Raw genomic sequence first — 1,153,433 nt, 5'->3', positions numbered from 1 at the left:
AGATAACTGTTTTAAAACATGTCATGTTGTGCAGTTTTAGTAGCATTAGAAGCCAGTCATTGCTTATGTGTTGATTAAATGAGTCAGGCATTGACACTAAAGTGCAGTCGTGAAATATGTAGATTGTGTGTATTTCGTTTACCACTTCCAGTGAATGAGTTTTGGTAAAGTCCTAGGGATAGTGGTGCTTGTCTAGAATCACACTGTGAGTCTGTGTGCATTTGGGAACCACTGTGAGAGAAGCGTTTGGTAACATTGTGTATTTGCTGACAGATAACTGTTTTAAAACCTGTCATGTTGTCAAGTTTTAGTAGCATTGGAAGCCAGTCTTTGCTTATGTGTTGATTAAATGAGTCAGGCATTGACACTAAGGTGCAGTCGTGAAATATGTAGATTGTGTGCAGTTCTCTTACCTCTTCCACTGTAGTGATTGAGTTTTGGTAAACTCCTAGGGATAGTGGTGCTTGTCTAGAATCACACTGTGAGTCTGTGTACATTTGGGAACCACTGTGAGAGAAGCGTTTGGTAACATCGTGTATTTGCTGACAGATAACTGTTTTAAAACATGTCATGTTGTCAAGTTTTAGTAGCATTAGAAGACAGTTATGGGTTATGCTTCCATTAAATGAGTTAGGTATTGACAGTAAAGTGTAGTCGTGAAATATGTAGATTGTGTGCATTGTTTATTTGCTGACAGATAGCTGTTTTAAAACCTGTCATGTTGTCAAGTTTTAGTAGCATTAGAAGCCAGTCTTTGCTTATGTGTTGATTAAATGAGTCAGGCATTGACACTAAAGTGCAGTCGTGAAATATGTAGATTGTGTGCAGTTCTCTTACCTCTTCCACTGTAGTGATTGAGTTTTGGTAAACTCCTAGGGATAGTGGTGCTTGTCTAGAATCACACTGTGAGTCTGTGTACATTTGGGAACCACTGTGAGAGAAGCGTTTGGTAACATCGTGTATTTGCTGACAGATAACTGTTTTAAAACATGTCATGTTGTCAAATTTTAGTAGCATTAGAAGACAGTTATGGGTTATGCTTCCATTAAACGAGTTAGGTATTGACAGTAAAGTGCAGTCGTGAAATATGTAGATTGTGTGCAGTTCCCTTGCGACTTCCAGTGTAGTGAATGAGTTTTGGTAAACTCCTAGGGATAATGGGGCTTGTCTAGAATCACACTGTGAGTCTGTGTACATTTGAGAACCACTGTGAGAGAAGCGTTCGGTAACATCGTGTATTTGCTGACAGATAACTGTTTTAAAACATGTCATGTTCTCAAGTTTTAGTAGCATTAGAAGCCAGTCTTTACTTATGTGTTGATTAAATGAGTCAGGCATTGACACTAAGGTGCAGTCGTGAAATATGTAGATTGTGTGCAGTTCCCTTACCACTTCCAGTGTAGTGAATGAGTTTTGGTAAACTCCTAGGGATAGTGGTGCTGGTCTAGAATCACACTGTGAGTCTGTGTACATTTGGGAACCACTGTGAGAGAAGCGTTTGGTAACATTGTGTATTTGCTGACAGATAACTGTTTTAAAACATGTCATGTTGTCAAGTTTTAGTAGCATTAGAAGACAGTTATGTGTTATGCTTCCAATAAATGAGTTAGGTATTGACAGTAAAGTGTAGTCGTGAAATATGTAGATTGTGTGCAGTTCCCTTACCACTTCCAGTGTAGTGAATGAGTTTTGGTAAACTCCTAGGGATAATGGTGCTTGTCTAGAATCACACTGTGAGTCTGTGTACATTTGGGAACCACTGTGAGAGAAGCGTTTGGTAACATCGTGTATTTGCTGACAGATAACTGTTTTAAAACATGTCATGTTCTCAAGTTTTAGTAGCATTAGAAGCCAGTCTTTACTTATGTGTTGATTAAATGAGTCAGGCATTGACACTAAAGTGCAGTCGTGAAATATGTGGATTGTGTGCAGTTCCCTTACCACTTCCAGTGTAGTGAATGAGTTTTGGTAAACTCCTAGGGATAGTGGTGCTTGTCTAGAATCACACTGTGAGTCTGTGTACATTTGGGAACCACTGTGAGAGAAGCGTTCGGTAACATCGTGTATTTGCTGACAGATAACTGTTTTAAAACATGTTGTGTTGTCAAGTTTTAGTAGCATTAGAAGACAGTCTTTACTTATGTGTTGATTAAATGAGTCAGGCATTGACACTAAAGTGCAGTCGTGAAATATGTGGATTGTGTGCAGTTCCCTTATCTCTTCCACTGTAGTGAATTAGTTTTGGTAAACTCCTAGGGATAGTGGTGCTTGTCTAGAATCACACTGTGAGTCTGTGTACATTTGGGAACCACTGTGAGAGAAGCGTTCGGTAATATCGTGTATTTGCTGACAGATAACTGTTTTAAAACATGTCATGTTCTCAAGTTTTAGTCGCATTAGAAGCCAGTCTTTGCTTATGCGTCGATTAAATGAGTCAGGCATTGACACTAAAGTGCAGTCGTGAAATATGTAGATTGTGTGCAGTTCCCTTATCTCTTCCACTGTAGTGAATGAGTTTTGGTAAACTCTTAAGGATAGTGGTGCTTGTCTAGAATCACATTGTGAGTCTGTGTACATTTGGGAACCACTGTGAGAGAAGCGTTTGGTAACATTGTGTATTTGCTGACAGATAACTGTTTTAAAACATGTCATGTTGTCAAGTTTTAGTAGCATTTGAAGACAGTTATGGGTTATGCTTCCATTAAATGAGTTAGGTATTGACAGTAAAGTGTAGTCGTGAAATATGTAGATTGTGTGCAGTTCCCTTACCACTTCCAGTGTAGTGAATGAGTTTTGGTAAACTCCTAGGGATAATGGTGCATGTCTAGAATCACACTGTGAGTCTGTGTACATTTGGGAACCACTGTGAGAGAAGCGTTTGGTAACATCGTGTATTTGCTGACAGATAACTGTTTTAAAACATTTCATGTTCTCAAGTTTTAGTAGCATTAGAAGACAGTTATGGCTTATGCTTCCATTAAATGAGTTAGGTATTGACAGTAAAGTGTAGTCGTGAAATATGTAGATTGTGTGCAGTTCCCTTACCACTTCCAGTGTAGTGAATGAGTTTTGGTAAACTCCTAGGGATAGTGGTGCTTGTCTAGAATCACACTGTGAGTCTGTGTACATTTGGGAACCACTGTGAGAGAAGCGTTCGGTAACATCGTGTATTTGCTGACAGATAACTGTTTTAAAACATCTCATGTTCTCAAGTTTTAGTAGCATTAGAAGCCAGTCTTTACTTATGTGTTGATTAAATGAGTCAGGCATTGACACTAAAGTGCAGTCGTGAAATATGTGGATTGTGTGCAGTTCCCTTATCTCTTCCACTGTAGTGAATGAGTTTTGGTAAACTCCTAGGGATAGTGGTGCTTGTCTAGAATCACACTGTGAGTCTGTGTACATTTAGGAACCACTGTGAGAGAAGCGTTCGGTAACATCGTGTAGTTGCTGACAGATAACTGTTTTAAACCATGTCATGTTCTCAAGTTTTAGTCGCATTAGAAGCCAGTCTTTGCTTATGCGTCGATTAAATGAGTCAGGCATTGACACTAAACTGCAGTTGTGAAATATGTAGATTGTGTGCAGTTCCCTTATCTCTTCCACTGTAGTGAATGAGTTTTGGTAAACTCTTAAGGATAGTGGTGCTTGTCTAGAATCACACTGTGAGTCTGTGTACATTTGGAAACCACTGTGAGAGAAGCGTTTGGTAACATCGTGTATTTGCTGACAGATAACTGTTTTAAAACATGTCATGTTGTCAAGTTTTAGTAGCATTAGAAGACAGTTATGGCTTATGCTTCCATTAAATGAGTTAGGTATTGACATTAAAGTGTAGTCGTGAAATATGTAGATTGTGTGCAGTTCCCTTACCACTTCCAGTGTAGTGAATGAGTTTTGGTAAACTCCTAGGGATAATGGTGCTTGTCTAGAATCACACTGTGAGTCTGTGTACATTTGGGAACCACTGTGAGAGAAGCGTTCGGTAACATTGTGTATTTGCTGACAGATAACTGTTTTAAAACATGTCATGTTCTCAAGTTTTAGTAGCATTAGAAGCCAGTCTTTACTTATGTGTTGATTAAATGAGTCAGGCATTGACACTAAAGTGCAGTCGTGAAATATGTGGATTGTGTGCAGTTCCCTTATCTCTTCCACTGTAGTGAATGAGTTTTGGTAAACTCCTAGGGATAGTGGTGCTTGTCTAGAATCACACTGTGAGTCTGTGCACATTTGGGAACCACTGTGAGAGAAGCGTTTGGTAACATTGTGTATTTGCTGACAGATAACTGTTTTAAAACATGTCATGTTGTGAAGTTTTAGTAGCATTAGAAGACAGTTATGGCTTATGCTTTCATTAAAGGAGTCAGGTATTGACAGTAAAGTGTAGTCGTGAAATATGTAGATTGTGTGCAGTTCTCTTACCACTTCCAGTGTAGTGAATGAGTTTTGGTAAACTCCTAGGGATAGTGGTGCTTGTCTAGAATCACACTGTGAGTCTGTGTGCATTTGGGAACCACTGTGAGAGAAGCGTTTGGTTAGATCGTGTATTTGCTGACAGATAACTGTTATAAAACCTGTCATGTTTTCAACTTTTAGTAGCATTAGAAGCCAGTCTTTGCTTATGTGTTGATAAAATGAGTCATGATTTGACACTAAAGTGCAGTACCATGTAGTATTGTCTTCACTGCACCAGAGCTGAAAATTTAAAATTTTTACCCAGGCACTGTCCTAGAAGTAGTCTGATGATTTAGTCAGTTTTTAAGTACTTATGTTGTGAACCAACCATTACCAAATAGATTGCTTCAAATGTCTATGCAGTATGCATGTAGTTCTCTAATCACCTATTCAGTTGTTTTCACACCTTCAATTCCCTAGTCAGTATCCATACACTTCTAGGAAACACCCTGTCAGTCCCTTTGCAGTCTTCTAGTGACCCATTCAGCACCATGTAGTAATCCATTCACTGTGTCAAAACGCAAACATTTATAAATCCACTAAGACACTCTGTTTACAGTACTGTAATGATTCAGTCACTGTCTAAGTATTCATGCACTGAGCCAGGCCTTAGCACATGGACTGCTTCAAACCCCTATGCACTATGCATGTAGTTTTCTAACCACCTACAGACTTGTCTTTTACACTTTCAATTCCCTAGTCAGTATCCATATAGTCCAGCAAACATCCTGTCACTCCCTTTGCACTCTTCTAGTGACCCAGTCAGTACCAAGTACTAATCCATTCCCTGTGCGAAAACCCAACCACTTATAAATTCATCCAGGCAGTCTCCTTTCTGTAGTCTAAGCATTCAGTCAGTACCAAAGTACTCATGCAGTGAGCCGGGCCTTAGCACATGGACTGTTTTAAATGTGTATGCAGTATGCATTCAGTTCTCTAATCAGCTACACAGTTGTCTTTTGCACCTTCAATTCCCCAGTTAGTATTCATATACTTCTAGCAAACACCCTGGTACTCACCCAGTGTGTCTCCTTTTAGTAGTGTAATCATTCAGTCACTTAGCATGTAGTCTTTTAGTGAGGTAGGCTTTAGGGCATGAACTGCTTCAAAGTAATATGCACTATGTATGTAGTGTGTTAATCATTGTCACACTTGTGGTTCAGGGCTATAGTTTCTTAGTCTGTTTTTATATAAAATGTGTTTGTACAGTAATGGAATACTTTAAATTTGAAAGTTATTAATATACATTTATTTGTGATTCTTTTTTACAGATACTGTTTTTCAATGTTAAAATTGAGAAATTATGCCAGAAAAAAAAGAAAAAGAAAAGAACAGAGACAGGAGGATTATTTGAAGAAACATCAACCACAAGTATTGAATGAACAAGATAATGTGGCTAAAAGGAAAAAAAATTCTGGTAAGATCACAAAGCAATTTATTAAAAATGTTTGTAGGAGCAAACAGAATGTAGAGAATGCTGCAACTTCAGAAAAAATGTTAAGTAAGAAAAAAAATCAAAATAAGAGGAAAAGTAGAAAAGCAAATGTTCACTCAAAGGAGATAAAGTATGGTAAAAGAAGACAAAATCAGTATAAGGAATTACGCAAAAAAATATTTTACAAGAGAGTAGTGCATAATTTGCTGAAAGATGTGAAGAAATATAAAAAGAGAGCTTTATTTTATAAAAAGAAGAAGCATATTGAAAGCATTGTGGAAAAGGCTTTTGAAGTAAAAAGGAAAACTGTTTAATTTACTGTTAAACAGAATTCGATCACTAGATAAACTAATATTTGTAATGAAGGCCAAAAGTAGGAGGAAAAGAGTTATTAATAAATAAAAATGTTTGTGATGTTTTTTTGGGAGAATGGAAACACAGTTCTAGTTCAGAGCCTTTTTTTAATTAAGAGAGTTATTCACTAAGTGAAAAATTATTGTATGCAGTTGACACCAGTGGTAGAGGTTAGTGATGGTTGTCCAATGGAGAAAGAGAAAATGATTGAAAGAAATGCAGAAGAAGTGATAGCTGATGAAGTTTTAGGGAGACGTGCTAAAAACCCTGTGTACACTTGGGATTGCAGTAGTGTTTGTAGTGTACGACAGGAATCTATTGAAAAATTATGTCGTTTTTTACGAGTCTATACTAAAAAAAGTGTAAAACAAAAGATTAAGCTGTTGCAAGGACTAGACCCTTGCAGAGTGAGAAAACATACTTGTTTGCAAGGTCATTCTCTGGCTTGTCTTTCTAGGAAAGTTTGTGAAAGTGTTTTTCACCATTTCAGAATGCTGGCAGTTCATCATACTCAAATGCGGAAGTTAGTGAGAAGGTTGTATTATGCAAAAGGTCCAGCACAAAAGTTAAGTGAGTTGAACAGTGCTCTTTTACGTGGGTCAGTTTCAGATGTGAAGCAGGTTTGTGAGGATATTGAGTTTTGTTACTTTGGGCCTCAGCAAGAGAGTGAAGAAACTAACACATTAGTAGAAAAAATGTTGAAGACAATGTAGAACCTGTAATTACAGAAAAATTTGAGGATGAAATCACAAAGTTTAAGGTAATTTCAGGTGAAAGACCAAATGTTTCTTGTATTTGTTGTCGGCGAAATCACTATAAAAATCAGACTAGGGGTGTCAATCTGTATTTACAAAGTGAAATAGAAGATAATGATAAGTGGATGGAATTTGCAACTTATTTGTTCGTAGAGGATTGTTTTGATTTGGGATGTGAGCAGCGTATTTGCAAATATTGTTTTAATAAATTAGATGAGAATAAAATGCCTGCTAGAGCTGTTCATAATAATCTAGAGTTGGTTACTATTCCTCAAGAGCTGATTGATTTAAATGCGTATGAGTCTATTCTGATACAATGTGTTCACCCGTTTCAGGCTATTGTTCGTATGGAGCCCAAAACAAGTAAATTACCTCCATCAGAGTTGCAAAGAGGATTGAAAGGAAGAGTTGTGTATTTACCATTAGATTTAAGGAAAAATGTTGAAACTATTGGTGTAGATCATGCAGAAAATGAGCCACTAGTCATTCTAGTTAATGGTGTTCCTACTAAGAATAAGAAAATCTTGTAAGAGTTAGTGGATGTTATAAAAGTGCAAAAGGCATCATTGTATCTGATAAAAAATAATGAGTACTATAGAAATGTGTTTGTTGGAGAAGAAGAAATAGATTTAGCAGAAGATAGTGAAACATTAAGTGGACAAATTGAAAAAGTGGACATGTCCAGATGTGAAGAGATCTATGAACATTACAGTGTACATCCACTTCATTCCAAAGAGGTGATGGGGAATACAACTGAGTTGTTTCAAATGAAAAAAGCAACAGGAAGTCCCATGAGTGTATGGGAAGAGAGCTTGGAAGCTCGTTGTTTCCCGCAGTTGTTTCCAACAGGAAAAGGTGGACGATATGATGAACGTCCTGTGCAGATTCCTGCATCTGAATATCGGACAACAAGATTATATGCAGAAGATGCAAGATTTCGACAAACTGTTTTGTCTTTCATTGAAGATTATGCTACATGTGCTCTTCCAAATAGCAGAGAAGAGAAAAACTTAAAACAACAAGTCTTACGATTTCAAAGCCACAGGTGTGGAAAATACTGTCGACGAAAGTACAAGTCAAAGGATAAGTTCTATACCAAATGTCGTTTTGGATTTCCACGTCCTGTATTAGCCAAAGGAAGAGTGAACAGTTTTATGTCAGCTGTACGACATACCATCACAAGAAAGTCTCCGAAAAACACCTACAACTTAAGAAGAAGCGAAGAATCGAAATACATAAATGACTACAATCCAGTTATTTTATCCATGTGGAACGCTAACATGGATATTCAGTATGTTGCGGACAATTCCATTGCTGTTGCTCGATATGTAACGTCTTACATTACTAAATCAGAAAAGTCTGAATTGAAAGAAATGTGGGAAGAGATTTCTCACGAGAAGAGTCTAAGTAAGAAATTATACAGTTTCAGTTTGAAGATGTTATCGCATCGTGAAATTTGAGCATATGAATGTTCACATCGGTTATCATCTGCAAGTCTATATTCCAAAAGTAGAAGAATCATTTGGATGAGTCTAGGTCTTGCAGGAATGTGAAACCGGGTACTGAAATCTGTTCAAGAAATGTAATATTTAGCAGAAAATGACCCTGAAAGTACAGATATTTTGAAAACCAATATGTTGGACACATACTATCCAAAGAGAAGTTATCATCTTGAGAACATGTGTCTCTATGAAGTGCTGCAAAACTACACTTTTAAACGGAATATTACAGAGAACATCAACGATGGAAAATATGGAGGGATTGGTTCTGAAGGATGTCTGGTGAAACAAAGGAAAGGAAATTTAATTAATCACAGAAAACTGAGTTGCGACACTGCTGACAAAAAGGGAATTTTACTATTTAGCCCTTTTGCAAATGTTCAAACCATGGCGTTCTGATCTGGAATTACTTGGAGATTTTCCCAGCTATGAAGATTCATTTAATGCTTGTAAAGATAACATACAATGCAGTGCTTTCGCAAATTATGTGAAAATGTTGAATGATGAAATTGATCAAGAAGCTACAATTGCAGCTGAGATTGCTAGAGACAGTTCTCAAGAAAGTCAAAGTTCTGCTGCACTGAGTTAAGATCCACTAGGACAACCAATTGTTGAAAATGAAGCAGCGATTGCAATGAATGAGGTGGAAACAACAATGTATCAAGCACAAGAAGATGCAATACAGTTAGGAAACTTGGAAGAGCAACTAAATGTTGAACAGAAACAAATATATCAGCAAGTGAAAGAGCAGATTGACCATGGATTACTTCATGAAAAGAGAGTGTGCTCATGTACATAATTTCAACCTATCCGAATGTATGTGAGTGGTCAAGCTGGAACAAGAAAGAGTTTCTTAATTAAAGTAATTACAAGTTATCTGCAAAAAACAACTGAGTCGCATTTGTCTTGTGTTGTCACTGCTCCAACTGGGTTGGCAGCACATAACATGGAATTACTTTACATCGTTTACTAATGCTGTCAGTAGAGCATGAGAACAAATTGGAATACCACAAGCTATCTGGAGAAGCTTGTTGTGAAGTTTCAAGAGTGCTGAAGAAAATGAAACTTCTCATTATTGATGAGGTGAGCATGGTTTCAAACTTGATGCTTGCCTTTGTGCATTTAATAATGCAGAAAATTCTTAAAACAGAGTATGACGTGTTATTTGGAGGAAAACACGTCATCGTTTTTGGAGATCTACTGCAACTGACACCGGTAAAAGGACAACCGGTATTTAAAACACTTGCCCATGAAGATACCAGAAAGTTTCTTGGCAGTGTTGGTAATGTGAACATTTGGAGTAATTTTGAATACAAAGAACTAGCAACAAATATGCGACAGGCAAATGATGCTGAATATGGAAGTATACTTCAAGATATAAGAATTGGAATTCTTTCACAAAAAGGGAAAGAAGCTTTGGAGAGTCGATTACTTTGCAATGTCTTTCCAAATGAAAATGCAGTTGCTGCAAAAGTGTACGTGGAAATTGCTAAAAATAAGTCAGTGATTTGCTTAATGCCGACACTGCGTGAGTGTTCAATATTTAACGAAGAATTATTAAAATTGGAAAATGAAGAAATTGTTAAAATGAAAGCCATCGATAACATACTACATGAATGAATCACTTTTATTTTGATGGGTAAGTTGAGATCAAAACTAGATTGTTTAGAAAAAAATTTATCTAAAACTGCTGGTTTGGAAAAGACACTGTATGTGTGCGTAAACTGTCGGGTAATTTTAAGGCGTAATTTGGATGTAGAGAAAGGTTTAGTTAATGGTGCAATGGGAAAAGTGGTGGATTTTGTGAATTATCAGAAAAAAGAAGAAATTGAATTTTAAAAAATTAAATTTGATCAGATTGATGAAGTTAAAGAAAGTGGTCGTTGTTCAGTTCGTTTTTTGCTTGTTAAAGATTTATATGTCGGTAGGAAACAATTTCCATTTTCTCTGGCATATGCAGTGACTATTCATAAATCTCAAGGATTAAGTGTAGACAGTGCATTGGTGAACATTGGATCTACTGTATTTAAAGAGGGTATGGCATATGTTGCTTTGTCGCGAGTTAGAACATTATCTGGTTTGTTTTTGATTGATTTTGATGAGACAAAGGTTACTGCAGATGCAAACTGTGTAAAAGAGTATAATAGGTTAAGAAGGGTGTATGCTCCAAATTTAGGTCAATATCCTGTATTTGAAAAGCGTATGGTTAGTCGAAAAAGAAGGTTAGAGAATATCTGTACTGAAGATGGCAAGAAGGGAAAAGAACAAGATAATGTTGCGATTGCAGGTAAAAAGAAATTGGACACTGTTGAAGAGATTGTTGGTTATCAGTTTGAAAATAGTTCTGGTGTCAACTGCTATGCTAATGTAGTGGCCAATGTTGTTTTTTATCTTGACGGTTTGCAAGAACAAATTATGCAGAATCGGGAAAAAAGATTTTGTTCTCTGTTGCATTCTGTTTATGAAAAATTGACAACAGATAGAAGTAAAATACAATCTGTTTCAGATGTTCGTAATCTTTTGGATGTGTGTTCTGGTTGTACACAATTTACACAAAATATCCAACAAGATGCTCAGGAATTTTTAATGTATATGCTTACCATTTTTGAAAATGAAGGTGTAGAAATAGAAAATATTTTTGGCCTTTCTTACAAATGGGAACATTATTGTGAAAATTGCATGTATACATGTAGCACCAATGTAGACACTGAGAGATTTCTGTATTTAACATTACCAGACTGTAAATCAGTGTCTTTCAATAAATTAGTGAAATGTGCAATTCAAAACATGGAGTGTAGCCAATGTAAATCAGAAATGTTATCCACATTATTCTTAACAAAATATGGAAAATACATAATTTTAATGATGCAACGTTGTCCAGCTGATGGAAGAAAATTGGATACTTTAATAAAGCAGTTTGTAGCAACACAAGTATCAATATCAGGAAGGACTTTTGTAGCAATTGCAATAATTTTCCATGATGGTCCTTCCACCACATCTGGACATTATACTGCCTATCTAAAATGTGACAAAGGCTGGACACTTTGTAATGATGCCCAGTTTGTTTTCAAACAACGTTTGCCTAGGGAATTACGAAATGCCTACCTAATATTTTTAAAGCCAAAGTTTTAGGAAGATAATTCAGTCTCTGAGGAATTTATTATTATAATTTAATAGGACTACCATTGGACAATTTACATAAAGAAGAAGTGCAAAAATACCATTTGGCCTCAAGGAAAGGTATATTTTTGAATTATGGACTTTTTGGTGGTCGTTTCTTCAGTGATTATTTTAATGCGGCAACATTTTCAGTTTTTAGAAGTTAAAGTTATAAAATTTTGTAATCTGTAAGCATTTCATATATGTATGATTTGTATTTTCTGGTATTTTACTGAGAATAGTATGTTGTTTTTTTTTTAACAATCTTTCTGATTGTTTTTTTTTTGCCCGCTGTTAAGTGATGAGTACCATTGAAATCACTATTTCTAGTGAAATTCAATATATTCTGAGAACAGCAAAAAAGGCAAACAAATTACTTTGTGGAAATTATGTTGTGTTGTAAAAAATGTATTATTATATGTTATAATTAGTTTTTTTTTTCTTTCACAGATCCAAATTTTAAAATAAGCAATTTTTAACAATTTTTATTTGAATGAAAAACAGCAAAAAATGAATACCATTTTTTAATCCTATTACTGTGAAGGTAAATTTAACTAAGTCTCAATATGCAGAATGAAGAGGCCTGCAAGAAGCTACAAAGTTGAAATACGTTTCTAAAAACACTCTGTCTATGTAGTTTTGAAATCTGACCATAATCAGATATCATGTGACCTGCAAAAAACGAGATTTGAGGGGTTCATAATATTTCACGTTTTTAGCTGTTGAAGGACGGCAATCATTTCAATCATTCTTCTTTGAACATCTTTGCAGACAAAACTCTGTGCTTACTTTTATCATTCGCAAGGAAATTTAAAAACGGAAATATGTCACTTTTTGGAACATAGTTATTGTGCAAGACACTCTTTTATATTTACAAAGAGAGGAAAAGGCACTCTGTGCACTTTTTATACTCCATGTAAATACAACCTCATCATTTAGACCAATTTGTGTTGAAAGGGTGTTCTATAAGGGTTGTTGTGCATGATTGCACTTAATACTCATAGAACAAGACACATGTCTAGATTTATCAGAAATCATAAATCTCGATATGTGTGTGAATGGTGCACCATTCTACAATTGGTGTAGGAAAGCACAACAAAGAGAATTGTTTTAATTTCTCCACATTTTTATATCTTCAATGCATGCTGAAATGTTCAGCATACATTGAAGGAGAAAAATGCATTTTCGCATTGTTTTTGTACAGGAAGGTGTGTCTTCCTGTAGAAAAATAAACAGCACATGACACAGATATCCTTGCACTATTGTGCAAGGGTGCCTGTGTCACCACATGGCTGCAGTTTAAACAGCCGTGCAGACAGAAGCATAGATTTGCAACATATTTATGTACATATGTTGCATCCCTGTGCTTCGGAAGTACTACAGCACACTGCAGCTAAAGAGGTTACTGTGTGATGCTGCAGCACTTCCTTATAGTTCTGCACTTATACATTCACCATACGCTACTAATGCATTCATTCAGTCAATTACGTACTACACATACATTCATGTAAACTTTCACACACTAACAAAGTAATTTAGCTCTTTTTTTAAACCAGGCAAGTTAGTTCTTACAAGAACTTTTTTTTTTCTTCTTTCTTCTTTTATATTTTTTTTGAGGGGGGTTCCGAACAATTTTGTGATTTTTTTGATTTTTCTGAAAAAAACCCCCCAAAAAAAAAAACAGGAGAAACTAAAGAATGAACTTCAGGGAACAATAAAAAAAAACTAAAAAAAACTCGCAGATATGACTTTCTTGGCGGCGGCAGATCAGATCGATCGACTGCTCGCCATAGCACAAAGTCTTATTGCACTTAGTGCAGAGCACTTTTCAAAATTGAAATTGAGGACGGATTTCCAAGGTTTGGTCTGATGGATGCACTCTTGATGTGCTCGGCTGCGATTAGGTGGATGGCGCAGGAGCAGGAGTGTTTCTCATCCGTCGGCACTCTTCTTTTGCAAGATTGTTTGGATGAAGGGTCCTCATGTGCTTAATCATACTTGCCGTGCCGCAAGAGTATTTCTTGTTAGGATCCCCTCTCGATAGGACTCTTTTGCAAATCTTGCATGTGACCAAGGTGGCATTGGTTTTATTCTGCCCCTCGGGAAAAGTAAAAAATGCCCATACCACTGAAGAGAAACGTTCTTTGCATGGTAACTCCGGCAAAAATTCATCCTCAGAGGTTTGAGGTGATGCAGGTGATGCCTGCTGCCCTGAAGCCATTTATGGTTGAAAAAAATTAGAGCTAAGTGTAAACTTAGTCTAAAAAATGTTCTTCTCTCCAAAGAGGTGGTTCTCCAAAGAAGCTCAAAGAAGAATGATTCGGATTGCTCAGAATGTTAAGGAAGATTCTCCATTTTCTCCCATCTACTGTTAGGAGAACAGTGGTCCAGGTGCTCATTCTGTCATGCCTAGACTATGCGAATGTTCTATATCTGGGAGCTCCTGTGGTCGCCATTAACAGCCTTCAAGCTATTCAGAACTGTGCAGCATGACTTCTCACCAATTCTGCCAGGTGGATCTCTGCCAAACCCTCTCTGGCATCACTCCACTGGCTGCCGGTTCCCCAAAGGATCCACTTTAAAGCCTTGTGCATTGCTCACAAGACACTTTCTAACAAGGGACCCCCAGTTGTTCGATCTCTTATTCAGCTTTACTGTCCTACTAGATCCTTGAGATCAGAAAATAAACACCTGGCCTTAGTACCAACTGTAAAACGAATGCGTAGTGGAGGACGATGTTTTGGCTACAATGCTGCAAAGCTTTGGAATGGCCTACCATTGACCATTCGATCTGAATCTAATTACATTCTGTTTCGCAAATGTTTAAAAACGTTTCTGTTCCCGTAATTCGTCCACTTGCTCTGGGAGTTGCTACAGTGCTGGGATGCTCTAGGGTAGCCATGCGCTTTATAAATGCCCCTTCAATTCAATTCAATTCAATTTCAGTAGTTAGAACAGGAAGTGTAATGAACCAATCCAATCTCTTTTTTTGCAGGTCACATGGGATCCGCGCACCATGCGCTTACGCAGCATGCACCCAGTGCGCATCTGCGAAATTGAATTAAAAATAAATATAGGATTAGATGTCAAAATATATTAGTTTTAAGACTAGTTTAGAGTTTGTCTTCAATTAATATTCACATGCAATACATAAATATGTTTTTTTAAATGTTAAATACTTCACGGGATCCGCGCACCCACCGCGTCATAGACGCAGATGACGCATCGCGGAAGCGCGTAAACTTTCACGTTACGTGCATCGAACGTGTCGCGTATAGGCTAGGAGTCGCGTACCGGTCGCATTGAAATCGCGCAGTAACCACGTACCCGCCGCATACCATGCGCGGATGCCATCGCGTAGGGATCGAGAACGGTGCGCTTAGGGTGCGCGGATCCAAAAACATTGAAAAAAATATATAAAATAAAGTTTTGCACATATAGTTAAAAAAATATTTTGAAAAATATAAAAAAATATGTTTGAAAAACCCATTAAGTTCAAATAATATTTTTAAATTTTTAAAAGAATTAATTAAAAAATACATTTAAAAATGGTGATGAAAAAGTATTTTAACAAAAATGTAATTAATGAAATGACACACTGAATTTGAAAAATATAGAAATCCAATCAAAATCATTAAACATGATATCTTCAGAGATAAGTTATAGATAGGAATTAGCATTTAAAAAACCTTTGAAATTCACTGAAAAAACCATAGGTTTCATGCACGTTATAGTTAAGAATTGGCATTTAAAAAACCTTTGAAATTCACTGAAAAACCCAAAGGTTTCAGGGGCGTTATAGTTAGGAATTGGCATTTAAAAAACCTTAGAAATTCACTAAAAAAAACATAGGTTTCAGGGGCGTTATAGTTAGCTGGACATTTCCCTCGTACAAAACCCTAGAAATTCCCCTGTTATAGTTAGTTCAGCTAACTATAACTCGCGCCCCCGCAATGCACTGCTGATGACGTCACATATTACATCACTCATGACATGGTCAGTGACATCACTGATGACATCACTGATGACATCTAAAATGACATCACTGATGACATCACTGATGACATCATCCATGTGATAAATTAGTGCATCTTCTCACACCCTAATATAACCTTTGATACACCGACTCAAAATTTCAGACTGCCATTCTCAAAACCATAGATACTCCAATACCAATAACTACATACACACTCATTGACTCTTAGGTCTACACACACCTCCACTCACTCACCTGTAGAGTCACTCATACTTACAGTCACTCAGTACAGGACTATCATATGCATTTATATACCTATATAGACACGCAGACACCACCAATCATCCATAGACATACTCACACACCTAGTCAGTCATGGAAATAATTAATCACACACCCATTTACTCACCTATGCAGTTATACACACACAAGTTCACTTACTCATAAAAATAGTACCACATTCTTACGCTCTTATACAATCACTGATACAAGCACACACTCATCCATACAGCCACTCTCACAATCACACACTCTCACATATACCCACTTATATACTCTTACACACATATATACTGCCTTTCACATATGTAGTTACTCACACATGTACCACTGAGATATACATTCAATCACTAACACACCTATACATACACTCACCCAACCATACAGTCCATCACAGATACACTCTTAAAAACATGCACCCACTGAATCACCCACTCTCACATCTAGTCACAGAGTCACACACACCCTACTCACACAAACACTCAGGCACCCATACAGATACTCAGACAACCAATCAATAACCCATATAGACACTCATATAGCTATTCAAAAAACCATGCAGCCACTTATACACCAACACACAGACACATACAGACATTCACAGTTTAGTCACTTGTCTGCAGTAAGATACATTTAATGACTCACTTATAGAGTCAGTTACGCACCTAGAAATTCATGCATTCACACACTTGTACACCCACTTATTTTTCAACAGGCCTTTCCCTATATATATTAAACATAATAAAACTGTTCAGAAACACATACTCAATGGATGATGTCATCAGTGATGTCATTTGAGATGTCATCAGTGATGTCATCAGTGATGTCACTGACCATGTCATGAGTGATGTAATATGTGACGTCATCAGCAGTGCATTGCGGGGGCGCGAGTTATAGTTAGCTGAACTAACTATAACAGGGGAATTTCTAGGGTTTTGTACGAGGGAAATGTCCAGCTAACTATAACGCCCCTGAAACCTATGTTTTTTTTAGTGAATTTCTAAGGTTTCTTAAATGCCAATTCCTAGCTATAACGCCCCTGAAACCTTTGTTTTTTTCAGTGAATATATATATATATATATATATATATATATATATATATATATATATATATATATATATATATATTATCTACTGGCGGTCGCCAGTCGATAGTTATAGTTAGGACCGTGTTTCCATAGGAAATCCGCAACATTCTATTTGGAATAACTTTTGCGTCGATTGACGAATCCTCGCGAAATTTTCAAAATAGGTGGGGCGCTCCGCTCCGCTCCTTCCCTGAAAGTCTCGGGTGAATTCGTCAAGCGGGGGCTGAGAAAAAGGGGGGGTCCCAAAACGCGTTTTCCCCATGCATTTTCCCATAGGACCTTTAGTCCGCGCTGCAGCCCGAACGGCTGAACAGAAAACCTTGAAATTTGGCAGAGAGGTAGTCCTCAGGTCAGGGATGTGCCTTTTGCAGGTCTGGTGTAAATCTGTTCAGTATTTTCTGAGAAAATAGCATTTAAAAGCATATTATCTATAGGCGCGCACCGTGCGCGTACGGTAAGCGCACCCTGCCGTGCGCGAGCGCAATTCTGATTGGTTGTTAGATCTTAGTAAACATTCGAATCGGTCGAAACCAGGAAGTGTCGGCCGCCATTTTGTCTCTCGCAGTCCGAGGGAGGTGAAAAATAAAGGTGGAGAACATGAAAAGGGGGCAGGGTGGACAGTTCCTGACCCCCTAGCCATTGTCAGGGGGTCCCCAAAGGACCCCCAAGGGCCATAAATGTTTTTAATATTTTTACGAAAAATCGCGGAGTGCGCTTACCGTGCGCGCACGGTAGAAACGGTAAACTTACGCGAACGGCGTAACGTGGGCGCACGGTACGCGCACGGTGAAAAACCTTAAAAAATAAATAAATACATAACTTAGCATTTAAAAAAACTTACAAATTCACTGAAAAAACCATAGGTTTCACACGTTATAGTTAGGAATTAGCATTTAAAAAACCTTGCAAATTCACTTAAAAAACCATAGGTTTCACACATGTTATAGTTAGCTGGACATTTCCCTCGTAAAAAACCAATGAAATTCCCCCGTTATAGTTAGTAAAGGGAACTATAACTCACGCGACCGCAATCCACTGCTGATGACGTCAGATATTACATCACTGATGACATATGTGTCTTTCTGTAAAATAAATATTTATTAAATATGTATAGCTAAAGGTTAAAGGAAAGAAAAATGGGTAAATAAGTGAATAAATACAGTGATGTAATATCTGACGTCATCAGCAGTGGATTGCGGTCGCGCGAGTTATAGTTCCCTTTACTAACTATAACGGGGGAATTTCATTGGTTTTTTACAAGGGAAATGTCCAGCTAACTATAACATGTGTGAAACCTATGGTTTTTTAAGTGAATTTGCAAGGTTTTTTAAATGCTAATTCCTAACTATAACATGTGTGAAACCTATGGTTTTTTCAGTGAATATATAGATAGATAGATAGATAGATAGATAGATAGATAGATAGATAGATAGATAGATAGATAGATAGATAGATAGATAGATAGATAGATAGATAGATAGATAGATAGATAGATAGATAGATAGATAGATATAGAACAAATTGTGTATCTACCACTTATGATTTATTACTTGTGAAAATGTTGTCTGTTTCCCAAATTAAACCAATTTACCTTTTATGCTCACATGATTGGTCATTTTGCTCTTTCTTTGGTTTTGTGTTTTTTTTTCTTCACTTGGGGTATACCTTAAGATCCTATTACCATCTCACTTCATGATAAACTGCGATTACACTTTTTACTAAGGTGTCCTTAAATAAACTTTGATTCGGCTGAATCGAAATTTGGCAATGAAATATTGAAATACTCGTTGTTGTTTGCCACTTGAGTCTGAGAAAAGATTAATTCCTCACATAATACTATGTCTGTTTTATTAGAAATCTGCAGATACAGATTTACTCTGCACAGAAGTCTATATATTTAGATTGTATCTATAAATTAGTTCCAAGTGATCACTTGTTTTCAATTGCTACAATTATACCCAAGTTCACATGGACATATTGCGTTGCTCTTGTTTCTACAAGTACCCCAAATGAAGTAAGCCATTCTTTGCATAGGTATATTTGGTTATGAGCAGGGAGAGATCCAAACATTGGTCTACCTTCCCCTTCTTGGGTTGAAAACCATATTAGACATCAGTCAGGAGACGGTGCTCATTGAACTAAGTAGTCAATCTATTTAATAGCAATCTCCCTATCATCTTGACCCTAAAATCAATCAAGGAGATTGGGCAATAGCAATGAGGTTCATCTCTACAAACCTTTTTAAAGACTGGTACAATTATATAATTGGATTTTGAAGATGAAATCCGATGTCTAACAGGCAAGATTTATATAAAGGGTTAAGAGTGGGGCCACTTCCTCAACACTGGACTTGAAAAAGTCAAGTGGAACTGCATCTGGACCAGCAGCTTTATTCTTGGGCAGGTCTATGATTGTGTCCCTATTATCCTCACAACTAAAGTTAACTGAGAGGTCAAGTTGGAAGACAGCGAGTTATCCAGCTTAATATCTAGGGAACAGTTTGAATCAGGGGCATTATATATGGAAAATGGGACAGTTCATAATTTTGCAAAATTAGTTGCAGTCCCTAATAGAACAAAAGACCATTGGGTCTTAACCGGCATCTAACTTCAGCGCAGATTTCTTTTTCTTGATGGCTTTTTTGTAATCTCAGCAGCAGGAAAGAACTCAAACTTTATCCCCAGGCTTCTCCTTTAAGGCTTTCAGAAGCTTTTTATGAGTAATGGTGTAGGGACTGTGGCCCTAGAGTTAGTGGTAGTAAGAATGAACTTTACTTTATTGCAGGATTTCCTGGCCTCCATCATCCAGGCATGCAAAAAAACTCCCGGGATCAGGCACTGAAGACTCCCAAATATAATTTTCTGGGACCAAGCTTATCCCAGTGGATTCTGCAACCCTGATCCTTGGCAGATTCCCACCTGTACAAAGTGTAAGGATTGGGTGCAGAATTGCCCGCCCAAGAAAAAGTAGCACATAAAGGGTTATGATCACTTCTGGAATCCCAGAGTACCTCGGAGTTTAAGAAAGAAGAAAGCTAAGCCAGAAGCGACAAAGACAAATTCAATTGTGGAAAACAACCTGTTAGAAATGGGGTTTCTGGTTGGCATAGGTATGTACCCTGTTCAAGCAGAAACCACCACTTTAGTCACAGTAAGCTAGGTACACACAAAAAGATAACCAGTGCTCACCCTCTGGTAGCTTGGCACAGAGCAGTCAGGCACAATGATAACATCACAAAAATGCTCCACATAAGGTTAGAAAAATAGATTATATTTTTATGAGTAAAACAAGATCGAAGCAACAAAAATCCAATTAGTAGAACAGGAGTTATACATTTTTAAAGAATAAATCAAAAACTACTGCTTACAAGCAAATAGCGCTTAGGGGTTAGTTGAGGTCGCGCTGGACTGGGATAGATCCAAAGTTCAGACTGACCACAATGGAGGGCAGTCCAGCTACAGGACTCATGCAGGTCCTGTTGAAAAAAAACCTTGGATAGAGCAAGCATCGAAGTTGAAGATGCGTCAGATCTGACTTAAAAAGGCAATGAAGGCTTCATTGACAACCCCTTCATGATGCAGGCACTGCACCATCGTCGAGCTGAGCTTTGCAGTGTTGTTGAGCAACACAGTCCAACAAAATGATGTAATAGATCAGCTCCTGCATCAGCACTGAAGGGTGATGCATTGGTTTCGATTGGCGCAAAGTCATCACTGAGTCGATTTTGATGGCTCCGTACAGTGGTAGTCACCTTTCAATGGCCTGGGATTGGATTGGCTCCACTTGGCAGGGCATAACTCACGGGCATCAGAGTCCAGATGCTGTTGCGGGGTTGAAGAAAGTCTTTGATGGCCCTGAGACTTCAAAACAGGAGGCAAGTCAGCCAGCACTTGGAGTCACTCTGGGTTCAAGGGCGATGGATCCAGTCCTTGTCATCAGCAGGGCAAAGATCAGGAGGCAGCAGGGCAGCACATCAAAGCAGAAAAGTAGTTCTTCCAGAGCAGCAGTCAAGTAGACTGGCAATGTTTGTAGCACAGCAGTCTTTATATCTGGCAGAGTTTTTCACCGGTTCAGTAGTGAGCTGTCTTCGTAAGGTCAGAGGCCCAGTAATTATGCCAAGTTGTGCCTTTGAATTGGGGGTGACTTCAAAGAAGAATTTTTGAAGTGCACACATGTCCTTTACTCCCATCCCTTGCTCCAGGCTATCAGTAGGGGGTAATCAGCTCACTGTGTGGGAAACAGGACACTGCCTATTCAGGTGTAAGTGTCAGCTCGCCCTCTCTCCTACTGCCCAGAAAGAGCTATCAGAATGCAGATGAATTCAGACAAGTTCTCTGTCACACCCACCCTTCTTATGTTTGTGGCTGTCTAGAGGGAATGCACAAAGTGTAGCTGTCACCCATCCCAGGCGTGTATTGGCGACAGGCTGCAAGGCATACAGAGTAGTAAGAGCAAAGAAATGTCCACTTCCAGTAGAGCAGCACTTTATTACCAAAAGAGGATTTAGCATTACCATTTCAAAGATAAGAAATATGATGCAGCTACTCCTTTCTAATCAGAAATTACAGCTACAAAATGCATTAGGAAATCCCAATGCTGGCCAATTAGAGGAGTAGGTCTCCCAGTAGTGAAAAACAGATTTATTTTAGCTGGTTGTCACTAGCAGGACATGTAAACTTAATAGGACATGTCCTACCTTTTACTGACACAGCAAACTGCCCTTAGTTCTACCTAGGGCCTACCTTAGGGGTGACATATGTGTAATAAAAAAAGGAGTTTAAGGTTTGGTAAGGAGTTTTAAAGTCCAAGTCAAAGTGGCAGTAAACTGCACACACAGGCCCTGCCATGGCAGGCATGAGTCACGTTTGAAAGGCTACTTGTGTGGGTGGCACAATCAGTTTTGCAAGCCCGCTCATAGCATTTAGGTTACAGGCCTGGGGTATATGGTATACCACTTTACAAGGGACTTATAAGTCAAATAAATATGAAAATTGGTTGTACCTCAATGTCATCATGTTTAGGGGAGAAGCATGTGCATTTTAGCACTGGTTAGCAGTGGTAAAGTGTTCAGAGCCCTAAGCCCAACAAATGATACATCAAAAAGAGGAGGTAAGGTGGCAAACAGTTTAGGGGAAGACCACCCTAAGGCTGACATGTCTAACACAACCTCTCCCAGAAAACGTTGGCGCGATTTAGGTACAATAGTTATCTGCACTGACTGGCTCAATGAGGGCCAAATTATAGTTACTCAGTATAGTATTAAGCAATTCACCCTCAGAAGAGAGTCTAAAAATGTGAGTAAATGGTGGTAAAGGTGACCATTTGTTGGCCTCCTGAGCAGGGCAGGTATTACATAGATGAGTAACACTACACTTCTCTTTAAGGGACAAGCATGTTTTTCCAACATACCTTTTGAAAGAGAAGTACTAGCATACCGAGACTGACTAGGATTAGCATTATAAAAATTGATAAGCAAAATACTACAGAGATTCTGAAAGGAAATAAAATCATGTTTGATGTCTCTCAAGTTTCTTGCAGGCAGATCACATTATGTTTTTTCAAAAACGAAATCCATCAAATATCATCTTTGTTTTTAGCTACCCCCACTACACTCCAACACAAAAACCTGAAAATGTCCCAGTCAAACGAATTACAGGATCCCCAGATGATGAAAGAACTATCATAAGTGCGAGGTCCTTGGAGCGGTTATTCATTGTCGCTAAGGGAACCCAGGGGTCCAAATCTGTTACTTGTTGGGATACCAGAGGTTAAATCCATATCTAGGACTTTGGAATGGGTGGATGAAGGATGCTGGTGAGGCACTATGGAATTATTGAGCATACTAATGGGCCTTTAGAAAATATCTGGGGGAAGTGATAAAACACCAGAAAAAGGTGAACGTAAGTTGGATAGGTTCAATAACAAACGGCCAGCTGTGCGGGGATTGTTGAAATTCACAATGATACAATCGCCATCCATAGGTTTTGCCGACGTGCCTAGCCAGTTGACCTTTTGCACCATATTAACGCTGTTGAACCGATTCAAATTAGTACCAAGTCGCCCTTCAAGCCAATGGATTACATTTTTTTATTTTTTTGTCAATAATCTTTTTATCCAGAATCATATGTAATACCACATACTGAGTACAGTAGAATGCACAGATCCCAGAGTCAAACCCACCGGCTAATGGAAGTCCAGTTGCACATAGCGCTAGGTACGATACAGTCCCCCTGTTATCTTCAAAGCTGAGAACTATTTTGTGTCGGGCAAACAGTCCATGAAAAAAAAGCACATAAACAACATAAAAACTAAAAAGAGATCAGGAAACCCCATCCCAACCCTCCCCCTCCCAAGCCCTGGTGGTGGTAAAGACGTACAGGAATAAAGTAAGTCGCACGGGTGTGTCAAGAAGGTGTGGCTGCCGAAACGGGGCCTAAGCTGTGAGATGAGTGGTGGGCGCTGTGGTCAATTTGTGACGAGGGAGTTAGAACTGGAAGAGATGCATGGACCTTAAGGAGGGAGGGCACACCGCCAAGGGAAGGCCCCTGGACAATAAGACACCAATGGGCCCCACTTAGTTTAAAAGTCCTTAAAGTCATCCCGGAAGATGTCCGCAAGGCGTTCCATAGAGAGAATTCTCCACAGCCGAGCATGCCATAGTGAAATCTCCAGGGCGGCCTTTGTTTTTCAAGCAAATGCTGTCATGAGTTTCGCTGCCCCCAAGCATGCCCACAAGATAGTCTTATCGGCCTTTGTTTGGTGCTCCAGTTTGGGATCCCTAAGGCCAAGTAGTATTTAGTCTATAGAAGTCGGGTCGGGGTACCCCAGTATGTCCTTAAGATGCAAGAGGATTTCTTCCCAAAAAGGCCGGATACCTGGGCAATCCTACCAGATATGACGAAAATCCCCCTACAACCCACAGCCCCGCCAGCAGAGATCTGAGGAACCAGTACAGTAGTGTCTTGTAATGTGCTTCCCGCAGAGCCACCGAGTGATTGTATTTAGTGATGTCGCCCCATAGATGTTTCCATACTTCGTCTGGGACCCCCCCAACCCAACACCTGCTCCCAAAAGGACATATAGCGCGTTTGGGGTGCATGTAGGGTATTTAGGAGTAGGGTATATAGTGAAGAGATCGCCCCCTTCATGTTTCCTGCCTTGAATACCAACCATTCCATGGCAGTGAGGTCTCTGGTAGCAGCATCTCGTATGTGTGGGAGGGTGACCCAGTGCTTGAGTTGCAGGTATTGATAATGTTCCTTATGAGGAACCTGGAATTTTCTTTTGCAGGTTTCAAATGTCCGGACATCGAAGTTATGGAATAAATCCGATAGTTTCAAACAGCCACCCTCCCGCCAGCTATCAAAGGGTCCCTCATTCATTGCCGGTGGAAAGGCCGGGTTAAAGTGGATTGGGGTGTAAGGAGAGGGAAAAGTGTTCTAGCCCTCCCGCTTCGTAACCTGGTATCACTCAAGAGACTGTCAATTGCTGTTTAGTAGGTAGAAATTGCCGGGACAGCTGTATATATTAAAGCGCGTGATTCGCTCCCGGGAATTACTACTCTGGCTGTCTACTCATCGCAGACAGCCAGAGCAGTGAGACACAGTGAGACGCGCTGTTCTCATTGTCCCTGATTCTCCAAATATTGAACTGGACCTTGAAATTAACTATAATTCCCGGGAGCGAGTCACGCGCTTTAATATACACAGCTGTCCCGGCAATTTCTACCTACTAAACAGCAATTGACAGTCTCTTGAGCGATTCGGATATGCTAAAAGCCCGGTGAATTCGTCCACCCACAGCTACTAATTGATTTCGTATGCCAACAATTCGCCTCACGGATTATTGCACCAATTCAGCTTGCTCACCATATATGTCCTGATGATGATCTCGAACAATTGAGATCGAAACGGCGTTGACCCCTTACAATATAAACTCTTCCCATTATATAAAAAGTTTTTTGAAGAGTTTTCTACAATTTTTGTCAATGCGATGCTGTAATTTTAAACCTCACTATCACTTTGCACGTCATGCTTCTTCACTTATTGTGTGAGCACCTGAATACTACTATTGTGGAAATAAATGTTTCACGTGCCCTGAAACAGGGCACATTTGTATCCTTGAAAGGAGACCTCATCATTCTTCCTCGCCGCTCCCAGAATGGCTTCCTTCATTTGAAAGGAGTGCAGTTTCACCAAAACATCTCTTGTCTGTTTGCATTTGCCTGCCTGCGCGGGCCCAACTCGATGGACTCGGTCAATTTTGATCTTTAATTGACGGAGACCAGTAGCTCCGAGAAGATCCCCATGACAAACGCCTCAAGGTCGGGCCCCTCCCCACCTTCTTCCAGGTCTCGGATATGTATGTTTTCCCTCCGGTACCTGTTCTCCAAGTCCTCCGCCTTCAGAAGCATCTGTTGCAGTTGGGACTGTAGTGCTAGCTGGGAGTCGTGTAGGCTGTGGGAGCGAGAGTCGAAGTCCTGTGTCTGTTCCTCCACCTCCAGCACCCTGGAGCCCAAAGGGTCGACATCGTGGAGGAGGGAGGCCATCTTCTCAGAGAGGTCCGCTTTCAGTTGATCCATGGAAGCATCTCTTGGCAGAGGACAATTCCGGAGCCGCCCCCCCAGCGCCTTGAGACCCTCACGAGTGAGTAGCACGCTATATAAACTCCTGATTGATTGATCCTCCCTGGTGAGAGTCATGGTCCACACCTGGTCTAACTCAGCCAAAGTGGAGTTCTTGTCTGCGGCAGTAAAGTAAGAGGACACTTTGTTTGACGTCTTCTTCGGTGGCATAGGGGCTTTGTGGCGAAGGTCACCGGAGCCTGCACCAGTTCGTATCGTGGGAATGCGCCCCGGGAAGCCACCCTGCGCAATCTCAGGACAGACGCTAGTTATGGGGAGCGAGCGGCCATTGTAAGGTCAGGCAGCTGATGTGAGGGAGCAGCATCCAAGACAGGAGTGACCAGAGGCAACGGTCTCAACCATGGAGGGGGAACAGGAGAAAGGGCGTACTGCCTACCTCTACTCCTGTGGTCAAGCGATGCAGAACCGGGAACACCCCGAGGCCAGTTCAGGGCGTCGATGCCATTTTAAAGTCAGGCATGGCGCCACGTGGAATCCTCTCCCAGCACCAGAAGTAAAAGTTACTAAAGACGTCGTTAAGGCCCCACACTGCTAGCTATTCTCGCCTCCAGCAGAAATCATTCCCCACGCTCCATGTGGTCCCCCAAGCAACAAGTGCACCTCCGGGCGCACCTCCAGGCCTCACTCACAGCACTGTGCAGCCGCGTGTCCAGCGCCAGCTCCCTCGAAGCTGTAGCGAAAGATTGGGCGGGCAGGGGCAAACCCAGGCGGCCCCCGTAAAGTCGTAGCCCTGGGGGTGATCGGCAGCAGCCAAATTGTCATCACACCAGGAACGGAGACTCTCGGCGGGCAATAGATTGCACTCGCTCCAACCCGCATCGCTCTCCACACCAAGATGGAGGACTCTCCAGCCCCACTCCTCACTGCTGCTGATGGTCCATTTCTCTGTCATGGAGCCGCCGGCAGAACCCTTCGCTGCATTCTGGATCATTTTTACCACATTCCTCGTAGCGACAGACGGAGCTCGACTCTCTGCAGTTCACAAAAATCACTTAGGGCAGCCACGGGAGTCCCGAGTTGGAGCGGCTCACGTCCGCTCAGCCATCTTGCTTGGCCTCGCCCCCTGGATTACATTATTCTTGAGCTGCGAGTAATGTCCTAGATTTTAAAGGGAGCACATTGACAAAGCACAATAACATAAGGTGTAGCAGCCATTGGCAAATCAAGATTATGATTATTGAGACTAAGACCTCCAGCTCTTACAGTAGGATTAATGGGGCTTTAACCAACATTAGCTCTTTCGGAAGACTTCTGTCATGGCAAAGGATGCTTTTAGAAGTATAAGTATCCATCCACCAACTCATCGAAGCCCAGTCTTACTAAAAGTTGATGCTTTAGATACAGGGTCAACATGACAGAGATCCCCTGAAAGAACCCAAGAGATCAGAGGGGCACTGGCCTTCAGAAGTGTAAGACCCTGCAAGGATGGGGTCGGATTGATGTTGTGCCATAAGCCCCTCCGACAGGTCAATTGGGTAAGCCGAGGAATATTATCAAGCTTGGCAAGGGCATTTTCAAGTTTGCTAAGCCTGTCATTGCAAGTGGAAAAAGAAGAAATAATTAAATTCTCCATCTTGTTAAAATGTCTAGTGAGCAATTTGTCCACAAGATTGGGTGTAGAATCTGTACACCTTGATGACCCAAGGGGTGCCATCGCCTTCTTTTTTTCCGAGAGGGCTTAGGTGCAACAGCTGGTCTTGCTGCTGGAGGTTGATTCACAGGGACTTCCACAATTCGTAAGTTGGTTGCAGCGAGCACAAAAATAGGCAATAAATGGACTCAGCCCCAATTCTTCTTCTACTGAAATGATCTCAATAGTTATGGCTCCAACCGCAGAGGTCAAATAAGTTATTATGTATGAAAAACTGCACAGGAGTTTCTCTTCACAATGCACCTGCGACAACTTGCGCTTGCCCATTTCCCAAGGCAGTAATGAAGCACTAAAGAGTGACATCAGTAATAGGCTAAGCCTACAGCAGAAAAGGATCAATGGCAGACAGCCATGGACACCAGAAACAGTAAGGTGACACAGTAAGACTTTAAAAGGGACACCCAGGCAAAGTATCAAGCAAACAAAAATTGCTAAATGGAAAGCAACACTCTTACTATTAATGTGGGAGGTCCTCAAAAAACAAATTTTAGGGGGGTGGCCCACCCCGGCCTCCTCTGGGCTCCCACAGGCATGAATGGGCCCACCCTTGGCCTGGGCATGTCCCACACTGCGGGGTCCCTCAAGCTCTTAACAGCACAAGGGAAAAGGGGCGTGTTCTGGTTCCACCTGCCCCCTCGGCCATGATCCTGGGACTTGTAGTCCCTCAGCAGAAGGCCATGTGTTACTCCCCTCGGTAGGTAGGTAGCAATGTTTATGATTACTGCAAGTGCTGCTGGATGTTAGTACAAGCTTATATTAACAACATAATTGATCAACTTATTAAAGGAGATTGCAGTCATCGTCATGTTATATTTTTTAATAATAAAACTGCTTATATTCCATTTCCATTTCAAAAACTTTATTCGACAATTAAGTCATAAAAGTGTCATACATCAGCCATTTACATCAGCATGAATTAAAAATAAAACATGATTATCAACATGATTTTTAAACTTAGACATCATAAGCTACACTATTCACCAATTTTTGATCAACAGTGCTAAAGCCTATACATCCAAATAGGTAAAAACATTTCAGGTTTAAGCAGCGACGTTTAATCCTCCGCTATAATAATCAGTCGAGGCAACAAAATAACCTTGGCTAAAAAATTTGTGTGTATGAGTAAATACATAAAGAGGGATACAGATAAATACATACGGGCATACTGGCGCCTACTCGTTGGGCAGTTTAGTATTAAGCTGTCTAAACCGTATTATCCAAGCCCACTTAATATATTTAGCCATTGCAATTGCAATTGTCGGGCTCGGATCTGTAGATAAAATTCGTAAGGCCTCCTCATGCCTTCGAGTGCCTAATAACCGACAGACGGGTAATACCCATTTTTTACGTGGGAGCACATATAAAGGACAAAAAAACACAAAATGACTCATGGATTCAATCGTATCCCGACATTTAGGACATTTGGTTTTGAAGGTGCAGATCGGGAGAGTACCTATCCTAAACTGGAAATAGAGTTTACGATCAATTGGTGCTTCGATCAAGCCCCAGAATAATTCCTGTCTAGGATAGGTCTTAATTTCTAATAATCTGGCTGTTAAATGGGAAGTGCTCCCCTTGGAAGCTGATTCCATACCGATCAATTCCCAATACTTAGCTTTCACAGCTTCTTTTGAAGGGAAGATCGCGTTCTGGGGATCATCCCATAGATTACTCCACCCCAATCTATAGAGTAGTGTCTTGATAGACCTCAGCCAGTCTATCTTACGAAAGAGATCTTTCTCCACAATTTCCTTTATACCCTGGGCGTAATGCTTAAGCTCCTCAGTTAACCAGACCCTGCGCCAATACAACAAGGGCCGCAAGTTAGCAGTGTCTTGTAGGGTTTTCAGACCAAGGTCCCAGAAAAGAGGTAACAAGGGGGTACTTTGTGGCACGCCTACAACTTTCCGAATAAACTCTCTCTCCATGGCGTTCAGGTTCTTATGGTTATTGCCATACCCCCATAGCTCAGATCCGTATAGGCATGAGCTACGAATCTTCGTGGAGTAAATCTCGAGGAGTGGACCAATTGGTTGTGTCTGCGAAGTTTTAAATCTTTTTAGAAGGAAGCCAGTCTGTTGTTGGAACTTCAGTATAGACAAATCCAACTGACTTTTCCAACACATATTCTTCTGCAACGTGACTCCCAAATAAGTAAATGCGTCGACCTGTTCTAAGGCAGATCTGTTCATGAGAATTACCCCACTAAAGGGTTTATGAGATCTACACGGGTTAGGACCGTTAAGGACCATGAACTTGGTCTTGGAGACATTTATGTCCAGACCACGCAGCAGGCAAAACTCTTCAAAGCGCCGGAGGGTAAGCTGCAGGCCACTCGGAGTTTTTGAAATCAGCAGTGTATCGTCCGCGAACATGAGGACTGGTATACAAGTACCTGCCATAGCCGGTGCATCCAAGGGGACCCGGGAGAGGAATTCGGCCACCCCATTCACGAAGAGAGAGAACAGGGTCGGTGCCAAGACACAACCCTGCCGTACTCCTCGTTCCACGGGGAAGGACTCCGTAACCTCGCCCTGCCGTCCCCATCGGACCCGAGCAAAATTATCCTCATGCAAGCGCACGACCAATGCCAACAGCTCCGGCGCCATTCCCATACCCTCCAGTACTTGCCACAGCCTGCTGCGCGGAACTAGATCAAATGCCGCCCGCAAGTCGACAAACACAGCATACAAAACCCCTTTTTCTAAGACCACTGTCCTCCAATAGAGGACAATAAACCTAAAGACCTGATCTATAGTGCTGGTTTTTGGGCGAAACCCTGCCTGGAGAGGACTTAAGACGTTATTAGCCTCCATCCAGGTCTGGATTTTGCCCAAAACCAGCCGGCCCAGAATTTTTTGCATGGTGTCTATCAGGCTGATGGGCCTGTAATTACTAGCCAGCGATTTGTCCCCTTTTTTGTATACCGGGACAATTTCGGCACCTTTCCAGGATTGAGGAATAGCCATTCCCTGAGCTATAGCGTTAGCTAGATTGGTAATGTATAGGCGCCATCTTTTTCTATTGTGTAGAAATACATCGGCCGGGATACAATCCATGCCGGGGGCACGTCCTTGAATTACCGTATCGAGCGCCATGTCAACCTCCTTAATGCTAAACACAGGGTTAATGTAAAACACCCTCCCTTGGTGGGACGTTCTAACTTCCTCAGCGCCTATTGAATATTGTGGCTTAAAGAATTCGACCCAAGAGCTCTGGGGAACATGATTATGAGGGCTATCGGTGATTACACCCCTCTTCCACTTAAAAATGTCCCAAAATTTTTTCTGGTTTTTATCAATGCAGGCTACCTTTAGGTCTTGCCACTCACTCTCATCCCATTCCTTTTTTGCTTTCCATTGGACCTTTCTATAGATGTTACGAGCTATTTTAATCTTGCTCAGATCTTTTGATTTGAGAGCAAGTCCCAGATTTCTATGAGCTTTTTCACAGGGGGCATTATACCAGTCCTCCTGTTTACATCTAGGATCTTTTTTTGCTAGGAAGGGTCTACAGAAGCAGGATTTGAGTTTAGCGAATAATTTGCCATGTATTTCCTCGGTTACAGCTAGAGGATTACATTTGGTATCAGCTGCCATCATTGATGTCAACGCCTCTTCGACGTAAGACTCAATTTTATCAATGAGGTCAGGGTGCTCTACTACTTTATGCCACTTAAGGTGGCGTTCGTCATTTGATATGGCGGCAGCTGGGCCTGACATTTCGGGAGTTCGGTTCATTCTGTCTCCCAGTCCCAAATTAAAAATAGCAACTAGTGGATTGTGGTCGCTTTCAATCCGTGGCTTAACCACCATGTCTACTAGGGTATGCCACATCCTCAGATGGACCAAGAGGTAATCTATATTGCTTGCCCTAATACAGTTATCGTACGTTTTGCTACATTTCCTATCTGATGTGGTTCTTCCATTGGCCGCCCTAAGTTGGTTGCCCAGGCAAAGCCCTTTCAGATACAGGGCCGCCTCTGTCCATTTGTTAACTGACTTTACCTCAAGCTGCGGAACTCCCCACCTAAGGTCCTCCTCCTCTGTTAGAAACATGTCTTGAGGCCCAAGTGGCTCGAAGGTCGTGTTAAAATCTCCCGCAATCAGTGGGAGCACATCATTGGGCCTGGATTCGACAAGGGCATTCAGTACTGATACCACCTCAGATTTTTTCCCGCCTGGAATGCCCCTTGCGTACACGTTGAAAATATCAATTTTAAGATTGTGCGAACAAATCAGCCTAACTCCCAAAATATCATCATTCTGGATTGAGATAGGCTAAATATTACACTCCAAGCTTTGTTTGATCCAGATAACCAGGCCTCCTACTGGCCGGCCCTTGGGCCTTTTCCCCGCTGGGATAAAGAAATTCAAATAACCCAACATTAGCACAGGCTCTAGTGACCATGTCTCCTGAAAAAGGCAGATGTCGTGCTTACTTATAAAATCTACCCATAATGGAGAAGATAGTTTAGACACCATGCCCGCCACATTCCAAGATGAGAACGAAATGTGACCGACAACATTAATTCCCCCTTCAGCACTCCTAATGTTTGATATAGGAGGAATAGATACACCTAACTGGAGAAGTGGGGTTCCCTCGTTGCTTAACATTTCCTTATGGTGCGCAACTTGAAGACCTCCTTCCCTAGCCGCAACAATATTGATAGGGGCAGGAAACACATTATCATCTCTTTTACTATCTGGACTAAGCTGCTTTCCTTGTTTTATGCCCTCCACAATCCCAAGGGTTGCATATGACTTTTTGTGATTGGGATATCCTCTTCCACCAAACAGTCAGTCACAATCCGCTAGCCCCGATAGCACATCAAATCTATTAATGGATCTAATGTCCTCAAAGGTGCATCCGTTAGTCCTACCTAGGGGCAAGGATATAGGTACGTAGAAGTAGGACAATGGCATTGTACATATTAAGGATAAAGGGTCATTCTGAGGCCAAGAACAAATATAATCCACACAGCGTCTATCCCTAAAATTAATGATGATACAGTCCCCCTTTACCAACTTGGGTCCATTACCCACCCAGTTTACTCTTCTAGCGTACAAAATTTCAGCGCGCATGTGGACCGGCAATGGACGCTTAGCATTGAGCCAAAATGTACATTTGTTTTTTAGGTCCCGATAAGATTCCCTTACTCCATTCGCCAAGGGTGGAACCCCTGTTAGAATCACCACATAAGGAGCAGCTTCAGGGGGTAGATATATGTCAATTAAACCTGATGAGCCCAGAGCTAAAGGCTGTAGAGGTGCAGGCTGCTCATCAGTTCTATCTCTACCTACCCCTAGATTATTTGATACTGCACGTGGTGGATGATGTTCAGCTCTGGCCCGGTTATCAACAGCAGGGATAGATTGGGGCTCCTGGGGAATAGGAGGTATATCTTTCACAGTACCATTTGTTAAGTTATTGGGGGTAGAATTAGACTCAATGCATTGTCCTATCCCACGAGGGCACTCCTTATTTAAACCCGATCCCTGTCTACCACCCCGAGGCTGGGCCGAGGCTAGTGAAAGTTCCATACATACAAGCCTACTTTCGATAGAGCCCAGCCTTTCATAAATTGGGTCACATAAGTTCTTTACAATACTTTCCAGTTTTTTCCAGAACAAGTTATCGTTATTTTCCGGAAATTTAGACCCCTGTAGGAGAGGTGGGTTTGCCCTCACATCAGTAATTTTAGGGCGCGGGGCTATATCCTTCCCTAGAACAGAAACAGGGGCAAGGTCTGACCTAACATTTTTCCCAACAGCGGGTTTTTGATTTCCCTTACGTTTTTTTTTCAATGTAGGGGCTAATTGTTGATGGGCAGGAACCACTTTTGGGATACTAGCTGAGCGGGTTATTATACTTGACAAAGACTTAATAATAGTAGGGGCCACATTATCAGTATTCGTGATGTCGACAGTTCCACCCTGCGTTACAATCAAAGATGGGGAGCATATCATTATTTCATCATTTTGCTCCTCCACCAGAGAAGATATTGAGCCCATGGAGTCCGACGTAACAGGCTGTCGGCACGGTGGTGAACTTATATTGTCACAAAGGATATCTAGAGATAATCTTTTTTCAGTTAGTTCTATGTCCTTAGCGAGCACTGATTGTACTCGCACCAAAAAATTATCTAATGTTCCCATTAATGCACCCCCGGTTGATTGCATGATAGGGCCGTCCCTTTTAGCAGATTTATCCATTGCTTGGTAAATGCTAGCAGTCTTTCAATTCTAATGTCCCTCAGGCTTGCTAGCTGGGGGCAGATGCTTACCCACAGTAAACAGGCGTTTACCCTTGATCAGTGGTTGTTAGGGGGGGGTCCCGTTCCGTTCTCTGATGATCTCGGACGGGCTCAGACGGGCCCGCCCTTGGCCCGGGCTTTGCCCGGCGCGCGCCCGCGCGCGTCCCGCGAAGCGGGGGCCGTGAGGAGTCTTGTAGCGTCTGGGCGGGACTACGGGAAGAGGACACAGCTTGTTCGAATTACAGGGCTGCTGGTCCTCGCAGTCCCGTATTTGCTTCTTTTCCTCACGAAGCAGTCACCAGTTGCAGGTTTAACCAACACCTCCATTAGCAGCACTCACAGGATCCTTTTTTAAAAAGATGGGCAGGTTTAAAAGCACACTGACAGCTCCAGCTCCAGCCACGAACGGCTCCCGCGAAGCAGGGGCCGTGAGGAGTCTTGTAGCGTCTGGGCGGGACTACGGGAAGAGGACACAGCTGGTTCGAATTACAGGGCTGCTGGTCCTCGCAGTCCCGTATTTGCTTCTTTTCCTCACGAAGCAGTCACCAGTTGCAGGTTTAACCAACACCTCCGTTAGCAGCACTCACAGGATCCTTTTTTAAAAAGATGGGCAGGTTTAAAAGCACACTGACAGCTCCAGCTCCAGCCACGAACGGCACCCGCGAAGCGGGGGCCGTGAGGAGTCTTGTAGCGTCTGGGCGGGACTACGGGAAGAGGACACAGCTGGTTCGAATTACAGGGCTGCTGGTCCTCGCAGTCCCGTATTTGCTTCTTTTCCTCACGAGGCAGTCACCAGTTGCAGGTTTAACCAACACCTCCGTTAGCAGCACTCACAGGATCCTTTTTTAAAAAGATGGGCAGGTTTAAAAGCACACTGACAGCTCCAGCTCCAGCCACGAACGGCGCCCGCGAAGCGGGGGCCGTGAGGAGTCTTGTAGCGTCTGGGCGGGACTACGGGAAGAGGACACAGCTGGTTCGAATTACAGGGCTGCTGGTCCTCGCAGTTCCGTATTTGCTTCTTTTCCTCACGAAGCAGTCACCAGTTGCAGGTTTAACCAACACCTCCGTTAGCAGCACTCACAGGATCCTTTTTTAAAAAGATGGGCAGGTTTAAAAGCACACTGACAGCTCCAGCTCCAGCCACGAACGGCACTTATATTCCATTTTAGCAAGTGCTCCGCTCAGTGGAGAGAAATGTGCACTTTGTGAGAGAGAGGTGAATACACAGGTTTATTCTCATGTCCAAAATATCAAACAGGCACCACCAAATCATGGTCCTCAGTTTATTACCTACCTCCCAACAAAGAAAAGGGGAGATTTGTTCATGAAAGCATTCCTACCACATCAAATGCTGCAGAAGCAATGGAAGAGGGCATCTTCAAGGGGATCGTGTAAAGTGCTTCTTTCATTCTTGCATAATGAGATGGTCTTTCAAACTCATCTCAGGGAGAAAGTGGTTGCATTTAATGTGTGTTCCCATCTGATATTCTTGTATGCCACCATGAAGGTGATTCCTCTCCAAGACAACCCCATACTGAAAAGATCACAATCGTGTCTCTGGCTGACTGAGGAACAGTCCTTAAAGCAGCATGTTGGCTGTCTTGTGGCAAGATCCACCGTCACCAAAATGAGTTGAAGTCTTTTTTAAATATATGTTCAAAATATTTGTTTTGATCGTAGGTTAGATTACACCATTGTCTGTTATCCATGAGCACAAGAAAAATAAAAACATAGAGAAAGTGCAAATATCTGGTTACATATTCACAAAATGACATACGTAAGTTATAGTGGCAGAATATTTTACTGTTTTTGAACGTCGCCGGATTCTTTCAGTTATACGTCACCAAAATAATTTGCTTCAAAACAGGATCTTTCCTTTCACTATACATTTCTGGAACGGGGCCTTCATTTCCTCGAGCGTCTGCTTGTGTCCTTGTTTCATATAGATTTCTATCAAAGGCCAATTTCGTACTAATCTAGTTTACCATTTCATCTACGAAGGGGTTTTCCTTGACGACGCCCATCATCTCAAAAAGAACAAGTGTCACTTGAAAATGGACCAGGTTGCTTCGTGTTGATCCTGGAGGCTGGCATTTGAGGTATCTGTTATGACTCTTACAATTCATACTTCTCTTGGATGTCGGCCCCCTGCCAAGATGAAAAGATGGATCCCTCAGAACTGAAACAATGCTCAGCCAGTACCAAAGCTCGGGTTCCTCCCACTTGCGTGGCTAAGGAACCGTGTGCTTTGCTTCCAGAAACTCTCAAAGCCCCTCAGGTCTCTGGCACTTATTTACCCAAATTTTAGCATTTCCACCTGAGTAGCAGCTAGTGACGTGATGATATTGCTTCCAACTCACATTTACAAACATTTTCTTTGCTAATATGCATCCTACTATAAAATCAGGAACTACAACTGTCGTACTGTTTGTCACAATGATCATATATTCAAAAACTACCAAACCAGGGCCAGCCTTTAGCATGGGCGAGCTGGGCCCCTGCCCAGGGCGCTGACCTTCAAAGGGCTGCCAGAGCAACCTTCAGCAGTCTCCCTCCACCCTTGCTCTAAAGAAAAGTGTAGCTAGAGCTATGGATTCGGTTTTTCTCCTTTCTCTTTTTCTTCTCACCTTCCACATACCCCTCCCATGTTACCAACACAAAGACAATTGAAGATGACGAGTGGGAGGGAGGCCACAAATTGGGTTTTGTGCAAGGCGGTATCTGAGCAAAGGCCAGCTCTGACTAAAGCAATAGGAAACATATGGCCACCAAAGACTATTCAGAAAAATACCTTTCAGGAGTTTCTGGAAGCATTTTTCCGGTGCTGCAGGGCTCCACATCCACCAGTGTAGTTGCTCGGTACCCATACAAAGTTATTCTCTGCCACGCATAGAAAGAGGCTACACTGTTAGTCAATATCTATCAGACCTAGTAAGACAATGGCATACCCTCCCCATCCTTTTTTGAAGCTATCTTATATAATGTAATACTCTAAATCGGCCATAGTTTAGAGTCTTACCCCCTTGCGTGGTAAATCCCACTGTTTGGTGAATCTTTCCCCGAAATTCCAACAAAGTTCCTTTGCTTTTTTATAATATTAAACAGCTATATTTATGTTGACCTGAAGTGGTCCCATCTTCCAACTATGGGTCTGCTGCGCCCCTCCCTGAAGGTTGTAATGGTGGCGAGAGTTCTGAACATCTCACTGGGCTTTTGCGCGTTATCCTTGGCCTGGCCTCTTGGCTCCTCCCATGAACCTCACCTAAGCTGCTGTCCTCACATGCTGTCTTGCTGCCTAAGACTCGTTGTGACTAATGCCAGAGGGCTGGATATCAAGGTTGCAAAGTGATATATCCACCATCTGCCATATCGTCATGTTCTAGAAGAGGGTGGAGGTCACTGGCAGAAGCAGATTGTGTGGCTGTATGCCTATCTGTGACCAAAGAGAATCCATTTAATGTGCAAGGTATCCTGGTGTAAAACGAGGTCGACAATCACAAGCCTCGTTCCATTGGTGCGATATTTTATGGTAAAGATAAGATGAGACAACTGAGTGCACTAGAGACGTGGTGCGTTTGTGCACAAAGTCAAGGGTTTGGTACCTGCCTGTGCACACATGCAGTAGGCTCATGAGCTGGGATCAACGGTAAAGAGAGGCAAGAAACATGCTGCCACAAAATGGTGCGCTTTTTTTGTATAACGTTGAATTAAGTGAGTAGTAAAGTATTATTTGGAACTGCACCGTGTTCAGCACCATGGAGAGCACATGGGCTGTGCGGAGACACTGTTTCACCAACCAATATGATGCCTGAGCTTCCATTTGGGGGGGAAAGGGCCAAGTGCATATTTCTTTACAAAATGAAAGCCTCCTTCATGTAATTGGCCACCTTTCCTACTAGGCTTTGCTCTTGATACATTTACTTTACTAGGAGAAGCTAGCTGAACATTTGAAGGCCTGCGTTCAAACAGCAACACCATGAAACATTATTGGCATCTGAGGAAATTTATTTACTAGCAGCTACCAGTTAAGTGGATACTTCCATAAATAAATTATAGGGTTGTTGTTCTGAGTATGTTACTTGTGTTAAGGATACATTTGCCTCTCCTATTTTGTATGAAGATCTCACAAGAGAATTTTGGCCCCAACGGCCTAGGCTGGCCCTTTCCAGCTGAGAGACGGCGCTGTTGAGGGCTCCAGCCTGGCTTGCAGTGTGTCCCACAGCATCAGTGTGACCAGAACCCTGCAAAGCATGGATTGGTACAATTATTTATGACTGGGATCGTAGAGGGCTAGATGAATATATGTAGAAGATGGAGAGAATGAGGCTCTGAAACTGTTCGGTAATACATCGACTTGGTAGGCTGAGAGGGAGAGAAACCACACTCTTGAAGTGAACACAGAATCTCAAGGGGCCGTCACAGGGGCGAATCAGTTTTTTCCAGTAAAGGGATCCCCTGGCTCAAAGTTAGGTAGATTCGCTGAGCATGACGACTGTTTTTCAGGGATCAAGTGAGGTGTGTAGATGGCATCTGAATCAACAATGAATATAGGAGGCAAAGAACTATAGGATCAATTTAAAGTTTAATTAAAAAAACTGTGTAAATCAAAACACAAGCATCGAAAGTGTATATCAAAAGAGTAAAAGTAATTACAAGAAACAATAGAGAAAACATATTTATGTTGAAGTCAGGGAAAATAGAAATGTCTGGAAAACGAACGTCTCTCTCTCTGAAAGTTACTCAACTCTTGATAATTGAAGGGCTTTCACCATATACCTAGAACAGCAAGATGAATAAACCTCAAATGTGCCGCAATGTCAGAGAGTGCAGAAATGCCAGTTATACAAAATAACATGTCCTGCTAGCACATTAAGGCCACTCCAATCGCCCAAATCATCCCTCTAAAGGGAATGTTATTGTAAATAAAAAAGGAATATGCCTTGCATAGAAAACCATTTGCAATGTAATTGGCCTATTCACAAACAGCCCTGTTTACTACATATAGTGGTACAATAATGGTACCGCTCACATTCTACAAAATGCTATTCATAGACCATGGCCAGAGACCACAGCATCCACCTCTTATATCACTTCTATGCAGAAGATATTTAAAGAGGGACTGTAGGAAATTGGGTTATAAGTTGAAAGGAGTGAAACCCTTCTCAAGCAGCAACCACTATTCATGTCAGGGTGAAGTTACAAGCAAACCCCAAATTAACCTGTGCCTAAGTCTCTGGTAGCTTGTCACTAAAGCAGTAAGGCTAAACTTAGAGGCAATGTGTATTTATGAAGCCCTTCCAACAGTAATAACGTGAATGCACTACACAAGAAAAACCCACAACTATTTAGAAAAATACTGTAAAATTTAAAACATTATTTGAAACCAAAACAACAAAAATGCAATCAGTTAAACAAGAGATATGCCATTTTAAAGAGTTCAGGTAAATATAGTGCCTAAAAAAGCACAAAGCACCACTCATGGTTATCTGATCTTGAAAGACCGAGTGAAAGTCACAAGATCAGGCAGTCTGGATACAGGGACCAGGTTAGTCCGGCTGAAATAGTTACCTTCAAAAGTCCAGCGCAAAGAGTTCCATTCGCGGTGGGGGGGCACAAATGGTCATTGATGTAGTGCAAAGAGAAGGCCAGGCATTGTGGACAGGCGTCCCTGTAGCACGAAGATCCTCTTGGGCATCGCAGATGTTCATTGCTGTCGATTGCATGGTGGTCACTACTGATGGTTGATGCTGGCACGTGAAGTAGATCTCATATTTCTGGTCATCCCTGGTGGTCACCGTGGCGTGTAGAGTCGTGTTCACCGGAGCTTCGCATTGGAGAGTGGCAAGATTTAAGCACATACAGGACTGTTTCCGGTCCCAAAGAGCCCAAAACTTCCGGATTTATACTTTTCCTGGAGAGCGGGCTCAACTGATGCCATGCCAAGGGCCAAGGACCTGATGGGCACTTCTTGGGGATAAGAACTTCACTCCAGGAGAGGCCAGCAGGACTCAGGCAGCTTGTCTGGAGGCATAAAAGACTAACATGAAACCCTTTGTGATTTTGCTGAGGCAGAGTCTTAGTGATGTGCAAGTGTGCTAAATGACAGTTCCGCTCCCTCATCAAGTCAGAGATGTCCAGTCTTGCCTACATCTATTCCCTTTTGTCTCACTGTATGGAAATAATACACATAGACCAACTGCCAGCTACACCTAGTCAGGTGACCCAGAATAAAGGTTGCAGGCACGAAATGGTAATTGGTTATTACAAGAGAATGCCAACTCACTAAAAGTGGAATTTTTAGAATTGGTAAAAATGGCAGTTTAATGCTGCACACACAGTCTGCAATTGCAGGCCTGAGACATGTTTAAAAGGCTACTTAAGTAGGTAGCACAATGAGTGCTGCAGGCCCACTAGTAGACATTAATTTAAAGGCACTGTATACATGTAGTAGCAACTTGCTAGGCACTTACAAGTAAATTGAATGTGACAATTGGGTGTAAGCCAATTTCACCATGTTTATGGGAGTGAGCACACGCACTTTAGTGCTAGTTAGCAGTGGTAAAGTGCACAAAGTCCAAAAATAGGTTCAGAAATTAGAAGGGTGAAGGCAAAATGTTTGAGCATGACTCTGCAGAAAGGGCCATGTCATTCATGAAGAGATAGACAGACAGACAGACACCATTGCTACTCAAAAACGACACATGAAGAGTTACTACAGTCGTAGAGGTGTTAAACAGTTTCAAATGTACTCCAACCCAGGTTGAAGTACATCATGCACCACTCTCGGCTAATCAGGGCTACTGTAACATAGTCCCTTGAAAAACAACGGGAACAGGGATATAAAGTAAAATCTCATATAAACTTATTTTACAATATTTAAATCATTTTGATATATATATTCTCTGAAAAAACAAAGGTTAAAGTGACATTCTAGTTAGGTGAAAGTGTCAGTTTACACTCACAAAGCCACTGAAGTTCACCACTTATAGTTAACTGAAGTAACTATAACTCATGCCCTTGCCATACAAAGTGTTGTAATCAATTATGTAATTTCAGATGTTATCAGTGATGTTATTAATGATGTCATAGAACATGTCAAGAATGATGTATTATTTGAGGTCATAAGCAGCACATGGGGAGGGAGCAAATTATAGTTACTACAGGTAACTGTAACTGGTGAATGTTAGACTTTTTTTTAGAATGGCTTGGGCCCATTCTATGTCTTAGGGAGGGGGCCACCTCACCCCATCCCCAAATAAGTCATTGGGCCCCAGGGGCTGGGGTCCCCAGGACCATTATATGGATCGGGGGGGGCAATGCCCTTCTCCCCAAATAAAACATATATTGGGTCCTGTGGGATGAGGTCCCCCTGGGCCACTAAAACGCTCAGGGAAGTGGGCGGCACACCCGTCCCCGAAAAAATATGTATATTTACTAAGGCCCTGGGGAATGGGGTCACCAGGGCCATTTATTAGCTCAGGAAGGGGGGCTGCACGCTCCATACCCTTTTACAATTAATGAGCCAATCCCCCCAGGCCCTAGTTCACTCTGGGGAGGGGGGGGGGGGTAATTAAAAAGAGTGGACCTGCTCTGTTTTCTTTTAAAATTTTACTACAGTACAGAAAGAATAATGTTGGGGATTTTGACCATTGGGGGATTCCTCTGGGACCACCCACCACAAAGGCTAGGGGATCTGGGTATTCCTATCCTGAACCCCTATATGTTTTTTTACCTCTGTTTCAGGGCAGGGCCACTGAGTCTAAGAGTTCCAAACTGGCTGGCAAACATCTTCGTTGTTGTGAGGCAGCTATTCAGATCTTATCCTCTGTTCTGCTGGTCCAACGATATTCCCACATCTCTAGATATCTAAACATTTTGAACATTAATTTCTCAAAAACGTCTAAACAGACTTAAACCAGATCACAACAATCACACTTTTTAGGTACAAATCTAGATTTCTACCTATTTTGGTGTAATTCTGTGCACCAATTTTGGCTGTAGCTGTGTCTAAAGTTCCTATAGGAAATTACGTGGGGAAAACTCGCTTTTGAATCCCCACACTTTTTCTCTGTCCCCACTTGATGAAACTTTCCAGGAAGGAGCTGAGGTGGATGAGCCTTTTTTGGGATAGTTTTGTGAAGATTCATCAAACGGCACCAAAGTTATTAGCAAAAACAAAAATGTATATCCTATGAAAACCTGATCCTGACTATAAATACAGAGCAGTCCCTATACACATAACCATTTATATATATATATATATATATATATATATATATATATATATAGTGTTGAACAAGATATATACTTTTACATAAATATTACATAACTGTTTTTTATATCATTTAAATATAAGCTTAATTAAAATTCAATTAAGCCTTTTAACCTCTTCTGTGCCCATGACGAGATAGTCTCGTCATGGAGCACGGTCGCGCTGTGCCCATGACGAGACTATCTCGTCATGAACCCCACCCACTAATGCAACGCCCGGCACAGGAAGGGGAAAGGGCGTGGCACTGAAGGGGTTAAAAAATAAAAATGTTAAATTAATACAACACATAGGTTGCTGTTAACAAAGGGGAACCTACATTTGAGTTAGGTTGCTGTTAACAAAGGTACACCTGCATTTAAGTTGACCCACATGTATAAGTTTACTCGTTGGCTTTGTAGTTAGTGTACTACTTATGCTATTCACCATTTAAAAGTGTAAATTTACTACTAAGTGTAGGCTTACATGCCTTCACCCAAACAAAGCCAGGAGGTGGAGGCAAGTTTCTGAGTTTAAAGTTACTTTAAAAAAAGTGTAATAAACCATACAAAATGATTAAAAATATGTGTATGTTAAATATTAATGTAGATTAGTTTTATATTTATTTTAAATGTTACAAGAATGCAGCAGCACCATTAACTTAATTGTAAATTAAATAATTAATTAAATATAATTGAATTTTTAAAAAGAATTACAAGAAAATCTAATGTAAAATGTTTATACTCACTTATTATGAATTAAAAATGAACAGAAGGTATGTATAGAATAAATTGAAATAGACACTTTTTTTAAAATAGTTATATTTATTTATGAAAAGAGTTTATTATAATATTTTTAAATAAAATAATTATTCTTAGTTATATGCATAACATTATATCATTGAGTTAAATATATATATTTTTTGTTAAAATGTCTAAATAAATTAATATATTTTAACATAATTTACCAAGGGATTCTAGTTTAAGTCTGTATCACCATTGTTTTCTATGGGGAATACAAGTGGTCAGCCATGTGTGGTACTGGACTTGGTCCTGGCCTGAGCTGTAGTGCATTTACAACTTTTGTGGGTCCATTCTGGCTGCCCTAACTTAGAAGTGCAGTTTGCGAAAAACAATGGGCTCACTCTTTTGTTGGTGGGTGCAAGTCCCTCTAAACTCCTCCCTATCTCTCCCTTACAGTAGTATATATAGTAGCAATATGTATACTATAGTACCTTTCAGCCAATCCCTTGTCCCTCCCATATTTACTACTAAAACATAAGCGTACATGTGCAGAGAACCCCACAGAAAGAGGGACAGATCTACCCACATAAAAGAAAGAGACAGAAGTGGAGGCCTCTGCATGTAGGTTACTGAATAGCATTTTTAGTCCTGCTTTATTACTACAAAGCATATTATGTAAAGTCGCTTGGGATTTTGTTTTAATTATTGGTAAAACATTATGTATGGATTAAAACAATAAAATTAACTATTTTATAAACATTTACCTTGATGGGGTATTGTGCTATAACATTTTATTTTATTAAATCTAAATAAATAACATTTTTCATCAATTTACGTTTTTTCCAACATAAAAATATATTTTATATACTTTTTTCTTAACTTCCTTATAAGGAGCTCTCTGCCACTGTGGAGGTGATCTCCTACTAAATGTGTTGCTGGTACTAACGTTACACTTGTAAATCCTGTTATAGGAGGCTTCATTCTTTGATTTCATGGTGTAGTAGTAAGAATACATGTGAATTAATATACCCTTGTGAATTTATCCTAGCAACTAGGATCCTTTTTATATTTCCTGTCACTGCGTAATGTATGTCATCTTTTGTATCATCAAAATCAAATTAACTATTGTATTGTATTGTATTGTAATTGCATTTATATAGCACTTACTACCACATAAGAGGCGTCAAAGGGCTTTTTCGGCGAGTATAGAGGATTAGTGTTGAATTAGTATAGTGAAACATGCAAGTAAATTTTAAGTGGTGGATAGGTTAGTCAGTTATTTGGATTCGGAAGGATAGCAGAAGGATAGAAGAGGGAAAAAAGAAAAGGTTTGTATGTATATAGCGCTTGTTACCCCTGATGGGGTGTTGAAGCACGCTACTCCGGAAACCCATAAAGGATTAGTGCTGAATTAGTATGGTGAAATATGAAAGTAATTTGAGTGGTGGATATTAGTCAGTTATTTGGAGTGAGAAGGGTAGCGGAGGAATAAAAGGGAAGAAAGGTTTGCATTCATGTAGCACCTGTTACCCCTGATGGGTGTTGAAGCGCTTTTCTCGCGAGTAGGACGTGACTCCGGAACCCATAAAGGATTAGTGCTAAAAATTAGTATAGTGAAGTATAAAGTAATTCGAGTGGTGGATATGTTATTCAGTTATTTGAATAGAGAAGGGTAGGTTGCGGGATAGAAGAGGGAAAGAGGTTTGTATTTATATAGCGCTTGCTACCCCTTGATGGGGTTTTGAAGTGCTTTATTGGCGAGTAGCACACTACTCTGGAACCCATAAGGATTACTGTTGAATTAGTATGGCAAAACATGAAAGTCATTTGAGTGGTGGATATGTTAGTTAGTTATTTGGATTGAGAAGGGTTGGGAAGGGGTAGAAAAGGGAAAAAGGTTTGCGTTTATATAGCGCTGGTAACCCTGATGGGGTGTTGAAATGCTTCATTGGCGAGTAGCATGCTACTCTGGAACCCATAAAGGATTAGTGGTGAATTAGTATAGTGGAATATGGAAATTGAAAAGTGAACATGTTAGTCTGTTATTTTGATTGAAAAGGATAGTGGAGTGACAAAAGAGTGAGATTTCTTTTTTTTTTTTGGGAGGTCATTGCAGTAGGAGGAGGCCCTTGGATGAGTAAAAAGGGGTTTTTGAGGGGAGGAGTCAGAGGGAAGAGTTTATAAAGGTTTGTTTTGGGGGATCGGTATAGTAAAATAGGTGTCAGATGATGCAAGGAGCGGTAGAGTAGGAGAGTCTAGAAAGGGTTATTTTGGGATCATAGTACTGGTATGGTGTTTGGAATAAATGAGAGAGTGGGTGAAGAGGATATATTGATAGATGTATAGGGTGAGAGATAGGGTAGTGCATTGGAAAGAGTAGTAGAAAGAAGTTTGTTATGAGTCAGATGGTTGGGCCAGAGGATATATTGAGAGACGTATAGGCTTAGAAATAGTGCATTTGAAATGCTAAATTAGAAGAAAGTGATAAATATATAGATCCATAAGTACATTGAAAGTATATAGATGCATAAAGGAGGTAAGTATATATAGATTAAAGATATTGATAGAGGTACAGGATGAGAAATAGGGTAGTGCATTGGATATGCTTTTTCAGGAGAAAGGTAACAGACACACAGATCCAAGTACATGGAAGGTACATAGATGCACAATGGAAGTAAGTACATGTAGACCAAAGATGATTTTTCATTTATTTATTTACTACAACATAATTATTCTACATGTTTTTACAAAGCAATACACAAAGATAGGTACATATCTATAGTGAAAGTAAATGCTTATATACAAAAGAATATGCTGTAAATTTCTGTTTGCATATGTGGGTAAGAGCCAATTCTTGAGTAGTTTTCTGAAGATAAGGTGGTTGTCGGTGAATCTTATGTTGAGGGGTAAAGAGTTCCATAGTTTGGCTGCTTGAACAGAGAAGGATGTGCCACCCATGGTTTTTTTCTTGTATCTTGGGATTTTGAGGCAAGATGCCCCTTTAGAGCGTAGGTTCCTTTGTTGAATGTGTTTGGTGAATTTCTTCCTGATGAAGAGCAGTCCCATCCCATGTATTGCTTTGCTTTGTATTGCTTGAACGTGGATCTTCTGGCAACCGGTATCCAATGCAGGGCTTTCATCAAGGCAGGTGAGATGTGGTCTCACGGTTTGATATGAAAGAGTAGTCTGGCAGCCGAGTTCTGAATCCATTGTAGTCTTTTCATGGTTTTTAAAGGTGATCCGTGGTAGAGGCTATTGGCGTAACCCAGTTTGGACAGAACAAGGGAGATGGTAGCTTGAACCTTGTGTGGAAATCCCAAATGAGGGAAAATTCGTCGCAACGTTTTTATAGTGAAAAAGTTTGATTTTGCTAGTTTGTTAACTTGGGCATTCATCGACAGCTTGGAGTCCATGATTATTCCGAGGTTTCTTACTTCCTTCGATAATTTAGGTGGTGATCCCAGTACATCAGGCCAGGCGGTGATGATATTCTAATTTTAATTTCACATTTGAGGGTTTTATTCCCAAATCTATAGAGCTCCTAAAATGTAAATATTTAACTGTCGCAATCTGTTGCAGACTTATTGTTTCCAATACATTACATATACTTCAACTAGGCTTTGCTTCAACCTCATGGTCATAACTGGATGCTTTTGTTTTCTTTCTGGGGTCTCTGCTCTTGATTTGATAGCTTTCCTCCCTATTCTCTTCGTCCTACCCAGTTGTATGTATTTTTAGTCTCACAAGGTTATGCTTGGATAAGTTGTAACTTTCCACGTCACACTTGAGGGACTTATGTTTTCTTCAGCTTGCCCCACTCCATGTGAGTGTATGTTTTCATGAGACTATCCCCAGCTAATGCCTCCTGGCTATCTAGCACTCCTGGCACCCGCGCACCCTCTATTTACTACCCGCCGCCACTCTTCCTGATACTTCCTATTCCACTCATCAAATTCCACTTCATTTATTCATTTATTCACTGTTTTTACATGAGTCAGGCAGTTGCAAAGAGCAACCAAGCTACTCAAATAATTGTTCTTGCAGTGCTGCACACTTCATGTTTTACTTTTCATTTGTTGTTCTAAAATGACCATCAGCCACAGGTGCATTGTGCCTGAGCCCCTAATTTGGAATGGATTTATGTACATGTATGTTCCAGTGCTCATCTTGAAATGGCTTTTCATTAACAGGAATTGAGGCACACTGGCAGTCATTTTGGCATTAGCTAATGCCAATGCAAACCATCGTTGATGAAGCCAATAGTGGAGTCTTTTAAAGCTGAAACCTATTGGCTTTGCCAAGTCTTGTGTTATATGTGACTTAGCTATCTATGATTGTTGGTCCAAAGATTTGTGATGCACCAAGGTTATATATTTGACATTGATTAACCATGGAAGATGTTAAACACTTTTTTTTCCAAGCTATCATACATAAATGACAAAAGAGGGATTATCCAGGTACATTGGCAATTGTTGCACTGGTATTGATTCACACCTCCTGACCAATAGCCTAGTTATAAATATTGCTATAGTTCATTAGTCCATGGCCTTATGCAACTCAGGTGGCAATCCATTCACACATAGGTTTTGCAATTTTGTAGTTTTTCCCCTGTTGCTTTCATTTTTTTATTTTTTATTTCTGAACTTATTTATCCCTGAACTCCTCTCCTGAAATTACCTTATGTGCAAACCCCATATCTCTGAAACTTATCCTCTGAAAGCTTGTGGGCACTATATAATGTTTTAATTATTCATGTCCTATTTACTGTGTTCCTAACTTGCATGACATTCCCAATCTTGCTGGTATGTCTCCTTCCCTTTTCTTAAAGAAGAAAATATATTTGCATGATTTGTCCCTTTGTGCTCGTGTTGATGTACTCATGTACTCATGTTATATCTAATTTGCTTAGCCTTTATGTTCTTCACTCTAGATTACATTCCTCTCTCTTAGCTTATCTAATTAGTTTAGTATGTGCTTCTGACAGTCTGCCAGATAGTTCCACTAAAGTTCAATACTGTTCCCCTGTTAGAAGCTTATTCTGCCATCATAGATGGAATACTTCTCCAAAGCCTTTATCTCGGAGGAGCTCCACTATATATGTAGCTTTTCCTAAGGTCAAAATACACCCTCTAATCATTTCTTCTGTCATTTATAAATAAGGTTCAATGTTAGGATGTAAAGGTGATAGGTATTTAGTGTCTCCACTCCTTACAACGGTTCTCCCCCACCATCTCCCTCTGGAGAGGTGAATGGTCTCAGATCCTATGGTATAGACATTTTAGTTAACTGACGCTGTAGTTATCTGGTGCTGCAAAAAAGAGATAACCTAGCTCTTAAAATGATCCATTAATAATTAAGTATTAGAATCCTCTCCGTCTTTCCCTGGCAATGCAACAACACATAAATTAAAGTTTGAGCTGAATTTCACATCATTTTCCCTTTCCTACCACTCTTTAGGAAAATCCAACACCACTTCATCCCTGTCACTTAGTGAAAGTAAATGCTTATATACAAAAGAATATGCTGTAAATTTCTGTTTGCATATGTGGGTAAGAGCCAATTCTTGAGTAGTTTTCTGAAGATAAGGTGGTTGTCGGTGAATCTTATGTTGAGGGGTAAAGAGTTCCATAGTTTGGCTGCTTGAACAGAGAAGGATGTGCCACCCATGGTTTTTTTCTTGTATCTTGGGATTTTGAGGCAAGATGCCCCTTTAGAGCGTAGGTTCCTTTGTTGAATGTGTTTGGTGAATTTCTTCCTGATGAAGAGCAGTCCCATCCCATGTATTGCTTTGCTTTGTATTGCTTGAACGTGGATCTTCTGGCAACCGGTATCCAATGCAGGGCTTTCATCAAGGCAGGTGAGATGTGGTCTCACGGTTTGATATGAAAGAGTAGTCTGGCAGCCGAGTTCTGAATCCATTGTAGTCTTTTCATGGTTTTTAAAGGTGATCCGTGGTAGAGGCTATTGGCGTAACCCAGTTTGGACAGAACAAGGGAGATGGTAGCTTGAACCTTGTGTGGAAATCCCAAATGAGGGAAAATTCGTCGCAACGTTTTTATAGTGAAAAAGTTTGATTTTGCTAGTTTGTTAACTTGGGCATTCATCGACAGCTTGGAGTCCATGATTATTCCGAGGTTTCTTACTTCCTTCGATAATTTAGGTGGTGATCCCAGTACATCAGGCCAGGCGGTGATGATATTCTAATTTTAATTTCACATTTGAGGGTTTTATTCCCAAATCTATAGAGCTCCTAAAATGTAAATATTTAACTGTCGCAATCTGTTGCAGACTTATTGTTTCCAATACATTACATATACTTCAACTAGGCTTTGCTTCAACCTCATGGTCATAACTGGATGCTTTTGTTTTCTTTCTGGGGTCTCTGCTCTTGATTTGATAGCTTTCCTCCCTATTCTCTTCGTCCTACCCAGTTGTATGTATTTTTAGTCTCACAAGGTTATGCTTGGATAAGTTGTAACTTTCCACGTCACACTTGAGGGACTTATGTTTTCTTCAGCTTGCCCCACTCCATGTGAGTGTATGTTTTCATGAGACTATCCCCAGCTAATGCCTCCTGGCTATCTAGCACTCCTGGCACCCGCGCACCCTCTATTTACTACCCGCCGCCACTCTTCCTGATACTTCCTATTCCACTCATCAAATTCCACTTCATTTATTCATTTATTCACTGTTTTTACATGAGTCAGGCAGTTGCAAAGAGCAACCAAGCTACTCAAATAATTGTTCTTGCAGTGCTGCACACTTCATGTTTTACTTTTCATTTGTTGTTCTAAAATGACCATCAGCCACAGGTGCATTGTGCCTGAGCCCCTAATTTGGAATGGATTTATGTACATGTATGTTCCAGTGCTCATCTTGAAATGGCTTTTCATTAACAGGAATTGAGGCACACTGGCAGTCATTTTGGCATTAGCTAATGCCAATGCAAACCATCGTTGATGAAGCCAATAGTGGAGTCTTTTAAAGCTGAAACCTATTGGCTTTGCCAAGTCTTGTGTTATATGTGACTTAGCTATCTATGATTGTTGGTCCAAAGATTTGTGATGCACCAAGGTTATATATTTGACATTGATTAACCATGGAAGATGTTAAACACTTTTTTTTCCAAGCTATCATACATAAATGACAAAAGAGGGATTATCCAGGTACATTGGCAATTGTTGCACTGGTATTGATTCACACCTCCTGACCAATAGCCTAGTTATAAATATTGCTATAGTTCATTAGTCCATGGCCTTATGCAACTCAGGTGGCAATCCATTCACACATAGGTTTTGCAATTTTGTAGTTTTTCCCCTGTTGCTTTCATTTTTTTATTTTTTATTTCTGAACTTATTTATCCCTGAACTCCTCTCCTGAAATTACCTTATGTGCAAACCCCATATCTCTGAAACTTATCCTCTGAAAGCTTGTGGGCACTATATAATGTTTTAATTATTCATGTCCTATTTACTGTGTTCCTAACTTGCATGACATTCCCAATCTTGCTGGTATGTCTCCTTCCCTTTTCTTAAAGAAGAAAATATATTTGCATGATTTGTCCCTTTGTGCTCGTGTTGATGTACTCATGTACTCATGTTATATCTAATTTGCTTAGCCTTTATGTTCTTCACTCTAGATTACATTCCTCTCTCTTAGCTTATCTAATTAGTTTAGTATGTGCTTCTGACAGTCTGCCAGATAGTTCCACTAAAGTTCAATACTGTTCCCCTGTTAGAAGCTTATTCTGCCATCATAGATGGAATACTTCTCCAAAGCCTTTATCTCGGAGGAGCTCCACTATATATGTAGCTTTTCCTAAGGTCAAAATACACCCTCTAATCATTTCTTCTGTCATTTATAAATAAGGTTCAATGTTAGGATGTAAAGGTGATAGGTATTTAGTGTCTCCACTCCTTACAACGGTTCTCCCCCACCATCTCCCTCTGGAGAGGTGAATGGTCTCAGATCCTATGGTATAGACATTTTAGTTAACTGACCCTGTAGTTATCTGGTGCTGCAAAAAAGAGATAACCTAGCTCTTAAAATGATCCATTAATAATTAAGTATTAGAATCCTCTCCGTCTTTCCCTGGCAATGCAACAACACATAAATTAAAGTTTGAGCTGAATTTCACATCATTTTCCCTTTCCTACCACTCTTTAGGAAAATCCAACACCACTTCATCCCTGTCACTTAGTGACTAGGCACTAAACAACTCTCCATTACCATCTTACAAAATGTTAAGAAACTAGGTTCCCCCTTCCCATACACAGTTTGGCCACCTATTTCACTTATCGATACAGCCACCCTACTCATTGTGTTTGCCATTACACTTTTATTAGGTCTCAACTCTTTATTTCAATCAAGTTAGACATTTTGATTTATTTGATGCTTACGGCTAACCATCTGTAGCCTGGCAAACCATTGTCCCGTATTCTGCCATTTTGTTCATGTGGCTTTAACCTTTTTCACTCTTCACCCTCCTTACTGAATTTTTGTGCTTCTGTAGTCTGTTGCAACAGCATGCTCTGTCCTCCCCTCCGCTGAATGTTTGAAGGAGATGGGAAGTCACCAGTCTACTCCTGCATTCATTTATCCATTCACATATTATCCGCTGGCTTTGTCGTGGACCATGGAGCAAGAGCAAGGCATGCAAGCTCTGCTTTTTCACTAAGATCCTAAAATAATTGAGGCACTCATTAGGACGGTTTCTACTTGAGAGCATGTCATGATTTGAATCAACTTTTTGGGCCATACGTAGACATTAGACAATACATTCTTTTCAAAATGTTTGTGCCAAAGAAATATTTGAGTAATTTCATCTACCTCTAGAGTTACTTCAATATTACTGCTTTTGGAACCTTTGGATTTTTGTACCTCCTTTGTGGCTTGAGTCTTTCCTTAGCCCCTAAATGCTCTTTTTAAAATGTTATCCCTTCTCCTTCTGTGCAGCCATTGACAATTTAGGACAACCCTGGTACCAGGTATCATGAAAGTTATGTAACAAAGACCAGCCCACTATGCCTACCAGGACCTGGGTGTATCTATAAAAACATGACAGGGGTTACGTTGGACTCTTTTTCAAGGAAAGGAAACTATCGATCAGCGATCAGCGGTACCCCGAGATAATCCATCCATCTAGTCAATGGTCATAATTATAACAATATTACTTGCATCAGGGATATCACTATGTTTGACACATTAATGCATACATTCTATAAATTGACTATTTATGCACAGACCACTTCCTATGTCATCATATGCACATTTGTGTTAGGAGGTAGGGGATATTGTTACATTTTTTTATCCATTATTTGATGTGGTGTGTCAGCAGCCATGGCTTGCTGAATGGTGATTTTCTGTTAGGCAGCGGAAAGCACTCCAAAGCCCCAGCTAACCCTCTCCTGAATTAATATTCCTAATATTTTGAATCTGATAGTTGGCAGATAATAGTGTGAAATATGGAAGTCATGGGATTTTATAATAAACATGATGTGCAGAAAATGTTATAGAAGTATAAATTAACTTCTCTGGAGGACAATGGCTTTCTTATCCTTCATAGCATTTCCACCAGAAAGAGAAAACTATGGTTGTAGCCATTTTGGCCTCTGCTATGCCACAGAGAAGAGGTGTGAATTGCACTGCATGTCTCTCTCCTTCATCTGTCTGGTACCTTGCTGAATTCTCTGGATCTTCTTGCTGTTACTGAAGAGTGTGAGTTGCTATTGCTCAAGGCCGTGTTGGAATTTGATGGTGAGGAAAATTGCCTAGAGATAGCTTTTCTCTCCATAGTATTTAGATCTTTGTTGGAATAGAAAATAGCCAGTGAGTCTTTTTTGGCATAAGGCAAATGCACTTTGGCACTCATTAGCAGTGGTAAAGTGCCCAGAGTCCTAGAGCCAACAAAAAGAAGGTCAGAAAAATAGGTGGAGGAAGGCATAAGGTTTTGGGATAACCCGGCAGAAATGTCCAGGTCCAACAGTCATGATAAGGGGGTCCGTACAGCTTCACATTTTCACCAAACCCGCTCCTACCATGTCAGCAAGACAAATTCCAGAGAAAAAAACACCAGAACAGTGGTGAACTCTACATGTGTGCTGACGTAGCTTTTGGCAGCCTTTTTCCAAACCATAAATAAGCTAGTGTGAAGACTGAATTTCAAGTCCAGTGGTGTCAGCCAACCACTGTTTAGAACCTGTATTGTAAGCTTTTAAGCCCCTCAAAGCTAAATTGTCCTGGAAGAACAGAAGTCTGCAGCCCAGAGAGCCACAATTCTGTTTTCCTTAGCTTTCAGTGCTTAGGAAGACCGTTTGGATTGGTTGTCCAGCTTTCGTGACCATACTAAAGCTATGCTAAAGTATGCTGGTTCATTAGTATCGGCCATGAAGGATTGCTATATTCAATAAAAAGAGCACTGATACTAAAGCTGAAGGACAAGCAAGAATGTTACCTTTCCACCATAGAATATTTACATTTTTGCTATCCATCATTGGATCGTGAGGTCCCAGTAACTGCCAACTGAGAAATACACCACCTCCTAAGGAAATGAGAAATTCCATACCTGCAAACATTATTCACTCTGAAGCTGAACCAGCATTATCTCCTGAAATTCTGCAAAGAGACAACCAACTAAGACATGACCTCCATGTATTGTACTGCGGCTTTCAAAAGGATATTCACCCACTTAGAGCTTTTTCTTAAGAATTCCTCCATTTGCTAAAGGTTCCCACTCAGTGTATTCAGGCCTGTGGGGGTCTGAATAAATGCTACCATCAGCTTTTACCCAACAGACCTCTTTTTCATCCCTTCCGGAGCTTACATGTGAAGGTACAATCTTACACCAGCCCTAGTGCTTGCCCAGTCCAAATTCCTAAACCCAGGTAAACTTCACCTAAGCTCATTAGATGTTACACAAGAACACCTTATCATTTTACTGAAATTTGTACTTTCTCCTATTCATTTTTATTGAGTAGTTGTTTACTTTTGTTTGCTATGGCAATGCTTGACTTTATTTCATAAATGTAGACACACATCAACCCAACAAAACTTTCCTTTCTTTTGTTGATTTAATTTATGTTTTTTAACTCTTAGATTCAAAACTGGGTTTGGCATTTTAAGTTATCACTTAACTAGTTTATTGTTTGGATTGTTGCTGCCCCCACCTTCCTTTCACACATGCCAGAAGGCTAGTATTCTTGTCTAGCCAAGCTACCAAATGTGAGAAAAAGAAAGGATACTATTAGGAGACAGATTGTCTTATCCTCAAAAATCCCTCTGAGAAAGATGCTTCATTACAGTTCACTTGAAGACAGTAGCCTCTCCTTCAACCCACCAGCGGACTCCCCACAGAAAGACCAAGGTGCAGTTGCATTTTTCCTTAAAGAGGCGGCTCTCTGTAGTGCAAAATGCTTCTAATCATGCTCAAATAGAAACCACTGTATTTGAGCAAATAATACCCAGCTTGTGTGAGAGTGATAAGTGTGCAATGTGCCCTAATAATGCAATTGAATTGTACTAAGTAGCACTAGAATTAAATCAATGTGCTTATGCCATGAAGGAGTGAATGTCCTTGCGCTACTGGCAAGCGGAGCCCTATTTCCTAATTTTTATTTTTTTTGTCTACTCTGCACAATGTCTCTGAGTGGATCTGGCCTCTTATATCCCACTGGAGCAGAACACCAGGCCTAACGACCGAGGCCAATTTGACGATTGCCCTGCCACTGACTCAAGATCCTCCTAACACATTACCTCCTCCAACATTTAACAATTGGACCGGCATACATCGGCAAATAACGTCTGCACGTCCAAATTGACAGGCAACCCCCACAAACAGAACGTGATGGAAACTCTGTATGTGTCTGGAACATAAACGGCTTAGCCTCTAAAATGCACAATCAGGAGTTAATAAAGTATCTGAAAACCTTTGACATTATCCTGCTCCAAGAGACCAGGGAAGATAAGCCCTTTGACTTGCAATGTTACACCACCTACTCATTCCCAGCCACCAAGGTATCAGCCTTTGGCCGCCGCTCAGGGGGCTTACTGTTTCTCGCCTCAATAACTGAAATTGGAGATCTTCTTCCCGTTACCATACAGCTAACACGACCAAGTGGTATTCAAGCCGCAAAAGTAACACTCACGCTTAATCACCTCAAGCAGGACATCATAATAATAAATGTCTATGTGCACCCTAAACAAAAATCAAAGGCAGCAACGGAGCTACAGAGAGTAATGGAAGAACAGTCAACAGATCTCATCATCTTGGCTGGCGACTTTATTATGCACCTCTTGGGGTTTACTCAGGATGAAGATCCAATGCAGGACCTCTCGGGCGCATGGGGCATCCCAACACAAGGTCAAGGTCTACCAAGCCTTCAAGGATCGCAAAGAACTTACTCGGGGGCCTGGAGCACTTAAATATGAGAGCTTTAAATGGCCGGTTTAAAGACGGCAATCCATCAGTAGCTACGTATCACTCAACTACTGTATCCTCACACCTAGATTTCACTTTTACGACTCTGACTCAGTTTAACATAATCACTACCTTCAAGGTCGGCAACAACAAATTTAGCGACCATCTCCCGCAAGAGTTGAGACTTCAAACAAGATCCAGCCATACACCAGAAACCAGCAACTCTATTGTGCTGGAGGTAACTAGCAACCTTAAAAGAATAAGGTGCAACTCTAACAACATAGACGAAATAGCAGCGACTGCTAAAGCTCTATACAGTCAAGAAAGCGTCAACTCAGCCCAACCAAATAAATACTCTTATAGTAAGGGCCGGAAACAAGGGAAAGTGGTAGCTACTCCATTCGTCGCATTAAGGAGCCCTGTCTCAAAAAAACTAAAGCAAGCTATAAATTGAACCCTAAAGCAACAACGCAAATCTCCAAATAATTTGAGTCTGCAAGGCACTCTCCGTGAGTTAAAGAACTCACTAAAACAGAGGAGATGGGAGAACAAAAGAGCAAAGGAAAATGACCTATGGGCAAAACTAATGTACGACGCAAACCAGAAAAACAGTGCCAAATTCTGGCAATCAGTAAACAAACTGCAACGCCTAAATCACCATGGCATAAATTCCAACATTATGGAAGCTACCTGGGCTGACTATCTTACTAAACATTTCAATGATCAAAAACCGAAAACAGTAATCTCTTCGGCTTTTTCAAGTCATGTTGCCATCAAAAATTTAACAAGGGCAGGAACAAATCAGCACCACCCACGTTATGTGGGCAGTGAACCATCCAACCCGACGCTGCTGAAGACAGCCCCCCCCCATCAAGTGCATACCTCCCATCAAGTGTAGAAGATGTGCAAAAAGAATCCCTGGTCGCAGCAATAAGTAAACAAATATCCAGAGACAGACGGGCAGGAGCACCGGGCCCAAACGGCATACCACCAATGCTATACAAACAGGATTCTGACTTTTGGAGCAACGCACTAGTCCCAGTTATAGGACATGCATTAAGAACTACAACAATTCCTTTGGTGTGGAAAGGCTCAATCACCAGTCCCATATACAAGCAAGGAGCAAGATCTGATCCAAACAACTATCGTCTGATAGCCAAGAGGCTAAATACTATACAGGGATTGTACTAAATGATTTGGTCAGCTGGTCCTCTAGAAACAGCATTATACCCACAACTCAAACAGGTTTCCGTCAAGGGCAAGGAACCATAACTAACATAATGGCCTTAATTATGCTCATGGACGCAGCGAAGCAAGGTAAATATTCCCTATACCTCTGTTTCATAGACTACTCAGCCGCCTTTGATCACGTCGACCGCACAAGGATTTGGCAAAAGCTGAAAGAATGGGGGATACCACCACCCCTCCTAGACCAACTTATACAGCTGCACACCAACACATGGATTAGAATTAAACTAGGCGCTGGGAAGCATCTCTCAAGCAGAATTACCACTACAAAGGGGTTAAAGCAAGGATGCGTTTTGGCCCCTTTGTTATTTAGCCTATTCCTGGCGGACCTGCCAGCAGAATTGGACATCTGTTCCTCACACGCCCCGAAGCTAGGTGGTACGACATTGACAAACCTACTTTACGCTGATGACTTAGTGCTGATTAGCAGAACACCAATAGGACTCCAGCACCTTCTAGATGCTACCTACAAATTCTCACAACGGAATGCTTTAAAAATAAACTTTAAAAAATCAAAAGTTATGGGCGTAAACCATCGCAAGAAGGCAAATCCTAGCTGGTACTTGGCCGGCAAACGCCTAGACCAAGTAACAAACTATAAATACCTGGGTGTGTTTTTAGATCAAAACAACTCTTTTAAGCCACAGCTGGAATCCTTACAAAGGAAGGGAGTTATGACCTACCTGGCATTAAAACCCCTGAAGAAATTGCTGCCGGACCTAACGCTTGATCCCTTTCTGAAAGTCCTGCGAGCCAAATTGCAGCCAAAAATCCCTTATGGGAGTGAATCTTTGACTGGAAGAGACGCAGCTACTCTTGACAGCATAATCGCAACCTCCTACCGAGCAAAATTCCAGCTCCCCAAATACGTCTCACCTGCCCAAATAAGGCTGGAATTTGTCCTCCAGAACCAGGTAACAGAGAGGAAGGGAGCCTTCATAAAAAGCTGGCACAAAATCAGAGCCGCTGACATTGAGTCCTTGAATAACCAGCTCTGGCTTGAGATGTCCCGCATCCTGCCAGCTAATGTGTATCTTTAAGAATCTTTGCAGACTTTAGGTCTGATAGACACCTGCAACACACCAATGGGCCACTCGGTTTTTAAAAAACTAATAACGAAGTCAACAAGACTCATATCAGCCATAGAGGACAAGAAAGCGGTATCCAAACGAGCCCATGGATGGGTTGTGCTCAATAATTATCATGTTCTCAAACCTCAACCCTATCGCAAGCTCGGTACAAAGGTTGTGACTAAGGAAAGATTCTTAAGACTTCGCTTTGGAGTTGCGTCAATCAATCTGTTTTTACCACCGTGGGAAAGAAGAGGGGGAGGTCAGCCATGCCATCTGTGTGCTAGCGACACTGAGACTCTGATTCATATCATATGTATATGTAAGAAGCTAAAGGACATACGGAAAACTCTGTTAAAACCATTGTTTAACAAGCACGGAGTAAGGCCCTGTAGGTAAGCGGTGATGCTGTGCTTTAATCCAGCTTTAGTACAGCTAAACTGTCGCCTTACAATTTCTTTTGACCAAACAGCATTGAGACAGAAAAAATCAACTGTCAACAGCTAAGATCCACCATAGAGTGCTGTAATTGCTGTACTGTACCACTTTACTGACTTAAATAGAAAGTTTTTATACAATTGACTTTTAACAGACTAGTAAAACTGTGCCAGTGGTGTTACTACCTTTAAGATTAATGTACGTCTTTTTATCTACATAACAAATGCATTTTAAACTTTGTAACTTTTTTTATTAGTGCAAAATTTCTCAATGTTATTGTCAATGTACCGTATGCAATGGTTTTAATTAATCACGTAAAATAAAATGTACTTACTTACTTACTGGGCCTTGCTCCATTGTTGTGTTTAGCTATTACAGTACAGTGCAAGACTATGCAGGACACCCAAGCCATATCACCAACGCACAATGGAGGGCAGCTAGGAGGAAGCCTATCTGACTTCAATCAGCAATCATTGACACATCGTTTTTAGCAGAATTTCTAGCACTCAGCTATGTTTCTGCTGTTATGTATTTGCTCCAGCTAGACTAAGACAATCTGGTTCTATTTGGCATCTGTAATTGCATTTCTGTGTTACATAATTAAAAACAAAGAACTATTTTTAAAGTACTGGTGTTGGGCTTGGTCTTTTCTGCAGGGTCATCCCCAAAGATTTTGCCTTCACCCTGCTGTTTACTGAAACAATGTTTGGTGATCAATGACTCTGCACACTTTACCACTGCTACCCAGTGGTAAAGTCCTTGTGCTCTCTCCTCTAAACATGGTAAAATTGGCTAATAGCCAATTGGCATATTCAATTTACTTAGAAGTCCCAAGTAAAGTGGTACTACATATACCCAGTGCCTGTAAATTGAATGGTACTTGTGGGCCTGCAGAACTGATTGTGCCACCCACTTAAGTAGCCCTTTAAGCATGTCTCAGATTTGCCATTGCACCCTGTGTGTGCATTTTAGATAGGCATTTCAGCCTGGCAAAATAAACCTTTTGCCAGGCCCAAACCTTCACTTTTAATACCTACAAGTCATTGCTGGGGTGGGCACTGAACAGCCAGAGGACAGGGTGTAGTGTATTTAAAGGTTGGATATGTACTTTTAAGTTTTACATGTCCTGGTAGTGTAAAAACTCTAAAATTCGTTTTTCTCTAGTGCAAGGCCTACCTCTATCATAGGAAAACATTACCTTTCTGCTTGAGCATTGCAGAATCCTTACATTCTTGTTGGTTGCATTTTGTTTTTCAGTTCTCCCTCCCTGGCGCTCCTACCCTAATTTCCCTTCCCCCATCTAGCCACTCTGTCCTTTCTAACGAGAGCAGGAGCTGCTGGAAGGTGGACCTCTGGGGGACTCTGTTCCTGAGGATCTCATGTTGTGACACCCAGTGAGGCCTGCCGAAGAAAAGTACCTTAAGTCCTAGTTGCGGAGTGTTGTGAGATCCTGTGATGAAAATGCATTGCGCAGCTGAGATGATCCGTCGGTTCTGAGTTGCAGCCAAGCTGCAATACGGGATCCTTCATTGTTGTCAAGGATCCCGTAGATGAGGGTTAGCGATCCGAAGTCTTGTATCGGGTACGTGTAGCGCAGTCGAGGCGATACGTCCACTCTGAAGAGCTGCAAGGCTGCGATGTGAGAACGTGTGTTTTCGATGAGAGATTTGCAATATGGGGACCTGTGTTGGGAAAGCTTTGCACAGGCAGAGGTTCTGATGTGGACTGCGAGGTCGATGTGGAGTCCTTCCGCCAGAAGAAGCCTGCAGCAGAGGCGATGCATCAGTTCTGCTTGGGGTTACGTTGTGGAGCAGAGGAGATGTGCCAGTTCTGCTGGATCCACAGATGGGCTGACAGAGTACCTTCAGGCCCACTTCCAAGGGTCCAGGACTGAGGTGGCACTGCAGGGCAGGGTAGGACTCACAAATGGCCAGGTTCTGGGTTCAAGGTTGTTGGAGGCTCCTTTCCTGATGCTCTCGTCAGGAGGCCAGCCAACTTGCCCTTGGAGTGACTTTGGGGATCTGAGTTCATCAGATGCAGGTCCAGTCCATCTCACCCAGGCAAAAGGGAAGCAGGCAGCAAGTCAGCACAGTAGAGTATCAGTCCTTCAGAGCAGCAGTTCAACAGACTGGCAGTCCTTTCAGCAGCATAGCAGTCCTTCTTCCTGGCAGACTATCCACAGGTTCAGATGTGTACTAAAGAGCTGGTGTCTGGGAAACAATATTTATACCTGGGCCTTCCTTTGAAGCAGGAGAAGTACTGGGAGTATGTAGCCCTTTGTGTGGAGGCAGGACACAGCCTATTCAAATGTAAATAGGGTTGTGCCAAGATTCGCCCTCCCATCCTGCCAGTAATAGCCCACCCAGGCACATCTAAGATTTCTATGATGTGTGGATTTCTATGAGTAATACGCTAAGCCCAGCTGCCAGATACAACCAGTCACGTGATCCAGGATCAGGCATCAGATGGTTAGGACCAGAAAATGCCAACTTTCTAAAAGTGAGAATAATGACAGCCTAATGCACTTAAGAAAGTAAAAAAGTAAACTCACTAATTTCTTTAAACCACTATAAACTAGTGATGTGTGCACCAGCAGAGGAGGGTCCGTCCACACCTCCTAATTCAAATGAACGTCAAGAAACCAAGAGTGTGAACACAATGTAAACAATACTTGAAACAATGGTATCAAAACTTAAACACTGGAAAACAGAATGTAAATGTCCATATTCAATGAGATTCCATCTGCAAGGGGAAGCAACCAAACTCCACCTTTGGCTGGTTATATTCATATTTGTTCAACAAGCGAGACATTCGACTTTCTTGCGAAAAATAAAATGTTCCTCCCAATGCATTTTGGGCTTAGAACAATAGCCCTTCGTCAGGGGAATCTGTGAACAACAATATGAATGTCAGTGCTTTCAGCGCAATGCATAGTGACATAAATTTAAATTTAAACAAACATGTATGTCAGTGCAGCTTGAAAAACCTAAAGATGACATGCTAAGATAACTGAAAACTATAAGGACAGTCAAAAAATCCAAAGGTACTCAAGTGAAGAAGAAAGTGTACATCAAAATCACATGCCAAGCTTTCCATGCCGGGCTACATGCTGACTATTAAGGTAAACGAGCAGAATTGAGATTTGAAGTGTTTGGAAAAAGACCCAAAGTGAAAAACTCCAACAGATAAAACCAAGACTCCCAAGATTCTATAGTACAACTTTGGTGAATGTGACCCGCGTGAACAGTGTAGCATGATGAAAAAAATGGTCTCCTGTAACATACTGTGCTAATTAAGTAGCGGGTACCTTATGGCAAGAAGTTCAGAAAAAAGGCTAATGACTGCAAGGACTCAGGTCTATATAAAGTTACCTAGTGTCAGAAAATGTTCCGAAAACATTCAAGGGTGAAGAAAACCACGATACCTGAAATCCCGACTTACCGGCTCAGCGCGAATATCAGCGAGCCTGTAGACGTTTCCCCCGATAATTCAAAGTGCAGCTTGAGGCTCGTAAACACCAGAAACAACCGTGCAACAGAGGCGCGCATGCGCTACATTGAACGTGCCGTGAACAACCTGGAAGTAAAGAATGAAAGACTCGGGGGAGTCAAAAGAAATAGATGAGACAGCAACAGTTTGTAAAAAAGGACTAAACCCCAGATCTCGGATTTAAAGGAATCTGAAAGGCTGCCAGAGAATGAGTGGGAAATCCGAATTAAGATAAAAATAAAATAAAATAATAAAATAAAAGACAATGTGTAAATTGCAGAGAAGTAATGCATACAGACTGGACATAGAAACTATCCATGTCTGAAAAACATAATGCACATTAAACACATTAAACAGTCATGAAGTGGATATGATACAATTCAATAACATGAAGAGGTGCAGTTCCACATGTGGAACCAAGACTCCTGTTCTTGACGTTCATTTGAATTAGGAGGTTTGGGCAGACCCTCCTCTGCTGGTGCACACATCACTAGTTTATAGTGGTGTAAAGAAATTAGTGAGTTTACTTTTTTACTTTCTTGAGTGCATTAGGCTGTCTTTATTCACACTTTATTAGTACTTTCTGCCACACACAGCCACTGTTTGCACCACCAATATGTCTTTTGAAGATATTCTAAATTTGACGGACAATAAGGCTGAAACAGAAGTCTACACATCTTCTGATGCACTCGACATCTATGGCCTCAATTCATGAGGTCAGATCATTCAGCTCAGTGCAAGGACCAGTTACTCAACAGCTACGACAGCTTGAATACCTCATGCGTCGTGAAATCAATCAAAGATTGCATGCAATGACATTAATTCAATATCATAACGCCAGTAGGATCCCCAGAGGCCTACGATTAGCCATCAAACAGATGTTGTTCAAAATGAATAAGAGATTCATGGATAAATGGTATTCCATTTTAAACAAGTGTTCACTCAATTTGATACTTTTGATTATTGAAGAGTTATCTTCAGTACTCCTGGGTTTGGAGTCTGAAATCTGGGATTTACAAGAATCCATCAGTCAACGCATGGTAACAGACATCTGGGACTCAACCCTCAAAGATCAACACCAAACTTGATGTGTATGCCAATGAGATTCATGAGCGTAAAGTACGCAAATTCAGGAGAGACACCATAGATTACATGTTGGACGAGGTATACTCTTGGGTGGAAGTATACACGCAGAAGCGCAACTTTAAGAAACCTGGAACTACCTTGTCTGAAGAGAGTCTGGCATCCAGTGGGGAAACACATGTAACTCGTCCACCTGTTCTGACAACTGTTTCCGTTCCATCTACAGAAGTTACAACTGATGTTACCACTGCTTCTAAGGTGTCCTGTCTAGATGTAAGTCCAGTGGCAAACAACCCGCCAATAGTGACGTCATCCACTGGCAACACAACAACCCGCAGAGGGCACCGATTCAGCCAAACCAACCACATCCGGCAGGAGAGGGAAGAAACAATCGTAACTAATATTTCCTCAAGCACTTTGACTAAGACACAAGAAGCAGTCCTGAATAAAGCAGTTTCGTTTGTACCTACACATCATTTAAAACCTTTTGAGACTGACATTGCTCTCTAAAAGTTTTTGAGAAAATTGCGGTTGCGCTATGTTTTTTGCCAATCTTGAACACATTCGACCTGAAGAGGTCTCGCAGATTCGCGAATTCAAACCTAAAAGCACTTTTGTGGCACGTATGACTCATAAGGTCATTGATGCATTTGAGACCCTAGTCAGATAAGACTTGAAGAAACTGTCACACATGTCGACTAAGCTTTCAAACTTATCTAAGCGGCATCAACAGGCTTTAAAGCAGCCGCGGTCGGTAGTAGGAGTAACTGCAGGGCGGTGACGTGGGGAGGGGCAGGGTGGGGGGTAGTAAACTATGGATTACGGAGGTTTACAGGTAAGTTAACATATAAATTAATAAAAACGAATTTCGTTGCGTGCACTGCATCCCCAAATGCGATGCAGTGCACGCAACAAAATTAGTTTTATTAATTTATATGTTAACTTACCTGTAAACCTCCGTAATCCATAGTTTACTACCCCCCACCCTGCCCCTCCCCCTCCCCACGTCACCGCCCTGCAGTTACTGCTACTACCGACCGTGGCTGCTTTAAAGACACTCAGAAAAAATACTAAACTTGTTTTTTCACCAGCTGATAAAGGGGGCGCTTTGGTCATCATGGACCGCAATTTTTATGAGAACAGGTCAGTGCTATGCTACTTAATGAATCTCTATATCTGCCATTACCTCAAGATCCAACTGAGGAGTTGTTAGGCATTTTAATGAATATTTTGACACATGCACAGGACATGGGCTGGATGTCAGAAAAAAATCGACAATTTCTGTACACACGCTATCCAAGACGTCCTCCTGTGTACATGCTTCCAAAAATCCATAAATGTCTGATCGTCCCTCCCCTAAGGCCCATTGTCTCCGGATGCGGGTCACTACATGAACCTCTTGGATATTACTTGGATTCATTTTTGCAAGCTATCTTACAAGGTTGCTCCACATAGTTGCAAGATACCACCCATCTCTTGCAATTGTTACAACAGGTTGAGTTACCTGCAGATTCAGAAATTTGGTTATGCACGATTGACGTTGTTGCCTTGTATACCTCAATTCAACATGCTGAAGGCATCGAAGCTGTCAAGTGGGCTCCCCTTCGACAGGATGATCTACAGGCTGACAAGATCTTTCTTCTGGAGATACTGCAGTTCTCCTTGTACCATAGTTATTTTAAATGGCAAGATACATTTTTTCTCCAATCCAACGGAACATCTATGGGTTTTCCAGGGGCCCCCAGCTACGCCAACATTTTCATGATGAAGTTCAAGTTAGATTACATCTTATCAGACTGTGGTAAATAAAATTCATTACCGGGACTTAATTTGATACGGAAACATAATAAAATAGCTCAGTAAAATGAGAGGCAGAATCCGTGGTATTAGAGGTTCGGAATGGGCTTTATTCCAATGATCGATTATAATCGGTTGCTCCAAGTTCCATCACCACGGAGGTTCAGGAAGTGAAGTACATACTTTATTGACAAGAAATGACTTTTATAGTACATACATTACAATGAAGCGAATGCAGTAGGCGTAACAATTGATAAGGAAAATGACGATTCATATGCGTAACCGAAAATGGGTGTAATAAGGAGTAAAAAGGAACATAATTGGTTATGATGTCATATATAGGTGGATCTATAAGATAATACTTGGCATAGATGCGCGCGCAGCAGCATGACGTGTGATTGACGTGCAACTAGGGGGTGAAGGGGACTTGACATTTAGCTCTACATGTGGAGACGAAAAGTCTGGGGGGTCAAGTCAACCTAATCCCAAATCATATCTAACATCCTATGTTTAAAGAACTATGTTATCCACAAAAGAAGGACTCTCGGACAGAATCTATTCTATACTGACCGTGCGTGCGTGTACAAGCGTCTAAGTGTCTACACTAAATGCGAGGGGGTAGGAATATTCCATGGTAACAGGACTATGAATTACTTGCATAAAGACAGAGAAGCCGAGCCATTGCTCGGTAGCTGGAAGAATGTTTATTTAAACTACTAGACAGGAATGCATCGGCTAAGGGGTGAAGCAGATAACTCGAAGGTGAAATACAGTTCTTGGCAGAGAATAGGCTGATGTCAGGCTTCGTGAGCCGCGCAGAGAATGAGACAAAGTTCATGGTCACAGATGCAGGCTCAGACTGGAGTTTTCAGAGGCAGAAGGCAAGAAGAGTTTGACGACAGAATCAGGGCCTACTTGCCTGGACTGTAAAATGGCATAGGTGAACCATATAAAGCCGGTGGCTTTTCATACTTAGGAATGGAATATCCGGCCTATTCATGGCGGATCTGACAGAGGACATGTTGACGGTGGACGCACATGTGTTTGCGTCTTCATAACTGGAACTGGAGGAAACATACATGTACTTGTAATATGCACATAGAACCGTTGGGGTCCAAGATAGGGGACATATCTGACCAGAAAAATCCATATTTCCACATTCCCTCCTTGTCCCCTACTTGCCCGTCAAGAGATATCAATCCTCATTAATCCATTGATCTGTTCATATAACATCATTTGTTCTTCTTTCTTCTTCCGTGACGAATAAAATCTTGGTGGTGGAATACACGATGTGGCACACAGGCCACAGATCGCTGGTCCACATTGTAGACATAGACAGCAACTGAATAGTATGAGAAGGCCAATACCTAGGAATGATAGAACTCTCCATCCCCAGGCTGATATCACACTCCAAAACCAACCGGACCAAGTCCAAGTGCCTGGGTTCTGGTGTATCTGGCTTACAATCTTATGAAGGCGAGTTATAGCTTTATATACAGATGGCGAATTTTCTGGTATGAATACGCAGCAGCTTGATCCGATGACCCTACAAGCTCCGCCCCTATCAGCCAGGATGACGTCAAGGACAAGACGATTTTGAAGCACAACAATCCGCATAGCAGACTGCTCTTCTGTTAAATTGCCTAAGGCGGAAATAGTTTCATTCACTACCGCTTCAAGGGTTCTAGTTAATCTACGTATCAGCTTACTATTAGTAACAGTACCTATATAGGGAAAGATGCCTTTATTGAAATCTGTGTATTTTTCCCATGCTGTTTCAGTGTAATCGACAATTGGGAGATCTCTCCGCTCTCTGTTGTGTACTAAATGAATATTTCTATAATAATCAGGAGGAGCTAGGAAAACAGGTGGCAAAAGGAATGCAATGTAGCAGGTACCATCCCAATCTAGAGGTAGACGCATATATGCAGTCTGACCACATATAAAGTAGGAGTGGCGATAAGCTCTAAATGAAGATTTGCCTTGATCACTGAATTCTACTGTAGTAGTGCATTTACTATGGCCCATATGTATGGAACCAACTTTTCTTACACACAATTCACCTTTCGCTGGGAACACTGACATGGTTGGTAAAACTAGTTCAACTTCGGATTCGACATTTAGAACCATGAGATTAGGAGTAAAGTTACCTAATCCATATACTTCATTTTCTAGATCAGTTCCTGTTCCTTTGGGGTGACCCTCCTTGTCAGGGTAACAGACTTTGAATAAAACCAGGTTCAGATTTCCCCATACCCACTGGTCTTGGTAAACGGCTGTATCTGAGTCTATGGAATTGATTAAACTAAACCATGCTCCACAGGAGCCATTATGTGTAAACGGATGTGGAAAGAAAGGCAGGACTCCTTCATAATTCTGATAGGGAGGGAGCCGGCCACACACCCAACAATTAGTTGCATTACTAGTCTGATGGGAATGATGTAACATACTAATGAAAGTGTTATTGCGCAGCGCAAGTCTATAAGACAATTCATGCGGGGGTAAGTCACTAAAAGAATGTTCAGCAGTAACATTGTAAACGTTTCTGGCAATAGGGTAATATATGTGCAACAATATACTTGCAGTAATTATTAAAAGACTTAAGAAAAACAAGATTAATAATGTCACTATGCAATGGCTACGCAGTGATTTACAATACGCCTGTCGTTTCATCATTTTTCGCGACTGTCCATGATTCAGGTCTAGGCGATACATGTCGGAGACAGATTCAACCGCTTCACCTAGGAGAGGACTTAAACAATCAAATCGTCCGACGGCCTAGGCCTTAATTTTAGTTTATAGAGTTCTTTACTGTCGGCCTCAGCCAGAGGTAGTTTTGAGTCAATTGGTGAGGACACACGAGGTGGGCTATTTACATCTGAAGGAAGTCCATGAAATTTCTTGATATGACTTGAATGCACCCATCCTTTCCTGCCCTCGATCTTCACGGCTGTCCTTGTGGTCAGCAGGACCAGCTGGGGTGTCTTCCACCTGGGCTCCAGCTGAGTCTTTCGGTCGAAATTTCTCACAAGCACAAGGTCCCCCGGAACTACGTCATGGGGTTTCACCTCAGTGTTGTCGGGAAAGGCTGCAGCTACCTGTGAACGACAAGATTGTAGTGCAGACATCAAGGAAGCCAAGTAATCTGTTAGCATATTACAGTCAATATCAGTTATTTTGCGTGGTATAGGCGTCCCCCACATATTTGGTGGTCTGCCGAAGATCACCTCATACGGGGATAGCCCTGTTCGAGAGTGTGCTACTATTCTCATGTAGAAGAGTGCAACTGGTAACGCTACTACCCAGTCGACACCTTTCTCTCTGCATATTTTGGACAATCTGATTTTCAGTATCTGATTATGTCTTTCTACGAGACCTGCTGCTTCGGGGTGTCGGACACAGTGAAATTTCCACTGATAACCTAACAGAAGTGAAACATGTTTCATTAATTCGGATGAGAACGGCTGGCCGTTATCTGAGTGAACAACACGTGGTAAACCGTATCGTGGGAAGAATTCTCGAACGAACTGTTTGGCAGTAGTCGGGGCAGTGTAATCTGAAACCGGGTATGCCTCCGTCCAGCGGGACAGAGCGCAGACAACTACGAGAACATATTTGAATCCTCGACATCGTTCCATCTGGATATAATCCATCTGGAGTACTTCAAAAGGGTGATTAGGAGGATGAAATCCACCTTGTTCTACGGGAACACTTTTTCCTGGGTTGAACTGGCAACAGATCATACAGGTACGGACCTTTTGTTTGGCTGCTGCTCGTAAATGTTTATTGAACCAAATGTGTTGAATGCTGTCTAGCATAGCTTTTTCTCCTAGATGTGCTGGACTATGTATAGTATTAACTATAACTTGGACCATTGAATCAGGAAGGAACCACACAGACTTTTCCTTCATCATCCATCCTTGGTCCGTTTGGATCCCTCCTAATTCAGTCCATTTCTTTATTTCGTCTGGTGTAGCATGTGTCTGTATGTCAATTACGTCAAGGGTAGGATCTTTAACTGTCATACAATGTGTCGGCATCGGGACTATTGTCTTTGTCATGTCGGATGTTTGGGTTTGAGCAGTCTGTTTAGCTGTTCTGTCGGCTAGATCATTGCCTTGAGAAATGATATCAGTGACTTTCGTATGAGCCTTACATTTCATAATTGATATTGCAGTAGGTAGATGTATTGCATCTAATAAGGCATGAATGAGGGGTCCGTGCTGAATGTGGGCACCGTGGGAAGTTAAATAACCTCTCTCTCGCCACAGCACGCCGAAGTCATGTACAACTCCGAATGCATAACGTGAATCAGTGTATATGTTGACTTTTTTATTTGTGGCTTGGATACAGGCTTGTGTCAGAGCAATAAGCTCTGCGGCTTGAGCTGACAAAGTATTTATACGATTAGTTTCAATGACTTCAGTATCTGTTGTGACTGCGTAAGCAGCCACCAACTCTCCTGTATTTGTTCTCATACATGAACCATCTACATACAATGTCAGGTCTGGGTCTGACAATGGGACATCGGTTAAGTCTTGTCTAGGTTTCGTCGTTATTGTAATAACTTCAATACAGTCATGGGCTAGTGGGTCTGTTCCGGTTACTGGCAAAAGTGTGGCAGGATTCAATGTGTTACAGCGTCTGATTTCTATGTGTGGCTGAAACAATGTAAGTTCGTACCCTGTAAGTCGCGCTATAGTCAAGTGTTGTGTTTGCGTTCTATTTACAAGAACCTCTACTGCATGTGGTACTTGAACTGTCAATGGATGTCCTAACACTATGGCATCGCTCTGTCTGATTGCTAAAGCTGTCGCTGCCACTGATTTTAGGCATGCAGGCAAAGCCTGAGCTACGGGATCTAATGTACTAGAAAAATAAGCACATGGTTTGTGTGCTCCTGCTTGTTCCTGTGTGAGTACTGACAAGGCAGTACCTTCGCGTTCTGTAACAAAGAGTGTAAACTGTTTTCTGTAACATGGCGTTGCTAAAACAGGTGCTTGACATAAAGCTTTCTTTAGGCTTTCAAAAGCTTGTGTATGTTCCTGGGTCCAAGGGAGAACAGTCGATGTGGCTGCCTCCTGTGTTGTCAACTGAATGAGTGGTTTTGCTAGAAATGCGTACTGAGGGATCCACTGCCTGCAATATGACGTGAGGCCTATGAAAGCCCGCACCTCCTTTTGTGTCTTGGGTATTGGCATGTTAGCTATTAACTGAATGCGGTCGGGTGTAAGCTGCCTTCCCTCCTTGGACAGCGAGTGTCCAAGATAAATAACTCGCTGGACACAGAATTGCAGCTTAGAAGGGGACACCTTGTGTCCCTTTTCAGCTAGAAATTGTAAAACTGTCAGTGATGCTTTCTCACATTCGGGTTCGCTTCTAGCGGTGATCAACAGATCATCGACATATTGAAGCAAAGCAGTGTTAACTGGCATGTGGATACTGTCGAGTTCTCGTTTCAGTGCTTGGCTATAGATGCTGGGGCTTTCTGTAAATCCATGAGGTGCGCGTGAGAATTTAAAGCTACGTCCATTTAAACTAAATCCGAACAAATATTGGCTTTCCGGATCTATTGGGACGCTAAAAAAGGCATTCTTGAGATCGATTACAGTAAAGAATGTCGCTTCGGAATCAATAGCTGTCAGTAATGACGAGATATCTGGGACCACAGGAAATTGTGGCACAATGCATTTGTTTAATTCGCGCAGATCAATAACCAATCGATATACTGGCGGGGCCTTTGGATCTGTTCGTTTAAGAATCGGAATTATCGGTGAATTACATATGTTGGAGTCGGTTTCTACAACTACTCCTTGGGCAATGAGCTCGTCAATGATTTGCAGTAAAGCCACTACAGCATCTGGTGGTAACTTGTATTGTCGCATTCGTGGTAGTACCACTCCTGCCTTTAATGTGACTCGATATGGTGTAATATTCATGCATCCAACATCAGTAGGGCCTTGTGCCCATAGATGTGTAGGTAAAGTCTGCAGTCGGGGATCCATGTCTCTAGACACATAATGACCTTTAAAATCACGTAAAAACAATCTTACTCCTTCCGGAGAACAACATATTATAGCTCCTAGAGCTTTCAGTGTTTTTATTCCTAACAGATTTTCTGGACATGATTTAGTAAGCAATAAATCTGTAGTTCGGGTCAAAGGTCCTATCGTAAGTGGGAGAGGCTGTGACACTTCATTAACAATAGGTTTTCCTGAAAAACCAAGGGAAATATTCTGTGAGCCTGAGAGGGGTGCCCCTGGAACTTCACTACGTTTTATGGTTGTTCGACTTGCCCCTGTATCGAGTAAAAACTTTCTGTCTTGGCCTAATAATTCACTATGTACATAAGGTCCTTCTTGATCTACAGGGATCTCGATAAGGGGTAAGTCAACTTCCCTCTCTAGGCTTGTTCATGCGTATCGTTGATAATCAGGATAGTCGTACTGTGCGGTCTGGTACAGTTGTCGTGTCGTGGTTTGTGTGGCAGCAACAGGCAGCGCTGGTGCAGCTGGCACAAACTGTATAGACTGTTGTGAAGCTGGCATGGACTGTGCATGCTGCGGAGCTCCTTGTTCATTCTGGTCCTGTCTAGGTGGCCGTGGTCTTTCTTGTGTTTTACCTATGGCGATATTATGTTTCAAAACTGGACAATCGTGTACGTAATGACCTGGCTTTTTACAATATTTGCATGTCCCTTTTACAGGTCCGGCTGAATCACCGGAATGTGTCATACCCTTTTTATGTCCTTCAGCTGGGACTGTCTGAGAAACTAACATTTTCATTTTCGTGTCTTTCATGCGTCTGTGTTCATGTTCTTGTTCCTCTCTAATTCTATTGTGATGGTACTGTAACATTTGTAACATTTGTGATGGAGTGTTACCTTGCCAGGTACTCTCGAATTTTAATACTCTATTCTTTACTTGGGGCAGAGCATTTTCTACTAATTTTGTTACAAACAGATGTGGGTATGATTCGCTACTTGCTTTTAGGCCACTATTTATACCAAAACATTTTTCAAATCGGGCATAGTAATCACTAGTGTCTTCATCTTGCTTCTGTTTACAGGCTGAAATTGTACCCCAATCTTCCTTTTTCGTAGTTAATAAACGTGGCAGTACCTGTACTAATAAACCTGGTAGTGCTTTAGTTTTATCCCCGAGTCCTGCTCCTGCAGTTCGGGCCTTTTCTTCTGCTTCTAATACTGACCATTCTATCTTTTGGTCTCCTACCTCCCACTCTTTTTCCCTGAGTTTCTCATAAATGCCAGCAGGCATCAATACCTTTAATATTGTCATAATGTCGGGATAGGTATACTCTCCCATGAGTAACATGTCTTTAATTTCTCGGTGAAAACCCGCTGGATCTTTGTCATGACTGGGTACCACTTTCTTCATTTCTAACAATTCTATTTTTGATATGGGCGTGTATACAAATACGCGTTTAAACTCATTGTCCTCGCCCTTTATTGGGTGTACTTCTCGTAGAGGATTCTGTCTATCCATGTAATACGTGGTTCTTTCCTTGATGGGCAATGAGACACGGTCTGAACATACAAAAAGAATATACTGCTTTCTTGATTCTAGAATTTCTTTAATTAATTTAGTACCTGAACCTCTCCATCTATTCATAAGCAATTCAGTCAATATGTCAGGTAAGGGACCAGGGTCCGAATGCTGACTCTGATATAGTATAATGAGTTGTTGAATCATATAAATCCCAGCTAACCGCTGTTCATCTGGGGTGAGATTCAAAAATGCGCGTGCTACTGTATCATCACTATATTTTCCGGGACTGTCCACCCAATGGACAGCTGCCCTAGCTAAATCTTGTTCATCCATAGAATCGAGGAAATGATAACCCCTTCGTTCTCGGAGTAGTTTGTCGGCGGCTTGGAACGAATGCTCGTTAGACCTGATGTTAATTATAGGTATTTGGAAATTCCTGTTATTATCTGGACATATCGGACGTATCGGGTCAATAGGACATCTATTACTATTACAAGATCTTCCTTTACCTACATAGGCTATGGTGTCTGACTGTCCTGCGGGCAGTCCTGACCCTTCCTCCTCGTTTTGTTCGAACTCGTCTACCGCTAATCTTTCTTCGTGTAGGCGTTCTATTTCTTTACGGATCTTTCGGCACATGGCTATTATACAATTTTGTTTATCATGTCTACCTTCTGATATATTCTGGCTCCATCTGGTAAGAATTTGCATTGCTTCCGGGTCTACCCCCGGTCGGTCTCTCCATTGCTCACTCCAGAGGCTCCTGTCCTTCCCCACCAGCAATACCTCGATCTTATTAGCATTCAATTGGAGGCAGTTTATGGTCATCCACTCCGCAACGGCGGCCAGGCAGCTCCTAAACTTAGAAGCATCCTGTGTGGAACCATCAGAGAGGGCCACCACCAGCTGCGTATCATCTGCATACGAGACCATGGTGAGGCCCATATTCCTGGCCACCATTGCAAGAGGCTGCACATATAGATTAAACAATTTGGGGCTCAGTGCAGAGCCCTGAGGCACCCCCTGACCGATGGAATGAGCCTGGGAAAGAAACGGGGGGGGGGGGCGACACTCGGAATGATCTTTCTGTCAGAAACGATCTGAACCATTCTAGTGCTAGGCACACAACACCGGCTTCTTCCAGAAGCTGTAGCAGAATCCTATGTGAAACCATGTCAAATGCGGCACTTAGATCAAGCAGGATCAATGCCGCCGTGTGACCAGAATCGAGGATGGTCCGCAGATGTTCTGTCACAGCCAGGAGAGCAGTCTCCGTGCTGTGACCGGAGCGGAAACCATTCTGAGAGGGATCCAAGATGTTATTGGTATTCAGGAATCTCATTAATATGTTATTGACATGAGCCTCTGCGATCTTAGCTACCCAAGGAAAGAGAGATATTAGCCGAACGTTTTCCAGTTTTGCCGGGTCAAGCGAAGGTTTTTTAAGTATAGGGGATACCCTCGCCTGTTTCCACGGCACAGGGACCACAGCTGTGGAAAAAGAAGTGTTGACAACCTGACACAGAGGGGCCAGGAAGAGAGAAAGTGAGTCCCAGAACTGGACGGGTTTTAAAGGATTGGCCGGAGAGCCGGATTTAACTTTCCTACTCAGTAGAGTAAACTCTTCCTGCGTGATACTGGGAATAGCTGCCAGAGAATGCAGTGGAGGAGATCCGCAATGAGCAACAGGAGGAGAAAACTCATGCGGAAAGGACCGATAGATGGTGTCCACTTTGTCAACAAACAAAGTTGCCAGGTCCTCACACTGTTGCTCGGATGTAATCATGGAAACAGATGAGTTTTTCCTTACTCTGAGGTCTTTGAGAATCTTAAAAATACATTAGGCTGGATTAGGACTTAGCTTTATTTCATTGGCATAATAGGCCGCTCGGACAGTACAAATGGTTCTATGACAGTTTTTAATAGCGGCCAAATAAAGTTTTTTAGCCGCAGGGTCATATTCCTTTCTCCAAGCGCGCTCCAATTTCTTACATGCTTTCCGCAATGTAGTCAGAGAGTCATTATACCATGGGTTAGAGTCCAAAGTGCGGCCTTTAAACCATTTAGCTGGAATGAGGGAATCCAACACTTCGACAATCCAATTGCAAAAAGATCTATAGCCCACATCTGCATTGTTGTGTGGTTCAGGGGGATTAGCAGCAAGAAGCGCGTGGAAATCCTCCAGCCTCAGTTTGCGCCAAGGGAGTCTAAAGACGGGTAGTGGAACAGCCTTGTCAAGGGGCTCTGGGGTAGCGAAGGACATAGATACAAAAGAATGGTCCGACCAACCTACGGGTTTAGGGGTCTGCACCGTAGCAAGAGGAATATTAGAAAAGATGGGATCTAACAGATGGCCAGCTGAATGGGTGGAGCCGGGGACCAATTGATTTAATTGGCAAGCTATGAACCACAGAAAGGACCGTTCCTAGTGGTTTAGTAACCCCATAGAATAAAAAATCGTTCAGGTATACTATGATGGTTTTTAAATTCACTCACTACTTTTTTTGTTTGGGCCCCCACTTAGTTTAGAAGTGCATCCCTGTCTCCAGGTGCATGCCCGCCCTCTATCAAACGCGGTTTTTAGAGGGCGAGGACTGGCATATGATGAAGCATGACACCTGGTGGTGTGTAATGCCAGTCCGTCAATTTTTGTGATTTGCCCCCACTAGTTTGGGCATCTCTTATATACAACTAGGAACGGTCCTTTCTGTGGTTCATAGCTTTGGTTGGAGGCTGACCGATTTCTAGTGCCCTAACACCTCTAGTTCCCTCCCCGGGCCAGACCGTGGGTGTAACTGTGGCTCTTTAATTGGCAAGCTGCCAAATCCGCAAGCAGACTGCAGATTTCAGTATATTGCACAAGATAGAAATGCAAATTGAGGTCACCCAGGATGCTGAAATTGTCTGTACCCATTGCTAGCATGCAGGTGGACATCGGGGCAGATTTAAATTTCGTAGCAGGCCCCGGAGGGCGATATACTAACAACCCTGAAATAGTCAGATGGGCGCTGAGAGTGGCCGACCGGAAGTGGCAGGCTCCGGCGGTAGAGTTTCAATTCACCCTCCACATCAATCAGCCAAAAAAGGCTGCGGTGGACCAGGGTGTTGAAACTGATGAAAAGCGTTGCAGCAGGAAAGGACACAAAGGTAAAAACACACAGTACCCCAAGATAACAAAAATATATGGTTTTAAGAGGTTTAAAATTAGCGGATGCAAGAGCAAGCAGTAAAAAATTGCAGCGCTACCAGCTAGGTGCTCAGCCGCACGACAGCTGGGATATCAATTGCGCTCCCTCGCCATGTCCTGGTTAAATACCGGTAGAGTCAGGAAGCACAACAAACTAGACCGCCACCCACCAATATGGCGTCTTAGCGAGTTAAACGGATTGAATCGGATGCCTTACGACTTCCAGCAATTATACAAGAATACAAGACTAATTTTTCCCAACGAGGTTATCCGATTGAGATTTTGGATGATGCTGAGCGACGAATGCATGATCTGAACAGGGATAACTTATTACGCAAAAGAGTTAAAGAATCAACTAAAAGATATGTTTTTGTGTCCACGTTTTCAAACTCATCTCCAGCCATCAGAAGAGTGATTCTTACATTTGGGAAATACTTCAATTGGAACCAGATTTTCAGGGTATCTTTTTTCAACCACCTATTTTTGCTTACAAAAGGTCTAAATGTATTACAACTGAGACCATTGAGCACAAGGGTATGCAGACCTGCCATAATTGCTCCCATTGCAATAATGTCCTAATTGGCACCAGTATTATCCACCCTTGGACAGGAAAACGTATAAAATTACAATTCTCAGCTGATTGCGATAGCCATCAATTTATTTATGCGATTCGCTGCCCATGCAGCTTATACTATGTGGTCAAGACAGAAAGATCCTTAAGCACCAGAATTACTGAACACAAGAGCCGAATACGCACAAAAACTTTAAGTTCGCCTCTGGCAATTCACTGGCTTGAGTGCCCTTACACCATTGCTCAACTTAGATACACCATTCTTGAGGTGGTAACTTTGCAGGCGGATAAAGACATGTCTAAGCTATTAGCCCAACGAGAAACATATTGGATATGTTTTCGCGATACCATGACTCCTAGAGGTTTAAACGACAGGACTGAATTTTCATGTTTTCTGTAAGGTATTTCCATGCATATCGCAGGCAGTATTATCATAGACTACCATTGATTTGGAGTATTGTCTTCTGAATGTTAGACTTATTTATTTTCACACATTTGTCTCTGTGGAATCACTTATTGCCTTTCACGTAGATGAACTTCACTAATGTTGATTATGTATAGCACACAACACTAGAGCATTTCATTTGAGTGTTATTAAGCAGGTAATTTATGTTGCATATGTAACATTTTTTTGCTTGCAAGTTCAAACATTGTTTGTGGGTATTCTTTACCTTCTACATGTGGAACTGTACCTCTTCATGTTATTGAATTGTATCATATCCACTTCATGTTTAATGTGCATTATGTTTTTCAGACATGTATAGTTTGTATGTCCAGTCCATATGCATTACTTTTCTGCAATTTACACATTGCTTTTTATTTTAATTTTTTAATTAAATTTTCATCTTAATTCGGATTTCCCAGTCATTCTCTGGCAGCCTTACGGGTTCCTTTAAATCCAACATCTGGGGTTTAGTATTTTTTCACAACCTGTTGATGTCTCATCTATTTCTATTGACTCCCCTGAGTCTTTCATTCTTTACTTCCGGGTTGGTCACGGCACGTTACATGTAGCTCATGCGCGCCACTGCTGCACCGTTTTTTCTGGTGTTTACGAGCTTCAGGCTGCACCTTGGATTATCAGGGGAAACGTCTACAGGCTCGCTGATATTCGCGCTGAGCTGGTAAGTCGGGATTTCAGCTATCATGGTTTTATTCACCCTTAAATGTTTTCGGAATGTTTTCTGACATTGGGTTTCTTTATATAGACCTGAGTCCTTGCGTCATTGGCCTTTTTTTCAGAACTTCTTGCCATAAGGTACACGCTACTTAATTAGTACAGTATGTTACAGGAGACCGTTTTTTTTTCGGCATGCTAAACTGTTCACGCGGGTCACATTCACAACAGTTGCACTATAGAATCTTGAGAGTCTTGGTTTTATCTGTTGGAGTTTTTCACTTTTTTCATGCACTTCAAATCTCAATTCTGCTCATTTGCTTTAATAGTCAGCTTGTAGCCCGGCATGGGAAGTTGACATGTGATTTTGATGTACATTTTCTTCTTTACTTGAGGACCTTTGGATTTTTTGACTGACCTTATAGTTTTCGTTTATCTTAGCATGTCATCGTTAGGTTTTTCGAGCTGCACTGACATACAGGTTTGTTTAAATCTAAATTTATGTAACTATGTATTGCGCTGAATGCTTTGACATACATATTGTTGTTCACGAATTCCCCTGAAGAAGGGCTCTTGTTCTAAGCCTGAAATGCATTGGGAGGAACATTTAATTTTTCACAAGAAAGTCGAATGTCTCACTTGTTGAATAAATATGAATTTGACGAGCCAAAGGTGGAGTTTGGTTGCTTCCTCTTGAAGATGGAATCTCATTTAATATGGACATTTACATTCTCTTTTCCAGTGTTTAAGTTTTGATACCATTGTTTCAAGTATTGTTTACATTGTGTTCACACTCTTCAAGTGTTTTCTGTAGTGCACACGCAGGCCAGGATTTGGTCCTTGGTTTCTTGGCATCCTCCTCACCTCCTCTGCTGGTGCACACATCACTAGTTTAAAGAAATTAGATAGTTTACTTTTTTACTTTCTTGAGTGCATTAGGCTGTCTTTATTCTCACTTTTAGAAAGTTGCCATTTTCTGGTCCTAACCATCTGACGCCTGATCCTGGATCACATGACTGGTTTTAGCTGGCAGCTGGGCTTTGTGTATTACTCATAGACAACCACACATCATAGAAAGCCTAGATGTGCCTGGATGGGCTATTACTGGCAAGATGGGAGGGCAGATCTTGGCACAACACTATTTACACTTGAATAGGCTGTGTCCTGCCTCCACACAAAGGGCTACATACCCCCAGTACTTCTCCCGCTTCAAAGGAAGGCCCAGGTATAAATATTGTTTCCCAGACACCATCTCTTTAGTACACCTCTGAACCTGTGGATAGTCTGCCAGGAAGAAGGACTGCTATGCTGCTGAAAGGACTGCCAGTCTGTTGAACCTCTGCTCTGAGAGCGGACGTATCGCCTCGACTGTGCAACACGTACCCAATACAAGAATTTGGATCACTAACCCTCATCCACGGGATCCTCGACAACAATGAAGGATCCCATATTGCAGCTTGGCTGCACCTTGGAAACGACTCATCATCTCAGCTACGCAATGCGTTTTCGTCACAGGATCTCACAACACTCCACAACCAGGACTTAAGGTACTTTTCTTCAGCAGGCCTAACTGGGTGTGACAACATGAAATCCTCAGGAACAGTATCCCCCCAGAGGCCCACCTTCCAGCAGCACCTGCTCTGGTTACAAAAGAACAGAGTGGCTAGATGGGGGGAAGCGAAATTAGGGTAGGATCGCCAGGGAGGGAGAACTGAAAAACAAAATGCAACCAACAAGAATGTATGGATTCTGCAATGGTCAAGCAGAACTTTCCTCACAGTGTGATATCACATGAAAATGCTGTGGCATATAAATCAATTGTGAATTTGTTTCTTAATATCTTTCTCTTCAGAGATATGTCATCACTCAAATATTGAATCACCCTCATAAATAAGAAAGGATGTAAAACCATAGATCGATCAAAACATTTGTTGGTTGGGTACTCAACTCAAATACATGCACTGTAATACACTGAGCAGAATTTGCACACAGAGAGAACTGTGCCACTGATCCAGCGCTACAATTAGTTGAGTAGTTGATGGTAATAATAGTGCTATCTAACTAGCTTAATAATTACAGATTTTCTGTACGATTAATAAAGTTTATCTCAAGTTCTTGTGAATAATTAATGCTCGTTGCATACAGGTTACAGATGCAAACAAAGAATCTCACAAATGGGAGAGAAAAGCAATCAACAAAGTGCAAACAGTGTCATACTCATCATCAATGTACGATATGCATATGAAGGAGTGGATAGATAAAGAGACATAAGTTTCAGCAAAATAATGTGAAACGATATACATATGGCGGAGTGGATAGATGAAGAGGCATAAGTTTCAGAGACAAAAATAGATTTCCAAATAAGTATGCAAAGTACGAGTGAAACAGATAAAACAAACCCAAGCATCAGTGAAATACCACCCCCCTGGCCAAGGAGGTAGTGGGGGTTCCCTGAAATAGGGCAAGGGAACAAAGATTTCAGGAATTTGGAAATTGGACAGGGACAGGAACAGCTAGGCCACTCTTCAAACCAACAGACAGCGATGAAATCACCCCTCTCTCCTCCGCACTCGACCTGAGCGAAGCTACGCTAAGCTTAAACCACACCCCCAAAGGCACCCCAGTTATCCCTAAAACCTACATGTCCAATCCACATTAGTTGAAACAATTCACAGGATTCGACTTTCCATTGGTCGGTTTGGGAGGTGGTGTATCACACCACCGTGATTTCATTCAAAATTTTGCATACTCATTGTTCTATATCCTTTCACATGACATAATGTTTGACTCGTTCATTCAATTTAATACTTGTTACATTTCATTATTTTCACATAAGTTTCTCAGCCATGTCCGCGGAAGAAGTCTTGGGTCCCAATGCCAGTCTCATCTTTTGGCAGGCGAACAAAGGTTCTCTGAGCTGAACAACCTTGGACTTTTGTTCTCCCTTTGCAGCGCTCAGCACTTCTGTCAGCTTTGGCAGGTCATTCCTGCTCATTTCCCAGCCCTTCATCTATCTGATCAATTTAAGAAACTGCAGGCCCATTCGGCTCACTATGACGAATAAACATAAGAATTCATTAATTACCTGGAAATGCATTTTTCACTGTTTACCACCGACCTTTGTATTATACCCTGTTAATATTTTCTTAGCAGAAGCTTAAAGCAAAAAGCAGCATTATTTATTATTTTTAAAGCAAGATGCAAGATGTGAAATGCGGCCTAGACATGCACTCATTTTGTTTCTTTCGAAGCATAATGTATAATGCAGCCTAGTTCTTTCATGCATTAGTTCACATTAGTGCACGCATGTGCAAAGCAGTTTCCCCGTGTTCATGTGTTTTGCATGTTAAATTTTCACTGCACACTGTTAGTATGTATTACGGGGGTGTTAATCCGAGCAGGTTTCTTTTTGCGAAATCCTGCTCCATCACCACTGTATCCATGAGACCTTCACAAGGAATGAATCAGCAAATAAAATAACACAACGGAATAATAGTTCATTATACAGGTAATGCAAGGCTTATCCACCCCTCCTAGGTAAATGCTTGAGAACCGTTCATGACACAGCACAACAATGCCATGCCCGTGCTATAATTTACAGTCAGCTGAGTGCACTTCGCAAATGCAGAAAATAGGTTTAGAGTCCGAAAAGCCTTCCCTGCACGCAAACACGCTGGTGATATTGTACCAGTCCGCCAACACAAAATCACTATAGTAGAAACTCATCCCACGTTTTACCATCTGTATATGCTGATGGGCCAGGCTTGTTAAAAAGATGTCATCTCACACAATAAAATGTTCCATAACCTTCTGTCTACCACGACAGCCATCTTTAGACTGATGTTTAGAACATGGAATGTAAACGATTCCCTCCATGAATGCGTTCATCCCAGCAGTTCCACCACTTGCAACCCCCTAGAACATGACATTTCCCACATAGATTGTACTTCAAATATGCAGGTTGTAGCACAGAATGGGCACAGGTACCGCAAGTCCTGACGCTGGGTACCTGTAGGCAATCGTGGTCGGCCTGATAATGGGATTTTGTCCTGGTCCGGCCCGACCAAATATCTACAGTTGGTGCTTTGTGTTTTTTGGCACTAGATTTACAGAAATGTTTAATCCTGCATATCTCTGGTTCTACTGATTAGATTTTTGTCATTTTGGTCTTTAAATTATTTATTAAAAAATACTCTATATTTCTAAATTGGTGTCACTTTATTACTGGTTGAAGTGCTGCATAAATACTGTACACATTGCCTTTAAGTTAAGCCTGACTTTCTGTGCCAAGCTACCAGAGGGTTGAGCACAAGTTAATTTGGGGTTTGCTCGTGCATCACCCTGAGAAGGATTGTGTTTGCTGCTTGAGTATGGTTTCATCCCCCTTGCCAGTAACCCAGTTTCTTGCTACTGGTATTGATTTCATTGTATTTAATTAATTGTGACACTGTGTCTGAGTTCTAAGTCTGCTATCACCTTCTTACGTATGCGTTACCTTTAAAGGACAAAGTTTGTTCTTGACTATCCCATGGGAGTGCAGAAGCAGCTGATTAAGCTGGATTCTTATCTACCTTACCATCACCAAGAATCCTCTCAGGTCGCCAGGATCTTTTTATCTGCTAAATACAGTAGAGAGGAGGAAATCAAATTTTAACGCATGATCAATTAATTGCCTTTAAACTCTAAAAGGACCACTGACTCTGAATCACAAATTTTTGGAATTTATTACAACCAAAAATAACTGCACATACAAGCACCTCAGTACGAGGTTAAGAAAGTAAATGGGCAATAATACAAAAGATATCCTGCGCAGAAGCCTCATCCGATTCAGAATAAGAATAATAATCAGCTCCAATAACATCATAAAAGCAATAATCACTCCAATCTCTACATTAGAAATCATCAGCCTAAAAAGGAAAATCAATTAGTCTATCTCTACTTTATCTCTAAGGTGGCATCCCTACTTAGCAATTTTCCCTCCCAGGCATGAGAGTAAAAGGTGTCAGAAGTGAAGACTTCCTTAGAAGTGCACTCACTTAGTTAGAGCTCACTCTAAGATGCTCCTTCTAGCTTCCCACCTAAACCTCAACTGCTCAACCCACGGGGCACTGTCCCTAATTCAAAATACCAAAAACGTAGAACACGCCCTCCGGCACACCTCTTCAGCCAGGTCTTCTCCCAGTAGTTTTCCACTGAAACTTGTCTCTCATCCGATGACGGTTTACTCGTCCTTGAGTTCCAAGCACCTTCTCCGCTGACAGTATCATCCCTACATTCCAGTATACTCCTATATTGGCTTCTCAAGCAATCCCGACTCCTAAAACAAAGAGTTAGTTCTCTAACGAGCTAAATTTCCTTGCACCTGCAACAGAAACATGGGAACGAGAAACTTTTCACTCCTCTAAGATTTTCTAACGTCCTGAAACCCAAAGCCTTGCCAAGGGAAATCATTTTCAGCCTACAATATTTGGCTAACATAAGAAGCAAACAGGCCTTTCTCTTAACGTATATGGGATCAGGCCTTTACACAATTTAAACACACATTTCTATAATCATTCTATAAGCATTGATTTCATTGCATTTCATATATGAGTAAGCAAACTACACGTGCAGACTTTAATATGATGCACGTTTAAACCTAATGCATCACGTTACACAAATCAATCATTATGCATTGGCTAAAATACATTTGCAATCGATCACAACATTGCTTTTCATAAAATATATGGTTGCATTTCTAATCATACTATTATAAGCAAATCTTAGTAATATATTTCTAAGTCACACATTGATACATTCCATTAACATAAGCGGGTGCTGACTAACGGTAACTATAATGCACCCCTACAATTTTCTGAATAACGTGGCGCTCTATCAGTTCCCCCCTTTGATGACTAGTGTCATCACACCATTTCATAATTCCCTTGGAGAAAGAACCGACCTAAACAGTACTTGTTGCCATCCTCCCCCGTCGGAGTCTCTCCATATTCTTGAGGTTCTGATATTGACTGTCCTGCAGTCTGACCATTTGCATCTCACCTGCCCTGAGAGCTCTCTCAACTCTGTTTCCTTTATACCACTTATAAGCTCTGATGAGTCCCCACAAGCAGACCACACAAACCACGACAATGATAAGTGGTTTTAACACAAAGCCTAGGAACCCTTTCCCCAGATAGGCAAACCAACAACCCACATGACCAAATCCTTTACCAATCTTTTCCCACACGCCCTCTTCTATCTCATGGTGGATCGTGATAATGTTGTCTATGTATTTCTCCAGATCCTTGCTGTTATCTGGAATATACGTACAACATTCCTGAACTTTCAATAATTTACAGACTCCGCCCTCTTTTGCTAATAATACATCTAAAGCAAGGCGGTTCTGCAAAACCATCGTCCTTATCGATAACATCTCTCCATCCACACGTAACAATGATTTTGCTGTATTCATCAACAACTCATCAACCACAGTCGCCAATCGTCTGATCTTCACATCATTCAAAACCACACCCAAACTCGGTATCATCGCTCCAAAAATTTCTCCAATCACTGCTCCTGCACTCGTAGCTCTCTTCACTCTTGAATGCTGTCCATCTTCCAAAAGCTCCAAATCTTCTGCATGGTAAATTTTCAGAAAATTAATTCCCAAATAGCATGTACCCTACCAATTCTCAGGTAACCTAACATAGGCATTCTTCCCGCACACATAATAAACAGTTGGAATCACTTGCACAGAGCCTTGCAGGAAGTTCTTAGCAGAATCTTCAATGGTGAAGACATGATCACACGTACTCTGTCCTACCGGAACCTTCTCATAGTAGGTCTGATAGCGTCTCACACACAACTTCCCTCTCTGCTCCTTGTCCAGTGCTATGGGACCATAACTCCCTTTGGCTCTTTGTAACCTTTCTTCATCAGTCCAATCTACTGGACTGTCTCCTGTATCTCGTGTTTGTGTTAGTTTTCTATATCATCTTCTACCTGATCTACAAATTTCTTCTCTACATCTGACAATGAACAGGTCAAATTATGCCGATGAGCATAAGCTGTATCCAGTTCCAAAGACGGTATGAAATACTTCCGAAGTCTGTCGTCTGACTTATAATAGTCTTACTTATTCAGATACTTGTAAGCTGGAACTTCAGGAAGCACTGTATCATAATTGGAAAAGAAATACTCAAACTGACCTCTTTCATAAAAGATACTAAGCAACAAACTACATGAAATTCCATACGTCAGTGGGAGATGGTGATATCTAATACCCTCGTCCACTGTGGCAGGTAACTGCATACACATGTAACAGTCCTTTGCATCCATCCCATCCACGTACTCATATAGCAGCCTCGCGTACGCATTAAGCTTAAAATCACCTCTATACAGATCTATATGAAACTTACGACTCTCTTCGATTAGTAAAGCCTTTTTAGCTCCTATAGTGACCTCCCTTTGGCTAGAAGTGGTAGGTGTAGGTGTCCCCTGTACCTCCACTCCTTGCTCATGTGGAACAATATATGAAACTATGAATACGATGATTATAAAGACTATCACTCCACCTACAAGTGTACCTACTACTAATTTGGACCTACGATGAGTATTTCCAGCATCCATGATCTCGCAAAGTTCTCAAAGTTCTTGGTTTCAGCAGCAAACTATTAAGAGTCTCTTTTCTCCTCCAAACGTCGCTTGCTAATCATTTCGAACAATACTTCAAGAGCTGGAAATCCCCTTGCAATTTCAGTTCCTTATTTATACAGTCCACAAAAAGACTTCCCTTGCCTTCTTTTGTCTTCTCTGCGGAAAGTCCCCAAGTTTATTCTTCTTCCACTCGGACCTAGGTTATCTTCTTTATAGACTTTTATTTACAACAAAGTTCACCTTTAGTCCAAAATAAGATCAGCTCCCGGAATCTCTAAAACATGCTGCAAAAGTTTAAGACGAAGCCACACTAATTCCTGATGTGGTGGCACATAACCAAATGTTGGAAAAACCAGCTTCTACAGAATTAGTTCACAACTTCTGCTTAGACGTGGAGGATTCGGAATAGTGAGAGTCAGTATCCCTTCAATCTCCACCCCCGGAACCAACATCAACACATCAACTTTCAAGTTGGGAAACTCGCTGACCAATGTCAAGGACTTCAGCCTCCCAGAGCTCACCACTCCTGGCATCAGTCACAACGTAGGTTCACTCCAGTGAGGCGTACCTTTGACACGGCACTCTTGATCTCCTGGATCACCTCGGGCTTGCTTTTCGTCACTCTGTTCAGATTCAGACGTTTCAGAAACTGGGGCAAGATCTCTTTCGGGTGCCAACCTCAGGTTCAGCTGCCTCTGACTCACAAGCCAAACCTCTTCTGCTCTCGTGGCACTTCTGCTCTCCCCTTGGGTACCCTGTGCTCTACTTCCTTCTTCAGCTGGATTTGACTCTACTCCACCCAAAGCAATACTTTCTCCGTCCAAGTCAAATTCAGGGCTCTGATTGACACAACCCCTTTCAGCTCGATCCATTGCACAACCAACTTTGTCAGCAATCCTCAAAGCTTGACTTGCCCTCTCAGATGGCTCTGCCACCTCAGCTGGATTTTCATTCACAAGAGGGGCTGTTTCTTCCAAGGGTGTCGGGACTCTGCGAGTATGGGAGGCATGTACCCAGTTCAGCAACCCTCCACACTTCACTGCTGTGTTCGTGACCAATATTACTTGGTTGGGCTCACGCCAACGAACATCCAAACAACTCTTCCTCACGTGTTTGCGAACAAGCACCCAATCTCCCAGACACAGGTCGTGGCACAGGTCACTTGAGGCTGGAACAGTTGCTGCTTGCACCTGGTGAGACGCAGAGCGGACTACATCAGCCAGTCCCTTGCAGTAATCGAGAATTAAATCATCAGTGATGCTAATTAGTGCTGTAGCAGGTATTGCTGGCAGTCACATTGCCCTCCCCATCAGAATCGTGTGAGGTGATAACCCCGTTCACCTATCTGGAACACTACAAAGGCTCATGAGAACCAAAGGCAGTGCATCAGGCCGTTTCAAAGATGTCGAAGTGCACAATTTTGCCATCCGTGCTTTCAAAGTTCCATTAACCTGTTCCACAATCCCAGACGCCTCTGGTCTGTAACTACAATGTAGTCTTTGATCCACATTCAATGCAGCACAGAGCAATTTCATAATTTCACTGTGGAAATGTGTCCCTCTATCCAATTCCAAAGAGGTCGGAAAACCAAACCTTGGGATGAGTTCCCTCAACAACAGCTTAGCTACAGTGAGTGTGTCACATCTACGTATTGGGTAATCCACCACCCACCTTGAGAATACACATACCACAACTAAAATGTACCTCAACCCATTACACTTTGGCATTTCGATGAAATCTAACTGCACTCTATTGAAAGGCCCTCCTGACCTCCCAATGTGACTCAAAGTTACAGCAGTTTTCTTTCCTGCATTCATCTGTTGACACGTAACACACCTCTGACACACGGCTTCAGCAGCTGCATGAAACTTCGGATTGTACCACGTCTGTCTAAACACTCACACCATTGCATCCCTGCCGAGATGTACTGCACCATGTATCAATCTTGCCATTGGGCTCAGCAGGCTTTCGGTAACAAAGCTCGACCATCACTCGAGACTCACACATCCACATCTCCTTTCTCACATCCTGATCTTATCCAGCCATCTTGTTCTTGAACGGTAACCTCATCCTGCAAGCGTTTTAGTTCCTCCTAAATGTCTTCCATGACTAACATCATGCTGAGCTCGGTTCTTTCTTGGCTTTCTCCAGTGTAATTTCCTGTAAATATGCACCCTTGTTCTGCACAAAAGTGAGCAACTTCATCAGCGTAGTTATTTCCCAAAGAAACAAAATCAGTCCCTCTACTATGAGCAGAACATTTGACAACCGCAATTTCCTTGGGACACTGCAATGCTTCCAACAATTATCTCACATTTCCCCCATCTCTGATGGGTGAACCTGAAGAGGTCATGAACCCTCTCTGTGACCATAGCTGCCCGAAATCATGAACCACACCAAACCCATACTGACTGTCAGTGTAGTTTGTAATCCGAATCTGATCAGCAACCAAACAGGCACGGGTCAAAGCAATGATTTCAGCTACCTCTGCGGAGTGTACACCTTCTAGACAAGCAGATTCAACCACTCCAGTAATGGTGCACACAGCAAACGCTGCCCTTAGTCGACCAACATTTTCCTCAAGCATGAACCATCCACAAAGAAAATATCATCAGGGTCAGAAAGTGGTTCATCAAAAATGTCTAGTCTCGGTTTGGTGCACAGTTCAGTCACATCAAGACAGTCATGGTCCTCACAATCTTCCCCATCTGCATTTGGAATAGGCATCAATGTTCCCGGATTCAAAACAGAACACCTCTTCAAAGTCACATTTTCTGGCGCAAGTATAACTTGCTCATAGCGTGTTAACCTGTTATTTGTGAGGTGCTGCGTTTTGGTCCTCGTCATCAACAGTTCAACAGAATGTGGCACATAGACTGTAAGTGGATGTCCCATGACAATGCTCTCACACCTTTCAATACTGACACCTGTTGCAGCAACGGATTTGAGACACCCGGGCAACGCAGAAGCTACTGGGTCTAAAGTAGCTGAAAAATAGGCAACTGGTCTACGGACACCTCCATGATCCTGAGTCAGAACTGACAATGCGCAACCTTCTCTCTCGCAGCAGAACAACGAGAAAGCCTTGTTGTAATCAGGCATTCATAAAGCTGGAGCGCGACACATGGCCTCTCTCAGCCTTAAAAACGACATTAGACAGTCATTGTCCCATGGTACCGGATCACTCACATCCTTGTGCGTCAGCCGCTGTAAGGGCTTAGCTTCAAAGGAGAAGTTGGGAATCCATTGGTGACAGTAGCCAACCATCCCCAAGAACATTCTGACTTCCCTCTGGGTGGTAGGCACAGGCTTGTTTATAATTGCCTCAATACGATCTGGTGGCACCTTCCTCTTGCCCTTCTCAATTCTGTGGCCCAAATACTGCACTTCACTCAGACAGTACTGCAATTTGTTTGGGGACACTTTGTGTCCATTCTCTGCCAAATGATTCAGTAAAGCAATGGTATCAATCCTGCAAGCGTCTTCTGTTTCTGACGCTATGTATTGCACCAGAACAGAGTTCTGTGGCAACACAAGACTCTCGAGATTCTTCTTCAAGATCTGATTAAAGATCGATGGGCTCTCTGGATACCCCTGAGGGATATGACACCACGTTAACACACGATTTTCCAGCCGGAAAGCAAAAAGAAATTGGCTCTCCTCATGGAGTGGAATCGAGAAGAATGCTTGACACAGATCAATCACTGTAAACCACTCAGCTTCACATGGAATCTGAAACAGGATCACAGATGGATTCGGTACCACTGGACAGCATGGACCAACTATTGTGTTGACCTTTCGCAGGTCCTGCACGATCCTGAATTTCCCACTCGGTTTCTGCAGCCCATGATAGGTGAATTACATGGGCTACCCATGATCTCCTTCAGAATTCCCTGCTTGATCAAAGACTCGATCACAGGTTTGATCCCTGCAATAGTCTCGGGTGACAAACTGTACTGGGGCGTCCTAGGAAATTCTACGTTCTGCTTGACCTGAATCTTCACTGGCTCTACACCTTTGATCAATCCAATCTCTTCTCCCGTGAAGTCCCACACCTCATGTGACACTGAATCTCTCAAATCAAGTGGAAGCTCCTCCACTCTCAGCGCTGGGTACATTTCTATGCAGAAGTGCTGATTTGCAAGTTTAAAGGTCGCATCATCATCCTTTGCCTGTACTTCAACTCCCTTTGAGGTGCAATAAATGGTAAAATTTAACTTGCACAGCAAATCTCTACCTAACAGGCAAACTGGACTCGAGTCACACATCACAAACTGGTGTCGATCTTGGAAAGTTCCTATTCTCACAGGAATTGGCTCTGTTAATGGACTGGTCATTTTCTTGTTTGCTACTCCAACAACTTGGATCGATTGTCCCGAGAGGGGTAGGTTAGGGACTACTGCTGATCTTACAGTAGAACGGGTAGCACCAGTATCAACCAAAAAGGTGGTAGGATGACCATCAACATCTGCTTCTACGAATGGTCCCCTCTGGTCTACCTCCAAGACTGCTCCAAGGGTGCAGTTTTCCTCCCCTCTCAGGCACTGTTATGCCAACGGGTCTGGGATGAATTTATCATACCCTTCGAACAAGGGCATCTGTTGATAAGTCCGAGTTCCCTGCTGAACATATTGAACCCTAGGGGGCTGCGGAACTTGTACCTGCGGACTGAACGTCCCCCCTTTTGTCGACCTTGGTCTAGTTACTGTAGGGACTGCTTCAGGTACAGGTACCTGAACTATCTCTACTTCCTGCTGCACTTGGTTAATCGGGTTCAAAGGACACTCGCGCTTCCAATGTCCGATCTGGTGACAAAGATGACACACAGTGGTCTTCTTCAATGTTGCCACATCCACTCCTGTCTTGGGATCAACTGATTGGTCTTCCCTGACCTTGAACATTCTGGTTCCCTCCGTTATTATTTCCCTGTCTCCTTCCTAGCGTTCCTCCGCTAGGTTGAATTTGAGCCGTTTGCATCTGAACAAGCATCAATTTGTCCTTCAACTTCCTGTGCTTCGAATCTACCTCATCACTGCAATATCTGGCGTACCGCAAGATCTCATCCACTGTCTTGTTCTGCCAACAGATCAGATGTTGCTGTATCATGAGACTAACTTCTGGCCTCAGTCCCAACACAAACTTTGAAACAAACTGTCCCATGTCTTTTGAATCTAAGGCATCTAATCCACTGTACTGTTTGAAAGCCTGCAAAAGGCGTTCATAGTACTCGTGCACCGTTTCCTTTGGTTCCTGGACTGTGCGATCTATCTTAACCCAATCTATATCCTGAGGCAAGATTTTCTGCTCAAACTTTTTCATAACTATGGGTGACGGACCATTTGTGACAGCGTCTCTTTCTGGTTCTGAAATCGGCCATTCAACAGCAATCTTACACGCAGACCATAAGTCCCCTAGAACCACGATGTCAAACAACGTATTCAAATCAATCCACAATACTTTTGAGATCTTGACAAAGTGATCGACCTGCTTGTATCATTCTACAGGCTTCTCCCATAGCCGAGGGAAATCATTCGTAAATGCAGCCAAATCACCCCTACTCCAAGGCACATGCACGTACCCTCCATTTTGTACCTCTCTTAAAGGGAAATTCCCAATATCCAGCATCCCTCCACCTGGAGGCGGCATTTCTCCTACAGTCCTTTTGGAACTCTTCTTCTTAGACCATCTTTCCTCCCATTTATCAAGCATGATCCATGCATACATCGCTATAATCAAATCTCTGATGTGTGTTCTCAGCCCTATGACCCTTTTCTCTTCCAGTTATTGGTCACCATACTGCAACCTATGGTTTTCCTGCAATGACTTCGTTTTGGACAAATCCACCTCATACGCCTTGGCCAACTCTGTCAGTTTCTCATGTGTAGTTCTTGCCTTGCGAGTCACATCCTTCACTACAAAAAGTAAATCATCTTGTTAATAAATGTCTTTCCTTTGAAGAGGCAAATTTCCACTTATTATCTCGTCTACTTTTGCTTTTAACCTCACTACGTCTAGCATCCTTGCCTTCATGGCACTTCTCGACAAGCTGCACCATTCCACTCGTCATACTCGCAGCTCTGATCCCTAGATCTACTCTCTACTGTCATGTTCCTAGAGACTGGTCGGTTTCCTGAATTGTCTTGCTCATCATTCCCTGCGGTTCTCTCACTCTGATTTCTCGCAGGCGGTACCCACATTCTCAGATCCGATCTTGACTCGGCCAGAGACCTTCGTCTTATCGGTCTCACATCCACCTGTCCCCTGGAGGAGTCTGCGGTGGCTGGCAATGGCGTACTCCATCCTATAGGTCTCAGAGCCTGTTCCATCTCGCTCACTGTCCCGTTTCCCTCAACGACACTCCTTGATCCAACAGCTGACTGTGCTAGACTACCAGCTTTCTCTTGATCAGGGTTGTAAACTGAAACAATGGGTCCGATGGTAACCGGTACTTTTAAGGCATCCGGTAACCTCACACCTCTAGCTGCTTTGGTACTCGCTACCGACTGAATCCCCATGTCCTCTGTTCCTGTTGAGATTTTCCCTACTATTCTCACATCTGACTGAGTCTGTATTCCACTAGTCCCTTCCGCTGGAGCCGACTTTCCTTTGTAAGAATCTTGATTAAACGGAGGCAGTCTTTCAGACAACAACCTCTCTACCAGGCTGTCATCCATATCACTATCATCCTAATCTACACTCTTTGCCTTTGCACTGTCTGTTTTCTCTAGTAGTGGGTACAATCTATCCCCCTCAATTGTTTCCACTCTCCACCTCTTTTCTAGCGCATCCCACCTCGCATCCTGGAATGCCCTGATCGACTTCTTCACTCTTTCTTGACTTCTGTCTCTTTTCCTGTCATACGCCGCTCTGATCCATGCATGTAATGCCTCAAACTGGCATGGTCTTGGCAGAGGTCATAAAGAAGACATCACCGATTTCAACTGATACAACACATCCAACCTGGAAGTACCATATTGTGGGAAAGTCAGGTCTCCCTCACCATGAGTCATTTTATGCCAATTTTCAAGCCAAATTATAGTGTGCAATCCCACATTCTTTGCCATATAATGTGCTGGAGTATCCTCAGGAGGGGCTTCTTCTCCCCCACGAGTGACCACATGTCTGTCACCTCTACACAATTCTCGGAAAACCTGAAAACATTTCATGATAAACAAAATGTTTCGATCCCGCACAATGTTTTCGTTCACTTCCTGTTGTCAATCCGCCAATGGCAGCGCGACTCACACCAACCGACCTATCGCAGCGCGACACCTTCTGACGTCACACTTCCTCCGCTCGCAGCAGTTCCCCTCCTTCACAATTCGCTTCTTACTCTTGCATTCGTCCCATTAATGCAATTATCTGTCCACGAATGACCGGACAATCACTTCACTGACTGCCTTTGAAGGTCTCTCGAAATTGTTGACCTCAAATCTCCACAATCGCCTCAACTGATAGGTTTCAATCACACAATGTTCCACATACAACAACCCACGACCAGCATCGGCTACTCACGCACTCACACATTCGCTCCCCCTATCTCAGTCTGGGTAATCGATGACGTCTCACGATACCCCCTTCAATGGTCAACAAAGTCTACCTTGGGTGTCTTCTACACCACAACTTCTCAGACTACTCGTCGTGTCTAAGAATCCCCGGGCTGCGCGTGCTCACAGCCTGATCTCACAATCACTCAACTCAGATACCAACTCCGCAAGACATCACACAATAAAATCAGCACCGCAATCTACAAACACATCACCCTATTCATACTCACTCTACCACTCCGTAGGTCTCCATCAGCTGCCGTCGTCTGCCGCTCACCATCCAATGGGTCACCATCACTCTTCTATGGGCCTCTGTAATCACTTATCTTGATCTAGATCTCCCCTCACTATCAGAGATAACCATCCTCCGCTACCAACTGATTAAGCTGGATTCTTATCTACCTTACCATCACCAAGAATCCTCTCAGGTGGCCAGGATCTTTTTATCTGCTAAATAGTGAAGAGGGGAGGAAATCAAATTTTAACATATGATCAATGAATTGCCTTTAAACTTTAAAAGGACCACTGACTCTGAAGCACGAATTTTAGGAATTTATTACAACCAAGAATAACTGCACATACAAGCACCTCAGTATGAGGTTAAGAAAGTAAATGGGTACTAATACAAAAGATATCCTGCGCAGAAGCCTCATCCGACTCAGAATAAGAAGAATAATCAGCTCTAATAACATCATAAAAGCAATAATCACTCCAATCACTACATTAGAAATCATCAGCCCAAAAAGGAAAATCAATTAGTCTATCCCTACTCTATCTCTAAGGTGGCATCCCTACTTTTCAATTTTCCCTTCCAGGCATGAGAGTAAAAGGTGTCAGAAGTGAAGACTTCCTTAGAAGTGCACTCACTTCCTGAAACCCAAAGCCTTGCCAAGGTAAATAATTTTCAGCCTACAATATTTGGCTAACATAAGAAACAAACAGGCCTTTCTCTTAACGTATATGGGATCAGGCCTTTACACAATTTAAACACACATTTCTATAATCACTCTATAAGCATTGATTTCATTGCATTTCATATATGAGTAAGCAAACTACACGTGCAGACTTTAATATGGTGCACGTTTAAACCTAAAGCATCACGTTACACAAATCAATCATTATGCATTGGCTAAAATACATTTGCAATCGATCACGACATTGCTTTTCATAAAAGTCATGGTTACATTTCTAATCATACTATTATAAGCACATTTTAGTAATACATTTCTAAGTCACACATTGATACATTCCGTGAACATAAGCGGGTGCTGACTAACGGTAACTATAATGCACCCCTACAATTTTCTGAATAACGTGGCGCTCTATCACAGCTTAGTCATTTGATACTAATGGTGTAAGACAGTACCATCCCCGGGTAATCCACAGTAACCACAGTCTGCCCCACGACCGAATTCGTACTTAATGCCGGTGGTTGGAGTTGGTGGGCACGGGACCCATTTTTGTGGACACCAACTTGTGTGTAATCACCAGACTTTGATCTACAGCAAGAGAGAGAAAGGCTGAAAGGGAGAAAGAAGGAAGATGAGAAAGATAGGACAATAGTGATAGAGGGAGGAAACAGAGAGGAAAAAGAACCAGCTGAAGTAAGAAAGAGACACAAAATAGGCGGTAAAAGTGACGGAAAATTGGGCAACTGTGGTATCTGCCAAATCCGACATTCCTCAATACAAGCAGAGGGCTCCTTAGGAAAACTTTGGGCCATTGCACTTTAGACTTTTACCATATTAACCTCTTCACTGCGGCGCAAATTCCGCCGCAGCGCTCCCGCAGTGCTGGCATTCCGATCGCGGGCGTGGTCATGACGTCTCCCGGCCGTCGTCCGCACACGCCCATCGTGACTCATGACGGCCGGGAGACGTCATGAGCACGGAAGAGGTTAAGCACTGACAGGACTCCAGAGAAGTCACCTTGCACCCCATATTCCAGAGCACTGAAGCTTCCCAGGTCCATGAGCAGCCCATCCAGTTAAGGATATGTCTTTGTATTCTGGGATACATAATCCTTTATGAGCCCATTATAAACTCAGGATTAAAGCCCCAGAATGCAAAAAATTAACTTGGCCTTGATCAGCTGCTGCTTACTCATTGACCTGGTAAACCTGAGAGCCCTGACATTCATGGTCGCTAACATTCAGGACACATCTTCACGAGCTGCCGAACGCGGCCTGGTGCTGTGTGCATGAATGCTGGTACAACGACACCGGAAGTGTGTATATTTGCCATGAAGATTCCAGGCATCTGCAAAGAGGGAGTTAAATATGGTAGCGGCAGCTTCTTTTGTTTCCTGCTCTGTGTGAAACCTAAAATGCCACTTTACGCAGACCAGGGCATCCTGTGTCTTCGTACTCGGAAGAGTAATTCGATGTCGTCGACTAAAAGTTTAGCATTCTAAGGCCTGCTGCAATGTGCGGTGATCGTCTCAGTGTACTGCGTCACCCTGTCAGCAGAGAAAGTGTTTGGCGTAGTATTATGCATAGCGTTATATTCTGTTCTCTCAAGATGCAATGGAAAGCTGCAAGCTGTGTATTAAATTCACTTCCCGCAGCCGGTGGTTTTATATTTTATTATTTATGTTTCCCCATAGGCTCAGTGGAGGAGGATCACCAGTGGATGACCCAGATTAACAGACTCCAGAAGTTGATTGACAAACTTGAAAAGAAGGTATGCCTTGCTCTAGCCCTGTTTCCCTTCAGCAAATGCTTTCTTGTCATATTATATGTTTGTACTAGAAAGCCATAGTGCTGAAGTGATACCGTCCGACTGCTTAAGTGTTGAATCTCTCTTTTGTGTTTTTCCACATATGCAATTATATGCATATTGTATAATGTGTCATACAATGTATTTATTTGCAAAAAACTGACACAAAATTGTAAAACAATTTTCTCTATAATCTCTCCAGAATGAAATGTAAATTTCTCACAAAAAATAATTGATTGAGCTCTTAGGGACACCTCCAATGATTTTGCAATGCTTAATTCACCATTATTTACATACTATTGGCCCGATTCACAAACTGCATTTTGTAGTAAGTAAAGTAGTTCTACAGTACTACTACTTACTTTAAAAATGCAATTCAGAAACCTATGAGTGTAAATGTCCACCTCTCCTTTACTTTCTATGGGGAGATTCATACGCATGAAAGTTTACTACCCTGTAGTAAATGTGGGAGGGTAACATGAGTGGCTGGAAAAAGGAGAATACTCAGTACTAAATGGGAGGGGTTTAAGGAGGGGTTTTGAGAGGAATAGACACACAACCACAAAAGAGTAAGCCCATTGCTATTAACTAACTGCACTCTTAAAATTACTAGAGCCAAAAAGGACCCAAAACAGTAGTAAATATTCTGTAGTTCAGTTCTAGAGTAAGTCCAGCACCACATATGCCCAACCACTGGTACTGTAACACCCTCACAGAGAAAATAATGGAGGTAGGGACTTATAATAAAACTCCATGGGAAATACCGTTAACTAAAATTAAAATTATTTAAAAATATAAATACATTTAACTTGATGTTAGAAAATATCAGAAAAACAAATATGTTTAGCACATATAGCCACGGAATGGACCCTTAGGGTTCACTGCACTTTCAGGCTAATAGAAAAAAGCTCTAGCCTTTCAAATGCATAAAATCAAGACTGGAAAGCCTGGGGCATGCATTCTTTGCCCCCAGAAACTTAGAGTCACTTTTTAAGTGCGTTTGGAAGCGGGAGGTTGCTGCGTCCCGTTCACCTTTATCTTTTTGTGGGGTGGGGGCGCGTCTGTGCCCCCCCTCCTATTTTCCATCATCAGGGGCCCGGGATGGGGTTCCCTGACCCCTTTGTTGTATAGACCAGCCCAGGGGGTGGGGTCGCTGGACCCTGCCGAGCTCTGGGAACGGGGTCTCATGCACGCCACCTTCGGGAGCATGAACTCATAAACTTACACCAGGCCCTGGCGCACCCCAGGGGTATAAGCAGGAATAGCAGCAGGACCCCTTGCACTCAGTTTTCTCTTTTGAGCAGGTTAAGAGAGGCAGAACTTCCAGATGACATAAATCTGGCCACGTTGGGTTGATTCTGGTAAGCTTGGAGTCCTTTTGCTCCTAGCAACCTGAAGCCTTTGCAGCAGGCCTCCTGGGTTATAAAGCTACCTGATTTGCTGGGAGCTGGTACCACACTGGCTCCCTGTGTGAGTTTTTCTCTGTTCTTTTGTCTCAGGTGCTCCTCCCCTCCTGCTGGGGTACAGAAGTCCAGATCATCCTCCAACTAGTCCTTATGGGATGGAAGAGAACCAGCCTCACTTGTTCTGGAGAGACCACCTGTTCCTGGGGGTCAACTGTAGGCAGAGTCCTTTAGTCCATAAGGGCATCAGAGGGCTTGTCCTTTGAGCTCTCCATGTTGTGCCACCATCCAGTTCAAGTGTACAACTCTTTGTCTCTCCCTTTTGCAAGAGCCTTAAGTGGAGGTGGAAAGTTTAAGATGCTAGGCACCCTTGGCCAATTCACCCCTCCACCCTGCCTCAACCTTCATGCACAGCATGCTTGAACCATCCAAAATGGCACTGGCAAGAGGTGTCTGTGAATATCTCATCTGGGCTTCTCAGCTCTCTCCCTAGCTAACATCACTGCCAGAGACTTTCCCACCAAAATCAAAGTGGAGCCCCCTCCTTTGTTGGCTCCAGAGGTCTGGGCATCCTCTTTTGTTCCGTGGGCCTGTGTTGTCCCAACTACAGTACTGTGTTACAGCTAATTAACAGATGCAGATTTTCTTCCCCACTTCTTCCTCCTCAGGGTCTGAGTGAAGCATTGTCAATTACTCCATTAAGTTGCTGGGGAGTAGAGTATTTAACTTGGCTTAGCAGGGTGACAGAAGTTCTGGAATCTGATCCTGAGCTGAGCCAGAGAAATATGCCAATTATGGATGACCTATAAGTTGCACATGTAAACTCTCGGGATTTCAATATTCAAAACTGGCATGTGTGTTTCACCCCAGTTTGATACCTTACTGGACTTTGTAGACCTAAGGGAAGCACAACTGCAATTTAGGACAGTTTTAGCTTTGTGTGTATAACTCAGTGACACTGCAGATAAACCAGTAAACCCTACTCACTTTACCTACGAGTGGCTACTAATATTAAGAGACCTACCCCAAGACAACTTATATCCTTTTAGAGAACCCTCTGTGCCAGGCTACCTGTGCGCAATTACCAGGCTGCGTGCAATTGTTGTCTTACATGCGCAGCCTGCACATGTGTACCCACACATGTGCACACTTGTAACCAGTCAAGTGCCCTTTAACCTAAATGCATCACAGCAGCCTTATCTTAAGAGGCAGACACTGGCAGTAAACACGTACATTCTATTTACCATGTGGTTACCATGGGTGAGACTCGAGTAATGAGACTCACTCACAGTAAAAAGTCCAAAAACAGACGGATAAAATGGGTGGAACCTGCTTGCAACACATAACATTGCATAAACCAAAAATCTCTCAGATACCCAGCACCATTTTAGTTAAGAAGAAGTCAGCCCGCTGCATTCAGTATTACGACAAGCCTGAATTACCCACAGGGGTACTACCGCAGAGGCACAACATATAGGCATCATTAGACTTTTTGGCAGGAGGGTAATTCTGTACAACTGCCCACACAGTAGCTTTGAAAGATAAATAGGTAGGGCTGAGGGCAGCATTTGTAATCACAGGCCAGACAGCTCATTCAGTTAAAATTTAGACTCAGCTTGACCACACATCATTGCAAATTAGCCACCGGCAGCAGTATCACGAGGAACAAGGAACACGCGTTGGGTTCTGCTGATGCCCTTGTCTTTATTTGGGGAGAGGCAGGACCTGGCTGATATGACTCCATTCGGGCCCCTGGTGTAAGTGCTGACATTACACCACTGTGTTGGTACAATTGCACATGAACCAATAATGCAGACCTGGTACCTGGAAACAAAGCTTACATTGAACTGCAACACCATAGTGGAGAAGTTTGCTGTGTCAGTCCTGCGAGACACACTCTACTTGGGCCAGGGGATTCAGTGTGTTCTACTTATGAGCCCAATGATCCAATCCTTCAGCACAAAAGGACTGTAATGGTGGTAAATCACATTGTTTCTCTATTGTGGATCTCTCTTGAGAATAGTGACATCAGTGATATATACATGGAAAAAAGGAGCAAAAGCTCCCAAGGCCAATCAGAGTTGAGTATTTTTTCATTTTGCAATCTGCAGCGGTACCAAATAACTTTAACTATTAACCCTTTTATGTCCACCTCAAGCACTTTTTTAAACACTTATTACTCGAAAACTAATGAGCAAATTTACACCAAGTCAAACAAACATGCTTTCAGAGTAAAGTTTTAACTTTGTGCCAATGGTGTAATTTCATTCAGCCAATTTCTTTATATTGAAGAGCAAACTTTCCCAAATGAATAAAAATTGGAATTCGCACTTTTGGGACTCCTCTATTTCTTGACTCCCAGTTAATGGATCAAGGCAAAACTTTACATAAAGGAGCCAAAGTGGATGAACTTTTTGGGAACGATTTGTGCAAATTCATCAAACGGTGGCAAAGTTATGAAGAGAATAACAAATGCCTTTTCAATGGAAAGTCTGGCTTAACTAGAACTACACTGGCACTGTCGCTACCAGTGTAACACACATATATATATATATATATATATATATATATATATATATATATATATATATATATATATATATATATATATATATATATATATATATATATGACGACCAAGGTTTCTTCAACGAAAGAACCAGGCACACACGTAGGCTTACTTGGACCAGCAGATTTATTTTGGACGGCATAATGCATTTCGGATAGTTCCTTCATCAGACGCCATTCCGCTAACAGGCAGTGCTGTCAGTGTCCAGTTTTAAAATGATGCCTGCATCGCTCTGATAGGCGAAGAACATCCGGTGGGCGTGGCCAGGATTCAAACACATACGGTAAGTACCATCCCCCATGTGGAAAGTGCCTTTATTCCGGTCAGTTACACCTCTGTCCTGGGCATCACTCCTGCTAATCCCATAAGCCTTCACCCAGCCGCTCTCACCTCAGCGGGAAGTCCCGACATGGAGTATCGGACCAAGGTGGCCCCAACGAGTGTTGTTTGATGTTTAGATGAAGCGGCGGTGCAGCAGTTTTCCACACGAAAAAACACCAAAGCTGCCACTTGTCCTGCTGCACTGCTATTAGGGTGGGGTGCCGAAGGTGCAAAGTAGCCACGCACCGAATATGACGACCAAGGTTTCTTCAACGAAAGAACCAGGCACACACGTAGGCTTACTTGGACCAGCAGATTTATTTTGGACGGCATAATGCATTTCGGATAGTTCCTTCATCAGACGCCATTCCGCTAACAGGCAGTGCTGTCAGTGTCCAGTTTTAAAATGATGCCTGCATCGCTCTGATAGGCGAAGAACATCCGGTGGGCATGGCCAGGATTCAAACACATACGGTAAGTACCATCCCCCATGTGGAAAGTGCCTTTATTCCGGTCAGTTACACCTCTGTCCTGGGCATCACTCCTGCTAATCCCATAAGCCTTCACCCAGCCGCTCTCACCTCAGCGGGAAGTCCCGACATGGAGTATCGGACCAAGGTGGCCCCAACGAGTGTTGTTTGATGTTTAGATGAAGCGGCGGTGCAGCAGTTTTCCACACGAAAAAACACCAAAGCTGCCACTTGTCCTGCTGCACTGCTATTAGGGTGGGGTGCCGAAGGTGCAAAGTAGCCACGCACCGAATATGACGACCAAGGTTTCTTCAACGAAAGAACCAGGCACACACGTAGGCTTACTTGGACCAGCAGATTTATTTTGGACGGCATAATGCATTTCGGATAGTTCCTTCATCAGACGCCATTCCGCTAACAGGCAGTGCTGTCAGTGTCCAGTTTTAAAATGATGCCTGCATCGCTCTGATAGGCGAAGAACATCCGGTGGGCGTGGCCAGGATTCAAACACATACGGTAAGTACCATCCCCCATGTGGAAAGTGCCTTTATTCCGGTCAGTTACACCTCTGTCCTGGGCATCACTCCTGCTAATCCCATAAGCCTTCACCCAGCCGCTCTCACCTCAGCGGGAAGTCCCGACATGGAGTATCGGACCAAGGTGGCCCCAACGAGTGTTGTTTGATGTTTAGATGAAGCGGCGGTGCAGCAGTTTTCCACACGAAAAAACACCAAAGCTGCCACTTGTCCTGCTGCACTGCTATTAGGGTGGGGTGCCGAAGGTGCAAAGTAGCCACGCACCGAATATGACGACCAAGGTTTTTTCAACGAAAGAACCAGGCACACACGTAGGCTTACTTGGACCAGCAGATTTATTTTGGACGGCATAATGCATTTCGGATAGTTCCTTCATCAGACGCCATTCCGCTAACAGGCAGTGCTGTCAGTGTCCAGTTTTAAAATGATGCCTGCATCGCTCTGATAGGCGAAGAACATCCGGTGGGCGTGGCCAGGATTCAAACACATACGGTAAGTACCATCCCCCATGTGGAAAGTGCCTTTATTCCGGTCAGTTACACCTCTGTCCTGGGCATCACTCCTGCTAATCCCATAAGCCTTCACCCAGCCGCTCTCACCTCAGCGGGAAGTCCCGACATGGAGTATCGGACCAAGGTGGCCCCAACGAGTGTTGTTTGATGTTTAGATGAAGCGGCGGTGCAGCAGTTTTCCACACGAAAAAACACCAAAGCTGCCACTTGTCCTGCTGCACTGCTATTAGGGTGGGGTGCCGAAGGTGCAAAGTAGCCACGCACCGAATATGACGACCAAGGTTTCTTCAACGAAAGAACCAGGCACACACGTAGGCTTACTTGGACCAGCAGATTTATTTTGGACGGCATAATGCATTTCGGATAGTTCCTTCATCAGACGCCATTCCGCTAACAGGCAGTGCTGTCAGTGTCCAGTTTTAAAATGATGCCTGCATCGCTCTGATAGGCGAAGAACATCCGGTGGGCGTGGCCAGGATTCAAACACATACGGTAAGTACCATCCCCCATGTGGAAAGTGCCTTTATTCCGGTCAGTTACACCTCTGTCCTGGGCATCACTCCTGCTAATCCCATAAGCCTTCACCCAGCCGCTCTCACCTCAGCGGGAAGTCCCGACATGGAGTATCGGACCAAGGTGGCCCCAACGAGTGTTGTTTGATGTTTAGATGAAGCGGCGGTGCAGCAGTTTTCCACACGAAAAAACTGCTATTAGGGTGGGGTGCCGAAGGTGCAAAGTAGCCTGTTAGCGGAATGGCGTCTGATGAAGGAACTATCCGAAATGCATTATGCCGTCCAAAATAAATCTGCTGGTCCAAGTAAGCCTACGTGTGTGCCTGGTTCTTTCGTTGAAGAAACCTTGGTCGTCATATTCGGTGCGTGGCTACTTTGCACCTTCGGCACCCCACCCTAATAGCAGTGCAGCAGGACAAGTGGCAGCTTTGGTGTTTTTTCGTGTGGAAAACTGCTGCACCGCCGCTTCATCTAAACATCAAACAACACTCGTTGGGGCCACCTTGGTCCGATACTCCATGTCGGGACTTCCCGCTGAGGTGAGAGCGGCTGGGTGAAGGCTTATGGGATTAGCAGGAGTGATGCCCAGGACAGAGGTGTAACTGACCGGAATAAAGGCACTTTCCACATGGGGGATGGTACTTACCGTATGTGTTTGAATCCTGGCCACGCCCACCGGATGTTCTTCGCCTATCAGAGCGATGCAGGCATCATTTTAAAACTGGACACTGACAGCACTGCCTGTTAGCGGAATGGCGTCTGATGAAGGAATTATCCGAAATGCATTATGCCGTCCAAAATAAATCTGCTGGTCCAAGTAAGCCTACGTGTGTGCCTGGTTCTTTCGTTGAAGAAACCTTGGTCGTCATATTCGGTGCGTGGCTACTTTGCACCTTCGGCACCCCACCCTAATAGCAGTGCAGCAGGACAAGTGGCAGCTTTGGTGTTTTTTCGTGTGGAAAACTGCTGCACCGCCGCTTCATCTAAACATCAAACAACACTCGTTGGGGCCACCTTGGTCCGATACTCCATGTCGGGACTTCCCGCTGAGGTGAGAGCGGCTGGGTGAAGGCTTATGGGATTAGCAGGAGTGATGCCCAGGACAGAGGTGTAACTGACCGGAATAAAGGCACTTTCCACATGGGGGATGGTACTTACCGTATGTGTTTGAATCCTGGCCACGCCCACCGGATGTTCTTCGCCTATCAGAGCGATGCAGGCATCATTTTAAAACTGGACACTGACAGCACTGCCTGTTAGCGGAATGGCGTCTGATGAAGGAACTATCCGAAATGCATTATGCCGTCCAAAATAAATCTGCTGGTCCAAGTAAGCCTACGTGTGTGCCTGGTTCTTTCGTTGAAGAAACCTTGGTCGTCATATTCGGTGCGTGGCTACTTTGCACCTTCGGCACCCCACCCTAATAGCAGTGCAGCAGGACAAGTGGCAGCTTTGGTGTTTTTTCGTGTGGAAAACTGCTGCACCGCCGCTTCATCTAAACATCAAACAACACTCGTTGGGGCCACCTTGGTCCGATACTCCATGTCGGGACTTCCCGCTGAGGTGAGAGCGGCTGGGTGAAGGCTTATGGGATTAGCAGGAGTGATGCCCAGGACAGAGGTGTAACTGACCGGAATAAAGGCACTTTCCACATGGGGGATGGTACTTACCGTATGTGTTTGAATCCTGGCCACGCCCACCGGATGTTCTTCGCCTATCAGAGCGATGCAGGCATCATTTTAAAACTGGACACTGACAGCACTGCCTGTTAGCGGAATGGCGTCTGATGAAGGAACTATCCGAAATGCATTATGCCGTCCAAAATAAATCTGCTGGTCCAAGTAAGCCTACGTGTGTGCCTGGTTCTTTCGTTGAAGAAACCTTGGTCGTCATATTCGGTGCGTGGCTACTTTGCACCTTCGGCACCCCACCCTAATAGCAGTGCAGCAGGACAAGTGGCAGCTTTGGTGTTTTTTCGTGTGGAAAACTGCTGCACCGCCGCTTCATCTAAACATCAAACAACACTCGTTGGGGCCACCTTGGTCCGATACTCCATGTCGGGACTTCCCGCTGAGGTGAGAGCGGCTGGGTGAAGGCTTATGGGATTAGCAGGAGTGATGCCCAGGACAGAGGTGTAACTGACCGGAATAAAGGCACTTTCCACATGGGGGATGGTACTTACCGTATGTGTTTGAATCCTGGCCACGCCCACCGGATGTTCTTCGCCTATCAGAGCGATGCAGGCATCATTTTAAAACTGGACACTGACAGCACTGCCTGTTAGCGGAATGGCGTCTGATGAAGGAACTATCCGAAATGCATTATGCCGTCCAAAATAAATCTGCTGGTCCAAGTAAGCCTACGTGTGTGCCTGGTTCTTTCGTTGAAGAAACCTTGGTCGTCATATATATATATATATATATATATATATATATATATATATATATGTATATGTATATATATATATATATATATATATATATATATATATATATATATATATATATATTCCAACGAAGACCTCCCAAAAAGAAGCCAGAGGACGCAGTGGGGAGCTTTCGGGAACACCTTTATTGACAGCTATGTATGGCATGATGCATTTCGGCGTATTGCCTTCTTCGGATGCCGCTAGCTTGACGGGAATACTCCTCCTCACCCCCTTGAAATACACAGGTCCTCCCAATGCGTGGAGGTCAGCTGACTCCTCTGATTGTTCACAGCTGCAGTTCGATGGTAGAGAACTACAGCTCCCATGGAACACTGTTCTGGTAAGTACTGAAAACGGAGCCACAATGTTATTTCCTTTAATGGAAGCTGAAAATACCTAGCAGAGGGTGGGGGTTTGCATGATGAAAAGAGAGTCCCGTAAGTCACAGTCCGGCATTCCCTCAGGTCCCCAACGTTCCAGCCCCAAAACCACTGTTAGGCCGGGCCGTGAAACTGTGATTCAGTGATCCAGCTTCCCCGTGAAGTCACGGGCTGTACCGGACAGCAGCCCCTTGCCTGGCTAGGTGTTGTGGCAGTCCTACGAAATCCGATCCCTCGGTAAACAAAATGCGACAAAGCCGCGGTGCCAACAACTCGCAGGACTCTTTGTAGAACGGGTCCTCTTTCCGTGCATGCTGGCAGGCACGTAAACATTCCAACGAAGACCTCCCAAAAAGAAGCCAGAGGACGCAGTGGGGAGCTTTCGGGAACACCTTTATTGACAGCTATGTATGGCATGATGCATTTCGGCGTATTGCCTTCTTCGGATGCCGCTAGCTTGACGGGAATACTCCTCCTCACCCCCTTGAAATACACAGGTCCTCCCAATGCGTGGAGGTCAGCTGACTCCTCTGATTGTTCACAGCTGCAGTTCGATGGTAGAGAACTACAGCTCCCATGGAACACTGTTCTGGTAAGTACTGAAAACGGAGCCACAATGTTATTTCCTTTAATGGAAGCTGAAAATACCTAGCAGAGGGTGGGGGTTTGCATGATGAAAAGAGAGTCCCGTAAGTCACAGTCCGGCATTCCCTCAGGTCCCCAACGTTCCAGCCCCAAAACCACTGTTAGGCCGGGCCGTGAAACTGTGATTCAGTGATCCAGCTTCCCCGTGAAGTCACGGGCTGTACCGGACAGCAGCCCCTTGCCTGGCTAGGTGTTGTGGCAGTCCTACGAAATCCGATCCCTCGGTAAACAAAATGCGACAAAGCCGCGGTGCCAACAACTCGCAGGACTCTTTGTAGAACGGGTCCTCTTTCCGTGCATGCTGGCAGGCACGTAAACATTCCAACGAAGACCTCCCAAAAAGAAGCCAGAGGACGCAGTGGGGAGCTTTCGGGAACACCTTTATTGACAGATATGTATGGCATGATGCATTTCGGCGTATTGCCTTCTTCGGATGCCGCTAGCTTGACGGGAATACTCCTCCTCACCCCCTTGAAATACACAGGTCCTCCCAATGCGTGGAGGTCAGCTGACTCCTCTGATTGTTCACAGCTGCAGTTCGATGGTAGAGAACTACAGCTCCCATGGAACACTGTTCTGGTAAGTACTGAAAACGGAGCCACAATGTTATTTCCTTTAATGGAAGCTGAAAATACCTAGCAGAGGGTGGGGGTTTGCATGATGAAAAGAGAGTCCCGTAAGTCACAGTCCGGCATTCCCTCAGGTCCCCAACGTTCCAGCCCCAAAACCACTGTTAGGCCGGGCCGTGAAACTGTGATTCAGTGATCCAGCTTCCCCGTGAAGTCACGGGCTGTACCGGACAGCAGCCCCTTGCCTGGCTAGGTGTTGTGGCAGTCCTACGAAATCCGATCCCTCGGTAAACAAAATGCGACAAAGCCGCGGTGCCAACAACTCGCAGGACTCTTTGTAGAACGGGTCCTCTTTCCGTGCATGCTGGCAGGCACGTAAACATTCCAACGAAGACCTCCCAAAAAGAAGCCAGAGGACGCAGTGGGGAGCTTTCGGGAACACCTTTATTGACAGCTATGTATGGCATGATGCATTTCGGCGTATTGCCTTCTTCGGATGCCGCTAGCTTGACGGGAATACTCCTCCTCACCCCCTTGAAATACACAGGTCCTCCCAATGCGTGGAGGTCAGCTGACTCCTCTGATTGTTCACAGCTGCAGTTCGATGGTAGAGAACTACAGCTCCCATGGAACACTGTTATATATATATAATCAACACAATCCTTCTGGTCAGAGGGCCAAATAGCTCGCACTCCCGTAGTGTTTTGCAATTTTTGCTTTATTTTCTTTACATCCTCATTTGCATGGCTATAGGCGACACGATCTACGCGTTTCGGTATCTACAAATACATTGTCACCGCCTCATACATATATTCAAACGGTCATTACTTAATTTCCTGTTTGGTGATACAAGCGCCCCTTTGCATTCTGGGAGATGTCGTTTTTATACATTACATAAGTTTTAAATACTCGTGATGATGCTCCTAGTGTGTTATATAACCATAAAACAAATGTACCATGTTATATTAATGCCATAAATTGCACTTCCTCTTGTATTTATACAGAGTCTTCAAAGTCCCTCTTTTATTTTTCATGTAATTACTCAATCACCTTCCTTCGTTCCCTCCACTGGGACTTCGAGTTCATTCCACCCCACATTTCTACATTATTTACATCTCTCTAGTGGGACAAGTGCATACTTTGTATACCCCGATAATTTGACATTTTTTTTATATATATTATTTTTTTATATATATTATTTTTATATCCCTCCAGTGGGACGAGGGCGTATTTGTTTGATTTGGGACTCAATCCGGTCTGTGTTCATAATTTTGACAATTTACTTTTAGTATTTTTTCAGAGCCATCACTCATTACATTATACTGAAGGGAAGTTATTTTCTTCTGACTGATTTAAACCATATGGTGTTATTGTTTGCAGGTTTAAAATGTGGCGTGATTCTTTCTGTCGCAAGAGTTTTTCTCTATTGCCACAACGTTCTTTCTTCGCGACAGTTTCAATTCCATAGAATTTCAGTTGTTTCCAGTAACTCTGATGGTACTGCTCCATATGCTTGGCCACAGCGTTTGTTCTGTCTAGATGTATAGTAGCTCTGACGTGTTCCATTATTCTTTTTTTCAACTCACACACAGTAATTCCTACATACCTTAATGGACACGGGCATTCCACTACATATACAACATATTGTGTCTTACATGTAATTAATTCTCTGATTTCCCAGATTTTATTATTAGCCATTTGCACTTCTTTTGCTTGTTTCGCAATCTGGCAAGCCTTGCAAGTATGGCATTTCAAAAATCCTTTTGTTTTCAGCCATGATTCATCTCTTCTCTTTTCTTTGAAATGACTGTGAATTAGGTGACCCTTTAAGTTTTTAGCTCGCCTGTAGGTTATCGTTGGATGTTCTCCCACTATTTTACTCACAGTACCATCTAACTGTAATATTTTCCAATTTCGTCTCAAGATTTTGACCATTTCCTACTTTCATGTGAGTAATCCGTTATCAACCTGAAAGGCTCAGGATCCACTTTTTGGTCTTTTTGCTTTGGAACCAAACATTCTTCTTGAAACGACGAACTAAATGAGTTGTGAAAAACGTCTCGCATGCACAGACAGACGTTAATATAAAATAATGTTTTCTAGTTCAAATTTCGATACAAATATGTACCAGATAGTTGACATAACATAACATCACTTTTCTACTGCAACAAAATATCTAATTTTACCAGCACCGAAACCGTGAAGGTGTGTACTGAAATGCCACACCAGTTTTGGGATTCAGTCTCACCTTTATTTCCCTTGCATGCAAAACAAAAAAACGTGTACAGTGTTCTGATGGGCCCTGTATCATCCATTGAGTGTAAAAAATGGTTGTGTTAGCATGAAATAACACTGATAAACATACCCCACAATAAACTAAGAGTAAAAATAAATATACTGAGAAGCTAATGATTGACAAGCGCATTTAGGAAACCACTGTCTAGCAATGTGATGCGAAGAAATACAAATTGATTTTTAAAAAAAAGTGCAAGCAAGATGGCAAACGTATACAATTTAACAGTCGGGCCAATAAAGCAGGAATATGCTGCCACCTACTGACCAAGCAATCTTCTGAAGTGCATGAAAAATCATTGTGAAACCGTTCATATAAAGTAATCATTATTTTGCCATCTGTTACACACTATTGGGTGTGTGTGTGTGTCAGATTTTACAGATCACTTTGAAAACGTAAAATATGTCGCACGTTTCTAGAAGTATGATTTTCAACCACTTAAGATTATTAGGTTAAAAACATTTTTTGTGAAATGGGCATATTATGTGGCATATGCAATACAACCATTATAAGGCGGCCAATGCTACATTCAGAGAATCGCATACATTCAATGGCCCTCCATGGTTTGTCGTTTATTTATTTTTTTAAAGGTAAAATTTAAGTAGTCTAATGGACGCGGACTGTGGACTCTAATTTTATTCCATTTTTAAACGGAGCTTTGGGGTCATTCATACAACGCTACTCACCACTGAAGGCAGCTTTCCTCCGTTGCTGGGACTGCGAGGGCCAGGGTGCCTTGCAACCTTCTCATCGATCGCACCTGGTGCCTCTTCCCGGCCCCTCCTCTCATCAAACCTCCCTACAAAACGCCTCGCGGCCCCCGCTTCGCGGGAGCCGCTCGCAGGCGCGGACTGTGGACTCTAATTTTATTCCATTTTTAAACGGAGCTTTGGGGTCATTCATACAACGCTACTCACCACTGAAGGCAGCTTTCCTCCGTTGCTGGGACTGCGAGGGCCAGGGTGCCTTGCAACCTTCTCATCGATCGCACCTGGTGCCTCTTCCCGGCCCCTCCTCTCATCAAACCTCCCTACAAAACGCCTCGCGGCCCCCGCTTCGCGGGAGCCGCTCGCAGGCGCGGACTGTGGACTCTAATTTTATTCCATTTTTAAACGGAGCTTTGGGGTCATTCATACAACGCTACTCACCACTGAAGGCAGCTTTCCTCCGTTGCTGGGACTGCGAGGGCCAGGGTGCCTTGCAACCTTCTCATCGATCGCACCTGGTGCCTCTTCCCGGCCCCTCCTCTCATCAAACCTCCCTACAAAACGCCTCGCGGCCCCCGCTTCGCGGGAGCCGCTCGCAGGCGCGGACTGTGGACTCTAATTTTATTCCATTTTTAAACGGAGCTTTGGGGTCATTCATACAACGCTACTCACCACTGAAGGCAGCTTTCCTCCGTTGCTGGGACTGCGAGGGCCAGGGTGCCTTGCAACCTTCTCATCGATCGCACCTGGTGCCTCTTCCCGGCCCCTCCTCTCATCAAACCTCCCTACAAACGCCTCGCGGCCCCCGCTTCGCGGGAGCCGCTCGCAGGCGCGGACTGTGGACTCTAATTTTATTCCATTTTTAAACGGAGCTTTGGGGTCATTCATACAACGCTACTCACCACTGAAGGCAGCTTTACTCCGTTGCTGGGACTGCGAGGGCCAGGGTGCCTTGCAACCTTCTCATCGATCGCACCTGGTGCCTCTTCCCGGCCCCTCCTCTTCCCGCCATATAATTCACGCCCTCTATCGCGTGAGCGGGACGCGTGCGGGGCGCAGACCGGGGCGAAGCCGGGCAAAGGGTGGGCCATCTGTGGCCGTCCGAGGACGATCGAGGACGGGACGGGCCACCCCCCTAACCCCCATTTTGTGGTAAGAGTAACATATTTGTACTGCTACAACCACTTATAATTCGTGGACATTGTACCTTTGCTAAATTGGACTGGTTGCCGTGTACCTTCCTTTACGATTCCCTTGTAGTCTACAAACATGCCATCTGACGCAGGGAAATCACGTACTTTAATTGTTAATACTTCTAAAGGCTATGTGTCTGGCACAATAGATCAATTCTTCAAACGCGTAACTACTGTCCTGGAGAAGGAAATAGCGGATACAGAAAAGCGCTTATCCCTAGATCTGCTAACTGGCAAACGCTCCTCACTGGGCACAATCGGGGAAGTACTCTCCCCGGGAGCGATAAATGAGGGTGCAGGTACCTCTAGTGCCTATTCTACTCCTGAAAAGGATGAAACAGCTATTCGGATAAATTCCCCAGGCACGGTTCTTCCTCCTGACCACACAATTAGCCTAACCATATCAGGGTTATCAGACTCGCCGAATCTGGTTATATCCCCTTCACTGACCACAGGGCCTCTTGAGAATAGACAAGTTTTAAGAAAGAGACGAGGCTCTCCCAACATGTCTTCTCTGGCTAAGAAGGAGAAGGTTAAACCTCTAGTACAAACTTCGACTCTTACTGGCTCTCCAGTGATAAACAATTCTCCTTTAAGTACCAATACTATAGGGCCATTCACTGGTCAGGACCCTGTGGCCGAACTACTCACTAAAATAGAGACCATGGTCAAGTCCCTTTTACTCCCTCTCCTCGAAAGGACTAGATTAATAAGCCTACACTTGGATGATTTGGGCAAACAAATGCAAGGGAATAACCTGGCCCTAACTGAACTTTTAAAAATTCAGACCAATAATATTACCGTTGACCCAGCTGCCTCTCTTCTTCCTCCCCTCCCAGAACAACCACCAACTTGCGGCACTTTAATAAAAATGCACACCGCATTGGGGAAAAAATCTGCGGGAAAGCCATCCAAAAAAAACGCAGATATAGGTAGAACTAATCCCCCACCAAATGGCAAAGAAACAGATAGGGAGATAAAGGTGGGTAATAGCTCTAAACCTGGAATGACAGGAGAAACTGAAGAACCAAAAAATAAAAATAATTTTTCGGCAACAAACAATACGATGAGAAGAGACATAATAGATAATGGAAATGGTGAATGGCAACCCCAGCCTCAGTACATTCCACCAAGTAGAAGAGTGGACCTACCCCCAGAATCAGCCCCATATACGATCATCATGACAGGGGTACCTGAACTGTTAGAGGGTACAAGGGAGGACCATTATGCTCTATAAAAACAAAACTATCTACTGGTTGAACCAAAATAGACCTCTTCCCGCACACATAAACGGGGAAATCCTAATGGTGAGACGCACGAGCTGGGTGGGAACAAGACCAAAAGAAAAGAAGGGGGATGTGATAATTATAAACTTTAGGGATCATAGAGCTGTTAGATGCATTGGTGACTGGTATGAAGCCAGAGGGGGGGATGCTATTTCCACACATTATGTTAATTATTTCTACCCACGAGAACTGACTTCCTACCTTAAACCCCACCCTGTAAAAGATCTTCTCCTAGACTGGAGGGAAGTAGACCATCAATTCCCCCATCAAATCGCTCGTAATCACTTGTTCTACCCTCAGTCTACTGGGAGGCTTCTGAATAATAATTACCATCTATTTCAGAGTCCTAACGCAGTTCATCGGAATAATTATCCCCAGTCATATCAGAGGTTTAACATACCTACCTCCAATCACTTCTCAGCTTTGTGTGGTCTGGAAAACGTAGATTGACTCAGCGTAGAACAGGCCCGAGTACAAAAACCTATTGAGGTACACCAAACCACCCCCAATTAAATTGTTCTCCCAAGTGAAAGCGTAGAAATACAAGAAATGGAAGTAGCAACTCCTCCCCAGTACCTAATTTAACACTGCCTGGAGGAGCTGACACTACTACCCTGGGGATTATTAGTAGCCATCAATCCATGCAGACGGGGGACGAAGGGCAAAGAGCCCCGGAGAACCCATCCGCAGTAGAGGTAGTCCGTATAAACAAAAGTCCAGATCCCAGAAAAGACGACATCATAGTACAAATTATGTCATGGAATATCGCAGGCTTACGCACTAAAAGAATGAACGGGAGCGTATTTGACTTTGTTCAAGATTATCATGTAATTTGTTTACAAGAGACATGGGCCACCAATGAACAGCATCTGATGGGCTATAAAACTTACTTCTCAGCGGCAGTTGCAGGCCTCCATGGTAGGGCCAAGGGGGGCCTGACGGTGTTCATAAAAAACACCATACCAGGGTTAAAAGTAACACCCCTTAGCCTATACCCTAACTATCAGATACTGAAACTTTCACTCCTGAAGAAGGGGACAATCATTTTAGTGAATATGTATGATAACTTGCCAGAAAGTGAGAGACCAAATCTACTTGGGGCCCTCCGTAACAAACTCTCCATCCTGACAAAAAAAATGCAAGGGTCAGATGTCCCAAGCATCGTTTGGGGTGGCGACTTTAATCATCACCCCTGCGACGCGGAAAATAGCAATATCTGTGGGGTTGTGGAAGAAACAGAAAATTACATGACCCATTTCAGTCACACTAAGGTAGGAGACCTCCTAAATGAAACGCTGTCAGAACTAGGTCTAGTGATCTTAAATAAAACTAATACCCCATCTGGGCAGCTACAGGCTACCTATCTGGGCAGGGGGTGGGAGTCGACGATTGATTACATATTGGTCTCAGCAACACTTGAAAGCAAGGCTCAGAGTTTCAGACTGATAGTCAACACCCTAAGCGATCATGCTGCCCTGGCTTTTGATTTGGCTATTGACCAGGAGCAATTTACATCATACCCGATGATGACTGCACTTGCCCAGAATAACATCTACCTTACAAAAACAAATGGCTATGCCATAGGCTGGGGAAAGATAGACCCAGTAGTTATGAGAAATAAGGTGGTTCATGCGGTATATCCCGCCATTGCGAAGTGTCTAGACATTGATACTAGTGAAGAAGAACTCTTGCATAATTTTAGTCTAATCTTGGAGAAGGTAAAGGATCTTTTAACACGTAACAAGAAAGGGAATAAGGGTGAGAAAAAAGGGTGGTTCAGTCATGATTGCACCTCGGCCCACAAATCCTTAAAAAAAGCCAGGACAAAATCCGTAAGAGATCAAGAGGAGATCCGTAGACTAAGAAGGTCCTATCGATTAGCCTGCAAAATAAGAAAACAGGAATTAAAAAAAGCTCTCTGGGATCAATTACATGAGAGCTCACAGACCAGAAACAGTGAGCAGTTCTGGAAGGTAGTGAAGACCCCCTTCCTGACAGATATTTGTGATCTGCCAACAGTAGAAGTAGCGATCGACGGCCCAACATGGGTAAACTACTTCTCTAAAGTCTTCGGCAAAATACCAGGAGTAGATTTATTAGAGGAGAGTAATCAGAGTTCACAAGGAATTTTATTCCCGATTTCCTTAAATTTCGAAATAAATGAAGTCATAAACGCTGTTAAAATGAGTAAATGTGGAAAAGCCCCTGGACCAGATGGAGTACCAGTCGACTTTTTCAAGTTCAAACTAGACCTGTGGGCCCAAATTTTAAAGAGAGTGTTTGACGCAGCAATGAAGCGTGGGTTAATTAAAACTTGGACACAATCGATTATGGTCCCCATTTTCAAGAAGGGAAATAGGGAAGAGGTGACCTGCTATAGGCCAATTTCATTACTGGACTCGCTTGGTAAAGTTTTGGGCAGAGTGGTCCTCCAGCGTCTGCAGGAGTGGGTAGATGACCGCAACATATTATCTGACATCCAGTTTGGCTTTCGAGAGTGCTTCGGAACAACCGAGCAGGCATTGAACTTAGCCCTATTAATGGGAAAATATGTATCAGCAAAACAAGGAAGATTATACATGGTCTATGTCGACCTCTCCGCGGCCTTTGACTTTGTTTCCCATTCGAAACTCTGGTCAGTTCTTACCGACATGGGTATAGACCCAGCCCTCGCACACCTTCTTCGTGCACTATATTCCAATGCTTCATCCAGGGTTCGCTTTGGAACGCAGGGCGAACTATCTGAGTCCTTTAAGGTGGAACGGGGCGTGAGGCAAGGTTGTGTCCTGGCCCCCTTTCTTTTCTCTCTTTACACTAACGGTCTCGAGGTTGAGATGCTGAGAGGGGGTCAGGACCTCCCACGAGTAAAAAATCGCCTCGTGCCTGCGCTCCTCTATGCGGATGACGCAGTAACTCTGGCACGCACCCCGCGAGAGCTGCAGAAAGCCCTAGACAGATACTCAAAGTTTATGGGTAGCCTGGACCTTAAAATAAACATTAAAAAAACTTATGTGATGGTGGCAGGAAAGGGAAAGAAAAAGGGTAGGATCATTTCCCTCGATAAAGAGAGAGTGGATTCGACTATTCAATACCCGTACCTCGGGGTTATGATAGACGAAAAACTCAATTGGAAAGCGGCCATCGAAGCTCGCAAACACCAACTTCTGCGAGCAATAATCGCCCTCATAAAATTTTCCCAAAAGCTAGGAAAGAGGCCACCAGTAGAGCTCCTCTGCATCTATCAAGCAAAGTGCCATTCCATCGCACTATATGGGGCGGGGTTGTGGGGACACAAAAACACTAACGCACTGCAGGTAGCAGAGAACACATTCATGAGATTTCTCCTGATGGCACCCAAGCGAGCATCTATTTTTTTCTTGCCATGCAGAACTTGGTATGCCTCACATTGAAGACTTGGCCAAAATCCAACCTCTTTTGCTGTGGTGCCGTATTTGGACGTCAACAAAAAACTCACTCACAAAAGAGATAGTGGCAGACTGCATGTCCTTGGAACATGCGGGGAAAATTGAGTGGTTGTTGTATGTGAAAAATCTCCTCGCAGACTTGGGGCTGAATAAATACTATGCTAACCCCGAATTAATCGCTGAGATTCCAAAGAAAGAGTTAAAAATAAGGGCTCTGAGCTATATGGAAGAATCACGGTTGAGCAAGGAGATAAGTAAAACATCTGTCCAACACTCCCTGGTAGTCATGACCACCCTGGAAATGGAACCTTATTTGACCTATGTCGAGTCACAATTCGAGCATTTCTTGTTGACACGATTTAGATTGAATGTCTTCCATAGGCTTGTAGCCTTCCCTAAATGTCATAACTGGAAAGAGGGTCTAATGGCGTGCCCTTGCGACGAGATGTCGGCACAATCAACAATGCATACTGTACTGTTTTGTAATTACTATTCCACACACCGTAAATTATGGCTAATTCCACTGCTGAGAACTCTTGGCTACAGAAGGTGTCGCCCCGCTATGCTGCACTTGCAATTCTTGAACACCACACTGATTACGAAATGTGTTAGCACGTTTTTAAAGTGTATTTTTAAACATAGAACAAATCTTGGTTGAAGTAATTTCTGTCTTTTCAAGGAGCTCTTTATATTGCGTATACTGTGTGTGATATGTTTTTCTATGTACTTTAATGGTTATTATTGTTTTTTATAACCGAATAAAGATTTTTTTAATAATAAAGTAGTCTAATTCCACTCAGTGCACATTGATTGCAGCGCTTTAAAGAAAAGAGCGTTCTCAAGCAAAGTAACCCAAAAAAACATTTTGGTTAAACAAGCTTTAAACATTCAGAGCCTTTAAATTCAGTATTAAACTTGTGACTGCCAGACTGCAGCCCTAAACTGCAGTTGAAAAAGGGCACTGGCACACTTGAATTTCCTGAGGCCTTATACCTTTTTTTTTTTGCAACATTCCTGAGTCCCCGAGTCTTGTAATGGTGGCTGCAACATTTTTCAATGGGTTGTGGTGAGTCAGGTCATTAGGTACTGTGGTACAGAAAGGCCAGACAGGAGAAAAATATCTCTCAGCCAATCAGAGAGCCCTTGTTATTTATTGTTTTCAATTTACCATACTGTTCGACTCCTGTGGCAATCCCACAAGACCAACTGTCCAGATATATCTAACTTTTTAACCCCTTCATGTCAAACCAGAGAATCTTTTTGATGCCCATCTCTCGAAATTTATTGAACAGATTCACCCCAAATAACAAAAATCAAATTTTCTGTGTAAAGTTCTAACTTTTTGTCAAATTTGGTATAATCCCTTTCTGCGTTTTTCTGAATCAGAAAGTATATTTTACTATGGTAATTAACATGGGAAATCAATGATTGCCCCCCTTCACCCTTTTCTTGGAAAGTTTCATGCATATCAATAAAACGGTGCCAACCTTATCAGTAAAACAACAGTTCCCTACCTATGGAAATTCTGACCTAAATAGAACTACACAATTGACTCTGCCAATGTGTAATTTGTTATAGCAGTGAAAATGAATAAGAACAATAACTTATTTTGAGCAACTGTACCTATGAAAGCACATTGACACATTTATTACTGCAATGCAAAGGTCAAAATCCAGCTTATTACAACTGAAGAGCAAAACTGAAACCAGAGAAAAAATATTTATTGCCTCTCAGAATATAGATTACTATTACTTCACACATGGAAGCAACTCTCCAAATAGTCACAAGACCTCTTCATTGTGACTTTAATTTACTGCACAGATTTAATCATTTGTATCCAGGTTTTCGTAAAATATATATTTTTTAAAACAAATACAGATGAAAAAATGCCAAGACATAAACCATATATCCAGATGCACAGAATATACCATGCTATTTATGAACTTTGTTGAGTGAGGTGAAGGGCGTTATGTCCCACTAGAGGTGGCTTGATCTCTCTTGGGTCAAGGTACCTTCTCATACTCCATAATGGAAATAAATAGCATTGTAAAATCTGAACATATATTGTTAGACCTGTAAGACTTTGGGTGGTCTTCCCCCAAAGATTGTATGCCTCTCCTTCTCCATTTTGCTGAACCGATTTTTATTGGCCTTAGGACTCTGGGCACTTTACCACTGCTAACCAGTGCTAAAGTGCTTGTGCTCTCTCCCTAAAACATGTTAATTGGCTTATACTCAATTGGCATATTTAATTTACGTCCCTAGTAAAGTGGTACTACATGTACCCCGGGCTTCCAAATTAAATTAAATGCTACTAGTGGGCCTGCAGCTATATATTTCTTTATTAGATTTGAATATAAGAACAGTAGCAATATCAAGCAGTATATCTTCAAGTTCCATCCATAGCATTTACAGAGATGCACTCACAGGTGTTAAAGCAATCAGAACTGAGTGTTACACTCAGTAATATATAAACATCCGTGATTGTACATATGTCATCGGACTCACAGTCTATAGAGAGGCATAAACTGAACTATATTCATTAAAACAGCGTAACCATGGCATGCTATCACTCACATCCAATGAGGGTGGGGGCGAAGGAAGGGGAGGGGGTGAGAGAAAAGGATGAATATTCGCTTGCTGGTGTGGAGATGTTGATGGGAGTCATAGGTAGGTCATTATTATTACCGGCTCTGCAGTCTGGTTTGTGTGTCTTTCCAACTATTGAAAGGGAGCAGGCTTAAGCCCAGCGTCCCGAGTAGGGCATAGCACTTCAAGTGCTCAGGGTGGCTGCCGTTGGACTTGGCCTCCACCCTCTCCAAGAACGTTTACCAATGGGGGGGTGGTCTTCACCAAACTCCCATATCTACTGTTATTCAATGCCTGCTGTTTGGCTAATATGCTGGACCTTAGTTCAGTCAGCCACTGTCGAGTTGAGGGGGTGTGGGCAGATTTCCAGCTCATGGCAATCCTGCGTTTAGCCAGAGCCAAAGCTAAGTCAATTAATTTATTAATAGGCTTACAGGATGCAGAGCGAGAGGTGATGCCCAATAAACAATCCAGTCCTCTGAGAGGAACCCCAGTATTCCATCACAGTAGGCATCTAATTGTGGGCATGTCCAGACCATGTGTGTGAAATCTGCAGCGGAGACCTGGCAGTACGGGCAGGTGTCGGGCACCCCACTGTACTTATTTGCCAGCCGCTCCGGGTGAGATAGGTATGGTGGAGATGGTTGAATTGTGTGTATTCTAGTCTAGCATTTATGGAACTAAGTTTGGGCACCTCTAAGCACTGTGACCATTGTTTATCCGTGAGTGTAGTGCCGAGTGTGAGTGAAGGGGCACCACCCTATCAATGCGCAGGGAGCTATAAAGGAACGTGACAGCCTGATGCGTCAGTAATACCAGGAAGAATAATGAGGTCCCTGGCTCATCATGTGTTGAGTTGCCAAGTCCTGTGTAATTGTTGCATGAGTGTGGCATAAATAAGGAAGGAGCTCGGTGGTATAATGTATTCAACCACCAACACACTAAGGATTTTGTCCATGAAAAGATCCCCCCATGTACTGCAGCCAGCCTCTTCCCCAGAAGTCAAATCTGGCCGCAACCATAGATCAGAGCAGTCTGGTAGCACCCATAGGGGTAGTTCCGGCGTATGCGGGGGATGGGGGCAATGTTTGGCCGTACATGTGTTCCAACATGCCTTTGCTGTATGCATAAGGATGTTCCCACACCCTTTCGGCAGCTTCTCATTTGAGCCCAGCAGCCATCTCAGCATTGGGGATGGCGCAGTCCTAACAAACCATGCCCCAGTTCAGACATATTTTGCCCTGCTAACCAGCAAGTGGGCCATTGCAGTTGTGCTGTGGCGTAATAGTATTAGTAATGTGGAGCGCCTAGGCCGCCTTTGTCTAGGGGAGCATACAACTTGGTGAGTGCTACACCTCTCCTGCCCTTGCCCCATATCAGGGCAATCAAGAGCGAGCGCAGCTCAGAGAAAAATCTACGAGGCAACAAGACGGGGCTGGTAGAGAAAAAATATAGCAGCCGAGGTAATATCAGCATCTTAGAAATAGCGATCCGGCCCAACGGTGAGAGTAGTAGGAACGTACAAAATGGGAGGGAGGACCTCACCCCGGTCAGGGCCCTGCCCATGTTGCTATCTGTCAGGTCTCTGTCTGAGTGATCAATACAAATCTATAGATATTTAATGGATGTACAAGATCAAGGAAGTGAGCTATTTGGTAGTTCTCTCTGCTGAGCCTCAGTAGGGTCGTCAGGGGGAATAAATGAGACTTTTCCCATTTCACCGGCAGCCCAGATGCTTCACCCAAACTGGTGCAGGAGCTGCATGAGTCTAGGGAGTACTGTAGCGTCATCCCTTAGATACACCAAAGCGTCATAAGCATATCGTGAGATCAAATGCCAGCTGGCGTTCGCTTGGATCTCCCATTCCGTGGCTCGCATCCTAAGTGCGCATGCAAGAGGCTCCATCGCTAGCACAAAAAAATATTGGGGACAAGGGTCAGCCCTGAAGAGTTTCATGTTCAATTTTGAAGGGAATCCGCTATAACATGTCCAATTTCCACCGGTGCAAGTGGGGCATTGTATAGTATAGCTATCCATTGGAGAAACTTGGGACATATCTCAAATCTTGTAAGGACCTCCTTTAGGTAATCGCACCCAAGGGTGTTAAAAGCCTTCTCTATGTCCAGCGATGCTACCCAGGGGCCCATGCCCAGTGACTGCACCCAATCCATCAACATAAACAAATGGCGTAGGTTGAGGAATATGTTACTGCCGGGTATAAACGTGTTCTGATGGGGATGTACTAAATGATATACTATAGGTATCAGACTATTAGCCAACACTTTTCCAAGGATCTTATAATGTAGAGTATCCCTAACTGGTTTGGGCTGGACCACAAGTACTGCCTCCTGGAGGGTGGAAGGAAGAACACCCTCTAAGTAGGCCAAGTTGAAGACCTGTAACAGTTGCGGGGCAAGGTGGGAATTAAAAACAGAATAAAACTCGATCGGCAAACCATCCAACCCTGGGTTCTTGCCCAGTGCCATCTGTTTCACCGCTTCATAAATTTCATTAACAGATAAGAGCGCTTCCAAATCTGCCCAGTGGGAGGCCAGTAACTGCTGGAGGCATATTTCGTCCTAGAAGGACGGGATAAAAGCTGGATCGGCCAGCTGCGGCATTGCATAATAGGAACAGAAGGCATTATTAATAGCATCTTGGGCATTGCGTGGAAGACCCATTTCATCGCAGATGGTTGTAAATGTGATCCTAGGAGAAGTGGAGCAAAGGAGCCAGGCCAAGAACCTGCCTGCTTTATCACCTTCCACGTGTTTCCTAATCAAGTACTCTCTGTAATCCACGTTGCCTGATGCCTTAAGTGTCATCGGGTGCTTGTCTCATTCGCACCAGCGAGGCAGCAGCTGTGTGGTTTGGGGGCAACATCCACTCAAACTGCTGGATTTCTGTTTCTAGTATGTTATGTTCACAGTGCAGGGCTAGTTTGGTGCCGTGTACCATCTTAATTACATGCCCGCAGAGGACAGTCTTAACTGCATCCCACTCTCTGTCAATGTGCAATGTCGTACCTTAATTCTCCTTAAAATATGAAGTAATGTATTCTGATACGGTGGTGCGAAATACCATGTCTCGCAAGGCATCCGAGGGAAGCCGGCATGTAGGCATACACAGGGGGCCTTGTCCCCATGTCAATTTTAGTTGTAAGGGGCAGTGATCTGATGTGGTGCGCCCCAGGTACTCGGCCCATGAGACCTTTGATAGCACCTCAGAGCTACAATAAAAGAGGTTGATTCTTGTGTTGAGGTCATGTAGACCAGAATGGAAGGAGTATTCTCTGGCAGTGGGGTGTAAGCTGTGCCAAGCATCTATTGCCTGGTATGGGAAGCAAAATACACACAATTGATGGACGGAATGCAAAACAAATCAAAACATTCACCCCCAGTCAAGAGATCAGGGTTAAAAAAAAAACAACGATGGATTCAGGCCTAGATCTCTGTACTGGGGCGAATGTATGACATTGTTCTGCATTCTGTCCATCAATTAATCTTTTTGCATTTGTCACCCCGAGTGGGGCAGATTTGCCCAGACGTGGATCCCTTGCTCTCCATGCCACTGGAGTCAAGCTATCCTGGCTAATGAGGGGTGAAATCCCCAAACTGGTCCTAGGATGCTTGTTTCTAATCCAGGGAGGACCTGGCCAGGCAGTTCAGGCTGGACTGTTCCCATTGGGGGCAGGGTCAAGACTGGTTTGCATATGGCTGGGTTCAAACTGGAATGGCATGGGGAGCAAAAAAACGGTGGATTCAGGCCCAGATCTCTGTACTGGGGTGAATGTATGACATTATTCTGCATTCTGTCCATCAATTGTTCTTTTTGAATTTGTATGGGAAGCCCAGCATTGTAGATGATGTATGACAGCTAATGATTGCACCCCTGGAATTGGTGGACGAGAATGATCTAGGGTTAGATAAGGGACCTAGTTAAAATTCCTGCTTCAGTAGCAAGGGGCCAGTGCATCATGCAGCAGTGCAGGGGTGAGGAAGCATAGGAAGAGGGCCTGATTACTATTGGGGGCACACAGCGAAGTGTAAGCCACAGAGAGTCCATCTAGTGTCCTGTCCAGGATCGCATATCTTCCATCAGGATCAGTTCTGGTGTGCAGCACCTCCTGTGGCACCCCTGGGGCCACCCAGATAAGGTGGCCTCTAGCATATCGAGATTACATGGACCCCACCAGGGTACCTCACCACCTTCGAGTTTGCGAAGGCTTTCTACGGTTCGATTTGTACCAAGGCATTCGGGAGAATTCTCCAGGAGAGACGTATGTAGACCGGTGGGACGTTCGGTTGTCCTATATTGGGGGTTGCCGTTACTTTTACCCTCATTAGTGGGTTATACATGCCACTTGAATAAAAAGGATTACAGACCTACTTGTTGTAGTATTTTGATTACTAAAGACGTAACTCGAGATATGTCATTTCTTCAAGTGTTCCTCTAAATATAGAGACATGTGTGCTACGTACATGGGCCATTAAGATTATTTTTTTGACCGAGAAGGAATAAGGTTGCCAGTCATCCTTATATAAAGATTGCGCAAGAGATTGAGAACTGAAAACACTTGGAATACTCTATATATATTTCTCTGACTTATGATCTGGAACCATAAAGAGAATATTGAGCCCTGGCGAAGTTCCATTGGAATGAAACGCGTTGGGTGAGCCCTTTTTTTAAAAGATCAAAAAAGAATAAAGGACTTAATTTTGACAAGATTGGAAGTTCTCTGATTTTTGTTTCTTGGTGCACCGTCCTTGCTCTCAAGCAGTTTGGAATCTGTGTCTACAGTGGAGCATACGTGTGGCGAGCTCTGGACGTACCGTGCACAAACCAAGGATTTATAAATTGACTTTGAAACTGAGGTGCCTAACCATGGTCAGCCACACTGTCTATTTTTAACGGGTAGCCGAAATATGTTAATATCCACACTCTTGGAGAAAGGTATTCGCAACCTTCAACCAGCATATCAGTAGTTCGCCCCTCCGCCTGTCCCATCTGTTGTGGTACTCATAGTGGCATAGGGGAGACAGGTGTGTCCCAGGTTGACATAGGCAGTCATATCATATTCTCGGCAGTCTGAGGGGTGACCACCGCCCCCCTAATCCAATGGCTCAACATTGACTCTCTACGCCACTGAGCCAGATGGAGAAGGGTTTACCATGTGCTGTTCTACCTCCCCAACCAACTGGGCCCTTTCCATGGCCGTCTGTTCCCTTGTTGGGCCCAGCACTGGGTTTCTGTTACAAAGTTTGTGTCATCGCTGTGTCTTCAACCCAGTGGAGAGGTCTGTCTATTCCGTAAGGGGGTTGAAAAGACCCTTGCGTTCGACCCACTCCCAAACCTCCTGGGGAGTTGCATAGAATGTTGTGCAATTCCCACGTACTGTCCTGAGTGTGTTGGGAAACAGTGGAATATATTTGATGTTGTGCTCTCGTAGATATCTCTTCACATCCAGGAAGGACGATCTGCAGCACTGCACCACCCTAGTGTAGTCAGGTAAAATGTGGATTTGGGAATCCTCAAGCATCCAGGGGCCTTTCACTCAAGTGACTTGGAGTATGTGATCCCTGTCTCTTTATTAAAGAGGCATTCACCGGTAGTGGTGGTTTGCCCAGGACACTGGGGGCACATTCCATCGGGAAGAAGGTTGAGTATTTGTCCTGAAGGATCATGGTCGCAAACCAATCCTCGAGGTAAAGTTGCATACTAGGTCCCTCAGCTCGCTCCAGGAGGCCCATGATTAATACATTATTGCGCCGGTACCTGCCTTCCTGATCATCGGCCCATTTCCTGAGGTAGTCATCCTCAGCTTGCAAGGCCTTAAGATGTGCATTAGTATCTGTGACTTTCGGTCTGAGGGTGGCCAGAGAGGTTTCTGCGTTCTCCACATGCTCCTTCAAAGTTTTGTGATCTTCCCTCATGAGGCACATGCCCATTTTCAGGGTGTCAATCTTTGGCTCAAGGGAGGTTTTAACATCCAGCACAGCGGACAGCATTTCTTTGAACATGCTGGAGAGGGCTGCCAATGTACTTTTGAGCATTCCTTCAGCTAGGAGTGACGTGCCCCCCATACCACTGCCCCAGACAGTAGGTTCTCCCACTGTTACCCTGTCTTGCTTCCGGCACACCATGAAGGTAGGGCTCAGCTCCGACTGTGGTTAAATTAAAGTAGTCACAAGGGCTCTCTCCTCATCATCCTTCAGGAGACACTCTTGGGTACCACGCACAGAATGCAGCGGATTATAGAGTTTGGGGAGGGGGGCAACGTTTAGGTGCCCCTTGATACTTTGGTTCCTCCAGCAGGCCCTCACTTGGTCTCTCCACATCAGGGTTGTATCATGCCACCACCAACCACCAGGTTCTCAATTCAACTGTGGGCAACAGTGGGGAGGGGGCGGCAAGCAAACCCCAAGTTGGAACACCGTTAGCTACGTGCCCCCTGTTGCTCAGGTCTCTCCACACAGATCTAGCGTGATTCAGAGGGGAGGGCCTGCCCACTTGTTCCTCGTTCATGGGGTGCCAAATCCCAGCACAGGCATTATAAAGCTGGTGACAATCAGAAGGCCCCAGGGGCCTTGGGCAGCCTATTGTGTGGCAAAGTTCTAGGCATAGAAGGAGATCCTCACTTTACTGTTTCAGCTTTTTCGGCTGCTACAGTCACTCCAAGAGCCAGTTTATATAACAATGGGGCCCACAGCTGGTTCACTCACCAAATGGCGAGCCAATTATGACATCACCGCGGCCTTCCCTGATGCCTCAGAGGCTCATAAAGTGCAGACACCTGTGTACCTAAGATTGTGGCAGTCCATAGCGTGTTCAGCTGAGAAGGAAGGCACATTCAGATGCCAACTGGGCACGCTTCGCTCCTCTTCAAGGAGATTAGCATAGCGAGCAACAAGGGCGGGTTCTGTCCTGTCTGGGGGTCCTGGGGGGATGCTCCACTTCCAAGCGTGCCAATTGAAGGCATAGTAATGACACTGCAGGCTGCGGCTGCTTGCAGTGCAGCCAATAACGGCTACTTAGATCTGTGTGATGAAATAAACAGCTCTGTCAGAGAGTTGCGTGCTGCCAAGACCAGCAGACTATGCCGCATGCAGCAGAGAGCCCCCAATCTGCTTCATGACCCTTTAGTGCAAGTTGAGGATTGCACAGCTGTAATTCGTGCAACTCACTCAGTCGCCATCTTGGCCAAGGCCCTTATTGTGCCACCCACTTAAATAGCTCTTTAAACATGTCTCAGGCTTGCCATTCCAGAGCCTTTATGTGCAGTTTAAAACTGCCATTTCGACCTGGCAAAATAAATTTATTGCCAGGCCCAAACTTTCTTTTTTAAGACATATACCTCACCCCTAGGGTAGGCCCTGGACAGCCCAGAGGGCAGGGTGCAATGTATTTTAAAAGTTGGACATGTACTTTTAAGTTTTATATGTCTTGATAGTTGAAAACTCTTAAATTCGTTTTTTATTACTGCAAGGCCTATCTCTCCTAGGGCATAACATTGGAGTAATCTTATAACATTTTATACGTGTAATTTCCAAATGGGAGGAGATAACCCTTCATGTTTGGGAATTGTAGTGCAGAGCCCTAGTTAATGGTAAATACAGGATTTTTATCACAAGTATAAAAATGCCACTTTTAGAAAGCTGGTGTTTTCTGCCCTAAGCACTTTTGTCCCTATGGCCTGACCTGGGTCACATGACTGGGTGTAACCAACAGTTAGACTTTGTGAATTCTTCCCAGGCAGTCACACATAGAGGGCCATCTGCTGGTAGGATGCGGGAAGGAGCTGAGCACAGCCACACCCACCTGAATAGCCTGTGCTCTGCCTTCACACAAAGGGCCTAACAACCCTGCATTGTCAGTATAGCTAGCTTAAATCCAAGGCAGGGGAGGCAGGAAAGTCTATGCACTTCAAAGCCACTGTCTAGAGGATTCTCCCTCCTCCTTCAAGAACCATTGCACAAGTGTATAAATGAACGACCTCAGACACCAACTCTTCAGTACATTTCGGAACCTGTGGATAGTCTGCCAGGAAGGACTGTTTCTACTTTGACTGCCAGTCTGCTGGACTGCTGCGCCAAAGGAGCTTCTGCCCTGATGTGCTGCCTGGTGCCCTCTTGCCTTGAGAAGAAGAAATGGACCTGCAACCTCATCTTGAACCCAGGACTCCAGAGTGACTCAAAGGGCTAGTCAGCTGGACTCTGTATCTGAGCCTCAGGGACATAAAAGGCTCCCCAATAGCTCCTGGACCCAGCTGCAGTGAGTTCCTGGCCCCCAAGTGGTGCCTCTCAAGTCCTGGACCCTTGTTGTGGCTCATGGGCTCTTTAAACCAAGCTTTTTGGACTCCTCATTACTGTAAATGGGCCCATTCGCCACGGAACTGTGCAGCTCGCTCCAAAATTGGGCACGAGCTGCAGCTAGCTTGTCTCCTCACACAGCAAGCATTGGTTGCCCGTGGAGGACAGTCTCCACAAAGCTCATGCCCGTCCGTCTATGATGCCCATCCTGCTCTACATGCAATGCTGACCACAGTCCATGATGCTCTGCTTGCGACCCTCTCCAAAGCGTAGGTGTAGTATGTAGTATTCGGTATCGCGCGCCGGGTAGAGTGTTAGGCGGGCGATGCCACTAGGTGATGTATTGCAAAGTGTTGGTATTCTTTTGAATGTAGCTCGGGGCATGGCGTTCGACTCACGGGCGTTCCGATGGTATCGAGTCAGTTGCCGTCTGGACGTCTATGTGAGAGGACGCTCATGCTATGGGTGGAGTGTTTTCATGGATTGAATAAACCTTCTTAATCTTACCGCGATTCCATGCTGCTTATTACATCTGGTGACGATCGGGATTTGCTCCACCCGCCGAACCACGCAGATTTTGGGGCGTCCTTCAGGAGGCTCGATATCGGAAGTTGTCGAGGACTGTTGAGATCGCTGCTATCAAGCCTGCCTTCGACAATTGCTTTGGTGAGGTAGAGGCATATGGAGGTAAAGTGTGTGAGCGCTCCTCGCGCATTGCTGAGTGGGAGTATTTGAGTCCCCACGCATGCGCATGACTGTTTGCCGGACTACCCAATCCTATACTCAAGGTGACGTCAACGCGTGATTAACGCGACGCCATCTTTGATTGGGATTAAAAGGCTTGAAACTCTACCGGTACAAGGGGTAAACCGGTCATTTACTGCCCACGTGTCGGATTCGACGACACGCACGTCATTTTAAATATTGGTTTTGAAGATTCCTACATACTTCGACGATACACACGTCATTTAATTTCCCATCCTGTGTGTGTTGGATCCAGTCTGCGACGATACACACGTCATAGCTTGTAACATTTATTTAAAATCACCGCACATTCAGTGAGGGTGCTTCTACACAGTTGGTTTACTATCATCATACATAATTTTTTTTGCGGTGTTTGTGACATTATACAGCTATACTTACGACGAGTTTGAGAACTACTTGAGAGGCATAAATGTATTTATTTATTTATTTATTTTTGCGGAAAAAAAAAAAAATGTCTGCAAGCAACCAACAAAGTAATCTCAGCTTTACTCAACCACCACCCTTCCTAAGCAAACCAGGTAGCCCACCTATTATCTGGTTGGAATGGTTTAGACTTTTCGAAAACCATCTGGTAGCTATAGACGCCGACAGTTATTCCCCTGCACGCAAATTTGCTATACTTTTTGGTTGCCTGGGTCAAGCGGCACAAAGAATTTTTCATAGTATTGTACCTATTCCTCCACCAGCCGCTCAGTCTAGGGATAACCGTTGGAATGTATATGTGGAAGCTGTTGCTAGACTTAAAAAACAATTTGAAGACGAGCTTAATATTATGCTGGAGCGACACAATTTTTATGCACGTAAACAAAAAGAAGTAAAGGTGGAGGAGTACGTCTCTGCTCTCAGGGTGTTGGCTACCACCTGTGGTTTCGGCCCACTGTCCGACGATTATATAAGAGACCAATTTGTTTTTAATTGTGTATCCCATAAAATTAGACAAAGGATTTTGAGTTGTAAAAATCCTCCTTTGTCTGAGGTTATCGAGTTAGCTCTTAGCATTGAGCGGTCAACGATTACAAGTAAGGTTATGCAAGCTGACGCCAAACTAGGTATCAACGCTATGAACTCGAACGAACCAGATCAAGAAAATTCTTTAGCGTTAGTCAATGTTAAGCCTAAGGGAACAAAATTTGTACAGAAGAAACAAAACATATTTTGTTATAGATGTGGATCTAGAAACCACATCGGTAATTTTCCGGGATGCCCAGCGGTTTCAAGACGCTGTGTGATTTGCAAAAAAGTAAGCCATTTTCAAGGGGTTTGCAGAAATGCTAAGAAACCGATTAACATCCGATATTTACAGAATGAAGTTGATGAGTGTACAAGTTCTTTGAACAATGTTATTGTAACTTTGGAATGTGGAACGTGTTGTATCAAAGGTCCTTTATATTCAGCGGAAATTGATAATGTTTCTTTACAGGTCATGGCGGATTCAGGATCACCGATAACAACTTTGAGGGACACAACTTTTTATGAATGTTGGAAGAACAAAGATCTGCTTACGTCAGATGTACACCCCAAAGCTTTCGGGGAAAAGGATATAGATATGCTGGGGTATTTCACGGGCATGGTACAATGTCTAGGTAGAGAGACCATGACAAAAATGCATGTGGCAGTGAAGGGCAAGAATCTAATCGGGTGGAAGGATTTAGCCCGAATGGGGTTGTATTTAGTTCCGGGCGATGAGAACCCAATTAAACTTGGACAGATGCCCATTTGCGACATCGAAACGATAGAGACAGATAATGACAATAAGGTACAAGACCTGCTCAGGGAGTTCAAACTTGTTTTTAGAGAGACTGTAGGGAAAGTTAAAGGGGCGGAACACCACATTAAGCTAGTTCCGGGCTCACAACCCGTTACTCATAAGGTTCGCTCGGTACCCATGAGCGTTCGTGAGGATCTTAAACTTATGTTGAAAAATTTATGTGAGCAAAATATTATAACCCCGACGGATTCTTCTCAGTGGTCAGTGGGTGGCACCCATCGTGGTCGCTCGGAAAAAATATGGCGAAATTAGGCTTTGCGCTGACTTGCGCACCCTTAATAAAAATATAGTGGTGGACTGCCACCCGCTGCCAAGAATTCACGAGTTACTTGCAAATCTAGGAGGAGCAAAGTGGTTTTCTTTGATTGACCTTAGATCTGTGTACCACCAAGTGCCATTGTCAAAGGAATCACAAGAGCTAACTACCTTTGTGACACCATTTGGGGCGTATAAATTCCTTTGTCTCCCGTTTGGGTTAGCATCAGCAGGAAGCGTGTTCCAAAAGTTAATGGATACCCTGTTCGAGGGGATTGTGGGGGTCCAGGCATACTTGGATGACATTTTAATCTATGCCAAGGCTCGTGAAGAGCATGATAAAATTTTGAGGGAGGTCCTCACCGTTCTTGAGTCCAGAGAAATGACCGTAAGGGCGGACAAGTGCAAGTTTGCGGTACAAGAATTGGAATATTTAGGGCACTTGATATCTGAGTATGGAATTAAACCCAAGTTCTCTGTGATTAGGGCAATTGAGGAAGCAAGAGCTCCAAGCGACAAGGACGCTTTGCGTTCGTTTCTGGGGTTGGCAGAATACTACGCTAGGTTTGTGCCTAATTATGCGAAGTCTGTAGAGCCTATGCGTGAATTGCTTAAAAAGTGGCGTAGTTTTAAATGGAATGATGACCTGGAATCAGCGTTCAAAAACGTTAAAAAGCTGATTGTATCTGCTCAAGCCTTGTTTGCATTTATAGACGATTGTATGTCCCTTATAACCGTAGATGCCAGTATGTCTGGGTTAGGAGCTGTGCTGAGCCAAAGAGTAAACGGACGTGAACAGACTGTGGCATTTGCTTCCCGGTCTTTGAAACAATGTGAAAGACTATACAGCACGATAGAGAGGGAAGCACTAGCGTGTGCGTGGGCCATACATAAGTTCAGAATGTATATTTGGGGACGGAAGTTCGAATTGATAACAGACCATAAGCCTTTGGTGTACATTTTTAACAATATCAATTCGTCCAGCATGTCGGCTAGGCTGATGCGTTTGGATTCCAAAGTCCAAGAATTTAATTTCTCGGTTAAACATATCCCAGGTGGGAAGAATTTTAGAGCGGACTGTTTGTCTAGACTACTAATGGAGAGGGATGATGAAGATGATGCGATGTTGGATGATGTGGAATGTGTGGTGGTGGTAGATGCAATCCAGGTGTGTGATTCGATTTTGTCAGAGAGTGCGTGGAAAGACGCATGTGACACGGACGCAACACTTAGGAAGGTGGTTGAGTATTCATCGGGTACATGGCCTGACCCTAGGAATTTAGTCGGAGATCTTAGGATTTTCGGCCAGGTGGCGAGTGAATTGTCAGTTGAAAATGGGGTTGTTCTGCGGGGTGACAAGTTTGTTCCCCCAGTCAATTTGCGTCCTATGATTATAAGTAACGCCCATTCAGGTCATTTAGGGTCCACTAAAACTACAATGAAGATTAAGCAGCATTATTGGTGGCCCGCGATAGACGCACAGGTGAAGTCTACTATTGATAATTGCCCCGAGTGCTTATTATCAGATAAGCATTGGCGAACGTTGAAAACCCCGCTCCATCCTACCGAATTCCCGGGTTCCCCTTGGGAAAAAATTGGCCTGGATTTTTCTGGACCGTACTCTGTGCTTAATCAAGATAAAAAAATTCATTTTATTGGCAGTGGATTATTTTTAAAAATGGATGTATTATAGTTTCATTGAATCTCCAGATACAGAGTCAACTTTGACGTTTTTAAGGAACATCTTTTCGATCGAGGGTGCTCCAAAGGTTATTGTCACTGACAATGGCACACATTTTGTGTCGGAAAAGATGTGTAAATTTTTGAGACAGCTTGATGTAAAACACCTTAGGGTAGCACTGTATTCCCCAACTTCCAACGGATTGGTTGAAAGGGGGAATAAAATTGTAAAAGAAGGCATTCAGACTGCCCTGGCGGCAGGTTTGGATGTGAATACATTTCTAGAGGAAAAATTGTGGAGCTATAATACCTCCCCTCACTGTACAACCGGAGTATCACCTTTTTCGTTGTTAAGAGGTAGAGAAGCCCACACATCTCTATTCCCATCTTGGTTAAAAGAGAGGTCTATTGAAAAAAGGATAGATATTAAGGATGTTGCCAAGAGGGTTTACTCTAAGCAGTTACTAATAAAGGAACATTTTGAAAAAAGGGGACACCCAACATTAGAGGATGTGGTTGTGGGGGATTGGGTTCTAATCAGGAAACCAACTAGAGTGAAAAAAAGGGAATCAAGGTTTTTAAGACCAGAAAGAGTGTGCAATGTAAGTAAGGGGGCCGCTTTTGTTGGAAATAAAGGGTGATGGAACAAAAGACAGCTCGTTAAGATTTCTGACATACAAGCCAATATCTTGTTGGAAAGACAGGATAATGTGGGTGATGAACTTCACTGGGGGCATTGGCTAAAGCTGAATGAGTCCCAGTCTGGTACACGCGCTCTGTCTGATGAGGTTCCGAGTTCTCATGACATGGGTACTGGATCCATTGGGCAGTGTTTGCGTTCTAGTGGGTATAAGAATTCAACACAGTCTTATGGGGGCATGAGCAGTGTCCACACTTCTAGTGGACGCATTTCTAGGATTCCCAGGAGACTTAAGGATTTTGTTAAGTAATATGGAAAGATTGTTATTTTAGATATGAATTGACAAGTGTTTTTTTAAGAAAAAAAAAATGAAATGAAATATTGGAAATGATATTTGTACTGTAGAGACATTGTATCTGTTGTGTTTTTATTTTTTCTTCGTTTTTGTAAAAGGGGGAAGGTGATGTAGTATGTAGTATTCGGTATCGCGCGCCAGGTAGAGTGTTAGGCGCGCGATGCCACTAGGTGATGTATTGCAAAGTGTTGGTATTCTTTTGAATGTAGCTCGGGGCATGGCGTTCGACTTACGGGCGTTCCGATGGTATCGAGTCAGTTGCCGTCTGGACGTCTATGTGAGAGGACGCTCATGCTACGGGTGGAGTGTTTTCATGGATTGAATAAACCTTCTTAATCTTACCGCGATTCCATGCTGCTTATTACAGTAGGTGAGTCTTGGAACTAAACTTGAGAAGGTAGAACTTCAGCTGGACTAATCTGGGACTATATCCAACCCATGCGCCATTGTAGGCAGCCTGAACTTTTGACTTTGACCTGGTCCAATGTGACCAGATAGCCGCTGTTGGCGTTTTCTACTTTTAGGCACTATTTTACAGTTTATTCTTGAAAAAGTCATAACTCCGGTTCTACTGGTTGGATTTTTGGAATTTGTATCTTATTTTACTTATTACATGCAGGTCTCTGTTTCTAACTTGTTGTGGGATCGTATTTGTGTGGTGTTTTCCCTGTTTCACTGCTTCAAGTGTTGCACAAACACTTTACACATTGCCTCTAAGTTAAACCTGAATGCTCTCACCAAGCTATTAGGGGGTGAGCACAGGTTAATTTCGATTTTGCTTCTGCCTTACCTTCACCAAGATTATCTCACACCCTAGTCAACCAATAACCCAAATATGTGTGTGTCTGTGTGTGTGTGTGTGTGTATATATATATATATATATATATATATATACACATATATATATTCACTGAAAAAACCATGGGTTTCACACACGTTATAGTTAGGAATTAGCATTTAAAAAACCTTAGAAATTCAGTGAAAAAACCATAGGTTTCACACACGTTATAGTTAGGAATTAGCATTTAAAAAACCTTAGAAATTCAGTGAAAAAAACATAGGTTTCACACATGTTATAGTTAGCTGGACATTTTACTCGTAAAAAAACAATGAAATTCCCCCGTTATAGTTAGTTCAGCTAACTATAACTCGCGCGCCCGCAATGCACTGCTGATGACGTCACATATTACATCACTCATGACATGGTCAGTGACATCACTCATGACATCACTGATGACATCTCAAATGACATCACTGATGACCTCACTGATGACATCATCCAGTGAATGTGTGTTTTTCTGAAAATTAAATATGTTTTATATATGTATATCTCAAGGTCGATGGAAGAATAAATGGGTATATTACTGTCTAAATGGATGATTTCTTTTTGAAAAATTGATTGTGTAACTGACTGATTAAGTGTATCATAGTGAATACATGGCTTAGTGAGTAATGTTTAAATATATAAATATCTGTATCATTTTTTCACTTTGTGTATAAGTGGCTGCATGGGTTGGTGAGTAGCTACATGGGGGTCTATATAGGTTATTAGTTGGTTTTTTGAGTATCAGTATGAGTGTCTGCATGGTTTGGTGGGGGGTATTACGTAGTGCATAGGTGCATGAATGAGTGACTCACTGTTTGTATGTGTTGAACAGAGCATGTGTGCAGGACTGCATGGGTGGATGTGTGTGTGTATGGGTGTGTTAGTGAGTGAATGACTGTCTCAATAGTGTCTTTATGAGTAACTACATATGTTTAAAACTAGTATATGTGACTATTGGTTTATATATGTGAGTATATGTGAGAGTGAGAGATTGAAAGAGTTCCTGTATGAATAAGTATGTATTTCTATAAGTGATTGTTTAAAAGACTAAGTATGTGTAAGTTTCCGTAGAAGTAAGTGTGGTGGTGTGTGTATAACTGTATATGCAAGTAAATGTATGTTTGATTCTTTATTAGCATGAGTGACTATGTGTGTGAGTAGCTCTATGGATGAGTGGCATTGTGTAACAGGATGTATAGGTGTATGAGTACATATGATAAGTGAGTACATGTATGAGTGACTGTATTGGACTGTTGGTGAATGAGTGGATGTGTATGTGGATCTTAGAATTACTGAAGAGGTTGTTGTAACTGTTATTGGTATGTCCATTCTTATGTAAATTTTAGTCTCTATTTTTGAATGTGTGTATCAAAGGTTTTATTAGGGGAAGAGGAGGTCTGCCACTCTATCACAAGGATGATGTCATCAGTGAGGTCATCAGTGATGTCATTTGAGATGTCATCAGTGATGTCATGAGTGATGTCACTGACCATGTCATGAGTGATGTAATATGTGACGTCATCAGCAGTGCATTGCGGGCGCGCGAGTTATAGTTAGCTGAACTAACTATAACGGGGGAATTTCATTGGTTTTTTACGAGTAAAATGTTCAGCTAACTATAACATGTGTGAAACCTATGGTTTTTTCACTGAATTTCTAAGGTTTTTTAAATGCTAATTCCTAACTATAACGTGTGTGAAACCTATGGTTTTTTCACTGAATTTCTAAGGTTTTTTAAATGCCAATTCCTAACTATAACATGTGTGAAACCCATGGTTTTTTCAGTGAATTTGCAAGGTTTTTTAAATGCTAATTGGTTTTTTTTCTTCTATTTTTTTAAACATATTTTTATTTTAATTTTCTTACCTTTTATAAAGACTATGGTTAAATTTTTAAAATTCTTTAATATGTTTTTTTTAATATATTTTTTAAAATAAACATGTAAAATTTATTTGCAGTACATTTTTTTTTTTTTTTTATTTTTTTTTTAGTACGCGTACCGTAAGCTTACGGTAAGCGTACGGTTTACGCAACACCCGTAATTTTTCTACGCTGCTTGCATATAGTTACGCAATTTGCGTAGCCGCGCGTACTCCGCGTGGGACGCGTGCGCGCGTACGCTACACGCGCACGTTACGCGGAAGTGTCGGGTAGTGACTGTTATGCGCATGCGCGCAAGCGCGTGTCTTTTTTACGCGCATGCGCACTTTTGCCGTAAGCGTACCGTAAGCGTACCGTAAGCGTACGGTAGGTCATGTGATCATGAAACACAACTTTTGATTGGTTGAAACTACTTTCAGTTCTAGAACTCTCCTACACCACACCCATTCCCCTCATTTCTGCTTGTGATCCCTTAGGAGAAGGAGCTGGGTTGTCTTTGTGATACGATGGCAGAACAGCAGAGCTCTTCTGAGAGTGAGGCTAGCACTAGCAGCACTACCTTGAGGCAGAGAGCGAGGAAACAAAAGCCCTCTTATGTATAGGATTATTTTACTTTTCCTGAAGGCCAGCAAAAGGTAAATGCACCTTTAGTAACTTGTAAGCTGTGTAAGCGTGTACTTTCAAGAGGTAATCCTGACAAGAAGTATTCCTTTGGGAATCATACCATGAAGAGACACCTCAAGGATGTACACAGAAGGACACATGCTCGACTTTTTGGAGGTAACTCTTCAGAAAGTCAACCAAGCACATCCACAGCAGCTCAGCCTGGACCATGAGTTTGAGTTTGAGTTTAAAAATTCTTATATAGCGCTCTTACACCAGCGGTTTCATGGCGCTGTAAACTGGCAGATCTCCTCTAGACAAGGAAGGGAGGTCGGGTAACAAGGATTAAATGAAGATTTTGCTAAAGACGTAGGCTTTAAGTTTCTTTCGAAACTGGGAGTATAGGGTTAGGGATCTGAGATCCAGGGGCAATGAGTTCCAAAGGATTGGGGCAAGAGTCGAAAATTTTGAGCCCCCCCACTTTTTCCGGCGAAACCGGGGAACTGTCAGGAGGGATTGGGAAGAAGATCGGAGCTCCCTAGTTGGCAAGTAGGGGATAATCTCCGAGGAAATGAATGCAGGGGCCGTACCCAATCGAGCCTGGTAAGTGATAGATGCAAGCTTGAATTGGATGCGTTCCCGAACTGGAAGCCAATGTAAAAGTTTCAGCAGGGGAGTGACATGTGAGGATTTAGGAAGGTTAAAGACCAGCCGAGCCGCCTGGTTTTGGATCATCTGCAACCGCCTGAGACTATATGCAGGTATACCTGCATAAAGGGCGTTGCCATAATCCAGGCGGGAGATGACCATCGCAAGGACGATCAACTTCAAGGCCTCAAAGGTGAAAAATCGAGAGACCCTGCGGATGGTACGAAGAGACAGAAAAGAGGAAGAAACCACAGAACTAACCTGGGAGTGAAGGGTAAGGTGAGAGTTGAGTTTAATACCAAGGGTTTTGACCGAAGTAGAGGGGGCCGGGGAGGGACCAAGGGAAGGGGGCCAAAAAAGTGAAGACCAGGGACTGGAACAACCACCCGTCAACACCAGCTCGGTCTTATCAGGGTTGAGTTTCAGGTGGTTGAAATCCATCCAGTCCCTGATGAAAATCATAATAGACTGGAAATTAGAGATAGAATCAGAAGAAGAGGACAGATTGAAGACAAGTTGGAGGTCATCCGCATAATTATATACGGAGACCTCCATTTGTTGTAAAGAAAAAATGAGGGGAGAAATGTAAAGATTAAACAGAAGAGGTGAAAGGGAGGAGCCTTGGGGGACCCCGCACAGAACTTTCCGAGAGTCCGCAGTAAAGTCACCCAGGCGAACTGCCTGGGTGCGGTCCCTCAGGAAGGAGGACAACCAAATCAGGGCCGTACCCCCGATCCCCGCCGCCGCGACACGGGAGAGTAAGATGGTATGGTCCACCGTGTCGAAGGCGGCAGAGAGATCGAGGAGGACCAATGCCTGGAATTGATTGGTGTCCCTCCCCTCCCTGAGGTTGTCAAGGACCGAAAGAACTACGGACTCCGTAGAGTGTGCGGGGCGAAAACCAGCCTGGCGGGCAGCCAATACCCCATTTTCTTCCACAAAGGTGCTCAGAGACCTGGTGACATGGCGCTCGAGCACCTTAGCCAAAAATGGTAGGAGAGAAATGGGGCGAAAGTTGGCTGGGATCGAGGGGTCTGCGCCAGGTTTTTTTAAGATGGGTAAGATGATAGCCGATTTCAAGGGGTTGGGAACAACCCCTTGAGAAAGTGAACTGTTCAGTAAGTGAAGGGGAGGATCGGGGCAAGAGATGTAAATGTGACGTAGTATATGAGCGGGACAGGTGTCAAGGGGAGAGCCAGATTTTACAAGGGGAATTAAGGATGTGAAGGATTCCTTAGTCAGAAGAGGGAGAGAGTTTAGTTGTCCTTGGGAAGGAGGACACTGGGGATCAACAAAAGACGGGGAAGGTGCAAGGATATTAGCTTTAATGGCAGCAATTTTGTCAATGAAAAAGCTATTCAGAGAGTGACAGAGGGCAAGGGAAGGAGAGGGCTTAAGCGTGGTACGATCTGAAAAGGCTAGGTTCTGAACAATCGAGAAAATTTCCCTAGATTGGTTCTCGGCTGTGAGGATCTTGGAGGAGAAATAGGCCGTTTTAGCGGCCAAGATGGCATTCTTATATTGAGCTAAAAGGGTGGTAAAATCGGCTCTTAAGATGGGACAATAGTTTCTCCTCCAAGCCCTCTCAGCACGGCGTACCGATAACTTGATAGTTTTCAAGTCATCGGTAAACCATAGGTTGGCATCTTTCTCTCGCTTGGACGTCAGACGTTTCAAGGGGGCAATGGACTCGCTGGCTGAGGAAAGCCATTGTTCAATGCTATTAACCTGAGCCGAAGTGGAAAGCCCGTGTAAGACGGGATAGGACGCACTTAAAAGAGCTGATAAGTTAGCCGGGTCAACTCTACTCCACGAGCGGACCCAGACATTATTAGGAAGGGGGGCCCTGACTGGAGAACTGATAGGAAGAACAAAAGAAATCAGGTGATGATCAGACCAAGTGCAAGGAGAAATAAGAAGGGAGTCGACAGGGCAGTTCAAGGACCAAATCTGGTCCAAGATATGCCCCTTGACGTGAGTTGGGGAAGATACGTGAGAAACAAAATTAAGGGATGACAGTGTGTCTGAAAACTCTCTAGAAGAAGAACACTCTGCTGGGTCGGAGGGCCAAAAATTAAAATCACCCAGTAATAACACTGAAGAGTTATTAACAGAGAGGGTGGCTAACACCTCCTGGAAATCCGAGAGAAATCGTAGGGGCGGCTGGGGAGGACGATAAATGAGAATACAGGTGAGGGGGGGGATGTAGACGTGGTTCGAATAGCGAGATACTCTGTGGTGGCAATATCGGGGAGAGAAAGTAGTTGAAATGGAAGATCGGAGCGGGCAATGACCGCAACGCCACCCCCCGTTCTGCCGGAAGAACGATCGGCACGAAGTGCATAGTAGGGGGCGGGCAATGTAGCTAGCAAGGTGGGTAGGGAGTCATCACAGAACCATGTCTCGGTTAAAAGGAGAAGATCTGGTGCATGGTGATCAAGCAACACTGAAAGTTCGTGTGAATGAGCCACCGCCGATCTGGTATTCAAATAATACGCCTTAAGGGTCTTAACTGGGGCAGTATTGACGGCTTCTGTGGAAAGGGGGACCGGGATAGGAGAAGGGAATGAACAGGAACAGTGAGAAGGAGGGGATAAATCTAGCTGGGATATCCGTGAGTGTGTGGAAGCAGATAGAACCCATGGACCCTGTAGCCAGTGAAGCTGGGAAGGAGTGTAAGAAATGATTTGGGCAGGGTATTGTGCCCCTGGCCCCGGTCGGCCGCGGACGGGCGCAGACGGGCTTAACTTAGGCGCAACTTCGGCGCGCCTTCGTCGCGCCCGCTGCGCCCGCCCGCTGCGCCGTCGGTGAGGGGAAGTGATGATATAGGGACACATGTGGGGGGAGTTTCGAGTGGGGCGTGGCAGGGGGTGGAGGAGCCAGAGTAGTGCACGCCCAGCCCAGACCCGCCCAAGGTGTACTGGCCGCCCGTCCCACTCCCCACGCGAGGCAAGGAGGGGGCGATCAGCGGAGGCGGTCTGGCTGTCGTGGAAGCAGGCGAAGGGGCAGGCAGGAAGTTGCTGGCGCTGTTTCCTGAGCGCTGGGCGCACAGGTCAGTTAAAAAAATAAAAGAAACACCGTTGCTCCCGGCGAAGCCTCGGGAGATCTGCAATCCATCATCTGCAGGGCTGACTCCTTCTTCTGCAGGTCAGGTGAGCCCTTCATCTGTGGGGGGAGCATCTCCTTTTGCTGGCCCTCTGGAAATTAACCCTCGGTTTGCGAGGGTTGATATTCGATGCGCCTCTTGTCATGATCTAATTTGTCATAGGGAGACCAGTGTTTCCCTAGTGAACAACAAAATAGATCAGCACACTTGTCGCTTTGACTAATTTTCCCAGTCTTTCTTTCCTCTGTCCCTGCATGAACACAACGGCTCTTTTAAGAGCCAACCTTATCTTTCATCTTTTTTTTACATATGTTTTTTAAAAACTTTTTTTTTTTTTTTTTTACCGTACGCGTACGGTACGCGTAATTTTTTTTTTTTTTTTTTTAAAAACACTAAAAATCAATTATCACATTACAAGATCCTTGAGAGACTACAATTATTATTATTGACTTACCATACCCACTCAAAAAAATATTTATTCATTTGTTTTAAAAAAAAAATGCTTGAAAAATGGTTCTAGTTTTCGAAATTTTTCTATATCAATCTGAAAAAAAAGAAAAAAGTATTCATATTTTTAAAACATTTTATAATACAGTACACATATTTATATATTTTTCAAAAAATATTTTTGCCTTATTTTTGCTGTTTTCAGAATATATTGCATTTCACTATAAATTGTGAAAGCAATTGCATTCATCATTTTACAGCGGGCAAAAAAAAATAACAATCTCAAAGATTGTATTAAAAAAGCCCAGAATCTCTTTTTACTTAAACTTAACATTATAGAAATGCATAATATTCTAAAAAAATATCATCTAATACCAATACTTATTTCTTTAAAATACCGTCTGATATGTTTGTTTCAGAAGTATAATCACAATATTATATCTCAAATAACTTCACAATACATCTGATTCCATTTCCTTTAGGCCAAATAGTAATTTTAAAATTTTTTTGGGAATAAATTTCCAACGGTAATCCAATAAAATTCTAAAGTTTAATTTGTCCAGATCTCACCGATTCTCTGTAACATTTTGGTTCACGAAAAATTTTTGAATAATTTATTAAGTCCACAATAGAATTGGTTACTTTTCCGCATGGCCAAATAGTAATTTTTAAAATCATTTTTGAAAAAATTTCCAATGGCACTCCAATAACATTCCAAAATTTAAATTGTACAGATGTTACCGATTATCTCTAAATTATTGGTTTTTGAAAGTTTCATTAAAAATTTAAAAAGTCCACATTACAATTGGTTATCTTTCCATTAGGCCAAATGATAATTTAAAAAATCTTTTTTTTACAAAATTCCAATGGTAATCCAGTAAAATGGTAAAATTATTTTGTCCAGATCTTGCCAAATCTCTCTAAAATTTAGGTTTCAGGAAGATTAGATAGGAATTTGCTAAATCAAAAGTCAAACGTTGTTTGAAAATCAATTGGGAATCATTACACAGTGTCCAGCCTTTTTCACATTTAAGATAAACTGTGTAATGTCCAGAAGTAACAGTAGGTCCATCATGGAAAATTATTGCAAAAGTTACAAAAGTTTTTCCTGAAATTGATAATTGCTGTCCTGTAAACTTCTTTATTAAAGTATCCAATTTTGAACCATCAGCTCTACATCGTTGCATCATTAAAATTACATACTGTCCGTATTCCTTTAAAATTAATGTTGAAAACATGTCAGATTTACACTCACCGCATTTCATGCTATGATTAGCATCTTTAACTAATTTTGCAAAAGTGACTGTTTTACTCTCTGGCAATGTCAAATAAATAAACCTTTCATTATCAACATTAGAGCCACATATATTATAACAGTTTTCACAACTATGTTCCCATTTATAAGAGAGACCAAACATATTTTCAATGGGAACCCCTTCTTCTTCCAGTACCTGAAGAAAATACATCAAAAATTCGTGTGCATCTTGCTGTTCATTTTGAGAAAACTGTGTTCGTCCTGAACATATATCTAAAAGTTTTCTAATTTCAGTAGCACTTTCTATTTGAGTTTTATCTTTACTCAGCTTTTGAAAAAGGAGACTCAGCTCAGAACAGAATCTTTTTCCCTGATTTACTATTATCTGCTCTTGCAAACTTTCCAGATAAAATGCAACATTCAGCACTACATTTGCGTAGCAGTTGACACCAGAGCTATTTTCAAAATGACATCCTACAACCTGTTCTTCATTTTCCTTTTTCTTTTTGCTTGCAATTACATCACTCCTCTTTTTTTTCCTCTTCTCTACATCTTCATTACAGATATTCTCATTTTTTCTTTTACGAGAAACTACACGTTTCTCCAACACAGGATACTGACCTAAATGAGGAGCATAGCTTCTTCTTAATCTATTATACTCCTTTACACAGTTTGTATCAGCACTAACTTTTGAATCATCAAAGTCTATCATGAATAAACCTGATAATGTTTTCACTCGTGACAAAGCAACATATGCCATACCTTCTTTGAACACAGTTGAACCAATGTTCACAAATGCACAATCTACAGTCAATCCTTGAGACTTGTGAATAGTTACAGCATATGCTAGAGAAAACGGAAACTGCTTCCTACGTACATATAAGTCTTTCACAAGCATGAAACGAACTGTACAACGACTAATATCTTTAACTTCTTCTATCTGATCAAATTTTATTTTTAAACATTCAATTCCATCTTTTTTCTGATAATTAATAAAACCCACAACTCTTCCCATAGCTCCATTAACTAAACCTTTTTCAACATCCAAATTTCTTCTTAAAAATACTCTACAGTTCATGCAAACATATAGATTTTTTTCTAATCCAGCTGTTTTGGAGATGTTCTTCTCTAGTGAGTCCAATTTATTTTTCAGTTTGCCTGTTACTGTGACAGTAATTCTTCCATCCTCAATTTTGTCCACTGCTTCCAATTTCCTGATCTCTTCCTTTTCCAATTTCAAAAGCTCCTCATTAAATATTGAGCATTCACGTAGAGTTGGCATTAAGCAGATGACACTTTTGTTTTCTGCAATATTCTTGTATATTTTCTCTGCAACTATTTCTTCCTTTGGAAATAAATTATGTAGCAGCCGACTCTGTAATGCTTTTTTGCCAACTTCTGTGAGTAGTCCAATTCTGATATCTTTCAGAATACTTCCATATTCTTCATCGCTTGCTTGCCTCATATTAGTAGTAAGTTCCTTGTACTCAAAGAAGGACCAAATATTTGTATTTCCGATGCTTCCTAATGACTTCTTCGTGTCTTCATGTGTGACAGTATTAAACACTGGTTGTCCTTTAACTGGAGTAAGTTGCAAAAGATCTCCAAAAACTATGACGTGTTTTCCACCAAATAACATGTCATAGTCTGTCTTCAAAATTTGCTGCATTCTTAAATGCACAAAGGCAAGAATTAAGTTTGATACCATGCTCACCTCATCAATAATGAGAACTTGCATCTTCTTCAATATTCTTGAAACTTCCAAGGATGCTTCTCCAGTTAGCTTGTTGTATTGTATTTTGTTCTCATGCTCCACTGGTAACATTAGCAAACGATGTAAAGTGATTCCTTTTATGTTATATGCTGCTAACCCAGTTGGAGCAGTAACCACACAAGACAAAGTAGAATCTGTTTTTTGCTGTAGGTAGCTTCTGATGACTTTTATAAGGAAACTTTTTCCAGTTCCAGCTTGTCCGCTTACATACATCCTGATTGGATGAAATGATGTGCATGAGCACTCTTTTTTTTCATGTAGAAATCCGTGATCAATTTTGTTTTTGATCTCTTCATAAATTTGTTGCTGCTCTTGATTCAGTTGTCTTTCCAAATTTTCTAAGTCTATAAATTCTTCTTGAGCTTGATTCATAGCCGTTTCCACTTCATTCATGGCTATTGATGCTTCATTTTCAACGATTGGTTGTCCTAGGGGATCTTGACTGAGTGTTCCTGAACTTTGGCTGTCCTGAGAACTGTCTCTAGCTATTTCTGCTGCAATTGTAGTTTCCTGTTCAATTTCTTCATTTAACATTTGCAGATAAGTTGAGAATGTACTGCATTGTATGCTGTCTTTGCAAGCATTAAAAGAATCTTCATAGCTTTGAAATTCTCCCAGTAGTTCATCAACTGTACGCCATGGTTTAAACAACTGTAAAAGAGCCAAGTAGTAAAATTCCTTCTTGTCAGTAGTGTCGCAACTCAGCTTCCTGTGATTTATCAAACTTCCTTTTGTTTGCTTCACCAAACATCCTTCTTCACCAACGACTTTATATTTTCCATTGTTGATGTCTTCTGCGGCTTTCCGTGAATAAATGTAGTTCTGCAGCACTTCACAGAGACACATGTTCTCCAGATGTTGACTTCTCTTGGGATAATAAGTGTCCAACATGTTTGATTTCAAAATATCTGTACTTTCTGGGTCATTCTCGGCCAAATATTCAATTTCTCCTACAGATTTCAGTACCCGATTTCTCATTGCTGCAAGGCCTAAACTTGCCCAAATTATTCTTCTTGACTTCGAGTAGAGACTTGCAGAAGATAACCTATCTGAACATTCGTAGGATCCAATTTCTCGATGCGATAACATCTTCAAACTGAAACTGTACAGCTTCTTACTGACAGTCTTCTCGTGAGAAATCTCTTCCCACATTTCCTTCAATTCTGTTTTTTCTGATTTCGTAATGTAAGACGTTACATATCGAGCAACAGCAATGGAATTGTCAGCTACATACTGTATATCCATGTTAGCGTTCCACATGGATAAAATGACTGGGTTGTAGTCATTTATATTTTTTGATTCTTCTTTTCTTTTAAGGTTGTAGGTATTCTTAGGTGATTTTCTTGTGATAGTATGTCTCACAGCTGACATAAAACTGTTAACTCTTCCATTTGAAAGAACAGGTCTAGGAAATCCAAATCGACATTTAGTGTAGTATTTTTCTTTGCTCTTGTATTTCCGTCGACAGTATTTTCCACACCGATGACTTTGGAAACGTAAAACTTGCTCCTTTAACTTTTTCTCTTCTGTGCTTTTTGGTATAGCACATGTTGCATATTCTTCAATGTAAGATAACACTGCTTCATCAGTATCTGTTCCAAACTTTGGGGCATCCTTGATCCACAACAGCATATGAATATGAGGAGCACCTCTTGCCTGGTACTCTTTTCTCCAAAAGAAATCCACTACTTCTCCAAGAGGTGGATTTTTTTTATTGCAGATGAAGGACATCATAGCCTCAAATCTATGATTGAAATATCTGCAAACATTAACCGGATCCAATGAGCACAGTTCTCCTGCTGTCTTGTATTCGATGTTTTTAATGTTTGAATTTGCCTCTCGTAGAAAATCCAGTAAATCATCCCAAGCGTACTCGGCACAGCTTAGGGTAAGGAACCATGTTGGAGTTCCTAAATTCCGTAACATGCATTTTAATTCACCATGGCGTCGGTACCAATATTCATTTGTCCCATGCTGACAAGCCATCAGATTGATCAGTTGTGTTTCCAAATGATCATCTCGGTGCTGCACTTTCTCCATAAAATCCTTAGCAGACACATTTTGTAAATGTACTCCACTTTTTAAAATGTGATTTACTGCATAAGACAGTGCAGACAAGTCACTTTCAAATAAAAGATGGAACAAATAAGGAATACTTTGTCGAAATCTGGGATCTTCAGCATATAGTCTTGTAGTCCGATACTCAGAAGCTGGAATCTGTTCTGGACGTTCATCGTATCGTCCTCCTTTTCCTTTAGGAAACAGCTGGGGAAAACATCGAGCTTCCAAGCTCTCCTCCCATACACTCACGGGAGTCCCTTTTGCTTTCTTCATCTGAAAGAGATCAATATTGTCTCCCATAACTTCTTTTGAATGAAGAGGATGTATGCTAAAATGTTCATAAATTTCTTCTTCCTTTGACTTGTCCACTTTTTCAATTTGTCCAGTTGGTGTTTCTGTGTCTTCTTGTAAATCTTCTTCTTCTTCTTCTTCTATATAAATTGATTCATACCATTTGTTATTCCTTTTCAAATACAAATTTGCTCTTTGTACTTTCCGTACATCTACCAGCTCCTGCCAAATCTTCTTATTCTTTGTAGGTACACCATTAACCAGAATAACTAATGGTTCAGTTTCCAAAGTATCCGCATCAATAGTTTCCATATTTTTTTTCAAATCCAAGGGCAAATACACCACTCTACCTTTTAAACCTCTCAGTAAATCAGAAGGAGGTAATTTACCAGTTTTGGGCTCCATACGTACTATGGTCTGGAACGGATGAACACATTGAATAAGTATAGACTCATAAGTATTTAATTCAGGAAGTTCAGCAGGAATAGCATCCAATTCTAAATTATTATGTACAGCTCTGGTCGGCATTCTATTTTCTTCTAACTTGTTGTAACAGTATTTACAAATACGCTGAACTTCACCCAATTCAAAACAATTTTCAAGAAATATATATGTGGCAAAATCCTTCCACTTATAATTATCTTCATTTTCACTCTTTCTGTACAGATCAACATACCTGGTTTGTTTTCTATAATGAGTTCTGCGGCAACAAATACAAGTAATATTTGGTCTTTCATTAGAGATTTTTTCAAATTTTGTTATGTGATCATTAAATGTCTTACTTACAAATGGTTGTACATTCTCTTCCACTTCTTCCTCATTTAGTGTGTCCTTCTCTGCACTGTTTTGTTCAGGACCAAAGTAACAAAACTGAATTTCATCAACAACCTTCTCTACATCTGATACCGTTCCTCGGAACAGAGCCCTATTCAATTCATTTAACTTTATTGCTGGACTTTTAGCAAAATACAACCGTCTCACAAACTTTCTCATTTCAGTATGATGAACAGCCAGCATCCTAAAATGATGGAAAACACTATTGCACACTTTTCTAGATAGACAAGCCAGAGAATGACCCTGCAAACCAGTATTCTCTCTCACTCTGCATGGATCCAGACTTTGAAGCACCTTAATCTTCTGTTTTATACTTTTTTTACTATATTCTCTTAGAAACTCTCGAAATTTGTCAATAGATTCCTGACGCACAGTGCAAATACTACTACAATTCCAAGTGTACACTGGGGCTTTAGGACGTCTCCCCATTGCCTCATCTGCCATCACTTGTACCTCATCTCTTGGAACCATTATCTCCTTCTCCATTATGCAACCATTTTTTACTTCGTATGAACGACCTCTGGTGTCAACTGCATGCAGCAAACTATTACTTTGAAAATAGCTTTCTTCATTAAAAAAAGGTTCACTACTTGAACTATGCATCCACTTGCCTAAAAACACTTTACAAAAGTTTGTTCTGTTCACTACTCTTTTCCTTTTGCTATGTGATTTCAGTACATTAACCATTTTGTCTAATGTACGCATCCTATTCAAAATTAATATGAATAGTTTCCTTTTTAATTCTAATGCCTTTGCTGCAATGGCTTCTATTTCTTTTTTTCTTTTATAAAACTTTGTCTTTTTCTTATATTTCTTCACATCCTTCATCAAATTAGACATAACTCTTCTCTGAAACATTTTTCTACGTATCTCTTTAAACGCTGTTTTTCTATTTATATAAATCTTTTCAGTTGCTGAAGGTATATTTGCATTAACTAAATTGTCAATTTTTTCCTCTCCTTTTTTTTTAAAAACATCCTTTCGAGTACAGACATTTTGTACATTTTTCATTCTTTTGAATATATTTTTAAGAAATTGTTTTTTGTGCTTACCAGAAGATTTTTTCTTTTTCCCAACATCAGCATCTTCTACTAACTTTGGTCCTCTAGTTGTCTTCAAATATAGGTTTTTTTTTAGCGTTTTTTGAACTCTGGATTTTGTAGGCATCTTAAATTTTGTTCACTGCTCTTCAGCAATACCTGAAAAAAACTAAAAAAAAAATTCCTTTATTTTATTTAAATATATTACTACATTTCTTTTCACAATAGTCACAAAACGAAATTTCTTTGCCAATTTGAATGCACACTTACTGCTCTTTTTTTTTGGCAAGTGAAAATCACTTTTACAGACTGACACATTATGAAACCACTTTTCAGATTTTTTAAAAAGCCCATGTCCAGACTGCTACACTCCAGCAAGGGCAACCAGCCTTAGTGATGCTGAATGTATTTGCATTACAGACTGAAACCTCAAAACCCCACTCGCTTCTAAATACTGTGCATGATTATACATGGAAAGGAGCTGGGTGTGTGCTAAGAGTCTGCTTCTGCACCAAAAAAATCGCTCCCCCTTTTTCCTACTAATGCAACTGTGAAATCACCAGAGCAAAACGCAATAAATCTCTGCCTGTAATTCCTATTTGCACACAGAGTCATGTTTTCACATTAGTCCCAAAACGAAATTTCTTTGCCAATTTGAATGCACACTTACTACTCTTTTTTTTTGGCAAGTGAAAATCACTTTTACAGACTGACACATTATGAAACCACTTTTCAGTTTTTTTAAAAAGCCCATGTCCAGACTGCTTTTTCAGACCACCACCATGTGTATCCTCGGTGACTACCTACACTCCAGCAAGGGCAACCAGCCTTAGTGATGCTGAATGTATTTGCATTACAGACTGAAACCTGAAAACCCCACTCGCTTCTAAATACTGTGCATGATTATACATGGAAAGGAGCTGGGTGTGTGCTAAGAGTCTGCTTCTTCCCCCAAAAAATCGCTCCCCCTTTTTCCTACTAATGCAACTGTCAAATCACCAGAGCAAAACGCAATAAATCTCTGCCTGTAATTCCTATTTCCACACAGAGTCATGTTTTCACATTAGTCCCAAAACGAAATTTCTTTGCCAATTTGAATGCACACTTACTGATCTTTTTTTTGGCAAGTTAAAATCACTTTTACAGACTGACACATTATGAAACCACTTTTCAGTTTTTTTAAAAAGCCCATGTCCAGACTGCTTTTTCAGACCACCACCATGTGTAACCTGGGTGGCTGCCTACATTCCAGCAAGGGCAACCAGCCTTAGTGATGCTGAATGTATTTGCATTACAGACTGAAACCTGAAAACCCCACTCGCTTGTAAATACTGTGCATGATTATACATGGCAAGCAGCTGGGTGTGTGCTAAGAGTCTGCTTCTGCACCAAAAAATCGCTCCCCCTTTTTCCTACTAATGCAACTGTGAAATCACCAGAGCAAAACGCATTAAATCTCTGCCTGTAATTCCTATTTCCACACAGAGTCATGTTTTCACATTAGTCCCAAAACGAAATTTCTTTGCCAATTTGAATGCACACTTACTGCTCTTTTTTTTTGGCAAGTTAAAATCACTTTTACAGACTGACACATTATGAAACCACTTTTCAGTTTTTTTAAAAAGCCCATGTCCAAACTGCTTTTTCAGACCACCACCATGTGTAACCTGGGTGGCTGCCTACATTCCAGCAAGGGCAACCAGCCTTAGTGATGCTGAATGTATTTGCATTACAGACTGAAACCTGAAAACCCCACTCGCTTCTAAATACTGTGCATGATTATACATGGAAAGGAGCTGGGTGTGTGCTAAGAGTCTGCTTCTTCCCCCAAAAAATCGCTCCCCCTTTTTCCTACTAATGCAACTGTGAAATCACCAGAAAAAAACGCAATAAATCTCTGCCTGTAATTCCTATTTCCACACAGAGTCATGTTTTCACATTAGTCCCAAAACGAAATTTCTTTGCCAATTTGAAAGCACACTTACTGCTCTTTTTTTTTGGCAAGTGAAAATCACTTTTACAGACTGACACATTATGAAACCACTTTTTTGATTTTTTTAAATGCACATGTCCAAACTGCTTTTTCAGACCACCACCATGTGTAACTTGGGTGGCTGCCTACATTCCAGCAAGGGCAACCAGCCTTAGTGATGCTGAATGTATTTGCATTACAGACTGAAACCTGAAAACCCCACTCGCTTGTAAATACTGTGCATGATTATACATGGCAAGCAGATGGGTGTGTGCTAAGAGTCTGCTTCTTCCCCCAAAAAATCGCTCCCCCTTTTTCCTACTAATGCAACTGTGAAATCACCAGAAAAAAACGCAATAAATCTCTGCCTGTAATTCCTATTTCCACACAGAGTCATGTTTTCACATTAGTCCCAAAACGAAATTTCTTTGCCAATTTGAAAGCACACTTACTGCTCTTTTTTTTTGGCAAGTGAAAATCACTTTTACAGACTGACACATTATGAAACCACTTTTTTGATTTTTTTAAATGCACATGTCCAAACTGCTTTTTCAGACCACCACCATGTGTAACCTGGGTGGCTGCCTACATTCCAGCAAGGGCAACCAGCCTTAGTGATGCTGAATGTATTTGCATTACAGACTAAAACCTGAAAACCCCACTCGCTTGTAAATACTGTGCATGATTATACATGGCAAGCAGATGGGTGTGTGCTAAGAGTCTGCTTCTTCCCCCAAAAAATCGCTCCCCCTTTTTCCTACTAATGCAACTGTGAAATCACCAGAAAAAAACGCAATAAATCTCTGCCTGTAATTCCTATTTCCACACAGAGTCATGTTTTCACATTAGTCCCAAAACGAAATTTCTTTGCCAATTTGAATGCACACTTACTGCTCTTTTTTTTTGGCAAGTGAAAATCACTTTTACAGACTGACACATTATGAAACCACTTTTTTGATTTTGTTAAATGCACATGTCCAAACTGCTTTTTCAGACCACCACCATGTGTAACCTGGGTGGCTGCCTACATTCCAGCAAGGGCAACCAGCCTTAGTGATGCTGAATGTATTTGCATTACAGACTAAAACCTGAAAACCCCACTCGCTTGTAAATACTGTGCATGATTATACATGGCAAGCAGATGGGTGTGTGCTAAGAGTCTGCTTCTTCCCCCCAAAAATCGCTCCCCCTTTTTCCTACTAATGCAACTGTGAAATCACCAGAAAAAAACGCAATAAATCTCTGCCTGTAATTCCTATTTCCACACAGAGTCATGTTTTCACATTAGTCCCAAAACGAAATTTCTTTGCCAATTTGAAAGCACACTTACTGCTCTTTTTTTTTGGCAAGTGAAAATCACTTTTACAGACTGACACAATATGAAACCACTTTTTTGATTTTTTTAAATGCACATGTCCAAACTGCTTTTTCAGACCACCACCATGTGTAACCTGGGTGGCTGCCTACATTCCAGCAAGGGCAACCAGCCTTAGTGATGCTGAATGTATTTGCATTACAGACTAAAACCTGAAAACCCCACTCGCTTGTAAATACTGTGCATGATTATACATGGCAAGCAGATGGGTGTGTGCTAAGAGTCTGCTTCTTCCCCCAAAAAATCGCTCCCCCTTTTTCCTACTAATGCAACTGTGAAATCACCAGAAAAAAACGCAATAAATCTCTGCCTGTAATTCCTATTTCCACACAGAGTCATGTTTTCACATTAGTCCCAAAACGAAATTTCTTTGCCAATTTGAATGCACACTTACTGCTCTTTTTTTTTGGCAAGTGAAAATCACTTTTACAGACTGACACATTATGAAACCACTTTTTTGATTTTTTTAAATGCACATGTCCAAACTGCTTTTTCAGACCACCACGATGTGTAACCTGGGTGGCTGCCTACATTCCAGCAAGGGCAACCAGCCTTAGTGATGCTGAATGTATTTGCATTACAGACTAAAACCTGAAAACCCCACTCGCTTGTAAATACTGTGCATGATTATACATGGCAAGCAGATGGGTGTGTGCTAAGAGTCTGCTTCTTCCCCCAAAAAATCGCTCCCCCTTTTTCCTACTAATGCAACTGTGAAATCACCAGAAAAAAACGCAATAAATCTCTGCCTGTAATTCCTATTTCCACACAGAGTCATGTTTTCACATTAGTCCCAAAACGAAATTTCTTTGCCAATTTGAATGCACACTTACTGCTCTTTTTTTTTGGCAAGTGAAAATCACTTTTACAGACTGACACATTATGAAACCACTTTTTTGATTTTTTTAAATGCACATGTCCAAACTGCTTTTTCAGACCACCACCATGTGTAACCTGGGTGGCTGCCTACATTCCAGCAAGGGCAACCAGCCTTAGTGATGCTGAATGTATTTGCATTACAGACTAAAACCTGAAAACCCCACTCGCTTGTAAATACTGTGCATGATTATACATGGCAAGCAGATGGGTGTGTGCTAAGAGTCTGCTTCTTCCCCCAAAAAATCGCTCCCCCTTTTTCCTACTAATGCAACTGTGAAATCACCAGAAAAAAACGCAATAAATCTCTGCCTGTAATTCCTATTTCCACACAGAGTCATGTTTTCACATTAGTCCCAAAACGAAGTTTCTTTGCCAATTTGAATGCACACTTACTGCTCTTTTTTTTTGGCAAGTGAAAATCACTTTTACAGACTGACACATTATGAAACCACTTTTTTGATTTTTTTAAATGCACATGTCCAAACTGCTTTTTCAGACCACCACCATGTGTAACCTGGGTGGCTGCCTACATTCCAGCAAGGGCAACCAGCCTTAGTGATGCTGAATGTATTTGCATTACTGAGTCCAACCTCAAACCCTTAAACTATTCTTTTTTTTTCCAGTACACCTTAATTTATCGTGAAAACATAGTCCATATTATTTTACATGTTCCTCACATTTAAATTTCTCCCAAAACAGAAAATGATAAACGCAACTTCAACAAAAAGAATTTCCATTTCTATTATTCATTTCTTAATTTACCATATACATCTCCTCTCAAACTCTAACCTCACCTTTAAAATTAGTTAGTTGTGAAAGAAATGTGGCACTCAAACAGCAGATTATCAGAGCCAGGATCTCTGTTCTGTTCACCTCTCTCCTCTCAGCAGAACCAGATAATGGCAAACTTTCCCTCTATTTTTCCACACATATACATGTAAGTTTCAAATCTCAGTGCTTCCCCCTTTTTTTCAAATGTAATCACACATTTCTATTGGTTGAAAACCAACCCTTTTCCAAAAGTGCCCTGCCCCCAACTTGACTTCTGCCTAGTACCCTTCCCCCAACATGACTTCTGCCTGCTACCATAGCAACAGCTCATGGAACACTGCTGTGTGGAGTTAGGTCAGAAGTTCGCCACACAATGTTTCAATTCCACAGAGCAAGAGTGCTTGACTTTTCAAACCTAACAGCAAATCCATAGTACTGTTCTTTGGTAACACATTTTTTTGTACCAATACAAAACATGCTTCTATTAATTTACACATACAGCCTAGTTTTTATTCTAGAATGGTATGAAACAGCCAATCAGTTCTTTTTGTTTTGAAAAAAATATGTATGCCTCCATTTCCAAACTGTCTTTCTTTTCATATTGCCATTCTACTGAAAGACACCTCCTGAGTGCATCCAGTTCTCCTTTGAAGATGTTCACAGTGTGGATTGTAGGGCACAGCTATGTCTTCTGGAGTGAAAAGTTTGCAGAGAAAACAGATATGGTGAGAGACCATGCTTTGCCAAATGTAGACATTAAATGGATTGGTCAGAGAGGGTTAAAGTGGCACCAATTGATGCCATTGGTGAAATCCTTCATGCAAATCCAACACCCTGACCTCATAATAGTGCACTGTGGTGACAATGACCTAGGCACTTTGACTGGGGTAGGTCTGGAAATGCTTATGAAGGACACCTTTGCACAACTGTTTTCACTTTTCCCTAAAACTGCCTTTGTGTTTTCCAACATATGCCAAAGGCAAAAATGGAACTGGTCCAATCATTTCTGTCCGCAGATTGACAAAGCAAGAAAGCACGTCAACAAATCTGTTTCTGCTTTCCTCCGTGACTATGGTATGGGTGCCATTTACCACAACAACTTGCGTTATGACATGCAAGACATTTATAGAGGAGATGGTGTGCACTTCAATGATGAAGGGAACAGAGTCTTCCTCTTGAACCTTAGACTCTGCATCGGTACTTACTTGTAGGTACCACTAACAAAATGACTTCATAAACACAACAGCTCTTTTTAGAGCTCCCTAATATCTAAACTCTTAAATCTGCATTTCATTTCTTTTTTAATTTATTTTTTCTTCCGTACGCTTACCGTAAGCTTACCGTACGCGTACCCCGTGATTTTTTTAAAAATCAATAAATGTTTTCTTTGTACTTTACAGTCCTTCTTTGACCCCCTCACAAATGTAAGGGGGTCTGTAACTCTCCTCATTGCCCCCTTTTCCTGTTTTCACTCTTTTTTTTCTGAGTGAAACACACAAAATGGCGGCCGCCGCTTCCTGGTTTCGGCCGATTCGAATGTTTACTAAGATCTAACAGCCAATCAGAATCTCGCTCGCGCACGCCACCGTACGCGTACGGTAAGCGTACCGTAAGCGTACCGTAAGCGGGCTCAGATATATATATTGATTTAAAGGGTATTTTCTCAGAATCTACTGAACAGATTTACACCAAACCTACAAAAGGCACTTCCTTGACCTACGGACTACCTCTCTGCCAAATTTCTAGTAATTCTGTTCAGCCGTTCGGGCTGTAGCTCGTTCTAAAGGTCCTATGGAAAAATGCATGGGAAAAACGCGTTTTGGGACCCCCCTTTTATCTCAGCCCCCGCTTGACGAATCCCCCCGAGACTTTCAGGGTAGGAGCGGAGCGTAGCGCCCCACCTATTTTGAGAAATTCGCGAGGATTCATCGACCGGCGCCAAAGTTATTCAAAATAGAATGTTGCGGATTTCCTATGGAAAAGGGGTCCTAACTATAACTACCTACTGGCGACCGCCAGTAGGTAATATATATATATATACACACATACAAACATATATACATACATACAATTGTTAATATGGGAAATCTCTAGGCAACATGTAGGTCAATCAAAAAAATGTCAGACCTAAAATTAACAATGATTGTACTAGACCCAATGTACCATTATTAATTATGAAAAAGCTCAATTTTTATTCGTACAAATGTTAAAAAGTAGGCTCAAAATTAATCGAACAACAAGTAGAAAACATACATAAAATGACTAAACCATGTAACACAATAGCAGACAAAAATGGTGAAAAAACTATATCACGATGGGATTGATGCAACTGTAAATACTTACGTATTGTTGTCGCACAATAAAGTATAAATAATCACAAAAATGAATATAACGTCACAATGTGTACAGACAATGCACATAACAAAACATGCAACGAGTCAATGAGAAATATAGGGAACAAGGAACAGCGGGGAATTGATAAAATGATACAATGTTGGTTCTTCAAAAAATCGATGCACGTTTCGGCAAACATGGCGCCCTCATCAGGAAAACCCCATTGAAGTTAAATACATAAAAATTGAAAGTACATTGAGTAAAAATATCTCTCAAGCGTTGGATTGTGTATAACGTGCACATAACATCATCCATGAATCTAAATATAACATGCAAAAGTGTGCAAGAAAGGAAATAAAATACTGGTGCTTAAAAAAAGAAGAAAAAATAATTAAATCTGAAAACTGACAGATAAGTCTCAAGATTGAGCTCTACATATCATGGGAGAGCTAAAAATTGTTTACAGGAAAGCCAGATTAAACAGAAATTAACCGTAAACTATGCAAGAGGAATCCTCTCCTGCACGTTATTGGACTGGGAGCAGTTTTTTAGTTCATGGTGCATCCTCTTCTGAGCTGGAAGCACTCAGATTAGTTTACAAGGATGAGATAGCAGAAACAAAAACGAAATGCAATATGGCTGCTCTGGCTGCACAAGAGAAAAGCCTGGCTTAGAAAAGAAAAAGGCAACCTTTATTCTTGAATAGAGGTAACTAGCCTTGAAAGAGAAAATGTGTTGTTGTGTCATGAGCAGAGCAACAAAAGATTGGATCTGAAGAGTAAGCTGGTGGCAGGGAAAAAATTATATTATCCCCCACATGCACCCATCCTTAGTGCATCGTGGGAGCCGGCACTGCTCCCGCCCAGAAGCAGCAATCTGAGTTTCCCTGGCTGCAAGAGTATGGGCAGGGAAACAAATGTATTCTCCCACCCAGCGGAAGCATTTTCAAAGCTCCCGCCGGGTGGGAGCAGGCAAGTTTCTCTGCCCACGCTCTTGCAGGTAAGGAAACAAGGTTCCATGGTTGGGAGCCCCAGAACACATGAAGAGAACCAGCCCCTGTGGATAGCGTCCCGGGGTTTAGGAGGCTTTGTGGGGTCCACATGCCCCCCTACCTTTCTTAATACCAAATTCTGCCACAGGGATTGGGGTTCCAGGGCCTTTAAAGGGTTGAGAAAGGCAGCTATGCGCTTACACCTCCTTTAAAATTAACATGGCCCCAGGGGATGGGTCCTCGGGCATGCAAAAGCTTGGGGGGGTCGCACCCCACCCTCCTTTATTGATGTATTTCCACCCAGGGGATGGGGGTGCAGGGGTCTTGAAAAGGCTTGGGGATGGAGGCTGTGTGCCCTAGCCCCTTTCATTTACATGGTGGGCCCATGGCCTTTTGTTCACGATACTGCAGGATTACCCTAAGATTGTGCCAAAAACCCATAAGAATATTGGCCCGGGGGGGGGGGGGGACCCTGTAAGGCTCCCACCCCACAAAGGCTGAGGGGACAGAGTATCCCTACCCTGCCACCTTTATATCTTTTTTTAAAACAACTTTCAGGACCGGGGACTAAGTTCCCAAAGCCCTGTAATGGCTGCCATTGCATTTTCTTTCATGTTGCAGCCACCCAATCAGAGCACTAGCTACAATGGGAGCAAGGTGGCATGAGGGGAAAAACTCACTCTGCCAATCAGAAGGCAATATTTTCTTAAGTTGAGCTGGTGGGACTCTCGCTAGAGACCCTCAATCCCAACTCTCCAGATATACAAATCTGTTTAAACCTTAGTTTCAGAAAAACTACTCAATAGATTTGCACCAAATAACAAAAAGCAAGCTTTGTGGACCATTATCTAGCTTTCCGTTCTGTTCAGCAGTTTTTTCTGTAGCGCTGTTCAAAAAAGTCTATAGAAAATCCATAGGGGTTATGTGTTCTGGGCCCCTTATTTCTTGGCCCATGCTTGAGGGATCACCCAGTAACTTTCCATGAAGAAATGAGGCAAAAAAGAGAACTGTTTTAGGAAAGCTCATGAAGGTTCATCAAAGTTATTAGTCGTTACTCACTGGTGGTGAACAGTGGGTAACTATACTTAGGTCAGCGCTTCCATAGGAAGCACATTTATTGGTTTGCTAATAACTACGGAGCCATTTGCGGAATCTTCATGAAAAGTTTCGGAGCGAGTGGGGACTGAGAAAAATGGGCAGAAAGCTAGATCTTGTTGCAGAAAGCGTGCTTTTTGTGATTTGGTTTAAATCTATTTAGTAGTTTTTAAAATGGTAAGCATGAAAAATATTTGTACATCTGGATAGTTGTGTTCAAGGGAGAAAATACAAAAATATACAGCATTCTGGCTGGCTGTCTACAACATGTAGAAAAATGTTGCAGGCAGCCATTAGAGAACTCACAGACTTAGCATCATTTCCTGAGTTTAAATTTAAAAGAAATATAAGGTTGAAGGATACCCTGCCTCCCCAGGCTTTGTGGGGGGTCCCAGACTGACCCCCACCTTGAAGGACAAAATTATTATTTTTTGTTTAAAAGCTGCAATCCCGTGGGACTCCAGCAGGATCAAAGCTTCTTTTTAAAAAAATGAAATGGCGGACTGGGCCACTGTGAATAATAAAATGGAGGGGGCCCACAAGCCCCATTCCCCAGAGCTAAAATTTAAAAAAATAAGGAGGGGTAGCACAGCCCCTTTTACTAGGCCCATTACGGCCCCAGGGGCCTGTACAATATCAAAGGGGAAGGGATGCACAATCCACCTTACCAAGCCTCACTGAAGAGGAGGGAACGCGTGGCCTCCCTCTCTGAACCTGTAGAGGCCCCAGTGACCGCATCCCCTGGGGCCAGCTCAACTGTGGTGTCCCAGGGAACGCACCCCTAGGACACTGTTCCCCTGTGCCCCCTCCCATTTTTTGACAAAACGTCATGGGGGATGAGGTCTGCTTTAGTGTGGCCAGGACCGGCGAGACCAACTGCATAATGCGCATGCCAGAAGGTAGGTTGTAGCTTGGGATTGACTGCTCACAAAGGAATGGAGGCGGGGTGTGGCAGCATGGCTCCCCTGCCCAAGCCTCTAAGAGGCCCCGGGGACCCTATCCCCCAGTGCCGCAATTTTAATGACGGTAAAGGGAGACTCGTGGCCCCCTTCCCAAGCCTGAAAAAGACCCAGGACCCACATCCTCCAGGTCTGACTCCTACATAAAAGGGGAGGGCCACATGGCCCCCTCCCTAAGCCTGAAAACCCCCAGGGACCCCATCTCCCGAGGCCAACACATTTATAAATTTATAAATTTCCCCAAGCATGAAAAGGTTCTGGGGACCTCATCCCCCAGGGCTGATTTCCACAAAATGGGGGGAGGGGGCCCCCGTCCCCAAGCCTGAAAGAGTTCCAGGGACCCTATCCCCAGGGGCCGACACATTTATAAAGCGAAGGAAGGGGTATGCCCCTCCGCCAGCCACTAAGAGGCCCCGGGCTCCCTTTCCCTGAGCGTCAATATTTAAAAGAAGAGGAGAGGGCCATGTGACCCCCGTAGTCCTGAAAAGTCCACGGGACCCCATCCCCTGGGTCCAATTTCTTCAAAAAATGGAATGGGGCCACGTGGGTCCCCTTCCTGAGCCTCAAAAGGCGCTGGGGACGCCATTCCCCGGGGTCGGTTCACAGACTGTGTTCTAGGGAGCCCACCCCAGGACAAAGTAGTTTCCCTGCCTGCACTGGGTGGAAGCAAACATGCCTTTTGTGCCTACAAGCAGGGAAGGCAAGTCTGCTCCCACTCAGCAGGAGATTGAAAAATGATCTTTCTGGGTGGCAGAGACTTTTGTTTCCCTGCCAGCGGAAGGGAAACATAGATTGCTCCCGACTGGTGGGAGCATGCAAATATACTGCTGCCGCTGCAAGCTGCCCACAGCTTGGTGCTTGGTGGGTGGCCCAGTTGTGCCCCGGGGCACTCACCTACAGATAAGTGAGGGATGCCTAGGACCACACAGCCCCCTCCTCAATATCATTAAAACGTTATGTTGTCACTGAAATAACATGTGTGGGGGAGGCCCGTATAGCCTGGCCTGCATCCCTGGGGAACTAACATAATGGGGGGCCTCAAGGACCCCTGCCCCGGGGACCACCACCTCCCCGGGGGTTTTAATTTTTAATATTGGTGGGCCTCACGGACCATTGCCCCCCCCCAAGCCTCTGAAACTACCACCTCCCTGTGACCAAGGGTTTTTCAAAGAAATGGGTAACTATAAATCGTACCCTCATACTCAGTTTTCTCATCAATAATTTTACTGCAAATGTTGCAGTGATTTTATCAGTGATGTCATAGAAGATGTCACGACTGATGTAATGTTTGGGGTAATTAGCAGTGCACGAGTTATAGTTACCTTAGGGCACAAGTTTTAGTTTCTTGAGATAAGTATAACCATAACAGCTGAATTTCTATGGTTTGGTGCGTGTAAAATCCCAACCTAACTATAAAAGTTTGAGTGCATTTCAAAGGTTTTAATTCTATTTCCTTGCAAAACATCCCTGTAACCTTTGGTTTTTGTTGTTTTTTCTTTTTGTCCTCATATCACCCTTGCTGCAATGTCAGGCGCCTTCTGTAAACACCTTCCAGCCCTTAGCATGTTGCATACAATTACTGCCCCATGCCACTCAGCCCAAACCAGACCCCTGGTTTACAGCTGTGCTTAGGTGTAATCGTAGAACCACACATTAGACTTCCTATCCGACCCTCAGATCTCCCCACTTTTGATAATCAGCACAAATTATCTTTTCCTTATCCCCTCCAGGTCTGCTAGTTATATCCATTCGGTAGTTATATCTAACTGCTTGAAGCCAGTCCCCCACCCTCGGGGGTATCGGGTCTGTCCATCATTTACAGATTTCCCTTCTAGCCAACAGCATCAGATAGAACAACAAAGCCTGCTGTGGCCATGACTGCAATTTTCTAGGAGAAATGTCCTCCCCCATTAAGACTAAGGTTGGGCTCAAGGATATATTCGTCCTGAAGATATCTCCAACAACAACCTCAACGTCCCGCAAGAATGTTTCCATCTCAGGCATATAAAAAAGATGTGTAGGTAATCCGCTTTTAATAAACCACACCTAGTGCATCTGGAGGTGGGTTCCTGAAAAAACTTTGCAATCCTTTTGGGAGTCCATGGCAGTCTGTTAATGGTGAATAAATGATTATGTTTAAGATTGCCAGGCTTGACCACTGAGTAAAGTCATTTTAAAGATCTTTCCCAAACATTTAGTGTCACAGTCCTGCGGATACCTTCTTCCCAGACTAAGTAGGGAGCCTTCAATGTTTTATCCTCATCATCCCTCCAATACCATTAGGCCCGCTCTGTAGCCTTCGGACCTCCGTCCTGCAATTCTGACTCAAACGCCCACACTCCACCTAACTCCTCCAATTAGCCGCGAACCAGGAGGACAGCCAAATATATTTAAACCTAGAAAGGGAGTTCTGCGTCTTAGCTGCTAACACTTTCCATGGGAGAATGCTCTCTGTTGTTATTAGCTCCCCCCAAACCTTTATCCCTACCCCACGCAAAGGGACGCTCAGCCCATCCTTCAGACACTCCGGGGTACCCGGGGAGTCCCAAATAGGAGAGAAGTCTGAATAATACCCCATATCCAATCTGTTCCTCACCCCTACCTAAAGGAGGAGAGCCGCCTTCAAGACCTTCAAGCGGACTGTTAGAACTGGGGTTCTCTAGTTGGCTGAGGTAGGTACCTTAATCCAAATAGGGACCCTTGCTTCTGGTCAGGGTAAGGAGGGACACACCCTTAGATAACCCCTGCTCACCCCCTGGTAGCTTGGCACGAGCAGCCAGGCTTATCTCCAAGGCAATGTGTAAAGTATTTGCAACCACACTCCCAGTGACACAGTGATAACACCACAAATGGACACCACACTGGGTTCATAAAAATAGCAGTATCTTTATAAAAAGGAATACGATGAGACCAAACGATAGAAATCCAACATATGCATATTCATAATATTTCACTTGGCCGATTACTAGACCAGAAATCACTTGTAGGTTCTTGCGGTATTAATGAGCAATTCACGATCTCTAATGCAGTCCTAATGCAATGCTATGCAGTTTGTAATGCAGTTCGTAATGTGGTAATAAGACAGTCTTAATGCAAGAATCAGGCGGTTCGTAGTGCAATAATAATGCGGTTCGTAATGCAAGAATCAGGCAGTCCATAATGCAGTTAGGCGATGCTGTAGCCGGATGGGTTACGGCCCTGCCTTCTCCTCCGTTGACGATCTTGGGCAGATTCCTCTCGGTAAACACTATCATGATTCCTTTCACCTTGCAGATTGCTTCAAGAAATCATTTAGCACGTTGCGGCTCGGCCCGGCGGCGGTGATCCTTACTCACAGCCTCAGTTTACGACGTCGGCTCGGGCCACAAACAGAAATACAGCAGCGTGGACGATGTTTCACACTGCGGGGGCAATGCGATCATGGGGCACCTCGTACACAGTACCACGGACCACATGGCAACCTCAGGCGTGCAAGAGCACCACGCACACAGCGTCGCTGAGACCCACTCTTAAATTCAAGTATCCCGTTAGCACGTTTCGGCTCAGGCCGGCCGCGGTGATCTTTCCTCACAGCCTCAGTTAAGATGACGGCTCGGGCCACAAACAGCAATACAGCAGCATGGATGATGTTTCACACTGCGGGGGCAATGCGATCACGGGACACCTCTTACACAGCACCAAGGACCACACGACAGTCTCAGGCGTGCAAAAGCACCACGCACACAGTGTCGCTGAGACACAGTTGGAAACTTTTATGTTCCTGAGTTTCCACAACAGGGGACCTGCTCTCATCGGGCCCTTGGATACATGCTACTTCAGGACACAGCACACAGCAAAGTCCTCCCAAGCAGGGGGACACAGCACACAGCAAAGTCCCTTGTCGTCAAATCAGCCAACTGCAGCCCAACCTCAGAACACACAGCAAGGGCAGTCCTTCTCTTCAGTCTCTTCAGCTGTTCTTCTTTGGCAGAGGTTCCTCTTGAGCACCAAGTAGGTTCAATCCTTTTTCAGTAGGGATTTCAGTCTTGAGTTCAGGGGTTTCAGCTCTTACATTTATACCCCTAAATGCCTTTGAAGTCTTTCTGTTCAGGGGGCTTTGACCTCGGTCCAAACCAGACCTGGGTGTCTTCCTGTCAGTGCACATCCTACTCCTTTGATAGTCAGGGTCTGGGGCCCTGACACTCAGCAGGAGGGGGAGCCATCCTCTGGGGGCAACAACACAGCCTCTTCACATCCAGGGGGCTACTCCTCCCCCCACATCAAAGCAGGCCAGCCTGTTACTCTCTCACCTACTCCTCCCTGGGGTCAGGACATTTCCCAGACTCTGTCACATCCAAACCGAGGCAGGCACTATACAACCAGGCAGAGGTACACAGGATAGTTTAAGACAAGAAACCAGTCACTTTTAAAAGCGTGGTTTCTAAGCTCACAATTCAAAAATCATCTTCACAAAAACATGTGTTATTAAATTCTGGGTTCAGGCACACTAAACTCCATCTCTCCATCATATGCCTATGGGAAGATATGCTGGAACCATGGGACACAGCATTCCCCATTCTGTCCTATGGGCAAAATGGCCTTGCAACAGTGAAAACAAATTTGGCAGTAGTTCACTGTTAGGACACAGTGCACACCTCAGTACCTGTCCCACCTTTCACATACACTGCACCCTGCTCAGGGGGGTACCTTGGGCCTACTATAGGGGTGTCTGATGTGCATAAAAAGGGAAGGCAAGGCCTGGCAAGTGAATGCACTTGTCAGGACAACAAGGCAGTTAACAAACTGCACGCAGGCACTGCAGTGGCAGGCCTGAGATCTCTTCTTAGGGCTACTTGTGTGGGTGGCACAATTAGTGCTTCAGGCCCACTAGTAGCATTTGCATTACCAGCCCTGGCACACATAGTGCACTTTACTAGGACTTTTACTAGTAAGGCAAACATACCAATTATGGACAACTACTTACCATATAACACTTTATAAAGGGAGCACTTGCACTTTGACACTGATCAGCAGTAGCAAAGTGCCCAAAGCATCTAAGCCAGTAAAAACGAAATCCATCAGAGCATCAAAAATAGAGGCTGTAGAGGCAAAAAGGCAGGGGTAACCACACCAAGAAATGCCAGGTCTAACATGGACCTTTTTAAAAAAATTATTTGCTCGAAATTTGTACAAAACTCCTTCGGAGCCACACTCCCTTACCATCTCTCCCAGCACTGCCCCCATGTTGAGGCTACGGGTTTAATCAGAAGCATCCTGCAGTTTTTTAGCTGGAAGGACATACAATAGAGCTTCAGATCAGGGTAGGCCAAGCCCCCTTTCTCTAACCTACGGCGTAGCTTTTTCAATGCAAGCCTGGCCTCCTTAGATGCCCATTTGAAGCTTCCTATTCCTGCCTGAATCCTATCCAGTACAGAGACTGAGAATGTTAGAGGAATACAATTAAACAGATACGTCAGTTTGGATAGTATCACCATTTTAACTAAATTGACTCTGCCATATATTGTGAGCGGGAGGTTCCTCCATCTAGATAGTAAACTGTCCAGCTCCTTTGCCGCCCTCTCTAAGTTGACTTTCAGGATAGCCTCTAAGGGGTTTAAAATCTTGATACCCAGATACCGGATCTCAGCTTGCACTTTCCCTTCTCTGCCTGATGTATTCCAACATATTACCTCCGACTTTGTGTTATTCACTAAATAACCTGAGAAAGTCCCAAACTCCTTCACCAGAGACTCCACCCTTGGGATAGTGTTTACAGGATCCGAGGTATAAATTATTAGGTCATCTGCATATCACGCAATTTTATAATAGAACTGCAATGCCTTAAAGGGAATGACCTGACCATCGGTACGCAGAAGCTGAGCTAGTGGCTCAATATAAATATTAAACAAGAGAGAGGGTAGCCCTGCCCAGTACCCATAGATATAGAGAAGCTCTCAGTGAGAGTTCCATTAAGAAGAATCCTAGCATTAGTCTACTCATAGAGTCCCTGTAGCATAGAAACAAAGCCTGGACTAAAACCAAGTACCTCCAAAACACCCCACAAATACGCCCAACAAACCCTGTCGAAAGCCTTGGCTGCATCCAATGTAACAACAGCCAAAGGCAACGACCGGGCTGTGGCGAGGCCTATACAACCTATCAGCTGCTCCACAAACTCCTGGCTATGCCTCCCAGACTGCAACCATTTCCTCCCTTAGAATCTTATATACTTCCGACGGGATGGCATCTGGCCCTACCTCTTTCCCATTCTTGCTCAGAAACCCACTAATTTCCTCCCGAGTTATAGGTGCCTCCATAAACTCTATCCCCTTCTCTGAGAGCACAGGGAGGCCCACGCCTCCCAGCCATTCCCTAAGTTTATATGGGTCCGGGGAAATGTCTTCCCTATATAGAGCAGAAAAGAGTGAGATAGACCAGAAAAGAGGGAGACCAGGCGTCTATGCATGTCCGCGAGTTTTTTTAACACCTTCCTGCGGGAGCTTACCACCAGCTCCTTGATCATGTTACAAGATCACTCCACTTTCGCTTTCTAAATCAGCAAGGCCCCAGCTCATTCCCCATACTCAAAGTACCTCATCAATCCAGCCTGCCACCTTTCCCTACACTTGGGGTCGATCGTTGTCTTATAGCTTAACTGTGCCTCTTCTAACTGCTTTAATAGTAATGCCCTATTGGTTACTTCATCCTGGGTCTGTAGACTGATCGCAAATAACCCAACCTCCTGCTCTAGTCTGGCCAATTCAGCCCTCTCTTCCCTGTGCTTTAAGCGTCCCTGGCAAATTATTATCCCCTGGATGAAAGCTTTCAATGTATCCCAACCGACTTCAAGGGGGCTGAGCCTTCATTATTAGTACGAGTGCCAGATTACTATCTGAAAGGATAGGTCTCTTCAAAGTCCACCTTAGATTTGGCTTATACCCAGGGGGTTGCAGTGATGAGATAATAGTGGAGTGATCCAAAATATGCCCTGGGAGATGATTAACATCACTATATGCCCCGCTAAACCCACATCGACCAAAAAATAATATAACCTAGAAAAGTGCCCATATTTTTTGCTATGGAAGGTGTATCATCTCTCCTGACCTTTTAAATAGCGCCAAGCATCCACCAATCCCAGGTCCTGCAACATATTTCTGAGCACCTGTCTCATCTTTGGTACCTGACCCCTTCCCTCAGATTTGATATATCTAGATCAAGCAGTGTTAAAATCTTCCCCCAGAACCAAAGGAACTGAACATTCTGCTAAGCTTAGCTCTAGGTCCACGATATGATGGGGGTCATCCAGGTTTGGTCCATAATACCCTGCACAAACCATACCTTCTCACCCTGGCTAGGTCCCAACTACCATTACTATTGATTTTGGAGCACATTATCTCTACCCCTGAGCCCTCCCTAATCAGGATCGCCACACCTTTACAACACTGGTCCTGATCAGTCACCACCAAACTCGTGATCCATCCATACCTGGGGAAAAGCTCTCTACTCTCTCTTGCGACTAGGTGCGTTTCTTGCAGGATGATTATATGGGCCTGACTTCCAGGTACTTCAAAACCGCTCTTTGCCTGGCTCGGGACCGTAAACCATTCATGTTCCAGGTTAAGAAACGTAAACTGCTACCACCCCCATCCATAATTCCAATGTGTTGACTCTATCCTTAAACAACCGATCCCTGAGGGGAGATAAATCTGCACTGTGACATTGAGGAAGTTTCTTTTTCTTTTTTCCCACTGCTCCCCACCTCATGCCCCTCTTCCACATCCCTCCCCAAGCCCCCCCTTTTACCCTACCCTGGGGAACCCTCCCAAAACATGAAGTCATACAATTGCCGTTTGTGCTACTCCAGGATGCCTGATGATTTTATAACCCGAGCCAACTCCCTCAACCCTTCCTGAATCTGAAAAACACTTGTACTCAGTGCTAAAGTAGTAAGGGGGCATCTCCTTTCCCTTTAATAGAGACTATCAGTGCATCCACATCCTACACTGTACAATAATTATACATTTGGTTATTCCACATTATGCAGACGGTTCCTGGGAATTTTTGTTGTACTTTTGCCCCAAACTTCCAAAAGGTCCTCCATCTTCTTGCCCAGCTCCCACTGACTCTGCTCCGTTGCCTTGCATATATCTGATCTTATTATGAGAGAAAAGCCATTAACCGTATAGGGGCCTTCCCTTAGAGCCGCACTCAGGATTACCTCCTTAACTGCATACGAAAGAAAGTTTACCAAGATCTTACTTGGCTTAGACCGTTGGAGGTTCCTCCTGAACTGAACTGATCTTGGTGTGCCCTCTGGATCTCATGAACTAGATCGATCTCTGGCTTATCCTTTAATACGGTATCTCTCAGAAGCTTGATTATAAAGGACTTCATTCCATACCCTCTCAATGTATGTCCTCACGTAGCGTTTTATTCTGTTTGCATAGCATTGAGAGCCCAGAGGTGTTTTCCTCAACGATCCACTTTATTGATCCTACCTCCTCCTCCAGTGCTTTAGTACGAGCAGCAACCCCGTCTAGCTTCTGCGCTAGCTCCAAACGTGAGACTTGAATGCTCTCCTGATTAGCCTCTGAAACCATAAACCTATTTTTCATTTCTTCTTTTAACCATAGGAGGATACCCACCAATAAATCTTTCGCCTTTTCCCTGGGGATTTCGACCCTGGTATTACTTTCTTGGTCATTGAGTAGCTGCTCCTCTCCCGGCTCTGGTTCGCCATTTGATGCCAGAGCTTCGAACCTATTGCTGGTGGGGACAGGGGCACCCCCTAAGTCAGAGGCCCCTGGAGACCTTACGTCTCCCAAGGGCCCTGCTAAGGCCCGAGCTTGCATGATGTCCACCCCCCTACTAGACTAAGCTACTTCATGCGACGCCATCTCAGTAAAGTCCAGGGAGGTATCCCTTTTTTCCTCCTCTACGCGTTGGACAAAAGTTAGGACTCTGAAAAATGATTTGAGAGGAGGAGTAATTTTAATCTGCTGGACTGGTGCTCTCCTGCACCTACCCCCTAGATTTTTGCCAGGGGACCTAGTAGAGTTATAATGTGAGGGGACATAAGTCCCTCCCCTGCCTCCCCTTCAGTCACACGTCAATTCCCTTTTTTCAGACCAGGGGCCACCAGCACAGAAGGAAGGTCATGGGGTGTACCAACGTTAACCCCCTCAATGTTTCTATTAAGTAGTGTATACCTCGAGACTTTACTGGGATATTTTAAAAACATCCTCCTTATGCTGGAGGCCTACCCCCTGCTTCCGAGCCTTCCTCTGGGCCTCCTCCTTAGGTTAGAGTCTCTTGAAGTCCCTGATATCCCCCAGGGATAGTAAACGTGGAAACCCCTCTGGGAGCATCCGTAGTGTATGCGCATTTTGAGGCAAGGCAAACCCCAGCCGGGGACTTGACTTGTGCTGACTCTACCCAACACACGCACACCAGCAGATCTGCAGCATCGGAGCCCTCTCACTGCCTTCAACCACCGGATACCGTGGGACAGCCTTGTCACCTCCTGGGGACTGACCCGGTTGTCAGATCCCCCAAGAAGCCTCATTGAGCTGGGAAACTCAGCGCCACACTCAGATCAGGATCAAGACCGAGTTGCGGGATCAGACAGCTGAGTGCCCGCAGCCATTCAACATGCAGCCACCGTGTTTCCTGTCCACATTTGCACTTCCCTATGGTTTTTGTTGAATTTTATAAACTCAGACTTTCAAGTGTTGCTGTACTTGAAGATAATTTGTGAATTTTTTTAATATTCCTTTTTTTTATTCCAATTATATATTTTACTCAATATTTCAATAGTGAATTAGATGGGTGATGTCTCCAAAAAGTATAAGACACTATTTAGAGTCAACCTAGATTATGTAAAAGCATCAGAAAGCTTCAGAAGTAACTGAATGTCACCACAACTTAGCATGTTCTAGAAATATATGATAAAGAAAAACCCTGTGTGAATAAAGGCGACGAGAACTAAAATGCCCTGGTCTAGTACTTTAAAAGGGTTGACTCACTGTGTCCACTGACACAGCCTGAATGTTAATGGGTAATGCAGAAATGGTGCATAGCTGACAAGGACTTCACAGCGTGGAGATTGCATTGCATAAATATTTTGGGTTACATTCTCCGAAATGTTCCACTCAATCAGATCAGACTACAATGGTGGAAAAATACAGCAAATAAACAGCTATCAAGATAGAAAGTAAAATGATTATCAAAGGAGGCAATGATGAGTAGAACTATATTTGCGCCTGATTTGCATAAGCCTTCCAAAGTTAAGCATATTACATTGAGTTTGTCCATGTATTTTGTGCGATTTATAGTTACCCATTTCTTTTTAAAAATCCCTTGGCCCCGGGGAGGTGGTAGTCCCGGAGGCTCGGGGGTGGTCCGTGAGGCCCACCCATATCAAAAATTAAAAGCTCCGAGGAGGTGGTGTTCCCCGGGGTAGGGGGGTCCTTGAGGCCCCCCATTACATTAGCTCCCCAGGGCTGCGGGGCAGGCCATACGGCCCTTCCCGCACATATTTAGTAAAGAGCCCCGGGGAGATGGCGGGGCCTGGGGCTGCAGGGGGGCTATGCATGCCCCCGAATGTTTGCCCCGGGAGGTGGCGGTCCCCATGGTGTGGGGGTGCTGCATGGGCACCCCTGTATATCTTTAAAACCATTACCCTGGGATTTAGTCCACCCAGGAGCTTCTTATGAAAGACGCGATGGAGCCTGCACATCTTTTTTTGAAATTTTGCTGCAACTTTAAAAAACCAAATGCCTCAAACCTCCGGTGGGGTCCCTGTGGGATACCCCCACCATATCTTGGGTATGAGGGTATTCCTACCCTGCCCCTTTTCTTTATTTTTTACTTTTTTTGTGTGGGACCCTGCTTCAAGCCGAGTCCCAAGATGTCTGCCAACACTTACTGGTTGAAGTGTTGGCAGCTAATCAAATTTCAGTAGGATACGTGAGTCCACTGCAAGGACTTGTGTCCCCAGATATCTATACATTTTAAACTTAAATATTTCTGAAACTATGTGAAAGGATTTACACCAAATCACAAAAAGCACACTTTCTGGACCAACATCTAGCTTTCTGTCAAATTCCATTCAGCAGTTTGGGCTATAGTCATATTAAAAAAATGAAAGATCCCCAAAGACATAACATGGGGAAAATGTGCTTTAGGATTTCCCCTTTTTACTCGGCCCTTGCTTGACGGTTCACTCCAAAACTTTCAACATAGCAGCTGAACCAAAAAGAGTTTTAACTATAGTAAAGGTGCTTTTTCTGGACCTTTTGGACCTTCTGGCTTATCATTTTCTGGATTTTTGTTGTCACACTAGAGACCTATACAATGTGCTCTAGTTCTGCTTATATATCTGCTTCTATTACTAAGGCACTTGAAATATACAACATGGTATAAACTATATATACATATCAGCAGAAAGTAATGTCCTATTTTTACTGTTGTTGAGGGAGGGGAAGTGTATGATGACTCACTGGAGGCTTTGACTCCCATGAGTGACAGCCCTGCACATATTCAACAGTGTTAATAAATATCCTTTTAAATGACGAAACTGTGTGTGTGTGTATGTGTGTGTGTATATATATCTAAATATCTAAATATATATATATATATATATATATATATATATATATATATATATATATATATATATATATATATATATATATATATATATATATATATATATATTGCGTGGCACTGAGTGGCTTCTTTATTTCTTGAGTAAAGCAATGCACATACTCTGCACCGAGGAGGCGTTCCGTGGGTGTTTCCACGCAACTCCCATGGTTTTTGATGCATTCCCAGATTTACCAGAACCAGCAAACCTGGGAATGCCCCAATAAAAAAATACTCCTCCCCAGGTGTGGCGTAACAAGGAGAAATATCTTAATTTCTCCTTGTTACTTTTTATTTCTGTCTGCACTGCATTCTGCAGCACGCAAAGAAACAGGAATTTGCCTCTCAGGATTGTTTTTGTGCAGGAAGTTATCCCTTCCTGCAAAAAATCAACCCTGTCTGCAACGCAGTCACTGTTGCACCATGGTGCCAGCACCAGCACAGGGACAAGGACAGGAATGCGGCGCATTTTTTAAAAATAGGATGTATTACTGCCCTTTCCCTGGAACGCCACGCAGCAAGGTGACTTGCTGGGCTGCATTGCCTTACTCTGCCAACAAATATGGCCCAGAGTAACCACCACCTGAATCGTTTGATTTAAAGTGATGAACCAGCTAATGCATTCAGGAAAGTTTTTGTTGTGAGCAATTTTCACCCTGGTTTTCTTAACACGTATAACTGAATTAGTGTGCACAGTCTATAACTTTCATCAAATTTATTGAACCCGTCTACTCTATCTCATCAACACATTTTTCATGTGTTTTCTTTGTCTCACAAGGACCTTAAATTGGAACCACCAGAAGAGGAAATTTCAGAAGGGAGTACAAAGTCTGTAAGTATGAACACTTTCAGGTTTCCCGTATTGTTTATTATATCTGTTAAAATATTCACCGATTTATCAGGTAAAGGGATGAGCTTTCTAACTAAACTTGTATTTTTGCTATGGTATGTTAGGCTCTCTTGTAGGCCGCAATAAGCACTCACACTTCCACATTACTGTTCAAGACAGTGGTCTTTTCCACATTATACAAAGATGTTATCAATTTGGAATTGCGTACAGAAGGGTTCTCTTGAACCTTCTACTCAACAGCTCATCAGAACGTTTTCTGTATGAAGAGAATCACACTGCCTTCAATTCAAAACAGGCCACACACAGAGATAGGTCTTAGGGCTGTTGCAGCTCGGCAAAAAGACAATAAATCATCCATTAAAAGAGTAGTTTAAAAATCATACAAACATCATCTGCGGGGCCCAAGCAGTTGCTCACCTGCCTACAGCCCACAGGCCTACCATAGATGAAACCTATAGTATGTCTCTTCTGTATGAGGTTTACATCTCTAACCAGAGACAGATTTGTTGCCGTACGCTTGAGCCTTACATCAGCATAGTGCAAGGGTAGCTCAGTTGTACAGTGTTCCCACATATGATATCAGTGTAACCTGAGTGACAGCGCTGCTGGTATAAGTGCTAGGCTGTAAGTTATTTGAGAACTGAGTTGAAGCTCTTCTCTCTAACTTGCAGTCCTATTTAATCACTGAATCTTGAGTGATAACTCTATTGTCAGAAGCGATCTCCTGTTCTTTCCTGTGCAATCTGAGTGATAGCACTTATGTATGTCATTCACACCTGTAACATTTGATTAGCCTGAGGGTCTAAGGTGCGCACTCATCTCTGTCACACGAGGCAGTGATCTTCTGTTTGTGGCTCATGGTGTACCATCTTTCAAGCCTCAGCGATAGCTCTCCTGTGGCTATAACTGTGTCACCAGAGAGTTGTTTTCTTATCTAAAAACTATTCTTAATTTGTAAAAGAATAAGTGCCGGAACCCAATGTTTTCTTCAAAAATCCACCACCAGCACTGTTGAAGTTCGGGGTTGCCGAATACCAATACTGTCTATCTAGACTTGATAGCATTTTATGCTTCTTTAATCTAGCACCGTTCCCCCACCACCCCTTTATCTCACTACTGCAGGTGCTTTTTCACCAATGAAGGATCAAAATCAGAGGGGCCCTGGTGGATAAGTAAAATATCGACCAGTGCCCTGGGGACAAGCATAAGGAGGACCATACAAATCAAGGTTAGAGGACCAGGAGGACCATCTCCAGCAGGACCAGGAGCAAATCTAGGACCTCAAAGCCCATGACAAGAAGTACCAAAACTGAAAACACTTGGAGGGCCAGGACCAAGAAGACCAGAAAGATTATGACCTGGAGGACTACGACCGGAGAAGCAGGAAGCATGGTCAGGCTTGGAAGCAAAAGTAGCTCTGACAAAAACAGTTCATACCCTTCTCCGCTCGCTCACTTCTTTCATCTATCAATTTTCTGCCTCTCTCCCCCCTCTTAATACTCTATCTCTCTTCCCTCCCACTCTCTTTTCCACACCTCTATCTGCTTATGACCACACTGTGACTACTTCAATAAACCCTGAGTAGCTGGAGAGAATGACATAAGTGCCAGAGGTGAGTGTAGGCCTTCAAAAAAACAATCTTTAATGATGCTAGACCTCCCGGGAAAGGTCTGATGAGATAAAAGGCTAGTCTGGCCTTGGCAGGAAGACCACCAGCAAGAGGACCAGTTTAGGAGTAGGAACAGGAGAATCAGTAGCAAAGTGACTTGAAGCCTGGTCAGGAAAAATATGTGGAGGACCTGGACCAAGAGGAGGAGGACCAGTCCGGCGTCCGATCGCACTGTAGCGCGGATGCCGTTAACTTACATGCGATAGATGGATGCCCACCTGACCACAGATGAAGATGATCCCTGCCTCCGGTTATTGCTGGACCTCTCATCTTCTTTTGACACAATAGACCTTTGAACCCTCATACGAATACTGGATTCTCAAACTGGATTCACCAGCAGTGACTTTTCCTGGGTCTTGTAATACCTTTATAATTGACACCAGTGTGTTCACATGAGCACAATCAGGTTACAAAAGATCTGTATCTCTTCTGGAGGCCTTCAGGCCTGTATACTGTTTCCTGTCATCTTCAACCTAGTCATGGAGCCGTGTGATGTTCTACTCGCATATAACAGCAACCAAGATTCACCTATATGCTGATGATACACCCCTCTGCTTGCAAGTCTCCTCTACTTCAGACATCCAATTCCTCAGACACTGCTTTTACATCCATACCTGGATGTCCAGTGCCTTCAGGAAGCTCAACCCAACCAAGACAGAATTCCTATTATTTGCCCGGAATAATAAACAAAATACAGTACAAACCTGGTCCAATTATATGAATCTTGACGGCTTGGAAGCCCAATTTTCACCGAATGCTAAGTCATATAGGTTACCATGGACACCAACCTCATTATAAAGGAACACTTTGCCAAAATAAACAAAGATGGTTTGGTACAAGCTCTCAACCCAACCAAGACAGAATTCCTATTAATTGCCCGGAATAATAAACAAAATACAGTACAAACCTGGCTCAATTATATGAATCTTGACGGCTTGGAAGCCCAATTTTCACAGAATGCTAAGTCATATAGGTTACTATGGACACCAACCTCATTATAAAGGAACACTTTGCTAAAATAAACAAAGATGGTTTGGTACAAGCTCTGTCTTCTAAAAAAAAAAAAAAAGGTCAAACCATTTCTTCAAGGATGCAATTTTAGCACTGCTGTTCAAGCCCTTGTGCTCTTAATTGTAGATACTCCATGGCCTCCCAGTCTACACACTGGCACCCCTTAGGAGCATCAAATAAGCACCAGCAAGTCTCATCCAGGGCCTGAAAAACTTTGATCACATCACCCCTATTCTGATGGAATGCCATTTGCTCCTTTGCAGATCTGCACCATCTATAAATCCAGTTGCATCATCTACAAAGTTATCACCACCAGCACCGCCATTTATCTTGCAGACAAGCTCACTATCCTTGGTGGTTCTCAGCACACCGGCAGCCAGGACATCATCAGACTGCAGACTAAGAAGTCTTAAAAAGAAAAACAAAACAATAGGTCTTTTCCATGTATGTACCCAGAACCTGGAACAACATCCCCATATACATCAGGATCGCCCAAACGCTGCTCCAATTTAGAAAGAGTTGAAGACTCATCTACTTAAAGAACACTACATCACAATGCATTAACCATCTGCAAACCTCTCCTCTTACTCTTTATCTAAATGCTTGTCTTTGACCATGTACAGCATTCCCCTTCCTTTTGGCTAGGTATGCACTATAGGAATGTCATTTAGATGCATTTATTACAGTGGCCACATCTCCTATAAATGATTCTTAGCTACCCTGTTTGACCACACTTCTTTAGAAATACCCCACACTTTTCAGTTCACTTAATGTTCTGCTAACTCCTTCAGCTGTCTTGAAAAGCAGTCTCTTTGTGTCTAATTAAGACAACATGAACAGCTTTATTATCACATTTTAATTTTTTGACAAAAATAATATATCGGCTCACTGCCATTGGCACCACCCTTTATGATCCTGCCCCACATTGGTCCTGTCATCCCAGGAACACAGCACTCACATGAAGCAGGGCAGTCATAAGTTGGAATTATGCATTATGAATTATTGATGGCCTTGCTATGGGTCCATGGCTGTGCAGAGGGCATACATGTTGTGCACAAAGGGCCCAATAGAGCAAACTTTATGAAGTCCCAAAGTAAGCGCTTGCATCTCCAGCGCTGACTTCATTAAAACCAAGAACACAATTTACAGAAAGCAATAGGTTGCTAAAGTAAAGTTCAAGACAATGTCCCTGATGATATGGGGTCATCAGGTAATCTTAATACGATCCCACCACATGAAATAACATTAAATGGCATTTGGCTTGAGAATGGCCTCACAGAACACAACATGAAATGGGATTCATGAGAAGAAATCAGAAGAAGTGATTGCATGACTTCTAGCCTAGGTGACATCATAATCTATAAAATAACATAAATAAGAGCTCTTACCACTGTGGCCAGCCTACTTCTTTCTACTAGAGTGTCATTAACTTCAGTAAAGATTCAAGAAATGCATTTATTTTGCACTACTTTTAGATGGGTGTTGGTAGTTCGCTTTCTGGTGCGGAAACTGGAATTTTTCAAGTGAAATCGTGAGCGTGCCCCTACCAAAAACAAAATAATGAATAAATCTGCAGATTGCGAGAACATCCAAAGCCTACCATTCAAATAGACAGAGTTGACAAGCATGTCACCTGTTCCCGAATATGGGGCATACATCCCATCAAAAGTCTTCAGTATCTGAATCTTTTTTTAACACTATTCAACTTTCATAAGGCAAGGTTGATAAGCTGATTGACTTTCTAAGGGGCAAAACTAGGAGGGCATTATTATGGCACCATTCCAGGAAATCTTGTGCTATTTAAAATAATGTCAGCCATTTCGAAAAGATGGCCCACTCATTCAAGAAAAAACGACCCCTGCCGCTACTCCAATTGGACTCCCACTCCATGCTGTAGATAATTACATTGGTCCTGTCATCCCAGGAACACAGCACTCTCATGAAGCAGGGCAGTCATAAGTTGGAATTATGCATTATGAATTATTGATGGCCTTGCTATGGGTCCATGGCTGTGCAGAGGGCATACATGTTGTGCACAAAGGGCCCAATAGAGCCTGCATTTGTCCAACCCACCAGGAGTATTTTTTCCTGCACAAATGGGAAAATTATCACACATGTATACAGGAAATAGCCCAATCTGGCAGCACTGTCAGGCCAGGGTTACCCACCATTGTAGGGTGTAAGAGGGTGTGAGAGGAGGAACAGCAAAGAAATAGACGAAGGCTGGAACAGCTCACAAGATTGCTACTGGATTGTCATACATGTATACAGAAATGCTCCACTTCCATCATGGTGTTATGCAGGATGTACAATGACACAACAGATCCTGTTCAGGGATGCCAGGTTTAAAATCCAAAACTAGTTCAATTATCCTTCAAAACAACCACACTTTTTGCTAAATAAAGCCCAACACAAGCCCAAATCATAATAAAGAATTATAAATAACAATTTAAAAAACAATAAATGTTTACCTGCCAATTACATGGTGGGTTGCACAACGTTTGAATTGTTTTTTTTTTTTAAATGTCTGTAGCCAAAACCTAATAAGAGGTGTTGTGGTCATAATTGTTCATGCAGAATTAGAGAAACATGTTTCCTAAATCCATTTGTTTACTCATTATCATTTTTCCCTTTCATAAACATATTCCTTTGCACGTAAATAAAATATTTGTCAACTGTCCTGAAAATAAAGATGTCAATTATGCAATACAAATAATTGGGAAGCCAAACATTTAATCTGGTAGTTCAGAAATGTTAAATAAACTATAGAAATAAGAACTGATCCAAGTATTATATATTTTATCTTTTTAATATTTTATTCAATTACATATATTATGTATGTGGTAACAGCCTAACCCCAAACTATCCAACTGAAAGATCACTTAGAGGGTCAATTACGAGGCCGTTCGGAAGGCCTCCGAATCGAATTCCGGATTTCCAAATCCGATTCAGAAGGCTTGTTTCCGACCGATTTGGAAACCATTCTGAATGAGCGATTACGATGACAGATACGGACAGCCCTTCCGAATTGATTATTCCGAATCAGATCGGCAGTTGCAATTTGACTTTGGAGGCCCGTAGCAGGCACCCCTTCACCCGGGGCCTTCCGAATCGAGCCCGCCGGTGTACCCAAGGGAACTCCCTTTCAGACCATGCACAGTGTGGCAGGCACCAAGGGGTGGCAGCCACTGGGTGCAGGATTTATTTTCCCCAGCCACCCCATTTTTCAATGGGAGCCTGTGCATCCGTTCGGAACACAGGCTCCCATTGAATTCAATGGGATTCCGTCCGAATCACATCAGGAAGATTACAGATGCATCTTAATCGGTCGCTCAGACAACCCGGATCCGAGTCGGTCAGAAAGGATTCCGAAACCGATTCGACCCCTAAGTATTAAGCAGTCAGAGAGCTAAGGAGTTCCGATCTCCTATTGATGGTCACCCCACATATCAAACTTCCAAGCAGTTGGGTAGGGTGGGGGCGAAGGCCATATTCTTTGGACTTCTTTACCCTCTAACCCAAGGAAACAGGCCTCCTTGGAGACCTTTGAAGAAATGGCTGAAATCACATTTATTCTTGCTGCTCTAGCTGAAAAGCGCCATGGGGTGATATGTGCCTTATTAATGTTATCATTCAATCATTCATCGATCCATCCATCTATGCATTCATTCATTCACTCAATTTTTGACTGAGAAAAGATTCTGAAAAGTTGGTGTAGGTGGTGGGTCACATTCTTAGGTTCTGCATTAACTTGGGGCAAGATAGAGGGATCACTGTCAAATAAGAATGCCAGGATGCGTGTAATTAACGGAGCAGGAGGAAGCCACTGGAACCTGGCCAAGTGAAATGTCAGGAGATCCATTGGGCTCAGGAATAGGTTCTTTAGGCAGAGGCAATTGAGGTCATCCAGTGTTGAATATCTTTCAATTTCAGGATTTGTAAGGCTCCTCAGAATCTTCATCTATCTTTGAGCAAATCTGTGTATTGTCTGTTTACATCTGGAAGATGATATCATGGGCTTCTATCATTTGAGCTAACTGTATCAAATAGATGTTGTATAAGATTGTTAAAAAGGCCGATTCCACAGGTAACTCAATGCTATTGATGTCAGAAAGGAAGACGCCTAGTTTTACCTGCTAAATGAAACTGCTATAGAAGGATGTAAGTCATGCTAGGGCAGGTTCACTCACATATGCATATGTATGTAAGTGATCGAGCATCACATTGAGACCAATGTTGTTGAAAGCCAACCTATCAATAATAACATATTGCCACACCTATCAAACTTCAACTTTATTAAACTAAAGAAAGTTTGTCTCCACAAAGAAGAATGAAAGATGAGAAGAAAACAACCTTTGTTGGCATTCTGCTCTAATTTGTCCTGAATATGGAGAAATAATGTTATGCTGCTTTGTAAGCAGTACTTTGGACAAGACTAGGAACTTGTTCATATTATGATTACGTTCTTTATTTTATGAGCTTTCCACAACCCTGAATGAGGCTGAAGCACTGGATCCCTCTTGTATTGCTTACAGTCATAACACATGGGTAGCCCCAGGTCATCAATCCATATACTTAGAAGGAATGGTCAAGTCCCATCTGGGATCGAGGCATGAAATACAGTAATAACAGTCATATATAGAAAAAAGTCACAATCCATCTTCACACCTCTGAATTGTTAAGCAAAAAAGGTGTGGAACAGAAACACATAACTCACATTGAGAGCAGACTGGAGTCAAAGTCCCTAATTCACATTGGACCAAACTTAGACTTAACTTAAACAACTGTACATACACATGAAGCAGCGTAATTTAGTGCCCACCCCTCTATATGCAATTTATGTACTCAATGTGTGTTTAACTGTATTAATCTGTGTGCATTTTATTAATCAATGGTAGTAAGTAGCTACATATTCACTTCATATTTAGTTGACTTAAAATACATGTATTCTCCATGAAAGAAAATGTATGCTCTCTTTCAACTGCATTCAATATAATTATTCATGCTAAATGTATTCATTTAGAACCTGTTTTGAACCTAATGTTGGCCTAACTTGAAGCTAGGCCTTAGTATTCATGTTTACTTTTTTTATAAAATGTTCTGCAAAGAGTCTCCATTTCTCTTCTCTGCAAGTGCCTTAAGATAGACTTATTGTTCACTTTGCTAAACTAAGGGGGTCTGATTTTTTTAATTAAAAATTAGCCTTGGATATGGAGGTTGAGACGGTGGGAGAAGCCATACTGTACCAGGCAGACCGGACTGATGTTACATCCAAGGTCATCTAGATGATTGCTTCTTTTTGTTGGGAACTGGGAAGCTAGGGAGTCTACCTTCGCCCCAAGAACACTGTGTTTTGATTGGTTCATTAGGTGGAAAGAAATAGGGAGAAGCCTTCTACAATCTTCTTTCATGCTGTAGTTGTGCTTTCGTCCACTGCCCAGTGTTTCAAGCTTCATGCTTGAATACTGAGACTCTTTCCTTTGAACCTGAAATCTGGTTAATCTGAAGCTGACACTTTCCTCCTAGAGATTCCCCTGACTACTTTCGATACTATATTTAGGATAGGGACGTTCCTTTAAGGAACCTGTTTGGGTGATATTTTGTTTGGTGTATGTGATGCTAGTTTGCATTTTCTTTCTTATTAACGTTTAGGCTGCATGAGTATTTAATTATGTACACTATTAAGATATGTTTCCTCCAATTCTGCTGATCGTTTCCTCCAATTCTGCTGATTGATTTGATCTGTAATCGGAATTAAATGAATAAAGCCTTTAAGATTTGAACAGCATCCTGTCTGTGGTTCTTGTGGGCTACATTGGTTTTGCTGAATTTGAAATGTATTACGGGTGCTAGCTCCTTTCTCTCCCTTCAAGGCGACAAACAAATATCCATACGACCAGTGGGAAAATGTATTTGATGATTTCACCAAGAGGTTGAGATTTAAGAAACCCCGATCTATCACACACACAGTATTATAAAACATTGAGCACCATACAGCACTGACTTGACTAACGCAGCAAAGCCCTCCCAGCACACACAGGTGAAGTTATGCATCAAATACCTGCCTACTACCCTCATGGTTGCACTGCATATGACACAAAATTATAATACCGAAACAGTGTCTGGGTCATTAATTTTAAAAACTAAAATATGGGTTCCACATTCGTCAAAATACAAGCAACTCCACAGATGTTACTTCCTGAACACAAAATAATGATACCGATATCTAGAAATTGCTTCTTTTTGATCCGAAAACAGCCTTCTTGCTTCATAGCAGGCCATTTTGCCAGAGCGCAGCAAACTAGTTTCCCTTACTAAGATAGACTGTCTGCTTCACATTGTTGCCAGTGGATACCCACAACCAGTTGGTCTAACTTGCTTTGTGTTCTGATTGACAATGGCACCTTGCTTGTGAGGTAGCAGATAATCCCAAACCTGCAGTCTAGCATCCTCATCAGAGACTCAATGGACTGCTTGTTTACTGTGCACAACTGAACTAGTGGTAGTCAATACTGCTAAGTGGCTGTCTTTCATGTTAGGCAGCAGCTGCAGGTCATACAGTTCAGTGCCTCTAATAACCTTCTTGTCCATCAGCAAGCAAAAAAGCTAGGCACACATCTGTACGCATCTCAGATTTTCTTCTCACCCAGGATAAAAGGCACATGTGTTTGTTTTAAGAGTACTGGTGAGTTCATCTTTGGTTTCCCAAAGCCATCAGGTGGTGAAGGGGCACTGGCAGGTGCTAAAATGTACTCTTAAGTTAAGCATCACTGGTCTCTGTTTAACATATAGGGCATGCCATGCTTTTTGCTAAAATATGGTGTCGAGCAAAGTGAACCATGCAGACAAAGCAAGATAGAGTCCATTTATCTTTAGATTTCTCCAGTATCAGGTATCAGCAAAAGTTCAGTCTCTTGCTTGAACAGCCACACAACTTATTATATCCACACAGAACACTAGCACATTGTTCCAGCGGTAATCCCACGGTAATCTCACTTTGGAAGATCTAGGAAATGTGACACCATTACCTCTGATTACCATTACCCTGATTGCCACTAAAGGCCAATGGATCTTTACCACCGTTTATGACCAGGGAGCTTCTACATAAACATGAGCAATTCATAAAGTGCAAATAAACATTTTAGCCAATAATGAGAGTTATGAGCAGTTTTAAAGGGATTTATTTTCCAATCAAAATGTAAGAATCTCTACTCTTCATTCAGTAGTCAGGTATAAATGAGGTTACAGAATTGATAACAGAAAAGGTTAGCACAAAGCATCATAAATTGCAAACAGTGCGTTCCATAAAAGAAATAATCCCTATTCTAAGACAATGGGGCTCAAAAGATGTCAGTCAGAACTCCTGAAAAGTTCCAGAAGCAAGAGTGAGTTAGCATAAGCCAATCAATAATTAATAATTGCAGAATCTCCCATGAAGGGAAACAAAGAATAGAGCAAATAAGCCTTGGCAAAGCCAATGAATCAAAGCAAAAATCAGAATGGAACTAAACCTACATCTAATCTGCCTACGTCTGCCTACATTCTGCTCTCCATCAAAGGTCTGCCCTCTCCTTCACTGCATCTGTAAATCACTTCTGCCCTCTCCTTCATTTCTGCATCGGAGTCTGAAACTCTTCTGCAGCTTTGCGTCTCTAAATCTCTGTCTGTCTGTCTCTCTCAAAGGGCTCTGAAAGTTTTCCTGCCTGTGTTTTGGGAGGTGTCTTGTCTCCTCTTCTTCTCTCAGCTCTCTCCCCCTCTGCTCTCTCCCCAACTCCTAACTAGGAACGCGTTTATCAAATAATAATGTTACAAAGCATGTGACGTGACTTTCTCTTCCTCCAACTGTAATCCAGCATTCTCCAAAAGGATGCCTCCACCCATCTACAGATTTCATACGTCATCTCTCAGACAGGCAAATATTCTTCCCACAGTACATTCTGCATCTTATTTAATACAATTTCATCTCCTAACCTTCCTTTTAAAAGAGATATTTTATTTCTAACTACACACATAACATGAACTGCAAAATAACCTTTTTAAACTAAGCAAGAAACATTAAACTTGGTAATGCACTTTTGAAATAAGTGATTTTCTGTTCTCACTAAAGCAAAGAATTAAATGAGGCTTTGTTCAACATTTCTAGCAACTACAGAGATAAAGCGCAGACCGAGGTCAAACATTCCTTTGCTTATCTTTAAATTCGAAAGAAACTAACAGACCAAGCTGAATCACGAACTGGTTCTGTTTTCTACATTATAAAATGTTGTGCTAATTCAAATGCAAGTTATTTTCTACTAATGCACATTTAACAGTTTTCACAAGTTAGAGTCACATTTTCACAGTGAGAACAACATCTAACTAAACACATTTAAATCAAACTATGAATTACTTGCACCATGGGTTACATAAATTGCTGAATTAAAGTGTCTGGCTGAAGTCTGTGAATTTCAAGAGCTCACGTTTTCACTCTGTGGCACAGAAATGTGAGTGTCACCTTTCAAATGCAGTTCTTTTTTTCTGAAGCAAAGGCAGGGTTTCCATTAGTAAAGAAAGCACAGGTTTAGGCTCTTTCAACATCATGAATAAATGAGCTGATTTATGGAGCACAACGGCTGCCCCAAAAAGCGCCTATGCACTAAAGACTGAATTGATATTCATTCCTAATAGATTTGGTGATTGGGGACAATGATGCCATAATTTTGTTGCTAAAAACGAAAAAAAAATCTTCTCATCCTTTTTAATCTAAAAGCGAGCAACTTGAAAAACATGGCCTTAATAGATCTAAGATTATAGTGCTGAAATCTATCTCTTAGATATTTTGACCCAATGTTTTGGTCTATTCTATATGCCAAGTCCAAAGTGTTTAACTGTATGTGCTTATGCCGAAGTAGCCAGTGCAGCAGTTCAAGGTGTTGAGAGATTGAGGACTGGCTCAGAAGTTTCAAGACTAGTCGAGCCGCAGCATTCTGTTCAAACCTAAAGGCTTGGGGAGGCCGATATAGAGGCTGTTTGCACAATCAATTCTACAAGAAACAAAACATGTAATAGTGTTTTCCGTTATTCCAAAGGCAAATGGCCAAACAATTTCTTCATTGTATGCAATGCAGAAAAATGTAGGGGCATGTTAACAAGGAACAGTGAAAATTAACTCTAAGGGTCCTTAGCGTTAATTTTTTTAACGCCCGCTATCGCTGGATAATATCACCTGGTTATCGTTAATTAACAACGCTAACCGCCTATGCGATAAAAAATCCATCGATAGCGGCATTTGGGGAGGTTATCGTTGGTAATGCAGCGATAAAACTACAAGGATAGGGATATCCTTGTTGATAGCCCATGGTGGACTTAGCCATGTAATCCACCTCCCATTGTATTACATGGCTAAATCTGAAAATTAGCAGACGTAAAAAAGCAGCGTTAACCGTGGTTAGCGCTGCTTTTTTTGTCTCTAACAGGGTTAGCGTGAAGCTTGATAATAGGAGAAATGTCGCTTAGAGACATTTCTCCTATTATTTTGCTCTGGAACGCCCACTTTTCATCTCATTAGAGATGCAAAGGGAAGCGCAGTGAAAAGGGTGCTAACATGCAATTTTGCATGTTAGCACCCTGTTGTTGATAGGGCGATATTTGTATCTCTGCTTCTTTGGCTTTTTAAGCCAAAAAAGCGGCGATAAAGCCCTTTTTAATATGCCCCTCATTCTTGTTGTACTAAGGATCTGCTGGAAATAACACAGCTTTTCGTAAATTTCACCTCCAGATTTCTGACTACTGGAGATGGAGGGGTAGGCAAACCTTGAGCCCACCAAGTCTCAGTGTTAACATAATTTACTTTCCCAAAAGCAAAATCTCAGCTTTATCTGAGTTACATTTAAAAAAACTCGGATGCATCCAGTTGATAACCTGAGATAGGTAGCTTTGAAAAGATAATTCTGAAACATCTGAAGCTCTATTCATCGATAGTATCAACTGTGTATCATCAGCATAGAAAGCCACTTTAATTCTGAAGGTTTCAATCAAAGTGGGCAAAGGAGCCATATAAACATAAAAAATCGGAGGGCTCAAGGATGAGCCCTGAGGAATGTCAAGCTGAAGCTTTTTACTTCCAGTAGAGCAATGAGGCATTGTTACAGATTGGTGTCTATCATACAAGCAAGACTGAAGCCGTTTCAACGCTTGACCACGGATACCCATCTCAGCTAATCTTTATAGAAAAGGAGGTGGGAAACGGTGTCAAAAGCTGCCAACAAATTTAAAAGAATGAGGGCAGCATTCATACATCTATCTAATGTTATCGTTATATGCCCAGAGACTTCCAGTAATGGTAATTCCATACCATACTGTGGTCTAAATTCTCACTGAGAAGGGTGTAAAAGTCCTGAGTTTTCAAGATATTCAGACAATTTTGAGTTCACCAGCATTTCCAGGATCTTAGCTAATGCAGGCAGTAAAAGTATGAGGCAAAAGTTAGATAATATGCCAGGATTGGCAGCTGGCTTTTTAAAAAAAAGTTGTTTAATTTTTGCTTGTTTCCAAAGAGGAGGAAAGATAGCTTTATCCAGAGAATTAATAAACAAAACATTGATAACTGGATTAAGAACTTCAATTTCTTTCACCAACACCCTAGGTGGACATGGGTCTATAGGAGAAATGGCTTTGAAGTCTCTAATCGCTTTCATAGTTTGCTCAAGGCTAATTTCCCCAAATCACATTACGGAAATTATATTCTACAGAGGCTACAGCTACATAGACAGACACAAGCAATGACACCGAGTACATGATATCAGACACATCTTTTCACTTTACTACTTTAAACCCTAAACGTTTATTCATATTTTCTGAGTGTATATATATTGCACTGTGTCCCTGCAGCTTTAACAGAAGGTAAGCCTTATGACCCTTGGAGTCCAAGTCCACTTCCTTGTCTTGTGTACAACAGAAAGAGCAGGTTCAGTCCTCCAGGGATCTTCCCGGGTTGCAGTCAGCAGATTCAGTCCTCTTCTAATCTTCCTCGGGCCAGGAGTGTTTTGAAGTGGGTGCCTGAAGATGCCACGTATTATTCCTGCAACAAACTAGTGTGAGGGAATTACCACAGGGGACACCCTAAAAAATAGGTTAAAGGTACTTGGGGCTAACCTACCCACTGTGGGCACTTTTAAAATGCCAAACTTAGACAATGAGGGCTGGGTATCTGTGTGTGAGGCATGCACTATGCTAATCCTAGCGTCCTCCAAGATCTAACACCGAAATCCAGTTTGCTGTAGTCCTAGTACCCACAACAACTTCTGAGACAAAAGTCTGGTAAAATAAGCAGAGTTGTCAGTAACCAAAAATGTGATACACAAGAATGTTTTGGAATCCTATCTTCGCCCTGTGACGTGCATCTCAAATGCTATATGTAAACACTGTTATGTTTCGTAGGGTACCCGACTATAGGCTTGAATATCCCCCTAACCTTTCACCTACATTTACCGTACCATTACACTACACAATGGGTTTTCGTATTGACCTTTTACCTAGTTAAATGCTGCATAAATGTTGTGTGGTTTTCCCTGAAAACTAGCCTCATTAATTATGCATAAAGATTCTCAGAATCACAGCAGGATTACCATCTTCTGCATGATAACTATGTATAAGGGTCATCCCTTCCGTCATCCTCAACCGACATGACACAGCAATGTAGAATCCCCTGAGGGTACCTTTTGGGTATCTTTGCCAGGGAAGGGAGAGGAGAAAGACTTCATTGCTGACACACTGACGCAAGATGCTGAGGTTCCTGCACGCAGACACTCCAGCTCACAGTGGTCTGACATCCTTCGTGGGTTGTCCATCTCGAGACCAAGACGGGGTCCCAGAGTCTCTCACTTCGGGTAATGGGGTTGGCTTCAGCCTAGGGGGATTCTTGGCTCTACACCTACATACATGCTAGGTGCACTTAGGTACATCTAGTTAGGGTTGCATCATAGGAGTACACATTATTATTGTCATGTATTTATATGCTTGCATATATTCATTGTTTTATCACTATGGTAGTAATCTACCATCCTTTTACTCTATTGGTGCCTATAATCATTTATATCCGTTTCTGTCTTATGGTTGTTTCAGCACACCTATTTTACACTAGAATGACGCTGGTTCAATAAATACTTATTGAAAACGTCCGCACCGTTTATTCTGTGTATTTCTCTAAGACAAAGTGAGCATGAGTGACTGAGCGAAAGGTACTGTACTGTTTCCACGATCCCTGATGGGACAGAGTTGTCATGTTTGATAGTTGCCAAGAACTATTCCCTCCTTGGTAAGAGGAGCTTATAGTTGCACTGTAAGCTAGCTGATATACAGGCTAATATACCCGATGGGGGTGTCTGGAATCAGTTCAGACACCAATCCTGCTGTGTATGTTGCCTATAAGCGCAGATCCTTTATAGGTTTATAGGAACTACACGACATGGCACCGCCAACGTTGGTTTGGTGCTTAGTTAACAGTCAAATCTGAGTAGTTCAGTCGTGCTTTCTCAGAGACCCCTACTCACATTTACCCAGAGACGTCTGAAGTGGGAAGGGAGAATCTGCCACAGCTGAGTAGGCATATCCTAAGTACTGGCTGTAGGCTTATTCAAGCTTGAAGGACAAACAGCTCCTATTGTGCATAAAACCTTATCTCAGTTTCCTTGAAACTCTTTACAACAATGGCTGACGAAGACAAACCTGCGCCAGCACAACGTGCGAATGCAGTGGAGGAAGGAGAACAAGAAGGCGAAATAAACATTTCAGAAAATGTCAGAACTGCCCTTACTTTAAAGCTGGCAGACTATGGAGTCTCAGCTATGGGTGGGACAGTAACATTAGTGATTGAGGCACACAAATCATATTGAACAGAGGTATCCTATTCATAGGTTACATTTCCCCCAGCAGATGCACTCAGAAATACATTTCACTCTTACACTGAAGATGAAATACCAGGGGAATAGTGTCCGTACGAGGACATTGAAGTTCCACTCACCTACCAGGAGCACAAACTGGTTTAAAGGGGCCCTCCCACACACAAAAGATAAAGTAAGACTCGGTCCGCTCGTTAGAGACGGAGTGACTTGGCCGGTCCTAGCGGCTTACACACTGCATCCAGACATTGATACAATGCCAGTAGCAGACTTACGTCCACTACACAAAGAAATAATAAAACTTTACAGAAAGCTGACACAGTTCGTGATGAGAACACTCACACTTCAGCCAACAAGGGCTACACAAGCAGGACAAATTCAGGGGTCTGCAACTAAAATAACTCCACAAACGCTACACGCAGTTATGGGTAAAATGCCCACTTGACTTGAGCAAATGCAGTTCTGGATAGGTCAAAATATAACACAGCTAGAGCCAGTCATTCCACACACAGGCCCTCAAGAAAAACACAGTGCTAATAATCTGCTTGCCAATTGGGATAGCTCCCCAGATACAGGATTGAACCTCTTGGGGTGCAGTTTTCGCTGCCATCTATACCAGAACTCATGGTATCTCTTAAATAGCAGTAATACCAGATATATTACAGAATGAGTATGGAGCAGAACCTGCTCTGAACTTAGAGATGAAATTGTTAGGAAATGTTGCCCACGTATCAACTATTATATTGGCAAACGAGAAAGGGGAGGCAGCAGCAGTGGCAATACACCAACGCCTGAGGGATTTCACTCCTATACAATAGGAGCATGAATTACCTAAAATTATCAAAGACACATATGCCAAATTAAGCATAGATAGTTTAGGAGCTAGAGCAACAAAACCTACACTGATGGGTGGACCTGAAAAGGATAACACAAAGCAAGCACCTGATTCTTCCAAGAAGAAATGGGATAATAAAAAACAAAGGAATTGAGAGAATAGATCACAAACAAGGAGTGGGTCTCCTCAACAGGAGCCCTCCGAAAGGAGATACAACCTTAGGAATAGTGATAAAAAATATGGCAGGTATCAGGATACTGATACACGTTCCTCTCGTACCTTTCAGGGTTCATCAAAAAACTCTGAGAGGGAAGAACAGTCAGAACATAGAAAAGAGGAACAGACAAAGTCCGGAGACACACATCGTACTTCGGACTATAATATCAAAAAAGAAGATAAACCAAATTCAAAACCTCCTTTAAAAAGAAGAAGCCCAGAATTCTGAGGACTCAAATTCTGAACGGGGAATGGGCTCTGATGATGCTAGACAGCACAGCAGAAGTAACAATAGCTCGCCAGAACCTGAAAGGAATTTCTGGTGACAGCGGAGTTGAATGAGCACATCACAGTGGAAACACCTGATACAAGGGTAAGTATCCCACATCGGTCACATGAGATAACATTTCAGATGGAGGGGGACAAACCCAGAAAAATTAAAGGTCTCTTTTGGGAGAACTTGACATTTGGCTATGACATCCTTCTGGCCGAAAAAGATTGGCCGCCTGAAATTGTTATGGAATGCCCAGAAGGAGAAACAGTAATTTTACCCGCCCTTTTCCGACCTCGTTCCAGTATACTTAAAACATTCCTACGTGCTGAAGTGGGCGGTAGCACTTGCTCCAGCATTATATTGCAACCATGTAGGGTAGGATGCTGAGTCAAATCACCATGTAATCTTAGTAAAAATACTCCAACTCCACAGAGACAGTACCCTATTAAAAAAGAAACGAATAAGCAAGTCAGGGAGATCGTAGATCAACTTGAATACCAGGGTGTAATAGATACTTGCACCTCTTCAATGAATAATCCTTTGCTTCCTGTAATGAAACCCTATAATTCGTACCGTCTAGGTTTAGACTACAGTCATCTGAACACATGTACAAAGACATTTGCAGTACAGAATGCACACAGTGCTGCATTAATAACATTGTGCAAAAAAATACAAAACAACACTAGATATCTCAAATGGATTTTTCTGCCAAAATATATTGCCTAAAAGCAGGTATTTGACAACATTCTCAGCGCTCGGTTCACAGCATCAATTCAGTAAACTACCCCAAGGGTATAAGGATAGCCCTGGGTTTTTCTCAGCTAGAGTAACAGAGTTACTTCACAATTTGGATGAAGAGACATTGTCCTATGTAGATGATATTTTTCTTACGGATGATGATTTGATATGATAATGATTGGGGACACACTAGTAAGTGTAACCATGCGCTTTACAAGCTTGCTTATTATTCTTAATTATTTAATGGATCATTTGACCAGGGTAAGCAACAGAATTTTGGGGTTTGCCACTGAGGGCTACGAATTCAACTTTAATAAATCAAAAATAGTGCACCTCAATGTCCTATATTGTGGATTTGAGTTATCAAGTGAAGGGAAAAGCTTAGCAGCTAACTTTTTAGAAAAGTGCACGCTGCTCCGACCTCCCAAAATTCTAAAAAATTTACAATCCATATTGGGTTTCCTACATTTTGGCAGAACATCCATTTTGGATTATGCAGAAAGAGTGAAACCCTTCTACGATTTAATCAGACCTGATTCTTCAATTAGACATTGGACACAGGAACACACAGATATACTTTGTTCCTTACAAACTGCCATGATAGCTTCTAAACACCTACACACGTGTAAATACCACAAATCTTGTGATCAATGTAATCGCGGGTCAATCAGGGTACACTTATCTAACCTTCACAGAAGGCGAAACAGTGCCCATAGCATACAAATCATACTTGTACACAAATGCTGAAATGCGTTTTTCTTCTACAGAAAAAATTCTGACAGCATTACAGACTGCTGTAGTGAGACAAAGAGCAGTGGCTCAGGGAAAACGAATAATTATCGTAACCCTAGTACTGGATTTAGAGGCTGTTGCAAAAGCAAGCGTTCCAAACGCAAAAGCGCTTCATCCACATTGGATACAATGGGCTCATTCTCTCACTGCAACAGATGTACACTACAAATTTGATTCTACTCTGAAAACGCAAGCATTCCTGCAATACGAACAAGAATATCCTCTCCCGAATGAAATAATGCCTCTAGATAAGTATTAATACATTATTTACACTGATGGTTCTGCTCAGCCTGCCATAGGTGGTAAACAGCAATACAGCACAGCTTGTGCGATTGTAAAAGGACGTATGCAGGACGGCAAGTTCCATCCTAGCAGTACGAAGATACAGTCTCTAAGAGACTGCATGGCATAGCTGGCAGAATTAAAAGTGCCATTACTGGCACTAATACAAACTGATTGGGATTTCCCCACACTTATAGTGTGCGATTTGTTTTACTGTGTCCAGTCTTACAATGAATATCTTCACTACTGAGTCCAGAATGGGTTTAAAGACTCAAAAGCTTGCACAATAATGCTTAAAATGCTTTGGGAACAAATGGCAGAGGTGAAAAAAGAGTTTCCGAGAGCTCAAGTGATACACAGGCTGAGTCGTCAAGGTGATGACGTTCACGTTGAAGGGAATTCATTGGCTGGTGAAGCTGCAAAAGGGGCAGTACGAACTGTTACCGTAGCTGCAAGTGCTCGTTCTAGCACAAGAATAGACGGAGACATAATGGTAACTCTCATTGCTTCACACAAAAACCGCTCAGCTCTACCAAAGAGATTTCTACTCAAGTACTCCTACAAGTTAGATGCAAACAACACTCCGTATGCTCAAATTCCAGGAGTGGGGGATAGAGTAATACCAAACATGGATCGCAGATTAGGCGTAATTCTAGCTGCACACAAGGGTTTGGGTTCTGTATACGCAGGAGTAAACGCAACAGTAAACTTAAGTGCAACATATGCCAGTAGATGAAGGGTTCCACTGTAGAATGCACAGCACAAACACCATTACTAATATCAGGCACACCTCTCGCTTGTGTCTATCTGGACCACTGCGGCCCCTTTCTAACTGATGGGGCTTACAAGTACATCTTGGTGGCAGTGGATTCATGTTCTAGATTCCTGTGGGTTTGGTCTCAGCGCTCGGCTGACGCTCAAACTGTTATAAAAGATTTGCAAGTCTTCATAGGGACATATGCAGTTGGCACATTTCTTTCTGACGATGGCCCAGCGTTTAGCTCTCGGGCTTACAAGGAAGCCATGGGAAGTTTGGGTGTTGCATTGCGGTACTCCTCTCCATACCATCCCAAGGGAAATTCGGTGGTGGAGAGGAAAAACCATGACTTGAAGCAATATTTAACAGCAAGGTTATTAGGTTCGGGTGGTAGTTGGGTAATTACCTAGAAGGGGTCTAGAGGGTACTAAATATTATGCCAAGATGTTCCCTAAGAGGTGTCACCCCTTACAAAGTCCTATTTGGTAGGAGAATGTGGGTATCTGTTTTCGATTATGAAAGCACAGTGGCGGATGAAAAACCTTTTGACATCTATAAACGTTTGGCTGTTTAAACGCACTGCCGCTGGGGAAGTCAATTCAGTCACGGCAAGACCTGTCTGGATCCCAAAAGTCGGGGATCTGGTCAGAGAAAAGATTGTGGACAAAAAGGAATTTTAAATAATTTAAACAACAAAAGAGTGTAACTTCTTCAGAAGAAAAATAGAGAAGAGCGAGCATGGGTAATCTTACTAGATTATTAAAGAAAGCCCTCACTCACCAACCTAGTTGGTGACATGCTTCATCATCGGGCCCCACCAGGAGAGGCCGAATGCCTCCCCGGTGTGCTGTGACGCCAGAGTTACTGCGGAGCTGGATTTTTTGGTGATGGGGGAAAGTGTGATAAAGTGATTTTACAAATGTCTAGATTGTGTCCAAAATAACTTTAATAAATGGCCAATCAGACACACTAAAAGCAACGTGTGGGAAAAGGAGCTAAATAAATTGTTCGGCGTGACAAGGGGACCCACGCAAACACATGCAATCCTTAAAAACATCTGTACAAATATACAAAAAAGCATCTTACGTTTGGTGTGAAAAATCTCCAAACCATGGGTCTCGGGAGGGGGGTGGTGGCGAAAATGGCACACCTTGTGGGAAGAAGGAACAAGGAACAACTGAGAGTGAGTGCTGGACGCACAATAAGTGTGTTGGTACTTATCTGAAAAAACCGAAGAGAACTCACGCCTGCCTCACCAGGCACCCGCTTGGTACCTGAGTGTGTCCCTCAAGAACCGGACCCCGTCAATGTGAGGTCCGGTTGATGCCGCGGTATATAAAGAGAGGTAGAGAAGCCGGGCAGTCTGGCGCGTCCTCGTGGAGGCCGTGGCTGCATACGTCACAGCGTGTCTGCCTGGCCAATCATGGGGCGCGTCAATGAGGAAGTGAGGATTAGTAGCGTCTGTGCAGGTTTGAAGCACTAGAACACTAAATGGCTATAGGCAGAGTGAAAGGAGAGCGGAATGAAAACTTTAATGACAGATTGCGTCAGGGCTGACAAAATGTACAACGTCTTGGAAGAGTACAAGGAGAGTGGAATGAAAACTTTGATGACGGATAGCGTCAGGGCTGACAAAATACACACCGTCTTGGCATCCTAGCAAAGAACTAAACTCTGACCTAGCAGTATTAATTAAGGGGTATGAACTTTAATGAAGGATAGCATCAGGGCTAACAAAATACAAACCGTGTTGGCAAAGAACTAGACCCCGAACTCACAGTATTCCTTACAGGGGTGTGAAAGTACCCTTCGTGAAAAAGGACATGCACCAAACAAATGGGGGCTGAAGGCACGTGTACGGTGGGCCCTGGTGTAAAATGATGCCCGAACTAAGGATTAATTAAGGTCATAAACCCACGGTCAAGGGATAGACGATTGAAATTAGGTGGCAGTCATATCCACATATATTCAACAGTAAAAGGTCGTACAAACTTCGGGAGTTACAGAAACATAGCATTTTTTCTGTTACAGGGGTGATAAAAAAGGCACCATAAATTAAGGGCTTTCGCTAGGTTTGATTATGAAAGCACAGTGGCGGATGAAAAACCTTTTGACATCAGGTTCTGAATTACGCTCTAGTGAATAGTGGTCAACATGTTTCTTGCAAAGGTCAAACTAACCGCAATTCTTCAGGACCAGAAAGTTCACACACTTATTGGTAGTGGTAGCAACTGATAACGCACTTACCACTGATACAGCACCCTAATAAGTGGTTACTTATAAAAATAAGATAATTGCGCCCTGTGGTGCAAGGCTTCAGGTTCCAACGGGAAGGCGCTGGGTACTGACACTGAATAGTGCAGTGTCGACAGTCCGCGATGTGGAATGCCTGAACTCCTACCCTTCGTCCGCGCCAGCTCAGTGTCAGTACCCAGCGCCTTCTCGTTGGAACCTGAAGCTTTGCACCACAGGGCGCAATTATCTTATTTTTATAAGTAACAACTTATTAGGGTGCTGTATCAGTGGTAAGTGCTTTATCAGTTGCTACCACTACCAATAAGTGTGTGAACTTTCTGGTCCTGAAGAATTGCGGTTAGTTTGACCTTTGCAAGAAACATGTTGACCACTATTCACTAGAGCGTAATTCAGACACCTTCACTGGAAGATTACGCACGTTATTGTTTTTAATTAAGAGTGGGACCTCCCTCATTAAAATGTGTTACTTAGGATCTCCACTACTTATTTTTAACACACTCTGTCCTACACACACTTCACCTTAGTGCCCTCACCTGCACTCACCTACCGGCAATTAAAGGAATAAAGATCTCCACTAAAAGGCGCCACTAAGGTCGCCGATCGGGGATTGCAGCGCCGCCCCGATTCGGAGCAGACCTTATGATGAAACATGACATCTGGGCCACATGCTGACGATATATGACAGCTAGTTTGCCGGATGTGTGAGGGTCTTTTTCCTTAAGGAGGAATGTCCTCCTGACTCATACATCTCCATAATCATTAATAGCCTTCTTAGGAACAGCATACCTTTGTATTTTTAGATTTGTGCCCGGGCTACGTATGCTGGACCTGTCTTAAATAGCCCTTGTTCCTTCCTGTTATGTATTGTTACTTCTATGTTCACATACTCTTTGTTTGATTTTACGTGTGGTCATACCCACATACTGCAGCTGGCAGGGGCATGTAATGAGGTACACCACATTGGAAGAGTTGCAGTTTGTGTGAACGTGTTGTGTCCATGTTTTGCCAGTTTCAAGTTGCAAAGTCTTTGTTTGAGATGTTAGGTGGCACACGCTACAATTGGAACAGGGATAATGGCCCACCACTTTAGGGAGGCCCCAAGGGTCAGTGACAGATCTCTCGTTCTCCATTGGTTGATCTCTTGGACGTGTGTGGACAAGTGTGTCTCTCAAGCTCCGTCCTTTTTTGAAAGAGAACAGTGGTTTTGTCCAGGTCCTGTTGTTACTGGTAAGTATCTTCCAGTTCTTATTGATTGACTTCTTGAGAATGTTGGACATGCTGCTATAGGTTGTAACGCAAGTGAGAGGAGTCTCTTGGGGCTCCCTGGTGATGTTTTCCAGGAGGGCTTCTCTTAGTTGGTTTCGAGCTCTTTTGTAGCTTTTATTCAAAACTTTCTCAGGGTAGCCTCGAGCTTTTAATCTAGAGGTAAGGTCTGTGGCTTGGTCACGGAAGTCTAGCAGGTTGCTACAGTTTCTCCTGACCCTCAGGTACTGGCCATATGGTAGATTTTCCCGAAGTGGTCGGGGATGGAAACTGGAGAATTCTAATAGATTCTTTTTTGCAGTGGGTTTGTAGTGTGCTCTGGTGGTGAAGTGGTTGTTGGTCATAGTGATTACCACATCCAGAAAAAACAGTTCCTGTTTGCTGCTGGTGAGTGTGAATTTGAGATTAACATCTAGGGTGTTGATCCAGTTAAGGAAATCACTCAAAAGTTCTTCTGTGTCCCTCCAGATTAGGAGGACATCATCTATATACCTCTTCCATAGTCCTATGGAAGAGGTAAAGGGGCTGTCTGTGGGCAGAATGAATTTTACTTCAAAGTCATGGACATGCAGCTCGGCCACACTAGGGGCAAAAGTGCTGCCCATTGAAGTGCCCGTGCATTGGAGAAACAGATTACCCTTGTATTCAAAAATGTTTTCTTTGAGGGCCAAGGTGGCACACTCCAGAATAAATTCCTTCGGTGTCTGATATTCCCAGTTAGTGGAGTCCAGAGCAGCCCCCAGGACCCTGATGGTGTCATCCTGGGGGATACTCGTGTACAGACTCTCGATGTCAAGGGTAACTAGTACAATTGAACCTTCCTCAAAAGTTATTTCCTGTAGCAACTGCAACAGGCTCTTCGTGTCTTTGAGATATGTCGATGTTTGTTGGACAATTGGTTTCAGAAAGTGATCACAAAAATGCGACAGTGGTTCCAATAACGAACCAATACTTGACATAATGGGTTGTCCAGGTGGGGATTTTGTTTTTATGAGTCTTCGGTAGTGTGTAGAAGTATGGTATCACACTGTCCCCTGAGGTCAAAAAGTCTGCTTCGTGTTTTGTTATGTGGCCGTTCTGCTCTGCTTCTTTTACCAAATTTGTAATTCGTGTTTTAACTTAGAAAGCCTGTACCTGTTCTGGCTGTCGAAGGAACAAAAACAGTACTTCTTCCGCCTCTTGCTGGCAAGAAAGGAAAGAGATTTGTCTCCATTGATCTGATCAAACCACACTATGTGGCCAATCCTTAATAGCAGGCCATGTGGGCTCCTGAGTAGCCACCGCTCTCCTCTCACTACCATACAGGAAGTTCCGAAAGAAAGACTTATAACATTCGAAGAGTCTACAATACGAAGTAATAGAGTTACCAACAATGAAATGGAACTCGTGCCTATTGAAACAGAACACCAAAACTCAAATGAAACACAGATATCAATTTGGCCTACAACCGACATTTACATTAATATGCCTCTATAGGATACACCTACCATTTCATCAAAACCTGCTGAGCTACCAAAGATAGATCAAACTGCATCTGGCTATTTCATGGATTTTGACACATTTTCTCTGTATCAAAAGTGAACCTGAGTCAATGCTAGCTCCAGTTTCCAGCAAAAAACAACTTCATGATTTCTATATTTTTCTGAAACAGACATACCTAGTGTCACCATGGCTATTAATACTGTTCCTACTTTTTTGGATATGTTTAGTGACTGTCTTTTCCCTGATCGTGACTGGACACTCTGTCCCAGAATGCTTTGCAGTATCAAAAGTGAACTGGGTGCTGAAACCTCAACGTCATCTCATCGTGAACAGAGAGACGTGTCCTTTGTGAACATTACAGCAGTTCCTGTTCCTGATGGAATAGTTTGGGTTACGGTTTCATATGATGTATTTTGTCCCACTGAACTTTTAAAAATACCACATGTATTCAAAATTTCTTTAAATGACATCATCACCTCAAGTACATATTCTGACGATTGGGATTTTGAGACTGTAAATAATATGTTGTCTGATTTAGAACTGTCTGTAGCATTTTCAACAAATGAAATGTTTGATGACTCGTTTGATTTTAACGCAATGTATTGTTACCAACATTATGGTCATCACTTTCTGCATAAAACAAGTGCACCACGTAATTTTACCAATATTACCAATGGGAACATTGCCCGACGCCACCAGAAGGTACTTCAAAAACGTTTGCGCAAAGGTTTGCTTATTTTTCTGGGTTTAATACATCAGATCCGCGCTCATATTATTATAAGCTTGCACCTTCATACTCTGCATCATTTATTGCCCAACTGTCTAAACAAGGTTTCGGCTTATCAAAAGATACGATAGACATTAAATCAGTCTGGGGGACTAAAAAATGGCCGGTTGAGTGAACGGAGGCACTATTTAGAGAATGCCTCATATCACAACAGATGATTTTCCTGAACAACACTGTCCAACAAACTTCCTGTCTTGGGTTAGCCAAGATTAAGGATTTGAACACATCAAGTATTTCCTCGCGTCTACACTTTTAGGGTTGGCAAAATTACACAGAAATTGGTGAGGGTACACTAGATAACATCATGCAGGTCATTTCATACAATTCAACAGGCCCCAGTTGGAAGGGATGGTTGGTTTGGCCTTGTAGACACGAATAGGTGTCAGTCAAGATTCAGGGGTACCACAGAACGGTTTAGTGTCCATAGGCCAGACTTAAGCTATGTACAATTAGAACACCCATGGGTAGTGCCATCATACAGTGTTGGGAAGTTATGTCTACATTGGCTAAGAACCTCAACACTGTCCCAGGTGAATCAACAGTTTTCCCTACTGTCAGATGACATGGATTTCAGGGATTTTCTACTAGGTCCCCAAAAGCCACGTCAGAAACTCTTCTTATACGTTGTTTATAATGCAATCTGGAAAATCTCCCAACAGGAAGCTGCAGAGAGATTGCGTGAAATTGGCAGAATTAACTTAAAAAAGGCCTAAGCAGATGTTGATAATGGTATGACCACTTTAACATCCAGGATTTATTCATTGGGCAACATTGTATATTCTGCTATAGATATACTTGAACAGGATTCGTCCATCTTACAACACGGACAATCACAGTTATGTTCTATTATATCATTAAGCTGGACGCTACAATTCTTGCGCTCTGGCTATGTGCCCTGGCGATATATCAACAGTACGTCTCAGTTCACTGCATATAATTTGACTGAAAAGCAGATAACAATGGCACAAAGGGATGCGAAATATACAATGCTGCGCATTGAAAAATTAGCCCGATTACCTTTCACCATAGCAGAGTTACGTCCACAGAATGGTTCATTCATGGCCTTATCACATTACCAGCAACAATTTTACAGTTTCAATATTACCTAGAATACCACAAGGTAGGCAGATATGAAGTAATGGATAGGGAATTCATCTATGAATCTTGGGAATTGCCGCATAGATTTAGATGCAGAAAAGGGGACACTGAAGTGTTTCAAAGTGGTACAGACTGCGAGAGTTCATTAAGTGGATCTCTCATTTGCCAGGATATGATTCATGAGACCTGTAACGGTTCTGTTGCAAACGTGTTTGGTCATTTGAAAGGTTCCCCAGCTGCTGTGATTAATCCAGCATTCAGGCTGCTCTCGAATGGGAGTTACTTAATGCTGAATTATCAAGGTTGTTGCGGGATGCTTCCAGGCATCGCATATCTTGTCACTGTAAATTCCAGGGTTACTTGTTGTATGCAAGTATTGTTTACACTGATCCACACAGTCACGGAGGCGCCATTATGGCCTTCATTGAATGCTTCCTTTATACAGTTTGATACTCTGAGCCGAATGAAAGCCATGCTTTTACAGAAAGATGTGCCCTTAACCTCAGCCCAAGAGACTTTTGATCTCCAGGTTGCATGGTCTTCTGCTGAGATACAGGCACTGATATGATCAAACTGCCCTTTCCATTTTGGAGAAATGGTACAACGTATCTTTAACATGTCTGATACAAAGGGTATAGTACACCTATCTGATACCATAGGTTCTGGACTGTTAAGCACCTCTCAGACAGTCTTCGGAGTGATTCCAGCCTTTATACACTCCGTATTTGGAAGCATTTTTAGAGGACTTCAACTAATCCTGTTACTGGTGGTGGGTATACTGATTTGAATTTTTCTGCTATGCAATGGATGTCCCAGGCACCAAGGAGATGGAAAAAACACTCTTGGAGCGCCATTACAGTGATCGCATGGTACTCCATATGGGCACACCTCGCATGCGGGAACTAAGCGAGTCTTGGTTCCAATCATTTTGACCAGTCTGGATAGGCGGTGTTTTGCCTTTTTCCGCTGCTTGGTCTGCAGATATGAATGCATGTTGGATCTCTGTCTAACTTCTATCGGTTACGGCTACGGATGCGGATGCATTGCTGGACACATTAACGGCCCACGTACTGCAGTGTCCTCAGCGTATTCCCATGTTGATGTCGGCATTCTTAGAGCCACCACGGGATGCTTCAGCTCTTGTTGGATCGGAAACCAGCTCCTCTACAGGCACACAGGATCAGGATATTTCAAAGGCTTCCCCAGCATCGGCAGTGGGAACAGAAGATCACCTATGCTTGATTGACATAATCTGTGAGGTGTTACAGGGACCATAGTCTGCGATGGCAAGCAACAGTGATGTTGTGTCTCCCGCACAAGACACATAAACATTTGGCCCTTCGTGTGCTAGGAAGAATTTGGCTTTTTTCCAAAACAACCACAATTGGAATTTTAAACAAAAAATATTTTTTCTTCCTCTTTTTCCCTTTCTATACTATGACTGAGCTCCATGGCTTTCATATGTACTCAGTGGCTCACAGTCGCGGCCCGCATGGCTCACAGGTGGGGGGGCGGCGCTGGGTCATGTGGGGTGGGGGGGACGGGGATAGGCAAGTGATCGCGAGGGAAGGGGGAGTCGTGCGGGGAGGGGAGGTTAAATAATTTAAAAAAAAAAAAAAGTACCTACACTGTTGGATCTGTTCCTGCTTTCCTACCTCCGAAAGAACAGGAAAAAGGCAGCCTCCCTACCCTCCCCTAAGCCAATCACAATGCTGCAATGGCAACGTTGTGATTGGTTGGGATACCGACCACACAGGCGTCTCTAGGGAGGCCATTTTTTCCATGTAGGCTACATGCAGCCTACATGGAGAAAAGGGAGAGTGCGCATGACTGGTTTGGTTGGCCTCAGAGGGCCGACCAAACAGTAAGGGCCTGCAGCATTGGGATAGCTACTCCTCCCCTGCCCTCGAGCAGAAAAAGCCCACCCGCCCCAACCAAAACCCTTCTGTTTTCTCACAGTGCGAGAAGCAGAAACCTAAAAGGGTATTTTTAATACCATTTTATGTTTCTGCTTCTCGCACTGTTTATATTTAGAGTTTTTATGAATTTTTAGACGTTCTTTAAACGCCTTTTTATAATATTTTCTGCTTGGTTAGATGGGCATTCCCTTTTTAGTATGTCATCCGGCTGGATGAGGAGTCGGTGTTATGTTTCATAGGGTACCCCAATATAGGCTTGAATAATCCCCTAACATTCCACCTACATTTACCGTCCCATTACACTTCACAATGGGTTTTGGTATTGACCTTTTACCTAGTTAAACGCTGCATACATGTCGTGTGGTTTTCCCCGAAAACTAGCCACAATAATTATGCATATAGATTCTCAGAATCACAGCAGGATTACCACCTTCTGCATAATAACTTTGTATATCCATCCCGTCATCCTCAACCAACATGACACAGCAAGGTAGAATTCCCTGAGGGTACTTTTTGGGTATATATACACCATATCTTTGCCAGGGAGAGGAGAAAGACTTCCATGCTACCACGAGACGCTGAGTTTCCTGCACGCAGACACTCCAGCTCGCAGTGGTCTGACATCCCTCACGGGTTGTCCATCTCGAGACCAAGACAGGGTCCAACAGTCTCTCACTTCAGCTAATGGAGTTGGCTTCAACCTAGGGAGATTCTTGACTCTACACCTACATACACTTGGGTACATCTAGTTAGGGTTGCATCGTAGGAGTACGCATTATTATTGTTATGTATTTATATGCTTGCATATATTAATTGTTTTAGCACTATGTTTGGTGCTTATAATCATTTATATCTGTTTCTGTCTTATGGTTGCTTCAGCATACCCATTTTACCCTAGTATGACGCTAGTTCAATAAATGATCATTGAAAACATCACCCCTGTTTTTTCTCTGTATTTCTCTGAGACAAAGTGAGCCCGAGTGACTGAGTGAAAGGTACTGTACTGTTTCCACAATCCCTGATGAGACAGAGTTGTCATGTTTGATAGTTGCCAAGAACTATTCCCTCCTTGGTAAGAGGAGCTTATAGTGGCAATGTGAGTTAGCTGGTATAAAGGCTAACATGCCCGGTGGGGGTGTCTGGAATCAGTTCGGACACCAATCCCGCAGTGCATATTGTCTAAACGCGCAGATCCTATATAGGATTATAGGAACTACACTAGAACCCAGCAAACCTGTCAAACATGCTGTGATACTGTAATGTCAAAAGAAGGCCCACTGTGATGTGGCCTGACTGGCTGGGGGTGGGGGGTCAAAAGATAGGTCCTGCTCAAATATCAGTTAACATTTGCCTGTGAAAAAGGATCACCCTTTGCAAGTGCACCAAGTGTCATATGAAAAACCACAGCAGACCTGTCAAGCAGGATGTGACCATTAAATGTCAAAGATTACCCTTTACCAGCTTCCATTACATATTCTGTCAGGTTCAGATGGGTCATCTCTGCCCATTGAGGTCAGTCTATGGTTTGCTCCTGGGAGCACGTTCGTACCTCATTCATGCTTATTTAAATGCTAATTACTGGCTGGCAGATGGTGGAGAGCAAAATGTAGGTTTAGCTTCCTAGAACTTTCTAACAGTTCTCTTTCTGTAATATTTAGAAAACAATCCAACATTACCCTTCAATTGGAGTTTTTAATTAATATTGAATATAGTTGATTAATTATTTTTCTAGCAAATCCCTTTCCTGAGATACAGTATTAGATGTGTAATATTGCATCCCAGTGCTTTCCTATGAAACAGCCATCCTTTCCCCAGTGAAAACAGCTTTTAGCACTTTTCACTGTAAGGACGTTTAACATTAAACTTTTACATGTCCAACTTTTAAATACCCTGGACCATGACTTATGGACAATAAGGCCTACGTAGGGGTGACAAATAAATCTATAAAATGAAGGTTTAGGCCTGGCAAGAGGTGTTATTTGGGCAGGTCGAATTTAGAGTTAAAACCTGCACAGCCAGGCTAATGGTGGTAGGCCTGAAGTCATGTTTACATTGTCACTGTAGTAGATGGTACAATGGGTGCTGTAATCTACTTGTGACATTTAACTTACAGGGCTCATATACTAGGTGCATATAGGTAAGTTAAATATGTCAATCTGGCATGTACTAACTTTACCATGTTGAAAGGAAGAGCACAAGCACTCTACCTCTGGTTAGCAGGGGTAAAGTTCTATAGCCAGTAAAAAGGCAAAAAAGCAGAATGATACTGCAGAAAGAGTACATTTCCAAGAAATATTTTTCGAAATTTTATTCTACAACTTTGTGAGATCAAGACCTACGAATATCCAAGTAAAGTGACAATGGTTACAGAAAATTAACCCTTTGGAGACTGCTCAGTTACCTTTTTATATTGCAGATATCTTGAATACTTCCAGCAAAAAACACAACAAGGCATGTTCTGAGTAAATCTCAGATTTTGTAGTAGTTGTGTAGTTAAAAGCAAAAGTTCAAATGGGACATCAAATTACATTTTTTTACTTTACCCAAAATAACTTTCCCTCAGTAGCACAAACCTGTGTGAAGTTTTAAACAAAGAAATGAACGGTCTGATTCACAAAGGTAAACTTACACTTTTGTGGAAGCTTACACTTGCTGTAGAAACTTTACTACTCTTTGGTATTCACAAACTACGTGTCTAATTTTACTATAAGTCTCTTCTTGGCCTCACAAACACTTTGTGCATTGGAAGTTGGCTGTTCATTGAGGGTTTGGCAAGCCAATAGCCCAATATTTAGCGATGCGCAGCAAGGGTTGGCTGCAGGCCATGGCCATAGGCCAGGCCTCTTTGGCCTGCTCTACGTTGCTCGGCCAAGGTATTTGTTCAGTTGTTTAAGGAATACTTTTCATATCTTATACCATATAAAAAAGCTGACATTTACTGACAAAACTATGGTTGGAGCAAGGTTTTGTTCCAGTTTCGTTATAGTACCTTAATGTATGTCTAAAAAACGACAGTTACAGTGCAGCTATGGCTAGAAATAAAACCACAAAAAATGCGGAAAGTTACGGTTAGCTCCTTAATCCATGACTTACACAGCTACCATGCAAACCATAACTTGAACACTAAGTGAAATGCTTTGAACATCATAAAATTCATACCAATTGGTAACAACACTGAAAGCACAGAGTAATTTAATGGCAACACATAATTAAACCACTAAATATCACTACTTCATAGTTGCCTCTTCCATTATGTAAAGAGTGATGTTAACTCATCTGTAAGATTATTTACAACATTTGCATCTGTCACATCAAAGATGAAGTCATGAGCACTGTATTCTGGTTTCTATTTGTCAGAACTAGGTGCCTTTTGGAATGGAACAGTCCCTTGCATAGTACTAAACATGTACCCCTGCCTGAGTGCCCCAGCTGCGGTGACACCTGGATCCTTGATAATGATTTTTGGGCAGGAGTGATCATGCGTGTGTGCTATGACCTTGACTGTCTCATGGACTGCAGTCTCCTTAGACAGGGATGGGCACCCAAAGCAATACTGTCAAGTGATGGAAGGCTACTGCCTTCCCCTGGAGTTACGTAGCATGAGCGCAGTAGTGCATTTTGCCATGTTTTTAGTGATCAGTAGAGCGAACAGGCATTTTTACCTGTGTCACAGGAGTGGTGCCCCTTGGCCTACTCTGGTAAAGTTCTGCTACTGTGTACTTAACACACCTTTGGCCTGCATTAGGCTTTGTGCACTGCTGATGTTTGTGTGCCAGTGGAGAGGTACAGTGAATCAGGCAATAGCATGCATGGTTACATGTGCGCTCTGGGACACGTGCACCTGTGGAAAGGTACAGTGCATCAGAAAAGCACACATGGTCATGTGTGGCTATATGTGGATTGTGAGCTGATTCTGCATGAAGGAGAACGTGGTGTTGCTAGGGTGCCCTGGGATATATAGATGCCCATGCGAGGGTGCAGTACATTTGAGGTTGTACACATATGTGTGTGCTTACAACGGGCACAGATCATGGAAGACACTGGGTTCCATTTTGGGAGGCCCAGGACTTGCTGGACGAGCAGGGAGCGGTGGAGCCTCCCCCCAGACCGATTTGTGGATTTCTGCATTCCTAAGAGCATTGGAGGAAGGGACAGGCTCTTCAGTCCACATCAACAGGAATTCTGTGAAAGAGTGTCACTGGTCAAAGGGGCCTGGGAAAATCTGAGGAAGCAGATGGGACTGATATGAAAATCTTTAACCCTTTTAGCGCAGCGTAGAATCTGCCGCGGTGAGGACGTTTCCGTGCGCGGGCGGGGCCGCGTCGGCCAACGGATGTGTGCAGCACTACGGAGGTTTGTGCTTGTGACGGCCGTTGGCCGACGCACGCAATGGAGGGGTTAAGAGTATGACTGGCCTTTTGGTGAACTTTTGATGCACATATCACTGAGGCTGACATCCAGGTGTGAACATCTAGTCACAGGAATTGATTATAAAAAGGGACGCTTGACACTCTAAAACTGTCAAACTGAAGCGCGACATTAGAGTATAGAAGCTCAGCATGAGCACTGCTTCTTGTGACCAGGGCTGGGGATAAGAGTCTACCAGTCTCCAATGCTGGGGGATGGGACATCACCCAGGAGAATTCAGAAGACTTTACTGTAGCCTTGAACATCAGCTTCTGCTTGGCCCAAGATCAGTGGGCCCCGTGAGTAGAAAGATATTGCCGGGAGTCAGTGAGGTCCAGTGGGGGTCTTACTAAGAGGAGGCTTGCAGCGGAGTGTGAGATTATTGCCCATCAAGAGCAGCGTGCCGATCGGGTGGACTTCATGTGTTTGCTGTGAGACCCGTATGTCTGTTTGGGACCACAGAGAGGGCTGGACCACTGTACTAATCAGGCCATCTGCTTGTGTGCATTGAGCAACCCCCATGATGCCAGGAGGCGGCCTCCACTGAAAGAAAGGGTTGCGGCTCTGGTGCTGTACAGCCATGAAGGTAGGGCCACTGCCCTTGGTAGAGCTGGGACCCAAAGAGGGCTGTCGCTTAATCGATTCTGCTAATCCAGGAGGGGATCGCATGGAATACTAAGGGCCATTGCCCTGTGTGCGATGGGAAGACCCCTTGCATGTCAAAATGGTGCTGTAATTCAGGAAGAGGGCCATCACCCCAGGAGAGCGAGCAGTCGTAATCACCTAGTAGGGTGTGATCTGCGGTATGAGAACTAAGTTTCACTGGCTGAGTCCAGGAGCATTCAAGACCCGAACCAGACAAAGAAGAAAACTTACCACCAAATCGGAGGAGCATTGTGGATGTCTCCATCACAGATTCCAGAGTTCTGCTCACTGCCGGGCCAGGAACGCACAAACAGGGACTCCGAGCCACCATCCTAGTGAGTACTGATATGACTGAAACTCTACCTTGGGGAACATCCTCTGTCTTTTTCACCCAGGCACGTAGATATTTGGACTTCTAAGACTTGAACTTACTAGCACGGCCTAACTTGGATGACGGTAAACATGAATGGGGATTAGCCATCTTCTACAGGTGGGAAGTGGGATAGGAGCTGACCTGCGTAATGCTAGCGGGCCTGCTTTAAGAACTCTGTGTATATGGTTTGCAGTGTGTTGTATAGTACTTTGTGTTGGTAGATAAATATTTATTTTTACATAAAATAAAGTATTTGACTGGACAATCATTTATTGTGGTCGCTGGGTATATTTTGAGTCTGTGCTAGCCTTACACCTACCTTCTCATTGTGAAGCCTTGGACTGCTCGACCCGCCCTACCACTGGAAGACAGATGCTGAAGGGGTTCTTGGCCCACTTGCTCAGAGTCCATTGTGGGTCTCGGGTAGGTCCAGTGACTCCTGCTTGCCCTGTGACTTCTGAATGGGGTTCTGACAGTGCCCTGTCTATTTCCACTATGGCCAGCTCAGACATCTGAGAACTGCCACCTAAATCGGATACTCCCCCGGGCAGCATGGGGCAGTATATCTCACTGCACCACACCAACGGAAGGTATGCAGGGTAGGAGTGGTAAAGGAACCTGACAACAGACAGTGGAGAATCACAGAGCTATTTCATGGAAAAAAGGGTACCATTGATGGCTCCTCCATGAAGGTCTAAAAGCAAAAACAATCACAGCAATGTAGGGTCCACCTTAATCTACGCTCGACAGATAAAGAAACTAGAAATGTAGAGCTTTGTGGAGCTGTGTTGATACCCGAAATCCCAGCCTTTTCATGGCATACCAACCTACTTCAGTCTTAAGCTCCAAAATGGTTTCCTCTTCCTGTTATTGTCTTGCATAGAAGTAAGGTGTGAACAAGTGTCACCCCCGAGAAGCTATGATGTGTACATTTCTGGTAAGGCACTATGGATCCCCAGCCGTTCTGCGCTCAAAGGTCACAGTTCCTGCTGTTTCCTGCATTCCTCAACCCTTGTATCAAATATAGAAAAATATATTATTTCCACTTATATGAAATATTTCAAACAAACGTGTGTAGGAGTATCAGCATTTAGTCCTGAATATTATGTAACCATTACTTGGTTTTCTTCATTAGCACATCATGATTGTCCAGCGGCAGCTGTCAGTGCTGGAGGAGGAGCTGGAAGAATTCAGACTTGCTCTAAAACAGTATGTGGAAACCGCCTCATCGCAACAAGGATGCTTGCAGTGAGTACAAAAGTGCTTTACAACCTACTGCCCCCTTACAGTACGCTTGTTACTAAGCATCGTGTGAATACGTGATTGCTACCAAACCAGCCGCTACATTTGGCAAATCTCTTGTTCGGCTGTTTGCAGTGATTTATAAACTTGAAAACATGCTTTAGGGTGACGTATGCATATTTGTGAGAGTGGCCAGGGACATGAGAATTATCGTCCCCTAACCACCTAAACTTGTCAGATATCTGAGTATGGCTGAGAACCTGAAAACTGGTGTTATTGTCCTAAACTAAGTCAGACATTTGTGGAAGATTGCGAAAAGTGCCATTCAGGATCTAAAATATAATATTTGTTAGTGGAGACAAATCTGTGGGCCTAATTCACTAGGGTAAGCTTACACTTGTGTGTCAGTTTACTCTTTTCCGGTATTAACAAATATAATATTTGTAGTCGTCATTATGGGTAGCTTCAAGGTATTTTTGTATACCCAATCAACACCGGAGTCAGCTATCTGGGATCCATTTGGCAGCTCCTTTTCCTCTGCACACCACAGCTCAGACATATGGTTCCACATCCTCAAAATCCAAGGCTGTGACTTCTCTCCTTGAATTCTAAATTGCCTATGTGCTGGGCTGGCAACAGACTCGCTTATTCCCTTTTTAATGGGCTGAGCCTCAGCCACACAAAGCCACAACCACCATCATAATCACAAAGTTTGGCTTTGAGAATGGGTCTCTCTTAAATAATTCTTGGCTTCAGTATTGCACTTGCATGCAGGTCAGGAAACCCCCTGGTGCACAAATGGGAACTCTTCTGGCGTCTATATGTGGTACACCACCACCTCAAGTATGACCTCAGTTGCATCTTTTCCAGTGGACTCAAGCACTCAAGTAAAAGAGAGATTTGTTCTCTCGCTGCTTGACTGTATATACCTCAACTCCTTCAATGTGCTACTTTAAATAACAAATGTAAACGTAAATAAAAAAATAAGACAAAAATATTCTAAAAATGACAACTTCAACATTAAGATAATCTACCGTAAATATTTGAAAATATATTCTGCTCTTTTTTCTGTGTCACCCAATTGCTTTGCTCTATGATAGGGTGTTAAGTCAATAACTATTAGATAAATGAATAGCCTTCAAAACAAATCATAAACAAATTGCAGTGTGGTCTAACATTTATGTAATTTCTGTTCATTATAGATGCAAACATATTTAATTTCGGTGAATATATATGCATATATTTTGTATATAATTTGATGTAGGCAGAAAAATTATGACTCACTCAATTCATTTAGCAAACTGGTAGAAGAGGATTGGTAAATAAGAAATAAGTAAAAGCTGGGGAGAGTCACTCTGCTTTCCCGAGCAGGCCACCTGCAGCCCAGGAGGGCCCCAAATCTTCAGTGGGTGGGACCCCATTGAGCTGAAGTCCAATTCATATCTGTGAGATCTGAGAGACTACGGGGCCCCTCATCACATTTTGCAAGGAGGGCTCATTGTTTTGTGTTATTCCACTGCCATTCGGAGATAGAAAGAGGCTACAAATGTAAAAATAATTTTTAATTTTATTATAACAGTAATTCTTTTGGGGTTTCCAGTTACATAACTTAGACGCCAATCGCAGCCGGCATTAATCGGGGGTGGGGGGGCAGGGGGTTGCGCGGGGATGGGGGTGGTAAATGTAATAATACGTTTAAAAAAGTACCTGTCTGCCGGCCGGTCGGGTCCCGCGTTTTCTCAGGAACAGGAAGCAGGCAGCCTCCCTCTCCTCCCCTAAGACAATCACAACGCTGCAATAGCAGCATTGTGATTGGTCGGGATGGCGGCCAGCCAGGCGCCTACGGGGAGGCCATTTTCTCCATGTGGGCTGCATTGCAGCCTGAATGAAAAAAGTGCAGAGTGTGCATGTCTGGTTTGGGCGGCCCCAGCGGGCCGACCAAACCAGTTATGCTCATTCAGGAGTTGGAACACCACTCCTACCTTGCCCAGCACTGCTTGTAGAGCAGCTCCGCCCACCCGCAACCAATCACTTCTGCTTTCTCGCAGTGCGAGAAGCAGAAACATAAATGGTAGTTTTACCATTTTATGTTTCTGCTTCTCGCACTGCAAGAAAGCAGTGGGGCGATGCTCCTCCGCCATAGTGGAGGAGCCGCCCCTGCTAGACGCTACCCTTCGCATTCTTGCTAAAATGTATTTTACTTTCCTTTACCCGAAGTCTAGAGGGAGCACACCACACCATTTGTGAAGGACCTTTACGTCTGCTGTTTGCAGGATTTAGGGCCCGAAGTATATGTCTGCGATATGTATTTTCAGAGGCAAAAGTGATTTAGTATACATACCGCCAACATGATGATCCGCCCTTCGGTCTGGCTTCAGCCGTAACAACTCTGTCACCACCATACCCAAACTTCTCCAAAGGGCTGACGGGGTAAGGGGCGTTGGAGAAATGGCTATATGTCCAATCAGGATGGGCGGACATGTAGTCACTTTTTTATGCCCATAACTGCCAAGCAAACCCTGGCAGTGAGGGACAATAAAAACCAAATAATGTTCCCCTGCCGTGGGAGATGACTCTCGTGACAAGAGCATTACTTTTGTATTTAAAAAAAATCCCATTTAGGGATTTTAAAAAAAAATAATAATAATACTATTTGGTACAGGGTTGCGTCAGTTTGGCGGCCATTAATACATTTGGCGGTCGGGACCTCCACTAGGATGATGGAGTTATTTAGTCCATCGCCCGGGTGAAAAAACGGCCCGACCTCCAAAATATAAATGAGGCCCTAAGTTCAATGTAAGCACAGAAACATGATGCAGACAAGCAGCAAAACAGACCGGAGACTGTCAATACACTATACCTCATCAGTCACCAAAAAGGGGTCTCTAACATTCAGCAGGTAGAAAAGTAAAACCATATATTATTGTATGTCTATTAAAACAATAGTGGTGGATAGCAACTCAAGACATCAACGTTTCACCTACACCTGTGTACTTTGTCAAATTGACATGTCCAAGCACCTGAAACTTTTAAATACTCACATAATTAATTACAGTCGAATACTGTCAACTATTGCTCAATTAATTAACAATAATTCAATCGGTGGTATTGGAAATTGCAGCAGTTATTTCAAAATCAGTCAATAATGAATGTGCAGTACAGTTACAAAACATAAGCATTGCTTGCAAATAGTCAAATTCATACAATACTAGAAATAAGATTCATCAAAATGTAAATTTAACTAAGTCCTGAAAATCATTCTAAATAGGAAGGAGTTTGAATCAGCAACATGTCCAACATATATACAACTTACGTACATTGCAACACATTACTAATGTGTTTATATTAAATTATCTACTGACAGTTTTATACAGCAAAGTGCTTTATCTAAGAGCAGTTCAATACAAACCTTGGAAAAATATAACAATAATACAGCATATCACGTAGTACATTGTAATATAATACAGTCAAATATATAGTACAATAGTATTTATAGTTATAAAAAAGGCTGATAGTATATGCAGGGGTCAAAATTGTAGAAAGACAGTGCTCGTGTAAAAATATATTGCAAAGAGTAGGCGTTTGTTACATAGTTGGACATAGAAGTGCAGTAGGATTTTCAATACTTTTCTAAAGTCTTATAGGAAGGAATTGTGGTAATGACTGGTGAAATAGAGTCCCACACCCTCTGTGCAATTCTCTTTGATGTGAATATTACCGGTTATCACCACTTAAGGCCTCTCATCTGTGCTCCCTGATAAGGCAACATTTCTTTCATAATGTGAACATTTTCTGTTGATTCATAATGCTTTTGATTTGCATGCACACTTGCTATATGAATACAAATGTATCTTATTCATATTTATTATTGCTCAGATTCAGCAACATTATCTGGATGCCTGTTATTGTATCTATTGATATGCACAGCCTGTTCTCCATAATATTTCTCCTTGCCTCACACAAGGATACCTGATGTCTAGCGAAGAAGGCAACAAAGAAATTTCTAATATTTTAGAGTGAAACATTGTCTAAACATTGTCTAAAAACTCAGATTTTAGTCACTTGGGTTAATTTTTGTAATCCACTGCACTCTATGCTAGTGAATTTATTGCCCATGAACCGTGAATTTTAATCTGCAAAGTGTGCTTTTACCATCGCTGAGCTCAGGAAAGATATTAGCGGATTAGCTGGCGTAGAGTTCCAGCAAATCATCAGAAATTCAAATGCAGACACATGATACACCTTAATAAAATATTAGCTATCATCCATTATTGATATTCACTTGTGTTAATATGTCTCTAATATTCCTTGTAGGTCCCTTGCATCTAGTATGGTCTATTTAAATGTAGCCAGATGAGTCACTTCCAGGTCTGAAATAGTCTGAAATAGTCTCAATACTAGCCATTAGTTTTTAATTACACCCACAAAAATGGGTTGATGAGACTCTTGCCTTGTCTGTTTTCAGATCCAGATGTAGGCATCAACTCCGTTGGAAAAGTCACAATTATCACTTGAAACACCAGGAGCTTTTTAGCTGGCTTCTGAATTTGCCATTTTTGTGCACTGGCATCAATTTTACAATTTTAATGAGAAGCAACTAAGCACTACGCCATTCGATCTCTGAAAGTTTTCTGCAGAGCGTAGTGGTTCACAGAGCCACATTTAGTAATCCAGTCTGATTGCCAGTGCACAAAAATGGCAAATTAGCCTGTGATAATTGAACAAGAGGTTCCCCAAGGTTATATTGTATGTCCTTCTCAATATCAACCACTAAATTTAACTCATAGCCAACACTCCCACATCCTATATCACTTTGAGGCAGAGGGCACCAGTTCTATTTGAAAATCTCACCCCTTACGATAGTGAATTAATTGCCAAAGTGCTTATGGATAGGAAAGCCTGGATGTCTCTTCCTCACTTAAACTGTAACCTGCTTAAACTTCCTTCTGCTATACCCATCAAACTGAATATTCACAAATCAAACATGGTTCAAATCATGGTGTTACATTCTTGGCTTCTTCTTGGACAAAAACCTTACCCTTCAAGTATGCATCAACACAATGCCAAAGAGGCACAATTTCAACTGAGTCTCACCTGTTAAGATTAAGCTTTTATCTCAGACCTGGACTTCACTTTCAAGATGGATGAATTAAATAAATACAATACAATAGACATTTAAGCGATCCAAGTCTTCAACTAGGCTACCAGCATTTATTGTTACATATTGGCTACAAGATTTAAGGTAGATAGATATAAGCTACAGAGATTTGAATATACTGAAATAACCTAAAAATTGGTTGATTTCTATCAACATGTACAGGGGCACAAGCTTGACTCACAACTATGTGTTTTACAATCATGCTCACGACTATGTGTTTTACAATAATGATTTATTCATTGAGAATGTTTTTTTAACTAAGGTAAGTATTGGCAATTACTTCTCTTGGTTTTGGTGGTGACTCTTAATTATTTCTTTAACATGTTGGGTGAAACTGACATTGTTGAAAGGGAATTTTTACTTTTCAATAGTTATTGGTGATTGGTACACCATTGTTGCCTAGCTCTCTGGTAGAGTGAATGGTGATAGTCACATCTATTAAAGCCATATAAATCATAAATTGGTGTTGGGCACAGCTATCATAACTACTTGTGTAAGAGTTGCAATTAAATAGAAATATACAAAGATACTTAATAACTCTTTGCTTTAAAGAAAGATTCAAGCCTAACAAGGATGTTTTAGTCTTTTTTGTGAGTCATTGCTATGATTGGGTTTTTCACCCAGTTGTAGTTAAGAAGTCTGAGAAATATATTTCTGGGATTTCTATTCCTCAATCTACATTTACATCAATTACTGGAAACGAATGAAGCAGAGGCCATGCAAAATATTGCTCCTCCTTCATTTTTCGTAAGTCACACAGGGAAACTACAATTAAATGGGTAAATGAAAAAGATATTCTTGAATTAGGTCTGTGTTTATGGGGCTACTGTTGGTGTGGACGGAAAAGTAGCTCTTCTGGAATGTGTTTTTGAATGTGGAAGCACAAGAATTCTGAGGAGATTTGCCTGGTTTTGAACTTGAGCTATATTTCAAGAAACTGGACAATAATTACTTGCCAAAAGTACCTTCTAAGATGGACAGATACCATTTTGCCATTGGGTTCAGGCTGAAGAAGAGTTAACTGAAGACTATATAACTACTTTGAGTAAATTGGCATTAAACTGTAAGTTTGAAGAACAAACAAAAGAATATCAGAGAAAATGATAGAACTTTGGCTGAAAGATGAGCAAACTTTAGGAGAAGTTTTGATTGTTGTAAGGAAAATTGACCATATACAATTGTGTGTGCGAGAGATAAGTAAGAAGAGTGCACATGGTAGTGTAAGTGCTGTTGCCTCTTCTTCGCAAAGTGAGAGCACAGAAACAAGTGGAAAGTTTAAAGGACTTTGTTATCAGTGTGGTGTGGTAGTCCACATGGTCAAAAACAAAGAATGTCCAGCAATTAAAGATATTTCTCAACTTTGAGGCAAAATAGGTACATTTCACAAAATGTTGTAAAAGATTTCTTATGAAGAAACAAAGAAATTAAAAGAAAAATGTTGTAAAATTGTGTTACAAGTATGTTTGTGTTGTGTGGGTAATCCAACCAAGTGTATTGTTTGAAGGTTGATGTTTGATTGTCGTTCAAAATAACAATAGATTAAGAGAAAACAATGATTTTTCAAGTCTAGATGTAAAGTATTATAAATGGATGCCCTTTCTTGTGAATATGGTGGGGGGAAAGAAACAAGATGAAGGAATATTTTCTGGTCACCATTGAGTTTAAATAAAAAGAATGATTGTTTGTAAAGTGTATGTGTCTACGAAAGGAGATAAAATCTTAAATTGGCAACATCAAAAATAATTTGGTGTTTTCCTTGATCCTAATGCCAACCCATATGTAAGTCTCCTGAATGACTGTAGAAGTGATTTGCAGCAAGTGAATTAATCACAGGTAGAGTTTGAGAAAATGTTTCCTTTGGTATTTAGAGAAAATTTGGTATGTTTATAATGTAAAGATATTGTGCCAAACTTGTAGTGTTGAAGATTAGAAAGTTGCCTATAGCGATATATGAACCAGTAGAAGATGAGTTATTGAAGTACGGTTGTATGGGTGTAATCGTCCCTGTGGAAGGCACAGAATGGTTGGCCCCCATTGTGGTGGCAAAGAAGACAAATGGGGAAATTTGCGTATGTCTGGACCTTACCGCCCTCAATAAAGTAGTGGTATTTGACAGATTTCCACTGCTAACATCACATAGATGTTGTCTTTGTAGTTGAGGGCAGGGTACTTTTTGGCCCTGGATCTGGCCTTCACTTATCATCAGATAAAGCTTCATGAAGATTCACAAGACTTAACAGCCTTTATAACACCAAGGGCAGCATACAAATTTGTATGCATGACATTTGCGTTAGGCTGCGCAGCAGTGGTTTTCCAATGTGCCATGTCACATTTGTTAAAATCCCTAATTGAAGTCAAATGTTATCAAGACAATGTTTTAGTCCATGGCAGGAAAAGAGAGCAACACAACAAAAGGGTCAGACAGGTTTTGGAAAGATTTCAAAAGTCAGGACTAACTTTATGTGCTGACAAATGTAGTTTCGCCAAAGAGGAAATCTCTTGTCTAGGACATTGCCTCTTCAATACAGGAGTGAGGCCTAAAGAAGAATTTGGTAGAAACCACTGACAAACGGAAAGAGCTGTGGTTCAAAGAAGACCTCCTGGCTTTCTTAAAATTTATTGAAATTTGATGGACGGTTCATTGATGATCACACCACAAGCATTAGATGATTATTAAAGAAAAACACAGAGTAAATTTAGGATGAGAGTTATAGAGTGGAGTTCAGTTATGTGAAAGATGAACTGGAGAGAGCACCCAATTTGCAAGCTTTTGAATAAGGCAAGAAATATACTACTACACTACAGATGGAGTTGAAATACTGTGGTTTTCACTTCCAGAGTGCTCAAGGGTGCAGAGCTCAGCTAATCTGTCATAGAAAAAGAAGGCTTTGGCAGTAGGTTGGACTCTGCATAAATAACCTTTCTCTGGGGGGGCTGACTTCACAGTTTAGACAAATCACAAACACTTTTGTGAAATTATTTGAAATAGATGGTTAAATGTGGTGTCTGCAAGAGTCAAAGTGTGTAGTGAGCCTTCAAAAGCGTACTTTTAGAGTATGTTACTTTCCTGGTGCTCAGAACCAATCTGTAGATCGTTTGTTGAGGTTGGTTCACAGTGTCGAGAAGGATGGGGAAGTTTCTGACCTCGCCGATGAGGTGGAAAAAGTATGTGTAATTAACCTTGTCAAGAAGGATCGAGAAGTTTCTGACCTCGACAATGAAATAATGGAAAATTAATGTGTAATTACACAGTAGTTATCTCTGAGGAGGACTAGAAATGCACTTCACTGATGATTCTCTCCTTGTTAATGTCATCTCATATTTGAGTTCAAGGCGACCCAAAGACAAATGTCAAGTGGAGGGGTTGAAACCTTATTGGTGTGTGCAAGATGAGATGTCTTTGCAGGATAGCTTGTTTTTATAGTTACTAGTTTGGTGGAACCTGTTGCTCTCAGGGTTAAACTTGCAGGGTTAGCACATGAAGGTTATCCAGGTGTTGTGAAAACAAAAGACAGACTCAGGCTAAAATATTGGTGGCCTAGACGAGACTTAGATGTTGAAAGTATTACAATGGGTAAAAAAGGGGAGAAACAGGAGTATCCACTGTCATTCTCAACAGGAAAGCTCCTTACACAGTTACTCACAGTCGCTCAGTTTTGGAAATCCACGACATTGCCTCCAATTATGGAATGGTGGTCTAAGGTGTGGGCAATTTATGCGAATGAAAAGTTCACCGGAGGAATCCTCCCCGAATGTTGAAGAGAGGTATGACTGAATATCTTAAAAATGGTGAGAGCTCTGGGTGCTTTAGATTTCATTGGATCCCTAGAATTTTTGTCCCACTGGATTTGGGATGTGCCAAGAAGGTAGTTCCCTAGTATTGGAAGGCATATTGCAATTGTGCGTCAAAGGTTGTTCAATACTCCTGAGCAGAATTCAGGACTCTAAAGAGTTAAGATGTGTACATTTCTGAAGCCCCAGATGGACTTTAGCAAGAGGTGCCTATAGATCTGGTAGGGCCTCTATCTGGTGAGAATACCACACCATACTTGCTGGGGTCTGTTGATTTATATTCATGCTGGAGAGAGGTTCAGGTAGTAAGTGATATTAGTTCTAGAGAAGTCATCATCCTCAAAGAGTGTTTTTTTAGAGAGAAAGTTTCCTAAATGGAATTTTGCCAGATAATGGTGTAGAATTTTGTTCAAAAGAGTTTGAAGATTTCATTAATCTATGTGGAATCCAAAATTGTAAAGGTGTTTTTATCACCTGTTGGCAAACAGTTTGGTGGAAAGGCTGAATAGGACTATTAAATATGATATCAAGTTAGCAAGGTCAAACTGTCTGGATTGGAAGAGGATCTTGCTTAGGAAACTGGTAGCCTATTGATTTTCTCATCGGACTACTGGTAAACCTACTTTCGAGTTGCTCAGAGTGAGGAAGCATACCCGTAAACTAGTTCCTGGATGGAAGGTTTGGACAAAAGTGTGAAGTGATGCTAAAAGGGAGGAAATTTGGAAATCGAAAGAATCCTTGGTGAAGAAAAATACGAAGTTGAGTTATGACCGCAGGAAGAGTGTAAGTGATGTTGCAGCAGATTTGGTGAGAGTACGTGCTCCTGTGAGTAGTGAACGTTGGTCTATTTGCACCAAGTCTTTGTGGATCGTAAAACTATTTCTTAATGCAGTGAATTTTGAAGATGGGAGAATATGGAACATGGGTATAGCAGCGTTGTGGGGTGGTAGTGAAACTTTCCAGTGCAATAAGAAGTGTAAGATCAACAGAAGTCCTTCTGGGAATTCCTCACAAGGCTCGATGAATCGATTGTTATATACAGCACATTAAGGATTTAGTGGGAGGAACATCCTGAGGAGACCTGCTTTCCTGAGGATTATGTCACCAAGTAACTCATGCTGATCTTTGAATTTATGGTTTTTCTTTTCTTTTTCATTGAGTGTTTGATTTGTCTTGAGTTTTGTTCTTTTGTTTTTCTTTTAGTTTCTGTGTTTATTGATTCAATGTTTTTTCTACTTGGATGAGATGTTATTGCTCCTTGTATAAAGAAGGTAGCTGTTTAGTGGCTTGTTGCTATACCAATTGTTGGAGCTCTGTACTACCATGGTTCCCTTCTAGAATCTTTTTCTGTCACCAAGAGGAACATTCTAGGAAGTGGTAGTTGGAGTTAGCGGCTGGGATGATGTTAAATAAACTTACCTGCATACTATTTTGTGTGCTGCTTCTGCTTATTGCCCTGTAGTGAACCGCTGTAGACTGATGAGGGTCTATATTAACACAGTCAGCCTATCTCTCAAATCTAAGATTAAAAAAAAAAGATATTATAGATCTTGAAATTAAACTGCTTTTAAAACAGAATCACATAGTAGCATGTGCCAATGATTGGCAACAACGAATCTCAATGCATTACTCTCAACATGAGTGTCAGAATTAGACTCATCATGTTGTAATTCTTTCCTATCCCTACTTCTTTCTTTTTTCATTCCTGCATTCAGTTTAAGACAGCTATTACCCTAGTTCCTTTTTGCAGATCTCAAACCGTAAGCTACCTTAGAATACTCATCAAAAGAAGTGGGATTGCTCAATGCACCAAGGGATTCACTATATGTTATAGCTTCAATATCATGTCCTGGGAGGCAGCGATCACAAAATACAGAGTTGTATGTTGTTTGTCTGAAATAAAAATAGGTAGTAATTGCATTATCAATTAGGTTAATACATATATCAAAACATTCAGTGTTATCATATAACATAATATTGGCACAATAATGTCTCAGTGATTCTGAGTCAACTTTAAATAAGTTCAGCTGCTCACACTGAAAGGAAAGATAGTCACTGTAGTGATTCCACATTGATATTTGTCTACTACAATGTTGCAAGTCTGGATCTCATGTATGAACCTTCTTCACAAAGCACATCATTAAGTTGCCACTTGAAGACACATTTTCTGAACCTATGTCCACACCAAAGGATATGATAAAGAATTAACCATTAAAAAGTAAGTGTGTTCTAATAATTAGGGCATGATCTAAAATAATGCTGATCTGTCAGAAGGAAAATGTAATTGTAAATGAGATTAACATCTGACCACAGCCATTTCAAGAGAATCCCCTAGGCTTGACTATTCAGTAAATGTCATGCATTTTCCACCCTATGACTTCATTCATATGTTACTGGTCTGATATACATAGATAAAAATGTCATCTGACTACAGTGTTTTCAGTTCTATATCTTAAGTGAAGCAAATAAACCAACCAAAGATTTCTACTCAGTCCCCTACTAAACAAGTCAAACACTCCTGGATTTCGACCCCAAGTGTTGCAGAATTGTTCCTCTTTATATCATAGTTCCTTCATCACTATCATGGTTATTTCAACAAAAAAGATGTACAATGGCAGCATTTTGAGGACCGTGTTTCAGTGGAACAAGTGTTATCAAACAAAGTGTGTTCCTTTGCTGGACTAGAATGGGCATTCCAGGACAGAAGATTTTGAACATTGTTACAAATCCTCTTAAAAGAAGCAAGAACCCTGTCCATTGTCGAAGAGGCACCGAAGCACATGCTTGCCTTGAGTAGTTCTTTATAAAAAAACTTTTGCTATTACTTTGGTCGATCTTTACCTGCGACCCTGTTTAAAAATCTTCTTTATCCTGACGTTAAGAATGGTAGAGGAGGTAATAATATTCCCACATGTTAGTCCAATGTTGACCGGGTTTTGATCACACAAAAAACTCCAAGTAACATTCAAATCTTCAACGACTTCACAAGGAGGAGTAGAAACAAAGATATAATCAATAATAGACTATGACCCCGTCCCAATAAATGTCAGCAGTTCTAGTATTGAGACATAATTAGCACCCAAATTCATTGAAATGAGTGGTTACAGTCATCTAATAAAGTGTTAAAAAAAAAATTCTGCGTGAAGCGTACAAAATGTAAAGAACAGTTTGAAGCACCCAGTAAGAGACTGTCATAACATGAGCAATTACAATTACATAGGTGAAGGTACCGTACTACTAAAACAGTGTTATTAAGAACCTGTGATTTCTTGGAGTCCAAGAAGGTTTTTAAACAAGCCAGGTGCTTGGAAAAGCTGGTAACCAATTTTTTGCTAGGATTTAAAAAAAGTTAATAACTGACAACTTAAACATATATTTGAAACATTTCAAAGTGCAAGAAATGTAGGGGGAACCTGTATATACCTCCTGAAGTTTAGTACAAGTATACAGAGTTACCATGGTTAGTAAGCCTCCCTTTGCATGTCCTGAAACTACAGGAACAGTAGGTGTAAATATTGAGATGACGCCTTCCAAAAAAGTTGGCCTCTGACCAAGTTTCCTGTAAGCACATTATGTTGAAGCCCTTGATGTAACCCAGCCAGTCTATATTATCCTTTTTAGATGCTAAGCCAGCTAGGTTCCAACTCAGAATGTATAAAACTTCACAGCAAAGGAGTACCACCCAATCCTACCTGAACGGCTAAAAACAGAGAACCAAGTGATAGTCAATCGTTATCTAGGATACTTAAATATTTGTACCTATTGAAGGTCGGGATGCTGTGTGTTAGCAGGTTGATATACTGATATACTGTTAGGACGCCAGGATTTGTTAATGGAGTACAACACCTTCAGGAATGGGTTTTATAAAAGTAATCAAGAGGCAACATCTTAATTGGGGTAGAGTCTAAACGAATTGGAAAATACAAAAAAAAATCTGGGTGGCTAAAATTTACTATGGCACAGTCTTCCTCAAAACATTTCAGTGCTTAACCTATCCAGGAAATGCACCTCACCATGTTAATGTGCTGGAATCGGAAATGGCTATTAGGCTCCAGAGCACTTTTCTTCAGTGGGGGAACATAGACAAAACATAGGGCATGATTAAAATAGCGCGTGGACCGCCACTGTCAGTCCGTCGGTGGTGGTACCCCCGCCAAGCGTAAGGGCCAATCCGACCACCACATTACGATTGCAGTCAGATCGAAAATCCGACCACCACGGTTCCGACAGGCGGATTTAATCTGACCACCAGTCGGACTGCCCGCATAGCCCAGAATGGCGCTGGTGCCTGTTAGGTACCACGAGTCATATTATGATGTCAATCCCTGGCCAGCCTTTCCATGGCGGATCACCTGCCATGTAAAGGCTGGCGAAGATGGACATTGGGGGCCATAGTGTCACATTGACATGCACTGCATGGTGCCTGTTACATAGTACAGGGATATGTAAAATATCCCTTTTTAAGATTGTGGCGGTTGCTGCAGCCAGCAGCACCCGCCATAATGGTAAAGGTGGTTAATGCCACTGCCATGGTGGCGGTCGCATCGTAATTCCTATTGTGGGACTGCCGCACAGTTAGCGGGCGGTACCAAATGGGAAACGATGGCGGGCGGACGGACTCATAATCTCCCCATAGTCACAAAAGGTGTGGCCTCATGGGGCAAGTGAAGAATTTATGGTGTAGTAAGATCAGTAATGTACATTGGATACAACCAGGATTTACTAATACAAGAGTTAGTATGAGTGGCGCAGGAATTGTGAGATGAAACAATTGCAGGGATTTGGTGAGATAAAGACACTAAGGATTTATTGCAACCAAAAGTAATAGTGTCATTTTTAAAAGCCTTTGGCAGTTGCAGGCTTATCTGTTGACTTGAGGGGCCATGGCTACCACGGAGAGCAGCGGGTTCATGCAATGTAAGTCACACTGCTGGTAAACCCCACAGAGACATATGATTAAGGGGAGCAGTGGATACAATAGGGACAGTGTGGCTTATAAAAGGATTAGAAAGTGGAGCTTAACTTTTGGTAGGGTTGATAGCACCTGCAAGTGCAGGAGCAGCTTCAACTTTAACAAAGAAAAACAAGCATTGACATAGCCAATAGGTCTCGCTTTTGGGACCTTCTAAGTATTTAGTTATGCAGCACAATATCCTTGGTGCAACCACATCAACTGTTGTGTGGCTAAACACTTATAAGGTCCCAAAGGCGAGACCTATTGGCTATGCCAATGCTTGGTGTGGTTGTGTGTGTGGTTGTGTGTGTGTGTGTGTGTGTGTGTGTGTGTGTGTGTGGTTATGTGTGTGGTTGTGTGTGTGTGTGTGTGTGTCTGTGTGGTTATGTGTGTGGTTGTGTGTGTGTTGTTTTGTGTGTGGTTGTGTGTGGTTGTGTGTGTGTGGTTGTGTGTGTGTTTGTGTGTGGTTGTGTGTGTGGGTGTGGTTGTACGTGTGTGTGTGGTTGTGTGTTTGTGGTTGTTGTGTGGATGTGTGTGGTTGTGTGTGTGTGGTTGTGTGTGTGTGGTTGTGTGTGTGTGTGGTTGTGTGTGAGGTTGTGTGTGGTTGTGTGCGTGGTTGTGTGGGTGGTTGTGTGGGTGGTTGTGTGGGTGGTTGTGTGTGTGGTTGTGTGTGTACGGTTGTGTGTGTTTGTGGTTGTGTGTGTGTGTGTGTGTGTGTGGTTGTATGTGTGGTTGTGTGCGGTTGTGGTTGTGTGTGTGGTTGTGTGTTGTGTGGTTGTGTGTGTGTGTTGTGTGTGTGTGGTTGTGTGTGTGTGTGGTTGTATGTGTGTGTGGTTGTGTGTGTTGTATGTGTGGTTGTGGTTGTGTGTGTGCTTGTGTGTGTGGTTGTGTGTGTGGTTGAGTGTGTGTGGTTGTGGTTGTTTGTGTGGTTGTGGTTGTGTGTGTGTGGTTGTGGGTGTGGTTGGGTGTGTTTGTGGTTGTGTGTGTGTGTGGTTGTGGGTGTGGTTGTGTGTGTGGTTGTGTGTGTGGTTGTTTGTGTGGTTGTGTGTGTGTGGTTGTGGTTGTGTGTGTGGTTGTGTGTGTGGTTGTGTGTGGTTGTGGTTGTGTGGTTGTGTTTGGTTGTGTGTTTGTGTGGCTGTGTGTGTGGTTGAGTGTGTGTGGTTGTGGTTGTTTGTGTGTGTGTGGTTGTGTGTGTGTGTGGTTGTGGGTGTGGTTGGGTGTGTTTGTGGTTGTATGTGTGTGCAGCTGTGGGTGTGGTTGTGGGTGTGGTTGTGTGTGTGTGGTTGTTTGTGTGGTTGTGGTTGTGTGTGGCTGTGTGTGTGTGGTTGTGTGTGTGTGGTTGTGTGTGTGGTTGTGGTTGTGTGGTTGTGTGTGTGTGTGTGTGTGGTTGTGTGTGTGTGGTTGTGTGTGTTTGTGTGTGTGGTTGTATGGTTGTACGTGTGGTTGTGTGTGTGGTTGTGTGTGTTGTATGTGTGGTTGTGGTTGTGTGTGTGTGTGTGGTTGTGAATGGGGTTGTGTGTGGGGTTGTAGATGGTTTTGTGTGTGTGTGTGGTTGTTGTGTGTGTGTGGTTGTGGGTGTGTGTGTGCGGTTGTGTGTGTGTGTGTGGTTGTGTGTGTGGTTGTATGTGTAGTTGTATGTGTGGTTGTGGTTGTGTGTGTGTGTGTGTGGTTGTGTGGTTGTATGTGTGGTTGTGCATGTGGTTGTGGTTGTGTGTGTGGTTGTGGTTGTGTGTGTGACAGTAATACAAAAAGCATCTCAAATTAAAGGAACACAAACATCGAGTTTGTGGAAAGAGAAAGCACGTTGTAAGTCAAACGGGCGCAGCAAAGCATTAACCCAACAACAAAACAAACAAGATCACTTAGCGAAGACTGAGAGCTGATAATGGATACACACAGCCCATCATCTTAAGAGTTCGATTGCAGCCAATGTGCACTCAAACCTGCCCCCTCCTTGTGAGTTGCACCCCATATTTCATGAGTTGTAACTGCTGCACCCACCATAGCACTTTGAGACCTAAAGCGCTACATAGGTCTAATCGATTAACCAGTCGCCAACATGCTGTGCTTTTTAAGAGAATGTGTCAAAAGTTTCCAGCTTCCTCATCATGTCCTCGTGAAAGCGCGCCAACGAAAGGACTCCGTGAATGGTGCAACGGACATGAAGCAGCCGCTGCGATCAGAAATAAACACTGTGAACGTTGTCCAGTTTCACAGTAACATTTCCTTAATGTTCTTTAAGTCACAAAACAGTAATACTAAAAGCATCTCAAAATAAAGGAACACAAACATCGAGTTTGTGAAAAGAGAAAGCACATTGTAAGTCAAACGGACACAGCAAAGCATTAACACAACATGTTCTTTGATGTTTGATGTTCTTTGAACAAGAACATCAAAAGGGTGCCGCGAAAGTGATCGCGGGCGAAAGTGAAAGTGATTGCGGGCGCTTAATGAGCATGACGAGGTTTGCCAGCCTCTGCTCCTAAGCGCGCGCCCGCCCGCGCACATGCACTGTAGCTATAGGCTGGCCATGGTAGCATTTTTTGAGCCCTCACAAAAAGTCTTGCCAGACCAGCGCATGTGCTGGGTCAGGCAAGACCTAAAAAGGCAGTGATATTCCCGTCAATCACTGATAACCTCCTATTTGGAGAGTCAACCAAAAACGTTCTAACTTTCTATAAGAAGCATACACTACAGACTCCATCATGGTCGATTCGTGATGTTTCTGGCCTGACACAGCTCAGTTCAATTTCATAATTCCCCTTTTAATAGGGGCATTGTTTTTATGTTTTGCTGGTGGAACAGAGTCTGCTGAATCCACTAAGTTTGACGAATGAACTTTGGCTGCGGTGGTAACTAAATCAGAGTGCCCCAGAGAAGGTAGTGTTCAGGTGTCTTTTATCAGTGATGTCATCATCATCAGTCTTGGTGCCCCTTTGGTGTGGAGATAAACCAGGTTCTTCTTCCACAGATTTAATTTAATCAATTATTGTCCATGCTGCAGACATTAAAAAGGATATACTAGTGTTCGATTTGGGGGTCTCTAGTTGGCAGAGGTAGGTACCTTTGACAAATAGGGACCCTTGCGTCTAGTCAGGGTAAGGGGGTACACTCCTAAAATAACCCCTGCTCACCCTCTTGGTAGCTTGGCACGAGCAGACAGGCTTATCTCAGAGGCAGAGTGTAAAGCATTTGTGAACACATACAGTAACCCAGTGACCTCACTACAGATGGACACCACACAAGTTGTATATTTAAAATAAGTATTCTTTATATAGACTTAACACAAGACCACAAACGACAAAAATCCAAATACTGTACTTACAATAGTAGAATTAGCTTAGATCTCTTTAGATGTTAAAATGCGACACTTTGAGTTCAATGTATCTTTGGATGCATAACGCTATACAACGAAAGTGTTGCAGGGAAGGTGATGCAGCGGTTCCTTACACGCAGGAACGGTGATGCGTTGGTTTCTTACTGCGCTTCCGTGGCGATGCGGCCCGCAACGCCGTGATGTGATGAAGATTCGGTATAATGCGACAAAGATGACGTCTTCTTCTTGATGCGACACGTTGCGTACACGCCCGACGGCCGTGCGGCGACTCAACGATTCTTCTGAGCCATGACAGGCCCTGCAACCCACTTCTCCGGTGATGCGAGACGCTTCAGCGATGCGATGCGACAGCTGCAGCAGCGACACCCTTGTTCACTGATGCGACGACAGCGGCTGAGGCGGCAACACTCTTTTCCGGTGATGTGAGACGCCTCCGCAATGTGATGCGACAGCTGCAGCAGCGACACCCTTGTTCAGTGATGCGACGACAGTGGCTGCGGCGGCGACATGCTTCTCCGGTGATGCAAGATGCTTCTGCGATGCGATACGACAGCTACAGCGGCGACACCCTTGTTCAGTGATGCCACAACAGCAGCTGCAGCGGCGACACGCTTCTTCTTCGTGAGTCGCGCTTCCAGCTCCTTGCGACACGCAGTCCCTCAGAAAGCCCAACACAACTGCAGGCACTTCCAAAGAAGTCTTGGGGAGCTGGTGGTTGAAGTCTGTTGTCCCTGAGACTTCAGCAGGAGGCAAGCTCTTTCTCAAGCCCTTGGAGATCCTTCACAAGTTGAATAAAGTATACACAAAGTTCCTTTCTCCTCTGTTTGGCAGTCAGGCAACTACTGCAGGCCAATCCCTCTAGCTTAGGGATAGTCTCTTCTCAGTCTCTCTGGTTCCTCTCCTCAGCAAATGATTCTTCTTGTTTCCCAAAAGTGATCTAGATTTCTTGGGTTTGGGTCCCAATATTTATACTCAGTTTCTCTTTGTTCTCTGAAGGCAGAGACGCCTTTGCCTAGTCCAAACCAGTTCTGGTCAATCCTGGAGCACTCTGTTTACATGACTCCTCCTTTCCTTTCACAGTGCAGGGCAGAGACATCAGACACACCACAGGAGGTGGAGCCAGCATTGTGGAGGGAAGGCACAGCCCTATTCAGGTCCCAGGTGCAACTCCTCCCACCCATCTACATGCAAATCTTTCTATTCAGCCCTGTGCTGACTCACCCTGTCTCCTGGAAACCCCCAGCCCCTGTCACTCAAACTCCAGACAAGGAATACACAACCTAGCAGAGGCAGGCTTGGATAGTTAGACAAGACAATACCTACTTTCTAAAAGTGGTATTTTCAAACACGGAATGCTAAAACCAACTTCACTGAAAGATGCATTTTATCATTCTGAGTTCCGGCATACTAAACTCGAATTTCTACCTAGTTTCCTGAGTCAGTTAGGATTATAAGACATAATAATTAAACTGCCCATTCAGGCCTAAGGGGAACAGGTAGCCTTGCAAATGTGAAAAACAAAAATGGCTGTAATTCACTATTAGGACATACCACACAAATCAGGGCATGTCCTACCTTATACTTACAATGCACCCTGCCCCTGGGCCTACCATAGGGGTGTCTGATATGAAGAAAAGGAAAGGTTTAGGGACTGGCAAGTGGGTGCACTTGCCCAGTCAGCATGGCAGTACCAGACTGCACACAGGCTCTGCAATGGCAGACCTGAGACTTTTACAGGCTGCTTCTGTGGATGGCACAACCAGTGCAGCAAGCCCACCAGCAGCATTGGGTTTACAAGCCCTGGGCACTCCTGGTGCACTGTACTAGGCTCTTACAGGTAAACCAAACTAGCCAATCCTGGAATCACTAATCCATACATTAATTTACCATAGGGAGCACTTGCACTGTGGCACTGGACAGCAGTGGCACAGTGCCCAAAGCATCTATAACCATCAAAAACACATGAGGCAACAGCAAAAAATGGAAGGGAGACCCACGCCAAGGTCCCGGGTCTAACACATGTCCCTTCCAGCTGAACTGTGGGGAGAACTACCCTACCTCCTGGGAGTTCTCATCACCAAGGCGGAAAAATCTGGACAGACCATCAGCATTAGCGTGTTCTGTATCAGGGCGGTGTTCCACCGTGAAATCCATCCCCTGTAGGGAAATGGACCACCTCAACAGCTTTGGATTCTCACCCCTCATCTGCATCAACCACCTGAGGGGCCTGTGGTCTGTCTGAACCCGGAAGTGAGTCCCAAACAGGTATGGTCTCAGCTTCTTCAGTGCCCAAACCACAGCAAATGCCTGGCGGTCAATAGCACTCGACCTCTGTTCCCGTGGAAGTAACCTCCTACTGAAGAAGGCTACAGGTTGATCTAGGCCATCCTCATTCACCTGTGACAAAACAGCCCCCACACCATGCTCTGAAGCATCTGTCTGAATGATAAATTCTCTGTAGAAGTTGGGTGCCAGGAGCACGGGCGACATGCACATGGCAGTTTTCAGGGAATCAAAAGCTTTCTGACAGGTGTCAGTCCAAATCACTTTCCTGGGCTGCTTCCTGGAAGTCATCTCTGTCAAGGGTGCAACAACGCTGCCATACCCCTTGATAAACCTCCTGTAATACTCAGTGAGTCCGAAAAAAGCCTGGGTTTTGTGTGGTTCCCAAGCCAGGATGGATTCAATCTTGGGCTATAGGGACGCCACCTGGCAGCTCCCAACCTGGTGTCCCAAGTACAACATGGAACCCTGCCCAATCTGGCACTTGCTTGCCTTGATCAAGAGGCCTGCCCTCCGCAGCGCCATCAACACTTCCCAGAGGTGGCACAGATGTTCTTCCCAACTGGCACTGAACACTGCAAAGTCATCCAGGTAGGCGGGACTGAACCCTTCCAGTCGAGCCAACGCCTGGTTGACCAACCTCTGAAAGGTGGCAGGGGCATTCTTCATCCCAAAGGGCATAACTCGGAAACTGGTAGTGCTCATCTGGTGTGGAGAATGCTGACCTCTCTCTTGCCCCATCAGTCAAGGCGATCTGCCAGTACCCAGGCATTAGATCAAACGTGCCTAGGTACTGGGCAGCCCCTAACCGATCTATGAGCCCATCAGCTCTGGGATGGGGTGCACGTCAGTCCCGGTGACTGAATTGAGCCCTCGGTAGTCCACACAGAACCGGAGTTCTGGCGTGGCACCCGGTGCGGCAGTCTTTGGGACCAAGACCACTGGGCTGACCCAAGGACTGTTAGGGCACTCAATCACCCCTAACGCAAGCATCTTGGAGACCTCCTCCTTAATGCAAGCCCTCAGCCTGTCAGTCACCCTGTAAGTTTTGTGCTTCACAGGAAGACTGTCTCCAGTGTCCACATCATGGATGCACCAATCAGTGAGACTGGGGATGAGGGAGAACAGATCAGAAAACTGTCCCAGCAACTGGCGGCAGTCATTCTGTTGCTCAGGGGTCAGGGTGGAAGAGAGGTTTACACCATCCACTGACCCATCTTGCTCTGTCACCGACAGTAGGTCAGGAAGAAGCTCAGTCTTCTCCTCCATTCCAGCATCTGTCGCTAAGAGCATGCCCACTTCGGCCCTCTCCAAGTGGGGCTTCATGCGGTTGACATGCAGGACCCGCAAGGTTTTCCTGGGAGACCACAAGTCCACCAAGTAGGTAACAGGACTTTTGCACTCCACCACCTCAAATGGTCTGGTCCACCTATCGTGAAGCGCACAGGCTCCACTGGGGCCATGACCCACACTTTCTGACCAGGCTGAAGCTCTACCGGAGTGGCATTCTGGTCGTACCACCACTTCATCTCCTCCTGGCTGGCTTCCAGATTCGCCTCAGCGAGTTGCCTGAAATGCCTAGTCTGCTTCCTGAAGGCCAGCATGTAGCTATATATATCCTGGGGAGGTTTCCTGGGAGATTGCTCCCAGCCTTCCTTGACCAGACTCAGAGGTCCTCTCACTGGGTGACCATAGAGAAGCTCAACGGGACTGAACCCTAGAGATTTCTGTGGCACCTCACGGTATGCAAACAGCAGGCATGGTAAGAGGACTTCCCACTTACGCCTCATAGGTTCCTCAAGACCCATAATCATGCCTTTTAGGGTTCGGTTGAATCCTTCAACCAACCCATTTCCTTGGGGGTGGTTAGGAGTGGTAAACTTGTAGGTTACCCCACACTCTTGCCACAGGGACTTCATATACTTGGAAATGAAGTTTGTACCTCGGTCAGACACTAGCTCTCGAGGGAATCCCACCAAGACCAGGATGAACCTGTTGCCTATGGCTGTCTTGGGGTCCAGTGGCCACACAATGTCAATACCCACCCATTCAAAGGGGGTGCTGACCACAGGGAATGGCTGGAGAGGAGCCGTTTGCATCCTTCCACTCTTTCCCCTTGCCTGGCAAGTCTGATATGTCTTGCAATGAGTGTCTGAACTCTTGCGCATTTGGGGCCAATAAAAGTGGGTGACAAGCCTCTCAAAGGTCTTGTCCTGCCCCAAATGTCCTGCCAATGGCACATCATGAGCCAGCCCTAGTAGGAAGGCACTGAAGCGCTGGGGTACCACCAGCACACGGGCTGACCGAGGCTCAGCAACCTTAGGCTCACTAAACAGGAGACCATTCTCCCAGTAGATCCAATGTGATCCAGACTGATCATCTGCTGCCTGGCTTGCAGCCTGCTGCCGCAAACCCACAAGAGAAGGGCATTCCTTCTGCTCCTTGCAGAACTCTTCCCTGGAGGGTCCTCCTTCTTGCTGCCAATGGGTCAGCTCAGGCAGGTCCCCTAGTTCAGCTACCTGTTCCCCGGTAGGCTCCAGGGCATCCCCCTCAGGGTCTACCTCCTCCTGGGCCGTGGGAACTTCGGGGGCCGGTTTCCCGCACTCCCTGCCTCTTCTCTTTAAGGCAGGCACCTCGGCCTCCCTCTCAGGCTCCAGGTCCTCTTGAGAACCCTTACTGGCTGCCATGGACCGTGTGGTGACACACGCCCAGTCAGGCAGACCCAACATCTCCAAATGAGCACTTCGCTCCACCTTTGCCCAAGGGGAGCTCTCCAAATCATTCCCTAACAAACAGTCAACATGCATGGCTGGTCTCAGAGCTACTTGAAGAGTACCAGAGACCCCCCCACTCAAAGGGAACCTGAGCCACCTTGCAGTGGCTCTCTGTGTTGTCAGCGGCAACAACTGGGTAAAATGCATTAGGGACAACCAGTTCTTGAGATACCAGGTGACACTTGACAGCTGTCACACTGGCTCCTGTGTCTCTAAGAGCCTCCACTCTATGGCCATTGATGGTCACCCACTGCCTATACTTTTTAGTGTTATCAGGCAGTTGGGTCCTGGGGACCACCTCACAGTCTCTTAAAGAGAAAAAGGACATCTCTGTGGGGCCTCCACCCACCTTGGACACCCATCTCCTCCCCCAGGGCTACCCTCGCCATCTGCCGGGGTGGAGCACCAGTGGGTGCTGTCTTTCCAAACTCTGGGCACTGGGGATCATTAGACATGTGGCCCATATACCCACACTTGTAGCACCTCAGGGGTCCCCTATGAACAGGGTTACCTGTCGGAGCCCCATGCTTTTTCTCAGGGGGAGGCTGGGAACCTTTCCCTCGGGAATTACTTTGGGGCCCTCTGTGGTACTCCCACTGTTTACCCTTGTCCCCCCCACTCTTTCGCTGGAGACCCTGCCCACTCTTGGCTGAGTCTCCCACGTGACCCTTGTGGACCCGGGTGCTCACCCAGCGGTCCGCCTCCTCAGCAAGCTTCCTAGGGTTAGTCAGCCTTCCATCAAACAGGTGCTGGCATAGCTCTGGAAAACAATGACTTGACAAGTGCTCCCATGCAATTAAGCCAAAGAGCCCCTCAAAATCATTCACTTTGCTACCCTTCACCAAACCATCCAACACTCTGCAAAAGAAAGTTACATATTCTACCCATTTGCTTGACTCCACCTTCTTGCAATTTCTAAACCTCTATCTATACAATTCAGGAGTCAACCCATACCGGGACATCAATGCATCTTTCATGTGGCTATAAGAATTATGGACTTCAGAAGGCAAGTCTAACAGTGTGTCCCGCCCCTCACTAAGGAACAGCCCCACAACCCTGCTCCCCAATCCTTCTCAGGGACACGGTGGGAGGACATGGCTACCTCATGGGCCTTGAACCACTGCCCAATATCATCATTCTTATAAAACTCTTTCACCACATCTTTAGGAATATACACTCTAGCTTCCACAGGTATTGATGGTGTGCTGCCACCAAAGGGAGTAATCTCTAAGCTCCTGGCTTTCAATTCCAACTCCCTCAAACTTTTCTCATGATCCAACTGCATTCTCTTTTCCTCTATGGCCAATTTCCTATTCTCTAACTCCAGTTGCCCACTCAACTTGAGCTTGGCCAACTCCATTTCAGGCATCCTACATCCCTCCCTGTCCTCCAACTCTTCTGGGGACATGCCTTTGGCAGAAACCCTGCTACCTTCTGGGGAAGTTGCTCTCCTCCCCCCTGGACCCAATGGCCCATCCAGCTGCCCCTCTGCATCCTCAACCCCTTCCTCATTCTCAGGGGTACTCCTTGCTGCGACCCAGGCCCTCAGCGCCTTTTGGAACTCATCCTTCTTGGAGAGACCGGTCACTGCAACTTTAAATTTCTTGCAGAAGTGCTTCAGCTGCCTCACATTGTAGCATTCCAGTTTCTCCTCTTCCCAATAAAAATCAACAGATGCTATGGATGCTGCTTTCTCCATAGTGGTTAAACTTGGCAGTTCTTTGCAAAAATAGAAAATCCCAGGAAAAACAATCTACCAAAAGTATGTGGTCGAGTTTTGGTCTGCACTCACTAGTAGTGTTCACCAATCACTGTATATAAGTCACAAATGCAAGTCCAGAATCGCACCGCTGCCACCAATGTTCGATTTGGGGGTCTCTAGTTGGCAGAGGTAGGTCCCTTTGACAAATAGGGACCCTTGCGTCTAGTCAGGGTAAGGGGGTACACTCCCTAAATAACCCCTGCTCACCCCCTTGGTAACTTGGCACGAGCAGACAGGCTTATCTCAGAGGCAGTTTGTAAAGCATTTGTGAACACATACAGTAACCCAGTGACAACACTACAGATGGACACCAAACAAGTTATATATTAAAAATAAATATTCTTTATATAGACTTAACACAAGACCACAAACGACAAAAATCCACAATACTGTACTTAAAATGGTAGAATTAGCTTAGTTCTCTTTAGATGTTAAAATGCGACACTTTGAGTTTAATGTACCTTTGGATGCGTAACGCTATACAACAAAAGTGTTGCAGGGAAGGTGATGCGTCGGTTCCTTACACGCAGGAACAGTGATGCGTCGGTTTCTTACTGCGCTTTCGTGGCGATGAGGCCCGCAACGCTGTGATGCGATGAAGATCCGGTAAAATGCGACAAAGATGGTGTCTTCTTCTTGATGCGACACGATGCGGGCATGCCCGACGGCTGTGCGGCGACTCAACGATTCTTCTGAGCTGCGACAGGCCCTGCGACACGCTTCTCGGGTAATGCAAGACGCTCCGGCGATGCGACAGCTGCAGCAGCGACACCCTGGTTCAGTGATGTGACGACAGTGGCTACGGCGGCAACACGCTTCTCCGGTGATGGAAGACGCTTCTGCGATGCGACAGCTACAGCGGCGACACCCTTGTTCAGTGTTGCGAAGACAGCGTCTGTGGCGGCGACACGCTTCTTCTTCGTGAGTCGCGCTTCCAGCTCCTTGCGACACACATTCCCTCAGAAAGCCCAACACAACTGCAGGCACTTCCAAAGAACTCTTGGGGAGCTTTGGTTGAAGTCTGTTGTCCCTGAGTCATCAGCAGGAGGCAAGCTCTTTCTCAAGCCCTTGGAGATCCTTCACAAGTTGAATAAAGTACACACAAAGTTCCTTTCTCCACCTTCCCCCAGGACAAATGGACTGGGACCTTTCCACTCTTGGAGAAAAAAAGGGGAAAACACCTATCTGGTGGACTTAGGTAGCCTCATGGGGTGATAAATGTCAACAGACTAAAACTCCACCGTGACAGGGCTGCCATGACTGTGCTCATGGTGACAGATGGGACGCACGTTGGAAACAAGAGCCTGACCGCAGAGGCTGTTTTAGCGTATCCTTTTGCTTTTAACTTCACTGTTACGTTTTTAAAATTGCACAAATAGCATTGCTTGCACTACTCCGCCTACCTGTACACCTTTGACACCTGTATTTCACCGCATGCTCCCCGGTCCACCATGGGATTTCCCGATTGTTGTGGAGGGAGCTGTGGTTAGTTTTCATTTCCAGGCTAGAGGCGAGAGGAGGCGGGGATCCGCTGTTAGCAGATCAGCTGACAGATAGTATAAATTACAATGGCCGATGCTTCGCGCAGCGGGCGTGCTGAAGGCACACCAAAGCCAAGCCCGTCTGAGCCCGGCCGGGACCAGGGGCCACAACCCCTGCTACTTTTCTCAGGGACTTAAGGACCTACTCCCAAAAACTACTACATGATCTGCGACCTAAGCCTAAACCGAAATGTAAGTCTCTCATACCAGGAAGTTCTACTTTTAACTGTCACTGATGTAGTTTCTCCTTCACCACACCACCAAGTAGGGAACATATTGATACTATCATTACCCCCAGGAACCTTAACAAACAGATGCCCTCCTCTGCTAAAAATAAGGTAGCTCGCTTAAAGGAATTGCCCTTTTTTAGTGTAAATTGTAGGTCACTTCCCAAACACAAGGAAGATATCTATGACTTCCTACTGAATACACAACCTGATGTCATTTTCCTTACGGAAACATGGCTAAATGAGAGCTCGGGACCAGACATTGGATAAAATTGAAGGGGGTATTGCACTAATTTTTAAAAATGCTTACACTTGTAAATGGGACGACCTACTCTTTAAAGGCTGTGAAGCCAGTTTTTTAAAACTTTTGCTTACTTCTCAATTCACTTTCTCCGGGACCCTAATCTATCAACCTCCGGGACCGGCAGGTTCATGGGCATCGACGCTCCCTGAACTTATTGCCCCTCTGTTTTTGGAAGCAACTAATTTCACTATCTTAGGAGATCTAAATATTCATTTTAATGATCCCACATGCACTAACAGCACCACTTTGATTGCTGATTTGGCAGCCATGAATGTTCTTCTTTGTAACTCAGGTCCCACCCATTAGGCAGGATATCTATTAGACCCCATTGTTTCCAATTTAGCTAATATCTCATGCCAGGCAGCCTCCCCTATACTCTGGTCAGATAATTTTGTGGTTGGTTTTAAGGTGAAACTGGAGATGTGGTGTAATAACACCTTTACTTCTTCTATTAAAGCGGGGTTTAGAAATTGGAAGAATCTAGATGTAGATCTATTTAATCAACAGCTTAAGAATAATATTCCGCACATCACTTCAACCAATATAGCAGATGCTGGCACTATTCAAACCTGGCTGACGACATCTATTGATGCATGCCTTCCTACGTCTAACAAAAAAATGAACAATCATCGCCCTCCTGCCCCTTGGTTTTCTGAAAAACTAAAAGGAATAAAAACCAAATGTAAAGCCTTGGAGAGAAGGTGGAGGAAAGACTATGCGCCTGAATCAAGATGAACTTATAAATTGGCAAAAAAAGATTATCATGCTCTGTGTAACGCTGCTCGTGCTGAGCACGTAAACAACATCATTTTATTGGCACATAACAGTCCTAAAGTCCTCTTTAAAGTAGTGAAAGAGCTGTCAGGCGCAACTTAACAACCAGCGCCACCTGGATTAAATGAAGAGCAATGTGAAGATCTGGCAGAGTTTTTTATTGATAAAATAGAAAAAATGTATGCAGAATTCAATACAACGACAACTAATGTGGAGTTGCAATTAAAGATCAATGTCTCTACATCAGGCTGTACCACTCTTCCAATGATACAGGACACTATTGCAAGACCTGGCAAGATGCTTGAAAACTGGCTGCCTCTGGATACTCCATCTTTCAGCCGCATCCTAACTAGCCTTAAATCTGGCTCCAAGGACCCTCTCCCCATTCCCATTCTTCAAAAATTGGAATTACCACTACTCAATGTTATTATGGAACTGCTTAATGCTTCCCTACGTGACGCAATAGTACCAGCGGCATGGAAACATGCCATGGTTTTCCCCCTGCTAAAAAAAGTGAATGCTGATCCGGCGGAACCATCCAACTTCCACCCGATCTCATTACTCCCAGCAATTTCTAAAATCTTAGAAAAACATATCAATCAACAGCTGACGCAGTTTGTGGACTCCCAAAAAATCCTACACACATCTCAATCAGGATTTAGAGCTGGCTTCTCTACTGAATCCACGCTCTTGGGAGTCACAGACACTCTTCGCCAACGTCTTGATATGGGAGAAACTGTGGCACTCATACTGCTTGACTTGAGTGCTGCTTTCGACACTGTGTCACACACTGCTCTTCTACAAGTTTTACATTTTCTGGGCATTGTCAGATCAGCACTCAAGTGGCTGTCGAGCTTTTTGTCTGGCAGGACTTTTCAGGTTTTTTCTCCGACCGCAAGCTCTAAGGCCCATGCTTCCCTGTATGGAGTGCCACAGGGATCTATCCTAAGCCCATTACTTTTTAATATCTATGTTAGCCCCCTGGCCACAATAACTGAAGAGGCTGGGCTAACCATATATTCATATGCAGATGACACCCAGCTTATCTTCTCCTTGTCTGCCAAGGAGGCATCCAATGTGTCCTCTCTCCAGGTAGGGCTACAAAAGATAGCTAGCTGGATGCATACCAACAGGTTGAAATTAAACGGGGGGAAAACTGAAGTTCTAATCCTCGGCGGAAACAAAGCTCTCTGGGGTCCCAAACATTGGCCGCCTCAAATGGGTGATCTCCCCCAACCGTCACAATCGGTCCGTAATCTAGGCATAATCATAGATGACCAACTATCTATGAGGCAGCAAGCGGTTAAGGTCGCCTCAACTTGTTTTACAATCCTAAGATGGCTCAAAAATATACTTTGGATGCTGCCAAATTCTACGCAAAAAACAGTTATCCAGGCCTTGATCATGTCCAGACTAGACTATGGCAACGTCCTGTATTTAGGAGCCAATAAGGAGGTGATTTGGAAGCTGCAAGTAGTCCAAAATTCTGCGGCCAGACTACTGTGCCAGTTACCTAGAAAGGCCTCTATCTCAGGTTCCCTCCGCGACCTTCATTGGCTTAGGATGGAAAATCGCACTAAATGTAAAGCCCTATGCTATATGCATAAGATTAAATCAGGTGCAGCGCCACAGTATCTCAGTGCCTTGGTACACCCTTACCTCCCTACGCGTCTTCTTCGATCCTCTACTCAGGCAAAGTTTCAAGTCCCCAGAATCAAACAAGTACGTGTGGGAGGTCGGTCTTTTGCTTGCTTAGCTCCTTCACTGTGTAATTCACTCCCCTTACAGCTCCGGCATGAAACTATTTATTACAAATTCCGCAAAGACCTAAAAACGTGGTTATTTAACCAATAGGCTTTCTCTTTCTTCTTGCGTGGGTCCGATGGCGCCGGGAAACCTCTGGGTAGCTGTGTGTCTTATAAATGTAATAATAATGGGGTAAAGGAAAAAGAGAGTGAATGGCTCAGTGGATGGAGTAGTGCTTTCCTCCACTTTACTTTAACAGACCAACAGCAAAATGACTGTTAGACTTGTTGAGGCAGTTTCCGCTGGTCTGCTTTCCTTGACCCGAGGTCGACAACTTGGTGTGTCCATCATGTAGACACAGGTGATAGCGTGCCTGTCAAAAGTAAGATTTGCATCCTGTCAGACCAGGTCTAAGCCAGTATTAAGGCTGAGGTTGCCAAAATGCTAGTGATTGGGATGATTGAGTCCTGTAACAGTCCTTGGACCACCCCAGTGGTGCTAAGTACATATGGCTTAACTTCAGGATACTGGCAGATTGCTTTCACCCAATGAGCCAAGGACAGGTTTGCATTTTCAACGCCACAGGGCCACTATTAGTTCAAAGTGATGCCCTTTAGCTTAAGGAATGCACCTGTCACCTTCCAAAGATTGGTGAATGAGTCTCGGCAGGTCTGGAAGCCTTCAGTGCAGCACATCTTGATGACATTGCTATATTTAGTTCCACCTGGGAGGAGCACATGGTCCACCTGAAGGGAGTGCATAATGCCCTGTAGCAGGCAGAGCTTACCATTAAGGCTAGTAAGTGTCAAATAGGGTAAGGCTCTGTGGTGTACTTGGGCCACCAAATAGGTGGAGTCCATGTAAAAACTCTTCAACTCAAGATCCAGACCATCCTGGCTTCAGCAGAGGCCCAAACTACTCAGACCTAGGTCAGAGATTTTGTTGGCCAGACAGGGTACTACAGAACATTTGTGAAGAGGTATGGTACCATTGAGATTGGGGAAGATGTGGCACAGATGAATGGAAAGGGCCAGGATAAGGTTGCCTTCTTCAGTATGTGACTCCTCCCCAGAGAGCAGCGTTAGAGTGCCACTGAGGAAGCCTTGACATTAAGTCCCCAAGGTCAATAAGTATCAATGAGTGATATTATAATGTGTGCTTCTATTTCAAAGGTTTGGGACATTAAGACTGTTAAGATAATGATGTCTGATTTACAGGCATGTGCTACTTTGAATTATGAAGATCCTTATTTGAACTCATCAAATTACAAAGAAATGTATTGCTATGACTATTATGCACACTATTTCTTACACAGGACTAGCTATCCTAGAGAAATTGACGATCACACAGTTGGAAAATTGTGTGGCTCTGCCTCAGGAGAGCCATCCTAATTTCTTAAAGAAATTCCCTTACTTTCAGAGTGCTGATAGATTACACCCCTCATCCTTCTATTTTACGCCGAAGCAACAGCAGCTTCCAAAAAGCTAACAACTACCAACAAGCTGATTTACTCCACTGAGTTTAGTCAAAACATGGCTATTCAAGGATATGAGTATTGGAAAGCAAGTTTTGATGTGAAAATCATTTGGGAACCAAATTCCGGCAGCTTAAAGGCAAAGAAGCCTTATTTTGAGCCTTTATAATACAGAAAGAAATTATCTTTCTAAACAAAAATATCCAGCAGACTACTTGTCTGGGATTTTTAACAATGAAAGACTTAATGAAACTTTCTATTCCAACAGTCAATCTGACCATGTTCAGTAATTGGCAATTTTAACTGTGTATGTCTGAATCAGACATTAGTGATATAATACATAATAGAACCTATAGTTCCACACAATTTCCTGGTAAATGTTTGGCCTTATGGCCCTATGATTCTGATACCTGCATGCAGGGTTTCTTCCAACACTCCGGACCTAAAATGAATTGTCCTGATCCATGGTACAATACACAGACACCTGTAGCAGTTACCACATATAGTGGAGGCAAACTATGCCAACGATGGCTAGAACACTCTAGTCTTACAGCTGAGAAAGAACACTTTTCCTCCATTAATGAAAATATGGACTTTTCTGATTTTATTCTAGGACCACAACCTAAAAGAAGTAAACGATTCCTGGCCCCAGGAATTTATGCCATTTATAATGATGCAGACAGATCAAGAAACCATGCAAACAGTTTTTAAAGTTATCGACAAAGAAATGCACTCACCTAGAAGAGTGTACCCATTAAATCACATTTTATCCTCAGCCCTAGGCCTCCTGAAAGGAGATCTAAATTATGACAACATGGGCAGGCTCAGTTAAGAGCAAACATACAGATAAATTGGGAAATACAAACACTGAGATCAGGTTTTGTGCCTTGGCAACTTCTCAACAGAATAGCCCTCTTTAAACCATAAAGTTTAACGTTAAAGCAAAAAAAATGGCTAAAAAAGACTCTACATACACCCTATTAAGTATAGAACAAGTTGAAGATGCAGCATCTACCGTAAGTGATAAACCATCTATTACCTGGTTAATACATGCTAATAATACTTTGCAAATTACAACATTTCATTTTCGTGACTGTCAAAAATATAAATCTATTGGTTGGCATGAATCAATTCACAATCCACAATTGTTTCATTCATGGGAATTTCCCTTTTTACACATCTGTTTAAATCAAAATGAAGACAACCCTGTATAAATCAGCACAGCAAATTGTCGAGATCATCTTGGACAATCTCTTATGTGACACTATATTCTTGCACAGAATGTTTAGCGCTTTCATCTCAGGATTAAATTGTGTTTTATCTGTTTCCCCCATTGCATTCATTCCCACACATCATGAATTCCTGAATACTACTTCTCATTTATTTTGAGCAAATCTTACTTGCTATGGGCTGGAACCCAGCCAACCGTACATGATACATGGTTCAGAAACGGTACAGTGTTGTGGAAGGAGCTTGTATCCTCTGCCTAGAAATATAATTAGGAAAATCCCTTGGCTGAGTAGAAGCATGAAATCAATGCCTTTTGGCAATTTGATCAAACTGTTGTCTGTTCTGTCAGCGGTTGAAGTTTATAATCCGCAGACAGCCAGAAATGCTTCACAAATTCAGAGGCTGTTACACACAACAGACCCAACGCATTTGGCAGATATCAAACAAACGATATTTAATTTGTCTGTAACAACTGGTGTTGTGCATCTTTTTAGGAACATTGGATTTGGTCTTGTGGCTGGGTTTAAAGCAGTATTTGGACTGATTCCATCTTTTTTACATTCTCTGTTCTCCAACGTCTTTTGAGGATTTCCGATCATCATACGGCTCTTTGGCTGTGGTTTGCTCATCTTTCTCCTTTTCCAACAAGGAAATCAACAACATGGACTGCAGGTATCCAGCTGAGCAAAGCTTTCCGAGTGACTCTAGCATGCTATATGGGACATGTTGGCTATTTGATCTCATTAAGCACCGGATGCTCACCTTTCACAAAATAGATGCTTCATAAGTAAAACCTGTGAACTGGTGCATAAACTGTCTGACTGAAGTCATCTTGAACCTACATCTGGAACAGCCCCCAGTGGCTTACCATGATATGGAAACAATTTCCAACCTCTACATGAGATCCAGAAACAATGCAGAACACTGCATCTGTCCCTTCTACAGGATGCTACCTATGACAGAGCAATATTACTGGTGGTATTTTTTACCAGCTCTTGATGAGTAGCTTGCCACGCTGTTATCTTTCTAGCCCCCTGGAAAGGAGTCGCAATTAATATTGAGTGCCCACAACTAGCAACCAATTGCTGGTCCCTCAAAGACACTGAACATTGACTATGGACATGGTTTGTATTTTTTTTGTAAAGATCTTTAGGTCGCCAACACATATATAACATTGTACATAGTTTACAATATATTATATCATTTATTTGAAACAATGCAAGGCTTCAAAATATTTGTGCTTTGCTGTTTTAGTTATTAAATGTATCACTTTCAGTAATTTTACATATATAATGAATTAATTGGCTGGGGTTTAATGTTTTGATTATCTGTTGATATTGAATGTTTTTAGTTTTTCAATTTGAGAGCATGGCTTTTTATATACATTATATAAATCCATAATGGCTAAATAAGCTCCTAGGAAGTATTATTCAGATCATGCTGACATAAAATCCCTAAGGTCTGACTCCATTTTATGTAGGCCCGACTCCATCAGGATTAGAGGAGGTCGCCATCTTTCCTCTCTCGCACAATGGTAGTCACCATCTTTCCCGATTAATGCAGACTCATTGTCATATATGCCATTCAATCATTCAATTTTCTAATTTCTAATTACTGTGAAAGTGTCAAGCCACTCGAATAATGACACAAGTACAACCATCAATGCAACATTTGTGTGGGTTAAATATCTTCTTTCCATCATGCCAAGTATAATTAAGAACACATACAGACATATAACCAAAATAGTGTAGTCTGAATTGACATCCTTTTCCCTTATATGTCCATAAGGAAATGTCTAGGACACATACCTTGATGCACATAATCTATGTCAGACGTTCTTAACCTTGTCAGAAATTCCAGCTTCTGATATGTTTTAGTATGTAAGGGTTACCACATGTCAGGAGAGGTTCTTTGCCCAGACTATCACCTGAGATTCTGCCAGAGACGGTCTCACACACTGCTAGCACACTTCACAGATGCTACATCTCACCTGAAGCTTATAAACGTTGTTAGAAATGGGGGTCTCTGGTTGGCAGTGGATGGCCACTGTCCAAGCAGGGACCCTTCTTCCTAAGTCAGAGTGAAGGGCTGCACCCCTTTGACAACCCCTGCTCCACCCTGTGGTAACGTAGCACAAGCAGTTAGGCTAATCTCAGAGGCAGTGTGTTAAGCGTTTATGACCATACACGGTAATACAGTGAGGAACACTACAAAGGGACACAACACAGGTAGGTATCAAAAAATAGTTATCTTTATATAGAGGCTTATCACAAGACCAAATAATGAGAAAGCCACAATATTGTGCAAAAATAATTCTCTCTGGATGCTGTAAAAGTAGTTCAAATGGGGAATGCAAAGTTCAGTTCAGGGCAATGGTCTCTGCGACCCTTTTACTCACAGTTCCGGGATGTTGTTGTCAATAATCCACAAAAATGCCGTTACGGCGGGATAGCGATGTTTTTCCTCACGCTCTTGGTCGCGGCCGCTCGCTAACGGGCGTTAGCGACAATTTTGAGGCCCGCAAACGTGCCGGGCGATGATCAGGCTAGTGAGCCTTCAGCGGCAGCAACGCGATGAATTTCTTGACGCTTCGTGACTGCGGTGGCTCGCTAACAGTCCTTAGCGACAATTTCGAGGCCCGCAAGCGTGCGGGGCGATGATCAGGCCAGCGAGCCCTCAGCGGCAGCAGTGCGATGATTTTCCTGACGCTCTGTGGCTGTGGCGGCTTGCTAACAGGCTTTAGCGATAATTTTGAGGCCCGCAAACGTGCGGGCGATGATCAGGCCAGCGAGTCCTCGGTGGCAGCAGTGCGAGGATTTTGTTGACGCCCCTCGGCTGCGGCGGCTTGCTAACAGGCCTTAGCGACAAAGATGAAGTCTACTGGTCCTGAGACTTCAGTCAGGAGGCTAGTTCTCTCTCTAGCCCTTGGGTGATTGCAGGTTCAATATTAAAAAGTTCTCTCACAGCTCCTTTTCCCTCTTATTTCCAGTCCAATGAAAACTACTGCAGACCAATCCAGGGAACAGCACACAACACCAGGACAGTCCTCTCCTGCAGCTTCCTTCAGTTCCACGGACAGAGGTTGGTCTTGAGATCCAGGGGCAATACAATTTGTAGGGGTTTCAGCACAGATATTTATACCCCAAAAGTCTTTGTTCTCAGAAGCTACAAGTAACTGAACCCAGCCAGAACCAGTTCTGCCCAGCCCTGGAGCACTTTTTTTACCAGGCTGCATCCTTCCTTTCAGAAAGAGGGGGTCTGCCATCAGACGCCCAGTGGGAGGTGGAGCCAGCATTCACCTTGCCAGGCACAGCCCTATTCAGGTCCAGGAGCTACCCCTCCCCACACTCCAATGCAGATCTCTCTATTCAACCCAGGTCTGACTCAGCCTGCCATTTCCCTCCAAAACCAGACAGCCAATACACATATCAGCAGAGCACACTGGAAGGCTTAGGCAAGAAAATACCTACTTTCTAAAAGTGGTATTTTCAAACACAGAATATAAAAATAAACTTCACTAAAATATGTATTTTAATATTCTGAGCTCAGGCATACTGAATTCGTTTTTCTACCATATTCTATGGGTCAGTTAGGACTATAGAATGTAATAGCCAAACCTCCCATTCTGGCCTATGTAGAACAGGTAGCCTTACATTAGTGAAAAACGAAATTGGGTGTAATTCACTACCAGGACATGCTAAACACATCAGAGCATGTCCTACCTTACACGTAAAATGCACCCTACCATAGGGGTGGCTTACATGATGCCAAGGGAAGGTTCAGGGGCTGGGAAGTAGGAGCACTTCACAGCCAAGATGGCAGTTCTAGACTGCACACAGACACTGCAGTGGCAGGTCTGAGACACACTTTACAAACTGCTTCTGTGGGTGGCGCAAACCAGCGCTGCAGTCCCACCAGCAGCATTTGGTTTACCAGCCCTGGGCACACACGGGCCACATTACTAGGGACTAAGAGGTAGACCAAATAAGCCAATCAGGGATACATCAATTCATATGTCATCTTTACACAGGGAGCATCCGCGCTGTGGCACTGAATGGCAGTGGCACAGCGCCCAGTGCATCTATCACCAGAAAAACAGAGGAGACACAGCGAAAAAATGGAAGGGAGACTCACGCCAATGGTGCCAGGGCTAACAAACGTTGAGTCCCTGACCGAGACTGCTGAGGACTGAGTGGTGAGTGTGTTTGCCCATTTCGGGAAACACGGTCTTCTCGCCTCTGCTGTTACAGCAGCTTGAGCTGTCAACAAGGTATGCAGTGCATCTCTTCTCCCTAAGAAACTCTAGACTGCAAGTTTCTCTGCCTTTCATGCTCTCTGAATAAAGCGCATAGAAGTAGATATTAAGGTGTCAGGTTCTATATGACATTTTTAATTACATTTTAATAATGCTGGAAATGTTCGTTCTATTCTTGTTATTTATAACATGCTTTTTGTTGTTTTCATAATATTCTGTGTAGTAGTTTTAGATCTACTGATAAAGAGACTGCTCTTCTAGTAAAAATACTTTTAGATTCAAAGTGTTCATTCTTCTTAGTATGCTGGATGTGATACTGTAAATAGCGAACTAAGGTTTGTTGCTGTTTCCACTATGCCTCTGATCCCTTTATGGTATTGTTAGTAACCCAGAAACAATAATTCTATATTAATTACACATTGAATAGTGTTTTGTGGGCTACAAAAATCTATCTTTTGCATTCATAGCTTGTACATTGAACTAAGTTTACCTCTGTCACCCGTGAATGAAAAAGCACACCTTGTAGAGTTACGCCAAAGTCGTAATTTAAGCAACAGCCTTTGCTGTGGTTTGGTCCCTGAAGAGGTTGAGACCCTATCTGTTTGGGATTAACTTCAGAGTTCCAACTGTCCACAGGCCCCTCAGGTGGCTTATGCAGATGAGAGGAGAGAACCCCAAACTGTTGAGGTTGTCCATTTTCATACAGGGTATGGACTTTATAGTGGCACACAGACCTGGGAGTGGCCATGGCAGTGCAGATGGCTTTTCCAGGTTCTTCCACTTTGATTATGAGAAATGCCAGGGTGTAGGTTAGTTGCTTATACACTTTCAACTGAAGGAGGGGCATGTAAAGAAGTGCCTCTTTTTGCATGATCACCCCTTAGTTTTTGGACTGATGCTGCTGGTTTTTCTACTCTGAAGATGCACTGAGTCCTGCAAACCAGGCCTCAGTGCCAGTGCTCTGACTTTTATAAAAAGGTATATGTCTAACTGGCTCAACCACAATTGGCATAAGATAACTTACTCATAGGTCCTTATAATATGGCTCTAGGGGTACCCAGGGCCTGTAAGTTACGTGTCTCTCGTGAACTGCAGTACTTAGTGTGCCACCATGAGTGTGTCAAAGCAAATCATGTCTACCACCTGGGACTACTAGACACGGTATTTCAAGGCATTAAATGAATCATTACATTAAACCTGACTTGTTGCTCAAGTCAAATGTAATGTAACTTTTATACAAATGACAACTTTAGAAAGTTGCCACTTTGTTGCCCAAAGGTTTAAGTAGCTTTATACAGCTGCACATAAGCTCTTGCCATGAGACAGCCTCTTGTCCTCCTGGGCAACGGTGAGAACAACTCTTGGGAAGAGGACAAAGGATATGCTGACAGTAGAGGTGTGTCCTCAGCTGCAGGATTGGGATGATTGGTTGTGAGCCAGAGAGAAGAGCTTCAAAGGGGAAGCCACCTTTGAAGGACAAATGGTAGTCACACATGAGAAAGGCTCTTTTGTTTTGATATGCAGCATCCCACCAGGATCGTCCCTGCACCCTCCTCTTTTCAAAATTTACATGACATCACTTGCTGACATCATCCGATCACAAGACATCACTGTCATCTCCTTTGCCCAACTCATCCTCTCCTGGACGGACAAGACAAACACCAACAGAAGCAACTTCACCAACTGGATGACCATGGCAGCACACTGGATGCAAACCAACTGCCTTAAGCTCAACTCCGATAGAAGTAATGGTCTTCAGCAACAGGACTTCCCCATGGAATTCTACCTGGTAGCTGTCAGAGCTAGAACCAACAGCCACACCCATAGACCACGCAAGAAATCAAAGGATCATCCATGATGACAAACTTAAGATAACGGCTCAAGTCAATGCAGTGTGCACCTCCTGCTTCCACATCCTGTGTAAGCTGCAAAAGATCTTCAAGTGGTGCCTAAGAACACCAGACAGACCGCCACACAAGCACTCATTACCAGCAGGCTTGACTACGGCACCACACTCTATGCTGGAATCTCCAAAAAACTCCTACACAGATGCCAAGCCATCCAGAATGCAGCTGAAATACTTATACTTGACCTCCCATGCTGCACCCACATCACACTGCACCTCAGGAAGCTGCAGTGGCTCTCCATTCAAAAGCGCAGCAAATTCAAACTTCTCGTGCACACACATCAAGCCCTCCACAACACAGGAACAGAATACCTACAAGAGCAGCTGTCTGAAAAAGTAACACTGACTGAAGTGCCAGACGAGTGAGAACATGAATATAAATACTTGAAAACAGTGATGCAGGAGTAGAATCAACCAGTGAATACAGACAACCTTATAGGAGGGGGAGTGCTCAACATGGCTTTGCCAAAAAAGGAATTGTAAAATAAAATATAGAGATGGCTGGAAAAGAAAGTGAAAGCAATGAATGACGAGGACAGTTGTCGGTCGTGAGGAAGAAGAGATTAAATGAAACAGGAAGATAATAATGATCAGAAGGGCCAGTCGATGGAGCTGGCCTGGAATCTTCTTTTGAAGATAAAAACTTTAAGATTCTGTTTGAAAGTTACCAGAGTTTAAGACTCTTAGTACACATCCTGAGTGTGAATGAGCCATTGTATGTTCTTCTTTTGAATGCCGGGATTCCACAAGAAGAATTTTAACTGGTTATTGAACTCCCTGTGATTTTGAGCTATCTATGATTAGTGGATTTCTGTCAAGAATATCGACAGACAGCGTGTGTCTGTCCATGACTGCCCTGGAATTTAGCTGAGAGAAGGAGAAATTAGGAGAAACTCTGTTTTTGATGCCTTAAGTTTCAAACTCCGGTTCTTCATCTAATCTTGAACCATGAGGAGAGTTTTGGCAATGCATTGGAGATCACCATGTAAGGAGGTCTTGAGGTACAGTGGAGTATTTTGAACACAAATGTAGTAAAAGATAAGTGAGATCCAGTAGCGGCTCCTCCGCTATGGTGGAGGAGCGTCGCCCCACTGCTTTTAAGCAGTGTAAAGTAAAGGAAACATAAAATGATAATTCTGACTTATTATCATTTTATGTTTCTGTGCTTCTTTGCGGGTGGGGCTGCTCTGCCCTCGGAGCAGGGCAGGGGAGGAGTGTTTTGCCCACTCTTTAGTGCACATGACTGTTTGGATGGCCCTAAAAACAGTCATGCACACTTTCCCTCTTCTCCGTGCAGGCTGCATTACAGCCTGAGTGGAGAACATGCCCAGCCCCGCATTCCCTAGCTGAGCGTCGAACCAGGAGGACGGTCAGACAAATCACAACACTACATTGCAGAGTTGTGAGTGGTCAGGGGAGCCTGCGTGCTAACCAATCACAATGCTATATTGAAGTGTTGCGATTGGTCAGGGGAGCCTAGCTGTGCTTCCTGTTCCTCGAGTGAAGACAAGGAGAGCAGGAGCAGAAATGCGTGACCCGGCAGCAAAGCATTTTTTTTTACATTGCGCACAACCCCCCACACCCTGCACCCCCCGTGCCCACCGCACCACTCGCGAGCCAAGCTGGCTGCCAATGCTGAACATGACATCGAAAGGCTCTAGGCAAATGTTAAAGATGGTACATGTTAGGATGGAACTGTGTGATACTCCTTAATGCAAGCTAATGGGACTAGAAAATGAATTCCTAATTTTGACCTCCTTAGTCAAGTATAATGCAAACTAGTTTATGGCAATGCCTTTCATGCCCATACACTTTTTGAGGATATTAATACTGGAAGGATTGACTGTGTCGAAAGCAGTAGATAATCAATGACAGTGGATAGACAGGAGTCATGAATCGAAAGTGTATAAACACAGAAGAGGTTAAAAGTTCAAGGTTTTACATATATTCATTTTTGTATCAGATACACAGAATTAAGAAGGCAGGTAGAGATGTTCTGCGTCCTTTCTTTGACTTTCCATGAGGTCACCTAGACAATGGAGGTAATGTTTAAACCTGGTTAGATGATGTTCATAGAACATCATGCACAATCCCAATATGAAGGTGGATGACTGTGGTCAGTCCTCGCCATCTAATTGACCAGCTGTGACTAGTCAAATACATTTCAGGTTTGTGACTGTGCTAGAGGAGATAAAAGAGCTCTCAGGAAATTGCCAAGCGCTCCTCCTCACGCTGTCTAGCAGCCTCTTTTCGCGCCTGTCCCTTCCGATGATTTTTAGCTCTTAGGTTTGAGGCTGGTATGTCAGAATCACTCTCCAGTAGCTCTTGTCTTCCTGCAACCTCCTTCACAGCCCTCTGCAATTTCGGAGCCATGCTGCGTCTGTCACGCCTGAGGTCGCTTCTGCTCTGTGGGCGATAATCTGAGACACAGTTGGCCACCAGCTTTATCAGCACCGTCAACTTGCTTCGCGTAGTTTGCTTCTCACCCAATCTCTTAATCAGCCATGATGTAAGGATATTTGGCTCCCAAAGCATCTCTTCAATATCGTATCCTCTTTCGCTCAATTCACTCAGTTCACTCTCCCTTAATCACCAGCTTTCCAATCGAGAATCCATCGCATCAGTGTAGCTCAAACAGAAATCATCAGGAGCAGGTCCAGGGGCTGCCGCTTCCTACGGGCAGTCGGCGGCCATCTTGCCTCCTCTTAATTGATTTGTTATCTACGGTGCTCTCAGAGAGCCTCTATCGTCTATTTCATTTTCTGAATCTCATAATCCACTGATATGACAGCAGCAGTTGATAACACAACTGATTACCCACTGTTGTGATGTCATAAAGGCCTTCCAGGCCAGGCTGACAGGCCTCCCTGAGAGCTTGGCACAGCAGCTCTACTCGTCTGATTTGACTGAAAGCAGAAAGCACAGCTGCAGGAGGGGTAAAGAAGGCAGGGAAGGTGGTGGGGCTTGCTCAATCAATCAATCAATCAGGGGTTGGTAAAGCGCACTACTCACCCGTGAGGGTCTCAAGGCGCTGAGGGGTGGGGGGGGGTAGGGCAGCTCAGGTCAGTTGAAAAGCCAAGTCTTGAGTGCACTCCTGAGAGCCAGCAGGGTTGGTGTACATCGTATTTCCAACGGGAGAGAGTTCCTGGCCGTGACTGCGGTGTAGGAGAAGGCCCTGCCTCCGGATTTGCTACGGCGGATGCGGGGGAATTCTGCCAGGGCGAGGTCGGCCGAGCGAAGGTTCCTCACTGGTGAGTGGAAACTCAATCTGTCGTTGAGGTACTTGGGCCCGATGTTGTTGAGTGATTTGTAGGCGTGTGTGAGTAGTTTGTAAGTGACTCTCTTCTCGACGGGGAGCCAGTGGAGTCTGCACAGATGCGGGGTCATGTGCTCGTGGCGTGGTGTTCCTAAGATGAGCCTTGCAGCAGCGTTCTGGATGGTTTGGAGTTTGCATAGCAGGGATTTGTTGATTCCTGCGTAGAGGGTGTTTCCGTAGTCGAGCCTGCTAGTGATGAGGGCATGGGTGACCGTCTTTCTGCAGTTGGGGGGAATCCATTTAAAAGTCTTACGAAGGATCAGGAGGCAATTGAAACTGGTGGAGGAGACGGCGTTGATTTGGCGATTCATGGAGAGGGAGGAGTCCAGGATTATGCCAAGGTTTCTTGCATGGTCCGTAGGGGTGGGGGAGGGACCGAGGGCTGATGGCCACCATGCGTTGCTCCAGGCAGAGGGGCGGGTGCCGAAGATGAGGACTTCGGTTTTGTCAGCATTGAGTTTGAGGCAGCTGTCCTTCATCCACGATGTGACATCCTTCATTCCCTCCTGGAAACTGAGTCTAGTGTCTTGTGAGATCCTGGTGAAGGAGAGGATGAGTTGAGTGTCGTCGGCGTAAGATATGATGTTAAGTCCGTGTTTCCTCAAGGATGGCAGATATGTTTCTTTACCTTTGGGACAGGGATGCATAACAGAGGCCATGTTATGTAAGGTTCCCCTGTTACTCCTCTGCCACTACGTAGCAGTTGAAAGTAGGAGCAGATGATTTTGGGGGCATACATAGCATAAAATAATATTTGGACAAAAAGCGAATTACAGGGATGTTTTTCATCTCCAGGTTCTGAGTGACATTATAGACAACTCAAGCTTCACACTCTTTGTCTATTTCATGCCACTGTTACCCATATATAGCTCTGTATATTTATTCCATCCTCCAGGTAGTCAATGTGTACAAAATATTGAACTGGAAAGAAAACACAAGCTTACTTAGTAAGCCAATAAACTCTCTCAAGGTTATATATGACTGACTCAAAACGAGCAATTAGAAGGGTTAAAAAGACTTTTATATACGATTCTTAAGCATGGGCCTAAATTTTACAAAATGAATCTTGAAAAATTCAGAAATTGACATTTGTAAACTCTGTAGATTTCTTACTTCCAGAGGATTCACACTAAAGAGGATTATATACAAATCATAGATTTTCATGCAGATTCCCAGTTCCCGGATCTTAATAGTGTCAACATATGCATTTGCACCTGTAACAGTTTTTTTTTTTTTATGCTCTACTTAGAACATAAATATGCATCAAGGTACCAATCTTCCATCCCTACAGCTGCCGAAACTATATGAGTAATTCTCACACATGATTTTGGACAGGCTGGGAGCTCCCGTCATGCTCCACACTTAGGAGGTCACTTCCGGTAGAGACCGCAGTGTAGCGTCCATATGGTACCAGGAGTGGTGTTTTTGCTGGCTTTTAACCGGCGAAAAGTTCAGGACTCCGTGAAGCTCGGAAGAATTCGGGGGAGCTGGAGCATTATCACCCAACAGACGGTGACCGCAGATGAAGCTGCTGCAAGGAAAGGAGAGGCATGGTGGAAAGAAACAGCACCGCAAAGGAAAGCGCGGTGTTGGGTAGAGAGCCGCGGTGCTGTACCCAAAGCGTTTCGATTGCCGACAGATGGAGTAAGCGGGAATACGGACAGTAGGAGGAGAAAAGAAAAAAGAGAAACTCAGTAAGGAGCGCATTACGTAACCGTCGAGTGGGGTGTGGGCTTGGGTGGTGGCGGATGCAGCACCCCCAGCCTGCCCATGCCTCATAAACCTTCATATTGCTGATGCGATGACCCCACCTTTTTGTAGTCAAATCTAATCTCCCCTCTTTCCATTTTCATTTCGTTTCATTTCTTTTTACTCTTCACACCCTTTTTTTTTTTTTTTTTTGGGGAGTATTACTATACCGCAAAGAATGACACTATGTTAGGCGTTCTGTGTTTCTAATAGCTGCACCTCGATCGTTTTGCCTGCTTTGTTCCCTTTCCCCCCTTCGCCCCTTCTCTTCCTTCAAAAAAGTTAAATATTCCTGTGCCACAATTTCCGAATAGAACACCCTAGTCTGTCCGTTAATGATAACTTTAAGACGTGATGGGAACATCAAATACGCTTCACACCCAATGTTCTGAAACGGTGTAATAAGTTGCCTCATTTGCCATCTTCTCTCAACTGTTTTGTGGCAAAAATCTGGGCGAGCAAAGAAGGAGATATCTTTATATATTCGTTTCTTCATTGGTTTGGCTTTCATGATTATCTCTTCCCTCAGCAGGTAGCTCCCCACGTAAACTAATATGGCTCTCGATTTGGCTCCTGAATTGTTCTTCCTCTGAACCGGCGGGAATCTATGTGCGCGCTGTACCTCCTTGTCCCAATCCCAGTTATCCATCTCCGGGAATGCACCTTTCAACAACTCCACCACAAAAGCCCGCATATCTCCTTCTTCCCTCCCTTCCTCCACACCAAGAATTCTTATAATATTGCGCCTCTGCCTATTCTCAAGATCTTCTAGCTTCCAGAGGACATCCAATGCTGTTTTCTCCTGATTTTGTCTAAACTCTTGCAGCATCACCACCTCCTCCTCCACTTTGCAAGTTCTCTCTTCAACCTCATCAGGTCTATTAGCTACTTCTTCATATAGCTTGTCAACCTTACAAAGCGAAGACTGGATTTTTTTATTCGCATGTTTTGCCCTTTTGCTCTCCAGACGAGCCTCTCCCTGAATCTGTTTCAGAGTTGTAAGTAACAGCTCAAACTTATCTGTATGCCCCTCCATTTGTCCAGCAGTTTGCCCTCCGGCTTTTTCCTGGATTGGGTGTAGTTGGTTCCCGCCTGAGGCCCCCTCCAACATCGGCTGTGAAGTGGCTGACGCCTCCCACACTAACCTCTTTGCGATACCTCCTTGTGGCAGATATCCCGACTTTTTTGCTCTCCTTCGTGGCCCACCCCTTGATCTATTGGGAATTGCCTTTAACTTCGACTTCGCTGCTTGAGTCTTCCCTGAAGCAGAATTTTTCCCACCATTGCCTCTGACATCTCCGAGGCCTCTGATTCTAGCTCCTCTGAACAGCTCTCCACTGAAAAGTCTGTAGATGAATCAGAACTAGAACCTGTATCCTCTAGTCCCCCATCCTTTTCATCAACACCTGTGTAGAAGCACTCGTCGCTAGGTGAGCCCGTAGATCTCAGCTGAGTATCTCTGATACCTTTCTTTACTGCATGTGTGTCTCTCATAAACTTGCTCCTTGCAGCTAATGCGCAATCATTTGTTGACTGTGTCTGGTTAATCACGCAATCTCCGTTAGTTAAATTATCATGAAATGTAGAACTACTCACAGCTTGAACCTCTCCTTGTGCAGCGGCCATAGCGCCACTACTCCCACCGTTTTTACCGTTTTTACCGTTTTTGCCGTCATCCTCTTTCCTTCGCTTCTCATGAGAATTAAGCAGTGTGTCTTGATTCTTAGGAGTTGCCCCATTCTCTTCATAGCCAGACTGGTTAATATTTATGACGGGTGCTCCATCCTTCCAGCCCTCTGTCTCCGTCTCCGTCTCCGCCTCCTCTTTCCTTCCTTCATTTGCATCTATTTGCCTGAGGCCACCCTCCAACAAATTTATTTCCACCTCCAAGGTCTTCATTGCAACTAATAGATTGACCTCGCCAGGCGATTCTCCTGCTCCCCTGACATCCGCTGCAGCTGTTGGTATCAGTGCCGGTGTTTGGGTCTCCACCCAATCTGACAGCGCGCTGACAGCTCGCGCGTCGATCACATTGCCCCCGCCTACTCCTCCTATGAGAGGAGTGTTATTGACCAGCTCTGTAACTTCTGTCAGTAATGGAGCAGATGCTGACACCAGCATACCATCCACCACTGCAGGCACTGCTGGGGCCTCCAGTTGAGCCGCCGTTACCGCCGACATCTCTCCTGGAACATCCCCTTCTGGAAATACTTTGACAGGAGCAGTTACTGAAGTTAACTCCGGGTGAACCAAGGTAAAAGACTCATACAGTGTTGATTGTCGAAAGGAGCTATCTTTCTGCCTCTGCCTCTCGCCACTCGTGACACTGTTAGCTGCTCCTTTCCCAGGCACCGCCTTCCTTCTGTGCTCGACCTCACGATCCTGTCTTCGCCTCTCGCTAGCAGCCAAGCGCTCCTCCTCACGCTGTCTAGCAGCCTCTTTTCGCGCCTGTCCCTTCCGATGATTTTTAGCTCTTAGGTTTGAGGCTGGTATGTCAGAATCACTCTCCAGTAGCTCTTGTCTTCCTGCAACCTCCTTCACAGCCCTCTGCAATTTCGGAGCCATGCTGCGTCTGTCACGCCTGAGGTCGCTTCTGCTCTGTGGGCGATAATCTGAGACACAGTTGGCCACCAGCTTTATCAGCACCGTCAACTTGCTTCGCGTAGTTTGCTTCTCACCCAATCTCTTAATCAGCCATGATGTAAGGATATTTGGCTCCCAAAGCATCTCTTCAATATCGTATCCTCTTTTGCTCAATTCACTCAGTTCACTCTCCCTTAATCACCAGCTTTCCAATCGAGAATCCATCGCATCAGTGTAGCTCAAACAGAAATCATCAGGAGCAGGTCCAGGGGCTGCCGCTTCCTACGGGCAGTCGGCGGCCATCTTGCCTCCTCTTAATTGATTTGTTATCTATGGTGCTCTCAGAGAGCCTCTATCGTCTATTTCATTTTCTGAATCTCATAATCCACTGATATGACAGCAGCAGTTGATAACACAACTGATTACCCACTGTTGTGATGTCATAAAGGCCTTCCAGGCCAGGCTGACAGGCCTCCCTGAGAGCTTGGCACAGCAGCTCTACTCGTCTGATTTGACTGAAAGCAGAAAGCACAGCTGCAGGAGGGGTAAAGAAGGCAGGGAAGGTGGTGGGGCTTGCTCAATCAATCAATCAATCAGGGGTTGGTAAAGCGCACTACTCACCCGTGAGGGTCTCAAGGCGCTGAGGGGTGGGGGGGGGTAGGGCAGCTCAAGTCAGTTGAAAAGCCAAGTCTTGAGTGCACTCCTGAGAGCCAGCAGGGTTGGTGTACATCGTATTTCCAACGGGAGAGAGTTCCTGGCCGTGACCGCGGTGTAGGAGAAGGCCCTGCCTCCGGATTTGCTACGGCGGATGCGGGGGAATTCTGCCAGGGCGAGGTCGGCCGAGCGAAGGTTCCTCACTGGTGAGTGGAAACTCAATCTGTCGTTGAGGTACTTGGGCCCGATGTTGTTGAGTGATTTGTAGGCATGTGTGAGTAGTTTGTAAGTGACTCTCTTCTCGACGGGGAGCCAGTGGAGTCTGCGCAGATGCGGGGTCATGTGCTCGTGGCGTGGTGTTCCTAAGATGAGCCTTGCAGCAGCGTTCTGGATGGTTTGGAGTTTGCATAGCAGGGATTTGTTGATTCCTGCGTAGAGGGTGTTTCCGTAGTCGAGCCTGCTAGTGATGAGGGCGTGGGTGACCGTCTTTCTGCAGTTGGGGGGAATCCATTTAAAAGTCTTACGAAGGATCAGGAGGCAATTGAAACTGGTGGAGGAGACGGCGTTGATTTGGCGATTCATGGAGAGGGAGGAGTGTCCAGGATTATGCCAAGGTTTCTTGCGTGGTCCGTAGGGGTGGGGGAGGGACCGAGGGCTGATGGCCACCATGCGTTGCTCCAGGCAGAGGGGCGGGTGCCGAAGATGAGGACTTCGGTTTTGTCAGCATTGAGTTTGAGGCAGCTGTCCTTCATCCACGATGTGACATCCTTCATTCCCTCCTGGAAACTGAGTCTAGTGTCTTGTGAGAGCCTGGTGAAGGAGAGGATGAGTTGAGTGTCGTCGGCGTAAGATATGATGTTAAGTCCGTGTTTCCTCAAGGATGGCAGATATGTTTCTTTACCTTTGGGACAGGGATGCATAACAGAGGCCATGTTATGTAAGGTTCCCCTGTTACTCCTCTGCCACTACGTAGCAGTTGAAAGTAGGAGCAGATGATTTTGGGGGCATACATAGCATAAAATAATATTTGGACAAAAAGCGAATTACAGGGATGTTTTTCATCTCCAGGTTCTGAGTGACATTATAGACAACTCAAGCTTCACACTCTTTGTCTATTTCATGCCACTGTTACCCATATATAGCTCTGTATATTTATTCCATCCTCCAAGTAGTCAATGTGTACAAAATATTGAACTGGAAAGAAAACACAAGCTTACTTAGTAAGCCAATAAACTCTCTCAAGGTTATATATGACTGACTCAAAACGAGCAATTAGAAGGGTTAAAAAGACTTTTATATACGATTCTTAAGCATGGGCCTAAATTTTAAAAAATGAATCTTGAAAAATTCAGAAATTGACATTTGTAAACTCTGTAGATTTCTTACTTCCAGAGGATTCACACTAAAGAGGATTATATACAAATCATAGATTTTCATGCAGATTCCTAGTTCCCGGATCTTAATAGTGTCAACATATGCATTTGCACCTGTAACAGTTTTTTTTTTTATGCTCTACTTAGAACATAAATATGCATCAAGGTACCAATCTTCCATCCCTACAGCTGCCAAAACTATATGAGTAATTCTCACACATGATTTTGGACAGGCTGGGAGCTCCCGTCATGCTCCTCACTTAGGAGGTCACTTCCGGTAGAGACCGCAGTGTAGCGTCCATATGGTACCAGGAGTGGTGTTTTCGCTGGCTTTTAACCGGCGAAAAGTTCAGGACTCCGTGAAGCTCGGAAGAATTCGGGGGAGCTGGAGCATTATCACCCAACAGACGGTGACCGCAGATGAAGCTGCTGCAAGGAAAGGAGAGGCATGGTGGAAAGAAACAGCACCGCAAAGGAAAGCGCGGTGTTGGGTAGAGAGCCGCGGTGCTGTACCCAAAGCGTTTCGATTGCCGACAGATGGAGTAAGCGGGAATACGGACAGTAGGAGGAGAAAAGAAAAAAGAGAAACTCAGTAAGGAGCGCATTACGTAACCGTCGAGTGGGGTGTGGGCTTGGGTGGTGGCGGATGCAGCCCTCCTAGGTGGGGTGCGGCTTCCAGCCGCCTGGCCCCCTCCCTCTACAATACATCGCAGCACTACGTTTTGCACAGAACCTGTGGTAATAAAGGGAAAGAGTTAGTGAAAGACCGTACTTCTTTGTAGGGGAACTACATTCCACGCTGGGCATCATGAAGTGGCATACTGTGCCTGATGTGGGGAAAACGAGTACCTAGCGAAGGTCTCCAAAATCGCTAAAGTGGCAAAACAACAGAAAAATCAGGATGGACATAACGGCACTACAGTAATGGAAGAAGAAAGGGGTGTAAGCAGCCCGAGTGCCAATATGAGTGCAATACAATGGGGCACTCCGGAATCTGAGAGAAGTTTTTATTCAGGGGAGACAAGTAGAATTCCAGATACAAATCAACTGGTGCTTTCCCCTAAAACTCTCCCAGAACAGAGTGTCACCCCTTCTAAAGATTCAACACCGATACAAGATAGCGCATTTGGTAGCTCACAGCAAGTAGTGCCAACAGTATTAACAAGTATGTAGCCCAAAGAGAAACCACTGTACCCACTGTTTGGGTCTAAAGCAGTGAAAGCTGTAGTGGAAGATTTTTTTTATATCACCAGTTTCAATGAGATTGAACTCAGGACCAATGGAATTTGCGCCATCGGCCCCCCTGGTGCCAGAGAGAGATCAAATATTATAGATGCCACAAATGATGAATTTCCTAAAAGAAATGTTAGCATCCCAAACTGCATCCAGCGATGCAAACCCTCAATTGCAAGAAAGTGTGCAGAATGAGTCAAGGGGGGCTAGGTGGAAGCCTCTGCTAGTAAAACCCATTTGGGATACATTCTTCATGCAATTCTAGAAGAAATGAAAGAGATGACAAATGCACAAGAAAGAGCCCATAGAGAGCTTAAGAGTCAGCTGGGTACCATCAATGACAATATTTTGCACAAAAATCAGAGGCTCACGAAAGCAGAACAGCGTTTATCAGATCTTGAAGATGCCCAGAAAAATGTTGAGTCATTTCAAGTAAAGCATCGACAGGAGATGTCTGAAATCCAGATAAAGCTTGACGACTTCGAAAATCGCTCTAGCTGTTTAAATCTACGCTTTTTCGGCATACCGGAAGGTCAGGAAGTGGGACAAGATCCAATAAAATGTATTTCTGATTTAATTCAGAACTACGACCTGCCTGGCGATGCCCATAGCAAGCACTGTTTTTCGATCATGAGAGCCCATCGGTCCCGTTTCATCAACAGGCTAATACAAAATACCCTTGTACATTGCTGGTAAATTTTGGAGACTACCGGGTAAAAGAGTCAATTCTAGCAGCAGCTATCAAGCAAAAGGGATTTCAGACGCCAGATAAGTTTAGATTCAATATTTTTTCTGACATGTCAGCCATGGCAGCAAGGCACCAACACAAATTCAATAGATTCTGGAACTTTTCAAGAAGCAGGGAGTACAGGCGGCCATGGTGCAGCAATCAAAATTGAAAGTCCTTGTCAAGGGCTATTTCCATATCTTGAATTCGATCCAGCAGGCAAATTAACTTTTGCAGCAGTTAAATCATGATAAGTCATTTCTGTGATGTTATATAATGGATATATAGGGAAAGAGGGTGTCATAATCAAACATTTTCTCTTATACTTAAAATCGCGATTAGGTCTTTGGTGGGTTTTTCTTTTTTTTCTTTTTTTTCTTTTCTCTTAGATTTTGCAGCGGTCAATACCAGAGAGTAGGCCACTAGTGCCATACCAAGGCAAACAAAATAAAATGAGTAAGAGGGGGTTAAGGTGGGCAATTACCGCCCCCCCCCAATCTCTGGGAAGGGCAGTCAACCAAGGGGTCACTGGGTTTCCTGAGGGTAGGTGTGCAGGCTGAAAAGGGAGCACTCGCACAAAAAGAAAAAAGAGCAAAAATATGATGATCAGGAAAAAGTGTATGCATTGTGTACCAGCAGATACAATGGGGATCTAACTGATAATGTACAGGATGTGCTTGAAATAAGTTTGCAATTTTGGGGCAGAGCTGAGGTAATTTCCTTAGTGATGGGAGTTCTAGAGAGTCCTGAAACGAGCTGATATGATTCCTTCTCTTGAGATGTTGAAGGCCCCGATTCTTTCGTGCAATGTTAATGGTATTGTTAATTTTTTGTGAAGAGACATTGAGTGGGAAGTTCGAGAAGTGATTTGTGATCCACAAGGAAGATGGCTTTGGGTAAAAGCAGCGGTCAATGGGAGGGGTTTACATTTTATTATTATGGCCCTATCAGCAATTATATTGTCTCTCTCTCTCAGATCCACAAGATTGCCTTGGGGGCAGTAGACCCATTGATATATGGAGGGGATTTTAATTGTATTCAAGATCTTGTCAAGGACGCATTCAATAAGGCTAAAACACTGTTAAAACCTAAAACTAAAAAAATGATACTGGCTTTAAAATCTAGTTTTCAGCTGGTTGATCCTTGGAAAGAAGACCACCCAGATTTCGAACCATACAATTGTTTTTCGCAGCGATTTAAAACTGCCTCTAGTTTAGATTTTCATGCAGCCTCCAAGACATTAAGTAGTGGCCAGACGGGTACTTGGGTCAATGCTTTCACCGACCACTCTCTGGTCTACATAGTGATAGATCTAAGGCTCAACTACTAGGGATAGGTGGCATCTAGATAGATTCTTACTGTCAAATCCAGAGTGGGTAGCAGAGATGAGGGGGTTTATCTCCAAGTTTTTTTGTCATTGTTTGCATTATGGGCGACCTTTAAGGCAACACTAAGACGGAAGATCATTATTTTTAAAGCAAACTAAACAAGAGAACGTACTGAGATGAGACTGCAGGCAGTGATAGATAATGCCACAAAATCAAGGGAAGGAAATACTGAAATAGAGTCTGGTCCTGGGCAACTTGCTACAGCAAAACACCTACCAGCAACAACTGTATGAAGAGAATCAGCAAATAGGCAAGTTCCTAGCCTGGTCTACTAGAATTAAGAAAGAAAAAGCTGTGATAAAATCAGTAGAGAATCCTATTACTGGAAGAATAGTAACAGAGCCGAAGAAGTTGCTCAAGTGTTTTTCCAACGTTGTAGCGGGATCTATCAAACTAAATACGCTGCTACAATGGCTAGTATAGCACAGTACTAGGCTTCCATTCAACTCCCCCAATTGCCGAATTATCTATTCCAGGCTTTGCTGTAGACTATCACGCCTAATGAAATTTATGAGGCACAAAAAACAAAATGTAACCTCTTTGTCATGTGCACAGGGCCCTACATAATTCTGGGCCTGTGATCCTTGTGCCAAAATTGAGTTTTATATACCCTGAAGAAATCTGAGATCATGAACTTATCCTTGGCCAAAACTATACGGATCAAAAGAGTTCGAGCAGGAGGCTGGTCTTCCATCTTGCAACAGCCCACTGGAATCTGCTACCCCTGGATCTTCGGTGCACAGATGACTACCTTAGGTTCAGAAAGAAGCTTAAAACTTGGCTACTTTCTCAATAATCTGCTCTCTTCCTTTAGTCTCTCTCCCAGTGATTCAGCAATACAATTTGTGGCATCCATAGCACCATGATATCCCCTCGGAGATGACTGTTTGCGCTTTATAAATACTGTGAATTAAATGAAAATAAATAAATAGGTATGTATAGCGCCACAAAGCACAACTCGCGGTCATATGATCGTGCTAGACCAAGGGAAAGTCACAAGTTCAGGCCATCCCCAATAAAGCGTGTGCTAGATTCAGGGACCAGGTTAGTCTTGCTAAAAAAGTTACCTTCTCAAACTCTGGCGCAAACAGTCCAGTTTGCATTAGAGGAGGCTGCGTGGAGCATAAAGAGCATCATGGATGGTCCTCGCTGTAGTGCAAAGAGCAGATCCGGTCAGGCGTCATGACCAGTCGTTGCTGGAGCGTCACGTTGACGGTCACCCAGGGGGATTCTGTGCAGACCTCGCATTTCCAGTTATTGCTAGTGGCCGCTGTAGCATGAAGAGTCCGGTTCATTGGAATTTCTTGTTGGAGTTTGTCACGGGCAGAAGAGTCTTGTGCGAATGGGCCCATTCTTGGTCACAAAGAGCCCAAAACTTGGATTTCTCCTTTTTGTAGAGAGAAGTACAATCCTATGCCAGTCAAGGGTCCAGGTGCTCTGGATGCACCTATTGGGGATCAGGGACACACTTTAGCCGAAGCCAGCAGGGTTCAGTAAGGTTGTTGCAGGTCCAGTCAGCTGGGCTGATGCACAACAGATCTCTGGAACTTGTTAAGTCCCTGTAGCTCACACAGGAGATCAGCCAGCTAGCTTTTGGAGTTCCTCTAGAGGTTCTGGGTTCAAGGAGTTGGTCCAGGCTTCCTTCTTCAGACAGCAGAACAGTCTTTCTTCTGAGTCTTGCACAGGTCTAAAAGTGATCTGATGAGTACTTCAGGAGGTCCAACATTTATACATGGTGGCAGCCTTTGAAGTGGGACGGGACTCCCTATACTCCCCCCATATCTGGTTCTGGAAAGTTGTTCCTTTTCACTGCCAAGGCTCCATGTAGTCTGGGGTTACAAACGACTGGTGTCAGATTCTTTTGTGTATGTGCTGGAAGCAGCCCTTTGAAAGGAAAGTTGTGCAAGGACCAGCTCTGCCCCAACCTTCCAGGCAGGATCACCTATCATACCAACATTTTTCCCATTTTGTCTCACTGTCTGGGAGGAATATACAAAGGCCAGCTGCGAAACTATTCACAGTCATGTAAACCAGGCAGCAGGCACCAAATGGTAAGGACAAGAAAATGCAAACTTGGCATTTTCAGAATTCTGACTTAACCTCTTCATCGCTGCGCGGATTCCCGCGCAGTGCTGAAAGAGCTGAGCGCGGGCGGGGCCATGACGGAACGGTTCCGTCATAAGCACAGCCCAACCGGCGTGCATGACGGAACCGTTCCGTCATCGGCATCGAAGAGGTTAAAATCCAACGTTACCATTAGAAGGGATTTTAAATTACAATTCATTTGAGTACAAACATCATTTTCCTATTTGCTCCCAAACTTAAAGTTATCACTTATTAAGTGTAATAAGGTGACTCAATATTATCATATGAGTGAGATAGGCCTTGCAATAGTGAAAAACGACTTCAGGAGTTTTTCACCACCAGTACACGTAAAACTTAAACCTGCATGTCCTACTTTTCAAATATAATGCACCCTGCCCTATGAGCCCTTAGAGCCTCTTTGGGTGAAGTATTAGTAATACAAAGGAATGGTTAGGCCAGGCAAAAGATTTATTTTGCCAGGTCTAAATGGCAGCTTACAACTGCACTACAAGCTGCACTGGCAGGCTTCAGATAAGCATTAAGGTGCTACTTTAGTGGGTGGAACAATAGGTGCTAAACCCAGCGTAGCATTTACGTTAAAAGCTCTGGATACATGGTGTACTATTTACGAGGGACCTACAAGTAAATTAAAGTTGCCAGTTAGGTGTAGGCCACTTCTATAATGTTTTTGGGAGAGAGCACAATCACTTGAGCACTGTCTAGCAGAGGTAAAATGCACAGAGTCCTAAATCCCACAAAAACGAATTCAGCAAAACAGGAGGTTTGAAGGCAAAAGGTTCGGGGGACTACCCAAGAGTTTCAGATTGAACAGTGGGATATGTTTTTTTTATGTAGCCTGACATAAATTCTTCAATTGAACTCTCATGCTGCCAACCTGCCAGCAACTTTACAGCAGTTATAACTAAAAGGCACTGAATATTTGCAAACGTATTCAACCTTGGTGACTAATTTCTATTTCCGTTTCCAGTGTTGCTGTACAGAAGCTTTCGAGTGAATCCCGCTTCATTGTGTATGAGTTCTGGGAGAGCACCCATATTTGGAGAAAGTAAGTAGAGTCACTGTGTTGTATGATGCTGAGAAATGTTGAGAACATTTGTATTTATTGTGAACAGAGGGAATTCAATTGTACAATCGCCTGACAAACTCTGGTAATACACAACTTTATTATCTCATGTATTTAGGGCAATCCCTTGCAAGGGATTGTTCTCCAGCTATAAGAGATAAAAGTATTTCCTTGTGCATTTGAAGGTAAATTTTTGTATCTTCAGTGCTAAATTTTGATTTACCTTGGCTTTTTTTAAATCCAATCTCTACCTTAAAAATGTAACATTATACGTGAGACACATTTTTCTTCTGTTGCAATGGGAGACGAGATAGTTTACCTTGTCGTCAAGGCCATTCCAAAGGATGATAGCCTTGGATTATGAGAGGGCAAATGTCGCTTTTGCCCCTACAAAACCACTCCTTAATTCCTCCATGGTTTGTCACTTCTAAGGATCTGCTTCTTTCATACTTCAATCGACAGCTGTTTGCTTTAGAAACTATTTTAAATTGCAACAAGGTTTCTTGTTTTTTTTTCATTTGTTCTTTTCCCTCCTTGCTTCCACAACATGATTTATTTTTGTCTCAGTTTCACTGTAGGTATTTCTTGTGTGTGTCATATCTTAGCAGGTGGTCTCCATGATAGAAATGACATTTAAAACGCGTGCTCCTCCAAAATGTATACAATAACCTTTGGTGGAAATATTTCTGTATATGTGTGTATCCCTCTAATTACCTCATTTCTTCACATTTTTCCTCACTTCATCAGACAGTATCACCACCACATCTCCATTGTGTATGCTATTATAACCTAGTTGGCTATATTATTACCCAGTTCTTTGTTCTTTAGAATGTCTATTAATTATTGGTCTTGATCACAGTATAAGACCATTGTAAAACACAATCCGACTCTCTGATCATTGCTCTGCCCATAAATGCTCAAATTATATTGAGATATAAATTAATTGGATCTGTAAGCTCGAAACTTTCCAGCAAAAACAACCATGCTGCATCAGCTCCTGGCTACCAGTTGAAGTGAAGTTTCGTATTGTGGCATATCTTTACTACTTTATGCCCACTAGACACCGCCCTAATCCTCTTTTCTGCACAGATCACACCTGTCCTTGAACAGTGCCATCGTTTTGCAATTTCTGTATTTTAATTCATCAATCCAGAATTAGTCATCACAACCAGACACACACTTTACATAAACTATGTGTCAGAATGGAGGATGGCATGTATTCGGCTGCACATTGTCTTTGATGAGCTTGAACACTGTACTCCCCGTTCTACTGCTGCTAGGCCATTAAATGTGCAGTGGTATTAAACAGGAGAAAACATGCTGCTCTCATGCTGATCACTAGACTGCAAGTGAGAGGCATTGAGGGAAGTAAAGAGCTGTGGGTACAAGGGGGGGGCACTAAGCATGGACAGATTTCAACATTAAGTTCAGTTCAGCACTGGGTACTCTGAACACTATACAATCTTAGATTATTTCCTCCGTTCGACATTTTGTAGGGCGCACTGGTAAATGTAATCTCTTCCATTTTTCATAGTTTTCTTTCATGAAAATATTTTGTTGTTAACCTTATATTCCTGCTTTAATTTGTCTACCACCTAAAGCTGCGATTTGAGGCAAGTTCCATGTGAATTTTTTCTGAGTTCATCTTGTATTTGGTTTTTATTTAAAATCATAATTTAAAAAGCAAAATATAAAGTTTGATTACTGAAACTACAATGGGCAAAGCCTAAAGGTGTGGCTTTAATGTGTTAGTGCATAGAAACTAACTGCTTTGTACATGCTATGTTTGCATGCTTTACCACATTTAAGGCAGTCCCATTGGTTACACAAAAGTTTGTTTCATGTTTCAAGATTAGCATGGGGACAGCCGTACGCTGGTCTAGCAGTTTAGGTTCGAAGGCCCTTACACATGCACATGAGAGAAAGAATCCAAGAAATGCACATATATGTAGCGAGAGAGGCTGGCTGGATGGATTTGGCAGCCTGCAGAGTTATTATAGTTATTAGAGTGATTATCTACAGAGTAAACATGTCGGGGCCCTTGGAAAAATAATGCTGCGTGAAAGATTCCTGACAAAAATACGAATGGTACAGCATTTAATAATAAGAATCCGGTAATGTCTGGGGAACAACAGGTAGCATGTTCAGCATGTAATTGTTTGTGTATGCTGCCAACATCTTAATCACATGGAACCTGCCCCAAAGTGAGAGGTCAGGTTCAACCATCTACCATCTCAAAGGATCCAAGTTGTATGCAGCCAGTCATTCCTCACCCCTCTTTAGCATTATGTACAGATACATATGAGATTATTCTGTTTCCATTTAAAGTTGGTGTTTTAAATCTGGTAAGGGACGAGACCCCACAGTTTATTTTGTACCATGAGAATAGTGACATAGTGAGCGATAAAGGATCCATAGTGCGGCAATATTACTAAGCTGTCATTAGCAAAAAGGAAGGCTTTTGATGGCCAAGGACTTTCTCTATCTTCAGCCTGTAATGACCACTGCACAGCAGCAGACCGGTCCAAAGCCAGAAGGAAGAGGACCAGTGAAAAAGCCCATCCCTCTCTTGTTTCTTTCATGATTCAGAAGTAACCACCAAAATTACTCAGCATTGTCGGTTGAGCTTACTGATCAAAGCTTGATCCAGGCTAGCCCTCTATACACTGCAAAATTCAATATCTGCAGCCTCTGGTGTAATCTTCGAACGAATTGGGCCATTAGACCCTCAGGTATCTGATAAATGTGTATTCTGGGAGCTTAAATCAATTCAAACAAGTTAAATTACAATGAAACCCATTTGGCACCCCATGAACGACAAAGTGGATGGTTTTACAAACTATGAAAGTTCATTAAGAGAATAGCCAAAGTCACAGGCTTTATTCATTAAGTGAGTCATTTTTCAGATTAAGTATACAATGTGGTACACTTAATCAAACCAAAAACTTATGGTTAGGTAATATATAGCATAATCATTTAAAGAGTACAAAATGCAAAGCAGAGAAATCAACAGTTCCATAAAGGAACTCCCCTAAACTAAATAAGACATCCAAGAATGTAAGGGGAAATCCTAGGCAGGAGATGTCAGTCTAAAGTGAACCCAATAAAGATTAAGGACAAAAGGAGAACAAAAGGCCCAGGGGGCATGGCCTGGACAGCAATGGCAGTGGAGGCGCATTGCTGAGCTCCGTGGCCGCAAGTCTTGTAGGCACAAGTATCCTGCGATATCCGCCCATGGTAAGAGGTGAGCACAGCCAGTTGGCCACCGGGAGGGTCGGTGGAGAGTGCGGCTCCCAGAAGAGGCCAGCTGAGTTGTGTTTGCAGCCTGCTGCAGGTTAAACGGCCAGGCCGCGGCCCTTCTCTGGCACATGCGGCCGGAGAGTGGACCCGATGATGGGAGACATTAGTCAGGTCGGGAGAAATTAAATAAGACTGGGCCCGTGAGGTGGCCAGGGGATCTCGGCGGCAGAAGACCGAGGGTAGAGGCTCCCACCTATATGAGTACAAAGCTGGCGGAGAAGGCCCCAGGAACTGACCTGGAGTGGCTGACAGGAAGCAGGACATTGGCACATGCCCTGAGCCTGCTTGGGAGCAGTAAGAAGAGGTTCCACAGAGAGGCAAGAGCCTCCCCACCATGGCCCTGAAGGAATAAGATTGAGAGATTGGAGGAGAGCTACCACAGTGCACAAGGTTCTCCCCCTGGCAGAAGCACACCATACAAGTACTCCCCTGGACTGAGGGGCCCCCGCTGCCTTGGGGAGTAAACTCAGCCCCTATTGGATTTGGGACTGGGGGATGGGTAAAGCCTCCAGTACAGCCAGATGGTCAAAAAGACCAGTGACCAGAGTCCCCACAGACACTATTCCCAGCATGCAGGACCCTGAAAGGCCCAGAGGTCATGGTGCGCAGGCGAGCATGGCAAAATAGCCCAGGTCAGTGGGATCCACAGCATTCCTCTGCCGGCCAACGGGCAGCAAAATGGGGGGGGGGCACCTTTGGAAGCCCACACGGAATGGATCTGGTGACAATTAAGGAAATACAATGGGCCTTTGAGCACAAAATAGAGGCAGTGGCCCTGCAGGTGGGCATTCTGCATGTGGGCCATAAAAAACTAACAGGAAATGTGGCAGAGACGGAGAGGAACATGGCACTAACCACGCTGATGATGAAAGACTGAGCTACACCACCAGCAGGCTGAGATAAAGACTCTAACACTGCAGCTTGATGATGCAGAGGGCTGCTACCGATTTACCAGTGTACGCCTGATTGAAGTCCCCGAGAAGGCGGAGGTCCCCAGTGCGGAACTATTTGTAGAACAGTGTCTGCTCTCAAAAAGGTTTTGGGAGGAAAGGTTCCACTCTCTACATGGTGGAGCATGCCCATAGAGTATCCGGGAGGCCACTGGTGCTGGGGCCCTGGACACACCCTGTAATAGTCAGAATGCTCAACTACAGGGACCATGATCGTATCCTGCAAGAGGTGTGGTAACATGGACCCTGGGTATTTGAGGGTAGTTCGGTAAATATTTATCTCCTGTGAGGGTCTCAAGGAGCTGGAGTTGCTAACTGCTTCTTGGTGACCTGTTCATGTGAACAGCCATGTATTGAGTCCTTTTCTGAATTGCTGGAGCAATGAGGTGGGCCTGAGGTGCAGGGGAAGGTTGTTCCAAGCTTTGGCTCTTAGGTAAGAGAAGGATCATCATCTGCAGTTGCTTCGGCAGATTCAGGGGAGGCGGATCGCAGGTGTCTGGTCGGTTGATGGAAGGTCATGTATTTGTTGATGTAAACTGGTCTTTTGATGTGTAGTGCTTTGTCTGCGTGGGTCAACATCTTAAACTGGCATCTCTTCGGGATCAGCAGCCAGTATAGCTTCTTGAGGTGGGGTGTGATGTGCGTTCATTTGGGGAGGTTGAGGATGAGTCTGGCCGTGGAGTTTTGTATTGTCTGTAGTCTCTTCAGGAGGCGTACAGTGATTCATCTGTAGGGTGTGTTCCTGTAGTCCAGCCTGCTGGTGACGAAGGCCTGTGTGATAGTCCTCCGGTGTTGACTGGGAGCCACCTGAAGATCTTGTGAAGCATGTGTAGGGTGTGGAAACAGGCAGATGTGACGATGTTTGACTGTTTCTTCATAGATAGCTTGCTGTCAAAAATTATGCAGAAGTTGTGGGCTTTGTCTGTCGGGGCAGAGGTTGGAATGAGTTCAGCAGGCCACCATGCGTAGGTCCATGTTCCCAAGGATGAGGACTTCCGTCTAGTTAGTGTTGAACCTGAGACAGTTGTACTTCATCCAGTCGGCGACGTTCTTCATGCATCTGTGGAATTGTGTTCTGGTGGTGGAGAAGTCTTCTGACAGCAAGGGGATGAGCTGGGTGTTGTTGGTGTGGAAAATGATTTTGATTTTGTGTGATCTGACGATGCTGGCCAGGGGGTTCATGTATGTGTTAAAGAGGGTGGGGCTTTGGGACGATCCTTGGGGAATGCTTAAATGATCTTCTTGGGTTCCGAAGTGAATTGTGGGAGTCTGATTCTCTAGGTTCTATCAGTGAGGTATGAGGCAATCCATTTGAGGGCGTCTCCCTGAATTCCAATGTGATGGAGTCTGTTGATAAAGATGTGATGGGAGACGGTGTCGCCGGCGGCTGACTGGTCCAGAAGGATGAGGGCTGCCATTTTGCTGTGGCCCATGAGGGTCCAGATCTCATTGGTGGCTGCAACCAGAGCTGACTTGGAATCTGGATTGAGAGGGGTCCAGGAGGTTGTTGTGTTCCAGGTGTTCGGTGGGTTGCTGCTTGATTGCCTTCTCGAGAACCCTTCACTGTCAAGGGGAGCAGGGAGATGCGACGGTAGTTCTTTGGTTCTGCTGGGTCGGAGGATAGTTTGTTGAGGAGGGGCCTCACTTCAGTGTGTTTCCAGTCCTCAGGGAAGTTGTTGGAAGTGTTCAGGACTTTCTTGGGCTCATCGCTAATAGTCTTGCTCAAGAGGTTGAAGATGTGGTGGGGACAGGGGTCTGTGGGTGGTCCCGGGTGAATTGAGTTTATGATGGAGATAGTGGCTTAAGTTGTGAGAGAATCCCAATGGGTGAACAGGTGTTCAGGGTTTGTGTTTGTGGGTTTTAGCAGGTTGATACTGTCAGCGGTGATGGGTTGGAGTTTGAAGTTTTCATATATGGCTGAGATTTCGTTGCGGAAGAAGTCTGCCAGGGTGTCAGACAGTTTCTTGTGAGGGGGTGATGTCAATTCCCGGCAACTGCGGTTTGTGCTGACTTCGATGCTGTCTGCTAGGGCATTCTATTTAGTTTCTTTCAGGAGTCAATGGTACTGTTTGAGTGCTGTCTTGACGGTGGTAATGTCTCCTGTCTCTTTACTGGTGCACCACTTTCTTTGTAGTTGCCAGCAGTTGCCATTGGTGGATTTCAGCTCCGTGGTGAACCAGGTGGATCTTCCAGCAGGTCTTTTGGATTTGGCTGGCTTGGCAGGGGCAATTGTGTCGCCATACTCAGTGATCAACTGGAATAAGTTCTTCATAGCCTGTTCTGGGTTGGATGTTGTGTCTAGGAGGTGAGAGTTGGAAGCCTTGTTCCACTGGTCTTATGATATTTCTTTTACAGTGTCTGCATGTGAAGCTGGGGGTATGGTGCCAGTGTTGGTAGGTCCTGAGATGTTGAAGTGGATGCTGCAGAGGTTAGTCTAGGTGAACTATGAGACATGGCCATACTTGACTCTGGACATGAAAATGAGGTTGAGCGGGTGTCATGCGATATGGGTAGGGCCGATGTTGCTCATGCATCCAAGGAGGTCGGTTGTATTGGTGTTGCTGGGCTGGGGTAGTCTAGGTGGAAGTTAAGATCCACTAGACAGATGTAGTGCTCAGAGCCGATGGATATCAGGGCGATGAGGTTAGGGATGGCATTGCAGAAGCTGGGGCATGGTCTTGGTCGTCTGTAGGTGAAGGTGCATCTGATGGTGTTTTTTCCGTCTGTGTGGAGTTGGAGGTTGAGATGCTGCGATAGTCATGCAGTGGATAGTGTCATTGTAGATGATGGCAATTCCACCTCCGTGCTTGTTGGTTCAGTCCTGGTGTATTATCTTGTAGCCTTCAGTGGTGGGGCTGTCTGGTGAAGAGGCGGGGTTCAACCAGGTCTCTGTGAAGAAGAGAAAGTCCAGCCTCAGGGATGAGATCGTGTCCTAGATCTCCATGGCTTGCGTTGAGAGGGAGTCTCTGAAGTTGTGCTATAGCGATTTCAGTCAGCGTGGTGGATGCAGCCGTCTCCAGTGTTGTTGGTTGATGCAGTGTTGTAGGAGAAGAGACAGTGGCAGCAGGCAAAAGGTACTACCGTTGTGAGTGGAGCAGAGAGGCAGTAGTTGAGGTTGTGGCATTGAAGGCTGTGTGCTCAGCGCCATTGTTTCTGCGGGTGGTGGGAGCGGCACAAAGGCGGGAAAAGAAGCAAGCTGTGAAGCTCCTAAACACTGCGTACAACAATGGAAAAAGCAGCAGTACACAAATAAAGCTGATAAAAGGACAAACCAGTAGTGAACAAATGGCTTATACAGGCAGGAGATAGAGACTAAGTTACAGGCAATACAGTGAGTAAACTAATAATAGCAGCAAAGCAACTAACTTTCTGGCTGCAAGTGAGCGGAGGCAAAAGCAGGCTTAAGTACACTGCGAAATACAGTAGTGCTGTTAGGCAGTTTCGGGAAGAACTGCTGGCAGTGAGAGGGGAGTGGTCCAAAAATTTACCGACAAAACTGAGGGTATCCACGCAGGAGAAGTCCTACATCTTCATTGAAACGGCATAGGTCTAGGTCTGGCTGGAATTGAAGGGCTATCCCACGCCATGCCAAAAGAAAGATCTGTCAACTCAGGGCTGGCATGCTCGGAGGGTAACCCGCTGTGCAAGGAAGAGGGTCCATGTAATCCCCACAAAGACCAGCGGATTACGGAGGGGGTGCAAGTTGTGTCAGTAGTGCAGAAAGGCAGCTCATGGGCATGTGAAAACAGATGGGCTGCCTTCAGAGAGATCGGCTGAGAACACAAAGGCCTTGAGGTCAGAGCAGGAGGATATCCCTTTGCCAGTGGTTTCACCAATGAGAAGCTAATGGCCTGGTGTTACCACTATGTCGAATAGGGACTGAACCCCTGTGGATCTGCCACTGGCTCACCGCAGAGGCCTCCTGGCAAACCAGGCATTCAATGGAGGGTCTGCTGGACTGCAACCCCCCTCAACACTGTGGCAAATGATCATAGTAGCTGTTGGGTGATGGGTGAAAGAATTTTGGGTGGACCACAGGCATCTCAGTCATTGAGGTGGTGGGTAGTTGGAAACTCATCGCACAAGGTGATAGGGAGAGTGGTAAGTCGAGGGAGGAGTTGGAAGTGGCGCAAAGTGGGAGCAGTCAAAACACATCCTGTGGGTGACCCAGGCAGTCAACCCTAATTGGAATTACAGATGCCTATGTTGCTTGAATATGCATTTACCTTAAAAAAAAGAAAAGACAAGAGGCATTAGGCAAAACAGGAACAAGTTTGTTTAATTAAATGCAGCGGCTGGGAGAGTATCAACAGAGGCGTGCTGAATACAGTTTCAGAGTACATAGGTTTTGGCCACACATATACACATTTTGTGGGTAATTTAAAACATTTTGACATTCTTTAAAAAGCCTCATATTGATAAAAAACAATTACAACCATCTGATAAGGAGGTCACAGATGGCTCTCGACCTCGAGGAGAGCTAGTGTGTGCATGTCCAGATGTCCGGTGTGGTGAGCGCGTGATCACTCCGTGTGGTGTACAGGTCATGCCCTGATTGGCTGAGTGTTCCTACCTATGAGTGGCATCTAACTTTGTGGTGTTTTGGAAACGGGCACCTTTGGCCGAACGTGTTTTATTGGGGACAATCTCCTTGGTCCTGTTTGTGGTGAGACTACCTATCTGTGGGATCGATAAGGGTTTACCTAGGTGCGCATTTGGATTTGGGCTAAATGTAACCCCACCTGTGACCTGTCAATCCGTAGGCTTGGATTTGGGTCGCAGGTCCTGTCTGACTATGTACCTCTGACTTGGAGTTGATGGTGAGGTCATCTCAGATGAATCCAACAGCAATGACACAAGCTAATGAGTGCTTGCCTGTGTAACAAGGGGGTCATTGAGATCATATTTACTGATATTCTCATAATTATACATACAGTTGTTACATCGTACATCAACATTGAATTCATGGAGATTGACGTTGTTATGTGTGCCCAAGTTATGGTGTACATCGACAATGGATTTACTGGTATTGACATCACTGTGTGTGCATATGTTACAGCATACATTGGTATTGTATTTACTGGTATTGACATCATTGTCAGTGCATGGATTACAGCATACAGCAATATTGCATTTGTTGGTACGCTCGCTGCTATGCGTGCATACATCAGCGTGTACATTGCAATTGTATTTATTGATCTCAACACTCCACCCCCTTGTTGAATTTTCAGCTACATCATTTTCCTCATACATCATGGCAGCCATATTATTTGAAATGGTGTGTGTTGCTGTCTTCTATCCCTTCCCTAGCTATTGCATAGTACCTAGTTTGCAGACTGAGTTTTTACAGCAGGAAACCTCCACCTGAAGGAAACCACACAGTAATAGTACAACCATGACAACAGGAAGCAGCGATGTGCACCGCCTGGTCACCCATCGGGGGAGCCAGGCAAAGAGACTATGAAACCAGTCCTGTTCAGAGACACACCCCTGCTCCTTCATGTTCGTTTGTAGACAATGCAATGCTTGGATGGCAAGAGCGAGAGTTCCATTATCAAGAAAATTCCCAGGAAAAAAAGTATAAGCGCAATCATCGATCTTGCCACACACCCCTCCCTTCATCACTGTCATCAAGTTCTACACACACCGATGTTGCATCACCAAGAGGTGTACAGCTTTAGGTTCTTCCCTAATAGCATTAAGGCTGACCTCGGTGCCATTAATGGTTTTAACAATTTTCCATCTGGTAATTTGTAACCAACAGGCATTTGCTTTTGTTTGAATGGTGAAGACAGCAATGGACCCCCCTGCATTGATTTGAGTGTCCGTGAACAGTCTTCTGGAATGTCCTTGTACTGACCCCAGCCAAAATAATCAGCAGTTCTTCGTCAAGCCTGATGCAACAGAGTTCTTCTGTAGCAGATGTTGGAGCAACTCAGACAGATCTTATCCAGGGATGACCAGGGTCAGGGTGTGTATGGTTACGAGGGTGCAGTGGCCCCGCCATCCAGGAAAGAGTTGGGCATAGGCTAAGTCTCTACAATGCCAGTAACAATCCATAAGTGTGCAGGTGCCATATTGCAGGTCCGGTATGTGCAACACCACTTCACAGTTGACATTGGTCCCGAGCGGTATAGTCCTTTTGCCTTTGAAACACAAAAAATACTGTGTACGTTTGTAAAATTAGGGGTTGCCCCTTCCCTTCCAACCATCTGTACCTATTTATCTCAGTATCCATGATTTCCTGGCAAGGGGTGTCTGTGCTGGAGTTCACCCGTGCCCATAGGACTCATTTCCCCTAGCTTAATCGAGGTGGATGGCCCTTCACTGGAATTTTATATGGGGATCCATGTGTCATTAAGAATGGCGGCCCCAAATACATTAAGGGCCATCTGAGAACCACAGACAGAAGTGGGGTGGACTTGTTTACACACTGGTGCATTGGTTTGGCTAACTCTAAGAAACTCTTTTTTCCAAAGTCTCAGGGACAAACAGTGTCCTCCCCTGCACTGCCCCGTCTGCGCATCCTGTCTACCTCTGTTTGGATATCGCTAGGTTCAGTAAAACGGTACAGTGCAATGGGATTTGCCTCATATCAGGAGATGCTTATTACTGCTTTATGTGGTTCTACTCTACTGCAATGTATCTTTATCCTAATCCTACAGAGATACAGGTGGGTGAGACATTTGGCTTTCTCAGGGGCCATCTCTTGGGGTAAGTAAAGTCTCTCAGTGAGCATATGTAACATGACCTGTTCATGGCTTGAATGCATACGGTGGCCATGTGTTGTGTAGGAGCATGCTGTGCAGGTCTCTGCACATGCGTTGCAAGAATGTCAAAGCAGGTTTCTTGGGAATAGGCATATTTCAGGGATTGAATGGCTCGTGAGCACCATGGCTAAGAAGAGTGTGTACAAAATTACAGGAGTACATCACTTAAAAAACATTAGCAGGCTGGAGGATGGTCTTCGGGGGAGTTGTCTTGTCTTGGTGAATGGCAAAAAAGAGAGTTCATTATCAAAAAACGGCTATCAAGTCAATTTGCATTCTGTGCTCTTGAGCGAATGGCTTGTGGAAGTCCTCTTGAAGGCTGTGATCGGTTTCTTTTGGAGGCTTTGGCTGAAGAGGTAGCAACTGCTGTAATAGTGGTGCATATGTGGTTAGATCACCGACCTGTAGGATAAGAGCTGTGGATTGTGTGTTAGATTGGAAAAAAACACATCGCTAGACAGTTTTTAGAACCATTCCTGGCTTTCTTTATGCACATACATTCTATGGCTTTACTGAAGTGTGAATCTACCTAGCAGGGTACTGAAGAATGATGGTAGCACTGTTAGGGAACGTTAAGTTTCAAGTTTGTTTTAGTTTTATTTATACTTTTGCTCCCCCTCTGCTTAATACAGTGGGGACAGTAGTTTCCTCTGTGGGATTCTCCATAAAAAGGTGTGTTGTTTCAATTGGTGTGGGGGCGTCCTTTTGACCTTCATGGCTGCTCGATATTTTGAGAAGTAGAAGAGTCTTAACTATTTAGTGGTCTATCTGTTGACACTTAAACGTTTCTTTTGTCTCTGCACGTGGTGCGCAGTGAGATTCTCCCAAAATTGGGTTGGGTTATGCGTTCTTTCTGGAAGGTTTGAGAATTGTGGGCTGTTTCTAGGCTGCCTTGTGCAGGTTCTGGTGGGGGCTTAGCTGTGGTATGAGCGTTGCTGCTTTTAACAAAGAATACTGGAGGTGGTCGGAGGTTTGCTCATGGACCCCCATAGGTCCCGGGCGAAAAATAACTGGAATCAGGTTTGTTTGCTGTGTTTTTCTGACAAGTAAGTTTTATCAAAACTGGACGGACCCAAAAGGTGTTGGTACGATCACTGACAAGCAGTGCTTGGGAACCCACCAGGTGAGTAAAAGGCCCCTCACACACCAACCTAGTTGGTGTCATGCTTCATCATAGGGGCCCCAACCGGGTGGCCGAGCGCCTCCCGGTTGTGCTGCGACGCCTGACTACAGCGGAGCTGGTGTGGTGTAATAGTGTGATGTGGTGGAAGTTTAAAAATACCTCTGAGAATCCTTGCCGAGGGAAGTTTATTAATGGCGGCTCAGGATATATTAAAATTAAGATTATGTGATGCAACTACGAAAGAGTTTAATTTCTAATAGTTGACTATGTGGTTGGTCTACATGTTTCAGCCCACGTCAGGGTGTAAGGGGCTTTCTTCAGGACCAGGAAGTGCAGTGAGTGGCAAAGTGGAGCCACGTGAATAGTGAAAAAATTAAAAAGGTAATTTACCTACACACTCACTAAGGTGTGTGGAAATGGTATCGGCTCAGTGGCAGACACCGCAGCGAAAAAAGACCTGTGGGAAAAAAGAACACAACACACAGACACATATAGCAAATGATGCTAAGAATCGCAACAATTATAAAATGCAATCTTTTACTGGCTGTGAGGAAATCAATACTTGCAGACGGTCGTACCTGTGGCAACATACACTCTGTGACATGCTGCTAATGTCTGATGCTGATCGATGTTAAGTGATAGAACGGGCGTGATACGCCCTGTGTAAACTATCAGTGAGGCCAGCAAAGAGCGTGTGGGCTGTCCTCGTGGGGTGCCTGGTTGGTGCAGCAGGCAACTAATAGAGGTGATTCCGTGTAGCCACTGACTGGAATGGTCGGGCTCGATCGCAAAAAGTACCCAGTGAACGCTAGTGCGATTAGCATGCCGGATGGCTGTACGTGTCCCTAACTGAGTGCTGGGTACTATGGCGGGGGGGTGTGCCCCTGGGTGGCGCGCTATAATAGAGAATAAAGGGATAAAAGAAATTACACTATGGCTGATTTTGATCGCTGATCAGGAAAGGGAGGAGTGCGCTCCTCGGAACACAGATTCTGTGAAAGGACGAGAAAATATCAGGCATGAGCACCGGGAAGTAAATGGCCGGAAAATCCAGCAAATAGAAGCGCGCGTCACCTTACTTGGTCAGGAAGCAGCACCCGCTTGGCACCTACTGTGGTCTCCCGGATCCTGGATGGTATGGAGTCCAAGTTTGTGGAGGAATATAAGGAGACTGAGGCCATTGGGTACGTGCTGAAGGACCAGTGATCGCGGGTGGGGCAGAGCAGTCTGCGCATGTGCCGGGAAGACATGCTGGTTACACGCGAATGCGTGATGGAGGTGACTGAGGCACGCATGCGTGCATGATGCTGCTCGGGCGCGCGTGCGCAGAAGGACCGGGATTGCTGTATAGGAATGTAACGAGCTCATAGGGAGCTGGTTAAGGTGCTGGGGCGAAGGTGTTGACAGCGGACTGGTATCGGCAGTGTCTGTGATATCTATGAGCGAAAAAGCAGCCACTTCGGAGAATATAATGTTATAGATGGTGTCAGGCAGGGATACATGTGCTTAGACTCAGTGGGTCTGGCCAGAGAAAGGGGGCACGCAATTAGGGTCTCCTCAGACTGTTCCAGGAGATATTGTCGTTTAAGCCAATGGTATGGCTAGAAAGACGATATATCCATCTTTGTTCCTGTTCCAAAAGGCGGCTCTGAATGTTAGGTAGGTTGTTATCTAGGGCCTCCAGAACGACCCATCTCATGTCGTTAGTGGTATGGCCTTTCTCTAAAAAATAGTTCGTCATTTTCGTGATGTTTTTCTTGCAGCGTATTGTGCTGCGATGTTCGCAAATTCTGGTTTTCACCTTGCGGGTGGTCATGCCAATATAGATGAGGTTACATGGGCACGTTATTCGTTACACAACATTATCAGTGTTACAGTTCGTGTGTTTGCGAAGTTCCCATGTTTTACCGGGTTCGAGATTCAGGCATTTGGTCGTCTCAGTGATGTGGCAGACACTGCAGTTGCCACATGGGAAGTGTCCTTTGATGTTAGGAAGACCCCAGGCGTTGAGGACCGTGTTGATGGGTCTGGGAAGGTATGGCGGTCTTGTGGATACGACAGTGTCTTTAATGGTGCGGGCTCTTTTGTTAGATAAGAGGGGAGGTTCCCAGTTGAGTTTGCCCGTGTTGAGTATTCTCCAGTTCCTTTTGATGATTTGGGCAACCTTATGCGTCACTGTGTTATAGGTAGTCACACCCGCGATCACTGGTCCTTCAGCACGTACCCAATGGCACGTACCCAATGGCCTCAGTCTCCTTATATTCCTCCACAAACTTGGACTCCATACCATCCAGGATCCGGGATACCACAGTAGGTGCCAAGCGGGTGCTGCTTCCTGACCAAGTAAGGTGACGCGCGCTTCTATTTGCTGGATTTTCCGGCCATTTACTTCCCGGTGCTCATGCCTGATATTTTCTCGTCCTTTCACAGAATCTGTGTTCCGAGTAGCGCACTCCTCCCTTTCCTGATCAGCGATCAAAATCAGCCATAGTGTAATTTCTTTTATCCCTTTATTCTCTATTATAGCGCGCCACCCAGGGGCACACCCCCCCGCCATAGTACCCAGCACTCAGTTAGGGACACGTACAGCCATCCGGCATGCTAATCGCACTAGCGTTCACTGGGTACTTTTTGCGATCGAGCCCGACCATTCCAGTCAGTGGCTACACGGAATCACCTCTATTAGTTGCCTGCTGCACCAACCAGGCACCCCACGAGGACAGCCCACACGCTCTTTGCTGGCCTCACTGATAGTTTACACAGGGCGTATCACGCCCGTTCTATCACTTGACATCGATCAGCATCAGACATTAGCAGCATGTCACAGAGTGTATTTTGACACAGGTACGACCGTCTGCAAGTATTGATTTCCTCACAGCCAGTAAAAGATTGCATTTTATAATTGTTGCGATTCTTAGCATCATTTGCTATATGTGTCTGTGTGTTGTGTTCTTTTTTCCCACAGGTCTTTTTTCGCTGCGGTGTCTGCCACTGAGCCGATACCGTTTCCACACACCTTAGTGAGTGTGTAGGTAAATTACCTTTTTAATTTTTTCACTATTCATGTGGCTCCACTTTGCCACTCACTGCACTTCCTGGTCCTGAAGAAAGCCCCTTACACCCTGACGTGGGCTGAAACATGTAGACCAACCACATAGTCAACTATTAGAAATTAAACTCTTTCGTAGTTGCATCACATAATCTTAATTTTAATATATCCTGAGCCGCCATTAATAAACTTCCCTCGGCAAGGATTCTCAGAGGTATTTTTAAACTTCCACCACATCACACTATTACACCACACCAGCTCCGCTGTAGTCAGGCGTCGCAGCACAACCGGGAGGCGCTCGGCCACCCGGTTGGGGCCCCTATGATGAAGCATGACACCAACTAGGTTGGTGTGTGAGGGGCCTTTTACTCACCTGGTGGGTTCCCAAGCACTGCTTGTCAGTGATCGTACCAACACCTTTTGGGTCCATCCAGTTTTGATAAAACTTATTTATACTACAGGGGATATGGACGCACCCCTACCTCCCTAGCTCTCTCATTGTTCTCTTCATTTTTCTGACAAGTGTCAGGTGTGCCGAGGACACTCGTCGTGCTCTTCCCCATGAAGGTGGTGTTAATCGACTCAATGGATTTTCTACTACAGATTGAGGTTTTGTGATTGCATTTCTTTGGAGTTTTGAGGACACCACCAAAGCATTTGCCTCGTTTTGGAACTAAAGGAGGGCCTCCATTTGGTGGTAAACCCTGAAGTTGGTGAGACATATGTAGCTTTCCCAAAGTTGGACTTGGGTTAGCGGTCTTGGGTGCCTGCTTTTATGCACCAACTGGGGGCCGCCCTGCTTCATAGTCAGACTGTCCTCCCCCGGGCGCGGTAAGCTAGCCCTGTCCTGGGGGTCCAACAGTGGCCTAGAACCCCATGGGAACCTGGATGATCAATTCCGGCCTGGTCTACCGATCGACTCAGCATTCGGTGGCCTGCACAACTGTTGGGGATGAAGGTAAGAGAATGCATCTGGTGTGACTGGGAGACATCCTGTGGGGGTGATCTTGTGCTACTGTGTGTTTGCATTTTGTGATTGTGTAAAGGTATTGCCTCCCCAAACCGGTACCCATCCCTGCCATTGCTGTGGCCCTGGCCCTTGCTGGGCTGGGCGCTGTCTGTGGTGTCTTTTGCCATGCGGTCAGCCAACCATCTGGTCCCTGCTGTGGCTGAGCATCGGTTGCCTGATTTCCCTGGGGCTGATTGGAAGCTGCAGTGAAGTTGCTCTGGGCTTGATTTTGAGGATGGCTATTCTTTGTGAGCGGTCCTGGGATTATACCTTTTTGTTTGTGGTATGCTTTTAGGCAACAATAGTTGGTCCTGTGGTTTTTCCGGTAGAAATAGAGACATTCTCTGGGACCTGGGGGCTGCTGGCCTTGTTGTCCTCTGGTGCAGGCAGGCACCATTTGCAAGCTAGTGGTCGCCGAGGTCTTTTGGAGGGTGATCTCACCTGCAGCTTGGTCACCCCGAGGGGACCACTATGTGGGGAGTGCAGTTTGTAGCCTGCCTGCTTTGGGCCCTGGAACTCCTTGGGGTGTAGCCTTGCGATTTGGGTGTGCCATACTTCTTCCAGGGGTCACTTGCTGGGATGCCGCATTTGATAGCAGGTAGGGGTCCTTCAATGGGGGGGACACAATACTCAATATGGGCCACCTTGTCTGTGACACTACCCCACTTGGGGAAGGGTCGGGTGGTGCCAGAGGCCAATCTGGGCAACCCTGGGAGCATGCGCGGTCTGGTTACTACTCCCATTGTCCTAAGTGCCTTGGGCCGGCTCCACACCTAGTCTCGTGGGACTCAGTGGACATGTGTATGTTGTGGCTCTGCGTTTCCTGATCCTTTTGCACTTTGCATGCTGGCCTGTTGGCCACTCCCACCAAGAGGTGGCGTGCGCGGCCTGGCTACTGCCGAGCTAACCCGATAGCTCTAAGAGGCTTCCTGTATAACCCAGGACTGTCTCCTTAAAGGGAGCTCAACTATATTCCCCTATTCCCAACTTGAGTGGCTCTGTGAGGGAGACCTCTACCATAGAACCTGGGATTACCTGTATTTTGACAGTAGTGTTTGATATGGGGCATGTTTCTTCCTGCAACCATTACCTTGCCACCCCTGTATCCACTAGAAAGTGGTATTCTGTTTCGCCTATTAGCATTGTGACTACAGGGCCCTCCTCAGGGCAGCCCGGGCCTGACAATGGGGCTAGAACGGTTTTGAGTGCCTGGGTGGTCTCTAGCATGTACCCTCTTCTTTCCCCCCAGGTTGGCGGGTCCCACTCTGCACTTTCGCTCTCGCTATTGGACCCCGAGGAGCTAGAGCCTGTTTCCCAGATCCTAGCTCTGGGGTCGTGTGGGCTGCAAGTGGGGGTCATCCTGCCATTGTCCCATAATTCAAGTAGGGCTTCTCGTTTAGCCCTCTTCTGACCTGTTTATCAGCTGTGTTTTTGTGCATTCTATGTTGTTGGTATCGAATGTTCCCCCTTCAGGCCAGGGGAATAAGTATGCTTTGGTATGGGCTGCCACTAGCGGCAATGTTTTCCTAATGTCAGGGCCTGCGTGGGTAACCTAGCTTTCATATGGTTGAGTGCTGTCTCCATGATGGGTAAGGGAACTTGTTTTAAAGAATATACAAGCTTTTGATTGTCTCTAGATTTTAAATGATTACAAATTCAACCCTCATTGTGGGGGTTAAACTGTGTACACAGGGTTGTACCAGAAATAATCTACTAGTTACAAGCTCAAAAAAACTGAAGCATCAAAAGACGTTTAACAATTTTAAATGATAAATGCAATGAAATAATAACAACCTGTAACAAAAGTGTAATGGTTAGCTAAGAACAATAAGAGTTGACTTTTAGCAGTAAAATAGCAAATATGGAATTATGATTTATGTTAAAAATAGTTTTTACTTCATGAAATGCATAAACATACTGACATGACAACATTTAAACATGAAGAACAATTAGCAAAATGTGGCAGCACCACAACATCAATAATGCATAAAATGGAAAAATCTAAAAGAGGCTCAGAGAGAAAAGATTTGACAGAATAAATGGCTACTTTGTTCCAAAAGCCTTAGTCCTTTCCCAGCGCTTACACCCAGAGGAGAGGGGTGCTCTGCCGTGTAACACACGGAGCTAAGGGAGCTCAATAGTCAGTCAATATCTGCTCACCGGACAAAAATAGCAATAATTTGTGCGTTGAAAAAAGGGACAGCTGACGACTATCTGCCCTCTGTGTCCCGACACAAGGTATACCTTATTCACCAAGGTCCGAATTTTTCCCTCACGTCCACATTACACTCAATGTCACACCCAGGGGTTGTGCGTACCGACTGCCTGAGGCCCAGCGGTCCAAGCTAAAAAGTCCACCCTTCACTTCTTTCAAGGACTGTCAGTGTTAAGAAACTGACAGTCCCTAAGATAACGACCTTAATCTAAAAAATAAGATTCAGGTGGTGACCCTATATAACCCACCAAGGGCAGGGGGTCTACCTGTTGTGAATCGCTCAACAGTTCAAGCATAATAAATAAGTGACCCTATATAACACACCCAGTGCCAGGGGTTTACCGGTTGTGTCACGCTCAACGGTTCAAGCGGAAAAAAAACTGTTGCTATCTTCGCATTCTCTTGTGTGCTGACTAGGGGAAAAGCAAAAGTGATCTACGCGATTGTCCTAGTTTGTCATACTCCACATACTGGGACTATGGATAAGATGTTTCTTACTGTGTGACGGCTGTCTCCGAACGGACCTCCACCCCATGAATTCAGCAAAACTTCTAATCAATTATGGCGTCTTCTTAACGATCTCGCTGCGCAGTTGTGAATACGTTCGTGCAGGGGTCCTTCCTTCAACAGCAGTCGGGCTCAATAAAACAATCTCTCCTATGTGGATTGCAAAAATGTTGCTCAAATATGTATTTACCTTAAATAAATGAAAAGACGAGGCCTTTGGAAAAACAGGAACAAGTTGGTTTAATTAAATGCAGCGGCTGGGAGAGTATCGACAGAGGTGCATCTGAAGATTGTCTTGGAGTATAGAAGTTTTGGCAGCACATTTCTACATTTTGTGGGTACAATAAAACACTTTGGCATTCTTTGAAAAGTATCATATTCAGAGTCATAAACAACAAGTACAACCATCTGATAAGGGGGGCACAGAGGGCTCACATTCCTGGTGGAGAGCCAGCGTGGGCCAGTGTTTGCGTGTGCAGATGTCCTATGTAGTGAGTGCGTGATTACCCCGTGCGGTGTACATGTCAAGTCATGAATCGCTGAGTGTTCCTACCTACATGTGGCATCTAACTTTGTGGTATTTTGGGAACGTGTGTATTGGCCAAATGTGTTTTATTGGGACCAAGCTCCTCGGTCCTGTTTGAGGTATGACTACCTATCTGTGGGATCGATCAGGTTTTTCCAGGGTGCGTGTTTATCTTTGGGTTAAGTGACCTGTCAATTGGTAGGCTCGGGTTTGGGTCACAGCATCTGTCTAACCAAGTATCTCTGACTAGGAATTGATAGCGATGTCATCTCAGATGAATCCGACAGCAATGATACAAGTTTGTGAGTGCGTGCATGTGTAGCATGGTGGTCACTGATATCATATTTACTGGTATTCTCATTATTATATGTACAGTTGTTTATTTATTTCGACATTTATAGAGTGCACTGTCACCCATCAGGCATCCTGGCGCTAACATATGTGTCCAGCTGGGCTCATGCTACGGGGGTCTCATTGGGGGTTGTTACATCGTACATCAAAATTGCATTCAGTGAGATTGATGTCATTATGCAATGCATAAGTTACGGTGTACATCGACATTTGATTTAATTTGGTAATGTATTTACTGGTATTGGCATCATTGTGCACTCATAGATTACAGCGTTCATCAATATTGCATTTATTGGTACTGCCACTTCCATGCGTGTATACATAAGGATGTACAGTGCTATTGTTTTTATCGATCTCAACACTTATGCCAGAAATTGCATAAGACCTGAAATGTCACTGACCATTATATCCTGAATAGTGAACGGACTAGGTAATAAAGTAAAGAGAGGAATAGTTCTGAAATGTATCATTCGCAAGACCAGTGATCTCATTCTCTCGCAGGAGACCCACTCGATGGGAAATAAGTGTGGTTTCTTTTGGAGGGGCAAATACTCAGTGCTTGTATACAAAGGCTTCTCTAGAGGGTCCCAGGGATCATGTATACTAGCCCGTAAATCCCAGGCATTCCAGGTGTCCAAAACATGGGTGGTCACTCAGGGCTGGTGGGGGATGGTAAGAAGTACATGGCAAGGGGCAGAATTGTGTACCTGCTCCCGGGTCTACAGTCGGTGGAACTGGAGGCCAAAAGGGAATGGATAATGATGGTGCCGGACACGCCACTTGTTATGGGGGGGACTTCAACCTGGCCCAGCAGGGCGACCTTGTTAGGGTGACCGGGGGGTTGGGCCCCCCAGGACTGACACTAGGTTACACACGTTTCTGACTGACCTGGGTCTGTTGGACCCTTGCAGGGCAATCCAACAGGGAGAGCGACATTACTATATCCCAATCTAGACTTGATTGCTTCTTGGTCCCGGCTGCCCTTCTGCATAGATGCCACACCCCATACAAACTACTGAGGGGGTTATCAGCCCACTCCCAACTCTCAATGTAGTTGGTGCTACCCACCTCCTACATTGCCCTGGCTTTGGAGACTGGACCCCTGGGTGTTACCAGACTGGAAGATGAGACAATTCACCCAGGAAGCCACAAGAGCTTATTTCCTTGAGAACAGGCGCCCAGTAATGTCTGAGGTGACAATTTGGGAGGCATTTAAGTCGGTGGTGAGGGGCCAGATGATAGCCCATGTGGCTGGGATGAAAAAGGAACTGGAACAGAAGGGAAGTGACATTGAGGACTGGCTACTAGCCAGGGAGGCACAATATGTGGCATATCCCAACACAACCCTGGTTTTCCGAATAGTGACTCTGAGCATAGAAAACCAACGAGTAATGCTCCAAGGGGCCAGAACTCCTTAAAGGACCAAACAATATAGATTATACAAGGTGGTCAATAAAACTGTGAAACTGCTGGCCTGGCTGGCAAGGAGAAAGGATGGCAAGAGATGGGTACAGAGAATACGCATGCCAGATGGACGTGAAGTGGCCACAGAGGCCAAGATCGCACATGCATTTGCAAATTATCTGCAAGGAACAAAGATATGAAAAGTTTTTTGAGGGGCATACCTAGAACAACACCGGGGGAGAAGCGCTAAACCTCTAGAAAGTGAGATACAGGAAGGAGAGATATCGGAGGCACTAACCCTACTAATGAGTGGGAAAATGCCAGGCCCAAATGGGTCCCCCCACCCGAATTTTTCAAATGCATAAAGGGCCAGGTAGTGGAGCCTATCAAAGCCATACTCTGAGTTCAGGCAACAGGGGGAGCTGCTGAGAGACTTCCGGCAGGCACTGATAGTCCTAACCCATAAACAAGGAAAACCGCCAGAGTTGTGCTCCTTGTAACTGATGCAGGTTACCCACAACTCCATTGCTTTGGATCATTCGGGTTTCATGCCACACAGGTCCACCAGGCACAATCTTAGGAGATGGTTTGGATGCCTGCGCAGGGAAAGCAATCTGAGAGAGCTGGCAGCCCTCCTGGTGCTGGATGCTGAAAAAGCATTTCACACAGTAGAGTGGCAGTACCCGAGCACACTACTGGAGTGGATGGGCTTCGGGCCCTCTTTCTGAGCATGGGTCAGACTCCTATACACATGCTCCACAGTTCGAGTTGCGGTGAATGGAACAATGTCAGAGGTATTCCCCCTAGAAAGGGTACCAGAAAAGTGTGCCCGCTGTTCCCCCTTATCTTTGGATTAGCAATGGAGCCAGTAGCCAGCTGGATCTGGAAGGAAGCCTTCATCCAGGGACTTAGTTGGGATCACGAATGGGAGGATACAGTTTCGTTATATGCAGACAATGTCCTGCTGTACCCTAGCACAGCCCGAGTATTCCATAGACAGGATATTAAAGATCTTCACATTGCTCGGCAGATACTCTAGTCTCCGCATTAACTGGGCCAAGTCTTCCTTGTACCCGTTCATGTTGTCGAAGCCCAGGCCTATTTGGCATAGTCCCACCCTAAGAGAGGAGAGGGGATTCCAGTACTTGGAATCTACATTACTAGGGACCACCATCAGTTCTTTGAGCAAAAAACAAGGCCGGTTCCTGGAGGAATACAGGAGGGATGTCGGTCATTGGCTCCAGCAGACCCTCCCGCTGATGGCCAGGCTGCCCTCCAAATAATGATATATGTGCCAAAGTTCTTATATACACTGCAGAACTCCCTTAAGTTCCTGAGAGGTTTTTCCATTGCAGGAATCTGAGACCCGACTGCTGCTGTGGGAAGGGGGTACCCCTCAAATAGCGATAGGGAAACTAACAAGAAAACTCAGGGATGGAGGCCTGGCACTGCTAAAACTACACCTCTATTACTGGGCGGCCAAATGGGTACTGCCTAATGACTGGTCATACGTGGACCAAAAGGAACACTCACTCCTGACAGACAGGAGGGCAGTGACCAACAGGAGTTTGTCAGGTGGATGTATGAGTGGATGAGACTAAAGGGTCTACCGACTCCGATGGCATTGGTGATCAGGGCTTGGAAAGGGGCCTACAAGCTGATGGGATGGCAGGGGATACTGACACCAGACACTTCACTGAGGGAACTGCAATTGTGTATCTCCTTCAGATGGTGGAAGGACACAGAAAGTGTGATTTGTTGGGGATCTCCAAACTGGTAGACATATGGATGGGCCAGGGAAAGGTGCATTTGAATTACTCAAGATGCAGTACGAGTTCACAGGGAGCCAATACGTGAAATATGTCCAAATTAGGCAGGATGAGATAACGGATGAAACTCCACAGGCATGATATCTCAGTGATCTACAATTCACTACTGGCCAACAGCACTCCCCTGTTGACGTTGCGAGAGAAATGGGAGGGGGACCTGGGCAAATTGGAGGATAATGACTGTATCGAGATACCCTGCAGGGTTAAGGCTCATCCATCTTAAGATTCAACGCAGCGCATATTTCACCATAGCAGTTTGCCATGTGCAAGATGGCAACAGACGATTGCCTGAACTGGTGCACACAAAAGGGTACACTCATGCAAGCATTGTGGGGCTGCAATCTGATCTGTCTATTTTGGTATGGGGTCCAGCAAAGGGGTGTCCCAACCCTTGGAGGGTCCACTGGATCTGAACCCCCGGGTGGTGCTGCTTGGTATCTGAGGGGACTAAACATTTGATAGGTTTTCACTCTTGTTCTGAAAAGTTGCACTAATGGTAGCGAGACAAGATATACAGAAATAGGGGTGCACAGTAGGGCCAATGCGAGGCCAATACCGGTTGGTGCATGAAAGTGGAAGAACAGATATATGTAGTGCAGGGATGCCCCGGCAAATTTGCCAAAGTTTGGGCCCCATGGAGGGAACTGGAACAGAATCGGTCATGGGATGGATAGGCGGCAGAGTGGTGAGAAGAAGGATTTATGAGGCATACGGGGATGTGAGATGAATGGGCCTAGCACCAACAAACTATACCACCCAACAAAGTTCGAGAGATTTAAGCAGACTGGTAATGAATGTGCCACCAGTTTGGTGTGGGAGAGGGAGGGGGTTTTTGGATTGACCCTGGTTCGTATTGCATTAGAACTAAATAAACATATTTTTAAAAAGAAAAAGGAGAGCAAAAGCATTCATGAGTTAAGGAAAGGTCTTCTCTTGGCAAAGTAAGGACAGGACAACTATTCTGAAACACACAATTTAATACGTTTGGTTTCATCAAGCAATTTTCCCACCAAGTCCCCGGAGATGGGACTAATCAGGTTGTAATCACAACTAACTGTCAATTAATGTTATCTGCTCTGACTTTACCTAAAGGCAAACAATGAGCTCCTCTTCTACCCAAGTATCTTGTTCCTGTAATGAGAAGGAAAGCATTAAAGCATCTCTATGAGGATGACTTAATGTTGAGTCCTGCTTTTGTGATATGATAATTAAACCAGGGGTCTTATCCGTTATGGGAGAGTTTAATTTGTCTCTGTTCTTTGCAGGGATTTTAAGTGCCTGAGCCAGTTCACCCTATTTTGTGCCAGTGGGTGGACTTGTCAGCAGAATTATTCCTGAGAGTATATTGCTGGTTAGGAGAATTATTGGACAAGCGCTATCTCTCGCAAGAGCAGCGTCGCCAACAGGCACTCCTTAAATGAATTTCAATGAAAATTTCCGTGCATTCTTCATAAGGTTATATTTTATTTTTAATTCAGTTCAGTACTATTTTTATCATCGTATGATTGGCTTGTACAATGTTTCATTCATTTCTGCCCAATGCATTTCGGACTTAACCCTTCGTCAGGGGACTTAATATCTGAAAACAAACAATAAAAATTCATAAGGATACAGGATAAACGATTGTAATTCATGTTCATAAATAGGTGGTAACCTTGGTGACAGCTTTACATGCTGAAACACTTTAAACCTCCTATGAGCTCAGGTGAAAGATCTATAAAGGTGAAACCTCATGTTGACCAGTTTACTGAGTGTCATAAATGTATTCCTGGTGCTCACTACAAAGTATACCACTACAGAGTGGATTGATAGCGTGTATCGGTGATAGAACACATGAATATCAGTGCGTATGGCCAGTGTTTATACTAATGATCATTCCGTTCCGTTTGTGTACGGAGTGCAGAAATAGTGATTAAATGGTGAGGGTGAATAGCCCAGTAGGTACACGAGATGCGCTTTTGGAATGCCGCACAGACGAAGAAATAAAGTAACTCACTGGTTCATTTTACGTTCCATTCGTGTGAACGAGTGTCTGTGAATGAAAAAGAGCGATAAAAGTGAAATGGGGATACGTGTCCATTTCAACCGATGATGTACGCGGTGAACATAAATTAAACCCAACTTACGATTAAGCCGGTCGAATTGTTGAAACCTGAAAATGAGCGTAACATCAAAATCTATAAATTTACTGTGTGCCCAAATAAAAAAATTATTTTAAGCAGCTCTTGTGCTTATGCTCACCGTTATAGAATTCGTACGCTGGTGTCCTTTCGGCTGTTCGGAATCAAAATAGATCAAGCAGTGTGTAGTTTAAAAAGACGGAAGTGCGAGTCATGTGGTCATGACTGACAGTATAAAAAGACTATAGAAGTCAACGATAATACACTATAAGTGAACAGATGATATATAAATTATAAAATCAACAAAATTAGTCTTTTTAATATCTGGTTTTGAAATTCTGCAGATTTAATCTTTATGATAGATATTTAGGACAATGGTCCCTCACGACTAAATGAATCGCGATGTAGAGATCGAGGATGTCAATAAAGTTAAACAAAAAAGAAACTACAAGACTCATATGAATTACCCGAGTGTGGATTGGTGCTTGTAAACAAAAACATGAATGATAAATAGAAAATAGCTCCAATGGATAAAATGGGACCTGATAAACACGGGTAGAATGAGGGTAGAAACGTGGTGTATGTTTCCATGTTATCATGTGAAGTGCTGGTAGCCTTTTGCAATAAAGACAAATGCGACTACATCTATGCTGGTAATCAAAGTCGATGTTGTGTATAATGACTATTTGATACAGATGACATATCATCGTGTTATGGCTCTCCTTAATATTGCACATTTTGTTGATAAACTGAACTCATGGTGCTATGATGTATTACACAGTGTCACACAAAGCATTTTATAAACAATATCCAATGTGTCATATGACTGGAGTAATTTAGTGCATTCCTGTTGTCATAGATTAACATTCTTTTATTTAAAAAACAATCAAGGTTAAGTTTAAACAATCGATGTGGACTTTACACAAAAATCGAAAGTTCATACTAATTATATATGTCCAACGTGTTGTAATAAATTCAGATCGTTCAATTCTCCATGCACGCTGGTGTGCATGCATGTTTGCCGTTTTCATAACGAAACCTATAAGAAACAACTGAGTTCCAAACGTTCATTTAACCCTTTAGGATGTAGTGTGTTTAGATAGTTTATCCAAAATGTCTCTCTTCTCAATAAGTGTTGAGAATTGTCCCTGCCTGGGAGGAGTGGGACATTTTCCAATATGTAGAAGCAAAGTTGACCGGGGTTATGGTTGTGTAAATTGAAGTGGGTTGCCACTGTGGATTTTGTGTTCTTTAAACGTATATTGCTCTTATGTTCTATGAGACATGTTTTAATTTTCCTTTGTGTTTTTCCCACATATGCTTGTCGGCATGGACATTTCAATAAATATATAAGATTGCTGCTGTCACAGGTACCCGTTACCTTCAATTTGATGGGAGTTCCCTTTGTTGGGTGCAATATTTGATTTCCCTTGATTATGGCGTTGCAATTGCCGCGATTGTGACATGGTAATGTTCCTCGATGTTTCGTTGTAGTAATTTCTTGTTTATCTTGTAATAATTCCTTGTACTTTCTTGTACGTGCGTAAGCAAATCTTGGTTGCTGGGAAAAAATCCCTTGAAAATCATCTTCAGTTGTTAATAGTGGCCCGTGTTTCAATATGACTTTTTTGATTTTGTAGCTTCTTGTAGACAATTTAGAGACAAGTACCTGTCTTTGTTCTTCATTTTTTTGTTTGTGTGCTAGTAATTTTTTGCGTTCCAAAATTTTAACTCGATCTTTAGCAATATTTAAGATATCATCTGGGTAGCCTCTTTGTTTAATTTTTTTTATTGTTGTGGTTGTGTGTTCTGAATAAAATTGTTCTGTAGATGTTATTCTTCGGATGCGTAACAACTGAGAGAATGGTAGGTGCTTCTTCAATGAAGGCTGATGGAAACTGGTATAGTGCAATAAATTGTTCCGGTCAGTAGATTTAGTGGGTACTCTGGTGGTTATTGTTCCGTTGTTATTCATCACTAGTATGTCCAAGAAGGATATTTCATGCTTATGAATAGTGGATGTGAAGCTGATGGTTAGGAGACCCATCTTGGAGAGCAGGGATGGAGGGCTTGATATTTCAATGACTGTCAAGGAAATGTTCAACTTTATTCAGGTCATAGCATTCCCATCCATTTTTATAATCATACTATGGGCTCGAAAATGCCAAATTTTATGTCCCATCCCAAAGCTTGGGGTGAACAACAAGAAATGTGATTATTTTTAGGGTTAGTTTCATAGGAATAGTGTGCAGAGATGCTTATACTGTGGCCTTCAAATGTTAGTGGACTCTTCTGTGTTGTCTACCCTGCTGGTGCCTTAGGAGGCATGCAGAAAGTGGCCTATATGTTGTGCGTTTATTGCAATCCCGCATTCTAAAACTCTCTGAAGATCAACTGGCAGAGGGAATTTGATGCCCAGCATGCAGGCAGAACATCTGTTTGGAAGTGTAGCATGTTAAAATGTGAGTTTGCATGAATTCCATAGAAGTTAATATTGTGCTTTCCCAAGCAGTCTTCCAGTTAAATGGAATGTCAATGGGGGTGTCAATTATCATGGCCCTAATCAGGGATTGTGTTTCACAGTCCTCCAAGTCATCATTTCTCTTTATGGGTTACCTTAGAAGCTGTTGATAGGAGGCTATGTAGGCATGTAAAAACTACAAAACTTTGTAAACTGTCTGCCAGTAGTTTTTTTATTAAACATACTGAAGAGTGCTTGGGACTAGGTTGCGGAAAGGAGGGTTTAGAGACAAATCAGCTGGCCCTCCTGGGATGAAATGCAGCAGTGGACCCCTTCCTCCTTAAGAGCCACTGGATGTTGTGCGCAACCACAGATGCCACCAACAAACAGAAAGATTGCCACCATCCGAGCGACCTTGTAGAAGCTCATCTACAGCTGAATATGATGTCAAAAATGGCTCAGACCATAAACACACCTCACAACAGGCAGACATCATTGACAAATGATTTGCTACTCTAGTTCCAAAGTATTGCAAAACCTACTAACACCTTCTTTTCTCCTTTTTTCTGTTCCAATGGCTTGAAAAATTCATCTCTACAAATACTCCTGCTTACACAATCCTTGCTATGTTGAGTGGCATCCGACAGTGGGTGCTTTGACCAGGACCAGACAGATGTCCAAAATATGACTGTTCTCTAGCCTGTGGGGTTGATGGGAAGGAAAAATCCTCTGCATGGTCAACGGGCTGCTAGCCCTGCCCGAGTGCCCAACAGGACTGATTTATGGATCCCTAATGCTGATTTTTGTTGTCATAAGTAAACACAGATCATGCGTGTAGGTCATGACTTATGCCTGTCTCATGCATTGCAGTCTTGTTGGACTGGGAGGGGCGCCCAAAGCGTTACCCCATAGTGGTAGAAGGTCACTGCCTTCACAAGCAGCTAAGCAGCATGAAGGAGTAGTGGCAGCATACCGTGTAGTGGTCAGTCGGACGGAACAGGTTATTTTTAAACTGTATCACTGGAGTGAGGCCTGCTGGCTTATTCATCTTTTAAAGCTCTGCTGCTGTATGCTTAACTCACCATTCACCTACATCAGTTAGCTGTTAAGTGCTGTGCAGCACTGGCTTTATGTGTGCCTGGGAAGGGTACAGTACAGGGATAGAGCAGTGCATTTTAAATACATGTACTGAGTGTATGTGTAACTGCAAGGAGCGGCCACCGTGGTAAAAACTGACATGTGGTAGGGCAGAAGCCTTGCATGGCAGTGGTGCGGCAAGCTCATATACCAGGAAAGGCTGCCAGGAATAGTTGTGCTATGTGGGTCAGACAGGCCCATGAACTGTGAGCAGCTGTAACCCATAGATCACCAGGAGCAACGAGAACTGTAACTGATTCAACCCTGAGGACTGAGCGAGGGTGCCATTGGAGCATCTCCACCTGACTGGGATCGAGAGCATTGCCACCTCACTGAGATCGAGATCAGGAGCATCGGCATTCCCCCCTCTTGAGAACGTGGAAACTTACCCTGCAGGAGGAGCGCGGAAACACCTCTAATAGCTGCTGAAGCATGACAGCGTAGGATAAGGAGATAGCCTGCCGTTACATTCACATGCCGCTGCTACTTTGACCACGGTGTTTTCTGGACATTCCTGGGCTACTAATCCTGCAACATCGGACTCTGCCTGTCCCCTGGGAGCTTGTGTTGAGTGGCCTTCTTACAGGCGGGACTGCGAGGACCAGCCTGCATAGCGACAACATCACCGCTGCAGCTGGGGCCTCTTCCCGCCCGCTCCTCCTCCTCTTTATCTGCTTCCTATTTCATACCCCCTGTGCACACGCGCTAGCGGGACGCGCGTGGGACCCAGCACGGGGCAAACAGCGGGCGTTTGAGGCCGTTCGAGAACGGGCGAGTTAGGGCTTGGGCCCACATCCCTTGCCTAAAGTCCCTACCTTATTCTTGGAGCTGTGTTTGAGACCATGACGACCCGAGAAACGAGGAGCAAAAGCGCATTGGCAACCGGGAGGACAACAGGTACTTTGGACGCGTACTTTGCCAAAGCGGGGTCCCTTCTCATTGATGAGATCACTATCCTTGAAAGGCGTATCTCGCAAGAAATCGATTGGGTTAGGAGATCTTCTTTGGGACCCCTTGCTCATGCCATTACTCCTGAACAGACGCCTAATTGTACACCATTAGTCTCAGGGGGGATAAATGGCATGCCTGTTTCACCTGACCCAAATTGCTCTGTTACTCCCTCTACTGATTGTGATATCTCTGCCACTGTAGAGCTCAGCATATTACCCCTTCCACCATGTAAGGTCCCCTTACCCCAAACTAATGCTGAAGGGGGTGTCTCTAATATGAATATAATTACTGACAGGGAGCCCATGCAGCTACCACAGGGAGAGAAGGAGGGAGCTACTCTGAAAAGGAAAAAAAGGGCTTATACGACAGGGGGTAGAAAACCTAAGGTTTCCAAGCCTAATTCTAGGGGTGAGGGAAACCAACCGGGTTTAGCTAACAAAGGGCTAAATTTCTCTCTTAAAACAAGGGCTTTGCCCCACCAGACTTCGGCAAAAATTCTCCCTAGTCAACATATTTCAGCAGGGGTGGGGGATTTCACTCTCCCAGGTCTTCGCACTCTACTGAGGGAAATGCTTACCCCCCTGGAAGACCGCTTGGCTAATATGGAAATATGTTTACTGGACTTGCGAAAGGGACTTTTAGACTTAGTAGTAGGCCAAAGAGCAAGTCCGCATGGAGCTCATGGGACTATTGCTGGGACTTCTCACACACCTACTAATCCAGTTACTTTATCCCCTGCACTCCCAACAGCTATTTCCTTAGAAAACATCATTCCAGTCCCATTGTCAAAACCTGCCCCTGTATCTCCTTCTAGGCAACTACCCCGATAGTAACAGTCAGGAGGTCGAATTTAGCTGCCCCGGCCCTTACATCAGGCCAGGAGAAACCAACAAATGATGCAGTAAACTGCTCATTCCGGCAAGCTAGCCCCCACAACTGGCGAAAAATAGTCAATCTGCCCCCGGAGGCGGCAGTCTATACTGTGGTCTTGAAGGGGGTACCTGTGCTCCGTGGTAATGTGGCGGAACCCTATGACTCCTTACGTAATAAGGTTATTAGCTGGCTAAACATCCATAGGCCTTTACCACCTAATCTCAGAGGAGAAATCCTTATGGTCAGAAGGGTTCCATGGGTTGGATATACCGTTAAGAAAAGAATGGGGGACTGTATAATTGTAAGTTTTAAGAATCCGTATGTTGTGTCTTACATCTGTAACTGGTTTGGGAGTACAGGAGCCACATCCATTGAATTGGTCCATCTGTCACATTTTTATCCCAACACATGTGACTCGATCGTGAGTAGGGACGACGGTTGGACTAGGGTGGGATCTGTCGACGATGGGTCTAGATTCAGGCCCACTCGCAATGTTTTTACTAACTACGGCAACTATACACACCCTAATAGATATAGTTGTCTCGACCAGGTCGATTGACCTTATAAGGGACAGGGGATCGTGAGAGGTGAGACAGATATCATCGCTCGAGAATTTGATGCCCCCCGATGGGAGAATCTAACATCTACCAGCTCCCATGGTCAAGTAACCAATTTACTTCAGAGTCCACTGGGTAATAATAATAATAATTTAACTTTGATAGTCCCGCCTGCTTCCATCGTTGCCCCTACTGTTCCATCTATTTTGGAAATACCATTGCAAGTGCCCATAGCTCCAACATTGGACACTGTACTGGAGAAAACTGGGGGATTAGGATTAGAACCTCCAGTTGAAACCTTAAAGGTTCTTTCTTGGAATGTGGCGGGCATTGCTAATAAATTATATACAAATGATTGGGACTCCCTAGTAGGCAATAGTGATATCTGCCTTTTTCAAGAGACCTGGGCGAGGGAACCGCTGTGCAGAGCAGGATATGCAGTGTTTGATATTAATGCAATTTGGACTGGTAAAGGGAGGCAATCTGGTGGTTTGGCGGTTTGGGTAGCTAGTCACATTGGGTGTAACGCCGAGAGTGTACCAACGCTCTCGCAGGACATACAGTGTGTCCTACTCAAGTGGCCTAATGCTTTAAATCTGGCAATTATTAATGTGTATTCCCGCCCAGTTAGTGTGGCCATGGAATCCCCTACACTAGACGATCTTTCGTTCTTTTTGGGTCATCTTCCAAATGACTACAAGATAGTGATGGGTGGTGATCTCAATTGCCACTTTGAACCCTTGGAAGGTCTAAAGAAAGGTGCCCTTACGGCTGAAGATGACTTCTGGGGTGTCCCGCCATGTCAATCTCCCCATGTTAAATCTTGGTCCCCTCTCGCTGTACAAATCATGTCCTTAACACTAAATTTTTCTCTAGGGGCCTGCAACGGCCGTACCACCTCTGATATCCCTTCATCTTGCACCTTTAATAGGAAGGACCATGAATTGGTTGGATAATATTTTTGTAGATACCGGCCTTTGGTCTAAGGTCCAGGACTTCAGAGTAATTGCAAGAACGGACAGTGATCACAACGCACTTCTACTGGATATGGTGCATCCCATACGTGCTGGTGGATCACTCTCCGCCGAGCCCAGTGAGGACCTCGGGAATCTGGTTCTCAGCTCTAATAGATGCAGGGTCAAATGGGGGAAACTGGCAAACGCAGAAGAGACTACAAGTAAAATTTATCAGCTAGTACTCCCCAAGCTAAAAGAATTGGACGTACTAATTACTCAGTCACAAAAGAATAGACTCCTTGGCAACAGAAACTTCACTCAACAAGCCACTTACATTCGTTGGATGAGAATGGACAACAGGAAAATGGTCAAAAGGGAGACAAAGATTTATAAATGATACAAATTTATTAAAAATTCATTGATAATCATAAATATCAAACAATACACATTGTCATGTAGCTAATTATGAGGCAATGACAGTGTCATATGATGCAATACACAAGTAATTATCAGATGTTCATAAACAAATGTCACTTTTAAAAAAAATACATTTACAAATGCAATGAGATAAACAACACAAAATGTAAAATTGGGAACAGAAAAAGAAAGAACATAAAAGTCCTATTGAAACAAAGAAAACCACCAAAAATGAACATAGGTTTCGTGTGGTTTCCTTTTTTAAGGGCATCTTAAAAAAGGAAACCACACGAAACCTATGTTCATTTTTGTGACATATATAAACGGAAGTGAGATTGAGTAGGGTCACAATTGATGAAGCTTTGATTTGGTGGTTTTCTTGTGTATTGCATCATATGACACTGTCATTGCCTCATAATTAGCTACATGACAATGTGTATTGTTTGATATTTATGATTATCGATGAATTTTTAATAAATTTGTATCATTTATAATTCGTTTTCTGGTGCCCCTCTCCTTGGCTTAGGGGTCCCTCTCTCCTCCTTTTCATACGTACTAATTACTTAGTGGGAGCTTTAGGCAAAGTTTTCTATCCAGTGGTACCTCTGCGAAAGAAAAAGACTCGAACCCCAACCTGGTACAACTCTTCTTGCAAAAAGATTAAGTCAGAACTAATAAATACAATAAAAGTAGGTTCTGACAAGGGCAAGGTTATTGAGCTCAGGCGGAACTATAGGAAAGCTATGGCATTAGCACGATCGGAATGGGATTGGAATAGATGGCAGGACCTCACACTAGCATTAGAAGCGAGGGACCCGAGAAAATTCTGGTCCTTGGTAAATACCGGCGCAGGAGAACCAAAAGCTGCGGTGGAGCCAAACATTGCAGCTTCTGTCTGGGAGGCCCACTTTGTCAAATTGTATCAAGAAAAATTTGGATTTGCCAATGATGCAGCCTCCACTGTTTTATCTATTCCTGTAGCTGGACTGGAATTTACCCTTGGTGAGGTGGTCAGTGCAATAGAGGGTCTGGCGAGGGGGAAGGCCCCAGGTCTCGATAGATTGCCTGGTGATCTCTTCCGCCTCCATCCAGAGATCTGGGGCCCTTACCTCCTCATGCTCTTTAATTCCATTGCGGGAGGCATGGAGATCCCCTGTACTTGGCTGGGGGCAGAGATAGTACCTATTTTTAAAAAGGGCTCTCCTCTTCTCCTGGCCAACTACAGGCCGACCAGCCTCATAGATGTTCCCCAAAAAATCTATTCTCGCCTCCTCCTGAACCACCTTTCAGATTGGATGGAGGAAAATGAAATCCTTAGCCCCCTTCAGGCTGGCTTCAGGAAAAACACGTCCACCATGGACCAGATCTTCCGTCTCGTTCTCCTCTACTGGAAAACCGTGAGTATCGAGAGGGGGAGGCTGTACATGGTGTTCGTGGACCTGAGGTCAGCCTTTGACCTGGTTCCCCGTAAGAAATTATGGGAGGTCCTAAAGGAGCTGGGCGTTCCGATCCATCTATTAAATGCCATAATTAGGCTTCACGATAACAACTTTGCTCAGGTCAGGTGTGGGAGGGATGGAGCATTGTCATCAAGGTTCCCAGTCCTTAGAGGGGTAAGACAGGGTTGCGTTTTGGCGCCAACCCTGTTTTGCCTCTATGTCAATAATGTCATATTCCATCTTGACACTATTGGGGACAATGACGCTCCATCCTTGGCAGGCAGGAGGGTACCAGCCATTATGTTTGCGAACGATACCCTCCTGCTTTCAAAATCCCCGATGGGGATCCAACGGATTTTAGATGGATTTGGTCTTTCCTGTAGTCAATATGGTCTAGAGATCAACACAGAGAAGACCAAGTTCATGATATTCAATCCATCATCCAAAACTAGACCTAATCCATCATTGAGTTCTGTAAGATTGGAGAGGGTAAAAACTTTCCAGTACTTGGGGGTAACTCTCCAAGAGAATTTATCATGGGAACCCCAAATAGCAAGAAGTCGGCTAAAGCTGTCCCAATTATCTGGGGCAATTTTGAAGGTTGTAAACACTTCCACTTACAAACCCATTAGTTTGGCAGTGGAAGTGTATAAAACCCAAGCTAAAGCGGCCGCATCTTATGGTGGAGAGCTACGGGGGTATAAAGCAGGGGTAGAAATTGTTAACGTAGAAAATAATTTCCTCAGGCGTCTCCTTGCTCTTCCTCGTGGCACACCCCTTTTCCCCCTAAGATTAGATATGGGTTTACCCTCTATAAGAGAGGACCTGGAATTAATGCCTTTAAGATTTTGGCACAGGCTTTGGTCCACTGGCGAGCTTGTACACTACAGGCAAGAGCTCACCCATGTAATGAATTTGAACCAGTGTGACAAAATCCCGTGGTTGGCCTTTATAAAGAAAGTCTTGTGTGGATACACAAGGAGAAAAGTCTTGCTTCCTTGGTCTCTGCACCCAACAAAGGTATTTTAACTGATCGAATTTTGGATTCCAAGGATTCATATCAGTTTGAAGGGTTTATGGACATTATCTTCCCCATTATATCAAGAAAATTGTTCATTCAATGGAGGTTAGGGACTTTGCCTATCAAAACTTTTACCTACAAATGGACAAAGAGGGATGATAAAATTTGTCCAGGGTGTTGTATCCATGATGAGGAGGAAATTCACCTTCTGTTCTTTTGCCCAGCTTACAATAGACCAAGGAAATACTGGTTAGCTCCACTTTGCAGAAATCTGGGTATAAGGAGCCACTTGCACTCGTATAGAATATTGAAAACGAGTACCGACCCCCACATAGTCTTTGCAATTGCTAAATTCTTTTTTTTTTTTTTTTTTTTTTTTTTTTTGTAAAAACCTTTATTGACATTTCAAACAAAAGACAAGTATGGGCCTACAACCCCCGGGGCTGGCCGCTAAGCAGTCAGAGTAACAGAAGCACATTTTAATCACAGGCAGCACCTCGGGGAGCAGATTCTCCATGCTAGCATACTCTTGGCCACTAAACAGCCCAAATAGGGACCAGGATACAAAAGGTTTTCATTTTATAATAAGGGATAGAAGGATCAGGTGCCAAACAATTTCCCAACAGCAAAAAATGGCAGGCAGAATAGTAAACGCCAACAATAAACAGCAATCTATCCAGGCAATGGCGCTAAAACCGGAGGTTCAGGATGCGGAGGAATATCACGGCCATTTGCGCCTGCAGTCCCCTGCCCGAAGACCCAGAAATCACCACGGAAATTGAGGCACACATAAAAAGCAGTGATTGGCAGCAAAGGAGATCTACCGTGCTGACCCCAGAAAAGAAGACAAAGAAGAATAAGAGAAGAAAAAGGAGGCCATAGAAACAAAGTAAAAACTAAAGAATCCCCTCCCCCCACCCCCCCACCCTGCACCTCTGCAGATGAGTACGCCCCCCCCCCCCCCAGCAGTGTGCCTGTCGCCCCGGAACCAGACCCGAAATATAGAAGAAACAGAGAAAATGGAGTAAGAAAGGAAACCCCACCAGACGGGGTAGTAAAGAGAGTATTAATAAACTGGAGGAGGGCCTTCAAAACATGCCCCCGGCTTCTCCCTCCCGCACAATATGTTCCTCCCCAAAGCAAACAGTAAACAAATACAAAATCGATCATGTCAAAGAAAAATGGGGAGCATTATGCACCTACTACACTATTAGTTATGTCGTGAGAGCACGCAACCCCTGTGCCCGCCCGCCTGTTAGATGACAACCTCTGAAGGATCAGCCTTATCCTTGGCCACTCTTTGCGAATCCACCCATGCATACCCATCGACCCAGTGCCATGTCCAATGTTACGAGGAAGAGGAGCGTCCAAAAAAGACCAGGAAGCGACACACACATGTAGGATGAACGTCTCTGGACACCAACACAGTCGACATTATGGAGGACCATCTTTCCCAGTACTGCCCCAGGATCTGTACTGCACACAAGGTTCAGGAAGGCGGAATCAGCCAGGGCAGGCGACTGTTGCTGGAATATTGCCTGGGTCACCGGAGGTTGCGCGTGGGACAAAGCCACCACCCCCCGCTCAAATCCAAAACCTCCGGAACAGACCGGACCCACAGCCAACCGATCACACGTTGGCACATTGTCCGAAGTTTCCAGCTTTCCCCTATTCACAGGGGCGGCCACGACACTGTCCTCCTGTGTAGAGTGTGACAAGTCCCTGTGTGCCTGGGGACAGGCAGACCGCAACTGTTCCGACGCTGAAGCAACACTATCAAGCTTTCTCCCCAATACCGAGGCGCCGTGAACCAGGGTGGAATGAAGGGCACCGAGAGCTTCGAGAAGGTCACCGTACCCCAGCCCAGCTCTCGGCGCCCGCTCCGCTACGCTCCTCTTAGGCACACACTCCCAATCTTGCGGAGACCCAGTGCACAGGATGATAGACTCCATCCTAGCAAGATGGCCGCCGGGTAGGTTCATCCCAGATTGGGACCGGGACTCAGGCACAGGCGCATCAAGTTCCATGTCACTGGAAACAGGGTTCCGGGGGCAGACAAAAATATATACACAGTGTGTGGCCACAGGTAACAGTCATCCCCACCACGGACCAGCGCCCGCGAGAATCCGGGAGCAGCCCGCGGAAATAGGGACGCGTTACGGGCAGCGTCCGGGCAGCTCACCGGCAAAGGCTCAGGCAATTACCGGAGAATCCTGGAATTGCCACCCCGGGCATGCACTCGTTCCGCTACGCTCAATGGTAGGAATGACCACAGCGAAATTCAGGCCAATATTCGCACCGCTCCGGTACTCCGACTCCACCCAGTCACCAATGGCCGCTGTTGTTCAACTGCCGCCTGGCCTTGTTGTCCACCCGAGGTCCCGGTTCCAGGGTTGCACAGGCCGCAAACTTCAAATGGACATTTCTCCGGCGGTACCGCCGCCAGAAACTTCAGAAGCACACAATCGGATGCCGCTCTCAGCCACCAACACGGGCATATAGCGTAGGCTAAGGATCTCATGCAGGATATCTGTGCGGGATGTGGAGGTTCACGGAGCCGGGAGCCTACGCTGCCGTCCCGATCGCCATCTTGGCTCCTCCCCAATTGCTAAATTCTTAATGGCTATGTGGCGGATAAGGACCAAATTATTAAAAGATTGATTAATGCTGTAATGAACTGTAACTGTCCTACGTGATTAGAAATGCCATGTATATTGATTTTACGGGTTTTATGGAATGATTTTAATATGTAGTCAATGTTTTATGTTGATATTGTACCATTGCATCTTTTATGGCCAAATTGGCCGAAATAAAGAAATAATCAATCATTCACATGTTGCCAGCTTATCATGAGCAGGCCTGGAGTTGTTGAGAGTGCCTGTGGGTGGGAACTCTTGGTGACTAGTTCCTTTGAACACACTCTCTTGCTGACTAATTCCTTTGAACACACTCTCTGGATAATTCTTGGTGTCTGTGTCCCATCAGCCCTAGTAGACAGCATCCTCAGTGCCCTTACTGACATCCTTAGCAAGACTGTGGAAGAGAAGAGTTTTATCAGAGATGATTTTATCACTACATGAGTCCGTAATGGAATACATGGAGCCCCAGACCATGCAGGGCATACAGCAGTAACACTCTTTCTGAGTGTGCCACTTCGGAGGGGCTAAAGGATGCATGTGTTGCAATCCAAGAGAAAAGGCTTATACCTTTTACTCAGAATTCCACAAGTCCCTCTCTTGCCTAGACCACTTCTTCTGCCACACCACAGATATAAGAGGAGTGGTGGGGCTTAGATTCTTCACGGGGAACCTTAGCTCAGACCACTCACTGCTTAGGTTTCAGCTCTGTTGAATAAGAGGAAGGCAACACACTGTGGAACATGAACCCCCTAGTAGTTGACAATCTCCTCAGCATTGCCCTGTGAAGAGATAGATGCTTACTCCCAATTCCATGACGGATCAGTACCCTCAACCACAGTGCTGTGGGAAGTCTTCAGTGTGATCATGCATGGGAGATCAATTACCTTTTTACATAAAAAGACACAGGAATAGGAGAAGCCCATTATGTCCCAAGAGGCAGAAATCCTTCAACTGGTGTGAAAGTTTGCAGCTACTCATGATTAGCCCACATTCAAACTACTTGAAGCAGCCATGATCCAACTAAGACAGTTGTCCTTGGATTCATCTAGGGTTAGCTAGATCGCTTCACAACACTGCATTTTCCAGCCAGGCAATCATATGAGAAAGCGTGGGTGCACTTCAGCGTAGTATAATCATAAAAGGAGCTAACTGCCTGTTCGCTATGCTTATAATCGGATAGCCTGATACCATCAATTTGTCTTCCTCTAATGCATACTCAATAGGAAGGAAGAGGGGGTGGAGTTGGCATAATTTTTGAATCTTCACTGTCTTGCTCTATTCTCCCTGCTCAGGATATTGTGGCGGCTGAAAGCCTCAGTTTTGTGATCACTATCTCAGATCATCAATCTATTGCGGGCATTTTGGTTTATAGGCCCCCAGGTCAGGGTGGCAAGTTTACTGAGTCACTCACTCAAGCCATTTCCCCCATTTCAGTTAAATACAGACAATGCCTTCTGTTAGGAGATTTTAATTTCCATATGGATGATCCCTCCAACTCCGAGGCGCTTCGGCTGGTGGAATCCTTAGCGATCTTCGGATTATCTCCTCATAATCATCTTCCCACCCATGAAAAGGGCCACACGTTAGATTCATTATTTTCCAGCATAAGTATGGAAATTGATGCTCCTCAACCACTGGTATGGTCGGATCACTTTCTCCTAAGTTTTAAAATCCCTAGGTCCGTACCTCAGGCTCAACCTAGGGATAAGCTCTGCTCTGGTACCTTCAGACCCTTAAATCAGGTTACGTCTGATAGCCTGGAGAGAGCTCTGGGTAAGCACCCGATTCTCTTTAGTGGAAACCCAGAAATGTATGCCCCTGGTCTAGAACAATGGCTTGAAGAACAGGTCACAGTGTTGGCGCCCTCCTGAACGCGTAAAGCCACAAGTGACTGCGCCTCTGTGCCGTGGTTTATAGAGACCCCCAGGAAAAGCAGGAGTGCCTGCAAACGTTTAGCGAGAGTCTGGCGAACCAAGACTCTAAAGATAAAGCCATCTATAAGCAAGCTTTGAAAACTTATTTTAACGATGTGCAGGCTGAAAAGAAAAACTTCTTTACCTCAAAAATAAAAGGGGTCACTAATAGAAGCAAAGAAATATTTAAAATTGTTAAAGATTTCTCATCCCCCAGTGCTGTAAGCAAGGCTATCACTCCCACCTCTAGCTGGGTGCATCAGATGGCCGGTTTCTTCCACGACAAAATCCACCTGATTCAACAGTCATTTGCCCTTACGGGCATAGTCGAAACTGATGAGTCATGGAGTGCCCTGCCCTTGGGGGCTAGTTACGCACTTACCCAATTTACCCCTATTTCCCTAGGAAAATCTCTGGACATCATGTCAACTCTGAAATTGGGCTCTCCTTCTGACCCCTGCCCTGCTAGTATTCTGAAAAAGATTGCAGAACCTTTAAACTCTGCAGTCAATTCAGTTCTTAACCTGTCACTTGGACAGGAAATTGTACCCAGTGGCTGGAAAAGGGCAAAAATCATCCCCCTCCTGAAAAAACCTACAGCGGACCCTGCGGTCGCAGCCAACTATAGGCCCATCTCCCTGCTACCCTTCTTTTCTAAGGTCCTGGAGAAGTACGCTAACTCCGTGTTAACAGACTACATAGAAGGAAACCATGTGCTTCATGACAGCCAGTCTGGCTTTAGAACCACTCTAAGCACAGAAACAGCCCTATTTGAAGTTTCAAAAACCAATAAAGCTCAGATGGACAATGGGGGCAGTGCTGTATTAATACTGCTGGATCTATCCGCAGCCTTTGACACTGTGTCCCATGACCGGCTCTTGCGCACGTTAGCAGAGTGTGGTGTCGGGGGCACGGTGTACAATTGGTTTGCTTCCTTCCTTACGGAGCGGCAGCAGGAAATCTGGTCTCCGCCATTTACAGCTATCATTACTTCAATGCAAGAGGGGGTCCCGCAGGGTTCTAGTTTGAGTCCCACACTTTTTAATATTTATATGGCCCCTCTTGCTCGTGTGGCAGAACTGCATGGAGCAAAGATTATTTCCTACGCCGACGATACTCAACTCCTGTTTACTTGTGACAAAGGTGTGAGCTTTCGTGGAAGGGAGATAAATAATTGTTTAACTGAGGTTTTTTCCTGGATGCGACTTAACCAGCATAAGTGTGATCCAGAAAAATCCGAAATCATGAAGGCCCAAATCCAAGCGGTCGCTGGTACCTGCTTCGGCTTAATAAGAATGGTAAAAAACTTTCTTCCCCTCCTCCCGGTGGAATCCCGTAAAATCGTAGTGCAAGCCTTAATTACATCTAGGTTGGATTACGTAAAAATCTTGTATCTGGGGCTGCCAGAGTATTTGCTCAACCGGCTGCAAGTTGTACAGAACGCTGCAGCCAGAGCTATCCTTATGGTAAACCCCAGAACACGCATGTCACCTCACCTAAAGGCGCTGCACTGGCTCCCGGTGAGAAAGAGGGTCCAGTTTAAGGCCCTAGTGCTCGCTTATCGGGCCTTCCATGATACGGGTGCGGTGTACCTGAGGAATAGGATCCAACGTCACCAGCCTCAACGGGTCCTTAGATCCTCTAAACAATCCCTCATGGTGATTCCCAAAATAACGAGATCTCGGATCGGAGGAAGGTCATTTCAGGTACTAGTTGCCGGTCTGTGGAATGAATTACCCCTATAACTTAGACTGGCGCAGGACCTGCTGTCTTTTAGGAAACAACTTAAAACATGGATGTTCCAACAATAAAACCTGGTTTTGGGGAATGCCTTTTTCTGCTTTCAGTTTTTTTGAGATTAGCGCCGGGACACTCTTCTTGAGTATCCGCGCGCTTTATAAATACCCTATTTCATTTCAATGATTTTTTTAAGATTATACAATGACTGGTCTGCAACTATGTAGAGTTGTTTATAAAGCTCAATAACAATTTTGTTATGTTTAATATAGGTACCCATATATAGGCCTGGGTAATATCATACACCGTCACCTACATTTTCTCCCTTACACTACACAGTAACGAGCATTTAGGATTGAACCTTTACCTAGTTCTGGCTGCAGAAGGAGGGTTTTCCTAAACAATAGAGTCCTATAACTTCATCAATAGACTCACACAGTATGAATGAATATTCATAAGATTTCTTGGAAACCAGGCAGGGGCTACACCACCTATCCCACCATATCTACGTACAATGTTTATCCCAGACATCATTCTCAAATCCAACAATGGCTAGTACATGAGAAAAGGAAACCCTAGATACTTTTTGTATAAATACAGCACCTCTTGCTAGGGTTTGTAGAGAGAATCGAGACTTCCAGGCTGACACCCTGACCGGAGACGCTGAGGCTCCTGCATCCAGATGCTCCAGCTGACAGTGGCCTAAACATTCTTCGCGGGGTGTCCAACTCGAGACCAGGACGGGCTCCTACATTCTCACATTTAAAGTAATGGGATTCGACTAGATCCTAGAGGGATTCTTGGCTTTACACCTACTCACATGCTAGGTACACTTAGGTACATCTAGATAGGCATCGTAAGAGCACACACACTTTTATCCTGCATTTTATATTCATCTATTTATTCATGCTTATTGCAAGATGGTAGAACTGTACTATCCTTTTATATTCACTGTACTGCTAATCATATTTCTCTGCTACTGTCTAATGGTTGTTGCAGCTTATATGTTCTACACAAGAATAACAACTGTTCAATAATTCCTTATTGTAACGAGAGACTGTTTATTCTGTGTATCTCTGAGACAAGCTAAGTGAGCACGAGTGACTGAGCGAAAAGTAGTACATTGTTTCCATGATCCTGAGGGATCAGGGTTGTCATGTTCTAAGGTTGCCAGAAACTATTTTCTCCCCGATAAGAGGAGACACTAGTGGCACTGTGAGCTAGCTAATGTAAACAGGCTAACATTTCTCAAAGGGGTGTTCAGAATCAGTCTGCCACAAAACCCACAGTTTATGTTATCCGAACGCGCAGGTCCTGTATGGGTAATATAGGAACTACACGACATGACTCTGCCAACGTTGTTTGGGTACTCATTTAACAGTAGAATCTGAGTAGTTCAGTCATGCTATTCTAAGAGACCCCTACTCACAAAAACCAGAGACGTCTGGAGTGGGTAGGAGACAAACTCTGCCACAGCTGAGTAGGCTAAAAAAACTATTTATTAGCTGTTGGTTATTCAAGCTTGAAGGACATTTTGTTCCTAAAGTTGTGCAAAAACCTTATCATAATTTCCTTGGAAAGTTATTTTGTGTTCTGTACACAATGACTACCCAGGTCTTAGACCCACTACAGCAAGCACTCCCCCTCTCAGACGAGGAAGGAGATGTAAACGCAATTCAAATTGCACCTAAATTCAGATGTACTATCACCCTGAAACTATTAGAATATGGTTTAAAACCTAGGAATGGCTTAGTAGCTTTCGTAATTGAGGTACACAAATCAAACAAAACAGAGGTATTTTATTTGTGGGTTACATTCCCAGCAGCAGATGCAAGAACAAAGACATTTCACTACTATACAGACGGAGATGCACCAGTGGATATGGTCCGTGCGAGGACATAGAGGTTCTACTTACGTACCAGGAACACTTATACTGGTTTAAAGGCACCCTACCCCACGTAAGAAACAAAGTGAGATTAGGCCCACTCAGAGGAGACAGGGCAACATGGCCAATATTAGCAGCCTACACACCACATCCTGACATTGAAACAATGCCACAGGCAGACTTACTCTTACAACACAAGGATTTAACTAAAATCTACAGAAACTTGACGCAATTCATCATAAGGACTTTCACAGTCCAACCAACAACAGTTGCAACAAATGGAACTCAATCTTCGGGTACAGCAACTAAAATCACACCACAAACATTACACGCGGTAATTGGCAAAATGCCCATAAAACGTGAACAAATGCCATTCTGGGTAGCTCAGAAAATAACTCCACTTGAGGTAGTATTTCCGAATACTACCCTGTATGAAAAACACAGAATGCTAACAATCGGCTTGCCCATGGGGATAACACCACAAATAGAGGATTGCACCTCTTGGGGTACAGTCTTTGCTGCCATATATACCAGATCACATGGTATTCCTTCATTAGCAGTGATACCAGATGTATTAAGACAAATACAGAACGAGTACGGAGCAAAGCCTGCTCTAAACTTAAGGATGAAGTTACTAAATAACTATGACTTGGTATCAGCCATTATGCAAGCTAATATTAAAGGGGAAGCAGCTTCAGTGACAATCCGCCAACGCCTAAGGGAATACAGCCCGTTGGATCAACAACACAAACTGCCCAAAATAATTGAAACTGCATATGCAGAACTAGGCAGAGACAGTTTGGGTGGAAAAGCTTTAAAACCACAACTGATGGGCAGTCCTGAAAAGGACACTTCCAAGCAGACACCTACTTCTTCTAAAAAGAAGTGGGATAATAAAAAACAAAATACCAGAGAAAGAGATCCAAATCCCGAGGTAGATCTCCTCCACAGGAGCCATCTGAAAAGAGGTATAATCTCAGGAATAGGGATAATATTTGGAAATCTGACAGGTATCAGGAGACTGATACACGTTCCTCTCATTTTTTTCAGGGTTCGACGAAAAACTCAGGGAGAGAAGGACGGTCAGAACACAAAGAGGAGCGTACAAAGTCCACAGACAAGCAACACGCTCAAGATTACACTTCTAAAAAAGAAGAAAAGCCAAAATCAAAACTTCAGTTTAAGAAGAAGAAAGCTGCAGGCCTGAAGATCAGAAATGCCCAGAATTCTGAGGTAGCAGCTTCTGAGCGGAGAATGGGCTCTGACGATGCTAGACAGTGCGGCAGAAGTAACAATATCTCGCCAGAACCTGATGGAAACACCAGATACAAGGGTGAGCGTCCCACATAAGTTACATGAGATAACACTCCAAATCTAGGGGGACAAGCCCAGGAAAATTAAAGGTCTTTTTTGGAAAAACCTATCATCTGGTTATGACATCCTATTAGCCGAACAAGATTGGCCGCCAGCATTCGTTATGGAGTGCCCTAGGGAAGAAACTGTAATTTTTCCAGCATTCTCAGACCTCGTTCCCATACATCTTAAACATGCATATGCACAGGAGTGGGCGGTTGCCCTAGCTCCAGCATTGTACAAAAATTATGCCGGATGGGATGAGGATTCAACCCACCACGTGATCCAGTTAAAAGTTTCACCAAATGCTCAGAGGCAATACCCAATAAAGCAAGAAGCTAAAAAACAGATCAGGGAGATCTTAGATCAACTTGAATATCAAGGGGTAATTGAAACATGTACCTCACCAATGAACAATCCTTTGTTTCCTGTAATGAAACCTGACACTTCATATAGTCTAGTTTTAGATTACAGACATTTAAACACTTGCACAAAGACATTCGCTGTCCAAAATGCACACGGTGCCACATTAATGAATAACACTGTGTGGAAGAAATACAAAACCACACTTGATATCTCAAATGGATCTTTCTGCCAAAATATAGTGCCTGAGAGCAATTACTTGACCTCATTCTCAGTGTTGGGGTCCCAGCGACAGCACTCCTGGAGCACAAATACCGTGAGCGCATGGTACAACATCTGAGCACACCTCGCCTAAGGGAACTGAGAATGGACCTCATCTTCCATACTGAAAGACCCGACAACTGGATCATCATCCTCAACACACATCTTCACATCTCCAAAACTACCATCACATTCCATAGCCGCAAATTGACGACCTCTCTCCCGAACCACCAGACGCTGAGCGGTAATATCTTCATACCCATCTACTCGAATGGCACAGTCCTGATACAGGCTAATAACGATAACCTCAAGGTTTTCGACTCCCTCTTCCTCTCACTAAAAATGGCACCCTTGCACACTACGCGACCCGGCCTGACCCCTCTCCTCCTCCCAGTGAGCCTTCCACAGCAGCCAGACCCCTCTCACGTCCACTTCGAGATCCCTCCCTCCCGACACACCTACCGCAACTCTGCACCTCCGAATAATGATCCCATCCCCCGTGTCAGATGACCCTCCCTCCCTTGCCCCCTCTCTCATCCCAATCTGCCATCCAGGAACGAGTATTACCCCCAAGCTCAGTTTCTCTACAGCTCCACACGCCCTCAGGCCACACAAGGCCTAACCCTCGTCATGAGCCAGTACTCCTCCTGCCCATGATCCCTCCCAGAGACAAACCAAGCAGCTTCTCCCCCAATAGCCACCATGACTGGGACCCCCCCGGGCAATGCTGCCCCAGACACCCTCCCTACCACCTTGGATAACACAACGTAGCGCCTCAACCTCCTGGAAACAAAGCTTGAAATCCTGATCCGAGGCCTGAACGAGACTCTATCCAACCTGGTCACGATCCGAAAGCCCACCCAGCCCCCCACCACACCGCCAAATCTCACCCAACCCTGGCGTGCCAAGGTACCATCCCCAGTGGGCCCCCTATCCCCCCAGGTCCCAGCCTTCGACCAACAGATTGGGTACTGAGAATCGCTCCGAGAGACCCAGAAGAACAAAAGCCCCACTTTCCTCTCGGGAAGCAGCATACCTAGCCTCAACCTATGACTCTCCCTCTAATTCCTCCCCCAAATCTATGATCCAAGTAATTACGGGAGTCGGAAGAGAACACCTTCCACCGAGAGACCCTAGACCCCCAGCTCACCTAACTTTTCTACCTAGAGCCCCATCTTCTAAGAATCTGAGCAAAGAAGAGTCCTCCATTAACTGCATGCTCCTAAACTGCAGATCGGCCTCTAAACATGCAACCGAACTAGCAGAAGCCATCCTCTCCCATGATATAGACATAGCATTCATCACGGAGACCTGGCTCAATAACCTCTCTTACCCCAGCATGGACATGCTGGTTCCTCCTGGATTCACAATAATCAACAAAGACAGGCAAGTGCAAAGGGGAGGGGGCATAGCAATCATTCACAAGAATAACATCTCCATTACGGAATTTGCCTCCTGCCTGTATAGCTCCTTTGAATGTCTCTCAGTCAACATCAAGACTTGCAATAACAGGCCATCACTTTGCCATCTCCTGTACCACCCCCCAGGCAACTCCTCCGAATTCGGGGAACACCTTTCTGACTTGATTGCCCATTGCGCACTCGGAAACTCAAACAATATAATTCACGGCGACCTCAATCTAAGATGGAACGAAACAAAAAACCTGCTTATTCAAACCCTAAACAGCCTCCTACTAGAAAACAATCTGACCCAATATTGCTCAGAAGAAACACACCACAGAGGAGCAACCCTCGATGCAATTATTGTCAAAAGCTATGCAATCACCATCGACCACATCCTTCCCGTAGACTGGTCCGACCATCACATCATCTTTTTCCACATCAACCAAGCTGTCCTAACTCAACACCCCAAGCAGGACCCCCCCAAATGTGTCAGGAACACAGCTCAGATCCCTCGAGCTGATCTAGAAGAAAGAATAAGCTCGCTCCTCCCCAACATCACTGATCACCTCTCAACTATCGAACTCACCTCTCTCTACAACTCTAATATGACGCTCACCCTGGATCACTTAGCCCCTCTGAAACTAAAAAAATCCAGGAACATTCCATCTAGATCATGGTTCACCACTGACATCAATGAGGAAAGAAGACATCTAAGAGCCTCAGAAAGAATCTGGAGGAACAATGCCACCGCCCTCAATCGCGATCAACTCCAAGCAGCCCGCAGGAATTTACAAAAAGCACATTAAGAACAAAAAGACATCTTTCTTCTGCTCTGCGCTAGACACCACCAAAAAACGACCCAACGAGCTCTTCAATATCATCAGGAAACAAACCTCTAAGCCAGTGACATCCTCAACTCAGGCATCCAAAGAACGATGTGACAACTTTGCCATCTTTTTCAACGACAAAATCGCCAAGATCGATCTCTCACTTGGCTCAAATCTCATCCCCTCCACCGTGATCTAGGTGTCTGAAACAAATGATAGCGCCTCCTTGAACCCCCCAAAACACTGGTCTTCCTTCATTCCCATTCAGGAAGCAGAGATAGTCAAACTAATCTCCGACGCTAAACCCTCATCCCATGCGCTGGATCAGTTACCCCCTCAACTGACCAAGGACCTGAAGCTCGTCCTAGCCCCGCGATGGGGCAAGATCATTAACAGCTCACTGAGCTCAGGAGTCATACCAGATTGCCTCAAAGTTGGTCAAGTCACGCCACTGATGAAAAAGCCAGGGCTAGACACTGAGGATCTGAATAACTGTAGACCTGTATCGAACTTACCTCTTCTGTCCAAAATCCTGGAAAGATGTGTACTTCCTCAGATTACCCAACACTTGGACAACATCAATCTGCTAGATCCACATCAATCGGGCTTCAGAAAAGGCTGCAGCACTGAAACCGCAATCCTCAATGTTATAGACGATCTACACAAGTCACTTGACTCGGACCAATGCTGCCTTCTCATCCTCCTAGACATATCGGCTGCATTCGATACAGTCGATCACAAACTGCTCATCAAGGTTCTACAAGAAAGGGCTAGTCTTGAAGAGACGGTCCTCCACTGGTTCTCTTGCTTTCTCCACAACCGCTCACAAAGAATAAAAATTAAAAACTTTGAGTCCGACCTCCACCCCTTCAACAGGGGTGTTCCACAAGGGTCAGTGCTCTCCCCTTAGCTTTTCAATATTTACATTGAACCCCTTACCACTCTACTCAGGAAATCTAACATCCCTTTCCAATTATATGCGGATGAGACACAGCTATATCTGGAAACCACCTCCATTGACGACATCCAGAGACTCAGCACCACGTTCAGAGAGGTCGAACATTGGCTCTCAAGCAATCACCTGAAACTCAATCAAGAGAAAACGGAAATACTCCTCATCTCCAACAAAGACGAAAACCCCCAAATTGCAGAATGGCTCAACGCTATTGACGCCCTCAATGGTAACCTCACCCTGGCGGATTTGGTAAAATCTCTAGGTATCACCCTAGACCCGAAATTGGACATGAAAAAATACATTAGAAGATCCTCTTAAAGGGCCTTTCTCAACTTGAAATTACTGTACAAAATAAAACCCTTCCTCCCGCCCAAGGACCTTCAACAAGCCACCCAAGCACTGGTGCTCTCCTGAATTGATTATGGGATTGCAGCCCTGACTGGGACAGCAAAATCGCACCTCGCCCCCCTAAAAACAACCTTTAATGCAGCAGCCAGAATGGTCACCGGAACTAAGAAATTCAAACACATCTCTCCTGCACTCAGAGAACTTAAATGGTTCGCAATTGAGTTGTGAGCCAGCTTCAGAACAGCCTGCCTCACGCACAAAGCCCTGCACAAGGGCAAACCGGAATACCTGGCCGCCAAACTCAAAAGGGCCGGCCAGTCCAGGAACCTCAGGAGTTCCAACACTCTGCTACTCATCCCGCTGATAACTCGCAAGCAAAAAACCACGGCCAAATAGTTTGCTGGAAACGCCCCCAAAATCTGGAACTCCATCCCCCCTACATCAGAACGATCCCCTCATTTACAAAATTCAAAAACCTGCTCAAAGTCCTCTTCCTCGACTGCTCTCGAGCGAACCGATAGGAGCCAAGAAAGTACCTTATCCGGCACTCCATCTAACTTTAATTATGTGACCGGTGACACTGACTCGGATCAAGAAAACTTTTTGGACACTCGTCCTGTTTGAACAAGGAAACTTTTTGGATGCTTGTCTTGTTTGACCTGCACCCTCCATGCCCCTCTGCTCATTCGCTTCTTTGTTCGATCTATACCCGGCTCGAACCCTTATGTTCTACTATACTCTCTGTACTTTGCACATAATTTTACTTGCTGTGAAGCGCTCTGATACCCTCGGGTCCAGCTAGCGCTATATAAAACTCCTAAAATAAAAGAAAATAAATAAAAATAAATAAAATAAAATAACTGAGTGCATCTTGGATCCTATCGTTTAGACCAGTCTGGGTGGACTGCATCTTACCTGTTCTCTGATGCCTCTTTTGCGGTGAAGAATGCGTGTTGGATCTCTGTCCAACACTTGCATCCGACACGCCTGCGGACTTGGATACCCGGCTGGAACCCCTGATGGCCCACGCTCTGCAATGTCCCCAGCGTATTCCCGTCTTGATGGCTGCATTCCTCGAGAACCCCCAGGTGCCTTTTACAACTGGGTTGAGCATCAGCTCCACCACTAGCACTCAGGTATTGACTAGAGCACCAGCTGCCTCTACACCAGCTGTTGCCAGCTCTGAATATCATCTGTGCTCCATTGATATACTTTGCGAGGTGTTACAAGGACCGTCCCCTGCAGCGAGCGACAGCGATGTTGCGTCTCGCAGCCAGGACACTTAATCTATAATTGGCTCATCGTGTGCTGGGAAATAATTCAGCATTTTCCCCTTTTGCTTCACGAGTCGTCTAAATTTGAAACATTTTCTCAAATTGACACTTTCACTGAGAAAGCATGGCCTTCTATCTCTTATAGTGGTTCGACTTAAATAAACAAACTCGATTAGGACTTTGGTTTAGAGTGACTTTTCCAATTTTGAACTTTCTAAATGTTTTTTTACTTTTTTTTCTCCCTAATTAGACCGTTTTTAAATGAGGTTTTACCGAGAGACAATGTTTTTATGAAAATTACGGACATTTTTATGTGCTAGTGACACGACTGGTTAACCAGCATTTTTTATCATTGTTGACTGTTCTGAAGAGGAGTGGGTGTTATGTTTCACATAGGTACCCTAATATAGGCCAGGGTAATATCATACACAGTCACCTACATTATCTCCCTTACACTACACAGTAACAAGCTTTTAGGATTGAACCTTAACCTAGTTCTAGTCCTGGGTGCAGAAGGGGGGTTTTCCTAAACAATAGAGTCCTATAACTTCATCAATAGACTCACACAGTTCTTGGAAACCAGGCAGGGGATACACCACCTACCCCACCATACCTACGTACAAGGTTCATCCCATACATCATCCTCAAATCCAACAATGGCTAATACACGAGACAAGGGACAAAGAAACCCTAGATACGTTTTGTATAATACAGCACCTCTTGCTAGGGTTGCTAGAGGGAACTGAGACTTCCAGGCCGACACCTTGACCAGAGACGCCGAGGCGCCTGCATGCAGACGCTCCAGCTGACAGTGGTCTAAACATCCCTCGCGGGGTGTCTAACTCGAGACCAGGATGGGCTCCTACATCCTCACACTTCAGGTAATGGGGTTCGACTAAATCCTAGAGGGATTCTTGGCTTTACACCTACTCACATGCTAGGTACACTTAGGTACATCTAGATAGGCATCATAGGAGTACGCACACTTTTATCCTGCATTTTAAATTCATCTATTTATTCATGCTTATTGCAAGATGGTAGAACTATACTATCCTTTTATATTCACTGTACTGCTAATCATATATCTCTGCTACTGTCTAATGGTTGTTGCAGCTCATATATTCTACACAAGAATAACAACTGTTCAATAAATCCTTATTGAAACGCCCAGACTGTTTATTCTGTGTGTTTCTGAGACAAACTAAGTGAGCACGAGTGACTGAGCGAAAAGTAGTACATTGTTTCCACAATCCTGAGGGTTCAGGGTTGTCATGTTCTAAGGTTGCCAGAAACTGTTCTCTCCCCAATAAGAGAAGACACTAGTGGCACTGTGAGCTTGCTTATGCAAACAGGCTAACATTTCTTGGTGGGGGTGTTCAGAATCAGTCTGCCACAAAACCCACAGTTTATGTTATCCGAACGCACAGGTCCTGTATGGGTAATATAGGAACTACACGACAATTTATTTGATTAAAAGAAGAGTGACATGCTTCAATTTTGACCAGTGACGTTAACTACCCAGTAAGTGTCACTGGAGACCAGTGACCTCTTCCGCCATTCAGTCACAATGCACACTCACTACATAGAAGTCAGAATGAGTCTTAACAAATGTGTGTAGGGTACAACATAGTGTACTCGGAATGGACGCCGTAAGACTAGGTGGGCAACTGAAAATTAGCAACTTAAATGAAGTGGGGAAAGGGATGAAGGATATGGGAGATGGTCTCGCAAAAGTGTACTTTGCTGATTTTACTGATAGTCAAAAATAAAGTTACCAGTAGATGTAAAATGGTTCACGACATCTTTTACTGAGGCACATCACAGCAAATGTGGAATTGCAGCTCCAAAGAATTCACTTGTGTCCAGAATACAGAAATAGCTACACAATTCTGTATTAATGGTACCCAACCAGGCAAGGCTGAAAGCCATTTACCCAGGATCACAGACAAGCTGTTGTACATGTTGTCTCCCAATTTTAGATGTTTTGGGGAAGGAACGCTTTAAAGATGTTAGTCGTTTATAACATCAAGGATCTGTTCAACAAAAGCAATTTTGGCACAAAAATGAAGGTTTTAAAAATCTGAACAGTCACTCAAACATAAAGAGGACATAAAAATTCTAATTCTGTGACACAAGAAAAGATGTATAATGTGTATTAATATTCCAAGTTGAATTAAGGCAAGACACTGGTCCTTCCAGTTGAGCTAAAGATAGTAAAAGTGAAATGGACATCGTCTCATCCAATTGAGTTATATGCCATGAAATAAATCAAAAAGGAAATTGATCATTATAATTATTCAGCGTAACCTTAATAAATCTTTGTTCGGCATAGCTGGCATTAAAGCACACAAAATATCAAAATATACAATAAATAAAACAGTTAAAACAAAAAATAAAATAGATACATATGAATTACATAAAATTCGTTCAATAATAGTACAATAAACAAACATAGATCAGCCATGTAACTAAGGTGAGCCCCCTTTGCAATGTTTACTACTCTCATAACATCTAATTCATAATTCTAAAAGCAGAAGCTGTCATACAGCAACATCCTTCAGAAGGCTAACCTTTTGTTGCCTTAGGCTTCATATGTTCTACAAAAAAGTTGAAAAGCAAATACAATAGGTTGGCTGGTCTCACTTCTCACGATAATGATTGCTGATCTACCCCCCCTAATCCCCAGGTTGTGGCCCACATTGAGCTGAAGGGAAATAAGCAGAGTTCTACCAGGGAGATTGGTGAGGAGTCACAAAAAGCAGTTTTCAAATATCTCCAGACTATTTACATTCACATGGAGCCAGAGTTTCCTGCCATAGAAGGTTGGCCCGAAGGCTTGCAGATTATAAATTTTAAAGGCTGGGTATATAGGACGAAATGTAGAACCCCAATGAGACCTCTCAACACCTCCTGTATATTGCTCGAATTTAAGCCTACACTTCTGGATGTGGGGGGACCAGTCAAACTGCTCTATAAGCCAGTGGCGACTGTTCCCAAAGTGTAACTAGGTAGGGCGGCAAAGGTGGGTGGGAGTGGGTAGAGACATAAATACATCAAACAAAATATATTTATAAAAAAAAAAAAACTTACCTGATGCTACGTCTGCTACGTCTCCCTTCTCTTTTGATCCTCATCTGGTGCCCACTGCGCAGCCTTCCAGATGCCAATCCCAGTGCTGCTCTCATGGGATTGGTGTGAGTGGCCTGCTTTGCCACTCATACAGTGCCTGGGAGCCTGTGGCTTTTCCCCACCTGGCTGTACAACACAGCCTGGCGGAGAAATGCTAAGTGCACATGATAGTCTGGCCAGCCTAAGACTGCCAGCCAAATCGTCATGCGTACTTAGTAAGGAGTACAACACCTCCTCCTGAAGCTCAGGAGGATGGCCCAGCCCCCACCCATCCAGCAACGTGGCTACCCAGCAGAGGCAATGGTGAAAAAGAAAATGATAATGAAATTATTTTATTATCATTTTCTTTTTTATTGTTGCCTCTGCTGGTAGAAGCAGTGGGGCGACACTCCTCCGCCATAGTGGAGGAGCCACCCCTGCTGTAAGCGTGACCCCAGGTACTAGAATATGTGGATTCTCTCCAGGGGTACACCACTTCGGGTTGGGGCGAGCCAACGGACAGGGATTAATGATTTACATTATTAGGAAACTAGAAAGTGAACAGCTCTAAATGTGTAAATGACAAACCCCTCTCTACGGAAGACTGTTAGTACAGATATGTATGTATTGGTATTCATATAGCGCAGTACGTTACATGGGGATTACACAAATACATCAAATACATTCCATTTCACAATTTTAGGTACCAAGATTTGAAATTGGGTCTCCAGGGAACAAAGTCAGAGGCTCCAGCCACTATACCACGTATTTTTTTTTCTGTTCAATATAGTTTATTAAGTTTTGCAACTAGAGATTTATAGTGGTGGAAGAAAGAAATATACAGAGAGAGAGCCGGGTTACATTGAGGGGGAGAGGAAAAGGCTGTGAATAAGTTGATTCATTTTACAATTATGCAATTGATGTAGATAATTTCTTTGTGTGTGATTAAATACAGATGGAATTAGGCATAAATATTACATTGAACTTGTGATATCTGAGCAGCAAGGCTACATACCACGTATGTTTTAACAGTTGCCAGAATAGGCAACATTCTGAGGAAGGCAAAAGATGACACAGTAGACACAAAAATAAAATGGCCGTAATGCATCATGAGATTTCCATTGAAATGGGTTGAGATATTATATAAATATTGTTTTGTATTAACAGTTGTCATAATAAAGCCCTGTTGCAGCTACTTTTACTTGTATTCATTAGTGTTGTGTTCTTATAGCAGAAGAGGATACATTTGCTTAACAATCATGGGTGTGAGGGGTTGTAGGAGACCCCAACAAGCTCCTTTTCTGCAGTATTGTTCTATATAATGAAAAGGAGAAAGCATGCATCTCTGCCGCAACCTCTTCCAATTGTGAAGGGTCTAGTATGATCTTGGTTGGGACCATGCCAACCAGCTGGCCGCAAACAATGATGCACCATTAGAGCAGGGTCACCAGTACTTCCTCAACTCCAATCCCACTGAGGATATAAAACGATTTCGACCTGTCCGTGAAATCGACAGGTCCATGAATGTGAGATGAATACACCCCTGTATATATATTCTGATTAGTAAATAAAGACAGAGGAACTCCACTTTAATGCCCAACCTCTTACCTAAGCCTAAGTGTACTCTTGACAAAGCTCTACTGCTATTTACCCATGCCTGCAGTCTACTTAAGAATATTTTACCAATTATTAACAGAAGAATCCAAGAAACTCTTAAACAAGTGAAATTACTCAGAATCACAGATTGCATTCAGGACATTAGTCCAGGGTGGGTCTCAGAGGGATAGATCAGGACTGTATACAGCAACCTGGGCCCCATCTGGGCCACGGCTAATTTTTGAAGGACATTCTTCAATTCACTTTCATAGGTTGCAAAATAAATTTGGACATATTGCTTGCCCTCAAGAGATTTGGGGCTACTTGTGCCTTTCTGCACCTTGTCAACATACACATTTTTAATGTTTGTTTGTCGTTTTCTTTAGGAATGACAGCATCCATGGAATACTACTTCCTCTCACTGCTACAATCTTCCGGAATGGTCTACAGTCCCTTGCCATGCAGACTTAGACTAGTTCATTCTAGAGTTACCTTCTCCAGCCTGATTCTACTGCCTAGTTGTTCTTCATGATACCAGCTCTTTTTCCCAGTCCAACCTCTTGTGTCCTTGGATTAGCTTTAAATGAGTGCAATAGTTCCTTCCTACAATTTGCATCTTGCATTTCCTTCTTACAAACGTTAACCCACATTTTGCTCTGAGTAAATTAGCAATTTAATTACTCAACCTTTGGTTTCAGACACATTTTCCATGTCTGTTAAGTCATGGCCTAAACAATTGAATGTGGATAGGATTAGACTTGACTATAAGGTCGGTGTACTTCTTTGGGTCCATCCTTATCCAACAAAGCTTTCTGCCATTGTTGGTAACTGCAAATCAAGAACTAGTTACAGGGTCTGACGTACACCTCATAGAAGACAGAAATCCATCACTATCGGGTATGGTTCCTTTCTTTAACTTCATACAGCTTACTCCTCTAAAAAGTAAAACCGGATAATAAATAATGTCTCAATTGGGGTACATGCTCGAAATTTAGGCACTTTGAAAAGTGGTACTCCCCCCACACAGTGGCGGACAATAATGTGGTTGTGCAGAGTGGTGGGCACAAATGTGCACACTTACTCACACCCATCCATTTAGAACCAAACACACATAATGATACCCACCCACCCACATGCACACACATTTACACACATCCAATCACAAGCACATATACCCATTCACAACTACATAAACAACCACACACTATTCACAGCATGCATGCATAAAAACAGATACATACACACATGCACCCAACATTCAACAAACACTTACCAGGTTATAGCAGTGAAATCGGGTGGAGCTATAGAAAAGCCTCAGAGGTTCCTGGTGGCTTCAGAAAAGGAAGGGACTGACGGAAGATTCCACCATATCCTCACATTGGTTGACCTTGTTATGGGTCAACCAATGATAGGAGGGCCTTCCCTAGCTCATCACAGAGTGGGAAGGAGTCAGTGAGAGTTTCTGACCCCACCGCACTCTGTGACAAGGCCTAACTGATAGCCGGTCTGCCCTGGGCATTTCAGGGCTTAAAACTGAAATGCCCAGGTATGAGTCTATTGGCAATGCTCCCCCTCATCATAAAGGGAAGACTCTCACAAGACTTTGCCAAGTTTCCAGGACTGTGAAACATTCCGCCAAGCATAGCTTGGCTTAGGCTACCAGGCATGCACGCATTTGCACATTTGAAGTGCAGCCCTCACATGATGAGTGTCTGTCAGACTGACCTTTTCACAGGCTGACAGACACTTATGTTTAAAAAGGGGAGGGTGCGGCCGAATCTTGAATGTGTGCATGCCTTCCTGAAGACCCTCTTGCCATGCTCTTGGGAGCCCAATCAATGGTGTTGGTTATACCTATTTGTCACATCGTAACATTCTCTTATCCCAGTTTTGTTTTGCTACCTTTCTATTACTAAACCACAAGTGAAAATCTGATGACAAATTTCCCAAGGCAAAAAAAAAAGTCTTAGAAATATAACATTGTCTTGGCCCCCTTCTTTAACTTTGTGGTGAATGTTTCCAATATCGTTAGGGGCCTTTGCTGTCTTAAAAAGTTTATGATAGTAGATTAATCAAACTACTACACTAGCAATAATGGAAACCAAACTCCTACTAGGTGATCGTTATTTACCAATTATGATGTTCCAGATGTTTCTCAATTAAATATTAGTATGTTATAGGCAATGATTTGCAAATGTCACAGGTATACTGTGGTAATCCTGTAGTCTGTTTTGCCTACATGCATTACATAATGCGGACTTATTACTTGGATGCACTGATAGCAAACCTCAATAAAAAGTTTTTTTTTTTTTTACAAGACAATTTAGAGGTGAGGCTCTTCTCCAATGTCATTAAGTAATGCCTGGATGGTATACAGAGTAAATTGTATTACAATTGATTGTACTTCAAACTTCTTCTGAAGAACTATACCTAAGCAATAAATCTCCTTCAGCTTACCTAAAACTACAAAGCCCATATCCATCTTGATCAACTGTTATTATATCATTTCTCAGTCTGCTTTACTGACTTCCTGCAAGTCAAAATATTTGGGAAGATTAATTAAAGTTTATAAAGTAATGTGCAAAAGCCCAATAAAGAGAGTTATTCATTCATCTAGAGCAGTGGCTCTTAAACTGTTGTCCTGGGACCCCAAGGGGTCCATGACGCCTTAAAAAATTAAATACTATTAACAGATTATTTTTTAAGTTTAGAAGTACATTTTATTTGGTGAATATGCAAACACAATAGAAGACAAGGGATTATCAATAAGCATATAATGATAATGTTAAAGTATAAAAAAAATTAAATGGGGAAAAGAGAGAGAAAGAATGAAAAAAAGGAGGGATGGGAAGGGGAAAGAAAAATAGCAAGCAAAACTGAATGACTGTATAATAATATAATTAAATTAATAAGTATAGAAACTGGCAGATATAGTACAATTATAGAATAACAAATATGAATAAGTTCAAAGAGGTTTAGGTACTTCTTTAATGCGAGGATTATGTGAACATGTCCTTTTGGCAGAATTTTTTAAAGTTTGTTATGAGCAACCAGAGACGAACTCATTTAATAGCGAGAGTAACTGAATGGACATATTCTCTATCTAATATGTGATTTTAACAGACTCCAATCCACCTTGCCTGAAAAGGTACAGAAGAAGCATCCGTCTATGACTTGGTAATTTGTTGAAAGGCAACAGCAAGAAGTAAGTCAATTATACGAAAATCGCTAAGGGATGCCATCGAGATGTAGATGAAAGTAATATTGATTGCAATTCTTTCAGATTCAAGGTGACAGTCTCTTGAATAGAAGCATTTAACCATAGCACAAGATATTCGATGTTTTCTGAATTCCAGTGGAAAGAAGAAGATCTAAAATCTCCATGAAAACAATTTATTTAGGGGAAAAATTTCACATTTATCAGCATTTAATTTATAGAGTGAGACAAAAGCAAATGTATCTACCTCTGTTAAAAAGGCTAGCAAAGAAGTCTGCGGTTGTGAAATAAAGAGTAAAATGTCATACACATAAACTGAGAGTTTTAATTGTTTGTCACCATAGGAAAAACCTTTAATGTGTGAGCTCATCCGAATTCTTATCAAAAAGTGTTCTAGGGCAAGAACAAACAATAGGGGAGATAAGGGGCAACCTTGTCTGACTCCCCTGTAAAGGGAAAATGATGGGGATATAAGTCCATTAGCTAAAGTAGAGAATCAAGGAGAAAAATGTAGCAAAGAAACAATTTTAAATTTAGAACCAAAACTAAACCAAGAAAGCATGGAAAAAAAGACCAACTAACTCGATTAAGAGCCTTCTCACCATCTAAAGAAATAGCCGCCAAATAATATTTATATGCCTTAGACTTCCTTTGATTTGGGAAAAAGGGGGTGGTGATGGACAGAGTTTCTGAATGATGCAGAATACTCTTACCAAGTCAAGAGATCATGGTTTTAATCCATCGCCGTTTTTTAGCTCACTGCACCATCCCAGCTCAGAACCTGGCTACATGCAAATTAGTCTGTACCTGTCCCAGTGCATGATGGGAACAGGGCAAACCAAACTACCAAGCCAATTCTTATACTGGGAAGGAAACAAGCTTCCGGGGACCGGTTTCTGGCATCACAGCCTTCGTCGGCCCAGCTTGCCTGAATCCTGATGGTGCAATGAGCAAGGGACTCACGTCTGAGCATACCCTCCCACACTGAGTGTGGATAAAATCGATTTGGGAAAAAGGGGGTGGTGATGGACAGAGTTTCTGAATGATGCAGAATACTCTTACCAAGTCAAGAGATCATGGTTTTAATCCATCGCCGTTTTTTAGCTCACTGCACCATCCCAGCTCAGAACCTGGCTACATGCAAATTAGTCTGTACCTGTCCCAGTGCATGATGGGAACAGGGCAAACCAAACTACCAAGCCAATTCTTATACTGGGAAGGAAACAAGCTTCCGGGGACCAGTTTCTGGCATCACAGCCTTCGTCGGCCCAGCTTGCCTGAATCCTGATGGTGCAATGAGCAAGGGACTCACGTCTGAGCATACCCTCCCACACTGAGTGTGGATAAAATCGATTTGGGAAAAAGGGGGTGGTGATGGACAGAGTTTCTGAATGATGCAGAATACTCTTACCAAGTCAAGAGATCATGGTTTTAATCCATCGCCGTTTTTTAGCTCACTGCACCATCCCAGCTCAGAACCTGGCTACATGCAAATTAGTCTGTACCTGTCCCAGTGCATGATGGGAACAGGGCAAACCAAACTACCAAGCCAATTCTTATACTGGGAAGGAAACAAGCTTCCGGGGACCGGTTTCTGGCATCACAGCCTTCGTCGGCCCAGCTTGCCTGAATCCTGATGGTGCAATGAGCAAGGGACTCACGTCTGAGCATACCCTCCCACACTGAGTGTGGATAAAATCGATTTGGGAAAAAGGGGGTGGTGATGGACAGAGTTTCTGAATGATGCAGAATACTCTTACCAAGTCAAGAGATCATGGTTTTAATCCATCGCCGTTTTTTAGCTCACTGCACCATCCCAGCTCAGAACCTGGCTACATGCAAATTAGTCTGTACCTGTCCCAGTGCATGATGGGAACAGGGCAAACCAAACTACCAAGCCAATTCTTATACTGGGAAGGAAACAAGCTTCCGGGGACCGGTTTCTGGCATCACAGCCTTCGTCGGCCCAGCTTGCCTGAATCCTGATGGTGCAATGAGCAAGGGACTCACGTCTGAGCATACCCTCCCACACTGAGTGTGGATAAAATCGATTTGGGAAAAAGGGGGTGGTGATGGACAGAGTTTCTGAATGATGCAGAATACTCTTACCAAGTCAAGAGATCATGGTTTTAATCCATCGCCGTTTTTTAGCTCACTGCACCATCCCAGCTCAGAACCTGGCTACATGCAAATTAGTCTGTACCTGTCCCAGTGCATGATGGGAACAGGGCAAACCAAACTACCAAGCCAATTCTTATACTGGGAAGGAAACAAGCTTCCGGGGACCGGTTTCTGGCATCACAGCCTTCGTCGGCCCAGCTTGCCTGAATCCTGATGGTGCAATGAGCAAGGGACTCACGTCTGAGCATACCCTCCCACACTGAGTGTGGATAAAATCGATTTGGGAAAAAGGGGGTGGTGATGGACAGAGTTTCTGAATGATGCAGAATACTCTTACCAAGTCAAGAGATCATGGTTTTAATCCATCGCCGTTTTTTAGCTCACTGCACCATCCCAGCTCAGAACCTGGCTACATGCAAATTAGTCTGTACCTGTCCCAGTGCATGATGGGAACAGGGCAAACCAAACTACCAAGCCAATTCTTATACTGGGAAGGAAACAAGCTTCCGGGGACCGGTTTCTGGCATCACAGCCTTCGTCGGCCCAGCTTGCCTGAATCCTGATGGTGCAATGAGCAAGGGACTCACGTCTGAGCATACCCTCCCACACTGAGTGTGGATAAAATCGATTTGGGAAAAAGGGGGTGGTGATGGACAGAGTTTCTGAATGATGCAGAATACTCTTACCAAGTCAAGAGATCATGGTTTTAATCCATCGCCGTTTTTTAGCTCACTGCACCATCCCAGCTCAGAACCTGGCTACATGCAAATTAGTCTGTACCTGTCCCAGTGCATGATGGGAACAGGGCAAACCAAACTACCAAGCCAATTCTTATACTGGGAAGGAAACAAGCTTCCGGGGACCGGTTTCTGGCATCACAGCCTTCGTCGGCCCAGCTTGCCTGAATCCTGATGGTGCAATGAGCAAGGGACTCACGTCTGAGCATACCCTCCCACACTGAGTGTGGATAAAATCGATTTGGGAAAAAGGGGGTGGTGATGGACAGAGTTTCTGAATGATGCAGAATACTCTTACCAAGTCAAGAGATCATGGTTTTAATCCATCGCCGTTTTTTAGCTCACTGCACCATCCCAGCTCAGAACCTGGCTACATGCAAATTAGTCTGTACCTGTCCCAGTGCATGATGGGAACAGGGCAAACCAAACTACCAAGCCAATTCTTATACTGGGAAGGAAACAAGCTTCCGGGGACCGGTTTCTGGCATCACAGCCTTCGTCGGCCCAGCTTGCCTGAATCCTGATGGTGCAATGAGCAAGGGACTCACGTCTGAGCATACCCTCCCACACTGAGTGTGGATAAAATCGATTTGGGAAAAAGGGGGTGGTGATGGACAGAGTTTCTGAATGATGCAGAATACTCTTACCAAGTCAAGAGATCATGGTTTTAATCCATCGCCGTTTTTTAGCTCACTGCACCATCCCAGCTCAGAACCTGGCTACATGCAAATTAGTCTGTACCTGTCCCAGTGCATGATGGGAACAGGGCAAACCAAACTACCAAGCCAATTCTTATACTGGGAAGGAAACAAGCTTCCAGGGACCGGTTTCTGGCATCACAGCCTTCGTCGGCCCAGCTTGCCTGAATCCTGATGGTGCAATGAGCAAGGGACTCACGTCTGAGCATACCCTCCCACACTGAGTGTGGATAAAATCGATTTGGGAAAAAGGGGGTGGTGATGGACAGAGTTTCTGAATGATGCAGAATACTCTTACCAAGTCAAGAGATCATGGTTTTAATCCATCGCCGTTTTTTAGCTCACTGCACCATCCCAGCTCAGAACCTGGCTACATGCAAATTAGTCTGTACCTGTCCCAGTGCATGATGGGAACAGGGCAAACCAAACTACCAAGCCAATTCTTATACTGGGAAGGAAACAAGCTTCCGGGGACCGGTTTCTGGCATCACAGCCTTCGTCGGCCCAGCTTGCCTGAATCCTGATGGTGCAATGAGCAAGGGACTCACGTCTGAGCATACCCTCCCACACTGAGTGTGGATAAAATCGATTTGGGAAAAAGGGGGTGGTGATGGACAGAGTTTCTGAATGATGCAGAATACTCTTACCAAGTCAAGAGATCATGGTTTTAATCCATCGCCGTTTTTTAGCTCACTGCACCATCCCAGCTCAGAACCTGGCTACATGCAAATTAGTCTGTACCTGTCCCAGTGCATGATGGGAACAGGGCAAACCAAACTACCAAGCCAATTCTTATACTGGGAAGGAAACAAGCTTCCGGGGACCGGTTTCTGGCATCACAGCCTTCGTCGGCCCAGCTTGCCTGAATCCTGATGGTGCAATGAGCAAGGGACTCACGTCTGAGCATACCCTCCCACACTGAGTGTGGATAAAATCGATTTGGGAAAAAGGGGGTGGTGATGGACAGAGTTTCTGAATGATGCAGAATACTCTTACCAAGTCAAGAGATCATGGTTTTAATCCATCGCCGTTTTTTAGCTCACTGCACCATCCCAGCTCAGAACCTGGCTACATGCAAATTAGTCTGTACCTGTCCCAGTGCATGATGGGAACAGGGCAAACCAAACTACCAAGCCAATTCTTATACTGGGAAGGAAACAAGCTTCCGGGGACCGGTTTCTGGCATCACAGCCTTCGTCGGCCCAGCTTGCCTGAATCCTGATGGTGCAATGAGCAAGGGACTCACGTCTGAGCATACCCTCCCACACTGAGTGTGGATAAAATCGATTTGGGAAAAAGGGGGTGGTGATGGACAGAGTTTCTGAATGATGCAGAATACTCTTACCAAGTCAAGAGATCATGGTTTTAATCCATCGCCGTTTTTTAGCTCACTGCACCATCCCAGCTCAGAACCTGGCTACATGCAAATTAGTCTGTACCTGTCCCAGCGCATGATGGGAACAGGGCAAACCAAACTACCAAGCCAATTCTTATACTGGGAAGGAAACAAGCTTCCGGGGACCGGACTTCCTTTGGACATTAAAAAAAAATCTAGTATTATCAGATATATGTCTACATTTAACGAAACCACATTGTTCCTTGCCAATTAAATGAGGTGATAAAGTATCTAAACTAGGGCAAATATCTTATAATCTAAATTGATTAAAGAAATAGGCCTATAGTTTGCGCACAATGTATGGTCTTTGTTTTCTTTAGGAAGAAGACCTATTAAAGCATCTTGAAAAGACCTACCAGGTTCCTGGGAAGATATAAAGTAAAAAAACAATAGATGTAGTTTAGGAATAGGATTTTGGGAGAAAGAGCATAAAACTCTACAGTGAAACCATCAGGCCTTGGAGCTTTCCCTCTTTTAATAGAGGTAAGAATATTGTGATCTGAATATCAGAATCACAATCCACATTAAGAGAAGAGAGAGGAAGGATAGAGGACAAATACTGAAGAATATCTTTTCAATGAGAGTGAGATTTGGGAGTAAAAAAGTCTGACAGAAATGAGTACGTTCTGAGAGTATATCTTCATGTTTATGAACAATGCGATTAGTAGAAGTTATCAATATTGGTACATTCTTTTTTAATCTTAAGGTAATTAGCGAGAAGTTTCCCTACCTTATTTTGATCGCCATTATATTAAGCAAATACAAATTAGCAATTTCTGTGTAAAGTTTATTAAAAGCATATTTACCCTTGTCTTAGTTCCTCAAGACACGATTTAGAATTTGTAGAATAAAAATAATGTTCTAATTGTTTAATACGCAAGTTAAGTTTTGCATATTGTTGAAAGAAGATTATTTTTTTTGAGCTATGAAAGAAATCATGAAATCTCTAGAGGCAGCTTTTAAAGTGTACCAAATAATCTGAGGAGCACAACCAGGAATTTCATTTTCTAGAGAAAATGTGTTAGCAAATCTTTGAAACCTTGAGTGAAATTGGGAAAAGAAGAGAGTTATTGAATCTCCATCTGCTAATTCCCTAAATGGGTGGAAGTAGATCTAAATTTAGTATGACAGGAACGTGGTCTGAAATTAATATGGAGCCTATATCAAACTGAGACACATGTTGTGCAAGTGATTTAGAAATAGACAAATAATCAATTTTCGATTGAGAAGAATGTACAGGAGAGAAAAAAGTATACACTTGAAGGTTAGGGTTACATAATCTCCAGTCATCAGCAAGGGACCTTTGATGCATAGTAGATGTAAATTGAGACTGTACATGTGAAGGAATGAATTTAGTTTTAGAACGTATATCAATAATTGGATCAAGAACCATGGTACAGTCTGCACCAACTAATGAATAATCTTCATTAGAAGTCATTAAATTAGACAAAATCTGGAGCCAGAATGACATATCAGGATTAGTGGGGGCACATAAATTAAAAATAGTAATTGGTATTTTATTAACTAATAAGGAAGCAGAAACACATATGCTCGCTGCATCGGCATCTTGACCTATAATTTGTAAATCCAAATGTTTGTGACATAGAATAACTACACTGTCGCGTTTCCATAAACCTGGAGAAGTGAAAATATGTCCAACCCAGTGACGTTTGAGTCTAGATATTTCCTTCTGTGTTACATGAATTTCTTGCAATAAGACAGTCACCTGTTAGACCAGAAACATGTGACAAAACCCTTTGGCGCTTCATACGTGATCCTAAGCCTTTAACATTCCAAGATATGATTCTTAAAGCCTTCTTTACTACAAATAACAAGTTCCAAGCTTTAAACAAATAACAGAATTCACCAATATGCATTAAAATCATACATGTAATAAGATTTAGCAAAAACAATATATCAATAGAAATAGATAGTATATGAGAGAAAACGTATATTCATGAAGCAATAAGAAACGCTTAGTAAATAGAGAAAAAGAAAAAGAAGGAAGAGAGAAAGAAAGATGAGAAATACATAAGTGTGAACATTCCAGGAAAAAAGCCATATGAAGAGAATAAAAGTTGAGAGAGAAGATAGAAAAGATAGAGACAGAAATCATGTGAAAAAATGAACAAATGGACATACTAAAAACATATCGAGAAATTGAGGGTAGTGAAGACACATAGGAAGGACAACACAACCAACCAGGAACTACAGGACGAACCATGAAGACTGCACCTAGCATGAGAAAAAGAAAACATGTTTTACAAAAACACAATAACACATTATTAAAACATGACCAGAAAAGGAAGATATACTTAAATAAAATGTTAACAAAATATTCAAGTAGTAGATAATTGGGCAACTTATATTTCTTCTTCTTAACAATTATCCAAGAACTGCTTTAATGGATCAGAATCCTTATAGTTTATGGTTTTGTTTTTATAAGTCAACTTAAAGAGGCAAGGATGGAATAGGCCATATCTGGCATTCAGACTCCAAAGTGCGGGTCTCATGTCCAAAAACATCTTCCTCCTATCCGCCGTTGCCTTAGCATAGTCCTGAGAAATGAAAAGAGAAGGTGCTTGCCATGAGATTTTGCCTTTACATTTTAATGCCTGAAAAACTTTTAGTAGATCAGTATATTTTAAAAAATAAAGAATTACACCTCTTGGTTTGTTTGATCAAGATACAGTTCGTTGGTTATGACCATGACAATGTGCTCTTTGAATATTTAATGCTGGATGTTCAGGAAAACCAAGAATTTTAGTAAGAAAAGATTGAACAAAGGAGAGAGGGTTAGAGCCTTCGAGTTCCTCTGCCAGACCATAAATACGCAAATTATTGCATCTGTTGCGATTTTCAAGGTTTTCAACTTGTTTTTTGAGATGCGAAATGTCCACTTGGATAGAAGGAACCTAATTCACAACAGTTTGAAAAGAGTCCACTCAGTGCTTTATTTGGGTAACTTTGTGTTCCATATTTGACCATTTGTCATCAAGATTTTGAAGACGCACATTTGTTTCTTCCATATATAGATTAAGCGCTCGTATCTCCCCAAGAATTAATTCAATAGTTCTTAGTGATGGAGATATAGTGGTTGAAGGTGGATCTTTTTTAACTCGTTTACCTGGCGAAAGCTTACAGGAGGAGGTGGGCAACTTACATACTCAGAAGTAGGAAGTGGAGTATTAGATGGTGTTACTCCTAATGGAAGAGATGACGCACCTTGCTCTGACTCCTCCATATTGTCTTGAAGAATACTAAAAAGATTGTAGTCCACCAACGTTGGAGAAGCAGGAGAACTATTAACAAGGCCTTGTTTCCCTTATAAACAAAGTAGCACAAGCAACAAATTCCGTGAATTAAGGAAGTATAATTTGAAGAAGGATTAGACAATAAGGCAACACCTCAAAAAACAAGGGAAAAACTGTTTGAGAGGAAACCTGAATAACTGGATAATCTTGCACTAGTCAAGTTCTAAAATATCCAATGAAAAAATCATTCCCCCTAAAAATGAGTAAAAATTCCACATGGAAAACAAAAAAGAGACTTGAAATGACAGCAATAGGAGACTAAAAGTAAAAATATGCAGTCACCAGTTGAGCTTCATTGACCAAAATAGCAGTGTGCAGCTTGTTAAAACAAGAATATGCTGTATCTAAATATTTTCTCATAAATAATCATTGCTTAATAGATTTGGCAATGAGCATTCTTAGCAGCATAATAAAACACACAAAACACTATAAGAAGTGTCACATCAGTTGCTGTTTGTAGCGGAGAGAAATTTGTGAGGCGGCAGAGCGGTGAATTCAAAATGGTAGCCACGAGTCCCGTGAGGGAAATGCGCCTGAAAATGAAATAAGAAAAACTTCGGTATACGTTCACCAAGTGCACACTTGTTCAATATTTGACCAGGAGCCCTTCATGACATCAAAGGTTCCATTTCAGGCAGTGCAAGAATGACGTTGCTATCCGGAGGAATCTCGGCTTCCTGGTCTGCCACGGAGCTTTCCACAAAGGCAGCCATCTTCATTGGCGTCCCACCACGCTCCCCCCCCATTAACAGATTATTAAAGTGTGTATAAATAATGAAGCAAAATTACAATTTTAAAATGAGGAACCTGCTGAGATACTAACTCTATCCACTAAGAGCTGGGCTTGGCGGAAACTCACCTGTCTCTTGGGAACAGGTCCCTTATACTTTTGCAGGGATTCTGCCCAAAAACAGAACTATGCGTAGGATAATGGGACCTTAGTGTGCAGGGACTGATTCATCCTACCATCTTAGTGCCCATGAGCCCAGGACTGACAAGCTATAGTGTCTCACTTGCCCTCCTACTCACTCACAGAGTAACAAGTGATTAGACACCCCAGAACACAACACTCCCGAATCTCTCAGGCTCGTGGTTGCAAGACACACCCTTTCACTTGCACTCTCGTACCTGTCAACAATAAGATCTAACAGAGACACAAAAACAGTTTAAAATATTTCTTTTAACTAATGTGCTCTAAAATGCAGTATACGTGCCACAACAAGAAGGAAAATGCATAATACTAATACAGTCAGGATAGCAGCTAGTTCAAATATCATAAAGGGAGATGTCATCATAAAAAGACAATAGAGCCTAAACTCCTTCCCTGTACTAAGAAGCAATATTATTATATATTAGAAGATCTCTGGGTTTTGTATGCAGACCCCATACCTCAGACTATAGATGACAGTTCTACATCATAGGTGCTGTCTCGCTCTTTTCGCTGGAAAGGTCCCTTTCTAAGTGTGTGCTCCCTATGCATGTATTCCCATAATACCAAAATACGAGTTCCAAACAACTGCTGCATTGGCATGTTTTGTCTAGGTGCTAGGGCCTGACCAGAACAGAATAACAAGGGACATTGTTGTTCGACCTTGCACACCGTGTTCAGACTAAATCCCAGAAACAGGCAGAAAGCAAACGCAGCAGACAGTTCTTATGTGAAAAGAACCGAGAAAGTCTTTGGAAAAATAAAGTAATGTAGTAACGTGCGGAAAGAAAAACATTATTAATATATATAAGTAAATATCGCTACACGTGTATACTTCGACAAATACATGCCCAGTGGCAGATTCCTAGAGGGTTGACCTGAAAAACAAGTTAATATGTAAAAACATATACAGTTTGTCATTTCGATATCAGCAGAGTGGCCATGTTAATCAATGCAAATTGACATGTGTCCTATAATATAACCGACTAGTTACTCTGTTCTATCCCCATTGTATATTATCATGTCATTGTCATGCTGCTAAGCTCCATAAATTATTCTTACAAGATAAGGGAGAGGGGAAAAAATGTATCCAATAAAGAGGTAGAAAATAAAAAAAACTAATAATAATTAAAAGGGCCTATTGTATCGACTTTCATTCCCTGTCAATAATATAAAGCGTAATGCTGCAAGATATATTTTCATACATAGAAAGCCATCTTGGGTATTCCACATAAACACTACCCTAAGTCAACGTGGAGCTCCTCATCATGGTTGAGGCCACCAGGGTGTCTGATGTGAAGTCGGATGATATATTCGGACTCCATTCGCCTCCATTTACGCTCTCTGTCTTCCCCTCTTGCATGCACTAGGATCCTGTCAATTACAAAAAATTAGATTTTTGAACAGATATCAGTTACAGTTCCATGTGCTTGTTCACAGTGTTTCGCTATTGTGTAGGTGAGATCTTTATTCCTGATTGCTTGCAAATGTTCCAAGACCTTCTTTTTTACTGGGAAGGTAGTACTTCCCACATAGCGTAGGCCACAAATAAATACCAATACATACACCACATGATCACTGTTACAATTGATGAACTTGTGAATTTTAGCTGTTTTTCTCGTGGGTAGACTTTACCTCTTCATAGCACTCGCCCCACCAAGGGCCACATGACTGTGGAACAAGATATCTCGTAAAGAGTTACACTTACGATAGGTAATGTGTGGGCTGGGGCTAACTAGTCTACCAATGGTCACATCGGCTCTGACAAGATGCTAGTGTTTCCATATGGTTTGATGTATGGCCTTCGATGCACTGTTATAGGTGGTAATCAATCTCACTTCCTGCTTGTTCCCATCCCTACATATGGGTGTCAATAGGCTGTTCCTGTCTCCCTTAGATGCTTTGTCCATGGCCACCCTAATAGTCCTCCCTGTATACCCTTGAGACTTAAACCTGCCTACCATCTTCCTCTCTCGTCAATGTAGGCATCTGCAGAACTGCAGTTTCTATTGGCCTTCAAAATCTCTCTATATGGGATACTTCTTTTGAGGTTCTGAGGATGGTGGCTCCGGGCATGCAGGATGCTGTTGCCAGCAGTTGCTTTTCTAAATAGCCTGGTATGAATTGTGTCCTCCTGTACCTCTACCAACACATCTAGGAACTCAATGGTATTATGGCGTATCTTGCTTGTGAATCTCAAGTTCAGATTATTGTCAGCTAAACCTGTGAGGAATGCCTCCAATAAATCCTGTGGACCGTCCCATATCAGCAAAATATCATCAATGTAACGTGTCCACAGGATCAGATGATTCACAAAGGCTTCGTTTTCCTCGTTCCAAATATGTTCTGACTCCCACCACCCCATGAACATAAGGGCATAGCTGGGAGCTAAGCAACTTCCCATCGTGGCCCCCATCAACTATTTGTACCATTGCTCTTCAAATAAGAAATGGTTATCCTCCAAGCAAAATTGTAACATTTCAAGCAGAAACATAGTTTTATCATACATGGCTAGAGGCCTGTCCCTAAAAAAGTATTTACATGCCTCTAGCCCCAGCTCATGTTCAATGAAAGTATATAATGAAACAACATCAACAGTAGCAAAAAAATAGGACTCCTTCCAAGGAATTTCCTGGATTTGGGATATAAAATCCATGCTGTCCTTGCAGTAAAATGGGAGATTAACCACATGTGGGCACAAAAAATAGTCAGGGTAAAGGGAACTGTTTTCAAGTAGGCTGTTGTTGGAAGTGATTATTGGTCTGCCAGGTGGGTCCATTGGATGTTTGTGGACCTTTGGCAGCATGTAAAAGACTGGGTTGACTGTTTTTTTCACAAGCAGGAATTGTAGTTTGTTCGTACTAAGGAGATCCTTTTGATGCCAGTTGTTGAGGAGATCATGGTAACACAGAATGGTTTTACTGTATTGGATCATGTTAGATCTCAGATAGTTCCCTGAGTACTCTGTTGTTTTGCCTCTGTCCTGTATTTGTTTATGTCCCAAAGAACCAAGTTGCCTCCTTTATCGGAGGGCTTTATTACAAAGGAATCTGCCTTCTTCAGTGACTCAAGCCCAGCTTTCTGCCCCTCTGTTAGGTTCTCTGCAAAATGGTTCTTTCCTTCCGTCCATATCTCCATTAGGTCGCGTAATACCATCTCATGATAAGTATCAATACTGTCATGCAGTGTGAAGGGGTTAAACCTCGACTTAGGTTTAAAATCATTCCTGCTCCTTTTGTCAGTGATAATGCCCATGTTACTGAGTAGTTCCCGATCAGTTTCCCAGACCTTCACGCTAAGTTCTATTTCTCTGAGTGAAGCCAGTGACTCAATGTCTCCCATCGAGAGGACATCTGCCACTGGGTCAGTCAATCAATAAATCAATCAGTCATTTGTAAAGCGCACTACAAACCCGCGAGGGTCTCAAGGCGCTGGGGGGGCGCTACTGATCGAACAGCCAGATCTTGAGTGTTCTCCTGAAGGTCAGCAGGTCTTGGGTCTGTCGTAGGCTCAGTGGGAGGGTGTTCCATGTTTTGGCGACGAGGTGGGAGAAGGATCTCCCGCCGGTGGTAGATCTTCAGATGCGCGGGACAGTGGATACTGAATATCAGAATCACAATCCACATTAAGAGAAGAGAGAGGAAGGATAGAGGACAAATACTGAAGAATATCTTTTCAATGAGAGTGAGATTTGGGAGTAAAAAAGTCTGACAGAAATGAGTACGTTCTGAGAGTATATCTTCATGTTTATGAACAATGCGATTAGTAGAAGTTATCAATATTGGTACATTCTTTTTTAATCTTAAGGTAATTAGCGAGAAGTTTCCCTACCTTATTTTGATCGCCATTATATTAAGCAAATACAAATTAGCAATTTCTGTGTAAAGTTTATTAAAAGCATATTTACCCTTGTCTTAGTTCCTCAAGACACGATTTAGAATTTGTAGAATAAAAATAATGTTCTAATTGTTTAATACGCAAGTTAAGTTTTGCATATTGTTGAAAGAAGATTATTTTTTTTGAGCTATGAAAGAAATCATGAAATCTCTAGAGGCAGCTTTTAAAGTGTACCAAATAATCTGAGAAGCACAACCAGGAATTTCATTTTCTAGAGAAAATGTGTTAGCAAATCTTTGAAACCTTGAGTGAAATTGGGAAAAGAAGAGAGTTATTGAATCTCCATCTGCTAATTCCCTAAATGGGTGGAAGTAGATCTAAATTTAGTATGACAGGAACGTGGTCTGAAATTAATATGGAGCCTATATCAAACTGAGACACATGTTGTGCAAGTGATTTAGAAATAGACAAATAATCAATTTTCGATTGAGAAGAATGTACAGGAGAGAAAAAAGTATACACTTGAAGGTTAGGGTTACATAATCTCCAGTCATCAGCAAGGGACCTTTGATGCATAGTAGATGTAAATTGAGACTGTACATGTGAAGGAATGAATTTAGTTTTAGAACGTATATCAATAATTGGATCAAGAACCATGGTACAGTCTGCACCAACTAATGAATAATCTTCATTAGAAGTCATTAAATTAGACAAAATCTGGAGCCAGAATGACATATCAGGATTAGTGGGGGCACATAAATTAAAAATAGTAATTGGTATTTTATAAACTAATAAGGAAGCAGAAACACATATGCTCGCTGCATCGGCATCTTGACCTATAATTTGTAAATCCAAATGTTTGTGACATAGAATAACTACACTGTCGCGTTTCCATAAACCTGGAGAAGTGAAAATATGTCCAACCCAGTGACGTTTGAGTCTAGATATTTCCTTCTGTGTTACATGAATTTCTTGCAATAAGACAGTCACCTGTTAGACCAGAAACATGTGACAAAACCCTTTGGCGCTTCATACGTGATCCTAAGCCTTTAACATTCCAAGATATGATTCTTAAAGCCTTCTTTACTACAAATAACAAGTTCCAAGCTTTAAACAAATAACAGAATTCACCAATATGCATTAAAATCATACATGTAATAAGATTTAGCAAAAACAATATATCAATAGAAATAGATAGTATATGAGAGAAAACGTATATTCATGAAGCAATAAGAAACGCTTAGTAAATAGAGAAAAAGAAAAAGAAGGAAGAGAGAAAGAAAGATGAGAAATACATAAGTGTGAACATTCCAGGAAAAAAGCCATATGAAGAGAATAAAAGTTGAGAGAGAAGATAGAAAAGATAGAGACAGAAATCATGTGAAAAAATGAACAAATGGACATACTAAAAACATATCGAGAAATTGAGGGTAGTGAAGACACATAGGAAGGACAACACAACCAACCAGGAACTACAGGACGAACCATGAAGACTGCACCTAGCATGAGAAAAAGAAAACATGTTTTACAAAAACACAATAACACATTATTAAAACATGACCAGAAAAGGAAGATATACTTAAATAAAATGTTAACAAAATATTCAAGTAGTAGATAATTGGGCAACTTATATTTCTTCTTCTTAACAATTATCCAAGAACTGCTTTAATGGATCAGAATCCTTATAGTTTATGGTTTTGTTTTTATAAGTCAACTTAAAGAGGCAAGGATGGAATAGGCCATATCTGGCATTCAGACTCCAAAGTGCGGGTCTCATGTCCAAAAACATCTTCCTCCTATCCGCCGTTGCCTTAGCATAGTCCTGAGAAATGAAAAGAGAAGGTGCTTGCCATGAGATTTTGCCTTTACATTTTAATGCCTGAAAAACTTTTAGTAGATCAGTATATTTTAAAAAATAAAGAATTACACCTCTTGGTTTGTTTGATCAAGATACAGTTCGTTGGTTATGACCATGACAATGTGCTCTTTGAATATTTAATGCTGGATGTTCAGGAAAACCAAGAATTTTAGTAAGAAAAGATTGAACAAAGGAGAGAGGGTTAGAGCCTTCGAGTTCCTCTGCCAGACCATAAATACGCAAATTATTGCATCTGTTGCGATTTTCAAGGTTTTCAACTTGTTTTTTGAGATGCGAAATGTCCACTTGGATAGAAGGAACCTAATTCACAACAGTTTGAAAAGAGTCCACTCAGTGCTTTATTTGGGTAACTTTGTGTTCCATATTTGACCATTTGTCATCAAGATTTTGAAGACGCACATTCGTTTCTTCCATATATAGATTAAGCGCTCGTATCTCCCCAAGAATTAATTCAATAGTTCTTAGTGATGGAGATATAGTGGTTGAAGGTGGATCTTTTTTAACTCGTTTACCTGGCGAAAGCTTACAGGAGGAGGTGGGCAACTTACATACTCAGAAGTAGGAAGTGGAGTATTAGATGGTGTTACTCCTAATGGAAGAGATGACGCACCTTGCTCTGACTCCTCCATATTGTCTTGAAGAATACTAAAAAGATTGTAGTCCACCAACGTTGGAGAAGCAGGAGAACTATTAACAAGGCCTTGTTTCCCTTATAAACAAAGTAGCACAAGCAACAAATTCCGTGAATTAAGGAAGTATAATTTGAAGAAGGATTAGACAATAAGGCAACACCTCAAAAAACAAGGGAAAAACTGTTTGAGAGGAAACCTGAATAACTGGATAATCTTGCACTAGTCAAGTTCTAAAATATCCAATGAAAAAATCATTCCCCCTAAAAATGAGTAAAAATTCCACATGGAAAACAAAAAAGAGACTTGAAATGACAGCAATAGGAGATTAAAAGTAAAAAATTGCAGTCACCAGTTGAGCTTCATTGACCAAAATAGCAGTGTGCAGCTTGTTAAAACAAGAATATGCTGTATCTAAATATTTTCTCATAAATAATCATTGCTTAATAGATTTGGCAATGAGCATTCTTAGCAGCATAATAAAACACACAAAACACTATAAGAAGTGTCACATCAGTTGCTGTTTGTAGCGGAGAGAAATTTGTGAGGCGGCAGAGCGGTGAATTCAAAATGGTAGCCACGAGTCCCGTGAGGGAAATGCGCCTGAAAATGAAATAAGAAAAACTTCGGTATACGTTCACCAAGTGCACACTTGTTCAATATTTGACCAGGAGCCCTTCATGACATCAAAGGTTCCATTTCAGGTAGTGCAAGAATGACGTTGCTATCCGGAGGAATCTCGGCTTCCTGGTCTGCCACGGAGCTTTCCACAAAGGCAGCCATCTTCATTGGCGTCCCACCACGCTCCCCCCCCATTAACAGATTATTAAAGTGTGTATAAATAATGAAGCAAAATTACAATTTTAAAATGAGGAACCTGCTGATATACTAACTCTATCCACTAAGAGCTGGGCTTGGCGGAAACTCACCTGTCTCTTGGGAACAGGTCCCTTATACTTTTGCAGGGATTCTGCCCAAAAACAGAACTATGCGTAGGATAATGGGACCTTAGTGTGCAGGGACTGATTCATCCTACCATCTTAGTGCCCATGAGCCCAGGACTGACAAGCTATAGTGTCTCACTTGCCCTCCTACTCACTCACAGAGTAACAAGTGATTAGACACCCCAGAACACAACACTCCCGAATCTCTCAGGCTCGTGGTTGCAAGACACACCCTTTCACTTGCACTCTCGTACCTGTCAATAATAAGATCTAACAGAGACACAAAAACAGTTTAAAATATTTCTTTTAACTAATGTGCTCTAAAATGCAGTATACGTGCCACAACAAGAAGGAAAATGCATAATACTAATACAGTCAGGATAGCAGCTAGTTCAAATATCATAAAGGGAGATGTCATCATAAAAAGACAATAGAGCCTAAACTCCTTCCCTGTACTAAGAAGCAATATTATTATATATTAGAAGATCTCTGGGTTTTGTATGCAGACCCCATACCTCAGACTATAGATGACAGTTCTACATCATAGGTGCTGTCTCGCTCTTTTCGCTGGAAAGGTCCCTTTCTAAGTGTGTGCTCCCTATGCATGTATTCCCATAATACCAAAATACGAGTTCCAAACAACTGCTGCATTGGCATGTTTTGTCTAGGTGCTAGGGCCTGACCAGAACAGAATAACAAGGGACATTGTTGTTCGACCTTGCACACCGTGTTCAGACTAAATCCCAGAAACAGGCAGAAAGCAAACGCAGCAGACAGTTCTTATGTGAAAAGAACCGAGAAAGTCTTTGGAAAAATAAAGTAATGTAGTAACGTGCGGAAAGAAAAACATTATTAATATATATAAGTAAATATCGCTACACGTGTATACTTCGACAAATACATGCCCAGTGGCAGATTCCTAGAGGGTTGACCTGAAAAACAAGTTAATATGTAAAAACATATACAGTTTGTCATTTCGATATCAGCAGAGTGGCCATGTTAATCAATGCAAATTGACATGTGTCCTATAATATAACCGACTAGTTACTCTGTTCTATCCCCATTGTATATTATCATGTCATTGTCATGCTGCTAAGCTCCATAAATTATTCTTACAAGATAAGGGAGAGGGGAAAAAATGTATCCAATAAAGAGGTAGAAAATAAAAAAAACTAATAATAATTAAAAGGGCCTATTGTATCGACTTTCATTCCCTGTCAATAATATAAAGCGTAATGCTGCAAGATATATTTTCATACATAGAAAGCCATCTTGGGTATTCCACATAAACACTACCCTAAGTCAACGTGGAGCTCCTCATCATGGTTGAGGCCACCAGGGTGTCTGATGTGAAGTCGGATGATATATTCGGACTCCATTCGCCTCCATTTACGCTCTCTGTCTTCCCCTCTTGCATGCACTAGGATCCTGTCAATTACAAAAAATTAGATTTTTGAACAGATATCAGTTACAGTTCCATGTGCTTGTTCACAGTGTTTCGCTATTGTGTAGGTGAGATCTTTATTCCTGATTGCTTGCAAATGTTCCAAGACCTTCTTTTTTACTGGGAAGGTAGTACTTCCCACATAGCGTAGGCCACAAATAAATACCAATACATACACCACATGATCACTGTTACAATTGATGAACTTGTGAATTTTAGCTGTTTTTCTCGTGGGTAGACTTTACCTCTTCATAGCACTCGCCCCACCAAGGGCCACATGACTGTGGAACAAGATATCTCGTAAAGAGTTACACTTACGATAGGTAATGTGTGGGCTGGGGCTAACTAGTCTACCAATGGTCACATCGGCTCTGACAAGATGCTAGTGTTTCCATATGGTTTGATGTATGGCCTTCGATGCACTGTTATAGGTGGTAATCAATCTCACTTCCTGCTTGTTCCCATCCCTACATATGGGTGTCAATAGGCTGTTCCTGTCTCCCTTAGATGCTTTGTCCATGGCCACCCTAATAGTCCTCCCTGTATACCCTTGAGACTTAAACCTGCCTACCATCTTCCTCTCTCGTCAATGTAGGCATCTGCAGAACTGCAGTTTCTATTGGCCTTCAAAATCTCTCTATATGGGATACTTCTTTTGAGGTTCTGAGGATGGTGGCTCCGGGCATGCAGGATGCTGTTGCCAGCAGTTGCTTTTCTAAATAGCCTGGTATGAATTGTGTCCTCCTGTACCTCTACCAACACATCTAGGAACTCAATGGTATTATGGCGTATCTTGCTTGTGAATCTCAAGTTCAGATTATTGTCAGCTAAACCTGTGAGGAATGCCTCCAATAAATCCTGTGGACCGTCCCATATCAGCAAAATATCATCAATGTAACGTGTCCACAGGATCAGATGATTCACAAAGGCTTCGTTTTCCTCGTTCCAAATATGTTCTGACTCCCACCACCCCATGAACATAAGGGCATAGCTGGGAGCTAAGCAACTTCCCATCGTGGCCCCCATCAACTATTTGTACCATTGCTCTTCAAATAAGAAATGGTTATCCTCCAAGCAAAATTGTAACATTTCAAGCAGAAACATAGTTTTATCATACATGGCTAGAGGCCTGTCCCTAAAAAAGTATTTACATGCCTCTAGCCCCAGCTCATGTTCAATGAAAGTATATAATGAAACAACATCAACAGTAGCAAAAAAATAGGACTCCTTCCAAGGAATTTCCTGGATTTGGGATATAAAATCCATGCTGTCCTTGCAGTAAAATGGGAGATTAACCACATGTGGGCACAAAAAATAGTCAGGGTAAAGGGAACTGTTTTCAAGTAGGCTGTTGTTGGAAGTGATTATTGGTCTGCCAGGTGGGTCCATTGGATGTTTGTGGACCTTTGGCAGCATGTAAAAGACTGGGTTGACTGTTTTTTTCACAAGCAGGAATTGTAGTTTGTTCGTACTAAGGAGATCCTTTTGATGCCAGTTGTTGAGGAGATCATGGTAACACAGAATGGTTTTACTGTATTGGATCATGTTAGATCTCAGATAGTTCCCTGAGTACTCTGTTGTTTTGCCTCTGTCCTGTATTTGTTTATGTCCCAAAGAACCAAGTTGCCTCCTTTATCGGAGGGCTTTATTACAAAGGAATCTGCCTTCTTCAGTGACTCAAGCCCAGCTTTCTGCCCCTCTGTTAGGTTCTCTGCAAAATGGTTCTTTCCTTCCGTCCATATCTCCATTAGGTCGCGTAATACCATCTCATGATAAGTATCAATACTGTCATGCAGTGTGAAGGGGTTAAACCTCGACTTAGGTTTAAAATCATTCCTGCTCCTTTTGTCAGTGATAATGCCCATGTTACTGAGTAGTTCCCGATCAGTTTCCCAGACCTTCACGCTAAGTTCTATTTCTCTGAGTGAAGCCAGTGACTCAATGTCTCCCATCGAGAGGACATCTGCCACTGGGTCAGTCAATCAATAAATCAATCAGTCATTTGTAAAGCGCACTACAAACCCGCGAGGGTCTCAAGGCGCTGGGGGGGCGCTACTGATCGAACAGCCAGATCTTGAGTGTTCTCCTGAAGGTCAGCAGGTCTTGGGTCTGTCGTAGGCTCAGTGGGAGGGTGTTCCATGTTTTGGCGACGAGGTGGGAGAAGGATCTCCCGCCGGTGGTAGATCTTCAGATGCGCGGGACAGTGGATACTGTGAGGTCGGTGGAGCGTAGCTGGCGGTTGGGGATGTAGAAGGAGAGTCGTCTGTTGAGGTAGGCAGGGCTGGTCTTGTGGAGTGCCTTGTGTGCATGGATGAGGAGCTTGAAGGATATCCTCTTGTTGACGAGGAGCCAGTGCAGGTTACTCAGGTGGGGGTTGATGTGGTCGTGGCGTGGTACGTCGAGGATCAGTCCGTGCCGAGGCGTTTTGGATGCGTTGTAATCGTTTGATGAGCTTGGTCGGGGCTCCCTCGTAGAGGGCATTTCCGTAGTCTGCTACTGACAAGGGCCTGGGTGACTGTCTTTCTTGTATCTGTCGGGATCCATCTGTAGATCTTGCGGAGCATGCGGAGGATGTTGAAGCAGGAGGAGGAGACGGCGTTGACTTGCTTGGTCATTGAGAGCGTTGAGTCGAGGATGATTCCGAGGTTGCGTGCGTGGTCTGTGGGTGTCGGAGTGTCCTGAGCTGAGCCCTCATCACCTCACCCTTGAATGTTTCTATAGTTTTTAAGGGCATGGATTCTAGGTAACTTCAGTTTCCTGATGAACAGAACAATATCAATGTGGGTGCGTGAGTATTCAAAATTGGCAATGGGGAAAAAGATAACCCTAATTTCAAAACTGGGCGTTCTTCAGGGGTAATGTTATGGGAGGATAGATTTACTATGGTAAATTTGTTGCTCTCACCATTCATTTGTTGCCCTTGCTTTGCTGTGTTCCTCTCCCATGCGGCTTCTCGCTGCCTTTCACCTGTACCACTTCTCCTTATTTTTCTGTTCCGCTGTTTCCTCCTTTTCCTCTTCCTCTCGGAGGTTTCTTTTTTAGGGCCTGGTTCTGCCGTAAAAACAGTATTCTTCAAGTGTGGTAAAGGTACATTGTCCCCCGTCAAGGTGCCCTGCCACTCCTCCAGACCTGAGCAGGCGTCCGACCTCGACTCCGATGTCGCAGTTCCCTGTTGCCGCAGTGATTCAGATTGTCTGAAATCTCTCTTCGCCACCTGATATTTCTTTCCAAACATGAGGATGCGTCCCATCACATAGTCTGTCTTGTCCCAGATAAATTTCAATTTTTTTTTGTATTTGATGCTCTCTTCATACCTGGTCAGTCGTCCTTCCATCTCGTTTATGAAGTTTCCAATTTCATCCTGAGAGGTGTGTTTCTCAAGTTCTTCCTTAAGTGCCTTGATGTCCGCCCCTGCTTGCTCCAGTTCAATTGCTGCATATTTGGATAACAGTCCAAGCATTTGTTTACAAGTTGACGCCATTAATAATGACCATTCCTCAAGGAGCTTCGGGCTTGGATTCTGGTAGGACGGGGTAATTAAAATACGCAACCCCCTTGGGACCCTACCTACATCGATGTAGTTATCCAGGGAGATCACCTCCCAACTATGATTTATCTCTTTCTTATATAATTTCGCCAAGCGAAATAAATCCTGTTTTAGGGATCTAGTCCCTCCAGAGTCATCTTGGGCTCCCCTGTTGGCTGTTTTGTTGGCATCGTTGCTCGTTTCATTAAATAAAGTTCTAGCTACATCCAGCCTCTTGCGGATGGCTTCACACATGTTTGCAGTCTCGCTGTTTTTGTGTGCATGAGAATGAAATAGTCTGCATTCAAATTCTCTGTGTACAATCCTCCTGCCATTCTCCTTTCAAAACACTCGCCTGTGTCTCATGAAGATGGCAGCACCCCTGCCGTTCCGTGAATTTTAAAGAAACTCCTCACCGGTCGCTTCAAATGTTGGCCACAGGCACAGTGCTCACCGTTCAGCCACACCGGAGCCATCCCGTGTTCTCCGTCTTGCTGTCCGTTTCTTGCGAGACAGCCTCCTCCTTCACTCGGGAAAAATGTTAACACGGCGACGGGAGTCGGGAAAGGAATTCTCAGTGCAAACGGTTCCTGTAATTTCATCTGACATAATCCACCATCCAGGGTTGGTGCTGTCTCGGCGGGCGCAGAACCCGCATATTATATCCCAATGTCCTCGCACTGCTGTGCAAAGAAAAGCTGCACTCCAGGATTTTTAAAGAGAAAATCTATTAATGACTGACGTGTTTCAACCTGAACGGTCTTTCTGAAAGTCACTTTCGACCCAGAAGTGCTCCATTTTCTACCAACAATTCATTCCATTGATAATAGACATAGGAAACAGACTTGACAAAACATGACATAATCCCAACAGACTAGTCACAGTGTTGAAGTTGGAATCATGATTTTGTTTTATTGAAAACACAACGGTGTTTGTTAATAAGAATGCTATATATATATATATATATATATATATATATATATATATATATATTATCTACTGGCGGTCGCCAGTAGATAGTTATAGTTAGGACCGTGTTTCCATAGGAAATCTCAAAATTTGCCGAGCGCAATTCTGATTGGTTGGTAGATCTTAGTAAACATTCGAATCGGTCGAAACCAGGAAGTGTCGGCCGCCATTTTGTCTCTCGCACTCTGAGGGGATGAAAAACTAATGTGGAGAACGTGAAAAGGGGGCAGCGTGGACACTTCCCGACCCCCTAGCAGTGGTCAGGGGGTCCCAGAAGGACCCCCAAGGCCAAAAAAAAAAATTATTTTTGTTTCGAAAAATCGCCGAGTGCGCGCACCCAGCGCGCACCATCCAAACAGAAAAAAATCTGCGAAGTTCGCGCAGCGTGCGTGCACTCCGCGATTTTGTTGAAAAAAAAAAGCACGGCACGAACTGCGTAAAGTGGGCACGCGGTGTGCGAAGCGCACCACGTTCCTACTGTGCGCGCACGGCCTGAACTGCGCGAAGTGCACCGTGCGCGCGCCGTGAAAAAGTTTTGTTTAAAAAAATATATTAATAAACACATAACTTAGCATTTAAAAAAACGTACAAATTCACTGAAAAAACCATAGGTTTCACACACGTTAAAGTTAGCTGGGCATTTCCTTCGAAAAAAACCAATGAAATTCCCCCGTTATAGTTAGTGCAGGCAACTATAACTCACGCGACCACAATCCGCTGCTGATGACGTCAGATATTACATCACTGATGACATATGTGTCTTTCTGAAAAAAAAAATTGTAATATATGTATAGCTAAAGATGAATGGAAGAAGACATGGGTAAATAAGTGTCTAAATACAGTGATGTAATATCTGACGTCATCAGCAGCGGATTGCGGTCGCGTGTGTTATAGTTGCCTGCACTAACTATAACGGGGGAATTTCATTGGTTTTTTTCGAAGGAAATGCCCAGCTAACTATAACATGTGTGAAACCTATGGTTTTTTAAGTGAATTTGCTATATATATATATATATATATATATATATATATATATATATATATGTTGCAAAGTCATCCTGTGCCCTGGGCACCCCCCAACTTTTTGCTGACTGATAGTGGTGGTAACTGATTTTGACTGACCCTGGGCTCTGCCTAACCAGGCCCAGTGCTAAGCTGAAAGAGACACATTAGCATACAGTTAAAACACCCACATACACTAGGGTACACAATGGTATGGTGGGGTACCCCTGTGATTGGCATGACCTACCCTATAGGCCCCTAGTATATAATAGGGCAGGGGATTGAAACTACCTAGAAGTCCCCAGTAGCCTGGGGCATGGCAGTTTAGAGGCAAGCAGCCCTTTTCTGCACTTGCATGTGTGCACTGCTGAAGCCTGAGGTCAGTTTAAAATCAGTCCTGGGTGCCAGGACTGCTTTTAAAAAGTAAATTGTGCCCAAACTCGACTTTGGTGTTTGGGACACTTAAAACTGGATAACCTACAATGTTTTGGCATGTTAGGGACCCCTAGGGTCTCCCCTAGGTATCCCAGGGGTGGCGGTCAGTTATTTATAAGGTACACCCTTATAAAATGTGGTTTTACATGCCTGGGTAAAGTGAAATTTCACATTTCACTCCCCACATTGTGGTACAGTGCTACTCAAATTTGACTTTGATGCTAGGAGCACTGTAAAGGGAAATCTGCAATCTTTCTACAGATTCAGAACCCCTAAAGTCTCCCCTAGTTGCACATGGGGTGGGGTTCCTATAGATATAAGGCAAGTACTTATAAAATACGTGTTTGTAAGTCCTGGTGCTTGAAAAATGGCTCAAGTAATTTTTTCCGATTGCAAATCCCTTGTTACATAGGTTATCATGGTAGGAAGTTATTGAATAATAACTATTGATAGGAGAGGACTAGCCATACCATTCAAAGACTTCCCAGAATGGGATTAATAAATCCAACAATATCATTTTGTTGAATTTCTCCTAAAGTGTACATACAAGAAGTTATAAGACGTTCTTGTTTATAAGTCCAAATTCAGCCTTCCAGTGGTCTGCCCTGATTGGTCAGAGTTAAGTAGATTAGCCAGGCTGCCTTGAAGAGGTGCTAAAGAGCCCCTGGGGTTAACCAGCTCTGCTGAGAGGGCAGTGTGCTGTTCCATAGGAATGCCAGGCCAGGGGGAGGAGTCGTAAACCATGGGCTTCATAGGCAGAGGGATGGCCCCAGTGTCAGTTTCCACTTTACACTTTTGACCGCCACCAGACCCAGGATTAGAGTCTATGGAAATAAGCCATCCTAATGGGGTGTTTAGCCAGCTCTTACCTCCTTGCTGGAAAATCAGCCATTATGGATTTGGAAGATTTCATGCACTCTGGGACAAAATAATGCCACACTCTACAGGATGTGGTCATATTTATGAGGAGTTAGCCTGCTCCCATTGGTCAGAAGTGACCTCCTGCTTGACCCAGAGAACTTGGAATAAGTATCTCAGAGGGGCAGAGCCCTCCAGATCTGCTGCTTGAAACTTACTGAAGCAAGGAGTGACCTGCTGAGAAGATTTTTCTGTGCAAAGAATTCTAAGGCCTGACCTCTGAAGACTGCACCATCTGAAACTGCAACCCTGTGGATTACCTTGCTGGAAAAGAAGTAAAGAGTGGACTCCCTGAAAGCTACAGGTGAAAAGAGCTCAACTGGAACATTACCAACTAATTCCACAACCTGGAGAACCACCAGTGGATTTGTAAGGGTTTTGTACCAGTGGATTGCAGTAACTGAAGTCCTCAACTTTCAAGGACCATCTTGGAGCTTCCAGACCCTTGGAGCGAGTTTGAGACACTTTGGGACCCTATGAGGACCTTCAGGAAGAAGTTCAGGAAGTTAGGAGAACTTTGGAGAAACTTTGAAAAAAAAGCTCCATAGTGGGACCGACTCATCCTGGCCAGCCAGGCCGCCTGCCTTCAACCGCGAGCCGGCCAAGCCATCCAGGTTCGTCCCGCTAAAAGCTCCATCGCATCAATTTACAGAGATTGACCGGGACTAGAGAAAATCTGAAGCCGGCGAACTCTCACCGGATCCGGCTACATGAGGAGCATCGAGAGACCCCGTGAGAAAAAGCTCCAGAAAAGTTTCTAACTCCGCTTGTAGAAAAGGTGATCGGGAGCAACCATGAGAGCCAAGCCGTCTGCCTTCCATAGCGTGTCGGCCTGGATACCTGGGCTGTCCTGCTGAAGCAATCTTGAAATATTTTCTAAATCCGCTCCAAGGAAGTTGACCGGGACCTCGTCACAAGTCAAGCCGGCGAACCCTCACCGGACTGTCTGGGAGCTTCGAGGGGCCTCGCGAGAAAAAGCTCCAGAAAAGTTTCTAAATGTGAAGGTAGAAACTGAGATCGGGACCTGCCGCAAGCTGTAGTCGCCAAGGGCTCCATCGCGGTCGGCCTGAAACTTTGACTTTGACCCGGTCTATCACGAGCAGGTATCACAATATGGTGCTATAATCTTCTAGGTGCCCAGGAGTGGACGCCTCACAGGGAAAGCCAGGATGGGTTCCACAGCGGTATTCGTACAAGCACCTTGAGACCCTTGCGGGTGAGTAGTGCGCTATTCAAGTATCAATTTACATTAAAACTTTGAAAATTAATATCTCCGGATCCCTACATTGGATTTTTGTCGTTTTGGTGTTATTTTAAAGATAAAAATATTTCCTATTTTCATAAATTGCTGTTGGATTTTTATTATGTGTTGGGTCTTAATTATTTACTGAAATGGTGTTTTTAAATGCTTTACATACCTGTCTTTGAAATTAAGCCTGTCTGCTCGCAGCTACGTTACCAAGGGTTGTGCATAGGAATCATTTTTTAAGACCTATGCTGAGTCCTATCATGTGTTAGTGGCCTTATTGCCAGTGGCAGACTTACATTTGCCCCTACCAATAACCCACTTTCCAACAATATATATATATTTCTGTGGTTTTTGCACAGACTCAAACAGGACGTTGTCATATCAGAGTGTAATCATTTATTAAATAAACAAATGCATGGAGGAAAAATCAATGCATTTCAACAACCAATGGTCTTGCTCATGGTTAGTTTGTAGTCCATCAACACTGCTTTTTAACATAGTGATTGCGTCACGTCACATGATCACATGTATAATCCTTTATCTGTCACAATGTATAATGGGATTTGTAGTCCTATCCCCTTGTTTGTGCCGCTGTGTCAAATGTTACGGCAATAAAATGTGTTATCCCACGTTATGTTCATCAGAATTGTTGAGTCATTCCTTTAAAATTCTCAAACCAGCAGTGATTGACATGCTAGGTGAAGGTTTAAGGCAAATTAAACCTAAATCCAAATTCTTCCCAACCTCCCTATAGGTAATAAAATGTACATTTCCCACAAAATGGTCATTAATGATTTAGAGAAACAGAAAATTAATTGGAAACACAGAGACAATCTCACTAAGGAGGAAAGAATGACTAAGAAAATTACAAGAGAATACAACCATCTAAATAAACCAACAGATAAATGTGGGCACATAGTAATATTGAATAAGATCCAACTTATGAACAAAGCAATGAGACGATTAAATGACACCGAATACTGCAAAAGATTACAAGAGGATCAGCTAAGAGAATGTGAGTAACACCAGTGGTGGTCAAAACACTTTGGTTTTTCTGCTGTGCATTTGTTTATTTAATATATGATTACACCCCGTGTTGGAAATGGCCCTTTTTGCAGGGTTATACCTAAACATATTGCTTATTCCTCCTTTGTTTTTCCTGACCTGTGGTTGTTGGCTATAGGACTCTGGGCACTTTAGCACTGCTGATCAGTGCTAAAGTGCATATGCTCTCTGTGTAAATTATTATTGTGATTAGTTATCCATAATTGGGATATTTGTTTTACCAGTAAGGCCCTAGTAAAGTGCACTGAGTGTGCCAGGGCTGGTAATTCAAATTCTATTAGTGGACTTGCAGCATTGATTGTGCCACCCACATGAGTAGCGCTGAAAAGAGGTCTCAGGCCTGCCACTGCAGTGCCTGTGAGCAGTTTGTTAACTGCCATGTTGACCTGACCAGTGTACCCACTTGCCAGGCCTTACCTTTCTCTTTTCGTACACATAGAACACTCCTATGGTAGGCCCAAGGTATCCCCCTGGGCAGGGTGCAGTTTATGTGAAAGGTAGGGCATGTACTAGTGTGTGTAACATGTCCTGATAGTGAAATACTGCTAATTTCGTTTTTCACTATTTAAAGGCTATCTTGCCCATAGGACGGAATGGGGAATGCTGTGTAGCATATTAACCAGCATATCTTCCCATAGGAATGAGATAGAAACTTAGAGTCTGGTATCCCTGAACTCAGAATGTAATAACACATCCTTTAGGAAGAATGGTTTTTTAATTCTGTGTTTGAAAATAGCACTTTTAGAAAGTGGATATTTTCTTGTTCAACCTTTCTGTGTGCCTCTGCCTGTTTGTGGGTTGACTGTCTGGCTTGAAAGTGACAGGGGCTGGGGTGGCTCCAGAAGTCTGGGTGAGTCAGCACTAGGCTGAATAGGCCGATCTGCATTTGGAGTGGTGGGAGGAGTAGCACCTGGGCCTGAATAGGGCTGTGACTGCCTTCCACAATGCTGGCTCCACCCCCTGTGGTGTGTCTGATGACCCTGGCCCACACTAACAAATGAAGAAGTTGTGCACTGGCAGAGTGCACCCAGAACTGTTTTGGACTGGGTCCAGGACCTCTTACACCTAGAGAACAAAGACTTTTGGGGTATAAATATGAGAGATGAATCCCCTGAACTTTAGATCATCCTGAAATTCAAGAGGAACCTTTGCCGAGGAGAAGAGCTGGAGAAACAGAAGAGAAGGACTGCCCTTGCTGTGTGTTCTGGGGCTAACCTGCAGTTGCTATTCTGCCAAGGAAAGGAGAAGGACTTTGCTGTTTGCTGTGCCCCCTGCTTGAAGAAGATCTCCAAGGGCCCGAGGAGAGCTGGCCTCCTGTTTTGAAGTCCGAGGAACAAAAGGACTTCACCCCCAGCTCCCCCTGAACTCTGCTGTGTGAGTTCTGACCTGCCTAGAGGGCTTGATCCAGTTGTGGGGCCTCTGGAGGTGGTTTTCTGCTGCTTTGGAAGCTGGAAGAAGAAGAACTGAAAAACCGGACGCATCTCTCTTCTTGCGACACGTTTCACCGGCACACCTCGACGGCGCGAGAAGATTTCCATCGCATCGCCGTGCCACTGCAAAGATCGTCGCAGCGCCTCTCGCCGCTGCAAGAACCGACGCATCGAGGGGTTGCAGCTGAAGAGGAATGATGCCGCGCAACGCCACATCGATCACTGTCGCATCCCGAAGATCCACGCATCGTACCTGTGCGAGATGCTTTCCTGACGCATCACTCTCGAACCGGAACCAGCACTAAGACTCGATGCAACCCATCAACTGCGTGCAGTGGGGCTGTCGCATCGCCTCCTCAGGGTCTTAGGAGTGTCGCATCTCTTTGTTTTCCAACGCTGCAGCTGTTTGGCTTGGGAACTTTTGCCGCATCTACAGGTACTTTGGTGAAAAGTCACGCATCCATAGATTTATATGGTACAAGTTCTTTAAAGCTTTTTAAGGTCATATTTTTAAATTGTGTATGTTGGATTTTTGTCATTTTGGTCTTGTGTAGTTTAGATAAAGATACTTTATTTTTCTAAACTGGTGTGGAGTCTATTTGTGGTGTTTTCACTGTGTTACTGTGGGTGTTGGTACAAATACTTTACACATTGCCTTTGGAATAAGCCTGTCTGCTCGTGTCAAGCTACCGAGGGGTAGAGCTGGGGTTATCTAAAGTGTGTGCCAACCAGTGGATTTCCAAGGTAATTTTGGCAACGCTAAAGAGAAATGGAGACGAGAGAGGTCACACTCTCTCTGAAGATTCCGCGTTTTAAGCATATTTTACAGCGTGGCAGCTAAATGCACTGTGCAATGAATATTTGAACAGTATGCACCCTGAAATTATGGCATTAATCATCGTGACAGTTGTGGTAAATAATTTAATTACCGGGACTTAATTTGATACAGAAACATAATAGAAATAGCTCAGTAAATAAGAGGCAGAATCCGTGGTATTAGAGGTTCGGAATGGGCTTTATTCCAATGGACGATTCGAATCGGTTGCTCCAAGTTCCATCACCACGAAGGTTCAGGAAGTGAAGTACATACATTATTGATAATTAATCACTTTTATACAATAGGCATTACAGTGAAGCAAATGCAAGAGGCGTAACAATTGATAGTGTAGATAAGACATACATACGTAGCAAAAGTAGGTGTAACTGGGTGTGACTAAAGAACGTCATTAGGTGTGATGTCATAATAGGGTGGTTCCAGGAAAGAATTTCGCAATGTCAGCAGAAATACTTGGCAGAAATGCGCGCGCAGCAGCATGACGTGTGATTGACGTGCAACTAGGGGGTGAAGGGGACTTGACATTTAGCTCTACATGTGGCGACAGAAGTCTGGAGGGTCAAGTCAACCTAATCCCAAATCATATCTAACATCCTATGTTTAAAGAACTATGTTATCCAAAAGAGAGGTCTCTTAGAGTAGAATCTTATTCTATACTGACTATACTGACTGTTAGTGCGTGTACAAGCGTCTAAGTGTCTACACTAGATGCGAGGGCAGAAATCTTCCATAATAATAAGGCTATGAATTACTTGCATAAAGACAGAGAAGCCGGGCCTTTGCTCGGTAGCTGGAAGAATGTTTACTTAAACTACTAGACAGGAATGCATTGGGCAGGGAGCGGAGCAGATAATTTCGAAGGTGAAATACAGTTTCTTGGCAGGCAACAGGCTGATGTCAGGCATCGTGAGCCGCGTAGGGAATGAGACAAAGTTCATGGTCACAGATGCAGGCTCAGACTGGAGCTTCAGAGGCAGAAGGCAAGAAAAGCTTGATGACAGAATCAGGGCCTACTTGCCTGGACTGTAAAATGGCATAAGTGAACCATATAAAGCCGGTGGCCTTTCATACTTAGGAATGGAATATCCAGCCTATTCATGGCGGATCTGAAAGAGGACATGTTGACGGTGGACGCACATGTGTTTGCGTCTTCATAACTGGAACTGGAGGGAACATACATGTACTTGTGATTCATACATGAAACCGTTGGGGTCCAAGATAGGGGACATAACTGATCATAAAAATCCATATTTCCACATTCCCTCCTTGTCCCCTACTTGCCCGTCAAGAGATATCAATCTTCATCAATCCATTGATCTGTTCATATAGCATCATTTGTTCTTCTTTTTTCTTCTGGGATGAATGAAATCTTGGTGCTGGAATACACGATGTGGCACACAGACCACAGATCGCTGGTCCACATTGTAGGCATAGACAGCAACTGAATAGTATGAGAAAGCCAATACCTAGGAAGGATAGGACCTTCCATCCAAAGGTAGATAATACACTCCAAAACCAACCGGACCAAGTCCAGGTGCCTGGATTCTGGTGTATCTGGCTTACAATCTTATGAAGGCGGGTTATGGCTTTATATACAGATGGCGAATTTTCTGGTATGAAAATGCAACAACTTGATCCGATGACCCTACAAGCTCCGCCCCTATCGGCCAGGATGACGTCAAGGACAAGACGATTTTGAAGCACAACAATCCGCATAGCAGACTGTTCTTCTGTTAAATTGCCTAAGGCGGAAATAGTTTCATTCACTACTGCTTCAAGGGTTCTAGTTAATCTACGTATCAGCTTACTATTAGTAACGGTACCTATATAGGGAAAGAGACCTTTATTGAAATCTGTGTATTTTTCCCATGCTGTTTCAGTGTAATCGACAATTGGGAGATCTCTCCTTTCTCTATTGTGTACTAAATGAGTATTTCTGTGATAATCAGGAGGAGCTAGGAAAACAGGTGGCAAAAGAAATCCGATGTAGCAGGTACCATCCCAATCTAGAGGCAAACGTACATATGCCGTCTGACCACATATAAAATAGGAATGGCGGGAAGCTCTAAATGTAGACTTGCCTTGATCACTAAATTCTATTACAGTGGTGCATCTACTATGGCCCATATGTATGGAACCATTCTTTCTTACACATAATTCACCTTTTACTGGAAATATTGACATAGCGGGCAAAATTGGAGTAGCTTCGGATTCGACATTTAGGATCATAAGATTAAGCGTAAAATTACCTAATCCATACACTTCATTTTCTAGATCAGTTCCTGTTCTCTTGGGAAGTCCCTCCTTGTTAGGGTAGCAGACTTTAAGTAAAACTAAGTTCAAATTTCCCCATACCCAGTTATCTTGATAAACTGCAGAATTCGAATCTAGGGAATTAATTAAACTAAACCATGCTCCACAGGAGCCGTTGTGTGTGAACGGGTATGGAAAGAGAGGTAGAATTCCTTTATAATTCTGATAGGGAGGGAGTCGGCCACATATCCAACAATTTGTAGCATTGCTAACCTGATGGGAATGATGTAACATACTAATAAACGTATTATTGCGCAGCGCAAATCTATAAGACAACTCAAGCGGAGGTAATTCACTGAAAGAATGTTCAGCAGTAATATTATAAACAAGTCTAGAAATAGGATAATATATGTGCAACAATATACTTGCAGTAATTATTAAAAGACTTAAGAAAAACAAAATTAATAACGTCACTGTGCAATGACTACGCAGTGATTTACAGTACGCATGTCGTTTCAACATTTTTCGGGGTTGTTCTCTATTCAGGTCTAAGGGATACATGTCAGAGACAATTCAACCGCTTCACCTTGGAGAGGACTTAAACAATCAAATTGCTTGACTGATTAGACCTGAGTTTTAGTTTATATAGTTCGTGATTACTCGTTTCAGCCAAAGGAAGTTTTGAGTCAATGGGTGAAGACACACGAGGTGTGGTATTTACATCCGATGGTAGTCCATGAAATTTCTTGATATGACTTGAATGTATCCAGCCTTTTCTGCCTTCGATTTTCACGGCTGTCCTTGTGGTGAGCAAGACCAGTTGCGGCGACCTACACCTAGGATCCAGCTGAGTCTTTCGATCAAAGTTCCTCACCAAGACCAGATCCCCCGAAACTATGTCATGGGGTTTCACCTCAGTGTTGTCAGGAAAAGCTGCAGCTACCTGTGAACGACAAGATTGTAGTGCAGACATCAAGGAAGCCAAATAATCTGTCAGCATATTACAGTTAATATCAGTTATTTTACGTGGTATAGGCGTCCCCCACATATTTGGTGGTCTGCCAAAGATCACCTCATACGGGGATAGCCCTGTTCGAGAGTGTGCTACCATTCTCATGTAAAAGAGTGCAACTGGTAACGCTACTACCCAGTCGACACCTTTCTCTCTGCATATTTTGCACAATCTGATTTTCAGGATCTGATTATGTCTTTCTACGAGACCTGCTGCCTCGGGGTGTCGGACACAGTGAAACTTCCACTGATAACCTAACAAAAGTGAAACGTGTTTCATTCATTCGGATGAGAACGGCTGGCCGTTATCTGAGTAGACAACACGTGGTAAACCGTACCGTGGGAAGAATTCTCGAACTAACTGTTTGGCAGTAGTCGGGGCAGTGTAATCTGAAACCGGGTATGCCTCTGTCCAACGGGAAAGAGCACAGACAACTACGAGAACATATTTGAATCCTCGACATCGTTCCATCTGGATATAATCCATCTGGAGGACTTCAAAAGGGTGATCAGGAGGCTGAAATCCACCCTGTTCTACGGGAACGCTTTTTCCTGGGTTAAACTGACAACAGATCATACAGGTACGGACTTTTTGTTTAGCTGCTGCTCGTAAATGTTTGTTGAACCAAATGTGTTGAATGCTGTCTAGCATAGCTTTTTCTCCTAGATGTGCTGGACTATGTATAGTGTTAATAATGACTTGGACCATTGAATCAGGAAGGAACCATACAGATTTTTCCTTCGTCATCCATCCTTGGTCCGTTTGAATCCCTCCTAATTCAGTCCATTTTTTTATTTCGTCTGATGTAGCATGTGTCTGTATGTCAATTACGTCAAGAGCGGGATCTTTAATCGTCATACAATGTGTTGGCGTCGGGACTATTGTCTTTGTCATGTCGAATGTTTGAGTTTGAGCAGTCTGTTTAGCTGTTCTGTCAGCTAGATCATTGCCTTGAGAAATGATATCAGTAACTTTCGTATGAGCTTTACATTTCATAATTGATATTGCAGTGGGTAGATGTATTGCATCTAATAAGGCATGAATGAGGGGTCCGTGCTGAATGTGGGCACCGTGAGAAGTTAAATAACCTCTCTCTCGCCACAGCACGCCGAAGTCATGTACAACTCCGAATGCATAACGTGAATCAGTGTATATGTTGACTCTTTTATTTGTGGCTTGAATACAGGCTTGTGTCAGAGCGACGAGCTCTGCGGCTTGAGCTGACAAGGTATTTATGCAATTTGTTTCAATGATTTCAGTGTCTGTTGTGACTGCGTAAGCGGCCACTAACTCTCCTGTACTTGTTCTCATACATGAACCATCTACATACAACGTCAGGTCTGGGTCTGACAATGGGACATCTGTCAAGTCTTGTCTGGGTTTCGTCGTGATTGTAATAACGTCAATACAGTCATGAGCTAGTGGGTCTGTTCCAATTACGGGTAAAAGTGTGGCAGGATTCAATGTGTTACAACGTCTGATTTCTATATGTGGCTGGAACAATGTTAATTCATACCCTGTAAGTCGCGCTATAGTTAAGTGTTGTGTTTGCGTTTGTGAGAAGTTGGCCTGGTATATGATGCTCACTAGTTAAAGTGATCACCTTGTACCATGCCAAGCAACCCTTATGGTGTGGTTGTAAGTCAACCTTTTCGGACTAGCTGCCCTAGTGGTAGCGTAGGCTAAGCAGTCTTTGAGGCTAAACTCGTGAAACGTGTTAAGCCAGCTGTTTTACCAAATGCAACCCCCTTTTATACCAATGAAAGGACACCACACAGATATATATTCAAAATATATATGTATTTATTTCTCAAAGTAACCCCTAGTCTCTTTATGAGCACAGGAGCACAAATCGTCAAACAAGATTATCACAGAATACACAGAAGTTGCACGTTATATGGATAGGCCCTGGTGGCCACTCAAACCATATACTAAAATAGTGGTATAAGTACCACGAACAGAAAAGGGAAAAGGCCTAGGGCCTCTAGAATCGCTGGGCCTACAAGGAGCTAACGTCAGTTAGTGACCAGGAGGTCCACGGGTGGCGTGTGCAGAGCAAATAGTCACACGCGTGCTCCCATAGGTTTCAATGGGTGCGTAAAAAGTACAAAGTTACTGCAAAAGGAATCTTCCGGATGACCTAGGAACTTAAGATTTGGAACACAGGCACTAGAGATGTAATACTACACTTGGGCACAGGTGTGCCAGCTTTACCTCACCCACAGGAAGCGGGTGCATAGGCCTCGAAGTGCGTCGGGTTTCTTCTATCTGTTCCGTGGGGCCTGTAGACAAAAGTGCTGCAGGCGGTCGGTCGGGAAGAGATGCAGTGGATCCAAGAGTGGATCGGAGATGTTGAAGACCTGTAAGCAGAGGGGACAGTGTTCTAAGTCACTAGCCAGTGACCAGCGTGGCACCAGGTGGGTACCAGGCAATGTCGGGTGCAAACAGGAAGGAAGGTGTAGCTTGACTCTGCAGCCACGTGGTCCCTGAAGGTCGACGACGTCCAGGAGTCGAGTCACGAGCTGTCCCACGCAGGCTCTCGCTGTCGGCGGTGTCGGCGACTTGATCGAAGCGAACAAGCCTTGGCAAAAGCAATTGTTGTAGGCAAGGAGTTTAAGCTGATGGTTCTGACCAGCAAGGTCAGAGGAACTGCTCCTTTGGAGGGGAGCAAGGGCCAGTCTGGAGCAACCAGACCAGCGGTGTTTGTCGTAGATTTCGTCGCCAAGATGGCCACTAGCCAGCGGGCCAGCAACCGGTTAGGCGCGTCGAGTGGCAAAATGCAGAAGGGCCCCACGCAGATCGTGGAGATGCTGGAGGGCTCACCTTTGGTGCAGATGCTGCTCGAGGGTTGGGCTTCTCAGGACCCAAAGCACAACTTGGAGGGAGCCTCGGTTGTTGCACTGGTCAGCTTGTCGTGGTCGTTTCAAGATGGCTGGCTCCACGTGTCTCGGTGCCTCCACGGGTCTCCTCTTTGCAGGGACTGTGGATCGGGCGGTGAGAGGTCTGGAGGTCCAGTTCTTGTCAGTCTCTGGGCTCGGGCTCCGGCGGGAGGCGGCGGCAAAGCAGACGTTGATTCGCTGGATGGTGCTTGCGTTAGCAAGGTGGTCACTCCCTGACCACAGGGGAGATTGGCTTCAGTCCTCTGTGCGGCAGAGCGTCGAAGTTCCCGTCTTCTTCTTAGTTTCAAGTTGATTCCAGGATGTCTGAAGTCTTAGGACACAGCTCCTACCTTTATTCGGATTCTAGGGGCCGGACTACCTGCTAGGTCCCTCCCTAGGGGTGGGACCAGGAAGGGGGGTGGTTACACCCCCAATCCTTTGTCCAGCTCGCCCCAGGCCCGGGACTGGTGTGCCCCAGGACCGGTTTGAACTGGCATATGCCCCGAGGCTCCTTGTGAGCCACAGGCATGTCTGGTTTCTTTCAAGCCCTACCTGACCAATACACAAAATCCTGTCTGGGGTGGTGCTCGCACCTCCCCTGGCAGGAAACCCTTTGTCCACACCTCCCAAGCTGGAAGGACTCCCAGCAGCAGGAGGGCAGACTTGTGTCTGTGGTGGCAGCATCCATTTTGTGGAGCTGAGGCTATGTCTGATTTTACCCGGGTTTCAGGCACTGTACATGTCGTGTCCCTCTAGAAGGGTGGAATGCTAACCCCGTCGCCAGAATTGGCGAGGGGTTAGTATTCCAATTCGTATGACACCTTACTCGACATGTTTTGATAAAGCCAAACCAAAGATAGCATTTAACCGCGAGGTTCATAATGCACTTAAGAGTATATGGTATGACGATATCTGGAAACAGTAGAAGGAAGTTGTTCCGACCACTGCAGACAGGCTCAGCTCATGCCAGAGCACCATCTCACATGGAACCAAGCACTCTGCCTTCAGGATTGTTAAGGCCTGCTATAGGAGTGACTTATAGGTTACCAGGTGTCCCATTTAAGGTTAGGTGTAGGTATACTACACCTAAGTAAGAGGTGATTACACCAACTTACCCCAGCTGAGTGATCAGCCAGTTGTGTCAAATCGTTAGGCCAAGCCTGGGGTGGCATAATACATGCTGCAGCCCTTGGCAGGCCTTGGGTACACCAATGCCCTGGGTACCTAGTGTACACTGGTACAGGGGCTGACAGGGTGATCCACTTCCAATTGGTTATGCACCTAGGGTGCATAGTTTTAATTTAGTAGAGAGAACAGCAGGCTGGGGGTCTGATTGGCAGGCCCACAGCCTCAATATGTCGAAAACCAGTGAAGCAAAAAGCAAAAATTTGGGGTGACCATAGGATAGCAGACCCTACTCTCCTACACAACCCCCCCCCAAACGCTGGGACATTAAACTAGCCTTGACCAGTCTCGTCTTCATGTCCTAAGTGGAAGTACCTGGAGAGACCATCTGCATTCCCATGGTCAGTACCTGGCCGGTGCTCCACTGTAAAGTCCATCCCCTGTAGGGAAATGGACCACCTAAGCAGTTTGGGGTTTTCACCCTTCATCTGATTTAGCCACAAGAGGGGCTTATGGTCGGTCTGAATCTTGAAGTGAGTGCCAAACAAGTATGGCCTCAGCTTCTTCAGGGCCCACACCACAGCAAAGGCCTCCCTCTCAATAGCTGACCAATTCTTCTCTCTGGGGGTCAACCTTCTGCTAATAAAAGCAATGGGTTGGTCTTGACCATCTACATTAAGTTGTGACAGCACAGCTCCCACACCCAACTCAGAAGCATCTGTTTGGACAATAAACTCTTTGGAGTAGTCAGGACTTTTCAGGATAGGTGCAGAGCACATGGCCTCCTTCAGGTCATCAAATGCCTTTTGACAGCTTACTGTCCACTGAACCTTTTTGGGCATCTTCTTGGATGTCAGATCATTAAGAGGAGTCACAATGGACCCATAGTTCTTAACAAACTTCCTGTAGTACCCAGTCAAGCCCAAGAAAGCTCGAACTTGAGTCTGGGTGGTTGGAGGGGACCAGTCCTTGATGGATTGTATCTTACTCTCCAGTGGTTGAACTTGGCCTCCACCTACAAGGTGGCCCAAATATACAACCTTACTCTGCCCTATCTGGCACTTAGTAGCCTTGATAGTGAGGCCTGCCCTCTGCAGGGCCTCAAGAGCCTTCTTCAGGTGGATCAGGTGATCCTCCCAGGTGGAGCTAAAGACAGCAATGTCATCAAGATATGCTGCACAAAAGTCATCCAACCCAGTAAGGACTTGGTTCACCAGCCTTTGGAAGGTGGCAGGTGCATTCTTCAGACCAAAGGGCATCACCACAAACTGATAATGCCCACCTGGGGTTGAGAATGCTGTTTTGGCCTTAGACTCCTCAGCTAATCTGATTTGCCAATAGCCAGCTGTTAAGTCAAATGTGCTCAAAAACTTTGCAGAAGCTAGTTTGTCTATGAGCTCATCTGCCCTTGGAATAGGGTGTGCATCTGTCCTGGTGACAGCATTGAGTCCTCTGTAATCCACACAGAACCTCATCTCTCTCTTGCCATCTTTGGTGTGAGGTTTGGGGACCAGAACCACTGGGCTAGCCCAGGGGCTCTCTGAGGGTTCAATGACACCTAATTCCAGCATTTTATGTACCTCAGCCTTTATACAGTCCCTGACGTGGTCAGGTTGTCTGTAAAGTTTGTTCTTTACAGGCAGACTGTCACCAGTGTCCACAACATGGGTACACCAGTCAGTTTGACTAGGTATCAAGGAAAACATATGTGAAAATGATTGTAGAACCTGTCTACATTCAGTCTGCTGATGGGCAGTGAGGTTGCCTCCAAGGGTCACTCCTTCAACTGAGCCATCTTCAGGGTTCTGAGACAACAGGTCTGGGAGAGGGTCACTCTCTTCCTCCTGTCCCTCATCTGTAGCCATGAGCAAGCCCATGTCTGCCCTGTCAACATATGCTTTAAGCCTGTTAACATGGAGTACCCTGTGGGGACTCCTGGGAGTTCCTAGGTCGACCAAGTAGGTGACCTCTCCCTTCTTTTCCAGGATTGTATGGGGTCCAGACCATTTGTCTTGGAGTGCTGCTGGGGCCACTGGCTCCAACACCCATACCTTCTGTCCTGGCTGAAACTCAACCAAGACAGCCTTTTGGTCATGCCAAGCTTTCTGTAAGGCCTGGCTTGCCTCAAGGTTTTTGGATGCCTTCTCCATATACTCAGCCATCCTGGAGCGGAGACCAAGTACATAGTCCACTATGTCTAGCTTAGGCTTTTTGAGAGGTAACTCCCAGCCTTCCTTCACCAAACACAGTGGGCCTCTCACAGGGTGCCCAAACAACAATTCAAAGGGGCTGTAGCCAACTCCTTTTTGTGGGACCTCTCTGTAAGCAAACAGAAGGCAGGGTAGAAGGATGTCCCATCTTCGCCTGAGCTTTTCAGGTAATCCTTTGATCATACCCTTTAGGGTCTTGTTGAATCTCTCAACAAGCCCATTGCATTGTGGGTGATAAGGGGTGGTGAACTTGTAGTTGACACCACATTCCTTCCACATAGCTGTTAAGTATCCTGACATAAAGTTGGTACCTCTGTCAGATACTACCCCCTTAGGAAACCCCACTCTGGAGAATACTCCCAGCAGGGCCCTGGCCACAACAGGTGCTGTAGTGGTCCTAAGGGGAATTGCCTCTGGATACCTGGTGGCATGATCCACTACCACCAGTATAAATCTGTGTCCAGATGCAGTGGGAGGATCCATGGGACCCACTATGTCTATTCCCACTCTTTCAAAGGGGACCCCCACCACAGGTAGTGGTATTAGGGGGGCCTTTGTTGTGCCACCTGATTTGCCACTGGCTTGGCAGGTAACACAGGAGCGACAAAACTCCTTTGTGTCTTCATTCATGTGAGGCCAGTGAAAGTGAGGGACAAGTCTGTCCCAGGTCTTATTCTGGCCTAGGTGTCCTGCTAAAGGAATGTCATGGGCCAAGGTAAAAAGGAAGCCCCTAAATTGCAGAGGTATGACCAACCTCCTGGTAGCACCAGGCTTGGGGTCTCTAGCCTCTGAATAAAGGAGCCCTTCATCCCAATACACTTTATGGGTACCTTGAGCATTCCCAGCAGCCTCAGCAGCAGCCAGCTGTCTGAGGGGTTCAAGAGAGGGACAGGATAACTGAGCCTGCCTCAAGTCAGCCCTTGAAGGTCCCCCTGTCCCCAGAAACTCAACCTGATCAGGTTCAAGCTCTTCAGGGACAGTTCCTTCAGGGTCCTCTAGATCAGCTTCCTGGGAAGGCTGATCATCACTCTGAGGCAGGGGGGAAGGCACAGCCTTGACCCTCCTGTTCTTCTTCTTGGTAGGTGCTTGGTCCATTGTTCCAGGATCCAAGACCTGAGGTTCAGTGAGGCACTTTTTGGCCTGTGACCTGGTCACAGCAAGGACATGTGATGATATACCTAACATCTCTGCATGAGTCCTGTACTCCACTTCTGACCATAGAGAACTCTCTAGGTCATTGCCCAACAAACATTCTACTGGGAGGTCTGCACTAACCACAACCCTTTTGAGGCCAGTTACCCCTCCCCATGAGAAGTTAACAACTGCCACACTATGTGAAGTAGTGGCATTGCTGGCATTGGTCACCAGGTAGTTCTCACCTGGTATGTACTGTCCAGGGTCCACAAAGCCTGGTGTCACCATAGTGACACTGGCACATGTGTCCCTGTAAGCTTGAGCCACTTTGTCATTAATTAAAGGAGTCTGTCTGTACTTGCCCAGGTTACTGGGGCTCACAGTCAGGGACAAATCAATGTCCCCATCACAGATCAAGACTGCCTGTGTCAGGGTTCTGTCTAAGTCAGAATCTCCTTCAGTTCCCATAGTGATTCCCACTACACCCTTTGTCTGGGGACCAACACTGCTAACAGTAGTACTGGGAGCAGGTGCCTTAGGGGCAACAGTGTTGGGGGCTCCACCCTTTTTGCAATCACTAGTCCAGTGAGTTGTATTTTTACAATGATTGCACCAGGGTTTCTTTTGACCTTCTTTCTTCTTTTTGGACTGTTGTTGGGACCCACCCTCCTTAGCAGTAGTTTGGGGCCCTGTTGAAGACTTCTGGTCTTTAGATTTCTGATCTCCACCCTTTTGGTCTGTTTTCTTCTGATCACCCCCTTGGCCCTGGTTCTGGTTCTTTTGCTTAACCCTGGTTCTGACCCATTTGTCTGCCTTCTTTCCCAATTCTTGGGGAGAGGTCAGATCAGAGTCAACCAAGTGTTGATGCAGTTGCTGGTTTTGACAGTTATTTAAAATCTGTTCTCTCATCATCAAATTATACAATCCTGTAAAATCAGATACCTTACTTCCCAGCAACCAACCCTCCAAAGCCTTAGTGGCACATTCAATGTATTCAGACCAGTCCTGAGTCTGTGTCTTTTGGGTGTCTCTGAACATTAACCTGTACTGCTCAGTGGTTAAGCCTAACCCATCAACTAGAACACTCTTCAGGACTCTGTAGTTTCTGACATCCTCTTCTCTAACAGTGAGGAGTCTGTCTCTGCCTCTTCCCTCAAAGGAGAGCCAGAGGATTGCTGCCCACTGATCTTCAGGAACCTGCTGTACTTTGCAGGCTCTCTCAAGAGCAGTTATCCACTTGTGGATGTCATCCCCACTTTTGTAGGGGGGCACAACCTTAGACAGGTTTCTATTGTCGAAAACCCTATCTTTGTCCTTAGGGACAATGCTGCCACCAGTGGGTATAGACCCACTCTCTTTATGCTGTCTAGCCTTGCTAAGTTTCTCTTCCATCAGGGCTACTTCTAGCTCCTGCTTCCTGATCCTCAGCTGGGCCTCTTGCATCTTGGCCTCATGTTCCCTCCTCTGAGGGGTGGTCATCCTTCTCCTGGAGTGACCTTGAGAGCCTCTAGAGCCATGGGAAGCATTGGAGTCACCTGAGCGATTCCTTTGCCTTCCCAGCCCTGTGTTAAGTCCACTGGGGAGATCCAGTGGGTTGAACCCACTGTCAGTCCCCAATAGCCTTGGTTTAGCTGGGCCAAGTATAACACTTGGCACTGGGCTAGTTCTCCCTTCATCCTCACCACTATCTGAATCCCCCTCACTCTCTTCCTCTGTGGTAGGCATCCCATCTAAGGGGTGACTATTGGAAAGGGGTACTTCAGTGGCATCTTCAGAAGGGGGGCCTCCTGTTCCTGTCCCTAAGGGGGCTAACTGGGAAGCTTTCTTGAGTGCTCTCTGATTCTCATCATTCTGTAAGAGCTCTCTGAGCTCAGCAGAGTTTGGGTTCTTGGGCTGTTTAAGGCCTCTAAGAGTTGCCAAATGCCTGAGCTCATTCTGATTAAGGGTAGCAAAGCTGGTTGGTGCCCTCTGGGGGTCACTCTCAACAGAGATGGGTACAGTGGACCCCTCTGCCCCGGCCATTGCTCTTAAGTGTGGGTGGATGTGTTGCAATCTACCTACACTTGGGTTTACCTACTAAACCTATCTAGTAGTTGTAGTCAGGGTGTGCTACTCCCTTTTCTCTACAACAACTAAGTTCAGTAGAACTTAAGTATATCTAATCTTGTTTTATATGTACCTACAGGTACCTATGTGATCTTTCAATTGGTAACCAAGAGATTACAATGGTAAAACACAGCAAGCTCAAATCCAACCGCTGCTCACCAATGTGAGAAGTTGGCCTGGTATATGATGCTCACTAGTTAAAGTGATCACCTTGTACCATGCCAAGCAACCCTTATGGTGTGGTTGTAAGTCAACCTTTTCGGACTAGCTGCCCTAGTGGTAGCGTAGGCTAAGCAGTCTTTGAGGCTAAACTCGTGAAACGTGTTAAGCCAGCTGTTTTACCAAATGCAACCCCCTTTTATACCAATGAAAGGACACCACACAGATATATATTCAAAATATATATGTATTTATTTCTCAAAGTAACCCCTAGTCTCTTTATGAGCACAGGAGCACAAATCGTCAAACAAGATTATCACAGAATACACAGAAGTTGCACGTTATATGGATAGGCCCTGGTGGCCACTCAAACCATATACTAAAATAGTGGTATAAGTACCACGAACAGAAAAGGGAAAAGGCCTAGGGCCTCTAGAATCGCTGGGCCTACAAGGAGCTAACGTCAGTTAGTGACCAGGAGGTCCACGGGTGGCGTGTGCAGAGCAAATAGTCACACGCGTGCTCCCATAGGTTTCAATGGGTGCGTAAAAAGTACAAAGTTACTGCAAAAGGAATCTTCCGGATGACCTAGGAACTTAAGATTTGGAACACAGGCACTAGAGATGTAATACTACACTTGGGCACAGGTGTGCCAGCTTTACCTCACCCACAGGAAGCGGGTGCATAGGCCTCGAAGTGCGTCGGGTTTCTTCTATCTGTTCCGTGGGGCCTGTAGACAAAAGTGCTGCAGGCGGTCGGTCGGGAAGAGATGCAGTGGATCCAAGAGTGGATCGGAGATGTTGAAGACCTGTAAGCAGAGGGGACAGTGTTCTCAGTCACTAGCCAGTGACCAGCGTGGCACCAGGTGGGTACCAGGCAATGTCGGGTGCAAACAGGAAGGAAGGTGTAGCTTGACTCTGCAGCCACGTGGTCCCTGAAGGTCGACGACGTCCAGGAGTCGAGTCACGAGCTGTCCCACGCAGGCTCTCGCTGTCGGCGGTGTCGGCGACTTGATCGAAGCGAACAAGCCTTGGCAAAAGCAATTGTTGTAGGCAAGGAGTTTAAGCTGATGGTTCTGACCAGCAAGGTCAGAGGAACTGCTCCTTTGGAGGGGAGCAAGGGCCAGTCTGGAGCAACCAGACCAGCGGTGTTTGTCGTAGATTTCGTCGCCAAGATGGCCACTAGCCAGCGGGCCAGCAACCGGTTAGGCGCGTCGAGTGGCAAAATGCAGAAGGGCCCCACGCAGATCGTGGAGATGCTGGAGGGCTCACCTTTGGTGCAGATGCTGCTCGAGGGTTGGGCTTCTCAGGACCCAAAGCACAACTTGGAGGGAGCCTCGGTTGTTGCACTGGTCAGCTTGTCGTGGTCGTTTCAAGATGGCTGGCTCCACGTGTCTCGGTGCCTCCACGGGTCTCCTCTTTGCAGGGACTGTGGATCGGGCGGTGAGAGGTCTGGAGGTCCAGTTTTTGTCAGTCTCTGGGCTCGGGCTCCGGCGGGAGGCGGCGGCAAAGCAGACGTTGATTCGCTGGATGGTGCTTGCGTTAGCAAGGTGGTCACTCCCTGACCACAGGGGAGATTGGCTTCAGTCCTCTGTGCGGCAGAGCGTCGAAGTTCCCGTCTTCTTCTTAGTTTCAAGTTGATTCCAGGATGTCTGAAGGCTTAGGACACAGCTCCTACCTTTATTCGGATTCTAGGGGCCGGACTACCTGCTAGGTCCCTCCCTAGGGGTGGGACCAGGAAGGGGGGTGGTTACACCCCCAATCCTTTGTCCAGCTCGCCCCAGGCCCGGGACTGGTGTGCCCCAGGACCGGTTTGAACTGGCATATGCCCCGAGGCTCCTTGTGAGCCACAGGCATGTCTGGTTTCTTTCAAGCCCTACCTGACCAATACACAAAATCCTGTCTGGGGTGGTGCTCGCACCTCCCCTGGCAGGAAACCCTTTGTCCACACCTCCCAAGCTGGAAGGACTCCCAGCAGCAGGAGGGCAGACTTGTGTCTGTGGTGGCAGCATCCATTTTGTGGAGCTGAGGCTATGTCTGATTTTACCCGGGTTTCAGGCACTGTACATGTCGTGTCCCTCTAGAAGGGTGGAATGCTAGAATTGGCGAGGGGTTAGTATTCCAATTCGTATGACACCTTACTCGACATGTTTTGATAAAGCCAAACCAAAGATAGCATTTAACCGCGAGGTTCATAATGCACTTAAGAGTATATGGTATGACGATATCTGGAAACAGTAGAAGGAAGTTGTTCCGACCACTGCAGACAGGCTCAGCTCATGCCAGAGCACCATCTCACATGGAACCAAGCACTCTGCCTTCAGGATTGTTAAGGCCTGCTATAGGAGTGACTTATAGGTTACCAGGTGTCCCATTTAAGGTTAGGTGTAGGTATACTACACCTAAGTAAGAGGTGATTACACCAACTTACCCCAGCTGAGTGATCAGCCAGTTGTGTCAAATCGTTAGGCCAAGCCTGGGGTGGCATAATACATGCTGCAGCCCTTGGCAGGCCTTGGGTACACCAATGCCCTGGGTACCTAGTGTACACTGGTACAGGGGCTGACAGGGTGATCCACTTCCAATTGGTTATGCACCTAGGGTGCATAGTTTTAATTTAGTAGAGAGAACAGCAGGCTGGGGGTCTGATTGGCAGGCCCACAGCCTCAATATGTCGAAAACCAGTGAAGCAAAAAGCAAAAATTTGGGGTGACCATAGGATAGCAGACCCTACTCTCCTACAGCGTTCGATTCACGAGAACCTCTACTGCATGTGGTACTTGAACTGTCAATGGATGTCCAAACACTATGGCATCGCTTGGTCTGATTGCTAAAGCTGTTGCTGCCACTGATTTTAGGCATGCAGACAAAGCCTGAGCTACGGGATCTAATGTACTAGAAAAATAAGCACATGGTTTGTGGGATCCTGCCTGTTCCTGTGTGAGTACTGACAAGGCAGTACCTTCGCGTTCTGTAACAAAAAGTGTAAACTGTTTATTGTAACATGGTGTTGCTAAAACCGGTGCTTGACATAAAGCTTTCTTTAAGCTTTCAAAAGCTTGTGTATGTTCCTGAGTCCAAGGGAGAACAGTCGATGTGGCTGCCTCCTGTGTTGTCAATTGGATGAGTGGTTTTGCTAGAAATGCATACTGAGGGATCCACTGCCTACAATATGAAGTGAGGCCTATGAAAGCCCGCACCTCCTTTTGTGTCTTGGGTATTGGCATGTTAGCTATTAACTGAATGCGGTCGGGTGTAAGCTGCCTTCCCTCCTTGGACAGCGAGTGTCCAAGATAAACAACTCGCTGGACACAGAATTGCAGCTTAGAAGGGGACACCTTGTGCCCCTTTTCGGCTAGAAATTGTAAAACTGTCAGTGATGCTTTCTCACATTCAGGTTCGCTTCTAGCGGTGATCAGCAGATCATCGACATATTGAAGCAGGGCAGTGTTTACTGGCATGTGGATACTGTCGAGTTCTCGTTTCAGTGCTTGGCTATAGATGCTGGGGCTTTCTGTAAATCCTTGAGGTGCGCGTGAGAATTTAAAGCTACGTCCATTTAAACTAAATCCGAACAAGTATTGGCTTTCCGGATCTATAGGGACGCTGAAAAAGGCATTCTTGAGATCAATTACAGTAAAGAATGTTGCTTCAGAATCAATAGCTGTCAGTAATGACGAGATATCTGGGACCACAGGGAATTGTGGCACAATGCATTTGTTCAATTCGCGCAGATCAATAACCAATCGATATACTGGCGGGGCCTTTGGATCTGTTCGTTTAAGAATCGGAATTATCGGGGAATTACATACATTGGAGTCTGTTTCCACAACCACTCCTTGGACAATGAGCTCGTCAATGATTTGCAGTAAAGCCACTACAGCATCTGGTGGTAACTTGTATTGTCGCATTCGTGGTAGTACCACTCCTGCCTTTAGTGTAACTCGATATGGTGTAATATTCATGCAACCAACTTCAGTAGGGCCTTGTGCCCATAGATGTGTAGGTAAAGTCTGCAGTCGGGGATCCATGTCTCTAGACACATAGTGACCTTTGAAATCACATAAAAACAATCTTACTCCTTCCGGAGAACAACATATTATAGCTCCTAGAGCTTTCAGTGTTTTTATACCTAACAAGTTTTCTGGACATGATTTAGTAAGCAATAAATCTGTAGTTCTGGTCAAGGGTCCTATCGTAAGTGGAAGAGGCTGTGATACTTCATTAACAATAGGTTTTCCTGAAAAACCAAGGGAAATATTCTGTGAGCCTGAGAGGGGTGCCCCTGGAACTTCACTACGTTTTATGGTTGTTCGACTTGCCCCTGTATCGAGTAAAAATTTTCTATCTTGGCCTAATAATTCACTATGTACATAAGGTCCTTCTTGGTCTACGGGGACCTCGATAAGGGGTAAGTCAACTTCCCTCTCTAGGCTGCTTCATGTGTATCGTTGATAATCAGGATAGTCGTACTGTGCGGTCTGGTACAGCTGTCGTGTCGTGGTTTGTGTGGCAGCAACAGGCAGCGCTGGTGCAGCTGGCACAAACTGTACAGACTGTGGTGGAGCTGGCATGGACTGTGCATGCTGCGGGGCTCCTTGTTCATTCTGATCCTGTCTAGGTGGCCGTGGTCTTTCTTTTGTAATACCTGTGGCGATATTACGCTTCAGGACTGGGCAATCGTGTATATAATGACCTGGTTGTTTACAATAGTTGCATGTCCCTTTTACAGGTCCTGCTGAATCACCGGAATGTGTCGTACCCTTTTTATGTCCTTCAGCTGGAACTGTCTGGGAGACTAGCATTTTCATTTTCGTGTCTTTCATGCGTCTTTGTTCATGTTCTTGTTCCTCTCTAATTCTATTGTGATGATACTGTAACATTTGTAACATTTGTGATGGGGTGTTACCTTGCCAGGTACTCTCGAATTTTAATACTCTATTCTTCACTTGGGGTAAGGAATTTTCAACTAATTTTGTCACAAACAGATGTGGGTATGATTCGCTACTTGCTTTTATGCCACTATTTATGCCAAAACATTTTTCAAATCGGGCATAAAAATCACTAGTGTCTTCATCTTGCTTTTGTTTACAGGCTGAGATTGCACCCCAGTCTTCCTTTTTCGTAGTTAATAAACGTGGCAGTACCTGTACTAGTAAACCTGGTAGTGCTTTAGTTTTATCCCCAAGCCCCGAACCTGGACCTCGGGCCTTTTCTTCATTTTCTAATGCTGTCCAGTCTATCTTTTGGTCTCCCACCTCCCACTCTTTTTCCTTGAGTTTTTCATAAATGCCAGCAGGCATTAATACCTTTAATATTGTCATAATGTCGGGATAGGTATACTCTCCCATGAGTAACATGTCTTTAATTTCTCGGTGGAAACCCGCTGGGTCTTTGTCATGACTGGGTACCACTTTCTTCATCTCTAACAATTCTATTTTCGATATGGGCGTATATACAAATACACGTTTAAACTGATTGTCCTCGCCCTTTATTGGGTGTACTTCTCGTAAGGGATTCTGTCTGTCCATGTAATACGTCGTTCTTTCCTTGATGGGCAGTGAGACATGCTCTGGGCATACAAAAAGAATGTACTGCTTTCTTGATTCTAGTATTTCTTTAATTAGCTTAGTACCTGAACCTCTCCATCTATTCGTGAGTAATTCAGTCAATATATCAGGTAAGGGACCAGGATCTGAATGTTGGCTTTTATATAGTATAAGAAGTTGTTGAATCATATAAATCCCAGCTAAACGCTGTTCATCTGGGGTGAGATTCAAAAATGTGTGTGCTACTGTATCATCATCATACTTTCCGGGACTGTCAACCCAATGAACGGCTGACCTGGCTAATTCTTGTTCATCCATAGAATCGAGAAAATGATAACCCCTTCGTTCTCGGAGTAATTTGTCAGCGGCTTGGAACGAATGCTCGGGGGACCTTATATTTATTATAGGTGTTTGGAAATTCCTGTTATTATCTGGACATATCGGACGTATCGGGTCAATAAAACATCTAGTACTATTACAAGATCTTCCTCTACCTACATAGGCTATGGTTTCTGACTGTCCTGTGGACAGTCCTGATCCTTCCTCCTCCTCGTTTTGTTCGAACTGGTCTACCGCTAATCTCTCTTCGTGTAGGCGTTCTATTTCTTTACGGATCTTTCGGCACATGGCTATTATACAATTTTGCTTATCATGTCTCCCTTCTGATATATTCTGGCTCCATCTGGTAAGAGTTTGCATTGCTTCCGGGTCTACCCCCGGTCGGTCTTGATTTCTGATCACACAATTTATGAGGAAACGTAACAGTTCCCCCTGTATCTCCACTTTCTGGTATTCCATAGCTCTGTTAATACATTCAGAATCTCGCCCTGTTTGGACAAAATGGTATATATTATCTAGATGCACAGTCATTCCTGGTATCTTCCCTAAATACACCGCGGCTCGTCTGATACGTAATGATGCCATGATCATTTCGTCCTCTTTGCCAGGCACAGGGTCATATCTACAATCTATAAGAAGTTCCTTAAGCGTGCGGGCATTTATGAGTTTGGGGGTACGTGGATGTGCTGATTCTTGAAAGGTAAGTTTATTTACTCTGGGTGGCGTAGAAAAAATGTTGGTAGCACCTCCCGTAGCCCCGTCTGGGGTATCGGGCGTGAAAGGATTCGTTGAACGCGATACAGCAACTATAGGTGTGGACACAGCTATAGAAGTAGCTGTAGGAACAGATGTAGAAACAGATGTGCTTGCCGGAACTTGTGTCAGGATTTGTCGCTGTAGAGATACAGATACAGGATCTTGGCGTTGAACCTCCCCGGCCGACGGTCTATGTGGGGCGGGGTTAGCATACTCGGGAGCTGCGTCATCTAAATATGAGGAAAGAAAAACATCTTCTGCGGTTCTAGGATGCCCCTTAGGATGTACTTTTATTGGAAACAATGGGGGTGGCAAGTCTTTTGGTATTTCCGGAGTAGCCTTAGGTAATCCCTCGGCCAGGAGGGGATACATACCATTCATAAGGGCATTTCTTTGTCTGTCTACTTGTTCTGATTTCACTCGTGTACCTTCTTCAATTAATAGATTTTCTCGGACTTTATTTGAATTCTCTTTATTTTTCTCTTCCTGTCGGAGTGCTTTTTCTGCACGTCTATGAGATTCTTTACGCCATAACTCAACGGCGTCTTTCTGTGACTGTCTGACTTTCCTTTTCCATAACTCTTCTTCTACTTTCATGATGCACTCTGCATCCCAGGTCCCAGCTGCGGGCCACCTCCGACTTTCTGGTAATTCCTTGGTGTAGTCTACCCATAAATCAAGAAATAATATAGCGTCTAAGCCGTGTTTATGATACATGAAGTACCCTGGAGTGTCCCTAGGAGGAATAGGAACAGCTTCTTCGAGTACCCCTTTTCTAGTTGTGATCTGTCTTAATTTCGAAAAGAGCGGCATATTGAGAACTGATCTGATACTTGATCTTGAACAAACTTAATACAAATAAACACAATAATGAACAGTCATTCATACCACAATATGCAGAACGTATTTAAAACATTTAACATTTAACATTTAACTGAGCAACACTGATGATGACGATCTAAGGAAACTGAATCACTAAACATAATACTCGACATTTAACTGATTTATTCTGAATTTATATACTTGATATACTAGATATACTGCTAAACAGTACAGATACACTGCTGAAACAGTGCAGACCGGATTTGTGTACCCAAACCCGTCTTGACCGGCACAACCTATGTGCACGTCAGAACGCCTCCCCAGTAATGGTACTCACCGGGTAGCTCGGAACGGAAAGCCTCGGAACGGAACTGAACTGAACTGGACCGGACTGGACTCGACTCGAAAACTTCGGTGCTTCGGGACATCGGAAACTTGGTGGGCCTCTGTATACCTCGGATCTTGCTCTCTCAGCTAGGCTCTGGTCGGGATACTTCGCACTTCTCACCGCCTCGTCTGGGTGTTGATCGCAGCCTCAGTCGCCCCCGCTTGACCGGAGGGAGATACAGGAAATCCTGCTGGTACGCGTTGTTGTCCGTCCAGCTGTGGCAGGAGACCGGGCCTGCAACGCACCGCCGGCGCGTGAGATGAGAAAGTGTCCCTATTCGGGCGCCATTTATGTGGTAAATAATTTAATTACCGGGACTTAATTTGATACAGAAACATAATAGAAATAGCTCAGTAAATAAGAGGCAGAATCCGTGGTATTAGAGGTTCGGAATGGGCTTTATTCCAATGGACGATTCGAATCGGTTGCTCCAAGTTCCATCACCACGAAGGTTCAGGAAGTGAAGTACATACATTATTGATAATTAATCACTTTTATACAATAGGCATTACAGTGAAGCAAATGCAAGAGGCGTAACAATTGATAGTGTAGATAAGACATACATACGTAGCAAAAGTAGGTGTAACTGGGTGTGACTAAAGAACGTCATTAGGTGTGATGTCATAATAGGGTGGTTCCAGGAAAGAATTTCGCAATGTCAGCAGAAATACTTGGCAGAAATGCGCGCGCAGCAGCATGACGTGTGATTGACGTGCAACTAGGGGGTGAAGGGGACTTGACATTTAGCTCTACATGTGGCGACAGAAGTCTGGAGGGTCAAGTCAACCTAATCCCAAATCATATCTAACATCCTATGTTTAAAGAACTATGTTATCCAAAAGAGAGGTCTCTTAGAGTAGAATCTTATTCTATACTGACTATACTGACTGTTAGTGCGTGTACAAGCGTCTAAGTGTCTACACTAGATGCGAGGGCAGAAATCTTCCATAATAATAAGGCTATGAATTACTTGCATAAAGACAGAGAAGCCGGGCCTTTGCTCGGTAGCTGGAAGAATGTTTACTTAAACTACTAGACAGGAATGCATTGGGCAGGGAGCGGAGCAGATAATTTCGAAGGTGAAATACAGTTTCTTGGCAGGCAACAGGCTGATGTCAGGCATCGTGAGCCGCGTAGGGAATGAGACAAAGTTCATGGTCACAGATGCAGGCTCAGACTGGAGCTTCAGAGGCAGAAGGCAAGAAAAGCTTGATGACAGAATCAGGGCCTACTTGCCTGGACTGTAAAATGGCATAAGTGAACCATATAAAGCCGGTGGCCTTTCATACTTAGGAATGGAATATCCAGCCTATTCATGGCGGATCTGAAAGAGGACATGTTGACGGTGGACGCACATGTGTTTGCGTCTTCATAACTGGAACTGGAGGGAACATACATGTACTTGTGATTCATACATGAAACCGTTGGGGTCCAAGATAGGGGACATAACTGATCATAAAAATCCATATTTCCACATTCCCTCCTTGTCCCCTACTTGCCCGTCAAGAGATATCAATCTTCATCAATCCATTGATCTGTTCATATAGCATCATTTGTTCTTCTTTTTTCTTCTGGGATGAATGAAATCTTGGTGCTGGAATACACGATGTGGCACACAGACCACAGATCGCTGGTCCACATTGTAGGCATAGACAGCAACTGAATAGTATGAGAAAGCCAATACCTAGGAAGGATAGGACCTTCCATCCAAAGGTAGATAATACACTCCAAAACCAACCGGACCAAGTCCAGGTGCCTGGATTCTGGTGTATCTGGCTTACAATCTTATGAAGGCGGGTTATGGCTTTATATACAGATGGCGAATTTTCTGGTATGAAAATGCAACAACTTGATCCGATGACCCTACAAGCTCCGCCCCTATCGGCCAGGATGACGTCAAGGACAAGACGATTTTGAAGCACAACAATCCGCATAGCAGACTGTTCTTCTGTTAAATTGCCTAAGGCGGAAATAGTTTCATTCACTACTGCTTCAAGGGTTCTAGTTAATCTACGTATCAGCTTACTATTAGTAACGGTACCTATATAGGGAAAGAGACCTTTATTGAAATCTGTGTATTTTTCCCATGCTGTTTCAGTGTAATCGACAATTGGGAGATCTCTCCTTTCTCTATTGTGTACTAAATGAGTATTTCTGTGATAATCAGGAGGAGCTAGGAAAACAGGTGGCAAAAGAAATCTGATGTAGCAGGTACCATCCCAATCTAGAGGCAAACGTACATATGCCGTCTGACCACATATAAAATAGGAATGGTGGGAAGCTCTAAATGTAGACTTGCCTTGATCACTAAATTCTATTACAGTGGTGCATCTACTATGGCCCATATGTATGGAACCATTCTTTCTTACACATAATTCACCTTTTACTGGAAATATTGACATAGCGGGCAAAATTGGAGTAGCTTCGGATTCGACATTTAGGATCATAAGATTAAGCGTAAAATTACCTAATCCATACACTTCATTTTCTAGATCAGTTCCTGTTCTCTTGGGAAGTCCCTCCTTGTTAGGGTAGCAGACTTTAAGTAAAACTAAGTTCAAATTTCCCCATACCCAGTTATCTTGATAAACTGCAGAATTCGAATCTAGGGAATTAATTAAACTAAACCATGCTCCACAGGAGCCGTTGTGTGTGAACGGGTATGGAAAGAGAGGTAGAATTCCTTTATAATTCTGATAGGGAGGGAGTCGGCCACATATCCAACAATTTGTAGCATTGCTAACCTGATGGGAATGATGTAACATACTAATAAACGTATTATTGCGCAGCGCAAATCTATAAGACAACTCAAGCGGAGGTAATTCACTGAAAGAATGTTCAGCAGTAATATTATAAACATGTCTAGAAATAGGATAATATATGTGCAACAATATACTTGCAGTAATTATTAAAAGACTTAAGAAAAACAAAATTAATAACGTCACTGTGCAATGACTACGCAGTGATTTACAGTACGCATGTCGTTTCAACATTTTTCGGGGTTGTTCTCTATTCAGGTCTAAGGGATACATGTCAGAGACAATTCAACCGCTTCACCTTGGAGAGGACTTAAACAATCAAATTGCTTGACTGATTAGACCTGAGTTTTAGTTTATATAGTTCGTGATTACTCGTTTCAACCAAAGGAAGTTTTGAGTCAATGGGTGAAGACACACGAGGTGTGGTATTTACATCCGATGGTAGTCCATGAAATTTCTTGATATGACTTGAATGTATCCAGCCTTTTCTGCCTTCGATTTTCACGGCTGTCCTTGTGGTGAGCAAGACCAGTTGCGGCGACCTCCACCTAGGATCCAGCTGAGTCTTTCGGTCAAAGTTCCTCACCAAGACCAGATCCCCCGGAACTATGTCATGGGGTTTCACCTCAGTGTTGTCAGGAAAAGCTGCAGCTACCTGTGAACGACAAGATTGTAGTGCAGACATCAAGGAAGCCAAATAATCTGTCAGCATATTACAGTTAATATCAGTTATTTTACGTGGTATAGGCGTCCCCCACATATTTGGTGGTCTGCCAAAGATCACCTCATACGGGGATAGCCCTGTTCGAGAGTGTGCTACCATTCTCATGTAAAAGAGTGCAACTGGTAACGCTACTACCCAGTCGACACCTTTCTCTCTGCATATTTTGCACAATCTGATTTTCAGGATCTGATTATGTCTTTCTACGAGACCTGCTGCCTCGGGGTGTCGGACACAGTGAAACTTCCACTGATAACCTAACAAAAGTGAAACGTGTTTCATTAATTCGGATGAGAACGGCTGGCCGTTATCTGAGTAGACAACACGTGGTAAACCGTACCGTGGGAAGAATTCTCGAACTAACTGTTTGGCAGTAGTCGGGGCAGTGTAATCTGAAACCGGGTATGCCTCTGTCCAACGGGAAAGAGCACAGACAACTACGAGAACATATTTGAATCCTCGACATCGTTCCATCTGGATATAATCCATCTGGAGGACTTCAAAAGGGTGATCAGGAGGCTGAAATCCACCCTGTTCTACGGGAACGCTTTTTCCTGGGTTAAACTGACAACAGATCATACAGGTACGGACTTTTTGTTTAGCTGCTGCTCGTAAATGTTTGTTGAACCAAATGTGTTGAATGCTGTCTAGCATAGCTTTTTCTCCTAGATGTGCTGGACTATGTATAGTGTTAATAATGACTTGGACCATTGAATCAGGAAGGAACCATACAGATTTTTCCTTCGTCATCCATCCTTGGTCCGTTTGAATCCCTCCTAATTCAGTCCATTTTTTTATTTCGTCTGATGTAGCATGTGTCTGTATGTCAATTACGTCAAGAGCGGGATCTTTAATCGTCATACAATGTGTTGGCGTCGGGACTATTGTCTTTGTCATGTCGAATGTTTGAGTTTGAGCAGTCTGTTTAGCTGTTCTGTCAGCTAGATCATTGCCTTGAGAAATGATATCAGTAACTTTCGTATGAGCTTTACATTTCATAATTGATATTGCAGTGGGTAGATGTATTGCATCTAATAAGGCATGAATGAGGGGTCCGTGCTGAATGTGGGCACCGTGAGAAGTTAAATAACCTCTCTCTCGCCACAGCACGCCGAAGTCATGTACAACTCCGAATGCATAACGTGAATCAGTGTATATGTTGACTCTTTTATTTGTGGCTTGAATACAGGCTTGTGTCAGAGCGACGAGCTCTGCGGCTTGAGCTGACAAGGTATTTATGCAATTTGTTTCAATGATTTCAGTGTCTGTTGTGACTGCGTAAGCGGCCACTAACTCTCCTGTACTTGTTCTCATACATGAACCATCTACATACAACGTCAGGTCTGGGTCTGACAATGGGACATCTGTCAAGTCTTGTCTGGGTTTCGTCGTGATTGTAATAACGTCAATACAGTCATGAGCTAGTGGGTCTGTTCCAATTACGGGTAAAAGTGTGGCAGGATTCAATGTGTTACAACGTCTGATTTCTATATGTGGCTGGAACAATGTTAATTCATACCCTGTAAGTCGCGCTATAGTTAAGTGTTGTGTTTGCGTTCGATTCACGAGAACCTCTACTGCATGTGGTACTTGAACTGTCAATGGATGTCCAAACACTATGGCATCGCTTGGTCTGATTGCTAAAGCTGTTGCTGCCACTGATTTTAGGCATGCAGACAAAGCCTGAGCTACGGGATCTAATGTACTAGAAAAATAAGCACATGGTTTGTGGGATCCTGCCTGTTCCTGTGTGAGTACTGACAAGGCAGTACCTTCGCGTTCTGTAACAAAAAGTGTAAACTGTTTATTGTAACATGGTGTTGCTAAAACCGGTGCTTGACATAAAGCTTTCTTTAAGCTTTCAAAAGCTTGTGTATGTTCCTGAGTCCAAGGGAGAACAGTCGATGTGGCTGCCTCCTGTGTTGTCAATTGGATGAGTGGTTTTGCTAGAAATGCATACTGAGGGATCCACTGCCTACAATATGAAGTGAGGCCTATGAAAGCCCGCACCTCCTTTTGTGTCTTGGGTATTGGCATGTTAGCTATTAACTGAATGCGGTCGGGTGTAAGCTGCCTTCCCTCCTTGGACAGCGAGTGTCCAAGATAAACAACTCGCTGGACACAGAATTGCAGCTTAGAAGGGGACACCTTGTGCCCCTTTTCGGCTAGAAATTGTAAAACTGTCAGTGATGCTTTCTCACATTCAGGTTCGCTTCTAGCGGTGATCAGCAGATCATCGACATATTGAAGCAGGGCAGTGTTTACTGGCATGTGGATACTGTCGAGTTCTCGTTTCAGTGCATGGCTATAGATGCTGGGGCTTTCTGTAAATCCTTGAGGTGCGCGTGAGAATTTAAAGCTACGTCCATTTAAACTAAATCCGAACAAGTATTGGCTTTCCGGATCTATAGGGACGCTGAAAAAGGCATTCTTGAGATCAATTACAGTAAAGAATGTTGCTTCAGAATCAATAGCTGTCAGTAATGACGAGATATCTGGGACCACAGGGAATTGTGGCACAATGCATTTGTTCAATTCGCGCAGATCAATAACCAATCGATATACTGGCGGGGCCTTTGGATCTGTTCGTTTAAGAATCGGAATTATCGGGGAATTACATACATTGGAGTCTGTTTCCACAACCACTCCTTGGACAATGAGCTCGTCAATGATTTGCAGTAAAGCCACTACAGCATCTGGTGGTAACTTGTATTGTCGCATTCGTGGTAGTACCACTCCTGCCTTTAGTGTAACTCGATATGGTGTAATATTCATGCAACCAACTTCAGTAGGGCCTTGTGCCCATAGATGTGTAGGTAAAGTCTGCAGTCGGGGATCCATGTCTCTAGACACATAGTGACCTTTGAAATCACATAAAAACAATCTTACTCCTTCCGGAGAACAACATATTATAGCTCCTAGAGCTTTCAGTGTTTTTATACCTAACAAGTTTTCTGGACATGATTTAGTAAGCAATAAATCTGTAGTTCTGGTCAAGGGTCCTATCGTAAGTGGAAGAGGCTGTGATACTTCATTAACAATAGGTTTTCCTGAAAAACCAAGGGAAATATTCTGTGAGCCTGAGAGGGGTGCCCCTGGAACTTCACTACGTTTTATGGTTGTTCGACTTGCCCCTGTATCGAGTAAAAATTTTCTATCTTGGCCTAATAATTCACTATGTACATAAGGTCCTTCTTGGTCTACGGGGACCTCGATAAGGGGTAAGTCAACTTCCCTCTCTAGGCTGCTTCATGCGTATCGTTGATAATCAGGATAGTCGTACTGTGCGGTCTGGTACAGCTGTCGTGTCGTGGTTTGTGTGGCAGCAACAGGCAGCGCTGGTGCAGCTGGCACAAACTGTACAGACTGTGGTGGAGCTGGCATGGACTGTGCATGCTGCGGGGCTCCTTGTTCATTCTGATCCTGTCTAGGTGGCCGTGGTCTTTCTTTTGTAATACCTGTGGCGATATTACGCTTCAGGACTGGGCAATCGTGTATATAATGACCTGGTTGTTTACAATAGTTGCATGTCCCTTTTACAGGTCCTGCTGAATCACCGGAATGTGTCGTACCCTTTTTATGTCCTTCAGCTGGAACTGTCTGGGAGACTAGCATTTTCATTTTCGTGTCTTTCATGCGTCTTTGTTCATGTTCTTGTTCCTCTCTAATTCTATTGTGATGATACTGTAACATTTGTAACATTTGTGATGGGGTGTTACCTTGCCAGGTACTCTCGAATTTTAATACTCTATTCTTCACTTGGGGTAAGGAATTTTCAACTAATTTTGTCACAAACAGATGTGGGTATGATTCGCTACTTGCTTTTATGCCACTATTTATGCCAAAACATTTTTCAAATCGGGCATAAAAATCACTAGTGTCTTCATCTTGCTTTTGTTTACAGGCTGAGATTGCACCCCAGTCTTCCTTTTTCGTAGTTAATAAACGTGGCAGTGCCTGTACTAGTAAACCTGGTAGTGCTTTAGTTTTATCCCCAAGCCCCGAACCTGGACCTCGGGCCTTTTCTTCATTTTCTAATGCTGTCCAGTCTATCTTTTGGTCTCCCACCTCCCACTCTTTTTCCTTGAGTTTTTCATAAATGCCAGCAGGCATTAATACCTTTAATATTGTCATAATGTCGGGATAGGTATACTCTCCCATGAGTAACATGTCTTTAATTTCTCGGTGGAAACCCGCTGGGTCTTTGTCATGACTGGGTACCACTTTCTTCATCTCTAACAATTCTATTTTCGATATGGGCGTATATACAAATACACGTTTAAACTGATTGTCCTCGCCCTTTATTGGGTGTACTTCTCGTAAGGGATTCTGTCTGTCCATGTAATACGTCGTTCTTTCCTTGATGGGCAGTGAGACATGCTCTGGGCATACAAAAAGAATGTACTGCTTTCTTGATTCTAGTATTTCTTTAATTAGCTTAGTACCTGAACCTCTCCATCTATTCGTGAGTAATTCAGTCAATATATCAGGTAAGGGACCAGGATCTGAATGTTGGCTTTTATATAGTATAAGAAGTTGTTGAATCATATAAATCCCAGCTAAACGCTGTTCATCTGGGGTGAGATTCAAAAATGTGTGTGCTACTGTATCATCATCATACTTTCCGGGACTGTCAACCCAATGAACGGCTGACCTGGCTAATTCTTGTTCATCCATAGAATCGAGAAAATGATAACCCCTTCGTTCTCGGAGTAATTTGTCAGCGGCTTGGAACGAATGCTCGGGGGACCTTATATTTATTATAGGTGTTTGGAAATTCCTGTTATTATCTGGACATATCGGACGTATCGGGTCAATAAAACATCTAGTACTATTACAAGATCTTCCTCTACCTACATAGGCTATGGTTTCTGACTGTCCTGTGGACAGTCCTGATCCTTCCTCCTCCTCGTTTTGTTCGAACTGGTCTACCGCTAATCTCTCTTCGTGTAGGCGTTCTATTTCTTTACGGATCTTTCGGCACATGGCTATTATACAATTTTGCTTATCATGTCTCCCTTCTGATATATTCTGGCTCCATCTGGTAAGAGTTTGCATTGCTTCCGGGTCTACCCCCGGTCGGTCTTGATTTCTGATCACACAATTTATGAGGAAACGTAACAGTTCCCCCTGTATCTCCACTTTCTGGTATTCCATAGCTCTGTTAATACATTCAGAATCTCGCCCTGTTTGGACAAAATGGTATATATTATCTAGATGCACAGTCATTCCTGGTATCTTCCCTAAATACACCGCGGCTCGTCTGATACGTAATGATGCCATGATCATTTCGTCCTCTTTGCCAGGCACAGGGTCATATCTACAATCTATAAGAAGTTCCTTAAGCGTGCGGGCATTTATGAGTTTGGGGGTACGTGGATGTGCTGATTCTTGAAAGGTAAGTTTATTTACTCTGGGTGGCGTAGAAAAAATGTTGGTAGCACCTCCCGTAGCCCCGTCTGGGGTATCGGGCGTGAAAGGATTTGTTGAACGCGATACAGCAACTATAGGTGTGGACACAGCTATAGAAGTAGCTGTAGGAACAGATGTAGAAACAGATGTGCTTGCCGGAACTTGTGTCAGGATTTGTCGCTGTAGAGATACAGATACAGGATCTTGGCGTTGAACCTCCCCGGCCGACGGTCTATGTGGGGCGGGGTTAGCATACTCGGGAGCTGCGTCATCTAAATATGAGGAAAGAAAAACATCTTCTGCGGTTCTAGGATGCCCCTTAGGATGTACTTTTATTGGAAACAATGGGGGTGGCAAGTCTTTTGGTATTTCCGGAGTAGCCTTAGGTAATCCCTCGGCCAGGAGGGGATACATACCATTCATAAGGGCATTTCTTTGTCTGTCTACTTGTTCTGATTTCACTCGTGTACCTTCTTCAATTAATAGATTTTCTCGGACTTTATTTGAATTCTCTTTATTTTTCTCTTCCTGTCGGAGTGCTTTTTCTGCACGTCTATGAGATTCTTTACGCCATAACTCAACGGCGTCTTTCTGTGACTGTCTGACTTTCCTTTTCCATAACTCTTCTTCTACTTTCATGATGCACTCTGCATCCCAGGTCCCAGCTGCGGGCCACCTCCGACTTTCTGGTAATTCCTTGGTGTAGTCTACCCATAAATCAAGAAATAATATAGCGTCTAAGCCGTGTTTATGATACATGAAGTACCCTGGAGTGTCCCTAGGAGGAATAGGAACAGCTTCTTCGAGTACCCCTTTTCTAGTTGTGATCTGTTTTAATTTCGAAAAGAGCGGCATATTGAGAACTGATCTGATACTTGATCTTGAACAAACTTAATACAAATAAACACAATAATGAACAGTCATTCATACCACAATATGCAGAACGTATTTAAAACATTTAACATTTAACATTTAACTGAGCAACACTGATGATGACGATCTAAGGAAACTGAATCACTAAACATAATACTGGACATTTAACTGATTTATTCTGAATTTATATACTTGATATACTAGATATACTGCTAAACAGTACAGATACACTGCTGAAACAGTGCAGACCGGATTTGTGTACCCAAACCCGTCTTGACCGGCACAACCTATGTGCACGTCAGAACGCCTCCCCAGTAATGGTACTCACCGGGTAGCTCGGAACGGAAAGCCTCGGAACGGAACTGAACTGAACTGGACCGGACTGGACTCGACTCGAAAACTTCGGTGCTTCGGGACATCGGAAACTTGGTGGGCCTCTGTATACCTCGGATCTTGCTCTCTCAGCTAGGCTCTGGTCGGGATACTTCGCACTTCTCACCGCCTCGTCTGGGTGTTGATCGCAGCCTCAGTCGCCCCCGCTTGACCGAAGGGAGATACAGGAAATCCTGCTGGTACGCGTTGTTGTCCGTCCAGCTGTGGCAGGAGACCGGGCCTGCAACGCACCGCCGGCGCGTGAGATGAGAAAGTGTCCCTATTCGGGCGCCATTTATGTGGTAAATAATTTAATTACCGGGACTTAATTTGATACAGAAACATAATAGAAATAGCTCAGTAAATAAGAGGCAGAATCCGTGGTATTAGAGGTTCGGAATGGGCTTTATTCCAATGGACGATTCGAATCGGTTGCTCCAAGTTCCATCACCACGAAGGTTCAGGAAGTGAAGTACATACATTATTGATAATTAATCACTTTTATACAATAGGCATTACAGTGAAGCAAATGCAAGAGGCGTAACAATTGATAGTGTAGATAAGACATACATACGTAGCAAAAGTAGGTGTAACTGGGTGTGACTAAAGAACGTCATCAGGTGTGATGTCATAATAGGGTGGTTCCAGGAAAGAATTTCGCAATGTCAGCAGAAATACTTGGCAGAAATGCGCGCGCAGCAGCATGACGTGTGATTGACGTGCAACTAGGGGGTGAAGGGGACTTGACATTTAGCTCTACATGTGGCGACAGAAGTCTGGAGGGTCAAGTCAACCTAATCCCAAATCATATCTAACATCCTATGTTTAAAGAACTATGTTATCCAAAAGAGAGGTCTCTTAGAGTAGAATCTTATTCTATACTGACTATACTGACTGTTAGTGCGTGTACAAGCGTCTAAGTGTCTACACTAGATGCGAGGGCAGAAATCTTCCATAATAATAAGGCTATGAATTACTTGCATAAAGACAGAGAAGCCGGGCCTTTGCTCGGTAGCTGGAAGAATGTTTACTTAAACTACTAGACAGGAATGCATTGGGCAGGGAGCGGAGCAGATAATTTCGAAGGTGAAATACAGTTTCTTGGCAGGCAACAGGCTGATGTCAGGCATCGTGAGCCGCGTAGGGAATGAGACAAAGTTCATGGTCACAGATGCAGGCTCAGACTGGAGCTTCAGAGGCAGAAGGCAAGAAAAGCTTGATGACAGAATCAGGGCCTACTTGCCTGGACTGTAAAATGGCATAAGTGAACCATATCAAGCCGGTGGCCTTTCATACTTAGGAATGGAATATCCAGCCTATTCATGGCGGATCTGAAAGAGGACATGTTGACGGTGGACGCACATGTGTTTGCGTCTTCATAACTGGAACTGGAGGGAACATACATGTACTTGTGATTCATACATGAAACCGTTGGGGTCCAAGATAGGGGACATAACTGATCATAAAAATCCATATTTCCACACAGTGATGTTTGAAATAACGCTATTAAGCATAAACTGAAGACTGCACCATGTCACGTTTTGAAATCATCACTTTGGTGCAGCCTGGGGCCTGTAGGACTTTGCGACAGGCCATGTGACCACTGGGATATAAATCACACTCACCTGTGAACAAGGCAACTAGCTGAAACATGTAAGGACAAATGAGTGTTTGGCTGCTGCTACTCTTGATGAATAAAGGTCAGCTTAAATGGAAGATAGAGTTGGTCCCTGATTGTTGGTATTTATATATATATATATATATATATATATATATATATATATATATATATATTCAATCAACAATGGTATCCCAGGATTGAGTTGCACTCGACACAGATGGAAAGGTTACCAGCCTATAATATATTATATATATCTAAATATATATGTCGGTATGTTGAGAGAGATATTGATATAGATATATCGATATATTGAGAGAGATATTGATATAGATGTATATATATATGTAGATATATCGAGAGGGATATTGATATATATATTTAACAGAAAGCAATACAGTTGCTTTTTTGGGCATTACCTTTCTGCCTTTTGATAGGAGGTGGTAAACATCATTGTATCAGAGTATAACAAGTGCTTTGTGCTTTCTTTATGTGGGGTGTAGTATATTTGGCCTCCATGAAGAACTGAAGCAGACCAAAGTATATAGTTATGCATTTATTGAGCCTACTTATTTGGGATTTATTTTGTTTCGTTTTATATTTTGCCTATTTGTTCACTTTCTAACTCCTCCCTCAGTAGGGTGGTAAGGAGGGTAACATGTCAATCTAGAAGATCTTCTGGATGCAAACCCATTGTCACAGGTAAGTAACTTGTTTCTTTTGCAACATGAATCTCTTCTAGATTCACATGCTGTGGGTAAATTATGTAGAAGTATTTACCCCTTTGCGGTGAAGGCAGTGAAGTTTGAAGAGTGACAAATCCATTTACCTACTAGAAGTTTGATTATGTGTATACTACATAATTTATAAAACTTGATGAGCAATGACGAGTTGTTGCACCACTGACCTTAAAGACAATGGGGCAGATTTACAACCCCGTACGGCACATTTGCACCGCCGTTGCGTCACTTTTGTGACGCAGCGGTGGCGCAAAGCCAGCGCCATGCTGCGGGGTATTTACAACGTGACGCATCTAGGGAGATGCGTCACGTTGTAAAGCCCTGCGCCGCATGTGGGTGTTCAAGCACGGGGGGGCGTTCCGGCGCAGGAACGCCTCCTAAAAGTGGCTGAGTGAAATCTACAAGATTTCACTCAGTCACCTTTACGGTCATGCTGCGTCAAAACCCTGCGCCTGCATGAAGCAGGCGTAAGGATTGACGCAGCATGTTGGGAATAGGGGCACCCCGAGCCTTGCTGGAGCTGCGGCGCGCTTGCGACGCGGATCCAGCAATGCGCCGCCTTTCCGCCAGGGGATGTGACACGCATCTGCCCATCCGTGCGCCACGGTGTGCCGCATTGTAACTGCGGCGCATCAGTGGGGGCGCACTAGTGGGCAGATGCGTCGCAACTCTTCTGGCGCATCCCTGCTGATTAGCAGAGATGCGCCAGAAGTAGTAAATCTGCCCCAGTGTCTGTTGATGTACTTAATTAGAATGAAACAAACATTTTATACTTAGTTCCACTTCTGTGCTCTCAATATGCTTCAACTGTAATTGTAGGATGTTGATTTCATTATTACAAACCACTAGTTGTGTGACTGTTTTTGCATCTAAGAGTTAAATGGCATTGTCCACCTACATGACTCACAGTTGCATGCTTTATTGTCTTGTGTGTGAGTGTCCTGACAACCGTGCATTTTGCTGGGTTTTTATTTGATAAAAACTTCAGCAGAGGTCGATCTCCCATTATGGAAGTCTACTGTAAATTCAGTTTTGTGATTGTTGTTCAGGTGGTCAACCTGCATTGGGTGCAAACTCTCACTCTGTATAATTGTAAGGAGGTATTTTTATAGGTGGCATCTAGCAGTTTATTGTCTTGCCTTCTAAAACAAATTAGAAGTGGGCTGATTTTTTGAGTGATTTTGTATGATGTGTCCCTCTGTTTGGGCCTTGTTTGGAGGTTGTGATGTGGTCCCTTCAACATGAACTCAATCGTCTAATGAAGCAGAGTCGTGGACTGTTTTTACACAAACTCGATGGTCCTCAGAAGTCGACCTGCAGAGGCCTCTTATAGCTGACTTCTGTGTGGCCGCTTTTAACCACATTGATCCTCTATGGAAGTTGATTCGTGGACTTGTTTCATGCACACCTGATCATCTTTTGAAGTAAAGTGATGGCCCATTGTTGTGCACTTACTGTTGTAGTGTGAATCAGGAGATCTTGCATTTTGGCTTCACCAAAAATGTCACCCTTTTTATCTTTCTGGTCCACAGTTCTGTTGCCTTGGTGTGTGATACTGTTGTGGAGTATACCATAGCCCATAACGCCTTTTGTTGTGAGCTGTTTTCATCGTATTTTCCTGAGATTGCAAAGTTGGCCTTTATAAGGTGTGTAGTAGGGGAAACACTGGTAACCATTCACTCATTTATTATCACATCTTTGTTCTGATGAAGGGTAATAACGGGCATTATGATGTATATCTGAACCTGTGATTGCCTTTGCTATAAATAGCTTAGCCTTCAGCATTCAGGTGTACTACCCCCAAACACCTCTGTGCTTTGCTTTGTCTGGAAGGTACTCTCAACCCCTGTTGGGTATCAGCAGAAGTCAGAATAACATAATGTTAGTAGCTTGTTTTCATACCTGGATAATTTGTTCATAGCTTACGCCTTTGTGAGAGGACAAAGAGTGTTCTAATGTTCATGCCTTTTGTGAACACAGCGTAAACAGGCTTTGTGGATAGGGATTCTATAGGTACGGTCGGGTAATCAGATCTCTAGTGAAATTTTCTGAGGATGTGTTGAAAGAAGAGAACCTTGCCCGTAATTTGTTGTCTTAAAATTGTAAGTTGTTAATATATGATTTTCTAATTAACTGTCCCTGAAAACAGTCATTAAGAAGGCAAAAGTGACATTTAGCATATGTGTCAATATATGTTCCATAGTATGTCTGTGATGATACTCGATGTGGAAACAGAACTGCTTCATCACAATGTAGAGATGCATTGTATGCGGATCCAGCTTATTTATTTATTGTGAAGGCACTCTTAGCAATTCTTACCCACGGTTACCCTGTGCAACCCTTTCTTCTTGTGATTTTGCCTTTAAATATAATTTGTAAAGACATAGTGATGTGAGTAAGTTAAATGAGCATGCCTTGTACAATATGCACATTCTATAGGTTTACAGTTAAAGAATTCTGGTGAGCAAAAGATATGATTTATATGACATACTCTTAAAGTTCGCGCCAATCCAATTGCTAGTGGAGGTTTTATGAAGTGTTTGACATTATAGTCCCCCGAGGAAAAATATATATCTACATATATATCAGTGCATGCTGAATGCCTAATTAAATGTTTTTAACCATTTTTATCACATTGCATTTTCTTCATTTATTTTCTATTTTGGAACTTGAAATAGCTATAGTAATGCAGGATTGCCAAACCACTATTGCCCTTAGCCTTATTTAAAGGTGTGCAGACCCTCTTACCTCATGCCACCTGTTTTGAGTTAAAGCATTGTGAAGGGCTAGTGTTAGTTTCAGCAGTAAGCACAGTGGTGTTATTATTCTAAAAATGCAGGTAGAAGACTTGTCTGTGTGGCTCCTTACCAGTTAAATCTTGGTTTATACGAGTATAGGCACAGATGAATGTGTTCTGCATCCCATAGTTCTGTAGTAGGGGATCTCTGTGTATAGTCATAATCTATGAATAGTCCCGCCCATGTGCGGGGTCCCGGAGCAATCAAAATATCTCTTAAGCTGTCCTGCATTTGCAAACCTGCAAAGACACTTAAAAGACAGACAAAATAATACAGCCTAATAACAATATGGCTGCACTGGCCAGCACTTCATCTGAAGTGAACACAAAAGCCAAAATAAAGTTTAAATATCATTTTTATTCACATCTGACATGTTCCTTTATTGTATCACACTCCCTTCACCAAAATCCCTTTAAACAATAGAGAGGAAGGGGTGGACAGACAAGCCCTATAGGCTGTCATTATGTGTCTGCTAAAAAGGATACCGTGCCTTTAAGGAACTCTCCAGAGACCCCCGGTATCCCAGGATGCGCAGCCAAAGCAAGTTACTTTCAGTTCTTTTTTCCGGCTCCTGCTAGCAGGACCCGGGAGCATTGAGCTCTACCCTTTTGGGTGGATGTTTTGGACTAAAATTGGTTTTTTGAAGATAAAAGTTTGTTCAGTCGACGTCTAGAGCCTTTCTCTGCTGCATCCTGTAGTTTGGGGCAGTTTGACCCACTCTATTTTACTTAAAATGGCTTTATTCGATAAATGCCCTGAGTGTGGAAGGAAAATGGCCAAGACGGACCCACATGATGTCTGTATTCTCTGCTTATCATCTTCACATGTCTCTGCTACATGTGACATCTGCAAGACCTTCTCCAAGAGGACCCTGAGGAACAGAGAGAAGATTCGCCTTCAGGGACAGGAGAAGCAGAGAGCAGGTGGGACTTCTGGGCATAGAGGATCTCCTTCCCCATCCTCTGCCCATGCTTCAGCCACTGGAGGGACCTCCGGGCAGAAAAAGGAGCAGAAACGGCGCCTACCGGCCGGCAGATCCCGTTCGACGTCGAGGGCGACGAAGCCGACGGCGAGAGGTACAGCCGTCGATCCAGGGCTCTGGATCTCGGCGTCCTCGACGTTCAACGTCGAGAGAGGGGCCGGCGAGACCTAGGACTAGGTCGCCGTCGAAGACTTCACAGTCGACGTCGACACACCATCGACGTCGTACTGCGCCCCGCAGGCAGCGCCGCTCGTCCGGCGAAGGACGTCGAGACGAAGGAGATCGCTGTCGAGGCGAAGGAGATCGCCGTCGAGGCGACATCGCTCACCGTCGACGTCGAGAGGCTCGCCGTCGAGACGAAGGCGCTCGACGTCGAGGAAAGACAGGGACGCCGTTCGACGTCGAGGAGACGCCGTTCGACGTCGAGGGGACGCCGTTCGACGTCGAGGGGACGCTGTTCGACATCGAGGGGACGCCGTTTGCGTTCAACGGCGAGGAGAAGCCGTACGAGGTCGACGCACAGTTCGACATCGAGGACAAGATCACCTGGTAACACTTCTTCAGTGATTACGATATCCAGTCGTGGATCTAGGAGAGGAGGACGCTCTCCCTCATTCACTTCAGCCTCTTCACGGGGTAGACCCGCAAAGAAGAGAAGGGTGGACGGAAGTCCGGACAGAGCTAGTCCTGGTTCTCCTGCAAGGGGTGATGGGCGGAGAGAGTCTCCAATGGACCCCCTGCCACTGCCTCTACCGCGGCCGCAACCTCAGCCTCAGCCGCGGCCTCAGAAGCCTCCTACGCCTCCTCCTCCTCCTCCTCCTCCTCCTCCTCCTCCACCTGACCCCCGGCTCCCAGTGGGGCCTCCTAAGCAGCCTACGCCACCTCCGCTACCACCGCCTCCGGTGCCACAGCTCCCGCCTTCTCCTCGGCTACCAGTGGCTCCTAAGACCCCACGCAGACTGAGATCGCGCTCTAGATCTCGCCGGAGGTCACGGAGCAGACACAGATCGTCCACTCACACAAGGCATGGACGACGGAGGTATAGATCTCAATCCAGAGGCACGAGGTATTCGGACTCTTCTGGCACTGGACGGCTTTCCCCCACGTTATCGGAAACACCACATACTAGAATCTCGCCAGTGGATGATATTGCCACTTTCCAAGATGTACTGATGAGAGGGGCGGCAAAATTGGGAATCTCAGTGACAGTACCGGTTCCCCCTACCTCTGTGATATTCGAGACATTACACAAGGCGCATCTATCACGCCCCCTCCTCCCTTTGGTTCCAGGTCTGGAGGAACCAGCCATGGAGGTCTTCTTAACACCGGCCGTGGTGAAGTCTGCTCCCTCAAGGTTGCAGAAGAAGTACAGGGCCCCTGATTCGGACCCGGCGTTCCTCAGGGTGGACCCTCCCCCGGACTCTGTCATTGTGGTTGCGGCTAGGAAACAACATTCCACGTCGCCCTCTTCAACAGCTCCTCCAGATAAGGAGAGTCGCAAGATGGACTCCTTGGGGAGGAGGATGTGCTCCACGTCGGCCACGACTATGAAGGCTGCTAGCGCCTCCGCTCTGCTGGGTCGCTATGACCGTTCATTATGGGACTCCCTGCAACAGTTTGCTGACTCCCTGCCTAGGGATAAACGGGAAGACTTCCAGGAGGTATTGAATGAGGGCATGATGGTCTCCAACCAAATCATCAGTGCGGCGGGGGATGTGTCATTGCTGGCGGCCTATGGGTACTGTCATGGAGTACACATGAGGAGACATTCCTGGCTGAGACTTACCTCTTTAAAGCCTGAAGCGCAGCAAAAGATTGCTTTCTCTGGCACGACGTTGTTCGGGTCTCATGCGGATGACGAGATGGCCCGCATGAAGGCCGAAGCAGAAACCCTGAAGGCCGTGGGGTTGGAAAAACCCAAGGAACAGAAGAGATCATTCCGTTCCTATGGCAGGCGTTATTCTAAACAACGCGGCCAAGGGCGTCAGTCTGGTCAACAACAACAACACCAGCAACAGCAACAGTTCCCGAGGCAGTCCTTTCAAAAGCGCCAGAGGGGCAGAGGACAGCATCACTCCTCGTCGGGGAACAAAGGCCCGGCCGGGTCGAAGCCCTGAAAGGTCACTTTCCCCTCATCCGTTACCCGCTCCGGTGGGGGGAAGTATTCAATACTACCTGGCAGAGTGGAGAACAATAACTCAGGACAAGTGGGTGCTGAATATTGTTTGCAATGGGTACAGTCTTCGTTTCACCAGCCCGCCTCCACAGGTCCCACCAGTGCGCTCTCCCTACATGGTGCGAGAGCTCCAGTGGGAGGCGGACATTCTGTTAAAGAAGAAGGCGATAGAGACTGTTCCTTTGAGGCAAAAAGGAAAAGGTCTTTACTCAAGGTTCTTTCTCGTCAGAAAAAAGGACAAGAACGAGTTCAGGCCTATTCTAGATCTGCGTCATGCAAACAAGTGGATCCGCAGAGAAAAGTTCCGTATGTTGTCCCTGCATCAGATTTACCCTCAGTTGCATCGAGGAGACTGGCTGTGCGCCATAGATCTGCAGGACGCTTACTTTCATGTGCCGATCGCGCAAAAGCATCGCAAGTTCCTGAGGTTTCTGGTAGGCAACAACCATTACCAGTATACGGTACTCCCGTTTGGTCTGAAGTCTGCACCAAGGACGTTCTCCAAGTGCATGGCAGTGGTGGCAGCACACTTGCAGAAGAACAAAGTGTTTGTGTATCCCTACCTGGACAATTGGCTGATCAAAGCTTCCACGTACCAGGAAGCCCAGTGTCATTTCAACAGGACAGCTGCCTTGCTTCATCGCCTGGGACTGCACATCAACATGACGAAGTCAGTGCCGATCCCTGTGCAGTGTCTCCAGTACTTGGGGACCTCAGTCAATACTTTGAACGCAAGCGTGTGTCCTTCGGAGGAGAGACGCTTATCTATCCGTTGGAAGGCCCTGCACCTCCTCTCAGCCCCCTCTACTGCAGTGAGGACGGTGGCCTCTTTACTGGGGTCGATGGCTTCATGCATCTTTCTCACCCCCAATGCACGTCTGCATATGAGGCCTCTGCAGGAATGTCTGGAGGATCATTGGGACCAGAGGCGAGGGCTTTGGGAGGACAAGATTCGTCTGTCCCAACACGCTCTACAGTCTCTGAAATGGTGGTGCTCCTCAGAGAATGTCTGCAAGGGGACTCCCTTTCACAAGGATATTCCGGTCCAGACCATTGTGACCGATGCGTCTCTCCAGGGCTGGGGAGCGCATTCGGGCCCTCTTCAGATTCAGGGGATATGGTCACAGACGGAGATGACTTACCACATCAACTTTTTGGAACTCAGAGCAGTACACTTGGCCCTGAAGGCGTTCCATCCCTCCTTCAAGACAAACTCCCTGCTAGTTCAGACGGACAATACTACTACCATGTATTACCTCAACAAGCAGGGGGGCTCCCGTTCACGCACGCTGTCTCGGGAGGCACAGACGATCTGGAATTGGCTGGTGGCCAGGAACCTAACGATCACGGCAACCCATCTGCCGGGAGTGCAGAATGCCCAAGCCGATGCGCTCAGCAGGCTCGTTCAAGAAAATCACGAGTGGGTGCTAAACGACGACGTGCTAAGAGACGTCTTCGCAGAGTGGGGCACTCCGGATATCGATCTGTTCGCTACGGCAGAAAACAGCAAATGCCGCGACTTCGCGTCCAGGTACTACCAACCAGGGACACTGGGGAATGCACTATGGATCAGCTGGTCGAACAGCTTTCTCTACGCCTTTCCGCCCATTCCCCTGATTCCGGCGGTGCTGATCAAGCTGTCGCAATCCAGGGCCAGGATGATCCTGATTGCTCCGGAGTGGCCGAGGCAATGGTGGTTCACCGACCTTCTTCACCGGTCTGTTCTGCCACACCGGCGCCTGCCGTGTCGGCCGGACCTTCTCACGAAATACGGAGGACAGATGGTTCACCCCAATCTCTCGTCCTTGAGTTTGGCAGCATGGCTCCTGAGCTAGTACAGTATGGACACTTGAACCTACCTCAGGACTCTATGGAGATCTTGAAAGAGGCGAAGAGACCGTCTACGAGGACTTCTTACGCCTATAAGTGGAAGAGATTCTGCTTATGGTGCACGGCACAGGACATTGACCCTACATCCTGTAAAGAAGATGTTATTCTGCCTTATCTGCTGAAGTTAGCTCAATCTGGGCTTAACTTTCAGTCTATTAAGGTTCATCTTGCAGCTTTGACTGCGTATAGAAAGGGCCCTTCCCAAACCTCATTTTTTCAAATCCCTGTGATTAAAGATTTTTTGGAGGGTTTGCGTAAGGTGTTTCCCCCTGTTAGACGACCTTCTCCACCATGGGAATTGAACGTGGTGTTGTCCAGATTGATGAGGGAACCTTTTGAGCCTATTCATAAGGCTTCTCTGCAGCATTTGTCCTGGAAGGCTGCCTTCCTTGTGGCCATTTCATCGGCCAGGAGGGTAAGTGAGATTCAGGCTCTGTGCTGTCAAGAGCCGTATACTGTATTCCATGCTTCTAAAGTGGTAATGCATACTCATCCTAAGTTTTTACCTAAAGTGATATCTGATTTCCATGTAAATCAAATGATAACTTTGCCTACATTTTTTCAGCATCCCTCCTCTCCGGCGGAGAGGTCTCTGCATTCACTAGATGTGCGTAGAGTGTTGAAATTCTATCTAGATAAGACAAAAGACATCCGCAGGTCGGATCAACTGTTTGTAAATTATGGTTCGGTAAGAACTGGTCTAGCTACCTCGAAACAGTCCATCTCCAGATGGATTGTGTCCTGTATTCAGCTCTGTTATCAGAAAGCTAATAAGATGTTAGGGGGTAAGCCTACAGCGCATTCGACTAGGGGCAAAGCAGCGACTACAGCTTTGCTTCGGAATGTTCCAATCGCTGACATTTGTAAGGCTGCCACCTGGAAGTCGGTCCATACGTTTACAAAGCATTACTGCCTGGACTCTGATGCTAGGGCAGATGCGCAGGTTGGACAGGCTTCGCTGAGGAATTTGTTTGCACAGTAATTTGTTGGTGTTCGGTTTTTACTCCACCGCTGGTTATTGGTTGGGATGGGCTTGCCATTCTATTCATAGATTATGACAATACACAGAGATCCCCTACTACAGAAGGAGTAGTTTCTTACCTGTAACTCCAGTTCTGTAGTAGGGGTATCTCTGTTATAGTCATAAGCGACCCTCCCTCCTCCCCGGTGGAGTAAACCGACGGTATCAGGCCTGTTGTTATACACCTTCAAAAAGAACTGAAAGTAACTTGCTTTGGCTGTGCATCCTGGGATACCGGGGGTCTCTGGAGAGTTCCTTAAAGGCACGGTATCCTTTTTAGCAGACACATAATGACAGCCTATAGGGCTTGTCTGTCCACCCCTTCCTCTCTATTGTTTAAAGGGATTTTGGTGAAGGGAGTGTGATACAATAAAGGAACATGTCAGATGTGAATAAAAATGACATTTAAACTTTATTTTGGCTTTTGTGTTCACTTCAGATGAAGTGCTGGCCAGTGCAGCCATATTGTTATTAGACTGTATTATTTTGTCTGTCTCTTAAGTGTCTTTGCAGGTTTGCAAATGCAGGACAGCTTAAGAGATATTTTGATTGCTCCGGGGTCCCCGCACATGGGCGGGACTATTCATAGATTATGACTATAACAGAGATACCCCTACTACAGAACTGGAGTTACAGGTAAGAAACTACTCCTTACTGAGTTTACCAAAAAGCAGTTTGCACTGAAAGTGCAAAGCAAAAGAAACACAAGTCCTTTATTTAACTTTGCTGCTTACTTGAAGTGTCTCTTGCCTTATTTGTGTTAGAACAAGAAACTGAAAATACACATGTAAAAATGCATATTTATGTCTGTGTATATAAAAACGTTATCTACATATATCTACATCCATTTACACATGGAAGTACACACATAAATAGATCGGTGAAATCTAGTGCACCACTGCTTGTTTTGTCTCTGTATACAAATAGACCAAGCCTATTCTTCCATTGTTTGTCAGTAGTTGCTGGTTGCTTGTATGTTTGGCATCTACACAATTATCGAAGACAGTAGCAGACTTTTAAAAGGAAAACATGAGGCCCATGGAACTGCTCCAGAGTTCCTGCTTTGGCATACAAGTGTCCTTTTAGATAAGGCAGGCTCAGGCCCTGACATATGATTTATGACACTATGAAACCCCTTTGATTCACTTGGCATGCAGCAACAGAGACGAGACAGAGATCCTTGTTGACACACTAGATGAAAGAGGCCAACGAACTGAAAGCAGAAGTGGAACAAAAAGTCACCTACCATCAATTGGAGCACCCACTGGAAAAAGAAGCTATGAACACTGAGGAATGCTCAAGGGATGAAGGGCTTGGTTTTGATCATAAAAACGACGAGGCACCAGGATAAGATGGAATAACTAACCAGGCAATCAAGATCCCCCAAATACAGCAATAGAATATTTTGCTGACATTTTCAACCTGTGTATTCAGCTTCAATACTTCCCTAAAGCCTGGAAAAAAGCAAGAGTCGTGTTTCCTAAGGCTGGGAAATCACTAAGAGATCCTGAAAACTACTGTCCCACAGGTCTGCTATCGGGCTTATCAAAGCTTTTTCAAAAAGGCAATTTCTGCCAGTCACAATGAACTCAACACAATTATTTGATACACAATGACATATGCTTCACAGGTTTGGAGCAGTTGCCAGGAGAAGTATTGGAAATCTCTGCAAAAATTATACAACAAAGTCCTTCGACAGGAGCGGGTTCTGCTTGCTTCAAAAGAACAGCAAACCTCCACAAATATTTAACTGTTGAGATGTTGAACTGCCATCTTCGCAAACTTAACCAGATCAGAAGGAACACCCTCTGATCAAAAGACTTGCAGACATTTGTGCAAACCCTTTTGACCACTATCTGTGGCCCATTACAGGACTGAAAACCAGTTCACATGAACAATATGTCACAGTTGAACAAGAAAATAAAATTGCGATATAAAAATATGGAGAAATGAGGCTCTAGCCTCTGTATCCAAAAACACCACTGTTAGATGGAATCTGACAACCATCGCAGAATAGATGGGCTTCCAACAGTCTTGTTTGAAATTAACCAATTGTGGCAGCACACACTGATGCCAGTCAACATAATTAAGGTGCTAGAAAAGTCGAAGTTACTTAACTTCAATTATTGTCCCACTAAAGAATAATGGAAATAAAAAAAATTACTTTTCGACAATAAAGTCAGTTAAGCTCTAAAATGCCATTAATCAGCACCTTACAGAAACAGCAACCATGGACAACTCTGGGCCCATAAACACCTAAACATGCACAAATTGCAATTGCAAATAAGCTATAAATCTTACCTTCGTTCTGATTATCGTTTTTTGTGTTAAAGCATCGCCCCTGCAGCTCGACCAGATTTTTTTCTATGCAAACATTCTACCAATACTCCATTTGTAAAAGGCAGAAACAGGTATGAATTGTTGCTTGAGGGCAGTAGAGAGCATTGTCCACACATATAATACTGCCCATTAAAAAACTATTTATGACAGGCTGAAAGGGGCTCAGCATCGTGAGCACTCAAAATTGGGATGTTTCCCTAAGGCAACATTTATTTCTACCACTCATGTTTTTGTTGTTAGTTCCTGGGGTTCTGCTTCTCTTTGTCTCCTGCTACAACACAGCAAGCTCCTCCGAGCTTCATGGCAGAAAAAATTATCTGACCGTTTGGCCACACAAAGGGGGGTTTAAAAGCCTACCCTCGAGAAATCTGATTTCACTTTATTCACCCATCTTGAAGAGAGAGATAACAAGGTTAAAACACGTAGATTTTCCAGCTCCAACCACTATGGTGAAATATGCACAGCATGTGAATATAGAAGAGATTCCTGCTGCTAAACTATAAGGAGTAGTTTCTTTTCTGTAACTCCAGTTCTGTAGTAGGGGTATCTCTGTTATAGTCATAATCTAGTGAATAGTCCCGCCCATGTGCGTGGACCCCGGAGCAATAAAAAAATAATCTCTAAAAGGTGACAAATCATGCAGACCTGCATACACCTTTAAGAGAGAATTTAATTTAAAGACAGATAATGCAGCCTATACCCACAGGCTACACTGTCCAGTACTTCAACTAGAATTCCACCAACATCCACAAACAGCCCTGCCTGTCTAGTTTTTCTCCACAAAGGAAAAAACCCTGCCTCTACCAGCAAAAGCCTCTGGAATGATAGAGAGGAAGGAGAGGACAGACAAGCCCCATAGGCTGCCATTATGTGGCTTGGAACAGGATACAGTGCCTTTAAGAAAACTTTCCAGTTTTCCAGAACTTTCCCCAGTATCCCAGAATGCCCAGCAGGTCCCATTTACTTTCAGTTCTTTTTGAAGGCGTAGCACGCCAGACCTGTAGCATTCTACATATGAATAAGTATCTCTCCACCGGGGAGGAGGGCGGGCGGTTATGACTATAACAGAGATACCCCTACTACAGAACTGGAGTTACAGAAAAGAAACTACTCCTTCTGTAGTAGTTGATCTCTGTGTATAGTCATAATCTAGTGAATAGAATGGCAAGCCCATCCCCACAAAACAAAAGCGGTGGAGAACACACAAGACACTACCACTACTGTGCGAACAAATTTCGCAGCGAAGCCTGCCCAACCTGAGCATCTGCCCTGGCATCCGTGTCCAGACAGTAATGCGCAGCAAAGGTATGGACCGACTTCCAAGTGGCTGCCTTACAGATTTCCGCAATCGGAACATTACGCAGCAAAGCCGTCGTGGCAGCTTTGCCCCTGGTGGAATGAGCCTTAGGTTTACCCCCTAAGGTCTTATTAGCCTTTTGATAACACAATTGTATGCAGGACACAATCCACCGAGAAATGGACTGCTTAGAGGTCGCAAGACCCGTCCTGACTGAGCCATAGTTAACAAACAATTGGTCAGACCTACGAATATCCTTGGTCTTATCCAGATAAAATTTCAACACCCTCCGAACATCCAGGGAATGGAGAGACCTTTCCGCTGGCGAAGAGGGATTCTGAAAGAACGTAGGTAAAGTTATGGTCTGGTTGACATGAAAATCAGAGATAACCTTAGGAAGAAATTTAGGGTGAGTACGCATCACAACCTTAGCAGCATGAAATACAGTATAAGGTTCTTGACAACATAATGCCTGAAGTTCACTCACCCTGCGGGCCGATGTAATGGCCACCAGGAACGCCGCCTTCCAGGATAGGTGCTGCAATGAAGCCTTGTGAATGGGTTCAAAAGGCTCCTTCATCAGTCTGGACAGCACCACATTCAAGTCCCAGGAAGGCGAGGGAAGTCTGACGGGAGGAAACACTTTCTTCAAGCCTTCCAAGAAATCCTTGACCACAGGGATCTGAAAGAAGGAAGTCTGTGAAGGGCATTTCCTGTAAGCAGTCAAAGCAGCCAGATGAACCTTAATGGAATGGAAATTAAGGCCAGACTGCGCCAGATGTAAAAGGTATGGAAGGATGACATCTTCCTTACATGTCGTCGGATCAAAGTTCTTGGACTTACACCAGATACAGAACCTCTTCCACTTGTAAGCATAGGATGTTCTAGTGGAAGGTCGCTTAGACTCCTTCAGAATATCCATACAATCGTCTGGTAGATTCAGATGGCCATATTGCACTATTTCAGGAGCCATGCCGCCAAACTCAAAGACGAGAGGTTGGGGTGCACCATCCGCCCCCCGAACTTCGTGAGAAGGTCCGGCCTGCACGGCAACCGCATGTGAGGAAGGAGAGACCGGTGAAGAAGGTCCGTGAACCACCACTGCCTGGGCCACTCCGGGGCGATCAGGATCATCCGCGCCCTGGACTGGGACAACTTGATGAGCACCGCCGGAATCAGGGGAATGGGTGGAAAAGCGTACAGAAAGCTGTTCGACCAATCGATCCATAGCGCATTCCCCAGCGTCCCCCACTGGTAGTACCTGGATGCGAAGTCTCGGCATTTGCTGTTTTCGGCGGTGGCGAACAGATCTACGTCTGGAGTCCCCCACCTTGCGAAGACTTCTCCTAGTACTTCGTCGTTTATGACCCATTCGTGGTTTTCCTGAATCAGCCTGCTCAAGGCGTCCGCCTGAGCATTCTGCACTCCTGGCAGATGCGTGGCCGTAATCGTCAGTCCTCTGGCCAGCAGCCAGCGCCAGATCGCCTGCGCCTCCTGCGACAGAGTGCGCGATCTCGACCCCCCCTGCTTGTTGAGATAATACATCGTGGTTGTATTGTCCGTCTGTATCAGCAGCGAGTTGGTCTGGAAGGACGGAAGGAAGGCCTTCAGTGCCAGGAAGACAGATCTGAGTTCCAGGAAATTGATGTGGTACGTCGATTCCAAAGCAGACCACTTCCCCTGAATCTGCAAGTCCCCGGAATGCGCTCCCCAGCCCTGGAGAGACGCATCCGTCACGACACTCGTCATGGGAATGTCCTTGTGGAAGGGAACCCCCTTGAGGAGGTTTTCCGCCGAACACCACCACTTCAGAGACTGAAGAGCATGCAGCGACAGGCGTATCTTGTCGTCCCAAGAGCCTGTCCTCTGATCCCACTGATCCTCCAAACACTCCTGCAGTGGTCTCATGTGTAGCCGAGCGTGAGGCGTGAGGAAGATACAGGAGGCCATCGATCCCAGTAGAGACGACACCTTCCGCACTGTTGTCGATGGAGCAGTCCTGAGGTCCTGAGCCTTCCGAAGGAGTGATAACCGTCTCTCCTCCGAAGGAGACACGCTTGCTGACCGCGTATCGATGGAGGCACCCAGGTACTGTATGCACTGGACCGGAGTCGTGACCGACTTGGACATGTTGACGTGTAACCCCAGCTTGCGCAAGAGCTCGCACGTCCATTGGAAGTGTTCTTGCGCTTCCGCGAAGGATGATGCCTTGATCAGCCAATCGTCCAGATACGGGTAGACAAACACCTTGTTCCTCCGCAGGTGTGCCGCCACCACCGCCATGCACTTCGAAAAAGTCCTGGGCGCAGATTTTAGCCCGAATGGCAGTACTGTGTATTGATAGTGATTGGCGCCGACTTGGAATCGCAGGAACTTCCTGTGCTTCCTCGCTATGGGCACATGGAAGTACGCATCCTGTAGATCTATGGCACAGAGCCAGTCTCCCCGTTGCAGCTGAGGGTAAATCTGGTGCAACGAAAGCATGCAGAACTTCTCTCTGCGAATCCATTTGTTTGCCTGCCTCAAATCCAGAATGGGCCTGAACTCGTTCTTGTCCTTCTTGCGAACGAGGAAGAACCGAGAGTACAGACCTCTTCCCCTTTGAGACAGAGGTACCTCTTCTACCACCTTTTTTCTCAACAAGATGTCTGCCTCCGCCTGGAGCTCTCTCAGTTGGAATCGAGAGCTGACCGGCGGAATCGCTGGAGGCGGGCTGATAAACCGAAGACTGTATCCATTGCAAACAATATTCAGCACCCACTTGTCCTGAGTAATTTTTCTCCACTCTGCCGGAAACAATTGAATGCTTCCCCTCACTGGAGTGGGTAACGGTTGAGGGGGAAGTAACCGCTCAGGGCCGAGACCCGGCCGGGCCCTTGGTTGTGGTAGTAGCCTGCTGGCCTCCTCTACCCCTCTGGCGTTTTCTGGAAGGGCTTGCTGCTGTTGTGGCTGCTGCTGTCCCGAGCCCTGCCCTCGTCCTCTGCCCGACGACCCGAACCTCCTTTGGAACGGGCGCTTCTTTTTCTCGGCCTTCTCCAACCCGACGGCCGTCAGGGTTTACGCCTCAGCCTTCATGCGGGCCATCTCATCGTCCGCATGCTTCCCGAACAGGGTTTCCCCCGAGAAGGGCAGGTTGGCCACTCTTTGCTGCGCCTCTGGCTTGAGGGACGTCAGGCGCAACCACGAATGGCGCCGCTGGTGGACGCCGTGACAGTAGGCGTGGGCGGCCAATAAAGCTACGTCCGCCGCTGCGCTGATCGTTTGATTCGACACCAGCATGCCTTCGCGCACCGTCTCCAAGAAGTCCTCCTTCTTGTCCCGTGGCAGGAGGTCTGCATATTGTTGCAGGGACTCCCACAGGGCCCGGTCGTAACGGCCCAACAAAGCCCCTGCACTCGCCGCCTTCATGGTGGTGGCGGCGGTGCCACACACCTTCCTGCCCGCAGAATCCAGCCAGCGGCTTTCTTTGTCGGCTGGAACCGTGGAGGCCGGGGCGGTCGCATGTTGTTTTCTTGCCGCCGTCACGATCACCGAATCCGGCTTCGGGTCCACTCTCAGAAATGACGGATCCGACTCCGGGGCCCTGTACTTTTTCATGAGCCTGGAAGGAGCGGCCTTCGTCGTCGCGGGAGTAAGGAACAGCTCCAAGGCGGGTTCCACCAGTCCTGGTACCAAAGGCAGTAGGGGGCGAGACAGGTGTTTTTTATGAAGCGTCTCGAATATCACGGACGTCGTGGGTGTTGGAACCGTCACCGTGATACCCAACTTTGCAGCCCCTCACAACAGCACCTCTTGGAAAGACACCAAGTCGTCCACCGGAGACACCCTCGTCCCCGGGGAGTCTGATAGCGTCGGGGAAAGGTCTCTGTCCGAGGAGCGCGTGCGCGACCTGGACCTATACCTCCTACGGCGTCGTCTTGAGTCCGACGAGGCCCGTCCACGGCTCCGTGATCTTCTCCTCCTGTGAGAGCGGGAGCGCGACCTCTTCGGCTTCGGCCTGTCCGCCGGTCTCGCTGGTCCAGGCGACCGTGGGCGTCGTGGTTTCGGGGTCCCCTGCGGCGGAGTCGGGTACCGTGGAAGGGAAACCGACCGCGGAGGAACCGGCGGCGGCCCCACAGGGGTGCGTGGCAGTGACAGAGGCTGGGGCGGCGGAGGCAGCGCCCGCGGCCGAGGTGGCGGTGGTGGAGGTGGCGGCGGTGGAGGTGTTTGTGGAGGTGGTGGTGGAGGTGGAGGTGGAGGTGGTGGTGGTGGCGGTGGAGGCGGCGTCGGTGGGAGAGGAGGAGGCGACGGAGGCATCCGAGGCGGCGTATACACCACCGAGTACACCGATCCCGGTGACTCTCTCTTCCTCGACGTCGATCTTCTCCTCGACGTCGATCTTCTCCTCGACGTCGATCGTCGCCTCGACGCCGACCTGCGCCTCGACGGCGACCTGTGCCTCGACGGCGACCTGTGCCTCGATGGCGACCTGTGCCTCGACGGCGCCCTGTGCCTCGACGCCGATCTTCTCCTCGGCGTCGATCTTCGCCTCGACGGCGACCTGTGCCTCGACGGCGACCTTCGCCTCGACGGCGACCTTCGCCTCGACGGCGACCTTCGCCTCGACGGCGACCTCAAACGTCTCGACGTCGATCTCCTTCTCCTCTTCATCGACGGCGAGCTGCGATCCCTCGACGGCGAATGCCGACGCCGGGTCCCATCTCGACGACGACCGCTGGACGGGGCCGACGACGGCGTCGTCGCCGATGACGCCGATGTAGTCGACGGTGGCCTATTCAAGTCCCTCGACGGCGATCGTCGACGCCGCTTCTCCCCAGAGCCCTGGGGGGACGGCGAACAGACGGTGGTCATCCTCCTCGACGTCGCCGTCGACGCCCTCGACGTCGACGGGGAGTGGGAGCGCTTACTGGTCTTCCTGCCCCTGGGGAGCCCCCCAGAGGCCTCAGTATGGGCCAAATCAGCCCCTCCAGACCCACCTGGTGCCTTCAGTCTTCGTTCCTCCAGAACTTGAAGCCTGATCTTCATTCTGTCCCTCAGGGTCCTGGCAGAGAACGAGTGGCAGATGGTACAGCTTTCAGGCACGTGGGACTGGGGAAGGCAACCTATGCACACCTCGTGTGGATCAGTTTTAGCCTTCTTACGACCACATTCCGGGAACTTGTCGAACAAGCCAGGCATGTTGACAGTACCAGCTACTAAACACAAGAAAAAGTGACAAAAATTGCCAAAATCTCAATTAAACCCTTGAAAAGGGGAGAGCTCAATGCTCCAGGGTCCTGCTAGCAGGAGCCGGAAAAAAGAACTGAAAGTAAATGGGACCTGCTGGGCATTCTGGGATACTGGGGAAAGTTCTGGAAAACTGGAAAGTTTTCATAAAGGCACAGTATCCTGTTCCAAGCCACATAATGGCAGCCTATGGGGCTTGTCTGTCCTCTCCTTCCTCTCTATCATTCCAGAGGCTTTTGCTGGTAGAGGCAGGGTTTTTTCCTTTGTGGAGAAAAACTAGACAGGCAGGGCTGTTTGTGGATGTTGGTGGAATTCTAGTTGAAGTACTGGACAGTGTAGCCTGTGGGTATAGGCTGCATTATCTGTCTTTAAATTAAATTCTCTCTTAAAGGTGTATGCAGGTCTGCATGATTTGTCACCTTTTAGAGATTATTTTTTTATTGCTCCGGGGTCCACGCACATGGGCGGGACTATTCACTAGATTATGACTATACACAGAGATCCCCTACTACAGAATTGCCTATATGCACTTACCTTTTGATATTTTGTCCCTCAATATTGTCTCCTCAATATTCTTATATCACAATATTGTTGATCTTGATATTCAGTAGTAGAACCAAAGGAGTTAATCTTCCTCCTCTATATTAAGGTCTCTCATTGACATTAGCTCAACTACTGAGATGTTCGGATTGCAGCAAATGGCAAGCCCAAGTGCATAAAGCGGTCTATTTACAAAGGCTTTTTTCAGCATGTAAAGTAGTACTTTTGTAGTACTTTTTTACGAACTCCTACATGCCTTTGTGGATAGCCCCAAAAAGTCTAAAATGGGAATACAATGGCAATACTGTAGGAATATTCACATACAATTAGGTCAAATAGAAAGGACTATATGCTCTTTGCACTTAGTAACACAGAGTTGGACATTTCAAGGCAAATTTACGAAGGCATGTAAGAGTTAGTAGAAGAGGACTTCAGTAGTACTACTTCCTGTACTCATAAATGCTTTTGTGAATCAGCCCCAAATTTGGGAATTTTCCCCAGTACTTGGGTGTATCTGGATACAGCTAACAACATATGGCTGCTAGTTTCACTGTAATACATCACTTTGAATCCAAGGTGGTCCCTGAATTGAAGGAGAGTCTTGATGAAATACCTCTACCCATGATATGGTGACCTTACACAAAGGAAAGCATTAAAGTCTGAAAGTAGCAGGAGTAAGCATCGAGAGCAATGTTGATTCATCTGTGGGGATGAACTACAGGAGTCAGCAGTACACCAGATGCAAGTGAAAATTGTTTTGATAAGACTATTATGGAATAAAAAAGGGGTGCAAATTGTTTTAGAAAGGCTACAGCAATCATTGTCTTAGCCAATCAACTGGCAACATTGGTGTTACAAAAAAGAAATATCTGTTGCACATTGTGCCTGTTGGTCTTGGCCCTTTTTGCAGGGTCAACCCCAAACCTTTTGCTTTCACTCCTCCATTTGTTTTGCTAAATTAGTTTTTGTTGTCCTTAGTACTCTGTACACTTAATGTGCACTTTACCACTGCTAGCCAGTACTAAAGTGCTTGTCCTCTATCCTTAAAATTTGGTTGAATCGGCTTATACCCAATTGGCATATTTAATTTACTTGTAAGTCTCTAGTAAGGTGGCATTACATGTGCCCAGTGCCTGTAAATTAAATGCTACTAGTGGGCCTGCAGCACTGAAAGTGCCACCCTTTAAACATGTCTTGCGTCTGCCATTCCACAGCCTGTGTGTGCATTTTAAACTGCCATTTCAACCTGGGAAAGTAAACCTTTTGCCAAGCCCAAACCTTCCGTTTTACTACATATAAGTCACACCTAAAGTAGGCCCTGGATAGCCCAGAGAGCAGGGTGCAATGTATTTAAAAAGCAGGACATGTAGTTTTAAGTTTTACATGTCCGGGTAGTGAAAAACTCTTACATTTGTTTTTCACTACTGCAAGTCCAATCTCTCCCATACAGTAACATTGGAGTTGCTTTATTATATCTTAGAAGTGTAACTTCCAGTTGGAAGGGATAGCCAGTTTAATGCTGGTGTCTCTCAAATCACAAGTCGGAAATTGTAATTCTAAAAATGCCACTTTTAGAAACTTGCATTTTCCTGCCTTAGCCATTTAGTGCCTGTCCCTGGGTCACATTGACTGGGTGTAGCTGACAGTTGAGCTTTGTGTATTCCTTCTAGACAGCAACACATACAATAGGGAGCTTAGGTGTGCTTGGTTGGGTCATCACTGGCAGGATGGGAGGGAAGAGCTGAGCACAGCCCCACTAACACCTGAATAGGCTACGTCCTGCCCCCACACAAAGGGCTGCATACCCACTGTAGTTATTCTGGAGCTAGGACAGGGAAGGCAGGATTACTCGAGACTTCAAAGGGAAATCTCTAGAAGTTTTTTCCCCCACTTCAATGGCACAATTCAGTATACTTCTAGACCTGTGGATACTCAGCCAGGAAGGACTGCTGTGCTGCTGAACAACTGCCACTCTTCTGGACTGCCCTCTGCTGGACTTCTGCTTTGCTGTGCTGGCATGCTGCCTGCTACCTACTTGCCTGGGTGCAAAGGAAAATACCTGCATCTCTTAAGCCCAGAACCCAAAGTGACTCCAAGGGCTAGTTTTCTAGCCTCCTGATCTGAAGCCTCAGGGATATAATAGGCTTCCAACAACCTTGCATCTGCCTCTGGACTATGCCATCGGTGAGTTTACCCAGCCAAGTGGTGCACCCCCAGTCCTGGACCATTAGAAGAGGGCTTAAGGTGCTTTACCAGCCTCTGTGGATCCAGCGGAACCAATGCATCTCCTCTGCTGCGCGGCGCATCCCGGAGCAGAACCGACACATCTCCGCTACTACGTGGATTTAACCATTCGCAAGGACCTGCATCACCACCAAAACCCGTTCAGAACCGCCATTGCAAGACGCATCCTCTGCACTGGCCCTTGCATCTCTCATCAACTGCAGCCTTGATGACGACACTGGACTCCGTATCATCGCTCTTCGAAACAGGCACATCAGACGATTGCGCACCCCATCCATGCCACTGGATTCAGCATTGCAAGTCACGTCAATGGGATCCTCGACGACGGCAAAGACATTAGCAGCCTTGCCGCATCTCGGAACCGATGCATCACTACGGCTGCTTGATGCATCTTCGACACGGGTCCACAAAACGCTCCGCAAACCCTGATTGAAAGTACCTTGTTCAGCAGACCTGACTGGGTCCCTGTAGCGGACCCTCACTCCATTTCGGTCAGCATGAACTTGTCATTTTATCCCGGGCTTGCTCGACCAGATATTCAGTTGGTGCTTTAAACCTTTTGGTGCTTTTTTCCTTAAAAAGTTTTACATTTAATTTCTCCTGTTCTACTGATTGGATTTTTGTCCTTTTGGTCTTGTTTTATTTATTAAATTAAGATCTATTTTCTAACCAGGTGTGGTATTCTTTTTATGTGGTGTTTACACTATCTTACTGCTTGTTTGTTGCACAAATACTTTATACATAGCCTCAGAGTTGAGCCTGACTTCTGTGTGCCAAGTTACCACGGGATTAAGCACAAATTGTTTTGGGGTTGGTTGTGCCTTACCTTGACAAGGATTGTGGTTTCTGCATGACCTGGGCTCACCCTCCAGTCAACCCAAAAAGTTTTTGTGATTTATTTTTTTAATTCTAGCCGTAAGTAACATGTTTTTGTTGTTGAAAAAGGCAATAAAAGTAAGTCAGATAGGGTGCAAATACCAAATAATTGAAACCTTTAATTTGCATGCATTCTGCTTCAAGCTTAAGGGTATTTGTAGCTATGTTTAACATAATGCCAAGGTGGTGTTTTGTCTACATCCACAGTTCTTAAAAATTAACTTAGTAATTTGTCCACACAGCCATCTTCAGACTAATTACAGCAAGACATTCCAGAGGAGTAATGTTGACTTTCTAGAAACTCCAGAATTAATAACAACGATGATTGTCCCTGGTATGTATTCGTCAAATCTGTTTTACTCTTGAAATGCTTCCAAATTGTTTCTGTTTTTGTTTCTGTTTTTATCTTGGACAGTATTACTGATTATCAGAGATTTCTTTACAGCTAGTATGGTGGCAAAGGATGGCGTGTTCAAATTAATGTTAATCATGTAATTTCTCTGGCCAGTATTCTATGCTAGTGGTTCTGCTCAGTGCCATCACATATAGAGGCTAAACATGTTAAAATCAAAGGGATATTCCAGCCCAAAACGTTTAGGTCATGTCCACTCTAAATGAGAGCACAAGAAATTCTGGACATATTTGGGCTTTGTTGGCCTCATCAATGAGGGTCCTTTGAGTCAGCACTACCTAAAAATCCACTGGAGCCTACATCTGGCCATACCCATTATCACCAGTCAACTCTTGAAACTCTTTCAGAGTTTTGTGAAATTAAACATACAGTATATTGAACCCAATCTTTACCACTCATATTTTTCCAGTTTCTGACTCCTTTCAAAACTTACTTTCAGAGATATAGACAAAGCTTCAGCCATGCAATTCCAGACCCACATCGATCATTCTATCAATGATTCTCTTTAGCTAGGCTTTCAATGTACGAGGCACTAAATTGGTCCTGCTATACCAAATAAATGACACGAAGACTTCAGTCAGCAGTGTCAATGCTCTCATTCAATTGATTCAACAGTAGTGAACATCAAGACCACCCATTCGATGCCTATGGGCAAATGAATTACAGGCCTGAGGAAGCTACTGACAAGATGTGCTATAAACATGTTAAAATCAAAGGGATATTCCAGGCCAAATTCTAACTCAGGACAAATTCTAACTCAGGACCCTATTAATTCCTGAAACTACAGAAAGTCTCTATTAAGCACTCAAGGAAAAAGGAGTTGAAGGGCCAGATGTACGACAAAGTAATTTGCGACTCGCAAATTGCATCGCAATAGGGACTCGCAAATTGCGACTCGCAAATTGGTATCTACTACAGTGTCTGTGACACGCATTGCGATTCCCAATGGGTTCGCAAAATGCGAGCCTCATTGATATTAATGAGGCACTCGCAATTTGCTATCCCATTGGGAATGGCTGGCCCTCCCAGGGATGGTGGCCTGCTGGGCTCAGCAGACCTCCTTGTCTGGGACTGCTTTTCAATAAAGCTGTTTTTTTTAATGCAGCCCCTTTTTCTTAAAGGAAAAAGGGACGCATTAAAAAAAAATGAAATGTTTTCGTTTAATATTTGAAGGGCAGGTAGTGGTCCCTAGGACCACTGCCTGACCCTAAAAAATATTTTCCCCAGCATTTGCAACTTTGGTGATTGCATTACCACCCTCTTGAAGAGGGCAGTAAATTGCGAGTGTTTTGCGGTCGCAAAACATTCTTACATGGCTTGTGAGTCGCTATTAGGAAGGGAATGCTCCTTCCTAATTGTGACTCGCTAAATAGGCTTTGTACATGGCCCTGTAGGTTTTTGCATGTGCAAACGGTCGCAAACCCGTTTGAGCATGAAAAAAACGGGCCTTAAATCTGGCCCAAAACCTTTAAAGCCCATCCTTCAAGAAATCCAAAAGTGTCACAAAAACAGACGGGAAGATAATACTTCTTACTCCTGGACACAAAATTAGAGAAATATTTTTCATAACTGGTGATTGCAGAGGGAGGTCTGGAGTCCTAAATAGAGAGAGCTACTTGTATATAGCGGCAATTCTCTGTAACCCCACCCTTTCAACCTCAAGTTGGTGAGGCGAAGACAGTTGAGGGTGTAAAGAAAAAGAACATTAGGCCTCAGAGTAATAAAGTAATATGAAAGTCGCCAGGGGGGTTTACCGCTATTGACAATGTGGCCAAAATGGTGCAATCAAGGTCAATCTCACTGCATCCCGATTTATCTTTTCCGACACTCTTGAGAGCAGAGGTATGGGAGGGAAGGCATACAGAAGCCCCTGAGAACCTGGGAAGAACAGGGCAGCCTACCCGCATGCCTGTGCACTTTCCAATCCCATGTAAAATATAGGAAGAAGGGCATTGTTAAGGATCAGATAGATCCAATCATGGAAGAGCCCACCTCTTTTATAGACAAAGCGAATGCTTCTTTGATACAATATAAGCTGTTGACAAAGGAAAATTAATGTTAAACTGGTGTGCTATGGCATTCTCAATTAAGTCAAACGTATAGTGCGCTCAGCTTTACCACAGGGCGCCCCGATGCTAGAAACAAACTTGAGGCACAAATCAAGCAGAACCTTAGTATTAAATAGTCTTAATTTGTGACTTGAACTGATTATCATTATCTCATCCTAGAAGGTAGGATGTTCTAAATGCTCTCTCAAAGGTTTAAATACACCTTTCCAACCCTTTTGTGGTGGACACTAGGGCAGCTTTCCCTCATAACTGAGGAGCGAACACTAGAAGGCCCTTAAAGATGGGTATCAGTTCCCTCCAGTTTGAGGAATGACAATATTTTGTGACTGGCCACAGACCCTGTAGTGGTAGACCCTACACTGTGGTTCACCACCTAAAGTGACTATTATCCATTGTGCGTGCCATTGGAACCAGAGATACTAGAGGAACCTCCTTTTGAGGGTATTTGCTAAACAACCATCACTTTAGGCTGTTATTACTTATTGAAACACTGTCATTAGTGCCTCGTAATAAACAGACTCTAAATTCTAATAAGATAGAAGATGGTGTAGCATCAAATGGTGGCGAGCCCAAGTATCCACCATAGCTATGACTTCCATGTATCCCTGGACTTTCAGCCCCTCTCAGACGGGAGAAGCTCCAGATGACAAGAGGTCCTTTAGAATGTCTAGTGGTGCATCCCTCTTCCTTATGTTAAGAACTTAGGGGCATATTTACAAGCTCCTTGCGCCACTTTTGAGTCACTTTTCCCATGTTAAAAGTGACGCAAAAGTGGAGTAAGGGGCTTGTAAATATGCCCCACAGTCTCCAAGTATGTTCTGAATATACTTCTTTTAAAATGTCTCTCCTGTGCTGGGATTAAACAAGATTTATCCACATTTAGTAGGAAATCTAGATCCTTCATTTGACTACATACATCTTTGCCCGGCACCTCAGAAAAAGGGAGGAGAAATTAGCCAATCATCTAAATACATAAAGATTTTAATCCTTTTCAACTGGAGCAAAGGCACAACAGGCACTAATACCGTTGTGAAGACCCTGGGAGCTGAAGATAAACTAAAAGCCAGTACATGGAACTAGTGCTGGTTGGATCCCACTGCAAATCATAGGAAGCATTGACTGTGATGTATGGACGTATGCATACAGAAGGCCCATTGTCACCAAGAAGGTCCCCGGGGATATCAGAGGAATCACCACCTGAAGCACAATCACCTTGAATGTCTCATGCATGTCTAAGTGATTTATTGAACTGAAGGTCCCCAGGGTATGGATCATGGAAACGTACAGAGTTTACTCATTGACCCCACTTATTCTAAATTACTGCAGTGATGGCCCCTTTTGTTAGGAGAAAGGTAATTCCAGTCAAGAGAGCCTGTCTGTGTTCAGTCACCATGGGTAGAGGAGTAAGCGGTAACTAATATCGCTAATATCGAATATCCAACTATCTGGAACTAATGCCATTCAAGACTTTGAGAAGAGCAGAATAAGTCTGCCCAGTAAATTTCTGCTGAGTAGGGTTTGGTCATGCTTTAGGACGTTGCTGGTGAGGCTAGAGAGATAAGTCTTTATTAGTAAGCGCACCTCCGGCTACGAAAGAAATGTACAACTTCTTGTAAATCTTGCATAGTGAACCTTGGCAAAAAAAAGATCTTCAATGGACTAATAATATCCATTATAGTAGATTTACCTCTACTGTCTTTTGAACTGGCTCATTTAGTTCAGAGCCAAAGAACTTGGGACCAAGAAATGGCAAATGCTTAATAACAGCAAGTTGACCTTCCTCTAATTTACAAAGTTTCAGCCACAAATGACATCTAACAGCCAAAATAGCAACAGTGGCAGTGGAGGAGGCACAAAGTAGATGACATTAGGCTTCTGATATAAAACATTAGGAGCGCCAAGCAAAGCAGTAGGATCATCTCCTTTCTGGACACACTAGAAGAGAGACTGGAAACCGTTATTTGGCAGCCATGTAGCAGAGGCTACATAAGTACGAGCCTGAATTTCAAAGTTCAAGGTAGCAAAACAAAACTTTACACCTTCAACTTTCTTTATCCACAAGATTTGGTAATCATGCATATTCTGATGCAAGAAACAATATGAAAGCCATGCTAGGCGTTGTCGTTAGGTACTTGTGGAAACACATCCTGAAACCTTTAACTAGTATTGCCCTGGTAAATAAACAAAAAACATGGAAACCCCTCATTAGTTTTTTTATTTTCATAGCATTATATTCCAAATTAAACAATAGATGGGCAAATAATTTGACATAAGACAGGTCCAAGCAGGAGATCCTTAATTGTAAATCCAAATCCTCTGGTGGCCATGCTCTCCCTCTGCGTTAGGTATGGAAGTTGGAGCAATCAGTCCTTTCTTTAATATGATTTTTAATCTATCCTTCGATTCTGCCATGGTGCCACATTCCTGGAAACAGTATAAGGAGATCCCTCTCCTCCAAAAAATCTGCAGCCGACCCCACTATTTCGGCTATCAGTAGGCCAATCCCTTCTGCCTACAGCGTCCAAAATGTTTATTTAATAATTCACATCTTTCTGACTATTTTGAAAAGGTTGGCCGTTTACATCCCAGCCAGTCTGGTTTTAGACCCCCGACAAAGCACGGAGACTGTCCTTTTGGAAGTGTCGGAGTCAATCAAATGTGCTCTTGATCAAAGTAGGGATGCTGCCCTTATATTATTAGACCTTTCTGCGGCATTAGATATGCACTCCCAAACTATACTAGTGGAAATGATGGCAGACATTGACAGAAGAGTGTTGTGCTGGATCTAATCTTTTATGGAGGATACAGATCACTACCTTTTCCCTTGGAAGTAAGCCTTTAAATTATGAGGTATTGCACTGCTCCTTGTTAAGCCCAACTTTATTTAACATCTATATGGCTCCTTTGGCACCCGTTGTCGAGGCATTCAGCATTAAGGTCATCTCATATGTAGATGATATGCAGCTGAACCTCGAAGTTGATAAAGATAAGATGGCCTCAAGCCTGCATGAAAAATCCTTAGAGTGGATAAGAGGAAGCAATCTCAAATGTAACTCAGACAAGACTGAAATTCTTCTCTTTGGTTCCACTTTAGAGATTTTTTTTTTTTTTTTTTTTTTTTTTTTTGAAACCGTTTATTACAAAATTCAAAAAATATACAGAGATGGGCCTACAACCTTCAGGCCGGCCGCTAGCAAGCAAGAGAAGCATTGGATACAAACAATAGCGCCCATGCTGCGGCGAAGGGAAATGCACAGGAGGTAAAAGCGGTGGTAGCCACACCATCCGAGCACACATAACGGTTTCATTTTAATATAAATAACAACACAAAAACAAATCCACAAGGCAACCCACAATCGGAAACAGCAGCATGTGCTCCCCTAGCGGGGGGGACCCTACCAATCCATAGGAGTAGCAAGGGGGGAAAAAGGGCAAGACTGGGATTAGGTGGACTCAGTGCCCGGGACCGGGGAGATAGACTGGCTAAGGGGATGGGGCCGGTGACGGATCGGGCGATAACGGCGGGGTACAGATTCCCCCGCGGTAGGCGTTCCAGGGGCCCCATACGTTCACCCACGTCCCAGGCTTACCTCTCGCAACATACACCACTTTTTCCCGAAACATGCACCAATCCATGTTGTCCTTCCATGCCGAGACAGTCGGGGACCTCTGGGAACCCCACAGTTGAGCTATGTCGCGTTTGGCCACCATATATCCCAGAGTCACCCACCGCGTCTGTGGTACCGAATAATCGGTTGGCTCCCACACGTTCAACAGTCATCTCCTCGCTTCGGGCAGCAGCGACACACGCGTAACCACCCGCAGGACCTCATGCACACCACGCCAGAATCGCTCCACCTTCGGGCATTCCCACAGAATATGGAAAAAGGTCCCCAAAGAACCACACCCACGCTTACACAGCCCGTCCACAGCATATCCCATACGCAGTAGCCTTGGCCCTGTGACATAGACCCTATGGAGTACCTTGAGCTGGACGAAGCGAAGGCGGGCCGGTATGGCCACCTCTTTCGGGGAGGCCACCGCCGATACCCAGTCCTCGTCATCCAGCTCCAATCCATCGGCCACCCATGCCTCACGAAGGTTAGTCAGCAGTCCCGGGCGGTCATTGATAAGTTTTTTATAGATCAATGAAATCGTGCTGTCCGGTACATGTCCATCTACCACTCTATCCTCCAGAGGGGAATACTCCGGGATGGAGGCAACGTCCGGGAATACGGAGCATAGCGCATGATGGATCTGCATATACCGAAAGTACTCCCTGTCCTGCAACTGGAATTCTGTCCGTAGCATCTCGAACGTTTTGAATCCCCCCCTCGTCCAGAGATCACCCACCCTGCTGATGCCTATCATGTCCCACTTTTCAAAGCCCTTCGAGGTCCACTGGGAGCCCAACTGCTCAGATGCGTATAGTGGCGACGCCCGGGTCAGACGACCTTTCCACCCCAGAGCCACATTAGCCGCGTGCCACACTCGTACCATGACACGAGTGGGGCCCGTCAAACGTGCGTCAAGCGAGCCGGAGTACAGCGCTCGGTTATAATCACCACCCGGCAGTAAAATCTTATCCATTTCAAAAGCCGGGTTTAGAGCGGGCCCGTACAGGCCGTGATTAATCGCAGCCAGCTGGGAGGCCCAATAATACCGTTTGATATCCGGGAGGGCGATCCCCCCGTCATACCACGGGAGCGTCAGCTTCGCCAAGGCGATACGCGGTCTACCCTCCCAGAGCAGGCGGCGCTGCAAACTCTCCACCTCGCGAAAGTAGCGCGCCGGGACGACGTCCATTGTGTTCTGCAGAGCGTACAGGAAACGTGGCAGCGACATCATCTTAAACAATGCCGCCCGGCCGAGCGGTGAGAGCGGCAAGCGCCTCCAACGCGCAACATCCTCCTTCAGGCGCTGGAGGGGGGGGAGCAAGTTCTGACTATATCGGGCCTCCGCGTCCAGGGTAATGAAGACACCTAGGTACCGAAATCCCTGCGGGGCGATCTGGATAGGACAGCCCCGCGGAAGGATAGGGTCCTCCCCAGAGAGAACATAGACGCACGATTTAGCCCAGTTGATGATAAGGCCGGAGTTAAGGCCAAATGAATGCAATACATCAACCAGCACTATCAGTGATTTACGTGGGGAAGCCAGGTACAGGAGGATATCGTCAGCATATAGAGATACGCGGTCCTCATACTCGGGGGTCCAGCGGAGACCACGAATAGAAGGTTCCCACTGCAGCCACTCCGCCAGGGGCTCCAAAGCGAGCGCGAAAAGGAGCGGTGATAACGGGCAGCCCTGCCGCGTGCCCCTGCCCAGCTCGAACGAGGCCGACACTCTACCGTTGACCACGACCTGCGCCAGCGGACCCGAGTACAACAATTTTACCCAACTGATGAATCCTGGGCCAAACCCAAACTTCGCGAGCGTCGCCCAAATATAGGGCCATTCAAGCGTGTCAAACGCCATAGTGGCGTCCAAGGACGCCAAGATGGCCGGCTCTCGTATGAACGGGACACGTGCAAGCACCCCATGCAAACGCCGCAGGTTAAGCGCTGTATTGCGATGAGGGATGAAGCCGGACTGATCCTGGTAAATCAAGTCACACACTACGCCGACCAGCCGATTGGCCAACACCTTGGCGAGGATTTTGGGCTCTGCATTCAATAACGAAATAGGCCGATAGGATGTGACCCGGTCCCGTGGCCTCCCCTCCGTATGGATAACCACGATAGTAGCTAGACGCTGGTCTAGCGGGAGGGAACCCGCCGAGTGGGCCGCGAGGAACATAGCGCGGAGATGTGGCGCCAGCGTATCCGGTCGCAACTTATACAACTCGATGGGAAGACCATTAGGGCCCATGGCCTTGCCGGAAGCGACCGATCGTATGGCGAGGGCAATTTCTTCGGAAGTTGGAGCAGTGTCCAACGACACTCTGTCCTCCTCCGAAAGGGAAGGCAGCGCGATATCCCTGAGCAGGGCGTGGGAATCCTCTTCAGAGCGGGAGGACACCGGGGAATACACCCCACGGAAATAGTCTGCAAAGCAGGCGACAATTTCTTCTGGTTCAGTGACACAGACACCATTCTGTTTCTCAATCAACGGGACAACTCGACTCGCTCTCTCCTTTTTGTCCAACCATGCAATCAATTTACCAGCCTTATCACCCACATCATACAATCTCCCCTGTTGCTCTCTACTGAGGCCCCTGGCCGCCTCCGTGACGAGGGCCTTATAAGCCGATTGCTTGAGTCGAAGAACATGTAATTTGTCATCCGTCACCCCATATTCTAGATCACCCTCCAACTCGGTTATCTCCGCTTCAATACGAGTCACCTCCTCCCGCTCGCGCCTCCGGGAATGGGAAATAAGGGACAAGGCCTCTCCCCTGAGTACCGTCTTGAACGCCTCCCACAATGAGATCGCTGATGACACAGACCCCACATTCTCGTCAAAGTAACGCTTAAGGGATTTAACCAGCTCTGCGCGAATGGTGGGGTCACGCAGGTACCAGGGATTAATCGGGACCACCCTACCCTCTCCCCTCGAAAGAATATCAAAGTGCAACAAGAGTGGAGAGTGGTCCGAAATACCCCGTGCCAAATGGCGCACCTCCCCTATCCTCCCAACGTGTGCCGCCGGAACCAGGACATAATCTAGCCGTGAGAGACTACCATGAGCCCCGGAATGGAAGGTGTACTGCAGCTGCGTGGGATGTTTCAAACGCCAACAATCCACCAGCCCCAAGGTATCCAAGAGGCCAGACAACCAGGCCTGGGCACGGGGGAGATCCCTAGGGGGGTGACGATCCACAGTTCCGGAAACCACAGCATTAAAGTCCCCCCCCACCACTAGAAACCCCTCCGGAAGGCCAAGGAGAAGGCGCCCCAGATCCGCAAAGGTGGTCGTCTGCAGCCCCGGCGGGACATAGACAGACACAAAAACGACCACTCTGCCCTCCATTCTACCCACCAAAACCGTGTAACGTCCCCTGTCGTCATGGTGCACCTCATCAATCTCCAACGGGAGCGAGTTCTTAACCATAATGCCCACACCCCTTGAACCAGACGTGAAGCCCGAATGGGCCACAAGGCGGTAGCCCCGTCTATTCATGGCACAAAAGGAGTTGCCAATGAGGTGTGTCTCCTGCAGAAAAACTATATCGGGCGAGATTCGCTTCAAGAACTGCAGGACCACACCTCGTTTTATCCTGTCCCCCAATCCATTAACATTCCAGGACAACAAGCTCAGTCCCCTACCCCCCATCATAAACAGAAGCCATCACACGTCCCCCAGAGAGCACTTTAGAAATAATACAACGATGTTTTTGCCTTGTGGTAGAAACGAACAACACCCCACCCCAACCCACCCACCTCAACAAAACTCCCCCCTCCCTGCACCCCTGCATGATCCCAGACAGCCCCCCCAACTTGCAGTGTGCCTGTCGCCCCTATATAGTGAAACTAACTAGACCCCCTAGAGGAGGAAAGAGCACCCCTTCTAGACCCCACACAACCTCCAAAAGAGGGGAAAGAACAAAGACAGAAGCTTTGGTCGAAAGTGGCATCATAATCGTCCAGAGTGAGGTCCAATATCCACCCCTCAGTCCCGATCCAGTGGGCCGTCTCCTCCCGCCGCCCCCCCCCACCGTCCCGAGCACTACCCCCAGACAGAGTGTCCAGCCAGTCCCCGGCCGCCTCGGGACGATCAAAAAAGTGCGTGCGACCATCCACCTCTACCCGCAGCTTGGCCGGGAAGAGCATGGCGTATTTTAAGTTCATGTCCCGGAGCCGGCGCTTAACACCCAGGAAACTCAGTCTCTGTTTCTGGACAGCTTGAGTGAAATCGGGATAAAAGTTCACCTCCATATTTTCCAGCTTCATCGGCCCTTGTAGTCTGGAGGCTTGCAAGATCGCGTCCCTGTCCCGAAAGTTAAAAATCCGGGCAATGAGAGGCCGCGGAGGGGCTCCGACCTTCGGCCTTCCCCCGGGAACTCTGTGGGCCCTCTCCACTGCAAAGAATTTACTCAGTCCCCTAGGCTGGAGATGGGTAACGATCAGGTCCTCCACAAAAAGATCCGCCGCCGCTTCCTCCCGTCCCTCGGGTACTCCGATGATGCGGATGTTATTCCTCCGGGCCCGACTCTCGGAATCCTCGAGGCGCCGATCCATAAGCACACTCGCCTGACGAAGTCGGCGCACCTCCGTTTGGAGGGCCGCCACCTCAGTCGTGAGGCCCGACGCGGTGTGGGCCAAAGAATCGACCCGGTCGTTGGTTTTGGAGAGATCAGCCCTCACCAGGTTGACATCCACTAGGATCGCGTCGATTTTGTGGGCTAAGGTGTCAAACTGCTGGCCCACCGAGGCCTTCATCTCAGCAATGGCGCCCATGACGTCTTGCAGAGTCAACTCTGTGGCCAAATCCGGGGCATCCGGAGGGCACTCAGAGGACTTGTGCGGTCCACTGGGAGATCCCTTCGGGAGGGTGTAGCGGTCCATGATGTTGGCCTGATGTGCGGTGCCACGCCGGGTCGACTTGGCCTTCGACCGATCGCCATCTTGTTTCGTGGCCATCGTCGCGGGTCTCACCCCCTCACCAGCCACGCAGTAAAGGGCAAGCAATCAAGGCCACGGAGTCCGGGGGGGTCACCCCAGGACGGCAGAGCGGGCCAAAGCAGGCAGGCAGGCTGGGTCACCCAGCGAGGCCACCCCAACACCAAGAGCGCCGCAATCCCACTTGCAAAGACGGCAAGGGGGCGCGAAAGTGAAAGTGAAAGTGCGGGGTACGTGACTCGCCAGGCCCAGCCCGCCGATGTTGTTCACTTTGCCACCGGGTCGCCCCCAAACGCGAGTCCGGGGTCAGGAGCGAAGGAGGCCGCAAACTTCAATCGGTGCTCACTCCGGCACCCGAGGTCCGATTCGAGAACGGGAAACGGGTACCACCTCGGCTCAGGCTCACCGACACAGTCCCCTCAACCGATGCAGGATGAAGACAGGATAAACGTAGGAGGTCGCGGAGGTCCTCGGGAGCCTCGCACCTACGCGGCCATCTTGGTTGCGCGCTAGGCTCCTCCACTTTAGAGATTTGGTTAGACAACTACTGGTCTAGTAGGATACCTCCTGTAGCATCACGCTACAAAGAACCACGGACACTTATGGTGGTTTAACAGGAGCTTTATTCATCAGCCTCTTGTCTCTGCCTTGTCCCTACACTAACTGCCTCTTCCTATAGTGACTCCTCCTCTTCCCCTCACTCTACTCGCTCCGCCCCCCAACTACTAGACTGCTGACTTCGTTACATCTCCCCTTTTCTTGATAAAACAAACAAACAACAGTGCTTCAGTCTATCTCTACAATGAGTCTCTTTGGTGGCTGGGTATCGCGACGCGGCCGTAACGACGTGTCCCCAGTGGACACGCTCGGCACGGACTCACTCTGCTGACCTCTGCCCCCTGTATCACTAGGATCAGGTTCTTCAGGTGCGGGAGTGTCAGTCGGGTCCACCCCAGGTCCTTTCATGTCTCGCGGACACCTCTTAAAGTGGGATATGTTCCTGGTAATTCTGCAGTGTTCAGATTCCGCCGTCAGCATCGTGCCCTTCTGCTGGGTAATTAATAATGGCTCGTCACGGAATCGGGAATCAGTCTTTCTCTGCTGCTCCTGCCTAACGAAGACATGATCCCCTTCGTGCAAGGATGGAGACCTCGCCCTCCTTTTGGCATCGGCATGCGATTGCAGTCTGTCCTTGTTATGCTTGTCAGTCACAGCTATTTCCTGGTGCATGTACTTTGGTGATACCGCTTGCAGAGCACCTTCCTCTGTCGGGCTACGATTTCTCACTGGCCGCCCTAGCATGAGGGTCGCAGGGCATTGTCCGGTGGTTGAGTGGGGAGTTGTCCTGTAGGCTCTTAGGACCTCATTCAGAGCTGCCTGCAGTTCTCTCTTCTCAGCAGTGGCTTGCTGAAATGTCTTTTTAATCGTAGCCATAAATCTCTCAATGGTGCCATTCGCTTGTGGCCAGAGTGGTGTGACCTTTCTGTGCTCAAAGTCCATGTGTTTCGCAAAAGCACTGAATTCGTGTCCATTGAATGGGGGCTCATTGTCTGTTTTGACTTCCTTGGGAACACCCCATGTTGCAAATGTCTCATATAGCACTTTGAGAGTGCAGGAGGCGCTTGTGGACGATATTATTTGAGCGATGGGAAATCGTGAATATTCGTCGATTATGGCAACTACATACTTTCCAGACTGCAGCGGTCCATAGAAGTCCATGGCAACTTCTTGCCACACTCCACTGGGTAGGGTGGTCATTTGTAATGGTGCCGGTGGATTGCTTTTGCTGGTTGACTGACAGAGATACTCCTCAGCAATCAATGGTCTGGATTCTGACGACGGTAGAGGGTGGCAGGGCATGTAGTCAGCCGGGTTCTCCGCCTTCCCCGGTTTGGGAGGTAATTTGGGAAACTTGCTGACACAGTTCTTATTGTCGTTTACAGTGAATAAGACTTCCACCAGAAGAAGACGCTCCGCAGTGGGGAGGCTAAGTAGGCAGTCGGCGTCAGGCCCCTTGATGACATGTATGACCGCCGGTACAGTGATGTCGTCATGGGTGAGAGTTGTGTGGAATTTACCCAGACAGGGGAGCGGTTTTTTGGACATCCACGTAAAGACACGGACTGGTGCAAAAGTTAGCTGGGGGTTTCGGGACCATTTCCTCGTGTTCCGTAACTGAAATATAGTTCAGCGAGGCTCCGCTATCCCATATAAATTTGGTGTCGTGATTCCCCAGTCTAATATCTAGACATGGATACTTTTTTAGTTGATCAGGGTCCGCAATCAGGTTCAATTGTTCCACAGTGTAGGTCGAGTCTTTGGAGGAAGATGATCTCGAGTCCCGAGATGGGGATCTGCGTCCCCAACGTGACCTGCGTGATTCCCGGCTGGAATGTGATGAACCTGGGGACCACCTGGGCTCTCCTTGAACAGCTCTAATGTGATGTTTCCTTGTATCAGAGCGGGACGATCTCGTTGTCCCACCTCGCCTTTCTTTGGATCGCCCACATTTCCTGCATCGCTGACCCATAGCCGGACAGGTGTCTGTATGGGGATAGTCATAACCACACCGATAACATCGGCCAGTCCTTTCCGGCTTTTGGTCCCTTCGCCCTGTTTCTCTTCTCCTGTACTCCGGGCGTCGTTGGTGAGACGACGGTCTCTGTCTCCATTTATTCTCCCGCGAATACTTCCTTCTGCTACGAGGTCGGTCTTGAACACGGTGCGCTTGCTCATACCTGACGTTGTGGCCTGTTTCAATGGTGGCAGCGTGTTCCTCCGCTTGGTCATATATGTGGGTCATTTCTTCAATCTCTTCTAATTCGTGGGGTTTCCTCAGTAGCCGTCTCCTGAGAGCTTCTGAGTGACAGCCAACTATGATTTGTGATTTGATAGCGGCGTCAGGCGAGAAGGTTTCGAACTCACAGTGTCTCGACAGCCGTCGTAACCGGGTGATAAATGCACTCATTGCCTCCTCTTTTCCTTGACGCGCTTGGTGAAACTCGTGGCGCTCATAGTCCACGTTTCTTTTATGCAGAAACTTTTTGTTTAGTGCCTCACGCACCTTGTCATATGTTCCACTATCTGCAGGTGAGAAATCCTTGATGATTTTACTTATTTCCCGGCCTGCTAGGTTGCGAAGGGCAATTAACTTCTCTTTGTCTTCCATCACTCTGGATCCCTCGATGTAATCTTCGAAGTCTTCTAACCATTCTTGCCACTTGGGGCCCATACTCCCTCCTGTGGTCACGGTTAGAGGTTCCGGAGCTCGCAGGTGTGATCCTCCCGCAACAAGGAGCTTCCGCTGTGGTGAAGTCGCCATTGTGTCGTTGTCTTCTTTCCACTCCTTCGTTGGTGCTTGTTTCATTATGGATTCTCGCCAATGCTTGTTTATTTGCTCTCGTCAATGCTTGTTTATTTGCTCTTGTCAACGCTTGTTTAGTTGCTCTTGCCAATGCTTGTTTACTTGTTCTCGCCAATGCTTGTTTATTTGCTCTCGTCAATGCTTGTTTATGTGCTCTTGTCAACGCTTGTTTATTTGCTCTTGCCAATGCTCGTTTACTTACTCTCGTCAATGCTCGTTTACTTACTCTCGTCAATGCTTGTTTATTTGCACTTGGCAATGCTTGTTTGTTTGCACTCCACAATGCTTGTTTATCTCTTCTTGCCAATGCTTGTTTGTTTGCACCTATCAGTGCTTGTTTACTTGTACTTGACAATGCTTGTTTTACATCCCTTCGCCAATGCTTGTTTATTTGCACTTGACAAGGCTTGCTTATTTTCTGGGTGCCTGACTTCAAAATGGCCGCTCTGCAACACTCAAGGGGACTGTCTCGAAGGCTGCCTGACTCCAAGATGGCCGCCGTCCCTGCACACACACGAGGCTCTCTCTCCTGGCTCATTCAGTCCTTTCCATGCTGGACTCACCGGCGGGCAGCTTCAAGGGTGGCACTCTTCAGGCTCTGCTCATTTTCGACGGTGACAGCTATCAGGTGAGGTCGGGGTGGGCTCCCGCCTTATTCTGCAGCTTCCCGCTTTTCCCTCGCGACAGCGTGCCAAAGCTCACGCATCGGGCAAGAGATCAGCCGGCATCGACGGGCGTTCAGCTCGTATTTCAACGCGCTCAACGGCGCTCGCTGGCAGGCTTTCGGAGACAGCGTCTCCAACATAGAGGCACTCCTCTCTTCGCTCTGGGGCACAAGGCAGGGTCGGGCTGGGCTCCCGACTTCTGTACTCACTGGTGGCATTCAACTCTCACGCATCCAGCGTGAATCGCGCTTCGGAGCGATCGGTCACTTCAGGCAGGTCCACACCTGTTCCTGTGGCTGCTCCCGGCTCTTCAACAATCTCTGGGGCTCCTTGGACAGTGGGGCTTGCTCATCCCACCCTCGTCGCCAGTTGTAGCATCGCGCTACAAAGAACCACGGACACTTATGGTGGTTTAACAGGAGCTTTATTCATCAGCCTCTTGTCTCTGCCTTGTCCCTACACTAACTGCCTCTACCTATATAGACTCCTCCTCTTCCCCTCACTCTACTCGCTCCGCCCCCCCAACTACTAGACTGCTGACTTCATTACACCTCCTTCAGCGTCACCAGCTATGGTTGCTAGGAATTTGGAAGTAAAATCTGACAACCAAGTCTCTTTCTGACCCCAAATCATTGCAGTGGTCAACACCTGCTTTGCCTTGCTTAAAGTGATGAAGAAATTTCTCCACCTGCTTCCGTCAGAGATGTGCAAAATAATGGTTCGCGCTCTGATCATCATATGAAAATGCTCCTTACCGGATTCTCTTGGTGTACAGAGATAAGTGTCTTCAAACAATTCAAAACACGGCAGCAAGCTAATTCTAAAAATACCCCACTCAGCTCCTATCTCTGAGCATCTTAAATTGTTGCACCTACTGCTTGTCCATAAGAGGCTCCCTTCAAGGTATTTATACTAGTCCACAGACCATTACAACTAGAAGCCCCAAATATCTGTCCAATCAGATGGCTCATTTTACAAATACTAGACTACTGCCCTCCTCAAAGGATTTTCAGGCTTTTACGCCCAGGTTTAAGTTTGCGAAGAGAGGCGGACATTCCTTTTATTTGTGCCAACTCAGACCTGTAAAATTCTCCCAGTATACCTGCATCCTACTAAAAATGAGATGCAGTTCTAAAACCATCTCAAGACTTGGCTATTTACTTCCAGCTAACTCTTGTTGAGTTTCTGTTATTCCATGGTCTTTTTAGCTATGAGAAGCTCGTCGGAGCAGCTGTATGTGTTACAAATAACAGTATTCATTCATAGGCGATACATTTTGCGTATAAAAGTCATCAACTATCTCCTCCATAGGCATCTAGAAACCCAGCTATTCACGTGTGTGCAGGTACTTCAGACAGATGTGCCTCTTGTACATATTCACCTTTGGGTAGTAGGTCAGGCTCCTCATCTGGATCCTCCTCCATTCTAAGGCCTCAATTATGCGTCCTGAATTATTAGGGTGTTATTTATTGCACACCCGATAAATAATAATAACCTGTGGATCTTTATTTATTAGATGCGATAAATAACACCAGTGCTGTTTCACCTTGAAAAACATGTTTTACATGCAGAATTTGGTGCCTATTGCACCTTAATCTATGTATTTGTATTAACCAGGCCCTTTTCAACTGCACACACATTTTTGGCAGGTTTGACATCCTGAAATTTAACAGGGGGAAAATTTGACTGTCTATAAAATCTGAAAAACTCATAATTCTGGCACCTGTGCAAACAATGGTTTGTATGAGTGTCGCAATTTAATGAGGCACTAATGATCAAAGCATAGTTGGTTTTGTGGTGGTTCAGGAGAATTCAGAACCACTGTCACAGATGTATCAATGTCTTGCAACTCCAACCTTGATAGTGTGAGGTACTCCCTTTCTCAGAAATTAGGGATTGTGTGCAAATTAGTGGCTCTTGAATGCACCCCTTTGCCCCTCCATAGTGCAACACAAGTCATGCTCAAGCAGGTTTTCTTTAATTATATCACTGCCTAGCGGCCAGACATGGTGCTCCTGCAAGACACTGCTATTTCAGAACCAGCCACCAGGTGGAATACCTCTCAATAATGGGCAGTCAACTAGAGAGAGGGAGACTAGCTACAATGGAGACTTCCAACAGCTCCGGGCCCACAGTACCAGCCTGCCAATCTACATAGGCAGGACAAACTCAGAAAAGCACCACATTCAAACCAACCTCCTCAGTACCGTCTGATAAGCTTCACATTTCAATAAACTAAAACAACCACTTACCACCAGGGTCTAGAGGCAGGGATCTCTATAGACAACAAGCACTGGCTCCAAGGAGAGAACGAAAAAACACAACATGTAGGGGGTAGGTTGATATGGGGGCAAAGTGGGGCTTAATGAAAAGGAAAGAACAATTCTCAATCTCTTGATCAGATTAACTTTCCTCCTAATAATTGTATATAAGGTTTACTATCACGGAGGGGATGCTCACCTGATATATGTACAGACTGGAATGAGGAAAATGGTCAAAGGGAGTGATCCGAAAGATGTGCAATGTTCCAGTGTGGTGGTGATGTGGCATCCTTTCAGGAGTGAACGTTCAGACAGTAGTTCTGATGCAGGTATTAAAGTTTGCATTTAGGATTTAGCACCCGGTAAAAGAGTCACTACTCGATAACGCTGGCATCCGGGTCAACCTTTTGTCCTGACAGACAGCTAGATATTATGGTGTGAAGGTGGAAAGGACAGATGCAGGGAAATTGCATAATCATTAGAGGGTAGCGTGTTGCTTTTAGTAGAGAAACCGTATGAACGCGGAATATTCCGAATGAATGAAATGTGATTAGTGGGACTATTAGATATTTATATGAAAAGAGGACATAGGATTTGGAAATTCAGCCCATGATCTTTGGTGCCAGTAGTAATAAGTAAATGCCTGATAATTCATCACCGTATTAGTTAGAGCTATTTATTATAAGCCCTGAAGAAGTGGCTTAGTATGCCGCGAAACGTGTTGGCTGAAGTTTGCTATGGCTGGGTCTATCTAGTGATGTAGTCCATGAATTGCGTTTTAACAGATCATTGTTTTTTCAGTGTGCCTTCATATGTTAATTGTATACGGCTACAAAAAGATTCTAATAGGATTAAGAATAAAAGCAAATTCAACTACACAAGTAATCTATTGAGTGTTTATGTTATTGAGCACCCGACAAACATTAATATTGATCTTGAATATATGGGCCCCATTGAACAACTGGCCTTTGTATGTGGCAGCTTGCACATGGCCATCTCATCTTATTGCCTAAATATACTGGTTTATATTATATATGTGATTATGAAGTTATAATTCATACTGGAAGTATCCTATGAAATAAGTGTAATATTAACAGGGAAACCCTCACTGCCCTATGAGTTAAAAAAATAATCAAACCAGATGTCTGGCTCTGGCTGAGTTTCAGGAAACTGTACCAATGTTTCTTTAGGCCTAGACACCCGGGTGGTCAGAACACCATATCCCGTGCTCGGTCCCTACATGAGGGAGTGTGGCTATTAATGTGACAGCCATCTGATCTTTGGTTTCCTCGTTACCATTGCAGAGATAATAGCTTCCACTCTGCAGTTGTATGGAATATCCATGCATAACTGAGCAATTGGGTCGTGCACAATGCAGACAGAAAGTAATATACGTTCGGCCCACCTTGTTGCCTAGAACTATCATGGACATCAGAAAAATCTACAGTGTTTAGGGGCAGGGATGACTGAGTCCCTTGGATCTCTCAGCAGAGGAGAAGGGAGATATATCCACCTTGTCATCGACATCCAGTCAGTCACTGGGCAGTGGGTCAAGTAGAGAAGTACAGATCTGACACGAGCAGGGCTCGGGATGAAACCACCGACCAGGGCATTGGATGCGCTAGTTAGAAATAAAAACCATGGCAAGGAGGGGCAGACGCAGGGGCGGCTTCTCCGGTATGGCGGAGTAGTGTCACTCCCCGTTGCTGAAGCCAGCAGAGGCAAACAACAAAAATAAAAGGGTAACAAAATAATGTTATTATCATTTTATTATTTGTCCTGTACGCTGCAAGCCAAGCCAAGGGAAGGACGGGGCCATCTATACTGATGCTGCAGCTGCAGCACCAGATAGGAGGGGGGAGTGGTGGGCAATGCTAAGTCACATGACGGTTTGGCCAGCTGTCAGGGGCAGGCCAAACTGTCAAGCACACTTAGCCTTTCTCCAACCCCAGCTGTGTTGCACAGCAGGTTGGCGAACCGAGAAAGGCTCCCAATCCCTGTCTGAAAGCTGAACCGGTCTCCTAGGAATCATCTATGACAGCAAACTGATGTCCAAAGTGGGGTGGATCAGCAGAGCCTTCTTGGATTTACCTAACTGGGGGTGACAGCCTATGTACCTTGTGGTATTATCCAGGAGAAGGGAGTTTGCTCCTTCCACATGCAAGTAGAGAAGAAGAAGGCAAAATAAGAAAAAAGTTATGAAACTCATACATTATCCTTATGTAGGCCTCAAGGCTTTGTGTTAATAAGAAATCTCTGCATGCAGAAGCGTGGCTTTCCACATGTGGAGGTTTGCCACGTTTAAGTAAATCTGTCAAATTAGATGTAGATTCACAGGACGTGTATACTTATACATGCCTTTGTTATTTTCCCCCAAAACATCTATAATGGGAATATTTGGAGAATATTCAGATACAATTAGTGAAAATAGAAAAGACTGCACCATCCCATCTTTGCACTTCTACTCTTTCTTTTTACCACTTGGGAAGTAAACATTTTATACCAATATTCAAAGGCATTTTGAGTAGGTGAAGTAGTACAACTACTAGTGCTACTTCAATTGCGAATTGGCACCCAAATGTGTATTTGTATTTGATCTGCACTTGTGCATCAGCAATTTGAAGGGAAATTTGTTTAAAGCCAGTGGTTACTGTACGACTACATCTATAACGATTGACGGCCGATGAGTAAGATAGTTTGCAGTAATGCAAAACGCCTTAAAATGGCATCCGTCACTATAAAGCACTTTTAGACAATAATTAACTAGGTCTAAACTAAAAAAAACTTACAATAAACGAAACAATGCTAACTAACAATCAGTCATACCATCGATGGATAATAGTGTGTCTTATTTGTGTGGGATGAGTTTCTCAGTGAAATTAATTGAAAAGATGTTTTTGAAAATGAATAATCCAGTGATTAGTCCTATTCTATTTTTCAGCATCATGGTGGGTCTTGAACAACAACTAGATGAACAACTTCTATTGGACTCTTTCATAGTGGAATACTGTACTTAACATATTTGTGTGGAAAAATATTTGTATAACTATTGTTGGTGCCACTGTTAGTAACATAGAATGTATCTTGTTAGGTTCTGAATCTTTTTGTTGTATCAATTTACTGTGTCTTATAAAGCTTCATACGACCTATTAAAAAGGTGTTCTTTGTTCAATAGCCTATATATTTCTTATGTATCCCAGAATACCTTGCACTACATATGTTTACTGGACGATTTGTCAATAGCTGTATTTTTCAGTGTATGGTATTACTACAATAAAGGTTTCCATTCATCTTTGTTGTGTTTTCCCCTTATTGCATGCAAGAATGTTTAGGATTTGTCTTGTCTGAATGGATCATGCTTTTGTTTTAAATTTCTTTTAAAAGGATGGTATTGAAAAGGGGAACTAGAAAGAGCAGTATCAGTTTACGACTCTTGCTGGTTCTTACGATGGAGCCATTGTGAAAGCCAACAAAATTTTAGTTATGGGGTGATGTACATAAGTGCCATTCTACGCCTATTGGCCTGTTGTAGTGAAAAGATCACTGTTGGCTTTCAGTACCTGATGTATCGGATTCTAAAGTTTAGCGCTGCATAAGGGCTCAGAGCCATTAAAGATAAGACAAGTAAGAAAGTGGATTGTTAAAACTATGAGGCAGCCGCTTCCTCAAGGCTGTTAATAGAATTTATGAAGAACATAAATCACTATCCAAGTAAAACAAACAGACATATGACACAAATATCGTACATACCTATTGTACCTCAAATATTAAACACATTTTAGACATAGTTAAAATGTAATCAATCAATATAACTCAGTAGTACATATTATAGCAATATGAACAATTTGTTAAAAAACACTACCTATCAAATCAATTTGCACCTTCACATTTGTCAATATCATGAATGTACACTGTGGTTCCATACAGAGTTATCCTCATAACATCGATCTGTACAGATTCAATAAATATAGAGTAGTATAGCAGTCACTCTCCCACGGTATTTTCCTAGAAGTACTCTCATTGTAAGTAGTTAATTATTGTTAATCAGGTAATCTCGAACTCAAAGGAAAATAAATTCTAGCAGTGGCTATTAGTTATAACTGCAAGATGGTACTCATCTTTGAAAGACATGTTAAGCTTAATTTGCTTTTTGAACTAATATCTGTTTAATGTTCGTATGGTGTTCCCATTTTTTTCCTTATACTTTTCCAACTGTCTGAAGTTTAACAACAACAACAACCTTCTTAGTTTGGATTTTTTTATATATAGATATGGTGTCTGTAGATAGAAAATATATATTTTAAGAGATATATCTCAAAAAAGAGCATCCAATACTGACATTCCAATTACAATATACTGTATTTTGCATATTAAGATCATGCTGTCATTTATTAACCCTCCTACAGCTAACTATCTAATTTTGACTAGACAGAATATCATCTGTATGTAAACTTAAGATGAATCTACCGATTAATCCATTAATAAAAATCAGCACACCTGTTATGCAGATGCACTTGAAATCTCTGTTTTACCAAATGTGTGACTGCTGAGTTAATTATTTTCAACTGATTCACCTATAAGTATACTCTGACTTTCACTATTCAGGAAATCAGTAGTCTCAAATGACATAAGTGATGACATCATTCAAGCTTCGTTTGTACACAAATTATACTGTAGAAACTAGTATGGCATTAGAGTCCTGAAAGTAAGTACAAAATAGCTCAGACCAATATAATGTATCATTAACACCATCACAGATAAAACTTCCTTAGATGTAGCAAGTATGTGTTATGTGCAACATTGACCCTATACCAAACACTTTACGGGTGGCCTAGTTTATATTAACAATCAAATACAGATATATAGAAAACCCTAATTTCTAACAGTGTTCAATATGTATACAATTGTTCAGAGAAAGCAAAGTTCCTCAAGATACTCAACGTCTGTGAAAAAACGTAATGCCCTACTACGGACAGCTTTTATCTGTATCAAACCCCTCACTGTCACTGAAATGACATTGAGAAATCAATTTAATATGAGTAGAAAAATGGGTACTGTAAACAGTGTTTACTCTATGGAGAGAGTTTACTCTGGACTACACTGTTTGCAAACAGTGAACCTCTCATGAGAAATACCCCACAGAGTATCTAAAAATATCTAATAAGAACATTGTACACTCTATGCGACACTTCTAAAACACACAAAAAAAATATTTGCTTACAATAACCAAGGTCTGAAGGTGCTAAAGATCATATTACCTGCAGTCTTCATACTGTGGTGAAAAATGTATAGGTAGCCCATCTTCCAAAGCAAAAGACACAAAATACATAGGTTAGTACCTGGTGCACATAGTCTTCTATGTTATGTAGAAATTGTCATGCTGAGGCAATTTGGTGTAATAACTCAAGGCTGCTTGAAATACTTAGGGGCATATTTACAAGACCCTATTGACACAGGAATGTCACTTTTAACAACGTTCCTTGAAGTACTGGGTATTTTAGACCCAGCGGTGCAGGGGCACACACCCTATGACTTCTGGGTTCACCCTGTTCCGGACCTACAGAAACACAGAGTCTTCTGCGTGAAGTCAAAGATTCGTTTATTGGCTGCAGACCAATGACAGGTATCCTAGAAGTACAACAGCGTGTATGTTCTCAGGAGACTGCTGAAAATCATAGGAACGGACTTCTCCTTAAGTACAAAATATCATGCTCCAGGCACACATTCCTTGGTTTACGATATGGCCATATAAAGGTATACATTACAAACGAAAAAGCAGAGTCATGATGACCATCCCACATTCCAGTTCGGCCAGCCCACAATGATTTACACAGTAAGGTTCAGATCCCATGTTTGATGTAAATAGACCCCTCAATAAACATGAGCATCTCCTGCTTTGGGAAACAAGTCATAAAACAGGAACAAGCAGGTGTGGAAGAGATTAGCCGGGGGATTGTGTAGAATGAAAGGGTTTTATGACGGGTCAAGCCCTGATGCTAATCACAGGTGGAAGGAGGAAGGGGAGCTCGAGAGACCGGTTTGACCCGGGGCAGCAGAGCCAGCTGCCCAGGTCACAGAGAAGTCAGAGGGAAAGCCCATGTACTGTGAGGCTCGTATTTACTCCATTATAGCCTATGTGAGGGCAATGACAAGATGGCCACTGCTTCCAAAATGGAACCCGCGTAGTGGAGCAGAATAACGTGTACACAGTGCATTCATAGCTAGAACGATATATAAAGCACTCGTACATGCCGCATTTACCATTTGCGGTTCGCTAATACCAAGATAGACAGGGGTAGGGCCCTGTCCCCTACGCGGTCCCGAATATTAAAGTACGACAGACCCTCCTTTTGCCCTTACATAGGCAATCACTATACTCATCTTAATCCGAGTCTAGGTCAATGTTCACGAAGTCATGGAGATGTTGCTGTAGCATCATCCTATTACTTAGCTCGTCCCTCGATACAGGTTTCCTTACACATAAGGTAGTACAGAGACCACATATCACGGGAGCACACTGTATACACAGGCAGAACAGGAAAAGAATGGCTAAGATCATTCCAATGACCATCAGAACTTTCCATCCCCAGGCAGATATCAATTCCCAGAACCACCCCACCAGTGACCAATCTCCCTTATCCACGTGTATGGATTCAGATATTTTATGGAGTTTGGAGATGGCTTGATACACTGTTGGAGCATTATCTGGTATGAAAATGCAGCAACTGGATTGGATGACCTTGCATACCCCACCGCGGTCTGCAAGAATAACGTCTAGAACCATGCGGTTCTGCAGAGTCATAAGGCGATCCGCTTGGAGCTCAGCTGTCAGATTACTAAGGGCACCAGCCGTTACATTGACAGTGGATTCAACCACACGTGTCAGCTGTCTCAGGTTCCTACTATTGACCATAGGTCCCCAAAACGGCAGGAAACCCAAGAAGAAGTCTCCTGCTTCCTGACCGGCAGTATCCTCCTTACTAATCACACCTCTCACAACTCTGGTCTTGTGATAGTCAGAGGCAGCAGTAAATGTCGGCGGTAGCAAGTTCGCAATATAACATGTGCCCGAGAAATCAGGGGGCAGCCATGTATATGCTCGGTCATGACAGATGAAATATGTGCCCTTAGCAGCCAAAAACGCAGGGGAAAACTGTGACGGGAAGGTGTACGTTTCAGTACAGTCACTTCTTCCCAGTTGAGCTCTAGGATTCTGACCATTACCCTGTAAGCAGAACCGACCCATGTGGGGTACGACCCAGATTGGAGATGAGATTTTTCGCTGTCTTTCACCCAGACTAATACTATACCCCGTCGCGTTCCATCCTACATAAGGTCTCAACTCTTCTTTGGGAATAGATGAGTATGCATTTATATCCCTACTCATATCGGCAACTCCTTTCATCAAAGCCTTATTATTGGTGATAGGTCTGATGGAACGCGGTTGGCGAGGGGAGTATGTATCTAGAGCATAGAGAAACATGGTTTGGAATGCCCATGACGATCCATTGTAACTGTACGGCAGCACCAGGTAGGGAATACCTTTGTTAATGGTATGTGGCATTAACCCACATACCCAGCAATTGGTCGTATTCATTACCCGTTGGTGCTGGTGCAAGAGCTGGATAAACGAGTTATTTACAAACTCTGATCGTCTGGTCTGTTCGTGCTCAGGCAAAGGGTGGAAAGAGTGAGAGGAGGCAGTAGAAAGAGATATAGGCTGTTCAGTGGGTGCAATGGGCTTTTGAGCGGAGAAAAACACAAATCCTACAATAAACATTATGATACTACAAAGTGTAAAGAGGCACAAAAAGACAAAACATTTACTTTTCATAATTTCACACATCCTTGCGTTAGAGTTCATTTCCTCAATCGGTCTCTCCATCTTAAAAAACTCCATCCTCTACTCGGGCCGCTCGCGGCGGATGAGTGTCTTCTGCTAAGGGGCACGCCTGTCAGTCCAGGGAAACGCCCTAGACCAACCAGAACCGTCGACCTAGCGTCTTCGGCCTGTACCCCAAAGTCTTGGCACCGCGACCCTGCGGCAGAACCCGGATGGTGGTTCAAAAAACAAAAATCAAGAAAGTCCTTCAGATGGGAGAGCAAAAATGTCAAAAGGAAAATAGTGAGGAAATCTTTATTTGTCCATTGGCCTAGGTCTCAAATTATAGCGGAGACGGCCAGGTGCTGTTTGGTCTTGAAACAAAAGTTCAGGCTCAGTGGTGTCCAGTCGACTTGATGGTGGCACAGCTTCCTGCAGAATATTGTCACTCTCTTGGTCTGAAACTGTGCCTCTTAAGCGTGCGTCACTGAATGGTACAGAACGAGGTACAGTGTCTGTCTCTGAGTCGGCGATACCCTCCTTGACCCACTGGTCATATGGCAGAGGCAAGGGGACTACTTTGCAGTGGGTACCATGAATCCAGTGCTTTCACTCGCACTGCTGATCTTGTCGAAAGAAGAACAAGATGAGGGCCGATCCAGCGAGGCTCGTCGTTGCTCTTGCGCTGGAAATTTCGGACTAGCACCCACGTACCAGGGTTGATAGGGTGTCCAGGAGGTTCAGAGGCTTGGGGAAGAGTATCATGTACCTGTTGGTGCAAAACACGCAGTTTAACAGTCAAATCATACAGGTAATCGAGCAGTACTGGATGTTCTATTTCACTAAATTTCGCCGGTCTTGGCACGCCCCATACATTAGCCGGGCGGCCAAAGACGACCTCATAAGGACTAAGTCCCACTCGTGAGTGTATGGTCATTCTGGTGGACAGGAGTGCTAGGGGCAGAGCGTCAGGCCATTTAAGACCGGTGCTCGCCTGGATTTTAGCCAGCTTGAGCTTTAAGGCTCCATTGTAGCGTTCTACTAATCCAGCTGATTGGGGGTGATTTGCAGCATGGAACTTCTGCTTTATCCCTAGCCCTTCACATACATTCTTCATCACTTTACCCACAAACTCACTTCCGTTATCACACCACACCATTCTTGGCATCCCAAACCTAGGGAAAAACTCCTTCACAAGGGCTTTGGCTGTGGATAGGGCAGTGTTATCTTTCAGAGGATAAGCCTCTATCCATTTTGAGAAAGCACAAACAACCACCAGTACATATTTCAGGTTGTTGCATCTTTCCATGTGAATAAAGTCCAGCTGCAAAACTTCAAATGGACATGATGGGGGTGCAAAGTGACCAGCCGGAGTTGGGGTTCCCCTACCAGGGTTGTACTTCAAGCATACTATGCAATTCTTGACCACATTATCTGAACACTTGGGAATCCCAGCATTCTTCCATACTGGGGCCAACAACTTGCATATACCTTTCGTACTGATATGTGCCATTCCATGTGCCATAGTAACCACTGGAAGCACATATGCATCAGGCAACAACCATCGCCTATGTTCTGTCAGATCAATCCAACAACCATTCTCATCCAACTTACCCATACTTTCTCTCCACTTGCTTAACTCTTCCTGTGTGGCTTCAGCTTGAAGCGACTTCACACTCTCTATTGTGTTCTCACACATTCCCACATCATTAACCCATCTTGCGGGACCTGCAACATACATTCTAGTCTTCACATTCTGTGCTGTTTCTTTCGCGGTCTCATCAGCAAACGCATTCCCACGTCCAACATCATCTGTGACTTTCCTGTGCGCACTGCATTTCATGATCGCAACTTGCAACGGTAGGGTCAGTGATTCAAGGAGATCATTCACCAACTTGCCATTCTGAATTTTAGCTCCATGTGACGTCAGGAACCCACGCTCTTTCCACAAACGCCCAAAATTATGAGCCACGCCAAAGGCGTACTGGCTATCTGTGTATATGTTCACTCTCATTCCTTCAGACAACACACATGCTCTCGTGAGGGCGATTAATTCTGCTGCTTGGGCCGAATTATGTGGCACACGTGCAGTTTCCACGACCGTGTGCAAAGTCGTGATAGCATATGCAGCAGTCGTGTCACCATTAGGGAGCTTAAAACATGACCCATCTACCCATAAAGTGCCATCACACTCAGTCAGGGGAGTATCTTTTAGATCTACTCTTCCTTTCGTCTCTTCTTCTGTTCTGAACAGACAGTCATGTTGCTCAATCTCATCTGAGTCTGCTGGAATTGGCAACAATGTGGCTGGATTCAGCGTATTGCATCTTTTTATGTGTATGTGATTAGCTAACAGTGTAAGCTCGTAGCCCGATAATCGTGCACTAGTCAAGTGTTGTGTCTTAGTTCTATTTAATAATGTGTCTACAGCGTGTGGAACCATAACAATCAATGTGTTGTCCATTACCAAACCAGCAGATTGTCGGATAGACATCGCTGCAGCAGCTGTCGCTCTCAGACAGCTTGGCAATGCCCTCGCTACAGGGTCCAAGGTTGATGAAAAATATGCGCATGGGCGCGGTCTGTCGCCAAAAGGCTGTGTTAACACTGACAACGCACATCCATCTTTCTCGTGAACATACAATGTAAAAGGTTTGCTGTAGTCAGGAGTACCCAACACAGGTGCTGAACATAATGCATTACGCAATTCCACAAAACTTTTCTGGCACTCTTCAGACCATGGGATAGGATTCGGTGTGTCTTTGCATGTTAAGGCTAACAAAGGTTTTGCCAACAAAGAAAAACTAGGGATCCAATGCCTACAGTATGAAGTGATGCCCAAGAAAGCACGTACTTCTCTCTGTGTCCTTGGCACACTCAACTGTGCAATGGCTTGAATTCTTTCTGGGGTCAGTTTCCTTCCCTCCTTCGATAAGAGATGACCTAAGTAGGTCACTTCTTGTCGACAATATTGCAGCTTAGAGAGAGACACTTTGTGATGGAAAGCGGATAAATGGCGCAACAGTAATAATGTGGCTTCTTTGCAGATCTTCTCAGTATCCGCAGCGATCAGTAAATCGTCCACGTACTGAATCAGGATAGCGCCACTAGGTAAAACAAGTGCATCAAGCTGCGCTTTCAAAGCTTGACTGTATATGGATGGACTCTCACAGTAGCCCTGGGGAGCGCGTTTGAAGCGGAAGCTTCGGCCTCCCAGACTAAAACCAAAAATATCTCTGCTCTCTTCTGCAATTGGGATACTAAAGAAAGCATTCTTTAAATCGATCACTGAAAACCATGCCGCAGAGGCTGGGATCATCGTTAACAAGGCAGTTATATCGGGGACAACCGGAAACTGTGGCACAACAATCTTATTAACCTCTCTAAGATCAATCACAAACCTGTAAACAGGTGGCTGTGAGGGATCCGTTCGTTTTAAGACAGGTAAAATTGGACTATTGCAAACGTTGCCTCTTGTCTCTTCAATCACACCCTTATCAATCAAGTCGCTGACAATGTCTAACAATGCTTTCTGCCCTTCATTAGAGATCTTGTACTGGGGAATACGTGGCAGTCTGACATTAGCCTTTAAAGTCACCACATATGGCGGTATCTCCAAGAGGCCCACATCATTGGGACCAGTAGCCCAAAGGGCATCCGGAAGGGACGACAATTCAGGTGGCATCGTGTTTTTAGACAAATACATTGGGGAAACCACTTTCTTGCCTAATGTAAGTTGTACTCCTGAAGGAGAACAATACAGTGTAGCGTGCAATCTTTTCAACAAATCTAATCCCAGCAAATTCTCACCACAACCTGTTGTCAGGATCAGGGGTGCTTTCAGCTCGCAAGGTCCAACAGAAAGTGACATGGGACTGGAAATCGGGTTCCTAACCGGGGCGCCAGAAAAACCTACTGAAACATTTATATCGCCAGACAAAGGTGCGCCAGGGAGTTTTGAATGCATGATTGAACTCTTTGCAGCACCAGTGTCTAGCAGAAAAGGCTCCGTTACATTTGCTGTAGTCACCTCAACATACGGTCCACTCTGATCCACTGGCACTGAAACAACTCCCTCTCTCTGTCTATGGCTGTCCTAGTAATCATTATTTTCTGCATCACCTTCCTCTGCATAATAATCATTATTATAATACTGGGCCGTATTACTAATCACGTTAGCTTGTTGATCAAAGCTATTGATGGTATTTTGAGGCGGCAGAGGACGCGCGTTCTGGGGAACGCTTCCACGCCCTCTGCCTCTAGGAGCTTGCTGACCACCCCTTCCTCTTGCGCCATACGCATTACCGTTCCGCTGCATTAATTTAGGGCAACTGTATTTAAAATGACCTTCCTCTTTACAGTATGAACATTGGTTGGGACCTACAGGGACACGTGGTTGGTAATACCCATTCATTTGCTGATTGTTCTGAAACTGTTGGGGTTGGTGATAGACACCTTGGGGTTGCCTATAATTATTCTGACCTCCACGTGGCGGATAGGCCTGCTGTAAAAGGACCTTTGTCTTGAGTTCTTTCGTTTTCTTTTCTGTTCTATCTTTCTCGTCCTTATCTCTGTTTTCATAATACTGTGCAGTAGCCAGTATTTGCGCTGAAGAAGAAACAGCCCAAGAACTTTCTGAATCTTTTAACTTTTTACACAGGTCAGGAAGTAAATTCTGCACGAACTTATCCACAAATAACCGTTGGCCACCCTCAGTACTCATATCTTGCCCACTGTGATCAATAAACGTTTCTTCAAACCTAGTAAAGAAGTCTGACACTGTCTCATCTTTCTTCTGCTTGCATGCAGATAACTTGTCCCAATTTACGCGCATCGCAGGCATTATTGTCTTCATATACGTGATGATTCTACCAGGCAATTCAGCTACTAAAGGTTCTGGTTTCGCACCACCAGTTTGTCTAGCATCAGCAGCAACAATGTTAGCCCATGTATCCCCTAGTTCTGCATTGTGATCTACATTACGAATTGACCCCCATAGGGGCTGTGGAACAACATTACCAAACAACATGTCTATGTCGGCCAGATTCATGATGCATGACCCTGCCGTCTGTGACAACTCTTTATAATAACCTGCTGGGTTTTTACGGGGATCAGGCAAGGACTGCTTAAGCGCTAACACCTCAGAGCGCTTCCATGGAACATGCACCCAAACACGCTGGAAATGCGCTGCCACAGCGGGGTTACCACCGGCAGCTGCAACCGCTTCCTTCCATACCGGGGGAACTTCTCTCATAGGGTATTGTCGCGCTTTTGCCTTTTTTCCCACAAGGACCTCTTGTTCAAACAATGACTGTTGGCAATCGTCATTCCTAAAGGACAATACAACCGCAACTGCTTTATCAACTTCGCGGTCCACAATTATACCAGTTCCAAAATCGAACCTCACTCTACACAATTCCTGCGGGTTCGGATTTTTACCACTATCCTCCAATTCTTCACAGAGAATTTCGCACATTTTCTCAAACACATATCTCTGTTTCGGGGCATCCCATTGATGGAAAATGTTGACAACTGATTCCACATCATACAGTGAAGGAAAAACAATCCATCTACGCGCCATGTTATCTATTACCTTTTTCTCATCGGGGTTAGGCAATTGGCTGCGCAACTGTTTACGCTGTAAACCAGGAGTCGCACCAGATGACTCAAAGAGAGGAGACATTAATGTAGTAACCACATTAGCTAAGCGCTGTCGCGCTGAAGGAGAAGCTGAGGCGAGAACAGGGGGAAAAACAGAGGGAAGAAAAGAGGATGTAGAGACAGGTACTGGAGTGGTGGAAGGAAGAGTGCTAAGGGAGGCAGTTACTGGATTAGGCAAAGTCGCAGGAAGTGCGGGGGCAGTTGGAAGCACAACTGGCGGCGCTTGAGAGGGCTGCGCTACATGAATAGGAACTGGCTGCAAAGCAACTGGCGGTTGCGGCAAGGCTTGCAGTATATGCACTGGAGGCGGCATATTTACAAGCTGGGGAGGCGCCGTGGCAGTTTGAGCATACGGGGGTGGCGAACTCAACAAATGTGACATCAGGGGATCTTTCTCCTTTTCTTCTGACTCATTCTGCTTAGAATATGGCAAAGCTGGGTAACATTTGTCAATCCCTAACTTATGCTGCCTGTGCAATTGCTCACTCATTTGCTCCTCTTCATTGTCGTTAAATTGTACAGCTGCTTGCATTACTGTCATACCTTTCTCTCTCTTATTCTTTTTCGCTAACTTAATTTCCTTTTGTTTGGCTTCCTTTCGCCTTAAGCGGAAAGAGTCAAACATCGCCGGCCGGGCTTTCTTCTTAAACAATTTAATTTCCAAATTATCTAAAATATCGGTATCAAAACTACCATTTTGGGGCCATTTTAAAACACCATCTTTCCTGGTGTAGTGGATCCACACTTCGTTATATGCAATGGGGCCTACGCCATGTTTTACATAGAGCTCATAAGTTGGAGTTCCAACCGGAGGAACCGGACATGATTCCTCTAGCTGGAAATCCTTTCCACAACCCAAACAGAATAATCTACCAAATAGTCCAGAACCAGGCATCTTTGCTCACTAGTCTAGATCCAAACGTCAAAGGATTATCGAATACGATATTCTCGTGAATACACGAGTCCTCTGGTTTTGGCGTTTGCAAACTCCAAAGTACCAATTCAAATGATCCCGAAGGATACCAAAACAAATGGGAGACGCTCCACTTATACTTAACTGAATATTGCTGATCGATGGCGTCACCAGAAGACTCTCTCGATTGTTTTGCTCTCTCAAAACTCGTCAAGGGTCCAAAACAGGTCGATTAATCAGGGCAGCAGTCCTTCGTAGCCGTCGGGACGCGGAGAACCTCGCAGAAAAGACTTTCGGACCACGTCGACATGCAGGGGTCGATGAAGTGGCGGCCTTCCTCCGGAATTTCCACACGAAGCTCCTCACGAACCTCTGGCTTGGACTGGTACCGCTGAAATCGTCCCGAGTTGGGCGCCAAACTGAAGTACTGGGTATTTTAGACCCAGCGGTGCAGGGGCACACACCCTATGACTTCTGGGTTCACCCTGTTCCGGACCTACAGAAACACAGAGTCTTCTGCGTGAAGTAAAAGATTTGTTTATTGGCTGCAGACCAATGACAGGTATCCTAGAAGTACAACAGCGTGTATGTTCTCAGGAGACTGCTGAAAATCATAGGAACGGACTTCTCCTTAAGTACAAAATATCATGCTCCAGGCACACATTCCTTGGTTTACGATATGGCCATATAAAGGTATACATTACAAACGAAAAAGCAGAGTCATGATGACCATCCCACATTCCAGTTCGGCCAGCCCACAATGATTTACACAGTAAGGTTCAGATCCCATGTTTGATGTAAATAGACCCCTCAATAAACATGAGCATCTCCTGCTTTGGGAAACAAGTCATAAAACAGGAACAAGCAGGTGTGGAAGAGATTAGCCGGGGGATTGTATAGAATGAAAGGGTTTTATGACGGGTCAAGCCCTGATGCTAATCACAGGTGGAAGGAGGAAGGGGAGCTCGAGAGACCGGTTTGACCCGGGGCAGCAGAGCCAGCTGCCCAGGTCACAGAGAAGTCAGAGGGAAAGCCCATGTACTGTGAGGCTCGTATTTACTCCATTATAGCCTATGTGAGGGCAAGGACAAGATGGCCACTGCTTCCAAAATGGAACCCGCGTAGTGGAGCAGAATAACGTGTACACAGTGCATTCATAGCTAGAACGATATATAAAGCACTCGTACATGCCGCATTTACCATTTGCGGTTCGCTAATACCAAGATAGACAGGGGTAGGGCCCTGTCCCCTACGCGGTCCCGAATATTAAAGTACGACATCCTGTGGCGATAGAGGCTTCGCCTTATTTACAAGGTGGCAATAAGCCACTTAATGTGGCTTAACACCACCTTGTAAATAAGACACCCTTCTACGCTATACTTAGCGTGAAATGGGTGGGCAACGGGTGTTGCGGTGCGTATTCTGCATTGCGGATTGTTTTTTATTGTTCCCCCTATGTACAAGTGTGGCGTAAATAGGAGGCAGTACTAAAATTAAGACCAGATAAAACCTGGTTTTAACATGGCAAACCGAGGTGAAATGCCTAATTTCTCCTTGTTTTTGCTGTTTCTGTGTGTGCTACATTGTGCATACAGCCCCCCACCCGAGCCTTTATAAGCCCCAGGACCCCATTCCCTGGGGCCAAATACAATAAAACAGGGGAGAGGCCATGTGGCTTCACTCCCCTAGCCTTACTATGCTGCAGGGACCCCATTACCCAGCCAAAATAAAATAAAAACAATTCCCTGAGCCATATTATGCTCTGGGGACTCCATTCTCCTGGCCCAAATATAATAAAAAAGGGGAGGGGGCCTGCATTCCCCTCCCAGAGCCTTCTCAGGCCCCAGGGACCCCATCCCCCTGGCCAACCCAAATTTAAAAAATGGAAGAGGGGAGCGATTGGCCCCTCCTGTGTTTTCTCAGGCTCCATGGACCAATGTACTTAGAAAGCACCCCGGGGCCAGAGGTGGCTGCCCTGGTGCCATCCCGGGGCAGCCACATACCATTTGTTGGGGGCCACGGCGAAGCCCACGGCGAAGCCCACGGCCCCTGTGGACACAGCCGACTCCCCACATGGTGCAGGAGCTGGCATTACTCCCGCCCGGAGTGAGCAGCTACTTATGGTGATTGCTCCATCTAGACAGGAGCAATGTGTGTTCTGTTTCCCTGCCCGCATCAGTGTGGGCAGGGGAACAGAACACAAGCCTGCTCCCAGCCAGCGGTAGCATTTTTAAAGCTCCTGCCAGCTGGCAGCAGAATTAGTGTTTGTTCCCATTTGGCAGGAGCTTTGAAAATGCTCCAGCCAGACAGGGAGAAAAACATGTTTCCCTACCAACAGTACTGCGAGTAGGAAAACTACTGTGTCCAAGGGGTGGGCTCCCTGGCACAAAGTAAGTGAGCCGCTCCTGGGAGATGAGGCTTCACTCCATTTCGTTTAAAGAGATGCCTCTGGGGATGGGGTACCGAGGACCTTTTAAAGGTTTGAGGAGGGAGGTTGCGCAGTCCCCCTCCCCTTTATTTTTGAATACAGCCCCAGGAGGAAGGGGTCTAAGGGGCACCTTAGGCACAGGGAGGGGGGCTACGTGCCCTCTCTCCTCAATTTATACATTGGGCCCAAGGGGTGGTGTCCCTGGGACTGAAGATGGGATTCGAGGGGGGCTACACATGCCCTACCCTTAAATATACAAAAGCCAGTGGATGGAGTCCCCAAGGCCCAAAATGGGTTAGGGTCCTACTTATGTCCCCCTCTCCATATACTTAAAATACAATGGTGGCTGCCTTTTTGGCTATTGCTGAGATCCAGCAGTAATCCCACAGGATCGCAGGAAATAAAAACAATGTATTCATTTATTTTGGACTTGTGGGGGGGGGGGGGGGCTTCTGGGTCCCTCCAATCCCGTCCCTTATATTATTCTTTCTTTTTTTTTTTTACTTCAGGACAGGGAACTAAGTCCCCGAGACTTGTAATGGCTGGCAGCAACATTTTTCTCATGTTGCTGGGCATCAGACTGTTCCTCCCCCAGGAGTCTGTCTCCCATGGAAGCAAGATGGCCAAGCAAACAAAAAGCTCCTGGAGCCAATCAGAATGCTCTATTTTTAAATTGGCTCTCCCGCAAGAGTCTTGTGGGCCTCTCGCAGACTGAACCGTCCAGATACACAAATATGTTTGTACCTTAATTTTTCAAAAAATACTGAACGGATTTATACCAATTCACATAAAGCACAATCTAAGGACCGAGATCTTGCTTCCTGCCAAATTTGGTGTAATTCTGTTCAGCAGTTTTTTGCGGTAGTACTTAAAGAAATCAATGCAAAATGCAATGGGATTTCGCATTTAGCGAACCTCCTTTTATCTTGGTCCCTTCTTGACAGATCACTCGGAAACCTTCGGCACAAAAAAGGAAATTTTTGGAACGCTTTGTGGAGATTCATCAAACGGTGCCAACGTTATTAGCAACACAAAAACACATTTCCTATACAAAAGCTGGCCTAACTATAACTACCCAGTGGTGACTGCCACTGGGTAATATATGGGATAGGTAGTACCCTTGCAGAAGCCCACCTACAATCTCTCACCATGCCTTCTACTTGCTCCTAAATCACAACAACCTAGAGATATGGGCCCAGATTTAGTAACACTTTGGGCTACTGCAAAGTGATGCAAAGCAACACATTGGTATTTTCCAGCGCAATATGTATTTTGTGCAGGAAAGACTTTGTTGTCTTGTGGATCAGAAACTGCCTGAATATTGAGAGGCAGTCCTAGTTTAGAGGGCCTAGAGAGTGGAAAGATCAGAATTGGGAGGGAGCTCATGGTGGTTTAAGTGTAGTTGTGAGGTTAGGTTGGTGGATTGTTGAATCTGATTGGGTTATTGTAAGAAATAGGGTTATTGGTTGAGGGTGGAACCGTTCTTAAGCAACCAACACAAAAGTCACTAAATTAACCTGTGCTTAACCCTCTGGTAGCTTGGCACAAAAAGCAGCCAGGCTTACCTAAGAGGAAATGTGTAAAGTACCTTTGCAGCACACAAACAGTACTTTAAAAAAACCCCAACACAAGAAAAATCCCAACCCAATTTAGAAACATAGAGTAATTTATACATGAGGTAGATTGGGTCCGGTCTTGGCTTATCTTCGGACTTATGAATTTTTGAAGGAAAGTTCTGAGAAGGTCGAGTTCAGCAGCGCAGAGCAGCCGACTGTGACTGAGGAGGCGTCGTTGGGGAGCCACTGGTTGGAGTAGAGGTTACGATTTTTAACTTCCGACTTAGTCACTTTTTTAGAAGCTTCAAATCTCCAGTGGGACCAAGTAACAGGCTGTAGCTGACGAGAGATACACAAGACCAGATACCTTTGACACACTGTCCAGCTGAACAGAATTTTCTGCTGCAGAAAAGAACACAGCCGGAGCTACTGCAAAGTCAGGCCAGCGAGTGATGCACCTTGGGTGGATTGGCTGGCAAGTAGGTCCAGGTCTTCTGTCAGTTCTCTGGCCAATTTTTGTTGAAAACTTTTCCAAGTCCCAGATTTTAGGGTTCAGGAAGAGCAGCACGTCTAACACCACTTCCAGGGGTCCAGGACCTGGCGAGGGGCACACATGGGAGTGAGGGGGTTACAACTTACTCTAGCAGAAGTCAGTGCAGGGTTCAAGGTCTCCCGAGCTTGGTCTGTCCCTGTAGCTCACACAGGAGGCCAGCAAACTAGCCCTTGGAGTCACTTCTGGTGGTCCTGTGTTCATGGAGATGGACAGTTCTCCTTCAAGTAGAAAGTCAGGTCATTATGCAGTAGGGTAGTCCTCTGGTAGCAGCATGGTAGTCCTCTGGGGGTCAAGGCTGTCCTTCTGAAGTCTTCCACAGGACCAGCAGTGTACTGAAGTGGTGTCCTGTGGGTACAATATGTTTACCTGGTGAAAGCCTTTAAAGTAGGGGGACATCCTGGGTTCCTCCCACGGCTGTATGATGGAATGTAGGAGATCACATTGCATGCCTTAACAACGCGGTCTTTACCACAACCGCGTCTTTACCATACATGCCTTTACCAAGCATGCCTTTACAATGAATTTCGTTCTAATGGCATGTTTGATAAAGGTGTATGCATGGTAAAGGTTACACCCTAGCACTCCGCCCTAAGCCCTAAAACCCAGCCGCCTGCCCTGAAAATGACCCCAGCCCTTAAAACACCCTAGTCCTTTGTCCTGAGCCCAAAAACTGGTCCCCAGCCCTAAAAACTACCCCAGCCCTAAAAACAACCCAGCCCCCCACCCTGAGCCCTAACACCAGCCCACAGCCCTGGAAACTATGCCGACCTCAGCCCTAAAAACAGAAAACCTCTCACCAAGCCTCGACCTGATCATTCCTGTTCAACACCTCCCACCCATTCCTCTTCCTTCTAACTGCCTTTACCATGCATATGCCTTTACAGCCTTTACAACGGAAATCGTTGTAAAGGCATGCATGGTAAAGGAATATGTGTGGTAAATGCATATGTGTGGTAAAGGCAAGAGTGGTAACACTTGCGTTGTAATGGCATGTGTGGTTCCGACCGCATTATTGATGCAGTATCCATCCTCTGACAGCTGGTTCTGGACATTTCTTTTCCACTGCCAAGACTCCAAGAAATCTGGAGGGACAAAAGGCAGGTGTCTGGTTCCTTTATTTGTGCTGGAGACTAGCCGTTTGAAGTGTAAGTGGGGCAGCGAACAGCTCCAGCCCGTTCTGCTTACACCCAGTCGTTGTCTCAATGTTAGCCAGGAATACAAAAACCAGAACAACAGAGCCATTCACAGTCATGAGACCCAGGACTCTGGCAGCTGGCACCAAATGGTTAACACAAGAAAACGCCAACTTTTTGAAAGTGGATTTTCAGACTACTGACTTAAAATCCAGCTTTACCAATAAAGAGGATCCCAGATTACAATTCATTTGAGTCCAAAAATGAGGTTTCTAGCTGCTCCTAGCCACAATTTAGCACGTCTTAAATGTAATAAGGCACAGCAATGCTATCAAATGGGCAAGATAGGCCATATAGTAGTAAAAAACAAATGTAGGCGTTTTCACCACAAGGACATGTAAAAGGTAAACCCTCATGACCTACTTTTTAAATACAATAAATGCACCCTGCCCTATGTGCCTAGTTTAGGGGTGACTTATATGACTTAAAAAGTAAGGTTTAAGCCCGGCAAGAGGTATATTTTGCCAGGTCGAATTGGCAGATTAAAACTGCACTAAGGCTGCAATGGCAGGCCAGAGACTTGTTTCCAAGTGATGCTTTAGTGGGTGGCATAAAGAGCACTGCAGTCCCCCTAGTAGCATTTAATTTACAGGACCTGGGTACATGCAACACTACGTTACCAGGGGCTTATAATAAATTAAATGTGCCAATCAGGTGTAGGCCAATTTACCATGTTTAAAGGAGTGAGCACAATCACTTCAGCACTTTCACAGTGGTAATATGCACGGAGTCCCAATACTTATAAAGATAAATTCAGAAAAGGTTTGAGGGAAGGCCACAACAAGGATGTCAGGTCTGGCTGTTACATTTTAGGATAGGATATTCGAGAGACAGATTGGGGTCGGAGTGTTTATAGTTGTTTACAAGTGTAAGGAGTTTGCATAGAGCCTGAATGTTGGCAGTGAGCAGGTTTGGTTGGTAGCTTAATGCAAAGGCAAGGGTATATCTGGGTAAATTTTACAAAGTGTTTTCAGCAATATTTACGACCTTGTCTAGATGAGTAATGGGATAGGCCGGCCACATGTTCCATTCTGCTGAACATTCATGAGTTATTAGGATGTGGTAACTGGGATGTCTGACTACATCCTCTGTATTTTAGTAATTGGAGTTGTGCTCCAGTAGCTGTGTTGTTAAGAGGCTTCCATTTCATGGATGGTCAAAAAGAACACCAATGCCTCTGGCTATGGGTGCAAATTTAGAAGAAAGGGTAAATGAATGGAGTCAGCACGCAAGGTGGGTGATGTTGATGAGGAACATATATAACCTAAATTTGAAAGAAAAGCACGTCCAATGACTGACCTTATTGAGACGTCCACAATGTGTGTCTGAAAATCAAGCAGATGCTCATTCTTCCAGCAAGCAGCAGGCAGCCATTTTCAGTATCAATGAGTTCTGTTTATAATGAGTGGTTTACTGACGTTTTCAAAAGGGAACTGGTGACAAGCCAAAAGTGAAGGAAGCAAAAATTCTTGCAGTAACTCTCCTGTGTCCCTGTACCTGTCTCAGAGGAGTCTATAAGTGTAACAGCTGTCCCAAGGTGCTTTGTGTTACAGCTCTTAGCCTTCCTCAAAGGTCTATACTGCTCTTCCCAAACTCTAGCCAAGAGAGACCCTCAGAGGATCAAAGAAATATCCTATCATTTCCTTTTTCTCAAAGGGAGCAAGTGACATTGTTCATAAGCATAGGGAAATGCTGACTGCTTAGGTAATATACCTTTTTTGCAACATATGTGCTCCCAGTCTTTAAACCTGAGCACTTGGCCACAGTGCTTCACACACAAGAAGATATACCATATGCAATTATGTTAAGCCACGAAGAGCGCTGTCGGGGAAAGGGGATTAGGACATCTGTTCTTTTGAGCTAACGTTTAGGAAGTAATATGCCAACCTTGAGAACAGACAAAAAGAAGGTAGTTAATCAAAGCTCATGGTTTCACTCTTTGCCTCATGACTTCTAAATCTGGAACACTTCCCACCTTATATCAGCACCAAAACGCACTACTCATGTTCTGGCCACAAGAGAAGTACGCTTACGAGGTCTATCTCAAATATGATTTGTTTTATGTTGATGGTTGCTCTTTTTCAAAGGACCACAAAATTTGTGCTCTTGCACCACGCAGAGCAGTTGTATCAGATTTACTATGTAATGTTTTATTGTCCTATCTCTACGTTGACTCGCTTTATGAAACTGGACATTCAGTTCAGTTGTTTTAAAATGTTTATTGCATTAGTAGCAGGTGCCTCCCAACTTTTAGTTATTGTTCACCTTGAACATTAGCTCTTGACCCCCCAGACCTTGAAGAAATACACACCAGTTGTGCAGAGTACAGAAATCAATCTGGGACCTTATTACAGAAGTGCCCCGGGAGAACAATGAGCGTTTGCGCCCGCTTTGTGCCCCCCCGGAGAACTTTGGTATTACATAAGCTGCTGCAGACACTTAAGCGTCCCCTTCTGTAATACTGATAGCTCTGGCACATATAAGGCGCCAGCGCTATCATCAAAGGGTGTTCTCTTATTTGCATGAGGGCATGGCCCCATGCAAATGAGGGAATCCCTTTGCCTTTTTGCCCGTGCCATATTACAGATGCAGGCGCAGAGGCAAAGAAACGACGAAGGAGGAGACGAACTAACAGTGCGCCACCTAAAATTATGTTAATGTGCCCCCTGATGGCAGCCCTCTGGAGGAGGGGAATGGGCATCCCATGGACCCCTAGACATCCCCTTGCATCCCTTGCAGGTTGGTGCAGTCACTCTTGGCACCCGCCTGAAAGAGGATCTGTAATCCCCCTTAAAAGAGCAGGCAGGTGAAACACAGAGCGGCTCCAAAGCAGCCGCTCTGTTTTTCACATGAATGCACTGCCCTAGGGGCAGTGCAAGTTTGGGACCTCCCAAGGGGCTACGCATTCATCCTAATATGACACATTTTCCTTGTTTGCACTGGGGGCACCTTTTAAATGTATGATACAGCCCCAGGTGTGCTATCAACCCACCCCCTTACGTTGTAATGGAGGAAGAGTGAATTTTGTAATAGCCAATTAGTCATACCAGAGACACAATAAGTTAGTTAACAAATTCCTTAGACCCAGCCTTTTACTTGTCGATCACAGATATGAGGCATGATTTGTATACTGTTAGACCTACTAAACGATATATATATATATATATATATATATATATATATATATATATATATATATATATCTCCAACCAAAGGGACCCAAAGTTCCGGGGCACACTGGCAGCGGGTGCTCTGCATACGGGCCGGATCCAGGCCCCAAAGTCAATTATAAATCCAAAGATGCGGCACTCGGGAAAGAGATTTTCAAAGGATTATTTATTTTGCAACACAGCTCCACCAACGCGTTTCAGCCATCAAGGCCTTGATCACGGTCAGTAAGTCCTTTCTTTATTGCACCATTTATGCACCCACTTGGCCTCAATGTTGCATTGTGGGAAATGTGGTGCAGTGAAAAACAAAAGTGTATTTTTATCTAAAAGGAAACTCAATTACGACTGTTAAATAACAGGAAAAGGCACTTTAAGCTAAGTTATGGTATAGTACCAGACATTTCATATATTAATGGTTGTAAATTCATTTGCTAGTAAAGAAACATTCAGTAACATTGGTATCATGATGTCTCAAAAGTCTTGATTCCATCCTCATGTAACTGTGTAGTACAATTGTCATGCAGGTGGCATAATAGATATAGAATGAAAAAGTTTCAAAGTACTGTGTTTTCATGGACGGAAGTAAGAGGAAAAACACAAACAAGAGAAGAAGACGAGAAAAGTGGGAGAGAAAGTGGGTCCCAATTAGGTTCATCGGAGGTCAAAAAGTTCATCATGTAACAGGACATTATTCTAAGTGTACATAAAGTTCTTCGTCATTGTTCATGCCTCTCGGGTTCTTAGTTTTGAGTTTGATTATATAGCGTGATTCAAGCTGACGTAGCTTCTTGATTCTATTGCCACCTCGTTCGTTTGCTGGGATGGTGTCAATCCCATAGTAGCACATTGATCTCCAGTTCCCCTTCTGGCATAGTATCATATGTTTAGCAGTTGCATAGGAGATGTCTTTGTTTTTAACTGCTCGAATGTGCTCAAGAATACGCTTTTTTAGTGGGCAGATGGTGCTCCCCACATATTTCTGTCCACACGTGCACTCAATGACGTAGATCACAAATTTGGTATTACAGGTTATTCTTGTCCTTATGGTTACAACATTTCCGTTAGGCTCTGTGATGGTTCTTATGTTTTTGCCAATCTTACAAGCCTTGCATGAATTGCATTTCGTAAATCCATTTTGTTTTTCCGTTAGCCAGGTGGTTTCTTCTCTTTGTGTGAAATGGCTTTTGACGAGCATATCCCTCAGAGATTTGGTTTTTCTGTATGAAACAGTTGGTTTAGTACCTACTAGTTTGCCTATATCTGGGTCTTTCATAATTAGGTGCCAGTGTTTTCTGATTTTGCCCATGATGGTACTACTCTCTTTGCTGTAGGTAGTAATAAATCTCGGGATTTGTTTTCCGTCTTCAGGTATTGGTGTCATTTTAGGTATTAAGGTCTCTGCTCGAGTTTTGTTATCGATTCTCTTTTTATTTTTCTTGAGAGTGAGTTCTGAATAGCCTCTCTGCTTGAGTCTTTCCATAGATTCGTAAATTTTGCTTTCAGCATCTTCCGGTTTTGAGCAGTTCCGTTTTAGTCTCATGAATTCCCCGTAGGGAATACTATCCAAAAGGGGTTTGGGGTGGAAGCTAGTTCCATGCAGGATACTGTTTGTTGCTGTTTCCTTTCTGTAAAGTGTCGAATGGATCTGATCGTTCTCAATGTAGATCAAAGTGTCCAGGAATGGGATTTCTGATCTACTCATGTTGTATGTAAAGGATAGGCCAGTTTCGTTATTGTTAAGTTTGTCAAAGTATTTTTTGAAATCATCATCTGTGCCATTCCAAATTAAAAACAGGTCATCGATGTAACGAACCCATAGTATGATCTTCTCCAATTCATCCTGGTTGTCTAGGTTCCACGCTATGGTTTTCTCCCACCATCCCATGGTGATGTTAGCGTAGTTTACAGAAAAGGAAATGCCCATAGCTGTTCCGCACATTTGTTTGAACAGTTCTTTATTGAAACAGAAAATATTATTAGTGAGACACATCTCGATCATGCTAAGAAGCATTTATGTATGTTTCATTTCTGTGATTTTTCTTTGTCTCAAAAAATAATTGCATGCTTCCAAGCCCACCTCATGTCGTATGGATGTGTATAATGACACCACATCTATGGTGATTAACAGAAACTGGTTGTTCCAAGATATACCATTCAAGACCCGTAAGAAATCTCCGGTGTCCCTAATATAGGAGCTCATGCTACGGGCTATTGGGGCGAGAAAATAATCCACATATTCTGATATGTTCTCGTACATAGAGTTACATGAGGATACGATCGGCCTGCCTGGTGGATGATTTAAAGTTTTATGGATTTTAGGCAAGAAGTATATAGTTGGGATAGTCGGAAATTCATTAGTCATGAATTTCAATTCCTCTTCACTAATTAGGTTTTCATTATGCCATTTGGTTAGTTTTTCACTCAAGTCCTTTATCATTGCATTCATTGGATTAGTAGTAATCCTGTTATAATTCGAGGTATTGTTCAACTGTCTATATGCTTCATGCAGGTAATCTTCGATATTTAGAAGTACCGTGTTGCCGCCTTTATCCGCCGGTTTTATTATCACATTTTTATTTTGCATCAGATTTTTGATTGCTTCTCGTTCTTTTTTGCTCATATTTTCTCTGTGCGTAACATTTCTGGTATTTGTGATTTTATCCAGTTCTTCAATTACTGCCTCGCTAAATTGGTCGAAGCGATTCCCAGGTGGTAAAACAGGGCAATACTTTGATTTCTTCTTTAGCCCACTGTCTGGTCTTTTGTCTGTTTCTATTGACAGATGTTCAAGAAGTTGTTCCTCAGTCATCTCATCGTCGTTTAGATCATATAGGAGATCAAAGATATTCTTTAAATCGGTTGCTTGGTCAATACTAAGCATAGGTTCCAGATTTAGGGAGGATTAGTCATTAAGTACTTGTGCACTCATCATCTCTTTAGAAACTTTGTTTGCATGGATTTTAGCAAGTTTCAGTTTGCGGATATATTTATACAAGTCTATCCTCACTTGAGTATGATCAAAATGGCTTTCTGGACAAAAGGATAGTCCTTTATTTAATGCGGATTCCTCCTCAGGTGTGAGTACATATTTAGAAAGGTTAACGATCAGATTGACATTGTGTGTTTTCATTTTCGATTCCGTAATGGGTATTGCCTTTTTCCGCTTTGCACGTCGGGTTTTTCTGGTGCTTGTGAGGGGTGTTCTCCCCTTCCTCGTCCGCGATTCTGATTTCTTCCACGGCCTCTTCCTCATGCCAGAGTCTGATCTACGTGCATCAGCCGCATTTCCTCTAAAAAATTTGTTTTTGGTCCAGGTGCTGTTCCAATATTAGATTCCCCTTCACTGAGGTCTGACTCCCCTTCAGTTGTGCTGTCTGTTGATCTTGGGATTTGTGCAGGATAATTTCTCTTCAGGGTTTCAAACCTTTTTGCAAAAGTTAGGATTCTTCCATAACGATAGTCCTGTTCGTCCCGTATAAATTTTCGTTTTTTCCGTTCCTGAATTTCGTTTTCATATTTTTCCAGTCTTGATTCCATGTCTTTACGTAGTTTCGTAACTTCCTCCAAGTTTGAGTGTGCTTGTATTAATGTCTCTATTTCTTCAAGATGTTGTGTTATTTCTAGCAAATCGATATTTGCGTGCTTGATCAGGATGCGCATCATGTTCAGGGAACATTGGGCGTTATTTTCTGCCCATTCTTCTAGCAGTTCAATTTTGGTATCAGGATGTGTTGGCATTGTGAAGATACGGAGTCCCCTTGGGACTCGTTTGACTTCAATATAGTTTTCAAGTGCAAGTATCTCCCAGCTCTTATTGATTTCCCTCTTGTATAGTCTCTCCATTTTGTTAAATTGTTGTTTGATCGTGAGATCAGCCGGTGATGTTGTTACTCTGGCAGTAACGTCCTCTGTATGTTCCGTATGTTCCGTCACTTTAAATAATGTTGCCGCTGTAATTGCTCGTTTTCCTTTACGAGCCTCCATTTTTCTATTCCTGTTTTATTTAGTCGAAAAAGACACTGGAGCTGTGCGTGAAAATTATTGCATGTATTTGTTATGGTCTCTTTCCCTATACGTCTGAGAGGAGGCTCCCGCTGTATCGGTATACAGACCGGGTCGTGTGCGTCCTACATCAAACAAACGATCGCTTCGAGAAATGCGCTTTATGTGAGGCAGATGTCACTCACCTTGATGAAGACTCCCGTGCGGGCGGCGTCCTCCGACTCCGTCCTACGGCGCTTGCTTACAAGGCGAGTTACTTTCTTCCAACGTGGAGGCGCGCACTCTCGGGTGCTCCCAGGTCAAAAATCTCCAAACAAAGGGACCCAAAGTTCCGGGGCACACTGGCAGCGGGTGCTCTGCATACGGGCCGGATCCAGGCCCCAAAGTCAATTATAAATCCAAAGATGCGGCACTCGGGAAAGAGATTTTCAAAGGATTATTTATTTTGCAACACAGCTCCACCAACGCGTTTCAGCCATCAAGGCCTTGATCACGGTCAGTAAGTCCTTTCTTTATTGCACCATTTATGCACCCACTTGGCCTCAATGTTGCATTGTGGGAAATGTGGTGCAGTGAAAAACAAAAGTGTATTTTTGTCCAAAAGGAAACTCAATTACGACTGTTAAATAACACGAAAAGGCACTTTAAGCTAAGTTATGGTATAGTACCAGACATTTCATATATTAATGGTTGTAAATTCATTTGCTAGTAAAGAAACATTCAGTAACATTGGTATCATGATGTCTCAAAAGTCTTGATTCCATCCTCCGTGATCAAGGCCTTGATGGCTGAAACGCGTTGGTGGAGCTGTGTTGCAAAATAAATAATCCTTTGAAAATCTCTTTCCCGAGTGCCGCATCTTTAGATTTATAATATATATATATATATATATATATATTATCTACTGGCGGTCGCCAGTAGATAGTTATAGTTAGGACCGTGTTTCCATAGGAAATCTGAAAATTCTATTTTGAATAACTTTGGCGCCGGTTGACGAATCCTCGCGAAATTTTCAAAACTAATGGGGCCCTCCGCTCAGCTCCTACCCTGAAAGTCTCGGGGTGATTCGTCAAGCGAGGGCCGAGAAAAAAGGGGGGTCCCAAAACGCGTTTTCCCCATGCATTTTCCCATAGGACCTTTAATCGAAGGTACAGCCCGAACGGCTGAACAGAATGACTTGAAATTTGGCAGAGAGGTAGTCCTCAGGTCAGGCATGTGCCTTTTGAATGTATGGAGTCAATCTGTTCAGTATTTCCTGAGAAAATTGCAGTTGAAGCACATAAATATCTATAGCCGCGCACCGTGCTGTGGGTGCGAGAGTGAAAAAGAGAGGTGGCGAACGTGAAAAGGGGGCAGGGTAGAGAGTTCCTGACCCCCTAGCCTTTGTCAGGGGGTCCCTAAAGGACCCCGAAGGGTGAAAAAAAATTTTTTTTTTTTTTAAATCGCAGGGTGCTCGCACGGTGGAAAACCTTAAAAAAATAAAAAATAAAAAAAACATACATAACTTAGCATTTAAAAAACCGTACAAATTCACTTAAAGAACCATAGGTTTCACACATGTTATAGTTAGGTGGACATTTCACTCGTAAAAAACCAATGAAATTCCCCCGTTATAGTTAGTTCAGATAACTATAACTCGCGCGACCGCCACTCTATCACAAGGATGATGTCATCAGTGATGTCATGAGTGATGCCACTGACCATGTCATGGGTGATGTAATATTTGACGTCATGAGCAGTGGATTGCGGACGCGCGAGTTATAGTTATCTGAACTAACTATAACGGGGGAATTTCATTGTTTTTTTACGAGTGAAATGTCCACCTAACTATAAATTGTGTGAAACCTATGGTTTTTTTAAGTGAATATATATATATATATATATATATATATATATATATATATATATATATATATATATATATATATGTCGTGAACAAGGCTGTCTTCCGAGTTATTCTTCCTTTGGGAGCAGTTATATATGTATATTTATATAAATATATATATATATATATATATACATACATATCTCAAAGATAACAACTATATATGAAAAACATGTTCAGAAGGAAAACGACAAGCACAATATATTTCTTGATGCATTTCCCACATACCCTAGCCCTAATGCCTAATAACTAAGGGGCATATGTATCAAAGGATTTTGTATTCGCAAACGCTGCAAAACGCAAAAAAACAGTGTTTGCGAATACAAAATCGCAAAACGCGATGTATGTGACATTTTTGCATCGCATTATTAAGGAATCGCTAATTTAGCGATTCCTTAATTTTGCGTAAGCATTTAAGGAATTGCAAATTGCGATTCCTTAAATGCTATGTAACACGCACCCAAGTTGTGCGAATTCTCCTTAAGAAATCGCAAATTACCACCAACTTCAAGTTGGTGGTAATTTGTGATTTCTTTGAAAAATTCAATTTTTGGCATTTTTCAAAGTGCCATGTGGCGCACATACATGCCCTTAGGGCATGTATGTGCGCCATATGCGCACACATGCTCATTTCAGGGGTGCATCAGGGTGTCATCATGACACCCTTGCAACTTTGAAATTATTTTCAATTTGCGATTAGCAAATTGAGATTCGCAAATTGAGAATTACTTCCCACTCATTCCTATGGGCCTCCTGGCCCATAGGAATGAATGGGAAGGTATTCCTTAATTGCGATTTCGCAATTTGCTAATCGCAATTAAGGAATATTAAGAGTTCACAAAATATGTGCGAATTTTTAAATACATCCGGTTTTGCAATTCTCAAATAGCGATTCTCAAAAAATCGCTAATTGAGAATCGCAAATAAGGTTTTTGATACATATGCCCCTAAGTTCTGATGAGGTTTACAGGGGGGTAAGCATAAGCCCACGAGAACACGACAGTCAATTGAACATCAATAGTATTCTCAATAGGTATAAACATACCATCTTTTATAGGGACAACAGCTCAAAAAATGAAACTACCTCTCTATTGCTTATTTCTAAAAGATTTTTCCATACGACCTCAGTTCACCATAGATAAGTCTGGTGAGCATGAGACAGGTTCATTTGAAATATATTTATTATCCTAAGAAATATAACATTCATTCGTTAAGCAGTATCATATATATATATATATATATTCACTGAAAAAACCATAGGTTTCAGGCACGTCATCAATGATGTCACTGACCATGTCATGAGTGATGTAATATGAGACGTCATCAGCAATGCATTGCGGGCGCGCGAGATATAGTTAGCTGAACTAACTATAACGGGAGAATTTCAATGGTTTTGTACGAGTGAAAAGTCCAGCTAACTATAACGCCCCTGAAACCTGTGGTTTTTTCAGTGAATTTCTAAGGTTTTTTAAATGCTAATTCCTAACTATAACGTGCCTGAAACCTATGGTTTTTTCAGTGAATTTCAAAGGTTTTTTAAATGCTAAGTTCTAACTATGCCTACAGAGATAGGACATGTGAAGAAAGAAGAAAAAACGCACAGAAAGAAAAAAAAGAAATGCACAGGGAAGCAACAGAAGTCTTCAAAGACGAAGAAAAGTGCAGGAAGAAGGATAACGTGCAGAAAGAACAAACAGAAGAGCAGAAAGAAGCCTTGTTGCAAAATCATCCTGTACCCTCAACTTTTTCAGATGGATACTGGTGGTAACTGAGTCTGACTAACCAGTCCTAGAGCCAGTGCTATGTTAAAAGACACTCAGAATACAGTGAAAACACCTACATACACTAGGGAACACTATGCGTTGGGATCCCCCTGTGTTCAGCATGACCTCCTCTGTAAGTCCCTAGTATATAATAGGGCAGGGTATTAAAACTACATCTTAAAACGCGCCACAGGGTGTGTTTGCACACGTCACCTCAGGCCCCGTCCCCTCACTTCCTCACTGTGTAAACACACCCTGTGGCCATTTTCCGTTCGGAGATTAAGTCCCCTTGAAACCTGAGGGTCCCTAGGGTCCAACTAAACCACTAGGTACCTCCAGTAAGTGCCACAGAGCTGCGTTGCAGAGTGATGTAAAAAGGGGCACGGCCTAGACCACCCCTCTTCAACGCAGCGCAGTGGCGCTTACTGGAAGCATCTGGTGGGCTAGCTGGCCCCCAGGGTCCCTCAGGATTGAAGGGGAATTATTTCCCCAACTTAAAACGCGCCACAGGGCTTGTTTGCACACGTTAACTCAGGCCCCGTCCCCTCCCTTCACCACTGTGTAAACACGCCCTGTGGCCGTTTTTAGTTGGGAGATTAAGTTCATTTGAATCCTGAGGGTCCCTAGGGTCCAACTAGCCAACTAGATACCTCCAGTAAGCGCCAGAGCTGCGTTGCAGAGAGGTGTAAAAAGTGGCACGGCCTGGACCACCTCTCTGCAACGCAGCTCAGGGGCGCTTACTGGAAGCACCTGGTGGGCTAGTTAGCCCCCAGGGGCCCTCAGGATTGAAGGGGAATTATTTCCCCAACTTAAAACGCGCCATAGGGCGTGTTTGCACACGTCACCTCAGGCCCCGTCCCCTCCCTTCCCCACTGTGTAAACATGCCCTGTGGCCGTTTTTTAAGTTGGGAGATTAAGTCCCCTTGAATCCTGAGGATCCCTAGGGGCAAAAAAGCCTACTAGGTACGTCCAGTAAGCGCCATTGCAGAGAGGTGTAAAAAGTGGCACGGACTGCACCACCTCTCTGCAACGCAGAGCAGTGGCGCTTACTGGAAGCACCTGGTGGGCTAGTTGGCCCCCAGGGTCCCTCAGGATTGAAAGGGAATTATCTCCCCAACTTAAAACGCGCCACAGGGCGTGTTTGCCCACGTCACCTCAGGCCCCGTCCCCTCACTTCACCACTGTGTAAACGCGCCCTTTGGCCGTTCTAAGTTGAGAGATTAAGTCCCCTTGAATCCTAAGAGTCTCTAGGGTCAAACTAGCCCACTAGGTACCTCCAGTAGGCGCCACAGAGCTGCGTTGCATAGAGGTGTAAAAAGGGGCGTGGCCTCAGAACACCTGTCTGCAACGCAGCTCCCTGGCGCATACTGGAGATACCTGTTGAGCTAGTTGGCCCTCAGGGACCCTCAGTATTGAAGAGGAATTAATTCCCCAACTTACAACTGGCCAGGGGGCGCGTTTGCAGAGTGCTGCAAGGAGGGGGCGTGGCCTCCAGCGCGACGCCGGTCTTTTATTTATTTTATTTTTTTAAGACGGAGGGCTGTGTGGCCCCCCTTCTTTTTCTAATTTACTGGCCCTGGGGACCCCATCCCCCAGGGCCTGCACTGCACCCTAATTTTTTTTTGTTGAAAAAAATTAATTTGGCCCTCCCAAGGCCTTAATCGGCGCCGGGGACCCCAACCCCCGGGTCATGGCCTTTTTAAAAAAAATTCTTTAGGAGGGGGCTGCGTTGCCCCCCTCCTCAGGCCACTTTTGGCCCCGGGGACACCATCCCCCGGGCCGGCCTTTGTTTTTTATTATTTTTAAAAAATATATATTTATAGAAACACCTAGGACATGCTGGACAAACCGTATGTACCTATCACCATGAAGATTTGCGTGATATTCATTAAAAGGCGACTATGCATAGAATGAATCCACATGGAATGTATTTACACTGCTAGTGAAGCTCTGACGTGTCTGACGCCCTACCGTGCCTAATCCCGGCGCCCTCGCCGGTGGGTACTCTCCAAGTAGACCCCCTTGTCGTTTATTTATACAAACATGGGTAGCTATTGACGGGCACATTTCATATACACGCACACCAAGCCATTCAAAGGGGATTCAACAAAAATTCGACCAAACTATGCAAGAAACCCCCCTCACGGTTAATAAAACAGATATCCACCGCCGGATGTGTAATACTTTTTATTTTACTCTCTGGAAAGGAGACAAACCTCACTTTAGAGTCGCAATGTATTGCATATTATATTTCATGCCCCGGTTCATCTTATATCACACTTTTTGGTGCATAGTTTATACCATATACTATATCTAGTTTTCATTTTCAATCGTGCTCTCAGGGCTATGTTCTAAATAACACTGCGTCCACCTACCCTTTTCACGGGCATTACATTTTGCGATGGGGGGTGGAGGGTCAGGGGGTGTTTCTGCCAAGTGAGCCCGGAGTCGCAGTGACAAACGTCCTCTTCTTCCTGAATAAAAGTGAGATTATGCTGCATACTTGTTCCTATTTTAAGTAGTTTGCACATTTTAAAAACAATAAAGTTCCTAATACCCACCTTCTCTGAACAGTTAGCTTGCTGCCCCATCCACCTCCTCCCTATCCTCTGTTGTCTGAATCCATTGACTAGCCTCCACCCTCCTGCCATGCATGGTCTGATGTGTTACCACTGCCCCCCATTTAGCATGATGTACCAGTCCACTCCTCCTGCCCTCCATTGCCCAATTCTATGGTCCATCATTGACCTCCTGCTTAGCCTCTGTGCTTAGCTTGGTGCCCCTATTCTCCTTCCCCCTACTCCATCCTTTTTGCCCACCATGTTCCATGGACCTGCCACTCCTATCTACTCTGAGTGTTCTGTTGAGCTGCCACCCCCCTCCCACCTGCCTAGCATTGTCAGATGACTGTAACCTGTCCCTGCCACCTCCACCCTGCCTGTCCACATGCCATGCCCCTATCCCCTTCATCCTGTCCTCCATGGTCCATTTTACTGCCACACCCTTCTGCCCTCCCTGGTCTGTTGTGTTGCAACTGCTCCTCCTGCCTGCCCCGCGCGGTCTGTTGTGAGGCCCCTTCCCCTGAACTCTCTTGTCTGTGCCCAGGTCCTGACCCTCCCTTCTATCTTCCATGGTCCTTTGTGCATGCCCCTGCACCCTCCTTCCTGCCCATCATAGCCATTGTGCTGCCACTAACCCTCCAGCTTGCCATGCATGGTCTTCTTTGCTGCCATGGCCCCTCCCACCTTCCCTGTGTGGTCAGCTAGCTGCCCCTGACCCCCTCCCACCTTCCCTCCATGATCTGTGTGTATGCCATCATAGTCTCATTGTTGCTCTCCATGGTATGTCTTGTTTCTAGTGCCCATCCTGCCTGACCTCCATGGTCATCTTGCTGCTCCTGCCCCCTTGCCCCCAGCCCTCTGTTTCCATGTGCAGACCCCTATTCCCTCCCTCCTTGCTTGTCTGTTCCATTGTAATGCCCCTGATCCGTCCCTCCTACCCTTTATGGTCTGTTATGCTGCAGCTTTCTCTCCTGTCTATCCATTATGGTCAGCTAGCTACCATTGGCTCTTTCCCCTCTGTTCTCTGTTGTCCATGTGCATGGTCCTGTCCCCTCCCTATTGCTTTCTATGGATTGTTGTGCTGCACTCCCGTCCCGCATGCGCTGTGTGGTGTATTGTGCTGCTGCAAACCCTGATGCCTGCCCCGTAGGGTCAGTTTGGTGCACCTCTCCATGTCCCTCCTGCCCTCTGTTATCCGAGTCCATGTCCCTACCCCAATTCCTCCTGCCTACCGTGATCCAATGTACCATACTTGCGAACATTTTGAACTTGGTAAGAGGGAGATTTTGAAAAAAACGGTGGTATTGATTTTCCCCTTTGAGTTACATTGAAAAAGAGGAGATTGTAGACAGGAGACAGAACAAATAAAGCCCATTTGAGCTTAAAAACATTGGACGTTTCCTGGCTGAAACGGGTCTGTTGGCATGTATGGTTGTACTACCACTCCCTCTTCCTTCTGCCCACAATGGTCTATTATATTGCCACAGCCTCTCTTGCCAGTCCTGTATTGTTGGTTTGTTACCCCTGCCCCCCTTTCCACTGCCCTCCATAGTCTGTTGTGCTGCCACTGCCCTTCCTGCCTGCCCAGTGTGGTCAAATTGTTGCCTCTGCACTCTCCTACCTGCCTTCAATTTTCAGAGTCCGTGCCCCTGGCCTCTGCCTCTCAATAGTATCCCAATGAACAACTAGATTGCTAACATTCTATATTTATTACAAAAGTGTGGAACGCCTGACGTCATCTTGATGTAATCAAAACTGTAATACCTAGAGTATTTCCATTAGAAATTACATATATGAGAGGGTCTTATTTGCATCAAAATTATGGTTAGTGCTCTAAAAAACTAAAATGAGGACACATTTTCTGAGTTTCAAATAGCGACAAAGAACTTTTAAATTATTTGTAATCTTTGTGTTTTTTTATCCAGTTGACCACTTGATTAAATGTTGCACCTAGGGGAGAGGATGTGGTGTTACTTCCAGAGCTGCAGACTTTGCAACTGAGGAACCAGGTTGGAGTTTCTGCTTCAGCTCAACATTCTGTGATTCTGGTCAAATCACTTAATCTCCCCATGTCTACAACCAAAATGAATTTGATCTTGTGTGATGTAACCAATGCTCAAGTAAAGCACTCCAATATCTGACAAGTCTGCACTATATAAAACTGCAAATACACAAAAAATAAGTGTTTTGCACACTTCTGTCATTGGGCTACATGTGGGCTACATGTGGGTGATATTTGTGCTGCATTTGGGCTCTTTTGTCTCTGGTGGCCATCTTGGGAGATTTATTTGTTATGAAGTTTCCTAATTTCCTCATTTCCTGCCGTCTCCTCAGTAGGAAATGCTTTCAGTTTTTTACTTTGATTCCATCAAGAAGGTATTCAGATATGTCACACATTTGCCATAAATTCTGAATGTTAGCACTCTAGTTGCTCATTAGATCACTGTAGTAAAGCTACTGCTCACCACGGAAGTCTGCTGCTGGTATTAAAAGTGCATGTTTCAGTCTGCATATCAGAATTTTTTAATGAAATAGAAGAGAATTTGAGAAGTCACTCCAAATGTGCCCTAATTTTTCTTTCTTCAGCACTAATCATAATTTCTATGGCAAAATGAACCCCCTCGTGTTCCTTTTTAAATTAAATGTTTTAAGTGTTAACAGTTTATTCCAATCAAGATGGCTTCAGGTGTGCCATACTTTTGTAAGACAGTAAGCGCTCTAGTTTTTCTTAAGAAAACTCTGGGACATTCTGTCATTGGGCTACATCTGGGTGATATTTGGGCTACATTTGGGCTCTTTTGTCTCTGGTGGCAATTTTGGGAGACTTATTTGTTATGAAGTTTCCTCATTTCCTCATTTCCTCCAGTCTCCTCAGTAGGAAATACTTTCAGTTTTTTACTTTGATTCCATCAAGAAGGCATTCAGATGTGTCACACATTTGCCATAAATTCAGAATGTTAGCACTCTAGTTGCTTATTAGATCACTGTAGTAAAGCTACTGCTCACCAGGGAAGTCTGCTGCTGGTATTGAAAGTGCATGTTTCAGTCTGCATGTCAGAATTTTTTAATGAAATAGAAGAGGATTTGAGAAGTCACTCAAAATGTGCCCTAATTTTTCTTTCTACAGCACTAATCATACTCTCATTGGCAAAATGAACCCCCTCATTTTGTTCCTTTTTAAATTAAATGTATTAAGAGTTACCACTTTATTCCAACCAAGATGGCTTCAGGTGTGCCATACTTTTGTCCTAAGTAGGACTGTTAGCGCTCTAGTTGTTCTTTAGAACACTCTGGGAAGCTGCGGTAGAACACAAAGGAATCAACTGACAGTATCTGCCCTTGTTGGATGTACATGTTTTACTGAGAATGTCAGACTTCATTCTCACATGACTGAGAAAGATAATGTGAATTTACAGAAAATATGCTTTCAGTTTAGCTTATAGATCACCTTCCAAACCTCTGTGGGAAAAGCATGAGAAAATAGTTTTCTCTCAAACATGATTCATGATATCACAGCAGAAGGCTTTTTCACATGGTAAAATCACCTTAGAAGACACCACAATTCCTAAAATGAGTATGGTACCATCAACAAATGATTTATAATGTAACTAAAGTCTTAAAACCTTCTATTAACTGCAATGCTTTTTAATGAGGTGCTATCATGTATATTGGTCCCAAGATGGCTGCCAACACTTCTTGGATGAAGTGCTGACAGCCAATCAGATCTCACGATGAGATGTGTGGTTAGGCTCCGCCCAGATATATATGTGATTTTACTTTTGATTGTCTCAGGAACTACTGAACAGATTGACACCATATATGCAAAAGGCACATGCCTGACCTGAGGACTACCTCTTTGCCAAATTTCAAGTAATTCTGTTCAGCCGTTCGGGCTGTACCTTCGACTAAAGGTCCTATGGGAAAATGCATGGGGAAAATGTGTTTTGGGACCCCCCTTTTTTCTCAGCCCCCGCTTGACGAATCGCCCCGAGACTTTCAGGGTAGGAGCTGAGCGGAGCGCCCCATTAGTTTTGAAAATTTCACGAAGATAAGACAACCGGCGCCAAAGTTATTCAAAATAGAATTTTCAGATTTCCTATGGGAACTCGGTCCTAACTATAACTATCTACTGGCGACCGCCAGTAGATAATATATATATAAATACATATATATATATATATATATATATATATATATATATTACCTACTGGCAGTCGCCAGTAGGTAGTTATAGTTAGGACCACGTTTCCATAGGAAAACCTCAACATTCTATTTTGAATAACTTTGGCGCCGGTCGACGAATCCTCGCGAATTTCTCAAAATAGGTGGGGCGCTACGCTCCGCTCCTACCCTGAAAGTCTCGGGGGGATTCGTCAAGCGGGGGCTGAGATAAAAGGGGGGTCCCAAAACGCGTTTTTCCCATGCATTTTTCCATAGGACCTTTAGAACGAGCTACAGCCCGAACGGCTGAACAGAATTACTAGAAATTTGGCAGAGAGGTAGTCCCTAGGTCAAGGAAGTGCCTTTTGTAGGTTTGGTGTAAATCTGTTCAGTAGATTCTAAGAAAATAGCCTTTAAATCAATATATATATCTGAGCCCGCTTACGGTACGCTTACCGTACGCTTACCGTACGCTTACCGTAAGCTTACGGTGGCGTGCGCGAGCGCGATTCTGATTGGCTCTTAGATCTTAGTAAACATTCGAATCGGCCGAAACCAGGAAGCGGCGTCCGCCATTTTGTCTCTCGCACTGAGTGTTGTTTATCAAACATGATGGCCAAAAACATGTTACGGGGCTGTTTTGACAACTCCCTCCCACATAGTCATGTTGAGGGAGTCCCCAAACATCCCCCAAGAGCAAAAACGGTTTTATTTTTTTTTCGGCAATTTCGCGGGGTACGCTTACCGTACGCTTACCGTACGCTTACCGTAAGCTTACCGTACGCTTACGGTAAAAAAATAAAAATAAAAAAAACACTATCCACACTTACCCCACCCCCTGTGCTTTTGGTGGCCGCAGGCCACCAAATGTGCAGGGCTTATTAATAGAGAAAAAAAACGTAATTTTGGCAACATGAAATTATAAAATCGAAATAAAAAAAACACTATCCACATTCACCTCACCCCCTGTGCTTTTGGTGGCCGAAGGCCACCAAATGTACAGGGCTTATTAAAGTTGAATAAAGTTGATAAAAACCGTGCACGGAACGAACTGCGTTAAGTGGGCGCGCACGCCACAAATGGCGTAAAGTAACTTAGCATTTAAAAAACCGTACAAATTCACTGAAAAAAACATAGGTTTCACACACGTTATAGTTAGGAAATAGCATTTAAAAAACCTTGCTAATTCACTGAAAAAACCATAGGTTTCACACATGTTATAGTTAGCTGGACATTTTACTGATAAAAAACCAATGAAATTCCCCCGTTATAGTTACTGTAGGCAACTATAACTCACGCGACCGTAATCCTCTGCTGATGACATATGTGTCTTTATGAAAAAAAAATATTTGTAATATATGTATAGCTAAAATTTAATGGAAGAAGATATGGGCAAATAAGTGTCTAAATACAGTATTAGCATCAGCAGAGGATTACGGTCGCGTGAGTTATAGTTGCCTACAGTAACTATAACGGGGGAATTTCATTGGTTTTTTATCAGTAAAATGTCCAGCTAACTATAACATGTGTGAAACCTATGGTTTTTTCAGTGAATATATATATATATATATATATATTCACTGTCAATCGAGATTAAAGTCACGCTAGAGTGTCAGTGACAACTTCAACGCTTTGAACTAAAATAAATTACAGAAATTCACCAGGTATGCCACGCACTGCTTATGACCTCATATATTACATCACTCATGATATCTTTTATGACATCATTTATGGTATCAATGATGACATCTCAAATGACATCATTGATAACATAACTGATGACAGCATCCAACAAGTGTGCTACTTTATATTATAGTTTACATAGTGGAGGGTAGCTATCATATCACCTTTCTACCTAATATTGTACAGCCTATACCCAGGTAATGAGTGTAAGTGGTCACAAACTCGGATGTGCTTCTAATGCATCATAGGTGTGTCACGTTACAAAACTTTGTATTGAAGAGTTACTCTGTGTGCAGATGACACAGAATGCTCCACACAAGTTTTGGGCTTTGCAGACAGAAGAGCGCAATAAGGAGAAATGTATAATTTTTTCCAAGTTGTTTCCTCTGTCTAAGTGTGCTGCATTCTTTAATATTATTTTAACCTTTGTTTTTGTTTTGTGTGAATTTCTAGTTTTTTTTTAACATAAAGTAATGTTTTATTACGTAAAGCCAACACCCCACCATGAACAGCCTTCAGCAGTGCACGGCAGGGGGTTGACCGCAGAGCCTGGCCAGGCTCTGCGGCCAAATCCCCAGCAGTCTGCAAACCCAACGCTGCACACAGCCTTTGTCGTGCACAGCATAAGGTTGGCCTTTGGTCCACGGGGACCCCATCGGGGTCTAAATACAAAACAAAGGGGGCTGTGTAGCCCCCCTCCAAGAGCCTCATTAGGCCCTGGGAACCCCATCCCCAGGGCCATATATATTTTAAAGGAGGAGGTCATGTGCCCCCGAGCCTCTTTAGGCACGGGGGTCCCCATTTCCCAGTGCTATATATTTATATGTAATATGAGAAAGGGGAGGGCGCTGTGTGGGCCCCTTCCCGAGCCTCATTAGGACCCGGAATCCCATCCCCAGGGCAGGGCAATACCAATAAAAAAAAGGAAGGAGGATGTGCAGCCCCCTCTCTCCCCGAGCCTCACTAAGCCATGGAACCCCATATACCAGGGCCATATATATTTTAAAGGGGAGTGGGGCACGTGCCCTCCCCCATCCCCCAGGGCTTTTTTATTTTATTTTAAAGGGCATATTTACTTTAAAGGGGGGGACCCCGCACCTCTTTCATTTTACTAATCAACTTTGAAAATTAAATGTATCAGCCCTGGGGCTTTTGAAGGCCTGGTGAGCCTTAAAATGGCCCTGCGGACCCCATCCAAAAAGGCCATGTTGTTTTTTGAAGTAGAGGGGTGTTTTGGCCCCCCCTCCCCGAGCCTCATTAGGTACTGGGGACCACATTACCCGGACGAATCGTATTTTAAAGGAGAGGGAGCCCCCCCCCCCTCCCCAAGCTTCATCAGGTCCTGGGGACCCCCATCCCCAGGGCTGTATGTGTATATATATATATATATTCACTGAAAAAACCATAGGTTTCAGACATGTTATAGTTAGCGGAAATTTTACTGATAAAAAACCAATGAAATTCCCCCGTTATAGTTAGTGCAGGCAACTATAACTCACGCGACTGCAATCCTCTGCTGATGCTAATACTGTATTTAGACACTTATTTGCCCATGTCTTCTTCCATAAATTTTTAGCTATACATATATTACAAATATTTTTTTTTCATAAAGACACATATGTCATCAGCAGAAGATTGCGGTCGAGTGAGTTATAGTTGCCTGCACTAACTATAACGGGGGAATTTCATTGGTTTTTTATCAGTAAAATTTCCGCTAACTATAACATGTCTGAAACCTATGGTTTTTTCAGTGAATTTGCAAGGTTTTTTAAATGCTAAGTTACTTTACGCCATTCGTGGCGTGCACGCCCACTTAACGCAGTTCGTTCCGTGCGCGCACGGTGCGCTTTGCGCACCGCGCGCCCACTTTACGCAGTTAGTGCCGTACACGCAAGGTGGGCACGCAGTGCGCTACGCGCACCGTGTGCCCACGTTACGCACCGTGCGCACATGGAGGACATATTATGCGCTTCCTTGTGATAGGTAATCTGTTAAATTTAATTTGTAAGTGATGACAATAATATGCCATGCACAGAGAGTGGTTTTTTTTTTTATTAAAATTTTTAGCGTAAGCGCACCGTACGCGTACGGTAAGCGTATTCGGCGAAATTTTCAAAAAAATTTTTTTTACCGTTTTTGGCCTTGGGGGATCTTTGAGGACTCAACTAACATGGCTATGTGCATGGGCGCTGTCTAAACAGCCCCTTTATATGTTTTTTGCCTTTGTTTACAGCCCCCCCCTCAGAGTGCGAGAGAGAAAATGGCGGCCGCCGCTTCCTGGTTTCGACCGATTCGAATGTTTACTTAGATGTAACAGCCAATCAGAATCGCGCTCGCGCACGCCACCGTACGCGTACGGTAAGCTTACGGTAAGCGTACCGTAAGCTGGCTCAGATATATATATTGATTTAAAGGCTATTTTCTCAGAATCTACTGAACAGATTTACACCAAACCTACAAAAGGCACTTCCTTGATCTGAGGACTACCTCTCTGCCAAATTTCTAGTAATTCTGTTCAGCCGTTCGGGCTGTAGCCCTGTCTAAAGGTCCTATGGAAAAATGCATGGGAAAAACGCGTTTTGGGACCCCCCTTTTATCTCAGCCCCCGCTTGACGAATCCCCCCAAGACTTTCAGGGTAGGAGCGGAGCGTAGCGCCCCACCTATTTTGAGAAATTCGCGAGGATTCGTCGACCGGCGCCAAAGTTATTCAAAATAGAATGTTGCGGATTTCCTATGGAAACAGGGTCCTAACTATAACTACCTACTGGCGACCGCCAGTAGGTAATATGTGTGTATATATATATGTATATATATATATATATATATATATATATATATATATTTATATGTGTGTGTATGTATATATTTCTTTTTTTTTTAAAGACCAACACGGCTCCCCTCCTTGAGCCTAATATGGCACTGGGGGCCCCAGGGCCATATATATTTTAAAGGTAGGTGGGGTCACATAGCCCCAATCCCCTGAGGCTCTTTAGGCCCTGGGGACCCCATCCCCTAGGGTAATTGTTTTATTTTGAAAGGGAGAAGGGCCACAATGCCTCCACCATGCGCCTCATGCCCATGGGCCATTTATATTTTAAAGAGGCGGAGAGTAAGAGGCCCCCTACCAAAACCTATGTTGGCCATGGGGACCCCATACCAAGGGAGATATAGATATATATATATATATATATTCAGTGAAAAAACCATAGGTTTCACACATGTTATAGTTAGCTGGACATTTTACTGATAAAAAACCAATGAAATTCCCCCATTATAGTTAGTGCAGGCAACTATAACTCACGCGACCGCAATCCTCTGCTGATGCTAATACTGTATTTAGACAATTATTTGCCCATGTCTTCTTCCATTAAATTTTAGCTATACATATATTACAAATATTTTTTTTTCATAAAGACACATATGTCATCAGCAGAGGATTGCGGTCGCGTGAGTTATAGTTGCCTGCACTAACTATAACGGGGGAATTTCATTGGTTTTTTATCAGTAAAATGTCCAGCTAACTATAACATGTGTGAAACCTATGGTTTTTTCACTGAATTTGCAAGGTTTTTTAAATGCTAATTCCTAACTATAACGTGTGTGAAACCTATGGTTTTTTCAGTGAATTTGTACGTTTTTTTAAATGCTAAGTTACTTTACGCCATTCGTGGCGTGCGCGCCCACTTAACGCAGTTCGTTCCGTGCGCGCGCGGTGCGCTTCGCGCACTGTGCGCGCACAGTGAGCACGCGGTGCGCTTCGCGCACCGTGCGCCCACTTTACACAGTTAGTGCCGTGGATGGGCCATGTACGCACGACCGTGCGAACATGGAGGACATATTATGCGCTTCGTTGTGAAAGGTAAGCTTGTAGATTTCTAGTTGAGATATATGCCATGCGCAAATTAATTTTTACCGTACGCGTATGGTAAGCGTAATCGGCGATTTTTCATAAAAAAATAAAAAAGATTTTTGGGCCTTGGGGGTACTATGTGACGTCATCAGCAGTGCACTGCGGGGGCATGAGTTATAATTAGCTGAACTAACTCTAACAGGGGAATTTCACTGGTTTTGTACGAGTGAAATGTTCAACTAACTATAACGCCCCTGAAACCTATGGTTTTTTCAGTGTATATTTAAGGTTTTTTAAATGCTAATTTCTAACTATAACGTGCCTGAAACCTATGGTTTTTTCAGTGAATTTCAAAGCTTTTTTTAAATGCTAATTTCTAACTATAACATGCCTGAAACCTATGGTTTTTTCAGTGAATTTCAAAGGTTTTTTAAATGCTAATTTCCAACTATAATGTGCCTGAAACCTATGGTTTTTTAAGTGAATATATATATATATATGTGAAAATCGCCAAGATGGGGGACACCACTGTGTGTTTTGGACTTTCTTCATCACTTGATGAAGTCTCCACGATACTACATGATCCAGCATGCAGCCTGCCTGGAAACACTGCGTGAGGAGGTACACACCTGGTTAAAGGAGGAGGAGCTAAGAGACTGTTCTATTGAGAGTGGTCCCTTAATGCTTTATAAGAACTCCAGGTGAAAGGACTATACCTGTGATCCCGGCACTGATAAAAGCCTTTCCGGCTAGAAACGCGTCTGCCTCAGCATTTCACGGACCTCTTTGCACGCTTCAACTGCCTTAATAAAGCCTTTTGAATCCCGGAGCTGTGTCCTGCCTACTTTACACCAGTAAGTGAGCATTTGGTGGTGATATATGGCCGGTATTGTTGACACCGGCATAGGACACGCCCTCTCGTTCAGGCGCTCTGCAAGAGTCAACTAAATCTTTTGGATGGCGCAATGAAATTGCAAACACAGAGCCCCCCCAAGCGGATAATTGCCACGGAGCAGTACTTTCTGCAAGGGGAGAGAGGAGGAGTAACTGTACTGCCTGATTAAGGGACACGAGTGGCAAGAATCGGACCATCTGTTTCTTGGCAAGTAGCGGCGGAATATGTGAAAATCGCCAAGATGGGGGACACCACTGTGTGTTTTGGACTTTCTTCATCACTTGATGAAGTCTCCACGATACTACATGATCCAGCATGCAGCCTGCCTGGAAACGCTGCGTGAGGAGGTACACACCTGGTAAAAGGAGGAGGAGCTAAGAGACTGTTCCATTGAGAGTGGTCCCTTAATGCTTTATAAGAACTCCAGGTGAAAGGACTATACCTGTGATCCCGGCACTGATGAAAGCCTTTCCAGCTAGAAACGAGGCTGCCTCAGCGTTTCACGGACCTCTTTGCACGCTTCAACTGCCTTAATAAAGCCTTTTGAATCCCGGAGCTGTGTCCTGCCTACTTTACACCCGTAAGTGAGCATTTGGTGGTGATATATGGCCGGTATTGTTGACACCGGCATAGGACACGCCCTCTCGTTCAGGCGCTCTGCGAGAGTCAACTAAATCTTTTGGATGGCGCAATGAAATAGCAAACGCAGAGCCCCCCAAGCGGGTAATTGCCAAGGAGCAGTACTTTCTGCAAGGGGAGAGAGGAGGAGTAACTGTACTGCCTGATTAAGGGACACGAGTGGCAAGAATCGGACCATCTGTTTCTTGGCAAGTAGCGGCGGAATATGTGAAAATCGCCAAGATGGGGGACACCACTGTGTGTTTTGGACTTTCTTCATCACTTGATGAAGTCTCCACGATACTACATGATCCAGCATGCAGCCTGCCTGGAAACGCTGCGTGAGGAGGTACACACCTGGTAAAAGGAGGAGGAGCTAAGAGACTGTTCTATTGAGAGTGGTCCCTTAATGCTTTATAAGAACTCCAGGTGAAAGGACTATACCTGTGATCCCGGCACTGATGAAAGCCTTTCCGGCTAGAAACGCGTCTGCCTCAGCGTTTCACGGACCTCTTTGCACGCTTCAACTGCCTTAATAAAGCCTTTTGAATCCCGGAGCTGTGTCCTGCCTACTTTACACCCGTAAGTGAGCATTTGGTGGTGATATATATATATATATATATATATATATATATACACACACACACATACACACACACACACACACATACAACTCCTACAAAGCGGTAATCTGCATTTTCAAAACTGCCAGTGATGCTTACCAAATGCGCTCGCAAATGTGCATCAAGTCCTACGAGCCTCTTCACTCCTTTCACAAAGAGATCGGCATTCCGTCAGCTTGTTAAGTTGATTTATTAGGCAAAAGATGCGATCAACGTCTTTTGGCTCATCCGTGATGGTAATGACAAAGTAATTCATTCACATTTAAATACAATGTTAGTTCCGCATTCACTGACACAGAAGGATAATGTCAAACTGTAGGACATATTTGGATGGGCATTTTATCTGATATCGTACAAGTAATACAAAAGGAAAAAAGTTACTGAAGTATTAAAAGCATACTTCTTTTAATCACAGAAGTCTGCCAAACCATTATTTTTCTGCATTCTCCATCCTACTCAATTTGTAACGATGGGAGTCGCGTACCATGCCTCAATCAAACACCAATGTTGACATAAATTTCATGGATCCTCCACCACGTAATAGGCAAAATTTCACTATCACAATGCACCAGTATCGGCCACATCATCGTTATATGCACATAATTCTAGCTGTATCATCCAAGCAAGATGTAACTGCTAATCGCTACCTTTATCAGTAAATTAAACAACATAAAGTTTAAAATATAGCAAAAGAAAACATATTCATAACATAGTCTGTAACTACTGGATGCAGAATTTCTGTCCTGAGCTTATAGGCCACCATGCCATCTCAGTGGGTAATACGTCTGTCTGCCGTTGTCCTTTTTACTGCCCAAATCTAGAAAAGAAAAATCAAAACAGTGAGCTACAAGTACAATTCAAAATGCAACTAACGTCTCATGTCAAGTTAAAATCAATCAGTGATAAATTAAACAGCAAACTATAATTTATTGAAAAGTGAATAATCCTTTGTCAGCATTCATCCCTATGGGCTCATGCTGTCCATTTCTATAATGAAGCTGGCTTCCAGCCTCCTCAATTCCTGCTCTCATGTACTAAGCCATAGTTTAGTTTCATTCCTCCCATGCTCCTAGTCAAAAAGTTTTGCCACAGCATAAGTGATGTGCATGTTCTTTATTGCCCTTAGATGCTGTAATATCCTTTACGGAGAGGCAGGGTGGTACTCTCTAAACATTACTTAGGGTAGTGGCATTCCAACATGTACACCTCAAAACTCGTTTTGCATTGGATTCTTTTCTTAATAGTCACACTGTCATTTGTAGTTCTGTTCTGACCCAGTCTGCATGTCTATCAACATGTACACCTCACAAAAACGTCCTTAGGTTTCAACCGTGTGTCACATCACTTTCTTCTAGTTGGTCCCTATTGATGGTGGTCTTCTGTAACTGATCATCTCTGCAACTTATCCCCTGCAACCGGGTCACTTTTTACCGGATGCCAGTGTTTATTTAGTGCTGATTTAACTTGCAGGTGCTGTTTATTAAATGTTGTGGAAATCTGTGTTGTGTCCCTCCTTGGTCTCTTTCAGTTCTATTGAATAGAGCTTCTTCCTTCTTGATTTTTCTAGTCCTATGTTGGGCCTCAGTAAGAATTTCTTGTGAGTAGCCTCTCTGTTGAATATAGCACACACTTCTTATTGCATTCTGCCATACTCTCTTTCTGTGCTACACAATCTTCTTGCTCTAAAAACTCTCCAAAATGTATGTTTCTAATAAGGGAGCAAGGATGGAAGCTCTGAGCATGTAAGGTACTGTTTCCAGCTCTCATCTTTCAATAAGGTGTTGTAGTAAACTTTTGCTCACATACTCTTACCAATACATCATGAAATTCCTTCTCCCCGTTACATATTAAGGGATCTATCCAACCGGGCTGTGTTTTTTTTTTTAAAGGGGAGGGGTACCGTGCGGCATCCCACCCCAAGCCAAATTAGGCCCTGGGGGCCCCCATCCCCCAGGGCTCTATGTATTTTAAAGGGGAGGTGGCACACGGCCACCCTACCCAAGCTTCATTAGGCCCTGGGGACCCCACCCACCAGGGCAGTTTTTTCTTAAAGGGTCATACTAGGCCATCCCCTGGGACTGTATGTATGTATGTGTGTGTGTGTGTGTGTGTATATATATATACACACACACACACAAACGATACCTGAACAACAAGAATTGAAGGAATGTATATATTTTTTTATTGCATTGATGCATATTAAAGGCCAAAACGATTTACTACTAATATGCACTGGGGATCTTTAAATTCAGAAAATCGTAATGTACTGAGTAACAATACTGCTCCATAGTTTGTAATCATAGTGAATGAATGTTGGAAAATGGTCTTGTGAGTACTTTACAAGTGAAATGTTAAACTATACCAAAATGAAAAGAATGACATTAAGTTAAGAATTTTGGAGGGCTGTAGAACACCAAAAGATTGTTGTGGCACTTTAAATAGTTTTTCTAGAATCACGTGTGGTAATGGTGGTGGTTTCCTTTAAAAGGGACAATTTATAAAATGTTGTCTACAGCCAAAACACGTAGGTCTACTTTTATCACGTGATGAGAAAATAATTAAATAAAAGGACTTTACTCGATCAGAGCTGTGCCGCTAGTCTTCTTGGGTCCCCCCTCGTCAAACTTGGAAAACTGAGACTCAGACTGCAACATGATATATATACGTATATTTTTTTCCCACTTAAATAAACCAAAGGTTATAGGGACCTTATAGTTAGGCTAAGATTTTGCTTGTACAAAACCAGTGAATTTCAGTGGTTATAGTTACCTTAGCTAACTATAACTTACGCCCCCACAATGCACTGTTTATAAACCTCACTTATTACATCACTCATGACATGGTCTGTGACATCACTGATGACCTCTCAGGTGACCTCACTGATGACATCAAGTGAGTTTAAGTGTTTAAGAGTTTATTGGTGTTAAACATATATACTAACCTACTACAAAAGTTAGATTAGTATACTAGTTGTACTACTAATGAATGATACTATCTCTAACATGTGATGAGTAGGTGTGTAACTATGCATCTGTGTGTGAGTGGTTGTATGGGTGGGTGTATAAGTAGGTATGCGAGTAGCTGTGTGGGTGAGTGAGTGACTATTTTGCCCACTGAGAGGGTGTGTCAGTGGCTGTATGTGCGAGTGAGTGGTTGTGTGAGGGCCTTGTTGGGTGAGTGAGTGGGTGTCTAAATGACTGTATGAGTGACTGGCTGTTTCAGCAAGTGCTTGGTTAAGTGTGTTGGTGTGTGAATAGTTGTATTGGAGAGTGAGTGTCTGTGTTAATGACTATATGGGTGAGTAAGCAGATATGAGAGTGCTTGTATGGATGAGTGAATGGGTATGTAAGTGGTTGTGTGGGTGTGTGGGTGCTTGTATGGGTGAGCGAGTGGCTGTGTTGAGAGGCTGTATGGTTGAGTAGGTGTGCGAGTGACTGTAGGTAAAGAAGTGGGTGTGTGAGTAGCTGTATGGTAAGTGTGTGGCTATGTGATTGGCTGTATGGGTGAGTTAATGGTTGTGAGAGTGGCTGTACAAGTGAGTCAGTGGGTGTGTGAGTGGCTCTATGGAGGAGTGAGTAGGTGTGAGAGTACTGGCTGTGAGTGGGTATACAAGAGGTTGTATGGGGTGTGAGTGGTTTTGTGGATGATATCATCAGTGATGTCACTGACCATGTCATGAGTGATGTAATATGTGAGGTTATAAACAGTGTATTGCAGGGCGTAAGCTATAGTTATAGCTCAGATAACTAGAACTGCTGAATTTCACTGGCTTTGTACGAGTGAAATCTGAGCCTAACTAGAACGTCCCTGTAACCTTGAACTTTTTAAATTAATTTCTAAGGTTTTTCAAATTCTATTTTCTAACTATAATGTCCCTGTAATCTTTTTTTTTCAAGTGAATTTCTCTGCTTTTTGTAACTAGTAGTTGCATTTGCAGAGTAGGTGGCGAAAAAGGGCGGGGCCACCGACCAGCTCTCAGAAATCCTGCTGTGTTGGACTTCTTGGCCCCCAAGGACCCTCAGCATCCAAGAAGACTTCATCCCCAACCAGTAGTGCACTAGGAGGTGCATTTGTAGAGTGGTGGGGAAAGGGTGTATGGCCTCTGTACAGCTGTGTGGGACTTACTGGAGGTAGCAGAAGGGGTTCTTGGCCCCCAAGGACCGTCAGTAGCCAAGTTGACTTAATCCCTCAGTCAGTAGTGCACCAGCAGGCACGTTTGCAGGGTGGTGGTAAACTGGGACGGGCCTCCGATGACCTCTCAGCTATCGCGCTGGGTGGGACATACTGGAGGTAACAGAAGAACTTCTTGGCCCCCCAAGGACCCTTAGCATGCAAGGGGACTTCATCCCCCAACTAGTGATGCACCAGGAGGCACGTTTGCAGAGGGGTGGTTAAAGGGGCGGGGTCTCTAACAACTTGCTGGTTCGTTTAAAAAAATTGTTTTATAAGGGAAGGGGGCTGCGTGGCCCCTCGTTCCTGGGCCGATTTTAGCACAGGGACCCCATGCCCTCAGGCTAGGCCTTTTTGGAATGGGGAAGGGGCCGCGCAACCCCTGTTCCCGGGCGGATTTCGTCTCAGAGGACCCCATCACCCAGTGCCCAGCTTTTATATTTTTCAATAAAGTAGGTGAGGGGTACCGCACAGCCCCCCTCACAAGCAGATTTTGGCCCTGGGCACCCCATCAACTTTTTAAGGGAACATTTTGTGAAGATTTGTTAAACGGCGTCAAAAATATAGGCAAGTCAAAAAATGCGTTTCTTATGGAAACATGGTCCTAAAAATAACTACCGCTGGATGATTAAATTCAGTAGAAGGGCAGAATCTACATACTAATTTATCTAGAAGAGATTATACATTAAATGCTTACACTAATTTGATTTATGAGTACGTTAATACAATGGAATTATGCAGTTACTTGTACAGTGGCTGAGGCCATTACATACAATCACATACCATTGCCACATGGCATTAAATGTAGCTTACTGTTGAGCATTTTCTATGGTCAAGGTCATATTCAGTATTACTACTCTATTTATGATTTGGTCTTTTCAAACGTCTTGCTGTTCAAACATTTAAACCGACATTCCTATGCTCAGGTTGCAGAATCAGTTTGTAGATATTTTGCCCAGATAAAACGTTAGACACTGCTTATGCACACAGATGTAACTTGACCTGTGTCCTTACTGACATTGAAAAGAAATTCCTAGAGCATGTAGACGATAGATATAGAGTACTAAAGGCTAATGCAGCTAAAGGAGTCCGCGTTACAAGTTGGTCACAGGAAGTAGCCGATCATCAAGCTGCAGGGAACACTGGAGCACTGACATTAGATTGACAACACCAAAGGAAATGGTGTATACACAATGATCAGAATGAATACAACAATATTTCTATAGGGGAAAATGAGTGTGATCATACTTTTGATGTACAAGGTACTTGGAAGTTGTTTCTAGATGGAACAGACCCTGTGATTCCCGAAGTCTATTTAATTTGGAGCAAGAACGCTTATTTTAAGTTGCCAAGCAAATGGTATGGCATGTTATGCAGGAGTAGTGCTTCCAAAGATCTATCATGTGGAGATTTTTGATCATCCTCTTTGGGAGGAGAAATCTCCCAAACGAGGAGCAACTGCTTTAGAGATCGCGGGAGATATCTTTGTCACAATATACCCAAATGTAGGGGTGATACTGAATGACATTATGTTGTCAACTAAAACAACTAGAGTTTTGTTGCATGTAAATACTGAGATGGTTACTATTAGGGATAGGTTTTGCAGAACCGCCTTCTATTAGACATTCTGCTCGTGAAAGAGGGAAGAGTGTGTCGAATGTTGAAAGTCCAACAGTATTACACTTACATCCCAGACAAAAGTAAGAACCTACAGAAGTTCATAAAGAATACTACTAACTTAAATAATTAAGTGAGTGGATTGGCAGCAAAAGGTGTTTGGGATTCAGTTGGACATATATTCAGTGCTGTAGGTAGATGGTTTGCAGATCTGGGAAGTGGAATAGTTTGTTCCATTTTGAGATCGTTGTTGATTAGTGCTCTTTGTTCAATAATCTTGATTGTGGGTGTGAAGGTATACAGGAGATGATACACAAAAGCAAAATCAGAGCTGCACCACATAAGAGACAAAAAGAGTTACATTTTCACAATAGAATGTTTCATTGTGTGATAATAGCAATTTCTGCACAGTCCGGTTATATTTCTTCTTTTATAGTTGCGTCATATAGTATTCATAAAAACATCAGACAACGCATTTCGTCCAGAAAACATTGGACTTCTTCAGGTCAGAAAAGGTGTAAATGTCAATTCACAACCGGTTATCTCATCCAGTGATCTAAAAATCATTCATTGCTGGGCGAGCCAAACTGTGGCATCTGTATAATATGTAGATTAATAGCTACTTTCATGCAAAAGCAAGTAGATAAGGTATCATATCCAAAGGTCGAAATGTAATTTCCATAAATGTATGGCCCTTACGTAGGAAAATAACCACCTTGCCGAATACACTACGACAGGTGTCAGCAGGGTGGGGAATAAAAAACCATCTGTGGAGCACGACATCCACCTTGATGAAGCAAACAAAGCACAGGAGATACAAGGCGAAGAAAAAAAGTCTCTGGAAAAAGGGAAGACTTGGAGCTAGAAAAGAAACAGAATGAATATTACAATGAAATGTAGAGTTTGGAGGCGTTCAAGTGAATCGCAATTGCCACAACAAAGGTTTAACTTGGTTAATCTGATAAGATTAAGAGACAGTGTGATGGCTTGGTAAGCCATCAGAGGGGGGAATTGGAGAAGTGTAATCTTGATCCCCTCTGAGATACTGTATTAGTGCATCATAATCATGAGCAGTCAGCATTCAATGTATTCTGTGTGAATAATACTACTGAGAGTGGAGCACTGCATATACTCCACCTGAAGAATTTGTGTACAGAACATGATTAATAGAGGGATATACAACATATATATATTAATGTGACAGGAGAATGTGTCCCATTGTGAGGTTAATAAATCAGAATGTGTATGTGTAAACAAACGTTCAAAACCTTTTTACGTGTGAAAATAATTATTTTCATGCAGGTGCATTTAGAATGACATCTCATTTCTTTACAACTTAAGGAGCTGTATTTATTGTGTGTAGAAATGTACACATATTCTTTGACCCCGTGCACTATTAAAGTTGACTAGAGTGGGCCTAGAGAAACCAGTACAGCTTATGCCCACGTTTAAAATATAACATGTAATTTGTATTTAACCTTCAATGCAGAATGCATTTGCTTGTATTTTGTTTCCACCGCAGGTATGGACAAGGCCTCATTAGTTAGGATAAAAGGGTTTTGTTTTCAGTAGATATCAAGGTATGAGAAGATGAAGTTGGCAAGGAGAAGTGCTGTAATGAGCAAGGAGGTGAGTTCTCAGGGAGGAGGAGAGGAATGACCAAAGATGAAAGTAGTTGCAACATATCGATGTGGGAAAGGTGGTGCAAGCATCCAGCTGTGCCGGAGCCATGGAAATTCACAAGCAAGGATCACGTGGGATTATCTACCCTGAATGCAATTGATATGCTGAAACGTAGTGAGACCCAGAGAGAGTCATGTTAGGATTTCACGGAGAGCAGATCTATGCTTCTGCTTGTGTGACTTTATGCTTCCTGACCCATGGTTGGAATGCCTTCTACTGAAGACTGACAGCTGACACATTTCTGATTTCATCTTTACTAAATGCTTCTTAGTTTAGGGTTGCCCTTTTAAGGTAGTATAGGGAGCGATAGCTTGCTCATTCTTACTTTGGAAAATCATCTGATGCAATTTAATACTTAATAGTTTTTCCTGTTCATCTGTATCGTCGTCATAGAGTTAGTCGACTCCTTTGCATTATACAGGGTAAATCCCTTCAGGAGATTTGGACTTATGTAGGTCTTTCTGTATTTCTATATGATCATATTGAGATTAGTCTATATTGATTTGTTCCTAAATATATAATTAAGCCCTAATAAGCTCACATTAAGTTGTTGAGTGGGTTATTGTGCAACCACATTGGTTACACTGTAATGAGATGCTAACGAAGTGATAGCTTTTTCCCTTTACCTCCCATGCAGCTATAAAGATCCTGGATCTGGAGATAAATGTTTGAGTGGGTCTGAGTTCCAGCATAACTCTCTGTATGAAGAAGTAGATGCCTGGAAAGAAAAAAGAAATCAATACATTTAACTTATCATACTATACTATTATATTGCATATTTTAAGCATTTAGACCTGTACAAACAACTTAGTCCCGTTGTTTTAGCCACTCTAAGTCTGTTACTTTTGATTTTTAAACAAGTGTGTACCTGCCTATGTCAGCGTATGCATCAATGTATGACTGGGTGTATTACTGAATGGATCAGTGTGTGCCTCAGCATATGCGTCAGTGTATGCCTGGGTGTGTTAGTGAATGCACAATTTTTTTATGGGTGTGATAGTGTAAAAATGAGTGTATGCATGTGTGATAGTTGATACATCAAATTATCTCTGAATGTATCACAGTATACATCACTACATGCTTGTATATATATATTCTTGTATCTGTGTATATATCAATCACTGTCTGCATGGGTATACTTCTATATGTCTCATAGTGTTTCTGGGTAAGTCAGCTCCTCAATCACTGTCTACCTGGGTGTCCCAATATATTGAACAGTGTGTGTCTGAGTATGTTAGTGTATGGGTGAGTGTGTGTGTGCCTGGGTGTGTCAGTCTATGCATTAGTATATATGTGACTATGTCACAATATGCACCACAAGGACATACATCCCTCTCTTTGGGCCCTCCTAGAACCTACTTTATGGTTGACATATGTAGTAGAAGAGAAATTTAAGGCTTACCAATGTGTTTACAAAGTAAACTCAGTCTAGCAAGAAAACTATATGTACATGGTCTACTGGAGCAGGCCCAAGACGTTTAAAGGGCTACTTGTCTGGATTGGTAACTTGTTAGCGTCTGTTGTTCAGAAAATATCTGAAAGAGTGTCTCAGTCCCTATGTGGGTGTGTCATTGGACATCTAAGCATGTATGCTTCTATACGTCTGGCTTTCTTAGTAACTCTACATATTTCTAAATATATATGCAAGGCACTGCATGGGTTGCTTGCTGGCTGAGTTAGTGAGTATTGGGGTATTTAACTGTGCATGTAACTGCCTCAATTAGTGATGGATACATAAGAGCTGTGTGTGTGAGTGAATGTTTAAGTGCCTCTGTCACTGTCTGACTGGCTACATTAGTGGCTGTATCCTTTTGTACATAGGTATGTGAATTGCAGTATGGGTAGGAGACTGGATGTAATACTAGACATATGGGTCTGGAAGTGTGCATGTAACTAAATCAGACTCAAAACATGTCTTTTTTTTATTAAGGTGATAGCTTCCTGCCCTACAGCATACCTACGCCTATATCAAGTTTGACGTATATGTAGTAGAAGAGGAGTTTAAGGCTTTCCGACATGTTTTGAATGTTAATATGGCCTAGCAGCAAACTGCAAATGCACTCTGTCCTGTATCAGATGCAAGAGATGTTTAAAGGCCTACTTCTCTGGGTGGATGACTTGTTAGTGTCAGTTCTTCAGTACATACCTAAATAAGTGTCTCAGTGGCTATGTGTATATGTAATTAGTTATGGAAGAAAGTATGCTGGTATATCTCTGGATCTCTTACATAGTCCATGGTTCTCTAAATGTGTATGTAAGGGGCTGCATGGATTGCTTACTAGCTGTGGGAGTGAGTTTCAGGGCATTTAACTGTGTGTGCAACTGCCTCCATTGCTAAAGGATACATACAAGCTGTATGTGTGTGTGAGTGAATGTGTAAGGCCCTCTGTCACTATCTGACTGTGTGTTTAAGTGGCTCTATCCGTCTATACATAGAAATGCGAGTTTCAGTATTGGTAGCTCTTCAAGTGCACATCTAACTCAATCAAACTTAAAGCAACATGTCTGCTCTATGGGCTACCTACAGCCTATGTCAGGAGTGTCTTATATATAGTAAACAGGGTGTTTAAGGCTTAACAACATGTTTTTAATGTTAGCTCAGCTTATCAGGGAAACCGAATATACATGCTCTACTGTAGCAGGCCTGAGATATGTTTAAAGGGTTACTTCTCTGGATGGATAATTTGTTAGTGTCAATTCTTCAGTACATACCTCAATGAGTGTCTCAGTGGCTATGTGTATGTGTCATTGGATTTGTAAGTAAGTATGTTGGTACATCTCTTGATCTCCTATTTACTCTATGGATTGTTAAATGTTTTTGTAAGGGACTGCATGAATTGCTTACTGACTGCGTGAGTGAGATTTAGGGTATTTAAGTGTGTGCGCAACTATCTGTATTACTGCTGAATGCATAAGAGCTCTGTGTGTGTGTGAGTGAATGTTTTAATGCCTCTGTCACTGACTGGGTGTATTACTGGCTCTGTCCTTTTACATATACATATGTGAGTTCCAGTACGGGTATCAGACTGGAGCTATAACTGGACTTATAGCGCTTCAAAAGCATAATGCTCCAGAGAACGCGCAAACGCTACAGGACACTGTGGCGACCCTCCAAGCAAAGAGACCCGAATGGAAGAACGCATGGAAGATGCCAAAGGGTAATCGCAAAAGGACAATCTGCGATTTCTTTGACTTCCAGAGAAGGCTGAAGGACCCTCAGCTGAATTATTTCTAAAAGATTGGATTGTTACTGCACTTAGCCCTTTCTGCCTTTTTAAATTCGTCACTATTGAAAGTGCAATCGTGCGTTGGGCCCCGCCCAACTCCTGGGAGTGGCCCCTGGGGCACTCATGGAACAAATGTTCAACTACAGAGACAGGGATGCAATCCTACAATATGCCCAAGCTCATGGCCTGCCTCACTACGTGGATAAACCGATTCAAATTTACCCTGACAACACCAGAAAAGTTCTGAACTTCGTACCAACTTAATGGGTGTCAAGCGTAGGCTACATGAGCAAAATCTTTATATAAAGTCTTGTGTTCCTGGCGAGGCTCAAGGTATCACATGATGGTAAAGTATATTTCTACGAGAATCCACGGGAGGCAATAGATTGAATGGATGCCTTGGGGGACTGGATCAACACCAGGAATAGAGTGAACAACAGATGACAAGTACACAGTAGTTGACCCACAACAGAGAGTCTCCAGCAAGGATGTAGCAAACCCCGGTGGACAAATCACAGGGCACATATTGGTTCGTGATGACGGTAGTTTAAGGCCAGAGGGGGACCCCGTGCTGACAGAAAAAACATTTTCACCACTATGTTTGGTACAGGAAACTCAGACAGATGGAACACCAGCGGACTGAGAACCTACATAACTGGAAGGTATCGTCTGGGTCCACCTTGTATCAAATAAGTCAAGATGGCGAGGACAAATGTACACTACTTCCTAATCTGGTTATGCAAAAGGTGCATTATTTTGGGTGACTCGTGGAGTCCTTTTTAAGCCTACAAAGACTTGTTTAGATACTGAGGGCCGATATGTGATGGTAGATACTGTTGATGCACACAGTTTATGTTTATTGAATGTATATTCCACATACGCTGATGATGGAGATTTCTTGGGTGCAATGTTGGGGAAAGTGCAACTCGCTCCTGAGGTGGAGACTGTAATGGCAGGTGACTTCAATTGCATTTTCAATGGCAAAATAGATACCCTTCCCAAATGGACACTAAACCTAGGGCGGTGGCTGCATTGCAACAGGCGCAGAGTAGCCTCTGACTGATATTTGGAGGCAGCGAAATCAGACAGCAGGTACATGCTATACTCCGGAGGGGGATAGATACAGCTGTCTGGACTACTTTTTTTATACACTTGACAGCCACCCATAGATTCACAGACGCCCAATACCTGGCCCGCTATTTATCAGATCACTCTCCACTTTTAGTTACTAATACACTACATAGACCAATACCCAGAATACCACTTTGGAGGCTTAATACAGATGAACCAATTGAACCGATATTCTTAGAAACAGTATACCAGGAGCTGACACAATACTTTGAGACTAATTCTGAGCCCACAGATAGTAGAGCAGTGGAATGGGATGCCATGAAGGTGTCCTTAGAGGAGTACACATGCCCACTGCGGTTGGGATACGACGTACACTGGAGGTAGAATTGTATACGCAGGAGCACGAAGTACTGACATTGGAAAAGGCAATCCCCATGGATCAGACCGATATAAAGAACTGGAATACTAAGCGACAAAGGTTTGGAAAGTTATGGGAGAGACTAGACAAATATGTTAGGAGTACTGGCAAGAAGAATTGGTTTTTGGAGGGAGATACATCAGGGCACCTACTAGAACACCTAATTAGATTGGAGAACCAAATTTAGCATGTCCTGGTGATGTGTGATAGAGGAGGTAATCTGGTGTATACACAGCAAGCGATTAACGCCGCATTAGAAGATTATTTTGGAGCAGTTTATACTGAACCACAGAGTGCTGTGAATGACTAAGTGATTTCAACCTATCTGGAAGGTGTTTAACTCTCATGTCTTACCTCGGAGGGCTGTTAATGCCCCGATAAGTAAGCCAGATTTGCTAGGTGCGATGAAGGCCATGAAGCCTGCTAATCACCAGGAGATGATGGCTTTCCGGTTGAATTTTAACGCTATTGACAGACATCTTGGCCGATAGGCTATTAGAGGTTCTTGTGGAGGCCAGGAACACACAGGAATTACCACAGTATATGAGGGAGGTTCTAATAGTTGTGGTGCCTAAGCCAGGTAAGGACCCCACAGAGACGGGCTCTATGTTGAATGTGGACTTCAAGCTCCTTAGCCGTGTACTGGCGCCTAGACTTCTCCCCTTTCTTCTATAATTAACACGCGAAGATCAGTCGGGTTTAATACCATGTAGAAACACCCTCTGTAATATCCGTCAACTGGCCCACGTCATGCGGTCCTCGGAGTTGACAGAAGATGAATACTCTTTGGGCTTTCTCAATGTAGAGCAAGCCTTACATTCTGTAAGATGGAAATACATTAGGCAAGTGCTTCATAGAATTGGTCTGGGCTCACACTTTATTAACTAGGTAAAAATTGTATATATGAATCCACAAGGCAGAGTACGTATGGGACGCGGTGCCTTGGCAGCTATAGAGCTGCAGCATGGCACCAAGCAAAGCTGCTCAGTGTCCTTTTATTTTTGCAATAGCAATGGAGCCGTTGGCATGTCGTTTGAAAGAGGCTCTCAAGGGTTGGGGTATACGGATACGTACGACTGAACAGATCACTTCCATTTATGCAGACGATGCATTAATATACTAAAGACAGCCGGTTGTCTCTCTCCCGCTGCTATTGGATGAGCTGACGGAGTTCTGGGGGGGGGGCATCCGATCTCCACATCAATAAAACAAAGTCCCTTCCGCTGGGTAGACTTTGTAACTCATTGGCTCAGCTGCCGCAAGTCAATTTACCCTGGACAATAGACATAGTCCGATACCGGAGGATATTTATAACCCAAGAGGAAAATCGATTCTACGATCGAAAAATAGGATGGGTGATTCAGGGGTTGCATCACTCCATTCAATTCTGGAACACGTTGAGACTGTCTTTGATGAGAAGGATTGCCCTGATTAAGATGGTGGTGTTGCGGAGATGTTTATTTGTAATGTAGGGGATGTTTTATGAGCTGTCCAGGAGGGTCCAGGAGGGTCTTTAGAGAACTGGGCTTGCTCATGGTGAAGCTTCTGTGGAACGATAAAAGATGCAAAGTCGGGGCTTGATGCGCTGCAAAGTGAATGGGAGCGAGCGACTAGAGATCCCAGACCTAGAATTATATTATTTGGCGACACAGCTCCAGAACGCGATACATTGGCTAGATACTGACTCCAGTTGGGAGAGGTCCTTGTTGGGCGGTACATAAGAGGGACACCAGCTGTGGACTCTCTTGATGTGGGTTAGAAAACATCAACATTAATTTCATCATCTTATCTGACTAATGGCCAGATTATGGGAAAGAGCGGTCCAGACTGTAATAAAAAGTGCACCATATTGTGCGGTTTATGTATGTGGAGCAGTGGTGGAAGGGTGGCTGTCTGACCTTTACCCAAGGTGAGGGGGGTAGATTTAGAACACTACAGAATGCAATGGAGAATTTTGCTCTGAGTTCTAGACGATGCCTTCAGTATGCAAAGACTGCAAGCACGGCACAACAACTGTGGCCTACATTTCCGGAAGCCTCTGACGCTTCTAGTCAGTATATCTATGTCAGACGGACGTAAATTTGTAACTCATCTGTACCGATCGGTATGCGCAGACAGACAGGTCAAACCACTGAGAGTGGAGGGGAGATGGCAAACCTTATGTGGTAAGCTCTTGTCCCCTAGAGATTGGTCCCAATTTCATGCAGAAGTCCATTGGGTGTCAGTCTGTACAAAGTTTAAACAGATCCAATAGAATATCATACACATGATTTATCTGTCCCCCAGATGACTCCAGGGAATTTATTCAACATGTGACTCTCAATGTCCCAAATGTGCGACCCCCAAGGCCGACTTCTTACATATGGTCTGGCACTATTGGGGAAAAGTTGTAGAGCAGCTTAAACGTGCTACTGGCTGGGACATTACATTGACGATTAGTGGATGTCTTTTGGGCGTACTACCCAGGGATCCGAAATGAAAGCTTAGCAGACGATTTACTGTGCTGGGACTAACGGTTGCAAAAAGATGCATAGTAATTTATTGGATGAGTAATAAAGCTCCAACCAGAGAGAAAAGGTAAGGGGACTTGAGGGAGTGGGCAACCACAGAGGAGGAACATATGAGAAAAACTTGAAAAGATGGTAAATTACCAGATGTGCTGCTTGCCTGGGGGGTAATGTTGCAGGACTTTATGGACCCAGATTTAAGCTTGCAGCTCAAGAGGGGTAGACGGAAGGACCAGGAAGCGGAGGTGGGCTAGAGGGAGTGGATAGATAAAGCAATACCCCAGTCTGATAATAGGATAGTTTGAACACTGGCCCTACTGATATAATATGTAACATAATTGAATTGTGTGTGTAACGTGATCTAATCGCTACATGGAAGCGGTTTGGAGCTGGTGGGAGGGGATTTTGTGTGTTATTACTTACTGTATGGTTTAAAAATGGATACCCGAGACATCTGATACAGTATATGCTAAAATGCTGAATAGAAAACATCCTATAGGTGAATATTATTACTTAACAAAACTTTAATAAAGATATATCCAAAAAAACAATAGCTCTCCAAGTACACATTTAACTCAATCAAACTTGAAGCAACTTGCCTCATCTTTTATGCTCATAGCTGCCTGCTTCATGGCCTACCAACAGCCTATCTCAGGAGTGACTTGTATGTTGTGAAAGAGGAGTTTAGAGCTCAACAGCATGTTTTGAATGTCAATTTGGCCTAGCACATAAACTCAATATACACGCTGTACTGTAGCAGGTGCAAGACATGCTTAAAGGCCTACTTCTTTGGATTAATGCCTTGTAAGTTATTTACTACATACCTAAATGAGTGTCTCAGTGCATATGCGTATTTATCACTGGATATGTAAGTAAGTATGTTGGTTTATCTTTGGATCTCTTACTTACTATATGGTTCTCTAAATGTGAATGTAAGGAGCTGTATGAATTGCTTACTGGCTGTGTGAGTAAGGTTTGGGGTTTTGAGAAGGTATGGAAGCCGTCGCCAAATGGATGAAAAACAGCTGCCAACAACTAAACACCAACAAAATGGAAGTACTCATCATGGGCCCAAACCCAGACGCCTGGAATGACACATGGTGGCCCCCCGCCCTCGGAAGACCACCTACCCCAACGGACCATACACGCAACCTGGGAATCATCCTGGACTCAGAGCTCAAAATGGATCGCCAGATCAACTCCGTCTCGTCCTGATTCCACACCCTCCGCCTCCTACGTAAGACCTTCAAATGGATCACCCTCAAACACAGAAAGAAAGTCACTCACGCCCTGGTCACCAGCAGGCTCTACTACGGCAACGCACTCTATGCCGGAATAAACAAAAACCTCACTCGCAAGCTACAGAACATCCAAAACAACGCAGCAAGACTGGTCCTCAACCTGCCAAGACACTGTCACATCTCCCAGCACCTGCGCACACTCCACTGGCTCCCCATTGAAGCTAGAGTCACCTTCAAGATGCTAACCCGCGCTCACAAGGCCCTCCACGACACCGGACCAGCATACCTGAATAGCCGACTCAAATTCCACGCACCCCAAAGGACCCTACGATGAGCCCAGCTCTCCTACGCCGTGGTCCCCCGCACCATAAATACCAGATCGGGAGGCTGCTCCTTCTGCGCGGCCAGAGCCTGGAAGTACCTTCCGCTCCACCTCAGACAGATAACATCGCTCCCCATCTTCGCAAGAAACCTCAAAACCTGGCTCTTCAACAGACCCCCTCCTTGATGGACTGGAACCTGCGAACTCCACCCCCAGCGCCTTCAGACCCTTACGGGTGAGTAGTCGCGCTTAACAAACACCTGATTTGATTTGCTTTGATTGGTGTGCTCAACTGCCTCCATTACTACCGGATACATATGACCTGTAGGTGTGTGCAAGTGAATTTTTAAGTGCCTGTCACTGTCTGACTGGGTGTTTTAGTGATGCTATACTTTTACACAGATATGAAAGGTCCAGTATAGATAGGAGCCTGGATCTTTAACTGGAGATAAATCCCTCTAAGTGCACATCTAACTCAATCAAACTTGAAGCAACATGTCTTATCTTTTAGCTCATAGCTCCCTGCTCCTTGGCCTACCTACAGCCTATCTCAGGAGTGATTTATGTAATGGAAGACGGGTTTAAGGCTTAGAAACATGTTTTCAATGTCAACCCGACATAGCAGGGAAACTGCATATACTCGCTCTAATGTAGCAGGCCCGAGATATGTTTAAAGGCCTACTTCTCTTGATGAATAACTTGTTAGTGTCAGTACTTTAGTACATATCCAATTGAGTGTCTCAGTGACTATGTGGGTGTGTCTTTGTTATGTAAGTAGGTATGCTGGTATATCTCCTAGTTACTCTATGGATTATTACATTTAAAGAGACTGCATGGATTGCTTACTGGCTGTGCGAGTTATTTTTAGGGTATTCACTGTGTGTGCAACTATCTGAATTACTAACAAACTCCCTAACAAAGTTATCACTAACCTAATACCAACTACATGACTCCGAACATAACTATTTTTGTAAGTGGCTACTTCATTTATCAAACGCCTATACATCAGACTGTTTACGTGTATATACCTGCTACTGTTCAAACGATTCACTACTTGCATAACCACTTCATTTCAGATAAAATCAAATACTTCAAGCCTTTAAAGGTATGTTACAGGGTATCTAAGTAACATTCAAATCTTATGACATTTAACTGATACTTATAAGTCTATATATATATATATATATATATATATATATATATATATATATATATATATATATTATAAAAGTCCCTATTTTTAACATACCTCTCAATTTGCTATGTTGATTGTCAAATATTATAACACACTTTTACTTCAAATGTTTTGTCATGGACAATGCTAAATACCACTCTCTGTAAGAAAGAACCAGTAACGGCAAATGTTCCCTCTTTTTCTACTGATAGTGTTATAATTAACAAATCAAAACACTTCCTTCACATTTTCCTGTTCTTATACAAATTTTCATTGGTATGTTTTTGTTAACTCTTTATTAGCCCACTGATAAGGAGCCCAATCTGGTAGCCGTCTGAGTGGGTTCCTGTCAGTTGCAATGCCCAGCGCACCCCCCGCATAACTTTCCAAAGTAGTTGCAAATCCATACGGGAGTTAGATAAAGCATTTAGAAATATAGTCCTATAATTTTTTTTTCGATTTTAAAGTTTTATTGTTAACATCAAAACAACTGTTATAAAACACAGTGTATCGCCTATAACCCAGATCGGGCCGGCTGCGCATCCATGCCAAATATAACAAGAGCATTGCATACATAAATACTCAGCAAGTCGCCTACAACCTCATCGTGCCGGCCGCGTTCATTGTGCAATATCCGATGTCACGGGGGAGATCTGTATACATGTTGCGCATGGCATTTCATCGTCTTGATACATATACAGCTAATCATGTGTACATCACTACCCTTGAGAGGAGGTATATAGCAGTAAGAAATAGGTCTAGGCTGTGAAGCAACCTTATTAGCTGTCCATCACCTGCCCATGGCATTGTTATTGGGTTTTATGTAGGTGATAGCAGAACAGCCAGATGAGTGTTGGCATCTAGGACCAGGGTTGCATCATTGTTTGTAAACTAAAAATACCAAACAAACAAGGTTAATGCAGGTCGAAAACTTCTCTAAGTGTAGGGCGCTGAAGGGGTGCAACATCACGGAATGCATAGGGAGGGTGAGATAGCCGGGTACCTGCAGTGCGTGATGGGCTCCAGGATGGCTGAGAGAAGTTACGTGTCACTCAGAGTCAAAAAGCTGAAGAGCCCTGAGTTTTGGGGGGTTGAAGCATGTAAATTCTATGCGCATAAGGTAGTGTATCAGTGGCTGCCATATACGCTGGAACTTCTTGTCTGTGTTGGCTAAGCTGTGAGACAGTGGTTCCATCACCAGGAGGTGCCACACCCTAGAAAACCACTGCGCCACAGAGGGGGGTAACGTTTGCTTCCAGGTGCATGCTATGAGCTGTGGCGCAGCTAATAGTAAATGGCTTACCAGCGCACAATCAGCATGTGTCATAACAGTGATGCCAGTGGGGCGTATGCCTAAGACAATCGTGTGGCACAGATGTGGAAGCAGGAAGCCCATGATGCCCTTGATATGTCCAAGGACCTCCTTCCAGTATGCAGCCATCACTTTACATGAACACCATATATGGCACAGCGTTCCTTCTTCCTTTCCACAGCGCCAGCATACACTAGGGACAGTGCAATAGATGGCAGCTAGGCAAGTAGGCATGTGACACTATTGGAACATCAATTTATACGCCGCCTTGCAGGAGGATAGACTGCGGAAAGTTTCGGGGATATCGTACCATTGTGTTTCCCGTAGTCTGATGGTTATTCCACCAGGGATAGCGTTGTGCCAGGCGGTTTGATAGTTATGGGTGTGGCTGGGGGCCAAGTGTTGTAATACCTGGTAGGTTTTGGAGATCAGCCCTCTAGTGCCATTAAAGGGCAGAACTAGCTTCTCAAAAAGGGCGAGGGGGGCGAACAGCAGCCGCATGTACCCCTGGGTGTAATGCCCAATGCCGCAGTTGAAGGTATTGGAGCCGTGCTGTGGGTGGGAGCGCAAATTGGGTCCTACAGTCCTCAAAAGACACAATGATGTCCCCCACGAAAAGGTCCCTTAGGGTCCGGCAGTCCCAGTCTGCCAAGTTACAAAAATGTGAGTGTCCACAGGCCCGGGAGCAAGTCGGTTGCGCATGTTGGGGGTAATAGGGGACAGGAATTTGGTGAGCCCCCTCTTCAGGGCTATTCTATCCCAGATTTCTAATACTGTCCTGGTCGGAGTGGCGATGTAAGCGCAGTGCGGGCGGGCTCGTTCAGGCAGCCAAGCAAGATCCCACAGGGGCCTGCACGCCACCGCTCAGTCCATGTGAAACCAGTGCTTTTCACTTTTGCATACAACCCAGTCGGAGATATATCTCAAATGTGCCGCCCAATAATATTCCAGCAAGTTTGGGCACGCTAGCCCCCCCCCCCCCCATCTCCCACCCCCTGATGCGCGTCCGCATCAGTAGCGAGTGGGCTATGCAGGTTTGCGGGTTGCTTCCCATTCCATATCAAGGCACTCAGGTCCCTCTGGAGGCGCTGAATATCCTCTTGCAGGATCGATGTGGGCAATGTCTGGAAAATATACAGGAAGGATGTTCTTTTTAATGGCGTTAACACTTCCTAGCCAGGAGATATAAAGAGGCTTTTACTTCTGCAGGTCCGTCAGGATTGAGCGATGAAGAGAGGACCAGTTGACCTGGGACCATGAAGTAAGGGTCAGGGTGATATGGAGGCCTAAGTACTTGATGGAGTCTGATGACCACTGAAAAGGGATTATTCTATATGCTTTTACCTATGCGATGGGAATGCTATGGTTAAGGACGAACGACTTAATCATGTTGATCTTGAAGCCAGAGACGGCCTCAAATGTCTGCACGTTTTCTACAACACTAGGGAGCGAGATGGCAGGTTGAGTGAGAGTAAGGAGAGGAGTTGGCCTAACGGCTAGGGCAGTCGACCTCGAATCTGGGGAACTGGGTTCGAGTCACGGCAATGACGCTGAACATCCTGTGATTCTGGGCAAAACACTTAATCCCCCCCGTGCCTAACAAAAGAAAGTGAATGTGTGTCCTCATGTAACATAACTGGTGCTATGTAAAGCGCTCTGATACCCGATTCGGGTCAAGTTTGCGCTATATAAAACTCTGCAAAAAAAAAAAAAAAGGAGGTCATCTGCAAACAAGTTGATCTTATGCCCCTGGCCGCCAATGGTATGCCTCTAATCCCATCCGAGTCCTGCACGCGGATAGCATAGGGTTCTACTGCTAGCGCAAAGAGCAGGGGTGAGAGTCTGCATCCCTGTAGTGTGCCCCGGTGCAGGGAGACCAAACACATGGACCTTCCCGTTCACTTGAATGTAGGCGGTCGGAGATATGTAAGACGCCATGACTTTGGAGGTTAAGTCCCGCCCAAGGCCTATTTTGTGTAATACCGCTTAGAAATATGTCAGTCTTCCCTGTCAAATGCCTTCTCAGTGTCGAATTAGAGAAGACAATGAGGAATATCAAGTCAGCGTGTTTTTTCTACTAAATGGGCTATATGCTGGACGTTATCGACCCCTTGTCTGGCAAATAAAACCCACCTGGTTGGGTTTAATGAGGCCAGGGAGGTACGGGTCGAGGCGGGTAGTTAGTATTTTAGTAAAAAAGCTTGGCTTCCGTATTGAGAGGGGCTATTGGGCGGTACGAGGATCATTGTGAAGGGCCTTTCCCCACTTTAGGTATAAGAGAGATCTCGGCCATTGTCATTGTGGGGGTAAAACCAATGTCTTGTGAGAAAGAATTGAACAGGCGTAGGAGGTGGTCTTGCAGCTGGGAAAAAACAGGCAGTAGAAGAGTACCGGACCCCGTCTCGTCTGGGTGCTTTGCCTAAGGGGAAGTCCCGAACTGAATGGTGTGGAGGTAAGGGCTCCCAGTTGCATTCAGAGAGGAATGAGTGAAGCCTTGTGGGGAGGAGTCTTCACAAGAGTACAGATGCTGATAGTAGTTCTGGAAAGCCTCTAGTTTGTCTTTCTCTGCAGTCACCCAGCCTGTGCTCCCTAATTGTATTTTAGCAATGTGTGACCTAGCATGCAGGTGTTGCAGCTTACGGGCCAGTAGCTTGCCTACTTTTTCGCCACCCTCATAGTATCTCTGACGTAGGGACAGAAGGGTGGTACGCTCTGCTTTGCCTGTGCGATGAAATGAATTGAAAAATAAATTTATAAACCGCCAACATTTACCCGGAGGTGTCAAGCCGCTAGCTCTTCAAGTACCTATGCCGTAAAGTCTAGTTATAAATTCAGAGATTAAACAGCCATGTTTTTAAAGCTTTCCTGAAGGCCAACAATAGTGTTTCATCTTTTATTATTGGGGGAAGAGAGTTCCAAAGTCTGGTGGTGCTGAGCAAGAAGCTTCTGCCACCCCAGGAGCTTTTCTTGAACCTGGGAATCACCAGAGTAAGAGAATGGGCCGAGCGCAGATGTCGAGTAGGAACATAATGTTGGAATGTTGGAAACTCTGCTTGAAAAAGGCTGGTCCTATGTCATGGACTGCTTTTAATGCTATGCAGAGTGCTTTGAACTCAATGAGTCTTTTCACTCGTAGTCAGTGTAAATCTCTTAATGCAGCTGTGGCAGATTCGTGCTTAAGAATATCCAGCAAAATGCGGGCTGCAGCATTTTGCACAATCTGCAGTTTAGTTAGGCATTTTGTTCTGAGGTTGACAAAAAGGCCATTACATTAGTTGGCTCTGGACAGGACCAGAGCAGATATTACAAGCTTGCGTAGATTGACAGGTATGAACGGAAATATTTTTCTAAGTAATTTGAATGTGTAAAAGGATACAGAGGTAACATTATTCACATGGCCTTCAAATGTAAGCTTGGAGTCAAAGGTGATTCCTAGGTTTTTCACTTTATTTGTTGGAGGGCCAGAAAGCAGCAGACCAAAATGTAGTGTTGCTGCCAAAAATTAGAACCTCGGTTTTGTTGGAAGTTAGCTTTTGACAGTTGGTGGCCATCCACTCACCAACTTGGCGAAGACAGGTAGGAAACTGTGAGGCTGCGTCCGAAGGAGTACTTGTCACTGATACCACAATTTGGGTATCGTCAGCATAGGAAACCGCTGAGAAACCCAGAGATCGAATCAACTCAGAGATCGATGGGTGTGCAATTAACCATGCAGCAAGGCCAATTGCCTTTTAGTTCTTTGGGTGGGGGCCGCCTTGTCCAGGCGCTCCTGCTGCTTGATCTCAGCTGTAAGTTTAGATTCTACGAGTTTCGCCTCCCGCCCCTGTGCTATTGTGATTGTTGTTATTGTGCCCCTAATGGTAGCTTTAAACCCATCCCAAAGTGTATGCAGGGAGATCTCAGGTAGCGCATTAAGGCAAAAATAGTCAGTGATTCTCTTGCATATCTCTTCTATGTCCACTGGATCGCACAGAAGATTGGGGGTAAGAGCCAGCGTGGGGTGTGTTCGGGGTGGGCTGCACCAGTATTCCAGGTGAGTTCTAGGTGGGCGCAGTCGGAGATAGAGATGTCTGAGAGTTCCGCCATGTGAAGGCGGCATAGGATGGAAGGGGTGACAAACGCATAGTATTTGCGAGAATAGGAGGCGTGCATATGTGAGTAGGAGTAGTCCCTCAAATTTGTTTTCGCTTGTTCAGGGAGGTTAGGCCCCGCACATTTAGGGAGAGCACCCATGGTGAGTGGGTGGTCAGCAAGTGTGCTGGGGGTTGTTTGGATGGGCTGGCAGCCGGACAGAAGTACACATGCTGACAAGGGTGAGAAAGGCTATCCCCACTTCCTACGCCCCCTGTCTTTGCCGTTGTTAATCCTTGCACATTTGACCAGCTTGATTGCCGCCCTGTGTTAGGCCCATCTCGGGACTGGGCATTTTCAGTCATATCCCGCTCCATCCCCTCCCAACCGCATATAGCAATTGGTATCCACTCGCCTAGCCTTATGCTACTTAGTGTGCAACCTGCATGAAAAAACATAATACATCAAATAACAGCAGGGGACCAACAGGGTCAAACTAGGGCTTTTTCTGTATGGAGAGATTGGCACCAGAGCACTCCAATCCTGCTGGAAGAGTCACCCTCTAGAAGAGAAAGTCTGTGGGCGGGTGGCCATCAGCAACGTAGGAGGGACAATGGAATCCAATCACCAATGTCTCCCCCCTCCCGAGGCCAATCCTTGTCAGTTATTGTTCAAGAAGAGGGGCACGTGGACTTAAGTTCTGTGCATTGTACTCTTGTCTACCTTTGGGTTGCCGAGTGGTCAGACAGAGCCAGCTGTCGACTGATCGGGGGAGGCTTCCCTGCTGAAAGTGCATAGATGGTTAATGATATCTTTCTTTGCGTCTTGGGATGATAGTTCTGCATGTTGTCTGTTTGGTAGACGCTGGGGGACCGTAGTCCATTTAGGTTTAAGATCACATCCTGAGGAGCGCGGGTGGGGTGGTTCATCCTTTGTCGGAGAATTGTCCGGTAAACCCAGTAGTGCTTCTTACAGAGAGTGTAATGAGCGGTGCCTGTCCTCCCATTGGAATAGAAGTGCAAAAGGGTGGCCTCACTGATAGCGCATACCTTGGGAGCACAGCTTGTCAGGGATAGGTTTGAAGTTGCGGCGTTTCCGGAGGGTGACAGGGGAAAGATCCTGGTAAAGCTGGATCGTGTGGCCTTGAAATTTTAGCTCTGTCTTGCCCCTAGCTGCTTGCATGATCGCTTCCTTTTCAATGAAAAAGTAAACTCAGGTTGAAATGTCTGCTCCTCCTGCCCTCGCGGCAACTCGGTGGCCCTGATCCAGGGTAGGTGACAAACCCCCACCACTGGCTCTGCCCACGTTGTCTCTGGCATTCCGCCCGAGGGAGCAAGTGCGTGTGGGTGGGGAATGTGGGTGGGGCTCTCCCTTAAATACTGTCACAGGTTACCACCAGGTTCCGCTTGTCCTGAGGGAACAAGGTAGGGGTGATGCGATTGCGCCTGGCAGGGGCCGCAGGTCTGGTGCACGTCGCTTGCAAGGGGGCAAGAGGCTGCCAGTGAAGGGGCCTGCCAGCAATTGGGGTTTGCCTCTAAAGGTCTTTTTTGGCAAGGATATCGTCTACTTGCTTTCCCCATGCGGCACGCCTGTTGGTGAGCACCTGCCTGCCTCTGCGCTCCAGCTCTAGCTTTGCTGGCCTGGCTCGTGGTTCTGCGGCTGCAGGTGTTCCCATAGCTCTCGGGGTGTCGCAACACTTCACAGGCCCCAATAAGCCGCCTCTGGGTCTCAACACAAGGAGCCCTACACTAATGCTACCGGGCTCCTGCTTCAATCTACACGTGTTCGCACTGCCTGTGCCGTAGCGTATTGGAGCTAGGTATCGGGGTGCCCTCAGTCAGTGCCGCCGGCTTGTATAAGGGTTAAGCAGGGATGCCCCTGATCTCGGATGGCCTGCAATGGCTCCTGGTCTAAGACCTATGACTGCCCCAGCTGCTGTCCTAAGCTTACTGGCTATACAGTCATGTGACTCCGCTCCAGAGGGTAGCAAGTTGAGCTCCGCTCTCGCGACCCCGGTGCTGATTCCCTCCAGCTGGGCCTCCGCATCGGTGCAGGCTTGGGCTGCCTCCCACAGCACATTTTAGATTTATAACTCAGTTTGAGTCTGTGCAGGTGAAAATGGCTCTGAGTACTTTAAAAGTATCTATGTGTGTGTGTATAAGTGAGTACAAAAGTCTCTCGGTGACTGACTACATACATCACTTTCTGAGTGGAAGTGTGAGTAGGTGCATGAGTGTCTGAGTGGGTCTGTGAGTGGGTGCATCTGTGAGTGGTGCATGAGTATCTGAGTGGGTCTGTAAGTGGGTGAATGAGTGAGTGGGTGCATTAGTGTTGGAGTAGGTCTCTGAGCGAGTGTCTGACTGGGTCTGTGAGTGGCTGAATCGGTGTCTCAGGGGGTCTGTGATTGAGTGTGAGTGGCTCTGTGAGTGGGTGTGTAAGTGGATGCATGAGTCTCTCAGTGGGTCATTGAGTAAATGCATGAGTGTCTGAGGGTATCTGTGGGTGGGTGCATGAGTGGCTGAGTGGGTCTGTGAATGGCTGAGTGCATCTCTGATTGGATCTGTGAGAGTGTGTGAAAGTGTCTGTGGGTGCATGAGTGTATGAATGGATCCATGAGTGAGTGCCTGAGAGTCTGTAGGTGGGTGCATGAGAGTCTGTGAGTAGGTCCATGAATGGGTGCATAACCTTCTGAGTGCATGAGTGGATCTGTGAGTGTCTGAGTGGGTTTGTGAGTGGGTGTATGAGTATCTGAGTGGGCCTGTGAGTGGGTGCATCAGTCTCTGAGTGGGTCTGTAACTGAATGAGTGACTGTGTGGGTCTGTGAGTGCATGCATTAGTGTCCAAGTAAATGTATATTTTATTTCATTTCGGCAAGGTTCAATAGTCTACCACAATGCTACACGAGGAGCAACGCTGAGCATTGCAATTCAAACCATGTGGAAAAAAAACCTGTTTGCTGCATTTTGGAAAGGGATCTCTCAGACACCCCTACAATGTACACATGGGGTCAGAGTACCGCTGCCCTGAGCTCTTCTATCCTATTTTGCCTCAAATGTCATCCTCAGGACACTGGTAGTCACAACTTCACAGGTTGCCGCCAGCTAATCACAGCACTTCTCATGTTGCAAGGGTTGGCGAAGCTCCGTGTAGGCGTTGCAAAGAATTTGCGTCCCTAGATATACACATTTGGATTTCCCAAATAGCTCCAACACTGCTTAACAGATTTACACCAAACAACAAAAGGGCGCTTCTTGTACGAAGAGCTACCTTTCTAGTTATGTCTAAAATCTTCATGGGATTAAACATGGGAAACACTTTTTTTGACCAGCCCCTTTTCTCTATCCCCACTTAACGGATCGCCCCAAATTATGGAAAATTTCATGAAGATTTGTTAAACAGCGATATAGGCAAGTCAAAAAACGCTTTTCCAATGGAATCTTGGTCCTAACTAGAAAAACATACTTGCAACCGCAAGTAGGTAATATATATATATATATATATAGCTATATGTATGAGCTCTTCACCAAACACCTTTATCTATTGGCTTGAATTTTGCTTCTCCATAACACAGCCCATAGAGTAAAGCAGTGGCCATTTTACTGGGACATTAATAAGCGACACTCAAAGAAAAGTTTTCCAACTGTTAGACCTGGCATCTTTTGGCGTAATCTCTGCTGTCTTTTTGATTCAGCCCTCCTGTTTTTGACTGTGTGCTACATTTAATTGTTGCTGGTTTTAGGACTCTGGGCACTTACCACTGCTGACCAGTGCTAAAGTGCAATTGCTCCCTGTAAAAAATGTATTGGTTATTGGTTTATCCATGATTGGCATTTTTGATTTACTAGTAGGTCCCTAGTAACGTGCACCAGGTGAGCCCAAGGCCTGTAAATCAAATGTTACTATTGGGCCTACAGCACCTGTAAACATGTATCAGACCTGCCACTGCAGTGTCTGTGTGTGCAGTTTTAAATAGCCATTTCAACCTGGCAAGTTCACCCACTTACCAGGCCCAAACCTTCCCTTTTACTACATGTAAGTCACCCCTAAGGAAGGCCCAAGGAAGCCCCATGGGCAGGAGGCAATTTATTTAAAAAGGTAGGACATGTACTGGTGTGTTATACAAGTGCTAATAGGGAAAAACAACGAATTAAGTTTTTCACTATGGCAAGGACTGTCTGTCCCTTAGGGTAACATGGAGATTGCCTTGAAATATATTTTAAGTGTCATTTTCCCATTAGGAACAGATAGAGATTTAGAGTTTAGGGTATCTGAACTCACAATTTAAAAATACATCTTTTGATGAAGTTGGTTTTTAAATTGCGTATTTGAAAATGCCACTTTTAGAAAGAAGGCATTTTCTTGCTTAACCATTCTATGCTTCTGCCTGACTGTAGAATACACGTCAGGGTTGGCTGACAGTTGGGCTCTTGTGCATTCACTCTAGACAGTCACACAAAGGGAGCTAAGGTGTGTCTTCCAAATCCTGATGGGCCATCACCAGGCTGATGGGACTTCCCGAGCTAGAGTGGTGGCATGAGTTGTCACTGACACCTATATAGGGCTGTGCCTGCCATGCCACAAAGCGGTCTCCACCCCTCTGTAGTGTGCCTGGAGCCAGTTCAGGGAAAGGCAGAGTCTTGTGCACTACAAAGACTTTCATTTGGGCAGAAAGGGGTATTGGACCTCTGAGACCCCAAAATCAGAATACTTCTGGGCTGAGGACATTCTGCCAGGAAGAAGAGCTGGATGCTGAAGGAAGGACTGCCAGTCTGCCTGCTGCTTTGTTGTGCTGGCCTGCTGCTTGTTGCTGCTTTTGTCCTGGGAGTGAAAGGACTGGACTTTGATCTATACATCCCGCTTCCAAGGTCGTGTGTGTGCTTACCTCCTGTTAAGAAGTCTCAGGGCCATCAAAGATTCTACCTGCCAATGCATGGGCTCTTCTGCTTGCCAAGTGGTGCCAAATCCAGTTTCTGGGCTCGTGGAAGTGTAACCTGGTGATCTTAAGGAGAAAATCCATGCATCGACTCCCAATGCCCGTTTTCTGGACGCATAGCTGCAAGAGATTGACGCATCACCGATGCATCCCCTGAAGTGTCATTCCCGCTTGAAGCATCGACTACGGCTTTCACCTCCATCCACAGCTCGCTTTCGCATGTCACGCAAATAACCGCAGCGTGAGTCTCAAGGTCCATGTCGCCAATGTCTGTGATACCCGCTCCAACACAGCACCTGCTTCATGGCTGTAAAATCGACACCACGTCTGCTTTGCAGCTATCACAGTGAATGCGAATCTTTGACGCATTGTTCTTCAACGTCATCAACATCGCGCCATAAGTACAACGCATCAACTCCCCTGCCAGTAAGGAACTGATGCATCACCTCCCCTGCCTAGCAGTAAGGAAACAAAGCATTGCTGCTGTGTAATAAGGAGCCAATGCATCGCTTTGCTTTTTCAGTGCCTCACCTCCCCTGGGCCTTGTACCATCTTTGATTCTTTACACATCTAAGAGTACTAAAAATGACTAAAGTGAATACATCCATTGATTTCTATGGACTAAACTTGCTTAACCTTTTAAAAATGATATTTTGACTTGTGTATGTTTCGTTTTTGTCTTGTTTCAGTGAGGTAAATATTGGCTATTTTTCTAAATTGGTGTGGACTTCTTTTGTAGTTTTTTCACTGTGCTACTGTGTGTGTGTGTACAAATGCTTCACACATTGCTTCTGAGATAGGCCTGACTGCTCATGCCAAGCTACCAAGGGTGTGAGCAGGGGTTATCTCAGCTGTGTGACTCTCTTACCCTGTCTAAAGTGAGGGTCCCTAGTTGGACAGGGCGCATTTCTAACACTAGTGTTCAGTGGTGAGGATAGGACTTGTGTTAGTACTTTGTATACAGTTATTGGTGTATACTACTTCAATATCACAGACAATTACGTAACCACATTCTGCTTTTTGTTGCAACTCTTGAGTTTGATCCACCATCATGTCTTTGGCTAGTGAGTCATCAGTGGGAGCTGCGGATTTGGTGTTTGAGGAGGAGAAGCAGGAAACCTACAGAGTGGTTCAACTCAAACGTTTCTGAGGGAGTTCAAGTGTTCTTGTAAAGGCCTCACTAAAAAGGAGGAGCTGCAAAAGGCGCGGAGGGCCTGGCTTGAAGTTGGACAGCTGTTGAGCACAAAAAGTAGGATATGGTGGAGGAACAGAGCCTGCATGGGGTTTTTGTAGTACAAAAGGATATGATTGAGAGAAGGTACCCTCGCAGACAAGTTGCAGTGTTTTATCTAAGGGTCTGTCCCTGGAAGACAGGTGGTAAGAAAGGAAGTTCAAGTTGGAATTGCCAGACTCATTCAAGAAGCAGAAAATGGGGTGGGCGTGGCCAACTACAGAAGAGAATGGCTGCACGGTAGCCGAGCTCCGCTGCGCCACTCCCGAAACATTCGTCTAACATTGTCTACCCTGGCCAAATCTCCTTTCCGGGGGGCTTGACAAAGCTTGCAGCTGCTGCCCCGAGAGCATCCGAACTTTGGGCCAAATCGAAGGGGCCCCTGGGCTGATACGGCCGCCGCTCGCACAACCCGACGCAGCTGTGCCTGAGGGGTTTGTCGCTCCTCGTCAGAGGAGCTCTACCTGACGCTGCGGCTGAGGCATGGGCCACGGTTCGACGCTGCGGGGGCGAACGATCGACGCTCACACACCGGTGCCGTTGGATGCCCTGCAGGTTGGTGGACGCTGGGGAGGATCCAGCACCGGGTGAGGCCAAATCCCCACATAGCCGCCATTGTCCACAGTTGATCGGGACTTTAAGAACAAGAGAGGGCTTCCCCGCGGCCCCGGAGACTAACGCGGCCCCTATATCACTGGCCCCATCACATCCAGATGCAGATCTGGGGCCCAGCGTTGTGGCCGAAGAAATACCTGTAAGTGAGTCTGGAGTGGGGGGCTACGAACAAGTGACCCCCCCAGAGGGTGGAGAAGGTCTGAACGACTCGCGCAACTGCCTCGGCGGTGCGCTGGACGTCTCGAGGGGCCGAACTGTCCTGCTTGCTGCCCGCTGTACCCACGCAGCCTCTGTGTGAGTAATCCGAGGGGGCCCGCGGCATTGCGGCCATTCCCCCGGTCAAGAGGGGTGATGAAGGATTTCTCATGTGGCGGCCAATATAGATCTCCGGGGGGCAGTACCTGATTGGTGCTCCTGTTGGTTGCCTGTCCTGGTGCTGGACTTAAAGTGGACTATTCGCACTGAGGCCTACTGACCAAAGCGGAGCCAGGGCCTCCAGATATTACATCACTGTGGGCAGCCAGAACTCTTAACGCTATTGAGAGGCGCTGCTTAGCGGTCCATCCGCTTGGGGGTTGTGGTGCTCTTTGCCAAAACCAACAGGACGGGTGGGGGATCCCACTGCAGGCGGCGGTGAGTAGCTGGCGTGTCCCGGCCCTCCACTGCACCCTCTCTGGCAGAGCAAACATGGCGACGGGCAGCAGCCGACGAAGTGCCATGCAGGCTAAATTAGACAAGTATGCGTGGCAGATGAATAAAGAGGAAGGCCAGGGCACCACCGCAAACCAGAGTGAGAGCCAAGAACCCAAAAACAAAGATATTTTAGCGGTAATAACCACCGTACAGACCTCCCTTGAAACCCGGCTCGACACAGTCACCACGGAGGTCGCCTTAATCAGGGAAGACATGAGGAAAATGGCAGATCAAGTGAGCTTGGTCAAGAACACCACTAAAGACTTGGTGAATGACTCGCCCCTCCTTAAGAAACAGGTGACTGAACTTCAAACTTCCCACGAGGCGATGGCCCTGCAACTGGACGATTATGAAGGCCGAATGAGGCGCAACAAAGTTCGGATTCTTGGTATACCGAAACGAGCAGAGGGGCAGGCAGCCGACCTGTTCGTTGAGGAGCTGATCCTACAACGGCTTCAACCACGAGGTCTAGCCAAGTGTTTCTCCATTGAACGAGCTCACAGTGTGCCTGGGGTAGGCCGAAGCCGGGAGCCCCCCCAGCGCTCCAACCGCTTCTAGCCTGAGTGTTTAATTTTTGTGACCGCAATGTGATCCTCTGGACTGCGCGGGTGGCCCCCACCGCTGACATTCAAAAACGGTAGTGTCCAGATTTCATCTTGAGGGTCCAAAAACAACGTTGTAGCTTCCTGGAAGTGAAGCGCGCTCTCAGAGACCAGGAGGTCAAATACGCCATGTTGTTCCCAGCAAAACTCCAGGCTGAATCGGATGGCAAATTGTGGTTCTTCACGAGACCAGAGGACGCCTGGGACTGGCTTGACGGCTGGCATACATTTGGTAAGCAGTCACACAAATCTACACCTGCGGCCGGCGGGGCAGGTGACCGGCGTCAACAATGACGGTCCCCTCCTCATTCTGATTCAGAGACTCAGAGCCTGACCGGGTGAATGCGAACATTAGACAAGTAAGAGGGACTGGCTGTTGAGTCTTTGACTTTCACACTCAGCTGGGGAGTAAGTTTTGTACTCAAGCTGTAGTTTCTCCTCATATTGACTGGGGGAATCAAACTTTCTCTGTGTAATCCTTTGTTGACCTGATATATCAGATACATATGCTTTGTCTTGCACTGTGTAACCCGACATTCGTCTAAGTATGTTCCGCCCTCTGGGCTTATTGGCCGGGGCTAGTCTTTAGGTCTGTAAATTGTTGCTCTAGGGAGTGGGGTTGTTCACGTACCTGAAGTTGGCAAGGGAGGGCGACAGGCACTCTGCAAGTTGGGGGTGGGCAGGTGGTTCTAGACACGCTGTGCTGGGAGGCAGGGTGGGTCCACACTGGGAGGGGGGTAAGGGGTTTGTTGTTTATATTTCTTTTATTTTTTGTATCGGTACATTGCCATGTTTGGTTCTCCTGTGAAGTAACTGGTCCTACTGTCCCTTGTGAATATGAACTCAATTTGAGCCGTTCTTGTCCACCGCCTAGCTTTTCCCACGCGATGAAGGGGTGCTTTGGAGGCCCATTAGTGGCTGGGTTTCTCAAGAGGATTTCTTTTCTCAACAAAACGATTAGATGGCATCTGGCATAGCTCTCAACTTATTGACCTGAAATGTTAATGGCCTGGGGAACAAGATCAAGAGGGGTATAGTGGGCAGTATATCAAACGGCAGGATTTGGACATTGTGATGCTCCAGGAGACACACTTGGTAGGTAACTCCTGTGGGGCCCTGAATAGATGGGGGTATCGAATGATAGTACACTCAGGATTTTCCTCAGGCTCAAGGGGGTGGGGATCCTCCTCCGCAAAGGTTGCCCATATATGATACACAACACCTGGGCTGATGCACAGGGTAGATACTCAGCTGTCACGGGGACCTTAACGTAGTCTCCGTATATGCCCCCCCTTGGTTACAGCGATTGACATTGCGAGACGTAGGGACTTTACTAATGGAACTACCCTTAGGGGTGTTGATACTCGGGGGTGACTTTAATTTAACTATGGATGGATCACAGGACTGTCTCCCACCCTGAAATGATATGCCACGGGGCTCACAGCTTAACAAGTTTGCTAACGCCCTCGGCGTAGTGGACGTCTAGAGGTGGCTGAACCCGCTCCATACTTACTTCACGTTCCAATCGGGGGCTCACAATAGCCAGTCTCGAATCGACTACATGTTTACACATGCACAAGATATTCATGCTTTCACTATGTCCAGCTGTTTAGCACGCAGGATATCTGATCATTCGTTCATCCTTACGACTTTTGGCCTGTAGCAGGCCAGGTGCCACGGTACCCTTACGTTACAACCGTGGACGCTAAAGATACCACACATTAGGGAGGTGCTACTTTAAGATACAGATTACTATTTTGCGGTCTATAATATATCAGCGACATCTCAGGCCCAGGCTGGTGATTCCGGGCACCGGGCAATCCCCCGGTAGGCTGGATGGGGTGGGGGACGGTTCTGTTCTTGGGGCCGATTTGGACCGACGTGACTCACAGAACACAGTGCTTACATTAAGCCTGTCTGACTGAGGCCTGGTGTGAGCAGGACAAGGATTCTCTGCTGCGGTGCTCCGCCACGTGTACAGGCAGGCTACTAGGCTAGTATGATCAGCTGCCGCCCTACTCATTATAATTTTATTAAACCCCCCCTACACCACCTGACCTGTCACGCTTCGCACGTCTACAGCATCATCATGGTCGGGTAACGTGACTCTGAGGCGAGGTCGAGGCAGGCATTCAGAGGCCAGAGGGAGACCGTCAGTAACAAGGAAAGAGAACGGCACCCCGTGATTTAATTCCCCCAGTCTGCAGGTGAGTGCTATTTGTTCCTGGCCGTGGCCAGATCTGATTTATGGGTGACTGGTGGCAGTGGTGGCGCTATCTGGGGTAGGGGGCGAGGGGCGTCGCAACTGGGCCAGGGCTAAAATCAAAATCAAAAGCAAAAGGGCCGGGCCTAAGGAAGGGGCAAGGAGGGCCTAGGCCCCGGCCCGGTTCAGCAGAGCAGTGACTTTTGTTTGTTGTGTGTCACTTGTAGCAGGGAGCGAGGTGGGGGCTGGGCTGGCCTACTTCTCACCCTCTCTTTCCTCCTTTCGTTTATTTGTTTCACTGTGAAATGGATCCAAAAACGAAAAATACTTTTGGTGCAAATGTTGTCTTTTTCTGACTTTATTCTATTCCAAAGTACAGCCTCAGGAGTGAGAGAACTGAAAGGTTCAACTATTTGCTTTTTTCCGGATGTTGTTACGTTTTTTTAGGCAGCATATATTGCTCTTGTCTAGTGCGTAATTTGAACGGAGTCACATCCAGATATTTATAGCAGGGCACAATTAGGTTGTAGCTGAAGGCAGAGCGAGTTTCTCTCAGTGGGGCAGTATGGTGTTCAGTGGGGGAGAGGATGTGGCACTATGGTTAGAGCTTGTGGGTTAGGAACTGAGGAACCAGATTCAGCCTTCATGACCACTCCCCCAGCCACTCTCCTGAGGAAGCACATTCCCATGCTAGGCCTAAGAAGGCCCTGCAAGGCCATAGAAGCCCGGTGTCTTAGCACCAGCCGGTTTACCCTAGTGGTGGCAAGTGTGGATTAACCTTGGAGGCCTGTCCACCACAATCCATACTGAAGTTCACCTCTAGTCTTGCGGGCAGGCTTATGAAGTAGCACACCCTAGAGAAACAGTGACTCTGTCACTGAGGTCACAGGACCCTTGAGAAGTGCCAGCTCTAGGTTGGTGCGACCGGTGTGTTTGCACCGGGTGCTGACTTTGGGTGGCAAGTATATTATGGTTTTAAAAGTGCTTGCTGCCTCCCTCCTGGCCTCCAGCAATTTTCGGCAACAATAGAAATGTTATGATAACTACGTTGATTAATGTTCTTACTAGAGAGAGAACGGAGTTTTGTCTAGTGGAAGTTTTGATTAATGGAAAGGTTGCGCAGAAAGGTAATATGCCTGCTGCAAAGAACATGTACTATGCAGATCACAAAGTGCAAATAATGTAAATAGGTCAGGGGGATACAGATTTTGAAAGACAGATCTTTGGTTGCTTGTAGATTAGAAGTTAAAATCCTAACATAGAACAGTGAGCTATTATCATCTAAGAGCTGCATGCAAACAGCAAGGAACAAATTAGAGCATTATCTTTTTTTTCCCCAGTCTTTGATTATCCTAATGTTGCAAAAAGTGTTCATTTGGATAGAAATCAATTCTGATTATTAAAGAGAACCCCCAACCATGGTATTACGTTTTAAATTCTGAGTTTGTGTTTGTCCAGACCAACCACTATTAAACTGAACTGCCCACTAGTATGGTTGGCATGTGACTTCTACACCTTTTAGTCCTTTGTCTTATGTAACATTTCCTATACAGTGATTTACACATATATAATTGATTGTCTCTGTGTGATGTAAAGTGCTCTGAAACCCTACACTGGATTGAGTGGCGCTGTAAATCAAATTAAATGCATCTGAGAGAGAGTGTGTTATGGAGACTTGAGGGGCACTGTTAAAGGGTGAAATTGAGGGACTCTGTGGCGGAGGTGGTCATTGGGGGGTACCAACAAACACTGTTGCACAGGGCACCACCAGCGCTAAAGTCGGCCCTGCCCTTAAGGCCAGTCTGCCTCACCCATTGGTATCGCTATTGGCCTTGTTTCAGCAGTAGTAGCTGGAACTCACCAGTGATTGGCAATACAGGATTTGCACGCACACTAAACTAAGTTCACAAACTTCACATTCTCTCTGCTTCATGCACAAGCACTTTTAAGATGTGCTGCCTGCTTTGGGGCCACTGGAATTATGCAGCAAAAGAAGACAAAATTACACCGGTGTTGACTAAATTATGCAGCAAAAAAAAGCTGCATCGTAATGCAGTATATTTTCTGACACTTTATTATTTTGACATTTTTACACATGCTAACAATCTCTGGAAAGATGTTGCCCTATTAGTACCAGTGTAACATACAACTACAGCAGTGAGAAAGGTGATCAGGTCACATTTCTTAGTAACTTTTGATCCGTTTGAGCTAAAAACAATTTATTAGTTAAAATTGTCAGATAATGTAGCAGATATTGTATTATGTGGCAAATCTGGCAGAGTCATAATTATATAGAAAACATTTGCAAACTAGGATATTTTTCCCATTCATGTTTGAACTGCTCTTGTGGAAAAAGGGAGAAGTGCTGATAAAATTTCCATGGAGCACAGACAAATGGCTTGTGCTTCCACTTTTAAGTGTATTTGGGACATTCTGTGTTTGGAAATAGGTCTGTATACATACCTATGTGCATGTGCACAGTGTGGATGATAGTAACATTGTAAAAGGGCTGAGTGGTGCTTTAATTAGAAGAGTGATGTAAAGAACTGGACTAGTGATTCACTTAGTCATATGTAGACAAAACAATAACGGAGAAGCTCAAAGTTGTGTGGTCATAACCAGCAATAACAGACTGGGCTTGAAAAAAAGAGTCCCCATAATGAACACTGTTAATTTGAAAAAAAAATGTGCCCTCAAAGTGCAAGTCCCCTTTGACAATTGAGCTTTGCGTCCTAGTCATGTGTCACCAGCCACTTCACCACTTTCTCCATCGATCGATCAGTACATAGTGATTGGCTTTTCCAGTGATCCCTCGCTTTGAGTGGAACACATTTTTTCTTTTGTTATTCTTCAGGTTTCAAAACAGTACTCTTTAAATGGCATTTCTGTTGGTGATTGCATCTTCCAAGAACTTGCAATGTAAGAAGACTCTATACTAGGGACAGTCACATAGCCGTAAACACGTCTGGCCCTTTAAGAAGGTAGCTTCCACATGTTCCAGGGCTTTCTATTTCATGATTCGGAGCGAAACCTCTGGGAGTATCGTACAACCCCCCCACCATACTTCCTCCCAAGTTCTGGTTTAATGTTATCGGATGGCCTATTCATGTCTAACTGAACCTGGACAATACTGTAGGCGATTGTTCCTTTCTCCAAACTTTGCTCCAACTGTCCTGAAAATGATCCTGCACTTAGAGCCCAAGTCTTTGGCAAATACTGTACAATGGTGTGCAAGCTTGTGCCCTTGTTTACAGTTTTAGGCAATCAGTATTGGGGTACGCAGCAGAGGTGCTTTGCTACCGCAGAACACATGAAACTACTCCGCCACACCCCTGATAAAATTAAAGAGGAAAGCTTCTAAATCAAAATAGTCTTCACGATTGACATCAGAACATATTCCCTTCGGGCAAAAAATATAAGAAAAAGGTAAAAAACTTTCTAAAGGTGGGTGCTGAGGTTCTACACATACCACCTTCGCATTTAATCCCAGAGAAAATAAATAATTCCTCTTATGCGGAATTTGATGCTACTGTGTTTCACTGTATCTCTCCAAGGAAAGAGAATGACGAACCACCCTTTAAAGTTTCTCCAGACATAAGCTTCCCTCATGTGGGAGACAGTCCTACTTTTTCAAGATGACTGGCGGATCCTTCAGATCTCTGGAGGAGATCGATGTTCTGCAGCCTCTGAGTGCTAACGCGATTCCTCCTGGATGGAAGTGTGGTCAGAGAGTGAAGAAGTATTGAGACTTAATGAACCCAGGGCTCCCAGGGCCTGCTATAAAGGGACTGTCTGAACAATTAATCTAAAGGTTTTGTTTTTGTGTTCACTGATGCCACTGAAAGCAATATACAACCCAAAAGCCTGTGGCATTGGTGTTTTCTCTGCTGTGGTCGCTTTTTTGTACACATACTTGCAAATTTTTATTTGCTGTTGTTTCCAATTGAAATTTTCGGAACGTGTGCATTGCAGTTACAACTTGAGCACAACTTCTGGCACGCACAGCAAGGTATTTCGCAATCTCTGACATGCAGTCCTCATAATATTTTTATTTAAATATTAGCGAATCATGCATGTCAACCGCAACTGCACAGCAGCTCTGCATTGTTTCTATCTGCATGCACCAACATGTAGAGGCCTTCAAAAATGAACAGATTCTCAGGCATGCCAGAAGTTTTCGTGGGTCCGGAGACCACGATGGGTAACCTGGTGCTCTTTAAGGTCATCATCTACTATTTACTGTGCTTTGAAAGTTGATACAATTGAATATGTAATGAAAAATGTGCTTTAAAAATCACCATTTTGGTCTGTTGTTTTCCAAAATGTTCTTGGGGGGAGAACCCCCCCCAAACTCCCCTAGTAGCGGTCGGGCATGCTCGCTGCGCTCGCTCGCGACGCGCTGGACGGGGGCTGGTCTAGCAAATTTTGCCAGGGCTGTTTTCAGTTCCCAGTTCTGCCCTGCTCAGGCCCCATTGTCGGCTAATCTCGTGGCTACTATAAATGTGGTGAGCCTCTCCCCACAAGATAGAGACGCCCTGGAAGTGGACATAACTGAAACAGAGATTCAGAAGGCCATACAAGATGTCCGCTCTGGCAAAGAGATGGGCCCTAACGGACTCCCTATCGAGCGCTTTTTAAACCCATGGCTGCTAAATTAGCGCCTCACCTGTTGAATATGTATACTGAATGTTTTGAGCCGGGACTCCTTCCGGCCGACATTCGGACAGCCTCCATTGTGGTTGTCCATAATCCAAATAAGCCGGCGGACGACTGTAAATCCTACCGCCCTATCTCCTTCCTCACCGTCGAGGCTAAGATCTTGGCCAAACTACTGGCCAATCGACTCCTTCCTTATATCACCGGACTGGTTCATCTGGACCAGTCCGGATTTATGCCGGGACGGAACACAGCCCGTAATCTGCGACGGGTGAACGGGGCCCTTGGTAGACTTGGAACTCTCAGGGAGGAAGCGATCTTGCTGTCATGGTGTTTGATACTATTGAATGGGATTTCCTCTTTGCTGTATTAGCTCGCATGGGGTTTGGACCCAGGGTGATACAATGGATCAGGCTGCTGTACACGCAACCTACCGTGCATGTCACCGTCAATAACCACCGCTCAGCTACCTTCTCCCTCCAACAGGGCACGAGACAAGGTTGCCCGCTGTCTTCGCCCTTGTATTAGAACCACTGACTGTCTGGGTTAGGGGTGATCCAGAAATACGGGGACTGAAATGGACGGTAGACCACGAGCACCGCATCTCGCAGTACGCGGATGACATTCTTCTCTATTTGGCCTCTCCATCATGATCTCTGCGGCGTGTACTTCACATATTTCACATATTTGGCGCCCATTCCGGATACAAGATTAACTGGTCTAAAGCTCAGATGTACGTGCTATGGGGCGACCCCCCCCTCCAGTCCTCAGGGCTATACAATTCCGGTGTCGTCTCAGGGTTTTCGCTACCTGGGTATCTTTGTTACCCCAGATACTAACCATTTTTTTTAACAGAACCTGATGGGGCCTCTCCAACGTCTCAAATCGGATGCCCTACACTGGCGATCCCTCCCTCTTACTCTCCTGGGGCGAGCGTCCCTTTTTAAGATGCTCGCGCTCCCGTGCTTTCTCTATGCGTTACAGAACACTCCCAATTCTATCCCAGATTCCTATTTCTCCAAAATAGATTGCGTTGTGCGGGGACTATTGTTGGAAGGACTGTCCACCACGTATTGCTACACACATACACTGGCCTCCTGTCTGCCCAGGAGCAGGATGGGCCAGTATATGTTGTGATCCTCTCCCGTACACCGACCCTAGAGGAACAGAGTGACTGTCACCAGTTACTGGGACAGTTTGAAACTTGGTTTTTTCTCACCCTAGTAGTCACCCATTGGTGCATTCATGACATTGATACTGGGGATAGTCCACCTGAAGAGCACAAGATTTACAGACTTACTGACAGAGTGAAGGCTAGCATTACGGAAGAGGCTTCCAAGATGCTAACCTTAGAGGTGACTGACCCTTCCAGCAGTCCTTGGTCCAGCCCAGTGATCTTGGTTCCAAAGGCTACCCTACCCGGTGTCACTCCTGAACTGGGGCTCTGTATGTACTACCGTGGGCTCACTGCCATCACCAAGACTGACATGCAACCCATCACCTGGGCTGATGAGCTCATTGATCGGCTGGGAGCTCCTCAATGCATCTGATTTAATGTCTGGGTACTGGCAGAATGCCTTGATCGAGGGGCACAAGGAAGGTCAGCATTCTCAACACCGGAAACCCAGTTCCAGGTTATGCCTTTTGGGCTGAAGAACGCCCCTGCTACATTCAAGAGGTTGGTTACTCAGGTCCTGGCTGGGTTGAAGAACTTCAGTGCCGCCTATTTTGACAACATGGCAGTTTTCAGCTTCAGTTGGAAGGATCATTTGTACCATCTCCAGGAGGTGTTGAAGGCCCTGCAGAGCACAGGGCTCACTATCAAGGCTAGTAAGTGCCAGATAGGGCAGGGATCTGGGGTGTACTAGGGACACCAGGTAGGAAGCGGCCAGGTGGCAGCCCTACAACCCAAGATTGACACCATTCTGGCTTAAGCACCCACAAGACCCAGATGGAGGTGACAGCCTTCTTAGGCCTCACCAGGCACTACTGCAGATTCATCAAGAGGTATGACATAATTGTTGTGTCCTTGAAAGACCGGACTTCAAGGAAGTAGCCACGTAAGGTGATGCCAGACCGCTTTTGACACTCTGAAGGAGGCCATGTCCATGGCGCCCATCCTCAAGGCTCCTGACTTCACCAAGGAGTTTGTGGTGCAGAATGATGCCTCAGTGCATGGAGTCGGAGCCGTGCTTTCACAGTTGAACAAAGAGGGCCTAGATCAACCCGTAGCCTTCATTAGCAGGAGGGTACTTCCCCGGGAATAGAGGTGGAGTGCAATTGAAAGGGAAGCGTTTGATGTGGTCTGGGCACTGAAGAAGCTAAGACCCTACATGAATGGGACTCACTTTCGGGTTCCGACAGACCACAGGCCCCTGAGATGGTTAATGCAGATGAGGGGTGAGAACCCAACTGTTGGTCTCCTACAGGGAATGGTACTTTACTGTGGAACACCACCCTGGAACAGAACATGCCAAAGCTGATGGTCTGTCCAGGTTCTTCCTCCTTAGTGAAGAACTCCCATGAGGTTGGGTAGTTCTCCCCACTTTCAGCTGGGGGAGCGGGGAGACACACGTGTTAGACCTAGCATCTTTTTGCATGATTTCCCCTGGCTTTCCGCTTCTGACCGCATGTTTTAGACTGTGTGCTGCATTTTGTTTTTGCTGGTTTTAGGACTCTGGGCGCTTAACCACTGCTGACCAGTGCTATGGTCCAAGTGCTCCATGTGTAAAAATGTATTGGTGATTGGTTTATCCATGATTTGCATATTTGATTTACTAGTAAGTCCCTAGTAACGTGCACCAGGTGTGCCCAGGGCCTGTCAATCTAATGCTACTAGTGGGCCTGCAGCACTGATTGTGCCACCTACCTGAGTAGCTCCCAAACATGTCTCAGACCTGTCACTGCTGTGCCTGTGTGTGCAGTTTTAAAATACTATTTCGACCTGGAAAGTGCACCCACTTGCCAGGCACAAACCTTCCCTTTTACTACATGTAAGTCATCCCAAGGTAGGCCCAAAGCAGCCCCATGGGTAGGGTGCAGTGTATTTAAAAGGTAGGACATGTACTGGTTTGTTTTACTAATAGTGAAATGCTGCAAATTTCGTTTTTAGTTCTAGCCTGGGAAGCACATGCGCTTCTCTGCGATGCATGCTATAATCTAGACTGTAGCTTGAAGCACCTCCCATCTTTTCCATCTGTTCTGGTTCTTGCCATTCACAAATGCCTGCATTTGTTAGGCCAGCATGCTAAATTAGTCCATTTGATGTTTGTGACCCTCCCAGCAGACGCCCCAGCCACATATGGTCTTCCACATTTTTTAATTTATGCTGCTTCCTGCGCACTATTTTGTTGTTTGGGCCTGCCTCGGGCTTCTGTTTGTGCGTTTCCCTTCCTAGCAAATTTTTTGGCAGGTGCTCTTCATCTGTGTAAGCGCTTGTTGATTGCTTTCAGCTCTTGTGTTTGCCAGCTTTTTAAAAATTGCTTTTGGAAAGGAAAAGGGAAGAGGCGTGTGTTGCTGTTTGAATTGTACAGAAAGTATGCTTTCGAGCACTGCATGGCTTTTGTTTTGGCAGCACAATGCCTGCCTTAGCGACGCCATGCTTTGGATCATTGTCTTCTTTACTCGAGGGGGAGGGGCATGGCTGCTTCGAGGTGTAATGGGCGAAGCGGTAGCTCCACCGCCGCTGAACGCGCTGCTCTCTTGGCTGGTGCTGGATTGTCCTGCATGGCTCGGTGTCCTCTCCCACTGCCTTGTTCGTCGGTGGCATGCATGCGGGGCAGTTCACCTCGGAGGATGTATTGTCGAGTGTGGCGGATTTTAAGTGGGCAACTAGGAATGGGGCAGTCTTCACTTGTTGCTCACAGTTCATTTTGACGAGTGCAGTGAGCTTCACTTCCTCGTGGTTCAGCGTGCCGTCATGTCAGGGGACCATGGGTGGGGGAGCAGTGGTGTAGCTTGACCTTTTGCCGCCTGTGGCGGTCCCAGCCTTTGCCACCCGTGGCTGCTGTAAGAGCAGACAGGGGTGCTGGTGATCGATTCTTGCGTTTGCCGCCCTGCTCGCCCTCAGGTACAGGGGTAGGCCGATGCCCCCAGAACTCGTGCCACCCGGGGTGGACAGACCCGCTCAGCCCCCTTGCTACACCACTGGGGCGGGATGCAGAGTTGACGGGTTCCCTGCATGCATGATTAGAAGAGGTGTGAGACTGTTTGTGTGCCACAGGCCTGAAACATGCATTATTAGAAGAGGGGTGAGACTTTTTGTGTGCCACAGACCTGAAATGCTGTATTGGTGTGTTGCCCATGTATGTTTTTCACAAATGGCTGTGCTGTCATTGCCATATTTTGGTCGGGACTAGGGGCTTCATTTTTGTTGCTTGCATGTGTCTGGGACCAGGACAATTAAGTTTGCTCAGTGAGGGAGCTGTGGTGGCAGCTGGCTATGCAGGTCAAATCTATTTTTTTGTGCTGAATGGGCAAGAGCATTGTGTTGCTTCGGAGTCTGCGTGTGGGATTCTAGACAGGCAGTTCTGCATTCGGTGTCGTAGCCACTTTTGTGTTGGAGCAGGGAAGACCATATCTTGACTGTCGAGGTGCAGGGCTGGGTGTTCGCTGCAGGTCACAAAGGAGTCTTTTGCTTATGTTTGTCTCATTGCATGGACATCGCTGCTTTTGTCTGTTCGCTTTGGTGTGTCTCTCAGGAAGTTTCATGCATGGTTGGAGTGTCACATATGTGTACACTGGGGGCAGGGAGATGTCACACAAAGTGGAGCTCAGAACTTGGCAGCTGTGGGACTGTGGTGAGGCTCGACGCTGTGAACACAGGAGGCAGGGGATGACGCTTGGGGTTTCCAAAGGGTGTGGATCCATTTCAATGGATTTCGCATTGCTCCAGGCTGTCTTCTCCGTCGATGTCTCGGCTCCATCCTTGGCAGAGGGTGCACTTCTTGCATTTTTTAAATTACAATGCTTTGATTTGTGGGGCCTGGGCAGTGTATTTTTTGTTTTGCCCCCGAGGTGTTCACATGTTGAGATATGCGTTCATGTTTGTTTTAGGCACCCCATCCCTGTTGTCTTCAATCGGTCCATCTGTTTGCTTCCTCGCCTCGTCACGCACTGGCACCACTTCTGCCTGCACCCTCCCACTTGCTTCCATCTCTGTGGTCCCTTTCTTTTCGCACGTGGTTCCTGCATCTCTTCATGTTTTCTGCCTTATTTCCATTCCATCCATATGTTCTGTTCCTCCCCTCAAATCAGTGGTCTGACTTTCCTTTCAATAGGCCTCTTTCATTTCCATTTGGCAAGCATTAACCACCCCCCATGACTCCAGAGGCTATATTATGCTTTATTTATGGGAGTCGCCCACTGTTCCTGTCCCCACTTAGCTCTGTGTTTCCTTGCATTGGGCTTCCTTCACAGACACCGCGGAAGTGGGGTTGAATCAGGATTAGACCCAAGGGCGGAAGGGGCTAATCAACTCAGGAGCCATCTCACCCGGTCACCCACCCTTCAGGACCATCCCTGCTCCCCAGCAGCCCCCAACAAATGGTTTCCCCTTCGGCCTCCTAATCAGCAACTCTATAGCCCCACATCTGCATAGCAATGGGCTCAGGCTCCCTTTATCTTTCATATCATATGGCGCGAGCTTGACCCGAAGGTCTTGTAGCGCTTTGCATGGGCCGGTTGCATACACCGTAGGACTCTAAAGTAAGCTTTTTGTTGTCAACTTAAATAATATTCCACATATGAGAATAATTGATCAAAAACATTTTAGTCGAGTGAATTGCAAGTCTAGTAGATTATGTTTTGTTTTTGGGCATTAGCACCATTGAAAGATGGCAGTCCTGTGTAAGGTAGGTCCTCTTTTTCCTTGGTCTAAAGGAGTTTTACTGTGTCTCAAAATTATGCTCTAATGGGTGCACACGTGTGTGGGAGAACGGCAGCAGCATGGAGTTTGAGGATCTAGGTGGAATGTGGAGTGTTCGGATGCATCGCCGACAGAGAGAGCCCAACGCAGCTAGATGTGCGCCACGTCATCACTTTGGGGTTGGTGGGACAGCAGCACAGGTAAAGAGGTATTGCGAGCACGCAGCAGGAGTAAGTGCCTTTTTGGAAGAAATCTGAGGGAGCTTTGTCCATCCTGAGTGGAACCAAAGCTTGACATGCAGCTGGGTACAGTTTGGAGAGAGGTTTAATAGCAGAAATCTTTTTATTTTCATGTTGACTTGTATTAAAATGATAGGGTTTTTTTTTGCACTTTAAAATGCAACTTGAGAAATATAATAATTGTTGCTACAAATCTCCCTCCAAACTTTTGGGAGGGGTTCGTGTCATTTTGTATTTTGAAAATGGTTGCAAGGTCTTAAGTAGAAGTAATGATGCTTACCTCCCCAATCACCTAATGTAGTAGCTTCTGTGTGTGCGGTTTAGCACCCTGGTTGTGTTTGCACTTTTAGGGTTATTTGAGGTTGTGAAACTCCCTTCTCGCTACTACATAGAGGGTTAGTTTTCCACGTATAGGGTTATTTGCTGTTAAGAAACTTCCTTCTTGCTCCTACATAGCTTTTGAAAATGCAGGTGCCTCAAAAAGCTTTGTGCAAACCAAGAAGGACACCTTCTGCTGTTTGAAAAAGGCTGCTTTTATGAAGTAGGTGTCTATCACATTGTATATAACATTGGCACACACCTAACAGACTATTTTGGCCTTGCTAAACATTAGTGAAAACCTGTCCACTTAAATGCACACCGTATAATTCCACTACACAACACATTTCACCATCCTACATAATTACACTTCACGCTGCATATTCTCACACTACATATATTCACTCAGCTCCAAAACCCATTACACTCAACAAAATTCAACACAACGTGCCCCATATTTGCAGTCCACATAATTCCACACCATGCCAAACAATTCCACACAATTCAATTCCGCACAATTCCATACCACCCAACATATTTACACTCCACACCACATAATTACACTCCACATTAACCTACTCCAAGCAACATACCAACACTCGCCCTTATCTATTCACCAATCGGCATAATTTAAAATTACACACAATTCCACCCCACAAAATTCCACAACTAACAAATCCAAATCAAACCACATAATTCCACTACTAACAAACATCCTCTTCACTACAAACAATAAACATAAGTAAAATACAATAACATTAACAACGCCAAGAGCTCTAACTTTCAGAAATGTGAGACCGATTGCATTGCAAATGCTTGTATACTACTGCAAGGACTATATCTCCCATGGGGTAACATGGGGATTGCCTTGAAATATCTTTTAAGTGTAATTTCCGATTGAGAGCAGACATAGATTTGGATTTTAGGGTCTCTGGCCACACAATTTTAAAATACATCTTTTGGTGAAGTTGGCTTTTAAATTGTGTGTTTGAAAATGCCACTTTTAGAAAGTGGTGCAATAAAGAGACTAGCTACCATTTCAAATGCTGCTATCGTCATTAAATGTGAAGGGTTTGGCAATCTTAATGTTCTTCAATTTTAGTCCAAGCAAGTCTTTTCCCAAGAAGGGTGGTCGCTGGTAGCAATAAAGGGGACCTTAGAGAGTGTGCTTAATTAAACTACAAGTGCTCATCGCTTTTGATGATCAAACTTCACTGGAGTCTCTTACTTTAACTGCAGCCCCGTGGTTTTCCTTTACAGTTGCAGGTGCCTCCCCATGAGTTGCCAAACCCGTTTTAGAAAAATGAAATCACACTAATCAGGTACCTCATAAGATTTATTACAACCCTATAGAGGACACAGAGAAGGGTTTGAGTGAAGTAATCATCACTTTTTTCTTTATTAATTCTTAGATCACACCATGTCACAGTCCTGAAGAGAGTCCTCTGAATCAATCTGGGACTTGAAACGCATCGGCACTTCTTCTGCCGTTCAGAAATGAATAGTCATTTAACAATGTTGAGGGACATATAACATTGATTCAACCCCAACTGTTCTTAAGTGTATTTCAGCGATCATCTCTGTAATATAACCGTAAATCCTATGTAATGAGAGTGCTAATGATTTAGAAACAATCGACTGGTGTACTATCTCTTGTGTTTTAATGTGAAATTATTTGCTTGCACTACTTGTTTCAGCTGTTTATTATGCACACAGCGTTTGTGTTTATATGTGTTCACCATTGTTTGACTTGTTTGTAAGAATCAATGTATCCTCATTTCAGACGTAATGAAATTAAAAAAGTGATAATAACGAAACAAATGAAGTTACGGTTAAATAAATAACCACGATCAAAGAAATCAAAGTTTGATCTGCAGTCTGCTTAAGATGATAGCAGCATTTGAAATGGTAGCTAGGCTCTTGAAGGCACTACTTTAACTAGGGCCTAAGTGGCTATCTACTTTGGGCTTATCCCCTACTTTTGACTTTAGAAAGAGGTCATTTTCTTGCTTAAACATTCCACGCCTATGCCTGTCTGTAGAATACACACCTGGGTTGGCTGACAGTTGGTCTCTTGTGCTTTCATTCTAGACAGTCACACGAAGGGAGCTTAGGTGTGCCTTGCATATCCTGATGAGCCATCACCAGGCTGATTAGCCTTCCTGAGCTAGAGTGGATGGAGGAGTTGTCATGGACACCTAAATAGGTCTGTGCCTGTCCTCCCAGCCCTCTGCTGTGTGTCTGGAGCCAGTTCAGGGTAAGGCAGAGTCGTGTGCACTACAAAGACTTTCCTTTGGGCAGAAAGGGGTATACGTATTGGACCTCTGACACCACAAAATTGGAACACATTTGGACTGAGAACATGATACCAGGAAGAAGAGCTGGATGCTATAGGAGGGACTGCCATTCTGCCTGTTGCTTTGTTGTACTGGCCTGCTGATTGCTGCTTCTGTCCTGGGAGACAAAGGACTGGACTTTGCTTTCTACCTCCTGCTTCCAAGGTTCTCCAAAGGCTTGTGTGTCCTGTTAAGAAGTCTCAGCGCCATCAAATGCTTCACCTGCAAGTGCGTGGGCTCTTCTGCTGAGAGTTCTGACTTGCCAAGTGGTGCCAAATACAGTTTCTGGGCCCTTGGAAGTGTAACCTGGTAATCTTAAGGACAAAAATCCATGTGAACCAGCGGATTATCAGCTTGGGGTTACACACACACACTATATACTCACCTGGGCCCATAACCATTCATACAATAAGCTATTAATACCGCCAGAGTCAATTTTGTTTTACCTGCAAGATTGTTATCTTTACCCAAATCTTACCATTCCAATCTCCTTGACAATACATTTCCTCTGGTCAATGAATCTAGTAGCTAGTAGTATAGGCAGAAAAATAACATTTAAGTTTTCTCCAATAATCACAGACTCAATGAGTTTTAAAATTTTATCTAATCAATAATTTTGTGAGTCATAGATCAAATACAATGTTAACATCGAGTTTCATTCAGGAAAGAAATCAAATTTAGTTTAATAATAAATCTCAAAACAATATTGTGATTACAGTACCTGTAAAGGGAGGAAAGAGAGAGCAGGTACAAAGACAGATTTCACAGAATTATATTTACATATATGAACCCAACACCTTGAAGATGGGCAGATGGAATCCACCAGGACAGGTGGAAGACAAAGGATCAGGACAGGTTCAGGACCGGGAAGGTGACCTCTTCTAAGTGCAACGCCAGCGTCGCACCCCTCTCTGGCACTACTCTCCTTGATTTTTCTTCCGCGACTCCCCTTCTAGATGATTGGATTATCGATCATTATTTCGGTCTCTCGAGCAGGGTCTCTGGCATCTGCAGGGTCTGAGACAGCGTCTGTGGCAGCATACGTGTTGGGTCGGATTCAGACCTCTAACTAACTAACCTACCTTAATTATACTATTCTGTGTTCGTGTACCACCCCCAAATGTTTCAATATCGTGTTTTCCCATATTTCACATTATGCTAAATACAATTTATACAATTTGTAATATATGTTGCTCTTGTCCGGGTCGATGGGTTAAGTTCCCATGTGCTTCTTGCCAGCTTGACCTTGGCTTGGTTTCAATGGTGTCATCATAGTTCCGGGCAGGGTTTAGTGCGCGTGTGCACAGATCAGGTGGGGTAGGGATTTCAGTCACCCTCCGAGGCCCAAATACGAACAAATAATAAGGTCAGAGAAAATCATGTTAGAATACAGAAATAAATGAATTCACTGTATACCACTTATCACTACTTTAATCCCATTTACTTATAATAATCTTTCGCATTAGCAATTAGTAGAACTTGCAAGGTTCAGTTTAAGCAAAAGCATGCCCATTAACATGTGTGATTCAAGCGGCCATTTTAAACGCTATTGCGCAGCTGCAAAAGATTCCCTCCAAGCATAGAAAACGTCATACTACGTAGATGCATGCGCAGTGAAATTCCCGCGTTTTGTTGGCCATTTTAATGACACTCGGGTTACTGGTTAGTAATACACATAGGCAAGCGTCCCCTAGATACGATATATTGTGTGTAATGCAATATTAGTATTTACAAGACAAATTGATTATGGTGTTATACGTTATTTGAGAGGATTGCATCCGAGCAAGTTTCTTCTTTACGAAATCTTGCTCCATCAATCCCCTCTCTGATGGCATTTTATGCTATCACCAATTTTCTATTACTAATTCAGATGCCAACTTTAGCACTTTTCCATTTCTATTTCTTCTTCAACTCTATCTTTTTTTCCTTTTTGTGCTGTAAACCCCTTATTCTTTTGTAAAAAATCTCCCTTTATTTCTTCCAGTTGTATTTCTCCGTATTTTCTCTTCTTTCCCTTTTCACTCACTTCATACTCCTTTCTTTTCTTGCCACATGTGTGCCAAAACTTAATTGCTAAAACTAATAAAGTTATTCCCATTATGGGCATTATTATTAGACCTAAGATTCCTTTACCTACATTAGAAAACCAACTACCTATAGTAGAAATGCTATTTGTCAATTTCTTTCATACACTGTCAACTTCCAGTGGAATCTAAGTGCAACAATGTTGTGCTTTCAACATTTTACAGACTCTGCCCTCTTTTGCCAATAATATATCAAGAGCAAATCGATTTTGCAAAACCATAGATCTGATCGCAACCAATTCTGTATTGATCATCACGAACCCTCCAGCAGTGTCAGTAGATAACCGATCCACTACTGTAGAAACATGACAAATTTTACAAGAATTCAGAATTACTCCAACTGAAGGTATCAATGCACCGAATATGTCACCTACTATTTCAGAAAAACAAGCTCTTTTTATACATGTTAGTTTCTTTGCGTCTTCATTGCTTCCAGTGATTCTTTTTACATGGTACACTTTCGGAAATATTATTCCAAAATAGCAACTCCTGTACCAATGATCAGTCAATCTGAAATAAGCTTTATTGCCACATACATAATAAATTCCAGGAAATACTGGATCTGTTCCACCTTTTAGTCCCCATCCCCCAATTACTAAGAAATTATGTTTGCTTTCACTGGAACCAATAAACACATTGTTATATGCAGTCTTTAATCTATGGAGGCAGAACTTCCCTTTCTTCTCAAAGTCCAAGGACATCGCAGCATGAGTCTTGCCAGTTTTATAAATTTCTCCTTTCTCTGCCCACTGAGGTATCTGTGGTTTCGGTTCAGAAGCCCTTCTCTGGAAGTCCTGTCTCCTTTGTTCAACTAAGTTCAAAAATACCTTTTCTTCTTCGTGTATTCTACATGTTAAATTGTGCTCATGTGCTTCAGCTATATCTATCGCTTTCATAGTTAGAAAATATTCACCCATGAATTGTGAGTCTCTAGTACTAAGAACTGGGTTCATGCTCTTTTGCATAGGAACCTCAGAAAAAATCACATCTACATTAGAATAATAATATTGCAGTTTTCCTGTTCTATAAAATAAATTTGCTAAACCACTACAAGAGGTACCATATGTTAATGGAATATGATGATATGTCACACCTTCTGCTACTGATGCTGGTAACTTCATACACACATAACAATCACTAACTTCCATAGAGTCCACATATTGCACTAATAATTTTGTAAATACATTTAAAGCAGTGTCATGGTCTGTCACTGTGTGTGATATGTCTAACTCATCTGGTGCTTCTAAATCTACTTTGTCTCGTCTTGTCTTATACTCATCTGGTGCTTCCAAGGATACCCTATTTCTTTTAGTGTTAGCTACTTTCTCATGTGTGTGCGTGTTATTCTTTTCTACTGTATCCATTATATAAGGAATGGCAAGTGTTAGTGCTAACAAAATTATAAGTACTAAAAATATGCTACATATACATATTCTACAACATTTCTTTACACAATTTCGTTTCGGTTTTCCAACAGTTCTATTGTCAGCCATTTTCTTTTGAATAAGGAGATTTCTCTTCTTTACTTTAAGATTTTAATCTGTGATGGTAACTTTGGGTACACAATCTCTTTTCAGGTTGGTCTCACTTCCTCGTCAATTTGCTCTGCATTTAATTCATCATCACCTTCTTCATTTATTTCCAAATTCTCGAAGTCTTCAATAATAACATACGTCCATTCAGGACCTTTAAAATTATTATTCAGACTTTTCAATCTTGGACTTCTTTGTTTGGGGTTTTCAGTTGAGGGCCTAGTTTGGCTGGAAACTTCGTCTACTTGTTCTGGTTCTTCTTTTATTGTTTTAAGGTGATATCTCACTCTCTTGATAACACTAGGCCGATTATCACCTTTTCTGATTCTTTTGGCTTGCACAGCACTTTCACTTTCTTCAAATGTTCTTTTGTTTTCGTTGGTTAGAGGCACAACTTGGTTATTTTTGTCTTCAGAATTTCTCTCTATCTGACCTTGTCCAGGGCTTATTGATTTAGTATCATCTGCCTGGATGCGTCGTTCTTCCCTAATCTGACCCTGTTCGGGTTTTATTTCAATTTGTTTTTCTTCTTCTTTTCCCTGAACTTGTTTTTCTTTTCCTGTCTGGTCCTGATTAGGTCTAACAGCACTTTGGCTTTCTGCCGTCTGAACACATACTTCTAAGCCTATCTGTCCCTCCTCAGAATCAGGATCTGTGGTTTCAGTTTCTTCTGTCTGAGTAGATTGTGCTCTCCTTGACTGGTCCTGCTCAGGTTCCCTAACAATCATATTTTCATTTACCTGAGCGCGTTCTTCTGTTCCTATCTGGTCCTCACTTTTTCCCTGACTAACTAATCTGGTTTGGCTCCTTGTTCTTACAAATACTTCAGGTATCTCTACTATTGGAATCCAATCATCCTGACTGGTGCTCGGCTGTTCTTGATCCGCTACTTCAGGATCTGTTACTCTGAATCCTTCAGCTGTACAACCTTCAGCGTTCCCAACTGTTTGGGTCAGTTGAGGTCCGTCTTAGTCAGGTACTGGTACTCTTTTCGTAAGTCTTGCATGAATCCAATTAGGCAAGCCCACACATTTTACTGCTGTCGTTGTAACCAATATAACCTGATGTGGTTTTTCCCACCTTGGTGCTAGGCACAATTAGAGTGTAATTCTTCACAACTACCCAGTCGCTGGGGTTCAGATCATGTGCTTGGTTCGGCTGCCTGGCGACTGAGTCTTCTCCAACCTGGTGAGAGATAGAACGCACTTTGTCAGCCAACTATTTGCAATACTCTAGCACCAAATCATCAGATATATTCAGCAGCTTGTGTCCTGGTATGCATGCTTGTCTCATTGCTCTTCCTGAGTATTTCATGGGGACTCAACCCGGTATTCTTATCTGGAATACTTCTGAGTCCCATCAGAACAAGAGGTAAAGCATCAGGCCAGTCCAGTGGTGTAGATGCACAAACTTTTCCCAATCTTGACTTAATTGTGCCATTTACTTGTTCTACCACTCCAGAAGCCTCTGGGCGGTATGCGCAGTGCAGCTTTTGTTCAATTTTGAATGCTTCACAAATTAACCGAATTATTTCATTATTAAAATGAGACCCTCTATCTGATTCAATAGTTACTGGAAAACCGAATCGAGGAATGAGTTCTCTCAATAGAAGTTTGGCCACTGTCAGGCTGTCGTTTCTTCGGGTTGGGTATGCTTCCACCCATTTTGAAAATAAACAGACTAAGACAAGTACATATTTCAACCCTTGACAAACTGGCAATTGAATGAAATCTAATTGTAGTCTTACAAAGGGACCTTCTGCCTTTCCAATTCTTCCCAAACTGACTATGGTTTTCTTGCCTGGATTCATTTGTTGACATGTTAAGGATCTCTGGCAAAGACTCTCTGCAACCGTCCTGAATTTTGCATTACACCAATCTTGTCTAAAAAGTCTTATCATTGCATCTCTGCCTATATGGGTGTCTCCATGATACATCCTAGCCATTGGTGCAAGCATACAGTCTGGCATTACTGGTCTGCCATCTAAGTAAACCCACACACCATCTTCTGCCCTTCTCTGACAACCAGCTTTCTCCCACTCCTCTCTTTCTCTTGTTTCCACGTCATCTTGTAGTTCTCTTACTTCTTTCCATGTTTCTAATCCTGAAAGTAACATAAGTTGGCAGCTGAATCCACATGTTTCAATTTTCTTGTTCACTGCTATTTTAAATTTTGCACAGTGTTGGTCAGCATATTGGTTACCTGCCGTCACATGGTCATTTCCTGACTGATTTGCAGCACACTTGACCACCGTCACTTCTTTTGGAAATTGTATTGCCTCCAGCAATTCTTTCACAAAGTTTCCATTTTTAATGGGAGATCCTGAAGAAGTCAGGAAGTCTCGCTGCATCCAAAGCTGGCCAAAATCGTGCAAAACCCCACAACCATACTGACTATCAGTGTATATGGTTACTCTCCAATTTTCCCATTTCTGCAAGTTTTAATTAAAGCTATCAATTTGGGTACCTGTGTAGACTTGACTCCAGGTAAATCGGATGCTTTGCCTATTCTTGTCAATGTACACACAGCATAAGCAGCACTTAGTCCACCTTCCCCATGGCGCATACACAAGACATCTACAAAGAGCTCATGTTTAGCATTCTCCAAGGGTTCCTCCTGTGTCAGGACGGGGTTTGGCACTGAGTCCTGTCACGTCGAGACATTCATGTTCGACTTCATACTTCACCTCTTCATTGTATGGATCTGTTAACAAGGTAGCTGGTTTAAGAACAGTACATCTGACTATGGTCACGTTTTCAGCCCCTAGGATAATTCTTTCGTACTGTCGTTCTACTTGTGGTAAGATACTGAGTTCGGGTTCTTGTTAAAAGAAATACAACAGCATGTGGGACGTACACTTTTACTGGGTGTCCCATCACAATGGACTCTCTCTGCTCCAAATTCATGCACGTTGCAGCCACAGCCTTTAGGCAACCAGGCAATGCAGATGACACAGGGTCCAAGGTAGCAGAAAAATATGTCACCGGACGTCGCATTAGACCATGTCTCTGTGTTAAGACTGAGAGTGCACAGTCATCTCTCTCACAACAGAACAGTGCAAATTCTTTTGATTAGTCAGGCATACCTAAAGCAGGTGCTTCACACAGACATTTTTGTAATTTTACAAAAGCTTCCATGCTTTGATCATCCCACTCTATTCGGTCCTTTGCTCGCTTTTTTGCCATTTGTATCAGGGGTTTTGCCAATAGGGAAAACCCTACAATCCATTGTCTGCAATATCCTACAACACCAAGAAACATCCTTATTTCTTTTTGGGTTTGTGGCAATTTCATTTGACTTATTATTTTTATTCCCTTTAGAGGTCACTTTTCTTTGTCCTCGCTGTATCTGATGTCCCAAATATTTAACTGTTGTTTGGCAAAACTGTAATTTCTCTGGGGACACTTTATGGCCACCTTTTGCCAGATGGTTCAATAAAGCAATGGAATCACTAACAAAGTCGTCCCTTGTTGTCAATGTGACCAACAGGTCATCAATATACTGTACCAGGACTGACTCCCTAAGCAACACTAATGTTTCAAGAAATTTTTCAATATTTGGTTAAAAATCGAAGGACTTTTAGTATAACCTTGAGGAACGCGATTCCAAACATAAATACGATCCTCAAATTTGAAAGAAAATAAAAACTGACTATCAGGATGCAATGGAATAGAGAAAAAGGCATGGCACAAATCAATTACGGTAAACCATCCTCCCTTCCATGTCATCTGGTACAAAATCACTGCAGGGTTAGGTACTATAGGGTAACATGGCACAACAATCTTGTTTATCTTTCGTAAATCTTGTACTACCCTATACTTTCCGTTAGGTTTCTTGATGCCAATTATAGGTGAATTACAAGGACTACTCATTATTTCTTTTAAAATGCCTTGTTCGACCATTCAATCAATTTCTGCTGCAACACCAGCTTTTATTTCAGGACTCATTTTGTATTGTCGAGTATTTGGGTAAACTGCACCTTCTTTCACCGTCACTTTCATGGGATCTACATTTTTCATTAATCCCACCTCTTTTCCTGTAAAATCCCACAATTCAGGATTCACTGTTGTTTTGACCTTATTTGGTAAATCTTCTTTGATTATCTATAGAATATACTTCATCTACTTCTGTTCCTTGTTTTGCTAGCATGATTTTGTACACTCCATCTTCGTCTGGGATCTGAATAGCAACACTATCTGGTGTGCAAACTATGGTGCAATTCATCTTGCACAATAGATCTCTGCTAATAAGTTCACAGAACTGGAGTCACCCACTACAAACTTATGCATCTCTTTGAATTTGCCAATATGTACCTCCATTGGTTTTGTAATTGGAGTCCTAATTTGTTTATAAGAGACGCCTACTACTTGGATCGCTTCTCCCGAGAGGGGTAGGTTTGGGATGTCTGCTGTTCTCACAGTAGAACGGGTAGCCCCGTATCCAACAAGAAGGTAATGTAATTTCCTTCCACCTTACCATCAATATGAGGACCTGACTAATCTACCGGCAAGGATGCGCCAACTATGCACTCTTCTTCCTTCCCCTCAGGCACTGTCATAAGGTGCTGTCCTCAAAATAAGAATCCTGCAAAAAAAATTGCGAAGTTACAACATTTTTCTTACCACTTCCTTCTTGAAATCCCGTGTCTGTACTGTACTTGGCTTGACTCACAAAATTTGGCATAGGGGCAGGTAGCAATTGACTCTAGGTTTACAACCTGCTGTGGTGGACTCATTATCACCTCATTCTGCGTCTGTGAATTAAAATTTTGATTTGGGCCATTATTATTCTGTATACTTTTACACTTGTTTTTCCAATGCCCCAATTTTCCGCACCCATGACAGGGAAACTTTTTCTTTGCCTCTTCTCTGCTCAATCGCCCTTTCGGTTTACCCCCATTATTCTCACCATGACCTTGCCCCCTTCCTGTATTTCCTACCTGATTCTGTAGTTGGAGTTCTTGCTGTTCTTCTAATTTCACTTGAGCCCACATCACTTTCTCATCTAAATTCGTTCGTCTATTGTCAATTTCTTCTCCACAATACTTTGCATATTTTCAGGATCTCATCTATGGGCTTCGCTTGCCAGCACAAATTGTGCTGCTTAATTATTTGGGATATTTCTTGTCTTAACCCGGACACAAACCGATACACAAACTGAGTCATGTCCTTATCTCCGATATTTTCAAATCCACTATACTGCTTGAACACCTGTAAAATGCGCTTATAGTACGCATGTACAGACTCATCCTTTTCCTGGGTTGTTCTCTCTATCTTTATCCAATCTGTTTCTTTTGCTGTAATTTTCCCTTTTAAGGAAGTGATCACTTGGTTAAATTTCTTCATAACCTCCTCTGACGGAGCTCCTGTTTTCTCATCTCTCGGGTACTCATCACTAGGCCAATCAACTTTAATTTTACATTTCGTCCACAAATCAGCAGGCACCACTATGTCAATGAAACCATCCAAATCTTTAAACAAAACCTTCGAGACCTTCACAAACCTCTCAACTTGCCTGTACCATTCCACTGGCTTTTCTCTCAATTTAGGGAAATCATTAGTAAATGATAAAATATCCTGTCGGGTCCATGGGACATGTACATATCCCCCTCCTGTAACCTCTCTCATTGGGTACAATCTTTCAGCCTTCTCTGTTTCTTTCATTCAGACGTCAATCGATTTGTCTGTGCTTCTGCCTTTTTCTTTGTCCATCTGACTTTCCATCAATCTAAATCTCCCCATTTTTGAAATATCGTCATCAACTCCTTAATCTGTAATTTTTTCCCCTGACATATTCATGTTTTCTAAATCTTTATCAGAAAATTCTGCTCTATAAGATTTCAGCAACACCTTGGATCTTCCTATCTCTATTCCCATTTCAGGGGTCAAATTTGTCAATTTTCATGAAATATTTTTGTATTTCTGGTGATGCTTCTGCAAATGAACAGTAACTCATCTTCACTATAGGTATTCAACCTATCCAGACCTACATTTCCAGCTATTATTTTTTCTAATTCAACCCTTAATTTGAAAATGCCTAATATTTTCGGTGGTGGGTTTGGTTTCTCTATTTCTTGTGCCCATCTTTCTATTTCTTCTGAGGTTACGATTGTGGCATTTTTCGTTCCTGTGGATGTCTCTATTCGTACTTCTATCAAGCAACCTGGTTTAACTCTTCTGGGTGTGTCATTCATTTGCCCTTTTATCGGTAAGTCCATTAATGAAATCACTGACTCACATTCACTAGTTTGGTCATTAATTATTTTTTTCTCGGTTCAATGATGGGTGCAGTCATGACGGGTGTTTTAGGACAATTTGATTTATCCCCATACAATGGGACAACAGGACCTATGGTCACTGGTATAGATGTTTAACTGAGTAATTTTCTGTATTAATTCACTTCTGTTCTTATTTACCGCTTCCCTTTCTCTTTCTTGTAATACCCTCTCCATTGTTTTTTCATGTACTACCTGTGGAACTAAAGGTATGTCTAGAATTGGGGCACTCAGGGTAGTTCTATTAGATCTTTCTTGATAAGGTGGAGGATTTTTCATTAAAATATCTTCTAAATAGTCATTTTCTGAGTCTCCACTACCTGCCATTGTTAAGTGCGTTGTTTTCTCTGTGCATTTTCCTCCTGTCTGTTCCTTAGCGATCAATACAGGATATAATCCTTCTGTCACCATGGCTTGCCTCCACTGTTTCATCTGCCTATCTTGGGCTTTGCGTGGAAATTTGGAATAAAATCTGCTCAAGTTTCTGTCACTTCTTGATCTATCACGCACAAATGCTTCAGTCTCCCATTCTTCTAATGCCACATACTGTGTTAATCTGGGTCTGGGTTCTAATTCGTTCATTCTAGTACGTAAGTTATGTAGGATTCTTCAATTAAAGGTTCCAAACTCTGGAAAAGCTAGTATTCCATCATCCTTTGTATATTCTATCCAATTTTCTAACCATACACAGGTATGATAGCCTCTTTCCACCATCATGTACGATTCAGGCGTTTTCAGGGGAAGGGATAAGAATTCCTCTAGTTAAAATAATGTTTAATTTTCTGCATAAATGACATTTTCCTTTTCTCTCCGTACATTTTTCGAGATCTTCATTTCATGTACTGTTTATGGGCAAATTCTATCTGGACGATTCCCTATCAAAGTAGGATCGTGTCTCCACAGGCAAGACCCACTATCAATTATTATTATGGCTTCTATTTTCAATTAATCAAATGTTGCTTTTACTTTAACAATTGACCAATACAAGTGCGACTTCTTATTCTTCTCACCAATCGGATTCTGTTCTGCCACGTGTTTAGCCAATACTAGCGCGACTCTCAGTGACGTCAGTATCACTCCTTACTACTGACCCCTCCTTTACAATTCTTCGCGTCAGTCACACACCCGCTGTTCCAACCAATCCCAGCACGGCCCTCTGTGACGTCAGTGCAGCACTCACAACTAACCTCACCTTTACAAGGTAATGCGAAAACTTATTTTCTCACAATTTACGTGCAATTTTCATTAATTAACAGCATAGAAACATTCACAACTTTGTCTGATCTTCTAAATTCAAAGAATAGTCTATTTCTTTTGCTGCGAGTAAAACCTTTCCGCTGACTCTTCACACACTACGAGTAAAACATTTGTCGCTTACTCTTCACTCAAGCATCAGAGAACCTGCTGCTCCTTCAGTATTACCCTTTCTAGGTGATACAAGACCAAAGTTTCACCAGCGAACTCTTTTGCTACCAATTACTCTCACTTTTATACGAAAGAAAATAATCCCTAAATCAGTGCACCTTTTTAATCCAGACAAGTATTCTCACTGCAGTGTGGCTTCCATTCGCCAACCGCTATTCAATATTCCCGGGAATTTCCAGACAACATAGAACAGAATACAAACGAATAACGGGTGTTAATGCATAAATCAATCATTTAATCCACAATATTCTCTACCCAACTAACTAGAACCCTAACCATAGCTCTGCTACCAAGAAAAACTGATCCAGTGGATTATCAGCTTGGGGTTACACACACACTATATACTCACCTGGGCCCATAACCATTCATACAATAAGCTACTAATACCGCCAGAGTCAATTTTGTTTTAACTGCAAGATTTTGTTGTCTTTACCCAAATCTTACGATTCCAATCTCCTTGACAATATATTTCCTCTGGTCAATGTAGCTAGTAGTATAGGCAGAAAAATAACATTTAAGTTTTCTCCAATAATCACACTCAATGAGTTTTAAAAGTTTATCTAATCAATAAGTTTGTGAGTCAAAGATCAAATACAATGTTAACAACGAGTTTCATTCAGGAAAGAAATCAAATTTAGTTCAATAATAAATCTCCAAAAAATATTGTGATGACAGTACCTGTAAAGGGAGGAAAGAGAGAGCATGTACAAAGACAGATTTCAAAGAATTATATTTACCTAAGGTGATAGATGAACCCAAATCCTTGAAGATGGACAGGTGGAAGACAAAGGATCAGGACAGGTTCAGGACCGGGAAGGTGACCTCTTCTAAGTGCAACACCAGCGTCGCACCCCTCTCTGGCACTACTCTCCTCGATTTTTCATCCGCGACTCCCCTTCTAGATGATTGGATTATCGATCAGTATTTCAGTCCCTCGAGCAGGGTCTCAGGCATCTGCAGGGTCCGGTACAGCGTCTCAGACAGCGTCTGTGGCAGCATATGTGTCGGGTTGGATTCAGACCTCTAACTAACTAACCTACCTTAATTATACTATTCTGTGTTTGTGTACCACCCCCAAATGTTTTAATATCGTGTTTTCCCCTATTTCTGATTGGACAGGGCAAGGAGGTGAGTTCATCACACCATATTAAATGTAATATTTTACTTTCGGCTCTTTGTTCTATGTTTCCACCCTTTAATTTACTTTCCCAAAGCTTTATTCCCACCCGCATTTCACATTATGCTTAATACAATTTATACAATTTGTAATATATGTTGCTCTAGTCCGGGTCGATGGGTTAAGTTCCCATGTGCTTCTTGCCAGCTTGACCTTGGCTGGGTGTCAATGGTATCATCATAGTTACGGGCAGGGTTTAGTGCGTGTGCGCACAGATCAGGTGGGGTAGGGATTTTAGTCACCCTCCGAGGCCCAAATACGAACTAATAATAAAGTCAGAGAAAATCATGTTAGAATACAGAAAAAAATGAATTCACTGTATACCACTTATCACTACTCTAATCCCATTTACGTATAATAATCTTTCGCATTAGCAATTAGTAGAACTTGCAAGGTTCAGTTTAAGCAAAAGCATGCACATTAACATGTGTGCTTCAAGCGGCCATTTTAAACGCAATTGCGCATCTGCAAAAGATTCCCTCCAAGCATAGAAAACATCATACTATTTAGATGCATGCGCAGTGAAATTCCCGCAATTTGTCGGCCATTTTAATGACACTCGGGTTACTGGTTAGTAATACACATAGCGTCCCTAGAGACGATATATTGTGTGTAAAACAATATTAGTATTTACAAGACAAATTGATTATGGTGTTACACGTTATTTGAGAGGATTGCATCCAAGCAAGTTTCTTCTTTACGAAATCTTGCTCCATCACATGCACTGACTCCCAGCGCACGTCTTCTCACTGCATCGCTGCAAAAGATTGCCACATCACCCCGGCCTGCCCTGAGGTACTGTTTCTGCTTGAAACATCGACCACGGCTTTCACCGAAATTCCCATCACGCGCGTCAGAAGAATGGCCTCAGCACAAGTCTCCAGCCCAGTGTCAACGACGTCTGTAACACACTGATTCGACTCAGCACCTGTTTTGCACCTGAGTAATCAACACATCGCCTGCTTGACAGCTGTGAAATCGATGCAGCACCTGCTTTGCCGATGTTAAATCTACGCAGAACATCTGGATTTTTGACGCATTGTCCCTCGACGCCGACTCTTCTACACTCTGCCACATAAGGAACTAAGGCCACATGTCCGAACACCAACCCATCACCTCCCCTGCTTAACAGTATGGAACGGAGGCATCACCTCCCCTGCCTAGCAGTAAGGAACCAACGCATCACCTCCCCTGTCAGTAAGGAACCAACGCCTCACTTCCCCTGTGTAGTAAGGATCAGACTCATCGCTTTGCTTTTTTCAATCATCTCACCTCTTCTGCGCCTAGCACGGTCTTTGACTTTTGACGCATCTAAGGTACTTTTTGTGCTAAAACAAATACATACATTAATTTCTAAGGACTAAACCTGCTTAACCTTTAAAAGTGATAATGTGACTTGTGTGTGTCGAGTTTGTCATTTTGGTCTTGTTTTATTCTGATAAGTATTAGCTATTTTTCTAAACTGGTATGGACTCCTTTTGTAGTGTTTTCAGTGAGTTAATGGGTTTGTTAACAAATGCTTTACACATTGCCACCGACATAAGCCTGACTTCTTATGCCGAGCTACAAAGGGGGTCAGCAGGAGTCATCTTAGTTGTATGACTCCATTAACCCGGACTAGAGTGAGGGTCCCTCCTTGGACCGGGTGCAAACCACTGCCAACTTTTAGATCCCATTTCTAAAACCAACAATACGATAGAAGGCACTTGACTTAAACAGAGATTGCTAGCACCTATAAATACAAGGTTGTGTTTACAAATATTCTATAGTAATCAATACATGTATTGAACTATTCATTCGTCAGCATACCAGCATTGGCATATGTACTTATCCTAATGAAATCAAGCACGATTTATTAGAGTAGCAAAAGTGAATATGTATAATTTTAAGTTGACGCCACTCCCCCTCAACTTTCTGAAGGACATTTGAAGCACTAGCAAAATCTTACGAGTAACATTTAGTACTCGTGAGACAGCGCAAATGGCTACCAACAATCCAACATCTCGTGGAGAACGCAACCGGATCAGGAAAACTTGTCGGTGAACGAGGGGATTCAGGTAAGGCGATCGCGCGCACTCGAGAATGTATTTATTTACAGCGCGAGCAAGAAAAAAAATTCCGGTAAGATGCGGATTGCGGAAATTTTGACATTTTCGCGCTCTCCGCGGAACGCGAAAATTGTCAAATTATCGCAATTTCCCCGAGCGGAATGTAATTTTAGCCCAGGCCTAGTAATACTCTTGGATTTTGCAACAGCAGAAGGCATTATCTCCACCATAGGGAAGAGAAAAATGTATATGACCAAAAATAGTGCCCCGTCTTACAATGGCAAATATCAATCATTTCACTTGATTATTTGCTTTTTGGACACTTATTTTAGCTTCCAACAGCTTATTTAACAGAATTTCCATACTTGATTCCCGCTTATTGGATGACATATTAACAAAACAGACCTAAAACAATCAACCACCCCAGAAAACTCTCCAAGCAATAATCACCTCATTTGATAAAACCCCCTTTAATCCACAAGACAGTCACAAACAAGAAAAATACGCATATGGTTAAATATATCTCGCACTAAAATAAATATTTCCATAAGATTTTATTAACTGTTCTAATAACTAATGACAAATGACACAATCGGGTTACTTTTGATGCTTTTATTTTTTTATGTGCCTCTTTGTAGTGCTTGGAGTGGTCTTTTAGATATCGTAAACAATACTGACAAACATATGTTTTGTATAAAAGAGACATACTAAATAGGGTACTGTATGTTGCTTCCTCTGTATAAAGCTCTGTAGATAATAAAGCTGAGATGAACTGGTTCCAGTTCTCTTCTGACCTAAAGCAAAATATGCATGCGTTAGCAACAATTTTTTCATATGCTATAACATCTTAATGATAAGTGGCATGTCAGGAGTGTGCTCTAAAATTGATAAACTATGTAAGTAAGTAAGTAATCGTTTATTTTGGGCGCAGCCCATAAAACGCATCAGACCAATACAACGAGGTACATTTCAGATTCTTAAAAATTATACAATATATAAACATAACACATCAAGGTCAAAAAGGATTACTATGAGCGCACTTTAAACACTGCATCAAGATAAAAGTGCTAAAAACGGGACGTCCGACCTGATTGTGGACCTGACAAGATAACCAATTGTACATTTTGGTGGTGAGTAGTCCAACCGATCATAAAATGTTCAAATAGTCATAAGGAGGAGAATGTGCAAAATAGCAATCGTGAGGACTGTACAAAAGGAAGGGATTGGCAGAATAAATATGTGCAACAATTCATAAACTCCTGCTAATAGGGAGGGGAGATAAGGCAGATCTCTATCGGGGTTCAGATTTGCAGATAGCCTTCTTTTTTAATGCCCAAGCGATATACAAGTAATTAGAGATCGCGAAGGCTAAGGGTTCAGTTGTGTCACTTTTAAAGAGTCGCTCCCCTTCCCAGTAGTGTCTCACACCCATGTGTACATACAGCCACCAAACTTTTTTTCCAAATCTTCCTGTATGAGGGGCAGAAAAGCATGAAGTGGGACTCCGTTTCCACTAAGCTCGGACAATTTGGGCAAGAATCAGCCTGGCAAGTAGCATTAGCCAATTTGAAAGTGTGTGATCTCAAGGGCAGGACCCCGCACCTATATTGTACATACAGACATTTTAGCTGGTATGGGTGCATTCTGTTCAGATAAAATTTGAGCCTATGTGCACTTTTATGGTTTAGAAATGTTCCAGTCTGAGAGTTGTTCTAGTGCGTTGCCCACGTTTGGAGTAGCACTGCCTCCCAGTAGGACGGTTTAATTTTTAGTGCGTCTCCTTTTACTATTGTCTGCGGGGAGGTCCATAGCTCACTCTTTTCTATTCTGTGCATTAATTCTTTAATTTGTTTCAAACATGGTGTTCTCAGGTTTCTATCTAGAACCAAAAGATCTTTCACGCACTCTCTATAGGCTGCCAAAACAATAGTGGTCCATAATCTGGTCCAGTATAGGAGGGGTTTTAAAACCACTATTAAGTGTAATGGATTGAGAGCCAGGTCTAAGCGTAGCGGTGTAGTAGGGGAGCTTAAGGGAAGCTTAAAAAGTGTTTTAATGAACCTGTTTTCTATTTTTGATAGACTCTCAGCATCAGCGGAACTCCAGATCTCGACACCATTTATTGCTGATGCTACTGCTGAGGATTTATATATGGTGATGCCCTGAGAGACAGCTCAGCTAGATGCTGCTTTATACCGTCTCGCTATGGCAGAGGCTTTCTAATGAAGGGTGGTTTTACTTTTTTCTATCTGGGGGACCCATGCTTGGGTGTCACTTAATCTTGCCCCAAGATAATAAAAGTGGTGAACTACCTCTAGTGGGAGTCCCTCGACAGTCACACTGCCTCTGCACCCTTTGTGTGGATTAATCAACATAACTTTTGATTTTGACGAGTTTAGCTCAAGGCCCCTCTCCCCGCAAAAAGTAACAAAAGCATTTATTTTTGGATTGGAGGTCCATAGGGGTTCGGGAGATCAGCAGGGTATCATCAGCAAACATTAATATAGGGATTGATTTTCCCGCCACTCTCGGGTCATCATGTTTGCATTCCATCATTCTCTTCACTGCGCCACTGATGTATTAGCTAAACAGTGTTGGCGCAAGAACGCAGCCCTGTCTGACCCCCTTCAGGATCTTTACTTATCAGTCATATCCCCTGTGGAGTTCCATTTGACCCTCGCGTGTGTGTTATCGCGTAGGAGCCTGGGTATTCTCAACAGATCTAAGGGGATGTCATACCCAGCTAGTACCTCCCAGAATGTGTTTCTCTGGACCAGGTCAAACGCTGCTCTTAAGTCAATAAAGGTGACGTATAGATGGTCACGCAACAAGGTGATATATTTCCAGGTTATCACCTTTCAAGCAGAGGACCTGGTCCAATGTGCTGACCTTTAATCTAAAGCCCGCTTGAGACTATTCAAAGACATTATTCAGTAGTAACCAGTCATTTAATTTGAATAAGTCTGCAGAATATATTTAGTGAATTATCAAGTATAATAGATTTTTATAATTAGAGGGAGTAGTTCTGTCCCCTTTTTTAAAGATTGGTATAATAACGGCGCCTAGCCATTAGGGAGGGATCATTCATGTTCCCTTTTAATATGCTGTTCAATAAAACATTCAGATAGGGGGCCCAAATGTATGGTTCGGAAAGGAAAAGGTCTCCCGGAATGCCGTCCATCCCTGGGGCCTTACCCTTTTCTGTTTGTTCAATTGCTTTGAGTGTTTCAGATAAAGTGAATGTAAGAGTAGAGTTAGTAACTGAGATAGAGGTTGGGCTAGTCATATTTAGGGTGTGAGGGCCGTTAACCTCTTCAAGGCAAGGTGTCACTACGATGTTTTGCTGCGGGCAATCATATAGACTGCTGAAGTTTGAGACCCAGATGTCACAGATAATCGTTGGGTCTAGGGATAAGGGATGGAGGGGTTCACAGCTATAAGTTTCCAAAAACTTTTTGGGACACCCTTCTCTAAGGCTTCAGCAATCGTTGGCCATTGATCTTCCTCCCATTCTCTTTTGGCTTTCACTAGGAGAGTTTTGTAATCTCGCCTGGTCTTTATTATTTCGGGCCTTGAACCGCTTTCACTTGTACTCAACAGGAGGGTCTTTCCTATTCGACAGGCCTTGTCACACCCGGACGGTGCTGACTTTCTGGGTGCTCCTCTTCTCTGTTCTTTCGTGAAACACGGTCTCAATGTGTCCATGAGCTCACAGTATATGGGAACGAAGTTGAGATTGTGGATATTAGTTGAGAACTCGGACACAAACAGATCATAAATTAAAGAGAGTTTGTAATCGTCTACCACCAGTTCTGCCCACTTGACATTTCTCAAATTGTTGGAAGTTGTAATTAGCATAGTTGATACAACCGCCTCTAGTTTTGTGTCACCAAATCTGGTCATTAGAAAGGATGCACTTAGTGCCTGATGGCCGCTGTCTGGTCTAGAAATAACTTGCACGTCCTGCAGTTCTGACCAGAGATCATTATCCACTAGCATATAGTCAATTCTGGATTTGCTAAGGCCTCTATTGAAGGTAAAACGAGGGGGGCAATCAGATTTGGTGTTGCCATTTGCTATTCTTAGGCCATAGTCTGTAATTAGATCAATAATTTGAGTGCCCACCTTTGACATTTTTGTTATTTTCTTACATTCGCGAGGGGGAGATAGATCTTCGTGTATATGCCCTGCAGATATTGGGAGGCCGGTATTAAAATCTCCTACTACAATTTTTAAAGATTTATTACCAAACTGACCCAATTGGTAGTCTAGCTTACTTACGATTGGAGATTGAACGTTTCGGGGTGTTGATCTGGTATATATTGTGTGTGTGGGGCCTAAACCAATGTTAATGTTAATTTGCAGGGCAAGTGTATCTTTAGAAGTAGTTTGTAGGATTTTAGCCACTGGGAAGAAATTGCACTTTCGTTAAAAGCAACATAACCTGGCCAATGCACCGGGTTGGTGGGCCAAGTTTCTTGTAGCAGGATAATATGGTGAGAATCGATAAACGCTCCCCACTCGGAGTCAGAGAGTTTGGCTTAATGCCCGCAACATTCCACAATAGAAATGTTAGGTATTCACCGTCCATCGGCCCAAAAGACCGCATAATCATCTTTGTGGATTCTCCCTGCAATGTTGTGTGCCCCCTTTGTCATTGTCTTTAGCTAAGCCCCTATGCCGTGGCAACCCATCACTACCCCGTTTAGCATGGGGTAGAGGCCTTTCGGCCGCTCTCCTACGAGGTGGTTGGATTGAGGTGCAAGGTATTGGGCAATGGATAGTAAGTCAATCGATGTCTGATGTGTTGGAGGTACTGGCACTAGCAATTTACCTGGGGTTCATCTTCAATATGCTAGAGGGCCGATTTTGGTGAGTGATGGGGCGTGTGACCGATGTATGATACGGGGGATTCATTTTTAATGAAATATGCAGATCTGTGTCTGGTCTAAAACTGAGTTCTAATGCAATAAGGTCTTTTGCGAGTGCTGGATCCCTAAACGTCACACCTATGTAGTCCCTTTCAGATGTTCCTGTTGGGAACCTCTTTACTCTTGTTATGTCCTCTTATATTTGATCGGCATCCCCTTTTGTAGCAGATCCAATGAGTTACTTTGTTCACTAGACCCTCATAAGTTTCTGTGTGGGGCCTCTGGAGCTTTGGAACATTGATCAAGTAGAGCTCAAAACTATGTAATTACAGTTTCATTAAAATTAACATTACAATTCAATTATTTCTGTCAAAGTGAAAACACGTCGAACAAGTGGCTCTCCTAGTACATTTTTGAAGGCACAATTAACATCAATAGATATTTCACTTGGCGACAGAAGCCCTGCACTAACATCATGTTTAAGAAAATTCTCAGACCTCTGCAAGCCATGAATCTATTGCTTTTGAGAAAACACAAAGAGGTTCTACTGAATGAATCTAAAAAAGGAATGACTGGAGAGCTGCATGGGAATCTTATCCTGAAGTAACTAAAAAACAACACTCAGTCTTTATAAGGTACACGCATAAAGAATTTTATAAGACAAAGAAAAGCAGTAGGGCTATAGGACCGTCACACTAGTATTTATCCGTATTAGTTCATTAGTTAGACCCAGATACTCAACTGTTTGTGATTCTTCCGCCAATGGATCACTACACTAAACTACTTAGCACATACAGAACAGGAGTGTCTATTATCTACACATGTGTTATCGTTGATAATATCATTAATCTTTTTTTAGAAACTTCACATTTCCATCAATTATGATGCCTAGACATCATAATTAATATAGACCAAATATATAAATTATCCAACTCGTAATTACGGGAGTGTACATTAGTAATACTCAGTAGTCACGGAATCTTGATGAAAAAACCTTGATTTATTTCCATTCTTTATGTAGAGGTCACACTCTGAACCCGGTGAATGGTAGCTGTTGCTTTGGATCTATGGAAGAGCAATATAATTGATCATAATGAATTTACTTCTGATGAAGAAGAAAGAGGTTTGGAATAAATTAATTGGAGTTGAACATAGAATATTTGACGACTCATCTTTGATACTATTGTCTGGAATCCACTCAATTGCAACGCAAAGTCTAACTAGGGATGATATTATCAATGATAACACATGTGTAGATAATAGACACTCCTGTCCTGTATGTGCTACATGCAATAAGAACTTGTATACTGTTAGTAGGAAACCAGATTGCTGAGCAATGGAGAAGAGAGGCTGCTTTCAAAATCAAATCAAATCAAATCAAAAGACCTTTATTCGAATTACTTGAATTCATAAAAGTACAGACATAAAAACAATTAATTATTACAATATACAAAATACAATAACTTTAAAAATTAAAAAGGGAGGCTGCTTTCTTGATGTGAGCTGTGGCAGAGAACGCAAAACATTTCTATTCCTTTTACTGAAACTGTGGTTTGTGCTGAATACCAAAACATATTTAATAGCACAGCAAAGACAACCAAGTTCTTCCTCAGAGACAAATATAGGCGAAACAAAAAATCAAGCGGCGACTGTTCCATATGAGCTAATAAGCAGGGGTGGCTCCTCTTTATGGCGGAGGAGCGTTGCCCCACTGCTTTCTCGCAGTGCGAGAAGCAGAAACAAACTGGTAATAACTTTTAGTTATTACCATTTTATGTTTGCGTTGCGGGTTGGCAGGGCTGCTCTGCTTTCCGAACTGGGCAGGGAAGGAGTGGTATGCCCACTCCTGAGTGCACGAAGACTGTTTAATTGTCCCTCTCGGGCCACCCAAACCAGTCATGCGCACTTTTCCCTTCTCCATGCAGGCTGCAGTGCAGCCTACATGGAGAACATGCCCACCCCATAAGCCCCTGGCTGGGTACCGTCCTGACCAATCACAATGCTTCTTGCAGCGCTGTGATTGGCTTAGGGGAGGGAGCCTGGCTGCCTGCTTCCTGTTCCTGTCAGAGGCAGGAAAGCAGGAGCTGAGAAGACATGGGACCCGGCCTAAAGGTAAGTTTAATTCTTTTTTTTTTATTATCCCCCACGTGCCCTCCCCGTGACCCCCCTCCCTGCAAGCCATGCCAGCCACGACTGCTAATAAGTCTAGAAGGAATAAGTAGGAATCTTGTAGTTGGGCATAGGTCTGGAAATCAGTGTTGTCAAACAAATAACCCAATCTCTTGCAGCCTGCCTCCTGTCAGGCATGATAGGCTTTTACGGCATGGGCCGGTGGGAAGTCAGGGTTGCCAATATGTGGCGTGAGTGGCCAACACGGGTGAGGGGAGCTCCCTTTCGATAAACACTGTATCCCAGGCTGCCATGGTGTCTTGGACTACTGGGGATATGTAAACCCCAGGCAGTATGACTCCTACGGAGCAGGGTTTTTTTTCCAGATGTGGATACCAGCCACAGGTTGCTCCAGAAAGCACCAATACTTCCCTTTAAGGCGTCTGGACCTTTCAACCTTGTAGTGAAGTTGGGCAGCGAGGTAGTAATTGGGTAGGTTCGAGATCCCGAGGCATCCATGTGCAACTGCCGCATATGCTTTTTTTCCTTGTCAACCACAACTGCTTACCTTCCCATATGAAGCTCTCAAAAAGTTGCTGAAGTGTAGGCAGAGTGCGGGAGATGGGTTGGGAAGGAAGAGTCTGCATGATGTAGAGGATTTTGGGTAACAATGTCATTTTTACTGCTGCTATCCTCCTCAACCAGGAAAGGCCTCCAGATCTCTAGGCCTGCAGCTCTGAGCATGCGGTGTTCAGCAAGACTACATCATTTTGTTCCACCGTCTTGCTTAGGGAGGTACAGATTTTTCAAGGTATAGCACCCAGTGCATAGACCCAGGGAGTGGGTGGGAGAGTAACAGTTGTGCCCTGACCCGAGCCGAGTCTGTGAGGTTTAGAATACGGGAATTTTTGTAGATTTACTCTGAAACTGGAGACTCGTCCAAAGGCAGTCAGTTCTTGAAGGAGCACTCGAATTGAAGTATGGGGGATCTATGAGAGTTGCCATAATGTCATCTGCATATAAAGCCAGTTTCTGAAGCTGGCCCCCCATCGAAATGCCCGGAATGTACCGGCTCACTCTGATGCGTTCTGCCAGCAGCTCCATATACATGGCAAAAAGGAGCATTGAACTGCGGTCCTATGCCCATCTTGGCTAGTAAGCTATATAGGAACAGACAGTTTACCCAGTAAAATGCCTTCTCAACATCGATGGAGACCAACAGCGCTGGGATGTAGGCTCTTGAGGCTTTATCTATCAGGTGCAGTAGACAATTGGTATTGTTGCGGCAAATTTGCTCGGGATTAAACCCAGTTTGATCCGGCTCAATAAGGCCCTGCATATACGAATTCGGTCTGGCTGCTAGGATACTGATGAAGATGTTGGCATAGACATTAAGGAGCGAGATGCGCTGGTATGCTGAGCATTGAGTCAGGTCCTTCCCGGGTTTGGGAATTACCGTGAGCACTGCCTCGCTCATGGTGGGCGTAAGTGTGCCAGAATTGCCAAATGAATTGTACAGCTTTGCAGGAAAGGAGTCAGGTGGGGCCCAAAGGACTTATAAAAGGAGAGAGAGTAGCCGTCAGCCCCCTGGGCTTTACCTAGTTGTGGTTTGGCTATTGGTGTAAGCACTTATTGGGCCTGCATGCCTGAGTCGGTAGGACAGCATCCCAGGATGGTATGGTAGCGGAGTTGGCAGAAGCAACGTAATCCCTGAGAGTTGCATAGAATTGTGCAAAAGCCTGAGCAATCCTATTATCAGATGTTACAGCTGGATCTCCTTCCTCCTGAATATCTTTTATATGATTTTTTTTGGCTTGCGGTTTGCACGCCATGATATGCAGCCCCCAGTGTAGTATTTTTGTTAGGTTCGGAGCAGTGCATATTCTGCCTAGTCAATATCCTGAGCTATGAGTTGTTTCCGAAGCAAGATGAGCTCTCGCCTGAGCGTAGGAGTCCTTGTGCGCTATGCTGCACTTCCAAGACGCGCACTTTCTTTTCAAGGTACGCTTTCATTTCTCTTCTAGCCTTATTGAGGTGAGCAGAGATGGGTTGGAAATGGCCTCAAAGTATGGTTTTCTGAGTCTCCCAAAGGAGAGGGACTTGACTCGTAGGTGTGTTGTTGAGTGAAAAATAGTGCTGGATTGCTTCTGTTGTATCTTTGTGGGTGGAGTCGTAGGTGAGTAACTTGTCATTCAGGCACCACAGTAGATGAGGTGCTAGAGATAAGGGGACTTTAAAGATGAGCCAGAAAGGTGTGTGGTCCGAGAGCACAGCTAAGCCCATGTCAACATAAGTAGTCGATGTGCACATGCGGGAGGAAGCTAGGAAGTATACTAATCTGGAAGACGTCTTGTGAGCGGCAGAGAAGAAGGTGTGAGCTTTCGTCATCGGGCAGCGTGCACAACATGCATTTGTAAGGCCCATAGCCAGTCTACCCACTTTGGTAGAAAGTGCTCCAGTTTGTCCTGCTCTTTGGGCGGAGCAGTCTAGTTGGGAATGCGGGACGAGGTTGGAGTCCAGCCCACCAGGAGATCTTTATCTGGGGAGAAGAGAACCTGGTGAAGTGCTGTATTGATGATATCCTCCTGATGGTCGTTGGGCAGTATAAGGAGGTCAGTGTAAAAAAATATTGATCATATGCAATGCAGAGGGACAGTAAGCGCCTTGGGATTTCGGCCTGGGCACCCCGAATGCAGCCCTTGAATTTGTTGAAGAAGAGGATGGCTACTCCGGCCTGCTTAGTAGGGCCTGAGGAGAAATGCTGTGTTAAGATCTATTTGGATAGCAGCCTTTTCCAGTCGCTCTTGGAGAGGTGGGTTTCTTGCAAAAGACAGATGTCACAGTCTGAGTCTGGGAGTTAGGACAGTGTTGTTAGTTGCTTCAGTTGGGCATTAAGACCTCGAACATTGAGGCTAAGTACAGTCACCATTCAGTTGAGACGCAGTTGTTTTGTAGGGCTGGGATCTACGTTGTGGGGCATCAGAACTCATCAGGCATACAGGGCAGGTGCAGGTTGTGAGTGGGCTGATACATGGAGGGTTCAACCGGCAATAGGAAAGTCTCAAACTGAGGAGGGAAACAGAATTGCCACAGCAGAACTGGAGGGGGTGATGTCACAGACTAACATGACTGGGTGGATTCGGAGAGGGCTGACCCTGCTCCACAGGCGTCCACAGGATGCCAGAGCAGAAGAAGTTGAGCATGCACTGCGCCATTCAACGTCCCGGGTAGTTCTGGTATAACCGTTGAAGGGAATGCGGGGCCGACGTCGAGGGGCCCTAAGCCTCCGGCGGGCTTCTCTCTTGTAGCTGGTGGAGAAGCTCAGAGCGTTCCCTACGTGAATAAGCATCAATTGGACCTCAGGCTTTCTGTCGAAGGGACTGCTGCTATCAGGGCCCATGCCCTCTGCAGGGTTGAGGCTTGTTCATGTCTTCTTTAGGATCCGAGTACTGGTCAGATGAGTCTAACCCCATAATCTTCTGGACCTCTTCGATGGTGCCGACAGCTCTGGTCTTTTTGTCCCAGACCAAGAGCAGCTCGAAGAGATGGCCCCATTATCAGGTCTGGCCGCCAGTGCTTTTATAAGTACCTGATTTTTCGATATTGGCACAGAAAGCAGATTCCAATCTGTAGATGAATGAATGAGGTCTAACACACATAATAGTACAATGTATTTTGCTGCATTTATTCCGGACATTAATTTGCTCAGTCTGGACATCTGTCGATTTGGCGTCTACATTGTCCATAATCTGCTAAGAAGGACCCAAATACATTTTTAATTTTTTTTTTTTTGTATTGAGAGTTTAAATCATCCAAACTCGTTACAACAGTACAGATATATCAGAATTCCCAGTACAGTGCAATCTTGCAGAATAACAATACTTTATAGTCTCAGCAGTTTCCACATATATCAAATAATAGAACATTACCTACCCACATTATAGAATGCAACCGGGGCTCATAAGAAATATCTCTAGCGTGCATAAGTCATTTAAACATTAAATATGTAACTTTTGATAAGAAAGCAGTCTCAACACCAAAGTTACATGGTACAACGTAAGCTGAAAAGACCATTACTGGAGTATGTCTTACTACCTAAAGCCCTCGAACTATTTTGTAAATATGAAATCTAGTCTGCCTGAAAGCAACTCAAAGTCCTTTTCTGTTTGGATCAAACAATGCTTGCGATTTGGCTACTTCAGGGATCTGGTCACACGACAGCAAGGAAAGGACAGAACAACTCGTAGTTGGTTTCCTCACTAGGCCGTTGCTTTTTCAATAGAAGCTTTTTGGCACATTTTTCACTCAGAACAAGGACACTTCACAGTTGCCAGGCCCTAAAGGACCCCAAGGCCAATTATACCACAACCCCCAAGACTCCAACAAGGAGCCTGAAAAAGGAGGGAAAAAAGTTACTTAACTTAAGCAATGATGGGATACAGCTAATCAGTCCATCAAAATATGGAGAGATGGAAATGATCTTATGTGTAGGATGAAGATAAGAATAGAGAGGCGGGTACTCAGATGGCAAACAGGGAACTGATGTAGACTAAAAAGCCAACCAACAATGTGTAAGTAGCAGACTCAAAGCATACTTTAAGTGTATGTTAAATTGTTGGTTACAATCCTGTTAGTGAAACAGCTGAATCTTGTTCGTAGGAGACTGCAGAAAGGACCGGCACCCTAAATGAAGGTTTATGCAGCGGTAGACATACACACAGAGAACATAAGAAATGTTTGGAGACCTTTCCTCCTGAAAGGCATTGATGCAATGGATGAGAGCCCTTTTGAAAAGTCTGATTTTTGCTGGAGGTATGTTTATTACAACACAAGCACAAAATGTACAGCACAGGAATGTGAACATAAAGTTCAGTGCTCTCTTACTCTCCTTGTAATTCCGACAACTAGAATTATATAAAAATATATGTAGGTCAGCCAAAACCAATGTTTTACATGCTAAGGTAGATAAACAAGTGTGAAGCCTAATGCAGATCATTGCCATGGGTAATTACTTACTGGTTTGTCAGTTTGAAAGACTGATTGGGTCTTTCCAATCCGTTATCATTAGTAAGTTAATCATAGAAATCATACTTTCAATAGAGCTTACAGATCACCTTCCTGAAGAGTTATTATGAGACTTGCAAATTCTGGAACAGTCAGGAAATTATTAGAGAGGCCCTCACTATTGTTTCCTATTACTATTTCATCCTGGAAATAACCTGCTCCAGACATTTTGTACTCATGCTAGAGTAGGGTGGGGACTAGAAAATGCTTTATGAAGCTAATAAAACAAAAAGCAGCGAGCAACTCAAAACCACGTATGTGTACCGCAAAACAGAAGAGTTTCAAGAGTTCTGTTCCATTCACAGTCTCACCAGCTCCTGTCTTCCACCGGAGGGATGGGTGAACTAGAACCTACATTGTACTCATGTTTTATATCAATTCCTTTCCAGCACATGCTCTTGGCATCAATTTTCTTGCAGGCCGTCCTCATTTCCTTATGTATTTTCCTACTTTCTTGCTGGAGTTGGGTAGCTTATGGCCACCATAAATTTGTTTATATACTTGCTAGGAGTTTGAAGCAGGTGGTCCAATAAGGCAGTTGGCTACCTAAAAAATGTGGTGTATGGTCCTTACTTCAAATAAGTGCATGGTCAACTATTTTATCTTTCTAAATTCAAATTCTGTAGAGGAACAATCAGTCCCAAAGGAGGTGATAGACTGCTTTACTTAGGAAGCTATGACTATGTAATTGAGAATAGTAGTGAGTGTGCTGACCGTTCACAACAGAAGGTTACACATCTGGTTCAAAGGTCCACTGTTTCCCTGGGTTCATTATGTCCCATGCAGGTGTGTGTGACTTCCGTAACAAAATTACCTCGGTAATTGGATGAATTGATTCTCAGGGTTTCACGTGGACAGTCTCATTCAGGCTTTGCTTAAGCAACTACCAAATCCACCAAAAGTGTTCATACCTCTCCTAAGGTCATATCTCTCAACAAGGTCACTGAAACTACTTAAATCTAGAGAATATATTAGTAAAGCCCATCCATATCCCATTTCCATGGACCTCACATAGTCTCTTAAGAAGCAAAGCTTAGGACTGGAAGATACAGCAGTCAAGCCTTGCCTGTTTATTAAACTAAGCAAAAGTTAAAATACTGAATAAAGATATTGGCTCTGGAATGACAGCTGTGCCTGAAAAGGATGCAAAGTGCTGAAATTAGCTATATTGGACTTCAGGCTGAACTAGACTTGGCTTCAGGTTGGAATGAGACAGTGTAAGACCCTGTTCCGTGGTGTTACGAAGAAGAAAGGGCTACTGGCTACAAGTGTGGTAGGTGAGTTTGCTTGCCAAAGGTGTTTTGGCGCCTGTCATATTACTGCTTTGCCAACTGGGCAAAGTACAACCCTTTCCAACCCTGACTCTCAGGGTAGTGGTGTGAGCAGTCACACACTTCTCAGGTAGGTAGTGTGAGGTGCTAGAATTCAGGACACAATTAACCAACAGACAAAATAATATAAATATCCACCCAAGTGATTATCTTTATTTTTTGAAGTACTTTTAATCACAAAGTAAAACGATATGCTACATACCCCACATTGTTCTCAAGGTAGTGTTCCTCGGAGCAACACCTCTACTTCCCTTTCCTAATCCCTCCAAGGTGGCCCCTCACTAGTTGATCCCAAGTTTCTGGGATTCAGGTAAAGTGCGCATCAGGTGCAGTGTGTCCCATCTCACACAATGAAAAGCGCACTCATTCCATATTTGATCATGGAGTCTTACCCCTTGCAGTAAACTGCGCAGCGAAAGGTCTATGCAATTGACCACAAATGTAGAAAACTTGTTAATTGATGGGGTAACTAGTAATCAATCAAGCTGCAGTGTTCTGGACCAACTAAAGTTAATTTCTAGGTATAGCCAGATAACACGAATGAGGTAACAAGTGACTCAAATAAAGCTGCCAATACCCGGTTCTGGTAATCCGATTGTGCAAAATGAAGATCATTTTCGTAATCCGATTGTGCAAAATGAAGATCATTTTCAAAAGTTTAGGTTGCCAGAAACAAGTTCTAGCAACTTGTGAAATCGAGGTTCAAGTGAAGGTTTGGATTTATTAAGACATTTGTTACTGTCTTTACTGGAAAAGGATAACCGCCCATAACTATGGGCCAGTTGTCAGGATTCTATCGGTCTATCGTGCACTTAGCTGCAAGTAGCTGTTTTGGCAGCCTTTAGAAAGTTATTTGCATGCACAGAACAACAAAGCTCACAACATTATTTGGAACAACACTTGAAATTGAAGCTTTACTTGATGAGAAAGTTAATTGTAATAATATCTTCTAATAATCGGCATACATGTAGAACTGGGCACCCATATTTTGCAAGGCATGCACCAAAAGTGACCTGTAGATGTTAAAAAGCCAGGGCGAACAAATGGAGCCTTGGAAATCACAAGACTTTACTAATGTATCTTGTGATCTGAATGGCTGCAGAAGAATAGTACGATAATAGTTGGTAAGAAATTAATTCAACCAATTATTTGCATGGTCCTTCAGAGCTAATACTTTAGCTTCGAGTAACAGGAGGGAGCTATTTATGCAGGTGACGGGTCCAAAGGGATCAAAACTCCACCCTCTCCTCCATCAGATAATCCAGGACCGAGGTCGCCACAAGCAGCGGTGTGGCCTGGCTAAAACCAGAAAAGAATAAAGTTCAATACTGGAATCAATGCAAGGCAATATCTAATTAAAAGCTAACTTTTCAAACACAAAAAAGTCCAGCTAAATTGGGAAATACGGATAACAGTGAATTTTTACTGGGTTAATTTTGAGATGGAGTAGGTTTCTGCAGCAAGGTTCTTACTGGTCTTACCATAACTCATTTCCTTAAATCGAGTTATTTGCCCTTTGTAAAGGATTGATTCAAAAGAAAGACAAGGTCTGGAATCATTAAGAACGCCACTTGTTTCATTAACAAGCTTACTTGAGATGTGGATTGAACAGGAGATATGAATTTTAGCAAGCAGACTATGGTCTTGGAAGCTTATGGGAATATTGGTTCTTACTACGCAAGACCTCCAAATTCTGTAAACATTCTTTCCTTACTGTGAAGCAAGCTCCTCGGCAAGGCTTAGCGCGGACTTGCGCGTGCCACCATTATGGTGGTTGCGCCGGCCCGCTGGCCTTGAAGAAGGTGGGGGGTCGCCGGGCACTGGAATCGGCCTCCTAGTTTCCCTGGGCGTGGGACCAGGGGGAGTTCTGGCCAGCCACTTCCGGTAGTTGGAGGAGGGACAGGGGTACATATACTGTCCCCCGCCCACTGGGCAGCCTCTTGTCCGCTGCCTGTCTCGCCTTTCGCACCTCGTCCCTCACCCCGACGCCGCTTGGACGTGTCCCCCGGAGCTGCTTACTATTCGGTGAGTGCATACCTCCCCCACCCCCCCTCCGAAGCAAGACGGCTAAGCCTGGCTTCTGCCATGGTGGCAGTTCGCCATCAGGGGGAGGACAGCTCCTTGGGGCCGGGGCAGCGGCACACCTCCCCTGGTCGAGCCCAGCACCATGCTGACCGGGGAGGCATCCGGAGCACCCTTGGCTCGTCACGTGCTGGGACCCGGCCTGACATGGGCCCATGAGTCCAGCGAACCCTTGATCGGGGCTTTGGCCCATGTGAGCACAATGCCTCTGGTGTCGGGTTAGGGGTAGCCGCTGCTGCCCTTCTACGCGGGAGTGCAATTAGCCCCCTCGACCGGCACGATCTCAGGGTAGTATCCAGGGCAGGGACCTTCTCGGCGGTCTGTCCTACGAGGTGGGGTTGGGGGGCACGTGGGGGGGGGGGGGGGGACAGCGCTCACACCGTGTGTTCCTGTTCGGAACCAGGTAGTGGCAAAGCGACTCCTCGGGGGGTGAGGTGTGGCACAGAGGCCGCGCCAGCTGCAGGCCTATGAGGTTGTGGGTGCCCTCGGTCCGCGTGGGTCTGTCGCGTGGGGTTCCCTTTCTCGCTGCGCCTCCAGATCTCACTGTGCATTGCGGGGCGGCGCCTACCTCGGCTTCACGTGGTCGCCAGGCATCGCGGGGTGGAGGTGCAATGCACGGCAGTGGGGGGAGTGGAGCGCCCGTTTGCGCAGTGCTCCGAGGCACAATCTGCTGGCTTGGGCAGGAAACCAGGGATCGAGCCTCGAGGTCGCGTCCGCATCCTGTGTTTCTGGGGCATAACATTTAATATCCCCGTGACTGAATATGTAATGTTAAATCGGTGCTCATGTCAGGGCTCCTATCTTTCGGGTCGAGTTCGCGCTTATATCGCAACGTTGCCCGCTCCCTCGACTGCGGTTCCCAAAAAGGAGCAAGGCGAGTTCCGTTTAATTCATAATCTTTCGGCACCCAGGGGGAGTTCTTTAAATGAGGCAATTTCTGAAGCATTGTATAATGTAAAATATGCATCCTTTGATCAGGCAGTGGACATGCTTAGAAGTCTGGGTCAAGGGGCATTGCTGGCTAAGTCTGACATTGAGTCCACTTTCCGCATATTGCGGGTACACCCACTGGATTTTCACCTGATGGGTTTCCAATTCCAGGGGAAGTATTATTTGGACAAGTGTATGCCAATGGGTTGCTCAGTCTCCTGTGCTTACTTTAAGAAATGTAGCTCTTTCTTGGAGTTGGTTTTCAGGTGGGTCACGGGCCACCGATGGGTGTTACACTACCTCGATGACTTCCTCTTTTTGGGGGCTCCAGGATCAGGGGATTGCTGTGCAGCAATAGGGAGGTTTTGCGCCCTCATGCAGGAGCTCGGTGTGCCATTGGCACCTGGTAAGACAGTAGGTCCTTGCACGACGATCACATTTTTGGGAATAGAGTTGGACTCAGTGCAGTGGGTGTCCAGGTTACCAGCAGCGAAGGTGAAGGATTTTGGGACAGCATTACAGCATTGCCTTGCTATAGAGAAAGTCACTCTCCATCAGGTACAGCAGGTGGTGGGACAATTGAACTTTGCATTGCGCAGAATACCAATGGCGCACCCCTTTTCCCGCACCATTGCACAGGCTATGTCAGGACTCAAGGAGAAGCACCACCACACCAGGCTATCCGGCGAGGTCATGCAGGACGTGCTCATTTGGAAGGCATTTCTGCGCAATTTCAATGGGAGGGTGGTGTGGCCTTGCCCGACCAGGTCCAGTCCTGAGATGGGGTTGAAGACCGACCCGGGGGGTAGCGAAGAGTTCAGTGCTATTCTGGTGTCAGACTTGATTGCGCGGCCTTGGCCGGGCTGGTGGAGAGACTGAGGGATCACAAATAACATAAGCTTCCTTGAGCTCTTTCCCATCTTGGTGGCGCTGTACATCTGGCCCGAACGTTTGAGAGATCAGTCTGTAATATTTTGGTCCGATAACATGGCGGTGGTGGAGTGTATTAATACTCAAGCGGCAAAGTGCAAAATTGTGACAGGAGTATTAACTCACGCTGCTGATACGATATCTGATGCTGATACGATATCTCGTTTTAAGATGCAGGTATTCAGGTCCCACTTACCTGAGGCAGCAGAGAACCCAACACCTTTCCCAGAACAGCTTTGGCAACTTGGTGCCCCCAATTATCGGACCTCGTGACAGCTTGCCTAGCACCCAGGACCAGGAGAGCTTATGAAGGGGCGTTCTGGTCATATTGTCAGTTTTTGGGGGACAGTTGGGGACAAAAATGGCATGACTCTGGGGTGGTGGTCGATTATCTGAGATTCATGAGGGACGAGAGGCGCTCAGAGGTGGTGGCTAGGCGTAACATGACGGCCATTTCCTTTTTTGCTAAAGCGAAGGGCGAGAGGGATCCAACAGGCAATTTTGTGATGCGTAAGGCTTTGAAGGGGTGGCAATGCTTGCAAGGGGTACAGCTCGATGAGAGAAGACCAACAGGAGTGCAAACCCTAGCGAAACTGATGGAAGCCCTCCAACAAGTTTGTAGTTCAGCAGGGGAAGCCATTCTTTTTCAAGCGGCATTTTGCATAGCATTTTATGGCACTTTTAGGGTAGGGGAGCTGGTGGCAAGGAACAAAAGAGACTGGCGGGGGGTGGGGGGGACGGACTGCAGGTGGGACATGTCCAGGTAAATGGGGACTCCCTAACCATCTCCTTACCAAGGTCCAAGACCGACCAAGGAGGTAGGGGCGAGAGCATAGTGCTCCACAGGGCTGTGGGTAGTACATGTTGCCTCATGGCCAGACTGGAGGCTTTCAAGGCACAGCGGACATGGGACACAGCAGGGCCTCTTCTGGTACATGTAGATGGTCCACCCCTCACTGTCTTTCAGTTCAAGAGGGTCATGGGTTTGGCTATGCGGCACGCTGGTTTGGATTCAGCTTACTTTGGGACTCATTCCTTTAGGATTGGGGCTGCCACGGAAGCAGTGGTTAAGGGTTTGAAAGAGGAGCAGGTTAAGAGGATTGGTAGGTGGTCTTCTAACTGTTATAAGCGCTATGTGCGATTGCATATGCTTTAGCCAGTAGGAGGGCAGTGCACTGACGGTTGGTTCTGTTTCCTGATCTATTGCAGTTTCTTCATCCCGTGACTCAGGGGAGAAGCTTGCCCCGGTTCACCATCGCGGAGAAAGGATATCGCCTTGTCACTCAAGGGGACGGCAGTCAACGGTTTAAGAACGTACAGCATAGGTTATGGCTCAAATTCACTCTTGGGCCCAAGAATAACAAGAGGTTTGGATAATAGGTCACTCCTATGTCCGTTGTCTAAAAGCTTTCTTTTCAGAGGCCCATGAGGCCAGGGCGTGCCAGTTGGGAATAAAAATAGTATTCCATGGTCAGGGTGGACTGCGCATTAGGCAATTCAGGGAGCTGGTGAACCGCGCTTTAAAGGAAAGCAAGGGCCCACCTGCAATCTGGATCTTGCAGTTAGGTGGGAATGACTTGGCACAACTGGGCTGGAGGGTGCTCATTGAGAAGCTCCTCACTGATGTGGGGTGGTTAGCAAAGCAGTGCCCCGACGCTATGATAGTCTGGTCTAACATGATTCCAAGGTTGCAGTGGAGAGGGGGTGAGTCAGTACAAGCTTTGAATCACGTGGTAAAGCGGATCAACAATAAATTTGAGAAATTGTTCAGGACCACCAAGTTGAAGTCCATAGGACATGGCTATATGCGGGGTGCTCAGTTCTTTGTGCAAGATGGGGTATACCTCTCGACGAAAGGGAATCAGGCTTTCATGGAGGGCATCTCATCATGGTTGGAGGGCACAAGGCGCAGGACATGACCTTCTAGGAGCAGAGGGGAGGCCAGATAGTCGGGCAACTATGCTGGCCTGTGGCGGTAAGGTCATGATTGATAAGCATAGTTTTCGGTCCTTAGGGCCAGCACCATGGAGCTCCAGGGGCAGTTACAGTCGGTCGGTAGGCTGAAAGGGTGAGGGGCCAGGGAGTCACGCTTTCCAGTAGGCTGTTCGGCCACCCTCGCACGCGAATGCGCAACAGTGCACAAGGATGCATAATTGCAGCGCCCCGTTATGGAGTTAAGGCACAGGGCGAAGGGGGGGGGCCGGGCCGGGGGAAAGTGTCCGTCCGATAAGCTGTACTCCCTACGCAAGCTTATTCCAGTGGAGTCTTTGTAGTTTTACCAGGATCTGGGGCTGCCAGTCATTGACCTTGCCGTAGGTTCTAGTAGGGACACGCAGAAAGTAACGGATATACATGTAAGATTACGGTAGGAAATCACGATGTATTAGAGCATGTTAAGGTTAGCCAAGTAACATCATGTATCTATCGATGTATCTGGACTTTCTGCGTAATTGTACATAAATGTAAATATTAATTTGATGTTTAATTATGTAATAAATACGGCCTGGGGGTAACTCCCCCTAATCCAAGAGTGTGGTTTGAATTGCTTGCCTTGGAGGTGGGAGGGAGTCCCCATCCAATGGCGGTTTGGGTTTTTAAAATAAAAGGGGACATAGGCAGTAGCTAGCCATATGGGCATGGCTTGGCGTGGACTCGCACGTGCCGTCATTATGGCGGTCGCGCCGGTGCCCTGGCCTCGGAGGAGGTGGGTGGGTCACTGCGCGCATTGGTGATGCGACGCCGCACCATCCCCCCTGAAGCAGCCAATGGTTATGCCGGGTGGTGCGGGGGGGCTGCTTCCGGTTTCATCGCGATTCCAACACGTAGGGGCAGGCCTGTTTTGACCGGTCTGCCCTGCGCCCCCCCCTTTTAAAAGGGGGCTAGGGGAGCGGGAGCAGTCTCCTGTTCTCTCGCTCCACAGCAGTTCCATTTTCAGGTCCGGGCCATCTGAGGCCCGTAATTCGTTTTTCCCCACTCACTATCCCCTAAGGCAGGCATTTCATGTGAATGTTGCAGTCATATGTGTTTTGCTTTGTTTTCTAAACTTTGTTGCAGGTATTCTCAGGAGATATGGTGAATGTGAAATTCCGAGCTTTAATGATTGTGGTATTTTGTATTAAAAGTGTCGGTATATGGGGGGCGTGGCCTGACAACATGGCCGGCTAGACGCATATCTGCGCTGCTCCTGCCCCAACGGCTGAAATCCTGTAAAATCCTGGCGTTATAGTGACCTCCGTAACTCGGACTGACAGCGGGGAACCCCCATGACTCCGAGGGTCCCGCTGGTGTTACAGGATATCTGCCCGCAACTGGAGAACGTCGCTATGGACCGCTGGGGACCTGACGGAATCCTGCTCCCTGAAATGGCGGCCTCTGTGCTGCTTTGAAGGGCGGAGATCGCTGCAAGCTGCCCCGGGCATGCTGGCGGGCTGTCGAAGAGCCCGTGGATCTTGGCGAGTCCCGCTGCCACTGCGAGACGGTTGAGAGGCCCCAGGAAGGGGTGAAAGAGGAGAAAGACAGCCGCGTACGGTCCGACCTGTGGGACTCTGGAGGCCAGGGCCAGACCTAGGCGAGACCGGAGTGGTGAGGCCTGCTTCTACTCTGGCTGGAGGTGCCTGGAGAAAGCGCGGGCCGCCGTGAGACCCACGCGACGGATTACACTAATTGTGGCCTAAACTGGAGCTCACGTCGCTGAGGTGAGGAGACCCCCTCCCCCCCGTGCCACGGAGAATCCTCTGGTGCTGGCGGGGCCGTGCGGTGCGGGAGTGGGCCTGGGGCACTCGCTCCGTGGATCGGCAGAGGGCCGGCCAACCGCAGTCCGGGGAAGGTGAATAAAGACTGAATCGAGTGGTAGTGCTAACTGAGCAGGCCGGTAGTGCCAAATAACTGGCCTGGCCAGCAGAAGGGACAACTTGCACAGTGTCGACGACATTGAGGCCCGGGCCCCGATTTGGAGGCGAGGTAGTACGCCTGGAGGATCCCCTCTGGACTAATTAAGGCATTATTGATTTCCGAACTGAGGGGACACAAGGAAGCACCCTAAGACAGGGCTGGCCATGGGGAAGGACCGACCCTTTAGAGGCGCCCAAACAAATAAAATTATGCAATACCAATGTGGAAATATGACTTGGCCCTAACTAAGGGATGTGAAGTGGATGATTAGTAATGAATGTAGTAAAGCCGTCAGGTATAATCACCTGTAATAGCAACTGCTTACAAGATTGTAAACGGGGAATACCCTGTGCTTTAATATTCCATACTGTTATATGCCACCAGATGATCTGTACTGCTAATTTGATTGTCAAGCAATGTGTCTGTTATTCCTTTATGAGTACGAACGATGTACTGTGCTATTGAAACTCAATTAAAAAAATGAATTAAAAAAAATTATGCAATACAGGGTCCCGGCCCAGACTTCGGTGGACCGCCTCAGAACAGACCCAGAGCAGGGGACACACATGGGCTCAGCGGCCTGTGACAAGGCCGATATTTTGGAAGCTATTCGTGACTCCAGAGTGGCGCTGGAAACCAAAATGGATGGGATGGCCATGGACATCAACCATTTGCGCCTGGATCTCAGGAAGGTGGCAGATAGGGTTACCACTACAGAAGGGGACTTGAACGCTTTGCAGACTGAGGTCCGTCAGCTGCGGGAGACGGTAACAGCCCTCCAGGACCACACGGCCCGGCTAGAGGACAGAGCAGACGATGCTGAAGGGCGGTCAAGGAGGAACAATCTCCATTCTTGGGGATTACCAGAAAAGGCGGAAGGGCCGGCGGCGGACCTATACCTGGAAGATTGGATTGTCACAACATTCCCGAACCCCAGGCTCTCCAAAATGTTTGCGGTGGAGAGAGCTCAAAGATCTCTTGGGCTGCCGCCGGAACCAGGATCCCCAACCAGAGCCATGATCGCCCCATTGTTCAATTTCAGAGACCGGGACGCGATCCTGCAATATATTTGTACCAATGGTCCGCCCAGATTTGAAAAACATGACATCCATATCTACCCAGACTATACGAAAAAGGTGCAGGACCTACGGAATGACTTCCTGGGTGTAAAACGCCGGCTGCGAAACCTCAACATTAAATACAGCTTAATGTTCCCGGCCAGGCTTCGAGTACAATATGGCGACAAGGTACACTTCTTTGGTAACCCACCGGAGGCAACTGACTGGATGGGCTTGGCCGGCCAGGACCAAAATCAGGGCTGGCAGGAACAGAATAGGCAGAGTAGTTGACAGCGGAACTGGCAAAGTCGTGATGAGGAGCAGTGACCGAGAGTGCGAGATCTGGAGGATGGAGGACGTATCATGGTGGGACCCGATGGCACTCTCCTTATGGAACCTGGAGGTGATCCAACACAGAACCAGTTCTCGCCACTATGTTTGGAACAGTAAACACAATCGGAGCTGGGGGGTGCCACCAGCCCGGTAGTTGGGGGCTCGGGAGACACATGAGTGGTGGACTTGGCGCTGAGACCTAGGGGTGCTGGGTCGTAGACACTGAGTACCTGATTTGACCCGAGGGACACTTGACTCTACTGAGAGACTTGCATGAGAGGGCCTTGGACCCAGAGACAGTGAGGGGGGAGGGCTCGAAAAAGTTTTTGTGGAGGTACACTATTTCGCGCATATACTCTTTTGACGCGCCGGCTGTAGAGTGCTGAGGCAACCTGGCTAGATCACCAGTCGGGCGGGGCCTCTCGGTGCCAGTCAGTCGGTTGACTCTCGGAGTTTAGGGGGGGGGGGGGGGGGGTTCTGACTTGGGAGAGTAAGTTCAATTACAATCGTTATTTCAAGTTGGGAGGGGTGATTTAAGGGGTAGGTGGTGCTTTGGGGTGGGGTTCCGAGTCCTCGGACCAGGAACGGGTTGTGAGAATGAAGTACTACCGCCTGTGGGTGTTGGGGTTTCACATTATGGTTTTGTTGGGGCTGCTGCGGGTCTGGTCTTTGTTGCATCATTGGAGGTCGGAGGCGATTGCATCATAGGAGGTCACGCTACAACACTATTGGGAGTCCCCCACACGAAAATAGGGTGCCGCGACAACCACAGCTGCTGACTCATGCCAGGTGACACACAGAGGTATAAACTTATAACGTAGAATGTCCGGGGGCCCAATAACATGGTCAAACGGATCCGGGTGGCACCTTACCTTAGGCGATATGGGATAAGTATAGCCCTGCTCCAGGAGACGCACCTATGGGGAGACTGTCTTAAATACGTCCAACGCAGATGGAGGGGTCAGTTCTTTGCTACATCCTACTCCGGGTTTGCCAGGGGAGCGCTTATTTGGGTGGCACCAGGAGTTCCCTTTAAGGTTATACACACTAAACAAGATCCTGATGGGAGGTTTGTGACGGTGGAGGGGACACTGGATGGCGCAGTATATGCTTGGTGAATATTTATGCCCCGAATAGTGATGATGGTGGGTTTTTAAGTCGAGTCTTGGGGCACCTAGATTTGGATCCAGAAACGGAATTAATCGTCGCAGGAGATTTTAATTGTGCACTTGACGGGGAGCTAGACAGACACCCCCCAAAACTGGATGCCAAACCTAAAGTTAGAGAGGCAATGGGCCAGATGCTTCAAAACTATGGCTTACTGGATATATGGCGACACCGCAACCCTGATCGTCGAGTGTACTCGTGTCATACACCTGCTGCCAATACCTATAATAGACTAGACTACTTCTTTATTCAAAAGATGGCGGCGCATCAGATAGCGGAGATGCAATATCTGGCCTGCTATTTGTCCGATCACTCCCCGCTATTAATACCATACTCGCTGGGCCGGCCAAAATCTAAAGTACCGCTATGGAGGCTCAATACCAAAGCTTTTGGGGACCCGATCTATAAGGACGCCATATCGAACTGGCTAGATGCCTATTTTGAGGTGAACTGGGGCTCGGCCAGCACCAGGGCGATCGAATGGAACGCGATGAAGGTGGTGCTACGAGGGGTATGTATGTCCACGGAGGTGGGGGATAAAAAAGTGCTGGAGCGCGACCTACGCCAGCATGAGGGGCGTTTGGCGGCACCGGAGAAGGAGCTTCCCACGAAGAGGGAGAGGCTGGCTAAATGGGATGAAATGCGACAGAAGATAGGGGACATATGGGACTCGCTGGGCAAATTTAACAAAAATGCGAGCAGGCGTCGCTGGTATACAGAAGGGGATAAGGCGGGACGGCTACTAGCGCGCCTGATTCGGGCAGAGACTCAGCCCCACCCAATTCTGGCACTTAAAAACGACCTTTGTTCATGTAGTATATACTCAACACGAGATCAATACAGCATTCCGGACTCATTTATTTGGAATATACTCTGAACTCCAGTCCCCCACGGCCCCTGAGGCTGTGAAGGCCTATCTAGCTGAGGTGGAACTGCCTTGCGTGACCTCGGAGAGTCAGGAAGCCTTAGGGGCCCCCTTTAGCGGGGAGGAGATACGGTCGGCGATCGCCCACCTGCTAAGACTGCTAAGTCCCCCGGGATAGATGGCATAGCAGCTGAACTGTATAAAGAATATGGAGGGGTCTTGATCCCTAAACTCCTCTAAATCATAGCGGAGGCCAACGAAAGTGGAATGCTCCCAGACTCCATGCGGGAAGCATTGATAGTGATGATCCCCAAACCAGGGAAGGATCCCCTGCTCCCCAGTTCTTATAGACCAATTTCAATGCTGAACGTGGACCTTAAAATCATCAGCCAGGTGTTAGCAAATAGGCTCCTCCCATATCTCCGGCGGCTGGTACACGACGACCAGTCCAGCTTTATACCAGGCAGGAATACGCTGCGGAATATCCGCCGCCTCGCACACGTTATGCAATCATTGGTGGGACGGGCCCAACAGAGCACCTTAGTGTTCGTAGATATTAAAACAAGCGTTCAACTCGATCCGATGGGACTATCTATGGCAGCTACTTCTAAAAATGGGACTGGGGGAGGGAATTGTAAACTGGGTAAGAATGCTCTACGCCCGACCGGTGGCAAGGGTCCGCACGGGACGATACGTGTTGGACACAATACCCATAGCGAGGGGGACACAGCAATGTTCGCCCTGGCAATGGAACCATTGGCGTGCCATCTCCACGGCGTGCTTGAGGGACAGGACATACGGGTTGGGGACTCGGAGCATGTAGTATTGCTGTACGTCGACGACGCGTTGATATACCTGAATCGGATGACCCAATCATTGCCGACCCTGATTGCGGCACTGATGCAGTTTGCTGCCGCCTCCGGGCTTTCCATCAACAAAACGAAATCACAGCTCTACGCGATTGGATCGGAGAGCGAATGGGATGGAGCCCAGCACCCAGAGATGGAGCTTCCATCGGTAGAGGACACACTCCGGTACATGGGGATATGGATCGGTAGGAATTAGGCCACTTTTTACCAGCACAACATGGGGAGAATAATCCGGGGTCTTCAGGGGAGAATTGCCTTTTGGAACACACTTAAACTCTCCCTAATGGGGAAGATCGCCCTGATAAAGATGCCTCGATGTTTCTATACAATGCAAGGTTCCTTCTTTGAACTCCCACACCGGGTATTCAGGGATTGGATGCACTGCTTGTCCTATTATTATGGAATGGGAAGCTATGCCGGATTAGCTAAGAGGTCATGAAGCGTAGGTGGGGCAAAGGGGGTTTTATAGATTCCAGATTTAGAACTTTATTACTTCGCATCACAACTACAACACCCGATAGCCTGGTTGGACACGGACCCCTCCTGGGAGAGGTCCCTGCTGGCAGGCACACATGGGGACCGACAGTTAGGAGCACTGCTCTGGCGGGCGGGGGGACAACGGGTACACAGATTAATTTGAGAAGGACCGTTTGCCCCGGAGGCGGACTTCTGGCTATGGCCACCCTTTGCTCAAATTGACCAGGTTATGTCAACATTTAAATGGAAAGATGGGGGCTGCCTGATGCTGTCTGACCTCTACCAGGACAATAAATTCATCACTTATCAGGACGCCACCTTTGAGCTGGGATCGGGACAATTTTTGCAATATGCTAAAATAGCAACAACCGCGCGGCAATTATGGCCCTTGTTTCCAGAGGCTCCGGGGCACACCCACACCCTGGTCCCTATGATAACCATGGCGGGGGGGCGGAAGTTTGTTACTCACCTCTACAGGGCGCTGCGGGATGATAAAAAGAATGGCCCCATAAAAATAGAAGAAAAAGGGCAGCAGGTGTGTCTGCGGGAGATTACACCACGGGACTGGGAAATGATACACGAGAGTGTGCGGAAAGTGTCGGTGTGCAATCGCTTCAAACAAATCCAGTATAATAATATAATACATATGACCTACCTCTCACCCAGGCGGCTTCAGGCCATCGATAGTTCCAGAGACCCACACTGCCCCAGATGTCGTAACGCTCAGTCGGATTTTCTACATATGGTGTGGACGTGCCCAACGATCCAGACATACTGGATGGCGGTCCTACAGGACTTGACCAAGATCACTGGGTGGACAATTGCCCTGGACCCGCGAGCCTGTCTCCTGGGCTTGATTCCTCGAGATCCTAAACGTAAAACAAGTAGGCGGTTCCTGGTTCTGGGCCTTGTTATAGCCAAGCGGCGTATCGCGATCCATTGGTTAACCCAGCAGGGGCCACTATTGGCGAAATGGAGGACAGATCTGAAGGAGTGGGCTATGGCAAAGGAAGTGCACAAGCGTAACACCAGGAGGGATGACAAACTGCCCGAGGTACTAATGGCGTGGGGAGAAATGATTCAAGAGATAGCGGGACAGGCCCCGCAACCCACACAAGAAAGCTCAGAGGAGATGCCTTCCACGGGGGAGACGGCCCCAGGTCATAGGGGAGAGACTCAAGCAGACCCAATATGAACACTAAGATGCATAGACCAAGTTCTACGGACCCGGCAGAAGGGGGGATTGGGTGGGGGCTTCGGGGGGGGGGGGGGGGGGAGGAGTTTGAGAGGAGGCTGGAAGGGAGGTGGGGGGGGAGTTTAATTAGAGTGGTGTTATGATGAAGTGCAAAAAAACTAAGTGAACAATGAAGACTGAGAAACCTCCGAAGATGCGAGCTTAAGTTTAATCGCTGACATGTATTATTGTTGAAACGTTTACCACCTCGGCTGCGGTGGACGAGATGTATGATTGTTTCTGTACATGACCTGCTGATTTGGAAGAACAAATCAATAAAGACATTTCTAAAAAAAAAAAAAAATGTCGGTATATGTCATTTTCAGTCACAGGTAATGCTCAATGTAAAGTGTGTATTGATGTAATGTAATGTAATGTAAGATCTATTTTTATAGCGCTACTACCACTCCAGGGAGTATCTTGGCGCTCACCCAACTCAGGTGTACGAGTTGGGGGGAGTAGATAAACTTCACGCTAAACACTACATATTTAAACCATTGCTGTGCAGGCTGTCTCGGTCATAGAAAAGACCCAAGTTTTTAATGCTTTCCTGAATTGAATTTCGTCCGGCAAGGAACGAAGAAAAAAAGGTAGCTTATTCCAAGCTTTAGCCCCCAACACAAAGAGCGATTTACCACCTTTGGTTGTTAGCCTGAATTTAGGGATGACCAGAAGATTTTGACCCACAGACCTTAGACAGCGTGCAGGATTGTATCGTCTGAAACCCTTCCGTAGATATTTAGGGCCTTGATGGTGGAAAGCCCTGAAAGTGATAAGGAGGACCTTAAAGAGGATCCTCTTTGCTATTGGGAGCCAGTGGAGCATATTCAGTGCTGCAGAGGCTGATGATCTACGAGGCCAGCCAAGTACTAGACGGGCTACTGCATGTTGGACCATTTGTAATTTATGGAGTACCGATTTATTGGCTCCAGCATATAGGCTATTACAATAGTCCAACCTGGCGGTAATTAAAGCTACTGCCACAGTTTTCCTGGCTGATAATGGCAGGAAGTCAAAGAACTTTCTCAAAGCTTTAATTATATAAAAACATGTACCAGCTACGGCAACGGCTTGCTGTTTGAAGGATAGCTGATTGTCAAACTTAATGCCTAAGTTCCGGGCCGATGTGATGGTATTAGGAGGGGCTACTTCTTCGTCAGGCCAGCAACCTTTCGGGGAGAACACATTTTCCTTTCCAAAAGGCAGAATCTCCGTTTTGCCAGCATTACATTTAAGGTGATTGTCAGTCATCCATTTAAATGTTGCTGCCAAACACTCTTTAAAATTCCCTTCGGCACCCACCCGATCCCTGTCTAATACTAAAATAAGCTGGGTATCATCAGCATACGAAATTGTACTGATCTCAAAGGAAGCGATCAAATTTATCAGGGGGACCATATACAAATTGAAGAGTATAGGGCTTAAGCTTGAACCCTGAGGGACACCAAAACTAAGGTCCTTTGCTTCAGATTGATACTGGCCCAGTACTGTGATTTGGCGTCTGTCCCTGAGAAAGTTTCTCAGCCAGGCCAAGACCATCCCATCCACTCCTGCGGCAGGTAAACGGTCCACTAAGATGTTATGTGAGACCGTGTCAAAAGCTGCCGACAGGTCAAGTAGAATAAGGACAGCCTTCTTTCCCTGATCAATAGCCAAGCGAAGGGTTTCAGTTGTAAACAATAGGGCAGACTCGGTGGAATGTCCTGATCGAAAGCCTGACTGATTCGGATGAAGGATATCATTAGCTTCCAGGAAACTCGTCAGTTGATTATTCACGAATTTTTCAGTCAGCTTGGACATCACCGGGAGCAGGGAGATCGGTCGTAAGTTGGAAAGAGTGGTTGGGTCGGCGAGTGTCTTCTTCTGGAGCGGCTTAACAGCAGCAAGTTTCCAGTCATTGGGGACATCTGCCGTTGCTAACGATGAATTGATGATACCATTTACGATGGGGTTTATGACTTCTGCTAAAGATTGTAAAACCCGGGGGGGACAGGGATCAAAGGGGGAGCCAGATTTGCTGGCAAGAATAGCTTTGAGGGAGTCTTCGAAGGAGACCGGGGTGAATGTATCCAGACAAGTTGGGGGTTTCACCTTCTCCACTCTTTCATCATCTTCTAAAAAAGAAGATGCTGGGGGAAAAGTTCTCACAATAGCAAGAATGTTATTATCGAAATAGTCTGAGATTTCGTTACAGAGGTTCTGAGATGGCGGAATCTCTTGCACAAGGACAGAAGGATTCATAAAGTCCTTGACTATTTTAAAAATTTCCTTTTGCTCTTGGGCTGCCATAGTTATGGCCTGAAGATAGTAAGCTTTTTTGGCTGATTTTATATTAGCATGGTAATTTATTCTGGCCTGCTTATAGATGTCACGGGCAGTGATCTCATAATGCCTGCGCCACCGTCGTTCCAAAATTCTTAAATTACCCAATTCTACTCCCAAGGCAGATGTATACCAAGGGGCCTTCCTATTAGTTTTAGTAGGGTTTTTTGTGTTTGTGGGACCAAGTTGATGGCCCATCGTGGTTATCCAGTCGCAAAAATGTTGATTATCTACAGAGGTGTTACCTGTGGGCACCGGAATGCAAGTTACAAGAGCTTCCAACACATCAGGTCTACTGGGTAGTTTTTTCCAATTAGGTTTATAAGTCAAATTTAAGGTAGTAGTATTATTTAAAGTGATACCCAAAGGGTTAGAATTTAATAAAATATGAAACGGAATAAAATAATGGTCAGACCAAGTCTGAGGACATAGAGGTTGAACTGTCAGCCTGGTAGAATTTGAACAAATACAGTCTAATAAATGACCTCCCACATGTGTATATTGTTGAGTCAGAAGGGAGAGTCCCAATATGTTGATAGTGTCCATAAAGCAGTCAACTCCTGGAGCCATAGGAGAATCGAGATGCAGATTTAGGTCGCCAAGTATAGTGAAGTTCGAAAATCTAAGTACCAAGTCACTTAAGGCATCTCCTACAGTTTCAAGAAACTCCTTCGGGGAGCCAGGAGGGCGATAAATAAGTGCACCCGAGAATGTAAAAGAATCGTGGATCCCCAAGGAAAATACCAATACTTCTGCTCCCTTAATATCAACAAGTTCATAGGAGGAGCATTGTAGTGAACTACGATACATGATAGCAAGGCCACCTCCCCGTTTTTCGGGTCTGTCCAAACGCTGGATAGAAAAATTCTGCGGAAGGGCTATGGCTAGATCAGGGTTACACCATGGTTTGAGCCATGTCTCGGTGATCAGAAGCCAGTCAAGATCGTTGTCAAGGATAAGCTCATATATGTTTTGGGCATTTTTACAGAGCGAATGAGCGTTGATAAGGCCGCCGCGCAGTAGCGAGGAGACCGGCGGTATCATAGTAGCAGATACAGTCCGTGGCCCAACAGTATAATGTTTATTAGGAATGGAACGAGGAAGGGAACCAAAGTGTAGCCCTTTATGGCCATCAGAGTGGAGACCAGTACATGGTGGAATGATAGAGGGGGACATACCTGCCATTGTCCGATATGGCTATAGCTCGATGTTACGTCTCCCGCCTCAGCGCCTCCTTAGCGCTGACGAGCGCAGACGGGCAAGACTCAGGCACGAGTCAGGCACTACCGCTGCGCGTCACCGCTGCGCGGGCCAATGCGAGGGTTAAGTAGTGACTCCCCTCACCTCCGCCTGAGCACTAGAGCGCTCAGCGTGATGGCGCCACGAGGGATCTCCAAGATGGCGTCGGAACGCAGGTAAAACTACCGATACTGCCCGCTAAAACAGCGGTGGGGGCACCATTTAAATGCGAGTATGTGGACAATAAGTATGATATTGGTGTTTTAGTAAAATGGGATAAAATGTCAGGATATGGTTTTGTGTGTGTTTCCCTGGTCAGGCAGTAAGGTCATGATTGCTAAGCATAGTTTTCGGTCCTTAGAGGCCAGCCCCATGGAACTCCAGGGGCAGTTAGAGCCGGTCGGTAGGCTGAAAGGGTGCGGCGGCCAGGGAGTCACACTTTCCAGTAGCCTGGTCGGCCACCCTCACACACGCAACGAAGCATAATTGCAGCGCCCCGTTATGGAGTTAAGGCACAGGGCGTGGGGGGTCCCGGGGGAAAGTATCCGTCCGAGAAGCTGTACTCCCTACGCAAGCTTACTCCAGTGGAGTCTTGGTAGATTTACCGGGATCTGGGGCTGCCAGTCATTGACCTTGCCGTAGGCTCTAGTAGGGACACGCAGAAAGTAACGGATATACATGTTAGATTACGGTAGTACATCACGATGTATTAGAGCATGTTAAGGTTAGCCAAGTAACATCATGTATCTATCAATGTATCTGGACTTTCTGCGTAATTGTACATAAAAGTAAATATTAATTTGATATTTATGTAATAAATACGGCCGGGGGTTACTCCCCCTAATCCAAAAGAGTGAGGTTTGAAGTGCTTGCCTTGGAGGGGGGAGGGAGTCCCCATCCAAGAGCGGTTGAGGGTTTTAAAAGTACCTAGCCATTTGACCACTGACACCCAAGTAGATCAAAATATCAGCGGCATAGCAATGTAAGGTGGAATCCTATCGGAGAGAGAACATGTAACAGAAATATACTCCATATTGTACATCTAAAAGTCCAATTTAGTTTCATCACAGGGAATTCCCAAAAGGGGAAGCAAGTGGGGGTTGAGGGAATTACAGAACCTAGAAATATGTGTATTCCACGAAATACGACTGTGGGTGTTGTCAATGTGTCAAAATTCTGGGATTTCTAGCCTGAGAGCCATATTTATCAAATCAGTGATATAATTGCAGCCTGGAATCAGTTTCATGGACAGGGAAGAATAATTAAGATATGAAAAGAATTATTGTATTACAAGGAAAATTTGAGTTTGAATAATTTTATCTCATTTAGTGAAACCCGTTTTAAGCCCATCCTAGACTGCGAGCTATGAAGTGCTGAATAAAATAAAACATTTAAAACTGGAAAAATGTCAAGCAACCAGCGAAAGGTCAGAAGGATTTAGGAGAAGGTGATTTCCCAAAGTACACAAATGTAAAATGAGGAGTAGCTGCAGAGAATGTTTGTTTTCCCTTCTAACAGGCTGACCAACAGGGGGAGCCCAGAAGGCTGTTGAGATAAGACCTATCCTAAAGTGCAAGGGCAGATAACACAAATTATACAAGAATTTGCAATGCAATAGGTCTCGCTTTCACGCAATTTTGAGCTATTGGCATTGTAAATAACAATGCATTTTATTTATGTTTTGAGTTTTAAAACATAAATAAAAGGCATTGTCATTTACAATACTAATAGCTTAAACTTTTGCAAATGTGAGACCTGTTGCATTGTAATAAAGGGCACTCTTAACCGCTTGTTAGATTGTAAATATCGGAGGAAGAGACCGGCCTGCGACGTCTTCAAATAAATAGTGCAGTCAAGAAGATGTGTAAGTTTTGTAAATTACACAGACACTAAGTGAGAAGTGAGATTTACATATGATCAGAGCTATAAACACTAAGAAAGCGCTCCAACAACTTTCGCTCTGTGATTACACTGTCGCGGCTCAGGACGAAGAGCGGGAGGTGGAGGTGGGGGGGCTAGTTCCTGCCCTCTCCGTGATTTGAGTGTGCAGTGTGGCATTGCGTAATGTCATCGCTATCTTTGGCCTAATAAAAAACACTTGAAAAATCAATGGGAGAGCGAGGGCTTAGGGGCGCGTCCTGTTCCCCAGATGCGTACTATACTTAAACAATGTGGACGGGCCCACTATGTGCGTGTAATTAATTAAGTCACTGTTTGTAGCATGAGCTTGGACCCATTAGGTGTTATTAAAAGACCCCTCACACACCAACCTGGCTGGTGTCATGCTTCATCATCGGGGTCCCAACCGGGCGGCCGAATGCCCCCCGGTTGTGCTACGATGCCTGGTTACAGCGGAGCTGGTGTTGGTGCGTAAGTGTGATGTGATTTTATCCAGTTAAAAATACCTCTGAGAATCCTTGCCTCTATTTTTAATGTTGGCGGCTCAGGATATAAAAATATGTGTGGTGCAACTATTCAGGAGTTATTACCTTTAAGTTGACTTATGTGTGGCGGTCTACATGTTTCAGCCCCCGCTGTGTGATTAACAGGGCTTTCTTCAGGACCAGGTAAGTGATAAGTGAGTGGCGAAAGGTGAAAGATGCCACGTGAAAACCAGTGCGGTACCTACACACGCGCTAAGGTGTGTGGTTGAAAAAATGTCGGCGTACTCACGGACACTTTAAAATAGCAAAAAATTCCTGTAGGAAAGAAGAAGACAAAACATATAGAGTTTGAAACATAAAATCCAATCTTATTGGCTACATTGTTGTTTTGTAGTTGTCCTCAAGAAAGGCTACTACAGTGACGTGTTTGCCCATGCAGGTCGCGGCATGCATAGATACTGAGATACATGCTGCACTGACTAGAAAGTGAGCAACAGGGTTCGAGCAGCGCTCCTGTAGGTATAGAGGCGCTAGTTATGGCTGCACAAGTGCTGCGTGCAGTCTAAAACTGATGAATGTGGCACTGGATAGTGCGTGGGGGTCATTGAGGTAAGTGCCTAGCGGTCCAAGGCGCACACAGTGCACTACTGCTGTGGTCAGATCATGCACTAAAGTGGTTTAGTGCACCCAATTATGACCCCGAGTGAGGGGACATCATTACGAGAAAATAAATTAAAATACAAAGATTAAAAACATGCACAAGTGGATTCTATAGTTACAATGCTAATGAGTTTGGGGCAGATATCGAGGCTCGAGGGTGGATGCTCATCCCAGATACAATCAAAGTGAAACCTAAAAAGAGCGCTGCGGTAAGCCCAATTGTCTAGATAGGCTTACTGTGGTGGCAGCATTTGGAGCATGCAAAGCCTTACTTGGTGGAGATGAGTCATCCGCTGCAAACCTGTTTATGGTCCCCCGTAGTCCCGGCTGGTGCTGGGAGTGCCGGAGTGGGCAGCTTAAGTAGTGTGTAACTCGGTTCCGGTACGTGCAAAGGTGCATGTCCGGGTCTGATCATGACTAAGCTTAATGGAAGGGTGCGCATGCGCGATGGCACTAGTCCTGGTTAGAATTCTGGCGGCCGTGTTGGAAGGGGTTGATATGGATCGAAGGCTTCCGATAGTTTTTCGAAAGTTACTGAATGAGTGCATGAACACTTGTCGTGCTGTGTATGTTATCGCAACTAGACGTGGTTTGGTGATGATTCACCGGGTGGCCATCCAAAGTATGATAAGTTGGCTCCCTGTAGCGTGCGCATGCGCGATTGCACTAGTTCCAGTCTTCATTCGGGCAGCTATTTTGGAAGGTGTTAATAGGAAGTCAAAGGCATAAAATGTGTGCATGAACATTAATCGTGCTGTGTATTGTAAAGAGTGGTTATCGCAACCAGACGTGGTCTGGCGGTGATCCTCTAGGCGATCATTAAAAGTATGATTATTTAGGCTCCCTTTAGTGATACTCGTGGAGCTGTCTTGCGGCTGTGATGTGGGGCGGCCACTTTTGAGACAACAGGGAGCCAACTTATCATACTTTGGATGGCCACCCGGTGAATCATCACCAGACCACGTCTAGTTGCGATAACATACACAGCACGATAAGTGTTCATGCACTCATTCAGTAACTTTCGAAAAACTATCGGGAGCCTTCGATCCATATCAACTCCTTCCAACATTGCCACCTAAATTATAACCAGGACTAGTGCTATCACGCATGCGCACGCATGCGCACCCTTCCAATAAGCTTAGTCATGATCAGACCCGGACATGCATCTTTGCACGTACCGGAACCGAGTCACACACTACTTAAGTTGCCCGCTCCAACACTCCCAGCACCAGCCAGGACTACGGGGGACCATAACTAGGTTTGCAGCGGATGACTCGTCTTCACCAAGTAAGGCTTTACGTGCTCTAAATGCTGCCACCACAGTAAGCCTATCTAGACGACTGGGCTTACCGCAGAGCTCTTGTTACTTTTCACTTTAATATTGGATCTGGGATGAGCATCCACCCTCGAGCCTCGATATCTGCCCCAAACTCATTAGCATTGTAAATATAGAATCCACTTGTGCATGGTTTTAATCTTTGGATTTTACTTTAATTTCTCGTAATGATGTCCCCTCACTCGGGGCCATAATTGGGTGCACTAAACCACTTTAGTGCATGATCTGACAACAGCAGTAGTGCACTGTGTGCGCCTTGGACCTCTAGGCACTTACGTCAGTGGCCCCCACGCACTATCCAGTGCCACATTCATCACAGTTATAGACTGCACGCAGCACTTGTGCAGCCATAACTAGCGCCTCTATACCTACAGGAGCGCTGCTCGAACCCTGTTGCTCACTTTCTAGTCAGTGCAGCATGCATCTCAGTATCTGCATGCCGCGACCTGCCTGGGCAAACACATCAGTCACCGTAGTAGCCTTTCTTGAGGACAATTACAAAATAACAATGTAGCCAATAAGATTGCATTTTATGTTGCGAACTCTATATGTTTTGTCTTCTTCTTTCCTACAGGAATTTTTTTCTATTTTAAAGCGTCAGTGAGTACGCTGACATTTTTTCAACCACACACCTTAGCGCATGTGTAGGTACCGCACTGGTTTTCACATTGCATCTTTCACCTTTCGCCACTCACTTATCACTTACCTGGTCCTGAAGAAAGCCCCGTTAATCACACAGCGGGGGCTGAAACATGTAGACCACCACACACAAGTCAACTTAAAGGTAATAACTCCTGAATAGTTGCATCACACATATTTTTATATCTTGAGCCGCCAACATTAAAAATAGAGGGAAGGATTCTCAGAGGTATTTTTAACTGGATAAAATCACATCACAGCACACTTACCCACCAACACCAGTTCCGCTGTAACCAGGCGTCATAACACAACCGGGGGGCATTCAGCCTCCCGGTTGGGACCCTGATGATGAAGCATGCCACCAACCAGGTTGGTGTGTGAGGGGTCTTTTAATAACACCTAATGGGTCCAAGCTCATGCTACAAACAGTGACTTCATTAATTACACACACATGGTGGGCCCGTCCACATTGTCTAAAAAACACTCCAGCTGCACTACGGCCCTGGCTTCACCTACTGGTACATGACGGGCTCTGCTTTATGGTAGGCATGGATGGTGGGAGGGATGGTCTCGACTGCAGCTCCGGCCTCGAACAGTGCCCCTGCTATTAGTATTGAGCGAGAGGCGCTGAGGTGGTGGTATTGATGGTGGTGGTGGTATTGGTGGTGCTGGTATTGGGGGTATTGGTGGTGGAGGTACTGGTATTGGTGGTGGTAATGGTGGTGATATTGGTGGTGGTGGTGTTAATGGTATTGAAAGTGGTATTGGTTGGGCTGATATTGCAATGGTGGTGGTATTAGTGGTGGTAGTAGTGGCGGTGTTAGTGGTGGTATTGGTGGTGGTATTGATGGTGGTAATATTGGTTGATGTAGTGGTATTGGTGGTGTTTTTGGCATTGGTATTGGCGGTGTTGGTATTGGTGGTAGTATTGATATTGACGGTGGTATTGGATTGGTGGTGGTATTGGTGGTGGTACTGGTAGTAGTGATATTGGTGGTGGTGGTACTGGTATAGGCGGTGGTATTTGTGGTGGTGTTGGTGTAATTAGTTGTGGTGGTGTTGGAATTGGTGGTGTTGGTATTGGTGGTGGTATTGGTGGTGTTGACGGTGGAGGTGGTGGTATTGGCGGTGGTGGTATTGGTGGTGTTGATATTGGCGGTAATGGTGGTGGTATTTGTCATGGTATAGGTGGAAGTGTTGGTATTGGTGGTATTAGTGGAGGTGTTGGTATTGGTAGTGGTGGTGTTAATAAAACAGGCTTTTGAAAACAACCCGTCAGGTGGCTTTAGTACAGATGACATGTAACACAGATGTGCTGTTGTCAGCTTCAGCCCCTTAGCACAGGATTATGTGCTACCTGGAATTCACATGACTTTTGCTAATCGTTTCGAAATCCATTTTACTTGTGGCGGCGGCGGTGGTTAAAACAGACACAAGATAATGCCGGGTTAAAGTGATTGAAAGCAGGCGCCCGTTTGACGGGGTAGCCACGCTGCTTAAAAAAACACAAGCGGTTTCAGCTGAAGCAGGGCATGTCCCGCCTGCAGCAGTGCTTAGAGACTAAACAACAGGTCCCGTGTAACAACCAAAGTAAATGGGCCGGTTGCCATGGGAGGTTACAAATGAAGACAAGGCAGTACTAAGGCAGGACTAACCAGCCTATTAACGAATCCGAAGGCAGCTTTTACGAAAATGACACAAGCCAATGAAAAATATGGGAGGAGAGTAGGCGCAGCTTCTCTCCCATACTCTACTACAGCAGTCTCGCAGAGCGAGCAGCCCACGCGCGCTTCTGCTAGGCTTGACCTAAAAACGTGCCTGGCGTCAAACAAGCAGTGGAGCGCAAAGTAACTTTCAAGGAAGAAAATGCAAAAACATAAACAGCAACACCTGGCAAACAAATAGGTCAGCCTTGGGAAGGCAGAAATTATTTATTGTTTTTTGCAAGCATAGGTAATAATAGGGGCTTTAAGTGGGCGGGGTCTCACCGGGGCTGAGCACCGGCAATTTTTAAACGGGTCTCTATTGGGTTCTGTTTTATGCCCTGGCACGGGCAGTACGTTTTTTTCGGACTGCAGTAACAGCAGGCACATCGATGTGCGCATGCTCACACTGCTCACTTCTCACTAGTGGAGAAGTTACGGCATGATGTCATGCCAGGTGAGCTTTGTAGGGGAAGGGAAATACTTTAAAGAGTCATTATCTCTCTGGGTTTCCCTTCGCTTTTCGAAACGCAGGAGCAGCAACATCATTGTTGCGTCACCAGGGCTTTAAGTGGAAGCTTATTCAATATTTTATACAACAAGCCATAGTTGCTGCTTATTTATCTCATGCAACTAACAACCATTGACAATTCAAAGTCCTGACTTGTTGTAGGTACGATGTTACTTGTATCATATATCTGGATGCAATGACAGAAACAGGAAAATACAAATCGAGCGGCACAATATGCTCAGCACAAATATTTACCCTATGTGTTTTTAAGCTACGCCCTTAATTACATAGGCAACGCCCCTTTGAGAGACCCCCCAGTTTCCCATCAGGATAAAAATAAATAAAATGAAAGTAGAGATTGGCACACTAGCACTGCCACGAAAGTGGCCTCATTTCTAAACTGATCTTTTCACTTGCACTCCCAGTCAAGAAAGCCAATGGATCAGGTGGGTTAACCCACTGACCCATGCGGTTATGGGTTCAAAATGTGTATAACAAGAAAATACCTATGGGTGAAAAAAGCTGGCTGAAACATATAATGTTAGTAAAATCAAAAGATCTTGACTAGTGCCAAACCAAGATGATGCTATTCCAAGTGTGACGTAGCAAGAGTCCATCTGATAAGGTGTTAATTACTACCCCAATCAACAAGAGGTCACGTTTCTACATCCTTAGTTGAACCACACTTTTGAAGCTTGTCAGAACGAGAATCGGGTATTTGTTTTCCAAATATCAGTTTATAAAAACGTGTTTGCTGCTTTGTAAAACAATTGTTTGTATTGATATCTGAATTTGTAGAGCTTTCTGCTCCTTATGCTAAAGCAACAATGATTGGGAGTGTAAAGCAGCAAAAGGAAGTAACTGGGTCAGAGATGTTGGTTTGCTGGATTTATCTGCCTGTGGTCTCTTTTGTTGCTTGTCAATAGAATCTCTTCTGATTGAGGATAGCATTTTGGCTAAACAACAATCATTCAAATCCCTGATCCTCCAGGCACCCAATGGGTGGAGAGGGCTGACCCATGGCGCCATGCTGAATGCTGTAATGAGCAGAGGAAAAACATGATAGACAAAAGAGAAATGGACGAAGAGTGCTGGCTAAAAGCTCCAATAAGTAAGTACATGTATGAATAATTTCAGTAAAATCAAAAGGTCTTGGCTAGCAAAAATTCTAAAAATTTAATTTACCTCATCTAGGCGTGAAATAAGATCTAAGAATGTTAGCCTGAACTCTTAGGGGGCCAAAGAGGGTTTGATTTTTCACAGCCAGCAAAACTGGTAAACACAAGATTTTGAGATCTTATCAATGTGTGGCATAAAACACCTGTCTGAATAAAAAGGAAAACCCCGAACCCTCTCTTTGGAAACAAGACATATACTATTATAATAGAGAGAGATGGGCATTAAGCTACATTTGAACAGCAGTTATGAAGAAAATAAGCTCAATTTTTGAGAGACGGAGTAGAGACATCTAGTCCTTGAATGTACCAAAACAGTCCAGCAGATGAACACCCTTCACAGAGGACCACTTAAGATACAGATGGGTGTCATTGGTATGAATGTATGCATGGATAAAGATGCCCGTGTCAGGCACCACCTTTCCAAAGAGATGTGCTGCACATCCATGCAAGATGAAATAAAAGAAGGAACTGCCCCATAGTCTACCACATATATCCGAAGCCATGGAGAAAGTGAGGAGGGTCAGCAAATGGAAATTCTGATCATGGAGCATAAACATAGCATTTTAATAATACATTTTAGTTATGTATTTATGCCATTTGTAAAGAGCATGGCTACCTAAAATAGGTTTTCCAGCACTGGCATCCTCACTAAACCCACCAGAATTACTGAAGCCACAGGAGACTGTTAATGAGAAGGTGGGAACAGCCACGTGTTAGGTGCTTACGAAAAGCTATCAGAGATTTACAAGTTCTCAATAATTGTGGCAAAGTGTTTGACAGTTTTGGTCCCCGATATGCAAATGCCCAGCACCCTTCGTGGGTTCCCTCGACTCTGAGGCCTCCAGCCAGCTCCAAGTGGCTGGAACAGAGCAGGCGATTGGGTGTTACCAGGACACCAAAGGTCCCACATAGAACAGCCATGCTTTAAAAGGCATTTATGCATTTAGCATAAAGCTTTAAATTGAAGTCGACGTTTAATTGGCAGCTCATGCAGTAAATGGGTGGATGGAGTAGGAGTCGTGCAGCCGCATTCTGTATGGTCTGAAGCCGTTCAAGCAGGGAAGTAGCAGCACCTAGTTATAGAACATTTCTATAGAACATTTCTGTAGTCCAGTCTAGACATCACAAGGGAGTGGACTACTGTTCTTCGGGCCAGGGCTAGAAGGCACATCAAGATTTTACTTAGCCACAAAGGATACCGAAACAGGTGGCTGCTACTTCACTGATCTGATGGCTCATAAACAGCTTGTCATCGAGCCATACTCCCAGATTATTACCCACCTGTACTGGCAGATTGCCACAGATTAGGTCCCCAGAGGTGGGGTTGATTGTCTCTGCCTTGTTCCTATTCAACTTTAGTGAATTTCCATTAGTCCAAAATGAAACTTGAGCAAGACAACTGTTAAAAGATTCTACCTTGTGGTCATCCTGAGATAAGGATACCACAATTTGTGCATCATCTGCATACAAAAACAATGTCAGCTAGGATTCTACAATCTCCGCTAAAGGTCTTGCATACAGGTTGATAAGTAGGGGGCTCAAGGTTGAGCCTTGGGGCACCCCCAGACAGCTAGGTAGTGAGGGTTTGATCCATAATGACATGAATGCACCTTAAAGGTGAGGGCTTGTATAAAGGAGCTCAGCCACGCCAGTGCTACCGCCGTACACCCATGTCTCCTAACCTGGTCAATAAGGTGGAATGGCTCACAGTGTCGAAAGTGGCCCTAAGATCCAAAAGGATCAGTGCCTTAACACCCTCTTTATCTACTTGGCAGTGCAGATATTCTGTGACTCCAAGGAGAGCTTATACTGCACTATGGCCATGCCTAAAGTCTGATTGCGCAGAATGTAATAGACCATTTAATTCAACCTAGGAGGAAAGCTGAAGATTAACATGTCTCTCCAACACCTTAGCCAATGTGGGCAGGAGTGATATAGGCCTATAATTTGACCATACCAGAGGGTTCAAGTTTTTTTTTTTTGTATTGGTTTAACTAAAGCACGTTTCTATGCAAGCGGAACAAAGCCGTCCAACAAGGAGGAATTTAACAATTCGAACAATTCGGTAAATTGCTCAAGAGCTGGTAGCCTAAGCTTGCCCAGTACTGAAGGAGGGGGTGGGGGAGGGGTGTTGATAGTTGCAAGTAGAGAGCTACATAAAATCACATCTAGGGGATGGAAAAGGTTCAGTGAACAATTAGAATTAGAGGCAACTTCAGGAGAGCTCACAGAAGAGGCCCCACAAATGACACCTCAATGCCTGCTACTTTGTTAATTTTGTTAAAAAATAAAAATGCGATTTCATTACATGGCACTTGCGTGAGTGGAGTAGCAGGAACAGTCCTAGCCTGATTTGAGAGATTCTTAACTACCCTAAATAGAGTTTTAGGGCAATTTTTAGCTGCTGTGATTCTATCCAAATAAAATTTTGAATTAGCAATGCTACATTCTTTCTGATACGGTTTTAAAGCTTCTTTATATCTCAATTTATCCTCATGAATGTAGGTTTTGAGGAGTTTGATGGATATTTTTGCTAGAAGTGGGAACTAGCACATGAAGAGACAGTCTGATCCAAGAATCTACGGAGTGTCTGCTACTACTGACCCACTCAAAGTAGGGCAGTTAGCTTTAAGTAAAGAGTTGAGGGCTGAAATATTGAGCTTTGACCATCTCCTGCCGTGCAATGTCTTCGGAACTTTTCTCAACTGTGATATTGATTGGGTCCACAACGAAAAAAGATCTGCATAGTGATCCATCCATGTTAAAGGAATAGGTTGATCAGTTTGCAAACCACTAAAAGGAATGAATATAGGTTCGAGCATATGGCCGGCTATGTTAGTAGGGTAGCTTAACATAAGATGAACATTAAGAGTCGCAAGGCCGTCTATAACAGATGAAGCCATGCTACAGTCTGCTTTAGCAAAGTGGATGTGAAGGTCTCCTAGTATAGTGAAGTTAGAAAATGTAAGAATGGGCGATGCAAGAACGTCCGAGATACTAAAGCTCCAATTAGCAGCATTGCTAGGTGAACAATAGATAAGAGCTCCAGACAAAGTTAAAATTCTTAGTTAAAAACAGTGAAAAAAAGAAGAGCTTCGCACTCAGGTATAACCAATTTGTCTATTTTACACATAAAACAATGTGAGCACTTTCCAACTGCTACCATCTGGTCTAAGTCAGAGGGCTCAGTGCAAACAGTTGAGCAGCAGAGTAAGTGGTCATACCTAAAGACAATGGGGCAGCATTCCTGGCCCCCAGGACCCTTTCGGACATGCCCAGATGGGCTTGACTTTGGCACACACTCTGCTCACGTCCGTACCACGGCCACGTTTCATAAAATGGACCAGGAACAGCTGATGATCCAAGAAGCAGCCAGAGCGCTAACCACTCTTCGCTAATGGACCAACGTTTGGCCTCTAACCAATAAAATCCCCCCCAAAAATGAGCATCTTGGGTACCCTCACGTTCACAATTCACATCCCCAAATTCAAGTTTTTAAAAAGCACTCTTCAAATATTAACATTTTTATACAAATCCTAAAAGTTGATAGTCGTGAGGAGAGTCCCTGACTTCTACCTGTATGTCTGATAACTGTGGGGCCGATTCACAGAACTAATCTGAGACAAAATCCTAAACTTACTACTTTTGGTATTCACAGAAGGCATTTAGTAGTAGTAAAGTTAGTATTTTGTCTTAGGTTAGTATTTTGTCTTAAGTTAGGATTTTGTCTTAAGACAAAAACTTAACACAAAATCCTAACTTAAGACAAAATCCTAACTTTACTACTACTAAATGCCTTCTGTGAATACCAAAAGTAGTAAGTTTAGGATTGTTTATCAGATTAGCTCTGTGAATCGGCGCCCGAGTGCACACAGCATCATCCACCATTTGCAATGCCCCTGTGTGAGAGCATCTTTGAGGAATGAAACAGGATTAAAAAACAACCTATAAAAAATTGGGCTTACTGATGTCATTCTAGAATTGACTAGGTTCAAGAAGCATAGCGAGAAACAGAAGAGAAGTGAAATATAGAGCATACAACAGAATGTTGATATACAACGCAGGCTTTTTCAACAGGATCAGTTTGTGGCTTTTTTTCCCAGCAAATCAGGAATCATTTTGAGTGCCAAGTATTTAGGATGGGAAACCATCATTTGAAAAGCACAATTTTGTTTACATTTCTTTCACTGGAAAAAATGAATAAAATATGGCATATTTTGAGAAGTAAATATTTAGATGTATTGATATAGCCTAATTAATCACAATATGCAATGCAGCTTATTGTATTTTATAAAGTATTTATATACTTTATCATGTAATTGATAACAGAAGAGAAGTAAAACATAGAGCATACACCAGAATGTTAGTGTACAACGTGGGCTTTTTAACTGGGTCAGTTTGAGGCTTTTTTTTGCAGCAAACCCGGAAGCCTATAGAGAGCTGAATACGTATTTAGGATGGGAAGCCACCATTAGGAGGAGAATTAGGAATTTGCTTAAAAAATTCAGCAAGTACACCGCCATCAAATATCATTGATCTGATAGAGCCCAAGTTGCAACAAGCAAACAAGTTACTGGAGTTTGGTAAAACTCTTTCTGGTAGAGAGTATCTAGCAGCAGATTCTACCCCTTTTCAATATTCCCCAGACGTTGTACTGGACTGGAATGTTTTTCATAGTATCTCTGTTTACCAGACCATGTCATCGTGCAGCCCTGAAATTATGCCATTCTGCTCCAGAAATGACGTGCGGGCCTATAAAGATGCCACTCCCTTGCACTGATGTCAGTTGCTTTCGAGACAGGCCGTGCCTCCAGATTTGGAGACTCAAAAGCAAACCCATCTATCTGTGTGTATATTCTTAGATGTAGATCTTATTAAAGGATAGAGCCCAACAACAGAAAGGGGAGGATAGAAGGGTCTGTGAGGAATCTGCATCTAAATAGTCTCTACCAGAAAGAGCATTACCAAAGGTAAGTAAATTTTTCTTCTGAGACTTCTAGCTGCAGATTCTTCAACTTTTGAATAGATACAAAATCAGTAACTAAGGGAGGATAGCTGCAGATGGTCTCAAGACAGAAAGTCCTGCACGAAAGAGTGGGCAAAGTACCCTTATCGGCAGACTTGGCTGGCCAGGCAATAGTGCTTTGCGAATGTATGGAGGGAAACCCATGTAGGGGCCTGTCTAGGACAGGGGTGCCGCATGCTAACACAGTGGTAGCACCTTTGGTCCTGGTGGAACAGGCACGCACTTCTCGTGGAGGCTGCTTCTTTGCCATTGCATAACAGATCTTAATCCACAGAACGATCCAGTGAGATGGTATGCTCTGCACAGCCTGGCATTGTTTGGCTCTAGGAAACCCCTTGAAGAGCCAATCGCTCACATGGTGGTATTTGTTGAGAGCAATGTAGAAGCTGAGCTCTCTCTTAGGGTTAAAGCAATCAAGCCTCTCCTCCTCCATAGAGGGGTGAGTTTGAGCACAGAATGCTGGCAGAGTGATGGATTAGCCGATGTGGAACAGCGTCACAATGTTTGGAAGACGTATGATCTAGTAGGATGAACGCACAAAGGCTAAAGCTCACTCGCACGCCGTGCTGAAGTGATGGCAACTAGGAACACAGTTTAAATGGTGATAAGGTACAAAGGACAACTATGGACCGGCTTGAATGAAGTATACATCAGATACGCAAGGACAAGATTGAGGTCAAATTGGGGTATAACAAATGGGGACGGGGAAAGACGTTGCAGCCCTTTAAAAACAATGCATCACAGCAGGTAATTTAAATAAAGGGTGCTGATAAGGTATCCATAAGAAGGCAGAGAGAGCTGAAAGATAACCTGTGTTAAGAGCAAAGTCTTGCTAGGCAAGAGACAGCAACAATAATAAACCATTAGACAGTTTGGCCTGCAAAGGGTTAATCTAGCGAGCGCCGCACCAAACCACAAATTTGTCCCAACGACAGGCGTGTACAGTTTTTGTTAAGGGATGCCTGGCTGCCAAGATGATATCAACCACTTCCAGATGGATGTCAAAGGTGTTCAGCTGTTGCCTTTTAATCACCATGCATGGTGTGAAGAACCCGACCATTCTGCTGTGACAACAGATCCTCCTGGTGGGGCAACCTGGTTGGAGGACAGATGCTCAAGCCCAGGAGTTCTGTATACCATACTCTGCATACAGTCTGGAGCCAATAGGATGACTTGGGCCCAGTCGGTCTACTTAAGAACTCGAGGCAGGAGTTGTATCGGTGGAGAGGCATACAGGAGTCCAGAGTTCCACTCAAGGCAGAACAAGTGTCCGAGCAAGAGACGCCTTGGAAACTCCAACACGCAGAAGTGCTGACATTGCACATGCTCTGCAGTAGCGAATAGATCGAGCCAAGGTTCTCCACATTCATGGAAAAGACCTTGCTCTCACTCCGGGTGTAACTGCCACTCGTGATCAGCTAGGCATCGACAGCTGAGTTTGTCTGCCCTGGCAATTAGTGAGCCTGCCAGGTGGTTCGTCACCAGGAAGATACCCAGCAGAGGCAAAATAAGATAAGCACTAACAGCTCTATTTGTGTTAGTTTGATCAAGAAGCTAGGCTTATCAGGAGGTTGTGTAAAGCATTTATTGTATTCACTCAATCAAGGCTGATGTTTCACACTCAGAGACAGAAACAAGACCAATTAGGTAAGTATACAAAAAAGTATACTTATGGTTTATTTATAGAACCAAGCAGGACTTGGAACAGTTAGGTAATAAATACTTGCAAATGCACAAATGTTCAAGGAAATTCAGTTGTTCTTGAAATTGTTACAGTTAAAGGTTGATATCGCTTTTTCAGAATACTTGGCATTACACAGTAAACACTTTTTGGTTACTTTCAGATTACTTTACAATGGTGTTCACTTTTCCCCATACATTAGCAGTTCCTCATAGAACACTTTCTTGATCCCAAATCTCCTACTATGGGTCCCTGTGGGAGTAAAAATGGTTAGCGAACTCTGAGGTAAGTATTTGACTTACGAGGTTGAGGTTTCGGGGTTAGGACAAATGTTCCCCAGGGTCCAGCGGCACTGGGGCGGCCAGGTGCAGAGTGCAGTGGCCCAATGTTAGCCAGCGGGCTAAGGGGGCTCATAGTTGGGGTCTGCTCGCAAGCAGGCCATTTGGAAGTGGGAGCAAAGCTCTTAGGGTTGCGGTCCTCACTGCAGGGGCCAACGACCGACACAAGAATGTAGACCTTACATAGGGGTTTGTGGGCATCTCAGTGGAGACAGTCTGTTTCAAAAAGCTGCAGGCTCCATCGGCAGGAGGGGGGGAACCCACGACTGGGAAGGCGACTGGGGTTCTGGGAGGATGCTTGGACACGTGGAAGGGCCACCCAAGGCCCAGAAGGCATCGAAGGCTGGGTTGGGGTGTCTTAGGCACCTATGTCGGTTTCCTTAGGCTGTGATCGGTCGTGGTCGGTGTCAGTCGGACAGACGCGGTCAGACTTTTTGGACCGCATCAGTCAAGGGAACAGTAGTCTTCGGTCACAGTCAGGGCTGCCCTTCAAGTTAAGGCTACAGGTTTCGTTTTGAAGCTTGTGGGCAGTCAGAAGTCACCAAATCCCAACTTAGGATCGCTGGAGGGACCTCTTTGGAGCATGAGGCCACTCGGCTTCAGACAGTGGTGGGCGGGTGCAGAATCGCTGAGTCTGTTCTCTCAAGGTTAGTCTTTGGTCTGAGTAAATCTGGTGTTCACGGAAGACATAGTCTGTTAGTTGAGTGCAGGACAGGTCCTCCAGGCTCTGTTGTTGTTGGACATGCTGGTTTCTTTGCTGTAGAAAGGTCGTGGTTGGGACAGGCTGGAAGGGCTGGGGCCAAGTCAGTTGGTGTCCTCAGTTTCCTCCTGGGTCAGCAGAGCTCTTCTGTCCTTCTTTCTCAAATCTGAAGAGGCAAGGTTCAGGGTCACCCCTAAATGGGCTTTGTGTCTGGGACCAGAGAGCGGAGGCCCTCTACCCAGGGGTCCAGAAACCTGTCTGGTGGTGGCAATGGCAGGTAGTCATTCAGGAACCACACGAGGGCTGGTCTATTTTCAATGGGCATCTCTAAGACGCCCTCTGAGTGCATTTTATATTAAATCTGCCACTTGCATCAGTGTGGGTTTAATGTGCTGAGAAGTGTGCTACCAAACATCCCAGTTTTTAGTAAAGCCATTATGGAGCTGTGGAGTTCGTAGTGACCAACTCCCAGACCATATATTCTTTATGGCTTTACTACACTTACAATGTCTATGAATGGACTAAGACACAGTAGGGGTACAGGGCTCATGCCTCTGTACCCTCACCTTAGGACTAGTGCACCCTGCTAGAGGGGTGACTTACCTAGGCTTTAGGCAGTGGATTGCAGTCATGGCACGCAGGGGTGTGTGCCATGGCGACTCTTCACTTTTCCTGCACCAAAACACACAGCCTGCTGTGGCAGACTGTTTGCGTTAAGGTGCACGGCCTCTAAGGGTGGCACAATAGGAGCTGTAGCCCTCAGAGGCCTTCCTTGGTCACAGTGCCCTTGGTACCCACAGTACCTTTTACAAGGGTCTACCTCTGTGGCCAGGGATGGGACAATTGTGGATACAAAGGTACAATTTTGGGAAGGAACACAGGCCTTGTTACCCTGATTGGCGGGAACCCATGGCACATCAAGTCGGGTTGCATCAAATGTAAGGCAAAAATGGGGGGTAACCATGCAAAGAAAAGCAACCTTCCTACAAAAACTGTGGACAATGTGGAGAAATAGCTGAGAAAAAAACAGCCATGAGAGGAGCTTTGAATTGAGACAAGAAAAGCTCAGGATAAGATAAGATGCAGATCAGTACTTAATGTGAGCCAGTGATTTCTGGTGCTCGACCCTCAATTGACAACACCGTCACTTGTTATAGTCCACCACATGGTATGGGGTTGACTAATTTCGAAATGAGCACAACAACAGTCGTTCAATATTTTAATATACATTAAATATTGGTAACACCTGCCACCCAAGCTATTCTTATAGCTTTGGGTAGCCTGGATTAGTCCGAATTGTCACACTTGTAGGAGGAGAATCATGGTTAGTAGTTGTGTAGGTTATTTTATTGGCAGGAGCAATGGCTGTTGCAAGCTGCAGTGGCCTCCTGAGGAGGGCACTGGAACCTATAATTGTTTTACAAAAAAACGTACTGCTCCAGATCAACAACTAGGGGCTTGGAAAGAAAGAAACGGACATCAGCACATGGAAGCGGTGCATACCATTTCTGGAGTGGAACGGTGTCAGTGCAAAGTATTTTACCTTCAGGTAGAACAGTATGTATAAGCGATCACTTGCACTCCAGTGCTTTTTTGTCAGCAAGTCTGGATTTGATTGATAAGAGAACCAATCAGGCTTACAAACTATGTTTCTTTTCACACCTGTGAATCATGCTTTTTTTCAAATTCTGAAATATCATAAAGCAGATCTTTAATCCTAGTGGCCTATTTTAACTAATGTCAATAGAAAACATAGGTGGTACTTGATGCAATCTTTTACATGGTGCTAAAGGTTTTAGCATAGCATTTGGACTAAAGGCGAGAAGCAATTTATCGCTCATTTCAGAAGGTAGATCGAAAGATACTCTTAGCGTTACAGACTGGCATATAAATAAAATAATGTTTTGACCATCAAAAGTGATCAGAATTAACACGTTACTTACCTTCAGTAACGCATTATCTGGTAGAGACTATCTAGCAGCAGATTCCTTACCCTCGAATTTCCCAGGCTTCAGGCTGAATACGGAAACTTTTGCTGGGCAATACCCCTTGCGACTGGTGCCGGGTGGCTCCATTCAGTTCCGAGTGACGTCGTCGGTTAGGACGCTACAGTACCTATATAGGCGCCACCCAGGCGGGCAGACATCAGTACTTTTCCTTTTTTCCATGCCAGAAGCTCAGAGCCACGATGTAACTGATGCAGTCGTGTGCAAAACTAAGGCCCTGAAAAGGGGAGTAACCCTAGCCCTACAAAATTAGTCTGTAAAGCGGGGAGGTATGGGTGGAGCTGTAAGGAATCAGCAACTAGATAGAGTCTCTACCAGATAATATGTTATGGAAGGTAAGCAAATTGTTCATCTGATAAAGACTTCTAGTTGCAGATTCCTTACCTTTGAATTACGTATCCAAGTCATAACATCCATGGGGGGGCAGACCAATCCCTTACATTAGGAAGTCCCGCAGGACCGAACAGGCAAAATGCCCATGCCTGTGGACCTGTGACTGTCCAGGCAGTAGTGCTTGGGAAACGTGTGCAAGGAAGCCCACGTTGCCGCCTGACAGATGTCAAGGAATGGGACACCCTGAGAGAAGGCCGTAGTCGCAGTCTTTCCCCTGGTGGAATGGCCGCTTAATCCCTCAGGAGGCTGCTTCTTGACCAGGGCATAGCAGACCTTAATGCTGAGAATAACACAGCGCAAGAGGGTCCTTTTCTGCCCCACCTGCCCCTTCATTGTCCCACCTACCCCACAAAGAGTTGGTTGTCCATCTGGAACTCTCTTGTGCAGTCAAGGTAGAACGACAATGCTCTTTTTGGGTCCTGTCAGTAGAGACACTCTTCTTTCTTAGAAGGATGCGGGGGGCAAAGAAAGTGGGCAGCGTGATGGATTGACCCAGATGGAACGGGTTCACAACTTTAGGTAAGAATGATGCACAGATGAGACGCACCACTTTGTCTGGACAAGACATCATGTAGGGAGGTGAAGAAGACAACGCCTGCAACTCACTCACCTCTCCTTGCCCAGTTTGGAGGTACAAGGTTGACTTGGGCCTGATCGCTCTTGATGTTCGTCAGAACCTAGGGCAGGAGTGGCATGGGTAGAAAGGCGGACACCAGGCCTGAGTTCCACTCGCAACAAAAGGTGTCACAGATCGATAGCAGCCTTCAAAACTCCAGCACGTATTGCTGATACTGCACGTTCTCTTCGGAGGTGAACAAATCTAACCAAGGTTTTCCCCACTGATGAAAGAGACCTTTTGCCACCTCCGACTGGAGATGCCATCTGGATCAGCTAGGCATTGACGGCTGAGAATCTGGCAGGTGTTGAACCACCAGGGTTATGCCTGGCTGTTCCAGCCATGTCCAGAGACGCAGGGCCTCTCGACAAAGAGTCCACAACCCCACCCTGCTTGTTGCAGTACCACATGTCGGTGGTGATGTACGTGAACACCTGCACTAACTTACCCTAGGAAGAGGGAAGAAACGCCTTCAATGCCAGCCAAATTGCGCTTACCTCCAACAAATTGATGAGGAGGACGACTCTGCCGGGGACCAGTGTCCCCTGATCGCCACCTCTCCCAGATGGCCACCCGATCCCAGAAGAGACACATCTGTCACTACTGTGAGCTCTGGTTGGGGAAGGGAGAGGGGTCTGCTGTTGACCCAATCGCGGTTTGTGAACCACCACTGCAGAGCTCTTGCAGTTCTTTCCGTGATCTGGACCTTGTCGGTGAAATTTCCTCAATGCTGTGCCCACTGGAACTTCAAGTCCCACTGCAAAGCCCGCATGGGCCACCTGGCATGATTTACCAACAGGATGCAGGCAGGAGGCAATGAGGCCCAACAGTCTCAGAGTCAGTCTCACCGAAATCAAGGATAGAGGCTGAAACATCGGAATCATAACCTGAATATCCTGGACTCGCTGCTCTGGAAAATAGGCCCGCAACTGCACTGTGTCCAGACAGCTAGGATGAAAGGGAGCGTCTGAGAAGGAGTCATGTGTGATATTGGCATGTTTATAGAGAACCCCAGTGAATATAGGAGGTCTGCTGTTGTCTGAAGGTGGGAGACAACAGCCTGAGGCGAGGACGCCTTCAACAGCAAGTCGTCTAGGTAAGGGAAAAGTGACACCCCTAACTTACGCAGATGATCTGCGACCACCGCCATCACCTTGGTGAACACTAGAAGGGCACTGGTAAGGTCGAAAGAGAGCACAGTGAACTGAAAGTGCTCGCGGCCTACCTTGAACCGCGGGTTATGCCTGGCAGGAACCTGATGTGAAAATACGCATCCTGCAGGTCGAACGCTACCATCCAGTCTTCTTGGTCTAGGGCAGATAAGACCTGAGCTAGAGTGAGCATCTTAAACTTCTCCTTCTTGAGGAAAAGATTGATGGTCTGAAGATCTAAAATGGGCTGCAACCCTTTGTTTTTCTTTGGAATCAGAAGGTAGCGGAAATAACAGCCACTGCCTACTTCTGAAACCAGGACCCTTTCTATAGCTCCCTTGATCAAAAGAGCTGCAACTTCCTCCAGGGGCAAATTCAGATGATCCTCTATCAGCGGTTCCTGATTTGGCAGACTGGGAGGAGGAAAAGAAAGGAAAGGCAGAGAATAGCCCTCCTGACCCACTAGTCCGATGTTATGGATCTCCAGTGGGGGGAGATAATGACGGATTTTCCAGTCAACTGGAGTGGTGTGGTCTTGCAGATTCAGACTAGGAGGGCTTGGAGGCTGTGGCTGCCGAGGGAAGGGTGGCCGACGACTTCTGACTTCCATTCGTAGGTAGGAATGAACCGCGTCCACGCCCCTGCATGACTTGGGAAGCCTGCACAGGACTAAGGCTGGGATAGGGATGACGCAGCTGGAAACCCATTCCGTTGCCATGAAAGGGGCAAAAGGTAGACTGGCCACGAGGACTAGAAGAGAGGCCCAAGTATGTGGCTGGAGCTAGAGAGTCCTTGAACCTTACTAGGTCTGGATCTGCCTTTTCCCAAAAAAGACGGGCTCCATCAAAGGGCATGTCCATTAGATTGGCCTGGACATCGCCCGAGAAGCTAGTTATCCTAAGTAAGGCGTGGCACCTCAAACCTACTGTCATGGAAATCGATCTGCCCAGCGAATCCTCATATCAAGGCCACACAGCTTGGTGAATATTGCTGCATCCCTCCCATCCTTAACTGCTTAGGAGAGCACAGCCCAGCCGGGACTTGTAGCAGCACCTGCGCAACCACCTCCCAAAGGGAGTGGGATAAACAGCCCAATAAGCATGTGGTATTCACCGACCACAATGTCAGGCTGGAAGAAAACATCTTCCTTCCAAATGAATCCAGCCTCTTGGATTCCCTATCCGGAGGGGCGGAATGGAACACACCCTGGGATATAGAGGCCTCTGCTGAACTCCACCTTCCGTTTTTGCCCTGAAGAAGTCCCATAAGGGGACGAAACGCGTCGGCTGGTTTACGTGCCAAACATCGCAGGTCTTCATTGAAAAAAGAAAAATGAAATAATAAAAGAGATAAAGAAATTCCAAAATATTAATGTTGCAATGTTCTTTAAAGAATTTGAATGCATATATATTTGCCTGTTACTTTTATAGATATAAGTTATTTTCATTGAGTGGTGCATCTGTGATTTTTTTTTTTTAATTTGACAAAAAGTCGAGAAAAAGCCCATCAAAAAGCAACAGAGGGGTAGCTCTTTCTAGATCAGCGCTTAACTGGCGCATAAATAAAAGAACTGACGTGCGCATGCGGTACAGCGACGTCATAACCAATGCTGTCAGGTGGAGCCGAATGGACCCACCCTATTGCGCACGCAAGGGGTATTGCTCAGAAAAAGTTTCCGGATCTAGCCTGGCACCTGGGTAATTCAAAGGTAAGGAATCTGCAGGTAGAAGTCTCTATCAGATACTTAAAAACAATACTTGGTGTTGCAAAAACGAAATCCCAGAAGTTCCCATGTGAACGAATAGGGGAAAACACATATCGAGCTAATTTGAAACTAATGATATAATCGCACAGTACAATTAGAGGCATTATCTCTATGCAAATGATTGCAGTTAGGTATTCACAACACAGTGACCCAAGTCCGTGGTTATCAGCCCACCTCTCGAGAATTGGAGAGAGAAGTTTTTTTGGATAGGTTATTATTCTTCCAAAACAAAACTTTAACATATTAGGAAATCCCTATGCCCAGGAGTATACTCAAACATTAGATACACAAGAACACCATGCTTCAGACAACCAAAAGGTTTTCTTTGTTAGGCACTCACCCACTTTATTAGTGACATACTTTATCATCGGGTCTCATCATCGTCCCTAACAACCAGGATGTTCTCAACTGTATTCCAGAATTTTTGGGGGTATATTACCGCAGGCAAGGAAAAACTAAAAATACCCTGACCACCTAGGTATCCCTTTAATATTGGTTGTTCAGATATATCTAAAAAACAATGGGGGAGGGGGCAGGGAAGTAAATTAGGGATATAATGGACCTCTACGCTGTTGAATTAGGTATTCACCTCATGAGAGGTGGAGCAAATAGTTAAAATATCTAAAAGTTGATTCAACATTATAGATTCTACAGGCAATACATTGTGTTTCGGTATGTTGGGAAGGCTCCAGATGGCAAAATGTTATTTTGCCTGGACAAATAACAATCCTTGTACATTACTAAAGGCCACCCAGGTCACTGACTTGCACAGAGCCAGGCTGCACAGCATCATGCATGTGGTTAGTAGAAAACAACCCGTTGCTTACTCACAGAAATAGGAACTGTGGGATTTTACTATCACAAACAAGATTTGCACAATCAAATTCCATCTGAGTAAAAATACTATTAGGTGTGGGTTTGCAGGTATTCCTTGATAGATCCAGCTATACACCAATTTGCAAGTCGTTTACCACTCTGAAAACTCTATTAAAATTACTCATATCATTGGCAGGAATAAGCGTGTGTTCAGGGTGTAAATACAGCATATGGTGTTGTAGAAAGAAGAATTTCTCCTTGGGGAACTAAATGTTGCTAACTGACAAAAACCTTTAAAAACACGTTTAGGATCAAATGCACTCTTGGATCGCATTTCATCATTCCCTCATGTACCTAAGGGATTCTTTTTGAATGTCTAAAAAAGTTAAAAATCCACTCCAATCTAAGAGGCAAATTTCAGGCTAAAAAGAAAATTAGATTAATAACTTTTGAAAATTAGTCCTATAAAGCATACTGGGTAGTATGGAGGAAACCTTTGACCTCCTCATCTATGGTCTACACTGATCAATTAGTACTGGTAAGTGTTTCTGCTTGGCACTAAGGATGTTCAAGCGATCATATACCCTGCTGTGTAAGGGGCATGCCCCATTGCAATGACGTATGGCTAATCAACGTCCACGGTCACAGAAATGGCTGGTGCACAGTATTGTAGAAGATGATCCGAGATCCTTTTTTAGGTCTGGCTACAAACCTGCCTAGGCTGTCTGTAGACAGACCTATTGTTTCCCATACATAACAGGTACTTAGAGCGGGCATTGGGTTAGTTCCCAGTAGATGGTTTTGTTGACTCTCTCAGTTAGTCTGCTCCTAATTCATTGTTTTCAGCCCTCCCTTCCCCGCATCCTGATGCTGCTCTTCTGCTTTACATCCTCTCCGCGTTTTTTGGTAAATAGATTTAAGGGCCGGGCAGGTGCGTAGTGCTGCCAGATAGCTCACTTCCTTTTTTGCAATCCATGTTACTTGTTTTTACCCTTTACTTTTTCATTTTCAATGTACCCAACATGCACATGTGCCATGGTAGGTCAATATATTAAAAATGGACGAGGTGAATGAATCGTGATGCAGGTGGTCATTTTAATGAGCCACATTTTCATAATGTTCATGAAGACTTTTTTTTAGCTGAAATTGTTTGCTTTCTAAATGCTGACATCCTGGAAACACAAAACTGCACTTACAAACAAAAAACAGATACCAGAGAAGTAAGAAGCACAGTCATTTCACAGAACATTATACCTGCAGTATTGTCGTCACATTGTTGACAGTGCTCTGTGCTCGTGATAGTTCGGTGACAGCCAAACGCCAGTCTGCTATAATCAAAACAGCATTTAATATTGTCAGAATTCAGTAGGGCGATTATGCATAAAGGCTATCACTTTCATTCAGTATAGGCATCATTATTCAAAAAGTGCTCTAAGAAAAGGCAACTCACCTATCAGCTCCATTATTGATCATTCTATGAATGCACATTCTTATTATCCTTCAAATTCGATATGGAAAGCTCTCGGAACACGTTCCAGCTATTTAATGCCTTGAGGACGCTGATAATCGGATACCTGTCAATCAGTGCCAAATGTTTACTCTGCCTTCTTCTCTGCTGCACCACTCGATTTACAAAGTGGCTGTAAGCAGTGCCCCTGGTGCCAGAGTAGCCGCTGGATATGTAAAAGCATCACCCTTTCTGTGGCTGTCAAGCCGAAGGAATGGCGTCGGATAGCAATCGGCAGTGTCCGTCAGGTGCCATTTGAGCAGCTGTCCCTTTCATTGGTAGCACCACTGAAACCATTGTGATTCAGCTAAGAAATCTTTCTAATATCGCCCAAGTCCTCAGCGGAAGCTTATAGCGCGCGGGCAAACACTTCCCAGGTGGGCTGTGGAAATGAACCCCCACAATGTAGATTCATTTCCAGGGCAGCAGTGGTGCCCTGCTTCCACGGTATGGCAAACTTGCTGCCATGGTGTTTTGTTCAGGCAAAGAGGCTCTCACCATATGTGGGGAAGCTACTTCATAGGGAAAATGAGCGCCAAACTGAAATAAGGATGCAAGACTTAATCTATACTGCTTCTTGGATCAGAGATCTATAAAGAGAACCTTTAAATCGCCATCTTTTGCATACCGTGTACACTAAGTCCGACATAATAGCTTTGCATTTTTGTTGTTGTTGTAAGAACTATATTTTTCTAAAAGTTGTTTTTTTTCCACAGGAACTTCAGCCATCTGTGCATTTATCGAATAAAGAATGGACGGAAATTAGGTTAGAGAAAATATGCATCTCCAAATATATATCCAGATGAACAAGTTACTTAACTTTGAAAATGCTCTTTCTGGTGGTCTCTATATCTAACCGCAGATTATTCACATTGAAAAAATTCAGCAGACAACTGACTTGATCCAGAAAAACTCTAAAGCAGTGCTCCTGTGTGCTGTGCGGCTCTTCCACAGTGACTTCATCCAGCTCACGACATGATGAACGGAGCCGCAAATAAGTGACAACCATGCACCCTGAAGTTGTTTTTTTCCCCAGGCTAGTCCGCACCCTCAGACGTAGAACCAATCAGAAAATTGGCATGATTAATGTGCACATTTCTAGATTGGGACCCTTTTTTGGTTGGAGAGTCCATTCCACGGAACAAGATGGTGAGGAATCAGGGGTTACACTTGGTATCCTTCAGAAAAAGCATTACCAAAGGTAAGTAACATGTACTTCTGATGGATACTCAAAGGGCAGATACTTCGCCTTGTGAATAGGTATCAGAGCAGTACCTCACAAGGTACTGGGCCTGTGGAATTACTCCGATTAAAAGGTCATGCACAAACAAATGCAAAAAAAAAAACATTTAGAAGGACGTGACTGTCAAGACTTTAGTGCTTTGTAAATGTGGGTACTGATGCCCTTGCACCAAATATTCAAGACAGGCTCACTGTGTGCAAACGCAGTAGTGGCAGCCTTCACTCGGGTGGAAAGTGCTTGTAACCTTTCGGGGTGCAGAATCCGAGCTACTGAGTAGCAGATTTTAATGCAGAGGACAATCCAACTACAGATGGTTCTCTTCTGTATCTCTTTGCCTTCCTTTGCCCCGGAGAAGCTCACAAAAACCTGATTGTCTACGCGGTGGTCCCTTGCACACTCAATGTAAAAACAGAGCTCTCTTGTGAGATAAAGTCGATACAGTTTCTCCTTCTCTTTCAAGGGGTGAGGCAGGGGAAATAATGCTGGAAGGGTGATAGACTGCCCAACACAGAATGGTGTTATCACTTTCGTCAGAAATGCAGCTTGAGGTTTCAACACCAGTTTGAAGGAAAACAATGTTGTGTAAAGGTGGCTGGACCAACAGTACCTGCAGTTCGCTCATGTCACATTATTATTTAAAGATGATTTTCATGGTCAAGAGGTGTAGTGGGGCGATTGTGCACTAGTTCAGAAGGCAAGCACATTAGAAAAGTGAGTACCAAATTAAGTCCTTTGGCATCACAAATGGCTTCCGCAGAAACGTGTGTTGTAAACCTTTAAAAAATCTGATCACAACAGGTGTTTTGAACTAAGAAGGTTGACCTGGCATTCATAAAAAAGCAGAAAGAGCCGACAAGTAGCCTTTAAAGGTACCCAATGCAAGTTCTGGTTGGTCGAAAGATAAAACAAATAACAAAACATTCAACAGTTTCGGCCTGTATGGGGTTTATCTGGTAGTTTTCTGTACACACTCAGGCAAGAAATGATTACACACACCCAAAGACTGAATCCAAGATCAATTGTTTTGTATAAAAAGTTATTACTTTGTTAAGTTATTTTAGAACCAATAGGAACTCAGTTGCAGGTAAGTAACAGTTTTAAGAATAGCAATACTTTTCAAATACAGTAGGCATTGTGCTGTAAAGGCAGAAAAGTACCTTACAAGAGTATTAAAAATACTTTGATAATGTCAATCAAACAGTAGCAACTTAGCAAATGTAAGAGATAGACATTCAGTGCAATATGCAGAAATGCAATGCAATCCTAGGGAAGGAAAACACTTGTGTGCATTTGCCATTAAGTACACAACTTACACATCCAGTTTTCAGGGTTTTAGACCAACACTGGGCAAGAGTCAGATCAAAGTAAGTACTTCACCACCAGCTGCACTGGGGCGGCCGGATACAGAGGTCACTGGGCCCAATGTTAGTCAATTGACACTGGGGTCACCCACAAGAGGTGCTGGTTGTAGGTAAGTACCCATGGTTTCAGGACACAGGCCCCAAGGGTTAAAGCAACCACAGTGGGGACCAGAAGGCAGCACCAACCAAACACCACCAGCGGCACAGGTGCGGCCGGGTTAAGGGTGCATATCAGCATCAGGAGCCCAATACAAGTTGAAGGGGAATCTCGATCGCACAAAGAGACTGCAGCCTCGGACCAGAAGGCTGGACGAAGGTGACCAACAGCTGGGCAGGTAAGTTGAGGTGTCGATGGATTCCTAGGCACTGCCAACTGGGCTCCACAATATCAGCGGGTGGTGCTGAGAAGTCAGTGGTACCTTTTGGTGTCAGATTTTCTTTGACTGAGCCAGTCGCGGTCACAGGGACCCTCCATGAAGAGGCTCCAGGCATCTTCACAGGCACCAGGCGAGGTCAGCCACCGATGGAGTCCTTTGTCCTGCACTGGCTCCCTGTCGAGAAGAGAGTAACCTTAAAGCTACTCACCCACGCCTACAAATACCTCCATAAAACTGGACCCAAATACCTCAACGAAAGAGTATCTTTCCACGTACCCAAAAAAATACCTCTGCTCTGCCGACCTTACCCTAGAAGAAACCCCATGTATCTGCAGAAGCAGAGCAGGGGGGAGTAGTCTTCTCCCACATTGCGGCAAAGGCCTGGAAGGGGCTCCCAGTCAACATCAGATGGTCCCCTACCGTGCACACCTTCAGGAACAGCCTCAAGACCTGGCTCTTCGGCTGATCGGGAGCTGCAACCCCCCTCCCCCACACCAGCACCTTGAGACCCTCACGGGTGAGTAGCACACTTAAAAAAAAAATCAAAAAAACGATTGATTTGTGGGTTGTAATAATCAGAGAATCAAGCTTCAGGGGGGCCCCTAAATACTGAATTTAGAGGCATCACAGGCACTGGCAGATGGTAGCCAATGGGCTACTTGTCTTTAGGGTGACTACACCTTTTGTATGTCCACTCCCTTTGGGGAGGGGGCTTCTCCTAACATAACTGGCAAACATCCTCACAGGCAAGATGAATGATTTTCTAAAGAGGGGGTCAGCTCTGTCTGGTACACCTTCGGGGTGGTCCTGGTAGAGAGGGGGACACACCTCTCCTGTTTACTAATTTTGCCGCCGAGCTTGCCGCCAAAAGGTGGGGTGTGGTCCAGGAGGTGGGCATCTCCAATAGCTGGAGGCCCTGGTCAGCATAACAAAGGGCAGGAAGCCTTTGAGGCTCACCATCGACTGCTGTTCCTACTTGGGGGTAGGTGAGAAGCACCTCCATCCCAAGCAGGCTTTGTTCCTGACCCACGAGAGCACAAGGGCTCCCACCTCAGGGGGTCAGAAACATGTCTGTATGTGGCAGACTGGTGCAAACCAGTCAGCTGTACACTAGGGAGTTGGTCGTTTTTCAAGAGGCATCTCTAAGAGGCCCTCTAAGTGCATTTTACTATAAATACAACACTGGCATCAGTGTGGGTTTATTGTGCTTAGAAGTTTGATACTAAACTTCTTAGCATTCAGTAAAGCCATCATGGAGCTGTGGAGTTCGTAATGGCGAACTCCCAGCCTATGTACTCAATAAGGCTTCACTGCACTTACAATGTCTATGAATGGACTTAGACACTGTAGGGGCATATTGCTAATGCAGCTATGCCCTCACCTGTGGTATAGTGGACCATGCCATAGGGCTGCGAGGTCTGCTAGAGGGATGACTTACCAATGCCATAAGAAGTGTTTTGTGGGCATGACACACTGGGATGTGTGCCATGTCGACTTTTATGTTTTGTCTGCACCAAAACACACAGTCTGCAATGGCAGTGTATATGTGTTAAGTGAGGAGTCTCTGAGGGTGGCACAATACATGCTGCAGACCTTAGAGACCCTCTTTGGTCACAAGGCCCTTGGTACCACTGGTACCTTTTACAAGGAACTTATATGTGTGCCCGAGGTGTGCCAAATGTGGAAACAAAGGTAGTTTTGGGAAAGAACACAGGCACTGGGAACCTGATTATCAGGGACCCAGCGCCCATTCAAAGTGCATCAGATATCAGGCAATAAGTGGGGGGGGAACCATGCAATATGGGCCACTTTCCTACAGGGATCACTTTAACATACATGTTTTGGCATCTGCCGAGGGGAGAGTGAGACAGTTATTAAGGTGATGATTAAACTAGATGGGTTTATCTATAAACAAAACCATGCTATTAGAGTAAGCTTTTGTGCTGAGTGCAACTGAAAACAAGCTTACAGCGGCACACCTCTTCAAAAAAAAGATGAGCCTCATGTATTATTTAAATAGTCCAGTTATGTTCTTCCGCTTTGTGTTCAATCTGTACTCCCATCTAGGGCTCTTGGAAACACCTCTTTTCAATACTGAAAACCACAGCAAAACAGTATTGTCCATTACATATGTATAACACTAGTACCTCACTAGGAGGTACTGCAAGATTAAAGACATTATACCGTAAAAAGAGAAATAACATGTTTGGGCTTTTTCTTTTCGGAGTCCCCTCCCAAGGTACCTGCTCTCTGAGAACAATAGCTCTCTTGTAAGACACATTTTCAGAAATAATTATATACTTTCACGATAAATAAAGATTAGTTCCACTCTGCAGACAATGGCCTTTGCATTCCACGTGCTAGGGATATCAGTACCATCTGTGTAATAGTTTACAACTTATTAGTGCCGCCACTCTTGTGGAACACTTGATAACATTTTATCTTCATGCTTTTCTTAACAAACTATCAGGCCACTTTATATGGTGTCTGACCTGGGCAATGACCCCAATACCTTTAGGAGCCATTCAAAGTCTTTACACAAGCACCTGAGTATGTATAAAGTTGGGAGAAGAAATTAGTTACTTATCTGTAACTCCAGTTCTCCAACATTGCTATCTTCTATATATTCACATGCTTGAATTATTGCCAGTCTTAAGGCTGGAAATTCCCGGTAAATTAAAATATCAGCATGCAGTGTACAAAAATTTAGCATATAGTATGTAATGCAAAAAGGCCATAGGCCTGAAACAACAGCTCATGTTTAGTAACACATCCACCCAATTTGAAAGAACCCATAGTTAAGTCAAGTGGAAGCTAAAGCACCCCTACTCCCTCTAGAGGTTGCCAGAGCTCAGATTCCAAAGCAAAAGTGTGAGAATAAAATACAATGAACCTCTGACCAGGGAGGCGGGAGAGTCGCATGTGAATATATAAAAGATAGTATTGGAGAAATGGAGCTACAGTTAAGTAACTAATTTCTTGTCCAACACTGGATTTTATATTTTGACATGCTTGAATCAGAATAAAAATCAGAATACATTATGAAATACAACAAAGTGGAAAGCAGGCACATCTTCAGTGAGCCAGGTTCCTCAGGACTGTCTGTCAGACTCCTGCGTCAGCCTCTGTGTCCACTTCTAGGCAGTAGTACTTTGTGAATGTATGCCTGCATGGCAGATGTCCTTCAAGGGCACTTGAGCATACAGTGCTGTGTTAGAAAGAATGCCATTGGTGGAGTGCGCTCTGGCTTCTCCATGGAGAGGACTGTTAGCGTTGGCACGACAAAGTGATGCAGGTTGAAAGCCAGCGGGCTATACACTGTTTGCACAGGTCCTGTTCTTTTTTTGTTTAATTAAACGACAACCATCTGGTCTGATGTGCATATGTCCTTTGCCTTGTCTAGAAAAACTCTGAGATATCCCTGTAAGTCCGAAGAATTTAACAATCTTTCTGCAGTTGTAGATGGATTTGGAAAAAAAGAAACAAGAATGACAGGCTTATTCAGATGAAAATCAGTTGGAACCTTTGGAATAAATTTAGGGCTGGTTCTCAAAATCAACCTGTCCTTAAATAACTGAAGTAGAGGTTCCCTGATGGTGAATGTTTGAATCTCTCCCACTCTCCAGGCAGATGTTCGAGCTAGGAGAATTGTCTGCTTTATGTAGACGTTCAAAAGGAGGTAACGTCAATTGACTGAGGCCTGTATTAAGTTCCCATGGAACTGGAGGAAGTCGAAGAGGTGGAAAAGCTCTGAAGAGACTTCTCAAGTTATTTATTGATCCTTTGGGAAAAAAGGAGTAGATCTCGAACTGTCAGTCCTTCTTAATCTGGAGATTGCAGTGGAATGGACCATGACTGAAGAATACGTGAGACCACTTTTAGCCAAGCTTATCAAATATGGCATGATCTGAGAAGTCTTTATTTGACGTGGATGACGACCATTATTCCTGCACCAGAAAGGCTTCCGCTTAGCGTTGTAGGTCTTACTGGAAGCTGGAGCACGAGCCTGCGCCAGAATCTGCAAACACTCTGTGGAAGATCCAAATGGCCAAAAACAAGGTGGTAAGGTACCATGCTGTGAAGGTCAGAGACAGGATCGAGGTGAAAAATCTCTTCTCCTTGATGGCTGGACAATGTCCTGGGATGCACTTACGAGGGAACGTTTGGACGAGCTGCCAACTACTGCCAACTCGTAACCCAGTACTGGCGAGGGCACGACGAAGCATGAGGATCAGAATGTGGTGGTCTATCTTTGGTTTCTTCAACACCCTGGGGATCAGGGGAAAAGGAGGAAAGGTGTAGGCAAATATCTTGGACCGACTGAAATAAAGAACATTGACCATTGTTGCTGTATTCCAGAACCTGCTTGCAAAGCGCAGGCATTTTTTGTTGATCAGCGTAGCAAACCGATCACTTGTGGGGTGACCCCACAAATTGGAAGTGCAATCCACCGGTTTCTTTTCTCGTTACCACTCGTGACAATATGTAATTTGCCAGCTGAGAGAATCTGCCTGATCGTTCTGGCAGATGTTACACAGGACTGTGTATCCTGTGAGAAATGGCCCAATTCCACAGCAGTTGAGCTTGAAAGGATCCTCTGGACTGTGTTTCTCCTTGCTTGGCTATGTAGAACATGGATGTTGTGTTGTCTGTTCTGACTAGGACTGGCTGACCTGCCAATCTGGGTAAAAAACCTTGTAAACCCAATCTTATGGCAGGGAGTTCCAACATATTGATGTGGTGCTTTTTCTCTGCATGTGACCAAAGGCCTCTTGTTGAAAGCTCTTGCAGGTGGGCTCAACATCCGGCCATGGACACATACGTGGTGAATAACATCCTTTCTGGTATTGATAGGAAAGAGAGACCTACAGTCAGGTTTTATGGAATTCTCCACCAGATCAGAGCTTGTTTCAAGTGCTTTATGACACATGTCTTCCACCTGCCTCCTTTGCGAATCCAGATCTTGCTGAACAGGTCTCATGCAAAGCCTGCAAAATGGAATGAGACCTATACATGATGCCATCATATCTACGAGGGACTTGTATTAGCTCACGTTGAATGCTTTCCAGCAATAGTCTTCCACAGAGTCTGTAACTTTCTTATTCTTTCTGACGGTGAAAAGGCTTCCCCCAACTGCGTGTCGAGTATAGCGCCCAGAAATTGGATTTTTGATTGGGGCACCAATGAAGATTTCTCCCTGTTCAAAGTTAGGCCTAATATCCAAAAGAGGTTGATGCAAGCATTCATGGATGCTTTTGCTTGGTCACTGGATGGCGCTTTGCCTAACCAGTCCAAGTATGACCTGACTGGACAGTTTGTAAAGCCCATTTGTCTGATGTTATATTCTTCTGTGCGGGAACAAATAGGGAAATTCGCGCCCCCAACTTGTGAGGACCTAGACGAAAGGGGGTGAGGGGTGGGGGATAGGGTGGAGGGGAGAGGGGACAAGCTGGCTGTCAGGATCTTTTCTGATTATCATTGGTTCAAACTTGTGAGGAACCTTTTTTCCTTCCTACAGACCTTCCATAAGCTCGCCATTGGTTTCGATTAAAGGAGTATCCTTGATCATATCAAGACTGTCTTTGAGCTAATAGGGGCATCCTTGAGCTCTATACTAGTTGAAACCTGCTCTAAAATGTTGTGATCTCCGTAAGCCATGAAAAGCAATGTCCCAATTCTGCAATACTGCAACAGTCCTAAAACCCTTCTTGTATCAGTGTCGGCTTTAAGACCTTTCAGAGCTTCATCAACATGTTTACCAATTAAACAGCCCATTAAAAGGCAAGGAAAAGGTTGTCATTAACGGATAGATCATCGTAGTTGACTGTAAGGTCATTGTCATCAATGGCAGGGTCAGTCGTTGGAATGGTCTTCACTGTCGACAAAATAGTTGTCATAGATGGTATGGTCTTCACTGTCACCGGCATGCTTGACGCTGACATTGCCTTCATCGACAGAATGCTTGAATTCAACAGTGTTGTCGTCGTCATCTACTTCATCCACGATAAAATCGAAAACTTTACTGTCAGCGGTCTGAACGACGACAAAATTTATTGTGACGATTTCTTCTTCTTGACACAGGTGAGTCTCTGTAGTGCTTAGACTCTGGTTTGTCAGCAGAGGAGAAGGCTGCAAGAGCTATATCAAATAAATCATGCTCAGGACACTGAACAAGTCGTCTCTTGTGCACTATCTTCATTGAAGTACTTAGGGGGGCACTTCTCAAAGAATCCTCCTCTGCTGTTTAGGATAAACTGACATGTTTAGGATAAAGGCAATACATTCACTGAGAGTATGAGTCACTGGTGTAAATCTTCTTGCTGCCACAAGATAACCAGGTTTTAAAAATAGATCTTTTCTCTTTGTCAGCCATGGTCACAGTTACTTGTCCGGGCAAAGATCTCCCTGGGCCAGTAATTGAAAAAATCTTTCCCTAAAAATAACTCCCAATACAGTACAGCTAAAGAAAGAACTAGTTCAAATCCAGGGCAGACCAAAATGAAAACCATTTCAGGTTCACTGAAAGGTTAGAGCAGAGCTCTAACAGGGGACTCCTTCACATACGATGTGTGATAGAAAGCTGAGCTATGGTGGCATCAGGTGGAGTAGGAGTGCTTAAGCTTCCACCTCTTTGGCTGAAGTTTGGGTTCTTTCAATCCTCATACTGTGTTGTTTGATGCCTATAGCCTTTTTGCATATATACTATATATGTTGTATATTTTTACAATGTATACTATATGTTAATGTACCGGGGATTCCCAGCCAGATGACGATTCAAGTATGTGAATATATAAAAGATCCAAGGTTGGAGAAATCAGCATTTTTGGGGGGCGTGGTTGGCAAGATGGCAGCTTAGGCGTATTTTTGGACATCTCTGCACTGCCCACCTAAAAACCCTACATAATCTGGTGCAGAGATTGCCTTCCATGCAGAAAGAGTGTGTGCCTGGGACCCTTGGAGTCTCACAGAGACCTGCAAGCTGCGCTGAAGGCTGCTGTTGCATGGTGGCAAGGACAGTAGGAAACAGTGTGTACAGGCACCCTAAAATGGCGGCATGCTGCTGAAAAAGCGAGAGCCATGCTGAAGTCCCTACAAGGCGGGGGAATTCCCAGTGACCCAGCCACGGTGACCCGGTAAATTGCATCCGATTTAACATTAAGTACTGGTCACGATTTGGAAGTTACACCATGCACCAAGTGTACATCGATATGGTGTTCTACATCACAGTGTAGCGAATGTGTGTTCATACATGTGATCCGCAAAGTAATCGTTGATCTGATTGCTGCCAACTTGCCCACTTGCTGTGGGGAAGGAGCCCCCTGCCTCCTCTTAGTCTTACGCTTCACCTGTGGGGATGCTATGCTTGTCTTTTCTGATCTCAGGGAATCAGGGCAGTGCTGGTCCAACCAGTCCAGGACCTGCTCCAGGGCGTCGAAGAACTGCGCCTTTTGGTCATGCATTACTTTGAGTTAGGCAGAGAAGAGGAGGGCATATGTGAGGTCCTCGGCTCGGAGTCGCCTCTCAACTTCCTGAAAGGATGCTCTACTCCACTGAAACACAATGGTATTATCAGGGAAGAGGGAGACCCTTTTATATATATTGCCTATAAGGATAGGTGCGCGGTGCCTGGCTGCTTGTAACAGCACATCCCTCTCTCTAAAATTAAGGATCCTGGCCACAATGTGTCTTGGGGGAGCACCGGGAATAGATTTCCTGGTAGGGACCCTATGGGCCCTCTCACCACAAGCATGTCAAAGAAACCAGTGGGAGCCATTCTTCCATAACCTGGGTGGTAAGTGTTCCCTTTGCGCCCTCTGGGAATCTGAAAATTGTTGAGGCAGGCTCTTCCCTCTGCATCCTTCCCCTGGTACTGTATAGCCACTCATTGCTACAAATGGACCACTTGCGTAGTATGTTCTCTGTGACCCTGAGATAATGTGGAGACCATTTGTTTATTTGTTTTGACCCTATTGGACGACTTGCGATGGTCGTCTTTCAACAGGCCGATGGTGCTGTCAGGGTGAGTTTGAGGGCAAATTTCGGGGCCCGGGCACTAGAGCTCACAAGCTACGCTTCTGCCATGTTTGGGTGTTGGCCACACCCCCCTTGATGGATAAGCTGCTAGAAGTTGTGTCGCAGGTCCGACTCCTTCCAGAGACAATGAGGGAGGCAATAGTTGTGGTGGTCCCAAAGCCAGGTAAAGACCCCGCCTTATTAGGATCATACCACTCGCTGTCCATGATTAACATGGACACTAAGATACTCAGTAAACTTATAGCCCGCTGAGTAGTTGAGATTTTGCGATGGTGTTGGTCGATGAGGACCAAAAAGGACTCATACCACTACGCAGCACAATTTCAATCTCCGACGACTGGAGCATGTGGAGCGTACTCTGCACACTGAGGGGGATCACTATGTGGTGGCATTATTGGATATCGAGAAAGCCGTTGATACTGTTTAATGCGAATACATTTTTGAGTAGTTTAGAGATTAATTTTGGCCATGAAATTATCATATGGATCAAACTGCTGTAACACCCAACTGGAGGCCAGAGTGGGCAAGGAAGGAATGGTGTTCCTCAAGTGGGAGCTGCACTATCTTGCAGCAGAGGAGCCCACTGTCGCCTCTGCTGTTTGCCCTAGCTATTGAACCCTTAGCAAATGCATTGAGCAGGGAGATGAGGGACTGGGGATTAAAGATCGACTCTGTGATGCAAGTGCTGTGCATGGATGCTGAAGACATTCTGATACACCTGTGGAATCTGGGTGACTAGGTCAGCAGCTGCTGCACCACCTGGAGACATTTCGACTGGATTGGGATTGACTGCCAGCTGGGCAAATTACAGACTATTCCCAATGGGAGCCCTAGTGGGCACAAGCAAGGAGGATCCCCCAACTTAGGAATGCAGTAGAAGAACAAATCACTAAAATATCTCGATGCACACCCCAGTGGACGACGTAGTGCACATTTTGAGTGTTTACTGCAGAGTCTTGAGAAATCTATTTCATTTTGGAGAAAGCTCTGCTGTTTCTCGTGGGCAGGGTGGTGGTCTGTAAAATAATACCTGGATGCCTATATGCGTTGCAGGAGACTATGAGTCCATGATCAGTATTCTAGCGTTTGGATAAGCGGATTACGACGTTTCTATGGGATGGCCCTCATTCTAGGATAAAACTAGAGACACTGAAATTAACATACAAAAAGGGAGGCATGGCCCGTCCTGATCTTGGAGGACCGTCCCAACCACAAGAGGACACAGCTTGAGGGAAGTTACCAGGAAGGGGAGTTGAAGAACGCACACTCAGAAACACACAGGGAAAGGCAGGGGACACCGCACTTGATATCAATGTTGCAGATCTGGGACCATTACAGTAAATATGTGGTGCAGGAGACGCCCTTTAGCTTGGACATGGACATGTGGACCCATCCTATATTTCGAGATATAAGGCCGCTAGTCCAGGAGGCAGGATAGATTGACAGAGGCTGCAGGTAACTAGGCCATCCCTACAAAGGAGAAACCTACCTTATATTTGAAGAGGTGCAACAAAAATTTGCTGTGGGTCCGGGACAGTTTCTGACGTATGCCACAAAAAATTGCAGTGATCAGCAAACACTGGTCTAGTTTTCCAGGGCACCCACAGTCCATGCTATGATAGACTGTGGGTGCCCTGGATAGATATGTTTGCCAAATGTGGTGGTGAGGGCTAAATGGGAGCGAGATATGGAAGCCCCTTCACTGATTCGGAATGGTAAAGAGTACTGGGATAGGATTATATTGCAAATAGTAAAGCCCTGTTTTATCAGATGCAAATCAAGAAATTGAATAGAGCTAATTTTACCCCTCTAGCGCTCAATAAAATCTACCAGACATATACAGAGGAATGCATGAGATGTAAGGAAGTCAGCAGTGGAACTGCTAACACATATCATAGTCCATTCCAGTAATTACACAATATTGGACCATGATCAGAATCGTTTGCTACAATTCCAGGGTTGAGAGTGGAGTGCTCCATGAAGCACTGTGTGCTGGAGTTACATCCTGCATATAAAAAAGGGAAAATAGGATACATATTTGTGTCACTAGTATTACTATTAGCAAAGCGCAGAATCATACCTTGGTTGCACCCAGGAGTCTCCACCCTTTATCTCAGTGGTTTAGGGATGTCTGGGAATGGACGGTGGGCAAGGAGCTCCACCCTGAACTAGTCGTAATGGATGACTGGGATCAAGAGGATACCTGAGTCAGGTGGATGATGATCAACATGCTCCTAGACTAGGAGTCTTATCTGGAGACACGACCCCACAAAGCCCTAAGACAACCTAAGATGGTGGTACTGATTGGTAAAGCTGGACTTGAAAGGTGCGTATTCCACTGTGCTTCTAGCAGAAGAATCCAGTATTATCTGTAATTCAGATGGTGCAAGCAACTGTTCATATTTATGTGCATGCTTTTCGGTCTTTAGTCAGCAGCAGGGTGCTTCACAAAGATCTTGAATCCAGTAGTAGCAGATTTCAGGGAAAGAGGAATAAGATTGCTAACTTATTTAGACTGCATACTGAAAATATCCAAGGTTCCAGAGAGCTGAAACAGCAGCTGTTTCTAGTTCAGATCTAAATCCAAACTATAGGGCCCCCAATCCTCGGGTCTAAACTCACTGCACCTTTTCAGTGTATAAAGGTACTAGTTTGTTGGTACCTATAGCACTTTTCTAAATAGGTAAAGCACTCATTAGCATACAAACTAGAAGGACTAATAAAATGTAGGGATAATGTGGCACGTTAGATAAATAATAAGCGTTCCCGTATTTGGTATCTCGTTAGATTATAATATCAATAATATGCAACTCAGATTATAAAACAAATTGACTTGATTTCTTAAGGCTGAAAAAGTGATTGTAACACAATTTAGAACATTGGAATGGTGAAAGCTCAATTGAAGACAATAGAGTAGAGTGCCCCAGGCCTCTGCTGGCTGGTAGAAGCCCGGAGCATCGACAAGGCAATGTTTAAATTAAAAACAGCTCAGAACACTCATGTCAAAAGTATTAAAGGCAAACACACGAAAATGTTCCAAGTTCACCATCACAAATACATGCTGTTCCTGCCAGAAAGTGAGTTATTCTTTTGGGACGGGCACCCCCATCAACTCTGGTTAAGTGAAAACATAGTTCTTTTAGAATCTCTGCTCAGCGACTGGTAGCTATGACACAAGCAGCAGGCAATCGTCAGAAAAATGCATGCTGAGTTCAAGCAATACCAACAATTAAAGAACTAATAATAAAATTCCCAATCCAATTTAGAAAAAAATAGTACAATTTAATGAGCTAAAATACATCAAGATCATCAAAATAAGTTTAGGGCAAAACAGAACCAAGCACTATAGATAAACAAAAGTGTGCGATGGACTGGCACATAAGTGCAATTTCAGGCTGACTGCTACAGAGCAAAGCTCAGATACACCAAACAGGGTTCCTGGTCAAGGGTTTTATCTTCAGACTTAGTCTCCAACTGTCCAAAAAGCTTCTTCTGTTAGTCCCTGCACCTCAGGGCAGGCCCTGGACACCATGTATCTTTCCAGCCATATCTCCTTTAGTGTCTAGATTTAGTCTTCTTCAGTCAGCTGGACCCTCTTGGAGAAGGAATCCATATGCTCTGTGTGTCCCTGAAGCAGGTAAAAAGGAGAGCAACCATTTGACACATTGAGAGCAATTCCAGTCTATGGGTGCCTGCAGGATTCAGAAGTCCTTATGTGAGACCTCCTCTTCCACCAGGAGTCAGAAGTCAGAAATCTTCTTCCAGCAGGACCACCTACTTCAAATGGAGTCTTCCCAGGTCCAGGAGTGTTCCGGGGAGGTAGTGGCTGAGGTGCCGTATTTATCCTGTGCACTTGGAGAAAGTTTTCCACCCAATCCTAACTTTTTGCTAGCACTTCTCCCTCCCACCTTTTTTTGCAGCGCTACCCCCTTTGAGTTACTAGAAAATTAGAGAGTATTCCTTGTTTCAACATGGCAGGCAGACAGGCCGTTTTTCGGCTTCTTGGCCACTCCTCAATCTGTCAGGGCCAAAACTGGTTTGCCCTCCTACGGTTGTTGGATCCAGACTGTATGGAAAGGTCCTGGGGATGAACTGGGGAATCCTTCCCTGGCATTTCCAAGTCAAAAGAAGTTGTGATGAAGAAGCCTTTTGTCCTCTCAACCGTTCCTGTCCACCACCAGATAGCTAATCCCTACTAAGAGGTCAGCAGTTACAACACACCGGGCATTCCTGGACTCAGGGGGAAGCCACTGTCCTCTGACCCAGAGATGTTAACTCCTAGCCAAGAATATGTATTTCAGCTCTGGAGGTGTGATGTATGGCAGGATTGATTTAAATCTAGTCCTGGCACAGGCAGCCTAAAGTACATGCCACAAAGTTACTTTTCTGCTTAAATTATCAAAAATATAATTTCACCATTAAGTCAGATTTTTTAAATTCTGCATTTATTTAGCCCTTTGCTAAGAAGCGTTGGAAAATAAATATTTTAATCCCACCTATGCCGGCTGGAGAAAAGTCTAGCCAGGTCGATACAATGAAATAGCTTTTGAATTTCACTGTTAGGGCAAACTTTTCGCAATATAATGAGTGCCCTATTTTGTTTTACATGTTAGCACCCTACCATGTGGGTTTACAAGGCATACGTCTGGGGTGATTAACAAATATATAAAAAATAGTATTTTCCTACATGTCAAAAGCACCTTTTCTTGCCAGTGTAACAAATCAGTGCATTTAAACTGCACCTTGACAAAGCACAGTGGTGCTCCTGACAGAAATACACTTAAGCCCATGTGACATTGAACATTGCAGCCCATAGGCACACTGCAGGTACCATTTACAATGGAGATGTAAGTAATTAGATCAGGTAGGGAATTCAAATGTACAACACGTTTTGACGGGAAGCACAGCTACATTACTACTTTTTAGCAGTGGTAAAGTGCATAGAATCCCAAAGCCAACAAAAATACAATCCAGAAAAAGGCAAAATATATGGAGTGACCAGGCAGAAAAGGCAGACTTGTCCCAAAACCCAAAAATTTTATTTTAAAAAATTAGTTTTAAATCATAATGAGGCAAAAAGCTAAGATTAAGCACATATTGAAAAATTAGATAAGCAAAACTCATAGGCTGAAGAGAACACACACATATATTCACTGAAAAAACCAAAGGTTTCATACACGTTATAGTTAGGAATTAGCATTTAAAAAACCTTAGAAATTCACAGAAAAAAACATAGGTTTCAGGGGCGTTATAGTTGCTGGACATTTCCCTCGTACAAAACCCTAGAAATTCCCCCGTTATAGTTAGTTCAGATAACTATAACTCGCGCCCCGCAATGCACTGCTAATGATGTCACATATTACATCACTCATGACATGGTCAGTGACATCACTGATGACATCACTGATGACATCATCCATGTGATAAATTAGTGCATCTTCTCAAACCCTAATATAACCTTTGATACACCCACTCAAAATTTCAGACGGCCATTCTCAAAACCATAGATACTCCAATACCAATAACTACATACCCACTCATTGACTCTTAGGTCTACACACACATCCACTCACTCACCTGTACAGTCACTCATACTTACAGTCACTCAGTACAGGACTATCATATGCATTTATACACCTATATAGAGACACATACACCGCCAATCATCCATAGAGGTACTCACACACCTAGTCAGTCATGCAAAAATTAATCACACTCCCATTTACTCACCTATACAGTTATACACACACAAGTTCACTTACTCATAAAAATACTACCACATTCTTACGCTCTTATACAATTACTGATACAAGCACACACTCATCCATACAGCCACTCCCGCAATCACACACTCTCACATAGCCAGTTATATACTCTTACACACATATATACTGCCTTTCACATATATAGTTACTCACACATGTACTACTGAGATATACATTCAACCACTAACACACCCATACATACACTCACCCAACCATACAGTCCATCACAGATACACTCTTAAAACCATGCACCCACAGAATCACCCCCTCACACATCTATGCACAGTCACACACACCCCACCCACACAAACACTCAGGCACTCATACAGATACTCAGACAACCAATCAATAACCCATATAGACACTCATATAGCCATTCACAAAACCATGCAGCCACTTATACACCAACAGACAGACAGATACAGACATTCACACAGTTTAGTCACTAGTCTGCAGTAAGATACATTTAATGACTCACTTATAGAGTCAGTCACGCACCTACTAAATCATCCATTCACACACTTATACACCCACTCATTCTTCCATAGGCCTTTCCCTATATATATTAAACATATTTAAACTTTACAGAAACACACACTCACTGGATGACGTCATCAGTGATGTCACTGACCATGTCATGAGCGATGAAATATGTGACGTCATCAGCAGTGCATTGCGGGGGCACAAGTTATAGTCAGCTGAACTAACTATAACGTGGGAATTTTTAGGGTTTTGTACGAGGGAAATGTCCAGCTAACTAGAACGCCCCTGAAACCTATGGTTTTTTCAGTGAATTTCTAAGGTGTTTTAAATGCTAATTTCTAACTACAACGTGTATGAAACCTATGGTTTTTTCAGTGAATTTCAAAGGTTTTTTAAATGCTAATTCCACGCAGCCCCCTCCCTCAAACAATAAAGCCCCGGGGGGTGGTGGTCCCCGGGGCTTGGGGGGCCCATTCAGCCCCCCCACCCGGTTTATTTTCTAGCCCCGGGGGGTAGCGGTCCCCAGGGCTGGGGGGACCCCCCTGGGCCCCCCATTAATTTTTTACAGATTTTGCCCCCGGGGGCTAATTATTAAGGAAGCGCGGAAGCCCACGCTTCGGGGTTTTTTTTTTCCCCGTCCGGAACCGCGCACCCTGCGCGCATTTTGCCATTTTCTTTTTTTTTTAAAAAAGGGGGCCCCGGGGGGTCCTTCTGGAACCCCCTAAGAAACACTAGAGGGCCAAAGTATTTCTACCCTGCCCCCTTTACATCTTTCACACACTTATTTCCCTTACTTAACCAGCCTCGCTTCTACCGAGGCACAAAATGGCTGCCAACAGTTCCTGGTTTCGAATGTAGACAAACACTCGACAGCCAATTAGCATTCAGCGCGTGATCGGGAGGGTGCGAGCTCGGTTCGCAGAGGGTGCGCATAGGGTGCGCGGATCCTCCGAGGCCATGGATATATATATCTTTTTAACTCTAATTTTCTCAGGAACTACTGAACGGATTTACACCATTTATGCAAAAGGCATGAGTCTGAACTGAGGACTACCTCTTTGCCAAATTTGGTGTAATTCCGTTCAGCAGTTCGGGCTGTAGCTGCGTCAACAGGTCCTATGGGAAATTGCATGGGGAAAACGCGTTTTGGGACCCCCCTTTTTTCTCTGCCCCCGCTTGACGAATCACCACAAAAACTTTCAGGATAGGAGCGGACTGGAGCTGGGCAAAAGTTTGGAAACTTTCGCGAAGATTCGTCAACCGGCGCCAGACTTATTGGGAATAGAATGTTGCGGATTTCCTATGGAAAATAGGTCCTAACTATAACTACCTTCTGGCAATCGCCAGTAGGTAATATATATATAAATAATAGACAACAGTCAACAACCTAGAGACATCTTCAGTGATCAAGGAACCCATTAAGCCTGCACTAGGAGGCTTCACAATGCATTCATGTCTGTGGGCCTGATTTAGAGTTTGGCGGTGAAGGTACCCAGTCGCAAAGGGAACTGAAGACCCTCTTTGTCAAACTGTAGCTTTGCCCACCTTATTTAAAGTTGGGCGGAACTGAAATGTGTCAGTGACTGAGACTAATCCATCTCTGCTGTTGACGTACATCTCCGATGGAGTAAAGGCCATCAGATGTTTGGCCACTTGACCGCCTGTCCGGTTTAGAGTGGGCGGTCTAAATGACCAGTTTTCACTATTAGTCACCACCAGGTAAAACCTGGCGGTAAGGGCCATCGAAAACTTGTAAAAGATCCTCACAGCAGGAAGCAATCTCCCATGGCAAGGGTGTTATTTTGTAATCTTCAAAAGCTAATTTCTGCTTTGGGATTTTGTGTTTGGAAGAAAGAATATATATGATTGCATGTTTGCCATACAGTACGGTTCACAAAGCTGTCCGTGAAACCTTTAATTCATTGATAGGAACCGTTGTGACGCCAGTTCCTGCCAATGCAAGGGATGTCCGCTTGTCTGGCGCCCACCTCTAAATTCAGCAGGCAGAGTACCTTCGGAATGGCAGTAGTCGAGTACTCAGCCCTGCAGATGGTACATACTCCATCTGCCAGAATCTTAATGAGGGTGTGAAAGTTATATTGGGATATTTTTAACATTGTTTACAAAGTCACAGGCATAGCTTTTGCCACTTGCTTCAAAATTATTAATTAGTGCTTTTTAGTATGTCCTACTAGCCTACCTTCATGAAGGTTTTGCCTCCTACTTACCAGTTATCAATTACACAGTGTGGGTAGAGGAAGGGATACTGTGAATCTGATGGCATTGACAACTTTGTCTCCTACCTACCAGTTATCAATTACACAGTGTGGGTAGAGGAAGGGATACTGTAAATCCGATGGCATTGACAACTTCATCTCACCAACAGACTATAAAAAACACCATGTAAAATTTGGGTTCCACTAGGAGTCCGAATGGCTAGGCTGTGAAGGTAAGGCCCGCCAGCTCTGAGATAGTGGCAGCTCACCTTATCCACAGGGATAAGAAGACAGATAGCATCACCCCACACACAAGGGTAACATGGCAATTATTTTGAACACCTACTCTCTGATGAGAAAGCACCCCCATGAATAAAAGATAACAAGCATGTATGCAGTACTGGTGAAGAAACACTCTTTTGAACAATTAGCTAAATATTGATGAAAACAATGATATCAATGCAACCGTGCATACACTAAGTCAACGTTACAATGAATTAAACAAAGAATGTGGTGATTTTCTGAGACAAATAATTATTCAATATTATCAATGAAACAAAGTTCAAATAGTTTCACCTAAGGGGATGAGTAATGTTTCTAGGAAGAAAAATGAACTGAGAGTTGAAACTACTACTAATAATGTGAAAGGGGCATCATGAAGGGGTAAAATAAGCAGTTTAAGGAACACACCTGGTATAAATGTTTGTCCTCTTCCTCCTCTTGCTCCTCCGGTTCCACTATTTCCATGGCTTTGATCTAGAATGGAGAAGCTAGCAGTAAATATCTTTGTAGGTACATTTTGAAACAGACATACACACAACTACCATCCTTCAAATTCACGTTTGTCAATCACTGCTCGTCAATGGAGCAACCAGCAGCCTTCATGTTACACGCATTGTAAACTAGGAGTTAAAATATCAAGGAGGCGCACCACTGACAGACGAAATTCAAAAAAAGTTGAAAGCTTTTTGGAAGATGGGTCCGTTACTAAACTGCTGGTGGCAAAAACATGCCTTCTCCTGTTGCAGTTATTCTTCTGGAGCTCCTTAAGGAATTAGTTTCTTACATGTAACTCCAGTTCTCCAATATTGGTATATTTTATATATTCACATACTTAAATCATTCGCCATCGTCAAACTGGAAATCCCTGGTACATTAAAATAGTATACAGTTTAAAGTATACAGCATACAGTATACAATGTAAAATGGCCATAGGCTTGAAATAACATAGTATGTTTAGGAGCACATCCACCTCATTTGAAAGAACCCAAATGTCAGCCAATGAGTTGGAAGCTTAAGCTGTCCTACTCCCTCCCCACCATAGCTCAAAGCAAGTGTGAGAACAAATATGATGAGCCTCCAATCGGGGAGGAGGGAGAGTTGCATGTGAATACATAACAGATTACCAAAGTTGGAGAACTGGGGTCACAGGTAAGTAACTAATTTCTTCTCCAAAATTGGATCTTTTATATATTCACATGCTTGAATCACAGTAGCAAGAGGTATACGTTACGAAATACAACAAAGAAGGAAGCAGACTCAAATTTAATGAAACCGGTTGTCAGGACTACCTGCCCCACTGCTGCAACAGCTTCTGCATCCAAGTCTAGGCAGTAATGCTTCATGCACATATGCCTGCTCCTCCAAGTGGTTGCATGGCAGATGTCTTTCAAAGGCACCCCAGCACAGAGTGCTGCGGTTCAAGCCGTGCCCATATTGGAATGTGCCCTCACTCTTCCCTGAAGAGTATACTTGGCTTTGGCATGACAGAAAGCAATACAGGCTCAGAGCCAGCAAACTATCCCCTCTTTGGATAGGGCTTGTCCATTTCATGGTTGACCAAATGATACAAATAGCTGGTTTGTTGTGCGTATGTTCTTTGTTTTGTCTAAAAGAATTTCAGATATCTACTCAAGTCTAGGGAATGTAATGATCTTTCTGCTGTTGAGGATTGGAAACAAAGGATCTAAGAATGACAGGCTCACTTATAAGGAAGTTAGAAGGCACTTTAGGGATGAATTTACGATTGATTCGGAGTTTCACCTTCTCCTTTGTGTGCAGGAGAAAAGACTCTTTGATGGGCAATGCCTGAATCTCTCCCACTCTCCTAGTGGATGCCAGAGACAAGAGTAGTTCTGTTTTCCTTGAGAAAAATTCTAAGACGGCATGTATAGGGTCAAAAGGAGGTAAGATCAGCTGGCCGAAGACTATATTAAGCTCCCATGGAACCGGCTGCCATCAAAGAGGTGGAAATGCTCTGAATAAGCATGTCATAAACTGTTTAATCATCCTTTGGGAAAACAGTAGAAATAGATGTGTCAGTCCTTCTGATTGCAGCAGATGGCCCCAACTGAAGAATATTTGAGACCACTCTTGGCCAAACTTAACAAATATGGAAGGATCAGAGAATTGTTTTATTTGAAGAGGATGATGACCATCCTTCCCGCACTAGACACAAACGCTTCCCTTTAGCGCTGTACATCTTGTTAGGCTTTGGAGCTCGAGCCTGCACTAGAGTCTGTTTATACTGCTGTGATAGATCCCAATGCCCAAATCCTAGGAGGGCAGGTACCATGCTGTCAAGTAAAGAGACTTGGGATCGTGGTGGAGAATCTCTCCATGATGTCTGGACAATATCCTGGAATGCATCTTCCAAGCAATGGCTGGACGTGCTGCCAACTGCAGCAGTTTACTGTACCAGTAGTGGCGAGGCCATGCCGGAACAGAATGCAATGGTCTATCTTTGCCTTCTTCAACACCCTGGAGATCAGGGGAAAAGGAGGAAAGGCGTTTGCAAATATTGTGGACCAACTGATCAAAAGAGCATTGCCTATCGTTCCTGGATGCCAAAACCTGCTTGAGAAGCACAGGCATTTTCTATTGGTGGAAATAACAAATAGATCAAATATGGGAGGGACCCTACTGATTGAAAATGTAATCCACGTGTTTCTGTTCCAGTTCCCACTTGTGGCAATCCTAAAATTGCCGGGTGAGTGCATCCACTTGATCATTCTGTCTGCCTAGCAGATGTTCCACTGAAATGTAAATCCTGTGAGAAATGGCCCAGTTCCACAGAAGCTGAGCTTCTTCTGAAAGGATCTTGGACTGTGTTCCTCCTTGTTTGGGTATGTAGAACATGGATATTGTGTTGTTGATTCTGACTAGGACTGACCTGCCAATATTGGGGGGGAGGGACACTTGTACACCTAGCTTTTGGCACAGAGTTCTAACACATTGATGTGGAGCCTCTTCTCTGTGTCCAACCAGAGGCCTCTGGTTGAAGGCTCTTGCAGGTGAGATTCCCATCCGCCCAGGGACGCATCGGCAGTGAATAAAAACCTCTCTGTTATTGGCAGGAAAGAAAGACCAGCATTTAGGTTTGCTAGAATCACCACATGAGAGCTTTTTTCAAGCGCCTTGTGACCCGGACCATATCTTCCCATGATCCTTCCATCTGCTTCCATTGCAAATCCAGCTCTTGCTGAACGGGTCTCATACAAATCCAGCAAAATGGAATGAGGCCTATACATGATGTCATCAGGCCTATTAGAGACTTGTATTGCCTCATTGTAACTGATCATTTTCCTGCAATAGCCTTTGCCATTGTGTGTATATTTCTCAAACTTTCTGCCGAGGGAAAGGCTTTTCCCAACTGAGTGTCGAGTATTGCTCCTTGAATTTGGATCTTTGTTTGGTGTTTCAACAATGACTTTCCTGCTCAAAATCTGGAAGAGACTGATGCAAGCATTTGAGGAAGTATGAAGTACCTGGTAACCACCTCTCCTGAGATAAATGGCAACTGGAGCAAGACATTTGGTGAATATTCTTGGCACTGATTTGAGTCCAAAAGGGAGTGCCTTGAATTGGTAGTGCTGACCCTCTACTGAGAATCGAAGGCACTTTCTGTATTTTCGATGAATGGGTATGTGGAAGTATGCATCACGAGAGGTAAAAAAAAATCCCCTCCTGCATCATCAGGAGGACTTCTTGCAAACTTGTTTGGCTTTCTCAGATCCAGTATTAGCCTCCATTGACCGGTCTTCTTTTTGATTAGGAAGAACCTGGATTAAAAACCTTGATTCCATGGCGATTTGGGGAAAATCTCTATGGCTGCTTTGAAGAGAAGTATGAGAATTTCCATTTGCAGCCCCTTCACATGAAGATGATGTTCCTTTCCTGGTGGTATGAACTCCAACATATGGCCCGATTAGACAATCTGTATCACCCATTTGTATGAAGTTATGTACTTCCATGCTGGAGCAAAAATGGAAATCCCCCTCCCCCCAGCTTCTGAGTACCAGATGGAAAACGGGGTACTGGCTGGGAGTCAAGTTCTTTACTGATTAATATGCGCTGGTGAGGAACCTCTCCTCCTTCCTGAAGACCTACCGTAAGTCTGCCTTTGGTTTCGATTGAAGTAGTATCCTTGAGTATAACCAAAATGTCTTTGAGGATAAGAAGGTTGTCCCTAACAACATATTGGCTGAATCTTGCTCGGAAAGTTTGTTATCTTCATGATCCACGTTGACATCCCAAATCTACGATACCTCAACAGTCCTAACGCCCATCATGTGTCAGTGTTAGTTTAAAGGGCTTGCAAAGCTTCATCAACATGTTTACCAAAAAGAGTTAGACCATCAAAAGGCAGGTCTTATCTTTAGATTGGATATCAGTACGAAAGGCTATTGATTTTAAAAAGCCTTGTCTCCTCAGTACAGTACCTCCTGCCAACTGGCAAAAACCTTTATTTGAAGCATCCATAGCTGCATCAATAATGAAAGAAGTTATTTCTCCTTCCTTTAGGATAGCTGTCGACATTCCACTCTTATCCTCAGGAATAATAAATTCCAGTAATACAGTAACTTCATGCCAAATCATGCCATCATAACGATCTAGAATCACCATGGCATTGGCAGTCTTAATCGATGTTGAAGCCATAGAGGAAATTCTCTGGCCCAGATTGTCAATATGTTTGCTATCCTTGTCTGGTGGACTAGTTAGAAGGGTTTTAGTTCTTCTCTGAGCTGCTGAAGCAATTACTGAATGAACTCAAGTATGACCAGTCAGTCAAGATGGAGCTGAATCCGGGCCCTTGAATTTCTTTTCCAGACAAGGTATCACAGCTGGAACAGTAGCAGGTATCTTCATTAATTTTAGACCTTCTGACCAGACATAATCAAGAATGGGTATGGACTTAAGGTTTTTCCAAGGTTGCTGTTTAAAGCTATAAAGAAAGCATGGTTGATCTACAGAGGTCATTGGTAGGTTGAATTTCTTGGCCATTCTTTCAATCAATGAATGAAATTTAGAGAGATCATCTGTAGCATTATTGGCACGTTATCTCCACTTGGGACAATGAATACTCACCCTTTTTCCTCTCTTCCCTCACCGGCTGGTGGTAGCTCTTCTTCTATAACAGAATATGCAGAACTATTAGAATAAACAATATCCATATTTTCTCCATGGACTGATCCCCTTGGTGTTGAAGGAGGTGGTAGCGATGATGTTGATTACCTAGGATTTCAAACGAGTAAAGGAGCAGGTTGAGGAGGTGGGAGGATGAGTGTAGCAGGAAACCCCATGCTAGGATTATAAGTTGGATGCTGCAGTAATAACTTATTAAAATTATCCATCATCTGTTACAATGATTATAAAAAGGCTATTAGCACTTGGACCACATCTGGTTCTCTTTAACATTTTGGTGGTTTCTGCCTTACATTATTTCGAACACTGCCAGACTTGTATCCTGTTGATACACATTTTCACTGTAGGACACATCATCCATTGCATTTTCTTCAAAATCTGGGACATGTCTCACATCCAATTGTGTTGGTTGTAAGCTGTCAGCGAGGCATAGTCACTAGCCTCCTCTTCTTGATCTGACTGCAATGAAGGTACATTATTCACCCTTAAATGTGAAAAACAAAATCCTCCTATGTCTTTTAGTGGCTGCGTGGCTCTCAATAGTGATGCTGTGGACAGTGAATCCATCGTCAACGCTATGGGGATCGTCATAGACGGTATGGTGATCGTCATGGACAGTATGCTCAAAGTCTATGGAATGCCAGTCGTTGACAATGGAGTTCAAGAGTGGACAGTCTCATAATTGAAGAGGGTTCCTTTGAAGATATTTTCTTATTTTTTTTACTCTATGTAGCTCTTAGACTCTGGTTTGTCAGTAGTGGAGATGGCTGCAAGCGCTGTGCCAAATTAGTCATGCTCACGAAAATGTAGAAGTCTCCTCTTGTGCGCTGCCTTCATGGAAGTAAGTGGAGGAGCACTTCTCAAGGAACCTTCCCCTGAAGAGTGGGCATCTCCTTTAGACGCAGGAACACTCTCTTCGCTCATAAGAAATAATGCCAGCCTAGTTTCTCTGTCCTTAGGCGTCTTAGCTGAGAAAGACTTACAAAGTTTACATTCTGTTTAGGATAAAGACAATAAATACACTGAGAACGCGGGTCAATGTACATTGTCTTGCTGCCACAAGATAAACAGGTTTTAAAAAGTGATCTCTTTGTCAGCCATGGTGACAGTTGGTGACAGTTAATTTTTAAACCAAATGATCTCCCTGGTCCAGAAATTTTAAGTCTTCTCCCAAAAAAGTCATAGTACAGTAGTGCTGAAGATAGTGCTGGTTCAATTACAGTGAAGACCCAAATGGAAGCAATTTAAGGTTCACTGAAAGGTTAGAGCAGAGCTCTGACAGGTAACTCCCTCACACAAGACTTGCAGTGGAAATCTGAGCTATGGTGGCATCTATGGGGAGATGGGGTGATTAAGCTTCCACCTCTTTGGCTGAAGTTTGTATTCTTTACAATGCGATGGATATGCTACCAAACATACTATATTGTTTCAGGCCTGTGTCCCTTTTACATAATATACTGTATATTTTACACTTTATTCTGCTATTTTAATGTACCAGGGATTGCCAGCCTGACAACGGGGAATGATTCAAGCATGTGAATATATAAAAGATCCAATGTTGGAGAAATAATTAATTTCAAGGATGAAGTGCTTAATGCTTTAATAAGGAGGCGTCGTATCGAATTCACCAGGGAAGTGGTCTTGTATAGGCAGGCAGATTGACATTGACTGATATAAAGGTGGTATGTAGGAGGTTGTGGAAACAAAATTTAATGTAAATTACAAGTGAATACAATAACTTCAGAAGCTGACTATTCCCCATTCATGAGCTGCCTAAATGAATTCGTATTCAACCGACATGTATTCAACCATATAGACTAGAGAAAGGGTCTTCCCGCGGGCATAGGTGCTATACAATATTAAAACTATGACCAGTTTCCTCCTAGTTATCCTGTTGGGGCCTCCATATCAGATGATCCTTTGGTCTTCCTTCACCTGCTTAATCACCGATTTCTCAGATGTTCATACTAGCTCACACACCCAAAACTCTGGTGGTTGATGCGTGGTACAGTATGATTTTACACTTGAGAGCAATGGAGAATCTCTCTTAAAGTGGGATATCTCTGCTAGATTCACCTATGTTTTGGGCACCTTCTTACAGCCACAGTTTGTTGACCCAAAAAATACTGGTAGATAAGCTTACACCTATAGATTTTTCTCCACTAACTTACTTATTTTCTGAACTTGGAATTTACTGTTCCCTTGGCTATGCTTGAATCACCTTTTAGTTACCATGCTCTATCAAACCATTAATTAGTATGTACTGAACATTCTATTTCTGCTTATTGCATTACAGATCTGGTTTGGTTCTGCAGCACCAGTTGTTTGGGGTGACTGATTTGCTAATTATTAAGTCCCTCGATCGACCCAGGAAATTATACTACACCATTAATCTGACTTGGTGTCCAATTATCAAGTCATTTAATATTTTACTGGGCATTATTTCAATGTGTGTTTCAATAAAACAATGTTTAAAAAACGAGCTTCCTCTAGCCTTCTACTGTCCTGTCCCAAATCGTTTATACCAAAATGGAGTGAGGGTGCATACGCACCCAAACTATTTTCGTTCAATTTCTGGTCACACCATTCGCGCAGAGACACCTTCTCTACTAGCAACTCTATTCCCCTACCAGGTTTTAACCCTGAACACAGTAAGCCTACTTTACTAACCCCTCAAGGTCTTCTGCCACCCTTACCTGCATCACTATACCATATGCCTCTGAGTCTATACTGCCTTAGTGATTACTCTAGGCTTTCCTGCCATGAATCATGTTATTTTACTCATTTCTCTAATCATTTTTACTCTTACCAACATGACTTGGCTTCTCTACATTATTCCCAAGTTACTATAATCAAAGCAAGTGATGCCCTGAACCAACAATCTACTTCCCAGAATCTCTCGACATGCCTATGGAATACAAAGTCTGTGCATGAAAAACACTTTCAAGATGGAGTAATTTAATTCCCAGTCTACTAATGCCAGTGCTCCTCTTTAGACTGCAAATCTTTTCTTTTTTCTGATTATACATCTCTATAATTTGAGAATATAACTGCCTACCTTCAATTGTCCACCATGGTAGATGCTGCACTCCTCTACCTTTGGCCTGGCCCTGATGATGTGTTTTCCAATAAACTCCACTCACTCTCTGACATTCTCTCCACTAGACTGCCCCATCTTATTTGGGAACCTCAAGCTGGACACAAAACAACATGCATGTTCTAGATAAGGTACCCAAGATGTCCATCCATGTCCTCCAAATATTAACTGCCCACTTAATCCCATGAAAGTCCAGCAGACCTAATCTATTTTTGTAACTTATATTCACCACACCACTGATCCACATCTGCCTTTTCAACCAAACCTCATCCACGTCATAATATGCCCAAGCAACCATACCCACCACTCATTTCTTCGTAGAAATTCTTATCCTGATCCACCCCATAATACCTAGGTTACATTCACCCATCACTCACTTCCCACTAAACCAACCCTGGTCGACACTCCCCTTCAAGAACTCAGCTAAATTGCTTAATAGTCTAATAAAAGCAGTTTGTGAAGCATTGCAGCCTCTGATCAGCTTTACTCCTCCTCCTCCTCATCTAAAGGTGTAATCATTCCACACATTTGAGAAATGATGACCTGCACCTACTGATGACCACAAATGTTTACAGCACGCTGTCCTGAGTGACCCAGTGCCTACAAACATAGCTTACTTGTTACTGCACATGCACACTTCCTACTTGAAATACAGGACGCTGTATTCCCTTCTCTATCTGCTCTGTATATGCTGCTCCTTGGCATTCTACATGCACGCTTAGCAAATGGGCAGCCCTGGTAGGGGTTGGAGATAAACAACTTCAAGGCCTGGGTTGTTGAAAATTAACTCCAAAATTTGTGGCTAACTGGTTAACAAGTCAGCAAAAAGAATTATGCTGTCAGGCGGTGACTGTTGAAAAGTCAACGCAAAATCTTTCTGGAGTTTCAGTCAGTGTGTTCCTGAGGATCATTACGGGGACTGGTTTAATCCCACTCTTTATCTCACACACTGTACTGAAAAGTCTCAACGTCATAAGCAACCTCCTCTTTTTCATGTATATACATATAGTAAATGAATCTAACTCACCTAAGGGCAGGATGCATTTTTAAAGATCTTTTTTTGGAGCAAATTGCTGCTCAAAAAACGTGACTGAACCAGTCTAAATACATCTTGCATAGACCACCTAAACTCTCGGACCGCTGATGGTGTACCTCATAATAGCAAATGCTTAAGACACGTGGACGTAAAGACAACTTTATGAGGAGAAACTGTGCCAACATCTGGCATCAGTCCTTGACAGTCTGGACTATGCAGAGGTTGGGCCTAGATCTTGAATGTGACCCGGAAAAAAAAAAATGTTGGTGCTGTTGTTAGTTGAACTGTATCTTTGGACTCTAACAGACAAAACTAGCATCCTTGGTGTGGTTTTTCCCAGTATTTCTGCATCTGCCTCCTGTATTGCAGTGTGCTGGACTTTGTTTTTGCTGGTCTAGATGATTTGGGCACTTTTCCACTACTGATGAGTGGCAAAGTGCAAGTGCTCCCTCTGTAAATTGTGAATATGGATTGGTGTTTCCATGATTGGCTTGTTTGACTTACTAGTAAGTCCCTAGTACAGTGCACTGTACATGCCCAGGGCCTGTAAGTCAAATGTCAATAGTGGGCCTGCTGCACTGATTGTGCCATCCACACAAGAAGCCTTGCAAAAGATTCTCAAACCTGCCATTGCAGTGTCTGTGCGCAGTTTGGCACTGCCATGTCGACCTGGCAAATGCACCCACTTGCCAGGCCCTAACCTTCACTTTTCTTACTTGTGAGTCACCCCTAAGGTAGGCCCAAGGTACCCCTGTGAGCAGGGTGCAGTGTATGTGAAAGGTAGAACATGTCCTGGTGTGGGCAACATGTCCTGATAGTGAACTACAGTGAATTTCGTTTTTCACTATTGAAAGGGTATTTGTCCCATAGGATAGAATGGGAGTTTGTTTATAACATCTTATAAATAAAACTTCCAATTGGGACAAGATCAGAAGAAAAAGTTTAGTATGCCTGGATTCAGAATACAAAGATGCATCTTTTAGTAAGGATGATTTTAACATTCTGTGTATGAAAATTCCACTTTTAGAAAGTGGGTATTTTCTTGCTTAGCTGCCACCCTGTGTGCCTCTGTTGTGTATTGACTTTCTGGCTTTGGAGTGACAGGGACTAGGGATGTGGATTCACTGTAGACAGCCACGGGGAGAAGGGGGGTTGAGGTATGTCTGCCTTTCCTGGATGAGTCAGGCCTTGGCTGAATAGACCTTGGCTGTCTTTAGAGTAGGGGGAGATTTTCTTTCACCTGAATGAGCCTAGTCTGCCTTACACAATGCTGACTCCACCTCCTGCTGGGAAGCTGGACCAGAGAGTACGGAAGTGGTTTTGTTTGAGCACAGAGCCTCTCTGCAACAAGAGAACAAAGAGAAATACTGTATAAATATTGAGGCCCAGACCCCAGAACTTCAGAATACTTCTGGACTCAAGAGGAACCTCTGCAAAGGCGAAGAGTAGAGAAAACTGAAGGAGAAGTACTGCCTCTTTGCTGTGTGCTGTTTGGGGTTGGCCTGCAGTGGCTGTTTCTGCCAAGGAGAGGATAAAGACTTTGCAGTGTGCTGTGTCTCCTGCTTCAAGAAGATCTCCAAGGGCTTGAAGTAGAGCTTGCCTTTCGTTCTGAAGTCTCAGGGAAAAAAAGACTTCACCACCAGCTCCCCTGAAATTCCTTGCTGGGAGTTCTGACCTGCCAAGAGGTGCCTGTTACTGAGTTGGGCCTCTTGAGGTTGTTCCTGCTGTTGGAAGCTGGAAGAGAGACGCAACCACGAGAAGAGCGACGAATCCGCACCCATTTCCAAGGCATCGCTGCCATGCCGCCGAAGAAACTGATGCAGAGCCTGCTCGCAGCTGGAGAAATCGCTGCACGACGAATCCCATGCACTGAACTCTGATGTCCGAGATCACCGCACCGATTCCGACACAGGCCCTGTTGTGTGGCTGCAGTAACCAACGCAGCCCAGTTTCTGCAGCATCGAGAACCGATGCATCCCTGATCTCCACGCATCGCACCGGCACGCCAAATCTACAAGGACACTGGGCCAGCAGTAAGAAACCAACGCATCACCTCCCATGGATTAAGGAACCAATGCATCACCTTCCCTGCGCATAAGGAACCGATGAATCATCTTCCTGCAGATATTTTTGTTAATGATTGTGACGCTTCCAAGGTACTTTGAGTTGAAAGTGTTCCATCTGTAGTTTGCTATGAACAGAACTGTTTTTACCTTCTAAGAAATTCATTTTGATTACTGTATTGTGGATTTTTGTAGTTTTTTACTTGTTTGGTTTAGATAAAGATCACATATTTTTCTAAACTGGTGTGGTATCCATTTGCAGTGTTTTCACTGTATTACTGTATGTGTGCACAAATGCTTTACACACTGCCTCCAGGATAAGCCTGTCTGCTCGTGCCAAGCTACCAAGGAGGTGAACAGGGGTTATTTTAGAAGTGTATTGCAGTTGTTCCCAGGATTAAGAAGGCCAGAAGTGGAAGCCGGATGTTTTCTTACAACGCCGCCAGACTTTGGAACGCTCTCCCGCTGGATCTACGTAGGGAGCTCAACCATCTCACTTTTCAAAAACAGTTAAAAACCTGGCTCTTTCCCTAGGGTGTCGTGCTTCTAGTCACTGTTCAGTGCTGGGATGCTTCTGGGTAGCAATGCACTATATAAAAGCTATTTTCATTTCATCGCCCTTACCCCGACTAGGAAGAAGGGTCCTTACTTGGACAAAGGGGCAAACCATTGGCAACTAGAGACCCCCCATTTCTAACAGTGTCTCACAGAAGGGGGGAAAAAGAAATCGAGCAGCCTGGGATGTTCCAGTGCCCCTCTGCCCCCCCCCCCAAAAAAAATGTATGTTTTTTTGGAGCAGTTTCCAGCAATGTCCTGAGATTTTTTTCTGGAAAAGTAGTGGTTAACTCTTATTTATTAATGTTATCACTTGATTTGAAACAATAGAAAAGAAGAAGAGTACAGCTTCCCTAACAGCACATTGATAAATGGACCATTTTTCATACACTGTTGAGGCATCCTAGATCTGAGCAACTGGGTTGTGCAAATACTGTCAGAATTATTCACCTTATTCAAAGGAGTAATTGAGGAATTACTCCTTTGAACTCATGAATGGTATAGAGGACAATTGCTTGTTTCAGCAAGCGGCAGAAAGTTATAGGTTGCCAAAGGTCCCTAAAAAGGATAACACTTATAAACATTCCGTGGTCCCTAGAAGTGTGTTGCCTTAAATGGGAGCAAGGCCGTTTTAACAAATGCCCTAAAATTTTGGAGTAGTAAATGAGCACTGTTTCATGTAATCTACTGCAGGATTCTGAGGGGGAAGCACCAATTCATATACTGGAAATACCAAGCAAAATAGAAAGGAGGCACTACTAAAGTGCATAACAAACCCCATGTATTTTGCTAAGGAGTGAAAAATAGGTGGGCACAGGTCCAGAAGAAGGTGGTCTATATCAGTTTATTCCACCAAAACGTATGTTGGCCATTACCTGGGACCCCTAGCTAAGAAACAAAATCGAAGGAAGACTATAAAATATGGTCTCAATGCTGTGTTGTCAAGAAAAATACTGTGGGGAGATTAGTAGACCTACTATTGAGGTTGCAGGTATCTGACTTCAGATGTGTGGTGTGAATGTGAAAAAGAAGTGGAGTTTGTGATGATGAAGAATTATGTTTTTATTAAATTGATGAAATTGTGAGCTGCACTGTGCGAATTATATGGTTATACATTTTATTGTAAAATTGATAAAGAATATAAAAGGTAGCAATGATCTATATTTTTAAGGAAACAAAAAAATGTTTTTAAAAATATGACTCGGTCAGTGCCTATTTTGGATTAATTCCATGTCAGAATGATACAGGCGAAGCTGGGAATTTCATTAGTATTTTGAATGCTATGCTCCCCTTTGCGGAACCTTAAATTATTATTATGGGGGTACCCTTCATTTGAGTGGGTAGTCGGGGGAGCATTCAACTTCCACAGGCATTACAATTGAATGAGAACCCGAGTTCTTCCCATTAAAATGGGGTTGAAACAGTTAGACGGTACTCACTTCTCAGGACCCTCTTTGCACCCAAAAGTGTTAGCTTTGGATCAGATATCTGGAAACGTTCATGTAGAGGTCTTTATATTTGGTGCATGGGGTTCTGTAGAAGTCCTGATTTCAAAGTAGACTAATTAAGGGAGGAAAAACAGAGGCGACATGATCATATTTTATGGATTTTGAGCAGCTTTTATATCTGCTGGGGAGCACAATAAGGATAAGTTACTTACCTGTAATCCTAGTTCTCTTCTAGGGGTATCCTCATCAAAGTCATAAGCACATGAATATTCCTGCCCACGCCGGAACCTGGAAACACATTACATATATGTGAAAACCATATATGTAGCTCTATATATATATCCATATATATATATATATAAAAAACACACAATGCAGCGTCCCATAGACATGCTGAGCAATGTTGCAATGAATTCTCATGTACATAAATACATTCCAATAAAGCAGGGAGAAAGAAAGTCTTTGAAAACTGCTTTAATATACAGCAGAAAGCACAATCCTGCAAGAAATAATGAAAGAAAACATTGCCAGCACAAGGGCTGCATTGTAGAAACATTAGTGTAGAAAGCTGAAAAGCTAACCCACATAAACACTCAGATAAACTGGCACCGAGCCTTTAAGGCAGCCATGACCCCCAGCTTCCCATCATGCCTCAGGGGTGTCAGATGTTCTTTGTGGATATCCGCAGACCATTTTACAAAGAATTGCATGTATCATGTTCACTTGCCCGGGGAGACGGGTGGGTTGCTTTTGACTTTGATGAGGATACCCCTGGAAGAGAACTAGGATTACAGGTAAGTAACTTATCATTCTCTTCCGGGGATCCTCATCAATAGTCATAAGCACATGATTAGAATAGCAAGCCCATCTCCTCATCCTGCGGGCAAGTAAACAGAAGTACCATTAAGATACATAACAGCCATAAGGCCTACACAGACTTCAATAGGTTAGCATGGAAACAGATTCCTCAAGGAGGCCTGGCCCACTTGGGTATCTGCCCTGGAGTTTGAATCCAGGCAGTAATGCCTGGTAAACGTATGTACCGATTTCCAAGTTGCAGCCTTGCAAATCTCGGCCATCGGTACATTGTGCAGAAATGCAACTGTAGCAGCCTTGCCCCTAGTAGAGTGAGCTTTAGGGGAGGCAAACAGAGGCTTATTTGCTATTTGGTAGGCCAACTTTATGCAAGATACTTTCCATCTTGAAATGGATCTTTTAGAAGCTGGGAAGCCTGTTCTAACAGAGCCATATTTGACAAACAATTGATCAGCTTTTCTAATGGATTTTCGTTGCATCCAAATAAAACTTAAGAGCCCTCTTGAGGTCTAGCGAATGAAGAGACCTTTCCGCTGGAGTGGGGCAGGATTGGGAAAGAAAGAGGGTAAAGAAATCGTCTGATTAACATGGAACTCAGACACAACCTTGGACAGGAAGGAAGGATGAGTTCGCATAACCACCCTATTATGGTGGAAAACCGTATAGGGTTCTTTAGAACAGAGCGCATTTATTTCACTTACTCTGCGTGCTGATGTAATTGCTACTAGAAAAGCTGCTTTCCAAGTAAGGTGTTGCAATCTAGCCTTATGAATGGGTTCAAATGGAGAGCCCATCAATTTAGACAAGACTATATTCAACTCCCAAGGAGGAGAAGGAGGTCGAACAGGGGGATAAACCTTCTTCAACCCCTGTAGGAAGTCCTTGACCACCTGAAGTTGAAAGAAAGAAGGTTGGTTAGGTGATTTACGATATGCTGTGATGGCCGCCAAATGTACTTTTATGGATGAATACTTCAAACCACATTTGGCCAGGTAGAGTAGATACGGCAAGATTACCTTCTCTTGCCCGTTCACTGGACTCCAACCATTACGGATACACCACAAGTAAAACCTTTTCCACTTAAGAGAGTATGAAGTTCTTGTGGAAGGTCTCTTTGACTCCCTTAAAATGTTCATGCAGCTTTGAGGGATGTTCAAATGTCCGTACTGCAGGACTTCAGGAGCCATGCTGTTAAACTGAGCGAGGGAAGTCTGGGATGCAAAATCTTCCCTCCCATTTTGGTGAGAAGGTCCGGCCTGCACGGAAGTCTCCGATGCGGACGAACCGAGAGTTGCAATAGGTCCAGATACCACCATTGGCGAGGCCAGTCCGGTGCTATGAGTATCATCTTCATTCTGGATTGCAGGAGTTTGGCCATCACCTTCGGAATGAGAGGGTGAGGTGGAAAGGCGTATGCAAACGTCCCTGACCAATCTATCAAAAGCGCATTCACCCTCGTTCCTGGTCGGTAAAACCTGGATGCGAAGGCGTGGCATTTTCTGTTTTGATCATCTGCAAAGAGGTCGATGAAGGGATGACCCCATTGATGAAAAATGTCCTCCACCACTTCGTCGTTGAGCACCCTGTCTTCTTGCTCTTGGAAGTGACGAATGAGGGCGTCTGCTCATACGTTCTGCTCTCCCGGCAAATGGACTGCCGTGATCGATAGGTTCCTGGCTAGCAGCCAGTGCCAGATCGCCTGGGATTCGAGAGACAGAGGACGAGAGCGTGTTCTACCTTGTTTGTTCAGATAATACATGGTGGTTGTATTGTCCGTTTGTACTAGGACCGATCCGGATTGAATTGATGGCTGAAAAGGCTTGAGGGCTAAATGAACCGCCTGCAGTTCCAGCATATTGATGTGATACGTCCGTTCTCTGTTGGTCCATCTGCCTTGAGTTTGCAGATGACCCAGATGTGCTCCCCAGCCCTGAAGTGTTGCATCCGTGATCAGGGATTGCTCTGGCAAAGGTTGGTGAAAAGGGACTCCCACCAGAAGGTTCTGTGGTTGTAGCCACCAGAGAATGGAATTCTTTGTTGCGGGAGAGAGGAGAATTCTGCCATTCCACTGACCCGAGGATTAATCCCATTTGTCCTCTAGATCTTGCTGCAACGATCTCATCCTCAATCTGGCGTTGGGTATGAGAAAAATGCAGGAGGCCATCGAGCCCAGTAGAGAAGCCACCTGTCTCACTGATGGCTGATGAGTTTGAAGGATGTTGCCTTTGTATCTCATTGATGACAGTCTCTCCGCCGAATTAAACACTTTTCTGAGTTCGGAGTGGATATTGGCGCCCAGATAGCACAGTGATTGAGTAGGTTGAAGGATCAATTTGTCCAGATTGACGTGCAGGCCTAAGCGTTGATGGAGATTCATGCAGATGTGAAGGTGTTCCTGCACCATGTGAGGAGATGATCCCTTCAACAGCAAGTCATCTAGGTATGGCTACACAAACAGGCCTTGGGCGATGTAATGCTGCTGCTACAACTGCCATGCACTTTGTGAATACTCTTGGAGCTGATTTTAGGCCGAAGGGTAAGACTTTGAACTGGTAATGTCTTGTTCCCACCATGAATCGCAAGAACTTGCGATTTCGTGTTGTGAATCTAATGTGAAAGTACGCATCTTAGAGGTCCACTGAACAAATCCAATCGCCTTTGTGTAGATGTGAGAATATTTGATGGAGCGCCAACAGCCTAAACTTTTCCTTTTTGATGTATTTGTTCAGAGCACATAGATCTAATATAGGTCTGAACTTGTTCGGTTGGTCTTTTTTCTGAACAAGGAAGTATCTTGAGTAAACTCCCTTTCCTCTCTGTGCAGGAGGGACCTCTTCTATTGCTTGTTTCTCGATAGGGTTGACACTTTCTGACGCAGGAGATCTAGATGTAGCTGACGAGAATTTACCGGAGGAATGTCTCTTGGGGACGCACAAAAGCATAGTGCGTACCCATTTTCTAGTATATTTCGCACCCACTGATCTCTGGTTATGTTAATTTTTATTAGTAACATAACAGCAGAAATGATGACATTACATAGGCATCTCGGCAGAGAATACAATTTTTAGCATCACTTTGCGACCCACAAACCAACAGGAGCACATAGGATAACATTCTGTGAATGGGTACATGGACACTCTGAGGGTTACAACTATATCTTTGGGTCTGGAAGAATCACCAATTATCATTGTTCTTAGTTGCCCTGAGTTTATACCATCATGTCTGAACACGCACCCTCCAACACCGCGAGTCTCTCCCTTCTAAGCACCACCGTGTGTGAAATGCAGATTCACCCCTGTATTTATTCCAGCGTCCCCATTTTTGATCCCATTTCCGTGGGCATCCTCTTCCTTTATACACAGTTTTCTCCGCCACCATAGCGTGGTCCATTTCTTTTGCCCAGTCCCGTAACTGTGGTAAAGTGTCCACCCCCCACTTCTGGGCAATGTTTTGTTTAGCTATACTCCACCCCATGGTGGACCACGTTTGTTCAGCTTGTGTGAGGTCTGTTGCATCCCAGATATTGAGGATGCATAATTTGGGAGAGGGTTGTATGGGTTTGTCACAGGTCCTTGTTAGTTGTCGGGTGACGTCTATCCAATATTGTTGTATGTGGGGGCATTCCCATAGGATGTGTATGAATGTACCAGTTTGGTTACAGTATCGAAGGCAGAATGTGTCTGGTCTTCTACCTAATCTAAATAACAGTTTAGCATCAAAATATACCAGATGGAGAATCTTAAACTGGACTAGCCGGAGTCGCATCGGGACAGCCACCTCCCGGGAAGAAGCCAGAGCCTCTATCCAGTCCTCGTCAGCCATTTCCCCTAAATCCACCTCCCAGCTTGCACGAAGCTTCTGCATTGGGTCAGTCCTGTTATCCTGTTAGTACGTGAGGGAAATGGCCCTGCGGTCCATTGGGTCCTGCAATAGTCTGTCCTCAAGAGGAGAGGAATCTGGGAGGGGGGTGTCTTTAGGGAGGGCAGAGTCAATGGCATGGCTGATCTGAAGATAGCGGAAGTATTCTGAGGGTGCTAGTTGGTATTTGAGTTGGAGATTCGCAAACAGCGCTTTCTTGCCCTTAATCCACATATCACCCACAGTGCATATTCCGATCACGTCCCACTTATCAAACCATGCACAAGCACTCAGCTGTCCCACTATGTCAGGTTCCCACAGGGGGGTAGCCTTCGTTAGATGCCCATGCCAGCCCATCCGCCGCTGGACTCCATGCCACACTTCTACTGTCCGAGTCGGTGGGCCCGTCAGACGTAATTTCCTGTGGTTTGTGTATAGTGCTCTGTTGTAGCCTCCCTTTCCCCATTAACCAAAGGTCGGTGCAGAAGCTGGGGTCGACATACGACCCAAATACCCATTTATTGATGTCGATTAGTTGCGACGCTTGGTAGTATAGACGCATGTCCGGCAGTCCGATACCGCCATCGTACCATCCCATATAGAGTTTATTTATGGCTATCCGCGGTGGCTTATTATCCCAAAGTGAATCTCTAATTGCTGCCTCGATCTGCAAGAAGTAGGAGTTAGGAACCGGAATGGGAGTATTTTGCAGGGCATAAAGGAAGCGTGGCAGGGCGAGCATCTTGAATAAAGACGCCCGTCCCAGAAGAGTGAGGGGGAGTGTCTTCCAATGGGTGACATCTGACTAAAACGTTTGCAACTGCCCCAAAATATTATGTTCATAAAATAATGTCGCGTCTGCTGTTACAAAGATACCAAGGTACCGGAAACCCCGGGACGCCATTGGAATATTGTATCCTCGGGGACTTTGCGGAGGGTCACCCAAGAGAGAGTACATCTGGGATTTGGACCAGTTTATCCGGTAACCAGAGTATGCCCCAAATATGTGGAAAATATGGAGGACGCGGCGGAGTGAGCACACTGGTGAGGCGAGATAGAGCAGAATATCGTCCACATATAAAGATATGCGGTCTTCATGTTCGTCCGTCCACTTCAAGCCTCTGATTTCTGGGTCCCCCCTAATCCAAACTGCCAAAGGTTCAAGGACCAAGGCAAACAGGAGCGGCGATAGTGGGCATTCCTGCCTCGTACCCCGACAAAGGGGAAAAGAAGTGGAGCGATGATTGTTCACTGAGACGTTTGCCGTGGGGAGTGTATATAAAAGTCTGATCCACCCAAGCAAATTGGGTCCAAACCCCATACAGGTCAGAACCGCAAACAGGTATTCCCATGCCACGGTGTCGAATGCCATTTTTGCGTCAAGCTCAAGCAAGATCCCTTCTTCCTCAAGCGTCTCCACGCGGCCCAGCGCACCATGAACTCGACGCAAGTTTCGTGCCGTATTCTGACCCAGCATGAATCCTGACTGATCCAGATGGACCAAGCCGGCGAGATAAGGAAGCAGACGATTCGCCAGCAGTTTGGCCAGAATTTTGGCCTCCACGGTTATCAGCGATATTGGACGGTACGATGTGCACTCCTCCACCGGCTTACCGGGTTTGTGAATAACCACAATGGTGGCCGCGCGGATATCAGCCGGGAGGAGGGCAATCTCATAACATTCATTATACAGATTTAGCAAGTGGGGAGCGAGCTTTATAGCCATAGGTTTGAGCAGTTCGATCGGAAGCCCATTAGGGCCCATCGCCTTACCCGCACAAATGTCTTTAATGGCTTTCTGAATTTCCTCAACCGAGATATCTGCATATAAAGCCTCTTTACCCTGTTGGGAGATACATGTTACATCGATCGTAGCAAGGAGGTCTGCCGCCAGCGGTGCAAGTGAGTATTGTGGAATTCCGTACATTTGCTCGTAGTGATTCGCGAAAGTCTCAGCAATGCCCTGGGGGTCAGTGATCAGAACTTCATCAGGCCCCTTAATTGCACGAACCCTTCTCGCCGACTGTTCCTTACGCTCGAGCCATGCCAATAGTTTTCCGGTTCTCTCACCCTGTTCATATAGTCTGTGACGGGTGGCAAGGGCGCACCTATTGGCGTCCTCTAAAAGTAGTTGCCTATAATCCTGTCTCTTAATCGTAAAACGCTGTTGAGTGTCCGGGTCAGGGTCCTGCGTGGTGGTGCACTCAGGCTCCCGGATCCAATTTGCTCACTCTCCGGTTACGCTCAGCCCTGTAACCCACCGTCAGAGATAATGCTCTCCCTTTTATCACTGCACCGTATGCCCCCCATAGTGTAATTGCTGACTTCACAGACCCTATGTTCTCATCAAAATAATAGTCAGTATCTTCCCGTAAGTGTTCCCTGATGCGCAGGATCTTTAATGCCCATGGCTGAATCATGATGGGACTGGGTCGTGTGGCACGTTGAGCTCCGAAGACAGCCAGGACCGGGGAATGATCCGATATTCCCCGTGCGAGACACGCAGAATCTGTAAAATCCTGTATGTGTTGTGCATGGGTGAACAGGTAATCAATTCATGATTGACTGCCATGTACACTGGATTGAAACGTGAAGAGTGCGTCATGGGGATGCGACCATCTCCAGATATCTACCATTCCCAGAACATTAGTAAAATCACGTCGTTGTGAGCCGTGTGTCAAGTCACGCCTGGGCGGGAATCGGTCCAGCTGGTCATCCATCGTCAAGTTAAAGTCACCTCCCATAACCAGGGTACCCACAGGTAAGTTCAATAATACCGCCCCTACCTCTGTTAATGTAAGGTGTTGCAGTCTCAGTGGGGCGTACACCGAAATAACATTAAGGACTCTGCCCTCCCAAATTACCGTACAAGCAGCATGTCTACCCTGCGGATCAGTCCAAGTATTTTGTATCACATAAGGGCAGCCTTTGCGAAGGAGGACCCCCACCCCCCCTGGACCCCGTGGTGAAGCCCGAGTGTGCTACCATTCGATATCCCTTCCTACTGAGAGCCATACAGGCATTACCTATTAGATGGGTTTCCTGAAACAACACTATATCAAGCCCCTGGCAGTGGATATATTGCATCAAAATGTCTCGCTTAATTTTGTCTCCTAACCCGTTAACATTCCATGTAATTAGTTTAAGTCCCAGACCTCTAGCCATTTGTTTCTAATTGCGATCCAATGGAATACATGGAGTGTCTATGACATATGGAACCCCCAACTGCGCCGTACCGTGTGGCTCCTAGTTTGTAATAGCACAACACAATGCATCGGAGTTGAAAATCAGTGAAGATGCACATATACAAGATGCCATTTTGTCCTGCTGCAAAGAAACAATTACCAATACCCTCCCAACAAAACATACCCAAACTGACCCAAATTTTCAGTAACTTACCCCCCTCCCTGCATAACGGGACTAGAACCGCCCACCACCCCCAACATGCAGAGTGCCTGTTGCCCACCCATGAACAACTCGAGGGAACGCGAGCTAACCCACTCCCAGAACGTCCATATACAGTAAGTGGGTTCCCAGGCCCTCGGCCTGACCCCACCCCCAACTAAATGTACAACACCCGGCCCAATCCGGGTCTCGACTATCATCCTTCGGTGTCTCAGATCTGGGATCCCTGCAACAGTGGCCCCCTTATAGAAAATTACCACCATCAAGCAACTAAACATGAAAAAAGAGTAGACCAGTTACAATGTGAAGAAGGCAATTGAGCGCAGGATCAGTCTCTTAAACAGCGACTAGTTATGGTAAACAGCCAACCAGGGTAGTCCCCCCCTCCCGACCAGAACCTTAGTCAGTGTTCCCACAGTTAAGCAATTGGAATTCTGAGCCCACGTCCAGAAGTGCTCTCGATAGCCTTCGGGAACCAGGATTAATACTACACAGTCTTACCAGCGTCCAAGGTTAAAGCCCCCCGGTGTGTCCCTGGGAGTCAGAGTCCGAATGTGGAGGAGAGCGTCTCTGCTGGCGCCAATCCTCTGCCTCATCAGCCGCCGAGAATCCTTTCTTCTCCTTCTTTTCAACCGTGCGCCAACCCTCCAGCCAGTCCCAGACCTCTTCCGGGCGAGTAAAAAACCACAACTACCCATTGGCTTCCACTCTCAACTCAGCAGGGAACATCATTCCGTATTTAACTTCTTGGTCTCGGAGAGCCCATTTCACCTCCAGGAAGCTGCGTCTCGGTTTCTGCACTCTCACTGTGAAGTCGGGAAAGAACATGACTTTGCTGTTATCGAAGGTTAGCGGCGGGGCCGCTCGTGCGGTTTGCAGAATGATGTCACGGTCTCGGAAGTTGAATACTCGAACAAGGAGCGGCTGAGGGGGCGCACCCGGCTTGGGCCGGCCACCCGGCACACGGTGGGCTCTTTCAATCGAAAAACATTTAGAGAGTCCTCGGGCTGTAGATGCTTAAGGACCAGATCCTCGACTAAAAGGTCCGCTGCTTGCCCCTCAGCACGTTGCGGAACTCCTAGAATGCGGATGTTGTTTCGCCGCATTCTACCTTCATAATCGTCCAACTGTAGGGCCATCGCCTCTTGGGATGAGCGCAGTTCAGCGACTTGTCGCTTGAGAAGGTTAGTGTTGTTATTCAGCTCCATAGTAGTACTTTCAACTGCGCCCACCCGCTCCGCAATTTTCCTCATGTCCTTCCGGATCAGCCCCACATCTGTGGCCACTGTGTCAATCCTTACCTCGAGGGACATTCTGATCACCGTACTGGCCTTGAGGAGATCCTTGCTCGTGAGTTCCGCCGTGCCGTCCGGCGCAGCCGCCTCTCCCCGGTCGCCGCTCTGTAACTTTTGCCAAGCAAATTTCTCCAGCTTAGTCTGGGCAGTTGTCCTGCTATTGCGTCCGGTCGCCATAATCACAGTCCCAGTGGCACCACCCGATGTCGGGGCGCAGCTGCTACTCCCCGCCACCTGCGGTGAAATCTTCCACCCGGCCTGTCGGATTTCACAGGGAGCACCCCAATGCGAGGGGTATACAACAGGATTCAAAGCGCTAGTATGGTTCCAGTGGCATCCACCCACACTCACACCGCAGCAATGGGGGACTGGAGCAGGGTTGGGCCTCCACCCTCACGACACCCAAGACGTCCTCTCCACCACAGTCCTCACCGCTCCACCCGTCGATCCGCCCAATGCGTGAAGGGGATCAGGAGTCCCAGGTAACAATTAGTTATAGCGCCCCGGCAAGTGCGTAGGTTACCACACTGGTCAAGTGCTGTCAATGATCTCACAGGACCCCGGCGTAACACACTCCTGTCACGCCGGGGATCATACGATGTCAAGCCACCAAAGTCCCACTGGCAGTTCTCATTAGGCCTCCAAAATCCAGCAGGGAAAATCTAGGGAAAGGCGCCAATACCGGGTCCTGTCAAGCAGCTTCAGGGCCTTGCTTTATATACTCTGGGCACGTGATGGGTTGCGGGGTCACCAAAGATCCCCGTGCTGTCAAGAGCCAGCCTGCGAAAAGCCCCCTCAGGTACAGGGGGAGAGGATGTGGTCCGTTGGCTACGCTGCCGACCTTGGTGCTGGAAACCAGAGTTTGAGCCTCGAGGCCGCGTCCACATCCTGTGATTCTGGACAAATCACTTAATCTCCCCGTGCCTGAATGTGTAATGTAAATACGGTGCTCATGTAAAGCGCTCCAATACCTTCGGGTCAAGTTCGCGCTATATAAATATGCAACAAAACAAAAAAAAAACATAGTAGAGGCCAAGGGGCCGCTGCCAGCCTTACTCACATGGGCAGTTCCTGGCCTGTTCGCCTTTCCCCTGCAGGGGCCGCCGCCGCAAGCACTCTGCCTCCGTCTCACCTGGGGCCAAGGAGAGGATCTTTTCCGCAATCTCCGATCCCCGGGCGGAGCGTCACCAGTTGCTTTCTGACCCTCGTCGCGGTCTCCGGAGTGGTAGGCCGAAGCCACGGCCTCGCGTAGCACAGCCCTCTCGCTGCGATGCACTTCTTCGGACGAGGCCGCCGGCAAGGACGCGGTCCACGGAGCTCCCTACGGTTACAGTCGCCAATCAGCCCCAGAATCGGCCAAGCTGTCACTGGACACCACCGGACATCAGAGAGGGCATTGGGGTGCAGGCCAGGCCAGCAGGACACAGAAATAGACGAATAATGCGGGAGTGGCGCTCCGGAGCGAAGCTACTAAGCGGCCATTCCCGTTGGCTGTTAGCCACGCCCCCCCCCATGTTGCGTCACTCTTGAATATAACTTGCTATACTTCCTCCCACTGGAGTGTGCAACGGTGCTAGAGGAAGCAGAGACGCACTGCTTCCCTGGAGTTTTCGTTGGGGAGGAGGACTGCTGTTGATGTCCTCCTCTTCCCCTTGAGGAGCGTCGGCCTTGGTATTGGGATTTACCCTGTTTGTTTTGCGACCATTGAGGGGTTTGATCCCTCTGTTGGTTAACTCTTTGATTGTAGGGCCTATACCACTTCTTAAGCTCCTTTTTCTTCTCCAGGCCCACCGCCTTTAAGGTGTCCAATTCGGCCTTCATTCTCGCCATTTCTTCGTCTGTGTGGGCCCCAAACAGTGAAGTGCCAGAAAAAGGGAGATTCAGTATACGCTGCTGTGCATCCGGTTTTAACGCTGTAAGGCGCAACCAGGAAGATCGCCGTGCACATATGCCATGTGCATGAAAGTGAGCTGCCAGAGATACACCATCTGCTGCAGCGCTGATTACCTGGTTGGCCACCAGAGCACCTTCCTGAATGATTTCAGAGAAGTCCTGCTGATCCTCCTTTGGAAGTTTGTCTCTAAAGCATTCCAGTGAATCCCATAGGGACCTGTTGTAACGACCCAGCAGGGCCGCAGCGTTGGACACTTGTAGAGAAGACGCTGTCGAGCCACAAGCCTTCCGTCCCCAAGAATCTTGTGCTCTACTCTCTTTATCCGGAGGAGCAGAGGAGAAAGATGCAACAGCATGCGTCTTTTTCGCTGCTGCAATAATGACCGAATCCGGAGGTGGATCCGATCTAAGGAAAAGAGGATCCGATGCAGCTGGCTTGTATTTTTTTATGATCCGTGCTGGAGCTGCTTTAGCCGATGATAGGGCTAGGAAGACATCCATTACTGGCTCAATGATCCCAGGGACCAAAGGGAGCAATGGTCTAGCCGCAGACTTTTGATGGAGAGTCTCGAAAATAATGGACAGGGTCGTCTGAGTAGCTGACATGGTGATGCCCAGCTTCTGAGCTCCTCTGGTGAGAACATAATGAAAAGTGTTCACATCATCAATGGGCGACACTCTGGAAGGGGGACTATCCGTCCGGGTAGGTGAGTAATCCCTCTTGGATGAGTGTAAGAGGACGACCAAGACGGTGTACGCTGTTTTTTGTGATGCCCCTGAGTCGACCTGCGTTCAGGGGATCTGCCTCGGTGTTCTCTGGACCGAGTGGTGGGTGATCTGTCCACTTCCTGCACAAGACGTTGTAAGGGAGATCTGTGCAGTGGGCTGGAGTATTCCGCAGGCCGTTGAGCGTGACCTGAGGGTACTGTCTGCCAATGATGAAGAGGTTGCAGCCATCTGGGAGAAAGATGGATGGAAGGAGATCGCTGTCTCCTTGGAGAACCTCTTGGCAGTGATCTTGTAGGTTCCTGTGAATGAGCAGAAGCCCTACGTGATGACGCAATCGTCTGGGGTGAGCTCCGAACAGAGTGGGAGGACTCTCTGTGGCTTCTGGAGCACGATTGCGGTCGCGATGGGACATCGATGGAGAGTGTCTTGACGTTGACCGGCTCTGTGTTACCCTTACTAGGGAGTCCCCAGAACCTGATCATCTCCTCGACGTCGATCTCTCTGTGTGCTTCAACGTTGTATGGCGTGACGTCGAATGCCTGGAGACCATAGACCTCGCCTTCGACGTTGAGTGTGAAGGAGACCTCAACGATGGTCAATGGAGTCAAGAGCGGGACACTTTTCGTCGTCGACGGAGATCGCCGTCTCGACGTCGAACGACGTTTGGTATATTTCACTCTTGTTCTCGACGTCGAATGCCTCGTCTTCGGCGAGGATCTAGCCTTTGATGTTGAACGCCGCCTGGACGCCGACAGGGGTGATGAGTGTCTAGCCTCAGGTGATGAGGTGTGTCTTAACGTCGATCGTCGCCTTGTTGACGTCGACGGAGATGTATGCTTCGACGCCGATCGCCGTTGACCCTGCGACGGCAGAGCTTGTCTCGACTTCGACAGTCGCCTGGTTGACGTCGACGGAGATGTGTAGCAGTTATCTGCTATTCATGTCCTTGTTTTTATATTAACTAGTGCGTTTTTCAAAACCACCATAAACCACAGCGGGGGAAATAATCAAAAAGTTAGAAATAACTGTACCTATCCATAACTGAGAAAGTCCTGTGCCCTAATAAAAATGGTATAATCTCTATTTATCCAACTTGATTACTCCCATGAGTAACAACAGCTCATTCGATCTCATATAAAACATTGTGATTCCCACTGCCATCCTAATTTGGTGGTGAGAATTTTCTATATGATGGCGGAAGGACCACCACACCGGGCTGTCAGTGGCAGTCCTTCCGCCATCATACAGAAAATTCTCACCACCAAATTAGGATGGCAGTGGGAATCACAATGGTTCCGCGGCAGATGGAAAGTCCGTCCGCCATGGTTCTGCAAGGCGGTTCTTTTCCGTCCGCCTTGCGGAACCCGGAACCAGGGCAACATTGCAGCAGTGCCGTGCAGGCACCGCCGTAGGGATCACGGTATCCCTTCCCGACTGTCTTTTTGCGGCAGATATCCCACCACAAAAAGACAGGCGGAAACTGACTTTGGGGGCCCATTGCGGGCCCCCTCTGTGTGTGTGAGGAGGGTGCACTGGGGGTGCCCATGGTACCTCCCTGCAGTTCCATGCACCAAGTGGCAGGCACCGCGTGGTGCCTGCCACGTGGTGCAGGGAAATGCACCACTAAACATTGCGGAAGGTGCTGCAGCCAGCAGCACCGCCCACAATGTTAAAGGCCCAGTATGGCGGGCGCATTCTTATAGTGGTGGGACCGCTGCATGTCTGGCGGGCAGTCCCAAACACCGCTATGGTGGCAGGTGGACCAAGTCCACCCGCCGTCATAATGAGCCCCTAAGTTCTTATTAGCGGACATTCTATTTTCTTGTAGATGGTAGGGTTGCTTTAACAACAGATGATTTATTATTGCTACATTTTTATAATATAATATATATTTTTTATTTCATTTAATTAATTTCCAGGGCATACCACCAACCCATTTATCTTTTCTTGTATCCCATATGTTTTCTTCTCACATCTCAACAGCCTTTCTGTCACTTATGTAGAAAGGTTATATATCTTTTATTTTCTACTTTCACTTTTCTGCAATCCTAACTCCTTATTCCCTGAGTTTTTTGCATTGTGTCTAGGTTTCATCACCTCACGATTTTGTATCTATCCTGAAGTAATTAACTGTTGTTTTCATTTGAGGAAAGGGAAGCCCGTTTTATTTTGTGTCTAACAACATTTTTATTATGAAATGAGAAACATGATACAAAATACTTGCAGGGTCCTGAAGCACAATAGGATGATCAGGCAAGAAGTCCGGTTTCTTCCTTGATATTGACAGGCTTGAAAGCTTCATCAGGAAATCTCTGCTGTATGTAATCCTCTCTACAAAAATGTGTACAAAATAGACAAACGTAAAGAAATGAACAAAGACCACAAATTTGAAAGCTACTTACTTCAGATAACCGTTTGGGTATAGGGTGGTTAGGGTGTATTCAGAATTAACTTTTCTCTAAACTCCTTAGGGGTTAGTGTTTACGTCTTACCTTATTTCTTTCCAGATCCAAAAGAGCAAACATAAAAGGTGGTTAAGAGAGAGTTGCCACATAAACCCCTCCCAATCACTTAGCCAGTGCTTAATTTGCGAAAGAAAGAGTGCTGATGCCCAAAGCTCTGCTCAGAAGCCAGCAGCCGGTGCAATCAGATGTCACCGTGCCAAGGCTGGTAGTCTTTAATCCACCACCGGACACTCTATGCCACTTCATTTCACTTTGGCAGATTTATGCTGTCTCCTTTTCTGACAGATTTGGTGTCTTTCTCTTCCTTTGTGTTTTTGATTTGTGCGATTTCCCTCACTTGCACTTGGCAAATATCTGGTGTGGAAAAATAAGTGCCGGCCCCCAAAAATAAGTGCCTGTGGCCACCACTGGCTCAAACAAAGCACTGCTTATGACAACACCTCAAGGCTTCGCTGTGTCTCCCATTCTTTTGAACCTTTAGGATGGGCCTGTGGTTCTCCACATCCGCTCTGATGCTTCAATTTGTATTGTTATGCTGATAACACAGATCTTTTTACACTTGGATGAGGACACTGGTCTATTTCAGCAACTGTTTATCACATCACTACTAGATACAGGCCAATTTCCTCAACCTCAGTGAAGACAAGATGGAGATTTTTCTGGTGGTGGACGAGGAGAGAACCTGGTTCCCTCCACCTCGCCAACAGATCCTGCCCACTGCCGTTGTCCAGTAGAGGGTGAAAAGAACTTTGTAGTCAATTTTGACTAACTTCACTTTTTCAAGTTAACTTCATGTTTCGGAGTTTTTTTCTTTCTGTTTGTTCTGAAAAAGATCTATCTTTTCATTTTGTTTCCACCACAAGACAGTAGCAATCACATTTATACCATAAAGAATTGACTTCATTAAAACCATGTACCGGGGTTCCCCTGAACCATGACTTACATGTTTCAGAGAACTCAACACAACAAAAGTGGCTTAACTAATATAAAAATATTTCTGTTGGGTTCTATATCTTCGATTACTCTCTTTATGAATATCACCCAGGTGCCAGAGTGGATCTGGAAAATGTTTCCCTAAGCAATAGATCTCCGGAGCTCATAGGTGCCACCCGTGAACTCTATTCATGACTTTGTCTAGGATGCCACAACATTGGCCTATGTATGCCACTGCCTGGCACCCTGGTATCAGTTCCTTACATTATTCTGAGCTCAGTAAAAGAATGTGGAGAGGAACCAAATAGAGTTGACAGACAACAGATAATGAAATAGCTGAACAACAGTAAAATAACTTGAAATCATATTATGGCCATACTACAGCAAAAAGGGAAGTGTGATTGCAGGAAACTAAAGTATCAACCAAAAATATCATTACTGAAGGTAACTAACTTTTTCTTCAGATGGATACTTCTTCACGCAGATATCTCACGTTTATGAATGAATCCTATAACAGGAACCACCAGGAAGCACGTTTGAATAGTGCCTTCTAAGGAAGGAAAACTTGAAGATATGCACAGAAGAACAAGCGCCTGCCAGGCAAATGTTTGCCACCAGGGCACCCCTGGTGAGAACTGTGGAAGCAGCCAAGATTCTCATGGAGTGACAATATCAGTTGAAGGGTATTTTTAGAAAAGGTTAGCAGATATTAATGCAAAGGCTGACCGAACATAAGATAGTACGTTTGGTTACTAGTCTGCCTATCTCAAACTATCTTAAACCTATGAAGAACTGGTCATCCACTCGCTCTTATCTTGTACGATCTGGAGACAGCAGACCAAGGGTACAGCACTCCTCTTTTTTGGAAGGGTAAGAAAGGTGAAAAAAAGGAGAGAGATATGAAGAAGACAGACATAAATTACAGTCGAAAAGAAGGGAAAGGGTGCAGCATCAGCTTGTCTAGGGTGAAGACATTAAACAGTGGCCAGACTGACAGGCATGCAGCTCATAGACCCTACCTGCAAAAGAAATCACCACCAGGAAAGCAGTCCTGATTATCAGGAGACAACAGAACAATAGTTTATTGGTACAAACGATAATGTTATGAGAGTATAAAACTCCAAGTTCAAGAAACAATGCCAAACAGCAAAGAGCATGGGTACGAAAATACATCAAAAAATGTTATGAACCACACTGCGAAAGGCAATCTGAATAAGGAATAATGGTTAGGAAGATATAAAATGTAAACAGAGTAGTCAATTGTCGTTCCACAATGCGCTTGGTCAGGATAGGCCCGGTTAGAAACGCTGCCATTTTACATGCTCTCGCTTAAGTTGTTTTCTCTTTTACACACAGAGACATTTGACATACATTTTTAATGAGTGACCATGCAGGATAACATTCACTGACTCTGCATTGTTTACATTGTCACTTTGTTTGCAAACGATCACAAAACTTTGAACAAGGTATAAAGTTCACTATGCAAATATTATTTTTGTTATTGCCTGAAAGGCGACAAAGCTATCCAGCTAGAATAAACAATTATGGCCTGACGAGTTAAAACATGGCCACAAGGGTTCTATTGTTATGAATACGCAACCACTTCCTTGTTTAGCCAGAGGAGCACTCAGCTGACACTGCAGGTTACCATATGGTGGGATTCCAGCTCAGCTGATTCCTCCGTACCAACGCAAGTGATGTACAGCTCCACACCAAGATGGGCAGCCTGATGACACTTACCCACAGGTAAAGGGGAGTTAGTCCACCTGGCAGGGATTTGTCAGAACATTTGTCCTAGGCAAACCTAGGTTACAAGGAATACAGGTATACACAGTACTTGTATGCCTGCATATATTCATTGTCTTAGCACAATGGTGAAAATGTTTATCCTTTTCACTGTTCTTGTGATTCTAAATACGGTAATCTGTTTCATTCTACTAATTATTGCAGCACACATATTTTATGCAAGAATCACAACGCTTCAATAACAATTGAAAAGCCTTGCTGAGTATTTCTGGTGTACTTTTATGTATGACTGTCCAAATGAAAAGGTTCTAGATCTGTTACCGCGACTTCCTTGGGATCAGGGTTTTCATGTTCTAAGGTTGCATACACATTTGTTGCACTTTATGTTTAGGGGTACAGATGTTGCACTGTGGCTAGCAGGGACATAGGCCAACATATTCAGAGGGTGTGCACGAAATCAGTCTGGCACAATCCCAACGTTTACGTTGTCCAACAAACGCACAATTTTACCGCGGGAGGTACAAGCCATACGTCATGGAGCTGCCTACGTTCTAGTTTGAGCTCCTATTTAATGGATCACCCGAGTAGTTTTCTTTTGTGTACCCAAAGACCCCTACTGCATCTACTAACAGGAGACTCTGTGTATTGGCAGTGGGTTGTTCAAGCTTGAACCTTTCAAAGGATCTCCCAAGAGGGGTACCCACTTTGATTCGACATATCCAAAATATCTGCCCCAGACGGGACGGAGACATTACCTTTGTGGTGGAGGCTCACAAAGCATTCAGGACAGAGGTATTCTATTCATGGGTTACATTCCCAGAGGTCAATGCAACTACAAGACAGTATCACATATACACTGAAGATACAGTACCTAACAACTACACAGCTTATGAAGCTCTAGAAGTACCATTAACTTACTGAGAACTTCAAAATTTGTTTGAAGGAGCCCTACCACATACACGTACCAATGTTAGACTAGGTCCCCTTATCAATCAGGGAGCAACATGGTCAGTCTTAGCCGGTTACAGACCATATCCAGATTTAGATAATCTGGGAGCGACCAGAACTGCGTACATTGTACACAGATCTGATCAAAACATATAGATTTTTAACACAGTTTGTCATGTGAACAATGACAATAAATCATGAGAGGGCTGCTTAAGCTGTACAACCACAACTGGCTACACCAGGCATTAATCCACAGACTATCACTGCCGTTATGGGTAAGATTCACACCAGACGGGAGGAAAATTTCATTCTGGATTGCACAAAGAAAAAGCCTGCTTGAAGCAGTGTTCCCCCATACTGGGCCTACGGAAAAACACAGCATTTTTACAATATGCTTGCCAATGGCAATGGCTCCCCCATGGAGGACTGCACCACATGAGGTACAGTCTTTGCTGCAGTATAAATCAGAACTCACGGTACACCCTCATTAGCTGTTTTGACAGATGTGCTTAAACAGATTTAAAATAAGTACGTTCCCTGGATTTGGGGATGAAACTGATGGGCAATTTAGCTGCAGTGTCCACCATTATATTAAGTAACATTAAAGGGGAAGCAGCTGTGTTGGCTATATGCCAATGACTCATTAATTTGGCTCTGGGACAGCAGGAGCACGTATTACTAAAGTATTGAAGAAACCGACACAACAGTGGGTAGAGATAATTTGGGAGCCAGACCTAGTAAACCTCAAATTAAGAGAAATTCTGAAAAGGATAACTCTAGGCAAGCACCAGACTCTTCTAATAAGAAGTGGGATAATAAAAACAAAGGAAAGACTAAGTCACAGGGTGGATCTCCCGAACAGGAGGCCACAGAGAAACACTCTGATCTGACTAACTATGATAATGTTAAAGCACCTGACAGGGGTCAGGATACTGATACACGTTCATCTCATTCCTTTCAGGAGACATACATAAAACAATCGGAGAGAGGTGGACAGTCAGGGTGCAGATTAGAGGAGTAAGTGAAACTGAAGAAAGACTCACAACGCTCGTCTGACTACATAATAAAAAACGAAAGCAAACCTAAACAGTCAAAACCTCAATTTAAAAAGAAGAAGATAGCAGAAATTAAGGTCAAGCATGCCACGGTTGTTAAGGACACTGCTTCGGAGTAGGGAGTGGGCTCTGACCATGCTGGAAAGAGTGGCACAAGTCACAATAGTTCGCCAGAACTGGATGGATTGTCTGGTGGCAGTAGCATTGAGTGACTGGTGCCCGCTGGAAACACTGGATACTAAGGTGAGCGCCCCACATCGTTAAAACAAGATGCAACTCCAATTGAAGGGAGACTTACCAAGATGCATTATTTTTCTCTTTTAGGAGAACCTGCCATTCAGCTAAGAGATCCTCTTGGACGAAAAGGATTGGTCACCTGAATTTGTGATGGATTTCCCAAATGGGGAAACAGAAACTTTACCTGACTCCTCTGACCTCGTTCCAGAATCAGTTAAACATTCATACACCAAGGAGTGGGCGTTAGCACTAGCTCCTCTGTTATACTGCAATCGTGTGGGGTGAAATGACGGTTCCCCTTATGAAATACCATTGAGGTCAACCCCACAATCTCAAAGACAATACCCCATTAAAACTGAGGATAAAAAACAAGTTAGAGAGATTTTCACACAACTTGCATACCAATGTGTAAGAGAAAGCTGTACCTCTGCTACGAATAATACCTTGTTTCCAGTTATGAAACCGGGCCATTCATATCGTCTAGTATTAGATTATAGACATCTAAACACAGCTACACATACATTTGCAGTACAACATGCGCACAGCGCAGCACTAATGCGCTATATGGAGCATAAGAAATACAAAACAATACTTAAAATCTCAAATGGATTTGTCTGCCAAAATATAGTGCCTGGAAGCAGGTATTTGACTGCATTTTTCGTGCTGGGTTCTCAGCGACCGTTTTATCGCTTGCCCCAGGGATATATGAATAGCCCTAGTGTGCTTTCAGCCCAGGTTACAGAACTTCTACAAAAATTTGACAATCAGGCATTGTCCTATATCGATGATATTTATTTGACAGATGATGGCCTAACAACACACTTGAAAAGAGTAGATCGCATAGTCCTGGAATTTGCTCACATGGGCTACAAATTTAAATTTTAAGAAATTAAAAATTACCCACCTCAATGTCCTGTTTCTAGGATACAAGTTGTCAAGTGAAGGCAAAAGCCTTGTGACACACTTTTTAAAGAAGTGTGAGCTTTTGCAACCACTAAACACATTGAAGAAACTTCAATCCAAATTGGGATCCCTAAATTCTGGCAGAACATACATTCTAGATTACACAGAACAGGTTAACCATTCTACAACTTAATTTGTCCAGACTTTTCAAGCACACATTGGACACCTGAACACACACAGATTTTATGTTCAGTACAAGCTGACATGCTTGCTTCAAAACACTTACACAGACGTGTAACCACTACAAACCTGGTGATCCGGATCACTGTGTGATCCTCAGGGTATACCTATGTTACATACAATAAAGGTGACACTGTATGAATTGCATACAAGTTGCATTTATACACCAATCTTAGATGCGTTTTATACTGACCTAAAAGACTCTGACTGCGGCACAGGATGCTGTGGCGAGAGAAAGAGAGCACTGGTTCAGGGGAAACTAATAGTTGTCATGACTCCAGTACCGGCCTTCGAGGCCGTCACAAAAGCTAGCATTCCCAAAACGAAGGCATTACATCCAAGATGGATACAGTCGGCCAACTCTCTCATTGCAACAGATGTAGACTACAGATTTGATTCTACACTACAAACACAGGCTTTTCTGCAATACGAACACAAATAGACCTCAGTGTAATCAAATCATGTCTCTTGATCAGCATGATTACATCATCTATACTGATGGTTCTGCACAGCCTGCGGCAGGGACAAAGCACCAATACTCCGCAGCATGCGCCACTAGCGATGGGGCCACATGCAAGATGGAGAATTCCACACTGAGAAAATCTACACACAAGTCACTTGGTGACTGCACAGCACAGCTGGTGGAACTCAGGGCTCTAATTCGGACACCGGAAAAAACAAATCTCAAACTCCACACACAGGTTGTATGCAATTCACATTATAATGTCCAGTTTTACAACAAGTATCTACACTATTGGACCCAGAATGGACTCAGAGATTCTAAAGGGTACACCATAAAACATAAAAAGCTTTGGGGGCAAGTGGCTAAGCTGAATGAATGCTGCTATGGACTCATGTGATTCACACCTTAAGCCATCAGCTTGTAGGGATACACGTTGTAGAGAACTCCATATCTGATTAAGCCGCAAAAGCACACTGCAAACTGCTACTGTCGCTGCGATTACTTGTTCCAATAAGAGTGTAGATAGAGACATCATGATGTCTGTCAAAACTGCACATGAAGACACCCATTTGCCTAAAGGATTTCCAACTAGATACTCCTACCAGTGAAGTGTACAAAACATACCATTTGCTTGCATTTTCGGAGTGGGGATAGAGTAATACCAAACTGAGATTGCTATTTGCGTTTGCATATGAGGGCTTAGCATCTGTACACGCAGGAATGGCGGCTACAATTTCACTGTTGCAGCAACTCTAATGGTGGTCAGGTCTTTACAAACAGACTTGGTACTTTGTCCTTAAATGCAACATCTGCCAGTAGATGAATGGTTCCATCGTAGCGCAGCCACCACAGACACTCCTTTTGTTCTCAGCGCAGCCACCACAGACACTCCTTTTGTTCTCAGCCAAGACTCTCACTTATATTTATCTGGACCACTGCGGCCCCATAGAATCGGATGGGGCTTACAAATACATATTAGTTGCAGTTATTCCTTATCTAGATTCCTATGGGTTTGGCCACATCGATCAGCTGATGGCCAAACTGTTATCAAAAACTTGCAAGTCTTCATCTGGACATATGCAGTAGGCACATTCCTTTTGGATCAGGGGCCAGCGTTCGCCTCTAGGGCTTACAAAGACACCATGAGAAAATTGGGTGCAACTATGTGGTACTCCTCCCCTATCATCCTGAGGTAAATTCAGGTTTATAGACTTAAAGCAGTCTTTAACAGCGAGGGTATTAGGCTCAGGTTGCAGTTTGGTCCATCACCTATATAGGGTCCAAAGAGAAAGAGCAATAAACAACCTGCCTAGAAAATCCCTGGGTGGACGGACTCCCTATAAGATCCTGTTTGGGGTTCAGATATGGTTACTTGACCTCCCCAGTCCCAGCACAGTGGCGGCAGAAACACCATTTGAAATCAATGAATATTTAACTGTTTCACAGGAACTGAACAGTTTCTGGGACGCACAGAACAATAGCCAAGTAAAATGCACCGCCACTAGAGAAGTGAAGGAAGCATCAGCCGCCTCTGGCTGGATCCTCAAGATTGATGAACTCGTCAGGGAGAGTATTGTGGACAAGAAAGAATTTGGGCAATCTTACAGAGCGCCTGCACCTGTCCTGACTGTTGAAGGTAGCAGAACTGTACTACTAACGACCCTTGATGGTTACAAAAACAAGACATTTGTGTCAATAAATTTCATAAAACCGCATCATGTGGCCGGTTCTACACAGTAGGCCAAGTGGGATCCTCAGTAGTTACCTGTCTGCTCAACACTATCCAGGAAGTCCCACTGGAAGTTTTCAGCGATGAAGCTTCTACTCCCCGACTTGGAATAGAAAATAATGAAGTATTTCTACCCGCTACATCTATGACAACTGAACAAACAACTTGTAAAGAAACACAGCTTTATATTTGGAATCCCGAAACGGATGGTGTCTACATCAATGTACCACAATTCGAGTCAACTGCAAGTTCCACACAAAGCACAGAAATGCCAAAACTAGATAGAACAGCCTCTGGCTACTTTGTCAACTTCTCTTCCAATTCATCTGAACCACCACTACCACTAGGTAGATTGGGTTTTCTATTTTTGGTTTAAGACCACGTACTTTGTTCCTCCATGGCTGTATCTGTGGATTACAATTGCATTACTTTTCCTCGTACGGTGGATTGGTTTTGTGACAGTGTTTTTCTTGCTTCTAAATGAGCACTATCACCTAGAACACTCTGCTGTACAATTGGTGAACTTGGTTTGAACACCCCATTCTTCATCACACAAAGTGTGAAGAGACCTTTCCCTAGTGAACATTTCTGCAGTTGCAGCTCCTGATGTAATTGTTTGGGATAGGATATTGTATGATATATTCAGCCCTACTGAACCTTTGCAAATTTCATATGTGCTTTGCATTTCTTTAAATGATTTTATCACCCCTAGTACTGTCTCCGATGATTGGAACATTGATACAGTGCATGAAATGCTGAAAGATCTTGAGTATTCCACTGTTTTTAATTCAGAGGAAATGTACGAATGCACTTCGAATTATGATGAAATGTTCTGTTTTCAGCATTATGGTGGTCACTTCTTGCATAAAGCACACATCCATATTCAATATTTAATTACATGCAATGGAAACACTACCCTACACCACCACGGGGTAACTCACAAACGTTTGCATATTTCTCTGATCATGATACAACTGACCCAGTATCTTATTATAGGCTTGCATCATCACAAGCAAAGAAAAAAAAATATGCTCACTAATTCAAAACTCAATCTTTTCTCTTCCAATTATCCAATCAAGATTATATCTTTTGGAGGGACACGGTTGAGTTGAAATCAATTTGGGCAACTAAAGATTGGCAGGTTAAGGGGAATGAGGCACAATTGAGAACATGCCAGATACCACATCGAATGATTATCCTGAACAAAACTGTACAACAGACATATCTTGGCTTGGTTAAGATAAAAGCTTTCAATACACCCAACATTCCCGCATTTGTGCGTTTTTTGTGAACTTGCAACGGTTCACAAACTACACAGTGGAAGCAGACACCATGCTCTGCAAAGTTTCATATAATTCGTCAGGGACCAATCAGAGGGGATAGTTAGTCTAGCAGTTAAATCCTAACGGATGTCATGCACATTTCCTGGGTGACGCAAAAGGGTTTAAGATCAGCAGGCCCGAGACAACACTCGAGGGCGGTAACAACTTACTGTGTTGGGAGGTTGTGCCTTGATTAACTAAAAACCTCAACCATGTCAAAAGTGCTTCTTGTATGCAATATACAACGATGCGTTGAGAGTTTCCCAGCAGAAGGCTGCTGAGGGACTACGTGAGATTAACAGAGGACATTTAGAAAGAGCACTTTGGATAGTAGATAATGGTATGACTACATTGTCCACTAGGATATACTCTCTGGGTTACATTGTGTTATCTGCGATAGATATCCTACAGAATGACATGTCCTCTTTACATCATGGGCAGTCACAGCTTAGACTCCGCAGACATTCCCTTTCGGTCGCCTACCATGGCAAGACCATAAAGCCAAAAGCTTGTTTTTAATTTACAATCTCACAAAACAACAGACAATCATGTCAAAAGAAGGAAGCAACTTACACTGTGTTTAACATAGAGAAGCACGAGAAATTACCATTTACTTTTGCAGAAACGCCTTCAGCGGATTGGATAATCCACTGGTTTATTTCTCTGCCAGCATCGACATTCCACTTTCAATACTGTTTATAAAAACAGCAGACAGGCAAATATGAAGTGCTAGGAGAAGGATATGCGCAAGTGTCATGGAATTTACATTTCGATATCGCTGTAGGAATGGCAAAACTAAGGTTTGTCTTTGTGGGTCAGATTGCGAGAAAACTTTAGGACATTCCTTGGTGTATATAGGGAGGTTCGCTTTATGGTGCATGTAATGCATCAATTACAAATTTGTCCTATCTGAAGTGTTCCACAGCTGCTGTGATATACCCGGCTTTCAGATTGCTCTCAATTGGGAGTTATATGAAGTTGAACGATGAAGGCTGCTGCAGAATACAACCGGGATTCGCCTATCTGGTGACTGTTTCTGCAGTTGTGACTTGTTGCACACAAGTACTGCTTCCACCTGCCTGCAGAGTTAGGGAGGTGACGCTTTGGCCTTCAATAAACCTTTCAAACGTGCAGTTTAATGCTTTTAGCAGATTGAAAGCCTTATTGTTCCTGAAGGATGTGGCCTAAACATCTGCAAACAAGACGTTTGATCTTCAAGTTGCAAGGTTTTGGCGGTCTTCCGCTGGTCATTTTTCCGATTGTCAGGATTTTACTTTTTCTGCTCCGCAATAAATGTTCCATTAGGAGGCCAAATAGAACTAACACATCCCCATGTGCTTCTGTGTCGTGAACACATGATACAGTGTTTGGCTAGGAGTCTCCAATCAGTAGCTTGTGAGCTACTGAAGCTCTCCAGCACCCTTGCTTAAGGAACCAAACAAACACAAACACTGGCTCTTGTCCTTTCAGCCTGTGAGGCTACACTGTGTGCAACCCGTATTTTGCTGTCTTTTGTGCACTTTTAAGTGTAAACTGGATAGATTTCTAGGAACGCAACTGGTTCTGTCTTTAGGCATTGACCTACTGGTGAGCCTGTTAACAGCTCACTTGTACTGCTGTCCTGGGATGCTTCTGCTCCTAGTGACCTGGATCTTGGCTCAGCATCCGCGGATCTCGTACTGGCTACTCCGCCTTCGGCGGCGGCTGAAGTGAATGGAAACAAACAGGTTTGCTCGATGGATCTGATTCAATGGGCACCTCTGGGAACATAGTCTGCGGTGGCTGGGAAGAGAAATGCTTCATCTACATATATGGTCGTTTCCAGCTATGAAATACTTTTTAAATTGGCTTTATTTTTTACGCTAAATTGCTTTTAAAATCAATTTTAATAGTTTTTAATTCCTTTTAATGATTTAAAAAAAAGACTTTCTCTATGCTCTTTGTTATTAAAGAAGTGTGATGCTTTTTAGGTTTTAGTAGGGTTCATTTTATACTGATTTGATTCTTATATTTTAGCATTTGACTAGTTAGCTTTCAACGACTTAAAGTCCAAGGAGTGGATGTCAAGTGGTCAGAATAAACCCAGTTAGGAACTCTTCCATTTTATACATGCCGGTTTCTTAAGTTGCCTTCTATTTTACACACAGGGACTTTTGAGAGACATTGGTGTGTGTGACCATGCAGGATAACATTACTTGAATCTGCATTGCTTACATTTTCACTTCGTAGGCACACCAAGATACCTTGACCATCCAGTATGAGGGATACAGTTCACTGCGCAAACATTTATGTTATTGTCCGAAAGGCGACAACGCTATCTAACTAGAATAAACAATTACGGCCTGACGTTGCGACATGGACACATTGGTTACATTATTATAAATACAAAACCACTTCATTGTTTAGCCAGAGAAACACTCAGCTGACACTGAAGGGTTAACTTGTGTCAGAAATCCAGCTCCGCTGATTCCTGCATAGCAAGATGAGGGATGTCCAGCTCTACACCAAGATGGACAGCCCGATGACACTTACCCACAGGTAAAGAGGAGTTAGTCCATCTGGCAGGGATTTGGCAGATCACCCGTCCCAGGCAAAAGTAGGTTAGGGAGGCTAGGTAGGAGTACAACTTTACACAACACTTATATGCTTGCATATATTCAATTAATCAGGGGTTTGTAAAGCGCACTACTCACCCGTTAGGGTCTCAAGGCGCTGGAAGAGGGGGGAGGGGGGTTGGGCAGCTCCGTGGTCATCCAAAGAGCCATGTCTTGAGGTCCTTTCTGAATAGGTGCAGTATCGGACTTCGTCTGATGCTGAAGGGGAGTTCGTTCCAGGTCTTGGCCGTGATGTAGAGAAGGATCTGCCACCCGTTCTGGCCCTGTGCATGCGGGGATACCGTGGCTAGGGCTAGGTTGGCGGAGCACAGGTTTCTCTTGAGGGCGTGGAAGGAGATTGTTTCGTTGAGGTATTGGGGTCTGGTGTTATGGAGTGCTTTGTAAGCGTGGGTGAGCAGCTTGAAGGTTATTCTTTTTTTGACAGGGAGCCAGTGGAGGTTGCGGAGGTGCTGGGTGATGTGGTCCTGTCGTGGGATGATGAGGACGAGTCTAGCTGCGGCGGTCTGTACGGTCTGGAGTTTGTGAAGGAGTGTTTTGTTGATTCTGGCATAGAGTGCGTTTCCGTAGTCCAGTCTGCTGGTGATGAGCGAGTGGCTGACGGTCTTTCTGGAGTCAGGGGGAACCATTTGAAGGTCTTGCGGAGGATACGGAGGGTGTTAAAGCATGTGGAGGACACAGCATTGATCTGGCAGTTTATGGTGATTGAAGAGTGGAGTATAATGCTGAGGTTGCAGGCATGGTCCGTAGGGGTGGGTGTGTTTCCGAGGGTGGGGGTCCACAAGGTGTTGTCCCATGCGGAGGGAGTGGACCCGAGGATGAAGGCTTCCGTTTTCTCTGAGTTGAGCTTCAGGCAGCTGCTGCTCATCCAGGATGCAAAGTCCTTCATTCCTTCTTGGAAACTGTGCCTGGTGATGCTTGGTGAGGGAGAGGAAGAGCTGGGTGTCGTTGGCGTAAGATACTATGCTGTCTTACCACAATGGTAGAAATGTTCATCCTATTCACTGTTCTTGTGATGCTAATCTGCTTTATTCTACTGAATATCGTGGCACACATATTTTATGTAAGAATCACAACGTTTAACTAAATATTGGAAAATGTGAAAAGCCTTGTTGATTATTTCTTGTGCACTGGTGTGTAATTCCTAGAAATCCCCCAGGACCAGCGTGTTTTGATGACCTAAACTGAGGGCTTGGTGTCCAAACCAACTCTGGACACCCCCACAGGATATGTCAGCCGTTAGACCAGCTAGCTCTACAGTGCCGCTACCACCCCCCTATATTCTACAGTAGTGTAGGTAGTTTCTGGCAACCACTGAACATGTTAATCCTGGAAAACAGTACAGTACTTTTTGCTCAATCTCTCGTGCTCTCTTATTTTCAGAAAATACACAGGATGGCGGTTAGGATATTTCAATAAGTATTTTTTGCGAAGCGCCAGTCTTGTGTAAAACATATGTGCTGCGACAATCAGGGGACAGAAGCATATGAACGATATGGCAAGTACCAATATAGTAAATAGTAGATACAATTCTACCATAGTGCTAGTAAAATGAACATAACCCCTTCAGATAAAAACAGCAGCACTTCCCTCCACAATAACCCTATGGGAAGCGTACAAGGCGGTACTGCGTGACAAGGCCCAGAATATAATAGCCCGTAAGAGAAGGGAGGAGACCCGAGAACTTGAGACCCTGGAAGAAAAACTAATAGAAATGGAGAAACATATAGGCTCAGACGTCGACCAACACATGTTGTGCCAAATAGAAATAACCAAAGGGGAGTATAGGGCACTGATGAACCAGGAAGTGAGAACTCAATTACTAGCTACGCAACACCGTCTATATGAAACAGGGGATAGGGCGAGAAAGCTACTGCCCTAGCTGAGTAGAAAGGAGAGACGGGCGAGATTGGTAGCTTCGATACAAAAGCAGGATGCGGTCCACACCTCCTCCCCACACATAGCAGCTGCTTTTGCCCGCTACTATACGGAGCTGTATAGGGCCAGACCGTTGGCAGATGCCCCACATATTGACTCTTACCTACAAGCCATAGAAGTACCCACTCTCTCGCAGCTAGATATGGACGCCTTAGATCAAGAGCTGACGCTAGAGGAAGTGATAGAGCCCATCGGCAGACAAAAATCAGGGAAGATCCCAGGGCCAAATGGACTTCCCGCTGAATTCTTCAAACAGAACGCGAGCCTACTGGCCCCACACCTTTTAAACATGTTTCAGACTTCACAAGAAGAGGGGACACTCCCACCAAACCTGCAGAAAGCTACGGTTGTAGTCATAAATAAACCAGGAAAACCACAAACGAGCTGTGGGTCTTACTGGCCTATATCGTTAATTAACTTGGAAACCAAAATCTTGGCCTCCATACTAGCTACACACCTTTTGGCAGTGATAACGCCTCTTATACACTGGGGCCGATCTGACTTCATGCCAAAACGTGCCACCCAATTCAACCTTCGCCGGCTAGCCAACTGGCTGGTTACGGTGAAAACTAGACCTGATCCACACGTGTTCCTTTCCCTAGATGCCGAGAAGGCTTTTGATACAGTCCACTGGCCAGTCCTAAAACAAACCTTATCAAAGTTGGGATTTGGCCCAGTCTTTATAGCGTGAGTGGAACTTTTATACACCTGCCCAGTGGCCAAAGTCTGGGTCAATGGGGCAACTTCAACGACTTTCCCGATACAGAGAGGCACCAGGCAGGGCTGCCACCCTGTCCCCCTGCTGTCTGCAATAGTATTAGAACCGCTGGCTTGCGCAATCAGGGCACATTCCGAACTAACAGGCTTCAGAAACGAGGGAGCGTCCCATAGGGATGAGCGCACACTTTATGCCGATGACATTCTAATGTACGTTACTAACCCCGAAAAGGCACTCACGGAGGTGCTGCGTCTCTTTGACGAATATGGCCGCCATGCAGGCTATAGTATCAATTGGGATAAATCTAGTTTGTATGTGGTGGGTGGCCCCTGAACACACAGGAACTCCCAGGTTGTTACCGAGTGGCCCAGGAAGGACTCCGTTACTTAGGCCTATATGTCATAGCCATTGACACTGTTAATCCAAGCCAAAATATCCGACATGTTATTTCCGACTTCCACGATGATGTGGAGAGATGGAGGCGGCTCCCACTAACAATAATGGGTAGAGCGGCCCTATATAAAATGATTACGCTTCCGAAACTTCTCTATGTATTGCAGAATACATACTGTCAGATACCAGAGTCCATATTTACAGCAATAAAAGCTGACCTACGAGCCCTCCTCTGGGATGGAGCCCATCCGCGAGTGGCACTACAGACACTCCAGCGAAACCAATATAATTGAGGGCTGGCGCTGCCTGATATGGAGTCCTAGTACAGAGCGACCCACCTGGTGGGGGAGAAAGAGTGGGGACATGCCAGGGGCGACTATCCCACATACGCCTACAGTTTAGACAACACACACATCTCCATTACTTATATGGGGGCACGGGAGGCCGCCAACTATTGCCGGCCACTCAACTAACGATAGAGGCCTGGAGAGGAGCAGAGAAGCAAATGAAGTGGGATAACAAGCTTACGAAGGAGACCCCCCTTTGGGAAGGATCACGCTTGCCAGAAATGAATAGGCTCCAAGGGTTTCGGCAATGGGACCTAATTGGGATCTCCAAACTGGGAGATATTGTGGTGGGGGGCAACCTAGCCTCCTTCGAAACATTAAAAGACATATCAACTGAGGGATACCCAAAATTACTCATATCTTCGGCTCAGTCATGCATGCAGAACGATGGGGATAGACACCACGGACATCCCATAATTTGCACCCTTAGAAGGCAGATTACTACAAGAAGTACTTACCGATAAAGCCATTTCTTGGACCTACAAAACATTAATCAATAAAATCCCTGATAAATTGGGACTTCTTAGGGCAAAGTGGGAAAAACACCATTGGGAGGCGGCCCTAACGCACCCGAGGGAGGTAGCTATTAAACTGCATCTACGCCTCATCAACTTAAGATTCTCCACCGAGTATACTTTGATAGAGCACGCCTACACGCCATGGGTAGAGCAGAAACACCCTACTGCCTCCGCTGCAGAACACAACTAGGTAATTATATTCAAACGCTCTGGGACTGTAGCCATATCCAAAGGTACTGGAATCAGATATTGGGGGAGCTAAACAGAGTGTTGGGAGTGCAATTAATCAGAGAGCCCAAGTATGTCCTGTTGGGCATTCCTATTGAGGTAGATTTGCCACGTAGCAGACTCCTGTTATGCAACTTAGGACTAATAGTGGCCAAGGGAGACATAGCCCGCTACTGGGGATGCCCAGATTAACCTACACTTAACGAATAGAGGGCGCATATGGACCTCTATGTGATGGCAGAAAAGGTGACATATCAGGCCCCTGAAAGTTCCACAAAATATGGACCACCTGGCTGAGACACTATGGATTAGAGATGGGAGATGGAGAAGACGTACCCGATGTTGTGTAAGGAGATTGTGAGTGATTTGGGTTTCGCTACCCCTGTTCCCTCACCCTGTATTACTGGTTTTTATATTGTACATTTTAGCAACTCAGTACTGTGTAATAATGATCAATGCAGATAACAGCCCTGAGAGAGCTCTAGGGCCGGTAGCCCCATCTAAGTTTGTGTTAATAAGGTCTTTCTTTCAAGCTTTAAGTATATTTGCAATGTCAAGTAGTTATATAGGTCTCCCTAATATGTACAATGCCCGCTTCTATAAAAATAAAAACAGTTTAAAAAACAAAAAACAGCAGCACCTCCATATTCCTAAAATGCGCGACCTAAAATAATATATTTAAATGTACCTATCTTAGACCTGTGCGCGTAGCATGTATATGTGTAGGTCTCTGTAGCCAAGAAATCCCTAGGGATAAACTAGCCCCCTAACCTAATGGTTGAGAACGAAGGACCCTGTTTCTGTCTCGAGGATGACGCCCCGCAAGGGATGTCAGACCGCTGCGTGTCAAAAATTCAGCACGCAGGACCCTCGTCTCAGCATGAAAGGAATTTTCCTCTCATTTGTAGAGGGGAGTGCGGGTCTTTTTTATACTGAAGTGGTCACTATAGGTTTTTTTTTTTTTTAGAATCGTATGTTTTTAAAACGATCATAACTGTTTTGAAAACAATTATAAATGTTTTGAAGATAATCACCAATGCTTTTCTAAACAAATGCGATCATGCACAGCTGGCTGGTGGCCAAGGATGATAAAAATGTGACCCTTATACAGAATAATTCTGCAGTGCCTGGGGACATGTTTATGTATGTCAAGTACAGGGATTATGATAGAATGCTGAGCTTGGTGTTGAAGAGACAGGAGCAAGCTACGAGGTAAAAGGTCACCTGTTTGGAATCGTTTTTGTCGTGTGGATAGGACAATGCATGTAAAAACAAGCATTTATAATGCAAGCGGTCTCGCCTTTGGGACCTTATATGTATTTAGCTATGCAGCACTGTTGTAAATTGAAACGACGATGTGATTAAGCATTTACTAAAGACATTAATTCCCCTTTTATAGATCGTGTTTTCTCTGTTATGTTGGCCGAAGCTTGGACTCCATTTTGTATTGTCATGCTTCCACGTGTTCCCCACGAGAAGAGTCCAACCTCTGTGTTAGTTGCTCTTGTAATCTGCCTAGTAACAGTCTATAAATAGCTCCTTGGCCATCTGGCACATGCCCAGACTTGACCACATCTGTTATCAGTTAGCCTTGCTTGACCATGTTTTCGCGGGCTCAAGGAGTGTGTTAGCTCCGCCCACATATTGATTCAGTATCGAAAATGACCATAGATGGTAATGTTCTTCGGCCTCATGTTGTATCCACCCACTTATGAGCCCCTCTATTGTGTATAAAAGGGGACCATGTACGTAAGTTCTTTGTGCTACTCTATGCAATACTGAAGAGTGTTGTGTGGATTGTAGGACCACCCTTAAGGGTTAATAAATGCTGTTTTTGTACCTTGCAGTTTCCGTGCCAACTTCCTTATAGATTCCATTACAGGAGAGCGAACCCTTGTGTCCTGCGGGCCTAGCTGGGGCCTGTATTCATCAATTGGCGCCCGTCACGTGGGGCTCATCGGCGACTCGGATGCTCGAAGGACTGGTCGCGACGAAGGTGAGGAACTTGGCCGGGGACGTGATCACTGCCAGCGGCGTCTTAGCCCTGGCATCCCGAGGTTTTTCTTCCTTCCCTTCCGAGCTGACCGTCTGGGTGGCGCCGGTCCTCGACTGAGACCTCTTCTGTCGGTCTTGCCGTGAAAGCCGTTTGGGCGATTGTGGAGCTTGGCAGTTGGAATCTGGACTCTTGATTGGTAAGAACCGGTGTACGGTACTTGCTCCGAGTTTTTGAAGCCTGATCTGGCTATTTGAGTTTGATTTGTGATGACTAGTCATATTTTGTATTTGTCTTTGTGAATATATATGCGTTGCAACACATATAGGCAGGCAATGTGGAGAGATTTCTCCGGAGCTGTGTAACTTTGAACGACGCAACGATTAAGTGCCATTTTTCTATAATATTGCATATTTTGCATTATTTCTGAGCATGCCTGCTTTCAGCGCACTCCGTAAGTGGTGTTGCTGTTTTGGAAACCGGTTGAACCTCGAGGAATCTGCTCCAGCTCCCCCAGAGGGGACTCCTAATAGGGATATGTATGTGAAGCATGGTCTTTCTTCCATAATGTACAGCACAGTATGGAGGAAATATACAAAAAAAGATCCTGAGTTGCGATGGCCTTTGTATGGATCGTTTGATATACGTAAGATTGAGTATGTGGAACAGTGTATGTGTAAGCGACGTGCTCGTCAGGATATGTTTGAGTGTGTGCGGTTGTGGGTGAAGGAGGTGCGTGAGCGAGAGAAGCGTGAGAAAGCGCTGTTTGATAAAGAACAACGGAAGAATGATCATGTGCGAGCACAGGAAGCGAAGCGTCGGGAGGACAGAGAGCAGACGGACAGGCAAGAGAAGGAGCGTAGGCTACAAGTTTCGGGTCAATACGCTGTTCGGCAGCCACTTTATCCTGTCCTTAATAATCTTGATGATGATTTTTATTTACTAGATCGTTCTCCGCCCCCTTATGTCGGCGCATCTGCTCCAAGGCCGCAAGATTCTGTCCCGGGTCCGGGTAAGGTAGATACGCGGTCCATGTTATCAGCCGAACAAATGGCTGAGCTTCGGCAATTTTCCTTCCGTGCACTTAAAGGCAAGATATCCATAGAGGAATTATTTCATACTTGGGGGCCGTGGCAGGAGAGAGATAAATTGTATTTTCTGGGTCATTTTGCGGAGGAAGTGATTGATGCTTTCCGGAAACGTTCTGGTGTTTTTGAGCCCGACGAAGTGTCATCGGATGCTAAAGCATTGCGTAATGGTGTTTTCTCTTTTTCTAAGGCTCCAGATATGGCTCGGCGGCTGTTCGCCTTGCGGGACGAGGTGCTGGTCTTTAGAGAGAAAGCGCGCCAGCGAGCAGGGGAGGAGAAGCAGTCGGATTCGTGCACAACAGAGGGCCATTCATCCACCTCCCAGTCAGATAAGGATGACATAGTGCATGTTAAACCAATGCGAGAGGCGGCGCCTTTGTATGTTCCTCCTAAAGGAGCGGGGACTAGCTCGGACATTACCTCCGCCGATGCTAAGGGATATTTTGTGTATAATTGGGTTTACACTCCATGGCATAGGGCTGATGTTATGGCATTGAAGAATGCGCTGCCCGACCCCCGCAAGAATCCAGCGGCCTTCTATGAAGAAGTTGAGGGGGCCTTGAATTCTTGCGTTATGACTTTAGCAGATATAGATTTGTTCTTTGGGCTTATTCTACCACCAGACATGTGGCGATCTGTGCGAAAGGTAGATGATGTTGCCACTTTTAAGGCTCGATGGTCTGAACTGGAGGATGAGGATAGGGAGAGGAAGCCTGCGCAGAAACCGCCCCAGAATATTTTAGATCTCCCTGCTGCTATTGTGGCTAAGCTGAAGACAATTATCCCCCCTAAAAAGATTGACTGGAATATGTTAGCTGCATGTAAACAGAAAGTTGACGAGTCAGTTGCGGACTTCTTTACGCGCTTTGAGGAGACGTTTCATGATTTTAGTGGACAGTCGCTTACTGACGATACGGGACGCCACCTTTTTGCGGATAAATATGTGGCTAATCTGCTGCCGGCAGTTGCGGCCCGTCTAAAAGCGAGTGAAAGTTCTTGGTCCTCCGCTACACCGACGGCCCTCCTGACTATCGCCCAGTATTATGAGCGTCAGGAGCAAGAAGCAAAGGGCCAGGAGGAAAAGAAGTCGAAAGATTTGAAAACAAAGGTGATGTTGGCGCAAGTCTATGGCCCGCCCCGACGGGGTAGTAATAGAGGTAGGGGAGGAACTTATGGTCCTCCCTCGGGCCGATCTGATTTGAATAGGAACCAATGTGCGTATTGTAAGCAATCGGGTCATTGGGCTAGGGACTGCCCGGTGTTGCATGCATCGCGCCAGGGGCATACCCACGGTGGCCCGCGAGGTAGAGGGGGTTTCTCGAACTTTCGAGGGAACTCTAACGAACAGGCTCGTTTTGACTCTGCTGGGCAGCACCGAGATAGATCAAATGTTTTCGATCGCCAGCATCAGTATCAAGCGTCAGGGATTGACCGGTCGGGGTACCATGACTCTCAGCATGCATAGGAATGCGTTGGATGGGGGTTAGAATCAGTTGAGGTGCCGGTCGATCAGAAGGGCCCTTATGTATCGGCTGAGGTTTTGGGCTCTACTGATCAGTTCCTAGTGGATACAGGAGCGACACGTAGTGCGCTATCTAAGCAATTGGTTCCGGGGGCTCCCCCATCCGGCTTAATGGTCACATCGGTAGGGTTTGACGGTACACTCTCCCGAAGCCCTCTTTCACAGCCCCTCATGTTTAAGGTTGATTCTTTTTCTGCACCCTGTCCGTTTCTGCTTGCCCCGTACACACCGGACAACATTATGGGTCTTGATATGTTAAAGCATTTTAGGGCTACGATCCGCTGCTCCCCTGCTGGTGTGCGGGTAATATTGAATGACAATTACCCCCGATCAGAACGAATGTGTACGATGTCAGAGGATGCGCTGTTAGCTACCCTCCCTCGTGTTTTGTGGGCAACTTCGGATACTGATGTGGGACAAATGGTGATTCCACCGGTCCACATTAGCGTCCGGGAGGGGGCGGTGTTACCACGCCTCCCACAGTACCGTATTTCCCAGGAGGGTGAGGAGGCTCTCATACAGATAGTGCAGGATTTGATAACGGTTGGGGTAGTCGAGGAAGTCCCCTACAACATTTGTAACAGTCCGATTCTTCCCATACTGAAAAAGGATACGGATGCCAGAGTTTATCGGTTTATCATTGATTTGAGAGAAGTGAACAAGATCGTGATACCTCAATACCCAGTGGTTTCCGATATCACGACGTTGCTTACTTTGGTCCCGCCTACGGCGACTATGTTCTCAGTGATTGATTTGAAGAATGCCTTCTTTTCCATTCCCATTCACCCTGATAGCCGATATCTTTTTGGGTTTACATTAAATAATAGATCTTATCGTTTTTGTAGGATTCCCCAGGGCTACACAGAAAGCCCTAGCATTTACAGTCAGGCTTTGAAACGACAATTGGATTCCTTTGTTCTGCTCGAGGGGGTCGCCCTCATTCAATATGTCGATGACATCTTGCTGGCGGCTGACACCCTGGAGTTGTGTGAAAAAAGTACGTTATCCTTACTTTCCTTTTTAGCGTCCCATAATCATAAGGTATCTAGGAAGAAATTGCAATTCTGTAGACCAAAGGTGACTTATTTGGGTCACCTTTTGTCTAAGGAGGGACGTGCACTCACACCGGATCGTATCCAAGTAATTTTGGATACACCGAGACCGTCCACACAGAAGGATGTGCGTGCATTTTTGGGCCTTGTTTCTTTTTGTAGACAGTGGATATTGGGGTTTTCGCACATAGCTAAGCCATTGTTAGCCCTCTTGACAAAGGACACGCCTATCCCAATCCCTTGGTCAGATGAGTGTGATACTGCCTTTCAGCAACTACGACAGGCCCTTTGTTCAGCACCAGTGTTAGGGACCCCGGATTATGCAAAACCCTTTTCGTTGTATGTGCATGAGAAAGATGGATGTGCATTGTCAGTTTTAGTGCAGATGCACGGCGATAAGCAGCGCCCATGTGCATATTTTTCGGCTGTACTTGATCCTGTCGCCCGAGCATTACCAGGGTGTTTTCGCTCGGTTGCGGCGACAGCTGTGTCAATACGCCAAAGCGAGGGAATTGTGTTATCTCATAAGCTGTTGGTATTAGTCCCCCATGCTGTCGATGCCCTGCTCAATCAAACGAAGACGTAGCATTTGACCAGCGCCCGTTTAACGGGATATGAGTTGACGCTTTTGGCTCCTCATATTACGTTGAAAAGGTGCGTAACGTTAAACCCGGCAACATTGTTGCCATACCCCGAAACCCAGCCTGAGGCGCGGAAAGCGCATGATTGTATTCTCGTGACTGAGGAACAAACAAAGGGTCGTATTGATCTCCAGGATACGCCCTTTCCAGATGTAGATGGAGAACTGTGGGTGGATGGATCCTGTCTGAAGCTACCAGATGGTACGACTTCAGCAGCATATGCAATTACCACATTACAAACGATAGTGGAGGCAGCGCGCATACCACAGAAATCAGCTCAAGCAGCGGAACTGATAGCATTAACACGAGCATGTGAGCTCAGTACAGGACTATGTGTGAATGTTTATACAGATAGCCGCTATGCCTTCGGAGTAGCGCATGACTTCGGCCTACTCTGGAAGGAGAGAGGGTTTTTAACGTCACATGGAGTACAGATAATGCATGGAGAGTTAGTTCATAATCTTTTAACTGCACTGACATACCCAAAGAAAATTGCCATCGTTAAGTGTAGCGCCCATAGGAAAGTAGTTGATAAAGTTGGAGAAGGGAATGCGTTAGCAGACCGAGTAGCACGGGAGACTGCGATGCAGCCCGGTACTACTGCCATGTATGTAGTAAAGTCACAGGTGGAAAGATGGCATGATGCGAAGGAGGAAGTGCGAGAAATGCAAAGGACCGCTTCTGACAAAGAGCGGGAACAATGGGCTAGTGAGGGAGAACTGGATGACGAGGGTTGCTGGAGAAATAAACAGATGGATAGATGGAAATTACCCACGGCTTTTGTACAACCGATGGTTCAGATGGCACATGGGCTAGCACATGTTGGAGCTTCCGCAATTTTGAAATTGCTTACCCAAGTCTGGGAGCATCCAGAGATTGCTAGCACAGCAAAGAGGGTGGTGCAGACTTGTATGATCTGCCTGAGGTATAACCCAGGAAAGGGTACTCGAACTCCAGCAGGAGGGTTTGTGATACCCACTGCACCCTTTGAGGTTCTGCAGATGGATTACATCCAGCTGGAGCGCTGTAATAATCTGAAGTATGTTCTAGTAGTGGTTTGCGCCTTCAGCAAATGGGTTGAAGCGTACCCTATGAAAGACAATACTGCAATGACTACTGCGAAGCTGCTGCTGAAGGAGTTTTTCCCCCGATATGGCGTCTGTAGACTTCTGTGGAGTGATAATGACCCTCACTTTGTAGCGGATGTTATAAAGTATGACTTGAAGGGCCTAGGCATCACTCAGAAGTTCCACGCCGTGTTTCACCCTCAGTCTGCAGGCCTAGTTGAGAAGTATAATGGTACACTGAAGCTTAAGATCGCCAAAATTCAAGCTTCGACGTCTTTGACTTGGCCAGACGCTCTGCCACTGGCGTTATTGTCAATTAGATCAGTACCGCACTCTCGAACTGGCCTTACACCATATGAGGTTGTCTTCGGACGCCCAATGAATATTTGGGGTCCGCCAAAACCTAAGGCTGTGCATGATGTACCTTGTGTGATGATGAGTGATTATCTGGCACAGTTAACGGATAACTTGGTTTCTATCCATCAACAGGTCCGAGAGGCGCTCCCTGATCGGTCTACCGGTGAAGGACATGGTCTCCGGCCTGGGGACCACGTGATGGTGAAAATATTTGACAGAACAAACAGCTTGGAACCGAGATGGGTGGGCCCTGAGCAGGTCCTCCTCGCAACGAGGACGGCTGTGCGAGTCTCCAACAGAAAGAATTGGATCCACTCTCTGCACTGTAGGAAGGTGCCGCCCGGATTGGTGGAACCTGCCGTGCTGACCGATCAACGAGAAATCTTGGCTGCAGAGACAGGCCGTGCTGCGGAGCCAAACGCCACTGAGGAGCTCTTTCCGGACCATGCGACTCCTGGAGGAAGACGATATCATCTTCGACCAAGGAAGTGAGTTTTCCAGTACCGGGACATACTGTCAGAACGGCCCTTGGGTTAGTGAAACGGAGAGCCGATGAGGCAAGGGGGGGGGATCAGCCCTGCATTAGTGTAGCGACACCCGTCTTGGCCCGCTGGTGAAGAAATCAACCGCTGCCCAAGGGGAAGAGTTCTGACAGACTTTTAGTTTCAGGAAGATATTGGGTTTTATTTTTGCTTTGATATGGAGAAAAAGAAAATCCTTTGTGCATTAGGGTTCATGTTGACAGTAGCCATTGTTGGGATAACCACATGGTTCGTGGAGGATGTAACTCCCGCTCAGAAGATTCTTGTGTTGACAACTCCGGTGCCTGAGGAGCACTACTTTTATACATTACCGTATCAAGAGTTGAAGCATCGACAATCTTACTTGAATAACACTTTCATCCAGATGCTGCATCATACCCACGTTGCTACGAATGCTACGAACTGTTGGATATGTGGGATGATGCCAGCTCATCAGAAGAAAGGAGGAACGCCATTTATACCACTTCCTTTCTCTCATAATGGCTCTTGTAGAGCATGGTATACTTTGCTTTTTGCCACTCGGAAACCGACAGTGGGACGATTGCTTTTTAGACTTAATAAAGAATGCCATCAGGACAAAAATGGGTATCCACAAGCGAATGGGACAATTTGGGAGTGGGAAGAGTACCGACCAGACAATGAATCCATTCCCTACATCTTCACGAACACAAGAGACACTGAGGGAAAGGACAAATTTGTGATTCAAGTAGCACAAGCTCAGGCGGACCTGTGTGTCCAGAGTGTGGGTTTCATCCCTGTTGGTGTTAGTGATTGCATTACTGTTCTGAATATTGATGGGTTGAACAATAGTACCTTCTTAGCCTCCCATAATACGTACTTTGTGTGTGGAAATAAAGGTTATTATCGTCTGCCGGCTGGGTGGTCTGGGGTATGCTATGTATCATTTCTATTACCTCCTGTATTCCTAGCACCCGCATCTTATCATAAGGATCTGAAATTATTGAATAATGTGACTGTGAATAGGTATAAACGTACTTTATCAATTGACGATGTAGATCAGACCGACACCAGTCTGCAGCAGTATATTGATTTTAACTTAGGACTGTTTTTCTTCGTTGGAGCTGCCCTGAACAGTAGGAAGATCCGAAGATTAACAAGAGTGGTAGAAGCTGTGACAAATCAGACTGCTGCTGCTCTTGGGAATATTACGGAGGAATTGCAAATTACTAGAATTGTTGCATTACAGAATCGTATGGTATTAGACGTTATGCTAGCTGACAGAGGAGGAGCATGTAAAATTATTGGAAGTAGCTGTTGTGTGTTTATCCCTGATCATACGCCATCAGTTTATAATGCCATCAATAAACTGCATAAAATTGCAGCTGAGATCCATACAGAAAACGGCACTTGGTCCTTTTCTGGATGGATTTGGGCGTTAATTACTGCCTGGGGATGGAAGGTTCTAACTGGTCTCTGCATTATTGTAGTGGTTCTGTTTTCGTGCTGTATCTGCGTTCAATGTGGTCCCTTGCTCTGTTCATTATGTGTATCATTCTGTATCCCTGATAAGAAAGCTATTGCAGATGTTGCCCACCAAAAACGTTTAGCTAAAGAAGTTGAAGAAATGATGACAATTGACATACATGATGATTATCCTAACAAACCGGATGTCTTCAGTAAATGCTGAAAGGGTCGTCTGTTGTAAATTGAAACGACGATGTGATTAAGCATTTACTAAAGACATTAATTCCCCTTTTATAGATCGTGTTTTCTCTGTTATGTTGGCCGAAGCTTGGACTCCATTTTGTATTGTCATGCTTCCACGTGTTCCCCACGAGAAGAGTCCAACCTCTGTGTTAGTTGCTCTTGTAATCTGCCTAGTAACAGTCTATAAATAGCTCCTTGGCCATCTGGCACATGCCCAGACTTGACCACATCTGTTATCAGTTAGCCTTGCTTGACCATGTTTTCGCGGGCTCAAGGAGTGTGTTAGCTCCGCCCACATATTGATTCAGTATCGAAAATGACCATAGATGGTAATGTTCTTCGGCCTCATGTTGTATCCACCCACTTATGAGCCCCTCTATTGTGTATAAAAGGGGACCATGTACGTAAGTTCTTTGTGCTACTCTATGCAATACTGAAGAGTGTTGTGTGGATTGTAGGACCACCCTTAAGGGTTAATAAATGCTGTTTTTGTACCTTGCAGTTTCCGTGCCAACTTCCTTATAGATTCCATTACAGGAGAGCGAACCCTTGTGTCCTGCGGGCCTAGCTGGGGCCTGTATTCATCAGCACATTAGCCTCGGTGCTGAAACATCTACTGTTCTTTAGGAGGCACCAAACTGCGTGACATGCCAGGAATTGGAACACATGGAGAGAAATATTGCCTTTCAGCAGGGAATGGTATAGTCCAAAGCTCAGTTTTTAATATAAAATCAGGGCCTTTGATGGTCATCACTGAGAATACAAGATTTGAACAAAATATTATTGTATACGGGTGCTGGTGGAAGACAATTTCTATGGACTGGAATCTAGAGATCTTGGTAACTGGAAATATTTGGTTATAGATAAGAGAGTGGTGCCCTTAGATGCCTGTGATCGACTTGAGCCAAAGTTCTTATGGGCATTGCTCCAAATTCCATTGTGTGAGGGACACTTGTATGGCCGAAACTTGTATGGCCTAGCAGGTGGATACGATCACTGCTTTTTGCAATTGTGCAACAATTGACACTTGCTTTATTTCCACCTCTCAGTTTACAAACTACAATCTGAGCTAGTGTCGTAGAGCTGCCAGGTGGCACCATGTGTGTTCAAGAGTGCGTATGGGCCCCTATTTACAATATTGTCTCGGTGTGAAAGTAGCAAAATACAAAAAAAAAATATATGATTACAGCTTTACAAGTGAACAGCAGTAAAGTTGCATGTTTGGAAATAGTGACTTTAAACTACTCGTGTGAACTTTTTGGGTGTGTTCCTGCCTAATCAAATATATGAACAATGTTACCTTTTTGGATAAGATCTGTTCTATAAAATATTAAACATGTGTTTTATTTTAATAAAAATAGTGTAATTAAATCCCTCCTTCAGATACAAAAGGAGTAGCTTAGGGTGAAAAAAGAATGTTATGTGCCAAAGTTCACACTGTGTGACAGAGCTTGAGCTTAGTAATAATTTTACAAAGTACACTTAAGCTGAAGCTAGTCTAGCATTTACTATATTTTTGTAGAGACATTTTATGTAGGAGACCTCTTCGTTCCTTAGTAAATAAGGACATGGTTTGTCTAAAGCATTAACGACTCCTTCCTCGAAAACAGTTTGATAATCCTGCCACTACTTAATTAAATTCCATAAAAATATGTATTGTGCCTTTAAAGACCACTTGCTGATAGCAGCTGCGTCCTTTGCCAAGGTGGTCCCCTGTTATGTTTCATAAATGGCACATACCACCCAAGTTACTTTGGAGGGTGGCACAGGGACACAGCATGGAGATCTCTCGTCCAGCCTATTTGCGCAGAGGGACGGTTTCACCAGCGGGACAAGAACTCAACAAAGAGGCATTCGACCCCCCCATGCCCACTACGCCCTAAGGCACAGGCCTGGTGTTCACCGAGCACATTTATCACTTGTAAGGAAGTGATGAATAGCTCTCCCTGGGTCCAATGGGCTGGCAGTGACTTGGGAAGTCAGTTAGCCATGGCAGCCCCCCCGGCACCTGCCGCTAATCACGCCGCACTCCTACCAGCACGCACAAAGCCAAGCCGCACTTTCTGAATCCGTATCACCAAGGTGTAGACCAAAGCAAACAGAACATCCTCCCCGCAACGCCCCACCCCCACGAAGGCTGCAATTTAATAGCCCTCCACCCCACCATTTATTACAGAAGGTCCTTACACCACTCTCTGCCAGAAAACACCTACATTACCATAATAACGTCTGTGCGGGTTCAATGAGGTAAAATGACATTAACAAATCTCTCTCCTACATACACACAGAACCTTTTGCTTCAGAAACATGTTTCTAAAACTCCCGTCAAGGTTTTGTATCTCTGCTTTGGTTTCCAGTTGATTTTTCCCATACCACTAGCTAGCACGTATATATTTACAACAATGTATTATGTGTAGAATAGTGCTTCTCTTTAAACGCTCTCTGATTAACTTGTAGCAGTTAGAATCAAGGAAAGACGAACTCGCCCTTTAATCCTTCCGAGGTCGATACTCTAAAACATGTTTCCTGTTTCAATATACTGAAACTGTAAAAACAAAATGGGGGGTGCAGGTGCACACCTTCACCCCATTTTTCACACAGCAGTAGTGAAAGATTATGCTACAGCAGAAGGCAGTGAGGCCGGCTCATCCCCCCAATGTTGCAAGAAAGGGGTTTCTTTTCGACGTGCAAGGAAGGAGGCAGGGAAGGCCAGGTGACAGCCGGTGAATGACAGTACACGGCAGAACCACACGTAGTTCGGGCGGCACAGCCCGAGCCTGGAGCTGGGGAGGGAGCGCGGGGTGTGAAGAGCTTGAGCAGAGTTCGAGGCACAGGATTAAAGAATCTTTTCGGGCTATTATCGGGAGTCTGATCCTGCCCGCCCTCCTGGTTTGATCTGGTTTCTGGGGCAGCAAGAGGCCGCTAGGTAGGATGCAGCCGATGGGAATGTGGGCGATTCTCCTGCTGCTGCTGGCGGCTTGCACCTGCCGGGCTCCTGGGCGGATGCCTCCGATGAAATGCAAATGAATTCATACTGCATTAATAGTGTTTACTGCTACTCCACTACGCCAGACTATTGTGTTTTAGGTGATGGCAATTACTCGTACATCCAGGCGCACGTGTGTTGGAGGACGGAAGCAGCAAGGGACTTCCATCCAGGCCTATGTGCGTCGGACGGACGGAAGCAGCAACGAAAACCGTCAAAACTGCAAAACGCCGAAATCCCGAACGACGTAATTTTTTTTTAAGCTAAAACACCTACAGTGGACGAAAACTGATGTTAGGCGCTGCTGCTTTTGGAATAAACGAAAGTTACGAGTTGGATCCACAGCCAAAAATCAGCCAGCTTACAAAAGCAATGCCAGAGTTAACCAATGGCAAGCGGCAGAAGTCATTACCTGGCAATTCACCCATCATACGGATTACTTTAAGTCTCGGAGAGACAGCGCACGCGCGCTGCCTAGGCGAGACCTAAAAAAAGGGGTATACATGGCAGGACTAACCTTAAGGACATGACAGCACTTCTTTGGGTATGCATAAAAGTCCAACTGAAAAGCTTCTAGATCTGTTACAATTTCCGTGGGGGATCAGGGTCGTCATGTTCTAAGGTTGCAAAAATATTTGTTGCCATGTATGCTTAGGGGTTCAGATGGTGCACTGTGGCTAGCAGGGCCATAGGCCCACATATCCTAACGGTGAGCGCAGAATCCAGACAATTATGTTGTCCAACAAACACACAGTTTTACCAAGGGAGGTTCAAGCCGTATGACAACAGTAGAGACCTTCAAGTTTTGCTGAGCAAGGGAAAGACTAAATAGCAGAAGGTCAGAAAGGTTAGCATATACAGGGTTCAATCCTGCCTACCCGAAAAAAAAAAAAGATGACTCAGTCCCACTTAAACCCCATTTGCCAGCAGGCTTCTAAGCAGCTAAGCTCATATCCACTACTTCTAGGGGTAGATAATTATGCTGTATAGCAGCTACATATGTTTTTTTTATCAGAATGAGGTTGCAGTGAATGAGAATGATTGGGGGTGTGGTGATTTTTGTGTTCGTATGAAAGTTGTGGTAGGTAGGAGGACACTAATTGACACTCCTCAATCACAAATGCAGACAGTGATTTAGGATTAGGGTGAAGGCCTTGACCATCCTGCTGTAACTGCAAAATCTTAAAGAATCTAAGTACTCTGTTTACTGCACCGGAATAAAAACTCTGTAGTTAATCCCTACAGTTGAGGAATCAATTACTTTTTTGGATGAAGAAAATATGCATGTTTGCTTTAGCAAAAAGGTCCACATAAAGGAGTTATATACAACGTTTATGTGTCTCCTGTGTTTAAAACATCAATACCCTAAGGTCTGAAATATATACACATCGATATCAAAGAACACTTATATGTCAATTTCTCTTAAACAGAACCTTGAGCTAATGAAAGGCAATGATTTACACAAACTGGATTATTGTACTTGACCATATCAGAGAAATACATTTATTGAGAAAATTGGATGCTGTGCACATTTCAATCTTCACCTGGAGAGCAAGCACACTTTTGTTAACTACCAGCTGTGGCCTGTCCGTAGGTGCATAGGGGCCATCCCCTACCCACCTTTCCCCCCACCCCAAGAGGGTCTGTCAGACTAATCAAAGGTCAGCCTGACAGACACTCTTTTTGGTTTTGTTTAGGTCAGGCAGCCAGGAGTGGTACATGTGCTAAATGTGGAAGGCACCTGACTGCCTCAGCTGAACTTGGCCAGGCAAAGGATTTCTCTGCTCTGCAGGCATGCACAATCCAGGGCCAAGTGTCAATCAGTGACACCTCGTAAGGGGGGCTCAGCAGTCTCTGTGACGAATGAGGGACTGCTGCCTCTTCTCACTGACTGAACTAAGGTCAGCCTTTGAGAGGAGGCAGTAGTCCAAACCGTCCTTTGGCTTCCGAGGCTCCCCCACCCGAAGTGGCAACACAGGTAAGTGCGATCTCTTTGAGTGTTTGGTGTGTGTGTGCTCGTATGAATGAATTTGTGAGTGTTGTGAATGGGCAAATAGGTGTGTGTGTGTGTGCATGTTTGTGAATGCCTGGGTGCGAGTAAACTACTACTAGTATTACAAACTATTTATAAGAAAACCATAGTGCAAAGGAGTGATGCAAGAAAATCATGACGATAACAAGGTAAATCATGTATTTTAAATTTTGTGTCTGTATATGACGTTTACAGCATGAACTAGGTTAAAGTATTCAGTAAAAGATTATAGCAATAAATACAGAGTATGCTACTTTTTGAACAATTTAATAGCCCTAGACAGTCAACATAGACACAGAAATGTCTAGTTACATTTAAATGGAAGGTAGAAAAAATGTACTTCTTTTAATTTTTCATATAAGTACTTCTCTGCTTTTGAAAAATAAGATATTATTCAGTACAAATCTGCTTCATTACACATTCATTTTGAAACTCAGTATTGTTTAGGCAGTCTGAAGGTTTAAACTTGTGACCGCTCCAAGGTATGAGGGTGGCATTGGTCTTTGGGGTGATGGTAGGGGTTCAGAATCCGGTGGATCCAACAACATGAACTAACGCCACAGTTAGACTCCATCAACTACCTTGTATGGACAATTTCCTAGTAACAGGATGTAGGAAATTGGTAATGAAGAAACATCAAAAAGCACTATGGGTTGTACAGGCAGTGAGATATCAGGACCTGCATGAAAATTGTAGGTCCTATTCCCAAAACAATCCATACTAGGAAAATCATTTGCACCTGTCAGAAATACATTTGTGAATTCCTAGAAGGTGTTAACAAATAAAAAGGGTACATTCTGTTGTATACTTGTTTACTACCAAATTTACCATTGTAAATTGACTTCAAGATGTCCAAACCTATTTCACTCATGGAATGACTGTAGGACTAGAAGGTAGCGAGTTCTTCCTCTGGCATAAAAAAGAGCTGATATTTCTTAATGAAAATTAAATAGTGTGCTATACGTTAGTTTTGACTTTTTATTTCCCCAGGAAGGTACATGCCAAGTAGCATATTTTGAACTTCTGGTAAAAAACGAAACTGAAGACCCGCAACTAAGTGCATGACAGAAGGACAACACTAAATCACAACACTAGCTGCATCTGAAGAGTCTAGTTATTAGCGGGGAAGAGTGAGGAGGATCTTGCTACAAACCCAAATATCTAAACTAAACTCATTAACATGATCACTTAAGTAGGTTTTCCCTCTGCTAGCAACTAGATCATATTTGTTGAGCATGAAGAGGGAGTCATATAAATTAAAGTTAGCCGTTCCAAGTTTTCATATGAGGAAGAAATAAAAACATTTTTGTCTGAGAATATTTCTTAAAACTTGAACATATACTCCCCGCCACTGTGAACTTATGAGGAACAGGAAGAAAAACATTCTCACAGCCCTTACTGGAATGTCATTCAGCACGTTGTCTTTATGAGAATTTGTCAACCATGACTAGGACCCCATGTGCATTAAAAGAAACAAAAGTAGAAATGCTCAACGTAGACATTCAATACAGTTAACGGAGTCCAAGTAGAGTCCATAATAATGCAGGAACTTTAGGAGATGTATTGCTGCAGATATGAACAATATTTAACAGAAAGCCCATTTAACTTGAGATAAGTCAATGGTTTAACGTTGTACTTCTCCTTGGGGAGTTGGAGCGTTACCTGGCTGAATAACCCATATACAACTCAAATTAAAATTACCGTCACAAAGTACTGTAACTTAGAATACTAATCAGTGGCAAAAAACAACGTAATAGGCTCGGTTTGTTCTGTTATGAGCAGCAAAACTGATCTGCATTACTTCTTGTTGATGAATCCCAATGCTGATCTTATTTTTCTGCTCGTACGTTATGAACTACTCATTGAATTTATTATTGTATTTTATTTATTTTGAGAGTTTTATACAGCGCGAACAAGACCCTTGCGGGTATCAGGGCGCTTTACAAGGAAGTAAGTGTCTTAGTTACCTAGTACATGTAAATAGCATGAGGTTCAATGCAGGTCAATGATAGTATAGACATAATCACGTAGGTACATAGATATATGGTACATAACAAAATGGTCCCAGAACAATACGCATCATGTAGTGGAACTATCTGGGATATCTGGGTGGGCAGTAGGCATTCTAAAGTTCCATATCGAAGATCCATTGAATCATATATTATCAGTAATCCAGGTTCAGGTGCATTTAGCCATGAGAAGAGATTTCACCTCTTTTTTTAAAAGATGCAGTAGAAGGAATAAGTCGAGTTTCTGGGGGTAGAGAATTCCAGATTCTGGGCACCATCCCTGAAAAGGTTTGTTTGTAGGTTTTCTTCTTCTTGAATCTTTGCGGTTTCAGTAGCAGGTTTTTGGCACTTCTTGAAAATCTGACACCACACGAGGGCGACAGTTTCTGTGCCAGATATCTGGGCGCATTGTGATGGATGGCTTTATGTGTCATACATGCTATTTTCAAATGAATTCTGGCTTCAAAAGGTAGCCAATTGAGGGATTTTAGGTCAGGGAATATGTGGGAGTTTCTTTTTGTGCCAGTGATAAGTCTCGCTGTGGCGTTGATTGATGCTCTTAGCGGGGCTGTTGTGGTTTTTGGTAGGTCACAGAGAGAGACACGCCCGTAATAAATTCTTGGGATGACTAGGGCTTGTACTTCCAGTTTGACGTCCTTTTCCGGCAGGAAAGGTTTCAACTTTCTCAACAAAGAGACCAAACCCTTCTGAGTCCTAACCCGTTGCTCTTACGAATACAAGCCTTCGCTCATTCAAAATTATCTACCCACCCAACATATCCAAAAATGCAGTCAACATTTAAAACAGAGAAATACAAGAAATCCAGGAAAACACCCATCTCAGACCAATACTGGTGCTTCCATAGGGATTGTTAAACAACTGACCCTATGTTCTGCTCCTAAAATACTCTGCACTACCCTGAACTCTTTAGAATGTTTGGACCAAAAATATCCAATGGTCAGAAGCTATTTGTTGTTCGCTGCTCCTGTTTTCAAGCTTAAATCTCCACATTTATTCATAATATTAGCCTCTCTTAACTAGCACCCCAAATCCATAGCCTAGCTCTTCCTGTCCCATTTCACAGCATATTGCTCCCTAACCTGCATACATTTGATATATATATATATATATATACATATATACAATACTGCTATAGCTGCACAGGGTGAAAGATACACCAAGTAATTGAGTGACAGGAAAGGAAGCTGGGTTGCAGAAAGTTATTGCATTGTGATGAAGTGTTCTTTAAAGAGGTAGTTTTAAGCTCTTTCCTAAAGTGGAGGAGCGTTGGGGGGCTTGTGATGGATACTGGGGTATTGTTACGGATCTTGAGTACCTAGATGGAAAAGGCTTGCTGCCTTGACTTTTTCGTTTTTATACTTCATATTCTGCTGTCTGGTGGTGTCCTGGCAGCAAGTGTGCCAAGAACCACCAGAGATGGTGAACTTGGCTACAACATAAACAGGGTGTGCATGATGGCTTAGTCAATTATGCAGCTGGTGTGATCATATTTCTTCAGGCCCTGGAGAGATGTGTGAGATACGATTAAGGGATGCCATGGTGGAGGGGGCCTGATCACAAATATCCTGTGTCCTGGCACTTTCTCCCATAAAACTAGTGTAATGGAGTGTCGGAAACTCTGCTGGATATGCTGACCCCCGGATATGGTTGAAAATGACACCTGCCAGAGGCAAACGAAGGACGAACGCAGGAATTGGCCTGCCAGATTGGAGCGCACGCTGGATAACCGCGAAGAATATAGCAGATTGGCCTATACGTAGGGTGACCAGGCGTCCCAGATTTGCCAGGGGTTCGCTGTACTGTGAGTAGCACTCGGCCTCCGATTCGCAGGGCATGTACGCTTATTGCCTGAAGTTCCGGCGCCGATGTTGGTGCTGGAGTAAGCATGCAGCTTGTGCAGCGTCTGCGAGAGCTCTGAGTGTCAGATGGTGGTTTAGTGGCACCCAGAATGCCGGAGCCGGGAGTATGATGGGTTGAGTTAGCACGGTACGCCATGGCCAGCAGCTGTAATGCTTGAGGGGCCATGAGGCAGCGGCGGCTGTCCGGGAGTAGCGCGGGAAGTGGCGAAGCGTCGGTCCCAGGTAGAGAGCGGTGGAGCAAGGCGTCTGGTGAGGGCAGGAAGCTGGCAGATGTGGAAATGCGAGCATCAAAGAAAACAAGTAGTCCCTAAATATAAAGAGAACAGCCAGCAGCGTAACTAAACTGTAGTTGGTCTGTGCTGCTTCCTCCAAAAACGGAAGTGACGTATCGGTTTGCCAGCCAACAATAAGCGAGATAAGAACAGCAATGCCAAAGTTAACCAATGGCAAGCGGCAGGAGAAATTACCCTTGATATTGTATTTACTATAGGTCTTGCGACAGCGCATGCGCTGTCTAGGCTTGACCTAAAAAGGTAGAAAGGGAGACATTGAAAACCTACGCTCACATGAGACTCTTATAGACAGGAGGTCTGAACCACAGAGCGGACACAAGGGGCTTGGCTTTTCTATAACCGGTGCAGAACGCAGAGAAAAGTGCACCGCTGACAGCCCGACGAGTGTAGTGTCAGGGATGGTGGGGAGGCGGCCACGCCTGAACCGCCTCGGAAACAAATGCCCGCTACAGGACTTCCCCTGCTGGTGATTAGATTACACCAATCTCAAAGAATTTAATTATAGTGGGGTGTGACCGAATCACCCATGATAAGGGGTAGCCATTAAGAACTGCTACTACGTGAAGGCCTCAGGACTTTTGAGCAGCACTGCATTGAAAAAACCCAGAACCAAACCGGTGGGGGGGGGGGGGGGGGGGGGGGGGGTACGGAGGTGGTGGGGCATCTGGCTCAGGACCTGGCCCAGGCCATGCACGCCGACTCTGAACAGACTACACCCCCCCATAGACCCTATACGGCTTCTGTTAGATAAGATATTGAAGGCCATAACAGACACCAAGACCGCCCTACAGCAAGACACAAGTGTGGTGTCTGTGGGACTGGGCTTGCTGAGTGCAGAACACAACAAACTGGCAGATCGCGTAAAAGGAGTAGAAAACACAGTTACCGGAATGCAAGACACTCCCCAAACAAATGTCTGACCTAAGAGACAGTCCAACTGCTAACTAGAAAGGCATGCCAAAGATGCGGAAGGGCGCAAAAGACGCAACAACATTAGGGTGGCAGGTCTGCCAGAAGGTATTGAAAAAGGGAATATGGTGGAATTCCTGTAGAAATGGATACGGACTGAAGTGGCCCTGGAGTCTCTGACCCTCTTCTTCGCTCTGGAGAGAGCTCACCGAGTCCCAATGAGAGCGCTGGCCCCGGACCAGTAGTGGCCAGATTGCTGCATTATCGGGACCGGGACACTATACTGCAGAAAGCCCGTACTGAGGGTCCCTTCGCTGTGGCTAACCGAAAGGTATCCATATACCCTAACCACATAGCGATAGTGCAAGCCAAGAGAGCTTCTTATCTAGAGGTCAAGAGAGCGCTCAGGGAACATGGACTACAATACTCCTTAATGTTCCCCTCTAGACTCAATAATTGTGGATGTCCATGCGCACTTTTGTGAGAGCCCGGATGCGACTTGGACATGGCTGGAAGATTTCAGAGCCGGGGTGACCCCACAGACAACACACTCAGGGGAGCTACCAAAAGGAGAGGGAAGCGAAAAGGCCTTCGTACAAAACGGATCTAAGAGTGGGCCGTCACCATCTCAGATGGAGCTGGAGAGAGAGGCAGCGCTGCAGGCAGTAGCGGAGATAGGGTCTAACCAGCAGAAAATGAAAGAGATGGATTCTTCGTCCAAACGGAAGTCAATGGGATCGGAGGGGGCGTGGGGGAGTTGGTAGTCTGAGGAAAAGAATGACCTTCCAGTGGTGACACCCGACAGATCTGATATTCTTTTTAATGCCTATTACTTGAAGCTCAGGAACTTGGGAGCATCTGAGAAGAAACTGAGGGGGGCCAGAATTTCTTGGAACTATTTAAGATAGAAGGGGTATCGGCTAAAAGGAGCTCGAGTTTGCATACTACTGTGCGTGGGGCTACCAGCTAGTCAGGAACCGTAGTTAATTATGAACCAAAAGCTGGGCTGGTGCGGAGAGTCAGATTTGTTAATGCTCCCCTCTTGGCACACCCCTTCTGCAAAAGTACCTTGCAGGCTGGCCAAAGGAGATATTCTCTAATTGTATGATTGTATTACACAATTTGGAAGATAGGCCGTTGCTGTACTGCCCTTGGGTTCGGAGGTTGTTGTTGGGGTTTGTTTATCTTCTGTGTTTTCTTTTCTTTCTTTCACATCTTAGTCCATGGGGAAGAGCGAGATTGATTCTGAGGATGGGGAATGGCGAGGGGAGAGATGGAATGCGAGAATGGCATGCATGACCAGTCTGACACTATCGGTGATGTTCATGTCCTGGAATGCCAAAGGGATGGGATCCCCTTCTGAGAGACACAATATCCATAGATATCTCAGGGACAGGGGGGTCCAAATAGCCATGCTCCAGGAAACACATTTGGCTGGGACTGAGCTAGACAGTCTGAGGGGGGAGGGGCCAACTCTACACCATATCCTATTCGGCGTACACCAGGGGGACTTTAATATGGATAAGAGCCGGGACACAGTTTGAACTAACCCACTCCCTCATAGACAAGGAAGGCAGATATGTTTTAATACAGGGCATGTTTTATGAGAAAGAGATTACTTTAGGGCATATTTATGCCCCTAATCAAGACCAGATAACCTTCTTCCATTCACTCTCTGCACATAGGGCGAACACATCCCCTTGACACTGTCTTGCTGGGAGGCAACTTCAATTGTGTATTAGACATACACTTGGAACGATCATTACTTCCCCTGAAAGGGACCATATCGAGGAAACTGGCAGAGGGGTTGCAAGACTAGGGTGGACACTGGGGATTAACAGATGTCCGGAGAACACAACACAGTGGGGACCACATTTTTTCGTATTTCTCCTATATGCATAACTTATATACTAGAATACACCGCTTTGTGTGTTCCTATAGCTAGCTCGATGCATAATACACTCCGAGTATTTAGGGAGAACCATATCAGACCACAGCCCTGTATTATTGCGATTTACCCCCCATAGAGAAGCGACCATCTGCCCCGTGTGGTGGCTTAGCCTGGCTTCACTGGAAGACGCATGTTAGCGTAATTCAATAGCAGAGGTGATCTTGGACTACTTTAATAAAACCAGGGATTGGCGTGTGCACTATTATTAGAGTGGGAAGCCTTTAAAGTAGTAACAACAGGGCAATGTATTGGCCAGAAGGTAGGAATTCAAGCAGAGCTACACAAAGGGATAAGGGCTTTGGAGAAGAAAATGTGTTTTAGATAACACACCTGGTATTCAGCACAAATCCCTAGATGAAGTATGTGACACAAGAAAACAGTATAACAGCATGTTGGAGAAGCTACGGTCACATGATTACAAATAATACAGAACAAGAGCACATGAAGAGGAGGGGCAAACAGGACGACTTTTAGCGTCGCTCATCAAGCCAGTCTTGAGGTACTTCCATTACTTAGATAAAGACAAAAGACGGTCAGCCCTTACACTCCCCCACATTGATTAACCAGGAGTTTTGTAGCTACTACAAGAACTTGTGCACAGCGCCCTATCTCCTCTCGGAGGAAAAATGAGACACGTATTTGATATGAATCCCCTTGAGGCAATTGGCTGGAGACCACTGAAAGGCATTGGAAGCTCCAGTTACTGCCCAAGAAATCCATACAGCTGTTAAGGAAATGGTGACAGGTAAAACGCCGGACCCCGATGGCCTCTCAGCGGAATTCTATGTGGCATATACCGGGACCCTGGCCCCACGTCTGCAAAAACTATATGCAGAATTCTGGAGACTAGGTGCCCTCTTAGAATCTACTAGAGATGTGATAGTCATACCTCTGCCTAAAAGTAAAGGGCAGGGAGCCAAAGTCACGGAGTTTCGTTCTCTATGCTAAATTTTGACTTCAAAATCCTCCACCTTCTTCCACATATGAGGGAACTGGTGCACACAGATAAAGAATGTATCCCTACATGCAACACCTCCCACAACATTACTATGTAATGCACCACCCATCTTGAAAAAGCTTTTGACACAGTACGCTGGAATTTCCTGTTTGCCGTGATGAAGCACATGGGCTTGGGGGATGACTGGATTAAATGGGTCAAGTTATTATACACAGCCCCGTCAGCCAGAGTCAGAACAGGCACCATGCTTTCTTTGCAATATCAGGTTTACAGGGGTGAAAGGCAGGGATGCCCACTCTCCCTGCTTTTGTTCGCCTTAGCGATTGAACCTCTTGCAGAACTCTTCAGACAAGTGGGACGAGGCTTGGGACTAGGGGTCGAGGGGAGAGAACATATCTCCCTATTCGCTGATGATATACTCCTTTATTTCAGAGAAGGGACCTTGGGCATCCCCAAGGCCTTGAACCAACTGAGAGACTTTGAAGTGGTTTTGGGCCTGCGGGTTAATAAAAACCAAAACGCATATCTTCCCCATCTCCCGGGGGATTGGAGAAATCTAAGGAACTACTACTAGATTGGACGTGTTCCCCCATTTCTTTTAAGTATCTGGAGATACAGATAGTCCACGTCATAGATCTACGGGTCAACAACCTGGGGGGGAGCCTTGCGTTCTCTGAAGTCTTGTGTAACTTTTTGGCGATCGCTGAAACTACCCATCATGGCCCAAATAGCGATCTCCAAGATGGTAATGTTACCAAGACTTTTATATTTTTTCACAAATGTATCGGTATATGTACCGGCCTCCTGGTTTAGACAACTAGATACCCTGCTGCAGCAATTGATTTGGGAAGGGAACCACCACAGGGTGTCGTTGACAACGCTCCGATACCCTACCGAGGAAGGGGGTCCAGGGGCTCCTGACTTTGAACTCTACTTCCTAGCGGCACAGCTTCAGTGGGTTACGCTATAGTTAGATGGGGTCCACCAGGAAGAGATAGGATAGTTGGGACCAGAGGCACAAATAGAACTTTTGACAGTTAAATTACTTAATCCCTCAACTGTGATTCCTAATCCTGGGATATTGTCGTCGATGGGACTGAAGAGCTGGTGCAGATGTGTACTGAAAACTGCAGGGACGACTTTATATGCACACAAGGTACTCTGTGGAACCTACCAGCCATCCAAGGTCACTATCCTTGTGGGGGGTGCGCTGTGTGTCCCCAAACCAGACACTCTAAATCTATTGATATAGGTACGAACAGACCTTGGTTACAGAAATCATTTACTAACTGTAACAGTGACCACCTCATTTACCTTCTGAAGTGCCCATGTCAATACCAGTATGTAGGCATGACAACTCGCAAAGTTAAAATACGAATGCAGGAACACAAAAGTACATTCAGATGTAGCAAGACCAACACGAAGTTGACTCGACATTTTGTTGAAAAAAACCACAAAGCAGAAGACTTTGTTTGGACGGTTTTAGAAAAACCATTCATACCATCACACATCACGAACAAAACCCAATTTTTGTTCAACAAAGAACAGCGTTGGGTTTTTAAATTGCATAGTGACCAGACCGGACTCAACGATGCGATACCATGGACCACTTTATCATAGTCCATTGGGGAACAGCCAGTACAATAATGTTGTATGATTTTAGAGTTTATTCCTCTCTAGTACCTGTACTAGTTAATTTAAAGGGAGGACTATAACATTAATCAGAACAACTCACAACAGCGTGTCTCGTTGTTAACATTCTATATCCTATATACCAATGTCTAACTGGTCAGGACTTTGAGATGTTATGTCTATATCCTAATGAGAGACTCTGTGTCACAACTAGTCCTGGTGCATAGTTACAAGGGCCACATGTTTTATGTTTCATACTTAGACTCACGCAGTCGAGGAATCACTGGATTGTTGGTTAACTTTAACTTTATCGTTCACAGTAATTCCAATACTAACCTTGTTCGAACTACCACTTCCTGCATAGATGAGGTCATCATGTAGTTCTTACAGATTTTTTTGACAATGCGCAGTTTATAACGCACACACGCAGGTACACCAACTATACGGCACCATTGGTATGCAATACCAACATTATGCGCTGTTATAATATGAATAGTTTTGTTACATCTCACTCATGCTGACACTCATGCAGTCGAGGAATCACTGAAGGTCTGGTTAACTTTATTGTTCACAACGAACACCGTCAAAACTACTACTTCCTGTGTTGATGAGGTCATCTTGTAGTCTTTACAGTTTGCTCTGATTGACAACGCGTTGCACGTCACGCGCAAACGTAAATACACCACCTGATCGGAACCTCGGCGCCTCCCACAAACACAGGGGAGCCCGAGGCACCGACGGACAGGTGAGCTTTGTTCGAGCCTTTTTCGAACTTTATCGTCTTTTTGAAATGTCCAATGTGTATGAAATAGCCGCCTTTCAGCATCAACGTTAGCAACATTAGCGTTGCCCCGCTTTCAGGGTAGCAAAACACTCGTCACCCGTTTTCTTTTCTTTTCTTTCATACCCAGTTTGTGAGCGACAACAATAGTTGCCATATTAACGCTAGATACACTTTCATTAGATAGCGTTTGTTCTTAATACCCTTCGTAGTACTTACAAAGGACACTACTAACGACACGCCCCACCACCCTCGATAGACCGGGCGTCCGCGTATACTTGTATCTGTTGCCCTAGTTGTAACATTCACCGACAGATACTGCTGCTTCTGCTGGCGCTCGGGTTCAATACCTAGCGAGCATGATATCTAGGTGACTACATACAAGTAGGTTATAACCTCAATGGTGAGGGTAAACAGTTCTTTTCTTTCCCCCCCCCTCCCCCCTGTGTCTACACTGTTTTGGTAGATAAAATGTTGATAAACGGACTACACTAGGTTTTTAATGCATGTTAGAAGGAATAATGAGTATCTTCCAAACTAACATTGATCTACTCTCTTATAATTATAGAGCGGGGTCTCCCTATCCCTGAGTTAGTGACCAGGTGAGGTGAGGTCTGTATCTAGAAAGGTACAGGTGAGTGCACATGGTCAATGATTTATTCATTTTTTGAGTGCGCTAATGGTTTTTTGGCTTGTATAAATGAGCACCGCACCACTTTAAGTGTTACTGAGATTTGTAAATGATGTATTGATTCCCTTATATGTAAGACAATCCTGATTTCTCTATTTTATTGTTCCAGGAGTGAAGATCACCCTGTCCTTTTTTGAGATCTCATCATATAAGGTTGTACTTTTTGACAATTTTTGGATTTTAAATCACAAATTCACTGGTGCAGTAGCACACCTTGCTATATAGGTCCTGAAGAAAGCCGGACACTGTTCCATCTAGACTGAAACTAGTTGACCCACTGTGAAGCAACTTATTTGTTCCATGTTGCTTTAGCACGTTTTTAAGAGGAGTGGTATAGAGATAGTGATTAAAGGCTGTTTCTCTCTTCTCCAACTCCTTTTTATTTTTCACTATTTTTGCACTGCACGATTATCATCTCCACCAAATAAGAGAATACATACTATATCTCAACATTACAATCAACAGTTACCTCTGGTTTCTTTCCTTCTGTGACTATACTTTGCTGGATCAGTTGCAATCTGGTAGCCACATGATTCCCCTCAAGGCTTTGAGGAAAAGTGGCCATGATTGAAGGATGACCAGATGATGACACTGGCCTCTCTTTGGCAGTTGATGGAAATCCTGACAACTCTCGGTGTGTCTTGTCTAATGTTTATTTGGTAATGTTTATTTGGAGATGTATAGTTACTTTTCTCTTTATACACTAGAGGTGGTGTAGTTTCTTACAAGCCTTTTTCCTTTAGACCATCAGTTCCTATATGTTTGTTTACGACTTTATATGCACCAGCACTGCCTTTAGCAGGGCTCCCGCATGACGACCCCCCTCACTTATTTTACCCAGTAACACTTATCTGCCTGGGCAGAGGCCGGATTGATCACTGTTGGAGATTGTTAACAACAGGGAGCACTGCTCCGATGGGGGAAATGAATTGATTGCAATAACTAACCTCCTGGCCAGTTCCTTATGTATGAAGCAATATCCCAAGCATTTCAGGCTTTATGGTGAAGGGAGGGGAAAGAACCCATGACAGGAGACGTTCTACAGTTGATGGTATCCATGGGAGCAACCTTGCACCTAGTGACTTGGTTTTATAGGACCCTTGCAGGCATAATCAGAGGTCCACTGACCATGTTACGGAACAGATGGGAGCAAATTCCAAAGCAGGATTTTCAGACCCAGAATGGAAAAAGATACTAGCCCCTCCCAAAACAATCTCTAGAAACACCAGGCTGAAATATATCCAATTTAATTACATACTCTTGACCTACATGACACCACATAGGATACAGGTAACACATGGAGGTGAACCCCGCCCTTGCCCTTGGTGCAGACAACTGGATGCCGATTTTGCTCACATGGTGTGGGAATTCCCACGAGTACAGCCATATTGGGAAGAGATACTGTCCACCCTGGGTATTATGATTGGGAGTGACCTTGAGGTGGCCATGTTAGCAAACTGGAGTCTGTTTTAAAAGGCAGGAGAACAAGTGAAGGACATTACTAGCGAATCCCATTCAAACTCCAAGGTGAGTATGAGGGTGGGATAGTCAGATGTGTCGAAGGCAGCTGAGATCCAGCAGTATCAGGAGGCATTTGGTCATCGTCATCTGAGGTCAAGAGGGAACTTTTACGGTATCAGTCTCTGTGCAACAAGGTAATCTTGAACCAAGGCATAGTTGTGCAAAAGATGGTTAGCACTGAAGTGATCATTGAATATGAACTGCTTTTTCATTGATTTTGCTGATGCATGGTAGGTGAGAGATTGGCCCGGAGTTGTAGAGGTCATCAAGACCTAGTGTAGGTTTCTTTAGTAGTGGGAGAGAGCTTCTGGGAGGAGGGCTTAAGTGAGGCATGCATTGACAATAGTAGGTAAGGGCAAGAAGGAGTCCCAACACCACCTACTCCAAAACCGACATGCTACTTGTTGAAGTCAGAGTCCCCGCGATAAATCCTTGCAGTAAGCTCAAGCCACGCAACAATAAATAATGTTGCTTAAACATAACTTCCCTTCCCCTGTCAAAAAATACATTTTACTATGAAATTATAATTTGGAAAAAATAAACCAGGGGACTCCTGGGTACCCCAGCATACCAATTATTGAGAGCACAAGGAAAACAGTTATGACTGAACATGGTGAATGTGTATACCTTTGCCTAATAGAAACTAAGACATTAACAACCACCATCCACCCACAAATGCCTCCAAATACAGATCCTGGAGATTGAGGACTTCATAACTTCGGAAAATCTCTATCTACTATTCTCAGCTGAAACTAAATTATATGAATCAGCTCAACAAGTAATGGAACGTTTTGTTCCAACAAAATATTCTTTAATGGACTAGAAAACGTGTGGGCAGTGTATGAGCCGCACATGGAGAATCCAGAAGATAAGAAAGTAGAAAACTGCCCACTGAAAAATGACCAATCTTCCAATTTTCAATGTCTTTTGATGGACATTTAAATTGGAGAGCCAAACCTCTGCAAATTTCACATCATTTAGCACCCACCAGGGGACAACATAACCATCATAAAACAACTTACTAACCTCATCAGGAAAATGTTAATATCTTTACTCAACCACATATTCCTTGGTGACTTAAATCTACTCGAAAGAGTCTGTTATTTCTCAACTATCTGCTTTCTTATTTATTAATCACCTTGCACAACTAACCATGCATGACAGAGGCTTCATTCTAAATCTCAATATTATACCTAAATGGACAGAAAAAATGGAGATGCCAATTCAGTGGACTGATAAGATCACTTACTGAGCCTCTTCTCATTTTCATCCTATAACCTTGAAATACGAGGTCAAACTAGAGACCCAAGGAACAGGTCAGATACTTCAAAAACATCAATCATATCGGTCCCTTCACTCTTTCTTCTAAAGTGTCCTACCTTACAAACAATGGCAACTAATCAAGAGGTCAATGAGCTCCCAACCTCGTACTCAAAGACAATTATAGGGATCTCTTGTTGGCCTTTGCTGCATAAAAAGTAAGGCGGCAAAAAAGTAAAACAGCACAACGAATGAGGAAAGGTAAGAACTCTGAACTACAGGGCAACACAAAAATGGCTAACTTTCTCTTCGATTCTTCCAGGTAATAATATACATGGAACCTTTTTATCTCCCTTCTCAAACACCCCAACATTTCTTACCACATTTACACTGACAATATCACCCCCAGAAGAAACGGAATTCATGACCCAGGTGCCTGGTGATATTCAGTCTTGGATGGCACACCACAACCTGAAATTGGACCGTCGGAGTGTTGTAAACTCCATAAGCCAGACTTCATTTTGAAAGCAGTTAGTTAGCCTGTATGTCTTTGGTCCACAATCACGGATGTCATTATCTTTCGCAGAACTATGAAAGTGTCAATTCATCTAAACAATGACTTTGATAATACATAAGGTGACAAGTCTGCTACATGATATCTACATTTCAAGGTCCAAGAGTGGACTTGTAAAATAAATATAATGTCCGAGTTGACGTATTTTCCTCATGCTGGTTCATACTGGTTATGTCTTCAGTTAATGTTAAATCCCCCAATGTAAAGAAAAAGTCAGTGGTTAATCCTATATTAACCACACAAATTGACCACTGAATTTGAGATGTCTTCGTCCCATGTTATCACAAGAGGTCCTGCCAGAGTGGCACATCATCCACTCCTACGATGGAGTCAATACAGAGAGGAGCTGAGCTCAGCTGATGTTTTTTTTCCTTCCGAGAACACTCTCTCTCGTGGCTGAAGTCTGATAAAAAACAGCTGATGCCCTCTCAGAAGGTATACAGTGAGCTGAGCCCCAAAATACTCTAGAGGCAAGTTAGCTGATCCATGATCTCCTAGTGTAGAGCACAGAGCTAGTCTTTAGGGTGTTAGGCGGCTAGAAACATTCTTATGTTAAAATTATTAATCTTATTCTCATTGCTAGCAACATGGAGAAGTGTTGTTTTAATTACTGTGTGTGTGGTTATTACTCGCATACTAAGCAACAGGATGAGCGTTGGAAAAAACACTTTCAAACCTATAGTGTACTTTCTTTATGCAGTTCTTCAGTGTGGTATTCTAAGGAATACAATTGGGTTGGAATTACCACTTTATCCCAGATCCCTTTACGGGGTTGTTAATAACGAAGAAAGCCAAACCAGCAGGTATTTTCAGTGAGGTTGTGTGTGGCTACAATACCCTGGACTTCCCAGCTTGAGCGATGGTGCGCTGAACTCAGTCAAGGCACCCATGGGAAAACAAAACCTTTGAGATGTAGGTCAGAGTCCTAGGATACTCAACATGGTGCCCAATATGGGAATTCAGATTTTTTTGATCTTTCAGTAGTCTTTGAATATGCACACTCATAAGAACCATCATTACAAGTACACAGAGATGTCTCTAGTAATCAAGGATACCTCCTACAGAAAATAAGAATGTACCTATTTATCATAGGTTAGACAGTTTGACTCAAAAAATGTTATTCCCCATCTGTGGATTTCAATGCATTTGTAATAGTTGCATATGCAGCATAGGCTTTGAAACATTTTACTCATGGGTAGAGTTTGAGATTATAGATGCTGCGTCAGGGCAGTTTCATGCTTAAAGATCAGCAGCTCTACATACCTATTATAGGCCAAAACATTATCTGGAAAACCTTTTAACTTACAAAGAACACCAGAATTGGTTTGCTGGTGAGTTACCTTCAAACCCAAACACATTAGGTTGGGTCCTCTAAGTAACAAAGACAGGGCCGGCTCTAGGGCGTGCGACCAGTGCCACCGCACTGGGTGCTGACTTCAGGTGGGGGCGCCATATTTGCAAGTATATTATGGTTTTACAATCGCCTGCTGGCCTCCAGACATTTTCAGCTAAATATATAAATGTCAAGATATCTTCCGTGATTAAGGTTTTCCCTGGAGCGAGATGAGTTTTGTCTAGTGGAAGTTTTGACTCATCCAATGTTAGTGCAGAGGGTTAATATGCCTGCCGCAAAGAACATGTACCATTCAGATTACAAAGTGCATATAATTTAAATAGGTCAGTGAGTTACTGCTTTTGCCTGTGAGATCCTTTGTTACTTGCAGTTTATACATATAATCCTAACATCGAATAATGAGCTATCAACTGCCATCAAAGAGCTGCATGCAAATTGCAAGGTATAGTTCAAAGTCTAATGATTTTTTCCCCCAGTCTTTCATCATCCTAATGTTGCAAAAAGGGTTCATTTGGATAGAAATCAAATCTGATGATTAAAGAGAACCGCCAAGTTAGTGGTTCCAGACCAAGCACTATTACAATATACTGCCTACCAGTATGGATCACATGCGACTCCTACACCTTGTAGTCCTCTGTTTATGCAACACTTCCTATACACTGATTAACACACACGATTGCTAGTCTCTGTGTAGTTTGTGATGTAAAGTGCTCTGACACCCTACACCGGTATGAGTGGTGGCAGCTCTATTAAATTAATTAAAACGCATCTGAGAGAGAGTGGTTATTGAGACTGAAGGGGCACTGGTAAAGAGTAATAGCGATGGAATCCATAATGGAGGTGGTCATTGGGGGGCGCCAACAAACATTGTCGCACTGGGCGCCACCAGCGCTAAAGCTGGCCCTGAACAAAGGGGCTACATAGCCAATACTACCTGGCTATACACCATCTCCATTTCCTGAGAACTTACCAATCGCTCAAGTTGTAGGAATCATAAGTTATACAGTCTGCTTATACAGGAAACTCAGAATATGTGCTATGGGACGAGTTCTAGCAAGACCAGTAGTACAGGCCAGGTTGCTGTTCAAGAAATGAGTTCACATACAATAGACCAGTGCTTCGCAAACGTTTTAGAACCACAACCAACTTTTCAGTACGACAAACTTTCCAGACTCACCTAACTTTAGTGTACATGAGACAGGCACATTTTTTGTGTAACTAAAACATCATATGTTAGCGCATTGTCCTTTACAGTGTGGCTGCAATGTGAATTTACCTTGAAAAATAAAAGACAAGTGTTGTTTGGCAAAACGGGAACAGTTGGTTTAATTAAACGCTGCGGCCGGAAATGCGTCCGAGGACTATCTCAACATGCATTCGTTCTGAGAGCCATTATACACAGTCTTTGGAGCACCATAAAACAATTTAGATTTTATTTTAGAAAAAGGAATGTGACCCTAGTCATGGAGCTGTAAATCAGGCGACCTGATAGAGAATGCAGGGGAGTCTCCACCTTTCGTGGACACAATGAGGGCCACTGGGTGATGTGTCCAGATGCCCGGCATAAGGAGCATGGGATCACTGCATGTACTGTGTGTGCTGTGTTCTGATTGGTTGAGTGTTCCTAACTTCATGTGGCATCCACATTTATGGTGTTTTGGAAACGCATGCACCCCTTTGGTCATATGTTCTTTATTGGGGCCAATCTCCTGGCAATAATGTGGTGTTGCTGCTTATCTGTGGAACTAATCTGAGTTTTCCTGCTTGCACGTTTGTCCAGCTAGTTACTTGCCACCCCACCTGTGGTCTATCTATCAATAACCTCTGGCCTAGGTCGCTTGTATTTTTTTTACCATGTATTTTTTACTCAGGCTTGATAGAGAGGTCGTCTTGGGAGATATGGACAATAGTGATTTGAGCTTGTTTTTAACCTACACGTATCGCTGCGTAAATCAACATCAATATTAACATTAACCCCATCAAATTGAATTTTCAACTTCATCATTTACTTCCTCACTTCATGAGTCACATTGATAGGGGCTTGTCGCGTTTATAGCTTGTTGGGTTTCATTTTTAACTATCACTACTTCTCTAGTTATTTGCATTCTACCTAATTTGAGGACTGTGTTTTTACAACCCCCAATTGTAGGAAACCACCCAAAAACAGTACAAGAATGAGAACCAGCAGAAATGACGTACACAGTCGCACAAACCACTGGGGAAGCCAGGCAAAGCAGCATTCATACCATTCCTGCTTCAGGGCACCTCCCTCCTCACGCATGTCTGGTTGTAATCAATGCAAGAGTGAGCGTCCCATTATCCATGTTGTTACCTGGGATGAACGTGCAACAGAACACACCAATCTTGGCACACACCCCTTGCTCCACTGTGGTGGCCATGTCAAATACATATCGATGTAGCATCACCATGAGGTGGATGGCTCTTAGTTCTTCCTTGATCGCATTAAGACCAAGCTCAGTACTGTTCATAATTTTTTGCAGCTGCCATCTGGTTATTTATAACCAGTGGGTATTTGCTTTCGTCTGCACAGTGAAAAAGCGTGCAGACCCTCCTGCATTTACTTGTGTGCCAGTAAACAGTCTAAATTTTTCTGGAATGTCCTTGTACTGAGCCCAACGAAAATAATCAGCATTTCTTTTTTCTCGAGCCTGATGCAAGAGAGCCGTTATCTTCTGTAGCGGATGTTGGTACAACTCGGACAGATCTTCTCCAGGGATGGCCAGGGATGGGGGGTGTATGGTGACGAGGGAGCAAAGGCCACGCCATCCGGGGACAAGCTGAACATATACTAATTTCCCACTCTGCCAGTACCGATCCATCAGCATGGGGGTGCCCCATTGCATGTCCAGTATGTGCAGCATTTCTCCGCAGTTCTCATTTGTGCTGAGTGGAATTGTTCCTTTACCTCTGAAGCACAACAAATACAGTGTAAGTTTCCGTATAATTAGGGGTAGCTCCTTCCCCTCTAACCATGTGTACCTATCTATCCAAGTGTCCCATATTTTCTGACAGGGGTTATCCCTGCTGGTATTTAACCCTCCCATACCCAACTCATTTTCCTTTGTATCATCAAGGTAGATGGGCCTACAATGGAACTTCATGTTGGACCTCCATTTGTTAAGGAAGTAGACTGCACCAGATGCGCTAAGGGTCACCCTAGGATCACAGACGGAAGCGGGCGCAGATGTGTATGTGCACTGGTGCAGTAGCTTTGCCACCTCAAATAATCTCTTTCTACAAAGTCTCAGGCCAAACAGTATCCATCCATATGGTGCCCTGCCTGCGCATTCTATCTAGCTCTGTCTGAATCTCGCTAATCGAGGTAATCTTTAATATCCCCTGTGGTGTTGTCATCTTCCTCTTGATCCAACAAGGTATCACACTCTTCGACAACATAGAGTACACTTATCCAGCTGAGCAAAACTGATGAGAAACCATAGCGCACTATCTAGGACACAAGTGGCTTTCTAAACTAAGTGAGAGCAAATGATTGTCCTTTTGTAAAATGGATGCTGTAGAAATTAGACCAGTTTTCTGGTTTATGAACTGCACAAAAAAAATCCTTTTGGAACTGCATTATCTGGTGCAGCCTCCAGTGGCTTTCATGGATGTGGAAACGCTCCTGCAACTATTGCAGCGACACCGGAAACAACATTGAGCGATGCACCTGCCATGCTGCAAAATGCTTGCTGTGATGGACCGGCTTCACCCTCTGAAAATCTTCCTGAGGATGGGCTCCAACTGCCAAAGCCACCTGAGCCAATGATCAGGGCACTCTCACCATCTTCGAGTGCTCTGGCTCTACGACATCTGCTCCAGTGTTCTCATTCGTCCATCTCAGAAGCAGCCAGCTCCATGCCTACAGTGGCAATTCATTTACAAAAAATAATGGGGTGACCCGGTGTCCCTCAGAACCTGGGTATACGTATTATATAAATACAATGGTTCTGTCGGGGAAGTTTCAATTGCTTTAGGGTGTTCACAGTATAAATACATTACATGTAACACATATCCATAAGTAAATATAACAAAACACACCCAAGCTGAATTTTTCAATCGGTATTATTTTTAGAAAAAAGGAAATAACAAATAAACAAGGCTACAGTTATACAATTGACAGATTTGTGAAGAAAGAGTGACATGTAGTGGTAAATACAGACGATACACTGTAGTATGACAGATAGAGAAATCACAAAAAGGTTATTTTGGGAGGATACAAATTTTGATTATGTCCATATGATTGTTCACATATGCTTCATGCTTCATCATCATGTGTAAGTTAATTTTTTAACTGAAGCATTGTGTAGACTCCTAGTATGCGTCGACGTTTCGACCCTATGTAAAGCGCAATATTTAATACGTGTCACGGCGGGTCTTCCTCGGGACAGGGGGGTAGGTGTGTAGCCCTGCACAGAGGGTCATTTATGAGCCAGTCGTGTGATTTACACGATCTGGTGGATGCACGTCTCTCCAGTTCTCAGTCCGATGCATCATAAAGATTAACCCTTGGAAATTATTCCCAGACCTCCAAGATTCTTATATCTTTTGAGGTCTAAATCGTTTTTTGCTGGACTAAGAAACCCAACGCACGCGCAGTGATTCATGACCCTCTGTTTGCTTCCTTTCCAAACGAGCACTTATTCCTGGCTGGAGTCTGATAACCACAGCTGATCTGCTGTGAAAAAGTATACCGAGCGCTGACCCCTAAGAAACTCTACATGCAAATTAGCTACTCTACGGTCTCCTAGTTTTAGCATACAAGTCATCTTCAGGGCGCTAGGTTACTAGAAACATTATAATTATATCAGAATTATTCTGTTTACTCTCGCTATTAGCAACATGCATAACCCCGTTTTAATTACATTCTGTGTGGTTATTACTCATGTACTAAGCAACAGGTTAAGACTGTTAAAATAATATCTGCGAATAGAGGAAAGAGAAGGAGACCGCGGACGGGCAGACGAGGGTAGTGGATTTGCGCTCCATCGCCGAACTCCTTGCGGGGCCTAAAGACGCTGCAGGACACACCACCAGCCACAAGACTGGTTAGCTGCCCGGGCTACAGGCCCAGAGACAGGCAGGGCAACCGCGGCAGAGACCCACAATCAGTTGCTGAGACAGGGAGAGATCCCCCATAAAAGTGATCGTCCAGATTAGCCTCAAGAGTAACGGCGAGCCCATGAGAGGACGGACCGGGGGTTCCGGGGAGGTGAGGCAGCGAAACTTCTGTCCCAGCCCAGGGGCAGGCGCGAGAGTCTGCTTGAGAGCGAGCAAGGGTTAGTGGGCCAGCATCCCATCGCCGGATTACTTGTGAGACCCGTAGACATCCAGGGGCACATTGCAGAGACTAGGCTAGAGCAGCGGATGGAGCCTGAAGCCTGTAAATTGACGGCACCAGTGCGGCAGATACCCACCTGAAGAGGGCCGGGATCGAGCGGCTGGCTGGCCGGTGAGATCCGGTCTGAACGTAGATGTGGGGGACCCTGGACAGCCTGCGTCCCGCCGCCTGACTGCCAGCAGGGGTCGAGACCACCGGGAGACACCTGCCAGATAACAACCCGGGGTCTCTGCCGCGGAATTAGACCCGAAAACAAGAGCGTCAGCTAACGCAGTAACCTACGCCACACAAGAGCCCAAGGTCAGTCCGATGGCAAACCAGCAAAACCCAGCTTGAGCGCAGGTGAGAGGGACCGCACGAGATCTAATGCAAGCAGTCTACGTTATACTTTATCGCCTGGTCAGCAGTGGGACCCGAAGACACCAAAGGGATACAACACGGATAATAATTTCGGGCGGACGCCTGGGCTCTGGGCCTGGAAATAAGACGGGGTGACTATGGCTGTGACCTGCTTAGGGAGAGGACTGGAACCCAGATGGCGGGCAAGATGAAGACACACAAAATTACACCGCTCTGAAGTAGAAGTAAAAAGGATGACCTACCACTGCCAAGTCCAATCATGGCAAGGGACAAAGAACCTGAAGCTCAAAACAAGGGAAAATGGACAAATACACAAAAGTGCTGGGTAACTCAAATGGAAACCTGTATTTCAGAGGTGGAGGATACGACACATACGCTCCAATCTGAGGTCAAAGATTTAAAAGCAAACATGATGGAGGTGATGTGGAAGGTCGACAACGTGGAAAACAGAGCCCGAAGAAACGACCTCTGCTTTATTGGGGTGCTGGAAGGACAGGAGGGTTCCGACCCGATATCATTTCTGATGACATGGTTGCGAGATACTCTACCGGCAGCGAAAATCTCACCATGCTTTATTACTGAGTGGGCCCACAGAATGCTGAATGTACGGGACCCCTCCCCCTCCGCTTCCAATGACTGCAAAATTCCTAAACTACCAGGGGGAACTCAAAATGGCCAACGCAAAGATAATGCTTAGGCTTTCCTGTTTTCAGTTTCTATTTTTGGTAAATTCTGGTGGTGTTTTTTCAGTGTTTTCCAGTGATTTCAATACCTCAAAAAAACAGTGCTTTTCAGTGGTTACTCATTTTCGCGCCATAAAAAACAACTGAGATAGTGTTTTACCAGTGTTTATGGAACGCTTTGCTGTTATTATTGCTTGCTTTCTTCGTCAGGCCCCAGCCATGGTAAGGACCACACTGTATGACATTTAAAGTGGATAAGAGGGCGATCATGATGTGTGCTGAAGAGATGAATGCCAGAATGTCACCATCTGACCAGACCAAGCAGTGTATATAGGTACAAACTACAGAGAATCGTTTGTGGCAGCCAGCAACGTCTCACAGTTCGGATCATTTTTCATAATGTACCCTACAATATCACTGGGAGCTTCGGACGACATGATTTAAATGTGTTCATATGTGCCACCATAGCATAATACAAAGTTACACATTGGATAAGCAGAACAGAAAGTGTATTTAGAAAGTGTATTTTCACCCCGAAGAGCAAGAGCACCACAGTGCTGAATAACTCATGGTTAAAGTCTTATAAACACAAGATTTTTTTGAGATGCCTTTGGTTCTTCACAAAACCTCTAACCAAACAAATTTGATGAAGAAAAAGCATGAATGTGGCACTTTTTTTGTAAACAAGGTCGGCATGAACAGGACTCTACCTGTCCCAGTACTACACAGCCCTCACCTCCAGTTGAGTTGAGAGGAAGTCTAAAACTTGATGTTCAGTATCAAGGAATTTCCTCTATGATAATAGCTGAATTACTATAGGGGGAAAGGGAACAATAGAAGAAAACAAAAAAACAAACAGGAATAATATTCTCCCTTGTGCTTTACAAGCTAGGTGTACATTAAAAATGGAGGTTCAGTGAATTGAATCAGCTAGTTGGTCTTCTCTAAGTATCAGTACCAGCGTCGCATACATCATGCTACAGTCCAAACAGTCCATACACTACCCAATAAGTGTCCGGCGCGTGCCTACTCACCGAGTTACACCCTATTTTGAGTTTGAACTGGCGGGGGGCAAGAAGAGACCCCCTTTAGTCACACTCTATCACGGGAAGAGATATCACAGGGAGAGAGACAATCATGTTATTAATCACCAGATGGCATGATTTAGATACAGTAACACAGTAAGAAGTGGGTATCCAGATGTAAAGCCCCCTCATATATATATTGGCCATAGTTGCCCCCAGCAAGCCCAAAGTGGGCGTAGGGCCAGTATTACAAACATAATCAACCTCTATTTAATGGTAAAAATATGGCTGATCAAGAAAGATTAAAGGTACCGTTGTGTTGCGCAACACGCTTAACTCTCCCCCCCCCCACACACCACACTGGGAAATAGGCGCCAAGTCAAAGGTTGCTAGCGCCGGCGTGGTCCTGTAATTGGAGGTCGCCTAGCCGGACACTACCTATCATGGTGGTCTGCTAATGCAGGCAATGTATAAGTAGGCAGACCGGCGTGGCAAGAAAGTAAAATATAGCGCTGCCCTCTCGCATAGTGAATCGAGCCTCAAATATAAAGGCTCGTATGTGCCCCCATTGCTCCCCCCACTCCTTACTACTCCAAGGGTGGTGCTCCTCCTTAGGTTGCTCGCCTTCCTCTGCGGTGTAGTATAGTGGCGGTTCATGGCGTGTCCCGTTATATATTATATCCGTTTGTCCAGAGTACAGATAGTTTCGGTCACGTGGGGCACGAGGAACGCGTTGTGACGTGTGAGGGGGCGTGGATGCCTACATCCCCCGGCACATGACCGACACGCTAATGTAGGCATGGAAACCAGCCCTATTTGGAGAAATGGAAACTGACCTTGCGTGCGCATGGTGCTGAGATCGGAGCGAGCTGCGCGTCCGGTTGTCATAGAGACAGCCTTGATTTCGGCTAAAGAAAAAGGAGGAAAGTTAAGATAATAAATGTGGAGGTAAATACCGATACATAGGGGCTACGCTAGATCCCTGCAAGCGCCTTGATGATAAAAGAAACATGTAATATGTAACACTCAAAAAGCGTTGTTCATACCTTCACTGCTCGGATGCTGGATTGTACTGCTTTGGCTCCCTCAAGTGGCCAAAAGGTGCAAATGGCCAAGTGGTGAATCCAATTTGAAAAATTCAGCGATACTCGGTGTAGGAGAGTAGGGTCTGCTATCCTATGGTCACCCCAAATGTTTGCTTTTTGCTTCACTGGTTTTTGACATATTGAGGCTGTGGGCCTGCCAATCAGACCCCCAGCCTGCTGTTCTCTCTACTAAATTAAAACTATGCACCCTAGGTGCATAACCAATTGGAAGTGGATCACCCTGTCAGCCCCTGTACCAGTGTACACTAGGTACCCAGGGCATTGGTGTACCCAAGGCCTGCCAGGGGCTGCAGCATGTATTATGCCACCCCAGGCTTGGCCTAACAATCTGACACAACTGGCTGATCACTCAGCTGGGGTAAGTGGGTGTAATCACCTCTTACTTAGGTGTAGTATACCTATACCTAACCTTAAATGGGACACCTGGTAACCTATAAGTCACTCCTATGGCAGGCCTTAACAATCCTGAAGGCAGAGTGCTTGGTTCCATGTGAGATGGTGCTCTGGCATGAGCTGAGCCTGTCTGCAGTGGTCGGAACAACTTCCTTCTACTGTTTCCAGATATCGTCATACCATATACTCTTAAGTGCATTATGAACCTCGCGGTTAAATGCTATCTTTGGTTTGGCTTTATCAAAACATGTCGAGTAAGGTGTCATACGAATTGGAATACTAACCCCTCGCCAATTCTGGCGACGGGGTTAGCATTCCACCCTTCTAGAGGGACACGACATGTACAGTGCCTGAAACCCGGGTAAAATCAGACATAGCCTCAGCTCCACAAAATGGATGCTGCCACCACAGACACAAGTCTGCCCTCCTGCTGCTGGGAGTCCTTCCAGCTTGGGAGGTGCGGACAAAGGGTTTCCTGCCAGGGGAGGTGCGTGCACCACCCCAGACAGGATTTTGTGTATTGGTCAGGTAGGGCTTGAAAGAAACCAGACATGCCTGTGGCTCACAAGGAGCCTCGGTGCATATGCCAGTTCAAACCGGTCCTGGGGCACACCAGTCCCGGGCCTGGGGCGAGCTGGACAAAGGATTGGGGGTGTAACCACCCCCCTTCCTGGTCCCACCCATAGGGAGGGACCTAGCAGGTAGTCCGGCCCCTAGAATCCGCTTAAAGGTAGGAGCTGTGTCCTAAGACTTCAGACATCCTGGAATCAACTTGAAACTAAGAAGAAGACGGGAACTTCGACATTCTGCTGCACAGAAGACTGAAGAAAATCTCCCCTGTGGTCAGGGAGTGACCACCTTGCTAACGCAAGCACCATCCAGCGAATCACCGTCTGCTTTGCCGCCGCCTCCCGCCGGAGCCCGAGCCCAGAGACTGACAAGACCTGGACCTCCAGACCTCTCACCGCCCGATCCACAGTCCCTGCAAAGAGGAGACCCGTGGAGGCACCGAGACACGTGGAGCCAGCCATCTTGGAACGACTACGACAAGCTGACCAGTGCAACAACCGAGGCTCCCTCCAAGTTGTGCTTTGGGTCCTGAGAAGCCCAACCCTCGAGCAGCATCTGCACCAAAGGTGAGCCCTCCAGCATCTCCACGATCTGCGTGGGGCCCTTCTGCATTTTGCCACTCGACGCGCCTAACCGGTTGCTGGCCCGCTGGCTAGTGGCCATCTTGGCGACGAAATCTACGACAAACACCGCTGGTCTGGTTGCTCCAGACTGGCCCTTGCTCCCCTCCAAAGGAGCAATCCCTCTGACCTTGCTGGTCAGAACCAACAGCTGATTTCCGAATCCTCCTGCAATTGCTTTTGCCAAGGCTTGTTTGCTTCGATCAAGTCGCCGACACCGCCGACAGCGAGAGCCTGCGTGGGACAGCTCGTGAGCCGACTCCTGGACGTCGTCGACCTTCAGGGACCACGTGGCTGCGGAGACAAGCTACCCCTCATCACCTGTTTGCACCCGACATCGCCTGGTACCCACCTGGTGCCACGCTGGTCACTGGCTAGTGACTGTGAACACTGTCCCCTCTGCTTACAGGTCTTCAACATCTCCGATCCACTCTTGGATCCACTGCATCTCTTCCCGACCGACCGCCTGCAGCACTTTTGTCTACAGGCCCCACGGAACAGATAGAAGAAACCCGACGCACTTCGAGGCCTATGCACCCGCTTCCTGTGGGTGAGGTAAAGCTGGCACACCTGTGCCCAAGTGTAGTATTACATCTCTAGTGCCTGTGTTCCAAATCTTAAGTTCCTAGGTCATCCGGAAGATTCCTTTTGCAGTAACTTTGTACTTTTTACGCACCCATTGAAACCTATGGGAGCACGCGTGTGACTATTTGCTCTGCACACGCCACCCGTGGACCTCCTGGTCACTAACTGACGTTAGCTCCTTGTAGGCCCAGCGATTCTAGAGGCCCTAGGCCTTTTTCCTTTCCTGTTCGTGGTACTTATACCACTATTTTAGTATATGGTTTGAGTGGCCACCAGGGCCTATCCATATAAAGTGCAACTTCTGTGTATTCTGTGATAATCTTGTTTGACGATTTGTGCTCCTGTGCTCATAAAGAGACTAGGGGTTACTTTGAGAAATAAATACATATATATTTTGAATATATATCTGTGTGGTGTCCTTTCATTGGTATAAAAGGGGGTTACTATTGGTAAAACAGCCTGCTTAACACGCATCACGAGTTTAGCCTCAAAGACTGCTTAGCCTACGCTACCACTAGGGCAGCTAGTCCAAAAAGGTTGACTTACAACCACACCATAAGGGTTGCTTGGCATGGTACAAGGTGGTCACTAGAACTAGTGAACAGCATATACCAGGCCAACTTCTCACATTGGTGAGCAGCGGTTGGATTTGAGCTTGCTGTGTTTTACCATTGTAATCTCTTGGTTACCAATTGAAAGATCACATAGGTACCTGTAGGTACATATAAAACAAGATTAGATATACATAAGTTCTACTGAACTTAGTTGTTGTAGAGCAAAGGGAGTAGCACACCCTGACTACAACTACTAGATAGGTTTAGTAGGTAAACCCAAGTGTAGGTAGATTGCAACACATCCACCCACACTTAAGAGCAATGGCCGGGGCAGAGGGGTCCACTGTACCCATCTCTGTTGAGAGTGACCCCCAGAGGGCACCATCCAGCTTTGCTACCCTTAATCAGAATGAGCTCAGGCATTTGGCAACTCTTAGAGGCCTTAAACAGCCCAAGAACCCAAACTCTGCTGAGCTCAGAGAGCTCTTACAGAATGATGAGAATCAGAGAGCACTCAAGAAAGCTTCCCAGTTAGCCCCCTTAGGGACAGGAACAGGAGGCCCCCCTTCTAAAGATGCCACTGAAGTACCCCTTCCCAATAGTCACCCCTTAGATGGGATGCCTACCACAGAGGATGAGAGTGAAAAGGATACTGACAGTAGTGAGGATGAAGGGAGAACTAGCCCAGTGCCAAGTGTTATACTTGGCCCAGCTAAACCAAGGCTATTGGGGACTGACAGTGGGTTCAACCCACTGGATCTCCCCAGTGGACTTAACACAGGGCTGGGAAGGCAAAGGAATCGCTCAGGTGACTCCAATGCTTCCCATGGCTCTAGAGGCTCTCAAGGTCACTCCAGGAGAAGGATGACCACCCCTCAGAGGAGGGAACATGAGGCCAAGATGCAAGAGGCCCAGCTGAGGATCAGGAAGCAGGAGCTAGAAGTAGCCCTGATGGAAGAGAAACTTAGCAAGGCTAGACAGCATAAAGAGAGTGGGTCTATACCCACTGGTGGCAGCATTGTCCCTAAGGACAAAGATAGGGTTTTCGACAATAGAAACCTGTCTAAGGTTGTGCCCCCCTACAAAAGTGGGGATGACATCCACAAGTGGATAACTGCTCTTGAGAGAGCCTGCAAAGTACAGCAGGTTCCTGAAGACCAGTGGGCAGCAATCCTCTGGCTCTCCTTTGAAGGAAGAGGCAGAGACAGACTCCTCACTGTTAGAGAAGAGGATGTCAGAAACTACAGAGTCCTGAAGAGTGTTCTGGTAGATGGGTTAGGCTTAACCCCTGAACAGTACAGGTTAATGTTCAGAGACACCCAAAAGACACAGACTCAGGACTGGTCTGAATACATTGAATGTGCCACTAAGGCTTTGGAGGGTTGGTTGCTGGGAAGTAAGGTATCTGATTTTACAGGATTGTATAATTTGATGATGAGAGAACAGATTTTAAATAACTGTCAAAACCAGCAACTGCATCAACACTTGGTTGACTCTGATCTGACCTCTCCCCAAGAATTGGGAAAGAAGGCAGACAAATGGGTCAGAACCAGGGTTAAGCAAAAGAACCAGAACCAGGGCCAAGGGGGTGATCAGAAGAAAACAGACCAAAAGGGTGGAGATCAGAAATCTAAAGACCAAAAGTCTTCAACAGGGCCCCAAACTACTGCTAAGGAGGGTGGGTCCCAACAACAGTCCAAAAAGAAGAAAGAAGGTCAAAAGAAACCCTGGTGCAATCATTGTAAAAATACAACTCACTGGACTAGTGATTGCAAAAAGGGTGGAGCCCCCAACACTGTTGCCCCTAAGGCACCTGCTCCCAGTACTACTGTTAGCAGTGTTGGTCCCCAGACAAAGGGTGTAGTGGGAATCACTATGGGAACTGAAGGAGATTCTGACTTAGACAGAACCCTTACACAGGCAGTCTTGATCTGTGATGGGGACATTGATTTGTCCCTGACTGTGAGCCCCAGTAACCTGGGCAAGTACAGACAGACTCCTTTAATTAATGACAAAGTGGCTCAAGCCTACAGGGACACATGTGCCAGTGTCACTATGGTGACACCAGGCTTTGTGGACCCTGGACAGTACATACCAGGTGAGAACTACCTGGTGACCAATGCCAGCAACGCCACTACTTCACACAGTGTGGCAGTTGTTAACTTCTCATGGGGAGGGGTAACTGGCCTCAAAAGGGTTGTGGTTAGTGCAGACCTCCCAGTAGAATGTTTGTTGGGCAATGACCTAGAGAGTTCTCTATGGTCAGAAGTGGAGTACAGGACTCATGCAGAGATGTTAGGTATATCATCACATGTCCTTGCTGTGACCAGGTCACAGGCCAAAAAGTGCCTCACTGAACCTCAGGTCTTGGATCCTGGAACAATGGACCAAGCACCTACCAAGGAGAAGAACAGGAGGGTCAAGGCTGTGCCTTCCCCCCTGCCTCAGAGTGATGATCAGCCTTCCCAGGAAGCTGATCTAGAGGACCCTGAAGGAACTGTCCCTGAAGAGCTTGAACCTGACCAGGTTGAGTTTCTGGGGACAGGGGGACCTTCAAGGGCTGACTTGAGGCAGGCTCAGTTATCCTGTCCCTCTCTTGAACCCCTCAGACAGCTGGCTGCTGCTGAGGCTGCTGGGAATGCTCAAGGTACCCATAAAGTGTATTGGGATGAAGGGCTCCTTTATTCAGAGGCTAGAGACCCCAAGCCTGGTGCAACCAGGAGGTTGGTTATACCTCTGCAATTTAGGGGCTTCCTTCTTACCTTGGCCCATGATATTCCTTTAGCAGGACACCTAGGCCAGAACAAGACCTGGGACAGACTTGTCCCTCACTTTCACTGGCCTCATATGAATGAAGATACAAAGGAGTTTTGTCGCTCCTGTGTTACCTGCCAAGCCAGTGGCAAATCAGGTGGCACAACAAAGGCCCCCCTAATACCACTACCTGTGGTGGGGGTCCCCTTTGAAAGAGTGGGAATAGACATAGTGGGTCCCATGGATCCTCCCACTGCATCTGGGCACAGATTTATACTGGTGGTAGTGGATCATGCCACCAGGTATCCAGAGGCAATTCCCCTTAGGACCACTACAGCACCTGTTGTGGCCAGGGCCCTGCTGGGAGTATTCTCCAGAGTGGGGTTTCCTAAGGAGGTAGTATCTGACAGAGGTACCAACTTTATGTCAGGGTACTTGACAGCTATGTGGAAGGAATGTGGTGTCAACTACAAGTTCACCACCCCTTATCACCCACAATGCAATGGGCTTGTTGAGAGATTCAACAAGACCCTAAAGGGTATGATCAAAGGATTACCTGAAAAGCTCAGGCGAAGATGGGATATCCTTCTACCCTGCCTTCTGTTTGCTTACAGAGAGGTCCCACAAAAAGGAGTTGGCTACAGCCCCTTTGAATTGTTGTTTGGGCACCCTGTGAGAGGCCCACTGTGTTTGGTGAAGGAAGGATGGGAGTTACCTCTCAAAAAGCCTAAGCTAGACATAGTGGACTATGTACTTGGTCTCCGCTCCAGGATGGCTGAGTATATGGAGAAGGCATCTAAAAACCTTGAGGCAAGCCAGGCCTTACAGAAAGCTTGGCATGACCAAAAGGCTGTCTTGGTTGAGTATCAGCCAGGACAGAAGGTATGGGTGTTGGAGCCAGTGGCCCCAGCAGCACTCCAAGACAAATGGTCTGGACCCCATACAATCCTGGAAAAGAAGGGAGAGGTCACCTACTTGGTGGACCTAGGAACTCCCAGGAGTCCCCACAGGGTACTCCATGTTAACAGGCTTAAAGCATATGTTGACAGGGCAGACATGGGCTTGCTCATGGCTACAGATGAGGGACAGGAGGAAGAGAGTGACCCTCTCCCAGACCTGTTGTCTCAGAACCCTGAAGATGGCTCAGTTGAAGGAGTGACCCTTGGAGGCAACCTCACTGCCCATCAGCAGACTGAATGTAGACAGGTTCTACAATCATTTTCACATATGTTTTCCTTGATACCTAGTCAAACTGACTGGTGTACCCATGTTGTGGACACTGGTGACAGTCTGCCTGTAAAGAACAAACTTTACAGACAACCTGACCACGTCAGGGACTGTATAAAGGCTGAGGTACATAAAATGCTGGAATTAGGTGTCATTGAACCCTCAGAGAGCCCCTGGGCTAGCCCAGTGGTTCTGGTCCCCAAACCTCACACCAAAGATGGCAAGAGAGAGATGAGGTTCTGTGTGGACTACAGAGGACTCAATGCTGTCACCAGGACAGATGCACACCCTATTCCAAGGGCAGATGAGCTCATAGACAAACTAGCTTCTGCAAAGTTTTTGAGCACATTTGACTTGACAGCTGGCTATTGGCAAATCAGATTAGCTGAGGAGTCTAAGGCCAAAACAGCATTCTCAACCCCAGGTGGGCATTATCAGTTTGTGGTGATGCCCTTTGGTCTGAAGAATGCACCTGCCACCTTCCAAAGGCTGGTGAACCAAGTCCTTACTGGGTTGGATGACTTTTGCGCAGCATATCTGGATGACATTGCTGTCTTTAGTTCCACCTGGGAGGATCACCTGATCCACCTGAAGAAGGCTCTTGAGGCTCTGCAAAGGGCAGGCCTCACTATCAAGGCTACTAAGTGCCAGATAGGGCAGAGTAAGGTTGTGTATTTGGGCCACCTTGTAGGTGGAGGCCAAGTTCAACCACTGGAGAGTAAGATACAATCCATCAAGGACTGGTCCCCTCCAACCACCCAGACTCAAGTTCGAGCTTTCTTGGGCTTGACTGGGTATTACAGGAAGTTTGTTAAGAACTATGGGTCCATTGTGACTCCTCTTAATGATCTGACATCCAAGAAGATGCCCAAAAAGGTTCAGTGGACAGTAAGCTGTCAAAAGGCATTTGATGACCTGAAGGAGGCCATGTGCTCTGCACCTATCCTGAAAAGTCCTGACTACTCCAAAGAGTTTATTGTCCAAACAGATGCTTCTGAGTTGGGTGTGGGAGCTGTGCTGTCACAACTTAATGTAGATGGTCAAGACCAACCCATTGCTTTTATTAGCAGAAGGTTGACCCCCAGAGAGAAGAATTGGTCAGCTATTGAGAGGGAGGCCTTTGCTGTGGTGTGGGCCCTGAAGAAGCTGAGGCCATACTTGTTTGGCACTCACTTCAAGATTCAGACCGACCATAAGCCCCTCTTGTGGCTAAATCAGATGAAGGGTGAAAACCCCAAACTGCTTAGGTGGTCCATTTCCCTACAGGGGATGGACTTTACAGTGGAGCACCGGCCAGGTACTGACCATGGGAATGCAGATGGTCTCTCCAGGTACTTCCACTTAGGACATGAAGACGAGACTGGTCAAGGCTAGTTTAATGTCCCAGCGTTTGGGGGGGGGTTGTGTAGGAGAGTAGGGTCTGCTATCCTATGGTCACCCCAAATTTTTGCTTTTTGCTTCACTGGTTTTTGACATATTGAGGCTGTGGGCCTGCCAATCAGACCCCCAGCCTGCTGTTCTCTCTACTAAATTAAAACTATGCACCCTAGGTGCATAACCAATTGGAAGTGGATCACCCTGTCAGCCCCTGTACCAGTGTACACTAGGTACCCAGGGCATTGGTGTACCCAAGGCCTGCCAGGGGCTGCAGCATGTATTATGCCACCCCAGGCTTGGCCTAACAATCTGACACAACTGGCTGATCACTCAGCTGGGGTAAGTGGGTGTAATCACCTCTTACTTAGGTGTAGTATACCTATACCTAACCTTAAATGGGACACCTGGTAACCTATAAGTCACTCCTATGGCAGGCCTTAACAATCCTGAAGGCAGAGTGCTTGGTTCCATGTGAGATGGTGCTCTGGCATGAGCTGAGCCTGTCTGCAGTGGTCGGAACAACTTCCTTCTACTGTTTCCAGATATCGTCATACCATATACTCTTAAGTGCATTATGAACCTCGCGGTTAAATGCTATCTTTGGTTTGGCTTTATCAAAACATGTCGAGTAAGGTGTCATACGAATTGGAATACTAACCCCTCGCCAATTCTGGCGACGGGGTTAGCATTCCACCCTTCTAGAGGGACACGACATGTACAGTGCCTGAAACCCGGGTAAAATCAGACATAGCCTCAGCTCCACAAAATGGATGCTGCCACCACAGACACAAGTCTGCCCTCCTGCTGCTGGGAGTCCTTCCAGCTTGGGAGGTGCGGACAAAGGGTTTCCTGCCAGGGGAGGTGCGTGCACCACCCCAGACAGGATTTTGTGTATTGGTCAGGTAGGGCTTGAAAGAAACCAGACATGCCTGTGGCTCACAAGGAGCCTCGGTGCATATGCCAGTTCAAACCGGTCCTGGGGCACACCAGTCCCGGGCCTGGGGCGAGCTGGACAAAGGATTGGGGGTGTAACCACCCCCCTTCCTGGTCCCACCCATAGGGAGGGACCTAGCAGGTAGTCCGGCCCCTAGAATCCGCTTAAAGGTAGGAGCTGTGTCCTAAGACTTCAGACATCCTGGAATCAACTTGAAACTAAGAAGAAGACGGGAACTTCGACATTCTGCTGCACAGAAGACTGAAGAAAATCTCCCCTGTGGTCAGGGAGTGACCACCTTGCTAACGCAAGCACCATCCAGCGAATCACCGTCTGCTTTGCCGCCGCCTCCCGCCGGAGCCCGAGCCCAGAGACTGACAAGACCTGGACCTCCAGACCTCTCACCGCCCGATCCACAGTCCCTGCAAAGAGGAGACCCGTGGAGGCACCGAGACACGTGGAGCCAGCCATCTTGGAACGACTACGACAAGCTGACCAGTGCAACAACCGAGGCTCCCTCCAAGTTGTGCTTTGGGTCCTGAGAAGCCCAACCCTCGAGCAGCATCTGCACCAAAGGTGAGCCCTCCAGCATCTCCACGATCTGCGTGGGGCCCTTCTGCATTTTGCCACTCGACGCGCCTAACCGGTTGCTGGCCCGCTGGCTAGTGGCCATCTTGGCGACGAAATCTACGACAAACACCGCTGGTCTGGTTGCTCCAGACTGGCCCTTGCTCCCCTCCAAAGGAGCAATCCCTCTGACCTTGCTGGTCAGAACCAACAGCTGATTTCCGAATCCTCCTGCAATTGCTTTTGCCAAGGCTTGTTTGCTTCGATCAAGTCGCCGACACCGCCGACAGCGAGAGCCTGCGTGGGACAGCTCGTGAGCCGACTCCTGGACGTCGTCGACCTTCAGGGACCACGTGGCTGCGGAGACAAGCTACCCCTCATCACCTGTTTGCACCCGACATCGCCTGGTACCCACCTGGTGCCACGCTGGTCACTGGCTAGTGACTGTGAACACTGTCCCCTCTGCTTACAGGTCTTCAACATCTCCGATCCACTCTTGGATCCACTGCATCTCTTCCCGACCGACCGCCTGCAGCACTTTTGTCTACAGGCCCCACGGAACAGATAGAAGAAACCCGACACACTTCGAGGCCTATGCACCCGCTTCCTGTGGGTGAGGTAAAGCTGGCACACCTGTGCCCAAGTGTAGTATTACATCTCTAGTGCCTGTGTTCCAAATCTTAAGTTCCTAGGTCATCCGGAAGATTCCTTTTGCAGTAACTTTGTACTTTTTACGCACCCATTGAAACCTATGGGAGCACGCGTGTGACTATTTGCTCTGCACACGCCACCCGTGGACCTCCTGGTCACTAACTGACGTTAGCTCCTTGTAGGCCCAGCGATTCTAGAGGCCCTAGGCCTTTTTCCTTTCCTGTTCGTGGTACTTATACCACTATTTTAGTATATGGTTTGAGTGGCCACCAGGGCCTATCCATATAAAGTGCAACTTCTGTGTATTCTGTGATAATCTTGTTTGACGATTTGTGCTCCTGTGCTCATAAAGAGACTAGGGGTTACTTTGAGAAATAAATACATATATATTTTGAATATATATCTGTGTGGTGTCCTTTCATTGGTATAAAAGGGGGTTACTATTGGTAAAACAGCCTGCTTAACACGCATCACGAGTTTAGCCTCAAAGACTGCTTAGCCTACGCTACCACTAGGGCAGCTAGTCCAAAAAGGTTGACTTACAACCACACCATAAGGGTTGCTTGGCATGGTACAAGGTGGTCACTAGAACTAGTGAACAGCATATACCAGGCCAACTTCTCACACTCGGTTTAAACCGGGTCAGCTGATTTGCAATCGGTAGGGTAATCTCGGGCAGAGTCGGTTTTAAACGAAATCCGGACAGCCTAATAATGCTCTTCCCTGACTACTCCAGGGCGGTACAGAAAATAAGGAAAACATTGGATTCAGTGAAGTCTAAGTTAAGAACTATGCAGATGCAATACATGCTCCTCTTTCCGGCCAAACTTAAGGTCATTTTCCAAGGTTTGTCCCAATTCTTCCAAACCCCAGAAGATGCCTGGGCCTGGCTAGAAGAACGCCCCAGATTGCGACAAGAGGGGAGAACCAACGAGTCGCAGCCCAACGACACAATACCAAGATGGGAGCCCAGGCCACAGAGAATTAAATAGAGAAGACGAATCAAACGAGGATATAAAAAAGCAGTCTGAGACTACGCTGTTGGGTACCCCATACAGGCAGCGGAGGATAGCCTCAGATGAAGAATCGACACATGCTCCAGCCGGAAACAAAGACTCCAACCGGGGGGCAGCACCCACATAGATCACTCGGACAAAGAATCCCAGGCAGACACAGTGACCACCCACTTTCTTAAAGACATTAATCGTATTGAGGAGCCGGGCGTAAAAGCACAAGAGGCAGAAAGTTATCCACAACAACAGCAAGACAAAAGTGGTGAAGAGGAATGAAACATGGGCATGGGCCAGGAGCAGACATGTTGCAGAACGGCCTCTGGGGGCCCCCCAAAACTTGTCGGTGCTCAGGAGTGACTGAGCTGAACATTTTTCTCAGCAACGTTCATATCCTTCACTGGTTGAGTTACCATTTAGGGACTATGGGAAGGGAGGGGGGCTACAGACTTCTCAAACAACACTTACGCCAAGTTGTCATGTTGACAGTTCAGAGGACAGGCGTGGGGAGTGGGAGAAAGTGGAGTGGGGGTTTAGGGTCTGGGGTGGGGAGATCTACAGTTTAATTGTTCAACATGTTTTTCAGTCAGCTAGCAGCGGGAATTCTGAGATCCTTTGTCAGGAACATCAGGTATAAATGTCACTACATGCACCGTCATCATAAACCACACACGCAATCAACGATGAAACATACACAGTGTTGACATGGAACTTCAGTGGGCTAGGCAATAAGATCAAGAGAGGGCTGGTCAATAGATATATCAAGAGACTCAAACCCGACATTGTGTTCCTATAAGAAACTCACCTCCGAGGAACACACTGCATCTTCTTAGGGAGGCGGACCTACACCACCTTAGCACATGCCGGGTACTCCCCCGGGGCGCGAGGAGTAGCCATACTAATTAGGAAAACCCGCCCCTGTAGCTAAAACCTAGATCGACCCTAACGGGACTTATGTTGCCGTCCAGGGCACATGGAGACGGCGAGAGGTCACCTGAATTGGCGTCTATGCCCTGCTGCAACTGCAACCCCAAACATTGGGAGCAGTCGCAAAGATACTACTAGAATAGGGTGCATCCACGCATGTTGTTGTAGATGACTTCAACGACGTTGTGGACCCAAGCCTGGATCGCTCACACATTGCCAATGGAACTCGCATTCCTACCCCATTGGCAGACTTTGTGAGGTCGCTGGGATTGACTGATATCTGGCGGCAGCACCACCCACTAGAGCGTAGCTATTCGTACTTCTCAGGAGCACATAGGATCTTCTCCAGGCTTGATTACCTATTTGCCCCGTCAGGTGAAATTCAGACAATAGACAAAGTGGACTACCTTGCAAGGGGCATTTCAGATAATTCTCCACTATTGTTGGTAGTAGGGGGAGGAGTGCGCAGACAGCGTACAGACTGGAGACTAAATGCATGGGAACTCCAAGACACAGCAGTGAAGGGTGTAGTAACAAGACAGACTAGGCTGTTCTTTCAAGAGAATGAGGGCTGTTTCCTCAGACACCACCCTCTGGGAGGCCTAAAAAGCAGTACTTCAGGCCAGACTACAGATGTAATTGCACAAAAACGAAGGGAGGAAATGAGCCAAATAGAAACTCTGGAGGATAAGCTCCTGGAAACGGAGGGAAACATCACCCCAGACACTGAGGCAGTCTTGCTATGACATCTTGAAGTTACATAAAGGGAACTTCGGGCTCTGACAGAAGGGGAAGTAGAGACTCAGATCCAAGCCACACAACATAGACTTTACGAGATGGGAGACAGAGCGGGGAGACTCCTAGCTTGGCTGAGCCAGATGGAAAGAGAGGCGAACTGGGTAAGGCAGATAGTGGAAGCGGACAATAGATACACAACAGCACACACCAGAGCCGGAACCTTTGCGAGGTACTACGGGGATTTATACGAGGCCAGGTCACGAGTAGACGAGGCTCAAATAAGGGTATACCTAAGTGATATAGAGATGCCCACCCTGCGGCCTGGAGGACAGTGAGGCCTTAGAGGCAGACCTAACCCTAGCAGAAGAACAAGAGGCCATTACTAAACAAAAATCTGGGGAAAACACCAGGATCGAATGGCCTACCGGCTGAATTCTTTAAGCAAAATAGTAGTTTATTGGCCCCGTCTCCTAAACATGTTCCTGGCGGAAAAAGAGGAGGAGACGCTGCAACCAGATCTGTGCCAAGCTACAGTGGTGGTCATACCAAAACCAGGTAAACCCCCAGAGAAATGTGGATCATACCGCCCCATTTCCTTACTAAACATCGAAACTAAGATCTTAGCCTCCATTTAGCGATGTGACTTTTAACAATCATTACATTCCTGATTCATAGGGACCAGTCAGGCTTTATGCCTAAACGGGCAACAAGCCTTAACCTCCGCAGACTTGCGAACTGGCTAGACAGCATGAAAGAAAGACCTATCCCACTGATGCTGTTGTCCTTAGATGCGGAGAAAGCCTTTGATACGGTTCACTGACCATTCATGAAGCAAGTACTCCTAAAACTATGTTTTGGATTGAACTTCCAGGCCTGGGTCGACCTGCTATACACAAACCCCAGAGCAAAAGTTAGAGTCAATGGGGTAAAGTCTGCAGACTTTCCCATCCAAAGAGGTACCGGACAGGATTGGCCATTGTCCCCCCTGCTCTTTGCGCTGCTTTTAGAACCACTGGCATGACTAATCAGAACTAACCCACAAATAAAGGGTTTTCAAGATGCTGAGGGACAGGTTATAGACAAACGGATTTCCCTCTATGCAGACGATATCCTACTTTACATTTCCAGCCCTGACACAACACTACCCCTTATACTCCATCTGGTCAAGGAGCTTGGCAAACATGCAGGATATAACATTAATTGGAGGGAGTCAAGCCTTTACCCTATGGAAGCACCATGGGCACATATTCAATACCGGAACACTTACACATTACCAAAGACGGTTTTAAATATCTAGGACTACATATTTCTACGAGAAGACTGCCTTACCCACAATATCAAGCGAGTGTTGACGGAATTTCGAGATGATGTAGCCAGATGGAGACGCCTCCCCCTGACACTGCTATGTACAAAATGATAACGCTCCCCAAACTACTTTACATCCTTCAAAATACATATGACAAAATACCAGATGCGGTCTTTAAGGCAATGAATGACGAAGTGAGCACATTACTATGGGACGGAGGCCGCTCTCGAGTGGCACTCCAAACATTGCAACACAGCAAGTATAATGGGGGAATTGGTGTCCCAGACATACAGGCCTGCTATAGGGCAGCACACCTAATGGTTATTGATGAATTGGGACATGCACCCGGGGACCACCCTACATATGTTCTGGGAAGGCTCCAATTTCAGAAACATTCTTACTATATTTATGGGGGATCTGGAACACGAGGCCTACTACCTGCAACACAGAGGGCGATTGAAGCCTGGAAAGGGGTGGAAAGACAGATTAAATGGGAGAAAAGATTACCAGGTCCACACCACTATGGGAGGGTAAGTGACTGCCGGAATTTGCAAAACTGCAGGGCTTTAAAGGCTGGAATACAATTGGGATCACAACATTAGGTGACATAATACGGAAAGGAGACCACATTACATTTGCAGAGCTCCAAACGAATATGGCTTGTCAAACAAACGACATTACAAATACATACAACTCCAACATGCCTGGAGAACGCAAAAACCTGAGATAACAGACATCAACGAATATGCACCGTTAGAAGGATGACTGCTACAAGAAGAGATGCCCAAAAAGGCAGTTTCTTCGACATACAAAACTATGATAAATAATATTCCTGATACACTATCAGCACTCAGGAGCAAATTGGAGGAAACTACTGGTGCATTGGAAGACATTAACTAGGAAATGGCATTGATGCACCCCTGAGAGGTAGCGATTAAGCTTAGGCTATGCCTAATACAGCTCAAAGTCCTGCATAGGGTATACTACGATAGAGTGAGACTTCACGCTATGGGCAGATCAAGGACACCAGAATGTCTGCGTTGTAAAGCAGAACGGGGCTCCTACACTCATACCCTATGGGAGTATCAATTAATACGCAGATATTGGTCACAAATAGTATAAGAACTGAACAACATACTAGCAACGCAGATTCCAATGGATCCAAAATACATCCTCCTGGGCATACACACGGATGTTGACATCCCCAGATATAATCTTTTATTGAGCAATTTAGGACTCAGTCGCAAAGCGGGGTATTGCCTAGTACTGGGGAAGAGCAGACCTGCCCACTACGACAGAATGGTGGGCTAATGTGGACCAATATATGGGGGCGGAAAAAACTGTATTTGCAGCAAGAGGGTTTCCTAAGACGTTCAGGAAGATCTGGCAGCCATGGCTGAGCTAGTATGACCTAGAGGCGGTGGAGGAGGACACAAACATAACACTAGTACACGGGGGCCTACACATATTGAGTAAAGTACCCTGGGGTCTCCGAGTAGATGAGCAAAACAGAATATGTCTAATGCCCAGGAAGGGAGGTAGGGGGGCTATGTTAAGAAGAAATGCTATAATGTAAAGACTGCATTTCTGTCACTAATGTTTAATGATTATGATGCTAAATCTGTAACATATGAGACGTACCTGCTGATGATCTGGCTGATTCTTAAAAAAGAAAAAGAAAAAAGTTTAAAAAAGAAAAAAAAAAAGAATCAACCTTCTTCAATGGATGGGCAATTGTGCAGGGTGATCAATAGTTAAGAAAGAGATAGCAGAATCTTTCAGGTAGATTCTCACATTTCAATAGTTCCTCATCAAAGCAAGAAGGGTTTTCAACCTATTCTCACAACTTATAAAATTACACAACACCTTTAGAGGTCAGACACACTAAGTGTAGGAAGAATAAAATCTCTTAAAGAATTATTCATAGGCACTGCCATTTATGGGTGGAACTTTGTGTTACCAACTTGCAGGACAGTCCTAATCTAGGAAAACTTCAAATATTCGCTGAAAGGTGTGTTGCTCTAACATCACTTCCACATATGATAAGGTTTGGTTTCTGTTTGGAATTATCTTGTGCAGTAACTCTGCACTAAATATTCAATGCCTGTATGCATTCTTGAACCAACTGTGCTCATATCTTTCTCGTTTGTACCCCAAAATGTTTACAATTGTTGTTAAAATCATCTATACTATTAAACCACCTGATGTTTGATGTGGTTACCAATATCATAGTACAAGTAATCGATTGTCACCCAGCAGAATTGAAGGAGCTGGAATGCAACTGGCAGCAAAGGGAGTAAGTGAGCATGGAATAAAATAAAGTCAAAAGTACACAGAAGAGGAGCCTGGACATGAAAGTGTAAGTACTGCAGGATTCCTGATGCCACAGCATTAGCTAGGGATGAATGTTATGGATGGTAGGGATGAAAGATATGGTCATCCCCTACAAAGCCCCCAGATCCCTTCGCTCCGACGCCGAACACCTGGCCACTGTTCCAAAATTCAAGAAGGCCCGCACAGGTGGTCGCCGCTTCTCGGTCAAATCGTCCACAGGATGGAATTCTCTTCCACGCAGTCTACGTTTGGAATCCTGTCACGCTCTATTCCGAAAAAAACTTAAAACCTTCCTGTTTCCCAAATAGTCCATCCCCTCCTCCCCCTCTCCTGGTCCACATGATTTATAGCGCGGGGATGCCTTTTGGGTCACCAGGCGCTTTAGAAATCAATAAATAATAATAATAATAATGTTAATGGCTGGGAATGCTACATGTGTGGTGTCTGAATATGAGATGCCAGGTTGTTAAGATCAAATCCGAAAAATGGGGATAGACAGGGTAATTATTTAAGCTGCATAAGAGGTGCTTCAGAGTGTTAGTGGGGGAATATCCTATGGTCAGTCTTCAAGTACTTCTGTAGTAGTTTTCATTTGTGATTTCTTGGGTGGTCAGGAAAGGAAGGATGGAAGGGGAAAAAAATCAGTACTTTAGGCAGTTTGTTTCTGATTCTAGGTCCATCACCAGAGAAGGATTAGGACCAGGGACTCATCACTCACTGGGCTAAATGGTCCTCAGCACCCCAACCCCTTTGCCTTTTGTTTTATTCCAGGGGCCTGTGAGTTCTGCTTAAGAGCATGAATTTGACATTGGCTCTAAACACTTAATTGCAACAAGCTTTGGAAGCTGGGGGCTCATAACAGCAGGGGGATCATGGGATGCCAGGGTAGGAGATTCTGTGAAGCTGTAGCCACATACCAGCATGGTGGCGATGATTTCAATACACATCTATGGCAGGGCCACTGGAATTATGAAGCCGGGGAACACTAAATTATGGTATAAGCAGGGCTGACTAAATTATACAGCAAGAAAGGGTAAATTATGTGGCACAATGCAGTACATTTTTCTCATAGTATTGCTTGATTATTGTGCAATTTTGTACACATGGGAATATTGCCTCGGCAAAGATTTCATCTCTTTACTCCTAGATCATCAAATACATAAACTTTTTTTTTTTTTTTTTAATTTATAAATTTTTATTCGGCAAAAGCAGATTACAATATTATTGCATAGGTAATAAAGCCTTTTACAATACATAAAACAAAACTTTAGCAGATTCTTGAAAATTCATATCTATTTAGATTTAAATACAGATACCAATCATAGCCATCCCGTCAATGGCGCCCAAAGTTGCTCACCAAACAGCCTTCTTCTATAGCCTTTCAATTTATATAGAGCCATTTCCATATGATACATAGCAAGAATCCTCGCCCTCCACTCAGAAAATTAAGGTGGATCCTGGCTCAACCACTGCGAAGTAATACAGAGACGCAGCACCGACATGCAGAGAAATAAAAAACCCTTTTGCGATGCTGTCCGCTTATTACCTATTGTATCAAATTCAATACCAAACAGTATGAATCCCACATTTAAGTCCACCTGTATTGCCAAAGAAGAATTTAAAAAATATTGTAAATCGCGGAAAAACGGTGATAAAGACGGACATTCAAAAAACATATGTGCTGCGTCAGCTGCATATACACCACAACGGGGGCAGCTATCTCCCCTTCCAGTTTTCCACTTAGCTATCTTAGCAGGGGTGTAATATAGATCAAAAGTCACCATGAAATACTGACTCCTGAAACTCCCAGTCAGCAAAATGGAATTGGCCATTTCTAGCGCTTCCTGTAAATCTAAATTCAGAATCCCAAGCCTAGTTTTCCATTTTTGTTCCTGTACTACAAGATCATCCTGCTGCCCCCGACTGACTTCTGAATACATTAATGCCAGCTTATCCCTACGGATTATTGCTTTGAGAATGGGAGTATCCTCAAACGAGCAGGTGCCCTTTATAATAGCCTTATCTAAAAAGCTCCGCAGCTGTAAATATTTAAAAAAGTCACCTTTATCAAGATCAAATTCCTCCCTCAGAGATACATACGTCCTAATTTGATTGTTTTCAACAAGATCCCCAATAACCCGAATGCCGGCAGTACGCCACCTACGCGCAACTGAGTCCTGAAAAACTACAGGTAAAGTCCCTAGTAAACCAATCGGAGTATAGCGATTGAAATCTGCTATTTTAAACAAAGAACGTGCCTTTTTCCATACAGAAAATGCAGCCGATAGAATTTTAAACCGCGTTTGTTTGTAGTAACTAGGTTCGATAACCCTCACAAATAAATATCGGGCTTCTGAGCCCAAGATTAGTTCGTAAATGGAAGGAAAGGTGGCCGGCTCCCAGGAAGCCCTTTCTCCAGAGATCATAACCCCCATGTGCTGTAGCAGTGTTATATAATAATAGAAACGGAGATTAGGGACTGACCACCCCCCACGACTACTTGGTAGATAGAGCCATCTCAGAGCCCTTCGCGCTCTTTTGTAACTCCACATAAACCGGGAGCACATCCTTTCTAATCTCAAAAATATAGAGTTGGGAAACCATAGCGGAATAGCGCGGAACAGATATAAGAGTTTTGGGAAGATAAGCATTTTAATAACATTACTTCTTCCATAGAGTGACAGGTGCAGGTGATCAAATTTTTCCAAAGTTTTATTAGAGGCTGTAGCAATGGGGTCGATATTTAGAGCGGGGATGTTTTCTACTTTTGAGGGGAGTTTAATACCCAAATATACTGCCTCTTCAACAATTTTAACATCGGATGGACATCCCTTAGCCGAATGTAGTATCTGTGTTTTAGCTAGGTTCAGTTTGTAGCCAGAGAAAGCTGAAAATTCCGTTGTCACAATCTCAATTCTGTTTAGAGCGCTGACCACATTGCTTGTAAGAACTGCTAAATCATCTACATAGGCTAAAACTTTAACCTCATACTAGTGAGGTTTAACTGGGACAATTAGTGCATCCTGTTCAAGCTTAAAAATTAACAGCTCTATGTACAAGGCAAAGAGAAAGGGTGAGCAAGGGCAGCCCTGTCTGGTCCCCCTGAACACTCTGAACTCATCGGACTCCTCCCCTGAAACCCGAACTTTAGCTGCTGGATTCCAATATATAGCCTGTATAGCCCTCAGAAAATCAGGGGGGAACCCCTTCCATGCAAGAACTGACCATAAAAAATCCCAGGAGACCCTGTCAAAAGCCTTCTCGGCGTCCAACAGGGCCACCCCCATCTGGGATTCCGTCGCCTGCGCCCAATCTAATAAGGATATAATGCGCCTTACATGGTCAGTAGTGCCCCGGCCGGCTATAAAGCCGTGCTGGCGCACTGAAACTATTGAGCTAATTACTCTGGCAATTCTCCCAGCCAATAATTTGGAATAAATTTTGCTATCCGAGTTTATCAGAGAAATAGGTCGATATGACCCCAACTGAAGCTCATCCTTCCCCTTCTTCTTAAACACAACAATCATGGTTTTGGACCATGACTCCGGAGGGCTGCCTACAGAGGCCTGGATAAAGGTTTCAGCAGCTCTTCTCTCAGCTCCGTCCTAAACACAGTATAAAACTCAAGTGGGATTTTGTCGGGGCCCATTGCTTTGCCACGTGGAAGCGAAAGAAGAGCTGACTCTACTTCTTCCCATAAAATTGGTTCTGACAAAGCATCTTTCTGCCCTTCTGTTAATGACGAAGAGAGAATCATAGCTAAATAGTTATCTGCCTTTTATGTTTGCTCATCAAGGTATAAGCCCTCATAATATGCCTGAAAGGCTTTACGGACCCCTTGGGGGGATTCCTGAATTAACCCCTGCATATCTTTAATTTTAGTGATATTATTTTGTGCCTCCCTTTGACGAAGTCGGTTAGCAAGGACCCTACCAGTCTGCTCCCCATATTCATAACATTCCCTTTTATAGAGCAGAAATTTAGCGGCAGCCTCATCTGCAAATTGCTGGTAGACTACAGATTTTTTAATAGCTAATTTATTCAATACAGAATTAAGATCGGTTCCTTCCTTCAATTTCTGGTCCAACTCACGTTCCACATTACTCAAATCTAAAATATGCCTTTTCATGATTTCCTTCAGCTTTTTGCGCTTTTGAGCGGCGAAACTCAGAGTCTCACCTCTAAGTCCCACCTTAAACGCATCCCAGACCACCCCAACAGCAGCGGAATTCCTATTTATCTGAAAAAAACAAGGAATCCAATCCCTAATATGTTTGCAATACTCCGAGTCTAACAGCAATTTACGATCAAAAGTCCACACAGAATTACGCAGAGTTATAATATCAAACCTAATCTCCAAAATTAAAGGATTGTGATCAGAGATAAACCTTGGCATAGTATAAATGGATACCTTGTCCAACATGGAGTGGGAAACAAGAAAGTAATCTAGTCGGACCAACTTTTTGTGAGGAGCTGAAAAAAATGTGTGGCCTGACTGTCCTGGATTAAGCCTACACCAGACTTCACATAGACCATGATCCAAAATCAGTCTGCGCACGCTTTTGTAAACTCGGGGTTTCCTGCCATAATAAGCCTGCCTGCCAATGACATCAAAATCCCCATCAAGATGTAAATTCAGATCCCCGCAAATTATAAGTGGTTGAGGATAAGCAGACAGTTCCAAATTGAGCTTATCAAAAAATTCGGATTCATCCAAATTAGGACCATATATAGTACATATTGTAAAAATCGTATTATTAAGCATTACTTCTGATATTGCCCACCGTCCCCACTTATCCTCTTTAGATTTCCGAGGGGCAAGATGGCGGCCGCGAGGTTGGCCGGGTGAGCGGGTTGTTCCCTCTCTCCCTCTCCATGCATCTCTGTATCCTGCATTTCGCACAGAATTCTCTTCTCCCCGTTCTTTCGGAAGCGAAACGAAATGAACGCTAGAAATTTAAAACTTCATTTTTGAAGTTCCGATGCTGTGGCGGATATTCTCTCTGCTCGACTCCTCGTATCAGTTATATGAAAAACAGTGGTTCTGTCGGGTGAGAGCATACAATTACTTTGTTTGACAAATACTTTCAACAGAAAAAAAAAAAAACATATATAAATTGACGAAAAAATAAATTACATTTGGACAGAACAAATACTAAACAAACAAAAACGCATAAACTTGTGTGGAGTCAAATATATCAGGTGGTGAGATATTCTTTATATATAAATTACATCATTTATATTCACACCCATATATTTCTTTTTTAGCAAAAGAAGGTTGCCAAAGTTGTGAACATTATAGTGAATTTGTGAAAAAGTGACATAGTGACATATGTGACAAAGATAGTGCGTAATATATACACAGTGATTAGAAACAGTATATATACATAGTAAAACAGGCCAGTATAGGAATAGACAAATGACAGTGTTTCCTTAGATCAATTCAATTCGTTGTGAAACAAGGTCTTAGACTGGGCCTTAAGAATGTCGACATTTCAACCCTATAAAAGCGATCCTAGATCATCATGCGGGTCTTCATCAGGACTAATGATACACAATGGCAACCTAACGGGCAGTTTAGGTCAGCTTTAGAATGATGCAGTGCGGGGGAAACCGCTCGTCCTCGTGCTGACCGTCATTCATTGCAGGTTTCCATTCCTAAATGACGCTGTCCAGAGGACCCTAACAAGATTCCTTAGATTAAGCCTAACGCCGATGTATGGCGGCCATAAATCAAGACGTCCACAAGAGGAGTCCTCGATAAATTCCAGATTGACGCTGACTTCACTTCTAACTGAGCTTTTTAGCCAGTCTTTGACATTTACCTTCAAGAATTCGATCGGACGAGCGGTTTCCCCCGCACTGCACCATTCTAAAGCTGACCTAAACTGCCCGTTAGGTTGCCATTGTGTATCATTAGTCCTGATGAAGACCCGCATGATGATCTAGGATCGCTTTTATAGGGTTGAAACGTCGACATTCTTAAGGCCCAGTCTAAGACCTTGTTTCACAACGAATTGAATTGATCTAAGGAAACACTGTCATTTGTCTATTCCTATACTGGCCTGTTTTACTATGTATATATACTGTTTCTAATCACTGTGTATATATTACGCACTATCTTTGTCACATATGTCACTATGTCACTTTTTCACAAATTCACTATAATGTTCACAACTTTGGCAACCTTCTTTTGCTAAAAAAGAAATATATGGGTGTGAATATAAATGATGTAATTTATATATAAAGAATATCTCACCACCTGATATATTTGACTCCACACAAGTTTATGCGTTTTTGTTTGTTTAGTATTTGTTCTGTCCAAATGTAATTTATTTTTTCGGCAATTTATATATGTTTTTTTTTTTTTCTGTTGAAAGTATTTGTCAAACAAAGTAATTGTATGCTCTCACCCGACAGAACCACCGTTTTTCATATAACTTATACCCAGGTTCTGAGGGACACAGGGTCACCCCATTGCTTATGAAACGACTCCTCGTATCAGCGGTCTCCTCGATATTATAGTCTTCCCAGCTGCTGCATCTGGACGATAGGAGTACGCGGCATGGCGTCTAAAGCGGCGCCGCGTTCAGTGAGGCCAAGGGTGGCCGCGCATCAGGTCGGGACGCCGGTGAAGACGCGCTTGCCCACCAATGCTGCTGGTTTGAACAGTAAGTCACCGCATAGCGCTGAAGGAGGCCAGAGGGGTGTTCACCTTCCCCCGGTTTCAGGGTCGGAGGCGCAGGTTCGTGCTCTGGGTGCGGGAACCGAGGGACTGTATGAGACGGCCCAGGCTCAGGCTATCCCGGCGATGTTTAAACAGAAAGCTAAAAAGAAGAAATGCCCGGAGGAGTCTGTTGCTCGGATAACCCAGAGCAGCGCTTTGGAAGTACAGGTGTGTACGGACTCTATAACTACTTTAGAGAATGCAGGGAATGTAGGGGCTGAAGAAGCAGCTGGAAAGAACGGGGCTATGTCAAATGCTGAGGTATTGGTGACTGTGGAATCCGCCGAATCTGTACCTGCATTTCTGCCTCAGGCCAAGTGCATTTTGGGAGCTGAAGTCATTTGTGAGACTATAAACGGATTGTTTGGTGCTAGCTCTACTCATGGCTCTGTCGTAACAGCCATATCTGGGGGAGAGAAGGAATGTGTCTCTTCTGCTTACGTGCCAGTTGGGAAAGATCATTTAGAGCCTGAAGTACTACAGGATAAACTCTCTAACACTGATGATTTTTTCTCCCTGTCTGACCGCTCTTCAGTCGGCAGTGTCGAGAAAGATTGGCCAGAGGGGTCGAATTTTGAGGGAGGTATAGAAGGAGCTAGTCAAGCTGGGTCAGATATTTCACTCTCGTGGGATTATCAGAGCTCCCCTAATACACTGGCCTCCTCAGTCTCTCCACCAATTTTATCTGCTGGTGACACTGGTGACGTTAGAAGCGATAATGGAGAGATTACGTTAGCCACAATCTACGATCTCATTGTTGCGCATAGAGCAGAAACCAAGGCCGAGAGTATTCGCACGCAGAACGCCTCTAAGAAGCTACAGAATTCTATCCGGAGGGTCGCTAAGACGTGTGCGGATATGGCAAATAGAATCAACGAGGCTGAGAATCGGATATCTGCTCTGGAGGACGATCTCACTGAACAGAAACAAAGTGTAGCTGCTTTAAAAGCTCATCGTGACGACCTGCAGTGGAAATTGTCCGACCTAGAAAATCGCTCTCGGCGTAACAACCTCAGAATTCTGGGGGTTCCTGAAGGCAAGGAGGGTGCGGACTCACGTCAATTTGCAGTCGAGCTGCTGGGTGAGGCCTTTCCTGGGCTCTCTCACTGGAACTGGCAGACAGAGGTGCAGAGGGCTCATCGCTTCCCTGCTATACAGAGGAAGAAGGTAGATCAGACTACTTCTCTTCCACGGGGCATACTTATTTCTTTAAATAACTTTCTGTCTAGGGAGGCTTTATATGACCTGGCACGACCCAATAAGAAAGCCCATGCGAAGGATTGCGACTTTTTTGTAAGACCTGACTTTTGCCAATCCACTGTAGACCTTCGCTGGAGGCTCCGTCAGCTGATTCCTCTGTTTCAGGCGAAGGGAATGCAGGTCTTCCTCCAGAATCCGGCCAAGCTAAAGATAATTGCCAAAGGACGGTCACAAATGTTCTTTGACGATATATCTGCCAAAGAGTTTTTGCAAACATATAAACAGTAAAATTGTTACGGATTGCTAAGGAATGTAGAATTATGAGCTATGATTATCTTTTTTTGTATATATATCTGTTTGATTTCTGTTTTATTCATGAAATGCTAAGCAGGATTATTAGTATACTTGATATTTTTGAAGACAGAGAATGGGGGGGATGGGTTCCCGACTCTGCATCATAAGGGGGCTATGGTCCCGTTGCCTTATGGGGTAGGTAGGGTGGGATTGGGTGGGGGTGGGGATCATTTGGAGTTTGGGTGAGAGTTGGGTGCACTGGGTAGGGAGGTTAAGGGGGGTGATGGGGGTTAAAAAAAAATCGGCATTGCAGGAGATCTATTTTTGCAGCTACGGGACGATTTCCGTGGTACACTATGCTTTTATCTATGCCTTTATTGTAAAGTTAAATTCTTGCATTTTTATTATTTCTTGTTTGAAAAAGGGGGGTGCTCTCAGAGAAGTGGTGAAGGGGTGCAGGACTGTGTGAATTGATAAATGTATTTATATAAATGAGTAAACTGGTAGTTTGTACTCTTAATATATGTGGGTTGAATAATCCTAATAAGCGGAGAGCATTGGCTAAGGTAATTCAGGCACAATCCTGGGATCTTCTTTGTTTGCAAGAGACACATATTTCATGGGCAAACAGGGGCTGGCTTAAAATATTGGGCATGGATTTGATTGCATGTTCACGTCAGTCAATTAATTCAAGGGGTGTGGCTATTTTATGTAAGAGAGGGGTAGCAATCAAATACATAAACAATTGAAAGATGATCAGTTAACTTTTGCTACGGGTCTTCAAACGTGTGTGAACATATATCACCAAGTGTCAGTAACTTTTGATCAGTCTGAGCTAGAAACAAAATGTTCCTTTGTTAAAATCTGCAGATTATACAGTAGATGATGGATTGCAAGTCACATGGGGCAAATTCTTAATTATATGAAAAAAGCAGCCAAATCACATAATTCCAGTGGCCTTGATCTATGTCACCATTTTAAAGGATAAGCTCCACCAGCAAAATTTCTCTTCCTTGAGAAAAGGATGGTGAAGGAGCAGAGGAGCCTTTCCCAATTACTACCAAGTACATACCACAACATGTCTGTACTGCAACCAGAGTTTTCGATTTGATCAAAGAGACTGGAAGCACTGAAATCTACAGGAAGAAGCCTAAGTCTGAAGGAAAGAAAACAATATCCAGAGGGTGACTAGAGCCTCAAAGATGTTTTACAATGCTAGTTTAAACCCTCAACCTATTCTACATTACAGAGAAGTGAGAAATGGGAGTTTAGGGTTGGGGAATGGGGGGAGGGGGAGTTTTGTTCTCTGCCCCCCCCCCCCCCCTCACACCTCCTTTGCCACAGCAGAGGTCCCAGGTCAGCTTCTTCTGCTGCCAGTGATCTAAGTGATTTGTAGAGGAGGTGTGCAATTAAGAAGTTTATTTTTTAAAAATGTGGCTCTTTCTTTTTGGGTGACCAGGGGTCCTGTATTTGGTGAGATGTTGCAGTTTCTGAGTGGCCACCTGCATCGAATATGCAAACTATGCAGGGGGCATATGCTGGGAATATGCCTTTGATGTTTATTTTTTCCAGTAAGCCTCCTTCAAGGTGCGCGTATTCTCATATAAGGGAAGAGAGGGAGAGTATAATTTTTAAATCCCTAACAGTTTAGTAAAGCTAGAGACCTGAGATTGTTATGTAGTACTGCTTGTTCCAAAGGCAATTCATTTGTACTGTATTACATTTTGGTGAACAGACCATGGGAAAAGGCACTGCCTGCCACACTCGCCAGAGGTAATCTCCAGTCCATTGTTCTTTAACCAGTAACTAACAGATTTAAAATTCTTTACAAATTATTGGTGAAAGAGAGGGAACAGGTTCAAAAGGTGATTACCCAAGAATACACAATTTGGCTAAATGGGGAGGCCAGGATTAAAAAAATATATATTCCTAATTCCACAGTTACCAAACAGCCCACCAGACCATTACCATATCAGCAGTATCATGCAATACACTAATACCTTTAAGTTTAACGAATGTATGACGTTACAACGCATGCCTTTACAATGCAGATTTTACATCGCAACATCCATTACAACACATGTTTTTACAACGTATGCCATTACAACGCATACCATTACAACGCATACCATTACATCGCATTATTTGGGGGGGTAACTGTAGGGTAAGTGCTGGATAGTGTAGGGGTAAAAATTACTATTCCCACTCCAGTGAGTGCAACAGTAGGGTAAGTGTTGGATTGTGTAGGGGTAAAAATTACTGTTTCCACTCCAGAAAGTGCAACAGTAGGGTAAGTGTTGGATAGTGTAGGGGTTAAAATTACTATTCCCATTCCAGTGAGTGCAACAGTAGGGTAAGTGTTGGATAGTGTAGGGGTAAAAACTATGCGTTGTAATGGTATGCGTTGTAATGGTATGCGTTGTAATGGCATGCGTTGTAGTGACATGCGTTGTAGTGACATGCGATGTAAAGGATGTTGCGATGTAATGACTGCGTTGTAAAGGTCGTTTCCCAGTTTAACTGTTATCTCAAAGCCCTCATGGGCAAATGTGACAAGGATATCTAATTTCTACAAAATAGTTTTACAGTTTGCATTCTGGTACTTGTTGTTTTGTTTTCACCTCAATTAAACCAGGAAAATATTCCACAATGCACGACATAGCACAACTTCAGATCTGCCATCTCTTACTTCAGCTCAGGAACTCGACTGAAAGTACACATCCTCTCAAACTCTGGGCTTCGTTGTGTTGCAGATGTCTAGTCTGTCTTAGAGGAGCATGGGATTTTCACTGAGGCTGCCAGCTTGAAGTTCTTAGTATTTGACCTGCCCCAGTTTTAGGATTTCAAAATCTAGAACCTCATTGCTGCAAACGCCTAACAAGTGGCACTACAAGTACAATACATATATCATCTCTTCAGTTGAGGTGATGATTCTGCAAGAGTAAGGATACTTTTGTTGTAGTTGTTCATGTTGGTAAAGGGAATGTTTCTTCTGTGAAATTAATGGTGGTGGACACATGAATCTGAGACAGTATCCATGATCTACAATATTCAGAACCCATTTATCGGTGGTTATCCTTTGCTTCTCTTGCAGGAGAGATGTTATGCTTACACCTTCTGGAGTGGATAACGGAAGAGAGGTAAGATATGACTCATTGTTTTCCAGAGGTGGTTGGTTTGCTAATTTGGGCACATGTTTGCTGACCTCCTCTGCCCCTCGACTGACGTCTGTTTTGTTGGGGTCAATGCAGTTGCTGATGGTGCTGTTGCCACTGAAGCCAATAAGGGGTTTTAACCCTATCATGATAGTACCGGATGGTCATAAGGTCTATAGGAACATCTATAATCCTTCCTTTTCTCCAGCCCAATAGTCTTAAGGGTGTCCAGTTCCGTCTTCATGCAAACTATCTTATCATACGCAGGTGATCCAAATAAAATATTCCCTGAAAAAGTAAGATTTAGGATACGGTGCTGTGCTTCTTGCTCTAATCCTGTAAGTCGAAGCTATGAAGGGTGATAGAAAGCTAGGTCATGAAAATATCCGTGCACTGCGAGAGTAGAAGTATCAGCTGCAGCATTGCTAATTTCAATAGAAACCATCATGCCTTTGTTGATAATTTCTTGAAAATCTTGACATCAGTCTCTTTGAAGATCCTCTATGAATTGTTGGACAGAATCCCAAAGAGATCTGTCTTAACGCCCCAGAACTGCGGACGTGCTGGTCGCTTTCATTGTGACAGTGGAAGTTCCACATACCATTCTTCCCACAGAGTCCAACTGTTTACTCTCCATGTCAATAGGAACAGTGGATGAAGGCGCTGTAGCATACAACTTAGGGGCCGCAGAGAGCATAACTGAATTTTGAAAAGGGTCCGCAGATAGGAAAGAATTAGATTAATTAGGAGGCTTGCATTTCTTCTGAAGGTGGGACAGGGGAGCCTTTACAGAAGCTGCTGTCCGAAACAGTTCCATAGCCTGTTCCAACAAACTGGGTAACAGTGGAAGTAGAGGTCTAGAGGCGGTCCTTTGGTGGAGCGTCTCAAAGATTACCAATGTGGAAGTTGTTGTTGATAGCAAATAAATATTTAGTTTATTTACTCCTTTGATAAGAACCTCAGGAAAGTATTTTTGTCTTTTATAGGAGATATTCTTGGAGGCGGAGAATCTGTCAAAGTAGAATACAGACCAGAAGACGCAGTTGTATGATGGAACCGTGTAGATCCCGATCTGGAGGAAGAAATTCTTCTCTATTGTAAGTGTGATCGACTGGAGTGGCGAAGTCAGAGGGGACATCTAGATCGTGAGCGTGACCTTATAGGTGCGAGGTCTGATGTGAGTGCGAGCGAGAGGGCTGCGGAGAAGGTATAGTGGAGGCTGAGACAGAGTCATGGGCTGTGGCAGAGATATTGCTGGCACGGCTGGGTGTGGAGGAGGAATCAGAGGTAGAGGAGCTGATCCTGCTGGAGGCTGAGGAGGTATTGGCGAATCTGGTATGGGGACTGGAGATGCTGGTCTTGATGGCAAATAAGCTCTTGAATATTCAGGGTCAGATTCTGATGGAAGCCTGTGAGCTTTCCTGCTTGCATGCCATTCCGCCGTCCTATTTAAGGAAGATGAATGATGTCTCAACGTTGAAGTCCTCAACACTATATGGTGTCAAACCCCATAGGTGTTCGACGTCAACCCAGACCTTGAAGGCGAGCAAGTAGGTGCAGTACATTTTCTCAACATCAATGTCCTAGACGTTGAGAAAGAGTGATGTCTTCCTCCAGATGTTCTCTTTTTGGATCTCCCTCTGCAGGAGTCCTCAAAGCATGACTTAGGGGCACTGGTAGAGGGAACAGGTTCTCCTCGCTCTTCAAAAGTCTCACCAGTCAGGGAATCTTTCAGTCTGCGATGGTCTACTTAGTCATGGAAGCACATTTTTTTCTCTCTCCCTCGAAATGTACCTAGAGGGGGTCTTGCAGTTGGCACATGTTTCGGGGTTATGAGAGTCTGGCAAACCTATAATACAGATCCTATGCAGATCTCTTTTTGCCATTTTCCTGCCACACTCAGGGCAGTTCTCAAAAAAAGCTGAATTTGTCTGTCAGACAATTACCTAAAGGAAGTTGAGTAAACTAGCTTTAAAATAGCTTTGGATGAAAATTGTGAGGGATTTTTTTTTTTAAAGCAGAATTCTACACCAGGATCCTGTAAGCAGGAGCCCGATAAAATAACTTAATAAACTGCTACCTACAGGGCATGACGGGACACTGGATGTCAGAAAGACCTTAAAGGCGCAGTGTTTTATTTACATTGTTTCAATGCTGAGACGTACACAGGCCACAATTTCTCCTCATCTTATTTTTAAAAGAAGTAAAAAAAATTGTGACTGATGTTTTTTTGTGTCATAACTGTTTTCATTGCTTTCCAAGTTTGCATTTCTTCCATAGGCGTCAATGAAGCAGCCTCTTAGCAATGTACAGAGCTAATAAGGAACACAGTTTATATAACATATGGGCTGTGCTTTGCATTGACATTCGTTCTGCATATCACTTATTCAAACCATCCCAAATTACCCTCCTTCCCACCCCCTCGCCCTAAACAATACACAAGCAAGGGAAACAAAAACCCCAAATCATACTGTGATACACGGTTACCATCAAAGAAAAATATTAAAGTGCTGGCTGCTCTCTCTCTTCTCTCTGTTTAGGAGTGGGTGAGGTGTTGGGCCAGAGTGTTTTCCCAGCCTCAGTGACTATTCAAGGTATGACCTCAATTTAAATTTGAAAAAGGTGCAAAGCTCTTGTACGGGTGGGGCAAGCACATAGGGGCAGACCCTCTGTAAGAGAGCTTACCAATGAAACCCACGAATATTCGATATTCTTGTAGGTGTCTGTGGCGATATCAGCCATACATTCCATCCAGACTGCCTGCCACAATCTGCGTGCCATTGTGTCAGGGAAGGTGCCACCTTGCTCTTCCAGGCAGCTGCTGCCATTTTCGCTGCCCCCAGGCATAGCCAAATCACTGATTTATCTCCAGTCGTTTGATACTTTAGTGTTTCGTGTCGCAACCCTAATAACCCAAAACCCGGTTCTTCCCGAATCGGGTATCCCAGTATAGTATTGATTTGAGCAAGGGGCAGCTTGTCAGGCAGTCTCACCAAAAGTCACCCAACATTACGCAACCCCGTCTGAGGTGTTAGGAAAGATTCTCCTTAGTCTGGCAGGGTATAAGTACCAGTCGTACAAAAGTTTGTAATGTGCTTCCCTCAATGTCATGAGTGGTTGCATTGTGTAATATCTTTCCACAGTCTAGACCAGGCAGTGTCCGGGATTGGCTCTTTTAAGGTCTGCTCCCAGTGTTTTATATGCTGTGGTCTAGGAGTACGCAGTGAGTTCAATAGGTGGGGCTAGAGATATGGCCCTTTGACCCCCCCCCCTCCTTTTGCGAATTGTTCCAGTGAGGTCAGCGCTCTCGTGGCTGCCTCCCTCATTGTCGGCAAGAGTACCCAGTGTTTAAGTTGTGTGTAGCGGAAGAGCTCCACCTAGGAGTGATCAAAGGTTTAAATGTCTCCATTGCGAAAGATGTCCGCCACCGTCAAGCAGTCTCCCAACCGCCATGCCTCGAATGGTCCTATTCAAAACGCTGAGGGGAATGCAGAGTTGAAGTGTATGGGAGTAAAATGGGAGGGGAAAGCCATCCATCCCTGCTGTCTATTTACATCATCCAATACCTTCAATGTGGTCCGTGTCGGGCTGCTCAAATAAACATTCTCTGGGCAATCTCTCTTTGGTTTCCAGATCAGGTCGCAAATGTATTTCCCTGTCACCTCCCTGTCTATGTGTAGCCAGTATTTATCTGATTCCCTTGCGGCCCATTCTGTAATTACCCACAATTAAGCGGCCTTATAGTATAGATAAAAGTCCGGTAGCGCAAGGTCACCAGCTGATTAGGCCAGACGCAATACTTTAAGCGGTAAGCGTGCTTTCCGACCCTGCCATATGAAACGGATCACTAGAGAGCGCACCGTTGAGAAGAATCAGTTTTTCAGTTCAATAGGAAGGCCTTGGAATATATATAACAACTTGACTAACACCATCATTTTGACTACCTGGATACATCCAATACAGGACAAATATAGTGGGGCCCACGGTTTGAAATCTGATTTCAGTTAGTGTATTAGTTGGGGGTAGTGTGGCCCTATAAAATCCAGCCAGACAAGGAGTGATCTTTCTTCCCAGGTAAGTTATATCCTTTTTGGCTCATTGAAAGGGGGTAGTCCTCTCTAAGGTATCCCTCTCTACCGGAGGCAGGGTCAGGTTGAGCACAAATGATTTTGTTAGGTTGATAAGGATCCCGCTGCACATTCAAATCTATGTAATTCCCCCAACAGGGCAACTAGTGAGGTTCTGGAAGAGGTCAAGGACATCCAGATGTCATCTGCAAATAAGGAGATCTTATGTTCGGTGGTGCCAAAGTGAACCCCCTTTATCTCCGCCGCAGAGCGTATCAGGGGGCATCCTTGTCTGGTCCCCTGTCTCAACTCAAAGACACTCAAGCTCACCCCACTGATTAGCACTCTGGCTCGTGGAGCCGCATAGTTAGCCTTGATCATTGTAATGAATCGTTCACAGAAGCCAAATTGCCTTAAGGTGTGAAATCAAAGGCTTCTTCGGTGTCAAGTGCTACTAGGATTGCTAGGAGCGATTTCTTAGATCATTTCTCTACTAGATGAATGACTTGTCGTATGTTGTCGTGTGTTTGGCGCCCTCTGATAAACCCCGCTTGGATGGATCAAGTTCGGAAGCAAATCATTCAACCTAGTAGCCAACTACGGAGATGATTGCTTCACTCATAGGCATGGTAATTTCCGCTGTACTTGCCATGTGGTTAAAGAGAGTGACCAAATAAGGGTTGAGCTCAGATCGAAATGTTTTATAGAATTGGGCTGTCAGCTCGTCCGGTCCGGGGGCATTATGATGTTACAGTGTTCTGATCGCTGCTCAAACTTCCTCCTCAGAGATCGGGCTACCTAGTCAATCATTCTGTGCCTTGGTTACCTGGGGGAGAGTAACTGCCTCTAAGTAGTCTATTTGGGTCTGCTCCCTCTCCTCCTCTGCCTTGTATAAGGTTTCATGGAAGCATCCAAAAATGTGCGCATTTTTGGCATCAGCTTTGGAGCTCTTTCCCTTTTCGTTTCTAATTTCTCCAGAATATTCCTTCTTCCTCTTAATCCTCAATTGCCTCGTCAAATGGGGGCCTACTTTATTACTAAATCACTATGAGTACTCCCACGATGGACCAGTCAGCAATGAAGACTCTGCTGCTAACTCAGATGATGGTATGCCCTATTTGAAGTGAATAACACCACCTAGGCGTGGGGAAGGAAGCAAGTCCTTTTGTTATTATATTCCCTCACACACCCTAGTGGTGTCATGCTTCATCATCGGGACACCCCGACGCCTAAAGGTCAGGGTGGGCTCGACCAATATTTCAGGGAGCACTTAATGAGATGATTTTTGGCCAGGGGGTTTAAAGATTAAAAATTGGCGTCAAACCCCAGTTTCCCTTTATTCTTGGGTTTGGCACTGATGTTAAAAAATAGAAAAGAGGGTTTCTAGGGGTATTATGGTCCTAGGACCCTATTGCCAACATGTTTCTGTCCCTAATACCCCATAAAGGGTGCACGGACATTCATCAGGGCTTGTACCCCCTGTAAGATAGGAAAAAAGGGGGGGAGAAGTTCCCTATACAGTAAGGGCAGATAGCTGCTCCTTATTAAAATGTGTCGTTCCGTAAATGAATTCACTCCATCCCAATTTAGGAGAGGATAAACATCTTGTGGGACCGCTACATATGGGGTAGCCCTGTAGTCACACTGCCACCAAGGGTCCTGCCCCGTGTAGACACCTATTTGGTACTGGTTCCGGATTCCAAGCTGTGGGAACCAGTACCAAATAGGTGTCTACACGGGGCAGGACCCTTGGTGGCAGTGTGACTACAGGGCTACCCCATATGTAGCGGTCCCACAAGATGTTTATCCTCTCCTATATTGGGATGGAGTGAATTCATTTACGGAACGACACATTTTAATAAGGAGCAGCTATCTGCCCTTACTGCATGTTAGTATAGGGAACTTCTCCCCCCTTTTTAGGTCTCGGCTAGCAAAGGCTGCGCTTGCGCAGGCTCGCTCGCGAGAGATAATGACTTGGGAGTAGAGGGGCTTGAACCCGCCCCTCTTCTCCCCTGTTCTCCATTGGCTGGCCTCATTGCTGACTGGTCCATCGTGGGAGTACTCATAGTGATTTAGTGTTTACCCACGGGAGGGTGTACTCCATTACAGAGTTCCTCTCGGCCCCTTGCCTAACTAGGGATCTTTCCTAATATAGGTTTGTGTATTGTGGCCTACTTTATTAGCCTGGTCGTATCCCGTTAGTTGAAAATGTAAAAGAGTAAGTTCCACCCGATTACTATAAATAGCGTTTAGCTTCCCCCTCAGTGCTGTTACTTTCTGTTGTTGTGCTAGGGTTTGATTTCCTTTGTGGGCTGCTTCTGCCGCTTTTAGCTCCATCTCTAGTGCTTGCCTTTCTGCGGTCCTCTGTTTATTCAAGGCTGAGTTCAGGGCTAGACATTGTCCTCTGAGCACCGCCTTAAAGGTGTCCTAAGTGTTCGCAGGGGAAGTGTCATCTGGTTTATTGAGCTGAAGGTATTGCCAAATTGTCTTTCGCAAGTCATTGCACATCAGGCGGTCTCTTATTAGTGATCCAGGGAAGAAGCAATGATGATATCTGGATGGGGGTCGGGGGGCTTCCCAATCTATGATTGTTTCCACGGGAGCATGGTCGGACAATTTGATGGGGTATATGGTTGCGTCTCAAAGCGCCTGGACTAGGGTGTTGCTCAAAGATGTAGTCTATGCATGAGTAGCTGCAGTGCAAATGGGAGAACAAAGTGTAATCCCTACCATTAGGGTGTAGGGATCGGCAGCTGTCTACTAAAATCATTGCCTCAAGTGCTTTAGAGAAACTGCTCGTATTCTGTCAGGTTGGATGAGTGCTGTCTACACCAGGGTCCCAAGTCAAATTAAAGTCTCCGCCTGCGAATCTCCCCAACATATCAATGAATATCTGCAAAAAGGAAGCTTGGTCAGTGGTAGGAGTGTAAAGCGTGGCAAAGATGCATAAGCGACCCCTACGGTGGCCCTACACCATGAGTATCCAGCCCTCTTTGTCCTTTACAGCCCAGGGGTTGAATGTTCAGCGACGTGTGGAAAAACAGCGCCACCCCATTGTGTTTCGAATCTGCGGATAAAGTGTACCTCAGGGATAAGCTCTATGTCGCAATCTATGATCTTCTGACCGCTTCTGGTGAGTTTCCTGGAGGGCCACTACATCATGTCTCCCATCTGTTATATGCTTCCATAGGCTATGGCGTTTCACTGGGGAGGTCAGGCTCTTTACGTTCCATGTTAGTGTGGAGATCACCATCTTTCAGCCCTGTATTGCATTTGCCCATTGGACCACAGGTCTCCTGTAGCCCTCGTTTCATTTTGGAGACTGTTATAAAGCACTCACGCCTCCAAACCACCAGTGTGCCCAAACGCTCTCTGAAGGGTGACATCCAGCCTCTTGGTAATCATCACGCCTTCTGAGATGCGCTTATGAAAGGATTTAGTGCATGTTTACAGACTACAGTCTCCGCCACCCGACTTGCAGATAAGTCGCCTTCCTCCTGCCTCGCTCTCGTGAGTGGCTGTAACCCGGCAGGGTGGTCGCCGGGTCCATCGCCCTACGTGGATGCGTTATGTTCTATACCGTAATGCCTATGTGGGCCTTTATTACAGTTTTACAAATGTAATACATTTTGTTATGGAGACTGTGTTGTAAAGCACTGGCGTCTCCGCGCCACCAGTGTGCACAAACGCTCTGTGAAGGGTGATATCAGCGACGCTCAGACCCGCACCACTTCTCACCTCCCCCCGCTGTCGTCTGTGCAGCTCTTGCACCGCGCCGCGCCTGAGAGCAGCGACTGGCCACGTTGCCCAATAATGAAGCTGCTGTAACACCCAATTGTTTGCGTGAGCTCTGCCTATCAGTGCCGTACCTGTTGCCCACTCCACACCTCATTAACGTCCTCACTTGTATCCAAATACTTTTGGGGGCACCGCTGGTTGCACTGCACCGTTCGTACTGAACAAGGCCCGACCCTCGCTAATCACGGAGAGTTCCACCCCTTCGATGACTGGCTGGCTGCTTCCTTTTTAGAATGTAGTGCCGGTACATGTATCACCCTCTCCTCAACTGTGGTGACTTCCCTGCGACTTAAGATACATGTCTCGCTGCTTTCCAGCACTCTGTGTTGGGTAAGAAAGCAGTTGGCCCATGCAGAATTTCCCTCGTGGTCTGCCGTAACAGCACTCTTCTTCACTGCTGTCTGCACGGCTGGACTCCCCCAGCCCCGCCCCCCCCCCCGTGCTCATCTCTTCCATCCGACGCTCGGGGGCATAGCCGCCCGCACCGATCTCCCGTGTAGTTCGGTGCCAGGCCTCTTGACCGATCCTCCCGGGCAGCAACTCTGTGTACCCCAGCCCGCGATCTCGATGTGCCCTCCCACCATGACCGGTGCTGTCCCAGGGCTCCGCTACGAGGCCTGCCGTCGGCACTGCCCGTCTAGGCCTTGCCACTGGTCCATTTGGGCCTGTGCCCCAGTTAATCCTCATTGCTCGTCCATCTGCACAGCAATCCAGGTAGCGGGCATCATCTTCCTGGATACCCGCCGCTCTCTTCTTCCTGTGTGGTGTCCTGATGGCATTCATGTTTCATTTCTTCGGCGAGGGGGAGTATGTGCATAGGGTGGCCTTTTGCCCCCTTCTTAAACCCCCTCGTGGTTTACTATCGCTGACCCTGATTTGGGGAGGGTGGGCTTCCCACCCCCGGGCAGAGTTTGTCCCGGGCCTACATTGAGTCCTGGGCTTCGTCCGATGGTTACGGGGGCATTCTACATGAGATGCAGACCCATCACCCACCAGGTGTCCCAGTCCGGGTGAAAGGTGATGGCGTTCAGGGCCGGACTGGGAACAGAAACCGGCCCTGGCAAACTGCTCAGCCGCCCCCCCCCCCCCGCCGCCCCCCCCTCTGGGGTGAGGGGGAGAGCAGCCGAGCAGTTTGCGAGGGCCGGTTTCGGCCGATTTTGTTACCGGGGGCCGCGATTGCCGACCCCCGGTAACAAAAATAGCCTCCCAGCGGCCTAAAACCGGCCCCCACCCTAGCGGCCTACCGGGGAAACGCCCGGTGCCCGCTATGGCCAGTCCGGCCCTGATGGCGTTCCATCTAGAAAATGTCTATCTGAAGCCTGATTAAGAATACACAAGGTACAGAAACATTCAAAAACCTTTGACGCTGTGAAATGCAACCATTTGCAATGCAATAGGTCTCGCATGAATCTAAATGTGAGCTACAGGCGTTGCAGATGCTAATAGATTTTCTCACTTTCAAATTATGCCAGCAGTAGCTTAATAAGCACATACATTTCTTTCATAAAGGAAAGAGTGCAGGATCACAGGCAATTACTAGGTGTCCCTGGGAAATTCTAGGGACACCTAGTAACAGCCTGTGGTACTGCACCCTTCCATTCATTAAAGGAATTTCTTTGCTTATTATGCTACTGCTGGAATAATTTGAAACGAAAAAAAGCCTTAGCATCTGCGATGCCAATAGCTCACATTTTAACTGATGCGAGACCTACTGCATTGCAAATGCTACTTTTCTGAGTAGCCTCCTGTGTAGCTTCAGCTGTGAATAGGTCATTGAGGCAGGAAGCAAACAACATACCTTCAATTTGCAGACTCTAAGTTAAAAGGTAAGATAAAGCAAAAGGAAACAAGTAGCGACGACGGATGAATCAATAAAAAAGAAAGTTCTCCCAAACAGGAGATAAAGAAGGCATGCATATGCAGACCACACTTTACCAGTGCCCCTCAGCTGAAAGGAAGGCTAAAAGGAAGTGAGATATCGGCTGCCAGAACGAAACAGGAGGCTGCAAAGAAGACTGACGCTGAAATGAGCCAACGGTAAGCAGAAGGTGGGAATAGAGTGGTTTTATTTATGACAGCAGGTATTACAGAGAGCGCATAAGCGCTGATGCTTGACATAAAAAGGAGTAAAAGAGGGTCCAAAAGAGAAAATGGAGGGCAAAGATAGAAAAGAGGGAGCAAAGATGAGAAAAGAGGGCACAGAAAAAAGCGCAACAGCAGAAGAGCAGAGTACACTCCCACTGGACCACCAGAGATGAGACACAGGCTGGAGCCTGCGGGTGGAGGAGGGCCTCGAACACTCAGCAACACAGAGAGCTCAGGGGCTCCGAGGGCAGCACTTACTGGTGGAGCTGCGCGGGGGAGAGCAGTCACACTGACCAGGTCAGTGGACTAGCGATACTAGCCGCGCAGCGGCCGCCATTAAGTACGGATCGTGGGAGGGTGATCAGTTCGGAGGAGGGAGCGGGAAGGACACTCTGGAGAGGGGGAGGGGCCGCGGGGGCAGCAGCAGTGGGGAACATGGGTAAAAGATAGCAAGAAATAGGAAAACAGAGCGAAAGAGAAAGGGGGCAAAAGAGAAAAGGGAGAGCAAAAAGAGAAGAGAGGGAGCAAAGATGACAAAAGAGGGGACAGAAAAGAGCGGAACAGCAGAAGAGCAGAGTGCTCTCCCACTGAACCACCAGGGATGAGGCGCAGCCAGGAGTATGCGGGTGGAGGAGGTCCTCGAACACTCAGCAAGACAGAAAATACGGGGGCTCCACGGGCAGCACTTACTGGTGGAGCTGCGCGGGGGAGAGCAGTCACACTGACCAGGTCAGAGGACTAGCTCTTGCTGTAACCGGATTCCTGAACATGGGATCTTATTAATGGATAGAACCCAAATACAGAACGAGGAGGTTCAGTAAGGAATCTGGGGATAGATACAAGTTTCTACCAGAAAGATTGCTACTGAAGGAAAGTAATTTGTTCTTCTGATAGAGACTTTTAGCTACAGATTGTTCACCTTTTGAATAGATTACATAGCAAAACCTGTGAATGCGAACCGGTCTGTCCAGACAGTAGTGCTTCGTGAACAGATGGAGGGATGCCCACATAGCTGCCTGGCATATGTCCTGAAAAAGTACATAGCTTGCTAACAAAGTGGAAGCAGGTTTGTCCCTGGTAGAATGAGCGTGCACTTATTCTGGGGGCTGCTTTTTAGCCAATGTGTAGCACATCTTGATGTAGAGCACAATCCAACGGGAGAGTTCCTCTTCTGCTTATCGTTGCCTTTATTCACTCCAGCGAACCTTACAAAGAGCTGATCGTCCTTCCAGTGTTTTTTGGAACGATCTATGTAGAAGCTCAGTGCTCTCCGGGGGTCCAAGCGATGGAGTTTTCCTCCTCCTTAGAGGGGTGAGCAGGAGCAGAGAACGCCAGTAAGGTGATGGTCCGACCACCATACAATGGCATCACAACTTTAGGCAGAAAGAATGCTCTAGTATGCAGAACCAGTTTGTCTGGGAAGATGGTGGTAGTCTTAGAGGGGTTAACACAAAGAGCCTGAAGCTCACCTGCATGCCGTGCCGATGTGATGGCAATGAGGAACACAGTCTTGAAAGTGAGATGTTGAAAGGGGCAGCAGTGAAGCAGCTTAAATGTAGTGCACATCAAGTAATTAGGGACCAGATTAAGGTCCCATTTGGGCATCACAATGGGAGAAAGGAGGGGCAAGACGTGTTGAAGTCCTTTAAAAAAAATTGCATCACATCTGTCGACAAAGAGGGCTGATTTGGCAACCATAAGGAGGACCAAAGATAACCTTTAACTGCACCTACAGCAAAGCCTTGCCGGCAAGAAACACCACAAATAACAAAATGTCAGATAACTTAGCTTGAAGGGGGCCAAGCTGGCGTGTGCTGCACCAAACAACAAATTTCTTTCAACGACAGATATGTACAGTTTTCATCCAAGAACGACTGGCTACTAAGAGAACATCAAAAACCTCAGAAGGAAGTTCAAAGGCGTTCAGCTGTCGCTGCTCAAACTCCAGTAATGAAGGTGAAGATTGTGAAGGCTTGGGTGCAGAACCCTGTATTTTTGCTGCAACAGTAATTCCTCCTGGAGGGCCAGCCTGATCGGAGAACATACAATCAAAAGCTCAGGAGTTCTGGATACCACACTCTCTGTGCCCAAGCCGGACCTCTAAAATTACTTAGGCCCGGTCGGTCTAGATCTTCTTGAGAATTCAGGGCCGGGGTGAAACTGGCAGAGGTGGAAAGTGTCTCCAGTGAGAGAGACAGTGGAAACTAAAACATGCAGAACTGCTCACACTGTTCGTTCTCGGAAGTGGCGAAAGATTGAGCAAAGGTTTTCCCCATTCGCAGAAGTGACCTTGCGCCACGTCTGGGTACAATTGCCACTCGCAATCTGCTATGCACCAATGGCTGAGCTTCTCCCAGCGCGCTCAATGATCCTGCCAGGTAGTTCACCACAAGGAAAGTTCCTTGGGGATCCAGGAATTTTGAGAGGTGCAGGGCTTCCTGACACAGAGTCTTTGACCCCATCCTGACTTGTTTTTAGCAGTACCACATAGTGGTGGTGTGGTTTGTGAGCACCTGTTTCAGCCTTCCTTTGATGGATAGCAAAACACACAAGATGATGGACGGAATGTTGCACATTGGCAAAACATTCACCCCCAGTCACAGATCTGGGTTTAATCCATCGTTATTTTGCTCACCACGCCACCCCAGTTCAGACATGGCCATATGCAAATCAGTCTTGACCCTGTGCCTCATGGGAACAGTCCAGCCCGAACTGCCAAGCCATGTCTTCCCTGGACCGGAATCAAGCATCCTAGGACCGGTTTCGGGGTTTCACCCCTCTTCAGCCAGGATAGCTTGACTCCAGTGGAGAAGTGAGCACGGGACCCACGTCTGAGCAAAAGAATGATGGATTTAACCCAGATCTCTTGACTGGGGGTGAATGTTTTGATTTGTTCTGCATTCCGTCCATTAATTGTGTGTCTTTTGCTTCCTTTGATGGATGGCAGGAAGACTTTCAATGCCAAGTGGGTGGCGCTCAGCCCTAGAAGGTTGATGTGGAACCTGGACTCTGCTAGAGACCACCTCTGATCTGCACTTTTCCCAAATGGCCACCCAAACCCAGAAGCAATGCATTGGATACTACTGTCAGCTCTGGGTGGGGAAGGAAGAGGGGTACGTCACTGACCAAACTGCAGTCCAGTAACCACCACTGCAAATCTTTTGTAGTCTCCTCCAATATCTGTAAGGTCCACCAGATGTTGGGTCCACTTAGACTTCAGATCCAACTTCAGAGCCAACATATGCCACCTGGCATGCTCACCCAACAGGATGCAGGTGCACATCAGTCCAGCAGCCACAGTTGACCTTACCGAAATCCAGGATCGAGGCTGAAAGATCAAGATCATAGCCGGAATGTCCCGGACTCTTTCCTGGGGAAAGGCCCGAAACCAAACCGTGTCCAGAAAGACTCAGGTAAAATGGAGCATCTGTGAAGGAATCAGATGTGACTTTGGCACGTTGATAGTGAACCCCAAAAGTGGCAGGAGATTTACCGTAGTCTGGAGGTTGCCGACTTCTGGCTGGGGGGAGCCCGCCATCAACAGTCAGTCATCGAGGTAGAGGGAACACTGGAACACCTGACCTCCAAAGGTGAATGGGAGTGTTGCAAAGGGCAGAATCCTGCTTCGAATTTCTTGTGTTTATTACGCTTACCTGAAGACTTAAAGCGCAACAAAGACCGGCCTCTGGCGCTGCTCTGTCAACTCCAGGAACAGGACACGGATCGAACCTTGGATGAAGAGTGTGATTTGGAACAGCCCCAGGCAAGTGTTCTTATGCTTGGAGACTTAAATATTCTGCCTCGTGTTCTCTAATGTCCTTCGGGTTCATCAACGTACAGTGGCCACAGGCCTTGGAATCATCCATTGACGACAGGCCCCATAGAAACACCAGATGGGAATCCATCACAGACATTCATTTGTGGCAGTCCCGACAGTTGTCATCTCTGGTGGTGATATTCCTTGCACACTGAAGAGATATTTGGAGGTATTGGCTCAGAGAGATTAAGAGAGCTCCGCAGCCGTATCAGAGGTCAGCTTGAGGGAGTGGAGACAATACAGGCCCTGCTCATCATTTCCGGAATGGCGTCAGAATGGAGTTGCATGGCACCATCTTCTGGTGCACAAAGGTACTACTGGAAAGTTTCCGGATGCAGTCAAATTTCTGGAGAATATTCTAAAGGTGAGAAATCTGCAGCTAGAAGGCTATCAGAATATTGTAACACTAGCACATTTTGAAACGGCACTAGGATACACAAGTCATTATTGAATATTATCCAATGCTATCTATAAGAAAGCCTAACATGCAAGTAAAACCATATGCTACATGCATCAGTAAACTTGTGAACAATGAGAAACACCACATGTGGCTCAAAAAAGCCTCCATGGAAACACTGCAGTGCATGTAAATATTGGTTGCATTAAGACTGGCTCTAGACAAAACCCGGGTAGAGAGAACTTTGTGTGATGTGATTTTCATCATGAGCTAGGAAGTTAAAGTGCCTTTCTCCTTACCATTCGAGTTTTCTGAATGAGTGTTCTCGCCAGACCATATATTGGCAGCAACCAGGGTGTTGGTATGTGATGCTGCAACTGTTAAATCTGTAAATTTTAAAAAGCATTCTACAGTTAAACACAAAAATTGAAAAAGCATGAAGCAGTAAAAGCAGGAAAGATGAGCAACACTTTAGAAAGAATGTAATTAACATAGCACTTTAACAACTTCAATTACGAAATAAATAACAAAAAAGTATGATGCATAAAGTGTGTAGTTTCACTTCTCTGTCTTCCCCTTCAATTACGAACATTTGTGAATTTAACTACTAGCAGCCTAAGTAAATACTATAATTGGTTGTACCTAGAATTTCTAACTACAAGACCATCGCTTTGCAATAATCAAATATTTGGAATGGCTCACTGTTAAAGTGCTCTTACAAGCAATCAGTCTGTGAACGAATTGAGAAATACGGTTATTATTCCTCTACCAATGCCATGAATTAGCATAAATTACAGGGAACTAAATTCAGACACGAGCTAAGTATTTTGCTGTGGTTAATATGGTCACTGGCACTTAAATTTAAAGGATTTCTTTGCGCTTTAAAGATGGGAATGTAGTGTTATGTACCTTGTAGGAGCATTATGCATATTTTGTCTCCTTGCTGCAATCGAGACCTAGGCAGAAACTGCACTGCACCTACTATTTGTACGCACATTTTAAGTATTTCTATAGGTCTCAACATCTCATTTGGGCATCATTTTTTATTGCATGAAAGTAGTTGGACTAGATGCATTTGTTGCTTCTGTGTTTTGAGACTTTATTCTTTTCAGTTTTTTTTTTTTACGGTAGGATGAAGCCCATCAAAATGAGCAGGATTGAGTGAAGCCTGGAGCTAGCAGTAGAAACGCATGAAGAAACTTTCCTGACTCGAACAGTACATACGTTCAAACCAAAATCTAGCACCCATATGGTTATGTTCTGTAAAGTAGGGAGTTGGTATAAAAATGCCCCAGTAAATTGGCATGCCTGCAAATAAGGCGATATTGATCAAAACTATTTGGAAGCTAGCAATCATCGCTGAGGGTAGAGTACATCCTTTCCCACTGGAGGCATGTGCTTGCCTTTCTTACAGGTACTGAATCTTCTTCATTTCAAGGAACTCAATCTGTAGGGCACTAAAAAGAGAAAAGCCAGTGTATACAACGTTTTGAGCTAACATTACAAGACATTATGGCCTCCATCAGTGGCGTGTGCTCCTCCCTTGAGTCACGACTCGATACATTCAACATCGAAATCTCCCGTGTGCGGGCGGAGCTCAGAAAAATGGAAGCAAGAGTCAAGGAAGTTGAGGACACCACTAAGACGCTCTCAACCAACACTGCCCAACTCAAGAACCAGGTGCAACAGCTGACTGAAAAACAAGACAAGCTAGAGGCAGAACCAGATGATTACGAGAGTCGAGCGTGACGCAATAACGTGGGCATCCTGGGGGTGCCGGAATGCGTGGAGGGCCCAGCAATGGAACTCTTCATCAAGGAGCTCATCTCTAAACAACTGCAGCCAAAGGGCCTTTCACACTGTTTTTCAATTGAGCAGGTACACCGTTTCCCCGGAGGGCGACCTTAACCAGGGACCCCTCCACAATAGTCGCCAGAGTCTTTAACTTCTGAGACCGGAGCGCTATCCTGCAGACAGCATGCTGTGCTCCACGAATCAAACTCGAAAATAGTACAATCTCTTTTTCGCCCAGACTTTACCATAGATGTCCAAAAACAAAGACGCAGTTTCCTGGAAGTTAAAAAAGCGTTAAGAGACCTAGACATCAAATATGCCATGATATTCACAGCGCTTTGAAGCCAATGGTAAAAACTGGTTATCTTCAACGCCAGAAGAAGCGTGGGACTGGCTGGCTGGATGGCACCAAGTGGGAAACTCCAGCAAAGATAGACATTCTGGGCCAAAATGGAATCGAACCAGACCACCCCATGAAGCAAGCAAAGAAACGGGTCATGCAGCAGCTACATATGGCTACGCATGCAGCAGCTGACCCAGGTCCCGGGTGCTAGACGGACAATGGTGATCGAGTGGCCACGGAAGAGATCCTACACGGTAGAGTCGAGGAGGGTCGGAATACCAGTGAGTCCTAAATTGATGCACTGGAGCATTTTACCCGATTTGTACTCAGGTTCCCTTCCAAATTGACTGTGCACAGGGTGGGAGTATACACGCCACTGCATGACAGGTGGGTCTCGTATTTGGGGACTGATCTGCAACATACTTTTATCACTGATTGGAACCACACAGGGAAGGGCGGGAGAGTGGCGTTGCTGAACCACGGATACCATTTATTGTTGGGGGGGAGGGGGCGACAGGCACTCGGCCTGGTTGGGGATGTGGATAGTTTGAAATCCACTGGCAGGGAGGGGGGTATGTTAAGGGTAGGGGGGTTTTGCTTAATTTCAAACAGGTCATTTCACAACTATCTCAGGATTTACTGAAATACGCCAGTGAAACACACACAGCACAAATACATACAACCTCTTCGAGAATCAACCCAGGGGTACACTGGCCATCTCCATCTGAGGCAGCTGGTGAAACCCTCCTTGTCGGGGGGAAGCCGCAAAACATAAGCCTCGTCGAACATATATCGCACTCTAATACACAAATGCTGCAAACCTCATTGAAATATCCCTAATAATTCTCAAATGGAATGTAAATGGACTTGGAGATAAACTGAAGAACAAGTTACTTACCTTCGGTAACGCTTTTTCTGGTGGATACAGTATCTGCCTGTGGATTCCTCACCTTGTGAATATCCCCTGCGCCAGCATTCCACTGAACTTTTTTCCCCAGCTCTCTACGCCGACTTGGACGATGTCATAATGCATCGACTCCGCTCGCGACTCCGTATGACGTCACCGGAGCCATAAGAGAGCCACGTCGACGTGATGACGTCAGTTCCACCCATTTTTTCCGTGCCTCTGAGGCGCACAGGTGGACCAACGACAGATTCAAAGTATACACAGTATACAATATACAATCAAATATAAAAAGAACATATACAAAAGGAAAGCTAAATAAAACAAGCATTTCCTACCAATGCACAGAAAGCAGAACAGCATCTCAAACAACACATCTTTTAAGGCATACAAAGGTGGACACCGGGGAGGCGGGTGGGCCAGTGAGGAATCCACAGGCAGATACTGTATCCACCAGAAAAAGCGTTACCGAAGGTAAGTAACTTGTTCTTCTGATGGATACATCTGCCAGTGGATTCCTCACCTTGTGAATCGATTCCCACAGCAGTCCCCACTCCCGGAGGAGGGTGTCCACCTTCCTATACCAAAAAGTCTTGCAAGACAGAGCGCGCGAAGTGGCCCTCCCTCCTCATCTCAGAGTCCAAGCAATAATGCTTTGCGAAAGTATGGAGGGAGGCCCAAGTCGCGGCTTTACAAATATCTGCCACAGGAACACCCCTGGCCAAAGCAGATGTAGATGATTTAGCTCTAGTTGAATGAGCCCTAATACCCTCAGGAGGAACCTTACCAGCTAGGGCATAGCAGATCTTGATGCCAAGGATGATCCATCTCGATAAAGTGCGCTTGTGCACCGCTCTTTCTTTAGAATGTCCAACATAACCCACGAAGAGCTGATCGTCCAGACGAAAGTCCTTCGTTCTATCCAAGTAAAAGCTGACAGCTCTTTTTGGGTCCAGACGGTGAAGCCTTTCCTCCTCTTTGGAAGGATGAGGAGGTGGATAAAAAACAGGGAGAGTAATAGACTGCCCGAAATGAAATGGAGTAACTACTTTAGGCAAGAAAGCAGCCCTGGTCCTAAGAACCATCCTTTCAGCATGTAATGTTAAAAAAGGGGGTTTAGAACTAAGAGCTTGAAGCTCACTCACCCTCCTTGCCGAGGTTATGGCTACAAGAAAGACCGTCTTAAAGGACAACAGCCTCAGAGGACAACTATGAAGAGGCTCAAACGGGAACCCCATCAGAAAAGTTAAGACAAGATTAAGGTCCCACTGTGGCATTACAAAAGGAGTAGGAGGAAACTTGTTTGTAAGGCCTTTTATAAACCTTAGTACAATCGGAGATTTAAATAATGACGGTTGATCAGGAAGACATAGAAAAGCCGATAAGGCCGATAGATAGCCCTTGACCGTGGCCACAGCACAGCCCTGCTGAGCCAAGGAAAGAGCAAACTGAAGCACATCAGAAAGATGGGCTTTTAAAGGGTCAATGGATCTCTCTCCACACCATTTAACAAACTTAGACCACCTATATGAGTAAATGGACTTGGTGGAGTGTCGCCTGGCCGATAAAATAACATCCACCACATCTGGCGGGAGAGAGAAGGAATTCAGGTTGCCCCGTTCAATCTCCAGGCATGAAGGTGTAAGCTCTGGAGGTGGGGGTGTAGAACCTGCCCCTCCGACTGCGAGAGGAGGTCTGCCCTCAGAGGGAGACGGAGCGGAGGGCACGAGGAGAGGTGGAGAAGATCTGTATACCACACCCTTCTTGGCCAATCCGGGGGCGACCAAAATAACTTGGGCCCGGTCTTGGCGAATCTTCCTCAGAACCCGGGAATCAAGGGTATGGGAGGAAACGCGTAAAAGAGTTGTGAGCCCCAAATCAACTGAAACGCGTTCCCCAACGCCCCCTGCATCGGAAACTGGAGACTGCAGACTGACGGGCAGTGCACGTTCTCGCGGGTGGCGAACAGGTCCACCCGAGGGGTTCCCCACGTCCGAAAGACGTAACGAACCACCTCCGGATGGAGCCTCCACTCGTGGTCGGCGGAGAACTGCCGACTGAGACTGTCCGCACTTACGTTCAGCACCCCAGCCAGATGATTTGCCATCAGACAAATCTGATGGCCCTGAGGCCAGGACCATAGACGCAGGGCCTCTCTGAAGAGACAATGCGGCCCCACTCCTCCCTGCTTGTTGACATACCACATCGCGGTAGTGTTGTTCGTCAGGACTTGAACAGACTGACCGCGAAGGGAAGGGAGGAACGCCTTGAGTGCCAAATGAATCGCCCGAAATTCCAGAAGGTTGATGTGAAGCAACCTTTCCTCTGGAGACCAAAGACCCTTGATCTCCAGAACCCCCAGATGAGCGCCCGACCCCAGGGTGGAGGCATCCGTTATCACTGTGGCCACCGATAGAGGTAGATGGAAGGGCTTTCCTTGAGACAGATTGCGCTCCACCAAGATAGATCCACTGCAGCTTCTCTGGAGATGCTGATCGACTCCCTGAGATCTCCGTTGTGCTGATACCACTGCCTGCAGAGGCACCACTGGAGCGCCCTCATGTGCCAGCGTGCATGGTTGACCAACAGAATGCAGGAGGCGAACAGACCGAGCAGGCGAAGGACCTTCAGAACTGGAACAACCGCTCCATTGCGGAATAAAGGGACCATTTCCTGACTGTCGAGAATTCTTTGAGGAGGAGGAAATGCTCGACACACAGTAGTGTCCAGTTCCGCCCCTATGAACAAGTTGCGTTGAGAGGGCACCAGGTGAGATTTGGGTACATTGATCGAAAAACCCAAGTCGAATAACAGCTGAGATGTTACCTGCAGATGATTCTGCAGCATCTCTGGGGACTCTGTCTTCAGAAGCCAGTCGTCCAGGTAGGGGAAAACAGGAATCCCCAACCTCCCGAGATGAGCAGCCACCACTGCCATCACCTTCGTGAAGACTCGAGGTGCGGTAGTAAGACCAAACGGGAGGACCGCAAACTGGTAATGTTGCGACCCAACCGTAAAACGGAGATACTTCCTGTGCGACTTCAGGATTGGGACATGGAAGTACGCGTCCTGCAAGTCGAGCGACACCATCCAGTCTCCTTGCTGCAATGCTTGAAGAACCTGAGCAAGGGTCAGCATCTTGAATTTCTCCTGTTTCAGGTAAAAATTCAAGACTCTGAGGTCCAGAATCGGACGCAATCTGCCGTCCTTCTTGGGAATCAGGAAATACCGGGAGTAGCATCCCTGACCCCTTTCCTGCTCCGGAACCACCTCTATCGCACCTTTTTGAAGCAAAGCTAGCACCTCCTTCTGCAGAAGAAGCAGATGGTCTTCCGAGCAGTAACCCTGGCAAGGAGGGTAAGGGGGAGGAAACTCCCGAAAGGGAAGGGCGTATCCAGTCTCCACGAGGTTCAAAACCCAAAAGTCGGTTGTAACAGATTTCCAACCTCGCAGAAAGTGGGACACCCGACCCCCCACAGGTCTTACATGATCCAGGATGGGGGATCTAGGGCTGCTTCCCTGATGCTTCATTGGGAGCAGAGGAGGCAGAAGATGAAGATGGGTTGCGGCCAGAACCCCTCAGTCCTCTTTGTCTTCCTCTATACGACCTATAGAGGGGATTCTGCTGCTGCTGTTGCTGAGGCTGCCGGAAAGAGCGAAATGAAGATCTGCCAAAGCCTCTGAATTTTTTAAAACCAAATCCTTTAGCAGGAGCCTGCAAACCTAAAGATTTCGCCGTCACCCTGCTCTCTTTAAATCTTTGCAAGGCGGAATCCGCCTTCTCGCAAAAGAGTTTTTGTCCGTCAAAGGGCAAATCCACCAAAGTGGCCTGAACATCTGTAGAAAAGCCAGAGGAACGAAGCCACGCTTGCCTCCTAGTGGCTATCGACGACCCCATTATCCTTTCCACGGAATCAGTCGTATCCAGTCCCGACTGAATCACCTGCCTTGCAGCAGCCTGAGTATCAGTGACCACTTCCATAAAAGACGCCTTATCCCCTTCTGGCAACTTAGGGGCCAAAGATTTCATTGAGTCCATAAGAGCATGAACATAGCGCCCTAGTAAACAGGTGGCATTAGTGGATTTAAGCGCCATGCTCCTTGATCAGCCTTTTTAGACTCCCTATCCGCAGGAGTCTGAGGAAATGCGCCTGAAGCATGCTTCGAGCATGAAGCCTGTACCACAAGACTTTCTGGAGAAGGATGGGAAGATAGAAAACCTGGATCCCCAGGAGCCACCCTATATCTCCTTGCCACCTGTCTGGAGACTGCCGGCGAAGAGAGTGGCTTACGCCAGACGTCCATAACTGGCTCCAAGATCGCCTCATTAAAAGGTAACAAGGGTTCACTGGTTGAGGTAGGCGAATGTAGTACCTCCGTCAGTAGGTTAGGTTTATACTCAGCAGAGGGCAACTGCAAGTCCAGCAACTCTGCAGCCTTCTTTATTACCAGATGATAAGGAGCCAGCTCCTGCGGTGGAGAGGATCTAGTAGAAGAATGCTCCCACTACGGAGTTGTATCAAGACCACTAGCCTCTTGAATCCCTTCAAATTCGTCAGAAGATGTATCCACCTCACCTTCTTCCACTTACTTCCTATAACGCTCCTCTTCCAAGACTCTCTGGGCCTCTCTCCTTGAGCGGATCCGAGGAACCGGCGCCGGCAGCGCCGTACGTGGAGTCGGTGGAACCGAACGTGGAGCCGGAGGTGTCGGAGTCGACGGCGCCGGACGCGGAGCCGAGGGAGTCGGCAACCGCGTCGAGGAAGGCTCTGAAGAAGGTCGATCCAATCAAAGCCGAGATGGATCCCCAGACGGCGCCGGAAACTGCCACGAAGGCGCCATCGGCAGAAAGGGCATAAACGGGGCCTCTGAGCATAAATCTGCGGCACTCCCAAAGTGTACGCCATAGGACCCACGGGACCAGAAGGTGCGCCGGATGGGAAGGCAGCCCGATGAATAATCCCATACATAGCATTTAGAAAATGCTTCGAATCCGCACCCAGAGTCGGGAACTGCGGATAAGGGAATGATCCGCTGAGGAGTACCTGGAACCGGAGCCGAAAGGTCCTCGACAGGAGCCACAGGATCAGCCGGCTCTGGAGAAGGCTCCCTTTCCTGTTCTTGCTCGACCTCAGAGGCAGAGGACTCCACTGGCGCCGGTGACTGCGCCAGGGACCGCGCCGGAGTCTGCTTTGGCGAAGGTGATCTCTCTGGAGACTTCCTAGGAGTTGGAGAAGGAGACACATCCTTACTTCGACGTTGAGGCGAAGTCGATCTCAACGCCTTGCACTTCGAAGACCGGCGCCGAGAGGAATGTTTCCTTTTCTTATGGTGTTTCTTCGACTTCGAAGAATGCGAAGTCGACGACTCCGGCCTCGATCTTTCCTTCTTCCTACCTCTCTTCTCCTTCTTGAGGAGGGGGGGTACCAAACAGGGATGCCCCCCGTCGCCTCTGATCTTCGCGCTGATGCTTGAGCCTCTGGTGGCATGGATCAGGGGAGACAGCTTACTTAGAGGATTGAAGTGGACGGAGGGACTGGAGGACAGGATTTCCCTTTATGCCGATGATATCCTGCTTTATCTAGCATCTCCGACAAAGTCACTACACGTAATTCTCAACATCTTTACAAATGTTGGCAAATATTCCGGCTAAGCCATTATTTGATCCAAGTCGATAATCTTATGTCGTCCAGGGACTGAATCCCAAACACCTGCGGGGCTGTGAGCTCAAGGTGCAAGTTATTTTTATAACCCCTGACCCAGCTCTTTTCTATAGTCACAAACTTGAGGCCCCCTTACATAGAGTGCGAAATGATATAAAACATTGGAGGACATTGCCCCTTTCTCAGCTCGGCCGAGCGTCCCTCTTCAAAATGTTGGCACTCCCCCCTTCTTGTACATTCTTTAGAACTGCCCATTTAAAGTTTTCAAGTCCTACTTTCAAAACATACACAGTGAAATCAGAACTCTGCTATGGGATGGAAGGACACCCCTATTGCCATGCATAAATTAACCAGGAGCTGGTACGACGGGGGAATCACACTCCCTGATATGCGCCTCTACTATTGGGCATCACAGCAAGTGGTTATCAATCACTGGGTGTACCGTCCCCATTCGGAATCTGCTTATCAACTGGACAGATACCAGATGGGAAGAGCAGGACACATCGGGGCTCTATACTCAAAAGCATAGAAAAAACAATACTTAGGCCCTTCTGCCCTAACCGTCGACGTCCGGCGCCAGGCCAATAAAAAACTTGGCTGTCAGGGCAAATTGACCCTAGCTACGGCGTTATGGTTTACCCAGAGGCTCGGAATGGTAGGCAACCAACAGGGGTTTGACAGATGGGAGGGGGGGGGGGGGGGGGGGGGGGCACACCATCGGTATATCTACTATGGGTGACCTGTGGAAAAAAGGGGGAAATTCTAGAATTTTCGTTACTACAGAAAGAATATGAACTAGACCAGAAAGAAATGTTCCGATATCTACAAATCCGCCACACCCTGACTGCCGTAATTCCCTCATCAGGGGAGATATCGGAAACGTCCCCCTTGGAAGATAGAGTGTTATCGGAACCCCCTCTGGATAAAAGCCATATCATTGACATGTAAGAAGCTGATTAATAACCTACCAGATCCACTCCAGCATCTCCGAGAACATTGACAGGCTGATTTGGGGCCACTTGAGGACGAGGACTGGCAAACTGCAATAATGTCCCCACGCGAAGCGGCATTCCCACTAAATTTTCACCTTACACAACTTAAGATTTTACTTAGAACTTATTTAACCAGCATCACATAACACAAAATCGGGCGCAGAACAAACTCACTTTGCCTCAGACGCTGCGCGGAAGAGGCAACTTTCTATCATACCTTGTTAGAATGCTCTGACATAGCCTCTGGGGGAAAGCCACACGGCACCTACATATGGCAAATGGAAAAGGTATTCATTTAGCACCAAAATTGGGCATCCTCAATATATGGGACGCAACGAATCTCACCACAACAGAACAACAATGGACCACCCTAGTTTACACACTGGTCAAAACGATGCATAGCAATGCGATGGGGAGCTGCAAAAGGGCCGTCGTCAAGGGAATGGGCCAGATAAATGGACAAATGTATGATTGCAGAAAAAGAAGTGTTCAAAAACGGAGGGTGTCCTAAAAAATGGGATAAAAAATTGGGAAAATGGAACACTTACCGAGGAGAGCTATGTAGTTCCCCGACTACTGAAATGGCGATGGGCAAAAGACAAAATTCTGGGCATACATAAATATACTTGCCTCGGAGGGAGGCTCTTTGGGCGGAATGGAACTGGTATTGTGTGCAATCAAGTGTTGCATATATAGCCACCATCATGACCTGTATTGTTGTATTATAAATCAATAAAAAAGAATTTAAAAAAAGCATACAACGTTTTTCTGGCAAGCTGGTGTCAGTCTGATAAAACAGAACCAGGAGGAAAGACCGATGTAAATGATGGGGTACTATCTACCAGGGCTAAGGTCTACTGCATCAATAGCGGACATAATAATATTGTGCGGAACAATCAAACTTTTAGGACTGGCTTAAAATCTTCCTCCTCTCTGGTTTAAAAAAACCACGGGAAATCTAGAAAGAACTGTAACACAAGGATAAGAAAGGCACAGAAGCAGCACAATCGTAAATGCAAAACAAATCCATTGGTATGCTTTCCTTATCTTTTCAAGTAGAAAGGGAGGATGGTTTTAAGATAAAGAAAGAATCAAATTATTTTTGTAAGGTTTCACGCGGACTGGCCAAAGGAACCTCATTATGGTTCCAAAAGAAAGCTCACTAATCAATGTATATTGCTTGCCACATCCCTAGAGGTTGACATATCGTATACTGTCAAAATAACCGATCCTGGAGAATGTGCGTCTCAATCTGATATTGGCCAGATACTGGTAGACATTCCTCTACAATCTGACACATTTGCCTGGATATCTGGAATTGTATGGAGAATCCTCTCTTGCAGGAGAGAAATGTCCCCAATGAGTGTGGAAAGTTACGTCTGAAATGTACTGGTTCAGAAATGTTTCAGGGTTTTCCTACTCTACAGGTACCGATTGGTAATCAAGGAGGATCATAAAACCAGACTAGAACGTGCAGTGTCCTTCCCAGATACCAGATAAGTCAAAAGTTGTAATTCCTTTACCTCTAGAGAATTGAAAGAGCTTTGGTCTTTGAACATGGTCTAACGAGGTAGCACTTCAAGTTAACTTGATACTTCGGATAAAACCTTGATGGCCAAGGCAGCCTTTATATTGAGCAGGTGGGCGATGAGAGTCAATGTTCTGACTCTGGATTCCTATGTTCGTAAAGTCATACAGTCTTAGTGCTGGCAATGAAGGTGCCTTAACTCCAAGGAACCTTTCAGAAATGAGAGGCCTAAGTGGGTAAGAATATTCTTTTAGGAAAATCAAAATAGGCAGATATCCAATGATGAACAACACTCTTTTTCAACAAGTTTTTTTTGGAGGGTTGTTAGTATATCCGGAAAGTTATGAAACACTGAGGAAGTAAAACTCTTAGGGCCTTATAATAAGATTGGCAGTGCAGGAGTGGGACTGCCCTGCTCCTGCACCACCACCCCCATGTTTGAACTGTCTGGCGGGCAGTTCTTTGGCGTTCCCACGGCAGTGCCTATGAAATAGGCACCGCAAAGGGAACGTTAAAATCAGTACCTGCACGTGCAGGTACTGGAGTGCATGCACACAGGGGGTCACAACATGTGCTCCCTTGCATGCACCCTATGGCGCGGAGGAAGTGCTTAATTTGAGCCGGTGGTTTCCAGTGCTTGGCACAGGCACTTAATTGTCAGCACTGGCGCTTGTGACAGCCTGCCACGAAGTGGCGCTGTCTGGCTAATTTAGAGACAACCACAAAAACAGCTAATTATTAATGCAATACGCTTCAAAAATGACTATTAATTAATTAATATATTACTTGCTGCCCAAGCCATTCTTAGCTTTAGGTGCCTGGCGTAGTTTGAATTGTTACACTTGTAGGAGTGTGATGGTTCGTAGTTTTGTTGTTACTATCATTGCAGCATGGCAGAGGCAATGTGTGGTGCAAGCTGCAGTGCCCTTCTGACGAGAGATCTGGCACTTTTTTAAAAATTCTTTTTTACAAATTAAGCACTGCACAGAGGAACAAGGGGGCCCTGTAGAGCCCCCTTTGTTTAATCACCACCACACTTTTTATGGGGGTCACACCGCCATGAAAAGTGTGGCAGTGAGGCAATATGCTTGGCGGGGTCGCAGTGGCCCCAAGAGCATTTTGCGGCCTCAAGACTGCTGTGCCAATGCCAGGAATCTCTGACCTCTGGTGGTTGTGGTGGTCCCAGGGCGGCCCGACCACCTTGGTCATAATAGGGCTTTCGGAAGACCGCCCGAGAGTCTGGTGCTTAGTGGATGGCCTAACTCATAATAAGCCCCTCATACTTTAAAGAAGTCATGCTAATAGGCTTTGGTTCCTCCACAGGCTCCCTCGGGCCAACGGTTTGTCAAGGGACTGATATATTCAAGGTATCCCATGAAAGACTCAATTTTAGAATTCCTCATGTATGATATACACAGAGAGCTAAAGCCATACCAATGTGTTTTATACTGCAGTTCACCATCTTGATCCCATGGCCATGAAGGGAATCTGCTTGGATCTAAAGGTTCTGTACTCCAGGGTGAGGCCCTAGGTCCGGAAGACGATAGTAGATCTCTTGTGCACAGTTTTCAGAAACTGACAGAATCCAGTCCCTGCCAAGGATTTCCCCCACGACTGGCTTTACCTCACCTTAGGAATACCACCTTTTGTTCTGGAGCTAGGCACTGCGGATGGCATTGTCCGAGCGGTGGTGTCATGGGATTTCCCATACTGAATATCGGATTGGGCCGCACCGGACACAGGCCTTGTAGTTTAAGCAATTTTGCCTGCTGCCTTCCTGAGTAAAATATAAACTTTCAACACTGAACTTTCATTTAAATTACGACGGCCAGCTGTCTCTCGAAAAAATGTTGATTGATTCAATAAGAGTTCTCAAGTGAACTTGAAAGACTTTTTTGTAAAAATATTGTTTTTTAAGCGGTGAAAAATAATGTTTTTAAAGCGGATTTTAGTGCGTATTGTTTGGTCTTACTTAAGTCACTTAAAATGCAGGTTTACAGCTGAAAGACTCGAATTACACTGCAGTACGATTTTTGACATTAGCTTTAAAGGTGATTGATGGGACTTTGAAATACCAAGAGAAAACTGTTTAAATCACAAGAACATGGCTCTGCAGTATAACTCAAAACGAGTGAAATATTTGTTGTTACTAAACGGTGGAAAGCTAGTGTTGTTTTCTCATACGATTTGAGTTGTCCCTTTACAATGTCTGCAAATGTCTTTTAATCTGCTGTTTATAGTTCATCATCTATGTTGTTTGATTTGAAAGTATAAAAAGAAAAACCAACATGGCACACCTCAGTTTGAAGAAGGCAGTGTTACTGCCGAAACGCGTCTCTCTGACGGTCCTGTGCCCTGTGTGACCTGACTTAATAAACAGGATGTATAACCATGACATCGAGTGCCAGCCCCCTCTCCTCATGGAGATAGATAATATGTATGTATGTATGTATGTATGTATGTATATATATATATATATATATATATATATATATATATATATATATATATATATATATATATATATATATAAAAATATAAAGAAAATGTTTAGGTTTAGTGTTCGAGTTAGAAAAAAATAAAAGGGACAGTTTAGGGTTATGGTAAGTAGGTATACTAGTAAAAGAAAGGTTCAGTATAAGAATAAGAATTAGGGCTAAAAGTTAGTTGAAGGGGACAAGGGAAAAATTTTAATCAAGGGATCGTGATAAGGATAATGGTAAAACATATATTAGATCTAGGCAGGAAAGGGTAGTTCAATATGGTAAAAGACGGAGAGGTAGTCTCTGGGAAGGAAGTGACATATTAAATACCTAAATTGACCAGTGGTTCAACATACGGATAGGCCAAACCACAAAGAAGCCGGTTTATTTTTTTACTTAATATCAGAAACGCATACACCATGAACTTTCTTTACTGGAGTACAAAGGATCGTGCTGTGGTCAGTTAAAGCAGGTGCCTATTATCAATGAATGAAGATAGGGATGCCAATTTGGTCTTTGGCCTGATTCAGAAAAGAACTCAAGATACCTTAAGTCAACAAGTTTCTCCTATCCAGCTTAAAGAAGTCTAAACACTAAAAACAGTTGTGCTACCTGCAGGCTACAGAAACTGCAGCTTCTCGCCAGCCTATGGATGATGGTGAAGAAGACCAATCTTCCCACATGAGCAAGAATGCATTTCCCAGGGAGCAGGTATCTACCATATCTTAAACTGAAAGTAATGGTACTTTTATGTGGAAGCAAATTGATCTATAATATGATGACTTAACGACTGACAGAACAGAAACACTACCGTGTCTTAAATTATCATACAAGCATGTATCAGCAGATTGAGCACATGTATTCTGACTGCGACTATAAGCACCTCTTGACAAACCAGTTGGAAAAAGAAAGGATTGAGAGTCACTTCCTTTTAACAAAACTGCAGTAGCTACATAAATTACCATTTTTTATGTCGAGCATTCAAGACCTCTTGTATATACTTTAGTATATACATATATGTGTATGTACTTTGTGGGCTCTGGAGATCAGCCCCAGGACTTGTCTGCTTTCGCTTAGGGACTTTGTTTCTGTTCAACTGCCTTTATTTAACTGTCTTGATAGAAAAAGACCAGTAGAGGTCAGTAAAATACCAGAATTGCTTTCTGCTTGTTCAACTGCCTCTATTTAATTGTCTTGATAGAAAACGACCAGTAGAGTTCAATAAAATACCAGAATTGCTTTCTGCGGAGGGACTTTATTTTTTAAAAATTTTCTGGCAACTGCCTCTATTTAACTTTCTTGATAGAAAACGACCAGCAGAGGTCAGTAAAATACCTGAATCACTTTAGCATTCTCTAGATTCCAGTCCATAGAGATTGTCTTCCTCTAGCATCTGTAGACAATATTATCTTTTTCAAATCTTGTATTTTCAGTGACATGACCACTGAAGGCCCTGATTTTATATTAAAAACAGAACTTTGGACTATACATTTTCCCGCTGAAAGGCAATATTTCTCTACATGTGTTCCCATACCTGGCGTGTCACACAGTTTGGTGCTTCTTTCCCTCCATGTTAAGAACAGTAGATGTTTCAGCACCCAGGCTAATGTGCTGCATAGCTAAATACATATAAGATCCCAAAGGCGAGACCGATTGCATTGCAAATGCTTGTTTTTACTGTCAATAATTTCTATTGGATACAAAATGCTAGGGGGAATTTTCAGTCACTATATATTTAAGAGCTGAAAATAAATGCGTACATACCTGTGCACTGTAAAAAGATCTAAGACCATTTGAGTGTGATCAAGACTTTCAAACCACATGAACCAAATGTTATTTTTTATGTAGGTTAGAAGCAAACCATTTCATGTACAAATAAGACTTCACAATTTCAAGCACTTCAATTTCCAGGCACTATAAATGTCTTTTTTTCTGATAGCTTTTACCTTTGAATACAAACATTTCACACATTTATCTTTTAGAAATGCCCTTCTGCATGTATTAGTCTATCCACTCGATCAATGGCAGAAGTAAAATCTATAAATCCTGAAAACAGAAAGTGGCTTTTAGTAAGCACATACCTTTCATTAATCAGTTGAAAGGCAATGTTATCCAGTGTATAATGTTTTGCACTAAATTCTGCTTTTTTAATGGAATTACTTCATTATCAATCACCCACCCTTGCAGATGTTCTAATATACTTTAACTATTCACAATTTGGGTTTCATCTTTAACAGTACTGAAACTACACTGTCGGGGGTTACTCAACACCTTAAGCAGGAGCTGGACTAAGGAAATACTGCAGACCTTATCCTTCAGGATATACATGCCGCTCGACACTGCATCCGATCAAGTACTTCTCAAGAGACTAGCGTGTGTCGGTATCAAAGGAATTGCTCTTTCCTGGTTCCAAACTTTCCTGGAAGATCACTTGTTTGAGGTGACTGCTAAACCTTATAAATCTTCGGTTTTCCGAATTGCCTCATGGACTTCCTCAAGGCCCATCAGAGAGCCTGACTTTTTTTTCATGTCTATGTCAGTCCGTTAGTAGACACAGTGTGAAATTATGGTTGGTCTCTTTACTCTTGTGCAAACAACACTCAAATGACTCTATCACTTTCCACTACAGATCACAGCACTTATTCGAGCCTGGTCTGAATGACAGTAAGATATTGAAGCCTTACTTTTAGGCAATCAGCCCGATTAAGGACTTGGATTTCTGGCTGAATGACAAACTGACTGCGGAGAAGCAAAATATCAAGCTAGATTCTTGCAGCTTTCATTTGCTCAGAAGCCTAAGAAAAATCCTCTGGCTCTTGCCTCAGGAGTCCATAAAACCCGTTCTTCATGATCTTAAGACTGGACTATGGCAATGTTCTATATTTAGGCGCCACTGATTCAAGAATACAACGATTGGAAAATTTGCAAAATGCAGCTGCCTGCTTACTTTGCCATATCCTGCACAGCGTTTCTGTTTCTCAGTATCATTGTGCACTACACTGGCTCCCCATAGCTAAACACATAGGTTATAAAGCGTTATGCTATGCATTTAAAGCATCAGACTGGTTCTGCTTGCTTTCGTTCTTTGACTGACCCCTACATCCTTAAGCATGAACTTGGTTTGAGTGTGGCCAAGTTGGCGACTTTCCTTTGAGTAAGACTAGCAAGAAAAAGTGGACAGTCCTTTTCATTTTCAAGATGTAAACACTGGAATTTCCTGCCTCCTATCCTTCGCCTCTGGAACTTTTAGGAACTCTTAGGAAGCTGCTTAAGACCTGGCTCTTTTAGTAGAGATCTTCTCTTCTTTTGCTTTGATCCATCGGAGCAGGGAAACCCCAGTGGCGTATCCATGTGTTATTCCAATTGTTTCACTTGACTGCTAAAGATGTTCCCCTTTGAATCTTGTAATGCTATTTGTTTATAACTATTAGGAAGATTGTAGGACCTCTTTTTATATCATGGAACCACAGCACTCCCAGTCCAAGATCTTGGAATTACTCCATGTTGATAGCAGTATTTAACAAGCATTTGGAATGCAATAGGTCTCGCCTTTTGAGACCTTATAAGTTTTAGCTAGGCAGCACATTATCTTGTGTGCTACAACATCTAGTGTTCTTTAAAGTGGAAGTTTTTTTTGCAGTTGTCTGTAGCGCAATCTAGACTTGAAGGTTTTGGAGTGCTTAACATGAGCCCCAATTACATTACACAAGGAAACAAAGGCATATTGTCGAACTGCATTGAGAAGTACTTATTTAAAGAGTTTTTTTTGTATAATTGATCCGAGGGTGGGCTGTGAGGAAATAGCACTTCCTTCGAAAAATATAAATCTAAACATTGGAAGAAAAAAAGGGAAAAACACCTCACACGTTCCTATTTTACTCGTACTCTTGTCCTAAAGCGGTTTACAAACTTTCAAAATCAGTTTGCGTAAAGTAACTGGATATGTTTTTTGGGGAAAAAGCTGATCACATTATACCGTTTCTAAAATGAACAGCAGTTCAGAGCAGGATGTAAAGTGCCAGCTCCCCGGGGGTAAAAGTAAAGTTGTAGCACATGTGAACACCCCCAATTGTAGCACTCTGGTAAGAGTGTGAGGGGGCATTACTTAGGGACAGCGAAGATATGCAGCAACTTCAGATTAACGTCCAGTGGTAGCAGAAAGCAGTCGAAGCGCCGCTATGGAACAACCTAAAATAACGCAGCAGCACCTTGGGATAGTGAAAGCTAGACGTCCCCATGGCATTGCATGAAGTTGCATCTCTCTGAAGGCAGCTTACCCTAGCAGGAATCTGGAAGTAGCGTAAACTAATAACAATCTGGTAGCAGCAAAGAGCTGCACTAATGTTGGAAAAGCGTAGAGGCAGTCTGGGTGCAGTGAAAAGAAGCCGTATGTCACACAGTCTCCCTAATGAAATACAATTATTAAAATAAAGGAAAATAAAGAAAACCATACCGAAAAGCATATGGTCAAGTCGCATATGAGCAGGTTTCTGCGGCTGCATAGTAAGTTAATCTTTTTATGAACGCATCTTTGGTTGTGAGGTACAAGATCCTTTGTCAGTCAGCCGCAGTGAGTTGGCAGGATGAGTCTGAGATGAGACGGCAGACTTCCATGGCGATGGATAAGCTCACAGCTTGGTGGCACAACCATAGCTGTCAAGGGACACCCTCAGCCAGTCCCTACTCTTTTTTACCCAAGAGCACAGTGATATCCGAGGCATGCTATTTTGTTTTTAGTGATACATGCATGGGGTTGAAAAGTCCCAGCATGCAGATAGTTGTTGTGTGCAGATTGAGGGCTGGCTGAAGTTGTCACGCATGACACAAGGCACTTTGGCAGCTGTGCAATCTTGTGCCATACTTTACATCGTCCGCATCCACCCAGCGTTGGGTAATGCTGCATTGTCTGAGGTCCAATCTCATGAGCAGGAGAGCCTTTGTATTGCCAAATTCTCTGCTCTTGGATGTGTGAGGTTGAACGACAGTAATGTGCCCCTGTCTTTTATATAGCTTTTTGAGAAGCACCGCAGATTTGTAAAACAGCTGTCTCAGTGGATCTCGTTTTCTTAGGTCAAGCCTAGAGCCAGCGTGCATGCACTGCTCTACAAGACTTGTTGTAGTGGAGTAGGGAATAGAAAGCCCAGTCTACTCTCCGCCCATATTTGCCATTAGCTTGTGTCCTTGTCCGTCCTAAGAGCTGGCTTCTGATTCGTAAATAGGCTTGTAAGTCTCTCCTTAGTACCGCCTCCTCTTTATTTGTCACCTCCCATGGCGACTGGCCCTTTAACTCCGGTTGTTACATGGCAGGGGTGTCAAATTCCTATAGCCCGACGCCCAAGACATATTGTTTGGGGTGAAGGGCAACAAGTTTCCATTTGTATTTTGCCCTTGGGACAAGTAGGCCCAACCCCCTACAGCACAAACCCATTTGGATGCCAGTTTAAAGTACCACGTTAGATCAGGGAAAGACATTTCCTGCAGTTAAGGTAATATTTATGTCCATGTGTTGATGTAGTTCAAACTAGTATTCATGGTTCATTAATGCAAAGCCTTTATTATTAGGGTGAGCGCTCCAAGTAAATGTTGTAAGCTCAGACTGCACTACTGACAGTGGTTCCAGTATAAAAATGTGTACACACGTTTTTAAAGTTTAGCAATATGAGGCTAAGTATAATGCTCCCAGAATGCTCTCTGATTAGATGGAAATATTTGCTGAAGCTTAAAAGCAAGGTGGACGATTCTTTGCTTTCAAAATAAAATGTTCACAAAAAAATGCAAAAGCGTTTCACTAAACTAATGTAAAATTTTATGTATCATTTATTTGCACCATCAGTTAGTAAAATGTGTTGATGTATGCTGGTATTTCTCAAAAATATTCATAAGGGAAAATCAGTGTAACCAGTTTTAATAAGATCATGGGAAACATAAAAATAAACAAGCATTGGTAAAGCCAGTAGACCTGAAATTGTTGGTCAGCCTTTTGGCTTTGTCAATGAGTGACTTGTTTTGGCATGGTTTTTGTACAACCTTATTGATGTGGGAGCTGCTGGGCCCGCACCATTATAGCAAACATTGGCAAAAGCAATAATTATTTTGGTCTCAAAAAGCACACATTGCCACAGTAGTTCCTGGCACTGAACAAACCGACTGTGTCAATATGCTTCTTGTGAAAGAACAGAATGCTGTCACTCACAGTGAAGCTAGCTGATAGAGAGAGAAAAAGAGAGAGAGACAGAATTTTAATAAACACAAAAGGTCATGGTTAACGCCAGATCTAATTAGGGGCCCAATTATTAAAGTCTCAAAAGTGCACCCATGTCCTTGCATTAAGTGCAAATATACGGCTTTCGTGAATTCACAAGACTTTTACAGAAGAGAGCCAATAAATAGTACTCCGAGAAAATATTAGGGAACTGCAATTTAGCATGAGCAAATATACAGGTGTAGACTTGCTCATGCGAAAACCTGAGTGTTTGCAAATTCACTTTCCTGACAACCACTTTTTTTCCCCAACCCTGGAAGAAGTTTTATGTCTACCATTGTCAGAAATAATATTTCCAACCTTTCTCAGTATGGGAAAAGATTATAGAAGAGTTGGTGAAAATCCTTAAAAAACATGCAAGTTAGTAGGTTTGCACAGACTCAAAAGGGCATTCCAACCCTGGAACTGTTGCCTACCATTAACTTCAGCCCCAGTATGTAGATCTGCAGAAACATGGCAACATAAGGGAATTGCTAATATTCAAACCCTACCATGGAAGGAGCCCTTGCATCATCGGAGAGACTATTTTAGAGCTCATTATATGAGATTGCTGCCATAATTTGTTGCAACACTACATGGCACAAAAGGGACAGATGGATTTTGTTACAGGACAAGTAGATTTATGAAGCAACCTGTCCCACGGACAAGTAAATATTTAAATAAATTCCACACCCCTGCAATGTACCGTTTATTAAGTCTTCAGGCACTATTTTCTTTATCCAGTTTCTCTTACTGCAGGCCCAAAGTACTTTGGTGCCTTTACAACCCCACCATGCCTCCCGTTGTCCATGCCTTCTTTACCCCACACCCTCCCTCCCGTTGTCGTACCTTCTTCAATACCATGTTGTTCGTGCCTTCTTTACCCCTTCTGCCCTCCCTCCTGTTGTCTGTGCTTTCTCCCCCCATGCACTCATTTTCTTATATATTATGTGCTTTTGTTGGACTGATAACCAGAGTAACGATCGGTATATCTGTATAAACATGTGCAGTTTTGCCCACAGTCTTAAACTTCCATGATGAAATCTCTGCATGCCAAAATTACTGGCGCATTCCAGTGGTGAACCTTGCTGTGCCTTGTCTGCTTGAGGGAAGCGGGTCTCAAGGTGGGACCGGACTCCCTATTTGAGACCTGATAAGTTCACCCCAGAAATATCGATTGACCTTTTATGTCCCTAGACCATCTGTGAGGGCTTCGAATTTTTGTGTCATTTGTACAACAGCATTTTGACACATGAGTGGCAGGGAAAAGGCATCCATGGGTTTGTATGGAATGTGACATTCAAACCGAACCAGGCTAGCGCAATCGATGACCGAGGGGAGGATGGTCCGCTTCTCCTATGCTGCCTGCTTGCCTTCCAGTCACGCTCTCCTCTGTGCGTAGCTGCCAGGCACCCCATCGCTTCCTCGTGCCCCATGGAAAGAAGCCGCAGACCATGACCGACTACCAGGAGGAACAGCGCAACTAGCTGGAGCACTGGAGTCCGTCTATCCGGACTCCTTTATAGGTAGGTGGAGAGCCACACTGCTAAAGCTGTGCCCCGCAAAGACAGCGCAAGTTCTCTTGATGTACTCCATGGAGCATGACTGTCACTCGGTCAATGGTTTATGTTTTCCTGCACTCATAATAAGATAGGCTTATTATGGGGAATTCTGAAGTCGCCCAGAAATTGCATGCTTCAAATAGCAGATCTGGACTACATGAGAGCGTTCCATGAATTGCTAATGGATACTCAACTCATTGTAGCTCTGACACTGGGAGGGCCTTCCCAAAAGACAGTGACACACATGCTTACCTGGTGCATAGAGCGAGGGCCAGTTCTACATGATGTTGCTGTCTGCCAGAGATCATTATAGCGATCTATATGTCCAAATAATGACAGGTATGCATGGCAAATTTGTGTATGAAATGAGCTGCATATATCGGGCCAGACATTTTTCCCTGTCCAAAAAGAGAGTGTTTTTTTTTTGTGGGGGGGAATGGAATATACAGCATATGTTACAAGCCCCTCCCACTCTCCGCCCATATTTGCCATTGGCTTGTGTCATTGTCCGTCCTAAATGCTGACTTCTGATTCGTAAATAGGTGTGTTAGTTCCCCCTTAGTACCGCTTTCTCTTCATTTATCACCTACCATGGTGACTGGGCCTTTTACTTCGGTTGTTACACTGTACCTGTTATTTAGTCTTAAGGCACTATTTTCTTTATCCAGTTTCTCTTCCTGCAGGCACGAAGTGCTTTGGTGCCTTCTTTACCCTCCCTTTTGTCCGTGCCTTCTTTATTCCCCCCACCGCCCACTCTTCCCTCCCTCCCGCTGTCCGTGCCTTCTTTACCCCCCGCCCACCTGCCCTCCCTCCCTCTCTCTCCCGTTGTCGGTGATGTCTACCATTAGCAATGCAATAGGTCTCGCATTTACGCGAGTTTGAGCTATTGGCATTGTAAATGACAATGCCTTTTATTGGTCAGCTATGATAAGATGCAGTTCTACCGCCTGTTTCCCTTATGAACGGGGAAGAAGGAGCAGCTAAAGTGACCCACAGAGGGGGCAGGGGTGCAGGCAGTGCACAAGATCACAGCGCTCTCGTTCTTAGAAGCGAACTCTCCCTCTACCCAGCTCACATCTACAGAATAGCATCAGAGGCTCCCCGGGGGTGAACGTGAAATGTGTAGCCTCTCCAGCAGTGTAGGGCAGGAGGTGATTCTGTGTGTGCGAGCAGGGAGGAAGGTCAGGAAGGGTTGAAGCAACACAAGGGCAGGGAGAGAAACATAGATGAAACAGAGGAGTAGGGAAATTAGAGGGATTAGAGCAAGCAGAGAACCACAGGCACGAGAGAGGGCAATACGGATGTGGGTTTCACTGAGGAGCACGAGTGTTAACATTAAAAAAGAGTGCAAACACAAAGAGAAAAGCACACAGAGACACAAGAAGGTGGGACATAGAACGCTAAGCAAGCTTTTCGGAAGGACAAACACTTTACCCAAACAGCAGCAAGGACAAAACCTGCAGAAGTGAATTCAGCATGCCTCGGAGAGCAGTGCACTGCTAGGCTTGACCTGAAAACTGTAGATAAAAAGTGGACCGAAGGGTAGCTTAATTTTTTATCAAATTGATCAAGATTTTATCTGAACCCATAGAACCAGAACATCTTGCCTTATAGATGAAATCACTAATTCGTTCCCCAGAAGATGGACCATAGCAATTTTCAATGTGAGGACAGGGACGTTCAAAATGCAAGGTGCAGGAAGAATCGGTTAGGTTACAGGCATACATGTCAGAGTAATATTTTGCCCATGCATTCACTAATCAGAGTTTTGCCTTTGCTCTATTCCCACAAGAGTCTGCAATGATCTTCCAGAATCTTTGTGTAGTTTTACAAGTAGAGTCTCTCTTCATTAGTTCATTCCACTGAGGGTATACTTGGTGCTTTTTCATAACACTTTGATGTCTTGCTTTACTTTTTGTCAAAAAGTGAATTATCGTTCCTCTCATCTAAGAAAAATACAGAAATTGGCATCTGAAAAGTTTATCTAATTCACCCAAAATGGTTCCACTATCTTCAGAGATGTTTCAAACTTTGAAGCTTTACCTATTTTGGACATCCCTCCCACAAAGGCATTTAAATGCATGTTGAACTTTACTAAAGGATTTTCATCAGTTATAGACAAGTCCCATAATAGCCATTTCACCCTTTTAATTTGGTTAACAATTTATTTATGTGCTCCAATGTATTCTCCTAATAGTTTTAGTCAGGGATATCATCTTTATGATCTGATTCTAAGTTGATATGTCTTTATGAGAATTCAATAGATGAAGATAAAGTTTTCTGATCACTAAATGAGTTATCAATAGCATTCATATCAGTTAGTAGAACAAAAATGGAATAAGACGCAATTATGGATTGACCTTTACTACAGCAGTGAACAGAATTCACAGAACTATTGAAAGAAATTGGGTTGTTGGTTGACTGAGGTGTGAGCCCCGGTCAAGCAGCAACCACATATCTTATCAGGGTGAGGCACAAGCCAACCCTAAATTAACCTGTGCTCAACACTCTGGTAGCTTGTCACAGTGAAGTCAAGTTTAACTTAGAGGCAATGTGTAAAGCATTTATGCAACACTTCAAACAGTAGTAAAGTGAAAACACCATACAGAAAGGATCCAACACCAAGTTAGAAAACTTGAGTGATTTCTATTAAATAAAACAAGACCAAAACTACAAAACTCCAATTGGTAGAACCAGAACTATGCAATGTTAAAAGTTTTGGCAAAAATAGCGCCAAAAAGCACAAAGTGCCAACTGTGGATATCTGGTTGCGCTGGACTGGGAGGACAAAGCCACAGGTTCAGGCCGACGGCAATGGAATGCGAACCCTCTACAGGAACCCAGTTAGGCCTGCTTAACAAAGCACCTTAAATCCTGGTTTCAGAGAATTTTGAGGATCAGAGTCGAAGATGAGTAGTGCAACCAAAGCGTTGAGTCAGTTACGAGATGTGTCGAGGCTGTGGTGCAAGGTTCTGCGTAGTCGCAGCAGATCCTGACGACGAGTACTTGTGAAGTCCGGAATAGAGGATGTGTCGCACAGTTGAGGCGATGTGTCGGTTTAGAGGAGCTGCAATGCGGAATCCTTCATCGAGGTTGCCCGTGACAAAGGCCTGTGATGAGGATGCATCGCGCAACAGTGGTTCCAATGGGCTGTAAAGCGATGCAGGTGTTTGCAACGGGTCAAAACATACGCAGCAGCAGCGATGCATCAGTTTTACTCCGTTTTGTGCCAGGCAGCAGAGGATATGCGTTGGTTCCACTTGATCCAAAGAGGCTGGCAGAGCACCTTAAGCCCACTTCCTAGGGTCCAGGACTGAGATGGCACCACTTGGCAGAGTAGAATCACAGATAGCAGAGTCTAGGTGCAGGTTCAAGGTTGTGAAAGACAGTTGTGTCCCTGAGGCTTAAGATCAGGAGGCCAACTAGCACGTGGAGTCCCTCTGGGGTTCTAGGCTCATGAGATGTAAGTTCAGTCCTTCTCACCCAGGCAAGAGGTCAGAAGGTAGGAGGTCAGCACCGCAAGACAGCAGGCCTTCAGAGCAGCAGTCCAGCAGAGTGGCAGTCCTTACAGTAGCACAACAGTTCTTCCCTGCAGAGTATCAACAGGGACAGAAGTGTACCGGAGAGTTGGTGTCTGAGGTCCAATATTTATACTCAGTTGTGCTTTCAAAGTGGGGAGAAGCTTCTACAGGCAGCCTTTGAAGCGCATAGGTGCCCTGCCTTCCTGGCCCTGGCTCCAGACTAACTACAGGGGATATGCAGCCCTTTGTGTGGAGGCAGGACACAGCCCTTTCAAGTGTAAGTGGGGCTGGGTCCATCTCATCCCTCCCATCTTAGCAGTAATGGCCCATCCAGGGACACCTAAGCTCCCTATTGTGTGTGTCTATCAAGGAGGAATATAGAAAGTCAAACTATCAAGTGCTCCATGTCATATGACCCAGAAACAAGCCACAGGCATTAAATGGATAAGGCAGGAAATGCCAACTTTCTAAAAGTGGCATTTTCAAAATTGTAATTTAAAATCCAACTTCACCATAAGTTAGGATTTTTATTTACAATTCCAATGACACCAAACATGAACTGGTTACCTGCTCCAACTTGCAAATTACAGCTTATTAAATATAACGAGGTAACTCTAGTGCTATCCTATGGGAGAGGTATGCCTTAAAGTAATGAAAAACGAATCTAAGAGTTTTTCACTATCAGGACATGTAAAACCTGACAGTACATGTCCTACTTTAAGTGCATTGCACCTGGCCCTCTAAGCTGTCCAGGACCGACCCTATGGGTGACTTATATGTGCTGAAAAGGAAGGTCTGGGCCTGGCAAAAGATTTATTTTGGCATGTTGAAATGAGAGCTTAAAACCGAAAACACAGGCTGCAATGGTAGGCCTGAAATATGTTTAAAGTGGTACTTAAGTGGATAGCACAATCAGTCCTGTAGGCCCACTAGTAGCATTTAATTTACAGGACTAGGGCACTGGTAGTGTCACTTTACTAGGGAGTTTCAAGTGAATTAAATATGCCAATTGGATATAATCCAATTCCACCACGGTTTAAAGAAAGTGGGCAAGCCCTTTAACACTGATTAGCATTGGTAAAGTGCACAGAGTCCTGAAAGCCAACAAAAATGGGGTCAGAAAAACAGGAGGGCGGTGGGGAAACGTTTGGGGATGACCCTTCAGAAAGGGCGAAGACCAATACGACCCCCTCCAGCCAAAAGCCATTGTAGATTAATCAATAACTTGATGGGCTTCCCTGCTTGAATTATAGAACATGAACAAAGGTCCTCTTATGCAGGAAAACGTGTCAGTTCTACACCTCTCTGAACTCAGTTGGATCCTTCTGTCTATACTCTCCTGAGCCACTTACCTGAACCATGGGGAACCCTTTTCCTCATTCCATGAACCCCATCTGTGCAGCACCTAACCTTAACTAGCTCACATATTCATCCCAGTAGGTAGCAGGTACCACCATGTCCAACAAAGTGATGTTGTCCATTCCACAACTTCGATCATACTTCTGTCTCCAACCCAAGGAGAACTCTGCCCATAAGGACAGTAACCAAAAAAGCCCACTGGCAGCTGTCAGTGTCTAGAGCCAGGCCCCATGCCATCCAGGGTTCTCTGAGGTTTCTCAGAGTGGGGGGGGGGGCAGTAGGCATGGGTGTTTTGCTCCCTACTTCCACTGTACCTCCCACCATTTATGGGGTGGTATTTTGACACTGGCCACTCAGCCCAGGGTCTGTACCCCTTCCTCACCTGCCCCTCCATCTGGGATCTAGGGCCATCCACTTAGGAGTGGTACACCCAGAAAGCTGAGCTGTGAGGGCACCCTGGACGGCCACCCCTCTCAGTTCTCCTGAAACAGGGGCAAGCCCATTCCTCAGAAGGCTGTCTATGGGCCTGTGGGGAGTAACAATGACCCTCCTCTGAGTCACCTCCCCATCCCACTACTGGGATACCAGGGCCATAGGGCAGATAGAGTATTGCCCATGGGCCTGAGTTACCCTACACACCTTTCCGGTGTGCTGCTCTGAGAAACTAGCCTTTTCACGATCAGGGTCTGGCTAGATCTGGTGTCCTATAAATCAAAGAAGTAGGTTACTGTTCCTAAAGGACATGAATAATGTCCTGAGAGAAAAGATGGAGAAAAGGAGAGTCTAGGTTCTGTACTCATGAATAGCGACAATCATAGATTTTGTCTCTTGTTGCCCTCACATATCCCAAGGGATGTCATGTTTCATCACTGGGCATTGCTCCTCGTAGGGCCAGGGCTGCAATGCCCTACAGGTCCCCTGAGGGGTCTCCTTGGGGAGATCCTTTTATTACGCGGTATGAGGAGTCAGAGTGTGAGATTTATTTATAGAGGGGCTGTGAAAGGTGTGTAGGTGAGAGTGTTTAAAACTGGCTAGGGGATACGTTAAAGGTTTTTTAATGTGTTGACTCCCCGGTCAGGTTAAAAAAACCCGTAGGTTATTGTTACTAATAAGGTAATAATGTACCCAAGTAACTATCAGGTCAACATGTTTCGCGCCCTACGATGGTCAAAACGATCCAAGACGATACATAGACAGACATGAAAACATAGTTACTGTTTAGTTCTCAATGATGAGATGATTGATGGCATCTCATCCAAATTATGTATTCTCTTGCGTGGCAGGAGAGAGGTGCTGTTGGCGCCAGGTTAGGGTATAAAATGCATGCGTCATATACAGTCACTCTGTGCACACACTCACTGTTGTGGGATAGCGTAGGGCCCTAAAAAGGTGTTCAAGCTTTTTTAATCAGTTAGCAGCATATGCAATCCTACTCATGGATTGTCGGTACAGCGTCCTGCACACATCCTGAAACACAGAATTCAATGCGTTCTTACATATTGGTAACGTTCAGTAGGTTCCCTAGGCTATCGCATAGCTGCCTGTACTGTAACGGGCTGTGATTAGCAATGGGAAAAAGGGGAATAGAAACAAAGAGTTTTAAGAAGACTGCATGGAGTACCACTGCTTAATATCAGTTCGGACAGCAAAGCCCAGTGGCAGTTGCCGCTGGGGAGCCAAAGGTATTGTACTCGCGGTTTATGCCGGGTGCGCTAATCTGCAACACCTACCCTCGCATGCATGCCTGCATACTGGCCGGGAGGTTTGCCGGTTCCCGTCAAGTAGCGGTGCTACTATTGCCTGGTTTCTGGTTGCCTGACTTCCGGTGGGCGTGACATCGCATGCGTGGGCGCACGCGATGGGCGCCATCATGGAGTCTGAAGAATGCCTACTGAGGTGTGCATGTAAACTCGAGGTTCATTTGGAGACATCTTGGAGTGTTACATAGTGCAGGGCGCACTTGAGTGTATTATATTGGTGGAGATGAATATGTAGTTGCGCTAGTGTCGGCAGTTACAAGGGGTGTCATGGGGTGCAGGATTATATTACTGGTTGAGGGTAAAGTAATGCAGACACACAGATCAGATCAAGCAGTGCCTTAATCACTGGCTGTTCCGGTGATCCTATTAGGAGTAAAGAGTAATGGGGATCAAGTCAGGTGTCCCTGTTGAATGGACAAATATGTGGAGAGCGCCCCGTCCTCTAAGCTATTTGCATGTGTGCTGGTCCACGAGATGTGAAAAGGGGCTGATGCGTGTTGTTTTAAGTACTGTATCCCTCATGGTATGTGGATTGAAGACCTCATGTTCATCTGGTTGCATAGCATGGGAGACGTGAGATGGACGACACTAAGTCAAGTGTATTGGCGTTTAAAAGGTGAGGAGAGTCCTTAGTGTGGTGGATCATAATTCGATCCACAGGATATCCTCATTCAGTCCCTTCTTGTGAGTTTGGAGACGATGAACCCATCGTTGTTCACATCTTAGTAGGGCTATGGTACTCCAGGGTGGATTAGCTTCTATGATAGTCCACCTGATATCATAAGCCGAGTGTTTACTTTTGATGAAGTGATTGCACATTCTGGTTGAGATGCATCCACAACGTATAGTGCTCTTGTGTTCCCAAATCCTGACTTTGGCTGGCCTGGTGGCCATCTCTACGTAGAAGAGTTCATAGGGGCAAGATATGAGGTATACGCAATTTTTGGTGTTACAGTTAGTGTGTTGTCTTTGTTCCCAGGTGAACTACCCCAGCTGCAGTGTCTTGGTGTGTTTTGTAGATGCACAGGCGCTGCAGGTTCTGCAAGGGTAGTGTCCTGTTACTGGCGGCAGGTTCCAAAGGGTGTTTACTCCCAAGTTGTTCCAGGGACGTGGTCGCATGTGTACCAGTTGGTCACTTATTTCGGTCATCCTCTTGAAGGCGAACCTAGGTCATTTTATGTTTAGGGCGTCTGTATTCAGAATCTTCCAGCTCTTCAGTAGGCCTTCGCAGTTGTTATTGCGTGCTCTCTTCTTGGCTTTCTTTATTATACCTGTAGGGTAGTTCCTGTTCTCCAGGCTGGGAGTTAGTGATGCTGCTTGGGAATCATAATCACTTAGAGAAGTGCAGTTCCTCCAGATCCTGAGAAATAGGCCATATGGGGGATTTGCCCGTAGGGCCTTTGGGTGTTGACTATCAAACAGAAGGAGACTGTTGCAGTCTGTTTCTGTTTTATAAGCGTTTGTGTATAAGCGTCCCTGTTCGATGGAGATCAGTTGATCTAGAAATGGGAGTTCTGTGTCAGACTGTGATTTTGTGAAGTATAGGTATGGCTTTAGGTTGTTGATCCAGTTGCTGAACTTGCAGCAGCTTTCTTCAGTGCCCCTCCAGAAGATAAAGCTATCATCAATGTAAAGTTTCCATGTCAGAATATTCTCCTGCAATGGACTGGAGTCAGTAACGATGTGTTGGGACCCAAATTGTGCCATATATATTTATGCCAGACTCAGGGCAAAGGCACAGGAAGTACCTTGTATTTGATGGTATAGGTTGGTCTTGTACATAAAGAAGTGTTTTTTTTTTTTTAGAGCCAGGGTGATGCATTCCATTATGAACTCCACTGGGGTATCAGTCAGGATCTCTGTCGTCTGTATTAGGTTTCCCGCTACTGTGATCGTGGCATTTGCAGAATGTTTATGTAAAGAGCTTCTGCGTCCAAGGTCAAGAAGAGATTAATTTCTTCAGTGTTATCTGTATTGATCCGGTGTCCATCAGAGTAGTGACTGGGATCCCATTCACTTTTACCTGGTGGAAGTGACGACTCCCAGTCTCAGGGATCACCAGCTCATCCTCTGACTCCACCTCCCAGCTGAGGGAGCTCATGGCATGGTCTGTGATCTACCCCTGGGGACTACTTACTCCTAAGGCCACATTGGCAACCCCCGTAGAGGTACCACCAATGGGTGGTTTCTTAGGACAGGCCCCCCCGCTTGTGTCCTAGCTGGGAACAATCAAAGCAGTGGGGTTAAAAATAGGGCATCCTGGTCCACCGCACACCAGAACCTCCTCCCTGCTTCTCAAGGGGGGATGGGAACTCTTTCCTACCTCTTATTCTGGGACCGGTCTGTGTCTCCCTTGACCTCCCCTCACGTTGCTGGGGGGAAACTGAACGACCCTTCTTGGGGTCACTCCCAAGTACCTTCTTATGGACCCTGGTGCTGAGCCAGCAGCCTGCCTCCTTAATAAGCTCCCTGGAGTCAGTGAGCTTATCATCAATCAAGTGTTGGAGCCGCTCTAGAAAAGAATTACTGAGCATGTGTTCACTTGCAAACAGATCATACAGCACTTTGTAATAATTCATCTCACTGCCCATCACCCAACCACCCAGTGCCTTGCAAAAGATATCTAGCAAATCCACCCTGGTCTGCTGGGGCAACTTCTGCCTGTCCTTCTCAGAGGCAAGGCCATATTTTCTGACTAGAGTTTCCTTCATGAGGGTATACCTCATCCTGGCTCTCTTATCTAGGGCCAGTAGGGCGTCCCTCCCTTTGTTACAGATGTGCTTCCCCCAATGTAAGCCCCCAATCCTCAGTGTTTCTATACATCTGCAAAGATACCAAATATGCTTCAGACTACTTGTCTATGTCATCCCCCACAACAAAGTCTGGCACCAGACCTTTGGGGATATGGATCCTCCTATCACCAGAGGACACTGTAGGATTTCTGCCACCATCACTGCTGGACCCTGCCTGCCATGTCCAGCTCCTTCAGATTCAGTTCATGAGCCAACAAGATTTTATTTTCCTCTAAGGATCTCTCTGCAACAGTCTTCTTTGACTCAATGGCCAGTTTCCTTTTCTTCAACCTTTACTGGGGCATTTGCAGCTTGAACTATTTTTCGTCCCTCCTTTACACCAGCACCTCTGGGGACAGGCTGCGGAAAGACACACTGCTCTCTGCCTGGGCAAGGAGCTCCACTACAGGGGTCAAGTCATCCCCCTCAACTGCAGGTGGTACCACAGGAAGGGCTTCTCCAGGCCCCTCCATCTAATTATCATTATCTCCCTCTGCAGCTCCGACCAATGACTGATGGCCTTATGCCAGGCCTTTTGGCACTCCACCTTCCTGGTGGTGCTTTTTGACACATGTCCCCTCTCCTTGCAGAACGCCTTGAGCTGGGCAAGAGTCCGACATCCACGTTGGCCAACTCAGACTCCATTCTTGCAGGTGTGGTTTCAGTCACAACAGTCAGAAAAAATGTAGGAAAAGCAAAAAGGCCAATCAAGGGAAATTTTAAATTTTAATTGGTCTCAAATATGGGATGGATTTGTGTCAGATATGGGATCTTAGAGTGCAGAAAATCCTTGCACAGCACTACACAAACAAGTCCTAACCCTTAACGTTGCTCACCAATGTACGAATTTGAGTTGTTGGTTAACTGGGGTGTGAGCCCTGGTCAAGCAGCAATCACAACCCTTGTCACAGCAAGGGACAAGCCAACCTTAAATTAACCTGTGCTCAACCCTCTAGTAGCATGGCACAGAGTAGTCAGGCTTAACTTTGAAGTGTTGCACAAATATTTTACACATTGCCTCTAACAGTAATAAAGTAAAAACACCACACAAAAAGGATTTCACACCAAGTTAGAAAAATAGAGTGACTTTAATAAATAAAACAAGACCAAAATACAAAAATCCAATCTACAGAACCAGAAATATGCAATGCTAAAGATGTCAGTGAAAATAGAGCCAAAAGGCACAAAGCACCAACTGTGGATATCTGGTTGTGCATAAAAGGACAAAGTCACAAGTTCAGGCTGACAGCAATTGGAGCACAAGCCAGCTACAGGGACCCAGTTAGGCCTGGTGAAGAAAGTACCCTGATGCGTTGTTTGTAGAGAATTGCGAGGATCTGCATTGAAGATTTGTTGCACAGCTGTAGCAAAGCATTGCTTCAGAGATGTGGCAAGCCTGTGGCGCGAGGTCCTGTGTTGCAGCCGAGGATCCCGCCAACAAAGGCTTGCAACGTGAAGTCCGACACCACGATGTGTCACGCAGACGAGGCCATGCGTCGGTTCTGAGAGGCTGCAATGGGGAGCCTGGTGTCCTTATCGAGTCTACAATCGACGAGGAATGCAGGGCCTGCAGCAAGGATGTGTCATGCAGCGGCAGTTCCAATGTGCTGTGATGCGGGTCTTTGCAATGGATCAAATGCATGCAGCAACAGCAATGTGACGGTTTTGCTCGGGTTTGCGCTGCACAGCAGAGGAGATAAGTCCATTCTGCTGGAGCCATGGAGGCTGAAAGATCACCTTAAGCCCACTTCCAAGAGTCCAGGAGCACCACTTAGCAGGGCAGACTTACAGATGGCAGCATTAATATGGCAATCAATGCATTCATTGATGAAACTGAAATCTCGTCCTCAAAATAACATACATTTATAATGCGTACGTTCACCTGAAGGCATCTCAGTGCTGAATAAAAGATGTTTATTATTTCCCAACTCAGAGGTACTCAATTTATGGACCTCCGATGAATGAAAGGCTGAGTGGACCAGCTGGGATTTGAACCTGTGACCATGAGGACGAACACAGTCCCCTGCAGTGGACGCATTAGTCCACTGAGCCACCAGACTAGTTCTTATTAACAGATTCGCCCATTATGCGTCAAGCAGGCCCTGAGACCAAGAGCAGGACCGCTGATTATTAGGTCACAGGTGGGAGGATGCGAAGCTGGCAGGAAAACGATCAGGCAGGAAACTCTTGATCAATAAAAAGGATATGCGCCGTAACATTACAAGGGTCAAGGGAGATTGCCCATAAAGCTCACATGGCCAGAGGGGGTACGTGCACTACTAAAACACCATAAAAATTCAGAGGCCACATGAGTTAGGAACACACAGCCAATCAGGACCTAGCACATGCAGTGATCACATACATGCTCCCCATGTCAGATATCTGGACACGTTATCCACTGGCCACATTGTGTCCAAGCAAGGTCGAGTCACACCTGTGGTAACCATTAGACAATTAATTTACGACTCCAAAGGCAGCAACCAACATTCCTCACCATATATGGTACACCGCAAACTTTTATAACCCATCATGTTTTGTATAAAAGAAGGACACTTACTGATTGTAAATTGAGACAGTCCTTGGCCCTTATGCCTCTAACTGTTCTCCTAACCCTAATGTTTAATTAAACAAACTACTCCTATGTTGACAAACGCCTGCTGTCTTCTGTTATTTAAGGGATTTTGAACTCGAGTAACACATTGGCGACCTCAAACCTGACTGCAGCTGAAAGGAGACCCCGGACGGATTCCGATTGCGCAACAAGAAAGGTGGAAAGTTCTGCTGAATCCCTGAAAGAGGGTAGGAGACTACATCAGCACTTCAAACATAATGCATTTGGCGCATGGTAAACTAGAGAGAAGCATAAAAAGATAACCTAAGCGCTTGGACCACTGACAGGGTCTGGCATATTACCTATTTTATATGTCCTAACTGAATTAGTCGTAAGGCGGCCTCAGAGCAATTCCCACGGTAGTCTAAGTTAACTACACTAGTTGAGGTGAAGTTAAGGTGAAGGTAGCCCTAGATAACACCCAGGACGTTGGCTTTTGAGATACAGCTATCTTGATTGGGCAGAGTTGAAACCTCAGTCTCATAGTTTTTAGTTCAACAATTTCTCAGTGCTAAGAGGTTTCTAAACACACTTAGTATCTGTAAGGAGTGTGCAAGGTACATCTAGCTTGGACCCTAGGTGTTTAACAGGGTGGAATTTGGACACAGGGGGAAAAAGGTGGACCCAGGAAACTTGGCGTAACTTGTGGTGGCCATGATGGGCCAGTGATTACTAAGTTATTACAATATGGTTTCTATGATTACTACCTTTGTTTAGGAGCGGATATTGGCAGAATATCCAGCTGACTTAGGAACGGGTTCTTTTTTAGAGGATAGCGTGTGCTGAGAACATACTAGTTTTTTTAACAAAGTATTTTTTTCTGCTAACCATTTCTGAACTGTATTATGTGATGAGTTTACTGAATGTTGATTGCAAACTGTATTTTGTGAAAAGAACAGAGATCGTGCAGATGATATTCTAACATATCACATATTCGCCCTATGTATTAATACTACATATGCAATTCAAACAAACTTTATTCGGTTACACAAGGTCAACCATGAAAGTTACAAAACTACATATACATAAAATCAGACAGATTAAAAAAACACCATAAAAAACAAACCCACTCCAGGGCAATTCTCAGTATTAGAAAAGAGGGGCCAAAAAGATCAAAATATGCATAGCTACTAATTCATAAGAAACAGACGTCCCATAAAACATCATAATAAAATAGGCCTGCTTTCATTTTGCATCCTTTGGAAAACTAGGCCAACATACTGTTGCCTACCCTGTGAAACAACAACCCCCACATTATACGTCCAAACATGCCCTTGATTTCATTATAGATTTTAAATAACCCACAACAAAAAATATACATACCTCGTTCAGTAGTTGGGAGATAGAAGTGGGCTGGGCGAGCTTGTCTAAAATTCAACTTCTTTAAAATAGGGACCAGGAAATGTTTCTGTGGAACTGAGTAAAATTTGCAGAAGAACATGAAGTGCAGCAAATCCTGTGGAGACTGACCGTCGCAGCCACAGGATGCTAACACTTGTCCTCTGTAGCAGCCCTTGGGTCTAACCAACAAGAGATGGAAAAGGTTAGTCCGGAACCTAGTTAGTAGGAACTTCTCATGTGTGGATAGGGACCCCAGGAGATAGGGCTCCGTAAGTGGTGTTGTTCTGAGCATTAACAACCTACGAACACTTGCTTTCTTAAGTTCCTGCTTGTCCCTATCTTTAATGATAAGAAGGCTACCCTGACTAGTTCCACATCCTTTTTGGTACAAGTTTCAGGCTTAAAAAATAACTCTACACGACCTACCCCTTCCAGGTTTCTTTTAATATAATTAAGCCTTGGAATTTGGAGTACTTTATCAAGTGTCAAGCACTCTCTCAATATCGTACGGGTGAGGTTTAACTCCTGGTTCAGCCAGCATTTTAACCAGAATACAAGAGGGCGCGAGGCCAGGGTATCACTCAAATACGGAAGCCCCAATTCTTCATGGGCCACCAAGTTAGAAAGGCTCTGAGGGGCAGACAACAGGCGCTTCAGGAATTTATTCTTTGCCACCTGTAAAGGATTCACTTTAGTATGACCCCAAATTTCACTCCCATAACTGGCTATAGCCAGGCTTTTAGCCTGATACACCTTTAACATGGCACCAATTGGTTTCCTCCCTATTTTCGTGGCAAAATTAAAAATTGCTGTGTTTGCTCTGACCAAAGTTCCCCTATTCTTAGTAATTTGGGGCCCCCATTGTAGCTGATCATCCAGGAGAACCCCTAGATATGAAAAAACATTTGTGCGGGGGGATAGTGGAAGAGCCAACCCTGAATTGGAAGCTTTTTTTTGGTCGCGATCCCACTTGCATAACGTAAGATTTCGTATTGTTAATGGCGAGATCCCGATCTGACAAAGTTAGAAAATGCCTCAAGTAAGGATTGAAGGCCTAATGCCGTCCTCGCTAAGAGGACTGCATCGTCTGCGTAAAGGACAGGAAGTCCACGCCGCCCTACGTATGGGAAATCTACCTCCATGTTTCTAAATACTTTGTCCAAATCATTTATATAAAAATTAAATAAAAATGGAGCCATTATACACCCACCGTACTCCCCTTTTAATATCTAGGTCCCTGGTAACCCTGAGGTCCTGAGAGAACCTCACGTTAGCCTTGGACGACCTGTGCAAATCTTCCAAAAAGTCGACTAAGCTGTTCTCTACCCCCATTGCCCTAATGGCCTGCCACAGCTTGACCCTGTTTACACAGTCAAATGCTGAGGACAGGTCCATGAAGGCAAAGTATACAGTACCTGGTCGCGCAACTGTAAATTTACTCAATATCAGGGAGAGATTAAGGCATTGAGCCACAGTAGAACGCCCGGGGAGAAATCCAAACTGAACATCCGATAACATTTTTTGCTCCTCGGCCCAGCTAGACAATCTGTCCAGAAGTACACGGCCCACAACCTTGACCACTGAATCAAGAAGAGAGATTTGCCTATAGCAGTGGGTGCTATTCCTATCCCCCTTCTTGAAAACAGGGATGATGGTAGAGGGCGCCAGGACTCAGGGCACCCATTTTTTGCGGCTGCGTTAAACACTGCCACAAGTATTGGCGCCCAGAATGAAGGGTCGGACTTAAATAGGTCCGGGGGGATACCGTCCGGGCCCGGGGCTTTATTGCTTGTTAAACCTAAAATGCCTTCCACCACCTCACCTAGTTCAAAATTCACTACGGGGGCGTTCATATCACAGCCGACCTGTGGGAGGAGCTCCGCTGAGCTCTCAAACATTATTTTAAAATGGAGCACCCATTCCTCCTCCGTAATATGGGAGTCAAGGGCCCTCGCGCTATCCTGATCAAAAAGGGGCCCATTCACGATGCTCCAAAATCTGGAGCTACTCCGTAGGGTACTAGAGTTTATCAACTCCCTCCAGGCCTCTTCCTTCATAGCTACTTTCCTTTTTGCCAAGCAATCCTTGTATTCCTTCCGGCAAACTCGCACCTGCGCAGAATTTCTTGGGTTTGCTGACAAGGATTCCCTCAGTTTTTTAGCGGCCTTGGAACAAGCGGAATCAAACCATCTCGGTCCAGGGTGCACAGTTCTGCCACCCGGGACGCTTAAAATCTTTCCAACTTTTTTTTACAATGGATTCATATGCATTAATAACCTCGCCTGGGGAAGAGCCTTCATCCATAGACAACCCTACCTCGTTAGGTCACGATTCTCTTACCTTCCGGTAAAAATTATCAGGAGTGATCTGGGACCATTTAAGACGGCATACGCCGTCCGTTGGTTTAAGCGTTCCCGTTGGAGCAACTTCACTAATCTGCAGGTACACATATAGAGGGTTGTGATCACTGTGTACACTGTCCTCAATATTAAAACCGCTAAATGATGCGTGTGATGAGGAGGAGATTAAAATATAATCGATAAATGACCTCCTACCTCTCCCATTAAAGGTGGGTACCGGGAAAGTGCGATGTGGGTCAGAGATGGTCATGGTGCACATCATGTCCAAATCACTCATCAGGTTATTTAATACCTCCCCGTGTGCGGAATGTTGAAAGTGAAACCCCTTTAGGCGCAAGCAACCCAACTCGGAAACTCCGGTGAGCATGGGGTTTCCACAAGGGTGGATGTTGAAATCCCCAGAAACCGTTAAATTGTGTAGAATGGAGCCATAAGATTGATTAATAGGAGTGCCCAAGGTAGCAATGTTACTCCCACCAGATGGGCAAGTCGCAGAGTTATAAAAATTGATAAATCCCCAACTTTTATCTCCCCTATTTAAAATCAATGGCAATATACCTCGGCTAGGGGATGGGATGACCTGAATCTGGCAGTCAACTGTCAGGGAGATATAAGTTACTAGTCCACCCCTGGGTCTACCCCCAGCTGAGGGGATGGCTGGCACAAAAAAAAGCCCTATAACCCTCCAAAAATAAATCACATTCAACAGACCAGGTTTCTTGGAGGTTAATCACAAGGAATTGCCTCACGGACTTTAGCCAAAGAGGATCCTGGAATTTGCTTGCTAACCCTGCTTTTTTTTCTACATGTGCACCTGGATTCTCATTCACTAACTCTTGTGGTTGCTGCAAATTTAGATTAAGGCCTCTCTCAAGTCCTTTCTCATGACATTTCTTAGTCAATCACAGCCCTCCATCCCTGTTAGTGATGAAAATCTATTATGTAGGTTTATCATGGAACTTGCCCCATGCTGTCCACCAAATAGAGCTGGAGTATGGAACGCAGGGGTTAACTGTTGCAAATGCACAGGAATCGATCCTTGTGACCACCCACCTTGGAAAACGGGCATTTTAAAATTGCGGGGTCTTTCTCTAGGTTGATCGGGTATTTAAAAGGAGTGCCCTGACTACTGATCCTAGCAAAAACCAAAGGAAATGATGGACGGAGTGTTGAACAATGCAAGCACTCACCCCCAGTCAACTGATCTGGGTTTAATCCATCACCGTTCTTTAGCCCACTCTGCCACCCCAGTTGAGACATGGCCATATGCAAATCAGTCTGACCCTGTGCCTCATGGGAACAGTCCAGCCCGAACTGCCAAGCCATGTCTTCCCTGGACAGGAAACAAGCTTCCTAGGACCGGTTTCTGGCATTTCAGCCGTCTTCAGCCAGGCTTGCTTGAATCCAGTGGCAAAGTGAGCAAGGGACTCACGTCTGAGCATACCCTGCCAACTTATGGCGAACAAAGCAAAAACCAAAGGTCTGCTAATCCTGGCTTACTAAAGGCCCGTTGTGCGTCCCCAAACAATATCCTACCCGCAGTATGAGGATTGTCAAAATTAATATTAACAGTCACCCATGCCTGATTTGCTAAGGCTCCCGATCCAGCTAACCCTACGGGCCAGGATGATATTTTTGGCCACTCTAGCCCCCAGGGCGTTAATTGAGAGCTAGTGAATGATTTTATTTTTAAGCTGTCCATAGTCCTCACTACCCCCCCACCCCCCCCGGGGGAGAGGTGGAACAATCCCCAAAACCACTACGTAGGGGGTAGATTTAGGGGGAAGATCTATTACTGGTAAACTCTGTAACTGCACTTCACTGTTCTCATGTTTCCCGTCCCTGGATTGATGGCGGATGCCAGGGACACTACCGGGGCCGCTACCACACTTGTACCATCTTGTCGACGGATGATTTACCTGACTGTGAAATCCTTGCCTTCTCCCTGGCCCTATCCCCCCATCAATCCTGCCTGGGGCTTTTGCTTTATAGACCACCTGGCCCTCTTGGCTCTTTTACTGAGGATTTGCTATCGATCATTTCCACACTGAGTCTTAGAACAAAACACTGCCTAATACTCGGGGACTTTAACATCCACATGGATAAGGGCGAGGATCCTGAAGTGCAAAAATTTCTGGATATGACATCGTCGGTGGGACTGCATATGTATCTACAGTCCCCTACACATGAGAAGGGGCATATTTTAGATCAAATTTTTTCGACCGTTCCGGTGGTCCTTTCCTCCCTTGCCCCAGTTCTTTGGTCGGACCATTTCCTAGCGGATTTCACGCTAGGACATCAGCCTGTGGCCGCCCGCATTTCGCAGCGGCTCGCTGCTCGTAGTTCTAGAGCCTTCCACAAAGTCACCCCGGCCATGATCACCCAGGCTTTAGATACCCATCCTTGTGTTTTTACGGGCAGTCTGGAGGATGATGTGGTGTGTTTTCAGAATTGGCTCACTGCACGTTTGGAAGCCTTGGCACCATCTCGCCAGGTTAGATCTGAACTGGCACGAGCATCAGCCCCGTGGTTCTCTGCTGCCTTGACGGCCAAGAGAAGGCACTGCAAGAGGCTGGAGAGAATTTGGAGGAGGCACTATGATACATCGGCTAAGCAGTCTTACAGAGCAGCAGTGAAAGAATATCACAGGGAGCTCGTTGCAGAGAAAAAATCCTATTTGGCCAGAAGGATCGAGGAAGCAGATAGCTCCTGCAAAGAGATCTTTAAGATTGTTAAAGAATTCATCTCTCCCTCCTGCTGCACTTCTGCATCTGCTTTCTCGGAACCTTGGATCATGGAGCTTGCAGTATTTTTTACTAATAAAATACGTACTATCCAGTCAGCGTTGCAAGGAACCCAGATCATCTTGAGCAAAGGTTCAGAGGTCGATGGCCTTTCCAACCCCTGGTTATGCCCACCAGCTATGCATATGGATTCTGTGGGCCCTACCCTGCACTGTTTTCCCTCTTTAGAGCCTCAGGCCTCGCTTGACCTTTTGTCTAGCCTGAAATCTGGCTCTCCTCTGGACCCTTGTCCCGCCAAGTGTCTTGCGACCCTGGCACCTGCCCTTAATCCGATCATCAACCCTCTCATTAATGCATCTTTGAAGTCGGGCAAAGTCCCCTCCTCCTGGAAACAGGCCTTAGTTCTTCCCCTCATTAAAAAACCAAATGCAGATGCTAAACTGCATTCTAATTATAGGCCAATCTCGCTGCTTCCTGCCCTGGCCAAGATCACTGAAAAGTGTGTTCATACCACCCTTACCAACTTTGTAGAGGGCAACTCCCTTTTACATCAGTCACAGTCTGGATTTAGATCTAACCTGAGCACCGAGACCGCTCTTCTTGAGGTTACTGAGATTGTGAAGGAGACCCTCGATAGGGGTGGAAAGGCCCTGCTTATCATGCTTGATTTGTCGGCGGCCTTCGACACCGTCCCCCACGACCTCCTCCTAATTAGACTCTGGGAGATTGGGCTGCGGGGTACGGTGTTCGCATGGTTTCAGTCTTTTTTGGCCGATCGGACACAAACGATCTGGGCTCCCCCTTTCTCCGCCCGGATGCCGCAGCTTAAGGTAGGGGTCCCGCAGGGCTCCATACTGAGTCCTTCCCTCTTTAATATCTTCCTTACACCTCTTGCGGCACGGGTGGAGGAGCTAGGGGCCCAGATCATATCCTATGCGGATGACACACAGCTCCTGTTCACTTGTGACAGGGGCTGTGACTTCGATGGAGCAGCCATTCGGAAGTGTTTGGAGTTTGTGTTTGACTGGTTTGGGAAAAATGGCCTCAAATGCAACTCCGACAAATCCGAGATATTGTTCTTTGGCTGTCCTGCAGACCCACGTTGGAAGCTATGGTGGCCTTCGGCCATGTCTCCCCCTGCCAGCGATTCGGTCACAGCGAAGAACCTGGGTATGATGGTCGATAACACTCTTTCCTTTAAAACCCAGGTTGCTGGCTTGACTGGGAAGTGCTTTGCCATCTTAAGGATGTTGCGCAAGTTTCTGCCCTATTTATCTTTGGAGCATAAGAAAATTACGGTGCAAGCATTAATTGGCTCGCGCCTAGACTACGCCAACATCCTTTACTTAGGTCTTCCTGAGTATCTGCTGACTCGTCTGCAGATAGTTCAAAATTCTGCAGCCAGGGCAATCTTCGGTTTAACTAGAAGATCTAGGGCCAGCAATCTCCTTGTCTCTCTGCATTGGTTGCCGATTCGTAAGCGTATCCTCTTCAAGACCCTAACTACAGCTTTTAGGGCGCTTCATAATTTCGGCGCTGAATATCTGCAGAGAAGGGTCAATTTCTATCTTCCATCTAGACCTCTGAGATCTGCTGCCCAGGCCAAGGCTATCGTTCCAACAGTGAAGCGTGCTCGCTGTGGAGGTCGCTCCTTTAGTTACCTTGCACCCCGCCTCTGGAACACATTGCCCTTGACGTTGCGGGTGTGCACCAATCTCTCGGTTTTTAGGAAAGGACTTAAAACCTATCTGTTTGCTTTGTAATGCTGTTATGGTTAATTCTGGTTATGTTTTCTGTTTTGGCTGTTTGTTTGCTGCTGGTATTTGGTGTGATGATCTTTAGCGCCGGGACGCTCTTTGGAGCAGCTGAGCGCTCTACAAAACAAACAGTAACATAACATAACATAACAAACGGGTGTGTCCCTGCTAAAACCAACTGCGCGGCAATCCTATCATCATACCCCGCAGAAGCTTCAAATTGCTTTGACGGATGAATTGTGGGGGAAGCCACAGAGGTCGGCCGAGTAATCGATTGAATGGTCCGAGACCCAAGTGCCCTTGCATTGTTCTGACCAGGGTCAGCACTTAGTTCTCCTAAAAGGGATGGTGTAGCCTTACTAGTATGCAAAGCTATGGAATCCTCAATCCGGGTCCGCCTCTCAATAATAGGGTCTAGTTACGCATCCAGTAAGTTAGATAAAGAAGCCTGTAGTGAGCCTAACGCCCCGAAAAAATCCAGGGTTGGGGGATTATTAGGGGAAACTACGTTAGGTACGAAAGGTTTAACACCCAGGGTGGATTTCCCCCAATAGATTGAGTTTTTCTTTTGGTGCCACCCCACAACTGCAGAGTCCCTTTCATTATCTTGGCTACCTTTTCCATCGGTAAAGCAGGGAGTAGTTTCTCTATATTGCTAGGTAAATTGGCATCAGCTCCCAAAGGGTCCCTTCCCCCGCCTACTTTGCTACTTATTACGATGACAGGTGATAAAGGAGCCGCCAAAGGAGGCTCATCAGCATAAGTAGGTGAAAGATTAGAAGTCCCAGCATCATTCTCGGAATCCACGCTTATATCTTCGCATAAGCTCACGGTAGGCACAGGGCAATGACCCCGGGTAGCAGGACCAACATTCACTTCAGTCTCTGGTACACAAAGGCGTTGAATGTAATTTGGAGATCTCGAGAGGTGCCTATGTACCAGCTCGATCTCCTTGTCCAACACAGAAGCAGCCCTTTGCAAAAAAGAATCCATGGTGGAGACTGTTGCGGACACACCCGGCTTCCCCTTCGCCGTGTTAGCGGGAACAGACACAGCCTTACGCCTACCCATAATTATTAAAAGTGAGTTAAAAAACGTTTTGGAGTGGGAATTAAAAAACAAGATATCAGTTAAATAAAAGACATAGCCACATCAAGTTAGTCATGTGTGAAACAAGAGATGGGCGGTCTAAACAGGCAAAAACCACATATAATACACTCATAGTGGACGACCCCAAACAGCACTGGGTTGTCTTAAACTTTGTCTTGGAGATCAGCCACAACCGTGTTCAAATAACAGCAACTAAAAGCTGGTTACCAGGTTTTTGGAAGCTCCGATCCCGCTGGTCAAAGAGGGGACCCAGACACGGACGGGCCCGCCCTTGGGACGGGCTTCGCCCGCGCGCGTTCCCGCGGTGCGGGAGGCAGTGGCGGCCTTTATGCGCCGGCTGGCACGCGAGTGAGTGAGGGGCAGTTCCTGCCGCGAGGCCCCCTGGGACCGGTAGTCCTTGCGGCAAGGTCTGCTGCGGTGCTTCCAGTATCGGTCTCCCACGGTGCGGGAGGCAGTGGCGGCCCTTATGCACCGGCTGGCGCACGAGTGAGGCGCGGTTCCTGCCGCGAGGCCCCCTGGGCCGGGTAGTTCTTGTGGCGTTGTAGCAAGGTCTGCTGCGGTGCTCCCAGTATGCATTTTATCTGTTTTTTATTGAAATGCTCAGTTGAACGGTTTGATGCAAATATTGTAAAAACACTGAGCTTCTAGTACGCAATTTGTAAGAGTGCACCATGTGCAACTACCTCATTGAGTAGACAAACAAAACTACAAAACGTCAGTTGTATTTATTCAAATGATTAAAATTGCCATGAATTCCCCATTAAAGCATATGGAAACTAGGTTCCCCAACCAGATAAAGAGAATTAATATGGTCTACAAGAGTGGCATTTACACACAAAGGCACACACATTTTTGGTCTAAGGAGGTAACATTTGACACAAATATAATTGAACATACTAAAACATATAAAGACTGAATATGAAGGACAAAAGAAAGACAAAAGAGAATCAATGTTAGAATTATGGGCCATCTTTGAAGAAGCTAAAACCAAAAGCCCCACAATGCCGGTAGCGAGTCAAGGTGTCGGTGCTTCCCCCACCATGTGCAGAGATGGATGTATTCAAATAAAACAGCAGTAGAAGCCAACAAGCCCCCCCACTGAAAATGGACAGTTAGGCCTAACCTAGAGAAAACCAAGAGCAAGCAAACCCAGATGTCTCCATAACAGCCCAAGCCCCTAGTGAAGGTCCCCAAAAGCTCGACTCCCCGTCCACATGTGACACCTCAAGGGCGAGTAAAACATATACTCGCACTGGTTCAGGCGAGTGTAAACAAGTGTCAAGAAACAGGAAAGATTGTGGCGGTACTCGGTAGTGACTCAGCGAGCTAGGGAGAGGAAGGGAGCTCTAGCCCTCCGGGATCCAATGACAAGGGTGGGGCTACAGGGGTTGCCCAGGTAGTCCAGGAGAAAATGGAGAGTGAATTTTAAGGGGAAGCCAGGCCAAAGAAAGTAGCGAGTAACTCAGAGCAAAAGAGACCGGCTAGACTACACGAGGAAGAAATGAGTGAGCTGATGCTTGAGAGAGAAAGGGTGCACAACTAGAATTTAGAGCAAGAGTACAGGACAGCGCATTCTTTACATGAGGGAAGCGGAGTCAGGTACAGGGCACAGCACTGGGAACAATCGGAGGTAGATGAAAGGCTACAAGCAGGGCTCAGAGCCACACCATCTAGTTGACAGAAGAGAGGGGCGAACCAAGAAATAAGGGAACAAGGCAGTCTGGTACTTACCCACCTGTGATGCAGGAAAAACACAATGGCACCTGTGCGTACACACAAGGGAAGCAGCGACGATGATACGAGCTGCTCCGCATGGATGCACAACAAAGATAAACCAACGCAGAGGGTGATAATAGCCAAGAGTGAAGGCAAGACTTTTGAATGCCCATTTTGTGACCTATTAGCAGATTGGACTGACAAATTTGAAAGGTCTTGGCCAGGGGAAGGATCGTTTGAGCCAGAGGAAATGGTAGTGGTGGAGGTTGCATTAGGCATGAAGGAGGAAACCCCAGTTGGAACTTCCTCTACATGCAGTGATACCTCGCAAGGTGGGAGCGCTGTGTTGAGGAGAAACCTGTAGAGTCACCTAGATTGAGAATTTGCCCATTACTGCAGAAAGGCATGGCTGGGATTATAGACGTGCCATGGGCCTAGATGGACAAAGAGTGGTTGAGAAAAAAGTTGTCATCATTGCTGGATGGTGCAGGGAAATATATCACTCGTTGAGAAAAAACACCGTAGGTATCACCCTAGCGATAGGTTACATTAAGAGCCTGCTAAGCAGCTTAATTGGGGAGCAGAAAAACACTGTGTTAACCCAAACTCGCATTTTAGCAATCATACTAACAAATACCCAGAATGACAGGTCGCATTTAATATGCATAAGCACCGGATATGGATCACCCGAGAGAAATATTCCCTGATCGCCCTGATGTAGGAGGGCTAATAGCAGAGATCCTAAATAGAATGCGGGAAAGATGGGGACAGGAAATGGGGACAGGTCACATTTTGCTATAATATTTTAAAGAAAGGGTTACCCACCAAGATACAGAGCAGGCGCGACACCATAGTTGGTTTAGATACCAAACCCTGTCAGGGAATACAAGCTCATATACTCTACTACCATAAGAAAAATCAGGAAAAGGACAGAGAGAAGCAGGAGCAGACCCAAAGAGACACAGCAAAACTAGTGCAGCATAAGTTGAAAAAGACTAGATTCATTGGGAGCAGCGATGGCCGCAGTCATGCAGACAACACCAGTCACAATGGGGGCTCCAGTGCAAAACTTTTGAGGATTCCAAGCAGATAGTCCAGTAACACTAACTATTGTAGTAGAGGCCATGGAGGCTGGCCACAACCAGACATTAGAGAGATTCTATTGCCATAGGCGGGGTCACCTGGTGAGGCATGCCGTACAAAGGCATACCATGAGTAGCAAAAAGCAGCTGAGGTTTTAGAATAAGGGCCAGCCACCACAAAACCCCATGCGACAGGATATGGTTAACGTCCCTCCTCAGTACCAAGCACAGGGTAATAACTGCATATCATACACTCAGTCATAGGGAGTTCCGCCGTTCACCACACAACCACAACAGGGATCAAGTAATTGGGCAGGCAAGTGGCAGCAGCAACCACAGATCAGGAACACAGCACAACAGGGACCAGGGCCACAACCCCGGCAAGGAGGGGTGACAGTGTGGGGAGATAGTGCCTTTACACAACCACAGAGCCAAAATTCACAGTAGAATATACCCCCAGTAAATGAAGACAGGCAATAATAATCCCAGAAACCTAACCCCAATTAGTTAATCTCCGATGATGAAGGCAGCATCCCCCTACCCCCCCCCCCTCCCCCCCAAACTAAAAATTGTATCAGATCCGAAAGCACTAACAGACAGCATTGGGGATCCAAATATTTTACATTGCGTCTTGCAATTCAGGGCTTCTGGGGGCTGAATTGATCGGGCTTCCACACTAGCAACATAGTCATCTTAAGGGAGCACAGAATAATAAAATTGCCTAAGGCAACCTCAGAAACCTAGGGCCCAATCTACTGCTGATCCCACAGGGCAGGGTTCACTGGCCATATCCCAGGGGCAGGGTAGTCTGATGAGGGGGCGGGACAGCATCTAGAAAACTGTTTCAAAAGCAGACACCCAGGTCCCGCATATGAAGTCTAATGGGACGCGTTCTAATCACCAAGCTGGAAGGACCCCATAATCTGGCAACATGTCCATGTTTAATGTTTCCTTCATGGCGTGTAGTCTTGATAGTGCCCTCAAATGCTCTAGAAGCCTTTGAATCAATATAGGCCTACCTTTCAGTTTTAAACAAAGCCATCCTCGGTGACGGCAACAATGTTCTTATGCCTGGGATAATATGACCCTAAAACTCCACAGCCTCCACACGCAAGAGTCAATAAGCTAAGAGGCCTCAGTGTGATGACAAGTTTGAGACTTCAGTTGGGGGTTCACTTTACCATTCACCCTTCTGAAGACTGACAAAATGAGCACAAATTTCGTTAAACAATCAATGACTATCTAATCTGAGGAGCTCAAGAGACCCCAACCAAAAGCTAGGGAAAGCGGGCCCACCATAGCGCCAGGACGCTCCTTGGCTGGAGTATCTGTGCGCACAATAAATAACCGTAACATAACATAACATAACATAACAAATGCTGATAGAAAATGGGGTGCGGTCCGAAGAAGAGGGGGGTGCCTGGTCTGGAGGCTTCCAAGCCTCTACCGCTGCTCCAAATGTGACGCAGGGCATCAGGTGCACCTCTTCCAGGCTCACGTCCATTCCCAGCAGAGTCCACTCACAATGCTCCAACCTTGCAGGCAGAATCCAGGAAAACAGTCAGCACTGACTTCCGACCCCAAGGGGCGATATGGTGGGGAAGGGGGACCACAGAGCAGCCTCCAACCCTCTACCGAAGGGGGAAGGGAAACAATGAATTATGAGACTCAAGGAAATGCCCAACCTAAAAGAAAACTGGACAAAATTAGCCCAAAAAGACTGCAGATAAAAAAGGCGGGGACGAGATAAGCCAAAGCGAGATATCCGATGCCACAAGGGAGGCACACTATTTGCTGGCAACTGGTAGATGCTCAAACATAAAAATGTGTTTTAAGGGCACGCTACAAGCACCAGCAACACCAAACTGCAACACACCCCCTCTTTCCACATTTCCAAGCACATGTAGTGAACATACAAGGACTGAAAAACAGAACTCATGGCAAGCGCAACGGGGGTAATATCAAAACAGGTAGCCCACAGCAGGAAAATAGTGTCAGGAAGGAGCCGCAGAGCAACCGCGCTCTTATGCACACACTGCGTGAGGTGTTTTTGGAAATACTAGTGATGATCACAGAACCCCTGCTAAAGCCACAATCCTACCCCTCCCTGAACTCATGGGACCACCCCACAACATACCCAACACTGATCTGACCACCCAGAGCCAAAATTCTGGTAAATTACCGAAAACACCATAGTAGGATGGGGGGCGGGGCTTAGAAAAATAAGATCTATCTTGGTAATAATGTTTATAGTAATCACCTTTACTCCCCTAATCACTGATAAACATATTCAATAGGGGCACCTTCCGATCCTTCCCCAGATCGCGACTAGTAGGTTGATGGGATCATACCCCAGTGGTAAAATATCGGTTCTCCAAAACAACTGAGAACGGTGTGAATGTAACTAGGCTAAATTAACAGTCAATGAAGTTCTTATTCAAAATACAGGTAGCCGCAAGGACAACTTAGTGCACCAACGCCAACTTGTCATCAACAATCACGACTCAAGGAAAAAAAGAACATTTCTGAACTTGTGCAAATGGAAGGAGAAAAAGCCATGAGCCCTCAGAGGGGTCTGCTGAACATCTACAGCCCTCAAAGAGGGGGTGAAAACTGCATGGGTGCACTGTTCCAACGTGCGGTCGAGCCCTTCATGGCGATATCATTCTACAACTAAAAACTGCAAACTTTCATAAACTGGTCAAAAGGAATACAGCCACCGGAGGAGTGCAGACCCAGGAGACTCATACATAGAACTGCAGTGTTGCAACAAAAGTTATGTATATTTACATGATTATGTACGATCTGGCGAACCTGGTCCCAGGATGCTTGTTTCCGGTCCAGAGAGGACCTGACTTGGCAGTTGTGGCTAGACTGTCCCCATGAGGAGTAGGGGCAAGACTGATTTGCATATGGCTAGGTCCAAACTGGGGTGGCATGGTGAGCAAAAGAACGATGGATCTAACTCAGATCTCTTGACTGGGAGTCAATCATTTGTTTGCATAGAACTTTTAGGATCAAGTCAATTGTGTCGCTCTTCTTCCTTTAAGGGGTAAGGCAGTGCATAAAAGGATGACAAAGTGATGAATTGTCCTATTTGAAAGGGCATGATTAACTTGGGAAGGAAGGCTACCTTCGTGCAAAGGACCTACTTGTCCAGAAAGGAGTAGACATAAGGAGGCACTGCTGATAAACGCCTGAAGTTTACGTACTCGCCTTGTCGATGTTATGGCAAAGAAGGACACAGTTTTAGGAGTAAGCAATTGCAAAAAACAGTTGTGCATAGGCTTAAATAGCAAGCAAATAATGCAAGTCCAAATCAAGGTGACAGCCAAGATGGGATAGGTAGGAACATGTGACTCAACTCCTACAAGAAACACATTGCAACAAGTGATTTGAAGACAGACTGTTGTTCTTGTAAATGTAGGAAAGGCAAAAAAGGACGATAAGTAACCTTTAACTGTGCCGCAGCAAGGCTTGATTAGGCCAGTGATAAACTGAACAAGAGAATTTCAGAAAGAGAAGTTTGTAAGGGTTGGCTATGACAAGAGGAACACCACACCACAAACACCTCCCAGCATCCGAGCCCTTGAGTTGATTGCCGCCTGGGAGTCTGGGGCTGCTGGACGTGGTGCCAGGGGTTCGAGGCTTGGCCCTTGCTGCTGGGGTGCTGCGTTGCCGGAGGGCTGGTCGGGGACGCCGAGGGCAGTGACGGAGAGCCTTGTGGAGCGGCCCTTGGCGCATGGAGTAACGGCTGGGTTGTTGGAAGCTGGCCACGAGCGGAGAGCGGTGGGGTCCCCCCCCTCTACCCCCCTGGACACCGGAGAGACTGGCTGGGGTTGAGTCGTGGCGCACTGGACACGCTGGCAGTCGGGGTTCTCCGGTTCGGAGGCTTGGAGCCGGTACTCAGCTGTGCATCGAAGCCTGCCACTACTGTGCCTGGGAGCATAAGGGTTAAATTGAGCCCGCGCCTGCAGGAGGAGAAAGACACTACGTGCTGGGGGTGAGGCCCGCAATGGCGGCAGCCGGAGTGAGTTGACAGACCGAGAGGATAGGGAAGAGCACGTGGCGAGCTTTGGAGAGTTGGAGGTCCCTGCTGGCAGCTGAGGGAGTTGGTGCAGCTGGTGGTGGCGGTGGTGATATTTGGGGCACGGAGACTCGTCGGAAAGAGGCTTCCCAGCGGAGGAGTGGTGGGGGGGGCCGGGGGCTCCCCACAAGATAGCCCGGGACACCGAGAGCGGAGTGATGTCCAACCAAAGGAAGAGGCAGGACAAAACCATTAAAGACCTGTTTTCCAGGGGTCCGGACGGGAAGATGCCCGCGGCCTCAGATCACGGGGGCACGGGGGGGACGGCCCCGGAGGACGGAGGGTCTGAGCCCATTACTAAGGCCTTCATGGAGTCGATGTTCGCCGCGTTGCGGGTGGACATACAATCCTTCAAGCAAGAGTTCAAGTCGGAACTCAAGGAGGTCCGCCAAGACGTGGACGGCATTGGTGAGAGGGTCGCGGAACTGGAGGGCAAGAGTGATGGGAGAGAGGAGGAAGTCGCGACTTTGCAGCAGGAGATCATTCGACTGCACGACCAGCAAGTGGACCTTCAGGGCCATCTCGAGGATCTCGAAAACCGCTCCCGTCGCCATAACATCCGTGTCAGGGGGGTGAAGATGGACGATGCCTTAAGAGATCTTTTTGCCTACGCGAGGGAACTCTTCAATCACATCCTGGAGCGCCCTCTAGACACGGAGTTCGTGATAGATCGGGCCCATAGGGCGGGGCCCCCCAGGGCACCATCGGCCCCCCATCAGACATTCTGGTGTGCGTACAGGATTACCGCACCAAGGAGTTGATAATGCAAAGAGCGAGAAAGATGCACCCCTTGCAGTTTCGTGGCCATAGCCCGGTGCTATATCAGGACTTGTCCTCCCTCACGCTGCAGAAGCGGCATCTCTTTAGACCCGTTACGACACACCTTCAGCAGAACAACATTCCCTACAGCTGGGGTCACCCCTTTCGTTTGGTGTTCGGGAAGGAGGACAAGCTCTACCAGTTGCGCTCTTTGTCAGAAGCCTGCAAGTTGTTGGGGGTGGACCCCCCGGATGAGACGGGAGCTGAGGAGTCCCCCACAGTGGGGGCAGAGAACACTGGGCCTCGCTGGCGGCAACAGGGGTGTAAACGCCGTTCCAAGAAGCCGACGGCGGCGGAGATCACAAGGGGCCGCCTGTCGGTGCTGGAGGCTGTCTCCTCGGACCTTTCTGGTACTAACAATGGCTGAACTGGTTAAGCAAGGTATCAGAGTAACTCTGCTTAGTGGATCCAGACCTGGGCGGGAGGGAGGGCTTCTTTCCACTTATTAGTGGACATTCCCCAATGTCTTATTGCTGATCATGGACGAATGATGGACTTCTGGTTCTCAGTTTTTATGAGGTTGTGTTTTTTGGGTTCGGGGTTTTTGGGGTGGGGGAGGGGGGAGGGACGGTGCTCCGCGTCTGCCATTCCTTTACGATTAGAGTGATCCTTGGGGCCCTTGGGTCCCTGACCTGTTCACGCTGCAGAGTTCCAGGTGCCACAACACGGGCCACCAAACAGGGGCAGAGTAGTCCAGGGGATACACATCATGCCACCCACCACACTTAAGATATTGACCCTGAATGTTCGGGGGCTTAACAATCCCGTTAAACGGAGGGCCGTTCTCTCTTGCTTAGAAAACTCTCACGCGGATCTTTGTTTGTCGCAGGAAACCCACCTACTGGGGCGGGACTGTCATCGGCTTAGGTCCCGGAAGTTTCCCACACAATTCTTCTCTTCGGGACCAGGCAAAACAGCAGGGGTGGCGATCCTGGTGGCACAGCGGTTTCCGTGGGAGGTTCTGCACAAGGTAGCGGAGATCAGGGGACGATTATTGATATACCGCTTTGCTCTTGGGGGGAGTGTCGTTCACGATTGGCTCCTTGTATGCTCCGAACGAGGGGGCCGAGCGATTTTTACGGGCGGCACTTCTGGAGGCCACGGCTACACCCGATCGCAATGTTGTCATCGGGGGGGACCTTAATTTGGTGTTTGATAATGCGCAAGACCGATCTAGCCAGTGCTCTCACCAGACTGGGGCAATTTCTACGGAGGGGCTCCTGTACCTGCGGGAGCTGGGGTTCTGCGATTTATGGCGTAGTATGCATCCACGGGATAGAGAATACTCCTTTTATTCTAATGCGCATAAGACCTACGCCAGACTAGACCATTTCCTGGTGTCTTCGTCGGCGCGGGCGATCTCTACGGCAGTGGAGATAGGCACAGCATCTTTGTCGGACCACGCTCCGGTGACCGCTATTTTCACCCTCTCACCCATGTCGCGTCCATCTAGGGTTTGGCGACTACGGGATGCCCTCTTGCATCGGGAAGCAGTGCTCAAAAAAATCCAGCATCAGATTCGAGATTTTCTTAAACACAATGATAACACGGACACCACACCTGCCACGCAGTGGTCGGCGTTGAAGGCAGTCTTGCGGGGAGAGTTCATCTCCATCTCGGTGGCGGACAATAGGGAGCGGGAGAACAAACGGGGGGAGCTCACGCAGCAAGTCAGGGAATTGGAGCGGATACACCAGCGGACGGGAGCTCCAAGAGTTTGGCGGCAGCTTAAGGCCGCTCGCCAACAGCTAACGGCATTTGTCCAAGATAGGGCAGAGTTTGCGGCATTACGGTTGCGACACGCCTATTATGCAGGGGGGGACAAATGTGGACGCCTTCTGGCCCACAAGCTTCGGGAGACTCGTCAACGACAGGGAGTCAAGAGGATCTCTCGGGCGAAAGGGTGGAGGTGACGGAGGACAGGGATATCGCAGAAGCCTTTCGAGAGTTCTACGAGACACTGTATGCGGAGGCCCCCCTAGCCCGTTCTGATGGAACAGCTTTTTTAGACTCGGTTACACTGCCGGTTCTCTCTAAGGCCCAAGCAGATCATTTAGATAGACACATTCAACTAGAGGAGGTCATATCCGCCATTTCTCGTCTCAGGATTGGTAAAGCCCCGGGCCCCCGACGGCTTTTCGGCCATCTTTTACAAGAAATTCTGCCCCCAGTTTGCCCCGATCCTCACTCGGTTGTTTAATTCTTTTGCCGCTCAGGGAGCTATTCCCGGCGACCTCCTAGAGGCTTCGATTGCGGTTATCCCAAAACCTGGGAAAGACTGCTCGCGTTGTGGATCTTATCGTCCAATATCCCTCCTTAACGTGGATCTTAAACTGTACACAGGGATTCTAGCTGCCCGCCTTGGCCCCCAGATGCCACTCTCCTCGTAGACTCGGATCAGGCGGGCTTTATCCCTGAACGACAAACGGCAGACAACACGAAACGGATTTTGCATCTTATTAAAAAGGCTACTCGGGTTCCGGGGGAATTTATGATGTTGGCCATTGACGCTGAAAAAGCGTTTGACCGCGTCCATTGGCCTTTCCTGGAACAGGTGTTGGAGAGAGCGGGTTTGGGTGCACGGTTTCGCAAACACATCCTTAATTGTTATAGGTCCCCCACCGCGGTTGTTAGAGTGAATGGCTTCACGTCCTCCAGATTCCGAATTGAGAGGCACGAGGCAGGGGTGCCCATTATCCCTCCTCCTTTTTGCCCTCTATATGGAGCCCTTGGCCCAGAGGCTGAGACAGAACCCGGAAGTCACGGGGATTCGGTTCGTGGGTTATGTCCACACGATAAGTTTATACGCGGATGATGTCCTGTTGTCGTTGTCTGACCCACTGTCCGCTCTCCCGGCATCCTGGGAGGAGCTGGAGGGGTTTGCTCGGGCGGCCGGGTTTAAAGTAAATGCAGAGAAGTCCGTAGCTTTGGACTTATCGTTGAACAAGTTACTTACCTTCGGTAACGATGTATCTGTAAGAAACATTAGTTAGTTAGATTCCTCACCTTAGAATATCCCCAGGCGTCAGACTGGATCCGGAAGATTTTTCGTCAGCAATACCCCTTGCGCGTCGCTAGGCGTCGTCTGCGGCTCCGCGTCCGTCGTCGGCGTCGTGCGCCGGAATGACGTCGTCGGAGTACTTAGACGCCGCTCTCGCGCGCTGTCGTCAGTTCTTGTACATAGCCTTCCGCGCCAGGAACGCAGAGCCATGCAAGATACCGACACTGGTGCCAAAAAATTCTAGGGCCCTGAAAGGGATAGCCTTAACCCTAGATGTCAGTTCGCAGAACGGGGAGGATGGGTGGGTCGGTGAGGAATCTAACTAACTAATGTTTCTTACAGATACATCGTTACCGAAGGTAAGTAACTTGTTCATCTGAAAGAAACACGTTAGTTAGATTCCTCACCTTAGAATAGATACCCAAGCAATACCATCCCCGGTGGTGGGTCTGCGAACCAAGATCACACCAGAAAGTCCTGGAGGACAGAACGGCCAAAGAAGCCATCCCTCCGGACTTGGCTGTCAAGGCAATAATGCTTGGCAAACATGTGTAGCGAAGCCCACGTTGCCGCCTGACAGATGTCCTGCAAAGGGACACCCCGTCCCAAAGCAGTAGTAGCCGCTGTGGCCCGAGTAGAATGGGCGCGCAGCCCAACAGGAGGGTCCTTTTTTGCCAAGGAATAACAAATTTTGATGCACAAAACGGCCCACCGAGAGATGGTCCGTTTGTGCACAGCTTTCCCCTTCTTAGCACCCACGTATCCAACAAAAAGTTGGTCGTCCACCCGGAACTGCTTTGTGCAGTCCAGATAAAAGGAAAGCGCACGTTTGGGGTCCTGACGGTGGAGCCTCTCTTCCTCTTTGGAAGGATGCGGAGGCGGAAAGAAGGTGGGCAAGGTGACAGACTGCCCAAGATGAAAGGGGGTCACCACTTTCGGAAGAAAGGAGGAACGAGGCCGAAGGACAACCTTGTCCGGATGAACAGAGAGAAAAGGAGGCTTTGATGATAAAGCCTGGAGCTCACTCACCCGTCTAGCCGAGGTGATGGCTACCAGAAAAGCAGTCTTAAGCGTCAGCAGACGAAGAGGACAATTATGAAGAGGCTCAAAGGGAGCGCACATTAGAAATGTGAGAACAAGATTCAAGTCCCACTGAGGCATTACAAAAGGGACAGGAGGGAACGTGTGAGTAATGCCTTTTAGAAAGCGTGTAACTACAGGGGACTTGAAAAGAGAAGGCTGATCAGGAAGCCGCAAGAAGGCAGAGATGGCAGCAAGGTAACCTTTCAAGGTGCCCAGGGCAGAGCCCTGCCGGGCCAAAGAAAGAAGAAAGAGGAGGACCTCAGAAAGAGGGGCGGAAAGGGGATCCACAGCCTTTGCTGTGCACCATGCCACAAATTTGTTCCACCGGCAGGCGTATACCGTCTTTGTGGAGGGACGCCTGGCTGCCAGAATGATATCACAGACTTCAGGAGGCAAGTCAAACGGCATCAACTGCCGCCGCTCAATCTCCACGCGTGGAGGCTGGACAGGTTCGGGTGTAGGACCGTCCCCTGCTGCTGCGACAGAAGATCCTCCCGAAGGGGCAGACGTATCGGAGGATCGGTCAACATACTGAGTAGCTCGGGATACCAGTACCGTCGTGCCCAATCCGGGGCCACCAAGATGACTTGGGCCCGGTCGTGCCTGATCTTCTTCAGCACTCTGGGCAGAAGTGGTATAGGCGGAAAGGCGTACAACAGACCGCAACTCCACTCGTGACGAAAAGCGTCGCCGAGTGAGTGCCGCCTTGGAAATTCCAACGCGCAGAACTGCTGACATTGCGCGTTCTCTTCGGTGGCGAATAGATCTAACCAAGGCTCTCCCCACTGCTGAAAGAGACCTTGCGCCACTTCGGAGTTCAGACGCCATTCGTGATCCATCATGCACCGGCGGCTGAGTTCGTCTGCTCTGGCGTTCAGAGAGCCCGCCAGATGTTGAACCACTAGGGTGACGCCCTGGTGTTCCAGCAACGTCCAGAGGCGCAGAGCCTCCTGACAAAGGGTCCACGACCCCACCCCGCCCTGTTTGTTGCAATACCACATGGCGGTGGTGTTGTCCGTGAACACCTGCACGACACTTCCCCTGACAGAGGGAAGGAAGGCTTTCAGTGCAAGTCGGATCGCTCTCAACTCCAACAGGTTGATGTGGAGGCGAGACTCCGCCGGAGACCAGAGGCCTCTGATCTCCGCCTCTCCCATATGGCCACCCCATCCCAGAAGGGACGCATCCGTCACTACGACATGCTCCGGTTGGTGAAGGGAGAGGCTCTTGCCCGTGACCCAATCGCGGTCCGTGAGCCACCACTGCAACTGCTGTGCAGTGCCCGCCGAGATCAAGACATGGTCGGACAGGTTGCCGTGATGCTGGGCCCACTGAAACTTCAGGTCCCACTGCAGAGCCCGCATGCGCCGCCTGGCGTGATGCACTAGTAGGATGCAGGAGGCCATCAGCCCCAGAAGCCGCAACACTAGCCTGACCGAAACCCAGGATAGAGGCCGAAAGATGGGAATCAGGGCCTGAATATCCCGGACCCGCTGTTCCAGCAAATAGACCCGGAACTGCGCCGAATCGAGGACCGCTCCGATGAAGAGGAGCTTCTGAGAGGGACTCAGGTGTGACTTCGGCACGTTGATGGAAAACCCCAGCAAATGCAGGAGATCCGCCGTAGTCTGGAGGTGGGAGACGACTGCCTGGGGCGAGCCCGCCTTCAACAACCAGTCGTCGAGATAGGGGAAGACTGGAACCCCTGATCTGCGCAGATGAGCTGCCACCACCGCCATCACTTTCGTGAACACCCGAGGGGCACTGGTAAGGCCGAAGGGGAGCACGGTAAACTGAAAGTGCTCTTGACACACCGTGAACCGCAGGTAACGCGGGTGGGCCGGCAGGACGGAGGAATGTGGAAATATGCGTCCTGCAAGTCCAACGCTACCATCCAGTCTCCCGGGTCTAGGGCAGTTAGAACCTGAGCCAAAGTCAACATCTTGAACCTTTCCTTCCGGAGGAAGGCATTGACGTTCCGGAGGTCCAAGACAGGGCGTAGGCCCCCTTTGCCCTTCTTGGGAACCAGAAAGTAGTGGGAATAACAACCACGACCTACTTCTGGGCTCGGAACGCGCTCGACGGCCCCCTTGGCCAAGAGGGCCGAAACTTCCTCGTGGAGAAGATTCAAATGATCCCCCGAAATACGGTGGTGATGCGGTGGCATGGCTGGAGGGGTCATCTCGAAGGGGAGGGAGTAGCCCCTTCGGACGATTTGCAGCACCCACCTGTCCGATGTGATGGACTGCCAGTGGAGCAGGTGATGGCGAACTCTGCCGCCCACTGGCGTGGAATGGGCCTGAAAGCTCGGACTAGGAAGGCTTTGAGGTGGATGCTGCTGGGGTGGATGTGGGCTGACCGCGTCGTCCTCCAGAACCGCCTCGGCGGAAACCACGTCCGCGACCGCGCGCAGGTTGGTTCTGCGGCTGGTGGCTAGGCGGACGTGAGGAGGCACCCCTTCCTTGGCCACGAAAGGCGGAAGTTTGCGACCGCGGGGCCGAGAGGCCCAAGGACTTGGCCGTAGCCCGGGAGTCCTTAAAGCGGTTCAGCGCACTGTCCGCTTTCTCACCAAAAAGGCGAGTGCCATCAAAGGGCATGTACATGAGAGTGCTCTGGACATCTCCCGAAAAGGACGTGGACCGCAGCCAGGCGTGACGTCTAAGCGCCACCGTGGTAGAAATCGCTCTACCCAGCGAGTCCGTAGTGTCAAGCCCACATCTGATAGCATGTCGCGCTGCATCCCTCCCATCGGCCAGAGCCTGGGTAAGTTGTGTATGGACCTCCTCCGGACACAGGGGCAGCACGTCCTCCACCGTATCCCACAGAGAGTGGGAATAACGGTCCAAAAGACAGGCGGTGTTCAAGGACCGCAGGCCCAAACTAAGGGAGGAGAACAGCTTTTTGCCAAACTGTTCCAGTCTCTTGGAATCCCGGTCCGGCGGAGCGGTCGGGAAGGAGGATTGGGAGGTAGAAGCCTGGATAAACAGGCTCTCGGGGGTAGGGTGTTGGGACAGAAAACTGGGGTCGCCCGGAGCAGGGCGGTGGCGCCTGGCGACGTTCCTGTCCACAGGAGGAACTGTGGAGGGCTTGGACCAAGTGCCCTGCAGAACGTCAATGAGGGCCTCATTGAATTGCAGCAGAGGCTCAGTGGAGCTTGCTGCAGACTGAAGCACCTCAGTGAGAACGTTAGTTCTCACAGCCACGGCAGGCAGCTCGAGCCCAAGGGCTGCGGCCGCCTTGCGCAGCACCACAGACAAAGCAGCACCCTCCTCCGAAGCCACAGTCGGAGGAGAGATGAATCCAGTGTCTGGTGAGGTATCCAGACCACTGGCCTCCCCCAGTTTATCTGCCCAGTCCTGTGACAGCTGAGCCTGAACGGCCATAGGGTCCTCGGACCCCTCCCATTCGCCCCCATCATCCGATTCCTGGTAAACAGGAGGAAGGATCGGAGCCGGACGATAGACATAATGTGTCTCCAACGGCGCCGTATGCGGCGGCCATCGACGCCGTAACGGCGCCGGGTTCGGAGCGGGGCTGAACTGGGGCACGACGCCGAGCGGAGCCGGCATCAGAGGTGGATCCGGTGTCGGCGCCGGCGGAGGAGGCGTGACGAGGTCGACCGACGTCGGCGGGGACGGGTCCCTCGGGCACTTGCGGCGTCTAGGCCGGAGCCGGCGACGGCGCCGGGGCCGGAGCCGCCGGCATGCAAGGTTGCCCAGTCGGGTCCGCGGGACCCGAAGGCGTGCCAGCGGGCGTCGACGGCGGAGCCAGGTTCCTCATGGCCGAGAGGAAGGCACTGACTTCCGCCGGCGTCGCGTCAGTCCCAGGGACCGGCGGGTATGGGGACTTACGCGGCGCCTGCGGCTCCACTGGAGCCGCGGGGGTGGAACCACCCTGATCCTCGGCCGAGTCGCGCGACCGGCGAGGGGAGTCCGAAGAGCGGTGTCGCCTCTTCGACTTCTTGGAGTGCTTCGACTTACCCGAAGACTTGGAGCCAGACGATCGATGATGACGTCGGCTGCGGCTCCGCGACCGATCCTTGGACCTCCTCCTAGACCGGGATCGAGAGGGGCGCGGAGCCGAGTGGCGAAGCTCGAGAAGCTTACGGGACCGCTCCCGTCTAGCCTTCGAGGTCAGGGCCTTGCAGTCCGAACACAACTCCGCGTCGTGGTCGAGGCCCAAACAGTAAAGGCACCGGCGGTGATGATCCGTAACCGACATCAAGTGGTTGCAGTCAGCACAGGCTTTAAAACCAGGCATCCTACCGGCACCGGAGTCGAGACAAGATCAAAAAGGATCAAAAAAAACTTAGTCAAAAAAGACTAAAAGGGGTAGCTCTCCCGGATCTGCGCTGACTGGCACGGAAAAAAGAAGAACTGACGTCAGCGCGCGAGGGCGGCGTCTAAGTACTCCGACGACGTCATTCCGGCGCACTACGCCGACGACTGACGCGGAGTCGCAGACGACGCCTAGCGACGCGCAAGCGGTATTGCTGACGAAAAATCTTCCGGATCCAGTCTGACGCCTGGGGATATTCTAAGGTGAGGAATCTAACTAACGTGTTTCTTTCAGTTATCAAGTTCTACGCGAGCGAGCCTACAGACCCGCCTCCCCATTGGCTGGTCAGTTACCGCAATCTCATACCTGGGGATTCAATTGGCCCCCTCGCTGCCTGCTGTGGTCGATTTGAACTATACTCTACTGCGAGACAGAATCCGTCGCCAGCTTGACCGGTGGCGGCACTGCCCTGTTTCCTTGTTGGGTAGGATTGCCGCAGTAAAGATGACCATCCTTCCGCAGATTTTGTATCTCTTTCGTACTATCCCTCTCCGTCCGCCGAGGGGATGGATCAATGCGATGCAGTCGGAGTTGTCACGCTTCGTCTGGAGGGGGCGGAGGCCGCGTATGCGGCGAGCACTGACGTTGCTGGGCCCGGAGGCGGGGGGCCTCAGGGTCCCGGACTTGAGACTCTACTTCCAAGCTGCCCAATTGAGATATCTGGTGGAGTAGAGTAAATGGGAATCGGAGAAACATTGGCTGTTCCAGGACCAGGCTATTGCGGCGCGTCCCCTGCAGAAGATCCCCTTCTTACGTAAGCCCCATAGGCCCCCAAATTTATATGCCTCTTATATCACGCGGGTCCCTCTTGAAGTTTGGGATGCCACCAATCTTCTGCACGAATTGACCACCTTTCCGTCTCCGCTTACCCCGCTGACGGGCAATCCCGACTTTACCCCTGACCTGGAGGAAGCCGGCTTTGCGGGGTGGAAGGCGGCAGGTTGCCGGTCCCTTTGCCATGTTTATGGGGGGGATGGGGGGGTACACTCGTTTGCTCAGCTGCGGGAGGACTTTGGGTTGCAGGAAACAGAGAGGCTGCGATATATGCAGGTGGGACACTGGGCGCTCCAGCAACAAGTTCGCTCTGGGGCGGAGCGGCGCCTCTCCCCTTATGAGCGGTGGCTCATTACACGCACAACAGATAAACACCTCATTTCTGACCTTTATAAGCAACTGCAGATCACATATAAACACTCCTATAACTCTAGCAGGAATAGGTGGGACCGTGAGCTGGGGAGAACATTGAGCCATAAGGAATGGGACGATATATATTATAGGGCAAGGCATTCTGCATACCACATGGGACTTACGGAGACTCTCACGAAGATTGTGACGTACTGGTATTACACCCCGGAGCGTTTGCATCAGATGGATCGGGTCCGGGAGGCGCGGTGCTGGAGGGGTTGTGGGGTGGTGGGAAGTCTCACCCATGTCTTGTGGGAATGTACCCATCTCAGATCTTACTGGCAGCAAGTGTTAGACGAAATTGACAGGCATTTTGAGACGGAGATACCACGTTTCCCGGCATATGTACTTCTCGGCCTGCCCAACCCTTTGACTTACCCGTTACGGTCCCGTAGGGGTCGATTGATGGCCATTGCACTAGAGTCCGCTATCCACAACATTCTCAGTCACTGGGGTACTCCTCAGGAGCCGACTTGTACGGGGTGGTTGTATCGTTTATGGTACGTCTTGGGTATGGAAAAATTGGCACTGACCATGACCGGGGAAGGGGAGAGATTTAGAGAGTTGTGGCCGCCCTTCCTGTCGATCTTGGCCGCTGAATTCAGGGAAGTCACTTGTCCCAGATATCTAAGATTGTTGCGTATTGCGGAAGCCTCGGAAGAAGGAGGGTACTAGCAGCTCAACGAGGCGTAGAGCTTTCTGATACAGGTTTCACAACCCCTCTCATCCCTATTTGTTGCAATACCGCATTGCCATCATGCTGTCTGTGAGCGTCTGGATGTTTTCCCTTTTCATCAGTACCAAGCAAATCACTTGCAACACCAAGAAGCTGATGTGAGGGTTAGTCTCCACCGGAGACCAGAGTTCTTTGATCTCCACGACCCTCTCCCAGATCCCCCCAAAAACTCAGTAGCAAATGCACCAGTCGCAACTATTTGCTCTGGTTTGAGTAGGGAGAAGGGTCTGTCGCCGGTCCAACTGCGGTTGACCATCTACCATTGTAGCTCCTTCACAGTTTCCTTCAACACCCAGATGGAATCTGACAGATTTCCTTGGTGCTAAGTCCACTGAGATGTCAGAATACACTGTAGAGCCTGAATGTGCAACCTGGTGTGGTCCACAAGCAGGATGTAGGAGGCCAAAAGGTCAATCTCACTGAGACTCGGGAAGCAGGCTGAAACATCAGGATCATAGCCCAAATGCCCTAAACTTGCTGAGGTGGAGAGACAGCTCGAAAAAGCACCACATCCACAATGGCTCAGATGAAGATGAGCCACTGTGAAGGAGTCAAGTATGACACTGGCACGTTGATCGAGATTGCAAATACAAGGAGATGATGGACGGAGCACTGAAACTTTTAAGACACTCACCCACAGCCACAGATCTAGCTTGAATCCTTCAACATTCTTTAGCTCACTTCACCACCCCAGTTCAGACTCATGTATGTGCAAATCAGTCTTGACCCTGTTCCTAATGGGAAGAGTCCATCCCGAATTGCCAAGCCAGGTCTTCCCTGGACCAGAAACAAGCATCCTGGGACCAGTTTCGGTGTGACACTCCTCATCAGCCAGGCTAGCTTCTATCCAGTGGCAAAGTGAGTAAGGGACCCACATCTGGGCATACCCTGCATACTTAGGGCGAACAAAGCAAACACAAGGAGATGAAGGACGGAGCACTGAAATTTTTTCAGACACTCCATCATCGTTCTTTTAGCTCACTTCGCCACCCCAGTTTAGATCCGGCCATATGTAAATCATTCTTCACCCTGTTCCTCATGGGAACAGTCCAGCCCGAAATGCCAAGCCAGGTCTTCCCTGGACCGGAAACAAGCATCTTGGGAACAGTTTCCTTGTGTTTACTTTTTTTTTTTTAAACAAACTTAATTGAGCAGTATATCATGACGCCCATGCTTGTGTTTACTTTGATCAAGATACTCAACAATGTCAACAGGTCGGCCGCCTGGAGATAGTTTGCAACTGTTTGAGGCAAGCCCACCTTCAGTAGCCAGTCTTCGAGGTACTGGAAGACTGGTATACCCAAACTCCGCTGATGTTCTGCATCCACCACCATCACCTTTGTGAACAACTGTGTACTGGTGCGGCCAAATGGGAGCATGGAAAGCTGAAGGTGCTTTTGGCCTATCTAAAAACACAGGTAGCACCTGTGAGACTGCATGATGGGAATGTGGATGTATGTATTCTGCAAGTACAGCACTAGCATCCAGTCTCCAAAATGGAGGGGAGAAGTAGCATTCCTTAAGAAGTAGTTCATCAGGGTGTAGATCTAGCATTGGACGAAGGCCTCAGTCTTTTTTCGGACTCAGAAATGAACATGAGTAACAACCAGTCCCAATTTCTGAAACTGCACCCTTTCTATTGCGCTTTTGGCCAAAAGATCCACAACATCGCCTTAAAGTATAGACAAGTGGTCCTCCGAGAGATGGTTCGATGTGGGTGGTATACCTGGAGGATAAGAAGGGTAGGGAGTAACCTTAATCCACGATCTGGGGCACCCAACGATCTGAAGTAAAGCCTCTACATCCGGGGAGGTAAAGGGTGATTAGATCTGCAACCGGACAATCCTGAATCGTCAAAATCGAATTAAAGGGGTTTTACTGCGGGTGCAGCAGGAGGAGCTGAGGGCTGGCTGAAACATTGCCCTTGTGGACATGAACCATGATGGCCTGCTCCACAAGCTTGTCCTCTAAAGGACAGGCCCGCCGTCTGCTGCTGAGACTAATATTACCTGTCTTTGCATGAAGCCCCTTCCAAACCCTTGAAAAGGGTGCGGTTGGTGGGAGAACTGAAAAGTTTGTGTTGCTAAGCCCAAGAATAAGACAGTAGCACTTCAATGTACTTTACCTTTTAAAGGCTGAGTCTGACTTTGCCCAAAAAGCTTAGAGTCATCAAAGGGCAAATACATCAATGACTGTTGCACTTCTGAAGAAAATCCTGTAGAGCATATCCAAGCATGACATCGAAGCACCATGCTAGTACCAATTGCTCAACTAAGACAAACAGTGGTGTTTGTGCCTGATTTAATAGAATGCTTTGCAGCACCCTGAGATTCTACAGAATCTGCTGGAAGAAGATCAGACACCCTAACCCATAAGGAATATGAATATCTCCACAGACGACACAACATATTAACTAACAACTTGTCGACAAAAAGACCTGTGCACTTGCTTCAATTCTATTCGACTCACTATCGGGTAATTCATTGGAAGTGTATTAGGGTTGATACTACCGGTAGGAGCCTGTACCACAAAGCTAACCGGGGTTGGGTGCTGCAATAACTTCCTGTAGCTGGCCTATGGTGTCTTGCAACCTGACTATTACTCAATGGGCAAAAACCTGCTTTTGCCCAGGAACGCACTGGAACTTCCGTTGATGCCTCATGAAAAGGGCAACATTGGCTCCTGGGAAGACTGAGCCGGGTTTAAAATCTGTCATGAGGGCTGTTTTTACGTCTTGACTAGGTAGCACAAGGCCTAAGACCCCTGCTGCCCTCCTTATTACTGTGGGAAAAAAAGACTCCTCAGTGCCCAATGCAGGGTTAGGTAATGTCAATCCTATATCTGGTGAGGGATCTAACCCACTAGCATCTCTTAGATCATTCAAAATAGCACCCTGAGACCAAAACAGATGATTTTATTTATCAATGAAGAATTACTCCCCACCTGTATCTGGCTATGACTGGGCATTAGCTCTAGCCCTAGGTGAAGGAGCATATCCGACATACATGTGGATCTTACACTGGCATAGATGAGGTCAGTAACTGCGTTATTATTGGGGCCAGTGGTGCCACACAAGTCACAAGGGATGTAGAATGTGGCACTGAGGATGTAGCTAAATGTGTCGTCGGTATCTATTCAAATGAACCGGAGCTGTGGTCATGATGCAGTCAAGAGAGACAGCTGGCGAGGTTGGGTCTTCTAAAAGTTGTCCAGCTAGAGGCCTTCTCACGTCCATAATGCCCTGAGGTGCACCAGAGGGATCCGATTCGACGCCCAATTTTCTTTTTATAACCATCTGCAGCTGAAAGAGAATGTAGTCATTGCAGGTTCAGCGATGGGGAGCTGAGTTTCCCAAAATGTGGTTCATAACTAAGGCTCCCTGTTTTCCGTATTTACTGATTTTTACAGATATAGACAGAAAATCTTTTATTTTCCAGTCTGTATTTATTTTTAAGTGTAGATAAAAACGGATTTCAATTTTTTTTTTTTAACAGTTTCTAAATGCTGCCATTTATGACTGCCAGGTCAATATCTCTGCTTATTGACAGGTAAGGAGTTAAAAGAGGAATCGAATTTCAGTAAAGAAGCTTAAACAGCAGTAGATATGAACAACCTTGATAATGAAATGTTCATTTTTTTTTTTTAATAAGTGCATTGATTTATCATCTGTGGGTGTTCCTATCACTGGAACCTGTCTGGCATTCAAGCATGAATGCACATTTATCGTTTAGATAAATGTAGAAAAATAATAGTTTCAACTTCATTTATTCACAAAACCCCAAATAAATATGGATACAGATGGAAATGTCAAAAAAAGAAATACCATAAAACCGGGAGCCCTAGTCATCGCCCACTGGTGGGTTGCTAAACAAATTTTGGTGGATCATAAAAGTCCTGGTCTATATGCATGAAATATTTAAAATGATTAGCCAGTTTTTGCCCCAGTGCAAAGATGCTGAACTATGTCCCAAAGTCCAGTTTTAAAGCTAGCCCTTGCAAGTATTCCGAAATAAGACTAAGTGAACCTTCCAATATTCATTGCTGCTGTTTCTTTACTCCACAAAGCTATATCAACAATGAATGTACTCACTATATATGATCATACAAAACCATGCCATTTGTGTTTGACTTTCACACATGTGAGAAAAATGGACGTGGTCTAATGGCCAGAACCACCAACTTCGGATCTGGGTAACCAGGTTCGAGTTCAAACGTTGGCTCAACATCCTTTGATTCTGGGCAAATCACTTGATCTCCGGTGCTTGAACTAAAATAAACCTGACTTTGTGTAATGTAATCTGGTGCTCATCTAAAACACTTCAATGATCATGGACCATGTTAGTCATATGTAAAACTGATATATATATATATATATATATATATATATTCACTGAAAAAACCATAGGTTTCACACATGTTATAGTTAGCGGAAATTTTACTGATAAAAAACCAATGAAATTGCCCCGTTATAGTTAGTGCTGGCAACTATAACTCACGCGACCGCAATCCTCTGCTGATGCTAATACTGTATTTAGACACTTATTTGCCCATGTCTTCTTCCATACATTTTTAGCTATACATATATTACAAATATTTTTTTTTCATAAAGACACATATGTCATCAGCAGAAGATTGCGGTCGCGTGAGTTATAGTTGCCAGCACTAACTATATATAACGGGGCAATTTCACTGGTTTTTTATCAGTAAAATTTCCGCTAACTATAACATGTGTGAAACCTATGTTTTTTTCAGTGAATTTGCAAGGTTTTTTAAATGCTAATTCCTAACTATAACGTGTGTGAAAGCTATGGTTTTTTCAGTGAATTTGTACGGTTTTTTAAATGCTAAGTTACTTTACGCCATTCGAGGCGTGCGCGCCCACTTAACGCAGTTCGTTCCGTGCACGGTTTTTAGCAACTTTAATAAGCCCTGTACATTTGGTGGCCTTCGGCCACCAAAAGCACAGGGGGTGGGGTCAATGTGGATAGTGTTTTTTTTATTTCGATTTTATAATTTCATGTTGCCAAAATTTAGTTTTTTTTACCTATTAATAAGCCCTGTACATTTGGTGGCCTACGGCCACCAAAAGCACAGGGGTTGGGGTAAGTGTGGATAGTGTTTTTTTTTTTTTTTTTTTTTTACCGTACGCTTACGGTAAGCGTACGGTAAGCGTACTCGGCGAAATTGCCGAAAAAAAAATAAAACCGTTTTTGCTCTTGGGGGATGTTTGGGGACTCCCTCAACATGACTATGTGGAAGGGAGTTGTCAAAACAGCCCCGTAACATGTTTTTGGCCATCTTGTTTGATAAACAACACTCAGTGCGAGAGACAAAATGGCGGCCGCCGCTTCCTGGTTTCGGCCGATTCGAATGTTTACTAAGATCTAAGAGCCAATCAGAATCGCGCTCGCGCACGCCACCGTACGCTTACGGTAAGCGTACGGTAAGCGTACCGTAAGCGGGCTCAGATATATATATTGATTTAAAGGCTATTTTCTCAGAATCTACTGAACAGATTTACACCAAACCTACAAAAGGCACTTCCTTGACCTAGGGACTACCTCTCTGCCAAATTTCTAGTAATTCTGTTCAGCCGTTCGGGCTGTAGCTCGTTCTAAAGGTCCTATGGAAAAATGCATGGGAAAAACGCGTTTTGGGACCCCCCTTTTATCTCAGCCCCCGCTTGACGAATCCCCCCGAGACTTTCAGGGTAGGAGCGGAGCGTAGCGCCCCACCTATTTTGAGAAATTCGCGAGGATTCATCGACCGGCGCCAAAGTTATTCAAAATAGAATGTTGAGGTTTTCCTATGGAAAAGGGGTCCTAACTATAACTACCTACTGGCGACCGCCAGTAGGTAATATATATATATATATATATATATATATATATATATATATATAAATATATATATATATATATATATATATTTTTTTTTTCTTCAATGAAAAAAACACAGGTTTCAGGGACGTTCTAGTTAGGAATAGGCATTTAAAAAAACCTTAGAAATTCACAGAAGAAAAAAAAGGTTACAGAGACGTTATAGTGCGGCTGATATTTGACTCCTACAAAACCAGAGAAATTCAGCTGTTATAGTTAGCTGAACTAACTACAACTTGCACCGCTGCAATGCACTGCTGATGATGCCACATATTACATCACTCATGACATGGTCAGTGACGGGGGCCTAATTAAACTACGTGCAGGCGCTTGCGCGTCGTGTTTAAAAGCATTTTCAGCCGGATTCACAAATAACACAAATCCCTGTGGTATCCCTTGAGCAGGTCTTTCTACCTTGCCCCCTTTTCTTAATTTTTTTTTACCTTTTTGCTTGTGACTCGATTCAACCGAGTCACAAGATGGCTGCAAACTCTTCCTGGTTTGAAGTGTTGTCAGCCAATCAGATCTCAGGCATGAGATCGGGAGGATTCGCGGATCCTCCGCGGCCATATTTGTTTATCTGAAAAATGTTTCCATTTCTCAGGAAATGCTGAACATATTTACACCATTTAACAAAAAGAGTGCACTCTGGACCAAGAGCTAACTTTGTGCCAAATTAGGTGGTATTCCGTTCAGCAGTTCGGGCTGTAGTAACCTCAACAGTCCCTATGAAGAGTAACATGGAGGAAAAGCGTTTTGGGACCCCCTCCCCCCGCACCCCCTTTTTTTCTCTGCCCCTGCTTGACGGATCACCCAAAAACTTTCAAGACAGCAGCTAAAGCGAGTGGGCCATTAGTTTTGAAATGTACGCGAAGATTCGTCAAATGGCACCAAAAATATAGCCTTTTTGAATAGAAACAAGGTCCTAGCTATAACAACCTACTCTTGACCGCCAGTAAGATATATAGGCGTCATGGCGACAAGGTGTTAGCACAATAAACATCACTGAAAGAAATTGGGTCTGCACTTGCCTTCTTCAAGCAGAAAGGGGATTGACAGGCCAGCATATGAAATATATATATATATATATATATACACACACACACGGGCTCAACAAAAATGCATAGGGGGTATTACCCCATACTCAATGTAGAGCAGGTATTCAAAATATTCTAAAATCGGAACGGGTTCTTGGTTTGCATCATCCTGCCAGACAAAGCGATCCCACTGCAAATCTTTGTCCAGCATATTTGTACTGAGACCAGCATTATCCTGTGCATTGTAATTATCATTGTATCCAGAGGAATCATTCTCTCCTTGTTGCTCCTTAACATCGCTGTAGACCAAAGAGACATCATTATCACTGTGGCCTCCACACTATACAGGAACCTCGATGGCATGATAAGAGCCCTTAGCTGGAGTAGCCTGTTACGTTTTAGGTTTAGGAAGAATAAATTGTAGGACCGGTAGCTAAGATGTAGAGAGAGCTTCCTGCTGAGCGATTTGCTGTTTGAAAAAAGAACAAGTGATGGACAGAATGCTGAACAATGGGATACATTCACGCCAGTAAAGAGATCTGGGCCTAAATCCATTGTTATTTTGCTCCTGATACCATTCCATTTAAACCTAGCCATATGCAAATAAGTCTAGACCCTGTTCCCCATGGAAACAGTCCAGCTCGAACTGCCAGGCCAGGTCCTTCGCTGGACTGGAAATAAGCATCCTGGGACTGGTTTCAGGGTTTCACCCCTCATCAGCCAGGCTAGCTTGAACTGAACTGGGGTGGCAAAGTGAGCTAAAGAGTGATGATGGATTCAACCCGGATCTGTGACTGGGGGTGAGTGTCTGAAAAGTTTCAGCGCTCAGTTTTGATTCATATCTTCAAGCATTGTTTGCAGGATCGTAAGGCATTCTAATGGCAGTTGAACAGAGATGCTTGGTGACACTTTTTGCTGCATTTTATTGCACTGGGGTGAATTAGAAATCAGTGCATGCATATGCGCTTCTGATATTCTCACTTTTCGTGCTCTACTTTCTCTTCAGTTTTTCACATATTGTATATGCAGGTGGGCAGGCTGAGCTGCACCTTGGTCCTCCAACTGGCAGTGGTCACTGCAAAAGGCTTCAATCTCATCTAAATCAGGCTCTTCTTTAACCTCACCCTCCTGGCCTGATGAGAGACATTGTAATAACTTTGTAGGAGGATGAAATGGCACTGGAGAGACCAGTATGATTTCAGTGACGTAACTATAGGTAACAGTGAAAGAGCTAACGCAGAAGACACCACTAAAACAGTTGCTGCAACTGTTATAAATGGAATAGCTGTTTGATGTACATCCGCTGTTGAGAACAAATGTGAGAAGACTGCTTCGACTGTAGCACCTATAACAGTGGAAGTGTGGTAGTCAACGATGAGTTGTTCCCTTATGAGGCAGTAATGATGATCAATACAGCTCACGAACAGTTTGACCCTTAAGCACAAGGTCAGAGTGTCTTCCACATTCTTCAAAGGAATGACCTAGGCCAGCCTTCTCTCACTGCCTTTTAGAGTACTGGTTGAGAAGCCTCCATAGATGTTGCAATTCTACGACCTAAATTGGGATGGAGGGAGCAAATGCACTTGTTATGAGAATCCTCCATGTAGATCTTCCTCTTGCCACAGGTCCTGCAAGCTTTGAAGAGAGAGACTTCTTGTCAGAAGAATCTGCCATCCTGATATTCTTCAGGAAAGTACTGTAAAAATAATATAGAAACTATCTCACAGCTGTAGAGGAGCTTGAGCTGGAAAACAAATAGTGCAGAGCGGAAAAACGAACCTCGCAAATAAGTCAGATGGAGACAGGTTCAAAGGACTGCCTATCACTGAACGTGAAGTAAAAACTATGGCAGTTGGCACTTTCAAAGCAAAAACCAAAGGAAATGATGGACGGAGTGTTGAACATTGCAAGCACTCACCCCCAGTCAACTGATCTGGGTTTAATCCATCACCGTTCTTTAGCCCACTCTGCCACCCCAGTTCAGACATGGCCATATGCAAATCAGTCTGACCCTGTGCCTCATGGGAACAGTCCAGCCCGAACTGCCAAGCCAAGTCTTCCCTGGACCAGAAACAAGCTTCCTAGGACCGGTTTCTGGCATTTCAGCCGTCTTCAGCCAGGCTTGCTTGAATCCAGTGGCAAAGTGAGCAAGGGACTCCCGTCTGAGCATACCCAGCCAACTTATGGCGAACAAAGCAAAAACCAAAGGAAATGATGGACGGAGTGTTGAACATTGCAAGCACTCACCCCCAGTCAACTGATCTGGGTTTAATCCATCACCGTTCTTTAGCCCACTCTGCCACTCCAGTTCAGACATGGCCATATGCAAATCAGTCTGGCACTTTCAGTCAGGGGAATGTACGACAGAGCTGCTTTTTGACTGGCTAAAGCTTGGGGCACACAAAGAGGTAGATTGGTTGTATGTGATCTATTGCCTTTTCAACGGTATTTAGTGTAATGCTTACTGCTCTAGTAACATTTAGAACAGAGCGCTCCCAGCCTGACAACATGTTAATTTATTAAAGATCCAATGGTAGAGAGCTTGCGGTAATATCAGAAAAGCTGACTAAATCAAAAAGCAGCTCATAAACAAGATCAACCAAGAAACAAAATAATCAAAAACACATTTCCCAAAAAAACACAAGACAAAGGAAATGTAATCCAATCATCAAAGCCCCTCAAAATAAATGTATACATTTTCCAAGTACCTCAATGAACACGTGCCACAATAATCAGAACAATAAATATGTGAACAAAACTTCTACATAGATAAGTTCAATTAACCACACAGGGCTCTGAGTGCAGTCTTCAAGCTCTTGCAGTCAAAAACATGAACCCAGTAATTGCTGGGCATATAGTTCCATGTACCCAGATTCCATTACTGATACAAAATATCATGCCCTTCAAAGGAATAGTACCAGGTTGCACAGATTTAAAGACCAATATTAGTCCAAGAAGGACAAGAAAGCACGAAATTTCCAAGATAAAGCGATCGCTTGAGATGTACACCACTTACCACGTCTCGCAAAGGAGATACGCAAAACCAAAATACTGGGATACAGATTGTTAGACCACAATCATTTGTAAAATTACTGGCAATGCAGCATTATTTTGCAACTGGTTCTTATCAACATACAGTGGGCATGGTGCACAGGTTGGCACAGCTCACCACTTCAAAAATAACCCAATTATGAATGACATGCTGAATTTAGTGTACCAGCACACTGCATTCCCACAGGAGGCGCATAACATACTTGGAAAATGCAGCAAACCATTAATGGTACAGGTGGGCTGTGACGCATACCTGTGCATAACACACTGCTGTGCAAGATTCACAGTTTCCAACCATCACTCCTTACAGGCTGCATATCATACATCATAGAGGCTCATAATCTAATAAGCACATGGCTCCATGGTGAGAACATTATGTACTACACGCTCCAACATAAAAAAAATGTCCATATAAATGATTTAGTGCCTGGATAACCTCACGGGTGACAATTAGAGCTCTACAAATCTACTGTTTAGTAATGCAACGTATTATACCATGTCAATATAATGGTATATCGTGAACTGAAAAATGCTCTTGTAAATTATATCAAATGTACATGGACAGGTGGATGTTCACGGTAAGCATTACTGCTTACATGTACCCATCAGTGAGTCCTTTGTTGGTAACTCTGTAGCATTGCCATGGCTCATGAATCTCCAGCGACACATACTGCTATGCAGCAAGCATACAACAGCAAACACATTGTGACACGCAATACAATATATATATATATATATATATATATATATATATATATATATATATATATATATATATATATATACACACAAAAAAACAATAGACGGAATGCATGAATTTATTTCATCCACCAGTTATTACCCGGGCCACATCCCAGTCCATTGTTTGTCCCTAACTGAGGTGGTATGGTGTACAAAATAACAAAAGACTGGCATGAGGTTGAGTAATTTCCAGTGGCTGAAATTAATTCAAGTATCAATCCATGATTTTTTTTTTTCCTTTTGTGTACACCCTAAGTGTGACTGGTATGCCCATACGTAGGTCCTGTACTAATTGTCTCGCTGGTCCTAGGTTGCTTGAATTCAATTTAGGGAGCACCTAGCCTGGCCATCATCGTTCTTTAGCTCACTTTGCCACCCCAGTTCAGACGAATAAGTTACTTACCTTCGATAACACTTTTTCTAGTGGATACAGTATCTGCCTGTGGATTCCTCACCTTGTGAATATCCCTTGCGCCAGCATTCTTCGGAAATTGTTTCGTAGCTCTCCACGCCGACGAGGCCGTCATGAAGTCACGGCTCCAAACGCTACTCCGCGTGACGTCACTGGAGCCATAAGAGGACCACGTCGGCGTGATGACGTCGGTTCCCCCCATTTTTTCCGTGCCAAGAGGCAAAACGGGAGGACCAACCACATAGAAAATGCATACATAGAACACAGTATTCAAACAAATACACATAATGTAAAGTGAAAGATCAAGCCTGTCTTGGAAGCCAAAACAAAGGCAAGCAGAGGCATTACACTAACACAAAATGCAACCACATATTAAAGAATACCTCTTTTAAGGTATAAAAGGGTGGACAACGGGGAGGCGGGTGGGTCAGTGAGGAATCCACAGGCAGATAATGTATCCACCAGAAAAAGCGTTACCGAAGGTAAGTAACTTTTTCTTCTGATGGATACATCTGCCTGTGGATTCCTCACCTTGTGAATAGAATCCCACAGCAGTCCCACTCCCGGAGGAGGGTGTCCACCCATATACCAAAAAATCCTGCAAAACAGAGCGCACAAAGTGGCCATCCCTCCTCACCTCGGAGTCTAAGCAGTAATGCTTCGCGAAAGTGTGGAGGGAGGCCCAAGTTGCGGCTTTACATATGTCTAAAACAGGAACACCTCTAGACAATGCAGAAGTAGACAATTTACCCCTGGTGGAATGAGCTCTAATGCCTACAGGAGGCTCTTACCAGCCAGGGTGTAGCATATCTTGATGCACAAAATGATCCACCTGGATAAAGTGCGCTTGTGCACCGCCTTGCCTCTCATACGACCAGCATATCCAACAAAGAGCTGGTCATCTTGACGGAAGTCCTTTGTTGTATCCAAATAGAAGCTAATCGCCCTCTTTGGATCCAAACGGTGAATGCTTCCCTCTTCCTTGGAAGGGTGAGGCGGAGGATAGAAAGTAGGAAGGGTAATGGACTGACCCAGATGGAAGGGAGTTACCACCTTGGGCAGAAAAGCAGCCTTGGTCCGGAGAACCATCTTTTCAGCATGAACGGTCAAGAAAGGAGGCTTCGAACTCAAAGCTTGAAGCTCACTCACCCTCCTTGCTGAGGTGATAGCAATTAGAAAGACCGTTTTAAAAGTGAGCAGTCTCAAAGGACAACTATGCATAGGCTCAAAAGTAGAACCCATCAGAAAGGTTAATACCAAATTCAAATCCCACTGGGGCATAATAAAAGGAGTGGGTGGGAACAAATTAGTGAGCCCCTTAATGAATCTTAAAACTACTGGAGACTTAAAAAGATACGGCTGATCAGGCAAACAAAGAAAAGCCGACAAGGCCGATAAATATCCCTTAACAGTGGCTACAGCAAGACCCTGCTAAGCCAAATGAAGGGAAAAACTAAGAACATCAGAAAGATGAGCCTTCAAAGGAACAACGGATTTCTCTCCACACCACTTAACAAACTTCGACCACCTATAAGTATAGATAGACTTGGTGGAGTGTCGCCTGGCCGATAAAATAACATCCACCACGTCAGGCGGGAGAGAAAAAGAATTCAGGTTGCCCCGTTCAATCTCCAGGCATAAAGATGCAGGCTTTGGAGGTGGGGGTGTAGAACCTGCCACTCCGACTGCGAGAGGAGGTCTACCCTGAGAGGGAGACGGAGCGGAGGGTGCGATGAAAGGTGAAGAAGGTCTGTATACCACGCCCTTCTTGGCCAATCCGGGGCGATCAAGATGACTTGGGCCCGGTCTTGGCGAATCTTCCTCAGAACCCGAGGAATCAAGGGTATGGGAGGAAACGTGTAAAGGATTTGTGAGCTCCAACTCAACAGAAACGCGTTCCCCAACGCCCCCTGCATCGAAAACAGGAGACTGCAGTAAGACGGGCAGTGCCCGTTCTCTTGAGTGGCAAACAGGTAGATCCGATGAGACCCCCACGTCCGGAAGTGGTGTTGAACAACCTCTGGATGAAGCCTCCACTCGTGGTCGGCGGAAAACTGCAGACCGAGAATGTCCGCACGTACATTCAACACCCCGGCCTTATGATTTGCTAACAAGCAAATCTGATAATCCTGAGCCCAGGACCAGAGTCGCAACGCTTCTCTGCAGAGATGGTACGGCCCTACTCCTCCCTACTTGTTGACATACCACATCGCGGCAGTGTTGTCCGACAGAACTTGAACCGACTGACCGCGAAGGGAAGGGAGAAATGGCTTGAGTGCCAAACGTATCGCTCGCAATTCCAGAAGATTGATACAAGACAATCTTTCTTCTTGAGACCAAAGAGCCTTGATCTCCAGATCCCCCAGATGAGCACCCCACCCAAGGGTAGAGGCATCCATTATAACTGTGGCCACCGCAGGAGGAAGATGAAAGGGCTTTCCTTGAAACAGATTGCCCTCCACGCTCCACCAAGACAGATCCGCTGCAGCTTCGCTGGAGATCCTGACAGACTCCCTGAGATCTCCGTTGTGCTGATACCACTGTCTGCGGAGGCGCCACTGGAGCGCCCTCATGTGCCAGCTTGCATGGTTGACCAACAGAATATAGGAGGCAAACAGACCGAGCAGGCGAAGGACCTTCAGAACTGGAACAAACGCTCCATTGTAAAACAAGGGAATCCTCTCCTGAATGTCGAGAATCCTTTGCGGAGGCGTAAAAGCTCGACACACAGTGGTATCCAGTACCGCCCCAATGAACAGGTTGCGCTGAGATGGCACTAGGTGAGACTTGGGTACATTTACAGCTGGGTTGTCACCTGCAGATGACGGAGCACCATCTCTGGAGACCCTGCTTTCAATAGGCAGTCATCCAGGTAGGGGAAAACAGGAATCCCCGACCTCCTGAGATGGGTAGCCACCACCGCCATCACCTTGGTGAAGACTCGAGGCGCAGTAGTAAGACCAAACGGAAGGACCGCAAACTGGTAGTGTTGCGACCCAACCGTAAAGCGGAGATACTTCCTGTGCGACTTCAGGATTGGGATGTGAAAATACGCATCCTGTAAGTCGATGGACACCATCCAGTCCTCGTGCTGCAGCGCTTGAAGAACCTGCGCTAGGGTGAGCATCTTGAATTTCTCCTGTTTGAGAAAAAGATTCAAGATTCTGAGATCCAGGATAGGACGCAATCTCCCATTCTTTTTGGGAATCCGAAAATACCAGGAGTAGCATCCCTGACCCCTTTCCTGCTCCGGGACCAACTCTATTGCACCTTTTTGCAACAGGGCCAAAACCTCCTACTGAAGGAGAAGCAAATGATCCTTCGTGCAAAAACCTTGGCAGGGAGGGTAAGGAGGAGGGAATTCCCTGAAGGGGAGGGAGTACCCATTTTCCACGATATCCAGAACCCAAAGGTCTAAAGTAATTGACTTCCAATCTCGTAGAAAATGGGTAAGCCGACCCCCCCACCGGACCTACATGATCCAAGATGGCGGATCTAGGGCTGCTTTCCTGCATTACCAGGAGGGCCTGGGGAGGTGGAGGAAGGGGAGGTGGAGGAAGAGGATGGAGGGATGACGTACGGCTCCATGTTGTCAGCCCCTGCCTTTACCCCTAAAGGACTTGTACAAGGAGTTCTGTTGTTGCTGCTGCTGTTGAGGTTGTTTGTAATTCCAAAAGGAAGACCTCCCAAAACCTCTGCACCTTCTCTAGCCAAAACCTTTTGACTGCGTTTGCAGACCCAAAGACTTCACAGTGGCCCTACTGTCCTAAAAGCTTTGTAAGGCTGTATCCGCCTTACCCCCAAAGAGTCTAGCCCCATCAAAAGGCAGATCAATAAGCGCCGCCTGGACATAAGGAGAGAATCCCGAAGACCTCAACCATGCATTCCTACGAGTTGCAACAGATGACCCCATCACCCTTGCAACAGATTCCGCAGTGTCCAGGCCCGACTGGATGACCTTGGCGAGCCGCATCCTGAGAGTCCGCCAACACCTCACTAAGATTTCCTCTATCCTCCTCAGAAAGGTTTGGAAGAATCAGTTTTGCGGAACCCATCAAAGCATGAATGTATCTACCTAGAAGGCAGGTGGCATTGGTAGATTTCAAGGCCATGCTAGCTGAAGAAAAGATCTTTTTAGCAGACTGATCTTATTTCTTGGGCTCTCTATCAGCAGGAGCCTGAGGGAACGCCCCTGTGGACTGCTTCGAACATGAAGCTTGAACCATCAAGCTCTCAGGAGAGGGGTGGGATGAAAGGAACGCTGGATCCCCAGGAGCAGGCCTATACCTTCGTGATACAGACCTTGAAACAGCAGGCGCAGAAAGAGGGCTGCTCCAAAACTCCAGAATGGGCTCTGTGAGTGCATCATTAAAAGGTAGGAGCAGTTCCACCACTGAAGAAGGAGAATGAAGCACCTTTGTAAGAAGATTCGACTTATACTCCGCCATAGGAAGTTGTAAATCCAAAAGTCCAGCCGCCTTCTTAATAACAGCATGATAGGGAGCCATCTCCTTTGAGGGAGAAGAAGTTTGACTCTGGAGAAACATCAAGCCCACTTGCCTCACACAAGTCCTCAAACACATCCTCAGTGTCGTAGAACTCTCCTTCCTCCCTTTCCTCTTGGTACTGCTCCTCCTCTAGCAACCTCTGGGCCTCTCTCCTTGAACGCATCTTCAGGAGCGGCATCGATGGAACCCCAGGCGGTGTCGATGGCGCCACACGCGGCGTCGAAGGTACCAGGAGCGGCGTCGAAGGAGGACCGGTACCTGGAGCTGACCGAATTCGAGCTTCACCAGACGGAGCCGGAGATTGCTCATACGGCGTCGACATTTTCGGAGCCGGAAAATGCCAGGTGGGCGTCGCTGGCATGAAGGGCACAGAGGGGGCCTGTAGATACTGCTGAGGCACACCCAAATTGAACGCCAACGGACCCATGGGACCCAAAGGTGCACCAGAGTGGAACGAGGCCCTGTGGAAAACACCATACATCGCATTCAAAAAATGCGAAGGATCCAAACCTGGCGCCGGAAACTGAGGATACTGCACAGGTTCAGGATCCACACGAGGCACCGCTGGAGTCGGAGCCTCTGGTGTCACAGGCGGAGCCACTGGATTCACAGGCGGAGCCGCTGGAGTCTCATCATTCACATGACTGGACACACCCTCTGGCACCAGAGAAAACCTTGGCGTTGTCGACCTCCCAGGAGTCCCCTTGTAGGACGGGGAATGGGCTGGAGTCGCCTGAGGAGACACCGAAGGAGAAGGTGAAACAAAGTCTTTAACACGGCGTCGAGGGGCAGGAGAAGGCGACCTCGACTCCAAATCCTTCGACGACCGACGTCGAGAAGCATGCCTCCTCTTATTCTTATGTTTCCTTTTGGATTCGTGCGAAGCCGATGACCCAGACTTCGCTCGTTTTCGACTCGTTTTCTCTTTTTTTGCTTTGGCCATATAGAGTTTGGCCTCTCTCTCCTTCAGGGCCTTTGGGTTCATCTTCCTGCAGGAAGAACAGTCCTCGACATCGTGATCAGATGACAAGCACCACAGGCAGTCGTCATGCGGATCAGTAATAGACATGTGACCTCTGCATTCCCTACAAGGCTTGAAACCAGACTTCCGTGGCCCAGACATGACAAAGGAGAAACAGTTACAAACAAATTAACAAAGTATCCAACGAAGAATGGAGAGTCCTTGAAAAAAACCGTAAGCGTCGCAGCGCGGAAAAAAGAAACTAACGTCATCACACCGACGTGATCCTCTTATGGCTCCAGTGACGCCACGCAGAGTCTCGTGCGGAGCCGCGACTTCATGGCGGCCTCGTCAGCGTGGAGAGCTACGAAAACATTTCCGAAGAATGCTGGCGCAAGGGATATTCACAAGGTGAGGAATCCACAGGCAGCTGTATCCATCAGAAACAGCTGAACTGAGGTGGCGAAGTGAACTAAAGAATGATGATGGATTCAACCCAGATCTGTGACTGGGGGTGAGTGTCTGAAAAGTTTCAACGCTCTGTCCATTATCTCCATGTGTTTGCTTTGTTCGCCCTAAGTTGGCAGGGTATGCCCAGACGTGGGTCCCTTGCTCACTTTGCCACTGGATTCAAGCTAGCCTGGCTGATGATGGGTGTTCGGGTCTCCAGTGAATAGCAGAGGGGTGTTTAATAGTATAGGTCCTAATGCTTCAGGGGTAACTTTCCTCCAGTTCCTTTTAGTATCATATTCAAATTTATTAGCATTATGGTTAATAGAGGTAGTTAGATGGAATGGGACAAGACAATGGTCTGACCAGAGGAGAGGGATGGGATCTTCGGTTATTAAGTTGGGGATATTAGTGCAAATAAGGTCCAAGGTGTGTCCAGCCTTGTGTGTGGGTTTAAGAACTAGTTGTTTGAGGATCAGACCGATTAGCATCTCAGTTAGTTGGGTAGCTATGGGACATGTGTCATTGTCTTATGGACATTGAAATCCCCTAATACCAAAAAGTTGGTGTATTTTAATGAGAGTTCAGCCATCTGCTCGCAAAGTTCCCATAGCTCGGCGGGCTTGGAGGTGGGTGGCCTGTAAATCAGCAATCCCGCAATGGAGAGCTTAGGGGAAATTGTGATGTTAAAAGATAGAGCTTCTATCAGGTCCGTATGTTCGACCCTTCTATGTAGGATTTCCCAGTCCTTCCTGATAATAACCGCAAGTTCCCCTCCCACTCTATCACCTTTCCGATTTCTAATACTATTTTGTAGTTTTCTGGGATCGCCTTTGAGATATCGGGAGTAGAACTCTTTTTCATCCATGTTTCTGTTAAAAAGATGGGATCTCAGGAGTTAGAGTCAAGCAGTAGCCAAATGTCATCTACATGTTTTAGGAGGGATCTGCAATTGATTAGGCAGGCTTTTATTTTAAGGGTAGAACTATAGCCCGCATTAAGGGGCTCTGAGGATGAAGCTTTTTTTAGGGCTTTGCACTGTCTTCCCAATATTTTCCTATCCAATTTGAAAGAACAGGACTTACACTTAAATTCCACCTCCCGGGACCCATGTTCCAATATACAGGGGTCAAAACATGTTGGCCTATGGCAAGTGGGTGAGTTAAGCGCAAATATTTGAGCTTTAGATAACATGATACGCGAGTCTGATTGAACATGGGCAGCGCGGCTGGCTCTGATCGCGGGCCGATCGCGGACGGGCGCAGACGGGCTTGCCTTAGGCGCGCCCGCTGCACACGTCCACTGCGCGTCAGAGCCAAGCTTCTTTGAAGTACTATTAGCGGGAGAAAGGCCTGCCTCTACCGCCCCCGGAAGTGCTTTCCTCTCAAGGGATGTCCTGCTATTGGTCAGAATGAGCCCTCCACTACAATCGCCACAGGCCGTGGTGGACCGGGGCAATGACCAGCTGGAACTACGGTGTGGTAGCGCTGGGAGCGAGCTACACGTGAATGGGTGAGTCAAGAAGCGTGATATTTAACTAAAAACACAATACGATGCAGTAATTCCTTTAAAAGTAATCCTTTAAAATAATAAACTGTGCAGTTTCAGAGACAGTTATATTAGCGGCGAATAGGGAGCAGAGAACACTGACAGCGTAGCTAGTGCCTCACCATAAGTGCGCGTCCGCTGCGCGTCAGAGCCAGGCTTCTTTGAAGTACTATTAGCGGGAGAAAGGTCCGCCTCTACCGCCCCCGGAAGTGCGTTCCTCTCAGGGGATGTCCTGCTATTGGTCAGAATGAGCCCTCCACTACACTCGGCACAGGCCGTGGTGGACCGGGGCAATGACCAGATGGAACTACGGCGTGGTAGCGCTGGGAGCGAGCTACATGTGAATGGGTGAGTCAAGAAGAGTGATATTTAACTAAAAACACAATACAATGCAGTAATTCCTTTAAAAGTAATCCTTTAAAATAATAAACTGTGCAGTTTCAGAGACAGTTATATTAGCAGCGAATAGGGAGCAGAGAACACTGACAGCGTAGCTAGCGCCTTACCATAAGCATGCGTCCCTGTGTTGGCTTTGTTCGCCCTAAGTTGGCACGGTATGCCCAGACGTGGGTCCCTTGCTCACTTTGCCACTGTATTCAAGCTAGCCTGGCTGATGAAGGGTGTTAACCAGAAACCGGTCCTAAGATGCTTGGTTCCGGTTCAGAGAAGACCTGGCTTGGCAGTTCGGGCTGGACTGTTCCCATGAGGCACAGGGTCAAGACTGATTTGCATATTGCTGGGTCTGAACTGAGGTGGCAAAGTGAGCTAAAGTATAATTATTGATTCAACTCCAGATCTGTTACTGGGGGTGAGTGTCTGAAAAGTTTCAGCGCTCTGTCCATTATCTCCTTGTGTTTGCTTTGTTTGCCCACAGTTAGCAGGGTATGCCCAGACGTGGATCCCTTGCCCACTTTCCCACTGGATTCAAGCTAGCCTGGCTGATGAAGGGTGTTACCCAGAAACCGGTCCTAAGATGCATGTTTCCAGTTCAGGGAAGAGCTGCCTTGGCAGTTCGGGCTGGACTGTTCCCATGAGGCAAAGTGTCGAGACTGATTTGCATATTGTGGGGTCTGAACTGAGGTGACAAAGTGAGCTAAAGAATGATGATGGATTCAACCCAGATCTGTGACTGGGGCTGAGTGACTGAAAGGTTTCAGCGCTCCGTCCATTATCTCCTTGTGTTTGCCCTAGAGCATGAAGACCAGTCCAGCAGATGTATATAAACAGGCCATTTCTTGACCTTTCAGGAAATGGCCTGTGAAAACAGATCTGCTGAACAAGTCACACCCTCCATTTTTCAATGAAGCAATCACTCAATGGTATTCCCTCCCTCTTCCTCTGAGGAAATGTGGAGAATCTCCTCAGGGAACAGGCTACTTATCTCACTATACCCTATATCAAATGCATTTGATGGGTTGGCAGTGGTAGCAGTGATGGTCGCAGCAGTGGTGGTAAAGTTGTGGTGGACCCACTGACTGGACTCACATTAGGTTCAGATGGTGGATGTGTGAAGGGGCCTTCATTCCTTTCCATATCTTCACGATGGGCACAGCCTGCAGAGGGATGTTGTCAATCGTGTGCATCAAATATTTCCAATCCACCCCAAGTCTTGCCTGTCTTTTAAGACTTGCAGAACCCAAGAGATAAGCTGTTTATGCCACATAGTGGCTTTAGAGTCTTCCAGTCAAAATACTACTTTACGACAAATTAATTTTGGATGCACTAGGTCTAGGTCTTAGGTTAAGGTGATAACACAAGGTATCTCACATATGACAAAGTTTTCATCATAGACGATGTGCCATATGAGACCTGTAGGACAACCCCTGAGGAAAACACCATTAACAATAACAATGCTTATTTAAGTGTACAAACAATGTTCATGGCAAATATGACAGTTAGCACACACCGGCAAATAGCTGCATGATGTTACATTCCCATATTAATGAAAATAGTTATAAATCTAGCCAAGCGGTGTCTCCATCCTCTAAACCTGCTCAGACCTCTTCAACCCTGGTACATTTAGGATTGTTATGACTCTCTCCTTCAACAGTCAGAGGGTCAGTTGAGTAGGGTGCCAACGGCAGTGGCTAAGGTGTTGTCTGTTTGGCCACAGTGCCTCTGGCTCTCCTCCTCAGGTCACTTCACCGTCACTTCACCTCATGATTCTTCACAAAAGTAGGAAAACACAGCATGCATGTTCCCAGCAACACCATGCCACAACCTCTACCGCACGTTGGTGTGGTTTTTGCAAATGGCCAAAGAGCACTATCTACTAGCAGAAGTTGAGTCCAGCATGAGGTCTAGTCATGTTTATGACCAAAACGTTATCATGATGGCGTTTAATGCTTCAGATTGTTTTGTGAAGTGCTCTCATTTGCAAATGCCAGTCTACTTTCATGAGCAGATTGGGTGCGGGGGGCAAAATGAGAGTGCATGGTGATTATTCCAAGGAGTCCTTGAATCTGCTCCATTACTACAGTGCAACTTGTAGGTCTACCGGGCTTGATTTTGTGATTTTAAGGGTGTTGATAAACGTGCAGTGATTGGACGTGCAATATCACAAATATTGCACGTGGAAATACCAACACAGGTTTTAAAATATTTGCATATGCGCAATTTCACTGAGGTTTTACCTCAGAATAAAGAGCTTATTGTCAAGCCTAGAAAGCAGGGAGACCTCTGCAGGTACCCCAAAGGTCGAACTTGCAGATAGGCTACCGCCGGTGGTAAAGAGATATGCTTTCAGGCAGCACCTTTGTGGGCGTTAAGCTGCACAGTAAATACCTTTATGACATATAGAAGAAATTACCTTAGGTATTACAGGGGACTGTGATTGTAAAGGGAAAGGAAAGAAAGACTGTGAAATCCCAAAAATAATAGATGCTCTGGTTTGTTACTTGATAAAACAAAACTATACTTCTGGTGTTGACAGAACTGTGCAATATTTTCAATTGGTCTACATTGGAAGAACTGGCACAGAGGGGTGATGCATTCAGTCAATGATGAATCAGGGACAGGAATGCACATGCCTCGTGACTTCACTTAACTGTGACTCTAATATGACAAACTAGTATGGCTTTCTAAGCATATGGAAGAGAGGACGTAAGAGGAGTAGTGTAAACAGAATAAAATATTTTATAAGTTTACCTCTGCAGTCAGGATCCTGCAGCTTGTTTGAATTCATATCTTCATTATCTGCAGAATAGTCAGAGTTGTTACAATGCCACCACTGAAGCAAGAAAAACAAGAAAAATATTATTTATTTAAAAGTGCTACAGAGGTATTGATAACAATGACCAGAGTATCAAAACACAAACTTGTGAAATTAAGCTATATAGGGTGAGGGCGAAACAAATCTCTCATCACATGAGTATCAAATTAACTTTATGAAACTTATTATATTCTATCACAAGTAGAAAAGAGTTACTTACAGCAGTAACCTTAGTTCTCGTGTCCCTCTAATCTTAGCCCCTTAACTGAGGAAGATTTTTCACCCTAGTCCTGAGTCCTTTTTTTGGTTATTTGGGATACGTTGCACTTGGGACTCCAGGACGTCTTTTTTCACCTCGGATATCCATGCAAAATTTGTGTCCTTTTTCCCCCAACATTCTGGAGAACACGGAAAATAGCCAAAACATAGCTACATTTTGAGGGTTGCTATTTTAAAGTGTTTGTTAGATAAAAAGCTCTCTGTACAAAAGTGTCTTTTTCCTAAACGATGTCATCAACAAAGGTTTCCTGTGCTAAAGTCACCATCTTTCCAGCTTTCAGGAACATGCAGAGCTGAATCAAAGAAAACTATTGTTATCACAGTTTTGGCATTGTTCAAAGAGGTAGCCCATTTTTCTTTATTTTTATGCTTTCTATCTACTCCCAGTTTGTGAATGAAATTGGTGCGAATACCCGGGTGATACGAAAAGCAACCATTTCTAAAAGATGGACACAATTCTGAATTCAGTTAGGGGTCATTTGTGTAGATCCCTCAAGGTTTTCCCAAAGAAACTAACTGTCGAAAATGAAAAAAAAGTGATAATGAGTAGGGAAAAATGGCCATTTGTAACAACGTTTTCATCTGTAACTTCCTGTCACGATTGTAGATTTACAAAAGCAATATACCATTATATCCGCTAGACCCTTGTGGTCACGAGGATATATAGGGTTTGTAGGTTGTCCAAGGACCCGAGGTATCCAGAGCCAACAACCGAGCAGCACCGTACAATGGCTTTTCATCCTGTACAGAGTAATTCATATGGTAAAATATTTAGATTAAAAAATGGGTATCAATGAAAGCTGTGGGGGCGTGGCCAATAGAGGCAACATGGCAGACGTGTATTAGGGTTGCTCCTTTCCGAATCCCCATTATCCACCAAAATTATGCATGAAGGTGATGCATCCACGAAGGCGAAGCTTGGATACAACCCTGCTGACAGCCGTGGGCCGATCCTGTGAGAACAGAAGCCACAAGATCGAGCAACAGGCTGACGGATAACAAAAATGGTCTAACGACAGCGCAGACACCAGGAGCGGAGACTACGTGAGCAGCACTCAACGAGGGGCCTGGGCCGCAAGATTGAAAACTGCAATGTAGTTGCTTGGCGGAGTCAGAAGAGCCGACCGACACACCAATGAAACTGGCACCGTAGGGCCCGGACCAGACTGTGGAGGCTTAGAAAAGAGATCGCAGGGAACACAGCTGCAATGTCAGATTGGAAACTAAGAGCGGTGGTAAGCAGAAGCTGCGACTGCGGCCATCTGAGGGTGATGGGGGCACCCAACCGGCCCCGGGGCTGCACAGTAGCGCCATGTAAACAGCAGGCGCAGAGCAATCCGCTGCCTCAGGCCCAAGGGAGGGGGAGAGTCAAGCGCATGGGGGCAGATCGGGCCTAGCGATGGTCAAGACTATGACGCCCACGCAGAAAGAATGGGGCCCTACGCGTACACAAGTGAAAAGCAGCTGCAGTATGATGAGGTCGCGGAGGGGCGGCTTTGACATAGCACACTGGCTGACAGTGCCAGGCTCTGACCTGGGCCTGGGGTGTGCAGGAGGCGGAATCGAGGTGGCGGCACCTGGAACACAAAACTGAGGTACAATCCCAGCGCACCTGTGAGGCGTCTCGGTCAACAGCCCGAGAGGTAATCATCGAGGCGGAGACCCACCATGGGCGGGCCCGGTCAAGCAGGAGCGAATTGCGGACTGGTGGGGAAGTAGGCACCACTGGGTGAAGCAGAGCCCCAGCAACGTTCTGCTGAACCATACAAAGGTGCTCTAGGCAGCTTACTAACAGCTCCGGAATTGACAACCACTAAGGCGGGGTACCAAATAACACCGGGACACTTCATACAACAGAAGCAGGCACACCCTGCTCCCCAAACATCATCAGAGGCCTAAGGAGCCTGATGTGAGGCCCCGTCCTGAGCTGAGACGGACACAGCAGTGTACACACAGAACTTGCAGTAATGAGTTATATGGACACCTGGGGGTAGCTGGATAGGTCCTGCAGACACAGCGAGGTAACAGAAAGCAGGGTCGCCGGACCTGAGAAGTGCTTACACTGTACGCAGGGAGAGGCGCTTAAAGGAATGACCCGCAAGAGGGGCGCTGGAATCAGATCCTCCTCACAACTCATAGATATGTTAGCTGAAGGGCACCAGTCAAGCACGGACCTCCCAAATAACAGGCAGGACGCCATCCTGAATGTTATAGAAAGATCGCTAGTGTCACTGGAAGCTAAAATACGCAACTTGGCCGCAGATCTTACGCTCCTGCATGCGGACCACAAAAAACTGGCAGATCAGGTAAAAGCCACAGAATGCACCCTCTCGGAAATCCAGCCAATAATGGAGTCAACCGTCAAACAACAGACCACGCAGGAAGCCGGAATCGGTTTCCTGAAGATGAGTATTGAACACGCGGAGGGCCGTGTGAGAAGTTGGCCCGATATATGATGTCACTAATTCTAGTGTACACCTTGTATCAGTCCAAACAACCCTTATGGTGATTGGTTGTAAAGTCAACCTTCTAGACCAGCTATCCTAGTGGTAGCATGGACAAGAGCAGTCTTAGGCTAAACTCTGTATGGCATGTGAAGCCAGCTGTTATACCATTTGTAATCCCTTGAATACCAAATGAAAGGACACCACAACAGATCTATATAAAAATAGAATGTATTTATTCTAGTCAAACCCTCAGCACTCTTTATGAGATTCGAGCTAAGTACAACACAGTCTTATTTAGGCATACATTAAGTCACACAGGTAAGTAATACAGTTAGGCCCTAGAGGCCACGCAAACCATATACTAAGTAAGTGGTATAAGAACCACTGTCACGAACACAGGATGGGCCTAGGCCTAGGGAATCGCCGGGGCTACACTATACTACCAAAGGTTAGGAAGTGGGAGGCCCACGGGATTCAGGTGCAGAGTGGAAACACTCACGCGTAATGCGTAAAAGTCGATAGAAATAGTAGTTATTAGAAATTAACAGTTTTAGGACACTTCTGGAGTAACTAGGAAGTCGAGACTTGGAAACTAGACCCTAGGATAGTCAATACCCTTGTGAGCACCGGAGTACTCAAGTTACCTAGCCCACGGGCTGCGGGTGCATAGGTGTGAACTTGCGTCGGGTTTCGTCGTTGACTCCTATGGATGCCTGAAGGAAAGGTGCTGGCAGGCAGTCAGTGAAGAGTGTCCGGTGGATCCCAAGGATGGAATCAAGAAGGAAGGTACCTGCAAGCAGAAGGGACAGAGTCTAGGTCACCAGCCAGGAGCCAGGAAGGAACCAGGAAGGAACCAGGCGATGTCGTGAAGATGCAGGTGAAGGGGTGAAGCTTGTCGCAGCAGCCACGGGTACCAGGAGACGTCGAGGACGACCAGGACCACGAGGCGAGCTGTCCCACGAAGGCTCTTGCTGTCGGCGGCATCGATGTTGAGTTAGGACCCAACAAGCCTTGGCAAGCGGAACCCACGCAGAATGGAGGACTTGCTTCTGGTGCAGACCAGGAAGGTCTGGGGTGCTTCTCTTTCACAGAGGAGCGGGTGCCAGTCTGGAGGAGCCAGACCAGCAAGATGAAAACAAAGGTTCGTCGTCGCAGAGGCTACTAGCCAACGGGTCAGCAACCGGACAACACGTCGAGCAACTCAGGTGCAGAAGGGCCCCACGCAGAACACGTGAAGTGTGGGGAGCTGATCTTCTTTGCAGAAGGTGCTCGGGATTGGGGCTTCTCAATTCCCCAAGCACAGCCTCGAGGAAGCCTCGGAAGTCGCGCTAGTCAGTTACTAGCCACTTTTCCCAAGTCGCCAGTCCCACGTCCCTCGTCGCCTCCACGGGTCTCAGCTTCGCTGCAGACGTGGATCTGGGTCAGAGGTGTCTGGAAGTCTCGGCGCTGGTCAGTCTCTGCAGTCGTCCCTCGTAGGATCAGTCGCAAAGCAAGCAGCGGTCGCTGGATGGTGCCTGGTTGCCAAGGGTGGTCACTCCTTGGCCACAAGGGAGATTTCTTCAGTCTTCTTGCTGAGGTCGAATGTCGAAGGTCCAGAGTTTCTGTTCAAGTTGCAGATTCGGGTTAATCTAATTTTAGCAGGGCACAGCTACCTACTGATATACTGGGCTAGTGGGCTGGGCTACCTGCAAGGTCCCTCCTATGGGTGGGACCAGGAAGGGGAGTGGTTACACCCCCTTTCCTTTGTCCAGTTTCGCGCCAGAGCTGGGGCTGGAGTGCCCCAGCGCCGTTTGAACTGGACTATGCATGGGACACCTTGTGTGCCTCAGGCAGTGTCTAGTTTCTTTCATCCCTCCCTGCCCCAATACACTAAGTCCTGTCTGGGGTGGTGCTCGCACCTCCCAAGGCAGGAAACCTATTGTCCAAGCCTCCCTCGCTGGAAGGACTCCCAGCAGCAGGTGGTCAGACTTGTATCTGTGGCAGCAGCATCCATTTTGCGATGCTGGGGCTCTGGTTAACTTTAACCGGGTAAGTAGGTTTCAACATGTCTTCTCCCTCTAGAAGGGAGGAATAATATCCTCATTGCCAGAAATGGTATGGGGGTATTATTCCAAAGTGTTAGACACCTTACACAACATGTTTTGATAAAGCCAAACCATAGTTACCATAACCGTTTAAGATTATAAGGTACTTTAACCCCTTCAGCGCTGGGCGAATTCCGCCGCGGTGCTGAAGGGTTCGAGCGCGGGCGGGCTCATGACGGAACGGTTCCGTCATGAGCACAGCTCAACCGTGGCTCATGACGGAACCGTTCCGTCATGAGCATGGAAGGGGTTAAGAGTATATGGTAGGCTATATCATAGAACAGCTATAAGGACATGGTTCCGAAAGCTGTAGACAGGCTCAGCTCATGCTAGAGCACCATCTCACATGTTACCAAGCACTCTGCCTCCAGGATTGTTAAGGCCTGCCATAGGAGTGGCTGATAGGTACACATGTGTCTATATATAAGGTAGGTATAGGAATACTACACCTAAGCAAGGGGTGATTACACGACCTTGCCCCAGCTGAGTGATCAGCCAGTTGTGTCATAATGGAAGGCCAGGCCAGGGGTGACACAATACATGCTTCAGCCCCTGGTAGGCCTAGGGTACACCTATGCCCTGGGTACCTAAGGTACACTATACAGGGGCCAATAAGGTGATCCTTACCAATTGGGTTATGCACCTAAAGTATATAGTATAAATTTAGAGAGAGAACAGCTGGGCTGTGGGTCTGATTGGCAGGCCCACAGCCACATCTAAGTCGAAAACCAGTGAAGCAAAAGCAAAAAGTGGGGGTGAACATAGAAAGCAGACCCTACTCTCCTACAGGCCGCTCGATACGGAATAATATCCGCCTGATTGGCCTGCCGGAAGGAACAGAAGGGCAAGTCGCAACCGCATTTGTGGAACAATGAATCAAGGACCTGCTGCCTGATACAGCCCGATCACCATTCTTCACGGTAGAGTCAGCGCACCGTATCCCCTCCAGAAGGCCAGCACCAGGGATAGGGGCCCATCCATTCATTTTCAAAGTCTTACACTACAAAGATGCAATATTATGCGAGACTACGAAAATCCAAGACATCAAGATAGAAAACGCACAAGTGATGTTTTTTCCAGATTACACATTGAGAGTACAACGGCAAAGAGGCTCCTTTTTACAAGTGAAGCAAAAACTACGACAGCTAAATATCCAGTAGTCATTGTTGTATCCGGCAAGGCTCAGAGTGATAGCAGATGGGAAGATGAGGTTCTTTGACTCACCGCAGGAGACATGGAACTTGCTAGAAACGACAGACCGATTTGTGGGACCCCGATCGACCAGAGAGAGGGACACCCAAAACAACGCTGTCATGGGCCCGGGAGCCCGCAGGCGCAGCAACAAGGCACGCACATGCCCGACCTGAAACAAATTATAAGAGAGCGCCGGGAAACAGTGACTGAAGCGGAACACAGAGCAGCTGCCTCAGAGTCCTTGGAAACGGACGCTGCTCAGGCCTTCTTATCAGATGACAAACGCTTGTCAGTGATATCCTTATCTGCCAACACTTCCCTGAAAATGCCAGATATCATCCGGCAGACTGCAGACAATATAAAATGAAGCACATCCTGAGAGAAGGCGGTCCGCACCCCTGGAAGCGGATTTGGTACTCTAAATTTTTGAAATGGTAGATCTGTTGCATCGATAAAAAGCATGTGACAGGTTGCACGGATGCATGCAGGCACAGTGCAAACTAGCCAATAGCCAACAGTGTAGATTCTCCAAGTTTGTGTAGAGAGAATCTGGATTTCATTAAAGACACGGAGGCTAGCATTACACTTAACAGTTTTATTGCCAGTTCCTTGCAGCACTTCAAAGCAAAACATCTTTAACACATAAAAATTCCAGAACTCAGAATGTCCAGATAACACATAAAACCTCTGTAAGCGCAGCTATCTTCCTCTTTTAAGCTGCTCCGGACCCAGAAATTGCAACAAACACTCTGCGAGCCGAAGAACATAACTCTTCCTAACGTCCTTATTGGTTATCTGCAAACAAAAAACACACAATAAATCTTTTCTTCAAAACATATCTATTTAATTAACCAAAACATAACACTGTAATAAATCCCCTCCACCTCCCCCCTTCCAAACTTTCCTGTGAGGGAGGGTGGGATAATGCCAGCCACCGTATCTTTAATGAAATCCAGATTCTCTCTACACAAACTTGGGAGAATCTACATTTCATGACAAGACCGGAGGCTAGCATTATGCTTGTTCAAAGCTGTGATAAAACCACAGACGATACATGACTCATAGGTTTTAAGTAAAATTTAGCAAACACATCATCATTCGACCAGTCAGCTGCATGCGAAATTTCTTCCAAACGTCCACCTAACAAGAAAACCGTACTTGCCATTGCTCCTCTTACAAAATTAGCTCCAAACTCCTGCAAACTAATACCGGCCTCAGACATACAAAAACTCACCCATCTTGCAATAGATTCAGATTTAACATAAGATATCAACAACTGATTATCACCATGCTTTCTGAATTCACATAATCTACTCTCATATTCTCTCAAACATCTCACCACACACAACTTTGGATGTTCCTAAAATTTCGGATAAAAAATTGTATAAGACATACACTTTGTTCTCTTAGTAACTTTAAAAATGACCCCATCTGGATTATAACATCTATTATTAACATCCAGCGCGTTAACATCAGAAACTCTTCTGAATGAAATCAGGCACAACAAAGTTGCCTGCTTTCCTGACAACTGCTTCAGACTCAGAAGCATCCTTCAGGTCAAATTTCACTAACCAATCGTTCACTTGCAAAATGTCCCTCTAAAGATGGATCCCCTCCATCTTGAAGTGCTTGTAAACAACAAACTGATTAATACTTCTCAAATTTATTACGGGTCTCCAACCCTTTTCTTCACCAAAAAAATAGTACTCGCGAAACCCAGATCGTTTTCCATAACTTTCTCTATTGCTCCTTTCTGCAACATCTCTAATACCTATTTTTCTATTACTTCTTGTAAATCTTGTTGAAAAACCAGTTGATTTGGTTCTTTCAATTGCTTTGGTTCCTCCAAGAACTCTATAACATATCCCTTTATCGTTCGAATAACCCATCTGTCTCTGGTTAAATTCTCCCAATTCTTCACAAACCATCTCAACCTTCCCCCTACCCCACTTGGGATAGAACCAAAATCTGTCCTCGTACTCACCTTGAGAACTTTGAGTGAACTGAGCTCTTCCCCTTGCGTTGCAAGCTCTCCCTGGTCTTCCTCTTTGTGGGTAAAACACAGTTGCTGACTGGAATCCCCTAAATGCAGCTCGTCCTTGGGACTAATAATGTGCCCTCAAGAATGATCGACCAGGGAATCAGGCTCTCGCCCCGGCCCAGTCAAAAACACCTCTTCCAAAAACTCTCCTTAAGGAAGACTGAGCTTTGTCTAAAATGGTAAAAGTGGAAACGTACTTTCCCACACCTTTCACATATCCTTCCCCGAACAAATAACCTTTTGGGTCCTCAGTTGGCTCCTTCTTCGCAAAGTCCCCCAGTTTTGGACTTATCCTCAATAGGATAGCCTTTCGTCTTTCCACAGATAAGGACACGTTGACGTTTCCTAAGAAACAAATCGTCCTCTGCGACCAACCTTTCAATAAATCATTGTCCACCTGAACATTTTTTATTTTTGCCTTCTCAGCCATGTCCATAATTCTAGACAATGGACCCATCACATCCAACAAACGATCCTGACACTGTTTTAGTGCCCTCTGAAAACCTTTCCTGGGATTGCGTGCCATCTTAAACAAAAAGCTTATAAGATCTCGATCCAGATCTGGTGTCACACATACTTTGCCATCCACAAGTGGACGAGAGCACTCCACTCTCATGACTGCCCTTGCCTCCTTATCCAATGGCCTTATTATCCATAATTTTAAGAAGTCAGCCACATGAGGCATAGGCCACCACTCTAAGCTCCTAGGATGCCTAACCATTTCATGGCTAAACATGTCCTCACCTTGTGGATCCTTAATGATCCCTTTTTCCTTCCTCTCCTTTTCAACTTTATCTGTGTCCATATTCCATCCATCATCGTAGTAATCATCTAACACAAATTCATCTGTCTCTTCCTCAAACTCTACTGAAATTTCTTCCAAATTTCTCTCACCAACTTTTGTGCCGCTAGGGACACCGTCTTTTGTGCCGCGAAGGACTCCATCTTTATTTGTGGCGCTATGCTCACCCATTCTCTTTGTCATAAACTTGACTCCCACTTCAATATTCTTACTCTTCCTAGGTCTCTTACCATGACCCTTTACTTCACCTTCCTCTTCCTCCACAGACCAATACTCATCCTCAGAACCTTTTGCCGCTCTTCTTTTCCTTCTCATTACGCTCTCTAAAACTTCCGTCATAGAGCTACTCATTTCTTCTTGCACTATTTTTCTCAGATTGGCATTGCCCGAACCTGAGCTCTGTGCACCTTCATTCACCTCCATTTTAAAATATTAAACACTTATCACCCTATATTATTTTTTTTCTTATTTCTTTTTAAATATATTCAACTCTTCTATTTTAACATTTTTTATGTCAAATCTTCCGTCAACAAACACTAAGCTAACTCCCTACTCAACTTATTTGAATTACCTTAATCCCAAACCTTACAACTATTTAACCTTAATATCCTTTTCAAACGCGTCCTCTCCCGCTCTGCTGTCTGACTAAAACAGATGATGACAGTTGGAGATGCAACGCTCGAGCGTACAGCACTCTTACGAGCTTGTGCACCTTATGCTTACTTAGAGTACTGTACGCTCACTTCCCAAACTAATATGGCCCTGTACGTCGTCACGCATGCATGCGCGACAACGTAACAATCTCTACATGCGCCTACGAGGCTCAAACTTAATCTCGCTTCTCCGAATGCCTCCATGAACGTTCCGACAGCATGGGGCCACACCACTATGACCCGAACTGAAGCTCGCTCACAGTGCAACGGTAACCTTTTTTTTTTTTTAAATCATTATTCCAAATAACATTAAACCTCACATTTAAACTGCAACCAAACAAATCTAAAGCGTTCTAACCCATAAATTGGGTATCTGCAAACAACCCTATAAATATTACAAACCAAAAACAAAAACAATATGATGTTAAAAATATAAATTCTAACTACAATTCACTACTTAAACAGTTAATAATAAATCATTTAATCTCCTAAATTTTACTTTATAAACAATATTTATAAAACCAAAATATATAGCATATCAAAGAAGTGATACTTATCTGACAAGGAGCTGCAACAGAAGATGGCTGTTGTGACAGAGATTTTATGTGTTATCTGGACATTCTAAATTCTGGACTTTTTCTGTGTTTAAGATGTTTTGCTTTGAAGTGCTGCAAGGAGCTGGCAATAAAAGTGTTATGCATAATGCTAGCCTCCGGTCTCGTCATGAAATTACACTGCATATACACGTTCACTTAATATATTGGGAACATTGGGGGATACTCCCCATTACATGACTCTGCAAGGCTTAACCCCACCCCCTGTTAAATCACTTTATCAGTGTGGGACTAGATTGGCTGATCGGACTAGCCACTCAAGTTTGGGCAGCTTCAATTGTTTATGGAGACCGCCCTTTTTGTATTCTCAGGTTGCCAGTTCGTCAAGTTGTATGGGTTTATGGGAAGGGTACACTTGTAGATGACCAGTGGCTCTCATATTTCTGCATAAATAATGGCCTCGACCCCGGGGTACACACTAATCACCTTAACGCAGTGACAAGACAACCCAGAAGATTCTCACATGGAATGCCAGGGGCCTTCGGACACCCTCCCAGAGATATGCTACATACTCTTATCTGAAGAGACACAATGTACATATTGCCCTACTGCAGGAGACACACTTAACTCAATTAGAAGCAATTCCATTACAGCGCAAATGGAGGGGTAAGGTGTATGCCACGGACTTCTCATTATATGGCCACGGCATATTAATCTGGATATGCCCCAACACTGCGTTTCAGGTTGAGGAAGTAGTAACGGACAAGGAAGGCAGATATGTGTTCATGAAGGGAAGGCTAGATGGGCAACATATACTGTTTGGAAGTATTTATGCCCCAAATACTGACCAGGGCTCCTTTCTGGACTCACTTTCACTGGTGCTGTCTAGATGGAGCGGTATGCCGTGGATGATAGGAGGCGACTTTAATATTGTGCTGGACATAGGGCTGGACAGAACTTTCCCCCCCCTGCACCACACAGCAGCATCATCTAACGCCACTACCCTGGGAACCTGGGCACAAAGATGGGAACTGCCAGATGTGTGGAGGCACCGTAACCCTACACTACGAATATACTCATTTTACTTAGCACCATATACTTTGCATGTTTGGATAGACAGGTTTTTGTGTTCAACCCCCTGCCTGCTTCCCACTGTGGAGGACGTAGAATACCTGGGATGCACACATTCCGATCACAATCCACATTATGTTAACCTATCATGGGAACGCGGGGTGCCGCTGATTCCAACATGGTGATTGCAACCGTCACTGCTGGAAGATGCAGTTTGTCGGGACTCCCGTGGGGCAGCTATAGGGGATTATTTTAAGGAAAACTCAGGCACGGCTACATCACTATTAGTAGAATGGGACGTGCTAATAGCCACATTGCGGGGAAATGCCTGGGAATGGGAGGAGACATGCGTTGAGAAGTAGAATCTGATCTATTAGAAGTGGAAGGATTCTTGTTACTAATGCGATCCCTCACACATACTCAGGCGTGGTCACAGATGCGCAAGAAACACACAATGCTAATGGAACACCTTAGATGCCTGAATTACACAGCGCACTTGACGAAAACGCATGCAGACCGACCGGAATCCTTCCTTGCATGGCTGATCACAGTGCTTCAGTCCCCCAACGGCGCAATAAAATACACACAACACGAAATCCATCACGAATTGACCACACACTTCACTATGCTATACCAACAAACAGTGGAAGTGACATACATTGCTTCCTAGATAACCTGGATATACCCCGGCTTACGCAAGAACAAGAAGAATTAGAAGCACCTACTACGTTCGAGGAGGTGAGGGGCGCAATCTGTGCGTTGGCCTCTGGTAAAGTGCCAGGCCCTTATGGATTCCCACCTGAATTCAAAACATCATGCGCTGACCTACTGGCTCCACAGTTACTTCGAGTTTACACGAGGCGCTTCGGACAACTAGTCTCACATCCTCGCTCACTGAAGCGACGCTGATCACTCTCCCAAAAACAGATAAGGACCCCACACAGTTGGGCTGATACCTCCCATTAGCACTACTTAATGTGGATTATAAAATACTACACCGGTTCAGACTTTACAGGGTGACAGTCCGTATTTAAGGAGCATTAGAAAACCCAGTCGCTTACCCCCGGTCGCAGACTCTAGCCGCCTGGGGTATCGACGGAGAGGTAAGCTGGTTTCTTTGTCCTTTTTTGCCTGCCTGTGTATACTTTCTCCAAGAGACTCATGGTTGTTTACTTAGTTCCACTGACAGCCTCCTGGCCTGCCTAACTATCTGCCACCTGATAAAACTTGCATGTTTGGTGAAGGGCCTACACTCAGTCAAATTGAGGTCTCTGGGTGGTGTTAAATGTGAATAGGATTTTGAAGCTACATTGTGAAGGAGAGCCGTTTGGTTTGATTAAATTCACTACATCTGGCCTCTTCGCTCTTGCTTTAGCTGTTATATTTCCAGACCTCTTCTTTGGCCAAAATAGGCCCAATTGGTACCATCCAGCTCAGTCGGGATTTTAAGTGATTGGTATTGGGTCTCCTGCTTATCCTTAAAGTATAGATTGACCTGGTGTATCAGCGTACTCTGGTGCACTCACCTTTTTGGGGTGTGTCTCAACTGCTACCTTATGTAACTTTTTAACAGCATCTGGGTCCCATTATCTGAATAGACTTTTTCTTCCTTTAGCGATTTTTGTTCGCTTTGTTGACATTTGGCGTTTGGTTTTAAAACGTTGTGAATCAGTGTCTATTGACATAAGCACACTACATATTTTTTCATTGAGCGGTGCCCCCTCCCCTGAGCTTTTGCCAGGTTGAGGTTAGCAACACACCAAGTCGTTACGGGTAAGCATAAATATTATACTTTTGTGATTTGCACACATATGTGGCACAGTATGTAGGTAGAGGTATTTGTTGGTCCCGCCTACTTTGTTGTCTGATGTTTCTGTTTGTTTGTTTTGAGGTTACTGACTTATACCTTTGTATCTGCTCTCACTAGGTACTGTTACCTTCCGCAGAACAGGAACCACAAGCATTCTTGGTTCCGAGTTTTTCGCATTTTTTGGATACACATTCCACTTAGCAGCAGCATCTCTAAGGTCCCGACTCCGCGGGTGCCACCTTGGTGGGTGAGGGATTTCGTCCTAAAGGGATCTATCCCACAGTTAGGTCTGTTGTGATATTGTAAGTGCCTCTTGATGTTTGTTCTTCTTTTGCGTTCAGACAACTTAGACCCAAGGATTTGTTGTATTATTTGCATTCATTCTTGTCACCTGATAGGCCCATCCCTTTTTTCCCTCCCCATTGTTTCGTTAGTTTACGAGTTCTATGATAGAGAGATCTGTGGCTCCCAAGGACGTAATGCGGAAACAGACACACAAAGATTCACACACATACAACAATTGTAAACATTGTTGAACATTTATCAAGTGGCCTATAGCAGAATTTCAAGGGTCATGCTATCTTCAATTCTATTGCAATGTAGACCAAGTTAGAGTCGCTGTTAATATGTTTGCTAATTCATAGCCATTGCGAAAATGAGGACATGGGAATCCACTATGTTTTTGCAATGTAAATACATGCAATAACTGGAATTATGTGCTGTCTGTAGAATGGTTGTGGTTACTGCTTTACCACTGTTTCGTGATAAAAGTTTTTTTTAATAAAACAAATAAAAAAATTTTTTAAAAAATCAAGAAAAGCTGTGTATTCCTGAAATGAGTAACAGATATGGAGTTTAGGAGCAGTGGTTATTTGTACAGCTCTGAAATTGGGGGTAACCGTACTAGCATGTGTTTCAGAGGGCATGTGTTCCTTCTTGCACACTGGCTTTACGTTCGGAAGGAACAAACGCAGAGCAATCCAATTAGTAATGACACATTTTTTACTGTTCTATGTTGCCATATGTCTGCCGATAAAAATGGTACCTTACTTGTGTGGGTAGGCCAAGTGCCCAAAATTCAACATTGGAACATCTCAGTTTTCCACTTTTTTATGTCGGTAGCTGGGGATTTTGAGTCCCAGTTTAGACGGCACCCTAAGGAAAACTAGCAAACCTGTACATTTTAGAATAACTAGACACCTAAGAGATTCCAGGGTGGGGTGACGTGTGTGAATCTCACTAGGTAACATTACCCAGAAGACCTTGCAAATTTGGCAAAAAATAGATCTTCTTCACATTTCTGTGTCAGAACGTTCTGGAATTTGTCAGAAGCCATAAATGTCCTACCACTCAGCATTCCCTCAAGTCTCCTGATAAAAATGGCACCTCACTTCTGTGGGGAGGCCTAGATGCCGCCACAGGAAATACCCCAAAACGCAACATGGAAACATCAAATCTTTCCATTGAAAACTGGCCTCTTTATTGCAATGTGGGTAGCTGTACATTTTGGGCCCTAGCTCAGCGGGCACCTAGGGAAACCTAGCAAACCTGCACATTTTTGTTAACTAGACATTTAGGGGCATCCAGGGTGGGGTAACTTGTGAAGCTTTCACTAGGTTTTCTTACTCAGAAGCCCTTGCAAACCTCAATATATGACTAAAAATATGTTCTACTTGCATAGCTGTGTGTGGGGATCCACAAATTACTTACCACCCAGAGTTACCAACACATCTCCAGATAAAAATGGTCCCCACCCTTGTGTGGATGGGACAAGAGGTCACCATACAAAAGGCCCAAAGTTCTACGTGGAGAGATAAGCGATAGTGGTAGCTGCAGTATATAGGGCTGTGCTGGGCGGTCACCTACGGAAACCTACCAACCCCACACATTTTTGAAAATGAGACGCCCAGTGGATTTCATGGTACTGTACTTTGTATAGATCCCACAAGGATTTCCTACCCACAATACCCTGCAAACCTCAACCTTCATCTAAAGTCACATATTTTCCTTACACTTCTGTGATGAAAACCCTCGAAATCAACAAGAATCTAAACAATTTCTACCACTTAGCAATACCCCACTTGTCCTGATAAAATTCTGCCCCACTTGTGTTGTTGGGCCTAGTGTCTGTGACAGAGGCGGTTCCAACCAAGGTCAATTGTAGTCTTCGGCAAGGTTTCTGAAAGGGGGCAATTTGGGGGTGAATATCCCCAACCACCCCCTCACCCCCCACTGGAGGGGTAGTCAGAAAGAGTGGGGTGGAGGAAGCACAGGCGATGCCCAGGAGGGCCGCTTCCCCCCACCCTCCAAAATAAATGTGTCTGAACGAAACCCTGGTGTCTAGTGGGCTTTCTGCCCCACACAGGGGGAAGACTGGGGGTGAACATGCGGGCCATGGCAGGAGGGGGACACAGGCCAATGCCCAGGGGCGTCACTTCATTCCACAATAGACATCCCTTGTGTCTAGTGGGTGGATCCCTGCTTGGGGGATCACTCCCCTTCAGCAACCCCCAAGCAGTTGACCACTTTAAAGAGATCTTTGGAAAGATGAGATATTAGCCTTTCCAATGATACCTTCCCGATTCAAATCGGTGCTTGAGGGCTGAGATATGACCCTGTGCACGGATTCTGTGAAAATAAAACGAGCAGATTGGTGTATTTCACTTTCATTTTGAATGGAAATGGTGTCCTACTCAGCCCTACTCACTGTCGGCTAACGGCCGACAGACCCACTGGGGAGGCAGTAAGCCATTGGCCGATGGCTGTACTTAGGTGGTTAAGTATTCAAAACAGCGGTTTCTTCTCGAGCGCGGCGGAGCATCACATTGCCATTTTATTTTTACCAGTGCAGCAGCACCAGCCTTGAGTCTAGAGATATGCTGGGCATGTCCTATGATGCAGATTGGCAGCAGAGGAAGACAGAAGCAGGGCTGAGTGGCCAGTTGCTCTACGCCAGACAAAGTGACATTTGCACTTTAAAGTCCTCCACCCAGCTATCTTAAGACACTTGGGTGGAGACCAAGCATAGGCCTCCAGGGCCTGGAGGAGCGTCCAGCTAGCCCACTCCATCCAATCCAGGCACTTCTCTCATGCTGTTTAACAGCATGAGAGAGTGTCTGAATTGGTTAGGGGAGCTCTTCATGCATCAGAGAAGGAGAAAAACACAGAGGAGGACATGCAGACTGTGGGTAAGTGGTGTTCTATTTTATTTGATATGTGTAAGGAATATAAGTGTAGTGGCTGTGTTTTATTTTGTACTTAGTATCATGTTTTTAGATGGGCTTTTGGAGGGACGGGATATTTTATTTTGGAGGGGGGGTTTACTTTGGGGTTTTGGAGGGGGGTGTTTTATTTTGGGTTTTGGCAAGTGGTGGGGCACTTTCAAAGGCTAATAGCCGCCCCTGATTGAAATAAGGTTTCTTCTACTCTACTACAGGAGCAGACCACACAGCACATCAGAGCCCTACAAACAGAACTCAGATTGCGATCAGTATCCTGGCCCACTTTACATCCAACGACCTTGGCCTCAATGTAATTTCCCTCTTTCATACAAGACAGAGCTAGAGGACGGGCTTTAAGAGTTACTGTTATAACATACTTACTTTTTCCAGTCTTAATCAGGCAAAATAGGTGTGAAAAACTCTTCAGCATAACAAGCATTGGCAAACTCAAAAGGTCGGGTGTCGACTACCAGCAGTTTGGCTTTGGCAATGCTTGTTGAGTTTATTTTGCGGTTTTATATAGCGTGTACTCTCCCGGAATGTATTGGACTGCTTTGCATGAGCACCATTCACATTATAGTTTTTGCTAAGCTTTGTTGGGTTAGCGATTATGCCTTCTTCTATCCAAAACAGTGGCTGAATGCAAAAATATTTTTAGGTCTCAGAAAGCACACGTTGTCATAGTAGTTCCTGGCACCTAAGGGAACTACTTCATGTGTGGATGCTTTCCTTGTGAAATTAGAAAATGGCTGAAGAGGGCTGAGCCCACAGGCCCATGCTGTGTGCTTTAACAGGTGGATTGTGAAAGACAATTACAGACCAGTGGATGAACATGGCTGGCTGACAGTAAGTATATTAGACATTCAACTTTAGTAAAATCAAAAGGTCTTGGTTAACACCAGATCTCAAAAGTACAAGGACAGAAAGGTTAGAGAAGGAATAGGACGATGACAGAGGAAAAACAGAGAGCGAGAATGCCTTAAAAACAGGCTATATAGTGTAGAGAATGATGAAAGGAGAGTATTAGGAAAAGAAGAAATAAGTTGAAGGGGAAGAGAGCAGAAACTGGAAGAGAGAGGAGAAAGGGAAGAAAGGACAAAAAAGGGAGCAGGAAAAGCTGGAGGAAAGGAGAGAAAAGGTTGACCGGAGAGGAAGATAATAGAACAGTGAGAGGATAGACTACGAAGAGAGAGTTTAGCTGGTGTAAAAGACAAACGTAGGAAAGAGGAATATATAGGAAAAAAGCTTGGGGTAGGTAAAAGAGAAATGTGGTAAGATTGTAATGTAAAGAGACAGGAGTAAGTGAGAAGAGAATAAAAATGAAGAGTAAGCAGGATGAAAAATACACAGGATGAGATGAGAACAGTAAAGAAGGAACAAATGAGTAGACTGGGTAAGAGACATGGAGATAAAGCAGGGACAGAGGAAAAACAGGAAGATGAAAATCTGCAATGATGAGAAGTAATGAGAAAATGAGCAAATGTGGAAATAGTTATAAAGAAAGAAGCGAGAGAATGAAGGAAATGAGAGTGAAATGTCGAATTAGGGAAAAGGATATGGGAAAGAAGAACGATATGAAAGAGAACAGAACGTAAACAAGTATTTACAATGCCATTGGTTTTGCCTTTGGGACCTTATATGTATTGAGCTGTGCAGCACATTAGCCTGGGTGCTGAAACATCTACTGTTCTTTAACATGGAGGGAAAGTAAGCACCGAACTGCGTGACACACCAGGTATGGGTACACATGGAGAGAAATATTTCCTTTCAGCTAGAAATGGTATAGTCCAAAGCTCTGTTTTTATTATATAAGCAGGGCCTTCAGTGGTCATATCACTGAAAATACAAGCTTTGAAAAAAATATTATTGTCTACGGGTGCCCGTGGAAGACAATTTCTATGGACTGGAATCTAGAGTATGCTAAGGAGATTCTGGTACTTTACTGACCTCTGCTGGTCGTTTTATATCAAGAAAGTTAAAAAGAGGTAGTTGCCAGAAAAATTACAAAAAGAAAGTCCCTCAGCAGAAAGCAATTCAGGTATTTTACTGACCTCTGCTGGTTGTTTTCTATCAAGACAGTTAAATAGAGGCAGTTGAACAGAAAAAAAAGTACCTAAACCGAAGCAGACAAGTCCTAGCGCTGATCTCCAGAGCCCACAAAGTACATACACATATAAGTATGTACTAAGGGAAATACTAAAGTATATACTAAAATATATGCAAGAGGCCTCGAATGCTCGACCTAAACAAGCATTTGCAATGCAAAAGGACTTGCATTTACGCGAGACCTATTACATTTGAAACGGGAGTGCGGGCGGGCAAAAAGGCACGACCGGGAGTGCGGGGTGTGTTGGTGGTGGGCCGAGAAGTCACAGACTGCGGAAGGGGAGGGGAGGGGGGAGAAGCACGGGAAGAAAATAGTGTTGAAAGTAAAGGGGCCAGTAGCCATGGAAGGATACAAATGACAATATGGCCATCAGGAGGAGGGACTAACAAGGCTAAAACCAATGGGAAGGCAGCATTTAGGACCTAAGCCAATAAAAAAGATGGGCGGAGAGTGGGCGGAGCTTATACGCCATACTCAATACTGCATGCCTCGCAAAGCGAGCAGCGCATGCGCTGCAACGCTAGGCTCGACCTAAAAACAGTTTCCTATAGCGAAAAGACATCTTAAAAATTAAGCTTGCGTAAATGTACACATGATGCATTTGCAGATGTGTTTATGCATAGGGGTGCTATTAGAAAGCTGAGACTTGTGCAGCTTCCCAGTAGGACTAGATTTTTTGTGAATTAAAATTTTACAAAGGTATAGTTGCTCCAAGAAGAGAGGTAAATCTACAGAAAACGCATTTAAAGGTGCAAATTCGAATTTTAAATGACTGACATGAATTTTCACACTTCGATTGGAATTTGCGAACATAACCAACCAATTCACTAAAGAATTGTAAATTTAGTCCTATCATTTACTACTACAGTTGAAGTAAATTTGATTCTATTGCTGTCTTACAAAAATTCCAGAAAACACACATATGAAGCTAGTCATCTGTGGAAAGAAAAATTATGGAGGAAGGAACATAAAGGATGACAGAAGGCAAAGAGGAGTATAAGAGAAATGGAACACAACTGGGACACCTTTGCACACGTAAGTGGAGCTCTATCTTTCAATTACTCATGCAAATTATATAAATGAGATTTTGCAGTGGTCTCTCCGAGCAGGCAGGTGTCTTAGAACATGACAGAAAGCTGCTGCCAGGGGAAGGGAACCCCCGGTGAATGAGCTGCTCTTTCACCTATATATAAGTTGGTGACCGTCCTAATCTGCTGATGCTTGGAGATCACGTATATCACCAGTGAGTTGCCCACCAGCATGATGAGCGCAAAGAAGAGTGGGACGAGCCAGGCGTCCACCAGCAGCGGGGGGCTCTGCTCTGCTCCTGCTGCCGGGAAGGGGATGCGCCATCTCTGCAGAAGAGGGGAAGGGGCAACGTAGATCCACTGACTGCTCCAGCCAGCCTTTTGAGGCGTTGAAGTCCGGGCCGCAGGACTCGAGCACGTGAAGATGTGACGACGAGTTCCAGGGTGTGGGCAGCACGGTACCCCCAGCCACATCCATTATCATCCCATGGAGCCTAAGGGGTCCGACCAAAGGCTGACATGGTGCCTCTTGGGCGTGCAAAAGCTACGCAGACGCAGCAAACAGGTGGCTTGTGGCACCCCTCATCTTCATTTCAGGAGCAAACCGTGTCCCATTCCTTTAAAGTTTGTCATGCACACCACTTTTCTCAATAAGCACCTGTTGCTAGTCTCTCTGCTTTACATCCATTGCTGTCGCATGAGAAAAAGAGGAAAATGACCCGTCCGCTGGAGACTCTCTAAATGAATTGAAGCATGTGGGACATGCAGAGTGCGTATCCACTCTGTAATGGCAGCTGAAGGAGACCCAGGAATGTGACCTTTTGGCGTGCATATGTACGATGTAACTAGCGACCGGGCATCGCGCGCATGTAAAATTTAAATTACAGCACATGCTTCTGCACAGACACTTGACCATCCTGTGCCACCTCTCCCAGAAGTCACGGACTGCGGGGGGGGGGGGGGCAAAGGGAACAAAATAGTGTAAAGGGGCAAGTAACCAAGCCATGAAAGGATACAAATGACGACATGGCCGTCAGGAGGAGGGACTAACAAGGCAAAAACCAATGGAAAAGCAGCATTTAGGTCCTAAACCAATAAAATAGATGGGCGGAGAGTGGGTGGTGCTTACACGGAACTTCCATGCCATACTCGCTACTGCATGCCTCGCAAAGCGAGCAGCGCATAAGCTGCAACGCTAGGCTCAACCAAAAAGGGTAACAAAATTCGGGAAACATTAGAAAATACGTGAGGGAACATAAAACATCTAAATCAATGGCAATAATTAAAAAAGTAGAGTCAAGAAAATGGTACATGGGGCAGAACAAGGGAAGATAGTTCATAAGAAAGGGGACACAGGACGGCAGGAAAAGAGAACTGCCTGGATGTGAAGAAACTGTGAAAGGAGAGAGACAGGAGACAACTGAGTAGATTGGAGGAGAACAGAAATTAGATTGGGCAAAAATGACAACGTGGAGATTGTGGTGACCTGGAAAACAGTGGAGAAAGTGGAAGACCAAAAAAAGCAGAGAAAAGAGGGGAGAAATTCAGAAAGTGAAGATAAAGTGGGCTAATACAAATGGAAAGGAATAGAGTACAAATGAAAATCAGTGGGAAACGTCGGATGAGAGAAAGGAGTAAGATACAAAAAGGGGAGACTGGGGGGGCGGGAGAGGAAAAATGGGGAAACTTTAAAATGAAAGGACAAAATAGACAGGAAATTAACTAAAAGTTAGTAAAAAGACAGAACGCATGGAATAACTCAAAACAAACAGAAAAAAAGTCCGAACGGGAGGAAGGAGGATAATTATGATATTCATCCTGTGGCTCTCTGATGCCGACAAAGAGCTTATACATGCAGTTAAAAATAATGATATCTCTAGTTATTTTTTACGGAAAGGTCATTAATCAATGGGTCATCATTACTTCCTTAAAAGTTATTTCACTTTTTTGTCATTTTGTCCTGACCTCTCCCCATAGCTTGCAACGTCACTGGACATGGTTAGCTGTATTAAGGATTCCTTTAATCCAATTACTTTGGTGATAAATATATTTGCAGTCACCAGAAAGCACATGATGTCACTAATGTTCTCTTTTATCGAACTGCTAGAACCAATGTTCAACAGAAAGCTGTCTGTACCACACTATTCAAACACTGAGCAGGGAGAAATATAAGCACATAATATATACACCTGTTGCACAACACGTATACCCCCTCATCCACCCCAGCAGGGGGGAGTTGCATGGCAATATGAAATTAACATCTTTGAAGGGTGTTGAACATATGTTGAGATTATAAAATTTAGATCAATGAGGACATTGTTCCCTGTTGGCGGTGAAACAAAAATAACGATCACCTGCTCAACATAGGTAGAGATAGAAGAAAGAGTGTAAAGGGGGGGGGGAGAGAGGAGGAGAGGGGGGTAGAGGGAAGATGAAAAGAGGCAGAGAGAAATTTCCCCGGTCTCAAGGATCCAATCCCGAAGGGGAGGACTCTATGTAGCCTCTCGTTAGCCCTCACACACCCCGAGGGATGTCTTGCTTCATCATTGGGCTTGTTGTTGCTCCTCGTCGGGCCGGCGCTGCAATGCCCGACGGTCCCCCGAAGGGTCTCTTTATCGGAGGTCTTTTAAAGAGAAAAGCCGTAAGGTGAATGCGGGTATGTGGGCTAAAAAGCAGTGAGGTGGATCCGAGAGGTAGGTGGTTGCGTGCGTGCAAGGTGTGTGAAATAAAAATGCCTAGGGGTGTCCAAAAAGTGAACTTTAATATTATGGAGCCTCTGGCAAAGTAAAAAGACCAAAAGGTCACGGGGTCACTAATCAGCGCAAGGTGCTAATGTGACTTTAGTAAAAGGTCGACATGTTTCACGCCTAAAAATGCCCGAGCGGGTCAGTGGCGTTTCATCAGGACCAAAGAAGAGTGAAAGGTTGTGCACGGTGAAGACGGGGGTGCCAGAGATTGGAAGGGTAACCCACGTCTTAAAAGAGGTTAAAAGTGGTACGGGGCTGCGGGGTACAATGACCTAGTCAGCAAGGACAAGAAGAGCGTACCAAACTAGTGTAACCTGTAGGGGAAATAAACGGGAGGGGAAAAAAAGGGGGGTGGAGAAGGGGTAGGTAGGGATTGGGAAAGAAGGGGAGTAGAGGAAGGAGGGAGGGGTGACAAACACACATGAATGGTTTAGACAGAACTGGTACATATAATCAGTCACAGTTTCACGAGAGAACACAGCGAGGATCTGTCTGTGACCCCGAATACCATTCGCTTAGTGATAGTGAGGTCACCCCGGTGACCATGTCAACAAGAACGTACATAGGTGACGTGTCAGGCGTCCAACATCAGTGTTAGACACATTCAGCTAATTCAATGGTAGAGTGTTGCCCATGGGTTGAGGAGCGGTGCAGGGCGGGATCCAAACAGTTATAGAAAAAAATATATACTTATATATCTCAACATACATGCTGGAGTCGAAGAGAAAATAAGTGAGGTGGCAGTAGTAGCGCAAAAATGAGCGGCACACTGTGCGTGAATAGAACCCAGACATTGATAATCTATGTAAGAGATCTTAGTACAGTGGTCGAACAGTACAAACACACCACAGAGCAAGGTTACGGATCCACTGAACTCATGGGGAATGGGTCAGAGCAGAACCGGACAGCTCACAGCGAGCGAACACTCTGTTTGCGTATCAATAGATAAATATAAAGTGGGTATGCCAAAAAACATAAAGACATGGAAACACATACAACTGGTATAACGAAGAGCAAGGTGCCCCCCCATCCTTACCCTCGTGTTTCTGAAAAGGGCTTCCTAGGTTCCGCCGAGGCTGCCAGCGCCCTATTTGCTGAAGGGACCAAACAGAGTGTAAATAGGTTAAGGGCGGGGACCCTACGTGAGGGTGGGCTGTGCATACACGATAGTCCAGCATCTCCCTAGCAATTCCTGCCTGAGAGTACTTACGGTTGCGTCGGGGGCCGGCTCAGTCAGCACCTACCCTCTGCCAGCGGCTGCCTGGAGATAGTGTTGGTAGCAAGTAGGTTTCCATTTAAGGCGTCGGAAAAGGGAGTGAACCACTTCCTGCTCGAGGGCCGGGGGAGGTGCTGAAATCCTGAGAACACCGTCTATACTCGACACAGACGGGAATATGGCCTGTTCCAGCTCCCAAGGAGACTGGAATTCACTAACCACTCTTAAGAAAACACTGGTCAAGGTTACTCTCCATGGCCAAATTATGACCGAATACCTCAGGGCGAATGCGGCCCCCAATGGCCTCATTGTACGGACAGCCCCTCGCATCTTTCTAGACGACCCGGTTTTCAAAAGGGAATGGAGTCAGATTGCTTGGAAGTGCACTCGTGATTGGCTTATTCTGATTATTAGCACAGCCAAACGCTTGTCAGAAGCCCTGATCATCAAGATCAAAATCTCTGAAGATGGGTTGAAAACAGGGATCAACATATCATCGTTCAAAACACGTCTCGCAGAGATCAATAGCGAGATGAATGAACACCGTGACTACCTGTTACAACAAAAGATCACAAAACTCCAGAAAGATGTCAAAAAATTTGACAGGGAAAAAGTTTACCCGTATATCACAGAGGACTATCAAACCACAGACAACGATGCCCTCTCAGAAGATGGCTCGACTTCATCTAATCACTCGGGACAGTCGTCTTACAGTAACTCAAGTGATAGAAGCTGGGGAAGAGCCATGAAACAACAGGGACTTTTCCCACCGCCCCAACATATGCCACCCAACCCATATGGCTTCCATCATCCCCCTTATCCACCTCAAGGCCCTATGTGGTACCCTGCCTTTAACGGACCACAACCAGGCTATGTACAGCCTGGCTACCCCCAACCATTCTTCCCCAACCCACCTCCTCCTTTTCAGTACAGAGGCAGGGGGCGAGGCAGAGGGAGAAGAAGAGGTCAGAAGCAGGTTCAGTGGCAAGACGCCGGACAACCCCAACACCAACAACAGCAGCGACAAACCAGGAGCATGACAAATCAAAGACCCTGATTGTCAACCTCTCCAAGAGACAGCTGAATGCAGAGGAAACCACGACTCTCGAATTAGGACTCGGTTTCGTTCCTACCCCAAAGGAAGACGACTTCAGGACGAACCAGGAACTACACCAATTATTCAGGAAAATTCGACTGCAGGCATTCTTCCGGGGAAAACCACCTCAGGACAGAGATGACACCGGTCTTAGACCCCCATCTAAGTTTACACCTACTTCCTCCATGGTACCACCAGAGGTACTTACCTTTGAGAAGGCCGTACTGAAAGAGACGACTCAACTTATCAAAGGGCCATCGTACAACAACCTCCCTAACAAGAATCGCCAGGCTTTGGAGTCACTCAGAAGAGATGAGACGATCATCATAAAGCCGGCAGACAAAGGGGGTGCTACTGTCCTCTTGGACATCACTGACTACGAAGCTGAATGTGAGAAACAACTCAGGAACACCAAATATTATCGCAGATTGAACAAAGACCCTACAGAAGATCTGTCTAAAAAGATCAAGATATTGGTCCACGAGGCTAGCACGGAGGGGTGGATCTCCCCCCAGGAAGCGGCATTTTTGATCAATGAGGACCCCAGAACACCATACTTCTACATCCTCCCCAAAATACACAAAGGGGTCATCCCACCTCCAGGTAGACCCATTGTCTCGGGCATCAACTCCCTCCTGGAACCACTGAGCCAATTCAGCGACTATTTCCTTCGTCCTTTGGTGCAGAACACCACTGCGTACCTCAAGGACACACGAGACGTTCTCAATCTCATAGAAAACATCAACCAAGAAAATATGGAACCTATTGACCTCCTCCTAACCATGGACGTAGAGGCGTTATATACCAACATCCCACAAGACGCCACCATCGAGGTTGTCAACGACCTACTCCAGAGGATGGAACCTCTTACCAACACACCAGTGGCTTTCATCATGGAGCTAATCACACTAGCCCTGAAAGAGAACTTTTTTATGTACAAAACCTCAATTTTCCATCAGGTACAAGGTACCAGCATGGGGAGTACCTTCGCGCCGAGTCTGGCGGGTCTGTATATGGCCTCTTTCGAGAATAGCCACATCTTTCCAGACACAAACCCATACAAGCACAACATCATCACATGGAAGCGGTACATAGATGACATCTTGATCTTCTGGAAGGGTACCAGAACATCCTGCGAGACCTTCCTGGAATGGGTGAATGGACTGAACCCACACCTTCGATTCACGGGGACTATAAGTGACACCTCTATCCCCTTTCTGGATCTCTTGATCATCCTCGAGGACGGCACCCTGAGGACCACACTACACAAAAAACCGACGGACCGTAACAGCCTCCTTGACTTTAACAGTCACCACCCCAAAGCCCTCCGGGAGAATCTCCCGTACGGACAATTCCTGCGCATACGACGGAATTGCTCAACCAGTCAGGATTATGAGAACGAAGCAAATAACCTTGAGAAAAACCTCCTGGACAGACACTACCCCAAGAGGGTAGTCAGACACGCAAGAAAAAGAGCCCGAAATAACCATAGGGACACACTTTTGGAAACCAGAACCAAGATACCCAGTGAGTCCATCACATGCGTGACCACTTTTACACCCCAGTCCAACAAAATCAAACAAATCATAAAACGGAATTGGAAGATTTTGAACACCGACACACTGGATCTAGAACTACCACGTTTCGCATTTAAAAGAACAGCTAACCTACGTGACAGACTGGTCAACACACGACCACTACAACGTAGACAGGACCAACCCAACAACACATTGTGGAACTTGACCCCTGTGTCAGGCCACTATCCATGTGGGAACTGCCACGCTTGTTCTACGACTACGCACAGTAAGCAACTCACTCTGGAGAACTTTACATGGGAACAACGAGGACACACTAATTGCAACACCAAGAACTGCGTCTACCTCATCACATGCCCATGTGGTCTTAGGTATGTCGGCATGACCACACGTCCTATTAAAATCTGCATCAGCGAACACAAGAGTACTATCCGTCGAGGACGGACAGCCACGAAACTCACCAACCACTTCCTTGACCATGGGCATACCAGCGAACAACTTACATGGACCATATTAGAGTCCAGACCCTTCTGGAATGCTCAAGCCTTATTACGCCAGGAACAACGTTGGGTGTTCCGTCTCCGTACTAACACGCAAGGACTTAATGATGAGATACCCTGGGTGGAACTGTAACTAACAACTTACACACACCATCGCTCCGGCGGGCACATTTCTTAACACCTGAGGAAGTGATGAGATACACTGGGAGGAGCTGTAACCAAGCATCTATACATCCTTTTGGCCGGGTGGGCACTTTTCCCTACACCTGTGTATCTGTATGATCCCTCTGGCTCTTTATTTAGGAGCTGCCCAGGAGTAGGAGCCCGTGGTCCCCTCAGTGTTTTTATATTTTTTCTTCCCCGCCCCTCACCCTCCTCCTTTATCCGCGACATAGACCATTTTTTATGTGGGTATCAAGGATGTATTGTGCACCACACCCCAGGACACTTCCTGTCCGGGTTATCCGTACACGCCACTCTATCCATCTGTGGCTCAACCCGGGGCACCGCTAGGGCTCACGAGCCCTTTAGAATCACACTTGCGCAAACCACCTACGAGCGGGGCACTATGTGGAATCAATATCGCATGCGCACTCCGCTTGCTCCTAGTTTTCACTCTGCGCATGCGCACACCCCAGGACACACTCGCCCACGCATGCGCTAGAAACTGCACGCGCACCTCCCCCGGCCCTCGAGCAGGAAGTGGTTCATTCCCTTTTCCGACGCCTTAAATGGAAACCTACTTGCTACCAACACTATCTCCAGGCAGCCGCTGGCAGAGGGTAGGTGCTGACTGAGCCGGCCCCCGACGCAACCGTAAGTACTCTCAGGCAGGAATCGCTAGGGAGATGCTGGACTATCGTGTATGCACAGCCCACCCTCACGTAGGGTCCCCGCCCTTAACCTATTTACACTCTGTTTGGTCCCTTCAGCAAATAGGGCGCTGGCAGCCTCGGCGGAACCTAGGAAGCCCTTTTCAGAAACACGAGGGTAAGGATGGGGGGGCACCTTGCTCTTCGTTATACCAGTTGTATGTGTTTCCATGTCTTTATGTTTTTTGGCATACCCACTTTATATTTATCTATTGATACGCAAACAGAGTGTTCGCTCGCTGTGAGCTGTCAGGTTCTGCTCTGACCCATTCCCCATGAGTTCCGTGGATCCGTAACCTTGCTCTGTGGTGTGTTTGTACTGTTCGACCACTGTACTAAGATCTCTTACATAGATTATCAATGTCTGGGTTCTATTCACGCACAGTGTGCCGCTCATTTTTGCGCTACTACTGCCACCTCACTTATTTTCTCTTCGACTCCAGCATGTATGTTGAGATATATAAGTATATATTTTTTTCTATAACTGTTTGGATCCCGCCCTGCACCGCTCCTCAACCCATGGGCAACACTCTACCATTGAATTAGCTGAATGTGTCTAACACTGATGTTGGACGCCTGACACGTCACCTATGTACGTTCTTGTTGACATGGTCACCGGGGTGACCTCACTATCACTAAGCGAATGGTATTCGGGGTCACAGACATATCCTCGCTGTGTTCTCTCGTGAAACTGTGACTGATTATATGTACCAGTTCTGTCTAAACCATTCATGTGTGTTTGTCACCCCTCCCCCCTCCCTCCTTCCTCTACTCCCCTTCTTTCCCAATCCCTACCTACCCCTTCTCCACCCCCCTTTTTTTCCCCTCCCGTTTATTTCCCCTACAGGTTACACTAGTTTGGTACGCTCTTCTTGTCCTTGCTGACTAGGTCATTGCACTCCGCAGCCCCGTACCACTTTTAACCTCTTTTAAGACGTGGGTTACCCTTCCAATCTCTGGCACCCCCGTCTTCACCGTGCACAACCTTTCACTCTTCTTTGGTCCTGATGAAACGCCACTGACCCGCTCGGGCATTTTTAGGCGTGAAACATGTCGACCTTTTACTAAAGTCACATTAGCACCTTGCGCTGATTAGTGACCCCGTGACCTTTTGGTCTTTTTACTTTGCCAGAGGCTCCATAATATTAAAGTTCACTTTTTGGACACCCCTAGGCATTTTTATTTCACACACCTTGCACGCACGCAACCACCTACCTCTCGGATCCACCTCACTGCTTTTTAGCCCACATACCCGCATTCACCTTACGGCTTTTCTCTTTAAAAGACCTCCGATAAAGAGACCCTTTGGGGGACCGTCGGGCATTGCAGCGCCGGCCCGACGAGGAGCAACAACAAGCCCAATGATGAAGCAAGACATCCCTCGAGGTGTGTGAGGGCTAACGAGAGGCTACATAGAGTCCTCCCCTTCGGGATTGGATCCTTGAGACCGGGGAAATTTCTCTCTGCCTCTTTTCATCTTCCCTTTACCCCCCTCTCCTCCTCTCTCCCCCCCCCCCCTTTACACTCTTTCTTCTATCTCTACCTATGTTGAGCAGGTGATCGTTATTTTTGTTTCACCGCCAACAGGGAACAATGTCCTCATTGATTTAACTGTCATGAGTGGAGCACGGACATTGGACCATAACTAGCTCCTAGTCCCCCTCTTCTTTTTTTGACTAAGAGATTATAAAATTGCCTTGGTTGACAATAAAAAAGGATGTCATAAGGCAGGAATGGGATGATAATTCAAGGCTGAGCTGTAAGCTTTCTCTTCATTTGTTTAAATGAGCAATATGGCAAAATATGATGTAAAGATAATTTCCACACATATTGTGAACACTTATTTTAATTGACACAGTCTGATGCTTACTCTTAAAGAACAAGTTGCTGACCATCGGTTATGCTTTTTCTGGTACAGTCCATCTAACCACAGATTCCTCACCTTAAAATACTCCCCCAGGATCCAGAAAATCTTGACCAGTACCTGTGCACACCGACTCTGCACTGGCATCAACTGCGTCATCAGTGAGGTTGGGGTGTCCATATAAACGTTGCCATCAGTTTCTTTTGTGACTATTCCAGCGCCAAAAACATGGAGCCATGTAAAACCAATGCATGACCAGTGTTTAGTGTCTAAGGGATCTATTGGAGTTAAGAGTCTGTTAGAAATGGGATCTCTGGTTGGCTAAGGCTTGCGCCAAAACCAGGCAAAGACCACCACTCTAGTCAGTGCAAGGGAGTTACACACCAAAGATAAACCCTGCTCACTCCCTTGGTAGCTTGGCACAAGCAGTCAGGCTTATCCCGGAGGCAATGTGTAAAGCATTTGCGCACGCACACAGCAACAACCTCCCAGGCACACTACAAAAGGAACTCCACACAAGGTTATATCAAAAATAGCCTTTGTATTCTCATAACACATTAGAATAGTAAACATAATATACATGGTGCCACCTGGCACTAGGTCATATTCACAAGGGATTATATACACCTGACAGGGCCCACTGTCAGAACCATCACAAAGCGAACTTAGTAAAGGTAAAACATATCATAAACGTACAACCAGTAACCACTGGTAATCACTGTACTTAGCATCAACCATGCACAGTATCACATTTAGGCGTGAAATACATTCTGTGCCAACCTCACCAGCATAAACACATTATGCAATCCTCTCATGAGTCTAAAAGCATTAGACCCTAACCTTCTAAGCACAACTACATTAGGTAATAATCTCACTGGCATAACATATTATGCAATAACCTTATAAGTCTAAACGCATTAGACAATAACCTCACACATAAACGCATTATGCATAAAACAGTGTGCATAAATCATAGCATATGAATCACACTTCCTAGCACCATATAAACCACATTAGGGCCTGGCGCCCTATTACCCTCACAGTCCCCCTAGCCAACTGGCCTTCTAAAAGGGGGCTCAAAATGCCCTATGTCCACAATGTCAGGGCGTCTGCCCATGCAGCAGAGTCTCAAAGTGTGCCATTGCGCTAGGGCAAAGGAGTGCATCCCACTCCAATCTCATCTCTCAATAATGCCCACAAAGAATGAATGGCCTAAACGTTGAAGCTGCCCACTACTTGCAGGGCAGCTGTGAATCGGATAAGGCCTGGCACCACTGTGCCTATTCTGTCCCTCTCAGGGACTCTCTCGCACAAGGTGGCCAAATGGGCATGGGCCCCTCAGGGCCCTACGAACAACGGTGCCCACGTGGCAGCTGCCCGCTACTGCGGTGCAGCTGTGACATCACTCCAAAAGGGGGGACCCGGCACGTCTGTGCCCTCTGGACCCCCACGTGGCTCTCAAACCATGCCACCATTGTTGGGGCGGCCCGCTCTCTTTTGGGACCGCCCAGGCGCCGACAATGCGCCTCGCTTTGCCCCTACGACTCTGGGGCCCACTGGGGCTCTCTTTCACCAAAGGAACATGCCCCCCAAACGTTGGAGCGGCCCGCTGCCAGACGGGGCTGCTCTGACTCTTCACACAGAGGCGTCAACACGAAGAGTGGTAACCTACCCGCTCTCTGGCTCCCTCGTGCTGGGTCCGCCTTGCTGCTCTTCACCCGGGCCCCCTCCTGGGACCCAGGACTTCTCTTTTCCGGCGGCAGCACTTCTCTTGTGGCGCAGGGCTTCCCTTCACTCCTGGGAGCCCCGCGCTGCCATCGGCGGCCTCTGCCGCCTTTTCCTCTTCACCCAGGCCCCCTCCTGGGACCCGGGACTTTACTACACATCAGGCAGGGCTCTCACAGGCATACGGAAGCCCTGCTCACTGCCGCCGTGTTCGTGGTTCTCCTTTTACCGTTTCTGTGGGCGTGGGGCTTCCCTAGGGGAAGCGGAAGTCCCGCCCCACATCAGGCACCAAGTTGCTTGACTTCCGGTTTCAGGGCCACGGCGGTGATTCTGTGGCGAGTAGAACGCGGGGTGGGCTCCGGCTTAAGGCCGCATAAGGCGGGGTGGGCAACCGCCATTTTCAATAAAGGTATAAGCAGGGTGAGCACCGGCAAAGCTCCCAAGGAATGCGGGATGGGCACCCGCCATTTCCAGTGTCACTGGGGGAATCCCTACGCCAGGGGGTTCCCTCTCTCTCTCTGCAGCGCCGTGCTACCAGGCCCACGCGCTACTCTCCCCAGAGCAATTAAGATATAGCGCTCACAAGGCACTAGTAGCCTCAGCTCCCTGGCAAAGGTCCTGTAGTTACAAGCACAAGTCCAGCAAGATGTTCTTCTCTGGCTCAAAGGGCAATGCAGGGCCCAGGGAGGCAAGCCTTCATGGCAGCCGCCCCTGGGCCCCCAGCAGCAGCACTGCCCAGCAGGATCAGCACCAAATACAGAACTGCACCTTTTCATAGGGTCACAGCCCCTATATTTATATCACTCTTCCCTTTGTGTCACAGCACAGGGCTTGGGGATACCAGTCAGAACTGGTTTAGAGGGGGCTTTGGAGCACTTTGTTTTGCCCAGCTCCTCTACCCTTTGTCAGGGGGGGCTCAGTGATCAGACACACCACAGGGGGCGGAGCCAGCATTGTGGAGGGAAGGCACAGCCCTATTCAGGTCCCAGGTGCAACTCCTCCCTCCCATCTGCATGCAGATCTCTCTATTCATCCCTGGGCTGACTCACCCGGTCTCCTGGAGCCACCCACACCTCTCAGCTCCTGTCAATCACAAGCAGGCAGGCAGACACACAGCACACAGAAATGCCAACTTGTAAAAGTGGCATTTCTCCACCAGTCACCATAAATCTGCGCACACCATTGCGCAGTATTTATTCTCAAGAGTTCATACATACTATTTATTTATTTTTGAGATTTATACAGCGCGTACAATTGCCTGTAGGCGTCTCGGCGCTAGAAACTTTGAATGTATTCCCGAGGTTGAGCCGGTAACTATTCTTGATCAAACAGCCAGGTCTTTATCTTTCTACGGAAATGCATCAGGGATGGGCTGTCTTTGATGGATGCTGGCAGGGAGTTCCATAACCTGGGATCTGCCACATGGAAGCGTCTATCGCCTCAGTTAACTGTTTTTGTTTGTGGTATTTGAAGGATTTTAAGGTTATTAGATCGGAGCGATCTTATGGAGGACTGGTGTCTGAGATGGGATTTCAGGAAATGCGGACCACAGTTGTGCAATGCTTTATAGAGTATGCACAGCGCTTTAAACTTGATCCTGTTTCGAATCGAAACTAAACTCACCCCTGCACTCCTCTCATACCAGGAATTACCATGGATACACATATCCCCCATGCATTCCTATGGGAGGGCAGGTCAATCTCACCACACGCACTCAGAGCGCGCACGCACTTTACACTGGGCCACAGTGCTTAAGTGCCCAGAGGCCCAAAATCACTACCACCATGTCAGAGCTTAAGACAAAAAAAGTTCAGGGGTGAACCTGCCAAAAAGCGCCAAGTCCAACAGAGTCTAATTCACAAAGCAGGCAGGAGGGGCGGAATAGTGAGGAATCTGCAGTTAGATAGAGTCCTAATCCCCTGCCCTGTTGAAGAGACAGGATATTCTCCTAAAAGGGCAGCCTGACTGGAGGGCCAATTCCAAAGCTCAAAAGTCTGGAATACCATACTCTCTGTGCCCAATACAGAGCCACTAAGATAACCTGGGCCTAATCAGTCCTGATCTTTTGGACAATTCGGGGTAGGAGTGGTATCCGTGGAAAGGCATACAGGAGTCCCGAATTCCATTTGAAGCAGAATGTGTCCCCGAGTGAGAGACACTTTTAAACACCAACATGCAGATTTGCTGATGTTGCACGTTCTTTGCAGTGCCGAACAGGTGGAGCGCAGGTTCTCCCCATACTTGGAAGATTATGTATCCGCCATTTGTGATCCACAAGGCATCGATGGCCGAGTTTGTCCGCCTTAGTGTTCAGGGAGTTTGAGAGGTGTTGCACAACCAGGAAGACATCCTGGAGCTCAAGTCAAGTCCCGAGCTGTAGAGCTTCCTGGCATTAGGTCGACAACCCTACCCTGCCCTGTCTGTTGCAATACCACATGGTGGTGGTGGTGTTCGTGAATACCTGAACCAGCCTTCGCTTGAATGACGGGAGGCAGGCTTTTAATGCCAAGCCAATAGTTCTGAAGTTGAGAAGACTGATGCGGAGCTGAAATTCCACCAGAGGCCAGACTCCTCTAATCTCCCCCGCTCCCAGGTGATGCATCAGTCACCACTGTGAGCTCTAGGTGGGGAAGGGAAAAGGGTCTGCCGTTGACCTAATCGCAGTCTGTTAGCCACCACTGCAGATTTCTTGCAGTCTCCTTTGCAATCTGGACCAGGTCGGAGAGATTCCCCCCATTATGTTCCCAGTGGAACTTCAGATACCACTTCAGTGACGACATATCAAACCTGCCATGCAATGCCAGCAGGATGCTAGAGGCCATCACACTCAGCAGCCTCAGAGTCAGTCTCACCGAAATCCAAGATAGAGGCTGAAACTTCAAGACCATAGCCAGAATATCTAGTATGCTCCACTCCGGAGGATAGGCGCAGAACTTCACTGTATACAGAATGGCTCAAATATAAGGGCACGCCAGAGAAGGAGTGAGGTGTGACTTCAGCAAGTTGATAGTGAACTTGAGAGAGTGCAAAAGGTTTGCCATAGTCTGGAGGGGGAGGGCGACTGCCTGCAGTTTGCCTGGCTTTAGCAGCCAGTTGATAAGGTAAGGTAAGACCAGAAACTCAGACAATGAGCTGCAACCGCTGCCATTACCTTCGTGAACATCCAGGGGGCACTAGTGAGGCTGAAGGGGATCACAGCAAACTGAAAATGCACATGGCCCAGAATGAATCGATATGAAAATAAACGTCCTGCAAGTCCAAAGGTACCATCCGGAGCAGGCATGACCTGCACCAAGGCCAGCGTTTGAATTTCTGTTTCCATAAAAAAGCATTGAAAGCAGTTGGAATAGCAACCATGTCCTACTTCTGGTGCAGGCATCTTCTCAATGGCTTCTCTGGCTAGGAGAGGCTCCACTTCCTAATGAAGGAAGGAGAGATAGTCCGCTGTCAGTCATTTTTGGGATGGTGGGAAAGGTGTGTGTGGGGGGGGGTTCCACAAATGGAAGGGCATACCCCTTTCGCATAGTTTAAAGCACTCATATGTCAGAGGTAACTGCAGACCACTGGTGCAGGTGGTGCCTGATCCTGTTGCTAATGGGATGGCTGTGCTTGACAGAGGGTACACTAAAGAGGTTTAGATGTTTTGGAAGCCAGAGGCCTGGGGTACTGAAGAGTCCGCCGGGTCTGGCTCCTGCATCCTCTATGGCATACACAACCTTGTCAATGAATGGACTGGGCATGCTGCTGGACTGCTTGGTATGGCTGGAAACGTGAATGCCCATATGTGCATCAACCATGGGTGCAATACGGGAGAAAGGACTGTTGCTGGGACGGGCCTATAAGAGAAAGCCTGAGAGACCTAGTGGTGACTTGGCACTCCTGAAAGCGCTCGAGCACCGTGCCAGCTTTGCCACAAAAGAGGCGAGAGCCATTGATGGGCATGTCAATCAAGGATGCTTGGAAATCCGCCAAGAGACCAGTGAACCGCAACCAGGTGTGGCCATGCAGTGCCACCGTAGAGGCCATCACTCTACCCTGGGAGTCTGTGGTATCCAGCCCACACCTGATGGCAAACTTCGCAGCATCCGACAGTCCACTAAGGCTTGGTTTAGGATGGCTTGGCCCTCCTCAGGAAGCATGGGAAGCAGCTGCGAAACAGAGACTAACAATGCTTGGGCGTTATGAGACAAGAGGCATGGGTCATGGGTGTTCACTGCTTGCAAGGCAAGGATGGTGGAGTAGAAAATGTGGTTAACAAAAGTGCCCAGTTATTTAGATTCCCTGTCTGGTGGAGTGGAAGGAAATACGTTTGGGCAGTGGCGTAACGAAACTTGAGGGGGCCCCCGGCAAAGCACACGGAGGGCCCCCTTCCCTCCGTGGCCTGGCCCACCACCTACCACTTTGCCCAACCACCCAAAAATCTGGTATATTTTGATTTGAAACCTCCAACATTTAATGAAATGCTTCTATATTGTCTTGACTCAAAGTTCTAATGAGAAAGTGGGAAACCCTTAACTTATAAGCTACGCCATTTGTAACAATACAGTCACGAGCAGATTATTTTACTGAGGCAGCAATCAGAACAATGCCAAGGAGAGATCCTATTGTCTCAGGAACTGCCTGAAGAACAAAGAACAACTATGAAGGATCTGAATTTGAATTTACATTGATGGACAATAACTTGAAACTTTGAAAGACAACCCCAAACCTGCAATTCCATAGACTCGACTGACAATATACATGAGAATTACACAAGATATAACTCAGTATCTTGCGAATTCCAAGAGAAATAGATTAGTGAATTATCAAAATGCCACACCCTAGCGACTGTTTAGGTCCGTGCATGATAATAACGTGAACTGAGGAAGCAATTTCAATTTCTACCATCATGTCTTTATTAGTAAGCCGGACAAAACAGGCAGGCAAACGAGGCTGAGAATGTAAACTGTTTGGATGCTTCAGAACATTGATGCAGATGTTTGTCTGTTTGAATTTATAATTTCTGTAGTATAAAGAATGCTAAATACAAGATTTAGACTAACAATTCTCTTTTTGAAGGCTCAAATATTTCAAATTGACTGGCAAAACAGTAACAAGCAGCAGGAAGCAGCATACAAAAATCAAACCACTTTAGTCAACAAATGCCCTTTTGGTTTGTGCACAAAGGTGCAAATATTTCAAAGTGACTGGTAAATCAATAACAAGTACAGCAAGCAGCAGCATACCAAAATCAAACCTATTTAGTAAAACTAATTCCCCTTTTGTTTGTGCATGAAGGCATTAACATTTCAAAGTGCCTGGTAAAGCAATACAATTTAGCAGCATAAACATCAAGCCCGTCCAGTCAAACAATGCCCCTTTAAATTTGTGCATAAAGGTGCCGGAGCCCATTTTGTCCATGCCTTAAAACATCTCTGAATGGCATCTGCCTTTAATGGTTGCAACAATCTCCAATCCAGCAATGGCAGCTTAAGAGGCAGCAAATGTGACCTGGGGAAAGTAAAGGAGGCCCTGGCAAGAGGTGATCCCAAGGATATGGCTCGACAAACATGATACGTGGCAGAGCACTTAGAATCATGCCTGGGCCCTGGCATGGAACTGGAGCTGAGAATTTACTGCTCGTGAAAGTAAGTGTGAGGGAAAATAGCAGCCCATCACGAAATGGTGGGCAAATAACAGGGTGGCCAGAGACAGTCCCGTAAGCAAAGGGGCACCAAAACCCACGCACCTAGATAATTTGAACAGATGTCTTTCAGAACCCTCGCGTTGGTTCCCAACTTGGAAAAGCAAAGGCATGTACTTTTTAGTTAGAAGCATCCAAATCTGCTCAAGCGGGAAATGATTTCAAACGATTTCAAACAAATAGTAGTTAGATGTAAGCTCGCTTTTAAAATATGTGCACACATCTTTATTCCAATACACTCCATTCCCATATAACAGCTCTCCGTCTGAGCAAGTCTATATTGAAGTGTGTTGGACTTGGCCCTTTTACCTGAAATTTTTCGATTTTAAGGGAAATCGCATGTTAAATAAATGCAAATATTGAATACTGTTCAAAGATGTACGCAGACTGAGTTCCCCCATTTTAAACCTGTAACTTAAAATGGATGCCATAGCTGTGTGGTTGTGCCGTCTGACTGAGCTGGGTTAACAGTCTAGTGGTTATTTCCCAGCAACCCCAGCTTTTGGAGGGAAGCCTGGCACCCAGGGTGCTCTACCCCTCCCCCTAGGCCAGTTAGACCCAGTTTCCCCAGACGATTCTAGAAGCTTCTGGCACTGTCTGGAAGGTGGGGTGAGGGGCATATAAAGGGCGGAGCTGGGCTGCCATGTGCTCAGTCAGAGGGTGGATCTGAGAGAGAGGGGACCTGCTGCCAGGGGTTACCGCCACATGGGCCTGTGTGCTGGGCCCTGAGCCTACCTACCCTCCTCTACTGTCCACAGGGCGAGGGAAAGCTATAGTTGGGGCAACGCAGACCTGGAGAAACCTACGCAGGAGTTTTAGGCGGTAGGGCTTAGTCAGAGACCTATGCCGCTGGAAGTGACAGGGCTTAGGTGCTGCCTTTTAAGTGAGTGAGGGATCCTGAACTCACCCACTGATCTGGACCGGCGAGAGGAGAACCCAGGGACGACTGGCAGAGACTGATTAAACTGCCTTTAGCCACCAACTCAACTCCCCCCCCCCTCAAGAGATCCTCAACCCAGGGCGCAGGAACCAGCCAGCGCCTCGTGGGATCCTGACTGCAGTCCCTGCGGAAAGAGAGCGCCATATTCAAGCTACCTAGCGCCTGCTAAGAAGAGCGCTTGATCTGACTGCCCAGGAGCACCTTGTGAGTGTTACCCTCTGATTCTGCCTGCTTGGCAGTGCCCTGCGAGCGCCTGGTGCCCAGAAGGAGGTGAGGAGCACTACCTGTCGTCCCTGAGATCCCTGGTGGGACTGAGCCCATCGTGAGCGCTACACAAAAAGTGCCAGGAGAAGAGGCGTGGCTGTCCTCTGCAGTGCTGGGAACCTGTGAGCGCTGCTGCTGGGGAACATAAGGTAGAGCGCTGTGCCTCCTAAGCACTATAGTGCTAGGAGCTGCCACTGCCCACGGGCGCTGGGCCAATCGCGTGCTACTCTGCCAGAACTGGTCACTCACCTCGCGCGTTAACGCTCTGCCCCCGGCGCTGAGTCCGCGAAGCGTCGCAGGCCCAAGAATCCCCGCCGCAGCCCCGGCGTGGTGGGAGAGGAAGCGTTGAGGCGGAAGGGAGGCGCTGTGTCCATCGGCCGCAGTGGGCCGAAAATCACCGCCGCCTGCTGCCAGGGAGAGCGGCAGGTTTAAAAAACACAGCGGGAGCCTACCCCGCGTCGTGCCCCCATACGTGGTTCTTCACGGGAGCCCACCCCGCAATTGTGCGATCACGCGGGTGCCCACCCCGCACTTTACTCTGGTCGCTAATCACCGCCGCCGGCCCGGGCGGAGTGTTGCCGGAGAACACTGAGGGCCGCCGCACTGCTCGTGGCGACCCGGAAGCCTTGCCTGAAGGTGGGCGGGGCTTGAAGGACGAGGAGCCGGCGAGAAGAGGAGCTGCGGCCTGGGGGTCTCTCCGTGCACTGAGGAGAGCCCCGGGTGCGGCCGAAGTCGTCTTGAGCCTCGTGGGCTCCGTGCTGCAGCCCCGGGTCCCAGGAGGGGGCCTGGGTGAAGCGGGAAGAAGCGCTGCAGTGGTCGGGGCTCCCAGGAGCTGAGGAGAGCCCTGCGCGCTAAACCTGCCGCAAGAGGAGGCCAAAGCCTGCCCCGAGAGCCGGTGAGTGGATGGTTGGGGGGTGTAGCAGGGCACATTGTCGGTGCCCGCCCCCCTGCGCCGGCGGTGGACACACCTGCCCAGCCCCCAAGGAGTGGTGAGTGGGGCTGGGCTCTGACTAGTGCCGCAGTGGGGGATTTCAGAGTCCCGGAGGGGACTCCAACCCCACGTTGAATCGCTGCTCTCTGCACAGCTGCCCCGCAGGACAGTGGGCAGCTGCAACGGCCTAGAGGGATGCTGTAAGGGGTGGACACATTGGAGGCCCCACTGACATGCCCGGATGAAATACCATGTATAACGCTTTGAGAGAGATACAGGGTTAGCGCTACAGGGAACTGCAATGCCAGATGCAATGTTCTGATTCAGTGCTAGATTTAATACCCTGATTGAAGGCTCTGATTTGAAGCGCTATGTTTATATGCCATGTTCTGAGCGCTATTGAATTGCTAGGTGCAGGGCTATGTTAAGTGCCATGTTTTTAAAGCGCTATTGAATTGCTATGTGCAGCGCTATGGTAAATGCAATGTTTTAAAGCGCTATTGAATTGCTAGGTGCAGGGCTATGTTAAGTGCCATGTTTTTAAAGCGCTATTGAATTGCTATGTGCAGCGCTATGGTGAATGCAATGTTTTAAAGCGCTATTGAATTGCTAGGTGCAGGGCTATGTTAAGTGCCATGTTTTTAAAGTGCTATTGAATTGCTATGTGCAGCGCTATGGTAAATGCAATGTTTTAAAGCGCTATTGAATTGCTAGGTGCAGGGCTATGTTAAAGTGCCATGTTTTCAAAGCGCTATTGAATTGCTATGTGCAGCGCTATGGTAAATGCAATGTTTTAAAGCGCTATTGAATTGCTAGGTGCAGGGCTATGTTAAGTGCCATGTTTTTAAAGCGCTATTGAATTGCTATGTGCAGTGCTATGGTAAATGCAATGTTTTAAAGCGCTATTGAATTGCTATGTGCAGAGCTATGGTAAATGCAATGTTCTAAAGCGCTATTGAATTGCTAGGTGCAGGGCTATGTTAAGTGCCATGTGCTTTTAAAGTGCTATTGAATTGCTATGTGCAGCGCTATGGTAAATGCAATGTTTTAAAGCGCTATTGAATTGCTAGGTGCAGGGCTATGTTAAGTGCAATGTTTTTAAAGTGGTATTGAATTGCTATGTGCAGCGCTATGGTAAATGCAATGTTTTAAAGCGCTATTGAATTGCTATGTGCAGGGCTATGTTAAGTGCCATGTTTTTAAAGCGCTATTGAATTGCTATGTGCAGCGCTATGGTACATGCAATGTTTAAAGCTCTATTGAATTGCTATGTGCAGCGCTATGTTAAACTGCCATATTTAAAGCGCTATGGATTTGCTATGTGCTGCGCTTTGATTCCAGGCCAGGTTTCGATGTGTTAATGACCTGCCAAATTTATTTCTAACGCACTGCTTTTGATCCTAATGTTGAACGAGATAAAACTGATTGGTTTTATTCAACCTACGGTTGTGGTGTTAATTATTGCGTGCGTTTCCTGTCTCAGTGGATGTGTGTGCTGTATGGTCACTTTACACGTAAGCCTGTGGGTGCCTACCTGCTCGCGCCACGCTACCCCATAGGGCCTGATGACCCCCGATCCTACAAAGTGTTTTAGGAAATTCAGAGTAAAACTAGAGATGATAACGTGGTTAGTTGTTAAAGGGAAAAGTAAAATTCCGATCACCTTCCTTTCTCTTTTGATGATGACTGCAATAGAATTTTAGATGGAAGTAAAGCATACTATATTAAGGAGTTTGTTATGCAGAGTGATGGACACATCTTTTTTTTCCACAGAGAGGTTATTGTGAAGATGAATCCCTGATCTTCAAAAATGGAAATGAATTTTGCACATTCAGTGAACAATTAACATCAACACTGGGAGCAGTAAGAGACTTTTGTGCCCTCACATTATGAACACTGTTGTCTACAAAAAATATACATTTTCGAACAACTCATTATTTTCAACATGGTTGACAATTCTGTATTAACATAGCCCTGTGCTTAAAAAAATGAAAGTCCATATTCAACTCCGTGAGCTTTCACTCATGTTTCAAAACACGGGAAGTACCATATAATGTCATTAGATAGACATATCTATACTATGGAGATCAAATGGGTGTGGCACTGGGGGTGGCACACCTGTGCCCATTCACGGATTGGCTTTGGCCCTTGCTTTCCTAGTGACCATCACCGACCTAAGCCTCAGATAACAAATCAGAGGAGGGAGAACAATAAACCTTAGTTGGCTGGGGTATTGAAATCACGGGCTCAACTAGACCCGAACTTCAGGGGGGCTACCACTCCCAGCCAGGGCAGGCCCTAACACTGGTCGCATATGGTGCAAGTCTTTTTTGGTGCCCCCTCCAATATTTCCTCCTTCTCCATGAATTCCCTCACTACCACCTACCAACAATGCACCTCATCTCACTATAGCACCTTTCTGACAAACATCTAATTTTTTATTGCACTACTCACACTCAGGTCTGTGATCTGCATGGCACACGTTCTTTGTAGTAGGCACATTAAAACTCTGCACTTTGTGGGTGGCAGGAGTGTCCAATTGTGAGTGCACGGTGAGCGATACAACAGTGTGAGAGTAGGGTAAGAGGCGTGACTGCAGTGTGAGTGAGGTGACCATATGAATTTGGGTGTGGATGAAAGTGCAGAGTGGTACGAAAGAATGCATGGTTAGTGATGGGGTTTTTTGCTTGAGATTACAGATTGAGCAGTGAGGAGGACAGGTGAGTGAAGGGTGAGTAGTGTGCTTGTGTGACTGCAGGGTGAGGTACAGGGTGAACAGCGCAAGTGCATTGTGAGTGCAGAGTGATCACTGTGAATGCAGGGTGAGCGTGTGAATGGTGTGAGTGCATGGTGATCAGTATGAGTGCATTGTGATCGCTGTGAGTGCAGGGTGAGCGTAAAAGTGAAGGGCGAGAATGAGGAGTAAGTTATCTAAATGCAGGGTGCATTCTCAGACACTTGAAGTAACTCAGCATGTTATTGACGGCGGCGTAGGGTTTCAGATGTAAGTTAAACTATTGCTATTATGGCATTAATAGGCATTGAGGGTGTAGGAAATAAATATTGTGCTGATCCTGCAGCAAACTTCCAGTCTTATGATTAGGGTTGCCAGCTCATTATTTTGATGTCCCAGACTGGCTTACCTGTGCATACTTCGAACAGCAAATATAAATAGAAAGCACTTTTAATTTTTTTATTGTGCTGCCTGAATGATCCATGACTGATAATTAAAGGGAACAAAGACAGAAAAGTCACATTAAAAATGAATACATACTTTTTTATTTATAATCAGGGCACAAGTCCTAAAAAAAAGAAGTGACATCATGGCATGTGACATCACGGCGCGTGACAGCACAGGACGTAGCATCATAAGAAGTGACATCAGATCTTAAGCCCTCACATATATGTTTAACATGTCTATCATGAGTACATTAAAGCACATTTCCAGTATATTTGCGCGCAATTGCACATGACAATGGGTACATCTGCGCAGATTGCGCGCCACGCTCCATTTAATTTATTAAAGGGGCCGCAGTGAGGTATCTACAGCGAACGTAATGTAAGTGCTGGCTGCGCGGCCGCGAAGGGGACCCATGGAGCGCGGGGCCCCCCTGCAACGCGGGGGCTATGGGGGCCTGTGTTACGCTCCTGCGTTTGGGTTGACCTTGGCTGTTGCAGCCTGCACAACCAGCATCTCTGGGGATGGGGGCTGGGAGAGGAAGGCTTCTGGGGCAGTTCAGTGGCATCTTCCGATCATGCGGTGCACAGGAGCCCCTGTGCAATATTTGACCCAGGCTCCCAGGAGAACATCAATTACGGTTTCATTGAAGGGAAGCAATGGTTCCGAAGCACCTACTCTTGTATGAAGCACCTCTGTCAAAACGTTTGTCTTGACTTCGACTACTCTAGCTGGAGGTCAAGCGCCTCCGAATCACAGTGGCGGAGGATGCACCCTCTGCCAAAACAGTGACCTAAGGAGGAAAGCATACCACAATCTGGAGAAGTGTCCAAAGCCACTTGCGTCACCCAGCTCCTCATACCAGTTTCATCTGGTTCATGGTCCTCCTCAAGGGGACCAAACTCTTCCTCTTCATCTCCCCTTCAGAAAGGAAGGGTCTCTCTGGGGCCAGGAAGTCCAGGGGTTGGTAGGGCTTTGACGGCATCAGCTGCTATTTCTCGAATGGAGTTGGCTTGGAGTCAGGGATGATGATAGGTTTGTCATCAAGTGGTGCCTGGGACATATGGGACGGCACCAGATGGAAAGGAGACCAAGGGGAAGAAGGTACCAGTGGCAAAATGAATCCTGAACTGGGGGGCATATCCAGTATCGCTTTGCACAGGGCGTCCCACTGTGCTGTAACACGTGTTATTACATTTTAAGTCACTTTTGTACTCTTTGAGCTAGAAACAATTTTTTTGTTAAGATCTGCAGATCATGCGTCAGATAATGAACTATGTGGCAAATGCGGAAAATCGCCAAACTCGCACAATCGCATAATTCCAGTGGCCCTGGAAATATTTTAAAGAGGATAATCTGTGGTTAGAAGTCTCTATCAGAAATACACTTTAAAATAATCCCTTTCTATCCATCTCACTCACAAACACACCACCACAAAACCCTCATCAATTGACATTCATAAACCACCACAAATAGGAATTAACATTTGTAAATTAAACCTTTGAAAACATCACACAGCACACAATTTCGGTATCTTTTCACATTGATATGGAGATGACGTGGTCTAGTTGCTAAAGGTTAGTGGAACCTGAGTTCTAATGTTGGCTTTCAATCTTGGCCACACGATCATCTCTGAATGGCTTTATCTTCCAGGGTCTCCTTTCCTTGATCTGCCAAAGTAGGGAGCGCTGAGCTAATTATTTGGCTTGCCATTTATATAATTATCTACTGCATTAAGTGGTTCTGTCATTATAATTGGAGGTCACCCTGTAACTAATTTCTCTTGGATTCCAACGTTTATGCAGCACCTGCTAGAAACTAGCACGCAAACGCATAAGAGGTTATCCTTACGACAGTGACTAGGAGGATAAACACAACCCTTTTACACTCCATGACATCTGTGTGTGACATGCAAAGCTTATACTTACGACTAACCACCTTAGATCAAGCTAAGTACTGAGTATCGTTCCACATTTGGTGAACTTTACATTAATAGGTTCTGGGACCACAATGACACCAAGAGAATTTTGGAAATAGTTATTCCATACAAGCACAGCTTTGTGGTGCAAGAGATAAAAGTGAACAAAGACTCCAACGAGAGAATGGGAGGGCCTTCCACTCACATTAGTTACCTTGTATGATCCCAAGTGGCACATAAATTTCTAGTTCCCAAAATTTCACAGATATCTGACAACTCTATCATCATTGGAGGCGATTTTAACTGTGTGATGCACCCTATGCAAGACAAATCTCAACAAAGCATGGGAGGAACACCAGCTCCTTGGCGGTGGGCAAAACCACGCTGAGCGACCTGGGCCTAAATTGATGCATGGCGCTGTGGGCACCTGCTTCTGACAGATTTCAAATTCTTGCAGCAAACCAAACTTACGCACACACCAACCACATTCTCCTTGACCAAAGAATGACAAAACTGCTGCACAACATGATCAGCGACAGCAAACAATATCCAAGCATGGCTGATTACTTGGTGCTTGACTGGACTAGAGAACAGGGCCAAAAACTGGGAGGTACCTACCAACTGAATCAATCTTTCCTGTAGGGCCCTCTGGCCCAGCAATACATCGGTGAAGTTATTTGGGAATACCGCTCAATAAACACCACCTGGGAACTTTACCCAAGAGTGGCGTGGGATGTCCTATAAGTAGTAGTGAGGGATGTGCCCATTCAAGAAGCATTCTTCTTACTCCTTATGAAGAATTGGAATGATAGCATGGGGAGCTACAAACTGTAAAGCTTAGCAAAATATCTACCCCATCCAAAACGGTTGGGAGGCAGCTAATCTCAATTGGGAGCACATATCTACAGTGGAATACATCCTAGCACAAGAAAGTGCAAGTTTTGGTGAGGGAGATAATAAGGAAGGCTCCCTCCTCGCTTACAAATTCCAAGCCAAGAAGGCACAGACTTACATCGGGGAAGTAAGAAATGAGAGAGCAGAAATACAAGACACAGAAGAAGGCAAACTACAGACCTTCCATACTTCCATATGCAAAGATTCCAAATGGCACATTTTCTATAAACACATTTTCACACACTCACTCTCATGGCTGTGTCACCCCACCCCCAGGAATGAGAACGTTTATGACCCTATAGCAGTACCTGAAGTACTTGCAATTATTAGGAGCTTCAAAATAGTTAAACCTCCAGGCCCAGATGGCTACACCTCAGGATTCCTCAAGCAATTTGTGTGCCTGCTTGCCCTGGTGCTAGAGTGTATAACACATTAGACCATACAAACTACCTCACTCGCTCAATGGCTGAAACAACTATCTTCCTCTTGGCTTAACCCGTAGGGATCCCACTCTGTGCTCGTCATGTTGTTCAATTGCAATGTTGAATGTAGTTGCAAAAATCTTTGCTTGTGTACTAGCAAATTGCTTTGAGGCGGTACTGCCCCAGTTGATCCACATTGACCAGATGAGATTTATCCTCTTGAGGTCAACTAACAGCAGCATCCTAAAGAACACTACACCTATCAGACCTTATGCAAAACCGGCACAAAGAAGAAGATGTACTGCCATTGTTAGACATTGAGAAAGCCTCCAAGAGGGTAGACTGGGTAATGATGATGGCAACACTGTGCACAGCATTACTCAGCACGAGTTTCTGGGGTTGGATGAAGGTACTATACGCCTCACACCTTGGGCAAGATTAAGAGTAAATGGTCTGGCTTCTCCACGGTTGACTATACAAAGAGGTTCACATCAGAGAGTTGCCAACTCTCTCCGATGCTCTTTGCGTAGAACTTTCTACAAAGAATAAGAAAGAAGCCATGCATCATTTGTAAAGACTTCCACCAAGATTCCTTCAAGGTATAAGATTTCACAGATGGCAGTCTGCTATCCATTGCTGCACCCCAGCTATTTTTGCAGGTGTTGGTGCAACTGCTATAGGAGTACAGAGAGCTTGCGGGTCTCCAAATCAACTTACATAATTAGAGGGGCTTATTCTAGTGGGAGGGCAGGCTTTCACCCAAACATTACCAAGTGGGACCCCCTGTAGATGGAAACCGTAAGCTTTGATTGACTTGGGCGTCTATATGACCCTAGGTCTACAAACCTGTACTAGTAACAACAAAGGGAATAAAAGCACACTTAAGCTTCTGGCATACCAATGCCCTGACTTGTTTAGAATTAATCTCTGCACTCAAAATGTCTGTACTACCTAGAATTCTTTTTATGTCTCAGGTTTTACCTTCCCCCATGTCTAGAGGGGATGTTGTAAAGCAAAAAAAGATCTGACATCGGGGATCAGAGAGCCTAGCTAGTAGGGAATGGAGGGGTCTACTTAATGAGTAAGACGCACCTCAAATAGAGAAAAAAAAAATACTTTTCTTGAGTCCCTTCACTCACCAAAGGTTTCGCCTAGGTGACATGCTTCATCATTGGGGCCATTCCAAGCATCAACTGCTTGGGGCGTGCTGCGACTTGCGACAGTTACGTAGGAGCACTAAATAGTGAAGACTATGTGTAGTGCAGTGAAGGGGGAGTGGTGTAGGTTGATTAAAAATTACCTAGCTAGTGAGCGTAAATGAGTTTATTCTTGCTCCTAGTTGGTAAAGGATAAAAAGGGGGTTTAATAAAGGGGAGGAATTGGGTAATAATGTGCTAATAGTCCCTACTATTGAAAGTCAACATGTTTCGAGGTTATTCCCTAAACCTCTTCTTCAGGACCGCATGGGGACCAGCCCCATGTGTACCACTCCGTGCAAAGACCTGTAATAAAGTGATAAAGTAAGAAGGGATAATAATAAACGAGCACTTCAGTGTCAGCGTAAACAAATTACATACGGTTAGATTGAACACGTAATATTTAGTAGTTAATCAAAAATAGCCTCATGGTCTGCCAGGGTGGAGGAGCCTGAAAACCCTTGACTCGGCTTGCCTCCGTCAACTTAACCTATTGGTTCCCTTCGGCGGACCCCTCCATTCCCTACTAGCTAGGCTCTCTGATCCCCGACGTCGGATCTTTTTTTGCTTTACAAGTACCTAAGAGGACGAACCTAGCCATATCCTCCTCTCCCCTCTCTTTATTTTGATAGAGGGGATGTTGCTCAGCTACAGGAGGTAAGCAGCACCTTGATATGGAGAGAGAGAGGAGACCACGTATGAACCAGCGTGCATGCACGCTGCATCCTAAGCAGTGTGGTCTGAGATTACTGGATTTGCACCACTACTACGACGTGTCCCGGTGTGTAACCTTACAGAATGACTGTGCATGGAAACTGACAATTTGTTACTTAATTTGAAATTGCATTAAATATATTTTGAACATCAAGAACAAGGGGAGAAAGAGCTCAAAAGTTCTCTCACCTGACGATATTGCCGTACGCATGAGAAATGTTGTCCATCGCACCTAATGACATGAGACTTTATATAAAATTGTGTAACTACACACCGGCGCACCTGCACATTATAGATAACACACGATCAGCATATTGCTGAGGCATTTGGGAACAAGGGCACAATACTACAAATATTTAAGGCATGCTCTAGATTCATGAGTTTTAGGTGATGTATTATACATCATATCAAAACCCTGAGGGGGAAACAGTGACCAATGAACCAACATCTATAAGCTTAGGTACCCCGACAGCACCCACCTACCCATTACGCTATACCTAATGGAAGCACATTTTAGACATGCATCTCTCAGGCAAACAATACTGGGCCAACAGGGTGACCCAACAGCACTGACAATGGAACAATGGATCCAGCACCTGTGGCACCTACTGCAACATGAACTCAAAAGTGAGTCACTTAGATTTAACAAAATGTGGAACCCAATGCTGTAGTACTGCAATGATAATAGATGCCTCTACTGCCCAATCAGATTACAAGCTTTGGGACTATTAGATAATGAGAAATATGTGCCAGCAAAGACATAGGCGCAACTGGAAGTGGGGGTGGAGGTGGGGAAGACTCACCGAACTTGTGCACTAGAAGCAGTCACTGCGGGAGAAGGAGGAGGGGGTGAAGGAGGAGTGTTGGACCTTGGGGGTAGCTGATGGGTATATGTTTAAGGCGGCAATGCCTGTTCTGAGTTATGTGATTCTCCTTCAAAATAAAATCGATTGAAATTTTGCAAAAATGGACCTCAGAAAACATTTTGACAATTGGAAATGCTATTCAATATTCATATAGTGAGAGAACTGCACTTCTGCAATCATGCCCAAGTTCTATTAATACCTATTCATTTGAAAGAAATTTCCACTGAGATTTATAATTGGCACTCAAACATGGTATTCAAAAGAAGGTTATAATCCACCCTAATGAAGCCAAATAACGGGAAGGTCAAAGCTATATCAGCAGCGTGGCTCATAAAAAAAGAACAATGAAAGGATCTTGCAGAATTAACACCACACATAAACCTTGCGTTAAAGTAATTCCAACAAGACTCGTTTGGCAAGGCTTGCATTCGACCTATTAGCTAAAAGTTATTAAAAAAAGCCTTTTTCAAAATTATAGTATTGGACAAAAGCAAAAATAAAGATTGAGGAAGTCAATTCAAAAAGCAGTTTAAGTGCAAAAGAAGTGTACGTAAGTATCAAGCAACAGTGTGAAAATTTGAAACGTTTAAGAGAAGTGTCCTGTCTGAGAGCTACAAAAGTTGCTGCAGTAAGAATGTACGAAGAGGCCCACACTCCTTCAGGTAAAATGTACTGAAGAGGTCAGAAAAGAGACAGTCAGTTACTATTACCGATTCCCTGTCCTCCACTTCAAAATCCTTCACCATGACAACTTAGTTTGGTACTAAAGGTTGCACAGTACCTATGTTGTAAACTTTGTGCAGCAAAGACTAGACTAAAGCTCCCACTCTTGGCCAGAAGCATATGGTTTGTTTTAGGTCCAAATAAATAAGGGGTTAATCGGAACAGAAAGGAAAAAGACCCCTTTACCCAGAACATACAGCAACATGCTTTCCCCAACATCTGAATACTAAAACTCCCTCAGGTCTACGGGCACTGTGAATCACTCTTCTTGTCCCATTTCATTGCCCTTTATCATTAGAGCTGTCCTGTTCTCATACCACAGCTGACCTGGACAATCTCATGAGGCTGTACTGCCCCTTCACAACTATCAACAAGCCAGGGATTTAAGTAGAAAGGGTCCTAATCTGACTTTGAAATGGATACTTATATTCATGTTTTAATTTTAAAGGCAAAAGCATCCATTGGTTTCTCAAGAATGATTGTTAAAATCCTACAGTAATTCATGTCAGCAAAGCAGTTCCTGTTTACATTACACTATATATTGCCTAAAAGTATTTGCTTTTTCTAAGTGATTAGTTGCTATATTTGTATTTTCATGCAAAATATTTTTCACATATTACTCTAATACAGTACAAACTGTGAGCTGAGTCACCCGCATGTCTGGATGATCCAATTACAAATGTTAGCAGTGTGGGCTATCCAATGTCGCACTGGTATACATTTCTAATCAGTGTGTTGATTCTCTATGCTCTACTTTACGTGACGCCACTGCTTTGAAATCACAAGTAATACAAACATTGAGAAACAAAAAGATTATTTCTTTATGTTTTACTTAATTGTAAGTACAATAAGATACAATAATCAATCATATCCAATTCTATTCATCAGGGAGCCTTATTCGTCTGTTTCAAGTCAACTTTATTAAAGTTTTATTACAATTGCACATCAGCCCAGCCAACATGTTTCGTCGAACAGGACTTAATCAGGGTTGGATATGTTCTTCAAATAAACCAAGTGTCTTCATGTAGTAGAGATAAGGTGTGAAAAGTATCCCATACACGTTCACGTTTCAATGTGTTGAACAAGTTACTTACCTTCGGTAACGCTTTTTCTGGTGGATACAGTATCTGCCTGTGGATTCCTCACCTTGTGAATATCCCCTGCGCCAGCATTCCACGGAACTTTTCTTTCCCAGCACTCCACGTCGACGTGGGCGACGTCACAATGCATCGGCTCCGCTCGCGACTCCGTACGACTTCACCGGAGCCATAAGAAGCCCACAACGGCGTGATGACGTCAGTTCCACCCATTTTTTCCGTGCCTTCAAAGCGAACAGGTGGACCAAGGACAGACTCAAAGTATACACAATATACGATATACCAACACATGTACACAGTATACAAAGGAAAGGAATGCTAAATTGTGGAGAAGTGTGGCTCAATGGTTAGAGCGGCAGACCTCGATGCAGAGCACTGGTCCGGGACCAGGGTTCGTTTCCCGTCGCGGCAGGGTCTCGGGCTATAAATTCCGCGGACCGGATATTCTCTCCTCAGTGCCTATTCTAATCATGGGTCCCACGCTGCAACTCTGGGCAATAGCTTGCTTAATCTCCACAACGGCCCCAACAGCGCTGGGATGCCTGGCCTCACCATGGGGGTGCCCAGGAGTGGACACCTCACATGGAAAGCCAGGAAGGGTTCCTTCAGCGGTATGAGTACAGCGCTGAGATTCCCGTAGTGGTGATCGGCGCTATATACATACATATACATACATACATACATAAATAAACAAGCATTTCCTACAAATGTACAAGAAAGTATAAAAACATATCAACAAAACCTTTTTCATGGTATACAAAGGTGGACAACGGGGAGGCGGGTGGGTCAGTGAGGAATCCACAGGCAGATACTGTATCCACCAGAAAAAGCGTTACCGAAGGTAAGTAACTTGTTCTTCTGATGGATACATCTGCCAGTGGATTCCTCACCTTGTGAATAGATTCCCACAGCAGTCCCCACTCCCGGAGGAGGGTGTCGACCTTCCTATACCAGAAAGTCTTGCAAGACAGAGCGCGCGAAGTGGCCCTCCCTCCTCATCTCAGAGTCCAAGCAATAATGCTTTGCGAAAGTATGGAGGGAGGCCCAAGTCGCTGCCTTACAAATATCTGCCACAGGAACACCCCGGGCCAAAGCAGATGTAGATGACTTAGCTCTAGTCGAATGAGCTCTAATGCCCTCAGGAGGGGTCTTACCAACCAGGGCGTAGCAGATCTTGATGGCAAGGATGATCCATCTCGATAGCGTGCGCTTGTGCACCGCTTTACCCTTCGAATGACCAACGTAGCCAATGAAGAGTTGATCATCAAGACGAAAGTCCTTAGTCCAGTCCAGATAAAAACTCACAGCCCTCTTCGGGTCCAGGCGATGGAGTCTTTCCTCCTCTTTGGAAGGATGTGGAGGAGGATAAAAAACAGGGAGAGTAACAGACTGCCCCAAATGGAATGGAGTAACAACTTTTGGCAGGAAACCAGCCCTGGTCCTGAGAACCATCCTTTCAGCATGTAATGTGAGAAAAGGGGGTTTTGAACTAAGAGCTTGGAGCTCACTCACCCTCCTTGCCGAGGTTATGGCTACAAGAAAAACCACCTTAAAGGACAACAGCCTCAACGGACAGCTATGTTAGAGGCTCAAATGGGGACCCCATCAGAAAGGTTAAAACAAGATTAAGGTCCCACTGAGGCATTACAAAAGGAGTATGAGGAAACATGTTTGTAAGGCCCTTGATAAACCTCAGAACAAACGGAGATTTAAATAGCGACGGTTGATCAGGAAGGCATAGAAAAGCCGATAAGGCCGAAAGATAGCCCTTGACCGTGGCCACAGCACAGCCCTGCTGAGCCAAGGAAAGGGCAAACTGGAGCACCTACGAAAGACGTGCTTTTAAAGGGTCAATGGAACTCTCTCCACACCATTTTACAAACTTGGACCACCGGTACGAGTAAATGGATTCGGTGGAGTGTCGCCTGGCCGATAAAATAACATCCACCACATCTGGCGGGAGAGAGAAGGAACTCAGGTTGCCCCGTTCAATCTCCAGTCATGAAGGTGTAAGCTCTGGAGGTGGGGGTGTAGAACCTGCCCCTCCTACTGCGAGAGGAGGTCTGCCCTCAGAGGGAGACGGAGCAGAGGGCACGAGGAGAGGTGGAGAAGATCTGTATACCACACCCTTCTTGGCCAATCCGGGGCGACCAATATAACTTGGGCCCGGTCTTGGTGAACCTTCCTCAGAACCCGAGGAATCAGGGGTATGGGAGGAAATGCGTAAAGGAGTTGTAAGCCCCAACTCAACTGAAACGCATACCCTAACGCCCCCTGCACCGGATACTGGAGACTGCAAACCGACGGGCAGTGCGCGTTCTCGCAAGTGGCGAACAGATCCACCCGAGGGGTCCCCCACGTCCGAAAGACGTGACGAACCACCTCCGGATGGAGCCTCCACTCGTGGTCGGCGGAGAACTGCCGACTGAGACTGTCCGCATGCACATTCAGCACCCCGGCCAGATGATTTGCCACCAGACAAATCTGATGGTCCTGAGCCCAGGACCAGAGACGCAGAGCCTCTCTGCAGAGACAACGCAACCCCACACCTCCCTGCTTGTTGACATACCACATCGCGGTAGTGTTGTCTGTCAGGACTTGAATCGACTGACCGCGAAGGGAAGGGAGGAAGGCCTTGAGAGCTAAACGAATCGCCCGCAATTCCAGAAGGTTGATGTGAAGCAACCTCTCCTCTGGAGACCAAAGACCCTTGATCTCCAGATCCCCCAGATGAGCACCCCACCCTAGGGTGGATGCATCCGTTATCACTGTGGCCACCGATGGAGGAAGATGGAAGGGCTTTCCTTGGGACAGATTACCCTCCACGCTCCACCAAGACAGATCCGCTGCAGCTTCTCCGGAGATCCTGATCGACTCCCTGAGATCTCCATTGTGCTGATACCACTGCCTGCGGAGGCACCACTGGAGCGCCCTCATGTGCCAGCGTGCATGGTTGACCAACAGTATGCAGGAGGCGAACAGACCGAGTAGGCGAAGGACCTTCAGAACTGGAACAACCGCTCCATTGTGGAATAAAGGGACCATTTCCTGAATGTTGAGAATCCTTTGAGGAGGAGGGAATGCCCGACACACAGTAGTGTCCAGTACCGCCCCTATGAACAGGCCGCGTTGAGAGGGCACCAGGTGAGATTTGGGCACATTGATCGAGAAACCCAAGTCGAATAACAGCTGAGATGTTACCTGCAGATGACGCTGCACCATCCCTGGGGACTCTGCCTTCAGAAGCCAGTCGTCCAGGTAGGGGAAAACCGGAATCCCCGACCTCCTGAGATGAGCAGCTACCACTGCCATCACCTTTGTGAAGACTCGAGGTGCGGTAGTAAGACCAAACGGGAGGACCGCAAACTGGTAATGTTGCGACCCAACCGTAAAACGGAGATACTTCCTGTGCGACTTCAGGATTGGGACATGGAAGTACGCGTCCTGCAAGTTGAGCGACACCATCCAGTCTCCTTGCTGCAACGCTTGAAGAACCTGCGCAAGAGTCAGCATCTTGAATTTCTCCTGTTTCAGGTAAAAGTTCAGGATTCTGAGGTCCAGAATCGGACGCAATCTGCCTTCCTTTTTGGGAATCAGAAAATACCGGGAGTAGCATCCCTGACCCTTTTCCTGCTCCGGAACCACCTCTATTGCACCCTTCTGAAGCAAGGCTAGAACCTCTTCCTGTAGGAGAAGCAGATGGTCTTCCGAGCAATAACCTTGGCAAGGAGGGTAAGTGGGAGGAAACTCCCGAAAGGGAAGGGCGTACCCAGTCTCTACGAGGTTCAAAACCCAAAGGTCTGTTGTAATAGATTTCCAACCCCGTAGAAAGTAGGACACCCGACCCACCCACAGGACTTACATGATCCGGGATGGGGGATCTAGGGCTGCTTCCCTGAAGCCTCATTGGGAGCAGAGAAGGAGGAGGAAGAAGAAGAGGGGTTACGACCAGAACCTCTCCGACCCCTTTGCTTCCCTCTATAGGACCTATAGAGGGGATTCTGTTGTTGCTGCTGCTGCTGTTGGGGCTGTCGGAAGGAGCGAAAGGATGTTCTTCCGAAACCCCTAAACTTCCGAAAAGCTGAACCCCTAGCAGGTGCCTGCAGACCCAAGGACTTTGCAGTCAATCTGCTGTCCTTAAATCGTTGAAGGGCAGAGTCTACTTTCTCCCCAAACAGTTTCTGTCCGTTGAATGGCAGATCAACCAATGTGGCCTGAACATCCGCCGAGAATCCAGAGGAACGGAGCCAAGCCTGCCTTCTTGCGGCTATAGATGACCCCATAATTCTCGCCACCGAGTCCGCCGTATCCAGCCCTGACTGGATCACCTGTCTGGCAGCTGCCTGAGTGTCCGCAATAACCTCCAAGAAGGAATACTTATCCCCCTCAGGCAATTTAGGGGCCAAAGATTTAACAGAGTCCATCAAGGCATGAACATAACGCCCCAGCAGGCATGTGGCATTAGATGATTTCAGCGCCATACTTCCAGAAGAGAAGGACTTTTTAGCAGTTTGATCAATTTTCTTGGACTCCCTATCTGCTGGAGGGAAAGCACCCGAAGCATGTTTTGAACAAGAAGCCTGCACAACTAGGCTCTCCGGAGACGGATGTGTAGACAAAAAATCAGGATCCCCAGGTGCAACCCTGTACCTTCTTGCCACCTGTCTGGAAACCGCCGGAGATGAAAGAGGTTTCTTCCACACCTCCAAGACCGGCTCCAAGATGGCCTCATTGAAGGGCAACAAAGGCTCCGAAGTTGATGTCCGAGAATGCAACACCTCCGTAAGCAAGTTTGATTTGTACTCCACAGAGGGCAGCTGCAAATCAATAACCACATGATAGGGTGCCAATTCCTGAGGTGGAGAAGATCTAGCAGAAGTATGTTCCCACTCTGGGGTCGTATCCAAACCACTTGCTTCTTCTATACCCTCAAACTCATCCAAAGAAGTGTCGACTTCACCTTCTTCCACCTCTGCTCTATATCTTCCTTCCTCCAAAACCCTCTGGGCCTCCCTTCTCGATCGAATCCGGGGAGCCAGCGTCGTTGACGTCGTACGCGGCGTCGGTGGAGCCAGAGGTACGGGAGTCGGCGGCGCCATAGGTGGAGTCGGCGGCGCCGGACGCGGCGCCGATGGAGTCGGTCGCGGCGTCGAGGAAGGTTCCGAAGTCTGACGGTCCATCCGAAGTCGTGTCGGATCCCCAGACGGCGCCGGAAACTGCCACGAAGGAGCCATCGGCATAAAGGGCAAAAAGGGGGCCTGAGCATAATGCTGCGGCACCTCTAGCGTATACGCCATCGGACCCACGGGACCAGCTGGTGCTCCGGATGGGAAGGCCGCCCTATTAAAAATACCATACATGGCATTCAGAAAATGTGTTGAATCGGTACCTGGAGCCGGGAATTGTGGATAAGGAACAGACCCTGTATCCCTTTGTGGAGTCTCCGGCGTCGGCTCCGCAGTGTCTTCCACCGGAGCCGCAGATTCATCAGGCACCGGAGCAGGCTCTTCCTGTTCCTGTTCATCCATAGAGACCTCCGACTCCACTCGAACCGGAGTCGATGCCTTAGACGGAGCCGGTGACTGCGCCGGGGACTGAGCTGGAACCCGCTTCGGCGAAGGAGAACCTCTCGGAGACTTCGAAGGAGAAGGAGAAGGTGACAAGTCCTTGCTTCGATGCCGACAGGGTGAAGCCGACCTCGACTTCCTGGTCTTCGAGGACCGACGTCGAGAAGAATGCTTTCTCTTTTTGTGATGCTTCTTCGACTTCGACAATCTCGAAGTCGACGACTCCCGCCTCGACTTCTCCTTCTTTCTCCCTCTCTTCTCCTCACCGATCTTCTTCATAAAGAGTTTAGTCTTCCTCTCCTTCAGCGCTTTAGGATTCATCCTCCTACAGCACGCACAATCTTCCACATCGTGGTCCGAAGAAAGGCACCACAAGCAGTCTTGATGCGGATCAGTCATGGACATCAGACCTCCACATTCCCTACAGGGCTTAAAGCCCGACTTCCTCGTCGAAGACATACTGAATTTTAAACAGTAACACAGCTAAACTACAAAGTAGCTAGAGAGCACTGGAAAAAAAACGTTGCGCGTCGACGGTGCGGAAAAAAGGGAACTGACGTCATCACGCCGACGTGGGCTTCTTATGGCTCCGGTGACGTCGTACGGAGTCGCGAGCGGAGCCGATGCATTGTAACGTCGCCCACGTCGACGTGGAGTGCTGGGAAAGAAAAGTTCAGTGGAATGCTGGCGCAGGGGATATTCACAAGGTGAGGAATCCACTGGCAGATGTATCCATCAGAAGCAAGGTATAGTACTGGTGTGATCTGCCTCATCCAAGTCAGAATTCCAAGTCACGGAACACAGATCAGTTGCTTGTGACTTGGTTTCGGTTTCTGCTGCAGAGACCAGCATGATGTGGATTTGTTGATTTTGCAATGCAACTGTTCTCAAAGAAAACCTGCAGAGTGCCTACTGTAACACTTTTTCCAGGACCTTTCGTTTGTACGAGGTATTGCATTTATTTGCAATGCTTCACCGTTGTTCATGCAAAGAGTTTGTTCCGACACCTCAGAGGTGTCAGAAGGGGCTGAATCAATATTCATGTAGTGGGTCAATGCTAAGGTGCTAGGGTTATTAGGTGTTTATATAATCTGTAATTTGATTTGATGACATTTAAGTATTTGCTCACACTACAGTGACTTTGCAGTCCTAATGCTTGTCTATGGAGAAAAAAGCTAAATAAACCATTGAATTTGGTGGTTAGTTAGAGATCTTTCCTATGACAATAGAGATGCTGTCCGGTTTCTTACTTATTTTGTTAGACATCACCTATTATTGAATATGCCTTTGTCTGCACTGTTCCTATTATTGAGAGCGTTTATGGCAATAATTGTATTCATTTAAATGAGATTTGTTGCATCTGCATTTTACTATTTCTGTATTGTACCCTTCTGAATTTTGCAATAAACCTTTCCAGAACTCACTTTTTTTTAGTTAGACGAACAAGTTACTCACCTTCGGTAACGCTTTTTCTGGTGGATACAGTATCTGCCTGTGGATTCCTCACTTTTTGAATTACCTCTGCATCAGCATTCCACCGAAATTCTTTTCCTAGCTCTCCCACGTCGACAAGGACGTCATAATAGCACGGCCCCGCTCCCGACACCGTATAACTTCACCGGAGCCATAATTAGACCTCGTCGACAATGGGGAGGTGGGTGGGTCCGTGAGGAATCCACAGGCAGATACTGTCAATACCAGAAAAAGCGTTACCGAAGGTAAGTAACTTCTTCTTCTGATGGATACATCTGCCTGTGGATTCCTCACCTTTTGAATTGAATCCCCAAGCCGTACCTCTCCCAGAGGAGGGTGTCCATTTGACTATACCAAAAAATCTCGCAGAACAGAACGTGCAAAATGGCTGTCCCTCCTAACCCCAGAACCCAAGCAGTAATGCTTCGCAAAGGTATGGAGGGAGGTCCAAGTTGCTGCCTTACAAATATCAACAACAGGAACACCTCTAGCCAAAGCAGAAGAAGACATAGCTCTGGTGGAATGAGCTTGAATACCTTCAGGCGGCTCCTTCTTGACCATGGCGTAGCAAATCTAGATACACAAGATGATCCACCTGGTGAGTGTACGTTTGTGAACAGCTTTTTCTTTCATCCGACCAATGTAGCCCACGAAGAGCTAATCATCCAGCCTTAGTTCCCTGGTCCTGTCCAGGTAAAAACTGACCACCCTACCAACGTTTTTGACTCCCTATTCCCCGGGGTGGTAGGTAAAGTAATAGACTGTCCTAAATGGAAAGGAGTAACCACCTTAGGTAGAAAAGCAGCCCTGGTCCTGAGAACCATCTTTTCTGCATGAATGGTCAAGAATGGAGGTTTAGAACTAAGAGCCTGAAGCTCACTTACCCTCCTGGCGGAGGTAATTGCAATCAAAAAGACCGTCTTGAAAGAAAGAAGCCTCAAAGGGCAACTATCAAGAGGCTCAAATGGAGAACCCATCAGGAAAGTAAGAACCAGATTCAAATCCCACTGAGGCATAATGAAGGGAGTGGGAGGAAACTTATTGGTCAGGTCCTTATTGAACCTCATAACAACTGGAGATTTAAACAAAGACGGCTGGTCCAGCAAACAAAGGAAAGCCGACAAATACCCTTTAAGTGTAGCTACAGCACAAGCCTGCTGAGCCAAAGAAAGCGAAAAACAGAGCACATCAGACAAATAGGCCTTCAAAGGATCAATGGACCTCTCCCCACAACACTTCACAAATTTGGACCACCTGGAGAAATACATAGATTTGGTGGAGTGCCTCCTGGATGATAAAATAACATCCACCACTTGCGGTGGGCGAGAGAAGGAACTCAGGTTGCCCCGTTCAATCTCCAGGCATGCGAGAGGGGATCTGCCCTCAGAGGGAGACGGGGCAGAGGGTGCGATGAGAGGTGAAATAGTTGTGTGTACTGCCCGCCTTGGCCAATCCGGGGCGATCAATATGATTAGGGCCCGGTCTTGGCACATTTTCCTCAGAACCCGAGGACTCAAGAATATGGGGGGAAACGCGTAAAGGAGCTGCGAACTCCAATCCAACTGAAACGCATCCCCAATGCTCCCTGCATCGGAAACTGGAGACTGTAGAACGACGGGCAGTGCGTGTTCTCGCGAGTGAGAGGTCCAACCGAGGAAATCTCCGCATCCTGAAGACGAGATGGACCACCTCCGGATGAAGCCGCCACTCGTGATCGGCCGAGTAATGCCAACTGAGACATACATTTAACACACCAGCCAGATTTGCCATTACACAAACCTGTTGGCCCTGAGCCAAGGACCAGAGTCGGTAAGCCTCTCTGCAGAGACAATACCACCCTACACGGTTGTGTTGTCCGTCAGGACCTGAACTGACTGACCGCGAAGGGATGGAAGGAAGGCCTTTAGAGCCATATGCATTGCCCACAATTGCAAAAGGTTGATGTGAAGCAACCTTTCCTCTGGAGACCAAAGACCTTTGACCTCTAGATCCCCCAGATGAGCACCCCACCCTAGAGTGGAGGCATCCGTGATCACCGGTGGAGGAGGCTGAAAGGGCTTTCCTTGAGACAGGTTGCCCTGCACACTCCACCAAGACAGCTCCTCTGCAGTGTCTCTGGAGATGCTGACCTTCTCCCCGAGCTCTCCATTGTGTTGATACCACTGCCTGCAGAGGCACCACTGGAGTGCCTCAGGTGCCAGCGTGCATGGTTGACCAACAGTATGCAGGAAGCACACAGACCGAGCAGGCGTAGGACACTCATGACAAGAACCTCCTGTTGCAAGAGTAGTAAATGGTCCTCTGAACACCAATCCTGGCGAGGAGGGTAAGGAGGTGGAAACCCTTGAAAAGGGAGAGCGTACCCATTTTTCACAAGATTCAAAACCCAACGGTCTGAGGTAACCGATTTCCAAAATGGGGGATCTAGAGCTGCTCTCCTGTGGTACCAGTAGGGGGGACAGGAGAAGAGGAGGAGGACTGCTGCCGAGTGGCTCCTCGAAGGCGGCCTCTATTTTTTCCCCTGTACTACCTCTACAGAGGATTTTGCTGTTGTTGCTGTTGAGGCTGCTGACGACCTCGAAAGGAAGCCCCCTTTCCAAAGCCTCAATACCTCTTGTAGCCATACCCCCTAGGCTGAGACTGTAGGCCCAAAGATCTTGCAGCAGCCCTACCGTCTTTAAAACACTGCAAGGCAGAGTCCGCTTTGGTACCAAACAACCTTGAGCCATCAAAAGGCAGTTCCAGAAGAGTAGCCTGAACATCTGGCGAAAAACCCAAAAATCTGAGCCAGGCATGTCTCCTCGTAGCAAATGAAGAACCCATTACCCGGGCGACCGAGTCTGCGTTGTCCAAACCCGACTGAATGACCTGCCGGGCAGCTGCCTGAGAATCCGAAAGAACCTCAAGAAAATGAACTCTATCTTCTTCAGGAAACTTAGGGGCCAATTGCCTAACAGAGTCCATAAGGGTATGAATGTACCTCCCAAGTAAGCAAGTGGCGTTCGTAGATTTCAGTGCCATACTTGCTGAGAAAAACACCTTCTTGGGCGAATGCTCCAACTTTTTTGAATCCCTATTCCCCGGGTGGTAGGAAAGGACCCAGACGACTGCTCGGAGCAAGAAGCCTGAACCACCAAGCTTTCTGGAGACGGGTGGCCAAAAAGAAAAGCTGGATCACCAGGAGCTGGTCTATATCTCCTTGAAACAGATCTGGAAACTGCAGGAGCAGACAAGGGCTTCTGCCAAACCTCCAAAATTGGCTCCGTCAATGCCTCATTGAAAGGCAGTAGAGGCTCACTAGTTGAAGTAGTATTAAGCACTTCAGTCAAAATATTAGATTTAACCTCAGCTGAAGGCAACTGAAGATACAACAACTCAGCAGCTTTCCTAATCACCACATGATACGGGGTGACATCCTGAGAGGAACCAGCCTTTTGTGAAAAGACCTTCCACTCCAGGGAAGTGTCTAAACCACTAGCCTCTTGCAGACCTTTGAATTCGTCCACAGAGTCGAGAATCTCCCCTTCCTCCTGCTCTTGCCGGTACTGATCTTCTTCTACCAGCCTTAGTGCTTCCCTCCTGGAACGCTGCTTCGGGACAGGCGTCAGCGCCGCCAGCCCCGGTGACAATGGAGCCGGCGTCGAAGGAGGACCTTCTGGAACAGGCAGCGGCACCGATCGAATGAGCGACGATTCGACACCATACAGTGAATGAGGTTTCGGAGTCGAAAACCTCTGCTCCGGAAACTGCCAAGATGGCGCCGTCGGCATAAAAGGCACAAAAGGAGCCTGGGCATACTGCTGGGGAACACCCAAGTTAAAGGCAAGCAGGCCCACGGGGCCAGAAGGCGCACCGGATGGGTAGGATGCCCTGGCAAAGATGCCAAACATCGCATTTAGGAAATGTGAGGGATCCGCTCCTGGACCTGGAAAAGTAGGGTAAGGATCCGAGCCTCCTTGGCCTGGATCCATCCGAGGCCGAACTGGAGGCTGAGGCTGCAGAGCCGGTGAGACCGGCGCCCGCACAGGCGAAGCCGCAGGAACAGGAGAAGACGCTCTCCGCGCCAGAGAAACTCTGGGCGCCAGAGAACCCCTGGGCATCGAAGAGCCTCTGGACGCCAGCAAACTCCTCAGAGTGGGTAAGTGGATCGGAGTCGCTTGCGGAGAAGGAGAAGGCGACGGAGAAACAAAGGCCTTTTCTCGGAGTCCCTGAACAGGTGAAGCTGACCCCAAAGCCTTGCCCTTCGAAGAGCGAAGTCGAGAAAAGTGTCTCCTTTGACTTCGCATGCTACTTAGACATCGAAGTATGCCAGGTCGACGACTTCGAGCGCTTACGACCACGCTTCTCTTTTTTCGCCTTCGCCATTAAGAGTTTTGCTTCACGCTCCTTCAGTGCCTTTGGGTTCATCTTTCGACAACAAGTACACCCTTCGACGCCGTGATCCGAAGAAAGACACCAACGGCAATCATCGCGAGGATCTGTAATAGACATACGGCCCCCACACTCCCTGCAGGGCTTGAAACCAGACTTCTTCAAAGTAGCCATTTCGACAGAAACGCGAAGAAGATGTGAAGAAACAAAGTAATCCCAGAAAAAAAACATTACGTGTCGACGGCGCAGAAAAAAGGGTACTGACGTCAGCACGCCGACGAGGTCTTCTTATGGTTCTGGTGACGTCATACGGTGTCGCGAGCGGAGCCATGCTATTATGACGTCCTTGTCGACGTGGGAGAGCTAGCAAAAGAATTTCTGTGGAATGCTGGCTCAGGGGTAATTCAAAAGGTGCGGAATCCACAGGCAGATGAGTCCATCAGAACTTTCTTTTTTTAACTGTATTTTGAAACAAAGGTCTGACCTTTGTCTTTTGGACACATAGCCTCATAAAATTGAGGTTAACACCGTCCCAAATCCGCCCTACTTCTTGGTGAGCCACTGTGCTATAATTGTATTAGTACAGTGCACACACAGATACCTTTACTGAGTTGGCTGCATTTTGTTGCGCACATTTATAAATAGTCTTTAAAAAAAACATAGTCCCCCAATTTTAGACATTTTAAGGCACTAATACTTACCAGTGCAGTGAGGGATAGTAGCTATGCAGAGTAGGGTATCATCATCTAATTCCAATACAATCAAGACAATGATTGAAACCTGGATTATCCTAAATCGCTTTACCATATTTACTTATTGTACAGAAAACAAGCACAAATAACAAAAACTGCAGATGTGTATATGCAGATTTATATATTGAAGCCAACCCCCTCACCATCAGCTTTGTGAAGGTCATTTGAAGCACTTGCATCTGAATCAAGAGGAGTGACACCTAGTAAACACTTGAGGCACTGCAGCTTCATGAAAGAAAATCCAGATATCCAGACTTTGGCATCTGACTGAGAGGAATCTCAAGGAACAAACTACTTGAGATAGTGCAGGTTTGTAGAGACACCTAGCAACCACTTAAAGTACTGCATCTTGTGAAGGAAGTTTGAGATTTTGCAGCTCACTTGAGAGGGAAGTCCAGTAACTGGTTGACGTACGGCAGATCTGTAAATGTCTTGCCAGACTCAAGAAAAATCCATGTTAAATACAAATATGTTTTTTTTTTTTTTGAAAAACAAAAACCTTTATTGAGATATAGTAAATAGACATAGCAGACTGCCGTAGGCTCCTTATACAATGGGTTGCTCCAGAGAGCACGTCTGTTCCGGTCCCGCAGCTCTCACACAGCCATTTAGCCGACATCCCGGAGGACCGGCGGCATTGCAATTCTACATAAAACAGTCCGGGCTGAATCACTTCCAACGCGTGTAATACGTATTCACCCCCAACCTGCACTGTGGTTTAACCGTCCCACTCGTCCAACCTGCCGGTGGTCTGCTCAAGCCCCGAAAGTTTCGTAAACCATATCTCAACACCCAACCCCCCACCCCGTTCGCCACCATGCCACTGTCTTCTCCTGTTTCATGTCTACTCATGCACGCTGTCTCAAACCAAGGCGCCGAACTCCGACCAGACATCACACCCCATGCCTCCAGGCCAGGCCAACCCAGCGGTTCCAGTTTCCGCCTCGCAAGCACACTGCGAAAAAGCACACGCCACCTACAGGGGACACCCCGACCCTCCTCCCGCAAACCGGCCGCCCTCCCAAACGTTACACTAACATCATAGCCCATCTCGCCACTATTGAGCCCTAATCCGGTGGCACACCCTCCACTGCCCCACTGCACACCCCTGGGGCTTCATGCGGTGTCTCCCCCTGACCAACTTCCTCAGAGTCTCCAGCTGCCATGTAAGTTCTATACAGCGCCCAGAAGTTCTTGGGGCGACTCCTAGGGGGCAACAGTTCGCTATAACTTTCCGCCTGCGTGCTACAGTACAGCATATCCCTGACCCATCGTTTCTTAGTGGGAAGAGGCCCTCTCATCCAGCAGGCTGCCACGACTCGTCTCGCGATCAGCAACGCCATGTCCGTCAGACGCCTCAGCGCCCGCGGAAGAGGCCTGGAGTAGCCCAACAACGCCAGGGCTGGATCAGGGGGGATCTCTTTTTCCAAGATCTGGCTCAACTCGCGGAACACCGCCGTCCAAAACCAGGCTACACCTGGGCAAAGCCAGGCCATGTGCAGGAAGTCAGCCACGAGGGCATGGCAACGCTCGCACTCCGCCGTGGGGCGCAGCCCATACCTATGTAGTCTTTCAGGGGTGTAGTAGACCCGCTGCAAGAACTTAAAGTGTATTAATCGGTGTCGACCGTTCAAAGAGACCTTTTTAGTACTGGAGCAGCAGTACCTCCACATCTCATCCGAAATGTCCATTTCGAGATCCGTCTGCCAGGCTCGCCGCGCTGCAGAACACTGGTGCTCCCTGTGTTGATCCCCAAGCTTTTTGAGTATCGAGACCATCTTAGACGGCGCCGCAGATTTAATGACATAGGAAAGCTCTGGGATTTCAGGAGGCTCCGCCGCAGTCGGCCCCAGAAGAGCCAGCAGCGCGCCCCGTACCCTGTGGAATTGAAAGCGCTGGAGTAACGTGCACCCCGGCTGTGTCGATACGACACTCTCCAGCGTCTTGGCCACTCCGTCTTGGAAAAGGTCCGCCATCCTAACTATCCCCAAAGCACCCAGCGCTCGTGTCACCCCTGCTTCCCGCAGAGGAGGGAGCCAGACTGCCCACTCCACCCGCATCAGCGGGGAGTATAAGAGGTCGCAATCTTGCCGTCTCATAATCGCGTGCCACGCATGGTTGGTAGTTCCGAGCGAGTCCAACAGACCCACCCTCCGATCCGCGGGCAGAAAGATAGTCGCCGGAAGTGGTACCGGATCCGCAAACAAGCGCTCCAGGAGCACGTGCGGGACGTCTGGTTCGGCGTGTATCCACGCATGCAAATGGGACGCCTGCGCCACTCTGTAGTAGCTCTCCAGGTCCGGAGCTCCAAGTCCCCCCATCTCGTATGGCAACGTCAGCACTTTCCACCGGACTCTCGGTTGTCTACCACCCCAAGCCAGTCGGACCAGGGTCTGAGTCAGCTGTGCAAAGAAAGACCTGGGTAGCACTATAGGGATGTTGGTAAAGAGGAACAGAAATCGCGGTAGGATGATCATTTTCATGATGGCTATCCTGCCCATCAGCGATAGAGGTAGCCTGTTCCACTCTTCCACCTCGTCCACGAGTTTGGTATAAGCCACCCCATAGTTTTCCCTCAGCAAGACCTCCGGGTCCCTGTGCAGCCGAATGCCCAGGTAGCGGATTGAGTCCGTTGTCCACTGCAAAGGGTATTCCATAGGGAACGGCAATGTAGCCGGGGTCAGCGGAAATGCCAGCGATTTGTTCCAGTTGACTTTGAGGCCCGACAGCGCCCCAAACCGGACCACCTCCCGCAAGATAGAAGCGAGATTCTCCTCCGGGTCTCTGATGTACAGCAGCGTGTCGTCCGCGTAGGTAGAAATACCAATCTTATAAGAGGGAAAGTTGATTCCCTCGAATCTGTGGTATTCTCTTATTGCGCACGCTAAGGGTTCCGCCACCAGCGCGTAAAGAAGTGGGGAGAGAGGACAACCCTGCCTGGTCCCTCTAGTGATTGCAAACGGCTCCGTAACACGATCTCCGAGGCGCAGCCGGGCAGTGGGTCTAAAATACAAAGCCCCGATCATCTGCAAAAAAGGCTCTCCCAGCCCAAGCTTCCTCAGCACCCGCACCATGAACGGCCATTCCACTGAGTCAAACGCTTTCTCCATATCCAGGAAGAGCGCTATGGCCTTACTCTCTGGGCGCACATGTTGCATGACTCCAAGGACCGTGCGGATATTGTACGTGAGATTCCTGGATGGAACAAAGCCCGCCTGCTCCGGCGCCACGAGCTCCGGCACCAGAAGCGCCAAACGCGTGGCCAGCACCTTGGCATATATCTTGGCATCGACATTGATCAGCGAGAGTGGCCTGTAGGATCCGCACTGGTTGGGAGGCTTCCCGGGTTTTAGAATTGTAACAAGCAGGGCCTCTCGCATCGTGTCGGGCATACTGCCTTCAAGACATATGTCGTCGAAAAGAGCCATAAGGTGCGGGAGGAGCTGGTCCTGGAAGGCCTTATAAAAGGCCACCGTCAGCCCGTCTGCCCCCGGGGCAGTGCCTGCCCGCATGCTTCCCAAAGCCTCCAAGATCTCGTCTTTTTGTATGGGCAGCGCCAAGAATTCCCGCCGCGAGTTGGACAAAAACGGCATTTTAAGGTAACTGAGATAGTCGTCTATCTCCTCTTCCATGTGAGAAGACTGAGATTTATACAGTCCAGCATAATAGGCCCTGAATTCTTCTATGATCCCCGCCTCATCGGTAATCACATCGCCCGAAGCGGTGACGAGCTCATCAATGACCAGGGGCCGCCTAGAGTTACGCAGTATCCCCGCTAGTAAGGATCCCGGGCGCTCACCCTCCCCGTAAGTGCGAGCTGTGGCGTACTTCCCCATATGTTGCACCTCTCGGTCCGCTTCACTGTTGAACTCAGTGACCAGGTGCTGCAGCCTCGTGGCCACCTCAGGGTCCGCCGAAGCCCCCTGAGTCTCCTCCAGTTGAGCTATCTGCGTCTCCAGGGCCCCAAGCCGCCGCCGGATGGATTTAAGCACTCCCGAATGCTTAGTCATTGCTACACCTCGAATGTAAGCCTTGAACGAGTCCCACACTGTTTGGAAACTCTGGACAGAGCCTGCGTTTACCTCAAAGAACGAGTCTTTTTCGTCCGCTAGTTCCCCACGGAACACGTCGTCCAACAGTGAATACGGCGGCAGCCGCCACGTGAACGGTGGTACTCGCCTGTGCGGGGTAGTCAGAGCTAGCAGTAGAGGGGAGTGGTCCGACAAGGTGCGCGGCAAAACCTCGCAGTCCTTAACGCACGCGAGCAGTGACCGGGACACCAACCAATAGTCTATTCTGGTATGCACATCATGGAATGCCGAGTAATGCGTGTAGCCCCCTTTACCCGGGTGGCGATGCCGCCAGACGTCTAGCATGCCGAGCCTGATCAACTCTGCCTGCATATGTAGGGCGGCGGTCGCCGGGCGGCGGGCCGGCCCCGAGGAGCGGTCTAACTCCGGATTGAACGTGAAGTTAAAGTCGCCACCCCATACCATGCCGGTGGGCGCGTGCAGCCTACACTGTGCCGCCAGTGCGTCGAAGAAGTCAGGGGAGTCATAATTAGGGCCGTATACATTGACCACAATCAAGTCGTGGCCCTTACCCACGCACCTCGCTATTAAGTAGCGCCCGCCCGGGTCGGAGGTCAGCGACGTCAACCGCAGTTTCGATCGTGGGTTTACCCAAGTAACTACCCCTCTGGAGTGTGATGTAAAGCCTGCTGCCGCGCTGGTGCCCACTAGGCCCTTCGCCGCTAACAGTTTACTTGTAAGAGGGAGGTGAGTCTCCTGAAGCAGTGCCAGGTCAATGTGATGTCGGTGGAGATAGTTTAAAACTTTTCTGAGTTTGCGATAATCATTCAGCCCCCGGACATTCCACGTCAGCGCTCTAAGAGCCTCCCCACCAGTGTCACCCATCCGTTCATCCGTTCCAGTCATCCCGGTAAAACATACAACCACCTCTGCACATAGGCCAGATGGGGGTCCCCGCCCACCACTCAGGTCCAGACAGTCTGAAACAGCCACACACCCGTAAGTCAAATAGTTTGCCACGCAAAAGACAGTGCATATCACAGATACCCATGGCAGAACGTCCCCCTAACTTCCCAGCCCACCACCCACAGCCGACCGCCCCCAACCTGGCCAGACAGATCCCCCGTCCCTCCCCCCTCCCTATCCCACAACAAGCATACAAAACCATCCCGGAACCAACCCCCGTAGGGGCCAAGAGAGCTATCAGCACTGGGGTAGGGGCCTCCGATGAGCAGCTACTCTAAACTCTCGAGAGTCCACCATGTGGCCGTGCCCCCGCCTCTAAACCCCCAGTCTCAGTGCAGCTCGAGCTAATATCGCCTCCCCTCCTTTAGGTACGGGGGGTACCCCTCCATTCCCATCAGCGGCAAGCCTCCCCGCCTATCTGAACCTGCACAGCACCCTCCAAACACCCCCAGTTAGTCATCTAGGCCATAGCCCATTTATCTCGCAGATCGGCCCGTGCGGTGCACTCCAGGCGCCACACCAGCCAAAGTCTCGCAGTTCTGAGAGCCGCAGGGCTATCCCGCCCTTGATCAAACCGTGAAAGAGGACCAGGCCCCCGCCCCCCCCACCGACTCTAGGGCTTCGACACCAGGGCATTCCCCAACACAACAGAATGTTCTCACCCAGCCGCAGCCTCAGAGTCCTCCAGGGCGTTCGTCGTCTCCTGTACGACAAAGTTCCAGCCGCTGCAGCACCACCAGGGAAGCGGCAGCCTCTGCGACAGGGCAACGTCCCCCCGCCAGGAGACAGTGCGTATCAACGGGCCACTGCCAGTGATCTAGTCCTGGTCCCCCAGGTCGGAGGCCTCCGCCCGAGCAGCCGCGCCGTCCTGCAGTCCACGCCGCTGCTCCCTCGACCACTCTTTCAGGGATCGCTGCAGCTCCCTCGGGTCCGTGAAGAAGTGCGATTGCCCCTGCCTGTTGATTCGGAGCCGCGCCGGGTATAACATGGCATAGTCCAGGCCCAAGTCGCGGAGCTGTTTTTTGTAGGGTGCAAACTGCCTGCGTTCCTCCTGAACCTTCGCCGTGAAGTCGGGATAGATGGAGATATCCATCCCTTCATATTGCAGCTTCCCCTTTTCCCTCGCCACACGCAGGGCCGGGTCTCTGTCTCTATAATTCAGCAGTTTTGCTATTATAGGTCTTGCAGGCGCCCCGGGCTTGGGGCGAGGACCCAGCGAGCGATGGGCTCTCTCAACAACAAACATTGGGGAGAACACGTCCTCTCCAAGCAGTGCCCGCAGCAGCTTTTCCACGAAGAGTTCCATTCGACCTGTGTGCGTCGATTCCGCCACACCGGTGATGCGGACGTTCGATCTCCTCGAACGGGCCTCCAAATCTTCGGACTTATCCTGAATGACCTGCAGAAGCTTACTGAATTGCCGGCGGTCCGAGTCCCATGCTGTCTGCGTCTCCTCCACCTGTGTTATCCTCTGCTCGGACGCATCCAGCCTCTCAACGTTCTTATCCACTCGTTCCGACATGCGGTCCATGCGGTCCATGCGGTATGTGAGCGCATCAAGCTTAGTGTCTATCGCGGCCAGACTGCCCTGCAGCCCCTTTTCCATTGCCGCCAGTGTTGCTTTGATGTCGGCGCACATGGAGCTCTCCGCAGCCGCCCCATCCGGAGGCCACACCGGCGGAGCCTCGACAGACCCCTTCGGCTTGCGGGGGTCAAAAGACAGTTTGGGCTGTGACTTATCGCTTTTGCCCATGGCTGCGCCGAGGGTCAGCAGCCGGCTCGTGGCCGCCTCTCCGAGGCAAAGTCCCGGTCCTAGGGGGGCCGCGCTGCAGGCCACCTCCACCACCACTCGATGTCCGGGGCGCCGACCACCCCGTGCCACAGTCCCGTTCTCCGGTTTCTCCCCAGTCACAGCTGCCGGCCCGGTAGCGGAGTCGAAGAGCCGCGCGCGCCGCTTCCAGTGTCCGGTCGCCTCCTCAGGGCCGAGAGTGAGTGGGGCACTCCCTGCCCGTGTCAGGTATTCCACGCTCCTCCAAATGTGCCGTTGCTATCCTGGACAGGGAGAGTGCCCCCCAGGGCCGCAGCCGGATAACGCCAGCAACGATGGCCGCACCCCAGAGGACCACGGCAGCGAACCGCACCCCTCCGCGCGACAGCCCCAGCGGCCCCTCCAGCACACACGGCCAAGCCTCAGCGCCAGTTACGAAGTCTAGTAGTCCGGGCTGCCGCCGTCACTCACAGGATCCTCCACGGTACAAGCATCGGGCTGCCGCCAAACAATGGGTATCAAGGGAAGGCGCCACCGCAACAGGATACAGATCTGGGCCAGTAAGAACGGCAATCCCCCCTGCAGCCCCCGCGGGCCCGGATCAGCGCCCGCAGCGCAGGGGGGGCAGGATGGGGAGCGCGCCAACCCCCAGGCAGTCCACTAGTGCCCGCAGCTCCCTGGCACCCCGGCGCAGCTCCGGCGTGTGTCCCTGCTGCCTCCCGTCTCACGGGTGCCTCTCAGCCTGCGCCGCTCCCCAGCGCTTCCAGCGGAGGGGGGGGCGACCCCCACCAGCCCGCCGTCTAATTCTGAGGTGCCTCGGGGGGGCCTCCGGGCCCGCGCTCCAGGGGTGCCTGAGGTCCAACGCGGCGTGGGCAGCCGCTCCCGCCAGAGGGCTCACTCAGCAAGCCAGCCAGGGGAGAAGGGGGGAGGGGGGTGACACCGCAACTGCCCCTCCGTGCCAGATGCAGATCAGCAATCCTTCGTTCATGCGTCTCCGCCAGTTCCCGGGGACTCGGCAGTTGGACCAGGACGGTCGGGTCCACCTCCTGCTAGGCAGCCGCACGTCGGCTGACGCACTATGGGGAGAGCCACAGGACAGCCCGGGGATCGCGGCCCAGACCGCCCCTCGCTCCTCGCCCGCCGGTATCGGCACACCTGGACTCGATCGCCGCCCCCGGGGCGACACAACCCAGTGCCAGAGGGGACCCCCCACACCAGTGCACGGTTCAATGCCGCTGTTCAGGATCCTGTGATCGGATAGTTAGGGGCTTAGAGCGGGAGCTCCGCGTTCACACGTCCGCCATAGCCGCCGGCTAGCTCCGCCCCCCGTTAAATACAAATATATATGTATGAATAAAATAACCTTCCTCCAAATATCTCTGCTTCACTGACATTCAAATGTTGCTTCTTCCTACCACAGCATCCAACGCAGGGCTGTGGACTTTAATATAAGCAACTACCATTATTGCCCCAGATGTGTAGTGCCACTCAGAAAAGGGTTTGTTAAGAATAAGGTTGAAGGCACTTGAATCAATCAATTCCCCTAATAGTTATGTATTGAATGATGTTGTCACAAATGTTCCATAGTAATCAAGACATTACTGAAGGTTGGCAGCCATGTTTTAGCCAAAACAACTATAATAAAAATATATATGCAAGGGGCTATTAGTCAAGCATAAATATCCATTGGGCTGCTCAATTGTCATTCAAATTATGCTCCCTCCCACTACAGCAGAGCCCATAAAGTTGCCAATTTGCTAAAGGGACAAAGGGAGAACCAGACCGTGGTCGATGTGATCATCTGCTCCAGTGCCCATGATGCCCATTGCTATCATATGCACAGTGGACGTTACCTTTACAGACAGCTTCTACTTTGAAACTGTTCCTAACTGCTATTGGCAGTAATGTGCAATTCTGTATGTCCATGACTTGTACAGACCATTGATCCACTTGCCTGTGACTAGTAAGGAAGGGGAGCCACTGGATTCACTAAAATACACAGTTTTTATTTTACCTTTGCAAAGCCTGCCAAAGCATGCGAGGTTGAAAGGTATTTGGGTTTGCTGATTGAATGAAATTGTGATGACAATTTAAAGGAAACCATTTAAAAAACAGAAAACAACGTGAAGAAATTACAGAGTTAAAGAATACATGGAAACTAAAGTGAGAGCAATTAAACATACTACTTTTCAAAAGTCTTGAGGTATCCTACACCGCCATCGTCTCCATACCATTTACTTTTACAGGAAACAAAGGCTGCGATATGACAGTACACTGCATGGTACATCAGGCCATGAAAGGATAGAGCTGGTTATTAAAAGCAGAGCAAAGAGTCAAAACATAACACAAGGCTGCCTGCCACCTTTCTCTAGAGCTCTCGATGCATGCACACTTCTGGTCTCATCAGCACTTCTACCAGAAACCTGAACTGCTGCTAAGATCAGCAATGAGGGCTTAAAAAGAGTTACCCCTGCTGGGAATCAGACACCGTGCAAACTCTCATTCTATGATGAGAAAGAGGAAAGGAAGATTTGCTTTGGTCTGCTAAGAAGGAGAGGAGTGAAGATGGAAGGACCTTGGAAGCAGTACTTTTTCCTTGCAGGTGTTGAAAGACCGTATAATTTAATTTGGACTGGTGGTGGATTATTAGGCTGCTGAGTGGGAGAGGTGTAGCGCGTCAGTGTAGGTTTCATCTTCGGGTGTTGGATCATTTCTATTGAGACAGCGCGACAAGCTAGAGACCGAAGGAGTACACATTGTGTCTACCTACCAACAGGGAATCTTCCTAATGCTCACAGGTGGAAAAGGCACCCTGGTCTTAACAGGTAAGCACTGTGTTTTCCAAAACCTCTAGAGAAAGAGCAAATCAAGCCTCTAAGAACAAAAGGTGGAGTGCACAAAGACACATATGTTGTGTTTATACTTGAGGAAACCTTGACAAATATGTACACCAGCTGGCGAGCCCTAACATCATTATCCATAGATAAGCTATGAGTAAATTGAGAGGATGAATTGTTCGCGCCTAGAGGCTACTTTCCATGTGGAAATCCAATAAATACAGGTAAGACACTCCTAAAGTGGAGACAAATAAATGAAGAAGGGACACTGATAGAATTGCTGAAAGGCTAATATTAACTACGAGTTATTGCATTAGCGTAACCTAACAACTGCAGCCATGCTTTCTTGCTAACGAAGCCTAAAGGAAGTGCACTTCCTGGACATTTTCATCCGCTTTTTCACAACTTTACTCCCGAGATGATAAAACATGGATTAATTAGCTCGATCAAGCAAAAGACTTTATATTTTCTTACAAATTATAGTCAGCTTTTCCTCTCTCATAATCGCTGACCCTTTGTTTTCAAAGTCACGTGATCTTCTTTGGAAGGCTCTCTACAGATTATACATTTATGACTTGCTTCTACATACTTAATTTATTTTAGTACGATTTGCAGGGGACACACTGCTGACAGAATCTGTGATTCATAGATACATTTTCCTTTTTTTAATTATATTTTTATTTTTCTCGATTCAGCAGCACAATTTATTATTTACAGACCATTATTTGTAACAGAGAAATAAACGACCAACAAACAAAACCCGTACATAGAGACAGAAAAACAAAGCAATCAAAACAATAATGCATTACTAAATATATCATTGCTGTATCCAAATTCTGATCGGTTCCCAAATAGCCACCCCCAACTTTTTCTTTGTAATCCCTTTCAATTTATATAATGCCCATTCCATATTATATATGGCAATAAGTTTTGCCCTCCAGCTTGTGAAGGCAGGAGGCTCAGAATCCAGCCACTGAGATGTTATACAAGACCTCAAAACTGACATACAAATAAATTTAAATCCCCTATCGGATGACGACTGCCTACCCATATCTGTACTGAATTCTATTCCAAACAAAACCAAAGAGGCCGTAATAGATATTGGTATTCCCAGAGATTGTGACAGGAACCGTTGAATATCCAGCAGGAGTGGCTGTAAGGCAGGACAGGAGAAGAACATGTGCAGCGAATCTGCTGCATAGAATCCACACCTTGAGCAGCTAGTCCCCTTACCAGCCTTCCACTTTGCTATCCTTCCTGGCGTATAATATAAATTAAACGTGGCCATGTATGATTGACTTCTAAGACTACCAGAAAGCAAGATAGAGCTGGCCGTTCGCATTACCAATTGTAAATCCAAATTAACTATCGACACTTTCTCCTCCCATATTGCCTTCTGCCTTCCTAGGTCATCAGCCTGTATTAGCATAAGCTCTGCATATAATTGCCCTATTTTACATTTTCCTTTTATTAAATCCAAGATACGGATCTGCAAGGGGTGACACTTTCCCCCCACAATTGTGGACTGTAGGGCACTTCTTAATTGCAAATACTTAAAGAAATCCGACTTTCCAACCCCGAATCTACTTTGTAGAGTTGAGAAAGATACAATCTCGCCCTGCTCCAGCAAATCGCCTACTAACCTAATACCAAGCTGTGACCACCTACGCATAACGGAATCCTGAAACACCACATGGGGTAAGACTGACGAATCTAACGGTGTATACCGTATAATCCAGGGAATAGAGAATAATTTGCAAAGCCTCTTCCAAACTGCATAGGCCGCCTGAATGATTTTAAACCTAGACTTTTTGTAGTAGCTTGGCTCTAATACTTTTAAAAGTAACCCTTGTGCTGAATTTCCCAAACACCACTCATAAATAGATGGAGAGAAAGCAGGATCCAACACCGTCATCTTACCCCAAATCAAAACACCCATTAATTGGAACAGCGAGGCTGAGTAATACAAATAGAAGTTTGGGAGAGCCAGACCTCCACGTTCCGATGGCAAGTAAAGCCATTTAATTGCCCTTCTGGAGCGGTGGTATCCCCAGAGAAAACGTGAACACATCCGTTCTATTCTGTCAAATAATTCTTTTGGAAAGAGGATAGGGATAGCCCGGAACAGATACAGCAATTTAGGAAAGATAGACATTTTCAAGACATTAGCCCTTCCATATAGGGAAAGATGCAGCCGATTAATTCGCTCCAAAGTTTTATTTGAAGAAGCAAGTATCGGTTCTACATTAATACTCGGGATGTTTTGAATTTTATATGAAACAATTATACCCAAATACATAGCCTCTGTGGCCACACCCACCCCTAGATCCACTGGAGACCCAACTTCTGAGTGCAATACTTGGGTCTTCCCCAAATTTAGTTTATAGCCAGATACTATTCCGAAATTTCCAGTGATAGTCTCAATTCTAGGCATAGCACTGCTCATATCTGATGACAGTACCGCAAGATCGTCAGCATATGCCAGGACTTTAGCTGAGTATGGACTCGAGGTTACCGGTAAAATAACTGGGTCCAACTCTAGCATTGCAATGAGAGGATCAATAAACAGAGCAAACAGAAGTGGCGAGCAGGGGCACCCCTGACGTGTGCCCCTACTAATCAAAAAAGTCTGTGTCTCCTCCCCTCCCAGTCGAACCCTTGCTCTCGGAGTTAAATACATTGACTGTATTGCCCGTATATATCTGCTAGGAAACGACTTCCATCTCATTACGGCCCATAAAAACTCCCAAGAGACCCTGTCGAATGCTTTTTCAGCATCCAACAGGGCCACCCCAACAGAGACATTCATTGCCTGAGCCCAGTCGAATATCGTGATAAGTCGCCTAACATGGTCCGTGGTCCCCCTCCCAGCTATAAACCCATGTTGTTGTAATGAAACGAGGGGGCTAATCACGTCTCCCAGTCTCGTTGCCAAACACTTCGAGTAGATCTTATTATCGGCATTAATTAACGAGATCGGTCTATACGAGGAGAGCTCCTGAGGATCCTTTCCCTTTTTTTTGAAGACTACTATTATAGTTTGAGACCAAGAGGCCGGAGGAATCCCAACAAATGCTGATTGAAAAACTAAGGTCATTATCCTCTCTAGTTCCTTCTTAAATTTAATATAGAACTCCAGGGGGATCGAGTCTGATCCCATAGCCTTCCCCACTGCTAATGACATCATTGCCTTTTCGATCTCCTCTGGAGAAAGCTCCTCCGTTAGTGCCCCTTTATCCTGTTCCTTTACCCCAACCCAGGCCACTCCTGCTAAATACCCCTCAGCACTTGCAACTGACTCAGATGTATATAATTTTTCGTAATATTTTCTAAAAGCGTCCTGGATCAGGGAAGGAGTCTCCACCATATTTCCCTCAAGATCTTTAATCTTATCTATCCTAGAATCCACCTCCCTTTGATGTAATCTATTGGCAAGGACCTTACCAACCTTTTCACCGTACTCGTAAAGCTCTCTCCTATGTATTTGGTAGCTGGCAGCCGCCCCATCTGCGTAGCCTTGATAGATTTTCCCCCGACAAGCTGCCACCTCTGCTTGAGCATCCTTTACCCTCCCGCCAATCTTTATCTCTCGCACCAGTTTTTGCTCCAGCCGAGAAAGAGTCCCTAAATCATCTAAAACCTTTAGGCGCTCTGTCTTACGCTTCCTTGCAGCAAATCTCAGTGTCTCCCCTCTTATCCCCGCCTTCAGCGCATCCCAGACAATATCTATCCTTGCTGTTCCTATATTCGTCTGGAGAAATTCGGGGATCCATTTTGCCATCCAATTACAATAATCCTCACTAAGCAGGAGCTTTCTATCAAATGTCCATTTTTTAGACCTAACCATTAAGCTTGAAAAGTCGAACTCCAGGACTACCGGATTGTGATCTGATATAATTTTGGGAAGTATCCTAATTGAAGCCCTCGATAAAACATCGCCTGATACCAAAAAATAATCTAGCCGTGCCATTTTCGCATGTGGAGCAGAGAAATACGTAAATCCATCCTGGCCAGCATTAAGTTCAGCCCATACATCATATAACCCTTGATCCTGGACAAGCGTCTGCAGACTCCTAAATCCTCGCGGCTTCCTGCCAGTATACACCTCGGCTTTCCTTAAATTCACCTGTGACTGAAGATGTATATTTAAATCGCCACAAACAATCATGGGATGTGGAAAGAATGACAGTTCTGTGTTAATCGATTGAAAGACGTCTGGGTCATCTGTGTTTGGAGCATATACAGAACATAATGTAATAACTTGCTGTGACACCAGCGCCTCTATCATTACCCAACGTCCCAAACTATCGGCTTTATACTTCTTCATTTTAATTAATCCCTTTTTAGCCAGAACCGCAACACCCTTGACATTAACTGTCTGCGTAGTACAGGCCACTAGCTCGAGCCCTAAATAGCCGAGCCATACCCTATTTGCCCATGCAATATGCGTCTCCTGCAGAAATAAAAGGTCCCATGAACTTGAGTATATGATTCTGGACAAAACTCTTCTTTTCCCCGGGTCATTCAACCCACAGATGTTAAGTGAGCAGCAAATTAGTTTCCTCATCCCACATCCTTATCAATTTTAATGCCAGAGACCTACCATTATACAATCTGCCCCAACGAGCATCGGATTTTTTTTTTTTTTCCTTGTTTTTCCACAGCTTCTTGCATGGCTTATGATATCTGATACATCCAACATAATTAATACAATTGATACAGCAAATTTCCTTTTACATAGTAAAGCTATTTTTAATCTTGACACATGTAGAACTGTATATTTAACTGAGACGATCTGAAAAAGACTATACAAAATAAAAATTGTGCTTTCTGCTGAACCCATTAACCCCTGCACCCTCCATCCCCCTCCCCCCCCCTCCCAACCCCCCGAACCCCCCCTCCATCCCGCCTCCACCCACCCCCCCTCACACCACCCATGTGGAGCATTGGGAATTCCTTCCCTTAATGATGACAAAGCCTAATGCCCAACCTCTACCTCCCAACAGCTACCTTCATCATGAAGAAAAACAACCTATTGTCCAACCAACCACCCAGATCCCTATAACCCAAAAATAACATAAAGCTCAATATCCCACATCCTTCGAGCTACCCTACTCTATTCGCTGGCCCTCCAAAATAACCTATAACCCCTCTGTACTACACTGATGGCCCTAAACATAATACCTCAAGCAGAACCTAATATCGTACCTAATATCGTACCTAATAGCACACTACCACATCTACCACATCATAATATATGAGGCGACTACTATCGGCTATTGACTAATGTAGGCCATCCGCCAAAAGAGTTACCCCCTCACCCCTTACCCCCTTATCCAATTTCTCACATAGACTGAAGGTACTCTTTTGCTTTTATCTCTGAGATGAAAAACTGACTCCGACCAGCCTTCACAACCTTCAGTTTAGCCGGGTTCTGCAAGAACACCTGAGCCCCCTTAGCCTGAAACTCCGGTATAAGCTGCCTGAGCCTCCATCGCTGCCCAACCGTGTCCTGACAGAAATCCGGGCGGACAAAAAACTCACACCCCTTAGCACTTCTCTTTTTGTTTGGCCGTGCTAAATCATAGAGCTCCTCTCTTGCCCTGAAATTACACAATGATATCAAAATAGCCCTGGGAAATTCCGAGCTCTGTCCCCTCTTTTGTACAAATGGAAATCTATGTGCCCTTTGGACTTCCCTTTGCCAGTCCCAGTGCCCCAGCTCCGGGAATGCCTCTGAGAGCAGTTCCACCATAAACCGTAGCGGGTCTGTCCCCTCTTTCCCCTCCGGCACACCCAAAACTCTTAGATTGTTTCGTCTGGACCTATTTTCAAGATCAGTTATTTTCCAATGGAGCTCATCCCTATACGTCTTAAGGGATCCTATTGTCTCCTTCTGAGCGCATAGTTCGTCTTCCAGTGTAGAGATCCTTGTTTCGGCCTCATCCATCCTTGTAACCACCTCTGAGCAGGTTTTAGCCACCCGTCTCACAGCGTTCTGCAATCGCTTACATGCATTTTGAGTACGCAAAAGTCCAGCCTGTGTCTCTGCTCTGTGGGTCATAATCAAGTCATAAATAGTGGCCAGCGTGATCTCCTCTGGAGCTGGTACTGATACTGGTGCTAAGACGGAACTTCTTTGCACTGATTGATCATGTAAGGTAATTCCACCCGATGCGGCAGAGGCGGCATAATTAGGAGAGTTCTGTTCATCCCAGGCAGAAGAGGTTGCTGACCGCCCCCCTGCCCCACCCCTAAGTGCTTGGTCGCCTTGACCCGAAGCATCCATAGACAGTTCCAAGTGATCCACTTGTTCCACCTCTCCCCCCATACTGCCCCCCTCTAACCAGTCCTATACCACACTATCTACCGAAGACCTATCAGACAGCGAGAAAAAATCCTCAACTATCGAGGCCTTGTCTGGCATATCATGCACCTCTCTTGTTGCTTCTACACTCCCAGACTTAGCATTAAGTTCCAGAGTAGAGAGACCGGCACCGGGCTGATCCAGAGCGACTGCATCCCCTTCGGTGTCCTGCCCCTGTTGCTGTCGTTGTTGCAGAGTAGATTCATCTACCAGATTGACTTGCACCAAACCTCCGTGAACTACATCACCCAGAATCCCCTTCTCCAGATTTGGCAAACCAAGGCTTACCGGAGTTTTCTGTGTGACTTGCGTTCCGTCCTGTACCAGAGTCTGGGGGATCCCCTCCCCGATATTACTTAACATACTGGTAGAGATCCCCTCATCTCGTGGTTTATTAATTTTAAACATCGCTGGGATCGCCGGAGTACTGTGTACTGCATCCCTCTCCATTACCGCGGGAACAATGATTCCAGGCTGGGGAGGCTGGGGGGGCTGGAAAGGCTGTCGTGCGTTAATTTCATCGTGCCGATTGAATTTATTGATCTTGTCAGCTACCTTCTCCGCCGGCTTCTCCCCAGCCGCCATCTGCCTCGTTCTTTGGAAGACTGCCGAGTGTCCAGCCCCTCTGCCACGGCCAGACCTCGATGTTGTGCTCTTTCCCGGCATACCTCTCCTAAGCCGCCACTGTCAGCAACGCTATCGCCAGAGTCTGCGAGATAGCACCGTAATGGATGCCGGAGGAGTATGAAGTGCCGCTTTCTCCACACTGAAGCAACCGCAAGGAATCTGAAGACCATCGAAGGATGTGGGAACGGAACCTCCGGAGCTGGGCTCGAGTGGTTAGTTAAACGCCGACATAGACCCGGTAAGCGTTGTAGAGGTAGAAGGCACTAGCTTAACCGGCCACCGTTGTGGCCGCCATCTTGCCCCATAGGTTAAATGGGAGGTCCATAGATACATTTTCCTTTGTTAATAAACTGTTGCAGGCTTCAATTGGTAAGTGAGCAGATTTTCTTTGGTCTGGGAAGGGCCTGCGCCTGACTGCATGTGGGGAGCGAGGATGGACTGCTGTATTTGACTAACAGGATCAACAAAGCCGCATATTCCAACAAAGAGCTTTATAAAATATTGAAGGAGTTCACCACTCCTCACTCTGATCAGCCCAACTATATCCCCACGCAAGAATGGGTAGACACACTGTCCTCCTTCTTTGATGAAAAGGTCAAATCTATTCACAGGTCTTTTCCTCATCAGGATATTAAAAATGTAGATTCCCATCTAGCTATTAACAGTGATTCTACCCTGCCTTTATTACTGGAATTTAAAGCAGTTACTCCAGAAGAAGTCTCTATAGCCCTAGCTAAGATTAAATCAGGTTCCCCAGCAGACCCTCTTCCACCCGTTCTTGCGCAAACATAGCTTCTCTTCTTACAGTTAAACTCACAGAGATATTCAACATATCACTAGCTCAGGCTACTGTTCCCACCAGATGGAAAGCAGCTTAAGTTAAGCCAATCCTAAAAAAGCCCACCTCGGATCCAATGGTACCTGGCAACTACCGTCCAATCTAACTGCTGCCATATTTTGGAAAGGTACTCAAGTCCTTGGTCAATAAACAGCTTACCACCCATTTGGAAAGCCATGGACTTCTCGATCCATCGCAATCAGGGATTAGGGCGGCATATAGTACCGAAACATCAGTGGTAGAGGTAGTCGACAACATCAGGCTGGCCTTGGATAACAGGCAATCAGCCATGCTAGTCCTTTTGGATCTGTCAGCTGCTTTTGACACCATCTCCCATAGCATTTTAGAACAACGGCTCTGGGAGGTGGGAGTCAGGGGACGGGCCCTTGACTGGTTCAGGAACTATCCAATGAACCGAACCACCACAGTACAAATAGGTACCATTTTGAGTCCTATGCTTTTCAACCTCTATGTAACACCTCTGGCCAGGGTAATCAGGTCTTATGGCTTTGAGGTGGTGTCCTATACTGATGACACTCAGGTGTTAATTAAGTTTGGCCCTGACCCTTAGATACAATGACCCGTTTTAAAAATTGTATGATCCATATCAACAACTGGATGTGCAACAATGACTTACAGCTTAATGGAAGCAAGACGGAGATCATTCTGTTTGGGAAAGCCGATGAGTACTGGTCCAGCGACTGGTGGCCCCAAACCCTAGGCCCATGTCCACCCCCCAAACAAGTAGTGCGCAACTTCGGAACAACAATTGACAATCAGCTCTCAAGGGGTTTTGCAGAAATTACGCAGAATCTTTCAATGGATTTCTATCGAATCCAGAAAACCGTTGGTACAGGGGCTCATTGTAAGCCGTATGGACTATGGTAATGCCTTATTAGCTTCCATAAACAAAGACCTCCACTCAAAACTTCAGATCTTGCAGAATACCGCTGCTAAACTTATCTTAAACCTTCCTCCAAGAGCCCCATCAGCCCCTAGCCTGAGGATTCTTTACTGACTCCCGGTAAAAAAAGAGAGGTCGCTTCAAAACACTCTGTCACGCCCACAAGAGCTTACATTGAACCAGACCAAGCTATTTAGCTAAGAAATTAAATTGTATAATCCAAGCAGACCACTAAGATCTAGCACCAAACATCTCCTTACCCCGCGACAAATTTGCACTGCAAGAAATGGTGGTCAATCCTTCTATTTTCTCGCACCCGCCCTTTGGAACAAACTCCCGCCCCAGCTTCTCTCCATCTCTGATCACAAGCTCTTTAGCAGGGAATTAAAAACCTGGTTATTCTACCCTCAATAACGCAGTCACATCAGATCGCCAGCTCATACGGAGTCTTCGCAAGCACCATGAGACCTTTTTGGTGATTTGTGCGCTCAATAAGTTCCTTTGACTTTGACTAGACTCCACACGACAACCAGAGGCACAACAAAGGTAAGGCAGAAGAGATTCTTCAGGGGAGCGTGGGTCAAGGACAGCCTAGCCTTCAACTCACAGACCAGGTCAGAGGTAATTCGCTTTGAAATATATGCAATGTCAAGTCAGATTGTAATTATCAATTGCATAGTGTTTTGTAATGCAGCTGAAATTGTAGTCATGGCAGGGCACAATAGGATAATCTGCTTTTGGGTAGGTAAGTGAGAAGTCCCGCGATATCAGGAGTTAGAAGTGTGTGCATGTAATCCACAGTATAAAGCAGGAGGCTCTAGAAGGGTGCAGAGATGAGGAAGGCAAGGACTGCTTAGAACCTCTAGCACACATCTTACTGGATGACTATTAATGAAAAAGGTACACTGATCTTGCTGCACTGGATGGCTGTGACCTTGAGTCTCCAAATGTAAGAAGGTCAGTGTACAGCCATAAAACCCATAAAAGATCTCTTGTACCTCCATCAGTGAAAATAGATGGTGAAGCGGTCACTCTCAACTTTAACCTTTCTACCCATCTATCCCACCCCTCCAATTGATTAGCTGCAGCACAAGGCTGGAAGACACCCAACACATCTCGACTCCTGTGACGACCTTGTTTAGAACAAAAAGTTTACATTCTTGTTACAACTAAAGCTCGCCTTGATCCGCTCTCATGAACTCAGACTTAGGCACCCACAAACTCCCTTTGTTTGAAGAACTCATATGACCTACATTGGTAGCCTGTATACAGAATTTTACACATGGGTGCCTTGCCTTGAAGTACAGACAAGATTAAGCAGCCATGAACGCAGACTTAATGACAAGAGGAGTCAGAGAAAATGGCAGAAGTGGAATGAGTTATGGTGTAAATGGAGACAACGCTAGGCTCATTAGAAGTTAACAAGTTGTCAAAGGTTTCAACCCTACAAAGTCTTAACAACTAAATACTGTGCCACTCAAAGTATAATAAAAAGCTGCAAATAGGGACTTTGAGCAACAATAGGAGGCCACGCCGCTGTATCTATCTTATCTCTCCTCTGTGATGGATAGAGATTTACAGGCAGCAATGGGGAGCGTATTCAGCAAGCTAGAAGTGAGACAGGATGACAGTGCACAACATGGGTGGATGGTAGTTTACCAAATCCCATTAAAAAACCAAAAAGGAAGTGGGTCTGAAGTGGAGACAGTCATGGTCAATCTAAAATCAACAGATGGATATGGTCAGGTACTGCAGGCTGGAATCTGAAAGATGCAACGCTCAAAGGGCTGAGGACATTCTTCTTTGCACTCCGCAACCCATACATGACAGCATGAGAAAATGCCTTGACAGAAAGAGAATTACATACATTGAAAATCGAGACCTCAGTGGAATACCAGGCTAGGGTAAGTCTATTACTAGGAAAAGGCATTTGTGTTTTCCTAAGAAGACACTGTCAGAACTTCCTGACATTGAAACGTAAGGAGACTGACGGCACCACAAGGCGATACGAATGGCACAGTAGACACCGCTACTATTCATGAACAGTTACCACACTTGTGAAATTAACATGGAATGATACCCTAGTATATACTCTCCCTCGCCCTTCATTTTGTTTTCTGTTTATTCTATTATCATACACCCTAGTGGTATATTGTATTCGGTCATGCGCTTTGAGGATGATCAAGGTCTACGAAGTGTAACTTAACAATTGTACCCTTTACTACTGTGTATTCCAAGTCTGTACTGATTTAATGTGAATATTTCTAAATAAATAAACAAATGTTGCACAAAAAAAACTAAAAGAAAAAACAGAATATGTTATAGTTTTATTTAGTCTGGACAGCAGGGCATACTACCCAGTATTTTTACTTGTTAAGCTTTTTTGAGGTCCTCTTCTTCTCTAGATGTCCTCACATCAGCAATCGATGTACACAATTTCAAGTTGTGGTGTTGAAATAAGGTCAAAGGGAATGGCAGCTTTAAAAGCACAGTGCATAGCTACATTTTACTGTTTTTTCAGTATCATGATAAATGCATTACTGTTTTTGGTCATTGAATAGATGAAAAAACAAGCAAAAATGAACAAAAGCAGCACAATCCAGTGGGATAGGGGATCTATGATTTCTTCTAAGAGGTAACCATAAAACCATAAAAGCCTGACCGCCAAAACAAAAAATAAACAACTTTTTACCTGATCAAAACTACTGATGGAAAATAAATTGCAATACAATGAAAATAAAATCTGTGTAATGGACACTCTCAGAGTTGTTTGCTACACATCTCAGACTTATTTTGTAATGACTCCTGACATGTATGAGTGTCCATTAACAAAACAGAGTTACACTTTTTGTATAGTTCAATGGATGTAGACCAAATGTCCAACTACTGCACCTCTCAGCTTTAAAACTGATGTGGCTTTCTAAAACAGTTCTGTTGCCACTGGTGACAGCAATATGCAGAATCTCCACAGTCCCCTGGCCCTGATTAGTCAGATGGGTCCATTGAGATTCTTCAACGATGCCAGCTAAAACTGACTGTAGAAGCAAACTGATGTGGCATCATCTAGGAGGTGGGTTTTGTGAACTATTCAATATTCATAGCTGTGAGTAACTTTTGTACTTACGATTTCCCATTTTCGCTGGCAATAAAAATACATTCTTTTTACAGGTTTTCAATTTTAGGTAGGCTATGGACATCCAGGCAAGTACCATGGACACATAGTCCCCGAGTTGGATACTCCTGATCAAGTGGGGTCTCTTCCACATAACTGTGGATCTTGATTATTTCTATGACCAAAAGAATGCAAAGAGGTCCCATGAAGAGCTTAAAAATAGCTGTTTGGGGGGTGTGGCCTAGCCACAAAGCGAGATGGCCGCAAGTCAGTAGAGCTCCGGCACCCGTGAATCCTCCCTAACTATCCGCCTCACTGACTCAGTTCCAACCGCGTTCAGAAATAGCCTAGCTGCCACCACCCTGCCCCGAGACGAAGGCTCGGGCTGAGCGCTGGCCGGATTACACCCGGCAGAAAACTGAGGCCTTGCCGGCTTCCCCCCATCCGGAGGCTGTGACTGGCTGTCAATTGGGCGTAGTGATGTGCGCCTGCGATCTGACATCTATGACATCTATGCGAGGCCGTGGTTGCGGCCTGCAGCCCGCCCCGCGTGAGGCGAAGCCCATGGTTTACGGAGGGCACCAAGGACTGCTTGCGGTGGTTCTGGGCAGCTGGGGGACCAGTGGACGACCGACACACGCACCCGCGGAGAGACAGGTGAGCGCTCCCGACCGCCTTGAGGCCTTGGCTTCACGGCTTCTGGCCCGGCTGAAGACGGCAGCCTGCTGGGCGGCCCCACCGGAGCAGGGCTCCAATCCTTTCCCCCCACCACCAACCTTAATGGACGGGGCCTGGGTGCCTCCTTTCCTGGTGTATGTCCTCCTCCGTTGGAGGGGGGAGCGGCCCTACTTGCATCGGCCCTGAGGAACTCTGTGTGTGTGTGGGACCGGGAGTTGTCCCAAGTGGCTGCCTGGGCTGCCGCTTGGTGACAGGGCCAAACATCGGGCAAAACTTGCCTCCTTGAGACCCTGAAACAGCAAGGACCCAGGCCGGGACTCCACCTACTGCCCAACTATTGCTGTGTTGGACAATAAGCTGGGAGCGCCGCCGGGACGTGGATGTAGCTTCTGGGTGCTCAGCACCCGCTCCTAAAGAAGCTCAATCTGCCATTACCCTGGAGCTGCCTGCCATCTACCTTGATTGCCCCCAGTGCCCAGCAGTCGGCTCCATCTGATGTGGGTCTCCCGCGAACTAGACTGCTGCTGGATAGCTCCTGCCTAAGTGGCCACTGCAGTTCGCGGTCCTCCCGTGGTTGCGTGATAACTGCGCGTGGGCCACACAGGTGCCCATAGCGGTCTTGGAGTTTCAAAGGACTGGTGTGTTGCTGCGACGATGTCAGGGAGCAGAGGCCAGAAAATAGTGCAAGCCAATACACTCTCCCGAAGTCTATGCTTCCAGATCCACAGCACGTGGTCGCCACATCAAAGGGCCCTGAAGGTGCTGCCGCAGAACTGACGCTCCAGGATGTCTTGGATGCCATATCTGGAGTAAGAGTGTCCCTTGAGCAGGAGTAAGGGTGTCCCTTGAGCAGAGAATGGACACTATTGCTGCGGAGGTAACGCTCCTCATGGCAGACCTCACGAAAATTGAGGAGAAGGTAAAACAACTGGAACTAACCACCTCTAGTCTGTTCGACGACACATCCCAGCTGCAGCGCAAAGTCAATGAACTACAGACCTTCCGGAAGCATGCAGAGGAGAAGTTGGATGACTATGAAGTGCGCACCCGCCACAAAAAAGTGTGTATCATTAGGGTCTCTGAAAAAGCGGAAGGGCAGGCGACAGATCTTTTCGTGGAAAACCTCATCCTTACTCCCCTCCAGCCCAAGGGACTATCCAAATTCTTTGTGGTCGAAAGGTCACATAGGGTCCCTGGCGGGAAACCGAAACCTGAAGCGCCGCCCGACCGATCCTGTCCAGATTACTAAATTACAGGGACAGAGATGTCATCCTCCAGTCTGCCAGATATGCCCCGCCTCTCCGCTATGAGAATGTAGAGATCTCCTTCTTTCCGGATTTCACCCTCGCTGTGCAGAAACAGAGACAATCATTTTTGGCAGTAAAAAAGAAGCTCCGGGAAAAGGGGGTGAAATATGCAATGTTCTTCACAGCCCGTCTCTGAGTGGAGGCGGATGGTAGAGCCTGCTTCTTTGATCGTCCGGAAGACGCTGCGAACTGGCTTGAGGGCTGGAGAAGTGCGGAGGAACACAACGGTCGCAGATGAGTGCCCATGAGCTGCCTGTGGACTCTGACTATCGCTGACCTGTAAGATGCACGCCTTGAGACTCACGAAGGTGTGGTCGGTCATAAGCTGTTTTTTTTTTGCCTCGTAGAGACTTGGGTGGGGGCCGGTCACTACAAAGTTGGGAAATGTACTGACAAGTTGTAGACCTGTTGCCTATAGTCTTGAACTTAGGAGCCTTAACGATTCTTCACATTGGGGAGGGTTCACGAGGGAGCAGCCACCCGCCCCCCAAGTTAAACTACCGTTAGTTATCTGTTTGGGCGACAGGCACTCTGCAGAGTTTTTGATGGGCAGTTCTTGGCCCAGAGTGCAGGGGAGCAGGGTGGGGGGATGTTGGTTAGAAACTGGGGAATGTAGTTGATTTCTTCTAGTTACTTGTTTACACAGGTCGACTGTTCTATTCTTCGAAGTGGCGCAAAATGGTACGACCTATGTCAATTATGCTGGGGACAAACCGAGACAGACACTTTAGACTGTTAAGTTGGAATGTTAATGGTCTGGGGAACAAATTCAAATGCAGCATAGTGTTGAAACACGTTAAACGACACTCCCCGGAGGTGGTGCTCCTCCAGGACACACACCTGATCGGTAACTCCTGCAAAGCATTGGGCAGGTGGGGCTACAGATTAGTGACGCACTCTAGGTTTACAACTAGGTCTCAGGGAGTTGGCATTATGATCAAGAACTCCTTTCGGTTCTCTGTCCAACGCATGTGGGTTGACAACACGGGAAGATATGCAGCGATATCCGGACAATGGGAGGGCTCAACCCTTAATCTAGTGTCGGTGTACGTCCCTCCGGGACTGCAGAGCCTGACATTTAAAGATCTGGACGTTCTCTTACTCTCACTCCCTGAGGGCCACTTAGTAATGGGTGTAGACTTTAACTCAGTGGTCTCGGGCCCCTGGACCACTACCCCCCACGGGAATTTCGACATTCGCAGAGATGGCTCCCCGACTTCCTAGACGCAATGGGATTGGTAGATTTGTGGCGTGCATTCCACCCTGACACCGTTCAGCACACCTTTTATTTTGGCGCACATGGAAGCCTCTCCCGTATCGATTATCTATTAGCCCCTGCGGCCCACATCACTGAGATACAGGAAGCTAGACACATGGCAAGGGGCATCTCGGATCACACTCTGCTCTGGGCCCATTTGGTCCTTGGGGAAGGACAGGTCGGAAGGGTTGCGCCCATTAACCCCTGGTACCTCCACAACCCTATTGTTAAGAAAGCACTCCTCCAAGCTATTGTTAACTATTTTCGTGACAATGAGGGCACGGTCCAATCTGCACAGGTCCTGTGGGAAGCGTTTAAGGCGGTGCTCAGGGGACAGGCACTGTCCTCGATTGCCAGGATTCGGAAGGACAAGATGAAAGATCTAGTCCAGGTTGAGAGCGAGATCCTTCGCCTCGAAGAAACTGAGGCGGAGGGATTCACACCAGAGACGCCCAATACCCTGAAGCTTAAACGGGACGAGTAAAGGAATATTGTCACAGACATGGCCAAAACACTGGGGAGAGAAAAAGCTGGCAGACTGTACGATCTTGGGGATAATGCAGGGAAACTGCTGGCCTGGCTGGACAAGAAAGAACTTGCTGATCGGCTGGTCCCTGAATTAATAGACGAGGGGGGACACACAGTGACTGACCCACAAGCAATCTCAAACGCGTTCACAGATTATTGCAGCTCCGTGTACAAGTCGACTTCCACCTTCTCCGTTACAGACTCTGAACAGCTCCTAAGGGACATTCATATGCCGACCCTCACTGCTGACGAAAAGGATACGCTCAAAAGTGCCCTTACGGACGGCGAACTGGCACCAAGAGATCTGGAGCCTTCGCCCCGGCTAGGCTTCAGCCCCTAATGGACTGCCGATCGAGCTCTACAAACTGAAACCTGACGCTATTGCTCCCCACCTGTGCACTATGTTTGATGAGAGCAGAGAGAAGGGGCTCCTAACATATGACCAGCGTATAGCCACACTGGTAACGATACATAAGGATGGTAAACCCAGGAGTCAATGCTCCTCCTACAGGCCCATCTCCCTGTTGAATGCCGAACCCAAAATTCTAGTCAAAGTGCCGGCAAACCGCCTTGTGCGTGTGACCTGTAAGCGGATACACCCTGACCAATCGGGTTTTATGCCCCATCGTAATACGGCGTTGAACCTAAGACAACTTCACGGCGTCTTGGGCAGACTTGACCCAATTCAAGAAGCGGAGGTAGTGGTCTCGTTAGATGCCTCTATGGCGTTTGACACGATAGAGTGGTCTTATCTTTTTGCTGTCCTGACAAAATTGGGCTTCGGGCCTGGTTTCATCGGCAGGGTGCGGCTCCATCGACTGGGTGCGGCGCCTGTACTCTGAGCCCCTGGCACAGGTGGTAGTCTTCAAAGTCAATAAACGAAGAGGACAATTGTGCAGCGGCTCAAAGGTAGCGCACATCAAATAGGTAAAAACCAGATTCAAGTCCCACTGCGGCATCACAAAAGGAGTAGGAGGGAAAAGGTGAGACTGTTGCTGCGCCGGCATGTGGCTTGTAAACTAACGTGTTTGGGCGCCCCGTCCATGGCCACGAAAGGAGTGAAAAGCGAAAGGAGTGCGCGTGGCCGAAAGGACCAATGACTTGGCCGTAGCCCGCGAGTCCTTAAAACGCTTCAACGCACTATCTGCCTTGTCGCCAAAAAGGCGAGTGCCATCAAAGGGCATGTCCATCAGTGTTCTGGACATCCCCTGAAAAGCCAGTCGTCCTCAGCCAGGCGTGATGGCGTAGCGCCACTGTCGTGGAAATCGCTCTGCCCAGCAGTGTCAAGACCACAACGAATCGTGAACTTGGCTGCGTCTCTCCCCTCCGCAATAGCTTGAGAGAGCACCGTCCGGGCCTCCTCCGGACACTGAGGCCTCACCTGCGCCACCGTATCCCACACAGAGTGGGAATAATGGCCTGAGAGGCATGCGATGTTCACAGACCGCAACCCTGAACTGGCGGAAGAGAAAATCTTCTTCCCAAATTGCTCCAGTTTCTTGGAGTTCCTGTCCGGAGGTGCGGAAGGGAATGCGCTGGGAGACGCAGAGGCTTGGGCAACCAAGCTCTCAGGGGTAGGGTTTTGGGAGAAGAAAATTGGGTCGCCCAGGGCCGGGCGATGGCGTCGGGCCACGTTCCTATCCACAGGAACCCCTGTTTTGGGCCTGGACCAGGTGCCCAAAAGAACGTCTGAAAGTGCATCATTGAAAGGCAGAAGCGGCTCCGCAAAGGAAGAAGCTGGCCCAAACTCTTCTGTCAGGAGGTTAGTCCTGACGGCCACTGTAGGGAACCCGAGGTGGAGAGCCTTGGCTGCCCTACGTAACACCTCTGAGTAAGTACCACCCTCCTCCGTAGCCACGGTAGAAGGAGACAGTGCGCCAGGTTCTGGAGAAAAATCCAGTCCACTTGTGTCCTCCAGATCCTCTTTCCAGTCCGGCTCTAACTCGCATTGGGCTGCGAGAGGGTCCTTAGACCCCTGCCAGTCCTCCCCGTCCTCAGCAACCTGCGGAGCAGGTGGGAAAGAAGGTGGGTGGATAAAGGGATAGAAATTCCCCATCGGCATCGAAATCGGCGTCGGTTGACACCCACCTGGCACCGTATCCATGTCGGGGTGGAAGCCGGTGGCCCCATAGGCGTCAATGTCAGTGGAGGTCATATGAGGTCAACCTTCATCGGCCGTGACCCAGGCATGGATCCACGGGGTCTCGCGGTCCCGAGGCCAGAGTCGTCAATGACGTCAGGGCCAGAGCCGGCAGAGAAGGAAGGCGAGGACCCCGAAGGCACGCCAGAGGGGCCCCACAGGCCAAATAGGCGGGCCACAGCAGACAGGAATTCCTGCAGCTGGGCCAGAGTCGCCGACGGACCCGGGAAAGGCTGGTAGGCCGTCGGCAACTGCCTAGGCTCCTCCGGAGCTGCGGGGGTAGCACCACCCGCACCCTCAGTCATGTTGGTGCGACAGGCTAGAGGAAGGCGGAGAGCGACGCCACTTCTTCGACTTTTTGTGCTTCGTCTTACCTGACCCCGAGTGCAAAGCCTTCGTTGAACGATGGTGGCGGCTCCCTGACTGGTCACTCGACCACCCACGGGACCGGGACCTTGAACAGGTTGGAGCCGACTCCCGGGCATCAAGCAACTTTCGGAGGCATGGCCCGGCAGTCGGGGCACGACGAGGGGTCGTGGTTGCACCCCAGGCAGTAGAGACACTCGCTGTGCGGGTCCATCACCGACATCATGCGTAGACAAGCCTCGCTAGACTTAAAACCGGGCATCCCTATACACCAGGAGTCGAAAGACTCAAAAGAACAGAGACAAAAGTCCCCAAAACTCAGTCAAAAATTGACTTGGGGTAGCGCTCTTTCCGGATGTGCGCTTGCTGGCACGGAAGAAGAAAGAACTGACAGCACGCGTGGGCGTGTCTAAGTAGCTCCAGCGACGTCATCTCGGCAACTACGACGCCGGCGATGTACGCGGAGCTGCACGACGACACCTGCCAACGCGCAGGGGTACTGCTGATGAAAACTTTCCGGATCCAATCCGACGCCTGGGGATATTCTAAGGTAAGGAATCTATCACTAACGTGTCTCTTTCAGATCGTGATGTCGCCACTTGGAAGAAACTTCCGCTTTCGCTATTAGGTAGGGCGGCATTATTTAAAATGATGTCACTGCCGCGTTTCTTATACGCTCTGCAGAATTCCCGCGACTTGGATCCAGCCAGATACTCTGGCAAGATAGAGATCCTGCAGAGAAATCAGTTGTGGGATGAAAGGGTATCAGTCTACCCGCATAAAAAGATACTACTGGGCCGCACACCTGGCGGCAATAAACCACAGCATATATAAACTCTGCGATGACCCTGCATATAGGATGGAGTAATGGCTATTACCGGGGGGTACTTATTACAGAGCTCTCTACTCTAGGCCCCAGAGGTATCACCTTATGGGACCGACAAAACATTCAGTGGCAATATGGCACGTGGCCAGCAAGAGTCTGGGGTGTGACAAGAAATTCACACTGGCGACCCCCTTATGGGACTCGGAACGACTGGGTACAATGGGCACCACAAAAGGGTTTGACAAGTGGGATATGATTAGAATCTCTACTATCAGAGACCTGTGGAAAAATGGTGAGATGATGTTGTTCGCAGATCTGTAACAAAGCCACAAACTCGTGGAATCGGAGTACCTCAGGTACTTGCAAATCAGACATGCACTACAGTCAAATCTACCCAAAGACACCTCCCTACCCGCCGCTTCGCCGCTACAGGACAGGCTCCTAGATGGTTATTTGCCGGATGGAGCTATACCTTTGACGTATAAAAAGCTGATAAATAACACTCCAGATCATCTGATGCTCCTGAGACAGCGCTGGGAAGGAGACAGGCTGGAAATGAACGATGAGGAGTGGCAGGAGGCTCTGGCCTCCCCAAAGGAGGTTGCAATCTCTTCCAGACTACATCTGGTCCAGTTAAAGATCATCCACAGGATATATGTTTCCGGACCAACCCTGGTTAAAATGGAAAAGATAGATGAGGGCAGGTGTAGACGCGGATGTGGGCAGACTGGTTCATTTATGCATATAATATGGGACACGAGTGCCCCCTTATCCAGTCCTATTGGTCACAAGTGCATGAATGTATGAGTGATGTGTCAGGGGAGGTCATACGGCAAAAGGCTAAGAGATGTCTCTTGAATATTTGGGAGCCCACCGACCTAAACAGTAGAGGTAAGCTTTGGGCTACGTTGGGCCAAATGATAGCCAAATGGAACATTGCACAGCTATGGGGAGCAAAGGAGCCACCCAGGGTGGACTCTTGGAAAAACGACATGGAATGGTGTATGTTCAGGGAAAAAATGGTTTATGTCTCCCGTGGATGTCCCCGGAAATGGTCCGCTATATGGCAAAAATTAAATAACTATCGCAGATGTATCTGTACCCCCCCCCCCCCCAGGATCCTTTTTCAGATGAGCAACTTACACCATAATAATTGTAGTTACTCGGAAATATTTGTATGCTCTAGACTCAAAGCATGTACACATTTTCAGTGCCCTGTAATGTCGACTTTTGATGGTTAATAAAAAGATATAGAAAAATAGCTGTTTGATTCAGCAATCCCCAACGATGATGGGCGTGCTCATAGCAAGGATATGTTATTTGGGTTTAGGGATTTTTATTCTTTAAAAACATATGACCGGTTGTGGCTATGGTAAAGCTTGAACAAACAAACAAGGCCAGGGCTTCTGTGGGGCCTTCCTACATGGGTTTCCACCTAGGAGTTACTAAGCGCCCCAGACATCCACAAGTCAGGCGAACAGAGCAATGGTGAGAAAGAAGTCTCAGGATGCCTGATTACCCCGTAACGATTTGGATGACTCCGATGAAAAAGCAGATGGTGACATGTTCACCCATCCCCAGGAGTGCTGTAGCCCTGGTGTATAAGGGCAGGGGCAGGGGGGCATCAGACACTCTCCCGTTAGTCACAACATCACAATGAAGCAGCTGGCACTCTGCTGAAACAGAGTATCTAGGGATATTATGACAACTGCGACACAACTAAACAGAGGAATTCTATAAAATGTTATTAAGAGATGCCAAACTGGTGAACCCTACTCTCTCTTGCTGTATCACCACCATGCTAACAATATACCCTGTACCAGAGAGCCTTGAAGAGATAGAGTTATGTGCCTGTTACGTCTGCAAAGAAACAAGTATGGAGGAACTATACTAACTTCTCATCTGCCTCCCAGCGAGTCGCGTCGTCTGTGTTTTGGGTGACTGATCCTTCCCCTCCCACACTGCCCTCCCTACACATGGCAATGCGACATTGATCACAACAGACCTCCTTGCTAGCTTACAGATATTCAAGACAGAAATTGGGAAGTGAGAAAGACTATTCACGTAGAACTAAAAACTAGCTTGGGAGCCAAAGTAGTAGCCACCCTCCGTTTCAAAATAGAACCAGTCGGCACTAGAGTTCTTGACATAGAAACCAAAGATGACTATCTTGAAACAGCAGGCTCACCTCTTCAAATAACGGTGACGCATTTGCTTTCAAATGTTTAGGGCTTGACAATCAAGCACGTTTGGATAACATACACGTTGAGGGGAAACCAGAGGTGAGAGTGGAAGGAAAGAACCTGAAATCCCTCTTGGTTGGACTGTCCTCTGAAATCCACAGCTACAAAGTCAAGAAGGGAGACCTTCATGCCTTGAGAAGTAAGGATACTACCTAATTTCATAACTTGGGGTGTTCCATCTACCAGAACATAACCCCTGCAACGCTGCTTACACTAGCAATTCCAACCAATTACAGAGAAACTGCAGGGTAAGAATGTCTTCTATTGCTGCACTTACATTTCTTTATCTTCTTTGAATACCAAAACCAAACCCACCACATCACAAAAAAACACAAGAGCGGATGCAAGGCATTCAACTTGAGGAGCAACATCGAGGAACAAGCAACTCAGCTGTCCCTGCTGGGACTTATAAAAGCACAAAATAATAAACACTGTGACAACCCGGGTCTCAAGCTGAGTCAAAGATAACTATCAGGCGAAAGTATTCCTATCCCTCATCCGACGTCTCTTTGAGAGAGAACCCTTCTAAGACAGGACCCATCAATCACTTAAGGTGGTGAGTTTATCATCATTTGGGTCTGTGCATCTCAATATGACGAACCAGATTTTGGAATAGCGATCTGGTAACGTGCAGAGAAAATGCAACCAAAGAGGGTTATTGTCAGATCTCAAAGAGATATCGTCAAGGATGACGTTGTACCCATAGATTAATGAAGGGGATCCTAAGGTCAGCAGTACTAAATAATAAGAGTGTAAGTAAAAATGGCTAGAGGAACTCAAATGTTCTTTATTTGTTAGAGTGCCCCTGTCATATTTAAAAAGCTATTCCAAAATCTGGTTCGTCATATTGAGATGCACAGACCCAAATGATGATAAACTCGCCACCTTAAGTGATTGATGGGTCCTGTCTTAGAAGGGTTCTCTCTCAAAGAGACGTCGGATGAGGGATAGGAATACTTTCGCCTGATAGTTATCTTTGACTCAGCTTGAGACCCGGGTTGTCACAGTGTTTATTATATTGAGTATTAGGGGAAACACAACCTGCAGGTCTATAAAAAGTGACTTTCCCTTGGACCTCCCCCCACATTGATTTGTGTTACTACTTATAAAAGCACAACACATTCCAAGTGGAATGGTGGCCAGTTACATCCAGACATCCTATTGGCTGAGGAGGATCACGTACAAATGCTAGGTTCAAACCAGATTATGTTTTCTACTACTCACTTGTTGGTTATTTGGTTCCAAGTTCATCAGTTAGAGGAAAGGATTGCAGTGTTTGTGAGGTTGACTGGGTCTAATGTCACTAGACATATACAAGTTGTTCCAAGATGTTGGGGGAGGACAGGAAGAACTAGCAGCCAACATTCACTAAATTGTTCTGAAGAGATAATTCATGGTGAGAATACTCTCATTTAACATAAAATAGCTTAACTCTCCATATTGGGTGGTCTAACACCTGAGATGTGACAAAATGCATTTAAAACAGAAATAATACCCAATCACCTAACAATCTTCACCCAACACAAAATATAAGGGTGCAGGTATTTTTATTTATAAAATGCTGGGATTCGCCCAACTGCTAGTAAAAAAGATAAAGGGATATATGTCATGGACAAAGGGAGGCTCCAAGGCAGACAAGCTATGATAGCTCCAATATATACCACCAACATTGGACAAGGCATCTTACTGATAATGTATCTTAACACACTGGCAGGGTCTGGAGAGGATGAAATTACACCGTCAGGATACTTCAACTTAGTTTGGGACGCAATAATGGACAGATCAAGCACTCGCACATCGAACGAGAGAACCTTCTCAAGGCCCCTAAAAACTCATCTAGGACGTTATGCCTCTATGATCCTTTGATGGAGCACAATTTAGAGCAAAAGGACTTTATATTTTTTCATATTCCCATAGAACTTACTCTAAAATGGCCTATGCACTAGTAAACAATGACCTGGTTCCGCTGGTACACAACACTTAGGCACATTTGATAGAGTTCTCAGCCCACGAAACAATGGAGCGGTTTCTAGACTGGAGCCCTCAATACCCATCCAGACAATGGATGCTATACCCATCACTACTAAGCAACCAAGTCCTGAAACCAGACATCCAGTCTCAGACAGGAGAGTATTTCCAATTAAACATCTCTGAGAAGGTAAGACCCTTGTGCCTTTAAGTTAATTTTGTTAACCAAATGCAGCAGGGCCCAAGCCAGGCTTAAAAAATTACGATGTAAAGAAAAAAGCTGACAAAGAACACAAGATAGCCCATACCAGATGCCTCCTCCATACAATCCCATCTATAAAGTGCAAGCTTAATGAATGAGTTACTTACCTTTAGTAACGCCTTATCTGGTAGAGACAGGATCTAGTCGCAGATTCCTTATCTCAGAATTCTCCCCAGGCGCCAGACTGGGTCCGAAATTCTTTGTACAGCAGTACTTCTGCACATCAGTAGTGGGAGTCGAGTGAATCTGTAGCATCGTCTGTCTCTGGATGCAATGTCAATGGAGTCCATATAAGACCTCCTCTGAAACACTGACGTCAGTTTCTTCTGTGACTACTTTTGCGCTCACAACGTGCAGTCACTTTTAGAAATCATTTTTTGCTAAATAAAAACATAGTCCTGAAAAGAGGCACTAGAATGCCAAGAAAGGGATCTGGGGGCAACAGGACTAACAGATCGCAGAACAGGGAGGATGGGTGGGTCGTTAAGGAATCTGTGGCTCGATCCGGTCTCTACCAGAGAAGGCGTTACAGAAGGTAAGTAACTCATTCATTTAGCAACTGTGCCGCATGGACCAGAATACCCGCTGGAATGATGTACAGTCTCTGAAATACCTGGGTGTATGGATACACCGAGACACGCAGCTTGTCATATGCCAAAAGTATGGCACTGCTATCTTGAAATTACAAGATCAAATAACTCGCTGGATTAGACTCCCTCTTTCGCTTGTCAATAAGTTGGCACTCATGAAGATGGTCGTCCTGCCTAAAGTCTTGTATCTGTTAACATCCCCTTACACTAGAGTTCTTTAAAACAATGCAATCCTGCACGACGACCCACGCTAGGGCAGGCAAGCAGCCCACAGTCAGCGGACAGACACTAACACGACCCTATATGCAGGGAGGGTTCGCTGCCCCAGACCTCTAATTGTACTATTTGTGTGACCAAGCTCACTTTGCTCATTACAGGTATCACCCACAACGATACATAGCACACACTACTATTGAGCATGATGAAGCACACCCCCTTGGTTTGAAAAGAAACAGGAGCGTTAACAATTCTACAAGAGGCAGGGCTAAGAACCATGGGAGACGCCTTCCCTTCGGGATCCTTCCTCTTGCTCACCGAGTTCCTGTTGAATCGGAGTAGCACTCTCATGCAGAGATTTGTATATCATAGAATAAGAGCAGCCATGAAGGGGTTATATCCATGCTTCCCTCAGGAACCACCTGAACTTCAGTCTTTGAAGACCCTACTCATGTGCACTGACAGGAAAAAAACAATCACTAAATTATATGATTCTTCTCAGAGGGAACCAAGTGACTCAATAGACGCAGAGGCAGAGAGAGATGGAACCCAACTTTGGAAGCACCTCTCACATTAGCAGTTCTGTTGTGGGCTACTAGATAGACTTACATCTGAAGGTAATCTAAAAGATCATCCATTTTAAATATCTGCAACAGGCATACTTCTCCCCCCCTTCAACTTCACAAATATTTGTTGCAGTCCTATACTAAAAAAGGGAATATTGACCTCATTCTCTGAAGGAAAAAAGGGGAAGAAGAAGAAGAAGAAACAAATGTGTCCAATCAGACGAAATTCATAATTACGGTAGAAAATCTTTAACAGACCTTTAAGGGACAAAAGTGGAAACTTTGAAACTCGGCAACGGAGACCTGCGAACTTGGCAGCTGGGTCCCTGCTGGCGCTCTTACTTACCTGCCCTGCTGCAGCTACTCCCGGGCTCCTGCGCTCTCTGCATACCGGGTCTCCCTCGAGACTACATTTCCCAGGCGCCCCAGCGCCCGCCTGACGCCATCCACGCGCCCGGAGGCGCACTAAAAGCCCGCTGCTTCCTCGGGGGAGCGGGAAACTTTGAAACTCGGCAACGGAGACCTGCGAACTTGGCAGCTGGGTCCCTGCTGGCGCTCTTACTTACCTGCCCTGCTGCAGCTACTCCCGGGCTCCTGCGCTCTCTGCATACCGGGTCTCCCTCGAGACTACATTTCCCAGGCGCCCCAGCGCCCGCCTGACGCCATCCACGCGCCCGGAGGCGCACTAAAAGCCCGCTGCTTCCTCGGGGGAGCGGGAAACTTTGAAACTCGGCAACGGAGACCTGCGAACTTGGCAGCTGGGTCCCTGCTGGCGCTCTTACTTACCTGCCCTGCTGCAGCTACTCCCGGGCTCCTGCGCTCTCTGCATACCGGGTCTCCCTCGAGACTACATTTCCCAGGCGCCCCAGCGCCCGCCTGACGCCATCCACGCGCCCGGAGGCGCACTAAAAGCCCGCTGCTTCCTCCGCGTCGCGGGACGCGCGCGGGCGGCGCCGGGCTGAGCCCGGGCAGAGGGCGGGCCGTCTGTGGCCGTCAGGGGCCAAAGGAGGCCGGGCTGGGCCACAGGTCTGTCGTTGTGGACATTCAAGGTAGTGAAACCTGGACTTTTGATTATCTGGGTACCGGCTAACTCATTGAGGATCTTTTTTTCAGTTAGTTGGTGTCACTGTTGTTATTACCATGTCTAAGCTGAGGTCCTCCAAAACGGTCACTACCAAGGACCCTAGGACATTGGACAATTATCTTGTCAAGGTAGTTAGCAAAATTAATAATGACAGGAGATTATCATTAAGTAGGGTCAGTCCAGAAACATCACCAATAAGGCAATGTCTCTCCCCCTCACCAATGATACATAGTGCCCCGACCACATCTAATATTGAGAAGGATCTAAGTATTGATGTGCCTGTGACAGAGCAGGCTTGTTGTCCCGAATCTAGTCAAGTACAAGAGCGGACACCATCACCAAGGTCCTCTCCAACTCAATCTCCTAATAGGAGAGCAGTGCGTACATGTAGGAAGGGGCCTGTTAAGAAAGTGGGGGGTTGGAAGCCTAAAAAAACTACCCAAGCCACAAATAGGGGTAATATTACTGAGCCTATTAATAGTATAGAGGGTACGAGCTTACACTCAAGTCAAATTGATATTTTGGTTAAAATGCTTGAGTCAAAATTGGAACTATTGATTAGTCCCCTGGTGGCTAAGGTTGAATCGGTGCTCCTTAGAGTCACTAGCCTTGAAGGCCTTGTAGAATCCTGTCTGTCTCGGTCCACTGTCTTTTCGGGCCCTCAGCAAGTCTCAACAGGCCCTATGGCTAATTGCCTAGCGGACCCAGCCATACCCCCCAGGGTCAGTAACAGGGTAGAGAGCACGGGGCCTATTGCTCAGGCTCCATTAACCATACCTGTGCCGAATGTCCCAGCTGTGCTCATATCACCAGCAGGTGCTGAAAATACATCTAGTCTACCACAATTAACACAAAGGAGCACTTGGGATACTACAAGAGGGGCACTCTCTGTTGGAAGAGGCAATCCCAAGAGTCATAACTTTATCAATCTTCCGCCAGAGTGCGCACCATATACTGTGGTTCTAACAAATGTCCCAGAGGATGACCCTTGTATGAATAGCCCAGGGGTAGAAACATACCATGCTCTTAAAAACAAGACACTTGCGTGGTTGAACAAGAATTGTGGATTCCCATGCGCCTTTGCTAACGACATCCTATTTACCCGTAGAGTTAGATGGGTTGGAAATGGCCCTAAAAATCTAGGAGGTGACTGTATCATTATAAACTTTAGACATCCGCAACACGTGGCAACAGTTCTCCTCAGAGCTGCTAACTTGCCAGCCACAGTAAATGCGGTTTGTGCTAGACCTCTCGGCTTTTTTTATAATCAGGTGGTTAATACCCAACGTCGTCCGCTAAATGTGCAAGGGCATCCTTTATATGAGAAGGTTGCTCGTACCCAGAATATCCCTGTGAATATGTCCCGGTCCCAAGTCAGTGGGGATTTTAATCGTGCTCAGCTGATCAACGGGGAGTTCATTAACACCATCCCCCTTCAAAATCGGTATGCTGCCCTATCTACTCTGGAGGAAAATGATTGACTGCCCATTGATTTGGAGAGTTCTTCTCAGTCTCCAGCACAGTCCCTTAAGATTGCCTCATGGAACATCGCTGGCCTAAAGAGTAAGACTGGGATAGCCGAATGGGAAAGGACACTAAAATCCTTTGATGTTATTGCCTTACAAGAGACCTGGGACTTAAAGAACAGCTTTTCGTTGGATGGCTATTGTCATTTTTGTATCCCAGCCACCAATAGTATGGCAGGAAGACCTAAGGGGGGCCTATTAAGTCTTTTCAAATTGGATATTAAAGGCACCTTCACTCAGTGCCCCTCGGCATCAGCAAACTGTCTAATTGTTGAGTTTTCTTCTTATGACAAGGTCAAGATCCTTTTTATAAATTTTTATAATTCCCATGCTAGCGAATGTACTAGTTTAAATCTGGATGTCTTGGACACCTTCTTGTCAGTCTATGGTAGAAATGTAAATAGTTTTGAAATAATGTTACTAGGGGACTTTAACATACACCCATGTACCTTACCATGCATTAGGGGGGATGATGAAGGCCCCCCCCTCTCCTCAACTATTCACCCAGAACATACGAGGCAGGGTGATAGTCTTGAGTTTTTTCTTGCAAAATGGAATTTATACGAGTCAGGTTGTGGTGATGGGTATAATAGGTCCCCTACGTTTAAAGGCAAAGAAAAGGGTACTATTATAGATTATATTTTTTTGTCTTCTTTTTTGTTAAACTATGTGTTAAATTATTGTACTGAGGTGTCAGTTTTTAGTGATCACAACCCTGTTGTTCTTGTTTTTAAGAATACTGAATTAATTTCTCTCAAATCGTTAATAATAAGTGGTGGCTTGAACCTTAAAGTGAAAGACCAGAATCGAAGACTGAAGTGGACTAAAATAGTCCCTGAAACATTTCATAAAGAGGTCCTAGCTAAAGTGGAGGATGAAGTCTCTATATGCTTATCGGAAAGCCCTGATCCAAAGGAGGTCATACGGGCATTTGACCAGATTTGCATAGAAATTAATCGTAGTCTCCAGGTTAAATCTAGCCAGAAGGCACCAGAGGGCAATAGATGGTTTGACAAAAAATGCTCTAAAGCGCACGGGGTACTATTAAATGCTTTAAAAACTACCCCTAAAGACCGTGCAGTTATTGCAAATGCTAGGAAAGTGTATAAAAAAACTATCCTAGAAAGGAAAAAGATCTTGAAAGATAACGCCCTGAGTCAACTTCTAGATCCTGAAACCTTAAAAAACAGTGGTTTATTCTGGAAAGTAATAAATCAACCCTTTTTCTCTGGAGAAACTAACACTCCTTTGGAGGCAAATATCCCAGATGAGGGCTGGACTAAACATTTTAGCCAGATATACTCGATTGTTGGCCCCGATGACAGAATTATAGAAGACGAAGGCCGAGAACCCCGCCCTATCAAGGATGTAGTGATATTTGAAGATAGAGAAGTAGAAATGGCTATAGATCAGACCATTAAAAACAAAGCACCGGGCCCAGATGGGGTACCAGGGGACGTTTTTAAAAGTTTTCCTAAATTTTGGTCTAAGGTATTATGTAAGGTTTTTAACACTCTCGCATCTGATAAAATCCCGTCTTCCTGGAAGAAATCTATTATTATTCCAGTGTTCAAAAAAGGTAATAGGCAAGACCCCTCCTGTTATAGGCCGATCTCATTGATCGATTCATCTGTGAAAATTTTGGGTCGTGTTATTCTAACTAAACTAAATGACTGGCTCACAGAGAAAGGGGTCCTTGCAGATGTACAATATGGTTTTAGACAGAAAAGAGGCACTATAGATCAAGGCCTAAACTTGTATTTATTAATAGAGAAATACACGAAGGCGAAGGAGGGGTCCATGTATTTGGGGTTCATGGACCTCTCGTCAGCCTTTGACCTTGTCAATCGATCTAAACTGTGGAAAATTTTACTTGACTTGGGTTTGGATAAGGCTCTAGTTAACCTCTTAGCTGATCTACATACTGACCTAATAGCTGCAGTTAGAGTTACCTCTGCGGGGCGATGCACTAGCCATTTTAACTCAGAAAGGGGAGTTAGGCAGGGATGCATCCTGGCTCCCCTTCTTTTTACTATTTACATAAATGCCCTGGAATCTACATTAAAAGATGCTACTCAGGACATCCCACGGATAGGAAAGCTTGGCATCCCGGTTCTCCTATACGCTGATGATGCGGTCCTGCTCTCTCGTACTGGGGTTGGCCTCCAACGATTGCTGGACGCCTTTGAGATCTTTATGACCTCTTTGGATTTAAAGATCAATGCTAAAAAATCCCAGGTTATGACCATGGGTAAGGGTAACAACAATAAACCCCCCAAAACTTTTACCTGTGGGAAGCAAGAATTGCTTAGAGTAACAACATTTCCATACCTAGGGATTACCTTTGATGAGAAAGGCACCTGGGGCCCCCAGATAAAAAACAGAAATATTGCACTAGTAAAGTCATCCTCTGCTGTTCGGGGTTTTATGAACAAACTGGGTGCTAGGCCAATTGTTACTCTGTTAAAAATTTATGAAGCAAAATGCCTTACAGTGGCAACGTACGGAAGTGCGTTATGGGGCCATTGCTCTGTGGAGAGTATACAGATTACGGAAAACAAATTTTTAAGATCGGTTCTCTCTCTCCCTCAGTCTACTTCCACACATATCGTTCATACTGAACTGGGTGTGGGTTACATTTCAGACTTGATTAAACTGGCCCCTGTTCTAGCCTGGCTTAAGACTTGGTTGAACCAAGAAATTCCGCTCAACCATTCCATTCTAAAAGATTGCCTGCAGCTGGACAAAGTAAATAAAATAGCATGGCTAGTCTATGTCAAAAACTGTTTTGATAGAGTGGGGAGACTGGATCTGTTTTATTCCCCGGAATCAATTACAGTCAAAGATATTGGCCTGATCAAAAGTATGTTGAAAGATCTGTTATGTTTAGAAAGAGAACAAGTAGAATACAAGAAACCCTCGGTGCGGGCCAGTATTATTTTGAGCACCCATGTGGGGCCGGAATTATATTTGTCTATTGTTAATCAACCCTTTCACCGGTTTCTACTTACACGTTTTCGGTTCAACCTGATTCATCTTACTCTTGGTCACTTCCAAACTTGGTGTCCCCCAGAAAATGGAACGCCGTGTAACTGTGATGATTTTTCGGTCCAGAACACAATGCACTTTCTGATGTTCTGCGATCATTACACGGCCTTAAGAAAGAAATATTTGTTCCCAATTTTAAAGGAGGCGGGGTTCATACAAGTCAAACCGGCCCTTTTGTATCTACAGTTACTGCAGACCCCCAGGATTATGTTTCATGTTGCCAGTTTTTTAGTGGGCGCTGTCAGGGCTAAGAATACGAAGTTTGCTATTAATCAGATCTTTTAAATATAATGTATCGGTCTAATATTTAATTGTCTATATGAAATTTAACATTGGTGTATTTGGGAGAACTTTAATGTTTTATGTTAAATGATGCTTTTATGATGTTCTTATCTTACTGACCCCTCTCTTAAACATTTTAGATAATATGAATTTTAGAGTTTATGTATTATCGATTGTACTGTTTCTATGCCTTTTTATGATATTTATTTATCGAAATAAAGTACTTTGACTGACTGACTGACATAATTACGGTAGAAAATCTTTAACAGACCTTTAAGGGACAAAATCCCTATCACATCCCATAATGGGGGAAAAGTACCTCCACAGAAAGGATTGTAAGGCAGACCTCGGTTCCCTTAAATACCTCGAAAGACAGGAACTATAAAGTTAAAGTAACACATTCCAGAAGAAAATCTTAGATGAAAATTAGCAGCCAACCATCAACAATGAGGAGTAAGATGGCAACATATAGTAACAACCAGGCAGTAAGAAAATGCCCAGGTTGCAACCAGAATTGTTAAATGACCAATGCCTATGGAAAGCAACAAATATAAAGCATTCCAAATACCAGAAGAAATTACATCCTCTCAGAGTTGAGGAAGAGAAAAGGTGCCAAGGACAGTGGCACCAGACCGAAGACATCTCTAGGCAGAGGTGAGATCCGAAATATTGCATTTAACAGACCTTCACCACTCATAGCCTCTTGTCAGAAAAACCGGCTGCCAAAACAAACTGCCATAAAAAGTCCAGGTCCAGGATAAATCCTGTCCAGCCACGGATATTGCCTCTCTATCCAAAACTTCCCATAGGGAACGAAGATAGTTATAAGGGTAAAAATACCCCATGGCTAGAAGAAGGTGAAATGAACATTTGTCATCGGAGCCATAAGAGGACCTCGTATATATACATACACACACAAATGCAAAACCAATAAAGGTATAGAGAAATAGCAACAGGTCAAGCATTTCTCACTATTAAAACATAAGCATGATTAAGACATATTAAAAACATTCATGTCAAACAGCTAAATTATTTTTTTGGTAGAAACAGGTGGACAACGGGGAGGTGGGTGGGACCGTGAGGAATCCACCGGCAGATACTGTATCCACCAGAAAAAGCGCTACCGAAGGTAAGTAACTTGTTCTTCTGATGGATACTTCTGCCTGTGGATTCCTCACCTTTTGAATAGAATCCCAAAGCCGCACCTCTCACGGAGGAGGGTGTCCACCTGACTAGACCAAAAAATCTTGCAAAACAGAACGAGCAAAATGGCCATCCCTCCTAACTTCCGAGTCCAAGCAGTAATGCTTTGCAAAAGTATGGAGGGAGGCCCAAGTTGCTGCTTTACAAAATCAAATCAACAAATATCAATAACAGGAACACCTCTTGCCAAAGCTCTGATACCTTCAGGAGGGGCCTTCTTGGCCAAGGCATAGCAGATCTTGATGCAGAAGATGAGCCACCTGGAGAGTGTCCGCTTGTGCACAGCTCTGCCTTTCATTCGTCCAGTCTCAGATCTCTTGTACTGTCCTAATAAAAGCTGACCGCTCTCTCTGGGTCCAAACAATGAAGTCTTTCCTCCTCCTTGGAAGGGTGAGGGGGAGGATTGAAGGTAGGTAAAGTAATGGACTGTCCCATATGTAAAGGAGTAACCACCTTGGGAAGGAAAGCAGCCCTGGTCCTTAGAACCAACTTATCTGCATGAATGGTCAAGAATGGAGGTTTCGAACAGAGAGCCTGAAGCTCACTTACCCTCTTAGCCGAGGTAATGGCAATCAAGAAAAAGGTAAGAACGAGATTCAAATCCCACTGAGGCATAATGAAAGGAGTGGGAGGAAACTTATTTGTAAGGCCCTTAATGAACCTCATGACAATGGGGGACTTAAAGACGGCTGGTCCAGCAAACATAGAAAAGCCGACAAATAGCCCTTAACAATGGCCACAGCACAACCCTGCGAAAACTGAAGAACATCCGACAAGTTAGCCTTTAAAAAGGATCAATGGATCTCTCTCCACCCCATTTATCAAATCTAGACCATCTGGGAGAGTAAACAGACTTGGTGGAGTGTCGCCTGGACGATAAAATAACATCCACCACATCCGGCGGGAGAGTGAAGGAATTCAGGTTGTCCCGTTCAGTCTCGAGGCAGGAAGGTACAGACTCTGGAGGTGGGGGTGTAGAACCTGCCCCAGCGACTGCGAGAGGAGGTCTGCCCTGAGAGGGAGACGGAGCGGAGGGTGCAATGAGAGGTGAAGTAGATCTGTGTACCACACCCTTCTTGGCCAATCCGGGGCGATCAATATAACTTGGGCCCGGTCTTGGCGAATCTTCCTCAGAACCAGAGGAATCAAGGGTATGGGAGGAAACTCGTAAAGGAGTTGCAAGCTCCAATCCAATTGAAACGCGTCCCCCAGCGCTCCCTGCTTTGGAAACTGGAGACTGCAGAACAACGGGCAGTGTGCGTTCTCGTGAGTTGCAAATAGGTCCAACCGAGAAGACCCCCACATCAGGAAGATGGACCACCTCCGGATGAAGCCGCCACTCGTGATCGGCTGAGTAATGCCGACTGAGACTGTCCGCACGAACATTCAGCACACCGGCTAGGTGATTTGCAAACACACAAATACGATGGCCCTGAGCCCAGGACCAGACTCGAAGAGCCTCTCGGCAGAGACGATATGACCCTACACCTCCCTGTGTGTTGATGTACCACATCGCGGTAGTGTTGTCCGTCAGGACCTGTAGTGACTAATCTCGAAGGGAAGGAAGGAAAGCGTTTAGTGCCAAACGCATCACCCGCAATTCCAGAGGTTGATGTGAAGCAACCTTTCCTCTGGAGACCAAAGACCAAAGACCTTTGACCTCCAGATCTCCCAGAGGAGCACCCCACCCTAGAGTGAAGGCATCCGTGATCACTGTGGCCACCGTCGGAGGAGGCTGAAAGGGCTTTCCTCGAGACAGATTGCCCTGCACACTCCACCAAGTCAGCTCCGCTGCAGCGTCTCTGGAGATTCTGACCTTGTCCCCGAGATCTCCGTTGTGCTGATACCACTGCCTGCGGAGGCACCACTGGAGTGCCCTCATGTGCCAGCGTGCATGACTGACCAACAGTATGCAGGAAGCGAACAGACCGAGCAGACGTAGAAGCTTCAGGACTGGAACAACCGTTCCATCGTGAAACAAAGGAATCATTTCCTGTAGGTCGAGAATCCTCTGCGGAGGCGGATATGCTCGACACACAGAAGTGTCCAGTATTGCCCCTATGAACAGGCAGCGCTGAGAAGGCACCAGGTGAGATTTGGGAACATTTATCGAGAAACCCAAGTTGAACAACAGTTGTGTTGTTGCTTGTAAGTGGCGCAACACCAACTCCGGAGACTCTGCTTTCAACAGCCAGTCGTCCAGGTAGGGGAAAACAGGACCCCTGACCTTCTGAGATGTGCCGCTACTACCGCCATCACCTTCGTAAAGACTCGAGGCGCGGAAGTGAGACCGAACGGAAGAACCGCAAACTGATAGTGTTGTGATCCTACCGTAAACCGGAGATACTTCCAATGCGACTTCAGAATGGGAAGATGAAAATACGCAACCATCCAGTCTTTCTGTTGCAGCGCAAGAAGAACCTGAGCCAAGGACAACATTTTGAACTTTTCCTGTCGGATGTAAAGATTCAAAATCCTGAGGTCCAAGATCGGCCTTAATCGACCTTCCTTTTTGGGGATCAGGAAATACCGGGAGTAGCATCCCTGACCACTTTCCTGCTCCTGGCCCACCTCTATCACACCTTTATCTAACAAGGTAAGTACTTCCTGCTGTAAAATCAGTAAGTGGTCCTATGAGCACCAACCCTGGTGAGCAGGGTAAGGAGGAGGAAACTCCAAAAAAGGGAGGGTGTACCCATTCTCTACAAGATTTAAAACCCAACGACTTGAAGTGATCGATTTCCAATCTTGTAGAAAGTGGGACACCCGACCCTTAACCGGACCAACATGTTCTAAGATGAGTGATCTAGAACTGCTTTCCTGAACTACCAACGGTGGCGGGAGGAGAAGTGGAGGAGGAGATTTGCTGCCGAGCAGCTCCTCTAAGAGGTCCTTTATTTTTCCCTCTGTACCATTTGTACAAAGGATTCTGCTACTGCTGCTGGCTCTGTTGAATTTGTCGGTGGCCACAAAAGGAAGCAGCCCTTCCAAAACCACGATACCGCTTGTAGCCGTATCCCCTAGACTGCATCTGAAGGCCCAGAGATCTTGATGTCACTCTGCTGTCCTTAAACCATTGCAGGGCAGAGTCAGCTTTAGTTCCAAACAGTCTCGACCCATCAAAGGGCAAATCCAGCAGAGTCGCTTGAACATCAGGAGAAAATCCGGACGATCTGAGCCAAACTTGTCTTCTTGTCACCACAGAAGACCCCATCACACGAGCCCAGAATCAGCAGTGTCCAGACCCGATTGAATCACCTGACGGGCTGCAGCTAGAGAATCAGAAAGAGCCTCCAAGAAATTATTTCGATCCTCTTCAGGCAACTTTGGAGCTAACTGCTTGACTGAGTGCATCAGAGCATGGATATACCTCCCAAGGAGACAAGTAGCATTAGTGGATTTTAGAGCCATACTTGCAGAAGAAAAAACCTTCACCGCTTGAACCATTTTTTTAAAATCCCTATCACCGGGTATGGTAGGGAAAGAACCTGAAGATTGCTTCGAACAAGAAGCCTGGACCACCAAGCTTTCTGGTGACGGATGTGAAGACAGAAAAGCCGGACCCCAGGAGCAGGCCTGTACCGTCTTGAAATGGACCGGGAAACTGCAGGAGCAGACAAGGGCTTCTCCCAAACTTCCAAAATAGGCTCTGTTAAAGCCTAATTAAAGGGTAGCAGAGATTCAGAGGCTGTAGAAGCTGTATTAAAAACCTCTGTCAGTATATTAGATTTAACCTCCGCTGAAGGAAGCTGCAGATCAAGCAACTCAGCTGCCTTCCTTATTACCAAATGATAAGGAGCAATGTCTTGCAATACTCCAGCCTTTGGAGAAGAGAGATCATACTCAGGAGAAGTATCCAATCAACTGGCCTCCTATAAGCTCTCAAACTCGTCCACAGACTCAACAATCTCTCCTTCCTCCTGCTCCTGTGCATATTCCTCCTCCTCAAGGAGCCTCTGCGCCTCTCTCCTAGAGCGCTGTTTAAGAATCGGTGGCAGCGGCGCCAACCGCAGGGCCGGTGAGGATATCAACGGTATCGATGGAGGAGCCTCAGCTTCAAATCTCGGCGCCGATCGAATCCGAGATGGCGCCGACTCAACAACAGAAGGAGTTCAAGGAACCAGAGTGGAAGACCTCGGCGCCGGAAATTGCCAAGCCAGAGTCGTCGGCAAGAATGGCACAAAGGGTGCTTGAGCATAGTGGTGAGGCACACCCAAGTTAAAGGCCAAAGGACCCACGGGCCCGAAGGCACACCAGATGGAGTAGAGGCCCTGGCAAACATGCCAAACATCGCATTCAGAAAATGCGTAGAGTCTGATCCAGGAAGAGGAAAAGGAGGATATGGATCCGTACCTTCCTGAACAGGAACCACCTGAGGCTGAACAGGAGCCTGACGATCCGGAGACGGCACCCGTACAGGTGAAGCCACACAGACTGGAGACGACTCCCTGGGCGTCGGAGACATACCGGGAGCCGGAGAACCTTCAGGCGACGAAGGGCCCTTCAACGTCGGCGACCTCAAAGCCAGAGATGGAACCGGCGTTGCCCGTTGAGATGGAGTTGGAGAAGGAGATACAAAGTCCTGCCTTCGAAGCCTCTTAGCTGGAGAAGGCGACCTCGAAGCCCTGACCTTCGACTAACGGCGTCGAGAGCCATGTCTCTTCTTAGACTTCTTATGTTTTCTTGACTTCGAAGTATGAGAAGACGACGACTTTGCTCGTTTGACACCTCTTCTCCTTTTTGGCTTTGGCTATATGTTAGACCTGCCAGCCCTTGGCTGTTCCCTCCTCATTTTTTTCCTCCCTTTACCCTCTAATTTTTCTGTCCACTAGTTTTTTTGGTGTTGATTTATAGGCTCTGGGTGCCCCATCATCACTAATTGATGGTGTGGCGCAAGGCGCTTCCCTAAAATGGAGGGAGGGAGAGAGCTCCTCCACAAAATGGTGGTCCCAACTGTCGCCTCAGAACCTGGGCCATAGACTGCCATGGGGGGTTCCGGAACCTTCTGGACCACTCTGGTCAGTCAGGGCCCAGGTTATAAATAGAGGTGAAGGGGGGTCGGCCATTTTAGAAGGTAGCTGAGCTGTGAGGTAGTCAGGAGTAAGGCACCTGAGTGGGGAGGTGGCTGCGCTAGAGAGGGAATTGACAGGTCTTAGGGTCTGCATGACTTCCCTCATCAGCTGATACCACCCTCGACCTGTCCCTGACCCCAGCCTCTGACTTTGGGGAACATCTTTACCTCAAGAGACTCCTGTTTAGTCAGTATTACTGAAGGAAGACCAGGGGGGAAGCCTCTGTCCTGGGCCATACCTCCCTCACCCTTATTGTGCCCGGGATTTTGAATCGAACAAGGCTTAACATCTGACCACCAGTCCGGCCTGTTTGGAAGGTGACTGAGACCTAGAGATAAGCATTTGTTTGGCTTATTTGACTGCCCTGGAGTGAACGCAGCACCCTTAATTTCAGCCCCCCCCCCTGATACAAGTCCCCGCCTGGAGCACTCACCGCCGCAACCACGAGATTGGAAGGTTGCCTGCTTTCGCTAGGAGGTTGCCGGTGGGCTCTGGGAGGTCTGTGGGGAGAATCGGGACTCCCTGGTGAGGGCCGGTGAGCAGGCGACGCGCCTGAGGAACTGAAGAGAATTACATCCAGGAAGTAAGGGTCGCGTAAGGCCGTGAAGCAGCCTTCCTAGTGTCACATGACGAGGGCAGATTCAGTAGTGCCGCCCCACTGTTGCCGGAAAGAGGAGTAGGCCGCGCCCCCGCAAGCCGCGTTGCCTCAGGCGGCCGCGGGCGCAGATCCCAGCAGCGGCAGAGTGGAGCCGAGACAGCGCCTGGCATACGGAGCCTTGTGGGGTCCGAGGACGACTCTGCGCCCGTGTTGCGGATCGCTGGTGCGAGGATTCCTCCTGTGAAAAGACCCCGCCTCAGGGAAATCCTTGGGGGAGGTGGCCGGTGGGTGTGCCCCGTGTTCGCCCCCCTTGAGGGACTTCCCTTTGCCAAACCCATGAGCCCAGTCTGTCCCGCGTGAAGTGGGAACTGAACTCCCAGCACCGCCGATCTTCCCAGGCAGAGGAGGACACAGAGGTTGAACAGTAAGCTGGGCTTAAGGAGAAAAGGGAAGGAGGGGGGTGGAACCGTGCAGGTGAAGACCTGGCAGTCCCGGCTGATGGTCCCATGGGAAGCCAGGATCTGGGAGTAAGATTGCCAGCACAAAGAAATAGTCATGTGTAATGTTTAACTGTAATAGTAAGATTGCCAACACAAAGACAGATTCATGTCTAATGTTCAACTGCATCAGCTTGATTGCCAACACAAAGACAGATTCATGTGTAATGTTCAACTGTAATAGCTTGATTGCCAACACAAAGACAGATTCATGTCTAATGTTCAACTGTAGTAGCCTGTCTGCCTGTATGAAGAGAGCTTCAGGAAATGCTTAAATGTAATAGATTGATTTCCAGTAGCAAAGGAAGTTTCAGGGGCCATGCTGAGATGTAACAGCTTGATTCCCAGCAACCGACTAGATTTGCAGTATAGCGCCTAATGGTAAAAGCGTGATCTTATGCAACAGCCTAAGGTCCAGGTAGTAAAGCGGTTAGTGTAGACATCGGACTGAGGGGCAACGAGTGGGCGTGTTGACCTTTTGATATAGTTGCACTGCCCAAGTCTGGGCAGTGTCCCTCTTATAGCACAGCGGTAAGTGGGTGACAAAGTCACCAAGGATCCAAAAAATACTTCACCGGAAGGTTCAAAAAAATGTTTTATTTAAGCAAGAATATCCATTCTTCATTTATGATTCAAATGTTGAACAAATCCCAAGTTGTTCTTAGAAGAAACCAAAGGAAAGTCCCCAATGCATTTCGGGTATGACCCTTCGTCAGGAGGAATCCTAAACAATAAAGGGTAGGAGTAAATGTCACAGCCCCCTAAATGAATAAATTCTATATAAGTAATAACTATGTGTGAAAAACTAGCGTGCGTGACAAAGTAATAAAAAATGAATGAACGAGTGCCGAAAAAAGGAAAATGTTCCAATTTGTAAACTCCAAGCGCGTCCAATGGTGACCTGTTGACCTTTTGACATTCCATGTCATGAGACCATTGTGGGAAGCACTACAAGTGGGAATCTAATAGGGCGCTCTAGGGTCTAGGCGCTGGATTGACACATCTGATGAAGTTTAGGTGGGGGGCTATACTGAAGTAAAAGAAGGAATTGTATTGTTGACTGGAATACTATGAAATATTTGCACCTGAAATGTGATGGTTAGAATTGATTGAGCGCAATTAAAAAGGAAATATAAAACTTCCTCTTATCAGTTCTACTTACTCGGTGTAGCGTCCTTTTTGAGTGGTGCAGCGCTGAAGTGGGAATTGGGTGTGATGCAAGCGCAACATGCGATTCTGGAGAAAAAGTCTTTCTGCTTGAGTCAAGCTACCCCAAGGACGTCAGGTCCAACAAGTTGGTGTTCAGCAGTGGGATCCTGAGTCAGTGCTTGCATCCATTCAGTAGCAGTTTAGCGTGCGCCACACCCTACACCTGATTGTTGTTTTTTTATTGGAGTTTTCTCCAGGTTGTCTCCCTGATTGAAATTTTTCGAAATTATTCTGTCCTGTGGTGTGACTTCCTTTTAGAGGAAGGGTCTCCTAACGTGAAGTTATTTTCCGCAGTGTTGGGGCCCACCTGGCAGGATGGAGTTTGAGTTGGGTAGGCTGGAAGAGTATACCGTAACCCAGCTAAAGGAATTCTGCCAGGAGAGGGGAGTATTTTTCAAGCAGGGGGCAAAGAAAATAGAACTCCAAACTAGCTTGAGAGCCTGGGTTATGGCCCACCCTAGCGGAAAACGGGAGGAGGAGGGGCCGGGACCGGACCCTATGGAAGGGACAGAATCACTTTTCCCCCCTGAGAGCGGCAATATGGATGTAGGACCTAGTGCCCATTCAAGAGCGGGTAGTAGCGCTTCGGGGGGAAGCCTGTCTTCAGCTGAATTAGTCGACAGGAGGGAGGAGAGGCAGTTCAAAATGGATTTAGCCCGCCTGGAAAAAGAAAGGAAGGAGCGGAGGTTCCTCCATGAGCTCCATCTGAAGGAATTGGAACTTAAGGCCCTACAGCTTGGAACCCCCAGCAGTCCCAATGGTGGCAGCGTATATAGAGAGATTACTAGGGAGCCCAGACCCTATCTACCCAAGGACGTAGTCGCCAGCTACGGTGTCGGGGATGGCATTGCTAAGTGGTTGGCTGCCTATGAGGTCTCCTTAAGAGCCCATGGGACCCCCGAGGCTCAGTGGGGGGGTGGTCTTTATAGGTATATGCCTCCGGTGGAGAGGGACGCCCTTTTAGCTCTGTAACAACGTGAGCAGACCAATTACCCCACCATGAAGGTCGCCTTAATTATAAAGTTTGGGCTGACCCCTGAGAAAAACAGGCAGAGATTCCGGGGTAGCCAAAAGCTGGCCACCCAAAATTGGGTGGACTTCTTGGATTACGCCAAAAAGGCCTTGGAGGGCTGGGTACAGGGCAGTGAGGTGACAGACTACGAGGAGTTGTATAACCTGGTTTTAAGGAAGCACCTCCTCGAGAAAAGTTTTCCAGAGCTGCGTCAACACCTGGTGGACAGCAAGCTAACTAATCCTAGGAAGCTTGCAGAGGAGGCGGATATCTGGGCAAGTACCCGGGTATCCTCAAAAGGGACTGGAGGGAATTTCCAAGGGGCTGGTCAGGGCGCCCCCCAGAAGAAAGAGGGGGGAGACAAAAAGAAGGAGTTCCCTAAAGGCCCCCAAAAGAGTTCGCAAGGAAGGGGATTAGGATTCCCGCCTAAGGTTGGCCCCCACAAACCCCCTTATCCGGACCGTGGTCAGCAGCCTAGGGTTGTCCGTTGTTATGAGTGTGGCGAGATTGGGCACTATAAGGGGGATACCAAGTGTTCCAAAAGACCACACCCTCCCATTGGAGGAAAGACCCCTGGGGTGGCGAGCGTAGTGCTCGGGGAGGAGATGCCCCTAGATAAGGGAGGTGAGTGGGCAGGGCTAACATTAGTGTCTCTAGGGGATTGTGAGATGGTTCCTAAGACCCAGGTGCCCGCAAATACTACTAAGTATAGGCAATGGGTCACCATCAATGCCCAGAGGGTGGAGGCTCTGAGGGACACAGGAGCCAGCTTGACTATGGTAAGGAGTCAGCTGGTGTCCCCAGAGCAGGTGGTTCCCAACGTAGTTCACCCGGTTGTGATGGCTGACAACCGAGAGGGTCACTATCCGGTGGCCCAGATTCCCTTTGAGTGGGGAGGGGTTGCGGGTCCTCTACGGGTTGCGGTAAGCCCTGCCATGCCGGTCGACTGTCTGTTGGGAAATGACCTTGAACATACGGCGTGGAAAGAGGTCGAGTTCAAGGCTCACATGGAGATGTTGGGGACACCTGAATGGACTTGTGCCAACACACGGTCCGTGACTGCCCGAAGAGGGGGTTCACAGAGGTTGGAGCCTGGGACAAAGGCCCAACCAGCTGCCAGAAAGGGTAGACGGGGCCAGGGGAAGCCTGCCCCGGCATCTGCATCTAAGAAGGCAGATGGGGCGACTGAAGTGGTCCCGGAGTCTACAGAGGGGGATGTGACCTCCCTAAAGGGCTTACCTACCCCTGCAGAATGGCATGTGGAGGGAGGACCTACTAGGGAGGAGCTTTGTCGGGCCCAGAAGGAGTGCCCTACCCATGAGGGTTTGCGGCGACAGGCCGAAGCCCAGGCAGCGGGTAACGATACGGGGAACTTCCACATATATCTCTTCTATAGCAAACCCAAGGCTCCGGTGCATGGGTCATCCCGGGCCTTGGTAGTTCCCCAGCGTTACCGAGCCTTCCTGTTGGGATTGGCTCATGAAATACCCTTGGCAGGACACTTGGGACAGGACAAGACTTTTGCTCGGCTTGTCCCTTATTTCTACTGGCCTCAAATGAGGATTACGTCCGACACTTTTTGTAGGACGTGTGTAATCTGCCAAGCTAGTGGGAAAACAGGGGTGAAGCTGAAGGCTCCCCTGGTACCACTGCCTGTCGTTGGCATCCCCTTTGAAAGGGTGGGCATCGACATTGTTGGGCCATTAGATCCACCAATGTCTGCCGGTCACAGGTTCATCCTGGTTCTGGTGGATCATGCCTCCCGGTACCCGGAGGCAATCCCTCTGAGGACCATTACTGCACCTGCGGTGGCCCGGGCTCTAATGGGGATTTTCACCCGGATGGGGTTCCCCAAGGAAGTTGTGTCGGACAGAGGTACCAACTTCATGTCGGCATACATGCGGGCTATGTGGAAAGAGTGTGGAGTCACTTACCGGTTCTCCACCCCTTATCACCCCCAGACCAATGGTCTGGTGGAAAGGTTTAACAAAACCTTAAAGGGCATGATCAGGAGTCTGCCCGAGAGCCTGCGGAGGAAATGGGATGTCCTCCTACCAGGTTTGCTATTTTCTTACAGGGAGGTACCACAGAAGGGAGTGGGCTTCAGCCCCTTCGAGCTGTTGTACGGACACCCTGTTCGAGGACCCCTCAGCCTGGTGAAGGATGGATGGGAAAGGACTCCCAGAAAACTTCCCCAGGATGTGGTGAGCTATATGCTGGCCTTTCGTAGCCAAATGGCTCGGTTGTGGAAGCAGGCTTCCGAGAATCTAGAAGCCAGCCAGACGGTCATGAAGGAATGGTATGACCGAAATGCTCACCCGGTGGAGCTGGAGCCTGGCCAGAAGGTGTGGGTCATGGAGCCTGGAGAGCTTAGCGCCCTCCAGGATCGCGGGTCAGGCCCCTTTGAGGTGATTCAAAAGAAGGGCAAGGTCACATATGTGGTGGACCTTAAGACCCCCAGGCAGCCCCATCGAGTGCTCCATGTCAACCGCCTCAAACCCCACCAAAAGAGACCAGAGGTCACTTTAATGATGGTGACTGATGAATCAGAGGAAGAGGAAAGTGATCCTCTTCCTGATCTTTTTGCGTCCCAGGAAATGGATGGGTCAGTGGAGGGAGTGATCCTCTCACCATCCCTAACTCCCTAACAGCATAAGGACTGTCGCCAGGTTTTGGATCAGTATGCTTCCTTGTTCTCACTTATCCCGGGGAGGACTCATCTGTGTACCCATGACGTGGACACAGGGGACAGCCCACCTGTGAAGTCCAAGTCCTACCGTTTATCGGATAAGGTGAAGGCTAGCATCCATGGAGAAGTTACCAAGATGCTAGAGCTGGGGGTGATTGAACCTTCAAGCAGTCCCTGGGCCAGTCCTGTGGTACTGGTACCCAAAGCTGCCCCGCCGGGCACTACCCCGGAACTTCGGTTCTGTGTGGATTACAGGGGACTGAATTCTGTGACAAAGACCGATGCTCAACCTATCCCAAGGGCGGATGAGCTCATTGACCGGTTGGGAGCCGCCCAATATCTGAGTACCTTTGACCTTACATCTGGGTACTGGCAGATCTCCCTGACAGATGGAGCAAAGGAAAGGTCAGCCTTCTCCACACCTGAGGGTCACTACCAGTTCTGTGTAATGCCCTTTGGGCTCAAGAACGCCCCTGCCACTTTTCAGCGGCTGGTGAACCAGGTCCTCTCCGGGATGGAGGCCTTTTCGGTTGCTTACCTTGATGACATCGCTGTCTTCAGCAGCAGCTGGGAGGACCATTTGTGTCACCTTCAGGCTGTCCTTCAGGCTTTGCAGCAGGCGGGTCTGACGATCAAGGCCAGTAAGTGCCAGATCGGGCAGGGGTCGGTAGTGTACCTCGGTCACTTGGTGGGTCGGGGCAAGGTGCAACCCCTCCAGGCCAAGATTGAAACTATCATGGCCTGGGAGCCCCCCAAGACTCAGACGGAGGTCCGAGCCTTTCTGGGCCTCACCGGTTATTACCGACGCTTCGTCAAGGGGTATGGTACTATCGTGGCTCCCTTGACTGAGCTCACCTCCAAAAAGCACCCTCGATGGGTGATCTGGACCGAGGGGTGTCAACAAGCCTTTGACACCTTGAAAAAGGCAATGTGTGCGGCACCTGTCCTCAGGGCCCCTGACTTCTCCAAGGAATTCATTGTCCAGACGGATGCGTCGGAGCATGGCATCGGGGCAGTGCTGTCGCAACTTAACGAAGAGGGTCTGGACCAACCTGTGGTTTTCCTGTCTAGGAGACTACTCCCCCGGGAACAGAGGTGGAGTGCGATTGAGAGGGAGGCTTTTGCAGTGGTGTGGGCTCTGAAGAAGCTGCGGCCATACCCGTTTGTCTCGCACTTCCTGGTTCAGACCGACCACCGGCCCCTCAGGTGGCTGATGCAAATGAGGGGCGAGAATCCCAAGTTATTGAGGTGGTCCATCTCCCTACAGGGAATGGACTTTAGGGTGGAACATTGCCCAGGAGTGGACCACACCAATGCTGACGGTCTCTCCAGGTATTTCCGCCTTAGTGAAGAGAACTCCCACGGGATTGGGTAGCTCTCCCCACTTTCATCTGGGGGGGACGCGTGTTAGACCTGCCAGCCCTTGGCTGTTCCCTCCTCATTTTTTTCCTCCCTTTACCGTCTAATTTTTCTGTCCACTAGTTTTTTTGGTGTTGATTTATAGGCTCTGGGTGCCCCATCATCACTAATTGATGGTGTGGCACAAGGCGCTTCCCTAAAATGGAGGGAGGGAGAGAGCTCCTCCACAAAATGGTGGTCCCAACTGTCGCCTCAGTACCTGGGCCATAGACTGCCATGGGGGGTTCCGGAACCTTCTGGACCACTCTGGTCAGTCAGGGCCCAGGTTATAAATAGAGGTGAAGGGGGGTCGGCCATTTTAGAAGGTAGCTGAGCTGTGAGGTAGTCAGGAGTAAGGCACCTGAGTGGAGAGGTGGCTGCGCTAGAGAGGGAATTGACAGGTCTTAGGGTCTGCATGACTTCCCTCATCAACTGATACCACCCTCAACCTCTTGACCTGTCCCTGACCCCAGCCTCTGACTTTGGGGAACATCTTTACCTCAAGAGACTCCTGTTTAGTCAGTATTACTGAAGGAAGACCAGGGGGGAAGCCTCTGTCCTGAGCATTACCTCCCTCACCCTTATTGTGCCCGGGATTTTGAATCGAACAAGGCTTAACGTCTGACCACCAGTCCGGCCTGTTTGGAAGGTGACTGAGACCTAGAGATAAGCATTTGGTTGGCTTATTTGACTGCCCTGGAGTGAACGCGGCACCCTTCATTTCAGCACCCCCCTGATACAAGTCCCCGCCTGGAGCACTCACCGCCGCAACCCCGAGATTGGGAGGTTGCCCGCTTTCGCTAGGAGGTTGCCGGTGGGCTCTGGGAGGTCTGTGGGGAGAATCGGGACTCCCTGGTGAGGGCCGGTGAGTAGGCGACGCGCCTGAGGAACTGAAGAGAATTACTTCCAGGAAGTAAGGGTCGCGTAAGGCCGTGAAGCAGCCTTCCTAGTGTCACATGACGAGGGCAGATTCAGTAGTGCCGCCCCACTGTTGCCGGAAAGAGGAGTAGGCCGCGCCCCCGCAAGCCGCGTTGCCTCAGGCGGCTGCGGGCGCGGATCCCAGCAGCGGAGTGGAGCCGAGACAGCGCCTGGCATACGGAGCCTTGTGGGGTCCGAGGACGACTCTACGCCCGTGTTGCGGATCGCTGGTGCAAGGATTCCTCCTGTGAAAAGACCCCGCCTCAGGGAAATCCTTGGGGGAGGTAGCCGGTGGGTGTGCCCCGTGTTCACCCCCCTTGAGGGACTTCCCTTGTCCAAACCCATGAGCCCCGTCTGTCCCGCGTGAAGTGGGAACTGAACTCCCAGCACGGCCGATCTTCCCAGGCAGAGGAGGACACCGAGGTTGAACAGTAAGCTGGGCTTAAGGAGAAAAGGGAAGGAGGGGGTGGAACCGTGCAGGTGAAGACCTGGCAGTCCCGGCTGATGGTCCCATGGGAAGCCAGGATCTGGGAGTAAGATTGCCAGCACAAAGAAAGAAAGAGTCATGTGTAATGTTTAACTGTAATAGTAAGATTGCCAACACAAAGACAGATTCATGTCTAATGTTCAACTGTATCAGCTTGATTGCCAACACAAAGACAGATTCATGTGTAATGTTCAACTGTAATAGCTTGATTGCCAACACAAAGACAGATTCATGTCTAATGTTCAACTGTAATAGCCTGTCTGCCAGTATGAAGAGAGCTTCAGGAAATGCTTAAATGTAATAGATTGATTTCCAGTAGCAAAGGAATTTTCAGGGGCCATGCTCAGATGTAACAGCTTGATTCCCAGCAACCGACTAGATTTGCAGTATAGCGCCTAATGGTAAAAGCGTGATCTTATGCAACAGCCTAAGGTCCAGGTAGTAAAGCGGTTAGTGTAGACATCGGACTGAGGGGCAACGAGTGGGCGTGTTGACCTTTTGACATTCCATGCCATGAGACCATTGTGGGAAGCACTACAAGTGGGAATCTAATAGGGCGCTCTAGGGTCTAGGCGCTGGATTGACACATCTGATGAAGTTTAGGTGGGGGGCTATACTGAAGTAAAAGAAGGAATTGTATTGTTGACTGGAATACTATGAAATATTTGCACCTGAAATGTGATGGTTAGAATTGATTGAGCGCAATTAAAAAGGAAATATAAAACTTCCTCTTATCAGTTCTACTTACTCGGTGTAGCGCCCTTTTTGAGTGGTGCAGCGCTGAAGTGGGAATTGGGTGTGATGCAAGCGCAACATGCGATTCTGGAGAAAACGCCTTTCTGCTTGAGCCAAGCTACCCCAAGGACGTCAGGTCTAACACTATAAATAGCTTAGCCTCACGCTCCTTAATGGCCGTCAGATTCATCTTCCTGCAGCTTCGGCACTCATCGATGTCGTGATCAGAAGATAAGCGCCAAAGGCAATCATCACGCAGGTCAGTGATCGACATGTGGCCGCCACACTCCCAGCAGGGTTTAAATATGGACTTCCTAGTAGCAGCCATTAGAAATCTTCGAGGAAACAAAGTTTTCACTACAGAAATGGAGAGTCCCTAAAAAACTGTTAGGTGTCGGCGGCGCGGAAAAAAAGAAACTGACGTCAGCACGCCGACGGGGTCCTCTTATGGCTCCGATGACGTCATATGGTGTCGCGAGCGGAGCCGTGCTATTATGACGTCCTCGTCGACGTGGGAGAGCTAGGAAAGAATTTCCGCGGAATACTGGTGCGGGGGTATTCAAAAGGTGAGGAATCCACAGGCAGAAGTATCCATCAGAAATTAAGATACCTGGAAACAGATTGGAGCTGGTAGTTTCCGATCTTATACACTCCCATCAATCGAGATTTATCAATAGTAAGACAGGCACATGATTAACGTCCATCAGGCAGTCCACTTTGTCGCAAAGAGAAAACAGCAATACCCGCAGTATTGATTTCACTGGACGTTGAAAAAAACGGGTGGAACAAAACCCTTGATAGAGTGGAGTTTGGACTCACATTTATGTGCACGGATAATGTGGAGTACCAGAGGATCTTGCTCAACGGCATACTATCCCAACCCTTCATAACAGGAAGAGGCACACATCAGGGCAGTTTCCTCACAGAGGTTCTTTTTGCCCTTAGCATTGAGCCCTTTATGACACACATTGGACAAAACTATTCAGGAACTACAGTTTGGTGGCAATGCACAAAAAATAACCTTGTTTTCAAAAGACGTTCTGTTGACCATCAAAGACCCAGATACATCCATACCTTGTCTTTGGCCACAAATAGCAGACTCTGAAAAAGTGTCTGGCTACATAATAAATAAATCAAAGATTTTAAACCTAGCATTACCACAGGAGACATGGACAGACTGAAAGTACAAAGTTGTTTTTGGTGGGTGACTTGCTCTGACAAAAATATTTGGGGACCAACACAGCTTCTAACTGAACTCTATGAAGCCAATTATCCACAAATGCTTGTAGCCCATGGCAAAAGACTTTCAGACATGGTGCCTCTCTTTCTTTTATGGACAGGCAGGATAAAAGCAATCTAAATGAATGTCCTACCCAGAATGTATTAAATCTTCCTAGCCCTTCCCATCCTGATGTGTAAATAATTCTTCACAACACTCACAGAAAAGCAGGGCCAGAATAGCATGTAAGCAGTTATGCCAATCCCAGCATGATGGAGGTCTAGCCAGCGTGGATTTTCCTAAGTCATATAAGGCTACAGAACTAAGAATTGTTTTAAAAGTTATTCCTCAGGGAAAACAACAGAAAATTGTCCAAATGGACCAAGCTGTAGCAAGCGGAACAAATTGTGATGGGTCATGGGAACACAAATGAGACAGACATTTAAGTACTTTCATTAGTATCTTTAACAACAATGAGGACTGGCCACAAGTTAAACCATTTTGGGTGGAAATTCTAGCAGCTATGAAGAAGATACAGGAGTATCTCAATCCTGCTGCCTTTGTGATTTTGGGTCTATGGTGCCCTAATTTGAATACCAAACAATTGTGGACTGCCTCTTGATGGGGAACTAATTGGGGGCAGCAAAAGCTAATCTGGTTTCTTAACAGAACAAAATTGGGATTGATGGGATTTGTATTGACTGGAGGGGATTTTCAAAAATTCATTATACTTCATAGGCAAACTGCATACTTCTCAATAAAATGGTTATCATTGCACCTCTTTGCAAATATATTTAGCTATGGAGTATTTATGGAAACCAATGAAAGCATGTGTTTACAGAAAACATTCAGTCATACTGTAGAGCCAGTACAGGTCATGAGGATGTTCATTAGGGCTAGCAAAAGTTAACTGGGGAGCTAGGAAGGGAATAATTTCAGAAGTGTGAATGAAGTCCCCTTGTGGGTAGAATGACGAGTATCGTTTGATGATCACCTGCATCAAATATTACAGACAGGTCGAAAACAAGAAGGCAAGGATGACTTTTTACATAACGAAGGCTTTGATACTTGGACTGATACCCCAAGATTTGATAAACATTTCAATATAGGTTTATTTTGCACACACACTATCATTTTTTTGAAAAATCTAATTTGAAAATATTACAGTATATTTACATACTCATTTAGATCACATATTAATAAAGCATTTGTTTATTTTACAAAATATGTTGGTTTAAGTTAGGAAAGCATTCTTTTCAAATAGTTTTTGCCATTTCGTTTACGTGAACGGTGCTAAGGTTGGTTCATAAAATACTCCGTATGATGGGAGTCTGTTTTGTGAACAATAATTGATAGGCTCTAAGTCTGCCTTTTCCTAATCTGATAGTGAGGATTCAGAAAAAGGTTAAATTTCATGATAATTTGTTCTAAGGAATTACGCATAACAGATTTGGTTATCTGATATCCGATATACAGTACAATTGCAAAATGTATTATCATGGTGGTATCACATCTATGGATACGCCATACTTATGAACACAAGCCAGAATCCCACTAAAGTCCTGAAAAGGCGTGAACAAACACGTGTCAGCTGTGGGAACTTAATGTTTTCTACAACTCGATCCACAGGATATGAACAAGAGTACGATCGTTTTCTAAAAAAGTAATCTTGTACATTTGAGGGAACGTGTAAAATTGATGTATAAGATATAAAGGGGCTTTTTAAATATTGCTATGTGATATCGTTGCTGCATACAGATATGTATAAATACATGTATATTTTGTACTTCCCATTAGAGCGTCTTTGTATATATTGGTATACTGTCATATTCCCCTGCAATAAGTGCCCAATTGCGAGTCTCTGGCATCCTGTTTTTTTACTTTGGCCCCCGTGTCATGCTAATCTAGTGCGTGGGCAGAGACCTAGCTCTGTCTCTTGACAGAAGTGAGGTCTTGGACCTGTCCTCAAGGACTAACCATGCTGCTATTTGTTTGACAATGGACTACTTTCCCTGTTTAGCATGTAGCGTCGTGGTGAAGTATTTTTTTTAATCAGTGGTTGTGAACAGCCTTTTTTTACTCTATGTCCCTGGAGTGGTGTCCTACTAGCCTACTTGTGTTAAGTTATGCCCCTATGCACTAACCCAGATCCTAGTGTTAACATCCCAAGTGTATGATTTGCGTGTGTGTGATCTGTTTGGAACATGCATTGTGTATATGTGTGAACCAAAGCAAAAGCAATGGAGGCCAGCCAGCAGGCTCTATTTTGGAAGCCTCTGGCTTTTTTTGTGTGTAATAAACTATGGATTATACGGAGAGTAGTGGGGACTTTTTTAAGCTGGAGGAAGGAGACCTAGTCAGTTTATTGGGGGAAAACAAGACAGTTCTCCTCTAGAGATTTAGTTAGGTCTTTTTGCTGAGAAGATCTACTGATTGGTCTTCCTGGGCATTGTCATTTGGTAGATAGTGGGGTGAAGGGTGGGACTGCAGTCTCTATTGTTCAGGGTGAGAAGGGTCCTTTTAGTGAGACCAGCCATTTGTCTCTTTCTTGGTTACTGTTCAGTGTGCCTGTAGAAAGCCAGTTGCAGAAAGTCACACCTCCTTGTGCCTTGGTTGTAGGAACTACAGGCTGGGGACTACTCTGCTGTGAGAAGCACCACTCTACACAAATGCTGTGCTGGGGAACACTCTGGAGAGGACACTTGAAAAAAGAACCACCTCAAACTAATTCTGGAAATGCAGACAAAGAATACACATCCTCAGTCGGCTTTAACTGTATAAAAGGGTAACTACTGACCCACCGGTTGTTTCAGATCCATGTTTTCATCGGCTATGGAAGGCAGTAGTCCGCAGAGTGCTCCGAGGTCTGGGTTGTGCGACCATAGTTTGTGTCTGCATGGAAGTCAGCTTCCCTGGGGTCAGCAGACAGCAACAGGAGTCTTGCCTGAAGGGAAGAAACATTTGTCCTAACGTGAAGAACCTAGAGTCCAATCTGCCTCCCGAGAGTGCCAACTCAATATAATAAGTGACTATCCAGGGAGAGCCAGAAGCAAGTCGGCCCCAGTGGTACGAGGGTCTGCCCAAACAGGAAGGCTGAGGAGGAACTAAAAGCTTGAGGGGACATGAGTGCAGTCTCCCAGGATGAGTGGTTCCATCCAGGAACGACAGTAACAACAAACTGAGCCAGAGCGGACTGTGCTGCTGCACTCAAGCAGACTTTGGCGGTTCATCAACAAAGTGGACTCAGTCGGATGCCAATGTCTACGACAGTCCTGCAGACTGCGTAAGTTGTCTCCACTGCTACAGTTGTGACCTGAGTCTGCGACAACTTCCATCCAGCCATTCACATGCCTGAAGAAGGAGTGAGCCAAACACATAATCCGGATCCTCGCGGACCACCCAAGAAAGACTGAGCAACCCCGCTGTGATGACAAACAACATTTGGGAGACTGCTGCGTAAATTGAGCACACAGTTGTCCCACTGCCAGTAAAGATATGTACAGGTAGCCTGTTCTGTGAAGTATTAACTTGTCTGTGTATTGTTTCTTTATCAAATTAAAGCACTGGGTTGGACAATCCAAAATTTCATTGCTGGGTGACTGTCAATTTCTGAGTTTGAGCAAACACAAACTACATTCCTGAAATGTAAGTGACTGCTCGCAATCACTATCACTGAGAGTTAAGTGTTCAAATAGCTATACAGGGCCCGATTTAGCAGATCCACAGTAGGACGAACCTCAGGATATCTAAGGCAAATGACCCCAGACACCCCACTTGCGGTTCAGAAGGTCCTGTGTGTGCCTCATTGCCTAAGAATTGGGTCGGACAGGGTAATTGCGTGAGAACATACAAAGTGCACAGGAAATGCCCCATAAACATTATGTCATGCCCCGCGGTCCCGGCTCCGCGACGCTGCAGTATTTAAGGAGCCCCGAGGCAAGTAAACGCGCTTAGCGTTCTTGCTTCGAGATTCTGTTCCGTCCCATCGCTTAGCTGCCTGACTTCCGGTCGAGTATTTCCTGTTTCCGTCTTCGTTCCGTGAACGAAGGCGGCTGGCTGTATCGTTTGCCGCTTTCGCCTTCCTTCGTCCTGCCCTCAGCCATACCACCGCTAGCAGGTCGGATATTGCCTCTTTCCCTTTCCTTCAGAGAGAGAGAGGTTACCCCAGCGTTCCTGGCTTTCTGTTCTCGTTTATTGTTGTAGCGCCTTTGTGTGCTGCATCCTAAGCACGGGCTGTCTTTACAAGCCGGGGGGTCGCTGCTTCGCATTTTGCGGCACATGTTGTTTCAGTTCTTCCCATCCTCCTTTTCCCCCGTTATTCCCTGCTTGAGGCACTCAAATCCAGTGGCGAACTTTGCTCATTCTACTGGCCAGGTGTTATTTAAAACACGTATAGCCTGGTGGTGTTCTTTTGGGTGGCACACACTAGTGTGGGTGTTTCCATTCCATTTCATATTACAAAAGTATCCAGTCGCTCCCTGGGGATAGTTGCGTGGATCACTGTGCTGACTCTCCTTCCGACAGAATCACGGTAACAGCGCAATGCGCTGCTTTATTCTTCAATAAATGTTTACTATACCTAAGAAGGGGAACTCAGCGGGGATCTTGAATGTGTTGACAGGTTGTGATATATGTCGTAGTAGAACACCTACCCTCCACAGTGGTCGCAAGGCAAGGTAGAATCCGGGGAGTCGATAGTCCTACAACAGAACTACTGGGGGTAAGCTGTAGAAAGAAATAGAGTGGACTCCAGTGGTGGTTCTTACTCCTGTTTAACGTTGTGCTCTCCTTTACGTAGGACATTACAGTAGACGCCTTGACGTCTTCACTCTACCAGATTAGAAGTCACCACACAGGGGTAGGTGAGGTCAATAGTCGAGTTCTATTGGAGGGTTGTTCATATGTACTAGTGTTTACACTGTCTTTATTTTACAGGGTGTGAGCGAGGTGTGAGTCCCCTTTCTTCAGACCCAGACGCCAGTTAAGCCATTTGAAGTGCGAACCCGCCTTCCCTTGTTTTGTTTCCCTGTCTTCCCCTGGTGAGTCTTCCGAATCTCTAGAGTCTGATAGAGTCGGAAGACCGCTGGGGAAGGCGGAGGTATTGTCATCAGGTTCCCGACGCTCCTGCGGAACTTCTGGCAATCCTTACACATTACAAAAGGCCTTCAGGATCTAGGACGGCAGGCCATCTAACTAGGGGGGAAGGTTGTGGGGTCTGGCAAAAAAAGTTCTTCAAGAATGTACTTAAAGGTTATTGACAAACAGAGGAAACTATAACCCACCTCCACCTCTCCTGCCCACTTTTGGTTGCCGCTCTAATTATGGCCATTTCATCCTTTACAATCCAACCATACATTAAATATCTGCCCTTTGGAAAACTGGTGGATATTGTGGTACTCTTGTCACTGCGTTGGACGTTTTCACTCACAGATAATCATTTTATTTGTTTTTGGCACTGTCAAATATTCAATTCACATTGTTTGTTGAAAATGTTCCATAAATGGCCACAAATATATTGAACTATACATTAAGTTCAAAATACAAACCCAGTTGGCTTCAGTGGGCAAACTCAGTGGACAGCTGCATGGAAATTCAGTATTAAAGTTCACTGTAAATGCTGAGGATGCTGGAAAAAAAATATTGGGGTTTAGCTTTAGCATGCCACATGAAAACAAAATATTTAGAATGTATATAAAAGCTCTGAGTAAGAATGATACAAAAATGTAAACACAGAATACAATCATACTAAAGATTTTGCAAACTGCCAAATGAGCGAACTGTGATATAACAACTAGGTTAAAGTTGACTACACTCTGTTGGATATGGCCCTTTTTGCAGGGTGACAAACTTGTTGCCTTCCTCCCTCTCATTTTCTAACCTTGTTTTTGTTTGCTTCAGGACTCTGTGCACCTTTTCACTACTAACCAGTGCTAAAGGGCGTATACTCTACTGAAAACATGGTGACATTTGTTTATCCACAATTGGAATATCTGATTTACTTCTAAGCTCCTAGTAAAGAGCACTACATGGGCCCAGGGCCTCGAAAACGTGTATTCCAGAGACAGGCGAAAGGCACCAAATGGTTAAAGTAAGAAAATGCCAACTTTCTAAAAGTAGAAGATATGAACTAGAGCGTAATGTTCTAGACAGGGTGTGCACTACCTGATACACTCCTGCATGAGTGTGTATAAACTGTTCATGTAGAATGCTTAAAACACTTTACACAAGAGCAAAACAATTTTCACAAATAAACATCGAAATTATTCTTAATTTAACATCATCTCCAAAGTCCAAAATCATTCAAAGAAGTCAGTAAACCGTCAACCACTTCCTTTGTTTATGTACTTCTTTTATTCACACTTTTAGAAGTAAATCCAAATCAAGAATGAGTTCCAACAGTCCATATTGTCCTGATCCCCAAAAATGAAATGCTGTTTGTTTTTTAATCCCATTGCATTTCGGGTGTAACCGGCACCCTTCTTCAGGGGATATCTACAAACAAATATATCATTTTTATAAGTGAATAAAAAATATGCCAATTGTGGATCAACCAATGTTACCATGTTTTAACTAAAGAGCACAAGCACGTTAGCACTGGTTGGCAGTGAAAAAATCCTGAAGCAAGCAAAAACAAGGCCAGAAAATTAGAAGGTGGAAGGCAAAATGTTTGAGGTAACCCTGAAAAAAGTGTCCATTTCCTGCACAACCCTCCTTCAGCGTAAAGACAGGTTAGACTAATCAATACCTTGATGGACTTTCCTGCTTAGGGCAATGGAACATGGACTATGGCCCACTACTGCATGGGCATTTGCCAGTTCTACACCTCTCTGAACTCAGTTGGATGTCTCCGTCTATACTCTCGGGCCCACTGAACTGACCCATGTTACTCACCTCAGGACCCCATCTGTGCGGCACCTAACCTACCTCTGATCATAGATGCATCCCAGTAGGCAGACAGTACCACCATGGCCAACAGTGTGATGTGCCCCATTCCACCCATTAGGTCTGACTTCTGTCTCCAACTCAGGGAAACCTATGACCACAAGGACAATAACAAATGGAGGCCACTCACAGCTGTCAGTGTCAAGAGCCAGGCCACAGGCCATCCGGGGCTCTCAGACCTCAGTAGTTTCTCAGAGTGTGGGAGGGGGCACTAGTCCCAGTTGATTGGCACCCTTTTTACCACTATGCCTCCCACAGGTTCAAAGGAGATATCCTGAAACAGGTCCTTCAACCCAGGGTCTGCCCTAAGGCTGAACATGTGCCTCTCAAGCCAGGCATTCCAGAGTAGTACAGGAAACACATTCCGCATATGTTGTGCAAGAGTCTGTCTGGTGCAGGTGTCCATCCCTCTGTCCCTGTGACAGTGCATGGAGCCCCTCCCAGGTCAGAAGTGGCCTCACCAGGGTCAGGCTTTGGGTGCTCTGACCTCAGAGCTGGCAATCCCTGCCCCACTGGTCCTACCACTGTTGACTGTGTCCACCTCCTGGCCCGATTTCTGGGCCTCTGCACCCTTCGTTGTGAAGTGGTATCCCAAAGGACAGAAATGGAAGGACGGTAGTGGCAGCCGCTCCACCCAGCTCTCCTGACACCGTGGGACTCCCACCAGAAGCTGGTCTCACGGTACAGACCAAGTCATCCTTTTTGCGCTCCCTCTGGTAACAACCCTAGCACTGGGACTGGGAATAGGACACCCTGGCCCTCTGCCCACCCCCACCTCTCCTCCTACTCTTTAAATGGACATGGGACCCTCTTCCCCCACTATACTAGGACCTAGCTAGGTCACTGCGTACCTCCCGCTCACTCTATTGAGGGGAACCTGAGCCACCCCCTTAGGATCACTCACAAATGCCTTCTAAAAACACTGTGGTACTCATTCAGAGTTCTGCCTCCTTTACAAGTTCCCTGCCGTCAGAGCACTTACAATCGATCAGTGTTGGAATAGCTCTGGAAAACAGTGACTGAACAAGTGCTCTCTAGACATCAGATCTTACAGCCCTTCACATGTGTTCACCTCACTACCCTTCATTCAACCATCCAGTGCCTTGCAAAAACAACCCACAAAATCCTCCTAGGACTGGTGAAACAGTTTATAAATGTCCCTGAATCTCAACGTGCACCATTCTGGGGTGAATCTATACTTCCTGACAAGTGCCTCTTTTATGGTGGGATACTTCATCCTTTCTCTCCTATCTAAGGTCTCTCCCATCACCAGATATATGTCTACATATGCCAGCTCCTCTGTCCTCCTAAGGAATGTTGTGCACTTTTAGAGTAGCCTCGTATACCTCAAACCACCTGTATCTGGCATCCCCCTCCTTGAAGTCAGGCATCAAGCCATGAATATGTGGATCCTCTCTACACCACTGTACACTATTGCTGCCAACATTTCAGCTAGACTCTGCCAGCTGTTTAGCCTTTAAGTCCAGCTCTTTGAGACTCAGTTCATGAGGCAGCAAGCTCTTGCTTTCTTCAATAGCTCTCTCAACCTCCGCTGCCTCCATGGCAAGTTCTTCTATGGCTAAGGCCCTTTCAGCCTCAACCCTCCTCTTCTCCACCAGGACTTTGTCAGGTTAAGCTGAATTCTCCTCTGCAGCCAGCTGCAGTCTTAGGTCCCCTCTCAGCCTGTCTGTCCTTGAACTCCTCAGGGGACAAGGTTTGGGAGGAGACACTGCTACCAGCAATAGGTCCAGCAGAAGACTACATCTCAGTGGGATCCCCTCTCTCTCCTTTGGAGCCTTTGCCAAGTCATGCTTCTTCTCCTCCTCCTTATAAGGGCCACTGCCCTCTTGGGATTCTAGTTTGGAATCCTTCAGGTAGTACCAGGGCTCTGCATTCGCTATAGCTGCAAAGGGGTCCTCCCCAGAGTCATTACCCTCCTAGTCCTCTGTTGAAGCTTTTCCCCAGTGTGCCTCCTCAAAAGCATACAGGGCTGGCTGCGATCCTTCTTTCTGGATCTCTCATGCACAGCGAGCCCCCCTCTCCTTACAGAAAACCTTCAACTCCTTTATGTTGTAAATGATAGGCAGTTGAGATCAAGGGTTAACCCCATTCTCGCAAGGTACCTCTGAGAAAACAACAAAAATATGAAGCAGGAGTTAAATTAATTGAGAGGAAGGAGAATTTAAAAGCGTGCAACGGTCTTAGGTTTGGATAGTAGTGTACGCCAATCACTGTATGGCACTGCACAAATACAAGTCCCATCCTCACTGCTGATCACTAATGTTAGCAATTGAGTTTCTGGTTGGCAGAGTATACACACTGTCCAAAAAGGAATCACAATCCATGTAGGGTTATATCAACTACCTAGAAATCTGTAAAGAACCTCTGCCAGAAGAACTGCTGTGTTGCTACAATGACTGTCTCTCTGCCAGACTGCTACTCCAGATGAACTGCTTTTCTGCTGTGCTGCCCTGCTGCCTGCTGTTGTCTGACCCTGCTGAGAGAGTGTTGGACTTGCCTTGAACCCAGCATGATCTACAAGGTTTGTTGGCTTGGCTCCTGTATTCTGAGACTTAGGGATATCAAAGTCTCATCATATGCTCCTGTGCCTGGTACACTAGCAGTGGACGCAGGTGCTAGCTCCATAGGAGCAGACGCATCCTCTGCTTGCGTGAAGCAGAACCAACGCATCACCCTTGTTGCCGGAGTGGACTAAGCACATCGCATTTGCAACCAGCACATCACCTCCACAAATAGATGCCTCAGAACCACGCATCACCAGCGCAGCATTGTGAGAAGATCAACGCATCCCATCGACTGCGCGGAGAAACCCGGCGCATTGCACTCAGAACCAGTGCCTCTCTGCTTCGGCGCTTCATCATCGGAGCCAACGCATCACCACCACTGTATGGAGAAAATTGACGCATCACCTCAACAGCAGGATCGACACCGACACATTACTTGGCTGCACCCCTTACTTCGCTGTTGCAACGAGGATCGAAGTACTTTATTTAGCAGGCTGCGTAGCTCCTGTATCCAGCATGCGCTCCATCGCAGTTGGATTGAATTTTTGACTTTGCCCTGGTTCAGCGAGACCAGATTACCTCCATAGGCATTTATTGCTTCTAAGGGCTAAGAACACTTATTCTTTTAAATTTATACCTCAACTTCTACTTATTGGACTTTTGTTGTTTTGGTTTTGATTTTTTTATAACAGTATTGTCTATTTATCTAACCAAGCGTGAAGTCTTTTTGTGGTGTCTTTATTGTGTTACTGTGTGTTGTGCGCAACTACTTTACACATTGCCTCTTAAGTTAAGTCTGCCTGCTCTGTGCCAAACATCAAGAGGGTGAGCACAGGTTAACTTTTAGTGAGTATCTTACTTGCTCTGACTAGTATTGTAGTTCCTGCTTAAACACAGTGCATACCGTTGCCAACCAAAAACATAATTTCTAACACAATCTGTGCACACAATAAAAATAAAACACAGGAAAATGTGCATATATTAATTTACACTTGCAAATAGAACAAAAAGCCTGTAGATCTTCATGTACACACAGTCTAAAACACATACACCTGCGCATTCAGTTTAACAGATAATTATGCATACAGACAAGGCTTGAGCAGGCACATATGCACACAGATACAGAAAACACATGCATCACTTTTCACAGACAAGACACAGAGATACTCATTTAGTTACAAATATGGCCTGGCTAGCAAACACACATTTGAGCCGAGTGTGTGCAGGGGAAACCAAGATAATTTGTGGGTAGTCAATCTGATTGGAATGGTAAGGCAGACAGCAAGCCTACCTGATCACTGCTCCAATTGTGCCATACTCGTGCCCGTCCCCAGATGCATTGACGTGTCAGCAGCCACAGACACCATTCACACCTGAAGATACCTTTTTGGCTTATCCACTCATTGCCCGTGCACTTTAGCCGGTTCTGCGATTCCTGTTTTTGGGTGCTTGAATCAGTGACGGCAAGGTCAGTGAGCTCCTTTGGAAGTCCTTTAAGCCTTTGCAAAATGTAATTGAGGTGAGGACCGACTTGATTTTTCGCACGTTATTGTGTGGTAAAAGTGCAAATTGTATGCTCCATAATCTTTATTAACCAGATATAACCTGTGGGTCGATGTACGGCTATGAATGCATAAAAAGGCCACATTTTATATCAGCAGCTGTTGTATAGTAAGGTTAACTAAATACAAATTTTTGTCAAAAATATTTTTATTGGTTTCAAACGTAAGACAGTACACCAGAAAAACAAACTACGGAAGGAGACAACAATGCTTCATATATGGCGAGAGTTACAACGAGCTAAAGTATCATATACAGTTTGTGAACTAGGACTCGACATGCCCTTAAAAAACTCAACATGAACCTCCCAGGTCTCCTACGTGCCCCTCAGGTCGAACAGTTCAAGCAGATCTAATGGAAGGTCAGCTCAGCGTAGGCTCTGGCAGTCATCCCTCCCTCCCCCCCCACCAACTCCCAAATAATAAACATAGAATGCAAACTATGGTGTCATGGGAAAACAAAAAGCCTGGGTGAGGGTGAAGGCTGGATTATGGAGAGGGATCCCCCACCCCCCAATCCCTCCCCTGACAATTCTGGGAAGCCCACAATCTGTCTAGACGTGAAAGAGATATAGTGCTCACACGCGTGGCCCACATTCAAACAGAGGTAGTCCCTCCGATAGGTATTTCACCAGGGGAGCCCACACATTGTCAAACCCCTTTCTTGAGTCTTACACAATGTCACACATTCTTGCCATTGCGCGCCATAGCCTGGCATGCCATTGGGTAAGAGAGGGGGCCTCGACATTCTTCCATGCCGCCGCCACAGCAGTCTTGGCGGCTCCGAGGCACAGCCACATCACGGAGCAGTCCCCCTGTGTTTGGCGCTTCAGGATGGGGTCCCTAATCCCCAGGAGTGGGCGCTCTAGTGTGTCCGGGATCGGGTATCCCAGAATTAGTTTAATTTGGGAGAGTACCTCCTTCCAGAAGGGCCTGATGTGCGGGCAATCCCACCAGATATGTTTGAAGTCCCCCAATAGCCCACATCCCCTCCAGTATCTATCGGAGGAATTAAGGAAGATAGTGTGCAGCCCCTGAGGGTGTAGGTACCATTCCTACATAATTTTATGGTGAGCTTCCATTAAAAACATGGAGCGGTTATACTTGGGGATATCGCTATGCAGCGCGGACCATTGTTTCTTCTCTAAAGGGGTGGCTAAAATTGAGTCCCAGAACCGTTGGTGCCTAGGGGTGTGGTGCGAACCCAACGACCGTATGAGTGGGTAAAGGAAAGAGATGGAACCCCTCGAGGAGGCTCCAGACTGAGCAATTTTTTCAATCGGGAGTAGCTTCCTAGTGGCAGCCTGTCGTATCTGTGGTTGGAGAGCCCAGTGCTTAAGTTGCGTATAGTGATACTTCTCCGAGGGCTGGAGGTGAAAGGCTTTAGTGCATTCTACAAAGGACAACAATTTCCCCCGTTCGAACAGATGGGAGAGCATGAGACACTCCCGCCAGGCCTCAAATGACCCCTCCTGCAGCGCCGGAGGAAACTCGGGGTTACCGTGGATGGGCGTGTACGGGGAAGGGAAGGTGGCAATGGGGGTTGATATAGCTAGTTCATCCCATACCCTTAAAGTGGTAGCTGTAGGGGTGCTGATATAGGCATTGTGTGTTCAATTGGGTTTCTGTTTCCACAGGAGGTCCCAGATCGTCCTACCCACTATCTGTTGGTCCATGTAAAGCCACAGTTTATCAGATTCTCAGAGGGACCATTCTGGAAACACCCTAATCTGCGCTGCTCTATAATACCCCTGGAAATCTGGTAAAGCCAACCCCCACTCCTCTCATGACCTAGTAAGCACTCAATTCGAGATTCGGACTCTTTGCCCCTGCCAAATAAACTTGTAATCACTGTCCTCAGCTCGGAGAAAAGCGCCAAATTCACTGGAATGGGGAGGCCCTAGAAGAGATAAAGTAGGTGCAGGAGGACATTCATTTTGATAGCATTGATTCGCCCTATCCAAGAAAGATAGGCAGTCCTCCATTTAGTCAAGTCCGCCTTAAGCTGGCGCAACATGGGTGGGTAGTTAGCTCCATAGAGATGTTCTAGCTTGGGGGTGAGTTTAATGCCCAAGTAAGTGATGTCTTTGTGCGCGGTCTGAAAGAGGGATGCACTTTCAATAAGACGGATGGTCTCCTTAGGTACGGTGAGGTTGAGCAGGAAAGATTTCGACAGATTCACCTTGAATCCCGATGCCTGTTCATATGAGGCAAGTTCAGATTGGATCGCTGGAAGGGAGGATTGCGGCTTTGTGACAGGGAGTAACACATCATTCGCAAAGAGCGAGATCTTGTGTTCATCCGTGCCAAACGGGACACCTATGTCCGGATTGGACCGAATACGCTCCGCAAGAGGTTCAATGCTGAACGCAAACAATAGAGGGGACAGCAGACATCCCTGCCTAGTTCCCCTGGAAAGGGCTAAGGGTTCTGATGCCAGCCCGTTGACTAAAACCCTGGATCTCGGAGCGCAATAGTTCATCTGTATCATGCCAATGAAGGTCTTGTTGAAGCCAAACCAACTTAGTGTACGGTTCAAAAAGGGCCAGTCCACGCGGTCAAAGGCCTTCTCCGAGTCAAGTCAGAAAAGGACCGTAGGTATGGCCTTCCTCTGTGCTTTATCAATGATGTGAACCACCCTCCGGAGGTTATCGTGAGTTTGCCTCGCTTTGATGAAACCCACCTGATCTGGCTGCACGAGAACCGGCATGATATTTTCCAGGCGCGAGGCCAATATTTTAGAGTATAACTTGGCATCTAGGTTCAGGAGCGAAATAGGCCTATAAGAGGTGCATCTAGTGAGATCTTTCCCCGCTTTGGGGGCAACTGAGATTAAAGCTTCTCACATAGAAGGGGTCACCTCCTGCCTGTCAGCTATTTCGTTAAAAAGCTTCACCAGGCGGGGCACCAGTTCCAGTGCGAAGGTAGAAGTGGGCTTTGAGGCCATCGGGCCGGGTGGTTTTTTGAGCTTAAGAGTGTTGATTGCTTTTTGGATCTCTTCCGCAGAGATGGGGTTGCTTAAGTCGTCATTTGCAGAGGCTGGGTCCTGAGGTAGAACCAGAGCCTCGAGATAATGGTCTTGAACCGTTGTGTCAAGTGAGTCTGCCGTGTAGAAGGAGTGGTAAAATTCCCCAAAGGCCTTGGCTTTCCCTGTTTCACTTTGGTGGGAGACCCCATGCCCATCGATTATTTGCTTAATGTATTCCTTTTTCTGTCTCGCACGCAACTGGCGTGCTAATAGGGAGACAACCTTGTTTCCCCCTTCGTAGCTATGCGCTTCCAAGGGTAACAGTTACGGTGGTGGTGGTTACCTCATGGATTAACCACGCCAAGCTCCCTGGGCCATTTTGTATCTACGGCTGGTCATACACCAGATGATACCACCAGTTTCACGCACATGGGGTTAGATCACAAGTCACCCCAGTACGTTTGGTGTCACCCTGGGCTATCGCCACACTACAGGCGTCTGAATCCTCTCTTGTGCAATAAATCCCCCATCACTCAACTTGCCTCTCAGTTGCTCAAGCTGGGGATCGTCTGCCCCCGTTCACCTTTCCTTTTTATGCTTTGCTCATACCACCTCTTTCCCCAGTGGTGCACTGCTTAATATTCCCCGAGAGGGGTTTCCTCATGCTTTTCTAGCTTCTTTAAGTTGCAGTCCCACTTAAACCTCTCCAATGTGTTTTCATTTTCAGTTGGAAACTGGTTTCTCCAAAGTGGAAGAACCTTAAGGGCCTGTGTTAGACCTGGGGATCTCTAGTTGGCAGAGGTAAGTACCTTTGTCCAAGTAGGGACCCTTGTTTCCAGTCAGGGTAAGGGGGAAACATGCTGTTGATATCCCCTGCTCACCCCCTTGGTAGCTTGGCACGAGCAGACAGGCTTATCCCCAAAGCAATGTGTAAAGTATTTGTACCAACACTCACAGTAACACAGTGAAAACACCACAAATGGGCGCTACACAAGTTATTTATAAAAATATAAATCACTTTATCTTGATTAGGCAGAGTCAAAACGACATAAATCCAACATACAAAAATAGACTCTCTTCCAGTAATGGTTCTTTAGTAAATGATTCACTGTAGCAATGTTCTTTTGTAGAAAACACACATGTAAGAATAATGGAAGTAGTTGAGTCCTAACTATAGGACTCCTGCTCCTAGCGTAGTGAAAGTAACTTTAAAAATGGTGCCCTTAACGAGAACGCTCCTTGCGTAAAGATGGTGCCCTTAACAACAAATGCCCTCGCTGTATTCCTAGCACAGAAAGTGCGAACTTAGCTTGCTCAGTTGCACAGTTTAAGATCACCCCCTCTCAATGAGCGAGGGAGCGCCAGTCCCCATGATGTTTTACAAGCCCTGATGCGGCCGATTACCTTGCGAGCAGAACGGGGGGCTGGTCAGTCCACGCTAATCTCCGGCACGGCAGCTCTCTCCCTTGCGGTGCTCCCTGGCTTCCGGTATGGCTCCGCCCTCGATGACGACCGTGAGGAAGCCCCGGTTGCTATGGGACGCCTCGCGCTGCACTCTACTTGACGTGGCTCTGCCGGGACAAGTCTCCTCGTTGCTAGGGAACCCTCGACGCGGGGACCAATCCCAGCGCGGCTCGGCAGTGACGATTCACGGACTCCGGGCCAGCGGCGGTGAATATCGGCTGGATGTTTTTGCAGCTCTTCTCCTTGGTGGACCCGGCCTCTGGCACGCAGCTCGAGGGGCAGCGGTGATTATTAAACACACACACAGTAACTCTGGCAATCGGGGGCCAGTGGTGAAGAAATACTGTCCCTCAGCATCTGTCTTGATCATGGGCCAGCGGCCATGATGCACGTTGCGCTCTCGGTACTTGGGGAGAGCAGGCGAGCGTGCCAGCAAATTGGGCCGCACAGTGGCACAAAACGACGCCCTTGGACACACAGACTGCCCCAGAGATACCAGGGACAGCGAAGCACGATGTAGGGCGAGTTGTAGAGGTCCTTGGCAAACTTTTATATCCCTGAGTTTCAACAGGAGGCCAGCTCTTCTCAGGCCCTTGAAGACAGGTATACTTCAGAGGGGGAAAAGCACACAGCAAAGATCCTCTTCAAGCAAGGGGGACACAGCACACAGCAGACAGCAGACAGTCCGTTGGTCCTCTTCCTCAGCAATTACAGCAATTGCAGGTCAGCTCCCAGACACTCGGCAATGGCAGCACTTTTCCTCAGTCTTTCTGGCTGTTCTTCTTTGGTAGGGATTCCTTCTTGATCACAAAGTTTTTCCTAATCTAAAGTTTAGGGGTCTGCTCAGATATTTATACCCCAAAAGTCTTTGTTCTTCATGTGTGAGGGGTCCTGGACCCAGTCCAAACCAGTTCTGGGTTCACTCTGCCAGTGCACATCTTCCTTTGTGAGTGTGGACCAGGGCCCTCAGACGCACCGCAGGAGGTGGAGCCAGCATTGTGGAAGGCAGACACAGCCCTATTCAGACCCAGGTGCTACTCCTCCCACCACTCTACATGCAGATAGGTCTATTCAGCCTATTCCTGACTCAGCCAGCCTCCTGGAGCCACCCCAGCCCCTGTCACTCACAAACCAGACAGTCAATCCACAAACAGGCAGAGGTACACTGAAAGGTTAAACAAGAAAATAGCCACTTTCTAAATAAAAGTTTTTTTTCCAAACTTAGAAATTAAAAACCATCTTCACTCAAAGATGTGTTATTAAATTCTGAGTTCAGGGATACCAGATTCCAACTGTCTATCTTGCCGCTATGGGAAGATATGCTGGTAAACATGTTACACAGCATTCCCCATGTTATCCTATGGGCAAGATAGCCTTTCAATCGTGAAAAACGAAATTGGCAGTATTTCACTATCAGGACATGTTACACACACTAGTACATGTCCTACCTTTCACATACACTGCACCCTGCCCAGGGGGTACCTTGGGCCTACCATAGGGGTGTCCAATGTGTAAGAAAAGGGAAAGGTCAGGCCTGGCAAGTGTGTACACTGGTCAGGACAACATGGCAGTTAAACTGCGCACAGACACTGGAGTGGCAGGCCTGAGACACCATTTTAGGGCTACTCATGTGGGTGGCACAATCAGTGCTGCAGGCCCACTAGTAGCATTCGAATCACCTGCCCTGGCACACTCAGTGCACTTTACTAGGGACCTACTGGTAAAACAAATATGCCAATTATGGCTAGCCAATCACAATAGTAATTTAACCAGGGAGCACTTGCACTTTGGCACTGATCAACAGTGGCAAAGTGCCCAAAGCACCTAACCCAGCAAAAACGAATTTCAGCACAGTGTCAAAAATACAGGAGGTAGAGCCAAAAAGTCAGGGGAAACCACGCCAACGATGCCAGGTGTAACAGCCTGTGTCTGTTGTGCAGGGAAAGATCCACCTGAACAATGCAATCTGGGGAGCCTGATCCTGTGCTGCAGAATTCCTGTTGTTCTGGCAGTGAAACTTGTGCTAGTGCCCCTCGTGGTTCTGGAAGTGAAATGCAGTCCCAGTGCACCTCATCTCTGACCCTCAACAACGAGATGCTCTAGCAATGCTTCTCAGTTCGGACCTTCATCATTGTTAACACAGCACTAGGACCAAGGTTTCCTCAGTCACGACAGACTAGTGGCATCACTGCAAGAGTACGCAGCTCAGATCTTGCAACCAGTCCTGGCCTTGCACTCCTACTGTTCAAGTATTGAGACAGTCAGAGACCTTGATCTTAATGTGCTGCACTGCTGTTGTTCCATAATATAAACAAGGCTGCTGCTCCGACAAGGAGCCTCGATTCACACCTCAGCCGGTGCAATCCGTCCCTGACCTGCAACTCCCCTGCTTTCTTCCCAAGCACAAAGCTCTTCCGGGATATAAACAAGGCTGCTGTTCCAACAAGGCGCTCTGATTCACACACCAGCGAAGGCACCTGCAACGCCCCCTGCATTCATACCTAGCACACAGCTCTAACAGTGCGTCTCAGACCTAACCCAGACCAATTTTAGTATTTCCTCACGACTATCACTATACAGGTCTGCTCACACACATCTCAGCCACAACCCTTACCAATAAATTCTGTTCCATGACTCAGGCCTGATGAACAGCTCTGCAGCGTGGCCACAATCCAGTGCTCATCTACTGTACCGCCTTTTCCAGCAGTACACTGCAGTCCCGTACTGTACCTTCCTTCCTGGTTCAGCCATATTAACAAAAGGCATCTGTGGAAGTGCACGCCAACCATGTTCTGCACCGTTCCAGTCTGTTATGCTTCTGGAGCAGTGTCCACAACTTTGTCCCTGTACCTCAATCATTGACTACAGCTTTAGCTGTTTCGCTACTGAGGCCCCACACAACCATGTCAGCTCCCCTCAAACACAGCCTGCTCCACCATCGTTTTAGAATTTGGAGCCAACACACAGCTTCAGCAGGCAGTGCAAGGGACACCTGTTGTGTACGTTGGGACCAGGTGTGCTGCATATTCAGATGTCTGTGTCCATACTTTGTATATCATGCCAGGGCTAATACTGGTGTGTAATTCTTCAGATGTTGAAATTAGGAAGAATCTGGTCTGTGGATTTGTTACTCTGCTTGAGGTATCAGATGCTGATGATCATCACAAGCCAGAGGTATATCTAATTTTTCTTATTTGTACAGCACACAGTCGGCCAGTAGTATGGCATTTCAGCATATTTTTGAGAGTCCGGGGTAACTTTTTCCAGTGGTTTTAATTTTACCTTCTCAGACCAGAGCCAGGTTTGGTTTGTGGAGATATGCAGTCTGTTAGACCTGTCAGCCCTTTGGGTGGTCCCTCCTCATCATTATTTATTTTGTCCCACTTTTGCCTCAAACCCTGTTTGAATTTTTCCTTTTTGGGAACCACCAGACTTTTTCGTGTTGCTGCAGATTCAGGGAGCCATTTTAGCTACCCCTGAAACTTCTGTCTGAGGGCCTGGAGCACAAAATGGTGGCCACCTGTGACATCACCAGCATCCACTGGAACCTGCTAGCACCTTCCAGAACATTCCAGAACCCTGTGACAGTTGGAGGCGGTTTAGAATGTTGGGAAGCTAAGACAGAGAGTTGGCAGTTGGAGCTGGCAGTTGGCACCTGACTGGTGAAGAGTGAGCAGCAGAAACTTGAAGGAGGAAGGAGTGAAGCAGCAGGGGTGGAAACTTGTGCCTGGAGTGGGGTCCATAAACCCACCCTTGATACTAGTCCCTACTGACTGAGCCCAGCCTGGAGCCCTGTGTGGGAAGAAGCAAGAAAACCCATCCTAAGGACCTGGACAGCAGGAACAGGCCTTAGAAACAGAGAACAGCAAGATCCTGACCTGGAAACTGGTTTCCCTGGAGTCCGACGTCGAGTAGCCTGAGACCGGGAGCCCGAGGTGGAGAAGCAGCGCCGACTGGAAAGCGGACGTCGTACCCGGAGCCGCCAGAGGTCGAGAGAGGGCGCCGTCAGAGGTCGTGAGGAATACCAGAGGTCGAGGAGGAAGTCACCCGAGGTCGAGTGAGCGGCGTCATCGGAGGAGTGAAGTCCGCCCTCCGGAGTCGTCGGAGACCGAGGTGAGGTGTACCGGAGGTCGGGAGTGAGGATCGCACTCCGGAGTCGCCGGAACCTGAGAGAATCGTGCCGGAGGTCGGGAGTGGAGGTCGCACTCCGGAGTCGCCGGAAACCTAAGGAGAGAAGCACCGGAGGTCGGGAGTGAGGATCGCACTCCGGAGCCGCCGGAAGTCGACATCGAGTCAAGGCCGGCCGACGTCATCGAATCCGAGGTCGCCATCGGACCAGAGCCGCCCGAAGTCGACATCGAGTAAAGACTGCCCGACGCCATCGAATCGGAGGTCGAGATCGAGCCGAGGCCGCCGACATCGATCCGGAACCGCCTACCGGCGTCGTCAGGAACTGACATTGTGCCGAGGCCGCCGTCATCGAACCGGAACCGCCTCACGGCGTCGACACGACTCCAGCGGTGTCGGAGCATCAGAAAAAGGGCAGTAAGTGGAGTAGAGGGCGCCTAAGGCCCTGTGGAGACCTGAGAGACTGCTCTAAGGGGCTAGGGAGGTGCTGGAACCAACCTGACTGTGCCAGGTGTGAGCTGGGACTAATCTAGAGAGGTTGTGTGGAGGGAGAGAGCCAGGTCTCTGGTATTCCCCCCTTGATCTACCTCAGTTTAGGCCTCAGCCTTGTCCAAGCCAGGGAGTAGACACCCTCAAGCCTTCCACATCCCCACAAGCTGTGCCTTGGCCAAATCAGCCCTTAGGAATTCAAAAGTGATCTGATTCTATGAGTGTCACTGTCAGCTTTTAAGTATTTATTAGGGGCACTGTATTTATTGTATTTAACCTATTTATTGCTTCACTGTATTTATTGGTCCACAGTATTTATTGATGCACAATATTTATTGGTTTACAGTATTTATTGCCTCAGAATATTTAATTGCCTGTATGTATTGCACTTATATTTATGCCTTCATTATTTATGATCACCCCTATTTATTGAATCATTAAGCCAGTATTTATTTGTCCTGCACTATCTAAAAAGTTTGTATATTGTGATTGTTATTTATTTATCCAATCAGCAACTAAGAGAAAAAGAAGATAAAGAAAGATATTTTCATAATTTTTACGGTGTAGAGTCGTTTTTGGAACGGATGCACGCATGGTTATTGTATGGGTATGACGTATGCTTAGCACGGAGCCTGATTCCTGACCACTCGAGCCAAGCTACCACAGTGTGTCCGGGAGAACACCACCACCCTTCCAGTGTGGGAGTGTGTTTTTCCAACACAGTCAGTGCGCACAAGAATGTTTTTGCTGATTCAGTTTCATTCAAGAGTTGGCTGTGGGCAGTCACTGTGGGGATTCTATCTTCAGATAGGCTAGTATTCGAAGATGGTATTCATGAGCTCAGCATTCTCTTGCGCTCTAAAGACTCCTTTTGGTACATGCTGCTGTCCTGGCCTGTTTATCAATTATTGAAATTGTTGATGTCCGTATTCAGGTCATTGGGGTCTACAATCAAAAGATGCCAATAACAATACATTTGAGCGCACCTTCCTGGCTCACTGGCATGTGCTGTATATAGCCGAGTAGCAGACACCAATGTAATAATGACAGCAAGAACTTACTTTGTTCAGGTTTTGCCTGCACAACGCTTGCGCTGTGCTTGTAAATCTATTGTTTTTTATATATCTTAAAGGGGCTTTTCTTATCAGTTCCAAAGGCCAAAGTACTAATCCCAATCCGCTTTATTGGATAGAACTTTTTTCTGACATTGCTGTTCAAAGATACTTATCTTCCCCTGGCTGCACACATTTAGAATACTTATATTCAGCTAACGCTGTTCACACTGTTTAAACCCCATTCACTGTCCATGACTTCAGGGACTATTAAACTATAAGACAGGATCTCTTCCCATGGAAAAGGCAGACAGCATTTAACAGTATGCGGGAATGCTTGCTTTTGTTTTTATTACTTTGTGGTGTAAAGCAGATGCTTTAGCCTTAGAACGTTTGTGGAATTTCTTATTCATGCATCGGTGCCTTTCTTTGCACTTTGTAGGCATTATAGGATCGAATTTACTACTATACAAGCATTCACAATTGCAGTTAAAAGGGGCTTGATGTAAATGGTGCAGCCAGTGCAGTGGCGCTGGGGTTAAAAGTTGTCATAACTCCACTAAACACCAAATATTGCTACATTTTACTACCAAAAAGACAGTAATAAGTGCAGTTACCTAGCAGACACCAGGGCTATGATTTCAATAGAGCAGCAAGTGCAGTGGCACTGGGATCAAAAGCTCTAGGCACCCCACGAAATATCTAATAGTGCTATATTTTACTACTAAACAGGGAGTCACAAGTGCAGTTATCTTGCAGGCAACAGGATCATTATTTGAATAGTGCAGCAAGTGCTGTGGCATCGGACCCAAAAGTTGTTAGAACGCCTGTGAACACCTAATAATGCTATATTTTACTACTAAACCGGCAGTCACAATTGCAGTTATCTTGCAGTTAAAAGAGGCTTGATTTTAATAGTGAAGCAAGTGCAGTGGCACCGGGGCTAAAAGCTCTAGGAACCCCACAAAACGCAGAATATGGCTACATTTTACTACTAAACAGGCAATCACTTGTGCAGTTTTCCTAGAAGGTACTATGGTCAAGATTTTAATGGTGCTGCAGATGCAGTGGAACTGGGCCCAAAAATTGTCAGAACTCATCTAAACACCAAATATTGCTATATTGAACTACTAAGCAGACTGTCACAAGTGCAGTTCACTTACAGGCACTAGTGACACGATTTCAATGGTGCAGCAGATGCAGTGACACCAGGGTCCAAAGGTCTAGGGACCTCATTAAATGCAGAATATGGCTAAATGTTACTACTAAATAGGCAATCACACATGCGGTTACGTAGCAGGTACTAGGGTCGTGGTTTCAATGGTGCTTCAGATGCAGTGGCACCAGGGCCAAAAGTTGTCAGAACTCCTCAAAACACCAATTATGGCTATATTTAACTACTAAACAGGCAATCGCAAGTGCAGTTCCCTCTCAGGCACCAGGGTCATGATTTCAATGGTGCAGCAGGTGCTGTGACAGCTAGGCCAAAAGTTGTCATAACTTCTCTAAACATCAAATATTGCTATATTTCACTACTAAACAGGCGGTCACAAATGCAGTTATCTTGCAGGCACTAGGGGCATGATTTGATGGTGCTGCAGGTGCAGTGGCACCAAGCTCAAAAGTTATCAGAACTCATCTAAACACTTAATATTGCTATTACATAAGGTAATTCTATTAATTCCCTCATTTAATTTTTCAAAATATTGCCAATACTTAACCGCACTATACCACTAGTAACAGCACAATATGTTGCCTTTATTGTACATAAACAAACCATAAGACTTTAACAGACTTACTCCATTTTACAACTACTGAAAAAGCTACAACTTACAGCAAAAAAACAGCTTATTAATCATATAGGAGCAACCTTGTGCATTACTAATGTTTGTTATCTCTTTGAATAACGCGCAGTATGAATGCACACTAGAGTGTTACTGGCCATTCCCATGAAGTTGAAGTCCTTAGGTGGCGCTTGCAGAGGATTATGAGAAATAGGGAGCGTAAAATGGTAGCTATCATTAAGAATGATCAAGACAAGTTCTTCACCACGAAGGAAGTGATACCATATAGAAATAGACTAAAAAGATAGGCATCAGTTGTGAAGCTGCTGTTTGTAGATGTCAACGAACAAAACAGAACAGAGGAGAAAGAAGAGCAGAAGATGTATTCAGTAGCCAGAATCGTTTTTGCAATTCCAATCCTCAGCTACTCCATTTAGTAGTTTTGACATATTTCCAATATGAGCCACAAGGTAGATCTAACATACAATTTGAGAATGGAAGGAATGCAAATATAAGTGTATTTACAGATTTTAGATTACATCGTAAGTTCAACTCAAGCAATTGAATATGATTTGCTGCTGGTGGGTCCTCAACTGACTTTTCCAATCTTTTTTCAATGCAAAGACAAATCTGTGATTACATTTTCAAATGATACTTACAACTAGTGGGACTAAGGCGTCGCAAAGGTCTTGCTGGCTGTAGGGATTTGCGAATCATTTTCTTGTTTTCCATTAGTTTATTCATGACTGATATTCCACAGTTGGAAATAAAAAATATGTAAGTAAAGATTGTTTCCACTATACAAATTTGATCAAACATGCTCACAGTCCAAGAGAAAAGCCAAAATTGTCTACAAATGCAAAATACCTTGACAGCGCAGATGTATACCAAAAAATGTTGTGAAAGGTAAAACATTACAATAGTTACACTAATGCATGAGATCAGAGCACACAACTTTTCAATCCATTTAGGTGACACATAAAAAAGATCGGTGTCCTATTCTCCGTATGAGATTAAACAGTTTCTGTTATAAATTGCCCTCCGAATTGAATCTAGTTTCAGTTCTCAGACACCTACTTCATATACTGCATTAATGTATATGAAAGTTTGCAACCGTGAACCACAGAAGTTTCATAAGGGGCAGATTTCCAGTTTATTAAGCTTCTTTGTGGACTGCTATTGCCTGCTAGTTCAATTATCGGTAGCCTCTCTATGAAAACCAGAAAATGCCACCAAAATAAAAGAAAGAGTGAGAATAACCCGACTGTGACACTGGAAATGCTGCCTGCCGTACCTTTTGTTACAAATTACTTAAGATATACACACAGCGGGCTTCAATCAGCCCAGAGAAGTAATTGTCTATGCCTGCATGAAACTGGTTGTTTTGTCGCCCCCTATCAGTGCTTTCATTCCAATGCAGGAAGAACTATTTTGCATCTAAAACGTACACTCAATCAATGCACGATCATTTTTTTAGGTCTCGCGAGCCAAAGGCTCGAAGAGACATTTTATATGTGGGCTTCTCAAAGTGCTGCCGTGGCCTAAAGCTACAGTGCACGTGAACGTGCAAGCGCGCAGCGCCATGTGTCTTTCCTCCGTAGCGATCTAATCACGATCACTTTCACTTTCGCGGGCTCCTCTGTTGCTGGCATTCCCCCCTCCCTTCTCGCCCAGCCCTTCTTGTTCTTCGTGCCTCTACTCTCTCTGCCCCCTTCTCTATCTCTCTTTGTTCTCTCGTCCTCCCGTCTCTCCACCCGCCAATCCGTCTTCTTTCCTGAACTGTGGCGTTTGTCTGAGACTCACCCGACCCCTCCCTCTCTCAGACCCTGTCTTGTTTAGGAAGACATTGAACAGTAAAATAGCAATGCACGAAAAGAAGACTGGCTGCATTTCTCGTGTCTGTCTCAACATATTTTGGAACTATTTCTAGAAATGCACTCTACACTTGCGGTGATTAACTCTGTTCCTGCCACTGCCTAGCCTGGAAAGGCTCTCTTCTGAGGCCTGCTTAGATCGTGCAGCGGCTGCACAGACTGCAGTTCTTCTGAAACAGAATGCAGGTAGTGTTGCAGTGGTGTATTGTCCCCCAAAATATAGGCCTACTGCACTGTTTATAGCGGCCATGGATCCATCAGCCAGCTTTCGTTTTTATTCAGTTAGCCCTTTGCATTCTGGGACCTGTAGTCACGCATTTACTAATTAATCCTCGATACTAGCTAAAAGTGCCAAGCACGACCCAGGGCTCATGGACGGCTAAAATTAGGTTTTCAATAAAGTGGAACAATCCAACCCCTTACAAGCCCTGGGGTCTCTCACAAAGAAAAGCCGATGACCACGGGCTAAATTGCTTCATCCTTATTGGCGCTGCTGCTCAAATCAATGGCATCCATTTAAGGAGTTCTGAAGGATAAAACACGAGTGGCCCCAACTCGAGTTCGCATTAGGGCCCACATGCTACACGCAAACAGCCGCCGGCCGGTTGTACAGAGGTCAGTTGCAAGAGCTATTCTCGCTTTTCTTTTTAAGCAGTGCTTAATTTGAGTCGGTGGTTTCCGGTGCTCAGCACCAGCACTTAACCATCTACACCGTGCTTTTCCGGAGCACCACTTGCAGACACATTCATTTATGGCAGGCACCTGAATTTGAAGTGATTTGCCCAGAATCACAGGATGAGCCTCACAGCAGAGGCTCAAACTTGGGGGCATATTAACAAGCCAGGCGAAAAAATTATCGCCGCTTTAGCGGCAGAAAACTGCTGCTAAAGCGGCGATAATAGGCTTGATAATATGCTCTATGGAATTCTAATTGAAGCCCATGTTAGATGTCATTCACATTTAACATGGGCTTCAATTGGAATTCCATAGAGCATATTATCAAGCCCATTATCGCCGTTTTAGCGGCAGTTTTCTGCCGCTAAAGCGACGATAATTTTATCGCCTGGCTTGTTAATATGCACCTTAGTTTCTCCGTTCCGAAGTCGGCAACTCTCGCATTTATTATTGAGCAGTGGGAGGAGACGCGGGAGAAGCTGCGAGGCGGGAACAGCTCACTTGTTCATTACTAAACGCTTCCAGGCACTACTCCAGACGGGGCGCGGTCGGCGGATTTCCTGACCTTTGAGACGGCCTCTGCTGTGGGCTTGGCACGGACTGACGCAATGCCAGCAAGGCAAATAATGCAGAGCGTACTCGGGGCACTGCCAGACCAGTGGGCAGCAGCAGGGACCCCGGGCACAGAGCAGCAAATAGAACTTGTTTTCACCATGCGGTGTAACCCTCGAGTTCCCGCGAGCTGCTCTGACGGAAGCTTTTTTGACCATACTTAGTGCAAAGATCTCGAGTTGTAATACTGGCTTAGCTGTCCCGCAGCCCCACGTCATGCCCGACTCCTTTCATCAGCCATGCCATATTAGTCAACGGGATGTTGCATTCTGGGGCTGGTAGTTTCCCATTTAACATTGTATGAATCGGTCCAGTATATCAGTACACAAATGTTGCCTAAAGAGCCATGACTGGACTGGTCTGGCCAAGGGGCCACTTGGGATTATGTACCAGGCCAGGTGTGAATACCTCGTCCAGTACAACCTTTCCATTCCGACACATATGGTACCAGGAAAAACTACAAGTACCAGAATGCAAGAAATGTAGCCATTTACATACACGTGGACGGGTTAAAGTAATGTGTCTGCTCAGCAACTCTGATTAAACTGACTCGTACAGTTCTACAACAGGTGCACTAGCCAACCGAGCTTTCTTTAAAAGGCAGATGTGCGCGAGACGCTGTTAATGAATCCCTGTTATGTAACTTTAGTGTGTATTTTAAAACTAATCCATGTGCAATTACATGTATATAGATATACACATACACACTATATATTGATTCACATAAAAAAGAAAGGTTAAAGTGATGTCATAATTAGATGTCAAAATAAAACTAACATTTAAAAACAAAAAACACTGAAATTCAGCAGTTATAGTTCACTGAGCTAACCAAAACTTGCAGCCCTGCCATGCATTGCTTATTACCTCACATTACATCAATCATTTCGTGTTAAATGACATCATTGATGGCATCTCCGATGACTTCTCTTATAACCTCTTAGTCATATACAGCATATAGTTACTGTGTGAACATGGGTGGGCGCGTAGCATGGAAATATAGCAAATCTTGGAGACCAGTGTGGTTGCACGTGCTGAAAGTTACATCACAGAAGTGTGGGATGCAAGTATCACTCCTTGTAATACAAGATAAGGAGAGTGCACCTAATGTAGTTGCAGCGGTATAATTGTAAGCGGGGTTTGGCTTAATGCCAAAGCCAGTTCCCAAATGTGTGTGAGAAAGGCCAGAGTTTATGCTGACATTCGATGATCCCCCAGTGGAAGTATGGAAATGGGGCCCCTTTAAATAGTTGTCACAGAGTGCGATAGACAAATTATGTAGTGAGGGCGTTCTTATGGGAAGGGAAGAGGTGTGGCGCCGCGGCCAGGGCGACTGACTCCGGAATCTGGGGATCACGGTTCGATCCCCGGCGGCAGATTAGCCCAGCACCATGTGACTCTGGGCAATAGCTTGCTTCATCTTCCCGACGGCCCCCAGCGCCTAGAAACCCTTACGGGTGATTGTTCACGCTTTACAAATGTGGATTATTATGGTGTGGATGTTCAACTTCAGAACTTTGCTGAAGATTTTGTCAATTTGAAGATTGCAGATGACCACCAAGCAACTGGCCATTCTAGCTCCTTGAGACACTCACAGGTGATTTGTTGCACTTTATAAATCTTTAATTGAGTGAAAAAAGTAGAACGTGTTGGTGTCCCACTTCGAGTTGGTGTATCTCATTGAACGTTGCTACAAACTTTTGCAAAGGTTGGAAAAAAAGCACATTTGTGCAGACCTAAAAAAAAACACCAAAATCCCAGCTGTAATAAAGATTGCCAACATTGAGGCGATCTACAAACGCGTTGTGACACTGTTTAAATGTTTCTCACGTTGGCACCAACACCGCAGGCCTGCAGACAGTAATACCAATGTGCACTCATAACATTATAGTAGGAAAAATAAATATCTACATTCCTCAGCAGACAGAAACACGTTTAAAAGCCCAAAGAGAAATTATATTAAAATCAGTATTTGGGTGATCTCCATTGAGGATGACGTATCTGATGATGTCAATGACAAGGCGTGGGCCGACGATTGTGGATAACTCCAGCAAACAAAGACAAGCATTTGCAATGCAATAGGTCTCACATTTGCAAAAGTTTAAGCTATTGGCATTGTTCATGACAATGCCTTTTTTATCTATTTTATAAAACAAACACATGAATAAATGCCATTATCATTTACAATGCCAATAGCTAGTGATGCATTATTATTAGCAATGCCAACTGCTCACACTTTTATAATGCGAGACCTATTGCATTGCAAATGCTTGTTTTTTACACGTTCATTTTCTTTGTCACACATGCTTTCAATACCTAACATTACCACCACTACTTCTGCCAAGAATAATAATTACCACCACCATGTCCACATTTATCATCGCAATTACTTTTAGCACTACTATAACCCTTACTTCTATCAACACCACCATTGTGCAATAAAAAGCCTCTGGAAACCCACGAGGCGTGGTTTAAAACTGAAACTACAGCCACACCTATTGTCTTTGCCATTGAGTGTTTTTTCCACCACTCAAGTAATATCTGCCACCTGAGAGAATTACATTGTACCTATCAGAATACTTAGTAATGACATACTGCAATTTAACCAGCTACTAAAATTGTTCCCATCAATTCTGCTAAGATCAATTTTTCTTACACTATTGTGAGCTTCGTTCATTTCCAGCACATGCCTAACTAACCACATAAGGCAAATAATAATCAATCAATCAATCAGCTGCTATGTAGAGAGTGACATGTCACCCCGGGCGTTCTCCGGGCGCTCGGGTTCTGTGAGCCTCGGTCAAAGAGCCATGTCTTGAGCTTCTTCCTGAAATCTTCCAGTGAAGGGAAGGTTCGCAGGTGGAGGGGAAGGTTGTTCCATGACTTGGCGGTGAGGTAGGAGAAGGAACGACCTTCGCAGCGGCTCCAACGGATGGGGGGGAATGTGAACCAGGCCAAGGGAGGTGGAGTGGAGCTCCCTGGTCACTTGGTGGAACGTCAGGCGGTAGTTGATGTTGGTGGGTCCAGAGTTATGCAGGGACTTGTAGGTGTGTGTCAAGAGTTTGAAGAGGTATCTTTCCTGGGTGGGGAGCCAGTGGCATGCTTTGAGGTGAGAGGTGGTGCTGGTTCTTCTAGGGAGGTTGAGGGCGAGTCTTTCTGCGGAGTTCTGGATGCGTTGCTGTAATCAATGCAGTTGTAGACGAAGGCTTGGGTGAGCGGTTTCCTGGAGGGTAAGGGGATCCATCAGAAGACCTTGCGGAGCATGCGGAGGGTGTGGAAGCAGGCAGAGGAGACGGTGTTGACCTGTTGCTTCATGGTCAGTTGGCTGTCCAGGACGATTCCGAGGTTGCGTGCGTGGTCGGAGGGGGTTGGTGTGGGGCAGAGTGTGGTGGGCCACCAGGTGTCATTCCAGGGAGAGGACTTGTTCCTCAAGAGGAGTACATCCATTTTGTTGTAGTTGAACTTTAGGCAGTTGGACTTCATCCAGGTAGCGATGTCAGACATGGTGTTTCTGAAGCTAGCTCTGATGGTGTTGGTTTCTTCTGTGAGGGATAGGATGAGCTGTGTGTTGTTGGCGTAAAAGATGATTTTGAGTCCGTGGAAGTGGAATCATGTTGGTGTTGAAGAGGGTGGGGCTAAGGGAGGAGCCCTGGCTGGCCCTACAGAATTTGTTTTTGGGTTCGGTGGAGAAAGGCGAAAGATGGAACCTGTGTTCGACCGGAGAGGAAGGAGGTGATCCAGTCGAGAGTGTTACCTTGGGTACAAATGTGGAGACTGGTGATGAGGGTGTGGTGGGAGACTGTGTCAAAGGCCACTGGGATGTTGAGGAGGATATGGGTAGCTGTTTCACCTTGGTCGAGGTGGCATCTGATGTCATCTGTTGCTGCTATCAGGGCGGTCTTGGTGCTGTGGGTGGACCGGAAGCCTGATTAGGAGGAGTCAAGCAGGTTGTTTTCTTTGAGGTACTCTGTGAGCTGGTGGTAGATGATTTTTATACCACACAATCTAACAAAAGAGGGGGAGAAGGATACACCCTACCTCGTCCTCCTCACGTATCATATCACAACACATCAAAGAGGTAGGGTGAGTTAACCGTCGCCTCTGTTTGTTGGACGTTCTAAACCGGGGGAGCACACTACACCTGTAAAAACTGCCCTCACCCACAACAAGTTGTGGCATGCTTCATCATAGGGCTGCTACTAACGTCTCTGCGCAAACCAACACTAGAGACGGAGCACTAGGGAGGGGTAAACAATACAACAATGATAAAGACACACAGGAAAAAGAAAGGATCCTAAGAAAGTGCAGAAACTTATAATATTAAAACTAACTAAGAGATATTTGTGTAATAGTTTTATTCATAGATTCCCTAGTCAGAACTAAAAAAGATATACGGATGATGGTGGTGTGAGTTAATAATGTACTCACCACCCCCCCGTCTGCATAGAGGTCGACATGTTTCAGCCGGTTATAGCATCTTTATCTGGCCTTCATCAGGACTACAAGGATCCCTATGCTCTTATCCTAATTACCCCTTATAAACTCCCCAATTAGGGTTCTTACTCCACTGGAGAATCGTGTTAGTTGGTAACTTTACTCTTCAATTTTAAACTGCGGAAAAAAGAAGAGAAAAAAAGAAATAAAATACAACCCACTATCAAACTTTACCAACATCACAAAGATCCACAAATGTAAACAGTGTGCTCTCCCCAGAAGACATACGTCCACAAACAACCCAGTAGGTGCGACTTCAATGTTCCAAAAACTCAAGGGTGCCGCTACACCCACAGCAGAACAGAGCACCAATGGCTCTCATCCTGATGTGTCTCACATAATTCATGTGAACCCCACACCAGATGCCAATTGCATGTTGTGCAAAAGGGATAAAAGCGTGCAAGGAAAACGTGCAAACCTCCACTGTCAACCAGGCCATAGATATTCCAGAAAAATCCTATCACCCATTCAAATATATGATTTCTATCATCCCATGTGCTGTTTTTCTCGTCTCATTCAGTGCGTTCCAAATATCCTCTTACCGAGTTTATTAAATCAGACGCTAAAACAGGCAGTGGAGAAGAGGGCAACCCCCTGTAGTCACACACTGTTGGGACAAATGTTGAAAAATAATAATCATGCTGATCATCCCATCAAACATACATTTTCAGCTCAATTGGAGCAACGACACACACAGCCAGTCGATACAATATCTATCTTTGTTATTATATCCGTGTCCTCTCGAATGAACTTATATATAACAAGGTACTATATACCCCTTTGTTCAAAGATCGCAGTGTTATGCCCGATTCTCAATCATTTTGATTCAAGGACCTCATCTTACACAAAGTCGTATTCCCAACATCTACCACATTGTGTAAGGACCTCAAACATCGGTATATAAACCATCACACCCCATGAACGGTGAATCAGCCCCAATAGGTATTCAACCCTTCTACATACAAATTCCGTGGGTTGCCCACACCCCATACTGGTACCCCCCTGCACCTTACTTCGTCAAGGGTGGTTCGCTGCCAATGGAATCAATCTCTCTCAGTGCCGCGTAGAAGCAAAGAGCGTCTCTGCTCCGCTCCTTACATCTTCTACTTCCGATCACGTGCTGCCTACGTGAGCGCGCTGCGTGATGTGGTCCTAAAAAACACTAGCGCGCTAACCCACGTAAGCAGCGCAATCGTTCTAACCCCTGTCAAGGAGCCTACACACGCCCATATCGAGCTAGTCCATCCAATATGTATTGTTTGCAAATACACAGCGATTCCATATCATGGCTAAATTAATATGAAAGTGCTTAAAGAATGTTTAAAAAAACTTTCTAATGTTCATTATATCTTTGCCACCTCAACAAAAAATCCTAATGTTAGTGTCTACAGCATCCCGACACTAAAAATGTTAGGTGCTAAATTTGGAGTATAATGGACGCACCCAAGGACCTGTCCCTCATGATGTGAAGCCAATCAACCCAGTAGCACAAAGGGGCCCATCCTCACTCTGACAGCTGTGTGCTCATCCATTCACCTTGTGTATTCAAGCTCATACGAGGGGGGATTAGATATAAATCCTGACTTATTACTTTTTGCCCAGAGCAGGTTATATCATCATTCAGCCCTGTAATATGACTTCCAATGCGGTATACCCATTTCTGTTCACGTATAAAGAGTGCGTGTGCTACCTCCCTCATGGAGGGTGGAAAAACTGGTTTATCTAACACCGTCCAATATATCTCTTCCACTGTGTGTCTACTTTCCACATAGTGTGTCGTGAGACGTGTATTTGTTCTAGCACAGCGGATGTTGCTCCTGTGTTCCATAATCCTCACTTTCACTTTTCTAAACGTCATCCCCACGTAGATTAAATTGCACGGGCATTTGATGATGTAAATAACGTTGGAGGAATTACAATTCGTGTGTACTCTCTGTTGCCAAGGGTGATGTAAACCAACCTCCACTTCTTTCGTGTTTTTCGTTAGTTTACACACATCACATGCTCCACAACGTGTGTGGCCCATCACTGGTGCAAGAGTACCACTCGCTTGAGGAGCCCCTCGAGCGTTGTTGTAAGTCCGGGAATGAACCAATTGATCTTTTATGTTCTGCCCTCGTCTGAAGGAAAATAAGAGTTTCTCAAGTCTTAAGCCACTCGAATTCAATATACGCCAATGTTTTAAAATAATGCGTTTAATCGCCGTAGACGATGTATTGAATGTGGTGACACATATCGTGTTCTTTTTGACTGGTCTTTCTGATTTTTCCAAGAGTACCTCTCTCGGACAATTGAAAGCTCTCTTTTGCGCCCTACCCACCACTTTGCTAGGGTACCCTCTCTCTCGAAGTTTTTCAGTCAGACCACAGGCCTCTTCCCTGAATTTACCAATTTCAGAACAATTTCTGCGAAGTTGCAGAAACTGTCCAACCGGAAGGTTATCCCTAAGTGATTTGGGATGGAAGCTCCCAAAGTGGAGTAACCCATTTTTGTCCGTAGCTTTGTGATGAAATCTGGTAGACAATTTTCCTTCAAAAAGATAAATGACTAAGTCCAAAAATGGAAGATCTTCCCTAGTAATAGTCCTAGTGAAATGAAGACACGGATTCTGTGTGTTAAACCATTCCAGATACTCCTTTATAGATGCTTCATCGCCCCTCCAAATTAGGAGGACATCATCTATAAACCGTTTCCAGACACGGATGTTCTGTGTCCAAGGATTATCTGTGTTGAAAATATATCTCTCCTCAAAGAAGGAAACATACAACCCCGCCAGACTCGGCGCGAATGCACTCCCCATAGATGTTCCATGGGTCTGTAAATAAAAAGTCCCTTTGCATTCAAAAAAGTTTTTTGTGAGTGCCAATTCGGCCAGATGTAAAATAAATGGTCTGGGGGTCTGATATTGCCAATCTTGTTCAAATAAAAGTTCCTCAATCACCCTCAAAGTTTCCAATTGGGGAATATTGGTGTACAGGGATTCTATGTCTAACCCCACCAAATATTCCTCCGCCGGATCAAAATCCATATTCGTAAGGAGATTGAGGACCTCAGTAGTATCTTTTAAATACGTCCTCCTACTCTGAACCAATGGTTTCAGAAAGAAATCACAAAATTGAGCCACTGGCTCAAATATAGAGCCAATAGCAGCCACGTAGGCAGCACATGATCGGAAGTAGAAGATGTAAGGAGCGGAGCAGAGGCGCTCTTTGCTTCGACGCGGCACTGAGAGAGATTGATTCCATGGGCAGCGAACCACCCTTGACGAAGTAAGGTGAAGGGGGTACCAGTATGGGGTGTGGGCAACCAATACGCTGACGCTAGACATCCCACGGAATTTGTATGTAGGAGGGTTGAATACCTATTGGGGCTGATTCACCGTTCATGGGGTGTGATGGTTTATATACCGATGTTTGAGGTCCTTACACAATGTGGTAGATGTTGGGAATACGACTTTGTGTAAGATGAGGTCCTTGAATCAAAATGATTGAGAATCGGGCATAACACTGCGATCTTTGAACAAAGGGGTATATAGTACCTTGTTATATATAAGTTCATTCGAGAGGACACGGATATAATAACAAAGATAGATATTGTATCGACTGGCTGTGTGTGTCGTTGCTCCAATTGAGCTGGAAATGTATGTTTGATGGGATGATCAGCATGATTATTATTTTTCAACATTTGTCCCAACAGTGTGTGACTACAGGGGGTCGCCCTCTTCTCCACTGCCTGTTTTAGCGTCTGATTTAATAAACTCGGTAAGAGGATATTTGGAACGCACTGAATGAGACGAGAAAAACAGCACATGGGATGATAGAAATCATATATTTGAATGGGTGATAGGATTTTTCTGGAATATCTATGGCCTGGTTGACAGTGGAGGTTTGCACGTTTTCCTTGCACGCTTTTATCCCTTTTGCACAACATGCAATTGGCATCTGGTGTGGGGTTCACATGAATTATGTGAGACACATCAGGATGAGAGCCATTGGTGCTCTGTTCCGCTGTGGGTGTAGCGACACCCTTGAGCTTTTGGAACATTGAAGTCGCACCTACTGGGTTGTTTGTGGACGTATGTCTTCTGGGGAGAGCACACGGTTTACTTTTGTGGATCTATGTGATGTTGGTAAAGTTTGACAGTGGGTTGTATTTTATTTCTTTTTTTCTCTTCTTTTTTCCGCAGTTTAAAATTGAAGAGTAAAGTTACCAACTAACACGATTCTCCAGTGGAGTAAGAACCCTAATTGGGGAGTTTATAAGGCGTAATTAGGATAAGAGCATAGGGATCCTTGTAGTCCTGATGAAGGCCGGATAAAGAGGCTATAACCGGCTGAAACATGTCGACCTCTATGCAGACGGGGGAGTGGTGAGTACATTATTAACTCACACCACCATCATCCGTATATCTCTTTTAGTTCTGACTAGGGAATCTATGAATAAAACTATTATACAGATATATCTTAGTTAGTTTTAATATTATAAGTTTCTGCACTTTCTTAGGATCCTTTCTTTTTCCTGTGTGTCTTTATCATTGTTGTATTGATTACCCCTCCCTATTGCTCCGTCTCTAGCGTTGGTTTGCGCAGAGACGTTAGTAGCAGCCCTATGATGAAGCATGCCACAACTTGTTGTGGGTGAGGGCAGTTTTTACAAGTGTAGTGTGCTCCCCCAGTTCATAACGTCCAACAAACAGAGACGACGGTTAACTTACCCTACCTCTTTGATGTGTTGTGGTAGATGATTTTTACCAGGACCTTGGCAGGGAAAAGGAGCAACGAGATGGGCCGGTATATCTTGAGTTCATTGGGGTTGGCGGAGGGTTTCTTCCAGAGGGACTTGACCTCAGCGTGCTTTCAGGCCTTGGGAAAGGTGGCTGTAATGATCAAAGTGTTAAGGATCTCTGTTAGGATGCTGATTTCTTTCCTTCCAAGATTGCAGATGTGGTGTGGGCAGGGGTCTGTGGGTGAACCAGAATGATAGAGTTCATAATGGTGGGGGGGTCTTGATTTGAGAGCGGTACAGTCTGCGAGCCGATGGGTGTAGGTGAGATCAGTTTAAGTGCAGAGGTGGTTGAGGTCGTTGGGTTGGGGGTCGAAGTTGCTGCAAATGTCTGTGATCTTGTGGTAAAAGTAGTCTGCTAGGGTGTCGCAGAGGGATTAGGAGGGTTGGATCATGTTTTCAGTGGCAGCAGGGTTGGAGAACTCCCAGCCAACACTAAAGAGTTCCTTAGTGTAGTTTGTGCTCGCCTCAATGTGGTTGGTGAGGGCGTCCTTCTTGGCCTCCCTGAGGCGGTGGTGGTAATTGTGGAGGGCAGATCTGAAGGTGCGGGGTTCTTGCTGGAGTGCCAGCATCGCTCTTATTTCTTACAATGGTATTTCAGGGTTAGTAGTTCGGGAATGAGTCAGCTGGTGTGCTTGGCGGGTCTGCTGCTGGTGGTGTTTCTACAAGGTGGCAATGATGTCGCCGGCGATCCAATTGGAGAAGCTCTGGATGCTGAGTTTGAGGTTGTCGGAGGGGTGGGGTCTGGTCTCTTTGTGGGCGGAGATCCAGTGGAGTTCAGTGACACTGCTCCAGGTCCGAAGGGGGTGGGTGAGAGGTCTGGTCGGGGTTCTGGCTGGCCTGCGAGGGAGTAATGGGCGATGCTGTGGTCTGTCCAGGTCAGCTCGGTTGCGTGTAAGAACTTGACTCTGTCACTGGTAGACAAGATATGGTCCAGTGTGTGACCTGCGCTGCGTGTAGGGGTGGGGACCAGCTGTGAGAGGCTGCTGTTGCTAAAGTTCTTCAAGAGGGTGGCGGAGTTGGCGTCTTCACAGTGAAAGTTCAGGTCTCCCAGGAAGATGTAGTGATTGGAGCAGAGCATCTTTACCATAAATCAATGATAACTTCACACTTATGCTTCCTTAACATGTCATACAAACATGCTGCTTCTGTGGTCTTTTTGGTAAGTGTCCATGGAATTCCACCTTTCACAAACATTTGCATGCAAACTAAGACCTACTCAGTTTATTTCCATTTCATTTAAAGACTCTGTTCGTTTCAATCAAACACAATATCAGTATAAGCAATAATACTGAACTAGTAAAGGTGTATTTGAACTGTCTTTTATCACTCCACCCTAAAATGTCTTTAAAAAATCCCAATGAAACCTGACGTAGCTTATTTTCCTGCTGATAGGAAATAATGACAGGAGAACAGCCATTTCCAGGGACAATCTTTTGCTACTTTAACGATAAGTCGCCTGGACACACCAGGTGTCAAGGATATTGTTTATTTTGAAAGACATTGTGTTAAGACTTGAAGAGAATGGTTTGTTGAGCAAATAAGTGGTAAGCATCGATCCTTCCTTTAACAATATGGATTAATTACCACTGAAGGTAGTTTTCACAAATATTTTAAGCAAGCTCTGACAAAGTCAATAATTTGGATTTTTGTAAAAGGGGAAATGTTTTCTCAACCTTTATTAATACACAGAGAGAAGATATAACATTGTTAGGAGAGGTGAAAGTTTGTTGCACACACAACAGGCACAGCGTGGTAACAGACCAAGCTTGTCTTACAAAGGGACATTATTTTAACATTTAGGTCCCTACAGGGGAATAACTTCTGGTGTCCACTTTTTATAATTTGGGGGATTTGACTAAAAGGATAACTGTGAGACATTTGGGGTCTTGAAGTTAGGTGGACTAATGTGACTAGGTTCCCACCCTCTGCTTGTCGTGTGCAGCAATGCAAACCATAAGATACAAATTCACAATGTTTGGGCATAGCAAGCCCACTGAATAATAATACAGTTAAATAAATACAGAATTTAAAAGTCCCAAATTAGGCTCAGATACAAGAATAAAATATGAGCAAGTAAAATGAAAAATAAAATGGAAATAAAACAAAGGGATCAAAAGTTATTAAAATGGAACTGCTGCACAGGAAAAAAAATGCTACACATTATTTAAGCGCAAGTCAGTATCAGCAGTATAAGCTTTGAAAAAAGAAACTCTACTTTAACATGTTTGATTGAGACCTGGGGACCAAGGTAAAATGATCTCCAAGATTACCTGGTAAGATAGAGGTTGGAGATTTGGTAAAACGTTTTACTTTCACAATGAGAACCATTCTGTAGGAAAATTAAACACAGCATTTTGTGTCCCATGGCTTATACCTAGTGAGGTGGGTTTTGACACCTCAAGCTTTTCTTAAATCTAAAGTTGTCATGCCTTTTTGCATTCACATTGACCTTGCAAAAAATCCCAAATCTGGTTATTTTTCGACCAGAAGAACAAGTTACTTGCCTTTGGTAACAATGCATCTGTAAGAGACATTTGTAGTTATAGATTCCATACCTTAGTATTACCCCAGGCGTCAGACTGGATCCGGAGACATTTTTCAAAGCAGTACCCCTGCTCGTCGGTAGGTGGCGTTGGTCAACTCCGCGTCCATCATCGGCGTCCTGGTCGCCGGGATGTCGGCACAGAGTCTACTTAGACGCCGCCCCTGCGCGCGGACTTCAGTTCTGACACGACTTTCCACGCCAGAAGCGCAGAGCCATGCAAGTTACTGACCACTGGTGCACATAACTAGTGCCCTAGAAGGGAGTCCCTATCCCTAGAAGTCAGTTTGCAGAATGGGGAGGACACCAGAAGCAGAGTGACATGCAAGATACTGTGCACTGATGCACATAACTAGGGCCCTAGAAGGGGGTACCTATCCCTAGAAGTCAGTTTGCAAAACAGGGAGGATGGGTGGGGCGTTAAGGAATCTATAACTACATATGTTTGTTATAGATACATTGTTACCAAAGGTAAGTAACTTGTTCATCTGAAAGAGACTGTAGTTATAGATTCCCTACCTTAGAATAGATACCCCTAGCAATAGAACCCCAGTGGTGGGTCTGCGAACTAAGTTCACACCAGAAAGTCCTGGAGAGCAGAACGGCCAAAGAAGCCGTCTCTCCGGACTTGGCTGTCTAGGCAGTAATGTTTAGTGAACATGTGCCGGGATGACCACGTGGCTGCGTGGCAGATGTCAACCAGCAGAACTCCACGTCCAAAAGCAGTAGTTGCTGCTGTCGCCCTGGTAGAGTGGGCGCGCAGTCGTACTGGAGGTTCTTTTTTTGCCAAAGAAAACAGATCTTAATGCATAGGACAACACATCGAGAGATGGTACGTTTGTGCACGGCCCGACCTTTCTTGGCACCCACATAACCTACGAAGAGTTGATCGTCCACCCGGAATTCTTCAGTACGGTCAAGGCAGAAGGACAGTGCACGTTTTGGGTCCAGATGGTGGAGTCTCTCTTCCTCTTTGGAAGGGTGCGGAGGCGGGAATAAGGTGGGCAATGTGATGGTCTGACCTATGTGGAAAGAGGTAACCACTTTGGGCAGAAAAGAGGGCCTAGTGCGAAGGACCACTTTGTCCGGATGAACAGTAAGAAAAGGAGGTTTGGTGACAGAGCCTGAAGCTCACTCTCCCTGTGAGCAGAGGTGATGGCTAGCAGGAAAGCAGTATTTAACGAAAGAGGACAATTATCTAGTGGCTCAAAGGGTGCACACAGTAGATAAGTAAGTACAAAATTCAAGTCCCACTGGGGCATTACGAAAGGAGAAGGAGGAAAGAGATGACTAATGCCATTCAGAAATCTGGTTACAATAGGGGACTTCAAAAGAAAAGGCTGGTCAGGAAGGCGAAGAAAGGCTCAAATGGCTTAAAGATAGCCTTTAAGGGGGCCCGGATCAGAGCCCTGCTGGGCCAGATAGAATGAAGAGGAGAACTTCTGAAAGAGGGGCAGAAAGGGGATTCACAGCCTTTGCTGTGCACCATAGCACAAATTTGTTCCATCTACAGGCGTATACCGATTTAGTGGAGGGACGCCTGGCTGCCAAGATGACATTACAGAATTCAGGAGGAAGGTCAAAAGCTGTCAACTGTTGCCGCTCAATCTCCACGTAAGGAGGTGAATGCTGGACAGATTCCGGCGGAGGACCAACCCCTGCTGCTGAGACAGAAGATTCTACCGAAGAGGCAGTCTGAGCGGAGGATCGATGGCTATGCTCAAGAGCTCGGGTTACCAGACTCTTCATGCCCAGTCTGGAGCCACAAGAATGCTTTGGGCCCGGTCGTGCTTTATCTTCTTCAGCACTCTGGGTAGAAGTGGTACAGGTGGAAAGGCGCATAGGAGGCTGCAATTTCACTTGCAACGAAAGGCGTCTCCGAGCGAGTGCCGCCTTGGAAACTCCAACGCGCAGAACGGCTGACACTGTATATTCTCTTCAGTGGATCTAAACAAGGCTATCCCCACCTTTGAAAGAGAGCTTGCACCACCTCTGAGTGAAGACGCCATTCGTAATCCAATATGCACCAGTGGCTGAGTTCGTCCGCCCTGGCATTTATGGAACCTGCCAGGTGTTGAACCACCAGGGATATACCCTGATGTTCCAGCCATGTCCAAAGGCGAGGGCCTCTTGATATAAGGTCCACGACCTCATTCCGCCCTGTTTGTTGCAGTACCATTTGGCGGTGGTGTTGTCCGTGAACACCTGCACTACCCTTCCTTTGACAGAAAGAAGGAATGCTTTCTGTGCGAGACAGATCGCCCAAAGCTCCAGAAGGTTGATGTGGAGCCCGGACTCCGCCGGAGACGAAAGGCCTCTAATCTCCGCCTCTCCCATGTGGCTGCCCCATCCCAGGAGTGACACACCTGTCACCACCATGAACTTTGGTTAGGGAAGGGAGAGGGATCTGCTGTTGACCCAATCCTGGTTCGTGAGCCACCACTGCAACTGGTGTGCAGTCCCCTCCGAGATCTGGAAGACATCAAAAAAGACTCCCCAGATGCTGCGCCCCCTGGAACTTCAGGTCCCACTGATGAGCCCGCATATGCCATCTGGCATAATCCACCAGCAGGATGCAGGAGGCCATGAGTCTCAGCAGCCTCAGGGTCTTTCACACCGAAATCTGGGATAGAGGCTGAAACATCGGTATCATAGCCCGAATATCCTGGACTCGCTGTTCGGGAGGATAGGCCCAAAACTGCGCTGTATTCAGAACTGCTCCGTTGAAAAAAGGAGCTTCTGAGAGGGAATCAGGTGTGACTTCGGCACATTGCTAGTGAACCCCAGCAAATGCAGGAGGTCTGCCGTAGTCTGGAGGTGGGAGACGACAGCCTGGGGCGAGCCCGCCTTCAACAGCCAGTCATTGAGATAGGGGAAGACTGAAACTCCTGATTTGTGTAGATGAGCTGCAACCGCCCCATCACTTTCGTGAACATCCGAGGGGTGCTGGCGAGGCCTAATTGGAGCACGGTAAACTGAAAATGCTCGTGTACCGTGAATCGTAGGTAACGCCTGTGAACTAGCAGGACGGGGATGTGAAAATAAGCGTCTTGCAAGTCCAACACTACCATTCAGTCTCCAGGGTCGAGAGCAGACATGACCTGAGACAAGGTTAACATTTTTAACTTCTCCTTCTGGATGCCTTTGTCCTTCTTGTGAACCACAAAGTAATGGGAGTAGCAACCACGGCCTACTTCTGGCACAGGGACTTGTTCGATAGCTCCCAAGGCCAAGAGAGCCGTATCTTCCTGGCATGGAAGGGCCAAGTGATCCTCCGATCGAGTGCTGGTGGCATGGAGGAAGGGGTAGTTACAAAGGGGAGGGAGTAGCCCCTTTGGACAATCTGCAAAACCTACCTGTCTGATGTGATGTTTTGCCAGTGGGGGAGGTGATGGCGAATCCGTCCGCCCACTGGCGGCCCTGAAAGGTCGGACCAGGAATGTTTGGAGGCTGCTGCAGGGGGTATGGGTGGACTGGCCCGCCTGCTGGACCCCCAGACCTGCGTCGTTGGTTTGCGCGTCCCCGGCCACACATAGACTGAGTAGCTTGCGTGGCCCTGTGGCTCGATTGGGTGGAACTGGGTGGGGCACCCCTTCCTTAGCCGCGGAAGGCAGACTGCGTGGGGCAAGAGGTTGCTGCGAGGCCCAAGGATCTGGCCGTAGTCCTAGAATCCTTGAAGCGCTTGAGCACGGAGTCCATCTTGTCACAAAACAGGCGGCGACCATCAAGGGGCAGGTCCAAAAGGGTGGAGTGGACATCCCTGAAAAACCAGACATACTCAACCAGGCGTAGCGCCTCAGGGCTACCGACGTGGAAACCGTTTTGCCCAGAGAGTCTGCGGTATCCAGCCCACACCTGATGGTGACCTTAGCTGCGTCTCGACCCTTAGCAACTGCACAGGTGAGCGCGGCCTGGACCTCCTCCGGGAACTGTGGCAGCACCTGCACAACCGTATCCCACACCGTATGGGTATAACGGCCCAAGACGCATGTGGAGTTCACCAACAGCAGCCCTAAGCTGGCAGAAGAAGACATCTTCTTTCCAAGGTAGTCCAGCTTCTTGGATTCCCTATCTGGGGGAGCAGTAGGGAACATGCCTTCAGAGGATGAGGTTTGGACCACCAAGCTCTCGGGGGGGGGTTGGGTGTTGGGAGAAGAAAAGTGGGTCGCGAGGGGCCGGGCAGTGGAGTAGGGAAAATATTCCTGTCCACAGGAACCCCTGTGCTGGGCTTGGACCCAGTGCCCAGAGGGATGTCTGTGAGGGCTTCAGGGGCTCCGAAGAGGCCGCTTCCGGTTGAAGCACCTCTGTCAGGAGGCTAGTCCTGACTGCCACCATAGGAAGCTCGAGGCCCAAGGCCTCAGCAGCAGTACGCAACACCACGGCGTAGGAAGCTCCCTCCTCCATAGCCACGGTGAGGGAGAAAGCATGTCAAGGTCTGGGGAGGTATCCAGACCACTGGCATCATCCAACTCCTCTCACAAGTCCGGCTCTTCAAGTTGGTCAGCTAGAGGATAACAGACCCCTCTAAGTCCTCATCCCCCTCCTCTGGCTGCCACTCAGGGCGATGGGGAACAAAAGGAATGAACAGCAGTACAAAAGTACCCTTCAGCGTCAGTACCGATGTCTGTCCGGCACCGGGTCCAAGTCGAGGGTGAGGCTGGGGTCAACGCCGGTTGGGGGCCCCCTGGCTCCCGACCCGCCAGCATAGAAGGCCAAGAACCCCCAGCAGAATCAGTGGGCCCTAAAGGCGTACCTGCTTCATTGAATGCACAAAACTGGGCAGGGGACGCCGGGAAAGGGCGGAAAGCACAGAGCCATCCAAGCGGACTACGAAGACGGAGCCAGAGAGCTACGATGCTCCGGATCCCGTGTCGCGTCAGCCGATGGACGGGGAGAAGGCGAAGAGCTACAATGCTTCTTCGTCTTCTTCTTGTGCTTCGACTTACCCGAGGAGTGCAAAGACTTAGAGGACAAGTGGTGGTGACTCTGCGACCAGTCCTGCGAACGTCCTATTGACCGGGACCGCGAACGACGGGAAGCGGACTGCCGGGCCTCCAAAAGCTTTTGGGACTGCTCTTGCAAAGACTTTGGGTTCATGACCCGGCAGTCAGAGCACGACTTCGGGTCATAGTCGTGCTCCAGACACCAGAGGCACACAAAGCGCGGATCGGTGACTGACATCAGCTTGTGACAGGAGTCACAAAACTTGAAGGCGGTCCGACGATGAGACATTCCTCGTGCACTCAAAAAAGATGTCGGCAAAAGTCGAAAAAGTTTAGTCAAAAAATGACTAAGGGGCATTCTCTCGCCAGATCTGCACTGGCTGGTGTAGAAAAAGAAAGAACTGATGTCAGCGTGCAGGGGCGGCGTCTAAGTAGACACCGCAATGTTGTCCCGGCAACCTCGACGGACACGGAGTCGACCGAAGCCCCCTACCGACATGCAGGGATACTGCTACGAAAACATTTCTCTGGATCCAGTCTGATGCCTGGGGATAAATTGAAGGTAAGGAATCTAGAACTACAGTCTCTTTCAGATAGTCCAAAATGTCAAAATGCCTACATAAATGAGAAAAATCAAACCAAAACTGTTTAGAACCGCAGCGAATGCACAAAATTCATCCAGTTCACGTCGAGATATTCAATTGTGCTTCTCCTAGAACAGTGCTTTTCAGCTCCAAGTTCCCCCTGGAATTACGAGAACGGTTGCAGGAAAGCAAGTCCCAAATGGACTTAAAGATAGCTTGTTGTTGCCAACTTTGGAAAAAACCAAGGAGACTAAGGCAAAATAGGGGGCTAAGACAAACATCTTTGTACTTTTACCAGCAGATAACACAACAAATATGCCAAAGCGCATATTATTTCTTTCCAAGCTTCAACTGGGGGTCGGTGGACGGCGGAGGGGGGCGGGGGGGGGGGGGGGGGCAGGGGGGGGGCGAGGGTAAGGGGGGGGGTGACACGCGGACGTAGTATGACATATCTGTTCTTAAAGATTTGCCCTCTGGCACAGAAAATTCAAGTTGCCCCTATGCAAATGAGGGAACCCCCTCTGAAGGTAGTGAAGGCGCATTAGGTGCGCCAGAGCTAATCGGTATTATAGAAGGGGATGCACAAGCGTCTGTGCCCCCTTCTATAATACCAAGGTGTCCTGGGGCGCGCAAAGCGGGTGCGAACACCCATTGCGCCGCCGGGGCACCTTCTGTAATATGGCCCCTGGTTGGCAGAGGTATGCACTCTGTCCAAGTAGGAACCACGATTCTAGCCAGTGCAAGTCACAACACACCCTAAATTATCCTGTGCTCAGACTCTGGTAGATTGGCACAGAGCAGTCAGGCTTAACACTTAAGAGGCAATGTGTAAAAAATGTGTGCAACACTTCAAACAGTAACAGTGAAAACATCACAAAAGGACTCCACACCAGGTTAGAAAAATATATTATGCTTTTACAAATAAAACGAGACCATACGACAAAATAGAAGTAGAAGTCGAGATATGGATTTTTAAATAATACATGTAAATAGCACTTAGAAGCAAAAAGGATATAAATGGGATATCTGGTCGCGCCGGACAACAGTACATCCATCCGGGCTTGTGTCAACTTTGAAGATGATGTGAGATGCAGACGAAGGGATGCATCAGTGTCGAGCTACACAGTGGGCGAGATGCATCGAGATTCTGCACGCAATGGCGGCGATGCGTTGGTTCCAAAGGCGATGTGCGGCTACTGCTCCCATAGCAGGCAATGCATCAATTACAGAGGCGATGGGCTGATTCTGAGTGCGATACACAGACTCTGTTCCACGCTTCGACAGGAATGTAATGGTTCCGACCCACCCCAAGGCAAAGATGAACCCATTTTGCTGAGGATGCATGGTTTCTGGTTGTAGCAGCACTTTATACCCACTTCCAAGGGCCCAGGACTGGGTTGGCACCCCTTGGTAGTGCAAGACTTGCAGCAAGCGAAGTCAAGGTTCTGTAGCAGGATGCGTTGACGTCTTTGATGTCCTTGAGACTTAGAACAGGAAGAAAGCCAGCAAGGCAAAAGTCCAGCAAAGCAGCATTCCAGCAGAGTGGCAGTCCTTTCAGCAGCACCGCAGTTCTTCCTGGTCGAGTCCTCACAGTTCCAGAAGTGCCCTGAAGTCATGGTGTCAGAGGTCCAGTACTTATGCCCAGTTGTGCCTTTGAAGTGAGGGAGACTTCAAAGAAAATCATTAAAGTGCACAGAGGTCCTCTTATACTGCCCTGGCTCCAGACTCACTCCAGGAGGGGTATGCAGCCCTGCGTGTGTAAATAGGACACAGCCTATTCAAGTGTAAGCGTGGGGCTGTGCCTAGCTCCTCCCTCCCATCACCCAGCAGGCACCAAATGGCTAAAGTAAGTAAAATTCCAACTTTCTAGAAGTGGCATTTGCGCAACTGTAATTTAAAATCCAACTTCACTATAAGTTGTGTTTTTAAATTGTGAGTTCAGGACACCAAACTTGAAAAGTCTATCTCTGCACAATTGGGAATTCCAATGTTATCCTATGGGATAGCTAGGCCTTACAATTGTGAAAAACTAAATAGGGAGTTTTTCACTACCAAGGTATCTGAATTAAATGTACATGTACTGTCTTTTAAATACATGATACATGATACCCTACTCCTTGGGTCACACAATGCCTCCCTTAGGGGTGACATATGTATAAAAAGGGAAGGTTTAGGCCTGGCAAGAGGTTTATCTTGCCAGGTTAAAGTGGTAGTGTAAAATTGCACATACAGGCTCTACAGTGGCAGGTTTGAGCCATGGTTAGAGGGCTAATTAAGTGGGTGGCACAATGATTGATGCAGACCCACTAATAGTATTTAATTTACAGCGCCTGGGCACGTGTAGTGCACTTTACATGGGACTTATAAGTAAATTAAGAATGCCAATTGGGGTTAAGTCAATATTGCCATGCGTAGGGGAGAGAACATAAGCACTTTAGCACTAGTCAGCAGTGGTGAAGTGTGCAGAGTCCTTAAACCAGCAAAAACGGGGTCAGAAAATGGAGGGCGGCAAGCAAGAATTTGGGGCAAGACGACCCAAAGACTGTCAGGTCTAACACAGTCACAAGACAATACTTAGAAACGGACAGGCTTTGGGAAAGTGTAGCAGCAACCACAAAAAGTATCCAGGTACCAAAGGCAATGAGCTACAAGGACATAGACCAGAGTGGAGAGAATAAAAAGAAGCAGCAGTGGTAAACAGCCATGTTTCAAGCAGTTTGTGAAACGCAGACAGATCATGTTGGCTCCAAAGTGTAAGGCAACACTAAAAAAGATTCCACCCACCATATTACTTTAGCAACATGAGTGTTTTTGAGAGTAAATGTTAAAGGAGAATCAGTCACCAAGATAATCAGTTCCAACTGTGCAAAATGCTATAGTAAAAACTGGTCTAAATATATATAATAAAAATGTAATCTCACATCAAAACAAGTTTGTTTTATTAAATAGACCATAAATGTACGTGTCTTTGGTGTACTTTACTTGAAGATCAAACTCTTAGAATACAACACAGCTGTAAGCAAAAAAATGACCATGTCCAGGAAGCCAAACTTTGGTCACCAAGTTGAGAAATAGAGCTTGACCAAACAGACTACACATGAGCTATAAAAAGGGCAGGTTTCAGAGGTGCACATCACAGCATAGGTTTACTTAGGTCCCCATCTTTAATCCCACGTGAAAGAGAATAAAGAAATATTAGTGCATCCCATCAGCTGGTGGTGTTAAGCTGGAAACCCCTCTTTTTGCCTTCAAAGGATATAACAATTTAAAATATTACCCTATATAGGCATACCAGCCGGAGACTACTATGAAAACCGTAACAAGTGACCAGGGGCTCCACGAGTGGGTAGGCCCCTATAAATGAGTTAAAATGTAATGTTCACCTGCAACACAAAGTATCTCAAACATAATCCTATTGAATTTCACAACGAATAAAAACGCAGTAGTTACATTCCATTCAGTGTCTGCACAACTTGAGATAATGCGGCATTAGTCCAGCAGAAAGTAAGATCAAAATTAGCCAGGACACCAGTAGAATTCCCTGCAAGACAACATACGACAGGTTGGACATTTTGTGAATGAAAATCACAGTGAAGAGGGCATACAGAGTCAGGGTGTAGATGTCATCAGGACTACAAGGAATTGAGTGGGTGAGGGCTCAGTGGAAAGGGTTTACTATCTTACATAATGTATAGGAATCTGGTGAATTGATTAGTTTCACATCCACCCAAAAAGGTATGAATGACACTGATGAAGAATTCTTGAATTACCTCCTGTTTATAACATCTTGTTAATCATATTATATTCTGTGACAATATTGCTAGTGTGACCTATGAGACAACTTCTGTTTTTACATGAAATGTATAATTTTTCACATTTCAAAATATGGAAATGAATCTGTTCAATTATTGGACATTTTTGTCACCATGGTGCGCCTTTGATAATACTTGGAATGAAACTGATATTCTATGCAACAATTAACTTTCTGGGTGGTGATTTTGAATCTTGACAGCATACACATCCACTTCCTTATATAGAAGTTCTAACTCGAATTGAATACCTTTTTGTGATATCACTTTGGTGCTTGCTTTGTACCACCAGAAGATCCTAAAGAACATGTGTCTTGTTTAAGTAGCATGATAGTCTGGTTTCTAGGTCTATAAAGTACACGTTTTCCACAATAGCATCCTGAGTACGTTCAGGCTACAATCTTGAAAAATATGATAAATTCATTTCTTTCAAACTTTTGAGCAGTCTTTACTCTAAGAATATAAACAAAAAAAATCACAGCATATCAAAATATCAAGAATAATATAAAGGTATCATGACCAGGAGTTTGTGGGCTAACCTACAAGATAGCACTTCTAACACTTGCCTGTACAAGGTCCAAACTTTGCGGTACAAAAAGGAGTGGTGATGGACGGAGCATCAGAACCAATCAAACACTCACACCCAGTCAACAGATCTGGGCTTGATCCATCACCGTTCTTTAGCCCACTCTGCCACCCCAGTTCAGACATGGCCATATACAAATCTGTCTGACCCTGTGCCTCATGGGAACAGTCCAGCCCGAACTGCCAAGCCATGCCTTCCCTGGACCGGAAACAAGCTTCCTAGGACCGGTTTCTGGCATTTCAGCCGTCTTCAGCCAGGCTTGCTTGAATCCAGTGGCAAAGTGAGCAAGGGACTCGCGTCTGAGCATACCCTGCCAACGTTGGCAGGGTATGCTCAGACGTGAGTCCCTTGCTCACTTTGCCACTGGATTCAAGCAAGCCTGGCTGAAGACGGCTGAAATGCCAGAAACCGGTCCTAGGAAGCTTGTTTCCGGTCCAGGGAAGACATGGCTTGGCAGTTCGGGCTGGACTGTTCCCATGAGGCACAGGGTCAGACAGATTTGCATATGGCCATGTCTGAACTGGGGTGGCAGAGTGGGCTAAAGAACGGTGATGGATCAAGCCCAGATCTGTTGACTGGGTGTGAGTGTTTGATTGGTTCTGATGCTCCGTCCATCACCACCCCCTTTTGTACCGCTTTGTTCGCCATAAGTTGGCAGGGTATGCTCAGACGTGAGTCCCTTGCTCACTTTGCCACTGGATTCAAGCAAGCCTGGCTGAAGACGGCTGAAATGCCAGAAACCGGTCCTAGGAAGCTTGTTTCCGGTCCAGGGAAGACATGGCTTGGCAGTTCGGGCTGGACTGTTGTTCCCATGAGGCACAGGGTCAGATTGATTTGCATATGGCCATGTCTGAACTGGGATGGCAGAGTGGGCTAAAGAACGGTGATGGATCAAGCCCAGATCGGTTGACTGGGTGTGAGTGTTTGATTGGTTCTGATGCTCCGTTCATCACCACCCCCTTTTGTACCGCTTTGTTCGCCATAAGTTGGCAGGGTATGCTCAGACGTGAGTCCCTTGCTCACTTTGCCACTGGCTTCACTGGCTGAAGACGGCTGAAATGCCAGAAACCGGTCCTAGGAAGCTTGTTTCCGGTCCAGGGAAGACATGGCTTGGCAGTTCGGGCTGGACTGTTCCCATGAGGCACAGGGTCAGACTGATTTGCATATAGCCATGTCTGAACTGGGGTGGCAGAGTGGGCTAAAGAACGGTGATGGATCAAGCCCAGATCTGTTGACTGGGTGTGAGTGTTTGATTGGTTCTGATGCTCCGTCCATCACCACCCCCTTTTGTACCGCAAGGTCCAAACTTTTCCATGATTTTCTTAGCACATTTGTTTGTTATCACTAAAGAGCTTTATCAATGCGCTGAGAATGCAAAACACACATTTATGGACAATCTATGTATTGTAACACATTTTGATTGGAGATCAAATTATTTTTCTGACCTCCATTTAGGTCTTTTTTGAAGCTTTTACGCTTTTCTACCGGATAACAGGATCGCAGTTTCTCCTCCAATGTTTTTTTTTTATTAAAAAGCCTTTGTCTTTGAGCACTATTAATAACAGTTTTCTCACCTAGGTCCCATTTGAAATTCATGGTTACCCTATTCACATATGGAACTGAAAGCCTATTGCAGGCCTGGGGTGAGGTAGGAAAAAGACTCATCGCACTTATGTGCATCACGGACAGTAGGATGGATGGGAGAAAACACTCAGTAGACCAGAGGGAGCAGGATGCAGTGTTCCATTAAAAGTGGATTGTAGAAAAGAGATCAAATACTTCACAGTGGCAAAAGCAAATGAATAAAATTCTTCTGCCTACAAGGAGCCTATGAAGGTTAGTAAGATGCATGTGGATAGGTGTTCTCCAAGGTCACCTTTGCATAGGTCTTGTGTCAGGACTTTTTTAGGTGTAAAATGGTCCCTAAGAATTCAGGAAGCCCTAAAAACAAACTCCTATAGCCTAGACAAAAAGCGGTGTTTGCAGTGAAACATAAGGTTTTTTTGTAGGAACATTATCCATAAGAACATGTAAAGTTACCCTTTTGATCGGTAGCCTAAGAGAGATTGCTATCTAATAGAAAACCAAGGTAACCCTCTTACCATGAATTTTTATGTGAGATGCAGCTGTTCCATATGGTTACGTATAACACCTCATCTAAATTGGCAGTGAGTTGTACTACAAAAGCTTCCCTATATAAAGAAGTGTACTATGACACTCTCAGAATCAGCCTGTTGACTCAAGCGTCAGCCAAGACCAGTGTAATTTGTACTCCATGGGGAACATCATAAATATCGAAGCTGGGGAACCGGGTTCCAGTCTCGGCAGGGACGCTAAACATCCTGTGATTCGAGGCAAATTACTTGATCTACCCATGCCTAACAAATTAATGTGTCCCTCTGTAATGCAGCTGGTGCTCATGTAAAGCGCTCTGATGCCTTTGGGTCGCGTTAGCACTATATAAATACAGCGCAAGTGGCTATCAACTTGTCATCAGGCCTCAGTGCATGTCAATGGTAAATAAAGGGTAAAAGCAAAGCAAGACCTATGGGCAACAATGGCCTGATGAAATTCCTCATAATATTATGGTATGGAAATGCTGGAATTTTAGAACCAGAAACATGCATTGAGAAACTAAGTAAATCACCAGCAAGTTATCCAAAAAAGCTTTCTCGTGTGGAAAGAAAAAATTAAACCAGTGGTCCGTTTGCTAACATTCAGGCCTGCTGCATAAAAGGACAGAAGCAACATTAGTACGAATGTGAAAAGTAGAGGATGGATTTTTCTATATTTTTTAATCTTAATGCATTCGTTACAGCGTCATCTGTAGGTCTAGTTCAGGGACATATCCTCTCAACAACTGTCCAAGAAATCAGATAGACTATCCTTCATCTATGAAAGGACTGGGCATCTGTATGTGGTTTGTCTCCCCAGGTCCTGAAGATCAGATCTGAACTCCCTGATATTATGACCAGAGAATCTACAACTTCAGAAATTGTATCATTGAAGAAACGTTATTAATAGCCACAATAAATTAACATTTTCACTATTAGAGACTATATAAAGTGGCAATCCATCACATGCCATTGCTTTCCAAAGCAACTAAAACAAATAACTAAAAGGCACAACAAACATACATCATGGCCAAGAGAAAAAGAATACCTATAACGTCTTATGAAGTTGCCCTTAACGTATACTTCCTTGATACACAAATACAGTTGGTGTAGATGACAGATATTGCCCCAATCATAGAAGTGCATTTATCAACTGAAATACTACATCCAGGAAGATTTCCTTACTAAGGCAATGCAGAAAATGGCAATTCCGGCAGGACTCTGGCAGGAAAAGAGCACTAGCTCAAAAGAAGGTTGGCACTAAATTGACAGGACGTGCACCGTGAATCTTTCCAGTTATATAGGGATCATCTGGAAGACACGTCATAAGCAATAACTGTTTCTACATAGCTTTTGTGTCAGTATCCAAATAGTACTCAATTGAAGACTGACAAAACAGGTAATTAAATAGCCACCATTGTGTAGCATTAAGTTTCAGAAATGTATAACTAATCATTCATGGTCTAGATTTTCTCCCATGCTTACGAAGCAAAAATGGGTCACTGTCCACAGAGACATAATGGCACTAAGCCACTAGCCTCCTGAAGACCCCTACTTAGAGTTCGAGAATCATATTATAATTTCCCTCTTTCCAAGATGTTTAGAGGCCGCTGATCCCCCCTTCGCCAGCCGAATATTACTTCCATACACATTCCAAAGTGCCACACATTTTAATGTTGGAAAAAAACTGACAAGTAATCGTCCTGGAAAGTCCCAAACATCAGAAACTGCAGCTTTCCTAACGTATTCCGTGTCCACTGTAGGAAGTGCACATTAAGTATGGCGACAGAAGCATTTCTCAAAGGAAAACTGAAAAAAAAACACGCGTCCAACTGAGTATATTAAGGCCAAGTTACACCATAAGAGGCGTTGAGACCAACTGGGTTGGCAGCAATGAAGGCAATTGCTTTCACCAACATTCTAAAGTTTCTAACTCAAACAAGCATTCCAATACAAATAAATACAAATACAAGGAAGATAACAAGAACTAGATGCTTTCCAATATTCTAATTCCCTACAATGAAGAAAATGGACAGAGGAAGGACACAGACAATTTCAAAAAGAAAAAAAAAATCACTTCACAAAATGACTAAGTCACTCAAGCAAGAGGCATGCATTCTTTGCTCAGCAAGAAAGGAGGTGCGCATTATCCAGCGGCTCTCCATTTCCTGTATGTGTAAGGTTATTGTCTGTAATGGTGCCTCTGAAAGATGATGTACTAGGAGGTTGGAATGCGTGTGCGCTGAGTGGAAGCGTCAGGACAGTTACAACTGGTGAGAGAATGAAGCCCTGACTCTCTACAGGATCCGGACTAACGTGAATAATTTCCACCAGAATATATAGCCTCTTATATTCTCTAGTGCTAATTTGATTCCTTGGCACGAACAAAGATCAGCATATTTAATTCCCAAGTTTTAGCTGGAAATGAATTACTTTAGGGGACTCTTCCAAACAAGATCTGCGCACGCGTTGAGTGAATACACTTAAATATATTTATTTGTGTGTGGTCCGCTACCTCAAAACGATTGCCTACCCTGAAACATTTATTACCACACCCAACTATAAATTCACAACTGCTGAAATCCACCCCATGAGAGGAGTTTTCTTCACAGTAAACACGTTAGATCGCACAATTTCGCTAATCCTAATTCCAAGGTATGTCCAATTTCGATCATCAACCCCTCAGATACACGATCACTATATACCTCAAATATTCACTGTTGCCACAGTAGCATTGAGGCAGAAGAGAGAACAATATTGAGGCTCATAAAAGTAGATCACCTAACAAAGTCGCTCTATATTGCATAAATGAATTCACACTGGCTGTGCTTGTTATTCCTACCTTGAGCCAAGTACAAAATTGTGTTAAACTTAACTCAGGAGGTCTAGAAGTCTATTGGTTGAGCTCCCAGTTGACAGTGATACCATTTATGAAACTGATCAACTTCTGTGCTAGCACACGTTTTGCTCCAACAGCCATGGTCCACAGACAAAACCGCCCAAAAGCGAAATCCCTCAAGCCCCTGGTTAACGTAAGCTTACTTACTACCTTTTTTCAGCCGGGACAGGAGAGAAGATGTCCAAGACACTTTCAGAACGAAACCATCTTCAGAGCAAAACTGGGTGTAAAGCAATCCGAAGGCAGAGTTGCAGGGATACAGCTACTTCAGTTTTACTATGTCTAAGAAAACATCCAACACTGAATAAAAAGGACAGAATTGCCAGCTGAGTTTTGATGACATCATAAAGCAAGACAACCAGCTTATGATGCCACAAAAGCCACCATCATGTGGTTACAGTCCCAGAGCTCAGGTGACTCTAAACATTAGTGTTTCCTTATCTGGCACAATCTTATTCTAACACACATCGATAGTTCAAAGACAGCACATCTTACATCAGTTCGTTGTTGTGGCCGAAAAAAATAAGTATTTATATTAAAAAGCAGTTAAACAAGATTATTGGAAACCGGATACATATTCAATTTGCATCACTGTTACTCTTTAACTCTGAAGAAAATATTTAGGCGATAGTTAAAGACAGGGACAGATTCTTTCTTCCTTAAGGGGGTGGTTCTTCTAGGGGATAGGAGGTAAACAGTGTCAAGCATGTAGGGTAGGATTCTTTGGAGCGACAAATCGAAGCAGATGACGGGTTAACAAAAACCATACCTTATTTTTTCTTTTTTCCAGAGCCTGCGTGTGTCCTCCTTTCCTTTGCTGCCATTCACCAAACCACTACTGTTGTAATAAGCAATCTGCGAAAAAGAACGATTCATCATATCAGAAACAGTCATGCAATGAAAGCCCATTTAGATGGTGATTAGGAACTGGCTGAAAGGATCACGTGATCTCCTCGACCTAAAGCAGAGATACACCTTGTAATGGAGGGAACCCAGGCTGCCCTTACAAACACCCTCAGCAGCCTATCTGTGCTCTCCATGCCATCAGCTGCATGACAAAAAGTCGTCCAAGCACTGCGCCAGAGAAAGTAGCAGCTACTGGCACACAGAAAAAAAAGCTATAAAGGAGAGTCTACAGTACAAAGAAACCTGCCTTGATGGCTCATTAAGATGTCTGAAAAGCAGATAGCCAGGTGAGGAGTACCTGAAGCACTTACTGTAGATGTAGACGGCAAAGGAGCTTTCACACCAGAGCCTCATACCTCTCCGCAGCCAGTGCGAGCTAGAGCAAGTGACAACTGACAATATCAAAAGATGCAGGGCTCCACATTCCAAAGAACCCAGCCAGGGAGCATTCCACAGGAGACAATGGAACACGACTGACTCCTCTGGGAAACTGGACAGAACCGTAACCATACCAAGAAACGTCAGCATGCTAGCCCTTGCACAAAACGGCATCCGTCAGTTCTCACATCTACAACATAATACTTCCAATGCAAACGTTTCTTCTCACTTTAAACATCATCTTCCATTCCCTTCCCATTCCTTTCCTCCTTTCATAACAGTCATCATCATAAATTACACCGCGTTAGACATGCCAGCCTTAGGGTGGTCTTCCTACAAACGTTATGCCCCACTCCTATTTTTGCTGAATTCTTTTTTTTTTTGCCAACCAGTGATACGGTGCCAATGCTCCCTCCTTACAACATGGTAAACATTTATTTCACCCAATTGGTACATTTAATTTACTTGTAAGACCCTAGTAAAGTGGTACCACATGTATCCAGGGCCTGTAAATTAGATGTTACTAGTGGACCTGCAGCGCATATTTGGTCATCCACTTAAGTAGCTTTTTAAAAATTGCCTTAGGGCTGCCATGGCAGCCTGTGTGGGCAGTTTTAAACTGCCACTTCGACCTGATAAATTAAACCTTTTGCCAGGCCTAAACATTCCTTTTAAATGCACATCAGCAGGGTCACTGGAATTATGCGGAGGGAGGGCCATATTATGTGGCAGGGTTCTCTAAATTATGCGGTGCAATGCTCCACATTATATGATGGTATTACTTCATTGTTTTGTGCTTTGAACACTTGTTAACAAAAGGGTATAGGCTGCACCTCAATAATACAAGTTAAACACCCAAACATAGCAATAAGCAACAGAAAGGTGACAAGTAAACCATTACAAGAGGCCTTTCACTGCACAGCAACAAGTGTCTCATTGCGTTTTCAGTAAGTTTTGAACCTTTTGAGCTAGAAATATTTTTTTCTTAAAATCTGCAGACTATGCAGCAGATGACTGATTGTGTGGCAAATGCAGGAAACCCATAATTATGCAAAACAAGCATTTGCAATGCAATAGGTCTCGCATTTACGCAAGTTTGAGCTATTGACATTGTATATGACAAGGCGTTTTATTTATGTTTCAAAAACGAAAACATAAATAATAGGCATTGTCATTTACAATGCCTATAGCTCAAACTCGTGTAAATGAGAGACCTGTTGTATTGCAAAACCTTGTTTGCCTGTTTGACACTAAACTGATGCGGACAATGCTGCAAATTAATTAAATAAAGCGGCACGGCCACTAAAGTGAAAGCGGACTGCGCTGGAATAAGGAAAGACCATTAAAGAAAATAGTGCTCTGCTCACCCACTAAATAACAGAGACCATGTAACGAGCCAAGTAAAAGGTCCAGTCGTTATGGGAGGTAACAAATGGATACAAGGCGGTACCCAGGAGGGAATAACAAGCCTCATAATGAATCGGAATTCAGCTTTTACGAAGGACAATGACACCAGCCAATTAAAAATATGGGTGTTTAGTGGGCGGGGCTTCCACTTCTTACTCTGTTACAGCATGCCTCGCAGAGCGAGTAGTGCATGCGCACTGCTGCTAGGCTCAACCTAAAAAAAGGGCACAGCTGCACAATTGCATCATTCTAGTGGCCCTGCATAAAAGCCACCCTTAGGGTAGGCCCTAAACAGCCCATAGGGAACGCTTCGTTGTATTTAAATAGTTGGTAATGCACTTTTCAGTTTTACAAGTCCTGGCAATGAAAAACTCAAATTCGTTTTTCACTATTCCAAGGCCTACCTCTCCCTTAGGATAACATAGGGTTCCTTCATTACATTTAATAAGTGATACATTTTTGTTTGGGAGCAGAGAGGAAAGTTGTGTTTGGCATCTGAGGAATTGTATTTTAAACCCTCTTTAATGGTAAAGTCAGAGTTTATGTCACAATTCTGAAAATGTCAGTTTTAGAAAGTTGGCATTTTCTGGTCCTGACCATGTGGTGCCTGCAGACTGGTCCTGGGTCACATGGCTAGGTGCAGTTGGCATTTGTGTATTCCTCCCAGACAGCATCACAATAGAGAGTATGGGTGTGGACAGAATGGGCCATCTCTGGCGTGATAGAGTAGAGGGGGCAGAGATGCCATGGACTGCACTTCCACTTCAAGCACACTGGCCCAGTTCACACAAAGGACTTCACACAAACCTGTTGCGCCCCCAGACAGATTGGGACCAAGGTAGGGAGGCAGGAGATTCCAGATACCTCAGTAAGGGGGAAACTCCAGAAGCGTCACCTATGTCAAAGTGAACAAAAGCTATAACAAGCATTTGCAATGCAATCAGTCTAGCCTTTGGGACCCTATATGTATTTAGCTATGCAGCACATTAGCCTGGGTGCTGAAACATCTACTGTTATTTAACATGAAGGGAAAGTAAGTACCAAACTGCGGAATACGCCAGGTATGGGAACACATGGGAAGAAATACTGCCTATCAGCTGAAAACTGTACTATCCAAAGCTCTGTTTTTCATATAAAATCAGCCCCTTCTGTGGTCATATCACTGAAAATACAAGATTTGATAAAAATATTATTGTCTATGGGTGCTTGTTGAATACAAGTTTCTGTGGCCTGGAATCTAAGGAATGCTAAAGTGATTCTGGTATTTTACTGACCTCTGCTGGTCTTTTTCTATCAAGAAATTTAAATAGAGGCAGTTGCCAGAAAAATTAACAAAGAAAGTCCCTGAGTAGAAAGCAATTCTGGTATTTTACTGACCTCTACTGGTCATTTTCCATCAAGACAGTTAAATAGAGGCAGTTGAAAAAAAGTCCAGAAAAAAAGGCGGATGCAGACAAGTCCTAGGGCTCTGTTCTACTGCTGCTGCTCAGCCTGAGTGTCTGTGTGAGAGAATGTTGGTGAATGGAATGTTTGTATGTGTGAGTGTCAGTTGGAGATGAGCTGAGCAGCAGTGAGGCTGCTCCTGGTGGGGCTCTCATCCTGGTAACATCCATCCTACAATAAATCCACTTGGATACTTACCTGGACTACTTAGCTTTTAATTACAACATGCTTTGGCGACGATTTGTGAAGAAAGAATCTGCGTGTGCCACCTGATTAAAGTGAAACTGTCAAGTTGGAAGTAACTGCATTGAAACTGAAGCGATTGAACTGAACCTGAAGAATCTGGCACCCAGAGCCCCACCAGTGACCAATCCACCTGTCGCCCCAACACGTAAGTGCCAATTCCCGCTTTACTTCCCCTCCCTTGACAGCTCCCTTGGGACAGTGTTATTTTTTTCCAAAGTGCAGTTTCCCATCTGCGTTTGGAGTTTGTCGCAGGAGTGACCCTGCTGTTTTAGTGCCCAGAGGCCTTCTTTGTCCTTTGACCTGCTGTTCCTGCATGTGCCTCTACTCTAGTGGCCCTGATTTAACCCAGCTGTGTGCCTGGATGCACGATCGAGTATGCTGTGCTGGTGGGAGTCTCTGGACTTGTGACGAATTTTGCCTACGTGCTGTGTTGCTGGATACCAAAGCAAATACCCAATTGCTGATTGTGAGCCATTTTTGCTGTTGTTGCTCTTCCCTGGCTGCGCTTTACATCTGCCAGTTTCTGCACGATTTTCTACATTCCTTACTGCTAGCTTCTACCTGGTGTGACCCAACCCGCTTGCCAAACTCTCCTGTGCCTGCCTGAATTTTCATTGTGGAACTTTTGTTGTATTCCTGACCTTGCCTTTGGTCTGTTGCACCCATGGCTTGAGGACTACTTGCTGTGTGTCACTATTGACATTAAACACTACTGCTACTGTTTTGCGTGATTGGCGGACAAAACATTGCTCCTGTCTCATCTGTCACATTTTCAATACTGAAGATTTATCACTCCCGTTTGGTGTGGAGTTGGATTGGAGCTGGGGTTGGAGTCATCGCTGTTAATTCTAGCCAAACCTATGAGTTCGGGTACTATTCCAAATTTTTGTTGTTGAAGTACTTCGTCCCTGGCAGTCCCATTACATTTGGCAGTTGCAAAGTAATGTTTAAATTTAAAATATGCGCGTTCCTCTTCAGCGTGTGCAATCCTACCTGCATACACGCAGCTTGTGGGCTCTTCTATGACGCCAGTACATTTTTCCGCCTGCTCTTGGGTGTTTTGGTGCACTAACGCACCGTGAGCCACCCCGCACAGCGTCTGGAGCATGCCGCCATCTTTTGGTTGGCAGAAGGCACAACTTTTCTCTATGTACTGCGCACATGAAACGCAAGTATCACTAATGGACTTTGTTCTTTGCCAACTACGATGTTCTCTTCAATTAAATCATTTTGGAGTTGAAGTCTCTGCAACGCTTTCCGCTCGTGCCTGCATCCCTATTCAGCGCTCCTGTTCATACTCTGCCAACTGCATTATTTGCTCAATGAAGTTCATTTTCATCTTCCTCTGGATTTATAACGTTGTGGTGTCCCTTCTGACTTAAGTTTGTGTCTTTGGGAAGATTTACGCTGCTTTTGGAGCTCCCTTTATGGTTCTATCATCATCATCATTTTTATTGTTGAATACTTAAAATCATAACCCCCTCCCCCCCCCGGAACAGATAAAATATTACGATGAACGAAAACCGTAATGTTCTGAGTAAAATCCACATCACTTATCAGTAAGATTCAAGTTTAAAAACGCTTACATTAGCAACTGTAACTTAAAACGACAGAAGAATGAAAAACCCGTTGGGGATACTGGTGATCACGTTAAACTGCTATTGTTTTGGATCTCCATCAGCTTGCCGTAAAAGTCTGCTGACTAGATTCATGTATTTAATTCCACGGCAAATCACCGCTTGCCTACTGGAGCGAATGTTCAGCTCATTGAAAATAGATTTCAAGTGTAGTCTCCTTTGGTCTAAAACGGTGGTACAGGCACATATTAGGTGGATTAAAGTTTCCTTTTTATAACCACATAGTCTGCAAGACTCTGTTTTAAATGGCGTTTTCCATTGTGGGTATAAATCCTTAGCCTCATGCACACCCATTCGATACTTTAAAAAGCTTATTTTTAACTGAGAGTTAAAATGGGTGGATAAATATGGTTGTGGCCTCAAAAGTCTGTAGGAGTTTATAACTGTCCACCCGTGCCGCCGCTTGGAGAGCGCTTGTTTGTCAGCACACAAGGATTTCTTTTAAGCTGCGCTATTTACTATTTTGCCAAAGCTTCCTCTGTCCAACCCGTTGGCCCATACTGCTTGTAAGTCCATCTCGGCCAAGGACTCTCTCAGAAAGCTTCCCCAGGAGTTCGGTGTTAATAAATCGCCCTGGAGCTTAATTTCTTCCCAGCATAAGCTATTCAAGGTATCCGGGTCAGAAGAGCGGAGCGTATGGCAAAGTTTAATAAAACAGCTCATTCCTCGGAATTTCTGGTGCTGGAGGCCGAATTCCAGTCTGCCCTGGGAGGGCGAGGCAGATTTAGGCAAATCGAAAACTGCTTTATAGATCTTGGTCTGCAGTATATTCAGTCAAAGCGCTTCTTTGCCGCACCAAGGAGCCAGGCCGTAGGACAAACAAGGTTGTATTTGGGCGGCCATTACTTTAAGCAGGTGAGAGAAGTTTGGGCAGTCCATCTTTTTGCGTAGTAATTTATATGCATAAATTAATGACTGTGCCTTTGCTTTTAGTACCAGTTTATGTTCTTTATGGGTTGCACCCTGCCCAATCGTTACGCCCAGATATTTGAATGAGCTAACTTCCTCAACAGTTGCCCCCTTAGCCGTCCATTTGAACTTAAGTTTCTTGCGATCCACAAGGCACACTGTTGGACCTAACGTCCTAGAGGTAGCTTGGCTCAGGTCAAAAAGCTTTCATCCCACTATGACACATTGTGTTTGCATCACACCCAAGTCACACCGTAACGCCACACCACTTAAAAATGACACTACACCGGAAAATTATAAAGTTTACCTGAAGTCTTTATCTTTCCTTCTTAACCGTGGTTACTCAGATTCACATAACAGGGTAAACATTACAATGCATTTAAATTGACAGTACCATTCCCTTCTTGACTTTTTGTACAGCAGCTACTTAAACGTCCACAGAGATTCCCATCCTACCTTGACTCAGGAGCGCTAGGTTAAATCCCCACAGGGAGCGCTCCGAACAACATTGGCATATTACTCAATTTAGAAAATCATTTGGTCTACACAGTGTTCTTCTGGCAGTTGGTTTCTCTTAACGGCTATTCTTTCTGACTCTTATACTGTCGCATATTATCAATATTTTAAATTTAGGTGCTATCTTTGAAATGTACTCTGCTGCTGTGAATCCGGCGGTTACATCTAGGCAGTATACATGGAAATCACTCTTTCACTGGAAGACAACAATTACATATAAGCATCCTACATGAAACTTCCTCTATTCCTGGGATTTAATCTGTTATTTCTAGCGCTATTCTTGACAGTCTCAATGGGTATACTACAGTCTCCTGAGTGTTTACAGCATCAGGCCGGTATTGTTATCTTAAAACCTGGCTTCCCCTGAGACCGGCACTCGGCTTTACCCGGACATTCTCTGGCTTTAAGTCCGTAGTATCCTGTGCTCTCCCCCCCCTTCTTAACAGGCCCAGCTTACTGTTTCACCTCGGTGTCCTCCTCTCTGGAAGTTCGGCGGAGCCTGGTGTTGAGTTCCCACTCCTTACGGGACAACCGGGCTCACCACGCTGACAACAGAGATCTCCTCAAGGGGGCGAAATCCGGGCACACCCACCGACCACCTCCCCCAAGGACCACCCTGCTGGTGGGTCTCCTTCGCTGGTGGAAGCCTCGCTCCTCCGCTGACAACAGCGCGCTAGACTCACTCTCTAGCGGTCTCCACGGCCCAGGCGCTTTCCCAATTCACCTCTGCCCTCAGTTCAGCACTCCCGCAGCCGCCGGAAGCAGCGCGGCTTGCGGGGGCGCGGCCTCCTCTCTCGACTGACAACAGCGGGGCGGCGCTTCGGCGTCTGCCCCGCTCACATGACTCTAGGCGGCGGCTTCAACGCTGGATCCGCCCCGTGCTTCCTGGATGCAAGTCTCCCCAGCCGACTGACACGATGCCGGCCAGCGCGCCCCAAGGGGTCCCGACACCTCCTCAGACCTCTCGGCGGTCCCAGGCCTCACCCTGGGGCCACAGGCAGTTCCACGGACCCGGCACTACGGCGGTGAACGTTCCAGGTAAGGCTCAGGCAGGGGAGGGGCAGAAATTGAGGGAGCCGGCTCACCTGAAGCGGGTGAGAAGATCTCTTATTTACTGGCCACGGACATCTCCCCTTTAGTCAGGGACTATGAACAATCGCTAGGGCCAGCCTGATTAAACATCCCAGGCCCCACAGGGATGAGGGAAAGGTAGTCCCAGACGGCGATTCTTCCCCTAATCCTCCTTCAGGGATACTGACTACATGGGAGCCCCCATGGTAACGATGTCCTTAAAAGTCATTGGCTGTGTTCAGGGACCGGTCAGAAGGTTGAGGGTGGTGTCAACTGATGAGGGAAGTCGTGCAGACCCTAAGACCTGTCCATTCCCTATCTAGTGCAGCCACCTCCCCACTCAGGTGCCTTACTCCTGACTACCTCACAGCTCAACTACCTCCCAAAATGGCCGCCCCGCCCTCACCTCTATTTAACACCTGGGGCCTGACTGGCCAGAGTGGCCCAGAAGGTTCCGGAACCTCTCATGGCAGTCTATGGCCCAGGTGCTGAGGTGACAGTTGGAACCACCCTTTTGTGAGACTAACCTCCCTCTTCCTGTTTCTTCAGTGGAGCACCTTGTGCCTCTCCCTCAGATAGTAAGATGAGGGCGCCCAGAGCTTCTACATCAACACCAAAAATAGAGTTAGTGGACAGAAAAAAATGAGAAGGAAAAGGGAAAAAAAAAAAAAAAGAGGAGGGAACAGCCAAAAGGGCTGACAGGTCTAACACACACTATTTTTGTTTTCGCTTTATTTAGCTCCAATTTTTCCTTGTCCAAGTAGGCTACAAGATTGTTTATTGATCTCTGTAGGCCGATGGGAGTTTGGCTCAACAGAACTATATCATCCGCATATTGTAATATGGCAATTGGCTCGTTGACCATTTTCGGGGGGTGTGACTCTGGTTTTTCAATGTAAGGTCCGATGTCGGATAAAAACAGATTGAATAGACTGGGGGCTAAAACACAACCTTGTTTTAAACTGCTTTGCGTCTGAATACTTGCAGTTGTACTCAAGGCAATTATGGCGTTGAGCATTGTGGTTGGCAGGCCCCATTCTTTAAGTTTCTTCCATAGCTGGCTCCTGCTCACTCTGTCGAATGCAGATTTGATGTCAATAAAGCAAGCGAACAGCCGGAGATCCCTTTTTTGGGTTTTTTCTGTTAAAAGAGCAAGGGTTACAAGATTAGTTATAGTACCCATACCTTGCCTGAAACCTGTCTGAAACTTGGGGATTATGTTTTTTTCCTCCATCCAACATTTCAACTGCGTTAACGAGGCATACAATTTTGATTCCACATCGATCAGTGAGATTAGTCTATAATTCCCAGGCTTACAGTGGTCTCCCTTTTTGAATATGGGGTGGATGATGCTCCCCCTCCAAGAAGCCGGGATATTAGATTGGTTATAAATCCCATTGAAAAGTGGAGTGAGGTATGAGGACCAAAACTCTGGGTCATTCTTAAAGAAGGCGTTAGGGATACCATTGGGGCCAGCCGCTCCCTCGGGTTTGAGTTTCCGTATAAGCACTCTTAGCTCGTTCCCATTTGTCAAGGTGTTTATCCCGCAAATGGTTGGCGCTGTTTCTAATGAGCTATCTTCCACGTGTACTGGGATGATAGAGTCTTTTGTTACTTTTTGAACTTGGTCTTCCCCAAGGGACCCTCCGACAGGTCCCGTCCCAGCCTTATTGTACAATGATTGCACATGTTTGGTCCAGATGTCTGCTCCAATTCCTGCTTCTTGCAGCAGTTTTGGGCCAGTTGACAACATGTTGATTATGCCCCAAAACTCGCTGCTGTTGGACTTTTTACTAGCGGATAATAATTTCAGCCAAATAGATCCTCTATGCGCTATTTTTGCCTTCCACAGGTTCCTCCTGTAGGTGCATCTCAATGCATGCAGCTTCGTTTTTTCTCTTTTAAATCCCATTTTTCCTGCTTGTAATAGCAGTTGCACTTCTCTTGCAATTGCTCTTTTTTGTTTTCTGAGGGCTTGATTGAACCAGGGATCTTTTCTGGTCACCGTTCTTGGGGTACGTCCCAGGGAAGCCGGGAATTTAAGAACTAGGAGATGCGCCAAATGCTCCCAAGATTTAACACAATCCTTTTCTGCTTTACGGTCCTGTTTAGCCACGAAAATCTTAACAGTCTCCTGTATGGCTTGGGGTACCACTCCCCGCCATTTTAGCTTTCGGAGATTAAATTTTTCTGGCAGTTGCAAGATTGATTTAATTTTTTGTGCCCTTGGAATAATACTGGAGTTGATTAATTTGTGGGAGCAGGTTATTACTAGTGATTATAAAGTCTATCGTTGAGGAAGTTTTTCCACTTAAGTATGTTGCGGCTGCTGGGTCGTCCCCCGTGACTTTTCCGTTCAAAATTGTCAAGTCAAGTGTGTCTAGGTTATTCACAAATGCTCTTATTCCCTGGGTGGCTTTTCTTTTACTTCCCCACTGTTTAGCTAAAAGGTTGCTGTTAAAGTCTCCTGAGATCAATAATTGACAGTTCTCATGGCTTCTCTGCATTGATGTTATTAATTTAGTTAAGGTTGTGTATTTTCCCTTCTGCTCTTTTCTTTCTGGGTGGATATAAACATTGATTAGTAGAAGTTGCCAGTTTGTTTCATTGGGTGTCTGATTACAATTTAGTTTGGTCATTTGGATCCAGTTGACCCCAGAATCTAATACTTCTGTTACCCAGTTCAGTTTATGTGAAATAAACGTTGATAGGCCCCCTCTCGCATGTCCAAAACGTGAGTATCTTTCTGCCATACAGTGATGATCTATGAATCCTGGAATTGGACTTGCAACCAAATTCCAGGTTTCCTGGAGCAGGATAATATCGTGTTGAATCAAAAATGATTTAGTTTCTTGGTCTTGCCCCATATTGTTAAGTCCGTGGATGTTCCACGATCAGAGCGAGATGTTGACTTTACACGCGAATTCCGCTTTATTGGCCGTCTTCCTCTCCGATTTATTGCTTAACTTTGCTTGATTAGGGATGCTTATTGTTTAGTATTCTGGGCACCCAAGACCAGTCCCTAGATTCCTGTGAGCTGTCCTCGGTAATGTCGGGGCTTTCTCTTGTATCATTTCTGTTGTTTCTGGAGGGAGCTGTTGGGGAGTTGGCACGTGCTCCACGTACACATGTTAGATGGCTTTTCCCTGATCTATTTACTTCATTTGGGTTTTTAAGAAGAGGGTGCGGGTACCTTGGGCGTTCGTAAGCCTTTAACGTGATTCCCCATGCTCCAAACCTTCCGCTCGTTGATATGATTTTTTTCACCAGGTCCTTTGAGGACCAGGTTGTCAGGGTCTCTTCTATTCCCGACCCAGTTGTTTTTATGAATTCAACCGAGGTTAGGTCGCTGGAGCGGGTACCTTTTAATTCTGGGATTTCGTTAAACAGCCTCAGGAGATTTCCTCTGTTTAGCATATCTTGTGTTCCCTTTGATGAATATTCTGGTATGAACGATAGTTTCAGTTCAAACTCGTCCGGTTGAAAGTTCTCAGTATGCGAGAGGGGATCTTTTTCCTTTCTTCTGCCTTCCGTTGTTAGGGTAAATGAGGTGTTTTTTTCGTATTGTGAGACACGCACGGAGGGATCTGAAGATGTTGCCTTTGTACTCAGTTTCGATGTTCCGGGGCTTTTGTGAAGTGTTTTCCTTTTTTGCGGCTCTCATTGATCCTGGTTGAGAAATTTGCATAAGCGAGACTTTCCCCTTATCGTTACTGCGATTGGTTTTGACTCGTTTTCGGGCTTGTGCGGTGTTGGCTGATCCAACATCTTCGTCGGTAGAAGGTTATGATTTTCCGGTACCAACTCTTTATTTCTTCAGTCTTGTTGTAAATCGCCTTGTTGAATGCTCCAACCTTTGCCTCTCCCCGAGATATTACTTCCCGAAGAATACGAGAACTTTTCTTGACCTGCTCCTTTATTACCTCCTGTTTTTCCTCCTAGGTCTTGGGCTATCGAGGTGTCTTTTTGAGCTCTTTTGTCCTTAGGGTGGGGGTTCCCAGCCCCTAGTGTAATATGGTTCTATGGCAACTGGATGAGGTATAGACATGGTATATGTTTCTGTTTTTCTCATTATTTTTCACACAATATTAGAGACACTAGCATTCAACAGTCAACATCTAAATGAAGCTTTGGGACTAGTGTTTCAATCTGTGTGAAGATGTCGGGTAAGAGATCGCTCACCTGTGTTTTTTAGGTCTCGCCTAGCTATTGCGTAGCAATCGCTATGCGAGACTCTAGTAAGGGGCTCCCAAAAGTGGATTGCATGGCGAGCACGCGCACAATCACGTGCATCGTGCCGCCATGCAATCCAATTTTGGGAAGCGCTTCAGCCCACTGGCGCGTGCACCTACTTCAAAGGGTCCGCTCCCCCGCCTGGAATGCGCTCCCCCGCCCCTTTCCGCTTCAAAGCCCGCGTTCCCGCCCATGGGAAGACACACGCTACTTTTGTCTTCCTTGTTAATTGCAGCGCTCCATGCGGCTCTTACTTTAAAAATGGCGACAAGTCGTATTCAACTTGTTTAGCCTAGGTATAAAGTGCCTCTCTCCTTCCCCCTCCCCCATTTTTCCATTCAAAAGGGGCACGGAGAAGCTCCCTCCCTTCTGTCCCGGGTAGTGTTATTATCTTGCATTTCGGCGGTGCGTTCTAGTCGGATCCTCTAGGGGGCAGCCCTGCACGTGATTCCGACATGAAACAAAAATGAAAGCCCTACGCACTTTAAACCAGGAAAATTAAAGTAATCGCCGGAGCAGCGGTTCCTCTCTACAACTAAGGTTGCCCCACTTGCCCGTGTACACGTCATCACTTGGCAGAGAGACTGAATTAAAGGCTTTTGTTTCTTGTGGTAAGCCTGTCATACTAGGCGAAGCGCAGATCTAGCTTGAACTTTTTAAAACACTGCCACTAATTCTCGCATTTGGACGTCGCGGGTGTGAAAACTAACAAGATTTAACAATAGCTTTGTTCCATATCGTGGAAATCTTTTATAAGTATTTCAGTTCTGTGAAATGGTAGTTCGTGCAAAATGAGTTCCCTAGAAAAATGTGTACTCTGATCTGGGTTTGCGAGTTAACTCGGAGTTTGCATAAGGCACGTCGCAGCTTAATCTTTGCTGAACTGAAGGAAAAAAAAGTTGGTAACTTGGATTTAAATTTGAAAAATATTATCAACCTCATAAAAGAACACAGTCTCCCTTCTTTAGGTCTGTTTGTTGTCTGCAAGTATGCAGTCACATAAACTACTTATAAGGAAACCTTGATAAACAATAACCATCTCAGCAACTTGTAATTCTCTTTAAAATAAAACCAACAGTTATTACGACTTAACACCTGTAGCTCTGGCTGTCAAGGTTATTTAACTTCTGCTTTGAAACTACATATAACAAGCATTTACAATGCAATAGGTCTTGCGTTACTGAAAGTTTGACCCTTTGGCGTTGCAAATAATAATGCAACGCCAGTAGCTCAAACTTTCAGTAATGCAAGACCTATTGCATTGTAAATGCTTGTTTAGGAAAGGCACGTGGAGTTGGTTTAGGACGCTATAGACAAACCATTCGTCACTCGAAATATCGGGCACATCACCATCCCTACATACGTATACTGGAGTATGTGCACAAATACGGTGTGCCAATTACGTGCTTTTTTTCCTTTTTACAGTTTTTTATAGTGCGAACTCGACCAGAAGGTGTCAGAGCGCTTGGCATGAGCACCAGTTACGTTAAACACATTGATTCATGGTAGACACGGGGAGATGAAGTGATTTGACCAGAATCACAGGATGTTAAGCCGACGCTGAGACTTGAACCTAGTTCCCAACTCCAAAGTCAGCAGCTCTGGCCTCAGTCTCTCCTTGAATATATAACGTGTTCCTTGTGTTTGTAATATGCTAATTGAACTCTAGTACACATTATAAACAAAACAAACAAGTTCCTTACCTTCGGTAATGCTTTTTCTGGTGGATACAGTATCTGCCTGTGGATTCCTCACCTTGTGAATATCCCCTGCGCCAGCATTCCACGGAACTTTTTTCCCCAGCTCTCTACGCCGACGTGGAATACATCGGCTCTGCTCGCGACTTCGTATGACGTCACCAGAGCCATAAGAGAGCCACGTCGGCGTGATGACGTCAGTTCCACCCATTTTTTCCGTGCCTCCGAGGCGCACAGGTGGACCAACGACAGATTCAAAGTATACACAGTATACAATATGCAATCAAATGTACACAGTACATAAACAAAAGGAAAGCTAAACAAAATATGCATTTCCTACAAATGTACCAGAAAGTATAACAACATCTCAAACAAGACAACTTTTAAGGTATACAAAGGTGGACAACGGGGAGGCGGGTGGGCCAGTGAGGAATCCACAGTCAGATACTGTATCCACCAGAAAAAGCATTACCAAAGGTAAGTAACTTGTTCTTCTGATGGATACATCTGCCAGTGGATTCCTCACCTTGTGAATAGATTCCCACAGCAGTCACCACTCCCGGAGGAGGGTGTCCACCTTCCTATACCAGAAAGTCTTGCAAGGCAGAGCGCGCGAAGTGGCCCTCCTTCCTCATCTCAGAGTCCAAGCAATAATGCTTTGCGAAAGTATGGAGGGAGGCCCAAGTCGCGGCTTTACAAATATCTGCCACAGGAACACCCCGGGCCAAAGCAGATGTAGATGATTTAGCTCTAGTTGAATGAGCCCTAATACCCTCAGGAGGAACCTTATCAGCCAGGGCATAGCAGATCTTGATGGCAAGGATGATCCATCTTGACAGAGTGCGCTTGTGCACCGCTCTTCCTTTGGAATGCCCAACATAACCCACGAAGAGCTGATCGTCCAGACGAAAGTCCTTCGTTCTGTCCAAGTAAAAGCTTACAGCTCTCTTTGGGTCCTGGCGATGAAGTCTTTCCTCCTCCTTGGAGGGATGAGGAGGTGGATAAAAACAGGGCGAGTAATAGACTGCCTCAAATGAAACGGAGTAACAACTTTGGGCAGGAAAACAGCCCTGGTCCTGAGCACCATCCTTTCAGCATGTAATGTTAGAAAAGGGGGTTTAGAACTAAGAGCTTGAAGCTCACTCACCCGCCTTGCCGAGGTTATGGCTACAAGAAAGACCGTCTTAAAGGACAAAAGCCTCAGAGGACAGCTATGAAGAGGCTCAAACGGGGACCCCACAGAAAAGTTAAGACAAGATTAAGGTCCCACTGCGGTATTACAAAAGGAGTAGGAGGAAACTTGTTTCTAAGGCCTTTGATAAACCTCAGTACAACCGGAGATTTAAATAATGACGGTTGATCAGGTAGACATAGAAAAGCCGATAAGGCCGAAAGATAGCCCTTGACCATGGCCACAGCACAGCCCTGCTGAGCCAAGGAAAGGGCAAACTGGAGCACCTCAGAAAGATGTGCTTTTAAAGGGTCAATGGATCTCTCTCCACACCATTTAACAAACTTGGACCACCTGTAGGAGTAAATGGTCTTCGTGGAGTGTCGCCTGGCCGATAAAATAACATCCACCACATCAGGTGAGAGAGAGAAAGAACTCAGGTTGCCCCGTTCAATCTCAAGGCATGAAGGTGTAAGCTCTGGAGGTGGGGGTGTAGAACCTGCCCCTCCGACTGCGAGAGGAGGTCTGCCCTCAGAGGGAGACGGAGCGGAGGGCACGAGGAGAGGTGGAGAAGATCTGTGTACCACACCCTTCTTGGCCAATCCGGGGCGATCAATATAACTTGGGCCCGGTCTTGGCGAATCTTCCTCAGAACCCGAGGAATCAAGGGTATGGGAGGAAATGCGTAAAGGAGTTGTGAGCTCCAACTCAACTGAAACGCGTCCCCCAACGCTCCCAGCATCGGATACTGGAGACTGCAGAATGACGGGCAGTGAGTGTTCTCTTGAGTGGCAAACAGGTCCACCCGACGAGTTCCCCACGTCCGAAAGACGTAACGAACCACCTCCGGATGGAGCCTCCACTCGTGGTCGGCGGAGAACTGCCGACTGAGACTGTCTGCACGCACGTTCAGCACCCCGGCCAGATGATTTGCCATCAGACAAATCCGATGGTCCTGAGCCCAGGACCAAAGACGCAGGGCCTCTCTGCAGAGACAATGCGACCCCACTCCTCCCTGCTTGTTGACATACCACATCGCGGTAGTGTTGTCTGTCAGGACTTGAATCGACTGACCGCGAAGGAAAGGGAGGAAGGCCTTGAGAGCTAAACGAATCGCCCGCAATTCCAGAAGGTTGATGTGAAGCAACCTCTCCTCTGGAGACCAAAGACCCCACCCTAGGGTGGATGCATCCGTTATCACTGTGGCCACCGATGGAGGAAGATGGAAGGGCTTTCCTTGGGACAGATTACCCTCCACGCTCCACCAAGATAGATCCGCTGCAGCTTCTCCGGAGATCCTGATCGACTCCCTGAGATCTCCATTGTGCTGATACCACTGCCTGCGGAGGCACCACTGGAGCGCCCTCATGTGCCAGCGTGCATGGTTGACCAACAGTATGCAGGAGGCGAACAGGCCGAGCAGGCGAAGGACCTTCAGAACTGGAACAACAGCTCCATTGTGGAATAAAGGGACCATTTCCTGAATGTCGAGAATCCTTTGAGGAGGAGGGAATGCCCGACACACAGTAGTGTCCAGTAGTGTCCAGTACCGTGAGATTTGGGCACATTGATCGAGAAACCCAAGTCGAATAACAGCTGAGATGTTACCTGCAGATGACGCTGCACCATCCCTGGAGACTCTGCCTTCAGAAGCCAGTCGTCCAGGTAGGGGAAAACCGGAATCCCCGACCTCCTGAGATGGGCCGCTACCACTGCCATCACCTTCGTGAAGACTCGAGGTGCGGTAGTAAGACCAAACGGGAGGACCACAAACTGGTAATGTTGCGATCCAACCGTAAAACGGAGGTACTTCCTGTGCGACTTCAGGATTGGGACATGGAGGTACGCATCCTGCAAGTCGAGCGACACCATCCAGTCTCCTTGCTGCAACGCTTGAAGAACCTGTGCAAGGGTCAGCATCTTGAACTTCTCCGGTTTCAGGTAAAAGTTCAAGAGTCTGAGGTCCAGTATCGGACGCAATCTGCCGTCCTTCTCCCGGTATTTCCTGATTCCCAAGAAGCATCCCTGACCCCTTTCCTGCTCCGGAACCACCTCTATCGCACCTTTTTGAAGCAAAGCTAGCACCTCCTTCTGCAGAAGAAGCAGATGGTCTTCCGAGCAGTAACCTTGGCAAGGAGGGTAAGGGGGAGGAAACTCCCGAAAGGGAAGGGCGTACCCAGTCTCCACGAGGTTTAAAACCCAAAGGTCTGTTGTAACAGATTTCCAACCCCGCAGAAAGTGGGACACCCGACCCCCCACAGGTCTTACATGTTCCAGGATGGGGGATCTAGGGCTGCTTCCCTGATGTTTCATTGGGAGCAGAGGAGGCAGAAGATGAAGAGGGGTTGCGGCCAGAACCTCTCCGACCTCTTGGTCTCCCTCTATAGGACCTATAGAGGGGATTCTGCTGTTGCTGCTGCTGAGGCTGCCGGTAGGAGCGAAACGAAGACCTCCCGAAACCCCTGAACTTCTTAAGTCCAAATCCTTTAGCAGGAGCCTGCAGTCCTAAAGATTTAGCTGTTACCCTACTCTCCTTAAATCTCTGTAGGGCAGAGTCAGCCTTCTCACCAAAAAGTTTTTGACCGTCAAAGGGCAAATCCACCAAGGTGGCCTGAACGTCCGTAGAGAAGCCACACGAATGAAGCCACGCCTGCCTCCTAGTGGCTATAGACGACCCCATTATTCTCGCCACCGAATCAGCCGTATCAAGGCACGACTGAATCACCTGTCTCGCAGCGGCCTGAGTATCTGCGACCACCTCCATAAAGGACGCCTTATCACCGTCTGGCAGCTTAGGGGCTAAAGATTTCATCGAGTCCATCAAAGCATGAACATAGCGCCCTAGCAAGCACGTGGCATTAGTGGACTTAAGCACCATGCTTCCAGATGAAAAGGATTTCTTAGCGGCTAGATCAACCTTTTTGGACTCCCTGTCCGCAGGAGTCTGAGGGAGTGCCCCTGAAGCATGCTTCGAACATGACGCCTGCACCACTAGACTTTCTGGCGAAGGGTGCGAAGATAGAAAATCTGGATCCCCACGAGCCCCCCTATATCTTCTCGCCACCTGCCTAGAGACCGCTGGTGAAGATAACGGCTTACGCTAGACTTCCACAATTGGCTCCAAAATAGCCTCATTGAAAGGCAGCAAAGGCTCACTTGTTGAGGAAGGCGAGTATAAAACCTCCGTCAAAAGGTTAGGCTTATACACCGCAGAGGGCAACTGCAAATCCAACAGCTTTGCGGCCTTTTTTATCACCATATGATAGGGAGCCAGTTCCTGCGGCGGAGAGGACCTAGTTGAAGAATGCTCCCACTCCGGAGTCGTGTCCAGGCCACTAGCCTCCTGAATCCCCTCAAACTCATCAGAGGACGTGTCAACCTCACCTCCCTCCACCTCCACTCTATATCGTTCTTCATCCAAGACCCTTTGGGCCTCTCTTCTTGAGCGGATCCGTGGAACCGCCGGCGCCGTACACGGAGTCGGTGGAGCCAGAGGTGTCGAGGCCGGCAGCGCCGGAGTCGGTGTCGGCGGCGCCGGACGCGGCTTCGAGGAAGGCTCCGAAGAAGGTCGATCCAATCGAAGCCGAGATGGATCCCCAGTCGGCGCCGGAAACTGCCACGAAGGCGCCATCGGCAGGAAGGGCATAAACGGGGCCTGAGCGTAATGCTGCGGCACCCCCAGAGTATAAGCCATAGGACCCACGGGACCAGTAGGTGCACCGGATGGGAAGGGAGCCTGTTGGAAGATTCCATACATCGTATTCAAAAAATGAGACAAATCCATACCCGGAGCTGGAAACTGTGGATAATGGACTGGTCCCGAATCCGTCTGCGGAGTACCTGGTACCGGCGCCGCAGTATCCTCCACAGGCGCCGCAGGCTCATTAGGCTCTAGAGAAGGCTCTTCTCCTTGCTCTTGCTCAGCCTCAGAAGCCGAAGACTCCACTGGAACCGGTGACGGCACCGGTGACTGCGCCGGGGACTGCGCCGGGGACTGCGCTGGAGCCCGCTTCGGAGAAGGAGATCCCCCAGGAGACTGAGAAGGAGAAGGAGAAGGAGATATATCCTTACTTCGGCGTCGAGGCTTAGTCGATCTCGACGCCTTACTCTTCGAAGACCGGCGCCGAGAGGAATGCTTCCTCTTCTTATGGGTTTTCTTCGACTTCGAAGAATGCGAAGTCGACGACTCCGGCCTCGATCTTTCCTTCTTCCTAATTCTCTTCTCCTTTTTGGCCTTGGCCATGAAGAGCTTCGCCTCCCTTTCCTTCAACGCCTTTGGATTCATCCTCCTGCAACTGGAACAATCTTCCACGTCGTGGTCGGATGAAAGGCACCACAAACAATCATCATGGGGGTCTGTCATTGACATGTGGCCCCCACATTCCCTACAGGGTTTAAAACCCGACTTCCTTGTCGAAGACATGACAAATGTTTTACAACAGTAACACCAAACGACTACAAAGTAGCAGAAGAGTGCTGGAAAAACCGTTGCGCGTCGACGGCGCGGAAAAAAGGGAACTGACATAATCACGCCGACGTGGCTCTCTTATGGCTCCGGTGACGTCATACGGAGTCGCGAGCGGAGCCGATGCATTAGGACGTCATCCACGTCGGCGTAGGGAGCTGGGGAAAAAAGTTCAGTGGAATGCTGGCGCAGGGGATATTCACAAGGTGAGGAATCCACTGGCAGATGTATCCATCAGAAATGCAGTTATTCACATAGGGCCAGGCGTATTTCAGTGGGGACGAGTTTATGATGATTTTAAAGTGTCTGTGGCTCAGCTTACGTTTCCTGCTCCTTGGCCACTTCGGACGCCAGTTCCAACAAAAGGTATATGCACCGTTATTAAACCATAAATGCAAATGCTGCACGTGACTGCCTGTCACTAGCATCAAAGTGGCCAGAAGCGTTTGAGGCGCTATAATGAAGAAATTAAGTACAATAAACATACGTATTTTCAAGAGTTTGAGCTATTGGAATTGTAAATGACAATGCCTTTTATTTAGGTGTTAATTATCAAAACAGATAAATAAAACACAGTCATTTGCAATGCCAATAGCTTAAACTCTCACAAATGCGAGACCTATTGCATTGCAAATGCTTGGTTAATGAGAGGAGGATTTGGGTGGCCTAATAGTTCAGATGATAGACTCCCAGGGCCAAATGAACTAATGTTTAGTGCAATACATCACAGAAAACCAAACAAAGGGGTACCCTAACTACTTCCTGAAACAGTCAGGAAACACCCCATACCACATTCCACCCATGGTACCTGCATTTAACATGACTCAGTTCATGTCATAGTGTCTTTGCTAAGTCATTTAAATCTGGCATTAGGTAAACATATGGCATATGCCAATCCTTGGCAACAGTGGAAATCCATAACAAGCATTGGCATAGCCAATAGGTCTCGCTTTTGGGACCTTATAAGTATTTAGTTATGCAGCACAATATCCTTGGTGCAACAACATCAACTGCTGCATGGCTAAACACTTATAAGGTCCCAAAGGCGAGACCTATTGGCTATGCCAATGCTTGTCTTTTCCTAGCTTAGTTTTGCATCTTTCCCAGTGTTTTTTTTCTTATATTCAAATGCTTTAGTGCTTTATGCTTGATTCATCTTTCCCTAAGCTTCAACGCTCTAGTGTTTGAGTGTGCTTCGTATGTGCTGATTCTATGCTTATTACCAACTATTTCAGTGCAGTTTTCTTTTATTGATTGCTGTTTTCATGGTGTGCTTTATACATATACATGGTGCGTGCATGTATTCACTTGTGGTTCACATTACTATGTGATTGTACCATCTTACTATGTGTTTGTACTTACCTTAAAATGTTTGTTTGCATTACGCCTTTTTCCCCTGCATGTCAGGGTTTGCACTGTGTGTGTTAAGTTTAAGTTTAAGTTTATTTTATTATGATAAGGAACTCTTTATGAGGTCCACATAAAACAACATATACATACAAAACAAGAAATACATAAAATATTATTCCATCACAATTACACGAGACATCTTAATACAGGTCCAAAAAACATTTTAAAAAGTTGTACAGTTTAAAAGCAAACATTTCATTAGGTGGGTTAATCAAGGCTGCCTTAAATGAAGAAGCAGATAATATGTTGAGTTGTAAGCAAATTGGTCTTAACCATCTACGCCTGCAAGACGTCAGTGCAGGACAAACAAACATGACATGATCTAAGTCCTGATCATACAATTGACAAAGATCACAGCATGCCGAATGACCATACCAGCTGGCATGTAGAACTTTCAGCGGAAGCAAATTATGTCTTAATAAGTACACAAGGCGTCTGACGCCATGGGAGATGTTCCAATACATATACGGTTGAGCTTTCCGCAGGGTATAAGATTCAATAACAGGCGTACCACCTTTTTTCGCTAAACAGAAGTCTCTATCCTGACAAAACCCCAATTCCCAGGAGGCTGACTTCAGAACAGTTTTTAATTGATGAGAGGATAATAAAAAAAAAAATAAAGTCTCCTCATCCAATTTCAATTGCAGCACGGCAAATCTGAAGTTTTTTACAATCAGGGAGAAATCATTAAAGGATCCTAATAATTCATTTTTTATAAGATCTCTTAAGGTATTAGGTTCACCTTTAGATAATGCTACTACCCAACGTATGATACTTGCCAGACCTTGAACCCAGCTGCTACGTAAACCCAGTTCCTGTCTCAAGGAAGCAGTCGAATTTGCTGTACCTACAGACATTAAACTGCGTAAAATTTTCCCTTCCGCAGAGTTTAAAAAACTCCACTTTTTTACATCAATTAACTCAATTCCGTATAACAGGGAGGCCGGAACTTTCGCTCTGAAAACATCTAAAAGAATAGAAAAATGCCTTCTACCTGTGGCTTTATACAGGGAAACTAAACTCTTTCCCTGAGAAATAGCCTTCCGAGAGTTATTGTCAGTGTGTAATTTGTCACTTAAATTATAAGTGACAATTTTACCTAGGAAGGTGTAAGATTTCACACATTCCAGTTTTTTCCCCCCCACAACCCATGGATAATTAAGGCATTTAGGCTTCTTTCTACCAGAGAAGCAAATCACTTTGCTTTTTGCCGTGTTTATTGATAAGAAATGACTTCCCGCATATTCAGAGAGTGCTTGCAACCGATTGTTCAGGCCCTTTGGGGTGAGATCCAAAATCAGGATGTCGTCTGCATACATAAGGCATGCAATTGGAACTCCACCCAAGGACGGGGCAATACCGGCGCAAGCAGAAAGTGTGACGGGTAAATCAACTGTATATAAGGAAAATAGCAATGGAGCCAAAAGGCAACCTTGCTTCAACCCATTGGAAGTGGGAATTAATTTAGATACACCACGTTCACCTCCAAGTAGAACTCTGCACCAGGTGTCAGAGTAAAGGGCGCAAATTAACTTAATCAGGAATGGGGGCATACCTAAGTTAAATAACTTTCTCCACAGCAAAATTCTATCTACTTTATCAAAGGCGGTGGAGAAGTCAATAAAGGCGCCATATACCTGACCACCACGGACTTTCACATATTTTTCATTAATAACTTGCAATGCAGTCAGGTTGTCTAAAGTTCCATGATTTTGTCTGAAACCTGTTTGCTCCATGGGAAGGATTTTATGTTCAGATACCCATTGATTCATTAAAGTAAGCACACATTTTGCGAAAACCTTACCAATGGCATCAAGCAAAGCGATTTGACGGTAATTTTGCGGTAGATCTCTTGCCCCTTTTTTATATAAAGGGACAATAATACTTCCTTTCCAGGAGGGGGGGACTGTTCCACTAGAAAAACAAAATTTAAACACTGGAAAGAGTATTTTACTCCAAAGTTCACTCTGGTGTTTTAATACTGAAATTGGGATTTTATCAGGACCCATCGCACCAGAGGAGCGCATATTCTTAATGGCACATTCAATTTCCTTTTCCGTTGGACAGTCAAGTATACGTGAGACATTATCAGATTCAACATTAAAAACTTGAGAATTATTGTTACTGTACAACTTCTCGATATAATGAACCCACACCTGTTCCTCAATGGCAATAGGCGTAGGACTGGCTCTGGTACCACAACCTTTGCCGATTAAGGACCAGAATGTCTTGGCTTGGCCATTATAAGAAGCTTCCCTCAGTTGAATCCAGAGGGCATCTTCCTTAGAACGTTTTAAACGGGCCTTAAGCCTACCTCTCCTTCTTTTTAAGATAAACAACTTAGACTTAGCTTCTTGGGTAAAGAATAAAAATTGTCCCCTTACCACTTTGTTTATTTCTCTATTTATAGCCCGTAGAGGATGAGGGACTACGAGGGATTGTTTCACACCTGGTTTCTTTTTTGCACTAGCAGTTACAGAATCTAAAAAATTAATAAAACTCAACAGCTCTCTCCCTTCCCAGAGGGGTAAATTCTCAACAGTAAAATACAAAAGAGGCACCACATTTTCAACAGTACAAGGGTTCCAAAAACATTTCCCTGAGCTGGAATCAAAATTCACAAAATCTATATCCAGACTCCACGGATCCACTTTCTGAAGATTAACGGAGACAGAAAGCATCAATGCATTATGGTCACTAAGAATAGACTCAATGACCTTCATATCCTTCAGTTGGTGAAAACCGGCATAATCTACCATGATAAAATCAATAATAGATTTTCCCTTATTAGATTTACGAGTATAAGCTGCCGGGGTGTCAGACGGAAGCCTCCCATTTACTATTAAGCATTCAACTTTAAGTAAACCATCTAAGATAAGTTTACCTCTTTTGTTAGTTTTAATTTTGGAGGGAAACTGGGCAGATGGTATATTCAAAGACTCTTCCAATTGAATATTTCTAAACAACTCCGACCCACAGTTAGATATATTACAATTTAAGTCCCCAAACATTAACACATGCGGAGTTGGGGAGACATCCAACGCTTTAGTTAAAAAAGTGAACAAAGTTTTTAAACCAGCATTAAAACTACAATTGGGGGGAATATAAATGTTAACCACAATCAACAATCTATTAGGGCAATCCTCAAATACATCTTTTAGGGTTATTGCTTGAAACAGTTTCCCTGGATCTAGATAGTGTGAATAGTTCCATTGCAATCTGTTAGATAACAAGCATGCTAACCCTCCCTTAGCATGGCCTCTTCTAGTGCTGGTTGCGCTGTATTCCAAAATAAAATAGTCTTTTTCCAAAGCTAATCTTCCTTCAACCCAGGTTTCTTGCAAACAGATTATATCTGCCTTTTGAGAATGCAAGAAACCCAATTTCTCCTTATAATCCTTGAATCCGGCAGTGTTCCATGAGATAAATTTCAGCTCTCTGTTAAAAATTGGAATGTTGTTTAGAACAGGGAGCAGATTTACTCGCTAGAACTCCAGGTAACCAACTCCATTTAGATTGGTCATCCTTCACTGTCTGCTTAAGGGGAGGGTTTTTGTATGAAACTAGCCTTTCATTCCTAGCCACACAAATTTTTAGGTCCTCTGATCTGAGATTAGACCAATCCAACAACAGCACACCCGTATTAGAGGGAAGTGATAGTGAAGAATTGGCGAGAATACTTTGAGTACATTTTTCCCCAAAGAGTGGCATGACATCTATCCCTCTAACTTGTAATTCCTCTGCCCACTGTAGAACAAGATTTAACACAACTTTCGAATGGAATTTCACCCTTGTTGATCTTATTGATTTCCCCACGAAGGAGTTAAGGAGAAATACAATATCTAAATCGGACGTTTGAATTAATTTCAAACTTTCGATCTCTTTAAAACAGATCAGTAGGGCAGATCTATTTAAAATTAAATCTGGTTCAAATAAGGGAGAAAAATCAAGATATAAAGTATCCACATTTATTTTTTCTTTTGGGAGAATAACTGTCATTGAGGATGGAACCTGAAAGGGTCTTGCTGAAAGATTTAGGGAAGTAGGGGACGGGATGACAGAAGAAGAGGTAACCTTAGAAATAACTTGGCAAGATCCTGCTTTAACATTACAATATGCTGAAAAAGGATTGGCGGAAGGGTGGGAAACCTTGGGGAGGAAAGGATTGGTAAAGCTTATAGGACCTAGACCAGAGGAAGGGGCGTCTTCTTTAGGCGAGACAACCCTAGCTTCTACATGAGAGGTAGGAGACTGCTCCACCTGCGGAGAATCTTCTAGACTTAATTCAGCATTCTTATCAAAAAGAAGTTTCCTCTGTCTTTTTTTAGCGAATCTTCGGATGGGTTTCCTCTTCTTCATTCTAATCTTTTTGTGTTTCAGGGGACTCACTTTTCCCATCAATCCAGTATTTACTTTGGGAATCTCCTCTTCTTTGCTTGATGGCAAGGAGAATATCGGAAAGAGAGATGGAATTTCGGATTTGGGAATGAGAGGAGATGTTACTATTACCTCTATCTTGTCACTGATTGGGGCTATACAATTAGCGCCAGCCGAAACCACTTTGGAAGGATTGGGGACAGCAGGAAGAACTACAGGCTTCTTTTCCCTTTGACCTTCTGTCAAAGGAGAAGATTGAGCTGAATCCAAAACTGCCGAAGCGGAAGGAGCGCTTATTTTTGGGGGCACCAACAGAGAAGCCGATGGTATGGGAAGATCTGACACTAACTCATTTTTACTTAGCAAGAGAACTTGCAAAATTTGCGTTACAGTGTCAAAAATACATTCCGAACCTCCCACAAACTTTTCAAGTAAACTCAAAATCGAAGAAAGAATTGATTCCAAAGAGGACAAAGAATTAGAAATTAGCCACCCATTAATATTTGGAGAACCCTCAGCTAAATTGTTCAACACTGGACCTGAACAAGATGTAAAGTTTAATTGTGGAAGGGAAAAATCTAGTTTATTAGAAGGTGTGCTACTTAGAGGACCGGTACTCAAAATAGTTATTGCTTCCTCCAAAGGCACACCTTTAGGGTTCCCATGTAACGATCCCACCCGCGCCCTATGAGCTGTTAAATCTATGTCAGGCAGTGTAAAATCATTCCCTACTACAGGGGATTTAACTAACGCGGCTGACAAAAGATCAGTATTCACTGAAACTTTAGGAACATCCATTAGTGCAACTTGGGAGGGGATAATTTTATCAGATTTTGAGGGCATATTACCCGAAGATTCAAGGGGAGCATTCTGTTTCAGATGTACATTGTTTGACGCCGAAGGCGAGCCCCTTAGTACTTCGGGACTAACTAGAATAGGCAAAGATTGACTAGCAACCAAGCTTAAACTAGAGGAAACATCAATGACCCCATTAACAGGCACCGAATCGCTAAACCCTGGGATTTCATTCGGGGGCTGCAGATCAGTGGGTTTATCTTTCCCTTTGTCCCATAAATTGAAAAGCTGACATTGACCTTTCAATTGCATAGAAGTTGCAATTTGGTTCCGTAGGGGGTTAGATTTGGTTTTAGACCCAGATCTCCCTACAATCACTCGCCCAGAGCGTAGTTTTTTAGCCGTCATGAGACTGTATTAGAAGGGGAGTAAGAATCAATTAATAACAATTGTAGAATAAGAAACCTAAGAATCCTAAAATACAATACAAATCTATAGAGGCAGTGTCACACAGATTTAATACCGGAGAACCAAGGGAGGGGGCCCAGCCCAGCCTTCTTCAGCCTCTGACGGCCTCAGACGGTCCCGCCCTTGTCCCGGGCTTCTCCCGGCGCGCTCCCGCGCGCTCCCGCGTTGCGGTGTCACAAGGGAGGGTTATAGCCGCGCTGAGGCGGGGGAGGAGCCAGCAGGGAGAGCGGGTCAGCTGCTGGTGATGCCGAGGGTCAGGCGCTCCTGGGACTTGAAGTCCTCGCCTGACCACGCTCGCAGCCCTGCCCACACCACCGCCACAGCCCTGCCCACACCACCGCCACAGAGGCTCTGTCTGATGAAATACCTCGCAGTCACAGCGCACTTCCAGCAGCGCTAAACAGAGAACCAGAGGCGAAGCGGGACCCGCGGAGCGGGTTCCGCGAGGAGTTGATTGAGGAGATTAAAGGAAGAGCAGCTCCAGCGTGCTCGCAGTCCAAAACTCCCTCTTCAGTCCACACAGGCAACAGGTGAGAAAACACTAAAAACTGTGTGTGTTAGTTTCCGTGTGGACTCCCTTGCCACACATCACAACCCAAATTTATGTTTGGGTGGAGTTTCTGCTTGGTCCTTTCTTGTTACATGCTAATCTACATTTTGCTAAGTTTGATACCAAGTACGCCATGATTTGTGTCATGCATTTTTGCGTGCTTCTGCTCCTGGTATTGCTTTCTACCACGTTACGTGGTTATGGGTTAGTTTGGAATAAACACCCATTGTTGTACGGATGTTTTGGTTCTGTGTGGAGTCCTTTGCCACACATGGGTTATGGGTTAGTTTGGTATAAACACCCATTGTTGTACGGAGTTTTTGGTTCTGTGTGGAGTCCCTTGCCACACATCAAAACCCAACTTTATGTTTGGGTGGAGTTTTTGTTGCTGATCGGAGTCTTGGTTGGGGGAACAGTTATGTGTGCTTACTTAATGTACATTTACTTGCATGATTTCCAGGTTACTTCTTGCTTTCATATGTATTGCACTTTTACTCCCTTGGATGTCAAGGTTTCCTTTGCTTGGTTTGGGTTTTTCCTCTCGCATGTCAGGGTTTGCGTTAGGATTCCTTTTGGTTCTGTGTTAAGCTCCTTACACACATCACAGACCAATTTTTTGTTGGAGGAAGTTTGCTTTAATTGTGCTTGTTACTATGTGGAGATTTCACACCCTTGTATATTGTCTTTTTATTGGTTAGTTTCCTTTCACACTTTTATTGTTGGTTCTCTTGTGCTTCTCGTGTTTGCCTGGCCAGCTTGCACGGCCCTAGTACTTGGGTTTGTTTGTAGTCTGTGGTGTGGGAGTGTTTGGGTTGTTTTGCGATAGAAAGGAGGATGGTGTGCATGAGTCTTTGTACTTGTGTTATGTTTCCCCTCCTTTGTTCATTTCTTTGCATGAATGTTCCATCTTTAAATATTTCATACTATGCTATAGTATGTTCTCATCTCATGTATTCTTACAATGTTTCTTATGCCTTTTGATTCCCTTCTTTTCCATTACAAAGAAAGGGGATGGGTTATACTGCTGCTGCTCAGCCTGAGTGTCTGTGTGAGAAAATGTTGGTGAATGGAATGTTCGTGTGTGTGAGTATCAGTTGGAAATGGGCTGAGGAGCAGCGAGGCTGATCCTGGTGGGGCTCTCATCCTGGTAACATCTTGCCTATAATAAATGTACATGGAAACTTACCTGGACTTCTTACCTTCTCTACAACAGGCTGATCTCCAGAACCCACAAAGTACATACAACAGATCTACCAGACAGTGCAAGCTCTGTCTAGGCTCAGTACACTTCTGGACCTGTTGATACTACAGAAGGACACCCTGTTGCTTGAGGACTGTCCTGCTTCCTAAGAAAGAAGGCTGGACCTGCTCGTGCTGTTCTAAGCTACAGGGGCACAATGAGCTCCAGAGGCCTCCCTGCAACTACCTAGCTAACCTGCTGCACTGGATCTGCAACTGGACCTGCCTGAGCCGTGCTGACATCTGCTGGAGTGAGTTCCTGATCCAAGTGGTTCCTAACTGGTCCCGGGCCCTTGGTTGGCATCAGAGAGTGCTCTGCCTAGCCTATCTGAAGGTTCCACCAAATCCAAAGCGAAGTCCCGCAAAGCTTCGTCGCACAGCAGCAAGCTTCATCGGAACAGATGCTAAGCGATGCAAAGCCTCACCACACAGCTTATCAGAACAGACGCCCAACGACGCGAAGCCCCACAAAGCAATGCCATGCAGATCAAGGACAAAAGGTACACACCTCAGCGAGTCAAACTTGGTCCCATGCCCAGTCTGCGCTCCATCGGAGTCGACCTAAACTTATGACTTTGTCCCAGTCCAGTGTGACAGGATATTCTTAGTTGACGCATTTCAACTTTTGCTGCTTCTTTAAATAACTTTCAAATTGCCTATCTCTAGTGCAAAAGATTGGATTTTATCGTTTTTGTATCAAATAATCATATTTTAATTTTTCTAACTTGGTGTGGAGTTTTCCTTGTCTTGCGTTTTCACTTTATTACTGTTTGAGTGCTGCCTAAATGCTTTACACATTGCCTCTAAGTTAAGCCTGACTGCTCTGTGCCAAGCTACCAGAGGGCGAAGCACAGGTTAATTTAGTGACTTATTACTGTTTATACTGACGAGGATTGCGGCTGTTGCTTCAGAAGGACTCACACCCGCTCATCCACCAACCCAATTGCTCACACATTGTCGTTCACCTTTCTCTTCTATCTGGAATACCAAGACTAACTTAAGTGCCCACTCTTCTCCATCTTTAGTTTCCCTTGCAATTACACACCTAAAAAGGATCAAACACATCGGGATATCTTGGCAACCCGTCTTTCACGGATCCCGGGAATACACCCTATTCAAATATCCCTCATTCACTTAGAAAGCCCACTGCCTTTCTCAGGATATTTCACATGTCTTCCTATGTACAGTTTCATGATCCTTCTATTCCTCCTTCCTTTATTCACCTTCACTTCGTGCCATCCTCCTCCAACTAAGGCACAAAATGATGTTTGTCTTTCTAACACCATGAGCCCTAAATGGAACATTGACCACAGAAATCTACATTCAGCTCCCAATTATATGAAGTGGTAATGGGAGAGAGCAGTTTGACTTCTATTCCATAAGACTACCTCGATTTTAATCCTTTACTTCGTAAGGGAGCCCACGTGGGCCACTGGATTAATAGATATTAAGGTCATAATAACTTATCAGAATGGTTACATGCTCACCCAACCTAGAGACTCCACTCAGGCTTTCAAGTGCTTTTCTCAGCTGAGATTTGTGTGCACAAAGGGCAGTCATAGAATCCATGTACTACAACAAATAAATCAGTTCAAAGTTAGTACCAAATATGTGCATGTAAAGCACTCTAATTTGTTGAAGCAAAACACATACAAAATCACTGTAACCCAAGGATAAATTCTGTGGTAATGAGCTTTACAGTAAATTGTTTATAAAACATTTTCTGCTAATATAATAAGTATATTTAGATATCAATATAGAAAGGCATAAATGTAGGTATATATAGAGATCTGAAAGTTAAACCCCTTAGGTTATGTGGATGTACTTGGCCAGATTAAGAAATGCCATTAAGCTGCCTTCACTCTATAAGCACGATGACATTTGAAACACATTCATTTACGTGCACATACGGGATAACATTGTTCGAACTTACTTTTATCTTACAATACCACTTCGTAGGCAATCTATCAAAACTCCTTGAACATTCTGTACAAGGGCTATGTTCGGCACGGAAGATGTTATTTGTTTTGGCCTCTCTGTGACTGTGCTATCACAGTAGAATAAAAACAATAGCGACTTTGGCTGGGGGCTTCGGTATGATAACATGGAAGATGCTATTATATATATGAAATCAAGCCTTTGTTTAGATAGAGGAGCATTTTGCTGGCACTGAGAGGTCGGTCCATGCCAGAGTTCAAGCTCCGCTGATTCCCGTTATCTCATGCGAGGGTTGCTGTTCAACTCTACATCAAGACGGGCACTCACCCGCAGGTAATGGGAAGTTAGACTACCCTATAGGGATTTGTCAGAGCCACTCAGTTTAAGTTTAATTAAACAACATGATCGGGTAGAACAGGCTGGGTAGGAGTACTATATATTACAGTACCTATATGCAAGCCTATATTCTCTCTAATCAGCAAATGATTGAACTATTCATCTTTTTAACTATTCTCGTAATAATAATCACATTATTCTGCTTCCTTCAATTGATAATCACGACGCAAGTATTTTACTCAAGAATCACAATGCTTGAATACATATTGAAACGTTTCACTGTGTATTTCTTGTAGATCTCTTTGGGAATGCATAAGTGGGTGAGTAAAAGGGTTCTAGATCTTTTACCATGATTTCCTTGGGGAGTCGGGGTTGTCATGTTGTGAAGTTGCACATCCATTTGTTACTCTGTCTGGTTAGGGGTACAGATGGTACACTGGGAGCTAGCAGGACGATATGCCAACATATCTTGAGCGAGCTCAGAATCAGTAACGCACAGTTTCAAAGTTTATGTTGTCCAACAAATGCAGTTTTGTTTAAGAAAGTGTAAGCCATACGACATGGCACCACCAACATTCGAGCTTGGGTTCTTATTTAATGGATTGCCTGAATAGTTTACTTTTGTATACTTAAAGACCCCTACTAACAAGAGACCATCCTTGGTGTTAGGGAAAATATCCTCCTCAGCTGAGTAGCAAAACCTTATTTATTAGCTGTGGGTTGTTCAAGCTTGAACCTTTCAAAGGATCTCCCCTTAGAGGTACCCTCTCTGAGTCCAGATATTAAAATGTCAGAGGACAAACCTAACATACTAGCTAACTGCAGACATGCGTTTTCCCAAATGTTACAACGTTGTCTGCCACAGACAGGTGGAGAAGTTACCTTCGTGGTTGAGGCCCACAAAGCATTCAGGACAGAGGTATTCTATTCATGGATTACATTCCCAGCAGCAAATACAACTACAGGACAGTTTCACACATGCACTGCAGATACAGTTCCTAATATTTACACAGCTTATGAAGCACTAGAAATACCATTAACTCATCAAAAACATCAAAATTGGTATGAAGGCGGCCTACCACACACAAAACAATGTTAGAATAGGTTCCCCTAGCTTTGAGGGACCAACATGGTCAGTCTTAGCAGGTTACACCCAGATATAGACAATCTGACAGCTCGAGAACTAAGTACATTGTACAGGGGTCTGGTTAGAACATATAGATGTTTAACACAATTTGTATTTTGAACAATGACAATGTATCCTGCAAGGTCTGTTCAAGCTGTACAACCACAATTGGCTACAGATGGAATGAATCCACAAACCATCAATGCAGTCATGGGTAACACTCCCGTCAGGTGGGAGGAAATATCATTTTGGATTGCACAAAAAAAAAAAAAACAGCTTGAAGCAGTGTCTCCCTATAAGGGCCCTCAGGAAAAACATCGAATTCTCACAATTTGCTTGCCAATGAGGATGGCTCCCCCGGTGGAATACTGCACCACTTGAGATAAAGTCTTTGCTGCAGTAAATAACAGAACACATGGTGCACTCTCATTAGCTGTTTTGCCAGAAGTACTTAAACCGATCCAAAATGAGTACATGGCAGCCACTGCCTTGGATTTAGGGATGACACTGATGGGCAAATTTGCTGCAGTATCCGCAAGGGAAGCAGCAATATTCGCGGTCGCCAACAACTCACAAACTTGACTCCAAGAGAACAGGAGCCAGAGTTACTAAACCTTATTAAGGAAACCTAATCAACAAAAGATACACGTTCATCTCGTTCCTTTCAGGATTCATCCGAAAAACGCTGAGAGAGACGAGGACGGTTAGAATGCACTCCGCACTGCCTCGCTTCACTCTGCCACCCTGGTTTCACCAACAACATCGCTGCCCGCAACACCCATGACCTCACTGTGGTTTGGGGGTACCACTCTTAAGTGACACAACATGGTGCCCCGTCCCATATCGCCGTCTGGGCAGGCCGACGCCAGCTGCAACAAACTGGCATTGTCGCTTGCACAGTGACCTGTTAGCACTGCCACGAGCACCGCCGCACCCCGCACCGTAGCCCTGGTGTCATCAACGCCGCTGGACGGACATCACCAAGCCGCTGTCTGCACTGCGATGTAAGGGCACCGCACTGCTAACGATTCACTGCAACCGCGACGGTTGCCACGACTGGTCCACACCAATGTGATCGGCCGCAACGAAAAGCACCGGGGTAGCACCAGACGGAGCTACCGCTTACAGGGAACTGCATTTTAAGGATATTCTTGCAAAGTGCATATTTTTAAGCACTGCATGTTGGATTTTTATCGTTTTGGTTTTGTTTTGAATATATAAAAGTATTGATATTTTTCTAAACTGGCGTGGTGTCCTTTTGTAGTGTTTTCACAGTATTACTGTTGGTTATGTGCAAATGCTTTACACCCTGCCTCTGAGATAAGCCTGGCAGCTTGTGTCAAGCTACCAAGGGGTGAACAGGGGTTATTTTAGGAGTGTAACTCCTTTACCCTGACAAGGAAGAAGGGACCCTACTTGGACAAAAGGTACCTACTTCTTCCAACTAGAGACTCCCCATTTATAACATCACCCTTCCCATAAACCAATCTGGATTGTTACTCTCTAGCTCTTTCATGCTCATTGCAGCAAGAAGAAAAAAAGAAATGTACACTAAAAAATTAAGCACACCATAAAGCAGTTAGTAATTTTTGCGAAATGTTGCTCAGATTGTGCAGAAACATGCAGAGATTTATTTTCTCTTCAATGGCCTACAGAGTTTTAAAAAATAAACATATTGCAATAAATCCAATTTCTACTAATCACTTTTTCTTTTCAAAGACGTATATCATAAGAAGTAAAAGTCTGCATCTGTTGCCAACAGTATGCCCAGACTAGGGTCCCTTGCTCACTGTGCCACTGGAACCAAGCTGTACTATACTGACGAACCTCAACCAAAACCAGTCATTTATTGCTTGTGTTCCAGTAGGACCTGTCCTGGCAGTTCAGGCTGGACTGTTCCCATTAGAGCAGGACCTAGCTTGATTTGCATATGGCAGGGTCTAATCTGAGATGGCATTGTGGGCAAAAGAACAATGGGTTGGAATGCTACCTGGAGCAACTGCCAGGGAGTTCTGTCGGAGCAAGACCACTGACTCATTGTCAGTGAAATTGCTCTACCCCCCCCCCCCCCGCAGCTCCACCATCAAGGGAGGCCTTCCCCCGAGCCCCTGCACTCTCAAGTGCTGGTGTTCGAGGCCCTCCTCCACCCGCAGGATTTACCTGCGCCTCATCCCTGGTGGTTCAGTGGACCTCTGTCTCCTTTCCCTCGGTCCGCTCTTTCTCTCCGTTTTCACTTGTTTTTCACTGATTTCACTCTCCCCTTTTACTCTGCTTCTGTGTCTTTCCTCCGTAATCTCTCGTTTTTTACTGATTTCAATCGCCCCCTTTCACTCCCCCCGTGTCTCTCCTCCATTTTCACTCGTTTTTTACTGATTTCAATCACCCCCTTTCACTCCCCCTCTGTGTCTTTCCTCCATTCACTCGTTTTTAGGTCTCGCCTGAGACAGCGCTTTAGCGCTGCTCTGGCGAGACTTATAGTAAGCACTTTTGGAAGTGCAAACGAGTGCTTTCAGGCCGCCAACTACTGTGCATGTGTGCCGCGCGCGCGCACCATTTGGCAGCCTGAAAGCACTCGTCTTTCACTTTCGCCGCTTTGATGTTTTATCGTGATCGTGATCACTTTCACATTCGCGGCCGTACGGCCGCTTCCCTTCCTACTTTAATGCACTGTTGATTGGATAATAATGTACAACAAGATCTCATCTAAAGTGTAAGACCATCTAATAAGGTGTAAATAAATATCGGCCTTGCATTTATTAGTGTATGGTGTTGATGCAGACTTCAGAATAGATGATTTTCTAAACTTGATCGTCTTGTCAGTTCTAAACTTTTAAAGGGCCCAGTTGATTTCAAGTCTTTGCATAGTTCTGCTTGATGTGAGCCTCTTTTCCTCGGCTTCCCTAGATTGCTGGATTGTCTCCCTTGTCAGTCAAACATGGGCATAGGTGGCGGATCTGGGTACGTGGCGGGGGTGCCGTGCGTGTGTGTTTTGAGTGGTCAGTTATTTGAGACGGGAGGGGGCAGGGAGGAGGGGGCAGCAGCTTGCAAGGGTTGATCTGCAATGCAAATTATGCAGCCTGCCAAACAATGGGGAAGGGAGCAGGGCCATTTCTGGGGTCGGCCTCAAAATCAAATTTGTGCTTTCTTAAAAGGGACCCTTCCAGACGTCCCAGTGAACACAGAATTAGCTGGAGGGTAGGCATGGGGGTGGTGTGGGTGACTTTTCTTGCCCCGGGGGTCATCTGTGATTTCCCAGGAGAGCAGGACAAGAAAATCAATGCAGCTATTAAAATTCAGGGAATAGGTGTCTGTTCGCTTGCCAGGTTTTACGAACCGGGGATGCTTTTGTTCTGCGCTTAGTCTGCTGGGGGCTTGCTGTGGAGTTCCACTTTTACCTCTTACTCCTGTAGATGGACAAACACCGCCATTTTAAGATCTGTAAGTTCTGTAATGGGGATTTTCATTGTTCAGTTACAATCAGAGCTGTTTCTAACTTATGGCTGTCACACGCGAGTGAACGGGGCTATCTTAACCATGACCCGTTTAAAAATAATAACATTCTAAGGAACACAATCATTGTGCTACAGTGGTGTTTGGGTTTTCAAAAATAGAGGAAATCCAAGATCGTGCGTTTAAACAATCGAATGAGGCTGGTGTGTGGAATCGACCACTTTGAAGACATTCTTCGTACACCCAACAGAATCGTAAAGCATGCCCGCCCCCACTCCCCCCTCCCACTCCCTCCTCGTCAGCTTCAGTGCGCTCTTGTTTTTTATGTTGTAGAGTGCATGTGCAGACTGCTCGTGTTGCACTGTCTGCGCTCGCCCATACACCTCCCACTCCGTTTGTTCCACCCCCTCCCTAGTTAGTACATTCCGAGTTTTACAGCCACTCTTGTACGTGGAAGTACACAAAACAGCTTAATTTGATCTGTTGGGAGGGGCAGGCTGGAAAGGGCAGTGGGGGTGAAAGACATTTGTCAGAGTTCTAGCCTGGCTTGTAGTCGCTGTCGGAAGTCAAGGATGGACAGGACACGGCAACGCTTTTCCTCCACACCCAGCACGGCATCTGTGCAAACAGCTAATAGACACACAAGAATATACAAACGACATGGTCAAACTCAGGGCTTTAAGTGGGATAAATAAACTGGAAGGTCTCTCAAAGGGGCGTGGTCGATGTAATTAAGGGCGTGAACGCACTCCAATATCTTAGGGTAGAGTTCACGTTATATAAAACTGCAGAAGAAAAGAAAAACTGAGCTTTTAATGGAGTGTTTTCAACTTTGCAGTCAGCCTCGCCATCATACTACTTCAAAGGGTCAGCTTTCTTATCTTTATGGGGCCATGTGTTTCAAACACATGGCCCCATAAAGACAACAAAGCTTTAACAACGGACGAAAGTGAAAGTGGGCCGTGGACATTAGATTTAAATGCTAAAAACTCTAACTTTCACAAATGCGAGACTGCTGCACGCCGCACACTGCTGCACGCCACACACTGCTGCACGCCACACTGCTGCACACTGCTGCATGCCGCACACTGCTGCACGCCGCACGCTGCTGCACGCCACACACTGCTGCACGCCACACACTGCTGCACGCCGTACACTGCTGCATGCCGCACACTGCTGCACGCCACACACTGCTGCATGCCTCACACTGCTACACAAAACACTGCTGCACGCCGCACACTGCTGCACGCCGCACACTGCTGCATGCCGCTGCACGCCACACGCTGCTCCACGCCACACACTGCTGCACGCCACACACTGCTGCACGCCGCACACTGCTGCATGCCGTGCACTGCTGCACGCCACACACTGCTGCACACTGCTGCATTACTCACTGCTGCATGCTGCACGGCACTGCTGCACGCAGCACACTGCTGCACGCCGCACACTGCTGCACGCCGCACAATGCTGCACGCACAATGCTGCGCACACTGCTGCATTACACACTGCTGCACGCCGCACACTGCTACACGAAACACTGCTGCACGCCTCGCACTGCTGCACGCCTCACACTGCTACACGCCTCACACTGCTGCACGCCACACACTGCTGCACGCCACACTGCTGCACGCCACACACTGCTGCACGCCACACACTGCTGCACGCCTCACACTGCTGCACGCCTCACACTGCTGCACGAAACACTGCTGCACGCCACACACTGCTGCACGCCACACACTGCTGCACGCCGCTGCACGCCACACTGCTGTACACTGCTGCACGCCGCACACTGCTGCACGCCGCACACTGCTGCACGCCACACACTGCTGCATGCCTCACACTGCTACACGAAACACTGCTGCACGCCGCACACTGCTGCACGCCACACACTGCTGCACGCCACACACTGCCGCACGCCGCTGCACGCCGCACGCCACACACTGCTGCACGCCGCACACTGCTACACGAAACACCGCTGCATGCCACACACCACTGCACGCCGCTGCACGCCGCTGCACGCCACACACTGCTGCATGCCTCACACTGCTACACGAAACACTGCTGCATGCCACACACTGCTGCACGCCGCACACTGCTGCACGCCGCACACTGCTGCACGCCACACACTGCTGCACGCCGCACACTGCTGCATTACTCACTGCTGCATGTTGCACGACACTGCTGCACGCCGCACACTGCTGCACGCTCCACACCGCTGCAAGCCGCTGCACGCCACACACTGCTGCACGCCACACGCTGCTGCACGCCGCACGCTGCTGCACGCCTCACACTGCTGCACGCCGCACACTGCTGCACGCCGCACACTGCTGCACGCCACACACTGCTGCACGCCACACACTGCTGCATGCCGCTGCATGCCGCACACTGCTGCACGCTGCACACTGCTGCACGCCCCACACTGCTGCACGCCCCACACTGCTGCACGCCCCACACTGCGGCACGCCCCACACTGCTACACGAAACACCGCTGCACGCCACACACCGCTGCACGCCGCACACCGCTGCATGCCACACACTGCTGCATGCCTCACACGGCTACACGAAACACTGCTGCATGCCACACACTGCTGCACGCCGCACACTGCTGCATGCCGCACACTGCTGCACGCCACACACTGCTGCATGCCACACACTGCTGCACGCCGCACACCGCACACTGCTGCACACCGCACACTGCTGCACACCGCACACTGCCGCATTACTCACTGCTGCATGCTGCACGACACTGCTGCACGCAGCCCACTGCTGCACGCCGCACACTGCTGCACGCCGCACACTGCTGCACGCCGCACACCGCTGCAAGCCGCTGCACGCCACACACTGCTGCACGCCACACACTGCTGCACGCCGCACGCTGCTGCACGCCGCACGCTGCTGCACGCCGCACGCTGCTGCACGCCGCACGCTGCTGCACGCCGCACGCTGCTGCACGCCACACGCTGCTGCACGCCACACACTGCTGCACGCCACACACTGCTGCACGCCGCACACTGCTGCACGCCGCACACTGCTGCACGCCCCACACTGCTGCACGCCCCACACTGCTGCACGCCCCACACTGCTGCACACCACACCCTGCTGCACGCCACACACTGCTGCAAGCCACACACTGCTGCATGCCACACACTGCTGCATGCCACACACTGCTGCACGCCACACACTGCTGCATACCACACACTGCCGCACGCCGCACAATGCTGCGCACCGCACACTGCTGCACGCCACACATTGCTGCACGCCACACACTGCTGCACGCCGCTGCACGCCACACTGCCGCACACTGCTGCATGCCGCACAGCTGCACGCCACACACTGCTACACGAAACACTGCTGCACGCCACACACTGCTGCACGCCACACACTGCTGCACGCCGCTGTACGCCACACACTGCTGCATGCCTCACACTGCTACACGAAACACTGCTGCATGCCACACACTGCTGCATGCCGCACACTGCTGCACGCCGCACACTGCTGCACGCCGCACACTGCTGCACGCCGCACACTGCTGCATTCCGCTGCACGCCGCACACTGCTGCACGCCACACACTGATGCACGCCACACACTGCTGCACGCCACACACTGCTGCACGCCACACACTGCTGCACGCCACACACTGCTGCACGCTGCACAATGCTGCACACCGCACACTGCTGCACGCCGCACACTGCTGCACGCCGCACACTGCTGCATTACTCACTGCTGCATGCTGCACGACACTGCTGCACGCCGCACACTGCTGCACGCCGCACACTGCTGCATGCCGCACACCGCTGCAAGCCGCTGCACGCCACACACTGCTGCACACCACACGCTACTGCATGCCGCACACTGCTGCACGCCGCACACTGCTGCACTCCACACACTGCTTTTATGCGAGTTTATGCTACTGACATTGTAAATGACAATGCCTTTTATTTGTTTTAAAACCAAAACATAAATAAAAGGCATTGTAATTTTACAATGCCAATTGCTCAAAATCTTATAAATGCGAGACCTATTGCATTGCAAATGCTTGTTTACTGATTTCAATCTCCCCCTTTCACTCCCCCTCTGTGTCTTTCCTCCGTTTTCACTTGTTTTTCACTGATTTAATCTTCCCCTCTCACTCTCCTTCTGTGTCTTTCCCCACTTTTCTTGCACCTTTCACTGCCTCATTTTCAATCTCTCCTCCCTTTTTGCCTTTTCTGCCCATTTTTCCCTGCCGCTGCTGCCCCCGCGGCCCCTCCCCCCAGGCACGACCAACGAGACCGGCCCAATCCAGCTCCTCTCCCCGCTCTGGCCTCCCAGCTGTCCAGCCCTCCCCGACCCGAAGGCGCACCAAAGGCAAGCCCGTCTGTGCCCGTCCGCGACCCAACCGCGACAGGTAACAGGAACGCTGGACCTCCTCAACGCCAACGCTACGACCCAGCGGCACTCCACGCTTTCAACCCGGGACGCAACAACAACTGCAAGCTAGCATCACCAGTCAACACCCACGGACCCTTCAGGTGTCACCACTGCCAGCACACCTGCAGCACCGCCAAGACCACGGACCTGGCGCAACCCGCCCGCAAGACCACAACCCAACAGAAGACCCTGCAATGCATCCTCCACAACATCCGATCCCTCCACAAACATGCCATTGAAACCTGGGACCTCCTCGACAGCACCACTCAGGACGTAGTGTTCTTCCCTGAAACATGGACCAACACCACCTCGGGACCGGACATCGCCATCGCCATTCCCCAAGGATACAAGATCTCCAGGAAGGACCGCCCCACCACCCGGGAGGAGGAATCGCCATCGTCCACAAATTCAACCTCCGCCTGAGCACACTCCCTGACAAGCCTACAGACGTGATGGAACACCTTCACTTCAAGATACTGGCCAGCCCTACCACCACCCTCCGAGGAACCCTCATCTACCGACCCCCTGGACCCCGCGGACTTTTTGCCAACTCCATCATGGACATCATCTCCCGCATGCCATCGCGTCCACCAACAACACCCTACTGGGAGACCTCAATTTCCACCTGGACAGCCAACTGGATCCCAGCACCACATCCCTCCTGGACAACATCCACAACATTGGACTCCGCCAGATCGTGACCGAACCCACGCACTCAGCAGGACACACCCTCGACCCCCTCTTCACAACAGGTAACTCCATCACCTTCAGCCACACCACCAAACTCATATGGACTGACCATCGATGCGTTCACTTCACCCACCATCCACATTCACCTGCACCTGCTCCCACGAAGAAACTGGACCAGAATCACCGATGACCAGCTAACCTCATCACTCAGCAACTCCACACCAACCATTGCGGAAAACGACAACCCCAACACCGCAGACCGAACCCTGCACAGATGGATCTCCGACAGTGCCAACACCATAGCCCCCCTCAAGAAAAACAACAACACCCACACCAAGAAAGGTAGATGGCTTACCACCGAACTTCGAGAGTCCAGACGCACTTGCCGCCGCCTCGAAAAGCCCTGGAGGAACACCAAATCCACAGAAGCCTACAACAACTTCAGAGCCGCCACCACCAACTCATCAGAAAAATGAGGAAAAAAGTGATTAAAGACAGAATCTCCACTCACGCACACAACAGAAAACAACTCTTCAACATCAAGGAGTTTGCCCAACCCACCAGCGAGTCCACCGACATCCCTCCCTCACAAGACCTCTGCGACAAACTCAGCACCTTTTTCCACCACAAAATCAAGAGCATCTATGACAACTTTGTCGAAGACAACCAACACACTGAACCCTCACCAACCACCCCCGACACCCTGAAGCCAGCGACCGACAACTGGACAGCCCTCACCACCGAAGACACACTAAAGACGATGAAGTCAATCCACTCCGGGGCCCCCACGGACCCGTGCCCCCACCACATTTTCAACAGAGCCACCGACACCATCGTACCCATGCTATGCCACACCATCAACTGCTCCCTGGCAACCGCCACGTTCCCCGACGACTGGAAACACGCCGAGGGCAACCCCCTCCTGAAGAATCCCTCGGCGGACCCCACCGACCTAAGAAACTACAGACCCATCTCCCTGCTCCCGTTCCCAGCCAAAGTAAATGAGAAGCCATCAACAGTCAACTCGCCACATTCATCAAAGAGCACAACATCCTCGACTCCTCCCAATCCGGCTTCAGAAAAAAACCACAGTGCAGAAACCGCCCTCTTCGCTGCAACAAATGACATCCGCACACTACTGGACAAAGGAGAAACTGCAGCCCTCATCCTACTCGACCTCTCAGTAGCGTTCTACACAGTCTCTCACTGCACCCTAATATGCAGACTCCACAACGCAGGGATCCAAGACAAGGCTCTCAACTGGATCTGCTCCTTCCTCTCCGGCAGAATGCAGCGGGTCAGACTCCGCCCTTTCCTCTCCGACCCTACACCTATCGAGTTCCCAGGGGTACTCACTCAGCCCTACACTCTTCAACGTCTACAAGGTTCCGCTCGCCCCTATCATCAGAACCTACGTACTCAACATTGTGTCATACACAGACGACACCCAACTCATCCTTTCCCTATCCAATAAACCCAATACCGCCAGACACAATTTTCGAGATAGGCATGGAAGTAGTCGCCAAATGGATGAAAAACAGCTGCCTACAACTAAATACCAACAAAACAGAAGTATTCATCATGGGCACAAACCCCGACGCATGGAACGACACCTGGTGGACCCCTGACCTCGGAAGCCCGCCCACCCCCCACGGACCACGCACGCAACCTGGGAATCATCCTGAACTCCGAGCTCAAAATGGACCGCCAGATCAGCTCCGTCTCGTCCTCCTGCTTCCACATCCTCCGCTTTCTACGTAAGACCTTCAAATGAATCCCCCTCGAACACAGAAAGACCGTCACTCACGCCCTGGTCACCAGCAGACTCGACTACGGCAATGCATTCTACGCCGGAATGAACAAAAACCTCACCTGAAAGTTACAGAACATCCAGAACGCCGCTGCAAGACTGGTCTATGACCTGCCAAGACACTGCCACATCTCCCAGCACCTGCGCACACTCCACTGGCTCCCCATCGAAGTTAGAGTCACCTTCAAGATGCTCACCCACGCCCACAAGGCCCTGCACGACACCGGATCATCATTCCTGAACTGCCGACTCAAATTCCACGCACCCCAAAGGACCCTAGGATCTGCCCAGCTCTCCTACGCTGTGGTCCCCCGCACCAGAAAGACCAGATCGGGAGGACACTCCTTCTCCTTCCCCGCAGCCCGAGCCTGGAACGCCCTGCCGCTTCACCTAAAATAGACAACATCGCTCCCCATCTTGACAAGAAACCTCAAAACCTGGCTCTTTGACAAACCCCCACCTTGATGGACTGGAGCCTGCTAACCCCCCCCCCCCCCTGCGCCTTGAGACCCTTATGGGTGAGTAGTCGCGCTTAACAAACGCCTGATTTATTGATTGATTATGGGATTAGACAAATTGAAAGCATTCCTCCCATCACCTTTTGATTGTTTGATGTAACACCCTAAAGGGCCATGGGTATGCCCAGACGCGGGTCCTTTGATCATTGTGCACTTGAACCAAACTGCACCCAACTGACGAGTTCCAATCAGGGTGAAACTGGTCTTCCATTGCTTGTTTTCTGGTTTAGAGAGTACTTGACTTGGCAGTTTGGGTTGGACTGTGCCCATAATAGCAGGAGCAAGGCTGATTTGCATATCGCTGGGTTTAAATTGAGGTGGCATGGTGGACAAAAGAATGATGGGCTGGGATGCTACCCCAAGGGATTGCCAGTAGTTAGACAAATTGCAAGAATTCCTCCCATCAACTTGTGTGCGTCTGATTATGCTCTGTGACCTGCCTTTCACTAGGGCTGCTGGCAGCAAACATTGTGACATCATAAATCAACATATAACATTTGAGCGCCATTTTTTTTTTTATTACAGGTGACTAGAGACATCACAAGTTATCTGTAATAATCAAGCTACAGACAACATGTTTTATACAGGGATAGCAGGCTCACATATACTATATCAAAGTATCCCTTCCTCAATCTAAAAGTTTAAGTTCATGCTCAGTGACTTTTCTTCAAAACCACAAAAAGCTTCAACAGCTGACTCAAATAAGTAGTTTGCATCCATTGTAGTAAGCTTTGCTCCTCTGATACCCTATTCCTCCAGACTTCCTGCTTTGACCTGGCAAACAAATGATACCTGCTCACGTCTAATGCCAGCTTCTGCCTATCCTACCCATACTCCACTAAAGAGCGCCCAACAATATGCATCTGCTGCCTGCATACTCATACTATGCCATTTCTTTAATCAGAGGCGTCTCCACACATCCTAAAACCCTCTACTTGAAATGCACTAACAGCACCAATCTCAAAGATCAGATGCAGTTCATTGTCTACAAAACAAAACAATTATCTCACTGCTTAATCTGCATGATTTTAAATGCAAGGTCCACATATGCTCACCATTCAAAAATGCATAGCCTCGTCAATGACCATAATCTGGACATTCAATGCATTATTGACAACTTGTTAAATGCGGATTCCAAGAGCATTATTGAATTCCTTGTTTCCATTGGATATGATATTATTCAAGGATACAGGGGAAAATAAAGTAGAAAGTGGCCTTGCTCTCACCCACAAGTAGTCTCACAATTGCAAACACACTCCCACATCCATCGAGGAGTGTTTCGAATCCCTCAAAAATGCCATAAATGCTCCCTTAACCAACTCTCTCTCCAGCCCATAATATATCCTCCACTTCAAACTCCAGGCAAACTTCATCAGACATTTTTTCAGAATTTGTGGCATTCAGTCTCATAAAATGTGAAAAACATACATTTGTAGGTAAATGTAATGTGTGTGGTTTGGGGTTTCCACAAATTCATAAACTTTCTGGCCCTTCAAAAACTTGTGTCCCATTTCATATTCTAACTCAGCTCGGATCACTCCCATCCAACATGAAAGACAAAACTAAGAATTGTATTTTACTGGCAATATCTATCAACAGCTTCTAACCCCCTTCATTGAGACTGGTCAGACTACATTCTATTTCACATACTAACTCCCATCTCAATCAGCACAAATCATGAAAAAATGCAGAAGAATGAAGTCAAACAACCAAAAAGAAACTAGTTTTTGATGGTAACCATGGAGAGGTGCCTTGCTCTTTAAGAACTTGTGTGCATCACCAAGGGCATAACCAAACAATCAACAATTATTATAGCACCATCTTATCAGCTGCAGATGAATTGACGCAAACGTAAACATGACTCAAAATGAGAGCTAATTTACCTTGGTATTCTTATTTTATTCCCCAGAAGACAAGGAGAAATCGGAGAAAATCCAAATCGCAACTCTACTCTCTTCCCTCAAAAAGCCACAGAACATCTACAAATATACAATTGTTTTTGCCAAAACGAACTTCAGCCATGGACAAATCAATTCTGCTCCTACAAATATGCTCCCCATTCAGGCAAATCAAAGCAAACTCGCCTCCATGTGAGAAATTATAGCCAGTTCAGGGCAAAAAATGAGAGCTTTCTTCAATGTTTCTCCAATAACATAACTACTTTAAGGAACAAAATAAGATCTAACAAGCTTTCTGACTGTCACCAAAAACATAAACCTCTTCATAGATTTTCAGACTAAATCTACCTCAATATTTCACACTGAACAGCAACTAGTCTAAACAAATAAATTATTTATTGGACTACATACCTACTTCCTCCAAAGAGAACTTTCACACCTTTAATTGAATCTGGTCCATTATGATAACAATCTGTAGTGTTATCACAAGGCAGAATGAATATCACCCATCTCAATCCAGATGTTCTGCAAAATTACCGCCCGAAATCCAAGTTGATGTGTATGGTCAAAGCTATTAAACGTTGTACACCAACAAGAAACACTTAGGGGGGCAGAACCAGCCACCATGCTTTGAGGACTCAAGATGGCAGAGCTACTTGCCGTCTGTGATTCCCATGGCCACGACCAGCAGCCGTTTCCTCCCCGCTCCAATGAGGGAGGGAGACTTCATGAAGTGTTCGGACCCCGGGGGAGTGCCCAGATGTAGCCGGGAGAGTGGGATTGGGGATCCATTGCAATTGCTCGGTTCCAGCGCTGGAGGACTTAAAAATGGAAGCCCTGCTTTATCTGCGGCCTTCTCTCCCTGTTGTTGTGGGGCCTGGCTGGACGTGGGGGAACGGCAAAATACTGTAGCAGGAAGCCCTCCTCCCTACCTTGTTCTTGGCCTACTGGCCTGTCATTACTGCTTAACATCCTCTACACCTTGTCCAGTGGCACTTCTCCCTTGTTTCCCTTGTTAGAGCGACTCTCCTTGCACCACTGGGAGAGTAGTTGGGATTTCTGGTGGCTCGATTCTGACACTTTCTGGGCCCCCCTCCCCTTTAGGTGCCATCATGGGGCACCCTCAACGCAGAAAGGATGGTGGTGGGGATGGCGTACATAGATGACAAGTGTGACAAACCTCTAGCCGTGATTGATTCTTTTGGGGGGAGAACGGTTGGATGGCAAGATTGACTCCATTTCCGTGAAGCTGGGCCTTATTCGTGAGGATTTGAGGAAGGCCTTGGGTGGGTCGCTGCCCTGGAGACCACAGTGCAGACCCTGACGCCAGCTGTTCTGTTAGTGGACCAATGCCTCAAGGCTCTCGAGGTACAGACTCAACGCCTGGCTGCACGCTTGGATGATCAGTAGAGGCGGGCCAGGCATAATTATGTTCGCATTGTGGGACAACCCAAGCATGCAGAGGGAGGCTCACTGTTGGCTTACCTGGAGACATGGCTTCAAGAGGTAGCGTCTCCGGAAGACCTCTGCAGATTCTATGCACTGGACCGTGCACACCAGCTGCCGGCACGGAAGCCTCGCCCTGGGGCCCCACTGCATCCTGTAGTGGCCCATCTCCTACATTTCCTGGACAGGATTTATCTCCTGCAACAGACCCCTATCCACTGCCCCTTTGCGGTGGACAATGCCAAGATATCTCTGTACCCTGATTTTACCCTACAGGTTCAAGTGCACAGGGCTTCATTCCTGGCAGTGGAGAAGAAGGTGCGCAACTTGGGCCTGTTTTACTCTTTGCTTTTCCCACTGCGCGTCCAGTCAGCTAACAAAGTGCAGTTTTTCACTGATCCCTCTGCTGCATGGGACTGGATTAAACTCTTTGACAAGGGCACGGTGTGACCCGAGATACTTGAGCTGAAACTCCCCTTGCAACAACGCTCTTGCCACAAAGGGTTGGTCTCGCACTACTAAGAAGCACGCAGCACTGGAACAGTTGAGGGTGGTTGAAAATGCTGCCTCTTTGGGGGCTGGTGTGAACTCCTTGCAACATCAGTCCCCAGAATGCCACACCTCCCCTTAGGACTCAGAGTACTCTACTATCCCTGGCTTTGAAAACACTTTGCTGGGGGTTACTCCAGGGTCAGTGGACAATTTGGTTTGAGGTGCGTGCCTGAGCTCTCCATGGGTGTTTTGCCTTGTTCCTGTACAGTGTGCAGCTGGTTGGCTATATGGCTCATTGCTTATGTTTGATTTCATTCCATGGTCCAGGGAGGGGCTGGCAGGAATTGCCCTATGGAATGTTAAATTTCTTGAGTGTTGGTCCTTCCCTACATACACGCTTCCTTTAAGAATCCAATTGGCCTTTCGGCCATTAGCTGGCTCCTAGTCAGGGCCCGTGTGATGTGCTGTTTGGACAGGATGGTTGTATGTCTCAGTCCTTGGGGTGTGTTGAGGGATTCCTTGGTGTACTGTATTGTTTTTTGTTGTGTCTTTGTTTCTTTACTGGCATGTGAGGTCATGGCGATTTGTGTCTGGAACAATGGGGCCCTCCTGGTTAAATGAAGAGTGGATGGTGGAGGGGTCCCCAGGTATTCCTACCACCTTCTGGCCTATTATTTATGGACAGACAAGTAAAGTTGCTTATATGGAGTGTGTGAGGACTTCTCTTCCCCCTGTAAGCATTAAAATATGCTGTCCTAGAGGGCAGTGCATATTGCGTTCCTCCAAGAAACCCAACTTACCGAGGTTGAGGGCTGTACCCTTCAGGGGCGCTGGCGGGGTCAGCTTTATGATACTTCTTACTTTGCCTTCTCACAGGGCGCTCTCATTTGGATCAGGCCTGGGTCCCTTTCTGCTTGCACAGGGCTGTTATGGACCCCGAGGGTCGCTATGTCCTGGTGTTGGGGAGCCTTGATGGTTGGGATATAGCTCTTTTGAACATATATGCACCAAATGTGGATCAATCATCATTTCTCACAGGCTTGGCGCACATGCTGTTACTCATGGTCTCCTTTTGGCAAACAATGGTGGGCGATTTTAACTGTGTGGAGGAGTTGAGTCTGGTTAGGTCGCACCTGCCCTTACATGGGACACCTGCGGTCAGGCTGGCTGCGGTGGCCCGCTTGTGGGCTGGACAGTGGGATTTGGTAGACTGTTGGTGGGCGAGACACCCAGAGGTTCATGCATACTTCTACCGCTCAGGTCTGCGTTATCTGGAGGTTCAACTTGACAGGTTTATACCTGAAGGGTGCTCTATGGCAGGCTAGTCTGTGGAGTATTTAGCGAAAACGTACTCTGATCATGCTCCTGTTTTGGGCACATTCCAATTGTCCTCACCTAGAACTAGTGTGCCAACGTGGTGCTTTGATCCGACAATACTGGATGATCAGGCTTTCTGGCTTTTATTGGGTGAGTGTTAGAAGTGGTATTTTCTGGTTGACTGAGGCGATGCCCCAGCCGGGCAGAATTTACCACCCCCGTCAAGGGCAGGTGATTACACTCTCTGTATAGCCTGTCCTCACCCTTGGGTAGCTTGGCACTGAGCAGTCAGGCTCATCACAGGGGCAATGTGTAAAGCATCAGCACAGCACTCACCCACGATAAATACCCTGTGCAGTACAAAAGAGACTTCACACAAGACGCATGTAAAAATTGTTTATATTCAACACATATTACTAGCTGTACTAGGCCGAATCGTTTTGTGATCATATGAAGAATATGCACACTGGGGACAATTCCTAACCTAACCCCACCACACTGTACACAGCACCCTTATGTGGTACAACACGCTATACACCCCAACAAATCTTATTTTTTTTGCAAAAACAATTTTTATTGCATTACTCAATCACATTTGACATCCACAATGTATATCAGGTCGGTGGCCGCCATCGGCAAATAGAGCCATGTCCGAGTACAATCTGGGCCACTTCCAACTACCAATGCACTGTCCCCAAACCCTCCCCAAAATGAACACACCCCCCCCCTCCCGCATGTCAGTGTGCCGAGACGACAAATACCAGGATAAGCCTCTTTCAGAGGTAGCTGTGTTAGGAGCCACGAGCCACCCCCCACCACCACAATCAGGCCCCCAGCAGAAAGGAAAAGGAAAGCCCCTGGCCCCATGAACGAATCAGCTAGCCTCTCCCCACCCCTAGGTTCCTGCCGGGTGTTCCAGTGCCTCAGGGCCCCCCTCCTCCTCTAGTCCCCACCCCTGGAGGTCAACCACTAGCGCTTCCCATGCCCGGGCCATGGCCAGAGCCTTGTCATCGCTTCCCCGAAGCGCAAGCTGCAACCGGATCGTGCCCTCGCTACTCGCCCACTTGGTAAAGGTCGTTCTCCACCTCGTGAAGCTGGGACCCGTCTTTGACTTCCAGTGGAGGGTAATTTCTCTTTTGGCCACCACCAGCCCCAGGTCGCAAAACTTGCTTGTGGTTTTCGTGCGCGGCGTGTGTGGGAACCATAGCAACAAACAAACTCCCATCTCCACCCACAGGTCCCGCCCTGTACACCCCAACAAATCTTATAATTCAATCACAAACAGTTAAAGTGGGCACCCCAGGTCACAACAAAATCAGAAACCTGTACATTCAGAAAATTAGACCACTTTTAGCAGCACCACAGGCCAGGGCAAGACTGGTAAAACCAGTGTTAAATGTGAAAGCTCAACATCGGCAGTACGTTCTCTTTCTCTCTCGGGAAAATTCCTAACCTAACCCCACCACACTGTACACAGCACCCTTATGTGGTACAACACGCTATACACCCCAACAATCCTTATAATTCAATCCCAAACAATTAAAGTGGGCACCCCAGGTCACAACAAAATCAGAAACCTGTACATTCAGAAAATTAGACCACTTTTAGCAGCACCACAGGCCAGGGCAAGACTGATAAAACCAGTGTTAAATGTGAAAGCTCAACATCGGCAGTTCTGTCTCTGTCTCTCTGTCTGTCTCTCTGTCTGTCTCTCTGTCTCTCTCCCTTCCCTCTCCATCGCTATGCATTGCCACTGATACTCTGATACTGATACTCATCAGGTCAAATGATAACATTCTGCAGACCCCGTGGACCAAAACTACCTCCACCCCTCCCTTCACCCTGACTGTCCTATGACCCCGGATGGAAGATCCCCAGGTCTCACTTAGTCTGGGTACTCGGAACAGGGGGACAAAATAACAAGTTTTAATTAAAAGTTAGACATAAAGTCACCCACAGGTCTCAAAACAAAAGGGATTCATACAGTCTCTTGACCTGCTTCAAACTGTCTTGGAAGCTTTCCTCCAGCCCAGTCAATCTCTCTCACTACTGCCTGGTGCCAAGATGACTCTTGGAGGGGCCCGGTGAGGAGAGGCCAGTTGCTCCGCCGAGATGAGGGACGGAAAGGGAGCAACAATGAATGGGGAAGAATGCAGGGGAGCCTTTGGTACGCAGTAGGTGCTTGTGGGGTACACACTAATCCGGGCCGTACCCAGGCAGTCCGGGCACAAAGTCTGGTGCACTTTGGAATGAGTCCCACCAGACACTACAGGTAACACACACATGAAGAGTAGCAAATTCCATACCTCCGTGAAAATGAAGCACAACATTCGGTGCACATTGATATGGGTTATAGCAGACAAATTCCGGTCGCACACACAGGTGCAAGTTCAGCAGAGCCACATGAGGTAGAATGAGGCACTACTACGGATATACCCCCGCATACGAGGGTTGTACCCTGTGGATCAGACACCGCACACATTAAGCATGCAGCTGCCGTGACGCACAAGAGAAATGTGGCACAAATGACGAAACAAGCCACTGTGGGTATCGCAACCGGTGAATCCGCTCATCCCCAACAAGACGCTTATGGATGTCGGGGTTCCAGCAGAATAGGAACCACGCACCTTAGATGTGGGCAAGGTTTCTGGGGATCCACATTAGGCATTCCGGTCTCCAGACACAGTTCTTAGTCCAGCGCCTATTCCTTGCTTCCCGTTGGGATTCAGCAGATGAAATAGGCACTTTTGAGGGCACCGCTCTCCAGATGACATAGGTAGATGGTGTAGGCCCCTCGTAGGAGGTCTTTGATATCCTGTGGTAAATATTTCTCCTTTACCGGGACTGAATTTGATACAGGAACATAGTAAAATAGCTCAATAAAATGAGAGGCAGAATCCGTGGTATTAGAGGTTCGGAATGGGCTTTATTCCATTAATTCGATTATAATCGGTTGCTCCCAATGTTCCGTCACCACGAAGGTTCAGGAAGTGAAGCACACCCTTTATTGACAAGAAATGACTTTTATAGTACATACATGACAATGAAGTAAATGCAGTAGGCGTAACAATTGATAAGGAAAATGACGAGTTGTTCTGCGTAACCAGAAATGGGTGTAATAAGGCGAAAAAAGGAACATAATTGGTTGTGATGTCATGTATAGGTGGATCTATAAGATAATACTTGGCATGGATGCGCGCGCAGCAGTCTGACGTGTAATTGACGTGTAACTAGGGGGTGAAGGGGACTTGACATTTAGCTCTACATGTGGAGACAAGAAGTCTGGGGGGTCAAGTCAACCTAATCCCAAATCATATCTAACATCCTATGTTTAAAGAACTATGTTATCCATAAAAGAAGGACTCTCGGACAGAATCTATTCTATACCGACTGTGCGTGCATGTACAAGCGTCTAAGTGTCTACACTAAATGCGAGGGGGTAGGAATATTCCATGGTAACAAGGCTATGAATTACTTGCATGAGGACAGAGAAGCCGGCCTTTTGCTCGGTAACTGGAAGAATGTTTACTTAAGCTACTAGGCAGGAATGCATCGGCTGAGGGGGAAGCAGATAATTCGAAGGTGAAATACAGTTCTTGGCAGAGAATAGGCTGATGTCAGGCTTCGTGAGCCGCGCAGAGAATGAGACAAAGTTCATGGTCACAGATGCAGGCTCAGACTGGAGCTTTCAGAGGCAGAAGGCAAGAAGAGTTTGATGACAGAATCAGGGCCTACTTGCCTGGACTGTAAAATGGCATAAGTGAACCATATAAAGCCGGTGGCTTTTCATACTTAGGAATGGAATATCCGGCCTATTCATGGCGGATCTGACAGAGGACATGTTGACGGTGGACGCACATGTGTTTGCGTCTTTATAACTGGAACTGGAGGGAACACACAGGTACTTGTGACATGCACATAGAACTGTTGGGGTCCAAGATAGGGGACATAACTGACCAGAAAAATCCATATTTCCACATTCCCTCCTTGTCCCCTACTTGCCCGTTAAGAGATATCAATCTTCATTAATCCATTGATCTGTTCATATAGCATCATTTGTTCTTCTTTCTTCTTCCGTGACGAATGAAATCTTGGTGGTGGAATACACGATGTGGCACACAGACCACAGATCGCTGGTCCACATTGTAGACATAGACAGCAACTGAATAGTAGGAGAAGGCCAATACCTAGGAAGGATAGAACTCTCCATCCCCAGGCTGATATCACATTCCAAAACCAACTGGACCAAGTCCAAGTGCCTGGGTTCTGGTGCATCTGGCTTACAATCTTGTGAAGGCGAGTTATAGCTTTATATACAGATGGCGAATTTTCTGGTATGAATACGCAGCAGCTTGATCCGATGACCCTACAAGCTCCGCCTCTATCAGCCAGGATGACGTCAAGGACAAGACGATTTTGAAGCACAACAATCCGCATAGCAGACTGCTCTTCTGTTAAATTGCCTAAGGCGGAAATAGTTTCATTCACTACTGCTTCAAGGGTTCTAGTTAATCTACGTATCAGCTTACTATTGGTAACTGTACCTATATAGGGAAAGATGCCTTTATTGAAATCTACATACTTGTCCCATGCCGTCTCAGTATAATCGACAATTGGGAGATCTCTCCGCTCTCTATTGTGTACTAAATGAATATTTCTATAATAATCAGGAGGAGCTAGGAAAACAGGTGGCAAAAGGAATGCTATGTAGCAGGTACCATCCCAATCTAGAGGTAGACGCATATATGCAGTCTGACCACATATAAAGTAGGAGTGGCGATAAGCTCTGAATGAAGATTTGCCTTGATCACTGAATTCTACTGTAGTAGTGCATTGACTATGGCCCATATGTATGGAACCAACCTTTCTTACACACAATTCACCTTTTGCTGGGAATACTGACATGGTGGGTAAGACTAGCTCAACTTCGGATACGACATTTAGAATCATGAGATTAGGTGTAAAATTACCTAATCCATACACTTCATTTTCTAGATCAGTTCCTGTTCTTTTGGGGCGACCCTCCTTGTCAGGGTAGCAGACTTTGAGTAAAACTAGGTTCAGGTTTCCCCATATCCAATGATCTTGGTAAACTGCTGTGTCTGAGTCTATGGAATTGATTAAACTGAACCATGCTCCACAGGAGCCATTGTGTGTAAATGGGTGTGGAAAGAATGGCAGGACTCCTTCATAATTCTGATAGGGAGGGAGTCGGCCACACACCCAACAATTAGTAGCATTACTAGTCTGATGGGAATGATGTAACATACTGATGAAAGTGTTATTGCGCAGCGCAAGTCTATAGGACAATTCATGCGGGGGTAAGTCACTAAAAGAATGTTCTGCAATAACATTGTGAACATTTCTGGCAATAGGGTAATATATGTGCAACAACATACTGGTAATAATTATTAAAAGACTTAAGGAAAACAAAATTAATAATGTCCCCATACAATGGCTACGCAGTGATTTACAATACGCCTGTCGTTTCATCATTTTTCGCGACTGTTCATGATTCAGGTCTAGAGGATACATGTCAGAGACAGATTCAACCGCTTCACCTAGGAGAGGACTTAAACAATCAAACCGTCTGACGTCCTAGGCCTTAACTTAACTTTGTAAAGTTCGCTTTCAGTTTTTTCCACCAAAGGAAGTTTTGAATCAGTCTGTGAGGGAGTGCAGGGCACAATGTCTATATCCGAGGATTGTCCATGACATTTTTTGATATGGCTTGAATGAATCCAGCCCTTGCGGCCCTCGATCTTCACGGCTGTTCTTGTGGTCAGCAGAACCAACTTGGGTGTCTTCCACCTGGGCTCCAGCTGAGTCTTTCGGTCGAAATTCCTCACAAAGACGAGATCCCCCGGAACTACGTCATGGGGTTTCACCTCAGTGTTGTCAGGAAAGGCTGCAGCTACCTGTGAACGACAAGATTGTAGTGCAGACATCAAGGAAGCCAAGTAATCTGTCAGCATATTACAGTCAATATCAGTTATTTTGCGTGGTATAGGCGTCCCCCACATATTTGGTGGTCTACCGAAGATCACCTCATACGGGGATAGCCCTGTTCGTGAATGTGCTACCATTCTCATGTAAAAGAGTGCAACGGGTAACGCTACTACCCAGTCGATACCTTTTTCTCTGCATATTTTGGACATTCTGATTTTCAGTATCTGGTTATGTCTTTCTACGAGACCTGCTGCTTCGGGGTGTCGGACACAGTGGAATTTCCACTGATAACCTAACAGAAGTGAAACGTGTTTCATTAATTCGGATGAGAACGGCTGGCCGTTATCTGAGTGAACAACACATGGTAAACCGTATCGTGGGAAGAATTCTCGAACCAACTGTTTGGCAGTAGTCGGGGCAGTGTAATCTGAAACCGGGTACGCCTCTGTCCAACGGGACAGAGCGCAGACAACTACGAGAACATATTTGAATCCTCGACATCGTTCCATCTGGATATAATCCATCTGTAGGACTTCAAAAGGGTGATCAGGAGGATGAAATCCACCCTGTTCTACGGGAACACTTTTTCCTGGGTTGAACTGGCAACAGATCATACAGGTACGGACCTTTTGTTTGGCTGCTGCTCGTAAATGTTTATTAAACCAAATGTGTTGAATGCTGTCTAGCATAGCTTTTTCTCCTAGATGTGCCGGACTATGTATAGTGTTAATTATAACTTGGACCATTGAATCAGGAAGGAACCATACAGACTTTTCCTTCATCATCCATCCTTGGTCCGTTTGGATCCCTCCTAATTCAGTCCATTTCTTTATTTCGTCTGGTGTAGCATGTGTCTGTATGTCAATTACGTCAAGAGTAGGATCTTTAACTGTCATACAATGTGTCGGCATCGGGACTATTGTCTTTGTCATGTCGGGAGTTTGAGTTTGAGCAGTCTGTTTAGCCGTTCTGTCGGCTAGATCATTGCCTTGGGAAATGATATCAGTAACTTTCGTATGAGCTTTACATTTCATAATTGATATTGCAGTAGGTAGATGTATTGCATCTAATAAGGCATGAATGAGGGGTCCGTGCTGAATGTGGGCACCGTGGGAAGTTAAATAACCTCTCTCTCGCCACAGCACGCCGAAGTCATGTACAACTCCGAATGCATAACGTGAATCAGTGTATATGTTGACTTTTTTATTCGTGGCTTGAATACAGGCTTGTGTCAGAGCGATGAGCTCTGCGGCTTGAGCTGACAAAGTATTTATACGATTAGTTTCAATGACTTCAGTATCTGTTGTGACTGCATAAGCGGCTACTAACTCTCCTGTACTTGTTCTCATGCATGAACCATCTACATACAAGGTCAGGTCTGGATCTGACAATGGGACATCGGTTAAGTCTTGTCTGGGTTTTGTTGTTATTGTAATAACTTCAATACAGTCATGGGCTAGTGGGTCTGTTCCGACTACTGGTAAAAGTGTGGCAGGATTCAATGTGTTACAGCGTCTGATTTCTATATGTGGCTGAAACAATGTAAGTTCATACCCTGTAAGTCGTGCTATGGTCAGGTGTTGTGTTTGTGTTCTATTTACAAGAACCTCTACTGCGTGTGGTACTTGAACTGTCAATGGATGTCCTAACACTATGGCATCGCTTTGTCTGATTGCTAAAGCTGTCGCTGCCACTGATTTCAGACATGCAGGCAAAGCCTGAGCTACGGGATCTAATGTACTAGAAAAATAAGCACATGGTTTGTGTGCTCCTGCTTGATCCTGTGTGAGTACTGACAAAGCAGTACCTTCGCGTTCTGTAACAAAGAGTGTAAACTGTTTTCTGTAACATGGTGTTGCTAAAACAGGTGCTTGACATAAAGTTTTCTTTAGGCTTTCAAAAGCTTGTGTATGTTCTTGAGTCCAAGGGAGAACAGTCGATGTGGCTGCCTCCTGGGTTGTCAACTGAATGAGTGGTTTTGCTAGAAATGCATATTGCGGGATCCACTGTCTACAGTATGAAGTGAGGCCTATGAAAGCCCGCACCTCCTTTTGTGTCTTGGGTATTGGCATGTTAGCTATTAACTGAATGCGGTCTGGTGTAAGCTGCCTTCCCTCCTTGGACAGCGAGTGTCCAAGATAAATAACTCGCTGGACACAGAATTGCAGCTTAGAAGGGGACACCTTGTGCCCTTTTTCGGCTAGAAATTGTAAAACTGTCAGTGATGCTTTTTCACATTCAGGTTCGCTTCGGGCGGTGATCAGCAGATCATCGACGTATTGAAGCAGAGCAGTGTTAACTGGCATGTGGATACTGTCAAGTTCTCGTTTCAGTGCTTGGCTATAGATGCTGGGGCTTTCTGTAAATCCTTGAGGTGCGCGTGAGAATTTAAAGCTACGTCCATTTAAACTAAATCCGAACAAATATTGGCTTTCCGGATCTATTGGGACGCTGAAAAAGGCATTCTTGAGATCGATTACAGTGAAGAATGTCGCTTCGGAATCAATAGCTGTCAGTAATGACGAGATATCTGGGACCACAGGGAATTGTGGCACAATGCATTTGTTTAACTCGCGCAGATCAATAACCAATCGATATACTGGCGGGGCCTTCGGATCTGTTCGTTTAAGAATCGGTATTATCGGTGAATTACATATATTGGAGTCTGTTTCCACAACTACTCCTTGGGCAATGAGCTCGTCAATGATTTGTAGTAAAGCCACTACAGCATCTGGTGGTAACTTGTATTGTCGCATTCGTGGTAGCACCACTCCTGCCTTTAATGTGACTCGATATGGTGTAATATTCATGCATCCAACATCAGTAGGGCCTTGTGCCCATAGACGTGTAGGTAAAATCTGTAATCGGGGATCCATGTCTCTAGACACATAGTGACCTTTAAAATCACGTAAAAACAATCTTACTCCTTCCGGAGAACAACATATTATAGCTCCTAGAGCTTTTAACGTTTTTATTCCTAATAGATTTTCTGGACATGATTTAGTAAGCAATAAATCTGTAGTTCGGGTCAGAGGTCCTATCGTAAGTGGAAGAGGCTGTGATACTTCATTAACAATAGGTTTTCCTGAAAAACCAAGGGAAATATTCTGTGAGCCTGAGAGGGGTGCCCCTGGAACTTCACTACGTTTTATGGTCGTTCGACTTGCCCCTGTATCGAGTAGAAATTTTCTATCTTGGCCTAATAATTCACTATATACATAAGGTCCTTCTTGGTCTACTGGGATTTCAATAAGGGGTAAGTCAACTTCCCTCTCTAGGCTTGTTCATGCGCAACGCTGATACTCGGGATATTCATACTGTGCGGTCTGATACATTTGTCGTGTTGTTGTTTGTGTGGCAGCAACAGGCAATGGGGGTGCAGCTGGCACAAACTGTATTGGCTGTTGTGCGGCTGGCATGGCCTGGGCATGCTGCAGAGCTCCTTGTTCATTCTGATCTTGTCTGAGTGGTCGTGATCTTTCTTGTGTTTTACCTATGGCGATATTATGTTTTAAAACTGGACAATCGTGTACGTAATGGCCTGGCTTTTTACAATAATTGCATGTCCCTTTTACAGGTCCTGCTGAATCGGAATGTGTCATACCCCTTTTATGCCCTTCAGCTGGAACTGTCTGGGAAACTAGCATTTTCATTTTCGTGTCTTTCATGCGTCTGTGTTCATGTTCTTGTTCCTCTCTAATTCTATTGTGATGGTACTGTAACATTTGTAACATTTGTGATGGAGTGTTACCTTGCCAGGTACTCTCGAATTTTAATACTCTATTCTTTACTGGGGGCAGAGCATTTTCTACTAATTTTGTTACAAACAGATGTGGGTATGATTCGCTACTTGCTTTTATGCCACTATTTATACCAAAACATTTTTCAAATCGGGCATAGTAATCACTAGTGTCTTCATCTTGCTTCTGCTTACAGGCTGAAATTGTACCCCAATCTTCCTTTTTCGTAGTTAATAAACGCGGCAGTACCTGTACTAGTAATCCTGGTAATGCCTTAGTTTTGTCCCCAAGCCCTGCTCCTGCAGTTCGGGCCTTTTCTTCAGCTTCTAACACTGACCATTCTATCTTTTGGTCTCCTACCTCCCACTCTTTTTCCTTGAGTTTTTCATAAATGCCAGCAGGCATCAATACCTTTAATATTGTCATAATGTCGGGGTAGGTATACTCTCCCATGAGTAACATGTCTTTAATTTCTCGGTGAAAACCCGCTGGGTCTTTGTCATGACTGGGTACCACTTTCTTCATTTGTAACAATTCTATTTTCGATATGGGCGTATATACAAATACGCGTTTAAACTGATTGTCCTCACCCTTTATTGGGTGCACTTCTCGTAAGGGATTCTGTCTATCTATGTGATACGTAGTTCTTTCCTTGACGGACAATGGAACATGTTCTGAACATACAAAAAGAATATACTGCTTTCTTGATTCTAGAATTTCTTTAATTAATTCAGTACCTGGACCTCTCCATTTATTCATAAGTAATTCAGTCAGTATGTCAGGCAAGGGACCAGGGTCCGAATGCTGACTCCGATATAGTATAATGAGTTGTTGAATCATATAAATCCCAGCTAACCTTTGTTCATCTGGGGTAAGATTCAAAAATGTGCGTACTACTGTATCATCACTATATTTTCCGGGACTGTCCACCCAATGGACAGCTGCCCTTGCTAAATCTTGTTCATCCATAGAATCGAGAAAATGATAACCCCTTCGTTCTCGGAGTAGTTTGTCGGCGGTTTGGAACGAATGCTCGTTAGACCTTATATTAATTATAGGTATTTGAAAATTCCTGTTATTATCTGGACATATCGGATGTATTGAGTCAGTATGATATCTAGTCTGATTCCTATTACAAGATCTTCCTCTACCTACATAGGCTATGGTGTCCGACTGTCCTGTGGGCAGTCCTGACCCTTCTTCCTCGTTTTGTTCGAACTCGTCTACCTCTAATCGCTCTTCGTGTAGGCGTTCTATTTCTTTACGGATCTTTCGGCACATGGCTATTATACAATTTTGTTTATCATGTCTCCCTTCTGATATATTCTGGCTCCATCTTGTAAGAATTTTCATTGCTTCCGGGTCTACCCCCGGTCGGTCTTGATTTCTGATCACACAGTTTATGAGGAAACGTAACAGTTCCCCCTGTATCTCTACTTTCTGGTATTCCATAGCTCTGTAAATACATTCTGGATCTCGCCCTGTTTGGACAAAATGATATATATTATCTAGATGCGCAGTCATTCCTGGTAACTTCGCTAAATACACTGCGGCTCGTCTGATACGCAATGATGCTAGGGTCATTTCGTCCTCCTTTCCAGGCACCGGGTCATATCTACAATCTATAAGAAGTTCCTTAAGCGCACGGGCACTAAGGAGTTTGGGTGTACGTGAATGCGCTGACTCTTGAAAAGTAAGTTTATTTATTCTGGGTGGCGTAGAAAAGATATTGGTAGCTCCTCCCGCGGCCCCAGCTGGGGCGTCGGGTGTAAAAGGATTCGTCGAACGTGACACAGCAACTACAGGTGTGGACACAGCCATAGAAGTAGCTGTAGGAGCGGATACAGAAACAGATGTGCTTGCCGGAACTTGTGACTCGATTTGTTGCTGTAGGGATACGGGCACTGGATCTTGGCGTTGAACCTCCCTGGTATGCGGTCTATGTGGGGCGGAATTAGCATACTCGGGAGCTGCGTCATCTAAATATGAGGAAAGAAAAACATCTTCTGCGGTTCTAGGATGCCCCTTAGGATGTACCTTTATTGGGAACAATGGGGTTGGCAAGTCTTTTGGTGTTTCTGGAGTAGCCTTAGGTAATCCTTCGGCCAGAAGGGGATACATACCATTCATAAGGGCATTTCTTTGTCTGTCTACTTGTTCTGATTTCACTCGGATACCTTCCTCAATTAATAGATTCTCTCGAACTTTATTGGAATTCTCTTTACTCTTCTCTTCCTGTCTACGTGCTTTTTCTGTTCGTCTATGTGATTCTTTACGCCATAATTCAACGGCGTCTTTCTGTGACTGTCTGACTTTCCTTTTCCATAACTCTTCCTCGACTTTCATGATGCACTCTGCATCCCAGGTCCCCGCTGTGGGCCACCTCTGACTTTCTGGTAATCCCTTGGTATAGTCTACCCATAAATCAAGAAATAATATAGCGTCTAAGCCATGTTTGTGATACATAAAGTGCCCTGGAGTGTCCCTAGGAGGAATAGGGACGGCTTCTTCGAGAACCCCTTTTCTGGTAGTGATCTGTCTTAATTTCGAAAAGAGCGGCATATTGAGAACTGACCTTATACTTGATTTTGACCTGATACTTGAATTTGAACAGACTTAATACAATAAACACGATAATGAACAGTCATTCATACCACGATATACAGAACATACTTAAACACTTTAAACATTAAACATTAAACCTTTAACTGAAACAACAATGATGATCGTCTGCATAACTAATCACCAAGCTTAATTCTCGACAATAACTAGACACTTCGGAATACTTCGGAATACTTGATATACTGCTAAACAGTACAGATACACTGCTAAAACAGTGCAGACCGGATTTGTGTACCCAAACCCGTCTTGACCGGCACAACCTATGTGCACGTCAGAAATGCCTCCCCAGCAATGGTACTCACCGGGTAGCTTCGGAAACGGAAGGCCTCAGTAACTTGAACTTGAACCGGACTGGACTCGACTCGACTCGACTCGTCGGACACTGGGCTTGACTTCGGACTGGTGGGTCTCTGTATACCTCGGATCTTGCTCTCTCAGCTAGGCTCTGGTCGGGATACTTCGCACTTCTCACCGCCTCGTCTGGGTGTTGATCGCAGTCTCAGTCGCCCCCGCTTGACCGGAGGGAGATACAGGAAATCCTGCTGGTACGCGTTATTGTCCGTCCAGCTGTGGCAGGAGACTGGGCCTGCAACGCACCGCCGGCGCGTGAGATGAGAAAGTGTCCCTGTTCGGGCGCCATCATGTGGTAAATATTTCTCCTTTACCGGGACTGAATTTGATACAGGAACATAGTAAAATAGCTCAATAAAATGAGAGGCAGAATCCGTGGTATTAGAGGTTCGGAATGGGCTTTATTCCATTAATTCGATTATAATCGGTTGCTCCCAATGTTCCGTCACCACGAAGGTTCAGGAAGTGAAAAACACCCTTTATTGACAAGAAATGACTTTTATAGTACATACATGACAATGAAGTAAATGCAGTAGGCGTAACAATTGATAAGGAAAATGACGAGTTGTTCTGCGTAACCAGAAATGGGTGTAATAAGGCGAAAAAAGGAACATAATTGGTTGTGATGTCATGTATAGGTGGATCTATAAGATAATACTTGGCATGGATGCGCGCGCAGCAGTCTGACGTGTAATTGACGTGTAACTAGGGGGTGAAGGGGACTTGACATTTAGCTCTACATGTGGAGACAAGAAGTCTGGGGGGTCAAGTCAACCTAATCCCAAATCATATCTAACATCCTATGTTTAAAGAACTATGTTATCCATAAAAGAAGGACTCTCGGACAGAATCTATTCTATACCGACTGTGCGTGCATGTACAAGCGTCTAAGTGTCTACACTAAATGCGAGGGGGTAGGAATATTCCATGGTAACAAGGCTATGAATTACTTGCATGAGGACAGAGAAGCCGGCCTTTTGCTCGGTAACTGGAAGAATGTTTACTTAAGCTACTAGGCAGGAATGCATCGGCTGAGGGGGAAGCAGATAATTCGAAGGTGAAATACAGTTCTTGGCAGAGAATAGGCTGATGTCAGGCTTCGTGAGCCGCGCAGAGAATGAGACAAAGTTCATGGTCACAGATGCAGGCTCAGACTGGAGCTTTCAGAGGCAGAAGGCAAGAAGAGTTTGATGACAGAATCAGGGCCTACTTGCCTGGACTGTAAAATGGCATAAGTGAACCATATAAAGCCGGTGGCTTTTCATACTTAGGAATGGAATATCCGGCCTATTCATGGCGGATCTGACAGAGGACATGTTGACGGTGGACGCACATGTGTTTGCGTCTTTATAACTGGAACTGGAGGGAACACACAGGTACTTGTGACATGCACATAGAACTGTTGGGGTCCAAGATAGGGGACATAACTGACCAGAAAAATCCATATTTCCACAATCCCTTAGATCTCCGGGAGAACAGGAGGCCCACCGACAGACCCTTGGAGAGCACACATCAGGGCGCCACACCTCAGCAGGTCTTCAGCCCAGACCAGCAACTATTAGGGCAGTTATCCTCCATGTGCATGACAGATTTCTCTGACACTGTGCACCATGCAGTCCGGGTTCTCCAGTCCCAGGTCCCTACAAACGTGTCTCTTCTTTGCTGAAGCATGGCACCAGTAGTTATACTGAAGTGTGCCTTTGAAGTTTGGGGTGGTTCAGGGGGTCTCCCTTTGAACCACAGATGTCTCCCCTAAATTTCAGGGCAGTTTGCCATGGGGCCGTGGAATGCAGATCTTTATCTTCAGTGGGGCCATTACCTAGGCCCCAGAGGCAAAGTGTCACAACCTCCTGTACCAATATATTCCACTCCGCCCTCAAATTAGAGGTTTGTTGTTTCAGGGCATACCCATGGTTTATACCGGTCTTTGTAAAATGTTCAAATGAGCTCCTCTGGGTTCCACTGCAGCTAGGCCCCAAGAAACACAGTTTTAGAACTTAGAAATGCCCATATGCTAGAAGTGGCATTTCTAAGCGAAATCTGCCTAAACCACCTTTACCATTGGAAAGTGTTTGGTACTGCATATCCATTGATAGGAACATCATGAGACTGCTCCACTGCAATCTACTGTTGCAGCCCAAAGTAATGTAAAATACTTCCCCATGTTAGCCTATGGAAAGAGCAAGTCTCATAGGTAGTGAAAAGACACTAGGGTATTCCACATTACCTGAGTGTACGTGTGCTAATGGGCACACAGACCTGCGATATGCTGGACACATACACCCTGGCACCATTGATGTTAGTGCGTTCACAGAAGCCTGCAATGGCAGACTGGATACGGGTTTAACCATTTTGGGTGCAAGTGCATACCCACAGGAGCAGGCTGTCGGCGGAAGGCCTACAGCCCCTTGCCGCGTTGAGGGGTAAGTGGGAATTGGACCTTGCGAAATCGATCCCCGAGACTACGTGGTCCACGCTGGTGCGGCGGGCCTGGAAGGGAACGAGTAATGCCCGGTTTCAGTTGGTTCAGTTTTTTACGCTGCACAGGGCTTATCTGATGCCGGTTAAGGTATTGCAATATTTTGGGGGTGCTCACTCTCAGTGCCCGCGGTGTGGGGGAGAGGGGGCTGATTTTCGACACATGTTTTGGTCCTGCGTGCAGTTGGGTGACTATTGGGCAGATGTTATGGATTGCCTGAATCAGGTGACCGACCGCTCTATTGCTCCGGAAATGGGGGCCTGCTTGTTGCTTTGGTTTCCCCATACCCGCCGGACGAAGGTTACCAGCAAGTTCTACGATTTAGGGTTGATTATGGCCAAGAGGGAACTGACTATGCACTGGAAATCCCGGGCGGGGCCGAGCTTCTCGCGGTGGAGGGCGGCGTTTGCGAGATGGGCAGGCGCTGAGGGTACGCTCCGGTTGCAATTTTCCCTTCGGAGGGATGAGGAGAAGGCTCTGGCGACGGCCCGAGCATGGGAGGCGCTGGTGGTAGAACTTCAGGGGCTGATGTCTGACGCGGGGGGGGGAGGCAGCACATCTGACAGACAGGAGGATGCGATGAGTGGGGAGTAGGAGAGGAGCGGTGGTGGGCACTGGACGCATTAAAAGTAGTCAGCCTTGGTTTTCTAGGGACGGTTGAGCACTCATACAGGACTTATTGTAGGGGAGGGGCACATAAAGAGAGGGGAAGGCAGAGGGGGGCACACTGACATGGGGTGGGAGAGGGTGGAGGGGAGGGTCCGCATGGGAAGGATGTTTATGCTCCTGGATATTTGGTAGCAACGATGGCGGAGGTAGCGGGGCTGGTACTGTGTTGTTGTTATGAAAACAATGACACGCAGGACACAGTCACGGGCACCATAGTTACGCATGCACAGGCCTCCGAGAGCAGGCAGGACGCAAAGTCCCGAGCACCATAGGTGCGAGTGAGAACACCCAAGCCTGCAAGGTCAGGAGGAAATCAGCCCAGAGCACCATAAGTGCTGGTGCGAACGTACAAGCCTGCAGTGGCAGGCTGGACACGGGTTAACCCATTAAGGGGCTAAGTGCTCACACAGGCCTGCGATGGCAGGCCGAACAGGGAGTCACTAACACCAGGGATGCAAACACGCTCACTCAGGCCGGCAACGGTGGGCCTGACTGGGTCTTGAAACATCATAGTTGTAGGTATGCACACTCCAGCCTGCGATGGAAGGTCAGACACCTACGGTATATACAGTAGATGTAAATGCAAACTCATAAGCCAGCAGCGGCATGCAGGCTGGACATGTACTCAAACCAGCACAAGGGACAGTGAGCAAATCCAATACAGCAATGGCAGGCTGAGCACACAGCCAACACCCCAGAGGTGCAAGATGTCCCACACAGGTCTGAGATGGCAGACCGGGCCATGTCTCAGAAAATGGTGTCGGCACCACTTCCTAACACGTGTAATAAGGCACTCGCACTTTCACACTGTCTTCATGGTGAGGAAATGCACTGGGCCAATCCACACAACAGCATTGGCAACAGCCCGGGAGTAACCCATGGGGAGTAAGAATCCATGGCAGGGGAAAACCCATGTGCGGGTTCCTCGCTGCCTGGATACGGGACATCATCGGTCCCTGCCCTGCCTCCAGACTACCACCCACATGAGCCCCTCATGGCTTCCCTGGGTGCAGGGAGGTACTTGTAGAATGAGAAGGCCCACAAGGGACTGGCTGAGGCGTGAGTGATGCCAACCAAAGCAGTGGTGCAACCGCTTCCCACATGCCTGAGATAGCAGTCCCAACGCATGGTTGACAGGCTATCCAGTGGGTGGCACACTCAGGGCTACGTCCCACTACTAGCCAGTGCTGTACCCGCGCTGTGTATGTGGGGTACCTATTTACAGGGCACGCGTAAGTACGGTACTGAACCAACCAAGTAGGCACCCCTTCCTGGCGCGTGCAGGACGAGGGCACACAACTTTCCTCTGCAGTACAGTGGAAAGGTGCAAAGAGTCCTAGGGCTATGTGGAGATATGCAATAAAAACTAGGAGGAAAACGCATAACGCTTTGGGGTCAGTTCCCCGAAGAAGGGCCATGTCCAACAGGGATCTCAGCGTACTGGTATGATAATGTTGGTTCAGCCTCGTCAGTAGGCGTGGAATCGGAGACCATGAATGTGGTGATTTGGGGGTTGTTAGGCCTGGCACCATTGGTGTGGGTCTCTCCTGTATTTTTGCCTTTGCCTCCTGTGGTTTGCTGTGTGTTGGACTCAGTTTTGCTGTTCTAGATGCTTTGGGAACTTTGCCACTGCTGTTCACTGCCAAAGTGCAAGTACTCCCTTTGTAAATTGTTGTTATGGATTAGTGATTCAATGATTGGCATATTTGATTTACTAGTCAGACCCCAGTACAGTGCACTGTGTGTGCCCAGGGCCTGTAAATAAAATGCTGCTAGTAGGCCTATTGTGCCACCCACAGAAGCAGCCTGTAAAATGTAACTCTGGCCTGCCATTGCAGAGCCTGTATACAGTCTGGTACTGTCATGTCGACTTGGCAAGTGCACACAATTGCCAGTCCCTAACCTTCCCTTTTCTTACATGTTAGTCACCCCTAAGGTAGGCCCAAGGTACCCTTGTGGGCAGGGTGCATTGTATATGAAAGGTAGGACATGCTCTGATGTGTGTGGCATGTCCTGATAGTAAAATACAGCAAATTTTGTTTTCACTATTGCAAGGCTACCTGCTCCCATAGGATAGAATGGGGAGTTTGTTCCTAACATCTTATAAACATAACTGACCCTGGGAACAAGGTAGGAAAATAACATTTGATATGCCTGAACTCAGAATGTTAAAATGCATCTTTTAGTGAGGGTGATTTTTACATTCTGTGTGTGAAAAAAACACTTTTAGAAAGTAGGTATTTTCTTGCTTAGCCATCCGGTGTGTCTCTGCTAGGTTTGTGTATTGCATGTCTGGCTTTGGATGACAGGGGCTGTGGAGGAACAGTGGCTCCAGAGAGCCTGATGAATCAGGGCTGGGCTGAATAGACCAGGGCTGCATTCAGAGGGGGAGGATGGGGGGGAAGATTTCCTTTCACCTGAATGGGCCTGGTCTGCCTTCAACAATGCGGTCTCCACCTCCTGCCAGGAAGCTGCACCAGTGAGGACAGAACTGGTTTTGACTGTGTACAGACACTCTCTGCAATCAGAGAGCAAAGGATTTTTGTGTATAAAAAGAGGGGCCTAGACCGCAGACCTTTAGATCACTTCTGGGACATCAAGAGAAACCTTTGCCATGGAGAAGAGCCGGAGAAACTGAGGAGGAATACTGCCCCTTTGCTGTTTGCTGTCTGGGGTTGGCCTGCAGTGGCTACTTGCTGCCAAGGAAAGGAGAAGAGGACTTTGCTGTATCCCCATCTTGAGGAAGATATCCAAGGGCTTGAAACTGAGCTTGCCTCCTGTTCTGAAGTCTCAGGGACACAAAGACTTCACTACTAGCTCCACTGAAGTTCCTTGCTGGAAGTTCTGATCTGCAAGAGGTGCCTGCTGTTGTATTGGGCCTCTAGAGAACTGTTTGCCCTGGGAGCTAGAAAATCAACACAACATCAAAGAAGCGTGATGCATACGTGCCTGTTTCCGACGCACCACCGAACAAAAGCGTCACAGCGCCTGCCGCGGCGCGAGAAATCGCCGCATGACGCATCGGGTGTAATAATCTTCAAAGTCCGAGATCACCGCACCAATCCAGACGCAGGCCCTGCTGTGCGGTTGCAAGAATCCATGCATCATCCCGGATCATCGCATTGAGGTGCCAAGTCTGTTGCATCGTTGATGGACGCAGTAAGAAACGGACGTATCAACTCCCCACGCAGTAAGAAGTAGACGTATCAACTCCTCTCCGGTAAAGAACAGACACCTAAACTCCCCTTAGCAGAAGATACAATGTTGCCCAGTGAATAAATCCTGGGTGTTAATGTAGTCATATCATTGTCAACTACAGCCAACACCTTTTCTAGGTTAATTCTTATCTATCTCACAGAGCCTATCTGCAGCTTCTTGTTGAGAGATTTTCCATATTTCATTATAGACAGCGTAATAGAAACGTTTCTGACGAGGGGTTCAGGGACCTAGTAAAAAATCCCTTAGATCCACCTCATCTGAGAGTAAGGATTAGTGCAGTTTCACCTGGGACAGTGTTGAGGTTTTTAGCCATTCGAGGCACAACTTTCCAACACTGTAGGATGTCACTACCCCCAGATGTTCTCGGTGTACTTATCGTGGGGCTGGCCTATGGAACTCTACCCTTCGTTGTACCCCTGAATCTTGATTGACATCTGTGTGTCTGTGTGCCAAAATCACCATCCCTTCCAATTGAGGTCTTAAGTATTGTACTGCATGATGTCCTCTATTGAATCCCCTCCACCGGATGTAAAATTGATGTGTGAAGGTGTGGGAAACCACAGTGTGTTCAAATCCTTGTTATTGGCTAGTCCAAGACAGGAAGTCTGTTCCACAGTTTCATTCTGAAATATTATTTGTTGCGGAATGAGGCACACTCTAAATAGTGCTTGTGTTCCCTGACTGATTTTGTGTCATTAGTGTCCTTCCATAACTCGAAACCCTCTTCAGACAGTTGGGCAATAAAGGATGCAGATTAAATCTGTTTGGTGTTAGTCAGCATATTTTTCTCTGCATGTGTAGGTGCAACCTTATAGTAAGATGCGGTCAGGTCAGAATTGTTAAACCCTGGAAAATATGAAAATGTCTGAGCAAATGTTTTCAAACTACCTCTTGGTGGTGTCGGGCAATGTTCCCATTGGTGGTATGTGAAGACATTACATGGGATACTGGATTGAAGTAAAAAGCGATGACCATAATGATGGTAAAAGTACATGCTATCAAAGTCAGATGTGTCCTCTAACATTCCATTGTTTGAAAATGCAAGAGTTTTACAAATCAGACAACATATTATTTACAGTTTCAAAATCCCAATCATCAGAAAATATACTGGAGGTAATGATATAATTTAGAGTTTTTAAAATAAATGTTGTATTTTCAAAAGTTCAGTAGGACCAAATACATCATAATCAACCTTGTCCCAAACTATACCATCAGGAATTGTAACAGCTGTAATGTTCACGGGAAACAAGTCTCTTTGTTCAAGATGAGATGATGTATGAGGTTTCAGGACAAAGTTCACATTTGATACCGCAGAGCTTTCTGCGAGATATCTTCCATTTACAAGTAAGCAAAATACAGTTAATACGCCAATCCAGAACAGAAAAATACAATATTGCAGTTATGATCCAGAGTTGAAGCCAAAGTGATACTAAGTAAGTCTTTTTCAGAAAAGTGTAGAACTCACAAATTTTTTGCTTATGGGAAACTGGGGCTGGCGTTGTCTCAGGTTCACTGGGATCAAAAGAGAAGGTATAAAAAAAAACAAAAAAAAAAAAAAACATCGATGAAGTAGCCAAATACAGTTTGGTCAATCTTTGGTAGCTCGGCAGGTTGTGTTGCACTGGTAGGTGTCTCTTGTTGAGGCATATGGATGTAGACATCGGAGGTAGGCCGAATTGATATTGGTCTTTCATTTGTAGTTTGAAGTACTGTTTCAAGAGAAACGAGTTCCATTTTATTGTAGAAATTCCATTACTTCGCATTGGCGACTCTTCGAGTGTTATGAGTATTTCTGTCTGAACTTCCTGTATGGTATCGAGAGGAGAGCGTCGGCTACCCAGGAGCCCATAGGGCCTACTATTCAGTATCAGCCACATAGTGTGGTTTGATCAGATCAATGGAGACTAATCTCTTTTCTTTTTTGCCGGCAAGAGGCAGAAGTACTGCTCTTGTTCCTTTGACAGCCAAGACAGGTACAGGCTTTCTGTAGGATGGCCCAAATTCTTGTTTGTCCTTGATCTTTTCTCTGACCAGATCCCTGACTTTGAGATCCAGACAGGTCTTGCCACGACTGATTTGACTTTCCCAGTGGCGGTCTGTTTTACTTGCACGTTGCTTAGTAGTGCTCTGGATTCGTTCATATCCTGTAAACCAGCATAGCGTTTATGGATGTTAAATGGTTTGTCATCCACCACTGTGCTTTCAAAATCAAGATCAGGTACCCACATTCTCGTTCCAAACAGGACTTCATAAGGAGTGAAACCCCATAGAGAACTTCTTGGCAAATTGTTAAGGGCTCGCTGTACCCCATATAAGTGATTGACCAAACTACCACCGAACCTAATACTCTAGTTGTTAAAGATTGCTTTAAGTCCCGGTTTTTCCTCTCCACAACCGAATTTCACTCGGGATAGTACGGAGAGGAGTACCGCAATGCTACACCCAAACCTTCCATGGCTTCCGAGTAAGCCCAAGAGATAAATGCAGGTCCACGGTCACAATGTAATAAGCCAACTGCGTATGTCCCTATAAAGACTTGCAAATCTTTTATAACAGTTAGAGCATCAGCAGAGTGCTGAGGCCATACCCATAGGAATCTGGAGCATGAATCCACTGCAACAAGATATACTTGTAAGCCCCATCTGATTGTAAGAGGCCGCACTAGTCCAAATAGACACAAGCGAGCGGTCTGTCTGATATTAGTAATGGTGTCTGCAATGGACGCGCTACGGTAGAACCCTTCATCTGCTGGCAGATGTCGCAATTGAAGACAACATTCTTCATCTGTTTTGTTAAACCAAGCCACCAATAGATCGGTTTCAGTAAAGAAACCGTTGCGGTAATCCCTGCGTGTGCAGATCCTAGACCCTCGTGTGCCGCTAGTATTAAGCCTATTCTGCGATCCATGTTTGGTATTACTCTATCCCCCCACTCGTGGAATCTGAGCATACAGAATGTTGTTTGCATCTAACTAGTAGGAGTACTTGAGTGGAAAAGCTTTAGGCAAGGCTGGGCTCTTTTTGCGTGAAGCAATGACAGCTACCATTATCTGTCCGTCTATTCTCGTTTTTGAATAAGTGATTGCAGCTACTGCAGCAGTATGTACTGCCCTCTTTGCGGCTTCATCAGCAAATGAATTCCCTTCAACGGGCACGCCATCACGTTGATGGCTCAGCTTGCGTACCACATAAGCGCTTGGTAGTTTGTTTTTCAACTCAGCTACCTGTTCCCATAGCATTTTATGCTTAATTGTGCCACCTTTTCAGTCTTTAAACTTATTCTGACCCCAGTAATGGAGATATTCATTGAATGACTGGACAAAATAAAAGGAATAACACATAATCAGTAGGGGAATTCTCGATCCGTATTTCTTAGTCCAAGTTATAGGGCTTTTAGTTCTGCCAGCTGAGCCGTGCAGTCTCCTAGAGACTGTGTCTTCGTATCGCTGGGATGGAATTTGCCATCCAACATACAACCCTTTACAATTGCACATGCAGCTCTGTATTGAGCAGATCAGTCAGTGTAAATAATGTATTCATACTGATCTAGAGGCATTATTTCATTTGGGAGAGGATATTCTTGTTCATATTGCAGGAATGCTTGTGTTTTTAGCCTAGGATCATATCTGTATTCTACATCCGTCGCAGTGAGAGAATTAGCCCATTGTATCCATCTTGGATGTAAGGCTTTAACATTAGGAACGCTTGCCTTTGTAACAGCCTCTAATGTAGTATAGTTCTTATTTCCCTTATAGGCTCTGCACATTGGAATAATATACACTATAGTTTTTGCATAGGACTAAGGTCAGTATGTTCCTATCGAGTACATTAAACTTAATTACTTGTGTGTGCCAGCTAACTCCGAGGTCACTAGAAACTTCTCGAATGAACAAGAAGGGAGTAGTTTCTGACAACCGCATAAACATAACAACATCGTTTCCCTTAGAATCGGAACGCGTCTCAGAATCGTGGAAACAATAGATAACAGTTTCACTCAGTCAATCGTGGATGCTTAGTTTCTTCAGAGTTACACAGTAATAGATAGACGGGCGTTTCAATAAAAGGGGTTTATTGAACAGTCTTGTTTCTCGTGTAAGAGATATGAGCTGTTACAATCGTTAGACAGTAAGCAAGATATAATATGCACAGCGTAAGCAGTAAGAAGAAATAATTCTGCAATAGCATTGTCTTTTAGGTATGACATATATTCATATATACATACATAAATAACACAGGCTAAAAAGTGAATAGTTGTCTGATGCTTCTAAAATAGTCCTACCCCAGTGTACCTAACCTAAGTGTAGTACGAGGTAAGAAGTAGGTGCTGTTTTTTATAGTATGGTCTATACTAAGTTTAGTATGCCAAGAGTCCATTTAGATTCTAGTTGGCTCCATACCTTTAGAATGAGTGAGGTGGGAATCTATCCGGGTCTCAAACTCTAACACCCCGCGAAGGGAGTTAGAACACTGGAAGCTGGATTCTCTGCAAGCAGGGATGACAGCGTCTGGTCAGTGCGTCAGGCCGTGATATGGTCTCCTCCGAACTTGCCGTGGCAAACCGTGCAGTCAAGTCGTGCTGAGTCGTGCCGTGGTTTGCCATGGTAAGGGAAGGCATATTATACCTGGAAGGTGCTTAGGAATGCTAGCATTGACGTAAAGTCGGGCAGAGGAAGACGTCATGGATGAACCCCTAAGGAATAGTAGTTCATGCATAATATATGAGTTCTTGGAGGAATCAATAATCCTAGCTAGGGAAAGTCCCGTTCGGCTTAAGGGTCTGGTTTCTAAGAACTCGTTGTGACGTGGGATGGATGGATGTACCATGCCTGTATTTGGTTAGCATGGCTAATGCCTAAATAAGGACTGGGATTCTATGCCTAAATAAGGGCAATGTGAATTGGGCCTATATAAGATTCCTGCAACCAGTGCTAGAATTAGCGGCAGACCACCAAACACCGAGTGCATTAAGTTTGGAATGATTCCGAGGACTGCTTGAAAAGGTGTTAACAGTCTCGAACATACGGTCTTAAATACATGCACAATACTGCTCGTATCAGACATGTTTAAGATACGTCCCAACATTTCTGTGAAATGTGTAGGGCAATTTGTCCTTAACAGAGCCTGTATCTCAGCCGAAGTCCTTGCGACTTGTAGATCATAGGTTTCTTTGGCCGAGGTCAAAGGCACGGTTTGTTGTAAAAGAATGGCTTTTATTCTGCCTAAAGTATCAATTCGTATAGAAGAGATGTTCAGTGAAGGCCATAAAGGCGACTCCCTGACTATGTCTATTTGGGGGAACAAGACTTGCATACAGCAAGTGACCCTGGAAGTAACCGTTACTAGATATGGGATACCTGGCAACATGCCACAACAGCTCAGATCATTCAACATGAGGTAATTAGAAAGTTGTCCAAACGTTGGATTAATCACAGCGGCTGGTGAATCTTGCAGGTGGCAGCATAAGTTTGCAGTGGAACCGCTACAGGCCCCGTGTAAGCTAATATCCCGACATGAGTGAACTGTTAAGTGCATTTTCACAGTGAGTACCGCTAATAAAACACTTCACGCCCCCCTCTCCAACATCTGTGTGTGTAAGGTAAATCCCAGGATGTCCTGATGTATTCTTTACCCAACCTTTCATATTTGCCTACTGGCATGTGTTTAAAGGCAATTGCGAAAATGGAAAGCTGTAACAGGCAGAGTTATTTTTCCATGAATGATTCATTCTGTAGCTGGTTTTTCTGCTACCGTAAATGGCAATTTTTCCAGTTTTTAAATGACCAGCACTGTATACTTTGCTCCCCTTTGTGCCAGCTCGATCTGTTTTTCAGTGAGATTGTAATCAGAAAACAGAGAAGACGTGTTGATGAAACGCCAAGGCACATAGCCTGCACGGAAGTTTTGTAGCGTCCAGCCTAATAGCAGAATACAACGTAATTGAGACTGGCCATGACGCAGCAGGACCAAATCTTGGTCAACAATATCTATAGCAGAGGATACAATGTTGCCCAATGAATATATCCTGGATGACAGAGTCGTTAACCCATTGTCGACCACAGCAAGAGATTTCTCTAAATTAATACGATCAAGTTCTTGTATTCTTTTTGCAGCGTCTGCTTGGGTAATCTTCCATATTTCATTATAAGCAGCATAGATGCCGGCATATATGAAACGTTTTTGACGCTCTTTTCTTGGACCTAGCAAGAATTCCCTAAGGTTTGCGTCTTCTTTAAGTAAAGATAAGTGTTGTTTCACATCCTCTAGTGTAGATGTATGCAGCCAATCAAGGCATAGTTTTCCTACACTGTATGTTGTTACTACCCCTGGATGCGGTCTTTGAACATAGCGTGGGTCTGGCCTATTGATTGTTAAACCTTCTGTTTTGTTCAGGAATTTTTCTTGACAGATGTTTGTGTCTGTGGGCAAGAGTAAACATTTTTTCCATTCGGAAGCTCATCTGCTGTTTTGTAAGATAGTATGTACGTTGACCACCCCCTGTGTCGTGCTATTACTTGCAGGTGTAGGTATGGGCGGTTTGTTCATGTCTTTGATCTTGGCTAACCCAAGGCAAGACGTTTGTTGGACAGTGTCATTCAAAAACCATTATCTGTGTGGGATGATGCAGGCTCTAAACAAAGCTTCTATCCCCTGCACCTGCCAATCTTTTGTACCCCAGACAGATTTCGTGTCAATTGTAACCCTGGGCATAGTTTGCGCAGTAGTGCTATGCGAACTGCACTACGCGAGATACGCGTAGCACTACGCAAACTGCATAGTACGCTGTTTGCGATGATTGTACAGTGTTGGATGCTTGTCCACACTGTGCAATCATTGCAAAAGGCATCTTGCACAGTGCAAGCGGTCGTTTTCTGCCGCTCGAGTGGATTTTTACTCGAGCAGCGGCTTTCTTGGCAAGCATACGCGACCACTCGCAATGAGAAACCTGACCTCCCCGCATTGAGAATCTCGCCAGGAGCTTTATTTTCCACGCTCGTGATCAGCAACTTGATGTTGCTGATCGCATATGAGGAAAAAGCCTCGCCGGGATGTCATTTTGCTGGCTCGCAGTCACCAACTTGACGTTGAGGACCGCGAGCGAGCAAAAAATGCCAACTACGCTACGCGATTTTACACTGTGCTACAGGCAATTCGCGTAGCGCGAAGTAGCACAAACTACGCAAACTTCGCGAGCGTAGCGTAGTTGTCCACCCATGGTTAGTCAATTGTCTTTTTCCAAAAGTCGAAACCCTGTCTAGACAGTTGTGCAATAAAGGCTGCAGAATAAATCTGTTTCGTATTGGTTTACATATTTTTCGTTCCTGTTTTGTTCACATTTTTCAAGTAAAACGTTTCTGGATTGGATATATTGTACCCTGAAAAATATGGAAACTTAATTTCAAAAGTTTTTGAGCTACCCATTGGTGGTGTAGGACAATGTTCCCATTGGTTATACATAACTAAATTTCTAGTGTTGCAGATTTATGCAAGAAATGATGACCATAGTGGTTGTAACAAAAAGCTGTCCATAGTCTGTTGAACCCTCTAAGTATTCTTTCTTTCTTTATAATCTTTATTTCGACCATTTTAGATCATAAAAGATATACAACAATAAAAGCATTTAAAATAAAGTTAACATTCAAATAAAAGCACATGACATTTTGAGAAGGAGCATAAATAACAACGTAGTGCAAAATACAATTCATTCAATAGTTCTATTATCCCCAGCCTCAACCTGCTTTATATGTCTTGCTCGAATGTGCCACATTGCTCTTAAAAATTTAGCTACCGCAAACACAACCGGGGGCGAAAGATCTGTTTTTAACACTCTGCATGCATGTAGATAATGCCTAAGACCCAGGTTCTTAAGAAGGGGAACAAGCCAATAATTTCTGGGTCTACAGTATGCTTTACAGAAAAAGATCATATGTAGGTCATCCTCCCGGGTTTGGGTGCATAATGAGCATTGCTCTGATGAGGGGGGATTGGACCACTGCTTCGTAAATGACCCAAGAGGGAGTGAGCTATGTCTCCACTGAAGGAACAATTTTCTGGTGAAGACCGGGCTGATATTGTCAAGAACACTCTCTTGGTGGTACACATCTTTCATTTTAATAAATACGTTAGTAAGAGACCCCTCCTTTGTAGCCCCTATAAGTTTTGATAATTTATATTCATAAAATTCCTTTACCAGGAGTTTCCTAGGGATCCTACAACACGCGCTCCCTGGGTTTAGCCAAAGCTCCGGCCGTCCCAGATTCTCGCATGTCTTTTTCACATAGGATAACCATGGGATAAGAGCGGCTTTTGGCAGAGTTAAAATCTCTTGTAGTTCAGACCTATATGTTGCAAGTTCTGGCCTAGCCCACAATCGACGCCAGAAAGTCAACGGTTTGAGTGTCAGCTCTTCACTAATGGGTCTCAATCCCAGGTCCAACCTCAACGGCAAAAGAGGTGTACTTGTCGGAAGGGCTGCCAACTGCCTAATAAAATTGTTTTCAGTAACTAGTAAATTCTGTGTAGAGGTGTGGCCCCATAGTTCCCCGCCATATACTACTGCCCCACGCGCTTGCATTATATAAATTTGTAGGGCTGGAGTCAAAGGTTTAAAGGACGAAGTATTCCTCAACCTACAGATACCTCCAGTTAATTGAACAAGTCTCAAATTGGCCTTGTTACGATGGGTATCCCAGGACATTGTTTGATTAATGGTGACTCCCAAATACTCAAATGTACATACTCTCTCCAACTTCTGAGTACCTATGAAGGGATTAGGCCGGGTGGAATTTGGGGGATTGAGAATCATGTATTTCGTCTTCATTGCATTGATCACTAGACCCCGCTCAGTACAAAAGGTCGAAAATCCATCTAAAATTCATTGAATTCCCATGGGGGACTTAGACAGCAGCAGGGTGTCATCCGCAAACATAATAGCGGGCACCCTGCTGCCATTGAGTTTAGGTGCATCGGAGTCGGTCACCCTCAGCAGGTGGTCGATAACCCCGTTGACAAAGAGGCAAAACAGGGTCGGGGCAAGGACACAGCCCTGTCTTACCCCCCTGTCAACCGGAAATCTATCCGTAAGTACCCCATTCCTGCCGCACCTCCCACGTGCAAAATTTCCCGTGTGCAGTCTTATCAAAATGGAAAGGATCTCTTGTGGTATGGCCAGGTCCGCCAAGACGGACCAGAGTCTTGCTCTTGGGACTAAGTCGAAGGCAGCACACAGGTCCACGAAAACCGTGTACAAGCTGCCACCCTCGATTATTGCGGTCTTCCAGTAAATAAGGTTCAAGCGGAACACCTGGTCCGTAGTCGAAACCCCCTTCCTAAATCCTGCCTGATAGGGGCTAAGGATGGAAAAGTCATCAATCCAAGTTTGGAGGCGATGAAGAATCAGCCTACCAAACAACTCCTGGGAGACATCTATAAGGCTGATAGGCCTGTAGTTGGCTGGGAGCAGAGGTGACCCCTTTTTAAAGACCGGCACAATCTCTGCGCCCAGCCAAGTACTAGGCACCTCCATGCCCCCCAGAATAGCATTAAACATGGACAATAGATATGGTGCCCAAACATCTGGTTCCTGTTTAAAGAGATCCCCGGGGAGGCCATCCAAACCCGGAGCCTTGCCAAGGGGTAAGGCAGAAATTGCTGCTCTAATTTCAATCACCGTAAAATGGTCTCCAGAATGACATGATGATACAGTGGGCGGTAATTCACCGGGGACCCCAGCCTCCACCCTATAAAGGGACCAGAAATGCTCCTTCCAGGCTTCAGCTGAGATGTTAGGTTCTATAGCCGATGGAAGATCTTCTGAGCCAGTATTTACAATTCTCCAGAATTTGCGGGAGTCCCTATTGGCTAGTGATTTAGTAAGGTGCTCCCACTTCTCCTGATCCCACTCAATCTTAGCGTTAAAAATCAATCGCTTATACTCCCTCCTCCTAGCCTTGATCTCAACTCGGCTATTGCCTTCCTTAATGGCGAATAAAAGGTCTGATTTCGCCTTGCGGCAAGCAGCATTATACCAAGTCTGGCGATTAGTGCCCCCCCCCCCTTCTTAGGTGGACAGAAGAGGACTTCAGCCAGAGACTTTATCAAGTCATCGTGCGCCAAACGCAATAATTCATAGGTGTCTTTGGGGGTAGAGTTTCCCATTAAACTACTCACTACCTCCAAAGTATTCATGGTTAGAGAATGCAGCAGACCTTTCTAGATCAGACATCATGTTATTAACAGTCTCAAAGTCCCAATCGTCAGAATAGGTACTGGAGGTAATAAAGTCACTTAATGATATTTTAAATAAGTGTGGAATCTTCAAAAGTTCTGATGGATCTAACATATCATAATCCGTTTTTTGTCCCAAACTATACCATCTTGTATAGGAACGGCTGTGATGTTCACTGCTGACAAGTCTCTTGCTTCACGATGGGATGATTTGTGTGGTTTCAAAAGTAAGTTCATATTTTTACTTCCTGTGTCCAAATGAATATATCTTCCATCTATCAACATGATCAGAGTTCTTACTAAAGCTAGCCAAAACAGAAAGAAAAATATTCCAGAAATAATCCATGCTGAAACCAGATAAGTCTTTTTAACGTGTTGAAAAAAGTCTTGTGCTTGTTCTTTGAAAGTTCTTTTTGCTGACGTCGTTTCAGGTTCGCTGGGATCCTCCGAAAACGTATCAAAGTTAATGAAATAGGCAGAAGCAGTTCTGTCAATGGTTGAAATTGCATCAGGATTCGTTGAAATCGCTGGAACCAGTGGATCACTTGTTATGTTGGTGTAAACAGATGTATCAGGACGAACTGTTATTTGGGTTTCAAGAGGGATGAGTTCCATAGCATTGTTGCTTAGTCCTTCATTTCTTACTTGGGGATTCTCAATGGTGATGAGTCTTTCAGTTTGAACCTCTTGAATAGTAGCCAGAGGAGTGCATCTGCTACTTGGTCGGAGTTCACATGGCCTACTGTTTAGTATCGGCCACATAGTGTGGTTTGATGAGGTCGATGGACACAAATCTTTTCTCCTTTTTTCCAGCAAGGGGCGGAAGAAGTACTGTTCTTGATCCGTGGATTGCTAGGACAGGTACTGGTTGTCTGTAAGAAGACCCAAATTCCTTCTTTTCCGCAACCTTTTCTCTGACTAGATCCCCAAGCTTTGGGATCCAGAAAGGCCTTGCTGGGATGGCTGGATTATCCCCAGTGGTGGTTGGCTTCAGGAAAATGTTGTTTTGTTTCGATCTTAGTTCATTTAAGTCCTGTAAAACAGCCAAACGATCTTTGATATCAAATTGTTTATTTTCCACAACTGTGCCTTTACATTCGAGATCAGTAACCAACATTCTTGTCCCAAATAGGACCTCATATGGAGTGAACCCCCCTAGAGAACTTCTTGGCAAATTGTTTAATGAGCGTTGGACCCCATAAAGATGTTTAACCCACCCATCACCCGAACCTAATACCCTAGCTGTTATAGACCGCTTTATGTCCAGGTTTTTCCTTTCCACAACCAAATTTCTCTCAGGATGGAATGGAGAGGAGTACTACAATGCAACGCACAAACTGGCCATGGCTACTTTGTAAGCCCGAGAGCTAAACGCAGGGCCCTGGTCAGAATGTAGTGTGCCAATTGCGTATGTGCCAATAAAGACTCGCAAATATTTGATAACAGTTTGAGCGTCAGACGAGCGCTGAGGCCACATCCATAGGAACCTTGAGCACAAATCCACTGCGACCATGATATATGTATAGTTACCATCCCTTAGCAAGGTACCGCAGTGATCCAGATAAACACACGCTAATGGTTTATCTGAAATTAACAGGGGCGTCTGCGCAGGACGTTTCACTGTAGAAACTTTCATCTTTTGGCATATTTCACATTCCAAAACATAGTTCTTGGTCTGTTTCCTAATGCTAGGCTACCAATATCTGTTTTAATAACGATACTGTGGTGGAAACACCTGCATGGGCAGAGTCTATCCCTTCATGTGCTGCTAGGATTAGTCCTAATCTACGTTCCATGTTTGGAATTACCCTATACCCCACTCCAGGGATTCGAGCAAACGGAATGTTGAAGCATTGACAGCCAACAATATCTCACTGTCTATTTTCGCTTTTGAATGAGTGATTGCAGCTACGGAAGCCATTTGCAGAGCCCCCTTTGCAGGTTCATCAGCCAATGAATTCCCTGCAACGTGAACGCCATCACATTGATGACTCAGCGTGTGTATCACGTGAGTGTTTTGTAGTCCGTTTTGCAACTGAACTACTTGTTCCCAAAGCGTTTTATTTATTTATTTTATTTATTTATTTTATGTAGTTTGTAGAGCGCGCAGCTACCCCCGAAGGGGTGTCCCGGCGCTAAAATCCAGAGTTACCAAGGGAAAGGGGGAGTGAAGCAGGAGGAGCAGTGGAGAGACTAAAGTCCGGAGAAGAGCCAGGTTTTAAGTTTGGCTCGGAAGATGGATTCAGAGGGACAGAATCTCAGCTCAATTGGAAGGGAGTTCCACAATTTGGCAGCAATGACACTGAACCCTCTGCCACCAGTTCTAGATAATCTAAAACGGGGCGAGATCAGGAGGCGGAGGTCATTAGATCTCAGGGATCTGGTGGAGCGGGATATCGAAACCCGTTTTTTCAGATAAGTAGGTCCGCAGTCGTTGACAGCTCGATAGGTGAGGGTGAGGACCTTGAACTGAATGCGGCTAGCCACTGGAAGCCAGTGGAGTTCCCTCCGATAAGCAGAAACAGATTGACGGTACGGGATATTACCGATCAGTCTGGCTGCAGCATTCTGGACAATCTGCAGCCGGCCTATCAGGTACTGGGGGGCACCAGCATAGAGGCTATTGGCATAGTCCAAGTGGGACGTGATGAGGGCTTGGGTGACTGTACGGCGGGAATCCAGGGGGAGATAGGGAAGGATTTTTCTGATCATGCGCAGTTTCATGAAGCAGGCGGAGGTGACTTTATTAACCTGGGTTTTGCATGACAGGGAGTCGTCAAATTGGAAACCCAGATTCCGAGCCGAGTGAACGGGGGACGGGGCGGGATCAAGCGCCGAGGGCCACCACCAGGAGGAGGGGATGGAGGTTCTCTGATTAAAAAACAGAACCTCCGTTTTGTCTGCATTCAATCTGAGGTGATTTGCGGTCATCCAGACACTGATGTTGTTAAGGCATTGGCGAAAATTGACGAATGCGGAGTCCGAGTGGTCCCTGAAGGAGAACACCAACTGTGTGTCGTCAGCGTAAGAGACCACCCTGACTCCGTAGGACTCCACAACGTCGGCCAAGGGGGCAAGATAGACGTTGACGAACAGGGGGCTGAGGGCGGAGCCTTGCGGCACCCCACATGACAGAGGTTTTTTCTCAGACTTAAAGGGACGCAGCAGTACCCTTTGACTTCTAGATGAGAGGAAGGACTCGATCCAGCTGAAGGCAGTGCCACCAATGCCTATCTACTTAAGTCGGTCAAGGAGGATGGGGTGAGAGACCGTATCGAATGCTGCGGACAAGTCGAGGAGAACCAGCATGGCCTCCTCGCCCCTGTCCACGCATTCTCGAATTGTTTCGGAAACTTCCAGCAGGGCCGTCTCAGTGCTGAATCCGGCTCTGAATCCGGATTGTGATCCATGCAGCAGAGAATGGTTTTCTAGGTATTCCGTGAGTTGCAGCTGTACGGCTTTTTCCAGGACTTTGGCGGGTTTAGGAAGAAGGGAAATGGGACGATAATTAGCAAAAACAGTGGGAAAGCGTTTTATGCTCGATTGTGCCACCTTATGCATCTTTGAAACCATTTTGAAGCCAATTCTTTAAATATTCATTGTATGATTGTACACAGTAAAAAGAATCGCACACTATAAGTGGGGAATTCGCGATCCGTATTTTCGAGTGCCAATTTGAATGCTTGTAGTTCAGCTCGCTGAGCTGTACAAACTTAAAGATTGTGTTTTAGTGACCATCGGTCGGAATTTGCCATTGTGCATACGACGTTCAACGATCGCGCAGGCTGCACTGTAAGCTTACTTCCTTTCCGTAGCGGGTGGTGCTGATCCGTCAGTATAAATTATTAATTCATACTGGTCAAGAGGGAGAATCTCAATAGGCAGAGGACATTCGTGTTCGTATTGCAAGAATGCTTGTGTTTTTAAATAAGGATCAAAAACCTTTTCAACATTTGTTGCAGCAAGAGAATTAACCCATTGCATCCATCTTGGATGTAAAGCTTTTGCATTCGAAATGCTTGCTTTTGTAACCGACTCTAAGGCTGGTACTGGAGTCACGACAATAATGCGTTTCCCCCAAGCTAGTGCTCTTTCTTTTGCTACAGCGGTTTGAACTGCTGTCACAATTTTTTCTGTTGAAGTGAAGCGCATTTCCGCTTGTGTATGCAAATGTGATTTGTATGCAATTGGTACTTTTCACCTTCAGTAGGTGAATCCGCATTGACCCGAAATTATTTGGATTACTAAATTACGTGTATTTACGCGTGTTTGTAAATGATTTGTTGCTAACAAGGCAGCTTGTAGTGAATGCAGGATTTCTGTGTGTTCCTGTGTCCAATCTTTGATTTTGAAATGTTTGATTAGTTCGTAGAGAGGTTTAACCCTTTCTGCGTAATCTAGAATGTAAGCTCTTCCAAAATTCAGGAAACCTCGAATCGACCGTATGTTTTTCAGCGTTTTTGGAGGTTGGAGCAGCGAACACTTTTCTAAGAAGTTCGCTGCCAGGCTTTTGCCTTCACTTGAAAGTTCATATCCTAGGAAAAGGACATTGAGGTGGGAAATTCTTGATTTCTTAAAGTTGAATTTATAGCCCTCAAAGGCGAAGCCCAGTATAATGGTGTTCACCCTGTTCAAGTGCCTATCCAGGTCATCATCTGTCAGATATATATCATCGACATATGACAATGCCTCGTCATCATAGATTTGTAGTAACTCTGTTACTCTTGCTGAGAATAACCCCGGGCTGTTCTTGAACCCTTGTGGGAGTCGACAGAAGTGACGCTGGGTCCCCATTATTGAGAAAGCTGTCAAGTACCTACTTTCAGGTGCGATGTTTTGACAAAAGAAACCATTTGAAATATCCAATGTGGTTTTATATTTTTTACGCACAATGTTATTCATTAATGCTGTACTGTGTGCATTTTGCACAGCAAATGTTTTAGAACAAGTGTTCAGGTGTCTGTAATCCAAAATTAGACAATATGTGTAGTCTGGTTTGGAAACAGGAAACAAAGAATTATTCATTGATGAGGTGCATGTTTCAATCACCCCTTGGTATTCAAGTTGATCTAAGAACTCCCTGACCTGTTTTGTAGCGTCTTGCTTAATTGGGTACTGCCTTTGTGCAGTAGGTTGACATTTTAATTGGATCTTGTGGGGAGGCGAGTCCTCATCCCATCCTACATGATTTTTGTATAATGCTGGTGCCTGGGCTACTGCCCATTTCCTGGCATAAGTATACTTTAAATGTACAGGAACATGGTTGGAGAAAGCTGGCATAATGATGTCTTCGCCATGTGGGCACTCCCTGGCAAATTCTGGTGGCCAGTCTTTTTCTGCTAGAAGTATATCATAACCCCTTGAAAGCTTTTCCCAAAAGAGTGCTTTCACTTTTCTTGGTATGTCTCCCTCCATCCGGAGTGTTATCTTATATAACATTTGTGGAGAACTAACCCTGGTGTCTACAGTTTCAATTGTTATGTACTCATTCAAGTCCACTGTCTCCAGAAGTTCCTTCAGGTTCTGGCGAGCTATTGTTACTTCTGCTGCACTGTCCAACATTGTCTGAGCCCATTTTCTGTTCTTGAGTTGTGCCCTCAGGATTTTCGGCATGTCTGACCTGTTACCTTTTTCTTGTTGAATTGAGGTTTTTGTTTGTTTTTCTGAACGTGTTGGTCGTCTCTGGACTTCACGTGTTCTTCTTTGTGATCTGACCGTCCTCTTCTTTCAAATGTCTGTGAAGATGTCTGAAAGGTACGAGAGGAACGTGTATCAGTATCTTGATACCTGTCAGGTTTTTCCAAATTATCCCTATTCCTGAGGTTATACCTCCTTTCAGAGTGCTCCTTTTGAGGAGAACTATCTCGGGATTGAGAACGTTTCTCTTTTGAATTTTGTTTTTTGTTTTCCCACTTCTTTTTAGAAGATGTAGGATTGTGTTTGAGTCTTTTACAGGACCCTCAGATAGTTGTGGTTTAACTGTGTAATTCTATTAATTCTTGTATTTGATTAAGTAATTCCTTATCCGACATTGCCTCAATGTCAGGATGAGGTATGTAGCCGGCTAAAATTGGCCATGTTGCTCCTGGTCTACCTAGTGGACCGAGCCTGGTAATGTGATTGTAATGTTTTAGGGCGCCTTTAAACCAGAGCTGATGCTCCTGGTATGTGAGTGGAATTTCAACATCCTTGAAGGGAATGTATTCCTCAGGTGGTTCATCTTCTTTGAAGAAGTGAAAATTTGTGTTACTGGATTTGATTCTGGGAATGTAATCTATGAATAGAATGCCTCTGTCTGAAAAGATTAATGTGCTTCTATCACAAAAAAACGCTCTACCACCTCTTGGTGTTAGGCCATGTTTTATAAGTTTTAGAGTGATGGCTCTCCTTAAACTTGGATGGATGTTTATAACACCCTCATCGGTTTCATTTAAACCTGTAGTATTTAAACCTGTTATGACTGGATCAGCCATAGCCTCTGTATCAGACATTTTGTTTAATGAAAAATGCAGAACAAGTTTCAAGAAAACAAAGATAAGGTGCATAATATTTTGGAACACTGTATCCTTCAACGTTGAATAAACCAAACAGCTAATACATAGGATTTTCGTCCTACTCAGCCACTATGGCGGATATTATCCCTACCCACTCCAGACATCTTATGGAGTTTTAGGAGAAGGGGTCTCTGAGAAAAGCACGACTGAGTTACTTCAGTATCTAGCGTTAAATTAGTGCCTTAACAAACCGTTGGGCGCCATGTAGGGTAGTTCCTATTTCCCTTATAGGCTCTGCACATTGAAATAATATACATTATAGTTTTTGCATAGGACTAAGGTCAGTATGCTCCTATCGAGTACATTAAACTTAATTACTTGTTTGTGCCAGCTAACTCAGGGGTCACTAGAAACTTCTCGAATGAACAAGAAGGGAGTCGTTTCTGACAACCGCATAAACATGACAACTTTGTTTCCCTTAGAATCGGAACGCGTCTCAGAATCCTGGAAACAATAGATAACAGTTTCACTCAGTCAGTCGTGCATGGTTAGTTTCTTCAGAGTTACACAGAAATAGATAGACAAGCGTTTCAATAAAAGGGGTTTATTGAACAGTCTTGTTTCTCGTGTAAGAGATATGAGCTGTTACAATCGTTAGACAGTAAGCAAGATATAATATGCACAGCGTAAGCAGTAAGAAGAAATAATTCTGCAATAGCATTGTCTTTTAGGTATGACATATGTTCATATATACACATACATAAATAACACAAGCTAAAAAGTGAATACTCATCTGATGCTTCTAAAATAGTCCTACCACAGTGTACCTAAGTGTAGTACGAGATAAGAAGTAGGTGCTGTTTTCTATAGTATGGTATATACTAAGTTTAGTATGCCAAGAGTCCCTCTAGGTTCTAGTCGGCTCCATACCTTTAGAATGAGCAAGGTGGGAATCTCTATCCGGGTCTCAAACTCTAACACCCCGCGAAGGTAGTCAGAACACTGGAAGCTGGATTCTCTGCGAGCAGGGGTGACAGCGTCTGGTCAGTGTGTCAGGCCAGGATAGGGTCTCCTCCGAACTTGCCGTGGCGAACCGTGCAGTCAAGTCGTGCTGAGTCGTGCCATGGTTTGCCATGGCAAGGGAAGGCATATTTATACCTGGAAGGTGCTTAGGAATGCTAGCATTGACGTAAAGTCGGGCAGAGGAAGACGTCATGGATGAACCCCTAAGGAATAGTAGTTCATGCATAATATATGAGTTCTTGGAGGAATCAATAATCCTAGCTAGGCAAAGTCCCGTTCAGCTTAAGGGTCTGGTTTCTAAGAACTTGTTGTGATGTGGGATGGACGGATGTAGGTGACCATGCCTATATTTGGTTAGCATGGCTAATGCCTAAATAATGACTGGGATTCTATGCCTAAATAAGGGCACTGTGAATTGTGCCTATATTAGGACATAATTCAGGGAAACCTATATACGGGTATCTAAATCGAAACACAACACTAAGGCTGGTACCAGAGTTACTACTATTTTTCGTTTCCCCTGAGCCTTTGCTCTCTCTCTCAATACAGCAGTCTGCACTGCTGTCAGGATTCTCTCTGTAGAAGCAAAGCGCATTTCAGCGTTTGTGTACAAATGTGATTTGTAAGCTATAGGTACCGTTTCAGCTTCATTGATGGTTACGTAAGTGTACCCAGATTGATCAGCTATAACGCGGATCACTAGACTGCATACGTTTATGAGTGTCTGCAAGTGTTTTGAAGCCATCATATCAGCCTGTAGGGAACAAAGGATATCAGTGTGTTCCTGTGTCCAATGCCTAGCTGAAAAATCTGGTCTTAAGTCATAGAAAGGTTTTACTCTGTCTGCGTAATCCAAAATGTATGTTCTACCAAAATTTAAAAATCCCAATATGGATTGTACGTTTTTCAAAGATTTAGGAGTTTGGAGCAGCGCACACTTTTCTAAAATGTTAGCTGCCAGGCTTTTTACTTCACTCGCTAACTCGAATCCTAAAAATAGGACATTGAGGTGGGCTTTTTTCGATTTTTTAAAGTTGAATTTGTAGCCCTCAGAGACGAACCCAAAAACTATGGTGCTCTCCGTGGTCAAGTGATCCTGTAAATCACCATCCATCAGATAAATATCATCTACATAGTACAATGCCTCTTCATCTAAATTTTGAAATAATTCTGTTACCATAGTGCTGAACACCCCAGGGCTATTCTCATACCCTTGGGGTAGTCGACAAAATAGTCGCTGTGAACCTGGTACGAAAAATGTGGTTAAATACCTGGTTTCAGGCACAATATTTTGACAGAAGAATTCATTTGAGATACCTTGTGTTTTGTATTTTTTCCGCACAATGTTATTCATTAATGAGGCACTGTGTGCATTCTGTACTGCAAATGTTTTTGTGCATGTGTTCAGATGTCTGTAGTCTAAAACTAGACAATATGAATTATCTGGTTTCAATACGAGAAACAAAGGATTGTTTATTGGAGAAGTGCAAGTTTCTATTACACCCTGGTATTCAAGTTGATCTAAGATCTCACAGACTTGTTATTTCGCTTCTTATTTTATTGGGTACGGTCTCTGGGGAGTTGGACTAGTGTTTACGGGGATTACATGGTGTGGTGACTCAGCATCCACCCCAACATGGTTGCGATATAGTTCCCGAGCAAGGGCACGTATGTGTGTTTTAAATGTATTGGAACGAGATTGGAAAAAGATGCTAAAATAACCGTTTCTCCCTTTGGGCAATCGATAATAATTTCATGCGGCCAATCTTTTTTGGCTAAAAGGATGTCATAGCCATAAGTCAGGTTCTCCCAAAAGAGACCTTTAACTTTTCTGTGTTTGCCTCCCTTCATGTGGAGTGTTATTTCATGTAATCTATGTGGAACACTTACTCTTGTATCAGGTGTTTCCACCGTGATGTCCTCATTCAATTCCGCTGTCACCAGAAATTCAATCAGGTTCTGGCAAGCTATTGTTACTTCTGCTGCTCTTTCTAGCATCGTCAGAGCCCATTCCCCGCTCAGTATTTAAGTCCTCAGAATTGTGGGAATGTCTAACTTTAAGGCCTGCTACTTTCTTCTTTTTTCAACTGAGGTTTTGATGTTTGCTTATCTTCTTTTTTGGAAGGATAGCTTGAAGCGTGTGCCGTATCTCTGGACTTTGTACGCTCTTCTTGTCTGTGTTCTCACCGTCCTTCACTCTCGGAGTTTCTTGGTGAACCCAAAATGGAATGAGAGGAACGTGTATCAGTATCCTGAAACCTGTCGGGTTTTTATTATGTTATCCCTATTTCCAAGGTTATATTTCATTTCAGACGGCCCCTGTTCAGGAGACCCACTCCTAGATAGAGATCTATTTTCTCTAACTTTTGTTTTTTTATTGTAATTATTCCATTTTTTCTTGAAAGAATCAGGTGCTTGCTTAGTGTCATCCTTTTCAGGACCACCCATGGGTTGAGGTTTTGTTGCTTTAGCTCCCAAACTATCTCTACCTAATTCAGCATAGGCGTCTGTGATAATTTTAGGTAGTTTATGTTTCTGTTGTAAAGGAGTTAAATCCCTCAGGCGTTGGCGTTTTGCCACTGCTGCTGCCTCCCCTTTTATATTTGCTGATTTTATAGCCGATACTTGGGCAAAATTACCTAATAATTTCATCCCCAAATTCAGAGCAGGTTCTGCTCCATACTCAGTTTGTATTTGTCTTAATACATCTGGTATTACTACTAATGAAGGGATACCATGAGTTCTGGTATATATGGCAGCGAAAACTGTACCCCAAGTGGTACAATCCTCTATTTGGGGAGCTATACCCATTGGCAAGCGCTGTATTTTTCTTGAGGGCTGGTATGTGGAAATGCTGATTCAAGCGTTGTTATTTTCGGAGCTATCCAGAATGGCATTTGCTCACGTTTAGTGGGCATTCTACCCATAACTGTTTATAGCGCTTGTGGTATGATTTTAGTTGTAGAACTCTGAATTTGTCCTGTTTGTGTAGCACTTCTTGGCTGAAGAGTGAGTGTTCTCATCACAAATTCTGTCAGGTTTCTGTAAAGTTTTATTATTTCTTTGTGAAGTAGACGTAGGTCTGCTACTGGCATTGAGTCAATGTCCGGGTGCGGTGTATAAGCCGCAAGGACTGGCCAAGTGGCTCCATCTATTCCGAGTTGACCTAGTCTTACTTTGTCTTTTGTGATGGAAAGGGCGCCTTTAAACCAGTTTATGTGCACCTAGTAGGTGCGCAGAATTTCAATGTCCTCATACAGACAGTATTCATTTGGTGTTTCATCTTCAGTGTAAGAATGAAATGTATTTGATTGTGCATCTGCTTGTGGGAATTTAACCCATAAATAGAATACCTCTGTTCTATATTATTCGTGAGCCACAATCATGAATGTTACTGTCCCACCCCTAGCTGTGACTCCATTGTCTGTAAGTGTTTGAGCAAAGGCATTTCTAAAATGTTCTGAACTGTTGATTTGCTCTTCTATTTCTTCCTCACTGACTGCAGCAGGCTGTGCTTGCCCAGCGACGTTTTCGTCAGCCATTTGTTGACAAAACATTTCAGGGCAGAGTTTCAAGGAAACTGAGATAAGGTTTTATGCACAACAGGAACATTTTGTCCTTTAAGCTTGATAAACCTACAGCCAATAAATAGGAATTTAACCTACTCAGCTGTGGCAGATAGTTCCCTTCCCACTCCAGACGTCTCTGGGGAAATGTGAGTAGCGGTCTCTGAGGAAAGCACGACTGAACTACTCAGATTTGACTGTTAAATAAGTACGAAACCAACGTTGGAGGGGCCATGTCGTGTAGTTCCTATAAACCTAGATAGGATCTGCGCGTTTAGACAACATACACTTTAGGATTGGTGTCCGGACTGATTCTAGACACCCCTACCGGGTATGTTAGCCTGTATACCAGCTAGCTCACAGGGCCATCAGAAACCCCTCTTACCAAGTAGAGAATAGTTCTTGGCAACTATCGAACATGACAACCTTGTCCTATCAGGGATTGTGGAAACAGTGTACTACTTTTCGCTCAGTCACTCGTGCTCACTTCGTCTCAGAGAGATACACAGAATAAAAGGTGGGGACGTTTTTCCATAATTTATTGAACCAGCGTCATTCTAGTGTAAAATACCTGTGCTGAAACAACCATTAGACAGTAACAGATAAAATGATTATAAGAACTAACAGAGTAAAAAAGGGTGGTAGATTTCTAACATCGTTCTAAAACAATGAATACAGGCAAGTAGATAAAATACATAAAAGTAAAATGCTTACTCCTACGATGCGACCCTAACTAGATGTACCTAAGTGTACCTAGCACGTATGTGGGTGTAAAGCCAAGAATCCTTCTAGGATAAAGTCAACCCCATTACCTGAAGTGAGAGACTGTGGGACCCCGTTTTGGTCTCGAGATGGACACCCCGCAAGGGGTGTCAGCCCCCTGCGAGCTGGAGTGTCTGCGTGCAGGAACCTCAGGGTCTCGTGTCAGTGTGTCGGCAAGTAAGTCCTTTTCTCCTCTGACTATCTCAGCAAGAGAGGATGTATATATACCCAAAGTGGTAACCCCTGTGGATACACCTTGCTGTGTCAAGTCGGACTGGGATGATGGAAGGAATGAGCCGTATACATATTTATTATACAGGAGATGGTAGGCCCGCTGTGATTCCAAGAATCCTCATGCATAATGAATGAGGCTTAAGCTTTTCGGAGAAAACCCCATTTCATCTTTGGACATTACCGTAACTATGTAAAAGGTCAGTACTAAGAATTGTTATGTAGTGTAATGGTAGGGGATAATATAGGTGAAAGGTTAGGTGACTATCTAAGCATATATTGGGGTACCTATATGGAACATAACAAGGGGAGGGACATATTGCTAGCATTGCCCACTGAGGATCAGATGTCCTATGTCCCCATGAAGGAAGCCTTAGTAGCCAGGTATGGGTTGACCCCAGAGCTGTACAGGCAAACATTTAGGAACTGTAAGAAGCTGGAGTCAAGTACTTGGGTGGAGTATGTGTCTTACTTTTGTAGAGCATTGGATGGTTGGGTGAAGGGTAACAAAGTGATTGATTTGCAGGGGCTCTTTGATTTGGTTGCATGGGAGCACTTGTCTAGTAGTTGTTTTCCGGCGCTACGCCAGCATTTGATTGACAGTAAGCTGACTGACCCCAGGAATCTTGCTGTGGAGGCGTACCCCTGGGTCAGTACCAGGGTCCACAAAGGTTATGTGGGAGACTCCGCCACAGGTGGGCAGGGACCCCAGTAGAAGAGGGGGGACAAGGGTAAACAGAAGGAGTTCCAAAAAGGGCCCCAGAGTAATCCCCAAGGGAACCAAGGTAAGGTTTCCCAGCCTCCCACTGAAATGAAGCCATGGGTCCTGACAAGTAAGCCTGTTCATAGGGGTTCCAAGGCATGCTTTAGTTGTGGTCAGGTGGGCCAATTCCAAGGGGATCGTAGGTGTCCCAATAAAGTTACCACCGCACCCACTGGTGCACCGCCCCAGCAAATGACTAGTGTAGCCTTGGGAGAGGATTTGGGTGCCCAAGAGGGGTGGGGTCTCGCAGAGATATCCCTGGTCTCTTTCATGAGACAGTAAAATGGTCCCAAGAGCTCATCTGCCTGATAACACCAAGTACAGGAAGTGGGTGACCATCAATGGCAATAGTGTGGAAGCTCTAAGAGACACCAGAGCCAGTGTGACAGCTGTCAGTTGTCGGCTGGTGTCTGAAGAGCAGGTGGTCCCCAACACATTCTACCCAGTAGTTTCAACTGACAACTCAGAGTCCCTCTGCAACGTGGCACAGGTTCCCCTTTGGGGGTGGGGTGGGGGGGAGGGGTGTCTCATGTACCTTGAAAGTAGCTGTGAGGCCAGCCATGCCTGTTGACAGTCTGCTAGGCAATGATTTGGCGAGCTGCCCTTGGACGAAGGTGGAGCGGAGATCTCATTTCGAGATGTTGGGTCTGCCTGACTGGGAGTGTGTGACTATTCAGTCTATGGCAGCCGGTAAGTGAATTTCAAGAGGACCTGGAGCCTGCCAGCAAGAGAAAAGGCAGGGGGCGCGGGAAACCGGCCCCCGAAGTTCCCACGGTCCAGGAAGAGGCAAACCTTGAGGGGGATGCCCTGCAGCCTACAGGGGAAAAAGTGGTTGAACTGGGGAACCTGCCTAAGCTGACCTATTGGCAGCAGGAAGGAGGCCTCTTAAGGGAGGAATTCTGCCAGCAGCAGCAGAAGTGCCCTTCTCTTGTTGGTTTGCGGCAACAGGCTGCAAACCAGGCAGCAGGTGATCAGTCTGGATCACATTGGATTTACTGGGAGAATGGTCTCCTGTATAGCGAGCCTAAAGTTGCTGAGCCTAGGTCAGCCCGTGTGCTGGTGGTACCGAGCACTTCAGAGCCTTCCTACTCGGTCTGGCTCATGATGTGCCTTTGGCAGGACATTTGGGGCAAGACAAGCTTTAAAAGGCTTGTCAACCACTGTTACTGGCCCCAAATTTGTAAGAGTTCCAATACTTATTGTAGGCCTTGCCAGGCAAGTGGTAAGAGTGGGAGGAAGTGTAAGGCTCGTCACCAACCTTTCCCTGTGGTCAGCACCCCCTTTGAGAGGGTTGGTATTGACATTGTGGGGCCTTGGGATCCCAAGACAGCCATGGGCAACAGGTTCGTCTTGGCGGACCATGCCACCAGGTATCCAGAAGCCATCCCTCTCCGGACTGTGATGGCCACCGTGGTGAGTCGTGCATTGATGGGGATTTTCTCCCGTGCGGGGTTCCCCAGAGAGGTGGTGTCCGACCGTGTTACCAACTTCATAGCTAAGTATATGAAGTCCCTGTGGCAGGAGTGTGGTGTTACCTACAAGTTCACCACTCCTTACTACGCCCAAGGTAATGGGCTGGTTGAGAGATTCAACCGGACCCCGACGGGCATGATAGGGGTCTTGGTGAACCCAAAAGGCATAAGTGGGACATCATCTTACCATGTCTTTTGTTTGCTTACAGAGAGGTACCGCAGAAGTCCTTATGATTCAGTCCCTTTGAGCTCCTGTATAGGCATCCTGTAAGAGGACCTCTAAGTCTGGTGAAAGAAGGCTGGGAGAAAGCTCCCAGTAAACTTCCCCAGGATGTATATAGCTACATGCTGACCTTCAGAAACCAGACTAAGCACTTCAGACAACTCGCTCAGGCGCATCTGGAAGCCAGCCAGGAGATGAAATGTTGTATGATCAGATGGCCACTCTGATAGAGTTTCAGCCTGGCCAGAAATTATGGGTCATGGCCCCAGTGGAGCCTTGGGCGCTCCAGGATAAGTGGACCGGACCATTAGAGGTGGTGGAGCGCAAGAGTAAAAGTCACCTACTTGGTAGACTTGCAGTCCCCTAGGAACTCTTTCCGTGTCCTGCATGTGAACTGCCTGAAGCCCCACTTAGAGAGGTCAGAAGAGGGCATGCTCCTAGCAACAGATGCTGGAATGGAGAAGGAGACTGAGCCTCTTCCTGACCTCCTGTCTGCAAAGGAGCACGATGGGTTAGTGGACGGGTTATCACTCTCCCCCACCCTGACTCCTGAACAGCAGAGTGACTGTCGCCAACTGTTGGGACAGTTTGCTACTCTGTTCTCCCTGACCCCTGGTGTCACTCAGTGTTGTGTCCACGATAATGACACTGGGGAAGTCCTCCTGTAAAGCACAAAATGTACAGAGTGACTGACAGGGTTAAGGCTTGCATCAAGGAGGAGGTCTCCAAGATGTTATCGGTAGGGGTGATAGAGATCTCAAACAGCCTTGGAGACAGCCCAGTGGTCTTGGACCCAAGGCTGCCGTACCCGGTGCCACGCCACAACTCCGGTTGTCTGTGGACTACCAAGGGAAGGGCTCAATTCAGTCACCAGGACCGATGCACACCCCAATCCCAGCGCTGATGAGCTCATAGATCAGTTGGGAGCTGCCCAGTACCTCAGTACGTTTGACTTAACGTCTGGGCACTGCCAGATTGCCTTAACTGATAGGGCAAAGGAGAGGTCAGCATTCTCAACGCCAGAGGGACAAAATCAATTCTGCGTGATGCCCTTTGGGTTGAAGAATGCCCCTGCATTCAGAGGTTGGTCAACCAGGTGTTGGCTGGATGGGAGGATTTCAGTGCCGCCTACCTGGATGACATCGCAGTGTTCAGTGCCACTTGGGAAGAATATCTGCACCACCTCTGGTAAGTGTTGGAAGGCTCTGCAGAGGGCAAGCCTCAAGTTCAAGGCTAGTAAGTGTGAGATCAGGCAGGGATCTGTGGTGTACTGGGGACATCAGGTGGGGAGCGGCCAGGTGGCGCCCCTATAGCCCAAGATTGATACCATTCTGGCTTGGGAACCCCCCTTCACCCCCCACCTCCCCACCCACAAGACCCAGAGAGAGGTGAGAGCCTTCTTAGGACTCACCGAGTATTACAGGAGATTCGTCAAGGGTTATTGCTCCATTGTTGCCCCCCTGACAGAGCAGTTCCAGGAAGCAGCCCAGGAAGGGTAACTGGACTGACGCATGCCAGAAGGCTTTTGATGCCCTGAAATCTGCCATGTGCATGGTGTCCGTGCTTCAGGCGCCCAACTTTTCAAGAGAATTCATTGTGCAGACAGATGCTTAAGAGCATGGTCTGGGAGCGGTGCTCTCACAGCTAAATGAGGAGGGCCTAGACCAACCTGTGGCCTTCATTAGTAGGAGGTTACTTCCACAGGAACAGAGCTGGCGTGCGATTGAGCATGAGGCATTTGCTGTGGTCTGGACACTGAAGAAGCTGAGGCCCTACTTGTTTGGGACTCACTTTCCAGGTTCAGGCAGCCGACAAGCCCCGAAGATAGTTGATGCAAATGACGGGTGAGAATCCAAAGTTGTTGAAAGGTCCATTACTCTACAGGGGATGGACTTCACAGTGGAACATCGCCCTGGTACAGAACACGCCAATGCTGATGGTCTGTCCAGATTTTTTCGCCTTAGTCAAGAGAACTCCCAAAAGGGTGGGTAGTTCTCCCCACATTTCAGCTGAAGGGGACACGTGTTAGACCTGGCACCATTGGTGTGGGTCTCCCTTGTACTTTTGTCTTTGCCTCCTGTGTTTTTGCTGTGTGTTGGACTCCGTTGTGCTGGTCTAGATGCTTTGGGCCACTGCTGTTCAGTGCCAAAGTGCAAGGGCTCCCTTTGTAAATTGTTGTTATATGAATTAGTGATTCCATGATTGGCATATTTGATTTTCTACTCAGACACTAGTACAGTGCGTGCCCAGGGCTTGTAAACCAAATGCTGCTAGTAGGCTTCAGCACTGATAGGGACACCCACAGAAGCAGCCTGTAAAATGTAACTCTGGCCTGCCATTGCAGAGCCTGTGTGCGGTCTGGTACTGCCATGTCTACTTGGGAGGTGCACACACTTGCCAGTCCCTAACCTTCGCTTTTCTTACAAGTTAGTCACCCCTAAGGTAGGCCCAAGGTACCCCGGGGGGAGGGTGCATTGCATATGAAAGGTAGAACATGCTCTGATGTGTGTGGCATGTCCTGATAGTGAAATACTGCCAATGTCGTTTTTCACTATTGCAAGGCTACCTGCTCCCATTGGATAGAATGGGGAGTTTGTTTCTAACATCTTATAAACATAACTGCCCCTGGGAACAAGGTAGGAAAATAACATTTGATATGCCTGAACTCAGAATATTAAAATGCATCTTTTAGTGAGGGTGATTTTTACATTCTGTGTTTGATAATACCACTTTTAGAAAGGGGGTATTTTCTTGCTTCGCCATCCAGTGTACCTCTGCTAGGTTGGTGTATTGCATGTCTGGCTTTGGATGACAGGGGCTGGGAAGGAGCAGTGGCTCAAGAGAGCCTGATAAGTCAGGGCTGGGCTGAATAGACCTGTGCTGCATTTAGAGTAGGGGGAGGAGATTTCCTTTCACCTGAATGGGCCTGGTCTGTCTCCAACAATGCTGTTCCCACCTCCTGCCAGGAAGCTGCACCAGTGAGGACAGAACTGGTTCTGTTTGGTACAGACACACTCTGTCTTCTGAGACCAAAGGATTTTTGTGTATAAAAAGGGGAGCATAGAGCCCAGACTTTTAGATCACTTCTGGGAAATCAAAAGGAACTTTTGACAAGAAGAAGAGCAGGAGAAGCTTAGGAGGAATACTGCCCCTGTGTGGTTTGCTGTCTGGGATTGGCCAGCAGTGGCTACTTGCTGCCAAGGAAACGTGAAAAGGACTTTGCTGTGTCCCCATCTTGAGGAAGATCTCCAAGGGCTTGAAACTGAGCTTGCCTCCTGTTCTGAAGTCTCACGGACACAAAGACCAGCGCCACTGGACTTACTTGCTGGGAGTTCTGATCTGAAAGAGGTGCCTGCTGTTGTTTTGGACCTCTAGAGAACTGTTTGCCACTGGGAGCTGGAAAATCAACGCAGCATCAAAGAAGCGCGACACATCCGTGCCTGTTTCCGACACACCGCCGAAGAAACCATCGCAGCGCCTGCCGTGGCGTGAGAAAATCGCTGCACGACGCATCAGTTGCAACGATTTCTAAAGTCTGAGATCACCACACCGATCCCGAAGCAGACCCTGCTGTGCGGCTACAAGAATCGTCCCGGATCGTTATGAGAAGTTGGCCTGGTATATGCTGTCTACTAGTTAAAGTGGGCACCTTGCACCAGTCCAAACAACCCTTATTGATGATTAGGTTAAAGACAACCTTTATGGAAAGCGATCCGGCTATGGAGAGCAGCCTTCAGGCTAAGTCTCGAAGGAATGTAAAGCAGCTTGGTTTACCAGATTATAACCTCCTGATTGACCAAATGAAAGGAGACCCACAATAGGTATATATATAAAATATATTTATTATTACTAAACACTCTCTACTAACCTCTTTATGAGATTAGAGAGCAAGGCACACAACATTACAGTTCTAAAATGACAGTAAATAGCACAATATACAACGGGCCCCAGGGGGAGACCAAACCATATATTAAGAAAGTGGTATAAGAACCACAACTTGAGTAGACACAGTGTCTAGAGCACGTAGAATCACTGGGTCCCCAAGGAACCACCCAAGGTAGTGACACAGGGGACCCACGGGGGACGCGTGCAGTGTGAAAACACAGCCACGAGCTCCGTACAATCCAATGGGAAAGTCATGGTTGGAATTTTAAAGATTAAGGACACTTAGGAGAGGACTTGGAGCAAACCCCTTTAGACTTAGAAGGTTCTAAGGCCAGCACCCATGTGAGCACCGGAGTACTCGTGTTACCTAACCCAGGGAAGCCAGGTGCATAGATGTCAAATGCTGTTGGGAATCTTCGCTGTTTTCAATGGCGAGTTGCTGCAAAGTGCTGCTACCGTGGAAAGGAAAAGTGTCCGGTGTGATCCAAGTCTGGATCGAAGATGGGACGAACATGAAAGCAGAGGGGACAGTCTGGGTCACTTGCCAGTGACCAGGGGCACGATAGACTAATGCCCACCGATGTCGGGTGTTTCAGGTGCGATGAAGTGATGCTTGACTCCACTGCCACGGGGACCAGGAGACGTCAACGACGACCACAGTCCGCAGGCGAGCTGTCCCATGAAGGATGTCGAGTGCTGGGGGAAATCGGTGTCCGGATTGGGGACCAACAAGCCTTGGCAACGGCAACCTAAGCGGTGAGAGTAAAAAGGCTTCGGTGTGGACCAGCAAGGTCCTGTGGACTCCGCAAGCAATGGAGAGTCAGGGCACGTCTGGAGCAACCAGGTAAGCCCACTGAAAGTTAAAGTACCCTTCTCATGGACCCACAAGTCGACGGACAAGGGATCGCAAAGGGACCTCGAGAGGAATCGCTCAATACCAGCCCACGGGACACTCGTGGAGTGTAGGCCAGTAATCTTCGGTGGAATCACTACTCGGGGTCTGGACTACAAGTAGCCCAAAGCGCAGCCTCAGAGATCGCCAAAAAGCATATGCTGCTTCAAATGTGCACGCTGTCCAGGGGTTCGTGTTGCACGTCCCCAAGAGGGCTTTGGATCTCAGGTTTGCTGAGAGCACGGATCAGCCTCTGGGTAGCTTGGAAATCCACCTCCGGTGTTGCAAAGTCTTCAGGGTCCTTCAGGATCAGCGTAGTTGCAAACCGGACAGATGCGTCTTTGGTGCCTGCCTTGCATGGGAGTAACTCCTTTACTCCAAGGGAGATTCTTCGGTCATCCAACGTCCTGTAGATAGTTGAAGTTCTGGTATTCTGTAGCAGAGTTTCGTTCAGGTAAATCTACTGTCGTGTAGCCAGGGGTTCCTACTTTATACCCAAGGAAGGGGTGGGACAAACTCTGGGGACCCACCTATGGGAGGGTCAGGAAAGAGGGGTGGATACACCCATGTCCTTTGTCCAGTTTCGCGCCTGAGCAGGGGCTAGTAGCCCCTGCAACCGGTTTGAGCTGAACTATGCACAGGGACACCAAATGTGCCCCCAGTGCAGACTTAAAAGCACTCTGAGTGCACCCACCCAGCCCCAATACACTAAAGCCTGTCTGGGAGGTGGTCACACCTCCCTGTGACAGGAAACCTATTGTCCAGCCATCCCCTGCCGGAGTTTCGGCCAGCAGCAGGAGGGCAGACTCGTGTCTGTGGCTGGCAGCATCCACTTTGTGATGCCAGGGCTTGCAAAGCTGGGACCGGGTGTACCGGTGCTGTCGTATGTCTCCCTCTAGTAGGGTGGAATCATACCTCCCACACCAGTTACTGGTGTGGAGGTATAATTCCAAGGTGTTTGACACCAAACACAACATGTTTCCATGCAGCCGTTTTAAAGTTAGCATTTACCGCAAGGTTATAATTAGGGCTCCCGGTTTTATGGTATTTATTTTTTTAGCATTTCCGTCTGTCTTCATCCATATTTTTTGCCCACTTGATCTGTATTTATCCATATTTATTTTATATTTTGCGGATCAATGAAGTTGTAAAACTGCACATTTCCATATTTATTTAACCGACAAACGCGCACTCATACTTTGATGTCTGTCTTTTTTAGCTATTTAAGCTGCCAAATATTATATAACAAAACATCCACTGCTAAATTTTAGCATTATACCACAAATGTATGTTGACACATGCCATTATTTAATGAAATTGCACCCTGTGTTTTTTAATTTCCCATGCTGTCCATCTGCTCTGCTGTTGACTGATAATTCAAGAAAAACAACACAGAGTCACTTAAAAGAAGCCCATTTTTCAGTATTTATCTACTTTTAAAAATAAATGCAGACAGAAAACACATTGTTTTCTGTCTGTATTTATCTGTAAAATGCCGTAAAAACGGAGAACCGGGAGCCTTAGTTATAATGCACTGAAGTATATATGGTATGGCTGCATCACAAACAACCCCGGAGTAGAGGTTCCGAAGGCTGCAGAGCCGCTTTGCTCATGCATGGGCTCCCTCTCACATAAAACCCAGCACCCTGCCTTCAGGATTGATAAGGCCTGCCATAGGGGTGACTGATAGGTTTATATGTGCAGTGATATGTATAGATATAGTGAACCTATATCTAAGTAAGGGGTGCATGCACCACCTTACACAGGCTGCTGTAGCAGACCTGTTGTGTCATTTTGAATGGTCTCAGAGGGGTGGCATAATACATGCTGCAGCCCCTGAGAGGCCTCCGGGGTACCTATGCCCTGGGTATATAGTATACCATATACTAGGGACTTATAAGGGTACCCCAGAATCCAATCTGGAGTGTACCTAAGGTATTGGTAATCAATTTAAAGAGAAAGCAGATAGTCTGACTGGGATCCTGCTAATCAGGACCCCAGTCAAAGTCGAAACACAGTGAAACATCAGCAAAAAGTGGGGGTAACTATAAGAAGCAGATCCTACTCTCCTACAATTGTCTCGTCGCATCGAAGCACCAAGTCTGTCGCATCGTTGGGGGACGCAGTAAGAAACAGACGCATCAACTCCCCACGCAGTAAGAAATCGACGCATCAACTCCTCTTCGATAAGGAACAGACGACTCAACTTCCCTGCGCCACACCAACGCATCACGTCCTCCAGAGCAACGAACAGACACATCACCTTCCCTGAGTGTAAGGAACTGACGTATTACCTTCCCTGTGGCCCATTTTGGTTGTTTTCATGACGCATCCAAGGTACTTTGTGAGAAAAGGGTTGCATTTGCAATTTGCTTTGAACTGAACTATTTCTACCATCTGATAGTCATATTTGTATTACTGTAGTGAGGATTTTTGTTTTTTGGTGTTGTTTTGGTTTAGATAAAGATTACTTATTTTTCTAAACTGGTGTGGTGTCCATTTGTAGTGTTGTCACTGTATTCCTGTAGGTGTTCACAAATGCTTAACACACTGCCTCCGAGATAAGCCTGTCTGCTCGTGCCAAGCTACCAAGGGGGTGAGCAGGGGTTACTTTAGAAGTGTATCCCCCTTACCCTGACTAGAAACAAGGGTCCCTATTTGGACAAAGGTGCCTACCTCTGCCAACTAGAGACCCCATTACTAACAGGGGTACTGTATTTTTATTAGAGTGGGGGTACGTACACATTTACTTTTGGATATCCAGCAGTAGGAGACGGTGTTGGAGGATCTTTCTTGTGGGATGGAGAGGACTACAGATAGAAGGGTGCACCTGCTGGAGGAGCAGGAGAAGCTATTTGATTTGGTTGAGCACCATCATAGATTTGATTATAAGGCGTAGGTTGTCAATTGTCTATGCAGAGCAAGATAAAAATCGGTCAGGATGCCTGCATGGCTTTTGCGGGATGTCGTGGGTTGTCACGCGGTTCTTCAACTGTGTGACCCCCTTGGGGCAAAGATATCTTTACGTAGAAGGAGATCAAGGAGGTGTACCTGCAGCACTATCGTGAGCGGCACTCCTCAGGCGGGGAGTAATGAGGTGGAAATTGCGGAATTATATTTTGGATGCTTCTCAGATGTCCCTTGAGCTGGCGGTGGTAGATGAACTGGGTGCAGATATTAGCAAGAAGGCGGTGCAGTCCGATTAAGGAAATGGCAAGGGGCAAGGTGTCTGGCCTTGATGGTTTACCTGTAGAATTATACACCGCATTTGCTTCAGACCTCATCCCTAGACTTGTGGCGCTTTTCAATGATTCTCGGCATTGTAGCCAGGTTTCATCCTCTCTGCGAGCAGCAGCTGTTGTATTGTTTCCAAAGAAGGATAAGGACCGTCTTTTTCTCGATTCTTACAGCCGTCTTTCCATGCTTAACACAGACTACAAGATCTTGAGTAAGATACTGCTGACTCATTTGCTTCCGCATATGCACTCTCTAGTCCATCGAGACCAGACTTGCTTCATTCCCATGCGTAGCACTATGCCTAACATTCTGCGATTATTCCTGGCATTAGACCATCGGGAGCGGCTACCACTAGCGGAGCTGGTCATGTCGGTGGATATTAGGAAGGCTTTCGATTCGCTTCACTGGGAGCTTCTCTATACTACTCTGTTTGGCATGGGCTTACCCTTTGCAAGCTTTAAAAAATCATAAAAATGCTACTAGACCTGTAGGTCTAGTTATTTGACAAATGTACTCTACCTAGCTGTGATGTACTTGACCCACAAACTGGTCTCATTAAGTCATCCTAGGCAAATATTTTATTTCACTGAGCCACCTCTTTCTTCATTATCACATATGAGAGCACCTTTCAAAATGTGACTTCAGCATGTCTGCTGTACAAAAAGAGCATTTGGTTTCATTTAATAAACTAAACGTTTGCTCCATGCATAATAGGAATCTAGCCCACATATAGGGTACACGTGTCCCCAGACTTGTCTTTTAGTCCACGAATAGCATTGCCATCAGGGCAGGGGCAGAAATGTTTCTCAGTTCATCTTTAAAAACTCACTTTTAATAAATACATTATTAAAGCAGGCCCAAAAAAACGTAAAAATTCTTGCTAGACCTGCAGGTCTCTCGACTTGAATTATCAACTGGACCTAACTGTGATGCACTAGTTCCACAAACTGGCCTTACACAGCTTTTCCATGAATATAATCACTAAATCACCTCCCTTAAAAATGTGTTTCGCCATTGTAAGCCAGCGAGCATGAAGTGACGCTAGTGACTTTGACAGTCAACCCCCCATTATAGGGTTTTGCTGGAAGAGACGTGGCCGGCTCTCACATTACTCCTGTCGCGTTGGGGTGCCTATAACTGATTCATCCTGACGGAGGATACTAGAACCTGGTTCTAAAGTGTCCCGTAAAATGCTCGCTTCAAACTTATTCTATTCACTTACCTTCATCGGGCCTTTCTAACCCCTGGCAACTACACACCATATTCCCGCCACGACCTCAGTACCATTGGTGTGCCACTGAGTGGACCGTGGGGGCCTTGTGATTTTAGGAGAGTCTCTTTCAGACTTGGGTAGTGGGCCCGACCTCGTGAATCTCTCTGCGTTCTTGTTCCGATCATCCCCACAGCTATGGGGATTGGTGATTGTCGGAAGAAACCGGCTGGGTTATTTAGATGTGGGGGGGGGGGGGGATTGTACCACATGTTTTTAACAGTAGGTCTTCTTTTTCCTCTATGCCCTTCCGGACGCCAATTATTGTATGGTTTGGTGTACTGTGTTGTTTTGGTAAACATAATTAAAACATTTTTTTTTTTAAATAACACTTATTTGTACTCGATCAATACAGCTTTTGACCTAGCTAAAGTATTGAAACAGCAACTTTAAAAGAAAACTAAAGACGCTTATAGAGTACTGGATGGAGAAGACTCCTGTCCTTAATGGAATCATCCCTTTATTGGATTGTGACAGCGTCTCTGCTCAACCTATCCAGCCAATATTTAATGCAACCTCAGGTATCTCCACCACCTACCACTTCCTTTCCCATGACTACACCAGAGTTAAAAGTAGCATGAATGTATGTATGTAAACTGTATTTCTATAGCGCAAATCTAGTCAAAAGGCAGCAAAGTGCTGTGCATGGTCAGAGACTAGCATAAACTCAACGAGTAAGAGGAGAGGAAGCTGATTGTGGTATGTTAATTAATTGCAATGTAGTTCTTTAAAGAGGTGAGTTTTCAACTCTTTCTTAAATTGGAGCAGATTTGGGGTGGTCCCCATGGATACAGGAATGTTGTTCCAGATCCTAGGTGCATAGATGGAGTCAACCAATTTTGCATTCTTAGAAAGCCTCATATGCATGGTATAATGATCGAATCATTAGGCTGGAAGGGAGGTTGAAAACTGACATTTTTGAGTAACCTTGACTACACAAGGACTAGCACATGGCCTTTATGGTCATGAAGCATTACCAATGAGCTGAAAAACACAAATGATCATACATTATCTGTCACAAATAAATGTATCATATCATCTACCTGTAAAAATCAGATAGTAGTGTTGCGGTATCACAATCAACTTCCAACTTAACAATTAAGCTACTGCACGTTCCACATTATTGCCAAATGGCATATATACTAACAAAAGCACATACTTTGAAAGCCAGACAATTGATAGTGAATCAACATAAGCTCAGTTTTTATTAGTCATAATTAAATGTAAGTAACACATTCCATTCATCTTTGGCAATCACTGTACGCACTGCCCCATACATTTTTCCTATTCTTTGTAAGAAAGGTAGTACCACATTGGACTTGGTCAATCATGAGAAGCGAACAATCCGCACCCCCATGTTCGAGTAAAACACAGTATCTAGTTGGAAGTCAATCCGCTCTAATTTCCAATTAGCTGCAGACCTTGTGTTAGTTTCATTGCCTGTAGCAAGTGCCTGGCCTTTGTATTAGTAGGAAACTGCCTCTTTTGGACATGCTTAGCCCCTACTTTTTGCCAGCAAAAGGATGTAATTACGACGAAGTGCGCAGGATCCCTGCTAATCAGGTCCCCCATGCCAGAAGCTTTTTCTCTAAATGACACCTTTTGTTTCCCAATTGGCACACCGTCAGTACGCCTTGCAAGTCTCTAGTAAATGGTAGCCCTGGCACCAAAGGCACTGGCACTGAAGAGAGATCCCAAGGGTAGCAGTATGAATTGTGCCACCCTAGGGTACACTCACCAAGGCCATGCACACTGAAATTGCAGACTTTGTGCCTTAGTACGGACAAAACCGAAGAGTCAAAAAGGAACACATGAATAGGAGGTGTGCTCCCCTCTGCAAACTCCACCCCTCAGGTGTTGGAGGTAAGGGGGAAGCTAATTTTTCAGTGCCCACCATCTTGAAGATGGTGAGACTTCTCCAATCAGGGATAGGGCTATGTCCCTCTCACAAAGGTGGTGAGCATAAAAGAGGGTGCAGACACCCCAGGCAAGGGGGCCATTGGTAACTACCTGTCACTCCCGTGTAAACACTCCCTAAATTTAGTATTTAGGCTGCATCCCCAGACCCTGAAACTAGATTCCACAGACACAAGAAGACGAACAAGGAACCGCTGTTGGACCAAACTGGTGTGGTGGACTTTTGGGTGCAAACTCCTGCCTGCCGCCACTAAACTCAACAATAGCAATCCTCCATCTCGTCTCGTCACTGTGTGGCCTCAACAAACCCCGGAGGGTAAGCAGCACTTCGCAAATTGCTAAAGAACTCCTACAGAGATCCAGTTACTACCTTACTGCAGCCGCAGGCACCAAAAACAGCAAAGTCCAGTCCAGCGCCATCCAGCCCAACCGATGTCTCAGAGTACCAGTAAGAGGTACACCTGCGCTAGAGATTCAGCTCAGCCTATACACCAGGTCTTGAAGCCCCAGGACCAACCGGAGTTGAAAGGCATGAATACTTGGGGTACCAGATACCCAGCTGCGAAAACCTACAAAGCTGAGTCCAGGCAGACTCCAACTTCACAGTGAGCCAGCACCCGACAAGGGACATCAGGGTTTCGGAGACACGCCTCAACAGTGACCCAGCAGCTCCCAAATCATCGGTCCAGGGTGCCAGCCTCTGACCACAAGGTTCATTTTTGCACGCCTTTGTGCTGCTGCACATCTTCAATGTACCCAGCCTGCCTGAGGCATCTTCAAACCAGCTGTGCTCCCAAGACCCCAGAGCCCTTGCAACCTCTACTCTCCCTTAAGAGCCTTTGTGCATGCCTGTAAGTCCACCTTTACATTGATTTTACAGGTGCCCCCCCCCCTTCCTTTATAACCCATCAGCTACAAAGTCTCTTTGTTCCTTGCTCCCGGTGAAATCCAGGGAGCTCCAGGGGACTTAGCAATGGCACTTTGAACTTTGGCCCCGAACCTTCCGATTTCTACAAGGGTAACCACGCCACAACTGTTTTGCATTGCTTTTTTCAATGGACTTTTCCCTTCCATAGGAAATGTATTGTGCATAATTGCACACAACTGTACATATTGTATTTACTGTGATTTTCTCGTATTGTGAAAAGTATTTACCCTGCACCCAAAGTTCTTGGTCGAAATATTTATATAAACATTTTTTAATTCAATCTCCACTTCATTCATTGAGTGGGTGTATAATGTATTGCCTTGGTGTGTACAACAAATGCTTAGCACTACCCTCCGATAAGCCTAACTGCTCGCCCACACTACTAAAAAATAGAGCGTATTATCTGCTTTTGGCTCTGTAAACCAATAAGGGTCTCTTTGACCTCTCTGCACAGTGTATCACATTTTGGCGCACTATATCGAAAGGTCGGTTTTCTACAGTATTCATGGTCAAGTCTCATGTTACACCACATTCTGCTTGCTTGCCAGCCTACCCTCAGTTTATGCTTTCCTTCCTTCTGAATTAAGCAAGAATATTTATGGTCCTCTGGAATTTCTATCAACTGAGGCTGCAGGCATGTTGTTCCCTGGGAACTCAACTCTTCCTGACTAGCACCTACGAAGATATGGCTTATTACAATTCCAAAGGACACAGTGTCGAGCCACGATGGCCTTGCCTTGGGCACGGATTACTACTCCCAGTGGGAGCACTTGAAAAGCTTGCACGTTTCAATACTTTTTCACTCTCTGGGGAGGCAAAAGCGCAGTTTTCACCCATGGGGGGGAAATAGGGGGGGGGGGGAGAAAAGACTATACCTTTAACTCAACATGTGGCAAAACATTCAGCCCCAGTCACAGATCTGGGTTTAACCCGTCGTTATTTTGCTCAACACGCCACCCCAGTTCAGACATTGCCATATGCAAATCAGTCTTGACCCTGTGCCTCATGGGAACAGTCCAGCCCGAACTGCCAAGCCATGTCTTCCCTGGACCGGAATCAAGCATCCTAGGACCGGTTTCGGGGAGCAAAAAAAACGATGGATTTAGGTCCAGATCTCTGTACTGGGGTGAATGTATGACATTGTTCTGCATTCTGTCCATCAACTGTTGTTTTTGCATTTGTCACCCTGAGCGGGAAGGGTATGCCCAGACATGGGTCCCGTTCTCTCCATGCCACTGGAATCAAGCTATCCTGGCTGAAGAGGGGTGAAACCCAGAAACCGGTCTTAGGATGCTTGTTTCCAGTCCAGGGAGGACCTGGCTTGGCAGTTCGGGCTGGACTGTACCCTACACACCGTTCAAACGTTCTGGTAACACGCGTTGGAGATTTATGACTCGAATTTGGAGGAATCAGCTTATAAGGAGAAGTTTACTACGAGATGGTTGTGGCATACACTGCTTACTTTCAATTGGATTTGTAGAAACAGGAAGCGTTAAAATGAGTCTATGGAGATATTAATTATCTAAGGATAACCTTTATGATATATCTGCTTGAGACCTGAGGAAGTCTTTTGGAAAATATTACCTTAGACGAAACACGTGTTGGCTGTACGTTTTTGAAAACAAAGCTTGGGTTTAAACAAGTCTTCCAAGATAAACGGCGGAATCTGAAAATAAAGATTGTGGATGAACATTGGACAATATTATTTTTTTATGTACATGTGCTTGGAAATTTCCTTTATCTAATATAGAGACATATATTTTTTGCTCAGGGAATCATCATGTGTTTAAATCCCATGAGGCACAGGGTCAAGACTGATTTGCATATGGCTGGGTTCAAACTGGAACGGCAGAGTGAGCAAAAAAACGATGGATTTAGGCCCAGATCTCTGTACTGGGGTGAATGTATGACATTGTTCTGCATTCTGTCCATCAACTGTTGTTTGTGCTAGTTAGTTGGCCCACGCATTGCCCTGTGTCAAGAAAATTGTTTTAATAACTAATCTGCATTCTATTGCAGAAAACACACACTGTCGCACAGTGTAAATAGCAAAACAATTTCCTAAAAATGTCCACACAGGTTAAAAATGCATACAGGTGAATTTAACAACTGTTCCTCTCCCGACCCCCACAGAGAGGATCAAATTAGGTTTACAGAGGATTTCTGAACAAAAAAACAAACAAAAAAAATCTGCAAGTAGTGTGCAAAATTAAATCGTTTTGACATCTAGGGACCAAAGGAGAGGTAATATTTAAACTACTTTAACTTGACAATCCATGCTAGTAAATTTCGAGCTGCACATTGTGTGGGAGCAGACTTCCTTGCCATGTAGCAAGAATAACGTTTGAGCATTACTTCTAAGGTATGTCATTGTGTCTTTCCTCCACCATTGCCTTTACTACCGACTCCAGCATGGGTGATTACAACGTTTTTTTTTTTTTAACGAGACAACTTTCAGTCATGGATTACATCCAGACAGCCTTCAGATGTTTCCATTGTCTCTTAATCACAGTATGGTATTGCTTAAACATGGTCTGCACAACACAAAAGCAATTTAGAGAAAGTAACTGATTTACCGTGGTAGAAATGTGAAAAAACATCGCATGGCTAAGATCCTTACATCCAGCCAGATGAAAATCGAAACAAAAGCACAATTTAGTGCGGTGGGTCCCTTTAAAGATCCCAAAAAGCCAAGACCTCATATACAGTTAAACACTATCTGGAACAAAGTCCAGATGTATCTCAGTGGACCCATTCAAAAATACCAAACATTAGCATCAAGCTGGATAAAACCATTAACTGTCTCATTACAAAACCAGGCATAAATATGGTTTTGCTACGTCCAAGGAATTGAAACCACTTCTTGCATATCATTTCTGTACAGCTTTTGTAGGCATGACAGTCTTGCCAAATAAAGTATTCTTGTGATAGACAAGTTAGGATACCAATTTATTAAGTAGTGGCACAGCTAGTTAGTTTGGCATTTCTGTTGCGAAGGTAGGGAAAGGAGGTAGGAAATATAGAAAGGAGGAGAGGGTGGGGGGGGGGGGGGGGGGGGAGACCAGGAAGATGGAGAGGCAGAATAAGAGAGAGAGGAAGAACTGAATCTAACTGTGTGCGAGCATGCAGAAATGTAGTCTGAGTATGTATGCCTGAATGTGTGTTGTCTTTGTGGAGTATGTACATAGGTGCCACTATGTATCTTGTGTGCTGGTTTTGCATGCATGAATGTCTACAACTACATCTGTGTGAGTCTGTTTCCATCTGCAGGTGTTCAGGTATGTCTCTATATGTATGTGCTTATTATTAAAAGCACAATAAAGCGTGTCTAACAGCTTTGTCATTGCATGTTTTCCTTCATCCTAGTCTGATATGCCATCTATCTAGACCCGTTTTGTGTAATCCGCATCCATACATGTAAAAAACTAGTTCTGGGCAGATTGTGGTGGAGTTTGGCATTCTCACAAATTTATTTATAATATGAAATGACGCGCCAGTTCTTTACTATTTGCTGCACACTTACCTGTCCATAGCCGTGAGGGAAACGGCCAGCAAGGGGGTCCACCAGATTTCCTCCCGCATTCTGCAACCCGCCGTGAGGGGAACGGCCAGCGAAGACTACACCTCCCAGCAGCCCCACGGCGCGTGCCTTTGATGACAGCAGGCAGCGCCGGGGGCGCTTAAAGCCGCTCCTTGTGCCCCGCAGCGCGGGGCGCACGCGGGCGGCGCCCGGGCGAAGCCTGGGCCAAGGGCGGGCCCGTCCTTGCCCGTCAGAGACCGGTTGAGGCCGGGCTGGGCCCCCTCTCTTGGATCCGGTGTTCAGTTTGGACGTTGTAGGGTTTTTCAAATCTACTCAGTATTAATTGTGGGGTATCTGTTTTTTTTTGTTTTTTTATTACAGGTTCGCCAGGTGTTAAGTAATTCATTAATAAGAGTAAGAGGAAGGCTGAGGGTAGGATGGTGGGGACTCTCGACGACTACCTAACAAGGGCAGAAACAGTAATTAATCACAAGATATTAGCCGTGGAGCGAAGACTATCCCTGGAACCAGCCCCAATGTTACCTTGTGCACAGCCCCTTGCTGTACAGGATAACACAAAGAATACTCGGTCTGGTAATTGTTCCCTGGTGGGACCTGTATGTTTAAGATCTAGGTCCGGGCTCACAGATCCCTTTTGAATTGTAAGTAGGCCCTCTAGCCCAGCTATGGTAACCACACGGGCGAAACAAAAAGTTACTGGAGCCAAAGCTAGAGAACCGCCCTGTAAGAAAAGGAAAGGACGGGGTCCTAGTAAGTTAAGTGCTCCTAAGGCTGTTCCCGGTATCATAGGGGCTCAATCTTATGGGAATCCTACTGCCTCTGTAAGCACCACACCATTGCAACCTATGGCCCAGCAGAATTTTGAGCTATTATGCTCTATACTTAGGGAACAGCTAGTATCTCTTGTACAACCCGTCCTGGAAAAGTTAGAATCTGTGGTGGTAAGGCTTAATTGCATCGAAGCAAACCTGATAAGTAAACAATCTTTAGCCGCATCACTACCCGAGCAGAATCCTAAGGAAGTGGCTAGTCAGGCTGGTGAAGGGGCTATTAATAGTCACTATGACTTAAGACCACAAGTAGATAACCCTTGTGATCCCATAGTGACCAGGGCTCACTCAAATCGGTCTATGGGCCCTCCCAATACTGGTAGTAGGCCGTTGACCGAACAGCAGTCAATGGGGAATATGTTAAGGCCTGTTGCCCAAGACACAGAGGACCCTGATGCGTTAATAAGTTTACATCTTCCCCCGGAAGCTACACCTTACACAGTTATTCTAGCTAAAGTTCCAACACTCCCAGAAGGGTCTAGGGAGCATTGGTCTAATCTTAAAAATAAAGCCCTGTACTGTCTTGGGAACAAATTTGGGGCCAGTAAAACATTGTTTGAGGAATTTAAAATGGTTAGGCGGGTAAACTGGGTTGGCCATTCCCAAAAGTCTATGGCAGGAGATTGTGTGGTACTGAGCTTTAGGTCTCCGCTATTGGTAGAACATATACTAGAGATGGCCTCCCATTATGCTCCCACCCCCAATGAGATTATGATTCTACCCCTAGGCTACTTTTACAGACCAGCAAGGGCCATGCTTAACAGACAGCACCGTGCTCTGCATAGTGCTCCCCAGCAGGGTCTGCAGTCTATTAGTCTATTATGTTACATAATCGTTTTTCCGCCCTATCTAACCTGGAGTATAATGACTGACTGAGGGATAGTATTGTCCTCCCTTGGTCTGGGGTAACAGGGGGTCTAGTACCATCATGTCGGGAGTTACTAGTTCAAATAAAGCCAATGGCCCAAGGAGAGGAATCTGTTCCAATTTTAAGCCCCACATATGAAGATTTACCCAGTGCCTGTCCTGTTTCCCACTCTAACCTGGCCAACCAGGTGGTGAATAAAACAACTGATTGCCATAATGTTACGATCTCCTCCTGGAATATAGCCGGATTACAATCCAGATTGGCTGTACCCGATTGGGTGGTTTTTGCCGACCAGGCGGATATATGGTGTTTTCAGGAGACTTGGGCGGTAGAGCCCATATTTCGTGTAGGGTTTATGAATTACTTCAAACCAGCCGTTAAGGGCCCTAGAGGTAGACCGGTGGGAGGCCTGTCTATAAGGGTACGTCAATGTGAGGGCATTACAGTCGTGGAAGTTCCGATTGATAACCCTGACATCTTGGCCATCAGGGTTACCTCCACAAGGGGCCTCAATATCCTCATTATAAATATCTATGTGAGGGGTCTTCCAGGAGGTAAATGTTCCCCGACAGTCTTTCTTCTGGAACAATTACTTTGTACTGTGCCCATAGATGGTCATAGGGTGGTGGCAGGTGATTTTAACACATGTTTCGAGCCCTTGGGCGATGATGACGGAAAACTGTCTGAGGTTGAGGACTCCGTGTGGGGAATCCCCCAGCTGGAACTAAAACCCATAAGGAAATGGACCCAAGCAGCTTTACATGTGAAGGGTCTGTGCCTTGAAAAGGGTTTGAGGGCTGCTAATGGCAGAACGAAATCGGACAGGTCTGGGAAGATGACTTTTAATAATGGTAGAAGTGGGAGTAGAATAGATTATATTTTGGTTAATCGTGAGTTGTGGCCGGCCGTCATAGATATGGTGGTGACTGATAGGTTAGAAAGTGACCATAACCCTTTGACGTTGTCTTTATCTGATAGTAGTTTTACTGGCTCCCCCACCGATGATGGTAGTATTGTGCAAGCGCAAGTTATGCTGACTAATGATCAGAGAAGGGTTCGTTGGCCAAAGATTGTTTCTAATGAGAACGCACGGGCTGCTATTAGGAATTTGGTTAGTTTAGCTATGAATAAACTGACCAGATGTGAGTCTGAGGAAGGGATTAAGTGTAGCATCCCGGGTATCCATAGTGAACTATTTTTGGGGCTCAAATCTTTCTTTATTAAAAGCATCCCTACCAATGGTAAAACCAAACTTCTGAGGGAAAATTCCTGGTATGATGTAAGCTGTAGAGAGTCTCGCAATGCTTTATTAACAGCTATTAAATCTAGGTTACCAGAAACCATCACGAGTTGTAGAGTTGCGTACAAATCTTCCCAAATAAAAGCTAAGAAAAACTGGGATGAAACTCGTTGGAGCGAGCTATACGAGGCGTGTGAGGGTAGAAACATGTGCCAATTTTGGCACCTCCTCAAATGGGGCAGGAAGCCGCAGGATATGACCCCGGTTACTGATGTTGAACCCGAACAGTGGGTTAGCTTTTTTGAAAACCAGTTTAAGTCCAGGGACAGGTTAGAAGTTGATACGTGGTCATGTAGCGGTGAAGAAGTTTTACAGTTTGCTCCCAGTGAGGTAAAGGCAATTTTGAAATCTCTTCCGAGTGGTAAAGCCCCGGGACCTGACTGTATTCCCGCAGACTTATTTAAGACGGAGCAGGACCTATGGGTCCCTTATATGACCATTCTAGCTAATGCCCTGGCTAGTGGAGCATCGGTTCCGGATTCTTGGTTCGGGGCAGAGATATTGCCGATCTATAAGAAAGGTGATCGCTTTGCCCCGGCCAACTATCGCCCGATTAGCCTTATAGATGCTGTTAAAAAAATTATAGCTCGTTTGCTATTGGGTCGTATTCGGAGTTGGATCTCCGAAACTGATATATTAATGCCTTTACAGCCGGCTTTTCGGACGCATGTCGGAACCATTGACCAAGCTTTCAGGTTTATTCTTTTATATTGGAAGGAAATTTCTTGGGGGTGGCATGCTTTTTGCAGCCTTTGTGGACCTAAGGTCTGCATTCGATTCTGTGTCAAGGTCCAAACTGTGGGAAGCCCTTCGGGAGATGGCTTTGTCGCCAGAACTACTGAGGCTTTTGATTAACCTGCATGAACATACATATGCCCAGGTTCGCTGGGGAAAACCAGGGGAGGTGACAGCAAGATTTGAGGTGTCCAAAGGGGTAAGACAAGGATGTGTACTGGCCCCCACCCTGTTTTCCTTGTTTATTAATGGGGTCATAAATTATTTTTTAAACTTCCCGACAGATGCACCTTCCATAGCTGGTATGAAAGTCCCCTTGCTCATGTTCGCGGATGACACTCTTTCAATTTCTAAGACGAGACAGGGGCTACAGTTAGCACTGTCCCGTTTCGAGTTGTTTTGCCGCGAACATGAGCTGGAGGTAAATGTGGGGAAGACCAAGTTTATGGTCCTTCGTGGCGCTAGACCAGTAAAAGCTAGGGTCGAAATGGGTGGAGCCACTCTGGAACAGACATCTACCGGTAATGTATGGTGCTGAACTATGGGGGTTTAGCAATTTGGATTCCCTGAGGGTGGCACAAAACAAATTTCTTAGGTCTGCAGTAGGGTTACCACAATCATCCCCACGCATTCCTCTCTTATATGACCTAGGTTGTCAGCCTGTCTAGGACATGGTGCGGTATAGGCCGCTGGCGTTTTGGCGACGCCTGTGGACTACCCCAGAACTGTCCCTATATGCCAAGACACTGCTAGAAGTTAAAGCCCTAGGGAGCTCTCATAGGATCAGATGGCTGTCTGAAATCAAAACTATTTTGATTGACATGGGAATGGGTGAGCTATGGACCAACCCTGAGACGGCTGTTTTCCCCCGAAAAAGATCTTTAGGGACACCTATTGGCAATGGATTAAAGTTAAGCGTCATGCTTCCCTGACTGGTAGTTCCTTGACTATAACATATCTGGCTGTCAAGGATGATTCCTTTTTTAAAGTGTATTGGGACGTAATAACAAAGCTGCAGGATCGAAAACTTTATCATCAGTTTAGTCTTGGCACCCTTCCGTTACGTTGTTTTACAAAAAGTTGGAATACATCTGGTAATGATAAATGTCCCATATGTGAGGATAAGATTGAAACAGTCGATCATTTTCTTTTTGTTTGCCCAGAGTATCTCCAACCAAGACGGCTGTGGTTGCGCCCTGTATGCCGTGAACTGGGCGTTAGATCAGCGCAGGCTGCCAGCAGAATACTGAAGTCTGATACATCAATACTTGTGGTTATTGGTGTGGCTAAATTTATTAGTTGGGCATGGCTCCTACGGAACCGGAGGATTAGTTCCTAACTATCTGGCCCCAAATAATGCTGAGACTAACGTGCTATAGGTTTTAATAGATTCAAGTCGTTTGTAAAATTGTATATTTAATATCTTTTTATTATTACTGATTTTAATGTGTTATTTATTTAACTGGTTTATTATGCCTATTGTGCCATTTTATATTCCTATTACTTTTAATTAATTGTATATGATGAAATGTTAGTATGTCTTTTATGATGAAATACTCGCAATAAAAACTTCCTTTGACTTTGACTTTGAAATGACCAACAGCGTCAGCAAAAACAGCTTTCATTTTCAACAAATGTTTCGGATCAACTCTGCACCGCCTCAATAAGCCAAACCACACAATGATCTTGTCTCCTTCCAAGGAGGCCACAAGATAGAATGTACTGCCCGTGTGTGCAACCCACACTATATGGCCCAAAAAATGCCTGTGCAATTCAAATAATTGACTGTCATGTCAGTTTAGAGAGAAGCACTCAATATTTGTATATGGATTTTATATATAAAACATATTGAAAAACATATCGGTGCAAAAAACAAACATCATGTCATCTGTGTTAAATGTGTGATAACGCAGCTGTAACGCAGTCCCTCGTGGACACACCTTAACAGCCAACAGCGGAAGTGACACTAGAGAAAAGAAAAAAAAACACACTTGTGCAGTCTGATCCAAGATGTGATTACCAATATCTTAAGCCAATGGCAGAAGCAACCAGAGCTTAAGAGGGCAACGTCTGAAGAAAACTGATCCAAAGCCTTTTTCTCCAAGTAGACAGTTTTTGCTACATACAATGTGTATGACATTGTAAGAAATTTGAATATTGGTAGGAGGGTGTGAGAACCAACTATAAATAGTAATTATAATTCCTTCAGGGTGAACCACAAAAGTCACTAAATAAACCTGCCCTTAACCCTCTGGAATCTTGGCGCAAAAGCAGTCAGGCTAAACTTAGAGGCAATATAAAGTATTTATGCAGTATTCAAACAGTAAAGAAGTGAAAACAAAACACAAGAAAAACACCAAATCGACAAAAAAATCAATCAGTAATCAGAGTTATGAATTCCAACATACAATCCTAGTGACAACTGTGCGCATCTGGATGGGTACAACGTCATAAGTTCAAGCAGACAACGATGGCGTGCAGTCGGATACAGGACCAGGTTTTCCCCACTGGAAAATATACCTGCTGACTTCAACGCGAGGAAAGTACGGTGTGGCTCTGAGCAGCTCGGCTCCAGAACAAATGAAGCCTTTGGTGAGGAGTTGTGTGATCTCGCTCCACGTTGGATATGGTGAGGGTTCCAATCAGGAACTGCGCTGCGTCGCTCGCCGTTGGGTCTGGTGACACCTTTGGTGTGAAGTTGCACAGCTCTATGCTGGATCCGGTGAAACCTTCATTTAGGCAGTAAGAAGCTCACTTTGACTTCAGTCAAGGGTCCAGGACGGCAAGACAATGCTTGGGGGCTAGGCTGACTCCCACAAAGGCCAACAGAGGGGACCAGGTCAGGTCCAGTTGGTTCTGGTCAGCTGGGAAGCAGGAAACACCTCTGGAACTTGTTGCCTCTCTGCAGTTTACAGAGAACATCAGCCAAATGACCCTTGGAGTCACTTATGGGGTCCTGGGTTGAAGGCAAGTAGGTCTAATCTTCTTTCAGGTTTCAAACAGCAGGGCAGTACTGCTTCAGAGTTTTACAGAAGTCCAGGAGTGGTTTGATTTCAGGTTCTGGGTATGCCATTTTTATGTCCAGGTGGATCAATTCTTTGTCTTATTTTAAAACTGGTTCTGCTCAGTTCCTCTGGGTTTGGCTGTAGACTGGCTAGTGAAACAATGGTAAGGGCTGGCCTGGTGGCAGGTCCTTTAATGTGGGCCAGGGTAGGCCCTTTTTAAGTGAAATCAGGGCAATAGCACAGCTCTTCCCCAGCCACCCTACCAGAAAAACCTTAAACTTTCCACATCCAGGCTCTTTGTCCATGGCCTGGGAGGAATACACATCATACCACAGGAGAGCATTACCAGTCAGGAGAACCATTAACAGTCAGGTGATCCTGGGCATTGGCAGAAAAGCACATTTTAATAAAGGTAGTTCACCCTTTTCCAAGGAGTCCTTGAATCATTTTTATAACTATTTTCAAACTGAAGCTATGCATCATAATAAGGCACAACGTAAACAAGTGCATTTCAACAAGAGAGCCACCCTATCCCACTAAAAAAAACACGATTGGGATTTTCACTGCTAACACAGGTAAAACAAATATACATGCCTTACTTTTTATATACAAGCATACTGCCCAATGTGCATTTAGGGACTGCCTTAGAGGTGAATTATTAGTGGTTTAGGTCTCTGCAAAAAGGTTTATTCAGCAACTCAAAGTGGCAGTTATCAACTGCACACACAAGCTGTAAAGAAAGGCCTGTACACGTTTTACATTGCTACTCTGATGGGTGGCAAAAAGGGTGCTGCAGGACACTTGTAACATTCAATTTACAGGCCCTAGATACACATAGTACTGTATACTAGGGAATTATAAGTACATTAAATGTCCCAATTCAGTGTATAGCAATTTGACCATGTTTAAAAGGGAGAGGACACGCACTTTACCTCTGGTTAGCAGGTATAAAGTGCACAGATCCCTAATGCCAACAAAAATTAGTTCTGTTTCGGAAGCCAAAACTCTGGGGAAACACCACCCAAAGGATGATATTTTCTAATTAAAATAAAATGCGATAAGGTCATTATAGGTAAAGCCAGTAATCTGCTAAAAAAACAAGAGGTACCTAGAAACTGTAAACAAGGTTAATGATTCCTTTTTTTAGGTCTCACCCACAGCTGCAATACGAAATAAACAGCAAATGTGGGTCTGCCCCTTGCTGCTGACTGGATGACTATCTTGTTGAGGTCAGTTTCTCTGCTCTTATTCAATGGTATTCCTCCTGAGTTTGCCCCTCTACTAAGCATTTCTTCTTTACGATCTTTCAGACTGGATACCTTTTATCTGTCCCTAATGATGTGAGGGCCATTTATTTTTATTTTTTGCTTTCCACGCTTTATGGGAGTAAAATTGCGGTGCCCTGGGGGTTGAGCACTGCTACTGTGTTGGTTGTTTCCTTCTCTTTGTACATCATCCTCCATACACTCTTTAATATACCATTCAAAAATTGCAATCAGCCACCTTGGAATAGTACATTAAAGTCTCAAAAGTGTATGTAATCCCAGAGTGCCATCTTCGAATGCTTTTTATGAGAAAAACCATTCCCAAACGTATTCCTGCACATATGAAGATGTTATAGCCTCGCCAGCCATCTTGAATTTTTTTTTTAACAAAATGGAATGCCAAAACAAAGGAGCACTGGCCAAAATAATAGTTATTAGGTTATAAAGGACGATCTACTGGCTGTACAAAATCAAAAAGCCACTGGACATAGAACTGAGTCCCAACCTTAACCTAGGGAGAATGCTTCATCATTTAATTGTTCCTCGTCGAGACTTCATTGATGGGAGTGTGAATGGGCTCCAACTTCCTGGAGGACTTTGTGGAGATCTCTTGGTTTGTTGCACAAAAACAGCAGTGGGATCCTCAAGACAATTAAAATTACCTATAGGTGACCTTGACTAACTTTATTCCAGTTAACTTTGGTACTAACCAAAACAAAAACATCAGGACTCGTAGAGGATGGTCAATGATCTTAAATTACCTAGGCCGTCATGTTTCAGTTGTTTGTTATAATCCTCATGCATGGCCTACAACTTTCTTCAAGACTTGGATCCTTATCTTCTGTAATTTTGCATTCCAGTTGCTCCTAAACTTCATTTAAATGGTTAACTAGGTGTAAAGTGCAGGTGCCCTGTCACATGAATAAGCACATAAGACACATACACATTCTGTATACTCCTGTTTTGTTGTGTGTTGACACATGGTTAACAACCTGTAAAAAGACACCAAATGGTGTATAGAGCAGAGGTCAGTAATTACACTTATAAATGTTCACGTCACATACTGGTTCTCAAAAGTGAGGATTCTCGCCAGCATTACCCCACTGCAAATCAATCATCGCATTTATATAGCGCGCTACTCACCCAGAGGGTCTCAAGGCGCTGGGGGAGGGGGGTCTGCTACTGCTCGAACAGCCAGGTCTTGAGTTGCTTCCTGAAGGCGAGGTGGTCCTGGGTCAGGCGGAGGTGGGTGGGGAGGGAGTTCCATGTCTTGGCGGCGAGGTAGGAGAAGGACCGTCCCCCTGTGGTGGCTCTTCGGATGCGGGGGACGGCGGCGAGGGCGTGGCTGGTCGATCGAAGCTGGCGTTTGGGAGCGTAGAAGTTGAGGCGGCTGTTGAGGTATCCTGGGCCTTGGCTGTGTAGGGCTTTGTGTGCGTGGGTGAGGAGACGGAAGGTGATTCTCTTGTTGACCGGGAGCCAGTGCAGGTCTCTCAGGTGTCCGGAGATGTGGCTGCGACGGGGAATGTCCAGGATGAGTCGTGCTTAGGCGTTCTGGATCCGCTGGAGTCTCTTCTGGAGTTTGGCGGTGGTTCCGGCGTAGAGGGAGTTGCCGTAGTCCAGACAGCTGGTGACAAGGGCCTGGGTGACCGTCTTCCTGGTCTCGGTGGGGATCCACCAGAAGATCTTACGTAGCATGCGCAGGATGTTGAAGCACGACGAGGAGACGGCGTTGACTTGTTTGGTCATGGAGAGGGAGGAGTCCAGGATGAAGCCCAGGTTGCGTGCGTGGTCTGTTGGTTTGGGTGCGCTGCCTAGGGCGGGGGGCCACCAGGAGTCGTCCCAAGCGGCGGGTGAGGATCCCAGGATGAAGACTTCCGTCTTGTCCGAGTTCAGTTTCAGGCGGCTGTTCTTCATCCATTCGGCTACCTCTTTCATCCCTTCGTGAAGGTTGGCTCTGGCGGTGGCGGGGTCGTTGGTGAGGGAGAGGATCAGCTGGGTGTCGTCAGCGTATGAGATGATGTTGAGGTTCTGCGAGGGGGCTCATGTAGACGTTGAAGAGGGTTGGACTGAGCGAGGAGCCTTGAGGGACGCCGCAGATGACTTCAGTGGCTTCAGATCTGAACGGAGGGAGACGGACTCTCTGTGTCCTTCCGGCGAGGAAGGAGATGATCCACTCCAGTGCCTTCTCCTGGACTCCGACGTTGCTGAGGCGTTGTACTAGGGTACGGTGGCAGACAGTGTCGAAGGCCGCGGAGAGGTCGAGGAGGATGAGGGCCGCTGTTTCTCCGTTGTCGAGCAGCGCTCGGATGTCATCGGTGGCCGCGATCAGGGCGGTCTCGGTGCTGTGGTTGGCCCGGAAGCCAGACTGCGAGGGGTCGAGGGATCCATTCGTCTCGAGGAAGGCGGCCAGCTGCTTGTTTACGGTCTTCTCGATGACTTTTGCAGGAAACGGGAGCAGCGAGATGGGGCGGTAGTTCTTGAGGTCGGTCGGGTCGGCCGATGGCTTCTTGAGTAGGGCGCTGAGTTTGGCGTGCTTCCAGCTCTCCGGGAAGGTGGCGGTGTCGAAGGAGGTGTTGATGATGTCCCGCAGGTGGGGTGCGATGACAGCGTCAGCTTTGTTGAAGACGTGGTGAGGGCAGGGGTCGGTCGGAGATCCGGAGTGGATGGAGTTCATCGTGCGGACGGTGTCTTCGGTGCTGATCGGAGTCCAGGCGCGGAGGGTGGTGGTGGGGGGCGGTGGTTCGGTCGTGGCGTTCGTCGGTTGAGTGCTGAAGCTGTTGTGTATGTCCGCGATCTTGTTGTGGATGTAGGAGGCGAGGGAGTTGCAGAGGTCTTGCGAAGGGGTGATGTCGTTGTTTCCGGCGTTGGGGTTGGAGAGCTCTTTAACGATGTTGAAGAGTTCCTTGCTGTTGTGTGCGTTGTTGTCCAGTCGTTCCTTGAATGCAGTTTTCTTGGTGGCGTGGATCAGTTGGTGGTGTTTTCGGGTGGCGAGCTTGAGGGCAGTCATGTTGTCCGGTGTTGGGTCTCTGCGCCAGGTTCTCTCGAGGGCTCGGCAGTTCTTCTTGGAGCTCTTGAGTTCGTCGGTGAACCATGGGGCTTTCTTGCTGCCGGGTCTGCTAGGCGGGGTCCTCATGGGGGGCGAGCTCGTATGCGCAGTCGCTGATCCACTTCGTGAGGTTGGTGGCCGCCTGGCTAGGGTTCGTTGTGCTGGTGGGAGGGTTCATGTTCAGGGAGGTCGTGAGCTGGTCGGCTGTGATCTTGTTCCAGCTCCTGCGTGCAACCTGTTGCTGGTGGTGGTGGGTCGTGGTCCTTCCGAAGCTGAAGTGGACGCAGCTGTGGTCCGTCCAGTGGAGTCCGGTGGCGTGGCTGAAGGCGATGACCTTGCTGGATGAGAAGACGGGGTCGAGTGTGTGTCCGGCGTAGTGGGTGAGGGTGGTCACCAGCTGCTTGAGTCCCAGGTTGGCGAGGTTGTCCAGCAGGGTGGTGGTGTTGCGGTCGTTGTTGTTCTCCAGGTGGAAGTTGAGGTCCCCTAGGAGGATGTAGTCAGCGGAGCAGAGGGCGTGCGGGCTGATGAAGTCGGCGATGTCTTCGCTGAATTGTGTGCGTTGTCCCGGGGGTCTGTAGATGAGGGTGCCTCTGAGGGTGGTCTTGGGGTTGATGTGGACCTGAAAGTGCAGGTGCTCGGCGGTTGCGAGGGTGTCGTCGGTGTTGGTCGTGATGCGGATGGTGTTCCTGTGGACGATGGCGATGCCTCCTCCGGTGTGGTTGATGCGGTCCTTTCGGATGATCTTGTAGCCGTCTGGGATGGCGATGTCGGGCGCTGAAGAGGCGTTCATCCAGGTTTCCGTGAGGAAGGCGACGTCTGGTGAAGTAGTGTCGAGCAGGTTCCAGAGCTCGACGGCGTGTCTGTGGACGGAGCGGGTGTTGAGCAGGATGCACTTTAGGTGGCTGCTGCTGTTGCTCGTCGAGGTCTTGAGCACTGCTGGAGTGGTGCAGGTCCGTATGCAGGTGAACTTGCAGGCGTTGCAGCAGAAGGGTCCGTGGGTGCGTCTCGGTAGCACCCCGGGATTCTTCCGGCATTGAGTGCGTAGAGTTCGGTGGCGTCGTAGGTCCGGCGGGTGGGCTGGGGTCTGCGGGGGCCAGGGGTCCTGGCACTGGGCGCGGCCAGGCGCGGATGGGCGCAGACGGGCTTACCTTTGGCGCTCAGTCGGTGCTCCCGCTGCGCGCGTCCGCTGCGCGGTCGCTGAGGGGGCGACATAAGGGATCCGGGAGGGCGGGTCAGCTGGGAGGCGGGGTCGCGTCCACCAATCGTCTGGTGAGGGGGCGGGGCCGCAGGCAGGAAGCGGCGGGAAACGTAATCAGGCTGAGCGGGCGGCCCTGCGGCGGCTGGGGCGCTCCTATCGGCGGCGGTGAAGATCACACTCAGCAAGGAGCTCTGGAGCAGGAGCGTAGAGGAGCGAGGGGGCAACCAGGCCAGAGGCGCAGTGGTCGCACATGCATATGCCATTACCCGGTGAAAGTGCTACACACATGTAAAACGTATTAGGTGAGCATTCAGAACGTTTCTATATGTTACCATTTCTTCTTACCCAACTCGGGTTTGAAAGGGTCAAATGGAGTGGGGCACCTTTCGAGCCTGCTGTTGTCAAACAGTATGATAAAGCATACATATTTATGTTCATATTTATAGACTGCATGGTGTCAGCAAGAACTGCATTGTCATCAAAAGGTAAGCTCACTCACATCGTCAAGAGGAGTTCACCGTAGGCTGGCGTATATGTCCAGAATCCCTCTGGAAATAATACATTGTCCTGTAAGGATGTATTTTATTATCTACATTAGATGTGTACCCAATACATAGACATAAGATGAAGATGTGAGGGGAATCAAGTGAAGATTATGTGATAAGTAGATGAACATCAAGTCCGACATGTATTCTGATTTAACATGTTAGTGGTGAGAGTTGGGGTCCTTTTTAATTAACATATTCAGATAGGTAAAAAAGGTTTCCTCCAATCCTGATAGTACCCATTTTGAGACCCTGTCGAATTTGTAGTATGGGATAATTGAACACACCTATGGGCCTACTTTTCTCATTCCCCCTTTGATAAAGGACCTACTCTACTGCCTTTGCCAATGTATGTTCAGGCTTACTAATACTAAATGTGTTTCGCTAAAAAAAAAAAAAAAAATGGTGTAGCGATGACCAACTGAAAAATATTCTGTCCTTCCATTACCAAGACAAAATTACTGTGTAAACGGCAGAGATAATTTTTTAATTAACAGGTGAACTATTGTTCCTTCGCCTCCGACAGAAAAGAAGCCATTTAATTTCTTTAAAAACTGCATATATCACAATATCTCTCATTCTAACCAACTTAACATGAAACCCTATACTTGAAGACTACATTCAACCCAAGCTGCTACAACAGGTTGAATTGGCCAGACAGGTATATAACAGTACAGCAAAATCAGACAAGTCCTACAAGGCAAGCAATGGTGGTGAGTATTGTGTGGATGTGGACCAGTAATGTTCTCACAGTGGCAAAAATCATCTAACAAAACAATACAGGCAACATGTTCTACAGACCAGAAGAGCAATTCATAACAATCTAATGTTTCAGCGAATGAATAATGACCTTACATTCATAGGATATGAGAACTTGCTAACTTTTACACACTTTTACTTCCCTTTGGGGAACAACTGATTAAGTTTCTATTCAAGTATCATTTAATCCTACCATCTCCACCTGGACCCCGGTCACCACCCAAGACACCGCCACGACCATAAAGAGCCTTCACTCAGGAGCCCCCACAAACCCCTACCCGCTGCACAACTTCCACAGAGCCAGCACTGCCATAGCACCGGAGCTAGGACGCACCATCAACGCAACTTTCGAATCCGGCTCATTCCCAGACGACTAAAAAGCGCGCAAAAAGCCAAGCCTCTCCTCAAGAAGTCCTCCGCAAACCCGACAGACCTCAAAAACTACAGACCCATCTCTCTCCACTTCTTCGTGGCTTAAGTCACAGAAGATCGTAAGCATCCAGCTCATGAACTTCATCGAAGCTAACTCCATCCTCAACTCATCCCAAACCGGATTCCGCAGCAACCACAGCACTGAAACTGCCCACCTCGCCACCAGACATCCACACTCTCCTCGATCAGGGCCACACCACGGCCCTCATCCTACTAGACCTCTCTGCAGCTTTCGAAACTGTCTCCCACCGCACTCTCAGCGCCAGACTCCACGACGCCAGCATACAGGGAACCACCCTCAACTGGATGCGCTCTTTCCTCACTGGCCGAACCCAAAGAATCAGACTCCTGCCTTTCCTCTCCGAACCCATAGAGTTCAACTGCAGAGTACCCCAAGGATCATCACTCAGCCCCATGCGCTTCAACATCTACATGGACTCAGCATAGTATCCTATGCCGACGACTCCCAGCTCATCCTCTACCTCACAAAGGATCCCAACAACACCAGACTCCGCTTCCAGGAAGGAATGAAAGACGTTGCATCCTAGATGTGCAGCACCTGTCTGAAGCTCAACTCGGAGAAGACAGAAGTCCTCGTCCTCAGACCCCCCTCTCAGCATGGGACGACTCATGGTGGCCCACCAGCCTCTGCAACGCCCCCCACGGACCATGCCCGGAACCTCGGCATAATACTACACTCCTCCCTTACCATGACCTTACAGATCAACACCGTCTCCTCCACGTGATTCAACACCCTTCGCAAGACGATAAGGGGAATCCCCCAAATCCAGAAAGACAGTCACCCAAGCACTCATAACAAGCAGACTGGACTACTAAGATGGTATCAACAAATCCCTGCTCCGTAAACTCCAGACCATCGAGAACACTGCAGCCAAACTCCTCCTCGGCATCCCACCACATGAACACAGCACTCATCACCTACAAGACCTCCACTGGCTTCCCTTCGAGAAAAGAGTAACCTTCAAGCTACTCACTCACGCCTACAAATCCCTCCACAACACCGGACCCAATACCTCAACAAAAGAATCTCCTTGCACATACCCAAAAGAAACCTTCGCTCCGCGGACCTCGCCGAAATCCTGCGCACCCACAGAGCCAGAGAAGGTGGAAGAGCTTACTCCTACATCGCGGAATAAGACCTGGAACGAGCTCCCGCTCAGCATCAGACGTTCCCCCACTCAGTACACTTTCAGAAAGAGCCTCAAGGCCTGGCTCTTCGGTGGAATCGGAGCAGCATGCCCCCCACCCCAGAGCCTTGAGACCCTCACAGGTGAGTAGCGAGCCTCACAAACCCCCGATTGATTGACTGAATTAATTCAGATCTCACGAGTTCCAAGACAAGTTTCTCTGTGTACCATATCCATAACTGTTTACTTTGGCGATTTATTATTACAGTTAGCTGTTCCCCAACATATTACTTTGTTCAAAACAACCCACAGTACCGTGGTGGTTAGGAACGCATTCCAAAACAACCCACAGTACCGTGGTGGTTAGGAACGCATTCCAAAGGTACTTCCAATACATAACTATTATTCATGTGGCGTACAGGGTTTTGAAAGAAGCAAAGCAATTTAAGGTCCAGACTGCAAAAACAATGTGCAGAGTCCAATACAACAGTCTTGCGTCCAGAGGTAGACCTTTGTGCCTGCTCCTCCAATAGGATGTTTTGTTTTCATCTGCAGGAGTTGCCCGTTTGATACTTTACTGCGTACACCGGATGGTGCAGGCTGCACAGCACATTCATTCAATATTATTATAGATCATCATGAGCTTGTAGCATTACTGATGCAGGTGAATGGGGAAACTAAGAAATTTCGACAGCTACTCTAGAGGTTAATCGCAAAGAGTGTTTGCCTGTTCTCTTTACAATGCACATTCACAAAAGTGTGTAGAAGGTACAGGCAAACATTGCAAACATCATGATTACATCACAGGAATAGGCAAATTTAGGCTGACCACAAGATAAACTTAATGACGGAAACGGTCTATTGTCTCTTAAAACACCCCCTTTGTAGGGCCAAGGTCTTCACTGATCCTCCTCAACTTCCACTTAAGGCTTGACAAATGAATACCTCTCACATCTCTAGACTAAATCCACCAAGGCTCACGAGTTGGAATTAACCTAATCAACCCCATCATTGCTGATGTCGGTCTAGGCAGAGTCTACTTCTCTCCTCCTGCACACAGGAAGCTGACACTCATTGAATCGATCTCTAAGAATATTCGGCTGTCTCCCAACCTTAGCTCCTAAGTGGCTCTAGAACATTACTTTGCATCATGGGACTTGCAGTTGCACTTCTCCCCTTTAAGGAATTGGGTACAAAAGTCTTGAAAAATAACCATAAAAAGGCAGGCCTTGCTTAATTAACACCGTCTATACTATGCCATAAACTCATCTTCTCAGCCTGTAGAAAGCATCCCACAACTTTAACAGATTTCAGATATTTTTTTAAATGAAAGCCTTCAGCTGTTGTTAGCTGTATTATCGTCCACATTCGAAAGAACCATGCTAACATCTGGAAAGCATAGAGAGGGCGAAGTTAAAAATAATAATCGGGAGACATATTTACCCCATTGACTTTATTGTGAAGTGGGAACAATTTCCGGTGGGAAAAAAAACTACGTAAAATTCAGGTGTCTCCCCTCTGAATCGAGTCTGCTGGCATCAAGGAAACATATTTACGGAAATCCAATCAAGTATTTCTACCTACCAGTACATCTGCCCACAGAATAAGTAGAAAAATTGCAAATAATCCTTTAAACGACACTTTAAATTGTAAAGGAGCGTGGAAAGTTAGGAAAAATAAGCCTCCGTGCATACAATGGAAGTAACCACGGTCACTTTAAATTCCCCAAGGGCACCCGTACTACCACACTCCAAAAATACCCGGAAAGACTCCTGGCAACCCCTAGACCAATGACCCCCGGCCCCAGTTCGGGGACATATCGACGATCTCCCTTCGCAAATGCACAGCGCGTGGCGAATGGAACAGGACTACCGGGAAATCCCAGTAACGGACGAGATTGTCCGAGCCAATATTCCAAACCCGTTGGTCGACCTTTGCTAGCGCAGGCGGGGTTTTGTGTACCGTTAGTGAGGCGCATCACCTGCTTGGACAACAGCTCCCCCAACGTCAAGACTTCTCCTATAGGCTCTGGTCCGCACAGCGGCTTCCCAGTGTCACAGCAGATACGAAAAAGAGGTTAGGAACGAGGCTCGGCATGTGACACGTGCCACAATACGTCACCACGGCCGGCGAAAGTGTTTTTTGGCATGTGCAACGATGAAAATGGGAAACAAAAATACGCCGGGATCCCATAAATTGGGTCGTGTGGCAAAGTGTGATAGCAGAAAAGAGGTGAAGTCGCGAGAGGAAAAGTCATGAAAACTTCATACATTTTCTTAAGACTGCCGCAAAGAAATTGCGAACAAGGTAGGGTTGTCACCTGGCCGACACCACGGTACAAAAATAAGAGCAGTCACCAAAAGCCCCCTTTTTCAGCCCTTCTCTATTCATACTTCAAGCAGCAAATATAAATAGAAAGCGCTTTTAAATGTGTTCTGGAGCTGACTTAATGACTAATAAATACAGTAAACAAACACAGAAAATGTATATTTTGATCTAAAAGGAAAATCTTTTCTACAGGCACTAATGCTGTTTTTGATATTGCATCCAGCGTGGGCAACAAACCGAATGAGGGTATGTGCTATGTCGTGCCTGTGACGTAACAGGCACACCACGTTGGGTCATGTGACCCCTAACGCGATAAACGGCTGTGCGCGTACGTATCGCCAGTTGGGCGTACGACGGCAGCAGCAGTACACACCATCCAGGCTCCGGTCTTCATTGCATGTTTGTGGCCATCCCCCAGGTCCCACATTCACCCCAACAGGGTCGCGTAGCTTAGCGTCCTTGAAGACATAACATTGGCTGACGAGGGTGGGATCGCCCCGAGTACGCACCGTGTGGGGGCCGCGAAGGTACTGTCATCGACCTTGCGATGCTCGTGCCATGGTGCGCTGATGCCTGGAAGAGTGCCGATTGAAGAATCGAAATCGCCGCTGCGCCTCTACCGAGGTGCGCAGCAGCAGGGTGCCGACCAAAGGATGTCGCGTCAGGCCGGTGAGCGACCACAACGCTGGAATCGCCCTGCCCGTAATCGCGTGACCGCATCAGCTGGCGGGCGCGCAAGCTCCCTTTGTAATTGCCCTGCAGCGTATGAGGCACGTAATCGCGTGACCGCATCAGCGGGCGGTGCACGCTCCCTGCGAGTGTAGGCACCTGCTTTGGGCTCACACGTACGCTGCACGCTCGCGTCTGTGATTGGCAGCCAGCCCAGCACCTCGTTTCCTCACAGCATTGTGCCTTGTGCACATCACCACCCTGAGGGAAAAATAAAAAATAAAAAGAACATCATAGGGGGCAGCAGAGGGCTGGAAAACGCCCCAAGTGGTGCACAGAAAAGCATTCAGGGAAAGGAAAAGTCCACAAGAAGAGGGACACGGTGTCTGGGAGATGCAGCAGTACTGAAGGCACAAAAGGGGGCAAAGACATCCATAATATCACCAAGACGCTCGCAGAAGCCACCCCCAAGACTCACCATACCCTGATAAATGCTCTCAATGGATACTTTGAGCCGATGGTGAACCAAGATTACGAAAGGTTCATGTTCCGACAAGCGCGCCAACTCCCGGAAGAATCATTAGACATATTCCACGCTCGGCTCAAGAACTTAGCGGTTACATGCGGATTCAGAGATGAAACGGAAGAGATCAGGGGACAGATAATTCAAGGGTGTGCATCGGCCAAGCTCCGCGAAAGGATCCTTGAGGAGTCAGGAAAGCCACTGATGGACATACTAATACTTGGCCTCCCCAAGGAATTATCCAAGGCCCGGGCTGCCCACATGGAGGTGGCCCTTCAGTCTCCAGTGAAGGTAGAACCGATAAATGCAGTGACGACCAAACCAGCGGCCCGGTGGAACAAAAAAGACACCAGAACCGCGTTCCCAGGGCAGGCGAAATCCTGTGGGTACTTCGGAGGCCGACCTCACAAAACAGGGGACTGTCCGGCGAAGGGCAAGAGATGCTCAGGATGCGGGCGATTCAATCATTTCGAAAGAGTCTGCCGGTCCAAGAGATATCGGAAGCCCTGACAAGTGGTCAACATGGTACCGGAAGGAGAGAGAGAGCCCAGTGACATGGATGACGATGACGAGCGGGTGGTGCACAAGGTGTACATGATTGGAACGACTACCCGGAAGGCCCGGCATTTGCCCCAGTGCAACATCCAAGTGGGTTCCCATGACATCATGGGAGTAGTGGACACGGGTGCCACGATCAACCTCATGGCCGCGGACTTGTATGAGACCCTGAATCCCGCGCCAACGCTGCACCCCACGGCGATCACGGTGCTTGACTTTGGCCAAGACACGCCACTGAGAATAAGAGGCAAATTTAGGACAGCGGTCTCGCATGACTCACACTCCATCACCACCAACATATACGTGACGGAAGACGGACAGGGCATGCTATTAGGCTGCCGGGTGGCGGAAGATTTGGGGTAGTAATGTTCGCATTTGGCGTGCATCAGGAGTCTATTCAACACATTTTGGAGGAGTTTTCGAGTGTATTTGAAGGGATCGGGAGATTTAAACGCAAAGAAGTGCATCTCCACATCGACCCCACTACTGTGCACCCGGTAGCCCTGCGCCATCGGTGAGTGGCATTCCACCTGCGTCCCTTAGTGGAAGAAGAACTAAAAAAGTTGGAACCGGCCGGCATCATCGAGAAGGTGACGGGGCCCACCCCGTGGGTGTCCCAAATTGTTGTCACACGGAGGCCCAAGCAACCGGGGGCTGGCAGAATCTGTGTGGACATGAGGCTGCCGAATGCCACCATTAAGAGGGAACGTCATATTACACCAACAATACATGACCTAATTGGAGAAATGGCTGAAGCACGTTGATTCTCCAAGTTAGATTTGAGATCGGGGTATCATCAGCTGCTACTGGAAGAAGCGTCCTGCAATATTACCACCTTCTCAACTCATGTGGGCTGCGGCGATACACTCGCCTGAGTTTTGGAATTTCCAGTGCAGCGGAAGTGTTTCAAAACGTTATACATGAGCTGATCATGGACATACCAGGAGTCATCAATGTCAGCGATGATATCATGGTGCATGCCAAGACAATCCAGGAACACAATTCTCGCTTAACTATGGTGCTTCGTCGAATACAAGAGGCTGGACTCACTCTCCGCAGGGAGAAATGTGAATTCCTACAAAGGAAACTGCCGTTTTTTGGCTACACTTTTTCCGCTGGCGGAGTCAATCCCGATCCTGATAAGGTCCGTGACATCAAGGATGCTGCTGCACCTACCAACGTCACTGAAGTCCACAGTTTCCTTGGGATGGTGAACTACTGTGGGCGTTTCATTCGAGACCTCACGACGATCACTCAGCCATTGAGGGAACTCACGAAGGACTCTGTACCATGGAAGTGGGACATGGAACAAGCCAAAGCCTTCAGGGACATTAAGGACGCTCTCTCGGAGGCGACCACGTTAGCATTCTTCGATCCAAGGAAAATGACACTGATTGCAGTGGATGCCGGTCCTACCGGTCTGGGAGCAGTGTTGCTACAATGGCAACACTCCGAAGAAGATTGGGCTCCCGTAGCGTTTGCCAGTCGGTCCCTCACAGACACGGAGCAGTGATACCCTCAAATAGAGAAAGAGGCCAATGCGATACATTGGGGGTGCTGGCACTTTCATCTCTATGTATATGGCAAGCCGTTTGTCGTTTCCACTGACCACAAACCCATGGTGGCTCTGTTTTCAGGGACGTCCACCAAGCCGCCACCCCGGGTCGAGAAGTGGATGCTGCAGCTACAAAACTATAACTGCAGAGTGGAATACCAGCCGGGATCGAGGAATCCGGACAACTACCTGTCGCGTCACCCTCAAGAGGCCACTGAACAGGAAAAGGAAGATGCCGCTGATACAGAGGAATACGTCAGGTGTGTCATGGCTCGGTCTTGCCCCATTCCTCTGCCCAGGGACGATCTACGGGATGAAACAAGTAAGGATGAGTGTCTGCAACATGCGAAGGTGGCCCTGCGACAATATAATTGGCACAGAGAAAAGGCAGAGTGAAAGATTCTGACCGGAGAAGCTCAGCGCATCATGGACAGTCTGTACAATGTCAGGGAAAAACTCACTGAGGACGCTAGTGGGTGTCTACTAAGGGGGCATCGCCTGGTAATCCCTACGGCCCTAACAGCCCGGGTCATTCAACTGGCCCACATTGGACATCGGGGGATGGTCAAGACCAAGTCACATCTCAGGACCAAAGTATGGTTCCCCCTCATGGATGAGCTAGTAGAAGCTACTGTCCATTCTTGCCAATCGTGCCAGGTAACTGGGGAAGCCCCTCGGCTTGCTCCCATAATTGTTGAACCAAGACCCCAAACACCGTGGTCATGTGTTAGTTTGGACTTTGGCAGTCTACCGGATGGCGGGTACATGTTTGTAGCCATTGACGATCATTCTAAGTATCCCGAGGTTGAGATCATAGCATCGCCCAGTGCCACTGAAGTGATCCCAAAGTTGGAGAACATTATGGCAACTCACGGCCTGATTCAGGAGCTGCAAACGGACAATGGACCCCATTTTCAAGGGCAAGAACTGCCTGCATACCTCACTGCGTTGGGCATTCGACACCGGAGGATCACCCCAAGGTGGCCTCAGGCAAATGGGGAGGTAGAGAGGTTTATTCGGACTCTGAATAAAGTGATACGCATTGCTCATGACAAGGGTCAGTCAGTGGAACTCACATTCTTATGAAGTTATCGCCAGACACCACACACCACCATCTGCTGATGGGGAGAATCGTTGCTGACTGAATTCCACACCACCCCAAGTGGCGTCCTGAGCTGCTTAATGATGATCAGGTGGATGCCCAAAGGCTGAGGGCCTACAATCGAGTAAGTCACCGACGTCGGGCACAGCCCGTGAGACTTGCAAAAAGGGACCTGGTGTTACTCAAGAACGGGATCACCAGTGGCAAGTTCCGTTTGCCCTATGAAAGAAGTCCGTGGACCGTCGTGGATGTAAAGGGTGCCCGCATCATAGCGACCTGCGGCAGAGAGACAGTGACCAGAAATTTGTCATATTTCAAGAGATTTCACCCCGCTTCATCCTCTCTAGGACCCAACCCGTTGGACACCTCTCTGGGGACCAGGGCTTCGGCAGAAGTGAACGGGGACCTGAGACCAGCTACTTCACGAGCAGGTGCCCCTGTGGAACTCTCGGACCGTGATTCAGGTTCAGAAAATGGGCCAGATACGGATGTGTCTGGGGATGGGCCTGAAGGTCTCCTGGAGGATAGTGTTGGTGTGCCATCTGGTATTGAGGCCAGCCCGACATCTGGGCGTAGCTGTTCCCAATACCGCCTTCGAGAGAATCGGGAGCCGAATCACAGGTTGTGAAATTACTTCACGTAAGACTGTTCTTATTTCTATTGTTGAGTGCTGTTAAGAGTACCCCTGTGGAGCCGGCGTGGACTGTTGGAGCCGCCGGGCACTAAGTCTGTGAATGTGATTATGTTCTTGATGTTTGTTGGGGAGGAATGTTATGTCGTGCCTGTGACGTAACAGGCACGCCACGTTGGGTCATGTGAACCCTATCTCAATAAACGGCTGTGCGCATACGTATCGCCAGTTGGGCGTACGACGGCGACAGCAGTACACACTATCCAGGCTCATGTCTTCATTGCATGTTTGTGGCCATCCCCCAGGTCCCACATTCACCCCAACAGGGTCGCGTAGCTTAGCGACCCTGAAGACATAACAGGTTTGCTCAAAATCAATCTGACAAAATGTGTCTCCTTGGCCACATATGGTTGTGAACTCCCTGCAAGTTGAAGAAAATTGGTTATTCAGATGTCTTTTATCTTTGAGGCAAAACTCTGCTTCTTTTATGGTTCACGAGGAAGTAGCACAAGTATGTATTTCTTACATTATTTGTCTACATTTATTTTTACTTTGGCTCTCTGTTTGGCTTTAAACCAGGGACTGGGCCCAACCTTTCCATAATTAATAACCAAAATCTCTTGGTTTAATTACATCAAGTCCTCCTTTGATGAACTTGTCTGCTCCGACTTTTTTGTTACTCCACTCTCAATCAACAAAGCAGACCTGGTGTGGACTAAACATGTCTTTTAATCGTATAGATCTCTAAACGGTTACAGTTAATACAAAATCAGCGTTTGATCACTCATTCACCCAGGCATCACCATATTTCCCCCATTTTGAAGCAACTCCATTGGTTGCCAATTGCACAGCGGTGTGCCTTCAACATCGGATGTCTCATTTTTAAATCACTCAAAGGTTCTAGCCCTAAATTTGTCAATAACACGATCAAAAAATATGCCCCCACCCGTAATCTTCGCTCAGCTCGCAAAAATCTTCTCTTGACCCCCTCTTTCAGACTCAAACGCACCGGCAGAGTCAGGTTCTCAACCCTGGCCCCCCGTTTTGGAACTCTCTCCCATCTGAAATGCGTCTCTCCACTACTCTCCTCGCCTTCACAAGTCTTTTAAAGACCTGGCTTTTCCGACAGGCTTTCTAACTTTCCCTCTGACCCGGACCCCTGCCAAACTAGCACCATGAAACCTCCCCGGTGTACGTGCGCTCTACAAATTCCCATTGACATGACATGACATGACATAGATATGCTAAACCGTCAGTTATAAGTTGTATTTTGTTAAAGACTTCAGTCTACTGAACCATACCTGACATTTATGACCCACAGTAACCATCGTTTTATGCTAACTTGGGTCAAATTGAACCTAATACATTGTCTTTTATCTGTTTCTTAAGGTTGTTGTCATGTATCTTCTAGTCCCTGTAAATGCAATTTGGTCTCTCCCACGATTTCATGGATTTTATAATGTTTCATACATTAAAAAGCAGCTACGCATGTACTTTTTAACTCATTTGCTTAAGAACCTGAACTTCTGTCTGGTCAGACCTGCTGTAGTCCTTACTTTGTTATCCAAATGGTGAACCTGTTTTGCGGTTGCTGGTTTCTTAACTGGTGCAGTAAAACTTCTTCTCATAGTCCCATTGTTTCATTGGAAAACGCAGCGCGTTTGAGCATTATATGTGTTAGGATTTGCCCATACATTACATGATAATTATAAAAACACCTGTTAAATCCAATAGCTGTTAAAGGGTGGAATGTTATTACATTTTTATTTTATTACATTTTGTTAAAGTCTGTAGACAGGTATCTTCTTACACAGAATCTCACAAATTACCTTAGTAGGCAAGGGTTTTGATGTTTTTTACCCTCTTTTACAAACCCTGGAACTATGTGATTAGTACTGTGAAAATTCTAGGCAGGCCCTCATAGGATGGCCTGACACATTTAGGTATGTGCCTGGCCCTGTAATAAAAAAAGTCATACAAATACATACATATATACACATCATTTCATACAGATAAATAAAGGGTCTTTGGGTCACCCGTCTTCTGCCAGTTGTCTAAGTACTATTCCTATTCTGACCACCCATGATGCATACAGCATGGGACAGTGGGTTAGCCCACTTCAGTCATTGCCTCTATTGCACATTAAGTACTTTTTACCTGATCACATATGCTAATCTGCCTGAAAATAAGTGCACTTCAGTGTCAGAGATGGTTGGCCAGTTCTTCAGTTTTCCATTTCTTCTTTTATTGGTCCCTTTTCATTTCTTTCATTCTCCTTTTACTTTGTTTACTAAAGTTTTTTTTTGTTGCAGATCCAGAGACAGTGCCACCAGGCCATTCACCTGTCTTTGTAGCTACTGGCCGTCACCTTTCCAGTTCTGCTTCTAAACATTGCGGCCCTCTTGTAAATTACTGCCCACAGTGTAATATAGTTTAATGTCTGCCATCTTTGATCTGTAGAACAAAGGACAATTCTATTCCAATGTGATGTTTACTGAGCAATGAACTTGGATTGGAATTATGCATAGTGCATCAGTGTTTTACTGCTCCAAGATGGCCAATATGTTGCCTCTAACCGCAGCAGTCATGTTGCAACTTTAAAACACCGTTATACTATGTACAATACTGTTGCAAGATGTGTTTTATTACAGGCATATGCCATATTTTGGCTGTAGCATTTTTTCTTTTTTGTACTTTTATTCTTTTAATTAATCTTGGATGTGTTTGTTGAGTTTGTGTGTGTTTTATTGTAGATGGTTAAGTGGGTAAATACAAGAATGAACCAGTGGGTGGTGAACTTGATAAATAAGTTAAAGAATGATTGAAAGAGTGAAATAGCCTATATTACTTTTTGAGTCCCTAAACTCACCAGTCACAGAAGAAGCAGTTTCTGTTTCAAACCACACCTATTGACAATCGCAGTGCTCATGAGGGGCAGGCATGTCCTTCCATCAAGCCACACACACAACCTCTTAACCCAAGACTAGGAAATATTGACTACCACTTAGAAAATCTTTACACTCTGCCTGTTCCAGGATGGTGGGAAAAGGGAGATTTTAGCACAGTAATCTTTTTGTTGATGCAGTGCCATTTTCAGAAAAAAATCATTATCCCTGGACTAAGCTCATAAACCGAAAGAGGTAGCCAACTGAATATATAATAGCGAAAGATCACGTATAGATGATATTATATTGTACTATATTGCGATTGCATTTATATCATGCTTACTATCCCTTGTGAGGTTTTGAATCGCAGGTAACACACTAACCAGAACCCAGGTTAGTGGTTAGTCCAGTGTTATCGTTTATGTTTGGTTATTGGGATTAGCCTGGTAATCTCAAGGACACCATTCTTTGCATTTACTCCAGTTTCGTTGTAGTAGATTAAATTAGTAGGCATTAGATGTGATCGTTAGTGTGAGTTCATACAAATTAGTGGCAGGGTGAACAGATAGGCTAGGGGAGATTAGGTAATATTAGGTCTCAGGAAAGTGAGAGGTTGTGATTTATGAAATGAAATGTTACAATTTTCAGAAAGAAAATAATAGAAAGTAAAATATTCAGGCATCCAACTTAGAATAGGCTACATCCAAAGAGAGTAAGGCATGCAGGGGATGGACGGCAAGCAAAGGGTCATCTGATAAAAAGGAAGGAAGGAAAACAATTGATAGATAGTTTGAAGTCAATGTACATTTTTCATGCAAGATTTTTGCAACATTGTCAGAGGTGGCTTTTTGAGATAGCATGCACTCTGAAGATGGATGTAAAACTATATAAAGAAAGAACATTATTTGCATGTAAAATAGCATTTTATGCAGTAGCTTTTGTATAGGGCAAACTATCCACATGTGGAGTGCAGAAGTGCACATAAACTTGCACAAGGCTCTCACTTAAAAATGTAAAGGAAGGAATGAGAATAAAATGTATTACTGAATAAATAAGTTGTGGGGTTGAGTATTATCTGATAAATGTAATTAAAAAAAGGTATACAAATAAGGTAGCTGGAATGCATTTAAAACATCGCCACATTCAAATAAGTTGAAATATAATATTATACACATCACAAATGAAGGGCTTAAACAATATATCCATATGTGCCCTTCACCAAGTGCACAAAAAGGCACAGAATACCAAGCAATACAGGCAATGTAAATTTTATCTATCAATTTTCTCCCTTATTAATTGTGTAATGTAAAAAATGTTTCAGACTGTCAATGTATTGTTCATATGGATATCCATATCTGTATATCTATATATATATATATTCACTGAAAAAACCATAGGTTTCACACATGTTATAGTTAGCGGAAATTTTACTGATAAAAAACCAATGAAATTCCCCCGTTATAGTTAGTGCAGGCAACTATAACTCACGCGACCGCAATCTTCTGCTGATGCTAATACTGTATTTAGACACTTATTTGCCCATGTCTTCTTCCATACATTTTTAGCTATACATATATTACAAATATTTTTTTTTCATAAAGACACATATGTCATCAGCAGAAGATTGCGGTCGCGTGAGTTATAGTTGCCTGCACTAACTATAACGGGGGAATTTCATTGGTTTTTTATCAGTAAAATTTCCGCTAACTATAACATGTGTGAAACCTATGGTTTTTTCAGTGAATTTGCAAGGTTTTTTAAATGCTAATTCCTAACTATAACGTGTGTGAAACCTATGGTTTTTTCAGTGAATTTGTACGGTTTTTTAAATGCTAAGTTACTTTACGCCATTCGTGGCGTGCGCGCCCACTTAACGCAGTTCGTTCCGTGCGCGCACGGTGCGCTTCGCGCACCGTGCGCGCACAGTGAGCACGCGGTGCGCTTTGCGCACCGCGCGCCCACTTTACGCAGTTAGTGCCGTGCACGCACGGTGGGCACGCGGTGCGATGACAAAGCAAGAAAGCACGTCAACAAATCTGTTTCTGCTTTCCTCCGTGACTATGGTATGGGTGCCATTTACCACAACAACTTGCGTTATGACATGCAAGACATTTATAGAGGAGATGGTGTGCACTTCAATGATGAAGGGAACAGAGTCTTCCTCTTGAACCTTAGACTCTGCATCTGTACTTACTTGTAGGTACCACTAAAAAATCATTTCATAAACACAACGGCTCTTTTTAGAGCCCCCTAATATCTAAACACTTAAATCTGATTTTCATTTTTTTTTTTTTTTTTTCTACCGTACGCTTACCATAAGCTTACCGTACGCGTACCCCGTGATTTTTTTTAAAATCAATAAATGTTTTCTTTGTACTTTACAGTCCTTCTTTGACCCCCTCACAAATGTAAGGGGGTCTGTAACTCTCCCCTTTTCTTGTTTTCACTCTTTTTTTTCTGAGTGAAATACACAAAATGGCGGCCGCCGCTTCCTGGTTTCGGCCGATTCGAATGTTTACTAAGATCTAAGAGCCAATCAGAATCGCGCTCGCGCACGCCACCGTACGCTTACGGTAAGCGTACGGTAAGCGTACCGTAAGCGGGCTCAGATATATATATTGATTTAAAGGCTATTTTCTCAGAATCTACTGAACAGATTTACACCAAACCTACAAAAGGCACTTCCTTGACCTAGGGACTACCTCTCTGCCAAATTTCGAGTAATTCTGTTCAGCCGTTCGGGCTGTAGCTCGTTCTAAAGGTCCTATGGAAAAATGCATGGGGAAAACGCGTTTTGGGACCCCCCTTTTATCTCAGCCCCCGCTTGACGGATCCCCCCGAGACTTTCAGGGTAGGAGCGGAGCGTAGCGCCCCACCTATTTTGAGAAATTCGCGAGGATTCATCGACCGGCGCCAAAGTTATTCAAAATAGAATGTTGAGGTTTTCCTATGGAAAAGGGGTCCTAACTATAACTACCTACTGGCGACCGCCAGTAGGTAATAGATATATATAACAATATATATATATGTGTGTGTATATATTACCTACTGGCAGTCACCAGTAGGTAGTTATAGTTAGGACCTATTCTCCATAGGAAATCTGCAACATTCTATTTGGAATAACGTTGGAGCCGATTGACGAATCTTCGTGAAATTTTCCAAACTTTTGGCCAGCTCCGGTCCGCTCCTATCCTGACAATTTCACGGTGATTCATCAAGCGGGGCCGAGAAAAAAGGGGGGTCCCAAAACGCGTTTTCCCCATGCATTTTCCCATAGGGCCTGTTGACGCAGCTACAGCCCGAACTGCTGAACGGAATTACACCAAATTTGGCAAAGAGGTAGTCCTCAGTTCAGACTCATGCCTTTTGCTTAAATGGTGTAAATCCGTTCAGTAGTTCCTGAGAAAATTAGAGTTAAAAAGATAGATATATCTGGGCGGAGCCTAACCACACATCTCATCGTGAGATCTGATTGGCTCTCAGTACTTCATCCAAGAAGTGTTGGCAGCCATCTTGGGACCAATATACATGATAGCACCTCATTAAAAAAACATTGCAGTTAATAGAAGGTTTTAAGACTTTAGTTACATTGTAAATCATTAGTTGATGGTACCATACTCATTTTAGGAATTGTGGTGTGTTCTAAGGTGATTTTACCTTGTAAAAAAAGCCTTCTGCTGTGATATCATGAATCATGTTTGAGAGAAAACTATTTTCTCATGCTTTTCCCACTGAGGTTTGGAAGGTGAGCTATAAGCTAAACGGAGAGCATATTTTCTGTAAATTCACATTATCTTTCTCAGTCTTGTGAGAATGAAGTCTGACATTCTCAGTAAAACATGTACATCCAACAATGGCAGTTGATTCCTTTGTGTTCTACTGCAGCTTCCCAGAGTGTTCTAAAGAACAACCAGAGCGCTAACAGTCCTACTTTTGACAAACGTATTGCACACCTGAAGCCATCTTCATTGGAATAAAGTGGTAACTCTTAAAACACTTAATTTAAAAAGGAACAAAATGAGGGGGTTCATTTTGCCATAGAAAGTATGATTAGTCCTGCAGAAAGAAAAATTAGGGCACATTTTGAATGACTTCTCAAATCCTCCTATATTTCATTTAAAAATTCTGACATGCAGACTGAAACATGCACTTTCAATACCAGCAGCAGACTTCCCTGGTGAGCAGTAGCTTTACTACAGTGATCTAATAAGCAACTAGAGTACTAACATTCTGAATTTATGGCAAATGTGTGACACATCTGAATGCCTTCTTGATGGAATCAAAGTAAAAAACTGAAAGTATTTCCTACTGAGGAGACTGTAGAAAAATGAGGAAATTAGGAAACTTCATAACAAATAAGTCTCCCAAAATGGCCACCAGAGACAAAAGAGCCCAAATGTAGCCCAAATATCACCCAGATGTAGCCCAAGTATAGCCCAATGACAGAATGTCCCAGAGTGTTCTAACGAACAACTAGAGCGCTAACAGTCTTACTTATGACAAAAGTATGGCACACCTGAAGCCATCTTGATTGAATTAAAGTGGTAACACTTAAAACATTTAATTTGCAAAGAAACAAAATGAGGGGGTTCATTTTGCCATAGAAATTATGATTAGTGCTGCAGAAAGAAAAATTAGGGCACATTTTGACTTCTTAAATCCTCTTCTATTTCATAAAATAATTCTGACATGCAGACTGAAACATGCACTTTGAATACCAGCAGCAGACTTCCCTGGTGAGCAGTAGCTTTACTACAGTGATCTAATGAGCAACTAGAGTGCTAACATTCAGAATTTATGGCAAATGTGTAACACATCTGAATACCTTCTTGATGGAACCAAAGTAAAAAACTGAAAGTGTGCCCGTCAATAGCTACCCATGTTTGTATAAATAAACGACAAGGGTGTCTACTTGGAGAGTATCCACCGGCGGGGGCGCCGGGATTAGGCACGGTAGGGCGTCAGACACGTCAGAGCTTCACTAGTGGTGTAAATACATTCCATGTGGATTCATTGTATGCATAGTCTTCTTTTAATGAATATCACGCAAATCGTCATGGTGATAGGTACATACGGTTTGTCCAGCATGTCCTAGGTGTTTCTATAAATATAAATATATATTTTTTTTAAATTATAAAAAACAAAGGCCAGCCCCGGGATGGGGTCCCCGGGGCCATAAGTGGCCTGAGGAGGGGGGCAACACAGCCCCCCTCCTAAAGATTTTTTTTTAAAAGGGCCATGACCCGGGGGTTGGGGTCCCCGGGGCCAATTAAGGCCCTGAGAGGGGGCCACGCGGCCCCCTTCCAAATTAAATTTTTTTTAACAAAAGAAATTAGGGTGCAGGCCCTGGGGGATGGGGTCCCCAGGGTCAATAAATTAGAAAAAGAAGGGGGGCCACACTGCCCTCCTTCTTAAAAAATAAAATAAATAAAAGACAGGCATCGCATCGGAGGCCATGCCCCCTCCTTGCAGCACTCTGCAAACGCGCCCCCTGGCCAGTTGTAAGTTGGGGAATTAATTCCCCTTCAATACTTGAGGGTCCCTGAGGGCCAACTAGCCCAGCAGGTATCTCCAGTATGCGCCAGGGAGCTGCGTTGCAGACAGATGTTCTGAGGCCATGCCCCTTTTTACACCTCTATGCAACGCAGCTCTGTGCACTTACTGGAGGTACCTAGTGGGCTAGTTTGACCCTAGGGACCCTTAGGATTCAAGGGGACTTAATCTCTCAACTTAGAACGGCCACAGGGCGTGTTTACACAGTGGTGAAGGGAGGGGACGGGGCCAGAGGTGACGTGTGCAAACACGCCCTGTGGCGCCTTTTAAGTTGGGGAAATAATTCCCTTTCAATCCTGAGGGACCCTGGGGGCCAACTAACCCACCAGGTGCTTCCAGTAAGCGCCACTGCTCTGCGTTGCAGAGAGGTGGTGCAGGCCGTGCCCCTTTTTACACCTCTCTGCAATGGCGCTTACTGGATGTTTCTAGTGGGCTATTTTGCCCCTAGGGACCCTCAGGATTCAAGGGAACTTAATCTCCCAACTTAAAACGGCCACAGGGCGTGTTTACACAGTGGAGAAGGGAGGGGACGTGGCCTGAGGTGACGTGTGCAAACACGCCCTATGGCGCGTTTTAAGTTGGGGAAATAATTCCCCTTCAATCCTGAGGGCCCGTGGGGGCTAACTAGCCCACCAGGTGCTTCCAGTAAGCGCCACTGAGCTGCTTTGCAGAGAGGTGGTCCAAGCCGTGCCACTTTTTACACCTCTCTGCAACGCAGCTCTGTGGCGCTTACTGGAGGTACCTAGTGGGCTAGTTGGACCCTAGGGACCCTCAGGATTCAAATGAACTTAATCTCCCAACTAAAAACGGCCACAGGGCGTGTTTACACAGTGGTGAAGGGAGGGGACGGGGCCTGAGTTAACGTGTGCAAATACGCCCTGTGGCGCGTTTTAAGTTGGGGAAATAATTCCCCTTTAATCCTGAGGGACCCTGGGGGCCAACTAGCCCACCAGGTGCTTCCAGTAAGCGCCACTGCGCTGCGTTGCAGAGAGGTGGTCTAGGCCGTGCCCCTTTTTACATATCTCTCAAACGCAGCTCTGTGGCTTAGTTGGACCACAGGGACCCTCAGGATTCAAGGGGACTTAATCTCCCAACTTAAAATGGCCACAGAGCGTGTTTACACAGTGGGGAAGGGAGGGGACGGGGCCTGAGGTGACGTGTGCAAGCATACCCTGTGGCGTGTTTTAAGAGGTAGTTTTAATCCCCTGCCGTATTATATACTAGGGGCTTACAGAGGAGGTCATGCTAATCACAGGGGAACCCCAACGCATAGTGTTCCCTAGTGTATGTAGGTGTTTTCACTGTATTCTGAGTGTCTTTCAACATAGCACTGGCTCTAGGACTGGTTAGTCAGACTCAGTTACCACCAGTATCCGTCTGAAAAAGCTGAGGGCACAGGATGATTTTGCAACAAGGCTTCTTTCTGCTCTTCTGTTTGTTCTTTCTGCATGTTATCCTTCTTCCTGCACTTTTCTTCGTCTTTGAGGGCTTCTTGTTGCTTCTTTCTGCATTTCTTTTTTTTCTTTCTGTGCGTTTTTTCTTCTTTCTTCACATGTCCTATCTCTGTAGGCATAGTAAGAAATTAGCATTTAAAAAACCTTTGAAATTCACTGAAAGAACCATAGGTTTCAGGCACGTTATAGTTAGGAATTAGCATTTAAAAAACCTTAGAAATTCACTGAAAAAACCATAGGTTTCAGGGGTGTTATAGTTAGCTGGACATTTCCCTCGTACAAAACCCTAGAAATTCCCCTGTTATAGTTAGTTCAGCTAACTATAACTCGCGCCCCCGCAATGCACTGCTGATGACGTCACATATTACATCACTCATGACATGGTCAGTGACATCACTCATGACATCACTGATGACATCTCAAATGACATCACTGATGACATCACTGATGACGTCATCCAGTGAGTCTGTGTTTCTGTAAAGTTTTAATATGTTTAATATATATATTGAAAGGCCTGTTGAAGAATGAGTGGTGTACAAGTGTGTGAATGGATGATTTTCTAGGTGCGTAACTGACTCTATAAGTGAGTCATTAAATGTATCTTACTGCAGACTAGTGACTAAACTGTGTGAATGTCTGTATGTGTCTGTGTGTTGGTGTATAAGTTGCTGCATGGTTTTGTGAATACCTATATGAATGTGTATATATGGGTTATTGATTGGTTGTCTCAGTATCTGTATGGGTGCCTGAGTGTTTGTGTGGGTAGGGTGTGTGTGACTCTGTGCATAGATGTGTGAGTGGGTGATTCTATGGTGCATGGTTTTAAGAGTGCAACTGTGATGGACTGTATGGTTGGGTGAGTGTATGTATGAGTGTGTTAGTGATTGAATGTATATCTCAGTTGTACATGTGTCAGTAACTACATATGTGAAACGCAGTGTATATGTGTGTAAGAGTATATAACTATCTATATGTGAGAGTGTGTGATTGAGGGAGTGCCTGTATGGATGAGTGTGTGCTTGTATTAGTAATTGTATAAGAGTGTCAGAATTTGTTAGTATTTTTATGAGTAAGTGAACTTGAGTGTGTGTTGACTCCCAGCCTATACGCGACACGTTCGATGTACGTAACGCAACGTTTACGCGCTTTCACGATGCGTCATGTGCGTCTATGACGCGGTAGGTGCGCGGATCTCGGGAAATATTTAACATTTAAAAAAACATATATATATTTATTTAATGTGAATATTAATTGAAGACAAACTCTAAACTAGTCTTAAAACTAATATATTTTTACATCTAATCCTATATTTCTTTTTAATTCTATTTCGCGGATGCGCGCTGGGTGCGTGCTGCGTACGCGCAGGGTGCTCGGATCCCATGTGACCTGCAAAAAAAGAGATTTGATTGGTTCATTACACTTCCTCTTCTAACTATTGAAAGACGCCACCCATTTCAATCATTCTTCTTTGACCTTCTTTAGAGCACCATCTCTTTGGAGAGAAGAAGATTTTTTAGACTAAGTTTACACTTAGCTCTAACTTTTTTCAACCAAAAATGGCTTCAGGGCAGCAGGCATCACCTGCATCATCTCATACTTCTGAGGATGAATTTTTGGCACCACCCAAAAAACGTTTTTCTTCAGTGGTGTGGAAATTTTTTACTTTTCCCGAGGGGCAGAATAAGACCAATGCCACCTTGGTCACGTGCAAGATTTGCAAAAGAGTCCTATCGAGAGGAGATCCTAACAAGAAATACTCTTGCGGCACGGCAAGTATGATGAAGCACATGAGGACCCTTCATCCGAACAATCTTGCACAAGAAGAGTGCCGACGAATGAGAAACACTCCTGCTCCTGCGCCATCCACCTCATCGCAGCCGAGCACATCAAGAGTGCATCCATCAGCCCAAACCTTGGACATCCGTCCTCAATTTCAATTTTTAAAAGTGCTCTGCACTAAGTGCAATAAGACTTTGTGCTATGGTGAGCAGTCGATCGATCTGAAAGAAGAAGAAAGTCACATTTGCTAGTTTTTTTTTGTTTTTTTTTATTGTTCCCTGAAGTTCATTGTTTGGTTTCTCCTGTTTTGTTTTTTGTTTTTGCAGAAAAACCCCAAAAAATAAAAAATTGTTCAGAAAACCCCCAAAAAATTATAAAAGAAGAAAGAAGAAAAAAAAAAGTTCTTGTAAGAACTAACTTTCCTGGTTTAAAAAAAGAGCTACATTTCTTTGTTAGTGTTAGTTTAGATGAATGTATGTGTAGTATGTAATTGACTGAATTAATGCATTAGTAGCGTATGGTGAATGTATAAGTGCAGAACTATGAGGAAGTGCTGCAGCATCACACAGTAACCTCTTTAACTGCAGTGTGCTGTAGTACTTCCGAAGCACAGGGATGCAACATATGTACATAAATATGTTGCAAATCTATGCTTCTCTCTGCACGGCTGCTTAAACTGCAGCCATGTGGTGACACAGGCACCCTTGCACCATAGTGCAAGGATATCTGTGTCATGTGCTGTTTGTTTTTCTGCAGGAAGACACACCTTCCTGCACAAAAACAATGAGAAAATGCATTTTTCTTCTTCAATGTATGCTGAACATTTCAGCATGCATTGAAGATACAAAAATGTGGAGAAATTAAAACAATTCTCCTTGTTGTGCTTTCCTACACCAATTTTAGAATGGTGCAGCATTCACACACATATCGAGATTTATGATTTATGATAAATCTAGACATGTGTCTTGTTCTATGAGTATTAAGTGCAATCATGCACAACAACACTTATAGAACACCCTTTCAACACAAAGTGGTGTGCATGATGAGGTTATATTTACATGGAGTATAAAAAGTGCACAGAGTGCCTTTTCCTCTCTATGTAAATATAAAAGAGTATCTTGCACAATAACTATGTTACAAAAAGTGACATATTTACGTTTTTAAATTTCCTTGTGAATGATAGAAGGTAAGCACAGAGTTTTGTCTGCAAAGATGTTCAAAGAAGAATGATTGAAATGATTGCGGTCCTTCAACAGCTAAAAAGGTGAAATATTATGAACCCCTCAAATCTCTTTTTTTGCAGGTCACATGATATCTGATTATGGTCAGATTTCAAAACTACATAAACAGAGTGTTTTTAGAAACGTGTTTCAACTTTGTAGCTTCTTGCAGGCCTCTTCATTCTGCATATTGAGACTTAGTTAAACTTACCTTCACAGCAATAGGAATAAAAAATAGTATACTTTTTTTTCTGTTTTTCATTCAAATATAAATTCATATAAATTGCTTATTTTAAAATTTGGATCTGTGAAAGAAAAGGAAAAAAAATATAACATGTAATAATACATTTTTTACAACACAGGGTAATTTCCACAAAGTAATTTTTTTGCCTTTTTTGCTGTTCTCAGAATATATTAAATTTCACTAAACATAGTGATTTCAATCGTACTCATCACTTAACAGCGGGCAAAAAAAAACAATCTCAAAGATTGTTAAAAAAAAAACAACATGCCATTCTCAAAATACAATGAATTTATAAGTGCTAGGCTTTTCGCACAGGGAATGGATTAGTACTTGGTACTGAATGGGTCACTAGAGGAGTGCAAAGGCAGTGACAAGATGTTTACTGGACTGTATGGATACTGACTAGGAAAATGAAAGTGTGAAAGACAAGTGTCTAGGTGGTTAGAAGACTGCATGCATAGTGGATAGGGGTTTGAAGCAGTCCATGTGCTAAGGCCTGGCTCAGTGCATGAATACTTAGGCACTGACTGAATGATTAGAGTACTGCAAAGATAGTATCTTGGTGAATTTATAAGTGTTTGAGTTTTCGCACAGTGAATGGATTAGTACATGATGCTGAATGGGTCACTAGAAGACTGCAAAGGGAGTGACAGGGTGTTTCCTGGAAGTGTATGGATACTGAGTAGGGAATTGAAGGTGTGAAAGACAATTGTGTAGGTGGTTAGAGGACTGCATGCATAGTGGATAGGGGTTTGAAGCAGTCCATATACTAAGGCCTGGGTCACTGGATGAGTACTTGGGTAGTGACTGAATGATTAGAGTACTGCAAGGAGAGTGCCTGGGTGAATTTATTAGGGTTTGGCGCAGTGAATGGATTAGTACATGGTGTTGAATGGGTCACTAGAGGACTGCAAAGGGAGTGACAGGGTGTCTCCTGGAAGTGTATGGATACTGACTAGGGAATTGAAGGTGTAAAAGACAAGTGTACAGTATGTTAGAACACTACATGCATACTGCATAGACATTTGAAGCAATCTATTTGGTACTTAGAAACTGACTAAATAATCAGACTACTTCTAGGACAGTGCTTAGGTAAAACTTTTACATTTTCAGTTCTGCCACAGTGAAGAGAATAGTACATGGTACTGCACCTTAGTGTCAAACCCTGACTCATTTTATCAATGCATAAGCAAAGACTAGCTTCTAATGCTACTAAAACTTGACAACATGACAGGTTTTAAAAGAGTTATCTGCTAAAAAATACACGATGTTACCAAATGCTTCTCTCACAGTGGTTCCCAAATGCACACAGACTCACAGTGTGATTCTAGACAACAACCACTATACCTAGGAGTTTACTAAAAATCATTCACTACTGTGGAAGTGGTAAGGGAACTGCACACAATCTTCATATTTCAGGACTGCACTTTTGTGTCAAAGCCTGACTCATTTAATCAAAGCATAAGCAAAGACTGGCTTCTAATGCTACTAAAACTTGACAACATGACCGGTTTTAAAACAGTTATCTGTCAGCAAATACACGATGTTACCAAATGCTTCTCTCACAATCCTTACCCAAATGCACACAAAGCAAAGACTAGCTTCTAATGCTACTAAAACTTGACAACATGACAGGTTTTAAAAGAGTTATCTGCTAAAAAATACACGATGTTACCAAATGCTTCTCTCACAGTGGTTCCCAAATGCACACAGACTCACAGTGTGATTCTAGAAAATCAACACTATCCTAGAAGTTTACCAAAACTCATTCACTAGTCTAGAAGAGTTAATGGTACTGCACACAATCTACATATTTAAGTACAGCACATCAGTGTCAAAGCATGACTCATTTAATCAACGCATACGCAAAGACTGGATTCTAATGCTACTAAAACTTCACAACATGACAGGTTTTAAAAAAGTTATCTGTCAGCAAATACATGATGTCACCAAATGCTTCTCTCACAGTGATCCCAAATACACACTAACTCACACTGTGATTCTAGACAAGCACCACTATCCCTAGGAGTTTACCAAAACTCATTCACTACAGGGCAAGTGGTAAGGGAACTGCACACAATCTACATATTTCAGGACTGCACTTTTCTGTCAAAGCCTGACTCATTTAATCAAATCATAAGCCATAACTGTCTTCTAATGCTACTAAAACTTCACAACATGACAGGTTAAAACAGTTATCTGTCAGCAAATACACGATGTTACCAAATGCTTCTCTCACAGTGGTTCCCAAATGCACACATACTCACTATGTGATTCTAGACAAACAACACTATCCCTTGCACTATACCAAAACACATTTCTTCATCTAGAAGTAGTACTACATTTTAGTATAGAAACATAACATAACTCATTTCACAAATTCATAAACAATGACTGGTTTCTAATTCTACCAAAATATAAAAACAGCACAGTTATCTGTCTGAAAACACATGAAAAACACAAATGCTTATCACAGAATGGTTTCTACATGCACACACACTGTCAATAGGATTGTAGAGAAAAAAAGTACTCCCTACACTTAAGCAGGAGAAATACATTAGTCTGATTAAAATCAAAATAGTCTACATACATCCCCTCACAATTAAATAAGTCATCTTTCAAGTTATTTTGTAGATTAAGAAGTATATCAGTCACTCACCATATTTTCTTTTGCAGAATCTCTGCACTGTGCACCTCTCAGCAAAAACAAAGAATGGAAAAGTTTCCCTTTCATTTTCCACACATATACATGTAAACATCAAATCACAATCCTTGACACATAAACTCAAAAGCAAACACACATTTCTATTGGTTAAGCATTTCAACCCTTTCCAACTGAAATACATTTCAACCCTTCCCCCAATCTGCCTTCTGTCTGTTACCATAGAAACAGGTCATAGAACACTGCACTAAGCACACAGGTCAGAAGTTCAGCACACAATGTTCCTACACAAGAGAGGAAGTGTGCTTCACTTTTCAACATATCAGCTAATCATATATAATGTTCCTTACAATCTGTTTTTGTTAACCAATAGGAATCATACTTTTAAAAAACAGAAATATACACCCTACCTTTCAGTGTACAAAGTAGTCATACAACCAATGATTTCTTGTCTTTTTTTAAAAAAATCCGTGGATCCGCGCACCCAACGCGATAGGATGCGCTCACCGTGCGCGCATTTCGCCGGTTTTTTTTTAAAAGGGGGCCCCAGGGGGTCCTTCTGGGACCCCCTAAGCACCTCTAGAGGGTCAGAGTATTTCCACTCTGACCCCTTTATATGTTTTACACACTTATTCCCCTTGCTTCTTCAGCCTCGCTTCTACCGAGGCAGAAAATGGCCGCTAACAGTTCCTGGTTTCGAATGTAGAGAGACACTCGACAGCCAATTAGCATTCAGTGCGCGATCGGGAGGGTGCGCGCTTGGTTCGGGGAGGGTGCGCTCATGGTGCGGGTAGGGCTCGCGTATCCTCCCCGGCCATAGATATTTATGTACTTTTAACTCTAATTTTCTCAGGAACTACTGAACGGATTCACACCATTTATGCAAAAGGCACGAGTCTGAACTGAGAACTACCTCTTTACCAAATTTGGTGTCATTCCGTTCAGCGGTTCGGGCTGTAGCTGCGACAACAGATCCTATGGGAAATTGCATGGGGAAAACCCGTTTTGGGACCCCCCTTTTTTCTCGGCCTCCGCTTGACGAATCACCACAAAATTTTTAGGGTAGGAGCGGAGCTGGCCAAAGGTTTGGAAAATTTCGTGAGGATTCGTCAATCGGCGCCAGACTTATTGGGAATAGAATGTTGCGGATCTCCTATGGAAAATAGGTCCTAACTATAACTACCTACTGGCGACCACCAGTAGGTAATATATACATATATATATATATATATATGTATATATATATATATATATATATATATATATATATATATATATATATATATATATATATATATATTACCTACTGGCGGTCGCCAGTAGGTAGTTATAGTTAGGACCACGTTTCCATAGGAAAACCTCAACATTCTATTTTGAATAACTTTGGCGCCGGTCGACAAATCCTCGCGAATTTCTCAAAATAGGTGGGGTGCTACGCTCCGCTCCTACCCTGAAAGTCTCGGGGGGATCCGTCAAGCGGGGGCTGAGATAAAAGGGGGGTCCCAAAACGCGTTTTTCCCATGCATTTTTCCATAGGACCTTTAGAACGAGCTACAGCCCGAACGGCTGAACAGAATTACTCAAAATTTGGCAGAGAGGTAGTCCCTAGGTCAAGGAAGTGCCTTTTGTAGGTTTGGTGTAAATCTGTTCAGTAGATTCTGAGAAAATAGCCTTTAAATCAATATATATATCTGAGCCCGCTTACGGTACGCTTACCGTACGCTTACGGTAAGCGTACGGTGGCGTGCGCGAGCGCGATTCTGATTGGCTCTTAGATCTTAGTAAACATTCGAATCGGTCGAAACCAGGAAGCGGCGGCCGCCATTTTGTGTATTTCACTCTGAAAAAAAAGAGTGAAAACAAGGAAAGGGGGCAATGAGGAGAGTTACAGACCCCCTAACATTTGTAAGGGGGTCAAAGAAGGACAGAAAAGTACAAAAAAAACATTTATTGATTTTAAAAAAAATCACGGGGTACGCGTACGGTAAGCTTACGGTAAGCGTACGGTAAAAAAAATAAAAAAAAATAAATGAAAAGCAGATTTAAGAGTTTAGATATTAGGGAGCTCTAAAAAGAGCTGTTGTGTTTATGAAGTCATTTTTTTAGTGGTACCTACAAGGTTTCACACACGTTATAGTTAGGAATTAGCATTTAAAAAACCTTGCAAATTCACTGAAAAAACCATAGGTTTCACACATGTTATAGTTAGCTGGACATTTTACTGATAAAAAACCAATGAAATTCCCCCGTTATAGTTACTGTAGGCAACTATAACTCACGCGACCGTAATCCTCTGCTGATGACATATGTGTCTTTATGAAAAAAAAATATTTGTAATATATGTATAGCTAAAATTTAATGGAAGAAGACATGGGCAAATAAGTGTCTAAATACAGTATTAGCATCAGCAGAGGATTGCGGTCGCGTGAGTTATAGTTGCCTACAGTAACTATAACGGGGGAATTTCATTGGTTTTTTTATCAGTAAAATGTCCAGCTAACTATAACATGTGTGAAACCTATGGTTTTTTCAGTGAATATATATATATATATATATATATATATATATATATATATATATATATATCTCAGCACGAAACACCTCTCCGATAGGAAAGGAGAAGAGGCCACTTGGGGAAACCTTGGGAGACTGATTATTAGGACAGCAAGACAAGATGCATTTCGGCGTAGTAGCCTTCCTCAGTTCCTGCTGCTATCGCGATCTGATCCACCCACACCTTTTGAGTGTCCTGCATTGCCCTCATTGGAAGGTAAGTTTCGACCCCAAGTCACATGGTCATTTACCCGATGTAGTTCCGATGTTACTTCAACTCCCAAAAAGCATCGCTCCCCGGTGGGTGTTGCCTGGAGAAGGAAAGAAATTGTTCAGGGCAAACGGGGAACGGAGCCTCTTGCACACCTCTGGCTGGCGCGTAAATTAGATCAGCACGAAACACCTATATATATATAGCCAAATATATATATATATATATATAAATGTGTGTGTGTGTGTAATATATATAACCACATATATATATATATATAGCTACATATTATCTACTGGCGGTCGCCAGTAGATAGTTATAGTTAGGACCGAGTTCCCATAGGAAATCTGAAAATTCTATTTTGAATAACTTTGGCGCCGGTTGACTTATCTTTGTGAAATTTTCAAAACTAATGGGGCGATCTGCTCAGCTCCTACCCTGAAAGTCTCGGGGTGATTCGTCAAGCGGGGGCCGAGAAAAAAGGGGGTCCCAAAACGCGTTTTCCCCATGCATTTTCCCATAGGACCTTTAGTCGAAGGTACAGCCCGAACGGCTGAACAGAATTACTTGAAATTTGGCAAAGAGGTAGTCCTCAGGTCAGGCATGTGCCTTTTGCATATATGGTGTAAATCCGTTCAGTAGTTCATGAGAAAATCAAAAGTAAAATCACATATATATCTGGGCGGAGCCTAACCATCGTGAGATCTGATTGGCTGTCAGCACTTCATCCAAGAAGTGTTGGCAGCCATCTTGGGACCAATAAACATGATAGCACCTCATTAAAAAGCATTGCAGTTAATAGAAGGTTTTAAGACTTTAGTTACATTATAAATCATTTGTTGATGGTACCATACTTATTTTAGGAATTGTGGTGTGTTCTAAGGTGATTTTACCATGTGAAAAAGCCTTCCTCTGTGATATCATGAATCATGTTTGAGAGAAAACTATTTTCTCATGCTTTTCCCACAAAGGTTTGGAAGGTGATCTATAAGCTAAACTGAGAGCATATTTTCTGTAAATTCACATTATCTTTTCTCAGTCATGTGAGAATGAAGTATGACATTCTCAGTAAAACATGTACATCCAACAAGGGCAGAGACTGTCAGTTGATTCCTTTGTGTTCTACTGCAGCTTCCCAGAGTGTTCTAAAGAACAACTAGAGCGCTATCAGTCCTACTTATGACAAACGTATAGCACACCTGAAGCCATCTTGGTTGGTATAAAGTGGTAACTCTTAAAACATTTAATTTAAAAAGGAACAAAATGAGGGGGTTCATTTTGCCATAGAAAGTATGATTAGTGCTGCAGAAAGAAAAATGAGGGCACATTTTGAGTGACTTCTCAAATCCTCTTCTATTTAAAAAAAAAAAACCTGACATGCAGACTGAAACATGCACTTTGAATACCAGCAGCAGACTTCCATGGTGAGCAGAAGCTTTACTACAGTGATCTAATGAGCAACTAGAGTGCTAACATTCAGTATTTAAGGCAAATGTGTGACACATCTGAATGCCTTCTTGATGGAATCAAAGTAAAAAACTGAAAGTATTTCCTACTGAGGAGACTGTAGTAAATGAGGAAATTAGGAAACATCATAACAAATAAGTCTCCCAAAATGGCCACCAGAGACAAAAGAGCCCAAATGTAGCCCAAATATCACCCAGATATAGCCCAAGTATAGCCCAATGACAGAATGTCCCAGAGCGTTCTAACGAACAACTAGAGCGCTAACAGTCTTACTTATGACAAAAGTATGGCACACCTGAAGCCATCTTGATTGGAATAAAGTGGTAACACTTAAAACATTTAATTTATAAAGGGACAAAATGAGGGGGTTCATTTTGCCATAGAAATTATGATTAGTGCTGTAGAAAGAAAAATTAGGGCACATTTTGACTTCTCAAATCCTCTTCTATTTCATAAAAAAATTCTGACATGCAGACTGAAACATGCACTTTGAATACCAGCAGCAGACTTACCTGGTGAGCAGTAGTTTTACTACAGTGATCTAATGAGCAACTAGAGTGCTAACATTCAGAATTTATGGCAAATGTGTGACACATCTGAATACCTTCTTGATTGAACCAAAATAAAAAACTGAAAGTATTCCCACTGAGGAGACTGCAGTAAATGAGGAAATTGGGAAACTTCATAACAAATAAATCTCCCAAGATGGCCACCAGAGACAAAAGAGCCCAAATGTAGCCCAAATATCACCCAGATGTAGCCCAAGTATAGCCCAATGACAGAATGTCCCAGAGTGTTCTTAAGAACAACTAGAGCGCTTACTGTCTTACTTATGACAAAAGTATGGCACACCTGAAGGCATCTTGGTTGGAAAAAACTGGTAACACTTAAAAGGAACACAATGAGGGGGTTCATTTTGCCATAGAAATTATGATTAGTGCTGAAGAAAGAAAAATGAGGGCACATTTTGAGTGACTTCTCAAATCCTCTTCTATTTCATTAAAAACTTCAGATGTGCAGACTGAAACATGCACTTTTAATACCAGCAGCAGACGTCCGTGGTGAGCAGTAGCTTTACTACAGTGATCTAATGAGCAACTAGAGTGCTAACATTCGGAATTTATGGCAATTGTGTAACATATCTGAATACCTTCTTGATGGAATCAAAGTAAAAAACTGAAAGCATTTCCTACTGAGGAGACTGCAGTAAATGAGGAAATTAGGAAACTTCATAACAAATATATCTCCCAAGATGGCCACCAGAGACAAAAGAGCCCAAATGCAGCACAAATATCACCCAGATGTAGCCCACGTGTAGCCCAATGACAGAAGTGTGAAAAACACTTATTTTTTGAGTATTTGCAGTTTTATATAGTGCAGACTTGTCAGGTATTGGAGTGCTTTACATGAACATTGGTTACATCACACAAGACCAAATTCATTTTGGTTGTAGACATGGGGAGATTAAGTGATTTGACCAGAATCACAGAATTTTGAGCTGAAGCAGAAACTCTAACCTGGTTCCCCAGTTGCAAAGTCTGCAGCTCTGGAAGTAACAGCACATCCTCTCCCTAGGTGCAACATTTAATCAAGTGGTCAACTGGATAAAAAAACATAAAGAATGTAAATAATGTAAAAGTGCTTTGTCGCTATTTGAAAATATGTCCTCATTTTAGTTTTTTAGAGCACTAACCATAATTTTGATGCAAATAAGACCCTCTCATATATGTAATTTCTAAAGGAAATACTCTAGGTATTACAGTTTTGATTACATCAAGATGACGTCAGGCATTCCACACTTTTGTAATAAATATAGAATGTTAGCAATCTAGTTGTTCATTGGGATACTGTTGAGAGGCAGAGGCCAGGGGCACGGACTCTGAAAATTGAAGGCAGGTAGGAGAGTGCAGATGCAACAATTTGACCACACTGGGCAGGCAGGAAGGGCAGTGGCAGCACAACAGACTATGGAGGGCAGTGGAAAGGGGGGCAGGGGCAACAAACCAACAATACAGGACTGGCAAGAGAGGCTGTGGCAATATAATACACCATTGTGGGCAGAAGGAAGAGGCAGTGGTAGTACAACCATACATGCCAACAGACCCATTTCAGCCAGGAAACCTCCAATGTTTTTAAGCTCAAATGGGCTTTATTTGATCTCTCTCCTGTCTACAATCTTCTCTTTTTCAATGTAACTCAAAGGGGAAATTCAAAACCCCAGTTTTTTTTCAAAATCTCCCTCTTACCAAGTTCAAAATGTTCGCAAGTATGATACATTGGATCATGGTAGGCAGGAGGAATTGGGGTAGGGACATGGACTCGGATAACAGAGGACAGGAGGGACATGGAGAGGTGCACCAAACTGACCCTACAGGGCAGGCATCAGAGTTTGCAGCAGCACACCACACCACACAGCGCATGCGGGACAGGAGTGCAGCACAACAATCCATAGAAAGCAATAGGGAGGGGACAGGACCATGCACATGGACAACAGAGAACAGAGGGGAAAGAGGCAATGGTAGCTAGCTGACCATAATGGGCAGACAGGAGAGAAAGCTGCAGCATAACAGACCATAAAGGGCAGGAGGGACGGATCAGGGGCATTACAATGGAACAGACAAGCCAGGAGGGAGGGAATAGGGGTCTGCACATGGAAACAGAGGGCTGGGGGCAAGGCAGGAGCAGCAAGATGACCATGGAGGTCAGGCAGGTTGGGCACTAGAAACAAAACACACCATGGAGAGCAACAATGAGACTATGATGGCATACACACAGACCATGGAGGGAAGGTGGGAGGGGGTCAGGGGCAGCTAGCTGACCACACAGGGAAGGTGGGAGGAGCCATGGCAGCACAGAAGACCATGCATGGCAAGCGGGAGGGTTAGTGGCAGCACAATGGCTATGATGGGCAAGAAGGAGGGGCATGCACAAAGGACCATGGAGGATAGAAGGGAGGGTCAGGACCTGGGCACAGACAAGAGAGTTCAGGGGAAGGGGCCTCACAACAGACCGCGCGGGCAGGCAGGAGGAGCAGTTGCAGCACAACAGACCAGGGAGGGCAGAAGGTTGTGGCAGTAAAATGGACCATGGAGGACAGGAGGAAGGGGATAGGGGCATGGCATGTGGACAGGCAGGGTGGAGGTGGCAGGGACAGGTTACAGTCATCTGACAATGCTAGGCAGGTGGGAGGGGAGTGGCAGCTCAACAGAACACTCAGAGTAGATAGGAGTGGCAGGTCCATGGAACATGGTGGGCAAAAAGGATGGAGCAGGGGCATGCACAAAGACATCGGAGGGCAGGGGGAAGGAGAATAGGGGCAGCAAGCTAAGCACAGAGGCTTATCAGGAGCACCAACACACACTCACCATCAGTCCGTACGAGAGGCGATTATCCTTCCAAGTGCTGGATGATGAGGGAGGAAGATACCACTTTACCCTAATGAGCAACAAACCTACAAACCCTTCTTATACTCATTAGGCCCTAGATTCTACATTTGGTATTCCCCTCATGACCGGGATGGATCTGTTAGTTGTAGATTTAAGTGAATTTCTAATACTCTAATTAACCTTTCCATTAACACATTTCAATGAATAAGCAACCCAACTCATTTCTGTAGATGTTCAAATCCAAATTTATATTAATATTGCAGATTAAATCATTCATTTGATCAAGTTGCCATTCATATTTACCTATTCTGGCTAAAGTCGTCCTCTATGTAAAATCTGGCAATCTCGCAAATCTATGCCCATCAATTTAGCAGGCTAAGTTCATCAGGATTTTGGGCATTAATTCAGTCCGTCAAAGATTCAGGCTAACAGCTGTCCTGCAGTGTCACCGTCCTCTTCGTCAGCATATCATCAGGAAATCGAAGGAGCAACCCTCCAACCTCTCTATTCTATGGGTTTTATAATAATTTCAATAGCAAAATGTAACAATATTGAGTTTTAAACTGTTCTGATTGGCTGATCAGGGGTCAACCTCTCCGTTCCCATAAGGTTTAGTCCATGTTGTCAGCATACTTGCTGGTTCCGGTTCTTTAATAAAGCCTTTTGTCTGTAGCGCTGGCACCTTTCCCAGTGGCCTTGATAAGTACAGCTTGCCTAGGGTCAAGACAGGGCCATTGTTGCTTATCTTTTAGCGCAGGCGGACTTCACCCAAGCCTGGTTCAGCGTCGACAGTTGGGTTAGGCACCAAAAGCAGCCATCATTTGATAGGCCAGAATAGTCAACTTAAGCAAAGAAACACAAAAACGTAATTAATACATAGAAATGACTAATTAAATGTTATTCCCTCGCTAATACCCATATGTGTGTGTATTTATCTAGCCAAAAGCAACACTCAATGCGGTTTATACTTACTAAATAAAGCACGAATCACAATTTCATCACCAAAGCGACATATATCATGCAATGTTCTAATTATCTATCATTAATATGCGTACGAAATTTAGTTCACGTCATTAATTATGCCATGCAGATGCAAATCCCACGTGTATTTCGGTCATTAATAAGGTTGATTAGTTATTTCCACATCACTCCAAACCATTAGTACGATTATGATTAATTAATTAATCTAATTAATAAAACGACATGCAAAATGGGATGGGTTTACAAAATTTTTGCATAACCCGCTCCAGCAGCAGCACATCAGACCATGCATGGCAGGAGGGAGGAGGCTAGTCCATGGATTCAGACAACAGAGGATAGGGAGGAGGTGGATGGGGCAGCAAGCTAACTGTTCAGAGAAGGTGGGTATTAGGAACTTTATTGTTTTTAAAATGTGTGTCTGTGCAAACTACTTAAAATATGAACAAGTATGCAGCATAATCTCACTTTTATTCAGGAAGAAGAGGACGTTTGTGACTGTGACTCCGGGCTCACTTGGCAGAAACACCCCCTGACCCTCCACCCCCCATCGCAAAATGTAATGCCCGTGAAAAGGGTAGGTGGACACAGTGTTATATAGAACATAGTCCTGAGAGCACGATTGAAAATGAAAACTAGATATAATATATGGTATAAACTATGCACCAAAAAGTGTGATATAAGATGAACCGGGGCGTGAAATATAATATGCAATACATTGTGCGCAATGGCAGATTCATTGGAGAGCGCGAGATAGCACAGGCACTAGCGCGTGCTATGCGATATGCGCCTTGAAGTGTAATATGCACAGGGCAGTGTTGTGTAACCTAACTAGTCTCTAAAGTTGTAATATAAAATATGTGCTGGGGAGTGTAACGTTGCATATGCACTGTGACAAAGATATGGATCCCAGATTGTAATATGTATGGCATAGCGCTGTGCGTTATATAACATAGGCATCGAGGAAGGCACGTTAGATGGGGCAATATAACCCGTGCGAAGGCAAGTGTGGCATGACATATTCACGGGGTGGTGTTACAGTGCACATGGGCTAGAGAGTGTCATAGCATACGCACTAGCTGGTGGAATACAACACAGAGGTGTGAGGCACTCAGCGGGCACTGGTGGGTGTAACATAGCATTGGGCTCAGCCAGGAGCGCGCTGTGACTCTCAAGTGAGGTTCGTCTCCTTTCCAGAGAGTAAAATAAAAAGTATTACACATCCAGCGGTGGATGTGTGTTTTATTAACCGTGAGGGGGATTTCTTGCATAGTTTGGTCGAATTTTTGTCAATTCCCCTTTGAATGGCTTGGTGTGCGTGTATATTAAATGTGCCTGTCAATAGCTACCCATGTTTGTATAAATAAACGACAAGGGTGTCTACTTGGAGAGTACCCACTGGCGGGGGTGCCGAGATTAGGCACGGTAGGGCGTCAGACACGTCAGAGCATCACTAGCGGTGTAAATACATTCCATGTGGATTCATTCTATGCATAGTCGCCTTTTAATGAATATCACGCAAATCGTCATGGTGATAGGTACATACGGTTTGTCCAACATGTCCTAGGTGTTTCTATAAATATATTTTTTTTTTAAATAATAAAAAACAAAGGCTGGCCCCGGGGGATGGGGTCCCCGGGGCCATAAGTGGCCTGAGGAGGGGGGCAACGCAGCCCCCTCCTAAAGAATAAAAAAAAAAAAAGGTCATGACCCGGGGGTTAAGGCCTTGAGAGGGCCAAATTAATTTTTTTCAACAAAAAAAATTAGGGTGCAGGCTCTGGGGGATGGGGTCCCCAGGGCCAGTAAATTAGTTAAAGAAGGGGGGCCACACAGCCCTCCTTCTTAAAAAAATTAAATAAATGCAAACGCACCCTCTGGCCAGTTGTAAGTTGGGGAATTAGTTCCCCTTCAATACTGAGGGTCCCTGAGGGCCAACTAGCCCAACAGGTATCTCCAGTATGCGCCAGGGAGCTGCGTTGCAGACAGGTGTTCTGAGGCCACGCCCCTTTTTACACCTCTATGCAACGCAGCTCTGTGGCGCTTACTGGAGGTACCTAGTGGGCTAGTTTGACCCTAGGGACCCTTAGGATTCAAGGGGACTTAATCTCTCAACTTAGAACGGCCACAGGGCACATTTACACAGTGGTAAAGGGAGGGGATGTGGCCTGAGGTGGCGTTTTAAGTTGGGGAAATAATTCCCTTTCAATCCTGAGGGACCCTGGGGGTCAACTAGCCCACCAGGTGCTTCCAGTAAGCGCCACTGCTCTGCGTTGCAGAGAAGTGGTGCAGGCCGTGCCCCTTTTTACACCTCTCTGCAATGGCACTTACTGGACTTACCTAGTAGGCTATTTTGCCCCTAGGGATCCTCAGGATTCAAGGGGACTTAATCTCCCAACTTAAAAAACGGCCACAGGGCGTGTTTACACAGTGGGGAAGGGAGGGGACGGGGCCTAAGGTGACGTGTGCAAACACGCCCTATGGCGCGTTTTAAGTTGGGGAAATAATTCCCCTTCAATCCTGAGGGACCCTGGGGGCCAGCTAGCCCACCAGGTGCTTCCAGTAAGCGCCACTGCGCTGCGTTGCAGAGAGGTGGTCTAGGCCGTGCCCCTTTTTACATCTCTCTGCAACGCAGCTCTGTGGCGCTTACTGGAGGTAGCTAGTGGTCTAGTTGGACCTTAGGGACCCTCAGGATTCAAGGGGACTTAATCTCCCAACTTAAAACGGCCACAGGGCGTGTTTACACAGTAGGGAAGTGAAGGGACGGGGCCTGAGGTGACGTGTGCAAACACGCCCTGTGGCGCGTTTTAAGATGTAGTTTTAATCCACTGCCCTATTATATACTAGGGGCTTACAGAGGAGGTCATGCTGATCACAGGGGGACCCCAACGCATAGTCTTCCCTAGTGTATGTAGGTGTTTTCACTGTATTCTGAGTGTCTTTAACATAGCACTGGCTCTAGGACTGGTTAGTCAGACTCAGTTACCACCAGTATCCGTCTGAAAAAGTTGAGGGTACAGGATGATTTTGCAACAAGGCTTCTTTCTGCTCTTCTGTTTTTTCTTTCTGCACGTTACCCTTCTTCCTGCACTTTTCTTCGTCTTTGAGGACTTCTGTTGCTTCTTTCTGCATTTCTTTTTTTTTGTTCTGTGCGTTTTTTCTTCTTTTTTCACATGTCCTATCTCTGTAGGCATAGTTAGAAATTAGCATTTAAAAAACCTTTGAAATTCACTGAAAAAACCATAGGTTTCAGGCATGTTATAGTTAGGAATTAGCTTTTAAAAAACCTTAGAAATTCACTGAAAAAACCATAGGTTTCAGGGGCGTTATAGTTAGCTGGACTTTTCTCTCGTACAAAACCATTGAAAATCCCCCGTTATGGTTAGTTCAGCTAACTATAACTTGCGCGCCCGCAATGCACTTCTGATGACGTCACATATTACATCACTCATGACATGATCAGTGACATCACTAATCATGCACATCAGACACCCCTATAGCAGGCCCAAGGTACCCCCCTGGGCAGGGTGCAGTGTCTGTGAAAGGTCGGACATGTACTAAGGTGTGTATCATGTCCTAACAGTGAAATACTCTCCATTTCTTTTTTTACTGTTGCAAGGTCATCTTGCCCATAGGACAGAATAGGGAAGGCTGTGTAATATGTTTCCAGCCTATCTTCACATAGGCTTAAGATGAAGAGGTGAAGTTTACTGTGCCTGAACTCACAATTTAATAACACATCTTTTTGTGAAGGGGGTTTTTGAATTGTGTGTTTAGAAACCACGCTTTTAGAAGTGGCTGTTTTTTTGTTCTAACAATTCTTTGTGTCTCTGCCTAGTTGTGGATTGACGGGGTGAGTATGTGAGACAGCAACAGGCTGTCCTGCATCTGGAGTGTCGGGGGAGGAGTAGCCCCCTGGATGTGAAGAGACCTGGGCTGCTACCATAAAAGAATGGCTCCACCTCCTGCTGAGTGATTGAGGAATCAGACCCCCACTATCAAAGGAAGAAGGTGTCACTGGCAGGGAGACACCCAGAACTGGTTTCGACAGGGGTCAGTGCCCCCTGAACACAAAGACTTCAAAGACATTTAGGGGTATAACTATGAGAGCTGAAACCCCTGAACATTGGACTGATCAAGAATGAAAAGGATTGAAACTACTTTGTGGTCAAGAGGAACCTCTGCCAAGGAAGAACAGCTGAAGAGACTGAAGAGAAGGACTGACCCTTGCTGTGTGTTCTGGGGCTGGCCTGCAGTTTGCTGATTTAACTAAGGAGAGGCTAAGGGACTTTCCTGTGTGCTGTGTCCCCCTGCTTGAAAGGACTTTGCTGTGTGCTGTGTTGCGAAGTAACTTGTCTCCAAGGGCCCGAGGAGAGCTAAACATAAAAGTTTCCAAATGTGTCTCAGCGACGCTGTGTGCATGTGCTTTTTGCAGCCTGAGACCTACGTAAGCATTGGCCCTATACTGTGTGGCCCGAAACCCAACCGAGTCTCAGCACCGCTTTGTGCGTGTGTGTGTGCAGCCTGAGACTGCATGAGGTCTGTGGTGCTGGTTGGAAAGTGCCCCGTGACTGCAGTGCCCCCGCAGCGTGAATCATCATCCACGCTGTTGTGTAGCTGTTTGTGGCCAGAGCCGTCATCGTAACGAAGGCTGCGGATCAAGATTGCCGCTGCCGGCCCGAGCCGCAATGTGCTGAAGGATATCGTAAAGCTAAGGAAGTCGTGATGTAATTGTGATCATTGTTCGCAAGAGGAATCTGCCCAAGATCGTCAGCAACGGAGAAGGCAGCGCTGTAACCTGTCTGGCTACAGCGTCGCCTTGCATCGGAGCTGCGTCGTCATCGGGAGCGCCCAGCAGGACCTCCGACGAGTGGGGAGAGAGAGAGAGCGAGGCAGCGCATCCCCCAGGTAAGGCTTGGACTCCGTTCGGGAGACGCAAGCGTATGTGGCCTGGGGAGGAGTGCAGCAGGAGTACAGGAGTGCTCCCTTCTCTCTCCCGCTGCATCGTGTTAGACGCACTGAGTCCTCGAGCTGCCTGGACCTGCCCGGCAGGACTGGGGCCGCCCTCGGAAGTTCAGGACTGTTGTCTGTGGTTGGGGCCTAGCGGGCCTACGCTAATTGTGTCGATTGTCCTGGTATTATTCCGGCATTACGACCTGCCTGATTATGTGCATTGAGGATTGAATTATTCTCGCATTACGAACTGCCTTATTTCTTGCATTAAGGAGTGCGTTAAACTTGCATTACGAACTGCCTGATTACGTGCATTGAGGATTGAATTATTCCTGCATTACGACCTGCCTGATTACGTGCATTGAGGATTGAATTATTCTCGCATCACGAACTGCCTTATTACATGCAGTAACGAGTGCATTATTCTTGCATTACGAACTGCCTGATTATGTGCATTGAGCATTGAATTAAGCTTGCATTACGAACTGCCTTATTACTTGCATTAAGGAGTGTGGTTATACTTGCATTGCGAACTGCCTGATTATGTGCATTGATGATTGAAGTATTCTCGCATTACGAACTACCTTATTACTTGCATTAAGGAGTGCGTTATACTTGCATTACGAACTGCCTGATTATGAGCATTGAGGATTGATTTATTCTCGCATTACGAACTGCCTTATTACTTACATTAACGAGTGCATTATACTTGCATTACGAACTGCCTGATTACGTGCATTGAGGATTGCTTTATTCTTGCATTATGAACTGCCCGATTACGTGCATTGAGGATTGCATTATTCTTGCATTACGAACAGCCTGATTACTTGCATTGAGGATTGCATTATTCTTGCATTACGAACTGCATTAGTCTGACGATACGAACTGCATTACGAACTGCATAGCATTGATACCGCAAGAACCTAGTGTTTGTTGGCCTAATAACCGGCAAAGTGTAATATTTCGAATACGCATATGTTGGATCCTTATCGTGTGGTCTTACCGTATTTTTCTTCTTGATAAAGATACCGCTATTTTCATACATCAGTGTGGTTTCCATTTGTGGTGTTATCACTGTGTCACTGGGAGTGTGGTTGCAAATACTTTACACGTTGCCTTGAAGATAAGCCTGACTGCTCATGCCAAGCTACCAGGGGGTGAGCAGGGGTTATCAAAGAGGGTGTTCCTCCTTTCCCTGACTAGAAGCAAGGGTCCCTATTTGGACTAAGGTAACTGCCTCAGCCAACTAGAGACCCCCAGTACTAACAATATCATGGTATTTAGAGATATAAAGGAGATGTATAAAGTAACTACTTGTGTACATGAATCACATTCAGTATACAAAGTTTGTGTGCTTTTCCTCTCTAAAATTACACAATTTTGTTAAAGGTCTCCATTAAAATATTTTTATACGGTGCAAGTGACTTTGCTCTTAGAAGCTCCTATGTGCATTTTGTCTGTCAGTCAGAGTAAAGTGCACATGCAATAAATATCATGGTATGAGAGATAAAGAAGCTGGTCTATGTTTACAAGGTGTTAAAAACACCTAAATATTACACGCTTTAGATTGACCATGATCCACTATCTGTGATCCAAGGTAAAAAGCACTTGCAATAAATATGAGAAGTATCAGAGATAGTATAAAAGGGAGGGGAAAATAATTGTGAAGTCATAACTGTATTAATCCTGCCTGTCCTTGGAAGTTCATGTAAGTCATACGGAGTAGCAATCATTGCCCCTTCTCCTCCACATAAAGTGCACATGCCGAAAATGTTCATTCTAAAAGAGCACACTAGGGATCTATCATAAACGTTAGAAGAAAATGATCGAAATACACAGTCATTAATGAGAACATGATCTCCTCATCATCAATGGTCCGAATCAATTTTACAGGAAGGTGTGAAGCTCTGCATCAGTATTGAGTCCCCATGGGATCTCTGTTCCCATTATGATTATCCATTTGGATTCTGCTTTTCGTAATTTAAGCTCTTGAGTTCCAAGGGATATGTTCAATGACATAGAAGGACAGATTCTCACAATTGCCTTCATGATCTCTTCATACATGCTTTGAAATGGCATAAGAGAAATCTTTGTTGTTGATCGCTCTGAGGTGCTGTAGAATTCGTAATTTGAGTTTATTCACTGTGCTTCCGAAGTATCGTTTGCCACAGTGATACCTTAGAGCATACACCACATATGTAGTCTCACATGTTATTCTTTCCTTGATTTTGATTTTGTCTCCTGTTAGGGTAATTACTTCTTGATGGTTTTGACCATGCTTACATGCCTTACATTTTGGGCATTTGAAGAAGCCATTTGCTCGCAGCCACTGCATTTTGCTTCCCCCTTTCTCAGGCATCTGAAAATAGCTATGTGTTAGTAAGTCCACCAGAGAAGACGCCTTTCGATAGGTAATGCTGAGCTGGTCTGACGCATAGGTTTTTAGCTCTTCATCTTTGCTAAGTAACTTCCAATGCCCTTGTAGTGTGTTTTTATCATGTTTCTTGAAGAGTTGTACTGTGTGATGAATCTGATTGTCTTCTTAAAGAATTACCTTTTCTTTTCCCATGAGACTCTTTGGTTGTAATAAAGACTCCCTTTTCTTTTTCATTGCCCTTATATTTGCATAATCCAAGACTACAGTTGGATATCCTTTTCTTAAGAACCTCCGGTACATTTTGTCAACCTGTGAAAGGAAATCTTTGTCTTCTGAGCAGTTTCTCTGTGCCCTTAGAAACTCCCCGTAAGGGATACTCAATTTCAGACATTTGGGGTGGGCACTGTTGGCTGAGAGAATGCTGTTACAAGCTGTTGGCTTTCGGGAGAGAGTCGTGCAAATTTTTTGATCCTTGATGTAGATGTGTATATCCAAGTAGTCTATTTCATGTTGGATAGTGTTGTAGGTGAATTTTAACTGGAATGCGTTGTTGTTTAGAGACTTTAAAAAGGAATGAAATGAATCTGTTGTACCTTCCCAGATTAAAAATAGGTTGTCAATGTAACGTACCCAAAGTATTACATTGTCCATTAGTTTGTTGTTGTTCTTAGACCAGATGTTTCCCATTTCCCAAAGACCCATCATCAAGTTGGCATATGTGGGTGCAAATTATGTACCCATTGCAGTCCCTTTGAATTGTTTGTAGAATTTCCTGTCAAAGACAAACACATTATTTGTAAGGCAGAAACGCATCATGTTTAGGATCATTTGAGTTTGGCCAAGTACACTCAATGATCGAGATCTCATGTAAAATTCAGAGGCCTTTATGACATCATCATTTCTAATTGATGTACATAATGAGACCACATCGATGGTCACCATTGTATAATTCTCTTTCCAGGGAATCCCTCCAATTCTGAGTTCCAAAGCTACAACAGCAGGCTTCCTATGCCGCACCTCGTGCCAGTTCTTATATGTGCAGTCCCTGTGCAGACTACCCCTACGCCAGCCGTTGAATGGCGTCACTGCGCTCCAGATCAAGGAATCAAGTAACAAATGGGCATGCGCAGCTTCAAGAAGTCCACTATACCAATGTAAGTAGAAAGATAACTTATTTAGTCAAAAAATATTTCTCATAAAAATCATTTGGTTTAGACAATCCAGCCAACGCGTTTCATTCCCATATAGGAAACTTCCTCAGGGCAAACAAAAGTGTCCCATATAAGAGTACACTGCGAAATGTATATCAGCAAAAATAGGTAGAGCTTGATGCTGTAAAGATCGGTGACCCTTCCCAAGGGCCAATAAGTTCCTGTATAGACCTGTATAGAGCAGGAGTGACTTCCCCAAGTAATATCTAGGAAGAGAAGGTCAAACAGTGGTGAAGTGGCCCCTCCATGCAGGATCAGCGACCAAGTGTAAGCTGTTTGTAGCAGACAAGAGCTTCCAAGCAATATCTTGGAGAGAGAACGGGATCCAACCGTAATAAGGTGGTCCCACCCAAAGAAGTCAGTAACCAGGAGAAAGCTGTAAAACCGTGGCAAAAACGAGGCAAAAAGTCAATTGGAGAGTGACTCTTAAAATTTCATCTAGAGGTAAATCTTCTTAGAGCAAGGTGTATTGCATCATGACCCTATAGTATAATAACTAGAAGCGAGGAATTCCTCCACTACTCGAAAAGGTCCATCAGTCTTCCTCCTTGATATTGATTGGAAGCTCTTGTCTGCTATAAGTGTGTTTCTAAGTTGTTGCAGTGCTGCTTTAGTTGATACTCTTTAACTTTCGAAATCTTTACATTGAATATATAGTTGCAATATAGTTTCAATCTCATCGAATTCTTTCATCTGAAATATTGTAACACTTTTGTTGTATAAATGGTGTTCCTTTACACAAAGTTCAGAGGCATTTGAAAGTTGTCCTGGTATGTGAAACTTATGTTTGTTAACTCCCTTGAAAAAAAAAATATTAATAAATACATAACTTAGCATTTAAAAAACCGTACAAATTCAGTTAAAAAACCATAGGTTTCACACACGTTAAAGTTAGGAATTAGCATTTAAAAAACCTTGCAAATTCACTCAAAAAACCATAGGTTTCACACATGTTATAGTTAGCTGGACATTTCCCTCGTAAAAAACCAATGAAATTCCCCCGTTATAGTTAGTGCAGGCAACTATAACTCACGCGACCGCAATCCTCTGCTGATGACATCAGATATTACATCACTGTATTTAGACACCTATTTACCCATGTCTTCTTCCATTAATCTTTAGCTATACATATATTACAAATATTTATTTTTCAGAAAGACACATATTTAATCAGTGATGTAATATCTGACGTCATCAGCAGAGGATTGCGGTCGCGTGAGTTATAGTTGCCTGCACTAACTATAACGGGGGAATTTCATTGGTTTTTTACGAGGGAAGTGTCCAGCTAACTATAACATGTGTGAAACCTATGGTTTTTTAAGTGAATATATATATATATATTCACTTAAAAAACCATAGGTTTCACACATGTTATAGTTAGCTGGGCATTTTCCTCATGAAAAACCAATGAAATTCCCCCGTTATAGTTAGTGCAGGCAACTATAACTCACGCGACCGTAATCCGCTGCTGATGACGTCAGATATTACATCACTGTATTTACACATTTATATACCCATGTCTTCTTCCTTTTTTTTCTAGCTATACATATATATATTTTTTGTTTCAGAAAGACACATATGTCATTAGTGATGTAATATCTGACGTCATCAGCAGCGGATTACGGTCGCGTGAGTTATAGTTGCCTGCACTAACTATAACGGGGGAATTTCATTGGTTTTTCATGAGGAAAATGCCCAGCTAACTATAACATGTGTGAAACCTATGGTTTTTTAAGTGAATTTGCAAGGTTTTTTAAATGCTAATTCCTAACTATAACGTGTGTGAAACCTATGGTTTTTTCAGTGAATTTGTACGGTTTTTTAAATGCTAAGTTACTTTACGCCGTTCGTGCCGTGCGCACACGGTGCGCTTTGCGCACGGTGCGTGCACGGTGAGCACGCGGTGCGCTTTGCGCACCTCGTGCCCACTTTACGCAGTTAGTGCCGTGCACGCACGGTGCACTTTGCGCACCGTGCACGCACGGTGGGCACGCAGTGCGCTACGCGCACCGCGCGCCCACGTTACGCTTAATGGGCCATGTACGCACGGTGCACTTCGCGCTCCGTCCGCACAAGGAGGACACATGATACGCTTTGTTGTTAAGGGTTGTGGTATACTTTGCGACTAATATGTTCAGCCATGTACACATGCTGTGCTACGCACAGCATGTGCACACGGGGTGGTGGATATTGACATTTTTTTTTAAAGCATATATACCGTGCACGCACACTGCGCGAACCTTGCAGAATTTTTTTCATTTCGATAGTGCGCGCACGCTTTGCGCACTCGGCGATTTTCCGAAAAAAAATAATTTTTTTTAATTGCCCTAGGGGGACCTCCTGGGACCCCTTGACCCCTGCTAGGGGGTCAGGAACTGTTCAGCTTGCCCCCTTTACATGTTTTGCTCCTTTATGTTTCAACACCCTCTCAGTGCGAGAGACAAAATGGCGACCGACACTTCCTGGTTTCGACCAATTCGAATGTTTACTAAGATGTAACAACCAATCAGAAGTGCGCTCGCGGACGGCCGAGTGTGCGCACTCTGCGCGCACGCTGCGCGCGTACAGATATATATATTGATTTAAATGATATTTTCTCAGAAAATACTGAACAGATTTACACCAAACCTGCAAAAGGCACCAAACAGACCTTATGGCTACCTCTCTGCCAAATTTCACGTAATTCTGTTCAGCCGTTCGGGCTGTAGCTGCGACTAAAGTCCCTATGGAAAAATCCATGGGGAAAACGTGTTTTGGGACCCCCCTTTTTTCTCGGCCCCGGCTTGACGAATCACCCCGAGACTTTCAGGGTAGGAGCGGAGCGGAGCGCCCCATTAGTTTTGAAAATTTCGCGAAGATTCGTCAATCGGCGCCAAAGTTATTCAAAATAGAATTTTGAGATTTCCTATGGAAACTCGGTCCTAACTATAACTATCTACTGGCAACCGCCAGTATATATATATTACATTGCTGTGAGGCTGCCCTGAAGGGTCTGGGGCTCCTGTGCCTGGAGGTTTTGCTTTTGGATATTAATCTGGAGCTCGACTCACTCATCGCCAGGAACCTAACCAAGGCAATGCTATTTCGCAAATCCATGGCGATGCTGGAAGGGATTCGAAGCCGGGTGACCCCCGCTTCGATCGTGCCGGAGGACAGGCTTTGCTGCAGGTACTGCAAAGAACAGAGTACTGAGCACGACATAATCAGCATTTGACAGTTTTTGAAGGTTATACCCACTAATAGTGATGCCAGTATGATGAATAACTTTCGATATGAAGGCAGATGGATTTCACAAGATTCCCTGCAGTAAATATTCAATGAAATGCATCATGGGATTTGAAGTGCGAAACAAACTGTCACGTGACTTTTAATTGAAAAAAGCGCGCACGAATGCACTTTGCACATACAGACTCCAACCTGTGATCAAGGCGAAAGGTCGCCGAAACGCGTAAGGATATGGAACTTTGCTGCGCTGCTGTACCGGCAAATAAAAGCTTAACTCCGGTATTGGGCCTCACCTTTCTTTGTGATGAAAAGTCGATTAAGATGGGTCTCTCCGGGACCATTGCTGTGAGGCCGCCCTGAAGGGTCTGGGGCTCCTGTGCCTGGAGGTTTTGCTTTTGGATATTATTCTGGAGCTCGACTCACTCATCGCCAGGAACCTAACCAAGGCAATGCTATTTCGCAAATCCATGGCGATGCTGGAAGGGATTCGAAGCCGGGTGACCCCCGCTTCGATCGTGCCGGAGGACAGGCTTTGCTGCAGGTACTGCAAAGAACAGAGTACTGAGCACGACATAATCAGCATTTGACAGTTTTTGAAGGTTATACCCACTAATAGTGATGCCAGTATGATGAATAACTTTCGATATGAAGGCAGATGGATTTCACAAGATTCCCTGCAGTAAATATTCAATGAAATGCATCATGGGATTTGAAGTGCGAAACAAACTGTCACGTGACTTTTAATTGAAAAAAGCGCGCACGAATGCACTTTGCACATACAGACTCCAACCTGTGATCAAGGCGAAAGGTCGCCGAAACGCGTAAGGATATGGAACTTTGCTGCGCTGCTGTACCGGCAAATAAAAGCTTAACTCCGGTATTGGGCCTCACCTTTCTTTGTGATGAAAAGTCGATTAAGATGGGTCTCTCCGGGACCATTGCTGTGAGGCCGCCCTGAAGGGTCTGGGGCTCCTGTGCCTGGAGGTTTTGCTTTTGGATATATATATATATATATATATACATACATATATATATATATATATATATATTATTACCTCCTGGCGGTCGCCAGTAGGTAGTTATAGTTAGGACCTCGTTTCTATTCAAATAGCGTTTTTTCTTTTGTCAATATCTTTGGCGCCGGTTGACGAATCTTCGCAAAATTTTCAAAACTAGTGGGGCGCTCCGGTCAGCTCCTGTCTTGAAAGTTTCGGATGATTCCTCAAGCGGGGGCCGAGAAAAAAGGGGGTCCCAAAACGCGTTTTCCCCATGTTAATTTCCATAGGAATTTTGAAACAGGTTACATCCCGAACTGCTGAACAGAATTACACCAATTTTGGCAAAAAGGTAGCCCTTGGTTCAGAAAGATACCTTTTTTTAAATGTTGTAAATTCGTTCAGTAGTTCCTGAGAGATTAGAAAAAGAAAAATATCGATATCTGAGCACAGAGGAGGAGTCGCGAACCCTCCCGGGCATGCGCTTCATCCTGATTGGCTGCCAAAACTCCAAACTAGGAAGCGTTGGCAGCCATCTTGTGACTCAGTAGAACCAAGTCACAAGAAAACAGTGAAAAAGAGGTTAAAAAACAAGAAAAGGGGGCAGGGTACAAACACCCTGACCCCCTAGGCCTGCTCAGGGGGTCCCACAAAAAAGCATTTAAAAAAAGAAAATTGGCCAAATTCGCGCTGGGGTCACAAATCCGGACACATTTTTTAAAAAAATGAAGCGCGGGCTCCTGCGCTTCATTTAAATGAGCCCCTGGGTGGGCCAGGTCCAGGGGGAATGCCAAAAATGCAGGCCCCCGCAGCCCTGGGGACCGCCACCTCCACGGGGCTGTGTAAATTATATGCAGGAGTGCACGCGGCCCTCCCACAGCCCCAGGGAACTCGACCTCCACAGGGCTTGTTTTTTAATGTGTGGGGGGCCTCCCAGGCCCCCAAGTCCTGGGAACCACCACCCCCCTGGGCTTTTCTTAAATATGCGTTGGGCACACAGCCCCCCATTGCCCCGGGGACTGCCACCTCCACAGGGCTTGTATCTAAAAAAAATTAGAGTGGGGGGCCTCACGGACCGTGGGCTTTCTTGAATTATATGTGGAGGGCCAGGCGGGCCCCCCCAACCCCCAGGGACCATCACCTCCCCTGGGCTGTGCATATGATGGGAGATGGGCCACACAGCCCCCCTCCAGGAGCCCTTGATGGCTCTGGGGACCACCACCCCCCAGGGCTGGCTCCTGCAGTGTCCCGGGGTGCCCACCGCCGGGACACTGCTGTTTGCTATGGCAGGGCAGGAGCACGGCTCCCCCCCTGCCATAGCAAACTCTGCTTTGCTTCCTTGAAGCGAGAGCAGGGAAACCTACTCTCGCTTCAAGGAAGCAAAGCAGAATTGCTTTTGAGCAAAGGGAGCACCATGTCAGCAGCTCCCCTTGCTCAAAAGCAATGCTGGCTCCCGAAGGACGCGGGGAGCTGGCGGGACCGTGGGGCATTGGTACTCACCCTACGGTCCCCAACGGAGCGGCCAGGCCCCGGGGGATGGGGTCCCTGGGGCCAGAAGTGGCCCGGAGGGTGGCCACGCAGCCCTCCTCCCCTGCGGAAAAAAATAATAAATAAGGTAAGGCCGGCCCCGGGGGATGTGGCCCCCCTCCAAAGGATTACATTTTAAAAAAACGACTGGCCATGCCCCAGGTTATGGGGTCCCCAGGGAGAAATTGGCCTCCCCATTTTTTTTAATGAATATAAAGGGATCAAGCCATGGGGGATGGGGTCCCCAGGGCCCCAAAACTGTAAAAGAAGAAGGGCCACACAGCCCCCCTTGTAATAATTTTTTTTTTTTTTAAAGCCGGCATCTATCTGGAGGTCACGCCCCCTTTCTCCACCACACTGAAATGCGCCCCCTGGCGCGTTGTTAGTTGGGGAATTAATTCCCCTTGAATCCTGAGGCTCCCTGGGGGCCAATTAGCCCACCAGATACCTCCAGTTTGCGCCACAGAGCTGCTTTGCAGAGAGGTGGCCAGAGGCCACGCCCCTTTTTACACCACTCTGCAACGCAGCTCCGTGGTGCAAACTGGAGGTACCAGGTGGGCTAGTTGGCCCCAGGGACCCTCAGGATTCAAGGGGACTTAATCCCCCAAGTTACAACACGCCAGGTGGTGCGTTTGCACAGTGGTGCAGGGAGGCAGCGGGGCCTGATATAACAAGTGTGCAAACCGCCCCCTGGCACATTGTAAATTGGGGGATTAAGTCCCCATCAATCCTGTGGGTCCCTTTGGTCACCTAGCCCACTAACTACCTCCTGTAAGCGCCACAGAGCTGTGTTGCAGAGAGGTGGTCCGAGGCCACACCCCATTTTACACCACTCTGCAAATGCGGCTTCTGGTGCACTGCTGGTGGGGCAATGAGGTCCTTTTGTGTCCTGAAGACCTCAGGACACAAGTGGACTTCATCCTCCGAGCAGCAGTGCACCAGAAGCCGCGTTTGCAGGGACCCTCAGGATTCAAGGGGACTTAATAGGGACGTTATAGTTAGAAATGAGCATTTAAAAAACCTTAGAAATTCACTGAAAAAACATAGGTTTTAGGGATGTTATAGTTAGAAATTAGCATAAAAAACCTTTGAAATTCACTGAAAAAAACATAGGTTTCAGGCACATTGTAGTTAGAAATTAGCATTTAAAAAACCTTAGAAATTCACTGAAAAAAACACAGGTTTCAGGGACGTTATAGTTAGTTGTCCATTTCACTCATACAAAACCAGAGAAATTCAGCCGTTATAGTTATTAGAGCTAACTATAACTCGCACCCCCGCAATGCACTGCTGGTGACGTCACATATTACGTCACTCATGACATGGTCAGTGACATCAATGATGACATCATCCACGTCAAAATCTGATGCACCTCCTCACACTCTAATATAATCTTTGATACACCCACTGTAAAATACAGACTACCATTTTCGAAACCATCTTCACACCAATACCAGTTACTACATATGCACTCACTGATTCCTAGGTCTACACACACATCCACTCATTCACCCATACAATCACTCATACATACAGTCACTCATCAATACAACACTATCATATGCACTCATGCACCTATACAGACACTCACACACCGCCACTCATCCATGGAGTTACTCACACACCTAGTCAGTCATGCAAAGAATCAATCACACTCCCATTTCCTCGCCTATACAGTTATGCACACAACCTCACTTATTCAAACATATACTAACACATACTTACTCTCTTATACAATCACTGATACAAGTACACACTCACCCATACAGCCACTCTCACATTCACTGACTCTTACATATAGTCATTTATATACTCCTAGTCTCACATACACTGCCTTTTACATATGTAGTTACTTGGATATGTACCACTGAGACATCCAATCTCTCACCAACACACCCATACACACACTCACCCACCCATACAGCAGTTTCCACATGCACTCTTGAACCCATACACCCAGTGAATCAACCACTCACACATCTATGCACAGAGTCACACACCTCCCACCCACCCACACACACATTCAGTCTCCCACACAAATACTCAGGCAACCAATCAATAACCCATATAGACACTCATGTAGCTACTAACCAACACATTCAGCAGCTTACACAACAACAGACATACTGATACATACATTCAGACATTTTAGTCACTCCTCCCATGGAAGAAGCAGTTATCACCCGAGCGGCTCCGACGCAGGGGAAGAGGCGACGGAAACAAAGGAGAGCGCAACACAAAGGAAAGAAAGTGCCTTCCCATCACAGGTGTATGCAGAGTTTGCCTTGCTCTCCCTCTTCTCTGCCTCTCTATCGCTCACAAACAATTAAATGGCAATTTTGAAACTCATAAATTTGTAGGCAACCCAGCGAGATCTAATTTATACCTGTCAGGAGCAGTGGACAGCATTTAATAGCAAAGTAATTGTAATTTAAAGTCTGCTTTTCCATTTGATGATACGCTTTTACAGGCAAGCTTTTTATATTGCATTAGCCAAGCTTTTTCACGAATCGTGCGTGACCGCATTATAGACAAGATGCAAGGTGTACTCTATAAAATATATATCACGAGACGGAGGGAAGCGTTTTCTGGTGATACACATTAACAAAATATCTCATCACGGTGGGACTAGAGATCCGATGCCTTCATCGTTTTAGGGAACCTATGTCTCAGAGATCTTGAGATATCTAAGGCATGGACAATTGCACAGGACCCCCACCTTCCAAGGGCCTCCCCGGAAAAGTGACATTTCTCTCTAGCTCACGTCTATGTAATTTAAAAAGTGAACTTTCTCTCTAGCTCACGTCTGTGCAATGTGTATTTTGAACTTTTATCGTGTAATTGCATGTTGTTAGGCAACATAAGGCTTGAATTTGAAAAATTCAAAGTTGTTCCAGACAGGGCCCACAAAATACTTATTGAGGGGGTTGGTTGGGGGGTGGTATGGAGATGCTTAATATGACAGTGGGGATGTTAGGCTTCAATATCCCATTGTGTTTATAGTGGGAAAATCAAAATAAGTACTAGGATCCAAAGAAAAAAGATAGGCGCGAGTAATATATTTAAGTATGACAAGGAGTATCTTGGAATCTGCGATAACATTTGCTTTTTTTTAGTGAGAGTGCAAGCTTGGATCCATTAGAATTCAGAAATTCCTAAAACCCCACACAAATGTTTGTAAGTTCAAACCCCTTATTTGAACTTTGAAGCATATTTTGAGAAACGCGCATTTTCAGATTTTTACTTACCAGGTAAAAACGAAGACGTTCCCAGCGATTATACTGTGTATTATCAGCACTGCACCCCGAGTTAATGCTCACATGGTGCTGAAATAATCTTCGCAGTGGTGAATGATATACAATTAACTTTTTTGTATGATAGCCCACTTTTTGGCGGAACTGCAGAGTACCCTGCTCACCCGACACTCAAGGGGAGCAAGGGGGCATGCATTCAGTAAGACACATTTAATCACTCACTTATACAGTCAGTCCCGCTCCTACTAAATCTTCCATCCAGACACTTATACACCCACTCATTCTTCTATACACCTTGGCATATATATAAAACATGTTTAAACTTTAGAGAAACACACAGACACTGGATGATGGCATCAGTGATGTCATCAGTGATGTCATTTGAGATGTCAACAGTGATGTCATCAGTGATGTCACTGACCATGTCATGAATGATGTAATATGTGACGTCATCAGCAGTGCATTGCGGGGGCGCAAGTTATAGTTAGCTGAACTAACTATAACGGGGGAATTTCTCTGGTTTTGTACGAGTGAAATGTCCAAGTAACTATAACGTCCCTGAAACCTATGGTTTTTTCAGTGGATTTCTAAGGTTTTTTAAATGCTAATTTCTAACTATAACGTGCCTGAAACCTATGGTTTTTTCAGTGAATAGATATATATATATATATATATATATATATATTCACTCCAACGCTCACCTTCACTACAAAGCAAGCAGGACACATGCTCCGGGTATGGTAAAAGGATTTAATGAGCTCCCAGCTAATCACTTGAAACAGTCTGTGGAACGCTGTGGCAGACGTGTTTCTGGACAACCATGGCCGTCATCAGTGCCGATTTCACAGGCTGATGGGTTCACCTGTAGGTTCAACGATCACTCCTGATAAGTAGTCTCTCGACTCCTCCCACTGCAGTCAGGTGTTGGTTGTATATCGCTGGACTCCAGGAGAACTGCATGCTGGTACTTGCAGTCCAACGTGGTTCCCCATTCAGTGTTGAGGACTTCCAAACACAAGATAATGCCCCACATTCCGTGGCAGTGGACAGTCTACTGCAAATTCCTCCTGGATGAGAGTCAGCTCGCATCCTTATCCGTATCCTTATCAGGAAGACACTCGCTGCCTCCTCTCTCCCCTCGCAAACATAACAGCCCAGTGGCAGTAGTTTTCGCTCGGGGGGGCGCTGCGTTTGTACTCTTCGTACTCGTCCACAAGTTTGCTGAAAGAACGCAGAGCTCCTGACCGAGAGGGCGTGTCCAAAGCCGGTATCAGCAGAACCGGCCAAATATTCACTCCAACGCTCACCTTCACTACAAAGCAAGCAGGACACATGCTCCGGGTATGGTAAAAGGATTTAATGAGCTCCCAGCTAATCACTTGAAACAGTCTGTGGAACGCTGTGGCAGACGCGTTTCTGGCCAACCATGGCCGTCATCAGTGCCGATTTCACAGGCTGATGGGTTCACCTGTAGGTTCAACGATCACTCCTGATAAGTAGTCTCTCGACTCCTCCCACTGCAGTCAGGTGTTGGTTGTATATCGCTGGACTCCAGGAGAACTGCATGCTGGTACTTGCAGTCCAACGTGGTTCCCCATTCAGTGTTGAGGACTTCCAAACACAAGATAATGCCCCACATTCCGTGGCAGTGGACAGTCTACTGCAAATTCCTCCTGGATGAGAGTCAGCTCGCATCCTTATCCGTATCCTTATCAGGCAGACACTCGCTGCCTCCTCTCTCCCCTCGCAAACATAACAGCCCAGTGGCAGTAATTTTCGCTCGGGGGGGCGCTGCGTATATATATTCCAGTTTCTCATCCTGTACACCATTCCTTTGTAGAAAACAGACGATGCGGACCCAAAATCGTGGTGCTAATGATTTATTTTGTTTAGTGCCCCGCACCAACCGCCATTACGCGTTTCGGTCTCACACAGACCTTGATCACAAGACGCGCATTATCTTTCCTGAGTGTTATTTAAAGTGGCAGTGCAAAGAGACTTGTGACGTCAAAAATAATAGACATAGAAGAATGTTTTAAAACAGCAAGACATTACCATACACATGATGATAAAAGCAAATAGATATAAAATACAATTGTATACATATTGATAAAATATCATGTAAAACAACATCCATATAAATAAATAAATATTTAAATAGTTGAAAAATTGCTAAAACATACCCATAAACAGCAGATTTATAGCTAAGATGGTTAAATACACAATAAAAAAGGTAGGTTCATAAAATATAGAATCATCTTTTTATCACTGGATTTTTGTAAACGAATATCCATGAGTGTGAAGCCATCACAATCTATTCGCCAAGCTTGCTGCTAGATTTATTACGCCCAAATGGGCCTTACAGAACCTTCAAGTCCATTAAGATAGAGTGCAAATAATTGATATACAGTGCCACCATATGTGCAAATGTGCAAAAATTGTAATAGAATAAACAATTAATTAAAAAAGGAATTATTAAAATTCAGCAATTCTAGAGGAAGAGGACAAATATTTATTTTAATTCTTTTCATATAGATATGTTTGAGTACTACACACTTGCAATTATAAACAGGTATACAAATCTTCACTAGAGTTAAGACCATGTGGTGTCTTGCAGTCTAACTCTAATATATATCTGGTTTCAAGTTGTCTGAGGAGAGCCTCTCGGTCTCCACCTCTCCTTAGAGGGGGGACTGTGTCTACCACAAAATATTTTAAGACACTGACCTCTTTGTCATGAGACTCCCCAAAGGGCCTGGCAACGGGATAGGCCTGATCACCGTTGATTATTGCTCTCATGTGCTGGACTATCCTTTTGAGTACCTGCAACTTGGTGCTACCCACGTAGCGCAGGCCACAAGGACACTCCAGCACATAAACCGCAAAATCGGTTTTGCATGTTAGTTTTTTATCAATGTGCACAGGTTCCTTCTTAAAAGGAGTTGTATATTCAGATCGATTTGTCCTGTATTTACAGGCTTTGCAAGTAGAGCACTTGCGAAAACCCTTGCTTACATCCAACCAAGTGCCACTGGATCTCAACTCGGGACTGCTTTTCACTAACGAGATGCTCATAGACTTAGCCTTCCTGAACGTGATATTGGGTGACCTGGTTAAATTGCTACCCAATATCGGATCATTTTTTACAAGTATCCAGTTTTTGTTCACTATCCTTCAGATAGTCTTGTGTCAGAACCTGTGATCTCTCCATTTTCTTGGTTTTTTCTATGGCTAGATTTATTTCACCCATAGAATAGCCTCTAGCTAAGAATCTCATACAGCTCTCATGTTGCGCTTTCGCACACTCCGAATCAGTACTGCAAGTTCTCCGTATTCGCAGCATCTACTCGTACGGGATGCTGCGAATTAAGTGTGCAGGATGGTGGCTGGTAGCATGTAATAATGTATTGCCAGATGTGGGTTTCCTAAATAAGCTAGTCTCAAGATTATTATTAACAACCATTATTTCAACGTCCAAGAAGAAAATGGATTCCCTACTGAGATGCCCGGTAAAATGTCAATTTAAGCTGTTAACATTGATCTGTTCCATAAAATGGAGGGCACCCGCTTCGGTGCCCTTCCAAATTATGAACAGATCATCAATGTAGCGATACCAGTGCATAACATGATCAGACAAAACATCCGCAAACATGATTTTTAAAACCATCTCTTCCCAGTAACCCATATGTAAGCAGGCGTAGCTTGGGGAAAAGCAAGCCCCCATAGCTACGCATCTCACTTGATGGAAAACTTAATTCTGGAAAAGAAAATAGTTATGTTCAAGACAAATGGTAATCATGGCCAACAACATCTTATTATGCTCATGAAACAGTAATGGTCGAGTATCTAAATAATGCTTTATCGCCTTTAGACCATCTCTATGATTGATACTTGTGTATAGAGATGATACATCCAGCGAAATTAAAAGATACTCCTGATGCCATTTGATGTTTGTCAGCTTTCTCAGTGGGTCGCTAGTGTCTTGCACATAGGAAGGAAGATTTTTTACATGTTCCTGCAAGTAGTAATCAACAAATTTAGATACATTCTCCAGTATGCTTTTACAGGCTGAGATTATTGGCCTTCCTGGTGGAGTTTTTACATCTTTATGAATTTTTGATATAAAGTATACCACCGGCATGACTGGATGATCGTTCTTTAAAAATGTAAACTCATCATCAGTTAGAAGACCAGCACTTTTCCACGCAATCAAGTTAGTGTAGAGTAAGGTCCATGAAGA

At 45.3% G+C, this 1,153,433-nt stretch overlaps 2 protein-coding genes across 10 annotated transcripts in view; one reads left to right on the top strand and one right to left on the bottom strand.

Annotated features, from left to right (window-relative positions):
- Positions 1–418,665, top strand: part of NECAB1 (N-terminal EF-hand calcium binding protein 1) — a 1,647,431-nt gene extending 1,228,766 nt beyond the window's left edge. Inside the window, exons 8-13 of the mRNA XM_085605303.1 lie at positions 94,255–94,331; positions 167,523–167,576; positions 202,412–202,524; positions 256,132–256,209; positions 398,286–398,377; positions 418,317–418,665. Of these exons, the coding sequence (XP_085461429.1) occupies positions 94,255–94,331; positions 167,523–167,576; positions 202,412–202,524; positions 256,132–256,209; positions 398,286–398,377; positions 418,317–418,345 (443 nt within the window). The 3' untranslated portion in view covers positions 418,346–418,665. The remainder of the gene's footprint in view (positions 1–94,254; positions 94,332–167,522; positions 167,577–202,411; positions 202,525–256,131; positions 256,210–398,285; positions 398,378–418,316) is intronic.
- Positions 418,666–522,361: 103,696 nt separating this feature from the next.
- C5_1H8orf88 (chromosome 5_1 C8orf88 homolog) lies at positions 522,362–1,102,045 on the bottom strand. Of its 9 annotated transcripts, XM_085604091.1 has the most exons (11): positions 1,101,657–1,101,715; positions 1,007,365–1,007,449; positions 977,729–977,814; positions 947,705–947,791; positions 929,681–929,760; positions 804,861–804,942; positions 722,514–722,600; positions 624,259–624,369; positions 597,110–597,175; positions 576,688–576,761; positions 522,362–522,547 (listed from the first exon to the last, which is right to left on the bottom strand). In XM_085604091.1, exons 4-11 carry the CDS (start codon positions 947,787–947,789, stop codon positions 522,413–522,415), a joined length of 720 nt encoding a protein of 239 aa, XP_085460217.1. In that variant the 5' UTR covers positions 947,790–947,791; positions 977,729–977,814; positions 1,007,365–1,007,449; positions 1,101,657–1,101,715; the 3' UTR covers positions 522,362–522,412. The 9 variants fall into 9 exon arrangements, with proteins under 9 accessions (XP_085460217.1, XP_085460219.1, XP_085460214.1 ...); XM_085604093.1 differs by lacking the exons at positions 1,007,365–1,007,449; positions 1,101,657–1,101,715 and adding an exon at positions 1,101,878–1,102,015 and having other exon boundaries at positions 522,362–522,552; XM_085604088.1 differs by lacking the exons at positions 1,007,365–1,007,449; positions 1,101,657–1,101,715 and adding an exon at positions 1,101,878–1,102,015.
- Between the last annotated feature and the right edge of the window lie 51,388 nt (positions 1,102,046–1,153,433).

Source organism: Triturus cristatus, chromosome 5_1 (genome assembly GCF_964204655.1).
Source record: "Triturus cristatus chromosome 5_1, aTriCri1.1, whole genome shotgun sequence".
NCBI classification, from domain to species: Eukaryota; Metazoa; Chordata; class Amphibia; order Caudata; family Salamandridae; genus Triturus; species Triturus cristatus.
Note: the sequence above shows the minus strand (reverse complement) of the source record. Positions and strands in the feature narration are given on the sequence as shown.

What these genes read in the sequence shown, in the direction of transcription:
- C5_1H8orf88 (XM_085604088.1), bottom strand. Translation starts at nt 947,789, where the DNA reads ATGAATAAACTAATGGAAAACAAGAAAATGATTCGCAAATCCCTACAG. An exon ending in GCAGGATCCTGACTGCAGAG is followed by an intron (nt 722,601 to 804,860) that starts GTAAACTTATAA and finishes TAAAATTTACAG; the next exon opens with ATTTAACAGTTGCAGCATCA. An exon ending in ATGTGACGACAATACTGCAG is followed by an intron (nt 522,548 to 576,687) that starts GTATAATGTTCT and finishes GCTTTAGGTCAG; the next exon opens with AAGAGAACTGGAACCAGTTC.